This window comes from Alligator mississippiensis, chromosome 2 (genome assembly GCF_030867095.1).
Source record: "Alligator mississippiensis isolate rAllMis1 chromosome 2, rAllMis1, whole genome shotgun sequence".
Classification (NCBI taxonomy): domain Eukaryota; kingdom Metazoa; phylum Chordata; order Crocodylia; family Alligatoridae; genus Alligator; species Alligator mississippiensis.
Genome location: NC_081825.1, coordinates 159532301 through 160641914, shown reverse-complemented (window position 1 = coordinate 160641914; position 1109614 = coordinate 159532301). Strand labels below are relative to the sequence as shown.

At 43.5% G+C, this 1109614-nt stretch overlaps 4 protein-coding genes and 1 long non-coding RNA gene across 15 annotated transcripts; 4 read left to right on the top strand and 1 right to left on the bottom strand.

The window, feature by feature from the left end:
• Positions 1 to 26696: 26696 nt before the first annotated feature.
• Positions 26697 to 57895, top strand: EIF4E (eukaryotic translation initiation factor 4E). The gene is made up of 7 exons (XM_019488070.2): positions 26697 to 26790; positions 41667 to 41773; positions 44350 to 44445; positions 47909 to 47972; positions 50084 to 50197; positions 53804 to 53943; positions 56836 to 57895. The coding sequence occupies exons 1-7, from the start codon at positions 26773 to 26775 to the stop codon at positions 56948 to 56950; spliced, it is 654 nt and encodes a 217-aa protein (XP_019343615.1). The 5' UTR covers positions 26697 to 26772; the 3' UTR covers positions 56951 to 57895.
• Positions 57896 to 131520: 73625 nt separating this feature from the next.
• On the top strand, positions 131521 to 243243 carry TSPAN5 (tetraspanin 5). Of its 4 annotated transcripts, XM_006278538.4 has the most exons (8): positions 131728 to 132027; positions 211475 to 211525; positions 226228 to 226374; positions 228107 to 228277; positions 230775 to 230900; positions 236720 to 236767; positions 236893 to 237009; positions 237614 to 243243. In XM_006278538.4, the coding sequence occupies exons 1-8, from the start codon at positions 131947 to 131949 to the stop codon at positions 237677 to 237679; spliced, it is 807 nt and encodes a 268-aa protein (XP_006278600.1). In that variant the 5' UTR covers positions 131728 to 131946; the 3' UTR covers positions 237680 to 243243. The 4 variants fall into 4 exon arrangements, with proteins under 4 accessions (XP_059578322.1, XP_006278601.1, XP_006278600.1 ...); XM_059722339.1 differs by lacking the exon at positions 236720 to 236767 and having other exon boundaries at positions 131521 to 132027; XM_006278539.4 differs by lacking the exon at positions 226228 to 226374 and having other exon boundaries at positions 131726 to 132027.
• A 6632-nt stretch (positions 243244 to 249875) lies between these two features.
• RAP1GDS1 (Rap1 GTPase-GDP dissociation stimulator 1) lies at positions 249876 to 424213 on the bottom strand. 7 transcript variants are annotated; one of them, XM_019488073.2, is made up of 15 exons: positions 424112 to 424213; positions 360363 to 360470; positions 322735 to 322857; positions 315610 to 315735; positions 293252 to 293398; positions 283226 to 283354; positions 278302 to 278427; positions 273517 to 273660; positions 273130 to 273261; positions 272487 to 272621; positions 271068 to 271193; positions 264036 to 264175; positions 257605 to 257731; positions 255969 to 256097; positions 249876 to 250556 (listed from the first exon to the last, which is right to left on the bottom strand). In XM_019488073.2, the coding sequence occupies exons 1-15, from the start codon at positions 424143 to 424145 to the stop codon at positions 250429 to 250431; spliced, it is 1854 nt and encodes a 617-aa protein (XP_019343618.1). In that variant the 5' UTR covers positions 424146 to 424213; the 3' UTR covers positions 249876 to 250428. The 7 variants fall into 7 exon arrangements, with proteins under 7 accessions (XP_019343618.1, XP_014455719.2, XP_006278599.2 ...); XM_014600233.3 differs by lacking the exon at positions 424112 to 424213 and adding an exon at positions 423591 to 423797 and having other exon boundaries at positions 360363 to 360473; XM_006278537.4 differs by lacking the exon at positions 424112 to 424213 and adding an exon at positions 423591 to 423796.
• Positions 424214 to 480704: 56491 nt separating this feature from the next.
• On the top strand, positions 480705 to 1103852 carry STPG2 (sperm tail PG-rich repeat containing 2). Of its 2 annotated transcripts, XM_059722337.1 has the most exons (14): positions 480710 to 490365; positions 498742 to 498851; positions 509581 to 509736; positions 511851 to 512015; positions 547124 to 547239; positions 549274 to 549385; positions 642833 to 642943; positions 650105 to 650264; positions 656019 to 656182; positions 668219 to 668308; positions 766117 to 766282; positions 892065 to 892180; positions 1100839 to 1100987; positions 1103480 to 1103852. In XM_059722337.1, exons 1-13 carry the CDS (start codon positions 490293 to 490295, stop codon positions 1100968 to 1100970), a joined length of 1671 nt encoding a protein of 556 aa, XP_059578320.1. In that variant the 5' UTR covers positions 480710 to 490292; the 3' UTR covers positions 1100971 to 1100987; positions 1103480 to 1103852. The 2 variants fall into 2 exon arrangements, with proteins under 2 accessions (XP_059578319.1, XP_059578320.1); XM_059722336.1 differs by lacking the exons at positions 1100839 to 1100987; positions 1103480 to 1103852 and adding an exon at positions 954205 to 959299 and having other exon boundaries at positions 480705 to 490365.
• On the top strand, positions 990849 to 993018 carry LOC132248630 (uncharacterized). Its single transcript, XR_009459941.1, has 2 exons — positions 990849 to 991616; positions 992113 to 993018. It is a non-coding gene; the product is annotated as an uncharacterized LOC132248630 (long non-coding RNA).
• Positions 1103853 to 1109614: the final 5762 nt, after the last annotated feature.

The window sequence follows — 1109614 nt, the reverse complement described above, 5'->3', positions numbered from 1 at the left end:
TTCCCTCCTTCCTCATGCATACGCTGGGTGCAAGTACACTTTATTGTGGAGTTGACTAATTAGCTGTATGCTAAGGCATCACCATCTACACAAAATTAGGGCACAGTAAATTAATTAGCTCCACCATGCAATAGCATGGTCCAGGACAGTACTATCTTACGGTGGAGTCTTTTACTGCACAGAAACACACATGAACAATGCCTGGCCTGCAGCACTTTAAGCTGGGGCAGAGCAGCCCCGGGGCTAGCAGCAGGCTTGGGCAGGAGCCAGGGAGGGCAGTTATCCGGCTCTGCAGGTTTACACTCTTGTGCCCCACCCAGCCCCTCCACTGCCCCACACTACCACCTAGGGCCCAGGGCTGACCCCCCAAAGCCTGCTGCCATCTGGGGGCTGCTCCACCCCAGCTCATCCTGCTGCAGTCCCAGGCGCGCATGCAGACACTGGGCCCTGGAGTAGCTGACTGCAGCGCAAACTGCACTGGAGATTATCACGTCGCCTTAACAGCACATGTAGATACACCTACTGAGTAGCATACCATTCAAATGAAAGCTTAAAAAATGCTTCCATGGTTCCTCTGCTTTACCTGTGGGAGGTTCGGGTGTTAGGTCTGTGTTGTGTCAGGGTTCACAAATAGTCTTATATAGAGTTTAGATGATTGATTGTGTAGAGCAGTTTGGATAGGGATGACCTGGCTCAGCCAGGGGGTCAGGCAGGCTGACCTCTGGAGGTCCCTTCCAGCCCTGCTTCTCTATGATTCAGTTCTGTGTGTTGTTTGCTGTGTAGGGTCCAAAATACATGGGGACTCAAGGGAGCTGAGCCCCCCAGAAGAGACAAGAGCCCTCCATAAGCCCCCCCCCCATAAGAGATGAGAGCCCCCTGGCCTGCCCCTCTTTCTAAGCAGCTCAGGTCATGGTGGTGGTGGCTTCTTCCAGCTTCTGGCTGCCACCACCACAGACCGCCCCCCAACGGTCAAAGTATAATTCGAACCCTGGTGCTGTGCGTTATGATCACATAGTGAAGAACAACAATAAACCCCTCTATTTTATATTTTCGGTTCACTTTTATAAACCGAGGTTGACTAAAGTGTCTGGTAGTTAGACAATGAAGTGGGCTGTTATGAAGAGTTCTAGGCTGCGATTCCAGCTCTGCTGCATGTACTGTGTGAAGTGAAGCCAATTCACTACCCTGGCATCATCTTCAGTAGCAGATTTGTGCAGGGGGAAGGGGATGCATTGGTGCACTGGCACCCCTCTTTGATTCCAGGTCCACCCAATCTTTAAAACCAACTGCCTAGTAGAGGCAGCAACATTTCTAGTCAAGCAGCAGTGAGGGAGTCAATTAACTTTGTAGCTACAGACCTACAGAATTTGCAACTGTGCAATTTTCACAGAAACCATGAATTCAGGCAGGCTCTGCAAAAAACAGCAGGTTCCACAATTTTGGCTGGCTCGCTGTAAAAAAACCCAAAAAAACTTACTAGCAAATAGAGAGTCTTGGAGCACAGGTAGGGGGGCAGGGTTCAAATTACACTCGAACTTTTTGGGGGGCTGCGGCAGTGGCTGCCAGAAAGAGCCTCCACCACTGTCGCCTGAGTGACTTAGAAAGGCACGGAGCGGGCTGGGGGCTCTCATCTCTTATGGGGGGCTCAGCCCCCCCATATTTTGAATCCTGGGTGGCCTGCTCACAGTAGCTGCCTGCAGCCTCCATGCCTCCTGCTGCAAGCAGCCCCACCCCGCCCTCCCTCCCCCCTGCCCCTTCTTCCCTCCACCTTCCCTGTTCCCCACTTCCCCTCCCTTCCCCATCTTCTAAGACTCTCTGCTTGCTGGTGAGTTTTTTTTTGTGCAGTGCACCAGCCAAAATCACAGAGTTCACCATCTGGAGATGGCACGAAACTGTGGCTTAATTACCTTAATAATTATTAATCAGAATAATTATGCCAGGGTTTTGGGCCACGTGGCAATCTGTGGAGAGGGGTGGGACTTCCAGGGACCCTCAGCCAGTCAAAGGCGTGGTGGCGGGGAACGCAGTTGCTGTGCTCAGCCTGTGAAAATGGCAGCCGGCCCCAGAATCTGTCTGTGAAATGACCCAGCCGCCTCCTTGAGTTCCATAGACCCTTATTCATGGCTCATTATAATCTAGCATATTAGTAAAGCTTCTAGTTTCTTTTTTTGTTGTGTTATATGTGATGATGCATCTCACCATGTGCACCCCCTTTTCCAAATCTTAGATCCAGCCATGCTACATATGTACATATAGCAGGCTTAACTTTCAGAGCTTGGGTTGAACCTCAGGCTTGAGATCCTGCTGTTTTGATTGGTGGAGCCCATCCACCAATCAGGAGGCAGTAAGAGAAATAACATCACGCCCCTTTCCTGAGGGGAGGGGGAGAAGAGCTCCTTCGGACCTGATTGAAGACTGCAAACTGTCAGGGCTGGAAGATTTCAGGGGCAGAGTCCTGGAGCGTATAAAAGGAGCTGCGTGCCCAGCAGGAGGGGCAGATGTGTCGGGACAGAGGAGAGAAGAGCAGGGCTTAGAAGAGCTAAAGAGAGCTGCTCAGCAGGGCAAAGCACTAGCCCAGGAAGAGTTCCTGAAGACTTCTATCAGCGGGCAGCATAGCACTGCTCCAGCGGTTAGGCTTTTGGCACACAGCACAGCACACAGTGTCCAGATCCTGGGAGCTGCGAAAGGCAGCTTGGGCCTGCAACCTCTAGCAGGTGGCCAGAGACGTGGTGCACAGTCCGGTGCATGGAGAAGGATCTTTGGAGCCCCCTGTTGTGGCTCAGGCCTTCAACCCCCGGAACTAGGCTGGGAGCTCGGTGCAGGAGGTGGTGTATGGAGGGTGAGAGACCCTGGGAGCTGCTTGAGGTGGCTCGGGTCTATAGCTGCTGACACAGGACAGCAGCTCAGTGCAGACGACACTGCCCAGAGGGTCCGGGAACAGACCGAATCTCAGTGCTGCACAAGGCTGTCCAGGCGTCCAACGCCTAGAACAAGGCAAAGCGCTCACTATACACAGTGGTGCATGTGGCCCAAAGCCAGGACAGCGGCAGCAGAGTCAGGCGGCAGGAAAACCCGGAGGGGAACAGAGCTTGACCTGGAGAACAAGAGGCAACCCTCCAGGACTGTGGATTAGTAAGTTACCCTGGAGAGAGGGTCCTCACAGGAGAGGGACCCCCCCAAGGGTTGCAATGGGGCACCACATGGGCTGCTCCTGGGTGATAGCGGGGAAGCTTAGGAGTCGTTGGGGTCTTCCTTTCCTTTTTTCCCCCCCCACCTTCTTTCCTATAATGGTACCTTGGGAGTGGGGCCCCTGCCTTGGAGGGAACCCAGGTAGTCTAAGGACTGCTGATTATATTTGTGAACTATGCCCTACAGTTTATGTGAATAATTTGAAGTAATAGTTTGTATATGAATAAAGTTATAAGGTTGCCTGATCAATATCTTTTGGTCTGGTTTGTTCTATTGTTCATCTGTGTTTTAAATGATAACTGGGTGGGTGTGTGTATATATATATATATATATAAAATCTATGTCCTTATCCTTTAATGGTTTTGTTGTAATAATAAATCTGTACATAGTTTCATAGATTGTAGAATCGGAAGGGACCACAATGAATCATCGTGTCTGACCCCCTGCCCCTGGCAGGAAAGAGGACCGAGGTCAGATGACCCCAGCCAGGTGACTATCTAGCCTCCTCTTGAAGACCTCCAAGCTAGGTGATAGCACCACCTCTCTTGGAAGCCCATTCCAGATCCTGGCCATCCTTACTGTGAAAAATTTCTTCCTAATATCTGACCTAAATCCACTCTCAACTAGTTTATACCCATTATTCCTAGTCACTCCCTGGGGTGCCTTAGTAAACAGTGCTTCCCCTATTCCCCGTTGATCTCCCCTAATACATTTATAGGTGGCCACAAGATCTCCCCTCAGCCGTCTCTTGTGAAGGCTGAAGAGATTCAGCTCTCTCAACCTCCCCCCATAGGGTCTATCACGAAGGCCACTAATCATGCGAGTGGCCCTCCTCTGGACCTTCTCCAGATTCCCCGCGTCCCTCTTGAAGTGCGGCACCCAAAACTGGACACAATACTCCAACTGCGGCCTGACCAGTGCTGCATAGAGGGGGAGCATCACCTCCTTTGTTCTATTAGTCATTCACCTGCTAATGCACGACAAGGTGCGATTGGCCTTGTTGATGACCTCGTTACACTGCCAGCTCATGTTCATCTTGGAGTCAATTATGACTCCAAGATCCCTTTCTGCCTCTGAGCTGCTGAGAAGGACACTCCCCAACCTATAGGTGTGCTGGGGGTTCCTCCTTCCCAGATGGAGTACCTTACATTTATCTTTATTAAATTGCATCCCATTTTTCTCTGCCCATTGATCCAACCAGTTAAGTAATTGATTGACTAGACCTGACTCTATAGGGGACAGAGGTGGCCACTGGGCTGTTGTGTTCCTCTATAGCACACTGCCCTGCCAATAATTCCCTCAATTGGAGAGGGAAGTACAAACCTGTGTACACCCAGGCTACATAAACTGACATGGGTGGATGTAAAATTTGAAAAGAGGTGTGCACATGGTGAGGTGCATCATCACATATAAAACAACTCATATTTTTATCCTGTTAAAAGTAAACTAGGTGCTTTACTAATATACTAGGGGCATAGGGCTGGATTATTCAGTTTAAGACTGAAACAAAAACAAATATAACTTCATTGGGGTAAGTTAAAAACAATCTGCAAGGGCTTTTTAAGATAGCCCTTACAATATGCCTATAGAAAAAACAAAAACATAAAAGAAAAAAACCCCCAAGGTTATAGAGCTTCAACAGGGTTTGTTTTCTAAATTTGGCCTTGAGAATTTTATAGGATAAGTTAAATGAATCAAGCCTCCCGGGTTTCCATTCACTGCCATTACCCATTATCTGGTGGCATTAGCTTTCATAAGACCAGTTCCCTGACCTTCACTAGGGCCTTCCTAAGCAGAGCTCTTTTTCTCTGTCCTGATTTCATGTCACTTGCTAGCTGGCTGCCCTCCTCTCTCACAGACAGACACACAAAGACAAATACGAATCAGAAACTTTATAGTCCATTCATGCTCCCTGATTTATGTTACTGCTCCATTCCTCCTCCGCTCCCAGTTTCTCTAAAGTGATGCAGGAGGTGGGAGTGACAGAAATTAGCCATGCAAAGGGCAAAGGAGAGGTCACCCATGTATAAAGGGTCAGTAAGCTGCTGCATAAAAAGCTAGTGTAGCTGGCAGCTGGATATGGAGGAAGAAGCCACAGTGAATATGACAGTACTTAATCAAGAGATCTCCTTAGACATTCCTGCCCTACGCAAGTATAGATTGCTATTCTGGGGGTTGGGCAATTACACTACCTCACTAAAGCTGTAATAGGGTGTAATCGCTAGCTTCTATTTGGGTTAAATGAAGGAACAATTAAATGACCCTTGTTTAGTGATCACTGAAACAATTAAAACTACCACCCAAGGACCAGCCTCCATGCAAGCTGGAGCAGTGGCCAGGCCATGTAGTCCAAGGGATTTACTGGGAATCTGATAACAAATACAGGGGAATGAGAACAATTTGATTACACCTTTGTGTCTGTAAGGTTGGAATGTTGTTATAACCATGATAGTCTAGGAAACGTAAAAAAAGCTAGGGTGTGTCATGACCCAAAGGTCTGATTTTTTTTGTGTGTGCTTCGGCACTAAGAATTATCCCCATGGGTTTGCAACTTCATTGCACGAAGGAGTTCTGCTGCGCAGAGAACCCGCGTGCAAAGGAGTGTTCCCGCCACTTTGCAGCGATCTTTGCAGTGTGCATTTCCTTTGCAACACAGAAATGCACGGTGCAAAGATTTCCCGCTCATCGTATGCAAATTTGTGCCCTGCAATTGGCTAGTGCTAAATTATTCACACGTGGCGGCTAGCGATTGGCCTGCTAGCCGTATAAGAGGCTTGAGCAGTTTCCGCCCAAGCCGAAGAGGACTCCGCATCCATCTCATGGGGATTCTGGGTGTGCGCGGCAGGGTAATAGAAACCCTGTGTGTCGCTCAGAGGAGTTTGGCGGCATGATCCACCGCCCACCTCTTCCCGTCTTCAAACGGAGCCTACTATAAGACGTAATGACGAGTTTTATGCGCGCTTGTCCTGGACATCCGGAGTTTGTCTGCGTGGAGCCTAGCAAGCTCCACATGATTGTTCGTGTTCTGTCTGCGTGGAGCCTTGCAACCTCCACGTGTGTTCGTGTTTTCTGTTGTAACTGCAACTCAAGCAAGTTCTCAGCCTACACCACGACCATCTCGGTGTAAGTAAAATAATCTTAAAATCAACCGTTACGTGTCTGTGCCTAATTCTAGCTCGGCGCCCGCCCTCTCTGACCCGGCCTGCCCGGGCTGCTGGCCACAGCCCGTGTGCAGAGCGACGAAAGCGACCCGGGGTCTGACGCGGCGCGCACAGGGTGTATGGTGATATCCTTTCCTGGACCACCTGTACAGTTGGTAGAGATGTCAGACACGCTTTCAGGCAAAAAGTGCCTTTAATAGAGTCTGGGAAAAAAGCATATGTATGTGAGAGAAGGCGGGGGGGATGACAAAGATGGGACAAGCAGGCTCCAGGGGGATGATTGGGGGAGTCTGCAAGATAATTGAGGGGGCAGCCAGGGTCCACAGGAGGTTGCTGGAGTCCAGGAGGGTTTGACGAGATCACTCCTAGAAAGGCTACATATGACAACATGGATTATACCCCAAACTGGATAAATGCGCATTAAATCAGACCACCATCAAGCTTCTGGGATTTCTGTTACCCACAGATGGCATCAAGATGGACCACAAGAAGGTAAAGGCAGTCTTCAGTTGGGCATCCCAATATTTGGTCTTGGAAATGCAATGATTCCTGGGAATCATGAACTTTTACAGATTCATTTTGAATTTTGCATGGTTGGTGGTGTGCGGGCCGGGAGCGGTCCCAGGTTCTTGGGGGCGCACGGTGGGCTGTGGCCAGCAGCCCTGGCACGCAGGTCGGGGAATGCAGGCCGGCGGACTAGAATTAGGCACGGACATGTAGCGGTTGATTAAAGATTATTTTACTTACACCGTAGATGGTCGCGGTGCAGGCAGGAAAACTTGCTTGAGTTGCAGTTACAGACAGAAAAGAAGAGAGGCGGACAAGAGTTCCTTCCACGCGAACCTCTAGCCCAATCCGGTTGAAGGCTCTAAACACGCAAGCCCGTCGTGTCAACCGAAGAAAACAACTCGGAGAAAGAGCTCTGGATTCACTCACACGAAGTTTGCTAGGCTCCGTGGAACTTGCGCGCAGGGAAGGGGTACGTCGAGGGATCAGGCGGCGACGAGGAGAGGCCAGAGGTTGATCAGACCCCTATAGCCTTCTTGAGATACACGCTGGGTCCAATAGGCTCCGCAGCGCTTAGAGATCTTCACGAGACGTGAAGTTCTCCTCCTCCAGATGGTTGTGGAGTCCTCTCTTGCGGGGTTCTCCTCGGAGTTCTCCAACTTGGGCGGAAACCGCTCAAGCCTCTTATACAGCTAGCAAGCCAATCACTAGCCTCCACGTGGGAATAATTTAGAACTGGCCAATAGTGGGACACAAATTTGCATGCAGGTGGCGGGAACTCCTTTGCACCGTGCATTTTTCTTTGCAACTAAGAAATGCACCCTGCAAAGAAAGCTCCGAGTGGCGGGAAATAATTTAGCAGTGCCGAAGCACACACAAACAAAATTACACCCTTGGGTTGTGACACCCCCCCCTTGCTGAAGGCAGAGCTGAATTATACCACATGCTCGTCACTCGGGTGATCGAGAGCTCTTACCACGGGTCGTCGAACTAAACGGGTAAACACAAAATTCACTAACATAAGAAGTTTGTCCTCCAGGGATCGAATCAAATAATAACCAGCACAAATACATATACACGATTAGATTCATAACAAAAAACTGCAGGATCAGGGCTTCAGTGGGCGTCATGGCGAAGTCGCGCGTCAGGCCCTCACTTTTCCTGATGATGTTATCCTTCTTGGGGCTTCTCTCTGCCACGCACTTTGCATTCCGGATCTGTGAACAAAACTCTCAGAAAATAAGTTAACGTATAACAAAATATTTACAAAGTTTCCATGGAACTACACTATCATTTCTAAAACATATAATACAGGGGTTTGCTACTTTAAACTACCCTCTCTTACACACTCAACTAGATGAAATTGTCGAGGAGCCGTCATCTAGTTCTTCTAGATAATGGAAACCTAACTCATAGGCCAGTTGCCATTGGCCTGCGTCCCCTAAAATCCGAAGTTGCTGCTTATTGAGTCCAGAACGCTGTAGGAGAAATCCAAACATGTATCGCTCCTCTGGTGTTCTCTGTGGCAATGATGGAAGGTTGGATTCGCGGTGTCTTGTGCCTTGAATCTCGGTCGGGTGTTGACGTTCCCGATCGCTAGATAATCTTGGCTCCATCAGGATATGCAGTCGTGACAACTGACGAAGAAGATTACTCACAGGTTGGTTTACCATTGGGTTAAGCAGAATCCGGAAGAAGACAATGTTCTTTCGCCCATAAACCTCAAGACAACTATCTATGCTGTGAACGGTTACTGGAACGGTTCCAGGATCTCGTAGATGACAGTGAGGCCATGGTCTTATTCGCTGGAGTGATGTCAGTCCCAGCGCACATGCTCTGGGGTTCCAGGCACAGTACGAGACTCCGATGATCGCTAGCATGAGTTGCTCTGCGCCAGTATGTTCTGGCCGTCCGTCATGCCATGCGTGGGCTTTCTGACTGATCAGTCCTGCAACAAGCGCTGGCAGTGGAATAGGCCAGTGAATGTTGAACGCCACCATGTCGATGTCAGTGACATGTCCTCTACTCCACGAAGCTTGTCTGACCAAGAAGCTTGCTTCTTCCTGGTTTAGCAGGTCGGATCCAAGTTCCACGACCAAACGTCCCAACCATACAGCTAGAGTTTCTTCAGGTTGGATTCTTGATTCTCTGCACAAATCCTGTAGTTCAGTTCTGGTGCGAGCATAGTAGGCAGTAGCAACTCAGTTAGTTGTTGTTACAGGCTGAACTACTGCTGCGGGAGTCATTGCTGCTGTTATTGTTTCAGGCAGCAGGGGCGGATGCACTCCTCCGCTCTATTCTGCCTTCCGTCGGCAAGAAGGCATGGTCGCCAGAAGCGACGCTGCGTCGGTGGGCGGGGTCACCGGCCGAACTCTTGCGGGTTCCTCCGAAGCTCCACCCTTCTCTTCCGGTTCTTCCACGCGGTCTCCCTCTTGCTTGGCGCCATCTTGTCGTGGCGTCTCAGGATTCTCCCTCGCAGCCGCTTCTTTGACCGCTTGAACGGCCACACGCAGCTGGGCTTTTAAACTTAAATTCTTTTGCATTAAATCAGTTATTGTCTGGAAAGTTGCAGTTAGTACTCCCCCCTTGTCGTATTGTGGGGCCACCCTCTCATCCGCGGTGCGTTCCTCCATCTCCAGATCTTCGCGCAGTTCGGATGGAAGCTCACGACCCCTTAATCTAGATGCCAGCATAAAGGGGGCGAACCGGTCGATCGGCACCGGTTCTTCACTCTCCCGAGCACATCTTAGGCAACAGGCACACTCCCGGGTGAGGGTCGGGTTCACTGCGCCCGCCGGGTTGACTCTGGCGAGGGACACAGTGTCGAGGGGCCTGAACAGGACCCGCTCATTGCTCATTATACACCCAAATGCCGCGGGATGCAGATACACTTCCCTCTCTTTCGGGGCTCCGTCTTCGGAAGCTCCCTCTTCTCCCTTCAGCGAAAGGCATCCATTGATAAACCTCTCAGCTGTTCCGCCCGCCTGGTGGTAAGCGATATGCGCCTCCAGTTCCATAAAGTTTTCCACTTGGTGTTTTCCACTGCGCCAAGGGCAGTTCTTAACTAATTCTAGCTCCAGCGTGCCTTCCCCTGATCCCATCCTCGTTGCCATGTGCGGGCCGGGAGCGGTCCCAGGTTCTCGGGGGCGCGCGGCGGGCTGTGGCCAGCAGCCCTGGCACGCGGGTCGGGGAATGCAGGCTGGCAGACTAGAATTAGGCACGGACGCGTAGCAGTTGATTAAAGATTATTTTACTTACACAGTAGATGGTCGCGGTGCAGGCAGGAAAACTTGCTTGAGTTGCAGTTACAGACAGAAAAGAAGAGAGGCGGACAAGAGTTCCTTCCACGCGAACCTCTAGCCCAATCCGGTTGAAGGCTCTAAACACGCAAGCCCGTCGTGTCAACCGAAGAAAACAACTCAGAGAAAGAGCTCTGGATTCACTCACATGAAGTCTGCTAGGCTCCGTGGAACTTGCGCGCAGGGAAGGGGTACGTCGAGGGATCAGGCAGCGACGGGGAGAGTCCAGAGGTTGATCAGACCCCTATAGCCCAGGTCCCTCTTGGGCTCTGGGCTCACCTATACAGTCCTTTGAGTTTCAGGCTTTCTGTCACCCACTGCCCTACTGGGCTCTGGGCCTGCCCACACAGTCCTTTGGGCTGCAGGTCCTGATCCCCAATTTGCAGTCCTGCATTTGTTTCTACTCCCCACACAGTGACAGCATCTCCCCAGGCACTCCCCATGGCTTCCAAACCTCCCCTCACAACTCATCTCAGTCGTCCAGCCTTACACAGTAATATAAAATAAGCATATAACATAAATGACTGAACTGCAGTGCATGGTGTCAGAGCAAAGCTTAGTGGTTGAGTGCCTCGGCACAGTGGAACTTTCTAGCACAAGGCATGGTGAGATTTTGTACGAGGGAATTTCTCGGCACGGTGGAGAACCCCGGCGTGGAAAGGTTCCTGCCACTCATATGCAAATTCACACATTACTATTGGCCGGTTCTAAATTATTCCTACGTGACGACTAGCAATTGGCTTGCTAGCCATATAAAAGGTTGGAGCAGTTTCCGCCCAAGTTGGAGAACTCCACACCCATCTCAGAGTGAATGTGGCGGACTGATCAACCGCTGACGACTCCCCGTCACCAACCAACCCCGACGTACCCCCGTGTCCTGCATGCTCGTATTAAAGATATCTCGTCGAATAAGAGCTCCTCGGTTAAACTGTAACTGAAGTTTGAAGTTAACTGTCTTCCTACGCTGTACATCTCGACAGTGTAAGTAAAGCCATCTTTGTTTGAACCAGTACGCGTTTGTGCCTAATTCTACTCCAGCGGTTGAAAGTACCCATCTGTACGTGCCGGGTTTGTGGCCACAACCCAGCCAACCCTTTCCTGGATCCTTCTCGGCCCCCACATGGCGTCACGAACAGGATCAGGATCAAGATTGGGGACAGAATCAGGATCAGGATTGGGATTTGGGGAAGACCCGATGGAGTCAGAATTAGTTAGAGGCTGCCCCTGCCGTAGTGGGAGACGCCACGTGTCAGACGCTGCAGAACTAGGCGCCTATCATCAGGCGGGCGGAATAAGTGAAAGGTGCGTCAGCGGCTACCTTTCGCTGAAGGAGGAAGAAGAAGATTCAGAAGAATGGGAGGCACATCTACACCCCGGAGCGTTCGGGTGTGTGATGAGCAGTGAGCGGGTCTTGTTTAAGCCCTGGGAGGAAAGGGGCATCGCATCCTTCGCCAGATTCGAACCAAGCGAAGTGAGCCCGACCCTCAGCCAGGAGTTTGCCCGCTGTGCGCAACTCGTGCGGGAGGGTGGAGAACCGACGCCGACCGACTGGTTAAGTCCCCCAACCCTAGCATTTGGGTTGAAGGGCCGCGAGGTTCTTTCCAAGCTTCGCGAAGGTCTAGAGGCAGAGGAACGCGCCACGGACAAGGGGAGGATGTTGAGTGTACTGTTCCGCGCCGTAACAACCTTGCTGCGGAAGAACGCAGATTTGGAGAACCAGCTGCTCGCAGCTGTTCAGGCAGCTAAAGAAGCAGCAGTAAAAAAAAGCCCCGAGTTGATGCCACTCCAAGATGGCGCCAAGGAAGGAGTGAGCTGCCCGGAGAACCCGGAAGAGAAGGGCGGAGCTTCGGGAGAATCGGCGGGAATCCACCCAGCAACCCCGCCCACCGAGGTGACGTCGCCCCTGGCAGCCCCGCCTCCTTACCATGGGGAGGGGGCATCGAGTGGAGGGTTACATCCGCCCCTCCTACCAGATGCAGCAACAGCTCTGACAGCAGCTTGTTCTGCAGCGACAGTCAGCCGAGTGACTAATGTGCAGGGTATAGTCCGCACCACCTATCGCACCCGCACTTGGACCGAGTTACAGGAACTGTGTAAAGAATCAAGGACAAAGCCTGAAGAGACTCTAGCCGTGTGGTTAGGATGTCTGGTTGTGGGATTCAGGTCTGACTTGTTAGACTTAGAAGAGGCTAGTTTCCTAATCCAACAAGCCTCGTGGAGTGGAGGGCACGCCACCGACATAGACCTAGTGACGTGCAATGTTCATTGGCCCATTCCACTTCCAGCGCTTGTCGCAGGCCAGGTCGATCACAAATCCCACGTGTGGCATGATGGCTGTCCATCAAGGGTCAGTGCAGAACAGATTCTACTGGCGATAATAGGAAGCTCATATTGTTCCTGGAACTCCCGAGCACACCCGTTGGGACTGACCGCCCCAACAGCGAGGGCCATGGCCTCACTGCCACCTGCGAAACCCGGGAACTGTTCCGATGACTTTCAATAGCGTAGAAGCCTGTGTTGAAGTTTATGGAGGAAGAAACGCCACCATCCTTCGAATCCTCCTCAACCTACTAGCTGGCCAACCTGCGAGTAATCTTTTGCGACAGCTCCCGAGGTTACAGGCCCTCATGAAGTCAGACACGGGAACCTCTAGCGACTTGGAGCGAACATGGCAACCGCCGCAAAGAACGCCAGAGGAGAGGATCATGTTTGGATTCCTCCTGCATCACTCTAGGCTCTCAAAGCGGCAGCTACGAATCCTGGGAGACGCGGGCCAATGGCAACTGGCCTATGAACTAGGTTTCCAGTATCCAAGAGAGTCAGACAACGACTCTGGGACGTCCTCATCTCGCTAAGCACGGACAAGCAGCATCTGTGCATGGATCGTCATCCGTGATGGTGCATCTGCGGGTGTGTGAGAGTCGTCCAGAGCCGAGTCGTGTTCAAGCACCTGTATCATGTGCTTTGGAGAAAGTGGGAAGCCGCGAGAACAAATTTGATTGGCTGTTCCGTTGCGCGCACAGCTCCATATAGATATTGTAATATAAGTTAATTAACTGTTCAAAGAATTCTTTCTTCGCAGTGTTTTGTTCGAGGCTTGAGATACGTGTCAGAGGCGGACCCAGAGAGAGAGGTGGAGAAGACGCAGAAGCCTGACTTCGCCATGACACCTATTGAACTCCTTGTGATTGAACTTTTTGTAACCAATGTACTTATGTGTGTTTGTGTTTGTATTGGTTATTATTTGATTCGATCCATTGAGGACGAACTTTTTTCGTTGTATGTTTTTGTATATAGCCAGTTCCCTGAGAGGAGCGACGATTTAGACGACGTGCATGTGCTTCAATTTCCAGCTGTGCCATCGGCAAGGGGGCATGTCAGAGCAAAGCTTAGTGGTTGAGTGCCTCGGCACAGTGGAACTTTCTAGCACAAGGCATGGTGAGATTTTGTACGAGGGAATTTCTCGGCACGGTGGAGAACCCCGGCGTGGAAAGGTTCCCGCCACTCATATGCAAATTCACACATTACTATTGGCCGGTTCTAAATTATTCCTACGTGGCGACTAGCAATTGGCTCGCTAGCCATATAAAAGGTTGGAGCAGTTTCCACCCAAGTTGGAGAACTCCGCGCCCATCTCGGAGTGAACGTGGCGGACTGATCAACCGCTGACGTCTCCCCGTCGCTGACCAACCCCGACGTACCCCCATGTCCTGCATGTTCATATTAAAGATATCTCGTCGAATAAGAGCTCCTCAGTTAAACTGTAACTGAAGTTTGAAGTTAACTGTCTTCCTACACTGTACATCTCGACAGTGTAAGTAAAGCCATCTTTGTTTGAACCAGTACGTGTTTGTGCCTAATTCTACTCCAGCGGTTGAAAGTACCCATCTGTATGCGCCGGGTTTGTGACCACAACCCAGCCAACCTTTTCCCGGATCCCCCTCGGCCCCCACACATAGCACTTCTGAGCTTCCTTCAGTCCCCTGCTGTCCAGGTCCTGGCCTTATAAAGTCTATAGCCATGCCTCCCCCATGTCACCTGACCAGTCACTTCCCCATCAGGCCAGTCAATCATGGTTTGGGGTCCACAGCTTCTGTGTTTCAGGCTCTGATTGCACTTTCTGCACCTGTTGCTCCCTGGCCCTCTCTTCTTCAGTAATGGGGTAGAGGCCCCATTACACCCCCAAACTGTTCTACCCAGACCCCATTTCCATCTTCATTGTGGAAATGGATGCGTCCAACATACCAGTCATGGCAGTGCTCTCATAAAAGTGTGGCCCAGGGCAGGTTTTACATCCCAGTGCCTACTTCTCCAAGAAGCTCACTCATGCAGAGCAAAATTATAAAATCTTGGACAATGAGCTTCTTGCTATCAATGCTGCTGTGAAGAAACAGTGCCACTAGCTAGAAGGAGCCTGATACCCTGTGCAGGTCTTCACTGACCACAAGAGCCTGGAATTCTTTCATACAGCCAAGACTCTAAGCCAGAGGCAACTATATTGGACCTTATTCTTCTCCCATTTCAGCTTCACAGTCTCCTGCTGCCCAGGTCCCAGAGAATGGTAAAACAGATGTTCTATCCCATAGGGAGAATACAAGACTGATGAGGTGGGCACCAGCCTGAGGCCTGAATACATCTTGAAGCTGCACAGCTTTGCAGATGCAGGCTTAACAACAAACCTGATGTCTGCAATCTGCACCACCCCTATCATTGGACTGCCACCCTCAAAGGCAGCCCTCCTGAGCAAAGAACAACTAAAAGCTCAGAAAGGGATTATCTTTATCCAGGGATGCAAATACATACCACCCCAGAGCCTGAACATACAGCAGCTCTTCAATCCTGCCACAGTGCTTGCTGGCCACCGAGGAGTCTCAAAGATGTATCACCTAGCTTCCTGATACTTCTGCTGGCCTCACTTGAAGACCACAGTCCAGAACTTTGTAGCCTCCTGTGACATATATGCCCAGGTGAAATGTCCCCACCAGAAACCCTGTAGGTTACTCCAACCCCTGGAAATCCTCCACTGATCCTGAACCAGTAGGCCTTGCTCCTACTCAGAGTACAATCTCACCTGTCATCTGTATATTACCCCTAATCCAATGGCCAGGTAGAAGAGTCAGTCAGTACCTCCAGTGCTACAGTAGTTACCGCCAGGATAACTGGCTTTCCTTGCTCGAACTGGTACAGTTGACTTACAATAACACAGACCACATTTCTACTCACCAGAGGCCCACCACCACCACTTTTTTGTGCAAATTATGTTTCCATCCTTGACTCTATGCTGAGTTGCCTTCTACACCCCTCAGCCATGCAGCCTCCAAATGGGTGCAAAACATTCATCAGATACAGGAGGATTTAAATAAATGAGTGGCCCAAGATATTCTGAACTCCAGTGTCAGCCAGGCCTGACCTACAGCAAATGCCAGAAAATATGATTATCCACTGAACACATGCACACAGACTCTCTCACAAACTGGAACATTTATTTCCCGGTCCCTACCCAATAATCTGCCAGATTAACCCCAGAGCCTACTAACTATGGTTGCCCCAGTCCCACAAAATTCACCCAGTAATCCACAGGTCACTGCTAAAGCCATATAAGAAAAATCCCTTCTGCATAGAGCCCAACCACCACCACCTTCTGGTCATGTGAAGGGGAATGAGGAATACACGGCTCGGGAAATCTTGGATTCAAAATTCAAACATGGCCAGCTACTGTTCTTAGTGGACTGGGAAGGGTACAGTCTGGAAGACTGCACCTGGGAACCAACAGAGGACATACACACCCTGGCACATGTCCAGGCTTTCCAGAAAAATTACCCAGGAAAACGGTAGTCAGCCCACCTGGAAGTCAGGCATGGATGGTGGGGGGGAAAGTAATTTCTGGACCCAGTCCCAACTCCCTGACCTCAGGGCTCAGGGACAAAGCATCAACTCAGCTCTCCATCAGGCCACAGCTCATGGAGGAATGTAGAATGGCAAGGAAAAGGGCCCTGCTGAGTAAAGACCACTGACCCCTGATTGGATCCTCTTGCCTATAAGGTTTCCTGGGGACACTGTCTGGACAACAAAGCTCCTGCTGCCCTTGAAACATCCCATTTTTACCTTTCCTCTGTGTCCTTCTAGATCTGACCCTGCTTGAACTTTGACCTCTGCCTTGCTTCTTAGAATCATAGAATCACAGAAAATTAAAGGGACCTCACGAGGTCATCTAATCCAAACCGCTGCTCAAAGCAGGACCATCCCCAACTAGATCATCCCATCCAGGGCTTTTTCAAGCCAGACCTTAAAAACCTCCAAGGATGGAGATTCCACCACCTCTCTAGGTATCCTGTTCCAGTACTTCACCATCCTTCTGAGAAAGTTTTCCTAATATCCAACCTAAACTTCTCTGACTGTAACCTGGATTGCTGGAACTTGGCTCTTACAGATATCTGAACCAACTGGCTCTCTGACCTTTCTCTGCCTAGTGTTTTGGTTCTGGCTCATACTCTAACACTCTGGCTTTGAACAAATTCAGGTTAAATTCAGGTTAAATGAAGGAACAATTAAATGACCCTTGTTTAGTGATCACTGAAACAATTAAAAGTACCACCCAAGGACCAGTCTCCATGCAAGCTGGAGCAGTAGCCAGTCCATGTAGTCCAAGGACCTTACTGGGAATCTGATAACAAATTCAGGGGAATGAAAACAGTTTGATTACAGCTTTGTGTCTGTAAGGTTGGAGTGTTGTTATAACCATGATTTTTCCAGGAAACATGAAAAAAGCAAGGGTGTCTCATGATATCCTTTACTGGACCACCTGTACAGTTGGTAGAGATGTTAGACATGCTTTCAGGCACAAAGTGCCTTCATTAAGGTCTGGGAAAAAAAGTGTGTGTATGTGAGAGAAGGCGGGGGGGGGACGACGACGACAAGTAGGCTCCAGGGGGAGGATCAGGAGGCCCGCAAGGGAATTGGGAGTGGGGGGGGACAGGCTACCTGCCCCCCACCCCACACCCCTATGAGGTTCTCCCTGTTCCATCTCCCCTCAGAGCTCCCCCTGGCCCCCACATCTCACCCATGTCCCCCAGTTTACTTGTAGCTGCTGGTGCTATCCCAGGGGAGCAGGTATACCCAGCTACCACCACTGAGCTAAAGCTGCTCTCTGGGCTGAGCCCAGGCCAGAGAGCATCAGTGATAGTGGCAACAGCACCTGCACAGTGCCAAGAGCGACAAGTAAGCAGGGGGACATGTGTGTGTGGGCAGGGGGTGCGTATTCGGGGATCTGGGTGAACAGGCCAGTTCTAGAGAGGAAAACAAGTCAATCTGGGCTGGTGGGGGATGGGGACGGGTGAGCAGTGAGTCAATCTGGGCTGGAGAAAGATGGCAGCATAGGATGGCAGGCCTGATCTGGGCTGGTGGGTGTGCAGGAGATAGTGGCTGGACCTGGAGGTGGTATGGGGGCAACGGGCCAAATCCTGGCCAGCAGGAGAATGGGTGCAGGTGAGCTGTTACACTAATGTATAGCTTAGAGTGGCCATACATTAGTATAATATGAGTTAGGTAACTCACATCAAAGATAAACCTGCCCTGGAATGGCATAGCTTTAAGATGCCTAAAGGGTGCTTAAAACTAGTTTCATATGTTAACATGTGGACGATCCAGGGTTTAAGAGCTCCAGGAGCCACCCAGAATTAACACGTAACAAAGCCCTAATAAGAACAGCCAACCCTGTTAAACTTCTCAGGCCAATTGCCATTCAAAGGATTGTGGATATTTTCCACATTGTTTACCAGAGCTGGACTGAGCTGTGCAGAAACTTAAGCCCACATGAAAAATAAAGAGGTTAATACTAGAGGTGCACTGATACATCAATCCAATATCGGATCAGCATCGATATAAAGAAAATTGTCTGTACTGGAAATTGGCCTGATATGACTGATAATTTGGCCGAAAGATGGCCTGTGCATACACACAGCTGCAGCGCAGCACATAGGTGAGGAGGAGCACTGCTGGGCAGCTTGGAGAGCTGCATGCAGCTGGTAAGTCTGGTGTGGCAGAAGGGAAGGGGGGAGAGGGAAGTGAAGGGGTGTGGGAAGGGGGAATATCAAAGCCCCTGTGCTGAGGGAGGAGTGGGGCTGGGGCTGGGGCAAGGGTTGGATCAAGCGCTGCCCAGCTGGGGCAGGGCAGGCATGGGACAAAATCATGGTTCATCTGGGGGACGCAGAAAAGTGAGGGAGGCAGCTCCTGCCACTGCGCGCTGCTTGTCCAGGAGCCACTGGTCCAGTGGCTCATCCGGCGCTCTTCCGCTCATCCGGTGGCTCCTGCCACTGCTCCCACTGGTTGTCCAGGAGGGCACAGGGGGGCCATGTACCCCTGGATCTGTGCGGGGTGGGCTGAGGCTGGGGCTGCACCAGGCTCTTCCCGGAGGGGCAGGGCTGCACGTGGGGCAGGCAGTGGCAGTGCCAGGATGGAGGTTGAGGGGGCTATGGCAAATTTTGGGGTGGCTGTAGCCCCCTCAACTCCATCCCAGGTGCTGCCACCCCCCCCCACCCCAGCGCAGCACAGCCCCACCAGAAAGAGCCCGCCCTGCCCTGCTGTGCCCTGCCCTGCGCAGATCTGGGGGCACATGCCTGCCCTCCCCCCCACCCCCCTGCGCCGTGCTCTCCCGGATGTGTGACAGGAGCAGTGGTGGGAATCGCCGGATGATTGCTGGATAAGCCACTGGACCAGCGGCTCCCAGACAAGCAACACGCAGCGGCAGGAGCCAACCCCACCCCCTGTGCCCCCTGGATGAGCCGCAGCTCCATCCTGTGCCCGCCCCGGCTGGGCAGCGCTTGCCCCAACCCCATTCTTCTCTCACTGAGGGGAACTTGATCTGCCCTATGCCCCTTCCCCCTCCCCCTTATCAGACTTACCAGGTGCACACAACTCTTCAAGCTGCCAGGCTGGTATCTGAAATCAGATCAGTATTGGCTAATATGCCTCCTTAAAAATTGGCTGTCCGTATCAGCCCCAAAACTCTGTATCAATGCACCCCTAGTAACTACTGAGTAGCGTTGTATAACTCAATACAGGCTTCCCTCGCTTTATGCTATACATGTATTCCTAGAAAATGATGCATAACTTGAATTCACGTAAAGGGAACCCACTTTACAATGTAACAAATAAGTATACATTCCAAGACCTTGACTGTACTGATCCCCAGACCCATTTCTACCACTTTTACAAGACAATTTTGTTACTCACTAACAGCAGACAGTACACAAAAGCACAGGGTGGTGGTGAATGTTTAGTTGGTGTGAAGAGAGGGTGGTGAAGTCTTCATGGACGGGCCAAGGAAAGGGGGAGGAGATAAACTAGTGGGACACTTAGAAGCCATAATGGGGATGGCAACTACAGAAACACGTCGCAGACAATGAGCAAGGAGCACAGATCCACACAGGAGACTATATTTTGGTGCGCATCATTCCCACAATGCACCGCACAAAGCAGTTGACTGGGCTTCCACCACACCAGTGATACAAGAGTGAATTTACCTCTCATGTAACAAATTTTTGGTATAAAAGGGTCACTTCATAAGAGCGAATTCACACATACAGAACCCACATAAAGCGAGGGAAACCTGTAGGTGGTTTCTAGTACACAGAGGATGAGTAGGAGGTGAATAGGTACAAGGGCTAGAAGATTGAGAGAGGTGCAAGGAATTTTGAGAAAGGCAATGGAAGATCATTCAAACTTTGCCTCCAAGTACCTTTGTCTTTTCTCCTTCTGCCACTCCGCTCCGCTCCACTCCACTCCACTCTGTTCTGCTCCACTCCACCAAAGTTGGGGTGAGCGGGTACTGACATCTCAGTGCACACTCTTCCCTGTATCCAATAAAAGAGGTCAAGGTACTTTAAATGCTTTGAGTATGGATGAGAGAGAGGTTTGAGCAGCAGTGGGTGCATCTACATGAGACACCCACTGTACAGTTGTTACTGCACAGTCATTTAGTACTTGCATAACCAAGTACTAAATGACTGCTCGGTAATCAGTGTTACTGCACAGTAGCATCCCAGCATGGTTGCCTAGTGACATTGACTGCGCAGTAACTCATTACTACTGCACAGTAGCATTACATCACAGTTTGTGCCTGGCGATGCTATTGCACAGTAGTAAGGAGCTATTGTGCAGTAAGTGTCTCAAGTAGATGCACCCAGTGTGCAACACAACATGTGGACAGCCTGCAAGGCAGTCAGACTCTGAGAGTTAACTAAATGGTAGACTGAACTCTACCATTCACTGAGCAAATGTTAAGTATCTCATTTAATAAACATGGGGAAAGAGCAGAATAATAAGAGTTTCCCATGATGATCCCTCAATGATCTTTGCTCAGTTTTCTATTTGCAATAGTGGTGTAACTACGAACTTCACAATTTTGGAAGAGAAGGCTCGTGGACACAAAGATCTGTTCTACCCAGTTCTTTATATTTGCACCACACCACCTGACTTACAAACAGTAAAACAAGTGCAAATAGCCCCCCAAATCTGTGAGCATGCATACTAATGAGGGCTTGTAAAGAAGAACTACACAAAGTTACCATAACAGACATAATCATAGCACAGTGATTTTCAATGAGGGTGCCACAGCACCCTGGCATACCATGAGATCATTTTAAGGGTACCATGCAATATTTGCATTGTTAGCAAACAGCTACACATGATTCACAAAATAAACTCAGAGACCACACCCAGATATGCAGGGGCATGTGCCTGCAGCGGCACACATTGCTGCAGTACACTCTGATGCACGTGCAATTTGTTGCAGGACAAATTGTCCCACAACGGGCAAGCTGTCCTTGCCCAGCTCCTTCCAGCTCTTCAGCCAAAGAGCTGGAGGCTGGGGCCAGCACTGATGTTGACCTCACCAGTCTTACCTGGTGGCCTGAAGCAGCTGGGGCACAGGTCAGGCAGCACAGAGCTCCAGAGCATTGATCTGAATGACCTGGCCTCCTTGTGTGCATTGTGCTGCTTCTGTTGTTGGGTGGGGGGGGTTTTTGCTAGTGGGAAATCCTGGTAGCAAATTTTGGATCAACGCTGCAACCACAGGGCACATTTTAACATTCACGTGTGCAGTTTGTGGCACCACAAAGACATTTGCAGCACCACAAACCGCATGTCCCTGCATGTCTGGATGCAGCCAGAGATTTCAAATAAGAATCCATAATGTCAAAAACATTCTGACTTGCTGTGGTCTTTCTGAGTTCTTTTCAACAGAAGAAATGTTGTATTATTTTTCTGTAATCAAAAACCAAGTGAAAGTCAGGATCTGACATTTTTCTGAGAGGTGCCTTAAAAGGTTGAGAACCACTACATTAGCAGAACATGTATAACATTAGCAGGGGTATACTACAACCAGAGCTCCTGGGTTCATTGTTGCTATTCCATCAACCAGGCTAGGAATTCAGGTATATAGTCAAGGCCACCATAGGCTTCCTTTCATGTCCTCATCCTTTTTAATAGAAGGGGAGCTCAAAATCCACTTTTGGTACCATATTTTCAGGGATATTTTCCCTAAGTGATGCTCTCTCCTGGTTATGTGAAGGGAGAGCTATGATGTGCCTACCTGGAGTTTTCCTTTACTTTGCTAATCCTCATTTCCCTGTTTTGTGGTTTGATTATCAACAGCCCTCCGAGTAGGTTTACTTACAGGTTTACTTGTGAAGAGGGGAATCTGGTGAGTGAAGAGGCTGAGAATTGACAGGATTAAACCCCATGGGGTTGGAGTCTCTTGTCTCTATGGGTTTAAGTGGGTGCATTAGATTGGGTGCAGTTTACTCTCAAGTAGTTTACTCTTGAGAGTAAACTACTTGAGAGTAAACGCTCCTGGGCAGGCATTTACACATGTAGAGAAGCAGGAGCAGATTTGCTGCTGCTAATGGCAGCAAAATGCTCTCACTTCCTGGGGCCCTGCAATGGGCCCCTGCCACCACTGGAGGAAGCTCTAGGCTTCCCCTGGGTGTTAGCCCAGGGACTGGCAGGGAATGCTGGGCTAAGAGATAGCTGTCTCCCAACCAGGGCAAGAACAATGTCCTCCTGCCCCAGCAGCAAGGAGTCCCCAGCCCCAGCTCCCTGATCAGGGCATTGGACTTGGAAAGAACTGCAGGGCAGGTCCCAGGTCCCAACCCCGACCTGCTGGTAAGGCAACTAGTAGCGAGCCGCCTAGCCAGGGGCTCACTATTAGGTGCCCCCACCAGTGGATTGGGGCAGGGAGCTGGGACCTGCCCCACCCCTGCAGCTCTTTCCAAGCCAGGTGGCTTGATCACCTGATCAGGGCAAGGGGCTGGGACCTGACCCTGACAGGGCGGAGTCCCAGCTCCACAATCACAAGGCAGGGGCTGGAGATCCTGTTCCCTGATCAGCTCTGTGATCATGGAGCTGGGTGGAGAACAAGCTAGAGAGCTTGTTCTCCACCCAGCTCTGCAAACCTGATATTCTTTCTGGAGAAGAGATGCTTAGAATTGTGTAAATATTCTGCATACAATCTAATCAGTGCTGTTGAAAAACTGACTGTAACATCCTTGCTGACAAGATACATTTGTATATTAAACCTAAACATGCATTGAATATTTTGGCTGCCATACTACATGTTGCCCCACTGTATTTCATAAGTAAATGAACAATACATGGAAATTTAACTTTTTCTAGGGAATAGTTTTGTGATAAATCTGGTTAAACTTTGTCAAAATTGGTGAATGTAGCAGCCACCCTTTATTTAGGTTAAGTGTAAGATCCCCTCAAATGGTTAATTGTGTAGTTTCCTGGAAACCAGCTACGCGTGCGAAGTAGCTATCACACAATAAAAAGCTCCAACCAGCAATCAAATTAGAACTCAAAAGTGTGTACTAACTTTATAGCTGGTTGCTATTGAGCTTTAATTTGCAGGTGCAGTAGGACCTCCCTGTAGCTGGGAGCCCCATCAGATGGTGGGGTTCCCAACTGCAGGGATACACCATGCCCAGTATAAAACCTCTGAGCCCTAGGAATCACAGCAGCCACAATCCCCAGGGTCTGGAGATTTCTGGGAATTTCCCACACCCTGGGCCCTAGGGTTTGGGGGTATGGGAAACCACCAGGGGCCAAAGGATCCTGGTGATCCTGGGGGTTACCTATACCCCCAGGCAGGGGGATTACCCTGCAGTGAACCTCTGACCTTGGAGGTTTCCTGCACCCCTGGAGTGGGGAGATCACCGCAGCAGCAATCCTCCAGCTCCAGGGGTGTGTGGGGTGCACCCGGAGCTGGGAGCCCCTAAACTGAGGTGCCTGGGGCTCCCAGCCATAGGAGCTTGCTTCTTGTCAGTACAGGGGGAACCCAGGATTGAGACTGCTTTCCACACTCCTTGTGGGCTTTTCCTGGCTTCATAGCAGTAGAACTCAGAAAAACGAAACTGCTGCCTGTTGCTGCTGTCCCAAATATGCCCCTTTGGGAGGAGTTCAGCTGCCAAGAAGCAATGCCAGAATCTCCATGGGGCTGCTTGAGGGATGGTCCACAAAATGCAGACATCTTTGAGATATGGAGGGAGGTGAATTTATCTCAACCACTTTTTACACAGACACTTGTAAGCCTTGAGTTTCAGAATGGGAGAGAGCAGCTGTGTCACAGGCCACAATGGCAGGAAGACTGTGAGATTTTTTAAATCAAATCTCTCTAAGGCACTGGCAGCCAAATCTTCCCTCATCCAGGAGAGGAGAGAAACTGTAAGGCAGCAAATGGAGATTTATCCCATTGCTTGGTGTTAAGATGCTATAGTGGTGAGCCGCTTAGAAATGCTGTAGACAAGGGGTGTCAAACATAACTGGCCATATGTTTCATGCAGTGCACTGTTAGTCCAATGGGCTCCTGGAAGCTGGGGGAGGGAATAGTGGTGCATAGCCTGCTGCAGAATTAGGAGTCACTGAGCACTATTGGCAATGCGTAGGGGGTGCACGCAGGTGCACATGCATCCCCTGAGATTGGCCATGCACCCCCTGGAAGCAGCAGCTGCAAAACTGGAAGTGCCGGTGGAAGCGTGCTTCCAGTTTCGCTGCTAGTGGTTCTGGGCTTGGCAAATGGCCACCCCCCCAGTCGGAGATCTGGTGCACCCCCAGACTCGGGAGGCACCAGTTGCCTATGCTGGGCACTAATGGACATGGCTGTCAATGATAAAGGAGGCAAGTCAGAGCTATGCAGATACAGCCCTCACTTGCTCCACCACTACCCAACCTGTATCACTGCCCTTGGACGTCTGCCGTCACCACTGGACCTACTGCAGCTACTGCTGGCCCTGCAGATCTGGCCTGGAAGGACCCCTCAGGGTCTGGATCTGACCTGAGGCTCAGGTTGAATTTTACACCCTGCTACAGACAGGCAGAGCAAGGGTTTTTTGGTGCCATCTTTCCTTAGATCAATTGCATAGTTGGGAGAGATGCTTGATGAGCTTCTGGATACCACATGCCCCTCTTCATTGCCCAGAAGCTTGCCTGATATCATCCCTCCCAACCATACAGTCGATCCAAGCAAAAATATCACCAAAAAATGCCTTGGCATCTCCTGGACCAGCTGCAGAGAGTAGGACATGGACTAACGGCTTGACGTCGCAGCAGAGTAGGTTTAAACTGGATATCAAGAAAAATGTCTTCACTGTTAGAACAGTGCGGCAGTGGAACAGACTGCCTAGGGAAGTCTGGACTTCTTATCACTGGAAGTGTTCAAGAGGTTGGACAGCCACTGGTCAGGGATGATCTAGGCGTAGCTATGCTTATGCTCTACTCTGGGTATTTCCCATGCTTCTGGACTTTGCTGGTTGCCCCAGCCCCTGTTTCTGCTACATGTATCAGGGTGTTTTTATGCTTCCGTTAGAGGCATTGGGTGTTGGCAACAGCCAAGGCTGGGGACTTTGGGGTGTGTCACTGCTTCTGTTGAGACCAAAGCTGGAGGTTCCTGTCTAGAGGCTCTTGCTCCGCTGCTCATACTCAGAGCAATCAGTGTATTTGGGGTCAGGAACAAATTTCACCCCCTGGCCAGATTGGTACCCACGGGGATCAGGGGGCAGGGTTTGCCTTCCTCTGTATGGGGCCATGCCCTGCTACCCAGGGTCCCATGAATGTGTATTAACCACCTGATATGGAGGCAGGACATTGGCTGTGCGGTTGCCCTGCTTTACCTGTGGTAGGTTCTGAGTGTTTTGTGCTGTGTCAGGGTCAACAGTGGTCAAGGCTGCAGCTTGTGTGGGGCAGTTCAGACTGGGACACTCCTGCTTCAGGTAGGGGGCTGGGCAGAGTGAGCTGAGGAGGCCCCTTCCAGCCCAGCTTCTGTGGGAGGTCTATGATCTCCCCAAGCAGCCAGGCTACCACAGCACCACATCTCACACGGGCAGCCCAGCCCAGCTGGCCGTACCAGCGTTGCCAGATCTTAACTATGAAATTATTATACTGGAAGCTCAAAATTAATGTATTTGCTGAAAAACTATCATACATGGAAAAAATATGCAAATACATATGCAAACAAGTTTTCTTCTTATTTACTTTATAATACTCACTTTGAGTTGCCAGTGAGTGAGAATTGGCTCATCCAAGTTAAAGCTTTTTTTTAATTTTCTGAGACAAGCAGTCATAAGAAAATGCTGGTATGTGGGCTAAGATCAGCTATAGTCACTGTGTTGGTGTGCTGCCCAACCCAAGGTGGAGTTAAGTGACATTTTGTAGTGGAGGCTGCACCCCTGTCCAATGCGCTGCGGACAGGACACCCTATAAGGGTCTTATAACTAGCTTCCCAGTGGCCAGCCTCCAGTGGGGCTGGGGCCTGCAGGCAGGATGCCCACCAGCAGATCTGGGAGTCTCTGAAGCCCCAGGCTGAAAAGTCTGGGGTGTGGACGATACTTGCTGGTTGTAACACCACATGCGATTGAGGTTTGCTCAATCAAGAGGATTCAGAACTATTTGGCTAATTTGACTGGAATACAAAATAAATAAATAAACAAACCAAAAAACCCCAAACCCAAAAGTCAGTTAAGACTCCCTGAGAATGACTTGGGTTTTGCAGATGCTGCATCGATTCGCTTCCTCAAAAAATATTGTAAATGTGCTAGAGTTCTGCATTTGTAAATTTTGAGCACTTTTACCATTATTGATCGCAAGGGTTGAAATTACCCTACAAACACGATGACTACGGTGCCCCTGGCAACCCGTGCCCGCGGGGCCAGTCCCGCATTGTGAGAGCAGGCGCGCACGGCCCCGCCCCCCGGGCAGTGGGCGCCGGGCAGCTGGGGGCGGCTCCGCCCGCGCCCCTGCAGCTCCCCGACCGGCCGCTAGGGGGCGCGTCCCCTCAGGCTCCGCCTGGAGCGCCGGGCCCATGTGACTGTCTCGGTCCCGCCAGCGCCAGGCAGGGGGAGTGGGTGAAGGGGCCACCCCTTCCCCGGCGGCGACTACACGTCCCAGAAGGCCCCGCGCGCCCCTTCCCCCTCCTCCGCGCGTAGGCGCCGCGGGCCCCCAAACGGCCGCGCGCTTCACGTGACCCCCCGCTTCGGCCAATTGCGTTTGAACCTGGTTTGCCATCCGCCCCCCCCCCCCCCCGGCCCCGCCCCGCGCCGCTGGTGCGAGCGCAGCGATCTAAGATGGCGACGGTGGAACCGGTGAGTGTTTCATTCCCTCCCGGCCGGGCCCGGTCCCTCGCTGCCGCGGGCCCGGCCACGCCGCGGGGAGGTCCCGGGGTCGGGCCGGGCCGGGCCGGGCGTGGGGGAGGGGAGCGGGACGGGAGGCGCCAGCGGGGGCGGCGGAGGGGGGGCGGGGGGATTCCGAGCGCGTGAGGTCGGCGCGGCGCGCGGGACTTGTGCCGTCACCGCTGGGCCGGCGGGAGGGGAGGGGAGGGGGGGGGGCGCGTGAGCCGGTGGGGAGGGGGGAGCGGAGGCCCCGGCGGTTCCTGCCGCCCCGCCCGGCCACGGGGAAGCCGGGGCGGCCCCACGCGGGCGCTTCCCCGGCCTGGCCGGCGCGGTGCTTCCGGCGCCTGGGGGGGTGGGGGTGGTCTCCGCCCACGGGGGGGCCGGAAGGGGCCGGGGGCGCCCGCCCCCTCCCCCCTCGTCTGCTCTAGTCTGCGCCGCATTGGCGCGCTGGGCCGGGGAGGCCGTGTGCGCTCCGTCTGCGCTGGCGCCGGGCCGCACGTGGCGGAGGTGCGGGCTGGAGAGCGCCAGGCAGGATCCCGCCTCTTAGCAGGAGCGCAGGGGCCGCGCTGACCTTGTCCTGCGGGAGCGAAGTCGGGCAGCGCTGCCCCGTGGTCTGGAAAGGTTTAACCCCCCATCCCCTTTTTTATCCTTTGAGCTCTTTTTTCTATCTCAAAATCCCAATTTAAATATTCTCTCAGCCCTCCCTGCCAGGAGCCGCTGCTGCTGTCTGTGCGCCATGCAGTGGAATCTTAGTTATACCATTGCTGCAGCTGGGGGATTGGGCCGAACAGGGCTGGGCAGGGGAGCCTGGGAGAGGTGCATGGAGTCACTGTTTTACTGGCTGGGTATGCACACTGGAGCCTGCCGTTAGGCATGGACTGCTTTTTACAAGTCAAATAAAATCAATCTTTTAAAAGGGTTGTCATCAGTTTGTTGTCTTATTTAACAAAAAGTAAAGGGCAGCGACTTTGCAGATGAAAAGCATTTTAAGACTTCACTGAAAAGATCTTGTGTTGTACTCCTGTGAAATAATTGGGGGGGGGTCCACCTGTGTGTATGCCTGTGTCCCTTTTTCCAGGCAACAGATTCCTCTAAGAACAAAAATATCGTTAAAATGGAAGATAAAAGATGACAGTTAAAATTTAGTGCATACAAACAGTGTTTGCCTACCAGCTCTCAAAAACAAGGTAATTCACTTACCGGGAAAACTGGAGCAACAGACAGTGCAGGTGGCTTTCTCCATGTAGCCTAGTCACTGTCTTCTGTGTTTAATTTGGGAGTCACCATCCCTCTAAGGTTATGTTCGTTCAGTTCTTTGCAGTGACTGTCAACATCACTGCTTGTAATGATGACTGGACAGCCACTGGAGACTGAACTGAGACCAAGCATATTTAATTTAAAGAACCAAATAACTATCCACCGCTCTCGGTTACCTTTTTCTATCTGAGTTAAAGGGTCTGCCTCTCTAATCTCCCTTCTTTCATTCCTGACGTGCTTTTTTCCCCAACTTCCTAGGCCCACCTGACATCTCAGCTGTGCGTGTGTTTATAAAGTGTCCAGACCAGACAGTGTTGCCATAATAGACATAATTGAAATGTATTTCGCTGTGGTTCAGATTAAAGTGGGAAGGGTCTTTTGAGCAGGTAGAGGGGGAATGTCTGCTATTGAAACTTTTAGAATTTGAATCTGGGTACATAGAATCCTTCCTTTTTCTGCAGTTCTGATGTTTTCTCCTCTGTTATAATGGAAGCATTTTATGAAGCTGCCATGTGTCACCACACTTCTCTGGAGTTGGAGAAAGAGAACTTCTGTAAGGAGGATATGGATGGTGGGTGGGACAAGAGTGCACTGCCCTGTAGGGGGATAAGGCCTCCAGAAGAGAGGTGAACTAGATGCTAAAGCAATGTTGGTTTCTTTTTCTTGAAAATACTTTTAAAGGCAGTTCTCCAGTCTTGAAAACCTATGAGGTACAATGTAAAATCATATTTCACAGAGTCTCAAATATTTTTAACATGGGTTTTTGTTGTCCATTAAGCCACCTAATCATGTATCTATAGAAAGATGGTTCAAAGGGCCTGGCTCCACACATGCACCGACTGAATTACACAGTATTTCCAAATATTGTTATCTTGCATTTTTCCAAATATTGTTATCTTGCATTTTTAAAATGTAGTAGTTTTGCAGCTTAGAATGAACTTTTGTCTGATAAGAAAAGGACTATTACATTCTATTAGAAAAGTTCACACGTTTTGGTTATTTTTTTAGAGTTCAACAATAGCTTCCAGAAAATAATTGTAAGGGCAAAAAAGGCTTTTGTCCTAATGCAATAAATATTTTAGGTGAATACCATGAACATTTTATATAAATCAGCTTGGACCTTCCATCTCCCAAATCGTAAATAGGTTTCATTCTGCTCATTATTCTTTAACTTTTTGTTTGATGTACATGCCAGTTGCTTTGGTATAGTGAACTAATTGCACTTTCTGAACTGAACTCTTGGCTGAAACTGCTGAGGTCTGTTTAGCTCTTTCTAGTTTTGAATAGGCATGTATAAAATTAGATACCAAGTATATATAGTATCAAGGCCCATGATACTTTCATGACTGAAATGACTCTTCTTGTAATAAGTTAATTCAAAAGGTCAGCAGTTAAGTTGAGGTATAACATTCAAGGTGCTAGGTATTTTGCCAAAATAGCTGCTAAAATTCCAGGTATATCTACAGCCTCTTTCTTTTTTGTTCATGGAAAAATATAGTGAAAAATTACATATAGATATAGACGTATATCTTAGCTGCCACTGCAAGGCTGGAATTTGCCTTCATCTCTTTTCATAGATTCATAGATGTTAGGGTCAGAAGGGACCTCAATAGATCATCAAGTCCGACCCCCTGCATAAGCAGGAAAGAGTGCTGGGTCTAAATGACCCCAGCTAGATACTCGTCTAACCTCCTCTTGAAGACCCCCAGGGTAGGGGAGAGCACCACCTCCCTTGGGAGCCCGTTCCAGACCTTGGCCACTCGAACTGTGAAGAAGTTCTTCCTAATGTCCAGTCTAAATCTGCTCTCTGCTAGCTTGTGGCCATTGTTTCTTGTGACCCCCGGGGGCGCCCTGGTGAATAAATCCTCACCAATTCCCTTCTGTGCCCCCGTGATGAACTTATAGGCAGCCACAAGGTCGCCTCTCAACCTTCTCTTGCGGAGGCTGAAAAGGTCCAGTTTCTCTAATCTCTCCTCGTAGGGCTTGGTCTGCAGGCCCTTGACCATACGAGTTGCCCTTCGCTGTACCCTCACCAGGTTATCCGCATCCTTCTTGAAGTGTGGCGCCCAGAATTGCACGCAGTACTCCAACTGCGGTCTGACCAACGCCCTATAGAGGGGAAGTATCACCTCCCTGGACCTATTTGTCATGCATCTGCTGATGCACGATAAAGTGCCATTGGCTTTTCTGATGGCTTCGTCACACTGCCGGCTCATGTTCAACTTGGAGTCCACTAGGACTCCAAGATCCCTTTCCACCTCTGTGCCACCCAGCAGGTCATTCCCTAGGCTGTAGGTGTGCTGGACATTTTTCCTCCCTAGGTGCAGCACTTTGCATTTCTCCTTGTTGAACTGCATCCTGTTGTTTTCTGCCCACTTGTCCAGCCTATCCAGGTCTGCCTGCAGCTGTTCCCTGCCCTCCGGCGTGTCCACTTCTCCCCTTTTGCTGTGACCTAAGTCATTTCTGATGCAACTGTGATCAGAAATCTAATGCTAGGAGATTGTTTTAGTAGTCTATCTTAAGTTTGCTTTGAAAAAAAACACCACCTCCCATTACTCTTCTGACTATAGCCACAAACATGTGTTTATTTCTATTGGTGGGAATTTCTCTGCTGCTTGACTCCTCCCAGGACTGGGGGAAGTGAGCAGTGGCTGTTCCCTGCCACTTCCCCAGACTGGGGTTACCCTAATCTTGGAAGGTGTGTTGATATGCCTTTCAACTCCTTTGGGTCCTGGGAGGCGTCAGGTATACATTCTTCCTGAAGAAGCTGTCTAGAGCAACTTCTTCCTGGTTGGAAATGGGTTATTTTTCTCCTATAACAGCCATTTTTGTTCCAGGAGCAACTGTGTGAATGCTTGTATGCTTGTGGTTTAAACTGGGAAAGCTGCGATGCTCTCAGTAGAAACATAATGCCTGTTCATGGCCTAAATCTTTTCAGGAAGTTTCCTATAGCATGGTTCATTTTTATGTAAGAGGAAAGTTTGGGGGCAGCCTAAGGTAACTTTGAGTTTCAGTTTAGGACTTGCAAAAATCATTTCCCCCCCAAATTTTTCCAAAAGATGTTTGTAAAAAATAAATTTGAAATCAGTTTGATACAAGCTCTGAACACTAATCCATTGAGGACTAATACATGGAACCACCATCTATAGCAGGGGTGGCCAACCTGTGGCTCAGGAGCCACATGTGGCTCTTCAGAAGTTAATATGCGTCTCCTTGAATCTTTGCACAAGCACATGGTGACCAGCTTCCATTTGGAATTTGGTCACTGTGTGCTCGTGGAAAGATTCAAGGAGATGCATATTAAATTCTGAAGAGCCACATGTGGCTCTGGAGTTGCAGGTTGGCCACCCCTGATCTATAGAATACATAATTCCAAGATGTTCACAAACTGTTGCCATCTCAAAATTGATGGTGTGTATAAAGGGGAATGTACCAAAGGTACAGTAAGGCAGATGATGTAGAATTTTTTAAAATATGCAGTATTTTTAATGGTCTTTCCTAGTCATATAATTCATTCTTTGAATGATGGTACCTGACTTCTCACAAATATATGCAGAAGTAATGTCACTTCTGATGGTAGAGAAATCTAATTTGTAGGGATGCGCCAATAGAGAATTTTTGGGCTGATATGATAGTCAGTTTTTAACAAGCCATATCAGCCGGTATTGATCCAATTGCCAATATGCAGCCCGGCAGTGCGGAGAGCAGCAATGGGCTGGTAAGTCTGTTGTGGGGAAATGGGGGGGGGGGGATATGCAGATCAAGGCCTCTGCAGTGAGGGAGGGAGTGGGGCAGGGGCAGTCCTGGCGGCTAGTCTGGGTGGTGCAGGGATGGGGGCCAGCTCCCGTCAATATATGCACCCTGGAGGACATGGGGGGGGGGGGGGTGCGTGCCCCCGGATCTGGGCACCACGCGACTGTGGGATGCTGCTGCGGGCTGCAGCTATGGCTGCACCAAGCTCCCCCTGGCTGGGTGGAGCTAGGCCAAGCTGTGCTTAGGGTGGGTGGCTGCAGCACTGGGTATGTTTTGCTACGGTGAATTTTGGTGTGGCTGCAAGCCCTCCCCTCCGTACCCCCCTTTCCAGTGCTGCTGCTGTCTTCCCTGAGTGCAGCCCCAGCTCAGCCCCCCTGCCAGGCAGAGCCCAGCCCCAGCCAGCCCTCATGCAGATCCGGGGGCACATGTCCCCCACGCCTCCCCCAGATAATCTTCTTGCAGCTCTGTTCCATGTCCTGCCCCAGCCCCACTCCCTCCCTCACTGCTGGAACCTCGATCTTTCCCCCTCACCTCCTTCCCACCCCTCCCCCCCACAACAGACTTACCAGCTGGACCCAGCTGCTCTGTAGGCTTGTGCAAGTAGGCAGCTTTTGGATCCGGCTGCTTCAGATGCCAGCGATTTGATCCGGAGCTCCGGACCGGGTTCCAGATTTGATCTGGCCGAAGCAGCCTATGTGTTAAGGCGCAGCAGGGTGAAAGCTGCAGGGATGGTAGCCCCTGCTGAGACCATGACGCCTTCCAGCTGTCAAGAAGATAGATACAGGGCTTCTGGGTTCTGGGACCCTTCACCTCTAGCTGCTGACAGGCAAAACTTGTAGCATGGGCGCTTGTGCAACTGTGTCTGTCTTGGGGCAGTTGATTGCCTGTATTGTTTATTTCCTCTCCTTAGTTTGTGGTTTTGTAGGTGTTAATTGTTGCTTGTTCATACCTACAAAGCATGAGTTTTGCTTTCAAGAATTTGGGGTGCAGTTCCCACAAAACTCCTGTACTGATATTCTTGAAATTTGGCATGCATCATGCTCTCAACAGGTTACCACCCCTGCAAGTTTCATCCAAATCAGACAAAAAACAACCAAGTTATAGATATTTAATTGATTCTCCCTTATACCCTATGGCTGGATCTTCAAGGCAGCTCCAGAGCTTTTCCAAAGCAGTTTGGAAGCTCTGAACCATTTTGGAAAGCCTAATGAAGCTAGCACTTCGATCAGGACATGCTGCTTCGGATGCCGAAGTGGCCGAAGCTTCTCTGGATCTGAAGCACAGTCCGAAGCCTCGCACAGCCCTACTGCTCTCCTCACTATGGAGCTGCACTCCTGGTCTCCTACTTGCTGCACTGCGGCTGCATGCAGGCACAGGACACTTATCAGCAACATTATTAGCCACATCAGCCTAAAAATGCTGATTACTGATAATGTCAATTTTCCTTATACGGAAGGAAATATATTGCCAGTCCAATATGGAACCGATGTATCGGTGCATCTCTGTTAATTTGTAAACATTCCCTCTTGTGCTCAAATCTTGGAGTTTCAATTGAATGCCATAATATTTCTGATAAAAGACCTTCAGTGCATGTTCAGTTTCACAGAATAAAACTCTCAGAATTCTTGCCTGGCTTTAAATATTCCAGCCTTGTAGTAATTTGCCAGTATTTTTAGCTCATTCTGCATACAGACATCCTGCATCTTACGTGGGGGTTATGTTCTAAAGGCAGCACGTAAAGGCAAAAATCGCGTATAGTGAAATTGCATATTACCGTGCCAGCGGTGACTGCCTCTGCCTCCAAAACCTCCTGCTGCAACCGCGGAGCTGTGCTTAGAGCTGTGCAGCTGGCGGCAGTGGTGCAGCGCGGGGTGGTGGTGGGGATGGCTGCATGCCGCCTGGCCACCACCACGCCTGGCGGCCAGCCACACAGCTTTGGGCACAGCTCCATGGTGGTGGCGGGAGGTTTTAGAGGCAGTCACCGCTGGCAGCATGGTGGTGGCTGGGTCTCCAGGTAAGTGGCAGGGCCATGTGCAGATTCAAGCCCCTCCCCACCCGCGTATAGTTGAATTTGCGCAAGTTAAATGCGCGTAAGATGCAGGATGCCTGTATATGAGAACTTCTGCATAGGAGGAAACTTGATTGAATTGGTTCGTAAAGACTATCCTATGCTCTTAATATATCACTTTATGTCCCTTGGAATCTTAAAACTTTCCAGTTCATAATGTTGACTCAAATGCTTACTTGATCTTAAGATACGATTTACATCCCTTTGAATCCAGAACCTCCATCCTTGGAGGTTTTTTAAGACCAGGCTAGACAAAGCTGTGGCTAGGATTATATAGTTGGGGGTGGTCCTGCTTTGAGCAGGAGGTTGGACTAAATGACCTCCTAGGGTCCCTTCCAATCCTAATTTTCTATGATTTAATGAATCCAGCAACTTGACATTTCCAGTAGAAGTGCACTGATATATTGGTCCGATATCGGATTGGCACCGATATAAAGAAAATTGATCGCATTGGAAATCAGCCTTTTTTGCCAATAATTTGGCTAATAAATGCCTGTGCGTGTGCGCAGCTGCAGTGTAGCACGTAGGCAGCAAGGAGGGCAGCTTGGACAGTGCTTGCCCCAGCCCCATTCCTCCCTCATCATGGGGGCCTTGATCTGTGCCCCTTCCCTCCCCTTCCACCCCACCAGAATTGCCAGCTGCACACAGCTCTGCAAGCTGCCAGGCTGGTATCAGAAATCGGATCGGTATCAGCTGGTATGCCTCCTTAAAAATTGGCTCTCTGTACCAACCCCCAAAATCTTATTGGCTCACCCCTAATTTCCAGTTTCAAGAACTTTGCTTTGTTGTTTTAAAGTTGTAATTGTTTTTAGAATCTTAATCATCAGTCAGTGTGAGACAGAGAAGACAAAGATGGCAGTTTTGAGGATTAGTAATGTTAAATTTAATTACTAGTGTTAATTTTAAAGAAATATTTTGATTTTTAGATCCATTTGAAAACATATAAGAGAAATGTGGGCATGGGCATGAAGCCCTCTGTAATTCCAATCTTCCAACCATGGGACTACCAGCAAGTATTGTGTTGGGGATCTCTTTGTCAGTGGTGAATGGAACCTGTTGCCATGATGTTATCTTATCCCCATATGTAGATCTGTCTCTGAAGACAAGTAATGCATATATGGTTAGATTAGATATTCTATATACATCATTTAAATTTAAATGTTAGCATATATCACTGAAGAATTTCTAGATTATCCAAAGAACTTGGACTGTTTAAAGAATGTTGGCAAGTGTTATCCTTAATTTAAGCTTTAATTTTCAAATGAATAGGTATCGAAAGTTCCTGACTGCCATTGCATAACTTGATCAGAACTAGCAATTTTAATAACAGCCACTTTATTCTAAAGAATTCTATATTTTAAAGTTTCACTTGTTTCAGTCTTAAAGAGTTCTAATACTAATAGTATACATGCAGTGTTTTAAAGAATGCCTCTCCTTTGGCAAGCTTCATTGTTTAAGGGGGGGGAATAGGTGCCAAATTATTAAAGTGAAAATTTAGATATGTTGTATCCTTTATAGTCACTTCACATCTATACTTGGTTAGAACTTGAATGCCTGGTTGAATCTGTAACCTCAGCATAGTAACTTTTGCTGTGCAAGCAGATTTAAGTGAATTCTTTACATTGTCCAAAATGGATTTTTAAGCTAGCACTTTGAATTGTGTGTGGGATGATATCTAGTAATTTTGCCATAAATTTGCTACAATAATTGTTTTGCCTCTTATAGAGAAACTATTCTATATGTTTTTTTGTTGCTTGTCCCCCTGTTTTATATTTCATTATAAAAATCTTTTCCTGACATTCACACTCAGTATACTTCTCATTACACTGGAAACTACACAACTGTAGTTCTCTGGCCTGAGGAATACATGATCCGCATTTTTTAGTTGGTTTGTAAGCCGTATTACTTCTCGGCCTTTTGTCGACTCAGATGAAGTGTAGACCCTGGTGAAGAAGGTGGCACCCAGCAAAAAAAACCTATGTAGAATAAATCAGAATACACCAAAAGAAAATTCACCGAATATAAAAAGTTCCTAAGACCAATAATTTATATCCAAACATCCGTAATAAGAGTGATAAGCATGTCCTATGAGGATAGACTTTACAGTGCCTGCCATTAAATATTAAGGGACTTTCCTAAATTTGTACTACAGAGCTCTAAATGTCCTCTCTGCAGAATTTAAAACAGTCTAATCAAGATCACTTCTGAACAGGACAGTAGGGCAACCTGAGTAAGCAGCTTGTATTGTCTCTATGTTGTTTGTTCTCCACCTACCAGAATGTTTAGCTTTTGTTTCATTCATCTATTTGTTGTCATAAAGGTATTGAGGTGAAAATAATAAATTCAGATGAAAGTCCCAAGGTCCAGAAGCTGGTTGCTGTACATACGTATGTACGTGTGTGCGCGTGCGCACACACACACTTTCTTTCAAAAAGCAGTGAATATGCAATTTTTTCTGCAAAAATACCAACTCTGAACATTAGTACAGAAAGATGTGTCTAAATTCTGTATCAAACAGTATGCATCAGGAATCTAGTTTGGCCGTAGAGAGCCTCCCACTTTAGCAGATAATAAGGCTGAGATTTGCTACTCTCCTTTACCTTTACATGTGCAGAAAAAGGTAACGTAGTGAAAATAAAATTTTGCTTACATCCGTCCCAAACTTAATTTTAGATTAAGAAATATATTTATTCATGAATAACAGTAAAATAATTTGAAAACAATCTTCAGTAGTGATACTTGCTCAAATACAGTTTTTAGGGCTTTACCACTTGATCATGTACAATTTGATTTAACAGTTCAATCTAATGCATATAAAGCAGAGTACTTAAAATTTTGTGTTAAAACAGTTATAACTAACTATAAAATACTAATATTTTTGAGCATGTTGGCCACCAGAAATGGGTTTTGAATTCCAAAAGAATTGATTTAATATGCTTCACATTTTATTAATAATAGGAGATGCTGCATGGTTTAAACATTTGGGCTGATGGTCTGAGGAGCATGAGGAATGTGAAAAATTAAAAGAAACTCAAACCAGTAGGATTAATGAACAAAGCCTGAGATTCTTACCCTGGAATAACTCTTCCTGTTTTGGTCTATTTAATCGTAGTTGTGTTGGGCTTAAACTGCTGTAATTCAGTTAAACTTCTAGGTATGTGAAACCATTCTCAGAAGTGCTTGGAAGCAGACATCTTTCCTTCAGGCTTGGTGGAATGCACTTTTTCAAAATTTACGCTGTATGCAGCAACACTCGTGTCTTGCTGCTTACTAAATCTCATTAACTACTTTGTTTAGGTTTTCAGGCAGTTGTGTAGGCAAGTGTCACGTGGATCTGCAGTTGGATGTTGCTGGGCCTTTGAAGTTGGTTATCAGGCAGCAATTGTGGGGGAGTTTTGGCTTCAGGTAGCCATAAAGGATCACAACCTAAAACTTTTTTTTTTTTTTAATACTAATGTAACTTTAGTTACCAAAAAGTTACTGTCAAATGGCAAAACCTGATGTGATAGGTTGTCAGGTGGAGCATTTTCCATTCAATATTGGTTCATAGAAATGGTTACCAGAAATAGTGTAGGCAGATAAAAGTTTTCAACTAATTTTCCTTAAAGGGCTGCAAAATTTCTGCTTCCCTGCTAATATTTTTTGTGTTGCCATTCACCTTTACAGCCAACATTGCACTGATACATAGAGAAAAGTAGCTGACTGGTTTGATGGAAGAAGAAAGATTTTAAGATTTTATTCATCAGGTATTTAAAGAACTGCTTTGTTCCACAACCTTGAGTAGGCTGTTGAATAAAGTAGAAATAATTACTGGGATATTCTGCTGTTCAGTAGAAAAAATTACTGGGAAAATGCTTTTCAAAATTTCCTTCTGCTATGACATGCAATAAATTCTCTCAGTTATGGAGGTCATCGTTTGGGTCAAAGTTCTATTTCTATGTAATAATAAATATAGGAGGAGGAAATGTTTTTTTCCAAACCTGGAACCTGTTTTCCACTTCTAAATAATAGCCAAGGTTTTGCTGGGGACAAATAAGTCTGTTTCTCTTGGTATTTAATTATAGGAGAAATAATTTCAAGCAACCCCTTTAAAGTGGCGGTGTCTGAATATACTTACTGTTGTTGTTACAGGTATATTATCTGATATGATTATTATTCCCCTAAAATGTGCAAGTGTGAAGTTCACTTGGTACATTTAACAACTTACTGGTCACTTCGAAGTTTCCACTTTATAATGTTTTCTCTTTCTATGCATCTTTTACACAGCTCCAAGGGAAAAAAAATTATTCTTAAAAAATAAATGCAACTATTACGCTACACACTAAGGAAAAAGCTAAACGGGAAGGGCTAATGAGGGAAAGGGGTTCTTACAGCAAGTGTAGTAAGCGAACTGACTTCTCACCCTTGAATTTTGACAAGATTACATTGAATGTCTATATGAAAAATGGTGGTCTGCTTAGTCCCCTTCAGTGCCAACTCTTTTAAAAGTCATGGTGAGCTACCACATTGAAGACATTTAGACTGTCCTCTTCACACCCACATTTGAGCTGCGCTTTTCCTTCCCATTTCCAGTGATTCCTGTTCCTTCACCAGCCTTAAATGTCACCAAACGGGGACCCCAAACAGTCCACGCAGAACCCTTCTGTCACCCCCTCTCTCTCAGCTTGTCCAATATGATTAATGTGACCTCGCTCTCCATGAGGTGTAGCCAGACAACGTTGCCCTGTGCCTCATCTGTGTATACGTTTTTGGAGGATCCCAGGACTCGTGGCAAGAAAGCAGTTCCAGTCATGACTGAGGGGCTAATTAGCACATGGATCATATGGGGTTAGGGGAAATCTGGATTATACACACAGACATTGAGCAGTGCTGAGCTGTAGGGTCACCATGGCTTGAAATGTTGTTGCCTCTGGGGCCCAGCCCAAATAACTAAATGGTAAATCATGAGTAGGGAAATATGGCATGGCTTTTGCCTCCCAGCTGGTCAACAACAAGCAGCAAGGCTGCTGGGGCCCCTTGGCTAATCAGCACCTTGAGGCAAAAACCATGTCATATTTAAAAACATGGTTTTTGCCTCCCTGCCATTCAGAAGTGAGCAGTGGGGGCCCCCTACCAATCAACAGTGGGGGGGACATGCGGGGGAAACTGCAAAATTAAAGGAGCTGCTGTGCAGTTGCATGACGTTTTCGGTAGGTCCGTAATTGAGCCTTTTGGCTTCAGTCTGTATTATATATTAGTTTGTACTATGTACAAGTAGGTACAGGCATGCTACTTAAAAGTGTGTTCATAGAGTACCTGTGCTAAAACTAGGTCTGTGAGTACACAGGCATGTTTATTTCATGGACAGCATTTTCAATTTTGTCCGTTACTTCAGTGTGCTTATGGAGATCAGGGTCTGACGGTAGGGAAGGGAGGAAAGGGTCTGCAGAGAGAAGTGAGGGGCAAGGGATAAGGGGGTCCCTCCCCCAGATTTATTTCCCCTGCTGTAGCATTGGAAGGGGGACAAATTCAAGACATCTCAATAAATAGATTCTATACCTGGAACATTTTAACAAATTTTATACATTTTCTATATATAGAATCTAATTATTGGGGGTGGGGGTTTATTTTATATTTAGGGTCATCTTGTATTCGAGTAAATAAAATACTAATAAATAGTAAAGGCAGAAATGTAAAATATCTGTGTTTGAATCAACAGTGAAGTCTTAAATATCGGCACCTTCAGTACTGGAATCTAATTTCAGTCATGTCACTCTTACATAACACCCTGTTGTACTGGTTCTCAATTTTGTTAGACCCTCTCTGAAAATTTAATCTCTTAGCTTTCACTTGGTTTTTTGACTTGAAAAATAATAGAGCAATTTGTTACAAAGAGCTCAAATTCCACAACAGGTCAGAATGTTTTTTATACTGTTTCTTGACAGTGTTTTTGGACTTTTTTTATCTGGTTTTCTTGCCAGTGGTATAGGTGTTCATACCCTGCATCACCCTTAAAAGGATCTGACAGCACCCCAGGGTGTTATCTCGCCCTAGTTAAGAATCACTGCCCTATCAAGAAACATTTTGCATAGGGTAGCATTAGAATATTCGTGTTCAAAACTGAAGTGCTACTTGTACTATTGAAGTAACGTTGTTTTTGATTCTTAGGACTAATTACATATAAAGTTTACAAAGTAAGACAAAATGGTATGTTAGTGTCAGGATCTGTAAAGTTTAATGGTGTAACAGAAATACGGAGATGATTGCATTAGGTGAATTCAGATGCCAGTTGACAAAATTTGCTTGGCACTGATAAGACTTGCACATGATTGGTCATGTTGCTCTTTCAAATCTACTTTATTATTCAGTCGTTCAGATGCTGCTGAATTATGAGGAACTCTTAAAGATTTGTGAGCAGAGCATTTCTTTTAATTAGGTGACTTTCCGCAGCTGAACTTGATCACTTAAACATTGCTCTTGTTCCACTAAAACCACAAAATGTAAATTCTTAGCTTTTAATCCTAATTTTGTACTATTGAGTTTAGGACTGTCTAGAAAATGTTGGCATATTGTAGGTAGGATTTGCAGTGTATGTGGAATGCTACTAAAGTGCTGTCTGTTGTGCAGAATCAACTGTATATAGCTTTGTTTGTGTTAAATGTAGGGAACGAACTGTGTCCTTCGTTCCTTGTCTCTGTAGTGTTCTAGCAAGGATTGTAAATGAAGGGGAATGGCAGTAACTGTGGGAAACAGTTGGTCTGACAATAAAGCTTTGTGCTTCCTGAAGGTCTGACAGAATGACATTACAATTTCAAATGCCACACTATAGTTCTGGAATTCAGCTGCAAGCTTTAGGAGCAACACACCCTGAATTTCCCTCTGACGCGGGCTACTTTTCATATCCCATTTTTAAAAGCACTGTGTGTTTTTTTTGGTTTTGTTCATATTCTCCTAATACCAATGCAGAATGATGTTTTGAATCAAGGAGCCTGTTTCAGTAGCAGGTGGAAATGTTGTGTTCTAAGCTGTTGTGACAGTACATTTTAAAATCTGAGTATTACTTTTAGTTAAGAATATACTACCACTTAGCGTGCACTGCTTTGCTTAATTTTATGTTTGGAATACAAGCATTGTAAATGACACTTTGTGAAATATAGTATTATAGAGTTTAGTCTTGAGCCTGTAGTGGTAGTCCTAAAGTTCTTTCATATGCTTAGGGCCAAAAGCTAATGTTATACATTATAAAGCTGAGGATATCTATTTTCCAATAATAATCCACTCAATATTGGACTTAAAATCATATCATTCTCTTACCTTGCTTCTCCTTGTAGTTTTGGCATGGCTGACAGCTTAAGAATCACTAATTACTTAAATCTGGGCTGTGTATTAATTATTTTAAATCTACAGTGTAAAAAGCACATTCCTTGAACTCTAGCATTTAAAAGATACTAATAGTAGGTATTAATCCATTCTAGCTTGTGAAATATCCTGCATAAACTACAGTAGAATAAAAGTGGGTTTGGAAAAAAAAAATCCAGAGAGCAAAATTACACTAATATTATGATCTCCTAAGATCAAGAATATGTTGATGAGTAGATGGTTGCAGGTATTTCAAGTCATGTGTTTGGGTGCTATGATCCGGGACTGCTAATCAGAAAAGGGTGAGGGAACCTAAACCTCTTATTCTTTGGGTGGTGGAAGTGAAGGGGTAATGCCTGAAAAATGAAATTGAAAGACAGAAATAATTCTGATTTTGTTGTTGTTATTATTATTATTATTATTATTAATGCAGGAAACCACTCCCAACCCTCAAACTTCAGAAGAAGAGAAAACTGAGACAGCACCTACTCAGGAGGTTGCCAGTCCTGAACAGTATATTAAGCATCCACTACAAAACAGGTGAGTACTGTTCTTCTGCCACTAGACTTTGTGATTCTATAGGCAAGTATTTCATCATAATTCTCATAATTTTGTTTTAATACCATGTATTTCACAAAGAAAAGTATTGCATTTAAAGGTGCACTGATGCATCGGCCCAATATTGCATTGGCAGTGATACAAAGAAGATTGACTATATCAGAAATCAGCATTTGTTGCCTAATGTGGCTGATAGTTTGGCTGATTAAATGCCTTGAACATACACGTAGCCACACGCAGGACGTAGGCAGCAAGGAGCACAACCTGGCAGCTTGAAGAATTGCGTCCAGCTGGTAAGTCTGTTGTGGGAGGAGGGAAGGGGCATGGCAGGGGGTGCAGATTGTGGGAGGGAGTAAGACTGGCGCAGGCTCTGCCGAGATGGGGTGGGACACAGGACGGAGCCACGGCTCGTCCGGGGGAAAGGGAAGGCGGCTCCTGCCACTGCGCACACCCCACGTGGGCATGGAAGGAGTGTGACCCCTGGCTGTGTGCACAGGGCGAAGACAAACAGCCGCTGTAGGCTAGGGCCAGGTCTGTGCCAGGCTCGTCCTGGTGGGGGCTGGGCCGGGCTGCGCTCAGGGCAGACCGCGGGGGGGGGGCCCACAGCAAATTTTGGGGTGACTGCAGCTCCTCCCGTAGCCTCCTTCCCAGCGCCAACACCCGCCCCAAGCGCAGCCTGGCCCAGCCCTTGCTGAGAAGGGCCCTGCGAAAACCTGACTCAAGCCCGCAGCAGCAACTTGGACACGCCCTGCACAGATCCAGAGGGCACATGCCCCCCATGCCCTCTAGGGGTGCGTGCAGCAGCAGGAGCCACTGCCCCTCTCCCCCCATATCCCCCAGACAAGCCGCAGCTCCTTCCTGTGCCCCACCCTGTTCTGGCTGAGCAGGGCCTGCCCCAGCCCCGCTCCCTCCCTCACCGTGGGGGCCTCAATCTGCTTCACCCCCCCCCCCCCCCCACACACACACAAAGACATGTCAGCAGGACACTGCTCTTCAAGCTATGTATCAGAAATCTGATCAGTATCAGCTGATATGCCTCCTTAAAAAGCGGCTATTGGTATCGGCCCCAAAAATCTCTATTGGAGCACCCCTAGTTGCATTAATTTTTTGTGTCAACTTCAGTTAGGTGAGGTCTTTTTCCGAGACCTCACCTAATTTAGTATCTATTCATAAGAAAAGATAGGGAAGAAACCACATTTAATCAAGATTAATTATGTGGGTAGTATCCCTGAGACTACTAGCTTTTTCAGCAGAATTTGATAGTTTCAGAAAACTCCAGTGGCTATTTTCTTAGAATTTTCCACCACTGTAAAGCAAAATGGAAATCTAAGGAATAGGTGAATAACATGACAATTATTACCATTTAACTGTTACTGGACGTGATTACAACTGATCTAAAATATTGCATTCACTAGATTACTTATGAAAAAGGCAATTTTTGTCAAACCATTAAGCGTATGGTGAGAACTTTAAGTATAGTTGAGGGTGGGCTTTTTTTTTTGTTTGTTTCTTTGTTCTTTTATTTTTCAGCATATAAAGCTAAAGAGCTGTTTGCAGATCAGACTGTTGGGTGCTCTTTGTCGCTTTTTTGATTGAGCTCTGTAGAGAATGAAGAAACTTTCCAAGGGACAGACATTCTCTAACTTAAACTTAGGCTAACCTTTTTGCGGTGGAAGTATTAAGCTTAGAGACTAAATGTCTTTAAATGTTAGATACAATTTTCTGTCAACTAAAATTACAGAAACTACACTTGTTTTTGCAAATTATAAGTTGCAACGCATTAAAGAATACTGATTTTTATCTTTGTTCAGCATTCATTAGTAATCTGCAGACATTGTTTGTTCTTGGGCTAAAACTAGTACCAAAACTTTTTCTGTAGCTTTGGGCAAGAACTAGGAATAGAATGACATCTTGAATAATATCCTCCTTTTCTTTCCCTCTGATAATTCCAGCTGGTACTGTATTTCTGAAGTTATGTTCTGTCAAGATGTGTTAAGGAAAGTATTTCCCATAAGAGATTTTACACTTTTAAATCTCAAGGGTAGTTTAAAGAGAATTTCTGAGAGCAATAATGGGTTTTCTATTAAGCTTCCATCAGGATCCATCTGAAAAGCCATGTAGGCGAAGGGACAAAGAGCTAAAAGTATAGAAGTATTCCTAACTTGTCAAGTTATCAGTCTTTCACAAACTATAACCAAGAGTTTACTTACACATACCAGACTATTAGTTTATCAGTAGTCGCAAGCAAAAACCTCTTCTTAAGTTGATGCAAATGGTCATTACCACTTAAAGCCTTTTAAATAACTGTGCAAAAATTGATTAGCTAAGTCTCCCTTCCATTTAAGGTGCAAATGCTTTTTTTACTGGCCCAAGGTCCAGAATTGGAACCCAGATGTCTCTCTTAAGAATTTCTCCCAACAACCTGGGCCCTGGAGCAGATTTTCATGCTGTTATTTCAATGGCAGGGTCTAATCTTGTCTGGAATTGCTAACGGGATAATTGTCAGTCCTTTTCAGCACTGAATTTTATTTTTAATGTATAGCATATAATTTTTTTAGATGGGCCCTCTGGTTCTTTAAAAATGACAAAAGCAAAACCTGGCAAGCAAACCTTCGTCTGATTTCAAAGTTTGATACTGTTGAAGATTTCTGGGCGTAAGTAAAGTGTTCAATTTCTTTTTTTTTCTTTAAATCTATGTAGTAATCCATAGCATATTGGAATTGTGTACATGCTTCTACTACCATAAATGTTAGCATCTGGAGTGCAAGTTCACATCTATTTCAGGGGCTTAAGGGAAAGTCCATTTCATTTTTCCAAATGAACTTTTGAAAAATGTCACTTGGAGGTAAATAATTTATTTATGGGTTTTTCTGTATTCTAAATATCAATTTATATTGCCACTTGTACTGGTGGTGATGTAGTTGTACATTTATTTAGATTAAGCAGGTGGTTTCTTGTTTTTTGGCTCTCAGTCTGCTCTTGCTATGTATAGGGTTTAAATGTGATATATTATGGGTAGACTAAACTGTGTAGTCATACAACTCAGTTGACAAAGTAACTCTGGTATGCAAAGGCCATAACACTGTTCTGTCTTCTGTCTGGAAATTTGAGATTAAAAATGTTGGTTCCCATCCTTTGATACTTCATGGAGACCTGTATTCAGAGTGTAGGTGCTTGACACTTCCAAACATCAGTCTTAAAGTGCATCAAGTTAAACACTTAGTATTTTCGGAAATTATTTAAAACTATGCTATTTAAAAAAAACCAAACAACTTTCTCTTGGAAAATAGCTTTCTCATTTATTAGCCAGGTTGCCCAAGTAAATTGTGTAGACGATAGATAAATTACTGGAATACGAGCGAACTGCAGAAACAAGTTAAAGCTGTTCTGAAATAAAAGCTCTTATTTGAACAAAGATGGCACTCAGTAGACTGGTATATGCCCATGTTAGATTGGAAAGTTAGAGACTTTAACAAAGCCTATAACTTTCCCAGTAAATTTTTAGTCCTCTTACTCTTGTAAACATTCCAGAGCATATCATTCTTCAACACAATTGATATGGGAGTCTTGTGAGAATTGAGCAGAGTAACCTTTACACAACTGAAAATTAGAAGGAACTGCTGTCCCTACTCCCCCTTCCCCTCCCCCCTGCAGTTAGGAGCCAATTTCAAATATTACATTGGTCATAGGAATGAAGTTTGAATAGTGTTGCTTTCCTAGTTCTTGTTTTAATGAATTTAACATTTTGGTTTTCCAAGTTTTGCAGGTTGTGTTACTAGAGGAGGGAAGCAGAAGAGTCGGTTAGAAAAGGAGTCATGCTGTTTGTTTAGCTTTTCTTTAAACACCAGCTAGCTACCTTCTTCTGTGTAGTAAAATCAGGATTTTGTTACATGCAGCTCTCTATATATGAGAGGTAGGGAAATCTGGATGTGGCAACTTGAATACTTTTATTGGTATGGATGTAGGCTACCCATAGATGTAATAAAAATTGACATGCTAGAGAGAATGGCTCTGGACAAATATACTATTCATGCTGTCCACATGGGAAAACTTGATGTCCCAGGGGATCTTTCTGTAGAGTTCTGTTCAAGCAGCCAGCATTGGCATTTGCTCCATAGGGTTAGTCTAAGGGTGATGAGTTTTGATCCTGAATACTTTAGATGTGGGGTGTGAATCGGTTGTGAGTTTTTGCTTTCTGGCTACTGCTTTGATGAGCAAAGGAAGACCCAGTTCCACTAGTCCCATCCTTGTTCGGGAAGCTGGTAGATGGAGATCTAGTATTCTGATTTTGTGTGTTTGTGTGTGTGTTTGTTTGTTTGTTTGTTTGTTTGTTTGTTTGTTTGTTGGGGGGGTTTGCATACATGGGCCTCATGGGCTGTGCCCAGTCTGTCTGTGCGCCAGATCCTGCCAGCTGGCTTGATCCAGCACATGAGACTTGGATACAGTCATGCAGGAGGAGGCAGCTTGGCCAAAATGCACCAAGTGAGGAGGCAGGGGCAGCAGCAGCTTGGCCCTAATCCAGTTGTGTGGAGCTTGGGAAATTAACAGCAGTGAGGTGGCAGGGGTGGCAGTATTGATTGCCACTGCTCTCTGCTGCCAAATTTTCCAACACATGGGGAGCCCTGCAGGCTGTATGCCGTGGCTCTGTGGGCTAGGGGTTAGATATTGCTGCTCTAAATACATGGTTCTTAGCTAATCTGTCTGCTAAGAAGTAAGCCTGAGTTTGCTTGTTACCAGGATCTGAGTGGATAACTGAATAGAACACTTGCTAGCTTAGGTGTCTCTAGTTAGGAATTGTATACAGCAGTAGTTTAAACCATTTTGGCTTTTTTCACCCAGTCAGTGAAACTGTTCACATTAGATGGTGTTTTTTTAGAGATGCTACTGAAATAAAGGTCCAGTTAAATTTTATTGTATTCTCTTGCCTTGCATTAACTGGATCATTCTTTAAAACAATTGCTGGTCCTTTATTTTAGCAGTCCTTTTCTGGCATCTGGTTTGGAACTGCAATTTTTTGTCAGTCCTATTCTAAGCTCTGCACTTACTCTGCAACCTCTGCTGTTGGATTAAGGGCAGGGCATGCAGCTGTGTGGAGAACTGCTCCAGGCCTGGGATATTGCAGCGGTGACAGCATGGTCTGGAGCCAGGGCAGAGCTGCAAGTCTGCTGCTCCGAGCCCTGGAGCAGCTCCATGCCCAGCTGCTTGCCCTCCCAGTGCTGCTGGGGCCAGTCTCCATGGGAACCCTGGCCCTGCATTGTCACAGAGTTGCTGCTACTGGAGTCTCCATGGAAACCAGTGTCAATGACGCAGGTAAGGGCTGCTGGGAAATGGAGTCTGGCCACCAGCTGGAGCCTCTATTTTGCCCACCCCTGTTGTAGAGGCAGCATTTCTTCCGAGTTCAGAGTACTCTAAGCCCACTGTCAGTGTTCTTTCTCAGTTTTCAAATGTTTTTTTTCCTGCGCATTGCTCAGTGGTGAACTTACTTTTGGCACAGTATATGCTTTTTATGGCATTTCATAATCTTGAACTCTTGTCGCTCTTCCAGCCTTATTTGGATCTCACATACTCTGCCTACAGCATTGAAGCTGAAAATAATTATATTAGATGTGATAAGGTGGAATAAGTCTCTTAAAACAATGCTTCTGGGCAGAAAAGCCACAACAATCTTATCCTTTTATCTTTTTATTACACTAAACAAAACATTTATTTATTTGGTGGCTTATCCTGAATGCTTACATGATGAATTTATGAAATGTCAGGTGAAATTACCTTAAATCAAAATTTGGTGAAATTATGATAGTATTCCTGAAAACTGAATTGGGGAAATTGACATTATATAATCAGTTTCTCCCCTGCTGCTCTAGAGTTTCAAATTCTTCAGAGAACATGAATTGTTTCTATTCTTCTGAAAAATTAGGGTAGCATCAAAAAACTTAAAAATAAAGTTCAACCTCAGTTCAGTTTGACATGATTGGAAAAAAATGTTTATTTCATGCTAATCGTATAGTAAAGATAAGTTTTCTTCAACTTTTCAGGAAAGAGTGTATCTTAAAATTCTGCTTAGCATTTTTAATTCATTTTATCTTATAGCTTTGTTTTTCTTTTTGTTTTAAATAGTTTATACAACCATATCCAGCTGTCTAGTAATTTAATGCCTGGTTGTGACTACTCACTCTTTAAGGTATGCCAGTCACCTTTTTTTTTTCTTTATATGTAAATGACAATTTCAGACAAATGTATTATTTCATAATTCAGACATCATAGCCAATTTTTTTTCAGAAGTGACTGGTGATAATGGAAGTCAATTTGGAAGTGTCTTAAACAGTCTGAGTTTGAGACAGTGCTGAAAAGAGCACTTCACTTTGAAGTTCATGCTGGGTACTCAGCAATTCTGAAAACTTTGGCTCATGACCCTTCTGGTAGACTTAAACTTATCCCCTTGTATTAGTGCTTGCATTGTAACATCTTTACAAGGTATGTGTTAAAATACTTGATAGGCCTTAATGGTTTTTCACAGTAGAAAAGATCTTCAATTCTGGGAGGCATGAAAGACCATTCTGGGAGGCACTAAAAAGGAAATGTTGTTTTAGTTTTGAGCTCCTCCAATAAAAAAAAAAAAATTCTGGGCACCTGTTTTCCTCATATAGGTTCACTTAACACCAGATCCATGAAGGGGCTCTGAGAATAAATATAATCCCAAATTAGGTTCCATAGGTAATGCACAGGGTAAACTAGGTACTGAGCAATGGGATTGACAGTAGCCAATAAGAGATGCTGAAGAGAAGGATGTGTCTGAAATCACACCCCTCAATTTAGGTATCTGTGTGAACTTACAGTTTATGACCTAGAATTCCTTCCTGCACTCAAGGCACCTACGTTGTCCTTTTGGGTATAGACAGCTAGCATACCTTTCAGTCATTTGATTGTCCTTCCTCCATTCAGTCCCGCATGCTCCCCTGAGCATCTGCCTGCCTTGTTTGTGAATTCTAAATGGCTTCTGGACATCTGATGGGTCCTGTAATGCTCACTTGTGATAATTATTCTAGGCATACACAGTAATAGCAGCATTCTAGGGAACCTTAGCAATGAAAATGTAGCTTTTTACACACTTAAGAGGTTTGGGTTGGGAGCGGTGGGATTACTTTTATGGTTCTTGCCCTTTCACATGTCTGACTTTTGTCTAGGTTCTCTTTTGGGTCTGGTCCTTAGTGTTTATGAAAAGTATCAGTTAATCATTTTCTGTGAATGTGCAACAGGTACAAAACTGGCAACCGCACTGCACACTTTCTTGTATTATATGGCGTGTCCTTCAGTCTTGACCTAAAGGATTTGCCTGTAAAGGTGATGAAGTAGTGTGACCTCTATAGCTGTCAATTAGCATGCCAAATGTGGAGAAATGAAATGACACCACTAGCTCCCTTTATTGCTGCACACTTCATCAGCTTTTGTCTAGATTTGTATAAAGCAGAGATAATCAAGTGGCCTTCTCTGAAGTTACTAATAGAGGCATTTTTCTTCTTCCTTTTGATTGGGTGTTTTCAGTCATGCCTCTTTTAATGACTGATTTTAAATAACACTTCGTAGTCAGCATAGATGTGAGTGATTTCTGGCTCAGATCAGTGAGCATCACTAAGTTTCAGTGCAAAGCCTTTTCTTTGTGCATTAGAAAGAACACATTTTGTCTTTTAAATGGTAGATTGATTTTGTTTTTTCACATGGCTGATAGGTTCAGGTTTCTTTATTCTTGGTTCAGCAAAACAGATGTTCTTTATGCCATTTTATGAAGTCACCTTTTGATGAGAGAAATTCCCATTTTGGACCTGCCTAAATTAAAGCACAGAAGCTAATTGATCTGACCAAAGATGCACCAGATGTCAGTGGTAAAACTGGGACTGCATCTCGAGAGCTTTTGTCCTAACTAGTGGTTATTTTGCCTGGCTTCATGCAGGTCAGAACAGATGTCTAACCTGAGCTGTATCTGAATCAATTATCTGTGGAACATTTGTAGACAAAACTAGTTGAATTTAGTTCCTAAACTTCCCAGTTGCTTAACTTGAAATTGGTGGTGGTAGTGGTGGAAATATTTTGCGTATTTATCTGTGATACCATGATATTCTGCGGGACAATTCACTGCTATTTTTCAAATTCTCTATCAAGGCGGGTTAACTCAGACAACTGTAAATTTTGTTTCTGTATTGCTGCTTAAATACTTTTTCCCTGCTTTTTTGGGGGCTTGTGATTAAACAGAAAATCCCTTGTATTTGTTTTTTAATTTCTAATTATACTTTATAGGATGGAATCGAACCAATGTGGGAAGATGAAAAAAACAAGCGAGGAGGACGGTGGCTAATTACACTAAATAAACAGCAGAGACGAAGTGACCTTGATCGCTTCTGGCTAGAGACAGTAAGCTCTGTGGCATTGTATCTTGCAACTAAACAATCATGTTTTATTTTTAATGTCTAATTAATGGGGTTTCCATTTCCAGTCTATAGCAAACTAAAAAATATTCTTTGGAAGATCTTGCCTGACTATATTTTTTTGTCATACAGAACATGGATTGTATTGAAACATGAGATTTGAAATCCAAAGCATCTGTAAGCTTGTGCAGTGTCCTGTAATCAAGTGAACGAATAGGTGTCTTCTACTCCTAAGGATATTTGGCATAACCTTACAGCCACTGGTGGTGTTGTATGTGTCCCTAACACTGTAATACAGTTATATTTCTATCCTAAGTAAATGGTTCTTATTTACAATTGGAAAAGCCTTCTTAGCAAGAGACCTCCAGACTTTATTTATATTTTGAATACAGTATTATAAACAAGAAGAAATTCTCAAATACTAACCATTGTGGCTTAAAGTTAAGAGTGTGTTATGCTGTCCATCTATGTAATAGTTTTCCTGATCAAGCAAAGCATGTTGCTTTATACATTTTGGCACTCTATCTAATCTTTTGCAAAGAATCTGATTAACCTGGCTGTTTTCAGACCTTTCTTAAACTGAAGATGAAAAGCTATCCTGTTTAAGTTAAACAGCTGAACTCTTCATTTGCTTGCAAATTATTTCATGGGACCTGAACGTTGTCTTTTTTCTGTGACAGGCATAGCGCTCTAAAATACATTAGCCAAGAATCTCTAGGAATATAGAAGCCAGGTATCTCCAGTTAAAATTCCAAAGACTATTTTTCAGGAGGAGATAAAAACCTGGAGAGAGGGAAATGGAATCTCTTTCCACAGTGCATTTAAGAGTATTATAATGATCTAGCACTGTTTACAAGTACAGGCAGACTGAGTGGCTATTGAATTCATGGTGGAAGTGGGATGCACTGCAGTTCCTTTAATCTTGCAGGTTCCTTTGCACCCCTATTCCCCCGATCGGTGGAGGGGCCCCACTTGTGGCTCGCTCATAATTGTCGGGAAGGTGAAAACTGCAGTTTTAAATAAATATAGCGCTGTTTTTGTCTCCTGCTGCTGATTGGCTATGGAGCCTCAGCAGCCCCACTCCTTGCTGCTGACTGGTGGGGAGGCATAAATGGTGCCATGTTTAAAACAGCTGTTTTTGCTTCCCTGCTGCTGAGGAGAGAGCAGCAGGGCTCCTCCACCAATCAACAGTCAGGGGGGAGGGGTGTATGGGGGAACATGCAAAATAAAAGGAGCCTACTTCCATCTTGAATTCAGTAGGTCCCTATACATTAGGGAGCAGTGTCATCCTCATTCAGTAATTTTTCACAGTCTGCTTGCTGAACCAAATCAAAACCCTTTCCTCATTCTTCAGCACTCCAGACGTTAGTCCATAAAGTCTTCTGCTCCAAACTTGGGTAATCTAACTGCATACTATTTGACTGAACAGATCTGAAACTGGTATTTATTTCAGTTTTTGTTTTAATTGCACTGTCTTAAGCATCCATGTAGCATGCTTATCTTTGCACAGTGCTTCTAGTTAGTAAACAGCATTTTAAACAACATCTTTTTATTACCTGATTCTGTAAAACTATGGCATTGGTTAAACACTGATACTTGAAATGTCTTCTCTGGAATAAGCCTCACAGGCTATTGCTTTTGGTACAGGTTTCCCTCAGTTTATGTGGGTTCTGTAAGTGCGAATTCGCTCTTATGCAGTGACCCTTTTATACCAAACATTGGTTATATGCGAGGTAAATTCACTCTTATGCAATCAGTGTGGTGGAAGCCCACAGTCAGCTGATTTGTGCAGTGCGTTGTGGAAGTGATGCACGTCAAAATATAGTCTCCTTTGTGGATCTATCCTCCTTGCTTGTTGTCTGTGACACGTGTTTCTGTAGCTGCCATCCCCCTTACAGCTTCTAAGTGTCCCGCTAGCTTATGTCCTTCCCCTCTCCCTGGTCCATCAGTGAATTTTTCACCACCCTCTCTTCACACCAACTAAATATTCACCACCACCCTGTGCTTGTGTATACTGTCTGTTGTTGGTGAGCACCAAAATTGTTTTGTAAAAGTGGTAGAAATGGTTCTGGGGGTCAGTACAGTCAAGGTCTTGGAATGTATACCTATTTGTTACATTGTAAAGTGGGTTCCCTTTATGTGAATTTGAGTTATGCATTGTTTTCCAGGAACGCATGTACTGCATAAAGCGAGGGAAACCTGTACTTGAGTAAATATAATGCACATACCCTGTAGTTTTATAGATCTATTATAAAAATTTGGTTCATTCACTAGTGCACTGTGATCATGTTATTTCTTTAGCCAAGTTAATATTTGCAGCTCTCAGCAAAGTCATAAAAGTTTAGTGCTGCTTGGAGTTTGATTTTTGGGTTTGACTTTTTTTTTTTTAACTTCAAACATGATTTAGAAAACTTAAGGTAATGGCAGCGTATAACACTTCAGCTGTTTATTTATGGGGATGTATTCTGTATGGATGAATTTCTCTCCAATCTGTCATTATAAGAGTCTTGTGTGGTGGACTGCTGCACTTAGCACTTGGCTAGATGCACAGCAAGAACAGCAAAAGGAAGTGTTAACTTTCTTTGGTTAGTTTTCTGTTTTTGTCGGAAATTGTACCATTTGCAAAGCATGTGCTCATCATCTAGACACTGCGTTGGTTGTTTGGAAACACTATTTTTATAATTTCCTCATAGTTTCACAAGTCAGTGCCAAAGCCATTAGTAGTCTATCTCATATTCCTAGTCCAGAGGAAGAGATTTAGCTCTGCATCCCACCCTTTTCTGGGGGCAGAAAGTCATTTTCATTGGTCCATTATAGCAAGTATACTTTGTGTGATTTTTGCTTTGTGTGCACAAGTATGTTACAAGTTGCCTCAGTGAATCTGTGTACAGTTTGTTGAAGTGCAAGACCCTCTTGCTGCTTGAGTTCACAGAGGAGGCATGTTGGGGCCCTAGGAAATGAATATACTGTTCTTGCCTCTAGTAACTGCATAGCAACCCTTGGAAACTTACCATGTTGCTTAATGTAAACTGCTTTCTATACAATATGATGTATGCCTGAGGGCTACCAAGGAACAAGCGAGATTCCCAAACACCTAAAAAGGTGAATAGGGAAGAAGAAAGAACACCGTACTTACTAGAGAGGATTGGAAAGATGGTAGAAATGTCATGTTGGCACTCCAGGTAGAAAGAGATGCCTAACAGTGGTTGGGGAGATAGACAATGTATTTTTGTTGCTAATAGAAGAGATAGTATTTAAAGATTACAGCTTTTAGACCAGTAGACAAATGGAAAAACTCAGAACTCCGAACTTAAAAGAAACTGGGAAGGAGGATCCACTGCTACATAGTTAAATCGGGGGGGGGGTTGCTGGTTTTTTTTAACAATCAGGAACAAGGTAGAAAGTATTCGGATAATTAGGAGTGTATGTTGCTTCAGTCTCTGCAAGATGGTTGGATTTCCACACAGGATAAATTTTATATTTAATATTGCTTAACGTAAACCGCTATTTACAGCAGAAGATTCCATTATACAGCAGAATTCTTTGTAATGACTGCTGGTCTTTTAATGGTCACTCTTTTTTAATTTCGTAGCTGCTGTGCCTTATTGGGGAGTCCTTTGATGACTACAGTGATGATGTATGCGGCGCTGTTGTTAATGTTAGAGCTAAGGGTGATAAAATAGCAATATGGACAACTGAATGTGAAAACAAGGATGCTGTTACGCATATAGGGTAAGTCACACTTGCTGTTCAGTGTCCTAGAGAATAATGCTATGGATGTTATATACTTTAAGGTAATGTATTTTAAAGTCAGATAACTTGATAGAAGATGTACTAATTATCTGCATTTGGAAATTGTGGAGTATACTTGAATAATGATGTTTTGACAAAAGTCTTAAAGTGACACTGCACCTACTGTCTCGAGCAGTTACAGAGTACTAATCTTGCATGTCTGTGAAATACATACAGTAGTTAATCTAAGCAGCTTTATAAAGTAGAAATAGCAGTTTGAGGAATGGGACTGCAAATCTGTTACAAAAGCTCCATGAGCTCTTCTGACAGGTATATTTGTAGTTGGGTATTTCAGGTTCTACTGGAACATGCCAGAATGCGGTGAGCAGATGTCCCAGCCCCCATACAATATAATAGCATAATTGCAGGTAGAAAAAAAGTACAATATGGCTTCCTGGGATGTGTGTGTAACACTAATCTGAAAAATTGAATACAGTCTCTACAGCTATTTGCACATGTTCTTTATACACACGGACCCCCAAAAAGAAGAGCTATTTCTTCCTGCCTCTGGGGCAGGGGGCTGGACTCTATGATCTTCGGAGGTCCCGTCCAGCCCTAATGTCTATGAAATCCATGAAATTTGTGTGGTTCAGAGGTTTTGGTGAGGGGGATATGAAGGCACTTTGCTAAGCAACATATGTGACAGCGGATTGGCAACTGAAGTGAAAGCAAGGATGAATAGGATTGGGCCTGAAGACTCCCTTTTAGGTAATTATGCTAAATGTCCTCAGCTAACTAGCAAATGTTGCTACAGTGGGTGGAATTTTTATCGCATCAATTTTAAATGCAAATAACTCATCTTGCAGTTTATATCTTCATTCTAACTCAAAACCCCTTAATTTTGTGTGTTCTCTTCTGAAAAGAGAATTACAATTGTAACACTTTCTCTTGAGTTAAGTCATTGGGAGGACTTGCCCTTAGGACTCAGTTCAGATTGAATATTGATTCAAGCCAGTTGAAATTTTGCCTGAAAACAGAATTCTCAGTTTCAGCATCATTTCTCCTGACGTGTAACTGCTGAAAATGTGCTGACAGTACCAAAAGTGCATAGGACAATACTATATGTTATGAAAAGTAAAACTTGGAACTTTTCTGACACACAATGTTTTGAAAAAACTTCCTTGACCCATTCTAGTCAACTTGAGGAGAGAATAGTGGTTTCTTTGTTTGTTTTGAATTTTGTTTACTGTTAAAATCAGTCACAGTATTAGCTTGAATGTCTCGGGGATCTGCATTTGTTGTCTTCATGGACAAGTCTTTCCTTTTCTTTGCTAGGTTTTTAATTTCTAGGAGTACACAGTAGCATGTTAGCTTATTTTCCCTGTTGAATGGTTATTACATGTAAAAGAGATTTCATCTGATTTACTTATGGTACAAGTGTTTTATGCTGGCGTAGGCAGTCAGTCACAATATTACTTGCTCTCTAGTGTTGTAGGCAAGTCTTTGGCAGTAGGCACACAGGCTATGGACAGAAGTTACACACAAATTGGTATAAGTGATCGGAACCCGGTTCAAATCTGTAACACGAGAAGTTCAGTGCACATAAACTGCTTTCAAAATGGCTGAAACCGGTTTAAGATAAACTTGGATGGATGTAGTATCGGACTTAACTGCTTTAGGTTAAATCAGTTTATTGAACTTCTTTCCCAGATCCCTTCCAGATTCAAGCTACCTCACAGTCCCTCAGCATCCCAGGATGCTTTGCACCCCCTCCTACCCCACCGCAGGGTGGCCCAAGCAGTCTGCTTCAGCCAGACGGGGAGACATGCTCTAATGCCCCCTGGCTTTTGGCCTGGGCCAGTGCAGGCATGTGGCTGCATTTCTGAAATCAAAAGTGAATGTCTCTTCACTTGCTTAATGGTTCGATCGCTACAGTGTAGACTAACCTGCAAAGATTGAATCAGTTCAGCCTCAGGCTTTTTTGACTGTCTGCACTTAGCCACAGAGTATCAACTGAACTGTGGTACAGATTCTTTGTTAACCCAGGATATCAAGTGTCAGCTTGTGCTTCTGAATGGTATTGATACAGGAAACTCACAATTTGCGGGTTTGGCGTTCATGGTTTCAAATATTTGCGAATGCTGAACCCGCTTCTTCAATACACTTACAGGAGCTCCTCAGGAGCTCCACGCTTACCACCACTGCCGGCCTAGCTTTTTAAAAAGTGAAGATCACACAAGTGGCACCGGCCACAAGTATAGATAGAGATTTAACTAAATACCACAGTGATTCTATTTTGGTTTTTTAGGTGACAGCTCTTGTATTCTATTTTGTTTTGTTTTTTATCCAGTAATAGGTTACTACTTTGCTGCTGCTCTGAAAAGACTATATTAAACTAATAGAGAATATTAACTCTAGAGTTAAGAGAATATGGCAAATCAGGATTCCATAAATAATTTTAAATGTCAATTTATGATAGGTTGTACCACAAATATTTCAGAGATCTTCCATTATAAATCTGCAACTGAATCAGTTTGTTCTCTGATCGAGATGGAACGCTCATTGGGCAGATATTATTTCATTCAAATGCTTACTGCCAAGGAACACGCAGGATGTGTTAGTGATTTTTCTGTCTTGGTCAGAGCTGGACCAGCATTCTAACCCAGTATCTTCTCTTCCAGCCACCAAATCTGTCTGTGGGTTCAATAATTGTTATGCTAAAACTCCAGATTTCATAAAGGAAAGGAAAATAAACTTATATGACAGAGAGTAACTGTATTTATTCTTTGATTAAATGTAAGCTTTTAGCTCCTAAGAATCAGTTTTCCTATCCATTCATTTTATGGTATCAATTCATTACTGAAAAATCGGTCTTCTTTTGTGTTTTCCCAGGAGAGTATACAAGGAAAGATTAGGACTTCCTCCAAAGATAGTGATTGGTTATCAGTCCCATGCAGACACAGCTACTAAGAGCGGCTCCACCACTAAAAATAGGTTTGTTGTTTAAGAAGACACCTTCTGAGTATTCTTTCATAGGAGACTGCGTCAAGCAATCGAGATTTGGGAGCTGAACCAAAGCCTCTTCAAAGCAGAGTGGACTGCATTTAAATTTGATTTCCATCTAAATGTTGCTAAGATTTGTGAGAAGTCTCATTCGCCTTTGTCTTGTACTTCTGTGTTCAATTTTTTTTTCTATTTTGGCTGAAGTAACCATTATTCAATCAAAGAATTTCAGTACACATTATCGCCAGAATCCATAAATGTTTTTCTGGCCCACTCTGTAATAGCTTAGTAGGAACATTACTATTACAAAAACATTTGTTTATCCACAGTATCCAGAAATGAAACTGCATTTCTGTTCCTTGCAGAAAAATTACTTCTGTTTTCCATTTGCCTTGTATGCAGTAACATTTTGCTGGTTTGGAAAGAGTATGGTGCATACAGTTTTCTAGCAATTTTTTTACACAGCATTGTCTTTGCTGTAACCTATGCTGATGGCTGCTAGATTAATTTATTTGTTTCCCTATTTGATAACATTAGTGATATTTTGATTTCAGTTGTTTTTGCTCATGTAACATTTGGTGAAGAATCTGGGAATATGACAAAGGTGGAATAAACGTTCATTTTGTGCATTCTTTGGTAATTTTTTGTTTTTTTGTAACATCAAAGCTTTGCTACAAATTTATGCATTTCAGTCAAATCAGTGATCTGTTTGTGTGATTTCCTAAGCATAATTGTGGATTTTTTTTTTAAATGTAACACCATAAAGTACATTCCTTACTAGAAATAGTATGTCTGTTTTTGTATCTTATGCTGTATTTTAACACTTTGTATTACTTAGGTTATTTTGCTTTGGTTAAAAATGGCTCAAATAGAAAAGCGGTCCCATTCATAATAAGACAGTGTACAAAACTGTAAATAAAATGTGTACAGTGAATTGTCTTTTAGACAACTAGATTTGTCCTTTTATTTCTCCATATCTACAACAAGTATTTGTACTTCTTGTGACAAGGCAGTCTCTACTGTGGCTTCTATTGTAGTGTATCTTCCAAGAGAGAGTAAGTCTGGAGCTATAGTTTATTACTATGTTTATTAAAAGTTGTAATCAATCTAATAGATAGCATCTTTCTCCAAAATGGAATTACCTTGGTATGGCTATTGGTTTTTCTTAAAGGGCAGTTTAACTGATCTTAATGTATTGTGCTGCTTTCTGGTCAGTGTTCATAGAAGTCAAAGTTGAAAGGGGGACAGGATAAAAGTCTGGTTTCAGCAAAGTGCTGAGGTGAATAATTCTGCTTAATGATACAGCTACATTATGAAGTACCAGTAACAAACAGTAAAGAGAAATGGCTATAAAGGAGTAAAGTATATCAAGAACTAGACAACAGATTGTCTTTTTGCAGGTGTGTGGAAGTCTGCTTTTTGATTGTGGAAGTTGGTTCAGAGAGGGGGAGCTGGAGTTTGGACTGACTTATGAGACGGGGGAGTGGGCAAAACAGGAGGAAATCAGAGTGTAATGTTTTACAGCCATGTAAGGGTACACCACAACAAGCTCTTTTCTATTTCAAAAGCATGCCATAAATAGCTTAGTGCTGATCAGTGCTGTGTTGTTGTATAACAGTATTTTTAAACTTAGCATTAAGGGTTATTTAGATGTAATCCACTAAGTTAATTTGGCTGGGTACAGGGGGTTGAAGAAGGAATTGCAGTTGGTCAGCCCTAAGTTCACACTAATGAGTATTTTTCATTTGCTAATGTGGGAATTCAGTTTGAAATCTTATATGAAATATTTAATCAGAATGGGAATTATGCTTGTCCATATTTGCATTTGGCCTTGACAGTACTATTTAGGAAGAAGTTAAACTCGTTTGGCAAGAATTGAGGTCGTAATTGTCCAATTGGACAATTTTTCTTTGAGATGGAAATTCAGAATTTTTTTTCTCATTAAAATCTCATTTGAAACTCCTATCTTGACTCCTGTTAGTGTTCCTGTGTCAGAAAAAAACTTATATTTACCAGAATAGATTTCATCTTTAGAGAAATCCTGAGCTGTCAACTCAGTAACATTCTGCTTTTAACTCTGTTAAATAAGGGTGTCTTGAGTGGGGAGAACTAGCCAATCTACTAATGTTACTATGCGACTTAAAAGTTTGCAGTTTTAATAATATTGTACAAATTAAGTGGGCTAATGATGCCATCTTTTATAAAATCCCTCATTCTTAACTAATGTAATTCTTTCTGCTTCCCAAACACGTTAGGTATTTTAGTATGTTTTTAAAATTAAGTTTGTTTTTCCTATCCAGCTTCTCTCATATTAATACCCTTTCCAGTGGGATGTCTATTTTGGTCAAAATTTTAGTTTGACTGTGAACTATAAAAATGCATCACTATGTGGTGTTCTCTCTAACTTAGGCATCCTGAAGCCAGCAAAACATACACTTAGGATATGTTTCTTACTTGCAAGTTTTCTAATTGTGTTTTCTTAGTATGGTACATTTGTGGTTTTTGTTATTTTTTTAAAGAAAAAATCAGCTACCGCTGTTTGGAGTACTGGAGCTAGGATTACTAATGTGACAAAGGTAAATTTGAAAATGTAGGTTACTCCTTCACAGAATATATTGAGGTCTACTAAGAGGTGCTAAAGATGATGTTAGTAGTATTTAAGCTTTTGCCTGATGAGTTTGATAAAATACATAGTCTCGGGCAGTGACAGCATGCTGCTTATTCAAACATGGTTATATAAAAAGAGAATAGAGTGCATTACAATGAATACCTTTTTTAAGATGCGGTTTATTGGTTAAATGAGATATAACTTTTGATAGGCTTAGTGTCTAAACCAGTGATTCCCACCCTTTTAGATTCAAGGCACCCCTCCATAATTTATGAATTGAGCAGCAACCCATTTAAAGCAGATTTATTAGTGCTTACCTGCTGGCCAGAGTGGGAGAGTCTGAGCCTGCCTTTATCTGCTTACTTCCTCACACTTCCTGCAACACCCTTCAAAGGCTCTCATGGCACCCCAGGGTGCCCTGTCACCCTGGTTGAGAATCAGTGCTCTAAGCTATTTCATTAATAGCTCCCATTTTCATAATTTTGTTATTTCCTTGTATAGGTTGGTTAGTAAAGTAGATTTTCAAGCAAGGATTATGTTCAGTGAGCTGATGTCTCATTCAACATACTTCTGTTGTTTTGTGAGACAAACTGGTGTCTCAGTTGCATTTTTAGCCTAAATGCAAGACCTCACAGTAGTTATCATGGACTAGAACTTGAATATCTTAGTAGTCATGTTTCAAGATTTGCTGTGTAGACAAAGCCCTTGTAAAGTAACCCTGAGCTACCTTAAGCTTTAACCTGTTCTAGAAACTTTTGTGTTGAAGTCACAGTCGCCTCAAGTGTAGTGTCAGCCTCCCATATGAATGTTAGCAAGTGCAAGAAACAGCTTTTTCAGCAGCTAGCCCCATACCTTACACTTGATACTAGGAGAAACAAGTGACAATGAATTTAGATAACTCACTTTTTGTTCATGATAGCACGTGAGATTTAGGTGCATACATGAAGGAGTAGTTCCTGTTCCAAAGAGTCTAACTCTTAAAGTACTTTAAAGTATCGTCAGTCTATGCTAACAATTAAATTATTTTACAATTTACAGCAATACAGATTTTAAGGTGTTCAATATGCCAGTGGTAATCACAGTGTAAATAACTTGACTGTTTTGAACTAAGGCCTGAGCAGTTGAAAATTGGCATATTTAATTAAAGTAAATCTGTTTCTAATTTTAACAAACCTAAACTACTAGCAGTAAATATAGCAGTTTGTCAGTTCTTAAATTACAAACTCAGTGTAAACATGATTAAAACCACATGCAAAGTATCTTGGCCTTCATAATGGAATATTTTTGAGAATACAAGTTTGAGGGGGATTGAAACTTGGTAAAAAAATCAATATAAAATTATTCATGAGTGTTGTAACTGTACCTTTGTAGGAAAACCATGAAAGGGGAGAGATGCTGGAGGTAAGAGTCTTGTGAAGTTTCTGAAAGAAATGTATATGGTGTGGTTTTTTTAATATTAACAGTATTTTAACAAAAGAAAGGGTAGAGCTATGAGGTAAGGAACACTTTGGCTTTTAGGGTAGACTTATTTAAAGTCTGATCCTGTTTGTTCTATACTGAAAAGAAAAAAAAAATATATCCAGTTCCATAACTTGATTTCTGCCTTACCTGTATGCCATAATTTGCAACTTGAAAAGTTTATTTACAATTATTCAGTAATGTTAAATATACCAGAAACAAATGTGCACTGAATTCACTGAAAGCTGCTTATTAAATATAGAAAATTATCTCTACTGATCAAACATCAAAGGATTATTTAGATGAGGTAATACATCATGTCAAACCATTTTTTTTTTGTTTTTGTGTGGGGGGTTTTGGTTTGTGTTTTTGTTAAGGATAAAATTCTAAAACTTGTGGGAGCTTGGTCTTTGAGGATGCAGACAGAATTGCAGCTTCCAGCTGTAACTTGGAACAGTGTTTGCCAAGTGTTCTGAGTTACATCATTACCCCAGACCAAACAGAAGTTCATTGTTGGTTCCAGGGGGGAGGGGAATCTAGCTGTGTGCTGGGAGCCTGTAGCCAGGTTTCCAAAGCAAGAAATATAGCTCTCTGCCAGTGCTCGCTGTTTTCAGAATGGAAGGGGGGAAAGGCAGCAGAGGGAGCTTGTTTTTTGGACTCCCCAGCTGGTGCTGAAGGGTGGGGTGGGTGTATTGGAGCCCCCTCCCCACCTTAGGGAGGCTCCAATATACTGGCTCCACCCTCCCGGGGGTGGGGGATGGGGGAAATGAAATCCTCCCACTGAACTCCTCCTGCTCCCTTCCTCCCCCCCCCATGCTGAAAACAGCAACACAGATTACAAAAGAGACTTCATTTTGAAACTTCTTTATCTGATACCTCATGGAATGAGGGGTCAGTTTTTTACCTGATCGTGTTGGCCATTTTTTAAGCTGTCTGCAGCCATGCACTTGTTTGGTCACAGCTATAAACCGCTTTCTGTGGCCAGGTTGAGTGAAAATTGTCACTTCTGTCTGTACCCTGAAAATTCTCTCTCCAAGTCAGCACCTGGTAGCTAAAAGGGTCTGTTCTTTTTAAGTGCAATTCATTGTAGTCTCATGAAATACACACATACTTATGTGTACTGTTATATTTTCTCTTAAATTTGTTAAAGCATTTCTGCTATCAGTATGAAAAATGTGAAATTTTTTCAAAGGGCCATCCTCTTAATAGCGCCCTACCTAAAGTCATGAATAAAAACTGTTATTCAGACATTCCCTGAATATTGAAATTTCTCTTTGTCTGTTCTATGGCATCTAGCCTAGAGATGATTGGTGGATAGAATTTTTATTTGAAGGGGTGAGATTTGCTACTTGTGGCTATTGTTTGCTTCCAGAAGTAGTCAAGATGATCTCTGTTAAGAGAAGAAAGAGAATTGCATTTACAGATGGATCTTCCACAACCATAGAAGCCCACAGTCTAGAACAGTGGTTCTCAACTGGGGTGATGAAAGATGCTTCAGGGATGCTGCAGTGCAGGTACCAACACTGCAGCCAAGTAAAACTGCCCTGCATGCCTGCCATACAGCCAGACTGTGCCTTTCATGTACTGTTCTGCCTCACTAGGGTTTTCTGATAACCCTAAAGCCAGGAGAGCTGGCTTGTGGTCCAACCTTTCCTGGAAGCAGGCATGTGGGACAGTTTCATTTGCTCTGTATGCCTCTGTTTCCAAGAGGTGCTATGCAGGGTTGGACTGGGAAGGCTCAGCATGAGCGGCCTCTTTTTCCTGCTTTAAGTTTATTAGAAAACCCTAATGATGTAGGAGAGTGCTCATGTCACAGTCCTTTCTGGTCTGGTTCTGCCCCAGTTGTGCAGAGCATGTCTTCCCAGCAGTGATGACACACCACTGAGGTAAACTGAGGCAGCACAACAACAATTCTCAACCAGGGGTACTGCCAAATTCAAAAAAGTTGGGGGGGAGTTCTGGGACTCTAAAAAAGTTTAGAACTGCTGATATAGGACCAAGTTAGGATGACTGCTGTTTGCTCAGCAGCTGAGTTGTTTGAGCAGTACTGCAAACAGGGATGACAAGGCCAAGTATCAGAGCATCCTAGGAAGATGCTACATGCCACAGATGCATGATGAAAAAAAAGGATTGTTAACAAAAGGCAATGGTGAATGGCAATGATCACAAGGCAGCTTAAGTTCATAAACCATTCCTGAGATGTAGGTGAGCTTTTGCTGCTTGTCTACAAGATCATTTTGATGGAAACTTGTGGGTAGCTGGTTTTGAACCATGTGGGAAACTCATTAGCTAGTTGACAAGGATCTGAACAGCACGGCAGGTTTCTCTTTTAGTTCATTTGATATTTAGTACTTTTTGATCAAGGTCTGCAGCATATTAGGGGTGCTTTTGAAGTTATAATTGCCACTTGAGAATCCGGATGAACTAGTGACCAAAACGCACTTCCCCCTCAGTTCTTTGCAATCTTGTATTTATGAACTGGACCTTGTCAAGGTGGCCTATGCTTTCTTGTTATGAAAATAGAATTACGGAAGTGAGCTCTCCCATGCATGGGCTGTCTTTTTCTGAAAAGCCCTGGAAACTGTGGCCTTGTTGTATGCACTCAAAACTGCTTCCTGTTCCAGTGTAGCTTGGCTTAGTCAAATTAATCTAAGCAGGTTTTATGGCTTGATTCCTTACTTTCCTGGGAATATAATTGAACTATTGGGGGGAGGAATTATTCAGCAAAGGCCACCTTTTTCTCACTTGTTCCACAAGTCCAGAGTGCCATCTTTAGGTGGCTATTCATTTTTCAGATGTATGAGAGAAGGTTTGGGAGTCATTATTTATTTTGTTTGTTTATTTGTTTTCTTTCTTCCTGTGTACCTGGGAAGGATATGCTGTAAAAATTGGTGTTCTTAGTGGGTGAGGAAAGAGATGGTGGTCTTTGCTTACTCCTTTCTACCATTTTTATTCACTTTTTCCAGTTTTTATATGCTTTGAAAGCATAGTGCTTCCTTGTTCTCCTTATTGGCTAAACCACTTGAAGTTGTCAGACAATGTTAGATAGATGGGGGCACCTTGAAGTCTCTGCAGAGGCTCAAAGCAGTGGTTGTGTGGTAGATTTGACCAGATGGTGTTAGGTATCCCAAGATAATAAATACGTTTGATTGGGAAAGGCAGAGAGAGCAGTTGGGTGGGAGAAAAAGCTGAAATCTACAAATGGGCGATTTTTATCTTTCAGACCAGAAGGCAGGGTAGGTAGGCCAACTACCTCTTTGTTTTAGATTATATCCTCCTGAAATTCTTTCATAAGAGAAGGGAGAGCTGAATTTTAAAGGTTTGGCTCAGATGGAGAGCTGAATTTCAAGCCAGTTCTGAGATATACAACAGCAGCGGATGTCTGCCATTAAATTGTTCCTGATGAGCTGGTTGATCAGTTAATCTTTTTTGCTTTTTGGAAAAACATGGAATAAATTAATCTTGTAAGGATTTGCAGCTCTTTCTGATGTCCACATCTTTGCAAGGAACCCAAATCGTAGCAGTAGCTGTGAATTTAAATATTTCCTGAATTAACCACAGAGTAAGCCTATATTAAAGTGTCTAAACTATAATCTTACATACTATAGGTATAGATGTAAAAAGATATTAAACCACTCAAAGAGGTCTAGTTTAAGTGTGAAATTTAAACTCCTTAAGCTCAAATATCAAAATAAGTTTAAACTGAATGGAAAATATCGGGGGGGGGGGTACTAATCTGTTCTCCTTCCCTCGGCTGAAGTAGTGGCTTTACTGCCCTTCTGCTGACTGTTCTGGTGAGACATTTCATATTTTCAAGGTTGATTATGATTGAGCTGGTAAAATGGAGATTTCTTAAACCTTTTTAATCTAGCCATCTGCTTGAAAAGGTAGTTGAAGTCTACTACTACTACCAGCCAGATGTCCTGTGAGCTTGACAGAGGAGCCTAACCAGTTGAAAGGAATGGATCAGTGAAACTAATGTGCCTTTTCAGTATTTTTATTCTCTTCTTTTTACCCTTTCTGCTTCTTGCAGTGCATAAGTTTTACCTGACAGACTATTGATAGTGGAAAAAGATAGTGGTAGGAGTGAAAAACAATAAATAGGAAAGCATTTACGTGGTCTTTTTCTAAAAGCCAGGCTTCATTCTACAAGCTCATCTACTCCTAACTGTGCAGTTTGAAAATCCATCTAGTTAAACTAGTTGACCATAATCTTGCTTTTTTTAAAAGACTGGCATTTCAGACCTTACTTTGCTGCTGCATAAGGTTATGCTGCACTTGGAGAGCTACAAGGATGGTCTAAAAGGGATTTTAAAGAAACTTTATGTAATTTAGAGGTCAGTCCTATCTGCAAAAAATACAGACAGACATTTACTCTAGATCAGAAAACGGCTGTGTCTGACTCTCTCACAATGCAAGATGGGGAGAGAATAGCAACTTTGCAATTTAACACTTTCTATACATATCAAGAGTGTGAACTTCTCTCCCCCATACTAATCTGCATTGCTAATAATACTGCACCCAGCTGGCACTTGCTATTGCAGTTGAAATTACACTAATGTTGGTAAAGGAACACTAAGTATATGGAGGCAAGGGAATGATTTAAAACAATTGATGCAAAAAATGCATGTGGTTGATTGTACCTCATTATCATTTGACACCATCCTTTTTTTACTCAAAGTTCTTCCTGTACCTACAGGAAAATAACTAATCTCTCCTTTTCAAATATCTGTTTTACTCTTCTGCATTTCTCTTTTTTTTTCTAAGTGATCTTGCATCATGAATTACCAAGTTTTTTAAATATGAAAATGCTGTATCAAAGAGACCTTTTGTGCAGGATTCTTAAACCTGAACTTCAGCAGAAACAGAAATGCCCATGTTTTGAAGGATTTGGGGATTCCCAAAATTCTAGTTATAGCTGGCTGGGAAAGAGTTTTCCTATCCTGCAAAAAAACTTTAAGATTCCAAATATCTTCCTGGCCTGCATTGGTATGAAATGTTATATATCTGAGCAATAATTATGCACAAAGTCCCATTTTCATTAGAACAGGAACCTGAATCCAGGCCTTGTATCCTGGGCAAGTTTTTTGACTGTTGGACTACTGCCTATTTTAGAATGTCCACGTGATTTTATTTATTTAGTGTAGTAAGACCTAATACTATATACTTCCAAGCAGTGCATGCCTGACTGTACACTCACTCACTTTTGTATCTACCAGTCTTTAAGATTCTTTAAAGGAGGATAAGCAGGAGCCTATCTAAACTAATCCTTGCTGAGAGCAGGAACACCCCTGTCTAAACTATTCCAAACAAATGTCTGTCTAGCCAGTACTTAAATTGCCAATGCCAGGAATTGCACAACCACTCTAAAGAAGTATGAAAATCTGCTTTGGGTTAACAAGTGAAGGTTACAAGTAGTTGTATGACCAAGGACACAAGTATTCAGAATTCAGGCATGTCAGAGTGTGTATTAAAAAAATGGTACATACATTTTCCTGCATATGCCATACCCCAAATACGGTGCACTTTTTTTTTTGTGAAGACAGAATGAAATTGTGGCTGAACGCTGACTGCAGCAGCTGTGGCTGTGAATGTACACTGTGGTTCTGACCCTGAAGCGTCAACTCTATTCCCTCCCTCCCTGAGGCTGGTAGAAAGAAGCAAGGCAGCCATACTCCAGTGGTTTTGCTTCTTTTCCTCTGTGTTTATATTCCATCAAAAACTGATCGGCTTCCCAGCTTAAGACTGCCCAATTCAGGAGGGTTTTTAAAAATTTTTGAGTGGGGTCGGGAGGATTAAAGTAACGTTCAGTGTGTGAGTAAAAACAGTAGATGTCCAGCATACAGGGTAATAGGATACAGGACACAGCTTAAGAACATTTTTCCTCTTGTACATGGCTGTGAACATTATATTGGATACTGACAGGTGCCTGGAATCCAAACAATATAGAACTGTAGAAGTGGTTTTTAAAAAGCTAATGTGTCCCCAAAATTCCATTACTATTGAAACAAAATCCTTCTAGCACCTCTCTGATTTAACCGCCCCCCCCCAAAAAAAACCCAACAAAAACAACAAAAAACTATACCTATATATGTACTATATATATAGGTATATATTCTTCACAGTTCGAGTGGCCAGGGTCTGGAACGGGCTCCCAAGGGAGGTGGTGCTCTCCCCTACCCTGGGGGTCTTCAAGAGGAGGTTAGATGAGCATCTAGCTGGGGTCATCTAAACCCAGCACTCTTTCCTGCTTATGCAGGGGGTCGGACTCGATGATCTATTGAGGTCCCTTCCGACCCTAACATCTATGAATCTATATAAATTGAGATGGGGGGGAAATAGCATTAAAAGCTTTAATTAAAAGTCGCTTAAATTCCCCAGTCAACCTTTATTCAAGGTATTGAAAGCATCTAAATCTAATTTCCAAACAACCAGGCATCTAAATTGGTTTGTGCTATATAATAGTGGTACCCAATTCTAGGAAGCAAAATGAATGAATATGCATTTGAAATCCCCTTTTTAAGCATTATTCAAATAATACAGACCCAGATATACAATAAGAGCAATGAAACATAGCAGGAACATATTACTGCTATCAATAAATGTGTTGGAAGCTGCTTTGTGGAGTGTGTTCATCACTCCTTGTAGATCGTAACATCACCTTTCATCATTAAGAAAGGAACAGTAGAACATAACACATGATTTCATATAAATATTGCAAGTCCCCAGAACCCCGGAGTACACAATATTCCCTCTTTTATCTTTGGGAGTCTTCCTCTTTCTGTCCTGTCACACTGCTTTCTTTGAGTCTCCAATTAGTATGTGGCAGTTTTAGCTCAGAAAACCTACTGATGTTCTTTTTATGAGCAATTGGCTCAAACTTGGAAATATTAAATAATTGTGGGTTGGAGTACAGCTGGGTCTAGAATACATTTTCTGGTTTCTAGCTCTGAAAGGTTACCCTTCCTCAGACAGGTCTAACATTTTGCCAGGCAGACTAAAGCCTTCCTTATACTGCTGAGGAAAATAGCAATCACACGTCAACATAGGAAACTAACCGTATACTCCTCTGTGGGATCCTAAGTGGCTCATATGTTTTGTGTGACATTACCTGGTTTTGAAGATAATTTAACATGGTATCTTGGACAGTGTGGCTTTAATAAGATATTTTTGAGACCCTCTTGAATTTTATTTATTAAATTATCAACAAAGTTGCAGTTAAGCCTCAGTATATCCCTGTACTTCTCAACCCACTTGTCTTTATCTCCTTAGATTTTAGATGGCTTTGTATTAATTCATAGTCTCTTATTTTTTCAACGGCAGTCTCTAATGGCTCCAATTTATCAGTTTTTTAGTGGCTTGATTCTTATTGGCTCTTCTGTGAGCATTTTTAAGCAGGGTATACAGTATGGCTATGGTCCTTCTGATGTCCAGTAAGATAGTTTTTGGTATGAGAGGCTCAGGAATTTGGCAAAAAGATAGTTTATCTCAATTCCCCTCCCCTCCCACCATCTTAGTATGTTTTTCATTTTGTTTTTCTCAAATTTCCAAGCACCAATGTGGACTGGAAGATGGGCAAATCACAGGCAAGGAAACAGTTTTAAACAGGGTTAAAATCATTCTGCTGCACTGAAATTTCAAAGCAAAGGGTAGAGTAAATCATCATGGCTCCATTATAGACAATTGAGATGTGTGTTTACACTTGGGAGCTGGCCTACAGTCTGTGCTCCAGTTCCTTTTGAGCATCACTTCCTTGTCATCTTCATTGCTAATCCAAAGTCATTTGCCTCTTCCCTGGCAGAAGTTTGCCAATGCAACTGATAGGCCAGAACGTGCCCTTGGCCTGGAAAACTGCTTTCAAATTGCACCTAGACTTATGTTCACATGTGCTCTTTGCTGTAGCATCAGCACTGGCTATAAGCGAGACTTCTGTACTGTTACACGTCCTGTTCTTTTCTGTAAGTCTTTAAGATGTGATAATTTCTACTGATCTTTGAAGGCTGCCCTATTAATATTTTTAAGATATCTGGCCCTGTCCCCAAAAGAATAGGGGATACCTAGCACTCACTCTACTCAATGTTCATGCTCCAAGATGGATTGTAATACGCAAGGTTAAATGTGAGCAGTTGTCTTGGCTGAGCGTGACTTACAATTCCAGAGGTAGTACATTGCCAGCCTTCACTCAGTACCTTGTCATTGTGAAACCCTGCATGGAGTCAAATGCTATCTGTAACCTCCCTGTTGATGCTGAGTTGAGGCAAGACCAATTAATTCAACCACACCATTGTTAGTTTGTTTAGTGTCTTGCTTACATGCTTCTCCCTTTATGAACCTTACTAGTCCTGATCCTTTTTTATCTGCAGTGCGCATTACTGAAAAACTAAGTCTCGTTGCCCTTGTTGGAGAAAAGCTTGTGCCATCCATGATTTCAGATGTGGCAAATCCAGCTTTGATAACAAATGTGACTTCTCTTTGAAATCCTGATATTAACTATTAGTGAATTGGACAGATAACTACACAGAAAAAGTAGAGTTCTGCTCGAGCTTTTCCTGCCCAAGTGCAGGGAGGCTGGACCCTATGATTTGTATGGTCCCTCCCAGCCTCTAACACACATGAAACTCCTTTCTGCTTTATCTATGGCTGTGCAAATCTGATTGCAAAATTAACCTTCCTCGTTATCTATCACAAAGAAGCAAAAAAGATGCATCCATTTTTCTTCCCTTCAAAGGTCATCAGAAAGGTCTAAATTGCAGCTTCTGTTTTCACTATTTCAGTGGTGTCTCTGCACAAATGAATTTCTGATTTTTTTTTATTTTTTTTTCTTCACTTCAGGTTTGTCTTGTACAGTGTTGCTCCTATTAAATTAAATCAAGGGAAATAAGTGCGGTATGGCAACTTTTAAGAGCATAACATCTGTGTAGAAATATACAGGTTGTAGTGAACCTCCAATTCTTTTCTGCAGCCTTGAATCTCAGAGTGGGGATATTTGGAGGATTACCAAGTGGCTCCACTCTGAGCCCTGAAGAGTTATATTGTACAGAGTTTCAGAGAAAGTGGACCATTGCTTTCTGCAGCATAGTAAGGGGAGTCATGATGTTTTGGCCCTATGTGCAGAGTGTGGAGGGCAAAGCAAAAGGGACAGTATAAACAACAACCTAATTTAAACTATCGTTATTAGTTCATATGCACCTTAATGGGAACTTTCATGTAGACACGGTTGCTGTAGACTGATTTTATTACCATATCATCTAGCCTTGTTTAGCACAGTTTATACAACACTGTTGTAAAAACATCCCTGGTCAATGAGATTTTGTTTACACCAATGCCCCTACCAGAGCTACTTACACTAATGCTCCACCAGCACTTGTAGTAGTTGTAGCAGTAAAGTCTGGGATACATGAGGCTCAGGTCTGTTTGTGAATAATGGCAGTTCATGGCACCAGCTCCATGCAGCTGATGTTTTAGTCAGAGTCTTTATCTCTCAGTACAGCTAGAACCAGTTTTAAGTCTGTTGTAGCCAAACTACTGAAGAGAAATGTCAAGCGTGCCAGAATATTCCTGATCAAAACAACAGTACAGCTGTTGTAATACTAGTGGCCAGAGTTTGCTGTGGTTCCATCCCGTTGACTTCAAGCAGTTGGAGTCAATTTGGCTACGTAAGTTCTACCAAGAAAAGAATATGGCCCATGTTAAGTTATCCATTAACTTCCTAAGGCTAAGAAACATTTCCTATGGGTATGTCATTTGATGTGCCCTTATGGATTGGTTTAAGCTTTTCTCTGTACCATCTCATTGCCCAGAGGCAAGACATTTGACAGGCACCTAACACATCCTAACTATAATTTACAAGGTCTTTTAGACCCTGGCTACCATTGTTTAACTGACTGACCCTGTGAATGGATCTGTGATTTAAAAATCCTGCCGGGTCCTGCAAAGTCAGGTACAATAACCTCGGGATCTCCTGGAGGCAGAGATGTTGGTTCCAAGCATTTTTCTGGATCCCGTTTTGGAGCGGCTACATAATTCAGATGGGGGAATGTCCCAGGGCCAGTGAGCGAGCAGGTGGGCTCTATGTCAGTGGGTGGTAAACCAAGAAGAGTAAAACTTCTGGAAAATTCTTGTGGGGATGGTTGTTATCCCATCTTGTGGCACCTGCTCCCTGCAAGAAAGTGAAAGGGAGCTTTTAGGGCTTAGAGGCTTCAGGATTCAAAATCAGAGGTAATATTCTATACAATACTAGGCTCAAGTAACCAAGAAATGTAGTTTTGAATTTTTGAAAATAAGATTGCTTTTGCTTGGTGTTCCCTGTATATTAACCTGATCCTGAAAGATATCAAATGCTTACTGGGAGCACCTTCAAGTTTCCATGACACTGTGTAGCATATTTGTGAATTTTCATTGTCAGTTTCCCTTTCCCTTGGTCATCTAATTACCTTGCATTCAAAATGACAGTTTCCTTTCACAGTAATGCTTTTCCTTTATAAACATAACATTATACTTGCATTATATATTACATCGCATTACACACACACACACACACACACACACACGTTTGGCTGTATATTGCTAAAACAACTTAAAAAGAAAGGGTCAAATTCACATCCATGAACTAATAGTCATAAAAATAAGTAGCTTTTACACCATGGATTAATTTGACTCATGTTATTATTACTGAACTAGATCTGTAGCCACCTTATTGGGATTTTTTTGTAAAATGACAAGTAGTCAAAGTACAGCATCTTTTGCTGTATGTGAATAGTGAGAAGATCTATGGATAGACGTTAGATTGGAACATTTTTTGTCTTTGCTTGTGTTTTTAAATAGATAGTACTGTTCTTATGTTCTGGAATAGCATGTGGCGTGACTTGCTCCCTAGAGAGAGTGAAGAGGTTGCCCTGATTAAGACATCAGCTGGCTGCAGCTGGGAGGTAAAGTCATTTTTGTAAGCCTTTTATGTGGATGTGCTCTTAATTGCTGCCTTCTCTCTAGGTTAAGCTTTAGTTTTAACACTAGGTTTGCATTTTTTTTTTTTTAATCTGCAACTCAAAACCCCACACCTTCAACTGTATGGGTGTGGTAGGATGAAAATCTATTCGATTTCTGATAGACTAGGTATGTTAGTTACAATATTCATAGTTTCATACTTGGTAGGGTCGGAAGGGACCTGAGGAGATCATCTATTCCGACCCCCTGCCATGGGCAGGTTCAGTTCTGGGCAGGTTTCTTTTTCAGCATTTTGAGGCATAAATGTGTTTTCTTGATTGCAAGATATTAGGTGTTAGGTTCTTTAATTAAACACTAGCAAATTGCCCGTCAGGAGTGATGGGGGTGGGGAGACAAAGGCCCTCTTCCCCACCCCCCTTCCCGTTGCCGCTCTGGACCCGGGCCTGCTGCCCCCTCTGCCCCTGCTGCTCTGGGTCTGGATCTGTGCCTGGCCGGGCTGGGTTGTGGGGCAATCAGAGCCCAGTGGGTTGTCCAGGGACATGGTGTGAGGGAGCCAAGGTGGGGTGGGGAATGTGCCTCCCCTCCCCCGGCTCCTGTGCGCGCAGCAGTGGGAACCGCCCACCCATGCCCCTGGAGGAGCTGCTGAGCTCTGATTGCCCCAAGACCTGGCCTGGCCTGAGTGCAGCCTGCCCCCACCCACCCCTGCCAGGAACAGCCCGGCGTAGCCCCATCCCCGCTACCCTCCCTCCACAGCCCTTCCCCCAGTGGCAGCAGCGGGCCGCTGCAACCCCCTCCCCCCCTTCTCCTCCTCTCTCTGCTCCCCTACCTGCCAGCTGTTGCTGGGGGCATGGCACGGTGCAGCTCCTTTGCCCCCGACTGCCCCCTCCCCTGAGCCCCAGCGCAAAGTTGTGCCCGCGCCCATCTGGCTTAGCCAATCACCGCCCGCCCTCTCGGTACATACACAGTTGGCCTGGAGCATTACAGACAGACAGATGGACTAAGGCTTTTATTAGAATAGTCTGAAAGAATATAGCCCCTGATCTCTCCTACCTCCTTCAATCTCACAAGAATGTAGCTTAATTAACCTGAAGTATACAATACAATTTGTTAAAATGCATCCTTAAAGCAGTATGCTTTAAGGCCATCTCTAGCTCAGCCCAGTTGTATTTTAGTGTGACCAGAGGTGTCAGTTCTGTGCGACAGTACTAAATCACTAGAGCTGCTTTATATGAGGAGGGCCCTGAGATATAACTTGGTTTCTTTGAAACAGTTGAAACATGCCTCTCCTGCTTTATAGTGTAAGTGAAACCTAACCGTAGCTAGTATCATTGTCTCTTGGATTTAAGTGAGAGGTTGTCTTTTTCTATGTTCAAAAGAGTGGTCAGCCACCGATTGTGCAACAGAATTAGCGTGCACCAGAAAAGATTTTAAAGCTCTGGCAGCTAGTGAGACTTCTTGTTGTTTTTACTCTGAAGTCACTCATGGGTTTCCAATTATTGCCTGGAGTGCCTTACAGTATTAAGCCATGGCTTTGCAAAGACTTTTATCCACACGTCTGCTAACTTCATTCTTGTTGGCAGACTCATGAAATTCAAAATGAGAATGCAATGATTCAATAAAACCACTCTCATGAATTAAATGGTATGAACAGATAAAACTTCATAGGATTGAAGCATAAAAATAAAACATCTTATTTTGAACACAGCATTTGAGCACGATTCGAATTACATGATGGGGTAGGGGGAGGTGTGTGGTGGTGGCAGCTGGAAGGAGCTGCCACTGCCACCACCTGAGCTCCTTAGAAAGGCATGGGGCAGGCCAGGGCTCTCATCAATTATATGGGGGCTGAGCCGCCCCCCCCCCCCCCCCCCCCAATCTCAAACCCTGCATTTGCATCTAAGCTTGTGCCTTGACCCACCTAGCTATGATTCTTCCCATTTCTTATGATACCCTTGCTATTTTAAAAGAGGCTTCACCCTCAGCTATAATATGGAAATTTTACAAAAAGTTCCCAGTCCTGCAAAGCCCAATCCAATTATATCTGTACTGGCATCATTGGGAGAACAAAAATGATTTGGGAATCTTTTTGATTGGAGCTACTGACATGGCTGAAATACTGCCTTATCTACGCTAGATTTTTTTAATATTGCTGATCTTGGTGGAGCTAAGCTGATGCTAGCAATGACCTGATATTTTGTAAAAATGTTCCTATTGTGAACAAAAGTTCAGTTGTAGGATGCATCTTTGTGTCACTCCACACTGGTTCTCTACCCAGGTATGGATAATGTCTGCCAAGAGTTATCCACAATTATGAGCTGTGATGCACGTGTTGGGAGAGGAATGAGACCAGAGTCTTTAATATGCCTGTGCTTTTGCAAATCCTAGGAAAGAGAAGCAACAGAATGATAGCAGACATGGCAGGATCAGTGGCACGTAAGAGCATACCAGAGGAATATGAAACTATAACTCAGCAATAACTGAACAGCCTGAACTGCAGAACAGCTCCTGCTGGGCTTGCTAATTCAAACCAAAAGCCAAATGATCCCTAACTTGTAACACAGCTTCAACATCCCACTTACCCCTGTTGTTTCTCTCTTCGTTGTAAAGTCTTCATCTCGTCCCCTACTCTGCATGTTTCTGTGACTTGTATTAGCTGCGCGTTTATGATAACCCCAATTTTGCTTAAGCAAGAAAACAGCTGTTTGATGTTTGATATTTGATATCACTGAAGCATGGTCTCTTGATAAAAGGAAGTCTGCATGAAATGTACTAAACACCAGTGCTTGTAAGGAGAGTTTGCTAATCAGGACTCAGAGAAAACAGCCCTTTCCCAGTCTCCCTGCTGTGCTCACTCCCTGTAAGAAGAGAGAGTATTTCTGTAACTTTCAAATTAGCTGAGACAAGGTTGCTAGGCTATATGTAATAACTAATTCTTTACTCGGTGTAAAATTTCAAAATGGCACACAGGCGTATCAGTGCTGTAGCCATTCCAGACCTTGCAGTGGCATTAGGCTATGACTCATAGAGTGATTTTGTGCCAGAGGATTCAAAAAGCAAGTATAATCCTTATGTTATTCCCAGTGAAGAAATCATTGTTAATGATGGTGATAAAGACATAGCAAAGGCAGCTGAACCACAGTATTTCCCAGAATCTTGGGCAGATGCTGAGCCTGAAACCAGACATAATTAAAGACCAGTGAGTTGTGAAACTTTTTATTACTGAACTGGCTCCAAAAACATCTGACCACTGATTAATCCTTTTAATGAAGCACCTGCTGTGAGTGATGAGTGACTTCTCATGTAATAACCCCATCACTCATTTTGCTCTCATGCTTCCTCCTTTTTTTTTCCTGGTGACTCCCCCATCCCAGCACAAGAAGCTTGTTTATAGGCTTTTGTAAAGTGGCAAATGCCATCATATACAGTAAGCCAATAATTAGTAGTTTGAGTTCCTCCTTCATCTGGGGCCATTTTTGTTTTGAAATAGTTTCCCACAAACATTGAGGGGAAATGGAGAAGAATGATGCACATTTTTGTAGTCTGTCAAACTGATAAATGCCAACACTCAGCCGGCACCCAAAGTGAGTGCTCCATCTGTTTCTCACAGTCTCATTAGAGATGGGACTACAACCCAAGCTTGTGTGATCTGCTCATCAGAAATCAGCAGGTAGTCAGAGAGATGTCAGGGGACATATCACCAATATCAGTTGAAATACCCTGGGGGTGGGAAACAGGTAGATGCAAGGCTCAACCACAGTCAGAAGGCTGGAGAGAGATTGGTCAAGTCCAATCGATTCTGCATGACTGCCTGGCAGTGGTAGGGTGGGAGAAATAGCTCAAGTGGTCCTTCCTGATTCAGATATACCATGTTTTCTCACATGTAACATGTCTTGAAAAGATGGAATAAATTAAAAAAATGAGAGATTTTCCCAGAGTTATGGCTGCATAGAGTAGGGACAGAGCCTACTCTTCATTCAGGTGACTCACCCTCCTTTCCCTGCTTAGGCTGTGAAATAGGAGAGGAAAGGCTGGGGGCAGCTAACAGACAGCAAAATTGCCCTAAGAAAGCTTAGCTTGATTTGTGGAATATTAAGACCATAAAAAAGGTTTGTTAACACCTGTGGAGTGAGCACAAGGAGCCATTATGTCAGTTGACTCCTTCAGCTGCTGAGATTGTAATACCACAGCTGCTGCACTGTAGAGTAGGAATCAGAGCAGGGTGCTTTTATCCCATGTAGAAAATCAGCATCCCTACTTGAGACGTACCCCAATTTTGAGGGGCTGATTTATTTTATTTTATTTTATTCTATTTGGGGGGTGAGGGGAGGTGTGTGTTGTGTCGAAGAAAATATGGTATTTACTGTTGGTATTCACAGCAAGAGGATTCAGTAGGGTTTTTAAAATCTTGTCATGGAGATGGAAACAATTTAGGGCAAGGTGGTTCTTAGTAGCATTTCTGGGTCTCAATGGCTGAGTAAAGTAAACGGGAATTCACTCATTGCAACTACGATTAGTAAAGAATACGCTGAATTATGGAATCCATTCTTTATGATTGACAAGTGTTTTCTGTTTTCCAGTAATTTCTACCCACTGGATTAAGACCATCTGGTAATTCCTGCTACTGCCTGCTCCCCTTTCTGATGGCAAACAGTGACTGATATTTGCCTTTTCTTTAGCTGTGTAATAATTACCAAGTTTTTTCCCCAGGGACCATCAGCATAGACTCATTTTTTGAACTGTGCCCAATCTTTTAGCTATTTTCTGAAAGAGTAAGTTTAGGTTCTTAGTCAAAACCATTCCAGGAGGAGTCCTCATTCATATCTGTATGGGAAGACTAGTTCTCCACAGGGCCCAGATGCTTTGTGCTGCCTAGACTATGTAGGAGGGCTAGATTCAGGCCATAGGTGCAACAATGGGGATTTTGCTTGTATCTACAACCTTAGTGCCGATGTCATGCTGCTGTACCCCCAACTTGCTACTACACCTACCCACTGACACAGTATTAGAGACCTATGGCAAGTGGGAGGAGTTAAAGCAGCCCCCAGCTACATTTGGCTCACACTAGCCCTAGGATTGGCAAATTATAATTGCCTCTCTGACAAGTTTTCTATACACTAAGAAAGAAGAGCTGGACTCTTGGAGAGAATCTGGCCCTGTATTTTCATGTTGCAGACTTAGGATCATATGGTAAAGGAGTGCTTGAGAACTTTACCAGGTGCACATATCACTTGCAGATATATTCTACAAAAGGCTCAACAGCTGGGCCCCTTCCCTACCCACTTCTTCTCCTAGATATCCACATACTAATGGAAATAATCACTGTGGAACACGTTTCCCTTTCACTGGCCTCAGATACCACCTGCAGCCAAGCACTTTCTGTTTAGTTAAAAATGTATTAAGCTTTGTGTTATGTGCATGCACAGAGGGTGCAATCTCACCCTCACAAGAGGCAGCATGCTTCTCTAATAACAGACCCCATCTATGCCAAGCTCCAGGTTTGTCTCAAGTGCATTTATAAACACAAGACCTTAATGATATATAGTAGAAACAGCCATTCTTCCTCCTCCCCATCTACATACATCAGTTGATCACCAGCCATCTGTCCAGTACAGCTAAAAGCCTCCTACCATAGCTTTTCCCCCAAGAGGAATCTCCCTTCCCTTCTTCTGATAGATAGATTTTGTGGCTGTCAAGATCCTTGAAGCTCAAACCCAGTTCCTTTAGGTTTATAAGAAGAGGCCTAGGCTGTAGCACCATCAAGCAGCTGGCTTAATACTAGACCCAACCAAGCCTGGGCATTCCCTAAAGCTCCTGATGGAGGACCATGTGACCCAGGAGAACCAATTGAAGCCAGAAGCCCTTGCTAGGAGGGCCATTAAATCCCTCCTACTTACCATAGGGCCTCATTCTGGCAATAGTGGATGTAGTCTTTCTATTTAGGACCCTCCTGCTTTGTTCTAATCTTTCATATTTGTCCCTTTTTCATGTCTCATCCTTGCTTTGGACTCCAGGACTTCATTCCTGCCTACCCCATTGTGTGGTTTGGATTCACTGGGTCCATGGTTTGGCTTTGATCATAGACATATTTCATGGTATGATACCTCGGATTTGGACTGATACCTGGTATTGTGACCCTTGGCTTTTGAACCCTCCCCCCCCCACACATCTGGGTTGTACCTGTGCAAGTGACATACAGGGAAAGTCAACAAATGTGGACTATCAGATCTTGGTGGACAAAGCAGTCTAAAGGAAGAGGGGCCGTACAGAGAACTTCCTGACAGCATAGCATCCCTCTTACAGATGTACAGCATAAACCCAGAGACATACGGTTACCAGCAACATGGAAAATGTTCATATTCTCTGTTGCCCAAAGCAAACAGGAATGTCCTATGCAATTAATTTTTTCCTGTAAGTATCATGAATACATAGAGCATAAAGACTACATCAAAATATTATGACAGCTATTTTAAGTTCCTATGTCAGTTTTCAGCCCCTGCATTGGATATCAGTTTCAATGATTTAATCTGTTCCATCTTTCTTTATCAGTGTTGCTTACCGCCTGTTCCACCAATTAAGTCTCCACTTCTATTGGCAACCAGTTTAAAAGCTTAATTTCCTATTCTATTAAAAATATCTGAGTTATTCAGTTACACATTTTAAATAAAATATTTTCAAATTAACAGACAATGGAGCCACTTGAGCCAGAGTTAGGAAAGAAAAAAATCCAGTTTGGGAATAGCAACAGCAAGTCTCCCATCAAAACTTAGTGCATCTGCAAAGGACATCTTAAATTAGAATTTTTAGCTTTTTATCTTTGTTAAGTTAAAGCTCACCATTTTTTAAAATATGCTTTTTTTAAATCCTAGAAATATCAGAAATATCAACTCATTTTTTTGGTAGGCACGATTCTGAAATATATACTTTATTTACTTGCATGTGTTTTAAGTGAGGATGCTGATTTCTGTGCCAGAATGGAAGCATAGGAATGTGTAATGGCTGTTGGGTGTTCTGCTGCATTCCCTTCCCTTCTTGGACCTATGTAGGAGAGGTGTAGTCTGCTGCTCAGGTCACTCAAAAGTCACTCATTCTCAACTTGCAAACTCTTCAGCTCAAGCCATAAGCCTGCTACAGCTGTTGCTGAATTGCCAGCAGCTTTTGGCTACTGAGACAGCCTTAAAACTTGAGCTGCAGAGTTTGCAAGAAGCCATGCATGTACCTGGGAGCATTCAGCCATGGTGACCCTATGCTGTTGCAAGAAAGACTAGAAAAATATTTTTTTTCTTCATTCGGCCTTCCCAAAAGAAGAGGCTTGTCTATTTGGGGTTGTGTTTTTTACAAAAATCCATGGTTTTGTGACCTTGCCAACTTCATCAATCACTTACAGGAAGAGGAGTGTTGATACCTTATTTCCACAATGGTCATCAGTTTCTGAAGTTAATTAGGTGTTAAAGACAAACCAAAAGAGTTAAATGCTTTTACCAAAAAACTCATTTCTCCCTCTACCTCTTTTCTTTTGTCCTTACATTTTTACTATTTTTCTCTTGCTGCACTGGTAGGAGATTATTTCATTCCTCCTTTGTACTTTAAAGAAGTAAGAAAGGGCGCACACAAGTATATTCCCTTTAAGTCTAAAAGTCATATAAAGAAATGTATATTGGAAAAGGAGCCCTGCTACTCTGTCTTCTCCCACCCCAGCTTACACTTATTAGATCAGCTATTTTCAAATAGCTATGGAAGCTCTGATAACATTAAGAGCAGTGCTGTGGTGGCCTTGTGACAAATTGTGTGAACGCAGTCATAGATGAAAAGTGATTTAAACTTCCTAATGTCATGCATTTTTCCATGAAAAGTCAATGCTAACTACCTCAAGCACAAAAGAAATATGACAGAAATTACTCTGTAAAATCCTTATCCTACTGTAACACTTCAAGAGAGTCTCAGCTAGTGCTTTGTTCTTTAGCTTCTCAAACAGGAAACTACCCACCTGAATGGGTAGAACTATATAGTTCAGTTATCTTTTAAAGTTGTTAAATATTTGGGGCAGGGGAAACTCAGTGTGTGTGGTTTGTATTCACTTATCAAAGTGCTTTCTTTCTGAGTTCAACCCCTCCTCATCATAAGAATACTTCACAGGTTTACAGGTAGGTAGAGATAACTCTTCCTTTAAAATTTGACCTGAAAAGGAATACATAAATTGGGCTGGATATCTTTTTGATTTACTTAGTGTGTCAGGCTTGCTGGCAGCAACCCGGCTAGCTGGCTTGAAAGGGCTCAGAGTGATTGCTGGGGCATTCCCCGCCAATCAGGAAAGGCAAGGGGAGAGGCTTGGCCCGCCCCTACCCAGGGGGGAGGCGAAGAGCCGGACCAGAGAGGGGCCTAACCCCACCTCTCTGATTGGGCCATCTTCAATCTGGGGGTGGAGCCTCCAGAGACGATAAAAAGACAGTGTGCCCAGCACATGGATGGCTGCATTGAGGAATGAAGAAGAGGGTGAAAGAAGAGCTGGCGGAGCTGTCCAGCGAGAAGAGCCCGAAGAGACTCACTGGGCAAGGAGCGGCAAGCAGCCACATCCTCCAGCCCCGCTGTGAGGGAGCGCAGCATCGGTGTATGGCTAGTGCACAGAAGGTCTGGGAGCGGACCGAGACCCCAGAGCTGCACAAAGCAACTTGGGTCTCCAACCCCGGCGCAAAGCTAGGCATGCAGTGCACAGATCGGTGCAGGGAGAGTCTGTGAGTGGACCAAGGCCAAGAGTGGGCCAGAGGCCGGGAGAGCCTTGAGCAACTGAGGACCCCCTGCTCCTGGAGGAGGCACCTCAGCCGGAGGAATGTGAACGGTCTCAATAGGCCTCAGAGAGTTGTGAGTTGCCTGGGAAGGGGATTCCCACAAGGGAGAAGGATCCCTCCCCCACCATTTCTATGGGCAGTAGCTGGAAGGGAAGCCCCCTGATGGAGGAAGGCTCCCAGGTATAAGGTCAGTCTTTTGGGTGATTCAAGCCAGGTTACAGGGGCCCCCATAGGGCATTGGGGTATCCCTTCACTCATCTTATCTTTGGGGCACAGCTATTGCTCCAGGGCAATGTGGGTTATCCTTAGTTTTTCCTCTGGGACCTGCGCCTTTTCATTTGTAAGCCCTGCGTCTCAGGCTTTGTGAATCTTGCACCTCATATTTTGTGAACTTGCACTTCATGCTTTGTAAACTTGCATTCCATTAGAGTATAAGATTGCATGACTTTTAGTGAGACCCTTGCTTAGACCCCTTTGATTCCTCACCTGTATATAAAGTGTCTGCATAGATATGTAAATAGTACATCTATAGTTCCTATAACTTATGTGTATATATGTTAATTATTACAACTTCTATATCTTATTCAATTTGTACATAGTTAAGCTTATCATGCATCTGGGCCTTACTGTATAGGGGGAGGGAGGGAAACTGCGTACAGCAGGCAGTTTTGCCTCCCACAGCGCATCAGCACCCACTACCATCCCTTCATTGGAAGAGGGGGTACCCATACTAGTACCACCTGGGTTACATTAGGATGTATACAGATTAAAAAAACACAGAGGACTGTAGGCATTATGAGTGTTTAATTAATTTTTCTGCTTGTTTTTTACACGAGAAGTTCAGGTCTTGTCTGTGCTGGATGACATTATGCCAACTGGAAAGCTATTGGGTTTGTACAATAGCACAATTAAGTGAAGAGGTGACTGGGACAGGAACTCCAGGCACTAACAGTGGATAGTGGGGGCACAAAAATAGCAACCGCTGTACTTGCCAACCACTGCCACTGCCCAGGGCACAGAACTGCCTTGTTATGCCTCTGGTGTGATATAACAAAAGTTCAATAGAATCAATCTAGTACTGCTGCAGCGTCCTTAGCCTGACAAAGGGTTTTTGAACCTGAAAGCTTGCTTAATAACTATTCTCCAACCATTTGGGTTGGTCTAATAAAAGATATCAAATTCACCCAAGGAACCTTGTCTGCCATAGAATCAATCAGTCACACTTGGATTTTATCACTGATGTCAGTTGCCATGTCCTGGCAAAAAAGAACTCACTTTTTTTCTAGTGGAGACAAGGGACAGGCCTGCTGCCTTGGCAGCACTCCTGGTTTGTGCCAGTGAGGGACTAAGTAAGCTAGAAGTGGTTTGACTTTCAGCCAGTATAAACCATCATCCCTCCATTGAAGACCAGGCTCCAGATCCAACTGTTTAGAGTTGTTTTCCTGTTGGGAGCAAAGGGTTAAGTCACAGTGGGCATGTCTACGTGTGCATTAATGCACTGGAGATACTACACATTAAGTTTAGTACCTGTAATAACATTAGCATTAGCTTAACAGCACCGGTTTTGCCATGACATGCTAATGCCCAATAGAATGCATGCTACTGCGCATTTAGCATTGCATGTAGACGCACCCAGTTAGAACAAGTACAATGGATTTTTGCCTTCAAAGGACAGCTATGATGCAGGCAGATAATGAAGTCACTTCAAGGCAACACAAACTGTCTACATGCCGCACTGATAAGAGCAGTGGCTGCACTGAAGATGATTAGAAAACATACTGAACTCCATACTGGACCAAGGCTCTCAGAAGCAGACTAACACCACCCCTGTATCAGCTTACCCTTACAGGAAAACAGACAAGCCTCTCCACTGCCTTAACCACACTAATAAGCATTTATGGGCTCTGAATTTCAATGAATGCACTCAAGCTTGGTAATCTGATTCTTTTTCACTGTTCTATTCCTCTTCCCAGACACAGGCATGCTCTCATTCTTGCCTCCTTTAACAACCTTTTCGCAAGCAGAAAATGCAGGCCAAAAAACTCTCCTTTTACAACAAACAAAACCCAGCACTCTCTTCTGGACCAGTCTGGGTTATGCTTTTTTAAAAGGGTACTCATGTAACCCTCACCTTCTCAGAAATGAACTGACTGCTTTCCAGTAGAAAACAGCCATGGGTGCACCTAAATCCTTTCAACTTCCAGGGTTGCTGAAACCAAACCATAGTCAGAATCATTTCAGGAATTGTGCTTAAGCCCTGTAAGAATTTCTTTAGCCTTTTAATTTAGAGATATTATAGACCGTTTCAGTCCAGATCTGATCCTGACATGGAAACTGATACAGATATGTGCAAGACCCTTATCAGCTGTTGCGTTTTATGTCCTTTCCGCACAGAAAAAAAATGAACTGTCAGGTTCACCTAAGAATAGGGTCAGGCATTATCTTGGCACTTACTGCACCTGGTTCAGCTTCCACCAATGCATCTGCTTCAAGCTACAATGGGGAAATCCCTTACCTTCAAGTACTTCTGGCATTGTTGTGTGACCTGTGGAAGAAAGGGCATGTTTTGTTCTCTAAAGTATGGCAGAATGCCATGTATTGATAGAGAAAATGGATACTTGGGGGGAAGCCATTAGCCAAATGGCTAATCCATCTAAATATGAACAAATATGATTCATTGTCAGGGGGCATGTGCTACCAATGTTTTGATACAATAGGCATGATAAGTAAGGCAGAACCTTTGTTGCAACTGTCATGGGAGCCATGGTTTCTATGATTTTCATGTATCTGTTGTTTTGAAATCTATTATTTCTGACATGATGAGATCTTCTTTTCTCTTTTTTGAATGAGTGAGTGGGTTGGTCTGTGGGTGGATGTGTTGATGATATACAGCTGAACAAAGCTGTGAGCTTTACGTGCTGCAAAACTTAAACTCCAGCCTGTGCTGGTGGCTAACATAGGAAAAAGGATCAGGCTAGACAGCTCTTAGCCAGGGCTCTCACTTCCTAAATGCCTAATGGGATTCACCTCCTTTGTTCCCAATCCTACCCCGCCTGCTCAGCAGGAAATAAAACAACATCCATTTCATTGTGCACTTAGGGAGGTAGGATGAGTTTCAAAGGGGAGTGTCAGTGGTAAGTTTCACAACTTGTCATCATAACTTGGACCATACACAGAGGAGGAGGAAAACAGAGTTATTTTGTGTACAAAAAAGGCCATTTGATTTGGGGCTGTAGGTTTGGGGAAGGATTGGTTTGATTTTTCCTAGGATGTTTTTACCTTTTTCACGTGGGCAACCTAATGACATCCTAAAAACATCCATAGCCAAATTCACAGCCAGGGACATGTGCACAGGCAGCCAAAAGGAGATATTTATGTATCAATGGGCCTTCCAGAGGGCAGTATTCCTGGCCAGCAGTCTTTAGCCAGCAGTCTGTCTGTAGTCCACATGTCTAGGTTGTATGTATAGGTATAGGGTATTGTTAATCTGGCTCTGGGCAGCAGTTATTATGTCTGCTGAGTAAAAAGGAAAAAAAATGATTTGTTTTCTTTAGGTGTAATAATGGGAAAGAATAACAGGTAGGAAGTCTTCAATGTTCTTTTAATGAGAAGGTAAGGCTGTTGCGTTAGCCTGCTCTGTTGGCCTGGAAACTACAGCAGTAATACCAGATTGGCCTGCTTCCTAATGAGTAGCTTCAAGGAAAGCAATACATATACTGTGACCTTTCCTGCATGTGACGTTTATTGGCACCTTTCAGCATGGTGAGCAGGCAATTAAATATTTCTTCACCATCTCTAATGAGATTTAAGGATCAAATTTCATTATCATGTGCTAAACTGCATACAGTCCCCTTAGTCTGACAGGAACCCTTTAGAGGTGTGTATTAAACACACCTCTAGCCCCACTTTGCATATTTATTTTTGGCAGCCTCTCCTCACCCTAATTGGTTACCCTGGCAGATTCTGTCTTTCTGCAGTTATGTGTAGAATCAGCTTTTTATGTTAAAAATGGAGATAATAACCAGTGGAACAGCTTGAAAATTAGTGTAGGTCTTTGCCAAATGGAAAATGTGTCTTCAGAAGTAACGCTGGTATTCCTGGTTTGCCTGTCAAGTGAAAGAGTGTAGGCAATGGTGTTGACAGAGCTCTCAGTTCTTGAACTCAAGGAAAGGGTGTTGATTGTGAAGCTTTGTCAATCACTTACAAGCAGGTCATGAAAGCCGCTTTCTGATATAGGCTGCAAATCACCTAATGTTTCCTCCTAGATCAAATGCTACCAGGGTGAAAAAATAACCCAGTTGGAAATGGCAAACAAAACTTCACAATTCCTATATAAATCCACATGTTGATTTAGAGCCTGCTCCTAGTCCCATCAACATCCATGACAAACCTCCTATTGACTTCAGTGGTCCTAGGAGTACATCATGAGCTCCCCCCCTCCCCGACACACAGGTAAAGGCACAATGGGATCCGATGGAAGATCCACACAATTGCGCTTCCTGCCATGCTATATGTGCATGGCAAAAGGCATGATTCTGCGATCACACATTAAATCCCATTACACCTTGTTGCCAGTGCAGGGAGAGTCCAGGATCATGATGCCCCTGCATCAGCAAATAGCAAGCTTCCACAGCTGGGAGCCCACCTTCAGCTGATGGGACTCCCAGCCACAGGGGCACACTGTTTCTTGGTCAAGGGCAAGAAATAGAACTGTCTCTTGACTGAAGCAACAATGAGTTAACATACCTCAAATACTCATGAGCTGTTGGATATCTCTGTTCATATCATTTTTATTAGCAGAAGTGGGTAGACAGAAGAGTAGGCAGATCTGGCCACATGTTCAATTAATGGTGTGATAGGAACCAGCCACAAAGTTATTGCATATTTTTTGTGGAATAACGTTGTAGCCTGTTCCTTGTTTTATGCTGGTATTAATTGCTTTAACATGTGGCCAGGTTACAACATAAGACATAGTCAACTGGTTAATCACCCCTTAACTGTAATATGTGGCAGGGGTCCCAGTTACACGAGATAAAACTAGAGAAAGGTAGGATTAATCTTTTAGGGTGGAAGAAAGACTTTCTGATGCCCCATGATATGTAAAAAAGTAAAATATGACTTGGTAGCACTAGCAAGAGTTTAATGTTTGCTTGGTGTCATGAATTTTTAATTTCTACCATAGAGATAGTCATTCAGAAACCCTGTTCTACAAACATGACTCTTCCAGAATCAGTGGTAAGAATATTGCACTTTATAAACCACATAATCTGTTTATAAACTGGTAGTTTGCTCTTGCTAGGGCAGCATGAGAAGCAGTCATTCATTGTGATAATAATTTCTTAGATTGTTCTCTGTTAAGTCTGCAGTGGTTCAGGTCTTGACTTCAGGGGACATTTTGCTTAAATAAGAAGTATAAATACAGGGTCCCACTGAAGTCAATGGTAAAACTCCTGTTGATTTCCATGGTCCAGGATTTCACTTGCAGATACAGTGTTCTTAGGCTGATATAGCTCATTAGTTACTATTTTTATTCACTCAGGTTCAGTTTCCTGTGTTTATTATTAGTATCTTACTCCCTGAACAGCCTCACTGAAAGCCACAAAGCTTCCGTCCTTAATATTTTTCTATAAGGTAGACAGAATTGGTATCAGAGTATAAAAAAAAGTACCTAATAACAAAGACTCATCTAAGTTATCTATCAAAACTGTTTTACATAAAAGCATGTCCCATCAGACAGCATATACTTTTGTTCTTAGGGTTTATAAGTAGACCTATTCAAATAGCAATTTTGCAATTTTCGCAGGAACCATGAAAAACATCAGTTTCCACAATTTCGCGCAGAATCACTGGGGAAAAAAAGTGCTAAAGATAAAATGCTTGCTCCCTATTGGGAGCCTTCAGCCACTGTTGCCTGGCCTTGCAGCCTGCTAAGGGGCAAAGCCGCCAATATGAAGGGGAGCAGCCAGGATGGCAGCCACCCCTTCCTCCTTCCACCACTGATTGGCTGAGTGGGCTGGCTTTCATGCAACCCTGCCCCTTCTTCAGTCATCAGGCCGGAGCAGAGCTACATGAAAGGCAGCCCTCTTCTCCAATCAGTGGCAAAGGGCAGGACCATAGGTGAAGGGAGAAAAAAAAATTAGGGGGGGAGGAGTGTTGAGTGTGCCCCCTCCAATGGGAAAGTCTGCAGGAGAAGGGATGAGGGAAGGGGAAGTGTGACTGGGACTGGGCAGGGATAGGGAGGGAGCAGAGCAGAGCCAGGATTGGGGCCAAGGCCTACTGTGCCTGTGCAACCACCCCTTCCCCCACACCTGTGGTTGTTGCCCGGTACCGGCATGACCCACCACCTCCCAGCCCCGCACCGGCACTGGCCCCGGCCCCATACCACCCAAGGGAGCTCAGAGCCGGGGGCCGGAGTAGGGCTGGCCTTGGCTGCACCACTGAGCCAGAGTCCCCAGGACCATCGTGCCCACCCCAAGTCATCCCCAGGAAGAGCCCATGCAGCCCGGCGGCTCCTCCAGAGGTGTGGCATAGAGGATCCAAGTGGGGGACACGTGCCCCCCTGGTTTTTGCATGGGGCAAGGGTGGGCTGCAGCTGTAAGCTGAGCTCAGCCTGCTCCCCATTTCTGTGCCTCAGTGCTCCTGCTTGGCTCCCCAACGTCATACCCCTGGATAAGCCACCAGGCTCCAATTACCCCATGACCTGGTCCGGCCGGGGCCCAATTCACCGTGAATGAGGCCCTAGTTGGGCTGAGTTGTGGGGCAATCAGAGCCTGGTGGCTTGTCCAGGGGTGTGGGCAGGCAGCTCCCACTGCTGCACTCACCATAGGGAGCCAAGGGAGGGGGAATTCCTCCCCACTTGGCTCCCTGGCACTGTGCCCCTGGACAAGCCACTGGGCTCTGATTGTCCCATGATTCAGCCCAGCCAGGGCCCCATTCATAGTGAATGGGGCCCCAGCTAGGCCTAGTGATGGGACAGTCAGAGCCCACCAGCTCCTCCAGATGTGCGGCACCAGGGAACCAAGGGGGGGGGGGCTACGTGTGCCCCCTTGTCCAATCTTTGCACAGGGCAAGGGCAGGCTGCAGCTGCAAGCTGGGCTCAGCCTCTGCTCCCTGCCTCTGTCTCACACACCCACCCCCTGTCCCACACACTGGGGGCCTGGGGGCTGAGGGTGGGGGGCAGCATGTCGAGAGTGAGGGACATTGGGTCAGGACTGACCATTGATGTTTACAAATGGGTCCTGGTACAAAAAAGGTTGAGAACCACTGATCTAGGCATAGCTATACTTATGCTCTACTATGGGTATTTTCCATACTTCTGGGCTTCGCTGGTTGCCGAATGGGTGTGGGAAGGAATTTTTTCCCCTCCTGCTGCTACATGTGTCAGGATTTTTTTTTAAACTCTCCTCAGAGGCACTGGGTGTTGGCTCCAGCCAGGGCTCAGGATTTTGACTGTGTATGCCAATGTTCCTGCTGGGACTTAAAGCCTGAGGTTCCTGGCTAGAGGATCTAGCCCCTCTGCTCAGGGTCAGACTGATCACCAGATTTGGGGCCAGGAAGGAATTTTACCCCATGGACAAACTGGTGTGGACTGTGGAGGTTTTTGTCCTGCTCTATAGCAGGGAGTATAGCCCTGTTTCTGGGGTTTCTTGAACATTTTTAATAACCTTTCCAGCAGCAGTATGTTGGGCATCATGGTCCTCCAGTTTTACCTGTGGTGGATTAAGGTATTACGTCTTAACAACAGGACTATGAGGCAAACTGTTATTTGTGTGAAGGAGGAAACTGCACATACAGAGATATCTGTCCTAAGGAACAGCTTCAAAAATTAGTCTCAGAGAGGAGTATCCTTGCAAAGTGCTGCAGGTCATCTGCAGAACAATGTAGGGGAGGGAAGGTGCCATGTTCTAGGTACAGGCTGTCAACGTGACTAAAGGATTTGACTCTTTCCCATAGTCATTGCCAAACACATGCCAGAATTTTCATGCAAACTGCTGGAGGTGTTTTAAAGAGGCTACTCACCATGTTCTGTCCCAGTGATTCATTCTTTGCAGCTGTACCCATCTCCTCTTTATTAGCATGAGCCCAGCTTTCAAATTTGAGTCTGGTTCCACATTCAAGGGTAAAATTCACATCCTTCTGAAATGCTTTTGCCATTGATTTTAGTGGAACTAGGACTTCACTTCTAGTTATCCTAGTTGTGAGGAAGTCATAAAACAAAGGAACAAGCCAACCTACTTTTCTATCTACCCACTTCAGCTAATAAAAATTATGTGACCAGAGGTGTCATAGATTCATAGACGTAGGGTCGGAAGGGACCTGGTAGATCTTCTAGTCCGACCCCCTGCCCTGGGCAGGAGAGAAAACTGGGCTCAAATGACCCCAGCTAGGTAAACGTCGAGCCACCTCTTAAAGACCCCAGGGTAGGAGCCATCACCATTTCCTTTGGAAGTTTGTTCCAGATCCTAGCCGCCCTGACTGAAGTAGTGCCTTCTAATGTCTAGTCTAAACCTACTCTCTAGCAGCTTATGGCCATTATACCTTGTTACTCCAGGAGGTGCTCGGGGGAACAAGGTCTCTCCCAAACCTTGCTGGTTCCCCCTAGTAAGTTTATAGATGGCCACCAGGTCCCCCCTCAGCCTTCTCTTGCGAAGGCTGAACAGGTTAAGGTCCCACAGCCTCTCCTCATACGGTCTGCCCTGCTGTCCCTGGATCATGCGAGTGGCCCTCCTTTGGACCCTCTCAATGCAGTCCACATCCCTCCTGAAGTGCGATGCCCAGAACTGAACACAGTACTCCAGCTGTGGCCTGACCAGTGTCGCATAGAAGAGGAGGATCACCTCCTTGGACCTGCTTGTGATGCATCTGTGGATGCACAAGGTGCAGTTAACCCTACTGACCATGTTCTCGCATTGTCAGCCCATGTTCATCTTGGAGTCAATAATGACTCCAAGATCTCTTTCTGCCACTGTACTTTTGAGAAGGGAGTTCCCCAACCTATAGGTATGCTGCTGGTTCCTATTGCCGAAGTGCAGCACCCTGCACTTGTCAGTATTGAATCCCATCCTATTTTCATTTGCCCACCTCTGTAACCTGTCCAGGTCCTGCTGTAATCTGTCCTTCCCTTCTAGCATGCACACCTCACCCCAAATCTTGGTGTCGTCTGTGAATTTAAACAGGCTGCTCTTCACCCCATTGTCCAAGTTGTTAATAAAGAAATTGAACAGTGTGGACCCAAGGACCGAGCCCTGGGGGACCCCACTGCCCACTTCCCTCCCGGTCAAAAATGATCCATCCACCACCACTCTCTGAGTATGACCCCTCAGCCAATTTGCAATCCATCTGACTGTGTAGGCATCAATGCCGCAGTCACCTAGCTTTTAAATGAGAAGGGGGTGGGAGACAGCGTCAAAGGCCTTCCTGAAGTCCAGAAAGACTACATCCACTGTGACACCTGCGTCCAATGATTTTGTGACCTGATCGTAGAAGGCAATCAGGTTGGTCTGACAGGACCTGCCCCTAATGAAACTATGCTGGTTGCCCTTGAGCATCATCCCCGCTGCTGGCCCATCACAGATGTGCTCCTTGATAATCTTCTCAAAGAGCTTTCCCAGGACTGAAGTAAGACTAATGGGCCTATAGCTGTTGCCTGGGTCCTCCCTCCCTTTTTTAAAGATGGGGACCACCTTGGCCCCCGTCCAGTTGTCTGTCACCTGGCCAGAGCACCACAAGTGCTCGTAAAGCCGTGCCAGGGGCCCCACGAGAACCCCTGCCAATTCCCTCAACACCCTGGGGTGGAGAGCATCTGGGCCTGCTGATTTGAACATGTCCAGCCCCCCCAGGAGTTCTCTAACCTGGTCCTCCCTGACCCTAGGCTTGGCGGAGTTTCCCCCAAGTCCATCCTGAATCTTGGTAGGGGAGTCCCAGTCCCTGCACAAGAAAATAGAGTCAAAGAAATTGTTAAAGAGGTCTGCTTTCTCCTCTGGTGTAACCACCAGATTGCCAAGCATATCCTGCAGGGGCCCCACATTACCTGGGACCTTCTTCATTCTCCTTATGTATTTAAAAAAGGACTTTTTGTTATCCTCGGTCCTTGATGCTAGCCCTAGTTCCGTATCTGCCTTAGCTTTCCTAACAGCCCCCCTACAAACTCCTCTTTGGTGATAGCCCCTCCCTTCCACTGGGTGTATGCCTCCTTTTTGGCAATCAGGCATTCATGAATGCCCTTGGTGAGCTGGGGGGGCTTTTGGGCACTCTTGCCCCCTTTGCTTCTTGTTGGGATTGGGCTCTGAGTATCATCTCCTTATGGAACGACCACTCATCTTGGGCACCCAGTTCTCCTCCTCTCCAGGACCCTAGTGCCCCTCCCACTAATCTCTTCAGCTCATTGAAGTTGGCCCTCTTAAAGTCTAAGGCTACTGCCTTGCTGCAGGCCCTTGACACCCTGAGCTGGATGGTGAATTCCAGCAAGTGATGATCGCTATCACCCAGGTGGTTGAGGACCTAGAATCCCCTCACCAGGTCGTCACCTGTGGCCAGAACTAGGTCCAACAGGGCATTCCCTCTGGTAGGACTGTGCACCTCTTGGGGGAAGTGGAGGTCCTGTATCTCGGCCAGGAACCTCTGTGAGTGATCAGACCTGGCTGACTGCTCCTCCCAGCAGATCTCCGGGTAATTTAGATCACCCATGACAACTACATCCCTTGCCTTAAGTGCCTCCGCAAGCTGACCCAAGAATTCGCGGTCCAGCTTTTCCCTTGGTTGGAGGTCTGTAGTAGACCCCCACTGTTAAGTCCCTTTCCCCACGATCCCTCTGTATCCTGACACAGAGCAGTTCAGCCTGCCCCTCCTCTGACCCCATCCTGCTGGCTGAGGATGTGTATTGCTCTTTGACATAGAGTGCCACAAACCCACCTTTCCTCCCTGTTCTATCCCACCTGTATAGCCTATAGCCCCTAATGTTGACCACCCAGTCATGGGATGAATCCCACCAGGTTTCTGTGAGCCCTACTATGTCTGGGTTTGAACTAGCTATCCGGAGGGCGAGTTCCTCCTGCTTATTTCCCATACTACAAGCATTGGTATAGAGGCATTTAAGGCCTTGAATTGGTACGTATGCCACCCCCCAATTCGCAGGACTATCTGGACCCCTGCTGCTTACCTGGGTACTCCTTGTGTATGTCACTTGTCTTGGTTGGGAGGTGTCCTTAAGTCCTCCTGTGGCCCCATCCCCTGGCGAAGCTAGTTTAAAGTGTGCCACATGAGATCAGCCAACCTGGAAGAGAAGACACGCTTGCCTTTAGGAGAGAGGTGTAGCCCATCCCACCCAAGCAAGTTCCCTGCATGAAAGTATGGGTCATTATCCAGGAACCTGAGGCCTGCCTGGTGGCACCAACTCCATAACCGCCAATTGACCTTGCCAATGCAGGCCTCACATTGCCATTCACGCCCACTCATCAGGAGAATAGAGAATACCACCTGTGCCCCCGTTTCCTTGAGCTTGGCCTCCAGGGCCACGAAGTCCTTCATGTTGTGGTCTGGGTTGCCTCTGGCCACGTCATTTGTTCCCACATGGATGAGAACCATGGAGTACTGGTCTGAGGGTTGAATGTAGGCCGGGTTCCTCTCTGTGATGTCCCGAATCCGAGCCCCAGGCATGAAGCAGACCTCTCGTGCCATGGGGTCAGGTTGGCAGATGGGACCCTCCACTCCCCTTAGGATGGAGTCCCCAATGACAAGGACCCGGCGTTTCCTTCTCCTGATGTTCCCTCTCTGCGGCATCTGTGTCATGTGTGGAGTGGCATCATCCCCGCTGGAGGCATCCCCTTTGTCCTTCTTCGTCATGGCTGCCAGGGCCTCATACCTGTTCCTCAGTTGTACCTGGGGAGCCTTCACCACACTAGCCTGAGCAGCCCTGGATCTGGTGGATACCTTCTGCCACTCCTGTGTCCAACAGTTCATGGGTATTTGAGGTGTGCTCATTGTTGCTTCAGCCAAGAGAGAGATCTATTTTTCACCCATGACCAAAAAACTTTCTGACTGAACTGTCTTTAGGAATCCCACACTGCAGTGGAGGTGTTATCCTTTGTGCTTTCCCCTGGGCTGAGGATTCTGATAGTGGAGCAATGTTTAACACCACATTCAAGTATTACATTCAAGGGTAGGATGTGCCACATTGCTCATAGCCTTAAAAGCTTGGAGCCAAATTTGGCTGTTATATCAGTGTAAGCCCAAAGTAACCATATCAACTTCTGTACAGTTATTCCATATTTACGTTATTCCATATTTATACCAGTAGCATCATCCAGATCGAGAGTAGAATTTAGCCTTTGATATTTAGCTATAGGGGTGTGCAAAGCAGGCCCTATTCAATTTGGATTTGGATTCAGCCCAAATCAGGGACAGTGATTTGCTTAATTGATTTGGATCACTGTCCCTGATTTGATTCAGTCAAATCTGAATCTGAAGAGTTGATGCTGATTTAGAGAATCAGCGGTTTGGACATAGATGCAGCTTTAAGTGTTTTTTTCTACATGCCTCGAGGTACCAGCGTGGCTTGTGAACACTGCAATGCTTGGGCGCATGGAGTGTCCCACAGGAGTGCGGGGGAGCCCTCCACGTGCTTGGCGGTGAGACCAGAAGTGTTCTCCGAGACCCAGGAGGCACTAGTTGCTGAGCCAGGGGGCAGGGGCAGCACGTTCCCCAGCAGACCCAGAAGTGGACCGGAAGAGCTTCTGGTCCACTTCCAGGTCTGCTGCCAAGCATGCTGGGGACCCCTCTGCACTCCTGTGGGATGCTCCATGCGCCCCAGCATAGCAGTGTTCATGAGCCACCTGCTACCTAGAGGTATGTAGAAAAAATATTTAAAGCTGTGTTGATGTCCGAATCTCCCCGAATTGATTCAGAGGGTTCTGATTCGATTAAAAGAAATTAAAGGGTCCTCCGATTTGATTTGGATTCAGAGATTCGGCCACCGAACTGGGCCGAATCTTCGTCAAATTGAATCAGGGACCAAAGCTTCGCACAGCCCTATTTTGCTGCTCAGTGCCGCCTGCTCTGTGCTACTAAATAGGTTTAGTCCAGGGACAAAATGCACCTCAGAACATGGTGAATCATTTTGGCATATTACTTCAGAGAAACATGTTTGCATTCATTTGGAATAAGAATGCAGCAGCAAAGAGTTTGATATCATTGCCCATTATTTTCTAAGTAGGCAAAAGTATGTGGAAATCAATTGCTGGCCAGTATGCATGGTAAACAGTATTTTTAATCTTGGGCTTCTAAATCAAGGCAATTAAATCTATAGCTTGATACCTTAACAGCTGGTTCTATTTTAATTGGTGCTGAAACTCCAAGTGTCATTGAAATTCATGGTAATTAGATGCCTAACCTGTTTAAGCACTTTCAAAATCCCACTAAGCACTTGCCTGCATCGTTAGGTGCCTGAATGCCTCTAAAATCTGGCTCTGAGGAACTTATGTCCAATTACTGAATACCAAAGTCTCTTTTGAAAATGGGACGCTAGGTACTTTGGGCCAGACTTAAATTCCTTTAAAAATACTAGAATGCCTTTAAAGAACTGACCCTGGAATATTTTACTGTTTAGCTTTTTTTTTTAAAAAGCACCACCACTGTCACAATCCTTAAATTGATTTGTCACTGGTTATTGGCATATATCTGCTTCACCACATTTTTTTTGTTGCAGTCTTGACAACCAGTTTGGCTACTGCTCTTGGTTCCCTGCTTTGGACTGTATTGCTTCATTACTTTTGTACATGTACTCTGGACAGGCTATTCTCTGCTAAGGAGCTATGGGATAAAAGCCCAGATTTCCCCGGCATTCACTTATGCAAAAAGATTCAGTGTGGTAGATACAGATTTACAAACATGGTTGACATCTAACCATTGAGAATAAAAATGATTGTGTAAGTACTGCTACCTTGGTTGTAAATGGATTGGATAAGCAACAGAGTGGTTACAAGGCAGACAAGGTTCCTTGGGTGAATTTGATATCTTTTATTAGACCAACCCAAATGGTTGGAGAATAGTTATTAAGCAAGCTTTCGGGTTCAAAAACCCTTCGTCAGGCTCAGGAAGCTGCAGCAGTTGACCAGCACGGCTACAACCTAAACCCCTGCAGAGTGGTTACAAGGAAGTTCTACTTGTAGTGCGGACAGTGCCTCAAATATCTAGTGATTGTAAGATTCAAGAAGGTTGAGAGTCCAATTCCCTTGGTTCTTAATTGTGTCTTAAGCCTGGTAAAAACTACTGGTGCATTTGCTGCTGTTAGTGCTGCTGCCAGCCTCCCTCTAAGTTTGGCCTAGCGTTCCTATGTGATCAACCTTTCTTCTCTGTTTCCTATTAGTAACTCTGAGATCTCCAATTAACAACTTCCGCTGTAGCCCATTCACACACCAGTCCACCTCCTCAGCCTCAAAGCCATGAACTATGTAAGTACAGCAGGTTAGGGGAAAATAATTCGAGATGTTCCTTCCCCTTGCTTCCATAGAGTGCTCAGGCTCATTTTGCTGATACAATGCAAGGCAGTCATCAGATATCCTGCACTGCAGTGCAATCTGCCACTAGATGGCTGGAACTTTTCTTTGTCTGCTTTGTTTGGGTTCCTAGTTCAGCGTGATGTTACATAGTTCAGAACTATGAGCGCACTCTGAGGCTCACTATCTCTAAATTGCTTGCCTTTTTTTCAAAAAGACGTCTTTCTATTCTTTGTTAACTTACTAGTAAATTTTTGCACATCTTTGTGAGGTCCTGATTATTTTGCAGATTTTCCCACGCTACGAATAGCCACATTAACATTTAGGAAATGAAAATATTTGGCTCATTTCCAAACCAATAAACAAGCAAACAAGCAAACAAACAAGCCAAAATTTATGTCACTTCCCATTTTTTTAGCCTATTCTTACTTCTTTTATATTCATTACACATACAAACACTAGTTTGGCCTTTTTTATTTCTTGTTTTCTAGGCTCATGTATGTGAATTGTAGAGCTGACATCTTGTTCCTCAAACTGTGATATGCCGCATAAAACGTTATAAGAAATTAGTCACAGTGCAGCCATCTGGGTTGGTTTTGCAGCAGTGACACAAAGTAGTATCTGCAAATTCAGTGGGAAGGTGACACATATGGTCATCATAATTTTGGATAGAGATGTTCCTTCTGAGTGCAATTAGCTTTCCTCGTTAGGTGGCTTTGCCAAATTGGCAAATTGAAATAAGCCTAATAAGTTCTGTTTTATTAACAGCTGGCTTATCACCAAGGATCCTGGTTTTCTCGGTTTAAAATCACAAATTCTCTGATAAAAATTTGCAAATTCTCTAATTAAGCCCTCCCAAACCTCCATTTTTCTGTGATTAAGATGAAATGGTAATATATGTATATATTTATGTGTGTGCATCTGTGTATGTGCGTGCATGTGTGCGTAATAGAAGGGATGCTCACCTGTAGGAGGTGTCCCGTGGTGAGCCAAAACCAGGCTGAGCCTGAGAGATTTCTTTGTACTACTGAGGACGCAAGAACAAAAGGACTGGAACAATTCTGCCTTCAGGCCCTGGAAACAGGGTCCCCCTCAGAGCCCCAGAATTTAGCAGCCAGGATTGGTGGCTGCCAGGGGCTGGGGCCAGAAAGTTGACAGTTGAGGACAGTTGGGAGCTGAGGGAGAAACAAACCGGTGGGAGGAGACTGCAGGAATCTTGCTGGGGGACCAGAGCATGGTGAGTGAGTGAGGGAAGCAAGCAGAGCCTGGAGGTGAGCCCTGGCTGTGACGAAAGGGGAAGCACCCAGGGCTGGGAGTGGATGAGTGGGCATAGTCCTCTCCTCTTGTAGTGGACTTTTATGTGGGGGGCCCTGAGGGAGTGAACAACCAGGACAGTAGACCCACCAGCCTTATGTGAGGGGTAGAAAGGGGTGTTGTTGGGAGGAAGTTGTTTATGTATTAAAGGAGGCCGAACATGTGCACCAGCCATCATCAGGAGTAGAGCCCCAGGGTCAATCGAGGGAGCTCTCATCGCACCCACACCTGAACTAAGATGATGTTAAGACCACAATAGTCAACCAAAAGACTGCTATTTTGGGTGTCTACATCAGACCTACTGGGGGTGTGATCACCTACCTATAAGTGCACCTATGTTGTTACCAAGTTATACATATAGCTATAATCATTGAGTTCATTAGTATTATTCCATAAGTTAATTGAGTTATGAGTTCAACCTTAGAATAGATAGCAAAGTATGTGTACGAATATAAATATATGAATGTATGTAAATATCTAAATATAAATTAGTATGTATCTATATCTCTATATATTGTACATGATAAATATTGTAAATAGTTACCTATTCTGTCAGAGTGCCGTTACAGGAGGTAACAGCAATCTGGGAATTGCCACCTTGTAGTGGTGGAGAGGCTTGCGTGTTCCAATGATCCTGAGAGCAAGGCCATTGGGAGCTTCATGCTCCTGGTAGGGTCACCCATGGTGGCAAGGTCAAGGAGAAGGTTCCTGACTAAGAGCAATCCAAGAAGACCTTAATGGCAACCAGGCGGAAGAAAAGTGTAACTCCCTTTTCAGTGACTTTGAAGATGGATGAAGGCTGCAGCAGATCAAGGGTTTCCAATCATCTTGGATTCCATGCCGTTGGACTTAGATCCCTATCTGTCAAGGACCATGTGTTTTGTTGGCATGTGACAACATCCTCATGCTAAAAGAGGTCATGCACAGGCGTCTTCCTTATGGGAATCATACATCTCCTCTGCACAGCAGGAAAGGCCTATGGCAATCAGCAAGTGGCAACGGGGACAGGACTGTGAGATCTGGAAGTTCCTAGTCATAGGCTGGCACTTAGGCAGTGGGTGTTTGCTTCAGTCATCTTGTTTGAGGACAGAGGCAATAAGAGCAGTTTGGCAGCTGACCCCACAACTGAGCAGTCCTATTTAGGATCCACTCTGCTCATCCCACATGGGGAGGGGGCTAGAAAAGGTGCCCCAAACATAGTCTGTCTCGTTCAGTTCCTGACTGGATAACCACATCCAGTAGGATCACCTCTATACAGTCACAAAGAAACAAAAATGATGTTTGGAACCTGGAACATATGAACCTTAGTGGACTATGCAAATAGTGATTGCCCTGAGTGAAGGACAGCAATCGTCTGGAGAGGGAGAGCAGAAGGAGAGCCATGGACACATGGAGTTGGTTTTGCCATCAAAAATGAACTTGTGAACTGACTCTCAGAACTCCCAATTGGCGTCAGTGAACGCCTCTTAACTCTGTCTGAAACTCTCCAAAAACCAACAGGCAACAATTGTGATGCCCTGACTCTCTATGCCGATGAGATCATGAAGGAGAACTTCTACTCACAGTTTGACATCTTCCTCTTAAATATCCCAAGGGAAGATAAGATCATCCTTCTTGGAGATTTTAATGCCAGAGTGGGAAGAGACTCAAAACTTTGGAATGATACTATTGGAAAAGAAAGCATTGGAAATTCAAATGGTAACGGGGTCTTTCTCTTGACAAAGTGCGCAGAACACAGACTTGTCACCACAAATACCCTGTTCTGTCAAAGGAACAAGTTCAAGACATCCTGGAAACACCCTAGATTGAAACACTGGCATTTGACTGATGTGGTGTAGCACCTTTGAGGGTGCTTGCCACTTGGGGGCTCCCACAGGCTCTGGTGGGAGCCTGCTTTGGAGGAGCAGCAGGAGAAACCCCCTAGGTACCATTAAAAGGGGGAAAGAGTGTGGCAGGGCACTGTTGGTGCCTGCCACTTTAAAGCCAAAGCTAATCAGCCAACAGGTGCTTGATTAAAGCAGCCATTTTGGATCTCTGGCTGCCTATATAAAGAGCTCAGTTCCCTGCTGGCTGGGAGGTAGCAGCATTGCCTGACTGCAAGGCTTCATGCATCATCCTGGAGGTAAGGGAGGAGCTGTAGGGGATGGCTAGGAGGCTTCTGGTCCTGGGCATGACCTAAAGCTGCATCCTGCCGGGAGTGGGTGGCTTGGTGGGGCTCTCAGTGGTGCGGGAGCCCCCAGGAAATGCCAGACTAGTGATCACCCCGGTGAAAAGCAAGAAGGGGCACCTTAACCCTAGCCCTCACCTTCAGGTGGGTTTGCATAACACCGGAGGTAGTTGGGGCCAGGCATGGCTGTGGCCACCTGAGCCCTGTAGGATGTAAGACCCCAAGAAGGGAGAGTGGGGGCCAGCATGGCTGCAACCACCTGAGCCCACCGGGGGGGGGAAGCTCCATGGCCCTGAGTGAAGGGGACAGTGAGGAGCCTCAGAGAAGGCATGGAGATGGGGAGCCCGGAGTGAAGGGGATGGAGACCTAGAGCCCGAAGTGAGGGGGTGGTGTGGAGACCCCAAGTGAGGTGAGTAGGCCCAGGTAGGTCTTTGGATGCCTGAGGCTGAAGTTTGGGCCTGAGGCCAAGTAAAGGGGGCTCAGCCCAAGAGAGAGAGAGGACTGACCCCAGTAAGTTCTCCACTGCTAGGAGGCCGAGTGTGGGTCAAAAATAAGATCTTAAGTAGCACCATGACCTGCTGCTCTGGGGGGGGAGTGAGAGTCCCCTGTGAGACCCTGGAGCACCAGTCATGGTGTGAGGTACCCCAGCTCCCACATCCAGGAAGGTGGACCCGAGAGAGAGTGTGGGGCTAGAGGTACAGTACCCCTTCGACTGGTCAATGCTGGGGCTAGGACCAGGAAGGTCAAAAGGGCCAGGGGCCCACCATGAGGGATGCTCAGAGCAGAGGGCCTGAGGTCCCGCCTGGCCTTGGAGGTGAGTCCAGGGCCTGTGTGGCTGAAGGTCCCAAGGGGACTGCGCCCGAGAGGGGAGATAGCTACAGGGAGCTCAGCAGCCTGAATGATGGCACAGTAGGCCGCCTGAGCATGTGTCAGCTTCATGTCCTCTGACATGTCCTCATGATCGCCAGGTTGTCCAGAATATGAGAGCCATGCTGACAGCAACGGGAATCAAACAGAACCATTTGAGGTGAAAATTGGAGTGAAGCAAGGTTGTGTCATTGCTCCAACTTTGTTTTCCATCTTCATCTCCACCATAATGCACCTTGTCAACAGAAAGCTCCCACCTGGAATTGAAATTGTGTGTAGGATGGATGGAAGACTCTTCGACCTCAACAGACTCAAGCCCAAAACAAACACCATGACAACATCCATAATGGAGCTCCAGTATACGGGTGATAATGCTGTCATTGCTCAATCTGAAACGGACCTTCAAACCATTCTTAATGTATTCTCAGAAGTCTACAAGAGAGTATTGGCCTAACTCTAAACATCAGGAAAACGGAAGTCCTTTACCAACCTGCTCCAAATGGAGAAACAAATTCTCCCTACATTCAAATCAATGGAGAATTGCTGGAGAACTTGGATCACTTCGCCTATCTTGGAAGCCATCTTTCATCAAAGGCAGACATCAACGTGAAAATACAACACCACTTGAAATGTGCAAGCGTAGCCTTTGGATGTCTGAGTAAGAGAGTCTTCTTAAATCATGACATCCTTGCTGAAATGAAGCTCTTGGTTTATTGAACCATTGTCATTCCAACACTGTTGTATGGTTCAGAAACTTGGACCACATACAAAAGACATCTCAAGAGCTTGGAAAAGTTCCACCAACTGTGCCTTCGCAAGATCCGTCAGATTAGCTGGGATGATAGACACACAAACATCAGCATCTTGGCTGAAGCAAATTCCAACAGCATTGAGGCCATGATCATCCAAGACCAACTTTGCTGGACAGGTCATGTTGTTCACATGCCTGACTCCCACCTTCCAAAGTGAATCTTTTTCTCACAGCTGAAAGAAGGTCAGTGAAGTAGCAGAAGGCAATGAAAGCACTTCAAAGACACTTTAAAGGCAAACACGATGAGGTGTAACACCAACATCAACATTTGGGAGACCCTTGCTCAGGACGGACCAAAATGGAGGAAAGCTCTTTGGGAGGGACCTCAACACTTTGAAACAGCTCATCAACAGGCAGAAGAGGAAAAGAGGAACAGGCGAAAAGAACATCAGAACATCCAATGCAGCAACACGGTGCCCATCCCTCCTAGAAACACTCGTCCTCCCTGCAACAAGACATGTGGATCTAGAATCGGGCTATGGAGCCATCTGTGGACACACTATTTGGATCCTTGGAAGACAATCTTACTTGTTCATGAGTGATCGCCCATCATCACAGGAGGTATCCCTGTACCAGGATCCTGAAGTTCCTCATTAGCCAAAAGGAACCAAAAGGATGGATCTAGCTGGTGCCCCAGGGTTCCACAAATTGCCACTGGCACTGGTTAGCACCCTGCAGTGGGGTGTTACATAGGTATTAGTTGAATACAATGTTTTATTGATATATTTACAATTTAAAGCAATTTGGAAGCCAACCAGTGTCTCAATCACTATCATAAAATAAATTCTAATACCTGTAAATTTTGGCATTTGATTTGGGGTTTTTATCATGGAAAATCAGAGCTCTGCTTACCCCTTCACTCACCAAGATGCGGGTCCAGCTACAGCTGTTCATCTTCTCTCCCCCCCCGACTGTTTTGTGGTACTGAACAGCTCTGATATGCCAGTGCCCTGCCCAAGCCATTGCTCCTCACTCCCAAGCCCCAGCCCTCCAACACTGCCAGTGCCCCTCACTCTCAATCCACAGCCCCCTGGCCTTACTAGTACCTCTCAGTCCCCACTCACAGCCCCCTGGCCCTGCTGGTGCCTCTCAGTCCATACCCACAGGCCCCCACACTCCCAGCCCTGACAGAGGGGGCCCACAGCTGCCAGGGCTACAGGTCGGGGACCTGGGTCCTCAGCCCCTTGCCTGCCCCAAAAGTGCCTGAGCCTTGGTTGCCACCCATGGGAGGCAGCAGCTGCTGCAGCCACAGCAAAGTATGGAGCCCAGCTCCTCCTCCCCCACTGGTGGCACAGCCAGAGCAGAGGCCATGGCAGGGGGTGGATGTGGGCTGGCAGCTGTGGGCTTGGGGCTCCCTGCCTGCTGCCCTCCCCCTGGGGCCTCCGCAGCCCAGTAAGCAGGACCCAGTATGGCAGGGTAGAGCAGGGTGGGGTGGGAAGGCTCAGTGCCGCTGCCAGGAAGCCCACATCACCATGGCGAGATGCTCCCTGCTCACCCAGCAGCAGCAGCAGGGTGCAGGAATACATGCTGCCCCTACTGCTGCCTTGCCACAGTGGTGCAGGGTTCCTAGAGGCAACACAGAGCCCCCTTGCCCTACTTCACCCTGTGGAGGCCCCTGTGGGGAGGGCAGCAGGGCAGGCAGTCCTAAACCCGCAGCTGCCAGCCTGCAGCTGCCCCCACCCTGTGTACAAAACTGGGAGGCACATGCCAGGCCAGGCTAGCAGCACTTTCCTTAGTATCTTACTAGATTTTTATTTCTTCTTACATTTCATTTTAGGTATTATTCTCTTTCTATGCATTTGCCAATAAAATAATCTTCCAAGTAAAAGAACTTGGATTTGGTCTCAGAACAGTTAGCTGGAGCAGGTTCTAATGAACAGTTTGCCAAGAGAAATGAAAGAGTGACCTCATGGGAGATGAAGCCAGGGACAGGTAATGGATAGGGTACAAAGTATTGAGCATAAGGGAGATTGCAATTGCTGTTCCCAAATAGTCTTGTAAAAAGGCCAATGAAGGCTGTAGAAGCTGGGGGAAAGAAAATGATAGGTATACAAGACAAATTTTGTAGAAAGACAGATGAAATTAACTGAAATTAGGGTTTTGTCTGGCCCTTCTCTGGACCTACACACAGTCACAGGTTCTAGGATCCAGCTTTACCAGGTCTATCCCACCGCAGCTCCCCTCCCTGCCACCCCTTCACCCTCCCCCACTGCAAGGGTGCTTCTGGTAAGCAATCCCTGCTGCTTGGCTTATATAGACCACCTACAGGAATTGTACTTCTGACCTGCATAGTCTTGCCTTAATGGCATAGCTTCCTATTTTTCTTTCTTTCTTTCTCTCTCATGGTAATGGGGCTAGGGGGTCTCCCATTACAAGCTGTCACAAAATATAAGACATTATTTTCACTATTTCACATTTTCCCCTGCTTTAGTTCCTACATGCACTTAACTACAATTACAGTTTGTACAAGGGACTGGAGATATCACAATGCTGATCATCACCCATGGTTAGGAAAGATGAATTCAAACTGGAAGAGGTGCAGAAAAGAGCTACTAAGATTATCAGAGGAATGAAGAACTACATTATGCAAAAAAACTGAAAGAACCTGGCATGTCTAGCCTTGCACTGAGGTCTGAGAAAGATGATTGCTCTCAAAAAATGCTTGCAAAGGAGGGCAGGGGGGAGGGAAAAGAACTTTCAACTAAAAGTAAATATTAGCAAAAAACAAATAGTTATAAATTGACCATAAAGAAATGTAGGCTAGAAAAGTTTTCTTATCATCAGTGCAGCAAGTTTTGGAATAACTTCCCATTAGAAGTTGTGGGGGCAAAAAAGCCTAACTACTTCTAAGATAGAGCTTGATCAGTTTATGAAAAAACATTGTTGCCTGTGATAGCAGGGAGCTGGAGTCAGTAATTTAGGAGGTGCCTGACAATCGTATGCTTCTATGTTTTGGTGGCTTCAACGGTTAATTTCTAAATGCTAAGTACAGTAGCAAAATAAATTGAGAGAATATTTAGACAGAAATATGGGAATGAGAATTAGGAGTTATTTAGAAGAGTTTATTAGGCAGTAAAGAAAGCCACAATACCACAATCAATTTAGAGTACTATTCTGGCCAAAAGCCAATCCTGATTCAGTGGTGAGGTGAAGGAAGCAAATAGAATAAAGAAGCAAAATAAGTCATATTAGAAAAATGAGAAGTTATGAACTGTAGAAAACTGAGAAGTTAAATTTATCAGGGTTTAAAACCCATGGCTAGCAGGATAAAAGAATAATTTTAAAATATATTAAGAATAGGTTTCTAGCATTACTATAAGCCCAATATTGTATGGAACAAGTAACACTGTTAATAATGATGCCAACATGGCAGAATGTTCAATATATATTTCTCTTCTAATTTTGGAAAGAAGTAGAATGATGTATGTGTAGCATACAAGAATGACAAAGTGCTTTCCAAGCCATTAGGAAATGAGATGGATGTTAAACAACATCTAGTAAAGCTAAACATTTTAAATCTGCAGGTCAGGATAATTTTGGTTGAGTCATAAAACAGCTAGCTGAGGAGACATCTTTGATGTGGCCATGCTAAATCTGAGTGGATGGGGAAACTTCAGAGCTAGGAACAGACATTACACATAAACTGGTTTAAGTGATCAGAAATTGGTTTAAACCTATAACAGAACATAAGTTCAGTGCACATAAACCAGTTTCAAAATGGCTGAAACTAGTTTAAAATGAATCTGGTTGAATGTAGTATCAGACTTAACTGATTTGGGTCAAACCAGTTTATGCAATGTCTGTCCCAGACCTTTTCCTGGTTTAGGTTAAACAAAAGTCCTCCAGCATCCCATATGCTTTACAGCCCTGGGATGAGCTGAGCTGGGCTAGGCTGTGCTGTCCGCTCCAGAGAATAGGGCTGACCCCTCCCCTCTGCTCCCTAGCCCGAACTCCAGCAGAGACTGCAGGAACAGCAGGGTCTACCTGGCTTCCCCCTGCCCCATCCCCCTCTTCCCACTTGTTGGTCAGGCAGGGATCCACCCCCAGCATGGACCCCAGCCCAATGGACCCTACACATGTGCTATGCTAGCTAATGCTGAGAGGTGTCTGTATCTGTGTGTGTGTCCAATTTCACTGGGACAGGTAGACAGAGCAGTGTCCACTTAGGGCTTTTTGGAGCTAATCAACAGGTCAGCTGGTAATGTCCCTCCATTCCCCATCACACCAGAACCTCATAGTTAGTTATCTAGAATGACCCTAAAGTCCTAAGAATCAACTTGCTCAGCTCTCAGAGCTAGGTGGCCATGGCCACATGTGAAAAAATGATCTAAAAGGGTTGACCCAGTGATGAAGGATTTTTAGTGTGGGTACTGGAACAGGAAAGAAAATGTTTGCATAAAATGAAAAAGCTGCTGGCAGGTGCTAAGAACTGTTTTTCCAGCTGGCACTCTGAAAGGTCAGTTACCTAGGTACAAGTTATTTCTGCTGTCCTAGTTTTCTGATCCATCTTGATTCAAACTAAATAGAAATTATGTAAATATTATGAACAAAAGACGACTAGAAAAAATATCTTGAGTTTGTGCATGCTCCTTCCTCTCCAAGTTAGGAATCAACCCACTCTAGAAGTCCCAAATATTTCAACTGTTCCATTACAGTAATATATGTTTTAGGTATTTCAGATTACAGTTACTTACAGCGCTATTCCAGACTTGTAATGCAAATGAAGTAATATTATATGATATCAGTGGCAAGATTTTTATGGGCTTTTTTTTTATACCAACTGTGCTGTACTTATTGCACACTTTTGTCCTCTGTTCTTAGCTGATGCATGGCAAGGTATTAAGAACACACATACAGTTAGTATTCATGTGGTAAAATATGTGGCACCTTATGATAAATTACATAGGCTAGTGGTTCTCAGACTGTTCCACAAACCACTAGTGGTCAATAAGTTCATGGTAAGTGGTCCATTAATTGCACTAGGCCTGCTGTGCCTTTGTAGTGTTATCAGTTAAAAGTGTGATGATATAGATAACTTTTAGTTAGTGAGAAATGTTGAAGGTTTGCAGCAGTCCATTGGTTTAAAAAGTTTGGGCACCACTGCTATTGGTATTTGATAAATGTATATCCTATACCTTTTATTGCATCACTTGCTCACCATTCATAGGCACAAGCATGTATTCTAATATTTTAAACATCTGCTAATTGGGAAAAAAGAAAAGGACTACCAGAGAATTGTTTCCTTTTTCTCTCCCAAAGGATCCATATTCCTGCTGCTTCTCTCTTACTCATTATCAAAAACATAAATCAATAAAATTCAATACTTGCTCAGGACCTCAGGGAAGATGAGAATCATTCTTAAGCCAATGCACCTTCTACTGGGTCACCTTTGAAGTGTGTTACCTTGCAAACCTGTGGATCAAAAATGGAACTTTTTTTTTATTTTTTTTACCATTAGAAATGGAAGGCTTTTTGCACTGACAAACAGTGTATGCTTCTAGAGCCAGAGGTTTCAAATGATCAAACAATAACATTACAACACTTTTCAGTATTAAAATGCTTTTTATATACTACACATAGGAGTTATGGTAACTGATTTACCTACCTGTACATATGGAGCAGACAAAAATAATCCCAGTACAATATTTATTATGACCCAGATAACTTATTCTAGGTGGACCCAAACCCTCAGACCAACCACAACTTCTTCCGTTCAATAATAGGCAAATTTTATTGATACACAGTGATAAAAGATGCAAGTAATGCAGTCAAGGCAAACAAAATTACACCCCCAATTCTATTTATCTGCAATTTCCTAAGGCTGTCACAGGGAGAATGGTACGCCTGGCCAGTATACAAATGCTACTTTGTGGTTCTTGCTTGAATGTCAGATGTCAGCAGCCTTGGATGTTGAGGGCCAAGGCCAACCCCCACAACAGGGTGGGTGAAATGGGACAGTGGTGTGCCCCTCCTCCCTTTTGTATTCTTCCTCCTCTGATTACTCTTCATTTCTGGGTACCATTGATTGGTTTCCTATAGTTGTCATGCTGTCTACGTTATGTTTTGTCAGCATATTCCTTTGTTTCCATAAACCCATCACATGCACACATCTTAATTTGGTCATTTACCAGTGCCTAATTTGGAAATGCTCAGCCTCTTAACTTGTTCCATCCACCAAAACTGGATATCCCAGAGTCTTTATAGCTGGTCACTGTGACCTAAGGCAACACATCAGGTTCCCTCATCTTTGTTATGGAACATTGTTTGGATGTTTTAATTTCCCAGGATGTGTATGACCACTTGTCCCTTGGCCTCAGACATGGTGTCTGCCTTGAAGGCTGTGAAACTTTGCCACAAACTGGCTTTTAGAAACAAATTAACCCTTGCCATTTCCCTGGACCATTGTTTTAATGCAATATTTACTTTACCTACAAGCCAATTCCTAAAAGCAAGTCTATAAATATTATTTTCTAGCCATCAATTTACAAATTTTATAACACATTTCTAAACCAGGTTTCTTCAAAGTGTATATGAAAAATACATTAAGAGGATGGGATATGGAGGTACCATTGGTACCTATTTGGTGTAACCTACAAAATGCAATTAGAGTTTTTCCATTTTTTATTAGAGACCAGTCCAATCCTTTTATTACATCACAACATTGTGTATTTGGTACTCTGTATAACCGTGTGTGTGCATGTTTGTATGTATTTAATAGCACTATAATAAGCCTGCCCAGCCCCAGCCATGGGTCTACAAGTCCTCAAATGGCAAAGAAGGCAGAAGAAGATGTTAGAATCTCAATGACTGCAAAGGTGGATGAAGGCCGCAGAAGAATGAGATCCCCCGTTGTCTCATTCTCCTTGTAACTGGATCAAGGTCCTGTTCTGTCAAGAGCCATATGGAAGCTGATGTGTAGCAACTTCTCCACAATAAACAAAGTCACACACAGCCATCTTCCATGAAAACAGCTTTTCCAGCACATACCTCAAGCCCTTTGGTGACCAGCTAATGGTGACAGGAGCAAGATTGTGAGGTCTGGAAGCTCCTAGTCAAGAACTGGCATGAAGGTGTCAGTTACAAAGAGGTCATCTAAAACTTGGATGAGACAGGAGTGTGATTTGGTAGCTGTGACTGTGACTGAGCAGCCCTCTTCAGGATCTGATCCAATTACCCCACACCAAGAGGGGCTAGAAAAGGTGACCTAAACATAGCTTGTCTAATACAGTATTCTGTATTTCTTCCTGACTCTATAACCACGTCTAATGGGATCACATTTACTGTGGTCAAATATACCAACAAAAACACGCCATCATTTTCAGGACCTAGAAAATCAGGACCCTCATGGACAACCCTAATAGTGAGCACCCAGAGTGCCACACTGCAATTGTTGCCCAAGAACTCAGGTGATGATCATCTGACATCAGCTTCACTGGGTTGGCCATGTTATCTGGATGTCCAACTCCAGCCTCCTGAAGCAAGTTTTAGTCTCTCAGCTTAGCTGCGGCACATGCTTAAGAGGAAAGCATTTCAGGGATGTCTTCAAGGCCAGTTTAAAAAAAGGTAACATTAATGTCAACTCATGGGAGACAATCACCCGGGATTGCTGCAAAGAGGAAGAGTCTGTTGCAGGGATCTCAGTACTTTGAAACCTCACAACAGCAACAGGAGATGGAAAAGCAGGAGTGGCAGAAACCGCATGTTGTGGACCAAACCAAAAATCCAGCACCACCCACTCTGCATGGAAATACATGTCTGAGCTGTAGTAGAGTCTGTTGATCCCAGATTGACAGATCATCTTTGGACACACAGACAAGACAATCATGTAAGATGATCATCTTTGACTGCGATGGACTGCCAAAGAAGCAGCTATGGTGTCAGATTGTCTAAACACACCTTTTTGTTACATGTACACATGTACATCTCAAGGAATCTTGAATCAATCTCAACAGCCAAAATTCCAGTAAGGAATCAGAGTTTTATCTTTGATCCACTTATAACAGTAGTGGACAACCTTTTTGGCAAGTGTGCCACACGTTAAGTCTAAAGTACAAGATAGAGCCATTCTAATAATTAGCTACCACTGTCACTCAGTGCCACCAAATCCCATTGCAACTGGGACATGGCACCATGAATTTGGTGGCATCTACCCTTGCTCCCATGGGATCAAAGACTTGACTCAGCACCAACCCCGACTCCTGCCACTTCCTGGTCTACCATTCTGATCACCTTCCAGTCCTCAAGTGCTGCCCTGACACCTGTTGCTAGTTCCCCTTTGAAATTGGTGCCTGGGACCAGTGTTTCAAACACACCAACTACCCATGCTGCTTGTGGCATGCATGCTGCAGGTTGGTGACCACTGACTCGTAATATAGATTCATAGACGGTAGGGCTGGAAAGGACCTCGGAAGATCATTGAGTCCAGCCCCCTGCCCTAGGGGCAGGAAGTTAGCAGGGATCATAGGATCCCAGCAAGATAAATATCCAAATGTCCTTGAAGGCATTAGAGGCAAGCACTTGAACCACCTCTGGCGGCAGTCTATTCCAAACCTTGGAGGCTCGGACAGTAAAGAAGGTCTTCCTTATGTCCAGCCTGAAACAGTCATGGAGGAGTTTGTGACCATTCGACCTAGTCATCCTTTGGAGCACCCCTGATAAACTTATAGGCAGCCACCAGATCACCCCTGAGCCTGTGCTTTTCCAGTGTGAAGAGTCCCATAGCTCTCAGCCTTTCATCATAAGGTCTGTATTCCTGACCTCTGATCATGCACATGGCTCTCCTCTGGACTCTCTCAAGCTTCTCCACATCCTTTTTGAATTGTGGAGCCCAAAACTGGACACAGTACTTTAGCTGCAGCCTCACCAAGGCCAAGTATGTTTAATATTAAACGTCTGAAAAAGCTGCTTATTCAACCTATGCTTTAGTAAAGTTGGATGACATTTTTAGATGAGTGGTCCATGTACTGAAAAGTGTCATTTTGGGGAAATTGAAACGATTTCTGATTTTAAGCCAAATTCAGTGAATTCAGCTGAAAAAAAAATGGGACAGTGTTTGACGTCTAAATAACATGTTTTGATTTTTAAGTGATATTTGAGAAGAAATGTAGCTAATTTAATTTAATATAATTCTGGAAGAGAAGCACTCTAAAAAAATTTGTTTTGAGTTGGAAAAAACCTTCATTTAAATTTTTTTTATCGAGTAGTATGAACATATGATCAGCACAAGAACAGGCAGGAAACCAGTTTGTTGTTCTCAAAACCTGCTGTCAATAGTCTTGATGTTGCATATTCCATTGAATACAATTGTACCCAGGACTGATGATAGCATCATTACACACCATTCATCAGAGTCACTCAAATCCCCTATGTTAGGAAATTTTATGATGGGGCCTTTGTTTCCCTTCTCTTGGGTGGATTGCCTCCTATAATCTGTTGCAGAGTCATACTAGCATATTCAAGTTTCCTTCACTGCCTGCTTTGAGCAGATAGACAGTTATTTTATGCTGTCCTGCTCCCTGTAGTCTTTAGTTTGTTGACAAAACCCTTAAATTCTTCAATGGTGATTTCTTCCATCTTAACCATGCTGTCAAGTTTGAAATTTGTTTCAGTTGGGGGTATGGTGTGAGAGTGAGTGAGTGAGTGTAGTGGAAGTGCTGTACTAGTTCCTTCTGGCAGTGGCATTTCACAAGTTCTTAGTTGGAGTCAGAGCTGTCCAGCTTCAGAGTCAGCTGTCCAAGACCCTCAGCCACACACTGCACAGGCCATACCTTCCCAGTCTGTATGTTGCACTGTGCAAGCCCTAGTCCTTGCTGCACTGTATGGCCCCAATGTGCCATGCGAGTCCTTACATAGGCTCCTGCCACATGGACTTATCATACCATGGAAGACCCATGCACACATGGATACACCACATATGTGATGCATCCCCCTCACTCCTCACCATTACACAGTGGGTGACTCCTAGTGCTCTACACCAGCACAGATGCCATGTGGGGTCCCCAGAACCCTCTGAGTCTTGCAGACATGGGATCCATCACCCCACAGATTGTGCTGCTCCACCCTGCCCCAGAGGTGAAGACAGGCAACAGAAGCTGGAGGAAGAAGGACCATCAGAAATGCATACATTAATGTGCCTGAGAATGTATTGGGTTTCCCCAAGGGTAGGAAAGAAAAGCAGATCTTTGGCAGCAGCAGCAAAAGGCAGCAGCAGTGCCTGGACCAGGAATCCAGAAGCTGAAGTTTAACCCCTCAGGGACTGTAAGTAACCCATGGGCCACCAGTTGGTCAGCCATAATATTAATGATCCTCTCTTCTTTCCCACTCTTGTAGAATCCCAGTACATTCTCAGCCACATCAGCGTATGCATTTTTGATGGTCCTCCAAATCTTTTCTACATGATCAAAGGTCGAATCCAAATCTGTAGAGATAGAACACATGCTTGAAAGCTGAAGTTCAAGTTCCATTCTTGCTTGCAGGTCCACCAGTCAGGAGGAGTTGACTTTTTTCAGTTGCTTTTTTTCCCAGCTATTTTCTATAATTTTGTTTGCATGGTGACAGCGCAAAGAGAATGGTTGCTGCCCATATCAGTCCCTCTGTATGTCCAAATATTCCAAAGAGGTGCATTTCTACAAATGCAAAAATGCTCTATGTGATTGTTTGCTATGCCATCTGGAGATAGATACACAACTTGCTTTGTGATTCTTTTTGTAGAGAAAATATGTTCCTGCCACAACAAGATGGTTTTGTTGGCAAACCTGGAGCAATGGACTCTTCAAGATATTAGTTTCTTGCCAAAGCAACATTGGTTAGTACACGTCATATGGTTTTCTTGGGACTGATCCAAAGATCTGAGATTGTGGTAAGTGAGATGTTTCCTCTCCTTCTTTGACAAGAATATTTTATAGGCTGAGAATGTCAACCTCATCCCCATCCCACTAACTAGCAGTCCAAGAGACTCTTTTTTGTCTGACCTCTATCCTAGAGGCTCACAAACAACTCTACCACAGCAAGGTACCAATCTCAGTAGGGCTGTTGGGCAGCACAGGGAGAAAGTGCACATTTTTCCACATTTTTTCTGTGGGAAATAGAAAACCTGGTTCTCTTATTATCACTATGTCAAGATACTCATGGAAGACAAAAACTATCCTGGCTTACAGGCAGGGCCCAACCTCAAATAGCATCTCTCCAGTAACAGACTACCTAACTCCTATTCTCATCAAGGCAACAGACTTTGCTCTGGACTCAGATGCCAGATATGCCACCTCATCAACACAGACCACTTCATCAGTGGACCAAATAACATGAATTATAACAGGTTCAATTATCTGTGCCTCTGTCAACATCATATATACCATAACCTGCTTACAGTGGACATTGGACAGACAGGATGATCCTCAAATGTTACAATGAATAAACACCAATCTGACGTAGTACCAGAAAGACAGAAAACACTTTAACATCCCTGAACATTTCATTGCTGACCTCAGAGGGGCTGTTTTTAGACAACAAAACTTGAAAAATGAACTTGAATGTGAAACTGCAGAATGAAAAATCATCCACAGTCCATCCTGTGTTAAGTGTGGTCAAAACCAGGGCTGCTCAATCTCCAGTCCATGAGCCAAATGCAGCTTGTAGAGAAATTGCATCTGGACTGCAGGGCTCTCACAGGTCAGGAAATTTGGTGTGGGGGAGCAGTGGCCATTATTAGCCACCCTCCCCTGATTCCAAATTCCTATGCTCTGTTACCCGCCCCCCTAACAGTGGAATTGGGGCTGGGCCAGGTTCCCTTCCACCTGTGTGGCTGAACCAGGGCCAGGCTATGCCCCTTTCCCCCATGGGGCCAGATTGGGTTTGGGCCATGCCTCCTTCCCCTGTCCCATGTGGCTAGATTGGGGCCACAGAGCAGGAGCTTCCTCTGCAACCAAACAGGCAGGATCTAGCATGTGAGGATGGTGCAGGGTGGGGAGGTTCAGAATTGCCACTGCTGCCACTGGGAGTACTGTGCCACCAATGGCCACTGTAACAGGTCGCCCTCCCCAGCGCCATCTTCTGTGTTATCTGCGCCTTACGTGGGGCACCCCTGGAGTCCCCTTTAAGTTTCTTGTGTCCTGCTCTCTACTCACCTGCCACAACTTAATGGAAATTATTATACTGATGGTCTTGTAAGCAGGAGACTGCCTATTGTATTTCGTATGTTGGGGTCTTCCGCCTCCATGGGCCTTGACGCCCGTCTTTCTCTAGCTAGGCCTCCCTGTCTAAACCCACCAAACAGGGTTTGACTCCAAGGCTCTAGCCTTTTTTTTTTTTCCTTCTTGTCTTGAGGCTCGTGATCCTCCTATCTGTCGTCTCTCCGAGGTCCTCCGTAGTTCCCCTCCTTTAGCCTTTGCACTGCTCACCAAACCTCTCTGTGGAGCTCTGGGACACACTCCGTCCCCCTTTGGCTGCTGTCACCTACTGCCACCCAGCCCAGGGTTTTTATAGTCCTGGCCTGGCCCCTTCTGGTCACCTGACTAGCTGGCCAGGCTCAGCTTTTAACCTCTACCTTACAAGCACACTGTGCCCAGAAACTTCTGGCCTTAAAGGGGCCGACCTGTCTTCTGGTAACAGGTCTAGGGTTCCCTGTTACAGCCACCACATTGAGGTGCCCCCTGCCCTCCTGGCAGCAGTGGGGGGCACAACTCTGTGCTGCTGTTACAGCTCCTCACCTTGGTGGCCATAGTGGTGCGGCTGGTGCAGGGCTTCTGGAGGTGTGCCCCCACACTGCTGCCAAGCAGGCAGGGTGTGCCTCAATTTGGCAGCCATGGCAGCATAGTGCTTCTGGTGCTGGCAGTGGCAGCACCAAGCCTCCCCACCCCACTCCATTCTCCTGTGCCAGGCGCTGCCCACTGGGCTGTGGAGGCAGCTCCTGCCTGGTGCCAGTCTGGCCAAGCTGCAGCTCTGTGCCCTATGCCATGCTGTGGGTGCTGAAATCAGGGGGAGGGACACATGCCCTGCCATGCCCCCGTGACTTGTTGCCTATGACATTGCCTATGCCCACACACCCCTGCCCCACCAACACTCCCCTGCCCCCCAGACACTCTTCCCCACACACTGGGGATGGGGGGCAGTGGGTCAGGAGTGAGGGGCACGAGTAGGGCTGGGGGGTGGGGAGCTGTGGTTCAGAACTGAGGGGCACTGGCAGGGCCAGGGGGCTGTGGGTCAGGTGTGAGGGGTACCAGCAGGCCCAGGGAACTGCAGGTCGGGAGTGAGGGGCACCAGCAGGGCCAGGGGGCTATGGGTTGGGAGTGAGGGGCAACAGCATGGACAGGGGCAGGGCACTGGCATATCAGTGCTGCTCAGTGCCAGAAAACAGCAGGGGTGGGGGAGGAGGACCAGGACAGCTGCAGCTGGGCCCACACCCTGGTGAGCAAAGGAGTCATGGGGCACTCTGATTTTCCATAATAAAAAAAAACAAAATCAAATGCCAAAATATATAGGTATTTAGAATATATTTTATTATAATGATTGAGATACTGGTAGGCTTCCGAATCACTTTAAAATTGTAAATATATCAATAAAACATTGTGTTCAATTGATATCTATATATAGTGGCATTTCATTTTAATTGAGGAAAAATGCAGAGTTTGGGGTTTTTAATAAGAGAATTTTGGATTTTTTAAACAGAGAAAACCAGGATCCCTGGTGATACTTCTCCAATAAGGGTTGGAAGTCACTACTGATGTGTCTGAGGTGTTCAAGCTAGGGGTGTAGGTGACAACCGAAGGGATTCTGTTGTCCATGTCTCAGGGTTGATATTGTAGCAGGTCAAAGCAGGATCTGAGTCTGGCTCTGTTGTGCCAGAGTGGCTGAGTAGCTACAGTTCAAGGGTTGTATTGTAACTGTAGGAATCCTTGTTCCTGATTCTTAAAGTGTCCATCCTGGTCAGTGGGATCAGAGCAGGTACAGTTGTAAGGTGGAGCTTGGCTATAGATGATGGGTCTAGTGGTGTGGTTAGGATGAGAGCTACTGGCATGGAGGTAGGAGTAACAGTCATTGGTTTCTGATACAATGTGGTGGTGATATGGCCACTGCAAACTTTCACGGTGGCGTCCAAGAAATAAATTTGCTAAGAAGAGTATTCCAGAGTCAGTTTGATAGAGCTGTGGAAGTTATTAAAGTCCTGGCTGAATTTCTCTATAGAATCTTTCCCATGCATCCATATGTCTTCAATGTACCTTAGGTATACCAGGAAAGCCACTGAGGAAGTGGACTTCAAGTTCTGTAATAAATATATTGGCATATTGGGGACCATACGTGTCTCCGGGGCAGTGCCATTCATTTGTAGATATAGGGAGTCTCCAAATCTGAAAAAGTTTTATGTGAAAATAAACCAAGAGAGTGTGATGGAAGCAGAAACAGTTGCATCATCAGGGATAATGTTCTTTATGGCTTGTGATCTATCCACATGGGGGATGGTGGTGTACAGACATGTATAGAACATCCGGTGGGTGGTGAATTGGCTTCCGGTGGGTGGCGAATTGGCTTCCGGTGGGTGGCGAATTGGCTAGAGGGTTGCACCCAAAGAGTCGTGGTGGATGGGTCGGTCTCGACCTGGAAGGGTGTGGGCAGTGGGGTCCCGCAGGGCTCGGTCCTTGGACCGATACTCTTTAATGTCTTCATCAGTGACTTGGACAAGGGAGTCAAATGTACTCTGTCCAAGTTTGCAGATGACACAAAGCTATGGGGAGAAGTGGACACGCCGGAGGGCAGGGAACAGCTGCAGGCAGACCTGGATAGGTTGGACAAGTGGGCAGAAAACAACAGGATGCAGTTCAACAAGGAGAAATGCAAAGTGCTGCACCTAGGGAGGAAAAATGTCCAGCACACCTACAGCCTAGGGAATGACCTGCTGGGTGGCACAGAGGTGGAAAGGGATCTTGGAGTCCTAGTGGACTCCAAGATGAACATGAGCCGGCAGTGTGATGAAGCCATCAGAAAAGCCAATGGCACTTTATCGTGCATCAGCAGATGCATGACGAATAGGTCCAGGGAGGTGATACTTCCCCTCTATAGGGCGCTGGTCAGACTGCAGTTGGAGTACTGTGTGCAATTCTGGGCGCCACACTTCAAGAAGGATGCGGATAACCTGGAGAGGGTTCAGAGAAGGGCAACTTGTATGGTCAAGGGCCTGCAGACCAAGCCCTATGAGGAGAGACTAGAGAAACTGGACCTTTTCAGCCTCCGCAAGAGAAGGTTGAGAGGCGACCTTGTGGCTGCCTTTAAGTTCATCACGGGGGCACAGAAGGGAATTGGTGAGTATTTATTCACCAAGGCGCCCCCAGGGGTTACAAGAAACAATGGCCACAAGCTAGCAGAGAGCAGATTTAGATTGGACATTAGGAAGAACTTCTTCACAGTTCAAGTGGCCAAGGTCTGGAACGGGCTCCCAAGGGAGGTGGTGCTCTCCCCTACCCTGGGGGTCTTCAAGAGTAGGTTAGATGAGTATCTAGCTGGGATCATCTAGACCCAGCACTCTTTCCTGCTTATGCAGGGGGTCGGACTCGATGATCTATTGAGGTCCCTTCCGACCCTAACATCTATGAATCTATGAATCTATGAATCCATGGATCCATGGCAGCTAATGTGGTATTAGCTGGAAGCTTGTCAAGGGAAGCTAGTTTCCTTAGGTAATCTGTGATACCTTTCAAATAGCTGGCAGATCCTATAGCATATGGAAATAGGATTGAGTCTACATGGCCAGAAACTCCCTCCATGTTGGTGCCAGCGTGAGAGACAATGGAATGTCTCCAATTGCCAGGTTTTTGGATCTTGAGCAATAAGTAAAAGTTGCTTGGCCTGGGTTTCTGGGAAGTGAAAACATGAATCCTCTCCTGCTCTGGGGCCACATGGAGCCAGGGCGAGTGGTGGAGGTGGGCCTAGGCAGGAGGGCCAGCTGGTAAGGGGACCTGGGATAGGTACTGGGGAAGGGGGACCTGGCCACTGGAGGCACTGCTGCACCTCAACCCAAGCCCATTGTGGGGCTTGTGGCTGGGTGATGGGCAGCTGCCATGGGGCAGGTGAAGCTAGGATTAAGGGCAGGGCAGTGGACATCAAGAAGATGACTGCCAGGGTCAGGATGGTGTGTAGCATCTGGTGGTCTTCTTTCATGGCCTCCACTGCCCTGGCCACCATGGTGGCCTGCCGCTCTTGGGCCTCCACCATCCTCTTGAGGAGGGCAATGTGCCTTTCCTCAAGGGCCAGGAGCCTGTCCTAGAGCACCCATTCTCTCTCCAGCTCATGTATGACCCTCTTCTACTCACACACAAGGTCCTCCACAAGCCAGACCCATGAGTCTGCCAGCCACTCTGCCACAGTGACCAGGTGGTCCAGTAGCAGGGCCCAGTCCTGGGTCCACTATTGCCGGAGCCAGCACATACAGAGAGTCCTGGCCAAGACTGGCAGTGAGCCTGATGACACGTCCCCACATGCAGCTGGTGCCTCTCCCCTGTTTGCAGCTGCTGTATCTGCAGAGCCAGGAGAAAGAGGCTGTTTGTGAGAGTTTTCAACATTTCTGAGAAATCGTGTAGTCCGGGTGCACCAGGATAAGTGCTCCCTCCTCGAATGGAAGGGATATGTTGGCTAGGCAGGAGTGCTGTGAGAGGAATCTGTAAGTACTGGCCAGTTCCCTCTTTTCCCTATAGATTCAGGCCAGGACAAGGGATGAGTACCAGGTCTTCACTGTGCATGCTTAATGTATGTAGCCAGGTCAGCCACTTCTTAGAGAGTTCACTGGGTCTCAAACCTTCAGATCCTTGACCTACTGCGCACGCGCAAGACTCAGACTTCTTAACGTTGTCACTCTTGGATAGGCCAGGGGATTTAGCAGCACCTTTTACTCTACACGTGAGGCGAACAATAAGTCAGGGGACAAAAAGCACAGGTCTTTAAGAGGAGGCTGGATGAACACCTTGCTGGAGCCGTTTGACCCCAATACTCTTCCCTGCCATGGCAGGGGGTTGGACTTGATGATTTGCTCAGGTCCCTTCCAACCCTACCAACTATGAAACTATGAAACTTAACTCTGTACAAATTTATTATATACAAGATTTAAATAAAAGCAATATTAATAAACATATTTCCAATATACAATAGTGATACCGATATATTGATATATTATTATTATTAAATAAAGGCTAGAAGATTATGCCCCCTCAGGGGCTTCACACCTGGCACAGGTAAGTGAATAAACTGAAATAGGTAAACAACAGGTTAACACAAGCAAACAACAGGTAAGTACAGGTGAACTACTGGTGAGATTATTGACAAGGATTTCTATAGGGCATCTATGTATATGAATCAAATAACCAACCAATCACAGTATGGTTAACAAAATGTAAGGTGCTGGTTTACAAAATTTGAGGCACATGCAACAGTTATAAAACTGATCTTATTAATAGTTCCCAAAACCCTGGCAGGCCCCAGGGATTAATGTGAAAAACCAAAATACCTCTTTTGGCCACTCACACCTCCAGAGAGCCTCTAAACAATCAGGAGGGGCTCTCCCATGGCTCCCCCCCCGCCGCTAGATATGGAGATTGCCCCTCCCCTGTGGGGCCTTTTTCCCCAGCAACTCACAACTCCTTGGCCTTGGATGGTTGGTCCTGGTCTTTCAGCATGTGGGCCCCTCCACATGAGAGGTTCCGGGGCTCCTGGATCCTTCTTGGACCACTGGCCACCGGAGACCCTGTGCATCGTCCCCATGCGCCATGGGCTCTGCCTTCTGTTAGGGGGTTGGGGGCCTCGGCCGCCTCATGCGGCACCGGGGGCTCGGCCCAATCCTGGGCCCTCCCTGCAGCATTGCCTACACTGCATCTGGGACCTGGTGGCCCTGTGCACCATCACATGCACTCGTGGTTCCAGCCTCATGCCAGGGTTTCAGACCCAAACTGTCTTGAACAGCTCCCAGGTTCTGGGCCCTGTGCACCAATTGTGCACTGAATGGCCAGAGCCCCGAGTTGCCTCAAACAGCTCCTAGGGTCTCACCCTGTGTACCGCACTGCACACTGACTGGGGCTGAAGCCAGAGCTGACTGTCGCTCCAATTGGGTTGAGAGGTGTCTTCAGGGGCTCTCCAGGGCATGTGCTTTGCTCTGCTTGGCAACTCTCCCAGCTCTTCTTAGCCCCATTCATCTCTGTGTCCCCTGACACATCTGCCACACGCTGGGCATGCTGTTCATTTTATTCTCTCTGGAGGCTCTGCCCCCGAAGTCTGTCGGACCTGAACATCTCAGTTCACAATCAGGCCCGGACTCTCTCAGGCATGCTCCTCCCCATCCCTTCCCAATTGGTGGAAATGTTCCACCAATCGCTTTGCGAGTTTTCCATCCGTCATTGGATTGGTGGAAATGCTCCACCAATCACATTGGAGATTTCTTGAGCCCAACACTCTGGTGAGTCTGCCACACTTGCACTATGCCAGGGGTCTGTCCGCTGCCTGGCCTCAGATCAGGGGTCATGCATGCACAGGTGCCCAGGGACCATGGTTAAGTCAGCTGGGCAGGCCTTGGCACACGCAGCCGCTGGTCAAGCCCCACATTCCCGTTCACTCCACAGAGGCAGGTGCATGGTTGCAGCAAGCAGCCTGCCTTCCCCACCCCTACCCCAGCCTGGGACAGGCCTGGCTCCTGGCAGCACCTGTCAGGGGTGCTCCAGACCCACTCCCCCCTTCCCTTCCTGCAGGCCAGACCATCTTCTCTGTTGCTACCAGACCCACAGTGCCCAGGCAAGGAGAAAGGGGGTCAAGGGGTGCCTGGCTGACGGGGACAAGAAGCTGGTGGCACCCCACCCTTCCCACAGGGGGCTTCTACAGAGAGCTACCCAGAGCCAGTCCCCTCACATGTTTCCTGTGCCCCAAGAGTGCCTCTGGTAAGAGAGTGTCCCAAGCACACAGTTTGCATGGATCAAGGGGTGCCCAACCCACACGCCCTGTTGCTGCTAATTGCCATGGTGTCTAGGCACATCTGAGAACCTGGCTTGGGACCCTGAGGTTCGACAGTGCAGCGGGCAAGCTTGCACTTCCTCACATGCTAGCGTTTGCCACCACCTGGAGGGGTACCTGTACCTACACTATTTGTCCCTGCCCCCCAGAGCTAAGGACAACATAACTGCCAGCATCGACACATTTCTTGCATGTGAGAGGCCTATGCCTGCCTTGCTGAGGGGATACAGGCTGCTCAATAAAGTTTTGTGCTGCCTCCTGCCTCCCTGTGTGCTGTGGGGGGAACTCTGGGGCAGTTGCGATGCGTAGTGGGCATATAGGGGTGCATGTGCACCCCCTGAGAGCACTGGTGTACCCCCTGACCGGCTGTGCTTGCCACTTAGGCGATGGACAGGGGGCAGGTGAGAGCACCAGTGCCTCCCCTGCAGGTGCTAGCCAGGGAGTGGAGCACTGCAGCACTCCCAGAAGCAGCTGCAGCCACTTCCTAAAGCAGCTGCAGCAATCAGCCAGAGCTGTCAGTCGTCTTGCGATTGGCCGCAGGGGACCCCCTGCCTGTCAGCAGGATTGGCCGAGGGCAGATCACCCCCAGTCACCCATGCTCCAGGCAGCACTAGTTGCCCATGCTCTGGGGACTAGGGTGAACATTTGCAGGTAGCAAACTAACTGTGCAATAGACTAATTTTATGCACAGTAAGTGCCTACACATGTAGATGGTGACACTTTACCACAGTCAGTTAGTCAACTGCACAGTAAACCATCTCATGTAGGTGCACTCTCTGTGTTGAAAAGTTGCATCTTAGCTTCCTGTACGTATGCTGATTTGTCCATATCAACAATGGCACCCCTTTATCAGCTTGTTGTATGATAATCTCTATGTTGTTCTTAAAGCTGAGTATGGCTCTGTGTTCTAGAGGACCGAGGTTGTAATGTAAGCATCATGGGTTTTTTGGAAATCTCAGAGTAGATGCAGAGGAGGAAACAGTTTATATACAGATTCAGAGCAGGGCTGTGGCCCTCAGGTGGAGTCTAGGAACTGTCCTTCTTGTGCTGTGTGTGGTTCAGTTCTGTGGTGGGTTGATCACACTCTGGCTTCTTATCATGGAAATATTCCCTTAGTCTTAGTTGGTGAAAAAAAATCCTAATGGTCTCCATACAGTTGCACCTTATTGCAGAAAGAAAGACCATGGAATAGGACAGACACAGCAGCGGAGTTGAGGGTGTGGTTGGATAGATTAATAATATTACCTTGGACTGTAGGGTTGTTGTTAGAATATGTACATTCTAGATATCATTCCTAATTCCAGGATCTGGAATGAAAAGGACTATGAGAGTAAAGATATCCCTAGAGACTCCCAAAGGAGCTTAGTATCACTGTAGACAACTGAAAGTGTTAGGGATCCCTTACACCTTGCTAAGGTTTTTAAATATACAAATTGTAAACAAGAATTTTCTAAATACCTCACTGCCTGAATGAAAAGCTATGACCTGGAGGAAAATATTTAAACTGATAGCAAATTCTGTTGTGAACTGAGATTTTGCTACAATTTTCAGATAAGAATTTGTGAAATTAGTAAACTGTTTCATTATATATATTTGTTCCAATTTGAGATAATCCATGTTAAATTCATAAGGTTAAGTTGAAGACTATCCTATGACACTCTTGCATTATTTTCCTTTCTGTAAATATGCATTTATGAATGTGAATTTACTTAATAAATTATTTTGAACTGGGCCATGGCATAAGATCCATTTTTTGTTACACAAGAAGGTCAGACTCATGACTTGCAAAAGCACTGAATATCCAGTACTCCAATTGATTTCAGTGGCCTTACTTTTGTCTCATAAATATGTATTAGATTTGGGTGCTTAAAATTTGTCTGAAAACTATTTTTCTTTCAACAGGCATGAATAAGATCTTTTTGGTTTGAGGTAAATATATAAATTGCATAGTCCAAGTAAATGTTGAGATTGAAGTACAGTTGGAAGGGAAATAAGAATTGTAACTAGCAGGAGAGATGGAAACAACAATTGTTCAAATCACATCAAGTGAACCAGGTGTACAGAGGTCTTCATTTTGAGTCTTTATTCTTCAAAAAGACAGCTTCACAAATTCTGTCAGATATAAAAATCTGTAAATACCAAAGTTGTATATTATCTTTTCTGAGTCATCAAGATTTAAAAATACCTACATCCTGCATAGACAGATAATCTATCCTCTGAGAAGCAAAGAATACTTTACAGAAAAGCTGAACATATGGCATTCCTATTATTACTATTATTGGTGATGATGATGATGATGATACTTATAACCAATGGTATATGGAGCTCACTCATGCAAAGAGATTAGTTGTCCTGCCAAGGGCTGAGTGTGTGACTCACACAGAAGCAAGCAGCACTTTTCAGGAACAAGCCCACAGTACTTTATGAATATGAATTAATTTATTCTGACAGCATCCCTGTGGGTTAGCAATAGAAATAGCCTGACAGAGCTCTACACCAAAAATAGAACAAAACAAACAAACAAGACTAGCAAAACACACATGTTGTGAGCTACGGGAAGAGGTAAGACTAGAACCTTCTAATAAACAGCCCTGCTAATTGCTGGACTGTGCTGCCCTTCAGTGTTAATTAGCTGCCACCAGAGAAGAATCATGCAGGGTTTAATGTTTCTTTACAGGTTGATGGCTGAAAACGATGAACAAATAGGATTCTGTTTTTCATTAAAAATACCAAACCACAGTTTACAAAGAAATGATGCAATGATTTATAAGAGATAACTGCCCTTCAGATTTCAGTTTTATTGATAAACAGTGGCAATGTCTAAATACTGATGTAAGACCAGTACAAACAGCTCTTCTGTAAAGTACACTTTACTGTATAAAATGGATTGACAAAGAGAGGACTCTTTATTAAGTGGCATCAGGAGCAGATCCAGAGGGGGCATAGTGGCATGGCTGCACCTCCCTTTCGGACTGTCCTCAAAGCAAAAGAGAATCCTCACTTCCTCTCCAGGCTCTAAGGCATCTGCTCCTAGGGCTTTGAGTACAGGCAGTCCTCTACTTAAAACATTTAGAGTTACAATGCTTTGCACTTACAACATTTATAAATGAACACCCTGTTTCAACTTTATGATGTCAGTTCTGACTTTACAATGCTTAATCCAATGCGATGCCACGCCAGTGAACAAGTTCGCTGTGTCACTCATCTCCCTGGAGAACATCTGTCCAAACTTCCTTGGACACTTTCTTTAAGAAAACAGACAAGACTCCTGAGAAGACTCCAGCCAAGAGCCCTTCAAAAAGTCCAGCAAAGTCACCTCAAAGAAGTCTTTCCAAGTCAATCTGATTGCTATTTACAATATAAATACATTAATGTAGCTACATTACTCATCTATAATTGATCGAGTACAAAATTCTGGGGTTGTAACAGGTTGCCTTCCCCAGCGCCATCTTCCCGGTTATCCGCGCCGTATGTGGGGCGCCCTTGGAGTCCTCTTTAAAGGTTTCTTGTGTCCCGCTCTCTACTTGCCGGCCACATCTTGATGGAAAATTGTTATACCGATGTTCTTGTAAGCAGGAGACTGCTTGTTATATTTCATATGCTGGGGTCTTCTGCCTCCATGGGCCTTGACCCCTGCCTTTCTCTAGCTAGGCCTCTCCATCTAAACCCACCAAACAGGGTTTGACTCTGAGGCTCTAGCCCTTTTCCTCATCATGAGGCTTGTGGCCCTCCTTTCTGCTCCAATCTGGAGCCCAGCCTCCCTGGCCCAGAGGCCCAGCCAATAGCCCCACAGCCAGGGGGCTGCAATTTCAAGGCTGGGGAACAGCCCTGAGCCTACACTGTCCCAGTCCACAAAAAAATCCGGAACTGTACCTCAGTGGCATCAGAACACCCCGGCCTTTTAGGATTGTGCCCTCTGGCACTGGGGTTTGTACCCCCCAAAATCCTGCACCCACACTGGCACCAGGACCTATGTATCCCGAATACTGCACCTTCTCTGGTGCTGGGGTCAGTACACCCCAGATCCTGCACCCACATGGGTGCCAGGTCCCCACAGTGTAGTGGGGTCCCAATGAGGCCTCCTCCTTCCCCACTAGCCTCACCCAAACTGTCAGTTTTATTAAAAAAGCCCCAAACTATAAGCAGTATGGCCACAGGCTATAACTGCCACCAGAAAAAGGTGATCAAAGAAGGCAGAACACCAGCTTACATTTACTCAGGGGTCATGCTTCTGATCCCCACCGTTGGCTACTGTCCTTCCTCTGGGGTTGCAGCTGCTTCTCCAGGTTCCTCAGTAGTTCCTTCAGCCTTTGGACCGCTCATCCACCTCTCCATAGAGCGCGCTCTCTCTCTCTCTCTCTCTCTCTCTCTCTCTCACACACACACACACACACACTCCTTGTCCTGGCCCACGCCCATGCCCACACCCACACCCACACACACCCACCCCCACCCCCACACACACTCCTTGTCCTGGCCTGCCCCCTTCTGGTCACCTGACCAGCTGGCCTGGCTCAACTTTCAACTGCTACCTTACCAGTGCACTGTGCCCAGAAAGTCCTGATCTTAAAGGGGCTGACCTGTTGTCTGATAACAGGGCTAGGGTTCCCTGTTGCACACACCCCTCTCTTCTCTTTCATCTGGGGTCTTTCCTTCCCCTCTGAATCCGTGACCTGCCTTCTGGTCACAAGGCCAGGGTTCCCATTACAGGGGTATTTTTGGTTAAAATAGGGTATGGACCTTGGTTCAGGAATCAATCCCCCATTTATAACATTGTTTCTTATGAGAAAATTGGTTCTGAGTTACAACATTTTTACTTAAGACGCAGTTTTCAGGAACCAATTGTGTCATAAGTCCGAGGACTGCCTGTAGTGTGATGAAACCAACCCCATCCCCATTGCTGCTGCTGCTATAGCCAGCTGAGCTCAGCCCCTATACAGCCTGGCTTGAGCAAGCAGGAGCAGCTCTGAAGCTTCCCCTGCCCCCAGGACAGCAAAGAAAGCAGCAGTGACTTGAAGAGGAGGGTGTGGGAGGGGATGTGCCTCTGCGCATGTAGAGGAAAGGAAGGATGTTTACCTGCTTTAGGAACTTTGGAAAGTCCCCAGAGGCTCCTGCAGTGTGGTTTTCCCCACTGGTAGGTTGGGGGAGAGGAGGCTGGGAGTGGGGTGTAGTGACCCCTGCAGCACGGGTGCCTGCTTCTGCATCCTCCTTTGGCAAATCCTGGATCCACCCCTGAGTGGCATCAAATGATAATAGTTCAGCCTTATGAAACAAAAAAGGGGAAAAAAAGACCGCAAAAAATGTGTGCATCCTAGCCTTTATTTTTAAAATCTAGTCACCTCTCTCCTTCCACAGAATCTGTGGATTTGTATCCAACATATGTGAGATTTTCCAGGAGCTCAGTGCCGGCCTAAATCTAAAACCTTTGGAATTAGCAGCAATGGGAACACCGGGGATGAGGCCAAAGCAGAGCGCTTTTGAAGATCCCACTCTGAGTACTGTAAGTAATATGTGATTTTGTATATGAGAAGTTGCAAGTAGAATTAATAATTAGGTATCCAAATTACATGAGTTTTGGCTTTAATCTGGAGCCAGTTGTCCAAAGTGTTGGGCCAAATCATGTTCTCTACCAAGGCAATTACTCTTTGGACTGAGTAATACTTACTCTTTTGACTGAATTCATCTCTTCCTTAAACACACCTGGTGTTTCAGTTTCAGAGCCTTACTTCAGGCTCCTCATCTGTATGAAAAGAGCAAGATTTGGTCTTTATACTCTAAGGAACAGAGAGACCTGAAATGTGATAGAATGACAGGGTCTTTGATTAGCAAACTACCATTCTAGAATGAACAAAAGCCTTAAGTGTACCCGGAAAAGGAAAAATTTTGAGCTGCTAAGCAAAAATTCTTCCAGGTCTGACTATTCAAGATATTAGGTTACTATTAACTTAGTTGCTTTCAGGTTGCCTAAATATCTTGGGCTCCATATATCTGACATAACTAGAAGTTATCTTTCCTGATACCAGTTTCACCTAGGAGATTTTTCCTGTTTAAAACCATTGTGTGTTGTTGCTCTCTACACACAGTTAATGACTAGATATTTGGAAAAAAAAATTTAACTTTTTAAAATCTGAATTTTCTATTTTGTCCAAATTGAGACTTCCCCAGGGCTGTGTAAATTTAAGCAAAACTCTGCAAGACTTTTCTCCAAGGTGGGTTTGAAATGTGTCTGCCACCTGCCAACCTGGTTGCCAACTAATTCATTCCTGTAGTTCCTCCACAACCTGCCAAGGAGCTGATCAGAAACTGAAAGCATGGAGGCTCTGACAGCACCAGCTCCCTGACTCACAACTTCTCTAAAGCTCTCTGTTCTGGGCAGCCCACCATTGGAACTGCCTCAGTGCTGGGGTTTATAGCACTTCAGGGGCCCTTGCTCCAGAGCAGCCTACCAAACTGGTTTAGAGCTGGGCAGAAAACAGGAATCAAATTAATCAATAATTAAAAATGTTTGTTTTGTTCCATATCATTATGAAACCAAATGTTGAACTCTCAATAGCCTCCCTGAAATAAAGCTAGCATTCTCTCCACTTCCCTTAGTTACCTGCTCGGTCTTACCCCTGAGATGACTGCATTTCACGAGCTAATAATTGCCCGTGGTTCCCTTCAGTATTCCAGAATTAATTGGAATACTGAAGGGAACCACGGGCAGATCTAGAATTCTGAAAAGGGTGAGATGGTGAAGTGCATCATATATAAAGGGCAGATCGTGAAGTGCATCATATATAAAATAACACACTTTTTTCTCCAGTTAAAAATAAACTAGAAGCTGTACTAATATGCTAGCGGCCTAGGGCTGTATTATTCAGTTTAAGATTGTTTTTAATTCATTCTATTGAAATTATATTTGTTTTTGCTTCAATCTGCAAGGCTGTGAAAGAGGAGCTTCATTACCAGAAACGGCTAACAGACTATAGGATTACAGAACAAAGGAGAGCTTGATTGGTGGAACATCAAGACCATTAAAAAGAAGAGGGTTGTTAACACCTGTGGAATGAAGAGCTGGATAGATTACAATGAGCTATGAAGTCAATTGATGCCCTCAGCACTGCCTGACTAGAAATGCTGCTGCCACTGTCAGGCAGTTGGTTTTAAACTTTGGGTGGAGCAGGAATCAAAAGGAGGGAGAGAGGGGGTGCAAGTGCACCCCCCTGCATCCACCCCTGCAGGGAACCTCAGCCCTTTTGAATGATTTCCATGATCCTGATGCTTATGTACTAGGATCTGGATTGAGACTTTATAGACTATTTGAAAAGGTCACTTATTAGTTTGTTTTTTAACATTCAGAAAGAAAAACCCAAGTAACATTGCAGGAAGAAACCCAAGTAACCCTTTTTAGGCTGCTACTGTAATTAAAAGGTATAAAAGTAAATCAGGGCTATGGAAGTAATTCCCTCCATTAGACCAGAAGGGGACTGAAGGGAATCCAAAGGATTAGCATTTGGACAGGAAAAAGACACTGAGTTCTTCCAGGACTATGATAGTTTAATCTGGATGATTAATTTAATAACCCATTCCATAATTTCAGTACTATCTGTTAAACCAGTGATTCTCAAACAGGGTGGGTTGAGATCCTTTCAGGGGTGCCACGCAATGTTAATGCTATTAGGTGTTCAAACATGTTTCACAGGATAAACCCAGAGATTTAAAATAGGAATATACTGTTAGAAACATTCTGACCTATTGTGGTCTTTCTGAATTCTTTGAAAAGAAGAACTGCTGTACTATTTTTCCCTAGTTAAAAAAACAAGTGAAAACTAAGAGCCAGTATTTTCTGAGGGGTACTTGGGGTCTAAAAAGGTTGAGAACCACTGAGTTAGACAAATCAACTGTGCTGCCAGCCTGCTGTCTACAGTTGAGCTAGGTTTCTGGTGGGTAGTGTCCCTGCAGAGTGGGTAAGATAAACATGATGATTGTTCTGAGATAAGTTGAATGAAATAAAATCTGCACCTTGTATTAACAAAGCATTCAGCTGCTGCTTTTTCACCCAGCTTCACACTGTTATGTAGGCAGGGCTACTACTTGAATTGCTACTGAAGTACGAAGGTCACTGTTTGCAAATCATCTTGAGTGTGAATTAAAAAAATCTCAGAATCCCTTCATGTTCTCTGTAAACACTTGGTCCCTATTATTTGTTGGAATCATTATGATATGTGTGTGTGCAGTGAAAACAGAATCAAACACACACATACAAAATCCATGCATTATATTTCTTGAAGGGTTCAGATGAAATAAGAACCAAGTTTCCATTTCACTCCAGTAGGGTTTAAAATTAAAGGCAGCCTCTTGTGGATATAGTGAAATTGTAAGCTTTTTATGTGTTGATATTCTTGGAACACATGCACCTACGTCCATGTATGCATTTTAAATCAAAGCTGAACGTTACTTGCCTAGGAGAGTCTTTCAAAGCTCTCTCAGGAAAGAATAATCCTGAGGATCCAGTCCCCTGCTGTTAAAATAGTATTACTTCACACATTTCAATCAGCAGGTGATTCAAACTGTGTCCACCCAGCCACCAAAGGTGTGACTGCAGCTTATGTAAGGCATGGAGCTCAGTGTAGCTTAGTGGACTCAGGGTCCCAGGATTATTTGTAGCTCATGCTGAGCTCCATTCTGCTGCACATTGGTATTGTATATTGGAAGTAACTAATTCAAAACTTACTTTTAGATGCCTACACAAGCTGCAGTTAGGCTTTGACAGTTGTGTATACACAGTTTGAATTATCTTTTTGCTTCACCTTTGTTGAGTAGACACCCCCTACATTTATTCTGAATGGTTTATGGATAGGATTTCTGCTCACACTAGAAACTTTGTGTGCTTAGGGCTTGTCCACATTGGATTGATAGTGACTGGCTATCTGAGTAGTTGCTGATCAGAAATAGGGCAACTTATTTCCTCTGGTAGAAACTATGATTGCTTGAAAGTGCAAATATCAACTTGGCAGCTGCACCAGGAGAATGAGGTCCATATAAGAAGGATGTCTGCACATCCTCTTAATGGTGAAGGTGATCTGGAATACTTGTCGAACAATCAACAGATGGGGTCAACTTGTTGGTCATAATAAACGGAAAAGAGAGAACATTATGTTTAGGTACAGACTCCAAAGAATTAGATAAAATTGTAAATAAGAACATGTTAACAGCCTATAAAGGAACACATTTTAGTTCCCAAATTATGGCCGATACAGCCTGTTGATGGTATAACAGGTATGAAGATCCATACATAGATGACACTCTGATCTGGGAAAGAGCAGCATAAAAGCAAAATCAGAAGCTTAAGGCAGGTTGGAAAGAGCAAGACTTGGAATGAAGTTAAACAGAATCCTAATTTTTCTGGGAGAAAGGTTAGTATAGCAAGGGGGTAAGGTGCAGGTTATGACCAACAGGCTTATTCAGCTAAAGCCCTCTCTTAACAGTCAATAGCTTGGACTGGGGATCTGTGCAGGGAAATCTGTATCTAATTTAGCTGCCACAGGCATCAACCTGAGAGTTGCTGGAGAAAGCTGTTGAGAGGACATGGGTCAGAAATCTTTAATAGAGAACTGGAGAACCCAAAGGAGTTAATTCAAAAAGCATCAGTCCAGAGGGTATGATGACAGGAAGTGCAAAAACTAAGTTGTACATAGATACCTCCAAAGCATGCATTGGTACCTTTTTTTACAGCAGTCTTGTCAAAACCACAGATTGGTATTTCTGTTGTACTGGTGGCAAACTGAGCCAAAAGCATCTAGTAGCATTCAAATAGAAAGTAGCCAAATCAAGAGATGCTGTGAATTTTGGGTGCCAATTTGAAACACTAAAGGCCTAATTTGTCAGAATACTTAACATTAGATAGCACTTTATAGCTTCAAAACATAGTTTCCATTGAGTTCAGTTGCAGTTGTAAATGCTTATACAAGTCAGCCCCCAGGGTTTCAGGTGGTTTGGCACCCAGATAATGAGGAAAAAGCAGCTAAGGATCCTGTGTGACTGGTTTGGTTTAAGTGACTTGCCTAGAAAACCTGGGGCAGAAGCAGGGATAGAATCCAGTTCTCCAGTGTGGGGTTCCACTGCCTTGTCTGTGGGACAGTCATCTCTCTTCCTGCTATCCCCCATCTTATTCAGTCCGCAGCTTCCAAATTTGGTAATAAATGGGGTTCGTGCAGAAACTTGACTTCTTCAATATGTAACCCAAACATCTCCAGAGTAGTATAGATAAAATAATCCACAATCTTATAATTAAAGATGATAGCATAATGTGTGAATCAGGGGACTGAATCCAGGCTGCAGAGGCAACATTAACTCTAGCATTTCCTAACTTTTGACAGCTTGAGTTTATAACCTGAATAATAATGTTCCTTTTATATGTGGGTTTTTAAAAATTATTATATTTCATTCCAGCTAAGAAAATAAGATGTAGCATTCATAATTGTAAACTTTTAATAAGTATAGCTTCCTAGGCAAAGGGAGTTGGTATCAAGGGGGCAGATCCTATTCTACCTCTAAGTATTTACATGGTACTTGTGCATCTAAGTGTGGACCTATTCAACACTGCTTCAGTTCCCAAAAAATCATTAATACAAAAGGTGCAGGACCCTCCTCCTCACCACTTTTTATGTAGGCTTAAGGCTAATATGTACATATGTAGAGGTGTTATCAGGGAGGTTGTTGGAGAAGGGCAGAAGCATATGTTCAGGGAAGTAGGGCACCTGGAGCTGTGTCTGAATAAAGGGGTATCTTCCGAGCACTTGGAGCTCACAGTGATCCTTGCAGCCTGCAGAAAGAATGGAGGGAAGGCCAGAAGGGTAGCATTGATGTGGGAAGAGAAGCAAGGGGCACTGAGGTACAGGATGAGGGCCTCTGCAGCAGTGATCAAGATCACCTCACTCCAACATTTTGGAGAGCTAACAACTTTAATACCCTTGAGTAAGTCTTCTGGTTGATGGCCCTGTGGGACAGGTACTACAGCTGAGGTGCCTTGGTTCTCCTGGCAGCCAGGCTGAGCACAGAAGCTGAGGGTGTTTGATTGCTGTGGGGGAAGACTGGATTTCCAACTCCCAAGATGCTCTGCCAGGCAGCTCAAGACCTGCCCGTGACCATCACTCAAAAGCCACTGTATTTGTCCCAGATGTTCAGTGAAACTGCAGTTCCTTCTTCAGATGCTATGCACCTAGCAGCAAGGCCCAGGGATGCTTCGTGGGGCACCACATCCCTAAAAAAACAAAGCTTTGGCCTGGGTGCTACTGTGTCCCACGTTCTCTACAACAGTCCTGCTCACAGCAATGTGCCATGTGTGGTGACCAGTGGCCCATTTGGTCACAGACATTTAGGTGTACCCCCTTTTCTTATCCAAGCACTATGCCTATCTTGGAACCAGCCTCAAAGGCGTCGCATAGCCTCAGAGGGCTAGAAAGCAGGTCCTGAGCGTCTTCAGGAGAGTCCACTAATCACAGGGACATATCCCTTGGGAGACCCCTTTTGTCAGGGACATCCAGTCAAAACCTACTTCTTCCTCAAAGGGGGGCTGTGTGTGTATGTGGGTGTGTAAATGGGGGTATGTGAAGGGGTGTGTGTGTTCATGTGTATGAGGGGGTGTATGTGTAGGGTATGTGTATGTGTGTGGGAAGGGGGCTGTGTGTGTCAAAGGGAGTGTATATGTGAAGGGGTGTGTGTGTCAAGGGGTGTGTGTATGTGAGGGGGGTTGGGTGTGTGTGTCAAGCATGAACGTCGTGTGCCTCTTTTGCCCGGGGGGGGGGGGGGGGGCACGGCGACTGCCTGTAGGCAGTGGTGGAGGGGATGTGATGGCAGTGAGCTTTTGCAGGTGGCCATGGCGGTGTTGGCAGTGGGTGGGTGGCAGCGAGCGGTGACTGCCCACAGGCGCCGCCGGCAGTGGCAGTGGCGGTCAATCTCAGAGTGCACGTGCACCTGTGTGCACCCCGTACACGTCACCAACTGTGTCAAGGGGCGTGTATGTGAAGGGGTGTGTGTGTATGTGTGAGAGAAGGGAGGATCTGTGTGTGTGTGAGAAGGGGGCCGTGCGTGTGCGCGGGGGGTGGTAGTTAAATGGAGCTGGGGAGGGCAATGGGCTGCTGAGAGACAAAGCCCTGGGCCAGGCAGGATCTGGGGCAGCCTCCCTCGCTTGGGCTGACAAGGGAGGGAGGTGCTTTGTCGTCCGCGGAGTTCACGAGAGGTGCGGAGCCGGCCTGGTTCCCCCTGCGGGGCGGGCCGGGCGCGCAAGAGGACACAGCGTGTCACTGGGGCCCGAGGCGGGTCCGCAGCGCCCCCTCGCCGCCGCCGCCGGAGGAGGAGGAGGAGGAGGAGCCGCGAGCGGCAGGAGGAGGAGCCCTGCCCGCCGCCCCGAGCGCATCCCTGCCCGGCCGGGCTGCGGCCAGCCGGGGCCTCCGTGCCTGCGTCCTCCATGCGCGACAGGCGGCGGCGGTGGGAGCTGCTGTCCGGCAGCCCCCGGGACTCGGTACCCGCTGCCTGCTGCCGCGGCTGAGCCCGTGTCCGCCTCCGCCCCCGCTCCCGCGCCTTCATGACCGCGAAGGATGTCCGGGAAGCACTACAAGGGGCCCGAAGTCAGCTGTTGCATCAAGTATTTCATCTTCGGCTTCAATGTCATTTTCTGGGTGAGTGCAGCCTCCCCCCCCGGGCTCGGGCCGTGTGGGGCCAGCAGCAGGGGAGGCTGCTGGGGCCGGGGGGGGAGAAAAGGAGCCCCCGGGTCAGCGTGGGAGGCTGCCATCTGCTTCCCCTCTGCGCCCGCCGGTCCATCAGAGCCTCTGCTTTGCCTCCTGTCACCCACTGGCCATGTCGGACGCGCTGCCTCCCCCAAGCATCACATCCCCCTCGCCTTCCTAATTGCTTTTGTTGTGGGTGGGAGAGAGGTTTTCTCCCCCCCTTCCCTTTTTAATGGGGGGTATTGACCCCCCCCCCTTCCACCTGGAGGATGAATCGGGTGTGTGCGTCCGCACCTTCAGAGCAGGGCAGGTTGGGAGGGTGATTACACAATGACTGGTAGGGCCCTGGCGTGGGTTTGTTGTGATGAGAGATGAGCTTTTGCAAGGGATTTGTTGGGCGTATGTTGGGTGCTGAGCTTGCACCACCTGGCTTGTCTTGGTCGCCTCATCTCTTGTTGGCACTGTCTCGGCAGAGTAGTCAGAGCCATGGGTGAAGAGAGCACCTTGCACGTAATAATATTAATAATATTTTTAACAGATTCGCATGCTGTGGTTGAGAAACAAGTATGTGGCACAATGCATAATCCAGAGGTGATGGAGCAGATGGGTTTGTACGTAGGACTGCAACAAAATGAGTCCCTCACAAACGTATATGCTTCATTGTAAGTGGACTTGTATTTATAAGCCGCCCCGTGCCCTAGCACAGACCAGTTAGCAACAACAACGCGTTGCGTTACAGATAAGAGAGGTGTCGTAGTTGTGGTCTGAGTGGTTGTGGACCTGTGTTTGCGTACAGGCTTGGAGTGCTGGTCTCTGGAACTTGTGTATGGGGAGAGGAGAAATAGCAGGCTCCATTTCTACAAACTGGACAAACTTGCTCTTTTAGCTCCCTTGTTTTTGCTCATCTCCCTGTCAGTACTGAACTTCTGATTATCTAAAACCCCCTGGAGGAAAAAAAAATAGATCCATACCAGGGATGTAAAACATGTTACATGACAATGTTGTAGCTCTTCTTGCCAAGTAAAGATGGTGGCATATATAGTGTTTATATGTTTACTTGTCCTTTCCTTATGCCCTGTGATGAAGGGTTACTTAAAATCTTGTGGTGTATTACCTTACGTCAGCCATTATAATCTTATTTTTTGTTCCAATTTTAAAGGCTTTTGATTGCTGTGGTTTTTCTCTTTTTTTCTTTTTTTAATTCTTAATTCCTTTATTTGTGTGATGCAGTGAGCACAGATGTTTTCCAGCGAGGAACAGAAGGGTCTGGAGGACACTTATAATAATATTTCATAAATACTCCCCCCACTTGGCACTGAAAGCTAGTGACATGCTATATAAGTCTCAAGACTGTGTTTTCTTGGCCAAGTCACATTCACTGAATAAATTACTGTGCTTGCCTAATTCTATAGGTATTAAGCATGTGCATGGTGGTGGTGTTGTGATGGTCGTGGATAGGCGAGTACTGACCAGGGGATCCTTCCCCAGAAGGTCTGCAAGTGGCCAGTGAATGCTTCACTTTTATTATGTTTGCTGAGGTTCACCAAATTGAGCAACCCAAATAAATGGCAGAGTTTCATGGGTCTCAGTTGAATGTGTAGATTCCAAATTCCTTGGGTGATACAGTCCAGCTAGAGGCCCCTGGACTGGGAATTGGGAGACCCAAGGTTATTCCCAGCTCTGCTGCTATCATATTGGCCTTAGGGTCTGAATTTTCCCATTTCTGAAATACAGCTTGTGATGCTTGCCTCCTTTGTAAAGGACTTTGAGAATTACAGATAAAAGTGCTTTATAAGAATGAAGACTTGTTTAGTCACTTCCTCAAAACATGGATAGCTCTTTATGAGGAGGGCCTAGGTTTATTTGTGTCTCATGATCTGGACCAAGTACAGACAGTCAAAAAGCCTGAGGCTGAATCAATTCAATTTGCATATATTGAACCGATAAGCAAGTGCACAGGCATTCACTTCTTATTCCAGAAATGCAGCCACGTGCCTTCAGTGGCTCAGGCCAGAAGCCGGGGGGGTGCTAGAACACATCTTCCATCTTGAGTGAAACGGACAGCTTGGGGCAAGCCTAGCCCACCTACCCTCCGAGCAGGGGCTTGCAGGGGAGGTACAAAGCATCTTGGGATGCTGGGGGACTGTGAGTTAGCTTGAATCTGGAGGGGATCTGGGACAGAAGTTCAATAATCTGATTTAACTTAAATCAGTTAAGTCTGTTACATCCATCCAGGTTTATTTTAAACCAGTTTCACCCATTTTGAAAGCGGTTTATGTGCACAGAATTTCTGTTGTGTTACAGATTTGAACCAATTTCTGATCAGTTATACTGGTTTATATGTAATTTCTGTCCCTAGCCTTGGGGTGAAAATATAGCACTGTTGCATACAGAGGATGTTTTAGGTTATTTTTCTTGACTTGCTAGCAAACCAGTTGCTGTTTTATCACTCATCTGGGCCAGAAAATGTGTCAAAGATAATATAAGATAGTAGTGATCGAAGATGGCTGCACCTCATTGTCATTTGAAGAGGATTTAGAACTTCTGATCAGGAGGTAATTGTATAAAATATCAGTTTTCCTTAGGTTTCTAGAACAAACCTTTCAAGCACTTGTAACATCTTTCCTAAATAATCTAACAAAGATTTACTGTCTGGTTTCCTTCCTTCTTTCCTTCTCTTTCCATTCCTGTAAGGAAGGTGAAGTGAATTGGGAGTAATAGTACCTTGTAGTGAACAGCAATAGACCCTTAAACAGAGAAATAATGCAGCACCATTTAAATTACAGTTGGGGATAGTGGCACATAATATTAATGTGCATGCTATTTTAACTTCAAAATATGGAACAGAATGTTCTAGATTTCCCACCCTTCAAATCTGGCATGAAGGCTTTATAAAGTAACTATTTCTTCTGTATTTCAGTGTTGGCTTTGTGCTTTGTATGCGTAATAGTTTTCTTCTTTTTAAAAAAAATATACGCGCAAACCAGATCAAAGAGAGAGCACATTTGGAGCCAGCCCATGGATGTTTCACCTTTATGATTAAAAACCAAATTTTGCCCTTCAGGAGACCTCTGTGTCCAAATGTTGTGGTCATGTATTTGAAGCCAGCCACCCTTGCTTCAGCAGAGTTACAGGAGAGTCACAGATCAGAACACTGTCCTTTATGCTTGTGCCATAAAATCAGTATTCTAGATGTGTTTTCAAATTAGGTTAAAGGTGATTTTTTTTAAAAAGTCAGAATTCTGTTTGTAATAGGTGAAAAGTATAGCAGACACCTTTATTTGTAAGTGCATTCTGCAAAGGGAATTTTTGTGAGGTCTCAGCACTTCAGTAGAGATGGGAAGGATGCTTTGATACTTGAACGGATATATTGGAAAAAGTTTGGTAGATATTGAAATTAAATAGGCATTAACAAATAAAGACTTAATCAAATTAAACGTTCCTCTCCCTCACTGTTGAACCTCCACTCTCCTGGCTATGATTCATTGAAGTACCTCCCAGGTCTAACAATGGGACAGGCAGTATGTATTAAGGTGTAAGCTGCGTTTTCTGTACTGGACTTTCAGAATGTGTGTTAGTTAGTACATTCATTCTGTGCTTTAAATCCTAGTTGAGCTCAGGGGTTTTTAACCTTTTTGGTTGGTGTACACCTGGCGGCCGGTCGAGAAGCAAGGAGTCCTCCGACCAGTCAATTAGCAGGGGTGGGGGCAAAACCAGAACTGCTGGTGGCGAAGCTGGAAGTGCCCCCCCCTTCTCTGCACCGCTGCTGCGTAACTCCTGGGGGCTTCCCAAGTACCCTGGTTGACAACCCCTTGTCTAGATAAAACCAGAGCATTTTTATCCTAGATAGAGCATAAATGCCTAATATAACAAAATATTTCCCCCCTTTTTGCTGTAGTAATAAAAATGAAGCCAAATTTCAGGGCCTTTATATGTCAGGGCATAGAGCAGTTCTTGCAGCATTCTGAGAGTCGCTTTAAGGTGGTTTGTAAGTTTCATGTAAATACTGAAGATCACATTCTGCCCTTTGCTGCAATCAATGGAAACTCCATGTGTGTATCTTGGGCCTGATTTTGAGACCTTAGTCTGGACCCTAAAGAAACAGAGAGGGGGAGGTAGAGAGCAAGTGAGCACATCAAACAGAAACCTAGAGTGTATCTTGTGATTCACTGTAAATTGCAAGATGTGCTGCGATTATGATACATCAGCATATTACAAGTCATAATTTGTGTTTTAATTTGCTAGGCATCTGTTGGTTTTGATGGTAACCATATGGGAGTCTAAATTGTCTTCTGAATTAGAGAGGGAACGATAGAAGGAAAGCTAAATACAGTTCAGTAAACGTCCTATGGGAAAAGTGTTCAGAAGGTGCATTGACCTCTGATGGACAAGTAATTTGACAGTTCACTGAATTCTGTAGATCATTGATAGTGTCTCAAAGCAGCTTAGAATATTTTTTCCAGGACAGTATGTTTTCAGGGAAAAAAGGAACTTTGGAAATATTCTTTCTTTTCTCTCTTTAAAAGGAAAATGTTTGAGAGACTGCTTTGATGCGATCTTTGAACATTCTCTGCCGTGGTTTATTCTTAGAAATTACTCTGAGAAGGTAATTGCTAGCAGAATGAAACTGTTTTTGCGGGGGGAAACAGGATGCTTCCCCCCATTCTGTATTCAAGGCATTTACTGTACTGTTTGTCAACATAATAATTTTGCTACTTTGAAATGTATTCCATAAGACCTACCCTAAATCAGGCAGAGATTGTTCTAAAAAAAATAAAGAACAAATGCTTTGTTATCTTGATTGAATATTGGTGCATATGAACTGATGTAGTGGGTAAATCGCCATGTGACCCCAAGCTTTTCTGCTATGGGCATGTGGAACTTGAGTAGCTCCATTGGCTTTGGTGAAGTTCTCCCAGATTTTTGGGTAAATCTGAAAATACGGTCTATCCCCTCTCTCCCGCCCTTGCCTTGTATTCTTTGGTAGGGCTATCTGGTTGTTCAGAAAGAAAGTATTTGAAATGACGCTTTAATTTCCAACCCTCCCTTGGTTTTCTAAAGATGCCTGATGCTTATCTTGCAGAAAACAAGTGCCTTAAACTGAAGGGAAAAGACTAATGTTCTTCATTGCAACTGCTCATCTTGGAATTAAAAGAGCATCAGTTGGCATCTCTCGGGTTCCAAAAATGGGTTCTTACACGCTTCCAATGTATACATAAACCTGGAATTTGTATTTCTTTCCCTTGGTTAAGCTGCTACAGATTTGTCACTGGGGAAAACTTGCCTTACCTGTTTAGATCATCCAATGTGAAATAGGAATATTTACAGCCCTAATCTATTAAATTGTGGTGCATGTGTTATAACAGTCTGCTCATAGGCAGTCCCACCCATTTTGGTTAGACAGCTTTGTTCACAACAGTAATTTGCATGCTTGTGTCTTTGTAAGATCATGGCCTAAGTAAACCCTACTATTTCAGTAACAAAACTTTGTTCTGGAAGAAATGTCTGTTCTAGAACAATTCATTTCAGTGTAATTATGCTACTCTAATACAGAGAAGTAGAGCTTTCTCTTGATTGAGCATACACGAGAGAATATGTACACTGTATAAATCATGCATGTGTACATGTGTCTGCAAGCACCCACAAAAGGCAATTATATGGCAGGTTGTAGAGGGTTTTTTGTTTGTTTGTTTTTTAAAAAGTGAAAATCCAGAAATTTAGTCTTAAACAAACCCATCAAACCATAATAACATAGTTAGCAAATTATGCTCTTAGTAGAAGTTTTTTATTCAGTATATATGCAAGGACATTTCTGTAAATATTAAGAGAATTTTAATTCTGAAAATACTTTAAACCAAAATCTGTTCTACTCTAATCAAACAAACAAAACCCAAGCTCACACTCTGTAGACCCAGGGCTTAAATTATTAGCAAAGGTTATAATTGTTTTTCTTAACTCTGTCAGACCTTAGTAATACATGACTGATTCGTAGGTGGTAAGAAACATGAGCTTGCAATCAATGAAAGAACTCGCACAAAAAAAATAACTTTTAGGACTTTCTTCTGTAAACAGATCACTGTTGTGAACTCTAACTTCTGTCCATGTAGAGTCCCATTGCCTGGAATACGATTTTGTGTGGCAGGTTTTTATGTGCAAGACTGTGGCTTTACAGTAATTGGTGGGAGCGGGGTGTGGAGGAGAACAAGCTGCCTGTTCCTGAAAGTGTCTCAAACTGTTTGGCAAGAAGACTAGAGCTTATGTAAATCTGGAGATAGGAGCTGGTGTGTTAAATACTCAGTGTAGCCATTTTAATACTTTTTTTATTCCGTTAACTAGTGCTGATAAAATGGGAAGATTTGCCTTAAGCATTTCAGTATTGTGTTTTACTTCCAGCTAACATTGAACAAACATACAGTTTTCAGCCCAAATAAACTTTGAAACCTAATTCTGCCAGGTAATGGATTCTAACTTTAGAAGCATAGTGCTGAAAGGTAGAATCTGTTTTTGCATTCTGAATTGACCAAAATTGCAAGGTAGTTTTTATATAAGTGGGTATTATCCTGTCAATAGGATCATAATTGTTTTACTATGGTGTAGGCAGGAGCAAGAAGTGGAACAGCACATGAGCTAATGAGCTGTATTGGCAACTGTCAGAATTAACTCTTAAATGTGCTCTGTGGTATAGTAATATATTTTAATAATTTGTAAAAATATCTAGTCTCTTTTCTTTCTTTACTTTGTATCTTATATCAATAACATACCACAAGTAAAGAGTAGGGAAGACCAGGGTTTTGCTTAACGTGGCATAAGCAGGAGAAAAACAAACTATTCTTTATGGCCAGGTACAGACATTACACTTTTACCATTATAAGTAATTGGAAACCGGTCTGTACCTGTAACAGAATAGAAGTTTGGCGCGCACAGACTGATTTAAAAATAGTGCAACCCAGTCTAAGATTTGCTACTCCCCCCTCCTGATGGTGAATGTGTGTTCTGTTCATTACTGATTTAAACTACACTGCTTGCAGAAAACTGCATAACTTGGATCAATTCTGCCTTGGACTTTTTGTCTCTTTGTACCCAGTCTATGGGCTTGACACCTAATTACTTTCTCTTTCATTGTTATACTGAAAATCACCATTTTTGCCGTCATCTTGCTGACCACTAGCAGAATCTTGTAAAAGGATTAACCTCTGTGGATGTTGATGTGTGTGATGCGTATATGCAGTCCCACTGACTTCTGGAGTTCTTTTTATGGACATATAATGTTCTATGTGGGTGAATCCTATTGCTGAATAGACACCATTTTAGTTGGTTCTGTAAAGTGTGCATATACTTTGTGTCCTACTCTCTTTTTATTTAAAAATGTCATTACGAAGTTGAGGAAGTGATGCCACGTGGTTAAAATACGGACTGATAGTGTTGTTGGTTCTGTAACAGATCTGACTCAGAGGGATGACTTTGGATAATTTCCTCGTAGCCTGGATTTCAGATGAGATGAGAACTTGCAAGCACTTTGTCGTTAGGTGGATGGAAAAATTGACTTTTAGGTATCATTCATCTAACTTACTTTTCAAGTACATCAGTTTTCACATCACGGATTCTTCAGCTAATATTTCAACTTTCCAGTCACTTTTCTCTGGACAGCATTTAGAATAAGTATTTCAGCACACATGGAGAGTATCTTATGAATGAACTGTCAATTTCACAGAACAGGGAAAAATCAATATGCCTCCTCCAGGCATTTGAAAATCCCTGGGCTCACAATGAAGGCCCCACAACATCAAATAATATTGAAAATCATTTCAGGCAGTGTTCTTGTTGTGGATGGTAGTGGCTTGATTTTTGTTTTCTGTAGCTAGGCAAGGAAATGCAGGAGAGAAATTTTCAGAGGCCTGTTGCAAGTGGTTTGTATTTTAGTTTTTCAGCAAAACCAAAACTTGTGTGGAATCCTGTGCAGCATACTTAAGCAAAAGCTCCTCAGCATTTTGAGAATGTATAACAGAAAGAAACATAACAAGCAGTTGGTGCATGCTCTCAGGCTCTTTGAAAGAATGTCCTCTTGAAGGAAAGGAGCAGAGGAAGGCTGGGCTAGCATTACAAAGGGGTCAGATGCATGAAATAGTCGAGGTACTGCATGACTGTGTTCCTATCTCATTTAACATAGTGATAATCAGCTAAACCTGGGATGCTGTTCCCCCTCCACTCCTTGAGTAAGCCCAAGTGTAAAAACATTTTCCTTTGCAGAGTACTATGAGGGTTCTGTATAGAACACATTTCCCTTTGCAGACTTCAGGTAGAGTTTAATCGTTCCCTCTAGGGTTTGGGGGAAGAGGATTTAATACTCAGTGCCATAGCTTCCTGTCTTGTGGGCTTTTGCTGGCATAGGGCTGCTGACTGGCACTGTGCCAGTGGAGTTGAAGAGCGTAGAATAAATGTTGAGATAAGATTATGGCATCCTTCTTATGTGGTCATTCAGTCTCTTGTGTGGTGAAAAGGCACTAGTTTGTCTTTAGCAAAAATACTATCAAGAACCAAATTAACTCACTTAATTCACAAATTAACTCACAAACCTTCCCTCTTAGCATAGGATCCTTTTGTATAGAGGCTCTTGGCTAGGGCCAGGAGGAAAGGAATTTTTTCACCTGAGCAATGGAGCACCGTGGACAGTAACAACATGGCAGTGGGGTTTTTTTAGTGGATTCATTTGGCATCTGATTTGTTGTTCACAGCCCATATCAAAGTGCCTTCCATGCTACTAAGAAAGGACACCTCCTCTCCCCACACACGCAGCACACAGAGTATACCCACCTTTGTCATCGTCTGAATTGTCTGTTTCACTGTCATATAATATATACTTCCCCACCAAATTAGGGTGACAGTATTTCCCCCCTCTTTATGCTGTATATAATCTGCTATAAACCAGGACCATCAAGATAAAAAAGGTATTGCAGATCTTCTCTGGCAAGGGTTTAGTTACTTCACATGATGAATGTTTCTGTGCTGCCTTTGTTAAAGCAAAGAGCTATGCATGCACACTTGGAAATAGCATGTGAAATGATATAAATACAGTTTTTTGGCTTAGAAGATGGTGTCAGAAGAATGGCTGGGTGTTCTGAAGCCAAAGTCCTGCTTTCCAGCTAATCTGGTACACAGGGAAGGAAGGTCTGCCAGATCAATTTCAGCTGTTTGTTGCATCTGACCTTCCCTAGCATGGACAAAATAGGCAGGAGATATAACCAAAAACCTGCTAACAATTTAAAGAACAAAACAATTTAAAACAAAACATAACATCCTTTCTACCTCATTCAAAATGGAAGGCCCCATACTTCCCAGTACCAAAGATAAAATCATGTTTACATGGTTCTGACTTTCCTTTATGCCAGTGTAAATCAGGAGTGATTATGACCAGTGAAGCTAATAATTACATATGTGTGAGTTCAGAATTGGGCTTATAACACTTACAGCAAAGGAAGGAAATTGCTTCTTAACAGAATGTGGAATGAGATTCTCCAGAGAATGGTACCATTTTCTATAGTAAAATTGAGCCTGGTAAAGCCTTTTAGGCAGAAGGATTTTTTTCCTCAACAGTTAGCCACTAATGCAAGCTACAGTATACTAGTTTTACCCAGTATTTCTTGGTGTTGCCAAGATCCTTCAGGGTTTGGCTCTTACTCCTTTTTTCCTCCCCTTGAGAGTGTTCCATAGTCTTGCTGCTTTCTCCATTTAAAATGTCACCTTTTTGTTTCTGTCCTGGTGGCTGAAAGAATCCCTTATGATATCAGAATAATCTGCCTTTTCTGCATGGAGACTTCTCTTAAAATTTACCATTGTTACATTACAACCATCATGTTGTTTAGACATGTTCTAATTCAGGTTGGAGATGATTAAAAAACGCTGGTTCCTTTTTCTTTGACAGCAACTTCCCTGTTTCTGTCATAATTGCCCCTTGACTTTTACAAGATCACATCTGTTTCCAGCGTACCTCTTCTTCCATCTAAGTAAAAAAGCTTTTCTTTGAATATGTCTTCCACTCCTAATGCATGCATTAGAGCAGGGGCAGGCAATTATTTTGGGTGGAGGGCTGCTTACTGAGTTTTGGCAAGCCATTGAGGGCCACATGACAGGCAGCCAGGTGCAAATAAATATTAATTTTCTAAACTTTTTAGGGCCCCCGTGGGCTGGATAGAGTGGCCTGATGGCCCACATGTGGTCTGTGGGCTGCATTTTGCCCACCCCTGCATTAGAGCTTGGAAAACATACCTAAAGTCTGCCAGCTTTGTGAATCCACCTGTATTTTTTTGCCCTCCCCCAGAACTTGCTGGATGCTTTAAGGAGGGAGTGAGACTCTAGTAATCTCTCTGTCATTCCTGGTGTGATCCCACTGTTGCTGATGGCTTTGCAGTCACCAGCAGAGTGAATTTGTACAGAATCTTGTCAAGTTCAACACAGCCACATGTTTCTGAAGTAAAGTAATACAAAGTGGTAAAAAACAGTTGTTTTCTGTTCAACTTCCGTTTAGGGAAGTAACGGATAGTAAATTTTCCCAAAGCATCTGCCTTTGCTCGTCCTTTCCAGTATTGCATATTCTAACACAGGTGCCTTACCTGTAAGGTGTAACTCTGTTCTGAAAAGTAACAGTAAAAATGGCTTTGCGGCATTCGCTGTTTTTCTTTCTCTTTCTGACTTATAGGCCCCTGACAGATGTTCACTTTAAGAAGCAATAGGATCTAATCCTTGTTCCCAACACTTGCATCTCCTGCCATGCCACACATGCATGGAAGGACTTGCGATCTTGGGACCAGGAATTCGATCCCAATCATGCCTTATTTGCTGGTTCAGGAGAATCCAGGGCCAGCAAGATGACTTTTATTTAAAAGAAACTACAGCTGTAGGGGGAGTTCCAAAGTGACATGGATTTCCCAAGCACTTGGAAGGGGTCCCCCCCCAAGAGCAAAATCAGGAGGCTTATATACTTTTTAACAGTTGCTTACAACTCACGTGATCATATAGTGAAATTAGCATGAAAAGCGGCTATAATATTACTTCGTTATTTTTTTGCTGTTATCAGGATGGGAATTATGGGGGAGGTAGGGTTAGTTCACAAACCTCCTTCTTGCACCTGGAAATCTACTTTGTACATACTTTTTTTTTTTTTATCTTCAAGGCCGCGGTGAGCGAAGCATTTGCAGAAGAGTTATAAAGAACAAACACTTGTCCTTATCTGTTTTACTGTATTGAGCCAGCAATTCTACACAAAGCGGTTATGTCATCTTATAACTAAAATAATCAAAGTTTAAGGCATATATTTTTTCTGATTCCACACTAAGCTACACCCAGTTTAATACCAAAATTATACAGTTGGGTGCTTTTCTTTTGCACTACACATTGTAGGTAGGTTCTTGTTGTTTAGCTTCATAGATAATCACTGGAACCTGCGTGCTTGGATGTTGCTTACAATGGGCCTTTTTGAAGGAGTGGTTACACACTGGGACACAGTAAAGTAAGAGTGGAGGTGTTATTATCAACCTTGGAGGGACTTGCCTTCCTCAGCTGTTGGCTCTTTTACAAGGAAGTTCCTCTATGAGGAGGAGTTGGTTCTCGCATACTTAATGGAATTACTGAAGATGTGTGCATGGTCGAAGAGCAGGAGGTAGGGAGCTTTTCTGCTCTGCTCTGCTCTGCTCTTTAGAAGATCAAGATGAAAAACTTTTAAGTGTTGAACAGGGGAGTTAGTCCTGGTACATCTTTTAAGATGAGCTTGAGAAATTACTTTTACAGAGCTTTTTTAAGTTCATATGAAATTCTGAAGCCAAATTTAATTTGCACTAGAGCTGCTGTACACCAGTCTGGTTGTGGAAAGGGGCTTTAAAGTGGTGGTAAGCCCTAGCGGTACAGACAATGGTGTGAACCAGAACAAAAATTTAGGTGTCAAACCTTTTAATGTGAGCATTGTGGGCTCCTTGGTTGGAGCTGTTTGGAGAGTTTGCTAAGTTGGTGGGATATCGTTTGTCTTCTTTGCAGGATGAATGGCTTTGGGCTTATGCTGGGTGGTGCGAAAAAGGGCTTAAGCCTTTCCCTGAGGAAGAACAGGGGCTCAGAGCACAAAATACCTCTTGTCCAGAGAGCATTTTGTTTTTAGGAAGGCTCCCCCCACCCCCCCTTTTTTTTTTCTTTAACTCGTCCTCTCCGCATTGGTTATTATTAGTATCAACACAACTCTTCATGTGCTGCAGTATGCCACTGTTTTCTCTTGGAAGCTCTACAAACAGAAGGAAAAAATTAAACTCCCCATTTTTCAGACAAAACCACAAGAACAACCTCTAGACAAATACATATCAAGGGCACTGAAGTATCTTAGAGAAACTAAATGACCAAACAGGTAAGATTGTAAAGGACAGACTTGCTTCTGATCAGATGTTTGCCTTGTCCCTCCCCCAGCCCTGAAGCAATGTTAATTTTAAATGAGCCTACTACAGAGTTGCCTTCCATCAAATGCCTCGCTGCTGCTGCTGCAGCCGCATTCATCCGCTTAGCGCACACAGCACAAAGACTTTAAGCATTTGTAACAGTTGGGGCCTCACTATGTAGCCTCTGTGTATGAGCAGCTCCTATTGGCTTTAATAGGAGCTGGTTGGTGCAGCAGCTGCATAATTAGGTGCTTGGTTTTCAACCAAGGGGGAAAAAGAAAAGGATGTGAAAAGACTTCAAAAGAGCCAGAGCCATTGCTTCAGTCTGCCTCCATAGAGAGGAGCTGATGCAAAGGATGATACAGTGTGGATGCAACCGGCAAGCTCTTGCTGAGAACAATGAACTGTGTACAATGCTTTTATTTTTCTTCTTTCCTTTCCATTGTTTTGGCATAGTTAATGTACTGTATATAAAGGTTTGTATTCAACGGAAGGTAAACTGTCACCAAAAGGATAGCAGCCTCATATTCATCTAATACTTCTGGCATTAAGAAATATATAATTGAAGCATTCGGAGATAATTTGCTGAAGACTGTGATTACATTCTTTTCCTGTTTTTATATGGCTATGCTGGCATGCCAGAACCTAGAGTTAAATAACGGTTCATCTGTATAAAAGTACGTGCCTTTCCCCAGCTCTGATATGGTCAGCAATCTGGAAAGCGCCAGGGTTTTATAATCGGCCATTCATAACATTGCATTATTACTGAATGATGAGTCCTGCCTCTGCCAGGCTCTTGCTTAGGCAAATTCCGCCCTAGTCAGACGTTTTGAGAAATCTTTAGCTTATCTGTTAAGTACTACTTATGTGGTCTACCATCAGCCACAAAAGAAATGGCCACACTTCTATTAATAGCTTCTGAATTTTTATCCTCACCTTGAGCTAAAGTTAAAGGCTTTTGCGCACAGTACGTTGCATTACAGCTGACACAATGTCTTAGTAAGATAATAGAAGAGATAAAGGTATTTCAGTAAACAAAGCATAATGAAAGCTGTGTACTGTAAATCAGACTTGTAAATCAGTTTATAGTTACCATGCAAACTGAAGGGCTTGGAATTTGCGTGTGAGATGTCTGGGACTGAGAGAGCTCTCTCTCTCTCTCTCTCTCTCTCTCTTTTTTTTTTTTTTCTTCTTTTAAGCACAGGTCTTGAATGAAACTATTTTAACTAACTAGTACACTCATGCTCTCCTTTGGTAGTGTTCTTGAAGCAGATCTGTGGTAACGAGATGCGAGTGCATGGTTATAATCTGTGGTAACAGCAAGGGTTCTTAATAAAACATTTTTTTTGCCTGTTAGGCTTTAAAGAAATGTAAAACAAACACATGTGAAAGACTGTTTAATCTTGAATTGCTCCAACTGAAGATTTCTGGCTTCACCACAGCAAGTCAGATGCAGGTATTATCAGAGGTTGCCCACCCCCACCTCTGCCTGCGCTCAGGTGACAAGGTTCCTTGGGTGAATTTGATATCTTTTATTAGACCAACCCAAATAGTTGGAGAATAGTTATTAAGCAAGCTTTCGGGTTCAAAAACCCTTCGTCAGGCTAAGGAAGTTTCAGCAGTTGGTGTGTGCTCTTCCTGGATGGAATAAACAATAAAGAAGCCAGGGACTGGGCTGGGGAGTCAGTTGCCAGGCAGATTATAATGTATCTGTACTTCCCCTGCAGAGTCAGTGAAGAGCCTAACTTAGTTGCTGCTTTCAATGCAAGTTTGTATGGATATGCGTTCACCTCTCTAACAGCTTTACCATTGTTTCCTAGCATCCTTGGCCATTTCTGTGCCAGTGATCAAAGAACTTGTGTAGATTGACCTGTGCTTTCATCCCTTGATAGTACTTTTTGTCTTGGTGGGAAAACTCAAGTTGCAACAACTGGGTGTTATGCAGATATATTTAGCTTTGGAGAATAATGTCTTCTGTTAACGCAGCATTTTTCACTAGCACTAAATATAATTGGAAAATTAGTGGATGACAAGATGTGTAAAGACCTGCTGAGTTGCAAATAACTGTAAATATTTCAAATTAATCGCCCCAGAAACCAAAATCACTCCATAGATAAGTGTGTGGTGCTACCCACTACAAACATGCCTGCAGCAATAATATTTATGTCCTGTCAAGAGATGGCAGAGAAAGATGTGGCCTTTTTTCAACATTTAACAAATGGAGAATGCTCTAAGTAAAATGTATAAGTGCCTCATTTCTGTGAGACTGTGCTGGACTGTGATCTTAGGGTTGTGTAAACTAACACAAGGTTTGAATATTGACTTTGGAATCTATGTTGATAAGTAGGTCCTGTTTGCAGATCTGCTTACCATCAGCTCCTCAGAGCGCACTATAACATAACCTAGTTCTCCCGGTGAACACAAGTCCAACTGAAGTGTTCAAATTGCATTTCCTTTCACTCTAGCACCTATCTCTTCTTTCTGAGTAAGAGGTCAGAATTCCTCACCTACCTTGATTGGGCTCATCTGAAGTGGAAAAGTTCAAGTGGCATATATGACTAGTTCTCACTTGTGGCATATATCTGGCAAGGTAGAATTATTAAAGGCCCAAGGAGAAGTGGTGGGGAAGCGGGGGTTAGATTGCTTGGAGTTGTCCTGGTCAAAAAATGAGGCCTGTTAGTGTAGGTTGACCATCTGTGTTTAGTTGAACTTTAAACAGTTCAGCTTGTATTAATAAGGTTAGAACAGTAGCTTTCAAACTGTGCTCCACAGAACCCGGGGATTGTGCAGTGGGTCATCAGGGGTTCTGCAGAGAGATTGGGGGTAATGGTGGAGTGGGTCAGGATGGGATATGTTGCTGTTGCTGGGCTGGTTTGCTTGGCTCTGCATCAGCTCACAGCATAGGGTAAGGAGTCTACAGCAGCAGTGATATGAAAAGGTTCAATGACTTCAGGAAGGTTGAAAACCACTGGCTTAGAACTTTTTAAAATTAAAATATTTCATCACTAAATAAGAATATACCTCTACCCAGCATCTGGTTATAGGATGTGTACAGTATGACCTTTTCTCCTGTGAATCTGATTTCTGGATAAAAGACGTCCTTATCTAAATTCCTGTGTTTGTTGGAAATCGGAGGTGGAGGGGAAGGAAGGGCAGGGAGCTTGGACAGTACCACTGAACAAAAGACCTGAGAAAATGGGTTGGGTGGTTCTTCATCTTGAAAAACATTCAGTTTGCTAATCCATTTGAAAAAACCAAAAAAACCCACTTCAATAGAATCTGACCTTTCCTTTTTTGTCTCCTTGTGACAAGGTATTTAGCCGAATTTGCAGATTTGGAATTGACGCCCCAGAAGCTCCTACAGTGGAACATATGCTTTGAGGTCTTTAGGACTTTGAGGCATATTTATTTTGTTTAGCTTTTTGCCTCAAATTTGGGGCTTTTTTTTATATTTATCTTCTTTATTTTGGACAATTTAGTTTATTAATGTCTTCCTGGCAGGAACAATGATTCTTCTGTTTCCTGGTTCCTGTGTTATACAAGCTTCTCCAAACCTCCATGGGAATAGGTGCTATTTAGATTTTTGAAAGCGGGTAATATTTTCAAACATTACTGCGCACAGTGCTTCTTCCTGGGCCTAATCCCATGAGTTACAGCAGAATTACTTCAGAGTAGTAAATGTTGTTGTTCTGGCCAGTGTTTGCCTGGTCAGGTTTACCTACAGTAACTGATGGGGAGTTTCTTTTCATCGTTGCTTGAATTTTGTTGTTGTTGTTATACCTGATTCTTCTCTCTTCCCTCCACCAATTCTTACCCCTAAACCAGCACCTAGCATCACGCTGGAGAAAAAAACACACTTGCTGTTTCCATCCAGAGTCAGTATTTTCTGCTGGGAGAAGCCACTCTCCTGCTGTCTGTCTCCCTTCCAATGGGAAGCAGGCCTAGGGACTGTCCTGATGTCAGCTGGGCTGATAGCCATGTGTTTTGTGCTCTTGCTGCAGGAACAGCAGCTGCTGCCCCTCAGCCTGACTGCAAGAGCATAAATTAAAATGCACTAGTTTCCCGTGGCCACACTTGGCTAGCCCTGCAGTGACGGATTTGACTCTTACGCTAACTTGACTTGACTTTTGAGGAGTTTCCTCTGCATTTGTATCAATCACTGTCTGTTGTCATGGGGCTGAGCAGAAGCCCCAGTCCAATCACTCCAAATGTTTTATGTGTGGTAGTGACTGAATGGCTTGCATGTGAAGAGAATCAGCAAAGAGGAGCAATGTTGGCTTTGATGGCAAGCCTGGAATCTTCTCGTTTATCACTACCTGAAGAGGGAGGATTTAGTCTCTTCCTGTTCTTTATGGTCAAGTAGCTGTTCAGACTAGTTGTGGTTTTACCCCTTGTGCCGGCCTGTGAAAGCCAGGAGGCAGCAGAACTGCTATTGTGCTGTCTGGTGGGGGCCAGAGTCTGCATGTGGTGACAGTAGTAGGTGCCAGTCTTGTGTGGTGTAGAGTGATAATACTTCTTGTACATGTGCTGTCATGGGATGCTGGGGAAAAGGCTGCAAACTTGTCCTGAGTAAGATCCTTCATGCGTAGGAGGGGTCATAGCTAGCATGGATGGTGCTACAGTAAAATGAGTTTATAAGTGATTTTGTTTCCTGGTGCTTGCTGCATTCTCTCTTGCCCCTGTTTTATTCCATGCTTATTGTGCACTGCGTAGCCCTCAGAACCAGATTGTTTTGGTGCGTTTATATGGGGCACTTGGATTAGTCTATGTTGGGCATTTTATGCTTTCCTATGGTACACTGGCTCATTTAAAGCTAGCCAATAGTTCAGTTTTACATTCTTTTTTTTTTTTGTTCTTGGTTTTAACTTTCTAGGTTTGTAAAGATGAGTTCAAGCAGAGCTTTTTTGTGCCTCAGTCCATCTGTCTATATCTATTCCCTTGTCTGCAAAAAACAAATTGTTTTCCTAATGCTTTGTTCAAGATTTTTGTTTTTCTTAAAATTCAGCCCTTTTACCAGGTAGTAGAGGTGTCATTAGTGGAGTAGAGGTGTCATGTTACATTCTCTGGGGTGTTTGTCGCCCCACTTGTGATAGATTTCACTTAATGGTATTATGAGAACTGAAAGATGGGCTTACATGAAAGCATTTCAGAAAAAGATTCATTAGTTCTTGAAAATCCCACAGGATTTAAGAAAATTGTTCCCCTGTATTTCTACTCCATGTTTGTTATGTCAGCTGCTTTTTAACATAGGACTTTGTCTAGCTCAGTGACCTCTCCTCTTGTGATGGTTGCCTTTTGGGAATTGGACTATGTAGGTTTTAAGTGATCTGTACAATAATACAGTGGCTTTTCTTTGGTGTTGATGCAGTTAATTAAGAATCTCATTGGTGTGTTGATCTTTCACACTGAATTGTACCATCTTTGAAAAAGATTATAAAAATATGAAACTGAAGCTCTACTTTAAAGTATACTGATACCTGTACTTGTTAATTTCATTTCCTGTTTTTATTCCCAAGCGGTAAAGTGGCAAGGTCTTATCCAGCTTTTTGACTTTCATGAGGACACACAAAATATTTTGATTGGAGAACTTTTACTGAGGTCTACTAGTGAGCCGTGCTTCAGGATGGATCATTTCCAGTATATCACATGAATAATAGCTCAGTCTTCAGCATTTTCGAAGCAGAGCCTGTAGTAAGTCAGGCCATTTCTTAGCCAGCTAAAGAAAAGCTGAACCAAGTTACGTAAAGCTATTGAAGTTCCAGCCAAAACCACCAAGAACCCTTTGGCGTGCAGGTTATTTACTTATTTATTTAAAAATAAATGGTTGCAATCAATAGTTAACCCCCAGTAGTACAAGGGCATAAACATATGCCTCACTCTTAAGCCAGCAACCTATGGTCCACGTGCCAGTTCCGGCTTGCCAAATAATTTGTCAGGCCTGCAATGCCAGGATGTTGGTGGCCATTCAGAGGTGGAAGAAGTGGCTGTGGTTGCTGGATTGCAAGTTGAGGCCTGCCTTCAGAGCCAGCTTCATTAACTTGTCTCACTGTTTCTTAATGGTTATCAACCTCTGCTCTAAACATCCAAAAAGACCTATGTTATCAATACGGATTTCTGAATCTTGGCCTTAGTCTGCAAGGTAGAACTGCAGATTGTCTAGAAAAAAGTTAGAGTATTTTAAAAAAAGATGTCAAAAGTGTCTCTGGTTAGAGCATATGTTGCTAGAGGCCTATTGATCAATGGAAGTCAAAGGTTCTCTAATCTGTTTGGAAAATAAATTACTTAAAATGTCTTGGATTTGAAGGTGATTTAGAAAATCTTATACTTGGTTTTATTCTCATTAAAATGTCTTGATATTTTTCCCTATCTTGATTCCTATCTTTGAAATGAAACTTCTATTCTCACTGTCAATCCAGAAATTACTTAATTCATTTGAGGCCTTAAAATATCTCTGATATTTTATGTTGGCGTATTTCCTACCCAAGGAAACTTCATATTTTATGAAATATGAAGTTTCCTTGGGTAGGAAAACTACTTGCTACCATGGGTGGAAGAAATCATTACAAGTGCTGTAGGCTTGGTAGACCTGGAATGATGTTTGTTGCCATATATGAGAGTGTAAAATTTTTAACAGTGAGACTATATACTACAGGCAACCCCCGCTTAGCGCTCTTAATTGGTTCCTGAAAAAATGAGCATTAACCGGAACGAGCGTTAAACAAAACTGAAAGTATTTGATGACCCAAGATGGTGACCGCAGTTATTTTTAATGACCCAAGACGGTGACCATGAGCATTATAACGAAACTCGCTGAGCACTAAGTGAAATCAGGTATCAATTTAAAATGAGCGTAATAGTGCTAAGCGAAACAGTGTTAAGCAGGGGTTGCCTATACTGGAAAAAATCTTGAAAGGCCTGAATGAGTATATTGTGCGTGCAAATTCCATGGAAAAATTGGAAGGCTTATCCATTCTGTGCCTTACCCAAGCGTATTTTGGAAATCTTGATGGCTGATAATGAGCGAGTTGCTGCTGTATGATATCTCAACGTTCAAATGCCAGTAAGTTTTCCTCTTATCCTTTACCTAAAGACAGAAAAAAGTAGGGGTAGATAAAGAGACAAGTAGTTCCTGGCTTCCAAGTTGGTAGATCTCTGCCAGGTCAACATTTCCAGCAAGGAGTTAATTTCTTGTCCTTCATTTGTGGCACAGAAAGGAAAAGAGAGAGAAGCTCAAGATGGAAGGACAATTCTGCCTAATCTAGCAGGATTAGAAATTGTGTAAAACGGAACTTTCCCAGGGTGGTAAGGGTAAACTTTCTGACTTCTGTTCCTAATCTCTGATCTTAGAATGGCTGTGCTGTTAGAGTTGAGCCAGAGTTAGTTTTGGTGTCTGAAGAAGTGATTATAGAATTGTAGACACTGGAGATGGAGAAAACTCATAGATCAGCTAGCTATATGCATAAAACTAGTACAGGCAACCCCTTCTTAATGCTGTTTCACTTAGTGCTATTTTGCTATTATGCTCATTTTAAATTGATACCTAATTTAATTTAGCACTAAGCAAGTTTCGTTAACACTCGTGGTCACCATCTTGGGTGGTCATTAAAAACAATTGCGGACGCCATCTTGGGTCGTCAAATACTTTCGGTTTCGCTTAACGCTTGTTTTTTCAGGAACCAATTAAGAGTGCTAAGCGGGGGTTGCCTGTACAGCTCTCCACTTCTACTTCAAAAAAGGACATGTAGTCACTTATTTAAATTGAGAAGTTTAAGGTGACTAAATTAGCTACTTACATTACAGTACTAGAGTATCTAATTTAGCATTACCACCAATCTATTCATTAAACTAACCAGAAACTGCTGCTTCATGTGGAAAAAAAGTAGCTGGTTAAGAGAGGCTGCTGGACAACATTAACTTAACAAGGTCGAAATGCATTTACTACTTTCACAACAGATTTTATTTTAATTTCTTGAGTAAAACACCTCTGGATAAATCATTGAGTTCTACAAGTATTCTTTAATTCCTTTCTTGATACTTAATGAAACAAAGGCACTTCCAGAAGGACATGACTGGAAGTCCTTCTTAGCTCCTTTATGTCTGGCAGTACAGAAGAATGTTCTTTTAAAGTATGTAAACTGCAAGTGAGTGCATTAGGAAAGTAGGGTTAGCATCAAATGACCTTCAGTTAGTATTTGTAAGTGATGCTTACAGTGGACATATCAAAGTCCATTTCTTTATATTTAAGGTTGAGGGGACGTTTTTCAAATGGAAAAAGTTATTCCATAAATGATGCACCTGTCAGAATGCATTGCAAACAGATGTCATTTCTGTGCCTTTAACTTCTCACTAATTTTAACAAGAGACTTGAAAATCACCTACAGGAGTCCTTTTACTTCCCAAAAATAGTTTGCCCTGGTAGAAATGTACAGTTAACTCATTTCATAATAGACATTTTATTATTTCCCTACATGAAGTTGAGGCAAATTGTAAAAAAAAAAGTGGAGACTCCTTGGCTCCTGAAAGAGGGGAGAATTTAAGATGTGTTAATGTGCATTAGCTTAATTTAATGCTCATTATGTGAATGCCCTTAATGCACATTAAAAATGGCAAAACTAGGCTAATGCAGGTAAAATTTAGGTGCAATTAGTTAAAGCTCATTAACACAGATATAGATGTGACCTGGCACTAAACTTAGTGTTGGGTCTGCCCATCCAGTAGGGGCACATAGCTGGGTTGCAGGGACTTGGTGCCAACTTTAGTGCCAAGTCCCTGCACCTGCAGACACCTGTCAAAAATTGCTTCATGCACATTAGCTTAATGCTCATTACAATTAGTCGCATTTAAATGCATATGTAGACGCGCCCTCTGAGTTGTTTTCAGCATTTTTGTGCTTCTTACTGCGGTCTATTCCTATGTCTTGAGTAACAAAGATATGCTTTAGCTGTGTTGCTAGTAAGCTTGTATGCATTAACCATGCAAGTTTTCCCATTTGTTTCCCAGTTTAACATAGTTTTTGCTTTGTGAGAGCCTAGACATAAAACTTGTCTCATGTTAGGAGAACATTTCATCTTTGGATTAATAAAGCAACAGAACCATGCTTGCTTAGTTCCTGTACATTTTAAACTACAGCATTAAAGCTTGAAATAAGATTTTCCTAGAGCGAATGAGAGAGTTTTGACCATTGGTGTGGTGTGTGAGGAGGAGAATAAAGTCCTCTGCTTTCTGTGTGCTGTGTAATTCTTCTAAAAAGCCTACTGGAAGCTTTTAATAGTGTTTGATCCTTTACACGTATGGACAGAGCTATCTAAAATGTCAGAGCTATCCATGTGTGGTGTCAGGAAGAGAAGGTTATATAAGTAAATTGTTATACAAAAAAGAATGTTATGAAAAAAGTTTAGCGGTGTGTTTTTTTGTGTGTGTGTGTAAGCTTAGGCCTGGCTGAAGGTCCAAGTGTTAAGAGTTCTGGAAACTGAAGTCCTCCCTTTATCTTGAGAATACACAAATCATAAGCAGCTGGCGAATAAGTTTTTCCATGTATACTTCCAGTATGCCTGAACCCTGTTCTAGAAAAAGTATTTCTAATCAATGGGAGGGGATACATTTGTTTTCTTTGCCATTCCATCTTTGGCTGCTCTTAGTAGGAGATGGTACTAACTGGGGCAGTTTTGTAATACGGACTCTCAGGCCATGTCCAGACAAGCACAGCCACATGGTATGCAGTACCCCAGACAGTCTGTGGTGCCACATACCGCACTTTCAGTTGTTCTCCGCGCTGCAAGGATATCCAGCGGTTAAAAAAAACCCATGGAGGGGGGAAAAAAAGCGGAGCAGCATATACACGAGCAGAATGCACTGCTCAAAAGCAGAACTGGGCCACCCAGAGCTGCCTGCCAAGCTCTGTGTAGCAGAATCACTGCTGCTGCAGCCCTGGGAGGGCCCCAGGAACCCAGGTAAAGCTGCTGGGGCCAGCCCAGTGCCGGCTTCAGCTTCCCCTACTGCCCCTGGGTTAACTTGTCGCGTGCCAGAGCACGTGTGGCTCGGGCGTTCCTCTGGGACAAGTAGCGGCAGCGCAAGATGTGCTGCTGCTAGTTGTCCCCGGGGAACCAAACATCCACATGTTTGGACGCAGCCTCAGTTATTGTTTGTGTTGATTGAATGTACTTTTAAAGTTGGTGATTATTTTGGATAGTCACTGCTGCACATAAGATTAGTATTTTCTCCATCAGAGCTGATCCTACGAGGGTGCGGGGCCTGGGGAAAATCAGCCTGTGTGGGGCCCCCTTAACACTGTGGGGCTGTGATACCCCTGACAAGGGGGGGCAGGTTTCTGTGCTGCTTCTGCAGCTCCAGACAGACCCCCATGGGGGGGGCCGCGGCCGCTCTGCCTGGCTCTGCGGTGCCCGGGACAGTCGCCCTAATTCGCTGTACCTGAGGGATGGTGCTGTTCCCCATAATTGGTCCCTCTGTTCAGGCTGAGTCAAAGTTTGAATTTGATATTCTAAGTCTTAACCAGACATCATCTTATGAGGCCTGAAAGAACTTGCTGCTTCTATAGTTATAAAGAAAATGTTGGCAACCAGAGAAGTTTTCATGGCTATTCTATTTGTTTCTAGTGACATGAAGAATGCACTGTGTTTGGAAACTTATCCAGGTTTCTCCCAATCATGCAGTAGGTCCAGTAAAAGATATCACCCACAAAATCCTTGCCTTTCACATTTTCTGGACCATCATGGCTACAACATCGCTTCAACACTACTCTTTGCTATTTGACTGTATATAATGTTTTAATTTTTGGACAAAGATAAAAAAAGAATAGATAAATCTTACTGTGTTAGTTTTGTGTTGGGTCTATAGTGAAACTGTGTACTGCTTGAAAATGATAAACATGACATTCAGGTTGGAACCCTAAAAAGATAAGTTTCTGCTAAAACTAAATTAACCCAAGTGTAAACCATCTGACAACTCATCTCACTGGGCCACCTACTATTCTCAATCTTCAAATTTTGGAAAAATTATCAAAACAACACAAAAAGCTTTTATCTGAGTTTACATATGTGTATCTGTAGAAATAATGTAATAAGCAGTGAAGAGTCTAGAAAGTGACTAAAGTCTGGTCTCACTTTAGCAGGACTTGAAGGCTTATTGTTTGAGGGCTTGGAAATGATCGAGAACAAGATACAGGATACCTAGAAAATAATGATTTAAGAAAAGTTGGCACGTGTAAGACTAGTGTTGTCAGCTGCTAGTTTCTTTTTCTGACACCGACATGCTTAAATTCAGGTTTCATATACAGTTGTCTCTTGGCTTTCACTGAAGGGCATTAACACTAGCTTGTATGGATCTGTAGCTTGATGATTTCATTTGATTAAAAACCCTGGGGGGTATTCAGAAATGCATAGATTCCTTTTGGCATATTTTTCACTGATACTTATCTTAGGGGGAACTAGACAGAACTGTCTTCAGCCTCTTCTTCTAATCATGCAAAATACACTGAGTTTGTGAAGTCTTCCAAGTTCAGAACAGCTACTTATAGCTTATACTTATATCAGCAGAATAACACCTGAAATGCTTGGTAGGCTGCAATTACAAACATCCATGTGGCAATGGACAAAGATTGTTTTCTATCTACGGTAGAAGTAAGAATGATCAGCTAAGTTTGTGGTATATGTACTCTTACCCTTAAACCAGGGCTTGTTTCATTTCTCCCTTGCTAGTTTATACTGAAGTGAATACCTAATAGCAGCATGTGCATGTGTGAGAGAGCATTGCTGCATTATAATTAATGTGTAAAAGGATCCAGTATATTTTGGCTGACTGTGTTAACATTGTTTGTTTATGTCCTTTTAAAATCTTGGATCTTGGTTGCATGTGGGTGTTTTTTTCCCTTTGAGTGCTAAAAGCTTTGTCTTGACTCCAAAACAGATCAATTTTGAGGGCTGTCTTTTTTTTTTTTTTTCTCCCCTTCCCAATTGCAGTGATACTTAATTTAGGGTTTAGTATACTGGCTGTTTAGCCCGTTTGGCTACCATCACGCATTTATTGTATTAAACTGGCATTCTTCATTCATATAATTAATTATACTCATCTTTCTGGCCTGGTGTATTTCTCTAACTTCAATCCAAGTACAAAAATAAAGAACAAATGAATAAAAGCTTTCTCTTGTACTTGCACAGCCTGGTTTCTTTTTAGAACAAGTGTAACAAACCCTTGGACCTACTCCTTCTCTTCACCAGTATGAGAGGAACAATAGCCTTACGATTGTTTTTCATTATTGTGGAATTCCCTTCTCACCTTTTATTTGACTCTTTCCATTTTTCATGCAGGCTGGGGAAAACCTGCTTACAGATTCCCTTTTGGTTTCTGGAGGGTATTGTTCATGGAGGAAACCTACTTTCTTCTACCTCTACCCACTGATCTGATCGAGACCACTTTGATATTGCTAACTGTTTGACCTTGCTCCAGGTGCTGTCAGTGGATTGCTCCTAGGACCGGGTCTCTTTAGGACTTGACTAGATGAGCATAGTGAAATCTAGAGCTGAATGTTTGATAGGGTATTGGACAGAAACAACTGTACTTTAGTTGCTGCAGTTCTAGAGTGCTAGACCTTTGCTTAAATGTAATAGTGAGAAGAGGCTATTGTGAGTACCCAGGCAGATAGACTTTGTGTTCATGATTTTCTTTTGGCATTAAAAAAAAAAAGTACTTCCACTTCTCATTTTTCACACTTGTAACCTAGTTTTTGGCTCGTTGATCAGTTTTCCTTTTAACCTGTTCTTAAAAAGCAGTGCAGGTTGCGACAGCTTGCAAAGGAAAATCATAGTTTTTACCCTCACTGCCCCAAGTCAAATTGCAGGCTGCAAATGCGGACTACAAAACACAATGAATTGTAACTTCATCTCAGTGAAATATGACTGTGACCTAGTTTATTTGCATATTAAATGTGCTAGACATTTTTTGTGCTTTTTTGCTTGTTTCCTAGGAAACCAACAGCCTGGTATAGTAGAGAATGGTAATTGTATGGAGAGTGCCGTAACTCTGAAACATTGTTCTTTTGCAAATAGTTTATAAAAAGGAAAAGGCTTGAGTTGTTTGAAAACATCTCTGTTAACCAAAATATGTGCTAAAAGATGATTCTCTAACCTATTTGTGCATGTGTATAATTTTTCCCTATTTATAGGATTATAGCTCAGCCTGGTGCTGCTTGTATAAAGATTCATTTTCCAGGTATTTTTAAAGAAATTGAATGTGAAGATGACTGCTCAGTTTTTCATTTTACATTGCAGTTGATGAGGACAAATACAGTGAAAATGTTTTATTTATACCAATTGCACATGTTGCACAGATTTTTAAAAACAAACATAATTACTTTTAAGATAGTATCTATTTCAGCAGAGTACTTTAAGCTCCCAACAAACTTAGTCCTTTGCTTTAGGAAAAATACCCAAATAAAAACAACTTACTTTTCCCCATGGATGTGTTTGATGCCTTTTATATTTAGCTCTTTTTTCATTGCTGTCAGATCGGCAGCCCAGTATTTGTTAGTAGGTGAATCTCATGTTGTGAAATGGAGAATGTTAGGCAACAGCAATAAACAGGGAAATTAGATGGAAACAAAAAAATAGAAATAAATAAATATGGAGTGAATAAGATACTGGTTGTTATTGTTGTTGCTGTGTGTGCGGGGAGGAGTGTGCTCATTTTTTGGGAGTGTTCTGTAAACTCTTTAAAAAATATATATTTTTCTTTCACGGGGCTTATGGAGGGCTATCCCTCTCCCACAAATGCTGATACAGCTCCCTAGAGCAAATGCTTAATTTCTATGGCATAGTGATAAACTGCAAGTGCACCAGCTGATCCCAGTGGATGACCTGGTTCTGACCTGCATGGTGAGCTGTGCAGATGCTTCTGTACCTCTTGATCATGTTGATGCCTTGCAGAGAAGTTCCAAGTCATTATCTGGCTGATCCTAGGGCTGTGGCTTGCTGTGAGTGCGGTCCTATGGGGTGGTGGTATTCCCTGAGAAAAGGATCTTGCTATTGTATTTGTACGACTTGATTTTTATTTTTAACTGTTCTTAGCAGTATTTGGACTGACCTAAATGGTTTTCCCTCTTCACAGGCCCATAGACTACTCGGAATGGAGTGAGCCAGGCACAGATCCTAGCCATGTATCTCCATGATTTCTACTGGATCTATTGCATATCTTCATTGCACCACCTTATCTATACTTTCCTCAGTACCATCATGACTTAATAATGCCTGCCAGTGCATTATAGGGTAGTAAGCCGAACTAGGGGACATGCTTAGGACTGGGGCCTATTGAAGTTTATGTTGTTGCTATTTCTGCTTTCAGGAAATTGAGAAAGATAATACTGAAAGGTATCTGTATAATGCAGGGGTGCTCAAACTGTTTGGCTGGATGGGCAGGGCCTGATCTCTCCATGGGCCAGATCTGGCAGGACCCCATCCAGCTGTGTGGTGGGATGGGGGTCCGATCCGGTCATGCAGTGAAGGGGGGCTTGGGCCAGTGCCAACGTGGCCCCTTGGGGAGAGTGGCCATGGCCATGGCTTGGCCCCAGTCCAGATCTGATCCAGCCCCACAGTGGGAGTGGGCATGGCCTAGCCCCCAACCTTGCCAGGTGGAGGGGAGTGGTTGTGGCCTGGCCCAGCAGGGAGAAGAAGCCACAGGGAGGGAAGGAGGTATGGCCTGGCTTTGATCTGGCTATGTGTGTGTGTGGGGGGGTCAAGTCTGAGCTCCATCCTACCCTGCCCCACCTTGTGGGGTTTAGGATTTGGCAGCAGGGAGGGGTGGCAATACTACCATTGCTCATCCACTGCCAAATTTCCCAACCTGTGGGCCAGTGGTTGAGCGCCTCTAGGCCAGATCCATCACTGGGCCCCAGTTGTTTGACACCCCAGGCCATACTGTCATGTGACTTAAGCATTTTCTGAGTAGCCAATACTTTTGGGCTAGTGGCAAAGCAAATAGACTAAGTTTATCCATTTCTTTGGATATCCAGACAGCCTTGGGAATTTCTGTTTTCACCCATACTTGGCTAGAAGACTATGCTGTATCCTGTTGCCACTGTACCTAGGAATGAAAATGGCCAGCAGACTTCTGAGCTGCTTATGCAGAGATCTTTTTGTGCTCCATTTGAGGGTTACCCATTGAAAGCAGAAATCACATTTAAAAACTTAGACCTCATCTTTAAAAGTTTTCTAAGGGTGGTGCTAAGGGACTGGTTCAAATTTTTTTCAGAAGGGCTTGGTCCTACTCCTTATGACTGTGACCTCCAGTGACAGCTCCTTTTTATTAGAACAATGGAGCTGTCAGCCTCTGACAAGGCTTGTCGGGGAAAGAGATGGAGGTCAGCAGCTGAACCCCAACTTGAAGAACTTGTTTCTGCAGAAGAGATCAGGGTGACCACAGACCTCAGTACAAAATCTAAAAGCTGTTCCTGTGGCTAAGCTTTCATACTGTAGCACTGTCCAAAATAGTTGCATAAGCTGGGGGCTATAGAGAAGAATACCTGTGTATTTTCATGTTACTACATACATAAGGTATTTTGGTTACCACAGCAGAAGACACCAAATAAATGCCTAAGTAGGAAAATAGTGTAAGAAGTCTGGGTTATGTAGCCTCAGACAGGTGGGTACCACTGCACTGTGTAGCTGTGGAATAAATATTCATTGTTGAGTGAGCTGTTTACGAAAGGCTTCTGCTTATGTCCCTGTCCTTCTCTTCCTCTCCCCCAGCTTTTCCTGCACCTCTTTCCCTCCACCCTGCCCCCCCCATCCAAAAGAGTTCTGTGTCCTGAAATAAGTGCTTAATTTTTAACATTCGTGGATAGTTCTACATTGCAGCTGTAGAGAGGGGTAGGTTATCTTCAGGGAAGTCTTGCTATTCCAATGAAGATTAATTTTAACTACCAAATTTTGAGGCATTTTTACTTGACTAAAAAATCTGTGCCGTGTGCATTATAGCAAACTTTACGGTGGGCCTTTCCAAACTTATTTCTGCTTTTTTCTGCCCCAGTTCATAAACAAAGACACAAGAAGGTGGCTAATATTTGTGCCCCAGTTCAGTGGCAAAATTGAAAAAAAACCAAGGGCATCTAATTTGGAGTTAGGGGCCTTATCTACTGTACCACCTGCCTTCTGTTTACTGCTACTCAGATCTGAGAGAATGAAGAGAAGTTGGGAGCTTTCACAGTATTAATGCCACCTGGGTGGGTCCAGGCTGTTGCAAAGGGGAGTGTGGGAGCAGCAAGTGGCACTGCCGGAGAAGCTGCATTCTTGCTCCTGTGGTGTGGTCTGAAAGGGGCAGGGTGCAGCTGTTCCACTGCATCCACTCTGGATCCACACACTCTAAGCCACTATTGTTGTAGAAGATTTTTGTTCTTTTTAATGAGACATGTACCTCACCACAACATTGATAGTAAAGACAGAAGATAGTTTATGGTATACTTCTAAAATGCTTTATTGAAGCAGCGTTATATACACTGCATATAAACTGCAGGAGTACAGTAGATGCTGTGGAACACCGGGTGTTATTTTGGGTATAACCTGTATCCCTGTGGAAACACCCATTAAAATGTGGTGGTGGCATTTATTAAAGAAATTGTTTAAGCAAAATATCTTTTGGCATGTGAATCAACTCTTGCAGTTAAGGCCAAATACTTGCAGAGAAGCTCCAGCTCTGAATATTAAGTGCTCTTAGAACTGAATAGTTCCATGATTAAGTGCAAATCTCTAAATGAAGTTATGGCAGGATTAAAATTCCTCATATTAGATGCATTGAATGCTTGAATGCAGTTTTCAAATTTGAATATGTTTCAAAAACCAAATATGTGAGAGAAAATGTGCTGCTGCAGTCAGCTTTTAGGGACACCTTCCGTTTCCCAAGCCTAGTTTCATATTTTATCTATACATTAAGTGAAATCCTTGGAGGGAGAGACAAGGGGAGAAATAACTTCCTAAAGGAAAACCACGGTCAGCTCTGTGTGTGGGAAGGTTGAAGTGGGAGGGGAGCTGGTCTGCATTATTTAAAAAAATCACTGACTAGTCATTATGATTTGTAGGCTAAAGTAATGGTAATACCAGTACAAAACTCCTACAAACTGTGCGGTTCTCTTCATGGTCATTCCACTTGGGCTGGCTATTCTTGGGTGCGGACTGGAACTTGTTCCCCAGACTTCTCTATTGGACTTGACCAGGTATTTCAGCCTAGTTGGAGGTGAGCTTGGCCACCAATTCCAGTGACTTGTTCCCTCCCCAAAATAATGCCAAGTAAATGAAATATAAAGTCTGCCATCTCCATGGAAACAAAATCCCTGCAACAGTCAATTATTCTGGAATCACTCTCCCTACATACAATTAATAAGGCATAAGACAAAGAAAGATAGATCCCACAAGAAAAAGTGTTAAAATTTGGAGACAAAGTGTACAATTAAAACAGGATAATCTCATTCATTCCTCAGACTAGAAATAGTTCCCTGTGGGGTTTTGTCAGCTGCTAGAACAGGGGTGGACAATTATTTCAGCTGGAGGACTGCTTAATAGGGCTGTGCGAAACAGCACCATTTCGTTTTGACTTCTGTTTCGCTGTTTCTAAGAGACGTTTTGTTTCATTGTTTTGTTTAGTTTCAAAGCACTGTTCTGTTTCATTTCGTTGAAACTGTTTTGCTGTTTCAACGCGTTTTGACGTGTTCTGCCCATAGGCTATAATAGGGAATCATGAAAATGTCTAAAACATTGTAATTTCTTGCCTGATCTGGATGCAAATTTCAGGGATGGTAGTCCCTTCTGAGGGCATGAAGCCTGCCAAGTTTCAAGGAGATGGGTGCAGAGGTTTCTGAGAAATTGCACCTCAAATAGTTGAAAGGAAAACTCGTATAATTTGCCAGCAGCAGCAGCCTCCTGTCATCCCGCGTGCAGATCTGGGGGCCCGCACCCCCGAGCGGGCTGTGGGGCTGTGCCAGATTCCTCCCAGATGTCATCCCGAACGTAGATCTGGGGGCCCACCCAAGAGGCTGCCGGTGCCACCTGGGACTGGCGCTGGGCACAGCTGGCACCTAGCACCGGGAAGATTGCCACCCATCCCACACGCAGATCCAGGGGCCCGCAGCCCCAGGAGGAGTTTGGCACAGCCCCATAGCCTGCTTGGGGGTGCGGGCCCCCAGATCTGCACATGGGATGAGAGGAGGCTGCCGCTGCTGCTTAGGGCCAGTGGCAGCAACAGTCTTCCCTGTGTTGGGCGTGGACTGTGCCCAGATCCAGGGGCCTGCACCACGCAGGCACTTATGGCTGGTGCACGTGCAGCTGCCCGGCAGTGCATGGCTCCAGCCAGTGCTGCATGTGGTGGCAGCAGCCAGGCTGGCCTGCCTCTATCGCGCAGGGCTCTGTGTGGCACACGTGCAGCTCCCAGCACTTACGTTGCACCAGGGCTGTCCCTAGGAGGGGTGAATTGGGGCGACCGCCCCAGGCCCAGCACTTTGTGGGGCCCTGCAGAACTGGGTGGAGCAGTGGCGGCATGGAGCTGGGCGGAGCGGTGGCTCTGTGTTCAGCCACTTGCTACCCTCCTCCCCCCGCTGTCACTGCTGCCAGTGGCGGCAGCAGCTTCTTTGGGTCTGGAATTGGGGTGGGGGCCCTCGTGGGCTGACTTGCCCTGGGCCCCACACCCTGCTTAGGTCACCTCTGTGTGGCACCGGGAGAAGCCCTGTGCGATGGAGCTGGCTGCTTTCGGTGGGACTGAGGCTCCCCTCCACTTGTTGCAGCATGGCAGGGGACAGGGAAGGCAGCTGGCTTCATTGAGCAGGGTTTCTCCCGCTGGTGTGCAAGTGCTGGGAGCTGCACATGTGGGGCTAGCTGGGCTATAGTTCTTGCTACCCCATGCATCACTGGCTGGAACCATGTGCCACCAGTGGCAGCACCTGCGCAGACCCTGAGCACCCATCGCCTGCTACTGCTGCTACGAGCTGTGTGCCATGGGGGAATGTGAGGGGTTCCCCACATGCCCCCACCCTCCCTTATATTCCACACCTTGCCTAGCTGAACTCCGTGCTCCCCCCCTGGGGTATGGGCTCTGCGTTGCTGCCAGCACTAGCCCCACACTCTGTGCTCCTATCTAGCTGCAGCCCCCCCCCATCCTCCCCCCGCCGCTTCCCTTCCCGGTGTCTAGAGCATGTGGGATGCCAGGGAAGCTGAGCAGGTCCCTGGTAGCTGCAGCAGTTGCAGCAGCAGCCCTGTTTGGAAGCTATGTGCTGGCTGGGCCGGGCCCTTCCGCCCAGGAGGGTGGGAGCAAGGCAGGTGGGCTGGGCATGCTGCAATTAAATGGGTGCCTTCAGACTAGATAGAATTGCCTGGTGGACCATATCTGTCTTGCGGGCTGTAGTTTGCCCACTCCTGTGCTAGAATCAGAAATTGTCCCTAGGGCAGTGGGGTTCAACCTCACAAGACACTTCTTAAATACCTTACCAACATCTCCCTATTTTTATTTCTGTATTCAATTCTTGAGGAGCATATGTGGTTATACAGATGACTTGGTCTCTCCAGATATGTACCTGTACTTTCTAATTCAAAATTATATTCAAGGAAGACAGCAAAATTATTATAAACCACTAATTGGATTTTTTAGTCATTCTCTATTCAAAAGGAGGAGATGCGCTCCCTTAGCATAAGATTTCCTTTTGAAATGCATGTCTGAGATGTCACTCTTTGAAATGTAACTGACTGTCATGTGAGAGTAAATTTTCTTCAAGTAAACTCTTGAGTTTTGCCATTTCCCTAGCTTATTGAGACGCATACCAATTTTGGGTATATATTCCACAGATTGTCTTCTTTCCAGCCAGATATAAATTCATTGCCCATCTTTTGTCATACTACAGAATAGAACAGTGTATTCATACCATGTACCATAGCTCATAGGAACACAAAAACGATTTGTTTGAACATAGCTTGGCATTGTCTGTAAATAGAGACCAAACACTGCAGTAGTATATTCAGTTGAAGAAAATATTTGTGTATGATACAGTGTCTTCAGTATCAGACACCATAAGTAGGTATATCTGTGACTGGTAATTGGTAAATGTTTGACAAGCTACTCGACAGCTGTTTCAGCAAAAGCACTAAAGCTTGTGTTATGGCCTAACTACATCTTTTTTTCTCTCTCTCATTTTAAAAATTAGGTTTCTTGTTTCTGGACTATAACTCCCTCTATCCTCTTCAGTAAATTGCTTGCACAATCCCCATAACTATAAAATAGGGCAGTGAGGAGGGGGAGGGGGGCAACCTTCTTAGTAGACATGCCACAAATTAGCCCCACATCCTCCTTGAGTGACACCTCCAGTCCCCTTCCTTTGCCCAATCTCCTCCTCTGCTTTCTGCTTCCTACCCTTTCTGCTGCTCTGCTGCCTGTCCCTTCTGGCTAGGTACAGACTGTTAAAAAGCCTGAAGATGAATCGATTCAGTCTTTGCAGGGTAGTCTAAATTGCAGAGATTAAATTGAAACTGAAGTGTACAGACATTTACCTTTGATGTGGGAAATGAAGCCACACGTCTGCAGTAGCTCAGGCCAGACGCCAGGGGGTGCTAGAGAACAACTCTCTGGCTGTGTTCAATTCCTTTTCCTGCTGCCCTTGAGGTCTCTGGGATTTACAGTCCAGAATTACAACAGCAGGACTCTGCAGTATTTCTCATCACTTCTTCTTCCTGCTTCCAGGTACCTCTGGGACTTGTAGTCCACAGTTGCAGTCAGCAGTAAGTTTGGGTAGGGAAGGGGTGTTTATCTCCTCTCTGTGGCCCCAGACCCTAGCTGGGGTTTGCCTGGGGCGGGGGGCATTCCCCCTGCCCCCCCTGCAGAGTGGGCTTCATTACCCCTTGTTAGCCAGTCCTCACTGCTTTGGCTATGGGCAGAGGAGCAGGGCCAGCCCTACTCTCTGGAACAGACAGCACAGCCCATCCTATCCCATCCCATCTCAGGGCTGCGAAATGCTGGGATGCTGGGGTACTATGATTTAACCTGAACCAGGAAAGGGTCTGGGACAGAAGCTTCATAAACCAGTTTCACCCAAATCAGTTAAGTCTGATACTACATTCAGTCAAGTTTCTCTTAAACCAGTTTCAGCCGTTTTGAAACCGGTTTATGTGCACTGCATTTCTGTTCTATTATAGGCTTAAGCCAGTTTCTGATCACTTGAACCTAGTTGTGTGTAACTTCTGTCCCTAGGCTCTATGTTTTGCTGTGCCACACAGAGGGGCTGCCCACGCCACTTGTGGCACTTGCACAGCAGGTTGGCCGCTCCTGGTCTAGAATACATTCTTTCCAAAGAAGCAAATTTGCCTCCCCAGAGCAGAAATATTCATGGATTGCCCCCCATAAAAGAGAAGTTTGGAAGCTGTGTTTGTCCAGTGCTGGCTTGCCATCCACTCTCTTACTAACCCTTGGTTCCATGGCCGATTGCTTCACTGTTCTAGAAAGATCCTTCCCCGCAGAATGGAAGGAGAAAACACATCTATATTAAAGGAGAAATGAAAATCTGGCGCCCCATGCAATAGCAGTTTTTCATATGTTTATTTGTTTCTGTAGATCAGCAGCTTTATACACAATGTTAACCTCTGTACTTCAGCATTGTTCTGCCTGCTTTTTGAGCGTCTCCAATACAATGGCTTTGAACTTGCACTTTTGTTGTGTACTAGGAACAATTAGGAGCATTGAATAGCTGACCTCCAAAGCATCATGTTCGCTCTTGCCTGTAATTTCCTAGGAATTCTTTTGAAGGCAACTGTCACTTTTTGATCATTTACATTAGTAACTATGCAAGTTTTTAAAATAGACAGCTGAACTTCATGCTTCAGGACATAAACTGAATGAAGGTCAGGAGGGAACATTTTTTTCCTCCATTCATTGAAGAGTATAGCACTTGTGGGGAGCAGGGGAACCTGTCCTTTTCCAGAAACAGAGTTGACCGACTAGACGGACTGATGATGTCATCTACTGTGACAAATCCTCAGCTTCTGTCTTTTTTTTTTTAAACTAGATTGCTAAAGCCTACCATGCACTGAGAGTAAATTAGTCCCCCAGACATAATACCTTCAGTGTTAAATTTGACCAATTAAATATTAAATTTTTTTTCTTCTTTTTTGTAAACTGGCTAGTCATACATCAGGTTAGTGTTGGTTCCTGAGCACTGACACTGTTACCAAATCATCTCCTGTTTACAAGTATACATAACAGATCCATCCAGCACATGTCTTCTGTAGGAAAGCTCTTAGGATGGTTAGTTGTGTAGAGAGTCTCTGTACCTCTTTCATGTGGTGCATACAAACACAACACATGGGGGCTTTTGTGTTGTTTTTTAAGTACATCTGCTGATACTTATCTAAAAGGCCTTCATTCTGACAAAGCATCAAAAATACAAGTAGTGCTTAGTGGATTTTGTATAGTGTGTATGTGCTCACTCATAAGACTGGAAGGGTCCTCCTGGGCCATAGAGTCAATTCCTCTGTTTGCAAGCAACCATTTACCCTAAAAAATCCTAAAAATCACCACTTCAAACCTTTTTGCACAATGAGTAGGTAGACTTGCTCAGTCACAATGGGGCCTTCTCCTGTTAAAGGTGTCTCGGAAGCAACAAGTCTGGTTTGCTTCATGTTATATATTAGTTGGTATTTGTATGTTGACATGTCTCCAAAAATGTGTTTTCATGAATAGTAAAAGGGGTCAATACTTTAAATTTACTGGGGTACATCGTAGTGAATGTTTTTTAAAACCTGTTGGGAAGGCTGAGATCCAAAGAAATCACTTTTAGGTTTTCATTTCAGTGAGTACACTCCACCCTCACAGCAACATCCTTAGGGAGACAAAGTGGCTTGGAGATCAATAACTATGGTAACGTAACTTGCAAACTTTATTTTAGTGTCTTAAAAAGAACCCCAAAGTCAAGATAAATCCTGATATTTAAGTTCAGCTCTCCATTCTTTTCCTTTCTGTTAGAGGAGCACTGATACATTAGTCCAATATTGGATTGGCACCGATATAAAGAAAATAGACTATTGGAAATCAGCTCTTTTTTGGCTCATGTGGGTGATAATGTGGGCAATAAATACCCCATGCATGCGTTCAGCCTATGTAGCGTAGCACATAGGTGGCGAGGAGCACAGCCTGGCAGTTTGGAGAGCTGCGTCCAGCTGGTAAGTCTGTTGTGGTGGAAGAGGAGAGGACAGGGAAGGTGCGTGGGGTGGGGGTGCAGATCAAGGGCCCTGTGGTGAGGAAGGGAATAAGGCTGGGGCAGGGGCGGTTGCTGCCCAGCCAGGGTGGGGCAGGGCGTGGGATGGAGCTGCAGCTTATCACAGGGGTGTGTGTGTGTGTGGGGGGGGGGGGGGGCAGCTCCCACCGCTGTGCGCACTCTGGGAGGGCATGGGAGACATGTGCCCCTGGATCTGCATGCGGGGTGAGGGCGGGCTGCCACTGTGGGATGGGTCCATGGCAGCACTGGCCTCTTCCTGGTTGGGGCCTGGGCTGGGCCGGGCTGTGCTTGGGGCAGGGCAGGCAGTGATGCTGGGAGGGGGGCTCCAGGGGTTATGGTGAATTTTGGGGGGCTCTGCTCCCCCCCCAAAAGCCTCCCTCGTAGCGCCACTGCTGCCTGCCCCAAGTGTAGCCTCGTCCAGCCCCCACCAGGAAGAACTCAGCACAGCCCCGGCCCCAGCCCCCCTGCCTTGCACAAATCCAGGCAGCACATGCCCCCCGTGCCCTCCTGGGGTGTGCACAGTGGCGGGAGCCATCCCCCCCCTTACTCTCCGAATGAGCAGCCCACGGCTCCGTCCTGTGCCTTACTTCACCCTACCCCTGCTTGGCAGTGTCTGCCCCTGCCTCTGCCCCAGCCCCACTCCCTCCTTTACCTCAGGGGCCTCAATCTGCAGCCCCCATCCCCACGCTCTTTCTCTTCCACCACAACAGATTTACCAGCCGGACACTGCTCTTCAAACTGCCGGGTTGCATATCGAAAATCGGATTGGTATTGGCTGATATGCCTCCTTAAAAATTGGCTGTTGGTATCAGCCCCAAAAAATCTCTTTTCATTGCACCCCTGCTCTCTGTCACTATTTACTCTTCTCAGACTCGATAATTACCCTATGTAGCCAACAGCGTTGTCTATCTTTTCATAAATATATGGCAGAATGGAAGCATATCCTTTTTTAAGAGTGCAATGCTTCATGATTCTTTCAGTAGAATTTTATAATAGGCTTTCTTGTTTGCAGTGATCGTGTATATGCATGTGTTAAAAATGAGATGTTCACCCAGCCCTGTCTGATTGAATGAAGTGCATTTTATGTACCAGCATTGAGAGTGGAGTTCTCAAAAGCTCTTCACTGACTTACCACATTGAAAGTCAATGGAACTTATGCTTTATGCTCCTGTACAATGTTCCAATCCCATGCTGAAATGTCTGTTTCTTATTCTAGATAAGGATGTCTCTGAAATGATGAAGTTGTATCAAACAGTTATATCACTCTATTGATTTTTAGTGTTAAATGGCAAAATGACTCATTAGGATGTACAGAAGCTGCTTGATATAATAAATAAATCCTTTATCAATATCAGCTCATTTTGGAGTCTTGAAAGAGGCAACTTTCATTTGCTCAGTAATATGAGAGATTAACGCTGGAGGTGGGTTTAAAAACAAGGCACACTTGCATAACTAGGTTCTCTTTAAGTAATTGCATGGCTCCATTATCCTGTTGCTGTACATCCGTTTACTAAGCATAGGAAAACAAATCATCTAGGTCAATGCATGGGAGCATGAACTTTGAGTTTGAGAGGGTTTCTAGCAGTTGGCTGAAGGGGGTACAGTAGAAAGGTAGGTTTAAATGGGGTGGAAATCCCACACTTCAAGGGCACATTGATATCCAGACTGTGACAGGCAAGGTCAACATTTGAAGTCAAAGGGTGACCTGAAGAAGAAATAACCATAAATAAATGTAAATGTTAGAAACTGGAAGGCTGTATGAGTGACAGTAGATTCCCATATACCAACCAAGGAGTTCAGGGAATTAAATAGGGTAATTTAAGAGATGCTTCAGTTTCCAAGGAGGAAGTGATGGAGCAATTTGGAAAACTCTGGTAGAGTAAATTACTAGCAGTAGATATCACTTAACTGAAGGAAATAAGGAAATGGTAAAGATATTGAAAAGAAATGTAGCAGGCTCTTGGGAAGAACTGCTGTTCCCAAGGGCTAGGTACAGACATTTCAAAAAGCCTGAGACAGAATTGATCCAAGTTACAGGGTTTTCTGTAAGCAGTGTAGTTTAGATCGGAAGGGAACAGAACACACATTTTCCCTTTGGTGTGGGGGTGGGGGGGAGGTGGGGAGTGAAGCAAATCTTAGACTGGGTTCTGCCATTTTAAACCAGTCTATGTGCATCAAACTTCTGTTACAGACATAGGCCGTTTTCTGATTTACTTTTACTGGTAAAAGTATAATGTCTGTGCCTGGCCAGGGAGTGATTACAATGGGTCTTATTTTCAAAATGGGAGCCAAGATGCTGAGGTTTTAATTTCAATCCAGGGAATGGGTTGGAGGCCCTACACACACGTATCATTTTTATACCAGCAATTTGCAGTGTACGTAATTTCGGGCACAGTCAGTCATTTGGTAGTGGTAATGTACCCACTGAGAACTTTTGAAATTAGTGGCTAAAATTGTAGGTGCAAAAAAAAAACTGGAGGCCCATTTTAAGACTGATGGAAGTTTAGTCTTAAATTGCCAGCTAAAAATGATGTCTCCAGTTTTCAGGATTTATTTTAAAGGGGCAGCACAGTTGCAAATAAAGTTTAAACAGGAATAAGATAAAGGGATTAGGACATTCTGAACTTCTGTTTGTTGCTTTTTAAACTGCTGCATAGTGTAAGAAAACTGGAATTATTAAAATGGAATAGTCGGTGCCTAATAATGAGATTGTTGAGAACATTCTTGCTGTTGTCCCCACAAGCATTTGGATACCCTCTGAGTTTTTAGAGATGCTTCTGTATGCTTTACTTAAAGTATTGAAGCATTTGGACAGTCAGGAGAGTCTAAGAGAAGAAATGGGGAGGATTTGAAAGCAAACCTGTCCGTCTTTCCTTGGAGGGAAAAGCAATGAAAAACACTTGTACTAAGGTTGTGCTGGATCTGAAGTGGGAGAGGGGGGATTTCTGGAAATAGGGACGTTTCACAGAACACTGATTAGTCCATTCCTTTTCATATTGCCCTTTGCTGTGAGAACAAAGGGTTTCTTGTGACCAAATCTGTTTATACATTGCACAGCCTGAATTAACTCTGTGAATATCTGAGGAATTCTCTGGAGGAAACTATCCACAGGGCTAAGGCTACAGAGCATAGAAGAGCCACTTTGCAGCCCAGCCCCAACAAAATTCTTAGGTTCCTGTCATCCTCCTCCGCATATAGTGGATTTACATAGGCTCGGGACCTGGTCAACTCCTGTTTTCCCTTGGTTTGGTCATGCACAAACTTGCTCCCGCGCCCTGTGATAGGAGCAGAGTTCCTACAGAATATGGTGTCCTAGTGTCTTGTGTCCATTTGTGCTTTATTAACCCGTGTAGCTTCGTAAACTATTCTTTATCAAACCTTGAGTTTCTAAGCAGGGTCAGAAGAGAGGACTGAGAGAAGAAAACCCTGTTGTGTACACTATTTGTGGTAAGCAAGGGGGGTTTCACTTTCCCAAGGAGTTCTAAGTATGGGTCCATGCTTTGAGACAGATGACTAGTTGGTAGTGACCAAAGGTTTGAAATAATTTTGGCACAGTCCTGTCTCAAGCAGGGATAATAATGTTGAGCATCCTTTTTAAAAAAATATCAAAGGTCTATATGTATTTTCATTATGACCTTCTAATCCCTTGGGTTATAATCTATTTTTGACAGTTTTTGGGAGTGTCCAGGGTTTGGGGTTGTTTTTTGTTTTTGTTTTTTTCAAGGAAACTTCTCCTCCCCTCCCCCCAAATATTGAAATTAAAGTCCTGTAAACTAATGTATTTAATAAACAAGTCAATTCAGGGCTATTTTGTGTTCATAATTTTAAAACGTGCATTTTATTTAAATGTTTGGTTTTTTAAATGAAACTGAAAAACAAGCTGAATGTATTTACCTCAAAATGTGAGCACTAAGCGTAGAACTGTTGTTGGGAATATTAGTTAGCCTAGTTTCTGTGGGTATTGTGGGAAGGAAAAATAATGTTTTAAACCATTACCTTCTTTAGCGGTGTTGATGTATGGCATCAATTCTCCTCCACTTAATATTGTTTTCCTTTCTAAAACCTTTTTTCAAACAATAGTTAAAGAAATGTAAGCACGTACTTGGAAAAAAAATTTCATAAGGTTTTGGCTTAATTTGATAAATTTGGCACTTCAACCCAAGCTGAGATTTTCTTTCTTTATCACTGTATGATGCTCAAAATATTGAGGTAACGAGGCTAGTGATATAATCCATGTATAAGGACTCTTGAATAAACTGTACATGTGAGGGTGGATTAAAAGGCCTTTATTGATGATTATGGATCTTTTGGTGGGTGGGCTTAGCCAACCCTTTAATGCAACTTCTGGGGTTAGTGCTGCTTGATGTTATTTACTAGTTTGTTTTTTTTCTCTCAAAGCAGCCTCTCAGTGAGTAATGAGGAGAAAAAACGCAGCAAACTGTAGCCTCAAATTAGTGGTAGGGAAAAATAAAGCCTAGAATTTAGGAATATTTGTTCCTTCTTGAGGCTCTCCTGTATACCCATCCTGCCTTTCCTCTTTATTTCACACTAACAGAGTTCTTTTTGACAACTCTCACTGCCTACTCCTGTCCCCTTTCTCCATCAAGATTTTGCATGTGAGTTCTTTCTATTTATGGGTCACTAGCATTTTCCAGCATAACTACTGCAATGGCCTGACATTTCTTTCTGTTAACATTACCTCTCAGTCAGACACCTAGAACAAAGACTGCTCACAATGATTCCTGAGGCTAGTATAGTTTGTTTGTGTTACCAAGTACATTTCTGATATGAAAGCATCATGGTATGTCAATGTAGTAACTGTTCGTAATGTAACTTCATGCCTCCTTTTTGTCATGCAATGCTATCTTGACACCAATGAATATATGGGCCTGTCTTTCTGTCTGATTAAATTTTTTTGCCACCCACACTCTAAAGGATGTTCAATAAAAAGTAGAAACTTTAGAGTAGCTGCAGAAAATGCTGCTGGAAAAGTCGTCATCTGAGTGCAGGAGGAAATAGCCCATGTAAAAGAGAACCCAAACAATTGATGTTTGCTAACGTTTCATTCAGTAATTCTGCTAGGTAGAGGAAACCTTCAGCAAAGTGGCAGAGACAAAATCATCTGGCCAGATTACCAACAAATCTTTGCCTCTGGGCTCTTCTTTGGTGCTCTAGATAAGTGATCAGATTTTCAAAACAAACTGAACACCCTTTAAAGTCTGGCCATGACTTTTTCCCAGTGATCTGAATAAAAAATTCTTATGTTTTGTAGCATGTAAGTGGGACAAGAATGTGAATCTAATACAGCAGTTGGTGAAAACAACATATGCTTAGTTTTATGAAGCCTTAAAGACAGATGGCTAGCCTATAGGCTAATTTATGGAGCATCTAAGAGTCTCTAAGCAAATCTTTGTAATGGTTGCATGATTATTTCTTGTAAGTAGCCAGCCAATTAGGTCTCAGATTATCTAGGGCTAAATTTCCTTTATGAAAACCCTGTAGTGACTTTGATTCATAGATTCTTTTTTTTTTTTTTTTGCCTTGAATTTTGGATTCATTTCTCCAGGGAAAAGTAATTCTTGGGTATTTCTGCTCAGTACCACAGAATAAGGCTGACATGACACCCTTCCCTCTTCAGGAGAGTACTTTCTGCTGACTTACCTGCTTTCTTTACTCCCTCAGATACATTTTTCCCCAAGGGGAAAAAATCATTTTCTTTTATTTTTCCAGGAGTCTTCCATTAGGAATGGAGTGCGGTGATGAGACCTGCTCCTTTGGCACCCAAGACTTTTAACACTTCTGCACTTCAATCATCAGCATAGCTGATGCGTGCTTTGCTGATCAGTGGATTTGGTGTATTTAGGAGATGCTACAGCAGAGCTTTAGCATCTAACAGTAACCTGGTTTTGAATCACTATTAACACACAGTGCTGACAGAAGTGATGTTTTGTCGCGCAGTTGGCCAGTAGGAGAGGGAGGTGGGGCAAGGGGAAGAGGCTGCAGACACGCAGCCTCTTGTTGGATTGACTTCAAAGTGGAGCTCAATCCTCCCAGTCCAACAGGAGAGTTGGTCTAACTCATGGTGCTTGCTGTGAAGTGCCATGAGTTAAACCAGGACGCTGCATGTCTGTCAGTACCCACAGTCCGCCTCTAAGCCAAAGCCAACATCAAAATGCAATGCCTGCCAGCAAATGCAGTTGCTCTTTGTCCCATGGGCTTTAATGAAAAATTTAGTACCAGCACCTATTCCCCTTCCCATATGCTCCCCTTGGAAATATACTTGTACCCTGTCTACTTAAAAGTGTTGAATGGGCAACCTCCCATTTGAACGTAGTTCAGCTAAGATAAAGATCCCATACAGATTGAGTCTGCACAAAAACCATGACTATATGGTTTCCTTAAAACTACAGCTAGCTAGTGAGAAACCTTTTTATCTGTGCTTGATGGTTGATTACATTTCTTTGTTGGCAAAACAGAGTCACGTCCACTGATAGGAAAGTTGACTTGCTTGGACACCTTACAGCAGTGGTTCTCAAACAGGGTCCCTGGAGGTCCTTTGAAGAGTGCCTGGAGGTTTGAGGAGACAGACATATAAGGAACAGGTTCAGGCTGATCCCCCAACTCCTCTGCAAGGAGGTAAGCATTATAATATGTACATTGGTTTCTGAAGGGTGCCACTCAATTTACAAGAGTTATGGAGGGGTGCCTTAAGTCCAAAAAGGTTATGAATCACTACCTTACAGGATTCCTGATGAACTGTATCAGCTGCGCATCATTGCAGACAGTGCGATAAAGACCCTTCCTCTATGCAATTAACCCCCCCCCCAAAAAACCCCCAAACAAACAAACAAACTAATACAATATTAGGATATGTAAGGAGTAGACTCAAGAACATACACATTATTAGAATGCCCTCTGTCCACAAATATTATGCACTCTGGTGCAATACTGCAGTGCTGAATGAGTTGCAAGGCAAGAATTTGCTGTTCCCTTACTGCCAAATTTCTGGTCCCATTGTGGCTCCTGCAAGCTAGCTAAATAATCACCTTGCATGCTAGATTGTGCCTGTGCACAGCCTGGTTGGGGCTGGGCTACATCCAGGCGCAGGGCTTGGCCACTTATCCAGCCAGTTCAGCCAAAAGTTTGGGCACCAGTTATTAGGGTCATATGTGAGACCCTGTGAATAGTCATAGTATACAGATTTACAGAGAGCTTGAAACAGCGAGAGGGGTATACATGCAATGTTTTTGGTAACTAACAAAACAGAGTATGATACCAAGGATTTACCAGTTTGCCTGTGTTTAGTTTCTTGCTCATAGGTCATACAGCATTTTCTTTATATAACACTGTCCTTAAGGTAAGTCTGCTAGACAGACCTACACCACCAATAATAAAAAAGGATACAAAGAACTAATTCAGTGGTTTTTAACCTTTTTAGAATCAAGCCACATGTCAGAAAATCCCAATGCTTAGTTTTCACTCATTTTTTGATTATGAAAGAATAATAGCGCAATTATTTTGTTGCAGAGAATTCAGAAAGACAACAACAGGTCGGAATATCATTGGGACTGTGAATTCCTAGTTGAAATCTCTGGGTTTATCTTGTAAATCACATACAGGTATTTGTGCACCTAACTGTACTGGTATTGTGTGGCTCCCTGCAGCGGTCTTAAAAGGATTTTGGAGCACCCTGGTTGAGAATCACTGAACTAGTTGCAAAGCACACCTCCACATACAGAGTTACCTCGGTAACCACTATTCCTGATTCAGCCAGATAATTCTTAATCTTTGTGCCTTCACAGCACCAGTTTGTATCTACAAGGTAGATGAGTCAATGTGGTGAATTGTTATCCACATAATAAAGGTAAAATTACATGTGGCAAGAGAAACTATGCTTAAAAGGAGTAGATGCAGTTTGGTGTGATCAAGCTCTCATTTGCTAGGAGCAAGACTGTTTATGAGCTTCTTATGGTAGAGACAGAATCATCTTTTTACATTTCCTGTGCAACAGCAGCATTAGAGTTAAAAACAAAATTTATGGCAGTCAGTTGGACACTGATCAAAGACTTCTGTAGGTTAATGTGGTATCCTGAAAACTGCAAGTTTCCTGAAAACTGTGCAGCTACCTGTGAGTGCAGAACGCAGATGAGTGTAGCTTGTCAGTACTCCTTAAGCTTTATGGAAGATGGGGAGGGGGGGGACTCTTCAAAAAATGAAAATATTGATAAGTAGATTATCAAATTAAACCATTTTAGTCATGAGACACTAATGAATATCCTTTAAGTAGTTTGACCTCTTGGTTGCTTTTAGAGTTGGCTGGGTGTTATAAGACAAGAATGACTTTTCTAAACCCAAATTTTTCATGCCAGTCATGGGGGAAAAAAAAGCTTTGGGAAAGCATTCCCAGGATTCCATCTTGAAACAATCGGCAAGGTGATGAGAACCACCACATAATAGTGGCGCTGTGGTCAGCCTTCTGAGATGAGGCCCTGGCATGGTGTCATGGAGTGTTCTCCAGGGGGTGCATGCTCAGGACTGCTGTGGCATTGTTCCACCTCTGAGAATGTTGCTTGAAGCCATCCCAGGCTTGGTTTCAAGAGCAAGGAGGGAGCCTGAGCTCCTTCCCACTTTGAGACCCCCCCCCCCCCACTTTTCAGTTTTTTATCTACCCTGATTCTTCATGGCACTGACTCTAGGAGTGAGCATCTAGTTCTGCTCCTGAGAGAGAGACTTCTCCTTTTGGCAGGGGAAAATAAAGATTTATTGGGGCCGTAAGCAAACAGAAAATTGGAGGCCCCCCACTGGGTGAGGGCAGGTTCCTTCTGAGCCTGCCAGGGGTCTGCTGCTGGGCCCGCCTGGCCTCCTTGGTGCGTGAAGGCGGCCCCAACCTCTCTGCCTGGCAGGTGTAGCTCAACCAGAGCTGTGGTCTCCCAGCTTGCGAGGTGGGGGCACAATCTCCACCCCTGGCTGCCCACCTGCCTCTCTGCCTACTCTTCTGCCAGCCTGGGCAGGGCGGGGCTGTCCCTTCCAGTCCCAGTGGTGTTGGTGTTGGCAGCTGCCCACAGATGGCAGGGAGCAGGAGTGGGAGTGTGGTCATCTATGGGGTTTCCTGGCAGCAGATGGCCCTTGGAAGCTGCTGCCGCCTGCAGGGAGCCCTATGCCTTCCCCTACCCCTGGCCCTGCTGGAGGGGAGGAGGTGTGTACTGCTCAGCCAGGAGGCCTGCCTGGGCCATGTTGCCCCTGATTGGCATGGGCCCCTGGGCCCGTGCATTAATCTGCCCCTGCCTTTTGGGACAACTCAGTACAACCCACAGTTCCAAGCAGTCCAGCAGTCAGTCTCTTCAGTAAAGGCATTTACTGGGGGCCAAGGCCACCCACCCTTCTCCTCTGTCCCTTCCAAAGGGGTTAAGCAGTCCCTTTGTCCCTAGTCCAGCCTGCACAGCCATGAGCACCCCCAGACATCCTCTCCTTATTTTGGTCACTGGACTCTTCTGGCTAGGAGTTGCCAAGCTGCTTGTTTCCAGCTTCTTTCCCATTGTTATATATCTCTCCTGTGGACTTCTCTTAGGTGTTTGGCATTTCACCTTTGTTGATATGTCAACAAAGCCATTCAAGGTTATGCTGATGCTAAGGCTCCATCTGGTTTGCTCCTGCACTTGCCAGCTACTCCACTTAACCCTTCATTTTCTATGTACGTGTTAGTGAGGTAAACGGAGTCACAAAATGTTATAAAGTGAACATAGTTAACACAGAAATATCACAATCAAAGCTGTAGTCCACCAGACATAGCAAAGTGTACCAATTCATGGGATGCGTCATACAATTCCTAAAATTCTAATGTTACCACTGGGGGGGGCGGGTCCAGGACTGCCCCCAGCCCATTCCTGGTGACTAGGCAGGGATTGGTTCTTTTTTGGACCCAAGGGCTGTCTTGGGCCAGTGCCAACAATCATCTGATTGTTGATATCTGTTGAGATAGGTCTAGGTCTAGGACACATACCATACCTTTAATTTAAGGGGCTGTATAAACCAGCCAGAAAAATGTTCTTATATGTGCAATTTCCACATTTTACCTCATGCCTGGTGAAATGTCATGTATTCTATCATGACTCTTCTCTCATGTTCCATGAACAACTTAGAGCTCTGTTTCATTCCACGGTGCAACAAAGAATATCTTTTATGAAGTTGTAAAGATTTTCATGGGACAGGAAAGCTGTTTCCTGCCCAACTCTTACTGGTTTTGCTTTAAAGCTTATCTGTTGATTTTACGTTATCTTTCCTTGTATTAAAAGCCACTTGTTTCTAACAATCTCGCTTAAACTTATCAAGCGTGGGTGCCAACTCTACTATAGCACTGAATCAGCATTGTCAGCAGCCTCTTATAAAATAATAACAGTGGGGTTCCTTCTGCAGTTTTCTGTGCAAGACAACACAGCTGCTTTTGATACAATTGACCATTTGATTACCCTTAAAGCCCTTGAAACATTTGTTGACTTGAATAGAATTCTTTCTTAGTTCAGAGCGCATGGCTGTCCAATCACAGTTTCTATCACATGGTAACTTTTAACTCTTCCATTCACTTTTTAAAGTAATTTTACTTTTTAAAATTCTGCTGTACTTTCTAATTCTTGCCTGGGTCCTGCTATAGGCAGTCTGATCAACGCTGTGTATTATATGTACTGAGAGATGAAGACCTGTGCTCCCTCACCAGGATACAGATTTAAGTCTAAAAATACAAAACAGAGCCACTGTAAAGCAGTTATGCCACCGATTCAATTTACTGTCTTCTAGTAGTTATCTCATCTATACTATCATTCTTTTCTGTCTGTTTTAACAATCGGATTGTGTCTTTAATGATACTGCAAGGTGGTCAAAAGCAGTATCTCCACATTAGCAGATACATCTCTTGCATGTTTTCAAATTTGTTCTGCTACTTTGATTTATCTTGTTAATATAGATGTAATATCCTTGGTCTTTACCCCCTTCATGTAGGTCATCATATTGCAGTGGTTGCTGCAGGAATCCTGGCTGGTACTTGATGGATTGAGTGCATAAATCCTGTTTTTATTTTATAGAATAGCCTCTCTTAGTGTTCAGGGTGGACAGTTTTTTTGCAAAGGCTTTTTTCACATTATGTCCAAACTCTGTTTCTTTAATCCTTTCTTCTCACCCCACACTCTTAATATACTGTGCTGGTTTGTTATAATACGTTTGAGTACATTAGGCAGACATAGATTAATAGTGAAATGTGTGTGTGTGTGTGTGTGTGTGTGTATTTTACTACTTTAGTAGTTTCCATAATATGTGTTCCCTTTGCCCAAGAGATCCAAAGCCACATAAGCTATGTCCCTATGAGCATGGATGTTTCTTTTCCCAGGGACAAGAAGCAGCAGTTACTTGTCCTAGTGCTGCTGCTATTTGTCCCCAGGGAACACCTGTGCCACACAGCCTCTGATGTGCGGCAGATTACCCTGAGTGGGGTAGGTGAAGCTGGGTCCAGCACTGGGATGACCTCATCAGCCTTACCTGGGATCCTGGGGGGCTCCTGGGGCTTCAGCAGCAGTGATTCTGCTGCTTGGAGCCTGGCTGGCAGTCAGAGCGTGGCTCCTGTTGGCCAGGCTCTGGTTTTGGGCGGTGTGCACTGCCCCTCCCTATGTGCGCCATTCTGCTTTATTTTTGTGCAGTTTTTTTTACCCTGGGATCTCCCCGCAGAGAACAACTGAATGTGCAAATATACTGCACGGCTGTACTCATCTGGACATGGCCATAATGTCTATACACTGGAATATAAAATAATCTTGTCATTGTAAATTGATTTATACATTTTGTTTGCAGGCTCATTGTGGCTGGGGTTGTCTTCCTATATGTATTTTTTTTTTTCTTGTGCAGGACCATGCAAACTACTGAAGGGCAATAAAAACAAATATCTAGAAGAAATCTCATTACAGTTCGTGTAGCCTTGTGTCTGTAAACTGGGGTGTTAGGGGTCATTAATGCAGTGTACTGTAGGATCTCAATGCCAATCAGCAAGCTAGCAATTTGTTCCTAGAACTTGTAGCCCTGAAAGTGTTCATCTTTTTTTAGTAGTAGTTTTTTTTTTTCAAAGGAGAACTAAAGACTTTGTCAGTTTTTTCAAGGTGTTATACACCTATTGGTAGTTAATTATTGTCTATATTCTGTAAAGAACTGTATGAAGTTAGGATAAGCATGATCTGTGGTGTAGTTGTTTCCCCTTAAAGTGCAGACATCTCATGGCACAGAGAAGGCTTAAACCATGAAGTATAATATTACAGATTACCTGTATACTTTTGTAACTGAACTGTCCTGGATGGAGGGTGGAGGAGGACTTATCTAAATGATTTCCTGTGTTATCATGCAACCACTGAAAAATCACAAGGTCTCAAAGTATGAGATTTGACTAAAATATGAGATTAAAAATGTTGGGTTCTTTTGTTTTTTCCTTGTTGGTGTTTGGTGAATTTAGGGTTAACTATTTCTCAGTGGCTGTAACGGCCAGAAACTTTAGAATAAACCAAGATCATCCTCATTCTTAGGTAATAATATGTTCCAGGAGCTGGAACATATGTACAAACATCAAATAACATGAGATTTATGCCAACTCCTGCAGTTTTATCAATCTTGGATTTTGGGAGCTGTTTGCTGTGCAGGATTTTCATTCCTCCTTTAATATAAACTTGTTTTCTCCTTCCATGCTTTGGGAAAGAGTCTTTGTAGGACAGTGACATTGGACAGCCATGGAACCAAGGGCTAGTCAAAGAGTGGATGGGAAGCCAGCACTGGAGGTGCACAGCTTCCAGGACTTTTCTGTTTTAGGGTGGCAATCAGATACTTGAAAGGATGCCATAAAGAAGAGGGAAAACACCTTTTCTCTCTTGGTGCAGAGGAGGACAGGGACCAGTGGCTTGAAGTTGCAGCAGAGTAAATTTAGACTGGATATTTGGAAAAACTTTTTCACTGTCAGAACAGTGAGACAGTGGAATAGACTGCCTGGGAAAGTTATGGACTCTTTATCACCGGAGGTATTCAAGAAGAGGTTGGATAATGGTCTGGTATGCTCTAGAAGTAGGTATGCCTTTGCTCTACTCTTAGTATTTCCCATGCTTCTGGGCTTCGGTGGTCGCCCCCAACCCTTCTCTTTCAATTTTCTGCTACATGTATCATGGTGTTTTTAAGCCTTCCCAGTGGCATTGGGCCTTGGCTACAGCCAAGGCTGGGGACTTTGTTTGGGGTCTGCCAATGTTCCTGCTAGGAGCAACGCTGGAGGTTCCTGGTGAGAGGGTCTTGCTCTTCCACTTTGGGTTAGACTGATACCCATATTTAGGGGCAGGAAGGAATTTTACCCCATGGTCAGATTGGTATGGATTGTGGGAGTTTTTGCCTTCCTCTGTAGCAGGGGGCATGGCCATCTACCTGGGACCTCTTGAGCATATGTTGACAACATTTCATCGAAACAGGGCACTGGCTGCTGTGGTTCCCCTGCTTTACCTGTGGCAGATTAGGGTGTTAGGTTTATGTTGTGTCAGGGTTGCTGGTAGTCTTATGTAGAGTTTAAATTGTGGTTTGTATGGGAGGGTTTAGATGGGCATAATCCTGCTTCAGGCAAGGGGTTAGACTAGATGACCTCTGAAGGTCCCTTCCCACCCAACTTCTCTATGAATCTATGGATATTTCTGCTCTGGGTAGGGAGGGAAAGTTGCTTCCCTAGGAAATATGTCCTAGACCAGGAGTGGCCAGCCTACAGCACATGTGCCATGGGCAGCCTCTGTGTGGCACACAGCAGATTGTAGAGGGGAAAGGCAGCAGAGCAGGAGATAGGGCAGAAAGCAGAGGAGACTGGGCAGGGAACACAGAATAAGGAGCAAAAAGCAGAGCAGCAGATCCAGCAGAGGAAGGGGATTGGAGTGACACTCAAGGAGGGTATGGGGCTAATTTGTGGCACTCCCGCCAAAAAATGTGATCCTTCCACTCTCCTAGACTACATGCAAACAGATGAAATTTGCTTTTGCTGGAGCAGTCCTGGTAGAAAATTAACATGGGTCATTTCTTTTCGTGTATGAAGGTTCTATAGGGATTAGTACACTGAATGTTTTGAATGATGTGATTTTTCACAAGGAATATTAAAGATACTTATAATGAAGTGTTGAAATCATCCAACCTATAAATATTCACTTTTCCATTTTGTAGTGTTTGTGGTGCATTGGTAATCAAATTACATTACATTTTCTTCTCTAAAAGTGTGGAAAATTATGTATGCATATTGACTACTATAGAGCACAGAATGTCTCAAGAGATTTTTCCTTAAACTTTCCTGACTTGGCCCAAGCATAGAGAATTTCTTCCTAAAAGAATAAACTTCCCAAAAAGTTGCTTTGAACTTGTAAAATGAAATTAAACTGAAAGTCTTGATGTAACTGTATTTGTTGGGGATGCCTGTTATAATATTTATAGTGTTATAATCTTTATAATATTCACAAGGGAGCTCTTGCCTCTTTTTGCTATGATAACTACTGTAGATGTGATCTATTGTGCTTGTTGTGGTATCAGGCAGTGTGACTCACAATGTAAATGGAGAGCACTTTAGAAAGACAGGAGTTGTAGATAAAAGCATCTAAATACAGACAAAGGTGTAAATCTTTTTTGAATATCTGTGCTAGTGTGTGAAAAGCTAGTTTCTGCTACTTTTAGCCGGCATCTTTTCTGAGGAAAAAGAAGGAGAATGCAGATTAGCTTTTGGTGTAATTTGTGATGAGCAGGGTGGTTCTTATCATAGTGAATATGTATCTGATTTCCCTCCACAAGTGCAAATATTATTCTTTTTTCTTTGTCAGACATTTTTAAAAATTGAAAATGTCCCTAAAAGATGAGTTGTGCTAACATTTCTTCCTTTCTTGCCTATTGTATTGTGCAAAGGGTGCAGGGTTCATGAGAAAAAAGCTTGTAAGTGGCAGGTAGTCAGGATGTGATTTACGCACCATGAAAATCCATTCAACAATTGTTGAGCCTTTAGTGCATGTGATTCTGTAATGGATCCGTTGTCTGTCACCATGTGAAGACAAAGGGCCATGCATTGTTGAGAAGATGCTGGCTCAGGATAGTGGCACACTGGCCCCTTTTCCAGGCTGTAGACAAAAGTAGGATTGTAAGTGTTCTTAATGTGGTCATTTACAACATACCAAACTTGTCTGTCTTATGGTTGCAGTGAGGAAAATTCAAAAAACCACCATCCAAACAAAATATAAAACCTACCAAATTTTATAAGTGTGAGGTATAAGCAGCATGTGCATATACCCATTCTAGAGATCACATTAAAAAGGAAAATTAAACAGACTGTTGCATTCAGAAAACCTTTTGGTACATGTAGCTTGCTCCTGCTATAAGAAAAATTGCTTTCAGCTCAAAAGGAAAGAATGTCTATTCATTGAAGGAGTGGGATATGGAGTGAGAAATGACAAAATAATTACAATGATGGCTTGTAAGTAAGACTTGCTGTAGTACATATCCAGCTTGTGGTCTCATTTCTTAAATAAGATTTTATATTCTGCATTATTTACCATTCCTAGATCTCCCCTCCCCCCCCCCCCCCCCCCCCCCCCCGGGGTACTGAATGCATCACTTGAAACCTGACAAAAATGTAAAGAGACCTTTGAAACAATGTTTTTCTCTTTCTCCCTCTCTTTGCTGCCATTAGCTTTCTCTCTGGAGCACTGGACTTGGACTTCTCTGAGACTGTGTACACTTTCTCTATTCCATACTGAATGGCTTGGCCAGTTTCCTGCTGGGCCAGCCACAATGGTGACCTTGCAAAGCCACAGAAACCAGCTTGCTGGGACTGATGACACCCTACAAGTCTTCCCTTTCTTGGTTGAGGCATGCATTGCAGGGGAGGGGGTTTCAACATCTGGTGATATGGGTGTTTTTTTACTGACAAGTGTCTCATGCTTGGCCCCCGGTGGAGGTGCACACTTTTTCTGTAATTCACCTTTTGCTTTAACATTTTTATAATAAAGGTTTAACTAGTCTTTCCCTCTCCCTTCCCTCTTCCTCTCTATCCCATACCAACTCTTTGGCTGATGTTTCAGATTACTAGTACTCTTGGATTTGTTAATTTTTAAATTTTTTTTTTTATACCCATGCAAAAGAAAATGCATTTTGATTGTACCGGGAGGGATGTGACCAAATATACACAGAAAAGAGATTGGTGTTCCTTTTCTGCACTATGTTCACTTATTTCTGTTGGGAATGCCGCAAATACAGGCTGGATATATGTGTGCAAACAAAAGATCCTCAGTGTGGAAGTGGGACTCCTCCTTTGTGAATAAGGGCTTGCTGTGCTGCTTAGGGTAGGCTTGGTTTGCAGAGGAAGAATACAGTATATTCTACATGACAAGGTGCTTTACTGTAAGCCTCAAGTCTACAAAGGGTTTTCCATTGGGGAAGTCACCTTTAAGATAATAGGATGTTGTGTGCATGTACGGGTCCTCACAGTTGGATCCACAAAGATCTTCACATGTATGTTGGCATTAACAAGAGTGTCTTCAACTTGATTTTTATGAATTCTCTGAGAAATTTCATTTTCTTTTAATGCCATCAGTATTTTGTGTGTGAAACCACAGTACATAACAGAACTTCTGGTTTGACAGATGTGAATGCATAGGGAAAGTAAAGACAAGGTTCTTTGGGTGAATCTGATAGGGAAAGTAAAGTAGCCTTTCTAATGAACGTATGCTTAAAACATTAAGAATGAAATGGCTCACATCAATTTACTTATTCTTTACTTTGTCTGCAATGCCTAATAGATTTTTTCTTGAGAGCTTATTCATTTTCTGTTCTTTCAGAACCATTAACATTGCTAATTGAAGCAAGTCTGAAGAAAATATTTAAAGAGATTGTTATCACATTTCTTTAGAATATTGAATAAAACAAAATGCAGTCAGACTACAGAATTTGTATTTTGTTCCAGGAGCACTCTGTATGCTAAGGCATACAATCCGCTTAAAGTCAGGTTTCTCTTTAAATGTTTTTCTTTCTTCTTATTAATATCCAAAAACTCTGAAGAAAAAGCTTGAGATTTACCAAGACTAAGAACTGAAAATCTTGCCACCGTAAAATAATTTTAACTGCACATCTGATGTATTCTTATGTTCACTGTTACTTTTTGTGGTTTTGTAATTTGCTTTGTCACTACAATTGTACAGTCTGCTGATTGTGTAGGAGGAAAGCCTGCAAGTAATTGTATTGCCAAATAAACAAAATTAAATACATTTGGGGGAAAAATGGAACCCGTTTTGTACCTTATGTTTTTATATTTTTTTTGTTTTATTGTTAAAAATAGTAAATAAAAGTTGCTATTTTAAGTTGCTATTCCTTTCACTGAATATCAGCTATGAATGTACATGGGTATACTGATAGATTATCATATAACAATAAATTTCCAGTAGCAGGGCATGAAGATAGTCATCAAGTGGCTTCCTGATGTGTGAGGAGCAACTGATTTTAAATGAGTTGTTGCCTAAAGGCACCTCAAAATTAGCTAATTTAAAAAATTCCTTTTGCAGTTAATATGTCCTGGAATGGAGAAACTTTAAAATGAGGGAAGAAAACTATTGCCCTTGTTAGAGATTGTCAACTACAGGAAATTCCTTCTAATAATATTTCTTATTAGGTACATCCTCCACCCTATTCACCCTAGGTACATCTTCCACCATAGAAAAGGAGAGCTGCTGAAGCTGTTCATACAGAAGAGCAATATCAGTCCTGGACTAAGGAACATAGGTTTAAGCCAATATTGCTGCTGTAAAGAAGTGCAAACAGAACTTTTGGCATGCTCTTTTTTTGGCTGTCTCTCTTTACTGACTTGCCATGGACCTGATTTTGGTCTCTCTCACACCAGACTGGAAGATACTGGTGATCTATGCTGATTTAAGTGAGGTTGGATTTGATCGTTAAGCTGGTAGGCATGTCCTACAAATGCTTACTTAATATTCAGATAACTATTTAGAAATAATACAGTTTGTTTCTACGTATCCTGTTAAGATGTTCTTCAACTAGTGATAGCTGGTTGGAAGAAAAGGGAAATAGCTTTGTTAAAATTTTTGAGCCCCTGGGTCCTGTCTTGTGCCTTGTCTCAGCCCTCCTGGTGTCCCTGGCCCAGGGCAAGGCTGCTCTTGGCTTGGCCCTGCCTCCCTGGCGTCCCTGACCCAGGACATGGCTGTTTTCAGCTCTGCTCAGCCCCTTGGTGTCCCTGGCCCAGGGCAAGGCTGCTCTCCCTGTATAGCTGCCTCTGGCTCTATTTAACTGGGCCCAGCTTCCTGCCTCTCAAGTATTTGAGTCTACAAGGGCTCTAGGCTGGGTGCCTCTGCAGCACCCCTTTGGTTCATGCCTACTGTCCCAGCAGGGCTTGATATCATAGACATTTAGACATTAGGGCTGGAAGGGACCTCGGAAGATCATCGAGTCCAGCCCCCTGCCCAAAGGGCAGGAAGTTAGCTGGGGTTATAGGATCCCAGCAAGATAAGCATCCAGTTTGCTCTTGAAGGTGTTCAATGTAGGTGCTTGAACCACCTCCGGTGGCAGGCTGTTCCAGACCTTGGGGGCTTGGACAGTAAAGAAATTCTTCCTTATGTCCAGCCTGAAATGGTCTTGTAGTAGTTTATGACCATTCAACCTAGTCGTCATCCCTTGGGGCGCTCTGGTGAACAAACGTTCTCCCAGATACTGGTGGTCACCCCTGATAAACTTATAGGTGGCCATCAGATCACCCCTGAGCCTGCACTTTTCCAGGCTAAAGAGCCCCAGGGCTCTCAGCCTGTCATCATAGGGTCTGCTTCCCTGACCTCTGATCATGTGCGTGGCTCTTCTCTGGACTCTCAAGCTTCTCCACATCCTTTTTGAATTGTGGAGCCCAAAACTGGACACAGTACTCCAGCTGCGGCTTCACTAAGGCCAAGTACAAGGGGAGAATGACGTCCCGGGATTTGCTTGAGAAGCATCTATGGATGCAAGCCAGCATTTTGGTCGCTTTACTAGCTGCAGCATCGCATTGCAGGCTCATGTTCATCTTGTGGTCAATGGTGACCCCCAAGTCTCTTTCTTCCTTAGTGCTAGCCAACATAGCACTGCCGAGCCTATAAGGATGCTGCGGGTTTTTCTTCCCAAGGTGGAGAACCTTGCATTTATCGGCATTGAACACCATCAGATCCTCTTATCATGTCTCTTAAGCATCCCTGTGGCTTTGCTTCATCCCTTATAGCTGCATCTGGTCTAATGGTACAAGGCTTAAACCACAATACAAATATAAGCCACTGTTTCCCAACGATAAGCCTATCAAGCACTGGGTTGTTGCCTCACTCTGGCTATCAGCTTTCCTTAGTTCCCTCTGGGCAGCTCAGATGCCTGCTAGTCCGTATGCTGCAGGCATCTCCCTTGGGAGATCTTCTGCCTTCAGACTGCAGGACCAGACTGCTTGCTGTGGCTCAGGCACTGGGTTTAAATGCCTGAAAGCCATGCAAACTCTTCCTTTGCTTGAAGAAGGGTGTTTGTGCCAGAAAGCTTGCAAAGAACAATTTTTTCAACTATTTAGTTGGGCGAATAAAAGATATCACGTATACCCAAAGAACCCTGTCTGCCTGTGTCCTTAGGCCAACATGGCTACAACCAGTGACCCTAAATGCCCCCTTTCGATCACTTGCCTTCCCCAGCTTCACCCAATGTTTTCCCTGTCAATCAAAAGCCATCCTGCCCTCCTGCAGCTGTGGCCTCACACAGCTGGCTGAGCCTGCTGCAGCTTCTTAAAAGGGCAGAAGCCCCTTGGCTCACTGTTATAGTCTCCTCTCCTCCCCTTCCATTAACCAAATAACAGGGACTGGGTCCCCTGTTACAAGAGGTTTTGCTCTCCCTCTGTTTTAATTATCTGAAAACTTCTTGTAAATTATTGGTTTTGTATTGCATTAGAGCTTTGAGGTTAAACTGGAACTGTTAATTTGGGTACTGTTGACAAGATGAGGTTGCTACCCTTTCTTAAACTTTTTGTTTCTGAGGATTTCACTAAATGTGAGCCTTGGGACCTGGAAGATCATGCTTCACTGTCATTGCTGTCACCCCATACACTCCTGCGATATTCTTGGGCCTTCATTTTCTTGATACAGGAAGATATTTTGATCAAGTCGGAGGGAAAGGTCAACTGCTGCTCAGGAAATATCAGCTGCTGCTCACCCTCCCATTTACCCTGCTTTGTACACCTATTGTCTTTCCCATCTTACTTCTCTTTGCTATCTTTATCCTGCCTCTTACTTTGTAAGAGCCTCATTAAGCCAGCTAAGGCAGTTACATCTTTGCAATGCAGCTGTTGGCTTGCAACCAAAAGACATCTAAAAGAAACACCTTTAAACAGCCTGACATTGATTTAAAGTTGGCCAGGAATTGAGTGACTGATAAGACTATATGCCAGACTTGTTTTTTCTCCAGCTGCTGGGGGGGTTTTTGGCATCTCAACTAGCTGTCATCTTTGAGGCAAAAGAGGAAGTTAATATCCTGTAGAAGGGAAAAATAAGGGTTTTTTTCCATTACAAAAGCTGCAACTGAGGGAAAACAGGGGTAAGGAATATTCATAGAATCATAGAAAATTAGGTTTGGAAGGGACCTCAGGAGGTCATCTAGCCCAACCACCTGCTCAGAGCAGGACCACCCCAACTATATCATTCCAGTCAAGGTTTTTTCTAGCTGCGTCTTTAAAAACCTCCAAAGATGGAGATTCTGCAACCTCTCTAGGTAACCTGTTCCAGTGCTTTACTCCCCTCCTCCTTAGAGAGTTTTTCCTAATATCTAACTTAAACTTTCATTGCTGTAACTTGAGACCATTGCTCCTTATTTTGTCATCTGCCATCACTGAAAACAGTCTAGCTCCATCCTCCTTGGAACCACCCTTCACATAGTTGAAAGTTGCTGTTAAATTTCCTCTCAATCTTCTTTTCTTCAGACTAAATAAGCCCAGTTTCCTCAGCCTGTCCTCATAAATTATGTGCCCTACCCCCCCTAACCTTTTCCGTTGCTCTGGTGGCAACACTCCTACCAGTGTAGCCCAGTATGCCGTTAGCCTTCTTTGCAACAAAGGCACACAGCTGGCTTATCTTCAGCTTATTGTCCACTGTAACCCCCAGATCCTTTTCTGCAGAGCTGCTGTTAAGCCAGTCGTTTCCCAATCTGTACTGGTGCATGGGATTGTTCTGTGCTAAGTGCAGGATTTTGCACTTGCCCTTACTGAATCTCTTGAGATTTCCTTTGGGCCAATCCTCCAATTTATCTAGGTCTCTTTGAATCCTAGCTCTACCCTCCAGCATACTTATCCCAGTTTGGTGTCATCTGCAAACTTGTTGAGGGTGCACTCCATCTCATTTTCCATGTCATTTGATGAAAATATTGAACAAAACCAGCCTCAGAACTGACCCCTGAGGCTCTCCACTTAATACTGGCTGCCAACTAGACATTAAGTCATTGACTACTACTCTCTGAGCCTGATGATTCAGCTAGTTTTCTGTCCACCTTGCTGACCATTCATTCAACCCATACTTTCTTGACTTCTTGTGAGAATGCGGTGGGAGACCACATCAAAAGCCTTTCTAAAGCCAAGGTATACCACATCCACTGCTCTCCCTGCATCCACAGAGTCAGGCATCTCATCAAAGAAGGCAATCAGGTTGGTTAGGCATGACTAACCTTAGTGAATCCATGCTGACGTTTCCTAATCACCTTCTCCTCCTCTAAGTACTTACAAATGGATTCCTTGAAGACCTGCTCTATGATTTTTTTCCAGGGACAGGTGAGGCTGACTGGTCTGTAGTTCCCTGGATCCTCCTTCCCTTAAACATTGCCAAAATGAAAGTCTTAGACTGTGTTTCCTTTTTCTGCATATTAAAGATTTTTCTGGTGGTTGTCACAATGGGAGTTGTCACATCTTGACACACAACCCCAGACTATAATAAACTTGTAAATGTTATAATAGCAGACAAGGGTTTCCTTAACCTCTTATCCCCTTTCAGGCCTCAGAACTCCCACTTTACATCTGCAGTAGGAATAGGATTGTGTTGAAGATTGCACCTGTGTGAGAAGAGCCCTGTTCTTAACGGATTAGATAAAGGATGAGAGCAAAAACAGGCATAGAAGGGATACAGCCTGCCCAAACTCACAGTAGGTGAATGGCAAAATAGTCCAATACTCTCTTCCCCAGACCACTGTCACTTTTAGCTATTTCCTTTTCAAACCTTCTTGGCATCCAATTTAAATGGTGAAGCTCATTCTTCTCGATATTGACTTTGCTGCTGCTGTATTATTGTTTAATCAATATTTAATCAATATTTTCATAATAATGCTGTTATTCTGGCTTGCAAACATCAAACATAACTTGAGCAAGCTTGTTTTTTGTGAGCCTTCTCTTTTGTTCATATCTTTATGAAGATGTCTAATTTCATGTGGAAAGTGTTGATTTGTCTTGCACCAAATTACAATAAGCGGATCACTGAGATGTCATGGTCTATCGTGTCTGTGGGAATTAACAGAACTCTTTAATCAGATTATTGACACTAAACTACCAACAGTAGTCAATAAAGGTTTGTGACTTTTTGCAAATCCTAATAAAAAGTATCTAATCCTGATAAATGATAATAAAAAATGTTCAGAATGACTGGATGACATATTTGTGTTTTATAATTGTTTTGTTTTAAGGTCAGTGAAAGGTGAAGATAGGAGTTCCCTGCCTTTCTGCCCCACAGTTTTTATCAGGTATTGCAGAAGCTGTATCCCTGTCAATATTTACTCCTGCTAGCATGCTACCATTTCCAGATGTTACAATCCCTTTCTCTTTCTTTGGTTTTTATTCCCCCGGCACCACTGACTTTACACTTTTTTGCAGGGATTGGACTTTTTTGCAGAGGCCGACCCAACTTGTGGTTTCCATGAAAATTGTGAAATTGTGAATTCAGTACGTCCCTACTCATGGGAATATGGGGAAACCTCATATGGACTAGAACTGTGGAAAATCTTGTGACGGGGAGTTGCAAAGAATAAGTCATATGGGACCATATGCCTTGTGATGTATGGGAACTGTGCGGTGGTTTCCTACAAACTTTGCTCTTTTATTTTAATTCATAAGTAATATGGATTAAAACTGCTGGAAAATAAATACTTTCTATAAAGTATTTCTGTCTGGGTTCAGAAAGGTAAGCAGACTGAGGCTATTTTGCTTATTGGAAGGGATTTAAAGTTCTGATAATGCCTTTCATGGTAAAGGTAGCATATATTTTTGCTCTTTGTTCCATTCCTTTAAGGAGCCTAGAAGTCTTCAGACATAGGCAAGTCAAACCAAGTTGTAGTGGTATTTTTGATTAAACTTTGTAGGTTATTAGTCCACAGTGACTTCATAATTTTTCCTATGCATATTGCATGTATGAATGTATAAAATATAAGCATCACCTTGTGTTCCAGTTATGAAGCAAATGCTCTGTAGTAGGAACTCACCTAGATGCCGTGTGCTGTGAATAAGTTCTAATAATACAAACAACTCATTTAGGTGAATTCCAAGGGGAACTTTGAAATGAGCTGTTTTTGAGCTTGTTGTAGCATGAAGATGACAATTTGTGAGTCTAACTGCAGTTTATTTGAAAGGTCTGAAACCTAGAAGAGTATATTTGATTATCTATTCATCTGATTTGTGCATCTTTCTTTCTCTCTTTAAGCATGGACTATCAAGCATATATTTGTTTTTCATGGCTGCAGGGCTGTTTTTATTAATCTAATATGATTAGATCTCTATCAAAATATGTGGCCAAATACTGATTTGGTTTTTTTAATTTTAATTTTTTAAATTTACTTTAGTCTCTCCCTCCTATGTGGGTGGGGAATGTGCATAAAAGAGGGAAACATTTTGGGCCATTAGGGAACCTGACATCAAATATGTACACATAATCATATTGTCTTCATGTTTTGTGATCATATTAATAAAACATTTTTAGCATATTGCTGGAATAATGGAAGGAGTGGGCATTGAAGCAGCCCTCGGCAAATCCATCTGGCTACTACACACAAAATAAAATCTATTCCACATGGCTAGGAATGGTGGGACATGCAGGGTTTGAAGGACAAAAGGGAAAGAGAGGAGACTTGTTTCTTTCCTCCCTGGTTTAAAACTTGCCTCTCCTGCTCTTTATTTGTATGGCTTGAGCCTCATAGGAGAGGCTTTTCTTTTGCCTAATTTTTCCCATCCTGCAAAACATTTTGAGCCACCAAGTAGACAGGCTTTCTGCTCCATCTACTCCTTTCTCTTTGCTGTTGTCCTCTTTCTTGTGGGCCCTAGACAATATAGGCTACCTTCCCAGCTCCTGCCAAGTTCTTGATTGGTTTTGTAGATAGCCAGCATCGTTGCAGCTGTAAGGCTAACAGTAGGTCTGCCAGCGCGCTTGCTGTCTGGGATTTTTAAGTTGTCAAATGTCAGTAGCTTTCTGACTTACTGAAGTTTGCTTGAGAATTTTTTTGCACGTGCGTGACTTCAAACCCTCATTAGTGGGAAATGGCACAGTGAGCTAAAGGAAAGGGCATCCAATTTTCAGCATAACTACATTTAACTGTGTTGCTTTTGTCATGTTGAGATTGATTGATTCATAAAGCAGGCATTCTGTTTTTTCAGCATGGTTTGTTTGAACTCTGTACAGGTCCCATGGCAAGACCAGCAAAATAACCAAGGCATACCAATACCCTTTTTCTTTCTTCTCGTAGTTCCATTGGGTAGAACAAGTGCCTAGAAAGTAGGACTCCTGGATTCTGTTCCTGAAGCTACCATGAGTGTGGCTGATACAAATTGCACAGAAATATAGAAAGCAGTCAGCACCTTCCTCCAAGAAATGCATGTGCTCCTCAGTTAAGTCTGATTGAAAAATAAGTGGATTATTGCTTAGACTAGTATATGCAAGTACATTCTTATTAACCTAACTGGGATAGGTAGAATTTCTCAACACTCTCAAGAGGCATCTGTCTTCCTCCAAAACTAGAGGCAGTGTCACTTCATTAGAAAGTTTAGGAAGTAACATTATTAATAATACAGAACACAAATGTTGATAAACATGAGGTGTGTGCACCAAAGTGCATTTCTCATAGGATTGTATTCTGTTCAAAGTGCACCAGAAACGATGCCAGCAGATGTTGGCACAATGTTGCTTGTTTAAACAAGCAAGAAAGCAGAACCTTGTACAGTATACGTATGTGTTTTGTGGTTTATTGCACGGGCCTGAGATTTGGAAGATCTTGGCTTACTTTCTGACTTTGCCCCGCAACATGTATATAACCTTGGACAAGTCACTTAATCTGTCTGTGTGCAGTCCCTCATTTGAGAAATGGGGTAAGACTTCCTTGCCTCATGTGGCTATAGTAAGAATACAAGTTCACTTGCGTGAGCAGGTCAGATGCTATGTTAAGGGAAACTACGTAATTGCCTGGAGGGACTTGTCTGCATTCTCACAGAAAAGGAGGGAAGTATTCGCAATTATTTTGAAATCCTGATGTGAAATTATTTCAGAACCTTAATAACTATAACCGAGAATGGCAAAATGGAAGAATTGACAACTGGTTTCATGTGGCTTTTTAACATGAATCAAAAGATACCTTATCCAGAAGCAAAGAGGTATTTTTAAGGTGTAGTAAACGTATTGCTTCAGATGTATTCCTAATGTTCTTGTGTAGGTGACTTTTTTGTGAAGTAAACTGATGATTTGTGAATAAAGATAATTCTGTTTATTATCAGAAATGTTTTTCAACTTTCAGTTGCATTCGGGCCAACAAATTTAAACATCTGACGTGGCACAAAACCATGTGGAATTTTTTCGGCAGCATTCAGCATTGTTTTTTAATCTTTTGTTCCCACTGAAATCAAAGTTGAGTGTATTTTGGAAATCTGCACTCCCTGTAATCTAGGAATTTTAAAAAATATTTTCAATTGGGAAATATTTGGTTTCTTCCAACCATTTACTTTATTCCTATATTTATTATGTGCCTCCTAACTAGAGAAACGACATAGTATCTTACAGCAGCTGGTCAGCTCCAACTGTAGCCAACACATGTCTGTACTTTTAGCCAGCACAAACACGTTTACATTGGTGGCTTTTGTTTCATTTGGTTTAGGGGTGGGTTTTTGTTTTTTTTTTTTTTCTTTTTCTCTTTATGCTTACTTCAAGGAAGGGAGGTACACTGTCTGTCCATATAAGTTATGGTGGCTGAGAGGCCCAAGGGGATTGTTCTAGAAACTGCCTCTTGCAAGTTCCTGTATCCTGTTTTCTCAAATCACTCCTGACAAATTTGCACGAGAGAGCCCAGAGATGGAGGGCCTAACACCAACCCAGTGCCAAGACTGAGTTTGTGGTTTCGAAGCTACGTGATGGATGCGCTGTCCCATGTTCCCATGCAACCACACAGTAAAAGCTGAGCCAAGCCAGGGAAAACAACTTATTCCCAAATTCTAATATCTTTTACCTCTCTCTTCTTGCTTGGCTAATTGCTGCCAAACAATGTATCAGCATAGGCAAGAAGCTAAAAGATACCAGTAAAACTACTTCTCTCTGGTGTTTCCTCTCCTCCCTCCCTTAAAAATAAAAAAGATCCTGAGGGCAGCTGCCATGGACTAGAATTGCCTCATTTGGTGCATCAAGATATGGAAAATGATGCCCCCCTGCTCCTCCTCCTCCTCGCTGTTTTCTGTCCTTTGGCAGTGAGAGAAGTCAAGCTGAGGTTGTGTGAGTGCAGCCAGTGCAAAACATCAGTACCAAGATGCCAAGTTCTGTTACACTGGGTTTTTTATGCTTTCTCTGAATAGGGATCAGCACTCTATCAAATTCCCAGAATAAATTTGTGGTGTTACAGAAACTAGGCTGAAGTATGCATGCTGAAAATGTAACACCCAGAGTTGAAAAAGATTGGTCATTGTGCTTCTGGTGAAGGCAGCAGATGGTATAGTGAAGACCCTCAAGCTCAACTGTGCAAGGTGGTTAACAGTCTGTCAGGGTTTGAAGCAATGGATTATAAGGGCACGGTTCTATAAAACTCTGCATCTGTTGCCCATATGAAACATAGTGTGCATTTCCAATACTGGAGGATAGCACATAATGAAAACATTAATTATAAGTCAAACTGCTGCACATGAATGTCTAGTTCCAGGAGCATTTTTTCACTGTACTGCATACACCGTACTTTCACTTAACCAACCACTCAGTGTGCTAGCACAAACATGTCTAAGAAAAGGGTGCTCAGCACCTGCTGCAGGCCACACCTGGTCTGTAGAGCCGTGTCATCTGGCCTGTCAGGCTCTCCACGGGTCTGAAAATTTGATGGTGAGGGAGCAGTGGCAGTGTTATTTGCCACACCCCTGCTGTCAAATTCCCGGACTTGTGGGGAGCCCAGTGGACCAGATAGCATGGCTCTGTATGTCAGATCGGGCACATGGGGCTGGAGTGGCACGGAGCTGGGCTCAAGGGCCCGATCCAAGGTGAGGCTGGGCTAGGCTAGCATGGTATGGGGCCTGATCTGGGCACACACAGCCCAGCTCTTTGTGTTGACCTCATGAGGGATCTGGCCCACAGACTAGTCTCGTACCACTCATGTGGCCTGCAGGGCTTGAAAGGTTGAAAGCTGCTGGTCTAAGGCACCTGGCTTAATAAAGGTGATAGGGAACTGTGAATAATTGGTGTGGGTTACACACAGATGCACTCTAGACCTCTACATTCTAGTGGTGTCCAGGTTGCCCTGGTTACGTCTAGGTGGTACAAGGCAACGCTGTACAGAGATGCTAGGATATGGCCCTGGAAGAACAGTAGCTACATTAGTGCTGTGCTTCACCTGAGCGAATAAGCTCTGTCTTTCTCTTCCAGTGAACAGATTGTTCGGCTACGTACAGACAGTCCAAAAGCTTGAGGTTGAATCAATTCAATCTTCTCAGGTTAGTTTAAATTGTATAGATTGAACTGATAAGCAAGTGAACTGACATTCACTTTTGATTCTGGAAATGCGGAATGCATTCACTTTTGATTCTGCAATGGCTCAGCCCAAAATCAGGGGGTGCTAGAGCATGCCTTTTTGCTTGGGCCAAGGCTAGCCTGCCCACCCTGTGAGGGGCATTTGTGGGGGAGGTGCAAAGCATCCTGGGATGCTGGGGGCTATGAGCTAACTTGAATATGAAGGAGATCTGTGAGAGAATTTCAGTAAACTGATTTAACCTAAATCAGTAAAGTCTGATACTACACCCATCCAGGTTTATCTTTAACTGGTTTTGGCTGTTTTGAAAGGGGTTTATAAGGGGTTTATGTGCACTGAACTTTTGTTGGGTTACAGATTTGAACCAGTTTCTGATCATTTATACTGGTTTATATGTAATTTCTGTCCCTAGCCTTAATATTTAATGGCCATACTGCCCTCTTCTTCCCCATGCTGGAGTTGAAGTCCCCTGCTGCTCAAAGTCCTATTGGTTTCTAAGAGTCTATGCAAGGAGTAGGATGTGATTGAGTGTACACAAGTGAATCGCAGTCTTGCCCTAACTTAGGAAAACTGGAATGACCCTACACAAAAGAAACAAACAAAGAAATACCCCCCCATCCCACCCCATGCACACTTCTCCCTTCTTTTTATAAGACATAAATTTGGAATCTAGACTGTGACAGAAATATTTTTGAACAGCCGTAAGAATAATGCCTGAACTCCACAGCTTACAGAGACTTTCTAAAGGGATGCTCTCAGTGTTGATGTCCCTGCCTCTGTATGTAAACGAAGTAGGAACTTCGCAGAAAGAGCAAAGCTGTTGCTTGTAATGGAGAGCATAAAATTGTTGCCTGGCTGGCTGGCTGGCATGTGGACCCTTTCCTGCGAGCAGTCTGCGTAACGTGAGAACGCCATCTCCTTTGTGAAGCAAGTGGTGGGCAAGACTGGCTGACTGACTGAAAGAGCACAGCCACAAAGCAGAAGGTTCTTAGCAAGGCAGCATCAGTCCCTTTTGCAGCTTTTCTTTTTTCAGTAAGCCATCTGTCTATTATACAGCTCCATCTCCTTGTTCCTTGAAGGGATTTTTTTAATACTTCTCTTACCAATATGCCTGAACAACAGTGATTAGCTACCAGCACACACACAGGCTAGAAAAAGTGTAGCATTAGGTGTAGGTAATGCAGATAGAGTAACCCTCAGGAATTATGGCTTGCAGAAATGATGTGTTTAGAAATAGGACTAAAACAACAACAATTTATGACCAGCATCTAAATTTAGTGTGAATTTTCATTTGAAGTAGCCTTAAGTTTGCACGCTTACTATCAAACTACACAGTTTTATAATAAAAAATTGGGTATTTGGAGATCCTTGGCTACATTGGAGTGGATTGGAAGCCATCAGTATTATATAGTTCTGTTCCTTCAGTGCCTCTTTGCTTTGGGGAAAAAGGGCTTAATGTTCATACATTTAAAGTGGAATGACAGTACTGAAACTGGTCTTCCATCCATTGAACAGATCCAGTACAAGTGTCAGCGGTGCAAGCTTCTAGGAATGCTTTATCCAACTGAGCAACTTTGGTTTGGAAGGGCACCTTTTATAAAGAGAGGAAACTTGCATTGAATAGCTGATTTTATTCGGGGTCAGTATGGGTCATTTTTGTTTAGAAGTAATACTTGCATGTAGAGGGCTGCATAGTCAAATGGTTCCTCTTCTACTCCAGAATCCCCTTATATCCATGGTGGGAGGGAGGGATGGAAATCCATACTTTTGATTTGACTTCTTCCCAGGTAAAATAATTGCAGGAATGACAAACTTATGGTTTGGTTCTGTAGCTTATGAATTATGTGGAACCCTAGAAAGGTATTTTAGGTAATATAAATTTTTTTGGAAAGTAAATATTTTTTTTTTATGTCAGTGTGCAGAATAATGTTCAGTGACTTATAAAAAGTAGGAACCTACTGAATTCACAATTGCGTGATTTTTGCAGAAACCTAAAATTCAGTCAGGCTCTGCAGTATTAGTAAACTCACTGCAAAAAAGCCACCAAAAACCAAAAAAACCCCACCTTACTGAAAATAAAATGCTGGCTCAGCCTATGGGGGTGGGGAGGCGGGGTAAGGATAGTGGGAAGGGGAGCTGCCAGCAAGATGGCAGCTGCCTCCACCCTTCACCGCTGATTGGCTGAGAGGGCTACCTGTTGGGCAGCCCTGGCCCTCTCCACCAATCAGTAGCAAGGGGTGGAGCTGTATGACAAACAGCCCTCACAACCAATCAGCAGCGAAGGGTGGGGCCACCAGGGCCCCTCACCCAGTCAATGACTCTGTGTTCAGCCTGTGAAAATGGTGGCCCGCCCTGGGATATGTCTGTGAAACTGGCAATCTACCTCCTTGAGTTAGGTAGATCCCTCGTTATAAGTGGTGCTTCTTATAAAGTAGTTGTGGATTTCGTGATTCACGTGACAGGTGAGAAGAGTGGTAAATATTTTAAAGAGGGTAGAAAAATATCCTTATTCCATAGAGAAGTGTTAATGCCCAGAAACTTTTCTATTTAATTTCCAGCATTCCCTTTTTAATTGTGTGGCCTTTTTAGGTACCCATTTTAGCTAGGTTTTCTAATTTGCACCTTTGAAAACAAAGTGCTTTCATTCTCCTCTGTCTTACTCTTTGTGTAATTGCTTAAACCAGGGAGTAAAGTAGTAATTAAATCACTGCCATTATTTTTTCTCTTGTTCTGCTGTAGATTTGTGCAGGACTCTTCAAGGTTCAAAGCAATGGAAAACTGGGGCCAATATTGGGATCATCACTACTGGTATTAAACATGGGATAAAGAGGCACAGGATTGTGGCATATTTGGATTGTCTGTCATGATTACATGGGGGTAGGGGCAGGGGATGGGGGGGCAGTACACACCTGCCAAATTACTGTTTAAATTAACTTTTCCATGCAGCTGATGTTTCTTGAATATGACCTTGAGCTTCTATCCTTGGTTTGGTTTTCTCTGAGTTGAGGTGGCATCAGCTTGTGCCTGGCACATAAGAAGAGTATGAAGATGTCAAACAAAGCATCACGAGGCCATGTGAGAGCCCATATAGTTGACCTCTGATTGATTGGATACTATTTCATATGTTTGAAAGCACAGGTATGTCTTCTGCTGCCGAACTTTTAGACTAATCTTTAGGTTTTTGTTTGTGGCTGGGTCTAAGAGAGGAGTATAGCTGAGTTAGTGTGGTGCAGCAGTGTGACTGTGGCTACCTGGATTCTACTCTTGGCCCTGGGCTAATCACTTCACCTCTTTATGCCACATTTTTTCCCTTCTGTAAAACGTCAGCAAGTCTGAGTTTGTGGAAAGTACTTTGAATACCTACTGAGAGAGAGAGAGCTTTGTAATAACTAGGCAGTAGTCTGTGTCAGCTGTTCATGGAAACATAGTAGTTGCACCAGTATAGTTTTGCTGTATCTTTGGCTCATTCAACTTACAGATCTTTTGAGCCATTTGTTCTTTCAAATGACAGGAGAAAAAGATAAAGCTGACTCGGTCCAGGGTTATTTATATAACTAGAATTGTTCACTTAGGTAGGTGTCTTTGGGAGTGACTCAGGCTCTGCTTTCTTCCTCCCACATACTCATTCTCTGGTCCTTGTTAAAGCAGTGTATGTTGAAATGACCCAGTATATGGCAGTAGGGGTGCTTGGGATTTGGGAAACCCTCCCAGCTAATAGTAAGAAGATTTCAGTTGTGTTGAAGCAAGCTTCCTGAAGTGAAGTTGCTAAGTGTTGTGAGCCCACTGCAGTGTTGATACAGTACAGCTATTTCAGGTAGTGGTTTCATAATGCTACATTCTTTCAGTTCTAAATCACTTAAAATCTATTGTATGGCAAGTACAATAGTGTAATTGCACATGTCACTGCTAGGAAATAGGACCACACCAGTTAGCTTGCCTGCTAACTATTGGCCATTCCAAATGCCTTAATTAAATATTAGAGTTTAGTTCATCTCCGTTACAGACTAGAAATATTGGCCTTTGTAATATGTAGTGCAGTTTTCACATAGGATCTGACTCCTTCATTTTACAGCTTTATATGAAGGAACAGTCATCCCATAGAAAGCTGGACAGGGCTGTACACGAACAATTCTCATTAAGGAAGGAAGGAAGTGAAGGGAATTAACTAGAGACTCCTTGAATAAAAACAGTGATGGAAAGAGAAGCCACAGGAAGTCTTTTTCTTCCAGGCCAGGAAGTTCCCAGTCCCAAGCAGCAAGGAGGGTCTGAGAAAGTGACCTTGCAGACATTTGTTTTCCCTCAGACTGAGGGAAGCCATCCCTTTCATGTTTCTTTTTGGGGGCCGGAACAAAGAGAGACCTGGTCCAAATAGCTCCTCGCCTTAATTGTTACAGAGATAAATCATATACATGGCGGTGCAGGTTGCTGCATTCCCTCCTTTACTTTCCCAATTTCCTGTAAATGGGTTGTAGCTTGGGCTACTCAGAACTTTTATTATGCCTACATCAAGCAACACTTACAGTAATGCTTGTATGCTTCTAAAAATATAAACTGACTTCAGACCTTGCTGCTGATGAGGTTGGGTGGCTGGGGTGAAAGGAGTTGAGGGAGCTTGGAAGGTCATGAAGAGAGACAAAAGGCCAGAGATGGCTTAGACTGGAGGGAAGTTTAATGTTGGGTGAGTAGTGTCGTTTCAGTAGAGTTACTTCAGGCAGGGAGCTGGCTGGATACCTTAACTGTTAGCTTTCAGGCTTTTTTAATGTTAAGGTATTTTGAAAGGTGTGTGAGTTTCTTTGTTGTACAGTAAGAAAAATATTAGTTTTAGAGTGTTTTTTGTTTTTTTGTTGGTTTTTTTTGCTGCACTCCACCAAAATGCACTTTGATGGTTTTGTTTTACAAAGGGGTGTGAACACTGTGTGCTTCAAGAAAAGTATGTAATACTCTGGCTTCAAATAAAATACACCTTTAAATACTTAGCCTTGAACTTGGAAAGTGATTTTGATACTGTGAACTTGGAAAGAGATCCATTTTATTTAGTTTAAACTCTGGTGTTATTCAAATGACTCAAGGGAGAAAAAATTGGGCTTGCTCAGAAATGCACCCTTGTTCTAGTTTGTAGTCCATCTACTTCTGTGGCCAAGAAGAAAAAAAACTTTGAACCTTTAGGGACTCACTTCTGTATGGCTGGTGATGCTTGCTGGTGGTGCGGATTAAATACCTATAGCAGCTGTAACTGAGACCAGATATGCTGCTTTCTGCATTAGAAAGGTAGCTTCAAGAGACAATAAGAAGGGAAGAGACAACAGACAGTATACTGCTCAGTTATCTATACTCCATCATAAAAATTTTAAAAAAAGAATATACTAGCAGCTACAGTATCTTATGTTAAATCTGCTTTCATCCTTGTTTAACTAATTTTCCATATGGATGTATTAAACATACGTATGGTCCTGAGAGATCAGTCCAATAGCTTTCCCACAGCATTCTCAGATATGTTTTTCTACTTTGGGTGATGGTACAAAGTCAGCTGTTTTTTTTGATTTAGCTGGGCTAAAATGTGTGAAAACTGAGGAGGGTTGTTTTATCTGCTGCTTGCTGGAGTTGGGGGCAACAACAGTACGGTGGTGCTAATTATTGTAAAAAATTATTTTAATCTTTCAAGAGACACATTTGTATATACCATGAAAGTAGGTTTAACATCTGGAAACCTAGCTGTTTACATCAGAAGCATTCAGCAGTAGACCTGAATCAAACCAGGTAGCAATTTATCACCCATGGTATCTTCATTCACTGATCAGACTATGTGGAGCTTCCCTGCTGGCAGCTGCTCAGGGGCAAACAATTAATGGGCTGTAGGCCAGCATATTCTTTATAAGCATTGCAGAACATCTATAAATTTGTATGAACATAATGTAGGCTCTCTGCAGTTTGCTTTCTCATGGTGACCCTCTGTGGTTAACCAGCTTTAAATGAAATCCTGGCCCAGCTTAAGCTGAAAATGGTAAAGTTATGGGAAGGAGTGGAGACAGTTTCTTGTCATTTTCCTTTTCTGTGGAGACTTAGCTTAAATGAAAGCTGCTAGACTGATTGGAGAGACAGGGGAGGTGCCCTCTGGGTTACCTTTTGAGCTGTGCCATTTATTTTGTTGAAAGGACATTAATATTTTGATGTGATTTAAAAAAAAGTACATTTTAGTGATATGAAAAAAGATGATATGTGATGAAATGATTCATTTTTTATTTTTTTTATTTAGATTCTAATTTTGTTTAAGTGTTCTGTGTCTGGACATGTGATTTAAAAACTCTTGAAATGAATGCATATGCTTCATATCCATCTTGATCATTCTGGAGTGAACAGCAAGTCTGTATTAACATGGAGTACTTTTAGAAAAAGTTATAGAAACAGTTTAACCAGTGTCACACCTTTTTAAAGGGTACCCTTTTAGAGTTGAGAGCAGGAGCAGCTTTGGAAAGCATGATCTCTTTAAGATTTTAGTTCCGTGACTTGGAACAACTTAAAAGGGACACTGTCAGGGTTCAGAAGGCCCAAATTTTACTAATAATACTTCAGAAAGTGAAAGATTCTCCTTCATGTGATTCTGATCCAGAAAAGGTTTATGGGTGCAATCCTGTATGTTACTCTTACTCCTTCTGTGCCAGTTTTTTTCTGTGGCTCAGGTTCCCTGGGGAAATCCTGTTGTAAAAAGGGCTTATGGAATGTTATAGGAAGACACAGGAATGGAGAATTGCCATGTGTGCGATTGCAGTCCAGAATGCATGACTACTGAGTATCTTAGCCTTGCCTGATAGTTTGCTGTCAAAGTCTGTAGAAAGAACTCTGCTATGGCAGCTGGAGGATTTGCACATTGTTTGCTATAACAGAGGTGGGCTGATGGCCAGGAAGGAACGTTGAATAATTTCATGGAAGCTTTCATTTGGGCCAAAAGTTCACAATTCTAGCTCCCTTCTATTATATAGCACCCTCTTCTTGTTCTAGTGAAATGTAAATAGTAACTGCACAGACATGGTATCAGTCCTGTTTATTTATATAAAAATGTATGCATAGAGAACATATTGACATTTGGTGGTTTATGCAAATGGCACATTAACCAGGCTCTTTACGACTTGGCATGCAGTTGGCATAATTTTGGTTGGAAAGCTGTGCCAGAATCTGAAAATAGTTAGCTGAAATTGGCTGCCGGGGGGTGGGGAGGGGAGGAGTATGAAATGTGTGATAAGCCTGTGATTATGCTTATACTTACAATTATTTATTTGGCACTGATGTGTACCCCAGTGTTCTTTAAAATTTGTGCAAATTTGCAGTGTACTGTTCTCACCCACCCACCAACAAAGAACTGCTGATTCCTTGAATGCTTTGTTTCTTATTTTACCCATGAAGATTAGGTGGAGGATGTATGTAGCTTGAAATCTTTATTTTTCTATCCACCTTTGAAAACAGTGAAGTGCTTATGAATATATTTCAACAAAGAGAAATCTAAACGTACCAGGGATTAAAATGTGTAGCAATATTTCTTATTGCATTTACTTTCGTGCACTGCATATACATTGTTAGGGACAGAGAAATGTTATAAAATACTACCACGTGTAGTCCAGTTATTCTCAGCTAGAAATGATGTTCTAATAGAAAAAATTGAATCTAGGTTAACAAAGCATTGCCTAGTTTTGTTTTATATAGATATTAATGACAGAAAACAGATGGCTGAGAAGAAAAATTATCTTCTTTCACCTTGTGTAGCCATTTAGTGATGTGGAGACCACCTTACAAGATGCAAAGCAGTGGAGACCTTGGCTTATTTTCTCTCGTGTCTAGAATATATGTAGACCAGGGCTATCTCCAGCTGGGAGAACGGCCTGCTATAGATTCTGGGCATGGTGGACAGGCTGAATAGTGGCAGGAGAGCAAGTAAGGGCTGATACAGCCTCAGTCATCCTTTGGCTGCTTCATCCATCAGCACTGCTGCTGGCCCCATTGCTGCATGCCCCATATTCCATTCTGGAGCTAGAACCAGAGCTGGAGCTGGAGCTGTTGCTGCCGCATGCTCTATGCTAGAGCTGGAGCTGCCATCCCAGCATGAAATGTGTCAGCAGTAGCAGCTTTAGTTCCAGTGTGAGGCATGCAGCACACAGCAGGAGCTGGAGCTGCTGCTGCCACCTTGAGTCGCCCTGTGTCTTGGGCTGGATCTGGCCAGCAAGGAATCCCACAGTCCGGATGTGGCCTGGGGCAGAAGGTGAGTTTGATACCCCTGCAGTAGACTGGTAGTTCTCGCTTTTGTCAGGCCCAAGGCATCCCTCAGAAAATGCCAGGTCTTAAGAAGTTTCTTGACTATAGAAAAAAATAAAGCAGTTTACTTGGAGACAGCTCAGAAAGATCACAACAGGTTAGAATGTTTTTTGACACTATGGGAGCGTCTACACATGCAAGCACGTGAGCTTGCAGCAGCTCAAATAGAAGCGGTGCAAATTTGAGCCGGGGCTTTTTGCCTCGGCGCATGTGCTTAGACATGCACTTTGTTGTGGAGCAAAGTGTGCCACTTGGGGCACAATAACCCTGCCTGGCTCCTCACGGATCTGCACTCAGGGGGAGCTAGAGTCCATGGCCAGCACCTGTGCTGTCCCCAGCAGTATAAAAAACTGCCCTGTCCTGGCCCCCTCCGTACAAAAAGCTGCCCTGGCAAGCAGTTCAGGGCCACTCACACTCTGGAGCTTCTGGGGCCCAGCAACTTGGTACCTGGGGACACTACTCCTTGTGCCAGCTGGACTGCTGCAGCAGCATCCCAAATCCATTTTTAAAAATACCCCAAAATACATGTTCTTCCATAATTAAAATAAGAGACCCCCACCCCCCCACACACCCTTAAATATATCTATATATGTGATTACACCCCCCCGCCCCCCTTAAGTATATCTATATATGTGGCATGTACGGGGTGGGGTACCTTAAGTTCCTTTCAAGGATGACCTGGGTTGCTACATAATGTGAGGTGTTAGTGCTGTTAGGTGTGGCAACACAGTTCACAAGATAAACACAGAGACTCCAGGTAGGAATCCACAGCATTAAAAGCATTCTGAACTGTTGTGATCTTTCTGAGTTCTTTGCAACAGAAAAACTGCTTTATTATTTTGCCAAAGTTTTAAAAAACAACTGAAAACTAAGAGCTAGTGTTTTCTGAGGGGTTCCTCAAGCCTAAGGTATGCTTCAAGCCTGAAAGCGTGGGGAACCACAGTTCTAGGACAGGAGCTCATTTTATTTTAGCATTCCCACATAGTTTATCATCACACCATGTCTATCCTTTATTAAAAGTAGGGACCTTGACCAGTATTCACTTGCTCTAAAAGGGAAGTGAAAAGAGGTTGGTATATTTTTTGAGGGTGTAGGAGATGGAGAAACATGTAAACCTTCCTGTTCTCTGTAAGGGTCTTCTAGAATAGGCTGCTCGTTCTACCAAGCTTTGTAGCTATGGGACGAGGCAATTTTACCCCAGTCCTGCAGCTATCAAATTTACAGCACTTGCTATACTCTGGGGTATCTCATTCCTTAGCCTATAGTTGGGATAGGCATTGCCTTGCTCCAGATGCATATTCCATTTCAGTTGCTTTTTGCAGCTAACAAGAACATAATTTATCATTACAAGCTTCAATACTAGTCAAAAGGCCAGGATTTCATCTTGCTTAAACTGACACTCGGTGAACCTGGGCCAAAGCCTCCGCTGGTATAAATTGTCATAGATATGACACTGCTCATAAAATTTTTATTCAGGCTAACTTTTCACAGTTACCCTGTAGAAGTGAACATTGATTTGTTCACAGAAAACCAAGCATTTTCCAAAAATTCTCAAGGAGATGTGCTGTTTCCAAAGGTGGTAATACAGATTGTTATATGTTTTTTGTCATTTATTTGCATTATTTCTTGTGTAAGAAAAGCTGTGAAGGGAGGACCTGTTACTGCAAAGAAAACAAAATGTTGTATGTTTGGGCTTCGTTTGCTCATGTACTGTGCAGCTGTAACCCTTCAGGTTTCAACTGCAGCCAGTTTAACCACAAGGGCTTAGTACAACTTGCTTTAAGCAAACTGTGAAAACTTGGAAAAACAGCAATGTTAGCTATTCCTAAAATGTGCTTTTTGGCTCTCTATAATAGGCACATCACAAATGGGAGTACATTTTTAGCAATTGATAGCTTATATTCTAGCCTAATTTAGAATATTACAAATGATCATGGTTTGTTAGGGACTGGCCCAAACCGAAATCCCAGGTTCAGGTTCAAATCATAATTCCCATCTTCAGCCAGTCTCTGTAGCATGATAAATCCAAACATCCCAAACCCAGGAAAATTCAGATTTGGGTGTGGAATTTGAAGATCCAAGTTTATATTTGCTTGTAACCAGTATCTTGGTTCTTCTTCTCAGAGGCAATATTTAGGACAAGGATTTAGATTCAGGCTCTGTCAACAATTGTATCCAAATGGATGTTTCTTGAGTGCTTATACAATTAATTTCACAGTTCTTTCCACCTGGACTTTATCTAGCAAATGACACATCCCAGAAGATGCAGATATTTCCTTTGAAGAATACAAGATAATTATATCATATTTTGAAATTGCAGTCTCGGCCCTTCAATTCAAGGAGGACAGCTTAATTTCCTTTAGCTCAGTATATGATTGGCTGTGCTTAGCCCAGGCCTGGAGAGTTTGTGACATCCTTCAAAATGTGAAATGTCACTTTCAAAATAAACATTTATTTAAAAAAAAATCCTTGCCAAGTTTCTTATTGCTGAATTTAACAGTCAAATGATTTAAACAATCTAATGTAATTGGTGCTGCTAATGTTTACTTTTTGGATTTCACTCAATTCCAGGCTGTTTTTGTTCTGGTAGGAGTCAGGGCAGCAGGCAGGCCAACGAGTCCCCAGCTGGCCCTGTCTGTCTAAATGGGCCTTGCTGCCAGTGGCCTACTTACCTTCAGCTGGCTCCAGTTACCCAGCTGCCTGCATATGAGCAGCAGCCCTTTTCAGTGTACAAGAGGCCACTCAACAGCACAGATATCTCCCTGGCTAGCTCCTCTTTATGTAGCCATGCTCCAGTTCAGATCCTGTCTCCAGGCATGTAGCTCCTAGTTCCAGGCTTGTGGCTCCTCTAGGTTCCAGTTTCTAGCTCTGACTGTATTTCAGATTCTGACTTCCTGACCTTGCCTGCTCGGGGCTCCTTGGCTTAAAAATCCCTAGCATGAAGCCCTGACCGCTCGCATTCCTCGTGTGCTCCTGATACTCCCTTGCTGACTTCTCTTTCTGCTCCTGTTTATATTTCTTGTTCTCCTGCATTCATTCTGTGTTGTTGTGGCATTTTTCATTTTTAACACTTAAAAGAAAATCAGATAAAATGCTTTCTTGCTATCTCTTTTTATGCAGTATCTTCTATTTATCTATTTATTTGTGTTATTGTGGATTTCTGATTTAAGATCTCTTTCTCTTATGGACATTGACTTTTCTAGCCACAGAACTGAATGCACGAGAACTCTTGGTTTGAATTGCAAACGCATCCAATTAGAAATGTTCTACAAGAAAAAGCTGGATGTCTGAAGCTTAGGGTCTCAGTATTCTTAATGCTGCTCCTCCTTTTATATTTCTCAGAAGCTGTAATAGACTTGTGACACTGAAACAGAGCTGAAGTGGAATTTCTCCCAATTGGAAAAGATAAATGAAAAAAAAAGAAATTCAGACTCTGCAAGATGAAATAGAAAACTTGACAATGATAGTCATCAGAGTCAGGTGTCCTCTGGGAATACAATGAAGGATAGTAAACTTAAAATTACATATGAGTTAAACTTATTTAATTTATTAAAACACATTTTTACCCTGCATGATTAAGTGAGAGACTTCTGTGCAGGAGTGAGGAGTGTTAGTGCTTGGGCAAGAGAAGAGACTTGGGGTTTTCTGTAGCTCACTAGCTGAAGTTCTAGCCAGTGGTGCAGAGAAGGCCTATTCCCCATCTGGAAAGAGGTTGAAAAATCTGTTGGAGGAAGGATTAGTTTTGGAGTTGAAAGTGGCCATGTTGTTTGTATTTGTCAGAAGTGCTCTGTTGGTCTCAGAGGTGCATGTCTGGTACGCAGGTGCTAGGAAAGGGCTGATTATGGATGTTTGGAAGACAGAGGGCTCCTATACACATGCAGAGAGGCTACTCTGATGCACTGTAATTCCAGTGCATTGGAGTGAACTTGATTGATCAAGTCTGCTGGAATGTGGTAATTATTGCACTCCAGGAGACTCCAACATCATGTGTATCAGCATCCCCACACTGAAAAATGGCAGCAGGGCACTTTAAAGTAAACTAAAGCTCATTCAACAACCTTTCATTCAAAGTGCCCTGCTGCCATTTTTCATCGTGAGGACCTTAATACACGTTGCTGTGGGTGCTTTTAATTAGCATGGATCTCGGGACTGCACTGAGTAAGGTGCCTTCTCCTCTTCCTCCCCTCCCCACTGCCTCCTAGAGCACGTCTGTAAATGCCCAGATTACCATGGCTGCTTCGTGTCCAGGCTTTTGTCCTTGGAGAGGCTGAGGCTGTTTTGGTTTTGAGGGATTTCAGCATCCATGTGGATGACAGCTCTGCTAGGTTGGTCACAGGCGCTGTAAGACATGCGATCATTTCTAGTGGTTCCTAACTTAGCTCTCAGTACAGGAGTCTGTACTTCTATGCCCTACCTCAGATTTGGAGCATTTGTTAGGAGGCGAAATTAAATGTAGACAGTTTCCTATGGTCTAATCATCATCTGTTTTGCACAGACTAAGGCTTTTCCTTTTGTCTGACAGGGTGATGTACCTCTTTTTATGATGAATTGACTCTATTAAAGAATACTTGTGGATAATGCTTTCCAGTCATTGGGCCAGTCATGTTTGAAAAATTTGACATACTGTGTCCTTTCAGTGCAGAAAACTGTCACAATGTATCTAACTATGTAAATCTATCTAAGATGTCTTAAATTTGGTTTAGCTAATGTTCCCCTAATTAACTACCTGGATTTAAGACTTGATCTTTCTGTCCCACAGTTATGTGGACATATAGTTTTATTTGCTGTAGATCACCATGGAATGTAAGCTGTGTGAGTGTGCGCACATGCACGTGTGCTGGTGTATGTGACTTATGTAAATATAGGGTATAGTCCAACATTTCCTGTTTGTGTAGATAAACATGGATAAAACAGTGTTAGTCTTTGGGTCTTGTTACAGTCATTATGTACAGTAGGATCTGCTCCTTCAGTTTCACATACAATTCCCATTGACTTCAATAGGAATCAAGTGCTTGTAGAGGCCAGAGTATTGGGCCATGAGCTCAATATATATATTTAAAATAGTTTGGAGGACATTTCCTAATAATATAACTTCAAAGCCATTGGGCAATGTGACCTCCTAAATACAGGGCAAAGGACTGAGTATTCCATTTTAATATTAAAGTTGCACATTAAAGAAATCCTGTGGCATAGAACTAAAATTTCTACTTTAAAAGTGTAGAAAAGTAAGAAGCAAAGCAATCCTCACTTTGAAGCTGTTGAATTGAGCATGGGGGAAATGTATAGGTTTTCTTTTCCTTTCCTTTGCTTTCCTTTGTGTTCCCTTCAGACTTTTATTTATTTATTGGGCATAGTTTTGGAAAGAAAAGCCATTGGTATACTAAACTGTTTAAACAGATCTGAAGAGGAAATGTACCGTGAACCAAAAAATTTATAAAGAGTATCAGTTTACAAAGAAAACCAGAATTTGCAATTCCATCTGCATTCCACTCCATGTCCGCAAACCTTGTGCATGCTGTCTGCAGCCTAATCTTAGTTTTAAAAGCCATGGGATGGACAGACACGTGTACTCATGTGCACATGCTTTTTTGCTTTCTCTGTCTGACTAGCTTGGCTGTGTTCTAATGATATGGAAACCTTTTCTGTAATAAATGGGAATTTAAGAGGTGATCTCAGTGTTTTGCAATGAGTGGTGGATACCAGTGGTTAGTGCATTCAGTAATTAGGCAAGCACTTTTTTCCCCATTGCAACCTTTTTAAAATGATGTGGGGACATGAGGCATGTCAGTGTTTGTCCTGTAATCTAGTAGGTCCATTAGAGTGGCTCAACTCTAGTATTTTCTTGGGTAACAGTATCCTTATGTTATTTCATAAAATCAATTCCTACTTTTCCAGTTATTCACTGAAATCTCTTATGCACTGAATGTCGCATGCAAACCCAGCTACTTGGTGTTTCCTTTAAGTCATTTTGCAGCTATATGTATAAAAAGTGTTTGGGGGCTGCACTTAAAATTCTTTGTATCAGAGCATGTAGCAAATAATCCTGTTTGCCTATATCCTAGGACTCGGTAACATTTTAGTAGCAAAGGGTAAGGCAGTAAGAATTAGGTGGATCAGGGAATTGGCAGATAAACACCCTTCTCGTAAGTCATTGATTCATATCAAGCCCAGTTCAATATTGACCTAAAAGTTAATGCTATCAAAGCCACTTTGACATACATGAATTTGATTCTAATCCTGTTCTTCATAGCAGACTGGTCTCCCAGGCTAAAGACAGACATTCAAAAAGCCTGAGTCTGAATTGATTCAATCTTTGCAGGTTAGTCTAACCTGGCTAGGCTAAATCAGTTTATAACCGGACAGACATCCCAGACACGCAGGCACATACCTGCAGTGGCTCAGGCTAGAAGCCAGGGGGTGCTAGAGTAGCCCTCCTTTCCCTTTCACAGGGCTAAGCTGAGGGGGGCGTGGCCAGGGCCCAGCAGGATTAGGGAACCCCCCCCCTTGATAACAGAGCATTTATCAGCTCTGTTATCAGCGTTTATCACCCCACCAGAAAACAAATAGCCTCTCTCATTAGTTCAAGCTCTTAAACAAAGAAGTAATGGAGGGACTTTACCAGCTGAGCTGTTGATTAGCTCCAAAAAGTCCTAAGCTGACGCTGCTGTCTGTCACATCATGTAGCCAGCATGTGGTCTGCTAGCTAATGCTGAGGTGTCTGTGTAAGTCAGAGAGGACGGGGGAATCCCTGCTTAGCAGAGAGTGGTGAGGGAAAGGGGAGAGCAGGAGGAAGCCAGGCAGATGCTGCTGTGCCTGCAGGTCTCTGCCAGAGCTGCAGCCAGGGAGCAGAGGGAAGGGGCTAGCCCTGCTGTGGAGCAGAGCGCCCCACCTAGCCCAGAGAGCATGCTGGGAGCATGCTGGGGGAGTCTGATTTAACTTGAACCAGCAAGAGGTCTGGGACAGACATTGCATAAAATAGTTTGACCCAAATCAGTTAAGTCTGATACTGCATTCAACCAGATTTATCTCAAACTGGTTTCAGCCATTTTCAAACTGGTTTATGTGTATTGAACATCTGTTCTGTTGCAGGTTTAAATCAGTTTCTGATCACTTAAACTGTTTTATGTGTAATGTCTGTCCCTAGCTCCATACAGTGAACACCTCTACCCTCCAAGTTATTCACGGGAACTCTAATTGGTAATCTCAGCAACTATAACATATTTCTAGGACTCTGGATAAATATTTGCCTGCTTACTCAGAGGACTGGATGCCTCTTCCCATTTTATATTCCTGATCTGAAATAATATTAGGGCTGGTCCTTCTGGGGAAGATGATGGGGAAATATATATATACACAAAATATTTGTAACAGTAAATTTATATTTCTTATGCCAGTTTCCTCTGTTGTCTTTTTTTTCCAGTTTCTGGGCATAGCATTTCTTGGAATTGGATTATGGGCGTGGAATGAAAAGGTAAGTTGAACTACAGCGCACTTTTTTTAAATTATTTTTTATTTTGCAAGTGATTTAAATTGCTATGTATTGCATGGTCCACCCATTCTAATGCAGTCTGTAGTCCAGAGAAAATGAGCCTTGCTTTTGAATGCGATCTTAGTTTGTCTTACCTTGGAGATGCTTGGCATCTTTCCTGGGTGTGCTTTGGCAAAAGAGGTAGACTGATAACTGCATGCAGAGCGGCCATTTCAGCACAGGCATGCTGAAATTGCAGCATAGGTACTAAAGCTCTTTATTGTAGAGGCAGTGTTGGCACTGTTTTTATGAAGGCATATTCCCTAGGATTCAAAAGGAAGCCGCAGCCACCCATTAGAGAACAGACCACCAAATGGAAGCAAGTGTTCCTAGTTTTATGAAATCTAATGTTCTGAGTTTTACTGCGTGAATTTACAACAGTGTGTGTAGCTGTGGTTTAAACTAGCATGTCCCAATTCAAAAAAGAAGCCCGAGACTGACAAAAAGAGAATATTTTTTTTTTCTACTATGTAAATAGAACTGTACACTATTGAATGTCTTTTATTCTTATTCTGATCACTTACTTTCTTGAAACAGCGTCATTACTCTGAGGGGAATAGTTTGTAGGACTGAGCCACATTTTGAACATTTGCTTAGGCATGGGAGGTGTGTAGACCAGTACTTTTGACTCTAAAGTAGTGGTGCTCAACCTGTCCAAGTCCCATAAGCTAGATGAATGGCATGGGGCTGGTCTGTGGGTCAAATCTCATGCGTGGGGTTGATTCATGGATGCGATCCATTATGTTGGCCCAGCCACATACACCAGTGTGATTTGGCCACAGACTCGCTTTGTGTGCTGTAACCATCCAGTCTTCAGGGCCATGTTGTCCAGCCCATGGAACTCCCAAAGGGTCTGGAAATTTGGGGGCAGGGGAATGGTGGCAGCCTGGATTCTGCAGGCTCTAGGTTGAGCACCACTGCTCTAAAGTATAAAATTAAAGTATGCATCAGGAGTCTGGGTAAGGAGCTCAGTTTGTCAACATAACAGCAAATAACATGAAAGCCGTTCTTTCATTTTTGCTGTTAGTATTTTTACTCTTAGTATTTTTAATAATAAATACCTCTGATGATAGGGTTTCTGAGACTGAAATAATATATAGAACAGTACTAAAAATGAAAAGCACAGTGTAAGTGCTATGCATTTATACTGGGTTCACTACTGCCATTATAGGTTGTATTGACCACAGACAAATAATGTATTGGAAACCTGCTTCCTGGGTAAGGTTTTGTTTTTAAAGTTCAGAGTCTTTTCCTGTCTGGGCAGTCAAATAGTTTGGAACTTTACAACTGGTCTGTGTTCCTTCTGAATAAAGGTTATGAAAAGCTGTAAGATAAGACTTCATCTTAAATGATTTGAATAGGCAGAGAAATGCACCATTAAAGCCCCCATTGCATTGTAGCCTGATCCTGCTGTAATCAAGTGCTTAATTTTATACAGTCTGAATATTCTCAGTGAGTTCAGTAGAGCTACTCTGTGTGTGTATAGAAAGTGAAGTGTGTGCTTATGTCTTTAAAGGTTTAATGCATATAAGTACATGCTTTAGTTTAAATTGGCTCCTTGAGAAATTCATCTAGTATTTCAGCAAACAGTGCAAATTCATTTTTTCTGTGGTTATGATAGTGTTCCTAGACTACATGCCACTGAACTAAATCAGTCCGTGAGCAAAAGGGCATTCTGGGAAAATAACAGTTCTTTAGTTCTTATGATAGATCTCTTGTGGATCAGTCTTTTCTTAGAGGAGTGTATCCTATTTAAAATTATCAATAGCCAGAAACTGAAACCACTTTCTCTCCTTGGTATGATACTGCTATATTTCATAGTATTTCATAAATTTGGAGACTCAAGTAAACATTACTTGTTTAATTAAGAAAAAAAATCCCAAAGCAGCAAAGTGCTAGTTAGGACTGTCAGGCTCCTAGTCTGATAGCCTGTCTTTAATGAATAATTAATTGAATAAATTAACGAATAAATAAAAATATCCCTTTTTTTTTTAAGTTCAGATTATTTCCTCAAACAGGGCATCCACTTACTTCAGTAGCTGCTATGAGTATGTCCATAGGCAAAATTTTGGCATGTCTTTTAAAATTGTTTTCTTACTCAGGACAACAGTGCCTGATGTGGTACAGACGAGGCTTAAAATATTCCACCCTAAGGAGTTTTTGAGGCTGCACTCAAGTGGTATCCAGTAGCAGTGCCTTTGTGTAACATTTGTTTAATTTTGTGTGTGTGTGTGTGTGTGTGTGTGTGTGTGTTTTTAAAAGAATCTTATAACATCATTCTGTTAGTCTAAGTTGTGACTTTTATGGGCATCCTTATTAGGGCTATGCAAAGCTTCAGTAGTTGATTCGATTTGGCCCAATTCAGTGGCCGAATCTCTGAATCCAGATCGAATCGGGAGACCCAATAAAAGGTCCCAATCGAATTGGAAAAGATTTGGCACTGCTTTGGAGATTTGGCCATAGACTAAACAGGCAGCAGTCCTTGACACAGCTGCCTCCAGCTGGTAAGTCTGTTGTGGTGGGTGGAGAAGGGAGGGACAGGGTGTGAGGGGGAGGCAGATCAATTCCTCCACAGCAAGGAAGGGATTGGGGCTGGGATCCAGGCTGGGGCAAGCACTGCCCAGGGGGAGCAGGGGCGGGGGGGGCTTGCGCCACTGCGTGCCGCCGGTCTGGGACTGTCTCATGTGGTGGCTTGTCCAGTGGCTCTCACCACTACTCCAGCCACTGTTCCGGGAGGGCATGGGGCCGTGGCGTGTGCCCCAGGATCTGCACAGGGAGGGCAGGACTGGGTGAAAGGCAGAAGGCGCTGGGAGCAAGGGCTGTGCCACGCCGCCCCCCCCCCACTCGCCCAGCTGTTGCAGGACTGGCCCGAGACTGAGCCACTGCACTGCCTCCGGACAAGTAGCGGCTTCATCCTGGCTGGGTGGTAAGGCATGTGGGGGGCAGCGTATGCGTTCAGATTGGGGTGGGGTGGGGGCTATGGGGAGGCTGCAGCGAGTTTTCAGGTGGCACATGACCCCCCCCCCCCCCCCCCGCCCGCGCCCCCGCCTTGCTGCTGCTTGTCCAGCCAGGGTGAAGCCTCTGCTCATCCGTGAGGCGTGGAGAGGCTTGGCCAGCTCCCGTCACTGCATGCCACTTGTCTGGAGGCAGCTCAATGGCTTAGTCTCGCGCTGGTCCCGCACCACTGGGTGAGTGCAGTGGCTCAGTCTTGCAACAGCCCCACACCGGCTGGGCAAGTGGCGGGGGCATTACAGCCCCCACTCCCAGCGTCGTCTTCCTTTTGCCCGGTGCAGCCTTGGCTGTGCCTGCCACGCCCAGATCCTGGGGCACGTGCCCCTGCTCCATGCTCTCCTGGACTCTTGGCAGGAACAGTGATGAGGACCGCTGGACAAGCTGCTGCATGAGCAGCTCCCAGACAAAGAGCGAGAGCTGCCTCACCCCCTTCCTGGGCAGCACTTGCCCCAGCCTGGGTCCCAGCCCCAATTCCTGCCCCGCTGTGGGGGTGTTTATCTGCCCCTCTCACACCCCTTCCTCTTCCCCTCTGCTCACCACAGCAGACTTACCAGCTGGAGGCAGCTGTGTCCAGCGTAGTGAGGACTGCTGCCTGTTTAGTTTATAGCTGAATCTTGGAAGTGGCACCAAATCTTTGCATCCGATTTGGCCGAATTGAATCGGGACAGTGATTTGAATCACCGAATCAAATCACTGTGCCTCCAGAATTGGCTGAATCCGAAGTGAATACTTGCGTTTTGCACAAGCCTAATCCTTATCCGTCCCCTTCCACTGTCCTTAGAGTTTCTCCCTAGTTATTTTATCTTCTCATACATCAGTTTCATTCCCATATTCATACTTGCCACATCCCAAGGCACTTAATAGACTACAGAAAATCAATATGGCAAACAATATAGAAAAAGCTGGAGATCAGAACCAACCAGAGCTGGGTGTACTATAATAATTCCCTTTGAATAACGTCCCATTTACCCTAAGTGTGAGAAGCATACTGAAATCTTGTTTGCCTGGGATTTTTTTCCCTATAGTTTTCTAAAGGGGACTTTGGGGAAAACTTAATTTTAAGGGAAGTAACTTGCTACAATAGGCTTGTGACCTCCCTTACAGCCTTTAGGGGAGCTGTAGAACTTGTCAGACGGTCAGTGGAACTGGCTTGGCAACCAGTCAACCAGACTAAACCGATTCTGAAGACTTTGCCCCCTAAATCATGAACCTGAGAGAATAATGTGAGAAATGCTGAAGCAGGGAACCTGGTGTGGGGAGAGACTCTCGGACTAAATCAATCACCTTTTGCCTGTCTCTCTGCATCCCAGGGAATGAAAAAGATCAAGAGGGAGGGAAGCAATACTTGCTGCATAGTTGCATACACATGTATTCCAGCCCACAGGTGTTGTAATGCTTGGTTGGAAATTGGAATTGTGTGCATCTTCCTAGTGCTGCAGGCAAATCGGGCAGTGCCTGGCATATACTCTTTGCTTGTTCCCAGTGTTGCATTTGTGGATTTTACACCATAGGGTGGTCATGTGAATGAGTTCTAACTGGGTTTATAACACATTGGCTAATGAATAAAAATAATTTTAAACATCAAATTTTACTTTTTTGATACTTGAGCTGGTTGTTTACTTTTTTGAATTCTGCTTCTCCATGCCAAGAAAATTAGACAAGTCTTCCTTTCTGTTCTCAGCCTGTCCACATGCTGCTGCTGCAACTGTTTTCTGTTGGTGATTCTCAACTTCATTAGACCCAAGGCACTTCTTAGACTTGAGGCACCCCTCAGAAAATGCCAGTTCTGAGCTTTTATTCATTTTTTTTTGACTTGGAGAAAAATAGAGCAATTCTTCTGTTGCAAAGAACTGTAAAATACCACAACAGGTCAGAATGTTTTTGACGCTCTGGATTTCTATTTGAAATCTCTGGGTTTAGCTTGTGTAGGTGTTCACACACATAACAGTGCTAATATTGTTACACCCTGTGGCAGGATCTCAGTGGAGCTCCAGGGTTTTATGGCACCTGGATTGAAAATCACTGCTTTATGCATTTCCAGAACAAAGTAAGAATAACAAAATTTAATGAAAATTAATGAAAACTGAAGTTTTGCAAAAAAAAAAAAAAAAAAAAAAAAAAAGTCCCCTGCATGGCTTCTGCTTTATTATAAAGACCAGATTCTGTCATGAAAGTAATTTTGTGCATTTAAATGACAATGGCTCACTTCCCCCACTCTTCTTCAGATGCACAACAGTGTGAAATTGCATACGTTTTGTGACGCTCAAAATAAGGAGAAGCATGTTGCCATTATGAAAGTAATACTACAGTTGAAAATGCTTGCATTTTCTGTTACTTTGCAAAAACGTGGGTTTAGTTGGTGATCCCTGCCTGGTTATGCAGAGGAGCAGGCAGGGAGATCAGCCCCTACTCTGGGAAGGAGAGTGGGCTTCAGAGAATTCTTTATTTGGAATATTTTCCTGCTCATCTGTCACCTGCTGCCCCAGTTCTTCTTTTCACTGAAATGGCGTCTCTCAGCCTAGTCTATCTTTGAGGTTTTCCAGTAGATCCTGTTGCAGAGTGGTTGTTCCATCTTCAAATCTTTTCTTTGGAAACCTCCATGGGAAGATAAGTAGTTCTCAGTTTCCTGTGTTCGTTCTTTTTTTCTCCTTGGCACTGTCCCATCTTCCTCATTGCTACCTCTCCTCTTTGGGCGCAGACAGAAATGACATTTGTCCTGCGATCAGCCCCTTAAAACTGCTCTAAAGCTGTGCCCAAACAGAAGAGCATGACTGCAGAGCCCTCCGATCACGAGACAAATTAAACTTCATTGTATGAGGGCTCATGAAGCTGTTCCTAAAAGGAACAACTTAATTTCTGTGTGCTCCAGCTGCAGCGCAGTGAACTGCTGCTGCTGCCTCTGGATGGGAGGGGGAGAAGGCAGGGGAGGGAGGTCCCTTTTGGGGTTTTCTCAGTCCTGCTGGAGGTGGGGCGGGACACTAGATTAAAGTCTCTGCCCCTGCACTATAATGAAGACAGTGACCTGAGAAGGATGCTGCAGAGGCTCATAGTTGGGATTGGCTACCTGGTGCTTTCTGGCAGTATGCGGTGCACTACCAATCCCTTTCCTGCAGGAGAAAAAAAAAATCTTACTGTTTGTGAAAGGGATGAGTTTCTCTTTTGTTTGCTGCCTGCTTGTGACATTAGTGCTTAGAATGTATTTGGGGTGGGGTAGGAATATGAGATCAATCTTTCTCATCTCATGATACATGCATCATTTTACCCTGGTGATCTGAAATCAAATACACAGTTATAAATGAAGAATTTCATTATGTTGACTTCACTCCAGTTTCTGATTACTTTTTTGTTTCTTCACAAGCAGCAGCAGCAAGTTCTGACCGGAACTGAGTTAGGGTCACACCTAAAGATTAAATAGTTCCCTGGGAGCTCTAATATATTGCAGAGGAGTGAGAGGGTGGAGGAATACTGCACGCAGATGAGCTGGACATTGGCCAGGGAACATACCCTACTCACTCTCCTTTTGGGATGACTATAACACGTCTGTGGCCCAAAGCCCTTGTGAGAGGAGATTTATTACAATATAAGTCTGCAGAACTGAAATGCATAATGCCAAATCTGTTATGCAAATGCTTAAATAATTAGAACAGTGCTACATGTGGCACAAATATGACAGCATTGTGGAAACAAGGGGGAAAAAGCTGTTTCTCCTGTTTTTTTCAGATGCAAAGATATCAGTAGCTGGGACCTGACCAGTCAGAAATAGAGAGCCCAGAGGACTCCTGCTATTCCTGCAGCTAGGAAGGAGACTTCATATTTATATAATCTAAGGATTTTTTAGCACTTCTCAGATGTTTCTAAATTTCGCTTCCTCTGTGAGGTAGCACAGAATGTGAAATGACTCCATGCCACTGGAAGAGTCAGGATCAGAATGCGGTACTTCCAGTTCAGTCTTCTGCTCTAACTTCCTATTAAACCCCTCCCTTATGCATTCAGCTAATGATATGGCTGTTGTTTGGCCTTTTACCTCTCCTAAGCTGTCCCATAAACAATCATTCAATCTATAGATTGAATACTCTAGTTATAAGCATTTTAGTAAACCATTAGACACGTGTAGGTAGAAAAGAAACCTCCCCTATTCCCTTTGAAGTGGTACTTCTAGTTACTTTTAGTGATTTGAAATGGAATAACTCTTCAATTATTGCTGTTCTAAAGCAGAACATATTTGTGAATGTTGCAGCACTTCCTTTCTTTAAGGGAGCTTGCTTTAAAATTTCCAAAAATAGAGAGAATCTAAGCAATAGATATATCAACAGTAAGGAGGAATCTACTATAAACATACCTCTTCACATCTTTAGACTTAACAACCAACATCCATGTTAATCATTTGGACTGATTAGCTGCTGTTTTATTGCCAGAATCCCTGTATATCTTGAGACGTATATCTCCAGTGCATTGATAACTGGAACTTCTGCGTGCAGTAAAAGAAAATGAACTAAAAATAAAGAAGAATGTGGAGTTATGGGAAAAACGGCATGGAGGGGACCTTAGGAGGTCACTTACTGCAACCTTTACTGGATCATGCTTGTCTAAACCATCCCAGAAAACATTTGTCTAATCTTCACTTAAACCTTCTGAGACAGAGATCACAACCTCCCTAGGTAACCCTTTCCAATGTTTAGCACCTGCAAAACAATCTAGCTATCTAACTTAAATCTTCCTTGTTGCAATTCCTTGTACTGACTACTGGGAATGCAAAGAACAAAGGATTGCTACCCTTTTTAATACAACCTTTAAGTTATATCAGTGCCCCCAACCTCTAAACTAAATAGTCTCAATTTATCCAAGCTTTTCTCGTGTCATGCTTTCTAGACTTCTAATAATTTTAGACTTGCTGGGATCCTATGACCTCAGCTGACTTCCTGCCCTTTGGGCAGGGGGCTGGACTTGATGATCTTCCGAGGTCCCTTCCAGCCCTAATGTCTATGAAATCTATGAAGTCTATGAAATTTGTTTTGTTCTCCTCTGGACAGTTTCTGATAAGGTCCATCTTCCAATAAATGAAGATATTGAATGGTATTGAATATTGGGGTTTGGTGGAGCCATGTTTGCTGAAAACCAAGTGCAGAGAGGTAGATTTTTTGTTAATGATGACACTTTTCTGAGCGTGATGATCCAACATATTATGCACCCACCTTATGATTCTTTCACATGAGAGTAAGCTGTCAAGCATGTGCCATATGCTATGTCTATTTCAGGAAGCATGGCTCAGTGTTACTCTGTCTACACTGGTGATGATGGCCAAATATGGGCTAATAAAACTGTGCCTAAAGATGCATTCTGTAAGGACAGGATACAGCTCCTGCTGGTTCTGATTCCAGACAGGTTACACGGCAGCTATGGTTAACTGATGTAGACTCTGCTTTTTCTAATACAGATAAGAAGAGAAGGTCAAATGAGAACTATTAGATTCTAGATGATCCCCTCTGTCTTCTGCTGGAGTCTCTTGTAAACTGTACCAAACCTGAAAATCAGGTGGGGAGAGGGTGGGGGGGTGCAGGCTGGGAATCAGGATGGAAGGCATTGAGCTTCATATTCTAGAGTTAGTAGATAATGGAAAAAAATGCAAATACCAGGTTGTTTTTCTTTCTGAACTAGATTCTGTTCTCCTTGATATTAGAATTTGGTGGATCCATATATGCTGAAAACTCAGTGCAGAGGGGTAGATTTTACTGGGTGCATCTACCCATGCAAATGCTCCAGGCTGGGTTTACTTTAGAGTAATTTACTCGAGAGCAAACCCACCCCAGGCAGGTATTGTTACACGTGTGGGTAAGTAGGAGCACATTTGCTGAGAGAGAAGAATCTCTCAGCCCCCACTCCCTGATCTGCATACGTGATCATGGAGTTGGGGCTGGGAGCTCCCTTCTGCTGGGGCAGGGAGACATTGTTCCCATGTGAGCTCCAGTGGCAGAGCCGGCCCTGGCAGCAGGCCTCTTCCGGGGCAGGAAGCAATCTCCCACCCCCAGCTGCCCAGCTGACCAGGAGCACATTTGCTTCCAGTTGGCCATCTACATGTGCCTTACTGTGCCAGTAATTACTCCTGAGTAAATTTGCTACTTTTATTTACAGTAACAAATTTACTCAAGATTAGAGCAAATTACTGCTCAGTAAGTGTCTGCACATGTAGACGGTAACTCTTACTGTACAGTAATTTGCTCCAATCTTGAGTAGTGTCTCTAGTAGATGCACCCACTGTCTCTAATCTTTTTATAAATCCAGAGCAACACCACTGAAGTCATCATAACTGCTTCTGAGTTGCATAGTGATGAAATCAAATAAAAAGAATCATGCAGTTAAATGACATGGCTCATCCTCTTGCTGCTCTTTTTTTTTAAATAAAGTTGACTATTCCTGTCCAGTCCCATATTAGCACTTCCCAGCACTAACGTATGTTAGGTCCCACGTTGTGTCATGTGGTTAGAAGGAGCTTCTGTTAACGTATGGCTGCATTGCAGTTTTGCTTTTTAAGGCAGAATTTCTTTAATATGATAGTTAATACAGGTTCTGAAGGAAAAGGTAGAAATGTTGCGGAAGTGGGATAAAGTAGTATTTTAACACACAAAACATCCCTTTTATTCTTAGGTAAAGTTTTTATTTCCTAACACGTTTGCATCTAAGGGTATGACTTTTCTATGGGTTTGGCTGGGGGTGGGGGAGCGTGTTATTTACAGTTCATGCATGTCCATGGAACCATTTCAGTGCCTCATGTGCTAAGGCATACATAATGAAAGACAAGGAAGCAAACTTGTGAGTAGCACTTCGCATAATTTTCAGTAGACACCAAGAGGTAACACAAGTTTCCTCCTTCTTGGTATAAACCAGCCCATTCGTAATTAGTCGGAACTGGGCAGATGCCAGCTAATCTGTTTGAAGCCAACTCTGACTGTCAGCAGTATTATGTTATATCATGTCTTAAGTCTATTTTTGTCTTTCTACTGAATGACAATCAGATTAGCAGGATATGCAGTGTAATGTAGGAGGACAGGGAAAATGGGATTTTCATCTGTCTTTGTCAGGCAGGAATGCTTTTTGGTAGAGAGAGAGAAATCTGTCATGAGGATGACACTCATGCTATTGGCTTCCAGTTTGCACTTCAGGATTGGGTTGCATGATGTCTTTGTTCTTGTTGTTTAACAAGCAGACCTTTCCCAAGGCTCCTGGTTGTGCACATTGGAGAATTCTTTTTTGCTGGGCATCTCATAAACCATAACTGTCCTTTTAGAGGTGGACCAGTACATCAGTCTAATATCAGATCAGCACCAATGTAAAGAGAATTGATCGTATCAGGAATCGGCCTGATGTGGCTGATAATTTGGCCGATAAATGCCTGTGCATGTGCACAGCTGCAATGTAGCAGGTAAGCAGTGAGGAGCACAGCCTGGCAGCATGGAGAACTGCATGTAGCTAGTAAGTCTGGTGTGGTGGAAGGGGTGGGGGGAGGGAAGGGGCATGAGGGGCAGATCAAGGCCCCTGCGGTGAGGGAGGAGTGGGGCTGGGGCAAGCACTGCCCAGCCATGGCTCATCCAGGAAGCAGGGGGAGGGCAGCTCCCAGTGCTGTGCGCTGCTCTTCCGAGAGCCGCTAGTCTGGTGCTCACCAGCTCATCTGGCGGTTCCCACATGGGGGGGGAGGGGGGGCTGGGAAGAGCCTGCACAGCCCCAGCCCCATCCTGCCCCTTCCTGCCCCACGCAGATCTGGGGGCACATGGCCACCCCTATGCCCTTCCGGACGAGCAGCGGGAGCAGTGGCCAGAGCTGCCTGATGAGCGGGCAAGTGCCAGACCAGCGGCTCCCAGATGAGCAGCATGCAGCGATGGGAGCCACCCCCCACCTCCCTACCGCCCCCGGATGAACAGTGGCTAGGCAGTGCTTGCCCCACCCCCACTCCTCCCTCACTGCAGGGGCTTTGATCTGTCCCCCCCCGCCCCCCCCCTCCTCCCCTTCCACCACACTAGACTTACTAGCTGCACGCAGCTCTCCAAGCTGCAGGGCTGGTATCAGAAATCGGATTGGTATTGGCCAATATGTCTCCTTAAAAATTGACTATCAGTATCAGCCCCAAAAATCTCTATCAGTGCACCCCTACTGTCCTTACTAATTTTGCTATTGTCCAGCTATCAATCTTTCTTGTTAAGTTGAGGATAGTGTTATTCCCTATATCAGAGACACCATGGGCCATAGGCCCAATTCAAGTTAGGTACCTAAGTATGATCCTGTTTCATTGTGCTCAGATCTCTGAAAAAATGTTAACGTGTCATCATCTTAGCCATAGGTCTAAGTTGTGAAAAGCAGCAAGCAGAAGGGAGATGCATTAACTGCTTTTCTGGGACTCGGGTAGAGTGAAATAAGATCACACTTAGGCACCTAGTAAGTGGCATAGATTTGGCCCCATGTACACAAATAATCACTTGCCCTAGTGTAATATAAGTTGTCCATAAAAACTCACAGGTATGAGGGTTCCATACTTCGAACAGATTCCTCTGTTTTATGGTTTATTCCATGATATTTCTTAAGAAATAAGGTCATGATGGAAGCTTTTGAAACTGTTGCTATTTTGTGGGCATTTCCAAGTGGTCAAGGGCAAAGCATATATGATTTAGTACAGGGGTCTCAAACATATGGCCCATGGGTGGGATCCAGCTCATGGAGCCATATTGTCTTGCTCACAGAAGGCTGGGAATTTGGGAGTGGAGCAAGAAGGGACAGGGCCCACCTCCAAAATCTGGGGACTGGAGCCCCCCTGGGGACACTTGATGGAGGATGGGGGAGATGAGTGATGGCTGGGTTAATCACTGTGCCATTGCTGCTCAACCCACTGCCACTTCCGCATCTGGCCCATGAGTGGGGCAAGTTTGGCACCCCTGCTTTAGCACATGCCATGCTCAGGTTCTCCCAGGCCAGGGTGCTTATTATGGCTGCTCTCAGCCATCTGTCTTGCCTAATTTTCAGATTTAGTTGTGCACTGAGTAGGCACAAGTAGACAAGGACCATGATTCTTGGCAGCGGTTCCAGGCTCAACAGAGGTATAATGAAGAACTTCCCAAAGAGGCAATAGCCAAGAAAGAGAAATGAGGTGAGAGAAGGGAAAGGATGAGACCAGGAAGAATAAATAGCTTTTAAAGCAGTTTAATTGATATGTCAAGAGAAAACATACTATATTAAAGGAAAAAGCTATAGAAAATTGAGGTCTAGAATGGTTGCCTCATTAACTACAATAATGCATGGGGGAGGGGCAGAACTCAGGATGGCCAGAAGCATTTTATCAGGGGACAGAGTAAGATATAAATTCTGCAGCAGAGCACAGGCAAGAGTGGAACCTGGTACACTGTGTCATGTAAGTTTACATGCGCTGCATGCACCTTGCAGCATTTGCCTGGGCTTCCAGTTGGTGTGAAATGAGAAATGGAGTGAGACCATAATGCTTTTGCTGTGAACTGGGTCAGAGACCAGAATCCTAGTTGCTTGTCTGCAGTCTCACAGATGTAAGGCAAGGCTCTTTCCCTTTCCCATGAACCTCTTCTTGAGATCAGCCAAAGTATAGTCCAAAGCATTAGAAGAATGAAATTGTTGCTCCTCAAGATGCTGGCATTATTGCAGCCCCCCCTGACTTCTGCTCCCAGTTGGAGACTGTGTTATAGCCTGGCTTATGCTGGCTGTTATACTGAGAATTCAAAAGGTTTCAGTGATCCATATTACAAGTCTAGTCGCAAGCTAGTGGTAACACCCATGTTACCTATGATTTTAACTCTTTAAACTTGGCCCTTTAGGAGATTCCAGATTAAGTGCAAAGTTTATTGCTGACTGTTGAGTCACTAGCTTTCCTCTCTTTACTTGACAGAGGTTTTATCATTACAGAGAAGTGAGGTAAATAAGCAAGATCTCCTAGATAGCACTTTAGAAGTGGATGGTTTTTCCTTGAGCAGGGATTTGAACTGATAGCCTTCTGAGGCCTCTTCTAGCCCATTTTTTATGTTGGTTCTATAAGATGCATCCTACCATCTTCAGTAGGAAGGCCTCATAATAACTGTTTTCCTCAACTGGGGAAATTGCTTATGATGTTCCTATGCTTCCCCCAAAGCATTCAGGTTCAGCATTAAAAAGTAAACTCAAAAAATAAATCAGTCTGCACTTGCCCTTTTTTCTACTTTCTCAGATCATGCAAGAAGCAAAGTATTTGGTAATATCTTTTACTGTATCAGCTGTAGAGACATTACTGCCCTTTCTTAGCTCTGGGAAACAAGCTGATACAGTCAAAGCTTAGCTACCAAGGAAAACAATAGCTCTTGACTCCATTATATAGATGAAAGTAACAATTTCAAGAAGGGGGCAAATGCCAGTAAACCTGTTGAGCAAATAGAAATAGTCAGAAGTAGCTACAAATCAAGTAAAAGGCAGCTGAACTAGATAAGCTGAATTATGTAAGGCAGGGGTGCTCAACCTCCATCAGGAGTCTGTGTAGATTGGATATACAGGGCAACCTGGGGCCTGATCAGTGTGTGGGACTGGGCAGAGGTGGTACAGGGCCTCAGAGCTTGATCTCAGTGTGTGGGATTGGGCAGGGGCAGTGCAGGGCACTGGGGCCTGATCTTGGCATGTGGGGCCAGGTGGAGGTGGTGTAGGACCAGCGGGACAGGTAGAGGTGGCATGAAGCTGTGATCCTGGGACATAGGGCTGGGTGGAGAGGATGTGGGGATCCTGGGCCCTGATTCTGGTATTCAGGGCTACGTTGAGCTGACACAGGGCCCTGGGGCTCAGTTCTGACAGGCAGGGGCCAGTTGAGGCTATGCAGGGCTCAGTCCTGGTGCTCAGGGCCCGATCTGGCCCACAGACCAGCCCCAAGCCACTCATCTGGCTCATGGAGGCAAAAGGTTAAGCACCCCTGATATAAGGAAATAGGACAGTAGAAAATGGAAGAGGGTCATTCTTAACTGTGAAATACAGAGGTTAGTTAGTTTATTGTAATGAACCATAAAACCATTGTTTGTGTTTTTAATTCACTGTTTTTAGTGTCCAGTAGTTATGCATTTTTGTTTCCAGGCCCATCATCTCAAAACTATTGTATAGATTTCCTTTGAGTACAAGGACTGTGTGGTCAGAGGTGGACTGATTGTTCTGTGAAAAGTGTTCCTTGTTAGATCATAATACTTGTAACTATGTTTACTTGTATAAAAATTTCCATGATACCCTAAAATGTTAATGTTGTCGAGCACAAGGAACAAAAATAGATTGATCATCATCCCACTCCGCTGGCTGTTCTGTCTTCCAGGCAAGCTAATGCTGCATAGCTGCATGAGGTGTGAAATCTCCTGTGATTTCCTTGGAAAGGATGCTTCTCCAAATGCACTCTGTTCATGTTCCATGCTGTTTGTTTGAATATGTACTGTGCACTGAAAAGCAACTTCCGTTTTCTTATATATTTTTGAATCTAAGATCCTAATAGTTGTGGTCTGGGGCAGTGCTGTAGACCATTCATTTGCTGTTATTTTTCTGTAATTTAAAGGCAAAACAAAATGAGAACTTTTGCACAATAGAAAGCCAGACATATCTGTTATTCCTTGGCATTGCTTCTTTCCCAGGGAGTGCTGTCCAATATCTCCTCTATTACTGACCTGGGAGGCTTTGATCCAGTTTGGCTCTTCCTTGTGGTAGGAGGAGTCATGTTCATTTTGGGATTTGCAGGATGCATTGGAGCTCTGCGAGAAAACACCTTCCTCCTCAAGTTCGTAAGTAGTCTCTGCAACTGCTTGATTCATCAGTTACAGAAGTGAAACCATGTTCTGTGTTACTGTTTAACAGCGTCAGTCTCTCAATATATGCCTTTAGGGTATTTGACAGAGACGTATTGTAGTTCAGATTTTCCCTAACTTTTTAACACTTAAATGATGAAGCTATCAGGTCTTTGGGTTTTAATGTGTACAATACAAATCATGTTAAAGAGTCAGTGCAGAGCACATGGCTCCTTATAAGGATCCCATCTAATGTTTTTGCCTTTCTTTCCCTAAGGCAAGAACCAATTTTAATAATGTGCATAGTGAGCTTTCTAAGTCTGTAATGAGCTGTCTTTGCCAAGGATGAGGGACATGAATGCGCAATTAAATGCGACCCACACGACACTTAGCATGGAAGTTCAGTCCCCTATTGTCCCTTCTGGTTTGAGATCACAAGTCCCTGCAGATATCCCTGACTGTGGTCCAGATTGTTTCAACACCACTTGCATTCAGTTGGTCTGTATACGGTGCACGTCATCTTTGCATTCTGCTCCACTTCAGGCTAACCTGGCTAACCACCTCTTGCTATCTATGTTGTTTAATGTCATCATTACTCAGTCTGGGGCTGTGTGGGAAGTATCTCCCCGAATACTGGCTTGAACTCTGAGTTATAAAAGGGACTCTTACTACACACCATGAGTCATTGCATTTAGTGCTCCTTCTTGAATTGAGCAGCTGGGTTGACTTGATTGGAAACTATACTTCTCGTAGGGCTCATTTTCCACTTAAAACTGAGGGAGACCACAGTTTACTCACTTCTGTAAAGCCACCCTCCTCTCCCCTCTCAAGCTGTAGCCCATGGATGGACAGGGCCTGTGTAATGATAATTGTGCCTTCATCACTATAATCTGTTTATGTGTACATGAAAATGCTGCTTGGGCAACTGCTGCTTTCCTGAGATATCTTTGGCTCCTTGGGGCAGAAGTGCTGTGTGGAGAGAGGAGGTGGTTGCTGGTTACTGTTCTCAAGGTTGGTTTTGTTCTAACTTGCTTTTGTCTTGCTACAAAAGTATTGTAACTTTTTCTGCTTCTTCCTTTCCTTGCTTCTCTCAGCTTGCCTAAAATGAACCCATCTGTTACACCAGAAATAGCTTCCTGTAGGGCAGGAAAAATTAAAAATGTATCTGAACAAGCAGAAAGAACATATTGAAATGAGACTCAAGAGCACAGTTGCAAGAGAGATTTCTAATATACCAGAACCCATTTGTGTTTTAAAATCCCATATAGCCTCACTAGAGATGGTTAGAATGAGTGGTGGATCATTTGTAATGCCTTTGGCATTCATTGCATTTTCACTAATCATCATAACTCAGTTGGTTTTAATGTGGATAAGAAATCATTTCATAGGCATTCCATTGTAACTTACTCATTAATTAATTTCTGCTGTTACCAGTGCCTGCTTCATGTGCTTAGATTGAGCTTCATGGATTTGGGTGCTGAAATGAAAAGGCACCTAAAAAGGCACTGTAGCTCTTGTTATGAATTGCATTTTTAGAAGAAGTCAGTTTTTCTATGTGTAGGAATAAATTTACTTTGTGTTGATAAATATGCTGACATTGACCTAACTTCCCAGTTTTGAGATCATTAACATTTAGATATAATTGAAAGACTTGTGCAGGGGGAGGAAACCTTTTTAGTTACAGAGACAAAATGAGTTGTAAAACTTTTTCTTTCCCTTTTCTTTGTAGTTTTCTGTGTTCCTGGGGATTATCTTCTTCCTGGAGCTCACTGCTGGTGTTCTGGCATTTGTTTTCAAAGACTGGATCAAAGACCAGCTGTATTTCTTTATAAACAACAACATCAGAGCATACAGAGATGACATTGATTTGCAAAACCTCATAGACTTTACACAGGAATATGTAAGTTGGACTTCTGCTTGGTTTAAAACAAAGTTCCCACTTTAAAAGAAGACCTTTCCTACTTTTACTTCCCATCTGTTGGTTTCTGCAAGGAGGAACAAAAATATCTGTAATCTAATATTTAAGCAATTGTTATGTAAGTCCTACCTTCATAGTGCTTCTACAGATGCATCTGAATCCTTACAGCACCTTTATGAGGTATGGTAGTTCTTTAACAATTTTACAGATCGGAGAGGTAAGGCAGAGGGATGAAGTGACTTGCCTAAAATCACAAAGGGATGCTGGGTTAAATCCAGAATTAAAAAAAAAAAAAACAAAAAAACTTAGGCTTCTGCTAAGGCCACTAGACCATCTCCATTTCCTGATGATATTTTTAAAGACCTTTTCAATATTCGTGGGGCTTAAAATATTTCATTATTATTAGTATTGCAACATCTGTAGAACACCCTTCTCCAAGAGTGATAGAAATAGTCTTTTCTGTGGTGGGGCTTGGATTCCATTCAGTAGTGCTCAAAATGCTAGAATGTGGCCCATGGAAGGTAAGGAAGAATAGCTTATCTAAATGAAGCCTGGGGGAGGGGAGATTTCAGCTAGACTAAAAGTAATTAGTGTTTTGGATTTGGGCCACTATTAAAGTTCTCCTTACAAGAAATACAAAAATGACAGCTTTCTTCATGCCCGAGGGAAAGTGAATATATTTTAGGGAAGTATCACATGGTATAAGTTAAGACTCCTCCTAGGATCTATCTACACAGACTTACCAATGTATAAAGGAATCTAAGTGACTCCTTCCTGCCTTGAGCTTCACACTTTAACACTGTTTTGGTCAGTTCTTTCTTGCTATACTTCTCAGGGCTTTTGAGTTTGTGAGCTCCACCTTTGCATACCATCCCAGATTCAACCCAGTGTTTCTGAAGTCTTGGGTGTACTGACTTAGAACCAAAAGTGTAGCAAGCTCCTTCAGCACCTAGGGTGGTGAGGAGAGGAAAGAATGGGGTTATGGAGACCACTAGAGAGCAGGGTCCTGGGGGTGAGGAGTAAAGTCTTACCTGCCCTGGCTCTCTGCACTTCAGCAGCTGCTGCTACTTCTGCAGCTGTTGCTGTAGCAGTGCGGGTTTGGGCTGCTGCTGCTACTGGGGGACATACTCGCTGTATACTGGGTGCAGCAACCCCATGATGCAGGCTTCTTGAGACCAGCCCCTGGTGCTGCATTTGCTTCCCACCCACTAGATATGCTACTGAGTACAGAGCTGCATTGACCATGGCAAAGGAAGGTGTGCCATTCTGCTTATCATCTGTGCCCCAGATATATTACTGGGTAAAGAGCTATGCCTGTCTGGCTATAGGAGCCAGGCAGTGTGGGGTGGCTGCTGTTGCTGCAGCAAAGCCTTTGGGGGGGCGACACCCCCCCATTTTGGCATCCCCACTAATTCAGCACCCAGGGCTGATACACTGCTTGTACTGTCCCCCTAGTTATGCTACTGCTTAAAACACTTAAATTCACTTTATATCCACTTTATATTGATGCTTGCATTTTTTTTCTTGGACAAGTGGGTAAGTAATGTGCTACAGATTTGTACACCTGGCCCCAGCTTGGTGGTGGTGAGAAGGTGTTTCTATCTAAAATCAGTGGCTTATGTAAGACAGAAGTCTTGCCCACTGGAAATTAGATCACATCCACATAAACACCCTCCCCATTACAATTCAAACAGCTGTCTCAGCAGAGAAGCCAAAGACAGGGTAAGCATAGAGAGCAAGCTAGCTTCCCAGGTTTTGAAAATGAAATGGTTGCAGGTGTTGGGTCAGGGGCTTGTGGTTAAAGCCAGAACTAATTCTGTTTGTTCTGCAAATTTCTTTGAAATTAGGACTTTGACGTATGGCATCAGCAGTCCAGCAAGTCTTTATACCTGCTAAATTCCCTTTAAAATTTAGTGAGGTGATTAGCCATGTTAGCCTGATGTCAGGCAGGAGACAGGCACCCTACTTAATAGATGGTATTGTCGTAGGCAAAGTTTATGTCTCTCGGAACCAGTTAGTCTCTTAGGTGCCACCCTGACCTACCTTCAGTTTAGAATTGGTGAAGATGTGTGCATTGTGTCTGATTTGCAGCTGGTGGAAAGGCAACTTTGCTAATTACAGTGGTGTTGTGCCTGCTTATATACCACCCCATCCCCTCCCCTCCCCTGGCTGACCATACGGCTCATTGTATTTTACTGATTATTCTATTACTAAGGATGTTTTTCCTCTTTTACTGGGTGGGTTTTACCTACATCCAATACATCCTTGAAAAGGAGGGTTGCTTGTCCCTAGATTTATTCAGTAATTTAAGAGCCACTTTCAAGGATTGAGCTGGTCCCTTTTTAAAAATAATTCAGTGAAAAAGGAACCAGATGTGAATTTCAGGTTCTCTTTGGAAGGTTGAGGCAAGTTGGTAGCAGTGATCTGTATTGTTAATGCTGATCCTGATATAAAGATGTTCTCATTCTGTTTACTGTAGTGGCAATGCTGCGGGGCCTTTGGAGCTGATGACTGGAACCTCAATATCTACTTCAATTGCACAGATTCCAACGCAAGTCGAGAGCGCTGTGGCGTGCCGTTTTCGTGCTGTACTAAAGACCCTGCAGTAAGTGAACAATAAATAGGCCATTTTGCCTTCTGCACCCACGTTAAAACACTGCTTCAGGACACACTGTATTCTAGAGAGGGCATGGGCTGTCTGTTTTACCCCTTGTTCTTACCAGCCATGTCAAGGTTCAACCAGCACACTCAGCATCAGTTTGTTGTTTAACCCTGGGATAATGTTGGAAGACTTCACCGTGTAGTGCAGGCTTGCTACTTTTCGGCAGAAGGAATTGTTGGCTCAGCCAGGTGCACATGTTAATAGAAGTACAGCTAAGGGCCTAAATTGGTCATGTGCTGGTTGCTTTCAATTTTATCATTGTGTTGTTTCACTTTTTCCCTTCCCCTCTCCAGCTGAACAGTAGCTGCAAAGGTGAACACCTAGAATAAACTTGATTTCTGAACAAATGTGTATAGTAGCTATGCTGACAAAACTCTTCTGTTAGCATAACTCTTTTGTTAAGAGTTATAAACTCTTTTGTTAGCATATCTTTTATTAGACCAACTAAATAGTTGCAAAATAAATATATATATATATATATATATATATATTTTTTTTTGCAAGCTTTCGGGCTCAGATGCTCTTCATCTGGCAAAGGAGAATTAAAAAATGTTAAGAGTTCTCCCAGGTAGAAAAGAACTCCATCTTGCAGAGGAGAAAATAAAGATATTGGGGTTTCTCCTGGGTGGAAAGGCCAGTTTGTAAAAAAGCTGCTTAGTGAGAATGCAAAATAGGAACAGACAATGGCTGAAGCACTCCAGTTACCTGAAGGTGTCAGATGGCAGGCAGGGTGTTGAATTTGGCTTCTTTCTTGTTCATGTTGTGAAGTTCCATTTCAGAACGGTAAAATATGATATATTCCATGTTTTAGAGAGATTGGTTGTAGCTGTGTTGGTCTAAGGGCATAGGCAACCAAAACTCTTGAGGCAGAGGTGATATCTTTTATTAGACCAACTAAATATTTGCAAAAAATTTTATTTCTCTGCAAGCTTTCAGGTGAGTAGTTATGCTCATATTCATTCTGCGGTAGTACCTGAAGACTGCAGCTGGGTTAGTCCCTCCTGGTTGTGCTAGGTACTACACAAAGGGAGCATCTATGCGTCACCCTACGTAGTGCTTTGGCAGCGCAGTGATCTCATGAGTTTACATGTGATTGGCAGCTACTTTGCTGTAGTGGTGCGCTTCACCATTTTAGCGCGCCACCACGGTGAAGTAGTGGCTAAAACTAACTGCGCTGCGTGCACGGCACAGTATGGGTACTTACTGCGCTGTGCTTTAGTACTAGGAAGTACTAAAGCATGGCGCAGTAACAACATTGTCATAGGGCAATGTGTAGACATGCATCTTTGGGATGTATTAAATCCCAGTCTCTGTTCCAAAGAAATTATTTGCTTTGAATTTGAGATACAAATGGAAATATGTCTCTCTGTCTCTCTCTTTCCCCCTCCTCCCCCACCTTTCCTTCCTCCTGCATTTCTGCTTCTTTACAATGACAGACTGTTGTGATGATAATGAAGTCCAACTGTTTGGCTTGGCATCAGGCCTCTTTATGCTACAGTCAGCTGACATGAAAGCAATCATTTCAGAGTTGTTTGTTTACTGAAGTTTCACTTCATATTAAACAGATACAGGTCTATGTTGTGAAACAAAACATACTAGAGTTGTGTTTTTAGCAGTTGGGAAGAATCTACAAGGAAGGGTGAAGTTTTCAGAAGACAGCTCACTGACCATGAAGGGTTTGGTATAGGGAGAGGTACACGTGTATTGAGAGGTACAGGTATTGTCATGCCTGATGTTATACATTTAGCTTTTGTACATAAGGTGACCATACATCCTGGTTTAGCTGGGACAGGGACAGTTGTGGGTTTCGCAGGTTGTCCTAGTGTCCCGGCCAGTTACAGAGAATTGAAAAAAGTCCCGGATCAGTGCTACCCTGTCTGCACTGCCTGGCCTGGCTCCTTCTGAGCAGTGGCTGGATGTAGGGGACAAGCTGAGCTGGGCACTGCTCCTCTTGCCTGGGGCAGGTATCGGCTGGGGCGGGGCAGGTATCGGCTGGGGCAGGGCAGGGGGAATGCTGTTGAGTGCTGGCTGCTCACATATGTGGCAGACAAGTTCACCTGCTTGCAGCCCAGTGGAGTCGAGACCAGGGAGTGGCTGCTGCTGTGCAGAGCCCAGGTGAGGGTGGGGCTTTCCTGGGGGAAGGGGAGGGCAGCTCTGACCCCTGTCCTGAGGGGGCTGGGGGTCCCTCCCCCTTGCTACCCATCCAGCTGCTGGGGACTCATGTTTAGGGGAGCAGCTCCAGGCTTTGCCCTTGGACTGTGGCCCCAGCTGGCTCTATCCTGCCTAGGCCCAGATGCCTCCTTTCCCGCCCTGTGCCTGGAACGGGTGTGCAACCTGGGCACCATTGCCTGGGTCCCATCAGGTGCTGGGATTGACCTGGGAGCCCGTCCCAATTTGCCCGCTGACTTGGGGGGAGGGCATATCCTAGATTTCCTTAATAGTATGGTCACCCTATTTATATGGATTAAATAAGCCAACCTACCGGTACTGGTATTATCCAGTTTGTCTGGCTTTTTTTCCACTTGCAGTGAATTTTAGTTCTTCCGTTTTATGCGCTGTCCAACTGAGTAGAGCTAGGCCTTGTGCCACCAGGTACCACAGACACTTCCCACTCCTGCTAATGCACCTTGCTTTGCACTTTCAGTGTCACTTGCTATACTTGTCCTCTCCTCAGAGGTGTCTGCCTTTTACGCAAAGCTATCTGTGTTCTGGTAGATCTGTGATGGGAACCAGTAGTCACAATGGTCTGGAAGTGCCGCACAACCAGCTGCCTGCTTTTATGAAGATATTGAAACAAATCTCATTGCAGATGAGGCCAGTGCTTTATATTTGGGCCACATGGCTCACCCCCATTCCCACCCTTAAAGTGGTCATCGCTGCCTGCTTCTTTAAATATGGGGTTTTTTTGTGTTTTGTTGTTTTTTTTACAAAACCAAATGAGTTTAGGTAATTCTATAAGCACAGCCCATGTGGAAATGACTTTTGCATTTGTGAGCATACTGTGCATCTGACATTTGCGAGAGATGCAGAATAATCATATCTACATATATACTGATATTTAAAGGGAAATATCAACTGTGTTCACTGTAAAGTAGTAGCACAATCAGCTTAATGATTACTCTCACTATGCTGTGAAGCATGTGAGCATAATCATTCAAGATAGCGTTGTAACAAATCTAGGAGTCATTCAGGGATAGCAACGTGCCCAGATTCATTAAATGCAATATCTGTCCTATGGGAAAGTACTCAGAACATGAGCTAATGCATGGGAGGGGGGTGTGTATTAGAAGGCTGGCCAGCTAGCTATATCTTGAGGGGGACAACTTTGTGTGGCCTGCATCTCAAAATAAGACCATGTGCTGAGGGGAATAAATAATCTAAGTCTTGGAACTTTAGTTTTAGTACTTTCTTTCTTAAGCTTGTGCAGTGAGGCTTTTCCCACACACACATGTAAAACTAGGGGCTGTGTGGCTTCTCACCTGGCTCCCCTCACATCCAGGATTTCCTTTCTCTGCCACTTGGTTAGGTAGGACCTGCAAAGGATCCTAAGACAGGCAAGCACTTGTCAGGATACAGTTACACAAGTGTAATCCTTTGGTGTCAAAGTGGTGCAGCAGCTGTGGGAATGTTCTTTTGTTTCAAACCAGAATTTCTTTGGCTTAGCTTACATTTAATCATGAACAGGGTTAAGCTGAATCGGAACAAGTCATTACTACATCAAAATATGGTCCAATATAGGGGCTAGCACCCCAGAGATGTCTGGACAGACAATCAGCTGTTTGTCAAACACCCATGTCCAGCAGCTGTTGGCCGTGGGGGATTGGTGGGGAGAGCCAAAGGGCTCCCCACAATAGAAAGTTTAAACCTTATGCCTGGCAGCTCTGGCTCAGCTTCTGTGTTCAAGGTTTAAAGCCACCAGTGGGGGGAAAGTTCTTTGCTGCGACACTCCCCTGAGCTGGCTGTCTGGCCAGAGCTGCTTGGCCAGGATGTAAAGTCCCTGGCAGGGAAGCCTGTCAGCTTCCACATCCCCAGCCTCCAGCTGGGGCTGATATTCAGCTGATTGCTGGTCCTGGGCGCTCCAGACACTGGGCCTGACAAAGTAAAGTGCTATACAAGTCAACTATGAAATGTTATTAGCATAAATGTAATGTGTAGAGGGGACTACACACAACAGCTCAACCATTCCAAAATGTCACTGATTGGGAACCATTCACAGGTGTTGCAGGTCAGAAGTGTCCACACGGACAGTGCTCTAGCACTCCAGATACAACAGTCGTCTTGGGTGTTGAAGTGCTGGGACTCTGACCTCAGGGGCTGAGGGTGAACACCCAGCCAGCATGCCTTGCGATGTGTGAATTGGTAGCGGGGGAGTAACTGCACCCATGCTCTGGGTGTCTTGTGAGTGGGGGACCTATGGCTGGGGGTGTTTTCACTTTTTCCCTTTCCATTCTCATAAACGAGTTCAGTTAAATTTCAGTCCCCTTGTATGTGACCAAACTCTGCAGTGCACTTGTGTGACTTTGGTGGATTGGGGGTGCGGGTCTTTGCAGTCACATTTTGGGGTTCCCAGGGAGGGAGACTGGGAGGGGTCTGAGGAGGGGTTGCAGTCATGTGGGAAATGAGGATACAGCCCCCTGCCCCCCACTGCTGCCACGTGGGCATTACAAGCTCCCCCTCACTGCCATCGCATCAACAGTGCGAGCTGCTGCCCTGCTACTACTATGCAGGTTCCCTCCTGCAGTGTTACCCTGCCCCAGAGACCCTGGCTGCCACAGCAGCAAGAACTGGGGGGGACGGGAGGGGGGGGAGTGGTGACTGGGACAGGGCTGTACCTGGGACTTGGGCAGGTGTGGTCTAAGGGACTAGGGGGCATGCATCATATGGGACAGCCATTGCTCTCAGAGACTTTTCACTGTATTGCATCAGAACAAATGTAGCCTCCACAAAATAACAAAGTGTTGCCACTCTTGCTGAGAAATGCTCCCTGGTACAGTTTGTTTTTCCTGCTCTGCAGTTCAGAGCCTTCCAGTCGGGGAGGTGCAACAGGAAAAGAGCCAGTGACTCTCTCCCTACAGGGTGTTGAACCTGTGTGGACAGGGTGTAGGCAACAGAAAAATACCACTTGCCTGACTCTTCCCCTGACCTTTGAGGCAGAACAGCAACCCATTTTTAAGGCATATAAGATGAGAGGGGGGAAAAGTGAATTTTGGAGTTGTTCAGATGGCATGGCATGGCACTGGTACTTCCAAGTATTCAACAGCTATAGGAGGAAATTCATCACTCACCCATGCCCGCCCTCCCTCCCATCCCATAACTTTGCCTTTTCCATGTAGCACAAACTGTATTTTGAACTAAACTAGAAATATTCTTAGTGCATTTTCAGGGATAAAATACAGGTTTTTCTTGCCAGCCTCTGGGGTTGGGTTCCTGAAAGTGACCATGGTTGGTAAGACAAAAGGCCTATGGGAAAAATGGTAGGTGGTGGGCTGATGCATGGCCATGGAAAACCGTGATTACTCAAAACTATACCGTGGTAGCCAAAATGCTATATAGAATATTAAGCGTGGATACTCAAAACCGTGGTTGGCGACGGAAACCTGTAGAACACTTTTAACTGGAAGAGATATTCCCCCCCAGGATCTTCCCCCTTCAGACATGGAGCTTGTGAAAGGCTGTCGGAAGAGAACGCAGCAGTCCCTTGTTAGTGAAAGCTCTTCTCTTCACCAGTTTGTCTGTTTTGTTTTGTTTTTTTTCTCCCATAGGAAGACGTGATTAACACCCAGTGTGGCTATGATGCCAGGCAGAAACCAGTAAGTGGTTTTTTTTCCTTACCTGATTTCTTAAGGTTCTGAATAACTTTGGGTGAGCAGATTCGAGTTCGAGGTGAAAGAGGAGTGTTCATTAACTGTTTTTATTTCTCTCTTCCCCTTGGCAGGAAGTTGATCAGCAGATTGTTATATACACTAAAGGCTGCGTCCCCCAGTTTGAGAAATGGCTTCAGGACAATCTTACTATAGTCGCTGGCATATTCATTGGGATTGCATTGTTGCAGGTACAGCACGTGTTCCCTATTTAAAAAAAAAAAAATACAGAGAAAACAAAAAATACAATGGGGAAATAATCAGAGAACTGGAAACGAGGATATTTCACTTTAATAATCTGTAGTTTATAGTTTTTAACATGGGCTGATGGAAAACTTAATGACAGAGGATTTGTCTGTAGAAAAAATAAAATATTCTTTTCTATGTGGAAAGTTATTCGTCCAAGCACCCCCAATTTAGCAAACATGTAAATTGGGGCTGGTTTTCATAGAATATAGGATGCGGTTAGTTCTGATGATTTGAAGATTAGCAGCCAAAAGAATTGCCCTTTAAATTCCTCTTGGGAAGAAATCTTCATGCTATCTCTGCTCTCAGGTTAGAGACCTGCTATATTCTTTTTTTGGACTCTAATTAATTAAAAAAAAAAAGGTTGAATGGAGTTTTCTTCTTCCCTTGCCCCTAAGCTCCCTCTGCTGATTCTGATGATACTTGTACAATTACATGTCTCAGTTTTCGTGTCCTTGTTGCTGTGTCAGAGTCTTATGTAATCCCAGAAACCTAGCTATATGCAATGGACTTTCAAATGCCCAAATTAACCAACCTTGTCTTTTCCAGATATTCGGGATCTGCTTAGCCCAGAACTTGGTTAGTGACATTGAGGCTGTCAGAGCCAGCTGGTAAAACTGCTGAAATAACCATCACAAGACACTGGACAACTGAAACCCTCTGAAACCTCCACTGTGTCTCTCCGACACCACGCTGCATGGTGATGGGGAAGCCTTCTTTCCCAAGCAGTCTCACATCTTAAGTTGCTGACATTGCAGTGAACTCGTTTCTCCGGGGGTAGGGATAGGGGTGGGCTATTCAAAATCTGCTGCTCACTGACAGATTTATTTTTAAATTACCAGTTTAAAAGCTGTTGAACCGTGAATCTCTACTGTATTCTTGACTTTGAGTAATAAGCGGACACACTTTTTTTTTTTTTTTTTTAATTGGTGTGCATCAACAGGACAGAGGTTGCATTGTAATTTGTGGATATGCTGTTCATGCTCCATGTCATAATATTTTTTTGATAGCTGCCAAAAGTTCCTGAGATGGTATATCTCTCCGACACTCTCTAAAGGACCAATCTTCTTGTTTTCCACGGCTAAACATTGCTGCAGGCCTTTCTGAAACTAAACCCATGAAACAGGAACCAACTTCCCACTCCTCTGTTGTACAGTGAAATAAATTTGTTTTTAAGACCAAGAAGATGTTTATACAGGAACTTCTACACTTTCCCTCTATATCTTTTTCTGTGGGTGGAATCAGCAAGATTGTGGTGATAACTGTTTAACCGTGTCACTATCCTTCTCCCTTTCTCTACCCTTTCTATGAAGGGAAAGGAGTTTTAAATCTCTGACAAACCAGGTAGTTGTATGTTTGGTACTCTCATCTATACCTTACCAGGGCAATACCCTTTCTAAGCAAGAATGTGTTATAAATATTTATAGGATGGTAAGGATGGTTTTGGGGAGGGGGGAGGCAGTCAGGTGAGTGATGTTAAGTAGAGAATGAAATAATATGTTAACTTAAAGAAAATGAAGAATTATGTACCCAAATATGAGCTGTTGGTTTCTTTGGAATTCGGTGTAACCTGTTGTATTTGGCTCTCACTAATAGTCGTGTGTTGTTATAGTTGTACACAACTTTTTTTAATGAGATTTTTCTTCATCTTTTCCTAGATGAGGCTTTGCTTCCTCCCCACCCCCCCTTTTTTTTTTTTTTTAAACAAAAAACAAAAAGCTTCTTTACCTGCATGAGCTCTGGTGTTAGAATCTGTGATACCCTGTTTTTAAATCCTTGCATATGATTCAGTAGGTTTCTAATAAAGATTGTGCTTATTTATTGGTAGATACACATGACTGTGTAAAGTTCATATCCCCTTGTCTTGGAATATAGAGAGAACAGCTTTGCCCAAGTAAATGCTTTCCTCAGTTCAGTAAATCTTTGCTAGGTTTATCTGTGTGTCTCCCTTTTACATATCTCTCTAGCTGAATGCAACAAAATGCTTTCTTGAAACAATAGGGTAAAGGATATTTTTAAACAAGAAGAGTGTTAGGATCAGAAGAGAGATGCCTATGGGCTCTTTTTAATAGATTAAACATTAGCATTTGCAATGAAGCACAAATATGAGGAAAAGACATGGATCAGACTCTAGCTGGGAGCCTGTGATTGGCTTTTATTTAAAATATAATGTAAACACAATTGATGGTAACTTGCGGAGCCAGTTAATTTTGTAAAGTTCAGCTTGTCTGAATGACTTTCTTGATGTCCGTGGACCCAGCCCTATGCTGTGATGACTCCCTTGAAGTCCTACTTCCTTCAAATAAGAGTTGATGGTGCTCTTGCACAATATTTTCTCATCTTGCCGGTCCTCAGCGTTTGCGAAGATGAATTTGGTGGCTTAGAAAAAACTAACTCATTGTATTAAAAATACTGTACTTCCGCCACTGCTAAGACGCAGCATATGTGAGTAAGCATGCCTGCGTGTGTACGCACATAAACACACACAATTTACCTTGCTGCGTGTAGACAACCCACATTTTTGCCGAGGAGGCTGGTGGTATGCACCATCATTCATAGGCTTGAAGAGCCAAACAATCCAGTTGCACTCTTGTCTGTCTTTGTGTTACCTCATCTTCCAGTTAATTCCACCTGACCAGTTGACTTGGTATTGGGCAATACCCACATCCTTTGATGTCTGCTGTTAAAGACCAATGGCAACTTGAAAAAAAACAAACCAACAAACTCTGAAAGTGTCTATACTCACTGTCCTTAATAAAGCTGGTTCAACCTCACTGCAGCGTTATGTTTTCATTAGCTACTCCTCTTAGCATGAGGAGCTACTCATTTGCCTTTAAGGAGCACGTGGCTTTGCGTAATGGCAGCTGAACAGAGGGTTTACGGAGGCTTCTGATGCTACTGTCTTTTGTAGGATGGCATGGTGCAGCAAGATCAAGGGAAACAGGAGGGTTCAGACCCCCACCCGAGCATTGATTATAAACCAGTACTTTTACATTTTAAAAGTCCCCATTGCAGAAACATCACTTGTTGCCACTGATCTTTAATGCTTCGGCTGTTGCCGCAGGCTTCTGAAGACAACTTCCATTCTTCTACTTGAATTTTCACAACTGACTTTTATAACTGACTTTTGTTCTGTTACTTCTCATAATTTCATTCTTTTGCTAAGTCACGCTTCTGAGATATGGCCAGTGGTACTGTCATGTTGATGGGAAGGGAAGCATTTAGGAACAGGGAAGTTTTGTTCTTGTTACTTGCACACACATACTGACATGTACAGACCAAATGTACAAAGTTTACTGTAGGTCTTGGAATTACTATACTCCTTTTAAGAACCATTAAATATAACCTTTATTTTTCCATAGCCCTCTTACACTTCTGCAGCGGCTGATCCCAGTTTTTAAGATGTGTTTTGTTTTTTCTCCCCCAATTAGTGGAGCATGTTGAACGTTCAGCACTAGCTGCCTGTGTTGCATGTTCATACCCCACACTTGCTTATAAAATGGGTGATTATGTTTCTAGGATCCTCCGTCTGCATGTCCTTTTATGAGGCTAGTTTGGAAAACTTATGGGATGCCTTGAAAACTGATGCAGTTTATATTGATCCTACCACCTGCAAACTAACTTTCTGCCATAAAGTTCTACGAAAAGCGCAAATCAGCTACAAGTAGAGCATGAGCTCTGGGCTCTTTCCCAGTGGGATTTGGTTAAATTTGGCAGCACATTCCTGGGCAAATTCTAGTATGTCTAAGATGGTGGTATTAGCTGTGAGCATAAAGGTCAGTTTAACTAGCCACAAGGTGCAATAGCTGCTCAGAAAAATGTCGCCATTTAGATTTCTTACAGCCGCTTACAGAGCAAAATATCTGTGTTTGCACGTAGGTGTAGTGTTGCGATCAGCTGGGGTGAAGCTTTTGTCTGTGTCCAGTCTTGCCTCTAAACCAGTGGTTCTCAACCAGGTTGCTGTGGCACCCTGGGGTGGCTGGAGATCCTTTCAGAGGCGTTGTGGGGTGCTACACGGTGTTAGCACTGTTAGGGATGCAAACACAATTTAGATGATAAAACCGGTGATTTCAAATAGGAATCCATAGTGCCTGTGGTGGTCTGTCTTAGTTCTGTGCAACAGAAGAATTTCTCTATTATTTTTCTGTAGTTAAAAAACAAACAAACCCCAAAACTAGTGAAAACGAAGAGCTGGCATTTTCCATGAGGTGCCTTCAGCATATACAAGGTTGAGAACCACTGCTCGAAACCCTCCACACAGATCTAGAGACCCCTTGGTTATTAGAAAGTCCACCCCTCCACCTCTCTCTGTTTCACTCTCATAAATGTTCAGTTTCCTAAACTTCTGTGTTCCAATCCACGGTGCAGTCGCAGAAGAGAGCCCCTTTTCTGTCTGGCTTTGAGACCTATTACGTGTACATACTCTGTCCTTTCAGTCGCCATCTCTTTCTTTTCAGAGAGACGTTAATTGTAGCGAATCAGGAGATGGAGCCTGGCTTAGGTTCTGAAGTGTAAATACTATTTGTAATGTAAATAGCAGCATGCAAATGAAATGACTCTTGCACCCAACTGCTACTCGTCGTACCTGTGTGTTGATACTGTTATGAAAGCTGTACAGTGTGAGAATCTGTCAGAACAATCACTTAGAAGTTTTACATATCCATTGGTTTGAGCCAGGAATGCTTGAATTGCCTGCCCTCTAGTGTCTAATATGGGAACTACAGCTGTTAGATGTTTTAAGAAGGGAAAATAGCGGCTTCCAATTCTGATTTTGACTTCTGGAATCTCCCCCCGCTGCTTCCTCTGTTCCCTGCTTGAGATCGGAAGAGGCAGGTCCTATAATGGTGAAGGGTCAAGTTCAGTACTGTCTGACTTCACAGGGAGCTGCCATCTCCTTATATCAGGGTTGTAACTGGTGTGCTAGGGCTTGACTTAAAATGGTCCTGGAAATGAACCTGCATCTTTGCTTCCTCGGAAAGGTCCTAGGTCAACCCAGTGCTAGATACCAGTGACAGTTAAGAAAACCTTGTATGTGAGTATCAGGGTCCGTTCTTTGCAAGGGTATTGAAAGGAGACTAGAACTTGGTGTTTAAAGCAGTATGTAGGTCCCAGCACCTAAACCTCCCCTGTTCTTCCTCCCAAATTATTTCATGCTGTTAAAACTGAATTTCATTAACCCAGTATGCTGAAGTTGCCTAGAAAAAAGAAATCTTTTCTTGTGTTGTTTCTTTAGGAAGAACCATTAGCTACCAGCTGTAGCTTAGAAAGAGAAATTAGTTCACATCTCAATTAAGAATATGCAGTGTAAAATAGACAATGTGACTGCTAGTACACGCCATGCGATCAGTGATAGACAACTATTAGTTGTCTGTGTTTTTGCTGTTTGAATGCATTAACAATAGGCTACATCTCTGCATATATATGAGTGTGTGCGTCTTCATATACATTCTGTATGCGTGGTAGAAGGGAGCACTTATCTCAAGCTTTGGGAAAGTTGGGATATGGATTTGAATTTTGACTTAGTCCCATGTCAAGTAAGTACATTCCAGTCTAGCTCGAAGTGAACTGCTCTCCTTGAGTCACCCTAAAGCACGATGAAGGGTATTTACCTTTGTGTAGCATTTCTTTTTATACGAATGTATTCTCTTGTGTTTTTTTTTTTTTAAAGGAAAAAAAAAAAGAAAACTGTAAATTGCAAAACTGATTGTAAAAGCCAATTACACTTAACTGATTGAAAGTATTGCTATAACAGAAGTGCATGCCAGTAGAGTTTGACTTAAGCTTTGTTGTCTGATTTCCAAATGGTCATCTTCAGTCTGAAGGAAATACATAGGCCAGGTGCACAAGTATTGCTTATATTTCTCATCTTTAGCATTGGCATGTGGTATTGTATCACATACTGATCTCAATGGATGTAACTGGAGCATAATTGGAAAGCTGCCACAACTTCTTGGTTGTTCACTTGAAGCTATTGAAAGTGGTCTTGATCACGCTATTTGTGTTTTTGTTTTTTTTGTTTTATAATAGAGGCATTTTTTAGGAATGTTTTAATACATTTATGATGAACAATACAATAGTTTTAATAGTTGTGCAGTATTCTGTATTTACTTGAAGTAAATCATTTTATATGCAATTTGTTAGATGATTACAGTTTTATAAATAAAATTGTGTGAAATATGCCTTGCCTTGTGAATGTTTACTCTTGCTGTATGTAATACTTTACTCTGAAGATACAGATAGACTTTTAGGAAAATAAGACTTAAACCTGTCTCTTACCATTTGAAAATTGCATTATCATTCTACCATTTGATGCTATTAAAATGAGCTGGTATGAGAAATTACTCTTAATAAGGAACTCTCTCACTTACTATTATGTGAAATATTCTAAATAACTGAGTTTGGGTAATTTTCCCGTTTTATTTATTTCAAACCATGGTCTTTGTTACTCTTTAGATGCCAGTGGTCATGCATTACTAGCACACCTGTTCAAATTCAGATTAATTATTTTACTGACCATGTAGTGTTCAAAAATCACCTGTTTTATTTGTGCAGATGGGAATAGTAGGGAGGAAATCCACAAGAATCCAATTTTAATTGTCGTAGAGGGCAGGTGAGCAAGGGCAACAAATCTTTATCTGCTTCGCCGACAACAGTGCCGAATGGATTCTTGTGCTAAAATGGAAACGAATTCAGCTTATGTCTCTGCTAAATTCTTGATCGTTTCATTGATGTACATTTTTCAGAAATTTTTCATATGAAAGTTTCTGAATTGCAGTCCAGTGTGATATCCTGAACGGACATCATCTCCTCAGTCTGCTTTCATTTCACACTTGATACCACCCATAAATAATTCAGTGACTTTGAAAACGAGGCTTTGTCAAGACAAATGGTAGGATTTTAAAAAGTGTCTTAGGGAATTGAATGTCCCAACATCTCAGAAATCCTTGCTAGCAGATGAAATGGACTGATTTCTATCAAAGTGAAGAAAAATGTTTGCACTCTTCTGGACAGTCTTTCTCTGGTTCTGTCAGTATTGCAGACACAGTTAGCAAGAACTAGGGAGGAGGTGGGGAAAGGTTGTTTTTTTTTTTTCCAAGAGATTGAATAAGAAATCCAATTTTTGGAGCTTTGTGAAAAGGCCCCAGCTGGTGCTCCTCTTTGCTTATCAAAAAATCTACCTAAACAGAGTCTTATGCCAAACTAGTGTCCGTGCAGCAGCAGCCTTTGGCTTTATATGGCCAGTAGGTTACACATGACAAGCCAGCAAAAAATGTTTTGTCGTGAGTGTCTAGTCCCAGTACTCCGGCTGTGCTTGTACTGGACCTGCGTTACATTGTTTCCCCAGTGCAGGCTTTTGGGAATGTGCAAATCCAGGATGGAGAGGAGATGTCTCCAGAATGATATTCCTTAACTCCTAACTCCTGAATATCCAGCAAATCCTACCATGTCCTTTGGCTGATGCTGTTTTCAGTTCTTTCCATTACAGATTTATAAAAACGAAACTATCTTTATTTGAAAGATGGACCACACCCTCGGCCATTTATGGCCAGTGTTGCTGCTTTCGATTAAGACCCCAAGGGCTCCATTTAACCCAGCCTCTCCGTCTGTGCCTGCAGCTTTGCCCAGGAATCACGTGCTTCTGCGACAGTAAAAAACCCAAAAAACCTCTCATAAACAAAGCCAGATCCACATGCAAATTAGACAGGTGTCCCAAGTGTCACTCCCCCAAATCCACTTGTGCAGGTTGTCACACTTGGAAATGGTTGTTTGCATAGTAAATACAAATAGACCTGTTATATTAAGATTTTGGTGAGTGCCTTGTGAGAGTGAGCTAGGTTTTTGGTTGTAGCTGTGTTGGTCTAAGGACATAGGCGGGCAAGGTTTGTTGAGTAGATGTGATATCATTTATTAAACCAACTGAGTAGTTTAAAAATTTTTTTCCAAATACTCGGTCTAATAAAAGATACCACATCTACTCAACAAACCTTGCCTGCCGTGTCAGAGTGAGGGAGCTTTGCCTGATTTAAGTTTTCTGGACATGAAAAGTCCTGGTTTCATCCCAGGATGCAATGATGGCTAAACCAACACCAGATTTCAGCTACAATCAACATATTTTTCTAGGGGCCTTACACCCCCCTACGCAAAGGCAAGGTGTCTGTCCTCCATGTAACACACCATGCACTTCCAGTGTTATAGACAAATGTTGATATATAAATATGTGCACACGCAAGCTACACTATAAACCTAGGAAACAAATAGGCTAATTAATTTTCTAATTTATACTGGTGCGGTCAGGGGATAACAGCAAATAAAGCATCTGGTTAAGGTTAAAGTAGGGTAGGAAGAAGTTGCTGCATTTGGCATCCTGACTTGCTCAAAACGTAAGTCAACAATTGCAGGTTTTTTAAACCAAATGTTTTAAATTCCCTTTTTTGGAGCAGGCTGGAACCTTTTGGGGTGAAATTTGCTGCAACTTGCCCTAGTCTGACCAGCTTTCATTAGAGCTATGTGAAGCATTGGTCCCTGATTCGATTTAGCCCGATTCAGTGACCGACTCTCCGAATCCAAATCAAATCAGAGGGCCCTTTAATCTCTCCAAATCGATTAAGAGAGATTTGGACAGATTCAGCAATTCCCACTGGGGAGCATACTGGGGGGCCCCTCTTCACTCCTCCAGCTTGGTGCCCCCCAGTACGTTCCCCGGCAGTACTTCCGGTCCACTTCTGGGTTTGCTGCTGAGAGCCCTCCGTGCTCCTGTGGGATGCTCCATCCGCCCCAGCATCGCAGTGATCACGAGCTGTGCTGCTACCTCAAGGTACGTAGAAAAAACTTTAAAGCTGTGCCTGTGTCCAAATCGCTGATTCGCTGAATCAGCATTGAATCGTCAGATGTGGATTCAGCTGAATTTAATTGGGGACAGTGATCCAAATCAACAGATTGAATCGCTGTCTGATTCAGCCTGAATCTGAATCGAATAGTTTCTCACCCCTATCTCATCATTTACTATTGCTGCTGCTGCTGCAGTGATTTAATGCACAGCTTTGTGCATGTCCTTTCAAAACATGATGAAGTGAACATGGCCTCGCAAAAGATTTCTGATGCAGTTAGTTTATAAGGTGCCTTCTTTCTCTTATTAATCAGGACTCAAGTTTTCATCATGGATCCTCGTACAGATTTGCACCAGTTACAGACGAGGATGCAATTTTTATGACTTTAGGTAGGTGATGGGGCATAGGAGTATTATGATGCATTAATAATTTTAAAACTCTGTTGTTGCCTAGAAGTGCTTACCCATTTTTTTAGGCCCTGGCTATTAATCGTAGCATCTCATTTTTAAGACCAGTAGGGACTATTAGAATCATCTAGTCCGGCCATCTTCCTATCATAGACCATGGAATCTCACCCTGTAATTTCTGTGTGCAGCCCATAACTTTTGACTTATATTTGAGCAAAAACAACATCTTTCCTTGTAGCCTTTAACATGTGGTGGATGTGAAAGATTTTTGCACAGTTGGCTGTCTTATTAACAAAAAGGAGGTGCTGTCATCTGTATTCTTTACTGAAGCATGACTGATCTCTTACTATAACTGTTTAAATTTTACATTTGAAAAGCTTCCATATTGTTCTTGGCAGATGTGGTAAATTTTCCATTTTATGTATCATTATTTAATCACCTTGAGGAACTCTGAAATGCTAGCCCAAGTACCTATTGCTGGGCTGTCTGCCTGATTTGAAACTCCCCCCTCACTTTCTCTTTGTGTGTATACAGGAGGTTAAACTTCAATTAAAACAAATTAAATCAATTAAAGTCTGTCTTTTTAATGCAATGACTGTAAGATAATTGAATTATAAAAATACAGTGCTGCTGCTATTCAGCTTAAAATGTCTAACCATGAAAAACTTAAGGGGCTGAGTTTTCACCATTGAAATATCACATATAAAGCCATCAACCTCTCTCCTGTGCAATAGAAAACATCTTACCAAGAAGGAAGAAAAAATTCAACAAACACCCAGCTTCCCATCAGACAACTTGGAGGTAAACAGATTGTTTGAACTTTTATTTAGCTTAATTTGCATTAAATGAACTTTTCTACCCAGGGGAGCCTATAACGTCTTTTTATTCTCTGAAATTTCATTTCTTCGTGGGAGAAATATTACAATCTGTGTATTCTCCTTTGCCTCAGAAAGGGCGAGTGAGCCCAAAAGCTTGCAAATGAAGAATGGGTTTTTTTGCAAACAATTAATTGGTCTAATAAAAGATATCACTTCTGCCAAGAGTTCTATGTATAAATCCAGGCAGATAAAGCACTTTAACATCTTGCTTAAAAGTTGACAGATATGTTTGGGGTTTGTTTCTTTTTTTGGCTCAGTCTGATGACTGGTGAGACAGAAAATCTCATCTTCCTCTGTGTGACCTTTTACAAGTGAAATGCAGTTGCCAGCTATCTGCTCCTCCTAACCATTTTGAGTATGGCATCTATGATCCATTTCAGCTTAGTTTGCAGTAGCAGTAAGCAGCAAGAAGCTTAGCACCATAGTTATAAAAATAACTCTGGCTGTACAGGTTTCAAGATTTACTTGGGTGTGATCTATCTACTGTATGTCTATTCATAAATAAGTTCACTCGAGCAGCTTGAATTCATTTGACCTCAGTGAAACGTATTGGAAGAAATGCAAATGGATAATGAAATGCACTTTTACCAGTACAGTCTTTGGATCAAGGCAAGAAATATTTTCTTTTTAAAAAAAGGCTCTTATGCTAAATTGTTCAATAGCAGCAATGGAAATGCTGCTCCAGGTGTTTGAGTGTGTAGGATCATAACAAACTGATCTGTCAGAACAGGAAGGAGTTCACTTGGATAGCTCCAGTGCAAGACACTATCCTTTCTAACATTTATCTTCAGTTACAAATATCGTCTCTTTGTACCCAGTGCAGACCTAGATGAGATTTGCACATAAAAAGTAAATCACTTGATATTCCTTCTGTGGAAAATCCAGCTGAAGAGGTGGTTCTATGGGCTTGTGTTTCATCTTGCTCCTGGTGGAAATAGTTTAACTAAAGGTGCTTTTTTATTAGTGTAGGCTGTTGACAGACATGGGGGGAAGGGGGGAATGTGCTTTACTGGAAGAAGCAGTGCCTTAGTTTGATCTGGCTCCACTGTGTCTATATAGATTGGGTGCTTCAGCGGGACTTTTTGGCACTTTTCTCTAAAGCTGCAGTATAAACAATAGCTAGTGTCTGGGAGTAGGATGGAAGTTCCTGTATGAGCAGTTTATTACAGTTGTCTGCTATGGCAGGAGCAGGCAGCCTTTTCTGGCTGTGAGCTGGAATAGCCCACCCCAAGTCAGAGATGGGCAGGCAGGCACCAGGAGGCCCCTGCTGCTGCTTGTCCTCCTGACTGCAAGGAGGAAATGCCTGTAGCAGCATTCGTCCCTGTGGCGGTGCAGGGGGAGCCTGCAGAAGGTGGCCCATCATTGAAGCCTCGTGTCCACTGGCTTCTTCCAAAGAATCTGAGGGCCAGATTTGGCCCTGGGACCATAGGTTGCTGACCCCTGTGCTTGGGGACTCCCTTTTTTCACTGAAATAACAGATGCTGGCAGCTAGTGTCTGGGTATTGGACTATGTGGCCCACTGTTCTGATCTGTTAGGAGTTTTCAACCTTTTAAAGCAGTGTATCCTTTCTGGTGGGGGTGGCAGTGGCCAGACGGGGAGCGGGGGCGGCCTTGCAAGTGACGGCAGCATGGGGTGGTGGCGGCTACGAGCAACTTTCCCCTGTGTGCCTGGCCAGCCGGGCGGTGCCTATGAAACCCGCAGAGGGGAGCTGCTGCCCTTGCCCCTGCCCCTGGGAAGTGGCAACGCAGGGTGGTGGGTGCTCTGTCCCCACCTTCCCCCCCCAGCACCTTTCCAAGTACCCCTGGTTGACAACCCCTGTGTTGGGTCAAGTTCATAGATTCTCCTATCAGAAGTAGCTAGAAGTAAGTGGCTGTTTGCTGCTGGCCTTTGTGAGAAGAGATTCTTTAGCAGAAAAAAATCTTAACTGGCATCCTTTCTTGACTGTCTGGAGGGAAGGCAGCGGTTTTAATGAGCCTGGTGAATGAATTATAGTCGTTGCTGTTGAACAGGTCTGAGTTGTTTTGGGGATGGGGTGGGAGCAGCAGCTATAACTGTTATGCATAGCAGGATTTCTAACGTAAGATGCTTACTCACTGACTCGGTTGAGTAAAGCTGTGATGCGCAGTGCATGCAAACCCACCACACACAGGTTTGTAGGAAGGTTAGCATCACCACTCATCCCCGCTGGATAGCATTTAGACTAAAGCCTGCAAGTATGATCTTCCCCTTTGCCATAGAATCACTATTTGTTTTCTTTCCTTCCTTCCTGTCAACTGGCAGTATATGACAGCCCCGCTGCTAAAGACAGGAGACCAGCTGGAATTCTCTCAAGCAACATTTCTGCTCTTCGTGCACTGCTTGCTGAACAGTTGCTGGAACACAAGCCTTGTAAATGCTTTTGGAGGACAGATTTCTGCCTGAGTGCTTTTATAGGACCAGAATCTTAGCACAGTATAAATCACTAGGGTGAAAGCCCAAATGACTATTGAACCATCCCTGTAGAGTACACGCTAATGACAAGAGAAATGGATTTCAGTGGTTTAAAATGGCTTTCTCTGTTTTTCTTTGAACTGAAAGCAAACATTACATCAGTCCTATGCCCACCACTATAGGGGCTTTCTTAAAGAGGAACTTTCACACGTGCATGGGACTGTTGTTAATTCTGCATTTGAATACAAAAAAGAGCAAACAACAGGGTAAAGTGAGCGCGCACTGGAATTTTTATTTGTTACCTCTAGGTACCATGAGTTTGACATTAATAGGTGAGACCAGTGAATGAGCAGCAATACATTTACTTCATTCTTGTGTTTTCAAAGCACCAAAAATGGAGCTAGATTTACCACTTAATTCTATAATCAATACCCTAGTCTGGACTTGCTGCATCCTGTATTGTCCCTAATTTAGCAGTACATTATTATGCAGTTAGGGGTATGAGGAAAGAGTCATCATGTAGTACCACTTTTACATCATCATAGGACTACAACATGCACATTCTACTATGTGGCCCAAGCAACAAGAATACAAGTAGAACAGTGATGGGTGGAGACTTTTTTGACAGGTTCATGTTAACACCACCTATGGATTTTAGAAACCTTATTGGACAAGTACCTACAGCAGTTCATCAATGTGTGTGGGGAACATTATACGCATGCACAAGTGATACAGTGGAAAACATAGCAGGAGCGGCAGCAGGACAGAGGACGAAGGTGAAATCCATGATGGGATACTGTGTGGAAATTGGAGACTTTCCTCAGCTTTCTACCACGAGTCTCTGCTCTGTAAGTGAGGCCTGCTGGGCAACAGTCTTGTTCTCATGGCTGCGGAGTTTTGATACAACTTCTAGAAACGAGAGGCTCTGCACTTCCTTGTGAAGGGGCTCTGGAAAAGAAAAGCAAGAAAGTTTCACATTCTGTCCCCATGGCACATCTCCAAGCACGTATCTAAACGTTCACAAAGCTGAGATGCTTTCTCTCCTTATGTCTCGTGCTTGTAGCTGAGATGAACTGAGGTGATATGGGTAACAGATCCCATACTGACTTAAACAGGAGGACAGGTTTCTATTGCAGGGCAGATGAGCACAGAATAGCCTGGGTGACTGCATGAAACTGTTTTCTTAGTAATAACCCTGATGTGACACATGCAGAGTCAGAACTACTTGTTGAGCTGGGGGAGAGGCACAGAATTAACACTAGGGCTTAGTTTTGAAAGGTGTTTGGCTTACACAGCTCCCAGGGACTTCAAATGACCCTGTAGGTACCTAGCAGTGCTGAAAAACCACACTGAAGTGCCTTCAAACTAGTGCTGGTAATAAATAGCTGGAATTTTTAGTAAAAAACTTCTTGACTCTTCAGAACCTATTTCCTAAATTGGCCTGACAGAGCCAGTGAGCAGGCTGTCAGCCTACAGGCTTCCTGTACAGTACAGCTATTGAAATTATTTTTTGTCTAAGGTGGTTTCACAATAGAGGCTGAGATTTGTTTCTGGGGATAGAGAGAGAGATAGGGCAAAGAAGGCAGTTAGCCCTTGTTGGCATATTTGTTTACAGACTGGTTTTTACATTACTATAACTGAACTCAGTTTTGAAAAATTTTCTAAATCTAAAAAAATGAACAGCATATGGACAGTCTAGTCCATTTAAAACAGCCACTGCTTCCTCCTTGTACAGGGTACTAACAAAGACTGCTTTGTATACTGCTGTGCGGCAACCAAAGGTGGGGACTGGTATAGGTAGAGCAGTGGTTCTCAACCAGGGTGATGCCAAATCCTTTGAAGGGTGCCTCTAGGTACAAGATGAGCAGAAAAGCACACGTATAGGCTTTTCCCTGTCTGGCCAACCCTGACCCTCCACTGCCTGGCTCCCCTATAAGGAGGTAAGCACTGTCCTATATAGTTTTTGAAATGGGCTACCATCCAATTCACATAAGTAATGGAGGGAGTGCCTTGAGTCTGACAACCACTAAGATAAATTACAATTGTATGGATGCCATAAAGGTACTGATATAAGTTGTAGGGCTGTGTGAAGCTTCAGACCGTGCTTCGAATCCAGAGAAGCTTCGGACGCCTTGGTGTCCGAAGCAGCATGTCCGGATCGAAGCACTGGCCTCATTAGGCATTCCAAAGTGGTTCAGAACTTCCAACCCGCTTTGGAGATCTGGCCATAGGGTATAATGGGGAATCAATGAAATAGCTATAACTTTGTTGTTTTTTGTCTGATTTGGATGAAACTTGCAGAGGCAGTAGCCTCTGCTGAGAGCATGAAGCCTGCCAAGTTTCAAGAAGATCGGTGCAGGGGTTTGGGGGGACCTGCACCCCAAAATCTTGAAAGCAAAACTCGTTCATGTCTGTGTTACACTACAGGGGGTGAAAACTGCAGGGGTGGCAGCCCCTGCTGAGGCCACAAAGCCTGCCAAGTTTCAGGAAGATCGGTGCAGGGGTTTGGGGGGAACTGCACCTCAAGCTGCGGACAAGCAAAACTTGTGACATGGGTGACCCTGTGTGTTAAGGTGCAGCAGGGTGAAAGCTGCAGGGATGGTAGCCCCTGCTGAGGCCACGAAACCTGCCAGCTCAGCTCAGTCATGAGTTTTGCTTGTCTGCAGCCTGAAGTGCAGTTTCTCCCAAACCCCTGCACTCATCTCCTTGAAACGTGGCAGGCTTTGTGGCCTAAGCAGGGGCCACCACCCCTGCAGTTTTCAGCCCACTGCACCTTAACACGCACAGTGTTATCTATGTCACGAGTTTTGCCTGTCAGCAGCTTGAGATGCAGTTCCCCACCAACCCCTGCACCGATCTTCTTGAAACTTAGCAGGCTTCATGGCCTCACCAGGGGCTACTAACCCTGCAGTTTGCGCCCCCCTGTGGTGTAACACACAGATGTGACATGAGTTTTTTTCTTTCAAGAATTTGAGGTGCAGTTCCCCCCCAAACCCCTGCACCGATCTTCTTGAAACTTAGTAAGCTTCATGCTCTCAGCAGAGGCTACTGCCCCTGCAAGTTTCACCCAAATCAGACAAAAAACAACCAAGTTATAAATATTTCATTGATTCTTCATTATACCTTATCGCCAGATCTCCGAGGTGGTTCCAAAGCTTCGGAGCTGCTTCTGCCAGATTGAAGTGGGAACCCGTGCTGGAGCTCTGGATTGGATCGCTGCCACCCAAAGCGGCCGGATCTGAAGCCGGATCAAATATCTGCCTACTCGCACAGGCCTAATAAGTTGTTACAATGTGACTATTTAATTTACCATATACTGCAGGGATGAAGCTGTAGCATAGCCACTCCACCTTTAACTGCTTCATCCAGAGTCAATGTTAATGCAGCTTAGCTGTCTTGTGTCACTGCAGGCTCATGCAGACAAAATAGCTGCAGTAAAACAGCTGATGTGCATTCCTGAGCATAAGCTCCTCCTCCCCTTTTAAAGTGGCGAAAAAGTGCATTTATGCAAACTGAAAGCACTACAGCAGTGGTTCTCAACCTTGTTAGACTCAAAGCAGCCCTCAAAAAATGCCAGCTTAGTTTTCACTCCTTTTTGACTACAGAAAAATAATACAGCAATTCTTTTATTGAAAAGAACTCAGAAAGACTGCAGCAGGTCAGACTATTCTTAAAATTATGGATTCCTATTTCAAAACTCCTGGGCTTATCTTGTGAATCATGGCTGCACTCCTAACAGTGCTAACATTTTGTGGTACTCTGAAGCACTCTTGAAAGGATCTCAAGCCACACTGGTTGAGAATCACTGTGCTACAGGCTCAGAGCACTGAGTTTTATTTTTTTAATATTTAGTATTAAAGAATAATGAATTCTGCTGAAATTACTTAAGATCTGTACTGCAGGCATGGCTTTTTGGCAGGGGAAGGGAAAAGTGCAACCCACTCAGCAATACAGTCCAAATAGCTCTGCCCCCCACCCCATTCCTGAGGTGCCACCAATTTGATTAAGCTCTGAGATGCTCATGAGAAATATGAACCTTTGTTTCAAAATTAGCTGCATTGTATGCTACGACTATCTTTTACTTGTGGCAAGTCTTCTGTGACATTTCTTTTCCTTCTTCATTTCCTGTACACCAGTTTTCAATGATCTTGGACACTGTAGCCCCTACTATATAAAAGCAGCAAGCCAGTGCTGTGCCTCTGAGACCCTTCAACCCCTGAACATTTTCAGTGAAGCTGCTTCTCAGATCCAGGGCATTCTACTGTGGAAGCATTCTCTATCCTCCTCCTCTTGCTAGGATATCACTAAGCAGATGTTACCAAACTGACTTAGGAACTTATTTCCACTGGCAGAACTGCTTTGTTTAACACTCAGACTCCTGTGAGCCTTGTGGCCCTTGCACACGGCCACAACTAGTATCCATGAGTGCTTTGTCTTTTTTGATTCTTTAGGTTACACATTTACATTTCCCAGGCTCATCGTTCTTTCCTCTTTCAACACACTAATTCCACTGCAACAGCAGTTTCCAGCTGGCAAGAAATATTTATTTCACTGGTAATACATAACTGCTGGTACTGAGAAGCTAAACAGAATGTCAGATTTACCATAACAAAGTATAGTGATAACAGCATCCCTTGTAGAAAAAATAATAGATCAAGAATTAAATGCCCAGAACAGTATGACAAAAATATTTTTAGCCTCTCTAGGTGCACCCAGATGTGCATGGAAATTTGGTTCCCTGGGGACACATAGTGGCGGCACACCTTGTGCTACCACTTGTCTCTGGGAAATGTGCCATGTGTGCTTTGGTGTACAGCACGTTGCCCTAGGTGGGGTAGAAGAAGGCTGGGGCCAGCACTGGGCTGGCTCCAGCAGCCTTACCTGGGGTCCTGGGGGCCTCCCAGGGCTGCAGCCGCACTGATTCTGCCACACGGAGCCTGGCTGGCAGCGAAACGTGGCTCTGGCCTGGCTCCACTTTTCAGCAGCGCGTGCTGGCCGAGCGTGCAGTGCTCCATTTTTTCCCCTGTGTTTTATTTATTTATTTGCCCCCTGGATATCCAGGAGTAAAAAAAACCTGGGAGTAACACACTCAGCCAGTGCGTCCTTGCAGTGTGGAGAAAACTGGACTGTGCTTTGCAGCATCGCATACCGCACGACCGCGCTCATCTGGATGTGCTTTCTGAGACCACTGGTCAAAGAAACTGTTTCTTTCCTTCAGTTATTTTATGGGTATTTTAAAATAACCTCAAGATCCTATTCACTCACTGGCAGCAAAATCATGAACACTTAGGAGCATAAGAGTTCCCTCTAACCAGGTACTCATGAAATAAGGAAGCACTTGGTGGGGCTTTGAAAAAAACTGGCCAGTAATTCAAAAGTCTGAATATTTAAAGACGTCACGTTTGCAAGGATGGTTAGAGCAGGTTCTGTTCACCTTTTCATGGTGTCAAATAGATTGGATAACAGTGGGCAAGGGCAAGTGGGCCCTACCAATTGATGGGATGAGCTAGAACCTTGCTAGGGTGAAAGCTCTGACTCAGGCTGTATACAGACATGGTATCTAAAGCATTTCAAAGGGTGAGTGGACATCTGTAAGTGCCCTATGAAGTGTTGCAATGGGCAAAATTCTCCAAAAATAACTGGAAGAAACAGCAGCTATTTGGAAGTGCTTAAAATGAAGTACTTTCTGTTGCATGTGGAGTACAATGAGGTTGCTTGGTCCTCGGGCAACCCAGAGTGCTCTAACTTGTCTACCCTCATCCCCTGGCATCCATGGGGGAGAAGAAAGAATCAGGTGGACAGCCAAGCCTTCAGAGCAGGAATCCCTGTGTGTTGGTCTACCTCTAGCAGGAGGGGACAGGCAAGAGAAAGTGGGCTAGCGAGTTGCTGGAGGTGGGCCATGTCAGGAATTGTTCTCTCCAGCTCTAGGGCTGAACACAGTTATTTCTTGAATCTCTGAGAACCAGGAGACTGGAGGCTGAGTGTACAGCAGAGCAGATGCTGACAGTTCCCTTCACTCTGTGCCACTCCTACTCCCCCACCTCTGCTGCAGGGAGCTGAAGGGGAGCCACAGGTCTGAACAACCCCTCGCTGTGTTTCCCTTGCTAGAGAGCACACGCACTGCTGCATGCCATTGTAACAATTTTGAACTGCTCCAGCTGGGGGCCACAGAAGACTTGTGCATCTGTCCAGCATGCATATAAGAGGAAACAAAGCATTAAAAGTGAAAGCCTGCCTGTGTGCCTGCGTAGACACACTTTGCTCCCAAGGTGGCTGCCTGCCACTGAGCTCCCACTAAAGTCAGTGGAAGTTCAGAAGTACTGAGCAATAACCCAGCAGAAACCCCTTATAAATACTCACCAGATCCCATGAGAGCACAGATCAGCACCATGGAATTGTACTTGATTTCTGGCGCACTCCTTTCATCTGAGAGCAGCCTGTGTAGGATCTGGACTAACTGAGCATTTTCAATATCTTTCTCAGCAGTGACTGAAATACAAACAAGTGAAAAGTATAAATCAAAGAGCCAAAGTCATTTTGCTGCCTTGCTTCTGGCCACTTACTGATGCAGTTTCTCTCTTCCACTGTAATACTAGGGCTGTGATGTATTCAGAGCCTGGTTCGTCTGCAGCAAAACTGAAATGTATATTGAATGTTGTCATGCTGAGTGCCAGTTTTTGCTAAGTAATTGTAAGTTAGGTTAATTTCACTTAATGAACACTCAAGGAATTTAATGATATACTTAGACGTTTTGTGACCTAATGGAAAATGCACCCATCAGTCTGAACACTGAAAGGCAATCCCTGCAATCCTTCTTTAGTGAAACCCACAACTGACTTTGAATACTTAAAAAAAAAAAAATTTCCTGAACAAAAGAGCAGCTTAAAATCCAAGATAATAGGGGACACTTGGGGTCCATCAGAAGTGGTCAGTACAGGATTAGGACCTGGGTGCATACATTTTTAAAGGGATGTTGTCAACGTAGTGTAGGTCCCAAATGTAGAAACGTTGGAAGACAAAAGGAGAGGGATTAGAAGACCGAAAATAAATATACATATTTTCTCTCTCTTTTTTAAGCTGATGATTTACTTATCTATCTGATTTTCTCTCGAATTTCGGAAGCCCTATTCTCCTGGTGCATGAAAACAAAAGTTGAAGCTGATTACAAAAGTGAGTATTGTTGACCATAGAATTCATTGTCTAAAATGAATGAAATGCAATAGGCAAGTAAACAGGACAAACAAGAGAAACGAAAGTCATGTTTAAAAATTCTTTTACCACTAGGAAATGCGAATGTTATAAACTCAGGCTATGATGTAACACACCAGTTTTTTAATTGAAATTCTCTCCCAAATTTGTTTCTGAGAAACTCTACAAAATCGGTAAGAGTCATTAATGTGCAGCATTCACTAACGTACAGAATTCCCCTTTGCTTCCATCAGAAAGTACCTAACGTCCCATCTAAGCAGCTTTTACTAATCTATTTTGGAAAGAGTTTGGCTATTCCAGTTGAGGCAAAGCCAAGTAACTAAAAAACTTTTAGCATATCAATCTCTTGCCCAGGTTAAAAAAACTTTTGTTTCCCTCTTAAATAAAATGATTGTAGAGAGCAGCCACTTTGACATGCATAATTATGATGTTGCAGAGTTCCTCACCAATCTTTCCCTACAACACGTGCATACACAGTCTTCAGAAAAAAAGGGTGATTTTTTTTCTAACGATCAGCCCTGTGATTCCTAGTGGTGACTGAAAATCATGCTCAGTTTGGGATCTCTAGTTTACACATCTCTTAAAAGAATTCAACAGGCTATATTTTATCTATGCAGTTAGACTATTTCTATAGCCCTGCTGATCGTATACTTATAGACATGCTTGTGAAGGTCTAGTCAAACTTAAAATTGAATCTCATGTAGCAACGCTCAGGCAGCTCTGTCCTGCCCTGAATTTTTTGCACAGACCAAAAGAAAAATGAAGACCTAATCCCTGGGATACTCACCTAACTCCAGAGCTGCTATTAGTGCCAGAGCAACAAGAGCTTCATTTTGCATTATTACATGTTCGCTAGTTGCCATAGTAACTAAATGCTTGATGCCACCGCTCTGAACAATGGTCCTAATTACATCCTAAAATAAATAAAAATAAAAGAACTGAAAAAGTCTTGCATTACATGTAACAAACAGCATTAAATATATTAGCTGTAATATCTGCTGCAAATATAGGTGTGTATCTATACATTCTACACACGTGCATACTCACCAGATCCCATGAGAGCACAGATCAGCACCATGGAATTGTACGTGTGTATAAATATACATGCATGTATGCATAAAACATTTCTGTACTAATATGTAATTTCCCAGTGTAACCTGTTCAACCAAGCTGGTTAATCAAAAATTTGAGTTGCACCACATTTAGTTAAATTTGTTCCTTACTCTTTTCCAAGTTAGGCATTATGGGCTTTTTTACTTGTGCTCCAGGGGTTATGGGGGAGGCACTTGAATTAGAGCAGCTGTGAAAGCACTCTAATTACAGTGCCTGCAGCATCTTGTGTACCAGCATCCCTGAGCTTCAACTTGGTGGACGGGAAAGTGAAAGCACCCCCGCCACCATCTTGAAGTGCAGGAATGCTGATACAAGAGACACGGAGGCTGCTGGAGTCTGCTAATTAGCACGCTCCAGCAGACTCAGTTAATAGAGCCTGCTCTAACACGCTGTAATTGCAGTGCATCAGAACAACCTCTCTGCACGTCTACAGGCACCCTATAAGAAACTATTTTGTCACATGCAGATCAGTTGGCTATAAAAGTATTTGCTCTCCATCTAACTCTCAGCACCATTTCAAGTCAGTGAATGTGCATAGATGAATCTTTTCTCTTCATTATGCTGGTATTAAGACCCAGCACAAACCTTGTCTGAATCGGCCCAGTCTTCCTTTATTGTGTTCTGAGTGGAAAACTAGAGTCCATTTGTAAGCTTGGCATCCAATTTCTGATTATCAAATACCCAATCTGTCCTGGACTGGGGGAGTTTTGCCCAGAACTTTTAATGAATTGAGGCTGTCTTGGATCCCAGTTATTAAATAACAGAAATTGTGGAGTAGGGAAAGTTTTCAGGACTTGGCAGGAATTGAATGGCTTTCTCCTGAAGCCTGTCCTTGGTAGCTGCCAACAAATATGAAACCAGAAATAATGGACAATTACAAGATCCTGAAGCATTTTCTGTGGTTCTAAAGCAAGAATTTTACAATTATCTTCCTGTTGTGTATAATGCCTAACCTGCTCAAGATGTAGGCAACAAAAATGTCGACTGGATAAAATACTCTTAAAGCAGCAGTTACTATAACTATTTAAAGAGACTCTGGGTGCGTCTACATGAGATGATACTGTGCAGTAGCTCATTGCTACGCAGTTTTTGCCAGTAGTAACGAGCTACTGCGCAGTACCATTGGAAAAAACCTGTGCAGGGATGGTACTGTACAGTAACGCCGGTTACTGCACAGTCAATTAGTACTTGCATAAGTAACAACTGTGAAGTCCACCACTTGTGTAGACACGGCCTCTGTCTACACTTTTAGGTACTAACTTGGCCCAACTTTATATTTGTAATAAAACAATGAGCAATGGGTTATTGTGTCTCTCTCTCTTTTACTGAACTGAATATTTAGTTTTTAGTTTCCTGATTTTTATAGGAGCTGAGAACTCAAAACATTATGTGCTTCCCCTGAAGCGAACACTAATGACGACTCTATTTTCAAGCATCTGGGAGAAGGAAAGAAGCTAGTTAGATTAAATGCCAACTGTTCTTACCTCTTTTGTGCAAACTGCATCTGCAAAATATTTGCCTGCAAATCAGATAACTTGCATGCTGATAGGCCTCTGCATAGGCAACTGCATATTTGTTCCTATTTTGCAGGTGCAAATGAAGTATCATATTTTAAAACATAGCTTTGTCTTTTAAATGAGAATGTGATTTGCTACTTCAGTCCTTTGAATAGGATGATTGAGTGAAATGCAATGACAAGGACATGGAATAAAATACAAACCTTCCCTATTTCCCTTTCCTAGCTCCAAACATAAGCTAAAACCCATTAGCTAATACTTATGCTTATGTGCTTATATTGATTCACATTCCAATGCTTTCACGGATTATGCAATGAAATTTTGTGTGCAAGAAAAACTTCATGCAAGTGTAAGTCTGGAAGCTTGAAACTTCTTTGGTTCTTTGTTGAAGTTGCTCATTTCTTAATACTCCACTAAATGGGAACCTTTAGGACAGAAGGGGTATGTCTATAATATGTGCGTGGTCACAGCCCAGGCATGTCTATATGTGCTATTAGTGTGCAGCCATAAATTCTGGCGCATATTATGCCTGAGTTTATTGCTCCCGGGTGCCACATTTACACGAGCTGGGTCAAGTCAGAGCAGCTCTGGCTGGCAGAGGGCCCTGGAGGTCAGCCCGCCAGCCCAGGCTTTGTTCCAACCCAACTCAACGTGCTGCAAAGGGGCTGGCTGGAGTATGAGGGTGCTTCAGCATGGAGGCTAGCCAGCAGGCAGCCCCAGCCTGCCCCATCAGTGTCTACATGTGCACTGCTGTAGTAAAAAAAAAAACCTCCACTGTAGGACAGTACATGTATTTACAAGTACTAACCTATGGTAGAGTTAATCACACTGAATGAGTGGGGAAAAATACATGGCTAACATAAGGAGAAATAACTCTTGCTGTACCCATTAACTCTGTTCCAATGAGACTACTCCATTGAGTAAGGATTGCAGATTCTGGCCATTTTTTACAGTTTGAAAGCAATCCGTATTGATACCAAAGTGATAAGCATGCTAGAATATACTGACACCTAGTATTATCTGTATGCCTTGAATATACCTAAGTACAACTTCTATGAGGAAATATTTAGAATGAACAATTACTTTTTGGTTCTAACCACCCCAATAACCTTGTAACTCTTACAACAACTCAACTGAAATACTTATAAAACAGGGAGGGAGGAGAGAAGGCAGGTTCCTTTTGATCTCAGTACTCTGGTATTAATGGGTGTGTCTACATGTGCATTAATGTGTTTTTCCTAATGCACATTAAATTTAGTACCTCTAGTATGAGGTGCAAAATAAATGTGCATTAGGTTGCCCTAATGTGCAGTACCAAAAGCTTGTGTTCTTTTAAGTGACCTTAATGTGCAGCCTGTTTTACTGTGCATTAGTGTAATTGCTTCATTTCTTATGTGATGCTTTAATGTGCAGTAAAATAAGTCACCGTGCATTAAAGCACATGTGTAGACACATGCAAGTCACAGATACCATAGGGTGTTATTCTGGATTTACCATAGTGACATTGAGAACAACTTGGCTTTCGGGGGGATGTCTGTGTTTCTACATGTGCAGTGTCATTCTCTCTCTCTTTAGGTACCATATACAAACAGGACATTGGTGACCAGGGTCTTCCACAGATCTCTTCTCTTTGAGGCATACAGAATTTCCAGTGTCAACACATTCATCCTTTTAGATAGACTCTTGATACAAGTCAACTTGTCTTCCACATTCTCTCCTTCCATCAATCTTTCCAGTTTGACCAGATTTTCAATTTCCTCTTTCCTCATAATGTCTCTGAGAAACTCCAACAATCTCTTTCTGAAATTAATCAGCAGTTTCTTCTTGCAGCCTGCTCTTAACAAAATATCTTTATTTGAAGTGGGACTTGTCTAACATACCTTCAAGATGCACCTTAAGAATCACATCTCACTTGCTTCAATTTTCATTTCCATACGTGGCGATACTGTCTAGCATTCTGATGCATACATGTGGACTGATATAACATAGTAATCCAAAACTCTTAATTTCATCCCCATAGAAATTGTATTATTTGTCAATATCTTTTTCATTTTCAGAAATCCGTCTTTTGCCATCCATGTTCTCCGTTTTATTTCATGTTCACATTTACTATCTGATGTTATCCAGCTTCCCAAGTAGCTACATTTATTGACCTGCCTTATCTGTTTCTTTTCCACTTTGATGTAGCATACAGGAATGATCTTCTTTGTAATTACTATGCATTCTGTTTTTCTACAGTTGATGCCTTAAACCTTCTTCTCGCTTTCACTAACAGTTTTATCTAAAATTCTCTTCTGAATCAGCTATTAAGACTGTATCATCAGCATAATGCAAGTTTTCCAAATTCTGTCCACCAAGGATCAGCCCTGGTAAATCCTCAATCTCCCTCAGTATTTTCTCACTGTACAAGTCGAACGAGTCAGGTTAAAAAATACAGACTTGCCTCACGCCTCTCTTAATTTGGATGAAATCACTTAGTTAATTTTCTATCTTCACTGCTGCAGTTTGGTTCCAATAAAGGTTTCTTAAAATTCTCAAGTCTTTACCATCAATATCCAATTCTTTCAATATTTTCATTAACTCCTCATGCTTGACTATTAAGAGCTTTGGTATAATCAATAAAACACAAGAAAAGGTCTTTCCTCATTTTTGTTGCCTTCTCCGAAAGCGTTTGTACTATGAAGATAGCATTTCTTGTACCTCAATCTTCAACAAAACCACATTGAACTTTCATAATCTCCGGTCTCTTTGTACTTCTAGTTCTCAACATCATCACCTTTAATAGGATCTTTGTCACATGGCTTATTAAACTGATGGTTCAATGAAGTTCACATTCAATGACTTCAGGTCATTTGGGAAGCACAATAAAGATTGATTTACTGAGGTCCTCAGGTATTTCTCCACTTTCATAAATCTCACTGATAACAGTTGTTAACTTTTCTATTCTATATTCTGTAGCTTTATTGGTTTTCGTTCAGTTGATAACTGTTTGTACTTCTGACTAAATTTTCAAACCACCCATGTTCTTCTTAGATGGATTTTCTTCTAGACTGTTGTGGAATAACTCTTCAATATACTCTGTCCATTTTTTCAATACCTGTTCTTATTCCATGATTCCATCACTACTCTTGGCTTTTATACATCCCCTAGCAGTACATCCTCCTTTGCCTGTGAGGTCATTGATATTCCTATACATTGATGTAACTTCTTTATCCTTTTGTTTTTCCATCTCTGTACATTTTTCATTAAGCCATTTTTCCTTTTTTTCACTGCACACTGATGAAACTGTTTGTCCAGTTTCTTATATTCTTCCATACAACAGGTTTTGATTAGTGTCATTAGGATAAAGAAAACTAATTATCTCTGCCATAGGTTAGTACTTGTAACTACAAGTTCTGTCCTACAGCAGAGCTTTTTACTCTGCAGCAATGCATATGTAGATGCTAATGGGGCAGGCTGGGGCATGAGGGTGCTTCAGTGTGGGGGCTGCCTGCTAGCTAGCCCCCACACTGAAGCACCCTTGTGGTCCAGGCAGCCTCTCTACAGCATGTTGAGCTGGATGGATGCAGCTCCAGGCTGGCAGGCTGACCCCCAGGGCTCCATGCCAGCCAGGGCTGTTCCAACCCAGCTCAATGTGCTGGGCACACGTTCAAACACAGCGCCCAGGAGCAATACACTCTGGCACTATGTGTGCTGGAGTATATTGCTGCACATTAATTGCATGTATAGACATGCCCTGGCAATCTCAGATTTACAGCACAAAGGTAGGTCAAAGCTTGACCCTACAAATCTAGATCTAACTTGGGAGGAGGCATTTAGATCTCACAGCTTTTTAAAAAAGTATGTCTGTAAAATACAGTATTTAAAGAAATCAGAGAATTGGGATATATGTTTAAACTTGGTGCTTATTTCTGACTGACAGGTCTTGGAGCCAGAAGAACTCTACTTTTCATCACAGAGGTACAGCCTAGGAGTTAGCCAGGCATCTTGCTCCAGTGTTTTTCAGTCGACACGACTCAGCAGCAAACCCAGCTGAACAAGGTTAAGTGATGCAAGGTAAGTTTCTTTGCCAGCCATACCAAAAAATGTTAAAAAGCAGTGATGACTTCTGGTATATTGAGTTCTTTACTGGTTCACTTCATACAGGCCACATTAAAAAGCCACCAGACAGTGACTATTAAGTCAAAACAGATCTAAACAAGATTCAGGCAGATAATCCAAAGGCTGAAGGCTCCCTGGTCTCTCTCTCATTCTTCTGACTCTTTCAGCCATGTTACACGGACATGACCATGTAACTGGTCTTTAAGAGGAGGCTAGACGTCTACCTGGCTGGGGTCATTTGAGCCCGGTTTTCTCTCCTGCCCAGGGCAAGGGGTTGGACTTGATGATCTACAAGGTCCCTTCCAACCCTACTTCTATGAATCTATGACCCTAGGAGCTACTCTGCTGTGGCTGACATCTGCTGAGGTGCACACAGTCTACTTCTTTGTTAGATAACAGGGTCAAGGCCTATATTTCCAAAGACAAGGCCCAGCATGACTTTTTAAGGCTTTCCAGGTGACTTGACCTTTTTTCACCAGTAACTTACTTTTGATTTGCTGTGTCGTATCAGTGCCGAAAGCAGTCTGTTGGATTCTCCCATCACACCTGCATGGTCTTTGGCTTCACACCATTCCACCAACCTTTCAACTAATTTCACGTTCTTTCCCAGCTGTTCAGCTGCATCTGCTGCATGTGAGGCAAAAAACAAAATACAAAAAAGCTGTCATTTTTTTCAGCATGTAGCAGAAACATAGGTCTGAAAGTTACTAAGTGGAAGGAAAATCATGAAGTGGAACTGTAATTTACATTAATAGTGGGGAATGTTCCAATGTATATCAGTGAGGAAAGCTTGTCAAAAATGGAGAGATGCAGAAAATCTTTTTTAACAGTTTTCTAATATGTATATTTTTAAGTTGAACATTTCAGCCAAGAAATATATATTTCACAACACAGTTTTCCAGTATATATTCTGACTAGACCTTATATATTCCTGACATAGGATCATAAGAAAGTAAAGCTGGAAGGGACCTCAGTAAGTCATCTAGTCTAGCCCTTTGCTCAAGGGAGCCGACTAAACCATATGAGTCAAGTGTTCGTCTAACCTGCTTTAAAAAATTTCCAGGGATAGAGAGGCATCTTCTCTAGGGCATCTGTTCCAATGTTTGACCACCCTCACAGTCAGAAAGCTCCTTCTAATTTCTAATCCAAATTTCCACTGCAGCTTTAGGTCACTACTCCTAGTCTTGTCCCATATGGTCACAGAGAAAAGGCTATCTCCAACTTCTCTCTAATCACCATTCAGATATATGAAGATTGTTATCAAATTCCCTTTCAGTCTCCTTTTCTCCAGACTACCTAACCCTTGTTCTTTCAGCCTTTTCTTGTAAGTCATGCTTCCCAGGCCCCTAATCATTTTTGTTGATTTCCATTGACTCTTTGCAATCTAGTCACAACTTTTTTTACTTGTGCGGACCAAAACTGGACACAGTACTCCATATGAGGACTCACCAGTGCTGAATAGAGCAGAAGAACCACTTCCCTTGATTTGCAAGTAACCTTCCTATTCATACAACCCAGTATGCTGTTGTTTTTTTTGGCAACAAGAGCACACTGTTGGCTCATATTCAGCTTACGGTCTACTGTAACCCCCAGGTCCTTCTCTGCAGTACTGCAGCCTAGCCAGTCACTCCTAGTCTCTATTTGTGCACATTATTATTCTGTCCAAAATGTAGGATTAGACACATCCTTCCTGAATTTTACCTGATGGACTGTGGACAGTTTCTCCAGTTTATTCAAGTCATTCTGGATCCTAGTCCCACAGTCCAGTGTCTGTAACTCCACTCAACTTGGTGTCATTCTCAAATTTCCTAAGCGAGCACTTAATGCCATCATCTGAATCATTAAGACGCTGAACAATACTGGACCAAGGACAGAGCCCTGGGGAATACTACTCGATACCACCTTCCAGCTAGACTTTGAACCACCGATGACTACCCATTGTGCAAAATGTTCCAACTAGTTATGTATCCACTTTACGTAGGTTGTTAATGACCATGTGTTGGGAGACAGTGTCAGAAGCTTTGCTAATGTCAAGGGCTAGGGACAGACATTATACATAAACTGGTTTAAACATGTAACAGAACAGACATTCAGTGTACATAAACCAGTTTGAAAATGGCTGAAACTGGTTTGAGATAAACCTGGTTGAGTGTAGTATCAGGCTTAACCGATTTGGGTCAAACTGGTTTATGCAATGTCTGTCCCAGACCCCTTGCTGGTTTAAGTTAACCAGACTCCCCCAGCATCCTAACGTGCTCTCTGGGCTGGGTGGGGCTCAGCTCCAGGGAGCTAGGCTGGCTCCTCCCCTCTGCTTCCTCACTGGAGCTCTGGCAGAGACTTGCAGGCACAGCAGCGTTTGCCTGGCTTCCCCTGTCCCATCCCCCCACCCCTTTACTAACCTGTAAAGATTGAATCAATTCAGTCTCAGGCTTTTTCTGTCCCTAGCCAAGGTGTATTTTACTCAATGCTCTCCCCCATATATACAGCCAGTCATCTTATCATAGAAGGAAATCAGGTTGGTCATGCCTGACTTGCTTTTGGTGAATCTGGCTGTTCCTGATCACCTTGTTCTTCTCTAGGTGCTTCACAATAGATTCCTTGAGGACCTGCTCCATGATCTTTCTAGGTATAGAGGTCAAAGTGACTGGTCTGTTCCCTAGACCCTTCTTTTTCCCCTTTCTTAAAGATGGGTGCTATATTTGCCCTTTTCCAGTTATAAGAACTGCTACTTACTGGGTCAGACCATATGTCCATCTTGCCCAGTGTTCTGTGTCACAAGGGCAAAGAATGGATGCTGAAAGGGAGATGGAGAGGGTAGGACCATGGTTTTTCCCCTGTTCCTCTTCCTAGACCTTAAATGCTGGAGGCTGCATGTGGAAGTTTTGATTCAGAGGTAGTATCTCTAAATTCCACAGTGAACAACTACTGATGCACCTTTCCTTCAAGAATCTTTCCAATCTCTTTCTGAATCTACTTAAATTGTCAGCTTGTGCAACATCTTGTGGCAATGAGATCTACACTTTAATTATACTTGGTGGCCAATGAGTTCCATGCTTTAATTACACTACTCAGTGTAAAAACAAAACAAAACAAAAACTTTCTTTTGTTAGTTTTAACCTTACTATTGAGTAGCTTCATTTTATGATCCTTGGTTCTTGTATTGTGAGAGATAGTAAACAATGAATCCCTATATACTTCCTTTTTGCCATTCAGTGTTTTGTAAACTCTTTTCATGTCCCCACCTCAAGCATTATCTGGGACTGTACTGAACCTCCATAAATTCTCAAAGAGGAGAGACAACAGCTCTGAAATTACCTCAGCCAATTTCTTCTGTATCCTAGGTACATCCTATCTGGCCCTACTGACCTGAAAGCATCTAGCCTCTCTACATAATCCCTAACCTGTTCTGCCACTACCCTAGGCAGTTTCACCCCTTCCCTAATATTTCCTGTCAACTGTGTGCATCATCTGGTAGGTAACCCTGTTTGTGAAGGCTGAAGTAAGAAAAAAAACACATTAAATATTTCAGCCTTCTCTACATCATCTGTAACTAGGGTTGCCCTTCTTTCTTTGGTCTTCCTCTTACTTTTGACATCCTTGTAGAATCCCTTATGGCCTTTTATGTCCCTTGCCAGTTGCAACTCAAATCATGCCCTAGCCTTCCTAATCTTCTCGCACACCCGTGTGATACTCTTATACTCTCGCCTGGTAGTATGACCAAGTTTCTACTTTTTGTAGGATTCCTTTTAAGTCTCAACTAATTAAAAAGATTGCTGTCTAGCCAGGCTATCCTCCTGTTATACTTCCCACTTTTCTGTCACCTCAGGATACCGTGCTCCTGTGCCCTTAATATGGCCTGCTTAAAGTAAAGTCAGCATTTCTGTTGGCTGTACTTCATTAAGAATATATTAAGAAACTGACTTATGCAAGTTTTTCTTCAACTTCCTTTCCACTTTTGACAAGCTTTACTTACTGATGTACATTGGAGATATATATACATATAATATCAGGAAACTGCATTGAGAATACACACACACACACTATAGATTCCAAAATGCACAAACCCCATGAAGTGGGCTGCTCTCCCCCCCTCCCCCCCCCCCAATTTTACATTGAAATGGCTGATATGTAAAATTGAAAAAAAAAAAGGAAAGAATTCCAATTCATGGGGTTTGTGCATTTGTGGAACGCTAGCAACTATAAAGGTAACAATTCATTCTCAGTGGGCCAATTCATAATTTTACAGGCAAAAGAAATACTTCTGATAACCTGGTCTGATCTATATATTAAATAGACCACAAAACTTCCCTGAATTAAGTCTTGCTTTGAGTCTAACAGCTATGTTTGAACTAAAGTGCATCCTTTAGGCCCCCACTACACCTTAAGATGTGCCCTAGCTACACATTCAACCAAATCATGGTATGATGAAATAATCCATAGGCTACAAAGTTATTCCACAAAAAATGTGTAATAACTTTATAGCTTGTTCTAATCACACCACTAACTGCTCCCCTGTGGCTGGAAGCCCCATCAACTAGGAGGCTCCCAGCCACAGGGGTGCAAAACCCACTGCCAGCCCTGCAGGTGACAAGGCTGGCAGCAGTGTTCCCTGCGCTGCCCCTACTGTGAGCCTTGTCAGCTGTGGGGCTTGCAGTGAGGAGAAGGTTGCTGCCGCTGCAAGCCCTGCACCTAATGAGGTTGGGTGGCGGCAGCATTCTTCCTGCTGGAAGCCCTGCACCTGACAAAGCTTGCAGCAGCAGTGGCATTCTTCCCGCTGCCCTGACTGTGATCCCCACAGCCAATGAGGCTTGCAGTGCAGCAGGGACAGCATGGGAAATGCTCTGGTAGCTGCAGGACTCGCAGCCATGGGAGTTGGTGCAGAAGGAGCCTGAGATTATGATTCCAGGCTCCCCCTGCACCAGTGATAAGATGCAGTAGGTCTAATGCATGATCCCATAATCACATCACCTGCCATGCATGTGTGGCATGACAGGAGGTTCATAGATTGTAAGGCTGGAAGGGACCTTGGAAGATCATCGGGTCCTGCACCAGGCAGGAAAGACAGCTGGGGTCAGGTAACCCCACTGAGGTGACCATCTAGTCTCCTCTTGAAGACTTCCAGGGTAGGCAATTGCACCACCTCTGGAGGGAGCTTATTCCACAGTCTTGACACCCTAACTGTGAAGAAGTTTTTCCTAATGTTGAGCCTGAAATGGTCTTCCAGGAGTTTGTGGCCATTACTCTTGGTTTTCCCCAAGGCTGCCCTGGTGAACAGTTGTTCACTGAGCCCCTGATGTACTCCCTTGATGTAGCAGTCAGCTGCTACCGACTCCCTTCTCAGCCTTCTCTTTCAGGCTGAAGAGTCCCAGGTCCTTTAGCCTTTCCTTGTATGGCTTGCCATGCAAGTCTCTAATCATATGGGTGGTCCTCCTGGACTCTCTCAAGCTTTACCACGTCTTTGTTAAAGTGCAGCCAGTGCCCAGAACTGGATGCAGTACTCCAGCTGCGGTCTCAGCAAAGCATAGTAAAGTGGAAGAATCACTTCTTTGGTTTTGCTGGAGATGCAGCAATTGATGCATGCCAGAGTATTATTTGCCCTGCTGGCAAATAATACTCTGGTATGACTGGATCATGCATTAGATCCCATTGTGCCTCTACCTGCATGTATAGAGGGGCCCTTAGAAAAATATCTAATATTAATATAAAGATTCCCAATGATGGAGAATCCATCATAACCCTTGGTAAGTTGCTCCAGCGGCTAATTACCCTCAATGGTGGAAACTTGTCCCTTACTTCTAGTCTGAATTTGTCCACCTTGAGTCTCCTGCCATGAGATCTTGTCCTACCTTAATTTGCTAGACTGAGGAATCTTCTAATGGCAGATTTCAGTTCCTCATACATAAGGACTTCTAACTGTGACCAGTTGCTCCTTGAACTTCTCTCTAATAAGCTAAATTGGTTGAGCTACTGAAGTCTTCCATTATATTTTCTAAACCCTTATTCATTCTTGTTGTTGATTTTTTGAAACCTTGCCAATTTTTCAACATCCTTTTTGGAGTGTGGCTACCAGAATTGGATATATTTCAGTAGCTTTTGTACCAGTGCCAAATGCAGAGATAATATGTTCCCTCTACCCCTTGTTGATACTAGCTGACGTAAGGAGGAGTGAAGGGGAGTAAGAAAACCAAGGTGGTAGCAACCGTTTCTGTGCTATTGCTGGTGGGACTCCTCTTTCTGGGGAGGGGAAAAGGAGGGAGGAAACTGAGATCTCTTCCATATTCCCTCAGCACAGAAGGTGCTGTCAGCCAGGGTTATCTTTCCCTACACAATGCTTCTTAGTTTCTTCCCTTCTACAGCTTCACAACAGATATGAGAGCAGTGAAGAACCATGTCCTTCAACATTAGTGGGTGCAGGAGCCAGCTGGAAGAGGGAAAAAGAGCATGTTACATGCACTTACCCACCTTAGGAATTTACTGAGCACCAGTGGATGTTCTGGAGGCGATGTGGACGTGCTACAGTACAGCAGTAACTTTAGGTGCCTGTACATGAGTGCAGAGGCTGCTCCAATGCACTGTAATTACAGTGGAGCATGAGAATTACTGTGCTCCAGCAGCTTCCCCTGTCTTGTGTTATCAGCATCCCTGTGCTTCAAAATGGTGGCAAGGGTGCTTGAACTAAAGCTCGTTGAATGAGCTTTAGTTCAAATTCCCCTGCTGCCATTTTTAAATGCAGGGATGCTGATAGACAAGATGCTGTGGTGCTTTAATTAGAGTGGCTCTCGGATCCACTCTAATTAAAGTGCCGCCCCTCTCATCCCCAGAGCACCTGTAAAAGTGCCCTATGATGCTAACTGGCCTTTAAAGGACAGGTATAAATATATAAAATTGAAACCTGGCCTGTTCTTACAATTCTTGGTAAATGCCACAGTATTGCCAGGGGCCACAAGAAACTCTGATAAAGCAATTTAAAAATATCTTCTGAATTTAAAGTAAAAGGATATCCCAAATGGTACTGGGGCTCTTCAAATCACACTGTCTTGCCATTTTATTTACTGTAATTCAGGCTGCTATGTGATAACCATAAAACTGCATGACATCTATTCAGCTTGAAACTGCGATTTATCAATTAATAAATACATCAGTCTATTCCAGAGAGCTCGGTAGGAAGAGATGCAAAAAGTTGAAACTGAAGAGCCCAACATGACTGGCAGCTTAAGTCAAAACACCTACAGTGAGATACATATTCATGATATGGCAGTATGGAAGAATTCTGAAGTATAAAAGTAAATAAGTGCTTGAAACTTGTTCTTGATTGTCCATGGTAGTCAACCCAGGGCTTTTAAAAACCAGCCCACGTTTCTTTCACTTTGCATATGTATTAAATTTATTCTAAGGCTTCAGAAACAAAGTAGAAAAAAAATTAAAAGAGACCTGTTTTTCTTCCATAAGAGCCTTAACAGCATATCACAGATTGAAGCAGAGAGAGATGCATTTAACATAAAGAGCAGTTTATTTTTACCTTGTGCATCTATTAACATTCGTAACGTTCCCAGAAGCTTGAATTGAACAGGGGGCATTTCAGATCTGAGAAATTTCAACACTGCTTCTGCAACGCCAGCTGATAGCATCTTAGCCTTATTTACAACTGCATGAAGAAGAACAGAAATTATGTCAAAATGCTTTTGATGATATGCTTTACTTCCAAGACAGACAGTCCTCATGCAATTTTGTCACATTGGCTGAAAAACAGCATATTAGTGTGAACCTTGTACAAAGGTGTACACATGTGCACAGGTACTGAATAGATTTAATATGAATATTCTTTTTTTGGCTACCAGGACAGAGTGTTAATTTGTTTCTTGTCCAGAAATCTAGTTCCCAGCCCTCAGTCTGAGACCTCAGTTGACTGCCAGAATTCTTGAGCTACTGGAAGACAAATCCTCTAACAGCATCTACAGAGGAAGAATAGAAATGTTCTGTGGAGACAAATCCAGTTCTAAAGGTCTGAAGTACTGTGGCCCCAGTGTTACACTGTACCTCCGGTAAGGGAGAGAACCGAAGGATCCAGGTAATGGGGTCAACTTCTTGCTCTGCCAATGCATGAAAGCAGCTATGTAGGTTACTATGCAGGGAGTGTCACCTGCCCTGTGCAGTATCTTCCATCTCTTTGTAGTGGGTTGTGTTGGTTCCACCTCCATGGGGCTGCTCACAAGAATAAGAAGGCCACAGGGTTTCAAAATGGAATGCATTCAGTAAAGGAGGAGTAAAGAATAATGTCTGGTTCTACTCAGGATACTGAGAAGCATATATTTTATAAATAGATTATACTAGATCTCTGCTTTGGCTTATTGTACGACTGTTCCTTGTTTTAGGTTTAGGTAATCAAAATAGACAAATGAAATAATTAAAAAGAACAGTATTTAGCATTTAGATAGCACATTATCAAAGGCTGTTAGAAATCGGCTGAGTGCTCCAGCAGGCCTTCTCTATCTCTTACCCTAGATCTGGAAAATCACAGTCAGATACAGTATTCCAGAAAAGCGATTGGTGCTTCCTGTTCAGTATTACCATCTTTTGGAGACCCTCAACAGCCAGAAAAAGCCCAAACCATTGCCAAATACATGCAGTTCCACTGTACAGAAGAGACAGGGGGAGAAGCTGCACTGAAGTGTCCACTTGCCTCCCTGCATGTTGCTGAGCCAAACAGCAGAGCAGCTTTTATAGTATTACGGAAAGACAGGAGCATAAACATGGCCAATGGGTGTGTGACTTTGCTGGCTGCAAAACCTGTCCAAAAAGATGTACAAATAAGTGTGGCTTCTCTCTCACAGACACACGCACACGTACCCCCTCCATCCCCATTCCCTTGCCCCAACCGCCCCTGCGCTTCACACAGACAGCCAGAACTTCACTCTCAAGAAGGCAAAGTGAACCTTACCTGGAATTGCCAGGTTTCTAAGTGCACTCAGTGCTGCATGCTGCACAGTTACATTTCCATCTTCCACATGTCTGTCTAGTAGATCCATCAGCTTTTGAACTATGCCATTATCCACCATGTGGATGCAATTTCCATCTGCATGAGACAAGCCAAGTCACTTGTGGAATACTGAGCGCTATCTTGAGTGAATAATGCCTTCTCAGTATAGCAGTCCAGTTTTCCCTTTTCTCACTTTTACAGTTCAGGTAAATTAGAGCATTTGACTGCCTGTATCAACTGCAGTAACGGTAGCAATGCTACACTTAGTGTCATGGTGTGAAGAATAAAATAGAAGATATTAATCCAATATACCCAGTAGACTACACACTGTTAAAATTATTTGAAGAGTGCATAAAAATTACTCAGGTTTAAAAACAATCCTTAAAAAGAGTGAAAGAAATTCTTTAATATTATGTCTATCTTCAATATTGAAAAAAAGAGTTTGGAAAACAAAGCTAATATCTTCCAGAAATCATGATGTGTAAGAATAATTATGATTTCCTAAAGCCAAATTTAACTAAAATCTCACCACAACAATATTCTTCACCTTTTTAATGTGTTGTGTGCAAATACATTAATGTAAATTATTATGGCATATCCTTACCATTTCTGGCAAAATTTGCAATGGCCAGTGCACCTGCAAGCTGTAGTTGATGGTTATTGGAAGGAATCCAGGAAAGCACCCTTTGGAACACGCTCCCTTTTCCTCCTTCAAATAATTTCTGCATGGATTCATCTGGAGGCAAAAAGTATAGATGGATGACAAGCAAAAGAAATGCAAGTGTTATACCAGACTCTGCTGCCTGCTTATAATACTGATCTTCCTATAATTGTTTTCAATTTACAGGGTACAAATCTGGCCTATTAAAAATAACTAGCTAGCAAGTCGTTAAAGTTATGAGAAAGATATACTCAATATATGTAAAGCAAAATTAATCTGTCAAGTATGACATTACCTGCTTTGCAAAATGTACTAATACACAATACTCACCTCCAAGTAGTAATAAAACCATAAGATCAGAGGCTGTTTTAAGCTCAGCAATGTCATCCTCTTTGTCACTGTCTACAGTCTTCTGGACAATCTCGAGTAGGCATTCAACCAGACCTGCTTCAACCAGTTGCAGCTTAATGACATCTAAAGAATATCATGAATACAGGTGTTGAGATTATGAGTTAAAATATATCTATCACATACACACTGGATGCGTCTACACGTGTTATTAAGAAGAAGCAATATAATCTGGAGTTTACTGCTGTTTGAAAGTGTACCTGGGATCGCAGCAAGCTGAGCAGGGTTGGAGCAGCCCCGGCTGGCAGGGGGCTCAGGGGATCAGCCTGCCAGCCCAGGGCAGCTTCCCCCACAGCTCAACATGCTGTTGAGAGGCTGACAGGGCCAGGGAGCTGGCAGGCAGCCCCCAACACTGAAGCACCCTTGTGCCCCAGCTGGCAGTGTCTACACGTGCACTGCTGCAGAGTTTTTTACTATAGGATATAAATACTATCCTGCTGTGGAGCATATCAGTTTACCCCAACCTAACAGGGGCACATGTTAACACAGGCATTCACTTCCCACCTAATTAGTCTACTGTGCAGTAAATGTCTTGTGTAGACACATGCATACAGTAGCAATACTGAGGAAATAGGAAGTGGGGAAGATATTCAGTATTGTCATTTGTTTTACTGTCTGCCTCTGTATTCCAGTCATAATAAAAATAATTTCAGTTTGAATGGCTAAAATCTATAGCTCTAGTTTCTTGTTAACACCAGGGTCAAATTCTGCTCTGTTACATTGGAAAGATTTCCCTTATAACTGAAAGTAAAGTTGAGTTCCAAGTGCCCAAAAGAGATTTCCTTTCTACTTTAGTGGTAGATAATAATGTTGCTTCAAAAGAGAAAGATATAATAATATACTTTAAAAATACAGATTGGATTCATGTAGGGATTTGAAAAACAATGTTTAAAAACCAGTAACAGATGCCCCTTAAATTTCTTACCTACTACAAAGACAAATATTGAATTGAAAATAACAGAACAGAATCAATGTGATGTAAATAATTTGTAACCATGCACTAAAAAAATTGTTTTGATGTGGTTCACCAGCCACACTATCAAGGCAAGCTTGCTATGAAGGCACAATCCCATCTTTCTCTAGAAACAGTCTACTGTTCTTTTATAGTAAATATTAATTGAAGTTTGTGTTACAGTTGGACCCAGAGGCACCAAACGGACTTGGAGGCCTCCTGTGCTAGGAATTATACAGGACTGCCTTCTGTCTCTGCCTCTAAGTTATTTCAATGCCTAGATTCTCGGCCATCTCCATGGATAAAGAGTAAGCTTGTTCCATACAGCTGTGTAAAAGGAAATTATTCTCCCTTGTGGGGACACAATCTATTGCCCTGAAAGGAAGCTGGAACACGTTTTAGTATCTGTGAAAATGTCATGACTAACAAGAAAGGGAAAGGACTCATTAATCTCTAGTTTTTCAAGTATTAACCAGTAGGAGTGAGGAAACATGCAGTCCTGATCATGTCTTACACTCTTGCATGGACTAAATGTTAGGTGTAAGCTCTCTAGGACAGCATCTAGGATAGTCAGATCGTGGTCTATGACTGGGGCTCCTAAGTAGCAGGCAACCGTCAATCCTCTGGATATAAATATAAATATTATATTGTAATGTATTGTATTACTTATTATTATTATTAGCATTACTTACTGAGATTTTTTTAAAAGGCAGGCACAAGAGTGAACTGCACTGAAATTAAATCTCCAATTGGCAATTGTATCTCTTGTGCCTGGGCTAGAAACATAGGGCACCTATGTAACTATAGTGTGTTGGAGCAGACTCCACCACCTTGTGTATCAGTGTCCCCATGCTTAAAAATGCCAGTGGGGGCACTTTAACTAAAGCTCTTGGAGCTGCTCTAATTAATGTGCCCTACCCCACCATGGCATGTCTCTAAACGCCCATAAAGTTTGATTTGAAGTGCTACATGCTAGGGAAAGCTACAGGAAGAGAGACCCTATCAGGGCCTTTCTCCAGCCTTAAAATTGCAGTGCCCTTGCATCTCTCACTCCTAAGGGGCAAGAGTATTTGCCCAGTCTATCTGTGTTGTTGCTGCTTCACCCTTGCTCTTGCCTCTCAAATCATCTTTCCACAGTGGAGCAAAAGCCCCTTGGAATTATCCTCCACCATTTTCAAATCATGTGAACCCCCTGTGGGAGCTCCTTCAATCCTGACCTCCAAGCTTGTGCAGCAGCATCACACAGGTAGTGCTCCATTAAGTGCTTTTCACAGGCCTTGAACTGTGCTAAAAACCGCTAAGTGAAATAAAACTAGGGCCCATATGGGTCTTTTACATGCAGAAACATCACTGTTGGCAATGGGAATGTCTATATGTAAATGTGAGTGCCCTATCATAATCAATGAGAAAACTCCCACGGACTTCAGTGGAGCCAAGTTGACTCCCATTAAATCTAGTGATGGCAGCAGCAGGAGCAGGGTCAAAGTCACTTTCTGAATACTGAGCTGGGAGGGTAATTTATTCCTTGCTGAAGAAAGATTATTGGGCCATATTCTGTTCTCAGCTACTGAAGTCAATGAGATACAACAAAGAGGAGGCTCATGAGATGTTGGGTTCTGTTTCTAGCTGAAGAAGTCTCTCTTCCCACCCACCTCCTCAGTGCTTGATGTCCCCGTCTATATCATTGGAATAATGGTGCTTTCTAAGCTCAGAAGTTAAATTTGTTGTATGAAGATATTTCTGTTACTGTTTGTGTATTGTCACTGGTCCTATAGGAAAGCATATAAATAAATGTGTTCAGTTGAGTTACACTAGTAACAAATTTGGCCCATCCCTCTTAGATCTTTTTCTAGAACCAGGAATTTTGAAGGTTATGTTTCAAAAGATCTGGGAATGGTCATACGCTGAGGGACAGTGACAGGCCACCCCATCTTCACCTGCCTTAAAGGATTGGTCTGACTTTGTCCATAATATAATGCTTTTGCTTCAGTCGTAAAGTTATGCTGTTTGTGTAAAAATTCAATGTTTCTGTCAGAGCCGCTGGTCTGCTCATGAACCTTATGCGAAGAGACCCAAAATGTTCAGTTGGGAGGTTTTTTTTAAATAGGTACTTTTGTACCAAGCTACTTTAAAAACTATGATGTTCCCTTGGTTACAGAATACTAGGTTGCGGTGTGTTATGATTGGAAATATAAATCATTGCACTAGGACCCTTAAAAGAGAGTTGACTGCATGCATGCCTCATTTAAATGTTCTAGCCTGCTGACATGCTCCCCACTTTCACAATTAGAGGTGGCTAAATGATATAATTGTGACAGGTTTACTGTGATAGCACATATCAACATGCTTTGAATAATAGCAAGGGGCATTCAGTTGACTGCCTCCTAACACGCACCAAATGATGTTTCCTTCCACAGCGGAGCTTACTGTATTTTACTCTGACTACAAAATATAGCCATTGTACAAAAGAATTAAGTTTAGTGAATTATAAAAATATATTTATCAAAAACCAGATCAAATTCTTCTGCCACACTGCATAGTGAGAGCTTGAGTGACATGTGTCCTGTTTTTAGGAATGCAGATGTATTTCTGTGAACTTAATTTGTATTCCGGCTCTGCAATATGAACCAATACATTCTGTCAAAACACGCATTATTAAACAGAGAGGCAAATAGTGTGTTTATCCATTGCTGGTAACAAGAGAAAAAATCTTTGCCAAAAATATACTTTTCTTCATGTTTTGAAAATAAAGGCCCTAACTGGCCGAGTAGCACATCTGAAGCAGAATTAGTCCCCTAAGCAGCAAAACAGCATACGATGCCAAGATTATTTTTTCCAAAGCAAAAACTGTGAATGCCTTTTGACACTTCTGAATAACAATACTGGATAGGGTAACACATGGAGTGGGCAAGTAAGGAGCAGTCTCATAACACAAGTCTGTCTCGCACCTCAGTCCTGATCCCTTATATCTGATATGCAGCTGATGCTGTTTCTTGTTTCCTCTTAAGCACAGATGGTAAATCACACAAACTATGTTGGGATCTCTTGAGAGCAGATGTGCTTAAAAGTTACTAGACCGACACGGAACAGCTCATTACAGACTGAGGCAGAGTTTGAACTCAATTTCTCCTGAGGTTAATCAACTACAGGCCAGATGCAAAGGTCTTAGGCACATGCAAGTTAAGTGCTGCAATGTGTAAATTTTAGGAACAAAATCTAAAAGCCAGAGTTAGACATCTGGATGCCATGTAGAGTGTACATAGACAGGCAGACATCTCTGAAGGACAGTCTTAAAAACCCAAACAGTGAACTGCCTAGAGCTAGCTAACAGGCAATGTTAAACACAGGGGTATAACTGATTTCTACCGTTCTCTCTGGAGCCTGTGCACTTGAGTTGGGGCTGCAGGCAGGTACCTCTGTCCATTCTGGATTTGGAGCCCCAAATTCTCTCATAAAAGTGGCAACCTACAACTGTTTTTCAAAGATATGAGATAGTGTCAGAGGTGGGATTAGGACTCAGGAGTTGCTGACCCTCAGGCATATATGCAGGTAGTCAGGAAATCTTTACATTTTATTCTCTCTGCAGTTACTGGCAGACTTAGGCAATGCAGCATCTCCAGGAAAGATTACATTGCTGAGCAAGGTGACAAAATTCCTGCCAAATCAATATTTTTTTTAACAACTGGCATACAGATAATAGTCTATGAGGGAAAAAATAGAAATGACTGTCACAAAAAGGAGGTTCAACTTCCCACCATTTTCTGCCAGAGGAGCCAAAACTTCAAAAATCATCTCTTTTTTGTCATGTTCTATTTGCTTCTTGAATAGTTTCACAAGCTCTTCAGCAATGTTTGTGTAGGCAAACTGTTCTTTGCTTGATTCTGTGAAGCAAAAGGGAAAATTGAGTATAGAGTACACGAACCAAGTCAAAAGGTAGAACTGTTTTCTCTTCTCTTCACTACCAGATTTATTCAGTACAATGATTAATATGCTTAAGTGCTCTTCACAGACAAGAACAATATACGCCAATACTCATGCTTGTCACTAAAAGAAAAGGAAAAATGTCTAGGGCTTTAAGATAAATGTACTGACTTAAATTATTAATTATGTTCAAGGCTGTTAAAAATTTGCACCAGCAAAATGTAAAAGTATCCATAGCAACAGTAAAATTACAAAGATATAAATTAAGACTTTGACTGTCTTCAGAGTAACAAGAAAAATTACACATTATGTACTGAATTTTCTAGGCCGAGATGAAAGGTCAGACTGAGATCTTTAATATTTACATGGTTGCAGGCGGGTGGCATTTACTTTTGAATTTTTGCACAGATGAAGCCACAAGGACAGATTTTCTTCAGTGAACGGGGCTGCTTCACACTGCCAACAGTCAAAAAGCCCGAGGCTGAATCACTTCAGTCTTCACAAGTTAGTTAAAACTGCGTAGATTGAACTGATAAGCAAGTGAACATATGTTCACTTTTGATTCTGGAAATGCAGTCGTGTCTGCAGTGGCCTAGCCCAGAAGCTGGGGCATGCAAGAGCCCTCCTCCCTGCTTGGCTGCAGCAGACAGTTTGGGCCAAGGCTAGCCCACCCACCCTGCGGGGGAGTGGGGGAGAGGGAGAGGTTTGCGGGGAGAGGTGCAAAGCATCCTGGGATGCTGGGGGACTGTGAGTGAACTTGAATCAGGAAGGATCTGGGACAGAAGTTCAATAACTGATTTAATTTTAATGAGTTAAGTCTAATACTACATCTGTACCTGTTTATCTTACACTGGTTTTGTTCATGTTGAAAGTGGTTTATGTGAACTGAACTTCTGTGATGCTACAGATTTAAGCCAGTTTCTGATTACTTATACTGGTTTGTGTTCAACTTCTGTCCCTAGCCAAGAAGATTAACAGGGTTAATCACCTTTTCACCTCAGTGAAGAGGCATTACAGGTGTGGAGTCAACACATCAGGACTCCTACACTCTACCTATTCAACTCTAATGGTCAGCAGTAAAAGAGAATGTGTTATCCAAATCCAGCAATCCAGATCAGTTGCAATGGTCTCCTGCTGCCATTGGCAGTGTGTGTTTTATAGTTGCATTCAGGCTGCTCTAATTTATATGAGGGAGATCCTTCTAGTGCACACTTGGCCCAGGATTGGGGAGGCACAGTAATAGTGCGCCCTGGCATACAAATTCCAGCCTGTGTTCATTTAAGAGTGCCTGTGTATCAAACACATTTTGATGTTTTTAGTATTGCAAAAGGTAAAAGCCAAATTCTGAGCTTAGTTACAATAGCACAAGTCAGAAATAACTCCATGGAAGCCAAGGGCATTATTCAGAATTCACTGCCATTTAACTGTGATCAGAATCTGGGAAAAGAAAAACATCTATTCTTTGTTCCTTTACTTGTGTTCCTTTACTTGAGTCTGCAGATCTCAGAGGACTAATAGAAATGCAGTTTCTCAAAGCCAATCATGCTCTAGTGAAATTAAAGTGAGTTTTGCAATTGACTTCAACAGAAGTGTGATCAGAACTCCTGAGAGCAGAAACAACTCAGTGAAGAGTGGAGGAACTGTGTAATCCCTCCAAATCCTGTAAAACTCTAGCTGCCCATTTCTCCTGCACTGACGTGGCAATTCTGCCTTCCAGCGTCCAGCTCTCAGTGTGATCTGTGGGTGTGCACACAAAAGAGTAGCTTTTAAAAGTGACAACCCCAAAGGGGGCGATGTAATACTTTATGGGGAAGACTCTTTTATACACAGATGAAAATGAAGTGAATATGTTTAACTCTTGCCACTGTTAGTCTGGTTTATCATCTTTCCTTACAACTTCAGCATGATTTATTTCAGCATTTTTTCCTGTTCTTTCATTAGCCTTCTTCAATTTCAAAATGACTTTGGAGACTAAACAATTTGAACCTGATATATTGCATCTGACTTGGGGCAAAACACTTACTTGAATTTCTTCTCTGACTGTGTAACAAGGAGAGAGTCCTGATAACCTTATTTGATTTTTGCAGTGAAATGTGCTCTGATCCAAAATGCTCTTGCTAGGATCAGCAGGTTAAGTGCCCTCAGCTCCCTTTATCATCTGGACCCTAAGTATGCAGCTGCAGCTGTAAGCAGTCAAACATTTTAATGAAGCTCATGCAGAGCTTGATCCAAAGCCTACTGAAGTCTCTCTGGATCAGTTCCATGTTGCAGTACAGCAGCAATTCTCCACACTAACATTTTCTTTTTTCTAGAGAAAAGTGGGCCACTTCTCAGATCTTGATATCTCTCTGTGCTCATACTCAGGAATGTTAAGAGGAAAAGCATTTTAGCATTTATGGCCTGACATTTAGTCATTAAAACTAAATTTCCATAGGGGCCATAAATACAGCCTCTGTTTCTACCTGCAACTGAAAATGTTAGTGTTAAGTTATCTGACAACTTGATTTGCAGAGACAAAACAGAGGCTGTTTTTAGTGTTTTGGTGTCCTTTTTAAGCAAGCAGAACAAATGTAATGTCTCCCATTTAATGTCTCCTGATTCAGAGGCACTTTCAACTGAGTGCAAGAGAGCCACTATACTGCCAAATTCCCTTATTTCACATGCATCTACAAGTAACTTGCAAGTAACAACCATTGCTACTCAATCTGCACTCCTACCAGGCTTGCATTTTATTTTTAGCACAGGAGAAAAGAAGTTCTACATAATGCTGCAGAAGTGAATTAGCTGCATTATACATGCTCTCATTGAAGAGATGCAGACCACAGGATAAAACCCTGAAGTTATGAAACAAAGTTCTAATACTAATCTAATGCTGAAGTACGGTTCAGTTATTTTAAAAAATAAGGTAAGTTAGTATAAGACTAATAGAACTGGAGATTGCTTTCAGTGTATGCATGATAACCAGTATGGTAACATCAGCAACCACAGAAGTTTGCCTGATATTGTTTTGCATAAGTAAGTACTTTTAGTTTCATTTGGACAGACTAAGACCACCTCTAAAAATTGGAGGGTATGATTCAGTGCACAATTCTTCTTTTCAGAGGAGAAACCATCAAATATTACAATTAATTCATATAATTTGTATTATTTATTTGTACTGTGGGAGCATTCATTTTTCAATAAAGGTGTCTATTCCAATGTACAGACATATATAAGACATAGTCTCTAGTCTGAATATTTTACATCTAATACTTGGTAGAAGTGCCATTTATGATGACTCTTTTTGTCAGATTGTGATATGGACACTTGTCCTTCAGTAAATAAACTGGGCTTGCTGCAAGGATTCCTATGTGAAATGTTATGTACTGCTAATGCACAAATAGTCTGTCTAGCTTTGAAACCTGGGATTATTTGATAATTTCAGGCCACCAAACAGCCATCACATGCTACTGATGTCCATCCACACCACTGGTTTCTCTAAGTCACAAGTCACATACATTCTTTTGCCAGTATTTTGATGTGCGATGTTATAACTGCTTCTGGGAACATCACTACTGCCCCTTAGCAAAAAATATTGTAGGGTAGCATGCACAGGATATTTGTTTGTATTAGGGTAGTATTTGGCCTGTAGTTCAGTTAATGCCTATTATACACTATACTCAGTATAAAACACACAAATAAGAAAACACAGGGCCAAACACACTTGGCTTATACGCAATTCCATTGAAAGCACTAGTATTTTATGGGATGTCAGAGTAGAATTTGGGCCACAGATCTGACCAAAACAGGTTTTGATCAAATTTTACATACTTTTCTAAGGCTACAGACAGCCCTTACATTTGTTCTGGGAGAAACCATTTTGTCCCAGGACTGAATCAATGTCAGAAAAATGGCAGTGCATTTGGCGGCTCACTAAACCCTGACTGAAATGGCTATGTCTGTACACAACAATCCCAGGACTTTTCTGGTCCGGGACAAACAGAAATGCAACATTGATCCTGGCTTAAATGTAATGGTGACTTTATCTGCTTAAACTTAAATCAGCTCCTTCCTATCAATAATTAGTTATAGCCACATATTTAACCTAGGGCATCTTAAAGCTCTACTTTCTAAAATGAGGACAAGTTTATGAAATGGGTGGGCACATCTACACAAGACACTAGAAGCGCAGTAGACATTCTGTTGTACATTAGCGCATCACGGTGAAAGCCATGCTAATGCACTGATGTGCACCAGAATTAGTCTACAGTGCGTTAGTGTCACATAAAAGATGTGCACTGATGCTATTGTGCAGTAGCGCTGTTTATGGCACATTAACGTACATGTAGACATGCCCAATGTATCCCTGGTCCCATTTAGTGAATATTTTTCCTTGAGCTGAGCCAAATTTATCTCCAGTTTGACTTTATATGCAGATAAATTAGGGTTATTACTATTACTTATTATTTGCATTATCTTTTTATCTCAGGGTTTTAATAGGCAACAATAATAAGGAGATAAACCCTGAGTAATTTAAAGCACATTTTGTTACATTAAATAAACTTAACATAATATGTACAATGTATTAAGGACTCAGAGAAATTTAAGTTTGTACAAAAGGCAAACAAGCTATGCTAAAGAAACAATAAAGAGAGCTCCAGTGCTTTATATTTTTGTATACATTAAGAAGAATGGAAAATTCTTCGTAAAATTGATTATGTTTAATCTTAAAAAGATAAATACATTGTATGCAATTTGGGATTAGGATCCTGGACTTACCAAGTTCTGCTAAATTTCCAAATGCAACAAGGCACATTTCAGTCAGAGCTGCATTTTGACAATGAATGCCCAACAATTTCACTAATGTAGGGATAACACCCATATTGATAAGCTGAGATTGCAGAGTATCTACACAGAAAGAAAATACAATGCTGAGTTAGCATTTCTGTTTGCAGTGTTACTTTTCTTTGAAATGTAAATGAATTTTGTACAACACAGGCTACCTTCAACCTAAACAAAACTGAAATACCTAACTCCTCTTATATTGCTTAACACAGTTGTAGGACCTGATCCAACCATGGAACATGGACCCAAAACTCCCCTCTTTTTTTTTTTGGCTACATGACATAATCCCAAACATTTCCTCCTGATTTGGCCAAAAGGTATATCTCAAGTTTCCAATTCTTATTAGTTTTGTGTGCATTTCCCATGACTGGACCCTTAATAATTTAGTTAAACAAATAAAATTGGTGTTAAAATAGTATGGGTTCACACAGTTCACCAGACTTCTAATATATTCTGATCTTGATTCTGAGCCAACTTACACTGGTGCAGGTCAGGAGTTAATTCCACTGAAATCAACAGAATTACTTTAGTATAAAACTATCCAATTTGAGAACATGCTTCCAAATAGTATTTTCCCTTAAAGACCCAAACTGAAAAAGAATGAATATAAACTGGCATTGAAATAAACATGAAAAGTTATATAAAACAGGAAGCCACAATGTAGATTATGAGGAGCTTGAGGAAAAAAAGAAAGTTTAATAAGACAAAAAAATGGAAGGTTTGAGAGAAGCCCTTAGAAGCCATTATGATAATTTCTTTCAGAGAATGGAAGTTTACAGTATTTACAAGTAAAGAAGTTATTGTTCCTAGGTGTCTGCAAATAGAAAGATGCGTTGATGGTTAGAGGCAGAAACATGATTTTTTTAAAATTAAAAAATGGATTATTTATAACAGTTTTTTCTGTTATACAAATTTATCTATGATATAGCACAGAAGAGAAAAACATTTATTTCACAGTTGAATAGAATGAAGTAGACATGGACACATCATATGTTACCTGGCAATTTCCCTGAATTTTTTTAATTCTAAGAAAGTAATCTAGTTTTAAAAACAGTGAATGCAAATGGCATGTTCCAGAGCCCGATTAAAGTCTCTCTAATTTCTGTAAGCCTTGAATCAGGCCCTAAAAAGGGTTAATTTTATTCAGGGACTACATCTGCCCAGAGAGTTTTTATGTCTATTGGAGTAGAATCAGAACTATAGAGAATTGGACAGATGTTATAACCAAAAATTTGTCAGATATTGAGCGTAGCAAATGTGGTACTATCAGCTCTCATATTCTGAGAAAAAGTTTGACATTGGACAGAATTTTTCAAACTAAAGTTGTGTATCATTTTTATATAGCCAATATTACAGATTAATCTCCTAGAGCACGTTTGATATCTCTTTGGTGTGCAGTACTGTTCATGAGAATAAAAATAAACAGTTATATGCACTAATAGGCAGATGGGCACTTCAATTGTTACAAATATTGAGGATGACCAGGAATCATTATAATTGTGGCCAAGCATCCTAAGTCAAATAAAACTGTTACTTACCAGCAACTGAATTTCCTTTACTGAATTTCCACAGATCCATATTCTTTACAGAGATGTATGAGAGCACCACCTCAGATATTAGATAGCTGTTGAAGCTGTCAAATTTCAGGTAAGTACACATATGCACTAGCGCATGCATTGAATAGCATTTTACCTCCAGTATATGTCTGTGTTGGTACCACACCATGCCTCAGTTCCACTGTAGAAATGTAATCCTTAATAAAAAGGCAGAAGGGAGAGAATGGATCTGTGAAGGAAATGATCCAAGTGGAGAACTCCAGTAACTGGCAAATACCTTATTGTTCACCTTAATTTGGGATTATCTTCCACAGATCCCTACTCTTTGGAGATTCTGGATTATTGTCCTTGAAGGAACGAAGGCAGGGTGGCACTGAAGAGTAGAGGGAAACAGATGCATAGCACAACCACATGGAAAATGGTCTGAATGGGGTTAATCTATAGAAGTTGCCTGTCAGTTATGGATAGTTCAGGATACTCAGGGATAACCGTCCTCAAAGAAGTCACACATATGCAGAGGTACTTATCCATCTGCACAGGCTCTCTTTAGAAATACAAGGACCCTCTGGATTCATGTCCAAACACAACACAGAATTTCGTTATCATAAACTTAAACTCTCTGCTCAAACAATAGCTTGTTCTGAAGTCTTGTTTAATGCAACACAGATTCTCTGCCAGATACCAAAGGTCTGCAGGACAAGGCAACATACCAAGATAAATCTAAATTCTACCTTTGGAAAGAAACAGGAATCTTAAGGACTAACTTATAGTAATGGAAGGCTAAGCCATAAATTATTTAACAGGACTCGTGGCTAAATGACTTTCGGGGCAGTTGGCAGGACTACTAAGGAAATAAAATCAGAGACTGGGTCAGGAAAGCATTACTGTACAGACTCAAAAGTCAGGTTTTGTACATGACTCCAAACCAACTTTCACTCTCATAAGATGATCCACCTGAAAATAGGAATTAGCTTAAAAGTCAAAGGGTCTTAAAATGTCTGTGAAATGGAAACATTCAGGCACAGACAGATGCAAGATTAGCTTGAGAATTGCAAAACATCAAAAGTGAAAGACCCTGAATGGTTCTGTGGCTCTTAAGAACATGAGTCTGAACCTACTAGTGACTAGATCAAGCTCCACTCTTAAATTTAGAAAAGTGTTTTTACTTGAAGACATATTTTGTGAGGAACATCCCTAAAGAAAATGTCACTGAATATGAGTTGCAAATGTTTATGTTCCAAATTCACAGCCAGAGGACAACCCTTGAGAAGAAGCTTCTCTCACCTGGATTTAACCTCTGAGGGATGACAGGAATGAGGGGCAGTGCTTAAGAATGCTCAACTTCTCCCTTGACAAAAGACCTGCAACGCTTTTTAGACCTTTGACACCTTGTAGTGATTCACTCTTCAGAACAGTAACTGACAGCAATGCTACACTGAGGTTTCCTACACTGGTCACCACAGATGGAATAATTCAGGAACATCAACCCTTTGGAGCCTCAGATACTTGGACTCCACTAGAATGGGATCCAGATTTGAGAAAAACACTCAATCATTCTGATAGACATAGGGCCACTATGTAAAGCAACTTGACTTCAATAAGTCAATGGAAGCTTCCTAGATTACTTCACAGTAGAATTTGTTGCATTCTATCTTAACAGGAACCAAAAATTGTAAAACTTTTTCCCACCCCTTTACTCCTAATATTTATCCACAAATATTAACTCAAGTATTACAGAATGATGCAGTGTCTCAGCGACAGCCATTCCTACATGTTTTATGAGAGAAAAGGCCTGAGGGGTGCAGTACAGATGGATATACACGGAGATATAAGGCAATCAATACATGCGCCAGTGTAAACAACTACCTACCTAAAACTTGAATTTCAATCGTTCTGTGTCCTTCAGGTGACACGCAGGGAAACTCCAAAGAATGGGATCTGAGGAGAATATCCCAAATTGAATAACTTTATTTCCTAAGTCTGAGTTTCAATTATTTATTTAGGCTAGATCATTATTATGGACAGAATTTCAAAAAATACTAGTAGTGATGTAATCAACGTTGCTGATGAAAGATTAAAAGGAAAATCTAGCTTCAGCAAGGCTGTAGCATTTATTTCATACCCAAGAACAAACTGCTGGTAATCAACATGCCTATAATAAATTATTTTATAAAATTTAAATGATAATTATTAGTTACTTGACTACTATAAAAACATACTTTTACATGTGCAATAAGGTCTCTGGAATACAATGAAGTATATTTATGTCTGCAAGCACACTAAACAATTTTAGCTGTGATGCAAATGAAACACAAACCACTGCAGACATGGAAATTGGCAACACTAAATTTGAAAAAGAAATATTACTCAATTAATGATTACTTTTAGGCTGTAATGGTGGTACCATAGATCTCCTCTTCATTTCTTGTATATTGACAGTTTCTATAGATGACAAGACATGTTTTGTTCTGGTGTTTTTTTAAGCAGACTACAAAAAAAACTGGCAAAAGTAATTCCAATCACATGCTGACAGAATTTTTAAGGCAGAGAGAGTCTTAGCTGTTGTACAAAGCAACATCAAGATATTTTACAAAGGCACTGAATGAAAGATAAATTTGCAAGATTAAAGTTTAATGTGAAATGAAATTAGAGAATAATTTATGAACAAAAATCATTGCATACATATAGATTTACATACACATACAAGCGCTATCCTGACTTCACTTCTTGCCTACAACTTGATTGTCTAGGAAACAAAGGGTAATCAGCATGGTTCTTTCATTAACTGTTTTTTAAAAGTTTCTGGAGATTGCTTTATACATCCCAGAAACCTAATTAATGCCTACATAATCAGCTGAGTTGTCTCTGTTCACATGGGGAGAACAAAAGAAGTAGTCCAACTAGGAAAGACATTCACCTAAGTAAAGGTCTGCAATATCTGGGACTTACTGGGTACCTATACAAGTACATTCAGGCTGCTCTGATGTACTGTAATTACAACGCGTCAGAGCAGACTCAATTAATTGACTTTGTTGGAGTGTGGTAATTACCATACTCCGGCAGACTCCAGCATGACATGTATCAGCGTCCTTGCACTTCAAAGTGGCAGCAGGGGCAGCGTTCCTTCTAAGCTGTGTGGTGTGCGCGGCCGCACATACGCGCTCATGCTGCGCTGTCAGGCGCACCTGCGCACACCATGCAACTTAGAGGGAACGCTGGGCAGGGGTGCTTTAACTAAAGCTCATTCAATGAGATTTAAAACACTCCCACTGCCATTTTTCAGCATGGGGCCGCTGGTACATTTGATGCTCTGGTGCCTTCATTAGAGTGGCTCTTGGAATTGCTTTAATTAAAGTACCAACCCTCCCCCCTCCCCCCACCCCCAGGGCACATGTATAAACGCCCATTCTGCCCACCTCCCTCACCCACACACCCTCACAGATAGTAGAGCCTGCTGAGTGTGAAGGGAAAGCATGCTGCACTTGTAGCAAGGTGTCAGAACTGCTGCCATAAACCAGCTACTCAGCACCCCCTCTGATGTTCCTATAGCTTGCAATAGCCAGAATCTAGCCCACTGTTTCTTGCTCTCTATTTCTGTTTCTTGTATTTCCTTCAAGACCATGCCATAAAAGAACAGATTCACAAACATATATAGCATGTTCCTCTTACTTCTAGATGCACACAGAATTTGTACTATTAGTTTTAAAATACAACGTGGAAGAGGGAGAGATTTGTGTCAGATTAAGTACAAGAGACTTGAATGAAAATGAAATTATAGTATAGAGTTAAGACTTTTTAAATGCTGGTAAAAGGGGCATTTTGATTGGTAAAAACCATAGCAAAATGGTTTTTGTTTCTATGGTACATCTGCAAGTGTTATAGGAGATGCCAATTACAAGTTCTCTTGCATAATGTCACTGAGATAAATGAAAGGATGAGATGCTGAGAGGGATACAATGAGATATATAAGCAACAGCAAGCCAAAATAATGCCTAAACAGAAGCAGACCCACATTTCATATGTAAGAAACAAGAACCATACACAGAGTCTTAGCGTGTGAACTTACAGAACAGAACATGAATGGAATTACAGTTGTAAGCTAAACCAATCCTAATTAAATGAGATCCTAAATAAGGAGGAGACACAATTTTAAATTATTTCCTTTGTATACAGTACAGGAGCTTGTCTCCAGTTACTTTCTTGAAAAATTCTTGTGTGGTAAATGCAACAACTTGAGATACTGTGCTTTCAATAACTTCAGTAATGAGTCTCTCATAAAAAAACATAAGGAGGATACTTGCTATTTGAAAAGGACAATTAATTATCAAATTGAGACTAAGGAAAGCTTTAAATCAAATAATCAAAATAATGTGCATGCTTTTTGTCCATTGACAAAACTGTGAAGTTGCTTGCAGATATTTGAATGCGACTTAGCACCAAAATGCCCTGTCACTGTTCTTATTTGAACTGCTAGTAGGATATGGAGAGTGAAAGTGTTTACAGGTGATTCCCACCCTTAATTTTATAGTATAGCATAATGTACAGAAAAAGGAAAGAACATAACACAAGGTAAATGTGCTCCTTCCTAGGTTAAGAATGTGTTTCTTCTTATATTTTACTGTATTTTTTTCTTTAATCTTTGGCTGATTTTACTTTCTTTGGTAGCCACCAACTAAGTAATTTAAGCATTTTAAAATACAAACTCACTTTCTTAGTCCCTCAACAAAGCCACTGAACGCTGTTAACTTCTCCATCAAGAATGAAGATCAGACAATTATGGCAAATATTATGTTTCCCTCTCCCCCCCACCACAACATTTTTTTTGTTTTTTTGCAGTGCAGTTTGGGCCTCTAAATAATTAGTTATGGGTTCACGCTGATTAAATGCCCCTCATGGTATTTGATTTTGCCTGTAACCCTGTAGTTAAGAGGTGCCTGTCTTCAGAACAGTATCCACTAGACCAAGACTTTGTTTTGAAATTGAATATACATAATAAAGGTGGCCATTGTTCAAAAAAAAAAAAAAAAATTGTAGCTCTTTATAATATTTGGGCCAAATTTTCAAAGAAGGTCACAGTTGAGGCATTTGGATCTGCACATGCATCTGTTGTACCCCTTGAAAAAGATATAACAAATCTTGTGTGGTGAAAACAGGCCAAATATCCATTTATACCTACACGTACCTTGTGCGTGACCCAAGTGTCAGTTGGCATAGGCACAACTACTGACTCTTCCATTGAAAATTCAGCTCTTTAAGTCTTCTGTCCATGTTACCCTGGCAATTTATTTAGGGCCCAATCCAATGTCCACTGATGCCAATGAACAAACTTCAGTTGGCTTCAACAGGTGTTTGATCAGTTGTTAAGTTCCTTGCTAAAAGAAGTAACACTGCTTAAAGTTAAGTACAGAGGAACCAGCGTACCCTTTTTTCTGACAGGGACATACATGGTTTTTGTTAGCTGCATTAGGAATGATTTTCTTGGATAGACTTGGCAATATTTATAACTGTTGGATCGTTCATAAGATTTATGTTGTAATGACTATATCTAGAGAAGGACTCATGAGATCTTAGTCACTGAAGCAAAGCCAGTGAAGCACCTCTGTAGTAAAAAGCTTGCACTTTTGGATTGGTTTCTCCCCCTCACTATCAGAAATACTGTATACTCTTAGGGCACTTGTATGCACATTTGCATCGCTGTGCCATGCACTTTTAAAAGCACCCAGCGCTGCAGCGCATGCATTTGTATAAATGGAGAAATGCACATCAGCACTGAAAAATGGCAGGAGTGCGCTTTTGAACTAAAATGCATTGAAGGTGTTTTAGTTCAAAAGTGCACCGCAGCCATTTTCTCAGCACTGACGCACATTTTTCTGTTTATACAAATGTATGCGATGCAGCGCTAGGCACATCAGCTCATGTGCAGAGCAGACTTGATTAATCAGGATTTCCAGCGCGTCGGAGTAGAAAAATGTGTGTATAAATGCTCATAAGTTCTAATTAACACCACAGCATCCAGAAATCCAATGTACAGATAGAGAATCTGTTAGTCTCAAAACATTTTAAAAACAGAGAAAATGAAGTAACAACTCAGAGAACTAGAGAGGTGGTGATTCTTGTACAGCAAAATATCGCATAGAAAATATATGGAATAGAAGTGGAAAAGCTGAAATTTAGGAGCAACAAGAAGTGCTACAAGTAATAATTTCTGCAAGATACTAAGGTAAGGTATGAATAAAAGAATGAAAGAGCAGGGGGGCAGGAAACTAAGTCACAAAGTTAGTGACATCTGTTGGCTAAAGAGAATAGAGTCTAAAGGATGAGTATTCAAGAGAGATGAAGCAACCAAAATCAAGCAAACTATCCTCAACGAGAGAATTTGCAGACAAGATGTTAAGACAAGAAAAGAATGAAAAGAAGTAGTTGGATAGATGATCAAGAACGATTAAGTCCAGAGAATATTTTGAAAAGCAGGAGAACAGCTTTTAAGTAGGCATGGAAAGCATGTAAGTTACCCAAAGAAAGAACTTCACCTCAGGCAATACCCAGAATATCAGGCTCCTAATAAGGAACCTATTCCTTTCCATGATGGAACAGTACAGTTTAGGAAATGGCCACAACTTGATGGAGCAATCTGACTGGTTAAATTTCCAATCCATGTCATAATGGGAACAGGTGTACATTTTGGAAGGTCATTGCTCTATTCATTTTTGCTTTTTTCCCTGAATGGCTCAGATTTTTTAAAGCTAGCACAAGGTGAGAACAGTGCAAATACACACCTATTAGCTACTATATTTGCATGTACAATTAAACTATTCACCCAAATGCCCATTTCTTTGTGTACAACTCCTCTCCTTGGAAAACTATATTTGCTTTGATTCAGTAGTCATGTAAAGTACCATATTTTTTTAAATTTCATCTTCCTGTTCCATACCTCAATTCACTGTGATAATACTGTATTTACTCAAATACAACATAAAGTTTTCCTGCACAGTTGGCATGGGGGAAAAAGCCACTTATTTTATAATCACATCCAAGGGAATTTTATAATCATATCCAAGGGGATCTCAATAAATACTCTGACTGTCTTTAAACTACTGCCAAAAGCAGCATGTACTTAGCAATGGAAACCAACTATGAAGTTGATTAACTGTAGTCAACACTGAGCACGACTATAAAACACATGGCCCACATCTAGCAAACATTCTGATGGAAACCTTTTTTTTTGTGTGGCCCTGAAAAAAACGGGTGGGTGTCGGCACTGGGCAGGGAGGTACTGCAATACCAGTCTGGCACTGGGAGGGCCAAAGTTAGCCCTGACACCCTCCCCTTGGTGCCAAAAATGCTACATTTGATCTTAGTCAAAAAGGCCAAGATGTTTTTCCTCCAGATTTATTTTCCCTGATGTAGCAGTGGGAGGGGGACACATTCAAGGCAAACCTCCAATAATTAGATTCTATATTTGGAAAATTATAACAGAAAATTATAACTTCTTTTCTGTCAGAGTTCTCAGGGCCTGGAATAGACTCCCTCCAGAGGTGGTGCAAGCACTTACTCAATACTTTAAAAAAAATACTTGGATGCCCATCTTGCTGGGATCATTTGACCCCAGCTGACTTCCTCCCCTTCGGGCAGAGGGCTGGACCCAATGATCCTACGAGGTCCCTTCCAGCCCTAATGTCTATGAAATATATGAACAAATTTATACATTTTTTTCCATGTACAGAATCTAATTACTGGGGGAGGGGGGGGGGGGGGGGCTGTCTTATAATCAGGGTTATCTATTCAAGTAAATACAGTAATAAAATCCAAACACTTGTGATTTGCAGACTTTAGAGGAGTGGCAGAAGGCTATATAATTTAGTTCCCATTTATCTGAAAAAACAGAATAAAGTGAGTTTTTACATATGTTTTCACAAGATACATAATTAAAGATTAAATGTTTAATAGATACCTGAAAATAAATAATTATGTGTAAGCAAGACAATGTGAGATATCAGGGATGCTTTACTATTACCTGACGCTTTTATACTAAATAAAAAAGAGGATTTAATTCAATCTAACTTTCATCTGTTCCCAAAACAGCATTGTATATGCACATGGATATATGCATTCATTTTTGACATGCAAGAAAATTCTTAATTCAAGAGACTTATAAAAACTTATACAGTACACTACTATTTTTACGCTATTTTGAATCTTCAGTAGGGGAGTAAATAATGTTTTTGTTGCAATATATTTTACTCTTAATAAAAATAGTATGCTTACATGTTCCACTGAAATATTTGGCTACTTGTTTTCATTTATCTTTAGCTTCCTAAAGTATAAACCTATAGATGATTTTTTAGATTCTCTGGAGGGGGATGGGGGATTGGCAGACATAAAGCAAATTTTCAGCGTTGTTTACCATTCTCATTGCTATAGTTCACCAGCATGCCACAAAAGACAGTCAAGAGCTTCTCACTGGCTGGATCTGTTTTACTGCACAGTGACCTTAACTGGTCTACTACAATCTGTGCACCACCTGCATGGTCAACTGCACTCCTGCCCTCATCTGTAAAACAAAGAGTTAAATTAAAAAAAAATGAAAAAAAAAAACACCTTAGAGTTCCAAACATAACAATAATACAAAAGAAGTTGTTCTTAAACAGAATGAAGCGATTCCTTCAGGGAGGTCAAATTTATTTACAAGGACACTTGTGGGCCATATTTTAGTGTAACAGTGTTAGGAAAGTGAAATTATGCTACAACAAAAGGATAAATCAACTGGCATTAATACCTTCGTAAATAACAAGTTCAGGGCTTGAGTCAGAGTCACCAGAGGCAATAAATAATAACACTTCAAACATTGGTAGAATTTTTCCATTTAAGGGTCTCGAAGCAATTTACAAATTCTAATCTGTGCACTATTGTGAGGTAGGTAATCTGTCCTAGCCACCATGCAGACCCTTGAAATGGAAGCACAGGGAATAAAAAACACTCAGTCCCTGAAAAACAACAGGGAACGGAATGGGAAAAACAGTGTAGACTGGGCTTTCCACTCCCTTATTCTGTTCACTGGATATCATTGCTTCCCTACTTTCCAATTTGGCAGCCTAAATTTAACATTTTGGACTATTTTCCCTTCTCTACCACCAAAGTGAAGATGATGATCTACTGTAAATTAACAGGCCAAAATGAGCCTTCATGTTACGTGTCATATTCAAACACTCTCTCTCTCCAAAAAATCATATTGTAAGGTAAAGGCTGTTTAGTGTCACTGTCTTTCTTAGGCTGGTAACCAGCAGTATGCAGCTCTGATGCTCTAAAATACATGGGTCTTAAAACAAGGCATTGGTTATTATTAGAACTAAATGGAAAATTTCAATGGAAACAAAATCTTGACTGAAAAAAAAAAGAAAAGAAAAGTTTAGCAACCTCCCCACCCCTGCCCACTTCCTTTTCCCTATTTGTTTAGTGATCTAGTAGCACACTCCCCTTCTACTTTGGCCTCCTTTACTGGGCACCCTCTCAACACTACAATCCCTCCCCCACCCCTGAATTCTTGAGAGCACGCTACCAAGTCCAACCCACTACTTGCTCCTCCATATTCTGCAAATGAAAATCAGATTGTTCAGATTCTGAGAATGATCTTCCATGGGAAATGCAACACTGAATGCTCCCACCTTCTATAACAAGATATTGTTTTCAATCTTATTAACACTGTGTCTTTTTCCTTAGTCTTTAAACAATTTGCTCAACAGAGCAGGAGGATGAAGATGGGAGAATGGCCTTATGATGGTCAACAGAGTTGCAGGTGTTTTCCAGTTTTTCGGGTCAGTATCAGAATTCTGGTGTTTCTTTCAATAACAACAGAGACACGACGCAGAAACAGTAGCAACAGAAAAAGAAGTGTAATATCATATTCATTTCCCTTTGGGCTGATTAATGCTGTTGGGAATACGATTCATAGTAGGCATGGACGTTTTCTTTGAAAAATGTGAAATCTGAATCTGTTTACAATCAAACAGATATTCAGGGAAGAAGTCTAGGAAAACCAAGACATACAGAACAACAGAAATGGTAAAGCAAAAAAACAAACACCTCCTCCTCCCCTGAGCCTGAGGCAGTGACAAATGTAGGAATAACACTGAGATGAAAGCCCTGTCCAGTGGAGTCACACAATTCAACAATGCTAGGATGCCAGGTTAAAGTGGCCATAGTAGCAAGTGAGCAAGGAAAAAATCCTTGGTTGGACGAGTTTGTGTTCTCATTTCCTTTCCAGCATTGAAACAATTAAAGATACGTCCATTAACATGGAAATAAAAAATATCACGATATTGCCAATATTCAGACTAAATGGACTTCATTCTAATCTCAAACTATTGTAAAGGACTCAAAGTCAATGGAATTAAGGTAGTGTAGAACTAGTCTGAAATTAAATAGGATGCAAGATCTGGTTCTTACACTCTCTGAATCAATTTACACATAAATATGTGAAGAAAGAAACATGCAAAAGTAGGATGAGTTTTTCCTTTTTTCTAGTCATAGCAGAAAAAAACAACAACTGATGGTACTGTATCAACTTATGCCACATGAGGGTCTTACCCTGTAAATCCTTCCATTCCATTGTCAGATTTGTCAAAGAAATTAAGGAATATTATCATGCTGTTCTAAGTACTTTGCATTTGATTTCAGCTGCTTGACAGCATTAACAATATACTGATTAAATAAGTATATAATTAGCCTGATTTTATATGTACTAAAACTAAGGCTAAGGGGAAAATCCTGTTCCCTGCACAAAGCACAAATGACCAAGGCAGGAAGGAACTCTTCAGGGAGATTGGGGGTGGTCAGAAGATCAGAATCCTTCTCATCTAGGTGACAGGCTACAGAGTCCCTATGCAATGCCTTTGAATAGGCTGTGGAGAGTAGATCTGTATAGCCAGGAAAGTCCTGACTACACAGAGCCATGTTTCTTTTTCCATCCCCTCTTCTACATCAGTGACCTGCTAGGAAGCCTGCTTGAGAACTGACACCACTGAAGGTGCCTCTCCGCCCTACAGACCTTGCTGCAAAACAGAACCATGCTGCTGTGATAAATGGAACTTGCTGCCTTCCCAAACTCAGGTGAATTGTCTCAAATTATTCACCCACGTCACAAAAGAAACAAGTATTGGAACTTAAAATAGAACTCAGAAGTTCCTAGCTACTGGCTTTGTGTTTAGGCCATGACACCACATTGCATCTCAAATCAAAATAGCCTACTTCCGATTCAGAATGCTATGTGATGCTCTTTACAAACTTCCTTCCTCAGTCTCTAAGATACAGGCTTTGCGTACAAGCACACTTGCTAAACCCCCGATCAATTACAGACAAAACAAGATTATGGTGTGATGCAATGTCTTGTTCTCAATATGACTGTTGCCTTGTAAGTGGGCAGTGCTGTAAACTCTCACAGCTGAAGTGCTTCCACTCTCCCAGAAGCTCTGCGTTGAGATTTTTCTGTGACCTTTTTAAATAAACATTTGCTATTCCTGTGAGCTTAATGAGTGAACAGTTTAATTAGTGAATTCACATCTCTACTTGAAAATGCTTCACTACAGCTCAGTTTATAGCTTTGTTTTAAAAAGGGTAAATGTACTGTTATTAAAGATGCCAGAATGACAACCTAGGAGACTGGAGTTTAATATTCCCAAAGAAAAGGTGCAGCACAAACCTAAGCAACTGCATCATCAGGGTACCTGAATCTTTACATTAAGGCTGAGAGTATTTTGGTCTTCCTGTTCAAACCTTAGAGAGTCACTGATGATATGCTTACAAGATTATAGTGTGAATTAGATTTTAATGTAGATCATAGAAACCTTCTGCCTATCTATATATTTTCTATAAAAGGCAAGTCTCTCAAACTGTTTACTTCTTCCCCTCCTCCCCTGCCCTCATCTACATTGTTCTTGAATTAATAGTAAGTTCATAATAATGAGATTCCTACTGTAGAGAATGTAGTTGTCATAGATCATGTGATTAGTTGGTCTTTAAAGACTTATGTGAAGAAAGAACCAAATCATCCACAGGTAGGGAACTGTGAAACTAAGCATGATTTTTTCCAAACTATTCTTTTGGGATGGGTGCAGAGTAGCAATTTTCTGTAAAGCCAGCAGATAATTTAAAACCCATGGCTTTTGGTAGAAAACAGCTTCCAGGGTACTTCTCCCTTCCTTCAAGCTTCATGCTCTGACTGCCACTTGCTAATACATTACATGGAGATTCTATTTAATGATGAGGGAGAGGGTATAAAATAAACCTAACAGCTTTATAATTGATTTATAGCAAAAATCTATGCAAGGCAGAGGAAGCTGGTGCAGCTACCCCTTCCACCTGCCCCTGGATTGGTCTCTACTGCTTAGTTGTTACAGAGCTCACATGTCTAACTTCTGTCTGTGCTCCCTGCTCAGATCATCCACTTTTTATTCCTTTTCTCTTCTGAAGATAGAAGGGAGTATTTGGCTGTAAGACAAGCAGAGCTTAAGTGGGAAGAACGATTGAGGATTTATACTTGTGGAGCTGCAGGAGGCTTAAATATGCATAATAAACAAAAAGTCATGTATACATATTAGAAAATCAAGTACCTGTTTTACTAAATTTTCAGATAATAATAGTTGAAAGTGGAACACACCTTTCTAAGATGAATCTCTGTACGCAAAATCCCCCAAAATCATTGGCATGAGGAACTAAAATTAAATTACTCCACTCTGCTTTCCATACAAGCTGTCTACATCAAGGGTTGACAGTCTACGGCTCATAGGATTCATCTGGCTCACAAATAAACTTTTTCCAGCCTACCAAGCACCCATGTTATCATGTAAATCTATGTTATCCACCATTATTAAGTTCTGCATGAGAATGTATCATCCGGTGGCGGAATATCTAACAACTGCCACCTCCAGCCCACCTTCAGACCAAGTCTGCCGTTAGTGAAAGGTTGCTAAACCCTGGTCTACATCATTCTCTCAAGTTTTCTGTCCTGATTTGTTAAGCCATAAAATCTAAAAAGCATCCTTACAGTTTATAAGGCACAATAGAATCAGATGAAATTAAAGCTCGAGTTCAAAACATGAAGCCATGATATTCATGGGATGATCATGCGTCTGAAATATCTGCAGCTGTATTTTGATTTCTAACCCCACAGTGAGTCAATTACTTTTGGAACCAACTCAATGATAGCACAAAGACTGCCACAATATAGATAGGTGTTAGGATATGTTTCTAAAACTCAATGCACCTTCATTCTAGCTCAAATTAGCTTTGCATTTCCATTCCTGTGCCTTTCTATAACGTTTAAGCTGTGCAAATCTGAGTTGTGTTTGTTTAAAGAAGCAGACATGTATGCCTTTTAGAGATGCATATTTCTTATTATTCTGTTAGTGTTTAGAGCCATGTTTTTTCCTTCTGTTTTCATGCTTAAGGGAAAATGACAATGACTAATTATACCAATCTTCTAGTTATAAAAATCATGCAGAGACTCATATTTGCTTAACCGTGTGCACAAGCAGGCCTACAGTACATCAAGCTAAACACATTGAGTAAGTCTCTGAAAGATGAGGACCTTAGCTATTGCTAAAGGAAAATCACTGAATGACATTTTCTATGTAGTTTTTAAAAAAACCCATCACACCGTCTCTAGTCTTATTTAGTGAATTTGACTGTTGTCTCTCCATGTGGTCTCAGCAATCGTGGACCTTTGATGTTGTGGGCATGGAATGCAAGGGACAGATTTCTCTTTGAAAAAAAACCCGAATCTACAAAATCATTCTAATGTAAATACTGTATGTTCCAACAGTTTATTGTTTTTCACTCTTTAAAAGCTGAAAAAGGACCAACTGTGGGCTATAATGGGAAATCCAATCCTCTCTAGGCTTGAATCCCATAACATTTTACATATGTCAGCAGTCCTGTAGATTTAAACAGAAAGGGTAATGCTTATGAGTGAGGCTATGCATCCTTAATTTGCATAACCTAATTTTCAAGATGGCAGTTCCTACTAGGCATGCAAAATACTATTTTTGGTATATTTAACAGACTTTTAAAAAAACTTATCTGTGCTGTAATGAGATGTAATGATCAAAACACTTTAAGATAGAGATGCTCAACTCCCTTAGTCTTGTATTGTTATGGCTCTACATGCTAGATCAGACATGCAGGGCAGCGTGGGGCCCAATCCTGGTGCACAGGGCTAGGCAAGCGTGGCACAGGGCCCCAATTCTACCATGCAAGGCTGGGCAGAGGTGGCTTGATCCCAAGGCCATGCAGGCCCAATCCTGATGTGCAGGGTTTGATCTAGCCTGCAGATCGGCCCTATACCACATCTGGCCTGCAGGGCCAAAAGGTTGAGAGCCACTGCTTTAAACATATGCTGTTGCTTTCCTTGAAAAACTTCCATTTTCTTTTTTGCGGTTTCCACTCAAGGCATGAAACTCCATGGTTTTTTATTGGATAGCTCTAAATACTAATCTAGACAAAAGTGACATCTAGATAATACAGGAATGAGCATTAGAAATCCCAATATATTAAAAGAGGAGAGAGAGAATGAGACTCAGTTTAGATAAAACAGAATTCTCTTCACATATACCAAAGTTTTTCTTTATTTTCATTCCTATTTTTTTGTTAATAGGGGCATATTTGCGTGATCTTTTTCCTGTGGCATTCATCTGCTCCTGCTGCTTATTCCTCATCTGAAGCCACAATCCTCCATGACATCAAAACTGGCCACTGGGGAGATAATTACGTTGCAACATACAGAAGGCTCCATACGGAGAATAAGCAGCAGGAAAAGAACTCTGAAGGAACAAGGAACCTATTTTCTGCACAGTAATTATGAAACAAGAGAAATGAAGAAAGAAATTCAGACAATGCTGTTGTATATGCCATGGGGCTGATCCTCTTCAGGTGTGAGCTGCCATAGCTTCACTGATGTCAGGAGAATGCTAACTATTTGTACCAGATGAGGATCTACCCCTGTATTTTTCATGAGATTTTGCAAAGCCTTCAATGAATACACTTCAAAAATAGAACACTGCAGCTTTAAACATTTGATCCTCCTTTTCAACTTGAAACAGCACGTGGATAATCTGTTGTCTGGGCCTCCTCTCCCCTATGACTCCAAAGCTACAGAATTCAACCCTGCGACAGAACTGATATAAACTCTATTTTTTTAAATTAAACTTCAGTAAGAAGCTTTCATCACATTATTTTGAATTGGCTGGAATGCACGTTGCCATTGCTTCCTCTCTTTTGTGTAATGCTACATTAGATGTTCAGAGGTACCACTGTGGTGTGTCTGAGCGGGCTTTTTGAATAACTTCAGAATTTATTTTTTTTAAATAATTTTTATTTATTATATACCTCTTGGTTATATGTATGAATTCAGGGGGAGGGGGAGTTGTTGCTTTGTTTTTTAATCTCTCCAAACTCTTCATTTGTTAGCATACAGACACATGATTTCCAATAACTGGCAACCAGGTAATTTACCAATAGCAGCTCTTCACGTATGAGCAATTCTCCTAAAAGTTATCATAATGGTTTGTTGTACTTGAATTAGCTGGAAAAGGAAGACTGGTGATTGATGGAGTTAAGCTGACTATAGTTAAGCTAACCATAATGCTGGCTGTTATCTTAATTACAATCTAATTTCTTTGAATTTTGCCTATTAGTTTTAATGGTACAAAAAGTTTGAGCAGTCGGCATTATTCTGTTATCAAAGTAATTCAGGAAAATAAATTGATTCAGAAACTGGTAAATTTTTGCAAAATCTACCTTTATCGTACAGAATGAATTTTCTGAGGACTGTAATTTTGGAAATGATATATTGTGTTCTTTAGACCAGAGGTTCCCAAACTTGTTTGTTGCATACCCCCTTCCAGATTTACCAGTTGCCCGCGTACCCATACCAGCTTACATTTTATATTTTAACTGCTTAACTGCCAATTATTATTCTATTATTTAAATCTGCCATTGCACAATTTCTTCCACATACCCCCAGAGATGTCTTTCATACCCCAGGGGTACATGTACTACAGTTTGGGAACCCCTGCTTTAGATCAAAGAAGCTGAATCCTCTTTTTAAATGCAAAATGAAATGAATACTTAACTGTGGAGTTATTACCAGCATCTCCAGTATACAAGGATGTCTGTACCCATTTCTGAAAGGTAGCTGCCACTAAGATTGGACATGACAGCTTTTTAAAACCATGCAAAATTTTACATAACAGTTTAAGACAGGAACAAAATAATTCTACATTCAACTGGAATTCTAGGGCATTTATACATGTGCTCCAGGAGGTAGGAGGAGGGAGGGTTAATTAGAGTGGCTGTGAGAGCTGCTCTAATTAAAGCACTGGGAGCATCATGTGTATCAGTGTCCCTGTGCTGAAAAATGGTGGTGAGAGTGCTTTAACTAAGTCTTCTGGAGTACAGTAATTACCACGTGCCAGCAGACTTGATTAATCAAGTCAGCTTCAATGTGCTGGGAGCAGCCTCCCTGCACATGTATAGGTGCCCCTTAGAGGCAATTTTTCTTAGATAGAATACATCACCTCAGGTGGACTAAGCCTAGGATATCATGGGATTTGTTGCATCCATAAATGGCCAGGAACTTGTTTTTGCATCGGAACAGAACCTCAATTGCCATAATGTCCCCAGTGTTAGGTTTCTGCAATTGTCAAGTACAAGGCAAATATATAAATCCTTCCAAATTTGTTGGATTCAGATGTGCTCCACTTCTGTAAGGGAGAAAGGAAAAAATCCTTTGCTTCTGATTTAAGACAGAAGAACAAGTATTAAGTGGATTTAGTGCACAGACTTCTTTCAGTACCACAGTCGCATTCAGGTTTAAAATGACCAAATTTTGCAGATGACTGGTGAGCCAGTATTTCAGCAACTAGATAGCAATTACTGTTAATCACAATATTTTCAGGTGACTATTATGAATTCCTGGAAGAATATGAACAAACAATATAAAATTTGTAAACAAACTTGACATTCAGCAAATGCTAAGTTAAATGCTTTAAGATAGCTATGGTTGCATATGGAATCTTAACTCTCCCCTCCATTGTGCACATGTGATAACAGGCCAGGTTTCACTCTGGCTTGATACTTGTGCAAAACCAGACCACTTCCACTAAAGTCAAACAAGTCACTCTAGAAATCTGAGCAGCATGTGGCCCAGACTTGTATTTACACATTGTTTCTCTAATCATACAATACAGCAGCATTCTTTTCTTTTTTAGAACATTAAGTGTGCATTAGATATTAACATTTCCTAACATTGTCAGAATGGCTCAGGATACTTTCATTAATCTGGACATTTTAGTTAAGCTCTGAGGGTGCAGTATGGTCTATGTGGTTCATGCTGCTGGTAGAATCCATGTATAGATCTGAGCTGGCATAAGGAACCATGAAAGGACTTCCCCAGTAGAGAAGCATTTTAACAAGTTGTACACTGGCATTTAATGCAAGTTATTTGCTAAGCAAATCTTGGTCTCAGTTTATCTTGGAACAAGAGCAAGCTAGAATCATAGAGGACGTAACCTGGGGGAATTGGTAGAAGGCATAATCCTGGATCAGGTGACAACATATTGAATAATGCAAGTTCTGTGCTAAATCTAGTGAGACCAGGAAAAAAAAGATAGGACTTGGATAAAGCTAAGAAGGTAGCCCAGAAGATGAAGACAAGCCTGAGAGAAGGAAGGAGGCGGACAAACTCCAAGAAAGGATAAAGAATGGTTTGAGGGCAGAACTACAGTATTTAGTAAATTCTGGAGACAAAGGTAAATGTTCAGACAAGCAAGGAAGAAGGCAGTAGAAAGTGCTGCTGGGAATTGTGGAGCAGGGCAGTCTTGGGTTCTGAGCAAACTGTTGTCAATGTTCTAGGACTGGCAGGGTGAGAGAGCCTGGGTTCCCTTATGGCAATAGTAAGTGGCAGTGTGCAATATTGCCATGATAAAGGAAAGGTGACTAGTTAGCTATGGAGAGCGGGCAAAGTGAAGAAGCATTCAACCTAGGGAGAAGAAATGATCAAAAGAACAACCCTACACCAAAAGTGATAGTGAAGAGGCCAGAGATGTGTCTTTTGCTTAGGAACATTCCCCAGAAGAGGCTCATTGGCCTGCTTCATAGACCGAATATCAACTCAGCTCAAATCACCTAACTACTAAGAGGCAGGCTGCTGGCACATCATGAGAAACTGGGTCACTAAGAAAAGTGAAACTGAGCTGATGCTATACCAGGTAAGTGACTCCTTTATGAGTTATGCCATCCTGCTGCACTTGGAAGGGGAATAATCAGGATATCTGATCCTGACTCCTCCAGCAGTTTTAACTTACTGGGCATCTAACCACATTCAGGATCGGGGGGCATAAAGTAGAGGTGCACAGATATATCAGATTGGGACTGATATAAAGAAAATTGGCTGTACTGGAAATCAGCCCAATGCAGCTGATAATTTGACTGATAAATACCTGTGAGTGCGCACAGCCACAGCGTAGCACACAGGCACCAAGGAGCACAGCCCAGCAGCGTGGAGTCCATTGTGGTGGAAGGTGAGGGGGGTGGGAAGAGGTGTGGGGGGGCAGATCAATACCCCCTGCAGTGAGGGGAGAAGTGGGGCGGGGCGGGGTGGAGCTGGAGCCACGTGTCATCCAGGGGTGTGTGGCTGTTGCCGCTGCGCACATGCTGGAAGGGCATAGGGGGAGGGGACGTGCCCCCGGATCTGTGTGGGGTGGGGCAGGTAGGCTGCAGCTGTGGGCTGGAATCAGAACTGCGCTGGGCTCTTAGTGGGGGCTGTCGGGACGGGTAGTGGCAGCACTGGGAGGGGAGCTACACAGCAGCTTCAGCCACCCCAGATTTCACTGTAGGTCCCCCACTTCCAGTGCCGCTGCTGCCTGCCCGGTGCAGCCCCTGCTCAACTCCTGCCTTTACCCATCTACTGGGAAGAGCTGGGGCTGCGGTGAGTGGACAGCTGTGGCGCTGGGAGGGGGAGGTTTGGGAGGCTACAGCAAAATTTGCGGTGGCTGCAGCCCCCCCCATATAGCTCCCCTGAGAAGAGCCCGGCATAGCCCCAGCTCTAGCCCACAGCTGCAGCCCTCTCGCCTGCCTGGGCACTTGCCCAGCCCCCCATGCCTTCCTGGAGTGCTTGCAGCAGCAGGAGCCGCCCCCCGGTGCCCCGTCTTGCCCAGCTGGGCAACGTCTACCTCTGCCCCACTCCCTCCCTCACTGCAGGGGGCATTGATCTGCTGCCCCCACACCCCTTCCCTCCTCTTCCACCAAAATGCACTTACCAGCTGGACGCAGCATTATCAAAAATCAGATCAGCATCAGCTGATCTGCCTCCTTAAAAATCAGCATAAAGCACCTTTGTACATGCATGCTGACACAAGCTGCTCTCCTCACCTGTGGCAGACCATTATTATTATATAATTGATGTCTATTATGCTAATGATAATGGTCTCCCTGTTAACTGGTACTCTTTGCTGTATCCATCTGTTCTCTTTTTGTCTCCTAGTCAGGACTGTATTTTCATTACATGCGTGTACAAGTGCCTAACCCAACAGAGTCCTGGTTCAAAGGATGGGGCCTGCAGGCATTCCGGAAATACAAATAAACAACAGTAACATGTGATAAGTATTCTTCTCTCTAAGGCACCTCTGTGCCACTGCCCACCGATGCACAACTGCAGCCAGTTGGCAATGCCATGGGCATGCAGCAGCATGAGACCAGAGGCATGCAGTTGGATAGATACACATTTGTGCAGCGTGAAGCCAGGGGCCTATGTCCATGAGAAGTGTGCAGTGGTGTGACGCACTGGCTGAAAGTGGACCCATGCTGCTGTGTGCTCCCAGTTCTGTGCTGTTGTCCAGCTAGAGCCCTACCCCATTGCATATCCCTGGATCTGCACTGTACTAATATGACTCCATGTAGCTGCATGCCTCCAGACTCAGTACTGCCCAAATGCAACCCCATGGATCCAGCCCACAAGGAGCCCCAGATTCAGCCTGGGGCCCAGGATGAATCTGACACCCCAGCTCTAAGGGATACAAGTTCATATTGTAATCATCAGCCATTTGGTCTATACTTTCCTTTCAAAGAGTAGCATAGTATTTTCTTGGTACAATTCAGCAGATGTAATAAATTTAGCTGCTAATTTAGGTGGCCTGTTTGCTGTATATGAGCAACCCACTATTATTCTATGGTAAAGTATGTTGCATAGAAATGGATTACTCTGTGTTTGTGTGCGAGATATCTTTTATATGACACATGCAAGATGCAAAACTAGGATATCTGAGAACGCAGAACATTTATATTATATTACATTACATTATATTATGCAATTAAACTGCATTTTTATGCACATATAAAAGTGGAAGAACTATGGTTGCAAGTGCAACAAGGAGACAGTTCCTGCTTCCTTCATAGAATGATTCAGGAAAAAAACTCTGCAAGAATTTGTAGATTCTTTGTCCTCAAAATTTCCCCAAAGAATGGGCAAGAACAACAGAGTGGTCTGTCATTTCTGGTCTGTCTAGTTTAACTGTAGTATAACTGTTCTATGTGCACATAAACAACATTTTCAAACTTACTGACCTAAATTGGATGCCTAAATCTACACGTTTGGACGCTTAAATAACAGGCTTGATATTCTGAGGTGCAGAGAACTTGCACTGAAGCCAGTGGGAAGTGAAAATGTTCCATGTTTCTGTAAATCAAAACAATTTTACCTAAGTGCCTCACAGTTCTGAGTTAGGATTAAAGATGGCCTAAAAATGGTAAGTGCAGGTGGAATAGAGAGAGGCATGTATGTTTTTTGCTGATTAGTGATTCATGAAGGCATGACATCTTAATTTTTGGAGGACTCTGTAAATACTAAAAATGTCAAGTCTTGCCTGGTCCTTGCTTTGCTAGAAGTCATTTTTGGATGGACAGGTATTTGTCATTCTTTAACAAAAGGATGCAGGTGTTGAATCTGTAATCTGCTATCTGTAATCCAGTGAGTCTAGATCACCAGAGTGGAATTCAAGAGATCCAAAATGTATTTCTAACTCTGAGACTAACCACCTTCATGATTCAGGGGAAACCTTCTCTCTGGGTCTTTCTTTCCTTTCTCAGCCCTTGTCTAGCCTGTCCATTTGGTTTGTAAATATCCCTGGGAGGTCCTGTCTCATACTGTATGCTGGTAAAGCTCCTTGGGTTATGGGCTCCTGATTTTAATTGATGCCTTCAGGTGCTACTATAAGACAAATAGTTAATCTTAACTGTTAGTGTGTCCACGTGGGGTACCATCTGTTCCCCTGGTTCTCGCCTGCCACGACTTCGATCTTATTAAAGAAATGGGGAGGGAAGAGATGTTGCAATGATCAGTACCCGTGGAAGGACCATGCTATGTCTATTTCATAATCTAGGTGCTTTTTTATTCTTTCTTTTACAGAGAACCAGAGGGGAGGCAGCAAGTCATCTGGGTTGTTCCTGGGATCACTCCAATGTTCTGAAGAGGATCCCTGGCACCTCAGTTGGTACAGTAAGTGTCAACAGGCGTTTTACCAGCTTGCGGCTGTATCCTCAATCAGTCCTCTCAGGGTACCGTCTGAGTCCCCTGCCCTGTGTAGGGTGTCTCTGGGCTCCTTCTTCTTATCCAGGTTACTTGCTGTAACCCCCAGCACTCATAGTCCTTGCCTGCTCCCAATGATCAAGAGAAAGTAAAAAAGGGGGGGAGGGGTTCTTTCTTTTCTCGTGTCTCAGCTCCCTGCCGCTAATTACCTCATTAGCGGCTTGTTACGGGCGACGCCCAGTCTCTCTTGCCGCGCGCTGTGCCGGCATACAGATCCAGGAGTTCGCCCATGGTCAGGTCCACGGATCTCTGCCCCAGCTTCCCTTGAGTTCTAGGCGCTGGGCCAGGTCTCTTCAGGGGGCTGAGCTGATGACCTCCACCTCCTTTGGCTTCCGAGTTGCCTCGCCGCGTACATGCGCAAAGCTGCGGCTTCTCCCTGCACGGTTGCTCCGTTCTCCCCCGACTCACCGCCACTGCTGTGTGCTGCTGGTAGGTACCAAGGGTGGGCTGCTGGTCCTGGGCTCTGGCGTCCCTCGGCCCGTGTTGGCCTTGCGTCGTGGATCCCTCCTTCGGATCCTTCTTTGCGAGAGCCCCCAGAAGCTCCTCTCCTCTCTGGTGGTGCCTGAAGGCATCTTTCCCCAGGCATTGTCCTCCTCATATCCCCAGGCGCTGAGCCCCATTGGCTCTCCGCAGGCGTGAGGCATCTCCTCGCCCCACCAGGATGTTATCACCGCTTGCTGCGGGATTTCTCAAGTAACAGGGCTCCAGTCAGGAACCCTGTTACATTAATAATTAAAAGAAAATCCAACAGAACTTGAATTGAATAAGCTTAGAAAACAAAAGAAAACCACTCGTGTTAAGAGAAAACAAAAATTGACACAAGCTGCACCCTCATGTTAAGAGGATGACTTGCATGCAAATGAGTTGCCAGTAGTCTAAGTTTATCAACACTGGTCATGTCCTTGGATTCTGCTGATTTTCCATATGGTACAGAGAAAGGTTGTGCCATCTTCTGCAGTAAATTGAATGTGTATGCTGTTTCCAATATGCTAAACTTCTCAAGAGTCTGTCTCTCTCTGCCTGAAATCCTGCAATTAATTTAATCTCCTGATCCTTGGAATATTTATCAATTCTCTTATTTCTGTAATTATAGGTATGAAAAAAAATCTTATTTTCTGTATTTTGTCTACTTTTAGCAAGACAGCTGTGTAATATACTTATAGGACAGGCAGATGAACATAGGAAATTTGTACTAGAATTTAGAACACTGTATCAGTAAGTAGCATAGTGATGTAGAGCTGGGATTGACTTGAGGTAGAAGACAGAAAGGGAAATGCATGCAATGCATATGTATCAAGAAATTTAGTGGGATGTTTATTTTCTCAGTTCATCTACATAAAAAAGAAAACAAGTGACTTGGGAAATGAGTAATGGGATCCAGTTAGTTTCCAGCCTAAATCAGGAGATAAGCTACTGAACTTCTGCCAGATGACAATCTACGTGAAAAGGGTTGTTGGTTTGAGTTTGGTATCTAATATGAAGGTGGCCAAGTCACAAAAACCACTTTGACAGTGGTAACAACATGGACCTTTACTGGTGGTTTCTTAAAATCAAGGCTTGCATAGGCGTAGAAAGTTAATTACTTTCACATAATGAGTCATGGTTCCTGAGGGCCATTTTTTGTGGCAAGGGCTGACACTTATTTTAGCTGAAGGACTTTTTAACAAGTTTTGGCAAAATGTTGAGGGTTGCATGGGTAGCCCTGCCCCTTAACAGGAACCTCCCCCCCCCGGTTGCCATCTTGAGATCAGAAGTCCTGCTGCCTAAACTCCTGACTTTTGCCAGCAGAAGTCCCTCCCCTTGCCCCTGGAAGTACAAGGGGGTTGCCATCTTGGAACCAGAAAAAAAACAAAATTCTATTCTAAAAATCAAACATCTCCTACATTCTACATTTATTTGATTTAAAAAATATACTGGATATGTGGGGTGTCCATGGAGCTCCTGCCAGCCCAGCCAGGTTCTGTGTTCCTGCCACCCTGCTCTGCGCCCCCGCTGGCCCTGGCCTTGGGCTACCCACCTGCCTGCTGCCATAGTTTCCTGCCCCCCCGTACTCACCGCTGCTTCCAGCACCGCTTCCTCTGCTGACTGCTGCTTCCCTTGCCTGCTGCCCGCTCCCCCCCACCCCGCTCTGGCACCATGCGGTTTCTGGCTGGCTTCTCCTGTGTCCTGCATTGTGCTGGAGCCAGCTAGGAATTGTGGGGGCTGGGCCAGCTCCTGCTGCACCAGCAGGAAGAGAGACAGAGCCGGCCTGGCTCCATAGAGCCCCTGCCAGCCTGGGCTCCACACTCCTGCCACCCCACCCTGGGCCCCCACCAGCACGGGCCCCGTGCTCCTGACCCACACTCTAGCCCAGCCATCACTGTGCTCCTGCCCACCTGCTCGCTGCTACTCCCCTGCTCTGCTTGCCACTGCTATTTCCTCACCTTCTCCCTGCTTCTCCCCTCCCCCCACACTTGCTTGCCAGCTGCTCCAGCAGTGTGTGGTTCCTGGCTGCATGGCCAAGACCACAGAGCGCAGCAGGAGCCAGCCTGACCCAGCCCCTGCAGACTGGGGTGATTACTGGCATCCTCCTCCACCCCCAGTTCTTATTTGATTTTTCACTCTTGGACTGAGGGAGGCAGAAAAGAGCCCTACAGTTGCCAGGCCAGAAGCTTCTGCTAGGCAGAGGCTTTTGGTTGGGGTGCGAGAGGGGCTGGGCTAAGGGTGGGGTGGAGCTGGTCAGGCCTTGCTGCTGCCCCAGGTCCCGCCGCTGCTGGTGCCTTGTCAGCTTAGGCAGGCAGCCACAGACCAATAATAATTAATTTTATAAATTGTTTAGGGGCCCCACGGGCCAGAAACAATAGCCTTGTGGGTCAGATCTGGCCTTTAGGCTGCATTTTGCCCATCCCTGTTCTATGGTCTATTCTTTTAATGGTGGAGCAGCACGGGATTTTTCATTCTCCTTGTCAGTCTTGTGGAGAAAGATGTTCAAGACTAAGCAAGTATAATCTACCAATAGGGTTGGTTTTCTAGAGGCAGTTGCAAATGCAAACTTAAGGGCTTCAAAAGAGAAGGCTCTCATGTAAACATTGGTCATCAGTCTTCCAAAATAAGTACCCTTGATACAAGTCCAACAGCTTCACACAAGGCAGTGCTACATTTTTTGTAGATGTGCACCGATATATCGGATTGGCACCGATATAAAAAAAATTGACAGCATTGGAAATTGGCTTTTTTGCCTAATGTGGCCAATAATGTGGCATATAAATGCATATAAATGCCCCATGCTTATGTCCAGGAGCGCAGCCCAGAGGCTTGGAGAACAGCATTGGCTGGTAAGTCTGTTGTGGGGGAAAGATGGGGGGAGGGAAGGGGCATGGGGTGGGGGCAGATCAAGGCCCCTGTGGTGAGGGAGGGAGTGGGGCAGGGGCAGGCGCTGCTCAGCTGGGGCAGGGTTGGCATAGGATAGAGCCACAAGCGACTTGTCCAGGGGGTGCAGCTCCTGCTGCTGCATGCAACCTGGGAGGCATGGGGGGTGTGGCCCTCGATCTGCATGCATTGTGTGGCAGGCTGTTACTGCAGGCTGGGGCCAGGGGCTGCACCAGGCTCTTCCTGGTGGGGGTTTTGGGACGGAGCATCACCAAGCTCTTCCGGGAGGGGTGGGGGGGGCGCTGAGCCAGGCTGTGCTTGGGGCGTGCAGTGGCAATGCTGGGAGGGCGCTTATGGGGGAGGGGCCATGATGAATTTTGGGGTGGCTGCAGCCTTTTTCCTTGGAGCCCCCTCCTAGCATTGCCGCCGCCCACCCTGAGCACACCCCGGCCCAGGTCCCCACCACGTAGAGCTCAGCACTGCCCTGGCCCCAGCCCTCAGCGGCAGCCCACCCTTGCCCTGTGTGCACATGCCCCCCATGCCCTCCTGCGGGGCACGCAGCAGCAGGTGCTGTCCCCCCCCCCCAGTTGAACCACTCGTGGCTCCATCCCATGCCTCACCCCAGCTGAGCAGCGCCTGCCCCAGACCCACTCCCTCTCACCGTGGGGGCCTTGATATGCGCCCCCCACGTCCCTTCCCCCAGATCAGACTTATCAGCCCAATACTGGTCTCCAAGCTGCCCGGCTGCATATTGGAATCAGATTGGTATCGGATGATATGGCTCCTTAAAATCTGGCCATCAGCATCAGCCCCAAAAATCTCTATCGGGGCTCCCCTAATTTTTTGAATTTCAAAATAGATTTAGTCTACAGACACAAAGTATGCAATAACACAGACCATCTCTTAATATCCTGACTGCTTGAAGGGAGAGGTGAAGCAGTCCATGCTATAGCTAACTTTTTGCAGTAGCCAAGGAAATCACATTATCAACTTTCTAGCAACGACTATGGTTAAGTATAATTTATGAGATCATACAGTTTTCCTGACCCAGGAAGACAAGGCATAAAGGCTGTATTTAAAAGAAAGGTGAAACATAGGCAGTTAGGAGAGCTTTAGAGATTTGCTGCACATATATGTGATGGGACACAACCCTAACATACCTAACAAGTGTTTGTCTGAACTTGGGAGAATAAGTTATAACAGAACAATAGAAGAAAGTCTAGGGTTTGCTACAGAGTGTAGGAAGAATGGAGAGGTCTGCATTGTAAAAGAAAATAGGTTTTGGTTTGGTTTCCCTATACGTACGCATTTAGGGAAGGGATTACATTTAAAAATATTAATACTTTCAAGTAACAGAATAAATGGTTGAGGATTAGAGTATTTAGTTTTTGTGATACATATCAAACTAAATTCTACCACTGAGTGAGAATACTACTGTATTTACTCGCACACCGCATGCAACTCCCCCCCCCGCTTCAAAATCAGCCCTTCAAAATGGGGGCCATGTCTTAAATGGGAAGCTAATTTTAGGCCCAGAATAGAAATACTTTGCCCTGATTCAGGCTGCACAGTGTTGCACCAGTGACATCATTATTCAGGCAGCTGAGTGAGACAATTAACTTAATGGCTCATTGATCTTCACTCTGCAAATGTTAACAATTGCCTCTCCTTTTTAAGGATTTTGATGTTTTACTAGTCAAGCTAACCTTTCTCTAGGTAGTTGTGATATCTACTAGCTGCTCCAAGTCTCTCCTCCTATTTCACAGACATGGAACCTCTAGCTCCACCCATGAAAAACAGTCTTCAGCAGCAGCAGCTATGCTCTATTCCTGCTCTATCAAGCCATAAGTCTAGGGAAAAAAAAGTCTTTCTTCATTCTGCCTTCCAAAAAACAAGCTGTCTCTTATTTGGGGGCATGCTGTATGTAAAAAATACGGTTATAGTAATTTGACTGGAGTGTGTGTGAAAGAGCAGAATGTTATTCTGCTTAGACTGTAAGCTTTTGGAGGGCACAATCCTGTCTCATTACTGTGCGCGTGCACGCATGCACACACACACACACACACACACACACACACAGTAATAAGACAGGTCTCTGCTCTCTAAAAGTTTACCATCTAAGTAGATAACATTGAGCAAAGAAGTAAGGAGAGAAGTGGTTGCCCTTCTACTCTCACACTCTAGCCAATATATATATAGTGACTATATATAAAATGCATTTCTAAGCATTGTGAAAGCAGTCATTAATACAATTTTTATAAACTTCAGGAAACTACTGAATAGTTTGTACTCTACCTGTAGTAAACTTCAAGACTTCAAAGGCTTTCTGAAACAAATAAAACTTTCTTTAATGAAAACTTTTGGTAGCCTCAGTGGTTCTTTCATCCCTGCATGCAAGACGGAGACTGGGACAGTAAAAAAATCTCATCAGAACTAATGAAGCTCCCTTTCATCCTGCTTTGCAGTTATCCCTGCTTGCTGTCCTGATGTTAGGAGAACTGCACAAAGCAGATCCCACAGTCAATAAGCAGTACTTAAAGGGGCCCTGTCGAGGCTGGTAGCACTAATATTTCATACCTACTTTCCTCTCTTCTCTGTGTTTGTAAAATAGACAATTCTCCAGAGTTTATTTTTTGCTCAAATAAATGTTTCAATGATCTTGAGTGCTAAAGGCCCAGCACTAACATAAAGTCATAGGAGAACCATGTAAACGCATCTAGAAAGGAACATCTAAAAAGGAATGGTTCAACTTCAAGCTTTCAAAAGAGTTCAGAGCACCCCACAGAAGGCCTCCTGCATGTGTCCCACTCTCCATCTATGGAGGGGCATAAACTTCTTTCAGCACTGGGACTCAAAGTTGAATTAACTTTTTCACAGAGGATTTACACTGCTGACTTCTGTAGAAATTGTCCTGCCTGGTATCTGTCAGCTCTGGAGGGACCAGCACTGGACAGAGGAGGAAAGATCTGGGGAAAAACAACCTCTGTAGGACCATACTGTGTGGCCTTTTGGCCCAGGATTTTCATAAGCTGTGTTTAACAAACAATTAATTTTAAATTAGAAAAAATCTCCTTACAGAGTCTCACAACTGCTTCCCCTCTAACACACAAGGGACCCTAAGTGATTTCCTTGCATGAAAGCTGCAGCTAAAGAGCATTTTTGTGTGTAAATTATACACTTGCCAGAATACAAAGTGTTCATTGGTTTCAATCTTGGGCAGATCTCTGTTCTGGCCTGAACCTGTAGGGAGGGACCCGGTTTCACATAAAGGATCCATGTAGTATTCATTTGGGATGACATGCATAGTAGTGAGCAGATTCTGAACTCGCAGGTGTTTGGAGTTCAGCTGTTGTTCCAAGGAATTAGATGGAGAAAATTATGAAAATTCAATAGATGATGAAAAAACAGTACTTTACAGCATAGTGCTATAGAAATTACAAATGGAAAACCACAGGTAAAATTCTTTTAGATTTTGAAGCAGAGTAAATAAGGTGCTATAGATTTCTAAAACTGATTACTTTATAAAGGGAACAACAGGTATTTTTGTTTCGAATAAAAGGAAAAAATATTGTCTATGTATATGATATACTGAAAAAATATTAGACTACATATTCTGCTCTTATTAACCTTAAAACTTTACCTCTTTACAATTTAATTATAAAAACTATAAGGGAAAATATCTATAATTGTTTATAGTAAGGAACAAGACAAAGGTACTCATTCTTAAATTATCCTACTTGTTTACCTAAACGCGTAACCCTTAAAAGTTAAATCAAATATAAGGCATGGCAGGATGGATATGATGTATAATCACTGCAGTCACTTACTTCAATTTAATCAAATATGCTAATCTTGATTTATCTGACATTTTATTATACCTTATTCATTACTGCCCCGAATAATGTAGGAACGGTTACAGTTGATCTAAAGGAATGCAGCAATATTTGCTATACAGAATACATGACTGCCTATTATAGAGTTTACTAATGCTCTTTTGCTCCACAGAAATGCTACCAAATCAGATAATAATGACTCAGTATACTGAAAAATTCTGCAGACAGTTTAATTTGTAAAATGTAGTTCTACAGTACTTGATGGCCTCTTATAGACACTCTTTTGGTGTATCATAATTACTGCTCAAGCAGATACACAGGGGGAATAATAGTGACATACAGTTTTATCTATTTTTTATTCATATGCAATAAGCCAACTGGGTATCACCAGGGAGTGAGCTTTTATATACTTTTGACCCTGAAATAAAATTTAATAAATGACACTAAAGAAAGCTCAACAGTTTCTTTGCTGAAATTTCCACTGGGAAGCAGGTTCCGCTGATCAGTCATGCCTGTAGGAAATCTCTAAACAAAGGGATGAAATGTTATCATCTTCAAGCAGTAGATGTCTGCAAATGCAAATACCACCATGGCAAATCTGATTCACTTCCCTGAGGTCACAGACAAAGCAATGTATAGCAACTTAAAAATTTGAATTTTCAAACTAGAATGAGAATTAAAATGTAATGAAGAAAGATACTAACACAATCTATTGCACAGACAATGTTCAGAACTCCAAAACATTTAGCAAACATGAAACACAACACAGAGACCTACATGTTTACAACATTCAGGGCTTTCTAATTATTCTATATGAATAACCAACAGAATATAAATATTTTCCCCAGGATTCTCCTTCACTGAATTTATTATGGAATAATAATTCATTCAGAAGTATATTCTCTACTTAACATGTGCAGGTTAGAACTGAAAATACTAAGAGGAGTGATGCATACATATCGAAGTGGAGACCAGGACACAAGAATATCTAACCACAAAAAATATTATTAAACTAAGGGGATTTGCCTTTGCCATAGTTATCAAAATATTTAAATGTGGGAAAAATGAAGCTAAATTTTCAAAATATCATAAAATCCCTCTTCTCCAGTATGAGTGGGGAATGCTGGGTGTCAGTTATGTAAAAATTCCAGTTACCTGAGGCAGAGTGGGGCGGGGGGGGGGGGGGAGGAGGGGTGGTGGCAGCCGCACACAGAGTGCAGGGGGGGTGGGGGGGAGGCCGCACGTGGAGAGCCTAGTGCAGAATGGTGGGTGGCAGCAGCAGCCGCCATGTGCGAGCTTCCCCCTGCTCCGCCCCCGCATTCGGCCAGAAATTGCAGTTAATAGAGTATTTCGGATTTTACTGCATCTCTGAACTGGTAGTGGGAATCATGTAAACATTTACGTTATTTGTAACTGAATGCAACAGTACATTTCTACCCAAAAATATTTGGCTCTGCAAAATCTATTTAAAAAAAAAAGAAAAAAGTAAGTACGTGCTCCTGATGCCTTGATCATCTAAGGAAGAATGCTATGGCATGTGCAATGAAGTTGGGCTATGTTGCTTTCATCCAGTCTCCTCTTGCTGTTGTTGTTTTTTATTTTTTTTAGAATTGGGGAGAGACGTATTTTCCTTCCCATCATGGGAGGAGAAAGGGCAGTAACTACTTTTGTAGCAGGTGCTTTTTGAAAATCTAGTCTACTCTGATAAAGAGAAAAAGTGTTCCATATTCCCAAGTCCTGTAGTATCATGATACTGGAATGAGATTTTTCATCAGTCTGTCATGCAGGCAGAGTTTAATTATGATATACATAAATGTCCTATGAAATTAGAACAATCAACATATAAGTCAAGAAGGGAGGAAAACTACTGCTAGTTCATGACTGTGGAATAGTAAAACAAAACAACCAAACTACCATCAACAAAAATTGTTCTCCTGCAAGACTTACGGCTATCATAGCATATGTTGCCCAGGGCACGTCCTGTTTGTAGCAGCACTTCCTGGTCTTTGCAATTTAAGAGCTGCACCAGTGGAGGGATCAGCCCAGCATCCACACATGGGTTCCGCATAAACTCTGCAAACAGGAGAGAGAGATTTTAAAGTCTACTGTTATGGGTTTGAATCTTTGAAGTTGGTTTAGAAATCTTCCTCCATCATGTGTCTGTCTTTAACAGAATTTAATTTTAAGCAGGGTTTGCAGCTCTTTCATTGTATGAGAATAAATTAATGCATGGTGAAACAATCTGGTTCTTGAAAAGAAAAAGAAAACTTCTTGAGAACATGCTCAAATTCAACATTCTGACTACATTTCTTCCGCTGCTCATTAATTTACCAGGAATCAAGCAGATATAGTTTACTTTCTTGCAAATTAATTTAACATCCTCCCAACCAATCACTAAGCATGTTTAAGGAATAATTATAAAAGCAGGAAAAAACATAATATTGGCAACAATGATTCTCTGGTTTGCTAATTAAATGAAATTTAAACCACTGAATTGCACAAGAGGCAGATCTAAGACCACAGCATTCATCCTCCAAACTGAACAGCTTTATCTGTTTTGCTATATTATCTTAATTAAATGAAAACAGAAATAGAAGCCAATTTCAAAACACCTGAAAAGCTGTTACTATAAAAATTAAATACAGGGATTGAAGACTGAACAGCAGGTTCATGGCAGGAAGTCTCAAAAAAGTGAGAAGAGGGAGAATTAGAGAAGCAAAAGAGGCTACTTTAGCCCAGTGACTTAAGATAAATTTCCACGGACCAACTGGCCAAATAGGGAGTGGGGGGCAGAGGATTAAAGTACAGGCGGTCTTTGATTTGTAACGTTTCGAGTTACAACGTTTATAAATTGACACCCTGTTTCAACTTTATGACATCAGTTTCGACTTTATAATGCTTGATCCAATGTGAAGCCATGTCAGCAAACAAGTTCGCTGTTGTTCATCTCATCTGTCCAAACTTCCTTGGACACTTTCTTTAAGAAAACAGACAAGACTCCAGAAAAATCTGTAGCCAAGACTCCTGAGAAGACTCTAGCCAAGAATCCTTCAAAAAGTCCAACCAAGAGCCTTTCAAAAAGTCCAGCAAAGTCGCATCAAAGAAGTCCTTCCAAATCAATATGACTGCTATTTACAATATAAATACATTAATGTAGCTATATTACTCATCTATAATCGATTGAGTACAAAATTCTGGGGTATTTTTGGTGAAAATAGGGTATCAGGCCTTGGTTCAGGAATCAATCCCCCATTTATAACATTGTTTCTTATGAGAAAATTGTTTCCAAGTTATAACGTTTCAACTTAAGATATGGTTTTCAGGAACCATTGTGTTTGTTGTAAGTCTGTGGACTGCCTGTACTGGAAAATAATCTCTTGAAATGTTTTTCCCAAACCCCTTCACCTCTTAATTTTTCAGACCTCTTGAAGTAGAACGAGCCAGAATATACAATTTTCTTAGGGAGGAATGGGGGGAGGAAACTGTCAGCCTTTTTAGTTATAGGATCTGTATCAATTACTTCCCTAATAGTGATTCCAGGAACCCAAAGATGCATAACACATATTGTCTACATGAAACAGTCTGCATATTCCATACATCCAAAGTAATAAGCAAATCTTTATACAGTGGTCCTTGAAGTATTCCCACATCTAAAGTCCCATACTGGTCACAAGTAGTCTGAAGTGTAAATTTTTCTTAACATTAACACAGATTTAACTCCCCACTGGGGGTTTCTTGTATAGATAAAGATACATGGTGGTCTTAAAAATAACAGTACACTTGTATAGATGACACAAAAGTAATAGCTAAAACAACAGCCTTTCTTACCCTCTGTCCCTCAAATAACCCACAGTGTTTTAAAACGTTACATAATTGCTCTGATAGGATGAACAGAGTGGGCCTACGGGTCTAATGTCAGTATTGTTGTATGATCTTTTACGCCATTGCTGTTCCCCCTTTTAATCCTACTTTCTGCTCCAGCCCAGTTTTCTTCACTACTTCTTTTCTTCCCCCTCCTCTCCTTCTCTCTCTGCCTCATGACATCATGACAGAAAATGAGAGAGCATAACAATGGAATTAAGCAAGAAAGGGGTTTGAGAGTGAAGATCAAGTGTATGTTTAATCCAAAAAGGAAACTGGCAAGGCAGTGGTGTGATACACCACAAGAGGGCTTAATGCCTGAGGCAATGGGCTATGAGAATTATCTCTGCAGCAGTACTCTGAATGGGTTATGAGTGGGGCAACACTACCTTTGTTAATATGATAGCTAAAGATGTTGCAATAGTTGAGATGTGATAAGAATTTTAGCTTTGCAGATGGAGAGAAGAGATCATACCTTAAAGACATTATGCCAAAAAATTTACAAAATTTAGAACAGCGTAGATGAAAGGACATAAAGAGAAGTCACCAAAAATAACATTTAGGGTATGGGCCAGGCAGGTTGATTGTGTTGTATATAGCAATCAAGATAGATGGTAGAGGGAAGGTGTGAAGAAGAGAAAGAGCTGTTTTAATTACCTGGGGCTTGAGTTGACAGCCAAACACCCCTAAGGAGATGTCAGATAAACATCTCAGTATAGAGATGGTAGTTGGTTTCATATTTTCAGTGGAGATGACTCTGAGATAAAGGGGGAAGAAAAGGAGACCAAGGAAAGTTCCTTGTGGAACCTCCACAGAAAGTTGAAGGATGGATGAGGAGCAGACAGAGAGAGAGAGAGAGGAGGAGGATGAGAAGACAAATTTACAGACCTCATGCTAGGACAAGAGGAAGAACATGGTTGATGAGAAGGCAGTGAGACAGGTCACAAAGGATATGAATGGAAGTCTGATGCTGAGATATGGCTAAGAGGAGGTCATTAGTAACTTTAGTGAGAGAGGTTTCACTGAACTGCCCAGAGTGGAGGACAAGTTACATCTGGATGGAACTGGAGTAGAAGAACTGCAAGGAGCAACTGCAAAGAATATGTTCAGTCACCTTAAAAATGAAAGAGATATAGAGTTATAGTTGGGGAGGAAAGAGTGGTCAAAGATAGGACAGATCAAAGTTGTTCTCTATGGTAAGGAAAAAGAGCCAGAGGAGAGCGAATAGTAAGGGAGAAGAATAGATCTGAGGGAGATCAGTTGGTACAGGATTACCAGGGCAAATGGAGAAAGAAACTTCTACATCTGTACAGGGAAAAAAGATGGACAAGATGGAAAGGAAGTCAAACAAGGCAGGGTAGTGGGGTTGGGAGGGAACTGGGAGTTGGTCTCATTGTACGCTGCCAACTGGAACACAGACTGGGAGTCAGCAGGCCCATCCTTTATTTCATGTAGCCTGACCCAAAAGCTCTGTGGCATGACCCAAAGAACTAAAGTTAAAATCTCTGGGCTCTCCTTAAAGTGATCTGACAATTCGTGGTGAAAGCTGATAATAGAGGCATTTGTATTCCAGAGGAGGACAAGGGAAATGGATGTGCTTGGTACTTCCTCAAATCCAATCTAAATAACTATTCTACCAATGGACATAAAATCCAAACAAAAAATCCAGCCCATCCCACTTCCAAAAGCACTGGGGACTGTAAATAATTTCAAAGGGCTTTGCTTTGATCCTGGCTAGAAGAAACTTTATAGGCACTTTATGAAAAAGTTAGGATATATCTTATATGATGAGCAGCTTCTCTTCTGAATGCATTAATATCCAATAAAGGAGTTTAAAAGGAGACTTGAGAGATATTTGCTATGATACTAAGGAATTTAGGTTCTTGAGATATGGGCAGCAAATGAGACAAAGGAAGACAGCAAATCTTTGAATATTATTTTCTAATATAAATATTAGGAATTATGAATCTTTTAATTAACTTACTAGATGCAAAAAGTATATGATAGGGTTGGTGGGATTACTCATCTAAACCATTATTCTTTTGAGAAATCAGTTTGATATGTATTCTGATATGCCAGTTTGGTATGCATGTGCTGTATGCAAATTTTTGAGATTTAATTTACTTCAAACGCTTTCAATAACTAAGGTACAAAATAATGTATTTGATTCCTTTCATGTTTTTCTGACTCTAAACCCTTCATATGTAATTTTACTTCAAAGCAGCAAAATTCCAGGAAATAATTTTGATGTTTAAAAAGATGGTATATGTAGATTATAGATTATCTGTTAAAGATCTAGAAACAGTAATATTCTTGGACTTTTAGATCTGACAACTTTACTGAACTATAAGATAAATTAGGGAAATTGGGTTTTTATAGAGTATGACTTTTTTCTGAATGGAATTTTAACTCAGCAGGAAAAAAATGAGTTAAATATTTAGGATTACATACATATCAGAAAACTTAATTCTTAGGTTAAAATTTCTATTAAATCATCTCACCTAGATCAAATACAGGGAAGAGTGATTTGGGCATATGCAAATAACTTCATCCCTCCTTATGGAGAGAAGTAAACTTTAAGTCAGATTTATTTCATTTCTGTCAACATAATCATTAAAAGAATGCTTAACATTCCAATTCAACTTGAACAGAAGGAGCAAACCAACAATCTGTCTTCAAACAAGAAGCCAGTTTTGAACCACGGTGTAATGTATTCCCTGAAGAATGTGTTTGAAAAATCCGCAGAGGGAAGGCAAGAGCTGCCAGGCCCTCCAGTAGGCAGCAGATGAAAAACACCCTTCCCTCTACTTCTTGGTTCCTCCTAGGGGCAGAGCTATTTGCAGTTTATAACTCTTCTCTGTAACTCCAAGTATGAGAATGGAGCCAGTTGAGGAGTATGAGAGTTCAAATACATCTCCCCTTCTCTTCCCTTTTTGGGGGTTCAGGAATTGGCTCCCATCTGCAAGACCAATTTCATTTCTTTCCCATGCTCAAATATTGTGACAGGTATGGATCTAATTTCACTCAAGTAATGTTTAGCCCTTTTACAACTCTCTTTGTTACACAGCAACATGTAGCCACATAAGTCCCCTATGTGTCTAGGTAACTAGTGGTTTCTAGCTATGTAAGGTCTCTATGTGGCTATGGCCATTCTAATAGGTAGCTGTAGCCATCTATAGCCCAATGCAACCAGAAAAATGTGGTTGGTGTGGTTGGCCAGATGGACTGACTAATGAACTCTTTCTCCAGTGCAGAAGCTGCTGAGTAAGACTGTGCTTCCGCATGGGGTGCTCCGTGACCCTCTTCCAGCTGCATCATGTGCTGTGTTTTGAGCCTATGAGGAAAACTGAGGCAGGAGGTCACTTCCAAGCCCCTTGCAGTACCTACCTCATCTCACATCTCTCCTTTCAGAGACACTGAACCAGGTAACCCAACTGGCTTCTGGATGGAATCCACAATGTGCAAGTCGTAAGCTCCCAGTCAAAGCTTCCCATCTTGCCTGCCTCTGCCTTTCCTTTAGCAGGCATGACCTTGCCCACACACTGAGGTCCCACTACTTTTTTTGAATGGACTCTACTTGGAGTCCATTGGCATCCTGCGGCAGGCCAGTATGGGGTGCTCCTACAGTGAGCCACCCACCTCACTACACCTGACCACCTTCCAGGCTCTGAGTGCCTCCCTGGGGTTGCCTCACATCTGGCTGACCCCCTTCCTGGAGGACACCTGCTAGCCTGGGGGTAATGCCACCACCACCCAGGGTCTGGACTGATCCTGGCTCTGTATCCCCTGGGAAACACAGGCTTAGTAGCCCTTGAGGGTACTCGACCCACTTCAAGAACTTGGGGTGCTTTCCTCAGTCTGAAGCACAAACAGTGGTCTCCCTTAGTCAGCTGAACCAAAGGGACCCCAAGGCATAATCTAGACCCACTCCCAATAAGTCTTCTACACTAGGTACAAAGGAGAACTTCATTGGTTACAAGGAGTAGGTTTGGAATAGGGTACAGGGTAGAGTAATATCAGAGAAATCCCATAGAGCAAACTGGCACGGCTGGGTAGCCTTTGATCTTGCATCTGGGTTACTGTAAGCTATATATCTAGTTAGATCTCAGGTAGCTTACTCACAAGTGTCATCCAGAGGCAGGTGGAGAGTCCCTCTGGAGGCAGGCAGTTCACTGATCACGAGTTTCAAGAGAGGAAGCAAGTTTCAGACGGTCCAGCTTCTCTCTCTGAGTTTTTTCATCATGGCTACTGCACCTCCTCCTGGGCAGTCCTTAATTTATACAGACCTTCTGACCTCATTTACCTGGTCCAATGGAGACCAGCACCTGTTGGCTGCTAGCCAACCAATTTGAAATGCATCACTGGTTGCTGGGTAGACTGGCATTGCTCAGAACAAAAGTGAGCTCAAGCCCCTCACCCAGGTATGTGATGCCAGTTACATAGGCAGAGGGAGCAGGTTTCCCCCCTCCCTCAGGAATATATCCAACTCGGGTTACCTAAAGAGATGGGATGTCTGCCCTTTGCAGGGACCATGTTAACCATTGTCACAGGGCAGAGTTTTTGGGGAGAGACAGGCGGCATTCTGCCACACATCCCACAGACAGTCCTGCTCATTGGGGAGGGTAGCTCTCAAAGACCCTGTCCCCCATCAGCTTCTCAAGATGCTTCATCCTTGTTAACTGTTTGAGGACTAGGAGCTCTCACATCATCAAGAAGTGGGTGAACCCACAGCAGACGAATGTGAGCTCTGGCATCAAGGCTCCCATTTTTTGAAAGTCTGGCCATCCTTCTTGCCAAATCTTTTAAAGAGAGCCTGACACTGACTCTGGGCTGTGCAGCCAATGGGAGTCCCATGGTTATGCACAACATCTACACAGAAATCTATTACCATGTTCATATATATTACTGAAAGTCTATGCCTTAATATTTTACTCAATAAAATGCATTTCAGTTGTTTAAAACAATAACAAACAGAATAAAATAAAGACTAATATTCCATTGACCAAATGCTGCTTTGACATATTAGCAAATGGATAAATGAGCACTAAAGAAATCTAGTGGTAACAAATATTGACAAGACAAAAACAGAAAAGGGAGAGATGAAAAATATCTAATTTACAAAATGAAAACATAAATGAAGTAAAACATACTGACAAGTGAGGTGCAAAACTGAAGATGTTCCAGCAGAAAAGTTCTTGTGGAAAACCTCACCATTTTTGGCTACTTCTGCTATGATGTTAGCTACTTTTGCCGTGCTGGAAGACTGTGGAGTCAACAGACTTGCAAACACCTGGAGAATCCCACTTTTCTGGATTTTTTCACTTGTCTCAATATCTGAAAAACATCACACAAAAAATGACTTGCATAACAATTTACAGCCTTTCTGGTTTTTGTTTTTAAAGAGAGGAGACCAAACATTCAAAATCTCTACATAAAAATGTAACTTAGATCCAACTCTTACATAAAAGGTAATTTTCATAGCAATGATCTTGCTACATAAAAGCGGGTGATGTTTCAGTGTTCATTTCACATAGTGACATGATGACATTTAACTCTTGCAAAAGAGTTTTACCATTTCAAAGCACTTAACAGTAAATCCCTATGAGGTAACGTGATTAAAAAAAAAAAAAAGTCTGATCCTCTTCATTTTACACAAAGAAAGGGAAAGTAATGCAGCCAGAGTGAAAGGATGAAACCCTGACCCAGGCATGAGAGGCAACAAGGTACACAGCAGCCCAGTGTGTTTGTAAAAGTATAAAGACAACACAGTGGGCTGATTTGGGGGTGGGGAGGGGTTGGACTTGGTTCAAATACAGGTGAGTTAATAGACAACTGGGATTTTGGGAACCAGAGAGCTATGTAAATACTGGGCTTAACCCCTGCTCTACATGTTTGCCACTGTGCTGGGAATTGTTGTGCTAAGGCTGTAGGATTCCTCATGCAGATCCAGAGAGAAGGGTCAGAGCCCCATCTGTCATGTTGAGAATCAAGGGTTTCAAGAAGATCTCTTCCTTCTAGTTCCTGAGTGGGTTCTGCTCCCTGAGAGCCCCACCTCACATCCCTGGCAATAGCATAGTTACAGAGCTCAAAAACATAGGGAATTTAGATTGCAGTCAAGCAAAAAAGCACTGTATTCTAAATGTGTTATCTTTCTGCTTTCAAATATTTTTTCCATTTCAGATTAACAAATATGATATATGTATGATGAGATGGCAGTGTTTTTCAGGTCATTTTGTACACACAATGTGACTTCTGTTATTTCACCATTCACGCTACAAGTTGTCATGTTCTCCAAGACTGTTTGCAAGATGCAGATCAGGATGTTCTTGTGCGAAGCAGAATAAATCCATCTAAACCGAGTCCCTTCTTGCTCTTCCAAAGGTCTTGACTACAAGATGTGCAACATCCCCACCTAACTTTCAAACAGATGTAAAACTTGCCAGGAATCAGGGAAACCCAAGAATATAGCATGAGGTAAAAACCATACCTCTAATAGACCATAAGATACTTCAGTGCTTAAAAATAAAGTTAACTTGAGAATCATGTGTTGCAATTTCCCTGTACAATGGTTCTGAGAGCTCAAAATAAACGGGAGGAGTAGAGGGGAACACAACAATGTACTTTATACTTACGTGCTATGTTTCAAATCAGGATCTGAAAGGGATGGTTATTATTAACTTGGCATAATGAACCTGTGGCAGCAGAAACTTAAGCTTAACTGACTGATATTTTAATTAAAACTATTTTCCCCCCAAACCAGCAAGTGCTTGCCATATCCCAATTGGGTAACCTGCAAGTTTACACAATGGGGCTAGGAGAGAAGAACCCTGGATTCAAATTCTGGCTTTGTCACTAACTGCACATGATCTTGGGAAATTATTCTTTTGCTCAAATTCCTCACCTATATTATGTTGATATAGCCAAATGAGGCGGGATAAACTGAAGCTTAATTAACTGCCATTTAAAAATGCTTTCAACAAGTAACACAAGATAAATTATTTTTTTACATTTATTTACAAGCTTACATAGTTGCATGTTTTCAAATACATTAGCAAACCTTTTGCCATCACAATAGAATATTAATGATCTATGTGGAAGCTGTTGCAAATTGTCCAGTTTTGAGACAACATATGTTTTACAGGTGAGCTTTCCCACTATGCATGTAAGAATGAAAAGATTTATATGCGTAGAAAATTCACATCAAAGCTAAAGGTAGTCCACAAGAAAAAATTCTTGTTGCCAGACCCTTTGATTTCAGTACCCAAAGTATAAAAAACAAAACTGGAAATGTGGATTTCTACTGACTCATACAATTTTACCCACAATTAGTAGGCAGGAGGCATTACTGTGGTCTCTCTTGCCATATTGCTGAGATGTAATGTATCCAGTTTTATTTTATGGTGTACAGTTTGATGTACTCATTATTGTGCAATGCATAAATTACAAAAATAGAATAAAATATGTCCTGCAAGAAGTGGGGAAAATAAAATTGAATGTTGCTCCAGGCGAACTGTGTGTAGTAGATAGGCCCTGATTTATTTGATTGAGATAAACAAGTACCAATAAAAATATGGTCCCAGGCTAAACAGACCTCTGCTGGAAATTGGAATCAGCAATTCTGCTACTGGTCAAAAAGGATTCAAATAGAAATAATATCTCAGGTCTTTTCTTATTTTTGAGCACTACTGGAACCCTACTGCCCTCCTTTTCCTCCACTCCACTAGCTCCCATGATCCAGATGGGGTACTGCACTAGGAGTATATCCATATTACAGGCTGTATTATAGTATAGAGATATCCAGGGCAGCCTTAAATAGAGTAGCGTGAATTCTGGAAGTCATTTGGCTGTGGCAGCATGGAGGTTAATGTTTTCTGCCAAGAAAAATGCTGCTCTGGGGCCAACATTAATTATCTGATTATAGAGCAAGAACTGTGCCTTGATACAGGCCATGAGAAGAGTAATGACAAAAATCAGGCTATTAAGTAATGTACAAATGATAATGCTAATTTCCCTGAGCTTGATCTCTTGAAGTTCTTGGGCTCTCCTTGTTCACTGAGAAGCAGGATAAATTATGCTGAATTGCAACCTTTCTCCTGCCTTGGCTGGATGGCTTCCCAAATTCACATGTGGGCATCTCTGCACAAGACCTACCCTACAATTCCCCAACCGTGAAGACGGGGGTAACCAGTTATCATATCCAAGCATGCTCCTGGGTCACAGGGCGCATAGTCATTCAGATCTCCGTTCCCCAACACATCTGCCAGTCTCTTACATCAATTACATGATCAGAACATATTGTACTTTTGCCACCAGACAGAAGACATACGGTACAACACACACTACTTTCAGCACTCCGAGGCATTCTGCCTGCTTAAGTCCTACTTGGACAGAACACAACAAAGCATTTCCACTCATCCACTACTGCTCTGCACAGACCATGCCTTCAACATATTCATGGGAGAAAGGTTGCAATTTAGCCTACTGATGCATATATAAACTCATCCAAAATTTAAGTAGAGCACAGTATTGTGGGACAATAAATTTTAGCAGAGAACATTCATTAATCTAAAAATACAGGCATTTAAAGAACATCTTCTGGGAAAGGCATATCTATGGTACATGTGACTAAAAGGGACATCTTTACAACATCACATCTGTTATCCTAAACAGAAGGCAGGGTGGCACCTTAGAGACTAACTGGTTCAGAGAGGCATAAGCTTCCAGAGGCCAAAGCCTGCTTGTCAAAATGCTATAAATGGACTTGCAGAAATTAGGGGTTCTACAAAGATGGGGATTTGAATAGGGTAGGGGCACTGGTGAGAGAGGCAAAGGAGGGTTAAATAGCTTATGCCTCTCTGCAGCAGTTAGTTTCTAAGGTGCCATTCTGCCTTGCCTTCTGAGTGACTTTGGACTAAGACAGCTAACTACCTGGAGCACATAAAAAGTGGAAACAGGGTGAGATCACTAAAGATGAATATACCTCCTCTGCTCGTGCTTGTAGGGAGGCAGTTAGGCAGGCCAAAGCTACCATGGAGCTGAGGATGGCAACCCAAGTAAAAGACAACAAGAAATTGTTTTTTAGATATATTGGGAGTAAAAGGAAGGCCCAGGGAGGAATAGGACCGCTGCTAAATGGGCAGAAACAATTGGTGACAGACAGGGGGGACAAGGCTGAACTCCTCAACGAGTTCTTTGCCTCAGTGTTCCTAAGCGAGGGGCACGACAAGTCTCTCACTGGGGTTGTAGAGAGGCAGCAGCAAGTCGCCAGACTTCCATATGTAGATCCTGAGGTGGTGCAGAGTCACTTGGAAAAACTGGATGCCTTTAAGTCGGCAGGCCCGGATGACCTCCATCCGAGGGTGCTGAAGGCACTGGCCGACATCATTGCAGAGCCACTGGCGGGAATATTCGAACGCTCGTGGCGCACGGGCCAAGTCCCAGGGAATTGGAAAAGGGCTAACGTAGTCCCCATTTTCAAAAAGGGGAAGAAGGAGGACCAGGGCAACTATAGGCCAGTCAGTCTCACCTCCATCCTTGGTAAAGTCTTTGAAAAAATTATCAAGGTTCACATTTGTGAGAGCCCGGCAGGGCAAATTATGCTGAGGGGAAACCAGCACGGGTTTGTGGCAGGCAGATCGTGCCTGACCAATCTAGTCTCCTTCTATGACCAGGTTACGAAACGCCTGGACACAGGAGGAGGGGTGGATGTCATATACTTAGACTTCAGGAAGGCCTTCGATATGGTATCCCACCCCATGCTGGTGAACAAGTTAAGAGGCTGTGATGTGGATGACTACACAGTCCGGTGGGTGGCGAATTGGCTGGAGGGTCGCACCCAAAGAGTCGTTGTGTATGGGTCGGTCTCGACCTGGAAGGGTGTGGGCAGCGGGGTCCCGCAGGGCTCGGTCCTTGGACCGATACTCTTTAATGTCTTCATCAGCGACTTGGACGAGGGAGTCAAATGTACTCTGTCCAAGTTTGCAGATGACACAAAGCTATGGGGAGAAGTGGACACGCCGGAGGGCAGGGAACAGCTGCAGGCAGACCTGGATAGGTTGGACAAGTGGGCAGAAAACAACAGGATGCAGTTCAACAAGGAGAAATACAAAGTGCTGCACCTAGGGAGGAAAAATGTCCAGCACACCTACAGCCTAGGGAATGACCTGCTGGGTGGCACAGAGGTGGAAAGGGATCTTGGAGTCCTAGTGGACTCCAAGATGAACATGAGTCGGCAGTGTGACGAAGCCATCAGAAAAGCCAATGGCACTTTATCGTGCATCAGCAGATGCATGACGAATAGGTCCAGGGAGGTGATACTTCCCCTCTATAGGGAGCTGGTCAGACCACAGTTGGAGTACTGCGTGCAATTCTGGGTGCCACACTTCAAGAAGGATGCGGATAACCTGGAGAGGGTCCAGAGAAGGGCAACTCGTATGGTCAAGGGCCTGCAGACCAAGCCCTACGAGGAGAGACTAGAGAAACTGGACCTTTTCAGCCTCCGCAAGAGAAGGTTGAGAGGCGACCTTGTGGCTGCCTTTAAGTTCATCACGGGGGCACAGAAGGGAATTGGTGAGTATTTATTCACGATGGCGCCCCCGGGGGTCACAAGAAACAATGGCCACAAGCTAGCAGAGAGCAGATTTAGACTGGACATTAGGAAGAACTTCTTCACAGTTCGAGTGGCCAAGGTCTGGAACGGGCTCCCAAGGGAGGTGGTGCTCTCCCCTACCCTGGGGGTCTTTCAAGAGGAGGTTAGATGAGTAACTAGCTGGGATCATCTAGACCCAGCACTCTTTCCTGTTTATGCAGGGGGTTGGACTCGATGATCTATTGAGGTCCCTTCCGACCCTAACATCTATGAATCTATGAATCTACCTCTCATTACCCTGAACAGTCCTATTTGCAACAAACTACTTCCTAGCTCAATTTTTCAGTTTAGAGTTCATCACATTAGCCTCCCAATAAAAATACTAAAGGAAAAAGGCCTACGAGCTGAAGCACAAAAATGAAATTTAAGCCACTTCCTTAAAAAATCTGGATTCAGGTAAAGGATTTAATGAAATAAAGAATGGCATCAGGCCATTGAAACATTCTGGGTGTTGTTTTTACCTGATTATAAAAAAGGGGCTCAATGAAAAACCTACAAATGACGACTCATGTCCGACATTTCTACTCCATATTTCATGATGTCTTTTGTTGTCGAGAAAGAAGGCCTCAACGACAAGCAAGCTATGCATCGTTCTATCGAGCAGAAGCTGGTACCAATGGAGAAAATCTCCAGTCAGTCCTCACTTCACTGCTGGGCCAGTTACTCCCCCTCAATTCAGACACTGCTGGTGGAGACTATGGCTGTGGAAGAAAGGGACATGCAGGGCTTTTTGAGGGTGGGTGGTTTTAGAAGCAAGAAGCAGACAGTAGGGAAGACTATAGAAGGCAGGAAAGATAAGTAGCTGGTCCATGTTTTTTTTGGGGGGGTGGGCAAAGGAATATCTCAGGGTTAACTTTCAAAAGTATGCATTAATAAAACTCACAGTTTCTTCACAATTGTAAGCCCAACTGCAGGACTCACTCAAAACAAAATTGTGACAGCTAATATTTGTAGCTGCAGGCACAACAACAACAATCCCCCCCAATGAATAATTTTCTTCTCTCTTGGGTACTGAGAGCAAGCATGGGTTAGCTGATGGTTCCTACCAATCCATTTGATTCCTTGTGTCCCTCCATTATGCTCATGGCAGATAGCTGCAGAGATGGGAAAGGGGATCAAGGGGTCTTAAACAACGCATAAGGGCCATGGAGGGTAAGTGGGATTTTTATTCATTCTGGGCATACATTTGGGCTGAGCATTTGCGTTGCATTATTTCCAGTACAATATTAAAACAACTTATTGTGTTTTTCCTCCCACAGAGCTGCAAGCTTTCGGAAATGATGTTCCAGCAGTTGCCAGAGGCCAAGTCCCCCAAAGGGCCTAGCATGGTGAGCAAAATAGTGTTTTTCCAGAACGATAGAAATACGAATATTTTAAAAGCATAAAATTATCTATTAATTTTTCTTCCAATTTGTTCCCTGGGAAGGCAGAGGAGGAAGCTAATTTGGTTTTCTGGCTGAGGGTATGATTAATATTTGTAAATAGTATGTCCCCACTAGCTGCTAGGCTCTTTCCACACTTGGGGGTTGAGTAAATGTCTGCAGGGTTAAAAATAAAACCATAATAAATCTTAAATGTAATGTTTTCAGGTTGTCTGCTGCCTTCCTGGTGCCATCATGCCTTTTGAAGTGGGCCAAGACCACCTGAATGATATTCCCACTGCTTCTAGGTCTACAGACAGCAGAGAAGCAAGTAATAGGCAGACCCAGCGTCTCCCACATTAGACCTTCTGGAGGGAAATAAGAGGCATTGCTACCCATGTTCTAACTGGTTAGCAAGAGCGAACCATTTTCTCTCTCTTACCTAAATTATTTACATAATCCACTTCCCATCTATTAAATTGGTCCCAAAAATCTGGCACCATAGGCAGCCTGGCATTACGAACAATCTTCAAATTCCCTTTACTGTGCATAAGTCTTGACCTGAGATGTTTTCTTTTAAGGTCTAGTTTTCAGCCTCTATACATGCACCCACTGTCCTTCTGGAAACCAGCACAACTTTTAAGTATAGAAAACAAGCATAGCTGTAGATAAAACTAGGTACTGTACTTGCAAAGCATCTTAAAAAAAAAATCAACTCCGCTCCACATGATGTGATGCATTAAAGTAACAAACTAGCAAAAATGGAAAACAGGATTGAGGCAAAACCTGCTGTCTGCAACTTCTCTCATATTTATATTGGGGTAAGAGTATGTTAAGATGTGTCCACTGTGTGATCTTATTAATGCCATAACAGCATGATTCAAATGTCAATATCCTGGCTTCATGGTTTATGCAGAGCCTGAAGAGGGCAGAATACAGAGTATGGGTAAGAAATTATAGTTAGAGATCCAAGCTGAGAGGTGGATTACAAGTGTCAATAGACTGATTAATCATTATCAAGTAATAATGATGACTGTAGGAAACATCCAATGACAACCTCAAATTAAACTGGTTACTCTCTCCTGCTCTTGGCTGTATTTCCTATTAAATGTATGTTTCACACTACATTTCTCTGTCATTTCCTCCATTCTCAAGTGAAAGAACTAAAAAGAGGGGTGCGGGAAAGAAATGTAGAAGTGCTGCTACTTAGCACCTGCCAGCAAGGAGAAAAGTAATGAAGCTCACTCCTGCTCCCTTTGCACAATGAGATGTAGTTACACTATTCACTGTACTTTGTTGGGGATGGGGAATGCTTTTTAATAAAAAGAGCTTAGAAGAGTGGTGTTCAACCTTCTGGCCCCATGGGCTAGATGAGCTGCACAGGATTCACCTGCATGGGGTTACCACTTGATCTTGTAATGGAGGGACCCTGAGTGTCACCCCCACTACATGCTAAAGCAATCTACCACACAGGACTATATCATTGAACCCTCAGGGCTCCCCATGGTTCTGGAAATTTGATAGCGAGGGAGTGGCAATTAATGTTGTCACTGCTCCCCCACTGCCAGGTTTTTGAAGCTGTGGGAAGTCCCACAGGCTGGAGATGGCCAGAGCTGTAATAGCTGCTATGTACCATATCTGCAAGGATGCTGTATAAGCCTCCTCCAAACACTACAGAAAATGATCTTGGTTTTATAATGGGCTCCCCACACCCAAGCATCAGGAGAAGAGGGTGAATGCACAAATAAGTTATGATGAGCCACATGTAAGATAAAAGAAAACATTCCATTTGCTCTTTTAATAGGGTAGGAGAAGGGGACAAAGGAAAAGTTACATATGGCATGGCCTCATACTGCAAAAAAACCAGACATGCAGCTTAGAATGTGCATTCCTAGTATGCTGACTCTCACAAGAAACACTGCACATGCCTGACTTTCATTAGCCTTATAGCTTCTTCTTTACCCCATCGAATCTAGCTCTAGACTGACCAACTGAACATAAGAAGTGGGTCCTAATGAACATCAATAAATGTGGGGATCATAACTAAAACTGGATATTGTCAGATTTTGATTGGTGTATCTTAACCTAAAAGAAAGCCCTGTTCATGGAGATGCTTTTTACAGAAAAATTCCCCTCCCCCTTATAAAATACAAATGAAAGAAATTACTTTTTGTATGCTGAAAGAAATATAAACAAGAGTTCCCCTTGATATGCCTACTCCCAATTAGCTGCTATGCACCTGTCAGGCACACGTTACTTGCTGGGAACCTGTTCATCTGCCGTGCTAACTTGAGCCCTGCAAGATAGAGAGGGCGGATTCTCCCTTAGCTGTGGGAATGTTTCCAAAACAGAGAAAGTGTCTGCTTTCTGTTCTGCCTCCTTCAGCAACACCTATTTTAATCAAGAAGTGGAGAAGTGGAAAATGTCTTATTCAGCATTTTCTTTAAAGAAGAGAAAAGACAAGCCCCAACTGGTCTAACACTTTATAAGCTCTAGCCTATGATTAAAAGTGATAACGAAGATGACAACCATCCCTTTAAATTGGTGGGAGTCATCCTTTTTGGCAGGCATGCCATAAATTAGCCCTACACGCTCCTCAAGTGCCACTCCAATCCTTTTCCCTTACCCAATCTGCTGCTCAGCTTTCTGCTCCCTGTCCTGTGCTCCTTGACCAAGCTGCTCCTCTGCTTTCTTCTCCCTGCCCTGTCTGTCAGTGCTGCCTCTCCCCACCCCAATCTGCTGTCTGCCACAGAGAGGCCACAGGTTGGCCACCCCTCCATGTTCTCATTTAATTTACCATATTTACCTGGATACAAGATTACCCTGAATATAACATGACCCCCACTGATTGGATTCTGTATGTGAAAAAACGATACATTTGTTATAATTTTCCAAGTATAGAATCTAAGTATTCCACCCCACCGCTACAGCAGGGAAAGCAGTGGCTGGGGGGAATAAGGCGACCCTCTTGCCCTCTGCCCCCACCCACTATTTCCCCTGCAGCCTTCCTGTCTGCACCCCCTGCTACCTGTACGCCAGACCCCCAGCTCTCTACAGCCTCTGCCTCTCCCCCAGTTCCTCCTAGTTTCTGCCTCTTCTCGCCAAACTCCTGCCAGTCTCTGTTTCTTCCCCCCACAGTCTGTCTCTTCTCCCCCCTCCCGTTTTCCCCAGTCTCTGCTCTCCGCCCCCCCAAACTCCTCCCAGTCTCTGACCCTTCCCCTGCTGTCTACCTGCAGTTTCTGTTTCTCTCCCCCCCACCCCTTACTGTCAGATGCTACTTGGGCTGTTCCATCTTGGACCATGGCATGTGGAAGTTCAGCCCTTGCCTGGCCATGCAGCAGTGTTGGCCAGAGCCGAGCTGCACCTGACAACGAGGTGCGGGGCAGAAGCTGCAGAGGAGAAGGGGGGGGTGGGAGGCAGGAGGCGGCTGTGGATCTGACTGTGGCCCCAACCTGGGCTCAGAGTCAGAGCCGCAGCAGCCACCTGCTCTTCCCTCCACTTTGTATGTGAATATAAGATGAGAGGCTTCTCCTCCATGTTGACTGTGGGGAAAAACTCATATTTTATTTGAGTAAATATAGTATATGCTCTTGCTTTTCACACTACAGGGAAATATATGCATATTAGTACTTCATGGCTGCATCTACATGAGTGGCTGACTATGAAACTATGAAACTATATTTTAGTCATAAGCATATGGGATAGGACAAAGGATGAGCTTTCAGACTTAATTCTGAATTTCTTGACACCTGCATGCAATTTTTGCAAAGAATAATATTTTTTATTTGCCTTTGTATTGTGTATTAAAAATAATAGTTTTAAGGAGAACATTTTGTCAAAGCGGCTTGAGAATTCATTTTTTTAATACTGACTGAAGCCATAGAGCCCTAAGAATATATAATGTTTAAATCATTATTTGGCAAACTGCATTCAAGAATACCATTTGTAATCTAACATTTGAATAAACATCATTTAAGTACTTGGCACTAGCTAAATACATCACCATTAATGGGAATTTATATTAAATATAACCCCACTAAGCAACAGTGATTATCATTCAGTATCGTTTGGCTAAGCCAGTTTCCTGGGAGAGATTCCAAAAAAAAAAGTCATCCTGATTTGATGTGTTTCAATTAAGCAGTGTATACTGTAATGATAATGCGCACGCATACACACATGTGCTTGTGTACACACACACATGTATATACTGGTGTACTACATCATTCTAAAACACTTTCCACATTATGTATATACAGTACCACTGAACCTGAGTGACTTAAGGTGTAATAAGCAGGCTCTTACAGTGGGAAAGAAAACATGTTATGACATGATAATGAACTAAAAACCTGTTCTATAAAAATGCATCACGGACTGTAACTTCTACAGGGGCATTTAGCTAAAAATCTGCAGAATAAACTCAGTGGAGCTCAATTTACCAAACTTGCTGAGTCAAGCCTGTTAAAAGCTGAACCCATGGCTCCCCCGAGAATAGTTTTCTGCCCTCAGCCGTACACTAGAAACTTCTGCTAGTATAATAATGTCGGTTGGAGGTGTGATTTTTTATGACATTTTTATACCAGTAAAAGTCTTACTACAGATACAGTGATGCCAGGAAAAAGAATGCTTTCACTGGCGTTGCTTAATTTATTCATGAAATAAGGATGAGCTACTCCAGCAAAAACACATTTTTGCCACTGAAACATGTCTGAAATAGAAGGGTTTGCCACTATAGTGTTACCTATACTGATAAATCTTTTTAGTCCAGAATAACTGAATCCACTCCCTCTACCAGAGGCTGAAAGCTCTATTAGTGCTTTATATACTTTCTCTCATTTTCTTTTTCAAACCATTTGCTGTATAAAAATACTTGTGATTAATGATTCCCCCCCAAGTCTATTCTTTTTGGCTCCCATTTGTTCTTTCTCCTTTTCAGTTTTGGCTTATGTTTAATTTCTCTGTCCCTCATTTCCTCTGTCTCCCATCTCTTTCATTTTCCTCTCCACCCCCTTGTCTCCTTGTTTTGAACAGAGGCATTGAGAGCGTTACCCTGTGAAGTAATGATCAGGATTGAGCTATACAGCCACTAAGTAGAAAATATCCAGTGTTTCCAATGTACAAAAAATGAGCTGAGTGGTAGCCTGAGTTAGGGCTGGTGGAGTCAGCAGAGAGCTCAGTGCTACTCTTGGTTTTTTAATCAGTTTCCCAGGAAAGCTAAGATTTTGAATGTGCATAATAAGAGTACCAAGCCATGGATATATCTCTTTGGTAAAGCCTAGTTCTCACCCCAGGCAGAGTTTACAGCTTGCTTTTAGGTATAACATTATTTTTCTGGAGGGCTGTAACTTTAACCTATATAAATAATTTTGCATGTCTCCGTCCCTGCCTTAGTTTGTTGCTGGAATGCCAGGGCTTGGGTGCTGCTTCCCCATCCCAACCCTTTATTAGAGATCAAGTTTTTCCACCCAAATGCAGTATCTTTCATAGGCACTTGTTTTTTAAGGCATCTAGTTTCTTTTCTAATGTTCCAATAGAGTTCCACAGCCCTATCTTAGCAATTCAGTCACATCTGAGTTGATTTACATGTATTTTTTAATTTAATAGATATTGTGAATACTTTGCCTACCCCAGAAGTTACTTCTTTTGTGAGGTTTCCAATTGGCCATGGTAGATAGGACAGCACATCTGCATGAATACTGTGATCAAGGCAAATGCACCTTGGGTCAGGGGGTGGGGAAGTAGCGCACAATGCTGCCCATCCCCTGATGCACTGCTGCCTCTGCCCTGGCAGCAGCTGGTGTAGGGAATGTGACAGCAGCAGTGCATGGGGAGGCAGCAGAGCAGGTCAAGGGATAGGGCAGCATGACAAACATTAAGAAACTTTAGCACAAAGAGCCAAGCAGGCGCTCTCAACCCGTAGAAGAGATGGAAGCAGCAGCAAATGACAGAAAGAAATGGAAGAAACTAGTTTCCACCTTATGTTTCAATGACAATGTGGGAAGAATGTAATATGATGGAATTTCCCATAATATACAGTAACAGGATAGGCGAGTGTGTGTTTATCTATAGATATCTATATCTAGAGCCAGATTACACCCACAAAATTTACCCTGGGGGAATGGACCCTTCATACGAATATGTTATCCAATCTCTAAGTAATGGAATACTGATGACTTCTATGGGACCAGCACCAATTTAGAAGGAATGTGGTATTCTTTCTTGGAACTTTTAATTATATTCTAACAAACCACTATTTTCTTTGCAGTAGGAGGACATTGAGGGTGCCCTCACTGCCCCACTTTATCTATGGCAAATTAGGTTGCTTTCAGTGTTTTGGGGCATTAGGCCTTGTAGTTGGGAAGTTGTGCAAGAGGGTTGTTCACATAGTTTTAAGAACAGGTCTGACATGCTTGGATAGGATGGTTTAGGTAGGGGTGATCCTGCCTTGAGTGGGAGTTTAGACTAAATGACCTCCTGAGATCCCTTCTAGCCTTAACTTTTCCATGATTCTGTGAGTTCACAGAATACTCTTTATAGCAGGGATGTCAAACATCTGGCCCATGAGTCACTGGATCAGCCCCCACATTCTGGCCCCAGCCCAGGGCTAGGCAAAATACGGCCCATGGGCTTGATCTGCCCTGCCAAGTAATTTCATCTGGTCCGCAGGCAGGTGCCTACCAATTCACTATATCCCACCTGGCCCTGGGCTGTCCCTGCTGTGCTCACATGGACCCGAGCCCTGCTCACTCCCATGGGGCAGTGCATGCTATGCTCCCACTCTTGCCCATGGAATGGCCCAGACCCTGCCCCAGAAGGTGGGGGGGAAGTGATGGCAGTGGCATGGGTGGGAGGTGTGGTTGTGGGTGGAGGAAGGGGAGGGCAGCAGGTGAGGGGGAAGGTAAGAAAGCAGCAGAGGAAGGGCAGCAGCAGTGGTGGCAGGGGAGTGGTGGTGGTAGTGCAGCTGGCAGGCAGGTGGGGGGAAGTGGCAGCGGTGGTGGGCAGGAGTGAACCGGCAGCTGGGCAGGAGCGTGGGGGCCACCTGGGGCCAGTGCTGTGGCCAGCCAGGACCCAGGGCAGGGTGGCAGGGCAATGGGGTCTGCCTCGCTCCATCATGTGGGGCTCACATGTAGTTCCTGGTTTCTCTGCCCGAGCTGTGCACCTCTGGGGGAGAGCCCCACGCAATGGAGCTGGTGGCCTAGCCCTGCTCACTGCTATGCACAGGTCATGGAAAACAGCGGGGAGCTCCATACTATGGAGCCAAGCTGGCTTTCTCTCTCTCCCTGCTGAGCCCCATGATCTGCACCGCCAGCTTCATTACATGGGGCTCCCCCCAGTGGTGCAGGGCTTGGGAATGTGAGCCCCATACCATGGAGCCAACAACCTGATCATGTGCGGTACTGGGGTTCACCAAAAAGATGCACTGCCAAGGGCCTCTGCCTGCTGCTGCTGGTGGCAGGGACTGTGTGCTATGGGGGATGGGGGCTTTTTATAGGGGGGCCCACATGTACCCCACCATACACACTCACCCACACCCACCATGCAATCCTCCTGACACACACACCCAGCCACCCTCCCCCCCACACCCGCCATGCAATCCCCCCATGCACCCCCAGCCACCCTCCCCCTCCACACATCCAACCATGAGTCCCCCACAAACCCCATACCCACCCACACATTTCCACAAACACCTCCATACCCACCCCCCACATCCACACCCTCCCACAACCCAAATACAACCAAATCTCCCACAAACTCCATACCACCCACGCAAACCTGCACCCTTCACACCCTCCCACAAACACATCCACACCCCACATACACCCACAGTGCCCCACAAACCCCATATCCAACCACCCATGTCCCCCCTCCACCTCACCCCCATATACAAGTGTAAGGCTTCATTTTGAGCTATTATGCAATCACCTCTATATTACATGATACAAACACACACAAATCAGGACAAAAATATTTTTTGAAATAAAATTAAAATATTTTATAGTCAATGTTTAACTTTTAGTATATTATTTGGGGGTTTTTTCCAGTTCCAAAATAGGAAAGCCCCTTCCCAAAAAGAGTAATTCTGGGAGCAAGGGGAGGGACATCCAGTGGCATAAGTCAGGGTCTGTGGGTGGGACTTCCAGTCCCAAGATGGCAACCAGGGTTTGGGGCACCTGTCATGGGGTGGGGCTACTCTTGCGGCCCTTGACAGTGCACCAAAACTCATTAGGTGGCCCTCCAGCCAAAATAATTGCCCACCCCTGCCTTAGGGGAAAGGAAGTGAGCATGGACATAAGAATAAACGCTGCCCATTCTATCACCAAAGGGGGTTATTCAGGAAAGGTACAATGACCTGAAGTTATATTACCAGCTCCAAGATGCCCTGTTAAGTGGTTCCTAGAAGTAGCTGAGTCCAGAAAAAGTCCTTTGTTACACAGCTCCTTTGGTGCTCATGCCATACTCTGACAGCATGATTCCCACTGAGGGCACAATGTTGGTCTGGAACAGGGGTGGGCAAAATGCGGCCCACGGGCCCCCTAAAAAATTTAGAAAATTAATATTTATCTGCCCCTGGCTGCCTGTCATGCAGCCCTCGATGGCTTGCCAAAACTCAGTAAGCGGCCCTCCACCCAAAGTAATTGCCCACCTCTGGTCTGGAAGCAGGGGTGGATCCAGGAAGGAGAGGTGTGCAGTGACTTTAAATTTCAGAAAATTGATTCCTGGTCAATCCAAAGTTTAAAACTGCCAGGCAGTGGCAGCAGCATTTTGTTAGGCAGTGCTGAGGGAGTCAATTATCTTCATGACTCATTATAATCTACCTGATCACTTCTAAACTCTTTATTTCACAGGAGTGAACAACCCTCTCCTCTTTCTAATGTTCTTGATGCTCAACCAATCAAGCTGTCTTTTGTTCTGAAATTCTACTGTCTGTTAGCTGCTCCTGGTAATAAAGCTCCAATTTCACAGTTCCACAGATTGTTTTCAATTTATTCCAATTAAGTCATATTTGTTTTTGCTTCAATCTTAAACATAGTAATATAGCTCTAGGTCCCTAGTACATTAGTAAAGCTTCTAGTTTATTTTTAACTAGAGAAAAATGTGTGTTGTTTTATATGTGATGCATCATTATCATCTACACCCCACTCTTCAAAACCTTAGGTATGCCTATATCTTGAAGGACACTGCCTCAGTGTACGTGCTCTTGAGGCTTTGGTGTTGGACCCCGTATCTTAATCCAAGGGAGAGGCAAGTCCACCCTACTCCTCCCACACCAAGGAAATAGAGGGAGAATGATTTTGCAGTATGATTTTCCAATGTCCTTCCTCCAAGTTCACTCCCCCTTACATTCTACCTTCAGATGTTACCAAGACAGAAGGTTATCTGGCTCCAGCAATACTGGTAAAATAAATAGGCACATGTGAAATGTGATAGGATGAACCGTATCTGGTTTCTCCATAATAGGGTTGCATTAATGTGCTGCCCTTCTGTTTTAAAGGAAATTGTTGCTGTTTTTGCTTAGATTTAGGAGTATATTTCCAACTACCCATTATTTGGAATTGAAAATTCAGCTGTACGTAACGTGGACTTAGTCTATTGGGGACTGTGCTGAGATCACCAAACTAATTCAACATATGAAAACTTCTATTAAAAAGGGTAGGTTTCAAAGCTATTAATCTCTGATTACTACTCAAAATGCTATATTATTGCTCTTAGAAGTCTGAAAAGATGCTGAGTAAATAAAGCTTAAGACTCCTTAGTCTAATTTTTCGCAACACTAAAAGTAGTTTTCTTTGTCATATACTGTTTCAGTACTGCAAAGCTAAAACTAATCAGTCTGACAGAAGGAATGTGTTTGGTGTGCAATATTCACCTGTTTACAAAGTCTGATATTGAGCAGTAAATAATGTCAAAATATTTGGTTCATTTATAAGTCTTGGCTAATCCTGCACATCAGGTAGCTTTTTTCGTGAACTTAAAATGTCTGTAAATAATTTTTAAAATATGGTATATCGGTGGATACTGAATGACACCTGGCAATATCCAAAGGACTCTCAGTTTTTCCTGATTATAGATTATTATAAAGTCCTGTCAACAAAGTACAGTCAACATGAAAGTATGCTTCTGGGACTGGGAATTTTCTTAGCCGCTACTATAAGTGACAGCAATTAGCTAGTGACCATTACCATATGCTTCACTATATACATGGAAAACAAAAGAATGAAACAATTGTTCAGTATCAAGGCAAAGACCAATATGCCAAAGACCCTTATGTCAGAACACCCTTTAGGGTGTCTGTCACTTTAAGGGTTGGAGCAGGGAGCTGCCAGGCAGTTAATGAGAGTGGTAACTTTGGGAGAGGTCTGTTACAAGAGCAGAGCATTTTGAGATCAGCAAGTGGGCAGTAACATTGCCCAGCAGAGTTCCTGCTCCAGGAATATTTCGGAGGTAAGGGTGAGGTTATGGGGAAGGAGGAGGCCTCAGTGGGCCTGGGCATCACTTAAAACTGCACTCTGCTGGGAATGGGAGGCCTGGTGGTACTGCCTGTGGCGGGGCAAGGCCACTCAAATACCAGGACCAAGAACCTCCCCAGTGTAAGGGGGGTCAGGGCGCCTAAGCCTCTGCCCCCGCCCTCAGATGATGGGTTATCAGGAGAGAGCGGGGGCCAGGAAGCTTATTGAGAAGTTCCTGAGTCCTTTGGGGTGTTGGACCCTGGAGTGGGGGGGCCAGGCACGCTGAAAGAGCAGCACCTGAGCTCAAGGGGGTGTAAGATCCCAAGCTCTGAGAGTTGCAGGGCAGAGTTGTGGGGCCATTTAAGCTCAGGAAGTAGCAGCTGAGCCCTAAGGGGTAGAAAACCCCAGGCCCTAGTGTAAAGGGGCAGAGATGTGGCCTGAGAGAGGGGCATAATGGCCTGGTGAGGGGCTAGGGCCAAAAGTGGGGTGAATCAGCGGTCACTGCCCAAATGAGGGTCAAAGTGGACCCAAAAGGTTGGGCCAGGGCTGACTGAAGAAAGTGAGCAGAGGAATTGGCAGTCACCACCCAGATGAGGGTCATGGGAGGGGCCCAAAAGGCTGGGCTAGGGCTGTCTGTGGTATGAGTGGACAAGCCTGAGGATCTCTCCGAACGTAGGGCGTTGCGAGTGTGGCCTGGATAAGCAGCACGTAAGAGGCCCTTGTGAGAGTGGGGCAGTAAGAAAGAAGCCCAAGAAGGGTGGTATGTGAGTGGCCTTACAAGGGGCTATATTCAACCCGGCTGGAAGCCGGAGCTGTTTATGTTTACAGCATATCAGCAAGAGATGGGACGCATGTAGGGATGGTAGGAGCGTGTACTGATTGCCCCTGGTCATTTGGGCACATGAAGGACAGCCTCCTGCCTATTTGACATCATAATAATCTACCAACAAGGTGTGGCAGGTAAGCAAAGCGGCCAGTTTACTCAGAGACGAGGGCAGGGCCATACTAGTATCAGGCCTAGAAGGTACCTTTGTCACAACCTTCAAACTCAATTTCCTTCTGCAATTTTGAGCACAAAAGTAAAGTCTTCAGAAGTACCAAAGTTACTTTATACAAGCTTAAATTCCATTTTCAAAACTGATTTAAAAGTTTTCAATTATTTTTTAAGTGCCTAAATCACATTTGGATTTTAATTTTGCCTCTTAAGTCCCTTAAGCACTTCAAAAATCATGTGTGGATGCAAAAAGCATTTGTGTGCACAAATCTAGTAGTAGTTCCAGGTGAGAATTCCAAGTTTTAGGTCATCTAAAACTTCCACATGCAAAGTAAAGATTAAATGATAGGAGTTGCTTTGGAAAATTTAGTCTCAGATTTATGCTTCATTCCACTGTCTCTTTTTTTCTTATTAAAACAAAACATGATAAGTATTCCCATAACCACAACCAAAAGGGTAAGGTGCATTCTCTACCTAGTCTCAATGCATACTTTTCTGCCAATCATTTATTGAATGTGGTGATCTGATTTCAAAATGGGGTGAAAACATGTATAGAGAACACTAGTAGAGGACTGTTTTAGTGCACAGTTGAGGAACAGAAATTAGACTTCAAAGAAATGTAGGCTTGTTTTGAAATGTATTATACGTCTTTACATTTCAGTGACATGCCACACATTTTTCGGGCCAAGTGTTGAAGGCTGGGATCAGTGTATATTTTCAAACCCTTACTCTGAGTATTTCACAACCAAAAATAACATTCTCAACAGATTTTCACATTCCTTATCTGTCACAACTGGGTTATTTATTTCTGCTATAACCTCTTGTGCCTGGAAGACTACAGCATGTCTGGGCTAGCAATCTCTTTGGTTACTGTAATAATTACATCCTAGAAGGCCTGTAACTTACAAAAGTCAACTAATTCATGGATAAAGATGCATCTGACTTCATGATGTTGTAGATTTATTCCATATGTAATAGGTTGGGTTTTTGATCAGGATGTTCTCTGGATTAGTTTAAATCAATGTGTTCAACCTTCTGACCCCACAGACCAGATGAGTGCCATAGGGCTGGTCTGTAAGCTGGATCCAGAGCGCAAGGTTGGTCCACGGGTCTGATCCAGCATGGAGCCAGAGCATGAGTCAACCCATGGGTGCAATCCAGCGCACCAGCCCAGCCCTATGTGCCAGCCTGACACTGGCATATGGAGCCAGATTTGGCTTTCAAGCAGCCCTGCACTCTGGCACTGGCCCCACTGTGCATTGGCACAATCTAGCCTGCAGGACCACGCTAGCTGGCCTTTGCGGCTTCCCACGGGCTCTAAAATTTGGCAGGGGAGTGACTATTACAACCACGACTACTCTCCTGCTGACAAATTTCCAGCCTGCAAGCCGGAGGTTGACACCTGGTATTTGAGGGAGCCTGCCCCGCCACAGGCAGGACAACCAGGCCTCCCTATCCTGGCAGGGTGGAATTTTAGGTCATGCCCAGGACCACTGAGGTCTCCTCCTTCCCCATAGCCTCACCATTACCTCTGAAATATTCCTGGCCAGGAGCTCCATCGGGCGATGTTACACCCCGCTCACTGATCTTGAAATGCTCTGCTCTTAAAACAGAGCTCTCCCAAAACGGCTGCTCTCCAAAAATGACCACTCTTATTAACCACCTGGCAGCTCCCTGCTCCAGCACACTCCCTGCAACATTGTTTTAAATGACAATAATGCACCACATTGCCACACATTTGGGGATTTTTACATTTACATTTTTACTTTCCTCATGGAAACACAGGTTCTGAGATTAGCCACTGAACAGGATTGATTTAATTATGCAAACCCAACCCTAAGGTTTCAAATGGTCTTTGTAATATACCCTCTCAAACTCAAGAGCTCTAAAACACCCAAGAAATGTTATTATGGCTCTAATAATGTCTATTGTATTAACTGCCTCATACATAAGTAGAAAACAAATTTTGGAACTCCAACTTTCTGAAGGAAGCTCAGAAAGTCAGCTTTATGTGGTTCTGCAATGTTGATAGTCATTTTGGTTTGTAAACACTGAGGAGGGACAAAAATAAAGGAGTTACTACTGGGCACACTTTCATGGTTTTTAGGTTAGATGCATATTTTTTAGATGGAATGAGCTTATGTACTTCCAGAACAATCCCTTCATCCACTTACCAAGGTAAAGCACAATCTGTTATGACTCTTAGTAGACGCTCCAGGGGTAAAATCTGTCATTTTAATGAAAATATTTTTCTGACCATCTTTGCTATTTATTCAATGGCAAAAGCAAAGGGGAACATATCTGTCCTTTATCTTTAAAGCCAATTCTGATGTTGCTTGCACTAGGGTAAGTCTGAATTAAACTGGAGTCCCTGGAGCAGCTGTTGTTTTACCACAATTTTTGGCTTTAACACTATTGCCCAGTACAGACATTGTGTCTATGTATGGGACAACACCTAGGATTTTCTTTATTATAAAAACAGCACTTCATCCACATAGGTGGCAGAGGCCTCAGTCATCAGATTTTCTGAAATTTATGTAGTTTTGCAAGATGAAAATCTGTAGACGGATAGGAATGAACTTTCTACCACTTTTGCAAAAAAGCAAAAAGATAAAACTCTGTCTGCTTCAAAAAAAATTATCTGGAGAAAATTTGGTGGATTCACCTCACAGGGCTCTTCTTCCTCGTCCTTCCTCCCTCTGGCCCAGTTTCCTCCCATTGATTTTTCTCTAGGCAAGAGCAATCTAGTTTCCTTCTTTTATCAGAAATTATAACAAAGCAGCCACCAGATAAGCTGCTTATTTCTTGAACTCATTACATGAAAAAAAATGATTCATGTTTAGAAACTAGCCTCAAATCATGATGTAATTTTGTAAGATTAAACACAAAAATAAAACATGGATTTTGACTGCACAGTTCATCTCACAGGCTGTTTTTCTATTGCAAAGTGACAAAAAATTCTGTAGCACATCAGAATCAATTTCTGTGGGGCATAGCAATTTCTCATCGATTTTTTTTTCTGATTACTATGACAATTCTGCATTACAGCTGTCTGCTTTTACATCAGCAAAATTCATTCCTGACCACAGACTACCAAGCTTCTGCCTATATCTAATGAATCCAAGTGACAAAGAGCTGACAGTTAGGTCATTCATTAACCATGGGATTTTTTTAAAAAGAAAACATGCATTATATAATTTTCTCTTACTGCTTCTGTGGAAGCTAACAATTCATAAGAAGAATGACAGATTCTACTTCTATTTCTTCATAGTACCTATGTACCACAAATTTCTTATAAAAATCTAAACTAGGGGAAGTTTACCAATTTACAGATGGATTTATGTCAGAAGTAAGGGAAAGTGCATGCATGCAGAATTTCTTTTAAAAGCAGTGGGCCAGATCATGAGCTTATGTGAATAATGAAACTCCATTGAGGCAGATACACCTATGCTGTTTTACATCAACAACCAAAAGAAATTCCTGCCCAGAAGACCCTTCCATCTTTCCACTCTTCTGTGAAATATAAACCATAACCTGAAGGAAATACACTTCTACATCATGCTTGCCACCAGACAACTTCAAGGTAAAGAAACTTTTTCAGCCTTTCTCTGTGCCTAACCTGGACAAAATTAACTATTCCAAACAGGAGATTTTACCACACCGTCAGCTATCCTGTGAAATATGAATTTTCATTTCTACCTAGGAGAACTTTTACAATCTCTGCTCTCTCCTATGCCTGATGAAGGGTGAATGTGCCCAAAAGCTTGCAAATAAATAAAATAATTCATTTGCAAATATCAAGTTGGCTAATAAAAGATATCACCTCTTCCACAAGTTTTGATTCCTATCTATTTCCCACTGGCAAAATTCCCAACGCTGCTAGTTGACTTCATTGGGGATGGTGAACCAAGTCCCACAGAATTCAGGGGAGTTTGTACCTGGATAAGGTATGTGCCAGTTGTTTTTTTAAGCATTTCTAAGTTTAAGTTTTCTCTTCCTCTCCTTCCATCAGTAATTCCCCAGTTCCTAACCAACTCAGTTATATTTTCTGCCTCAAGCTAGCCCAAGTGGTCATGTGTGACTGATATCAGTCACAAGTGTTGGTGACAGATACTAACTAAAATATCTGCATAGAGATGAACAAACATTCCTTTAAACAAAGTTCCCTAAGGATGCCATCTGTGCAGGATTTTAACTCCTGGGGCTCAAATGGGAAAGGCTACATAAATATACCCGTAGACAAATATCAACTGAAAATATTTCAATTTACCTTGCCAAATGTTTGCCAGTATTTGTTAAGGTTAGCAAACTATTTGGTTTGCCATTGTAAGTGGGTTTAAATATGTTTTACTTAGTTTGTGTAACAAATGCCAGAGTAAATCATAAGAGAGACAGGGTTGCTGAGGTACTATAGCCAGACTGAGCATATCAAAAGATCAGGAGGCCAGAACTGTGGAAACAAGCAGGTTGTGGTTAGATGTTAGTGATATATATTGCAACTTCCTAACCTCTTTATTTGTGGGACACAACATGAATAATATAAGCAAAGCAACTGTACTGTTTTAATATACTTAAAGGTTAAAATACTGGTATGCATTCAGAGTAAATGCCATTGCAATTGTTGGGTATCCAGGTTGTAGCCATATTGGTTTAGAGGAAAAAACAATCAGGGCTCATGGTAGAGGTGATATCTCTGATTAGACCAAAAACATTTTTGCAAAAAAAAAAAAAAAAAAAAAATCTTTAAGCTTTCAGGCACAAATGCCTTTCATCAGGTATCGGAGACAAGATTATAGAAGTTGGTCTTGTTGGTCTGATAAAAGACATCACCCCTACCATGAGCCCTGACTGCTTTTTCCTCTAGACTGATACGGCTACAACCTAGATACCTGACACATGGAAGATATCAAATTTTAGCCAATATTTTTAAATGAAATCTTCATAACTTCCCAGGGAGGAAGCAACTTTGATCACCTTAAACCTGAGATACTGCTCCTGCCTTTGGTTCAAGGTAATTTGCATCATCACAGAGCCCCACAAGAGAGCTGAGACAACTTACCAGCTAAGAACTGCCTGCCCAGAGAAGTTTTCCATCTATTGACTCTGTGAAATTCCATGAAATATGAACTTTCATTTCTACCCAGAACAACTTTTACAGTCTTGTCTCTGATGCCTGATGAACGGTGTTTGTGCCTAAAAGCTTGCAATTAAAGACATTTTTTTTCAAAAATCTTGTTGGTCTAATAAAAGATATCACCCCTACCACGAGCCTTGATTGCAACTGTTGGACACTGAAGTGTTAAACACTGGAGAGTACACAAATTATGTTTCCACAGCAACCACAACTCAACTATATTTCATATATGCAGTAAGCAATTAAAGACAGCATGATATTCTTCTCTAGGATAATAATATGTATGTGCAATGTGGCCAAGTTACAGCTGTTGTGGGAAATGATAAACTCATATTTGTTCAGTGTTTAAAATGTTAACTATAATGTTGCATTAGTACAGAATTTGCTTTTTCCCCATTCTTTAAAATGTAAGCTACAGTATATATACATTGAAATAGTACTTCCATCACATGAGTAGAGAACTAAGAGCATCACTTGTGGTTGATAATGTTGCCAGAAGATCCCAATAGAATTAAAACCTTATTACGTGCTGCACAAACTTGTACAGGGTCGCTTCATTGTGGTAGTATTACCAAAATTAATTAATTTAATTTTCACATATATGAATGGGTTATATGTGTTATATAGGTGCCTGACAGGCTCATATATATGCAAGTTAATTTTTAGAGAGTTATAATTATTGTTGGTGGTAGTGTTATGCAATGCACCCTTTTACATTGAAGGCCTCTTTTGGTACAATCTTAATAAGGCCTTGAAAGAGTTCAATATTAATTCTTTAAAATACATTTTAAACGCTGTATAGTCTCAAATCTATAGCTTCCAAATGTGACAGAGCTATGAAAAATTTAAGCATTATGTATCTTTGTAGTCTAGTGTATGTTACTTTTGACTATGCTTCCTGCCTCAGGTAAGGATCTCTTTTATCAAATGATTTTTAAAAATAAATGCATGTTTATATTAAATGAAATAATCCAAAATGAAGATACAGTATAAAAAACATGATTCACAAAAGATCATATACTTAGATTTCAAACAAGACACATTTGACACTAAAATGCTTCCCCTTTGTTCTCAGAGGGATATGGATTAGGGCTGTGCAAAAGGGCTGTGTTTTGATTCAGTTTCAGATTTGGTCATTTTGGATGAGTGATTTGTTTTGGTGTTTCAGATCACTGTCCTGTTTTGTTTCGGCCAAATCTCCTCCTCCAAATCTGTTTCGAACGGGCTACAAACTTTGCACAGCCCTACTGCTGACCCAGGCGGGGCTTGGAGCCAGGGGCTGAAAGGCCCCAGTGGGGAGCAGGACGGGGCTATGGGTGGCTCATCCGGGGGAGGGCCACTGCCTTCTGTGCAGGCAAGGAGACCCCTGCACGGATGTCACGCCTGGTCGTGGGGTAGGGAAGCAATGCAGAGTGGTGAGCAAGCCTGCTTGTCCCTGCTGCGCAACCTGGCTCCGCAGGGAACAAAGATCCGTGCCGGAGTCTCCTCCCACCACAGCCTGCCCTGCACAGGCCCGCATCGCCAAGGAAACCCCTGGCACAGATCTCTGCTCCCTGCAGAGCCAGATCACGCGGCAGGACAGTGCTGGTCCCTGCTGTGCAACCTGGCTCTGCAAGGAGCAGAGATTTCCTCACCACCGCTGCTCACCCCACGGAGCCCCCTGTGGCTGGGACAGCACAGGGCAGGCAGCTGTGGTGAGGAGACCCCTGGCATGGATCTCTGCTCCCTGCGGAGCCAGGTTGTGTGGCAAGGCAGTGCTGGTCCCTGTTGCACACCCTGGCTTCGCAGGGAGCAGAGATCTGCATCAGGGTCTCCTCGCTGCCGCTGCCCACCCCGTGCAGCCCCATGTCATCAGGGCAGTGCGGGGTGGTCAGCAGTGGTGAGGAGACCCCGGTGCAGATCTCTGATCCCTGCAGAGCTGAGTCGCGCAGCAGGGCAGCAGCGTACAGCTGCTTCCCTGCAAGCCTGGCTCCGATACTTCAAAATTTTCCAAAACATTTCTGAAACATTCGGACGCCATGCTTCATTTCAGAGATGTTTTGGAGCCTTCCATTTTGATTCAGATTCGGTGTTTCAGGTGTCAAAACGGCCCAAAACATCTCTGAAACAAAACGGCTGCTGAAATTTTGCACAGCCCTAATATGGATCTTTCCTCTCATCTTACCCCACAGGGGCATGAATTCTTGTTGTCATCTAGTAAAGTAATATCTGACTTTTGCTATTTCTCAGACAGCGCAATTAATGAAACGATAGAACCTGTTACTTATGGTATACAAATTCGCAATTTTTCAGTCTTTAATTTTATTTGATACCTTAATCTGTTCGATATCTAAGCTGTACTATTAAAAAATAAATGAACAACCTAATTTAGGATTAAGTTGCCTAAATATAATTGAACCCTACAATAAGCAAACAAGCAGGGACAGCAAACAAGGCAGTATGCAAGCAATTCACTGGGAGCAAGAGGAGGAAAGGGAAGAGGAGCCAGGCATCAGCCACCAGATCCTGCTCTGGGAAGGTAAGGCTAGGGACAGAAGTTACACAGAAACTGGTTTGAGTGATCAGAAACTTGTTTAATCCTGTAAGAGAACGTAAGTTCAGTGCACATAAACCAATTTCAAAATGTCTGAAACTGGTTTAAGATGAACCTGGTTGAATATAATACCAGACTTAACTGACTGAGGTCAAACTGATATATGAAATTTCTGTCCCAGAACCCTTCATGGTTCAAGTTAAATTAGAGTACCTCAGCATCCCAGCATGCTTTTCAGCCCTGGGCTAGGTTGTGCTGTCTGCTTCAGAAAGCAGGGCTGGCCCTGCCCCCTGCTCCCTAGCTAGAGAAGTAAGGACTGGCTTACTGATTGGCTCACTGCCCCCTTTCCCCCCAGGCAAACCTTGGCTGGGGTGTGGGACCAGGGAGAGGGGTTAAACTTACTTTCCCCCCTGAGTACAGAGCTACCCTGCCCTGCTAAAACTTAGTGCTGGTTGCAACTGTGGACTACAAATCCCAGAGGCATCTGGAAGCAGGAAGAGGAAATGATGAGCAACCCTGTGGAGTCCTCCTGCTCTGATTCTGGACTGCAAATCCCAGAGACCTCGGGGGCATCAGGAAGAGTAAGCAAACACACCTCCCAGGCTCTGTTTATAATTTTCATTTCATAGTTTTTCAGAGAGAGAACTATTCTTGTTCAAGCTTTTATGAATTCTATGCTACTACCCCCTCTCCCGGGGGGGGGGGGAGGAGGGGGCACTGGGGCCTGGCCACACCCCTCCACTCCAGCAGGGAGGGGGGAAAAGGCTTGGAGTGGCTGGCAGGTGTGCTCTAGCGCTCCCTGGCTTCTGACTTGAGCCACTGCAGGTATTTGGCTGTATTTGCTGAATCAAAAATGAACGTGTGTTCATTTGCTTATTGGTTCAAACTCTGCAGCTTCAACTAACCTGCAAAGACTGAATTAATTCAGCCTCAGGCTTTCTGACTGTCTGTACTTAGCCTAAGTGAGCCACAGCTGCCTGTGTGTTTGGCTTGCTGAGTGTTTGCTTGGGCTGTATGCTTGGACATGTGCTCTGAGCAGCTGGGAGTGCTGCTAGCTGAATGACTGTTGCCTGTGTCTTACAAAAGCCCAAACAAGGGAGCGAAGTCAGGCTCAGCAGGGTATAAAATGGAGATTCCCCCGGCAACCAGATAGCCAGGGCACAGGGACATCAAACAAGGCAGTCTGCAAGCAGTTCACAGGTCAGTTTGCTACCCCCTTTTTGAAAGGGAACCTTTAGGTAAGCTCTTTCTTAATTAAGAGTAGCTAACCTACGTATATTTAGTGTAAGTAGCTAAAATTCAGGAGTTAGACCAGGGGTCAGGAACCCCTGGCACATGTGCAGGAGCACGGCACATGAGGCCATTTTGTTTGCTATACCACAGCTAGTCTAGGTTTTGGACAGCTGCCACCAGCCATGAAGCCTGAGCTACTCATAGCAGGCGGCACAGATGCTGCAATAGGTGTGCTGGGGTCTGGAGGCCCGGCCTGGCTCAGTGGCTGCTGGTGGCTGTACATGCACCTCAGGGCAAATAGCAGAAAAGCAGCCTGGGGCAGCACAAACCTGGCCCCTTCCCCACAATGTGTCCTGAGGCACGCATACAGCTAATGCCAGCAGTGAGCTGAGCCAGGGCTCCGAACCCCACTGCAGCCATTTGCAGGCTTGCAGCTGCCTGCTACAAGCAGCCTGGGCTCCATGGCAGGTGGCAGGGGCCTGCCTAGAGCCCAGGCTGCTTGCAGTAGGCAGCCACAAGGCTGCAAGTGGCTACACTGTCGTTGAGAGCTCTGGCCCGGCTTGTTGTTGGCAGCAGCTGTGCAGCTCAAGGAGCATGGTGGGGAAGAGGCTGGGGCTGTACTGCCAAGACAAGGATCGGGCCCTTCACAGTGCTCTGGCCCGTCCACTCCTGGCAACCCAATATCTTTGAAGTCCAGGGTGCCACAGTTTTTGGTACTCAGCCCAAAACCTTTGCCGACCCTTATGTTAGACCAATAATTAAGCCCCTTGCTTAACTACAGTACCAAGCAAAGGGGAGTTCGTTAAGGAGTTTGCCTGGAAACTCCCTCACCTTCCTTCACTGTAAATTTGGTGAGAGGGAGCAGGGAAAAGGGAACCTTTCAGGACCAAGGAGCAGTGAACAAGCCATCTTACAGGGAGTTTGATAGGGAAAGTCTGCTTTGTAAGAGGGACAGGGAGAGAGAGGCAGCAGATTAAGAGACCCAGAAAAATGGCTGGAGGATGTCACCATGTCACAGCCACTGCCAGCTCTTCCTCTGCTTGCACCTGGGAGGTGTCTATCCAGGCAGCACCACTCACTGTCAAGGTTTCCATCCAGGCCTTGGTTTGGCACTGTGGAGACTGTGGCTTGCAGGTTCCTTCCAGTGATGGCCAAGTTGGGGAGTGCCTGTGATGTGATTGGTACCTCCTGTTAATGTCCCTCAGAGAGCAGGCAAGAGAGCTACAGGTGGAGGTGGAAAGGCTCCGAAGCATTCTCCATCATGAGGACTTCATCGATTCGATGCTGAAGGAGATCTCTAGGACTGTGGAGGAAGCACTACCGGGGCAGCGCTAGAGAAGGAAAAGGGCATGGACTTTCAGGAAGGTGAAAATCTGGAAGCTTGTGACCTCTGGCAACAAGCAGAAATCTTCATCTCCACTTGCAGCAGTTTGCCTGAAGAACAGATAACAGAGCACGAGGGGTGCATTCTGTTGGTGGAGGAGACCAAGTCAGACATCCTTTTTCCAAGGTTGGGAGGATCAATGCCACTGCCACCACAAGGAAGCAATGGGTGGTAGTGGCTGGAGGCCCCTTTCTGCAGGGACAAAGGCATCTATCTGCCAGCCTGACCTGTTGTCTGTTGAGCTCCGCTGCTTGCCCGGAGCTCAGATCTGAGAGGTCACAGAAGGATTACTGAGACTCATCCGGCCCTCTGACCGACTGACAGCTGCTTGTCCATGTGGGCACAAATGATACTACCAGGGGTGACCCTGAGTAGATCAAAAGTGATTACAGGGCTCTGGGTGCAACAGTGAAGGGGATGGGGCTCAGGTGGTGTTCTCCTCGATCCTTCTGGTCAAGGGAAAGAGCACCAGCAGGAGCGGATTTATCTTGTAGATCAATGCATGGCTGTGTAGATAGTGTCATCAGCCGGGCTTTGGCTTCTTTGACCACAGGATGTTGTTCCAAGAAGGATTGCTGGAAAGAAATGGGGTCTACCTGATGAAGAGACGGAACAGCATCTTTGCAAACAGGCTTATTAATCTAGTAGGGCGGGCTTTAAACTAGGTTTGCCAGGGGATGAAGACCAAAGCCCTGAGGTAAGTGGGGAAGTAGCTGACATGGAGGGAGCACAAGCAAGCGAGGGCAACAGGGGAGGCAGTCTCATTCTTCCTGACAAAGTAAGGCAATCAGCCAGTTACCTTAGGTGTCTGTATACAAATGCATGGAGCCTGGGAAACAAGCAGGAAGAACTAGAAGTCTTTGCACAGTCATGGAACTATGACATGATTGAAATAAAAGAGACTTGGTGGGATAGCTCACATGACTGGAGCACTGTCATGGATGGGTACAAACTGTTCAGGAAGGACAGGCAGGGGAGAATAGAAGGAACTGCATTGCATGTGAAAGAGCCATATGGTTGCTCAGAGCTCCAGTATGAAGCTGGAGATAGGACTGTTGAGACTCTCTGGGCTAAGGTCGGAGGGAAGAGCAACAAGAGTGATGTCATTGTGGGAGTCTGCTAAACCACCAGACGAGGAGGATGTGGAAGCTTTCTTCAAACAGCTAACGCAAGTTTCCTGATCACAAGCCCTGGTTCTCATGAAGGACTTCAGTCACCCTGATAATTGGTGGGAGGACAATACAGCAGTGTGCAGGCAATCCAACAAGTTTTTGGAGAGTGTTGGGGACAACTTTCTGGTGCAAGTGCTGAAGCGGCCAACTAGGGGCCATGCTCTTCTTCTGCTCACAAACAGGGAAGAATTGGTGAGGGATGCAGAAATGGATGGCAACTTGGGCAGCAACAACCATAAGATGACTGAGTTCAGTATCCCAAGGAAAGGAAGAAAGGAGAGTAGAATATAGACCCTGGACTTCACAAAAGCAGACTTTGACTTCCTCAGGGAACTGATAGGCAGGATCCCCTGGGAGGCCAATCTGAGGAGGAAAGGAGTCCCAGAGAGCTGGCTGTACTTTAAAGAAACCTTACTGAAGGTGCAGGAACAAAGCATCCTGATGTGCAGAAAGACTAGCAAGTATGGAAGAAGACCTGCTTGGCTTAGCAAGGAACTCTTCAGTGAGCTAAAACACAAAAAGGAAGCTTACAAGTAGAAACTTGGACAAACAACTAGGGAGGAGTATAAGAGCATTGCTCAGGCATACAGTGATGAAATCATGAAAGAACAGGTTAGAGACTATTTAGGAAAGCTGGATGAGTAAAGTCCATGAGGGTAGACGTGATGTACCCAAGGGAGCTGAGGCAGTTGGCTGATGTCATTGCAGAGCTGCTGGCCATTATCTTTGAAAACTCGTGGCAACTGAGAGAGGTCCTGAATGACTGCAAAAGGGCAAATGTAGTGCCCATCTTTAAGAAAGGGAAGGAGGTTCTGGGGAACTACAGGCCCATCAGCTTCACTTCAGTCCCTGGAAAAATCATGGAGCAGATCCTCAAGGAATCCATTTCTAATCACTTGGAGAAGGTAATTAGGAACAGTCAGCATGGATTCACCAAGGGCAAATCATGCCTGACCAACCTGACTGCCTTCTATGATGAGATGACTGGCTCTGTGGATGCTGGAAGAGCAGTGGATGTGATGCACCTTGATTTTAGCAAGGGTTTTGATATGGTCTCTCACAATATTTGCACAAGTAAGCTGAAGAAGTACTGGTTAGATGAATGGACTCTAAGGCAGACAGAAAACTTGCTGGATTGATGGGCTCAGAAGGTAGTATTCAATGGCTCAATGTCTAGTTGGCAGCTGGTATCAAGTGGAGTGCCCCAGGGTTGGTCCTAGGGCCAGTTTTGTTCAATATCTTCATCAATAATCTGGAAGATGGGATGGTGTAGGGACCAGCTGGCTAAACAGCAGCTCTGCAGAATAGGACCTGTCGGTTACAATGAACAATAAACTGAAGATAAGCCAACAGCGTGCGCTTGTTGCAAATAAGACTAACAGCATACTGGGCAGCATTAGTAGGAGCACTGCCAGCAGATCAAGGGAAGTGAAAATTCCCCTTTATTCGGCACTGATGAGGCCACATTTGGAGTACTGTGTCCAGTTTTGGGCCCCCACTCCTGAAAAGATGTCAAGAAATTGGATAAAGTCCAGCAGATAGCAACAAAAACGGTTAGAGGGCTAGGTCATATTACTTCTGAGGAGAGGCTAAGGGAACTGGGCTTACTTAGTCTGGAGAAGAGAAGACCAGGGCAGGATTTAATAACAGCCTTCAACTATCTGAAGCTACCTGAACAGCTAGACTCTTGACAGTGATGGCAGATAACAGAACAAGGAACAATGGTCTCAAGTTGCCACACGGGAAGTTTACATTAGATATTAGAAGAGGCTTGCTCACACAGAGGGTAGTAAAGTACTGGAAGAAGTTACCCAGAGAGGTGGTGGAATCTCCATCTTTGGAGGTTTTTAAGACCAGCCTAGACAAACGCTTGGGTTGGACAGTATTGTTGGGGGTGGTCCTGCTTTGAGCAGGCAGGGTTGGGCTAGATGACCTTCTGAGGTCACTTTCAAACCTAACTTTCTATGATTCTATGAATAAGTTATACATAAACCTACTGTAGGGTTAAGTTCTTTTGTTGCTTTCCAAAGCTCTATTGAAGAACTTAATACTTAATTTATCTTTAATAACTTTTATTTGGAGATTCAAGCCATACCTTATTACTTTCTGTCTCACACATACATGCACACATGCACATAGGCACACATGTACATAGCAGCAAGATTTGTGTTCAAGCAGGTCTCAAAGCCTGCTAGCATGAAGCACAATACGCTCACTACCTTAGGCAATGCCCTTCTGCCGTTCTCTGAAAGATTCCTGGCGGCTACAGAAATGGTTTCAGAAAGAGATAAAGAATGCTTGCAGAGCATGGACATGTGAAAAATGGGTGCAAAGCACTACCACAATAGTGGATACACATTACACTACACAATGTCCATGGCAGCCATTTACATCCACTGAGATCACGCCTATGCTACGGGCAATGTTATAATACACTGTTGGCCTAGGCAAGAATCTCTTGCATGTTTCTGATAGATAGTCAGTCAATGGCAAATGTTATTCACTTTTCACCACACATCGTAGGTTCAGTTATAAACAGACCAGAGCATAAAACACTTTGTAGTTGGATGGTATTAATCCTTGCATCACAAAACCATAATTCTCTGTTTCCAAGTTAATGGAACTCATCCTCCTTTGGGGCAATGTCGTTAGAAAATTAATTACACAAAAGTTGAAGGCTTGGTGTAATTACCCTAAGCTGGAACCTTTCCCTCTGTTAGTATGGGCAGCTTGTTACCTCATTTATTCTTTGAAGCAAGGGTCGGCTAATTAGAGGAATCTCTAGAATCTGTACGTGTTTCTCAGTAACATAACAAGATACCAGAGTGGGTAACTTAATGCTTCCCATTTCATTAAGGGTGATTTTTATGCGTTTTCAAAAGAAGAAAAAGTTACTTTGCCTTGTAATGATGCAATTTTAAAAGGTATCCAGCAACTTATCTTTCAGAAACATTCAAAGAACTGGATAGCTCAAGCAATTAGATATGCGCTTTAGTGAATTTCTTCTCCAAAGAACTCCTTTAAATCCAGCCCAGGTCAATAACTAGTAAAAGTTATCATCCCTCAGGTGTCAGCTGATCCCACTAGGAGAGTATTCATAGATAGCAAATTTGTTAGCTTTTTCAGCAGAAAGATGACAAACTCAACAGCCAAAGTGAATTAACACTCTCTCTTCCTTCTGGAGTTGATAGGTGACAGAGCCCAGTATATCCTGGGAAACAGTGCCAAGTCTGTAAATGTAAGAGCTAGGGCTAAATCAGTAGGGGTAACAGAAAGCAAAAATGACCTGAGGAAATGAAAGAATACGCAGAGAAAATGGAAGATGAGAGGGCACAGAGAATATATACTGAAAGAAAATTGACATTAAGGATGACAGGAAGAGCTATGACAAACAGCAGCAGGTAAGTAAAACTGGAGAGAAGGAACAGGTTAAGGAGGAAAAAGAATAAGGGAGTCAAAGTTATGTATTTATTTAATGTTCAGTATCAAAATACAAGTCCAGCACCGAATCCTTTAAGGCAGCCATAAAATTGTACATTAACTCCCTCCAATTCATTAGATCTCTCTGTATGTAATGTGTCCACTATTTTATAGTACATGCACATCTTTTTGTATATACCTAAAGAGCCCCAGAAAACTAAGCTACATTTTGTAAGCTGCAGAAAAGATACTGCCCACAGTACTTGATAGATTTCATAGACATTAGGCCTGGAAGGAACCTCAGAAGATCATCGAGTCCAGCCCCACTACCCAGGGGCAGGAAATCAGCTAGGGTCAAAGGATAAGTGTCCAAACATTTCTTGAAAGAGTCCAGAGTAGGTGCTTGCACAAGCTCTGGAGGGAGTCTATTTCAGGCCTTGGGGGTTCGGACTATATAGGAGTACGTCCCCCGAGGTGGAGTACCTTGCATTTTTCCATATTAAATGACATTAGGTTTATATCCACCCACTTAGTAAGTAAGCCTATCGAGGTCAGCCTGAATCACCAGCCTATCCTCGGGTGTGGAAACTACCCCAAAGTTTAGCATCATCAGCAAACTCGCCCAGTCCACTCACTTCTGACACCAGTGTTAATAAAGACGTTAAAGAGAACAGGTCCAAGGATGGGGCCTTGGGGGACACCACTGGTCATGGAGCGCCATGATGATTCACTTCCGTTGACCACCACTCTCTAGGTCCAAGCTTAGAGCCAATTCCCCAACCATTGGACTTTGATGTAGTCAAGGCCACAGTTGGCTAATTTTTCCATGAGGAGATCATGGGTCACCAGATTAAAGGCTTTTTTTAAAGTCCAGATATATGACGTCAATCTCTTCTCCCTTGTCCAGGTGATATGTCACCTGGTCATAGAAGGAGATGAGATTGGTCAGGCAAGACCTACCCACAACAAACCCATGCTGGCTGTCCCTTAGGATGCTGCCATCAGCCAGCTTGTCTAGTACGGTCCCTTTGATAATTTTTTCCAGAATCATTCCAGGGATTGAGGTCAAGCTGATTGGCCTGTAGTTTCCCAGCTCAACTTCCCTTCCTTTCTTGAAGATAGGCACCACATCAGCCTTCTTCCAATCTTTGAGTACTTCACCTGAGCACAAGTTCTTGAATATCCCTGCCAGTGGCTAGGCTATGATGCCTGACAGCTTCTTAAGTATTTTGGGGTGCAGTCTGTTAGGCCCAGCTGACTTGAAGGTGTCCAGCCTCTCACAGTGTTCTTTTACAAGGTCTACAACAATGCTGGGTATAAATTCACCCTCACCCTGGCTGTCCCGCATCATGCTAGGCAGGGCAGTCCCCCTTTGGGCTGGTGAAAAAACGACGCAAAGTACCCATTAAGCAGGTTGGCTTTTTCCTGGGTGTCGGCTGTCAGTTGTCCCATTTGGTTTAGCAGGGGTCCAATGTTACCCTTGCTTTTCTTCTGATCCCCACATATCTGAAAAAGGACTTTTTATCATCCTTGATATGTATAGCCAGTTGGAGTTCAGTTGCAGCCCTGGCTTTCCCGGCTCATTCCCTACAGGTCCAGACCAGTGCAGAATACTCCTCCTTAGGGGTGATTCCTGTCTTCCATCCATTATAAGCCTCTCTTTTTAGTTGTAAGAGGTCCACAAGATCCCTGCTGAGCCAAGGGGGTTGCTGTGCTCTTTTGCTACCTTTCCTCCAAGATGGGATGGACATCCCTTGTGCCTTTAAGATCGTTCCCTTAAGGAGCAATCAGTCATCTTGGACTCCCCTCCCTGACAAGTCATGGTCCCTTAGGGCCTCATCAACAAGCCTCCTGAGCTTGTCAGAGTCACCTTTCCTAAAGTCGAGGACTTCTGCATTGCTGACTGACTTGCCAGCTTTGTGATGGATAGTAAAAGTGATCAGCTCATGGTTATTTTCTCCCAGCTTTCCTTCAATTCGTAGGTCACTGACTAGATCATCCCCTTTTGCCAGTTCCAGGTCCAGTAACACTTTATCTCTTGTTGGTCCATAGACTTCTTGAGTCAGGTAGAGCTCGTCCATACACATGAGGTAGCTTTGTGACCGTTCAGATTTGACCAAGTGCTCTTCCCATGAGATGTCCGGGTAGTTGAATTCTCCCATGACAACTGTACACCGAGAACATGCAGTCTCAGCTAGTTCCCTGGCAAATTCCTGGTCAAGCTCCTGTTCCTGATTAGGAGGTCTGTAGTAGACTCCTACCATTGGGTGCCCTGTGCCATGTTCCCCATGTATTTTGATCCAGAAGGTCTCCAGTTGTCCTCCATGAGTGCCAATGTCAGCTTGCAGGAATGTGTAGCTTTCTTTAACAGATGGAGCTACACCCCCCGCCCCTTTTTTCCGCACAATCTCTCCTGTACATGAAATAGCCATCTATACCTGTGGCCCAGTCAGTGGAGTCCCACCAGGTCTCCATTATGCCTACGAGACTGTAGTCATTCTTGTTTAGGAGGAGGACCAGTTCCTCCTGTTTATTTCCCAAGCTCCTGGCATTGGTGTACAAACATGTAAGCATCCCATTGAAAGCCCTAGGCTCCCTTGTACTCCCAGGAGGACACTGTTCCAGGGCCAGGGTAGGAGTGGTTTCCCTTGGGTACCCCAACCTGCTGGTTTTATAGTGGTAGCCTAGTGGGCCTCGCTTTGGTGGTAGTCCACCCATCCCCTGGCAAGTTTAAAGCCCAGTTGAGCAGGTCAGCCATTCTGGCTTAAAAGAGCTTCCTACTTCCACAAACCCATTCATCTTAGGTGTGTATAATCAAAAGAAGAGAAGTTTGTTGGACAAAGAAGCATGATACTAGACCAGGGGAGGACAAAATGGCAGATCCGGGTGGCAGCTGGACTTCATTTCCCAGTAGCTCCTGCTCATGTCACCACAGCTGGTTTCCATGGAGACCCTAGTGGCAGCAGAAGCATGACAGCATGGGGCCAGGTTTCCATGGAAACCAGCCCCATCAGCACTGGCTGGGTGCCTGGCTGGGCGGGGAGCTGCTCCGTGGATGGGGCTGGAATCTTGCAGTGCTGACAGCATGGTCTACAGCCAGGGCAAAGGCGCAGGCAGTGAATCACAGCTCTGCCCCAGCTCCAGACCACGCTGTCACCACTACAAGATCCCAGCCTTGGAGCAGCTCCCCACCCAACCACACGCCCTGCCAGTGCTGCTAGGGTGAGTTTCCATGGAAACCCTAGCCCTGTGCTGTCATGATGCCGCTGGTGCTGGAGTCTCCATGGAAAACGGCTGCAGTGACAAGGGCATGGGCTGCTGGGAAATGGAGTCTGCAACAGGCCCAATCTGTCCCATGGGCCGGACTCTGCCCGTATTTGTACTAGACTGAGGCAGAACAAAGAGTATTGGAGACATTTGGCCACAAGGAAATACTAGTATGTTACAGAGTTGCCAAAATACACTACCTGAACCATAATGCTCCTGCTGGCTTGATCCCAAAATAAACCTATTAAATGCTCACAGGCACCAGTACACAGTTGCAATTAACTCCATGAGTTTTGTTATTTCCCACTTTGCCAACACTTTTTCCTACCTGTTTTTCCTAATCTTTTGCATAGCAAAGGGTCCAAAGGATTTCAGTGCTGTAGACACCTTTGGAATAATTCTGAACACAAAAAGATTAATTTCCTTAAGATAAGTTTGATTTAAAAATTCCAGTTTTCCTGACTAAGATCTCCCTTGAAAATAAGCAAAATGAAAAAAAAAAGAAAAGAAACATTGCTACCTTTCTGCCTTAAAGAACTATTATAATACATAAGATATCTCTAACGGAGCTTAAATTCCTTTGTTTGAAATTTCGTAAGTATTTTACTCCTACACAGCTAAAGGACTGTGACTTGTGGAATGACAATTCCAGAGAAGAACTGATTTCACTAGCTGATTAATCATGTGCTTTTCAGAGTAGTGATATTTATAAATGAACATAGATGTCCAGATTCCTTTTTGTTTAAAAGGAGGAAAAACTTCTGATCAGACTGTCAGCCCTAACAAGTTTTTTGAAACTGAAACAATATATAGGTCTTTTCCCCCACATCTGTCTCCTGCCACTATCCCATAATCAGAAGGTTAGAGATGGAAAAGTCTTATAAGATACCATCTCTATTTCCCCATAAACTTTCTGGATCTTGAAAATTAATGCCATAGGCCTCAAGCAAAAGTTACCCTGCCTTTTTCCCCTAAATGTAAATTTCAATTGGAAAAGTAACTGTGATACTATGTTGGCAGTATGGACCTCTTCACCTGTCACTGTCTTCGTCTTAATCTCTATGCAATTCTCACACAATTACATGGCAGCTGTCTCCCCCTTTCTCCCCCCCCCCTTTTTTTTTAATACTGTTGTCAATCCAGCAATTTCACAGATTTTGTTGTTTGTCTTGCCATACATGACTCCCTTTATCATCATTTACTGATCTCATTCTATGGTACAGAATTTGAAGGAACAATACAACTTACTGTTTTGAGCCAGGGCTTGTAGCAGACAATCCAAGCATCCCTCCAAGCTATCTGCTGTGCTGTCAGTGGCTGTTATCTTCAGCTTCTTTAATGCATCGCTTAGATTATCTGCTTGGTTAATATGAAAAAGAGAGAAATAAGTGTCCTCATCAATCTGATAGGAGCATCATAGATTATACACTTAAAGCCATTGTAAAGTAAAGTAGTCCTGTTTCATTCAAAAAGGAAGATATTTCTGTGTTCTGAGGAAAGAAAGAAACCTAAAGTCAAAGGTTTGGGATAAAATCAAGTCTTTTTTCAAATTTAAATATACATTTCTCATTCTGCGTGATTATGAGATGCCATTAGACATTTTATAAAATGCCAGTGAACAGCTCTTTTACCATCAATATTCTCTGAGCTTAGGTGGTTTAGGAATGGAAACCAGCAGCAGAATCTCTACTCCAATTTGCTACCCAGAAAAAAGCTGCAAGTAAACTCCTTGAATGTCTTCATCCGAAAAAAGAAAGGTCATTGCAAGTGCCACTTCTGCTTAGCTGTAGTTTTACTGCATGCACCACAGGATTCCATCTTGGCTATATTTTCAAAGCCCCAGTTAAAATCAGGACTAAGTTTACAGCCTCTTAAATAAATCAACATTATCAAACATAACATAAGCACTTTGTGTTTTGATTATACAAACTACATTATTCTTTGTATTCAACTGAGCCATAAAAAATAAAGAAGCTTCTAGAAATCAGAGAATCCCATTTTCAATGTCAGATTATGAAATAACACTTTTCCCAAAAAATACCTGGAGTGTAATTTTCTGTGAATGAGCTCTGATTCTCATAGCAGCGACAGTGACTGTCAGTGCAAGCATCTCAAGTATTTTGTTTATTCACAGACAAGGTATAAGTGTTAACAGCTGCAGTGCAAGTCTTTTCAGTTTGCCAGCTGATGACTAACCTCTATCTGAATGGACTCTCCTTTTAAAAAGCATGAGTGGTAATTCAGTTTCCATGCCAACTCAGCCAGTAAGCAGAGACCACTTCTCAAAACAAATAATGTTAAATACTGTCTAGCTGTCTACTGTTCCCGGTGACTAATCAACTATCCCTGACCTAGTCCTCCAGTACAGTGGGAAACAGATAATTTGTCCTATACTGCTGGCACACTATGCATCCAACAACAACATATCCATCGACAAGAAGTTCACCCCAGAGCATGAGGAGCCAGCACCTGTTAATACCATGCCTCTTCCTTGCTACCAGTATATAGAGTGGAAATGGGAAGATGGTCAGGGCTTCTTTTATGCCCCATTTTTTTTCCAGTTGACATCTCCAACCTTTGTGGTCCCTAGCAATCAACATAAGCTAAAACAGCCATGCCAAGAGGATGAGTGTCCCCACCTAGTTTGGGGAGAGAAAAACCCTGTTCCCTACACAGCTGCACTGCTATTTACCTTCTATTTAGTTATAACTGAAGATTTGGGCCCTTATTTCTACTTATTATTAAAACAACAGGCTGCAGAACAATGTTAAATACTTAAAAGAAAGGATAAGATTTTATTTATGAACAATCGCCATCAAGTTTTTTCTCTCCTAATGTCACAAAATGTATTACTTTTGATGTACACGAACCCAATTACTTTCAAAACCAGTGACCCAACCACATTCAGACAACTCTAAAATCTCCCATAGCATCACCCTCAGAGCTGCAAGTAACAGATGTCATTGCCATTTTCTTAAATCACCAATTGCCTTTCCTTTCTCACTGAGTGATCACTTTATAGTAAGGTGCTAGGTGACATTCACCTGCATAGATGCAGGGCAGTGAATTTGCTGGACATATTACTTCTCAGATTTATCAGTATATTTGTCAAAAAATATCTGATGAACTATAGTGCTGATACTACAAACAGTTGTTGAATAAATTATTCAAGGAAAACTGTAAAAAGATGCATAGGCAGACAAGGTTCCTTGGGTGAATTTGATATGTTTTATTAGACCAACCCAAAAGATAAAGATAAAAGATATCAAATTCACCCAAGGAATCTTGTCTGCCTATGTCCTTAGACCAACACGGCTACAACCTAAACCCCTAAAAAGATGCATAACATTTGTCGTCTCAACTTCCTCTCATGATTCTTCTTTCTACTCCAAAATCTCTCCCCAAATTTCTTGATATACTCTTATTCTGTTTTTCAAACAAATCCTCTAAATCACTCTCCCATCCAGGCACTTAATCACACCATCCAAACTTCCTCCATGCACTCATGAACTGTTTTGGATTTTTACCAGACAACTTATAGTAGACTGTATAAGAGGACTAAATCTACTAGAGAAACAGATATAACAAAAATAAAAACTGGAGGGGGTGAAGGAACCCAAAGGTGAAAAACCTGCTTCCATCTCAATTTATGCACAACTGGGAAAATGGAAGATAGCTACCAGTGTGTTGATCCTAGACCTAGCAATTTCTACTGTGTGTGTGTGTTAATAAGCTCTTTACCGTAAACCTTTGGCTACATGCAGAGAGGAGTGTACTGTTTCACTGGTTCCTTATTCCCAGGCCCCTTCATTGGGCACTTGGGACATCTCCCCAATGCTCTACTGTTTCCTCACCTTTCTAGTCCTGTAAGGATGCGGAGGAGGAAAAAAGCGGTGTATACTGTTTGTCTACAACTATAACATTCTCACAATTTTTGGGTCATCTTCTCCATTTGACAGTTCTACTATCTACTTCTGCTGTTGTTCCTATCTTCACCTAGAACAGACAAGTGAAAGTAGCCCAGTGCTTGCTCATTTCACTCCTGCCTAGTTTTGAACAGCAGTAAACACAAATACTAATCTTCACTCAGCCACAATTTGGAAAGTTCTGATCAGCCACTCTGCCACTGGGGTTTTGTACATGCCAACCTGGGAAAATAGTGCTGCATCATGTTTGGGAAATTAGCCTGTAAAGTAATAAAACAATGGAAAGAAACCTCAAAACAACACTATACTTTCTTTACTATTTCACAGAACATTTCAAGATAGATTTTGATCTCAGGTCCTGTGGTATAAACCTTATGCAACTATAGTTTTGTTCACGTCACTGAAATTAGAATCCGTCTTTTCTGTACTTGTACTCAACCCCTTGTTACAATGAAGAGGGAAAAAACCCAGAATGATCTAGGGACAAACCATCAACTAAGCTACTCATCAACTATTTGAAAAAGAAAAACTATAGAATCAAATATCTGTTTTACCAAACAAATACTTTAACAGCCAAGTAATTGCAGGTGACCTGCTCCAGAAACTAGCTGGATAATCCAACCACCAGTGACAACAATGGTTCCAAAATATTTAATGAATTGCAGACATTCTATTCCCTAGTTTTTAAGCAACTGATCTACTTCACTTGATTGCCATGAGAGTCCCATTGGCATGGAGGAGCAACAAATACAATCTGCAATCCTATCCATTTCAGGATGGATCACTCAGAGAATGCTTTTCCTTTATTTGACAATTTAAGGATGCCTCTAAAACAGTGGTCTTCAAACTTTTTAAGTAGGAGTTCACCTTTAGCATTTAAAAGCTACCCAAGAGCACTCCTCTTCGGCCTAGGAGTGTAGGAGGGCTATTAGGAAGGCCAAGGCAGAGATGGAACTCAGGCTAGTGTCCAGGACTAAGGACAACAAAAACTCCTTTTTCAAGTACATTGGGAACAAGAAGAGGGCACCAGGCAATGTAGGGCCCCTGCAAGACACAAACGGTAATCTTGTGGCTACGCCAGACAAGAAAGCTGATATTTTTAACAGTTTCTTTGCCTCTGTTTTCTTGAACAGGGACCAGGATATCCCACCTACCAGAGGTAGGGACAATCTTGGGAATAGCTCTATCAGGCCTTCAGTCAGCACAGATGTAGTTAGGGATCTTCTGGAAGGGCTAGACATTTTTAAATCTGCAGGTCCAGATGCCCTCCACCCAAGGGTATTGAAGGAGCTGGCAGGGGTTATCGTGGAGCCCTTGGCCCGGCTATATGAGCATTCGTGGTCATCTGGCCAGGTGCCAGGGAATTGGAAACTGGCTAACGTGGTGCCAATTTTCAAGAAGGGGAGGAAGGAGGACCCAAGTAGCTATAGGCCTATAAGCCTCACCTCAGTGCTCGGGAAGATCTTGGAGGGAATCATCAAGGAGCACATCTGTGGGGGGCCTGCAGGGGAGATCATGCTCAGAGGCAATCAGCATGGGTTCATCAAAGGCAGGTCCTGCCAGACCAACCTGATTGCCTTTTATGACCAAGTAACTAAATCCTTGGATGATGGTGTCACCGTGGATGTAGTCTTTCTAGACTTTAAGAAGGCCTTTGACACTGTCTCTCACCTCATCCTCATCAATAAATTAAGCGACTGTGGCACTGATGCCTGCACAGTTGGATGGGTAAAAAATTGGCTGATGGGGCGCACCCAGAGAGTAGTGGTGGACCGGTTGTACTCAACCTGGTGAGATGTGAGCAGTGGGGTACCCCAGGGCTCGGTCCTCCGGCCCGCACTGTTTAACACCTTCATCAGCGACTTGGATGAGGAGGTGGAAAGCACGCTGTCCAAGTTTGCTGATGACACTAAGATGTGGGGCAAGGTGGACACACTTGAAGGGAGAGAGAGGCTGCAACTAGATTTAGACAGACTACAAAAGTGGGCAGATGAGAATAGGATGGGGTTCAACGCAGACAAATGCAGGGTGCTACACCTTGGGAGAAGGAATCCACAGCATACATACAGGCTGGGGAGTTCCCTTCTTGAAAGCACAGAGGTGGAAAGGGATCTTGGAGTCATTATTGACCCCAAGATGAACATGAGCTGCCAATGCCAGACCGCAGCCAGCAAGGCCAGCCATACCTTGTCATGCATCCAAAGGTGCATCTCAAGCCAGTCCAGAGAGGTGATGCTCCCCCTCTACGCGACTTTGGTCAGGCCGCAGTTGGAGTACTGCATCCAGTACTGGATGCCACACTTCAAAAGGGATGTGGTCAGCCTGGAGAGGGTTCAGAGGAAGGCCACCCGCTTGGTGAGAGGGCAGGACAGGCCCTACGAGAGACTGAAGGACCTGAACCTGTTCAGCCTCAGCAAGAGGAGGCTGAGGGGGAGACCTAGTTGCTGTCTACAAGCTCATCAGGGGAGATCAACAGCAAGTAGGCAGAGCCCTTTTCTCCCCAGCACCACCTGGGGTGACAAGGAACAATGGTAATAAGCTGATGGAGAAGAGGTTTAGGTTAGAGATCAGAAGGCAATATTTTACAGTTAGGGTGGCCAAAATCTGGAACTAACTTTCTAGGGAAGTGGTCCTCGCCCCTACCTTGGACAAATTCAAGAGGAGGTTGGATGATCACCTGTCTGGGGTCTTGTGAACTCAGCATTCATTCCTGCCTGTGGCAGGGGGTCAGGCTAGATGATCTGTTCAGGTCCCTCCTGAGTAACTACTATGAAACTATAAGATCTACCATGTGCTGCTGCCACCCCACTGCCCCCACCAACAGGTAAGTCTGTGGAATTCTGTGGAGAGGGAAGGGGGCGCAGATTGAGGCAGAGGGAGAAAAATTATTTGGGGGTGCATCTCCCAAGCAAGTATGTCCCACCCGGCTGGGGCCCCACTCAACTTGCCTCTGCAGCAGCATCCCTCACCACGGGTTCTTGATCTAGCCCCTGTCCCCCGCTTCCCTCCCCCATGGACTGACTTGCTGGGCTAGGGCAGCGGTGAATGGTAGATTTTGGGTTGTGTTTAAATGTCAAAAGCGATTTCCTACTTAAAAAGGTTGGAGACCACTGATTTAAAAGATCAGTTTGATTTGTGGGTAGGGAAAGGGAGTTGTGCAGAAAGATACTTTTAAAAATTTTTTGTTATTTGTGGCATAGGTGTAGAGAGTGTTGCTTTGGTGCTCTTTTTCATTCTTTGTTTAAATACATAAATACCATCAGATTTTTCATAATTAGTAAGTCAAATTAGTAGAAAATTGTTGAAGGCAAAAATATTTATAGTTCACAGATCTGATTAAAAAAATAATCATGAGCTTTCAATCAAAAGAAAAATACCTTGCAACCCACCCCCCAAATAGTCAGAATTTGTCAGCTTTAACCAGCTCTAGGTTCTAGTAGTTCCATTAAGCAGAAAAGAAAATGGACTTGGAAGTAAAGTATGAAAACAGTCCTGCCTTTATACAAATATGTTTAAAGATATCTGTGAAAACATTAAAGAGAATTCTAAGCATATATGAATGCACCCCCCTCCCCACGCAAGTGCTTTCTTTGAGAAACATTTTTATCCTTCCTGAACTGAACAGCATAAAAGTACTGCAGGAAACTGAAGCACTGGCTTATCTAGGAGTTGGGAATGTTGTTGATGGTTCCTTTTTCACTTATTACATTAAAAAAAACGAGCAGAGAAAACCTAATATAGTTTAAAGATAAAAAGGTAGATTGTGTGTGGTCTGAATAAGAAAATGATGTATGAGAAGAGATTTGTACGTTTTGGTATAAATTTTTGAATGTGGGTTTCTAAAATTATGTCTCTAAGAAAAGTGTTTTATTTTCAATAGTGAAAATTGAAATGGACTTCAGGGAAAGTTGTGACTGTTCATCATCTCTGCAAATTAGCTCATTTTTTCATGCTCTGGATTCTGATCCCTAAATTTAGACAGATCTTTTGAAGTTGTTGGGTTTTGGCTTTAGAGCTGGTATATTCACAGGGGGTTTTTAACTGTCTATCAAAAGCAAAAATACATCTAAAACTACCTTCCCCCTGGTACCCCTAGATATTATAATGGTAAGTATTTTGTAAATTTTTCATAGATTTCATAGACATTAGGGCTGGAAGGGACCTCAGAACATCGAGTCCAGCCCCCTGCCCAAAGGGCAGGAAGTCAGCTGGGTTCATAGGATCCCAGCAAGATAAGCATCCAGTTTGCTCTTGAAGGTGTTCAATGTAGGCACTTGAACCACCTCCGGTGGTTTAATAATAGAGATTAGATTAGACTTTTCCCAAAACACTATGTATAATGCAAGCGTTAGAAAGTAACAGGCACAATAACCTTTGACTTTCTATGTCCAATATACCAGTCTAAACTGATGGCGTTTTAAACTCCCCCCCAGAGAAAAATAACATGAATAGGATTTAAGGAGTCAGTTCTTGACACACTATGTTAAAAGACCATACCCAAAGCAAAAAAAGATAAATCTGCTACATATAATATTTGGAAAAAACAATGCTCAAAGCACTAAACTACAAATCTAATCACTTTCTGCCAAAGGCATTTTTTTCTTAACAAATGGATTTACATTTTTAAAAGACAGGAAATCATCTTCACTTCTGCAAGTTTAATAAGCACATAATAACAGCTAACATGTCACTAGTGATTTTGTACTTCGTTTTTGGTCCTTCTGGAAGATTCCCTCTGGGACATTCAGAGAAATAAAAATCTTCATTTTAATCTACATATATTGATTTCATGATTTCAAGTGATGACAGGGAAACATGAGGGAGAAAAGGGTTCTCGCCAAAGGCCACCAACTAATATTCATGCAGGGACTCATGAATCCTTCATTTTCACAGCTGCCTTGGAGTCTTCCATTTAGAAAAGCAGGTGCAGATATTTTCCTTCCAAATGTAAAAACCCTGTTATCTTGCTGCAATCACCTGCTCTCATGGTTTTGTCTGCTTATGTAAGATTCTGACTGTCTTTACATTTTTTGCCCTCCAATCTGTCTTTAGTGGTTTTGCTCTGAATAGGATTATCTGACAGTAAAAAAACCCATGGGGAGAGAAGCTATACCGCCTGACTAGGCTAGAGAAAGAAAGTGTAGAGGAAGGCACTGCTTGGGTGCCAGAGAAATGTGCACAAGAAAGGCTGATTTGGCATGCAGGCTCCTGTCAGATGTAAAGGCTTGCAAAGACAGCTTGGGGCAGGGGAAAGGGAGTAATGTATGAAAAGCTCTCCCTATACAGGGAATGGCTTCTTATGGTGCATGTGCCACATGGGCCTTCAGCCACCCCATCCTCAAGTTAACTGGCTAAGATGCCCTACAGTGATTCAGGTCTCCACTGCTGAGGAGTGGGGGAAGAGGAACAGTGAAACACCAAAACAAAACAAGCAGACAAACAAAAAATTGTGCCGATTTTTTGTTGGAGGACAAATGCAACACATCTGTTCACAAAGATGTAGGGCAGAAAATTTTCCAGTGTTTTTCCATGGGAAATTTTCCATTTCTAAAAATTCACTGTTTCATAAAATCATTAGTAACAATGAATGGATGCCAATAAAATATTAAGCAAGCTTGGCAGTTTCAAAGTGTTCATTTTTTCAGGTGATTATCCTTAGGAAGTGAGAGACAGAGTACATATATGTTTTACTGATTTGTAAACAAGAGGGTAAATACACTCACATAATAATCCAAAACAAAAATCAAGTTATGAATTCACCTAATTGGCTGGGCAGGTCAAATCAAAACCAAAGGTGAAATTCTTATTTCATCTCAGACTGCAAGTGAAAGCAAAACCAAAATTAAAACTGTGATTTATTTTTGTTTCACTTTCAGTTCAGCAACAACAAAGAGCAGTGTCTCATGCCTTTTCTTGAGTTGGGGAAGTCAGAAGTGTTTGCATAAGATCTGTTAGTTTTTAAGTGTTTTTGGTTTGAAGTAGTCATAATCATTAGGCCTGCGCAAATAGGGAAGTATTCGGTTTGGATTTGGATTTGACCAATTTGGAGGACAGTGATTCTATTTGGACCACTGTCCCGAATAGATTCGGCCGAATCAGTTTTGTAAGATTCAGCACCAATTCAGAGAGATTATGAGAATTGGCCATAGACTATAATGGGGAACCAATAACCAATGAAATACCTATAACTATACCTATAACTGTCATTTTTTGTCTGATTCAGATAAAAATTGCAGGATGGTAGCCCCTTCTCTGGGCATGAAGTCTGTCAAGTTTCAAGGAGATAGGTCCAGGGGTTTCTGGGAGACTGCTGAAAGCTAAACTTGTGGCACATGTGTGAAGGCACAGCAGGGTGAAAACTGCAGGCATGCTAGCCCCTGCTGAGGCTGTGAAGCCTGACGGGTTTCAAGAGATAGGGGCAGGGGTTTCTGGGACACTGTACCTTAGGCTGCTGACAAAAACTTGTGACATGTGTGACTGTGTGTGCATGTGCCCTCACTGGTGCTGGGGCCTCTACACGACACGGTAATGTGCCCCAATGAGGTCTCCTCCTCCCCTACAGCCTCAGCCTGGTTCACCACCTTAAATAACAACAGGTAAGCAGTGCACTGCAGCACAGTAGCACCAGCAGCATCTCAGGTAGCCAAACTGTCACAGAGCCTTTCTTTCCTTTCCTGCAGGAGCTTCTTCTGCAGCAGCTGCCAGAGAACTCTCCCTGTCAGTCCCAGCCCTGGGGCTTAGATGTGCCCTAGACCCTGCGTCCTGGTCAGGTGCTAGGGGTGTTAGTCTAAGGACACGGCATTGGCAGACAAGGTTCTTTGGGTCAATCTGGTATCTTTTAGCAAGCCAATTGAATAGTTAGAGAAATATATCTTAGCAAGCTTTCTGGTTGACAAACCCTTCGTCAGGCTGAGGAAGCACCTGCAGTTGGTGTGTGTGCTGTTCCTGGATGGAAGGAATAGTAAAGAATAAAGAGGCTGGCATGCAACGCGGGCAAGAAAGCCAATCAGTGAAAATGGAAATGAAGGAATCAGGGGGTAAGAGAGACAGGTGGGGGGGGGGGGGGGGAGGATGTAGCAGGTAAAAGTGGACAGGTACCTGCTGTTACCTGGGAAGTCAGATGTCCAGCAGGTTGTAGTGTGTCATAAATGCAATGTCTATATTGAGTCCACGAGTTTCTGTATCTAGGAGGTTGATGAAGTGAAATTCATAGGCCAGGCTGTGAAAAGTGCTTTGTAAATTCAAACAAGCACTGAACCTCACTAACCTCATCACCAGAAGCCAAATTCCTACAGCCCAAAATAACCAAAACCTGCCAACATATCTCCAATACCCCCACAAACTGTGCACCCATATCTATTAAAGACAAGAATACCCAACTACCTGTGGGGGCACATTTCTCACAAAAAAAACCACTCCGTCTCCAGTCTCTTGGGCCTGATGCTTGAAGAGAATTTATAAAGCACTTTTCACAGATGGGCCTATGAACTTCACTTCCTACATACAGAAACTCATGGACTCAATATAGACATTGCATTTATGACACGATACAACCTGCCGGACATCTGACTCCCCAGGTACCTCTCCACTTTTACCTGCTACATCCCCCTTTCCCCCCTACCCCAGTCTGTCTCTCTCACCCCCTTATGCCTCCATTTCCAATTTCACTGGCTGGCTTTCTTGCCTGCATTGCATGCCAGCCTCTGGCTTCTTCTTTACTATTCTTTTCATCCAGGAACAGCACAAACACCAACTGCAGGTGCTTCCTCAGCCTGACAAAGTGTTTTTCAACCCGAAAGCTAGCATCCCAGGCAACTAAGCTGAGCTCACCTGGAGACTCACAACTCCACTGCAACCAGGAAGCCTCATGCTTGTCAAAGACATGATGGGTCTGGCCTTTCCCAAGCCAGGACTGTGCGTGTGTGTGGTGGCTGGAGGTTATGGAACCTCCTACCCACCTTTCACGAGGGGGATCCTTGGTCCTGGCATTTCCTAGGGCTGCCTCAGCACCCACAGTCCCACCAGGCCTCTTTACCATGGCAGAGTGCAGTTTTAGTGGTCAAGCCCAGGGCTTGAAGGACAGACCACCGACAGCTTGACTGATCGCACTAGTACCCTGTGTGGGAGAGGGAGGCGTGCTCCCAGCTGCTCCAGATGTTGGAGGTGAAGTGCAAGGCTACCTGTAGCCCCGCTCCTCCCTCAAGTACTCCCTGCATGCCTCATATAGGGAGGGCACTTTTGGGGAACTTGCAGCTCTAGCTCTCCCCGTACCTCCTCTAGCCCCTCTTACTCCCCCTCCCCTACCTTTCCAGCACGCTTCATATTAATCTTTCCTGTGCTGAAAAATGTGTCTGTGTACACAGCTGTAATCTCTCTTCTTCGTCTCTGATGTATGACTGTTTGACTTCTTCTGTGTTGTGTTTAGTCTGTATGTGTGTGTAACTATAACTAATAATAACTATTTTATCTAGCTAGCTATAATCTTCTTATTCTCTAATGTATGACTGTGACTTCTTCTGTGTTGTGTTTAATAATATGTGACTTCTTCTTCTATGATGCGTGTGTGTGGGTGTGTGTGTAATGTATGTGCTTTCCTGCACAGTGATGGATCATGCTGCCAGGAAAAACATGACTTTCTTTTTAAAAAGTGTGGGGAAAAAACAAAAAAATAAGAAAAAATATCATTGAAACAAATGGAGTGGATAGGGATAAGTAGAGGGATTCTAGTTAGTAAGCTGTATCGAATCCTTTCCAAGAACAGAAACTAGCAGGAGACTGACCAGGTAGGAAGCCAAGCCAGTCCAGTACCTTTCAGACACTGTTGCTCAGGCAGAAACAGCTCACAAAAGGCACAGAAAGCCTGCAGACAGAGGCTTATATGCTGTTTCTACGTCCCCCCCCAGAGCACTGTGATTGGAAGGGGACTCAAGAAAAGATCACAGTCACCGGCCAGCTAAAGATGTCGGTCTTTCCCCCACTGCTCCCCTTCCCCCTTCTCAGTTCCTGTTCTCCTCAAAGACTGCCTTCCAAATCGATTCAGAGGGTTTTTTTTCTCCCGATTCGATTCAGATTCGGTGATTCGGCCTCCAAAATCAGGCCAAATCTTCTCTAAATTGAATCAGCAACAAAGCTTTGCACACCCTTAATAATCATAGCTAATCAGAAAAAAATGAGTGTATAACATTATTATAGTGAAGTTCAAGCCACTGAAGGAAGGAAGAAAGTTGGTAGATGTAAATATTGTGGGCAGGAGTATGCTAACAATGCAACAAGAATGAACAAACATATAACAACATGTAGAAACTGTCCTGAAAGAATACAAGCCATATACAGAAAACTAATACAACCAAGTGGTGGAAAATATCATCTGAGGAAAGTCTACTTCAGGAATCCTATGTAAGTAAATAAATTAATGTTTTAAACAACACACAGTATAGACTAGCATCCATTTTGTTTTAAACCATCATTTTAAAAGTTGTGAATGCAACTCTGGACTATTATTTATTTAAAATATTTGTATCCTGATTTTCTGCTTGCGCTAAGCACCCAAAGTGGCTTAGGCTTAACAATATATATTTTTTAATTACATAATAGATAAATAGTTAGCTATTTCAACCCAGCAGAGCAAGCTTAGTCCTCTGGCCGATGGCAGAGGCCAGACTATACTTCCCCCTGACTCTGCTGTCCTAGGGCAACTGAGCAGCAAGTTGAGCAGCAAATTATTCTTTCTGGCAGGGAGGGGAGAAGCGAGCTCCCTGCCGCTTCTCCTTCTCCTTCTGATGGATGAGGCCAGACTGGAATAGGCTAAAATAAAAATATTTTCCCCATTTTGTTGCAGGAATTTGGTAGCTCAAGTGACATAGCAGATTTGCAAAAAATGGAAAATGAAAATGTTGAGTTGCCAGGCCTGGGGGAAGCAGCAGCAGGATCCTTGCTTTCAAGATCACTGTCACCAGACATGTGATCCACCATGAGTAGCTGTTCAAGACAGTCAAGCTTTTTACCAAGCTTTGTGGACAAAACGTGAAAAGAAGATCAATAAAAAGCAGATGAGACATTAGCTCAAGCTATATTTGCAAGTGGTACACCTCTCTCCATAACTGAAAATTAATACTAGAAGGAACATTACAAACTAATTCATCCATCATATAAATTACCGTCACATTATCACTTATCACATTCTCTCTTAGATAGAGAGTATGACAGAGTTCAAACAGTGGTTATTCCAAGGATTGGTCAAGCAGAATTACTGACTCTGATGTCAGATGGATGGACTAAGATGCAAGGAAATCCTTTATTGAACATTATGTCAGCAACACCTGAACCAATATTCCTAAAAGTAATTGCTACCAAAACTTCTCATCAAACTTGGGTGAATACATAGCCAAATTACTGAGTGAAGAGATTGAAAGTGCAGGTCCCCCCCAGGGTACAAGCTCTTGTAACTGATAATGGGAGTAACATGAAAGCTGCATGGCAAATATTAAAGGCAAAGTATCCTCATTTAATAGTATTTGGCTGTCTTACTCATGGGTTGAATCTTCTGGCAAAGGACAGTAAGTGTGGATTCAACGAAGACAATATTGGCAAACTGCAAAGCAATTGTGAAATTATTCAACAATCATCACGTTGCTAATCAGATTTTGAAGAAATTACAGAAAGAGAAGCAGGGGAAGGAAAGTGCACTTTTACTGCTGGGAGAAACTAGATGGAACTTGGCTACAAAGTGTTTACATAGTTTGCTGCACACAAAGAACTGCTTGCAGCGTGCTTCAATAGATGACACAGTATCCCAGATTATTCCCATGAACATTCGGAAGCAGACTCTCAACAACGATGTGTTCTGGGTTTGAGCTTGAGCATTCAATTTGCCGCTACCAGTTTCAGTGGCTACCAAGAAACACAAAGGAGATACACCAAGCCTTTCAAATATCCCAGAGATATTCAGACAACTGAATGAAAATCTAATTGAGTTTTTTCCTTCTTCACCTCTGTGGCAGAAGGCCACCTCTGTTTCTCCCATAAACTCTGCTCTGTGACAATTTGGTTAGGATGGGCCCAGCAGAGGATACACATCTTACCTTATCTCTTTAGGTAACCTGAGCTAGATACATTCCTGAAGGAGGGGGGAAACCTGCTCCCTCTGCATTCATGACTGGTATCACATACCTGGGTGAGGGGCTTGCTTCCTGGGGAACTAGGAACTGCCAGTCTGCCCAGCAACTAGTGATGCATTTCAAATTGGTTGGCTGACAGCCAGCAGATGCTGGCCTCCATTGGACCAGGTAAATGAGGTCATAAGGCCTATAAAAGTTAAGGACTGCCCAGGAGGAGGGGGCAGCAGCCATGAGGAAGACTCAGGGAAAGAGAAGAGCTGTACCTTCTGAAACTTGCTCTCTCTCAAAACTCATGATCAAGAAACTGCCTGCCTCCAGAGGGAATCTCCACCTGCCTCTGGATGATATTTGTGAGTAAGCTATCTGAGATCTAATTAGATATATAACTTGCAGTAACACAGATGCGTGATCAAAGGCTACCCAGCCATGGGAGTTTGCTCTATGGGATTTCTCTGATATTGCTCTACCCTGTACCCTATTCCAACCCTACCCTTTGTAACCAATAAAGTTCTCCTTTGTACCTAGAGTAGAAGACTTATTGGAAATGGGTCTAGATTATGCCTTGGGGTCCCCTTGGTTCGGCTGACTAAGGGAGACCACGACTTATGCTTCTGACTGAGGGAAGCATCCCAAGTTCTTGAAGTGAATCAAGTACCCTCAAGGGCTACTAGGCCTGTGTTTCCCAGGGTGCACAGAGCCAGAATCAAGCCCAGCCCTGGGTGGTGGCAGTGGAACCCCCAGGTTAGTGGGTGTGCTCCAGGAAGGGGGTTGGCCAGACGTGAGGCGCCCCCAGGGAGGCACTCGGAGCCTGGAAGGTGGTCGGGCGCAGTGAGGTGGGTGGCTCAACGCCGGAGCACCCCCTACTGGCCCGCCACAACCTCTATCCAAAAAGTAGTAGTAGCAGTAGTAGTAAAACAAATGTTTGCTAAGAGATCTGAATTTTGCTTTCATCCAGTTCATTTGGCAGCAAACCTTTTGGATCCTCAACAAAGAGGACAACAATTATCAGAAGATGAATTATCTACTGCTCTTGATACAATTATGGAAGCAACTAAGAGTGCCTCCAATATCAACAAAATAGCCATGATAACAGACAATGCCGAGTTCTGTACAAAAGAAACACTTTGGAGCAAAGACATCATTTGGTGGGTAGCAGAGAATATTTCTCTTCTCACATGGTGGAATATGTCTCCTCTCACATGCTGTTACACATACTGTAACACCGGACTGTTGTCTAGGAAGGTTCTAAGGATCCTAAGCACTCCACCAACAGCAGCTTCTTGTGAACGGAACTGGAAGGCTTTCAGCTCAATCAAGACAAATAAGAGGAGTAGACTACCAAATGAATGCACCGCTAGGCTTGTTTCTATTTCTCAAAATCTCTTGCTTCTGGACAATTAGTCAGAAGTACAGTTAGTGAAGATGCAGTGTGATAAATTGCCCTTGCCCATAGACTCACTGCTAAAACCATCCTTTAGCGAAAGAGAATGTGATTCAAGTAGTTCTGAATCAGATTTGCCTCAATCTGATTCTCAGATGGCACTAATAAGTAGTGCAAGTGATTCTACAGATAATAACAGTGAAACTGGAGGTGTCGCAATGACCTCAATGGAAGAGAGTTAAACTCTGTTGAAGCAGATGAGTGGACAACCACGGCATATCATGCACAGTTCTTTGGGTGTGCTAAAATTAATGTGTCAACAGTTTTCAGCGCCTTTGTTTTTTTTCTTAAATTTAAACAAACAATGTAAGGGAAGTACATGCTATTATGTATTATCTTTACATTTTACAAATATTCCAATAAAAATAATACATTTCCACATAAAGCTTTGAATTTGTTTGAACATTTAAACCACACTCAGTGTGCTGTATTTAATTTTTTTCCTAATCAAATTAAATAAAGATTAACATAGGGCTACTTTTTTTAGTTTTGTTTACTAAATATAAGTCAAATAAACATGCTAAATCAGATCATGCTCTATTTAGGGCATTGGAAAATTTTCCAATCCAAGATTTCTGTAAAATCCACATCTCTATCTGTTCAGGCCAGCATGGTCACTCTGGCTAAGTACAGACAGTCAGAAAGCCTGAGGCTGAACTGATTCAATCTTCTCAGGCTAGTCTGAACTACATAGATTGAACTGATAAGCAAATGAACAGACAATCACTTTTGATTCTGGAAATGCAGCCTGCAGTGGCTCAGGCTAGAAGCCTGGGGGTGTTAGAGCATGCTTCCCTAAGCCAAGGCTAGCCCACCCACCCTGCAAAGAAGGGATTTGTGGGAGATATGTAAAGCATCCTGGGATGCTGGAGGACTGAGTTACTTCGAATCTGGAAGGGATTTGGGACAGAAGTTCAATAAACTGATTTAACTTAAATCAGTTAAGTTTGATATTACATCCATCTAGGTTTATCTTAAATAAAATTATAGCCACTTTGAAAGTGGTTTATGTGCACTGAACTTCTGTTGTCTTACAGATCTGACCCAGTTTCCAATCACTTATACCAGTTTGTATGTAATTTCTGTCCCTAGCCTCTAAGCCCAGGATATAAGATTGCTGCCTCGGCAGTCAAGCTTCTCACATGGATTCTGACCCTTGAATCTTACAAGCTGTCACTCCATATTCCTAAGCATAAAAACTGATAAGACTGGAAACTGAATTTACGAAGAGCTGTCCACATGGCAGACCCACTTGTCTGGCCCTCAGTTGCAACTCCACCTACTATCACCTTCCAAAGAGTCCTTGAATCTGCATCCTGCTCCAATTTTTCCTCACATCTAGTTCTGCCCCATCTCTTTTCCAGGCAAAAGTGAGACTACCTCATTTCTCCCACAAGCCCCACTACTTGTTGCCTTGTGGCAAATCGGAAATTGTTACAAATGGGAAATTAGAAAATGCATTAGGAAAATGTTCTTGGACAGAACAACAAAAATGAATGCCATTATAGCCTTTATTTTATAGAAAAACATGTTTATAAATATGCCATTATTTTATATAAATTCACGTTTAATGAAAGTTTTTCCAATGTTATTCCTGTAGTCAGACATGCATTCGCTTTAAGCTGACAAACTTCCCTACTGGCCTATAAACTTTGGCAGCTGGTGGCTATCTTTGATTATGATCAAGGGCCAGAGAAATGCAATGATTTTCTATATATACACTTATGAAGTTAATATTAACATATGTGGAGACATCACCTCTACTTAAAGGAAGATTCTTGCAATTTAAGTCTTGATTTCATAGGGTCTCCACACAAACTGGAGAGAAACCAAGGGTTTATAATAGCTTCCAAGAAACTACTGCTATTCCTTAAGAATGAAATGAAGTTTCTTTAGTGCCTAGTTATATTTCAGGGTTTCAGCCCTATTCCCAGCAACAAACTTCTCAAACACATCTCGTCTTTTTCACATTCTTGCTCTCTCTCATACTTCTATAGGCTCCCATGACTTTAATCCAGGGGTGGGCAAAGTCTGGCCTGCAGTGGACTTCACTTCCTTGCAGTCCCTGCGGCAGCAGCTCCTTCTGGCTGCTGCTGCTGGACCGAGCCCCATTGCTTGGGCACCCATATCTGCCCCAGATCCACTGCGGAGAGCCTATCTGCCCCACATCCATGGTGGGGGGTAGACCTGCATGGGCAAGGCACATGGCTGGGCAACTGGGATGGGACTGTGGCCAGGAGCAAGACAGGTGGGCGGGGAAGGAGAGATTTGGGGCGGTGGCAGCGTGGGGCTAGGGCAGAGCCACGATCCGCTGCCCACATGCCCCTGTAATGAGTGAGAGTTCTGTGAGCAGGGGCATGCAGGGAGTGGATCGTGGTTCTGTCCTGATCCAGCCCAGACCCATGTTTTCACTGTCCCAAGATCCCCGCCCCAGGCCTGGGCCTGGCCCCGGAGAAGCTGCCCACCCAGCCACATAGGCAGGGGCTACTGAGAAATGGAGTTTGGCTGCCATCTGGATCTGCCATTTTGTCCATCCCTGCTTTAAACCCTTGGAGAAACTAATCCAAGCAACATTTTCAGTCACTGCATGTGAGCTTTCCAAATTACTTCTTTTATGTGTTACGCCTAAAATTAATGCAACTCTGCTAACTATGATATACATATGTGTGTTAAGAACAAGTCTAAAATGTTATTAGTGAAAGTTAAAATCAAAGTTATATACATAGTTTTGTAGAGAATGCAGGGCCCTATGCATTGTAGCTACATGGTATGTAGTTGGTATCTGTTGATGCAAACTAGGACATACAGTTAGTATGCAGCTTATGCCTGAGCCCATCAAAGAAATACTCTGCTTGAACATATTTCTAATGAATGCCACGTATTTTCCGATTGACATCCTATGTATTGCTCTGGTTAATGAGGCTATTACAGTTCAAGTGTTACTTAACTATGATAAGAAATGCATAAATTAATCAGTAGGACTTAATCAATTTCACAGCTACCCAAGCCAGATGAAATGAAAAATGAGATTCAAGGCAGTTTTTCTATTACTACAGGATAGGTGGTTAAAGCAGCATCACAATATCCAGGAATCTAGTTCCTTCACTATGCATCTGGAAACAGTAAGACCTCAAACTACCCCAAAGAATTTTTGCTATTTTGAGGGTTTTCCTTTAACATTATAATACCATAAAACAGTAGCATGACTAAGGTTGCACAAGCAGGGGTGCAAGATTGGCAGCTAACACCTCTGCTAGCCCAGCTGCTGGCACTGCCCTGACTGCAACCACAACCCAGGGCACAAAACTTTCGAGTTACACTTTTGCCATAAAATATCTGAGAACTTTTTAGACATCTAACAGAAACCAAGCTACTATTGAAATATACTGTATATTCAGACCACATTCAACAGTTGTGCTGTCATCTAGGGTAGGAAGAAAATGTGTTTAAGAGTTTAGACTGTACATAATTTTATGTTTGGACTGTGTATTTTATTTTTACCTGCAAGTATTTCAATGCAAATTACACTATATAGAAAATCTAGCACTGACTTTCCACAGCTGTTTCATTGTGGTCATGTTACTCAGGAGCCCTAAAATTGACTTAATGGATCAGACAAGCAGCATCTTGTCTCTTATAGCCAACATCCAATGCTTCAGAGGAAGGTGCACAAAAAGGGGAATTGAAAATGAGGAAATAATGTACCAATAGTGGAATTTTCCTCCTAGCCCCAGAAAGTGGTTATCGTAGTGGTTATCCTTATAAGTAGCCTTCTAAGAGAAGGAAGATTGATCTGTGGATGTTTTTGTTAATCGACACACATGCATAAACTCTCTTTGAGCCAGACTAGGCTTCTGGACTAAATGATATAACTTGCAGCTTTGGGTTAATAATGCATTGTATAAAATTTGTTTTCTTTTATCAATTTTAAATCTGTTGCTTTGCAACATCAGTTCATACTCCTTGTTCCTGAATAATTAAGAGGGGTGATAAAAGCGCCCGCTTCACTTTCTATGGACCATTTGTTCATAGATGCTAGAGTCAGAAGGGACCTCAACAGACTGTCAAGTCCAACCCCCTGCCTAGGCAGGAAAGAGTACTGGGGTCAGATGACAACAGTACTTGTTGTTCAATGTACTTCTGGCATTTCTTTCTCACCCAACAGGTCCTGAGCAGGCTGGCAGTGAGCAGTAGTAGTGTAACTAGCCCTTGTGCTCATTTATTGGGGAGGGGGACCAGAATGGCAACCCCTTGAGAGCGCGCACCATGGCAGAAACAGCTTGTGCCATAGCAGCAGCAGCCAGTGTGTGTGGAGCCTGTGTGCAGAGAGGTAAGGCTTTCCAGCACTTATCCTCAACCCTAGCCTGGCCCCTCCCTGCCTGCAGCATCTCTGCCCAGGTGCCAAAACTCCTATTTATGCCTCTGACCATGAGTAATTCCAGACTTTTCCTTCAGAGGGAAGCTGGTCTTCAACAGAAACCAGGCTGGTTTCTGTCTTTCATATCACATCCATAAAGGCGGTTTTGTAATTCTGTTCTTAATGACTTCAATTAATTTAAGTGATTGTGAAAAAATGTTTACTGATCTACAGTTGCAGGGTTGCACCCGTTTTTAACACAGGTATATTTGCTCTCCTCCAGGGTAGTAATTTCAATGAGATTCCATTTTTATTAACATTTCAGCCACTTCTTTCTTTAAATACCTTCTGAATGTTTGGATGTGTACCAGACCATTCAGATAACTTGCTACTCTTTAATTTACTCATTTGTTTAAACATCTGTTCTTTTGATACCTTAATCGCTTACAGAAACTCATCTTTATTACCTGCAATTACTGACCCTCTATGACTGATTGCTGTCTGGGCAGTAAGCTGCCTTAACTATTTTTGGAAGTTATTTGGTTCTCTTACACATGCTGATATGTACAGTCAGTTTCTCTTCAAAATCAAAACCTAGGCAGAACTGAATCAGCCAGTATATCGTTCTTCTGGGATTTTATTGTGTACGTAATCCTTACAACTGCAGAACTGCTACTTAGCTGTAGATTTCTGTTTGGTTAATTCCGTATGAAAAGCTTTCTTGACTTTTATCATCGGTTCTACCATTGTGTCCTTGTACTCTTCAAATGTTAAGAACAATGAATTACAAGATATACACTCTTTGATTTGTTTCCGTGAGTGGAACTAACATAATAAATCCTATGGATAACATAAGAGAACAAATAATTAAAACAGTTGGCTTCCTTTCTCCTTTTAGTCTCTCCTGATCTCTGCCTGTGGCACACTGTAGTGTTTTTGGTTTTTGGTTTGTTATAGGGTACTTTGCAGCTGCGGTGTGTAAGATGTGTAGGAGTAGATGTTGTTCTGGACTCCTATGACTAATAGTTGTTGCATGGATGGATACCTGTGACTGCAGGGGACTGGATATGATGACCCAGAAGATCCCTTCTAGTCTCAGGTTCCTTATGGACAGAAATTGAGTGTGGTTGAAAATGAAGATTTGTGAGGGCTTTCCCACTTTTTTTTTTATTTTATTGTGATCATAAATAAATACTAACAATAAATCCTTGACAAATTCTGCCTACAAATCAACAGGACCAACCAATCTAGAGATTAACATAATTAACCATTTCATACCCTCAACAGCCTTTTCCTTAACACTTACACTTGGGATGGATAGGCGAGAGAATCAGAATGACACTTAAGGTTTTGCTTCTTCATTAGGAATAAAGAAACAGCTGATATTTACCATCCTTCCTTTTTAATGTGAAGCACTGAAATCTGCCATTTTCTCTGGCCTGAAGGAAACTCTCTAGAAACCTGATCCAAAGCTCAATGAAGCAACAGAGCAATTTTTACTGATTGAAAAGATGTCTGTAACAGCTCCTAAAAAAACTGTGGTATAAGATTTTATTTAAATAAAAAAGGAGGAATACACTCAGAAAACTGTTTTAGGGCTTGACCAAGAGACTCCATTAAGAGCTAGTTTAATTTAAAAATAAGGGAATAATTGGGGGGCAGAAGGGGGGAAATCTTAATTTCAACGGAACAGTGAAGAAAACATATTGTTTTCTTTATTGATGTGTAGAAAGACAGCTTTTTTCTGGTGCCTAACCATCATGGATCCTAGGTATTATCATGTGAAAGATGGCTGCCACTTTACAAGAAAATAAAGACATTCCATAAACACATCTAGCACGGTCTGTTTTGGGTTTTGCACCATGTGTCTGATCTTAACTGAGCCATACTAACAAAGCCCTGGAGGAATAGAGGGCATAAACAGCAAAGTATTAATTGGGACTTCTGATAGACAAAGTCTTTTAATTGTCCATTGGGAGTAAAATTGTCCTCACTCGGTAAGAAAGATTTAATGTTCTCTGCAATCACAACTGCATCCACTTCAGGAGAAATGCTCCAAAACAAAACTATAGCAGCAAGCAACATTTATGCTTTGTCTAAAGTATGTGGAATATAAAAAGTGCTGTATCAGGACTGGCCAAGATTTCAGATAATAAGGGTCTGAGTGCTGAAAGCAAGAGGAATGGATTGTTGCCTCTCTATTCAGTGAAAAATGAGAGTTTCTTTGTCTCCTCAGGCTTAAGTCTCAAAGGATGGGGTTTTTTTTTTAAATTACAATAATTTCTCAGTATCCCAGAATACCATAAATAATTTAGATTATGCATATAATCTTTTTGGATTTATAATTTCTTCAGAAGTCACTCTTATCTACTCCTATTCCTCTGGAAAAAAACACTTGCCCTTTTGATCTGATAACTTTTCTCTCTCATAAATACAATTTCAAAATTATCAAGTTAATCAAACTCTTTGGTATCCTTCCATTTATGGGAAGCAGCTCCAGAATTCGGAGTAACCAACGGAACAGAAATTCATTGCAGCAATTTTTGCCTCTCATGGGAACAGACAAAGGTAGGGCAGAAGAATTCCACCATGTCTCTTCAAGATAGACGGCAGATATCCTTTATCACTTCATCTACTTCAAACCCTAAAGCAGAATAAATAGCTACCATGCACTATGAGGCAGACAAGAGATGAATATCCAAATTCTCTGGAGTCTGAGTGTTTCCCATCTGCCTACTTAGATTGTTTAAGGTTTCTCTACCTTTTCCAAAAACATCTGAAGAGACAGATCTGCAGGGTGGTAATCCCCTGGCCAGGGTTTCAGAAGAAGAATTAAGACTCACCTCTTTTGCTTGGAGGAATGCCCCAGGTTCAGCGGTTGTCCAAGAACAGTACCTTGTAACTTTTTTTATGGGGTAGTGGAGGAGCAAAGAGGGAAGAGAGGCAAGGGGACATAATAATTTTAAAACTTACAGCTTCATTCCTGAAACAGAGTCCTTTTAAAGCCACCATATTGTTGTAGCACAAGGATTTTGCTAGCAAAGGACATAAAAGTATCTAAAGCATGGTGCTAGAACTGTTACTAATAACAAGTAATTATCCTACAACTCTGTGTGCTCTGTGTGTACCTAGATTTTCTTTATAGATAACATGTATCAGTAAAAAAGCAAAACAAAAGGGGAAGAAACCCACACTTCATTAAAAATGTACAAGTATCCATGCACACAGACTTTTGATAGGGCATACGAGTGATGTGTGTGATACGTTATATGTCATCAATAAAGCCAGAGGGCACCAGTGAGCCTCAAAGAATAGAGTGCTCAGAAAGAAAAAGGATAATACAGAATCATAGGAAAATAGGACTGGAAGGGACCTCATAAAATGTTCTAGTCCAGCCCCATTTTGTTTAAGGCAGGACTATCCCCAACTAAACCATCCCAGCCAAGTGTCAGCCTGACCTACTCTTGAAAATTTCCAGGGATGCAAAGTGCACAACTTCTCTAGGTAGCTTGCTCCAATGCTTAAATGCCCTCATATTAAGAAAATTATTTCTAATCTCCAACCTAAATTTCCTGTGCAACATTTTGAAGCCATTGCTCCTAGTCCTGTCCCCTTAGGCACACAGAACAGTTTCCATCCTCTCTGTAATTGCCCTTCAGGTTTTGAAGACTGTTATCAAATCCTCCCTCAGTGTTTTGTTCTCCAAACTACATAACCCTAATTCTTCCAGTCTTTCCTCATGAGTCATGTTTTCCAAGGCTCTCATTACTTTTGTTGTTCTCTGCTGGATTTTACTCTACATCTTTCTTGAAGCGTGGGGCCCAAAACTGGACACAATACTACAATTCAGTTTTTTGCAACAAGAGCACATTGTTGGCTCATATTCAGCTTCTGTCCACTGTAATCCCCAGGTCCTTCTCTGCAGTACTAGTTTAGCTAATCATACCCCACTCTGTATTCCTCCCCAACTGCAGGACTTTGCACTTTTCCTTCTTTTTTTGAATTTCACCCAATTGATTTTGACCCATTTCTTCAGTTTATCCAGGTGATTCTATGTCCTAACCCAACCCTTGAGTGTCTTCAGCTGCACCCAACTTAATGTCATCCACAAATTGGTTCAGCACACATTCAATCCCTTCCTCCAACTCAATAATGAAGATGTTAAACAATACTGGATTTAGGACACACACATGGGTAACACCGCTGGATCCCTTGGCCCAACTAGAAACTGAGCTATTGATGACTACTCACTGAGCACAATGTCCTAAACATGTGTACAGGGTTTGAATTACAGGGGGAAGGTTTGTGGGGGGCTGAACCTGTCTCCCTCCCCCCCCCCCGCCATAAGAGACACAAGCTCCCCCTGCAGCTGGGCAGAAACTGCTGTTGAGCACAAAGGAAAAGCAGCCCCTTCCCCTCATTGCTGCCGGGTGCTTTTTGCTGCAGATGCCTGGAGTCCACACCCCGGCTGCCCTGCGGCTTCTCTACACCGCTGCTGCCTCCAACCCCCACAAGAGTCAAAGTGTAATTTGAACCCTCGGTGTGTGGGTTTACGTAACTGATGAAACCAGAGTAGTGTGCTGGTGTAACTGTATGGTCCCACCCATGCCTACTTCACAGACAATATGTTTGTGGGCACATCTACATGAGATACTACTGTATAGTGGTTACTGTGTATTTATTTAATACTTGTATAAGCAAGTACTAAATAAATGCACAGTAACCAGAGTTACGGTATAGCAGTGCTGGCGAATGTCTTTTCAGCGACACTAGTGCGCAGTAGCCTATTAGCACTGTCCATGCTGCGATACAATACTGCACAGTATTATTAGGCTACTGCATAGTTAGCATCTCGTGTAGACACGTCCTGTGTAGACCATAGCTACTAAACATCGAGTCTTAGCTCAAGTAGCTATTTGTTCTTTCACTTTTGGTGTTCCCTGCCCACCACTGCTCCCTGCTGGTTACCAGGATGATGGCTAATGTAAAGTAGGGATTGGTCCATGATTTGAACTCCTGTAGGAAGCAGCTTCAGATGAGCCTTTGTACTTATTCTTTCGCTCAAGATCCAGAGATGCATGCTGTTATCTCTAAAGGACTTGCAAACTGATTTCCAAGGTCTGATCTGGCATAGGTAAAACTTCAGAATTCTAGTGTTGCCAGTCATTGAGTTTTATCACAAGAGTTATTTGGTATTTTCCCTGAAGTTCTAGCTCTTGGAATTGTATGAATACCTAAGAATCTCAAATTTCATTACAAAAAAGTTTCTAGACCTCATGGTTACAAAGAAAAGCTTGAACATATAAACCAAACATTCATAAAATAGAAGCCAAATAGAGAGTGCTCAAATATGATTTAATAAAGAACAAACCTCACGACTGAAGCCAATTTCATGATTTTTGTAGCTTTATTTTAATTCTGTATGCTTGCAGTTCAAACCCCATAATCCCAACAGTCAGAACATTATGAAGATCCTTTATCAATTCTAATTTATTCCTGTAAATTTAGAGGATTAAGGTTTGTGGTTATAACCCTGTCCATGCTATTGGTTGTAACAACATAACTATTGTGGTTAAAATAATGTACCAAGTCAAAAATCTATTTTATTTGTTTTAAAGACTATGTAGACTAGGTCACAAACCATAGATTATCTTTAAAAAAACATACTTATGTTAAAATAACATGAGTAGGGTTGAAAGTCAAGGACTGAAAAGTTAAGGAAATACCAGAATTAAAGTTGCCTGCTCAACCTTCTTCTGGCATCTTGACCATTATGATCTAGTCATTAATTATATGATCACATATTGTTTGTTCCCCAAGTCCCTATCTCATTCAGTGAATAGAATGGACAATGTTCACTTAATAAGAATTTATTCAAAGCACTTTTATATCCTTATTGTTCAATATGTGATCCTAAGCTGCATTTACTGCACACAGTTCAAATGTTACTCTAAAGACAGTTATTACTTTCTTCACAGACTGTTCTATAAAACTTACCACTATAGTACCTAAGTGTTTCACAAAAATTAATCTATTTATTTTCAGAATGTCCTTGTGAGATGAGGGGCTATTATTATGCCCATCTGACAGATGAGAAATTAAGGAAGAGACATCAAAGTACCTATTAATTTTGGATGCCCAATTGAGATGCATTCTACTGAAAGCTTCAAAGTATTTAGCATTACCTAGGACTTAAGTCCATTGACTCCCACGGACTTCAGATGTAACTGTACATTTTTTCTGCAATTCTGAAAATCATATTCTAGAGTATCAAGCTGGGCACCAGAAAATAAGGAACACAAACTAGCAATCAACCTGGGAAAAGTCTGGTTTGAATAAGTTGCCTACCATCACATGCACAGATGCAATGACATTATCCCTTCTGTACTAAATGCAGCAGGGGTCCTGTGGATATAACAGTATGTGACCATGTAATTAAAATACTGACTCTGACTGAAACATTTTGGGTGACATTTAAAAAAAGTGTGGGGAAGACACCAAAGAAAGAAAGATTCAGCTCAGACTGCTGAAGTTTGGCAAGAGTATAGAAAAATTGAAAGTAGAATTCTCTACCTGGAGCGGTGAGCTTAATAATACACAGTGCTACCAAGCCCACTTACAATGCTGACTGGGGCATCATAAATACTTAAAGACAGACAGATGGACATGACAGGCTTATACAATACCACACTGAGAAACAGAGCACCCTATGGAGAAGGACTGGGGTACTGATCAGAAAAGACATTATTTCTAAGCAGGACCAATCTCTTTCTCTCTCCAGTGGTCCTTTTCTTCATTATTCAGTTTATTTGTTTGGTTTCTTCCCTCCCCTCACCCCATTCTCTGCCTCATAAACATTTTATCTATAAAGCATTCAGATATTTAATTAAGGCAATGGGTTAGGAAGAGCAGATAGGTGAAAGGAAACAAAGTAACAAAATAAATCTCTCAGACAACATAATACTGCTTGAATGCAAAATATTTAAGCAGCATCCGATTTTCTCTCTCAGCTGGGTGTCTTACTTTTCCATCTCATCTATTTGGGACTATCCCCACCTCTGTTCCATCTGTTCTTCCTAGAGCAATGATTCTCAACCAGGGGACTGACACCCAGGATGCCTGGAATTCGGTTCACAGATGCAGCGGGGTGCCACACAATGTTAGCACTGTTAAGTATACAAACATGATTCATAGGATGAACCTGGACTTTACAAATAGGAATCCACAGTGTTAAAAACATTCTGACCTGTTGTGGTCTTTTCAAGTTTTCTGCAAAGTTTTGTATTACCTTTCTGTAGTTTTCACACTATTTTTGACTAAGAGCTGACTTTTTCCAAGGTGTCAAGGGGTGCCTTGAGTCTAAAAAGATTTGAGAACTATTAATGTAGAGCAGGGGTGCTCCATCTTTGGTCCACAGGCCACATTCAGCCTCCAAGCACATTGCCATGTGGCCTGTGGGGCTCTCCATGAACCTACACAATAGGTCTGGCATGCAGGGTGGTATGGGGTCCAATCCTCATAGAGGGGGCTGGGCAGAGGGGGTCCAGCGCCCCAGTCCTGGTACACAGAGCCTGGCAGTGGCTGTGTGGGGTCCTGGGTCCCGATCCTGGCATGTGGGGCTGGGTGGAGGCAACATGGGATCCCAGGACCCTGATCTTGGCATACGGGCCAGGCTGGGGCAGTGCAGTCTGGATCCAGGTGCGCAGACCTGATCTGGACTACAGACCAGCTTGGAACCACTTATTTGGCTCATGGGGCCATGAAGTTGAGCATCACTGATCTAGAGACAGGCTTTGTTCCTGAGGTAACTTCAGTTAAACGACTGCCAATTTAATAGAGTTACTTAACAAGTTTGTCAAATCCAATGTAAGCATTTGATGCAGGGGACAACAATTCTGTTTTTGGTCTTGGTTCCACTTAGGCTGAGCCAGTAAATGATTCATAAAAACAAACATCTGTGGAGTGTCTATATTCATATATATTTACTATCATGTTTGTTAATGGGACTTAACTGGAAATCAATTACCTCTAATATCAACATACCTATAAATTGTAGTCTAAGCGTACTCTGTGTGGAGATGGTACTTAGTAGCATTGCTTGGTTCATACAACCCCCAAAATAAACCGATGAAATTAAATATTCACTTACATGGTGGGCAAATCTATACGTGTCCCTACGGTGTCATTGTTATTGTATACCGAGTACATTTAGTACTCCTTTGGGACGTACTAAATGATGGCGCGGTAACAGCCCATACTGCACCATCTGCACAGTTATTTTTAGCTGCTATGTCGCCGTAGCGATGTGCTATCCCAAGAGAGCGCATTGCTACAGTGACGTAGCTGACAGCACGGTTTTCGCCCACTGACGTTATGTTGCTGTAGCGCATTGCTACAGCAACGTAGGGTTTTGTACAGTGTTTGTGTCGATTAGTTTTACAAATGCACAGCTCTACCTCAGACCAGCCAGAATAAGTCACCAACTGTGATCACATGTATTAAAGTCCACCATACCGAAATGAAGGGAAAACAATTTCTTGCCCCCCAACTACGGCAAGTAAAATCTGTTTCTAAATTTTCCTAAAAATGACATATTGCACTATGAACTGGTGTTTCATGGAAAGACTTACTTTAAACTTAACATAGCATAAAGTTCATCCTCTTTAATTTTTCCAGGTTCTGTCCAAATGAAGTTCAACGTTTGGCTTATAAAACACCAGCAGGACAAGAAACTAATAGAAGACACTAGATTTGAACTGTAGAGTGCTATAATACAATACTTGGGGCAAAATACTTAAGAAATTGTTAATCTGCATAACAAAATTAACCTTAGTTTGGGTTTTTTTTCCCCTCCCGACTCTTTTCTTGAGTAGTGGTATGTGGGTCAGTCTCCCTCTTCTGCATGAAAAACCACAGAAGGCAACTCATTGCAAAGAAATCCCAGTGAGATTTCTATGAAAGATTCTCCGATAGAAAGCCGGTGGGGATTGCCCGGTCTAGGACTGTCTCTTTTCAGCAAAAGCTGCAAAGGCGTTAGTTGTCTGCTTCAACTTTGACTCACTCTTGAGCCTTCTCACAACCACCTAATAGCAAAATTCCACTGAAGTAATATTTGCAACCGCAACTATTCCAAAAAAACAACAACAATGAACTGTGGTTTTTTGTTCCAGAAATCATTTGTTTTATTTACTGTCTGTCTGTGAAAATTTTGCTGTATCCTTAGTTCATGTTTTTAGCTTTTCTTTGCAACAATGACAGTAAGCCCTTTTCAAACGAAAGCTGAGATTCTCCTATTTCCAGGACTCCAGGATCTTGGGCTTTAAGAACAACACCAGGTAAAGTGAAACAAAAGCTTAGTCAAAAATGCAGAAATTAAACACACACATATGCATGGAATTATATTTTATATGCACATACAATTCCATGCATAGTCTAAGTCACCAAATATGCAAATCAACTTAATTGAGTTTGCATTGTATGCACATGGGGGCTGATCCTGCATTGAGTACGGAGACTAAACTCCAATTAGTATCAATGGAAATTCTGCCCAAGTAAAATATAGAGATCAGACCCAGAATTTCTAAATCTTATAATTTTACCATAAGCCTTGCAATTTTTAGGGTTTTCCTTAACTCTCAGCTGATGTGATCAAACTCAGATGCTCATGAAATATTCATTTTTAATAAATTAAGTTTCTTGACCTCAAGATGCCAGAGAAAACCTTGAAAACATGAAAGGAAGAATATAAAGATTCAAAAACTAGAAGGCAAATAAAAAAGGAACCCATAATGTATTAGTTCAAAAGCAAACAAACAAACCCTTTGTGATTTCAAAGACAAATCTCATGATCTGGGAAGGTAGATTTTTTTTAAACCATTTGTTGCTGGCAATATTGTCACAATAGTGTCATGGTTGTAAGATTCAGTAAAGAATTTCTGAGATCAGGTTTTGTATTTATTTAGAACCTTAAAAATGGCATTCCGACAGCAGCTTTGGTAGTGCTGAGAATTGATTATGGATATATGCATGTCAGGAAAACAGAATTATTTAATGCTGCCCCTAAGGATCACTTTTAACATTATTACTAAATGTCTGTATGTATACATTTTTTCTTTAATTTATTCTGCAAGCTATAATACTTGACCTACCATAACAAAAATTAGTCATCACTGTTTCAAAATGTTCTTCTCAAGCTTATTTGTTTCTTTCCTAATGCCCACTATTTTGGATAGAAGAAACTCTTTCACTAGTCATTTTTCATCTTTGACCTTAAAAAATGGTGACCTGAACAGTATCCTGTATTTGGATGGATGGAAAAATAATTGTATAGTTTTGCATAGCAGGAGAGAAGTACAAGCTTTTTAACACATTCAGAAAAGCCTTTTCAGATCCAGAATTTCAAGAAGCAAAATCTCAGCCTTTGTCCTGTTAACTGTTCCATCTGGTCACTTAGGAATTTTGCCAACATTTCCACACAAAGATTCTTTGAACTCTTTTAGCGTTTAAGTGTTATCTGACAGCTTTTTTTGTCAGATATGCACCTAATAATGTACAGATGGCAGGGTGCTAGCAAGTTTACACATAAGTGAACTTGAAGCTACCCTTGAAATACTTATCCTTTAAAAAAAACAAAACCACCTCATTTGGGACTCTGCATTCTACTGCTGTTCCAATTTCCTTATTAGGCAAATAAAAAGTGAAAGTGAAAAACAGACACAGAACAGTTCAAAAAACTCCACCCATAGCAAGAATCTGTTCATTTATTTCTAGGCCAGCAAAATGTGAATTCTCATGGTGAATTAACATCACATTAGACAGAAAATAAAAAAAATTAAATGATGGAACTCCTACCAGGAATTTTTTCATAAGAAAAACATCCCATTCAGTACATTGGCATTATGGAGTAGATTATCAGCTCAAAGGGCCAAAAAATTGTGTACACAACACCTATTGATAATAACACTTACAGATCTGTTCTATATTCATCATGCTAAAATATATTTTTAATAACCTGCAATAAATATTATGCAGTAATTGCCATTCAGCCTTGCCATGAAAATATAGAATTGTGATCTGCCAAAGCTGACATCTAATTGGTTATTGCATTCTTTACTGAACAGACTGACTCAATCTTCAGCTCCAATACAAAGCAACCAGAAAACTGCCTAAAAGTAGCAGCCAAGGTTTCCCTCTCAAAACAGAAGATGAAAAACTGGCATAGCTTTTTCTATGATGTAACGTTCAATGCTTCTCTCTACTCACACCTATTCCATATAGGGAAATGAACAGGGGCAGAATTTGTCAAGGAAGGAACACTGAGTGGATGTCCCAAAGTGCAACTACCCTGCTGCTAGGGGAACATAAGAGAGGTCCTTAACTTCAGCTATGGATAAGAGAAATGTAAAAATAACAAGAGATACCTTTTCTCTCCCTGCACTATCTAACTGCATCAAATGTAGAAGTCAAAGGGATTATGTATGTGCTTAAGTCTTTGCAGGATCACGAGCTGCTTTTGCTAGTACTTAAGACTTCACAATTCATGGACACGGGAAAGAACTAAGCTTTAGAAAATGATTGGACTAAAAAGGTGTTGGCTTTGCCACTTGCTATTTGACAACCTATTCAAATAACAGTTCCTGGCTCCGGTCTTAATTAAAATGAGCTATTATAACCTCCTTTAAAGATGTAAGATATATGATTAGGAATAAAAGCATAATCTAACAGAGCAAATGAAACAGACCAGAGCAAAGGAAAAAACAGCATCTAGGAAACACTTTGCAGTTTTAAAGAAAAATCTGTAAAGACTTACCTAAAGACAAAGCATAATGATGATTCTGAACAGGCTCTATAATTATTCACTTTGGGCTATATTTCTAAATATATTTGGGTGATTAAAGATGCAGATGGCATTAAAATGTAATTGTTGAAGTGAATCTGATATACCTAAAGAGCTGGTTAGCCATGTTAGTCTCAAATAGGGCAGAATGTAGGGAAGGATGATACCTTGGAAACTAACTGGTTCAAAGAGGTGTGAAATTTCATAGGCGACAGTCCACTTTGTCAGATGCCAAGGTTTGCCTACTATCACTGTTCAGTAACCCAAATTCTGTTAGATTACTGTGTATTCTATTCAGTCTCTTGGCATTCACCTGTAGCACCCTTGTTGCTTGCCCACAGCTGACTGCCATGCTAGAAGAAACGTCAGGTCCTCTTGCAACTTTTGGCTCCTTTTCAAATTTCATCTCTTCTAAATCTCTTACAACTTGACACTTAGATTTTCCAGCCAGGGACCCAAGAAAAGAGCCTCATTCCAGGCTAATATCAGTTTTTTTCCATGGATTGCTTAAAAGCAAATATTCTTGTATGCCCAGCATTGAGACACTTGTTCTGGCAAGCCATCTTCCCCCAGTCTCTCTTTCCCTCTGTGAAACATCCATCAGACGTAGGAGGTGGGGAACCTGCAGACATTCAGGGCTTCTACTCATACTACATACAGCACTGCTAGCAAACCACAAGAGGGAAAGAGACTGAATATTTACAGAGAATCAGCAGCACATGCCCTGTTTTTCAGTCTTCAGAATATAAAGAAACAATATAGCTTGCACCAATGAAAACCCAAAGAACATTAAGAAAAAAAATCAACTCTCAAATGAGCTATAAATGAAAGGAGTGTTATGGTACTGACTTGCTTTCTTATACACATTTCTACATATAACAAAACCTCTAAAATTTAATTTCTTCAAATGCAGTTCCATTATTCTACCCACTAACCAAATGCATGCTCTGACATACATTCATCTACTAGTTTTGTCCCTGCAATTTTCTCCTGTCTTTGATAAAGAGGCAGATTCTTGGATGTACTTTCACTGAAACATGCAATTTTCCTCACCATTTTTTTCACAGCAGAAGGCTGAGAGCAGCAGCCCCAATGCCTGTCAGATCTGGCAGACAGAATGTGCAGTGATGTCATAAAAGGCAGGGCCTCATCAGACTTAAAAATCCTAGCAGCTGTGCACACAGCTTTCTCAAACACATTTTTTTTCCATTTGCTTCATTTTTTTTTCTTTTTTAACTTTTCCAAAACCTAGCAAAAACACCAGACCTAATGACAGACTATATGTTTGCCTGCAACATTATCTATTTGTCAGATTCCTGTGTTCTTACTGTTGTTGTGCTTAAGAAAGTATTATTATTTTTTAATTAAAGTATTTTTTCTTTCTCCTGCAAAACAAGAGTAGCTGAATTTGTATCCTCAAATTTTCAAGGCAACCTTATGTTGAAACTATGTATGGAATTTAGTCCTAAAGAAATGTCTGAAAACAGGGGACTGAAACTTGCACTACTGCTTCTACATTTGGAGAAAGCTTGGTATAAAAAAAAGACAGATTCCCATATATAATTCTTTTTATTTGCCAAATTCATGTGATCTCCAGAAATGGTGAGTAATTTGTGTGCAACATTTATTTGTATATAATACTACCTTGGCTGATGTATTTCTATCCAAGTATGGGAGGAAAGAGAACAGCTGCAAATATCAGACTTGCCTTGCCATCTACTGAAACATGCATTTTGCAATTCAACTGTTTCCTTTAATCACAGAAGGGCTGGTGGAAGTGTGACAGTCTCCTCATGCCTCCTAGAAAAGGCACATAATATTCTCTGGTACAAATAAAAGGTATTGCAGAAAACAAGTCAGCTCTGCAAGTAGTTCTTGGCTGGTGAGGTCACGCCCAGTTACTTGATGCATTGGTCTGTCAGTTCATCAGAAAAATTACTGACTATTGTTTAAATTCACCCATTTGCACTATGTGGGGAACATAATGTGCCCATGCTTGTAAACTGCAGAATCAAAGCTCAAATTATTTACAGTTGGCTTTGTTGAAAACTCCTCTCAATTTTGAGGATCAGAACTGTAGAAGCTCTGAGGGGAAAAAAATGAAATCTAAAGTTTGTTTTTAGAGATGTCAAGGAATATCCCTAAATATACTGTTACAGAGGTTAGTGTCTATTTGTGCAAAACCTTCTAGTGATAAATAGTCATCTGTTAACACAGTTATTTGTTCTTATTTAGGAATGCATAAAATGTACTACATCAGTATGAAAATACTGCATCGATAGAATCAGCTTAGATACTCTCCTAAGGATAAGGATTCTACTGAGGTTTCACACAAAGTTGACTCAAAGCTGCAGTCTAATCAGATGATAAAATTAAAATAGTTCTGAAAATGCTCAATTGTATCTATACCTAAAAAAAATTCCCCACTAATATCCTGTATAATTACTGCAATTCTAAATGATCATTAACCTTTATGATGCATTTAGAATGTTATTTAGTTAGAATTATATGGCAGTGCAGTAAACGTGACACAGATATCTTCAGACAGCACATTTCAGTCCACATGCACAGCTGGGTGAATCATAATCCCAATGCTGTAGACCTCAAGTATTACTTATACCCACTTTGACTGACTGACTGACTGAGACAATGAAGTATGTAACCACTGCAAACGTATTTTGTGATATTATTTTGAGCAAAGAAAATCTGGCAATTTTTAAATTCCTTTTCAAAAAGGAAAAAGAATACAATCCCGTGATAGAAACATGCACGTGTGTCATCAAAAAATTCACTACTTGTATTTAAATTTGTTAAAGCCCCAGTTTAGTGAGTTCTGTATATTTACCCCCTTGGCACTCTTCAGAGGTACAGGGCAGGGGTCTTATACACATATAGAGCCCCTGGAGAGACCCAGCTCCACAGTCACTTTCTTTTTAATAATTGTATATAAAAAAGACAAGGATACCTGAAAAAGTAAGTTGTTACATTGGAGTCCTAATTGTTTCCTGGGCTAGCAAGAACTGAGTGTTGTATTCAGGTTTTTTATGCCATTTATACTCAATAATCATTCCTCAGACAGAGTGAGGAGCATCAGTGACACACTTTGAAAGGAGCTGTGTTCATCTTAGATAAACTGAGGGTCCCAAAAGTGAAGGGCCAAATTGAAAAAAAGTGGGAAGGAAGGTGGGAATAGCTATTTAAAAGGCATACACCCTTTGGGCAACCAGAAAAACCAAGAAGTTATTTGACTGAGCCTTTATCACCTGGGGCTACCTTATATTATTCAGCTCTGTACAGCCAAGGAAAATCTTAACTCAGATTATTCCCTGCTTTCTGAAAGCCAATAGAGGAAAGCTCATGTATGAATGGTTAGCAGGATCGAAAAATGTGTCTGAAAACAATGTATTTGTGATGCTTAGAAGTTTAGATTCGCTATTTATTAAGACCAGATACAAACCCCCATCCTCTCCAAAAGCAGAGGAGGGAGGGGGGTAAGGGCACAGGCATTTTGGTGCCCAAGGAAGACTTAGGCAGATTTCAGGAAAAATCCAGGGTGCCTTACATTTTGATTTCCAAGTTCCATGGGTATCTCTGCTAAGACTGCTACAGTCCTTGTCAGGGCACAGTTACAATTCACCTGCCTGACTGGCTGAACACTTTTGTGCCTATTTCATGCCCAAGCATAATCAAGACCAGAAACTAGCCATTCTTCTGCCAAAGTCCTGTGAAGTGCTCCATCTGGGAGGTATTCTCACAGCAAGCCTCTCACACTGCCAGGATTACAGCCTTCTCCAAATGCACTTGTTGCTGTCATTCTCCCTTAAAACACAGGCAGAGAAGGTGGTAGCAACGCTGTTGCCCCTCCATTATACATTTATTCTTCTTGCCTAATGTTAGCATGCTCACCTAGAAAAAGGGCAACAAAGGTTCAATTCTATGCTCTGCCTAAGGGAATTAAAATGTACATATGTCACCTCTCTGAGGAATACCCTAATTATAAGATCATGACCTGTTCTGGAACTGGAGGTCCCTCCATCCCTCATGGTGAAGCTGTATTTTATAGTAAACAGTAGGGCTGTGCGAAATGGTGGCAGCCGTTTTGTTTCGGAGATGTTTCGGGCCATTTCAGTGTCCGAAACACTGAATCCGAATTGAAACAAAAGGCTCGGAAACATCTCTGAACGAAATGAGGTTTCTAAAACGTTTCGGAAAATCTTGGAGTTTCGGAGCTGGGCTTGCAGGGAAACAGCTGTATGCTGCTGCCCTGCCGTGCGACTCAGCTCTGCAGGGAGCAGACACACACTGGGGGTCTGCTCACCGCCGCTTCCTGCCCCACACTGCCCCACGGAGTGGGCAGCAGCAGCAAGGAGACCCCCGGTGTGTATCTCTGATCCCTGCGAAGCAGTCGCGCAACAGGGACCAGCAGGCTTGCTTGCCGCTCTGTGCTGCTTCCCTGCCCTGCAACCTGGCGTGACATGGATCAGAGATCCATGCGGGGGTCTCCTCACCTGCATGGATGGCAGCGGCCCTCCCCCAGATGAGCCACCCACAGCCCTGTCCTGATCCCCCCTGGGGCCCTGCAGGGTGGGTGGACATTTGACTGCATTTCATCTGACAGGCAGGTGTGCTGCTCCTGCTTCAGCCACTTCTTCTCAAAATGAATTGAACCTGGAAGAGCTAAAGCAGAAGTGGCACGTCTGCCTGTATAATGTGATGCAGACAGACATGTTGCCTCTGCTGCAGCTTCTTCTGTTGGGCTATGTGCCTCCTTAAAACCAACGTGTGCAGGGCAATTTCACCCCACAGCAGTGGGAGCAGTTTGGAGATCGATGCTGCTGCCATCAACAGAACCATCCCACTTTGCTACCATGTTCATGAGGCACAGCAGAGCTGAACTGGGAAGAAGTGCAAGACAAACAGTGTACCTGCCTGCTTAATGTAGTGCAGGCAGAGCGCCTTCCTGGTGCAGACTTTTCTCAGTTTGGCTCTAATGTGTTTCCTAAAAACAGGTGTGTGGACAGTTTTGTTTGCCCCATCTACCTCTGTTTGCAGATGATACCTTGCAGGGTCAGACGAGGAAAGGCTGCTCAAGAGCATGTACTCCAGCCACAAATGCTTCCCAATCTGACTCTGCAGGAAGTGTGCAGCAAACATCTGCCTGGCCGTGGCAGTGGAGTGAGTATAATACAAAAAGAATCTAATCAATCAATAACTAGTTAATAATTAACAATGCAATTATACTTATAATATTCATGATATATTTAGATTTATACTTTTATTATATAATATATATATATATTAGTTTTTTAAAATGAGGTACAGCAAAATTTGAGTAGTTGTGGAAGGGTGCCTTCATCTAAAAAGTTGAAAAGCGCTGCTCTAACCATTAGGTAACCATATAAATGAATGGTAGTCCCACCACCATCTTCTTTTCTGGTCAGACTTGTTCTTCTCTTTTAAAATATTTCTCAGTCTTTGAAAGAAAGGGTATGGATGCCTATCTCCAGGAGAGGCTTCTAGGTTTTGTCTTTCTAGAAAATAAAGACACCTCCAACCAGCCCCAAGTAATGAATAGGCCAACTAAGCAGCTCCCAGCTCAGCACAATAGTTGTTTTGGTGCCAACACTGAGTTGCCTAATTGTCCTCAAGCACTCTACACAGAGCTTGGGCATCTAATTCAGGGTTCTGGACTCCATCCTTGGGGCCAGCACCAACTACTTTAAATCCTTTATTGGGTGTGTTTGTAATTGCTAAATGTTTGTCTTGTATTGTTGAAAGGGCTGCCTCTAAGAGGCAAAGAACAGACTATACAGTTCAGCAAGAAGGCGGAGAAGGTGACTTTTTGCCAGTTCTGGGTTGTCACAATGGCCACTGCTGCTGTTGGCACTGAGAGCAGCCAGGGTCCGCTTTAATTTACTTCAGACTCTCTCAAGTTATCTATTCGCTGTTCCACAATCAAGGGCAGCCCAAATACGAATTAGTACTATGAGGAACTCCTTCAACAGGCCTCCGATCCCATCCCCAAGAGGCACTTTGTATTTTGATTTGGGCTGGACAGCCTAGGACTGTTTGGCTGCCATTGAAAAAGTTTGTGCCAAAGGAATTCTCTCAGTCACGAAGCCCAGACACTATCAGAACAGCATAAAGAGGCCACAGCTGAGAACAAAATTCCTTCTACGAACTTTAGCCTTCCAATTATTTTTCTTAATACTTCTGACACTAGTTATAACTGGGGCCTTGAAGGTGGAAGGGAAAGGAATGAGGGGAAAGCTTTAGAAGTTGTGACATAGCACAATGGGGAAGTTAGAAGGCATTTAATGGAGTAAAAGTATGGATCACAATATAATATGCCAGATGCTCATGTCAATTATAACTACTCTTGACATATGAGAGGTCTTAGCTTAGCATCTAAGAGAAAGGACCTGGTTGCTTCTGCTTCAGCAGGCATAAGTCAATGATGCACTGTTGCAAGCTGTACTCCATTTACTTCCAGCACCTGTACATAAGAGTAAGAAATTATGCATTCTTGGGTCTTTATACCATCCTTCTCAATTTTATTAATTTGTAAACCCCTCCTACTGAAGGTTATGGAGGTAACACTAATTACTATAATCAGTTTTTGAGCCTTAAGGTAAAATTTAAATCACAAAGATTTAAATTCTGTTGATTTTAGATTTAAGAGGACAAGAAGAGTGGTATCTTTCCTCTCTGCCTGGGTACTCCATTTAAATATGTAGTCAGCCACAATGATGAATAATTTGATAATAACTGTTAGTGATTTTGAGTCCCTTTTAACTCCAGTTGATCACAGATCACCCATAGCTCCTCTGTAATGTATCTTCTGCAGATGCTTTACTGACTATCATTACTGTCAGACTTAGATGCTGGGCATTTTATATTCTGAGACTGATAAATTTTATTCAGGGCATGAATTTCCACTCATGGTTAAGTAGTTAGGCTACTTAACACGCACAGGAAGTGAACACATTAGTTATAGTGAAGCTCCACTTATAGTAAGGAGTGGAAAATCTCTAAATGCCTGCAAAGATATCAAATTCACCCAAGGAACCTTGTCTGCATTTCTGTGGACATTCATCCTTCTGATACCGATGTTCCCCTCCTGTATGAGGAGGTTCCACTCTGATAATCCTTTAGAATACTGCAGTTATTTCCCTACCAGAGGAGTGTTAAATGTTGTAGTAAAAAAGGATTAACCTCTGGTCTAACTGAGCAGAACAGCAGTGCTCAACCACTAGTCTGCAGGCCAGAGACACATCCTGTGAAGCCATGTCATCCAACCTGTGGGGCTCCCCTTGGAAATATGGCAGCAGGGGAGCGGTGGCAGTCCTCTACTTGCCACTCCTCTGCTGCCAAATTTCCAGACCCATGGGGAGCCCCACAGATTGGTTGACAGCCATATGCACTAGATCCATGATAGGTCAGCATGCAGGGTCTCTCCCTGGCCAGATGCAACACATGGGGTCAAGTCAGAACACAGGGTTAGACTTGTGTGTGGCTAGATTTGGCACACAGGATTGAGCCAGCGCATGGGATCCAGCCCATGGACCAGCCCTGCACCACTGATCAAGGCCACAGGGCTGGAAATTTGAATACCACTGGAGTAGAAGTTTCTACTGACCATTTTTACACTAGCAGTGTTTTATCTGTATAAATCAGAGGTGGGCAAAATGTGGCCCAGGGGCTGGATGGGGCCCGCCAAGCCATTCTATCTAGCCCAGGGGGCCCCTAAAAAATTTAGAAATGTAATAGTTATCTGCCCCTGGCTGCCTATCAAATGGCCCTCAATGGCTTGCCAAAACTCAGTAAGCGGCCCTCCGCCCAAAATAATTGCCCGCCCCTAGTATAAATGTATCAGCACACTATACTGGCCAGGCATTCCTAGTATAAATGTGGCTATTAGTTGTGTTAGTGTGGTAAAGCTATGGTTTAAACAGGTACAGTAAAACCACTTTTGACTCTAACCAAGAAAATCTACATTAGCAACAACAGTTTTGCTAGTATAGGTACTTCTATGTAAGGAGCTTCCACGCAGTTATCCAAGTCAGGGATCACACCTCTTCACGCTCCTGGCCAAAGCAGCTATGTCAGCCAAAGGCTTTATTGTAGATATAGCCTGTGAAGGGAAGAGATGAGGCACACCCATGCCTCACAGGCCTTTTCTACATGAGATTGTATATACTGTTGTAGCTATGCTGAAGCAAAATCAGAGGATGCATCCAAACTACAGTTTCTGATTTTCTTAAGTTGAGTGAAATGATTACCAAGTAACTCACATACACCAACAGTAGCAAATACTGGTGTAGACACTCTACAAACATTTGTTCAAGGATACACATTTCTGAATTACTGTATAGCAGTAGTTTTCAACCTGTGGTCCACAGACCCCTGGGGGTCCATGGAAGATGACTGTGATCAATCAAAAGTATGTGAATACCTACATTTACAATTGAAAGGGGTCTGGCACCTCCATTTGAAATCTTTTAGGGGTCCGCAAATGAAGAAAGGTTGAAAACCACTGCCCTATAGTACTGGACGTGGAATTTACCACTAGCATTTACAATAGTTAGTTAATTGGCAATAGTTAATATTGGTTAAAATAAGACTACAAACCCTAATCTATGTGCACCCCTAGGATGAATAGGGAACCTGAAACTACAGTTTGCGTCAGTGAAGCTTAGGTTTGTTTGACACTTGCATAAACTGCACTTATTCCAATTATGGCACATAACAGTTTTGCCTGCTTCCACCCAGGGAATGCAAATAGCAAGACTTTGGTAATATCTTTTACCAGAGCCACTACACAATTGGGAAAGCTGGTCCAATAAAAGCTATTACCAAACAAATCTTGCTTCTTGAATATTTCCTGGACCATCACTAAAACATTTCTTCCACATGTTAGCATGAAATGACTCTAACCAGGACAAATCATTACCACAGATAAGCCAATAGTTTTACTAAACTAAACCCTGGTACTTAATAGGAATTCAAAGCCAAAATATTGTATGGGACAACAAAGTACATGACACAGATGGTGGCATGGAATGTTTGTATTGCACGTCAAAAAAACATGATTACTGTAAGCCAGGGGTTGTCAACTGGAGGTACGGATACTACCAGGGGTACTTGAGAAAGCCCTAAGGGATACATGCAGGCGGACAGGGACGGAGCACCACCATGCACCATCCCACGCTGCCATGCAGGCACCACCTGCCCAGCCGGACGCAGGTGAAGCTCACGTGCCCCCCCACACCCCACAGCATCCGGCCACCAGGGGTACACTGATCCAAAAAGGTTGAAAACCCCTGCTGTAAGCTGTTTACAGACAGAGCTGTTAAAGGTTAGTAGCTTCCCAAATTCCTATTAAAACAACAGGTTACAAACTTCCCAGTCCATTAGCTGCTAGAAGGTGATACACATGTAATAGAATAATTATCAAATCAGCAGAAAACTCATGTTTTGAAGCAATTAGAGAATTCTAGCCAGTACATAGGATTCAGAGCTCAAAACTCCTGTTTTTAACTCTGGTTGTGACTCTAAGTCCCCCATAGGCTAGGCAAAGTATTGAAAGATGCAGTATTAGTGCAAAAATCAAATCTTTAAAAGCAAATTTCCCCATCTATAGAATTGATCATACTTCAGAATAGATTATTAAAAGAATTAATTTCTCTGTCACGTAAGTCCCTGGCACATGCTCATTTAATGGCATGATGGGATATGATCCCAACAATCGCACCTCCTGCCATGCCACACACACACGACAAGAGACACAATTTTGGAATCAGGGATCAGATCCCAGTCACATTACTACTACCTGCCAGTGTAGGGGGAGCCTGGAATCATGATCCTGGGGTCACCCTTCACCAGCAAGTCAAAAGATGGGTGCTAGCAGACCTTCCCTGACAATTCAGTCAGACCCTCCAGTTCGATGGTTTCACAGTAACCTTAGACCAGGGGTGGACAAAATGTGGCCTGTGGGCCAGATGCGACCCGCCAGACCATTCTATCCGGCCCACGGGGCCCTAAAAACTTTAGAAAATTAATATTTATCTGCCCCTGGCTGCCTGTCATGCAGCCCTTGATGGCTTGCCAAAACTCAGTAAACTCAGTAACCAAAATAATCGCCACCCCTGGCTTAGACTGTACTAGATGAAGCAGCGGGAAGGGAAGGGAAGGGAAGGGAAGGGAAGGGGTGGGCACTAAAGCACAGAGTTGACAGTCCAGAGGTTGCAAGTTCGAACCATAGCAGAAGTGCTCACAGCATGGCCTTTCAGATTCCGACAAACCTGACTTTTGCTAAATACCTTGTCACAAGGACACGAAAAAGGAAAGGAAGCAGCAGGAAAGTCTGAAATAGAAGCGTACAAAATGATACTCTGAGTTATCAGACTAAATTAGTTCCGCAAGCATAAGGCAGAGTAACTCAACCGGATTTAGCAGGATCTCTTGAATTGAACAGATGTAATTGAGAAGAATTTGACCTATAAGCTACAGTCCTGATTTTGTAAAAGGATTAGTGCTGATATGCAGGGCCAACCCATGGATCCATAGGCAGAACCAGGGCCAATAGGTGTATAAATCCCCATCTTTATCATATCAACTCAATCACAACATTGATCATCAAAACACGGCTCAGTAAAGATAGGCAAACAATGAGTAGCAGGCTATAGTTGTATATACTGGCTAAAACATGCAAACGTGTTTGTTTTTGTTTTGTTTTTTTAACATCTATCAACAAATACAGAGTACATTGTAAATGTTACTGTTAAGGTAATATTTTAAATGGCTCTACCCTGCTTACATACAGTCAAGTTATCTAGCACGCAGGCAAATAATAATGGTCTTATCTTGGTTTGCTGGCTGGAGTAACTCAGCTGAAGGTCTAGAACCTACTGCAGTTCCCAGAACAGAAAATGAACACTCAAAATATGAACTACTGAATTATTTCCAGTAAGTAGCTGTTCAGGAAAAATTCTCTCATCCAAACTTAAAAAAAAGAAAATAAATATGTCTATATTAAACAACTACTAAAGAAAAAAAGTCAATATCCTATAACATTTAAATATATTTAAATATGATAAATAAACCTTTTACAATTTGATTGATCCTAAACTGGTCACTTTTAGAAAGAAGTGAAACAACCCTTTTAAGTTATGACGCCAGACCTTTAAAAAGAGAAAAAACAGGACACTAGTGACCTAAACACCAGTCTTAGTCCTAAAACCAGCACAGATCTTGAGTATATGCTTATCAGCAGGGATCCAGGTTTTCCATTTGCCACAGAAAGCCATAGATGTTCTCTTTTTAGGGGAAAAATGCAGGAAATGGCAGGTTTCCCCTTGCAGGCTGGCAGAGTTCCAGCCTGCAAGGGGCTGGGGGGACCAGGAGGAGGGTGATCAGGCAAGGGGTGCCACATACATGTGTGCACACATGCAAGTAGGAACCAAGCAGCGTGGAGAGCAGCTCCCCACAGATAAATTGGGGGGGGTTATTGAGACCCCCATAGGGAAGGAGGGAGTTGGGCAGGGCTGGGGGTTTTGCCCAATCAGGGCGCCTGTGGTGCGGATGGGAATGTGTGGCCACAGGGCCCAGGCAGGGAGAGAGATGGAGCCACGGGCTTGGGGGGGCGGGGCTTGCCTCCCTGCCACTACGTGCACTCCCAGGGGCCATAGGGGGAACGTGCCCCCCAGATTTCTGCATGGGACAGGGGCAGATGTGGGCTGGCTTCTGTGGGCTCAGGACTCCCTGCCCTCCTGCTCCCCCCCACCACCCACACTTGGGCCTCTGTGGCCCAGCTGGCAGGACCTGGCGTGGCAGGTCAGAGCAAGGCGGGAAGGCTCAATGGCACTACTGGGAAGCCTGCACTTCCATGGCAGGGCTGCCTGCCCAGCAGTAGCAGGGGTGGTGGCAAGGAGTTGTGCCTATCATTGCTGCCAGGCGAGCAGGGAATGCCTTGCCATGGCGACACAGGGCTCCCGGTGGCAGCATCGAGCCTCCCCCACCCCACCTCACTCTGCCCTGCCATACTAGGTCTTGCCTGCTGCGCTGCAGAGTTCCCAGGGCGAGGGCAGCAGGGCAGGGAGCCCCGAGTCTGCAACACCCAGCCCATATCCACCCCACCCCCCACCCCACAGGCTCCACTCCAGCTGTGCCACCCATTGGGGGGAGGGACGGCGGGACCCAGGCTCTGCACTCTACTCTGACTGCAGCAGCTGCTCAGGGGTGGGGGGAGCAGGCGGCTGCACACCTGGGTCCCTGACCCCATATCCCTGGCAGCTGGGGGCCCTAGCCAGCAGGGCTGCGGAGGGGCAGGGGGCTACAGGTCATGAGTATGGGGCACTGGCAGGGTCAGGGGGCTATGGATTGGGAATGAGGGTCACTAGTAGGCCTGGGGGGCATAGGGAGCTGTGGGTCAAGAGAGAGGGGCAGGGTGAAACAGTTGCAGCTGGACCTGCATCCTGGTGAGCGAAGAAGGCTCTGATTTTCCATGATTGAAAACCCAAAATCAAACACCAAAATTTATAGGTATTTAGAATTTATTTTACTGTAGTAATTGAGGCACACGTAGGCTTCCAAACTGCTTTGAAATTGTAAATATATGGAGTAAGACATTGAACCAATACATATACACATACACATAGTAGTGTTTCATCTTAATCGCAGAAAAACCCAGGATTTTGGAGTTTTTAAATCAGAAAATATGCACTTTTTATCATAGAATTTTGTGATTTCTAAACAGAGAAAACCAGGGTCCCTGATTATCACTAGCCATTAGGATGCAGTTGCACTGAAGTCACTGTTCATGAATTTAAAATTAAACACATATTCCAGCTGGATCTGTAAATTTGTAGATAAAAACCTTTCCAGATCATTTACTTCCAACATTTAAATTCACATATACGAAATGTAATAATCTGAGATCCCAATCAGGTTTTATTTTTAAGCACTTCTATTCCTCAAGTAGTTGTAGCTCTACATACAAAATAAAATTATGAGAAAGGTTAAAAGCAGAATCTTTTATAATCTGAATCTTTCTGAATTTCAAGGCTGGAGTTAAAAAAACAAAATTGACCCTATATTTTGTCCAGGTTTTGGCCAAAACCAAAGAGACCCATTTTTAATTTCTAGTTTAGATGTAGCCAAATCTCACAGTAGCTGCTTTTGCAAGACTTCTCCTATTGGGGGAAACAGGAATGGTTTGCAAACATTCTAAGGTTTACTAATCTGATCCCAAATAATTGATCTAATTACCAAGTCTAGAATCCCAATGCTATTTTATATCTAATCTACTCATAAGCTGTTCAGGCCAGCATCACTCCTGTGCCATCTTTATAAGCTTTACAAACGCCTTACTCGCAATCGCCTCTCACTGCATATCAAACAACATCTAAGACCAGAACAAGCTGGATTCAGACCAAGCAAGTCCTGCACTGGCCAAATACTAAACATCAGACAGCATATAGAAGATGGATTCGAGAAAGGGATGACAACAGGTGCTGTGTTTGTAGACCTATCAACGGCATACAATATAGTCAGGTGCCAAAACCTGCTTGTCAAAGTCTATGATATGGCACACAATTGCCACCTAGTGCAGTTCATTTGATCTCTTTTGGAGAATACTTTTACACAGAACTGCACAAGAAACAGAACCGCTGGAGACTACAATGAAACAGCCTCCCATATAGCAGCATGGTAGCACTAATCCGCTTTAATATGTATACCAGTGACCAACCCATACAGAGCTTCATATATGCTGAAGATCTATGCACCACATTGCAAGAGAAGGACTTTGCCACTGTGGGGAACAGACTGAGTTGCGCACTGAGCAACTTCTCAGGCTATTACATTAAGAAACAGCTCCACGCCAACCTAACCAACCACAGGTCACACAGTCTTTTACTTATGCCATAGAGAAGCCAAGCGGGAACTAAATATCACCTGGGATGAAACCACTGACTAAATCACCCAAGCCCTGTATACTTGGGGGTTACATTGGACCGAACACTTACCTTTAAAGCACATATAGAGAAGACTAAAGGGAAAGTCAGTGCCTGCAACAAAATACTTTGAAAGTTGGTCACCTCAGAGTAGGGAGTGAACCTAGCTACAATATGAACCACTGCTATTGCTCTGTTACTCCATTTCAGGGTATGCATGCCCACCATGGGAATGATCAGTTCATGCCAAGAAACTCTAGACCCTGTTTTAAACAACTGCCATGAAATAACAGGATGTCTAAACCAACAAATGATAGCCTATACATACTGACTGACTTTGTACCACCTGATATCAGAAGAAAGGTAGTAAGCAAAAAAGAAAAATCACAGCACATGGAGGGCCCCAGGTATCCACTCTATTGCCACATAGAAGTCACCAAATGGCTTAAAGCACAGAAGTTTTGAAACCAGTGTTGCACCCTTGGACAAAATGGCTGAAAGTGTGCGAAGAAGGTTATGGAAGGAAAGAATACACGTAATCAGATGCCCTGAAATGGACCTGAAACCCAAGGAGGAGCTTCACAGAGGGGCTGATACAGACTGGTCAACATGGCAATGCCTGGACCACCCCATACATGGAGACTGGAAGATCAAATACAAACATTATCAAATGGGGCTACTCTAATAACAAGAATACACGTGAGTGCACTGAAGTGCAGACCATGGACAACTTGTTCGTTTTCTGACTCCTTGGTGAGATTTGTATGAAGGAGGACCTTGCTGCAGCAACAGAAAGAGCCATCGCTTGTGCACAATTCTGGAAAAACATCTAGTTTACGACAACAATATGAGAAGAGTTATCTTGAAGACTTGAAAGTTCTTCTAGTTATCTTAGATTTTAATACATTTGCCATTTTTCCAAATAATGACACAATCAGTACTAAAACCATTCATATGGATAAAAATCAGAAAGTGTGCGCTTTATAAAAGCAGCCAAAAATCATTCACTTTGAAACAGACCCAATCTTTAAGAAATTAACAAGTTCTTTATAGAGGTGCACTGATATAATCAGTTGCATATGATTGGCATTGATAATTAACATTAACATTATCGGCACCTGGCTTTTTTTTTTGACCGGTATGGCCAATAATGTCACCAATAAATGGTGCATGCATGCAGCCGCAGCATGCACACAGCCAGGAATGCAGCTGGACAGCTTGGAGAGCAGTGTCCTGCCAGTAAATCGGGGGGGGGGGGGGGGGGCATAAGAGGTAGATCAAGCCCCCCCCCATGGTGAGGGAGGGAGCAGGGCAGGGGCAGCCACTGCTCAGCCAGGGCGGTAAATGCGACCCCAGGGCAGAAGCAGGATGGAGCCATGGGCCGCTCATCTGGGGAGTGTGTGGGATGGGGGGGCTCCCCACTGCTGTGCACACCCCTAAGGGAGGCATGTGGAGTATGTGACTCTCTGGATTTGTGCATGGGGTGAGGGTGGGCTGGCTGTTGAGGCCTCGAGGCCAGGGGCTGCGTCAGCCTCTTCCTGGCAGGGCAGGGAATGAGAGGCAGGCGACGGCAGCTCTGAGAGGGGTGGCTACAGGGAATTTTGGGGTGGCGATAGCTCACCCCATTACAACCCCTCCCAGCACTGCCGCTGCCCACCCCACACAGCTGAGCCCACCCTGGCCCAGCCCCCTGCCAGGAAGAGGCTGACATAGCCCAAGGCCTTGAACCCACAGCAAGCAGCCCACCCTAGCCCCATGCACAAATCTATGGAGCACATACATCCCATGCCTCCTGCAGGGATGCATATAGTGGTAGGGAGTGCCCCATCCCCCCGATAAGCCACCTGTGGCTCTGTTCCATTCCTGGCCCCAGGATTACATTCACTGCCTTGGCTGGGCAGCACCTGCCCCTGCCCTAGCCCCTCCCTCACCATGGGGGCCTTGATCTACCCTCTGCATGCTCCTTCCCTCTCCCCTGCCCCTTGCACCCCATAGACTGACCAGTAGGACGCTACTCTCCAAGCTGCCTGGCTGCATTCCTGTAAATTGGCTATCGGATTGGTATTGGCCAAGATAGCTGGTTAATAATAGGTCATCGGTATCAGCCAAGAAAATCTTTATCAGTGCACCCCTAGTTCTTTGTGTACAGCCAGAGGCGATTTCCACCTTCCCCTCCCCCCCCGCCATTATGACTATATACATGTAACCACATGGGTAGATCTAAATTTTTGAAAAAAGGGGGGAGGGTGCAAATGATGCAATTCATCATTACATATAACTAGGGCCTGGTATAAATTGTGGGCCCATCTTGTGGAGTGGCAGCTCTTTTAATCGTGGAGTTCCCTCTGCGTGACCCCCGCCACCGATTGGCAGAGGGGGCCTGCTTGTTCCTGATGGCAGGGAGGCAAAAACTGAGGTTTTAAATATGCCGCAGTTTTTGCCTCCCATCCAGTCAGCAGCAAGAGGCTGGAGGCAAAAACTGGCATATTTAAAACTACAGTTCTTGCCTCAGCCATCAGGAGTGAGCAGCTGAGCCCTTCCACCAGTCAGCGGCAGGGGAGGTGTGCAGGCGAACTCCAAGACTGAAGGAGCCATCACACTGTGAGCTGGCCCACAATTATGGGGCCCACAATTTTAGCCAGGCCACATACATAACACAGCATACATCTTTCTCCAGACAAAGAGAAAAATAGAAGCTTTACTAATATGCTAGGGGCCTGGAGGCATATTATTCAGTTTCAGATGGAAGCAAAAACAAAGATAACTTTATTGGAATATACACTCATTTCCTGTATCATATATTATGTATAAAAACGCTACAAACTAAGCAAAAAATAATTGATAGCTGTTGTTTCTTTAGTCCTGCTGTTATCAGAATTAAACGTGCATCTCTTTCAGATTCATAAAACAAAATCTGGCCACTCTCAGCATCTTGACAGTGCATCCAATGTTCCACTTAAAGTTATTTCCTCTCCTGAGCTGATGTTCACCTGAGCCAATGCTTTTAGCTAGAATTAAAAACAATCTGCAAGGCTATGAAATAGAAACAACATTAAGAGGAGCAGCTAACAAACAGCAGGATTGCAGAAGAAAGAACAGTTTAATTAGTGGAACATCAAGACCGTTAAAATGGAGAGAGGGTTGTTAACAGCTGCGGAATGAAGAGTTTAGAAGGAATCAGATTAGAATGAGCCGTGAAATCAAGTGACCCCACACTGCTGCCTGAATAGAAATGCTGCTGCCACTGTTAGGCACTCAGTTTTAAAATTTGGATGGACCAGGAATCAGAAGCGGGCAGGGGAAAGGGTGTGACTACACCAGTGCATCCACCCACTTTCCCCCCAACATCCCAATTTGCCCCTGAGACATCATTCTACTTCCAGAAATGTCGGTAGTTTAGCTTAAGGAGTTCCTGTTTGCTTCAAAGTGGTATCTTATTCACTGGGATCACTGAAGTACTGCAAATTGTCTAGAATCTGAAGGACCAGAGCATGCTAAAATAATTCTGAAACATGTCTGTAGCTGTTTATAACTGCATACCAAACATACTTAAGTGCAATTTTATTATTTATTAAAAACAAACAAAATCCAGACTGCCCCTTGTTAACATACTGTATTTTATTATCCGGGATATTTGTCTATCCAGCCATCTATTTCAAAGTGGTATGTGAATTGAATTCAAATTTATGTTTAAAATATAACATCCGAAGTGAATTCTCCCAAAGCTTCTGATCAGGTGCTGCTATGAGAAGTGTCAATTTTCTAATTTTTTCCCCCTCAATTGTCAAAATATGAATTGTGATTCCAACACAATTCAAAGGTAAGCCCATCAGATAACTTTTGGGATGCAAATTTATTCCAATTAATTGGACTGAGTCATTTTTTTTTTTGCCTTACATGTCTGCGTTCTTTAGATATGTGTCACTGGAAATGGTATACATAGCTGCCCTGGAGAGAAGGTCCTTAAATCTTCTGGGAATATGTGACCTTACTATTATCAGAAGACATCAAAAGCCACTGTCTACAGAGACATGAAAAGGGATCCTGAAACACTGTCTTCTGAAAACATGATTTTTCTTTTTCCTTATGTCACTACAAAATAGAACAAAGGCCACTGTGTATATAATAAACTCATGCCTTCTTTTTTCTTTTACTGAATGTGTTCTAATAATGAAAACATTTTCTGGTAAAATGGCTTCTTAGCTCCAACAAATTACTGTTAACCATGTCATTCCATCAGTTTTTAAGCAAAAATTCCCATTGAATTCTACAAGGGATTCTTTTCTGAGGAAAAACATATGGCATCAAGTGACTCTGCAAACTTAATCTGATAGATTATTTTCTGTACTATGCCGATTTTAATTATCTGCTTCTACCCATGAACCATAAATGTAATGTAATGATATAATGCTTCTGACGGTCAAGATTAGCTTAGTGCCTAAATTATCATTGTTATGCTGAAAGGATTTTATATTTTTGAGCTATGTATTGGAAGAAATTGCAGGAATGAGGCACAGTGTGTGATTTCACCCCAAAAAATACTGTTTAAGGGCCTGTTCCTACAAATGAGTGTGTGGGCAAAGTCCCAATGACTTCACTGGTGCTCAGCAGGGGCCCTATGTGAGAACAAGGATCTGCTGTGCAGGGTCAAGTGCAGGATTGGGGCCTCATTGTGTACAGTTCTTTTCATATAACAAATATTCTTGCACATTCCTGACTGATGTACAGTATTATGTTATATGAATCTAAGGAGGTAGAACTGAAATTTATTTCAGTATTGATTAGAGATGGCTGAAATTTTCTGAGTTTTGTTGATAAGGAGAAATCAAATTAGAATTTCACTTAAACTTTTGAAAATTGAAAAGAATTCTGGCTTTTGGATTTTCCCCCAGTGGACACAAAGAGATGGAAAGGAGATGGAGAGAAAAGAATCAGACTCTGATGGAATGAGTTGAAAGGAATGATGGGAGATCCATCAATAAAGATGGGGAAAGGGAATCTTGAAAAGGAAAGCGGGGGAAAATATCCAAAAAAAGAAAGTGTAGGAGACTTCAGGGTAGGAAAGGAAGAAAGGTGAGGACAGAAGTACCACTGGAGATAAGTCAGATAAGGTGGAGCAGGGAGGGTCATTTGTGTACAGGCTGCTGAAGAGATAAGACCCCCCAGGTTGGGGAAGGGTGATAGACAGCCCCCAGTGGTAGGATAGAAAGAGACTGCCAAAAGACCCAAATGAAGGAAACCAAAGCTCACAGAGACATGGAAGTTGGTGATGAAGTTCAGGGTCTGCAAGGAAGATCAGATGCCATAGAGCACAGTTGCCATAGAGCATCCCACAGATGCTGCATGCAGCATACGTTCTGGACTAGCCCTGCATAGGCACCACATGCAGTTCAAGCCTAGACTGACCAGAGTGGACTCCACATGAACTAGAGTGGGGGAAGGGGTTGACACCCTTATTAGAGAGAGACTGCCTTGCAGAGTAGATGGTAATGAACATCAGCAGTCACAGAGGACCTACAGGATGGACCATGGACAGCAGACAGGGTGATTCAGCAGTGAGGTAGGAATGTGGGGTTGTTTTGCATTGTGAGGGACCTCTAATCTTTGGTGGAAAGCTTCTCACAATTGTTTGGGGGCTGGAACCAGGACCCAGTGGAGCAGGCTCATCATGTCTTGCCCTACCCTATATAGGCAATGAGCATTGTGAATACCACTGTCCTGCAGGTTGTGCGGGTTTTGATGCAGCATCTACTTGGATTGAGCAATGCAACTTTCACTATTACAGACTACAGTCCCAAGGAGGAGGTTGGGCGTGACTCCCCAAGAAGGGGCTGTATACAAGTGGTCCTGGACTGGACACATCGGAGTACCCACCTCCTGATGTGTCATAAGCTCCCAATCCTGCCAGAGAGAACACTATCCCTCCAGAGCCTCCCTGACACTGTTAAGTCTCTGAACGAGACGAGGGGATCCATACGCACAGAGCTGTCTGAACCATCAGATTCATATAACTGTATAGGACCTATCACAATGGAGCTCCGATTTCCTTTAAGGGCCTAGGCATTTTACAGTAGTAAAACTGTAAGGGTATTCAGAGTTCATAATATTTTTTCAGTTTTATGAACCTCTTTGTAGTATTTCATTCTGGCCCTAGAATCAGCTCCCTATATCAGAATGAAATAAAAGCAGGAAGAGGCAGAAAAGGATTAGAGAGCAATTTGGAACAGTTAGCCCATTTCAGCATATAATCTTGTTATTGAGACCCCCATACTCTCTTGCATTTCCCTTGTCTTGCTGGTCACACTCTTTTGGCATGCTAGAAGAGAGCTTTTAGAGCAAATTTGCAGATAACAAAACTGGGAAGGACTGCGAACACACTGGAGGAAAGCATCACAATTCAGAAAGATATAGGTAGATTGGAAAGCTGGGCCAGAAGCAACAGGATGAAGTTCAATGCTGACAAATGCAAGGTGTTACAGCTCAGAAAGAATAATCAAAACACAAATACAAGAAGGTTCACAACTGGCTGGATGGCACAACTACACAGAAGGATCTGGGAGTCCTGGAAGATCACAGACTCAATATGAACCTGCAGTGTGACACAGCCACACAAAAGGCAAATGTGGTTTTTGGCAGAATTAAGAGAAGCATTAGGTTCAAGACACAGGAGGCAACTGTGCTTCTTGACACTGGTTAGGCCACATCTGAAGTACTGTGTCCAGTTCTGGGCCACCCACTACAGAAAGGATGTGGACAAATCAGAGAGACTCCAGCAGAGGGCAACGAAAATGCTTAGGGGGCTGAGACGCATGACTTCTGAGGACAGGCTGAGGGAAATGGGTTTATTTAGTCTAGAGAAGAGAAGACTGAGGCTGGATTTAATAGCAGCCTTCAAGTACCAGAAGAGTGGTTCCAAAGAGGATGGAGCTAGGTGGTTCTCAGTGGTGGCAGAAAAAGGAACAAGAAGAAATGGTCTCAAGTTGCAGCAAGGGAAGTGTAGGTTAAATATTAGGGGGAAAAAACTGTTGGAGGTTTTTAAGACCCAGCTAGACAAAGCCTTATCTGGGATTATATAGTTGGGGGTGGTCTTGCTTTGAGCAGAGGGTTGGACTAGATGACCTCCTGAGGTCCCTTTCAACCCTGATTTTCTATGATTCTATGATTTTGTGTCAAGGCTCCTGCTCGTACTAAAACCCAGAAGTTCCTGGCTGGAGGGTCTTGCCACTGTGCTCAGGGCCAGATCAATCACTACATATAGGACTGAGAAGGAATTTTACCCCATAGTCAGACTGGAATGGAATGTGGGGGGTTTTGCCTTCCTTTGTAGCAGGGGGCACAGTCTTCTTCTTTGGATCCCTCAAGTGCATTTTACCAACCTTGCAGGACTGGACACTACCAGTAACAGATTAAGGTGCTTGTAGTTGTGTAACAGGGGTTGATTATGTAGTTTTAGTAATAGGTTAGACAAGGATTTGTATGGAATGGTTTGGATAGGGATGAACCTGCTTCAGGCCAGAGGTTAGATGAAAAGACCTCCAGATGTCATTTTCAGCCCTACTTTTCTACAGTTCTATGAAGTACTCTGGACATGTTTTATAAGTCTGTATAGTGTTTACCACACTGGGGCCCTGGTACTAAATGCTGCCTGTAGTGATGACTAGACTACGCTTGATGGATAATAAGAATGGAACATTCTTTAAAAATATATTGTAAACAACATAGAACCTACCCATAATAATTTTATTAAAACTATATGTGACCTAGTTATTGGAATAATTACCTTGTGGCTATATTAGAATTAGAATTATTAGAATGCTTACTGTAAGCACATATTAGTTTAACATCAGGGCACCTTAAGAGGAATGCAATATAATGGTTTCAGATAAGCTGCCCAGAGTAAACACACTGGGGGCCGGGAGATGATGTCATTAAAAAGTGGTGCCTGAGCTTTTAACTGTGAAGATGCTACTTCCAGATTAATACTCCCAGTGCTGAGAGCCAACAGATTGAAAGCACTTTAAATATTTAAAAGATGCTTTCTTTTCAGAGATTGGATGTCAGACCCAGGGTTGAGTGAGACCCCTCTTCATCACCTAGATATAATAAATTAAGCCTTTTTAAGCTTTAGGCAAGCCAGACATGCATCTAGTCCTTTTATTGTTTTCAAACCCATTTGGGACCACTTTCTGCAATACAGGTCTTCCCTTCTGGAGCGGTGACCAACAGCAGCTAAACCCAATTGGGTCTACTGGATAAGCACTGCTGAAACACAGGGTGCTGTAAAAATAAGAGCATCCTGGCATTTCACACCAAAAAAGTAAGGGTAGAAAAACTAATTTGTATAGGGACGTACTGCAGCTAAAAAAGGGGATGGAGAGGCAGCTAACCCTGGTCAATACATACATGTTCAACTGTACTTCTCAGGTTAAAAACTCCAGAATCATCCCATTAGTTCTAAAATAATAAAAGCCTTAGTCTGTCTGTCCATAACACTTTATTCGCACTCTGATTGGTTGTCTCTGCAGACAATCACAATAATGACTGAAACAACCAATCAGAGTGCTCCAAGAGTATTCTGGACAGTGGGCAAGGTGCCAAGTTGGCAGGGACAGAGTGGGGGGCTGACCTTGTGTCCCCCCCACCCTGCTCCCTGGAGGTGGAGGCAGCATGGGGTGCTGGCTGAGGGGGATGGATAACTAACCTACATTTTTCTTAATGTGTCATTTTTATGTTTGTTTATTTAGGCCAAACTATTAGATTCCAGAATGTTAAACTTTTAGACGGAATTCAAAAGAATGTCACAGAATCAGTCCCAATAGTACTATGTAATTCCACAGTTCCTGAGTGCAGTACAGGTTTTATTCTGGAAACAGGGGGCAAACAAAGTAGGCTGGTGTTTGTGGAAGGCTGGATAGGAAAAAAATCTTGCTGTCCTGGACACTGACCAGGCAGACCAGCCTGGGCCCAGTACTGTCAGGGATGCTGATCAGGCAGTCCAGCCTGAGCTAAGTACCACAGCAACCATACCTGTAGCAAGCCCCAGCTAACGAACTCTGCCCCAGTTTAGGAGCAGCAGGCACCCTGATTGGCTGCTGGGAGCACCACCTACTCATTTAGCACCAGCTGGGGGCCTGGGTCTGCAAGCCAAGCAACAGTTCTGGTCTGGCAAACCTCCTCATTCCTGACCCTGGTTTTTGGCTTACTTCTGGACTTCAACTATGGATTTCCCTGTGGTTCTATTCCTTGGCTTCTGACAGTGATTAGGCTCTGTTTTTGGACTTTGGTCTGTGGGGGTTGCCCTGCTGGACAGGTACTCAGCATCTAACCCACAGATCCTGACCCTGGAATTGTGCTGTGGACTCTGCTTTTGGATCTCTGTTATGTGGCTCCTGCCTTCTGACCCAAACCCTCCTTTCTCTTAGTGGCCTAACTCAGTGGTTTTCAACCTGCTGTCCATAGACCCCTTGGGCATTCGCAGACTATGTCTAAGGGGTCCATGAAAGATGGCTATGATTAATCCAAAGTATGCAAATACCCACACTTACAATTCAAAGGGGCCCACACCTCCATTCAAAGCTTTCTTTTTTTTTTTTTTTTTTTTTTTTTTTAGGAGTCCGCAAATAAAAAAAGGTTGAAAACCACTGACCTGACCAATAGGCCAGGCAACCTATGCCCTGGTCCATTACAGTTGCCTCTGAGTTGCATGTAAGATGTGAATAACGTGGTCTCTTTCTTCTGGGGAAGATGGAAGTAGGAAAAGGACAAGTAACAGGGTGTGGCTAGTTATTTTGACAGGTAGGTGACTAAAAAGGAGGAAAGTCTGATTTGAACTGGTCATTTTGAAGAACTACATTGGTTTCCATATGAGAGAGACAGGCAAGAAAAGAGTATGAAGATAAAGGTCTGCCTGAGCCAGGAGAACACAAAGGAATGAGGTGACTAGCATCATATCCAGTTGCGTCTGGCTCCTCCATCTGAGTGGCCTGGGTCATTCATGCGAGTCAACTGGAGGCAGCCCTCAGCAGGAGTCCAGAAGACGCTTGCCAGCATGAGGGACATACGCAAAAATAGAAGTGTGGTATAAAGGGAGTTCTAGAAAATGTGGTCAGAGAATGAGGAAGAAGCAGGCAAGCATATTCATGGGCTGTTCACTTTTTAATACCCCATCCTATGTTCACAGTACATGCATCTTTTCCTCCCTCCCACCCCCCAACATATTTGTGTTCTTATGTTGCACAATCTGTTCTATACATTCATACCTTTGCCCAATAATGTCTTACACTTCAGAATTTTTTTAATCTCTCTTTCAAGTTTTGCCAGATATCACAACATACAGTATAATTCTTTTCAAGACACTAACCCACCAAGCCAGACTGCATATCTTATTAATGAACACCCTGACGTACAAGGGGAAGGAGGCAATTAAGTCATTCAGCAAGCCAAAATCACTGATCAGTTCTTTTCCATCCTTAACTTTCTTCCCATACCCAAAGCCCCTGTATCTGTACCATGGCTCTACCACAGCTCCACAGGAACAGTACTAGGGAAGCCTCGTATAATATAGCCCCTTAGCACACATGCTGGGTTATCATAAAAGTATACCATCTGTCTGTGGACCCAAATAAGCCTGTTCCCTTCAAATCCCCATGTAATTCTGATGAATCCTAATAGTTGCCTCGAGTCCTACTCTTCCCTCATCTTCTTCTAAAATCCTATTTACTTTAGTGGTTCCCTGCAACACATCTCTGTTCACCCCCACCCAAGAGCCCCAGCCATGTCTTATAAATCAATTCCATGATCTCTGCTACCCAGTCTCATTCCCAGATATACAGAGTACAAGAGAAGATGAGTCGGGGATTGAGACTCTGATTCAGCAGAGCACCTAAGCACGTGCTTTACTTTTAAGACATGACCTAATTAGATTTAATCAGGTGCTTAAGTGATCTGCAATAACTGAATGAGAGCCAACAGAAAAAAAAAAACTTCAACCAAAATGGAAATGAAAACTTATAAAAAACTGTTCACATACAGATAGTCAGGTTGGCAGGCTGGCAGTGTCAGAAAATGTAAATAACCTCATCAGTTTCTCTAATTTTAGTGAATCTCAGGGACATTACCACTAACTTGGGGAATAACTGTTCTCAACAAATAGAGAATTTTTAAAATAATTTCTTCTGCTAAGCAAGACAAACCATTAAAATAATTAAAAATTCACTTTTCATAAGAGTTTCAATGACAAATATGGAGAGTTAAATAGTGTAAGACAGGGAATTTGATACTTCTTTAAGTGCACATTTCAATGCAATTTTAGATAGATCCTTGCAATGTCTCCACAGTAAAGCAAGGAATGATTCATTCTGATGGTTGGAAGTTCAAGAACTCCTTTACTATTTTTGGTACCTAACCATTTTATTTTTCTCCAGGAATTATAAACAATGGAGCCTGAAAGGGACTTCAAATCTGGGACACTTTCAATGAGTGCTTGTTTTGACAGTGCATCTTTCAAAACTTGGCCTGGTTTTGCAAGCAGATCACAGAAGTGTTCTGAATTCAAGTCTTATATCTTGAGTACCGTGAATCAGTTACCTGGTTTATGGATATGATATAGTCTGAGTGCCTACCAAGTTTCTAATGTACTTGAACCAGAGCTATAATCTCCCACGGTTTAGGGATGTTACAAGAATACCAATGTTTCTGCATCACGTCAAAGTTCCTTAAACCAGAGTTACTCAAATCTTGAATCTTACAAACTCTACCAGGATCAGCTGCAGATGCTTGAAACTTTGAAGCTGCTTGAACCAAACCCATTTGGACAGATCTACAGTACTTGTGAAGTCTATAAGACAAACCAAAATCCTTTTGGAGAAAAAAACTCTCTGAAGTTCAACTTTCCAAAGTATGTAATACTAATTTACCACATAAAAAATCCTGTGGAGTAGATTTCCTGCAGAAATTGGGAATTAGACCAATTTAAATTTCTCACTAAGTTATCGTTGAAAACTGGGCATAACCAAGAAAAGAATCAAACACTTTTTTTCTAAAAGCAAAATTGTGCCACTTATAAGATCTCTTCACCAAAAAAGTGCCTTGTCTAGCTAACTCTTAAAATGTCAGCAAAAAGTTAGCTAGAAAACACACATTAACATTTCAGAAAGGATTCATAATACTGACTTATAGTGGAAAGTAAGTTAAATATGAAAAGTAATTATTCCAACATTATAAAAATAGCAATGCCATTCACACTTCCTTAAGACACACACTTTAAAGGCTTGATCCTAAGTAGACTTAGGTGTCTAAACTTAATCCTATTTCACCTGGTGAGAGTCCCTGAAAAAAAGCCAACACAAAAGATGTGTGTGGGGAGGGGGGGCTCCTTTCCTTCCCTGTTCTTTATCTTTCATGTAACATGATAGCATGTTACAGAAGTAGGCACATTAATGCTGTTTCATGGACTCAAGAAAGGTAGAGCAGGATCACACCCCAGTGCCTATGTCCACTGAAGCACAAAACATGTGGAACAGGATCTGGCCCTAGCATTCTATGGGAAATTATAGGTCTCCTATTCTGTGTTAACACTGGGCCACCATTTGATATCCCTAAGCCAGTGGTTTTCAACCTGTGGTCTGCAGACCCCTGGGGGTCCACAGACTATGTCTAAGGGGCCCACACAAGATGAATATGATCAATCAAATGTACGTGAATACCTACGCTTACAATTCAAAGGGGTCTGCACCTTCATTCAAAAATGTTTAGGGCGTCCGTAAGTGAAAAAAGGTTGAAAACCACTACCCTCAGTTACCTATAAAATGATGCATACACCACAATGTCTTTGATAGCTACCAAAACTTGCTCTCTTCTCCACCCTCCTACACACGATGGCTGATCAGTATTTCCTCCATCCTACAACAAACTTTATTTGGCTATTTGTCTATAAGGAATTAAAACAAGTACTGCCAATTCACCAAAAACACATAAACTTGACTCAAGAAAGGCTGGAAGCAACAGCAGCAGCAGCAACAACAAGGATTTTTACTTGTGGACAGAATTCCCAGGCTAGACTCAAAATAAGCTAAAGGAAAAACAATCCTCTCTCTCATTTACTGTTTTCTGCTTCTTTTTTTATGTCCCTTGATTTTTCCTTATTCCCTTTCTTCTCCATCAATACACTCATTCATTTCCTGTCCATTTCTCTCCTCTACTTTTGCTATTTTTCCCTATGTATACTTCCCTCAAGAGATTTTTGTTCTTTAATATTCTTGTGTCTATATTCTTGGTAGTTTTCTCATTTCCATTATTACTGCTTTGTTTCCTTTAGAGTTCATCTGTTCTTTTGCCCCTTCTTTTTTCCAGTTTTGATTTCAATTCTGTAGTCAGCCAGATATCCTTGCTGACTACTTAAACTACCTCTGCATGTTCCACTCTCCGGAGACATAATCTTCAGTGAAGCCTTTAACCTAAAGCTAAAGACAAAATTAGTAGGCCTCTCTTACATAAGAACAAAAGAACATAAACAGTGGCTTCAACACAGGAGCAGCACTCAGCAGAAGGGTTAGTCAGAACTAATATAACTTCTTCAGCTTCAGAACCTGAGAATCACAGGCTTCCAGGAATATTGTTGAAAACAAACAAAAAATTTGTTCAGTGTCTACATTTTAAAGATTCAGGAAAAGATTTTTGTTGCAAACCAGTCCTTGCTTTAGAAAATGATGCTGTCTTTCACACAACTCATTACTTGAGTAAACATTTTAAAAGGGAAAATTGTGACCTTTTTGTGTTACTAATATTTTGCTTTTCCAACCTGTCAATAACAAACATCATTAGTATATAAGACGTTCCCTTGCTTTCTATTCTTTTCCTGACCACGCTATGTACTAGCATTGAGAAAAGTAGCAAAAAGAGCCCTCTTATGATAGAAGAACGTTTTCATCCACTTCTACCTGTCCTTCACTCCTCTAAGCTATTTTTTTAAATAATTATCCCATTAATCTTTTCTCCTCAAAGTCACATTGCTTGTAGCCACAACTGAAACTTACCTTGCCTACCTCTGGTTCTGTTCACTCTAATCTCCTGAAAGCTGGGACAATGCATTTGCCAGATTGGAGAATGATTCAGGAAGTCTAACTGGGAGATAATAGTTCAGTTTGCACCCAGCTCAATCATTAGGCTGACCCAAGGGCCATTACTTTCTTAACATATTTACCACAACGTAATTTTCGCTAGAAAGCAAGCACACAAAGCAATAAGTGCAATGCAGACAAAAAGATCTGAGATGTAATATAAGCAACACAGATCTCTGTTCATTCAGGTTCATCTCTTTTCCATTGGACTAGAATGGCTGACAACAGTGCAACAGATAAATGGGCAGTATTTTAATGAGCCATCAAGATAGGAGATTTTGGTGTTTAACATATATTTATTTCTATGCTTTTTCTGAAACATCCTGATGCTAACCATGTCAGGTCTATAAAAGTACTTAACAAATTATTTACCCCCACTTCCAAATGCAATACAACATGTATGCCAAGTAGCATACAAAACAAAATTGTATTGTGATGCAAGGTAGGCAGCTGAATCTCTAAAAGCAGGTGGGTAAAAATGTCTTGGAAATCTGAAGTTCTATAGTAAAAATGTACATGTAAATTTAACTATAAACGATATGCAAAGCAGCAGAAGAGTGTGCATGCCATTCGAAGTACTTCAAGTACTATACTTCCAAGAATACTTGAGAATAACTGGCATGCTGAAGTAATGCTTAATTCTAAAAACTAAATGTTATTTAAAATCTATATGTTGTTTTCTTAAAAGTGTAAATGTAAATGACAAAATGACAATATATGAAAAAGCTAGTGTTAAAAAGAGAAACTTCATTCCTACATAAAGAAACCACTGCCATGAAAACGACTTCAGAGAAATAATCATTCGGTTCCTGAGTGACAGGAAAGGCATTAGAACAGCAGAGCTCCCACGGTCTCGCACATTCGTATGAATCTTTTTAATTGCACAAATCTTTTGATTGGAAAGAAGTATATTTTCCAGAGCCTCCATTTTATATCATTAGTGTATGAATCTAATAATCTAATACCGAGACCCTTACTGAGTACAATACAATAGTCCTTATGTTCAATCATAAGGCAGTGATTTTGTACTCATTGCCACAAATGCCCAATTCCTAAGTATGATTTACCAAGAAAATAGAAACTTGAGTAGGGGGAGGAATCTAGTGCTGCAAGAAGTCACCCTCAATAATTTCAGTCTCAGGATTTTGAACAGTTATGCAAGCACATTGAAAGTTGAGCAAGGGAAGCTACTACGTTGATTTCGTGAGCTTAAATACAAACCATAAGTATGCAAAGTCACTGTTATTTGTTCAAAAAACCTGATAGAAAATGGATTTTCTATGAGGTGACTCAGTTTTGATTCTCATCTTGGTCATTTGCTGCTCAGAACAACAGCAGGTGCTGGAGAGGCAAGAGTCCTGCCACTAACTTCAAAGAAGGTGGATTCAGGCCCTGATAATTGGAAGGGAGGGAAGGAAGGGTCTGCTGTACTGCTCAACAGTACCCTCTTTGGTTAGTTAAAAAGTGGCCTTATCAAACTGGACATTTCAGTCCTCCCAAAAAATCACTCCTATTAATATATAATAATTATTTTAGCAACCTTCAAAAGATACCCCTAGAAATTTACAAACTTGCATGCAACTGAAATGGAGCCTCTCTCATAATAGAACACAGCATTCATTCTTCACTGAATGGGTCTGAACTTATATATCAAGGCCTTTATTTTGTTATGAGTGGGCAGAATACAGTTAGCTATACTGGAACCTGATGAGGCTTGATATTTCTACTCTTGTCAACAGTGTCACTAAATACCATCCAGCAAGTTTTCAGGGCCTTGCCCTTTCATCTCATCTGCAAAGAAAGACCTCCAGAAGAACGTCAGGACAGTAGTTCAGTACCTTTGATGTTAATTATGCCTAGTACTTAGGGGTTTTTCCTGGTGTTTGAAGAACTTTCCTGGTCTTTCACATCAGACCTTTTACGGTAATTAAGTAGTATTATCCCCAGTGTACAGATGGGGAAGCTGAGGTATAAAAGTTGGAACTCTTTAATAAAAAATGTAAGACTTGCATGGTCTAAAAGGAAACTGGAAATTTACCAAAATAAGGGTTTTTCAACCTTTTTAGACTCAAGCTCCCCCTGAAAATGCCAGCATTTGGCTTTTATTCATTTTATGACAGTGGAAAAATATCAGAGCACTTCTTTTGCAAACAACTCAGAAGGACCATGCCAGATCAGAAAGTTTTTGATGCTATGGGTTCCTATCTGAAACATCTGGGCTTATCTTGTAAAGCATATGCAAGTATTTGTCTACCTAACACTGGCTAATATTATGCGGCACCCTTAAAAATATCTCATGACACTCCAGAGTGTTGCAGGACTATCACAGACCTACGGCAACAGCAAGTGCCAATGTCAAATCTAGAATTCAGGAATTGCTAACTACTTATCCAGTGTTTTAGAGGGGTGGACTACAGTCTCTCTCTCTCCCAAGGCCAGAGTGGTAGCGCCCTCTATCTCCACTGCAGAACAAGGTGGTTTAACACTCAGAATATCAGTTTGGGTTCTTGTCTACCTATTTCTTTGTATTTCTACTGAAGTTTGGGCATTTTTAGTTAGTGAGCACTGTGTTTTATGGCTGCTATTTTAGCACCCTGAGGATGTAAATGGGGCGGGGGGGTGGGGTGCTTTAAACAAAGATAATTAATCTAAGGCTCTCACTTCCTCCATCACCGTTGGCTTGCTTTGTAAGTCTTCATTCAACTGATCATTGAAAACCTACTTAGGCTTCAAAGCCAAAGGGCAAGAAGTAATATGGCTGCCCTTCTCAATTAGAGAGACATCAGCTCAAAATTCAAGGAGATCCTATGACGAGCCTTATGGTTTAAATATGTGTGTGTGTGTGTAGAAGAACGTGATACATGTTGCAAGATGAGAAAAGAAATCTAGCCAGTGCATTCTCTCAGTTGACTTTATTACAAACGTAAGCGAGGGAAATGAGCTGAGTGACCAACGTGACCACTGGCCCCAGATCTCCCTTAATACTTACAGAACATGACTGGCACTTAATACAAATTGATTCTAGTACTGCAAAACAAATGATCGTGGATGAGTACACTCAGGTGATTAAACCAGCATTAAGTCTGGCCGGAGCCAGCATGAGGGATTACCTGGAAATACCACAAGAGCTGCAGAAACTTTGCAGTGCCTTTTGTTGGAGAAGAAAAGCCTGATCTTTCAAGTTCAAAAACAAGCTGCCATGATTATGTTTACCCTCCCGGTTTCTCCTTGCCCTTCGCAGGCTAAGAGGCTGGCCTCAGGAGGCTGCCAGACATCCCTGGCGAGCCCTCTGGCTACTCCCGCCCACAGCAACCCGCTGCCTTGCGGGGCCCGGCCCTGGGCGCTGCTTTCCGCCTCCTCGTGGCCCCCCGGCTGTGCTATTTTCTTCCCCGCCCGGGGCGGGTGAGGGGACGCATCTCCTTGCCCTCTCCAGGCTTGACAGCGGGCAGGGCAGGGCAGGGCAGGGAGGGACGGAGGCAGGCGGCCCTCCCCGGGAGCAAGGCTAGGGCGGAGGGAGCGAGCTGACTAGGAAGTTGCATGAAGTCGTCTTCCTCCCGCTGTCTGCCGGACATGGAGGAGGAGGAGGAGGAGGAGGGGGCGGCAGGGGGAAGAGCAGGCAAAGCCAGGGGCCGCGGAGGCAGGGGCAGCGGCGGGCGGCGAGCCTCCCAGCCCAAGCCGTGGGGCGCGGCAGGGCCGGGAGCCTGGGCAGCAGGGGAGGGTGACTTACCCATGGTCCTGCCCGGCGGAGCCGAGGTCTCCGGCGGCTGCTCGGGGAAGCTGCCTGCGCCTCTCTCCCGCGGCCGGGGGGAGCAGGGGCAGGGCAGGGCAGGGCAGGCCGGGGCCAGCCCGGCAAGGAACGAGCGGAGCCGGGCTGGGGCGTGCGTGCCTCTGCCTGCCGCGCCGATTGGACTGTGAGTCAGTGAGTACATCCGGGCAAGGCCCTCCTCCCGCGGCACCCGGCCCGGCAACACCCCGCGCCCGGCCGCCGCGGCGGGGGGGCGGTGCGGAGCTGCCTGCCCCTGCCGCTCCGGGAGGGAGGGAGGAGCGGGGCTGCTCTTTGAAGCCCGAGAGGAAAGGAAAAGAGAGGCTTGGCTCTTCTTCCCTCCCTCCCACATCACCCTCCGCTAGCCAAGGCCTGGCAGCGCGGGAGGGAGCAGGGCAGAGCCCGGCGGGGGTTGATGTAACGCTTGTAGTAGTACATCGCCCTTTTTCCTTTGGGCCCAGATGAAGCCTAGTGCCTGCTCTTACCCTGGCAGGAGAAATACCACGCATCTGTGTTCATGAAGGCAGTTTTCCTGAACCGCTCCCAAAGGAGGTGGTGCTCTCCCCTACCCTGGCGGTCTTGAGGAGGCTGGATAGGCATCTGCCTGGGGTCATCTAGACCCAGCACTCTTTCCTGCCTAGGCCGGGGGTCGGACTCACCGATCTGGTGAGGGCCCTTCTGACCCTAACGTCTATGAATCTATGAGAACTGCTCTTCTGGCGTGGCCCTGGACCCGCCCAGGTGCGGTGGCTTTAAGCCCACTTCATGGCGATGGGAGGTGCCTCCCTTGTTTGCTCTGAGGGCAACCAAAACTCGGGGCTTCCCAACCTCAAGCCTCCGGACTTGGGCCTGTGCTAGGATGCCCACCAACAGATTTGGAAACATCTGAAGCCCCAGGTGCGGGTGGAGGATGTTTGCCGGTAGAAGGGCCTCTTCTGGTTATGGACTCTTGGATATGGAATTAGTTTTGGTTAATTTGGCCAGAGATACATAACATTTAAAAACAAAATGACAATGACACACTAACCCTGCAAGGTGCCTCATTCCTTGCTAACGCCTTTCAGGTGTGTGGAGATGAGCTCTGAAGAAGGAACGGACTTCAGCCTCACCAGAGCCACACAGGCCTGTCTAGCCTGCTCATAGGGTTGTTGTTTGTAGCCATTTGTTTGTGCGTGGAAGCTCACAAAGAACATTTTCTCCCAACACTTTAGTTGATCTAATAAAATGTATCACATTTACCCAAAGAACCTTGTCTGCCTATAGCCTGATGAAATCCCTGTCAGCAGCATCATTATCATTAATATTATTACTTTAAACAGCAGTCTATAAAAAAGGGCTCATGTTCCTAACTGGTGGCAGAACTTTCCTGCCACATACCGGGCATTCAAAGGCACAAGTTTTGCCCCATCTATGACCCGATGGCAGGTCTGAGTCCTTGGGAGCTTTTTCCAGTATTTTCTTCCTTGAAAATGGTTTCAGAGCAATGCCTAGTTTTCCACCATAGACCCGGCCACAGATCACAGTGTAATAAACAGGCCTTGTTATTTTGACAGTGGTTAGACTCTGTCAAAGGAAAACACATTTAAGCCATGCTATCTGAACCCATTTTGACCCTGTCAGTGAAAAGCATGATTAAGCCAAGCTGTCTGAACCCCTTTAAAAAAAAAGTTAAATAGAATGATATTTAAAAAAAGGTCCTGATAATTTCTTCTTAAAGAATGTTTCACCACACAGAAGGGACTTGCAATATTGTCTCTCCCTTGCACTCAAGCAGCTCATCCTGGAGAGAAAAAAAAAGGTCAAGATAAAAATATACTTGATCTGAGCCTTCAAGAGGCCGAGAACATCAAATGAGTTCTCTGGAAGAAAAGTGCCAGAGAGTTCATGAAATAAACAAGGAGCTTCACTGTTGTGGTTGATTTGTACATAGAAAGCACTCATATATTATGGTGATGGGTAGCATTATGTAGCATTAATATGAATGAAATGTCCAAATTTGCTCAGCATTTTACAGGTATAAAATGAAACAGGGCTTACAGTCTAATGTATACAGATAACATGACTAAAGATGTGTTTCATTAGATAAGGTGGTAAATGAAGAGAAGAGGAGGTAGGATTCTTAAATTTCTTTTGGTTTTGTAATGTGTTGCTTTTAAAAGCTCTTGCATTAATTAATATCTGCTATATACATTTTCTGTTTTGTGTCTAAAGCAGAAAAAAGAACTCCATTTCCTTTTCAGTTACAATGGTATAATTCTGACTTCAGTGATGTTCTACCACTGTAACTGAAAGAATTCACTTTTTGGTGAATTTTGGTGTCAAAAAGGTCACTGGGAGCAGTTTTAATCTAGGAACCTGTGAGGTTTTCTGTCTTGGTTTTTTCATGCCTATTAGCAGCGCTGCAAAAGCAGTGGCAGTGCTAAAGGTCTTTCCCAAAAGCTATGGTGTGTGTCAGGTTGGGTTAGGAAAAAAGTAGGATTCACTTTTAAAACCTAGATAGAGTGATTTCAAACAGAAAGCAAGAAATTGTTCTTCTCCCAGTGTCTTTAATACAAACAATTTTAAAATAAAGATGCCTAAACAGAAATATTTTGGAGGCTAGGAGAACGAAAAAATGAAATGTCAGGCTGGATTCTTAAGTCAACAGTGCAGACCAAGAAATCAATATCCCTTTTTAAAATGGAGGAGAGATAAAACATCAGACAAATTTATCTCACATAATATCTCACAGTTTTCTGAATTTGCAAAATAAATATGAAAACTGAAATATAAAAGCTTCTAAACATACAAATACATATGGAATGTTGTCTCATCTGTCATAACCACCACTACTATATTCATATACACTGCATATGTTAAGGGGTTTGGGTTTGGTTTTTGCTTCAGGATATTTGGTCTCTGTGGCTAAGTACAGACAGTCAAAAAACCTGAGGCTGAATCGATTCAGTCTTTGCAGGTTAGTCTAAACTGCAGAGATTATACTGAGAAACAACTGGACAGACATTCACTTTTGATTCAGGAAATGTAGCCACATGCCTGCAGTGGCTCAGGCCAGAAGCTGGGGTTGGGTGGGAGACACTAAAGCACAGCTCTGGCATGTAGCCAGCATGGGCTGTGTTTTTACTTCCTCTTCCTGCTGCCCCCAATGTCTCTGGGATTTGCAGTCCAGAATCACAGCAGCAGGACTCTGCGGGATTGCTCATCACTTCTTCTTCCTGCTTTCAGGTGCCTCTGGGATTTATAGTCCACACTTGCAGCCAGCAGTAACTTTCAATAAGTTTAGCAGGGCAGGGCAGTTCTGTACTCAGGGGAGGTGGGGTTTAACACCCCTCCCTGGCCCCAGACCTCAGCTGGGGTTTGACTGTGGGGAGCAGTCCCTGTCTTCCCCCACCTCCTCTGCTGGAGTAGACAGCACAGCCCAGCCTAGGGCTGGAAAGCAAGCTGGGATGCTGGGGAACTCTGATTTAACTTAAACCAGGATATGAGAGAGTAGATACAGCCAGGGAATTATGTGCAGAAAAATTCAAAATTATGTGCAGAAAAATTAAAAATTATGCAAAATTACATTTTTTTTAATAAATTAAACTAAATATAACACCATTTGAACCTTCTTTAGAAATATACGCATCGCCCTCCTCCCTGCACACAGCCTTCGCCACCACACACCACTCTGGCACAGCCCCCACTGCCATAAGCCCTGTTGGTACAGCCCCCGCCGCCAGCAGACACTCGAGGCACTCCTGGCTGCAGGCAGAGCCCCTGGCGGCGTGCAGCTCTACCAAATCCTGGGAGCTGCATGTGGTAGCACAGAGCTGGCTGGGTTAGACCTGATGCCAGGCACCTTTCAGCCAGACTGGACTGGCTCTGTTCCAGCATGTGGGGCTTGCAGCACTGCAGACAGGAAGCATGTGCAGCACCAGGCACCACCTTCATAAGCTGTGTGCTGCTGGGGGGGCTCTGGCTGCCCCAGGCAGGAGTGCCACAAGGGCCCGCCACTGGCTACTGCTGCCAGCGGTGGGGGCTGTGTACCCTGGTGTGGGGGGCATGTGGCAGGAGGCACACCCACCCACAAACCCCCCTCCCCCCATGCCAACCCCCTCCTCCTGCAGGCAGAAGCTCCCTTTCCCACTCACCAACTGCACCCCAGGGAATTATGCAATATTATACATTTATTATGCGCAGTCACGTGTTTTATGTGCAGATTTACATGGGCACATAATCGCATAATTCCATGAGATGTAAGTAGAAAAATAAGTATTTGGAAGGGCCACTTACTTATTTGTAACTGTTCCTCTGGAATGATTACTTTTGTGAAGTAAATAGGATTGCTTCACCAAATATTTGTTTCCAAGTTCCTTCACATTCATACAGACTCTTATTTGAATAATTACATAAGAACAGTAAGATGCAATATGAATAATTTGTGTTTTGTAGGGCCAATCTTGCTTACCTCATTTATAAGTATAGTCTAGTTCATGGGTCAGCAATGGTTTTCAGCCGAGTGCCAAAAACACCCACAATCTCTACTTGGAAAATGTTAGCATGCTAGGGGTGGTTGGTGGGGGAGCCGCAGGGGCCCAATCCTTGTTGTGGCAGAGCAGCCTGGGCCCCTTCCCTGCTGTTCTCCCTAGGTACATGTGACAAGCAAAATATTTTTGTGTGCCACGCTCTGGCACGCATGTCGGGGCTTTTTGAGCCCTGGTCTAGAGTTTAAATCAATGCAACATTTTTACCAACAACCCCACCCTTAAGTCCCACCAACCAGTCAAAACTTTCCATTTTCATAATCACGATCAAAATTTCATAAGCTTTTGTGATAATAAAAGGACTGTGTGATATGGTACATTAAAGAGTAATTCATTGCCTATTTGATAGAAGACAAAACAAAAAAGTTTGACTGGGTGATTTAAATTGTTGTACAGTTATGATTCATTAAGCCCTGCTGATATTTTAATCAATAGAATTTTATTGACTTCAAAGGGAACAGGTACTGGCTCAGTGTCTATATCTTCCTGTGTTTTATGGTACATATGTTTTTGCATGATCAGCTGACATGGAAACCAGATGCATTTACTTTTCTGTGAATAGTTTAAAGTCATATTTAAAGTTGCACATAAGCTGCATGATATTGTAACTTTTTTCCTTGCTTTATGACTGCAGATTAGTTAAATCATATTATAGAATTTCATGTGTAGTGTTCATAATATAGTAGTTGATACAGAGATTCTGAAATGAGTCTAAAGAGTAAAAAGTTTGTATATTGCTCTGTCCAATCAACTCTTAATCTTTTCTAAATCTCATCTAAATAATATCAAGTAACTCTGTCTTGTCTTTGCTTCTCAAATCCTCTTCCCCCAGCAACAGGTTTGTTTGGGGGATTTGGGGGGGGGGGGTGTTATTTATTTATTTAACTTTGTAACTGTACTCCAAAGGTTATCCTCCACTGATCTGGGAAACAGAGGCTATGAAACCCTCTCCTCACTAAGTTATGTCTATGAGATGATGATGTAATGTAACTGAAGGGGAAGCACCTGGGGACAGTAGCCCCAGGTGCTGCCTTTGTGGCAGGGTGCAAAAGCAGCCATTGCTGCAGTAGCAGCTGAACATACCACCGTGATCAGTGTGGCAGGAGCCAGTGTTGCTCTGGGCGCTATATGGCTGCTCTGGGTGAAGAGCTGTGTAGCTATGTCTCTGAGGTGCTGGGGGAATGATAAGGGCAGTGGCTAGCAGATGCCTTTTTTACAATGTCACCTCATCCCAAAAACAAGAAATAAACTAGAACAAAATAGTGCTAAGCAAGACCCTTATCCTGGATAGGCTTATACATGCAGATAACTTAACTTTAATGAGCCTATTTCTGTTTAGATTGGAGCATGTACATACATCTCTAAAGAATCAGTGCCAAAATTAGAATTATCTTATACCGGAGGTGCCGCCTTTATGCCATGAGACTATTCACAATGGAGGGCTGTGTGTAGTTGCTCCTGAAAGAATGGTGCTTCCCAAAACTGCACAGGGAGGGGCAGTGAATATGGAACCTGTTTGCAGATGGTCCTATTAAAAAAACTATGAAGATCCTACAGAAGTCTGTGGACTCTTTGATCTGCAGCTCATGTCACCTCTGTAGAAAGAAAGCAAACACTGTCTCTCAACCCTCCCCTGGTTTCCTACGGAAAATTAAAAAAAAAAAATTCTAACTGGAAATGTCTAGAGCCCTATGACAGGATCATACCTAGTGCCACTGCCCAAATGCCATGGGCATGCCTTGCATCCCTGGGGCCACGTCATATCCAGCCCACTCACCTGCCACAACTTGATGTTCTAATAGGTGAACTATACTCACCTGGAGGTGATATTCTTTGTGGGCCAGATGTGATTGTAGTGGTATGTCTTTTGAGGCCATTGAGGCTTGAATCCATGTGTGTCCAAGAACTGCTTATGATTTTGAAAAAAAGGAAAAACAGATGGGTAAGGTGAATTCAAATGGCTTGGACCTGGTGGCCAGGCAAGGCACTAATGCCTCACTACCCAAAACTTCTCCCCCTTTCCAGGGGTGTGAGTTGCTTTGGGCCTTGCACTCCCCTCTAGCCCCTACTTTTGGGCCCTGTGTGCATCTTCGAGAGCTGCCTTCTCTGGGCAGGTCCTTCCTGATCTGGCACCAGGCCAGGTCTGGCTTTGCCTGAGGGTGGCCACTACCATGCCCACATGAGGCCAACATTCCCCCCAGGCACCTGCTGGTGAGCTCCCAGTCCACAGATGCCCCTGATGGGTTCATGCTATCTGGGTGGCTGTCTGAGGAGGCTGTCTCCCTGTTCCCCCTTGTGAGCTTCTTCTGGTTACCTGCCCCTGGCCCCTCTGGGTTTGGGTCTTTTGGCTTAGACTCCTGGGTGAGTGTCTGGCCCCTGCTTTGATGTGGGTAGGGCACAACTTGGCTCTACCTACCAGGAGGGCTACTGGCGGTATCTCTGGGGTGCTCCTAGTGGGAAAAGAACTCATGGTTTCTCCATGAATCCCAGCCAGAAGGGATGCAACTGGTTTCTCAGCTGCCACACAGCGGGTAGCCAGTTGCATACCTCCTGTGGGGAACATGTCTGGTGCTTCTTTGTATTCCCGTGCGGTGGGGAGAGCATCCAACTCTTCCCTGGGACCCCTAACCAGGGCAAGAATGGTTGGACCAGTTTCCAGTGTCCATTCCCCCCTGCTCCAGTCTCTGGCATGTTTTTGGCCCACTGCCCTGGGGCTGTGGGCCAGACAGGTGTGCTTCTGGTTGGCACACAGCCAGCTGGCTTAGGTGCAGCAAGGCCACCCATACTGCCATGGGCAGGTAAGTCAGGCATGTGCCTGTTAAAAGCCCAGTTCTCTGTTGCCTGCACCTTATGTAGGAGTCCACAGCCGGATAAGAGGTTATAAAACGCTATCAGATCAAAATTATTCTTTTTTTTTTCACTCATTTGGCTCTGGTATAAATGTCCATATAAAATTTTGTGCAAGAGAGTCTCTAGGAGAGGAGTTTCCAGTCTTACAGAGGAGACAGATACAACGCACAAGGGAAAGCCTTTGTCCCTGCATTATTTAACAAGCTTTCTGGGATACAGTTTGTATATAAGACACTATACAATGTATGTATGTTATATTTTATAAAGAGGTTAACAACTGTGAAATACAGTGCATTAAATTGACTGGGAAAGCCTGTGAGCATTTCATTAAACTCAATTAAATGATTGTGCAGTTGAATATATATCAAGGAAAAAAATTAATTAAAAAAACAAGTGTTTGGGGAAAACACAGAATTAGAAGCAGTTTATTAAATTATCAGTGGGATTTATGATAGAAATAAGAAAGAAAATTGTTATGGCACATTAAATAGGCTGCAAGGGTAGTTTAATTCCTTGTTGGGATTCAGTGAGAGTGAAAGAGACCCAGTAGAACAGACCGAAGGGGTGTGGCTGCCTAGATCTGAACAAGGGAAGTTTGGCACTCACTGAGAGAGGACCATGAAAATTGCATGGAATTATAAAACAAACATTATAAAATAATGCACCTCTGCTCCTGACTACTGAGCATGTCCAAAGTCCTGTGTTAGAACACTGAAAACTGGGTCAAAGTGACCTTCTACTGCCTATCACTGTGATTTTTTTTCTTTCAGACTGTAGCCTACCAGCTTCAGCTTCAAAGGCTCAACACATTTTCTCACCCCTGCCTTAGCAGTCCTTTGAAAACTTCTGGCATACATTCTCTCATGCAGTGTGACACAAAGGGCCATGTAAGGAACATTTTTTCAATTGCCTGTATCCAAATGCTAGGATCCTGGGTAATATCAGTAATCAAGAAGATGTAAAGATGCTCATATATGAGAGAACTATTACATGAGTGGTATTACTGAAGCATGGTGGGATGGGTCATATTGGCTAGGGACAGACATTACACATAAACCAATTTAAGTGATCAGAAATTGGTTTAAACCTGTAACAGAACAGATGTTTGGTGCACATAAACCAGTTTGAAAATTGCTGAAACCAGTTTGAAATAAACCTGTTTGAAGGTAGTATCAGACAACTGGTTTGGGTCAAACCAGTTTATGCAAAATCAGTCCCAGATCCCTTGCTGGTTTAAGATAAACAGGCAGAATCAACAGGTAGCTGGTAATGTCCCTCTTATTTTCTTAATGGGGGTGATAAACACTGTTATCAATTCCCTGCTGGGCTAATCAAAGTTTCCTGCCAGGGTCTGGCCACTCTTCCCCTCAGCTCAGTGCTGTGGAAAGGATGGGAGGGCTGCTCTAGTGCCTCCCCCACTCCATCCTCCAGCTTCTGGCCTGAGCCACTTCAGGCATGTGCCTGCATGTCCAGGATGTCTGTGCAGTTACAAACCAGTTTAGCCTACCCAGATTAGACTAACCTGCAAAGATTGAATCAACTCAGGTTTAGGCTTTTTGAATGTAGAAAGATTAGCATCTATGCTTACATTTTTTCAAGAAGGACGACAGAAAAAGGAAAGGGATGCATCTTTATATTAAAGACATGGTTACCTGGTCCAAAGTCATAAGTGGTTCAGAATTATAGGACCTTAAATACTTGGGGATTAAATTTCTAACAAGTAAAACTGAAGTTGGGGTTCATTCTAAAAAATAGGATAAACTACTTCTAAAGTAAAATGCTTAGAAAGAAAAACAGTACTGTCATGGGTAATTTAAACTGTGGGGACATTTGCTGGCCTAGCCTAGGAACAGAAGTTCCCTAAAGTTCCATAAAGTTTCTCAAACTGGTAGACAGTTTCCTACCCTGATATGGGCACAGGATTTTCTGTGCATTGGACAAAAAAGTGTTAAAAAAATTGCTTACCTAAAAACTAGCAGTTGCCAAAGAAAGCTCCAGTGCTCAGAGTCCAGCTATATTTACTGGTTGCAAATCTGGTTACCTAAGCAGACCAGCCAGTGACATATATCTGGAACTTTATGAAGTCAGGTTTATAGTAATTGTCAGCCTAATGATGGGAAACATTAAGACTATTTTTCTCTATATCTAAAAGTTATAATTGCACACACAAACACACATCCAACAGCAACAGACAACAAATGAGAAGTAAAAGGAGATGATTAAGAAAAGAAATGCAAGAAATGAATGCATCAAAAATCAATAGATAAGTGAAAGTGGGAAAAAGGGAAGTAAATAGCAATTAATATTAGTTAAAAGTTTAAAAAGGTAAGGAACTGAGCAGGAAAGCTGAAAGAATCAATAATAGCAATGGCTGGTAGGGTTAAGGACAATGAGTAGGCATTTTTAAGCACAGGGGAACATCAGCAGCAAAAGCAGGTCACATATAGATCCTTTGCTATAGTTAAACAGTAAAAAATTGTAAATAGAGATATATAGTAGGCAAAATTATTCAACAAATGTTTCTGTTCTGTATTTGGAATGAAGCAGGAAGATATATTTAGTCCATATATTGTGCACAGCATACAATGTTTACCATCTATAATAAATGGGGATATGAGGCAGCTAAAAAATAAATTGTTTAAAATTAACAGGATATACTCAGAAGTCTTAAAGCAAGTAGCAGAGGATTCTGCTGAACTTATACATTAATATACCCTGGAAAAACTGAAGAAGTTCCGAAGGACTGAAAAACTGACAGCATCATTCCAATATTCAACATGGAGAAAAGGGATGATTCAAGAAACCAGAGCCTTACATTAATACAGTGTAAAATAATAGAATGATTAATTTGGGATTCTATTAAGCAAGGATTGGATGTTAAACATATAATGAATCCCAGTCAGTGGCCATGTCTACACATGTGCTTAACTGCGGAGTAGACTAATTAGCTGTGAAGTAAAGCATCACCATCTACACACACAGTGGTATTAGGCCACAGTAAACTAATTAATGGTGCAGTAAAATAGTACTGTTGGGGACACTACTATCTTATGTCAGAGTAATTAACTGCAATTAAATGTACATGTAGATGCTGACTGTGGGTGTAAATTGCACCCAGTCAGCCCAGCCAGCCAGGGGCCAGATTGCTGCCTGCTGCCTAGATACATGGCTCTGCACTTTCAGTACCTTCGTGCCCCAGTCAGGCCCTCCACTGCCTGATGCCACCTCCTGGAGCCTGGGTCTGACCCCCAGTACCTCCTGCCAGCCTGGGCCTGCTCTGCCATGGCTCAAATTGCTGCTGTCTTGAGCACACATGTAGACACCGTGCCCAGGAGTAGTTTACTCTGACTCATACTGTTCTGGAGTTTATTGCTTCACATTAATTGCACATGTAGATGCTCCCAGTGTGATTTCATGGAAGGTAAGTCTTATCAAACATAACTTTTTTGTTATGATAAAATTAGAAGTAAACTACAGGTCCGCTTCATAAAGGCAAGTGAATTAATATTGTATACTTGGATTTCTTCAAGACAAGTGACTTAGTACCACATGACATCTTGATTTAAAAACTTGCTTTTTATGGATTTACTAGGGCATATATTAGATGGATTAAAATGCTGGCTCACTAATAGATTTTGAAATGCAGTTGCTAGTGGGAAAAGACCAAGGAGTTGGGCCATTTCTAGGAGGGTCCCTTGGGAATTAGTGCTGAGTTCATCCCCTTTTACTAACAATCTTTATAATAATATACAATCTTAGCTGGTTATGGTTGAAGATGGGATAGTTGGATTGTAAGTAACACAGAGGACAGCTTTCTATCCAAATTACCTTGTTAAATGGTAACAAAAATGCATTTGAATGCAGCCAAATACAAGGTAATACATCTGGGAATAAAGAATACAGGTTGTAGCTGCAGAATGGGAGATTGTCTTGGAAATAAGTAATTCAGAGAAGGATGTAATGGTCAATTTTTGCAATCACTTCAACATTAGCTCTAGTGCTGTGCTGTGACAAAAAATAGGCTAATGTGATTCCGCTGCATATGAAAGGGGGACTCTAGAACAGGGGTGGGCAATTATTTAGGGTGGAGGGCCACTTATCGAGTTTTGGCAAGCTGTTGAGGGCCTTGTGGGTAACCCCGCCCCTTGACAGGTGCCTCCCTCCCCCCTGGCTGCCATCTTGGGACCAGAAGTCTTGCCCCCTTAACCTCTGAGCTTTGCCACCAGAAGTCCCTCCCCTTGCCCCTGGAAGTACTCCTTTGGGGAAGAGGGTTTGCCATCTTAGGGGAAAAAAACAAATTATATACTAAAAATCAAACATCCCTAATAATATATTTTAATTTAATTTAAAAATATATATTTTTGTCCTGATTTGTGTGTGTTTGTGCTGTATATGTAGAAGTGATTGGAGTCTTACTCATATCTTGTGTGGGAAGCGCATGGGTGTCAGGGGGTATCGGTGGGTTTGGGGTTTGTGGGGAGTTGTGGGTGGATGTGTGTGGGGTTTGTGGGGATATATGTGTGTGTGGGTATGGTATTGTGGGTATGGGAGCCACAGGGTGCAGAGCGACAGGTGGGTGGGCAGGAAAATGGGAAAAGTGGTGGTTGGGGCAGTGGGGGGGAGTGTAAGTAAGTGGGCAAGTGGGCCTGTGGGAGTGCAGGGCCTGCACTAATGTCCCGGGGCCAGTGCCAGCAGGGCCCAGTATGAGGCGGCAGGAGCATGGGGTGCAGGCAGACAGCGGTCTATGGCAGGGGTTCCCAACCTGTTTATATGTGGACCTGCAAACTATATAAATTACAGACTTAAATTTACTTTACATGTTTAAATTTAATTTTTATGGCGGGGTGGGGTTGAGAGGATCAGATTGGGTTGGGGCACCAGGGAACCCTGTGGGGGAGGGGACTGTTCAGGCAGTGGCTCGGGGGGACCCAGCTGGGGCTGCCCAGGAACAAGGGGCTCTGCTGCCTTTCCTAGGAGCAAGCAGCAGAGCCACCTCCTTGCCCTCCACCCCAGGCATTTCCTGACCCGCATCCCCCTTCCCCCAGCCACAAATTTAAACATGTAAAGTAAATTTAAATCCGTAAATTATATAGTTTATAGATTCATAGATTCATAGATGTTAGGGTCGGAAGGGACCTCAATAGATCATCGAGTCCGACCCCCTGCATAAGCAGGAAAGAGTGCTGGGTCTAGATGATCCCAGCTAGATACTCATCTAACCTCCTCTTGAAGACCCCCAGGGTAGGGGAGAGCACCACCTCCCTTGGGAGCCCGTTCCAGACTTTGGCCACTCGAACTGTGAAGAAGTTCTTCCTAATGTCCAATCTAAATCTGCTCTCTGCTAGCTTGTGGCCATTGTTTCTTGTAACCCCCGGGGGCGCCTTGGTGAATAAATACTCACCAATTCCCTTCTGTGCCCCCGTGATGAACTTAAAGGCAGCCACAAGGTCTGGCTTTATATATTACTATATTATTATAAACTATATATTAGTTTATATAGAGCATCTTTGGAGCTCTTTGGTCTTTGGAGCTGGGCTGGGCTGTGCCAGCAGGGAGAGAGGGGAGCTGACCCAGCTCCACAGAGCCTCTGACAGCTGGGACCCCATGCTCCTGCCACCCTGCTCTTGGCCCTGCTGGTGCTGGCCCCGGGTTACTGGCATGGGACCTGCACTCCTGCCCGGCTGCCACGTGCCCACTCACTCCCAGCCCCACCTGCCCCAGCCCCACGGTACAGGCAGGGATGACCACAAGCAGCCCTGACCCTGCGCGCCCCGTGTTCACCTGTTTGGGCTAAGCAGTGGTGGCAGGGAACAAACTGGTGCTCAGCATGGGGGAAAAGCAGCCCCCTCCCCCGATGCCCCTGTCACTTGCACTCCCTGTTGCAGCCTTTCAGAGCCCACACAGGGCTGCCTGTGACTGCCCCATGGGGTGCCAGTGACATGATGGAAAGGCAGGACAGCCCCACATGGGCTCTGGCCAGCTCCATCAGGGAGCGCCAGTGGCAGGGAAGGGGAGTGGGGCCTATGCCAGGGCCCTGGGGCCAGCTCTGGTGGGGCCCAGAGCGGGGCGGCAGGAGCACAGGGTCCTGACTGGCAGGGGCTCTGGAGCCAGGCCAGCTCCCCAGTCTCTCTGCTGGCGTAGCCCAGCCTGGATCCATAGACCCCTGCGAGCCTGTGCCTGGAACTCCTGCCACTCTACTCTGGGTGGCCTGGTCCAGGGACACTGGCATGGGCCCTGCACTCACACATGTTTCCACCCCCCCCTCTGCTGCTTTCCCCACTTTCCTGCCTGCCTTTCCTGCCTGCCTTTCCCTTTCCCCCTTCCCCCTTCTTACCTGAATTTCCCACTCTGGCGCAGGGAGGTGTGACCAGCTCCACGTCCCAGGCCAGAAGCCCCTGCTAGGCAGGGGTTTCTGGCTAAGGGGCAGGCCAGGTGGGCCTTGCTATTGCAGGAGCCGGCTGTGGCTTCCCCTGGGTCCTACTGCTGCTGTCGTCTTTGACAGGCAGCTAGGGGCAGATAAATATTAATTCTCTAAATTTTTTAGGGGCCCTGCAGGCCAGATAGAATGGACCATAAATTTTTTAGGTACCCCACAGGCCAGATAGAGTGGACCATATTTTGGCTACCCCTGCTCTAGAAGGAGGGACATGATATTCTGCCTGTACACAGCATGAGTAAGACTTCTCATAGAATACTTTGTACAATTTTGGTGTCCCCTTTTAGGAAAAAATTAAAATATTAAATTCCCTGCCATTAAGGGAGTCCTAGACTCAAGTGGCAGCTTGGTCTCATCTGTTCTCTATACGTGTGACATATAGTCAAGTTGCACTTAAATGGTAAAGCCTTCAGGAGACTTAAGTCTAACTAAACAATGGAAAATCTGGGTGAAATGTAACAGCCTGTGTTTTACAGAAGGGCACATTATACGATCTAACTGTCCTTTCTGGCATTAAACTCTATCAAACCATTCAAAAAAGCTAAGAGGGATGTTAGGAAGAATAAAGCAGGTGTTGAATGCATTTCCACTTGTGGCAACAGTATATTGGCATTCCAGTTTATTTCTCTTAAGAGTGAGAGAAGCTCACTCAACATTTTTCATATATAAGCCCTGAACAGTATAAAGGAAAGATCTCAGAATTTCCATGAAATTTCTTTGCCTTTAGGGATATACCACTAGTCTAAAAATGATCATCAAGCTGAATGCTGTCATCTAATTACAGTCAGACACCATATATTTATTTATCTTCATGTTTTTTAACAGATCTTATTTGGCCCCCTTAAGTTACAGAAATGTGAAAAATAATTGGTGTACTATGCATGTAGTGTTTTAAATTAATAAAACACAACTATATACCTACTAATTTGCATTCACAACATATAGGAGATATCAGCTTTGAAGTTATTGCATGTGCATTTTGAACAGAATCATAGAAAATTAGGGATGGAAGGGACTAAAGCAGGACCATCCCCAACTATATCATCCCAGACAAGGTTTTGTCTAACCAGATCTTAAAAACTTCCAAGGATGGAGAGTCCACAATTTCTCTGGGTAACCTGTTCCAGTGTTTTAAAACCCTCTTAGGGAGAGGGTTTTAAAACACTCTCTCTTAGGGAGAGAGTTTTTCCTAATATCTAACCTTAACTTCCCTTTCTGCAACTTCAAACCACTGCTCCTTGTTCTGTCTGCCACCACTGAGAACAGTCTAGCTCTTAGACTATCATATCCCCTCTCAGTCTTCTCTTCTCCAGACTAAATAAGCCCAGTTGACTCAGCCTCTCCTCAGAAGTCATGTGTCCCAGCCCCCTACCCATTTCCATTGCCCTCTGTTGAACTCTCTCTGACTTGTCCACATGCTTCCTGTAGCAGGTGACCCAAAATTGGATACTATACTCCACAAGTGGCCTCACCAGTGGTGAATAGAGAGGAATAATCACTTCCCTTGAGCTGCTGGCAACACTCCTACCAATGCAGCCCAGTATGCTGTTAGCCTTCGTGGCACACAGCTGGCTCATATTCAGCTTATTGTCCACTGTAACCCCCAGGTCCTTTTCTGCCGAGCTGCTGCCCAGCCAGTCAGCCCCCAGCCTGTACTGGTACATAGGATTGTTCTGTCCTAAATGCAAGACTTTGCACTTGTCCTTATTAAACCTCATGAGCAAGGATCTGGGTTTTCCGTTTCCCATGGAGAAATGGAAAAAACCCCCATGGATTTTAACTTTTAACAGAGAAAAAAGCAGATTTTTAATTTTAACTGAGATACCCACAGATTCTCCACTTTTGCAGAGTTCCAGCCTGCAAGAGCTACTGACAAAAAGGGCAGCAAACTCTAAGCCCTGTCTCAAGGGGAAGGGAGAGAGGGAAGGGGTGGGGCCTGAGACTCTCAGTCAGCCAGGGCTTGGCTCAGGTTCACTTTCCTGCCTAGAGCCTTTGAGGTAAGTGGAGCTTGCTGGTGGCCACTCTGGCAGGGTGGGGCGGAGGTGAGGGCTGCACGTCAGGGCTGGGGGGCAGGCCAGGGCTGGGGGGGGAGCCTGTGTGATGGGTGCGGGTATGGGTGACTGCCAGGGCTGGGGAAGGTTTGGAGCTGTGGGAAGAGTCAGCAGGGCATGTGTGGGGACAAGGTGATGGTGTGTAGGTGGGGGCTGAGGGAGCGGGGAGGTGTTCATGGGAAGTCCCATTTGGAGGGCTGGCATATGGACCAGGATCTGCGCACCATTGGGCCGGGTAGGAAGCCGCATATGGAGGAATGGAGTCACACACCATCAGGCCAGGCGGGCTCTTGCTTGCTTCCATGTGTGGCTTCCCACTGGAGTGCTAGAAGCCCCACGTGGAGGAATGGAGCCTGCCTGGCCTGATGCCATGTGGCTTCTGGTTCACATGCCATTGGGCTGTGTCAGGTGGCTCTATGCCTCCATATGGGGCTTCCAGCACTCCAGTGAGAAGCTGCTCATGGAGGTACGGAACCTTCCCAGAACAATGGTACAATGGTGTGCAGCTCCCACCTGCAGTGCCGTGACCTGCACGTACTGGCATGGAGCCAGGCTGGTCTGCTTTGAAGGCATGTGCCAGTGGTCTGGGCCAGCTCTGTGCCAGTATGTGCAGGCCCTGGGACCCATCCAGAGGCGTGTGCTGCTGAGGGCTCTGCCAGTCATAGCCATGAGTGCCCCAAGAGCCCATTGCCTGCTGCTGCTGAGTGTCACAGACCAGCTAGGCACTGTGAGTGTATTAATTCTATCACAGGCCAACTGGGCGCTGTGAGGGTACCAGCCACTGGGCTGTTTGGTTCAGTTTTGGATCGAAGAGGCAAATTTGGGAGTGAAGCAAAGGTAAATTTATTATAGCTTACACATACAACAGTTAACAGAAAGATAAATGCTATAAGCAGATAATGCAGTATTAAAGAGCTAATAGTAAATAATAACAACATATAATAACAACAGATAGATGGATCAATTCTGTCGCAGGCCAACTGGGCACTGTGAGGGTATCAGCCACTGGGCTGTTCAAAACAACAGACAGACATGGGTTGGCAACTTATCGATAGTCCCTTGATGCCAGGTGCACGCCAAGTGAATCCAGCAAAGTCAGGCATCCCCGATCGACGCTATCGGAGGGATTACCAGGGAAGATCCCTTGATCAGGATCCAATCCTCACTCACACTGGGAGTCCGGAGTCTGGGCTTGGAACAGCAATTACCATTCTGTTCCCTCCTTCCTGCTGGTCACCTGACGCACTCGCTTTTTTATACCTAGTCTTATGCTAAGCTGTTGGCTTTAGAGCCACTCACAGTCTTGCCCTATAGCTGTTACCCTATGGGATTGAAAGGTGTTAAAAATTATCATAAAAGGTTACTACCTAGACTCGGGTTTATCCAATAAGCAAATTACAATGCAGCACCTTTAGGTCTGAAATTAACATTACTCTGCCTAAGCCCAACTGTTTTAGGTTTCTCTGAATATGCTTTTTTGGGACGTGCTTTCCTGAAATGTGTCGTGTGTGCCAGGCGGTTGGATCCAGTTTTTATCGTCAAGGCTGAACCCTGAGCAAAAACTGTTAGGTCAGCTAATCTTGCAGCTACAACTTCGCCTTTGGGGCCCAGTCAGTTCCACAATTAATACGAACAGTTGGTTTTATCATTTTGGTTAAACTTATGACAGACAAGTTACATATGTGGGCTACGAACTTACAAGCTTTATATTAGCTAATATTACCTGTTAGGCAAAATACCAAATGCTTCCAAGAAGCACATATTTATTGCTTATTAATCCCTCTGGTTCTGGCCATCACAGCTGAGCTGCCAGACAAACCCCACACCCATCCACAACCCCCCATACCCTCCCACACCACTTCACAACTCCTCACAAACCCCACAACCCCACTACACACCAGATCACTTTACAACCCCACCAAAATCCCCACACCCACCCACAAACCCCCACACTCTCTCGTGCTCCCCATGCCTTCACAAAGCCTCCCCAGATGCACCCTACACCCACCCCAACCATACAAAATACCTGCATATATTTCTAAAGAAGGTACAAATAGTGTTATAGTTAGTATAATTTGTAAAAACAAAAAAATAATTTTGCATAATTTTGGGCTGGGAATACAGGCCGACCTAGACAGGCTTACAAGGTGAGCGGACCAAAACCTGAGAGAAGTGCAGGATGCTCTACCTTGGGAGGAAAAACCAGGACCATACTTATAGGCTTGGCAGTGCTACACTCGCTAGCACCATGACCAAAAGAGGCTTGGGGGGTCTTGATTGACCACAAGATGAACATGAGCCACCAATGCAATGCCATAGCCGGCAAAGCAAACCAAACTCTGGCATGCATCCACCGATGCATCTCAAGCAAAACCAGAGACGTCATCCTTCCACTGTACTCGGCCTTGGTGAGGCTGCACCTGGAGTAATGTGCCCAGTTTTGGGCCCCCCACTTCAGGAGGGATGTAGATAAGCTTAAGAGAGTCCAAAGGAGAGCCACGCACATGATCAAAGGCCAAGAGAGCAAGGAGGAGAGACTGAGGGACATAGGAGAAGAGAAGAGAAGGCTCAGCAGGGACTTGGTGGCTGCCCATAAGTATATAAGGGGGGTGCACCAGGATCTGAGAGAACAGCTGTTCACCAGGGCTCCCCAAGGGGTAACTAGGTCTAATGGCCACAAACTCCTGGAAGGCTGATTTAGACTGGACATAAGAAAAAACTTCTTTACAGTCTGAGTGCCCAGGGTCTGGAACAGACTTCCCCCAGAGGTGTTGCAAGTACCTACTCTGGACTCAATTAAAAGGTGTTTGGATGCATAGCTTGCTGGGATAATTTGACTCCAGCAGACTTCCTGCCTATGGCAGGGGGGAGGAGGGGGGCTGGACTCAATGATCTCATGAGGTCCCTTCCAGCCCCTTAATGTCTATGAAATCTATGAGCCCCCATCCCCTTCAACCTTGCACCCAGAGCCCTGTAGTTATGTTTGATCTGATCAGGGTCTTCCCCTGGCAGTATCATTGCTGCCCACATGAATGGGGTAGTAGTCAGAGGGCTCTTTTCCAGCTTCTGCCTTCTTCAGAGTCCATGTCCTTTCCATTCTCTTGTGCTGCTTTATGCAGTCCTTCCTTCACAGTCCTAGAGGTTTCCTCCAGCATCTAATCAATGAAGTCCTCATGGCAGAGGATGCTCTGGAGCCTCACCACTTCTTCTTATAGCTCTCTTGCCTGCTGTCTGAGGGACACCACCAGGAGGCACCACTCTCATTGCAGACATTCCCCCACCTGGCTGTCACTGGAAGAAACCTGCAAGCTGCTGTCTCAACAATGCCAAACCCGAATCTGGGTGGAAGCCTCAATGGTGATCGGTCCTTGTCTGGATAGACACCTCACAGGTGTAAGCAGAGACAATGGCAGTGGCTGTGGCATTGCAATGTCCTCCAGCCATTTCCTTGGGCCTCTTAATCTGCCTCCTCTCTCTCACTACCCTTCTTCCAAGCAGACCTTCCCTAGCAAACTCACCTGTAAGCTGGCCTGTTTATTGTTCATTGGCCCCAAAGGTTCCTTTTCCCCTGCTTCCTCTCACCAAGCATAAAGGCTCCCCCTCAAAGAGCAGGGTGCAAACTGACTTATGAACTAAGCAGTGAGACCTTAGCAGCAACAGGGCCATGACAGCGTGGGGCCGCGGTTTGCTGGGTCTCCATGGAAACCTTGACCCCATGCTGTCATGACTTTGCTGTTGCTGAGGTCTTCATGGAAACCGGCCTCAGCAATGCCGGGGGGGGGGCGCTGGGAAATGGAGTCCGCCATTGGCTGGACTTTGTCCACCCCTGGTATATACAAATACAGCATTATGTTAACAATAAATATTTACCCTGCAGGAAAATTGCAACCTCTAGCCTTTCTTTCTCTTCTCCCCTTTTCAGCACCAAGGAAATGAAAACTCTAAAAAATCAATTTTAGCAAATAAATAGTCCAACCTTAATCTTATAGATACAGCAATAACTTGAAGACTGAAATGCTTCCTAAGCAAAGTCACTGTAATTAGATTCTGTAGAGATTTTAGTAAAGGATGAAGTATGGTCTACTGGATTGGAGGTCTGGTGATCTGGGTTCAATTCCAAATTCAAATATGGACTTCCATTGTGGCACTAGGCAAATCACTTAACCTACCTCATGACTTCAATTCCATGACCTAATTTTTCCTAACTTAATGGGATGTTCTGAGGATAAATCCATTATTGAGTATGAGACATTTAGCTACTATGCTAATGACAGACATGTAAATACAAAGGTAGAAACAGTAAAAAGTCTTCTGTGGCTTAGCATATGGCAGATTCTTCAGCGTCTAGATATAATGAGAGGCAAGGATTTTTTTGGGTGATATCTTGTATGGAACCAACTGCATAGTTGGGATAAATGTAGACAAGCTTTCAAATGCAAAGAATTCTTCAGGTCCCATGAAGAGTACATTTGCATTCTAGTTTATTTCCCTTACCAGCAAGAAAAACGTACTCAACCTTTTTCATAGATACACTCTTACCATTATAAAGGAAAGATCTCAGAATTTCCATGAAAAATTCTTTGCCTTTTTCTTCTAGTCTCCTGAAGAAAAATGCACTGAATTCAAACGCTTGTCTATTAATCCAACTATACAGTTGGTCGAATAAAAGATATCACTCAAAAAATCCTTGTTTCTTGCACAATTCCTGGACTATTTACATAGCAACAACATCACTCTAATACTACCGTGAGTATAATAAAGCAAAATTCCAAGTATATCAAAGTAACTTAAAATTAGATTGAGGTATTAGGAGGCTGTCTATACCAGCCTTTTCTCTAAAACTTCTCTCAATTGCTACCACCAGTGGTAGGAATGGTGAAAGTACTAGTATAGCCTATTCAGTGTGGCATCAATCCCTACCAAGAGCAATTCTAAACTGGTTACAGTGCTAGCGTTTGCTGGTGTTGTGTCTACTGGAACTGTCACGAAGGGAGTTGCACACGTAATGACAGTGGTAGAAATTTTTAAAGGGACACACACACACACACACACACACACACACACTGTATGTGTGTGTATCCCCTTACAAATTTCAATTTTTATTCAATATTGAAATAATATTCAATATAATTTATATATATTGAGTGGATTAAAATCCTTTTTAATGCAGTCTATGGCATTTAACTGAGTCCAGTATACCCACTTCCTCAGTCTTTACTTTTACTTTTTTTCCTTCCCTACCAGCAAGTAAGCAAACAGCAATTGCTTGTCTGACATCAGTCAAAATGAATTAACAAATGAGTAATATGTTTCACCCAGCTGATTATTTTCAGCTTCATTAATGACATTGATGCTGAACAGTTTCACCACAATATTCTCCACAATGTTATATTACTGTTATGTTATAACTCCACAGTGTTATATTAAGGTGGAGAAAAGAAAATATGGGTTGTCAGGAAATGTTTTCTTGAAAAGTCTAGCTTCTTTTGAAGTACCCAGAATATCACCAGTATGAAGTCTGTGTTTTAGTTCATTTTCAAAATCAAGGTTGCTAGGATATAGCTTGGTGTAGAAGAGGTTTGGTAATAATATGTAGTATTATAGTCTGTGACTCCACATCTGCAGAATTTGATGCAAGATTCACTGTGCTTTAAAAACTTTAAGAGTTTAGCATTTGTGGTTGCTAAGAAAATCTTGAAAATCTGAACTAATGGAATATTGTCTTTATCAGTGCAAAGTGAATTAATAGCTCTAAAAAATGGGAACAACCCTGTGCATTTCAATTAGATCTATGGACCCTGCAGTTCCACAGTTGTAGAATCTGGCATTTTTCTTAGAAGCCTCAGAATTCAGCATTTTTTTCCTGTAAAACTCACCATTTTGCTGCAGCAACGTATCTGCCATTTTGTATTTTATCTCCCTCCTCTATTGGTAACTGCTTCTTGCTCTCTTGCTTTCTCCACATGTGGTAATTAGTTGGATCCCTGTATACCTCCATGGAGATAGGGTCTCAGGGAGCAAGACTTGGAGTACAGCTTGTAGCTGGGGAGGAAAGGGAGCTGATTATTGTAGCCAGTCTTTTTATTCTTCACTCTTTCTTGAGTGAAGGCCTTAAGTCCTGCACATGGCAAGCTTGGTGCTCAGCTCTGACAGCAACTAGACAGAGTTCTGTAATTGGCTGTCATTAGTTAGCACTCAAAATTCATAGGTATGACTGGAACCTTTCCCATCATGAATGCTGCATGTCCCCAGAGGCTGGGGGAGCATGGCGAGCTTCGCAGGCAGCTGTGGCACTGCTGGTGGCGGGGCGGAGGGTGGTGAGCACCGACCAGCAGTCAGCTACTACCCGCAGGCATCGCCAGCAGTGTCAGCAGTGGCCAATGGAGATTGGGGACTGCCCACAGACGCCGCTGGCAGTGTCAGCGGTGGGGGAGGGGGGTGAGCCTCGTGCACCCCCTACACATCACCAATGTTTCCCGTTGTGCAACCGTTTAACCTGAGGAGGTCCACTGGGCATAGCCTGGCTCCCCAGCCAACTTTTTAACTGTGCCCCAATCTACTATCCTCAAGAGTTTCTCCTTTTCACTCCTCCTCCCCTCCAGAAGGTATTTAGGAGGCCAGGGTAAAGCAACATCTTTCCTGTGGAAGTTGGTAACATCCCATTTCTAAGCAGGTAGTGGTAAGGACAAGACAGGATATGTGTCTGTATGTGGATGAAAAACTGAGTTGTCCTTTAAGACGACAGGTCTGTGTTGCTGTTGATAGGAAGGGGACATAGATGCTTGTGGCTGTTGGGCAGAGTAAAAAGCAGGTGTTAATTTCAATTCTGTTTCTAGCCAGTTTCACATTCTGATTCTCATGCCTTTGTTATAACACAATTACCAGTTAAGCTACACCCATTGTGGTAACAGTAGTATCTCCAAATACACAGTTTTCTGTGCTGGAGTAAAGGAGAATCTCTACTACAGCCATGAACTAGGGCTGTCAACCTCTCTGTATGTTACCATAAGTAAATGGAGAGTGACTTGTTCACTGACAATAGGCCACCAAACTTTTGGTTTGCTACTCTACAGTTAAATGTTTAAATCATACATTGAAATGAAAAGTAAAGATTCTGTTTTCTTTTTAAATAATGGGTGGGTGCCTAAAGTTAGGCTTCTACCTATATACTTTAGTTTTACGTTTTTAAAGGCACAAAGAACCCACTTCCTGCCACTAACTTTTGAGACTCAGTTACTAAAGTACCTAAATATGGATTTACAGTTTTGGCATCCACTTGTGACTTCTCACCCAAACTTGGATGTTTTTTTAAATGGGAGTAAATTTTGTAGAGCCCTTTCAGCTTAGTTATTACACATAGATTTTCTTGTTTTTTATATTTAAATTGGTAGTATGATCTAATATCTGCCATATAAAGATACTCTGAGAATTTCCAAACACCTATACTTTCCCATAGCTTTTCAATAGCTGATAAAGAAATGAGAAAAGTAAAATCAGCACATTTATTTCTGTAATTTTTCTGGGATTTGCAGATGTAGAAAGTTTTAATAATTCAAGATGTATGCGACAATTTCCTTTGTTTCATTTCCTCTTTCCTTTTCCTCCAGAGGGTATTCCATAAATATCTCTCAATGTCTCTCTAACCTTGTTTAAATTCTTGAATGCATCGTGTAATATTTAATAATTGGGCGAACTATGTGTATTTTAACCCTTTATATAGCATTTCTCCAAAACATCTTCAATATAAACCAAATATAACTGGAATGCCTACTTATTACCAGCTAGCCTCTCAAGGTTTCAAGGTTTGGAGGTTTAATTCCAGAAAGCTGGATGATTTTTATAACCTAGAAAGCAGGGTAGATTTGCATATTACAGACTAACCAAAGTCTCTCTGTCTCTCATATATATATATAGTCACAGGCTTTTGTGAATTTTACCCCATGGCCAGATTGGTATGGTCTGTGGGTTTTTGGCTTTCTCTTTAGCTAGGGGAGGTGGGGTGGCCCTCTTCCCTTGATCTCACAAATGTATTTTAACAACCTTTGTTGCAGAGACTGACTACCATTACCCCTCCTGCTTTTCCTGTGGCAGATTAAGGTGCTTTTGGTGTCTTTGGACAATATGCTTTGTAGCTGTGCAATAGGGTTGATTGTGTAGTTTGAGGAATACGTTAGACAGGGATGCATATGGGATGGTCTGGACAGGACTACATGACCTCTGGAGGTTCTTGCCAGGCCTACTTTTCTATGATTCTGTTATTCTGTGACCGGAAAATTAAAGGGCTGAAAGTTTTACCATCATTTTCCCATACCCAAAAGAAAGACTCAAAACAGGAAGATTAATACCTTTTTTCAGTAACTGCACAGCTACACCATTGTTATCAATGAAGTTAGAAGAAGTATTGGCAGGTCACAGAGATTTGAACTGCTGTGCATAGGAATTATTGAGTGATTTCTTTTTTAAACAGGAAAATACTGGTTGCAGACTGATGAGCTTTTGTAACAAATAGTTAGATAATTTGTTATTCTTTCAAAATGTGTCAGAATGGCCACAAATACTAACAATTAACAAATAGTGTTGTAACTATCTAATGATGTGCCTCATGAATCTTAGCAAATGCTGTACTTTTATTCATAGAAGCATTCAATTTTCTCTCTTTTAAAATGACTGGACTACTCCTCATCCGAGTGTTAAATTACTGACTTTACTCATCATTACTAATCTGAAAACATCATAGTGATTTGAAGTTCAGTTTATAGCAAGTGTTACCTATGCATTCTCCCACCTCATCTGCCCCAACTTTTAATTCAGCACATCAGCCTCCATGAGAATATGCAAAACTTTGCAGATTCTTCCCAGGTCTGAAAATTGAATTCCTAGCAATGAAGGGGGTGGAGGGTAGGAATCACAGCCATGCTAATTATCATCAGGTTTCTGATTCCTGGTCTTGAGGCAACAAAGGTTGGTCTTCAGAATGATTTCCCTTGGGGGAGAATCAGAAATGTAGAGTCAAAGCCTGCAGTGCTGACTCAGTGCATGCTAAGTATTAGTTGGCATTGTGAGGACTGCCATAGGGAAGCCTGCAGCAACAGCATAGAACTTACCTTGCCAGAGAGAGACTGTGAGCCATTTGTCTGAAGAAGGGTCATCAAACACTGGAGACAGATGTTAGAGGGGAAGGAGGGTGTATAACCTATAACATTTACAGATAGCAGCAAAGATTTAGAAAGGTTAGGGATACAGGTTGTTAGAAAATTCAGGTATTCAAACAGCAACTTTTTTATTTTAATGGTTTCTGATGATTTTGAGAATGTTTTAAACTGTCCTTTTCCTTGAAATGCTTGTGCAGTGCAGTACATGCAAGGTCAGTACATCAGTTACTCTCATTTGATGCAGTTGTTTTCAAAATGTATTCACACAAAGATGTTCTAGAAGTTTTGTGTATAGTAACCAGTAGGTTTGAAAACAGAGCAGCAGCAATGCTGTTTTGGAAAACCCCTAGTTCAATGTAGTGGTAATTCTTTATGAAGCTTAATTCTTCATTGAGCTGTTTTTTCATTGCAGCTGTCAGATCTTTGCACTTGTGAAGCAGAATGGTTTACCGGCCTGTGCATATGAATAAGTGTTAGGAATTACAGAGATCTCATCCCAGATCAGCCACTAGGAAATCATACTGCCTTGAGCAGATCTTTTTAATTTTTGTGCAAAAAAAGTGTGCGAGAGGCCTTATTCTTGCAGCTTTATGCTGTCATACAGGAGCTGGGCATAAGGGCTCTTTTTTTGTTTGTAGGGAAACAAATACATAATATTATTCAAAATTTTCTTCTATGTTGCCTAAGACGAATATACAAGTTTTATCATTAAAAACTCACTAGCCATTCAAGTCCCTGGTTAGAGACCTAATTAAAAACTGAAAGAAGAAATTAGCAAAATAATTATTTTTTTTACAAATTTTTCCTTTTTTTTTCCTTCTCATTTTAAACTGACTGCCTCTCTGAGTCCCCTATTTGCTCTGTTACTTCTTGCATTGGGGCATCTTTGCTGAACATTGCATCATATGAAGTTTCCTGGGCTTCCATGTATATAATTCTAAAATAAAGCTTCAGGGAGTGTGTTTCCTAGTGAGCACACAGTTCCATTATGTATTTGGTTTACATTAGCACTAATGAGCTTCTTGCCTGGCTGTAAAAGGTTCTGCCTTTATGGAGAGAGAGAGAGCTATAGTAACTTTGCCTCTGCCATTCACTTTTGGCCTTATATCTCTGCTGTCTAGAAAAGAAATAGGCAAATCAACTGAAACAGGGCAAGGACCTCAGACTGTGAGAGAAAATATAGCTTTGTAGCTTCTCCCCTCCTTATGAGGACTGCAAGAGGTGAATGAGAAGTATTTGTAGGTAAGGCTGGGCAAAAGGAGTGATGCATTTTTGGGGGTAATTTCAGCTGTGGTTGGCATATGTACTTTATGCTATGAGTGGGGTATAGGCAGGCACTCAAAATAGCAGAGAGGTGGTGGTGTAGGAGGAGTAAGTCAGAAAGGAGTGCCTGGTGTGTGTGGTGGGAGTGAGGAAACACTTAATAACCTATTTAAGAGGAGAGAAACCAAAATGAGAGACACTTTCTACTCCAGTATCTAAAATATGAGGAAATGTGTGAAATATATTTTACATACAGTCTTAAGAAATAATATAAGGGACTAATTAAAAAATGGTGAGGGATGAAAACCTATATCTTACCATGGGAGAAAGTAAAGAGGCCGCAAGATGGCATCATTCTTTATAGAAGCCTGCCAGCAGTAGGACTGGCAGTAGATACTAGGGAAAAACAGAGGCAAGAGATCAAACACAATGGAAGCAAGGACTCATACTCAAAACAAGACAAGTCCCTTCTTAGAGCCAAATACCTACAACAGCACAGAAGTGTAGGGGGAGCCATCCAACACAAAAATGGGTTTGCTTACTGTGAGTTTAATCATATGCTTGAATGCTTTGCTGGATCAGGGCCTATTTGCATACCTGTGTAATCATGCAAATAGTGCACATGCATGTTTTTCTGCAATAACATAGCACGCAGGTTTTGAAAATCTGAGCCAGAACTTTAGTGCATGTAATTCACACATATAAGTATATATGAACCCATCTTAATCACTGTAGACACCATAGACGACTGTTAGGGAGGCATGGGGGGCATGTGCCCCCCCCAAGATTGGTTGCTGCTGATTCCGCCACTGTCTTCTGTGAGTAGTTCGCTGCTCACCACCCTCTGCCCACCACCAATGCCACCGCTGGCTTCTATGGGTGGTCACCACCCTCTGCCACCACTGCTGGCTTCTGCGAGCAGTCACCACCTCCCCCCTACCGCTGCCACTGGCTTCTACAGGCGGTCACTCCCCCATCCCCCCCACTGATGATGCTGCCACTGGCTTCTGTGTGTCACCACATCCTCCCCCCGCCACCTCCGCCACTGCCGGTTTCTGCGGACAGTTGCCATCCTCCCTCACCACTGATGCCGGCTTCTGTGGGTGGTTGCCGCTTGCCACCCCGCCACCAATGCCGCCAATGCTGCTGCCCACAAATTGTGCCCCCCCCCCGCCACCCCTCCCCAGTTTCAGGAGGCGCCAGTCATCCATGGTAGACACAACTATGAAAATTTAAACTTGACAGCTCTAACAATGGAAAATGACTGTCTAAACACGCTTTATTACCGAAATCTGCCTAGTTCTTTATATGGAGATATATGAATCTTGTCCCTTCTGTACTAAGTAGACTCCACTATCACATATGAGCTATATTTTTTCAACTTTATCTTCTCCTGGCAAGTTGCATAGACGTAAATGTTTCATAGGGAAAGCTTCCCTTTCTGTGTGTGTTTGTCTAACCCAGAGCAACCTCCACATATCCCACTGGACTATACACATAACATGGAGAAGTGTTTCAATCTGATCAAACTGTCTCCTCTAGCAAGAGTGCATTCTGATGACATTGATTCACAATGAAGTCTTAGCTGATCCTCCTAGACCCCATAGACTTAGCCACAAGCTTCCATGGGTTCTGATGCTATCAAAATCGTCATTACAGTTATCTGTATAGACTATGTATGAATGGAAAATAAAACACTGCATAGTGAATGAGCTATTCAGAGGGGAAAAGTTAAAGATCACAGTGCTTGCAGTATGTTATCTTGATAAATTATAGGTCATGAAAATAAAAGGTTCATGGGTAATTTTACTAGGGGGAATAAACATAATAGCAAGAACCTTCACTAAGTGTAATATCTGCCTCTGGGTTTCACAGCAATACTTGATCTAGTTTTCCCTGATGTTTTCCCAAATTAAATTATAAGCATCATGAAGGTAAATGATAGTTACCTATGAACTAGAAAAGCCAAAAGTAAAGACTATTTGCAGCTGTTCTACTTAACAGGTTTTGGGGCCTGGTCGTGAATTCCTTGCTTATCTGAAAATTCCACTGAGTTTTGCCACTTGTTTCAAAGGGAATTTTGGTTGTGCAAGGAATACAGGGTATAGAAATTTGGAAACAAGATATTTTAGAAATCTGCCTAACTTTATATTGAGATACAATCTGGAACAAAAACAGAGTACAGTTTAGCAGAAAAAAAATGTTTTCAAGGTTTTGAATAGATTCTAGAGATTGCAAAGGCACATTGGCGGGGGAACCCCAGCTCCCAGAAAAACAACGTGCTTATCTTTTTCACATGGCAGTTTCTTTCATCAAAAGGAAAGTAAATCAAACCTTGGGAGCTGTCTGTCTGAAACTCACAGCCCCAGGGAGTCTGCTATTGTGGACACTTCTGCAGAACCTTCTTTCTCTGCCATCAAACTCCTCTGCATTGTGGTATTGTTATGTGATTTCCTTTGATCTTCTATTTTAGGATTCTAAAACTGGATAGTACATTTTCTCATGAATTTGCTTTGCCCTAGGATATAAAGAATTTGAACTCATTTGGTTCGCCAGTGGTGTGCAAAACAATAATTTTGTATTTTGAGAATGAGGTCAAGTAACTTTTTTATCAAGTAGTTATCATCTATTGTTATTTCCAGACACTCTTGTACTGACTCAGGATTATATTTGAAAGCAGGAAGGATAAATCAATCTTTTTTTTAATAGCTAGAATAGATTTCAGCTTTCGAGGGCTTGGCTCTAAAATACAGATATTACAAGACATTTATCAAGTGTATATTAAAATCTATTAACATCTCTAGAAGGCAGAACATATTATGTCTTTTTATAGTGTTGTAAATTTAGTGTAACTCTATTTAAATCAAGGGAATTAAACCAGATTTATACCAGTGTAGTTGAAAGCAAATTTTAACTTGGTAGATTTTTCTTAAAGAGGTCCATTGTTGTTTATAATGGTTCATATCACTGTAACTCCATTGACTTTAATGGATTTACTCCTGACCTATATTGATTTAAATAAGGTCAGAATCAGCCTACATTTTTGTAAACCTATTTTAAAACAATATGAAAACTTTTTTATTCATTGGAGTCATAGATCGCAAAAGTTATGTCTGTGCCTCAAAACTTGGCTGATTGGCTTAAAGATCATATGCTTAGTTTATATATATATATATATATAAAGCTTTAAAAATGTTATTCTGATTTTTGGGGCATTTAAGGGGAGAAGCTAACTACCCTCAAAACTGTGTGTGGTTGTTTCATCATATACATTCAACTTTAAAAGCACATTTAAGAATGCTGCTCCCCCTCTCCATTGGCTATTCAGATGAGTTATTCCCTTTACCCTTTCCTTATCACTGGGTGCATATATATACACACTTTACTGCACAGTTGATGAATCTACTGCGCAGTAAAGCATCACCATCTACACATGAATGGCAATTGGGCTGGCGTAGACTAATTTACAGTGCTGTTGATAGTCCCAGCAGACACAGGTACTATCCATTGACGGAGTAAATTACTTCACTTAAGCACACATGTAGATGGTGATGTTGGGATTAATTTACTCCGGCTTAAATTGCACCTGAGTTTCTTCAGTTGCATTAATTGCACATGTAAATGCACCTACTGTGGTGGAAAGGCTGCTGTTCCCTTTCTTTCCCTTTGTTTTCTGCAGTCCCTTGAATCTCCTGGTCTTCTACATTCAGAAACTATAAAGTACCATGTTACCTGCTTCAGCCCCACTGAAGAAAGTTGTAAATGAATACAGAAAAAAATCATGAAGTGAGAGGCAGGAATAAGATACCGTTTTTAAAACCCTATATAGATTTTGAGACTTGATAAAATTTAAAATGTTGGCAGTGTGAGATATCTGAATATATTGAATGTGCTCATTATAATCTAAACTGATTTTTTGTTTTGATGCATCTAGTGATGGCAGCTAATGCATAGCTTAACTTTACGTTCCAAATATATTCAGTGCTAGCCAACATGGTAGCATTTGTTCTCACACTTGTAATTTTATTTCAGAATACCCTTGGAGAAATACAGCAGTCAGCATTGCCAATTTTAGACTATATTTAAGTGAAACATTCATTGATAATAATGGGGATTTTTTTCTAGTGTAAGGAATGTCTAATCAATTGTCCAAAAGACTGATATTATGTTAAGATAATTTTAGGTTTCTTGTATTTCCACAATTTAAACGTGTAAAAGAAAGATAAAAGTTAAAATACTGGAACTCTTCTGATAGAGCTGGTTTGTACATTATTCTAAATTATATGAATGATGTACTTAGGAACTAAAAACCTGTTATACAGAGACTTGAGATGGGTTGTTATATAGTAAACATTAAACTGGTCATTACAAGAATGAGGTCCATAATTCCCAAGCGGAAAAGCCACTAAAATGAGACATGTGGATGCATGTATTATGGGACAATCTCTTTGTCAAGTTATTGTATCGTTATTGTTCCTCTGGTCTTCCAGGTTTTTTATTCAAACCCTTAACTAAACTTCCTTTCCATTCTGTATTTAAGAGGTTGAATTTTGATTAGTTTATCTCTATAGTCAACTAAGTAAGGGATGGGCCCACCATTTTTTTTTCACTAATGGTTATAAAATGCAGGGAAGATTAAATTAAAATACTCTATAGCAAGGCTAAATTAAAATCTAGGCATTAGCAATAATTATGCTAAACAAAATATTTTTTAATCAGTGGGACTCTCTAGACATTATCAGCCTATTCTGATTTAGACAGATAGATCTGAAGTTTTGTATGGTCATCTGACATTCTCGTTCTAAACAATTTCTATATGATACATATATATTTTATCTAATCAAATGTTATTTGCTGACCTTTGGAATGTAACTTTCCCCACAATGGACAGGACTTCTCTAGGTGCTGTGTTAAGGCATGCGTTAAAGATACTATTTTAGAACAATTAGCATATTTCTGCAAACTGTTCAGCAGCAGCTCTGTATAATAGAATTAACATTACATTCTTGGACTTTCTAGAGTGAAATTCCAGATTGAAACTGAGACTGTCATTTACATCACATCACAGACAGTGCAAGAAAATAATCTCAAGGGGAAAAAGAACACACAGACCACATTCCAGGCATTTTGTACTGTCTGTTTCTATTTTGGAGCAAATGTGCTTCATAGATGCAAGTATCCAGAGCATGTGGAATGCACTAGATAAATTGTTTCCTTTTCTCTTTCCCTCTTTTCTTTAAGGTAAAATAAAATAAAAACACACAAACAAACACACAAAGATTCAGGCTGCCAGACCATTTACTTTCATGCTTCATTACTCAGTGCTTAGTATATATACAAAGAGTCTTCCAAATAGTATGTGAAAATAATTTTTTCTGTAAATTATGCATTTTCTGGACCCCTCTAAAATAAGCAATTCCGGTAGGCATATCATATGTAAATAGTTCAAAGGGTGATTCATTTCAAATACGCAGTGTGAGAGTTCTCCTGTTTAGGACTAGGATCTGATCAAGCAAAATTTACTTTGGAATGTAATCACTGCTCAAAAGAGTAGTTCCCCAATTTTAGTGGGACTACTTATCAGACTAACAGTTTTTTTTAGTTAATATTTTACAAATAAGTATGCATTTGTCTAAAGCACCTGTGCACAGCTGATGTAAATGTTTTGCCTTTCACAACTAATGTTGTAAGCATATAGAATAATTTTAATTATTAGAACATACCTAGTGTTGCATCTGCATTTATAGAAACATTATTTTCTTTCCTGAAGTATTACATAAGCTTAGTATCTAATTAAATATTCACATTGGGATGTAAGTTAGACATAAGTTACAGGCTATAATTCATAATCCAAGAAAGGCATAAAAATGCTTATTGGTTTCCCCATTTAAACAAATTTTACATCAGAAATAACATGGAATAGTTACTATACAACAGCAATTCTACACAAATGCCCTTGGTGGACATTTTACATGCACACACTAGGGTATTTCAAAATAGCTTCCTTGTATAGACAAACGATTACAACAGGGGTGGGCAAATATTTTGGCTGGAGGTCCGTTTTGGTGAGCTGTCGAGGACCACAAGGGTAGCTTTGTCCCTTGACAGGTGTCTAGTCCCCTGGTCACCATCTTGGGACTGGAAGTCCTGCCCCCTAACCCCTGACTTTGCCACCAGAGATCCCTCCTATTATCCCCAAAAGTACTCCTTTTGCAAGTGGGGGTTGCCATCTTGGAACCAGAAAAAAAATCATGTGCTAAAAGTCAAACATCTACTATAATGTATTTTAATTTTATTTAAAAAAATAGTTCTGTCATGATTTGTGTTTGCATGGTGTATATAGGGATGATTGCATAATAGCTCAAAAATAAACTCTTACTCTTGTATATTGCGTGTGGGGGAGTGTGTGGGGTGTGGTTGAGGGTGCGTGTGTGTAGCTTGTGAGGGGTATGGCTGCATGTGTGGAGGTGTAGGGTATGTTGCGGGGTGTGTGTATATGTTGGGAGGCTGTGGGGGCAGAGTGTGAGTGTGTGTGGAGTGTGAGGGAGGGTGGGGGGTATGGGCCCCCCATAGGCCCTCCTCCATGGCCCACAGCCCCTGCCACTGGCATAGCAGGCAGCATTGAGCCCTCGGGGTGCTTGTGCTCCACGCAGGTGCTGCCACCCAGTGGCACATGGCTCCAGTCAGTTCCAGGAGCTGCACGTGGCAGCAAGGAGTGGAGTCAGTCCAGCCTGCCTCTATCGCATGGGGCTCCCCATGGGTGATATGCAGCACCTGGTACTTGCTCACCACCAAGGAGAAGCCCTGTGCAATGGAACTGGCAGCCTTCCCCACTCTTTGCCACCACATGCACCTCATGGGACCTGCCAGAAGTGGTGGGGAGCCCCTCTCTTTGCTTCCTAGCGAAGTCCTGTGAGCTGCATGTGGCAGCAGGGAGTGGGGAAGGCAGCTGGCTCCATCCTATGGGGTTTCTCTCCAGTGGTGCTTGAGTGCCAGGAGCTGCATGTGACATGTGGGGAGTCCCATTGATGTCACTTGCAGGTACTAGAACTGGCTGGAGCTGCGTACTGCCAGATGGCAGTGCCTGCACAGGCCATGGGAACCCCAAGGGCTTGTTGCCACCTGCTGCTGTGGTGGTGGGGGCTGTGCACCATGGGGAGTGTGTGTGTGTGGGGGGTCCCTACACCTTCCCACCCTTTTTCACACCCTGTACACACTCACACCCACACCCTGCCCACCTGAGGTCCGTGCTCCTGCCAGCCTCAGCCCCACACTGTGTACTCCCACCCAGCTGCAGTTCCCTCCCCCGCCCACTTCCCTTACTGCTGCCTGGAGTAAGCACTGCAGCAGGGACAGGAGGAGGAGCCACTGGAGGCCAGGGAAGCTGAGCAGGTCCCCCACAGCTGTAGCAGTGACAGCAGTGGCTCCACCTGGAAACTGCATGTGCTGGCCGGGCCAGGACCCTCCCGTGCACGAGGGTGGGAGCAAGGTACACAGCCTGGGCAGGTACAATTAATTGGTCAGTGCCCACAGGCTGGATGAAATTGCCTGGTGGGGCGCATGTGGCCCATGGGCCATATTTTGCCCACCTCTGCTTTAAAATATTTTAACAAAATGATTATTCACACACACACACACACACACGATGACAAGCTGTTGGGGCCTATGGAAGACCCAAGTCTTGTTTTTTAGCTTCTTGGAAATGATCTGGGCCTCAGCCTTCTGAATGTGGCATTGACTACATGCATTCAGATAACTTTGCAAAGAAGATGAGTCATCCTTCTCTCTATATGAATTAGCAGCATTCCCATAATCAACATCCAAAGCCTTCACTTTCTCTGCTACGCTTGTTATCTTTCTTGTGCTTCACAATATAGATATAGAATTATATACTGTATGTCCCCTTGTAAAAGTTTTCAAAATTCAGGGCGATCTAGGCTATTGAAGCAAAGTATCATTTTACCTCATTTCAGATATCTCACAAAAGCCTTGAGTTGTTAACAAGGAACTGTATTGAGATAGACATCTCGAGAAGGGAAGCTTGCAGCAATCAATTGAACAGAAACTTAACGCATCTAGAACATGATTAAACATATCAAGAATACACCAATCAGACTTTAGAGGAGGGATGGGCAAAATATGGCCTACAGGCCAGATCTGGCCCACCAACAGATTCAGTCCAGCCCACAGGTGGATGTCTGACAACTCACTCAATTTGGCTTGCTGGCAGCCAGCGCCTCCACCAGCTGTGTGGTGCCTGGGAGGCAGGCAGGACTGCTTCCTCCCAGCAGCATCAAGCATTATCTGTGGTCCTGGGCAGGGCTTCCACTGCAGCAGGTGGGCACCAGTGTCAGCTGTGGATGCCACAGGAAGGGTCAGGAGCTCGGATGCAGAACTTGTTGGTGGTGTCCCCAACTGATGCTGCTGCCCTCCCAGCATGGTGGAAGCTCCCATCCAGAGCCCTGTCCTGGAACCTGCTGGCAGCTTCAGCTGTGCACCTGGGCAGAAGCTGCTGCTGTGAGGGGAGGGCAGCAGCATCCTTCTCTGTCTCTTCTCTTCTCTGTCTCTCTACCACTCCTTCCCTCCCTCCTTCCCTTCCTCCTTATCCCTCCAGAACCCAGCCAAAGCTGTAGTTCAACAGGAGCCCTAATGCTCATCTGTGGACCTGGATGGAAGTCAGAGAGAAGAGAAGAGACAGAGAAAGAGAGTGAGAGAATGACAGAGTGAGAGACTGAGATGGATGTGGCCCTCAACAGGTCCCCAAAACTCATTAAGTGGCCCTTATAATAATTATAATCTAAAATAATTCCCCACACCTTGTTTAGAACATGCAAAAAAGCCAGTTCTTGAATATGTTTATCCGCCAGTGGAACAATGACTTAAGCTACTCCCATATTCTTAAATTCCAGATTTGGTGGTATGTAAAATGAATACAATAGTAAAAATCTTCAAGCTTAATAACTTCAGTAAGTGGCACTTGTACAGTTGGGTTATTGCATAAAATTCATTTGGAGAAGTCTGTTTAGAGGATCTATATTACTGTTATAAATATGTGGAGTTTTTAGGCCATCCTCAAGAGTTACAGAGTCATAGAAAAGTAGGGCTGGAAAGTTGCTCCAAAGTCATCTGGTCCAGTACCTTGCTCCAGGCAGGACGATTTGTGATGCCGTGAGATGCCATGGCCAGCAAAGCAAACCAAACTCTGGCATGTATCCACCAATGCATCTCAAGCAAAACCAGGGACATCATCCTCCCACTTTACTTGGCCTTAGTGAGGCTGCAGCTGGAGTACTGCCTCCAGTATTGGCGCCTCCACTTCAGGAGGGATGTGGATAAGCTTGAGAGTATCCAGAGGAGAGCCACCCATATGATCAAAGGCCAAGAGAGCAAGCCTTATGAGGAGAGGCTGAGGGACAAGGGACTCTTCAGCCTGGCGAAGAAAAGGCTCAGGGGGGACTTGGTGGCCACCCATAAGTATATAAGGGGGGTGCATCAGGATCTGGGAAAACAGTTGTTCACCAGGCCTCCCCAAGGGATAACTAGGTCTAATGGTCACAAACTTCTAGAAGGCTGATATAGACTCGATATAAAGCAAAGCTTCTTTACAGTCCATGTATCCAAGGTCTGGAATAGACTACCCCCAGAGGTGGTGCAAGCACCTACTCTGGACTCATTCAGAAGGCATTTGGATGATTATCTTGCTGGGATCATTTGATCCCTGCAGACTTCCTGCCTCTGGCAGGGAGGCTGGACTCGATGATCTCACGAGGTCCCTTCTAGCCCCTAATGTCTATGAAATCTATGATTCCTATCTAAGCCATCTGAGACATGTGTTTGTCTTACTCATTCTTAAAAACTTCCAGATTAAACCTCATGCACAATTGCCAGTTGTAGCCTTCCGTGCTTCTCCCCCCGAGCATCGCATGTCTGGGTCTCCTTCGAACCTTGCCGTTGCCTTCTGGGTTGCACAGCCAGGCTATTGGGAGCAGCCTTGGGTCAGCTCCCCAGGGGTCTCACCTGCTATGTCTTTGATGGTGATTGGTCCTTTAATGGGAGGAAGGTGTTTGATCCTGTCTTGCCTGGTACTCCCCCACAGTCGTCCTCGTGACTATTGCTTCTCAGGGCTTCACCTCCGCTACACCCCGCCTAATGCCAACTGTGATGTTATCTGTCAGGGCCAGTGCTCTGGCCCTCACTGACACTCAGTTTCCTAAGGGCTGTGGCTGTGGGCTACTAATGGTACTGGCGCCGAGTGTCCACTGCTGCCCTTCGGTGTTCCCCGGTTCACAAGGTGTCGGCCTGCGCCTGGGCTTCATGTCCCCTTGGTGGGTTACCCCCTCCCCAGGTTCGGTACCTGTTGCCTGTTGTCTGCATTTGTGTTTTGGCTCTGTTGTCTTCTCTGGTGTCCCAATCACTGCTGCTGCTGGCCTCTGCCCACACCAACCTCGTAGGTGACTCGTTGGGCCCTCGCTGGCCTGACTTGTCTCATGTGATTCCCCCTCTGGGACGCCAACACGTCTCCTCTGCTGCTGGCTCCTTGGTCCTCTTTGACCTCTGAGCCGGTTGGGGACACTTCGTCTGGTCCCCCCCACTTCCTTCCTGCCGGGCCTTTTATCCTGGTGCTGGGTGGCCGCTTGGCCAATCTCCCCTGGCACACTTTTACAAAGTGCACCCAAACTGACGCAGGAGCCGTTCCCAGCTCCTCCCTGCTCCATCGCGGGTTTTCCTTTTTATCTTGAACTGCGGCAGCTCCCACCGCTGCGGTTTCACTTTCGCCGCCACTGTGGCATCCCGCCACCTCTCTCCGGCTTCAGGTAAGTTTTCTCCACACCAGCCATAACAACCAAAAATGAAAGCATCCTTTATTTAGCTACAAGTAAAGCAGGGAGATGTGGACACTGTCAATGTCCTGCTATTTCCAAATATTTCTTTCATACCTGCTTGCTTTGTATTATGCTAGTAAAACTGCACAGCTGGACAAAGTGGCCACATAGCTTCAACTATTTTCCTGCTACTAAGTGGCATATTGACATATTTTTTATCATTGTAATAACCTGAAAAATCTGTTGAAGAGTTCATAAAAAGACTGAAAAGCTCAACATTTTAGATGATTGATGGCAACTGTGTGATAAATATGCTTGTAACTAGTAGAAGGTGACCCTGAAAATCCCATGACAGCACAGCAGAATGTCAGTTTAATGGAAGAGAGGTAGAAATGTACAATGAGAAGAACCCTGGGTTGAAACATAAGAGCTCATGGAATTATAAAATAATGCACCCCTTTAGGGCTGGTCTCTACAGGTGCTTATACACATGCTCCAGGAGTGGGGCACTCTAATTAAATTAAAGAGAGCCGTTCTAATTAAAGTGCCTGAAGTGTCTCATGTATCAGCATGCCCATACTTCAAAATGGCAGTGGGGGTGCTTTATCTAAAGCTTGTTGAGCGAGCCATTTTGAAATGCAAGGACGCTAATACACGACACATGGGAGACTGCTGGAGCTCAGTAATTGCCACGCTCCGACAGATTCAATCAGTCAAGTCTACTCCAGTGCACTGGAATTCCAGTGTGTCAGAGCAGCCTCCCTGCTGATGTATAGGCACCCTATGTGTACTGTTGTATAGGAAAACTATGTCTATTAGGGGTGTGATTTTTTTTTAAATGATAGCCAGCAAATGCCATAATCTGGAAACACTTACCCTAGAACTAATGTGTTTTATATCAGTAGAGTTATCATCTTTCCTTGGACTAGCTATCACAGAAGCATAGTTGTATGGGTATAACTGCTTCTACACAGGGGGAGTTATACTGCTAAAATGGTACAAGTTTCTAGTGTAGAATAGACCTTAATATCTAAAGTTGCCCTTTTTTCTGGAGATCAGGCTAGAACTACATTACGAAGTCTTTCAGGTTTTGATAGTTTTGTGGGATGACAGTAGGAAAACATCTTGGTTCCTAGCCAATATAGCCATGCCAGGAAAATAATCTTGTGTAGACACAGTTTTCGGAAGCTTAGCTGCTATTTTTCAGGTAAGTCATATCATCATAGACCTCAGGAGGTCATCAAGTACAACACTTTGCTCAAAGCAGGACCATCCCTAACTAGATCATCTGTGACAATCATCCCACCCAAGCCTTTGTCTAGCCAGGTCTTAAAAAACTCCAAGGATGGAAATTCCACCACCTCTCTGGGTAACTTGTTTTAGTGCTTTACTATCCTCCTCATGAGATTTTTTTTTCCTAATAACTAACCTAAACGTCCTTTGCTGCAATTTGAAACCATTGCTCCTTGTTCTGTTATCTGCCACCACTGAGAACAGTCCAGCTCTATCCTCTTTCAAAGCCCAGCCCCTCCTTCAGGTAGTTGAAAGCTGCTATTAAATCCCTCCTTGGTCTCCTCTTCTCTAGACTAAATAAGCCAAGCTCCCTCCACTTTTCCTTGTAAGTCATGTGCCCTAGCACCCTCACCATTTTTGTTGCCAGCTGCTGGACTCTCTCTGATTTGTACACATCCTTTCTGTAGTGTGGGGCCCAAAACTGAACACAGTACTCCAGATGTGACCTCACCAGTGCTGAATAGGGGGAAGAATCACTTCCCTTGATCTGCTGGCAACACTCCTGCTAATGCAGCCCAGTATACCATTAACTTTCTTCTCAACAAGGGTACACTGTGGGCTCGTATTCAGTTTATTGTCCACTGTAATGCCCAAGTCCTTTTCTGCAGAGCTGCTGCTTAGCCAGTTGGTCCCCAGCCTGTACTGGTGCATGGGATTGTTCCATCCTAAATGCAAGACTTTGCATTTGTCCTTATTGAACGTCATGAGATTTCTTTTAGTCCAATCCTCCAATTTGTTGAGGTCTCTCTGAATCCTAAACCTACCCTCCAGCATATCTATTTCTCTCTGCAGCTTGGTATCATCTGCAAACTTGCTGAGGGTGTGCTCCAAGCTATCTTCCAGGTCGTTGATGAAGATATTGAACAAAACTGGCCCCAGGAACAACTTCTGGGGCACTCCACTTGATACTGGCTGCCAATTAGATATTGAACTAGATTACTACACGTTGAGCCTGACAATCCAGCCAATTTTCTATCCATGTTACAGTCCATTCATTTAACCTATACTTGCTTAGCTTCCTTGGAAGAATGTTGTGAGAGATTGTATTGAAAGCCTTGCTAGAGTCAAATTATATCATGTCCACTGCTCTCCCCACATGCACAGAGTGGGGAGTTAGATATTATAACTAAGGCTTTACCACTGTGTTTTACTGGACTAATACTTCCATGTCTCCACTGAAAATACTTTGTTTGATATATCTGAGACTTGCATTGCATCAGCCTTTTTCACAACTACAACACATTCTGTCATCCTGTGATTGATCAATATATCCCAATCCCATTCCTCCTCAATAAACTTCAAATAAGGACCCTTCAGATTATAGCAGAGATTTTGTTTTTCATCCATATGTGCAGAGTTCAGTTTTTATTATTAAATGTCATCATTTCCATATAACTCTAGTCCATAAGGCTAAATTTTCCTATATGATAATTTGGTCCCCCTCAGTATTGCTAGTTCCTCCCAACTTTGCATACAATTTTCATTAGTACTCAAATTGTAAAGGCACTGGTGCTACTTATGAAAATATTAATCAGGATTTGTCTCAGGATCCATCCCTAGCCTCTTTCAGTATAATCAGCTCTCGTCTCTTGTTTCACCAACTCAGTATACACCTTACCTTAGAATAATTTATTGTGAGACACTGTATCAAATACTTTGCTTAACTATAGATGGATTAATCATGCTACATTATTCGTGTCTAAGAGGTTAGTTATCCTGTCATAGAAGGATATTAGGTGTCACGGCGGGGTCCTATAGGAGGGCCGTGATCTCCTTAAGGCCCTCTCTCCGTGCCAATTCGGCCCAAGGGCACCCTTGATTCTCGTCCGCCACGTCTTTGCCGTTTAGTATATGTTAGGAGGCTGCTTTATGACTCCCTGGGAATGGATAGCTGGGACCTCTGTCCCCGTGTGTTCCCGGACCCCCTGGGGTCTCCCGGTATGATGGGTGCTCCCCAGGCACCCTAGCCTTATGGGCTACACGTGGCTCCTACCAACCCCTAATACCACGCCCCAAGCCTCGCAGATGTGATAGACGTTGGTGTGTCTTGCTATACATACACTGCCCCCTTCTCTGGGGCCTTCTCTCATAAGGCGCTCCCCCTCTTCGGGGCTCACCGTGCCCACCTTGGGCTTCCCAAAATGCTGCCTCCTTCTCTGGGGCCTTTTCCAGGATGCTGTGCTGCTATCCCCTTTCCCTGGGGGAACACCGCAGCACCCTGTCCTTCTCTTGGGTGCACCGTGCTGCTAACCCCTTTTCCTGGGGTCCACTGCAGCACCCTGCCCTTCTCTTGGGTTTTCTGCAGCGCTAGCCGGTTACCGGGCTCGTCATGCCCCTCCTGGGCTCCTCACATATTGCCCTTCTTGGGCTTCTCACATATTGCCTCTCTTGGGCTCGTTGTGCCCTCCTTGGGCTTCTTAATAGTGCCGCCCCCTCTTTGGGGCTCACTGTGCCCACGCTGGGCTTCCTAATAAAATCGCCCCTCTCTCTGGGACTTGTGCCCACACTGGGCTTCTCTAGAGTGCGCTCCCCCTTCCTGGGGCTTGCCACGCCCACGCTCGGGCTTCCTAGTAGTGCCCCCTCCTGGGGCTCGTTGTGCCCACGCTGGGGCTTCTCAAAACACCCCTCTCTGGGGCTGGGGTCTATGCCCCCTGTAAGTTGTGTCCTTACTGGCGCCGGGGTCCTCACACTCCCTTGTGAGTCCCCGATGAGGCCTCCTCCAACCCCTTATAGCCTCACCCAAACCACCGGTGTAATAGCAAAAACGCAAATGCAAAACACAAGCCTCTAGGCTATAACATAACTATAAGCCGCCTGGCTATAACTTAGCATCATGACTCAAGCCTCCAGAGCTATTATGAGCTATACTTGCGATCAGGCTTCTACCCATAACTCGACTGAGGGAGCTCCTGCCTCTCCAGCTGCTGGCAGGGAACTGCTAGCCTGGCCTCAGCCCTGGGCTTTATGAGGGCCAGGCCCTGCCCCCTTCTGGCCAGCTGATTCTTATTAGTTGCCCCGGCAACTCGCAGCTGTGCTCATTATGTTCTGCCAGGGCTCTCTCCCTGGCAGTTTCTTCTCTCTAGGAGCAGGAGCACCGAGGTGCGCCGCGACATTAGGTTTGTCTGCCTTTGGTAAAGCCATATTGCACTTTATCCTATTTTCCATTTATCTCCATTATTATAATTAATCTTTCCTTCCAAATCTATTTCATGACCTTGCATAAGCCAAAGTAATGGACCTATACTTGACTGGATCTTACCCATCCTACTTCTTTTTTTAATATAGGTACTTAATTTGCTACTATGCACTCATTAAGAATCACCTAACAGTCTTGAACTGACAGCTTTATTAAAATCCTAAACAAGTGCTTTGATTATACAAACATACATTCCGCTGACTTGGTTTTGCATCCTCACCTCAATTCATTTCTAGATATCATCTGCATAAATGCCCTAGTTGCCCTACCTGTTGCAATGTTTTGTGTGTATTTGAAGTGTCACAATGTTGCAAGAGAGAAAGGAACAGTTTAAAGAATAGTTCTAACAGTGTTCACTGGACAGTGAACCAGTAGAACGAGTAGAAACGAGGTGGGTCTGCATCTTAGAAAAATAATTTCTCTAAAACCCCCAAGGGATCTTAAGACAGAAACACACAGAGACACTTGTTTTAAGTCATCAGCACATAAAACTAGTGACTCTTTTTTACTTGGGCTGGAACCAAGGGGCACCTATACAGGACCGTGGAGGCTTACCTGATGCTCTGCAATTCCAGTGTATTGGAGCATACTTGATTAATCGAGTCTGCTGGAGTGTGGCAATTACTATGCTGCAACAGCCTCCTGTGTCTCATGTATCAGTGTCTCCCCACCTAAAAATGGGGAGTACTTGAATGAGCTTTAGTTCAAGTGCTCCTGACACCATTTTTAAGCACTCAAATGCTGGTTCACAAGATGCAGTGGCACTTTAATTACAGTGGCTCTCAGAATCATTCTAATTAAAGTGCTGCCCCCCCCACCCCGAAGCACATGTAAAAGTGTCCTTAATCAGTGGTTCTAAACCTTTTTTGTACCAGGATCCATTTGTAAACATCAGTGGCCAGTCCCAACCCACTGCCCATCACTCCTAACCCACTGCCCCCTGCCTCCAGGCCCCAGCCCCTACAGTGTATGGGGCAGAGGGTGGTATGTAGGGCGGGGAGGGGTGTCGGGGACATGAGGGGTCCCAAGCAGCTCCTTGCAGGCTGAAACTCTGACAGCCGACAAATGAAAAGCCAGTTTCCCACATTTTTCTCCTTTAAAAGAGAATCCATTTTTAAAGTTTGTTCACGACCCTTTCATATATTCTTGTGATCCACAGGCTGAGAAACATTGCCCTCAATGACTTAAATAGCTGTAATTCACACCCTTAGATATTTTGGTGAAAACTTTATGTTGGGGTAAGTTCAGTCTCCTTTGGCTGCCTAACCTATTAAAGGAACTGGCCTGTGTCAGGAGTCAGGAACCTATGAATTCAGCCCATTGGATCCAGCTTATGGAGTTGCTGCCTTGGCAGTGTTCAGCAGTGGCGGCTTCTCTGTCCTGCAGCTGAGCAGCTGGGCAGTGAGGAGAAATGGTGGCAGGAAGAAGCAGCAGAAGCCATGGCCACCAGGTTTTAGTCCCAGTCTATGTCAGACCCAAGCTGGACTGTTCTGGCCTACCACCGGAAAATGTTGCCAAACACTGGCCTATAAGAGGCTCAATCAGCATAGACCCTCCTGGTCTTTGCGTTAAACACAGTGGAAGAGACATATGGTAAAGCCATATGTTGGAAAGTAGAATTAGACTTCCTACAGGGAAAAATATCTACTAAGTCTGAAAAGTAAGGTCATGTTTCAGATAACAGATACATAAGACTTGCGAGGCTAACATGTATGAAATATATTTGCAAGGGAGACTAGGATATTCTGAGACACATGAGTGAATTCATCTGATGGGCAGAAACAGAGCACTGTAAACCCTGAAAATAAAAGAGACCTTTTCTGTCATGATGTAGGCAGCATTTCCTTATTCGTTAACATAAGCTTGATACTAGCTTAGCAACACTTTTCTTACTATGTTTTAGTATTTGACTAGCCATTTATTTGTTCTCACATTTCAGTTTAGGAATCTCTTTTTTTTGTACAGCTGTCAACAAAATAGTTACACACATAAAAAGGACTTGGAGTCAGTCTCAGAACCTGGACCAGGTACTAATGAACAACTTAGCAAGAGAAATGGAATAACGGCCTCATGGAGATAGTCAGACAGGTAATAGCTTGGGTTCAATTTCTTGGGCACAAAAAAAGAATACAATTGCCCTTCCTAAACAGTGTTGTGGAAAAGCTACCTGTGGAAGTAGGGAGAAAGACAATGATCTGAACTTTGCTAGCCAATGTTAAGCATATACTGCAATAATACTAATATATAAATTTGCAAATACTTGGAAGATAATCCTTGAAATCAGGTATCTGTCTGCATGTAAACATTGACTTGCAATGCTTGCAACCCCATTCAATATTTTAATGGTGCATGAGAATGAGACTGTGAAAATGATTATGATCTATATTGTCTAATTCAGGGGTGTCAAACTCAACCCACCCAGGTCGGACTGTAGGAGCTCTTCCTGGGCCAGATCTGTAGACCCAGCAGCAGTGGGTCCAGGTCTACTGCCCGTGGTGCAGGTCCAAAGATAACTGTGGGCTGGTCAGTGCTGTGAGTTAGGCAATTGAGTGGCAATGCAGATAGGGGGGAATGGGACAGCAGCGTGGGTCAAGAAATTGGGCAGCAGCACGAATGGGGGAAAGTGGGTGGCAGTGAGGATGGGGTAGTGGGTAGCAGCAAGGCAAGTGAGAACCCTCACTCCCCTCCCTGCTGCTGATAACAGTGTCCATCGAGGTTAAGGGACCCTGAATTTTGTGGCAGGGCATGCTCCACTGGGCCTGTGCCCCAACTGCCAGTAGCCTGCTAGACTACTGGCAGGTCAGGTGGAACAGTTCCACGGGCCAGATCTGGCCTGTGAGCCATATGTAGACACTCCTGGTTTAATTGAAGAGCTACCTACACTTTTTATCCCTTTTTAAGTATTTTGGCTATGTATTACATTAATACAGGCACGGGCAGAAATCCCTAACTGCATCCATATAATAGTACTATGTCTCTTCAACTGTATTGGTTGCAAAATTGTTGTATTTAAAAATTGTTCACGGACAAGGCAAAAATTAAATGCAAAGAGTGACAAGTTGAAAGACAAATTCATTTGATTTAAAAAATTGTTAAAGTGAGATTCTGTCAAAACTTGGACCCTAGGCAAACTCACTGACTTCAAGAAGTTAAAAAAAATGTCAGTAAGGTCATAATCTGTCCCTTGAATTTTAAAACACTTAGAAGTTTTATTAACACAAATATGGGCCTGATTCTGCACTCTTTTTATTCTAACCTGACATCAGGGCTTTGCAATTTCTCTTTACAGTGACTAGACTAGGGACAGTTAAAGGCTGCAGACAGAAGTGACAATTTTCGCCCAATCTGGCCACAGAAAGCAGATTATAGCTGTGACCAAATGCAAGTGCATGGCTGCAAACAGGTTCAAAAATGGCCAGTTAGGTAAAAATCTGACCTCTCATTGCATGAGGTATCAGATAAAGACATTTCAAAATGTAGTGTCTTTTGCAACTTGTATCTGTGGAGCTCCCAGCCTGTCACTGTTTTCAGAATGGGAGGGGGGCAAGGGAACAGAGGGAGTTCAGGCTAGGGATTTTTCAACAGCAGCCATGGGGGCTTCTCCTCGAGCTCCTCCAGCTGTGCCTGCCTCTGCCCCAGTGGGGGGAGCTGCAGGGGCTCTGCCCTGCTGCCTCTTACCAGCCCACATGGAGGGTACGGTATGCGGATGTGGCAGTGCTGGGAGCGGGGGTTCTGCCCTGCCGCCCCTTCCCCCTTTTGCTCAGAGTGAGCCGTGCCCGCATCCTGCCCCCTCTGCCCTGGCTGGGTAAGCTGCAGTAGGGCAGAGCCCCTGCTCCCTGTGCTGCTGTGCCCTCATCTCGTGCTTCCCAACTTCCTTCCCCAGTAACATGCTTCCCCCCCCAGCTGGGTAACTTGTTCCAGCCCCAACCCCAATCCATCCCTTCCCACTCCCCCAGCCGCAACAGACTTACCAGCTTTTCCGAATCAATTCAGATGCTTTGAATCGATTTGGACCTTTTACTTGGTCCTCCAATTTGATTCAGATTTGCACATTCGGTCCCCTAATCAGGCCGAATCCCCTCCATATTGAATCGGCTACCGAAGCTTCGCACAGCCCTAATTTGCATTAGTCCAGTGTTTATTTTTCTCTTACTCAATGACACAAAGTATCAGACCTTATTATTACATCCCTTTCACCATTATTTGCCACTTCAGTTCCTATTTGATTTTAGCAATCTATATATTACAATTTGCATGAGGCACTGGTAAGATCTCATTTGGAGTATTGTGTAAAATTCTGAGCACGCATGTTCAAAATAGATTAATTCCAACTCGAACTGGTGCTGAGAAGGATTATGGAGATCACTGGGACAACTGAGAGGCTATCCTATGAGAGAATAAAAATAGAACTTGGCTTGTGTAGACTAGCAAAATGAAGGCTAAGAGAGTATATAATTATTCTTAGCATAAATATATAAGCGGGGGGATGGGAGGTAAAAACGAGCAAGGGAGAAAAGCTATTTAAACAAAGAACATTATTGGCACAAGAACAAATAGCTGTAATTGACCATGAATACATTTAAGTTGTACATTAGAATAAGCTCCCTATATCAGAGAACTGAGGTATTAAAACAGTCTTCCGGGGGGGGGGGGGGGGGGATTCTAGTTTCAAAATGGAACTTTATATGTTGATAAAATGAATTTATTATGTCATTGCCTGTGACAAGAGATTGGATTTATTCACTCAGGTGGTCCCTTCTAGTCCTCTATTCTGTGTTTCTAAATTCAAAACTAGTTTGAGAGGTGAAAGCTTCATTCCATTTAAAAGATAGCTTCAGATTTTCTGAGGCTGTAAAACCTCAATTATAGTTTTAATGGTACTTCACATAATGGATTATTTTTCAATCATGTTTAAATTGAAGCAGCGGGTATGGATGCCAGGTAGGAATCAATAAGATCAGATTTTAAGGTATAGTATTTCAGCCCTTCCCAAATTTAGAAAAAAATATAAGATAATATTAGAAAAGTGAATTTCCCATTTTTTAATGATTGAGGGTTTGTAGCATTAGCTTCCATCTTTGAAGATTCATGAACTACTGGAATTAACATTTTTCTCTGTTCCATGAGTCTAATAATGCTTTGTGGCACTGACTCAAAATAACGCTGGAAAGACCTGGTCCATGGTCCAATGTAAGTGCCAGATCTGGCCTCCAGTACTGAGTCTGTGGGAAACCCTTGGGCCATAGCCCTATGCACTAGATCAGGTGAGCAGAGAGACATGGGGCCTGATCCTGGCACAAAGGACAAGGTGGGGGAAGTATGAGGCCTAATCCTAGGACATAGGGCCAGGCAGAAGTGGTGTGGGGCCTGCAGGGCTCTGGAGCCTGATCCCAGCATATAGGCCTGGGCAGGAGTGGAGCAGAGCCCCAGAGCCTGAGCCTGGCATGCAGGAGCAGGTGGCAGCAGCATGAGGCCCAATCCCAGCATACGGGTTTTGGTGTAGGCAGCGTGGGGCCTGGTGCCTGATACCATCAAGCAGGGCCAGCCAGAGGTAGTGTGGGGTCCCAGATCCCAAAACCAACATGCATGGAAGGACAGAGGTGGAATGGGGCCACAGGGCATGATCCCAATGCATGGGGTAGTGCAGAACACTGGGGCCCAATCCTCGTGAATGTGGGCACCACAGGGCCTTGGAGCCCTGTCCTGGCACGCGCAATTCAATCTGTCCTGTGGACTGGCCCTGCAGCATTCATCTTGCCCGCAGGGTAAAAATGTTTAGTCCCACTTGTCTAGTAATTTAAATCCCTTGTCTTGGAAAGTTCATCAGTGTACATCAGTTACATTTCCCAAAGACTTATCTGATATGGAACAAAAACAGTGAGCCTCATTACGCGCAGTGTGCTATATTGTTAATGCAAAGCAACCCTAAGACTACCTTAGAATTAACAAGATCACCCCAGTGTAGGTGCAGAGCTGACATAGGGCCCTGACAGACATTGCATTTATTGTGCGATTAATAAATTAATCTTATGAAAAATTTCAATATGCCACATGTTTAAGCAATTTGTGGTGCAACAAAATGGCAAACCAACTACAAAGATGTTCCAAATGAACTTTGTGTAAAACATCTTTGTGGCTGATTTGTATTGTGCTTTAAATTGAATATGTAGCATGTAAGGACTGGGCAGGGGAAGTGGGCTGGACAGGTTCAGCCTCAGCAGTTGTTTGATTGCGATCTGAGGAATTTTATGCTCCATCTCATAAACTGCACATCTGGCATGGCAGAATACATGATTTTGGGACTGAGTATAAAATTCCTCAGATCCCACTCTCACCATTAAAGTATTTGCTTCCAGGGGTCATAGTGAGTTATGCATGTGGGCACACATGCTCACTATGTATATATGCTAGAACATGGAGAACTTTTGGGAAATGATAATGTGGTGGTACCCCAGTACCTCTTGGCCCTATGAAATTCTTGGCAGTCAACACATGGGTGTGCTAAAGATATTAATGCTGCCAGCAAGCTTGTCTTTGATATCTATACATTAATAGACATTATTAAAGCTGCTAGTCACCCTTTCTTAAGCTCCTTTGTGCAGCAAGGTAGCTGAGGGAATAAAAGCTACTGCCCGAGGCACTGGGTCCCATAGGAAGATTTGTGCAAGAACTGACTCAGGAAGAGTTAAAGGGTTTCCTTGGAGATCCAAATGAAAGGGCTGGGACACTGATTGTTTTCAACTGTTATTGTGTATTTTGGAGTCTCAGGCAGAAAGCACCAAAAATGCCAGAAGAGCAGTTGTGAAACTTACCCTGGGAAGAAGCAGAGTCAAAGCTCTTTGGGCCGCAGGACTGGTAGTAAAAAGGAGGCTGGGGAGGTGTGAATAAGGCACTTGGCTCCTGTTTGTTTCTACTTTGTTCAAGGGAAGAGATTGTTCTGTGCATTCTTTGGTGCAGCAGTACAGCCAAGAAACGTGTGATTCATCATTTTCTCCTTCTAATTGAAACAAATCAAAGAAGCTGTGTCTTTTGGTTAATTATTCAGGCCAGGTGCCAACCCTGGAGCTGAAGTGGGATACAATAGAAAGGAGAAAAATTGTGAGCAGGAATTCCTGTTAAGTCAAAATAGAAGAAATAATCGAGATGCTTGTAACAGTAAAAAATTGAATTAAAATAAGGTTCACTCGGGAACCAGCAGCGGGAGGGAGAGGAGGCAGCACACGTGTGTCCCGCACGCACGTGTGCCCTTTTACCAACCAACTGACCGGAGGCGGCAGCGGCAGCAGCAACAGAGGAATCGGCAGCGAGGGCAGCAGCAGCTGATCCCCCGAAGGTAAGTGGGGTGGAGGGACCCGGCACAGCTGAGCCGGATCCGGAGGGGAAGCCCCCCGGGTCCCATATAGCTGAGCCGGTAGGGAGCCGCACTCCCGAGCCGTGCGGCGCGAACAGAGCGCGCAAACAGGCACGCTCTGTAAGAGCACGCCGGCGTTTGCGCAGGCGTTCGCGCCGGCGGGCGGGCCAGGAGGGCCAGGAGTGGGACTCCTGTAGGGGCAGGGCGTAGACACCGCACAGGTCTACAAACAGCAGCTTATAGAATGGTGTCTACGAGGAGTACTGCTAGGGCCTCTGCCCAGGGGGACAAGGCTACCCGGGACAGGTCTGAGGCCTCCACCCAGACCGAGCCAATGGGGGAGCTGGTGTCCCCCTACCTCCTGGCCTGTGGGGGATCCCCAGCAGGGCCGGGGGGGGGCAGAGATTGGGGGCCCCCACACCTGTCCGGCAGGTGCCCATCTTAGGGCTCTGGAGGCACAGGTGAGGGACCTCTGGGAGGAGGTTAGCAGGCTGAGGGGGATCAGGGAGGCAGAGGATGAAATTGATAGTTATTTCCTTTCCCTGCAGGCCCAGGCACCAAAGGAAGAAGCACCCCGGGGAATACCCTCCACAGCAGAGTGGCAGACGGTCACAGCCAGGACCGGAGCAGCACGCAGCGAACCGGTACCAGCTTCTCCAGTCCGACTGGTGAAGGATACGAGGCCCTGGCGACCCTGCAGGAGATGGAAGGGGAGGAGGAAACCCTTGGGCAAGAAGAAACACCACGTTCTTCACACTCCAAACAGATCAAGAGATCCACGAGGACCCAGAGGAGGAGGCGACGAGTGCTCGTCATAGGCAACTCCATCCTGAGAGGTACGGAAGGACCCATCTGTCGCCAGGACCCCTCGGCACGAGAGGTATGCTGCCTCCCTGGAGCAAAGATTCGGAATGTGACGGAGGTAATCCAGGCCAGGATCAAGCCCACCGATTATTACCCCATGGTCCTAGTCCATGTGGGTACTAATGATGCGGCCAGGAGAACCCCCGATCACCTGGTGACGGACTACTGTGCTCTGGGTGGCGTGCTGAAGGAGTTCGGTGCCCAGGTGGTTTTCTCTTCCATCCTACCAGTGACCGGACGAGGAAGACGGCAGGAGAACTGCATCAGAGAGACCAACTGGCGGCTTCGGCAGTGGTGTCTCGAGGCAGGCTTCGGCTTCCTGGACAATGACCCGCACATCACGACGAGGGACATGCTCAGCTGGGATGGGCTTCACCTGTCCCCCAAAGGTAAGCATGTGTTTTCTACTAGGTTGGCGGATCTCCTCCGGCAGGCTTTAAACTAGGCTCGTCGGGGGGAGGGGAGTACGAGGGCAGGGGAAGCTGTGGACCACCAAACCATGTGGCACCCACAAGGACAGCCCAGCCTGAAGAAGGAGAACATTGGGAACCTGAAAGCCATGGAGAGGCCAGCACTACAGAACACGTAAGAAACAAGAAGGTAAGAAACAATGGGCCCCTTGGGACTCGGAGCAGGGGGGCAGCAAAGGCACCAGTCGCAGGGCTCAAGTGCCTATATACTAATGCAAGGAGCATGGGGAACAAGCAGGATGAATTAGCGCTCCTGCTTGCACTAAACACCTATGACTTAGTGGGGCTAACAGAGACCTGGTGGGATTCATCCCATGACTGGGCGGTACATATTGAGGGCTATAGATTGTATAGAAAGGACAGGTCGGGGAAGAAAGGGGGGGTTGCACTTTATGTCAGTGAGCAATACACATCAACCCTCATCAAGACAGAATCCGAGGTTGAGGAAGTAGAAGGATTGTGGGTTAGGCTACATGGGGGGCAAGGAGAAAGGGATTTGGTGGTAGGGGTCTGCTACAGACCCCCACACCAAGGGGAAGAAATAGATGCGGGGCTCCTGAGGCAACTCTCGGAGACCATAAAAGCTAAAGAGGCGGTAGTCATGGGGGACCTAAACTACCCAGACATCTGCTGGGAGACGCAGACAGCAAGGTCCCATCGCTCACGCAGGTTTCTAACCTGTGTACAGGACCTCCACCTGACACAGGAGGTGCATGGTCCCACTAGGGGGAATGCCATACTGGATCTGGTATTGGCAATGGGAGATGACATGATAGGGGACCTCCAGATCGGTAGCCATTTGGGAGACAGTGATCACCTTATAATAGAATTCAACATAAGACGGCGAGTGGGTAAGGTAACTAGTAGGGTGAAAGTGCTAGACTTTAGGAAAGCTGATCTCAATGCACTCAGGCGATTAGTCAAGGAAGCACTGCAGAATAGGAGTTTTGATGGGATGGGAGCCCAAGAAGGGTGGCTGTGCCTAAAGGAAACGATCCTTCGGGCACAAAGCAAGACGATCCCTGAGCGAGGCAAAAGAGGGAAAGGGGCCAGGAGGCTTCCATGGCTGACCAGAGAAATCCAGGGCAGCCTAAGGGCCAAAAGGGGAGCACATAAAAAGTGGAAACAGGGTGAGATCACTAAAGATGAATATACCTCCTCTGCTCGTGCTTGTAGGGAGGCAGTTAGGCGGGCCAAAGCTACCATGGAGCTGAGGATGGCAACCCAAGTAAAAGACAACAAGAAATTGTTTTTTAGATATATTGGGAGTAAAAGGAAGGCCCAGGGAGGAATAGGACCGCTGCTAAATGGGCAGAAACAATTGGTGACAGATAGGGGGGACAATGCTGAACTCCTCAACGAGTTCTTTGCCTCAGTGTTCCTAAGTGAGGGGCACGACAAGTCTCTCACTGGGGTTGTAGAGAGGCAGCAGCAAGGCGCCGGACTTCCATACGTAGATCCTGAGATGGTGCAGAGTCACTTGGAAAAACTGGATGCCTTTAAATCGGCAGGCCCGGATGGGCTCCATCCAAGGGTGCTGAAGGCACTGGCCGACATCATTGCAGAGCCACTGGCGGGAATATTCAAACGCTCGTGGCGCACGGGCCAAGTCCCGGAGGACTGGAAAAGGGCTAACGTGGTCCCCATTTTCAAAAAGGGGAGGAAGGAGGACCCGGGCAACTATAGGCCAGTCAGTCTCACCTCCATCCTTGGTAAAGTCTTTGAAAAAATTATCAAGGCTCACATTTGTGAGAGCCCGGCAGGGCAAATTATGCCGAGGGGAAACCAGCATGGGTTTGTGGCGGGCAGATCGTGCCTGACCAACCTAGTCTCTTTCTATGACCAGGTTACGAAACGCCTGGACACAGGAGGAGGGGTGGATGTCGTATACTTAGACTTCAGGAAGGCCTTCGATATGGTATCCCACCCCATACTGGTGAACAAGCTAAGAGGCTGTGATGTGGATGACTGCACAGTCCGGTCGGTGGCGAATTGGCTGGAGGGTCGCACCCAAAGAGTCGTGGTAGATGGGTCAGTCTCGACCTGGAAGGGTGTGGGCAGTGGGGTCCCGCAGGGTTCGGTCCTTGGACCGATACTCTTTAATGTCTTCATCAGCGACTTGGACGAGGGAGTCAAATGTACTCTGTCCAAGTTTGCAGATGACACAAAGCTATGGGGAGAAGTGGACACGCCGGAGGGCAGGGAACAGCTGCAGGCAGACCTGGATAAGTTGGACAAGTGGGCAGAAAACAACAGGATGCAGTTCAACAAGGAGAAATGCAAAGTGCTGCACCTAGGGAGGAAAAATGTCCAGCACACCTACAGCCTAGGGAATGACCTGCTGGGTGGCACAGAGGTGGAAAGGGATCTTGGAGTCCTAGTGGACTCCAAGATGAACATGAGCCAGCAGTGTGACGAAGCCATCAGAAAAGCCAATGGCACTTTATCGTGCATCAGCAGATGCATGACGAATAGGTCCAGGGAGGTGATACTTCCCCTCTATAGGGCGGTGGTCAGACCGCAGTTGGAGTACTGCGTGCAATTTTGGGTGCCACACTTCAGGAAGGATGCGGATAACCTGGAGAGGGTCCAGAGAAGGGCAACTTGTATGGTCAAGGGCCTGCAGACCAAGCCTTACGAGGAGAGACTAGAGAAACTGGACCTTTTCAGCCTCCGCAAGAGAAGGTTGAGAGGCGACTTTGTGGCTGCCTATAAGTTCATCACAGGGGTACAGAAGGGAATTGGTGAGTATTTATTCACCAAGGCGCCCCCGGGGGTTACAAGAAACAATGGCCACAAGCTAGCAGACAGCAGATTTAGACTGGACATTAGGAAGAACTTCTTCACAGTTCGAGTGGCCAAGGTCTGGAACGGGCTCCCAAGGGAGGTGGTGCTCTCCCCTACCCTGGGGGTCTTCAAGAGAAGGTTAGATGAGTATCTAGCTGGGGTCATCTAGACCCAGCACTCTTTCCTGCTTATGCAGGGGGTCGGACTCGATGATCTATTGAGGTCCCTTCCGACCCTAACATCTATGAATCTATGAATCTGTGAACTGTTTTGACACTGTTTCGACACATTGCAACTTTTTGCCCATAGGCTATAATGGGGAATCATGAAAATGCCTATAACTTTGTCATTTCCTGCCTGATTTGGATGAAAATTGCAAGGATGGTAGCCCCTTCTGAGTGCATGATGTCTGCCAAGTTTAAAGGAGATAGGTGCAGGAGGTTTTGTGAAACTGCACCTCAAACTGTTCAAAGCAAAATTTGTATCACTTGCCGGCAGTGGCAGCCTGCTGCCATCCCACACGCAGATCCAGGGGCCCGCTCCCCCCGGGAGGAGCCTGGCTTAGCCCCACAGCCCTCCTGAAGGTTGTGGGCCCCTGAATCTGTGTGTGGGATGACAGCAGGTTGCCGGTGCCAGCTGGGGCCAGCACCAGCATTGGGTTCTTCTCATCACTCAGCGCGGGCTGCCCCAGGCAGACTTGGGTGCTGGCACTGGCCCCAGACAGCAGCAACAGCATGTTGTCATCTGCATGCTCCACAGCCAGTGTGTGGAGCTTTATGGAAAAAAAAGCCCCTCACTCACTGGCTCTGACAGTGGCAATCGGGGCCTCTGGGCACTTGAGACAGAGCCCCCTGTGTAGTGCGGGGTAGTGGAGGGCAGTGGGGATTGCCCCCCTTGTCTGGCACCCATGTGGGAGCTGCCCCATGGCACATGTAGTGCAGCTTGGCAGGGTGCCATGCACTGTCTGGGAGCTGAGGCAGCTCCCGCAGTGAGCTGGAGCACCCAGTTCGATTCTTGAGCTCTCTGATCTTTCCCCCAACTCTTCCCGGGGGGCGTGGCCCCTGGATCTGTGCATGGGGTTTCAGCAGGCTGCTGCTGCCGGCTGGGGAAATAGCTCAGATCCGCTGCCAAACCCAGCTAGCAGCGGCAGCTTGCTGTCATCCCGCATAATCTGGGGGCCTTCACCCCTGGGAGGAGCTGGGGTAAAGATTGGGGAGCTGGGGAATTGAACCAGGAACTGGTTCTGATCATTCCCCCAGCTCTTCCTGTGGGGCGTGGGCCCCAGATCTGCACACCAGGTTTCAGGAGGCTGCCACTGTAGGTTGGGGCCAGCACTCTTCCTGGCACTCAGCACAGGCTGCGCCAAGTGGCTGCCACTGGCCCTAGCCTGCAGCAGAAGCCTGCTGAAACCCCACACGCAGATTGGGGGCCTGTGTCCCCCAGGAAAAGCTGGGGAAATGAGCAGAAAGCTGGGGGAAGTGAACTGGGAGCTAAATGTCAATATCAGAGCAGTCCTTCCCTGTCCTGCCCCTTCCCCCTCCCTCTCTTAAGTTTCTGTTTAGCTGCAAGCAAGTCGAGCTTTGAAACTCGAAACATTTTGAAACTTTTGAAATGTTTTGATTGTCCTCATTTCATTTCAAAGCTGTTTTGAAGCTTTTTGTTTCATTTTGATTTCGCTGTTTTGAGCTTGAAACACATTGAAACAGCTTTGAAATGAAACACCCATCCAAATTTCACACAGCCCTAGTGGCTCCCCTGCCTGCCCCTACACTGCACACAGCCTCCCTGCAGCAGCAGCAGTAGCAGCAGCTGCCACAGGGTTCTCAGGGCCTGCTACTGGTAGAGCCCCACTGTGGTGCGCTGTGATTCAGTCCCAGCCACCTGAGAACCAGCACTGCCCATGCCATATGGTGGGAGCCTGGCCTAGACTGGGGGCGTGCGTCTTCGGGCAGGACAGGACCACTCTTTCTGTCACCCTGGGCCCTGACATGCCACACAAGGGCCACAGATCCTCAGGCCAGGCTGGGCCATGCCTCCAATGAACTGGCCCAGCTGAAGGGTGCATGGGGCAGTTGGAGGCAGGACCTGGCCCAGCCCAAGGGCGTGCGGCCCCTGTATGTGGTGCGGGGGGCCCTGAGTGACAGTAAGAGTGGGCCAGTCCTGTCCGAAGATGCACACCCCCAGCCTAGGCACAAGCCCTTGGCCGGACTGGTCTTGTGCCACATGGCACAGGTGGTGCTGGGTTCCAGATGGTCGTGGCCATGCTGCACCCCACTTTAGGGGGCTTTACCAGCAGCAGGCCCTGAACGCTCTATGGGCACTGTGCACCATGCAGGGGGCAGGCGGGGGACCTACCCCTCCCGAGCAGTCTCCCCAGACCCACACAGTTCCCCCACACCCACAAACCCCCCACAATCCACCAACAAATCCCACACCCCCACCCACAACCCCCCCACCTGCCAAGCCTCTGCACAGGCCCCATACCTCCAACAAACCTCACCCCCACAAACCCTACACCCATCCCTACACCCACCCACAAACCTCCCCACCACCCCACACAAACCCCATACCCAACCCAGACCCCACATCCCTTCCACAAATCTTATGCCCTGTGTGTCCATCCACTGGACAGGACAGGACGGGACCTGCTGGCAGGAGCTGCGGCATGGGCAACTGGTGCCGCCTTAGTCAGGGGGGCCACATGCCCTCCCCGTGACCAGTCCCACCAACTGGAGGGAGGAGTCCCCTGTGGACAATCCTGTGGTGCTGGGGGGATACCCCATGGGTGATCCTGTGGTCCCGGGGGCCTGTGGCTGATTGCTGCACTAACTGCAGCCACTTTCAGGAGTGGCTGCAGCCACTTCTGGGAGCAAGCACCGGCCGATCATTGCAGCCTCTCCCAGAAGCAGCCGCAGCCACTCCTAAAAGTGGCTGCAGCAGGTGCACAGATTGGCCGGTGCTTGCAGGGGGAGGAATGGCGTTCCCGCCTGCCCACCGTGCCCATCACCTAAGTGGTGAGTGCAGCTGTCAGGGGGTGCACCAGGGGTGCACATGCACCCCCATGCACCCACTATGCATCGCCACTGAGCTGTGGTTCCAAGAGCAACTTCCACACTGCAGCTCTGCCCCGTGCCCACACTGGTGCTGGGACATGCAGCCCCAGCCTGTGGGGGCTCCTGGTCCCAGGAACCACTTGGGTGTGTGATGGGCTAGGGGGAGGGATGGAGGTTGCAGCAGGGGTTTGTGTGTGAGAGACAGAGAGAGATGGGGGGTGGGGGAGAGCTCAGGGTAGGAAAGGCCGCCAGAGCCAGGCTTAGAGCTTCCCTGCCCGCTAGAGCAACCTGTGCAGGGGGAGGCCGGCCTGGAAGGGAAGAGGCTTTCCCAGCCCAGTCTCTGAGCTCCAGTTGAAGGCCTCCCAGGAACAGTATGGAGATCACAAAGATCTGGGCACAGGCACAAGGAGCAGAACAGCAAGGGCTGGCACTGTTCAGAGCCACAAAGCAGTGGGTGGGACATACGCAGCTGGACTCATGTCCTAGTGCTGGGATGGAGCTGCTGCTGGGAAGGACCTAGTAGGTGGCAGGCAGGGGCTGCAGGTCAGGAGTGAGGGAAACTGGTGGGGCTGTGTTGGAAGTGAGGAGCAAGATCAGGGGCAGGGCACCAGCACATCAGTGCTGCTCAGCGCCCCACATCCTGGTGAGTGAAGGGGGCAGGGGCAGCTCTGATTTTTCTATGAGGCAGGCAGAGTCCCCCGGCAGTGCAGCCAGTGGCTGCTCATGGCACACAGTGCTGGCCTGGCCTGCTGCTGCGCATCTTCAGGCAAGACCAGGCTGGCTCTTGCTGTCACCTGGGCTCCTGGCACTGCACGCAGAAGCTGCACGCAATTGGGTTGGGCTGGCTTCTGCTTGCATATGTCCCAAGTGCCATCAGGCTGGAGGCAGGAGCTGACCTGGACCAATAGCGTGCGGCTTCTGTGTATGGTGCCAGGAGGGACAGCAAGAGCTGATCCAGTTCTGTTTAAGGGCATGTGCCAGTGGGCTGCACCAGTGCAGTGCACCATGTGCAGCCCCCCAGGTCTCCAGTGAAGCCAGGGGCTGCTGGGGTCTCTGCCAGCAGTGGGCCATGAGTGCCCTGACACTCGCTGCTGGCTGCTGCTGCTGCGAGGGCCAGTGTGCCATTGGGGATAGTGGGCAGGGACCCACCTCTCCTGAGTGTTCCCCAATCCACAGTCCCCCTCACACCCTCTCCCACCTTCCCCACCTTCACAGTCGTCCACCCCCATGTCCCTACTTACCAGGGACAGAGCCTGGGTCTGATCCACTGCTGCTAGCCTTGCCCTCGTCCTATTTGCCTCAGCACGCTGGAGCAGCAGGGGCATGCGGCAGCCATAAAGACTCTCTGGCTGTGTGCTAGAACATCTCTCTGGAGGACCCAGCCTCTGGTTGCCTCAGAGCACGCTCGTGCCCTGTGCCACTTTTCCCCAGCATGTTATTTTTTTGATACCAGGATTTCCCAGGATCAAATCTGGAGCCTGTGTTGCAAATATGCAGCACAGGGAACATTTTTTCATTCTTAGTGTGCATCTTGTGGCATCTCAAACTGCTTTGAGGTGTCGCAACAGATACATGCTTGCTCATCTGGATGCAGCCTATTTGTGCAAAGTTTTGTAGATCTCCGTTCCTATCATGAAAATTTGTGAGTTTGTCAATACTGTAGAACTGTTGAACAGATTGGGTGAAAAAGGGAAACAAATTCAATGGTTAACATTACCATTTTCATCATCAAGAAGGCCTTTTGTAATTATTTCTGTCTTAGTATACCAGTGTTTCAAAGCCCTTTTCATATTGGATGCAGATACTAGTATTTATGGATCGATACATTATTGATACAAGATCACAAAGGATTTAAGAACGTGGTGGTGGCCCAGTGCAGCAAATGTTAATGTTCTCTGTAGAGAAGAAATACACCACCTGAAAAGGTCTCCTGTTATGTTGACAGAACATTTTCTCCTCTATCCATCTGGGAGAATTTCTGGTCAGGATAGATAATGCATCTGTGCTTTGACTCCTTTGGATTCAGAAATCCTGTGGAGCAAGTTTTTCCAAGGTGGTTGGAAAAACTTCAGTGTTGTTATTTCATAGTCAGGTTTGCACACAAACATAGTAAAACTGATGCCTGTTGGTTTCTAAAAGTCTGTTTGTGATAAAGTTTCATGTTCTTAGCTTTAAAGGCCCACTGTGTCACAAGCTAACAGACAAATAGGATGGGAAATTGAAGACATACAATGCACTGTTTCCTAAAAATCTATAACAAAAGACAGGCTTGCTGCATTCATACCAGGTCCCAGTGTCCAGCTGCCAAGCCTCCGGGATTTCTGGTTTTGGTGGTCAGACCAAATTAGGAGGCCAGGCATGCCCAAATGAAGACACTGATAAATGACCAAATTAAGATGTATGCATCTGATGGGTTTGTGGAAACAAAGGAATAGGCTGGCAGAACAGAACATTGACAGCATGACTACAAGGAAACCAGTCAATGGTATCCAGAAATGAAGAGTCATCGGAGGAGAAATAATACAAAAGGAGGGATTTCAGAGCAGCAGGTGGTCCCCAAGGGGGGAACCCAATGCCACCATGGGAGGAGACCCATATCACCCACCTTGTCAGGGGGCAGGAAGGAGGGTGGGCCTCGGCCCTCAACCTCCAAGGCTGCTGACATCTGACATTCCACAAAGAACCACAGGGTGAACTTGTATATTGACCAGGTGTACCTTTGCTCTGTGAACCTTGGAACTGGTAGATAAATAGATTTGGGGAGTTATTTTGTTTGCTTTCCCTTCATTACTCTTATCTGCTATCACTGTATATCAATAAAATTTGCCTATTATTATATGGAAGAAGTTATGATCAGTGTGAGGGTTTGGGTCTGCCCAGAATAAGGTATATGGGTCATAAATCCAATGCTAACACCTTGGCCAGGTGGCCTTGCTGGGAGCCTGATTGCAATTATTGCCCTAAGCAGGAGATCGAGGAATTGGTTGCTCTAGGGAATGAATGCAATCATAATAAATGGTTTTCTCCTTTCCTCCTATACTTTACAGAAGTTCAAATATTTTTGTTTCATCCACTGTAACAGTAGATCTAGGATTGCAATAATGAACTCCAGAACAGTTAATTGCCTCCCAGACAAAGACCTTTGATATCAGAATAATATGTGATTGAAAAATCAATTGGCAAATGTTGCTACCCTGGAATGTATTATTCCCTCTGAATACCACACTAAAAGCTTTCTAGTCAGAGTTAGAAAGCCTGAAACTTGACAATGAAATGCTGCCTGGGTGATGGGTATAGCCAACTGTTTGTAGCAGATTTACCTTAAAAGGAAGTTCTGAGCTTAAAACTGTTGGGCTTTGGGTGCATCTACACATGACATTACATCACCGTAGCAATGCACTATGGCAACGTAGCATCCATGGGCATCTACACATGACCAGCACCTACTTTGCCGCAGTGACATGCTCCCCTGGTATAGCATGTCACTATGGTGAAGTAGCTCCTAAAAATAACCATGCACTGCGTGAACGGCGCAGTACAGACCAAAAGGAAGTACCAAATCATGGCATAGTAACAATGTTGCCATAGTGACACATGTAGATGCGCCCATTTGGTGTTACTGGTCTTGCTTAAGCTAAGAGTTTATTTCTGTTGGGTAATGAAATGTTTATGACAATTGGTGCAGGATAGCTGATGCTTGCAAGGGATGCTGAAAAGGGTTGGTTGGATGTTATGAGATAAGCTGGCTACTTCTGTAGCTAGAACGGCAAACGTACTGGGGCCAGTGTATCCCATTTTTTTATGACATATATAATAGCAAGCTATGAGGGTACATAGTATATACCTTGGTACTCCTCACAGCTGGACATGAGCTAAGTACCCCAGCATACGTCTTTTATGAAGTTTTTGATGAAGAACAAAGGAATTCAGATCATACAGGCCAAAGTCCATAATGAAAGTAGATCATGACATTGAGAGATCTGAGAATAGCTTTTGACACAATGGAAATGATGTTGGGTCTCATGGGGAAATATTTAAACATGGGTCCTCATCTAGTAGGAGAAAGAAGGTTAAGAGACCAACTGGATAAATCTTGGAAGGAACCCATATTAAGTACTGACACTGCTAAGTGAAGTGGTGTACAGACTAGGGTTGGATCCCTGGACCAAACCCAAAGTTGTCTGTAAGGGCTGCATGAGAAGTTATCAAGGAGGACAACATTTCAGTTTGGGTACATCCAGAAACTGAAAATGCAGCTGTAGAAGCTGAGATTTGAAAGAGCTGCAACAGAGATGAATTTCTCATCAGAGCATATTGGGTGACATCTGTCCCAGATAGCAGACTCCACGGAATCAAAAGTAACTCTTCATGGACTCATTGGGTGGATCCAGATGTGCAAGCACGTGTGTTTTGTGTCACTGCAAGCCTCTTTGCAGCTCCACAAACCACACAAATTGCATGTTCATCAATGTGCGGTGCTGCTAACGTGCAGCACTGTGGCAAAATTTGCTAGAGATTTCATGGTAGGAAAAAAAAAAAATCCTGAGAAAAGTGACGCAACCCACGCCAAAGTAGCAAGCACTGGTACAAATGTAGAGTTGGGGAGCAGACAGCCCTGGCTTGCTTCCTCTCCCATCTCTGCACGCTGTGAAGCCTCCATGCTGAGGTACCATGTGCCCTGATCAGCCACTCCTTGGCTGGCTGGGGCACAGGGTGCCTCAAGACGGGGAAGCAGGCAGGCCTGGCCTGGGGGCTTTGCAATGAAGCCCCCGCACTGAAGCATGTGGATACAAGGGAACAGCCATCCCAGTGCTGCTTGCTTCCCTGTTTGGAGGCACACTGTGCCCCAGCCAGGCAGGGAACATTAGAACTGAAAGAATATCTTGAGTACCAAGGGTGCCCTTTCAGTGTACCACTGGATTCTCCCTAATAGCATTAGTGGCTACACTTCTATGTATGTTGTTTGCAGTTGTTGTCTCCTGGCAGTTCCAATAAGGATTCTTTTATGACTAAAGGTACATTTAGTACATTTTATGACTAAATTTGTACATTATGGAAACACACAGAAGTGAAGAAAAACAGAGCTCATAGGGAGGACTTTCTTAAACTTTCATCCATACCATATTTACAGTGAACTCAGTGATTACTTTGTAATGGCTCTCCTCTTTTTTCCAGTTGTTATTTTGCATTAAAAGAAGCTAAAAATATACTATGTTCCCAAAACATTACTTTTCCATGTAAGCAGTAACTCTGCCCACAAGAATGTTATAAAACAGCAACTGGGACAGGAAGATCTGGCAATCATGAATAGTAGGAGGAGGTGTCCCTAGAAAAATGAGCCTATTGAAGTGGAGCCCACATAATGAAAAAGTTGGAGAATGCCTGCTCTGGAGCCTATAGGGCCCAGCATTTGAAATGCCTACTTTACTTGTTTGTCTCTGAACGTACAATACAGCTGGCACACTATCAAGTATCTGCAAGGGTGTTGGCAAGTGGTTTTTGATGCAAAGCCTTACTGTTTATTAACCAATGCTGTTTTTAAACCAAAAAGTTATCCAGCACTGAGGGGAAGGAAGGACTTAACAAAGAAACAAGGTATGTAAGTTCTACTTTCCTTATTCCAATATGCATACGTATTTATAGAACAAAGTACAGTTAGTAAGTACGTTACTGGTGAAGATAATTTATTCCCTTTCCTTCTTCCTTCTCTGTTTTGGGTTCTTGTCTCTCTCTGTCTGTCATGTGCCTTTTGGCTCTTTGCCTCTCCTCTTTCTTGTCACTCTAGTCATGCCAGACTGATTTGTACAGGTCTTGAAAACCATGTACGCAACCACCTTAACCTCTTGCTGGTTGCTTTAGGAACTGCAGCTCTTTGTGGCATGCATACATTTTGGTGTGGCTTCATGGTAACCACTGAAACAAGAGGTTGGCTGCACAGAGCCACCAACAAAGCGAGAAGTGTACCAGTCTTTTAGTCTCCATATCACTTTTCCCAAATGTGGTATAATGAGCTTGGGACTAAAAACAAATTTCAGTATAATTGTACTGGATGGACATCTGTCAAAGTGTGAATTCCCAGTGAAATGGACTATCAGCTGCAGCTTTAGCAGACTATTAGAACAACTTATTCACAAATATTGATAGAATGGCCTTACACACTTCCATCCTGTCACTGACATTATAGGTCACCATGCTTGACAGCTGATCTTTGAATAAAGAAGCAGTACAGAAGGCAGATAGAGCTCAAGTGATAGAAAACACAGTGGGTCAGACTGATTTTTATAACCTTTTGCTGTGATTGTGACAATGGCAGATATTGTTCGCCTCTGCTATTATGGCATTAGCACACACTTGTTCAGCAGAATTATTTGGGAGTGGTAAACAGCCTTTTGAATCCAGCTTGCCTTGGTTGATACTGATGGCCTCACATCAGCTCTTTTTAAGAGACTTAAAAAATGCCTGATTTGAATAGTCATTAATACCTGTGCAGTGGCTGTCAGACGCAACTATTTTGAACTATTCATAGTGTTTTACATCCACTGTGAAGAGATGCAAATGCATGCTCAGACTACAAGGCACTGGAGATACATCCCCTAACACAGAATGCATCACCTGTGTATCCCTTGGCTGAGACAAGCTATTATAACCACACAATATTGTTTTCTAGATCCCTATCCCAATCAGTTCTACACGCAGTTCCAAATTATTGCACAGGTTCTAAGCAATGGCCTATATAGCTGGGAACCCAAACACTTAAAAGGAAGACTGTCTCCCTTTTTTCCATTATGAAAATCATCGCTTCAAGTCAAAGCTTACATTTTCAACCGGTTGTAAAATTCTGGTGACAGAGGCCATTTCTGTGGCAGGATCTGGTGCATCAACCCCATGCTGGATCAAGTCTGTGGACCAACCCCGGATCACTTATCTGGCCCACAGGGCCAGATAGCTGGAGCACCAGTGATATATAGTACCGAAGGGCTTTGGCAGTGGCACCAAATAAAGAAGGCAGTCCTAAATCCTATTCAGTCATCCTCACTATTTGATCCTTGGTCTGTTTGTTGAGACTGCCAGCTTGTCTCACTGACAATTTATATTAGTAGTTTTACTGAAATGGACAGCTGTTCTCTAGCAACTGGAGTAAGACCACTACTATCTTAATTAACATGAGTCACCAAACAGTTGTCAAAAGAGAGTTAATTTTTCTTAACTATACAGCTGGACCTGCTTAGAACCAGGAACAGTTCTCTATCCTGTTACAAATCCCTTGCAACTGCTAAAGCTAGATTCTCAACTCATTTATAGGAGTGTTAATCTAGAATGATCTTTGACTTCAACATAGTTACTCTTCATTTGCACTTCTGTAAATGAGGTTGTAATTTACTTTTTTATTTTTTCTCTCTCCCTATTAAATATTTTATCAATCTGGCCTCTAACACCATAAAAGCTAAACTAAAAACTGTATTTGTATGACTGCAATAGTATAACCCAGCCATAATAATGACTCTTATTGTAGGTACATTGTTTTAATGTGGCTAACAAAATTAAGTAATATATTTGTTTCCCAGAACTGCTTTAATCTCTCTTGGAATTATGTGAATAATTTTCTGTCTTCTATGATTTATAGGACTGTGGATTTTAAATAAAAAAGATGATTCTCCTGTCCGAAGGGAGAAGGCTAGCTATTTTTAACAAAACAAAAATATTTTAAAAATATGTAAAATTATATTACTCTAAGACTATACCTACATTAGTGGCTGTATTCTCCTATCTACTCCCTTATCGAAACAATAGACAGACTGTTATGCGCAGCTATGTAGATGAAATTATTTAAAGGATTTTGCTTGCTCATAAATGTTGTACTTACCTACTTATTGTAGATGCATTGTTTTAATGTGGCTGATGTGTGCAGCATGTATAACTTTACTTTTGCTTTCCTGGCAGAGGCTTATGTGGCAGAAATTGGTGTTACTATATTTCTTCAATTATAAAGTACACCCCGATTTCTAGCACCTGAATTTTGGGGTAAATATATGTGAGGGAATAAGGTAAATATTATTACAGTGAACTGAAAAAAAACAACTATTTTTTTTCTAACTTCTTAAAACAGTTTTTATTTTTTTCCCCCTGAGAGACCAATACATTGTGGAAGGTTTTACTCCACGAATGGAAAAATATGACCATTAGGTACCTAGATACCTTTAACAATTCCCTTACAAGCCTATTTGCAGCCTTAGCAAATACCTTTAAAAACTTATTTTAAGTTTTATCCTAAAAAATTATCAGTGATTTGGATGTGGGAGGTGAAGAGCTCACTGGCCAAGTTCATGGACAATACCAAATTATGGGGGAGTGTGATCATGCTTGAAGATAGGCTACAGATACAGGTGGACCTAGACAGGCTAGCAAGTTGGGTGGATCAGAACCAGATGAAGTTCAATGTTGAGAAATGTAAAGTGCTCCACCTGGGGATGAACAATCCCCATGTACACCTACAGGCTTGGTGGCACCAAACTGACTGGCAACACAAAAGAAAGAGACCTGGGAGTAATAATAGACCACAGTATAAATATGAGCTAACAGTGTGATGCTGTAGTCAGCAGGGCAAATAATACTCTGGCGTGTATTAATCTATGCATCTCCAACAAAACCAAAGAAGTGATTCTTCTGCTCTACTGGTGAGACCACAGCTGGAGTACTGCGTCCAGTTCTGGGTGCCGCATTTAACAAGGACGTGGACAAACTTGAGAGAGTCTAGAGAAGAGCCATCTGTATGATCAGAGACTTGCATGGCAAGCCATATGAGGAAAGGCTGAGGGACCTGGGACTCTTCAGCCTGAAAAAGAGAAGGCTGAGAGGGGACTTGGTAGCAGCTTACTGCTATATTAGGGGAGTACATCAAAGGCTTGGTGAATAACTATTCACCAGGGCACCCTTGGGGAAAACCAGGAGTAATGGCCACAGACTCCTAGAAAACCATTTTTGACTCAACATTATGGAAAACTTCTTCACAGTCAGGGTGTCCAGACTGTGGGATATGCTCCCTCCAGAGGTGGTGCAGTCACCTACTCTGGAAGAGGAATCTTGAGAGGAGACTGAATGGTCACCTTGCTGGGGTCACTTGACCCCAGTTTTCTTTCCTGCTCAGTGCAGAGGGCTGGACCCAATGATCTTCCTAGGTCCCTTCCAGCCTAACAATCTATGAATCTATAAGGCTTTTTGTGTTTTAGCAGTTGTATGATGCATCCCCATGAGAGGGAATGTTTATTTTCCTGGAGACAAATAGCAGGAGCACATATTTGTACTGCTGCTACTTGTCTCCAGGCGTGCCTCTGCATGAGTGCTCTAAATTGCCCCAGGTAGGGTAGGGGAGGCTGGAGCCAGCACTTGGGCTGGCCCTAGCAGCCTTAACTGGGATCCTGGGGGCCTCCCAGGGCTGCAGTGGCTGTGATCCTGGAGTGTGGTGCTGGCTGGCCAGGCTCTGGTTTTGTGTGGCGCACACTACTGCCATGTGTGCCATGTTGTTTTTTTCTAGCATATTTTTTTTAGATACCAGGCTTTCCCAGTATCTGATTTTGCCACTGTTCTGCAAATATTCAGCACGGTGAATGGATTAACATGTGCTGCGTGCATTTTGCAGCTCTTCAAAAGGCTTTGAGGCACTGCAAACCGCACATTCCTTATTGTGGGAATGTAGCTTAGCTGTGCATAAAAAAGTAAGACCACTGAGTAATTTCTTGGCTTAAAAACATTTGGGATATGTTGTTCATATAAAAATGTATGTATAATACAAAATATGTCCTACTCATTTCGATATACCCATTCATTAGAATTTAAACAAAGCAATTTTTAGAAACTCTGAATCAGACTAGGGAAATGTCAGTACTTATTGTATTAAAATTCAGGTGTCTTTCCCTGAAATCCATGTTGTTGTTTTTTTGCTAGCTCTGATATCTTCTCTTGTTATTCTGTTTGCTGTATGTGTGTGTGAGTACAATGTCACCTTTGTGTAGTTACAAAGCAATATCTCTGCCATATTTTTTTAGTCTACTGTTTTACTTAATTTTTGAAAAGTAAATTCAGTTTTAAAAAGAATTATTATGAATTGCTATTTTGAATTTCATCTGCTTAAATACTTCTTAAATCAAAGCAAAATCTGATGTTAGTTATTCTTGGGATAATACTACATTTTCAGTGTTAGATATATTTTTAAATAAAATACATGTCTTGATATGGCAGATCTTATTCATTATAATGTTATTAAATTATGAAATGTATTAAATTATTATTTAGCAACTCTGCTTCCTGCAGTCCTTTCAAAGCATCTGATAAAGTAAGCACCATGCTTATGACAGCTTTTTTTCATGTTTTCATAGAGAAGTAAGGCTGGAAGGGACATCAAGAGATCATCTAATCCAACTGTGGACTGATAAAGAATGGCCTAGCAGGAGATAGTCCAGGCAAGACAGCAGGCAAGAACTTCCTAGTGCAGCTTTCTCATGCAGATTGTCTCCTGGGATGCCATACTTCCTGAATACTCTGTTCTGAGGAGGAATGGCTCTTCAGTCATACAAGGTTAGGCCTCAGACCCTTGCAAGGGTAGAAGAGAGACTATTTGTTCTTCACTGTAAGTAATTCTTTATATACATTCCTGTAAATGTATTGATGGTGTAGGAACAAGCTGCAGTGCTCAGATATCTTTCTTCTTGGCCTTGAATGACTTGGTGTAGTTAGAGCGGGGTTGGGCAGAATACGGCCTGCAGGCTGGATTCAGCCTAACAACTGATTGGAAATGGCCTGCAGGTGGGCACCTGCCAGTTGATTGGATCCAGTCCACAGCTGCTCCATGGTGCTCCTCATGGGGCCGAGCCCTGCCTGATCTTGGCCAGGGCAGCTGTGTTGCACTCCCGCCTGTGCTTGCTGATGGCCTTGGCCGCAGCCAGTGGGCACAGCTTCCCAGCAGGGCTGCTCCTGGTATGGCTGCAGCCCAGAGAAGAGCAGTGTGGATGCTCAGCTCCCTCCACCTCCAGTGGCTACTCTTCCTTCTGCCCTGGCTGTGCTGCTTCAGGCGGGGGGCAAGCGCAGCTGGACAGCTCCTGCCCCAGTGTGTGGAGCTCCAGGTCCTAGCCGCCTTCCACCCACATGTATCTGTTCATCGTGCTGGGCAGGTAGAGTGTGTGGAAGGTGGTCAGGAGCTGGAGCTGGCGCTCCATGCACTGGGGCAGGAGCTGGCCAGCTGCAGCTTCCCTCCCATCTGGAGCAGCACAGTAGGGGCAGGAGGAGGAGGAGCTGCTAGAGGTGGCAGAAGTTAAGCAGAACCTGGGTGGGAGGAGTCCCCCTGGGAAGCTGTGGGTACTGGCCAGGGCTGTGGCTGGCAGGTACAGGCAGGAGCATGGTGTGGGATTGCCTGGGCAGGAGCAGGCAGGGCTCAGCCCCATGCCGAGTGCCATGGGGGCAGATGTAGCCCCAATGTGGGGGAGGGTGGACAACACCTGCACCACACTGCCCGGGCATGCTCTGCTGCACATGCCCCCTGCCCCCCCCTCCCTTTCCCCAACTCTGGCTGGTTCCTGGGACCTAGTACAGGCAACTCCCCACACACATGCCTACACCACCCCCTACACATCTCACCCTCCCATACCTCCTCCCACACACAATACCACACACAATATACAAGAGTAAGAATGTATTTTGAGCTATTCTGCAATCACATCCATATACCCGATTCAAAAGAACACATCAGGACCAAAATTACTTTTTGAAATAGAATTAAAATATGTTATAGTAGATGTTTGATTTTTAGTATATGATTTATTTTTTATCTATAATTTGTTAAAATGATATTTAAAAAAAAGATTTTATGTATATGGTCCTCAACAACTCACCAAAACTCGTTAAGTGCCCCTCCAGCTGAAATAATTGCCCACCCCTGAGTTAGAGAGTGGAGACCTGTCCACTGCACTGTGGGCAGGCAACCCTGTAAAAATCTACAAATGCCTCCAAATGTGAGAATCTAGGCCAGTGTTTCTCAACCTGTGGGAATATATGAAAGGGTTGTGAACAAACTTTAAAAATGGATTCTCCTTTAAAGGAGAAAAACATGGGAAACTGTGGCTTTCCCCTTGCAGGCTTGCAGAGTTCCAGCCTGCGAGGGGCTGCTTGGGGCCCCTCCATGCTCCATCCCCATCCCCTGCCATGCTCCTTACACTGGGGAGCTGGGGCCTGGGGATGCGGGCTAGGTTGGGGGCACTGGGTCAGGACTAGCCATCAATGTTTGCAAATGGATCCTGGTACAAAAAAAGGTTGAAAAACACTGATCTAGGCTTCACAATGTATGGTGACGTGCTCTTTTGGCTGAAGAGTCTGGGAGGTAGGATACTTGTGGGAGTTAACACAGTACAAGCTTGAATGATTGAGCTCTGCTCAGTCAATAGAATTTGGAATTGATTTTACTGTTTTGGCCCCAGACACAAAATTTCAATTCCAATAGCTATGGCTATGAGATAGTTAAATACTAGAGACTCTACCCTTTCAGTTTGCTGAGCCAGATGCAATTGGGTCCCACCTTGGCAGCTGCATGACAGGTTTATTTCCAGGCTTGCTTCCTTTCCAGTGAAGAAAACTTAAGATTCCCTACTTAAGACACGCATCCCAGTTGTGTGTGTGTGTGTGTGTGCGCGCGCGCGCGTGTGCGTGCAGAGGGGGGGAACTGATCTTTGGGGAAAAGGTTTATATTGTACATAAAAGAATATGGCACTATGCTATCTTTCTTCATTCATATGTAGTGTTGAATACAGCTCATTCATATATAAAGAAATACTTGGAATAGTCTTATGTTCCATCCAGTTCTTGCAGAAGCTGATATAATTTGTTTCAGAGGAAGTACCAAACTCACTGTATTATAATTATATATTGGGGCATTTATTAAAGTAGTTCCACCAGTTCTGAGCTCAAACATTGCATATTAAAGAGTCATAGCCATGGCTAGCCTAATAAAATTGGGATGCCACAGCAAGTATAATTACCTATGTTTGGAGTCTATGAATTCTATTTCAGAATTAACCAGAGGGGTTTGCCCTTTTATAAATTGGGCATGCTGTTTCTGTAGGAGACAGTTTTATATCAGGAGCAAAGGCCCACCACATCAAGTCATGAGCGCTCTTCCTCTCCAGTGACTGCAAGCTAATTGCATCACTTTAAGGCATAGTTCAGTTAGCATACCTCACGTTAATTAAAATAAATCCAAATGTGTAATATGCATTGAAACCATCAATATTTTTTTATATTATTTATTTAACAGATTCCTTGCTGATCTCCACTTGCAATAAATTCTTGAATACTGCTTTATCTATAGTTCAAAAATTGATTTTAATGAAAGGGGCACATTTATTTTAATGAAAGGGAAACATACAAACATGTATACTGCTACATTTCTGTCTTCTGACCACAGATTAGAGCGTATAAAAAAAAGCAAAAAAAAAGGTGAGAGTACTAATGATAGTACTGTCTTTCTAGATGAATCTGTTTTCATTATGATTTAGCAGAAAAATGTGAAGTCGTTATGCTGCATCATGCTTACACAGGAATCACTGGGCAAAGGTCAACTGCACTGCACTTGATTTGGCAAAGTTGGGAAAATATACCACCTTGTGGCTTCTTGGCAGTACTGAAATGAAATCTTTTCTAGCAGCTATTGATTATTTCAAGTTCTACCAAAAATACAGTTACACTATGAAGAAAAAAAAATATTTATAAATAAAGGTGCAGGTGCATAAATCTTTAATATTACATTTTATAATAATATTTTTCTATATGTATATTAATTGAGAATGCCTTATCTACTGTTACATTCCTCATTCTATTGAGAATTTAAAGTATCATTACAGCACGATGTTATAGTTTATCATGTTATTCAAAGTCATATATTTTATTTTACATTTTGGCATAACGCAGACTTGGGGCTAAATCCAGTTTGGGTGAAAATTTGTTGAAGTCTGCATTGGATTAGATGATCTCTTGAGGTCCCTTCCAGTCTTACTTCTCTGTAATTGGAAGTCTAAGGGTGGAAGTTGAAACAGCTAAGGAAAAACCCAGAAAACGCTAGCTCTTTATTAATGGAGATTTGGAATTTTAACAGACCTTCGATCATTGAAATTGTTTAATAAAAATTTTATCTTATGTGGAGGAAGAGAGATGGATGTACTGCTGTTATGAGGTGAATCTTTCATATCATCTCCTTGCCTTCAAGCACTGGGACAACCTGGAATATAATCTCCTATCTGAATGAAATGCTAAAATGATTCTTTAATATTTTCCAAGTTTGGAATAAAATAACAAATGTATTCTGCCTTTTTGGTATGTCCACAGTTAATACCAAGTCGATAACATCTTAACTAATAAATTTCCAGGGTAGTACTTAGCATGAGAACATTCTTGTACATTTCTTGGGAAACATGCAAACATGTATACTGCTACATTTCTGTCTTCTGACCACAGATTAGAGCGTACAAAAAAAAAAAAAGCAAAAAAAGCAATTGTTAGTACTTCAGAAATTGTGCCAGAGTAGCATTAAAAACGATAAATTATGCTATATAATAATATATAATTATATATGCATACGTATAGGTATTATAAATTATTATATAGGTGTGTATACACAGGTATCTACATAAGGCATGTATTATATGGCATATTTTATTGTTATATATTTTATTTATAGGTGCCTTATTTCATATTTGCATTTATATGTGGCATACACGGCATATATAAAGACATAAAATATTGCTGCATAATATAATATAATATAATATAATATAATATAATCTATGGCATAGCTTCTATGCCATATTTATACATGTATATAGTCTACATTAGCTTATATGGCATCTTTTTAATAAAATGTATAACAATAAAATATGCTGTATAATATGTCCTATATGAGTGTGTACATACAAACATACATGAATGGCATTTATTATTGCTCTGTGTGTGTGTGTGTGTGTGTGTGTGTGTGTGTATAATGCATGTATGTATATATGTGTGTGTATATATAGAGAGAGATGTGTGTATATATATGTGTGTGTGTGTATAGGTGTGTGTATATATGTATGTGTGTGTGTGTGTGTGTGTGTGTGTGTATACATATATATGTAACATGGTGCATGCACACATGGCATATATATACCATGTGGCAGATAACATAAGGTATAACATACACACAGAAGGCATTTTATGGTTTATTTTAGTCTCCTCCCTTCGGACTCGTCCGGGAGAGCCCACCCCGCCGTGCCATACCCACATTCCCCCTCGCACGTGTGCGCGCCGCGCGCCGCCCGCCAGTTTCTTAGGCACTGAAAGTCGCTCTGGGCAAACAGGAGGCGTCCGCTGCGCTGCCATGGTGACGGCGGCGGGGCGGGGCATGGCGGCCCGCGCTGCCATGGTGACGGCGGTGGGGCGACCGCGTTGCCATGGCGACGGCGGCGGCGCGGGCCCGGCGGCATGTACGAGCGGGCGGCTCGGGCGCTGTGGCGGGCCGCGGGCGGCACGGAGCCGCATGTGGGGCCCGGCTCCTACCGGCTGCCGCCCGCCGAGCCGCGTAGCACAGGTACCGCCTGCGCCCGGCGAGGGTGGCACCTGCGTGCGCGGGGCACTCACAGCCCGGGCCCACGTGGATCCGGCCCGTGGTCCCACGAGGTTGTGGGCGCCCGCCTGCCAGGGCTTCTCTACTAGGACGGTGCACCCGGGCATCTCCCCCCAGGCAGTGTGAAGGTTGTGCTGCGTGGGCCCTGGGGTAAATAGGGCCAACCCTCCTGGAGTCTCCAGGAATTAGCTGTAAATCACCAGGAAACTGTGGAGAGTCACCCGGGAGATACGTGATAGGGCATTCATTCAAAGAAATATTAAAAGTCGACTCGGGTTTATGCAGTAGTCTGGCAGGTTTTTCAAATGTAATGGTCATGTGCTGTTGCTCCTGACCTCGGGTCGTTACGGTCATTACATCATGTGATGAAACCTCCCGGAATAGACTCAGACAGGGTGGCAACCTGATGGGTAAAGCCAGCCGTTTCAGAGAGGAGCTGGTGGCTTTCCGAAGCATTTGGCCTGGCACAGTTGTCTGCCCCCAAGGAATCGCCCCGCTGTTTTTTCTGGAGGCAAAAAACAGGTGGATCCTCCGTGCCAGCGTTTTCTGAAAGGTGCCTCTGATCTGTTGGGGGGGGGGGGGGCAGGTGCAGCTCAAGTATAAAGAAGGCTGAGACCACTATCCCTGTGCTAACCAGCTTTGTATGCCTCTATGTATTCATTGAAAGTATTCATACAGCTGTAAGAATAAAAATAAACTTCTACCCTCTACGTATGTGGAGTTATGTGACCTCTATTCCCAGAACACTTTACACTCACCCTAAGTTCTTCCAGGGAAACGTGTCTGTAGTTGAGCTGTCACACACACTGTACTGATGGCAGAAAGTCAGAATTTATATATAGCCTTGTTCAGAACTTCTCTACAGAATAGGATATTGTGAAGTTGTGAAAATGTCTTTGTAATTTGCTGTCTTTAAGAGATGTAGAGTAGGATGGAAAAAAAGGCCTGAGGTTTCAGGTAAAAAAAACTATGTTCTATAAGGTGTTAATAAATGGGGTATAAATAGAGGTGGTATTAAAACTGTGTTGAGCTGTCTCCGTCACAGAGCTGCAGTTGTGCGCAGCTTACTCCTTTTCAATTCGTAGCACATAACTCATAGATGTGTCTACATGGCCGACTACTTGGCAGGGTAATGGTCTATGTTGAGCTGAGCACTGCTGGGACTAGATTTCTTCTGCTAGTTCTGAACTAGTTCACAGAATTGAACTGTGAATTGTGGGCACTAGTTCACATATTTCTACGCTCATTCTGCATGATAGACAGGGATCTATATCTTATTGAGTATGATAATTTTAATCAGTAAACTAATTGGGGTTGCTCTCTTGAGCTCTCCCTTACAGATTAACTCCTATAAGCAAAAGCACAATGAATTCTGTCAGAGGAGCTGCTACTGTAATTTGGAGAGGGTGTATGGAGCAAATCTTGCAAATCCTGCAGTGCAAGGTTCTGTGGGAACCGCAGACATACCACAGTTTTTTTTTAAATGATGGGCCTGAATTTAGAAAAACCTCTTATCTAATTCTCTATTCCACTTTAACACAAATGTGAGGTTTTTTGTAGAATTCAGTGTGCAGCTGGGCTTTGACATATTTTAATAGAAATATTTTTTATTCCTTTTGTATCAAGTAAAAGAGATCGAGTCTCTCTGGATAGTTTTGATTTTTCATTTTTGTTGTTTTTATCAAGAGCAAAGTTCTGTAGCTGGGGCTATATACATGTGGGGATATCAGGCAATTTTTCTTTTTTAATATGCATATCTTGAAAGCTGTCTGTAGCGACAGAATCGGTCTTCTTCCAGTCTAATTAACGCTATCTTAGAGACAGATGTACAAACCTCAGATATAACTTGACGTTAAAGGAGATATGCACAATAGTCTCTGTTCTAGCAGCATATCTCTAGCTATTAAAAACCAACGTGGCTTCAGAGTTGATATATTTTCTTGTAACAGTCAAGTGTAGGCTCATCAGAAGGTAATTTCAGAAGTACAAAATTCATTATATTGCTTTTGCTGCGCTCATCCAAGGTGCAGCCTCTAACATAAAAAAATTAAGCTGAGAAGTGTGTTAATTACAACTAGATAAAACCTTATATCCTAATTTTATCTATAAAAAGATTAATTAAATATACAGTTTTATTTCCTTCAAAATCAAATCAGTCTTATTCCTTCAAGGCCATTTTCTTGGTCTTACTTAACAAAATGTTAGGAATGCAAGCAAGGGGCATTAAAAGTAAAGAAAAGCAATACAGTATCTATTTTCCTTTCCTTTCTTTTTTGGCTCATCCTCCATGTTATATTGCCTCAGAAATGAAATAAAAAAACCTAGTGGGAGCCTAATTAATGAATCTGAAGTGGGAGACTGCAGTGCATTTGAATAAAGCAAAAACCCTAGCGGAAAATCTTAAAAGCAAACCCTAGCTGAAAATAAAAGTGTAATTAGGCATTACTATATTTACAGAGAAATTAACATGGTTTTAAGCATTTTTTCTGTAATTTGATGCATTTCTAACCTCACTATTTAATACCTCTGGGTGTGGTGTAGGTCAAACTATTAGATCATAATAGTTCCTTCAGTATTTAACATCTAGGAAATATATGAGCAGATTTTTAGATTATCTTTTATGTAAAAGTGCATCTCAAAGCATTTTATAGAAATAAATAATGCTGGTGGTAGAGAAAAATTAAGAGATAATGGTAAAGAAGGAAAGGTCTTTTTGGTTAAGAATTGAAGTGACATAAAGACAAGTGAACTGTAGAGGTACTAAAGAGAGTTTCAGATGAAAGCCGCGGGGAAGGAGGCAGCCCCTTCACTGACACTGGATATATTGTATGAAGAATTAGGAGGACCCTAGCTTTATAGCCTCTGTAGAGAGAGATGGCATGTGTGACGGAATGGAATGGAGGAAGTTCATGGGATGTTTTAAGATCAAGACATAAATCTTAAGAATAAATTCTTTCCTGTATTCTACATAACTTTCAGTCCTCAAGTAAAGATTGGATACATTTCTAGCTCATTTAAATCTGAGGACTTGATACAGGAATCATTTAGTGAAATTCTATGGCCTGTATTATACAAAAGGTTAGACTAAATGAAGATAATGTCCCTTTCAGCCTTAAAAATTATGAATTTATACAGTACAATCAGAGACCTGAGGATTTAGGGCAATCTACATTAGCTGTGTGAGGTTCAAAATAGACTGATTTTGAGAATACTCTTTAAAAATAAACTTTTAAGCATGTATCATTCTTTACATATATCTAGTCTTTTTAGTAGAGTAGAAAAATGAGATGAACCAAGTGTTTTGATTGCTGAAGAATAATCTGATGTATGTATCAAATGTGTGTGTTTTTATTCCTTTTGCAGATGGCTATGCTCCATTTCTTTCTTTGACAAGTCGAAACTTAGCATTTACTATTCAAAATACGGATGTTAATGTTCCAGGACCTGGACACTACGATATTGCCAAAATACAGGTAAAACTACAATAGGTGCCTTAATTAAATTAAAATAGTTGAAGTTTGCAACAGTAACAGTCAGCAGTGTTTTTCATGATTAATTTATATCTAATGAATTCTCCTCTTAAAAGTAAATTGGCCATTGAAGAGGGGACAACATAATGGGAAGCTTACTATCTGGACTAGAATTCTGTCTTTTCCTCTTCCTCCTTCTGTCTCTCAGAATGCCTTCTTTCCCATACTCATTCTACTTTTTTCCCCAATAGGATATGTATAAACTAGTCTCCAAGGCATGGTGCTGCTGAGTGCTTGATGAAGCACTCAGCTTTCTCTTAGTGTTTTTAAATGGCTGAGTGTTTTTAAATTCCCAAGCCATTTGTTATTTTCATGTTACTCACTTTAAGTTGTAGTGGGCACTTTCACTGTTTTGTAGGTCAGGATACTTTGTTTCCCTGTGTAATAGCAGAGAGCAGAGTTTAAAAGGGCTAAGATCCTTAAGGTTTGAACAATGAATACTTTGAAAAAAAATGAGTAATTATCCTAGCAAGAGTAACATTAGTTCAAGTTAATGCTAGATAAACCATTTGGCTGCATCCAGAAGAGTGCAGCCATGAGGTATGTGGTGCTGCAAACATGTCTGCAGTGCCACATATCGCACATTCAGATATTCTCTGTGCTACAACAGAGCACTGTCCATGTGTGTGCTGCTCCACTTTTTTTCCTGTAAGTTTTTTTGACCCCTGAATATCCAGAGGTCAAAAAGAACCCAAGGGAAAAAAAAAGTGGAGCAGTGCATGCACAGGCGCGGCAAAAGCAATGCTGGGCCACCCAGAGCCACGCTGCAGCTGTTGGCCAGGCTCCACATGGCAGAATTGCCACTGCTGCAGCCCGGGAGGTCCCCATGATCCCAGGTAAGGTTACTGGCCCCATCCTCCCCTACCCCACATGAGGTAACTTGCTGCACACCAAATCAAGTTGTCCCCGGAGAACCAAACGTCCATGCTTGTCTGGACGTGCCCTTTGAGAGCAAAGTTAAAGGAACTCTCTCAAGCTGGGGAGGTTTCTTGATGTTCTGTTAGGCACGTGCCTTTCGAACTTCAGTAATAGAAAACAGCTGCAGTTTCACTGAAATAATTTTTATTTGGCTAGAAACACTGTATATTAGATGTTTGTTGTGTAACTTCATGTTTGCTGAAATAACATAAAAAGCTAGTAAAAAAAGACATTTTAAAGATGAAATAAAATTCGAGATTTTATCTAGCTACTTCATTAAGGTGTGAGGTTGAGATCAGCATCTTTGCACCATAATAGACAAAATAGAAATTCCTGAGGCTCTCCTGAGAAGCAGCAGCTGGCTTCTCTTGGCTTTCCCGTAGGTGCTCAAGGTACTGGTAAGTGATTGTGAGGGGAGGGAGGAGGGGAAAGGAGGGCTTTGTCAGTAAACCTGGCTGCATATGCCAAGAGTATGCTGTTCTCTGTGTGCCAGAAGTTACAGAGGGATACTACTTGTCTGAGACAGTACTGTTCATTATTATCCCCAGAGCAGGGCAATGCCTATAGTATACATTTGCATCCAGGCTTAACTGTATAATAAACTTCTTAAGTCAAGCAAGATAGATATCTTTTACACTTCATCAATATAAAGGTATTAACAGTTTAGTTTTACATTTTGCTTTTGCAGTAAGATCAAAACATGGCTCTTAAAGCTATTTGTGTCAGCAATTATGAAGTATATAAAATAATATAGTTACATTACAAATTAAGCATTTTCTAAAGGATATGTCTATGTTACAGTGAGAAAAAAAATCATTATACTATTATTGGTATATAGCTTGTAAATTTCTCTTTGATTTTTTTAACTGCAGATTCATTTAATGCTTTCTGGCCGTGTCTACACTAGCAGTAGGCTATGCAGTTGTTACTGTGCAGTCATTTAGTACTTGCTTAAGCAAGTACTGAATGACTGTGCAGTAACCAATGTTACAGTATGGTCCCATTGCTGTACAGTTATTTTTAGTTGCTACTGCGTGGTAGCAACGATCTCATTGCTACTACTGCTCAGTGGCATAGCTGTTACAGTTTGTGCACAGCAATGCTATGTTGCTGTAGCAATGAACTATGGCGCAGTAGCTCATTGCTATAGTGATGTAGCATTTTGTGTAAACATGCCCACTGACTATAGAACACACCCAAAGTGGGAAAAGGCACTGCTCTCAATTTCATGCTAGAATGCTGAATAATAATATGGTTAAGCGTATCAGAAAGCTTCTTCCGAACTCTTCCCCATATTTTGTCTTCTTGTTTAATCTTGCTTCTGTTTTAAATTATATGAAAAAAAAATTCTCAAAATAGCAGTTTATATATGCTAACCTTCACTTTGTACACAAAGTAATTTGAAGTCAGCTGTGTAGATAGATATGAGAGTTTTGCTTTGGCAGCAGTTATATTTAGTTATCAGTCAAAGTGTGAATTTTTTTTTGTGGGTGAATAGTGGCAGGGGGAAGATGCTATAGAAATTAGACAAGCAAACCAGTTTGAAAAAGAAGTCACTTTCTTCCATGCCTGCCCAGATGTGTCATATTGCATTATGTTACTTTGATTTAGGTAGTGTCATACCACATTGCATTCTGTCAAATCTGACATAATATAACGTAAGTGATGTAATGAGATACGACATGAAACTACACAGGTCACAGAAGTAAAGCAAGCTGTTTCTGACATTAAAATAAACACAAGTTTTACAGAAATATATAAAGCATCTAGAAAAATATATTGTCAGTATTTGACAGGTACAGTGTCAGCACTACTGCTGAATAATGATGATTTTTGATGCTCCCTTGAGATTCCATTGCCACCTTATGTCCAACTCCCCTTTAATGAAGACTGCAGAAGTAATTCACTCCTATTTTTCCTTAAAACAGAATAGAAAAACAACAGAATATGTTTATATCATGAGCTAACTTGAATTCTTAATCCTAGCTGCATGAGCTAGAGACTGACTACAGTATACAGTAGTTATTCTACAGTAACTCCTTATCTGGATGTCCTTATTCCATGGTATGAATGCCTTTTTGCAGCTTAATGTATTTCACAAGTGGATTAAATACATCAGAATAGCTATTCCAGTGACCCTATCACAGTGACCCTGTGATGTAATTTGCATTCTAAGTAACTGATCTTTTCACCATGACTCTGATATCACTTGTACCTAATATCCTGCTATCTCCCTGATGTGTAATTACTGCTAGGAATTGCTGCCATGTACTCATCTTGTATTTCATCCTTCTTGTCTTTCTTACATCCTTGCTTCTTTCTCCTGACTCTGTCTCCCTTCCTTGCCCTCAGTTTCCCACTTTGAAAGCTAGATTTTCTTTCCTTCTTGCCAATCTCCACACCTTGTCAGGTTTTCTCCAAAATTTTTTTTGTTATTCCCTTTAGTTCTTAACTTGTATGAGCTAAAAATAATAAAAAAGTAGTATTTTAAAGAAGTTTTTGCAACCAAATATAGTGACTTTGTGTTTTCATGGTAAGTGTATAAACGTCTCTTCTCTTCCTCTCACTAAGATAGAAAGAGATGTTTTCCAGTATGAGCATCAAGTATTTTTCTCTCCCAAATTACTAATGGCAGGCTACATCTTAATTCTGTCTTAATTCCAATTTATGGATGTGCCTCCTGCTGTTTTAGTCAGTGTTGTTGCTGTGCTAGGGGGCACAAGATTAAAGGAAAGCAAATAATCACACTTAACTGTTTGAATAATAGAGAAAGAAAGCAAGCAAAAGCAAAACACAAACAATACATAATAATCCAGGCTCTTTGATACAATCTCTTTGATTTGTTTCTCTGTGAAAATACAAATTAAATTTGAAGGTGGTATGCCTCCAGTAGGGTTACTCTTCCCTAAGCTAATTTTTCTGTAGCCAGTACTGTTCTTATCTCACTAGTGAGTCCTGTCTTTGTGTATCCTAGATCACAGCTGTCCAGCCAGTGGCCTATAATGAGTTAACCAAGTATGTGGGGTCCTGCCCAACACTTACTCCTTCCACTGCTCCTGCTGTTGGTGCCAGGGTCTCCAGGATCCCCCTGTCCTTCTCTATCTTCTACCTTCTGCCTCTGGCCATGGTGTAATCCATAGGGGCTCAGGGATCTTGTGGCCCATGTGGTGGGGGTGGAGGATGGGGTGAGGGGGCATGAGGTGGGGAAAGAGTTGTGGGCACGGGTGGATCAGGGATTTTGAAAAGGGGGGTGCAGGTGGTGTGCTGCATCATTCCATAACACAGCACATATTTTTCTCCGCTTAAAAAGAAAATAGAAACTTTACTAATATGCTAGGGGCCCTAGGTCTATGTGATTCAATTATGATCCAAGCAAAAACAAATGTAATTAAGCCTGTGGGTGGCTGACTGCCAGCTCCAGGGTGGGGCAGGCACCTGTTTTGGGGGTGGGGGATATACCTGTTACCCTTCAGTCTGGCCCTGGGGACAGAACCCACACACAGGACCAGCACACACACTACTGTGGCCTTAAATGGCCCCTCACTTCCACTTATGTGTAACAGCTGCAAAGGTTTGCTAGGCTGCAAGCTGAGTAGGTGAGCTGTGCCTAAAAACTTGGCAAGAAAGGTGGCAAAAAGTTTGCAGAGGTGCAATAGCTTTTCCAAATGCAGGGTATGCTGTGCACAATGCATGTTTTTTATTGGAGGATTTGAACTGTAACCAGAGCCCCAATTGTAAACCCTGGGCTCCGATTGGCTACTATGGAGACCAAAGCTGAGGGAGGGAAAAGCAGCTGGGAAGGGAACTTGTAGGATAGTTACACCAGCCTGGAGAAAGGGGCAGAGTCTCAGCCCTTCTTCCTCCCCCAGGCAGGGGGAACATGGCTGAGGCTTGTTGGGGAGCAGACTTCAGAACAGAAAAGAGCTTGAGTCATTTGAGGAGAAGCTGATTCCCCATCTGGGTTGGAGTTATGCAATCAGGGACACAGGTACCCAGGGAAAGAGTGTGGAGGGTTTGGTAAGCTAGTTGGGAGCTGGAAGAAGCTGCCTGATCAGGGACCTGCAGAAGGAAGTCCTTCATTTGGACTGGAAAGGCTTGTACTGCAGGGACAGAAGCCTGCAGAGGGACCCCCCCCCCCCGCCTGTGGAGGTGCTAGGGGAGAGAGACAAGCCAGAGAGGGAGCAGGCTGTGAGAATCCCAAAGCTGTATGGTTGTGAGAGGGGACACTTAACCCCTAGTGTTTGCAGGAGGTGTATTTTTCAGAAGGAAACTAAAGAAAGAAGCCTATTACCTGCAGGGGCTGATCAAAGACTCTTGCTGAATTACCAAGAAAGAGCAAAGAGTCCACCTTCCTCGGAGCAGCGTATAAAAATACACCTCCTGCAAACACTAGGGGTTAAGTGTCCCCTCATACACCCATGCAGATCTGGGATTCTCACAGCCCACTCCCTCTCTGGGCTGTCTCTCTCCACTAGCATCTCCACAGGTGAACAGGGGGTTCCCTCTGCAGGCCTCTGTCCCTGCAGTACAAGCCTTTCCAGTCCAAACAAAGGACTTCCCTCTACAGGTGCCTGATCAGGCAGCTTCTTCCAGCTCCCAACTAGCTTACCAAACCTTCCACACTCTTTCCCTAGTGGTGGAGCATAGTTAAAGCTGTATTGCCATTGTAACAGAAGAGACTTAGGCGGGAGCCCTGTTACTGAGTCAGGCCAGACAGGATGACCTGACAATTCACCCCACCAGGTGTGTGTTTTTTTTTTTTTTGTTTTTTTTTTTAAATATCACACCAGGGTGAAGGCTGGGTGATTAGCCTGCCATGGCCAGGGATAAATTCAGCGGTGGGGCATAGGCATTTTGCTTTCGGGCACCAGAAGACTTACATGAGGCAACCAAAACTCAGAAGAGAGAAGCGCAAGGAGCCGGACTCATGACTGCAGCACACTGGGACCACAGGATGCTGGATGGTGGAGGATCGGCAATGGGACTAGGTACTTGCCTGGAAACAGCGGTGGCTCTGGTGAGTCTAGGGAAGAGCCGTGGCTCTTTGAAGTGCTTTGGTGGGAAGCTGGGAGAGAAGTAGAGCACCCTGAGGCTGGAGGTGGCTAGAAGAGCTAGACTAAGCCCCTACTTGGTGGGATAAAATGGCTGCCTCGAGTGTAGCAGCAAGGGAGCAGCTGGGGCCACTTCCGGCACAAGGCATAAACAGCAGGCAGAGAACCTGCTGTGCTAATGAGGCAATTAGCGACCAGGACTCTAATGATTATAATGCATCTTTGAGGCATCTGGCACCGGTACCCTTATCAGCAGCCTGGACTTCCCTCGCTAGTAAAGTAACTAGCAAGGCTCTTGCTGTTCACCAAATCTCCTGCTGGGCAATAAAGCTAAAGTGTGAGAAATCATTACCTGGGTGACTCTACTGATTTTGTGCGGGGCAATATAACTGAATCTCTCTTGTTATCTTTAAATCTAAGTCATGGCAGGAGAGTGTAAAGGGAGACAGAATTGGCAATCACAACCTGTTCACAGACACTTACAGGTTTCCTTTGATTTATGCAAGTTCTTTATAGATGAATTTACTCTTGTAAAATGAGCATATTTAGACCCATAATTCATTATATACAAGGTAAATTTGCTCTTATGCAATCAACATAGATGCCTTCCTGCCCAAGCAGGTAAGTCTGTGTGGGGAGGGGGCGGAAAGGGCTGTGGCTCCACTCATCCCAGCCCTGGCTGCAGCTGCTGAGCTGCACGGTGCTCTGCCTGTCCCCTTGTGCCTGGGATCACCCCAGCTCCTGGGCTGCGCCGTGCCATGATGCTGGCACTGGCTGCTGCTGGGGCTGGGGTGAGTGCTGCTCTGTTCCCTCTGCTTTGCTGCCTTGTTCAGCCCCATGAATGGCATCCCTCTGCCCCTTCCTTAGCCCTAGCTTCCCTCCCTCCCCCACTGCCATGGGAACCTATCCCTATTTGTTACATTGTAAAGTGGGTTCATTTTATGCAAATTTGATTTATGCGCTGTTCCCCAGGAACCCATGTACTGCATAAATCAAGGGAAACCTGTATTGTTATGGGAAGAGGAGTGTGATCAGAGGAAAAGCAACCTGGGTTATGGGGGAGAAACTGTTTTAAAGTGTTATAGCCAGGTGAATGTAATCATTGAGGTTGTTTGATACGTGGGACCACCCAGTGTGGTGGAATTATTCATCTTTATTATTCATTATTAATCATTCATGCGTAGACCCTGAGATGGTGCAGAGTCACTTGGAAGAACTGGATGCCTTTTAAGTCGGCAGGCCCGGATGAGCTCCATCCGAGGGTGCTGAAGGCACTGGCCGACATCATTGCAGAGCCACTGGCGGGAATATTCGAACGCTCGTGGCGCACGGGCCAAGTCCCGGAGGACTGGAAAAGGGCCAACGTGGTCCCTATTTTCAAAAAGGGGAGGAAGGAGGACCTGGGCAACTATAGGCCAGTCAGTCTCACCTCCATCCTTGGCAAAGTCTTTGAAAAAATTATCAAGGCTCACATTTGTGAGAGCCCAGCAGGACAAATTATGCTGAGGGGAAACCAGCACGGGTTCGTGGCAGGCAGATTGTGCCTGACCAATCTAGTCTCTTTTTATGACCAGGTTACAAAACGCCTGGACACAGGAGGAGGGGTGGATGTCGTATACTTAGACTTCAGGAAGGCCTTTGATACGGTATCCCACCCCGTACTGGTGAACAAGTTAAGAGGCTGTGACTTGGATGACTACACAGTCCAGTGGGTGGCGAATTGGCTGGAGGGTCGCACCCAGAGAGTCATGGTGGATGGGTCCGTTTCAACCTGGAAGGAAGTGGGCAGTGGGGTCCCGCAGGGCTCGGTCCTTGGACCGATACTCTTTAATGTCTTCATCAGTGACTTGGACGAGGAAGTGAAATGTACTCTGTCCAAGTTTGCAGATGACACAAAGCTATGGGGAGATGTGGACACGCCGGAGGGCAGGGAACAGCTGCAGGCAGACCTGGATAGGTTGGACAAGTGGGCAGAAAACAACAGGATGCAGTTCAACAAGGAGAAACGCAAAGTGCTGCACCTAGGGAGGAAAAATGTCCAGCACACCTACAGCCTAGGAAATGACCTGCAGGGTGGTACAGAGGTGGAAAGGGATCTTGGAGTCCTAGTGGACTCCAAGATGAACATGAGTTGGCAGTGTGACGAAACCATCAAGAAAGCCAATGGCACTTCATTGTGCATCAGCAGATGCATGATGAATAGGTCCAAGGAGGTGATACTTCCCCTTTATCGGGCGCTGGTCAGACCGCAGTTGGAGTACTGCGTGCAATTCTGGGCGCCACACTTCAAGAAGGATGCGGATAACCTGGAGAGGGTCCAGAGAAGGGCAACTCGTATAGTCAAGGGCCTGCAGACCAAGCCCTACGAGGAGAGACTAGAGAAACTGGACCTTTTCAGCCTCCGCAAGAGAAGGTTGAGAGGCGACCTTGTGGCTGCCTTTAAGTTCATCACGGGGGCACAGAAGGGAATTGGTGAGTATTTATTCACCAAGGCGCCCCCGGGGGTTACAAGAAACAATGGCCACAAGCTAGCAGAGAGCAGATTTAGATTGGACATTAGGAAGAACTTCTTCACAGTTCGAGTGGTCAAGGTCTGGAGCGAGCTCCCAAGGGAGGTGGTGCTCTCCCCTACCCTGGGGGTCTTTCAAGAGGAGGTTAGATGAGTATCTAGCTGGGGTCATCTAGACCCAGCACTCTTTCCTGCTCATGCAGGGGTCGGACTCAATGATCTATTGAGGTCCCTTCTGACCCTAACATCTATGAATCTACTGCTGCAGTTCTAAATTCTATTCAAATTGTTGGTTTTATTATTAGCTATGTATGGACGTACGTCGTATGTATGTATGGACGTACGTACGTACGTACTCTTGATTAATCCTTTCTTTTTTGTATATAGTTGTGTATAATAAAGCCATTTGCTTATTGGACTTAAAGTAAATTCTTGGGCAGTGAGGTTGAGGGACACACCTCTCCAAGGGACACCTCAGTCAGCAGGCCTGCTTGAGTGAGTTCCCAGGGCTACTGGCACCCTGAGGATCCAGAATCTGGCATATTGCCTGGCCTAGCACGCTGGGAAGAGATGCATATGCATTGCCCTGGCATCTCAAATGTCCCCTGGTTCCAGTCTAGGTTATCCCACTGCTTAGCCCTATCCCATTGTGCCTGAATCTGTGGTCCCTGAATACTATCTTACACCAGTGAAAATTAGTTTGCTGCAATCTAACGGTGTTGCACATGTAGACTGTGTTGCTTTACAGCACAGCAAATTAGTCTACTGCACAGTCAAGTGGATGTGTAGATGCACCCACTGTGAATTACTTTTGATACTTTGTTGGGTATTTGGCAAACACGTATCTATGGATCATTGGTAAATTGTTGGTGGTAGGGCTGGTGTCACCTCTCTAACACTTTAATGCTTTCATGTTAGATACCATATGGGACTTCGCAACTGAGGAGGAAGAAGTTATCTCCATCCTCTATTTTTTGTTGGAGAGAAATGACTGGTGCTATTGCAGTGCTTTACTGGCTATTCCACCTATGTCACAGATTAGTAAGCAGCCTCTTCCACCTGACAACGTGGGGAGCTGTAGAGAACTTGAGCAGTGTAAATAGTGAGATGAAGCCATCATTTATTGCTCTGCAGAAAACATCTTTACTACAGTTATAGCTGTCTCAGCTCTTTGCCCCATGAAACTAATTATAAAGCATAAAGGGTGTTGCCAGAAGTCGCATGATTCTGGTGATATAGCTGTTGTTTATGCATTCTCATCCATAAGTAATCATCCTTAGAAGAAAAAAGTGTTTTCAGGTCTCTTGCTTCTGAAGAAGGAATGCAGTAGAAATATAGAAGACATTTCTTAAGCTACAAAATACCTTTAGTTTTCAGAGGAAGTCTTTCTCTGAGACCTGGTATTCTCTGAAACTATCAAGCCATCCAAAATAATTTACTTCTTATGTAAGTCAGTAGCCTGTGATTATTGACTATAGTTGTCCTCTCTGCCAGACTAGCTTCAACTTGACACCTTCCATGTCAAAAGCATGAGGGCCTGAGACTTGGAATGATTTTGATCAAAAGTAGGACCTCTTCAGAGAAGACAAGTTTATATGTGTACTAGATGTTGTTTTATGGATACTCTTGCTTTAGTAGGGGTAATTTTTTTTTTTTGCAAAGTGTTCTGGGTAGTACTGAATAGGTAGTTTCCTTTCCTATTCCTATTGCTAGTCAAGCTTCATTCTGTCCTACATTGATAGATTTTTAGGAAGAAATATATTTTACATTAAATATCTTGTTTAAATGTTGGATTAATTATATGAGACACTGCTCTCTTGCTTATAGTTGATTCATTCCTGGGGTTCTATTACCATACAATAAATAATGATAGGGCTTTTCCTTTACAGAAAAAGAAGGAAAAAGTGAAGTTCTAATATTTTATTGCATTAAGAAGCATAGGTATACATTTTGTAATTCACTGAAGTGTATGGCTACAAAAATAAACAAAATTCCATTAAGAAAAGACTGTTTATCTCATGTATTTAAATTAGTGCATTTTGTGTTTTATGTCCAGTAAAAGAATACACAGAAAAATTAATTGTATCTACATGTATTAATTTAAATCATTGCAGACTTTTATTCTTAAGGTTTAATAACTTGGTATCAATTTATTTTTTATAGCTTATTTTTCTTTGTCTTCATTTCTTTTTAGAATGCTATCAAGGGTGGCAAGAGTCCACAAAACAAAGAAAAACGTTTCAAGGAGATCATCACAGACACTCCAGGACCTGGAAGCTATAACCAAGCTCCTTCTATGGATTTTGCAATAAGCAACAAGGAAAAAGAACTTAAAGAACGGGGCCAACTGGTACACTAATAGTAAAAGGATTGCATAATAATAAATAATGCCTTTTCTTAAACTTTTTCATTGTTCACTAATAAGCAGATTACAGAAGTTTTCAAAAGATAGTTTTAGTTAGCCTGAGATTCATGTGCAGAAAAAACATACAGTTGTACAACTACATTTGTGCTCGTAGTCATCATAAACCTGGTGATGGGAAGGTGAACGACTGTGGGGAAAAAATATAAAAATGAAGCAAAAGAAAAAACAACTACTGTATCTTATTTCAAATAAGATACTTTTATTATAAAATACACTTTATGCACTGATATTTTAAATAAATTGGAAATATAATAGATGGAAAAACAATTTTGTGCTTGTAGGTGTGATGGCTAATGGTTAAAACATGTCACTGAGATTCAGAGTCTATTCATGGCTACATGCAGGCATTGTTTCTACCATGAGAATCGCCACTCTTCTGGTAGAAGGTAGGACTGTATAAGTGTTCATTTAGTTTCTTCTAGAATCTAGAGAAAACATGCCTCTTCTAGGAGGAAGATCTTCTAGGTTGACACTCAGAAGATCTCCCTTAAAATAGAGGTGGTTGTTTTTGTTGTTTTTTTTTTTTTGTTTTGTTTCAAGAATGAATGCTTGTATGCTTCTGCTTGACTCCTTTGTGATCAGAGGAATTGTTACAGCAACTATTTGGAATTGTGCCCTTCCCTGACGGGAACTCCAGTCTGAGGAAGATTGAGAGGACATTTGCCTGTAATGTGTTGGGTCACAGGAAACCCAAGAGCTCTCCCAGGATGGCATTTAAATGTGCCTTGCTTTGTAGCCCCTGTGGAACTGTAGGGCAAAGCCAGAGAGGAGGCCAGGCACAGGGGTTGTAAGGTTTCCAGCCCTTCAGTATCCCCTTGCATCTTGCAACTTGCTTGCCTGGCAGCCCATTTTTAATACTGAGACTGGGATACAAGTGGGAAGCACTGCCCCACTTCCCTCCTCTTTTAGTTCAGTGCATGGAAGGAGATTGGAGTGGCAGGGAAAGACACATTTCCCAGACTGGGGAGACTTTTCACTCTGCTCCGCTCCCTTCTGGGAATGGAAGGAGTGGAATAGCCACTGGCCCCGCTTGCTTCCTCCCAGCTGGGATCATCCCGGTCTGACCAGGTGAGAGGGGGTACCTGCAGGCTGAATGCTTGTACTGCTTACTTTCCTGGAAAGATTTCTAGTGGTGGATATTTCTCAGAAATTTCCACTACTAGAAATGAATGCCTCTTCATACCTCATAACTCCGCCACTGCTGTGTAATTGTGGCAATTTGTTTATGGTTTGTTTCCCAGTTTGTAAGAGGAGTCCCTGCTCTGTGTGTATTGACACTTACCTAATGGAAGGAATAATAATTTTGATCTTGGAAGAAAAGAAACAAAAATTGAAAAGTCTAATTATATATTATCTACCATATCTGTGACTACTTGTTAAAAGTGTGATGTTTAAAAATACGTTTTGTATAGAGACTTCATTCTTTGCCTAGCTTTCCAAAATGAACTAAAGATAGGAACTGTAAACAGAAACAAATGTGGCTGAATCATAACTGGAGAGTAAAGATGGAATTGTAAAAAAAAAAAAGGAAATTTAGGTCAAACTACTAAGGATTGAGGGGACAAAATCAGAAAGGCCAAGGCATAAAACGAAAGAAAGTAGCAAGGAATATAAAGGGTAACAAGAAAATATTCTGTAAATTCATTAGTACTAAGAGAAAGATCAAGGAAATAGTAATACATTGGTCAATAGGAAAGGGCAGCTAATATTAAATAATGCTAAGAGGCCCAACTTATTTAATTGCTTTTTTTACTTCAGTTTTGCACAGAGAAATGAATCTTGGTTTATAAATAGTCTGCCAATTTGTGTAAGTGTGAAGTATTGTACTGTTATGCTTCTGTGCATTTGCCATTTATAAGATTATGATCCACATGGGATTATTTAATGGTTCCTCAATATTCTGAGCTTGGTTACAAATGTGTACCTCGTGACAAAAGTGAAAAAACAATCAAGATAACCTTTTTATTAAAGTGTCGGAATATATCTTTTATTTTTGGTATGCTCAGCTTCTATTTAAGTCCTGTTCTTTGTTTTTATAGAGAACTGCAGGCAGTATAAAAATCTACCGAAAATTGGATAGTCCTTCTATTCCTTCTCCAGGTCAAGCCTTTGGGTATGAGGAAACAGAGGATGGCACTCTTATAAAACAATACCCACCTGAAAGAGACTTAACACTGGGCCCAGCTTATTATCACCCAGTATTTGTAAGTAATTTTAAAACAACTTTATATGTCCGAACATAGGTTTACAGAGTAATTAAGCATTCTTCTTTAACACTTACTCCTTGAGAAATATTGAATAACACTAATACTCTTCTGTGTGGATACAGAAGCAAAAATTCATGTGTCATTTGTACAGTTGCACTGAAGTCAGTAAATTAGCTCAAAGAGTGGGAAGCAGTATAGGTGTAAAAGGTAACTTGCTGCCTTTTTCTACGCAGTCAGAAATGGAACTACTTTGGATGCCATTGTGTTATACAAGCAGAGTATAGAAGCTTACTTAAGTAGGAATAAGTTTGTAAGCTGGATGAGCCCTCCTCTGGTAGCCACACAAGTTTCTGTATAATATATTTTTTCATTTAAAATAAATTCAGTTTCTTGCTCTTTTGGTGGCCGTTATAACTCTCTGAGTACTAAACAAAGCAATATGAGTCTGCAGGTGGGTTGAAGGAACAGGTCTAAGGGATGTGAATTGTCTCATTCTTCCAAATGGGTTGTTTACTCAGAAGCCTAAGACATCAAGTTGTGACTATTTTAGTGCTGGGGATAGTAGGTGATAGCACCAATTAGAAATATTTCTATTTCAAGTAATGAATTTTTGTCAGTTGATTGCGTTATCTGATTTTCTTTACTTTTTATAAAATTTCAGAGGTATATTTGCCTATCCTTTTCTTGTTTGTCATTTTGTTTTGGAGCATAATAGTCACATTCCCCTGACCTTCAGAAGAGAATTGAAATTCAGGTTTAGTGATATAGGTTTTGTTAGATTTTTCTAAAATTTCAAAGGTGATCCAGTTTAATAGCCTCAGATTTTTTTCTCTTAATTTTTCTCATCTTTCTTGTCATTTTAGCTAGAATCCCTATAGCAGAGGATACTTGTTTTGACATTTTTGTCTTCATTTAAAGCAATATGATTTTTCACTCCCCATTTTTTTTGCAGTTTCTCTGCAAGGGGTTGATTTTTGCAATGTGTTAAGAACTTTGGCCCTAATCCAGCAAAGCACTTAAGTGCATGTGAAATTTTACGTATCTGAATAATACTGTTGACTTACAGTACTTAAAGTTTTGTATGCACTTAACTGTGTTACTTGGCCAGGGGTCGAAGTGCTCAGCCGCTTTCAGGATTACCTCCTAAATTTAGAGACAGCAGTGCATGCACTTGTCATTTGAGGCTGCCTTTTCTCAAGTGATTTAATAATGTGTAACATTTTATGGAGAGACATATAAGGAAAGTCTTATCTGTAATCCAGTCCTGCCTGATTTTTAAATTCCTTATGTCCTAGGGATCTGGAGATAGAAATAGAGGAACACCCTTGGTGTTGTACTTCCTGAACCATAGGAGCTTTGATAGAGGTCTTGTATTTTCAGGGTTTAACTACATTGTGTCATGCTTTGTAAAAAGAATAAAACATCACTATAAAAATAAAACATTAAGTTCTTTTGATAAACTTTGGAAACTTTAAATTGGGGCTGGCCAACTGGTAGTCTTTGGGCTGCTTGTGGCTTGTCAAGGGTAAAATTGCGGCTCCTAGGTTCCCACCTTGCTGCCGTTCCACCCATTGCTCTGCTCTGGCTGCAGCAGCAGCTAAAGGCTCTAGGCTCCCCCTCCCTCCAGCTTCCCTTTCTCTACCTACTCTCTTGTCCTGGGGGTAGGATGGAGCAACATGGCGTAGCTTTTATGGTGGGGGAGCCTGAAGCCCCAGGGGGTTTCTGAATGGCACAGTGCAGTGGAATTCACTGCTGGGGAGTTAGGGTGAGCCAAGGTGCATGGTGCAGTGGGGGTTGGGAGTGGGTATAGGGAGTAACAGTGGGGTGACTCATAGTGCAGTGGGGCAGTGCAGAGTCCAGTGGTGGTGTGCCTGGGCAAAAGATGCAGTGGGGCTGGGCACTCGGATGCCTGGTATATTTGGGGGGCACCTTGGCACCTGGTGCAGTAGGGAGGTGTTCTGCATGTGATGCAGTGGGGGACATATGGTGCAGCAGCAGGGGCACTTGGGTGCAATGTGGGAAGGTCACGGATACAGCAGTGGGGGACATGGAGTGCAATGGGAGGGGGCACTCCTGCCTGCCCCCCCTGCCTGTTGCCTAAATGGGGAGCGTGGTCTGTCGGGGGTGCACCAGTCCTTTCAGGGGGTACATGTGCAGCCCCTGCATGTCACCTCTGCCCCCAAAACTATTTTCTATCTGAAGTATCTCTAAAAACAAAAAGTTCTCTATAAAGTCTGAATACCAGTTTAAGACACTTCTTCCTTGTAACCTTAATTTTTGTCACCTGTGTGCTCACTGGAAGAAAAAATAGGCCTTTTTGCTATGGCATAATTAACAAGTGCTAGCTGTTGGCATGAATTTAACTTGGGCAAATGCAGCTACCTAATGACCAACCATGGCACGTCTGTTTGATAGCAGGAGCCTTTTATTGATACACAATAATAGTAAATGGTAAGTGAAGCCAGCAAGCAGTTAAGCAAATCTCGTCATCCACCAGCTTTAGGGCTGTAGCAGGATTAATGGGCATTTGACCAGGAATGTTGCTGTCTTTTGTAGGTTCAGGAAGTTTTCAGAGGATCAGCCCTCCCAACCTATACCCACTGTTATAAACACCTGCTAAACTTAATATTCTAACAAATGATCCCAGATTGAAACAAAGACATTTAAAACCACTGAAACTTCCAGAATGAGATTAAACTAGACTTTTTATGGGCCAAGATAGTGCCAATTAGTTAAAGCTGTCACAACCCAAAGTTGTGATTTTTTTTTTTTTTTGTTTGTGTGTGCTTCGGCACTGCTAAATTATGTTCTCGCTAAATTGCAGCTTCCTTGCACGGTGGAGTTCTCTGCTGCAGAAGAGAACCCCAGTGCAACAGAGAATGTCCCGCCAATTTGTAGCTTTCTTTGCATGGTGCATTTCTTTTGCATCTCAGAAATGCACGGTGCAAAAGAGTTCCCGCCATTTGTATGAAGATTCGTGCCACGTTATTGGCCGATTCTAATACTTGCACACGTGGCAGCTAGCAATTGGCTTGCTAGCCGTATAAAGAGCTTGGGTGGTTTCCGCCCAAGTTGGAGGACTCCACGAACATCAGGAGAAATTAGAGAACTCACCAGGAGGAGGAGACTTCGCGCTGTGTGAAGATCTCTAAGCGCTGCGGATCCTTACGGACCCAGCGCATTTCTTAAGAAGGCAACAGAGGTCTAAACAGCCTCTGGCCTCTCCCCGTCGCCGAGCGCAATCCTAGACGTATCCCTTTCCTGCATATTAAAGATTCGAACCCACGGAGCTTTAACAACTCCGGGGCCAGAGAGCCGAACCGAACCCACGGAGCTTCGACAACTCCGTGGGAAAGAAATTACCGAACCCGCGGAGCCTTAACAACTCCGGGGCCAAAGAACCGAATTTGTCGTAGTCCTCCAACGAGGATTTAAGCGGAGCTGCACCTGGAAACTGTCCAGCCTACACCGCGACCATCTTGGGTGTAAGTAAATAATCTTTAAATCAACCATTACGCCTCCGTGACTAATTCTAGCTCGCCCCCAGTCTTCTCCGACCCCGCGTGCCCTGGCTGCTGGCCACAGCCCGCATGCGCAAAGACGGGCCCGGCTTGCCCCTGGCCCGCACAAAAGCTTATAGTTTTTGAGAAAGTAACAGGACAATAGGGACTGCTTCTTATCTCTTTTCTTCCCATGGTAATATGCTGTTCTAGCCCTGGATAACAAGACTGCTTTTTTCTTACTGGTTGTGTCCAATTAGACAGATGGGCAGTTTTTTTTTTCTTTGTTCTACTGACCAAGTCAGCCACAGCATCTGCAAGTGCCCATGTTATGGTACATCAGTAAAGGACAGACTTCAGGCCTGCTACTCTGCCACTTAGTCCATAGGCCCTTTGAAAATGTCCAAGTCTTGCAGCATCATACCCAGGGCTCATGTCACACAGGCCTACGTACAGCCTACAATCCCTTCTTTAACAGTTGACTTTTAAAAAATCAGACCGTTTCTATCTTATGGCACAGGTCTGGCACTGAGTGCTGCAGGCTCCACTTCTCTATGCCCAATGGGTTGCAACCATTAGCAGAGACTGATCTCTTCAGTGGCTGTCTTTTTGTCACTTCAACCCAGGCTTGTCTCAGTTAACATTTTCCACACAGGAGGGCTTTCAGCTTTCATTATGGCTTGCCTGGTCATTAGAGCCTTACAGGTGACTATATGAGTGACACACATGACATAGCATTGTGAGCATAACTCCAACTAATAACAGTAAATTAAAAACTACTAACCTTAAACTATAATAGGTATGACTTTACCTTATTACATAATGGTACCATGCACTGCTGTTATGTGACCCGTGTCAAAAGAGAGGTTGAGCTGCCAGTCTGAGAGAGACTCATTCTATAACCCCGATTTGATTTCTCCATCTCCAGATGGAGCACATAAGTATTATCCAAATTACGGCCACCATTAGAATACTAAAATAACCCCAATGGGATGTGTCATCAGATTTAGCGGATCCATTGTAGATGGAGACTATCCAAGCAATACCTCCCACCAGTGATGCTCCCCTACTACCTTGACTTTCTTAAGTATAGAAACAATGTTTTTGCTGTTGTGCTGTGCGAAAAGTATTATCTTGCAGGCATGTTCAGCATTCTTGGTTAACAATTTCTGCAAATCTAATGTTTTAGCAGCTGCTGTAGCAAATGCAGATCCATTCCTATAGGGTTAGGGGCAATATTAGCATGTAAGGTAATATTATACAACAACAAATGGACAGTAGGTGCTGGAGTAGGAAAGTTAAAATCACAGACATACATTCACATTACAGTGCATGCACAAAAGCTGCTATTAGTAAGAGATACAGAGTAAATACATTTTTCATTAATGACTACAAAACTACATACTATATGTATAGAAACACATCCTTGGCCTGTGTAAACGGGGGCCAACAGCTGCAGACTTCATCTTCACAGTGTACTTGTAAGTCAGCATTACATTATACAGAGACGCACGTTGCCTGTGTTGGTACTTTCTTTTTACATCATATGCCTGTTGATGCCAGCCTTGGCCTTGAAGCGGTGATTTCCGCTACCACTTGTGTTTGGATTGTGCCAAACAGTTTTACTGCTCCTACCCTCATCAGGAGAATTTGCATCTTGTCCTGACAGTTATTTCTGTAAGACAAAGAGAGAGAAGAGCTCATTGCCCCAGTAATTGAGCTTTTAATGTCTTTTAATTGCAAAGATTTAAACCATGTAAATATAGGTTGGTTTTGCCACATTTCTTCCTCTTCAGCTCTTTTCTTTTAATGAGCATTAATTTTTACTAACTTTACATGTTCTTGTTTTTCTTGGGCTAACTGCCAAACTTGCATTAATTTGCTAGTATGTATGACTGTTTTTTACCACTGGTATTTTTACTTCATGTTTTTCAGACAGGCAGACAGTCTATAAGGACTCTGATAGCCCAGTCTGAATCTGGGAAAATGGTCACATTGTCTTTTACAGTTTTTTGCAATGATACAACTGCTGCCTGTGCTGAATGTAGAACACATTTATCACTTCAAATTTTCTCATTTTTTTTTTTTTTTTTAAAGTGATTGCTGCATAACCTGTAAAGGGCTTTCCCTTTTTATAACAACTTGATTTATTAACAAACCGTATTCACCCACATTATTCTTTTACTTTTTCAAATGGCTCCCTTCTTTCAAACAATTTTTTATTTTAACAACCTATACAATGGGGCATCCTTTTCTTCATAATCCTTATGGATAAGATTTATTCTTTACTGGTTGGGACTTTTTTTTTTCCTTTTGTTTAAGAAAGCTTTTAAGAAAGAGCTCTTTCTGTTTACATTGCATTTTGAGTTTATATAAGTACTTTTTGATTTAACAAACTGTGAATTGTTATTGCTAACCTTTCCTCTGTTTTTCCTGGATATTCATACTTTTTGGGGGAGGGCAAGGGGTAGGATCAGATTCCGTAATATTAATACAAGCATTAATCCAACCACAATCTTGTTTATTTTTAGGAAAGACATCCCTCACCTTTATTACCAATGCAACAACTGAATTTTCTTTTGGCAAGTGTTTACAAAGAAAACTGTGAGTGGCTCCAGTTACAGCAGCCTCTGCCATGTTAACACATTAATTCACAAATGCCTGTTAGTAAAATGAACCCAAACTTCCAACTTTTTTCAAGTGTGTGACCTCAAACTGCCACAATGGTCAACTAACAACATTTTTAAAAACTAATCTGAACAATGAATGGTATCTAGTAAAAAGTTTAATTTCTAGGTAATGGGAACTTAGGTTAGTTTATCATTAACCCCTTTTAAAGTAAAAAAGCTTGTGATTTTTTTCCATTTTTATTTTTCCTTGGTTTTGTATGTATTATGGAATTAAATGCCTCTGTATCAATTAGCATTTTGTACCACCATCCTGTAATGGTGAGAGATGTCTGGGGGCGTCCACAAGTATCCAGGGTGAATTTGACAGGGATTCTTGATTCCAGGGTTTAGGATTCTTTAGGCAGCGATGCTGCATTTCTTTTTCCTTTAGGAGATGGGGGAAAGAAGTGGCAGAAGGAGCTGCAGCTGCTGTATAGCCATACACCTGATTGCCAGTATCATAGCCCTTTTTAGTACCTTTTTATATTTGCTGGGCATGTCTAATGCATATTAAATTTAGTATGTGCAAAAGGAAGTACTAAATAAATGGTAGGCTTTGCTACTGTGCATTAGCGTGATCACATGGTTTTTGCATGATGGTTAATCACAGTAAACTAATACTACTGTGCATTAGTTTTTGCCATGACACTGTAACACGCTGTAACTGACATTGTAACGCGCAGTCAGTCTAATGTGAGTTAAGCGTCTTGTGTAGATGCACCCACTGACTCTTTGGATTAATTTCTTATAGAAGGGGCCTACTTAATCACCTGGTTTGTTACTTCACGTCTTGTTTCTGCCTTTGTGAGTGAGTTTCCCCTTTTATTATTAAAGGCTACACCAGCTATTTTTTTTTTTCCCCTGTCCTGATGAATTTAGATTTTTTTTTTTCTTTTAAATTGCTTCATTTGTGAGAAGGGTACTGATGAGTTTGTTTTTGTTTTGTTTTGTTTTCTTTTGTTTTTTTTTCATTAAACCCTTCAAGCCTTTTTTTTTCCTTTCACTTTTAAATTGCAAAAGGGATTTTATCTACTATTTACAATAAAAATGAGTCACCCCTCCTTATATCAAATTTTTGAACAGCATATAGACAGTTTTAGCTGTTATGATGAGTGCCAACCACAACAATGGAGGGGCTGCTGGGTGATTTAACTCTTTCCACATGGGAGTCAAGGATTTGCCCTGGTTCCCTCTGTTTTGATTTGTTTCAAGGTGTGCCAGCCTCGTCAGCAATTCTGCAGTGGACAAACTATTTATGTTTTTTTGCTTTATATACTGCTTAATTAGCTGTTTCCATACTTTTACCCTGAACAGATTAGGTGGACCCCTTTTTCCTTTTCCTTGCCCTTTCCTGTCTGCTTTGTGGGGTCATCTTATTCACAAAATTAACTGTGGCCACCTTTCCTTTAATTGCCTCTTTCAACACTCAATTTCAAAGCCATCTCTTGCTCCCACTATTACATCACCATACCCCCATGTCCTGGCATTTGGTCCTGAGGCCAGCCGCACCCTGGCTGTAAAACTTTGACACAACAAACTTAAAAACTGTGTTTTGTCTCATGCTTCCTTTTCATTTCCATTCTTTACCTGGACTTCCATCCAGCTCTTCCACCAAGTACAACAACTTTTCCTCTTTACATATACCTCTGGTCTTGCTGCTGGCTGTTTCCTTTCTTGATGATACAACACAATTGGAGGCTTCCCCAGGAAAAATAAATCTAACACTGCTCATTGCACTGTACAACTATTCGCAAGCCATCCCTTAAGTTTTGGGGGAAAGGCTACAAAATCCTTTGGGTCTATATACTCCTGAAACAAATCCACTAAATCACCTACTGAAAACCTGCTTCCTTTCCTATCAAGGTCTGTGATTGCCAAACATGCAATTGCAGTGTCATGTTTCAGGGTCCCAGTACTTTCCCTTTGGCTGTAAGATGCTCTGGGATGAATGGAGCTGACACTTCTGTAACTGGTTTTTCTTTCCCTATGCTTTTTTTCAACTGTTTCCTGGGTTGTAATAGGAGCCACAGGCACCTGACACTGCAAGGACTGCAGCTCCTGCCTTAGGGGGGCACAGGGTGAGGGGTGGCTTCTCATTACTCTCCCTCCTCATGATCATAATACAAAGGGTATGGGTCCAGGGGTTCCTCCTCATCTATGTCCAATCCCACTTACCACAGTCACTACTGTTACTGTTTCTGGGGCCACCTTGAATTGCTGCCAATTCCCTTTTGAGGCTGTTAACTTCAACTTGTGTCTGTTTTTTGCATGCCGAATGATCTGCCAGCTTTTGATTCCTGAATGACTGCCTGTGTTTCTTGCATTTTTTGCTTCCAGACCTCTGATGCCTTCTTGCTTTTTAAGGAGATAGGAGGTTTTCTGCAACCGTTACTCTGTTTCGGCCATTCAGTATGTGTCCTTGAGGGATGCATCTTGGAACACTGTCAATTGAGCTTTTAAAAGTTCAGTTTCTTTTTCTTGTTGGATCTTTTCCTGATTGTTTCTCTTTTTCCTCCTGTGTTCTAGCTAATCCTTTTGTTAACCCTTTCACCATCATAAGCAGCTCTTGCAAGGCAGCTTATTTCTGAGCCTTTTTATCTGCTTAGCCTTTACTGTTGTTACCAGCACAGTCCACTGCTGTTTTAACTTTTCATATACATCCAACAAATGCCTTGAGGTCTCAAGGACCCTTTCCCTACTCATTCAGCAAGTCCTCCAATTTAGACATGACTACAACTATATCCCCTAATCAGAAAAAAGTCTCTGGTGGAACCCAGCTGGAGTCTCTGCCGGCTTCTCGGATCAGGTTGTGACTGTAAGTCGAGACTTAGTGTGTATCAGTCATTCCTCTGATTGATGGTACAAACTAGACCAACACCCCACGTTGGGCATTGAAGTCTATTGGCCTGAATTTCATGTGGGTAGGTGCAACTACCTAATGACCACCAACGGCACGCACATTTGATAGCAGAAGGCTTTTATTGATACACAATGACAGTAAATAAGTGAAGTGAGCAAGCAATTAAATAAATCTCGCCATTTACTGGCTTTAGGGGTCTTGCAGAATTGATGTGTTTGGCCAGAAACGTTGCTGTCTTCCACAGGTTCATGAACTTTTCAGAGGAGGAGCTCTCTTAGGCTATACCCATTATTTATACACTACTGTTAAACATTATCTTAATATTTTAATAAATGATCCCTGATTGGTTTTAATTAAATTTCTTTGTTTCACTGAAACTTCCAGAACCAGATTGAACTAGACTTCTTATGGGCCAAGAAAGTGCCAATTACTTAAAACTTATATTTTTGAGAAAGTAACAGGGCAATAGGGACTGCTTCTTATCTCTTTTCTTCCCATGGTAAAATGCTGTTCTAGCCCTGGCTAAGAAGGCTCCCTTGTTCTTACTGGTTGTGTCTAGTTAGATGGATAGTTTTCTTTGTTCTGATGACCAAGTCAGCCACAGCATCTGCAAATTCCCATGTTATGATACATCACTCTGGGCAGTCACCGTGTAAGGACGCATGTCCCAACGTCCTGCTGACATTCACTGACCCCTTGGGATGGCTGTGCCCCTACGATCAAGCTGCGTGAGATCTGGTGCCCTTTCTTTCCCCACCTGCCATTACTTTGATATAGGAGTTTCATAAAAGGGAGGTGGTGACTGCCCATCTCTTACCCAGATCAGTCGCCAGGGCCGCCCAGTGCCCGAAATCCGAACCCGGAATTGAAGGAAAGACCAGCTTGGAGCCAACTTTCCAATTCTGTCTGTCTGTCTGTCTGTCTGTCATTAATTAGAGATCCTTTGCCCTTTTTCCTCTCCTGGGCATCTTCAAGGTTTGGTGCTCTGTGCCTGGGGCTGTTATTTCAGGATCTTCAGCGGTCCACCTTCTTGCCCTGGTCTCTTCCCCGGGACTTTAGAGCTGAACTGCCGAGGGCTTAATTGCCAGCAAGTACTGCTTAAGTGGCTGGGGATTGCCTCCAGAGTGCTCAGCTGGGGATGGGGCGCGGTTCTCGCTGTTCGGGGTTTCTGCCCGCCCCTGTCTCAGCCGTGGAGCCTCTTTGGGGACCTGCTTCCCTTCCCTTCCTGGGTGGATGTCTGGCCTTGGGCTGAGGTCTCCAACCAGATGAGAGACATCTACGAGCGAGAGAGAGGAAAAAACAGTGCAGAGAGAAGAAAAACTGTGGCAAGCGGTTTGGGCAGATCCCTTGCCTCCATTGCTTCCAGGGTCTCTCCCAGATCCCCCTCCGTTGCCTGGCCTTTTCCACCCTCCTCTTCATTCTTGTGGTGAGGGTGCCACTGCCTCTTCTGAATTGGCCCAGGGGCTTACCTATGCTTCTGGCCTCCTCAGTTCCTCGTCTCTGCTCCTTCGGCATGCCGTCCTCCTTGGGTTCACCTGCAGCCTCCAGATATAGCCCATGCTGTGGATTGGCCCTGATTTGCTTCACCTGGCACCGAGGTAAAGCTGGGCTGGTGCATATTGGGAGTTTTTGCTGTAGCATGGACATCGCAGCGTGGGGTGGTCCATGTCCCTGGCCAGGGATACGCCCTCGGTGAGGGCTCTCACACTCAAGGACAGACTTCAGGCCTGCTACTGCCACTTAACCATAGGCCCTTTGAAAATGGCCAAGTCTTGCAGCAACATACCCAGGGCTCATGTCACACAGGCCTATGTACAGCCTACACTGTCTATCCTGTTTTGGAATCCTAGTTAAGATGAGACACTCTAGGTCTTACTACAAAGTGATAGGTGAGGTCAGCCAGGATGAATTGATTTAATTCACCAAGTGGAAAGTCTTGATTTGAATAATCAATCAAAATCAACTTTTCCATTTACATTTCAGTTATTTTCTTAATAAAAATGCATTCTCATTGTTTGGTATAAACATTAAAACATGGAGACATGCAACTAAACAGATCCTTTAAGCTAGGACTTAGCACATATTTTTTGCTCCCTGAAAGGTACACTATGGGTATGTCTACATGAGAGAGTTTACTCCACATTGGACTAACCTAATGCACTGTAAAGTGTCACCGTCTACATGTGCACATCAATTACTGCTTATTAAATTAGTCTAATATATTGTCTACTAGTACCAATAAATATGGGTATTAGAAAACTGGTGGATTACTTAATGCACTGAAGCACATATGTAGACCTGGTCTGGGAGCAATTTGCTTCTGGTCAGCCCAGGCAGCAGGGGGCCACAAGTGCTGCCTGACTAAGCCCCGATCTTTGTGGGGTGGGGCGAGCTGTTCTGGCTCCAGGGCAGCTGCCTCCCAACCATGCAGAGATCGGGGCTGGCTCTGATCTCTGCAGGCTGATGGAGGGAGCTGTCCTGGGGCAGCTCCCTCCATGGAGGCAGGACAGATACCACCACCACCCCCACCCCCCCCAACTCCTGGAGTCCAGGCCTGACCTCCATGCCACCCACCAGCTGGGGCTGGCACCCGGGTGAACCTGGAGCTCCCTTTGGTTGCTACAAGGGGGCAGAGGAGGGCAGGAGCAGCCTGGGACTGAAGTGCTTCCATTAGGAACAGATTTGCTTCTGGTAGGTGCATGTTCAGATGTGTGCCTGCACCTGAATTTTCTGCACAGAACATTCTGGCGCATTAATTGCACCTGTAGATGTGCTCTATAACTACACTTGTTGTTTAAACAATTATGTAGCTTAATATTTTCATATTCTTATATTTTTAGTGTGTTTAGAAATTGTGAATGATAAATTTTCTGTTTACTAGGTAATTAACTTTATCCTCATGATTTGTGTTAAGCAGCAGCGTTAGATGGCAATTGTAATTTAATTAAGAATGCAAAACAGTATATAAAATCTATTTTCATTAACCAAGACAGTCTTATTTAACAGGGTCTTAATGAGTCAGAGGCTGGGTCACAATGCCTGCATTGACTTTGTCAGTCTTCAGTACCAAATCTCTAGCATGGACCTGTGGTCCCTCAATGTGGCAGGCCCTTAATAAAGCAATACAAGTCATTGGGCATGTCTACACATGAATTTACATGCACCTAAATTTAATGCACCTTGCCGTAAAGCGCCCTAAGGCAATTTAGCTGCACGTTGACACCTTAAGGCGCTTAATGCAGCTTTGCAACCTACAGTGGTTCGCACCCTGGACAGCTCCTCTCATGGCCTGGCTCTAACCTCCTCCCCCTGTTCCTCCCTTCCTAGCAGATGAGAGCGGTGCTTCCAGGAACTAAAAGTGGCAGGTGGTTTTGCAGCCACTAGTGGCTGTCCCACCCCAAGGCAGAGGCATGGGGTTGCTGGGTGGCAGTACAGCTCCTGCAGTGGTGGCATGCCTCGCTGCCTGGCTGGAATTCATATGCCCTTAGAAGCCAGCGCTGGGGCTCCTGCCTGAGACAGCAAGCAGGCTGGGATTGTCTGACCCCAGTGCCTGCCACAGCTTTCTCTGCTCCAGCCACCTGTGTCCTGGGCAAGTGTCTGATTTTCCTGCCAGCAGGACACTCTTGATCTGTGCTTGGCTCAGCCTCGACAGGCTGGGCGCACCACAGGTGGGGACTCAGTGCCCAGGCTGAGCCAAGCAGAGCCCCCAGGAATGTTCTGCTAGTGCAGAAGCCAGGCACTTGCCCAGGACAGAGGTGGGCTGTGCTGGCAGCTGGGGTGGGATGCAGTCCCAGCCTTTCTGCTGGCTCGGGCTGGAGCCCCAGTGCTGGCTTTTAAGGGTGCCTGAATCCTGGTGGGCAGTGAGGAGTTCTGCCGCTGCAGGGGCTGCATTGCCTGGCCAACAACCCCCTGCCTCTGCCTCGGGGTGGGAGGGATGCTAGTGACTGTAAAAGCACCCACCACTTTTACTTCCTGGCAGCACTGGGTGGCAGGATGTGGCCCCACTGGCTCAGCTGTGGCTGGCACAGGTAACATAGCATTAAGGTACTGTACTGCATCTGCGTGTGGGTTATGGCTTCTTCAGTAATTGGGCCTAAATTTGATACTTGCTTTATGCATGTGAGAGATGGCAACTCTTGGGGCTGGGACTCATGCCAGCCTGCCCACCTATATCAGTGGGGCAGTCGCCTAGTTTCTCCTGACACAACCTTGTTGTTCCCATAAACTGGTGGTATAATGTGGAAAGCTGCCCATTCCCAGCCCCGATACCAGGGGGGGGCACTATCTGCGGCTCCGAACCTTCCCTACACCGCAGCCCGTGACTCCCAGATCGCATCCAGATTAGCATTACTCCCCAGTCTGGGACCAGAATAAACCTAATCCAAAATCGGGTCTCTCCTCTCTCTCTCACCCCCTCCCTTCTCACGGGAGGCTTCTTCCACTCTGCCTCTCTCTCAACGGGGCCTCTGGCATACCGTCCATTACTGGGCCACACTCCACTGCCCTTACTCCTTCTGGAGCAGCCCCTCTTTGGCCACCAGGCTTTGTTACTCACATACTGGCCTTGCAACTCAGTCCTTTGGTTTCCATAAGTTCCCCTACTCTATGTAGTCTGGCCTTGTGTCAAACCCGGGGCGAATTCTGCTCTAAGCCCCTCACTGGGCAACTCTACACTACATCCCATCCTGGCATCTCTGTTTCATGCTTGCAACCAACTTCTCACAGGGCTGGCCCTTGCATTGCCCTTCAGGCTTACTCCCATTTGGCCCTACTCAGTGCGCCCCTGGGACTGTCCTTCAGGCCTACTCCCACTTCAGCCCTACTCTGGGTGGGGCTTCCCAGTGCTCTACACACTACCCCCTCTGGGGTCTCTGGGATCTGCACCTCTGTTGGGCTCAGGTGCCTACATGTGGGCATACCTGGCCCCCACTACTCCCCTAGCTCTCAGAATGACCTGCCAGATAGTGGGGGCTGGGGTTAAGATTCCCCTACCTGCCTTTTACTGGGGAGGTAGGTAACTGGCCTGGCATTTCCTGGGGGCTCCCACTCCACTAGAAGCCCCACTAGGCTAGCCTTCCCTAGCAGGGGGCAGTTTTAGGTTATGCCCAGGTTCAAGCCTCCTGCTCTGACCTCTAGATGTTTCATGCTGCTAGGCCAGGCAATGTTTCTGCCCAGGCTGGCAGCAGCAAACTGCGGCCTTTATTGCCTAATATTCCAAAATGGCTGCCCTCATCAGGCACCTGGTAGCTGCCTGCTTTTGCCCTTAAAGTGGCAGGCACCCAAAGGTGCGCTGCCACAATGCAGGCATCAAATTTAGTGCCAGATTGTCCTAAGTTGCCATATTTAAGGTGCATTAAGGATGGGCACATGTAGACCTGTCCTTAACGTGCCTTAAATATGGTGACTAATGTGACATAAATTGCCTTACTTCACCTTAAGGGTGCACATGTAGACGTGCCCACGGTGTATCATATTTTTCAAAACTTGATTTTACAATTCATTTAACCCCCCCCAGTACTTTATTTATATAGAAAAGCAAAGATTTTTGAGACGCACTGAGCCAGTTGTTTTATTTATTTATTTTTAATGCTACCTTTATTTAAACTACAACAGCAGAATAGAAATGTTGTACTGGTTTAAAAAAAAAAAAAAAAGTCGTCTTTGTTAAATCACACCCTGGGGGCAGGGAAAACATTTGTAGCCCTTTAAGAAAAGGGAAGGGGCTACTGCACTTGGGGAATGTAGTGCTCTTTTCCAAAGCTGGTATGTCAGTCAAGGAGACTTTCATGTCATATTTATGTAGTGGTTTCCATTTTTCTAAGTTGTCCAGTTTTCTAAGGTTATAGTTGACATCTGTAGGATTTCTTATGGAATGACTTGGTGTTTTGGGTGGCAAGATGGAATGGGTTTGACCAAATATTTGGCTCCCCACAGAGTTCTATTATTCTTCCTCTCATTATTAAACAATTGTACCTTGGTAATTTATAGAATTAAATTAAACCAAAGAAAAGACATTAGTACATTAAAAAACCTTCATGGGGGAAAGAGTAAAATTGAGTCATCAGATGTTGATATATCTATTCTGCCAGATGCATATAGAGATGTTAATTGTATTTATATTGCAGGAAATGTCTTGGAGTTTTTAATCTTTTCTCTGTTATATTTGTTTGCATGTACACTTCTGTCAGTTTCAGTTTCGTGTTCCAGTCACAGTCTTTCTCAACAAGATGCAATTTAAAGGTCTGTATCTTAGCAGAACAGCATGTGTTCAGGGTTCTTTGTTGCATATTATGTTGTGGTTTTGAATAATTTATATGTAGCTGTTTCCATATTCATGATGCACAGTAATTTGAAGTTTGTAATTAGTGAAAATGAATATGAGAATAATTCAGCAATTCTTTATAGTTTACTATTTATTCCCTGTCATTATTTTTACAGTAAGTGCATTAGGGGGCAGCAGAGTCACTAAACTGACCTGGTTTGCAGTGATTTCCAAGAAAGTATATATGCTTACACTTCAGTAGTTACACTATTAGCATTTCAACCAAGAATCATGTTTTCCTAGTGGGTATGGTGTAGCTATTATGTAGCTTTCATATAATACTTTATATTGTCAAAGCACTTCAAAAATCTATCACTAATCTTCCAACTGCACATGTGAATAAAGTGAGTTTAATCCCAGACTTACAGATTGGAAAACTGAGGCAGAGAGGTCAATAGAGATGCACAAAGATATATGGCATCAGTTAGCTTGGATTAGAATTTGAAAGTTTTCACTTCTGGACTTGAACTATTTCATTTTAGCTTATTGTACGTTGGATTTTTAAAGGGGCATGGAATAGATACTTAGTATACAATATTTTATTCAAAATTATAGAGGTGCATCAATACATTGGTCCGATATCAGATTGGTATGGATACAAAGAAAACTGGCTGTATCAGATATTGGCCCCCTGGGGCCCATAAATGCCCAGGCTGCATGCAGCCGCAGCACAGCACTCAGGCAGCGAGAAACACAGCAGGAAGTGTAGAGAACTGCCTCCAGCTAGTAAGTCTGGTGTGGTGGAAGGGGAGGGGAAGGGTGTGGGGTGGGCAGTTCAACACCCCCCGTGGCAAGGGAGGGGGCAGGGGTAGGGACAGGCACTGCCCAGGTGGGGAAGGGGGATGGAGCTGTGGCTTTTGGGGGGGGGAGGCAGTTCCCATTGCTGCTTGCACCTCAGGAGGGCATGGGGTGGGGGAAGGCATGCGCGGGGCTCTTCTCTTCAGGGCCTGGGCTCAGAGTGGGTGCGGGCGGCACTGGGAGGTTGCTGCATCTACTGCAAATTTTGCCGCCACTCCACTTCCACCGCCGTCGCCACCAGCTGCCTGGTGCAGCCCCAGCTCTTTCTGGTGTGCGGGTGGAGCTGGGGTGTTGAGCTGGGGCTGCACCAGGCAGCTGGTGGTGGTGGTGCTGGGAGCAAAGCGACAGCAAAATTTGGGGTGGGTGCAGCATCCTTCCAGTCCCGCCAGTGCCCACTCTGAGCCCAGTCTCCATTGAGAAGAGTCCTGCACAGCCCCTGCTGCAGCCTGTCCCGCCCTGCCCTGTGCAGATCCAGGGGGAACATGCCCCCCTACCATGCCCTCTGGGGGTGGGAGCTGCCCTCCCCGAGCCATGGCTCCGGCCCTCCCCTCACCACATCAGACTTACCAGCTGGAGGCAGAATCAGATCGGTATTGGCCGATATGCCTCCTTAAATATTGGATATCAGTATCGGCTCTAAAAATCTCTATCAGTGCACCCTTCCACAATTAATGTTTCTTTTTAATCCAAAAACTCTCTTTTTATTTGGATATACTTTTTCATTCTCAATAGAAATGTTTAAATAGAAGTCTAATGATTTCTGAAGAACTTGACATGGCATTGATGAAAGAAACAACCTGAGTTACTAGTAAATTTGAATAATTTTGTCGTATTTTCATCAGTTCTCAGATTTATGGATATAATAGGGTAGCAGAACTTTTGAAGGAGAATACTGGGCAGAATACAAGCTGCTTTATACACACCAAGTATTATCACAGAAGATTTTTAAAATCATACTTTGGGTCCTTCACTTCAAGAAAGACATGGACAAAATAAAAAGAGTCCAGCAGAGAGCTAAGAAAATTATTAGAGGCATTGGAAACATGACTGCAACAGGGGCTTTTGCCCCTGTCACTTTAAGAGGGAAAGAACAGCTGAATTAAAAGCTATCTATTTTCGATTAAGGAGCCAGGTAACAGCAGGACAGCAGGAGCAGAAGGCTGTTTTGGGCTAAGGGGAAACACTTGTGCATGAGGCAGGAGCCATGTGAATGACAGTATTGTGCCCAACTCGGCGCCCGAGTGGGGGCAGGCAGTTTGGCCCTGCACTTTATAGGGAGAGAGGCTTCAGGAGATGCATCTGCAGGCACCTAAGGTACTCCAGGGGGCTGAAAGGAGGCAGCTGAGAGGGGGAATATGAAGAGTTGCAGTGTAGTGACCCAGAGTGGGGTTAGATTTTTAGTTTGGAGCAGTTTGCTGGTATCTTGGTTTATGTTTCTAACCGGAGGACTGGGATGTGACTATGGGAGAGGTTTGGAGGCCATGCAGTAGGGTGCCAAGGGCATGCTCAGTGTTGAGGCATAGGCATGGCTATGGGCATGGATGGAGGCCATGATTAATGCTTCTAAGGCGAGTTAGTGCCTGAGAACATAGGGCAAATAGGGCCCAATCAGCTAGGCTGTGTATGGATCCAGGGGTCCCACATTTAGGGATTTTGGGGACTCCCAATGTAAAATACACTTTTCATGAAGACATAGCAGGTAGGACAGTGAGGAAGTTACCTTGAAGAGCTGAGGGAGACACGTACTTTGGCCACTAGGAGCGTTACAATCACACCTGGGGGTGCAGTCCTTGATAGCTAGAAAATTATATTTACAGGTTTGCTTTTGGGAATTGGCTTGTAGGTAAAATAGATATTGCATTAGAACAATGGTCCAGGGAAATGGCAAGGGTTACTTGATTTCTAAAAGCCTATTTGCGACAAAGTTTCCTTCAAAGTTCACTGTGTCTGACACAGGCAGTCAGCAAGCAAACACACAGGCTGGGAAAGTGAAGACAAGTACCTCACTGTTCCATAACAGAGATAAGGGACTCTGCAACATTGGCTAAGCCACAGGGCCCATCTGCAGAGCCTTTGGGATTTCCTTTTTGGTAAATGGACCAAATTAGGAGGACACTGGAAGTAACCAAAATAGGATGTGTGCATGTGATGAATTTGTGAAACAAAGGAATATGATGGCAGGAAAGAAGGTGGACAGTATGATGACCACAGGGAAACCAATCAATGATACCTGGGAATGAAGAGTTATCAGAGGGGGAGAAGGGATACAAAAGGAGGGATTTCAGACCATCAAAGGTTTTCTGAGGTAGGAACCCAAGGCCACCATGGACAGAGAGCATACCACCAGCCTGTCTCGCCCTCCTCACTGGGGACGGGGGAGCCTCTGACCTCTGGGCTGCTGACATTTGACATTCAAGAAAGAACCTCAGAGTGAACTTTGTGTACTGACCAGATGTACCTTGACTCTGTGATGGCCCTAGCACTGATAGCTATAGAATTGTTTACATTATTGTTATCTGCTATCACGGTATCAATAAAATTTTCCTATTATCAAATGGAGAGGTCATGGTTGGTCTGAGGGTTTGGGTCCACCTGGAACAAGGTATCTGGGTCATAAATCCAGTGCTAACAGTCCTGTCACAATAACTTATGTGAAAAGACTGAAAGAATTAGACTTGTTTTGTCTGGGGAAGAGAAGGCTAAGGAGAATTTGATAATAGCCTTCAAATATCTGAAGCATGGTTATAAAGAGGATGGAGTCAGACTATTCTCTGCGGCTGCAGGGGACAGGACTAGGAGCAGTGGTCTCAAATTGCAGCAGATAGATTAAGTTGGTTATTAGGAAGAATTTTCTCATTTTGACGGTGATTAACCATTGGAACATGCTACCCAGAAATGCTCTGCAATCTCCATTCTTGGTTGTTTTAAATAGTGGGTTAGATAGATGCTTGGTGGGTAGTTTTGGGGCTTGGTGAGTTTTTTTTGGGCAAGTCTTAGTTTTTTTGAATGGTTTAAAGAACAGGTTGGACGGCAGGAAAGTTGTACAGAGGTATTTCAAGATACAGTATAATAAAAACCATGTATTACGAGTTACAGATATCTTGAAAACCTGGGTAAACTTTCTAACTACATGTACTTAACAGATTAACTTCAGGTTTTGTGGGAATGACTAATACCTTAGTTTTGAAAACGTTGTATAAGGGTATAGTTTCATAGTTGGTAGGGTCAGAAGGGACCTGAGCAGATCATCAAGTCCAACCTCCTGCCATGGCAGGAAAGAGTACTGGGGTCAAATGACCCCAGCAAGCTGTTCATCTAATCTCCTCTTAAAGACCCCCAGGGTAGGAGCCAGCACCACTTCTCTTGGAAGTTGGTTCCAGATCCTAGCCGCCTTGACAGTGAAGTAGCTCCTCCTGATATCTAGCCTAAATCTACCCTCTGCCAGCCTGTGACCATTATTTCTTGTCACTCCTGGTAGTGCTCGGAGGAACAGGGATTCCCCCAATGCCTGCTGGTCCCCCCTAACTAGTTTGTAAATGGCTGCTAGATCCTCCCTCAGCCTTCTCTTGTGGAGGCTGAACAGGTTCAGGTCCCTTAACCTCTCCTCGTAGGGCCTGCCCTGCTGACTCCTGATCATGTGAGTGGCCCTCCTCTGGACCCTCTCCATGTTGTCCACATCCCTCCTGAAGTGCGGCACCCAGAACTGGACACAGTACTCCAACTGTAGCCTGGCCAGTGTTGCATAGGGGGGGAGGATCACCTCCTTGGACCTGCTTGAGATGCATTTGTGGATGCATGACAAGGTACGGTTCGCCTTCCTGACTGCGTCCCCACACTGTCGGCCCATGTTCATTTTGGCACCAATAATGACTCCAAGATCCTTTTCTGCCTCCACACTGATGAGAAGGGAGTTCCCCAGCCTATAGGTATGCTGCTGGTTCTTCCTCCTCAGGTGCAATACCTTGCACTTGTCAGTATTGAAACCCATCCTGTTCTCATCCGCCCACCCCTGTAACCTGTCTAGGTCTGATTGCAGCCTATTCCTCCCTTCTAGTGTGCCCACTTCTCCCCACATCTTAGTGTCGTCTGCGAATTTGAACAGGGTGCTTTTTACACCCCCATTCAAGTTGCCGATGAAGATGTTGAACAGTGCAGGCCCAAGGACCGAGGCCTGCAGAACCCCACTGCCCACATCCCTCCAGGTCAAATAAGACCCATCCACCGCCACTCTCGGTGCGACTCTCCAGCCAACTAGTGACCCATTTGACTGTGTAGGTGTTGACGCCACAGTCCCCAAGTTTTTTAATGAGAATGGGGTGAGAGACAGTGTCGAAGGTGGGCAATAACAAGCCTCAGCCTGTGTTTTTATCATTAGGTTTATACGCTCCACATAAAATGCTCCAGTTCTGTCATATTCATATCATATTTAAAAAAAAGCTCCTTTTAAAATAATATTTTAGAGTGATGTTTTAGGACATCTGTATATTTACAAAAATGTCTTTTGGTATATGCAACTTTACCTATACTCCCCACTGTTGCCTTCAAAAACTGAGTTCTGCCAAACATACCTTACCCTATGCTTAATCAAAAGTAATGTTTAGAAGTTTGATATTTATAGTGTCCTTTTCATCCAGTGAGATGGTTGTGGGATAGACAGTTGAAGTACAACAAGCAAAACAATGTAAAATGATACAAAAATAAAATAATAAAAAGCAAAACTGAAGTGGAGTCTGTATATTAAATATCTGTTTCAAGTATTCTTTTCCATCACTGCATATATGCAATGCATGTGATCATTTTTTTTTTTTTTTTTTTTTTCTGTTTCATAATTTTTTTGAGACTACCAAGGGTAAGGACAGGTAAAACATATAGAGCCCTTCAGAGTGCAGCTGCACTTCAAGAAAAAATTGGAGGGCTTCAGCTGTAGACCTCTGCTGTTCCCCTGGCTGTAGCATTTCAAAATCACTGTGGCTGCATGCAGTGGTGTGCCCTTAAGCCAAGGGACATGACTTGGGGCTGCTGCATCTTACAGCTCCTCCCCCCAGCCTGGACTAGGAATGTAGAGGGGGCTGTAAGCAACTGCTCTCCTGAACTCTTCTCCACTACTCTTCTGGAACACCCCCTTGCCTGACCTGGGACAGGAGACTTAGAAGCATTTCTGCCATTTTTGGAACCTTTCCATGATGTGTGCATCTGTCTGCTCACCCTTTGAAACATTTCAAGGTGTTTGAAGTGCTTCAGATGTTAGTTCTGTCTATACCTTGATTTTCATTGCTGATAGAGCATGTGGAATAGCTATATAGTTGATCCCCTCACAAATAAGGACACTAGTTTTAGCCCAGACCATCCTTATTGATCTTTGTTCATTCTTCTTTTGCAGTTTTCCTAATATCCCTCTCGCTTGACTTTCTTTTTCCATGGGTCCTCTTTTGGATAAGTAGTTGAATTCCCAAAGCACAGTTTCACTTTCAAATGAATGGAAGGACTCAGTCCAGAAAAGCAATTAAGTATTTAACCATATGTATGTTAGTAGACCAACTGGCTGCAGTGGGACTCCTCATGTTTTAAGTTACACATATATTTAAGTGCTTTGGGGGACTGATGTCCATATATAGTGTCAGTGCAAATCAGTTATTCCTTTGTGATACTTGATCAATTCCATCTGAAGCTTTGCAGATGTGTCAAAGAAAAATCATATGCTATTTTTATAATACAAATATTTTGTCAGTTGAATTGGTGTCACTCTGATCAGAATAGCTCCGAGTTAGTTTGTAAAAACCCAGTGGCTTATTTTCTGTAGCTTTTTTGGTGGGTTATGTCATGGCTTGGCATGTTGGCAGCTGCTGTGGAGATACATTAGTATGCAAGTCTTATATTTGGATTTGGGGAACTCTGTAAAAGTTGGGCTGTTTGCCCATGAAGTACTGGTTAGAGGAAGGGAGGAAGTAAGAAACAGTAGTTCTACAACATAAAGGGAATGAAATGTGCAAATCACTGTAAAAGAGCAACAAAATAGGGAGGTCTCAGCTAAGCTGCTCCTTTATGTGAATAAAAAAAAAAAAGCAAGAAAATAGCCAAATCAGATGTATTAATTTTTAAAATTGTATTATGATTAAAACCAATAATTTTATAAAGTTTATTTTAAATATTATGTATTTTTATGTGGTGCACTAGTGAGCTAATTAAAAAAGCTTATCATGCCTAGCATGTGCATATGTGTGATTACTTTGCATACATCTTCAGGCAGTTGGATCATAGCTTACATTCAAGACAATTTGTAAGTACTCAAAACATTTTTGGAAACATTTCAGAATGGAAAAAGATATAATTTGCTTATATTTAACACTGAGCATGGAATCATTCCAAATCTGCTTTTTGAAGTTGGGTACTCAGCCTAGGAATACTGCTGGAGTTTGACAGTGACCTATTAGCTAATGTTGGTAACATGCTGGGAACTACCTGTATGCTGCAATATTGGAAGGCAGTCCATTAGTGTCTGAATTAATGCACTCGGAGACTTTTAATTCTTCACGGAATCTATTTCCATATTTAATTATGGGAAAGTCATAGAAAAAAGTTACAAAGCACCGTCTTCATCCATTTCATTGTCAACGGTAGTGGCGATTAGTAATTCTTCAAGTTATATTGCAATATTCACTTAAAATAATGCAGCTCCTTGCTGAGTTTGCTTCAATTAAGCCATATTTTATTTGCTAATGACTTACCAAGTTGACAATGACCTTGAAGTTGGTATTGTCAACACTTCTTGACATAAAGAGCTTGGTGATTTAGAGTTATTAAGAGTGCATCAATTTGTTCTTCTCTCTGTCAGTATTTTAAAAAGGCTCTTTAATTCCATTACAGATGAGGTATTTTACCTGAGTAATGCACAGGTTAGTGAGTTAAGTAGCAGTCAATTTGTTATGTTTAATGTAGAGTTTTAAGCTGTGTAGATAAGGCAGTGTCTTATTAAATTGTCTTGAGTTTGAGGAAAAAAATAGGCTGTTCTTGGATCATCTTTAAATTTGCTTTTATTATTGAACTGCTTGTCTCACTAAAACACTTTTTGTCATTATTATAGTTCTGTTGGCCTCAAGGTTCCTATATGTTTCTAAACATTTAAATTCTGGAGGAAAAAATAGCATGATAGACCAAAAAGATCATTTTTATTCATTGTTAAAGCAATAGGCGATAGCAAAAACAAGCTTTTTCATAAATAAAAAAATAATTCTTTAATAAAGTTCAATAACTTAAAAGAAGTCCTGTAATAAATTCACACTCATATAGATGTATAACTTTGTTTACTTTGTTATAGCTTCTTGCCATAGTAGTAAACCTAAAGGTCTGCATCATTATTAAGTAAGCTAAAATGGCTAAGTAGAAAGTTTTAGACAATTAAAATAATATTTAAGACAAATGACTATGGTAATGAATTTTAGTATTTTTGTCATTAAAACTATTGTTCTTCTCAATACATTGTGTTACTTTTTTGGAAGGTGGTGTTGCATGTCTTTAATTCAAATGCAGCAGGGATACATAATTAAACTGCCAAGTCATGCACATTTGCTGCTGGGGATTTTATCATTAGTTATTTCCTACTTCCTGACATTTTATATATTATGTTGTGTCTGTCTTTAAAGAAAGAAAGACCTAGACTGCCTCAGTGAGCACAGAAGACAAACAGCTACTAACACTACTTAAAAAAATAAAATATTTATAATAACATGGCATTTTCCTTATTTTTAATTTATTTTAATTATATTTGTGTTTTTTTTTTTAATTTTTTTTTTCTAGATTTTGGTTTCTTTTATTGAAAATGGCACCCACTGTATATAATTAAAACATTTTAATCGGTCACTATCTAATTCAGATACCTGAAAATCCGTACTTTCTGCATTGCCTTCAAAAACTGAGTTCTGCCAAACATACCATAAATATAAACTTCAGTAGAGCCATCAAGATGTGCATATACCATAGTGGAGAAACCATATGGTCTGATCTCTGTAACATTTATCCTTGCCCTCTAGTCTTGTTTTGTGAAAGAGTATTAGAAGGTGTTTGGGTTAGAGACCATATCATTACACCTATTCTATGAGTTGCCCAGGAGTCTTCTAAATGCTGAATCAGTAATTGTTAGCAGTTCAAGAACAGGTTTCCCTTGATTTATGCAGGTTCTTTATATGCAAATTTGCTTTTAAGTGATGAGCATAGATGCCCCCGCCCAAGCAGGTGTGTCTGTGGAGGGAGGGGAAAGGGCCATGGCCCCACTCACCCCAGCCTTGGCTGTGGTGGCCAACTCCAGCAGCCTGCGGCCGCTGGGCTGCACTATGCTCTGCCTGCCCCTCCGTGCCTAGGCTCACCCCAACTCCTGGGCTGCACCGTGCTGTGGTGCAGGCAGCTGGTATCAGCTGCTCCAGGGGCCGCTCCAGCACGGGCTGGGGTGAGTGTGGACAAGCGGAACCCCGGGTGGTGCGGGGCATAGCACTCGTCCCAGCTGCAACCGCCTCAGGAGCAGCCGACAGCAGCTGCCTGCACTAAGGCACGGCGCAGCCCAGGAGCAGAAGTGAATGGGGACAGGCAGAGCACAGTACAGCCCAGCAGGGCCGCTGCAGCCAGGGCTGGGGTGAGTGCTGCTCTGTTTGCTCTGTTTTGCTGCCTTGTGTAGTCTCAAGCGCAGCACCCCTTTCCCCCTTCCCTTCTCTAGTTCCAGCCTTACTCCCTCCCTCTCTCCTTAACCGTCATGGGAACCTATCCCTATTCGTTACATTGTAAAGTGGATTTGCTTTATGCAAATTTGAGTTATGCGCCTTTCTCCTAGAACGTATGTACAGGATAAATTGAGGGAAACCTGTAAATAGGGAAGTCATTGGTGAACCCAGAGATGACTGAAGAGTCTGATCTGAGATCCACATGTTCAGTTGCAGTTGTGACAAATAGTTCTGGAAGAAAGGAGTAGGTCCTGGTGATGGCATATCACAGCCTTTCCCTTTGTCCCTCTCATCTATCTGCCTCTGTAGTGAGGCTAGTTTGCTTAAAATGACTGATGCCTTGTCATTGGAGATGATTTCATGTGGAAGATATGATTTTGGAGATGTCCAAAGGCAATGGTGGCAGATTTGATCTGGTGTTGAATATCATTGCATAAGTTTACTTTTTGGGAAAGGTGGCTCCCCAGATAGGGGAAAATGCTTAACATTCTTCAAGGACTGCCCTCCAGTTGTAATGTGTGGAGAAGCATCTGGTTGCTTTGGGTTGGTTGGTAAAGGATCTTGGTTTTCATGAAGTTGACAGTGAGTCCATGCATTTCATATGCTTCACAGAAGAAATCAGAAGTGACCTGGAGTTAGGGTGACCATATGTCCTGGCTAGTCCAGGATAGTCCCAGATTTCATAGACTGTTTCAGCATCTTGTCTGGCTTGAAAAATGAAGCAAAAGTCTTGGATTGGTGGGGATCAGCCAGGGAAGGGTGGGGCAAGGGGAGAGTGCTGCTGTCAGTATGTATGTGTGTGTTGTATGTGGTATCCTGGTGGAGAGCAGTGCTGTGAATGCAGGGTGCCCACACTTGTTTGTGGTGTCCTGGAGGAGAGTGCTGTTGTGAGAGCAGGCTGTTCATATGTGCATGTGTTTGTTTGTGTGTGTAGCGTTCTGGGGGAGTGTGCTGCTGTGAGCATTGGCTGCTCATATACATGTGTGTATGTGTTTGTGCATGTATGTGTGGTGTCCTGATGGGGATAGGGGCTGGGTGGCTTGGACCCCTGCCCTGAGGGGAGTGGGTCCCTCACCTGCTCCTGCCCACCTGGCAGCTGGTGGGGATCTATGTTGAGGGGGGTGCAGCTCTGGGCTCTGCCCTGAGACTGTCAACAGCTGGGCTGGGCCAGTCAACAGCTGCAGCAGCAGTAGCAAAAGGTTACCTGATTGCAGCCTCTGCTCTGTGCAGGATTGGTGCAGGGGGTGGTGGCCCTGTGCACATGGTCATACTGGCTGCAGAGGTGCTGTGCACATGGGTCTGTGCAGAGGCTGGCACCCTCTGTGTGCCAGTTTGCTCCTCGTTCCAGGCACTGCAGCTGGGAGCCAAGGGGGTGCTACATGGCCCTATGCCAGATGAGAGGATGTATGCACTGGGCTGAGGGGGAATTGCAGGGGCACAGGGCACAATCCAGCAGGGAGGTGGAGCAGCATGGTGCCTGTCTACCATCTTAGCACATCATGCTTCTCCATCTCTGCCTGCAGCAGCACCGCTGACTTGAGAGAACGGGGTAGGATCTTCCATTAAGCATCTGTCAGTTGAATCAAAGGCCTTAGTTGGGTTAATGAAAAGTGCTAAAGATCTTGGTGTTACTTGTGACACTTCTCCTGCAGCTGTCTAGCAACAAAGATCTTATCTATTGCTCTTTTGTGTGTTCTGAAACCACACGGGGACTTGATTAGGATCTCCTCTGCAAGGAAAATGAGTCTATTGAGAACGTGGGTGAGGATCTTCCAAGCTATGCATAATTGCCAAAATATAATTTATGTCTCTTGAATATGGTGTTGATTCTGGCATCTCTCAAGTCCCTGGGAATCTGTTCATGTTTCCAGAATTTTGTAATCATGATGTTTAGTTAGTAAGAGAGCATTTTTCCATTGTACTTAAAAAAATTTCAACCAATATTCCATCAGGATCATATGCTTTATTTTTCATTTGCTTAATGGCTTTCCAGGCCTCTTGATAAGTGGGTGGATCTGCAAGACAGTATTTAATATCGTGTTGTCCTTGCCATACTGAGTGTTTCTTCCACTATGTATGGTGGAAGTTGTTGTTAAAGAATGTTGCTCCATCTTTGGGTCTCAGATGAATGGCTCCTTGTGTGCTTGACCATAGATAGCTTTGGTTACCCTAAAAAAAATAGGCATGTTGTAACTCTTGACAAAGTTTTGAATCTCTTTTGCTTTGTCCTCCCACCACTTGTTCTTGAGTCATGAATTTTCCTCTGGGTCTCAGCTTTAATGTGGCAGTAAGTGTTCCACTTCTGTTTGGAGCTAATGCTATTTTGCCAAGCTTTGAAGGCTCTCCTTTTCTGTCAATGAGACCTTGTATTTCCCTATCACTCCCACAAAATCTGTCCCAATATTTCTTTATGGAGAAGCCTAAAGATTCTTTTTACACCTCATGTAGTATGCTTTTGACTGTTGAATCAATACTATTAGGGGTATAGTTTGTAGCCGTGTTGGTCTAAGGACATATAGGCAGACAAGGTTCTTTGGGTAAATCCGATATTTTTTTATTAGACCAACTCAAATAGTTGGAAAAATTCTTCTTCGCAAGCTTTTGGGTACAAATACCTTTCATCAGGCAGAGGAAGCATCTGAAGTTGGTATGTGCTCTTCCTGGATGGAATAGAATAGAAGCCAGTATGCATGTGAGAAATTTGCAAGAAAACCACTCTCTCTCCAATCTCTCAGTTCTAATCCTCAAAGGGAATTTACAAAAGACCTTTTGAAGTTAAGCCTATAAACTTTGTCATCAAATTACGGGATATAAAAAAACATGGACTAAACATAGATGTTGGATTTATGACACATTATAAACTGCCTAACATCTGATACCGCAGGTAACCTCTCTAGTATTTACCAGCTATATTCTTTTCACCAGGTCTACATTCCCCTTCCCTCCTGTCACCTGTTTCTTACCCATGGACTGCATCGATTTTTCACTTTCACTGACTGGCATTCTCACATGCATACTGGCCTCTGGCTTCTATTCTATTCCATCCAGGAAGAGCACAGACCAACTGCAGATGCTTCCTCAGAATGACAAAGGGTGTTTATACTCAAAAGCTTACAAGGAAGAATTTTCCCAACTATTTCAGTTGGTCTAATAAAAGATAGCGAATCAATAATATGTAATTTACAAAAATACATGTGGCCTACGCTGTTCTTCATATTTATCAACAAAGACCTCAGTTCAGGAAGGGGTCTTTGTAAAGTATGACTATAAAAATAACTTGAATGTCTAAAAATTGTTCATTGAGCAAATCATGTCTTAAGCATTCTGCAGTAGAAAGATTTGCTAACAGAATTTTAGCAGTTTTCTGAAGTTCTGGTAACATAGTTATCAACTACTGAATTCAGACTTGTGAAGACCTTTCTCTATAAGTGCATATTAAATTTTGTTCCTGCTTTTAATTACCTTAAACATGGAATCTTGATGTGGGTGGTGGCTGTGCTCTCTCCTTGGCCCACCTGATCCATGGCCGAGCCCGTACCTGCGTTGTGCCCAGCCTGCCCGAGCTAAGCCACGCAGAGCCCCCAGGAGCTCATGCTACTTCCCTGATTGGCAGGGTCTGGCAGGAAGGCTGGGCACTTGTGTGGGACGGAGGTGGGTTGAGCAGGGAAAGCTGTTCCAGGCACTGGGGGCAGATGCAGCCACAGCTCATCTGCTGTCCCAAGCAGGTGCCCCAGCACAAGCTTCTAAGGGCAACTGAATCCTGGGCAGGCAGTGAGATGTCCTGCCCCTGCAGGGCTGCATTACGCAACCAGCAAATCTGCCTTGAGGGAAAGATGTGGGGGAACCGCTAGCAAAGGCCCTGCCCATCCTGTGCTGCCTCCTTCCCCTGCAGGGAGTTGTTTGGGGGCCTTTTGCTTGTACTTTGACAGGAGCCTTCATGCCTCCTACTCCCTCTGCTGACTTAGTCCCAAGTTGGTCAGCACACTGACAGGTACTGCTGCTGCTGGAACTGCCACTCCAGCTCCAGTGTCTGTGCCTTGGAGAATAGCTTATTTGTCTTGGTGGTGCTTGGCAGCAGCACACTCCAGCCTGCTCTTGTCTGACACTAGGGAGGCAGGAACATGGGGAGGGGGTTGGAGCTGGGGCTGGAGCTATGGCCCGGCCAAACATGTCTGGGGGGACTGGAGGCTTTCGCCTGCTTGGCTGGTACTGGGCTTCATTGCCCAGCTCTGCTGCAGCAGGCTTTGGGGGTCTGTCCAGGGTGCTGACCGAAGCAGGCTACAAAGGTGTTTGCCCAGCGAGCTGCGTTGTGTGACTTAAGGCGTGCATGTGTAGACATGTGCTTAAATAGCTTTAATGCACCTTAGGTTAAGGTGCATTAAATTTTAAGTGCATGTAAATTCATGTGTTGACATGCCCACTGAGAAAAAGACCCACTGAGTCTTTTTCAGGAAAGTAGGCTTTGTACAAAATTTGGGCCCCCTGATTGTAGTTTCTTAAAGTCTGTTTTTTATATTAATATATCTTATTGCCAACATCACTGCCATTTATTAATATTAATAATATAATGATTTTGTATTTTTGTCAAGCGTATTAAAAATATACGTTCAATATGTAAATGACATTAGTATCGATTCATAAATTGGCTTTAATCGTAGGCCAGCTATTCTTGTACTATATGAAGTTCACTTACTTGTTGAGTGTTGCCCCCCCCAGAGAAAGAAACAGAAATGCATGAATGAAATTATATCCTAGTAACATGACAGTCTATTCTTTCTTAAAAGACTTCCATATTGTCTCTGTAGCTTTTAGTCTTACTTATACTCCACAACCTTGATTTTTACACAGCTTCCATTCCTTCTGGTGAGATTCTAGTTGAGGCTCATTTATACTTGACTATTTAAGTAGCCCAAGAAATTGACTGACTAGTTTGAGGTCACTACTCATCTGGCATTTCCACAGATTATGTAGTATATGTTGGAGGTCAGGGCCATTTGACTTTGATTTCCTGCCAGAGTACTATGAGTAGACAGGATTTTTCCTGCTGTGGCAAGGTTCTGCTCTATGCACAGATTCCCATAGGATAACCTGACTCAATCTTTCACAATGTAATAAAAAGTAGTTATAGACAGGCCTGAACAAGGACATTATTTACTGTTGTAGTTATATATTAGAACAACAGTAAATTATGTCTAACAGGAGCCACCTGAGGGTGCTAGAGCACTGTTACTGTGAAAATTAGGTTTAGTTCTTATCAAGAATCTAATTTTATTTACATTTCAATACTAATTAAAATATTTTGATGTCTTAATTGACTAATAGTTAAGAACACACATATTATTTAAAATCCATATGTATTTCAATTTCAGTCTCTAACAGGCAACCTTGAATATATGCTTGGTCCAGAAATTATATATTTTGAATAAGAGGTCAAAACCTTATTTAAAAGCAATAAACAAACAACAGCAACAACAAAACTATGCATATGTTTTCAGAACAGTGAAATATATGCATAATGAGAAAAGTTACTGGGGACAAAGATCAGCCTTCTGAATATAGACTTTAATGCTGAAGACAACTGCATTAATTATATATAAAATGTATATGTATGTAGGTATGTGAGTGTGTATCTATGTGTGTGCGTGTGTGCATATGTGTGCACGCGCATGTGTGTGTGCGTGGGTGTGTGTATGCATGTGGGTGTGTATGGGTGTGTGCATATGTGTGTGCATATATGTATATATGCGTGTGTGTATGTATGTATGCGTGTGTGTGTATGTAAGATATTTGGAGGAGCATCAGGGGTGTGTGTGTGTGTGTGTGTGTGTGTGTATATATATATATATATATGTGTGTGTGTGTGTGTGTGTGTGTGTGTGTGTGTGTGTGTATATATATATATATATATATATATATATATATATATATATATATATATATACACACACACATTTGTGTGCGTGTATATGTATATATACATTTTTATAATAGAAGGTATTTGGAGGAGCATCAGTTTTGTGTGCAGATTAGATTAATGTAGGCAAAGATAATTATTTTCAAGATATTGGAAAGACAGTGCTCCTTTAGACGAGGCCAAATGAATGGCTAGTTTTACTTGGATTATATCTTTTGAGATACTGATTTATCAAATACAAGGAAGGAAGATTTATTATAAAACATGTGGAAATCATTTATTGATTATACTAATGGGTCAAAGAGATTATTGGATGAAAATATGCACTACTACTATACTAGTGTGCATTATAATACAAAATTTTAAATACATGATTTGAATGTGGAATATATATTTTGTTTCTTGTGGTTGTGGGCTTATGATTTTGCATAGTTTTGTTTGGTTCCCTGGGTAAGTGGTTGATGGGCTGTGAACATTTTGTTTAGAAGTGTCGCAGGGTGTTAAGCTAGCCTACTCCTTTATGAGCAGAAGCAGCTAGCTTGAGAGCTCTACAAGCAAGGCAGAGCTCCACAGCTGCAGGGTACCTAGGCAGCAGGATAATGAGGTAATGGGGGAATTAGTTGGCACCTGCATACGGTCAGCTGACTGGAAGGAGGCAGGGCCCTGGGCACACAGGCTGGCAGGGGTTAATTCTCTGACACTTGCCAGGGGAAACATCTTCTGCATGAGAGAGCTACCTGGGGACATTTGATGACATGACTGTCACAGAGCACTAGGGTGCCCTGCTCCTTTAAAGGACTGAAACTGCCAGGGGAAGAGCCCTAGTGGTGAGTTGGAGGCCCCAGCTGTGGGTTACCAGGGCAGCCAGAACAGGCTAGCAGCCCACACCTGCCAGCAGTCAGCTGACTGGAAGGGGCAGGGTCTGGCTCATATCTAAAGCCCAGGGCTGAGGCCCGGAGGGTAGTTCCCTGCTGGCAGCCAAGGGGGAAGGAGCTCTCCCAGAGCAAGCAAAGTGGAGAGGTCTGACTGCATGAGCAGCTCCTGATACTGTTGTGGGACGGAGTATTCCCCGGTAAGGTTTGAATGACGTTATAGCCAGCCCAAAATTACCAGCCTAGGCACATGAACACCTATCACCAATTCAAGCACCTACACACACCAAAAGTTAGACAAAAATCACTTGTCAATACCCGCACACCCAATACACATACACATATCACACACACAATGACATATGTGTATTCACCAGTTTACACACAAACCTCCCACCTACACATACGCACAGGTGAGTTCCTGACTTGGATGGTACGGTATGTATGTGTGTGTTTGGGGTACTTGGGGGAAGTTTAAGGTGTGAGAGAAAGTGTAAGGAGTGAAAGTTGCCAGAACTGGGATTAGAAATGATAGACTAGAGAGAAGCTGGTTGAGGAACTGAGGCTTGGGGTTACTTAAGGTCAAGTGGCCCCAGGGTTACTTGAGGTCACCGGTGCAAGCGAAAAAGCCTGGTGTCAAGGAGGAGACAGCCAGGAAAGAGAGAGAGGCAGACAGCTGGGACCTTGAGGATGGATAAGTGGTGGCAAAGAGGAAACAGTCAGGAAACAGACAAACAATCTAACTCGGGGTTTCAATATAACAGGTGTATTAAACAGACAACACACTACACAGCCCCATGAAGTTATTGGTTCCTGTGCACACGTGCACGCACACACACACACAAACACTCACAATGGCAGCAGGAGAAAGAGACTCAGTGGAAGGGTTGGAGTCCAGGTAGGGAAGAGAAGCAGAGTCCAAGTCCTTGGTTGGAGAGGGGGTGGGGGTGATAGCTACCTATCCAGGCTGGAAAGGGGTCCTTGTCCAGTAGGTGTTGTCCAGAGAGGGGTTGCCGGCAGGGCCTCTGGGTGGATAGGTGGTATGGCATGGTGCTGGTCCAGATGGAGAGGGCATCCCAAGGAGTCAGTCTTCATTACCCCTTTTTATGGGGAAGACTACCTATGATCTCCTATGGGGAGGGCATGTCCAGGCACCGTCAGCCCTCTTCCAGAGGGTTCCACGTCTTCATACTGAGCATGTGCAGCCTTGGCACAATGGTGGGTGCCTCATCTTTTGTTTCTTGAATGCTGAGAGTGGTTCTAATGCCTGGGTCATTTGTCCAAGTATTGGTTTTGATGGTTCAGTCATTCAGAGAGAGCTATTTTTAGACCTACTGCCATTGTCTCTCAAGCACCCTCATTCATCCCCATTCATTCAGGAACCAAATTACATAGGAGAGGTAGGTGTGAGTCACACAGTTACAGTAAGGGTATGCCTGGACAGGGGACACAAGATGGAGACTTGACAAACAAAATGGAAACTTGACATGACTTATGCTAACTTACATATTTAGGCCTAAATCTATATTACTGTTTTACTGATACTATATGAACAGTAAAAATCAATATAAACATAATAATTATACAATATAAATACAGTGGATATCCATAACAGGGCACTTATTTGAAAAGAAGGAGAAAAAAATAAATTAAACAAAAACAACTTGCTACCAAATGCTAAAGCTTATCCTATGGCTTAGCACACTTATACTTATCTATAGGGAATAGAAAGGGAGAGAAAAAGTCAGAAATGGTTAGGGGAACAGGAGGGAATGTATTTTTAAATAATAACCCCCCCAAAAAACTGGGGGTTTTGCTACAAGGATTTAAAAATTGCTCATAGGGAGCCAGCTGCCAATTCCTATTGAATTTCATATCTCACTCCTAGAGGCCCCTATGTAAATTCCTGCTTTTGTTTCTAACAGTTACTCCTTAATGCTTTGCATGAAATTGATAAAATTCAGTGATATGGATTGATATCTGCTTCAAATATTCGGGCATATTTGGATGCAAACTCAGGAGTTAGGTAGCTAAAGAAAAGACTTGAACAAAACATGAGCTAGCTAAAATAAAAATTTGAACAAACCATGAGCTTGGTGAGGCTTATGCAGCTCTGCGTATTTCCCTCAGCCATTTAAACTCATGACCATCATATCATTTTGTTTGTGCATTTAACTAGTATCTTAGGCACAGATGTGAAAAATGTGCGAGACATGAGTGGCTAGTGAGACAAAATGACATGACATGAACATTAAATTTCAGCTGTTTGACATGTCTTCATTAAGTTATCCTGTCAATTGTGGTCTATCTCATATGAACTCCATTGAATAGTATGACAGGACATGCATTTGACTGCTAAAATGACAAATGTGCGGACACATGCACATGGCATAATTGGACAGATAATGGATGAATAGCATGTAGGGTAGCGTCCTAGTAGTGAAACGTGAAACAAAACATGAAACACATTATTTAATGAAAAATATACCACCTAGTTTCTGGGATATTTGCTCTTTAATTTCTTTATGGTACATGAAAATATTAGTCCATTGTTATGGAAAGAAATTGTGAATGGGTACTTCATTTTTCATATAATTGATGGACACAACTTTGTATGGTTTACTTTCTGTGTTTTTAAGGTCCTGGGGACTTTCCTTTATGTGAAAGCTAAAATGAATGAGAAAACTTGAGTAAATTTAGAAAAAGATATGGCTCTTTTAGAAGAGAAATTAGCTTAATCTGTGTATGCTAGGGCAATGAAAGTGATTCCACCTTTGTGAAAAATTCCAGTTTTTCATTATTTTTTTTTGCAAAACTGAACCCTGCAATATTTCATCTGAGTAGAAGAAAATGTGATGCTCATCCAAACACCTGATTGCCCACCTAGTAGGCTGCCAAGAAGTGAGGATCTTGGAATCCCTGGCAGTTGTGGCTTGAAATTGCCATTATTCTTGTTAATTTTGCTGCTACCAGCCACTTATTAACTGTAGTAAAACCAATTGAACTCTAGTTGTCAGACTGGCAAGTTAAGAAGACTACTATTCAGTGGTAGGCAGAAGTGAAACTAACAGGACTTGTATGATTTTAAATGGTGGACACAGGGCTTTGAGGTTGCTTAGTTCATGGCATCTAGCTTGCTAACCTGGTATGGGTCTTTATAAATAATGGGTCCTTTATGGCCTACCTGGTGGGCTGAATGGTGCCTGGATCAGCAAATCGAAACAAATGGGTGAGTAAGCTAGAAGGAAATGAGGCAGAAATCCTACTTGGAGATTCTTAAACTGTTTATGTGAAATGTTTAGATATGGCAGAACTGTAACCAAAACTTTTTTTTCAACTCTATTAACATATAGAACAAGTTGCAGAGGGCAGTAAAATGTGCCGCCTTTAGACACGTTTGTAGTCATGAGGTAAACATTTTGCCTAGAAGCTGAAAGTTACCTCTGCTTATTTAATTTCCAGGATGTTACCGATTCTTCCAAGAAGTATAAAGGAGTACATTTTGGAAATTTAACTGGAAGACGCAGTGAATTTAAGCCTCAAGAAGGTCCTGGACCAGGGGAGTATGATATAGCTCAGTAAGTAAAAACATACCGGGTTCTGTTTCATTTTTGGTTATTAATTCCCCCCCCCCCCCCCCCTCAAAAAAAAGTTTGGTTTCCATATTCATTTCAATTTTATCATTATTTCAACTTATCTGAATTATATAAGAGGTTTTCCCTGTACATGCCAGTAATTCTGAAAACTGAGTACAGAGTAAGATATGAAAATGCACTTAAGATATTTACAGATCTGACTTTGACTTGACAAGACACCATAAAAGAAAATGAAAAAAAATAATCAAGTTTTTAAAAATCTGCTTGATCTGATCTGGGACCACAGATGTTACAATACATTTATCTTATTTGTATGTTTATTGCATGGTATAATTGTTAGGGGGAATTAAAATTGTTTATGCAACTTTTGATGTGCATTTTCATACCTTTAATGTTTGCACAGCTTGAAAGTATGATTTGATATTATAATACTTGTTTTTGGCAAAATAGAACACCCCTGTAATGTGTTTTTTGCATAAACTACTTTAGGGTAATTTTCATTTGAGAGAAGATGGGAAACATCAGTTCAGTTCCAAAATAGCTTAGGATAAACTCTCATGGTAGGTGTACTTAGGTTGAATTATGTTTAATAATTCAATTTTAAATTTCCAATTGATGGGCTTACCACCCATCTTACTTATTAACTCATACGTTACATGAGGATTTACCCCCACTACATCCAGCAATTATATATATTTATTAGAGACATCATAGTTGAAATTATTGGTCTTTTCATTATACTGGAGCACTGAAAAGAAATAGTCTGTTTTAGGTGACAGCCATTTGTTGTATGCTCAGTGGCTTGATTAAAATACAGTATTTCTTCAAGTATTCTGATGTTCTACTGAAAATTGAACTAAAAGCTTGCATATACCATAAGACAGTAGATAAAAAATATATTACTGTAATTCCTGTGCTTGGCTAGTATCATCTGATGTCAGCAGTAATATTCACAGCAGGGGAAAGGTATTTTCAATCTTATTTTGCATATTTTGTTGTAACTAACCTCCTATTCTGCTATATAAGGAAACTTGTTTTTTAAATTTCTTGTGACAATTAAAAAAATCAATTTGTTCCCGTTCATTTACTGTTTTTTAACAGTAACCACTTAAGTCTGTAGCCCCTTAACATGCAAAACAGATGGGGTTCTGTGCTGATTTTAATTAAAAAAAAAAAAAAAGACTTCCAGTGGAACTTTTATGTGTAACTCGTATAACAGTACAACGTAGCCCTACAGGTGTGTTTAACATATATTTCCCTTCCTTTAATTTTTTTGGTTTCTTAAAACCATCTAGTACTTAACAGGTTAGAATATGACATGATATATCCATCTTTAGCTTGTTTTGAGTAGAATATGGCGCATGAAGTGGTCTAATATTTAGCATAACATTGAAGGTAGCCATATATTTTCAGTGCACTTAATCCTGCTTGCTTAAGGGTTGAGTTCAATGCATGAATAGGGAAGAATTTAAGCAGACTTCATTGTCTTCTTGAATTGAAGTCTGTTTCTTGTACTTGAGAATGGATGATTTAATTGATCTTCTGAGTCAGAGCCTCAATCATACAGTATATCATAGATTTGGAAGTTTTAAGACTAATTGTTTAAGACGTAGTAAATTGACTAGAAAGTGATGTGCTGTAGCTACAGGTTGATTGATCTTCATCTGCTCTCCCAATATTTGCTAATATTGAATCCCTTTCCAGCCTTTTTGTATTCTTGTTTTTTTGCCTTTTTCTCCATTGCATGGTTGCTCTAGTGAACCTGGGATGATGATGACACCATGACTATGAACAAGTGGCAAACTACAGTAATTAAAGTCTGATTTCTGAATCTTCTGTACATTTATAATATGCATAGACCCTCCCATTGCTGAGCAATCCAGGTTTTCATCAGTTATTGCATATAGCAGCTGTTTATAATGCACTTGAAAGAGAATAGGCTTTTATTCTGTGTATTTGGTTGTCCAGGCATTTTAAAACCAAGGACTCATAAATCATTCTTTAAACTTTCTAAAGGGAAAGTGCACTACATTATGAAAATGTCAACATCCAAAAAGAAGACAAGAAAAAATATGACCCCTACATCCCACGGTATCATGAAGTAATAGTATTACAGGAAGAAAAGAAGGTAATGCCAATTCAGCTATTACCTAGTACTTAAAAATAATTTATTGTGGGATTGAAACCATGGGATTTGAAGCTTGTATAGAGAGAAACAAAAACTGGTTGTAGTTTATACTAAAATATAAAAATGCTTTTATGAATCAAGAATCAGAGGCCTCTTCCCTGAATTTCTTGCTCTCACATTTGATATTTTTGTTTATCCATCAAAATTGCCTTAAAACAGTATTTTTTTGAAGGAGCAGATAATTTTTGTTTTCATTAATAGGAATTATAAAATAGTGTGTTCACACTTCTTTCTGGAATGGCATGTTAAATATCAAATTAAATGATTTAATAATCCGTATTCACCCCACAAATGGACAATATAAATATGCTTGTTTTTTAAGGATTAATTTGGAAAACATTTTGCTATTTTTTTTGTCTGTCTTTGAAGTACTGAAATGAATAAATAGACTTTTCAAAATCTTTTGTTTTATATTGCAAAATATTTGAGCCCCAAAGGTGTCTGTAGAATGAAAAGTAAAATTGAGTTAACAACAGTTGTATTAAGCTAAACAGTTTGCCCGTAGTATGTGTATTTGCTTTTTTTTCTTTATTTGCTTACGTTCTTTATTTATACTTCTGCAGATTATTTTGAAAGTTATAAATGCACTTTAACATTTCTTTAATCGTTAATAGCAAATAAATGGCATCTGAAGTGAACTTGGGCTTGTGAACTTGGGAAGTTTGTGCTTTCTCTCTATATCTTATTTAGTCTATAAAAGTCCATATATACTCTGCCTTCCAGTTAAATAGAAACATATATGCATTGGTTGCACATAAACAACGTTTTTACTTTTTCATAGAGATTTCCTATACATATAAAAAATTATTCTACTAGAAACTACAGTAAAAATGGTAGAAAATTTCTTGATTGCTTTATATGGATTGACATGGCTTAGTTTTTATATTTGACTAAGTTCTTTAATAATAGTCACGCGATATGATGATAGCATATACATGCTGCAAAATCCCATTTTTTTCTCCACAGCTGGGTAGCAGCTAATGAAATTGCTGTATGTTTCACAGCTATATGTTCTAACAGCCTAGATGTGCATTTCTTTGGTGAGGTATCATTCCCATTGGCAGCAGAACTTCCAACCCCCATTTTCTTTTTAGACTTGAATTTTCAATACCTGCTTCATGTCTTTGGGGGAGAAAACCTGTCTAGAGAATAAAGAACTGTAAAGGTGGGAAGGGAGAATTTTACAAATGCAGTTGAGCTGGGATGCAGTAAAACAAAAATAGTTTATGTTAAGAGGATTTGAATGCCAGGGTTACTTGGGTGGGTTGTCCTCAGATTCAGAGCAATTATTAAATGAAAAGGAACAGCTAGTTTTTTAAAACAATGGGACGAATAATGATTTTGTGCAGATGAAAAGCATGGACACGGGGAGGCTTTGCTACTTTTGTTAATATTCAAGTAACATACAATTATGTAGAACTTTACTTTGTAATTTTGAATTTGTCTATATTTAGTCACAGTTCTGAGAAGAAAATGGGCTATTTTTATTGAAACAGCCTTTCAAATTAAGACTATTATCACTAAGATCACTGCTCTGGGCTTCCTTGCTGCTAATGTTAGTATAGACATAAATCTGTAAAAGCTGTTTGATATGATCTCTTGAAGTAATGAGATCATGTCATGAAGATTTGATTTACTGCAAGCCATAGTTTCTCATCTGGGATCATCTCAAGCTGTAACTGATAGGGAAATTAATACCTCACAACCGCAACTTGAAAACATTTATCCACACGTAATATTAAGCAAGTGCATAAAAGCAGAGTGAGGTTTAGTCCCCAGTCCTTTAAATTCTGTGGTAGTCCATGCAGAAATAACTGTACATCAGGGCATTGGGTAGGATAGTGTCCTTCAAAGAGATGATGCCTTTCATGATTTAGTGATTACAGAGCTTTGAAAAGAAATCACATTTATAAAGACTAAACTGAATCTTATGGATCTTAAGCTGTAGGAGGAAAATAGTGGATGTCCTATGAAAAGAAGCATGGCCTGTTAAAATGTCCTGTTTAGATGACTGCTGTGCTTACTGTGTAGAATATTAGTTGGCAATGGTAAATCATAGGCTCTGGCATATTAGAAAAAGCAGTTGCCCTGGCAAGGAGGGCAGGGGATAAAAGTGAATCATCATTGTGGCTTCATATCAGCATGGGAGATATTCATTTCATACAGAATTTATTAACAACTGATTTTTGGATCTCAGCCCTGGGCTTGCACAGGGGGCTGGTTCAAGGCTCTGGGTACAGTGCAGAGGCTGGGAGTGACACCAGCATGGCACAGGAGCTAGTCTGAGCCACCTTACTGTACTGGAGCCTTGAACTGGCAAGGCTCCCTTGCAGCTGGGAGGGGTTGAGTGGGATGGGAGCCTAACAAAGCTGTTTGTTAGGCTTCCAGCTTCCTTACCAGATCTAGCCTTAAATTGGCAAGGCTCCAGTGTGGTGCAGGGATGGGAGGCATGCCCAACAAACAGCTTTGTCAGCCCCCAACCTCACTGCATCAGAATCCCCCGATGGTGGGGCAGACTCCGCTTAGGGAAACCAACTGGAGATACTCTTTGCCCAAAGAGGCCTACATTTAAAACCATTCAGAGTACCCTTGGCACAAGTTTTCACAGTAACGTATGAACATTTGTGTTTTAAGTGCATTTAACTTGTGCCAAGGGTAACATCTAACAATACCCATACAGAAGAAAAATCAGTGACACAAATAGGCAACCAGGAATAACTATCTTCACAGTAGTTTCAGCCAGACTGGCTGACCTACTCCACCAGGCTTTAAACTAAGCCCATTGGGGGACGGGGGGACTACCACCACTGCTGGCCCGCTGAGCAATCTTTGCAAAGCCAGCGGATCACGGCATTTCAGGGAGCCCACCCCTGCCCCAGCCCTGGTAAAACCAGTGGGCAAGGAAGGAGCCCCCCAGGGGGCACTTGCCTGCCTGTACACTAATGCCAGGAGCTTGGGGAATAAGCAGGAGGAGCTCATCCTCCTGCTCAGTGCAAACAATTACGATGTCATAGGGATAACGGAAACCTGGTGGGACTCCACCCATGACTGGACCACGGGTATAGATGGCTATACCCTGTACAGGAGGGATCGTGTAGAGAAAAGGGGCGGGGGTGTAGCTCTCTATGTTAAGGAAAGCTACACGTCCCTGCAAGCCGATATTGGCGACCAGGGTGGACGGCTGGAGACCCTCTGGGTTAATCCGTGGGGAACATGGCACAGGGGACACAATGGTGGGAGTCTATTACAGACCTCCCACCCAAAGTCCTGAGCTAGACCAGGAGTTTGCCCAGGAACTGGCTGAGGCAGCTTGCTCCAGGACCATGGTTGTCATGGGTGACTTCAATTACCCGGACATCTCGTGGGAGGATGGCTCAGCAAAATCTGAGCGGTTGCAGAGCTTCCTCTAGTGCGTGGATGACCTCTACCTGACTCAAGAAGTCTATGGGCCAACGAGAGGCAAAGCGCTGCTCTACCTGGTACTGGCTACTGGGGATGACCTAGTCAGCGACCTAGTGATCGATGGGAAGCTGGGTGACAGCGACCACGAGCTGATCACCTTCACCATCTGCCGAAAAGCTGGCAAGTCAGTCAGCAACACGCAAGTCCTTGACTTCGGGAAAGCCGACTTTGACAAGCTCAGGAGGCTTGTCAGTGAGGCCCTAAGGGACCGTGACCACAGGGAGAGGGGAGTTCAAGAAGAGTGGTTGCTCCTCAAGGGCGTGATCCTCCATGCACAAACTAAGTCTATTCCATCTCAGAGGAAAGGCAGCAAGAGGGCACAGCAGTCCCCCTGGCTCTCCAGGGACCTAGCAGACCTCCTGAGGCTTAAAAGAAAGGCCTACAAAGGATGGAGGATGGGAGTGACCTCCAAGGAGGATTATTCTGCACTGGTCCGGTCCTGTAGGGAGCAGACCAGGAAAGCCAAGGCTGCAACTGAACTCCAGCTAGCTTTGAGCATCAAGGACAATAAAAAGTCCTTTTTCAGATATGTGGGGAGCCGGAGGAAAAGCAGGGGCAACGTTGGACCCCTGCTGAACCAGATGGGGCAACTGACAACTGATGCCCAGGAAAAAGCCAACCTATTAAATAGGTACTTTGCATCAGTCTTTCATCAGCCCCGTGGGATGCCCATGCCTGCTACAGGGCCGGGAAGTCCGGGTGAGGGTGATCTCCTGCCCTCCATTAATGCTGACTTTCTGAAGGAACATCTTGAGAAGCTGGATACCTTCAAGTCAGCCGGCCCCGACAATCTTCACCCCAGGGTACTCAAGGAGCTGGCGAACATCATAGCCCAGCCTCTAGCACGGATCTTTGAAAACTCTTGGAGCTCTGGTGTAGTGCCTGAAGACTGGAAGAAGGCCAATGTGGTGCCTATCTTCAAGAAAGGGAGGAAAGTGGATCCAGCGAACTATAGGCCCATCAGCCTGACTTCTATCCCAGGGAAGATCTTAGAAAAGTTTATTAAAGAGGCCATCCTTAATGGACTGGCTGACGTCAACATCTTAAGGGATAACCAGCACGGGTTTGTTGTGGGTAGGTCTTGCTTGACCAATCTCATTTCCTTCTACGACCAGGTGACCTATCACCTGGACAAGGGAGAAGAGATTGATGTCATATATCTTGACTTCAAAAAAGTCTTCGATCTGGTGTCCCATGATCGCCTCTTGGAGAAACTGGCCAATTGTTGCCTTGGGTCCTCCACGATCCACTGGCGGGAAAATTGGCTCCGGGGTCGGACCCAGAGGGTAGTAATTGATGGAAGTCACTCATCATGGTGTCCGGTGACCAGTGGGGTCCCCCAGGGCTCTGTCCTTGGACCCATACTGTTCAACATCTTCATTAACGATGTGGACACTGGAGTCCGAAGCGAACTGGCCAAGTTCGCCGATGACACCAAACTTTGGGGAAAATCATCCACACCAGAAGACAGGCGGGTGATCCAGGCTGACCTGGACAGGCTCAGCAAGTGGGCGGACGAGAATCTGATGGTGTTCAACGCCGATAAATGCAAGGTTCTCCACCTTGGGGGGGGAAAAAAAACCCGCAGCATCCTTATAGGCTCGGCAGTGCTATGTTGGCTAGCACTATGGAAGAAAGAGACTTGGGGGTCATCGTTGACCACAAGATGAACATGAGCCTGCAATGTGATGCGGCGGCTAGTAAAGCGACCAAAACGCTGGCTTGCATCCATAGATGCTTCTCAAGCAAATCCCGGGACGTCAGTCTCCCCTTGTACTCGGCCTTAGTGAGGCCGCAGCTGGAGTACTGCGTCCAGTTTTGGGCTCCACAATTCAAAAAGGATGTGGAGAAGCTTGAGAGAGTCCAGAGAAGAGCCACGCGCATGATCAGAGGTCAGGGAAGCAGACCCTACGATGACAGGCTGAGAGCCCTGGGGCTCTTTAGCCTGGAAAAGCGCAGGCTCAGGGGTGATCTGATGGCCACCTACAAGTTTATCGGGGTGACCACCAGTATCTGGGGGAACGTTTGTTCACCAGAGCGCCCCAAGGGATGACGAGGTCGAATGGTCACAAACTACTTCAAGGTCGTTTCAGGCTGGACATAAGGAAGAATTTCTTTACTGTCCGAGCCCCCAAGGTCTGGAACAGCCTGCCACCGGAGGTGGTTCAAGCACCTTCATTGAACACCTTCAAGATGAAACTGGATGCTTATCTTGCTGGGATCCTATGACCCCAGCTGACTTCCTGCCCTTTGGGCAGGGGGCTGGATTCGATGATCTTCCGAGGTCCCTTCCAGCTCTAATGTCTATGAAATAGTTTTGGTGAAAAAAATTGGGATAGTTTAGGCATGGTGAACTCTACATCTACACAAGGGGCTGGGTTAGATTATTCCTTCTAGCCCTATGATGGTATAACTGTACATAATATCTTCAAATCAGATTAAATGTTTCATGATGGCATACTCTTTTGGTTTCTGGTTCATATGTGCAATTTAAGAGGATTTAATATTTTTTTTAATTAAAATATAAAATCTCTGATAAAATCTTCATTAAGATAGTCAAAGTTGAGAGTACATATTAGTAATTTAATGTACTATTCATGACATGAACATTGTATCTGGTCTGCTATCAGATTGGTACTGATATAAAGAAAATTTGCTGTATCGTATGTCAGCCCAATGGGGCTGATAGTTTGGCTAATAGATGCCCGTGCTGTGTGCAGCCACAGTGCAGCATAGAGCAGAACCAGCAGCATGGAGAGCTGTCTCCAGCTGGTATGTTGGAAGGGGAGGGAAGGGGTGGGGGAGGCAGATCAAGGCCCCTGCAGTGAGGGAGGGGGCAGAAGCAGGTGCTGCCTGCAGGAGTGCGTGATGGAGGTGCAGCTTGTGGGGGGGCAGTTCCTGCCGCTGCTTGCACCCCGGGAGGGTGGGGGGGGGGCGTGTGCCCCTCGTATCTGTGTGGGGCGGGGCAGGCTAGAGCCGACACTGTGTCACACTTCACAGAGGGGGCTGGGCTTACAGCGGATGCTGGTGTACTGGGAGGGCCCTCAGCCACCCCAAATTTCACCACAGCTCTGCTCCCAGCTCTCCCTGCCCTGCACCGGTCCTGGGGCCACCCCCCCCGCCCTCCTGGGGTGCAGACAGTGGCGGGAGCTGCCTCTCCGCCCCATGAGCTGCACCTCTATCCTTTACCCCCACCCCAATGGGCAGCACCTGGCCCCTGCCCCCTCCTTCCCTCACTGCGTGGGGTATTGATCTGCTCCCATACTCCTTCCCTCCCCCCACCACTTCCACCACAACAGACTTACCCCTGGAGGCAGCTGTATTGGATATTGGATTGGTATCGGCCGATTTGCCTCTTTAAATATTGGGTATTGGCCCCCCAAATCTCTATCGGTGCACCCCTAATTGTAATTGTACTTATTCTGTATACTATAAGACCAGGAAATTCAAAGTTTAGGTTAAACCAAAAGAAATCCAAGTATGTTAATGTAGAGGAAATGACAGTTAGCCATACAGGGTAGGTACAGATAGTCAAGAAGCCTGAGGCTGAATCAGTTCAGTCTTCACAAGTTAGTCTAAGCTGTGTAGATTGAACTGATAAGCAAGTGAACAGACATTCACTTCTGATTCCAGAAATGAGGCCCTATGTCTGCAGTGGCCCAGGCCAGAAACTTAGTGGTGGAGGGTGGGTGCTAGAGCACGCCTTCCTGCTCAGTTGGAACTGATAGCTTGGGCCAAGCCTAGCCCACCCACTCTGCAAGGGGAGTTTGCAGGGGAAGTGCAAAGCCTCCTGGAATGCTGTGGGACTGAGAGTTAACTTAAATCCTTTTATTTTGAAAGCAGTTTATGTGCACTGAACGTCTGTTGTGTTACAGGTTTAAATAGGTTGCTGATCACATAAACCGATTTAGGTGTAATTTCTGTCCTTTATCACAAACAACCTTTATTTTCCACTGCAGCAGTATGAAGGAAAAAATGGAAAAAACACAAATTATAATCTAGGCGATCCATGATCGCTGCTGGCCACCACCGACACTGCCGGCAGTGTCTGTGGGTGGTTGTCGACCACTGGTCGGCACTTACCATCCCCCTCCCCACCGATGATAGTGCCATGGCTGCCCGCAGCAGCTCCACACTTCCCACCACCACACTTCGGCCACTGACCGTGCCACCGCTGCCTGCCAGATTGCTTTCTTGAATTGAAAGACTTGGGAATTGACTTGCATAGATGGAGAAGGGTATGAGATCTTTTGGAAGCAATATGCAGAGAAATGTGGGAGGGAGGAATTAAGAGGGATAAAGTTCCTAGCAGGGGAAAAGTCAAGAGAAAAAGTGATTATAGTTCAAATGTACATGGATTTACTAGAAGCGGAAGACACAGAAAGATGGATGAACAAGTATATCCAAAGGGTCATGTTGTTAGACAAAGAAAGGGGCAAATATGGTATCTGGACAAGTCTTGGAGACCATGAGTAGTGTTACAAGTAGATGAATGGAGCCCCAGTGGTGTGCTGCACCTCCCATCAGTGATCCAGACCAGTGCACACCAGAGGTTTAAAATGTACTGCTGGCAACCAAAATGGTGCAGCAAATGCAGAAAGGTTGGGCACCTGTCTGCACACTGTCTCCACACAGTGTGCTACAGATGTGAAGGGATGGGGTATATAGCAGCAGAGTGCCAGGAGTCCCTAAAATGCACTGTTTTTAAGGGAGAGGGACACTTGTATTGTAGGTGCCCGAAAGCCTTTGCAAGTATAGTCAGACCCCCTGCGGAACAGCAAAACTCAGAGGAGGAGAGTGGAGGAGAGGAATAGTTGGACACTGAGGTAGAAATGATGGAAGAAACCCCGCAGGAGGGTGAACCAGAGGAGGGGGACAAAATCTTTGGGTGTTTATAGATGTGCTCTGGGAGGTGGGAGGGGAAGCTTTAATTAGTGAGCCATGCTAAATTAAAAGCACCCGAGCATCATATGTATCAGCATCCCCAAGCTGAATAATGGTGGTGGGGCACTTTGAACTAAAGCTCATCGAACGAGCTTTAGTTTAAAGCACTCTCCCTCCATGTATCAGTGCAGGTATGCTGATACACGTGACACTGGAGGCTGCTGGAGCACAATTTCTGTGCTCCAGCAATTGAGTCTCCTCTGACACACTGGATTTACTTCATGTTGGAGCAGCCTTGCTGTATGTTTATGGGAGGCCTTTGTGTTTGAGGCAGCACAGGAGGAGATAGGAGATGGAATGGAAGGGAAAGTGGAAACAGCAAACATCTCAGACATGGAGATGGGGGTGGGGAAGGAGAAAGACATTCTGTAGACAACAAAAGTGGAGATGGAGCAAGAGAGATAACCAGAGAGACAGACTGGGAAAAGAAAGAAAATGCAGGGGCTGAAGATCAGGAAGAAGAAACCTGATGATGACGACAGAGATGAGTCAGAGGAAGAGCCAGAGAGCAGTTTTCTGCTGCTAATGCCTCTGAAGACCAGAAGGTGAGAAATGGTGGGGAGGCAGGAATATGCAAGCTTTCCTAAATGTGGAAATGATCTGGCAGCTTGCAAAGGGTACAGGAATGTGAGTGAAGGAAGGGAAGTGGTCAATCACCCTCAGCAGTAGCACAGACAAACCTTAAAGGGACAGGCACACTCATTTTAAAACAAGCATAAATGGCATTGACAATAGTTTCACTTAATGTCAGGAGTATTGTAACAAGGGAAAGATAGGAACAGATTGAACCAGTGTTGGACTATGTAAGGGCAGACATAATCTGCCTACAAGCATGTGGTATACCAGGGAAGAGGGATTATAAACACTTTGAGAAAGGGTGGAGATGGGTACCATCCTGGTGGTCATTGACAAATGAGAACAAAGCAGCAGGGTGTGTGTGGGGGGGAGGGGGGGGTTGTGTCAAACCCAGTGCACTCTCCTAGGCTTTTGTATATCGGATTGCGCAGCCTGATATAACGGTATTTACCGACTCTTTCCTGCCATGTCTTTATTAATATACGATGTTATAAGTTGGGAGCTGTCAATTACTACCTACCGTTGTAATAGCTGGCAATCTGTGTGGGGGAGGATCCTCTAGGAATGCACCTTTGCTTTCCCTTTTTTTTTTTCCCTTCTGTTTGTTTTGCGAGTCATCTTATGTGATGACCATCAATTTGCAATTACAACCTTACGTTGTTCAAGTCTGGTTTACAATGTCCTTTATTTATCAACATTCAAACTCGCATCTATAAACATCCAGCTATTTGCAAGACTGTCTTTACTTCTTTGCATCAATTAAACATTAACATCAACTTAAACAGAATCCCTCTTGGATATAAATTCAACTTAGCTAAATTACTGCTGATCAATTACTTTTGAGACAATCCTATCTTCCCTGCACTGAACTCTATTTCTTAATTTCCTTCCCCCCCCCCAGCAGGCTTGGTCCCTCTTCTCTGGGAGTTGCAGTGGCTTCTCTCTCAACCTCTTTTTTTTTTTTTTTCTTTTAAGAACTTGGCTGACTGACTCCTCGGCATGTCATCAACAACAACCACCGCCCTAGTCTCAATGTCTTTGAGAACGGAGGTGAGTTCTCTCATCCCTGTTCTCCTCTTCTTGAAGGTTACCTCTTCTTTTTTTTCTCTCTTTTGGGCGGGGCTCCTCCATTTAGTCAGTCCTGCTTGTCTCCTTCTCTCTGTGAGTCTCCTCTTCCTGCGGGGTTTGTCTCACCTCGCTCGCCATTCTCTCTCCCGCTCCCGCTGGCTCCACACCTCTCCTCTGGCCTCCGTTTCTCGCCAGCCCCACTCTTTTTTTCTCTGTGGATTGTCCCAGCATCATGGAGCCACTGCTTCGGAAATGCTACTCTCCGGCTCCCTTGTTTCTTCTTCCTTCGGACCCTTGTGCACCCAGGAGTCATGTATTTCTCCCCGCTGTCTCTTCACACAGGGGTGGCAATATTATTCAAGAACCCAGAGCTGGGAGAAAAGCAGGTGGAAGATATCATCAGCGGCAAATTGCAAAGAATGATATTATTAGAGGAACAGAATTAGAATTTTTTAATGTACATGTACCATTGGAGAGGGAGGGAAGGAATTCACTTTTTAGAAAGCTTGATGGTTTACATGGTCGGAGGGAGACTACACATAATAGCAGGAGATTTCAGTCGTATATTCAAAGTGGGCAACAGAACAAGAGAAGGAAATACGGCTTTAGACAGCTCATCTAGACTGTTAACAAATATAATAAAAGAAGAGTCATTAAGAGATGTGTGGGCAGGGTGAAAAGTTTTCACTAGAACAGACCCCAGTGGAAAAACAATCAAGAGCTGACTTTGTATTTGTATCAAAAGAAATAGGAACAAGCAAGAAAGAAAACCATACATATGGCTTTCAGTGATCACCAAATGCTGAATGTGGAAAAGAGTCTTGGTAAGAGCCCTATGAGAGGGAAGGGACTATGGAATATAAATGTGTGGCTGTTACAAGATGAAGAGATATGTCACGCATACACAAGACAGTATGAGGGGTGGCGAACACTGAAGTATTTTGGGAATACCAGATAATGTGGATCATGGTGAAGAAGATGGGAGAATTCTTCAGGCAGGAAGGGCAAAGATGTTCAGGGAAAAGGACAAAAGAGTTAAGACAGCTGCAAAGAAAGATGCAGGAGCTGCTAAAGGGAGCTGGAGAAGGAAGAGAAGTATGAAAAGAGCTAGAAGAAACAAGGCAAGAGTTAAAAACCTGGTTTAAAAGAAAGACCAGAGAGAAAATGTTGTTAGCACAAGCACCATAGGTGGGAGAAAAAAAGAGTGGTCCTGAAACTTTTCTGCCAGAGAGAAGGCGGCAAAAGGAGAGCTTAAAGGAGGGCAGAAAAAGGTGATATCCAGGTAGACGAACAGGAGGAAGCATTGGAGGCGATGAGAAGATTTTACTAAGAGCTATACCAGAAGACGGATATAGGCAGGAAGACGATGAAGGTTTTTTTTAGAAGAGATTAAAGAGAAAATACGGAAGGAGGAGGCAAAGAAGGGAGAAAATATAAGCTTAAACCCTTAAAGGAAATGGAGGAGAGTTTAAAAATCCTTAAAAGAGGGAAATCTCCAGGAGCAGATGGATTTCCTATGGAATTTTATGGGAAGTTTTGGGCATGGATAGGGAGGGATATAGTGGAGATGCTTGAGAAAACAGTGGAAACAGGAGAGGCAGGGAAAGATTTTACAAGAGTCATTGTGATTTTACTCTTCAAAAAAGGGGAGAAGGGATTCCTGAAAAACTGGAGACTGATTACTCTCCTTAATATAGTAGATTATAAGTTAATGGCCAAGACAGTGGCTTTGAAGATGAGGAAGAGTCTTCAGAAGATAATACATGTGACAGTACCATGTAGGAGGATCTCCGAAGTGATCAGAGTGATCAGAAATGCACGGTCCCACATCCGAGAGAGGAAAACGAACACAGCTATAACAAACCTTGATTTAAGAAAAAACATATGACAAGAGTGCCTCATGATTACATGTTGAAGGTGCTAGGAAAAATGGGATTCCCAGAGAAATGTATATGTTGGATAAGGTTACTGTATAGAGAAGCAGAGAGTTGAGTCCAAATTAACGGGCACCTAAGCAGGACCTTTAAAATCCATACAGGGGTGAGACAAGGGGTACCACCAATCACCACTACTATTTGTGTGTGGCATGGAAATGTTAGCACAAAGAATAAGAAAAGACAAGGTCATAAACAGAGTTAAGATACTGGGGGCGGGGTACGTAAAATACATACTATACATGGATGATATAAATGTAGTAGTCAGGGATAGACTTCCAATGGAAAGGGTGCTAAAGCATATATCAGAGTATGGAGAAGTGAAAGGGACTAAATTTAAATAGGTCAAAAAGCACAATAATATTACTGGGGAATGGGAGGGACTTGAAGAAGTTGGGCCTTCAAATGAGAGGGAGAAATCAGAGTGCTAGGGATCCTGATAGACACTGAAGGAAAAGGTAATATACCCTTGGAAAAGGTGACAGCAAGACTACAGCAACTACTTCGGTTATGTTCTGGAAGGACACTGTCCTTTGCCAGAAAAGTAGTGGTATTCAAGGCTGTGCTCCTGCCTATTATTCTATATATGGGAATTGTATTCTCACTTACTTGGCAGCAGATAGCAAAAGTACAGAGGGAAATATTCTGGAATGCCAAAAGAGAGAGGCTGGCTAGAGTTGTACAAAGTAAGAGATATTTGGGGGGGGTGGGGAGGGAGGGGGGAAGGGGAGGAATGGGGGCTGCAGGATTTGAGATTGCTCATCTGTGTGAAGTATGTAAGTGAGATATGCAAGGAGGTAACGCAGGGAGAGCGGAAAGAAGCAAGAGAGGTATAAAATAGGGAAAGTAGAGTTGGAGGTCCTGAAGGATCATAAGAAATTGATAAAAGTGGTAAAGGAGAGAAGCAGGATGGTGCTGCTGGGACACTTCACAGAAGGACAAGTGAAAAAGGTGTGGGGAGCGGTCATGGGCAAACTACCAAAAGGTGATCATGCTGACCGAGCATGGTTGGTTGTAAGAAATATCCTGCTGGTGAGAGAAGTGCAACACAGATGGGGCTCAACAAGCTCATCAAGGTGGCCAAGGGAGAAGTGCAGGGAAGAAGAAACAGTGGAACATGTGTTTTGGGAGTGTATGTATGCAAAGGGGATGTGAGAGAGGTTCTGCTGCTTTTTGAGTGTCACCATAATAAACCTGGCATTAGTGTGGGAAATGGTACTGTATGAACTTATACCAAAATGACTGGAGAAAATGTTATTAAGGACTTTATTAGCATGTGTTAAAACTACTTTATGGAAAGCAAGAAAACTCTGAGTGTTGAAGGGGTTGTTTTTCACTGAAAGAGAGTGTCTGAAACTGGGGCTGCATGAAGTGATATGCTACATTGATTGGGACAAGGAAGAGATGGAAGAGGAAGAGGTGAAGATGTGGAGAAAAAGGACTGGACACACTTGCTTCATTAAATGAAAAGAAGATGGAGTTTCAGGTTACTGAGGTAATAGTTTTTTATGGGTTCTGTATGAAGAAAAAGATTTCTGTAAGGATTTGTTTTTTTGTGGGAAGTTGATGTGGTATTGCAGAATCTCTAGGCCCAGTGCTCAATTCCTCCTGAGGGAGCAATTGCCCTTTTTTTTTTTTAAGGGCCCCACACACACAAAAAAGTTCCGTATGTTTGCCCCATATGGGCCATATTGGGTGGGTTTGTTTTTTTTTTTATAGTCATGCTCAGTATTGGCTGTATTTAATCAACTTTGTAGTTGCTTTCCATTACTGACCACATGCTTTTAGCAGCAGTTCAAAGATAGGCACTGTGTTTAATGCAATTTCCTTGTATGCAGATGTAAGACAGGGTTAGCCCCCCAGCCTCATGTTGATTGGAGGGGAATGACCTCATCTAATATTTGAGTAAATACTGTAAGTTCTGTTTAATGCCCTAATTTTGAATTTCCATAGCTTAACATGGGTTTCTTTTAAGATGAACCCTGACTCTGAAGGAGTTAGAAAGCTTTAATTTGGGATAAAGATAACATCGTTATAATGCACTTTATCTCAGGTTACATTATTCCTTTTTAATTTAAAGGCAAAATAAGACAAAGATGCTGAAGGATAAGTTATCTTTGTGCAAAGTAATATTTTGAATATCTCACCAAACATATTTAAAAAATCTTGGAAGATATTTGGGACTGCTACATATTGTAATCTCTTATTTTTTATTTTGCTTACATCAACAGTAAGAAGTTTATAAAAATAAAATATAAAAAGGTTGAATTCAAGCCTTTTTTATTCAGTCATACTTTTCCTTGTCTGGCTGTCAGTAATCACAATAATGTCCTGAAAAGAAAGTAAGAATAAATTTCAAGGGAGGAAGTATCAGATTTTTCCATAATATACTTCTGAACTAATAGAAAAAACTCCTGGGGGAAATTTAAATAAATCTGAAAGAACTGAGGCATGACTACAATGTAATGTACCTAGCACAAATGAAAATATTTTATGTAGGGGGGGAAAAAAAAGCACTAGGTAGCATTTAGATTGAGACTTTAATCCCCTGTGTCAGGAAGTTTAGAATTCTAGTTCTCATATCAATGGTATGTTTACCATTACATCATGGGTGTATCTACATGTGAAATTAGTAAAGCATGATAAAATCTGGAGAAGTTAAGACTGGAGTTAACTGCTCCTGGGTGCAGCATCTGCACATGTGCCTAGGACAGCAGCAGTTTGAGCTGAGGTGGAGCAGGCCCATGGTGGTAGCAGGCTCAGGGAATCAGCCCCGGGCTCCGGATGGCGGCATTGGGCAGTGTCAAGGCTGGTGGGGACACGCAAGGGTTCTAAAGTTCAGGGCTAGGTGGAAAGCAGCCCTCTCACTTTAGCACTCTTGTGTCCCAGCCAGCCCTTGTCACTGTCTGCACATATGTTTCGGCAGAGTTAAGTTCTGTCGGGGACTGACCGTTTTCCCAACAGGACTTTCTTACGGTGAAGTTAATAAATTTACCTCACCTTAACACCGGCGCACATGTAGATGGTGATGCTTTACTGTGGAGCTAATTAGTCAACTCTTGCAGTAATGCATATGTTTAGATGCACCTTATAATTATATGGTTAAAACACTGGTGTTTCATACTATCAGGACAGTGATTCTCAACAAGGGTGATAGGACACTCTGGGGTTCCATGACATCTTTCGAAGGGTGATGTGAGGTGTGAGGAGGTAAGTGCATGCTCAGGCTCTTCCATGCTTGGCCACTGCCCTATCCCCACTACCCCATCCCCTCTGCAAGGAGACAAGCACTGTAATAAATAAATTAGCTTCTGAAATGGCTGGGGGGAGGGGGGAATGAAGCTCGATTCACAAAAGTTATGGAGCAGTGCCTCAAGTCAAATGAGGGGTGCCCAAAGTCTAAAAAGGTTGAGAACCACTATGTTAGGTAAGAAAGCAGTAGAATACAATATCTGGATTTGGACCATAGAACTTTTTGTGTATTGGATCTGTGGCAGAGGTGGTGCGGGTAGTGGCTGCAGTGGTGGAGGGACAAGCAGCAGGCCTGGGGACAGTGGCAAGGCAGTGGAGCAAGTGGCCACTTGCCATGGCAGAGATAGTAGAAGTGGTGATGGTGGTGAGGAAGTAGACACAGACCAAATGGTGAGTAGGGCTATGTTGGCACAGTCCTTCCACATCCCATTGCTGTTGATGGCCATGTCCAATGGGGTTCTGGATTCTGTGGCTGACCCTGTCCCACAGCTATCCTTGCCACCATGTTCCCTGGCCTGTCAGAAGCACAGTGAGCCAGGTGGAGTGACTTTGTGGACTGAATTTGTCCATACATTTGACACCCCGATCTGAGGGGTGGGTATGGGATTGAGAGTCAAGTAAGCTGAGTTTTATCTCTGGCTTGGCCACAGGTCTGCTGTGTAACATTGGGCAAGACTATCATAGTTTATAAGCATAAGGGGGCTAAATTAAGTTGCATGGACAACTTTGATTCTGATGTTCCCTAATAACTGAGTTTGTTATGGTATAAACTTTCTGTAGTATAGTAAGGTTCAACACATGACATTTAAATCAGTATGTAACTACTAAGTTGTACTAACACATGTATATCCATACAAGTTTATTCTATTTGTAACAGAAATGGTAAAAAAAGAAATATGTATCATTTTGGAATTTGCAATTTTTTAAGCATCAAATAGCATGTACAGAGATTTAGATTGTTTTATAAACACAGGTATAAAAAGCCCTATAAAGCTGTTTCTGCACTGATACTCCCATAAATATGTTATAATGCTTCTCTTAAGAAATTTCTTCAGTGAGCTACTTGAAATATTAACTTACTTGGTTTTGGACAAGAGTTGAATACAATTGCTTTGCAATTGTTCGGGATAAATGAACATTATCACACAAAATATCACTAGATGGCACCATTACTTAGTCTCATCACTGAAAAAGGAACTCCTTGGAGAAGGGAAGGGTTTTTTTCCCCCTACCTCCATTATTACTAGTGATTTTAACCAACATTTGTTTAGATATCATGTTCTGACTTCAAGGCCTCACAGCGTGACAAGGAACTGAGGATTCAGTTATTCTTGTTAGTAAGACTAGAGGAAAGTCACTTTTTAGTGTTAATGTGTGTTATAAGTTATTTCTACATGGAGATAATATGAAATTAAACTGCATGCACCCCTTTGTTTGATGATTGTCAAAGAAGATTTTTTTTTAAAGGCATTTTAGTGAAATTTGCTAGGTACTAGGATGGAAATAAGAGGAAGTGATTCTGTAGCTTAGCTCAAGCTTGCTTAAGTGTTCTCTGTTTTCAGAGTCCCATTTTCAGATGCCTTTATATTTTGCCAAACTTTTGTGCTTGTTGAACATTCTAGTGCATTCTTTAATTACACAAGTACATGTTTGTTTTCTCAGGGCTCTGAGTTGCACTATGAACAGAATGATTGGTGAAAGATGTATGGTTGTACAAGGAATGAGGTAGTGTAGAAAAGGCAACTGCCTCATTCAGTGAAGAAATTGAATACCGTGAAGCAAAAGAGGTAGTTTGGCCTAAATTGAAGTCTACTATACATCAGATAGATACATACAGAGGGAGTCAGAATTCAAATTGCATAGAAATCCTAATTCTTACATTACCAGGTTTTTGTGTACTTCTTTTATTGGTCTTAACACAATTCGAATATTATTTTTTTTTTTTTCAGGGATCATGGCATTTACTATACTTTTAGAACTTTAATTAGACATTTGAGGACAGTTTGACATTATGAAGAATACTAAAGCACTTATTAGTGCCTAAAGACCAGATTTTATTTGGGTCCTAAATAATTCACATTAATTGGCTAGAGGGTCGCACCCAGAGAGTCATGGTGGATGGGTCGGTTTTGACCGGGAAGGGTGTGGGCAGTGGGGTCCCGCAGGGCTTGGTCCTTGGACCGATATTCTTTAACGTCTTCATCAGCGACTTGGACGAGGGAGTGAAGTGTACTCGGTCCAAGTTTGCAGATGACACAAAGCTGTGGGGAGAAGTAGACACGCTGGAGGGCAGGGAACAGCTGCAAGCAGACCTGGATAAGTTGGACAAGTGGGCAGAAAACAACAGAATGCAATTCAACAAGGAGAAATACAAAGTGCTGCACCTAGGGAGGAAAAATGTCCAGCATACCTACTGCCTAGGAAATGACCTGCTTGGTGGCACGGAAACGGAAAGGGATCTTGGAGTCCTAGTGGACTCCAAGATGAACATGAGTCGGCAGTGTGACGAAGCCATCAGAAAAGCTAATGGCACTTTATTGTGCATCAGTAGATGCATGACGAATAGATCCAAGGAGGTGATACTTCCCCTCTATCAGGTGCTGGTCAGACCACAGTTGGAGTACTGCGTGCAATTCTGGGCACCGCACTTCAAGAGGGATGTGGATAACCTGGAGAGGGTCCAGAGAAGGGCCACTCATATGGTTAAGGGCTTGCAGGCCAAGCCCTACGAGGAAAGACTAGAGAACCTGGACCTCTTCAGCCTCCACAAGAGAAGGTAGAGAGGCAACCTTGTAGCTGCCTATAAGTTCATCATGGGGGCACAGAAGGGAATTGGTGAGGTTTTATTCACCAAGGCGCCCCCGGGGGTTACAAGAAATAATGGCCACAAGCTAGCAGAGAGCAGATTTAGACTGGACTTTAGGAAGAACTTCTTCACAGTTCGAGTGGCCAAGGTCTGGAACGGGCTCCCAAGGGAGGTGGTGCTCTCCCCTACCCTGGGGGTCTTCAAGAGGAGGTTGGATATGCATCTAGCTGGAGTCATCTAGACCCAGCACTCTTTCCTGCTCATGCAGGGGGTCGGACTCGATGATCTATTGAGGTCCCTTCCATCCCTAACATCTATGAATCTATGAATAAATTTATAAGTCCGTAGTGGGTCAGTGATTTAACTAAAGAATGGTGGAGTCTCCTTTAGAGTAGCTTGTACATATAACATCATAGTAAAATAACAGTGCTTATCTTAATTTCTTGTAAACACAAAGGGATATTTTCAACTTTCTGTGGTAGATTATTTATCTACCCATTACTTATAAGACCTTCAAAGTACAGAATTAATTAAGTCTTTCTTTGTTTTCTTTTTCCTCCAGTTTTGCCACACTGGTGTTAGGTGTCCTTGTAGTGTAAGTCAGTGAAATCTTTTGTTATAAATCAATCAACCATGTACAATAAGTTTCATCTTCTGTGTAATGTCAGTGGTTTCCTGTAGAAGAGAATACTCAAACTTGTTTATATTGGAGTCACTGGATCTTGAAGAGCTTTTGTTGCCTCAGGCTAAAAAATTGAGGCCTCTTAATCATTGCATTGCTAGAAAAGATAGCAAATCATCTGCGAATTTAAATCTGCAAATGTAGCTAACATTCCAGTCCTGGATATATATTAAGCAAAAACAGCAGTATTTACCCTCAAAGGGCGCATCCAAATGAGCGCGCACATGCCTCTTGCCCTGACTCAAACCCCTTTGAGGCGGGGCAACAGGCACGTGTGGGAACAAAAAAATGTTAGAAAATTAGACCACTGGATATCCTAGAGTCTAAAAAAAGCAAAGTATAAGAAAGCAGGGCAGGGCACAGTCCCCAACCGTGCCTTAAGGCAACCGGAGGCTGGGTCCTCCATGAAGATGCTCTGGCTGCCAGAGTGTCTCTATGGTTGCCCCTTGCCCTGGTGCTGAAACACGCGGCTGGCTAGGCCGTGTGTTTCAGCACCAGGGCTCTGGTGCCGGTGAGTAAGGAGTCGGGGGGGCTGGAGGAGGGGGGAAGGGACTGGGGGGGGTACCCCCGACAGCCCCACCCAGGCCCCCGATCCCCTCAGTCCCCGAGCCCTGCCGGGGCTGGCTTCTCCCCCCAACCCCTGCTGGGGCTGGCCTCTCCCCCTGCCAGCCCCCTCGAGCCCCGCTGTGGCCGGCCCCTCCCCCCACCAGTCCCCTCAGGCCCCTCCCCCTGCCCTATCCGGCCCCATTCCCCCATGCTCTCTTTCTGTTTTTTTGTTTTGTTTTTTTTTTAAGTGATGGTGCCTGAGGTTGTGGGGGTAACCTTAGGGGCCTGAGGGTGCTAGTTGGTGGGTAGGGCTGGGTGGGGTAGCCATTAGGGGGGCTGTAGCAGCTGGTGGGGGATGGGGCTAGGTGGGGCAGCAATCGGGGGACTGGAATGGGGCTTGTGGGTCTTGCAGGGGGGTGGTAGTCCTTGCAGGGGCCATTTGGCCCCCATTGAGGGGCCATACCCCTTGTGTGGGGAATGAACCCCTTGTTGGGGGGGCCGTACCCTTTGTGAGAATGCCGAACCCCTTGTTTGGGGGGCTGAACCCCTTGTGTAAGGGCTGAACCCCATGTTGGGGGGCCATAGCCCTTGTGTGGGGGACCAACGCCTTGTGTGGGGGCCATCGACCTGTGGGAGTTCAGCAAAATATGTATTCATGAATTCATGAAACCTGTATTTAGAGTTCACTTTATTATTATGATAAGAGACTTACTTTAACACTGTAGATATATCAATAAAACATTGTCCAACTGAACGCTATCTCTGCCTTTCTCTCTTTATAGTGGTCTTTTGTTTTACTTGTGGAGGAACATGGATTTGGGGGTGTTTTAGAGAGTGATTTTGGGATTTTTTCTTTTTATCAAGGATTTTTCAGTTTTCCAGTAGGGAACACCAGAATTCTTGCTAGGGAGGCCAGTGGCAGGACCCTGCCTTCTTAGAGCTGGCACCTTGGACCTATCTGGCTGTGGCTGTCCTCTTGGCCAAATGGGGCCAGGAGGACATGCTTTGACAGTTCAAAGCAGGCCAACACACCCAGAACATCTTCTGGGTGATAGCTGGCCAGATGGCCAGGCAGGAGGCACAAATGGCAGTAGTGCCGCATGAAGGCCAACTCTGCAACCACTGGCAGCTGGCTCAGAGGGGCAGATGCCTCTACTGGCTCTGCAGTCCCCATCCAAGTTTGGCAGGTGTGCAGCAGGTCACAGCCAGGCAGCAGCCCCCACTGCCAGACTGCTGCAGTGGGTAAAGGGTGCAGGGAACTCTCAGGGCTGCTTCAGCAGTCCAGCTGGCACAAGGGGTAGTGTCCCCAGGTACCAAGTGGCTGGGCCCCAGAAGCTCCTGAGAGCTAGTAGCCCTGAGCTACTTGCCTGGGTGGCTTTTTATACTGCTGGGGCCAGGACAGGGCAGCTTTTTATACTGCTGGGGACAGCACAGGTGCTGGCCCTGGGTTCTAGCTCCCCCTGGCTGAAGATCTGGGAGGATCCAGGCAGGGTTATTTTGCCCCTAGTGGCACAACTTGCTCCACAACAAAGTGCATGTCTGAGCACGCGCGCTGAGGCAAAAAGCCTTGGCTCAAATTTGCACCATTTCTATTTGAGCTGCTGCAAGCGCACATGCTTGCATGTGTGGTTAATCCATTGGATTAAATTTAAACTTCCAGTCACTAGAGCTGCACCTGAGATTAACCAATTATTTACTAGTGCTTTAAAATACAAATAAATGAAAACTGTAATATATTCACTAACTTTATACACTGTTAGAGTACTACTACTCTCCACTTTTGATTCAGCCAAGGCTTTTCTTTGTTGCCATCTATTAAGTTCCCCGTGAATAGATAGTGGTAGAATTCTTGTTGGGTCAGCAAGGTCTTAGACATTTTGAACTCCATGTTTTTTCTTTATTTCTAGAGAATGCATCCTCTCTACAGAATTTATGTTTGACACCTTGCATATAGGTTTTGAACCTCAGGACTTTTTTTACTTCATTCATTCATTCATTCATTCATTCATTCATTCAAGTAATTAACTTCAATGGTTTTCAAGCATAGAATGCACCACTTAAGCAAGAAACACACCTACTAATATAACTATGTTTATTAGAATAGAAATATCCCATTTCAAATTCTTGTCTTTGTTGTTTAATATCTTGCTTCTTTCATTTTACATCAGGCTCCAACTTGCCAGACCAGCTGGCATTCTATATGACACAACCCTTCTTGTTTCTTCAAGTAATTGTTAAAGTACTTTGGGGTATAAAAATCAAACAAGAAAGCTCAAGGTGAAGCATTTCTGTATTTCTGTAGGGGGATGAGATGAACGCATTTGGACAAGTAACAACAAATTGACCCTCCTCCAAACTCCGGACATTCTTATATATTAAGAAACTCAATAATTGTTGATATTCATAGGATTAGAAAATAAAGTCACAAGAAAACTCCATTCTAAGAGGAACCCATGAACTTTAAATTAGTGAATGGAAGTCAAGATTTTATAACATTTTAAAACTAGGAAATCATTTATAAAAGTGTTTTACTGGAATTATATGATGTAGTGTTTTAAGCAACATATTATATTGTGGTACCATTACCTTTGTGTGTGACCAGATAAGTGAATTCCATCCCCGCTAATTTTCATAGTGATAATTTCACATAATCCAATTTAATTGTGGTCTGTGTGGATGAAATTCACTGTAAAAAGTAATCTCTTACAATGTAGATATGGTGTCAAAACAGATGTTTATAAGGTTATATAAGCTTACTTGAAGAATTTTGCAGCTAACTAACAGGTATGTCATAAAAAAATATACATTCAATCTCACTCATATCAGTACAGTTAGGAAACTTATAATACAATATTTTGTGAAATATAATTTTTAAAATTGACCATAATTGGAGCATTATTTCAGTGGAGAGGTAGATAGTAAACTTAAAACACAATGAATTTCTTATTTCAGATAGCTAAGAAAAAAGTAATAGAAGCATTTTTACAAAAATAGAGAAGACAATAGTAGAGAGAGAGAGAGAGAGAGACTGATAGAGATGTCCTGGTAAGAGTAATGATTACCTAAAATACTCATCTTTGCTTCTTAAGCTTAACCCTTTTGGTCATCAATCAGTCAAAAGTGACAGGTAGTGACCATTAGGTGGATTCATTAACACCCTGCAGCCTGCTTGTACAGGGTGACCCACATCTGTCTTCATTAGAAGTTTGCTAGTTGCCAGTAGTGAACAGATGGGTCATTATTGCCTACATTGCTCTCTGGGTGTACCTGGAGGACGGGCAAAGTCGTCCTGTACAGGACACACATACATAGTTACCTCATAGAGAGCAAGCTAAATATTTTGAGTAACACTGATAAATTAGTCCCTTTTTTTTTTTTTTTTTTTAATTGGCTAGCTTGTCTTTGTGAGTGCATTTTTGTTGTTTGTCTGCTGCTAGCTTTAAGATGACAAACACACAGCTAACACACATTTTAAATTAGTTTATGTAAAATTAGCAATAATATTGGCATGAGCATGCTATATGCATAGTTTCAGTTAAACTCCAAATATTGAATTTGTCTTGTTATTTTCATTTACAAAACCAAGGAATTCAAACATATTGTGAACACCACAGAGTTCCTTCAAAATCCTTGTTTAAGGACTAATATTGGACATAAAATACATTCATAATTATCTTTGTCAAAATAAGTTGAAAATAGGGGAAGACAGTTTCATTCTTTTTTTCTTGTTCTGAGTATGGGGTGAAGGGGATTGACTTGTGTCACTGAACAGGTGTGAGGGTTCAGTTGGGACATACTACAGGCCCAGCCATCTAGGCCACTAGGAGTGACCTGTGAGTCAGCATGGCAGGGGCACAGGTTACTGGAGTATCAGGTCGGGGTCTGGGTCGGCAGAGTGGAGAGTGTGGGATAGGCAATCTGAGTGATGTAGCCTGAGCTGTAAGCCAAGATCAGGAGGCAGAGAACTGATGCTGAGTTCCAAGGAAGATCTGAGGGATGCCAGGGAAATGAGAGAGAGCAGGGCAACTGCTAAGGTTCAGGGGAGATGCAAAATCAGGGTCAGGAAAAGCCAAAGCTGACTTAGGCATAGGAGAACCAGAGAGCAGTGAAAGCAAGGCTTGCTGGAACTGACTGAGGCTGTGTGAAGGCATGTTTAGAGCCTGAGGCTGCAGGTGTTCTTATAGGTAGGGTGACCATAATAATTTGAGGGAAATCTGGGATGGGGGTGTTAAGGGGTGCCAGCACATGCATGCATACGAACTTCTACTGCCTCCTCAGGGCTCCCAGGAACAGGGTTGGGTAGGACAGTGTGGCGCGCGCGCACACACACACACACACACACACACACACACACACACACACACACACACACACACACACACACACACACCCCCCCCCCCTTGATCCTGTGGCTCCCAGAAGTGGGGCTAGGCAGGACAGCATGGCTGGGCCTCCTATAGAAAATTGAAGCAAAAGTCTCAGATGGGCATGAATCTGCCTACTTGGGTGGGCATGGACAGGCACTCAGGAGCCAGTCTGGGCCCTAAGGAATCAGCCTGGGTAGGTAACCAGGAGCGGGTCACAGGTGGGTGGGTTTGCATTAATCCGGGATTTTTATTACTTCAGTTTTCTCCAACAGCCGGGATGCTGAAGTCTGGGACTGTATGGTCACCTTACTTATAAGGGGTGACTGGCAGTTTCAGCTCCCAATCCAGTTGCAGACTGAGGCAGTTGTATTAGTCAGGGATCAGGGGCTGGTATGACAACTCGTGTGTTTGGCACAGCTGGGCATGCCTAATCAAAGGCCATGAAAACAGGGACCTCTTTACTAGTTCAATAAAACATTTGATGAGCTTTAGCTTCTTGGATACAACACTAGTCATGTTAATGGAAGCCCTGAATGAATGGAGGTTAGATAAAAGACAAATATATACCATTACTTGATTGTTACATTTTATAGGATTCGTTGTTGCATAATACATTACAGTTGAATTTATCGTGAATATAATTATTTTTAATCTTAATCCATTTTTGGTTTTGATGTTTAAAATATTACAAAATAGAAAAACATTTATTTCAGTATTCAGTGAACTTATATTCTTGAATGTAAGAAAAAGAATAGCATTTTTAAATGTACCTGTTAAAGTTATGGCGACATTTAGTGCTGTTACTGGCATTTGCAACTTTTATAACATATGCTTTCCAACATTATTCTGTCAGCTGAGAACATGAGGATTGAATAGTCTGAAATGGCACTGCATGAGAGAACATATAAACTTTGAAATAACCTTAACTGGTTATAATGTCAAAACCACACGTGACCAATCTGAAATTGTCTCAGTGGCTGCTTCTAAAGCTTCTCTTCCTCAGATTTGAGGCATGTCCTTTGTTCAGATAATTATTTCTTTCTACTTTACATTCATGGTCTTGTTGTAAAGTTAGTATCTTCAATGAGATAACATGTTTAGGTGAAATTGATGATAAATGTTAAAAAAAATTGGAAAATTTCAATTAATTCATTATTGTCAAAGGTTCAGAGAAATGATGGACAAATGCTCTCCACTTGGTGCTGTTGCTTGCCAGCATTGTTACTGTATTTAAAAGCATTCTATTCCAGTCTTCTGTATCTTTATACTATGTCTTCCCTGATTGACCCCTTTTTCTCTTCCCTACTCCACAACATTCTATTATACCCTTTTTGGGCGTGTCCAGACAAGCATGCACATGTCTCTTCCCCCGCATGGGAATAAAAACATGTTCCCCGCACTGCAAGTTTGCAGCACAGGGAGAAAATTAGAAGATTCAAAAAATTGAAGTTTAAAAAAGTGGAGCAGGGCATGGTCCAGGACCATGCCCTGAGGCAACTGGAGGCTGAGTCCTCCACAGAGATGCTCTGGCTGCCAGAGTGTCTCTATGGTTGGCCCCTCGCCCTAGTGCTGAAACACGCGGCTGGCCAGGCCACGTGTTCAGCACCAGGGCTTCAGTGCCGGTGAGTAAGGGGACGGGGGGGCTGGAGGAGGGGGGAGGGGACCATGGGGGGAGACACCCAATGGACCCACCCCCTGCCCTGGCTGGGACCGACCCCTGCCCTGGTCGGCATTATTTTTCAGCACCAGGGCTCCAGTGCTGGTGAGTAAGGGGTCAGGCGGCTGGAGGAGGGGGGAGGGGACCATGGGGAGGACCCCAGATGGCCCCACCCACTCTCCCTGCCCTGGCTGGCCCCTCCCCCTGCCGGCCCCTCCCCACCAAGGCCCCCAACCTCTGCCCTGTCTGGCCCCAGCCCCCTCCGATTCCTGCCCCCCCATAGTTTAAAAAAAAACAAAAAGAAAAACCCTGGCACTTACCAGCAGTTGGAGCTGCAGTCTGGCTGACTGGGGCCCCACCTGCACAGTGCCAGGCAGGCTGACAGCCCCAATGGCCCCAGCCTGGGCCCTCCTGCCCTTTTGCTGTCCTATGCTGCCCAGAGGGCTCTTCCAGGAGGCCCTGGAGCCCCCCCACCCGCTTCTAAGGTAAGCAGAGGCTTTTTCCCATTTTTTTTCTGTTTTTTTTTTTTAAATTTTTGTTAGTTTTTGTTCTTTTAATTAGGTGCCTGGGGTTGTGGGGGTAGTCATGGGGGCCTGAGGGTGCAAGTTGCGGGGTGAGACTGGGTGGGGTAGCCATTGGGGGGAGTGGGGGGTGGGGCTGGATGGGGCAGCCATTGAGGGGGCTGCAGCAGCTGGCAGGGGATGGGGCCAGGTGGGGTAGCAATTGGAGGGCTGGGCTGGGGCATGTAGGCATTGCAGGGGGCAGGTGGTAGCCCCTGCGAGGTCCATTTGGCCCCTGTTGGGGGGCCATACCACTTGTGTGGGGGCCAAAACCTGTTGGGTGGGTCGAACCTCCTGTTGGGGGGGCTGAACTCTTTGTGTGGGCCCGAATCCCCTGTCGGGGGGTGACTCCCCTGTTGGGGGGCCATAACTGCTGTGTGTGGGCCATTGCCCCTGTGGGAGGGCAGCAAAATATATATTTATGAATTCATGAAACATGTATTTAGAGTTCACTTTATTATGATAAGAGACTTGCTTTAATACTGTAGATATATCAATAAAACTTTGTATTTTATACTGCTGAGGGCAGCACAGGTGCTGGCTCCCCCTAGCTACAGATCTGGGAAGAGCTAGGCAGGGTTATTTTGCCCCAAGTGGTACAATTTGCTCCACACCAATGTGCATGTCTGAGTCAGTGCACATGTGCTGAAGCAAAAAGCCCTGGGTCAAATTTGCATGCTTCTATTTGACCTGCTGCAAACACACATGCTTGCATGTGTGTATGTGCCCTTCTAGGCTGTCTCTTGTTTTTAGAATGTGCTCATAGCACTTTAATTTCCTTTTTTTCACCATTCAGGATTGGTACCAGTCTTCTTAAGCATCAATTTGTTGAATTTTTTGGGTCCAGGAGACATTCAGTATTCTTTTTTGGCATTTGTGGAAGAAACAAGCTTCACTCTGTTGTTTAGTCATGAAGTTGTCAGAGACCCTTTATTTACAAGCAGCTGCGGGGGGAGGGGCACTGAGCCTCTCCACCACAGACAATCAAAGCAAACCTTTTATATGTTTCAATTTAGGTCACATGACACAAGATATAACAAGTTAAACAGAGAACTAGTTGGAACCAGAAAGCTGCAAGGGTGGGAAACTGCCAAGGCGGGGAAACTGTAGTTTGACTGATTGACCTCATAGGTCTACTCAGTGTTTATGGAAAATTCCACAAAGCACTTCTTAAACAGAAATAAAGGCCTGGGGTTTTCTTCTTCTACATTCCCCCCCCTTTTGTACTTATAGTATAACTGATGAGATTTGTAACCATGTGTTGGGTAACAGACTGCAAATGGGCCAATGGGAGAACATTCTGACTTATGCATCCTTTGAGGCACAGTGAGACTTGTTCTTAGGTAGAGTATCTTCCAATGCTCCCTTTGGAACAATTGTGAGACTAATCTCAGTTGACCCAGTATCACATTAGACATATTTGCTGCGCCTTTTGCGGGATGCACTAAGGTTACAATTGCATAGCAACAAAAGGAATACTTGTAGAAAGAGAATAAACCCCAAGACCATGATTGCAATATAAAATAATTTGGTCCCAAATTCGCCAAACCAGTCCCAAAGACTCCATTGATCGGTTTGGTGTAGTTTAGCAGCTTCTTTCTCAATAATTTTGGCCCGCTTCTCAATAGCGCTAGAAGCATCTGGTATATAAACGCAACATTCTGTTTTTATCAAAGCACACACACCTCCTTTGCTAGCTAATATATTAATCTAAGGCAAGTCTGTTTTGTAGAGTCATTTGCCTCATTGCTTTCATTTCTTTACTTATTTCACAAAAACCAATGGCAGTAGCATTAGCTATTTTCTCTAGGGATGCTGCAACTTGCTTTACTTCAGACATAGCTAAGCCTGCGCCATAATTAGGGAACATTATACCCCAAAACTTGATTTTCTGTGATTTCGCGAACATTGCAAATTCTTCCTTTAGGTAAGTGAGATCTAATAGTAAAGGCAGGATATGCTGCAGAGACATAGCATGTTCTCCTCCTACTGGAAGGAAGAATTTTATAAGCCTTTTTCCCACAAACAAAATAGTGACCAGCTAGTGCGGTAAACACACCTATATTACAGTGCGAGGTCATCATCCATTGTGAATAATAACCTGAAAATTTACTTTGGGGAGAATAATTGGGCATCCAGGAACCATTAGAAAGCCAAGCACCATTTACCTTGAATTCTGCTTCATACTTACTGACTCCTACTGCTGTACAAGATCCATTACAGGACCAACAAAACTTTCTAGGGGTGGCATATGCTAGTTGTATATAGTCAGACCGGTTGCAATTTATATCCTGCCAAGTTTCGTTCCCATGAAAATCTGAATAATAAGGAGCTGATATTTGGGTCACATTCAAAGGTCCTGGTATCATGGGTATCCCTCCGGTAGAATGGATAGGGACATGACTACAACTAGAAACATTTAAGTCTATACTAATTTGGTTAACTAAAGACAAAAACGCATTTCCATAGGCCAGGTTTAAAAGTCCAATGCAAGTAGTCAATAGGAGGGACTCCATGTTCAGTTATTAATGGGCTCTTTTCTTGGAGTCTTGATCTTTAATCCTTGGTTTCATCAGGAGGAACAGTCTTTTTGCAATGCGAAGCGTGGATCCAGGTAGATAGTCCCTGACACTTTACAGCAGTGTTGGTGGTGAGAAGAACTTGGAACGGACCTTTCCAGCAAGGTTCTAAAGCTGATTTTCTTTGGTGGATTTTTACGTGAACCCCATCTCCTGGCTGCAAGGAATGGCAGGCTTCTTCAGGCTCTCTGGGTAAAGCTTCTTGGACCTGTGAACGAAAAGCCTTAACACATTTCATTAATGCTTGACAATATTGTAATACAAGATCATTAGCTAAATGGATATTAATCTGAGAAGGTGCTAAGGGTGGGGAGGATGGAAGTCGCATAGGTCTCCCCATCAGGACTTCACGTGGGCTAAGTCCAGCCTTCTGATTAAGGGTGGAGCTCATGCTCATTAATGCTAATGGTAGAGCGTCTGGCCGTTTTAAACCAGTTTCAGCACAGATTTTTGCTAGTTTATTTTTCAGTATCCCGTTTTGTCTTTCTACAGCACCTGCTGACTGGATGATAAGGGCAGTGAAAGTTCTGTCGAATCTGCAGGGCTTTACGTATTTCTTGCATAATTTGCCCAGTAAAATGAGATCCCCTGTCACTATTGATGGCATGTGGGATTCCAAATCGTGGGATAAGGTCCTTTAAAAGGATTTTAGTGACAGCTTTAGTATTGGCCTTTGCCACAGGATAAGCTTCAATCCAACTTGAAAACATAGAAACTATAACAAGTACATATTGATATTTACAATATTTCGGCATTTGTATAAAATTAATCTGAATATTTACAAATGGTCCCCAAGGTGAGGGATGTGTGGCTTTCTTAGTTTTAACAGGTTTGCCTACACTATGGGCTTGACACACAGGACAAGCCTGGCAGTAGTGCTGAGCGATGGCAGGAAAATTTGGAGCATACCAATCAAGTTGAATAGCTGCGATCATCCCCCCCTTTGCTCATATGGTCCACTCCATGGTACATGACAGCAAGGTAGGGAAGTAAGACCTTGGGCGCAACCAGGCGGCTGTCCGGGGAGTGCCAAAGGTGATCAGGGTGTAATATGCACCCATGCAGTCTCCTGGTGTCTTTTTCAGAATCTGCGGCCTGATCTTGGAGTGCAACATCATGAAGAGTTGCAATAGGAGACTGCTCATGAGAAAAAAAAATTGCTCAGCCTGAGGGGGTGAAAGGGCCGCAGCTCTGGATGCAGAGTCAGCCAGAGTATTTCCACGTGTAACTTCATCCTGGGAAGATTGATGAGCAACACATTTAATAATAGCAACAGCAATAGGTAATTGAAGGGCATCTGATAAGTTGGCTACATAAGAACCATTACAAATGGGTGTGCCATTTGAGGTAAGAAGCCCACGTTGTTTCCATAATTGCCCATAATCATGGACAACACCAAGGCATAAGGCGAATCTGTATATATATTAACAGTTTTACCTTGAGCAAGGGTACAGGCACAAGTAAGGGCAACAAGTTCAGCAATTTGGACAGAATAGACCGAACGTAAAAAAATTACTTTCGAGTACCTCGTGCTGGGAACATACAGCTTAACCTGCAACAAGAGAGCCTTTAGAGTTTCTTAGGCAGGACCCATCAACCTACAAAACTAGATCAGCGTTTGGAATTGGAATGTCCTTAAGATCAACCTGGGGTAAAGTTAAATGAGCAGTAACAGTGAGGCAGTCATGAGGCTCGCCATGAGAAGGTGCAGGTAACAAGGAAGCAGGATTAAGTACAGGGCACCGAACTAAAGTAATGTGGGCCGCAGAAAGTAGCAAAATTTCATGTTTAGTTAAATGAGCATTTGAAAGGTGCTGCGTTTTGGTTTTTAAGAGAAGTGCGGCCACTGAGTGGGGTACAGCAACAGTTAAGGGCAAGGCTAGAACAATATTTGCAAATGATTCTACAAGAATAGCAGCAGCAGCAACTGCTCGAAGGCATGGTAGAAACCCAGTTGCTATAGGATCTAAGGCTGTGCTATAGTAGGCAATAGGACGATGTTTATCTCCATAGAATTCAGTAAGTACCCCCAGAGCAAAGCCATCTCTTTCATGACAAAAGAGTGTAAAAGGCTTTTAATAATCAGGAAGTCCCAGTGCGGGTGCCTGTGAAAGGGCAGTTTTAATGACAGAAAAGGCATTTTCGGCTTCTGGAGACCACTGCAAAGGTTCAGGGACGTCCTTTAAGGCACGATTTTGCAAGGGTTTCACAATTGAGGCATAGCCTAAAATCCATTGGCGGCAATATTCGGCCATACCTAAAAAGGTGCGCATTTGAGAGACAGTTGTGGGCCGAGGGATTTTAAGAATTGTTTCAACTCACACAGTTGAAAGGTGATGTTCACCTATGGAAATATCATGGCCTAAATAATGAACCTTTGGTAAGCAGAGCTGAAGTTTTTCTTTAGGAGCTTTATGGCCTTTTAAAGCAAGACAGGTGAAAAGGTGCAAAGAATCAATTTTACAGGCTTCAAAGGAAGGTGAGGCAAGCAAAAGATCATCGACATACTGGATAAGGACAGAATGGTGTTTGAACTGAATGTCGTCTAAATCTTTCTTCAAAATTTGTGAAAAGATAGAAGGGGACTCTGTATACCCTTGTGGGAGTCTAGTCCAAGTATATTGTAAGCCTTTATAAGTAAATGGAAACAAAAACTGACTATCTGGATGAATAGGAATTGGAAAAAAAGCAGAGCACAAGTCTACAACAGTAAAGAAACAAGCTTTCGGTGGAATGCAAGAAAGAATGGTAGCTCGGTTACGTACTACAGGAAAAATAGGTAAAACAACAGAACTAACAGCTCGTAAGTCTTGCACTAAGTGATAGGTAGTTTTGCCTGGTTTCTTAACTGTCAGAGTTGGAGTATTACAAGGACTAGAAGTGGGAACCAAAATACCTTGTTGAAGGAGGGAAGAAATGGCTGGCACGATTCCTTGCTCAGCCTCTTGGCTGAGAGGATACTGGGAAATGCATGGAAGCTGATTTTGCGGATCCAGACAGATTCTAACAGGTTCAGCGGTGTGTATCTGCCCAACTTCATTAGCATGCTGTGACCATAGGGCAGGGGGTGGGGTACCTGTTTAAGGATTTCTTCTTTGAAATCAGGGTTTGTTGCAGAAATAGGTGGGATTGCTGGTTCAATTGTAGCAGCAAGAACTGCACATTCGTTTTCTGCTGGTACTTCAAGGAAAACTCCATCCACTGTACAATAAATAGTACAACCAAGTTTACAAAGTAGGTCACGACCTAAAAGATTAACAGGAGTAAAAGGGCTTAAAAGGAAGGCATGGTGGTCAGAGATAGGACCAAGAGTGACGGACAAGGGTTGAGTTATAGGGTGAGAAATTACTTGGTTAGAAATGCAGACAGTATTAACAACAGCATTGGAAAGAGGTGGATCGGGAAGATCAAAAAGACGCAAAGCGGAACGGCTTGCCCCTGTGTCAACAAGGCAAGTTACCTTTTTCCCCCCGCTATGGTACATTCTACAACGGGTCCAGACTGATCAACGGGTAAGAGTGGTGAAAGGATGAAGTTACTATCGCTCAGGTGGTCCTAATATTGAGATAAAGAATTTTGGAGAGGAGGCAGGGAAAATTGCTGATGTTGTTGATTTGCAGAGTTCCCAGTTGAAGGGGTAGAGGTAGGCGGTCTGTTGGGACATTCTCCTTTCCAATGACCGGTTTGACCACAGTAAAAACAGGAAGAATGGTCAAAGGAGGAAACATTCGTCTGCCAGCACCTGCGTCCCCTTCCTCGGCCACGTGGATTCCCTTTTCCACATCCTTGTCCTCTGGGGTAATAGGTTTGAAGTTGCAAAGCCATTAATTTGGCTTCATTATTTTCTTTCTTTCTTTCTTTCCTGACACACTAAACAATGATTGGCAACCATAACTAGTTCATTTAAAGGTTTTGTTTGCCAGCCCACACAGATGTTATGCAATTGGTCTCCTAATTTAGGCTGTCGGCCTTGGACAAATGCGGCTGCAATTGCTTCCCAAGCGTTTTGGGTAGCTTCATCTATTCCTGAGTGTCTTTCAAAAACTTCTTTGAGTCGGTCTAAATAGTCTGCTGGAGACTCTCCTTTATTCTGTTTACAATTATTAATCTTAGACCAGTCAGTTTTCTTAGGACATATGACAGATATGGCTTCTAGTAACTGGCGTCGGGAGGTTGAGAGATCTGTCCCATGACCAGGGTCTCACTGTGGCCAGTTTGCCTCATCTGTTGGGCATTGTCAGACTTCAGAAGGAAGTACGGCACACAAAAGTTGGTTCATATCAGACCATGTAGGGTTGTAACATTTAATAACAGTTTGGAGCTTGTCTTTAAACTTCTGGGGCTTTTCTCTGTTAGGAAATTCTTTAACTAGATTTCTTAAATCTCCAGGTGCCCAAGGGGCATGTACCATTCCAAAACCTTGTGCACCTGGTAATTGGTGCAATGGTACTTGAATAATAGGGCCCTTTTTAGGGTGACTGTTATTTAAACCCACAGGGGAAAATGAGCCTGCAGAAGTGCCCTCCAGACTACAAGGTGGAGTTTCCAATTCAGGTGGAAGGCATTCATGTTTAGGTGGTGGTTGGGCTAAACAAGAAATACTTTCTAAAATATCTTCTACAGACTCATCCTCGGTCTCATGAGTTAGTTGGGGATATAAAGGGGTAGGAGGTGCTGAGGGATGATTAGCCTGGCCAGGGCTGTATCCATTTTTGAATTGCTTAATTTTTGCTTTTAGTTTTTTTTGGGAGTCCTTAAGACTCCTTACCCGGGATTCTTGTTGCCTGTTACTACCTTCTTCATACCAATCAAAATAGATATCCCATTGAGTTTGAGGTGTCTTGCTACCTCAGGACTCTAGAGCTTTTCGGAGGTGAATCAGTTTATCCAGATCAAAAGTTCTTTCTGAAGGAAATTGTTTTAGAGGGTTATCCCTGGTGTACCAATTCCATTTATCTAAAAACTTACATGATTTTGACCATAATGTGCATACATATAACCTGCTGGGGTTCCTTTCAGCAGGGTTGGGACATCCTTTGACCCAGAGCCCCCCATTCCTCAATTCACACAGGGCTCTCACACAGGGAAGAGAGTAAGAGACCTGATGTGCTAATTTTGCACATAAACCGCCGGTTACTCGGACGGTTACCGTGGATGGGGAAAGGATAAATTTGTCCGCTGGGTCACGAGGTTTCAGTTGGGCCCCCTTGCTTTCAAATCTGCCTTTCTAGACAGCCTTGGGGTGGATAGACCCAACCTTAGTCTCAGACCTGGTCAACGGCTCATAGTCTTTCACACAAAGGGATTTTTGCGCTGAGGCACAGGGTTCAAGAATATTTCTTTAGTCCCAGCCTTGGTCAGCAACACCGTGGAAAACACTTGCATTATTCCCCAGGTTTCTATATTCGTTAGTCTAGACTTTCCTTTTACCCTTTTAATTGTAAACCGGTTTCATTTTAGAGTGTCTGACAAGTTCGTATTTCAAAAGTTCGGACGGCGTAAGCTCGAGCTGGTTTCCCAACCCGCACGGGCAGTCCTCCACTGATAACCCCTTTAGAGATTTCAAAAGATCTCTTACCTTGATTTGGCGCCTTGGATTTTGGAGGGGACCAGTCCGCAAGCCTGTCGGTACTCTCAGCCGGGCGTTGCCGTCTGAGTCACGGCACCAAAAATTGTGGAAGAAACAAGCTTCACTCTGTTTAGTCACGAAGTTGTCAGAGACCTTTATTTACAAGCAGCTGCGGGGGGAGGGGCACTGAGCCTCTCCACCACAGACAATCAAAGCAAACCTTTTATATGTTTCAATTTAGGTCACATGACACAAGATATAACAAGTTAAACAGAGAACTAGTTGGAACCAGAAAGCTGGAAGGGTGGGAAACTGCAAAGGCGGGGAAACTATAGTTTGACCTATTGACCTCATAGGTCTGCTCAGTGTTTATGGAAAATTTCACAAAGCACTTAAACAGAAATAAAGGCCTGGGGTTTTCTTCTTCTACACATATCATTTCAAATATTTGTAATTTTTTTTCTGTAACTCCTTTGTAAGCCTACAACTTGGCAACATACAGCTGTGAATCAGCCATATTGATGCTTCTTATAACATTGTTTTCATTGTATTAGTAATCTGCCTGCTCATTCATATCTTAATCAAATTCTTTACCACTGTGTGAGCTTTTCCTAACCTATGACTTGTGTTATTTGTGCATTTGTTGTTTTCCATTAAGATTGTACCCAAATATATAAATCTTTAAATGTGCCTCAATGGCTTATTATTATAACTGATTCTTTCTCCATTTGCAGTATTGCTTTGCTCTTTGGAATATTAATCATGCAGCCAGGTCTCTTCTTCCTGCCACAATTCATGGAAAAAGTATATATATTTTGAAAATATTGGCTAGAATGAAACATTAGATGAACTGAGAACGATTGAACAATAAAATAACATAATTATTCTTTCTGATAACTTGGATATTATGGGTAGCTCAGATCCAGAAGTAGTATACTTAAGTATCCCTGCTGAGAAGCACTTAGAAATACCTGAGCCATTGTTACATATCACCTGAGCCTCAGAGGAGGTGTCTTAAAATTTATACTTCAAGCAAGGGAGATTTAGGTTAAACATTAAAAATAAAACTTTCCAATTAAAGAATAGACAAGCACTGGAATACATTATTTAGCAATGTTTTGGATTCTTCTATTGTTTAAGGTTTTGGAAAAAGATTAGAAAAACATGCTAGAAATGGGAGAGGTAGTTATGGTACTCTGAAATTAGGGCAGGGTGACACTTGATGGACTAGCTGTCAGGCCCATATCCTTGAACCTGGGGTCTTGGCATAGCTATATTGTTGCTCATCCAGGCCTTCCACCCTTGCTTAATCACCCAGGCTGACCAAAGCTGGCTTGAAGCCTCCACTAGGGCCTAAACATCTATAGGCCAGAGCCTACTACATCAATACTCAGAATGCTATTCCATCCATTGTGATGAAGTAGGCTGTAGCTTATGAAACTCATGCCTCTCTGAATATGTTATTGATTAACTAACTGTTAGTCTGCCTACCTTGTGTCTGTGTTAGAAATGGTTTACACATAGCTGATTCTGTTCTAGATGACTTATCAAATTCCTTCTCTCCTTGTTTTCCATATTTTTTTACAGCTGTACTTAATAGGTAAAATGAGGTGTGCTCTCATAGACCTGTTATAATCCCTTTTGGCAGCATCATCATATGTATGGCACCTGGGGCCAAGTTATTACCACACAGCATTGTCATTTAAAGAATGTGAAACTTTTTTTGCATTACTGGGTTATATCTTCTTGGTTTGGAACACAGAGGCTCCTTTTCATACTGTTTGCTTTGGAACAACCCAATATTTCCTTTTCCTTCTTCCTGACTGCCCTTCTGCCACTGATAGCAAGACTATTATTGGATGCTAGCAAAATTCTGAATTCTGGTTGGCAGATTAGAAATTTTCTTTTATCCAAGCACTTTTATAATTTAAATAGCTATATTTAAGTATTTAAAAATAAATTATTTAGTCAACTATTATATTTATATTTAAAGCATCTATGAAAAATTGTCCTTCCCACAGACTGGACAGCTCCTAAAGCTACAGGTTTGTCTTTAGGTGAAAGGATAGGAGGCTTGATATGGTGAGAAGTTTCAGGGCTTCTAGTTTCAGCCTAATAGCATGAAGATGATGGTGGTGCCAAGTAGGAGCAGGAGAGTGAAGACAATCTCTTTGGGAAGCCAGTTGTATACTTGTTTAGAGGGAAGTCAGTTTCCCTAACAGTTGGGGAAGACATTTTCTAGTGTCTTCCTGACTGCTGCAGACATCCTGTATACCTTTGGGAAATTTCTTTCAACCTCAGTTCTTAATTTATAAACTGGGGGTAATATTTTATGAGTGCTATATATTAAGTACTTTTAAGATCACTATATCAAATGCATTATATAAAGGGTGTGGATAGGCACATCAGTTATGTCGGTATCAAGAGATACCAGTTGCATCATACTCATGATGCGGCTGTTACATTTACATGATTCTATAGTAGTAAAAGTGTAACAAAACCACTACATCTTTAATGTTGTTTCATTCAGGGTTGAAGATAGCTAACTTGTATACCTGTATTACTACAAGATTATATAGATGTAAGTTACAATGTAACAGCTGATGTGCACTCCTGAAAAGACACTCTCCTCCATAAAGTATTTAAAAGGTTTGTTTTTCCATATTCAAAATAAGTATCTTCATTTGAATGTATATTCTTTTACCATCTTTTTCTTCAGATGAAGTTAAAAATATTTCAAGTGGTAGTTGAACTTCCTTCATTGTGGCTTTCTACAGCTACAATGGGGAGATTTCTTTGTGATTTCTAGCAGGCCAGACATCTATTCAGAATTCTTTATTCAGGCAGGGCTCCAACTATACATGCCAGTGGATTGCCCTTGACTCTTTGGGATTCTTGTATGTTGACCTGGGCTTCAGGCAGCAGAACTGATTCTGATGGGTCATGGTCAAGAGCCTCCAGTGAATTTGCTCTTAGGTTTTTTCTGGACATTTTTGGACCATCTTATTAATTGGTGATAAGTTATATTGGGCCAGTGAATTTCTTTGCTGCCTTCATGATAGTCACAGTTGACTTGTAAGTGTGGGCACTTTCATTGCCTCAGTATTCCAAGTCTGTGGGCATCTCAGAAAGTGAAGCTATATGTTTGTCTGCATGATTGAAAGTTGTGTTTGATTTACAATGCCTATTTCCAATCAAATCCCAAAGTATTCACCTCTTAATACATAAAAGAAGGTATGTCCTATGTGTCATCAGCCAGGGAAAGGACTTTCTTTTGATTTCTGGCTTCAATTCATGGTAAAAAATTGAAAACTCTACCCAAAACTTAAAAGCCAGGCACTTAATAATATGCTTCACTTCAAATGTGTTTGTAGTACTATATAGTTATTTATGTATTTAAAATGAAGTACTTGACCAAAAGATGTGACAATGTGGATCTTTTATCAGTAAGCTTTCATGCTTGTAAAAAAGCAACGAATTAGTAAACTAAAGTGAATCAGCAGTCCAAATGGACTCTGATAGAGTCATTTCTATATTCCGTTTTCTACATATAGGGCATGCTTCTCAGTTGGATCTCTTTGCCAACACAGAGAAAACAAAACACCTCTGCATTTGTTTGAGGAGAAATTACCTGGAGCATAGGTCCAGAAGTTAATGAATGTACTTTCTCCAACCCTCAAATTATCCAAAAGTTAGATAGGGGTGTGGCCAGCTTGTTGCCAGATTCAGGTCAGGCCATTCAGTTTTAATTCTTGGCCCTTCTGGACCTGATCTTGAATCACAAATTCTGCCTTCCATTCCCTGAAGCCTCTTGTTTAAGGTTCATATTAGATTGTTCATCTGGATTGAAAGCTTTAGTCTGGCAATTTGACTTCTGAATTGCTGGGAATGCTATAGTGAGGGTATTTTTATAGAAATCCAAAAGAACTTTTTGGAAAGTGGGATGTCTTCTTCTAGGCTTGAAGTGGAAGAGATTTCTGTATATCAAATTTACCTGAATCCAAGACGACTCTGAATTTAAGGTGACCCCCCAATAATTTTTATACATGGACAATTATAAATGTGTTATAATTTTGTATGTATAGAATCTAATTATTGGAGGGTTATCTTAAATTCACCCCCTTTTAGCTGTGGCAGGGAAAATGGTGGCAGGGGATAAGAGGCCAGATCCCTATCTCTTGTCCCCCTGTTTGTCCTCCTTGCCCATGCTCATGCATGTGCCTGCTGCTTGTCCTCCCTGCTATTTATTCTCCTGCTGCTTCCTCCCTGCCACTTGGCCCCCCACCCTCTGCTTCCTGCCCCCCACCTCTTGTCCCCCCCACATCTGAGCCTGACCCCCTGCTGCCTGCTCCTCACTATGCCTATGCCTCCCTTCTTGCTTCTTGTCCTCCCATCTCTATATAAGCCCTGGGCTGAGCTAGCTGGGGAACAGTCAGCCCAGGCTGTGGTGGAGTGAGAGGCTCCTGAATGCCCAGGAGACTGGAAGAAATTAGCTCTGCAGGCTGGGGTACAGGACAGAGTGACCCAGAGAGAAAGAGACGTACGGTAAGCAGGCATGCTACTGCTGTTATTTTTCTTCTTCGTTATAGCCTGGCGGCTTAGAATTAATATTATAATTTAAACTGGCAGTTTGGGTTGGGGTTATAAGGCAGGTTTATGGAGGTCCCTGTAGTGCCTCAGAGGCATGTGATAGTCTTGAGTCCTGCCAGGGGTGGGCTCAAGCAGTTATTGAGCCTGGAGTGGGCAGAGAGAGAGAGATAGGCAGCAGCCACACGGGGGCCTGGGGTGTGGAAGACAGGGGCCAGGGCCCCGGTGTAAATGTGAGTTAGAGCCTCAAAGCCAGGCCTGATGCAATGGGCCTAGTCTAGATAGCCTAGGTAAAGTAAACGAATGGAGGCTGGGGAGGCCGAAGCCCCAACAGGATGATGGTAACATCTGTGAGGCCTGGGGCACGGTGTAGAGATGGTATGGAGCTGTGCAATTTAGCCCTTAAGGCAGGAGCTCCCCAACCCTGCCTGTTCTTTAGAGTGAAGATCCGATCTGGGAAGCCCTGGGGCAGCTTCCCCTTTGAGAATGAGAAGGAACAACAAGATGTGGTAGGCTAGCGAAGGGGAGACTTCCCAGAAGTGAGCAGCATAAGGGGGACTCTGGGGTGCCTCCAGGGGTTTTTAACTGCTCTGGGGATGGTGCCTTGTTATAGAACCTCATCTTGGATTCAAATAGATACAGTATGTTGTTTAGAAACTAATAAACCAAAGTGGGCTTCTCTACTTTAATGTTCGAATATTTTCTGCACCTGAAATGTTCTGGTTGCCTTTGAATTTTATCAGAGTACATTGACTTGCCTTCTCAGATATTTATGCTTTACTTGAATGAACAAAAAGAGGTACTTGCTGTAAGTGTACAGGTTTGAGATGGTGGCACACTGTCCACATTTCCCACTTACTTTTTCTTCTCCATAAACAGAGAAATTAAGAAGTGAAGAGTGGTTGATATTATCCCTCATTATAAATTTTTGTTTCAATACATGAGGGCATGTGCAGCCCCCCAAAACATCATAAACTTGTAAGTTTTTCTGTTGGGTTCTGGATCTTTGTGAAGTTTTGTATGGTAAGTTATTTCAAAGAGCAGTATACATTTTCTGAATGCATATAGCCAGGTCCTAAATAGATGCAGGGTGTATGGTATGATCTTTGTATAATGGAAAGGCTAGTTTCTGTGTCATAGGCAGAGGGAGAATTTTTTTTAGGGGGGCTGAGCACATGCATACATACGCACACGTACCCGCTTCCAGCAGGTAAGTCTGTGTGGGGGAAGGGGCAGGGAGAGGGAGCAGATTGAGGCCCTGCCCTGCATAGCCTGGGGTGGGGGCATGGGATGGAACTGTGAATGGCTTGTCCAGGGGGTGCCCAGTACGGGGAGGGGGTGGTGGCTTCTGCCACTGCACACACCCTTGGAGGCATGGGGGGCATATGCCCCTGGGCCTGTGTGGGGCAGGGCAGTCTGCAGCTGTGGGCTGGGGCCAGGGAGGCTCTGGGTTCTTCCCGGTGGGGGGAGCTGGGCTGGGCTGGGCTGTGCTCAGGGCGAGTACTAGTGGTGCTGGGAGTGGGGGCTATGGCAGATTTTGGAATGGCTGCAGCCCCCTCCCATAGCCCTGCTCCCAATGCCACTGCTGTGTGTCCTGAGTGCAACCTGGCCCAGTTCCCCTGCCCCCCCCCCCCACCAGGAAGAGCCCAGCGCTGCCCACAGTGAATGGCAGCCTACCTTGCCCCACACAGATCTGGGGCACATGCCTCCCATGCTTCCTCGGGTATGTGTAGGAGCAGGAGCTGCACCCCCCGGACAAGCCGCTCATGGCACAGTTTCACGCCCTGCCAACTGTGCAGCACCTGCCCCAGCCTCAGACCCATCCCTTCCCACCCCTGCTACTGCCACTGGAAGCCCACGGCCAGGCTGGTATATGGCCCTATCGCTGCCTCGTGTTTGGGGGGACTAAGCCCCATTAGCCCCCCCCCCTTCTGCCACCAATGTTCCTTCTCCTTTTTGCTTTAGTCAAATTACCTTAATGGAAGCAAATATACATGCAGCTTATGTTTAGTAAAAAATAAAGTTGAAGACCATGTGATGTTTTTACAGATGCATTCTAAAAAACATCGCTGATATCAGTCCTAGAAACAGCATTGTTTTTAGTGGAATAAATCTTTATGCCTACTGGGCAGAGCTGGCCCTGGGTATAAGAATCATTAATATTTAATCTAAAGGAACATGATTTTGTTGCTGCCCTCACATTGCTGTTCAGAATAAATTAAACTCAATTCCACTTAGAAACAATTTGCTGCATTTAAGACCTGCATATCCCTTCTAACATTCAGCATAGCCTTATTAGCAGGATTGGTTATGAGAAGGGAGGACAAAAATGGTTACTTACTGTAGTAAGTTGATATTTTTAACTATAAATACTTTTGTTTCCTGAACAAAATTGGTTTTCTGCCTATAAAGTATAATTGATTTTTTTTTTCTTTCTTCATTAATGAAATATTTGCTGTCAAAACTACTGTATCTTAAGATGTTGTAGTTCATACTTTTCTGGATAAAAATTATTTTTACTGGGCTTAAGTGAAATTTATTTGTGCAACCAAGTTAATTCCAGTTGGGTGTGTACATCTATGTGCGTGCACACCTATGTGCACATCTATGTGCTTTATGGATTGGCAGTTCAGACAGCAGTTTAGCGACAAAATTGCACTTTCAGTGGTTACTCATACTTATTTTTCTAGAATAGTCTAAATCTCATCTAGTTAAAAATAGTAGAATAACAGGGTTAAAAGAGACTTCATGAGGTCATCTAGTCAAACTCTCTGCTCAAGGTACTGGTGTCCCTGACTGAAACATCCCATTCAAGTGTCTGTCTAACCTGCTCTTAGGAAGGCCAATAATGGTGTTTCCATAGTCTCTCTGGACAGCCAGTTCCAACATTTAACCACCTTCATAATGAAAAAAGTAATATCCAGTCTAATTTCCCTTGCGGCTTTTTAAGACCATTGCTCCCAGTCCTGCCTCCTGCAGCCACAGAGAATAGTCTATTTTCATCCTCCGTATAACCACCCTTCAGTTATTTGAAGACTGTTATCAAATCCTTCCTCAGTCTTCTATTCTTTAGAATAGATAATCCTATTTCTTTCATCCTATCCTCATAAATCCATGTTTCCTAGTACTCTAATAGTTTTTGTTACTCTCCACTGGACTCTAATTTGTCCATATCTTTCTTGAAGTGATGAGCCCAAAACTGAACATAGTACTCCAGGTGAAGCCACACTAGTGCTGAACTAGAATACCCTTTGATACCTAAATAATTTCTGTCTACTGAAGAAAAAATACAGTTACAGAGGATGATAGTCAGAAATCATGCAGTTATAAGGAAGGGTAAACTGCTTCTGAAGTAATGACTTGGACAATACAAGTACTTCACATTGGACGTGATTGATGACAGTTACTTCTTCTGCTTGGCACAGGAAAGGCAGCATTAATAATTTGTCTGTGGAAGGTGGAGTATCTTGTTGCTATTGCTGTATATTATTAGTTTTCATGTTAAGATACATTGGCCTGCTGTGCATGATAAAGGAAACTGACACAAGGTTTGTACTTTGACTTAAAGAATACAAGTCCTCTTAGTCTTTGAGAAATAGCAACCTGTGTCAGCTTATTTTCTCCATTTACAACCTTAGATTGCCCAGATATGACAGTCACACATCGTGCTTATCCTGCATATTTGTATATTGAGTGAATTGCCAATATTTGTAGGTATTTTCAAGGATCATTAAAATAACCTGAAATTGTATGGTTTAAAATTAATTAGTGCTGTCCATTGTACCTTAATTTGGCCTCTTTATGTGTATGCATTGTGTTACGTGTTGTAATTACTATATGTACTTGAATACAAGATGAGGCTTTTTTCCCCCCAATCAGCCTGGGAGAAAAGGACCCTCATCTTATATTTACATACAAGGAAACCTCATTAAATACTTTGTGGGTGTGTCTACACATGCAAATGCTCCGGGGTGGGTTTACTCTATAGTAAATTACTCGAGAGTAAACCCACCCTGAGCAGGCGTCTATACATGTGGGGAAGCAGGAACAGATTTGCTGCTTATGGTAGCAGTCTGCTCCCACACCTGCTGGCCCTGTATCAGTCCCCTGCAGCATCCAGGTGGATCTCTAGGCTCCCACTGGGTGCAAGCCCATGGGCTGGCAGGGAGTACGGGACCAGGTGAAAGCTGTCTCCTGCTGGAGCCTAGGACATTGTTCCCTGCCCCCAGCAGCTGCCTGCTGCCAGAACAGGCTTTGCCACCTAAGCTTGGGCAGGGGCAGTGTCTCCCTGCCCCAGCAGCATGGAGCTCCCAGTCCCTGCTTCGTGGTCACAGCCACGGAGCCAAGGCTGAGAGATTCTCATCTCCCAACCTCAGCTTTGCGACCATGGAGCTGGGGCTGGGAGATAAGAATCTCTCAGCCCGACTCCACGATTGCAGAGCAGGAGCTTGTAGCTCCTTGCTGCTGGGGTAGGGGGACATTGTCCCCACCCGGGCTCTGGTGGCAGAGCCTGCCCCAGCAGCAGGCAGCTCCCAGGGGTAGGGAGCAATCTCCCGCCTGCTGCTGCCTGGCTGACTGGGAACACATTTGATCCCAGTCAGCAGTCTACATGTAACGTATTGCATAATAATTATTCCTGAGTAAATTTGCTACTTGTATTTAACCCACCCCGCCACCCCCGTTATACCCTGCTATACCTAGCAAATTTACTTGGGATTAGAGCAAATTACTGCAAAGCAAGTGTTTGCACTTGTAGATGGTGATGCTTACTGTACAGTAATTAGTCCTAATCTCAAGTAGTGTTGTGTGTAGATGCACTCTGGCTGTCTTTAAACTGTTGCCACAAGCAGTGTGTGCTTAGCAATGGAAACCAACTATGAATTTGATTAAATACAGCAATACTGAGCATGACTATAGAACACATGGGTTATAGTGGGGAAACACGTTGATGGGAACCTATCATAAGGTTAGTGTAGTCTATCTGAACGAGACACATGGTAGTGTCCATTGAGCACCGTGCCCCTCATGGCCACTTTTTTTCAAGTCATGGTAAGCTATTAAATTGCATACATATTGACTTCTTCTTTACTCCCACAGCTGAACTGCACCTCCCTGCCCTGCCACCCCACCATTTCCAATGATTCCTGTTTCTTTACCAGCCTTAAATGTTTGGCAAACATCATGAAATGGAGCACCAAAAAATTCACTCAGAATACCTATCTCAGTCTGGTGTATATGATTCGTGTGCTGCTTCCCTCCGTGACTGGAGGACTAATTGTAAGATTGATCATTTGTCTGGGTATCTGGATTACACGCACATCCTGAGCAGTAGGCCTGTGTGAAGCAGCAAGTATTTGATTTGGATTCGGCCAGTTCAGAGGGACAGTGATTTGATTTGGTGATTCAACTCACTGTCCTGATTCGATTTGGCCAATTCAGATTTGGAGATTTGGCACTAATTCAGAGATTCAGCCATAGACTATAATGGGGAATCACTAAAATGCTTATAACTTTGTCATTTCGTTCCAGATTTGGATGAAAAGAGCAGGAATGCTAGCCCCTTCTGGGGGCATGAAACTTGCCAAGTTTAAAGGAGATAGGTGCAGGTGCTTCTGTGAAAGTGCACCTCAAGGTTCTGAAATCAAATAAAAAAAAAAGCAAGTAGTTGCATAGTGAGGAGGGTGGCACTTACTCTGTCCACACCTGGAGCTTGGGGAACCCCAGCAGTGGGAGGTTCACATTCAGGAACACCAGCTGCTCTACCAAACCAGGATCCAAGGAGGTGCAGTGGGGTGTGTCAACATCCCCAGCAATGCTGAACACTCTCTCACTTGGAACACTGGTCGGTGGACAGGACAAGTATTCCCGGGCAACCGTGGCCAGATCCTGCCACACCTGGCTGCAGGTGGCCCAATAGGTCAAGGGGTTGCAGTGCAGCAGCTCCATGTCTTCCATGGTACCTGCTTGATGGTGGGGTGTGGTGCCTCTGGCTGCCAACATTGAAGCCATGCCCTTAGCCCATATTGGCAGAAGCTGTGGTGGAGGAGATTGGCTTGTGGTTGGAGTGCTGGCATGAGAAACTGGATCCCCCTATTCTAAGTCCCCCCACCTTTCCCCTTCTGCCTCCCTGACCCTGTTCACCAGCACCTCTGTCCAGTGATAGAGGGTTTTGCGGCTGCAGATGCTCCCCTTCACTCTCAGGTCACACGTGCCCACCAGCATGTGGACTGTACTGGACCGCAAAAGATCCAGACATTTTTTTCAGCTGCTTCACAAGTGCCTGCACCTCTAGTGAAACTGGCTTGCCCCAACCAGGAACACCAGTTCCCTGGAACTTCTTGATTTCATGTTCAAGCTCCTTCACTAGAGGGATCACCTGGCTAAGGAGGGCATTGCCAGCGCTGAGGTGCTCCGTGACCTCAAGGAATGGCTTGAGGACCACCAAGATCTGGGAGGTGGTATCCCACGCTGTTTTGTTAAGGAGGCCGCTGATCCCAACCTCCCTGACCAAGGCCATCTCATGGATAGCTTTCTGTTGCTCAACCAGCCTTTCCAGCATTGGGTATGTAGAGTTCCACGGAGTCTCCACACCCTGCAATATTTTGTGCTGCTTGATGCTAAGCTCTGCCTGTTTGTCCCGCAGAATCTTGCCCCCCTTGATGCTCTGGTGGAAGTAGCTTACCACCTTCCTGCATTTCAAAATGATCTGGCTGGTAGTGACAGTGCCATCACTGGGAGCCCTGTTCCCCTCCAAAGCATCCCTGACTATGAGGTGAAACTTATGTGCCACACAGCGAATGCCTTAGTTGGCATCATGCACCGCCTTGACCATATTGGCCCCGTTGTCGGTGACCTTGAACCCACAGGTGAGTTTGCCTTGCCCAATGAGCCACTCCTGCACCATGCAGTTCATCGCCACCATGATCTCCCTTGCTGTGTAGGACCCATCCATCACCTCTGCTTGAAGGAGAGCCCACTGATGCTCTGACTGTTCGCACCAGTGCCCTGTGAGGGAGAGAGAGCCATGATCTCCACCCTGGCTGCTCCCGATGTCCTAGGTAAAATGCAAGACTACCTGCAGACCTGACTTCCATGGCTCTTCTTTCAAGTACTCCCTGCATGCCTCATACAGAGAGGGCACCACCATCCTGCTAATGGTGGTGCGTGTGGGCACTTGGTAGGATGGGACCATGAACGCCATGAGCAACCTGAACCCTGGATGCTCAACAAAGTAGAAGGACTGGCTATCCAGATTAAGCATCTTTCCAATGCTCTGGGTGACCTTGCTCGCCTTTGGAATGTGCCTCCCTTTGTCTCCGCCTTTCCCCCACTGGTTCAGGGTGGCCTGCCTCTGCTTCTTGGGGATGGGGGGTTTGAAGTGAAAGGGAGACTTCTTTTTGGGCACTCTGTCACTGGTGCCAGGCTGAGAAGGAGCAAGGGCAAGGGGGTACTGCCTCCTGAGATGCAGCAGCATCGCCGTGGTGGTGAAGTGTTTCACATCCTTGCCCCGGCTGATCTGCCTTCGGCAGTGTTGGCAGGTAGCATACCTGGGATCATCTGACACCTCAAAATGATCCCACACTACACTACCCAACTGTTTATGGGTTGAGGGTGGGGATCCTACCTATCCCACTCCTCACCAGGCAGAAGCACAACAACAGGAGAAACTGAGCCACCTGCCCCCATAACCTCCTCTGAAGTCCCTTCCAGAGAAGGAGACCTGCCTCTGGGGGAACTTTGAAGGGTGTGGAGCACAAACTCAGATTCCCCCTCCTTCCCCAAAATTTCCTTTGCTATGGCCCTCAGCTCCTCTTCTTCCAGATCCAGGTGCTTCTCTGGCACTGAAAGGCTCATACTGGGAACTAAAATTGGGGTAGACAAGCTCATGTTGCTGCTGGTTAGTGGTGGTGGTGCAGGTGCAGGCACTTCTACAACCTCTTTGCTCCCACTAGCAGCAGAAGACTCATTGCGTCTATGTTTGGGGTGGAGGGAACTTGCAGCTCTCTCTCTGCCCCCTCTCCCTTCCCTGCTAGAAGAACTGGCATCCAGCGTGCTTCATAATGTTTGGTGTGCTGCAAAGTGTGTGTGTGTGTGTGTGTGTGTGTGTGTGTGTGTAATATATGTTGTGCTTTCCTGCACAGATGACACAGTCAAGCAAAACACAGATTTCTTTTTGTGGGGGGAAAGAATCAAGACAGACTAACAAAAACAAATAGGGTTCTGGGGGAAGAATAAGTTGAATGGTATGGATAGAGATAACTATAGGGATTGTAGGCAAGGGTAAGTAGGAAAGGATTGGAGAAGATAGACTAGCTAGCAAGAGACTAGATAGCAAGCCAGAGCTTTTCAGACACTGCTGGTTCAACAGAGACACAGCTCACAAAAGGCACAGATCACTTCAGATACAGCTTGATATGTTGTTTCTATGTCCCTGCCCCAGAGCACTGTGATTGGAAGGGGACTCAGAGAAAGATCACAGTCACTGGCCAGCTACGGATGTCAATATCAGAGCAGTCCTTCCCCTCTCTCATCCTTTTCCATATATGAAAGATCACACCATCCCCCTCCCTCTTCTCAGTTTCCATTTCCTGTAAGCCTTCTGAATCTCTCTAAATCGATTCAGAGGCTTCCTAATTGATTCAGACTTTTTAACGGGTCTCCTGATTTGATTCGGATTCAGAGATTCGGCCGCTGAATCAGGCCGAATCTCCTCCAAATGGAATCAGCCACCGAAACTTTGCACAGCCCTGCTGAGCAGTGTGGAGCTGCGGAGTCACCATGGCTTGACATGCAGTTGACTCTGGTGGGGCCCAGCACAATGAACTTTATGGTAAATCATGTTCCTTATGGCTTTTGACCAATATGATGCATAGTTTTAGCACAGATACTTCATATGCAGCAGTTACAAAAAAGGTAAAATGCATCAATTCTGGATGAACTAAGTGTATGGATACTATACACTAATTACGACAGCTATGTTTATTTCAAGTTCAGTATTTTCGAGTATGCCCCTCACTTCTGTGTGCTCATGGGGAGCTTGGTCTGACAGTAATGAAGGAGGGAAGGGACTGCAGGGGGAAGAAGTTTGGTGTTGCAAATGGTAAGGGGTCCTCAGATTTATTTTCTCCATATTGTCAGTGGGAGGGGGACAAATTCAAAGTAAACTTCTAATAATTGGATTTTGTTCCTGGGAAAACTATAACAAATGTATCTATTTTCCATTTATACAACCTAATTTTGGGGGGTCATCTTATATTCAGGGTCATCTTATATTTGAGTAAATATGGTATGTGATCTCATGAAGTTTTTTCTATAGAATCTCTGCCTTGGAGGTGAATGAGGGACAGTTCTAATTACATAAAAACTGTCATTTACTGGGTCAGACTAGTTCATTTGCCTGGTATTCTGTGTCACAGTAGCAGAGAGTGGAAGCTGAAAGGGAGAGTGAGCAGGGTATAATGGGGGTGGTGGGGTGGGTTAGGGATTCCATCACTCCTTTCTCACTTGCAATCTCCAGTATTTAGGATCTAGGAAGTTCTAATTCAGAGGCAGTATTCCTAATTCCCATGCTTGGTAGCTACTGGTGCACCTTTCCTTCAAGAATTTGTCCAGTCCCATTTTGAATCTGGTTTAACTGTCAGCTTTGGCAGTATTTTGTGACAATGAGTTTCACACTTAAATTACACACTGTGTTAAATATAAACTTTCTTTTGTTAGGTTTAAACTTATTATGTAGTAGTTTCATTTAATGATCCCTAAGTCTTGTATTGTGAGAGAGGGTAAACAATAAATCCCTTTTTACATTCATCATTTAATATTTTGTAAACCCTTTTCATGTGGTCCCTCAAGCGTCTCTTACTATGTCCCCCTTCCACCATCTGTTTCCTAAACTGAAAAGGTTTAGCCTCTTTAGTCTATCCTCATATGAAAGCTCCTCTGTACCACAAATGATTCTTGTTGCCCTTCTCTGTACCTTCTCTAGTTCTTCTATACCCTTTTTGAGGCATGGAAACCAGAACTGGATACACTGTTTAAGGTGTGGACACACCATGGATTTGTAAAGGGGCATAATGATGCTTTCTGTTTTGTTTATAGTTCCCTTAATAATTGCTAACATTTTTGTTTGCCTTTGAAGGCTGCTGACTACTAAGCTGATGTTTTTAGCAAACTGTCCACAATGACTCCCAGATCTTTTTCCTGTGTGGTAACTGCAAATGTAGAGCCCATCAATAGTGTAAGTATAGTTTGGGTTGTTTTTGCCCATGTGCATCACTTCATGCTTATTTACATTGAAATTCATCTGCCATTCAGTTACCCATTTGCTCAATAGTGCCAGATCCTTTTGCAGTTCCACACTATCCACCTTAGTCTTCACCACTTTGAATCATTTTGTGTCATCTATAAATTTGGCCACCTTTTCCAGATCATTTATGAATAAGTTAAACAGCAAATGTCCCATCACAGATCCCTGGGGGACCCTGCTGTTTACTTCATTCTATCGTGAAAATTGGCCACTTATGCGCACTCTTTGCATTCTATCTTTAAGCCAATTTCTAATCCATGAATGGACCTACCTCATAATCCCATGGATACTTAACTTCATTAAGTGCCTCTGAAGCAGGACCTTGTTGAAGGCTTTTTGAAAGTCTAGAATACTATATCAACTGGATCCCCGCTAATACACCTGCTTATCAGTAGCCTCAAAGAACTCTATTAGGTTGGTGAGGTATGATTTTCCTTTGACAAAGTCATGTTTAATCTTCCCCAGCAAGGCATGTTCAGCCATATACTGAACAATTCTTTTATTATTATTGTTTCTACTAGTTTTCCAGGAACAGAAGTTAGACTCATTGGCATATAGTTTCCTGGGTCCCTTCTGGAGCCTTTTAAAAATAGAATGGCAGCTATTCTTTCTTCATTTTCTATCGTTGTAATTCATTATGAGCCCAATGTTATATTTATTGCACATCGTCTAGACCGGGGCAGGCAAACTCCAGCCTGCAATAGACTCCATTCCCAGCAGCCCCTGCCCACGTTGCTGTGGCTGGTTTTCATGGAGACCTGAGCAGCAGCAGCACTGTGACAGTGTGGGGCTAGAGTTTCCATGAAGACCAGTCCTGACAGCACTGGCAGGTTGTGTGGCTGGGTAGGGAGTTGCTTGGGACTGGGATCTTGCAGTCGTGACAGCGTGGTGCAGTGCTGGGTCAGAACTTCAATCTGCTGCCCACATGCCCTGGGCACAGCCCTGCTGCTACTGGGGTCTTCATGGATATTGGCTGCAGTGACATGGTCAGGACTGCTGGGAAATGGAGTCCAGCCACCAGCCATTTTGCCCACCCCTGTTTTAGACCATATTTTGAATATAGAATTTTAAACGTTCTCCTGGTGCTTTCATTACAGTATTTTAGTTCTTCATGGACAATATATTTATCCTTGCAACACCCCTGTGAAGTGGTAGTTGTGTGCTAGTTTAACAGGTGGACACTTGAGGTACATATAATAAAGACAAAATTTGGTAGTCTCAACAGATTTTACATAACTGATTTTAAACATCTTGAGCTTCAATTGTAAGGCTACTTGACATTTTATAGAATTTAATTTGTTCAGAGCAGAGCTCACATTGGCCTTAGTTGCAATTATAAATGCTTAGGACTTTTGCAGATCAGATCCAATTTTCTTGGACAGCAAGAAAATGAGGAACATGTGGCCTTATGTGAAAATCTTTGTTTATGCAGCTAGCTTTACATAGGAGCTCTACACTCTAGTTTTCCAGTGTGGTCTACACCTGTTTGAACCAGGAGGGTCAATCCTTTTTCTTGTAGCTACTCCCTCATTTGCTACATGCCTTTCAAGTTCTCTAATGAATGAGGCAGAGCATTGACAGACAATATTTTTTTTATATTATTAAAAACCTCTGTCATTATTAGTCAGGATCTTGTGGAAAAAATGATGTGAGACCATATAACTAAAGATTATATATCACACATTTGCAAAACTGGGTTTAATGTCCTAACTTTGGGGGACCCCAATACATGTTACATGTATTACACACTTACCTGGATAGTTACACAATTAAAATTGACTGGCTTCACATACAAATTAACTATGACACCTTAAAAAGGTCCAAGCAAGTAAAAAGTTATTGCTGGAAAAGGTGTAATAAGTTTATAGCTGGTTTTTATCCAGCTTTAATTTGCACTTGTAACTGTATGTGGTATGGCAGGAGGTGTGACTGTGTGGATTGTGCATTAGATCCCATTACACCTTTACCTGCATGTGTAGAAGGGGCCTGAGTGTTTGACTTTGTAACGATAACTTCTTTTTTATCATAGTTTTTCTTTTAAAAAATAAAAAAAAATCATTATATGGGTCAGCAACAGGGTTTGGATCTTTAGATAGCAGCTTGGATAATTGAGTATGAACAGTAAAAGGCTTTCCTGTATGGCCAAGCCACTACCTGGGATTGGAGATGCACACTTTGCTATTAGGTTTCCCAGCTATATGATAGTAAAAAATATTGAGGTTCAGAAATATTACATTCAGGTTTTGAAGGGGATGTTTTCTAAGGGTTATACATCTTTTTGTTCCTGCCTGCCCCAGTTTCTCACTGTCCCCTTCCCTGACTCCTGCTATTGTTCTTCACTGTACCTGTCTGTCCCTGGCTCCTAATCAAATTCCTCCTATCTGACCCTTACTTCACACAGGCTCCTCTTTCCCATCTTTATTCCTGTGCCTATCTTCTGTGCCTCCCCCCAACCCATTCCTATTTATAAAGTCTTCCCCAGAGACCATTTTACTCCCAAAAGTGATTTTTCCTTCCATGAAACTGTGAAAATGGGATTGTCCTTGTAAAACTTCTGCAAATGCTGCACCTAGTTTCTAATGATATTTATTTGTTTAAGCATTATAAAAAATGTCAGTCTTGAAAAAGTGTTTGCTGGTGGCATATATTAAGACATTGAGAAATCATGTTTTCTGGAAGGATAACCACTATTTAATGGCATTATAATAGCATGTTCAGATATATATTTATGCCATAATTGTGTGACAAATTGGTAAATTCTTGCCTTCTGTGATGAAGTTGACAAATGTTAACATTAGTGATTTTAAGGTACTTTGATCATTTGGTTCAATTGTACTGAGAATACACAAAATTATTTTCATACATTGATAATGTTCTAGATTTTTTAAAAATGTGGGCCAGATTCTGCCTGTGGATTTATTCATAGCTTTTGCTGAACTTTAATGTGGGGGATCCCAGGATAAAATGTGGCCCTAGGGGCCTTAAAATGAACATTAACAGAACTTTAACTGCAGTGTTAAAGTTATTATTAGCAGTGTAAATATTAAAGCTATAATGAATATAATTGCTACAAGTGAACATCTTACATGTTATGAGCAGCAAGTTGTCCTTTAAATAGGATCCCATAATCATTTTTAGATAGTCATTGTTCAGGAGAGCTTCTCTCCTGTTTTCTAATTTTGCCATCTGAATACTGTCCCCTGAAATTCAGTTGCTCATTTATCATCCTTTGACCAGGTTCCATATGACCTTTCACAAGATAACATTATATGTTACATGATAGCACTTCTGATGTTTTTTGTAATCTTCCTGGTATCATCACAACATGGGTTCATAGAGTTCTGTAATGGGGGGGGCCTTCTCGGGGCCGATTTGCCTTTGGCCCACCCACCTGTTTCTAGGCCAACCGCCCACCTTCTTGCCTGCCATGCCTTGTTGTTACCTAATTATCTTAATTAGGTGGGATGCTGCCCATTTTCTTGCCCCGATGCCAGGGGGCAGTATCTGTGGCTCCGTACTTCCCCTGCACCACAGCCCATGCCTTGCAGATGGCATCCGCTGATGTTAATCTCACCAGCCCCACACTGGACCCCAGAATTCTCCAGTCAGGACCCCTTAAGATCCCTCCATTCAGGCAGCTTACCCTGCCTTCATTCAGGGCTGCCTAGGTCCCTGAACCATTTCCCCTCTTGGGTGTGGTTGCCCCCCGGGACCTTTGGCCACACAGGCACTGGCCTCACCTCCAAGGCCAGGTGGAAACCCCAGGCCTCCAGCTCTGGGTGTCCCTCATGGTGGGCCCCTGGCCCTTTTGACTGGTCTGGCCCTGGCCCCAGCGTTGACCAGTCAAGGGTACTCTACGTCAGGCCTCTGAGCCTCTAGCCCCACTTTTTCTCTGGGGTCTGCCCTCTGGAACCTACTAGCGGGTAACCCACCCAGTTGTGGCAGCTGGGGTTAGGGTGCCCTGACCCAACCTTCACTGGGCTGGTAACTGGCCTGGCATTTCCTGGGGACTCCCGCACCACTGAGAGCCCTACCAGGCCACCCACTCCCGGCAGGGTGCAGTTTTAGGTCATGCCCAAGACCAGGAGCTTCATAGCCATCCCCTACAGCTCCTGCCCTTACCTCCAGGAATTTCCATGAAGCCTTGCAGCCAGGTGATGTTGCTGCCTGGCCTGCCAGCAACAAAATGCTCTGCTTATATAGGCAGCCCTGAATCTAAAATGGCTGCTGCAATCAGGCACCTGCTGGCTGCTTGGCTTATGTCTTAAAGCGGCAGGCACAAACAGTGCCCTACCACAAGTTTATATTCAAATAATTACCTAATACTGCATGTTTGTCTTCAGTACACCACTTTGTAACAGTATATTCCACCATTATAGCACTGGTTTCCTTAGTTTCATGTTATGGTGCATATTGTAATTTGGATGAGTGAACTGTTAAAGCACTTTAAATTTATGTTACTTTACTTCTTATTGACTTATTTGCCCTCCTTTAGTACCCAAACGTTAGAGGACTAAGTAAAAAGTCATTACAGCTGGTTCCTAGGCCTGGTCTCAGGCACAAGAAGCATATTAACAGGTTTAATCATAAATGAACAAACCTGCAACAACTTGGTTTCGAGTCTGTGAGGAAATCAGAAAACCAGAAAACTGTGCATGTGAGGGGGCTGAGTAGGGCTGAAGTGGGAGTAGGTCTGAAGGCCAGTGGAAGGACCAGCCTCATGAGAAGTTGGTTGCAAGCATGAGACAGAGACCCCATGGTGGGGCGTAGTGTAGAGTTGCCCAGTGAGGGGCTTGGGGAATAATTAGACTAGGTTTTGGCACAAGGCCTGACCACATAGAGTAGGGGAACTCAAGGGAACTGAAGGACTGCGTGGTGAGGCCAGCATGTGAATAGTGAAGCCTGATGGTCCAAGAGTGGCTGCTTAAGGAGGAGCAAGGGTAGTGGAGTGTGGCCCAGTAATGGGCAGTATGCCAGAGGCCCTGGTGAGAGTGGGGTGGAGTGTAAGAGGGAACGCAGTGTGAATGCGTGGGTGATTGGAGTCCAACTTTGGACTGGGTTTGCTCTGGTGTCAGACGGGGGAGTAATACTAATCTGGATGCCATCTGTGAGGCATGGGTTGCAGTGAAGGGGAGGTTTCAAGCCGCAGATAGCATCCCCTGGCATCTGGGCAGGAAATGGGTAGTCTCCCACATTGTACCAGTGTCATATGGAACAGTAAAGTCGTGGCAGGTGAGAGTGGGCAGACTGCCCTGTGGAGACAGGTGGGCATGTTGGCATTAGATCTGGCCCCAAGAGTTGCTCCCATCACAGTTACAAATTCATTATCAACTTTCAAGAGTGCTTTTATTCATGTACAAAACGTGTGCCTTTGTGCCCCTTTGTTGACCAAAAATGACCTCATTCTTTACCAGGACACCTTCTACCCAATTCAGGGTCCTTATGATTTAGGTATGTAGCACTTCAAAACTCTTTGGACTAGAAATTCACCTCTTAAGTTTGGTAGAGTCTGATTCAGATATAGTATATTGGCTTTTTTTTTTTTTTTTTGCCATATAATGCTTAAAATCTTTTTTCCATTGTTCCAGTTGATGGTCTGGTTTGTAACATTATCTTAATTCATACTGGTGACTTTTTACGTGTTGGACTCATAAAATCTAATAAATCTTAAGGAATCCTCTTAATAATCTCCTGTGATTTTAATTTTCATTGAGCGCCTTTCAGGTTGAATAGCTCCTGTCAAGGGAAGTAGATTTTATCTTAGTCTACCCTGGTTTTTAATCTCTTGGAACTTTAAGTGATTGGCTTGGAACTTCATTAATTCCTTCTTCACATCTCTAACAAATCCATTTTCTTGGAACATATCAGCATTATAATAGCTTGTAGAAAGCACCACTGAGAACAAATGCTTTGTAATTCTGTCCTGTGTAGAGACCTGTGCCTTTTTTTTTGCTATAAGATATCTTGGGAACATCCAGAACAGTGAAGAAGGCTGGCTTTGTCATCAAACTCATGACCCTGTTTAATTGTCATAGTAGTACATGCTTACTTTACTGGGATCTCATATGAATTAAGCAGTAGTGTTTTACAATGCTTGAAATTTTTTTATATTAAAGAAGTCTATATACATGCTATTATCATTATTTATTATTAAATATGTTTGTCTACAAGCTTTGTTGCAATTCAGTTCAGCAGTGGCAGGATTATAATATGCCACTATAAATATTGGCTTCTAAAATTATTACTTTTCTTTATAAGTTAATGCTCCTTTGTAGGTTTTTGAAATAGGACTGCTTGGCCTTCTTTTCATTCACCTCTTTATCTGTCTTAAGGCAAATAGAGACATGACATCTAAGATTCGCTTCTATGCTCTTTACATTCCTTGCACCACACTATTCTTTCTAAAGTAAATGTGGAATTTAGCCATATGAGTATGTGAGACTATACTGAAAAACTGCATGTGCCAAACTGTGAATGATGAGGTATTGTGGCATTGCATAATGTCCCATCTTATATATTTAAAATATTCCAGTTCCATAAAAAAATATTTTTGGCAGTGGGAAAGTAAGTTTATCTAGAGTCATGTCTGTACACTACCATGTGGGTATCTGGACTTTCAAGGGAACTCTGCCTGATTAAGCATTATTATTAGTAGAATTTTTGAGAGAAAGGGAAAAAGAAGAATTTGCAGGTCACTGAGATGCTTTTATAGGTTTAGGGGAGAAAAGAAAGAACACTGGGAAATTAGTAACAGTCACAGTCCTTTGTTTGTTGAATATACAGTTAAGATTGCTTGGGTAAGCAACCATTATTTATGAGACTACTTTACTATGAGTCTTATTTCAATATTAACTTCTTTTTATGTTGAATACTTATAATTTTAAATAGAAACTAATTTGACCGCAATGTTTTTAACATTCTGCAGCATCTATATGGTGAACATGCATCTTCCCAAGTAAAGCCACAGCTGCATCATTGACTGTATTTAGTGCCATCAAACTCCTATCATGTCTATGTTAAAGGGACTCATTAACTATATGCATCATCATGTCTACATCTGAAGTATGGGTTTTCATGTAGTCTGTGAAGACTAGCTGCCCACTGCCTTGTCCAGGACAGAATCTGTTCAGTAAAGTCCATTGACAGTGTGGAAGGTTGAAACTTAGATGAGTGGGTAGTAGGATCTGCAATGAGGAAATTGTCACTGATGAGGACTATTCATTTTGCTTGTGTTCTATACTGTTCTGCTTGGGGTTGTTGCAGTGGCAAGCTACATGTCAATGGGTTGAAAAAGATCTTTATAAAGTGGCAGGTTGGGACTGGAATGGATCTCTTCTAATAGTTGGTGAGTTGTGTCTCCAGAGAGTGGAACTATGTTTGATGCTAACAACTGTAATAATGGGATGTGATGCAGTGTTTCTGACATGCACGTGATCAAGTGTAGTTGCATATCAGCAAACTTTATGAGGCATTTTATGGGACTGGTGCACAATGTTCTGCAGTTGAGTTACATATTTAGTGAGGGCATTCAGATCATGTGTATGTGCTTTATGTTGATTCAGCTAGTTTCCTCAGGAGGTTATTCTTTATTTTGTCTTTGGCTGCTGTTTTCTTTAAATGTTCAATCACATTGAAGTAAGCCGGAATGGTTATGTGTTTCAGGTGCCTTTAGAGTGCATTTAGAGCACATTTCAGGTGCATTTAGAGTTATATTTCATTTGCAAGCAGCAGAAGCAGTGTATAAATGGAACATTCTTTTCACGGTTCCAGTTATATTTGACTAAAGATACTACCTACTGTAGCATTCAGCTAGCTTGACCATGTTGCAATTTAAGGTGGAATGCAGGTCATTAAACAGTTGGCCTGATGATGTAAGGCAGATGAAGTCCACATAGGTGAGCATTTCCAAGTGAGAAAGTGGGAATTCATTGATAGTGACCTACTTAAATTTTGCTTTTGCAATTTTTGTGGAAACTGTGAAAAATGGTGGTTTCTGTGATTGTCACCAAAATGGCACTTACTGAGATTTCCTGCGGAAAAATAAAAACTTACTGAAAAGAAAATGCTTCTGTGGGAGCCAGTAGTCCTCAATGGCCATTGCTGCCTGGCCTTGCAGCCTGCCAGGGGAGAGGTGCCAGCTGGCTGCCCCCTTGTTCCTCCTTCCCTGCCAGGGCCTTTCTGCTAATCAGTGGTGAGGGGTGGGGCTTCTGAGCCCTCTCAGTCAGGGGCTTCCACGAAGTGCTCACAAAAGTGACCACAACCAGGCTGCAAAGAAACCTTTGTCTTGCCCTGATTTAGGTAGGTCCCTAGTCATTGCTATACAGATTTCATAATGCGGGTGCCATCTCAGAGTCCAGTAGAAGTCTGTTGACTTGTTTTAAATATGCTTGTTTTATTTCCCATGAAAACTACAAATTATATATATGAGGAGCAGTTCTGTATCATCTGTTGGTATCTTGGTAATTTTGTGCATTTTGGCTAAAAGAGCAGTGTTCCAAACTGTGTTATAGGCAGCCAGGCCACATAGTCCAGAAATATGATTCCTCTGTTAAACTTTTGCTGAAGGCCATTTTCAACATACATAGTCAGAACCAGAACTTAGTGGCAGACCCCATCCATATCTTTGTTGAAACCTAGCAAGCCTGGTCAGATTTAAGAATGGTCTTCATCTCTGGCTATATTTCCTAGAGAATGAGATGTTGGGATACTGTAAAGCATACAGATAGCAGAGATGTTGGCCAAAAGTCTGCTGCATTATGTTACTTTCCCCCTGACTTTAAAAGGGCAGTGGCTATAGGTAGATGTCAGATCTTGAAAACTTGTCTTCTGTGATAACCCACTGAAGAACTGGATTTGCTTAGAATGAAAATATGGACCAAGGTGCTTAAGGAACTCTGGAGAGAGATGGGCAGGTAGGAGGGGGAGAGTAGGAAAAAGTTCTGTATGTGACTGGGGTTGGGAAGGGTTTTTTTTTCTTGGTTAATAGGCAGGGAAGCAGAAGTGAGTGGAGTGGAGTTCTAAAGGTTTTAGTATGCTGACTGAGGAATCTTTTGTTTCTTATCTTGTGGGTTGTTTGTTGTTGGCAAGCTATTCTGAGCCTTTCTGGAAATAAATCAAAACAAAATTGTCAACAAGAACAATAATCATCAACGATTTGGACGAGGGTGTAGAGAGCACCCTCTCCAAGTTCTCTGATGATACCAAGTTATGGGGCAAAGTTAGTACACTGGAGGGCAGGGAGCAGATTCAGGCTGATCTGGACAGGTTGGATCAATGGGCAGAGAGAAATAGGATGCAATTTAATAAAGATAAATGTAAGGTACTCCACCTGGAAAGGAGGAACCCCCAGCACACTTGTAGGTTGGGGAGTGTCCTTCTCAGCAGCTCGGAGGCAGAGAGGGAACTTGGAGTCATAATTGACTCCAAGATGAACATGAGCTGGCAGTGTAATGAGGCTGTCAACAAGGCCAATCGCACTTTGTCGTGCATTAGCAGGTGCATGACTAATAGAACAAAGGAGGTGATGCTCCCCCTCTATGTGGCACTGGTCAGGCCACAGTTGGAGAACTGTGTCCAGTTTTGGGTGCCGCACTTCAAGAGGGATGCGGGGAATCTGGAGAGGGTCCAGAGGAGGGCCACTCGCATGATTAGTGGCCTTCATGATAGATCCTATGGAGGGAGGTTGAGAGAGCTGAATCTCTTCAGCCTTCACAAGAGACGGCTGAGGGGAGATCTTGTGGCCGCCTATAAATTTATTAGGGGAGGTCAACGGGGAATAGGGGAAGTGCTGTTTACTAAGGCGCCCCAGGGAGTGACTAGGAATAACAGGTGTAAACTAGTTGAGAGTGGATTCAGGTTAGATATTAGGAAGAAATTTTTCACAGTAAGGGTGGCCAGGATCTGGAATGGGCTTCCAAGAGAGGTGGTGCTATCACCTAGCTTGGAGGTCTTCAAGAGGAGGCTAGATAGTCACCTGGCTGGGGTCATCTGACCTCGGTCCTCTTAACTGCCAGGGGCAGCGGGTCAGACATGATGATCCATTGTGGTCCCTTCCAACTACAGCCTATGAATCTGTGAATCTACTTTATTTCCTAGAATCCAAAATGACTTCTTCCCTAAGCAACATGGGTGGGGGCATTATCTTAGATTCAGGTACTGATCTGGGGCAGGCAGGGTTTGAAATGATCTGAGACACTGAGTGCTCCAGGCCAGAGTGGCATTTGCAACAGGGGAGGGGGCTCATGGAGGGGAGAATGCCCATGGTGTGTGGCTTGGAAGGAGCATGGAAGAGACCCTGACTCTGCCTGGCTGGGCTAGGCCAGGGCTAGGGCCATTGCCGCTCACTGCCTGAGGGCCAGAGAGCCAGTGTCAGAGTAGCCACAGAAAGTAAGTGGTGGGGACATGCAGGTGGCAGGGGAAGGAGGGGAAGCTACAGGGAGGACATGAAGTGGGGGCAGGCGGCAGGGAGGGCAGGCACTGGGGACAGCAGAAGGTAGGCAAAGGCATTTGTCAGGGAGGCAAAGGATGGGAGTCTGGCCCCTAATCCCCCACCATGGCTTTCCTCACCACAGTGGTAGGGGATCTAATATTGGGGGTGTTGTCTTAGATTTGAAGTCATCTTGAATTTGGGTAGAATGGTAATAACCAAAGACAGTCCTAAATTTTGCACTCTTCAGCAATTTGTACTATTCTGACACTGTAAATGGTTCTGGATAGTTTTGTAATGATTCTTTCTGGTGGAGCTGCCACCATTTGTTGAGAACTTGCCTTGCAACAGTTTTTCATACGGAGCATTTACTATATGTAGATAACTAGTGACTTTCTGGAAAATTTGAGCAAGTTAGAGCTGGTGATTATTATATCACACAAAGAAAATTAATTAGACTAGCACATCCTGCTAGATTGGATTAAGTCAAGGTTTTTGACTGCTTCTTCCCTTTAGGCTCCTTGGCAGCATTCTATACTTTAGTCGCATGATTTGCTGTGCAGGATCACTAAATGACTCAACTGTTTAGCAGTTAGTGGCTTTTGATTCAAGGTATAGATTGTATACTGTCATAAGGAACAAAGTCACAAGTGTTTGTAAAGAAGGCACCTTTGAAATGGCAGTGCAGCTCTTCAGTTGGGATGTGATGTGGATGGATGGTCATGATGCTGTGTTCCAAGGTGTCCTTGTATTTCTCCTAATTGCTTTAAGAAAGTTTCATCTTGTTGATGCTTCTGATAACTGGAGTGCTAGGCATGACACCAGGTAAGAGTGACCATCTAGTGAGCTAATCTGTTTGTAAGAAGGGTGAATAGTTGTGTTTTGTCTGTCTGAATATTGCAGGGGTGGGCAAAATATGGCCCGCAGGCTGGATCTGGTCCACTAGGCCATTCTATCTGGCCTGCAGGGCCCCTAAAAAAAATTTAGAAAATTAATATTTATCTGTCCTTGTCTCCTGTCAAAGATGACAGGAACTAGGGGCAGTAGAACCCAGGGGAAGCCCCAGTGTGCTCCTGCAACAGACCCAGCAGGGTCTTCTGGCCTGGGACCACGTGGCTCCTCAGCTGCATCAGCACAGGAAACTCAGGTAAGGTTGTGGGGGGAGAGCAGGGGAGGACTGTGGGCAGGGAATGAGCTGGTGTTGCAGCAGGGGAAAAGTGGGCCCTCCCCCACCCCATGGATGGTGCTTCCTACTGCAGCTGCTCACAGGCTGCGTGGAGCTTCCTGAGCAGGCAAAGGCATGTGGGCTGTAAGCAGCTGCAGTGTGGAGCACCGGCCATGGGACAGGGGCGGGGAAGGGTCTGATTTTCCCCTCTGCACTCAGCACCAGCTTGTAACCCGACACCGCTGCCAGCCTGGGCCCTGCACCAGCTCCGGGCTTGCCTGTCAGGGCTGCACCACAGTGGTAAGTGTGGGGGCAACAAACACTGCCTGGTGCGGCAAGTGGGGGCACTGCTTTTCTCCGTGCCAAGCAGCTGCTGCTGCTGTGGCGCTGCCCCGACGGGCGAGCCCAGAGCCGGTGCGGGACCCAGGCTGGCAGTGGGGGCGGGTTACAAGCTGGTGCTGAGTGGCAGGGGGAAAAGCGGCCCCTTTCCTACCCTGTGGCTGGTGCCCCACGCTGCAGCTGCTCACAGATGACGTGGGGCTGCCTGTGGCTGCTCAGGACAGCCCTGCGTGGGCTGTGAGCTGCTGCAGCAGGGAGTGCCAGCCACAGGGTGCGGGAGGGGCTGCTTTTTCCCTACACTCAGCACCAGCTCATTCCTTGCCAGTTAGTGTGGTGTCAGAGCTGCGCACTGCCCCCTCCTGTACCACAGGGCTTAGTGGGGCACTGAGAATGAGTGGGCGTGGGAGCCAGCAGGAGTGTGGGGCCCTCTGGTGTCCTGGGGCCAGTGCCGGTGGGGCCCAGAGCACGGCAGCAGGAGTACAGGGTCCCTGTCAGCAGGGGCTCTAAGGAGCCAGGCCAGCTCCCCACTCTCACTACTGGTGTAGCCCAGCCCAGCTGCACAGACTCCTGCCAGCCTGTGCTCTGCTCTAGCTCCTGCCAGCACTGGCCCTAGGACATTGGTCCCAAGACATTGGGACATTGGTGCCAAGATGGTGACCATGGGGTGGGGCACCTGTCAAGGGGCAGGGCTACTCATGTGGCCCTCAACAGCTTGCCTAAACTGGGTAAGCGGCCCTCTGTCCAAAATAATTGCCCGCCCCTGGAATATAGTGTGCCATGTTTGGCACCATGGAGTAAGGTATGTTTATTTCTTTTTACCCATTCCACCAACTAATTTCTGTTTACGTCTGTTACTTATGAGACCCAGTCAATGTGATGGCTGTTAAAATTGGTGGTGGAACATGTTCAGAAGGCCTTGCTGTTCTCAGTTTGCACCGGGAAGCATGCATTCATTTGTAATTTGGAAACCATCAATCTGACATCATAGAAATTGAAATATGATAGCATTGTGACATCCATATTGCTGAAATGAGCATAAATGATTACTTAGTGCAGAATGTCATATCAGGGTCAAATCCGTCAATTTTGGTATCTCTCCATTTTGATATGAATCTTTTAAGCCTGCAACCTCAAACCCAGGACTTTTGCCTGACCAAAACATCAGTTTTCCTTGATCCGCCAGCCTTGTTCCAACTTCCAGGGCCTGGACAGGCCATGTCTCTGCCCCCTTAATAGGACTTGGTTGGCTGTTTCATAACACCTGACGAGCAGCTTCTCCTATTAAAACCATGCTGAGGACCAGGAAGTGTCTGGGAAACAGGATTTTTCCTCCTCCAAGACCATGTGCAAGCAACTCTACGTGGCTCTAGTTACTGACCTGGCTTACTCCTAGACTGTCTGCCAGCTCCAACTCTAGCTTTGAAGCTACAGCCCTCTAACCCAGTAACTCTGATTCCTGATTGGCCCACAATCCTGTCCATCTATCTTCTAGCAATGACAGGATTTCTTGTAAGCAGATGATATTGAGGAAGAAGTGTGGGCCATGCAGGTAGCTGCAAGTCGGGAGGAGCGCTGCTGGGCACATTGGGTTGGGTGTACTGCCATGTTCCACCTTACCCGCTTTTACTCTAGCTGCAGCGGGTTGGCCAAGTATCCACCAACCAGGACCCTGACCTCCCTGAGCAGGTGGCTTGGGGCTTGTTCCCAGACTACAGGCTTCTCCCCTGGCCCTGAACTCCCTGCCCCGGGTCTGTACTTGAAAACACAAACCAATAACAATAAATAAAAAAAGGTTGTACTTATCCTGTGCTGGTCGTGGTCTCTGTTGTCTGTTCTCCATGTTGTGGTCCTGGTGCCCCAGTAGCCCTGACCTGAGTTCAGGCTGGCAACAGAGCATTGGCCAGGTGAGGGAAACTTACCTGGAGATCATGCTGTCCATGTGCAACCCTGGTAATGGCCACCTGCCCCTCACCCCAGGGAGACCCCCCTCTGTAACTACTCCTGGCTACTCTTAACCCTGTCTCTTGTGGGAGTCGGTCTTTTAGCTTTGCCCAGGTGGCCAGGTTTCCAATTGCCCACAGCTGGGGGCATTCTCCCAGCTGGGGCTGCTCACCATGGCTGCGCTTGCTGTGCCAGCTTCTGGTCTGCTGGTGCAGCCATGGCGCAGCTGTGTCTGTTTCAGAGTGGGGTAGCTGGGGAGGGTACAGTCCCAGGTTGGAGGCGACTCAGACATGCTTCTCCCTGCAGTAACGGGGCCCAGCTCTGTTACAGGAAGTACAGTGGTTAAACTGCTCTGGCTTGGCAGTGGTACAGTTACTTTTACAGTGACAATGACATTGCATTGGGCTGACTGTGCTTCAGTGAATTCTGTCCACTAGTTAAATTTTTTTCAGTTTCCGTGGAAAGGGAGCAGGTTCAGATGGAAAGTGTGATGTTGAACACTGACCTGCTGTTCCATGACAGACTACAATAATTTAGCAGTATAAAATACCATTATTCTGTAAGCTTAGTAATGTTATCGGAAGAAATAGTATATAAGAATATTACACTGTGTAAGTATTACTTCGGTCCAGAGAATTTCATCTCCAGCTAAGTCAATATGCATATTGTAATTTTTACAATACTAATAGTTAATTACTGCCATAATTTAGCATTATAAAATAATTTATGTATTACTATTGCAATATAATATTGTATGTTTATAATATTGTAATTATAAAATGCATATTGATTCAGTTTGCTGGAGATTAAATTTGAGTACAGTAATACTTATGTAAGTATAATATCCATATATTGTTTATTCAGACAAAATTGAGTTTATAGGGTAGTAGTCTTTTACTAGTAGTAACTTCTGATACATGCAACCATACTGTTATTAATTTAATTAAAAAAAAACACATTGAACTAATCGGCTTTCTGTTACTGAAAACTCTCTGGAAGTGGAAAAGAATCCTCTATTTTCTTGCATAGGCACACCCTCAAATATAACACACACTCTGGTTTTTGAAAAGGCAGCATGAAGAAAAAATATCTTACCTAACTGAGTAGCAGCAGCTAGGAGCTGAGCCTGCTCTTGAACCTGTCACCAGTCCCACACATGGGATGGGGCCAGCTGACTGCTGGCCCAATCTGGCATACTGGGTTTGGGGCTGTGTACTGAGGTGACCCCACGTGCTGGACTTGGGGGTGGGGGAGACTGTGGGAGGAGTGGGTTCCCTGCTCACCCCCCTGCATGGCACACAGCCCCCCTGCAGCAGCAGCAGCGGCAGCAGCACCAGCATCCATTGTTCAGGCAGGCTTCGGCCGCTCATGCTATCATTCATAACTTCTGGCACTGTATGCCAGAGCTGTGCAGCCTTGGGCCAGGCCAGCTCCTGCCTCCATGGAGCCAGGCTGGCCCCAGGGCATTCAGCTCTAATGTGTGATGCTGGGAGCTGTGGGTGACAGCATCAGCAGCCAGGCTCTGACTGAGGGCCCATGCCAGCGTGTCTAGGCTGGCGCCATGTGCAGCTGCCACAAATCTCTTCCAGGAGTGGCCACAACTGTCCCAACAGCTACAGTTGCTGCTGGTGCTGTGTGGGGGCTGTATGCCATGTGGGGGGGGGGTAGGTGGGGGACCTACTCCTCCCACATAGTTCCTCCAACCCCCCACAATCCACTGACAAACCCTACACCTCCAAACCCCTGCACAAGCCCCATACCATCCTCACAAACCCCCCTCACCCATTTCCCCCCAAACCCCACATCCCTCTCAACAAATCTCAAACCATGCATGCCCAGCCACCAGGTGGGATAGGACCTGCTGGCAAGAGCCACAGCTGCGGGGGAAACTGCCACACTGCAGCCCTGCCCCATGCCCACTCCAATGCTGCGACATGCAGCCCCAGCCTGGAGGGGCTTCTGGTCCCGGGAGCCATTTGAAGGGTGTGATGGGCTGGGGGTAGGGGTGGCAGCAGGGGTGTGTGTATGTGCAAGAGAGAGAGAGAGACGGAGATGGCTATTGGGGATGGAGGAGAGCTCTGAGTAGGAGAGGCTGCCAGAGCCAGGCTTAAAGCCCCCCTGCCCCACTAGATCAGGTTGTGCAAGTGGAGGCTGGCCTGGAATGGAAGGGGCTTGCCCAGCCCAATCCCTGAGCCCCAGTCAAGGTCTTCTCAGGAACAACATGAGGATCATTGGGGCCTGGGCACAGGTGCAGGGAGCAGAACAGAAAAGGCTGGCACTGCTCAGAGCCACAGCTGTAGCTGGACCCATGTCCTGGTGCTAGGATGGAGCTGCTGCTGGGAAGGAGCTAGTAGTGGGCAGGCAGGGGCTGTGGGTCAGGACTGAGGGACACTGGCAGCGTTGTGGGTTGGGTGTGAGGGCCAAGAGCATGGGCAGGGGCAGGGCACTGGTATTCAGTGCTGCTCAGTGCCCCACATCCTGGTGAGTGAAGGGGGCAGGGGCAGCTCTGGTTTTTCTATGAGAAAAATACCAAAAGCAAATGCCAAAGTGTATAGATATTTAGAATTCATTTTATTGTGATGATAGAGGCACTGATAGACTTCCAAATTTCTTTAAAACTGTAAATATATCAATATAACATTATCCAACTGATCTCTTTCGCTATATATAGTGGTGTTTCATTTTAATTTCAGAACATGGATTTGGGGTATTTTAATGAGAGAATTTGGGTTTTTTTATCAGTGAATTTGTAGTTTTTAAACGGAACACCAGGATTCCTGCTAGTGAGGCAAGTAGTGAGACCTGGGAAGAGAAGCCTTTCCAGGGCCAACACTGCGGACCTGGCTGGAGAGCAGATGAGGTGGCTGACCTGGCCATTTGGGGCCAGGAGGGCACACTTTGACTGTTCAAAGTGGGCCACTCCAACAAGCACATCTTCCAGGAAACAGCTCCCCAGAGATAGAGCAGGGGCACCAAAAGACATGACAGCAGTGCTGCCTAAAAGCCAACTGTGCAGGCATAGCCCACTGACAGTTGGCCCACACATGCAGGTGTTGCCCTGCGGGGTCAGGCCAACTCTCAGGATCTTAATATTGCGCTGTTAGACAGGAGGTTGTGACAGAATTGCACATATACAAACACACACATCAGGTGCATACACATGCACACTGTCAGCTCAGGCACATACACATTCAAACCAGCCTAGACAGATGCATACCTATCACCAGTTCAAACACATACACAATACACGCCAAAAGTTAGACACAGATCACTAATTCGTATATCATGCACACAATGCCATATATATGTATGTATATGTGTGTATACGTGCGTGTGTGTGTATACATGTATATATGTATACACACACGTTCAAAATAACTAGTTTAGGTTCATATACACCTATCAACAGTTTAAACCCATACATGCTACACACACGAAATGTAGACAGAATCAGTTACCAGCTACCAACACCTGCACATCCAATACACATATGTCGATTACTAATTCATATACCCCCCCACACACACACAATGATATCTGTGTGTGTATATTCACTAATTTACACACATACCACCCACTTACACATACACACAAGTAAGTTCCTAAGTTGGGTATTGTGACATGTATGTATGTGCTTTGTGTACTTGGGATACCTGGGGAAAGGTTAAGGTAAGAAAGTAGAAGTGTAGGGAGTTAAAGTTACCAGGACCAGGATCAGAACTAGTAGACTACAAGGGCCTGGGCTGAAGAACTGAGGCTTGGGGGGTAACTTTAGGTTAATTGATCGTAATTGATTAAAAGACAATGCCCAAAGCCTACAGAACAGGGGAGGGATGCCGGCACAGATTCTGGGACTGGAGCCAGAGCTACAGGGGAGCTGAAAAGGTAGATGGGGACAGAGAATATGGGACTAAGGGAAAGTGTGGGTGTTAAATAGGGACTCTGTGTGTGGGGAGCCAGAGGATGGCTCTGGGGCAGCTAGAGAAGTTGCAGGGAGCGGCGGTAGGTGCTGGGGAAAATTGCAGGACAGCTAAGAGGAGCTGGGAAGCTGCGGGGGGGGGGGGGGGAGGATTACAGAAGGTGTGTGGGAAGCCTGAAAACAAAGAGACAGACAGCAGAAAATCACAGGAAAAGCAGCAGTGCAGCAGGAAAGCAGAGAAAGGCAGCAGAAAGTCACAGGGAAAAGGCAGTAGGAGCAAGGGAGGCTGAGATGTGGCAGAAAAGGGGAGATGGAATTGGGAGGAGATCGGGAAACTAGCAGAGAGGGTGGGGACTGGAGCTGAGAGAGAGAGAATGAGGCTGGAATTTAAGATGGGGAAGGGACTGGGATTCAGTAAAACATGACCCAACTCGGGGTTGCAAATGACAGTGGTTTTATTGAACAGGGAAGATGATGACGCAATGTCAAATTGGTTCCCTTGCACCCACACACACCTACAATGGCAGCAGGGGTTAGAGAGGCTTGATGCAGAGGCTGAAGTCCAGGAGGAGGGAGGGAGGGAGGGGGAGAGAGAGATGGAGGGGGAGAGGGAAAGAGGGGGGAGGGGGAGAGAGAGATGGAGGGGGAGAGGGAAAGAGGGGGAGGGAGAGGGAGAGAGATGGGGGGGAGGGGGAGGTGTGCAGGTAATATCTACCTATCCAGGCTGGAAAGGGGTCCTTGTCCAGCAGGTGTTGTCCAGAGAGGGGTTGCCGGCAGGGCCTCTGGGCGGATAGGTGGTGTGCCATGGTGCTGGTCCAGATGGAGAGGGCATCCAACTGGGTCTGTCTTCACTGCCCCTTTTTATAGGGGCAGACCTTGTGTGGCCCTAGTGACAGGAGGCATGCCCAGGCAAGGGTCAGCCCCTGGCATATTGAGCATGTGTGCTTCATGCAGGGATGTGCAGTTTCGGGTGTCTGTAATGGTGAGAGTTACTGGTTCTGCAGGGTCTTTTGTCTTTAAAATGCTGGTCTTGTCTCTGTTCCTGGGTGAGGTCCGTGGTTCCTGGGTGAATCAATATGAGGTGATGACCCAGTCATGACAGGCCATTCTGTAGAGGCCTGCTACCATTGTATTTCAATCATTCCCAATCATTCTCATTCATCGGGGAACCAATTTACATGGGAGGGGTACGTGACTCATACAGTTGCAACATGGGATGCCCAGACAGAAGATGGAGGCTTGACATATAAAATGGAAACTTGACATTTCTTTGGTTCGCTTACAAACACAGGCCTAAACCATACAATATCCATATGAAACAATAAAAATCAATACAAAAATGTTAATAATGCAATATACAACAGTAAGAATCAATACACAACTAATAATAATACAGTATAAAACAGTGGATATCCAAAACCAAAAACTTGCTACCGAAATAAAAATGTTTAAAGCTTATCCTAAGTCTGAGCTCACTTACACTTATCTATAGGGAATAGAGAGGGAGAGAAAAGGTCAGAAATTGTTGGGGAGGGAGTGGGAACGCATTTTAAAATAAATACAAAAAAAGAAAAAACTGGGGGTTTTGCTACACAGGAAGCTCTGCTGCAGTGCCCATACCAGGTGGCTATGTGGTCCCCATTGAGGTCTGGCACGCGTGTGGACATGAGGCTGCAGGTCCAAGTGGATGGATGCTGTTGCAGGAGGCATCAGGTCACAGACAAGCAGCAGCCCCCATTGCCAGAATGCTGTAGTGGGTAGAGGGTGCAGGGGCTACTCTAGGGAAGGGCTGCTTCAGCAGTGCAGCTGGCACAAGGGGCTAGTGTCCCCAGATACCAACTGGCTGGGCCTCAGAAGCTTCTTAGGGCAAGTAGCCTAGAGTTGCTTGCCAGGGCAGATTTTTATACTGCTGGGGCTAGCACTTGTGCAGGGAGCAGAACAGAAAAGGCTGGCACTGTGCTGGGATGGAGCTGCTGCCAGGAAGGAGCTAGTGGCGGGCAGGAAGAGGCTGTGGATCAGGAGTGTGGGGCACTGGCCTCGAGCTCCCCCTGCCTGAAGATCTGAGAGGAGTTGGGCAGAGTCAGTTTGCCCCAAGTGGCACAGTTTTCCCCACACCAAAGTGCATGTTCAGGCAAGTGTGCTGAGGCACAAATCTCTGGGACAGATTTGTACCGCTGCTATTTCAACTGCTGCAAGCACACGTGCCTGTGTGTGTGGACACCCAGGGCGTGTCCAGTCAAGCATGCATGTGCCTCTTGCCCCGCCTCAAACCCCTTTGAGGCGGGGCAAGAGGCATGTGCAGGAACGAAAAAAAGTTCCCTGTGCTGCAAACTTGCAGGGTGGGGAGAAAATTAGACCCCTGAATATCGAGGGGTCTAAAAAAATTGAGGTTTAAAAAAGCAGAGCAAGGCATGGTCTTGGACCATGCCCTGAGGCAACCGGAGGCTTGCTCCTCCACCGAGGTGCTCTGGCTGCCAGAGCGTCTCTATGGTTGGCCCCTTGCCCTGGTGCTGAAACACGCAGGCAGCCAGGCTGCGTGTTCAGCACCAGGGCTTTAGTGCCGGTGAGTAAGGGGTTGGGGGGGCTGGAGGAGGGGGGAGGGGACCATGGGGGGGACCCTGGATGGCCCCACCCACTCCCCCAGCCCTCCGACCCCTGCCCTGGCTGGCCCCTCCCCTTGCCAGCCCCTCCAAGGCCCCCGACCCCTGCCCTGGCTAGCCCCTCCCCCTTTCAGCCCCCCTGAGGCTCCCGACCCCTGCTGTGGCTGGCCTCTCCCCCTGCCAGCCCACCCAAGACCCCTGACCCCTGCCCTGGCAGGCTTCTCCCTCCACAAGCCCCCCCCCCAGGCCCCGACCCCTGGCCCCCAACCCCATAGTTTAAAAAAAACCAAAAAAACCCCAAACAAACCCTGGCATTTACTGGCAGCCTGGCTGCTGTCTGGGGCCCCGCCGCACAGTGCTGGGCAGGGTGACAGCCCCAGCAGCCCCAGCCCAGGCCCTGCTGCCCCCCTGCTGTCCTGTGCTGCCTGGGGAACTCTGCCAGGAGGCCCTGGAGCCCCCCCTATCCCTGCTTCTAAGGTAAGCAGAGGCTTTTTTCCCCCAATTTTTTCTGCTTTTTTTTTTTTTTAAGTGATGGTGCCTGTGGTTGTGGGGGTAGCTGTGGGGGCCTGGGGGTGCAAGTCGGGGGGTGAGGCTGGGTGGGGCAGCCATTGTGGGGTTTGGGGGAGCAGGGGGTGGGGCTGGGTGGGGCAGCTATTGGTGGGGATGCAGCAGCTGGTGAGGGATGGGGCCAGGTGCGGCAGCAATTGGGGAGCTGGGGTCAGGCATGTGGGCCTTGTCGGGGGGGGTGGTAGCCCCTGCAGGAGCCATTTGGCCCCTGTTGGGGGGCCATACCCCTTGTGTGGGGACTGAATCCCCTGTTGGGGGGCTGTAACCCTTGTGTGGGGGCTGAACTCCCTGTTGGGGGGCCATAACAGGTTGTGGGGACGATAGCCCCTATTGGAGTGCAGCCAAATATGTATTTATGAATTCATGAAACATGTATTTAGAGTTCACTATATTCTTATGATAAGAGACTTGCTTTAACACTGTAAGATATATCAATAAAACTGTCCAACTGATCACTATCTCTGTCTCACTGTCTCTCTCTCTCTTTATAGTGGTCTTTTGTTTTACTTGTGGAGGAACATGGATTTGGGGGGATTTTACAGAGGAACTTGGGGATTTTTTTTACAGGGATTTTTCAGTTTTCCAGTAGGGAACAGCAGAATTCCTGCTAGGGAGGCCAGTGGCAAGACCCTGCTTGGTCAGAGCTGGCACCTTGGACTCAGTTGGCTGTGGCTGACCTCCTGGCCAGATGGGGCCAGGAGGACATGCTTTGACAGTTCAAAGCAGGCCAACACGCCCTGGCCATCTTCCAGGCGATAGCTGCCCAGATGACTGGGCTGGGGGCACATGTGGCAGTAGTGCCACACAGAGGCCATCCCTGCAACCACAGTCCACTGGCAGCTGGCCCAGAGGGGCAGATGCTTCTGCTGGCTCTGCAGTCCCCATCTGGATCTGGCAGGTGCGCAGCAGGTCACAGCCAGGCAGCAGCCCCCACTGCCAGACTGCTGCAGTGGGTAGAGGGTGCAGGGAACTCAGGGCTGCTTCAGCAATCCTGCTGGCACAAGGGGTAGTGTCCCCAGGTAGCTAATGGCTGGGCCCCAGAAGCTCCTGAGAGCTAGTAGCCCTGAGCTACTTGCCAGGGTGGTTTTTTATACTGCTGAGGCCTGCACAGGGCAGCTTTTTATACTGCTGGGGATAGCACAGGTGGTGGCCCCAGGTCTAGCTGTCCCTGGCTGCAGATCCGGGAGGAGCCAGGCAGGGTTATTTTGCCCCAAGTGGCACAATTTGCTCCATACCAAAGTGCATGTCTGAGCACATGCGCTGAAGCAAAAAGCCCCAGCTCAAATTTACACCACTTCTATTTGAGCTGCTACAAGCGCACCTGCTTGCATGTGTGGATGCGCCCCCAGAGGCCGTGTCCAGATGAGTGTGGATGTTTGGTTCCCTGGGGACAAGTGGTGGCCCACTTTGTGCCACAGCTGCTTGTCCCAGGGGAACACCTGTGCCATGCACACTTTGATGTGTGGCAAGTTACCCCAGATGTGGTAGGGGAGGCTGGGGCTAGTACTGGGCTGGTCCCAGCAGCCTTTAGCTGGGATCCTGGGGCCCTCCTGGGGCTGCAGTAGCAGCAGTTCTGCCTCACAGGGCCTGGCCAGCAGCCTCAGTGCAGTGCTGGGTGGCCTGGCTCTGCTTTTGAGTTGCACACACTACCTGAGCATGCACTGCTTCGCATTTTTTATCCCTGCGGATTCTCTTGACCCCCTGGATATCCAGGGGTCAAAAAAACCCACGGAAAAAAGAGTCAAACATGCATGCACAGGCAGTGCTTGCTTGCAGTGCAGAGAACATCCAAATGTGCAGTATGTGACGCTGCAGACGTTTTTGGGGCATGACATACCTCATGGCTGGGCTCGTTTGGACGTGACCAGGGAGTCCAGCTCGCATTCTAGTGTTACACTTGTGTAAGTCAGCAGCAGTTTTGTTGATATAAGTAAAGTCATTCCAGAAATTCAGTAATATAACTGATAACTGAGTTTTGCTGGGGTGCGAGTCATGTTGTTGGGCAAATAGAAAATATTCACAACTGCTGTTTAGAATAAATAAATTCAGTATATAGAACAATTTGGTCTTCAGTTAGCTGGAGAATACCTTATCAGTGTGGCAGAACAAAAAAAGAGTTGAAAAATGAGAAAGTACAAAGCCACTAGAGTGGCATAAATGTAACTGCTGGATTTTGGAGCAGGATTTTATTTTATTATATTTATTACTTACTATATGTTTTTTGAGCTTAAAAACTTCTCAGATCAACATCTGATGATAGTTAAGTGGAGAAATATAGGATTTCAGTTTTAGTTCTGTCAATCTGGTGTCTTTTGGGAGTAATTAATTCACTTCAGAGAAAATAAAATCAGATTTTTGGAAGAGCAAAAAGGAAAAGAAATTTAAAATTCATAGAAATAAAATGTTTAAATGAGCAATATAATACTGTAGAGCATGCTTTTCATGGTTTTCCATGTTTTCAGCATTAAGGAAAATTGATTTTTCTCAAAATATCATAAAATTTATAACAGTTTACATTACATCCTAGAAAGTGTGGTTTTTTTTTTTTTAATGATGGCACCTTCCATAGAACAGTCAGCATATGTAGCATGTGGTGCTTCAGTTGCTATAAGGACTTTCATTAAACATGAAAGTAACACTTTAAATAAAATCTAAGTAAATAGTTAAATCTTTTTCATATTTTTGGGATATACTCATAGTTTTTAAGCTACTTGTCTTTTTGCCCTTTAGCACATTTTTCCTCTTTTGTTTACAAGATTGCTCAAAAGATTACTATTTCTTTTTTGTTCCAGTAAAGAAAGAAATATATATCTTGGTCTACTTATGAAGTTAGCCTATACATTGTTAGTGAAAACTCTGTTTATATTGATAAAATGCTTATATTATCTTTGCAAATGGCATTAATATTGTAATGGTCTGTAGTGATCCATTAAGATTATGAAATACATAGTTACCAGTGAGTCACTATTCACAGCCTCTTGGGCTTCTGTTTTTTATAATATTTACTTAGTAATAAATAGATTTAAAGATTCTATTAGGACTCCCATTTTTTATTTTTTTATCTATTAGGACTCCCATTTTATTTTTTTACGTCGTTTCTCTAAGATCTTGTTCGCCTCATATTTTCTATGTCAGGTTACTGCTCAGAAAACTCACATTTTTTTTTTTTTTTTTTTTTTTTTTTTTTTAGTCAAGTGCGAGTGAAATAAAGTGTAGCTTCCCCCCCACCCTTTTTTTTTCTTCTTTAAGGCACTTTTTGGCAAACTGATAACTGAAATTACCACTTTAAATTTGCTTGGTGGGTTGTTCTTACTTCTTACTTGCTGCTTGACTAATAAAAACAAATTAGAAAAAAATGTTTTCCCAGATTTCGTGGCTGCAAACTGCATTAAATATTACATTGAACTGGCAAACTGTAACACACTTTGAAGTTACCTTATAGTGGTGTAAAGGATAGTTATTCATTCAGTCTCTGATCTTACCAGTGACATCTGGGAAGTTGTGACAAACAAATTCTTCTAAAATTCCCTTTATTATTGATGTATTTTTCTTTCTTTTCACCTCTAAGTTTGCTTTAGTCACCCTAGAGTCATGTTTTGTTGTTTGCTTTTTTTCATCTGTTGAAATGCACATTTTTGTTCATCATTCCAGTTTATTCATGGCTTATTTTTCTGCCTGGCCCTGATCCCATGTTCTGACTACAATAGACCTGTCAGTTCTAAGATAGTTTTAATATCCATAGCAATATTCATATTATTCCCTTTTTAATGGACACTTGACTTATAAGACTGATAGGCTGCGTAAGTTCCTGCTCTGACACACCTTCTTTAGAATTGTACAAGGCCATACACATTTTAGCCTTTTCAAAGGTTTACTGTTGTGTTGTATGAATATCAGCCATTGTGTTCTTCTCACACTCTAATTTCTGAAGATATGATAGCATGTTGATTTTTAAATTTCTAAAGGCTTGAGAGTCTTTTGCATTGTAAAGTTTTTTGGGTTTTTTTGGTGAAGCACAAGAGAGAGTATTGCATTGTAATTTTCTTTGTGAAGCACATGGAAATTATGGAAGAGAAAACATGGTGGATAGCTGGACTGCAGAAATAATGCATCTCATAATGGTGGCAATGCTGTAACTTTAGATCAAAGGGATATAGCTATTAGCTCAAGTTTATATAGCAGTGTCCAATGCCTTTTTAATGCCATCATTCTGCTAATTTTTCACAATGCAGCCTTTACTAGTCTGACACTTTCATTTTAGCCTCTTAGGAAAAAGAAAGCCTAGATGGGGATATTAAAAGATGTCAGTACTAGAAGTTAGAAGTTTAAACTGCAAAAGGGAGGAAATGCAAAGGTTAGCATTCTTTAAGTGATTATCCAAATGTATTACTGTCTTTATATGTGCACCCACATGGGCTGAAGATCAGAAATTTTTGGCCACCGATTGATGTCTGTTGGACCCTGCCTAAGCGCCCTTGTTTGGACAAATTGTCTCTTGGTTTACTCTTAACATCTGTGTCTTCAAGGTAGAACTGCAAGTGGTATCCTTCTCTGATGCTGGAGTAGCCTAACTGGTAAATAGTTTTATTTTTAATGTGCACAGTAATTTTAGGGATAGTTAAGTTATTATGGTACTCTTTTGATAGATTTGTTTGGATATTGCCTTCCTCTCCCCCTTTATTTTAAATGCATGTCACTGAATTTTCACTGTAAGCTCAAGTCTCTGGATTTGAATATTGTCTGTCTTCTGAGACACCCATGCCCCTTTGGTGGACATTCAAAGCACCTGTTTTGCTTAGGTGAAGTGTATATTGCTGAAAAATGCTTAATTTTGAAATCATTTTCAAAATGGTAGCATTTGACCCCAAGTGAGTCTCTGGCATCCTGTAAAATTGCTGTCCTTTGGTACTGGCTTTGAATCAACTACAGGTTGCCTCAAACTGTGGCACAGTCCATAGCGCTCTAAGCTTTGACTCAGAGGCTTCTAATGCTGACATGAATCCTTTTGATATTTACAGTTTTGTATACTGTTACAGTCCATGGAGGAGTGACCCCAGGAGCTCCATGCCCCGTCTCTAGTGTGTCATTGAATACTGACCAGATTCTCTTCCCTAGCAGATTCTTCTTTTGGACAAAATTCCACTCTAAACCAGTACCATTACTAGACTGTGCAGCTCAGTTGGAGGCTTCCCCAGAAAGTCTGCAAAAGAAAAGAGGTTCAGAGTCTGCTATCTCTGTAGAAACAGAATGCCTGCAGCTGTTAGTTGCCCTGACATTATTCTGCTCAGAAGATGATAAGGTTTACAAAACAGAAATAAGATTTGTTTAATAAGAGAGAGATCATATAAGAAAAAGAAAATGAAAAATTTGGAGACAGACTGTGCAGGAAAATAAAACAAAAATCTCACCCTGTTTTTCAAATTACTAACAGTTTCTGAGCAAGCTTCTTCAAAGTTTCCAGTGGCCAGTGCTCCAGCCTACCATGATCAGATTGTTAGCAGCTCTCAGCAGAAGGATTAGAATGCCGCTTAGGCATAGGAGTTTCCTAGTCCACCACTGTGCTCAAATACATTTCTAAAATGCCTTACTCTTTATTTCTGTATACAATACTTGGGGAGCCATGTGTATTATGTAGATGATGTCTTCTCCTAGACCGGAGAATCTGATAACTTTAGGTGTCCTTCTTATTTCATACTTAGATTCAAGAAGAATGCAGTATTGCTATAAATTCTTAATCAGTTTCTCTCAGTTAATTTTTATTCAAGAGGGTGAGAGACACCCTCTCAGCATCGGATTTTCTTTTGAAATGCACTGTAGTAATTTTTTAGGTACACTGAGGCATTTCCCTGTGAAAGTGTTTCATTCATTGGTTGATATGTACTCCTAATCCAGGTAAACACTCAAGAGTTTTGCCACTATCCTGATTGATGTATATGCATGTCAAAATCTTTTCTAGGATACACACAACTGTTGTGTAGTGAGGAGTATTATCTAGCAGTAAATTTGCTGCCCATCTTTTGATTAAGTCAGATTACAAAAATACAAAGACAAATTCATACCAAATAAAATGATTGATATCCCATGTTTACTCAATTCTAAGATGACTTTGAATTTTAAGATGACCCTCCAATAATTAGATTCTAGACATTAGAAATTAGAAATGTGTTATAATTTCCTGCATCTAGAATCTAATTGTTAGGAGGGACCTTAATTTTGATTCCCCCCCCCCCCCCCCATTGTTGTGGCAGGAAAACAGCAGGAAGGGGCCAGACAATGGGAAAAGCAGATGTGAGGGGGCAAATATGGTGGGAAGCAGAGGTGGAGGTAAGCCAGGGGAAAGGCAAATTGAGGGAAAGAGGGGTAGGGGAGCAGGCATCCTGTCCCACATCCCCTGCCCTCCTGGTGACTACCACCCCACCATTTACTTCCTGCTGGTTTGCCCACTGAACTGGGCATAGTTGGAGCCCCAGAGCTGCTCCTACCCCAATCTGCAGGAGCCAGCTGTGTTAGGAGCCTGGTTCTGCACCACAAAGATTTTTCCTTCCCTGTCCTGCTCCCTTCCCTCCCTCCTACTTCCATGTGGAATCAGGGGAAGGGAGAGCTCCATGGTGCAAAGGCAGGCTCCTAGCACAGATGCTTTTGGCAGTGTGGAGGGAGGTAGGACAGGGAGGGAAAGGATGAGGGAATTCGGGCAAGGAGTAGAGATTCTGTTGCATGCTGCTGATGCTGTTCCTGCCCCAGCTGGACTCCCTGCACAGCTGCTTCTCAGAGCTCCTAGTTGTGATACGCAGTTGTAAGACAAGGTTTTGTTTTCCCCATGAATGGGTAAAAATCTCATCTTAAAATCAAGTAAATACAGTAAACAAACAAATGATAGATCTGATAAACAGTAGCAGTAAATAAATCTAATTTGGGGAAATAGCTGTATGCGATAAGTAATGTAAATCACTTTTGTAGGTATACCAAGTTAATCACTCATGTAGTGATACCTGTGACAAATACCATCAGTACAGTACCATTTTGCTTATTGTATTGACCTTTTTGGACTTGAAGTTCACAGTGTGGGTGCCCTCAAAATGCCACCAATCACTGACTCACCAGTGCTGTCATCTGTGACACTGATACCCTTTCAGTGCTGATCATTATCTTGATTTCATACTAAGCATTTCCACAGCACAAATAAGCCATTCCATCTTATAGTTAGGGCTCAAAATAAAAGCCACAGTGCCAGTTGAGGAGTACACTTGCTCCTCCTTAGAGTCAAGAGAACAAGTGGAGAGTTTATCCTACATGTTCCTTGACAACCCATCCAGCTTATACCCTGTACAGGTTTAAAGGGAATTTGAGCTTGCATTGGTTTAGTAGGTACATGGAGTAGGTATCTACCACCGTGCCCCCTGAGTACTTTTTGATATTGTTCTTGATAAAAGATGTTTTCTGGGCCCAGAGATCTTCCAAAACAGTTGCTTTTAAACTGAAATAATTTTCTCTAGAAAATTTGGAGAGGGTTCAGTACTATCCTGAGGGGCCTCACACTCACTTGCAACCAAAACAAACCTCAGATGAGGAACAGAAGCTGCAACAACAAGCAGTAGAGCTCATTTCATGTGCTGTTTCTTTTTACTCATCAGTAGAAGTTGTGTTTTCCTCAACTATATTCTGTCCTGATACAAGTCTTTTCAGGTTTTACTGCATAGGATGGCAGAACCTCAGTGGAAATTCCTATCAAGTCTGAAAAACGTCTGGTCATTCTTCCATTCATACTGCTGGAGAATTAGGCTATGCCGGGGTGGGTAAAGTCCGGCCCATTGGCCATATCAGGCCCATGGTGGACTCCATGTCTCAGCAGCCCCTGCCTGCATTGATGCAGCTAGTTTCCATTGAGACCTGAGTAGCAAGGTTTCCATGGAGACCGGCCCCAGCAGTGCTGGCAGGCTGCACTGCTGGGCAGAGAACTGCTCCAGGGCTGGGCCTGGGATCTTGCAGTGGTGACAGCGTGGTCTGGAGCCAGGGCAGAACTGCTATCTGCTGCCTGCGCACCGCAGGCCGGGATGTGCAGGCAATGGATTCCAGCTCTGCCCCAGCTCTGGACCATGCTGTCACTGATGCAAGATCCCAGCCCTGGCACCAGAACAGTTCCCTACCCAGCCGCACACCCTGCCAGTGCTGTGGGGCTGGTTTGCATGGAAGCCCTGGTCTCATGCTCTCACTGCCGTGCTGCTGCTGGGGTCTCCGTGAAAACTGTCTGCAGCAATGTGGGAAGTGGCTGCTGGGAAATGGAGTCTGGCCACTGGCTGGATCCATCCACCCCCGGGCTATGCCAATCAATGAGGGCTTGGTGGAACCTGCACATCCTGTATAACAGACGCAAGCCTCAGTCTGAACTACATCTAAAAAAAGATGTTTGCAACATAAGGTACTCCTGCTAGGTTTTGAATACTTGTCCACACATCTAACTCTCAGGTCATTGGTTGTGATACCTGCAGAAGAAAGATCCAGGCAGGAAGAATCCAGAATCACACTTAAGGAAAAGAAACTTAAGTGCTTGGGCTTATTTAGGAAGGAGTGGACACATCTATGCATGAAATGAATGCACCTGTACGGTTTGCACCAGAGTTTATTGCTCCTGGGTGCAGCATCATTGCATGCAACCAGGAGTGCAGCATGTTGAATCAGGGTGGTGCAGCCCCAGCTGTCAAGGGGCTGGGAGGTCAGCCTGCCAGCCCAGAGCTGCTCTGCCCTGGCTTAATGTGCTGTGGAGGTGCTGACTGGGGCATGAGAGTGCTACAGTGGGACTGGCTGGCAGGCCCATACTGTAGCACCCTCATGCCCCAGGCAGCCGTAGTCGCTGTCTACAAGTGTGTTGCAGCACATACACTAAATAACTCCACCATAGGATAGTACTTGTGTCAGGTAGTACTATCCTACAGCAGAGTTAATTAGTTCACTGTGGCCTAATAGCACTGCATGTCTAGACATTGATGCTTTACTGCAGAGCTAATTAGTCTACTTTGCAGTAAAATTTACATGTAGATACACCCAGTGTTACTTTTTTGCCAGGTTTTATTGTAGAATTGCAAATTAGCTGTTATTGTTAGGGTATGGTAATCTTAACTTTGGTCAGATAAAGAACATTGTGGATAAACTTGCTCAAGGATCGAAGTATGAGCTGAAGTCTTTGACATAGGACTAGAAATATAAACCTAAATTTAGACAGCTGCTGATGCCTCAAACTGCACCAAGATCTCTGGCAATTTGATGCAACAGTGAGAGTACAGAAGATCATACATTCCATGATGTTACCTTGTCCTAACTCAATATAGGTAATTTAATATTACGCAAAGAACATAAGAGTAAATAATATTATTTAAAGAACTGTAGTTTGTTCATTTTTTTTCTTACTTTAAGGTGTCCCTAGTAATGTTAAGTGAATTAAATTAGAAGTATATTTTATACAGATATATATTTTAATTGGATGTATGCTGTTACCAGTTGGTGTTCCAGTTACCTTCTAAAGGTTTTTTATTAAAATATGTTGTATGAATAGAGATCTCTGTAAATCACAGAAGAAGTACCCTCCTCAGTGGCTCCATAATCCTTTTCATTTTGCCACTTGCCCCCTCCCCCCATCACCCCTGATTGGTGGTGGGGGTCCTGCCAGCTGGGCCATTTGCCACCTATCACTGGGGAAGTAAAAACCATGATTTAAAATATGCTATGGTTTTTGCCTCCCCACCAGCCAGCAACAAATAGTGTAGCCACCAGGGTCCCTTTGCCAATCAGTGGTGGGGAGATAAAAAACACAGCAGGTTGAAATCTGTGGTTTTCGCTTCCTAGGCCTAGTTGGTAGGTCCCTTCCACCAATCAGGGCTGGAGGGGGCAATGGTGGGCAAGCAGTGAAATGAAAAAAATGAAAGGATCCACTGCAGGTGGCACTTCCTCTGTGATTTACAGAGATCCCTATATATGAGACATTACTGAGCTCCATAATTCCAAGTAGATAACGCTTCATTTATGCCCTGATTGAGGAACACATTGCTATTTAGAGCAGAACATTAAGCATAGGCTGTGCTCCCAGGCAGATATTTATAGTTACAGAAATGCTAAAATATTGTCTTAAAGAGGGTTACCATAAGCATAGGCAGAAGGCCTTTGCTATGAGTATTTAAACTTAAGCTGTATAGATATAATAAATTACATTTTTTTGCAGGATCATGTCACTTTCCAATTTGCCTATTTAGAAATGAAAGTGATATATTGCAGGTTGAACTTCAATATGTTCTTCATTTTTTGGAACCTCCATCATTTTAGTGGTCATTCAATTTTCTTATTAAATCTTTATTTTTGTAAGTCTTAAAAGATAATACATTTCCTGGCTGCTTCCAGTAACATTCTAAGCACTAAATTATTTTTTTTTTCACTGTTCATTTTTTCAGGCCATTTCCCAGAAGCATAAAAGTGGGAAATGTGAGTTTTGTTTCCCTCCAACTTATTTATACTCTTTTTCAATATTTGTCCATGTGGACCCAATTTAGGCATATATATTCTCTGCAAGCAAGCTTGGGCTTGGGTTAATTTGGCCAACAATGTGCAAGCATTGACCAACAATGTGCTAATTATTTGCCCTTTCACCCTAATATCTACACAGTGAGAGCCTAAAAGGAGGAACCGCTCCAGCTGCCACTGCTATATTATGTGCAATTGCTTCCCCATACAAATCAAATCTCTGAAGTCACTTAGCAATGTCTTTAGTTGGCTGAATCTAGCTTCCATCTCACCCACCTTCAAGAATGTAAGCCAGAAATATCAACTGCTGTTGAAGAGACTTGAATATTTTCCTGCATTCCGTCCTTGGGTCTTTACTAAGGGTGTTAGCTCATTAAATATCTAAGCAGTCTGGTCTTATTTAGTTCACATTTTGGAGCAAAGAGCCCAGGAATAGGCTCTATTGGCTTTACGTTGACTAAACTCCCTACACTGGGAGGAAAATCTGAAGCTGGATAAATTGTCTTAGGACAACAGGGATCAGCTCCCCACTGCTCCCCTCCCAATCCTCAATCTCAGAACCAAACCTACACTCATAATCTTGGATCTCACATATTTCCCCCCCCCTCCCCCCCGGCCGCTTTTGTAACCAAACACTTCCTCCCACTCTCCCGCAGGGTTTGTCCAAAGCACCAACTCTGCTTCTTATGCCTATGGGTTTGTGGTATTACCCAGTTAAAAAAAAAAAAGGAATAATTTTGGAATACGAAGTTCTGTCTTAAATTTTGGAAAGAAAGTCTAGCAAATAATAGTTCAGCTTATTTTTACTAATGATTTATCTCATTTTGGATCAAAATACAGGTATTTCTACATAAACTAGTAATTTTTTACTTTAAATTATTGGTATACAGAATGCTGATTCATAAAATTTGAGCTTGTGGGGAAATGTATTACTAAACGAATTAACCCTATATTTTATACTTCCTCCATTTTTAATTTCTTCTTTACTTTTTTTCAGATTTGTCCTATGTATATTTTCCATATTTTATTTTGGATATTTAAGTTAGGTTCTTGGTACTGGAGTTAGAAGAAAATAGGAGAGTTCAAAATATTCATGCCCCAGTTAGAAGGAGCAAAGAAAACTGAATACAAAATTAAGACAACAAAAATTTGGAAGTGGGAAAGCAGAGACATGTAAAAATACACTCCTCAGGCTTTTAGAAGATTGTAGTGTTGAAGGCTGTGCCTTTATTGGAGACAGAACTGGAAATGCTTTATAACTGTATATACAGGAACTATATCATCCTTTGCTGGGAGTGACCCTGCAGCTATTAACCTATGTATAGCAATATACTACATGAAATGCTAAGAAGTGGAAAATACCAAATCCTACTGAAACTGCAGAGGGCATCTGAGTTAGAAGTAGTGTGGTTATAACATAGGTTGCAGTTTTTTTCTGGGACACTGGAAGCTATATATATATATAGTTGGAAGAATTCTACCAACTTTTTGTAGATCCAGATTGAAATAGACATCGTTCTTGTCTGAAATAGAACATTTGTCAGTTGCACTGCTACTGACCATGGAAGAGCAGATGCAACTTCCATCAGTGGGACTGCTCACACTGCATGGAATTAAACCTGTTTGTACATTTTTTTTTTTTTTATAGAATTGGGTCTGTATTTTATAAAACCATTTGGTATTCTTTGAAAAGCAATGATAATGCAAAAAAAAAAAAAAAAGGAAAAGAAAGAAAATGAGAGTAATCATTTATCTTAGTTCCACTAAGTTTCCTGTTTCAGAAGTGTTCTATAACAGAAGTGACCGATTTTGGTTTGTGAGTTGCATGTGATGTCAAGGTGGTTTATATATGGCTTCTAAAGAGTCCCTCAACAAATTATTTTAACTGGGGCACTGTGTACATATGATTGATTCTGGGGCAGGTGCATCTCAAAATTTTTGTGTCAAAATTTTGGTTTCTGGCTAAAACAGGGGCTCTTAACACCTGACTTGCAGGCCATATTTGGCCCACAGAGCTATGTTATGCAGCTAACAGGGTTTCCAACTGGTCCAAAAATTTGGTGGTGGGGGAGCAGTGGCAGTGTTGATTGCTGCTCCCCAGCTGCCAAATTTCCAGACCATAGGAGTCCTGTCAGTGGATGGCATGGCCCTGTATGCTAAATGAAGGGTGTGAGGCTGGGGCTAGCACAGAGACCTACCTGATCCTGGTGCATGGGGCTGGGGTGGTGTAGGACCCGAACCCAGTGTGTGGGGGTGGGGTGGCGCAGGGCATGACCCAGGTGGTGCAAGGCTGGATCCAGGTGTGTGAGACCCACCCCCATGTGCTGACATTGCAGGGGATCTGGCCTGTACTCTGGGCCCATGTTACTTACCCTGCTTGCAGTGCTGAAAATTTGAGTAGCACTTGACTAGAAGATTTAGGAAATGTGGCCACCCCTGATTGTATTATTTACAGAAAGATAGGAAGGATGCCTACTAGGTTTATTACATAACTGAGGTTGTTGTGTGGCTTATTTCACTACTACCTGTACAGTCCATTGTGATTCTCAGATGATTGGTGGGGAAGAAGTATAAAATCATATTATTTTGTCTAAAAGTATTGTGTTTATAATTGTATTTATAAGTTTCTTTGAAGACTTTAAAAAAAGTTACATGTATTATTTGTGGTGTTTCTTTTAATGTTTTGCTTTTCCTATTCAATAGTGCTAAGGTAGAAAATTTGTAAATGTCCATATAATCTTTAAGAAACTTAATTACATATTTGAATATACTTGAGTTTGCCATTCATTTAAGTGTTCTCCCTTGTCAGGCCTCCATGAATGCTTCTTACCAAATCATCCTATAACTGGAGAATATTCTGACTACTTAAAATAATATTTTAAGTATTTCATTTCACTGTACATGGTTCCATGAGACAGGTCATGTTGAAATAATATCATTTTAATGAATGGGTAAAAGTACACGAATAATAATGAAAATGTGTCAAGCTTTCTTAAATAACTGTATCTTCTTATAGCAGAATTACTCGGAACAAAATTAATTCCTGTCTGCTGTAATGAATATCATACTGCAATCGTCTGTAATTTTTATATATATAGATATATATCTATATAAATTAAATTAATTGTTGTAAGTAGGACTTGCTGGCAAGATGTTAATAAAATGCACAATACCAAACTATGCCATACTGGTTATTAAAATGTAGAAAAAATGTGATTCATTTGTTAAAATATTCAGTCGTGTGGGCAAATTATCACTTTATTCATGTATAGTACTATATAATATCCTCATCCAATGAAACCTTTTATTAGCAAATGAAAGCTTAGAAGTTCTGACATTCTACCCAATTCTATAGCCTTTGCTGAGGTAAAATATCCATTGTCTTAAATTGAGATTTTTCCCAAGCAGGACCAGTTCACATCTCAATATCTAATACAGCTGTGTGGTTTGGAAACTCACTGGCCAATTTACTCTGTCAAACCACCCATGAAATGACAAAATAAAAAAAAAATCTTTGATATGATTAAGTCAACCATCTTATGACAGTGTTGGGCTATATACAGATGCTTTGATTCCCACTGTCTACTAACTTCTGTTGTGCAGGAGAATTCTTTGTTATAGTTGTAACTTAAGAATTGGTATGAAAAGCTGACTGTCTTGGTAGTAAGGTTGCTCCTGTCAGGGAATATTTTCTCTACAAGGTATATATTTTCCACTGAATACTTTTTAAAGAAGAAAAAAATATTAAAAAAACACCATACAATGATTATTTCTACTTCTGCATATCTTTCTCTTAAAACTATATTTATTTTTACCAAATTGTAATACACACAATTGTATTTGTACTTTGGGTATGTGTTGTTTCTTGCATCTATAGATGCTATAGGAAAAGTAATATCTGCAGCATTCAGTCAGAGACTGTGCAACTTAACAGGAGGTATCACATTTCCTCACCTTCCTGTTTTTCACCATTTTAAGAAATCAGAATGGATGAAGGACTCGCGGGTGGAAGGCCTAGAAAAATTCAAAGTGTATTTTCTTCTTGAACTGTGGCAAAACACCCTGATATGACATATCAGGAGAGAGGTTCCTGTTTTATCCTTGTAACAGTATAAATGCACTTGATAGCGATATTCCTCCTATTAAATATTGAGCTCTGGACACTTTAGAATTGCTTTAAATACAAGCCATGAGTTTACCTCTCTTAGAACAACAGTCTACTCAGAAAAAAAAATACTTACTTCATTGGAGGATTTTGTCCTAGTGTTTCTGTGACCATAGATGGTTATCTTAGGTTGCAGTCTAGTTTTCATGGCCATGATTTACAAACTGCTCTTGCACAGAAAGATGCTGCGCTTCAGCAGAGAGATGCTCTAGGCCTCTCTTTTGAGAGACTGAATAAGCATGGTACTGTGCATAATGCAGCTACTGAGATTCTAGTGCCTGCTGGTATACCAGTGCCTGAATGCAGATAACTGTGTGGTGAGGAATTATTTTGTAGCACAGGGGTTATCAACATTTTGCAAGCTGTGGACCAAAATGACCGTGCTGTGATCCAGCTCAGGTTGATGGCTTTGACTGTGTCAATGGCGAGGGCCTTTCCCTGTGTTCAGGATGGGGCCAGGCATCTGGGAACTACATCCGTGCTGCCATTGCTTCTCCCAGTCCTCTGTTCCTTGGCTGTGGCACCAGGTGCAGCTTTCAGCTGATGGGGAACTGGACTGGGATCAGGTATCTTCCAATTGCCTTTGCATTGCTGTTGCTTCTCCCTTCTCCCCACTCCTGCTCCTCCCCACTCTGGGCTGTGGAGCATGTACAGCTGCATGCTTCCTAACTAGTTGGAAGCTGCGCATTTGGGCCATGTGAAGTTTCAGTAGCTGATTCAATTCGGTGGCCGAATCTCCGAATCCAAATCGAATTGGGAGACCCATTAAAAGGTCTGAATAGATTCGGAAGCCTTGGAATTGATTCAGAGTGATTTGGAGATTCAGAAGGCTTGCAGGAAACGGAAACTGAGAAGAGGGAGGGGGATGGGGAGATCTTCCATATATGGAAAAGGATGAGAATGAGAAAGACTGCTCTGATATTGACATCTGTGGCTGACCGTGATCTTTCTCTGAGTTTCCTTCCAATCACAGTGCTCTGGGGGAGGGATGTAGAAACAGCACATCAAGCTGTGTCTGAAGTGATCTGTGACTTCTGTGAGGTGTCTCTCTGTTGGCCCGGCAGCATCTGAAAGGCTGTCTTGCTATCTAGTCTCTTGCTAGCTAGTCTCTCTTGTAAGTTGTATCCAATCCTTTCCTACTTACCTTTGCCTACAATCCCAATTGTTAACCCTATTCATTCCTTTCAACTTATTCTTTCCACCAAATCCTCTTATTTGTTCTTGTTAGTCTGTCTTGGTTCTTTCCCCCCACAAAAAATAAATCTGTGTTTTCCCTGACAGTGTATCATTACTGTACAGGAAAGCACAACATATATTACACACGCACACTTTGCAGCACACCAAACATTATGAAGCATGCTGGAAAGGCAGGTGCCAGGTCTTCTGTCAGGAGAGTGAGAAGGGGCAGAGGGAGAACTGCAAGTTCCTTCCACTCCAATCATAGATGTACCCTCTTTTCTGGCAGCAATGAGTCTTCTGCTGCTAGTGGGAGCAAGGATGTGGTAGCAGTGCCTGCATCTGCACAACCACCACTAACCAGCAGCAGCATGACATCCTGTACCCCAATTTCAGTTCCCAACGTGAGCCTTCCAGTGCCAGAGGAGGAGCTGGAGCTAGAAGCAGAGGAGCTGAGGAACTGAGGGCCATAGCAAAGGAAATTCTGAGGAAGGAGGAGGAATCTGAGTTTGTGCTCCACACCCTTCAAAGTTCCCTTAGAGGTAGGTCTCCTTCTCTGGAAGGGACTTCGGAGGAGGCTGAGGTGGCTCAGTTGAGGTGACTCAGCTCCTCCTGTTGTTGTGCCTCTGCTTGGTGAGGAGGGGGATAAGCCAGGATCCCCATGCTCAACCCAAAAGTGGGTGGGTAGTATAGTGTGGGATCGTTTTGAGGTGGCAGATGATCCCAAGTATGCTACTTGCTAGCACTGCCGAAGGCAGATCTGCCAGGGCAAGGTCGTGAAACGCTTCACTACCACGGTGATGCTGCTGCATCTCAGGAAGTAGTACCTCCTTGCCCTTGTTCTTCCTCAGCCTGGCACCAATGAGAGCATGCCCAAAAAGCAGTCCCCCTCTCACTCCAAAGCTCCTGTCCACAAGAAGCAGAGGCAGACCACTCTGGACCGGTGGGGGAAAGGCGGAGACAAAGGGAGACACATTCCGAAGGCAAGCAAGATCACCTAGAGCCTTGAGGAGATGCTTGCTCCGGATGGCCAGCCTTTCTCCTTTCTTTGTTGAGCATCTAGGGTTCAGGTGGCTCGTGGTGCTCGTAGCCCCATCCTACCAAGTGCCTGCACACACCACCTTTAGCAGGATGGTGGTGCCTTCCCTGTATGAGGCGTGCAGGGAGTACTTGCGGGAGGAACTGTGGAAGACAGGTCCGTAGGTATCCTTGCATTTCACCTCTGACATTTAGAACAGCCAGGGTGGAGATCTTTCCTACCTCTGCCTCACAGGGCACTGGTGCAATCAGTGAGGGTGTTGATGGGCTGTTCTTCAAGCAGAGGTGATGGATGGGTTCCACACAGCAAGGGAGATCATGGTGGCCGTGAACTGCAAGGTGCAGTGTTGGCTCATTGGGCAGGGAGAGCTCACCCGTGGATTCATGGTCACCACCAATGGGGCCAATATGGTCAAGGTGGTGCATGATGCCCACTTTGTTGGCATCCACTGTGTGGCATACAAGTTTCACCTTGTAGTCTGGGATGCCTAGGAGGGGGACAGAGCTCCTGGAGATGGTGCCATCACTACCAGCCAGTTCATTTCAAAATGCAGAAAGATGGCTGGCTACTTCTACTGGAGCAACAAGCAGGGCAAGATGCTGGAAAGGCTGGTTGAGCAACAGAATGCCGTCCATGAGATGGCCTTGGCCATGGAGATTGGGAACAGTGGCCCCTTAACAAAACAGAGTGGGAGCCATCACCACTTCCCTTGGAAGTTGGTTCCAGATCCTAGCTGCCCTGACTGTGAAGTAGTGCCTTCGGATGTCTAATCTAAACCTACTCTAACAATTTGTGGCCGTTATTCTTTGGTACCGGGGGGGGGGGGGGGCGGTGCTAGGGGGAACAGATTCTCTCCCAAACTCTGCTGGTACCCCCTGGTGAGTTTATAGATGGCCACCAGGTCTCCAGAAACAACAGCATTGCAAAGGCAATTGGAAGATACCTGGTCCCAGTCCAGTTTCCCATCAGCTGAAAGCTGCACCTGGTGCCACAGCCAAGGAACAGAGGACTGGGAGAAGCAGTGGCAGCACGGATGTGTGCGCGCCGGGTCTGACCCCAGGTCGCTTTCGTCGCTCTGCATGCGGGCCGTGGCCGGCAGGCCGGGTCGGAGAGGGCGGGCGCCGAGTTAGAATTAGGCACAGACACGTAACGGTTGATTTTAAGATTATTTTACTTACACCGAGATGGTCGCGGTGCAGGCTGAAAAACTTGCTTGAGTTACAGTTGCGGATAGAAAAGAAGAGAGGCGGACTAGAGCTCCTCCGGGAACACTCTTCTAGCCCATCCAGTTGGAGGCTCTAAACCGCGAGCCTGTCGGACCAACCGGAGAAAGTCCGTTCGGTAAAGAGCTCTGAATAGACTCGCTCACACGAAGTTTGCTAGGCTCCGTGGATCTGTCTCTTTGGCGCGCAGGGAAGGATACATCTAGGATCGTACGGCGACGGGGAGAGGCTACTGGCTGATCAGACCTCTGTTGCCTGCTTAGAATGCGTTGGGTCCGTGAGGATCTGCAGCGCTTAGAGATCTTCACACAGCACGAAGTCTCCTTCTCCTGGTGTTCGTGGAGTCCTCCAACTAGGGCGGAAACCACACAAGCCTTTTATACAGCTAGCAGGCCAATCGCTAGCTGCCACGTGTGAATAATTTAACGTAAACCAATAATGGGGCTCGAATTAGAATACAAATGGCGGGAACTCTTTGCAACGTGCATCACCGTGCTGCAACTTAGAAATGCACACTGCAAAGAAAGCTACGAATTGGCGGGAACTTCTTTTGCACCCAGGGTTCTCTGTTGCAGCAGAAAACTCCACCGTGCAAAGAAGCTGCAATTTGGCGGGAACAATTTAGCGGGGAGCAATTTAGCTGTGCCGAAGCACATAAAACAAAAACTCACAACTTGGGTTGTGACAGGATGTAGTTCCCAGATGCCTGGCCCCATTCTGAACACAGGGAAAGGCCCTTGCCATTGACAGTCAAAGCCACCAACCTGAGCTGGATCACAGCACGGTCATTTTGGTCCACAGCTTGCAAAATGTTGATAACCCCTGTGCTACAAAATAATTCCCCACCACACAGTTATCTGCATTCAGGCACTGGTATACCAGCAGGCACTAGCTGCATCTGAATCTCAGTAGCTGCATCTGAATCTTAGTAGCTGCATTATGCACGGTATCATGCTTATTCTCTTGCAAAGGCTGAACAGGTTAAGGTCCTGTAGCCTCTCTTTGTCGGGTCTGTTCTGCTGTCCCCGGATCATGCGGGTGGCCCTCCTCTGGACCCTCTTAATGCTGTCCACATCCCTCCTGAAGTGCGGCACCCAGAACTAAACACAGTACTCCAGCTGTGGCCTGACCAGTGTCGCATAGAGGGGGAGGATCACCTCCTTGGCCCTGCTTGTGATGCATCTGTGGATGCACGATAAGGTATAGTTTGCCCTACTGACTGTGACCTCGCATTGTCGCCCCATGTTCTTCTTGGAGTCAATAATGACTCCAAGATCTCTTTCTTGCCACTGTGCTTTCAAGAAGGGAGTTTCCCCAACCTATAGGTATGCTGCTGGTTCCTATTGCCCAAGTGCAGCACCCTGCACTTGTCAGTATTGAAACCCATCCTACTTTTGTTAGCCCACTCCTGTAACCTGTCCAGGTCCTGCTGTAATCTGTCCTTCCCTACTAGCGTGCCCACCTCACCCCAAATCTTGGTATCATCAGCAAATTTAAACAGGTTGCTTTTCACCCCATTGTCCAAGTCACTAGTAAAGAAATTGAACAGTGTGGGCCCAAGGACCGAGCCCTGGGAGACTCCACTGCCCGCTTCCTTCCAGGTCAAAAAAGACCCGTCCACCACTACCCTCTGAGTACGACCTTTCAGCCATCCATCTGACTGTGTAGGCATCAATGCCGCAGTCACCTAGTTTTTTAATGAGAATGGGGTGGGAGACAGCGTCAAAGGCCTTGATGAAGTCCAGAAAGACTACATCCACCGCAACATCTGCGTCCAGTGCTTTTGTGACCTGATCGTAGAAGGGAATCAGGTTGGTCTGACAGGACCTGCCCCTAATGAAACCGTGCTGGTTGCTCTGGAGCATCATCCCTGCTGTTGGCCCATCACAGATGTGCTCCTTGATGATCTTCTCAAAGACTTTCCCTAGGATTGAAGTAAGACTAATGGGCCTATAGTTGCCCGGGTCCTCCCTCTTCCCTTTTTGGAAGATGGGGACCACGTTGGCTTGCTTCCAGTCATCTGGCACCTGGCCAGAGCACCATGAGTGCTCATAAAGCAGTGCCAGGGGCCCCACAATAACCCCTGCCAATTCCCTCAGCACTCTGGGGTGGAGAGTATCTGGACCTGCTGATCTGAACATGTCCAGCCCCTCCAGAAGCTCTCTAACCTGGTCGTCCCTGACCTTAGGCCTGGCAGCATTTCTCCCGAGTTCATCTGGACTCCTGGTCGGGGAGTCCTGGTCCCTGCACAAGAAAATGGTGGTGAAGTATTTGTTAAAGAGGTCTGCTTTCTTCTCTGGTGCAACCACCAGATTGCCAAGCATATCCTGCAGGGGCCCCACATTACCTGGTGCCTTCTTCATTCTGCCTATATATTTAAAAAAGGACTTTTTATTATTTTTGATCCTTGACGCTAACCCTAGCTCTGTATCTGCATTAGCTTTTCTAACAGCCCTCCTACAGAGATGAGCGGTGGAGGTATACTCCTCTCTGGTGATAGCTCCTCCCTTCCACTGGGTGTATGCCTCCTTTTTGGTAATCAGGCTTTCATGAATACCCTTGGTGAGCCAGGTGGGCTTTTGGGCACTCTTGCCCCCCTTGCTTCTGATGGGATACCATCTCCCAGATCTTGGTGGTCCTCAAGCCATTCCTTGAGGCCACTGAGAGCCTCAGCACTGGCAATGCCCTCCTCAGCCAGGTGATCCCCGTAGTGAAGGAGCTTGAGAATTAAATCGAGAAATTCCAGGGGATCAGTGTTCCTGGCTGGGGCAAGCCACTTTCACCAGAGGTGCAGGCACTGGTTCAGCAGCTGAAGGAGGGCATCAAAAAACGGCTGGATCCTTTGCGGTCCAGTATGGGTCATGTGCTGGTGGGCATGTGTGACCCAAGGGTGAAGGGGGAGCATCTGCGGCAGCAAAACCCTTGATCACTGGAAGGAGCTGCTGGTGAACAGAGTCAGGGAGGCAGAAAGGCAGAGGCAGGGGGATGTGGAAGAGAGAGATTCATTTTACTGTGCCAGCACTCCAACCACAAGCCAATCTTCTCCAACACAGCTGCTGCCAATGTGGGCCAAGGCATGGCTTCAATGTTGGGGTCCAGAGGTACCAGACTTGTATATGGACGTATTATCTATACTTGCACAAAGACTTTGATTTGGCCACATGCATGTTGTCAGCATGCAGGCAAATCCTGTCCTTTGTGCCTCTTTCCTTTAGCAGCTAATTTGAAAACAGGCCTTCCACTTAAAAAAATAAAAAAATAAAAAAATTCTTTTTATACCTTGTGAAAAAAATTATCTTGTAAGGTGGTGGGTGACAGTTAATAACATATTTTTAGTCTAACATTCCTTGCTGTTTCTTGACTTCCATATTTTAGGGATACTCTTGTATTAATGGAAAACAATGAAATATTTAGTCAAAAATGCATGCTAAAATACACCAACAATTCACAATTGTAACTTGCAACTTTTGTAATCTGGCTAAGTGCAAACTAAGATAGACTAGCAGGAAGAGTACATACACTTCACACTTTTAGCACAACAGTTATTTAAATTCAGTGATCTAATAAGATAAGAGCAAACTAAGGATGAAGCAAAAGCATACCTAGATTCACATGTGTGCTGATTTTCATAATTCCTTAATTTTTCAGGTTAAAATGAAATATGATACTTTTTATTCCAACATGTGATCTCCCAACACAGGCTATGGCAACTGTTGCAGCATTTTCCCAGGAAAGGGCTTACTGTCACTTGTTGTTTAATTTCATGTTTTGAATTATTTATAATCTGAATATGGCACTTCAACCACAATGCCTCTTATATTTTATTATTGATCAATTTCCCAGGTATTTTTGCCATCCTCTTTATCTGTGTCACATTTTTCTATATGGTTGATTTAAAGCTGCTTACATTTAATTCATTCTTTATTTTTCCCCATATAGCTTAACCTTATTTCCTTTTATTAGAAACTCAGAATGTATTGTGTCTCTGGAGTTAACTGAAATTTATGTTGTAATTATGCAAATGAATACTGCAGATGCAAAATCTTTTTGATACTGTAAGATGGAAGGCACACATTAAGCAGTAGCCAATCAACCATTTGTAATTGGTCACTAAAAGGACTACCTACATCTGCGGCAAACTCATTAGTTACATGCAGCCTTGTGCTAAGAGAGTGATATTTCCTTTTATTAAGCAGATGGTACTATACTAATTTAGCAAAATGCTGGGCTGAGATAAGATCCATTCTGAAAATACTTTATGTAACAAGCTTTTATTTCAAAGTGTATTTAAATCTGTTTTATAGCACTAATAGTAAGCATAGCGAAAGAAACCCATTCTCACACATGTTTGAGCACTCTCATTTTCAGCAGACTTGGGAAATAGTAAAGATTACTTTAAACTGTCCAAAGCCCACATGCATGTCAGTGACCTTTTAGTGTGCAACACAAACAACAAATTGTAGACTCATTTACTAAATGGAAGAAGCTTGAAATAATATTGGACTAATTTCTTCATAATAAGCTACATACAGTTTTCTGTAATTAATGTCAAGATTTAACATTTGTAATGGAAGTAATTTGGATATCAGAATTGAAAAAAAACAACCATGTACCACCATACCTTATAGTCAGTTAGAGAGAGAAAGGGAATAAGATCTATGTCCATATAATATGGCAAAATGGGTAGTGTTCTTTTAGGGCAATTATTATGGTCCTTAATGATCTGATCTCTTTTTTTTTTTTTTTTTTTTTTTTTTTGTCCTTTACTGAAATTAAAGTAAACACAAGCAACCAAGTAAATACTTGTTCAAGAAAGGAGATGCAGTCTTCAGTGTGAATTTTGAATGAACACAGATTGTAAAATTAATCCTGTTTGTTCTATCTAGGATCTTATACTACACTTTTGGTTGCCTTATGAAGCATATACTTGAAAATCTGGGTGCAGGGAGCCATCTGAGAGGCACAATAAAGATGAAAAACATTTTAAAAATTTTTAACTGAAATTTCATAGTGAAACTGAGATGGAAAAATCTTTATTCAGAAAACTTAGAATTGTAAATATGTCAAAAGAATCCCTCTAAATAGAACAAGAAAAAAATCATAACATATTAAGCACTTTACATTTTACATTTTTAAAACTTTAATATATTATATCCAGCTTGTGAATGAAATAATAAGCTATGTCAGAAGAGGGCAGCAAGTTGCAGGGTATTATGTTTTAGGATCTTGGAGAGTTTATTTCTATCCTTTTTTAATTTCTTGTTTAACATTTGCATTATGTTTTCTTTAAATGAAGTATTTAGAGGTTCACAGTGAGGGGTCACATTTAACCCATATGAGCTAGATTCAGTTATTTAACTAATTGATCCCTTTTAAATATAATTGTGGGTACTCTAAAAATGTTATTTGTATCTCTTTATTTGCTTCAGGGTGTTCCGGGACCTGGACAATATGAAATAAAAAGTCAGTTTAAGAAGAAGGAGTATACAACACAAAGTGGAAACAAAGTTGCACATGCTTCTTTTCTTATACAGTCCAAAGTAGGTGGCAGAATATTTTTTCCTTTTAAACTTTACTGGTCAAAAATTGCCTGAATAAGAAACCTGCAGGATAATCAACAGGTGGTAATAGTAAATTATATTTTCCTTTACCTGTGTTTTGTGTGTTGATGAGTGTGGGTGGTTCATATTGATGAGATGGATAGAAAAATATACAGGCATATGCATTTAGTTATCTTCATGAGTGTATGTGTATACACAAAACATAGATAAAACTATGTTTACATTGCTATGTGCATTGCTATATGTGTGTGTATATCAGTGTCTGTGTGTAATATATGCATGTATAGAAAATATGTATATCTGAATTTCACTTCAACCATACACTTTCTCAAAGAAAACACAAATGAGGCTCCATATACACTTTCAGAGAAAAATGTCTGCCTTTATCTCACTGCTGAATAATGATTCAGAACCATTAGCAAATAAAGAGGCTATAATTTAGAACAGAGGGCAGCAATTGCTGGCCTGTGGACCAGATCCAGCCTGCAGAGCCATTTGATCCAGCTTGCAGACCTGGGGCTTTGGTGGCATTCAACAGAGGGCATTAAGTGCCAGCTGTGAGTAAACTCTCTGTGCTGCCATGGGGAAAAGCAGTGACATTTGGGTCCTACTGCCCACCCATCTGCTTCTGACCCAAATTGGGTCACTCCAGCCCACAGCCTAAAAGGTTGTTGACTGCTGATTTAGAACCCTGTCGTTATCTACTTTGTCTCGCATTTTAAAATATAACTCTCAAAATCACAATATAACTCTTAAACCTGTAATGAATATAATTCTTAAACCTGTAATGAGAAGTCAGAGGTGATGGAATGTACAGCATGCAAATCTCTCTGCTTTGTTAATCAAATAACCACTTTCATCCTATTTCAATCACCCTTCCTACAAACCATTGTAGAATTTTGAGATTATTATACTAAGAGTTCATTAAATATAAAAAAAAATAGGAATGTAGAGATGGAAGGGACCTCACAAAATCATCTAGTCCAGCTTCTTGCTCAAGGCAGAATCATTCCTGATTAAATCATCCCATCCAAGTGTTTGCCCTGCCTGTTCTAGAAAATATTCAGGAATGTAGATTTGACAATTTTTGTGGTTAGCCTGTTCCAATGTTTGACCACCTTCATAGTCAGAAAGTTCCTCCTATTCTCCAACCTAAATTCCCCTGCTGAATCTTAAGGCCATTACTCCTAGTCATATCCTCTACAATGACGGAGAAAAGCCCTTTTCCATCTTCTCTGTAATTGCCCTTCATGTATTTGAAGACTGTTAACAAATCTCCCCTCTGTCTTCTCTTCTCCAGATAAATAATCCTAGTTATTTCACCCTTTGTCATAAGTTTTGCCTCCCAGACCTCTAATAATTTTTGTTGCTTTGTGATGAACTTTTTCTAAACTGTCCACATCCTTCTTGAAGTGTGGAACCCCAAACTGGACACACTGTTCCACATTGAATCAAGGGAAGAATCACTTCCCTTGATTTACAAGTGATCAAGTGTTAGTAAAAACCCAGGATCCTGGGTTTTTGTTTTGGTTTGGTTTGTTTTTTTTTTTGTTTTTTTTTGTTTTTTTTTTGCAATAAGAGCACACTGTTGGCTCATATTCAGCTTATGATCATCTGTAACCCCCAGGTCCTTCTCTGCAGTACTTCAGTCTAGCTAAACATTCCCTAGTCTTTATTTGTGCCTGCAATTATTCCATCCTATGTGCAGGACTTTGCACTTGTCCTTGCTGAATCTCATCTGATTGATTATGGACCATTTCTCCAGTTTATCCAGGTCTTTCTGGACCCTAACCTACCCTCTTGAGTATCTGCAACTCCAGTCATCCACAGATTTTCTAAGTGTACACTCAGTTACATCATCCAAATCGTTAATGAAGATGTTAATACTGGGCCCAGAATAGATGTCTGGGGAACCCCACTTGATATTTCCTCCCAACCATTCAGGACTACTTGTTCTGATGATCCAACCAGTTATGTATCCATCTTACAGTACTTTAGTCTGTGTTTCCTTAGCTTGTTAATGAGATTGTTGTGAGAAAGTGTCAACAGCCATGCTAAAATCAAGGTTTATCTCAGCAACTGCTCTCCCTCCATCCTCAGAGCCTGTCACCATATCATAGAAGGAAATCAGGTCGGTCAGGCATGATTTGTTCTTGGTGAATCCATGTTGGCTGTTCCTGATCACATTGGTCTCCTCTAGGTGCACTGCAATTGATTCTTTGAGGCCCTGCTCCACGATCTTTCCAGGTATTAAGGTCAAACTAGTCTGTAATTCCCCATATCCTCCTTCTTCCTTTTCTTAAATATGGGCACTGTATTTGCTCCTTTCCAGTCATTTGGGACCTCACTTGGATTCCTCAAGTTCTCAAAGAGGATAGTCAATGGCTCTGAAATTACCTCAAGCCAATTCCTTCAGTATGCTAGAATGCATCCCATGCAGACCTAGCCACTTGAAAGCATCTAACTTCTCTAAGTAATCTCTAACATGTTCTTTTACTCCTCTAGACATTTTGTTTCTTTCCCTATCCTTGTTGCCAACAGCAGTCATCATCTGGTAGCTGACCCTACTTGTGAAGACTAAAGTAAAAAAAAGGAATACTTTAGTCTAAACCAATGGTTCCCAAACTCTGATAGATTGTGCACCACCAATTTAAAATGATACAACCTTAAGTACCACTAGCAAACTTTTCAGTTCAACCTTAAGTACCACCAGGACATTTTTGCCATATAAAGTAATTATTATAAATTTGCTAACACATACCACTGACAGGTTGTCTGAGTACCACTGATGGTACCTGCACCACAGATTGGAAACTGCTGACTAAAGAGAAAAAGAGAATACTAGTCTAGATTAAAGTGAAAATGGTTATACTTTCTATGTTATACATAACTAGATTGCCTTCTGTATTCTGTAAGGGACATACAATTGCATCTTAAATCATGCCTTTTTTCCCTGCATATTTTTCCCCTATTAAGATCATAGAATCATGTAAATAATAAAAATTAAGGACTAGAAGGTACCTTGAAAGATCATCTAGTCCAACCCCCCTGCTCTGGGCAGGAATACTGCTGAGATCAAATGATCCCAACAAGGTGTGTGTCCAGTTTCCTTGAAGACTTCAAGGTTGGGGGCTGTACCACCTTCTTGAGAAGTCTGTTCCACATTCTGGTCACCCTTACTATAAAGAAACTCTTTTTTGCATCCAACCTGAAATCACCCTCTAACAGTTTATGGCCATTGCTCCTTGTCCTCCCCTGGGGCACCCTAGTGAACTTTTTTTCTCATAGCTCCTTATATTTACCCCTTACATACTTACAGATGACCACCAAGTCCCCTCCTCAGTCTACTCTTCTCCAGGCTGAACAGTCCCAGATCCCTTAGTCTTTCCTTATAAGGCTTGATGATCAAGTTTCCACTTGTTTTAGGATTCCTTTTTAAATTTCATGTCATTGAAGAGATTGTTGTCTAGCCAGGATAGCTTCATGTTGCACTTTCCTGTTCTTTTGTGATATCTTGTTCCTGTGCCCTTAAGAGGGCCTCCATAAAATACAGGATTCCTTTTCTCCTCAGACTTGCCTCCCAGGGGATCCTGCCCACCAGTTCCCTGAGCTTGTCAGAGTCTGTTTTTTTGAAGTCTAGTATCTTTATTGTGCTGTTCTCCTTCCATCCTCCCCTAAGTGTATTGAACTCTTATTTTCTCATGATCATTATCACCTGAGTTACCTTCCATGTTCACATTCTCAGCCAATTCCTCCCTGTTCGTGATCAGTAAGTCAAGAGGAGCTTTCTCCCTAGTTGGCTTCTCTGCCATCTGTATAAAAACGTTATCCCCAATACACTCCAGAAATTTGCTTCACTGCTAGTACACAGCTATGTTTCCCTCCCAGCATATATCCCAATAGTTTAAAGCCCCCACAAGAACTGAGTCCTGTGATTTGGAAACTTCTATCAGTTGTGTAAAAAAGGCTTGTCTACCTCCTTCTCTGGGTGTGGAGGCCTGTAGCAGATGCCCATCATGACACCCCCACTGCAGCTCTCTCCTCTGACCTTTTACCCAGAGGCTTTCAACAAGCCTACCTTCCAGTTTGTAGTGCATCTCTGAACATATGTATATGCCCATATATATATATATATATATATATATATATATATATGGCAGTGGTTTTCAACCTGTTGTCTGCGGACCCCTGGGGGTCCGTAGGCTATGTTTAAGGAGTCCGTGAAAGATGACTGTGATCAATCTAAAGTATATGAATACCCACACTTAAAATTCAAAAGGGTACGCACCTCCATTCAAAATTTGCAAAGGGGCCTGCAAATGAAAAAAGTTGAAAACCACTGACATAAGGAAACACCTTTTTCTCCCCCTCCCCCCCCCCCCCCCCCAATATCCTTCCTGCACAAACCATGCAGAATAATAATGGTATTTTCATGGGGAAATTCCAGTGACACACCTGAGATGAAATTGTAGTCTGGGAATTCAAAATGTACATTCTTAATTTTTTTAATCGTATATAATGTATAGACATTAAACAAGTAGAAATGTTCTTTTTTTCCCCTCTTATCCCTTTCATTTAGCCTCTTCGCCTTCCATTTATATTTATTTCCTTCTCCAACAGCAGTATAGGCAAGCCAGAATTTTTCTTTCCAACGCATATATTCCATCAAATTTTTATCTTATTCAGGAAAATCTGAGCCAGATATCCCCACAGACCTAGAAATTCACATACATTCTTTTCTACTTTTGTTGGAACACTTTATGGAAGGTTCTCTTTAGAAGGCTGTTGGACTGTCTTTTTTTATTCATCAGGCCATCAGGATAGCTTCTCTTTTTCTGACAACTGAAGATTTTCTGAATGGGCTTTACTGTAGTTACTGTAACCTGTAAACTTCAAAGACATAAACAACTTGCAGCTTTGTTAATGATTTAGACATAAATCCATGATGGATGTACATAACTTTAAAGTTTACAGGGTACAATGTTTTTAGAATCTTTAGGAAGTCTATTCACAGTTTTCCTGTTCTCATGTTTGACAGAGCATAAAAATGAACTGCAACATACATTTTTTAAATTATGTAGAGAGTTACCTTTCATACTTCTGTGTATTTATTTTTTACAACTTTTGTTAGTCATTTCTTATCACAGGATATTTCTAAGATTTTTAAATATTTTAGGGATGATTATTTTACCAGTATGCTTATGACTAAAAGTGCTAACTGGGATATCCAAATAAAACACACAAACCTATATTTCGGTACCGGAATTACTTGACATATTTCAGAGGTCGAGCAAATTTGGCTGTCAAAAAATCATTGTTTTATAGTTGTGAGAGGGAGTCAGAACCTCTGAAGATAGCTCATTTTTTTATGCTAATGTGGATTTAGATTCATAACTGTACATGTTAGTGCCACTGTCCACCAGTGCCCACAGTGCTAAGGGATTGTTAAAGCACAATTAACCCTTAATGGACATGAAATAAGAAAACACATATCAGTACAACTAAAGCGTGACTTTATTGATACAACAAATGTTATCTTAGCAGTTTCTATATACAGAGAGAGAAAAACACATAGTACAATGATCTCACCCAATTCCAGATGTGACTTTACTCAACAGAAAAGGTAGCTGACCAGTTCCTGAAAGTAAAGTGTGCGTTGTTGACAGGGACAGTCCAGACAAGCATTAAATGCTGCATTTATGATGATACACTTAACCTTTCTTGCTGTCCACTTTTATGCTTTTCTTCAAATTCACTCCTCTGATGACTTTTTTGCTTTTGGATTGCTCAGCATACTGTCCATATTTTATCCTGTCAGCATGTTCCTTTGTTCAACAGACCCATCATGAGCATACCTCTTAATTTGGTCTTTTTCCAGTGTCTTACTTTGCGTATCATCCATTGGTCTCCTCTTATCACCTTTCATTAACATATCCAATCATTTCATCCCTGTGATTCAGCCCGTTAGTGCTAAATTCAGTTAATTTGAGCTAGTAACAAGACTATTACTATGTAATGTTAGAAAAACTTCTCACAGTGATAGAAAAGGAAAGAAACATCATGAGAGCAAAACTCAAGGCCATAAGCTATTTGCAAGAGACAAGGCCAGCTATATTGCAGACATCAGCAACATGAAAAGTTCAAAACTTAAGCAATGGTAAAATAAGGGTAAGTATAAAAGACAAATGTAAATAATACTATAATTCACCTCTCAGGCAGGTACACTCTTAAGCATAAATCTGACAAGCTACCCTAACATAGGAATCAATGGCTGAATAGTTGTTCATTAGGATTTTAGTCATGTGTTTTACAATAACCAAAATTAGAATATGTCTGTACGTAAGCCTTTGGGAATGTTTTGAAGACTTTTTTTAACTTATTTAAAATGTTATGTCTGTCTCTATTTGTATGATTTCAAGTTGCTTGTAAGCTACTTCATACTTTAGGGTACGAGGATAATTGTATGGTTCAGATGTAATTTTAGATATAATCTTTTTAAGATAAGTAAACTGGGTACCACATAGACCCTTATACAGGAAATTCAGGGTAAGACCTGAAAGGAGTCTTCTATCCATTTCTTATTGGCAGAAAGTATGTCCTTTTACAAAGGAATTATGAGACTATTGCAGTGTACTTTTCTAAAATATTTCCCCCTTTTGTGTGGTTTTGCGGTGTAGTGCTGACTGGCAGTGGATGTGGCTATGTTCGTATATGTACTTTATTTAGCTTTCTGTAATATTTCAAGTCAGTGATGTGTTTAAGTCATTTGCTGTATAGATTATAATAATAAAAGCTATATACGAGTGGCCTCATTCCCAAACATGGCCATGTGCAACCAGTTGCTATCTATTATACTCTTGCATGTGCCTGTGCACCTTGTAAGATATATAACTGCCTGTGTGTAAAAGTCGTTCTAGACACGCATGCAGTGTTTGTGCTTTTAATTGCATATACCCATCTTTGAAAAATCAGGCTCTATACATTCAGATATTATTCAAGATATTAGTTACTACGACATCTAAATTAACTTCACTTCATAATTTCCTGATGGTGCTATACTAATGTGGGCACTTTCTGCCCAGATAGTTTCTAAATGAGCTGCAGGCTGTCACTGGCATATTTCTTCCTCTTCTTCACTAGAGATTTGTACCTGTGAAATCAATCACACCAGCTCCTGGCACATACAATGAACCACGCTCAGCTCTTGAATCCTTGAAGAAAATATCAGGAATGAAAAAGATCCCATTTGGTCAAACTGCTGTTCGATTCACTCAAGACTCCAGGCTAGAAAAAACGCCAGGTTTGCAATTAATCCAAATATTGCTGGTATTCCGTTTACATAACCCCAATATTAACTAGATTGATATTCTAAGAAGTTATCTATTAATCTTAAAATGTAATATTAAAATACAGTAAGAATTAGGACAAAATATACACACTTATTTATTTACACAGGAGTCTGGATTTGTTTCCAGAGGGAAACAAATGTAGCCTGCCTTTCAAAGTTGTGTTAGTTTAGTGTTTCTGGGTAATTTTATATGGATTGTACAAATGTTGGTGCATGATCAATGTTATGAACACCTGTTGGGTTTAGTGAACTTGTAGAATTCTTGACTAACATAAACACAGCTTGAATTGGATCTGTAGACTATAATGTGTATATATATTGTTTTATTTGTGCTATTGTTAAATAAGGTCTCTCTGCAAAGACAGCTCTCTATTTGTTTAGTAGCAGAAGAGCAGCCCATTCACTTGCTTAATGGAGACTAGGTCTCTTTTTAGACTTATGCATACTACATATTTATAGCAAAATAGCAATTGCTTCTAAAGTTTCTTTCATTCCTTTCTGTCTGGAAAGGTCATACCCTATGACAACCAGGTAAAGCTATATATTTTGGTGATGGATTCCCTCTGTTGCTGTACTGTAGGGCAGGGTTGTTGAACTGGTAGCCCAAAAGTTCCTGCCCAGTTTCCAATCCCCCGCATTGCTCTTGCTGCTGCTGCTGCAGCTGGGGGTCTCTAAGGCAGGGTAGTGCAGTGAGAGAGGGGCCATGTGGTGGTGGCTGGAGTCCTGTGTTGCCTGCATAGTAGGGAGGGGGTCCAGAAGGCCTCCAACAGCATGTGACCTACATGGCTTGTGGCTTTAGGGCTTGTGACCCTGACAGCATGCAACCCCAGGCTGCCCAGAAGTTGGGAGTCCTGCTGTAGGACACTGGAGGAGATAGGTCTACAAGGTTATAATTAGAATGCCACAGAACTTCTGCAGGTCAAACTGTCTACTGATGACAAATGCTTTAAGAATCTCTTTTTCTTTTTTTTTTAAAGAATAAGATCTAGCTACCCATGTCAGTTTTAAGACGTGCTGAGTATTTTTAATTAATGACAGAGAGAGACAAAAGTGCCACCCTACCATACATAGTGAAATGGAAAAGTTTTTTGATTTGGGCTTTTAGTAACAAGCCACTAGAAATCACAGACCAAAATATCTTGGCCATTCTTGATAATTTACTGCACTTAAGGGGGCAGGACTTTAAGTCAAAGGTGCATCTAGCTGTTATACCAGCAATTCACCCACCAATCCAAAAATCTTTCAGTCTTTGTTCATCTAATGGTGAGCAATTTTGAAAAGATTAATGGCAGTATATCTGCCAGTTAGGAATTTGGTCCTTTCCTGGAATTAAAAATCAGTGCTTGCAGCAGTTGTGGGGTGTCTCACTGGGCCTGGGGCCACCTGTCCTCTCCCATCTCTTTCATCAAAGACTGTTTTTCAGTAGCTATAAGATCAGTTACTTTAATGGCAGGAGCCCCAGGCACCATGTTCTACAGAGTGATGGTTGCATTTAAGGGCTTACCTCTATCTTCTGGCAATGGTAGATAATCTGATTTAAAAAATAAATATCACCTAGTCATCTTCCCAAAACCCCCTGCCTGAAAAGGATGAATAGAGGCTGTACATGCTGGGTGTACATTAAATATTCTCTTTTTACTTAAGAAGAACTGACTTTTCTATTTGTCTGTGGCTTGTTGGTCAGGAGGAATCCTGGTTTTTTTTCTGATTTAAAAAAATCTCCAATTTTCAGTTTAAAAAAAGTAACCCAAAATCCACATTTTTCTGTGATTAAAATGAAACAAAATTGTATATATAGGGGGGTGTGTGTGTGTGTGTGTATGTGTGTATATATATATATATATATGTATGTATGTGCGTGTGAGTGCATTTATATATGTGTGTGTGTGTGTATGTATGTATGTATGTATGTATAAGTGGTGTTGCATTTTAATCACAGAAAAATGTAGATTTTAGGTTACTTTTTAAAAACTGAAAATTGAGGATTTTTTAAAATTAAAGAACACCAAGATCCCTTTTGGTTAGTATTGATGTAAATAATATCTAGCTGGATAGCTTCATGCATTATTGTTGTTATACAGTAGACAGTGTACTGATTCTGTATAAAAAGCCTCAGTCTACCTGGGTCCAGGCTACATCTGTAGCATTTCTGGGGAAAACTGCTATTCTAGATATTTGCGAAGGAGCAGCATAGTCATCAGTGTATACCTTACAGTGGCTTCAGGGCTTTTGGCAGTAGAAAAATGTAGGCACCCCATAGATGTCACTATGGGGTTCCTGTGTTTAGCGGCTTCCCAGTGTCAGTACCCTCTGTTCTGTCTTCCCTTTTAGTATTTTTTCCTGCCATCTCATGATGTAAACTCAGTAGGGGAGGCTATCCAGAAGGTAAAAAACACTTTAAAGAAGCAGGCCCTGTTGAGACCCTGTTGAGGCCACTTTTACTTTAACTGAGCCTTATAGCTCAGGGCTCACTGTTCAGGGCCACTGGTTTCTGGCTCAGCTTTGGGTCGTGCTTCATGACCTCAGGTGCCAAAACTCATGATATTTACCATGTTGTACACTAGTGGTCCCAGATCATACCAGTTCTTATACTCTGCACACTTGGCTGAGTTTCAGGTTCAGGGCATTCCCAGTCACCCCTTTTAGTAGCTTCCACCTCTTCTTCAGCCACCAACTGGTCCTCTGGGAAACAAGATGGAGAGCCCCAAAATGCCAATGCCCATGCCCAGGCATAGCTATGTCCTGCAGAGGTTCAGCTCACTCCTGTGTGGCAAGCTCCAAGTAGAAAGAAAACAAAACAGAAACTGGGGACTTAGCTTCCTTCCTATGCAGGTCTGCAGACTCTCTTTACTCAGGCTTCTTTTCAAGTCCCCCTTGCAGCAATCAGTGCTCCTGGTCTTGTGCCTCCCAGGGAAGGTTCTGTCCCCAGTAGCTCCCTCAGCCAGACTGCCCCACTCTAGTCCAAGGCATGGGTTTATGTAGCAGGCTCTGGGTCATGTAACCTTCACTTGCACTTTCTGGGTAGTCAGGCTCTGTTGGCACCTGGATTCAGTGGCCATCTTGTTTCACATCATCAGCTGGTGTCTAAGCTTTGGCAGCACCTGGAAGCCCACCAACTCAGACCACGTAATAAAGGTTAAGTGAAGGCATGTGTGTATGTAGAGGAAGAGAGATTGGGGGGGGGGGGGGCGGTGGCTGACCTAAGGAAACAGATAGGAAGGGCCACGGCTGCACCAGCCGGGGTGAGAATGGAGAATGAATGTAGCAAGGGGAGGGGGAGAAGGGAGGGAGGAGGGAAAGGCAGCAGTAAGAGCAGACCCCAAACCACCCAGTCTCCCTAGTAATGTGTTAAGGGCCCTGTTACAGATACATAATGCACAAAAAAGGAAAAGAAAAAAATAGTTACCTGAAATGTAACATTGCTCTTCGAGATGGATTTTGCACACACCCATTTTCCTTTGCCCTAGCTGCACAGTCTATCAGCTTCATCCCTATGTGAAGGGTCTGCCAGGTGTTCAGGCAATTCCACACATTTGTAGTCATGGCTGAAGGCACAAGGAGGTTCAGGGAATATGTGCTGCCATTATGGTTACAGTTGCTAGAAATGTTCTGACTTGAATTCACACGGCTAAAGTGGGATGGATCTATACAGAGCATATTTAAAAACCAACAGATATGGCAAAGGTAGTCTTTATATGTTTGGTTGTTTGTATTAGGAAATGCTGAGGTTATGGAGGCTTTTAAAAATCTTAGTATTTCAGCTTTAGAAAGATGTACAGAGATTCCCTTGTACGTAGCTGTTTGAATGTGCATTCAGTGCAGTGCAGCAGAGAAGATATTTATGCTGATTATCATCATATAGCAAATATAAGTACACATATAGATACATAATAACACTGTGCGTGTTATTCCAGTTGCTTTAGATAACTAAATAATAATACTTACCTTATGGTACAGCAGTAACAAGGCTGTACAACAGAAGTCAGTTTTTAGCAGTAACTTTAAACTTTTAGTCTAGAAAATCTCACTGAAATGGCAAAACACAAAATGTTGAGTATAACATCTCTGTTTGAATGTTTCACCATAGTTTAATGAAACATAAATTGAAAAGAGAAAAAGAGTCTAAAATCACCTCTTTTAGCAATTTTTTACTAGATTGCTTCATTTTTCTTTGTATCCCTTTTACAAGACATCTTAAACTCTCTGGGACTTCACATGATGATTCCTTTAATATCAGTTATACTTCAGCAGAAATTATCTTTAGAACATTTTATGCTTTTTAGTTATATTTGAAAATGCATTCATTAAGGGAAACCTGCTGATTTTTAATTTCATGAGACAGAGAGAGAGACTTGCAAAATGTTTGTAATGTGTAGTGATGAGCTCTCTGACATATTTAAGAGAATGGGTCAAACCTCCTCTCTTCCGAGTCCTGCGAAAATGTTCTGTGCATTACTTCTGGGAGGAAATTTCCCCTTATCAAAAAAGAGCTTAGTAATTAGTCCTCAACCTAGGTACCTGAGCAATTAGTCCTAGGACCTAATGTAGGTGTCTTATGGCTAAGGAATTCAAACTATGCTTCTTATCTTTGGAGGGTGATGGTATGCTTGCATATGATTCATGTAGTGTTGTCATTGAATCATAGAAAATTAGGGTTGGGTGAAACCTCAGGAGGTCATCTAGTCCAACCCCCTGCTCGAGGCAGGATGATCCCCAGCTGTATCATCCCAGCCAAGGCTTTGAATATCTTAAAAACCTCCAAGGATGGAGATTCCACAACCTGTCTGAATAATATGTTCCAGTTCTTTATCACCCACCTAGTCAGAAAGTTCTGCTTAATATCTAACCTAAACTTTCCTTGCTTCAATTTGAGACCATTGTTCCTTGTTCTGTCATTTGCCACCACTGAGAACAGTCTAATTCCATCCTCTTTGGAACCTCTTTTCAGGTAGTTGAAGGCTGCTATTAAATCCCCACTTCTCTTCTTTAGATTAAATAAGCCCAGTTCCCTCAACCTCTCCTCAGAAGTCGTGTGCCCCAGCTCCCTAACCATTTTTGTTACCGTCCACTGGACTCTCCAATTTGTCCACATCCTTTCTGTAGTGGGGAGCCCAAAACTGGGCACAGTACTCCAGAAAAGACCACTTTAAAATATGTTTTAAAACTGATTGTGATTTTAGCAGGTTTTGTGAATCACCAAAATATATTTTTCAAGTTTGTTTGTATATAACCCAAGGGTTGGTGGCTTGGGTCTGTGTTCTGTTCATGGGAATATATGACTCAAAGCCCTTTTAAGCCGTAAGACTTGTAGGTACTTTCTGTTAGCACGTTAGAAGGTAGAGAGTTATGCTTCTTATTGCTAGGAAACTCAGAGATAAATTTACTGATGTAGACAGGCCTGTGTGCACTTCTGCTGTAACTGCTGCAGGCTCTATCTTGTTTCCAAAAATCCTTACAAGTGAGTGATTACTATAGTCATCATGGAAACCAGAATTCCTTAGCCAACTGTTGTCCATAGATATATGTAACTGGCAGAGAACTCTGCTCAGTAAATGTGCAGCAACTTTGTGTGCTCATTAGCTAAGACAATTTTATTATAGTATGCTAGTATAACAAATTTAAGTACTATTAAAAGTTAGTATATTTCTGATTACTATATAAGATAATAAGTTGCAGTTGTATAAAAACTACTGTGATTTTTTTCAGGTCCTGCATTCTATAATATTTTCAACTATAGCATAGAGAGAGAGAGTTTTAAAAAAGCTTTCTTGGAGAGTACAAAGAAAGGAGCATTTGGATCTTCAGCTCCTCGACCTTTACTTTTTCTTGAAAGGGAAGAAGCTTTTTATACTGGACCAACTGATTATCAGGTAACATAAAGCTATTTAACTTGTTAGAGAGGTTAAAGAATCTTTCTTGGGAGCTTGGGTTTATTATGATATTGTGCAAATAAAATGCATCATATAATTTTATGTCATATATTGCAATGTTGCAATATAATATACATTGTGGAGAACTCTGAACAATAAACACACATCAGTACATGATAGACTTGTATAAATATATTTAAACATCTCCCTATTTTCCTAGAGCTCCTGGTTTTAGCTCTTCTCTGTAGTAATTGTGAGTTAAAAATGTTCATTGAAATCTTCAAGCATTTTGACACCAAAGTAGTACACCAGGATACAGCTTTATTTATCAAAATGTTGTAGGTATATTACTTCTATATGCTTGGGTAGAATTGTTTTAGACCAAGTTAACTCATATTGGCATATTCTTATCTCAACATATGTCTACCATGTCACAGTCGTTAATCCTGGCATAGTTTAAGTTGGATATGTAATCAAACTGAAACAGAGAGGGGTAATTGTGCCCTTCGATTTGTATACACGGTTTCCACTGATACTCTGCAGAAAAGGATCTGGGGCTTACAGTGGACAATAAGCAGAATATTGTTGGCAAGAAGGCTAATGACTACTGGGCTACTTTGGTAGGAGTGTTGCAAGCATGGCAAGGGATGTGATGATTCCCCTCTATTCAGCGCTGGTGAGGCCACATCTGGAGTACTGTGTTCAGTTTTGGGTCCCACTATAGAAAGGATGTGGACAAATTGGAGAGAGTCCAGCAGAGAGCAACAAAAATGATAAGGGGACTGGGGGACATGACTTCTGAGGAGAAGCTGAGGGAACTGGGCTTATTTAGTTTGAGAAGAGAAGACAGAGGGGATTTAATAGCAGGCTTCAGCTACCTGAAGGAGGGTTTGAAAGAGGATGGAACTAGACTGTTCTCGATGGTGACAGGTGATGGAACAAGGAGCAATGGTCTCAAGTTGCAGCAAGGGAAGTTTAGGTTAGATATTAGGAAGAATTTTATCACTAAGAGGGTAGTACAACACTGGAACAGGAGGTCCCTTCCAACCCTAACTTTCTATGCGTATATGACAGCGTTAGAAAGGGATGAATGCTTGAGCAGGAGGTAGACTAACACTGAGCAACCCTGCGTAATTGAAATGAAAAGGACAGCCCAGTAATGATGGGAAATAAATAACTATGGGTTATGGGGATTATGAAACCATTCTGGAAGAAAATGCTCAAGCTTTGTTATATAGGTGGTATTTAAGTAGAGAGGCCATAACAATGGGAATTGTTTAAAATAGACAGTGCAAGAACATTTCAAAATAAATGGAATAGGATATAGCTAAATATATTAAGTAGCCAATCTGAGCTAGAATTAGCACCTAGTTCCCAAGTAGAGTCCAGCTGGGCACCAATTAATTAACAAATTTAAAACAAAAATATTTCTAAAAAACAGGGAAGGTTGGTAATAGGACTGAGAAAAGGACTTGCAATGAAAATAGTCATGTGAGTAGTACTTAGTCTTCAGGGGAGAAAAAAAATCCCTTCAGTGAACCTTCTTCATTGAACATTATTGCAAAGAGAGAGGAATACCAGAATTAAACATGCTTTTAATACAAAAAGTCACATAACATAGGCAATGCAGTGATGATCCAGACTTTTATCACAACAGAAGTGACATGCGTCTGGTATTATTTAAGATTCAGTTAGAAAGCTGTCATTGTCAAAGTCTCCCATCAGTTTTGTGAAATCCGTCTGAGAGAGATCACTGTATCTAAAGAGAATATTCATGTTATTTCAGTGTAACTAAGGTTTTGGAACTTTTGCCTATATGGGAACAGCTCAGGGGGAGGGAAGGGGGAAGGTGGCGGGTAGGAGAAGTCAGCCAGGGGGAACTGGGCTGGGGTAAGTCTTTTAAATCGCTGCCCCTTCCACTTCACTGAACAGCGGTGAGGCAAAGGGAAGTCAGCTAGTGGGGAACTGGGCTTAGGGAGGCTGTCCCTGAGCATGGCAGAACAAAGTCCCTGCACAGTGTTCACACAAGAGTCCCAGGCCCTGGAACACAAGCAGAGTGCAGGGAGCAGCACTGTGAGCCCCCCCACCTATTTCTCATAACTGAGTCTCAGGAGTGAGATGGGGATTTCCCTGCTTCTACCTCCACTCCACTCCACTCCCTGAGTCCAGGAGCAGAGCAGAGTAGCAGCTGCTCTGGGTGGGGAGGCTTTGCCCCACTGCTCCTCTACCCTCTTGGTCTAGGTGGGGAAGGGAGCTGCAAAGCATAGCCCCTGGCCCCTTCCCCAAGCCAGGAAAGTGCCCAGCTCCCTTCTTCAGTCTGGGTGGGGAGAGGAGCAGCCATCTTTGCTCCCTGCTTCTTTAGCAAGCTGGATATTGCTCTGTTTGGGGTAGGGGCTGGGGTCTTTCCCCCAGCGCTCCCTCTGCTCTGGGACTGGAGTGGAGGTTGTTCTCTGACCCTGTTTCCCAGAGCCCAGTCTGAGGCAAGTTAAGGGAGTAGATCAACTTGGTCTTGGGGAAGGCATGGAGAGCAGGGGAGAGGGGGTGGCTATAGACTGAACATCTGTAGTGCTCCCTCTCCTAGAAGGATTTCTATTGGGGAAATTACTGATAAATTTCCCCTGGCAGAAATGAACATCAATTGTTCAATTGAACATCCCTTGTTACATCTGGCTAGCCATGGGACGTCATTGCCATTAATACTGATCATTTAGAGTAAAATCCATTTATCTATTCAGGCAGTATAATAGGGCTCTAAGATGAATTGAAATTACATTTGAGCTTTATATAGCTCTGTAAATCTGTGTTAAATACAGATCAGACCCATGGCCTTCCTATTTTTGACATGCTGTTTCAGTAGCAGAATTTATAAAATAAACATGTTTTACAAACACAAAATTGCTAGAAGTCTGGTAAGCTGTAAGATTTTTCTGTCTCTTCCCTGTTGCTGCTGTTAATCACTAGGGCCAGGTACAGAAGTTACACTTATTGTGTGGTAAATAGGCTGAAAGTGCTCTGCAGCTATAACTGAACAGACAGTGAGGGTATGTAGAGCGCTCTATAAATAGCAGATCCCACTCTAAGATAAGCCTGGATGGATGTGGTATCAGACTTCAGTGCTGTAGGTTACATTACCATAATGAACATCTGTACTACATCACATTGCGACTCACAGTAGATCGCATTCCACTGACTTCCCCTGGAGTATTGTGGCACCCTGCTCATCCCCTCTTGCGGGGCAGTGGCTTAGCCTACACCAGAGCTAGTCTTCTCTGCCCAAGCACTGGGCTAACCCCACTCTATCCCGCCCCCAGGGTCTCAGTGACCCAAGGCAGCAAACCCCCTGTTTCCAACTCCTTGCCCCTCCTTGTTCCATCTGCCAAGCTACGAGCCACTGTCTGGTATCACCACTCAGTGTATGAATTCCATCTACCCTGTCTGGACATTTGTAAAGATTGCAGCTTTCCATTAAGTGCTGTTCTGTTTGCTAGATACCATATTCACACAGGGGGCTGTCCAAGATGTTCATCTTGTACAATATTGTTTTGAAGTGTCTGTATCCAGATTTCAGTCTGCTCAGCTTCACCCATGCTTCTCTGTCAAGATCGTGCCCAATGAGGAACTCATTTGGTGTTGGTATAAAATGCAATAGGAACTGTAGGAATACATTTCAGACCGGCTTACTCTGATTGATCATTTCATTTCCATTCACCCCACCCCTTATCTATATTCAGTGCAACACAAGGCCATAGTACCCAGCCTGCTGAGCTCTCTACAAGCCCAGAAACCTGGCGGCAGGGGAGCGGTGTCTTTTTATGCCACTCAGTCTAATGCCTGAGGGTGCAGAGAATACCTCTGTGTGTGTAAGTTATGCAGCCTGTTATGAGTCTCTGTGTACTGTTAAATACAGCGTTGAGCTTCTTAGTGCAACAACTTCTGGACCATAAAGGAGCACAGAAATGTGTTGGGGCGCTTACCATATGGGGCATATGCCATAACAGCAAGTATGGCAGAAGACCAGCTTGGCTTATCAAGGAACTCTTCAGTGAGCTACAGTACAAAAAGGAAGCTTATAAGAAGTGAAAACTTGGACAGTAGTACTAAGGAGGAGTATAAGAGTATTGCTTGGGCATACAGGGATGAAATCAGGAAGGTCAAAGCACAACTGGAGTTGCAGCTAGCAAGGGACATGAAGGGTAACACATCCAGGTCAGTAGTAAAAGTCTCTGCATGGGTAGCTTCCTTAAGATGCTTACCCAGCATGACATAGGATGACAACTTCAAAATGCACAGAACTGCCACACTTAAAAATAATAGCATCATAGAAAATTAGGGTTGGAAGGGACCTCAGAAGGTCTTTTAGTTCAACCTCCTGCTTAAAGCAGGACAATCCCCAACTAGATAATCCCAGCCAAGGCTTTGGCTAGCCTGGTCTTGCTTGCAAGAATGCCTTGGGAGACTGTACCATTAGATTGCCTTCTATGATGAGATGACTGGCTCTGTGGATACAGGGAAAGCAGTGGACATAATATACCTTGACTTTAGCAAAGCTTTTGGTACATGGCATTGCCACATCAGGTCTAGGTGGTTGGCCATGATGTCCCTGCCAGCCAATCAGGAGTGGCTTGGTTGTTTGGCTTCTCTCAGGAGTCTTTGCCAGCCTGGAGAGCGAGCCTCTGTGGCATGTTGGGAGACACATGAGTGTGTTTTCTTCCCACCTAACTGTGGGCACTTAGAGTAAAGCTCAAAAGTTAAAGCTTTTCTGCTGTGGGCTTCTTGAATGCCCGTAGTTAGCCTAGATACCCTGGAGAGATCTGGGTTACCTTGTTCTCTTGGGAACACTAGTTAGTTAAGTTTTACTTCTCAGCTGCTGGTTCATGGTGGATTTTCCTCACTACATATTTTGCCTTGATTCTGTAACTGTTCTTGCATGTATAACACGACATCCCCACATGTGTCATTGAGAGGGCTCTACCCAAATTGTGCCAGAAATGCCTCCCCCTCATGCCACCGCTGATTGGCTGAGGGAGCCTGGTGGCACTGCTGCTTGCCACATGCTCCTGATCATCCAGGAGACAAAAACCATGGTTTTAAATATGCCACAGTTTTTGCCTCCTGGCCAATCAGCAGCAAGTGGTGGTCCATTGTGGGGGGTCTCAGCTAATCAGAGGCAGGGTGGTGTGTGGTGAAAAGAGCAAGATTAATGGAGCTGCTGTGCAGTGCACTTCTGGCATGATTTAGGTAGATCCCTAGTCATTGACAAGAGAATAAAACCCTGAATCTCTGGCTCTAAAAGCCACATTTTTACCACCTGGTCTAACAAGTGGCCCGTCTGTTACCTATAAGGCTATACAGATTGATTAAATTTTTTTGGTTCAGAAATTCAAAGGGAAGAGAGAGAGACACAGTAAGCATGGGTATTGTATTGTTTTCTGAACAGAAGCATTCACCTGGGTAATAAAAATTTGCATTTCAGAGGTCTGGCTTGTATTTAAGCTTTTGATTTGGTCTTGTATCATTTAGTCCCACAGAGTTTTTCTCTAGCATCTACTTTCTCTCAAACTTGGGTACCAATTCTCTGCTCTAGTCTTTCAGTCCCTTCCTCTGATTCAACACTTACGATTCAGTTTTTGTTTGCCTAAAAAATACCAGCAGAAACAGGCATAAGTTATATTTTTGTGAAGGCTAACAAATCTTTCTCACAGATTCCCTGTTAAGTGCATTTTGATTAGGTCTGAATAATCATTTTTGAGAATTTCAAGTATAGCTGCATTACTAGATATGGAGACAAGGTTCTTTGGGTAAATCTGATATCTTTTATTAGACCAACTCAAATAGTTGGAAAAATTCTTCTTAGCAAGTTTTTGGGTACAAATACCCTTTGTCAGGCTGAGGAAGCATCTGTAGTTGGTGTGTGTTCTTCCTGGATGGAATGAATAGTAAAGAAGCCAGAGGCTGGTATGTATGTAAGAAAGCTAGTCAGTGAAGATGCAAATTGAGGAGTCAGTGGGTGAGAGAGAGGCTGGGGATGGAGGTGGGGGGTGGGGATTAATGTAGCTGGTAGATAGTGGAGAGGTACCTGGGGAGCCAGATGTTTGGCAGGTTATAATGTGTCATAAATCCAATGCCTATATTTAGTCCGTGACTTTGTATCCAGGAGGTTGATGTAGTGAAGTTCATAGGCTCGCCTGTGAAAAGTATTTTGTAAATTCCCTTAGTATTAGAACTGAGAGATTGAAAATGAACCCCCCTCCCCCCCCCCCGGTAATTAGGTATTCTTGTCTTCAATAGATTTCTGTTGTGCATTCATTCTGGTGCGCAACTGTTGCACATATTTATATATTTTCCATCAGGGCATTTGGTACATTGGATGAGATATATATAACCTTTCTGGAGGTGCAGTTATAAGATCCAGGAATGCTGATGGTTCTGTTGTGGGGTGTAGTAATTGTGGCGGTGGTGGAGATATGTTGGCAGGTTTTATATTTCTTGGCATGACATGGTCTGGATCCATTTGGTGTGTTTTGAGCCATAGGAAGTTTACTTCTGGTGATGAGGTTAGTGATGTTAGGTGCTTGTTTGAAGGCTAAGATGGGTAGTTCTGGGAAGATTTCTTTAAGAATTGGGTCTTTTAATATGGATTGCAATTATTTGAGGATTTTCCATGTAGGTTTGAGGGAGGGGTGATAACCAGTGCTGTGTGATTCATGGGGGTTTTCCTTCTGTACTGCAGCAATTCTTCACAAGGTATCTGGGTGGCTCTTTCAAATGTGCAATCTATCTCTGTGGAGGAGTGTCCGTGTTGGCCTTTTTGAGATTTGTGAGGTGGCAATCCTTAGTGTTCTCAGTGCAAATTTAGTGGTATCTGAGGGCTTGGCTGTATATTACAACTTTCTTGTTGTGTATAGGGTGATTGCTGGTAAATGTGTTTCCATTGGTACAAACTGTATACAGAGTTTGCAGGGATGATGGGAAAACATCCATTAACAGTGCATCATATTTAACTATGTTAAGCAATTCAAGGATTTACTATATGGCTTAATCTTGGTAACTTTTGTTGGTTATGTAGAATTACAGAGAACTCAGCATTGTGTTCTGCTTATGCTAAGGATGAATAATCCACGATGTATGTAAGCAGTTTCCTTGACTTCTAAAGTTTAAGCTGTAAAATGTGGACCGCATCAAGACTCTTCCCCCCCCCCCGAAGATATTTAGCAATATTTTATATAAAAGGAAAATTAAAATGTTCCTAGATTCCAATATTTAAATAAATATATACAAATCTTAAAAGGCAAACAAAGCAACAATGTATATTTCTTTCATCTACTGTCACTATCAGTTAATTTACATATTTCATTTTCAGGGTTAGTCACTCCCTTATTCCCTCTTAAAGTCTTGTATTGTCAAACACATTAGATATGGATACCATTATTGTTCTGTGACAGCTTAAGTTAGCAGAATTATAATTATAGGGAGAGGAAAATAATATGAATTTCTAAATGTGTTAGATATAGGGACAATATTTCCCATAATTTTGAAATGCAAATAACTTACTTCCCCTAGGTCATAGTCAAGCTGAATGGTTCCTATATGTTATCATTAGAATTCACTATAGATACATTTAGAGATAACAGTCTCTTACTAGAGGTGGGGATGGCAAGCTATCTTGTGGATACTGCTTGATCTGTATACCAAAGTGAGTATAACAAAGTTCTTGGTGGCACCCCTGTTCCTCTTGAAAGTAGCCTCTAAATCATATTGGAACATCTTGAATACAAGTTGGATGTTTTCTTCATGTATGTACTGATTGATTGGAAGGGATTAATAACAAAATAGTGATACTTTTTATTTGTGTAAAATTTCTGGTACAGTAGACCCATGATTTATGCGAGTATTGTGTTCTGAGGGAATTTCGTGTAAGTCAATTCACAGAGGTCAGGACGACTTTCCCCATAGGAAATAATAGAATAGTGAGGGGTTGCATACCCCAGACATACCATAGTCATAGCTTTTATTCCCTTTTTCTCAGCAGAACTGCCTTTGGGAGGCATGTCTAGTGTCTCACCTATGCATCTTGAGATGCTGCTACCACAATGGTGGCACAGCTCTGCTTGATTCCGCCTGCAAATCTTGTGAGGCGTTCGCATATATACATGAATCTCATGACCGTTTGTGTGTATATATGTGAATGATGCACCTCTCGAGGGGCATTTTCCAGTCCAGGCCCTAATAAAAAAATTTGTGTAAATGTGAGACATGCGTAAGTTGAAATCACATAAATTGGGGGTCTACTGTACACTAATTAGAAAAAACCTTCCTGTAATTAACATTTCAGTGCACAATATCAGTTCTCAAGACGAGAGCTTTCAACGTTGTAGCTGAAATCCGTTAGTAGTTTATAGATCATTTTTCTAATTGGAGTGTGTAACAGGGGGCCTGCGCAGGGCCGATCTCTGTGGCCCGCCCACCTGTTCTTGGGCCAACCACCCGCCTTCTCACCCGCCATGCCTTGATGTTAATTGATTAATTAATAGATGTCAATTAAGCGGTAGGCTGCCCATTTTGCTGCCCCGATGCCAGGGGGCGCTCTCTGCGGCTCCTTTCCTCCCCTACACCACAGCCCAAGCCTCGGAGAACCAGGCCACACACTCCCGGCAGGGTGCAGTTTTAGGTCATGCCCAGAACCAGGAGCCTCCTTACCATCCCCTACAGCTCCTCCCTTACCTCCAGATGTAGATCTGCGGCCCTCCGGCCAGGCGGTGTTGTTGCCTGCTTTCTAGCAGCCGAACTGCCCTGTTTATGTAGACAGCCCCTGACTCAAAATGGCTGCCCTCATCAGGCACCTGGTAGCTGCCAGCTCCAGGCCCTTAAAGTGGTAGGCACACACAGTGCCCTGCCACATACCTCCCGCCTTACCTTTTTACATTGCCTCTCGCAGCCTGTTCTTCCAGCCCCCTTTATTACACCAGCCATTGGCCCCACTCTGGGCACTTGGCTCTGGTGTTTTCCAGCCTCTCATTCTTTTTTTTTCTGTGCCCCTTGCACACCATCGGACTCCCAGTCCTCTCACTGCCCCCTCACACTGGGGCTTCTCATTCCTGCCCCTCTCTCTGGGCTCACCACACCCGCAGTGGGGATTCTCATCAATGCCCCCTCTCTGGGGTTTCTCAACTGCCCCCTGTCTTGGGGCTCACCACACCCACACTGGGCTTCTCATCAATGCCCCCTCCCTGGGGCTTCTCAACTGCCCCCTATCTTGGGGCTTCTCTTTCACACTAGGGCTTCTCATCACTACTACCGAGAGGGGGCGGGGGGCGAATACAGGTTGCAACTGTGCACGGCCATTGGATCGATATTTCCCAGCCAATGCACCATTGTAACAGGGGGCCTGCTTGGGGCCGATCTCCGTGGCCTGCCCACCTGTTCTTGGGCCAACCACCCGCCTTCTCACCCTCCATGTCTTGATGTTAATTGATTAATGAATAGATGTCTATTAAGCGGGAGGCTGCCCATTTTGCTGCCCCAATGCCAGGGGGCACTCTCTGTGGCTCCTTTCCTACCCTACACCGCAGCCCAAGCCTTGCAGAACCAGGCCACCCACTCCCGACAGGGTGCAGTTTTAGGTCATGCCCAGGACCAGGAGCCTCCTTACCATCCCCTACAGCTTCTCCCTTACCTCCAGATGTAGATCTGCAGCCCTCCGGCCAGGCGATGTTTTTGCCTGCTCTCCAGCAGCCGAACTGCCCTGTTTATATAGACAGCCCCTGACTCAAAATGACTGCCCTCATCAGGCACCTGGTGGCTGCCAACTCCAGGCCCTTAAAGTGGCAGGCACACACAATGCCCTGCCACAGAGTGATATAGATCAGGAATTACATCTGTTTCCTGTTCTTTTACTTTTTTCATTGAAATCCTTATTGCACATATTTGTGGCACATTAAGATTTCCACTAAGCAAGAAGAGACTGAGAGTGAAGAGATTACCAGGGCACTGAGAGTACAATGTATGCCATGGAATTCTACCTAGTCTGGGGTATGTTAGCCTCATTTGAGAGCAGACTAGTTTAGGGAGATGTGTCCATGGTGGAGAGTAGAAGACTTGTGAGAAAAGCTCCACAATCCTGAATGCATCCCACTTTTTCTCACAACAGTATGTCCCTGCCTGTGCCCCTTTAAAAGAATAAGATTTATTCCCTGGCACTAAGTGTCTAGTAGGCAAGGGTACCTGTGGAGCTCACGGAGCCCCCTTAACCCGAGGTGCAGCATATCAGGCAGTTGCGGTGTCACTGGGCACTTCCTCCCTGGAGGCTCCTTCCCCTGTGGCTGCTAGTGGGGAGCTGCCTTACCTAGTTCCAGCCTGGGGTTTATAAGGGCCCAGGGCCCTGCTCCTTCTGGTCAGCTGACCAGGTTCTGGTGCAGGCTAATTTGCTAATTAGCCTGTTGCTCTGGTAACCTGCACCTTTGGGCTCTCTCCCCAGGCAGTTTCTGCTCTTCTAGAAGCAGGCACCTTAGTGCCCTGCGACACTGTTGCAGATTCTAAGCCGGCATGTGGCGGGGGCAACTTGTATATGGAAAGCCACCCATTTGCTCAGTTTCCTCTTCCCTACCCCTCCTGCAGTATTTTTTTTTTTTTTTATGTTGTTGCTTAGGGCTGCTTAACTGGCAGCCTGCAGGCTGCTTGCAGCCCACAAAGGGTTAAATTGTGGCCCTTAGTCCTGGTCACCTTCCCCCCTCCCCCCAACTCTTATTGCTGTGGTTGCAACAGCAGCCAATGTCTCTGGGTTCCCTGTCCCTCCTGTGGATTCTGCTTTCTCTGCCTGCCCCAGGGGGCTCTGTGTAAGATGTGGAAATGAGGGTGGCACTGGGGCCATGTGGGTGTGATGCAGCAGTGTTGGTGCCTATGTCAGCTACATGATGTGGGCCTATGACAAGCCTGTGTGGCATGTGGCCCTCAGCAGTTTAGAAATTGGTCAGCCTTGTTTGTAGCTCTTGTGAAACTTATAAGCGTTCATGCATGTCACATTTATAAGTGGTGTATGTAGTAGATTGTTCTGGTGCCACTGGACATTACACGTTCAATAAGTTTATTGTGATGTAGGACTTTTTCCTTCTGTGAGCAGAGCAGCTAAAGGTGGTTGGTTTAAGGTATGATTTAGGAAATTATTCTTAGTAAGGAAAGCACTGGATCACATGTTTAAGTTCTATTGAAATTAGTGACAGAAATCTGTGTTTAAAGTTAAATATGTGCCTGCTCCTTAACTGGGGTATTAGCCCATTCACCTTTAGCTATTCTACTTTTAAAGTTTTAAAACCCTATTGTAATAATACATGTGACATTCAAAGTCATTGGGACTTATGCATGTGCCCATTTGTTTCCCTGAATAGAGATTGCATAGAACAGATTTATGTGTTTTTTTTTTTCCTGTGTCAGGCCCTATCAATGTAATATATTAATAACTGAAATAAATTGATTTTTGGTGTTTAGATTATTATGCAAACAGAAGCTTTTACATACTTTTATTGTACATATGTACAAAGAATAACAATGGCTGAAGTCAATAAAGGTTCTTAATGTACCTTTTACCTTTTTTTGCTAATATTACAATAAGTTAATAAAAATAATGCTCAAAAGGCAGGGCCTTACAAAGTTGAAGTTTGCATTGTGAATTTACATGTCTGTATTCCTGTTATTTACTTTTATATTTTGCTACTTGTTTGCTATAAATCATAAAAGATTAACAATATCACCAAGTTGATGCTTCTGTAATAATCATAATGTTTTCATTTACTAAACTTTGAGTATTTGAAATAATAGTTTTAACATTACAGTCATATAATTCATTTATATTTATTTAGTATTGTAATAAGGATCTTGGTTAGAAGGAGGATCTGAAACTCTTTGTACATTGAAATACAATTTAGTCCATTCATTCTAATGTCAACAGAACTTAAATGTGAATTAAAACTACAAAAGCAAATGATAGATTCTAAGTTAAAGGTTTTGTAAGACTAACCATTTTGTGTACTCTGGAATGTTCAGGTCAAAGAGAGCACAGAAGAACTGCATAAACAACAAAAACAATTATCTGGTTTTTTGTCAACAACAGAAAGAAGTCCAATAGTTGCTATGGTAAGAAAACTGTCTATATTACTTTCTGTCTTTTTATAACAAGAAATGTATCTAATATTTTTAAATTTGAGTGAAAACAAGATTTGTGTCGTGAAGGTCTTTGCTAGCTAAGCTGTATTAAAATAAATAGAATTATGCTCATGAAGAATTTGCCATTTATTTTTTCCATTGTTTGTAAATTTATGGATGTGTAAATGACATTGTTCAAAGGTATTATAATTTTTTTCTTTCTTATTGCATATATGTCAGGTTTATACGTGTGTGGCTTTTGTTCCTTTGTTTTGACCACTGTTGTGCAGTGAACAGAAGTTTTCATGAGCTGCATTGGTTAGGTCTTTCTGTATTTTTTCTAAGCAGATACAGTTAATTTAGAATACATAAACATCTTTGGTTTGAGACCTTTTCAAAAGTGATTTTGCTGCTGTTTTCAATTCTTGGTGGCATTTATTCCTTTGACGATTCGGTCTCAGATGGTACCCGTTTTAATGAGAATAGCTTTCGGATAGGTGTTTTCTAAATATCCTAGATTGCAAAAGCTAATGCAAATAACTCATGTAACTTTTTTATAGTATTCTTATGCTCCTCGATTGTTCCTGTCAAGCGTTGGTAGGTTAGCCTAGTCAGTGGTCCTTTCATTGACTTTCTAATTCTGATATATTTGAATTATTATTATTTTATTTGTTGTTTGGTAATTTGTTCATCAGACTCAATTTCAGTCCTCCAAAACTCCATTTTCCATTTTGCTTACAATGGCTTATGTGTCTTTCTGTTTGTTTTACTTGGGCTGGATTTCTACTTGCTGAAGTATGCATATTTGTCTTAAATAACCTTTTCATCACTACCATTTAACTGTAATAGGGGTTTTTATTACTTTCCTGTTTCCTCTTTTATTTAGTGCTATGCATCCCTCTGTAACTCAATTATGCTATGGCTAAACAGCCTCTATTTTATTATTAAAGAGTTGATTATCTTTATTTCTGACTTTGGAAACTTTTTGACTAGTGTTTTCATTTTTCAAAATACTTCCTTAACAGTTGTTATTGCTAAATGTTATGAATTTGTGGCCAGTGAGAAAACCACTCTTACCTTATGGATCTGTAGAGGCAGTGGTATAAAGGAGAAAATTGGTTTATTTTTAAACTGAACAAATTAAAGTTATGGAGGAACAACAGATACAAGATGAAATTGTCAGATCACCACCAGCCGCACTCTGAATTGTGTCAGCATCCAACAGATGTTGCACATGATGTCTTTTCAATTAAGGATATGAGGATTTTCATGGAAATGGATAGCAAAAGAGCATACATGGAATTAGATAGATATCTAGGTGACAATGTTGGATCACTTAGAATGTATACTAGGCTAGATCTAGTTGCAGAGGGATCTTTTCAGGCCATAATGGAGATGCATGAGACATTTTGAAAATTTAGTGGAATTTTGGCTAAGATCACATTTAGTGACTTGACACTTAAAATCTGTGTAAGTGCCATGCGGTGGCTGTAGGTGTTGTAGGGCTTGCTACCACTGTCCTGAGCTCGTTTGCCTACAGGCGGTGACAAGGTGGACCTAGGCTTCGGATTACCTGGTCTGCCAGGAAGTTGGTTTTATGTTTTCTCGCCTGCCACAGCTTTGATGAAATTATATTCCCAGGTCTCGATCCTTGTTTCTTCTGTGGTGCTCCAAACCTCCCCTTTACCCCAGCCTAGCCTCTGCAGATGGTACTCAAAAGTCTTTCTGCAGCCAGGTTGCAGTACTGCCTGTTGTGCTATTGTTTGGCCCTCTACCCCAGGGTGACCTTTGGTCTTGATTAGGTACACCCTTCCAGGGCTGGGCTTGGTCTGAGCTCAAAATATCAAAAGAAATGGCAAAAAAACCCACAAGGAAAGCCCCGACTGCTCTCAGCCTCCTTGTCAGGCTCAGTCTATGTCCCCTTTCATCTGGGGTCAGGCTCTCAAATTCCAAATGCAAGGATCAAGAAATCACTTAGTCCAGTCTCTGTTATGCACAGGCCTGCCCTGCTCCCCTGTGAACAGTCACAGTCTCATTTGGATCTCTCCCATGTGCACCAAGGCTCTACCTGTAACCGCAGTTTTCCTTAGGCCTCTCCTCTGGATCCTCTGCTGACACTCTGCTCCGGAGATTATCAGAGGCCGTGTGTGTTCTCTCTCCCAGATCCTCAGCTGAGGCTCTCCTCTGGAGCTCATCTCCAGCCATGTGTTTGCAGGCCTCCATCTGCCTCCTGCTCAGCATTCCTCTGGCAAGTTTCGCAACCCTTGCCTGCCAGGATGCTCAGCCATTACAAAATGACAAGAAGAATCTATTCATCTACATGGAAGAAATTCAAAATATGGGCAGCCCATCATCATCTGGACTTGGTTTAGGCTTTACTAGATCTGCAACTACATGCTATCATTAAAACTATCTGGGCTTTCCTTCAGCTCTGTTAAGATCCATCTTTTTGTTGTCTGAACTAGCCATCTACCTCTGTGGTCTGATTTAAACTTTTCTCTGCTGAAGAGACCCAAGTTTATCAAAGGGACAATTAATACTTCCTCACTCACAAGCTGAAACTTCCTCAATGCTCCTGACCTCTGCCTGTCCCTTATATCAGAAGAATAAGTGAGATTCAGGCACTAGTTGAATGTCACTCTATAAAATTCCATAGCATTAACATGGTGCCAAGACCTTGTATAAAGTTCATTCATGAAGTGGTTTCCAACAGCAGCCTATCTGGAAAATAAAGTTCTTATGCACCATGTGTAATGCCCATAGAATTACACACAGTACAGTAGGGTTCCCTAGGACCCTCAGTATTCTATACTCCTCTACTATCACCCCACTCCAAAGAGAGGGGAGGGAGGGAGGGAAGGAGGGAGAGTGGCTGGCTCCCTGATAGCTTACCTAGCCCCCTGAGATGCTTTGTAGCACAACAAATGGATATCTATCCATAATCTACAGGTGCAACTAATACCCTATGCTTACTGTAAAATTATGCCACGTACAGAAGTTTGCCATATCATGGGCTTTGAATTGTGAGGGAACTGAAGGAGATTCATGGCTGCTCTACCCTATATGCCCTTGCACATGTGGTGTGGTAATGTGTGTACATATGGACCTGATAGACTCACCCCCCCCCCCAAACTCCCACCCTCCCAAAAAAAGCAATCACATGTGCAGAAAGTGTATGCTAATCTATAATGAGATTCATGCTAACTTAACATCTTGAAGTACAGTTATTGTAAGGTAAGTAACAATTCTCTCCCTTTGTTACTAAGTTTTCAGAGAAAATTTAGTTAAATGACATTTCACTTTTAAATATATAAACTCATTATAATGTCTTATCTTTCCCTCCAGAGCAATTACTCAATACTAAAAATGTCACAGCCTGCATATTTATTGTAATTGGCATATTTCTTGATTCTTTAGTGGTTTTCAATAACAAATAAACATTTAGTTTCTCTATGAAATAAACCATGTGTTTATTAAATAGCAGTGAGGTATATGTAAAAGTAATGCATCTCTTAGCTCAATAATTCTTTCAAGTGAAAGAAATCATTAGGACAACAATGACTACCTTTTAAAGACAACAAATTTGTTCATTTTAAATGCTGCAGGTGCTTTAATTAAAGTGGCTCTGAGAGTAGATTTCTGAGAGTAGTTTCTCTGAGAGGCCGCTCTAATTAAAATGCCCCCTCCCTGGCAGAGCACATGTAAAGATGCCCATTGTTACCATGCAACTGAATAAAATAAAAAATGTGGCAGCTATTAGATTTTCTTGTAAAATTTTATACTAAATTAAGAGGACTCTTCTTCCCTAAGAGTTTGAATCATTAATGGTCCAGAATCTTAAGAGTGTCTGTTATCAAAATCAACTAGAAAAAAAGGAGATTTTGATTAATCATGTTAAGGTGTTTGTTCTTGAATTTCTGGTGCAGTCATCTCCTAATGTAGAAAAGAGGGAGTTTAAGGGAGAAAGGGAGGTCTTTGTATTGAAGAGGTAGTAAGTAAGTCATAGGAGTCTCTAGGCTTCCCTGGGGGTGGGCAGTAAGGACAGATTTTTTGGTCCTGAACTAGGGGTCTCTCTCTGTTTTTGGAAGACATGGGAAGCCACACAACAAGGTGCTTGAAATACTGTTTATTTTCTTGGAGTAAGGAAAGTTTTTTCTGAACCCAACAACAGTTTACATCAGGGTGGTCCAACTGATGGCCATCCTCAGCTTCTGGGTTCCCACCCAGGCACTTCTCCTCTCATCACTCTAACAGCAGCAGCAGTTGGGAGCTCCAAGGGACTCCTCCCTTCTTTAGTTTCCACTTCCTGCCCTCACCCCAGGGGTCAGAGTGGTTCAGCCCATGGTACCGGGGCTGCCTGTGGCCCAGGGCACCCATGGCATGTGGTGCAGTGGGAGAGCCCACAGCTGGGGAGCTGAGGGTTAGGCTGGGTTGCCTGTGTATACAGTGAAGCCATGGGGGACAACTTTCAGGCATGTGAGTGATGCAGTGGCGGGGGTGGGGTGGAGGTGGCACCTGTGTAGTGCAGTAGTAGGGGTGATTGTGTGCATGTGTGGTGCATCAATTGGGGAGGGGAGCTCCTGTGTGTGGTGCAGTGATGTGGAGGAGGGAGCCTGTATAGAGTGTAGCCTGCGGAGCCCATGGCTTGTGCTGGTGGAGTACACGGGGTGTTGGCCCCCAGCTGTTTAGAAGTTGGGCAGCCCTGGTGTAACAGAGTCGAAGGCTCCTGTTCCTTCAAGGGTGAAGGAGCATCAGAGAGCCTCAGGTAGGGAAAGTTGCTCATTATGAGCCATCAGGGAACGGGTACCCAGGGATTTACCAGGGTCTCTCCCATTCCCAGCTGGTGCCCCCTGGCAAGTTTATAGGACTTACCACAGAACTAGTTGCACTGCAGTAGCACTGTGGGCTACATAGAAGATAAGACAATAGCACAGAAGAGACTGTCAGCATGCCCGTCCTGGGTACCTGCTTCTCCTGTAGCTCCCACAATTCCCGCCTGCCACGACTTGATCTAAATGCAAATTCTGGGGGAGGAAGAGTTGTTACACACCTGTACTATGGTAAGGAACATGCTGGCCAGATCTTAATCCAGAGTGCTTTATTATCATTAGCCTGTTATGCTCTCTCTGAACGTCAGGCAAAAAAAAAGGAGTTCGCCACATGGGTCCTCGCCGTCTGTCTCAAACGGTAGATTGCCCCCTCAGTCCCCCTCAGGAGGGAGTCTCCCACAACAAACACCTTCCGTTTTGTCTTGGGGAGAGCGGGGGCGGTAGCTGCAGTTGGGCCCATGTTGCCTGTGGGAGCCGGCAACTCAGCAGGCTCTGCTGGAGCAGCAAGAGGTGCGTACCTGTTGCTCAGCTCTGGCGGGGCAGGGGCCTTGGTGCGGCAGGCCCTAGGGCCCTTGACCACTGTGGTCCATGCCCCTGGCTGGACAGAGCGGGAGGTCCCGGAGTCCTCCTTTGGCCTGGAGGGAGACTGTGGTCTACCCTCCACCTCCCGGGGGAGAAGGGCCTGGCCGTAGGAGTCTATCTCCCTGCTCGCAGTCCCTGATGGCACGCAGTCTCTGGACTGTGGCCTGGAGCTCCTCCAGCTGGCATGCCAGAGACCCCAAAAAGGAGCAGACCCCACAAGGGGAGGTCACCATGCTCCCAGGCCCCAGAGCCTGAAAAAGGGACAGGCAGCCCCTGCAGCCGAGAGCCAGGGGCTCTGTCTGCATGGAGGCCAGAACCAGGGGCTCTGTCTGGGTGGCAGTCTCTGAGGTGCCGGGGGGGGTTGCGGAGCCCGAGGGGACCCTCGGGGTGCGGCGCGTGCCCATCCATGGCATGCCTCTGTGAGGCTGGCTACGGCTGGGACTGTCTACCCTGGGGGGTGCGCAGGCAGGGTCCGGGGCCCTCCCATGCTCCCTCCCATGCGAACTCCGCACTAACTCACGTGCTGGCAGAGAAGCGCGCCTGTTTGCGCCGCCTGTTCGTGCGGCTCTGGTCACGTGGCTCCCTGGGGGACTGGGCGAAGTAGGGGTCTGTGCGGGGCTTGACCCAGCCCGGCTCCACTCAGCCGCCTCCTCTCCCACACACACACACGCACACTAAGGGGTTAGCCCCCTCTCCATGGGCCCCGCTTTCCTCCGGCTGTGCTGGGGGTTGGTGGGGGGCTCCGCGGCTGCTAGAGGGTTTCTGGGGGGCTTTGGGGAAGCGGGGGCACAGCGGGCTTTCACCCGCGCGTCTCTCGCCGCTCCCACGTCTAACTGGGGCTTTTTCCCTGTCGGCGGGCCCTTTTAAACTGCGCGCATGCGCAGTGGGCCTGCCGTTGAGGAAGCTGCTCTTGGGCAAAAGGGGGCCTTGCCTGGGATTTGGGGGACCCTGCCCTACTGGAGGGGGACTGGTAAGTACCCCCCCTACCTCTCTCTCTCCCTGGGGGGGCTGATTGGAGGAGCATCAGGGGAAACATCCCCCATGTACCATTTAAAGGGGAACGGTGTGTGGCAGGGCACTGTTGGTGCCTGCCAGTTTAAGACTGGAGCCAAGCAGCCAGCAGATGCTTAATTGTGGTGACCATTTTAGAGCTCTGGCTACCCATATTAACAGGGCAGTTCACTGCTGGCAGCGCAGACATCAACATTGCCTGGCTGTGAGGCTCCATAACATCCTGGAGGTAAGCGAGGAGCTGTAGGGGATGGTCAGGAGGCTCCTGGTCCTGGGCATGACCTAAAACTGCACTCTACCGGGAGTGGGTGGCCTGGTGGGGCTCTCAGTGGCACAGGAGCCCCCAGGAAATTCCAGGCCATTTACCACCTCGGTGAAAGGTGGGTAGGGGTGCCTTAAGCCTAGCCCTCACTTTCAGGTGGGTTTGTGTAACACCAGAGGCAGTTGGGGCCAGGCATGGCTATGGCCACCTGAGCCCTGTGGTTGCAAGACCCTAAGGAGGGAGAGTGGGGGCCAGGCATGGCTACGGCCACCTGAGCCCACTGGGGAGGGAAGCCCCATGGCCCCAAGTGAGGGGGCAGAGAGGAGTAGCCCCAGTGAAGGGGGTGGTGTGGAGCCCCAGGTGAAGGGGGATGGAAATGAGGACCCCAGTGAGGGGGTGGAGATCTGGAGCCCCAAGTGAGGGGGCAGTGAGTAGCCCCAGTGAGGGGGCGGAGATGAGGAGCCCTAGTGAAGGGGGAGAAGAACCAGAGGGGTGAGGGCCCAGTACGTTTATATACACAGAGTTGCCCCCGGAAGGGGTCAGAGTAAGCTTAGACCCGGTTGGGTAATTGGCTGGCCACTACCCCGGTGAGGGTCACGGGAGAGGCCCAAAAGACGGTACGCTTGCCTCCCAAGGAATGAACTAGCTAAGCCTATGGCCTAAGGAGCCTGCTCCAAAAGGGAGCAAGACAGGATGAGTCACTGATGTATTAGAGAGACTGTGAGAGAGGGTGGAGTGGGAGAGGCCCTAGTGAGAGGAGGGTGGTATGATTGTGTGTGTGACCAAGGCCTGACGGCACAGCCTAAGCTTGGCTTGGCTGTAGGCCGGGAGCACTATAACATCTGGATGCCATCTGCGAGGCATGGGCTGTGGTGTAGGAGAGGTACAGAGCCACAGATAGCGCCCCCCTGGCATCGGGGCATAAAATGGTCAGCCTCCCACTTAATTAATATCCCAATTAATAAGAACAAGGCATGGCAGGTGAGTCAGGTGGGAGGTGTGCCCAAAGGCAAGTGGTGAAGCTAGCAGTGTGGCTAGGCAGGGAGCCCCACTTTAGCACAGGTGGTCTGTAGTAGACCCCCACCTTTAAGTCCCTTTCCCCATGACCCCACTTGAGGACGTGTATTGTTCTTTGATGTAGAGTGCCACCCCCCCACACTTTCCTCCCCATTCTATCCTGCCTGTATAGTCTTTAGCCCCTAATATTTACTGCCTAGTTGTGGGATGAATCCCACCAGGTTTTTGTGAGCCCTACTATGTCTGGGTTTTTACTAACTATCCAGAGGGCAAGTTCCTCCTGCTTATTCCCCATGCTATGAGCATTAGTGTAGAGGCATTTAACGCCTTGTATTGATGCATGCACCCCCCCCCCCCCCGGATTTCTTAGGACTATCTGGACCTCTGTCACTTACCTGGGTACTCCTTGTGCATGTTACCTGTCTTGGCTGGGAGGTGACCTCATGTCCTCCTGTGGCCCCATCCCCCAGCAAAGCTAGTTTAAAGCCTGCTGTATGAGATCAGCCAACCCGGAAGAAAAGACAGCTCTAAGGTGGTCTCTCCTTCTCATTCTCCTCAAGTACTGCAGTGTTTTAAAATGGAAAGAATTAGAAGTGATTTCTAAAATGCCATTTGTTCTTTCTTTTTCACCTATAATCCTCAACAGATGGTTCATTAGTACTTACTTGAGTATATAATGATGACCAGATGCTCAAAATTTAAACTTCTGGTCCTATGAAATGGATGACTGGGTTGGCTTTGCCAGAGACAGCAGGCCTATATAAACAAGTATAGTACTGCACCTAGTAATATCAGATATGCATAAAAGTACCTGTGTTAAAACAGATGGATATAATGATTTGCTTGCAATGTAAATTTTATAACTAGGCATCGACAAATTAAGATGAATCATAGATTATGTCCATAAATGAATATATTCTTAGAAAAGTTAGTTTGCGAGTTCTTCAGAATAATACTTCACACTGTCCATACTACTATGCATACAAATAAACATTTAGAAGTATTTTTGCCAGGAATAATCAATGGAGCTAATCAACCAAAATATGATAAAAGTAACACAATGTAGAATTTTGTATGCACCTGGTGTATCTAAATACTCCTTAAAATGTTATTTTTAAATCTGGAATCATTATTGGCTTTGAAATTTAAACTACATTTTATTTTCAAAGACTGTCCCACTGTTCAGGACAGATTAAGTGTTTATAATCTAGCTCAAAATTGGAAGGAATTTGGTGATACTGTGTGTGTGTGTGTGTGTGTGTGTGTGTGTGTGTGTGTGATTTATCTATTATCTACTTACACACAGGCTGCATCTACACAAGTGTGGATATTCGTTTCCCTGGGGACAAGAAGCAGGGAAACTGCTTGTGACACAAGTGACACACCCTCTGGCCTGCAGCAGGTTATCCCAGGTGGGGTAGGGTAGGCTGGGGCCAGCCCAGCAGCTTTACTTGGGTCTTGGTGGCTTCCTGGGGCTGCAGCAGTGGAGATCCTGGCCAGCAGCTGGAGTGTGGCTTTGGCCAGCCAGGCTCTGGTTTGGGCAGCACATGATGCCCCGTGTATGTTGCTCCACTTCTATTTTTGCGCAGGTTTTTTTGAACCCAGGATTTCCCAGGGTCAAACCCCCCGCCCCTTCTTCCCCCCCCCGCTACCTTGTAGTGCACAGAACAGCTGAATGTGTGGTATGTGGCACTGCAGATGTGTGACATACTGCACGGCTAGCATGGCTAGCCATGCTCATCTGGATGTGGCTACATATGTCAAGGTAAGGTTTCAGTTCTACTGCTTATATAGAATTGTTTACAAAACATGGTTTTCACTAAAATGTTTATAACATACTGAGAAACAATCAAATTAAAGTCTACCAAGAAAATAAAATGAAGAAAACGTCTATTAAATGTGAACCATAAGAAAAGTTGAAGTTAGCAGGCTTAATCTACTTTTATGTTATAATAATGAAAACTGCTAGCTGACTCTATTAAAACATTAATAGTCTACTGTACTGGTGAAGAAGACTTAATTAAATATAATCTTTTATAGCTGCTCAACACTCTCAGTACATTGTTTAGAAAGGGAGAGGCTGCTGACTGGTACCTAACTTTTGATTTCTCTGCCTCTAGAATATATGTACTGTGACAAAGTTTATATTATATTTTCATGTAGGATTTCATCAATTTTTAAAACAGGTAGAATATGGCAATAAGTTATTCAGTAATTACTAATAATTTTTTTTATCCACAAGTGTATCTACAAATTAGGTTTTATTAGTTGTACCAAACATTTTTCAGTAAAGTGGATTAATAATATTATTTATATAGCACTTAAAAGTGCTCCTTGACAGATGATGATTTATTTTTTTGGAGTTAGTATTTGGGTTGATGAAGACATAGCAAGTACTTCTGTCTGTGAGAGGGAAGATGACAGACTGGACCATTTATTTTTTAACATCCCACATGAGTCTGAGTTTTTCTTCTTACAAAATTGGTTCTAAAACAGAGTAAATTTTTATGACTAGTTTATAAGATTTTCAAACTTTCAATAATTTAAAAAAGACAACATTTTAATTTGTAGTTAATTCAGATCTTATTAGCAATAATCTATTTTATGTAGCTTAAATGTTAAGGAAGCATTGTGCACGTTTAATGTTTTATGTACCTCATCTAAAACTTTAAAAAAATATTTTAAAAGGTCCTAAAAAATCTGATATAATACTTGCTCACTATAGAGGGCTATTCACACTATCTCACATGACATTGTTATTAGTAATATAAGGAAATACAGATTAGATGAAACTACTAGGTGGATACCTAATTGATAGTATCATAATGCTCAAACAGCCATCTTGAATGGCTAAATGCCTATTAGGAGGAGGTATCATCTTGATTTTTATTTTGGAGATTTACTGCTTCAAAATTGAATCTCTATTATTATATTGTTTGTATGTCAAGGAAGTATGGTGAAGCATGAATATATAAGCAAGAGTTGGGATTTTTTTATGTTTTCAATATTTTTTTAATAAAAGTATTTTCATAAAAATCTAACAAGTTGGAAGAAAATTTCATCAGGAAAATTTCCTAGGTTCATTATGAAATCTCTGGTGAGGGAATTTGAGAAAAACAGACACACAAATCCCACTTTAAACATGGATCTCCTTTATCTCAGAACTTCCCATATCTCAGGTGATTATGCTACCCATTAGCTATTGGCAGTTCTGGCAGACAAAAAATAATCTATTTTTAATGAGAAAAAGAAAAAAGGTAATTTTCATTCCAATCCAGAATGAAAGCAAATGTTTCAATTTTTGTGAAGAAGGATTTTTTTTCTTGGCCAGCCCCAATAAAACTGTTTGTCCTTTTTGATTCCCATGTAGTTTAATATTTTTACCCAGACTGCAAACTAGCTTCTATGATTTTTTTTGTATTAGAATGTTATTTTTACCTATATATGTTCAGATGTCATGAACTCCCACTCCATAGCAAAAGAAGAATTGTTTGAGGCCAATAAATAAACATTTTATGTAAATTAATGGACAAGATGACATCCTGAGGTCCCTTCCAACCCTAATTGTCTATTATTCTATGATTATATGGTCGTGTTTACATGAAAAGCTACATCACTGTAGCTCATTGTGCAGTAGTATGGGAAAAAAACAGAGCAGCACTGGGATTGCGCAGTAACAACTGTACAGTCTGGCGCACATGTAGATGTGCCATATGAATATCAAAAGAGCATAAGGACTATCCTCACTTAACAGTATGCACCATATTCAACAGAGACCTTGTAGGACTGATAGTTATTCTCAGTCACTTAGAAATATAGCTAGTCAAAGCACTGTCAGAACTGGTTTGTATCGTGTCTTAAATTGAACATGTGGCATGTGTCCCAGATCTGGGGCTACCTGAGGTGCATTGCCGGTGATCAGTTGGTTATTGACATTAGGGCCCAGAGCAGCCCTGCATGTCCAACCAGACTGGGTGCTGGCCCCAACCCAATCCCCAGGTATTGCCAGGGATCAGGCCAGGCCCAGCCTCTAGTCTGGTTGTATTTGTGGGGGCTGCTCTAGGCCTAATGCTGACAATCATCTGATTGTTCATGCTGGGCACTGGGCAGCCCCAGGTTCTGGGAAAGAGCTAACCCCTGTGTGATCCCTGGGATCTAGTTGCCCCCTGCAGTTGTGTGACTGGAATCTGAGAAATTTTATGTCCCATCACCAAAACTGTGCAGCCTGCCATGCACATCTAACATGGTAAGACATACAGTTTTTCGGATGGGCATAAAATTCCTGACCCCGGTTGCACCATTATATTAACATCTACCAGGGGCCACAGAGATGTAGAGAGAAATGGGTTTTGAAGTAGGAGATAACTTGGTCCTTAGGAAATAGGAAAATGTTCCAAGCTTACTAGGCAGTATGGTAGGATGCAACTTGAGTGGTGGAAAGAAAAAAGACAATGGCATTTAGGACAAAAAGGAAAGAGTGGGGAAAGTGAGGAAAGAAAGGAGATGAAGACAGGAGAAGCATGATTTAGGGTGTTGAGGGTCAGGATTTGGATTTGACATAGTATTAGACAGTAAGCCAACCAATGAGTGATGTGGGAAAAGATGATTTTAACAACAGTATTTTGTATAGATTGAGGTTGACATGGAGGAAGCGTTGAATGTAAGGAAGGTCAAAGATGAGACGTTTACAGTAACGAAGGCAAAAGATGACAATGGCATAGACAATGACAATGAAGGTGAAAGCAATCAGCAGTAGAACACATTGAGAAACTGCCTATGTGGGAGAGAAGGACAAAAAGTGTCAAAAAAAATATCCCATTGCAAGCCTAGAAAAAGAGAGAGAGAGAGAACAGTTTTACTAAAAATGAAAGAAAATAAAGGCAGAAGGAAAGGGTCGGTGAAATTTTTGCTATTCGGTATTTAAGCGTTGCCTGTTAATAGGAATTAGGATCTAAAGCACTTACATGACTAGAAAATGGAATTTAGGCTCCTATATTACCTAGGTGCTTTTGCAAATTTTAGCACTGATCCAGTATAGGAATGTCTTAGTCATTCTGTATGTGTGAATGTCTGTGTGAGGGAGGAAGAATGCAAGAGTTTTAAGGTTTTTCAATTCTGTGACTTATTATTTATTCATATTGTCTAAACTGTTAAAAAAAATTAGCTTTTCTTCAAGCAAGTGTCCAACAACTGAAACTTGAGTTCACTTTGTAAGTATCAGTAAAAAATAAAAGCATTAAAATAAAGGAGAGTGAAGAAAAAATCCATAGCGTTTGAATGATTTAGTAACTACATTGCTCTAGTGCAGCTCTCTGCAAGCATGTTGAGTAAGTAGTTAAGTGTCCTCTATTTAAAGCCTAAATCATTTTTAGTACATTGTCACAATTATTGCTTTCATGCTGAATTGTTAATAGAACCACTTTGGCATTGCATTTAGAAGTGCTGCATACCATAGTGCTTGTTTAGTTCAAGAGCTAAGGTTTCCTTGAAATCATATTTTGCTGTGTAATTATAGTTTGCAGACCAAAAGTTTTAATTTACAGATTGTAAATTTGCATTTCTTTGATAAAATGAATTACAGAAGATTCAGCTCTTTGTGTCTAATCAGAAATTAATATTTTTAATAGGCAGTGCATGATTTCACTTCTTAAAAATTGTAGGTTATATTATTAGAAATAGAAAACCTGTCACAGTTGGCAATGGCAACAGATTTTCAGCTACTGGTCTTCTATTAGCAACAAAAGCATTATTTATTGTTACCTTGGCCATTAGATTCCCATTTCTTATATAAAACAGTTATGTAGTTTTTAATTTTCTAATATAAAGGTTTTGATGACAGAATTAATTTAACCCCCCTCCCCCCCCCCAAGTAACCAATTCATGATTATAAAACAACAGAGGAAAAAATAAAGGATGTATTATAAAATATAAAATCATTCTACACGTGCTTTTGCACAAAATCTAGTATCCAAAAATAAATCCTTCCTCATTATTTGTATTTCTTTTCTTACTGGTCAAGACGTGTGCAGTATGAGATGTGCGCAGTAGCTTGATACTATTGTGCAGTAGTGTTGTGTGGCATGAAGCATGACACAACGCTACTACACAGTAGTAATGAGCTACTGTACAGTAGTAGTAGTAATGAGCTATTGCACAGTCAGCATCACCTAAAAGTTGTTTAGCGATGCTTCTGTGCAGTAACTCCAGTTACCTTGCAGTCATTCAGTACTTGTGTATACAGTACTTGTGTATACAAGTGTATGCAGTCAGTGTCTTGTGTAGATATGGCCACTGTGTGCCTCAACCCTGAATAACCTGCATGTGGCTCACACTGCTCGGAAATAGTCTTCTTAGCACTAGTAGTCAGGTTGAGGATTAACGGTTGTTCAGAGGCAAGTGGGTAGAGCCCCCATGCCACATGGACCCTGGCTTACCCCCAAACCAGCAAGATGTAGGAGGGCCCTTGTAGCTGGGAGGCTCCTTTTCTGCCTGGTTGTCATTGCTGACATGGCAAAAAGCTGGAACAACTTTGCTCTGAAGCTTCTGGCTGCAGCTGCCATGTCACTTGGGTGTGGGGATGGGAGAATGGAGCCCCTCTGCCACATGGATCTGGCCCAGTTCCTGCCCCCCAAGCCAGCAAGCTGTGGGGAGGCTGTCGTGGTGGGGGGGGGCCTGTTCACCTACCCTCTGCCTGAGCGGTCTGACAATTTCCGCCAAAAGTGTGGGGTTCCTCTGGCTTTTTGCTGAACTGGGAATTATACCTGGGGGCAGAGCCATCTCTAGGGTATGGAGAATTGGAGCAACTGCCTCAGGCCCTGTGCTTTGGGGGGCCCTGCAGAGGTGGATGGAGTGGCCATGGCCCCTCCTGCGAGGCCCTCCTGGTGCTGGCAGCTGAGCCCCACACTGTGGAAGAAGCATGACCCACCCCCCCTTTGCAGGGGAACCACGGCCCTGTGCAGTGTTAAGGGGGCCCTGCACCCTCCTAGGGATTGGCTCAGGCGGGGAGGAAGCCCCCAGGCTATGCAGACCTGGCCTGGCTCCATCCTGACCCCTGATCCAGGAAGCTGTGGGAGGGCTTTCATGGCCAGGGTGGCTTTCTCCCCCCCTCCCCTTAGCCACTGCTGACAGTTGCCAGCTGGCAGGGAATGGGGTGGCAGGGCTTGGAAGAGGTGCTACTCTAACAGTAGCTGCCAGTAGAGAGACCCTGGACTTCTTCCCCCATAGCACCCCTGCTTGGTTGGGCTATGGAATACCATGGGGCTGGGGCAGAACCCCACTTCCCCACTGTGGCCAGGCTTTGCATGGGGCTGGGATCAGAGGTAGTCACTGACTTGGGTCAGTGACAGTGGAGCGGGCAGAGCCAGCCCAGCACTCAGTCAGAGCAAACTAGCTCTGCCCAAGGCTAGAGCAGCTACCTGGGATGGCAGCAATTTCACTTTTAAGTTATCCCTCGATGGGATTTGGCACAGACATTTGATAAAGTGCTCTAACAGAAAGTGGTTTAGGTTAGTACAGTGTTTCTCAACCCAACACAATTTTCTAGGGGATTTTATATTTACGGATTAATATGTTCCATATGTTGGAAGAAGGACTATGTATATAAGGCCATGATATGACAGATATCTGATCTGGTGTGGGTAGTGTTGCCACCTTTTACACCAGGGTTGCACAACTCAAGTATATACCTGGCCTAGAGGTGATGTTGGCCAAAGCTAGGAGGGCTGAACACCGAATTATTACTGGGGAATTTAAAGCGCTGCGCAATGCATGGCTTGACAAATTTTTTTGCCATAGGTTTGAGAGAAGGAAGGGTCGAGAGAGAGAGGGAAAGAGAACGAGAGAGAGGGAAAGAGAACGAGAGAGAGAGAGACAAGGAGGCAGCTGCTGCCAGCCATGGGCTGTTCCCAGCAGGTGGCTGGGAGGCTGCAAGCCCTGTTGCAAGCAACCTGGGTTCTGTGGCTGGTGGCAGCTACGCAGAGCCTGGGCTGGCTGCAGCCTTGAGGCTGCAAAGAGCTGTTCCGGGCTACGGCTTTGTGTGTCTTGGTGTGGATGGTGGGAGGCCCCAAAGCAGCGCAGCCTAGAAAAAACCCAGTGCCACTGCCGGCGGGGGGTGACACAATTGCACATATACAAACACACAACTCAATTAGGTGCATACACACATACACTACCAGCTCAGGCACATACACATCCAAACCAGCCTAGGCACATGCATACCTATCACCAATTCAAGCACATATACTATACACCCCAAAAAGTAGACAGAGATCACCAATTCGTATATCATGCACACAATGCCACACACACGCACACTTTCTCTCTCTTTCACAGGTAAGTTCCTAACTTGGGTGGTACAGTGTGTATGTGTGTGCTTGGGGTACCTGGGATACTTGGGGAAAGTTTAAGGTGAGAGAGAGAGAGTTAAAGTGTAGGGAGTGAAAGTTGCCAGAACCGGGATTAGAACCAGTGGACTACAGAGAAGCTGGCTGAGGAACTGAGGCTTGGGGTTACTTAAAGTAGACTGGGGCTGGAAGCTGAGGTAGACAGCTGAGATATTGGGGGTGGGGGGTGGGCAGATAAGTGGTGACAAGGAGGAGGCAGCCAGGAAAGAAACTGAGGCAGAAACCTGGTTTCTCAGGAGAAAAGGAAAAGGCAGTGGGGATAAGACAGTGGCAAAGAAACAGGGGGTTTGGAGGCAGAGAGGAGCTCAGGACAGGTGTTGGAGGTGGTAGTGAGCCAGAAGCAGGAGAGGGAGAATTGAGACAGAAGTTAGAGGGGTGAGGAATAGAGATTGGAGCAGGGCCAAACCATACTAAAGCAAAACCCAATTTAGGGGTCTAAATAACAGTTTTATTACACAGACAAGACACTACACAGCCCCATGAAGTGATTGGTTCTCTCACACACACACACACACACACACACACACGCACACGGAGTAGGAGAAAGAGACTCAGTGGAAGGGGGGTCCTTGTCCAGTAGGTGTTGTCCAGAGGGGGGTCGCCAGCAGGGCCTCTGGGTGGATAGGTGGTGCGGCATGGTGCTGGTCCAGATGGAGAGGGCGTCCCACTGGGTCTGTCTTCACTGCCCCTTTTTATAGGGGCAGAACTTGTGTGACCCCAGTGACAGGAGGCATGCCCAGGCAAGGGTCAGCCCCTGGCATGCTGAGCATGTATGCTCCATGCAGGGATGTGCAGTTTCGGGTGTCTGTAACAGTGGGGTACAATGGTAGAGTTGCTGGTTCTGCAGGGTCTTTTGTCTTTCAAATGCTGGGTTCTTGTCTCTGTTCCTGGGTGAGGTCTGTGGTTCCTGGATGAATCGATGTGAGGTGATGGCCCAGTCGTTACAGGCCATTCAGTAGAAGCCTACTACCATTGTATTTCAATCATTCCCAATCACTCTCATTCCTCCAGGAACCAGTTTATATGGGAGGGTTACGTGACTCATACAGTTACGACACAGGGGATGCCTGGGCAGAGGACACAAGATGGAGACTTGACATATAAAATGGAAACTTGACATTACTTTGGTTCACTCACAAACACAGGCCTAAACCATACAATATCCATATGAAACAATAAAAATCAATACGAAAATGATAATAATACAATATACAACAGTAAGAATCAATACAAATCTAATAATAATACAATATAAGACAATGGATATCCAAACCAAAAACTTGCTATCAAAATAAAAATGTTAAAGCTTATCCTAAGTCTGAGCTTGCTTATGCTTGTCTATAGGGAATAGAGAGGGAGAGAAAGAAAAGCCTGAAATAATTGGGGAAGGGAATGCATATCTATCATAAATATAGATATGTATGTAGTAAAAAGAAAAACTGGGGTTTTGCTACATAGTTGTAACTGGGCAATGTCCATCTTGCCAAATTCGCATTGAATCATTGTTTTTAAAGTGTGGAAGTGGTCTTGCCCATTTATTGTAATTCTGCATCTGATTGTATGTTCCCAGTCTTTTCCACACTATCACACAATCTTTTGTCACCCTTCGTGTTTTGCCCTTGTCAGTAGTCAAGTTTTAATATTTTTGTTGTAGCAGAGTTCCACAAGTGATTTTCCACATTGTAGTGGTAAAGTTCTGAAGCTGAGTAGTGACAAATAGGGATTTTCTTTTTCCTGCTTTGGTTTAAGGAGATTTTTCACAATGCATACTTCACATTCTGCCAATCCATTGCCTTGAGGGTGTTTTGGGCCCCATGTCTCATGACAGGTCAGACACTTAAGAAAAGTTTCAAAATTCCCTGTTGAGCTGCAGTATATTACTGTCAGTCATTACAGTTCTTGGAATGCCATGGAGGGCAAATACAGACATAATGTGCTCCTATACACATTTGTGGAGTTTGCTCTGACTCACTGAAAGTCGCCCAGGGCTGCTTGCTCCCCAGTCTCGAGGCACAGGGTGCCTCAGCACGGGGGCTTTGCAGCACACAGAGACGGGGGAACAGGCAGCCCTGGCTGCCTGTTCCTCTGTCTTCATGTTTGTCCCAGTGCATGCCACTTTGGCATGCTTTGTGCTGCTTTTTTCTTTAGTTTTTTTTGTTTTTTTTTTTTTGTTTTTTTTTTTTTTGCTACCGGGAAATCCCAGTAACAAATTTTGGAATGGAGCTGCAAATTAGTAGGTTTTATATGCAACTTGTGTGTTTTGTGGTGCCACAAAGAGGTTTGTGGTGCTACAAACTGCATGTGCCTGCACATCTGGATCTGGCCAATATGTCTGATGACCAGGGATCCAGGTTTTCCATTAGCCACTGTGTCTTTGAGGGGGTAGGTTCATACCTAACTACACAGCTTGCACAACTCCTAACTAATTTTTTTTTCTAGGAATACAGTGATCCTCAAACATTTTTATTATTTCTGCATAGCTTTCTTCTTTCCCCCTTCTCGCTTTCCCCTCTCTGGTTATACATGTCCAGTGCATCATTGCCTGCAGCTCTTAGGAGCAAAGCAATCTTTAGCTTTTCCTCTAATTCATCAGCTCCCTTGGCTTTCATATACAGCTTAAATTGCTGCTTGACTCTTTACCAGACTGGCTTCTCTAGGGCTGTGGTGGCAGGCATTACTTGTAGTCCACAGATTCCGTAGCAGCCATTTCTGTGTTACTTCTTTACTGAGTATTCCAGTATGTTGTGCCTTCCACTTCTACCATGCAGTATCTGGAGGCTTGTGATATGAACAACTCTTTATCACATACGAAAACTTGATTGACAGTAATAGGTAACACTGTTTGCAATAAGAGATAAGTGTCTGGCCTACTTTTACTTCGCCACCAGAAGTGCCTTCTGGCTGCACTGGGCTGTCCAGGAAGTGTGACATCTAGGGAGACATTCTGTGTGTCCAGGAGGACATTGTGTCACAAATTATAGTTGTATGCGTGGCATACTTTTATACAAAAAACTCAGTTATTGTGTATATATAACATTTAGAGCAAAAAGACACATGGGGTGAAAAAGATCTTAGTTCTGAGATTAATTCTCCTTTATGAAATATTAATCCACTTTAACAATCCTGTTTAATTTTTTGCTGTATTTCAAAATAATGCTGCTGTCCAAAATTAGATGCTAAATAAGAATGTTAGTTGTTAATTTTTAAGATTTGTAGGGGAATAATTATGGCTCAAGGAGGAAAAGAAATTCTTAGCTTAAGCAAGAATTCCTTCAACTCTTGTCTACTGGTGCACTTTTTGCCTAATTTGAACTGACATGTTGCATCAGTAGTATCTTGGAAGCCTCTTGTTGTCCTTACAATCCAGGCAACAGCATAACCTGCTGTGCAGATGGCTTGCCATAAATGTTAGCTTGATGGTATTCTTTCATACCTGCTGTATAAAGGTTAAGAATTTAGTAACATAAAACCTCCTGTGTCATAGTGATTTACTGAGAAATGGGAGCAGATAGAATAACTCTCTGAAGTCTGAAATTTGTTTGACAATTCACTCACATGACATATGGTCTTTGTGAAAAGATCAAGAATATATAATTTCAGCAGACTCCTGACCAGGGGAGTTTGCCCAGCCACGGTGGTGTGGCCATGCTTCAACGGGAGCTCCCGGTTTCCCCAGGTGTTGCTGTATTACCTTGCTGGGTCAGATGGATTGGGCTAATTAAGCAGCCCAGGGCTATTTCTGGTTCTGGGAGACAGGATGAGGAGAAACAGTAGAGGCGAGAGACGGGGGCAGGCAGATGGGATGAATGTCCATCTGCTGCCCAGAACTGAAGTCCCTGGGAATGGGGCAAAAGACCCACAGGGTCTTGATAGCTTGGAGGAGCTCACACACCTTAAAAAAAACAAACAAAAACCCAAACAAACAAAAAAACCCATGCTTCCATGTTAATTGACTGCTGTGGGCGGTCAATTAAGCCAGCGAGCCCTCAATTACTGAAGAAGAAACCCCCCCCCCCCCCCAAAAAAAAAAAAATGCTTGATCCTGGCTCTGGCGATCAAGTGCTCATGAACTAAGGATAAGGGGAAGGAGAGAGGAGGCTGCATCTGAGTTCCCTGCAGCAGGGAAAGTACAACTGGTTAGACAGCAAGTTGCGTTTAAGTTGATTTCCTTTGCAAAAAAGTTTTTTTTCTGTTGTGTATACCTGGTCTGGCATTGGGGCAAGTGACAGTCAACTCTGGGTTGGGGAGTCATCACCTGTCCCCCCATTAATTAAGTCATCAAAGTCATGGCAGGAAAGATAACAGTGAGGAAGACCAACCCAATTGGGCTGAAAAAGTGCCGGCCTTGGGGAAGAGGAAGGCCAGTGAATGTCAATGGGATGCAAAGGCCCATGTCCGTACATGGTAATATCACAACAGTCTTCAAGAGATGTTTAATGGCTAGTCAGTACTATAGAAATAAGTAATTAAACAGATTTCCTGATAAGGGTCATATATCATTTATAACCCAATGTAGGAAGTCTAAATAGAAAAGTCTTAGGGTATAGACAGATGCAACAGTTGTACTGCTATCAAAAGGTACCAATATATATTTTTACAATGAACCGTTATATGTACATGATTCTCTAGCAAATGCAAGAATATCTGCATTCAAAGCCAAAACTAAGATGATTTTGCTAACTTGTTCTGCAACACAATCACGCAAGTATAACAATTACAGCCTAACAATTTATGTGGACTTGCAAGTAGTAACCCCCTCCCCCCCCCCCCCCCCCCACACTTTGAAGAGGCTAAGAATTATATTTATCCATGCCCTCAGCTATTTAAACTTTAGGTATAATCAGTCTTACCTTCACTTCCACAGCCATGGAAGCTGGCCTGAAATTGGTTTCAGTACTGTCCATTGTGTTTGGGCAGGGATGAGGCAAGCTGGATTTGGGGCCAGTAAGGATTGGTGACACCCATAAACCCTGGCATGAGAGGATGGGTCAGAAAATGTTCTAGATATTTTTAATTAAACTAAAAAAAACACTTCCAAAATAAAACATCACCCATCCACCCCCAATTATGGCTGACTAATGATTACAAAAATGAATCACAATTAATTGGGAGATTAAAAGAAATAGTTGCAATTAATTGCAATTTTGATCGCACAGTTAAACAATAGTCTGCACTCCTCCACCCAACAGCGTGGAGCCCGTGCACCCTGCGGCTCTTCCCCCACCACCACCCACACCACACAGCCTCAGCCCTGATCCCAGCCTTCCCTAGACTCGCTCTGGTTGGAGCAAACCAGCTTGGAACCCTTGTGAACAGCCCTGACCCTGGCCCATCCCTCACCTGCCCATGTTGAGCAGCAGTGGCAGTGGCTGGGCAGAAGCTGCTGCTCAATGCAGGGGGAAAAGTGCCCTCCCCCCTCGCTACTGCTAGGCCCTTCTTGCTGCTGCTGCTTGTAGCCCATGCCTGGGCTGTCTTTTGGCTTCTCTGCACTGCTACCTCTGCTCTGCTGGGTGGCCTGGAGGTGGCAGTGATGGTGGCGGAGAGGAGCTGCAGGGCAGCCTGGGTGTGGGCTCCAGGCGGCTGGAGTAAAAAGGGCCTGGCAGCAGCGAGGGGCCACTTTTCCTTCGTGCCGAGCAGCAGCTTCTAGTTCTAGAGATTGAGTTCCTCTGGGAAAATTCTGTTTCTGTTTCTAGGTATTGCAGAATTTTTTTGACATAATGGAGCTCAAGCTTTGCCATGCCTTAGTTTAATTTCATCTGGTAACTGTCTGAGCTGGATTGGAGAATTTGTGATTTTTGCTATGGTGAAAGACACACGTTTTAAGCCCTCTTGAATTCCTCTTGTAATTCTTCGAAGATAGTAGTCCCTCTCTATTGGGCTGGGGCTCACCAATGTAGGGATATGCCTGGGCACCTGGGGCAAAGTGGAAGTGGTGACTTCTGTTCACAATTGTGAATGTGCGACTGCCAGCAGCAGCTGCTCCTTTTTTTTTTGCCTCCAACCTCTGGCCCCTCAAGTTGGTGCCTGGGACAGTTGCACCTATTGCCTCCTCTTAGTTAAGCCATTGGTTGGGCTGTTCTCTATATTTTGAATCAGAACTCATGGTAGAGGTGATATCTTTTATTAGATTCGCTCTTTATTTTGAGGTATTCTTAATATTCTCTAAGGTGGTGAATTCTATGTACATACTATTTTTAAAGAAAGTAATATTAGTTACTTACAGTTCTCCTTATTTGAAGATAACATTTCATTAGTTTCTTGCTCAGTAATCCATCTTTCATCATAGAATGTGGTCCTATTCTTCACAAATTATGATATTTTTTTCACCAAAGATAGGATTTTTAATTATGATTTGCTACTCTTTGGACATTCTTTTATAGTATGTTTTGCAAATTGACTTTTTATTGATAGAGCTGTTGCTTTCTGCTCTAATGAGATGGCAAATCATAGTAAAGAAGCAGTAACATTTTATACTTTAAAATAATAAACAGCCAAAAGAAATTTCCAAATAATGTAAGAATAATTCAAAATAAAAAAAAGTCATATTAGGCTGGAGAGTTTTGAAGAGTCACAATTGCATTTCATGTGGAACTGATCAGTTAGAAGTCTATGCTTTAGTATCTCAAAAGCAATAGTTGTTACTAGTATAACAGTTACTAGTTAATTAGAATAGTTAATAGTATAACTGGAATAGTTGAACTCTTCTGAGCTCCATCTTTTTGTTGCAGTCATAACACAAGTCTCTTTCACCTTTATAAAAGCACATGTGTACAATATTACAGTTGAGGTAATTTTAAAAATCCATATGCCTTGAGCTTTTCAGAAATAATTTAGGCATATGCAATGGTAATCCTTAACCGGATTTATATTAAGGTATGTGCATGCATGTGCATACGCCCTCCACATACGAATCCACATGCGCGCGCGCACACACACACACACACTCTCTCTCTCTTATGTATCTTTTATCATACTTATGGCAAGTTAAAATTTGTTACAGTTAGTAGCAGTTGTGGAATTGATTATCTGCTTCCTATTTTAGAAAGTGGTATAACTGTACGAGGAAGACTTCCTTCTTCCTTCCCCTCCCCCCCACCCCAAGCTGTATACCTCAAAAACCTAGGAAAGGAAAATGAAATATTTAATTCTATTTAATGGTTCAAAGGGTAGGCAGCCAGTCTTTAAAGCCTAACTGTATTTTAGGTGATTTGATTCCATTTCTGTCTAGAAATTAAATACAAATACAAGTGATACTTGCAGTGATATCAACATTATAATTTAACATACATTTGATTGCCTTTATGAGACAGCATATGCTTCTGCTTTGAGTGCAAACTCTTCCTTCATAACAAACTGAATGATTAGTGTCTGAGTACTTGAGAACTTGAGGGAAGGAGCCTCCTCCCAAATCACTGCTCTTGTGCTCTACACCTAGCTCAGTAAAGTGGCAGACTTACATTCCCTGTTGCCACAAGCAGTTGCTTTATAACATATAGGCCTCTTTCATTGTTATGAAACATGAGATAAGATTTTTTTTCCTCTTAATAGGGGCTGTAATAGATTCTTTAATAGATCATGGAGAAAATATAAAAGGTGAAAAATTTGCCTGCAAAATTGGAATCCTTTGTAGTTCTTTGGATAAGGTGAAAGGAAGGAAATATCCACCTGATATCTGAGCCTTCTTTCTAAATGCAAAGAAAAATTAAAAACAAGGAATATTGGAAGTTGGGTATCTGATATAAAATCATGACCTAGAAAGTATCTTTTCTGGTGTTCTCCAAAATCATCTTTTTCTATGCTCACAGATTTAAAGTGGCTGGCTGAAGCTCTTTTCTGTTGGCAGCTAGTCTTGACTTTGCTCCTTACTTCTTTAAAAATGCACCTTTCATCTGAATGTTGGAATGTGAACAGAAAATGAAAAATAATAATCTGTTTCTGTGCTTAAACACATGCCAGTCTTTATGCAAAAATCTGCTGCAACATTTATAGCATTGAGAATTTGGCATGTGCCTCTAGCATCCAGCTGCTTAAGTTCCTCACATCTTGCTGTTTAGAAAGTCAATTTATTTTTTACAGAACTTATGTTCTTATGCAGATAAATTTGAGACTATCACAAAATGAGACATGGTAATCAATTTAAACTCAGCAGTTGGCCGCTATTAATTGCCATTTAGACACATTTAAATGCAAAGCTCGTGATAGCTCTGATTCATAAAATGTTAAAGATATTTTTAATGGGCAAAAAGTCTTGAACTCCATGTGTGGAAATAAGAGCTTATATTCTTTCTTAGGTAGCAGCTTATCATTTTATAAAGGTCATTCATGACACAGATTCACTATTATACTTATAAAAGTCAAACAAAAAAAGATGCCTGCTCTAGTAGATAGTACATAATATTAATATTAAATAAATTGAGAAGATTGGGTAATGAGCTGTAATAAGTAGGGATGTTAATTTGACTGTCCAGACGAACTGAAATACGGTACTTAATGTATGTAGATTTGTTCTTATTCTATGTTTAGCCTTCCAGTGACCTGCATTACAACATAAATTGCTAACAGTCCTAGATTCTTCAGTGTTGAGCACCTGTTTTGACATGCTAGAATCTTCAAATCATGATGACTGCAGAAGGTGAAAACAGAGGACTCCAGAGAATCCTCTTTCTTCTTAGCCTTATAATTTTTTGCTTGAGTCAGATACATTTTATGAAAATTAAGAATACTATTACCAACTTTTTAAAATTCTGCTGTGGATTTGTTTTAAGGATGACTTTTAAAAAAATGCTGTTAGTTGCTAGTACATGGAAAAAAATGCAAGGCGCCTTGCCGTAATTCACTGTGGGTGTACCTATATGTGCATTTGATCTGAGATCAGTTCACTTGCTAGCAAATTACTTGCAAATAAGTGCTCCTGGACTGGTGCCTACACATGAAGAGACATGGCAGAAGATTTGCTGTTGTTAGCATGAAACTGATGCCACATCCTGTGGCCCTGCAATGGGCCCCTGCCAACATCAGGGGGAGCTCCAGGCTCTGGCTGCTGCTACCAGCAGCTGGGAGTCTTCTTGAAAAGCCAGTCTCTCTGCTCCCTGACCAGACACTTCCCTGGCCAGGAGCAGCATGCCCAGTGAAGGGGAAGCACATGGCAGCTCTCTCCTTACTACCTCTGCCTCCTTATACCATGGTGCTCCAGCCTCTGCCCCTGGCAGCAATGACCAGTGCCCCAGGCTCCTGCTAGCCACAAACGCTGGCCCTGTTGGCCCGCTGCACCAACCATCAGCTGGCCCATGGCCATCTGGCCCCAGCTGGCTCCCCCACTCACATCGGCTGCCTGCCTAGCCCCAGTGTGCCATCCCAGGGCCATTGATGGCATGTACCTGCCACCTGGACCCCATCCAGCTGGCCTGACCCCAGCAGGGATGCTGATGACAAACTGCTGTACACCACCGCTGGGGCTGCCCTTGCTCTCCTGGGCCTCCAGTCCTGCTGCCTCTGGGCCTGTTGGGCCAGGCAGGAGTGGTGGCTGCACATCGTCCAGCACAGCTGGGATGATGAGCTATGATTGGAGGCATTCTGGGTGACTCAGGACACCTTCTGGGACCTCCTGGGGGTAGTTTCAGCCACACCTGGAGCAGCAGGACACCAATATGTGGCTGCTCCTCCCTGTGGACATTCAGATGATCCTCGCCCTACTCAAGATGGCCACACCCACCAGCCTCTGCTGTATGAGCCATCTCTTTGGCATGGGCAAAGGTACCACTGGAGAAGCCATCCTGGAGGTGTGTGGTGCCCTTCAGGACATGCTGGGGCCTACTGTGTTCTGGGTGCATGACCTCCTGATGGTGATGGGGTTCTGTGCCGGGGAATTCCCTCAGTGCATCTGGGCCCTGGATGGAACCCACTTCTCCATCACCTGCTCACCCTATGGTGACCACCCCTACTACAGATGGGGGCGGTTTTCACTCCATCATGCTCCAGACCTCTGTGGACCACCACATCATCTTCATGAATGTAAGTGCCAGCTTGCTGGGCAGTGCCTACAATGCTGTCTTCTGGAACTCTGCCATGCTAGACCTGGCGCTTCATGCTGGCGGTGCTGGGCCTGTAGCTGGGCATTGTGGTGATCCTGCCCCCGTCATCGGGAACCCTGCCTACCCACTTCTACCCTGGCTTATGTGGCCCTACATCAGCCATATATACCCTTCCAAGCCCCCTTCACTCAGTGCTTGGGCCAGACTGACGCCCTGGTGTAGTGCACCTTCGGCCACCTCAAGGAATGCTGGCGCACCCTCACTGACCACCTTGAGTTTGCATAGGGCAATCTCCCCTAGGTCATCATCACAGCCTATGTACAGCATAACATCTGTGAAACCCAGGGGAAGTCTTCCATGAGACCTGGGTGGAGGAGGTGCAATGGGCGGAGGATGCCTGGCAGTGGAAGCACCACCTGCAGTGACAGTGGTGCCCCCCCCCCCCCCAAGACCCTGGATGAGCCGCACACCTGGTCCTGTGGCCCAGGGCACTGGGTTTGAGAGACACTGGTCAACCACCTCCTCCTGCACTCCCTGCTGTAGGCCCACTGACCCTCCTACCCCACCACCCACTCCCAGCACCACACACACTGCAGACATGTCTCAGAAGAAGAACAGTTTTTATTCCCTTCACATCAAAGAGCCCCCCCTCTCCCCTAACAAACAGCCCCATCACCACCCACCAACAATAAAACACCTTCTTCCCTCTGCAAACTATTTACAACGTGTTTTGTGTGCTGTCCTGGAGTGGGGAAGCCACAGGGTGGGGGCACCTAGGGGGCAGAGCCCTGTGGCAGGCAGCCAGCACCCCAGCTTTGGGCTGCTCCCCCATGGGGCTCACCCAGGGGCAATGGTGGCTGGTGGTCCCCTAGTGTGGGCGGTTCCACATCTGACAGATGGTGTCCAGGGCCAGCAGGGCTGGTGTGTGGTCCTGGCCCCGCTGCAGGCTGCTCTGGCTCTGTGCCTGCTTGGAGTCAGGGTAAGTGGCAGGTCTGGGCCTGGGCCCAGGTTGTGGGGCTGGGTGGCACTGGACTTGGGACAGGGGCTGGGGCAGGGGCTCCTCCAAGGCTTGGGGTGGCCTGCTGCTGGGTGGCAGGTGGCTGCCAGGGGCCAGGTGGAGCTAGGGTTGGGGACTGGGCAGCAAACGGCATGAAGGTGATCTCCAGGTCCAGGATAGTGTTCAGTACCCCATGGTCCTTATCTGTGGCCTGCACTGCCCTGTCCGGGACTGCAGTCTGCTCCCTCAGGGCCTCCATCTGTTTGTGCTCCAGGATCAGGTGCTGCACCCAGAATTCCCAGTCTTCCTGGTCTTGCACATCCTCATGGGCCACATCCTCCTCCCACCAGGCCCCTGCATCTGCCAGCCAGTCTTTCAACACCATCACCAGCCGGTCCAGTAGGACAGTGTGGTCCTGGGTCTGCCTCTGGGCTCAAACTGTCTGCAGACTTTTAAGGGGCTGGGGCTGTCATAGAGGTGGCCCAGCCCTAGAGTAGGAGTGTCTCGTGTAGATGCACCCTGTGTTATGAGAATTTGGGGGATTAAAATTAGTGAGACACTTTAAGACAGAAAGGTCAATATGAGCTAGAGGGTACTTGTACATGGGGCAGGTGGACTTTGTCCTCACCTGGGCTCTGGTGGCAGAGCCTGCCCCAGCAGCCGGCAGCTCGTGGGGGCAGGGAACAATTTCCCATCCCCTGCTGCCTGGCTGATTGGGAGCAAATTTTCTCCTGGTCATCCGTCTACACATGCTTATTGTGTAGTAATTACTTGGTAGTTAATTTGCAACTTGCATTTGCAGGTAGCAAATTAACTGCTGAATAGAGCAAATTATTGCACACTAAGGGTCTGCATGTGTAGATGGTGACACTTACTATGCAGTAATCTGCTCTACTGCACAGTAAAGCATCTTGTGTAGGCACACCCAGAGATTAGAAATGAGAAAAAATAAAGAATGAGAGGAACACAAGGCAACACACATTTATATTTTCTAGGAATTGGGGCTATGGGATGAGACAGAAGAAAGAATTGCATACTATTGGTGTGTAAGCGTCACCAATATATAATCTGTATTGTGTAATATTTTATATTTTAATTTCTTTCCTCTGGGTATGAAGTAAGTATGGAACTACATAGAGGACCTGATATATGCATTTTGTACATGATCTGTGACAAAATATTTCTGTATCTATGTATTAAACAATTGTGAAAATTTGACACACATTAGTAACAATTATGCAGTTTTAGATCCCAAAATTGCAACCACTGCTGCTTTTGAAACAGTGGATAGTTTCAGACAGTAGTTAGTGATACTTGTAAGAGTGCCAGGATGCATTTCAGTGATCTCATCCTTACATTTAACCTGCAGTAGTGAAATGTTGCCAAGGGTACAATTTAAGATGATTCTGGTGTATTTTGGTAACATATCACAGAGCTGCCAACTTCAAAGCAAAGCGGGGTTGCACAGCACACCGGCAGAGAGCCCTGGGCCGCACACTGTGGGTGCTGCATTGTAGTGGGTTGTCAGTTCATATATCAGTCTTTATTCCCCATGGGAATTTTGTCCCCAAGAACACAACATAAACCATCAAACAGCAGTCAAACAAATACATAAACAATAAAGGGTTAACTCACACCCTGCACTCTTTCCCAGATCCTGAGAGAGTATCCTGGCTCAATGATGTCACTTCTAACCTCCCATCCATCTCTCTCCCCCCCACCCCCTCCTCATCAGCAGGTTCAGTCCTCCTAGTCAGGCTGGCAATCACTTCCTTACCACTTGCAGCTGGGCTGCAACCTGACCTGGAGCCTGCTACATGCATGCTGTGGGGGCTCCACACTCTGTAGTTTCTTGGGATCCCTACTGCATAAGCAGCAGAAGCCCCTGCCCCCACTGGAGAAGTTCAAGCTCACTTGCTGCTGCCACTGGGTGGGCAAAGGCCCTCCCACCCCCCACTCCCATTGCACAAGCCGTCTTCCACCACCACTATGCTAGAGAGCCTGCCCCTGCCATCCTACAGAGTCCTCCATGCAGGTAGTCAAGCCTTCTTCCTGCTGCCCAAGCAGCTAGCTTACTGGGCTGCCTCCAGCTGTGCTGCTTTGTTTAAAAGACTGGCTGCTGCCACAGAAGCAGGAGCAATAGTGGGAATGCTGGTTGGGCAGGAGACCATGGGATACACATAACCCCTTGTGGGCTGAATGTGGCCCATGGGCTTCCAGTTGGACAGCCTTGGCATATAGAAAAGAGTCCAATAGAAAAGAGAATGCAGGTAGCGTGTCATACATCAGCAGAGTATAGTGAAATTAATTTTCACTTCAGGAACTTGAGCTTAGTAAAATTGTTTTTTTTAAAGGAAGGGAGGAAGATGAATATTGTAGCGTCTACATTACACTTTTGAAGTACAAGTGTAATGGTAATCTCAATGTTTATCTGTTTATTTATTTTATTTGAAGGAGCCCAAAGGTCTGCAATCCATCAGAATAGGTGTATGCATTTATTCTTTAATATTTACTGCCATTTGACAACAGTTAAGATTTAAAATATATTAATACAGAACTATCAAAGAATAATATCATGGAGGTGTCTCAGTAAAAGTGTTCATATTTTTATTGTAATATAACACAAATTTTAGTGTTTTTCACAACATTTCAATGAAAAGCTGTCAAATCAAACAAACCTATTATTTTTTTTAAGCAAATTATTCCCTTTGATTAAGCATGTAAAACTATTGAATCCTTCCTGATTGAGGCTGAGTTCCTCTTGGGTGCCAATTATTGGTTTCTTCACTGAGGAGAAAGGATACCAAATAAATCTACCTTCTGTTCAAAAACTTTAACAGTGGCACGAATAGTATTTTAACATTTGGGACTAAAGCTGCTATGGATAGCAAATATGTAACTTCTGACTTGATCTGTGGAGGCATCTGTGCTTCCATAAATTCCATTAAAATTATGTCAACAACTTATGATACTCATTTGTGTTATGTGCATGTGTTTTCTGCTTTCCTACTGACATGGGTACTTTTTTGTTTTGTGCACATTAAAAATTTGTGTGATCCTCTTGTGTGTACTTTTGTCTATAGTAGTACAGTAGTATGTTACAGATTACTATTTTATGGTAAGCCTCATTTCCTTGAGTTCCAGCTTCAAATTTATGGATTACTGCACTTCAGAATGACACTTACTTGGGGGTTGAATTGGAATTCACTCTTTTTGACATCTAAGGTCTGGCAGTGTGACACACAAGTTGTTTTCTGACCTTAAAATAGAGTTACAGAAAAAATGTAGAAGAAACAATATTCCTGTGGGCAACAGAATCAGCAGGATATAGGAACAAACATCTGAATGGCAAGAATGCACTTGCATACCAATTTTTCTGGGACATCATACTGAATTTGATTCAGAGAAATGTATCAAAGTAGTCTTTTGTATACAATGGATATCATTGAATAGGGTCTTACATCTAGTATATTCTGTCAAAGGAGTTTGTGAAATGCAGTGTGCCACATCATCACCCTGATGTAAATTAATTTCATTTTATTGGTTCCAGTAGAACTATACCAATGCATGCTCTTTCGCCCAATTATCTGTAACAACAGCCTGACTTTCCTCAGGTGCACCCACAGTGTGTGTCCAAATGTGTGTGGACATTTGGTTCCCTGGGGACAAGTAGTGGTGGCACACCTTGCACTGGCACTACTTGTCCCTGGGGAACATCCATGCCATGTACGCTTTGGTGTGCAGCAAATTGCCCCGGCTGGGTTAGGGGAGGCTGAGGCCAGCACTGTGCTGGCCCCAGCAGCCTTATCTGGGTTCCTAGCAGCCTCCTGGGGCTGCAGCCATGGCAATTCTGCTGCACAGAGCCTGGCTGGCAGTGGAGCATGGCTCTAGGTGACCCGCCTCCACTTTTCAGCAGCGCATATTGGCTGAGCATGCATTGCTCCAGGTTTTTTTTTTCCTGTGGTTTTTTTGACCCCTGGATATCCAGGGGTCAAAAAAACCTGCAGAAACACCCCCCGGCACAGCACATGCTCAGTCAGCACACCTTTGCACCATGGAGAACACTGGACTGTGCGGTATGTGGCACTGCAAATGTGTTTGCAGCGTCACATTCCACATGACTGCGCTCATCTGGACGTGCCCACATATTTTATATTTATTATCTGGAGGAAAATTATTGATTCATTAGCATTCCTTGCGATAAACATTGCTCACAATAATGAAGTACATATGTAGGCCCAATTCTTGACTCTTTTTACATTCAACATTTCTTAATAATTGGTCTTCTAAAATGTACCATTGAAATTGTTATAGATTAATTTTCTTTGAGAAATGCCTATTGCTTTCCATTTTTTACAGTGGTAACTTGCAAAGATCTTAACTCAAATGTAGAATGCTTCGCGCATTATTTATTTGTGCTGTAGTAATACTTAGCATATGGGTCCATCAAAGTAGCTATGTGTTTTGTTTAGGACATTCCTGAGCACACCTTACTCACCTGCTCTCACTTGCATACTTCATATCTGGAAATACGTTAGTGAGATTGCTCTGGGTCTCAACACCTTGGTCTCAACCTTGCTTGAGTACGGCCTTTGGGGATGACCCTGGTTTAGCCTCACCAGTATATCCCTAGGTTTTCTATGTACAAATTAGGATTGTGTCGCCATCTCATGATCAGGAACATCCTGGCCAGAGCATGCTGATGCTGCAATATAGGCATATCCTTAGAGCCCCCTTGTGAGGTAAAAACACGTACAGTGATAAACTGTATTTACCCAAATCCAAGATGATCCCTCTCACCCCAATAATTGAATTCTACCCATGGAAAGTTATAAATATGTTATAATTTTCCATGTACAGAATCTAATTAATGGAGAGTTGTTTTAAATTTGTCCCACCTAACTTCTATGGCAGGGAAAGACTGGCTTTATGGATGTGGGAAAAGCAGTGGATGTGATATACCTTGACTTTAGCAAGGCTTCTGGTACAGTTTTCTGTAACATTCTTGCATGCATGCTAAAGAAGTATGGGTTGGATGAATGGACTGAAAGGTGGATAGAAAGCAGGCTGGATTGTCAGGTTGAAAGGGTAACAATCAATGGCTTGATGTCTACTTGGCAGCCGGTATCAAGTAGAGTGCCTTAGGAATTAGTTCTGGGGCCAGTTTTGTTCAGTGTCTTCATCAATGACTTGGAAGATTGGATGGAGTGTACCCTCAGCAAGTTTGCAGATGATACCAGGTTGGAGGGAGCAGTAGAGATGCTGCAGGGTAGGGCTAGGATTCGGAGAGACCTAGATACATTGAAGGACTGAACCAAAAGAAATCTTGTTAGGTTCAATAAGGATAAGTGCAAAGTCTTGCACTTAGGATGGAACAATCCCATGAACTGGTACCGGATGGGGACCAACAGGCTAAGCAGCAGCTCTGCGGAAAAGGACTTGGGGGCTACCATGGACAATAAACTGAATATATGAGCCAACAGTGTGCCCTTGTTGCCAAGAAGGCTTAATAAGAGCATTTCCAGGGAAGTGATTATTCTCCTCTGTTTGGCACTGGTGAGGTTACATCTGGAGTATGTGTCACATCTCTCCACGTGTCCAGTTTTGTGTTTCCCCCCTTCCCACTAAAGAAGGGATATAGATAAATTGGAAGAGTCCAGGGGAGGGCAATTGAAATGGTTAGGGGAATGGGTACATGCCTTGTGAGGAAAGGCTGAGAGAACTGGGCTTATTTAGTCAGGAGAAGAGAAGACTGACGGGGGATTTAATTGGAGCATTCAAGTACCTGAAGGGTGGTTCCAAAGAGGATGGAGGTGAACTTCTCAGTGATGGCAGTCGACAGAACAAAGAGCAACGGTCTCAAACTGTAGGATCAGGTCAGATATTGGGGAAAAAAAAAACTTTCTCACAAGGGGTGCATCCACACATGCAAGCATGTGCGCTTGCAGCAGCTCAAATAGAAACAGTGCAAATTTGAGCTGGGGCTTTTTGCCTCAGTGCACGTGCTCGGGCATGCACTTTGTTGTGGAGCAAATTTTGCCACTTGGGGCAAAATAACCCTACCTGGCTCCTCCCAGATCTGCCCTGCATTCGTTCCCCCCGTTCCCCATTTGTTCATTCCATCCTCTGTTCGTTCCCGTGCTCCCCATTCATTCCTCCTGCCCCCATTGGTTCCCTCATCTCCCATTCATTCCCCCTGCCCTCCGTTCATTCCTCCAGCTCCCTGCTTGCACTCCCAGCTCCTCCACACTCACTGGCACCAGTGGAGAATGACCGGAGGCTGGAGAGAGCAGGGGAAGTCTTCAGCTTATCTCCAGGGGCTTGTCTCTAGCCTCCTGCTCTCTCCAGCCCCCTGCTCATTCCCCTGCTGTCTCCAGCCTTGGGAGGGTGGAGATAAGCAGGGGAATGAGCAGGGGGCTGGAGAACACCAGGAGGCTGGAGACAAGACCCTGGAAATGAATTGGAGACATTCCCCATCTCTCTCCAGCCTCCTGCTTGTTCTCTGCTACTGCCGGTGTGTGTGTGTGGGGGGGGGGGGTGCTGGGAGAGCCAGTGGGGAGCTAGGGGAACAAATGGAGGGCAGGGGGAATGAATGGGGAGTGGGGGTGGGGGGAATGAATGGGAAGTGGGGAGAGCATGCGGAGCTAGGGGAACAGACAGGGGGTGGGGAGAATGAACAGAGAGTTGGGGAAGGTCCCCTCCCCCCATCGCTAACCCCCCACCCCCTACTTACCTGGCAGAAGCCGGGTCTATGTCCCTGCAGCTTGCACCGCTGCCTGTCCCGCAAGGGCAGGCACCGTGCTTCAGGACCGGGGAAAGGGCTAACTACAGAGACGATGCCAGAGCATCTCTGGAGGAATGAGCCTCCGGTTGCCTCAGGACATGGTCTCAGACCGTGCCCTGACCCAAGTTTTTTACCCTGGGGTATTGTTTGACCCCTGGATATCCAGGGGTCTAATTTTGCTGCCCTGTTGCAAATTTGCAGCATGGGGAACAGCTTTTTGTTCCCATACGTACCTCTTGCAGCATCTCAAAGGGGTTTGAAACTCTGCAAGAGGCATGTGCAGGCTAGTCTGGATGCGCCCAGGGAGGGTAGTAAAACACTAGAACAGGTTACCCATAGAGGTTGTGGAATCTCTGTTCTTGGAGGTTTTTAAGAGCTGGGTAGACCAAGCTTTGGCTGGAATGATCTAGTTGGGGATGGTCCTGTTTTGAGCAAGAGGTTAGACTAGATGACCTCTTGAGGTCCCTTCCAAACCTCGTTTTCTATGACTTTATGAAAGCAGCAGTGGGGGGTGAGAGGCCAGACCCCTGCCTCTTAATCTCCTGCCCCTTGCCTTACCTGCCTGTCCCCATTTGCCACCCAGTGGTGCCTGCCCTCCCTATTTCCTGCCACTTACCTTTTCCTGTGCCTACTTCCCCAGTCTCTGCCCCCACTTCCTGCTCCCTTATGCAGCCTGCTTCCCCTGTGCCTGTACCTGTCTCCACCCCTTGCTCTCCTCATGCCTTTGCTTAACCTTGACCCCTGCTGCCTATCCCTCTCGATAGGAGTGTAGGAATATGTAATCTATTTACTGCATGTGCACAACTGAACGAGCAGAGATTAGTGGCTGAGGCTCTATTGTGTGAGTAGGTTAAACTAGAAGATCAGCATGGTTTCTCCTGGCCTTAGATCTATTAGTGATTTTAACAAATATTAAATGTTTATTTGTTAATTAAAGATACAAATAAAAATATATGTCAGTAAAAGTTTGCATAAAGATGGATTCTGAGACAATGTTCATTTATGCTTGCTTCAGAATGGGATTGGTTTTTAGAAGGAAATGTTTTCATGTTCTATATAAGGAACAAAGAGAGGTGGGCATAGTCCCCTCCTTACCTCAAGACTACCTCTTTTTCTGTGCCATGTTGTCACAGTGGTGCGCTTTAGAGCCCTTTGAGGTTTCGAACGTGAAATTTCTGGCAGATTTGTTTTCTGTTATAACCTTTTGCCTTTGAAATTCTTTTGTCTTCCAGGTCTGATATAGCTCAGATGTGTTGATGTTCTGGATGTGCTGCAAAATCCGTTTGTTTATACAAGCATAAGTGAAAGGCTTAGATACCTGAGGGTGGGATTTGTCTGATGGAGAAGTGTGGAGATAGTTTTAAGCTGTATTATTCATATGTTCAGTGATCAATTGGTGCATCTGATGGTAGGATAAGAAGTGCAGCTGCTTTGGTTGATTCTTATTTTGTATAACCTTCTATATTTTAATTATTCTAAATTTATATTAATGGCGCTTTTCCTTGATGTAGAATTTTGTACAAGTAGGAAAAATAAATAAATGAATAGTCTATCATGAAGCTGACATAAAGCCAGATTCTGATCTTGGAAACATGAGTGTAATTCCCACGGGAATAAATGGGAGTTGCGTATATGTCTCTGAAGGTAAATTTTGCCTGTGATTATTATATAAAGTAGCAGTGTATGAGTCTTGGGTAATTTTAATATATTAGTTGTATTTAGAAGCAGATCTAGGATTTTGCAGGGTTGGGTGGGGGCCATGAAAGCCTCACCTGGCACTGCAGGGGTAGCTGCAACCCTATTCCCTCCCATGTGTACCAGGGTAGTCAGACCACAACATGAGAGGAGAAGTTGGGAACTTTTTACAGTCCCCAAGCAGGTAAGCATTCCCCCGCTTCCCCTTCAGCTCAGAGTAGGGTTACATATGTCTGGGTTTTCCCAGACGCAGAAGAGCAATGCCCTCTTTTTGGGTACTCAGATCTCTGGGTGGTTTTTTGAAATCTGAACAAATGTCCAGGATTTTACTCTGTTCTGCTGGCGGGAGCAGGGGGAAGGCGACTAGAGGCAGGGGGAACCACGTATAATTACATGCGAGTGCACACATGTGGCTGGCAATACAGCCAGGCAGAGTGGCGGGAACAGCCTCAGCAGCTTGATGCAGGTAAGTGTATGGGCCTGAGGGTTGGAGGGCCAGGGCTTGGGGTCTGGGTGGGGGTAGAGGGGATGGGTGTGTGATGGGGTGGGTGCCTGCCGGTGCTGGGGAATGGTGTCTAGTCACAAGGGCTGCGGCAGGGCACAGGGACAGGGGAGAGCACCTGCCTCTCCACCAGTGGGGGCAGTGCGGAACTGCGTAGCTGGGCTAGTGGAACCAGGGGCTGGTGCCTATGCTTGCAGGGTCTGGGCACCCAGAGACACTGCCCAGGGGCAGACATAGCCAGGCCACCTGATGCAATGCACGAGCTCCAGCCTAGGGCAGCTGGTGCTACAGGCATCCCTATTGCCTCCCTCTAGCCCGCAACAGGACCAGACTCGCTATGCCACTGCCCACACAGGCCAGAGCTGCTACAGCCACCACGTTCCAGCCTGGTTGGGACAGGGACATCTGGAGGCCTCCTCCGGCAGGGCTGTGGGTTGGGAGTGAGGGGCACTGGAGGGGCAGGGGGCTGTGGGCCAGGAATGTGGGGTACTGGCAGCACCAAGGCATTGTGGGTCAGGAGTGAGGGGCATCAGCATGGCTCAGGGGGGCAGGGTACTGTGGGTAGGGAGTGAGGGGCACTGGCAGGGCCAGGGATCTGCAGATCAGGAGTGAGGGGCAGCAACAGCGATGGGGGGCTGTGGGTTGGGAGTGAGGTGTTCCCCTGACAGGTGTCCTCTTCTTTGTGTGGCAGGTTTGTCGGCAGCAGCCTGGCTCACTGGCTTGGAAAGGCTCAGCATGATTGGTAGGGTGTTCCTCACCGATCAGGAAAGGCATGGAGACAGGTTTGCCCCGCCCCTACCTAGGGGCGAGGTGGAAAGGACGGACTAGAGAGGGGATTATGCCCACCTCTCTTTGTTTGGTCCTGTTTCAGTTTGGGGGCAGAGCCTCCAAAGGGGATAAAAAGGCAGCGTGCCTGGTAAATGGGCGGCTGCGTTGAGGAATGGAGAAGAGGGCTAAGAAGAGCTGGCAGAGCTGGCTAGCAGGACAGAGCGGTTGCCCCAGAAGAGCCCGAAGAGATTCACCAGATGGGGAGTGGCATGCAGCCGTGTCCCCTAATCCCACTGTGAGGGAGCGTGGCGTTGGTGCACGGAGGGTCTGGGAGCAGACCGAGACCCCGGAGCTGCAGGCAGCAGCTTGGCTCTCAACCCCCTGCACAAGGCAGGGCACATGGTGCATGGATCAGTGCACAGAGGGTCCGGGAGCAGGCTGAGACCTTGGAGCTGCAGGTAGCAACTCAGGTCTCTGACCTCTGCATGAGGCAGCGCACGTGGTGCACAGATTGTTGCACAGAGGTTCCAGGAATGGACCTAGGTCCCAGAGCTTCAGGAGGCAGCTTGGGTCTCCAGCTTCTGCACAAGGCAGGGCACGTGGTGAATGGATCCGTGCACAGAGGGTCCGGGAGGAGACCAAGGACCTGGAACTGCAGGCGGCAGCTCGGGTCTCCAACCCCTGCATGAGGTAGGGCTTGTGGTACATGGATTGGTGCATCGAGGGTCTGGAAGTGGAACAAGGCCTTGAAGCAGCAGGTGTCCCACCTGGCACGAGGCTGGACATGCGGTGTACAGGTCGGTACATGGAGGGCCGAGAGAGGTTTATGGTGCATGGGATGGTGCACGGGACTAGGAGCAGACCAAAGGCAGGGAGGGCTTCAAAGCAGCTGAGGGTACCCTGCCGAGGGAGGGTACACCTTGCCCTGGGAGACAAGGCCAGCCTCACCAGGCCTCGGAGGAGTCATGAGTTGCCCGGAAAAGGAATTTCCACAGGGGAGGAAGGCTTTCCCCCTCATGGCGAACAGCTGCATTATTTTAAATTGGTTAGAGGGGCAGCTGGGGCATTGGGCCCTACTCCCTTCCTCTTATCTGGGGCCACTCTTTTCCTGGGATGTTGCCATTGTTTTAAATATAGCTTATTATAGGGAGAGGAGTGGAGCTGTGCCCAGCCAAGCAGCTATGACTCCCACAGTGTACCTGCACCCGCTAACATCCCATTTGAAGAGGGGGTACATCTCTGAGTACCAACCGGGTTACATTTGGAACTGGAAATATGGTAACTCTAGCTCAGAGGTGTGTTCCCTTTCCTGGAGTTGCCCTTGGGACAGCAGCAGGAAGGGGGAATAGGAGGGGACAGGGAAGGGGATGTGCCTCTGAGCATGGCGGGAAAGGGTGTGGGGAGGACAAATTCTTGCCTTCTTTGGGGACTTTAAGAAGTTCCTGGCTGCTGCTCCTGTTGTGTGGTCAGAAAGAGGTGTGTGGTCACTCCACTGTACTGCCTCTGGATCATCCCTGGCTGCAGCTAAAGTCACATGCATACATTCAGATACATCTATATTCACAGTGCAGTTGCTGTGAGAGCAGAGCTTTAAGAGTGTATACAGATTTTTTGCTCCTTTTGCTAGGTATCAGTGTTTAGTCATTCAAAGCTTTCAGATACACTAAGTTATTAAAGTGGCACTTAGTCTTCCTTCTCTAGATAGGGCTGTTATCATAGGCAGCTTCTTTCCCATTCAGATGCATATGTGCTGAAATTTCTATGATAACATGACTAGTACTTAAAATTTAATGTCAGAATTATTTCAGTGAAAACAGACACTTTCATATTTATAACTTCTCTATTTATAAAGATGTTTAAAAAACTGAAAAAATGTAGTTTATCATGTAGTCTTCTAGCCTTTACATTTGCATTTTAAAAAGTCAGTTTTTATCTGGGTTATTGAAATGCAGAAAAAGAAACTGAAAACAGTAAGGGCAAAAATCATCTTTGGATGTGGAAAGCATGTATGATCAAACATCAGTAACTGTATTTATTTTATTTTTATTTTCTTAAAACAATTTCTGAGTGCCATCGTTACCCATTTCAGCCAAGGGAATAGTTTAAATGCTGAGATAGCAGAATTTGAAAGACCTGGAAAGGTATTTATAGAGGAAAGGCTGACAGAACCTTAACTATGGTAGCACTAGCAGGTGTCACTATAAAAAAAAAAAATGACTGAGAATGATGGCTATAAATAAATGAGCCATTTTAGTCATTTGCCATTGAAAGTAGTTTAATAATTCCATGCTGAGTTCCCTTTCAACAAATTTAATGAAAATCAGCATGATGTTGTGGCAGCCACTATTGGATTCTTTTACCATCGTTTTATGTTCCATGGTGAGAGAGATTAAAATAGCATCTAATAAACTAGTTTTAACTGTCTGCATCCCTCATGTGAGGCGCACACTGACATAAGCCTTTGTAGACAATTCTTCCCTCTCAGAGTGCCCCTGTTTTTGTGTTCACTGTTATAGTGCCTAGGAACAAGGAATTACTAACAACAATTTTGTGGCCTTATTCCATATTCATTATGAGTGTCAGTATAGAGTTACTTAGAGGCATTCTGAGCAGGAAGTAATGATTTGATTTTCTGCCTGCTGTGAAAATTTATTAATCCAAAGGGACCCTTCTGAAATCCTACTTGATGAGCATAAGAATAACATACGTCTGTATCCATGCCATTATTCATTGATCTCCATGGATGTGAATGAGACACAGTGATATTTTAAGCCTAGAGAATGTTTTCATCCAAAATATAAGATGAATTACTTAAAAAACCGTTATACTTCGTTTTCCCTTTTTGAGTTTCTTGATTGTATTTTAGGGATCAGTAATCAAATGTGTGCATTATGGTGCTTGAAGAGCTAAGTGACTCAGAGGGAGTTATATACAGGATTTGACTGTCAGGTACTTTTTATATCTTAATTATTTTTACACTTCGTGGTTTCTAATGCTCTCCTAGAGCCTAGTATAGCAAAGCAGGAAAAACTGATAGTGGCTTTTTCATGGCCTTGTTGGAGATGCTCTCCATTTCCTCGAATTAATTTATCAGTATCCTTGCTGATTGAGCAGGAGAGGTGCTCTCACTGGATCCCAGAACAGTGACACCTCTACAATAATCCCAGTCTTTTCTAGCTTTAGAAACAACTCTTGTTTTTGTTCTTTAAAATCTTTAGCTACAGAGTGGTGGTTTCTTTTTGGCTAGGAAAATACACTTATTTAGGCTCACATACACCATCTGTTGCAGAATGCATGTACATTCTGAAATTATATATGTTATAGTTTATAGTTAATATATAAAAAATGTTATCAGTCTGTAAGGTCAAGAATAAATTGCAAAGAACCAAGATTTAATCAATGGAAACACTGGGGCTATTAAGAGATATCTAAGGATACTGTAGTTTATTGGACTATTTCCCTCACCTGTAAACAAAGCAGCATAGAGAAACAAGGCTTGGAATTCAGAGGCAGAGCACCTAGAAATTGTAGCCTGTTCATGACAAATGATACGTCATTGTTTCTTGTCCCTTGTGGTGAGACCCCAAAGGGGTCTGCTGGTTATCTATTAATTGACTTAATAGATAAGAATTTTAAATAGCCAGAATTCAGCAAGTATCAGAACTCTCTGTAGTTAGGAAATAGGAGTGAAAGAATAGCTTGCTCCTTGTGCCCAGGATCTTCCCTCCTCCCCTAAAAATGATTACAGTGAAGCTTTCTGTATTTCTTTTTCCTTATACCCTCTATTCTGGGGCAGGGGAAAGGGTGCTGCCTAGAGGCTGTGTAACAGGCTTAGGGGGCACATCCACACTTGCAGGCCCATGTGCTTGCAGCAGCTCAAATAGCACAAATTTGTGCTGGAGATTTGTGCCTCAGCACATGTGCCTGAACATGCACTTTGGTATGGGGTAAATTGTGTGACCTGGGGCAAACTGACCCTGACCAGTTCTTCCCAGATATTCAGCCAGGGGCAACTGGGGGGGCAGCACAGGTGCTGACCCCAGCCATATAAAAAAAATTGCCCTGGCGAACACCTTAGGGCTACTTGCCCTCAGGAGCTTCTGAGGCACAGCCAGTTGGTATCTGGGGACACTAGCCCCTTGTGCCAGCAGGACTGCTGAAGCAGCCCTGCCCTAGAGTGGCCTCTGCACCCTCTACCCACTGCAGCAGTCTGGCAATTGGGGCAGCTGCCTATCTGTGACCTGCTGCCACCTGCAACAGCATCTTTCCCCTTGGACCTGCAGCCCCAAGCCTGTGCACCGAGCTGGCTCTGGTGCCATAAGGGGGTTCCAGCACCACAAGCAGGAGCTGTGTACCATCGGGCTGGGCCAGCTCCTGTGTTGGCTTGACAGGCACATGAAGGCAGGAGCTGGCCTAGCCCGATGGTGCACAGCTCCTGCCTGCACTATCAGGAGCCCTGGGTGGCAAGAGCTGGCCTGATTCTGTTTGAAGTCACATGCCAGCGGGCTGGGCTGGTGCTGTGCACCACATGGAGCCCTTGGGTCATAGGCAGTTCTGTGCACTGCTGAGGATTTCTGCCAGCAGCAGACCACAAGCGTCCCAATGGCCCAGTGCTGGTGCTGTGGGGGTGGGGGCTGTGCACCATGCAGAGGGGCAGGTGGGGGACCCATCCCTCCCACACAGTCCTCCCACACCCATAGTTTCCCCCTATCCCCACATAGTTCTGTCCCCCGCCACAGGCTCCCCACTGACACACAGTCCCCACCCCCACAGTGCCCCTACCACCACATCCCTGCTTATCTGGAACAGAGCCTGGGTCTGTGTCACTGCTGCCAGACTTGCCCCACTTCTATTTGCTCCAGCACACTGAGGCAGCATGCTGGAGCAGCAGGAGCATGCGACAGGCATAGAGACACTCTGTCCGGGTGCTAGAACATCACTTTGGAGGGCCCAGCCTCTGGTTGCTTCAGGGCATGCTCCAGGAGTGCATCTTGGACAGCTTTTTTCTGGCATGGTTGTTTTTTCCTTTGGATATCAGGATTTCCTGCTATCAGACAGAGTCTGTGCTGCAAATATGCAATGTGGGGAACATTTTTTTGTTTGAGATACTGCAACATGCATCTGCTTTGAAATGCCACAACCTGTTCGCTTGTTTGGACACGGCTAGGGAGTCCTCAGGTCACCAACCCAGGTTTTGGTACCTAGACCTATTTAAGTGTTGTCATAACTGCTTCTTTATCCTGCTGCTGGCTGGATAAAAACCAAAAGATTAGGTGCTCTTTGGAGTATGCTGAAGAAACAAAGTCACCATATTTCCATTCCAAACTTAGTCCTCCCTCCAAACCAAAAAAAATCTTAGTTTTTTTTTTTATCCAGAGGCACCCTCTCTTATCCGTCAAGCACAGAAAACACTTTTTTTTTTTGGATTCCATATATCATTCTGTCATGGAAACACACGCAGCATACTTTTGGGTCAGGTCAGCAGAAGCTTTTATTCAAAAGAAACTACAGCTGTTGGGGGGATTCCAAAGTGACATGGATTTCCCAAGCACTTGGAAGGGGTTTCCCCCCAAGAGCAAAATCAGGAGGCTTAGATACTTTTTAACAGTCGCTTACAACTCACGTGATCATATAGTGAAATTAGCTAGAAAAGCAGCTATAAACATTACTTCATTACTTCTTTGCTGTTATCAGAATGAGAATTATGGAGGAGACAAGGGAGAAATATCACTCCCTGCCTGCACCTGGAAATCAGAGTTGTACATACTTTTTGCTATCTTGAAGGCCGTGGTGAGCGAAGCAGTTGCAGAGGAGTTACAAAGAACAAACACTTTCCCTTATCTGTTCTACTGTACAGAGCCAGCAATTCTCCACAAAGTGGTTATGTCATCTTATAACTCAAATGATCAAAGTTTAAGGCATTTATTTTTTTCTGATTCCACAGTCCCCGCTTTGAGACTATTTAGTCTCACTTTAGCCTTAAACTTTCATTCTCATGAGTCCCTCTATTTCATCATGCAGCCTTTCATGTTTTCTTTCAATCTGCTCACACTTTTGTAACACTATTATTCTAGACTCTGCCGTGGGTTTTCTTGCCTTGCTAAAGCTTCTCTTGCTGGCTTTCACGCAGCAGAGGATCAGTTGCACTAAGACATAAAACATTGTCAGAACTATCAAGACAACAATATTCCATACAGGATTTTCTTGCCAAGGGCCCCGAAATTTGGGAGCCAGGAGGTTAGCCGAGATCACATTTCTTCTAGACCCCAGTCAGTATTTTTTGAGGCCACTTGATGTAGGACCCTTAACTGATTTCGAATTTTACGAATGTCGGTTTCTATTCGCATGTCCTGATTGACATAGACACAACTGGTGGAGTTTACTAAGGCACATACTCCTCCTTGGGATACCAATAGGTAATCTAGGGCTATGCGGTGTTGTATAGTTACTTGTGAGATCTGGGAGATCTCTTCTTGCAGAGCCTGAATAGCATCCGCAGTGGCATTTCCCATAGCTTCCATTGTGGTTGAAATGTTAATTATGGCTAGTTCTAATTCTCTTATTCCAACCCACGGTATGAAGGTTCTCACAAATTGATGGAACCCTGTGTTTCTGGTAGCTAAGGCATTAACCGCCCTTTTCATGTGATGGTTGAAATTTTTTACTTGTTCTGGATATATTGCACTATGCATTTCGAAACCAGGGATAACATGTCCAAGAGTGCATGCCCCCACTCAATTCCAGGGCAAGATTTTATGAGCCCTGTTTCCGCAGAACCAGTAAAGGCCTGGGGCAGAAAGGGTACTCAAATCTGAATGGGTGTTGTGCTATATCCGGCACTTTCAATTGACATGCATCGTATAGGACGGACCACGTTGGGCTGCTATCCTGCTGGACCGAGATATATTACAAGAAGTAAAATTGGAGTGAATGTAAAATTCTGATCTGTTTGTAATGAGAGCAATGTGAGGTTCATTAGAAAAGTTGTAGACTATGAATCCTGTACAACTGAGAGAGGGTACATTATCCAACAGGATTCCACTTGTGCTATTAGGGCTATAATCTAGAGTAGTTAGGCAATGAGGGTAGTGTTCTACAGGTGTGGCTTTATTATAAGCTCCAGTGTTGTTGGATTTGTAACAGAAAGGCGCCTCTACATTTGGGGAGATTATCCAGTTAGCAGGGGCGGCCCTCCATTCCTTAGGAGTGGACCAATGGGCAGCTAACGAGCAGGGTCTAATGAAGCCGCTGTTTATTTTTCCCCATTGCTGGAGGGATATTGGTACTCCGATCATTGGGATTCCTTGGTGCAGGTGTGCTGGGCTGTGAGAGCATATCTAGCAGTTACTTTTATTTTCAGCTTGAGCCACCGTAAGGGAGATCTGCAAGTACAAATTTTTCTCCCACCCCCTTTGGGTGATACTAAGATATCCAAGTGTGATGTATAAGGATATCAGTGCCATTTTAGAGACAGGAGGGACAAAGAATTTCAACAACAAACATAACCAGCACCAGTAAGAAAAAGAACACTACCAGCTAAACCCAGGATGGCAGCCAAAGTCTTTTTTCGTCCTCTGGGCTCAGGTTACCTAAAGGACTGATAACGTCGGCTTTTGGTCTTGATTGAGGTGGTGATCTTCCGAATGGGAGCATTCACTTTCTTCAAGGCTGGAGATGATATCTTCGTTCTTTAACTGATGAATCTGGCTGGGCTGAGGTGTTGGGTTCAGGGGAGAGGTTACTAAGCACTTGCACCCTGATGCTCCTCACTTGCCTCAGTGAGGTCCTGAGGGTCTTTGTCCTTGGCCTCAGGGAAAGGTCCCAACCTTGGTTGGAATACAGCTGCTTCGGGGTCCAATGGAGGTGATACCTTCTTGCAGTGTGAGGCGTGAGTCCACGTTTGGTGACCTTTTCAACGAACAGCAGAATTAGTGGTCAGAAGCACCTAGAAAGGTCCCTTCCATCTGGGTTGAAGTGTGTTTTTTCCGTTGATAGACCTTTACATAGACCCAATCTTCTGGTTCGAGGTTGTGACAGGGAACATCCGGTGGTTGAGATAAGGCTTCTTGGACCTGTGAATGAACAGACCTGGCATACTTCATTAATGCCTTGCAATAATTTAGTACACGTTTCATCAGTTAATTGTAGGTCTGTTTGGTGTGGGGCAACAGGTGGTGTAGTTGGCATCCTCATGGGTCGTGCCATGAGTATTTCATAAGGGGTTAGGCCATGTTTTTTGTTAACAGTGTTCCTAATGTGCATAAGAGCAATGGGCAGGGCATCAGGCCATTTGAGGCCTGTTTCAGCACAAATTTTCGAAATGCGCATTTCAAATCAGAGTTTTTACATTCTACAGCACTACTTGATTGTGGATGATAACTACAGTGTAGGTGTTGCTGTATGTTGAGTGCTTGGCAGATGTTTTTTACTATCTGTCCTGTGAAATGGGTGCCTTGTCGCTATCTATTCTGAGGGGCAATCCAAATCTAGGGATGAATTCTTTGAGCAATTTCTTTGCTACAGTGATGGAATCAGCATGTACGCATGGGTAGGCTTCCACCCATCCAGAGAACACATCAATAATAACAAGAATGTACTCATAAGAACAGCACTTAGGTAGCTGCACAAAATCAATTTGCAGATTTACAAACGGTCCCCATGGAGGGGGATGGGCTGTGGGTGTTGTTTTTACCCGTTGCCCAATGTTGTGAGCTAAACAGATGGGACAGGAGCTACAGTACTGTTGTGCCATGGAAGGAAAATTTGGGGCAAACCAATCTCTTTGTACTCTAGCAATCATCCCCCCTTTGCTCGTATGGGCCACAGAGTGGGTTAAACGAGCAAGATGTGGCAAAAGCTCTCTAGGCACCACCAGGCGGCCATCCAGGGAGCGCCAGAGAGAGTCGGGGTGCAGTGAACATCCTGCACGCAGCCAGCCATTTATTTCCTTTTTTGGGGTCTGATTTTGAAGAAGGGCCAGACTTGAAAGGCTAGCCAAAGGAGACTGGTCTGCTAAAAAACAAACAAGAACAGAGTTAGGAGCCTGTGGGCCAGAAAGGACCGCATTTCTGGCAGAACGGTCTGCCAGATCATTTCCTCATGTGACATCATCAAAGGGTTTCTCATGAGCTTTACATTTAACAATAGCAATAGCAGAAGGCAATTGAACAGCTTCTAAGAGTGCTTTTACATAACAACCATGACTGATTTGAGTCCCTGATGAAGTGAGGAACCCTCTTTATTTCCAGATTTGTCAAAAATCATGAACAACACCAAAAGCATACTTAGAGTCAGTATAAATGGTTGTGGTTTGATTTTTTGCAAGAATGCAAGCACGTGTTAAAGCAATGAGTTCAGCAACTTGAGCAGAACAAGCTTGGGGTAAAGAATAGGCTTCCAAAACAGCATACTGAGTGCATACTGCATATCCCACAACTAATTTGCCTGCATCATTTCTAAGACAGGAACCATCAACAAACAAAACAAGGTCAGAGTTCGGGATAGGAATGTCCTTGAGATCAGTTCGAGGGGTTAACAATTGAGTTGTGACAGACAGGCAATCATGAGGCTCACCATCAGAGGCGATTGGCAGAAGTGACGCAGGATTCAGAATTGAACAGCGATTTAAGGTTACATTTGCAGCTGACAGTAGAAGTTTCTCATATTTAGTAAGACGCAAATTGGAAATGTGCTGAGTTTTGCCCTTGAGGAGAAGGGCCATCACAGCATGTGGAACTGCAACGGTTAAAGAGTGTCCCAAAACTAGAGAATCTGCCTTTTCAACCAACAAGGCAGCAGCTGCAACTGAACCAGGCAAGGAGGAAGTGCTGCAGCCATGGGATCAAGGGCAGAGCTATAATAGGCAATTGGGTGATGCTTTTCACCGTGCAGCTGAGTGAGTACTCCTAAAGCGATTCCTTCCTGTTCATGACAAAACAAGGTAAAGGGTTTCTTATAATTAGGGAGTCCAAGAGTGGGAGCAACAGTGAGGGCTTGCTTAAGGGCCACAAATGCTTGTTCGGCTTCAGGAGTCCAAGGGAGGGGTTCCGGGGTGGTATCATGAGTAAATGCTTGCAAGGGTTTTATAAAAGCAGCATAACCCAGGATCCACTGTCTACAATAACCCGTTGCACCTAAGAATCCCCTCATCTGTTTTCTAGTCATAGGTTTGGGAATGTTGAGGATAGCTTCAACTCTACTAGGGGAAAGGTGTCATTCTCCTGCTGAGATATCATGCCCTAAATAATGTACTTTAGACTTACAGAGCTGCAATTTAGATTTTGAGGCCTTGTGGCTTTTCTGAGCTAAAACTGTGAGGCGTGTCAAAGTATCTTGCTTACAGGCCTCCAAAGTGGGTGAGGCTAACAACAGATCATCAATATACTGAACAAGGGTGGACCCCACTTTGAACATGATAGGATCCAAATCCTTTTTTAGGATCTGGGAAAACAGGGTGGGGGACTCTGTATATCCCTGAGGGAGTCTTGTCCAGGTATATTGGAATCCTTGATAAGTAAATGCAAACAGATACTGGCTATCCTTATGAACGGGGATAGAGAAAAAAGCAGAACAAAGGTCCACTACTGTGAAATATGTAGCATCTGAAGGGATACAGGAAAGAATAGTGGCAGGGTTAGGGACCACGGGGAAAGCAGGTAAAACAGCGGCATTTACAGCTCGAAGGTCTTGCACAAAGCAATAAGTATCTTTACCAGGTTTCTTGACAGGTAGGATAGGTGTGTTACAAGGGGAGCGTATTGGGACAATAATCTCTTGCTCAAGGAGTGAGGAAATGACAGGCTTGATCCCTTTCTCAGCTTCCTTTGAGATGGGGTACTGTGGGACAAGAGGAAGTGGCTTGGCAGGGTTGAAGGTGATATGCACTGGTTCAGCACTCAGCATGTGTCCCACTTCATTTGCATAGGTGGATCACAGCTGTGGAGGTACTTGTGCCAACAGTTCCTCTTGCAAGCAGGGAGTGTCAGGATCAGAGTACTCCTGGGTTAGCAAAGCCACAAGCTCGGTTTCCTTATGTTCCGGTACCTCAAGGTAAACACCATCTGGGCTACAATAAATCACGTATCCCAGTTTACACAGCAAATCCTTATGAAGAAGGTTGACAGGTGCACAGGGGCTAAGAAGAAAGGCATGATTTTCAGACAAAGGGCCAATAGAGATGGAGACAGGTTCAGAGATGGGATGTGGGATAGGTTGTCCGCCTATACTGACAGCATTTACAGTTTCAGGAGAATGAGGTAGGAAAGGAAACTCAGCAGCCTTTAGCGTGGAGCGGGACACTTCAGTATCAACAAGACAGGAGACAGGTTTACCAGAAATAAGGCATACAACAAACGGACCAGATTGGTCAGTAGCAAGCAAAGGAGCGATGATGTCACTGTCCCTCAGGCTGTCCTATTCAACACTGGGAAAATTGACAGGAAGAGGAGGTGGGGGCTGGGGTCTGGGTCCTTGGCCGGGGCGGTTGGGGCATTCTGATTTCCAATGTCCTTCTTGCTTGCAATAATGACTTTGGTTCCCATAGCCTGGGTTTTGTGGGCCCAAGGATCTATCTCTTCCCATGAATCTACCCGGGCCTCCCCTTCCCCATCCTCGTCCCCTTCCTCTACCTGGACCCTGCAACTGAGAAATCTGTAAGGCCATTAACTTAAACTCGGCATTGTCTTTAGACTGTTCCAATTTGTTATGAAAATGGTTAGCTGCAGCAAGGACTTCGGTCAAATCTTTAGTTTCTCAGCCAATAATTACTGTTTGAATTTTCTCAGCAATTTTAGGGTTAAGTCCCTGGATGAATGCTGCCACTATTGCTTGTTTAGCATTTCCGACCGGGTCATCCATTCCTGAATATCGTTCAAATGCCTGTTTGAGGCATTCCAAATAGTCACTGGGGTGCTCATTTTTGTTTTGTTTACAGGTATTTATTTTGGTCCAGTCTGCCTTTTTTGGGCAAATTTGGTTTGGGCAGTTCTCACAAGCATTTCTCTTGTCAATAAAGTCTTGGCCAATCCCTGGGTTTTGATCTGGCCAAGTACAGTCAGCGTACAGACGTAGCATAGTTTCCTTGGGCAAAATGGATCGCATGAGCTGATTAATGTCAGCCCATGTTGGATTATAACAATTTATAACAGTCTGCAATTCTTCCTGAAATTTTTCTGGGTCTTCCCTGATTTTTGGGAACTTTTGAGTTAAATTGTAGAGATCACCTGGAGTCCAGGGTGCATGCACAGTTACTATATTTTGTCCATCGGTGCCAATGCCTGGCATTTGTCTTAGGGGGTAAACTTGTGCAGCTCGGGATCTAAGATTGATGGGAGATCTTTCTGTGCCTATTCCCATTCTTCTAAATACACGTGTGGTGGGTTGTGACCCAGGAGTAAATTGCCACACTGGTGATGATTGAGTGGCAGATATGGTGGATGAGTTCGGACTATTAAGCTCCGTGGATGGATTTACTGAAGGAGCTTCAGCTAATGGGTTACTAGCCTGGGCTGCTGCCTGATGTTGAACCAGTTGTTGCTGATGTGGGAGTCCCAGGAAAGCAGGGTTTGAACAAAGGTCAAAGATATCCTCTGCTGGCTCCGGTGGTGGGGGTGCCCCGGGCAATGCTGGATACATTGGAGCGGTGGCTGGCGTGTAATTTGGGGGAGCAACCAATTTCTCTCGTACAGCTTTTAACTGCTGTTTTAATTTTTCTTGAGAGTCTTTTAGACTTCTAGTTTGAGATTCTGTCCACCTTTTGGACATCTCATCATACCAATAAAAGAACACGTCCCACTGGTTTTGTGGTGTTTTGGATCCACGGGACTCTAAAGCCCCTCTTAAGTGCACTATTTTATCCTGATCGAATGTTCCTTCCTGTGGAAATTGCTTCACGGGATCACCCTTAGTATACCAGTTCCACTTATCCAGGTACTTGCAAGCCTTGGGAGAATAGTGTGTGTACATGAAGTACGCCGGAGTCCCCTTAGTGGGGACGGGAACTTGTTTAGACTGACTTGTTCCCATTTTCAGTCACACAGGGAGACGTAGGATAGGCTTATTTAGGATGTCTGGGCTGCTCAGTGCCTTGCCCCGCAGTTTTTCACCGCCCAGACAAAAGGCTTCTGACCCGACACCGGCTCATAAAATGGAAATGGGGAGGGAAACACAAGAGGGATCCTTTCACTCCTGCTCTCGGAAGAAGCTACTGGGACAAGGGATTTGGAAAAGACAAAATCACTCAGACGCCCTGTCCACTGGGTCATGAGGTTTCAGCTGGGCCCCCTTGCTTTCAATGCTACCTTTTTAGGCAGAATCGGGGCGGCTAGATCTAGCCTTAGTCTCAGACCTGGTCAGTGGCTCATTTTTCTAAATACACTCACTCTGAAGCCCTGTCCACTGGGTCACGAGGTTCCAGTTGGGCCCCCTTGCTTTCAAAACTGCCCTGTCAGGCAGAATTAGGGCAGCTGAACCCAACCATAGTCTCAGACCTGGTCAGTGGCTCATATTTCTAAATACACACACACGCGCATTCATTCAGTCAGCCAGACCTCCTCCCCACACCACCTTAGTTAATTAACTACAAGCCCGATGTGCTGTTGGATGAAGGTGCTTCAAACAGGTTCTCCCTGAATAAAACGTACGTTACCAGACACAAAATTGGATCCTTTACCAGACAGAAAATTTTAGCTGGCAGTAAGGTTCAGACTGACCTGTTTTAACAAGGTTTAGATCCAGTTACGACAGCCAAGTTGGGAGCCTACGGGCAGTCCTCCGAAACCCCAATAGAGATTTTGAATTACCTCTTACCTCTCAAGTTTGATGCCTCGGGGTTTTTGGGGTGCGCAGTCTGCGGTCCTCCTTCCTCAACACGTGTTCTGGATCCAAGTCATGGCACCAGGAATTGTCGTGGAAACGCACGCAGCATACTTTTGGGTCAGGTCAGCAGAAGCTTTTATTCAAAAGAAACTACAGCTGTTGGGGGGATTCCAAAGTGACATGGATTTCCCAAGCACTTGGAAGGGGTTCCCCCCCAAGAGCAAAATCAGGAGACTTAGATACTTTTTAACAGTCGCTTACAACTCACATGATCATATAGTGAAATTAGCTAGAAAAGCAGCTATAAACATTACTTCATTACTACTTTGCTGTTATCAGAATGAGAATTATGGAGGAGACAAGGGAGAAATATCACTCCCTGCCTGCACCTGGAAATCAGAGTTGTACATACTTTTTGCTATCTTGAAGGCCGCGGTGAGCGAAGCAGTTGCAGAGGAGTTACAAAGAACAAACACTTTCCCTTATCTGTTCTACTGTACAGAGCCAGCAATTCTCCACAAAGCGGTTATGTCATCTTATAACTCAAATGATCAAAGTTTAAGGCATTTATTTTTTTCTGATTCCACAATTTTATAGCAATCAGGTGGGGCTTATAGATTGCTCAGGTGGGTAAACACTTATTCTTATATCCAAACATAGATGTTATATCCCACACCAGTCATGAAATAATATTAGTTTACCATGTTACCTAATATTATCAACACCATGCAAGTCTCCAGATGACTTGTTCACACACCTCTAAAACTCTTACTGTTTCTTCCATGGTTGTTTGCAGACAAAGACCTATATGAAATGGGAGCATGTGGAATGATTTTTTTCAGACATTTTCTTGATCATAGAGTACACTTGTAAGATATATTGGTGTCCTGCAGTACTCGCCAAGTCTTGCCTTTCTCATGGGAGAAAATTGTAATAGCTTTTAAAGCATTTAAAGTCTTTAGATTTAGATTAGTTTAAATGAGATTGAAACAGGTATATTAAAAACATTTAAACAGGTATATCTTCAATTGACGTTGTTTTTAAAAGGACTTGATTGTTCTGGGTAATAAATTCAATATGGTGGCCATGATTCAGTGAAATGAGCTCCTGAGTATAGGTGAACTATGATACAGGATGTGCAAATGCTTCTAAAAAATAAGGTGACAAACTGTAAATTGGGACTAGATAATTGGGACTATCTAGTGTATTGTATGAATATGCTACAAATTTTTAGTCAAATTTCACTGAAGCCTTCTGAGTTCAAAACTGAGTTGTGAAATAGCTCTGCATTTAAGAAGTTAACCTTTCTTTAATTTTGCTGTCTACTGATGCCTGACAAAACAGGAACTTTTTTCCTGGATGAAATTATCCTTAATTCCTGCATCCTTCATAGACTAGAAACAAACTGACAACTACTTTCTTATGAGATTTCTACTCATGGAAGCTTGTTGATGTAGGAAACATGCTGAGAAACAATGGGTGCAACTACACATGCGCTTTACTGTGGAGTAGACTTAATTAGCATCACAGTAAAGTGTCACTGTCTACACGATCACTGGTATTAGGGTGCAGTAAACTAATTATCTCCACCGTAAGAGAGTACTGTCAGGAACAGTACTATCTTATGGCGAGGTAATTAACTGAACTGAAATGCATGTGTAGGTAGTAACTAGGCAGAGGCCAGACTACTGGCTGCCCCTTAGCTACACAGATCAGCAGGTTGTGCACTTCATGCTCCAGCAAGCCCTTCTGCCATCCTGTGCTGTCACCTGGAGCCCAGGGCTACCCACTGTGTACTGGCTGGCAGCCTTCTCCACCCTGGTTCAAATTGCTGCTGTCCTGGGTGCCCATGTAGACACTGTGCCCAGAAGCAGTTTACTCTGGCTCAGAAAGCTCAGGAGTTTACTGCTTTGCCTTAAATACATGTGTAGATGCACCCGATATGTTGAATTCTGAAGAAAGGAATAAAAACAGAAAGTTTTAAAGCCAAACACAGTATCTGGGGCTAGGGGAATAATTTATCAAACTAAACTACAGGTTTAAAAGAAGAAACAGAAAATAATTATAGGAGCTCTAGCAGAATTCTGCCCCCCCCCCCAGTTAATAATAAAAATCCCTGATAATAATAGTAATAATATTAATAATTCCCATTAATAATAAAAATCCATGAGCTGTACACCTTGTTGTACTGCTCTAAGTAATTTAATAGATTTTTTGGCATCAGTGCAGTTGCACCAATGCTACTATTTATGTAAACACTAGTGTGAATTGAGTCCAGGATTTTTTAGCACCAAGTTGCTATAGTGGTAAAGATGCTTGTACCCTGTATACATTATTTTAGCTTATTGTTGCTCAAATATGGGGATGAATTTTCCTAGAATAGAATGGGGTATCCAACCTGCAGCATATATACCACACCTGGCATGAGCAACCTTTGTGTGTGGCAGTACAGCTGCAGATAGAGCAAGGAACAGAGAGCGGAGCAGCAGATGAGGCAGGGAGCACAGGGCAGGAAGCAGAAAGCAGGGTAGCAGATCAGGCAAGGGAAAGTGATTGGAGTGGCTCTTATGCAGGGTGCAAGGCTAATTTTGTGGTATGTCTGCTGAAAAGGTTGACTTGCTCTGAAATAGATATTTCTTCTAAGCAAGATGGTGTGAACCATAGTAATACTTATCTTGTCACCATCCTTCTTTCTATTTTAAAGGATTTGAATTCGGCTGTTGTCTCAGGAATTAAAACTAGCATCTTCATTAATCGTTGTAATATGTATAAGACCTCTTTCTTCTCTCATACACTGCAATAAATCAGTTAACTCTTTTGTAGAAAATGAACTTACATACTGGTATATGATACTGTATAAGCGTAATCAGATCAAATCTTGCTTTAAGTCAAGTACAAAATAAATCAGAGAACCTTCTCTTGATACTATTGACAAAAGAACTGCATAGTCTTTTTTTTTCACTTATCCCTCCCTCACCTTTCTCTTTCCTAAATGGATCTTGTGCATGTAAAGGGATGTCAAACAATGTCCGTGGGCTGGATCCAGAGTTGAGTCATCCAACCTGCAGCTTAAATGGGGCAGGGACTTTTGCGAAGTGTGGACAAGTGCCTGGGCAAAAACTAGGGCACAACAGGAAGGCGTCCTATCCTGTGATTGCTCCCCTGATGGTAGCCAAGCTCCTGGGATAACAGGACTTTTCCCTTTGGGTTCTGGGCCAGAAGTAGGGGGCGTTTATGGGCCTGATTTGGCTCCTGGGGCCAGCCCTGCATCATTCATATTGCTCATGGACTAGTCCTGTACCTCTGGCCCTGTTTTACATAGTTAAATAGTACAGTGCATTTTTAGAAATGATTGCAGAAAGATGCTTATTCTGGAAATCTGCAGTTACTCAGTTCATTGTTGTCCTCTACTACTCTAAAGCGTGTGTGTGTGTGTGTTGTATACTTTGAAAATGTAATGATGTATGATTGAAAATTATGGAGCAGTGGGAAAGGGAGGGATACTAAATGGAGAAGTGATGGCACTTTGAGCAGAAAAGATAAAAATTAGCCAGTTCCAATAGAAGATGTTATAGTTGATGTAGTTTTGCAGCAAGAAGGCCATGATTGTATAAAAAGAAACAGATGGGGGTGCCATTAGACAGAAAAAAGAACATAGGAACTAGATAGATAATAGGGTTGTGTGAAATTTTGATGGGATGTTTTGTTTTGAAGCCGTGTTGACACGTTTCAAGCTCGAAACAGTGAAATTGAAATGAAACAAAAGACTTCAAAACAGCTTTGAAATGAAATGAGAACACTCAAAACGTTTCGAAAGTTTCAAAAAATTTCAAGTTTTGAAGCCAGGCTTGCAGCAGTTCAACAAAAACTAAGGCGAGGGAAGGGGAAGAGCTGCTCTCTGATATTGACATCTAGCTCCCTGTTCGATTCCCCAGCTCCTGATCATTTCTCCAGCTCTTCCCAGGAGGTGCAGGCCCCCAATCTGCTTTTAGTAGGTGGCCACTGAAACTGCTGCAGTAGCCTGCTGAAACCCAGCATGCAGATCCAGGGGCCCATGCCCCCGGGAAGAGTTGGAGAAGCGATCAGAGATCTGGGCAGTCGAATGAGGGGCTGGGGGAATCGAACAGTGCTGCTGCTGCCAGCTGGGGCCAGCGGCAGCACCAGGCTTCCTGGCACTCAGCACTGGCTGCACCCAGCACTGGCCCCAGCCGGCAACGGCAGCCTGCACCCTCTGGGAAGAGTCCAGCACAGCCCTGCAGCTCTCCTGGGGGAGCTCAGGTCCCCAGATCTCCGTGCAGGATAACAGCAGGCTGCCACTTCTAGCAGATGCTATGAGTTTTGCTTATCAGCACCTTGAGGTGCAGTTTCCCAGGAACTCCTGCACCTATGTCCTTGAAACCTGATAGGCTTCATGCCTTCAAAAGGGCCTACCATCCCTGCAGTTTTCATCAGAATCAAGCAAGAAATGACAAATTTATAGGCATTTTCATGATTCCCCATTATAGCCTATGGGCAAAATGTTGAAACTTGTTGAAACAGCTAAATAATTTTGACGAAACAAAACGGAGCAGTGCTTCTGCTTATTTTTAAAGCCATAGAGCCAGAGCTTCTAGAAGCTGAAGAAAGTTGAATTATTTGATAGGTGCCTAAGGTTTTAATGTTTTGGGGGAAATGGCCTGTATTTTCTCATTTAGTTTACACTTGTCTCTGAATTTGATTATGCTTCAATTATTCATGAACCATGACACCAATGCTACTGGCAATAGCTCATTGCTACTGCACAGCAGGGTTGGAAACAACCTGTGTGCTGCCAGGACTGCGCAGTAACAGTTGGGCACACATGTAGGCACACCCATATATGACTATATAAATACAAAAATCTTGAAAACTGAAGCTGTCTCTGGATCTGCTCCAGTGCACATTAAATTTAAAGGAAGTCCTTCTCTTTGTTACAGCATTAGGGAGTTTTCCTCCCTATTTCTGCATTTATTAACTATGTCAATTCTTGTTTTCTTAGTATTAATGTTTAATTTTTACTAGGTTTTTTCTTCCATACTTGAGGTAATTTCTAACTCTGGACCATAACTATATTGTAACATATACTGTAAATAAAGCTAATTTAAATAAAAGCTCCATGCATTCTGGCTATGCATGTAACTGTTTTGTTTAATTCAGATATATGTGTTGTTTTACTTATTCTTCTTTTTTTTAGCAGGTGTTTTGTTATAAGCTGAGAGAACTGGACCTCAGTAATAACTCCTTTGGGTGCAATAAATTCTATGTTATCCATTAATAAGCAATTGATTTTGAAGTTAATTGCTTATATTGATGGATGTGCTGTACTGATTTCTTTATCTGATTTAGACACTGCAAAAGGAACTTTCTGCTTCACTCCAGACTAGAGGCAACATAAATCAAGTCAGACAGATGTCATTAAAGTCCCATAACACAAGTAACTCTGAGCATATTGTCTGAATCTTCAGAGACTGTTGCTGTGCACTGTGAAAAGGTTGTCACCAGACAGCTTTTACTTCTTGCATCACAAAGGATTTGAAAAATAGCTCTTATCAATAATTTTTGTTTGCATGTCAATTTGACAGGAAAGGAAATATTAACAGTCTACCTATTTTTCAGTGTGAGGTATATTTTTAATTGTACAGCCATCAGTAGATTGAAACAGGAATTTTCTATGTGTAAGTGCAAGTCATTTTTCAGGATTATTTCACTTTATATTAAAGGTGTATCACACTACAGGTCTTCACAATATATCTGAGGGCATTTTTACACATGTATGACCCACAGTGCTGGGTGCTTTGAAAAGCGCCTGGTGCTGCAATGCATACAAGTTGTATAAGCAGTGAAATGCAGATCAGCGTGCAGAAAATGGCAGTCCACTTTTGAACTGTAGCACATAGAAAGTGTTTTAGTTCAAAAGTGCACTGCTGCCATTTTCTTCATGCTGACGTGCATTTAGCCACTTATACAACTACAAGCAATGCAGCACGGTGCACGTCAGTTCGCGTACGTAGCAGACTCTAATAATTGAGTCTGCTCTGATGTGCTGGATCTCTGGCATAACGCAGTGTGAAAACACAGCTATAGCACAGCTGCACCTAGGAGCCAGGAGAGAAAGTGAAGCACTGGGGGATGCTGGAGGTCTGAGAGATGTAAATGTACAAAATGTAGCACTACAAAGTTCTCATTTAAAACAATTTTTGTGTGTGTGTGTGTGTGGTGAATCTGCCATTTTTGTGATGGATCTTCCATCTCTGTAATGATACTGTGGCAGTGCACTAATTGTGCCTGCCACTTTAAGACCATCAGACAGGCTGTGAAGGCTCAGGTCCAATTAGGTAGACACCTGACTGCAGAGGGCCACCTGATTGGAGGTGGGCTGGGCAGACAGAGTATAAGCCCAGACTCTGGGAGCAGGGCTGGCAGTTACATCTGAGGAGCTGAAGGAGTAACATCGCTGAGTCTGAGGACTGCAGTTCCTGTAACACCTAGAATTTAGGGTAGGAACTAGGGGGATGGAAGAGGTTCCTTTTGGTCCCGGGTAAAACTTGAAACTGTATCCTGCTGGAGGTGGATGGTGTGGTGAGGCTGCCTGAGGTGGGGCAGTCTCCAGGAAATGCCACACCTGTGCCACTCCAGTAGAGGCAAGGTTGGGATGCCAGAAAGTCTCAGACTCCATTGCTTTGTGGATCACCCTGTGCAGGGGAAAGTCTTGGGGCCAAGGTCCACTGGGAGGGACTTGAGGCCTGAGGGGTGAAAGGCCCAGAGAAGGGTCAGGGTCCACTGGGAGGGAACTGAGGCCTACAGATCTTGAAGTGTGGCTCAGCAAGGGGTTAGAGAATGATGGTCCAGTGAAGTGTTGGAGTGAGTGTGGCCCAGTAAGGGGCCAGGGGAGTGGTCCAGTGAGGGGCCAAGGGGTTAAGGCCCACCAAGTGGGGCCTGTCTGGACCAAAGGCTGATTGCAGTTTAGTAATGGGCTTAGGGAGTTGTGGCTTTGAATGCCATCTGCGAGGCATGGGACACAGTGTTGGGGCAGTTCGGAGCTGTGTGATTGGCCCAGTACTCCAGGGCCACAAATAGGCAGCCTCCCACATTACATCTATTCATTTTACATCAAAGGCGTGGCAGATGAGAGAAGGGCAGACTGCTCTAGATGGGGGGGTGCATCTATCTCTTCACCCCCCCCCCCATTACAGAAACAAAAAGTATAAAGATGTGGATGGTTGTTTTTGTTGTGCTATAAGGAGATATTTAATGCTACAAAAGTAATGTGTGCGAGGGATAGAAGTAGATAGGAGGACATAAATATCACTGGGTGTGTCCACACAAGATGCTATGGCACCATAGGGATGTGCTATGGCACTGTAGTGTTTGTTGGCAAAAACCATGACACCGCTGCTATGTCCTCATAGTGACACACTTGCTCATTATAACGTGTTGCTACAGCAATGTAGTGGCCAAAAATAACCATATGCAGCTGGCATGGTGCAGTATGAGCTGTTACTCTGACGTTTTTTAGTACTTCCAAAAGGAAGCACTAAATGATGGAGCAGTAACAAAGGTGCCATATGGCCACATGTAGATGCACCCACTGTATTGTAATATTACATGTTGAGTTCTTGGCTGATAGGTAAAACCTCCAAGACAGACTGATCAACTTTGTTGCTCTCTGGAACATGGGATCATTTTCCAGTTCAAACAGTCACTACTGTGAAACTCAAAGAGCTAATTTTTAATTTTACAAATTACAAAGGATAACTGTGTGTTCTACTTTATAAAAATGACTTTTAAATCCATTTTGTTTAATTATGGAAGACCCATTAATAGAGAGAGGGTTTAAGAGGATCTGAGTTTCCAGACTTGACTCCATGAGTTTCCAGTTTATCTTTTTGTTTTAGAATGCTTTGAAGTTGCTGGGAGTCTTGCCATTGATTGTTTTAGTGGAATTTAGATCGGTTCCTAAGACATTCACATATGGCTTGCATAGGAAATCATTTACATTATATTTTTAAATGTTTGGTAATAATTCAACAAATACTTGGTGTCATTTATGATTATAAACTTGCATCTATTGTTGTATATATTTATTTATTCAACGTCATAAAAGTTGTTTGAGCCAAAGTTGTTTGAGTTGTTTGATCCATGCTCTTGGTCCATAAACAGGACATCCTTGTGTTTTAAAAAAAAAATGTTTTTAATAAGCATATAAGGAACTATGACATACTTATCACTTCTTTTGACATCTTGGAACACTCAAATACAAATATTTACTCAAATCCAAAGTTATCAAATCCAAGATAACTTTGAATTTAAGATGACCCCTGCCAGTAATTCTATTCTATAAATAGAAAATTTATAAATTTGTTAAAAATTTTCATGCATGGGATCTAATAATTGGAGAGTCATCTTATATCTATCCCCCACACTTACAGTGGGGAAGGTAATGGTAGGAGCAGGTGGTGAGGGAGGCAGTCAGGAGCCTAGTGGTAAAGGGGCAGGCGATGGCACCTGCCCCCCAACCCTCCTTGCACATGCCCCTAACCCTCCTCTCACCCACTTGCAAGCATTTACTCTCTGGCACTGCTCCAACCCACTCCAGACCAGGGCATGGGGCATGTGCTTACTCTGGCCCCAACCTGGCCACTTATCAACTGTTGCGAAAGTGGCAGCTCTGGCCAGATCTCAGAGCCAGAGCCTGAGCCAGAACTGCTGCTGCTGCTACTAGGCTTGGTTGTGCATAGAGCAACCATGTGCTCTGTGCCTAAGGCTGGAGCAGGGCTAGAACCCTGCTGGAGTCGAAGCTGGGGGAGAAGTGCCAGGAGGTAGAATCTGTGGGGTGGGGCAAGGGGCAGAGGTAGCACAGGGGTAGCCAATGGGGAGCAAGTTGCAGGATGGTAGGTGGTGGGAACTCTTGCCCCACTGCTGCATTATACTCAAATGCAAGATGATTGGCTTTTCCCTCATATTAAATCTTGGATTCAAGTAAATATGATGGTTACATTTTGATTTGCTGACTAATGTTCATGAAACATAACAAAATCAGTTATGTGGTATTTTACATATTTTAGAGACCTAAAAGTTGAACCTCCCATTCCCCATGAAGTAGAAAAATCCTGCCTTCCAACTCCCCAGCCCTGTTCCATACTTAAGCTTTCATCAGCCAAATTCATTTAGGTTATGATCTTGGCTGATAAATTTTACTCTTAGGTGCCTTTAGACCTTTGAAAAGACAGGCGTGGCACAATAAACCTGCTCCTTGGCTGCCAGGGGGCACCTGGAGGGGCTGTGCAGGGAGCGGGCATAGAAAGGGGACATCATCTGGGCCTGGAATCCCCTGAAGCCACTTCCCACAGCCCCTGGATGGAGTGGGCAGAAATAGTCCTGGGACTCCCTCCCCCCCCCCCCCACTCCGTTAAGCCAGGGATGAAGGCAATGGTGGGCAGTCCCCGCCTTCCTGACCCTACTCCCTGCCCAGACCGCTTGATCTTCCCTGCTGGCCTGGGGTCTCCAGCTGTGCTGTGGCCCCATTTACCTCATGGTCTGAGCTCACTTCCTGCTGTATGGATTCTTCAGGGAAGTGGAGCTTCCAGGTTTTCAGGGAGCACACTTTTCTACACAATGGAAGAGGAATGTGTACTACTGTGCCCCACTCCCCCAAATTAGCCCTTGACTGCAGGTATCCCTGTTTAATTAAAACAAACCAGATTGTTTAACAGGGAACAAGGAATATAATCCTGAGACATACTCCCCATATGAGAAAACCCTCTAAACAAGTGAGCAGTTGCCCAGTTCTACACTTTGGTTCATTTGAAGAAGAAATGGAACTACTCAAGAATAAAATTGCCTTTCCTGGCTATAAGTAAAACATTGTAAAATATGACGTAAATCATTTTTCACATTTGGATAACTTGGAAAATAGGTAGATTAGCTAAAAAATAATTTTTCAGTTGGAAATTTGAATCTCAAAATCCCAAAGTGTGATTTTTTTTTTTTTCCTAGGCAGTTTTAGGCACCTGGATTTACAAACCTTGATTGAAAGTGCTTACTCAGCTGAAACTGCATTTAAAGCTGCTTCTGTGGGGCTATAAAATAGGAAATAATACAGGAAGGTGCTCATTATTTATTTGAGGGGAAAAAAAAGATTGGGTCCTTTGGTATATTTAGTTTTGGCCTTCCTGTCTTCATGTTTCTACTTCATAAGTCATGAGTAGAAGAAAATATTCTTAAATGTCCTCCTCTTTTTAGATATATTTTTCATCACCACCTTCCAAGCTTTATTTTTTTAATACTGGGATAGGAAATGACTTTAGGGAAATCAAAACAATGATTATTCCCTCCATGTAGTATTTTAGAGTGCATTGAGGATGACTCCTGGAAGAGTTCAGTATTGGTAGAAAAGCTCAAGCAAACTCCAAAACAAGCTAGGCTTTATTCACAAAAATTAAAAAGCAATCACCAGACCATTAGAAGTCTGGACGTGAATATTAAAGTCTTTGACTCTCACTTTGACTGTTCCCCTATCTATAATAGTGCCTCCTACAAATTGCAAAAATATATGCAGAGACCAAAATAATGAATTATTAAGAGATTGTTAAATATCGATCCTTTGTATAAGGTATACCATATTTACTCAACTATAAGGTGACCCTGAATATAAAATGATTCCCCAATAATTAGATTCTATATATGGAAAATTTATAAATTTGTTATACTTTTCAGGTATAGAATCTAAGTATTGGAGAGCTGTCTTGAATTTGTCCCCCTCCCACTGCGACAAGAGGGAAAATAAATTTGGGGGTCTTGGCCTTCCATAGCTGCCCTTGGCCTTCCATAGCGTCTTCCTCTTGTAGTCCTTTCCCACCACTCCTTACTATCGCAGCATACTCTCCCTGGGCACATTGAAGTGAGGGGCAAAATTGAAAGTGCTAACATTGAAGTAAACATACATGTAGTAATTTGCATAAATATACTACAGCTACTCATAGACTTAACTCATACAGAAATGACGCATTTAACCTTTTTTGAAACAGCTGCAAGTTTTAGCAAAGGTACTCCATAAACACACATTTAAACAGCACTTTTATACAAACCATGCATGATATTAGTCCAAAGCTGAAACGCTTATGATTTACCATATAGTTCATTGGTTTTAGCCTCAGCAGAGTCAACAGCATTTCAAGCCATGGTGACCCCACAGCTCAGCACTAATCAATGTGTGTCTGTACTCTGGACACCTCCTATAAAGGAGCCATGTGCTAATTAGCCCTCCACTCATGACTTGAACTGGCTGCTCATGTCATGGGGCATGTGTAGACGAAACAGGGGCCCTAAATTGAAGTGGTGGGTTTTTAAAAACACTGCTTCAATTGAAGGTAAAGTAAACCCCCATGTCGTGTAAACATGTCTTACCTGCCTCTCCAGTGATGGGAAGAGGAGGGTGAGCTGCCGGTGGGCAGAGCGGTCCCTGGGCGGCGGGGGGCTGGTGCTTCCCTCTGTGGCAGTGGCGGTCCCCCTACCTAGGCAGCCCCCGCCTGTAGGCACCTGGCTTGGGCAGTCCTGGGGGGCAGCACATCCTCAGAGGGAAGGACCAGGTCCCTACGCAGCTCATGCAGGCAGGCAGGCTTCAGGGGGAAAAAAAAAAAAATGAGGCTCGCTACTTTTTTTCTTTGGTGGAGCCTGCCTTTCCGGGCTGCTGCCAGGCTGCCTGCATGGGCTGCCTCCACAGTCCCTGAGCTGCACAAAGCCCAGTGCTTCACTCCGTGGCTGTAGGCCAGGAAACTAAAACTCCTTGGAGGTGTTTTAATTTGCTGTGTCCCAAAATCATTTAAGGCGTAACATAGTACAGCAGTTGAAATTAATGTGCAATATGCCACTGATGTGTGCAAACACCAACACCATTAAAGCAGTGCCCCTTATTTCATATACACACTCCCATGAGTTCTGGGATCCTTCAAAAATTGATATGGAGATGAGGCGCCAGGGCAATCTGCTCTGGCTCCAACTTCTGGAGGGCAGGGTCACAATAATCATATGTGACATGCTGAGAGAGGAATTATGGGTGACATGCTGAGAGAGGAATTATGGGTGAACAGTTTGAAGCTTGGAGCTGGTGAAGAAACAGGTATAATTGGAAATGGGAAAGAAAGTTATAGCTCAGCTGTGGGAGTTAAGAGAAAGTAAAAATGTATGCAGTGTAGTGGCTTGTAAAAGAGTCAGTGCTATGAAGGACTGAATTCAATGGGCATCACCACGTGTCTTATTCAGATAAGGTGCACTAACTTATCTTTGTGATAGAGTCCCATCAGCATCTTGGTTAAGGTCAAGCCTTTTTGGCACCAAGTGGATCAGGGTGGTCTCTGGTCCTCCCCTGCCAGCTTGGTATTGCAGTATCTCCAGGCCCAGTGCCAGTTCCCTGTGGAGGGGACAGCTGGCTGTATTTTTTTCAAGGACAAAAAAAAACAACCTAGCTCAATATGGGTTATGTGTTTTATAGTCATACTCAGTATTGGTTGCTTTTAATCAACTTCATAATTGTTTTCCATTACTGCTGCTTTGGCAGCAATTTAATGATAGACCATGTATTTAATGAGGTTTCCTTATGTGAATATAAGTTGAGGAGCCTTTTTCTCCATGCTGATTGGGGGGAAAAAAACCTAGTCTTTTATCTGAGTAAATATATTAGTATTAAATAATACATTGATTTATTTAACTTTATAACATTTACAATTTTTGTCACTCTCCACCGGACTTTTTCTAATTTGTCCACATCTTTCTCGAACTGTGATATGATAAGAACCCTGAAAAATTATACAAACAAAATATTTTCCTCTCTATTTGTTTTCAGTATGTACATTTTCTGTCAACGGGGTTTTTTAAGTGAAAATTAAAAACAAAAATGCGTGTGTGTGAATCTATGCTTCAGATGCAAAAGATGTGGTATTCCTCATATTAGGGGTGTGTGAAAGGGGCTGTATTCAATTCAGATTTGGCCTGAATTGGGGACAGTGATTTAATTCATTGATTCGGATCACTATCCTGATTTGATTCAGCCGAATCCAAATCTGAAGTTTTGATGCTGATTCGAAGAATCAGCAATTCGGCCATAGATATAGCTTTAAATGTTTTTTCTACATACCTTGAGGTACCAGGTGTGGCTCATGAGCACTGTGATGGTGGGGCAGATGGAGCAACCCACAGGAGTGCTTGGCAATGAACCCGGAAGTGGAACAGAAGTGGGTCTGCCCCCGAGCTTGCGGGGGCCCCCCCATGCCCATCCAGCTTGGCGATCAGCCACACGGGAACCCCAGGTGCTCCCCCAGACCCAGGCGGCACCAGTGCGCTCCCCAGTGGATCTGGAAGTGGAGCAGAAGTGCTTTTGGTCCAGTTCTGGCTCTGCTGCTGAGCACGCTGGGGACCACTCCCCCTGCACTCCATCCACCCCACCCTTGCAGCATTCACGAGCCACCTGGTACCTTGAGATATGTAGAAAAAACATTTAAAGCTGTGTCTACATCAGAATCATCAAATCTTTCTGAATCTCTCCAAATTGATTCGGAGGGTTCTGCTTCTATTTGGAGAGATAAAAGGGTCTCCTGATTCGATTTGGATTCAGAGATTCAGCTGCCAAATCTCCGCCGAATCGAATCAGTGACCAAAGCTTTGCATAGCCCTACCACATATTACTTTAAAAAGGGATGTCTAAAATTTTTGCTGCTGCCTACACCTTTGGAAATGGTTGGTTCAGTCTATTTATTAAACACTTGTTCGTTTCTTCATTTCTTCCTTTGAAGGTCTGCAATGACTTAAACCTTTCTATAGGGAATTGGTAGCATATCAAATAAGGGCTATTTCATTGAATGTGATATTTCTATTTTTCTATCCTCTTTACTGTATTGCCTATCTAAATTACAAAGTGAGGTTGCCTAGTTGCTACTGCAAAATATCCACTGAGTAGTAATCTTTGAAGAAACTCCTAAATAGGAGAATGAGCATTCAAATCTCTAACAGGGATGTAATATTGGTTCTATTTCAAATTAAAAGTTGTTTGTTCACTTGAACACACACACACACACACACACACACACACACACACACACACACGTTTATTTACTTGGATGTGTGGATTTGTGTGTATATAATTTGATCAGCTGTTCTTTTCATTGGCAAGAGTAGATTGTGGAGAGTGTGCAAATTGTGTGCATGATTTATGGTGCCCTGGAATATTATTACATGATAACATATTCACTTATTAATTGGTACTAACAACATTTACACTGGATGAGTGCTGAGAATGCAGAAATAATAATGGAGCGTAGGTATCACAGCAGTAAATGTCCATATTATTTATGTTATTGATTTGAAGAATTCTAAATAGAACTAATTTTTCTATGCCCAGTAATAGAATTGAAAGAGAGAAACTGAATTTGTTGTGTGTTAAAAACAAACAAACAATTGTTATATTTTGCAGTTGCAAGACAAGCATAGCTTAGTTTAGAACCACAGACTATGTGATATCATTTTTTTAGTATCAAAGCAAGCTAATAGAGAGTTATTTTTCATCTTTGGTTTTAGTCATTATATCTGTGTTTTTGCTTTTTAATTTTATTCTTAAATTGTAAAGCTATATCCAAAAGCAAATGGAATGTGCAAAAATAAATCCTTCTTACTCAAGAGTCTTCTCCCTGTATATAATCAGTGTCATCTGTGTGACTCATAAATAATGCAAAGATTTCCTACTTTCCTAAAGTAAAAGTATTTTTGGGAAAGTTAGAGTGATGCACTGAAAGATTGTGCATCATTAGAATAATTTTTGATTCGAGCCTTATACTATTTCCTGTCAGGTTCTCATTCTTAGATGCCTGTAAACATTTTCCTTTCTGACTCAATTGTGAAACCTTTATGCTTTTGAGGACTGATTTGACTAATCTCATTAGAGTCACTGGAACTAGTTACAATAGTACAGGTTCTATATTAAAGGCCTCTAATAGTGATTCCTGACAGAGGTTGTCATAATTTCTGAACCAGGGAAACTTGTCTAAATGTTAGCGAGTGCGTCTATGTGCGTAATTAATGCGAAGCAATAAACTCTGGCACTTACTGTATTGAGTTTATTGCTCCAGGGTGCAGCATCTTCATATGCATCTTCACCTGCAGCACACTGAGCTGGGTCAGAGCAGCCCTGGCTGGTGGGGGTCAGCCTGCCAGCCCAGGGCTGCTCTGACCCATCTCAACCTGCTGCAGAGGAGCTGGCTGGGGTACAATTGTGCTCCAGTGTGGGGCTGGCAGGCAGGCAGCCACAAACTGATGCACCCTCATGTCCCAGCCAGCCAGATCAGTGTCTAAACATGTGTTGCTGCTCACTAAAGAATGCTGCAGGATAATACTGAAAACTGTAGATAGAGCTTGCTGTCAAGAATCTAACTATAATATAGTGTATATATTTTCACAGTTGTAAGTTAAATTAGGGCACATCTTGATTTATTTTTTCTAGAGAATTACATGGAGAAACTATATACATTCGCATATTCCTATACATCTCCAGATTATAGATTGAATTTGTCAAAGTTTATTTTGTTACAAAAAGTAAAGTATTGATAGTTTTCATTTGTAATTGAAGCTCAAGTAAATGTTAATGTGTTACAACTACACCTGAAAGTGCTAATTTTGCTTTCATTTACACAAATGATCTTTCTGTGAGTCAGGGTACAATTGAGCTTTTTATCATGTGACATTTTCTTGCAGGATAGAAAGGTATATACCCTTTAAAATATTAGAAGGCATAGCTATAGATTTGAAAGCAAGCAACCAATGTTTGATGGAATCTGAACAGTTGATAGAATTACCCATATTTTTACCTTCCACGTACAAGGCCAGAATGCTGTATCTAGATGTTTTATATTTGCTTTTGATATATTAAGCTGTAGATTCACAATGACTATGATAGAGGTGTTTAAAAATTATGCAATAAATAATTCAAAAGACAATTTAGTTTAATCCAATAAAATACATGAAATAAGTTAGAAATAACTTTTTAGTATGACAGTTCCTCAATAATGTTAATGAATGATAGTCCTTTATAAGGCATCTCATTTTTTCATGTCTAATATAGATATTAGTAAAATTACGTTATATTCTGAAGAAAATTGAATTACAATTACATGTCAGTCCATTTGCAGTTGGATATTTGAAAATGATTTGAAAACTACAAGGACTTTGATTAGATTTTTGAAGTCATGCACTAAAAAATTTCTGTCCTTTTAATATATTTATATGCATTTTATATATATATATATATATATATATATATATCTTTTATATATATCTTTTATATATATCTAATATAGATATATGAAATTGCATACCAAGAAATAGTAGTGTATCTAGAAATGGGCAGTTGCCTTGATATATTCAAGTCACTTAAGTACCATCAAAATATTGGAGATGTTTTCTGATGGTTTATTTTCCAGATTTACAAATGTGAGGTGCTTGATACCCAGAGATATTAACAGATATGATAGCCTGCAATTGTACTTGCCAGTTTCAGCACTATTGCATATTTAGCATAAATAAGAATAAAACAGGAACATATGAACATGATGAGATAAAAGGGTAACAAAGAAAAGGGAAAAAAGGCCTTTTAAATATTATGTACTTTGACTTTTTTTTCTTAACCTCCTGGTATGTGGTATGGTTATAGATGGTTCAGAATAGCACACGTTGAGTTAGGGGCATAGGGACAAAAGATGTTTCATTTTATATATGTGAACTAGTCAGTCAAAACCTTGCTAGATCAGCTATATTTATTATGCAGACATAGGTGAGTAGGGAATGTTCTTTACCCATGTCAAAAATTATTACAGATGTCTCAGTTCTCATGCTGGAGCAAAATAATAAACTTTGCATTTGTATAATTCATTTTATCTAAAGATCTGAAAGACTTAAAATATTAAATTGGGGCACTTTTCCTCATGGAATTATTTTGCATCATCAGAATTAGAATTCTGCTAACTCTTTGCCTCATTTTGTAAATTGCTGATGTGGAATTCCTGATGTGCAGTTGCTGATACAGTGATTGTGGATTTGCATCTCATTTGAAACTTTCTTGTGCAAGAAAATTCATTTAATTGGTAATATTCTAGTCCAGCTGAATTCAATGACACAAATCCTACTAACATTATAGAATCCAGGATTTACTTAATATGTTACTGCTGGATTTTAGTCTGGGGAGGGACATAACATTTTTGAATGACTGACCTATTAAGATGCAGTAATATTATTACTATTCTGATGATAAGACCTTGTTTTGTAGTTGCTTATAGCTTTGCAAAACTTTAACCGTTTGATTTAAAATTTTCCATGTAGAATGTCTGCCTCAGGCCAACTTCTTTTTTTTTTTAATCCTCAGCCAATAATAATATTATTATCCATGTCTGATAATGAGACCGGGGAAACAGATATTGATTTTGTAATATTAAAAGAAAATGCATGGATGACATTTTCTTTGAAAAGGTCTCAGGACCAAGGATTTAAAAATGGACAGTGAGCTGGCCTTTGTTTTAGACCTTTTGTTCTTTGGAAAGTGTGTCCAAACTTGGACAAGTTAAAAGCCTTGAAAAAAATCTCAGATTGCACACAGGAGCAAAGGACTGAATGGGACTGTCCCAGAGGGACAAGATGAAAGGGGTGGAAGTCCCCTTCCCACAGGTAAGTGTGCCACAGCTGAGCAAACTGCCTGCATGGTAAATCAGCTTTGCATACTGCCCGTGCAGTTCATCAGCTTTTCTATGCAGCTGGAATTGACACATGGCAATGACTTTACCAAAAAATGCTAGTCGGCTCAGATAAAAGCCAGCTGCAGGGAGAATACTGGGGGTGTCACAGCTGAGCGACTGCTGGGTGCTCCCCCCAGTGCAGCTGGAGCACTCCAACACTGGTACCCAGGGTGGGGTCCTGAAGAAGGAGTTGCTGCAGGACTTGGATAGCGGCCTAAGCCCAACCCAGGAAGGGTGCTGGGGGATGGTTTCCTGCGGCACACACAGGACGCATGAGTGGGAAGGCTAGTGACATGTGACACTGTACGCTTTAGTTAGAATGGCTCTTGGAGCCACTCAAAGTGGCCCCCCTCCCCCCCACCTTTGCCACTCCCGGAGCATGTCTATTAATGCCCATAGTGAGCAAGTTCTTCCTAATATGAAACCTAGACTTCCCTGGTTGAAATTTGAGGCAATTGCTCCTTGTCCTGTCCCCTGCAGTAACAGAAAATAGTTTATCCTCACCCTCCTTCTGGCTACCCTTAATGTATTTAAATACTATTATAAAATTTCCCTCCCCGACCCCCTCCTCCCCCTGCCTTCTCTTCCCCAGGTTAAATAATGCCACTTTAGCCTTTTCTTGTAAGTCATGTTTCCCAGACATCTAATAATTTTTGTCACTCTCCACTGGACTTTTTCTAATTTGTCCACATCTTTCTCGAGCTGTGCAGTGGGTATAGTATTCCAGGTGAGGCTTCACCAGTGCTAGGTAGATCACTTCCTTTGACTTGCAAGTGACACTTCTTTTACAGCCCAGGGAGTTGTTTTGTTTTTTTTTTTTTTTTTTCAACAAGAGAACTTCATGGTGTCATACTCAGTTTACGACACACTATAACTCTTATGCCCTTTTCTTCAGCACTGCAGCCTACATAGTCATTTCGTACTCTGTATTTGGGCCAGTAATTCTGCTGTCTTAAGTTCAGGACTTTGTAGTTACCCTTACTAAATTTCATTTGATTGATTTTAGATTATTTCTTCAGTTTCTCTAGGTTATTCTGGATCCTAATCAGACCCTCCAGAGTGTCTGCAACTTCACCCAAATTGGGGCTATCTGTAAATTTTCAAAGTGTGTACTCAATATCATTTTCCAGATCATTAATGCAGATGTTAAACAATACCAGACCCAGGACCAACCCTTGGGGAATCGCACTTGATACTCTTCCCACCTAGATATCAAACCATTGATGACTACTCATTGCACATGATGATCCAAGTAGTTATGAATCCACTATAAAGTACTTATGTCTCTAGAGTACATTTCTTTAGCTTTCTAATGAGAATGTTGCAAGAGACAGTGTCAAAAGCCTTGGTAAAATTAAGGTGTATTGCATCCATTGCTCTCCTCCCATCCACAGAGCTTGTCACTTTGACATAGAGAGAAATCGGGTTGGTCAGGTGTGGTTTGCTCTTGGTAGATCCACATTGTCTGCTCTTGATCACCTTGTTTTTCTCCAGATGCTTTGGAATAGATTCTTCAGTGACATGTTCCATGAAATTTCCAGGTATTGAGATCAGACTGACTAGTCTAATTCCCTGGATTTTCCTTCTTCCCTTCCTTAAAGATGGGCATTATGTTTTCCTTTTTCTGCTCGTCTGGAACCTCACATGACTTCCATAAGTTCTCAGAGATAATAGCCAGAAGCCTTGAAGTTACCTCAGTCAATTTCTTCAGTACTCATGAGTGCATCTTGTATTGCTCTGCTGACTTGCAAACGTCCAGCTTTTCTAAGTAATCCTTACCTTGCTTTTTTACTACTTCTAGGTTGCTTACTTCTTTTCCTATTGTTGCCAATTCTACTTATCTTCTGATAGCTAACCTTATTTGTGAAGGATGACATCAAGAAGGCATTAAATACTTAACCCTCATCCGTTCTCATGAAACTGTAACCATTGTTCTCATGGGGTAACTTGTTACCCCACCCACATGAACAAAATGGAACCAGTGACAACAGTATAAATGCACCAAAAACTATTTAAACATACAGATTGTTTGAAAGAGTATCTATGATGATTTGAACCCAAAGTATTATTTAACTAGAATTATGAACAAAATTTAAACTTCTGTTAGAGTTTCAATGAATAATTTGCTCAGTCTGCAGTTCAAATAATATTTAAACTAACAGTTGCTTCCAAAAACATTTCCTAACTGTTTTAACTAAATATAGCATTCCTCACAAAGCAGCAGTGATGTACTGGGGTGCATACAAGCAAATTGCTCACAGTCTTCACATTGTTTCCGGTTTTTGCGGTCATTTGTCCTTAGAAAAAAGCAAAACATCCACTCATGCTTGCAGAAGGTTCTACTGGGGTGTGTTGTGGCAATTTGTAATTTAGGGCAATCATACCAGACTTGATGGGCTTAAGCAGATTACGTGTATCCATCACTCTTAATTTTATTTGTCCTTTGATCAACTGTTCTCTAAATTCCTGCAAAAAAAAGTGCTGTCTTCTTAAATGTGATCTTTGCTTCCAGTTTGCATTGCCAAATGATGAGGCTGGCAGTGGCAGCCACATCCAGCATATTGACAAATAGTGTCATTGGCCACCTGTTGATTTTTCCATCTGCAGGGGGTCATATGGATTAAGTGGCCAAGGTTATCCACCCCACCCTTGTTTTTATTGTAGTCATGAATGATGTCCAGCTTGCTTTGCTCTCCACCCGCTGACAGGTCATGGTGCATGCTTGACAGCAACAGCACAACTTTGGACTTCTTTGGAAAATAGGAAACTAGGTTGAGTTCCCCATCAAAAGCAAAAATGGATGAAAAAGTTTCCCTTCTTCAATTTGCTTGCATTTTGTTTGGGATATCATCCTTGTTTTTCTGAATTGTACTCACATAGGTAAAGTCCTGCTGTAGTAGTCTTTCTGCCAGGTCAGTACTTGTGAAGAAACTGTCACCCACAATATTCCTTCCCATCTTGTACCAGGGATGAACCAGCTTTTCAGTGACCTGGGTACCAAGATTACCTTGGCATGGAGTTTCTGGTTGCTTGCCCAGGTAGATGTCTCCGGACAAAGGGAATGATGTTGCTGCCTCACAGGACCATCAAATTTTCAAGCTATATTTGGCAGTCTTGTTGGGCATATACTGTCTGAAGGGACAGAAACCCCTGAATGCAATAAGCTGCTCATCAAACGTTTGGTATATTCCTAGAATATACCGTTTCCTGAGCTGCTCCACAAATTGTGCCCAAATATGTCTGAAGGCAGCAAGCTTGTCCACAGCTCTTCTTTCCTCATGTGTCAGGTTGTTGTCAAATCTCAGGTAGTTGTTGATTTGACGGGATCATTTTAAACACGTGTTTAAACTCATCCTTGCACAGAAGCAAGGATGCCTGGTGCATTGCTCCCACAACTCCTCCAGTGCCTCATGGCCATCGTTGTATAGACCACTCAGCAGTAGGAGGCCAATGTAGGCTTTCAACTTTGCTTCACCCAGCTTTTTGTACTCCTTTCTATTTTCAGGATGCTTATCATTCCACTCCCTGAATCTTCTTTCTGCCTGTCTGTTTGTTTCTCTTATGATAACAGTCAGGATATCTTGTGAGAGAAGCAGGTGGAACGTTTCTACTACTGTGTCTTTATTACTTTCTCTTGTTGGCTTAGCACTTTCATGGACTACCTCCTTGGCTGTTCTCTGATGTACTAACTGTGGACTTTTTTCCCACACTCTGCCATTCTTTCCTCTAAAGGTGCCATCATCTGCAATGTTTTCTTGGTGTGGTGGCAGTAGTTCTGCTCCATGTCCTGCTGTAGCTCTCCTTGGTCTTCCACAGCAGCCCTGGGATGGTCCTCTTCCCTTTCCAACTGGAAGTCTTGGCATCACTTCTGCTTGTGACACCAACTTCTCATCTAAGCTGGATGAAGCTTCCATAGACACATGGTCTTCTTGCTCTGGACAGTCCCCCATGTTTGGAACAAAGTCAGCATCCTCACTGCCTTGGGATAAGATTTAATCAGTGGACGTGTTGCTGTCATCCCTGGTACCCTGTAGAAGACAGGTTTCAGCACTGAATATGCACTGCCTTCTCATCCTGGACTGCAGAAAAAAAAGAAAAAAGTGATTACTGCTGAATGCATATAAATAACAATCAAATTTAAGTCTGTACACCTAGGCTGTCACAGAAATAATTCCACCCTGCCCTTTGGCAGTGCAGGTAGCACCCTCTCCTCCTGCGCACAGAAGCCAGCATCCAGAGACCAGCATCTACCCTTTGCAGTTAAGCCAAATGTGGGTGGATGCTGTTTGGAACCCACACATGCAGGGGCTTATTGAGGGTAGGTAAAGGGGGCATGGGGAATAGCAAGACCTTGCTGTTGAAAGGGATACCATAGTGTACACTGTATTGCAGTATGATGCTCTATTTCTTCTCTTCTGTACCTTTGCTCCTTGTCCTCACTTCTAGCAAAGGCAAGGCAAACTAGCTTGTATGTTATGAAAGGGGAAGGTGAAGTGGAGTTTTGCCATGAGAAGAGAGCAGAGGTGGACTTGGGTATGAGAGAGGGTTTTGGGGGGGGGGGGGGGTTTGGCAAAGGGCAGGGTGTTTTGATGACTTTGCAGCCTGGAAACAAAGTGGTTAGCAAAAGGGATTACCACATCTTCTGCAAAAGCAGAGTGGAAGATGGCCATCCATTAGTTACCATGGATACCTGAAGTGGATATGAATGAGGTGTGAATAAATGCTGACCTTTCAGATGCATCCCCCCAAAGTGGCCAAACAGGTCTAGGTCTTTCATTTATACAGAAATTGCATTGGGGTTACAAGTTACCCCAATGCGTTAACATAGGCCTGGGGTAAGTTGTTACCCCATTTGGAAAAACACATTCATGCCTGTGGTAACAGGTTACCCTGGGCAGTTTTTCATCCACAGAGGGCAAACCATGTAAGATGGTTGTTCTTTGGGGATATTGTGCAATGTGCTGCCAGTGACAATGTCCTAAAAATAATTTTTTTTTAGAATTAATTAACTTTAAGGTACTGCACAAAATATGTGTCTGAGGTAGGAAATTACCCCATGGGAATGTATGAAACTTAAGCCTTCTTTGTGTCATCTGTGATTAGATTGCCTTCTGTATTCGTAATTTTTCTTGGTCTTTCTCTTAAACCTAACATAATTGTAGAATGCTTTTTTGTTGCCTTTTATGTCCCTTGCTAGTTGCATCTTAAATCATGTCTTGGCCTCTCTGATTTTGTTTCTACATGTCCATGCAACACTCTCATACTACTCCCTAGCAAGTTGGTCAACTTTCCATTTTTTATAGAATTAATTCTCAAGTGTCACCTCTAGATGCTCTTCTCCTTCTCTCAAGTTTACACCAGTCAGCATGTTTATAGAAAACAGTCACATCTCCTGTCAACCCTTTTTTTGCTGAAGAAGTGATTGTGTTTTAGTCTCTTCTTTTAATGCACATTCTCCAGTCCTCTGATCATTGTAGTAATTCTTTTCTGCATCTGTTTCAGTTAGAATTTATTCTTCTCAAATATGGATTACTAAAAGTGTACTACTGTTCAAAGCACTGCATTTAATGAGAGATGTCCTATTAAGTCCTATGCGCCTGTGTACAAGCTGAGATTTCAAGACTTGTAACTTGGCCAGATTCAGGCACATTTTCACAGGTACAACAATAAACACATCTCTGACACAGATCAGACCCCTGTCAAATGTTAAATCCTTGCTTTAAAGAGTTTTCACCTGTGCTTTGTACAAGGAGAAAAATATTTCCCTACCTCTACAGGAAATACCACTCCATGCCTTCTAGGATTGCATTTGTCTTATTCACAGCATTTGTCATCACTTGGGCAGCTTATAGTCATTTTGGTATGGATTAATATTTCTAGGTCTTTTTTCTCCAGTTTATAGCAGAATGTATCATTATTAGTTCCTAAGTACACGAGCTTACATTCGTGCTAATAAATGTCATACCATTTCTATCGTTCAAGCAGAGGAACCAAAAAATCAATTCGTTGTACAGCCCTAGTGAAGCTAGCTGGCAGACAACAACTTCATTTTAAAGGGTTAAATTACAACCTATCAACATTAAATGTGTTTGTCATTGGCAATCCCTTGATTCAAGGATGATCTCTACAATGGCTCATTGATGGTTCTTGAGATAACAACAATTCCATACTTGAACCACAGATCCATCCACAAAAGTTGCAGGTCTTTCTGAAGGGGAGAGAAGACTTCAGGTTGGGATTCCTCACCTTTTCCTTCCTCCGTTCTCTTCTCTGCTTCAAGTGCAAAATGCTTTATTGCAAAACAGGCTGCTGCTTTGTTGAAGTAGCAACACATGTGGAGTCAGTCAGCAGCCAGCTCCTCTCAACTGTTGAGGTTGGCATCTGTTTTCTTGAGGTATGCCTTCAATGTGTCTTTGTAGCATTTCCTTTGTCCACCATGAGATTTCAGGCTGCTACTAAACTGGGATTAGGACACTTCTTTTGGGAATTAAGAATCAGGCATCCACACACAATGTCCAGTGCAGTGAGGTTGGTGCTTGAGGGTCAGTGACTTAGTGCTGGTAACACTGGCTTCAGTGAGGATGCTAGTGCTTTCCATTTGATGTGGACAATTTTCTGGAGTCATTGTTTGGTGATACTTAACCAGGCTCTTGAGATGTTGATGGCAGGTCACCCATGTTTCACATCCATAGAGGAGAATGGGGATGATAACTGCTTCCTAGAATTGGATCTTGGTGTTTTTCCAGAGCTTGCAATCAATAAAGACAAGCCAAAGCAATTTCCCACAGGAGGCACTTGTGCACTGGATCCTATGCTGGATTTCCTCTTCAGCATTCACTCTCTGAGAGAACTGGCTGTGAGGTGAGGAAGTACTTGAATACCCAGGGTCTTTCCCTTGGTGGTTATTTGGGAAGAGATGTCACATTCATGGCCCAGAGCAGACTGATGGAGCTCCTAAGTCTTCTCATTGTTGAGAAAGAGGCCCAGAGTTGTATAGTCTTCTCTGAAAAGATCTAGCACAGTCTGGAGGTTTTCTTCAGTGTGTGCAAGGATGGTGCAGTCATTAGCATATTGAAGGTCAAGAATGGTTGTTTTGGGTACTTCGGTCTCTGAGCAAAAATGACCCATTTTGAAGAGCCCTCCATCCATTCAGCACTCAGTGTCAATCCTGGAAGGAAGGTGGTTCTCACTGAGAATCAGGATGAACTGTCAGAAAAATGGAGAAAGAGCTGGGCTATGACATATCCTTGGTTGGCCCCAGCTAGGATGACAAATGAATGTCTCTAATCCGCAACACAAAACAAAGATCCAGCTCTATGCTGACAAACATGACTTGCATAGTTTTTCCAGGCCACAAAAGCCATCTATGGTCCAGCTTCCCACAGTCCTACTTCCCTGTGATCACAGGATGGCTCAATGCTCCTCAAAGACAATGAATTTCTCCATGCTAGGTGGAAAGAGCAGTTTGATGCCCTCCTGAACTGAGAGTCGACTATGGCTGATACCACCATCGAGTCCATCCCCCAACACTCTTTAAGGAGATCCCTCATCAACCTTCATATTCTAGAAGAAATCTGGCTTGCCATCAAGAAGCCAAGAACAAAGCTACTGAACCAGATGGCATACCTACTGAAATCTACAAGGCTGGTGGTGAGGAACTGGTAGTGAGACTATGAACTTATTCTTTGGATTTGGAACAACAATGAGATTCTTGGGGACTTGAGGAATACCAATACCATAACTATCTTCAAGAAAGGAAATAACTGCATGTGGAAACTATTGAGGTTTTGCCCTTCTTTCCACAGCAGGGAAAAACCTTGCCTGCATCCTCCTGAACCATCTTCTATCTCTTGCTGAGGGAGTCCTGCCAGAATCTTAGTGTGTTTTCAGACCACCTCATGGGGCAGTTGACATGATCTTTTTTGCCTTCCAGGTTCAAGAAAAGTGTTGAGAACAACATTAGGACCTGTATATGACCTTCATTGTCCTTACTGAGGCCTTTGATTCCATGAACCATGAAGCCTTTTGGAAAGTACTGGCCAGGTTTGGATGTCCTGAAAAGTGCATCAAGGTCCTGAGGCTCTTCCAAGACCAGATTAAATAAATTACATTTGGAATGAAATACAATTATTTAAGTATTTGTTTGAATCATGCAAATGATTAATCATTTAATGTTCATATTATGGAATATGTGAGCATTGAATATGTTTTGATATTTTTGTAAAATTCCAAGTGCAAAAAATATAATAAATATTAATATTTAAACCACAAACGAAGGGCCTGAGTCTGCAATTCTTAGCTGTGTGAATAACTTTGATCATATGGATAATGCTATTTATTTATGAGGGATACAGGTTGTAGCCATATTGGTCTACAGGCAAAAGGAATCAGAATTCATGGCAGAGCTAATCTTTTATTAGACCAAATAGATATTTGCAAAAAAAAATAAATCTTTATGTGCAAGCTTTTGGTGGCGCACACATCCTTCTTTGGGCATAGGAGAAATTTTACAAAGTTTACATTCTCCTATGCCTGAAGAAGGGTGTGCGCACCCAAAAGCTTGCACATAAAGATTTTTTTGTGCAAATATCTAGTTGCTCTAAAGAAGATATTGCCTCTGCCACGAGTTCTGATTTATTTATTAAGTCTTTTATTATTTATTTATTAGATCCTTAAGCCCCTGGAGCATCTCTTCACTTTCCCTGGTTACAGAAGGTACTCTGGGGAGTTTTGGGGTGACTCTCCATAAGTCCCTATCTTAATAGACAAAAAACAGTATTCATCTCTGTGATCTGAGTTATTCTTAGAGCTTTTCTAGGAACCAGTTTCGAAATGATCACAGATGCTCCAAGTTAATCTTGGAATCCTTGTTCTTCGTCTTTTAATGCACCATTTTGGACAAACATGTCTTAATTTTTCAGCTGGAAAGTCATTTCTTGAGATCACTGAGCTCAATAGGCATATTCCATTCTTTTCAAAAAGGTCTCCAAAACTCTTTTCCAAACAGCCCTGCAGGAACAGAATGAGATTCTCCCCCCCCCCCCCCCCTTTGGCTGTGCTGTACCTGTGAGCTCTTGGCATGGGGTCTGGCTGGACCCACCATTGTTGCATAGCTCTGAAGCCCAGGGTATGACCTCTGCCACTGCTTGTTCCATCTTTTCCCCTACCTCTGATTTCAGTGCATGCATCTACATGTGATATTAATGTGACACACACACCAGCACAGTTCTGTCTGGCAGGGTGCCTGGGGAGGGCAGCCCAGAGCTGCCCCCCCCCGCCTTTACATGCTGTGGAGGGGTTGGCTGGGGCATGAGAGTGCTACAGTGTGGGGTAGCTGGCAGGCAGCCCCTGTACTGTAGCACCCTCATGCCCCAGCCAGCCCCAGTCACCGTCTACATGTGCATTGCAGTAAATAACTCTGCTGCAGGATAGTACTTGTGTCAGGCAGTACCATTCTGTGGCAGAGTTAATTAGCTTACTCTGGCCTTATAGGGGCACATGTATAGATGGTGATGCTTTACTGAGGAGCTAATTAATCAACTCTGCGTAAAGTGTCTCATGCAGATGCACCCAGTGGGAAGGAGGAGGGAAGGGAAGGGTGAACAGCAGCAGTGCACATACCCTGGCCTCTGGAGCCATGCAAAAGTGGTGGCTCTGGCCAGATCCTGCCCAGATCAGCTGGAGAGTTCAGAGCTCACTACTGCTCACACAGAGCTCTACAGGCACTCATGCTGACCAGGCACTGAGCTAAGAGATCACTGCACGTGCACAGCATGGCTAAAGGGAGCCAAACATGGCCCTTACTTCATTCCTGGATCCATTACTGGAACCTTGCCGTGAGAAAATACTGCAAGAAGTAATGTAGGTTCCAATGGAAAGGAGGAACCAAAGAAATGATGCAACATCATTGCCAGAAAAAAGAATTTGAGCCTCTTACTGTCTCATTCTTAAAGCAGTCATCCATGGCCTGTTCTGGAACTGGATATTGAACAAGTACATAATTGAAAAGCAAATTCATTATGGCTTAGCTTGAGTATAAAATCTCCACTTTCAAATCTCAGGAATGTTTTAGGTTCTTCAACTCTTAAGAGGATTATTTATACATTTCAGTAAAACAAATAATAGTATTTCCCCATAGTTATGGTGAAAGAACATCTTGCATTTGAAAAGCTGTCTAACTTTATCCCAATTACATAGTTGGTCCAATAAAAGATATCAACCTAAGAAGTCATTGTCTCTCAAATAGAAACCAAGCATCTTCAGTCTGAATGTACTAGTTTCCATTTTGGCAAGTCTAAGGCACTGTTGTTATAAATACTGACCAAGAATATCTTGAAAATATACTCATGTCTCACAGAAATCCTTACCTCATGCTGCTTCTCAGGTAATGATAGGCATGAAAATCTCTAATATAGGTTAGAAAGTATATTTTGAGATTTCTGTTTATGAACCTTGGAAGTTTCAGAAGTCAAAATTCCACATGAACTTAAAGATAGAGCTAAGGACTTTCAGATTCTCTCTCATATAGACAATATATACATAGTTGCAGCAGCAAGTTAATGGAAGATTTAGATGTGAGACTGTAGTAGTTCTTCCCAGAGAGTGCCAGTTCACTTTATGCTGAGCTAAGGTTGTTTCTATGAATGAAATGACAGGATGGTATCATCCTTTAACTTGACAGCATAGCTGCTGGCCTTCTAGGAGAGGGGATTTTATATTTCTCTGCAGAGATCAAAGTAGTCTTAAAATCCTAGAAAGATTTTGGGTAGAAACAGACATCACCTGATGTCTCATCTGTGCTACCATAATCATTTTTATGGTAGCACAAACGCAGAACAAATAGACATCAATACTTTTTGTCCTGCCAACATGAATGGAAAATAAGTGGATGTCTGTGGCAGAAGAGTACAAACAGCCCCAGCTGTTTGTGCTTTTCTGTTACTCTGGGCAGGTGCTCTTGGAGTTTGAGAGAACTTTTATAAATAGGTCACAACAGGCCATGAACTGTACTTGGGGCCCAATCTTATAGAGGCTTCTCTACAGATTAGTAAAGATTAAAGAAAACCACTCTACCCAATGGGACTCAATGCTCAGTCTAGAAGAACCCATTAACCGTCTCTGTGGGCATGTCTACACATCACCCTATGTCGCCATAGCAATGTTCTGCGTTGTTATGTGACACATTACGGCAATGTAGCAATCACATGAGTTTACACATGATAGGCAGCTACTTCACTGTAGTCGTGTGCTTCTGTTTTAGTGTGCCAGTATGGCAAAGTAGCAGCAAAAACTAACCATGTGCTGTGCGTGTGGTGCAGTACAGGCAGTTCTGAAAGGAAGTACTAAAGTATGCCACAGTAACAACGTCGCCATAGTGTGACATGTAGATGCCCCCTGTGATGCCTAGTTTTAGTTCTTACACTGTGTATTTGTGTCTCCAGAGGTAATGTTAACATTGTTGTTAACAGCAGAACATGGAGATGAGAGGTAACAGCCCAGGTTACCTACCCATCAGCTCTATTGTCTCTCTGTGTACACGGAATCAAGCCCTAGCCTCTTTCTAAAAGTGCAAAGTTTCAAGAAGTTAAATGAATAGAGGATTGTTGGGGGTAGAGTAGATCTGGGTAAGGAGGAGGAGTCTGGAGATAAATGCAAGGAGGAAAAGGCAGTAGAAATGAGAGAGAAGCACTTTGAACAGAATATTCCATAAGTCTTGAGGGATAAGTTTCTGAGTATATCCTCTCCAACGATTTGAGACCTAGTGAGGGAGTGGTATGGTACAAAGGAAAACCTATCATGGCAGCAGGCTTGCCAGCTGTAAAAGAGAGAAGAAATCTAGAAGAAAGTGATGAAAGCCCCCATTATAATAACATATGGTTGCAGTGCTCATTTCATGTCCTCCAAATACAGTTTGGCAAAAATATCCCCCAAATATCCATGATTAATGAATTGGCGATATTTCACCTCCCAATGACTTCACAAGTACCTGCTTCATTTAGCTTTGGTAAATAAAATAACCAAATCATAATTCAGTTTTCTGATATAGCTGCAAAATTAATCTGAAAAATATCAAAATAAATCACTGCTTTAAAATGTATAATGTGCACATTCTAAAAATGAAACCTACATCTCTCTTTGAGTTGTGCGTAATATGTATTAAGGTAATATCAAACAACAAGAATGAATTTTTTGTAGAAAACAGTGATTAAATCAAGGCTTCCTGACCAGCTATTTAAATTGTGATTGATTATTAAATCATGATTTCAATTGATTTGATATAAATCAAATCTACCCTGGCTAGTCAGTTGCTTGGGCCAAATGTCTCGCACCAAATCCTTTTATTCATACCCTGAAGGAACAGTATATTAGCATTTGAATATCATAGTTGCAATTCTCTTTCTTTAGTTTTTAACATTAAGAATGACTTGCTCTTCAAATCTGTTTTATGTTGAGTAGGTCTGATGAAAAAGAGGATCGTGGTACCTCAAACAGGGTTGTGTTCACCAATGATTTTTTTTCATAAGGAAATTTTTCCCTCAGTGGCTGAGGTATTTGTTGAAAGAGAAGGGCTATCCAGGCTGTTTTTGCTCAAGGAGATTCCCTTAAGTCTGTGAGATGCAAACCTTGTTCCATTGTTAATATAAAAATTTGAATAACAAATAGTTGAATTTGGCCCCACAAAATAGGCAAGAGTTGAATTTGGGGGCAATCCAACAACTATTCTTTTGTTATTGCTTTTAGTAACCTGGGTATATGAATAATATTTATTGGATATAATTCCTTGAGAAAAAGTAGATTAGAAGAATCCAACATTATCCATAGAAAATTCTGCCTTTCACTAAGGGAGAAACACTTACATTGGTAAGGTAAGCATAACCATGTTATCTCCATTACCTTCTGAAGGGCAGTGTGTGGAATACTGATGTTGCACAGTGCATTCTGTATTCCTCTGCTAGCTAATCTATGGTAGTTATTTCTCAGGTACCTATCCTGCTCGGATTTATGTGCCATTCAAAATAGTTCTTTGGAATTGCACTATATTTACTCAAATCCAAGATGAGTTTTTCTCCCATTCAACATAGGGTGGTGGGGGAGGGAAAGCTTTGCCTTGGATTTGAGCACTGGGTTGAGGCAGGCAGCTGCTGTGACTGTGGCTGTCTCTCTGGTTTTGACCCAGGGCTGAGGTTGGAGTTGCTGCTCCATGGCTGCCTGGCCGGGGCCAATGTCAAAGCTGACATGGCTCCTGTTGCCTATCCAGGGCTGGGGCTGTAGTTATCACAAAGGGTAAATAGCAGTGGGAAGGGGGCAAGTGGCAAGTAGGGCTAGACAGCAGTGGTTGGGGCAGGTAGTGGGAGAGCAGGTAGGGAAGCAGGTGAGATGGGGGATCCCATTAGAGGGGATAGGTAGTAGGGGAGCAGGCATAGAAGGTTTCAGGCACTGTGGCTTGGCAAGTGGTGGGGGGAGGCAAGATGTGGAAGTCAGGCTACATGCTTCCCACTGCTTGTCTCTCTATTGCCTGCCCCCCTGCCACTGTTTTCCTCACTGCGGAGGTGTGGGGGGGAGGGGAGGAATTTAAGATGATGCTTCAATAATTAGTTTCTATGCATCTAAAATTATACGTTTGTTATAACTTTCCATGTATAGAATCTAATTGTTTGGGGGTAATCTTAAATACTTGGATTAGGGTAAATATGGTATATACCTTATTCGACCCTGAATCATGACATTTCCTTCTGTGTATATTGGCTCAGAAATGCTAATAAGTCAGCATGACAGGTGATATTTTGAAACCAATTTGCACATCTCACTTTCACCCTAGCAGCCATAATTTTACATGGTATGTAGCCTATACTACTGGGCTATGTGACATAGGACTGACACCTTGTACAACTGGATGTCCTTGGTGTATTACATAGCTGTGCTGCTACAAATAGTATTTTTATAACTCTTAGGTAAGGTAATAGATTCTGCATGTATGAAATTGGTTCTGCATGTCAGATATCCTAGGTGAAGTTACCCATTTTCTAAACCTTTCCTCCCACCTTTTTTTTTTTACTTGAAATTTTCCTGCCTTATTAGCTATATTGGCTTTTCCTAGACACTGCCTCAAAATATACATGTCATGCTTTTTATGGTAGTGGAAGGCAGAAAAAGGTTACTGACCTGATTACAATTAAATGTTATGATTTTTTTTGATCAGTTGTAACACCAACAATGACCTGGGGGCAGAAACTTGAAATTTGGTCAAGAATTAGCCCATTTGAATAGTAAGTCCTTTGTGTTTCACTGAAAATTGGTTTTCAGCTGACTGATTTGTAAGCCTCAGAAATTGCTTTTTGCAAATTCACACTATAGTATAATGGAATTTTATAGTATTTTTGGCAATGCTCAGTTTAACTGTGCATGTATCTTTCAGTAACTCATCTGAAAAACTTTAGTGAAGGTATGTAATAATAAGGCAAATGCATAAGAAATTCTCTTCATTTGCTGCTAACATTGGATCATATTTTATTACATGTTCTTTGTTGAGCATAGCTCTACCCCCTACTATAGAAATAGCCCTATTGAAATCAGTGGGCTTATTTGCAAAATAAGATGGTACTTAGTATGTGAAGTGGCAGAATATAGCCTCACTGTAATGTGGAATCTATACAGTGCTCTCTCATTTCTCTCACTACCTTAATATAAAAGGTATGCAAGCAACAGGAAGTGTGGCTTATGTCACAACCCAAGGGTGTGATTTTGTTTGTGTGTGCTTCGGCACTGCTAAATTATTTCCCGCCACAAGGAGCTTTCTTTGCAAGGTGCATTTCTTAGTTGCAAAGAGAAATGCATGGTGCAAAGGAGTTCCCGCCACCCGCATGCAAATTTGTGTCCCACTATTGGTCAGTTCTAAATTATTCCCACGTGGTGGCTAGCGATTGGCTTGCTAGCCGTATAAGAGGCTTGAGCGGTTTCCGCCCAAGTTGGAGGACTCCACAACCATCTGGAGGAGGAGAACTTCACATCTCGTGAAGATCTCTAAGTGCTGCGGAGCCTATCGGACCCAGCGTATACCTTGAGAAGGCTATAGGGGTTTGATCAACCTCTGGCCTCTCCCCGTCGCCGAACGACCCCTCAACGAACCCCTTCCCTGCGCGCAAGTTCCACGGAGCCTAGCAAACTTCGTGTGAGTGTATCCAGAGCTCTTTTCTCCGAGTTGTTTTCTTCGGTTGGCACGACGGGCTTGCGTGTTTAGAGCCTTCAACCGGATTGGGCTAGAGGTTCGCGTGGAAGGAACTCTTGTCTGCCTCTCTTCTTTTCTGTCTGTAACTGCAACTCAAGCAAGTTTTCCTGCCTGCACCGCGACCATCTTTGGTGTAAGTAAAATAGTCTTTAATCAACTGCTAAGCATCTGTGCCTAATTCTAGCCCGCCGGCCTGCATTCCCCAACCCGCGTGCCAGGGCTGCTGGCCACAGCCCACCGCGCGCCCCCGAGAACCTCGGACCGCTCCCGGCCTGCACGTGGCGATGAGGATGGGATCGGGGAAGGCATGCTGGAGCTAGAATTAGTTAAGAACTGCCCTTGGTGCAGTGGAAAACGCCAAGTAGAAAGCTTTATGGAACTGGAGGCACATATCGCTTACCACCAGGCGGGCGGAATGGGTGAGAGGTTTATCAGCGGACGTCTTTTGCTGAAGGGAGAAGAGGGAGCTTCCGAAGACGGAGCCCTGAAAGAGAGGGAAGTGTATCTGCACCCTGCGGCATTCCGGTGTATAATGAGTGATGAGCGGGTCCTGTTCAGGCCCCTCGACACTGTGTCCCTCGCCAGAGTCAACCCGGCGGGCGCAGTAAACCTGACCCTCACCCGGGAGTGTGCCCGTTGCCTAAGATGCGCTCGGGAGAGTGAAGAACCGGTGCCGATCGACCGGTTCGCCCCCTTTATGCTGGCATCTAGATTAAGGGGTCGCGAGCTTCCATCCGAGCTCTGCGAAGATCTGGAGACAGAGGAATGCGCCACAGATGAGAGGGTGGCCCCACAATACGACAAGGGGGGAGTGCTAACTGCAACTTTTCGCACTGTAACCGATTTAATGCATAAGAATTTAAGTTTAAAAGCCCAGCTCCTTATGGCCGTTCAAGTGGTCAAAGAAGCGGCTGCGAAAGAGAATCCTGTGATGCCACGACAAGATGGCACCGAGCAAGAGGGAGACCGTGTGGAAGAACCGGAAGAGAAGAAGGGTGGAGCTTCGGAGGAACCCGCGAGAGTTCGGTCAGTGACTCTGCCCACCGATGCAGCGTCGCTTCCGGCGACCATGCCTTCTTGCCGACGGAAGGGAGAATCGAGCGGAGGAATGCATCTGCCCCTCCTGCCTGAAGTAATAACAGCAGCAATGACTCCTGCAGCAGTAGTTCAGCCTGTAACAACATCGACTCCTGAAAGAGCAGCTTGTCCTGTAGCCACGATCAACCCAGTGGCTGATGCACAAGATGAAGTTTGTGCCGCCACCAGTCACATTCGTGCTTGGACGGAGTTACAGCAGCTGTACAGAGAATCTGAAATGGAGTCTGACGAGGCTATAATGTCATGGCTGGAACTCATGTCCATGGAGTTTGAGCTTGACTAACCGCCTTATTGTGTGTGGAAACTTTGTAAATATTTTGTTATACGTTAACTTATTTTCTGAGAGTTTTGTTTACAGATCCGGAATTCAGAGTGCGTGGCAGAGAGAAGCCCCAAGAAGGATAACATCATCGGAAAAAGTGAGGGCCTGATGCACGACTTCGCCATGATGCCCACTGAAGCCCTGATCGTGCAGTTCTTTGTTATGAATCTGATTATGTGTATATGTATTTGTGCTGGTTATTATTTGATTCGATCCCTTGAGGACGAACTTCTTATGTTAGCGAATTTTGTGTTTACTCGTTTAGTTCAGCGACCCGTGGTAAGAGCTCTTGATCACCCGAGTGACGAGCGTGTGGTATAATTCAGCTCTGCCTTCAGCAAGGGGGGGTGTCACTACCCAAGGGTGTGATTTTGTTTGTGTGTGCTTCGGCACTGCTAAATTATTTCCCGCCACAAGGAGCTTTCTTTGCAAGGTGCATTTCTTAGTTGCAAAGAGAAATGCACGGTGCAAAGGAGTTCCCGCCACCCGCATGCAAATTTGTGTCCCACTATTGGTCAGTTCTAAATTATTCCCACGTGGTGGCTAGCGATTGGCTTGCTAGCCGTATAAGAGGCTTGAGCGGTTTCCGCCCAAGTTGGAGGACTCCACAACCATCTGGAGGAGGAGAACTTCACATCTCGTGAAGATCTCTAAGTGCTGCGGAGCCTATCGGACCCAGCGTATACCTTGAGAAGGCTATAGGGGTTTGATCAACCTCTGGCCTCTCCCCGTCGCCGAACGATCCCTCAATGAACCCCTTCCCTGCGCGCAAGTTCCACGGAGCCTAGCAAACTTCGTGTGAGTGTATCCAGAGCTCTTTTCTCCGAGTTGTTTTCTTTGGTTGACACGACGGGCTTGCGTGTTTAGAGCCTTCAACCGGATTGGGCTAGAGGTTCGCGTGGAAGGAACTCTTGTCCGTCTCTCTTCTTTTCTGTCTGTAACTGCAACTCAAGCAAGTTTTCCTGCCTGCACCGCGACCATCTTCGGTGTAAGTAAAATAATCTTTAATCAACCACTAAGCATCCGTGCCTAATTCTAGCCCGCTGGCCTGCATTCCCCAACCCGCATGCCAGGGCTGCTGGCCACAGCCCACGCCGTGCGCCCCCGAGAACCTCGGACCGCTCCCGGCCCGCACAGCTTACAGTAATTTATCAGTACCTCAGCCCTACAATACCATTTTCCGATTGGTTCCTCTTTACTTTGTATCCTAGTAATTTATGCCTTCTTTCTTTTGTCACATTCATATTATAATCAATGCCAAAGTGTCCCTTTTCAGCTTTTTCACTTCTATCAGTTGTATTTACCTTCATGCTTGTGCGTGCCTGGCCTCAAACATCTGGTCGCGTGTGGCTTTGGTCTGAATGTTTGATGGTGTCCACCTTACCATCCCTGGTAGTCCGTTGAGTAGGTGTTCGCTTCCAGTGTGGTCTTCCCCAGTATCACCTGCCACGACTTTGAATCTTTTTTCAGTGGAGGGTCGAACCACTCAGAGTCCCTCAATGGCAGAACGTCTATCCAGCGGTCTTCTGCGAGGCTCCACCTCCCCTCTACCTCGCCCTTACACCCAGCCTTGGTGGGTCACTGCGGTACTCATGGCCAGATTCCCGAGCGTTGAGCCCTTGATTACTTTCATGAGAGGGGTGAGGCTCCCTGCTGAAAGCGTCGGCAGCATGCGGTATCCTCCCCGGGCCATGAGGCCACTGCCTTTCCTTAAGGCTAACACCGACCCTGAGGCCTATGTAACACTCAGGCTCCACGAGCCCTGACACTCAACCCCTCCAAAAGTGGGAAACACAAAATACAAAAAAACCCCACTGACACACTCTGAGGGACTCAACCGTCTCCTCACCAGGCCCCCTTGACCGAGTAACTACTAACCCACCCCTGACCCTATGGGGCAATGCTAGGCCCTGTATGTGGCCGTGATCTCCTGTGGTCTCCACCACAATTCCTCTCCCTCATTGCTCAGCCTTCTATATCTTCAGGCCCCCTGTGGTCCTTCATTGGACACCTGTCCTCCCGTTACCCGCAGGATCGGTGACATGCTGCCCAGGTCTATGCTTCACAGCCTCTTGTGCTGCCCTGGTCTCCCATCTCCCACCTGGTGCGCCTCTTCAGCTTCCCCGGTGCCCTTGCCAGTCCCACCTGGTCTGGTGCCAGGTAATACATCGGCCCCTCCAGCCCCTCTGCTGCAGTCGCTGGCGTCAAGGTTTCTCCTTGCCCTTCTGCCCTTTTCTTCGGGCTTTCAGTCAGGAGGAGCTGCCTCTGGCTCTCGGCTCTCTTCGCTGTAGCCAACCGTCTCTGGCTTACAGCGTGTGCTGCAGGATTCTTCCCCTCCAGGGGAAACAGCCTCTGGCTCCTTTCGTTCCCTCGGGAGCATTGGAGAGAGCCCTCCAGCTGGTGCTCCTGTCGGTATCCATCTGCCCCCTGCCTCTTTACTGTTAGCCCGTTTTATTTCTGCCGGCTGGCGATCGCCGCTGACGTCACCGGCCGGCTGCAGCTGTATAAAGGCGCAGCTGACAATCCGTGCAGGCTCCTCCTTGTATTCTGGATTCATCATGGTCCCTGCTGCAGATGAGTATTCCCCTTTATCTTCGTTTTCTCCTCCCTTCCCCTCTGATGATTCCTGTTCCCGGGGTTCCCCCCTGGCCCTTTGCGGTCCTCCCTTTTGTTTTTCCCTGTGACAATACTCAAGCAACATTTTTGGGTGAACACTTGCTAAAGATATTCAGTGCTGTACTCACAAGCTCAGTGCATCAGATAATAGTGAATCTTTCTTTATATTTGGCAGGGTTGTCAGGTTCCATTACCAGTTTCTATGGGCACATCTACATGTGCCCCTGACTGCACAGTTACTGTACAGTCCTGGTTGCACATGGGTTGTTTCCAACCTTACTACACAGTAGTTCATTGCTACTGTGCAGTAGCATCAGCATCACGGTTTGTGCCTGCCAACACTGTCTCTATAGCAACGAACTACATTGCCATTGCTTGATGCTGTGGCAACATAGTGTCTCATGTAGATGCGCCCTATATGGGATTCCCAATATAACCAGAACTTTATAATCAGGGAGTTCATGGTAAAAATGTCAAGTCATGGATACTTGTGTAGGGCTATGGCCCCATGAATGGAACTGCTCTGATACAAACAACATTGAGGCAAAGTTCTGGAGGTAACTGCCTTGGGTTTAATGAACTCTCATTTAAGGGACTTTAGAACATTGTCCTCTCAAACAGAGGTGTACCTCCCAGCTACTTTTGAGATTAATTACTCCCTTGCATTTACAAACCTTGAGGGGCATTAGCAATTTCCAGCCCTAAGCCAAAGGCCTTTAAAGAATCTTTATATGGTCGGTGCAGATGATTGGCTGAAACATTCCTGAGAAGATATTAGATTTACTCTTCTTCCATTTTTCTACAGTCAGGGTCTATCAAGGTTTCACCTACTTGAACCAGTTCTGTTAGAAATAATTTTGCAAATGAAGTAATCAGTAAAGCTTTCTGTCCTTTTACCAGTACAATCTGTATTCCAATGATGAATGGGCTTAGAGCCATAAGGTGGATTTGTTGCAGGTGAGTTTGCATGTATGCATTGTGACTGATAGAGAAAGTTTACTAGGATGCTTAGGAGACAGACAGCACATTGATTAATGACCAGGTGTACAGCAGAATAGGGTGTTTTCTTCATAGTCTTCTACCATGGAGAAATGTGATCGAGTCCAGCAATTTCCATAATTAGATGAACGATAAAGGTCTTCCATATTCATGGAAAGAAAGGTGATTCTAGACTTGAACCTCAATTTTAGTACTGCTTGATCCTGGTAAAACTCTTGTTTTCAAATTCTCATGACCTAATTTCATTCATAAATGAAGTCCAGAGGCATGTTAGGTAAATGTAGAGAGCCAGGGATAAGCTCATGGTTGTCAAGGTGACTGGGTGATCCCAAGTGAACCTGAAAGAGCCTTTGCTTTTGGCAAGTTGATTACCCATATCATTATCTTGATGAAGAGATCAGATGGGAAGCCCAAAAGGGAAGACAGACAAGTATTGGGCAGTCTCCTTCCTAAAGGAACAGGAAAAGCAAACAGAACATTTCTTGGAATCATGCCTGCTACTTGTCTCTAGGGTCCCTAGTATGAGGAATGGGCAGGAGATTAGTCAGACTACCCACTCTGCTTGGCTTCTAGCCACCAGGAGCTGAGTGGAAGAGCAGTCACTCCTTACTCCTTGCCTGCTCCTCAGACTGGGGTTCCCAGTCTAAGGAGTGGGTGAGGGTCTTTGCCTGGTAACAGGAAGCCTGGAATAGCTGCTGTTCTTCATACTTTCCCCAGACTGGGATCCCTGAGTTTTGGGAAGGCACGAGGAGCAGGGGAGAGGGGGCAGTTGCAGGCTAAATGCCTGTACTGCTCCCTCTTCCTGAAACATTTCTAGCAGTGGAACATTTCCACCACTACAAATAATGAAATGTGTTTGTGGCCTGGCACTAATGTTACCCTATTCCAACTTTCAGTAAAACAGACTCCTGGGAATGGTGATGTTGTCTCTGAGGCCAAGGAAATGGGGAATAGGGAAACCCATATTTGCTATTTTTACAACAAGGCCACCAAATGTTTAGATGCAGGAGTTGAGGTGGATGTTATCTATCTGGACTTCAAGAAGCCCTTTTACACGGTATTCTATACCAACCTTATTAATAAACTAAGGAGATTTGCCTTGGATGATTATACGGTAGAATGGGTAGCAAACTGGCTCAGAGGTCACACTCAGAGGGTGGCGGTGGATGGGTCAGTGTCAACCTGGAAATGTGTGCAGTGGAGTCCCTCAGGGCTCAGTTCTGGGGCCAGTGCTGTTCAACATCTTCATCAGTGATCTGGACGAGGGGGTGGGAAGCACCCTGTTCAGTTTTGTGGATGATACTGAAATATGGGGTGAAGCTAACACCCTGCAGAGGAGGAACCAGATCCAGGCCGACCTCGACAAATTGGGGAAGTGGGCAGAGAACAACAGGATGCAATTCAATAAGAACAAGTGCAAGGTACTGCATCTGGGGAGGAAAAATTGCCATCATACCTGTAGACTGGGGGGCGATCTTCTCAGCACCACTGAGGCAGAAAGAGATCTTGGAGTCGCTGTTGACTCCAGGATGAACATGAGTCATCAATGTGATGAAGTAGTCAGCAGAGCCAATCGCACCTTGTCATGCATCCGTAGGTGCTTCGCAAACAGGTCCAGGGAGGTGATTCTCCCTCTCTACGTGGCACTGGTCAGGCCACAGCTGGAGTACTGTGTCCAATTCTGGACACTGCAGTTCAAGCAGGATGTGGACTACCTGGAGAGGGCCCAAAGAAGGGCCACTCATCTGATTGGAGATCTGCAGGGAAGGCCCTACGAGGAAAGGCTAAGGGACCTTAACCTCTTCAGCCTCTCCAAGAGAAGTTTGAGAGGGGACCTTGTGGCAGCGTACAAATTCATAAGGGGGGAACAACACGAAGTAGGCGATGATCTGTTTACCAGGGCACCCCCTGGAATAACAAGGAACAATGGCCGTAAGCTATTGGAGAGTAGGTTTAGACTGGACATTAGAAAAAGGTTGTTTACTGTCAGGGTTGCCAGGATCTGGAATGGGCTTCCAAGGGAGGTGGTGCTCGCTCCGTCCTTGGGGGTCTTTAAGAGGAGATTGGACAGGCATTTGGCTGGGGTCACATGATCCCAGGTTTGGTGACCCTTCTCTGCCAGGGGCAGGGGGTCGGACTAGATGGCCCACTGAGGTCCCTTCCGACCCTGGAATCTATGAATCTAGTATGTTAGGGCCAAGGCTAATGTAATTTGGATCTTCATCTCAGGGTATGGGCAAATGTATGTTTGTGTTGGCTTCAAAAGAAGAGGGGAGCGTACAACAGCTGCTGTGCTGTAATTGTTATATCTGCATGACCCTGTCATAATACAAGTGCAGCCAAACCTCTCCAGCTTTAACTCTGCTTCATCAAGGGTCGAAGTTTTGGTAATTTAGCTCACTTTTTCACTACAAGCCTGGATAGCAGTTCCTTCTGCCCTGTTGAACTGCTACAAACTTATGTTTATCCATACCCTAAGATGAAGTTCAAACTTGCATTAGCCTTGGATATTTATTCATTAGGGCAGTGGTTCTCAGCCTTTTTGGACTTAAGGTACCCATCATTGGACTTGAGGTACCCCTCTGTAACTTCTGTGAATTGAGTGGCAACCAATTTTAAAAACTAATTTATGCATTGTAGTGCTTATCTCCTTGCAGCAGGGCCAGGCAGTGGGGATAAACGGTTGATCAATAAAAGGAAAGGCCTGATATTGTGCTTATCTGCTTATCTCCTCACATCTCACTTATCTCCTCATACCTATGGACACCCTTAAAAGGAGCTGGCAGCACCCCAGGGTGCCCTGGCACCCTGATTGAGAATCATTGCTTTAGGGCAAACAGGCATGTAGACTAGTGGTCTAGAAAGACCTGTTGGAACAATGGATGGATATATAAAGAATTCATATCCTTGAGAAAAAGAAGAAAATTGGAGAAAGCTGAAGGGACCATTGGTCTGTCTTAGGTGAAAGGACAAATGGCCCACTTCTTCTTTGCTATGTTATCTGCAACAGTGAGTAATTTGGCGAATAACTTAAGACAAATGTCTTGGGGGAGGAGCCCCAACCAGTTTATAAAAATGATTTGGAGAAAGAGCCATTAGCGTAGGAAAGTACATTATAAAAAGCTTCAAGGGTGTGCCCCATTGTTTTGCTTGCTCTGTCGCATTGTAATAAATATAGTTATATATGGAAAGTGATATCTGAGAAAATTGGCCAAGAAAGGATTGACTAGGTCTGTAGTACTCACAAAGCAAAGAAATTACCAGAGGCAAAACAGATTAAGTTCTTAAAATTGCAAGTTGCATAGTTGATTACTTCCAAACACAAGATGTTCTGTCAGTCACTCTGCCTGATTTGCAAGACATGAAAATTACCCTGTAGATGAAAAACAAATTTAATTTTACAATATATACATTATATCTAATTTGCCACTTGCCTTTCAATATCTTTTGACATGTGATGGATTAACATTTGAATTTTTTTTTAACTTCTCTGTTGGGCCTGAAGCATTTTGAGAGATGCAAATGAGAACAAATAGAAATAAACAAGTACTACATCTTGCAGAATTACAGTTTCATTTGAAATAATAATATAAGAATTATCACATTGAAGCATAACAATTAATGCATTATATATATTTTTTGCTTTAAGGTATATTATGTGCATGCATATTTTAAAGTAAGAAATATTAATTCTTTCTACATAAAAGTTTAGCTATTTTATGGGAATACCTAAAGAGTTGCTGTTATGTCAGGGGAAACTGAAAGACAATCTTATTCTCTCTTTACAGGAAGTTCTGCATTCTGTTTACAGGAAATTTACCACGTGAATGATATTTTCTCCTTTTCACTTTCATCTGAATCCTATTACAAGGGTTATTTGAAAGAAAATGGGATATTTTAACATAATACAGGAGTTTATGCCTACATGTTTCCTACTCAGATGAATACCCAGGGCTGAAATCTTGATACAGAGTCTACACTAAAATTCCCATTGTGGCCTGGATTTTACCCACTAGATGCAAGTTTCAGTGAATATTGATCTACCAGTATCTTACATGAGACCTAGCAGTACTTAAGAAAAAGTAAATTCATGTGAATGTACTTTGCTACCCAGACCACAGTCAATCTTTATGTTGAAGTCAATACTTATGCGTGATAAAGTTTCCTGTCTTGGTATACTCACCTACTTTGGATGCTGCTTTGGGCCTCGCCCACTAAGCCTATGTGTTTTTAAGTTTACTAAGACTGAACAGAGTCCAGGCACTGGCCTCAGATTTTGTATCTCTGGACATACTTACAGTGCGTACTCTCTGTTCTCAGAATTGAGACCTTGCAGTTCAACTGCCAAGTCCCTGTACTAATTTTGACTTCCTCAGACTCTCCAATATCTTAGTGTTCCCTTTCAGAGTTCCAATTTTGGGACTGGTTAGCTACTTTATTTGATTTATCCAGTAGCATACCTTGGAGGTTGGGCAACTAGGACAGCAGCCCTGGATGCCAGCTTTATTGGATGGTGCAAATATAGCTACCATTGAATTTTGGCTGCCCTGGGTACAGAGCTGCCTAGTGACACCCCTGGGTTTAACTTAATTGGAAATTAAGATCAGAAGTTGCAAGGTCATGGCAACTTGTGGTTCCATGAGCACCACCTCAAAGAGAAGCAGGAAGGTGGTGGTCAGAGTCTTCTTCTAGAGGGGAACAGAGCCATCCATCTGTCCAGACTTAGAATCATGTGAGGTGTTATGCATGCCTGGAGCCTGATTCAGGACATCAGAGAGGGATTACCAGAGGTCATTCATCCTTTGGACCCGCTACCATTTCCTGCATGTCCAAGTGAGCATGCAGTCATAATACTGCCCAGAATGACCTAGAACAGGTCAGAAGAGATGATGAGGTACTAGGCAGGAGAATAAAGGAGTTTGGAGGTCTAGCGGCACACCTCTATGTAGGGACTGTTGACAGTAAAATAGGCTACTGTGCATTAAAGTCCATGTGTAGATGCACACTGTGGGTCCAACAGTAGGAAAGGTGAGCTAATAGAGGAAGATACCAAGAAGGCAGAGCAGCTCAGTGACGACTTTTCCTCAGTCTTGAGAAAAAAAACATAAACCGTGACTAGACAGCTGCCAAAATTAATATAGATGAAGAAAAAGGCCTGTGGATCATAATAAAGATCATGTCAGACAGTTTTTTGACAAATTTGAATTAATTTAAGTTAGCAGGTCCTAATGAAATTCATTCCAGGGTGCTGATGGAACTAGCTGAAGAAATCTCACAGCCATTGACAACAAAGTTTACAAAGTCATGGGGGACTAGGCCTGTGTGAAGCAGCTAGTATTCACTTCAGATTTGGATTTGGCTGATTTGAGGGACAGTGATTTGATTTGGTGATTTGAATCACTGTCCAAAATCCATTCGGCCGAATCTGATTCAGAGATTTGGCTGCTGCGAAATCAGCTGAATCTCCGAATCACACAGGCCCCATCCCCCACCCGCTCTCAATGGCTGCCCCATCTGGCCCCACCTCTTTTTGGAAAAAAAAACCCTGCACTCACTAGCTGCTGCCAGGTGTGTGTGTGGGGGGTGTGATCCCTGCTGCCCCCCCCACTGCCCCGCACCATGTTGGGGGTTCTGCCATGAGTCCCCTGATCCCTGCCCACTCTTTCAGCCCCCTCCATGGCTGCTCCACCCCCCCCCCCAGCTCCCAGTCCTTTAAAAAAACAAAACAAAAAACCCTGGACTCACTGGCTACTGCCTGGTGGGGGTGGGGCAACCTCCAGTGCCCCATGCTGTGTGGGGGGCTCTGCCACAAGTTCCAAGAAGGCCCGAGGCCACTGCAGCAGCCAGTGGGTTCGGGGTTTGTTTTTTTTAAAGGGCTGGGAGCTGGGGCGAGCGGGGCAGCCCTAGGGGGAAGCTGGGAGAGCGGGTGGGGGTCGGGGGGCTCTCAGGCGAGGGTTGGGGGAGCAGGCAGGGGATGGGGCCTGGCAGGGATCCATCCATGGTTCCCCCCACTTCCAGCTCCCCCTCTCCCACCCCTTACTTACCAGCATGGAGTCTGGGTCCAGTTCCCTGTAACAGCGAGTGGGGACTGCCCAAATTGCTGAAGCTCTCTGAACCTTTTCCAAATCAATTTGGAGAGCTTCGAGTTGATTTGGACATTTTAATTGGTCCCCTGATTTGATTTGGATTCAGAGATTTGGCCACCGAATTGAGACAAATCTCCTCCGAATCGAATCGGCACCCGAAGCTTCACACAGCCCTATGGGGGACAGGAGATGAGCTAACATAGTGTCCATTTTTAAACATGTTAAAAAGAAGGGCCTGGGTAATTACAGATTAATCAACCTGACCTCATCTGTAAAGTTACTAGAACAAAAGCAATTTGAAAACATCTGAAGGAGGAAATGGTGATCACTTAGTAACTAGCATGGATTTGGCCAACCTGATTTTCTTTTGTGACTAGCTAACCAGTAGAAGGGATGGAGGAATGCTGTGAACATAATATACTTAGACTTTCGTAAGGTTTTGATCAGTCTTATGACATTCTTATAAGTACACAGATAGATGCGACTCCACTGTAATAGAAATTCTTACGCGGGGGTTAGGTTTTGAAGTCCGTGTGTAAGGTGAAAATCGCATAAGGTGAAAATTGGCGACTATACACGGGGTGGAAGGGTTGATTTGGGGAACACTTTGGAGGACAGGATTAAAATTCAAAAGGCTTTTGACAAATTAGAGAACTAGGTACTAAACAAAGAAATGAAATCCATCAAAGACAAATACCTTATTTACTTGAATGAAAGACAAGCCCCCTCCCCGCATTCAATATAGGGGGAAAAAGCCCCCTGTCTTGAGTTTGAGTATAAGCGAGGGGAGGAGGGGGTAGGCGGCTGCTGCAGCTCTGTCTCTGGACCTGATCCTGGCCACACATGGTCACTTCAGCCCTGCCTGGTCAAGGAGGAGTGGCTGAGGCAATGGAGGCTCTGGCTCCAGCTCCAGCTGTGACCTGGGGCTGAGACCTGAGCTGCTGCCACTGCAGCCACTGCTGCTTGGCTGAGTATGGGCCAAAGTACTATGTGCTCCATGCTCAAGGCTGGAATGGACCTGGAGGTAGAGGCAGAGCAGTGACAGAGGATAAGCAGTGGTGGGGGTGGGGGCAGGCATAATGCAGTGTTGAGGGGGCAGTGCTGGGGGGAGCAGGTAGAAAGGGAGGCAAGTGGTGGGAGGCAGGAACCAGGTGGTGCCAGGTGTTATGGAAGGGCAGGTGCTGGGGTATTCAGGCACTGGGGGTGCGCAGCAGGAAGGGGAGAGGGAAGGGGCAAGTGGTTGGCAAGACAAGGGAGCAAGGGGTGGAGGTCAGGCCATTTGACTCCCCTATCACCCAGGCACTGCTGGGATCTGCTGCAGTGGCTGGAGGGGATGGATTTAAGATGACGCTCCAATTATTAGACTCTATGCATGGGAAATTATAACCAATCTATAAATTTTCCATGTATTGAATCCAGTTATAGGGGGTCATCTTAAATTTGAAGTCTTGATGGATTCTTGAAAATATGTTATTATATACTGAATCTAGGGAAGAAAAAAGCAAATGTACAAATGCAAAATATGAGGTAGTTTGGGGTTTGAGGGTTTGGTAGATCACAGACTCAATGTGATTCAACAATATGATGGAGTTGCAAAAAAACCAAAATCAAGAAAAGAACAATACAACTGTGGGCTGTATCCTTCATTTTAAGAGGCATATGGTGAAACTGCAGAGTCCATACTTGCACACAGTATTCCAGCTGGGATTTTAATCAGGATCGTATTCAGTGGTACTGTAACCTCCTGTGACTTCCATAAAATATAGAGGTGCTGTACATAAATTCAGAAACACATACTAAACTTATTCAGAGGACTGCATTAAGTGATTCTTTCTGATTCCCTTGCTCTTTCATCTGCAATAAGCAGGTTCGTCTTGTACTATAACTATAATAAATTCCCTGGTGTAATGAAACAAGACAAGTTAAATTAAAAGCAGCAGAATAAGGAAATGAGTTAGCACTATTCCCATTATTACGCAGAAACTTATTATTCCTTGTTATTCCAAAGATTAATTAGAAATGATAATGTGAGGATAGCCATCTAGCTAGTCAGCAGGTGCATACCTGTGTTCTGTGCTACAGAAATAGAGAGAGGCTGGCTCTTATTGATGTACCAACGGGTTCCTAGATGGATAGCGTGCTTAGAGAAGAGGAAATGCCATCCAGTTATGTCAGCATTAAGCAAGAACTAAACCTTTTTTAGTGAGGTGTGTGTCTATGCAAGTGCTAAGTTGTGTGTTTCAAAAAGAATATGAATTATATATGCATCAGAAAAGGCTAACATGAAGCAGGAGCACATTGATTTGTGTCACTAAATTGCTGCTTATAGGACTATTTATGATTGGTTAAAGGAAATTCTGAGGTTATAGAAGGCTGACACTTCCTATATCAGTAGCATCCAGTATCACAAGATGTCACAAGTCAACTGGGCCTGTAGTTGTATCAATTAAAGCAATACCAGGATCGGAAAAAAAATTAGGGATTGGCTGAAATGGGGCCATGCCCAGAGCATAAAGCAGAGTCCTAATGTTTTTCTGTCTTTCATAAATCTCATTTTCTGAGTTTATCTAAATCTTAAAAGGATAACAGATATAGCATTTTAACCTCCTAAATTAGGAACTTAGTTCTTAATATATACTTAATGCATGATGCAGCTGGTAAGATAGTGTACACAGCACTAAGAAGATCTCTTTCTTAACCAGAGTCGGGGACTGTTATTCTGTGGATTATAGGAGGGTCCAAAAGGAGGTGGGAGAACAAATGGTAAACCAAACCAAACCAAACCAGTGATGGAATAAAATTAGTTTTACGGTTTTAGTGAAATCTGTCTGTAGCAGATGTAAGGTAAACAAAAGTGTTCAGCATTTGGTGCTTTCCCATAACTGATGCTGTTGTAATTTGATGTTTAACACACACAGTAAATTCTGTGTAGTTCCATCTGACACTTTTCTGACTTTCTTTAATACTACAGGAAGTTCCACCACCAGGTTCCTATGAGGTTCAGAAATCATTTGAGAAATTGTATGGTAAAAGCCAGTACATGCCCCCCCGAACCATATTGGCGAAAAAAAAGCATGCCTCGTTTCTCAGTGCAACACCTAGAGAAATTTTCCTTGCGGCTGGCACAGATGTTCCAGGTAAGTTTATGAAATGTTAGTGTTGCATCATTTACCTGTGACTTTACATTTCTTTGAAAATCCCCACCTAAGGTAGTTAGACATGAAACTTTCCTGGAATTCAATTTCAACAGAAGACAGGTGTCTTATTTTGGGGGTCCTGAATATATACTGAATTGTCCTTGCATACAATGACATAACTAGAAGAGAAATAAATAAATAATCCTCTATTAAAATATGCATTATTAAAGAAGCTTATTTATTCACCCTAGGCACATCTACATGAGACATTTACTGTGCAGTTGCCTAATTAGCTCTGCAGTAAATGTTTTGGCATCTACATGTGTGGCCCTATTAGGCTGCAGGAAACTAATAAACTCTGTAACAGGTTAGTATTTCTAAATACAAGTACTATCCTATGGTGGAGTTTTTAGTGAGCAGCAGTGTATGTGTAGATGCTGACGGGACTGCCTGGGACACGAGAGGTGCTAGCCCTTCACTGAAGCACCCTTGTGCCAAGCCAGCCCCTTTGCAGCATGTTGAGCAGCCCTGGGCTGGCAGGCTGACCCCTTGTGCCCTCTGCCAGCTGAGGCTGCTCTCACCTGGCTCTATGTGCTATGGTCATGGGTACATGCCCGGGAGCAATAAACTCTGGCAGAATATGTGCCAGAGTTTATTGCTTCACATTAATCTGCAGATGTGCCCACTGAGAATAACTAGAGGTTGATTAGTGACTGATTTTACTGTTTGAATAGTACCCGTTTAACTGATGAAATAACCCATATACCTGCATTTTTTCAAATAGCAGAAGTGATCTTAGAGCAAACCATTTGCCTACTCAACAGCTATACTTTTTCAGCCTGTTGACTCTGAACTTAATTTATATAAAGATGTTTGCTTTGTTTACTGCATATGGATGAGGCTGGATTTGTTTGCCAAAATGTTTACTCATATTTAGTTCTGATTTTCATCTGAGGCTGTTTTGTAATAAAAAAAACAGTCAATATGCTACATTTTTATTCAACAAGATAAAGTTTCTTGTGAATATTTTTTCCAATTTCCTAACTTCCAATGAATAACTGAAAGAAAAAAAAAAACCATTTTGCTTCATAATATGAATCCTGGAATCACTATAAATATCTTTGCCGATCCATCTCTGCTGCTTATGTTGTGAATCAAAGTCATGCTATTACTCACCACTGTATTCTGATCTCTAGATTTCTGTGTGAAATTTAATATTTTGCCTTCTCTCTGCATTGATTAAACTTTACTGCAATTCATAAGCTATATTTATTTTTAAGGCAGTTTGGGTAGTATGTAGACTAACAAATATAAACAAAGAGAGTAGGTAGAAAAAACCCCTTGTTTAAAGAGGTAATAGAAAGGCTTTTTAAATAAATTGTCAGAAGGGATGTGGTTTCTTTGGGGGGGGGGGGGGGTTCAGGAGTAGTGAACCCAAACAGAAACCTTTTCTCATAAATTTGTATTAACAAATAAATTCAGACAAAACAGGATTGTCCAGTAAGCAACAACACTCGGAACCATTATTCCGCAAGATACCATGCAATCAAGTTAATCGTAGTGCTGTGAGCCATTCCATTCTGGTTCTCATAGTAAATCTTCTTATTAAAATTCCTCCTGGTGTATTTTAAATTTCTTCTAACAACTTTTGTAATTAATGTGTGTGTAAATGCGTATTTAAATAACAAATATCCATTTTTATTTAAATAAAATCACAGAGCCTTTGACCTGTGAATTTCTTATAAATGTAGATGACAGTAACTTGACAGTTGTTTCCTTTTGATAGCAATTGATTATCTGAGTGAGATAAGCTGGCTATTTCAGGCCATGTATTTTTTTAATAGGTAAGTATGCCCATAACAAAACTGTTTTTAGAGTTATCACTAAGCCATGCTTTTGATGGTAGTAAGACCAAAAATTGCATGGAAGTAGAGAATTAATTCATTTTATCACTAGTAATGGGCCCTTCAGAAGCAGTTTAAGGCAGTCTGGTAGGGCAATAGCTAGGGCTGACACTGTTTGTGATATATTTATTTTGTGGAAAAAGAGCAGGCTTTCAGTGTGTACAGAAGTGCTCTGTGCACATTTTACACTTTTACAGCGCTGTAAGTTAGAGCACTTTTTATAGCACTATAGAGTTGCAGCGCTCTTAAGCATGACAAAAGTTCAGTGTTTAGGTGGGGAGGCTCTGAGCCTCCTTGCACTTTTCAGGTTAGGAGGCAGAGGGTGCTATGCAGCCTCCTGGAGCTTCTCCACTTAGGGGTGTAGGTTGTAGCCGTGTTGGTCTAAGGACACAGGCAGACAAGGTTCTTTGGGTGAATCTGATATCTTTTATTAGACCAACTTCAATAGTTGGAAAAACAATTATTAAGCAAGCTTTCGGGTTGACAAAGGGTTTTTGAACCCGAAAGCTTGCTTAATAATTTTTTTTCCAACTATTTAAGTTGGTCTAATAAAAAATATCAGATTCTCCACTTATCAGAAATTTGACCAGTATACAGAAGTTATTTAAAGCGCTGTAGGTTGCTGTAAAATATGGTGTTTCAAATTTAATACCTCATTTAACAAGGGTTAATTTAAAGCATTATGCCAATTATTAAAGTGCTGTAAAGTTGTGCACACTTTTGTTAAGTTACAGGAGTAAAGTGCTTAGCAAAAAATGGCAAAAAAAGCAACTTTTGTACACACCCGGAGTATCAGCTTGCCTCCCAACACAATCCCAAGGCCCAATTTAAATGGAAAATATTAAAATAAACAATAGAAAAAGTTTTCTTTTTTTTTTTTTTTCAATATTGCCATTATTTGGTTTGTGTAATAGCAATAATGATTTATCCTTCTATTTTTCACTAACAGGTGGTGCTAACAGTTGTTCTGTTTAGTTTAGCAAGAATCACATACTGTGTAGTTTCAGATTTTCAATCGCAACAGTTACTGCCAAGTTCTATATTTATTATAACATATTGAAAGTATGCTTGTGAGACTTTGCTGTTTGCTTTTTATAAACACTACACACTTTTTAAAGCCATCAAGCAAAAATCTTTAAAACATACCCTGCATTTTTAAAAATAGAAAAAATTTACAACCATACAGTGAGCTCATGTCTCTAGTACAGTTCAGTCAAAGGTGGACATATTGTTCTTAGCAGAATGAATAGTTGTACCTCATGCTGTTCAGAAGCAATTGGGATATAACAAATCTGTATGTCAGCATAACTGAAGAAGGTAAAAACATATTACAAATATACTTCATTCTCTTCTTTCACTGGTTACTTGGGGCATTCATACATAATCCTAAAGGTTATTTGATTTCTTGTATTTTTGTAGGTCACTTGCTGTGTAGAATTGAAGGAAATAGCTGAACAATATATCACTGGGGCCTTTTAGTGACATGAGTGAAAAGTTAAGTGATAAATGAGGTACATATCTCTGAGAGACCCTATATCTATGTTTGCATTTAGATTAACAAAACAAGCAGATGCCACATCTCAGAAATAGAAGTGTAGGAAACTAAAAACTGGAAGGAAAAATGTGCAACAAATAGTTTGGCAGTTACTATGTTTACAAGCTGGTTAAGGAAGTAGGGACGCAATAGAAAGTTATATAAAAACAATCCTTATTAAAGATCTGAGAATAAAAAGAAAATTATGTAGCATTTGTGTTTCATCAGATGGCCATGGACATAGCTACAGTACTTGTAAGCCTCATTTTGGGAAGATCTGGAAATCCAGGGTTTTTTTTTATTAGCACTGATTCTGGAGCAAAGTTTTAAGTTGAATACGGGTTTTGCATTTTTATTTTTGCAAAATTCTGAGTAGGATTAGAAATTCCAAGCAAGAAGGACAAAAATAGGAAGTTATTCCAGCTATAGTCTACAGTAAAACTTCACTGTACCAAGAATTGTAGGATATTTACAGTCTTTGTGCCTGTCATCTGGATAAGGTTTCCGAGATTGTTTTTTAAAATTTACTTTCAGTTCTGAGGGTGCCTTTTTTTTTAACTAGAGAATACAGCAAGAAAGGGGAAGCCTTCCTCATTCCAGATTGTTTTGTTATATTCCCATTCACTACAGAGTAATTTGCTGAGTTTCCTTTTCCAGCCTCCAAAATTATACTGGATCATGATTTCTATTACAATTCTTTTTTCACCTGCACTCAGATATGACACTTGCAGATATGGCAAAATGAGGATCTAAAAGATGTGGTGAGAGAGCTTCCTTGCTATCCAGTCAGATTTCTCCTTTTCTACGTTTTCTGTCATATCCTTTACCCAATTTTCTAATCTGTCACCTAATAGAATTATGGCTTGAGATGGGTTTTCTTCCCTTTCCTGCAAGATTAGGAATCTAAAAGGTGGAGGGTATCTTTTATGCTGTGTGTAGGGCTTTATTTTAAGTGATATGGAACCCTTTTTGTACCAACTTTGATGCAAAAAATGCTGATCTGTACAGCAGTTTCCTTTGCTCCCTGTAACTCACAGTACATTATTTGCAGAGAATGCACGTGAAGCATATATTTCTGCCTAAATATTGACAACTTCAACTTCTGGACTTCTACTGAGTCTGCTGCTGACCTGCATGTCACTGAAAAACTTCTAGGTCTCCATCCATTTGGGTATTTGGGTACTAGACAGTGGTATTAACGTCTACCATCCATGGATAAGTTGGACCTGGGAACATTGTAGTGGTTATCCCAGGGGTAGGCAAATATTGCAGCTGGAGGGCCGCTTAACAAGTTTTGGTTATCTGGCAAGGGCTGCATGGGTAGCCCAGCCCCTTGACAGTTGCCCTACCCCCTGGTTGCTATATTGGGACTGGAATTCCTGCTCCCTTACCCCTTACCTTTGCCACCTGGAAATACTCCTTTTGGGAGGAAAGGGTTGCCATCTTGGAATTATAAAAAACCCAAATCATATGCTAAAAGTCAAACACCTACCATAGCATATTTTAATTTTATTACAAGAAATATTTGTCATGATTTGCGTTTGCATTCTGTATAGCATAATAACTAAAAATAAAGTATTACTCTTCTATATTGTGTGTAGGGTGTGTGTATTGTGGGGTGCGTATGTAGTTGGGCATGGGATATGTGTGTGTGGTAGGGTGTGTGTGTGTGTATGGTGGGATTTGGGGATGTGAGGGGTGTCGTTGTGTGTGGGGGGGTCACAGGGTATGTTGGGAGTGTGTATATTTTGAGGGGTTTTGGGGCAGGGCAGAGGGCATGATGGAGGGTGGTAGACTGTGGGGACCCTCCACACACACTCCCACATGGCGCACAGCCCCCACTGACGGCAGCAGCAGCAGGCGGGAGCACTCAATATGCAGCTCCAGCACAGAGCTTCCCTTAGTGGCATGCAAGTGTGGAAGCTGCAGGCACACTGAGTGGAGCCTCTGTGATAGAGGCGGGCCAGGCAGGCTGTGCTCCTTGCCCCCATGCTTGAGCGCTGGCTGGGGCTACACACTACTATGTGCCAGTGCCTGTACCAGGCACAAGTGCCCCAAGCGCCCCTGCCTGCTGCTGCTGGCAGCAGGGGCTGCGTGCCATATTGGGGAGTGTGTGTGGGGGTCCCCACATTCATCCACCCTCCTTCACAGCCCTCCCACCCTGCCCACCTGAGCTCTGTGCTCCCGCCCTCCCCACACTGGATGCAGGCTCCGCAGTGCTGTCAGCCCCAGCCCCATGCTCCCTGCATCCACCCAGCTGCAGCTCCCCCTGCCTCACCCCCACTGCTTCCCTACCTGCTTCACAGAGTAAGTGGGATGCCAGGGAAGCTTAGCAGGCCCCCCTGGGGTGGCTGCAGCAGCTCTGCCTGGACGCTGCTGTTGGCTGGGTCAGGCCCTTTTGCCCATGAGGGTAGGAGCGAGGCACAATAGGGTATATTGGGGTGGGGGGTGGTATATATGTGGGCACCTCGCTCCTACCTTCATGGGAGAAAGGGCTGGATGGGGTACAGTTCATTCATGGGTGCCCGTGGGCTGGGTGAAAGTGCCTGGCAGGTGGGTTCCGGTCCATGGGCCATGTTTTGCCCACCCTGGATTATCCCCACCCAACGTGTTGGTGGCCTTCAATACTTGGGTACATGGTCCACTTGAATACTAGCATTCTTATAGAGTTGAACATTTCCATTAAAATCCTACTACTGTAGAGGCATTTTCACTAGAACATGGCTGGATACTTAATTGTTCTAAATAGTTGGACTACTTTATGGATTCTACAGGAGAAAGCTGTCAGCAGTGTGGCACTAAAAAATCATGATAAATTAATTTACAGATTTAAACAGGAACTCTGCAAATTTACTTTAAATTACATTACAGGATATGATTCTTATTTTTTCAGTTGGCAACCATCACTTATACAGAGAGTATATAAAACCATAGTGGATAAAACTGTCAGTCTTATTACTCAATAGGCTGCTTCCAACTGAACATTCTTTTTTGTTAACCTATTTTTAGTACTAAATTGTATTGCCTAGTGAGTTACATTGGTTTTGATCTGATGACATATTAAAAATATATACTTAAACACATTTTACTTGGGTGCAAGGCATTTTCTACTTTTTTTGCTAGAGGGAATCTATTACTTTAGCTACAAGTGGCTCTTTAAATCCACATTATATACTACTGTTCAATTTTTTGGTGAAGTAAAACATTTTAAACATGAAATGATATTGTTTCTTGAAGAAAGGTAATTCAGAAAAGAGCCACTTCAGAAGGTGACTTTGAGCCTTAGGTTTCTATACATTCCCTTAGGAGATCCAGCAAATAAGTTTTTATGATGCATTTCTGCTCAGAAGATGAATATCTTGTCACAAGAGATAACATATGCAGCTCTGTATCTATTGCACTAAACATCACAGCTGTTTTTAATTTAGCATCTTTGTTATACAGTGACTTTAAATGACTTTAAAGGGCCAATGTGGTTCCCATTTTCAAAAAAGGGAGGAAGGAGGACCAGTTAGTCTTACCTTGATCCTGGGTAAGTTTTTTTTGAGAGAATTATCCTGGTGCATGTCCGTGAGGGGCCAGCAGGGGAGGTTATGCTTAGGGGCAATCAACACGGGTTCATTAAAGGCAGGTCCTGTCAGACCAACCTGGTGGCCTTCTATGACCAGGTCACAAAATCCTTAGACGCAGGGGTAGCAGTGGAAGTAGTCTTTCTGGACTTCAGGAAGGCCTTCGACACTGTCTCTCACCCCATTCTCATTAAAAAATTAGGGGACTGTGGTGTTGACACCTACACAGTCAAGTGGGTCGCTAACTGGCTGGAGGACCACACCCAGAGAGTGGTGGTGGACGGGTCATTTTCGACCTGGAGGGATGTGGGCAGTGGGGTCCCCCAGGGCTCAGTCCTCAGACCCGTGCTGTTCAACATCTTCATCAGTGACTTGGACGAGGGGGTAAAAAGCACCCTATTCAAATTTGCCGATGACACTAAGATGTGGGGGGATGTGGGCACGCTAGAAGGGAGGTATATGCTGCAATTGGACCTAGACAGGTTACAGGGGTGGGCAGATGAGAGCAGGATGGGTTTCAACACTGACAAGTGCAAGGTGTTGCACCTGGGGAGGAAGAACCAGCAGCATACCTACAGGCTGGGGAACTCCCTTCTCATCAGTGCAGAGGCAAAAACGGATCTTGGAATCATTATTGATGCCAAAATGAACATGGGCCAACAGTGTGGGGGTTAGGAAGGCCAACCGCACCTTGTCATGCATCCACAGATGCGTCTCAAGCAGGTCCAAGGAGGCGATCCTCCCACTCTGTGGCACTGGTCAGGCCACAGTTGGAGTACTGCATCCAGTTCTGGGCGCCACACTTCAGGAGGGATGTGGACAGCATTGAGAGGGTCCAGAGGAGGGCCACCTGCATGATCAGGGGGCAGCAGGGCAGACCCTACGAGGAGAGGCTATGGGACCTGAACCTGTTCAGCCTCCACAGGAGAAGGCTGAGGGGGTATCTAGTGGCCTGTTACAAACTAGTCAGGGGGGACCAGCAGGCATTGGGGGAGTCCCTGTTCCCCTGAGTGCTACCAGGAGTGACTAGAAATAACAGTCACAAGCTGGCAGAGGGTAGATTTAGATGAGACATCAGGAGGCGCTACTTCACAGTCAGGGCAGCTAGAATCTGGAACCAGCTTCCAAGAGAAGTGGTGCTGGCTCCTACCCTGGGGGTCTTTAAGAGGAGGCTAGATGAACACCTTGCTGGGGTAATTTTACCCCAGTGCTCTTTCCTGCCATGGCAGGGGGTTGGACTTGATGATCTGTCAAGGTCCGTTGCAACCCTACAAACTATGAAACTATGATTGTTTTTTTCTTCTCAGATTGTAGCCAATGCCCAGATCCACAAGGTTTATACTCTAGATTAGTGGTGTTCAACCTTCTGGCTCTGTGGATGAGATGAGTGTCACGGGGCCAGTCTTTGGGCTGGATCCAGTGTGAGGTCAGCAGATGGAGTGGTCCTCAGATGTGATCTGGGGTGTGAAGCAGTGTCATCTGGCTTTTGGGCCTCCCCACCAGTCTGGAAGTTTGGGAATGGGGAAGCAGTAGCAGCATTAAATACTGTGGCTTCCAAACCTGTTTCCATATCCATGGCAATTAATGTTGCCGCTGCTCCCCCACCACCAAATTTCTAAACCTGTGTGTCATGTTGTGGGTTTAGTTCACTGAGTTAGGAGCCACTTTAACAAAGAGTAACAGAATCAACAAATCCTACAGTAGAATCAGACTGATTTTGTTTAGATTGAAAAATCAGTTGAACTAAATGAGTGTTTTTTACATGTGCGCTGGCGGTGGGGGATGCTTTAATTAGAGAGGCTCCAAGAACCACTCTAATTGTGCCTGCAGAATTTCATGTAGCAGCATCGCTACACTTCAAAATGGCGGAGGGGGTGCTTTAACTGAAGCTCATCCAACACACTTTAGTTACAGCACAAATGCTGCCATTTTGAAGCAGGGGGATGCCGACAGCACCCAGACAGCCATGAGACCCCTTTTTCAGCTCTCTGCCCATCTCTGGCTATATGTAACAGAGGTATCCTGGACAGATTCTGAGTTACAGCCTAACCCTTAAAGGTATACAATCCTCACAGTACACTGGGCAGATTGTATGGTTCCATGGGCCATATTTAGCCCATGTGCTGTAGGTTGAGTACCAGTGATATAGATTTTACCAAGATTAAAAAAAAACCCCATAGGACAGTCACACTAAACAAAATTATAGCAAAACCAACCCCCTCCCCCCCCAAAAAAAACCCAAAAAACCAAACAAAACAACAAACAACCTGTCATGGTGACCACTTATCTGTATTTTATTAAAATCCTTGTAAGCTAATATAAAAAAAAGCATTTAATGAAAAAGTATCAAATGATATGCATCACATTATAAAGCAATCTTCTTTTATTACGCACAGTTTTTCCTCGCAGCCTGGTAAATGGTTTGATTGCGGAACCTCATTTAAAATGAAATGGGGAAAAAAAATTCCTAAGCTTTCAATGGATTGACTGCAAGTTTACTCTATTATAACTGAACATAGAATTTGGTCTTTTGCATTTATCTTCTGTTGTTAAGCTTCACATAGCGAGAAAAAATATGGAAAAGAAAGAGATTGAAAAAAATGTTCATTAGGATTAAATCAACATGGGGCCCGTCATTATCTGAATTATTTTCTAATTTGTTAGATGGCGATTGTACAGCACCGAGTACATTTCAGATGCTTAACAGATAATAACATGGAACACTGAACTCTTATCATGCTCATCTTTTCATAGAAAAAAGGTTTTGAATCATCATCAGAACATCATTGTGTTTCTAGGCACATTCCCACAGGAAATTACTTTAGGTTACAAATAAAAATTTTCTTTAAAATTAATTGAACATATCACATGGAGGTAGTTTTGTCCACTTTTTCAGTGACTACAAGCAATGCCTTTGATATAAAAGTCACTCTAGTGTGAAAACTAATTATTTCTTCTATTTGCTTGTTGGCTTGTAATATAACGTGCTCAGAAGTAGTGTGAAGTTTTTAAAGCACAGCTCAGTTTGGAGGTTATTCCAGTGTGTCAGTTGTTCAGCTCTTACTATTCTCATTCAGCTTTATTTAAAACAGTTAGCCGCTGCTTAGTAAAAATGTCCAATGAAGTAAATTTTCTTTGTTACTCTTTGTTCATACTGATTAGAGGTGTGCGAAGTGGGCTGTATTTGATTTGGATTTGGCCCGATTTGGGGGACAGAGATTCGATTAACTGATTTGGATCACTGTCCTGATTTGATTTGACAGAATTTGAATCTGAAGATTTGATTCCAATTTGGAGAATCAGTGATTTGGCCATGAACACTGCTTTATATATTTTTTCTATGTACAGTAAAAGCTGCGCTATCCGGCATCTTACAAGCCGGCATGCTCTACTAACCGGCATGCTGGCTTGTAAGATAAAGTGAAACTGGAAGTTTACACCATGGCACTTCTGGTTTCTCTGAGCCCCCATGGCCGGGGCAAAGCAGCCTGTGCTGCTGAGCCCCCTTGGCCCGGGGGCATAACAGGCTGCGTAGAGCTATGTGGGGCCTGCCTCCCTGTCCTGCGGAGTCTGCAGGGCCCACGGGACAGGTGGCGATGCAGCGGGAGGGATGGTGATGCCACGGGAGGGATGCCCCAGACACAGTGGGAGAAGCAGCAGCCAGGGCTGCTCAATTAACCAGCATATTTTGTTATTCAGCATCCCCCATTACCAGGGGTCCCCTGCACGTTTTGTGGCAAACCCAGAAATGGACCAGAAGTACTTCTGGTCCACTTCTGGGTTCACCTCTGAGCACACGGAGGGGTCTCCCTCCTGTGGGATGCTTAGTCTCCCCCACCATCTCAGTGTTCATGAGCCATGCCTGATACCTCAAGGTATGTAGAAAAAACATATAAAGCTGTGTCTATGGTTGAATTGTCAAAACTCGGAATCTCTCCAAATTGATTCAGAGGCTTCCAATTCAATTCAGAGAGATTAAAGGGTCTCCTGATTCGATTCGGAGATTCAGCCACCGAATCGGGCCGAACCTCCTCTGAATCAAATCAGCGACTGAAGCTTCACATAGCCCTAATGCTGATGTATCTGCACTGGTGTTTCTCTGGATTTTCAGTGGTAGAAATGAGAGCAACCTTTGGGAAAATGAGAATTTTACCTCTGCAAAAGTGAGTATGGCTTCAGGAATTGGTTCAGTATGATTTCTTTAGTTTAAGACCCCTTTATTATTGACATTAAATGCCCATTTGTACAGTATATTTGGGAAAGTAAGTATAGGATTCCTCTAGATATGTGGGGAACAGACTCAATTAATTGAGTCTGCTGGACCATGCTAATTAGCGTGCTCCAGCAGCCTCTGCATCTCATGTATCAGCATCCCTGTGCTTCAGAATGGCAGTAGAGATACTTTAAATAAAGTATGTTCAATGAGCTTTAGTTAAAGCACCGTTTTGAAGTATGGGACGCTGATACATGAGATGCTGTGGGTGCAATTACAGTGGTTGTTGCAGCTGCTCTAATTAAAGCATTCCCCCCGCCTCCCTCCTCCCGCCGCCACCAGAACACATCTAAAAACACCCATATAGTTCAACTGATTTTTCAATCAAAACAAAATCGGTCTGATTCTATTGTAGGATTTGTTGATTCTGTTTCTTTAGACTGGGAGGGGGTTATTCCCGTAGATTTTAGTTTTTTATTTATTATATACAAGGTGTTTTGTTTTTATAATTCTGACACATTTAGAAGATTTGTACATAGTTCACCTATAAGGTCACAGTCCTGCTACTATAGCTCTATTCATAATATATAACAGTTAGACATATTTAGGTCTTTGCAGTGTCAAAGCTAAAATAGGTATGACCCTGGGATAAATAAGCATTATTATACAACACGCTTTAAAATGCATTATCTCTACAAAAAGTTAGGAAAATTGTCCATACGAAAAGCAAGCTGGGATGAGGTTGGGTGCCATGAGCAGCACAGTTTGCAGACCACACAGCCAGCCCCGTGAACACCTGTACAGAGTTCTATCAGTAGGTTTTCCAACCACTTAAACTAAACTGCTTAACTTCTGGTTCATTTGAATTCTGGCAGAAACATACTTCATCCTCTAAATCTTCAAAATTAATTTACTGTAGTTGGGAATTACAATCAACAGGAATAGTTTATTTTAGCATTCAGATTGCTATTGTTTTGCATCTTTGGCAGGATATTAAAATCTTGAAGCAGTGGATGAAACAACTGGGTTGTAAATTTACTTATGGAGAGTGCAGTTACAATTAATACCAGCTGCAAACTTTTGTATTGAACTTACCAAAAAGGTTAATATATTTATCAATCTATCTTCTTCATCTTTATGTTTTCATATTTTATATGATTTATTCATGATACTAGAATAAGAACCAACAAAAGATACATTTTTTGTGGAAGTAAACTGGAAGAAGAAAAAGCAGCTCATCAGAAAGTTATCCAAATGTTGACTACACAGGCCAAGATCTTTATTTGCATTCAGAAATAAGTTTTATCCTACACTGACTGTTTGAATGTCATTTATTCACTGTTTTGAGCACACCAAAATAATTAGTGATAAATGACCCCAACTGTTAGATCTATTCCCCAATAATTAGATACTTAATTCCAAGGTTTGAATAATTTATTTAGCTCTACAGCAGGTGATGCATACCTATTTCTTGTTGGGCTTGATGCTTCTTAGTACTTGTTCAAAATAGCAGTTTTCTTTCTCCAAAGGTGAATTAGGAGCTCCTTTTAATTACATTTTCATGGGGATCTTTTTTTCTACTTCCTAAAAACTTTTAATTATTTTCCTTTCCCCTTCCAGTTATGAATCTTTCCAGTTTTCTGTTTTTTCTCCCTCCTTTTCTGCATTATGCAAGGCTTCCATGAATCACCCAAGTGGCTTTAAAATGTGTTCCAAACGTGATCACAGAATTGTTTGGTTTGTTTTGGAATAGACCTTCATGCATCTGGAGTCAAGGAAGTTCCTTCAAGCAATATAGTTTGAAAGGAGTTTGTTTCTTGAAATTACTTGTAATTCCCAACTACAGTAAATTCATTTTGAAGATTAAGGAATGAAGTATGTTTCTGCCAGCATTCAAATGAACCAGAAGAAGTTAAGCAGTTTAGTTTAAGTGGTTGGAAAGCCTACTAATAAAACTCTGTACAGGTGTTCATGGGGCTGCCTGTGTACTCTGCAGACTGTGTTGCTGATGGCACTCACCTGAAGGCCCTAGGCATGCATCCCAGCTTGCTTTCCAGGCTCCCCAGACTGCCTAGAGGGAATAGGTCAGGGCTGATTAGCTGGCCCACATCTCCACAACATGCCCTCCCTTTCTCTCCTAACAGTCAGGCATTCAGACAACAGAGCCAGAGCAGATCTGCTGTCTTTTCAAGCTTGGCATCCAGCCCTCAGGTGTACCTTTAAGTTTTTGACTAGTGGAATTGTGATTCCACTGGTAGATATATAATGCTTGTATGTACTCTCTGCATGTGTGCATCTTTACTCAGTGTGTCTGGGTGCTTTACAGATAGAAAAGACAAGGTTAACATTCTGGACTGTCTCTCTCTGAAGGGCAGCACTGACCTTAGACACTGGGAAAAGAGAGCCATCACACCTGTCATATCCTGTGCTGCTGTCAGGGTTGGAGAAGCCTGCAGCATAATGGGACAGCCAAAGGACCATTCTATATTAGGACAGCTTTCCTTTCCCTGACCAATGACTTGTAGCACTGCACAGACTCTCTTCAGGCCAGTATTTAGTCTATGTATCTATCCCTGGCTTCCTCCACACTGTATCTGTACCAGGTAAATCCTCCCAGTGCCACAAACATGGGTTGTAGAACATCTTTGTAATCCTCTGGCACTTCTCTTTTAAGTGGAGGTATGGATCTCACTGTGCTCTCTACCTGGATGAATTTTATATAATACCCTCAGGCTACCCTGAGGAACATTTGTTCAAACCTAATAAAGCTACAGTTGCCTTGTTTTAGGCAATATGAATAGTCCCAAAGAAGTTAATCATAAAAATGTTAAATCCAGAGAAGCACAATGCATGCTGCACCTTCCAAAAGAAAAAGAAATTAGGGAATGGTCAGCTTAGTTGAAAACACACTGCCAAATTGAATGGGTCCTTACTCTGCTTAAGTCCTTCCTTTCTTTCCTCAGAATCCTGAACTCAATCATCTCACGATTGCTGCTGCCCAAGTTGCCATCCATTACTGCATTCCACACTGTTACTCCCTGTTTGTGAGCAGCAGGTCAAGGAGAGCATGGCCCCTAGTTGTTCTCTTCAACACTTGCCCCAGGAAGTTGTCCCCAACATGCTCCAAAAACTTCCTGGATAGACTGTGCACTGCCATATTGCCCTCCCAGGAGATGTCAGGGTGATTGAAGTCCCCCATGAGAACCAGGGCCTGTGATTGGGAAACCCATGCTAGCTGTTTGGAGAAAGCCTCATCGTCCTGGTCGGGTGGTCTATAGCAGACCCCCACCATAACATCACCCTTGGTACTCTCCCCTAATCCAGATACTTTCAACAAAGCTATCTCCAGATTCATACTGGAGCTTTGAGCAATCACATGGCTCTTTAACGTAAAGAACAACTTATCCTCCTGTTCTTCCCTGCTTGTCATTCCTGAACAGTTTACACCCATCCATGACAGTGCTCCAGCCATGCAAGCTAGCCATCCAAGTCTCTGTTATTCTAGTCACATCATAGTTCCGTGACCGTGCAAGGACTTCTAATTCTTCCTGCTCGCTTCCCAAGGTCTGTGCATTCGTGTGCAGACGGACACCTGAGGTAACTAGTTATTGTCTGAATTTGTCAGGAAGAATGCGACGGCCTCCCCTGTTGCCACCTCCTGCTTGTGCTTCCTTCAGGTCTCCTGCTTCCCCACTTAGCTCAGGTCTTTTGTCTATAGCACCTAGCAAACCTAGTTTATAGTCCTCTTCACTAGGTTAGTGAAGTCGCTCTTCCTTCTCTTCACAAGGTGGATCCTATCTCTTCTTAGCAAGCCTTCTTCCTGGAACAACATCCAGTCTTACTTCTTGGAATAACATATATCTTCTACCTACTTCTTTCTCACGAGATTTGCTTTGGTCATAGAATGCTCTTTTATTCTTCCTGATTTATGCCTAAACTTAATGTGGGAAATATGAGCATTGTGTCACTAAAAGAGGTCATGGGACACTGTCCTGTAACCCATGACTTCAATGAACCTATCATGACAGTTAGGGTCATAATATATCAGGATTTATTATGCGTTAGAGCCAAGGTCATACAGTGATGCTTTAGCACTATCATTCTGAATATGTTCCAGTGATACTTCATAAATTGGCAGGACTGATTAAAAATAGACTTTCCCATTAAACATAGTTCAACATTGGCTGAGTCCAGCTTGCTGCTCTACAGCACTTACTTACAATGCTTAGTCATAGATATTAAGAAAGTTAGAAGAAGGAATCCACTTAGCCCTTTGGCATACATTTATTTCACGATTCATTGATTAATCATGTGATAAATTGAGACATGATACACATGATAGGCCTCTTTTATCTCTCAATACTTTTCAACCTCAAAAATGTTGCTTGAAAACTGTAGAACATCTTGGTAGCTGATGTTTTTCAAGGTTTAATTTGAACTTGTGGCATATTACACATTGGGTGGTAGGTCTTTGCTGGGTCTTCCACTATCCCAAGATGCAAAGCTTTGTCCATTTAACTGGCCACCCATCTGGAACAGCAACCTTAACTACAAGCACAGCCCTGTGCTCTCAGTCATAGCTGTTCCCTCTTCCCCTGCCTAAAGCAAGAAGAAACACCTCCTTAGACTCTGAGCAGGGTGCCCCTAGTACTAGGCATATTGTATTGGGGAGGGAGGAATTATCCCCTTGACATGGAGGAAGAGGCCTGCTGACCAAGGTATGCAGGGGAAATACCTCTTCTGCACAGAGCAGTGCTTGCTGATCAGGATCGTCTTCATCTGACACTGGGTAAAGTGGGGGGGAGGGGGAGGGCGGGAGGAGAGGACTCCCTTACCCAAGAAGCCAGTCCTGCTGGGGAAATTCCTTCTCCATGCACCTAGCTCCAAAAGGGATGGATTTCTCTGGCATGTCTTGTTTGGCATGGGGGAGGAATTCCTGCCCTCCTGTCCTCCTCCCGCCTTCCATTGCCCAGCACCAGGGAAAGGGAATCCCCATAGGACATTGTTGGGAAGAGAGTTTTCCCATTTCTCCATTGGGGGAGGTATGTCCCTACTCCCCTTGCATTTTGCCTAGTGCTGGAAAAGGAAATCCTCAGCATACCTTGTTCTGTGTAGAAGAGGGATTAAAAGAGGGATCGCACTCTTTGCCTAGAGCTGGGAGCCCCACATACCTTGCTCTGCACAGGAAGGGAATCCCTTGGATGCACATTGCTCTGCCTTTGGGGAAGGAATTTACCCTACAGGTTCTCTAGTGCCCAGTTCCATGAAGGTGGGAGTCTGCTCCCTATCCCTATTGCAATACTTTCTTATAATGTTTATAAGAATGTTTATAATGAAAGGTAGAAGAATGGCTGCATTTAGGCCGTTGGCCTAGGTGTTTGCTAGCACTGGGCTTGATCAGTAGTTAGGTGCTGATTTTAAAGTCGGTGTTATATACTGAACTATTTGCCCCCTTGTCTGCAGCACTTCATTGTTTCTTAGGCTACAGTCATCACATTTGGTCAGGGATAAACCATTTTATTCTGGGACAAAGTTTAAATATTCAGACATCTATCTTCACTGTCCTTGGATAAATCCTAAAATGGATCACAGGATAAGAAGAATTAACAGTTAATTCTAGGATGACATAAGAAGCGTCTCAATGGTTATCCTGGGATTGCATCGTTGAACCAATGGCAGAAAAGTGGAAGTGCATTCAACCACTCACTAAGCCTTAATAAAAGGGTGATATAAGCACATGCCCATCCCAGGATATTTCTGTTCTGGGACAAATGCAGGCACATTTTTTCCAGGGGAAAATGCAATGTCTGTCTGTAGTCTTAGAGATCCTCACTCAAATAGTGCCTCAGCCGTACCCTACTTGGGTGATAAAATCTGATTAGATAGCAGGAGTAGGTGGTAACTTGCAGCCCCTACTTGAAATGCTCCCATGTCTTTTGTAATACCATTGTTTATACTTTAGTCAATTAGCAGATTAAAAATGATTTTTTACCTTGGGAAAGGATCAGTGTTTATCAGAGAAATAAAACAAAATCCATCTGCATGCTTTCTTAAGATCAGTTTGCTTTTTTGTGTCCTTTAAAGTTTCAAGAGTTTAAGAACTCCAAGAGTAAAGTTAATCAATAGTTTGAAATTTATTTTCTGAGAACAGATTTGTGGAATTGTTTCCTTAATGGTGCCACAATGATCTGTTAGTGATAAAACACTTTAAAATACTGATGCATTTTAGTATAATCATGTTATCAGGAATGCTAAGAATTGTTGCCTGTTAAAACAAAGTGCCTGTAATGTATTATAAAATAACAAACCAATATAATGGCATGAAGATAGTTAAGGATTCCTAATGTTAGCTGTAATGTTGTGTGTGTCTTCTATTTTTGAATATAATTCAGTTTTCATTTATAACTTTTCAAAGTGCATTTGAAGTACTTAAAGTAGGGTGGCAAGAATCTGGTTTCATATGTTTCCCTGGGCATTTATAGATGTGCTCTGGGTGGTGGGGTGGGGGTGCTTTTAATTAGCAAGCCCCACTAATTAAAAGCACCCAAGCATCATGTGTATCAGTATCCCTGTGCTGAAAAAAAATGGTGATGGGAGCGTTGAACTAAAGCTCCCTGTGCATGTATAGGAGCCCCCTTTGCTTATAAGTGGTGTAGAAATGCATGGTGTAGAAAAACACTCATGATTTTTAATGGTGGGTGTGTGTGTGTATTTTGTAGATTAACTTGCAGAATCCACTTGTTTAAATTATGTGATTTCACATGTTCACGTATCATAATCTTAGAAAAGTACCAGAGCAGTGATTTAGAAATGTTTTACTTGAGGAAAGTGTAGTGATTGAGGAAAGTGTAGTGACAGAAGTTGTAATGTAGACATATTCCTTTACTTAGAATTACAGTTGAAGTAACAGGACAGTTAGCCAAAGAAGTTTTGCAACCTCTACCTGGCCTTCTGATGTGAAGCAATATAGCAGGGACATTTAGACAAAGGTTTGAGTATTACTTAGGAGCCAGGAGGTAGAAAAAAAGAATAAAAATCCTTAATATTTTTGCATTTTGTGGGGGAGGAAGCCGTGGCTGTTTATAATTCCTTTACCTTTGAAAAAAGTCAAAATATGAAATTAAGTAAAATACTGTCTAAATGTGAGGACTACCTCATACCCTGAAATCTGAGAGACTCACAGAGACTTGTTAAAAGTGGAGGAATGGGAAACTGAGTTGTAAAGACTTACTTCGATTTGATGTACTAGTCAGCTGTCCTCTGTAAATGAGAGTTAATTGATTTTTGTATTAAATTTTTTAGTTATTGTTAAGAGGGAAGAAGTTGTGATAGAAGTTATAATCTTTATGTACTGTGTTACTTGAAGACTACAAAAGTTGGGAAATGGGAGATGGTCCCTTAGTTAAGCTAGGCAGAGCCAGATGAGATTCTGCAGAGGTTGCTTACTGCTCCACAATTGAAATTTGTGATAGTTCTTCTCACTTGTGTATGCCTGTGTTTATGGAACCTGGTGATCACTACAGAGAGGAGTGAAGGTAGGAGGAAGAAATAAGCAGATTATAGAACCATAGAATATTAAGGTTGGAAGAGACTTCAGGAGTTCAGCTAGTTCAACTGCCTTTTCAAAGCAGGAATATCCCCAAATATATCATCCCAGCAATGGCTTTGTCTAGCTGGGTCTTCAAAACTTCTAAGGATGGTGATTCCACAATCTCTCTGGGTAACCTGTTCCAGTGCTTTACTACCTTCCCAGTGAAAAGGTTTTTTCTAATAGCTAACTAAAACTTGGTTTGCTGCAACTTGAGACCATTGGTCCTGGTGCTGTTATCTGCCACCACTGAGAACAGCTTAGCTCCATCCTGTTTGGAACCATCCTTCAGTTAGTTGAAAGCTGTTGTTAAATTCTCCCATAGTCTTCTCTTCTCCATATTAAAGGCCATTTCCCTTAGCCTCCCCTCACAAGTCCTGTTCCTCAGCCTTCTAACCATTTTTTTTGTCCTCTATCAGACTCTCCAATTTGCCAACAACCTTTTTGTAGTGGAGGGCCTAAAACTGGACACAGTATTCCAGAAGTGGCTTCACCAGTGCCAAAGAGAGGAAAATAATCACTTACCTCAGTCTCCTGGCAATGCTTCTACTAATGCAGCCCAGTATGCCACTAGCTTTCTTTGCAACAATGGCACACTTGGCCATATTCAGTGTATTGCTCATTGTAACTTCCTGGTCCTTTTCTGCAGAGCTCTTGCTTAGCTAGTTGGTCCCCAGTTTGTATCAGCGCATGGGATTATTCTATTCTAAGCTCAGGACTTCGCATGTATCCTTAATGAACCGCGTAAGATTTCTTTGGGCCCAGTCCTCCAATTTGTAGAGGTATCTTTGAATCCTAGCCCTACCTGCCAGCATCTGTACTATTCCCTCCAACTTAGTGTCATCTGGCCTAGTCACTCACTCTCTGCACATGGACACACAGACACAAACACACTCTCCCTCCTCCCATGAACACAGATGCACTCATGCACATGCATGCACGTGCCTATGCAGATGGGCGCATGCTCTGTTCAGTCACTCTCTGCATATGGACACAGACACAAATACAGTCTGCCGCCATGAATGGTTCCCCACCCCTGCCTCGATTCCCCTCACTCCTGACCCACAGTCCCCCACCCCGGTGTCCCTCGCTCCTGACTTGCAGCCCCCTGCTTCCCCAGCCCTGCTGGAGGGCCCCAGCTGTGCCCGTCCTGCCCAGGCCAGAGTGCGGTGGGTCCGATTCATGCAGGCGGTGGTGGAGTGTGTCTGGCTCCACCATGGGCTGGAGGGAAGAGGACGGGAGGCTTGTGGCACCCTTGCCCTGGGATAGGGCTGCAGTGCCCTTTGGGCAGCCTGGCCATGGCCTCCTGCCCCTCCTTCCCCCACTCCCTGGGTAGCAGCTTCTGGCCACTCAGCCCCTCTGAGTACAGACGCTGGTGCCTGTGCTGCCACCTGGCCACAGAGGTCCCCGCTGCCCTCCAAGCCCCCCTGCACCTTTCCCCTGCTGGAGAACAGGCAACCCTGCCCTCCCCCACCTGCCCTGTTGCAGCTGCAGTCCTCTCTCCCCCTGCCCTGACCAAATGTTTGGAATTTTGCTGTGCTCTGGGGTGGGAGAAGGGGAGATGATCGAAGCCAGCAGGGAGCACCACATGGGTCTGCATGCCTCTGCAGCTTCAGGCAGGTCCATGTGTGCTCCCTGCTGCCTCTGATCACCCTCCCCCTGCTCCCAGCAGCGGAGCAAAGGGAAATCCCAGAAAACCAGCCCAGACAGCGATCAGAGGTCCTGAAAAGAGCAGAATCACATTTGGGGAAACCCAGACGTATAGTAACCCTATCTCGGCTGCGCATGTGCACTTGAGCAAAAGTGTTATGGACAGACAGGCAGATTAAGCCCTTTATTATATTAGAATGAAGGTTGGTTACTCTTAATTCAAGAAAGAACTTACCTTAAAAGCTCCCCTTCAAAGAGAGGGGTGGCAAACTGAGCTGCGAACTGAACTGCAAACTGTCCTGTTTGATGTGCCTGTTTACTTGCTCTAGAGCCAGATACCAGCTCTAGATCAGTCCAGGACTGAAATGGGGACTTAAAAGATAAATCTTGTGCCTGTGCCAAAGGTATACTTCCTGTATGGAACTGAAGTTAACATGATGGTACTTCTATTAAAGCAGTTAGAAATAGTGACCTAAGAGCATTTTTTGTAAACAAAAGAGAATTTTTTTTTAAATATAAAAAATATGTCAGCGTTCTGTCCAGTTGTTTAGAGAATACTCTCTGTAGAAAAACTATTAAATCAAAGCATTGTGTTAAATGATAGAGAACATTTAGAATATACAAAAATTCCTCATTTCATGTTAGTTAAAATATTAAAAATTAAATCCATTTTGAGGATTGGGGCATTTATATCCAAGTATCAGATCTATGTTTCAAATATATAAATCATATAATTAATACAATTATAAGTACATAGATTGATGGTTTTATTTGAAGTTTATATCATATACATTTGCTATACTAACTGAATCTGCATTTTAAATTATACACATCACTATTTCCTGCTTTTAGTGTGTCAGTGACTTGACATAACTATCTGTGGTCAATTTAAAGTAATAAAAATTGATTTTTGGAACACACGATCTGATTTCTTTGTAGGTTATCTGAATACTTTATAGCTGTGTCGAGACATACTCGGGCGTGTGCTTGTAGTGGCACAAATTACTGCACTGCACACCCCTGCACATATGGTTGGTTGTGGTACACATTATCCTGCAGTTGGTAAACTGCCCTTGCACAGATCTTCCTGGCTCTTCATCTAACGAGATCTGGAGGCTGAGACCAGCACTGGTGCTGGCCCCAGCAGTCTTACCTGGTGGCCTGGGGCAGCAGGGGCACAAGTTAGGCAACATGGAGCCCTGGCCAGCAGCCAGAGTGTTGCTCTGGATGGCCTGGCCTCCATGTGTGCTGGTGCATGGTTGTTTTACATGTGTTGCTCCACATTTTTTCCAGGGTTTTTTTTTTTTTGCTACCAGAAAACCTGAGTGACAAATTTTGGCCCCACGCTGCAAATCTTCACTGTGGGGCATGATTTATCATTTACCATGTGTGGTTTGCAGTGTCACAAAGAGAATTGTTGCACCACAGACCGGATGTGCCTGCATGTCTGGATGCAGCCTGTGTGTGTATATATATGACTCTAGAGCAATTTTCCCTTCCTGTGCACTGCAGAAATAACTGGAGAGTTCAGATATTCCTGATGAGTCTGATAGGTATTTGTTAGAGCTTTTAAATGTAAAGTTCAGCACAGGATTTTGAGGTTCTGTATGCAGTAAAGGGAAGAAAAAAAAAGAAAGCCAGAAAAATCAATCCAAAATCTGTTTTTTTTTACCCAAGATGAGCAGTCTGACACTAAGCAATGGCTGCATCATGTTCCTCTATTTTCTTTTCCAATTCTGTCCTTATTTTCCATTCAGCTATAGCTATAGCTCACCCTGTCTGCTCCATTGATGGTGCACTCACCTTAGTCTCCATGACATTTTGATAAAAACTTTGGCTGCTTGCAGATGTTAAAAAAAACCAAATACACGGTACTTTTCATTAAAACAGCACATTCTCGTGCCGAGCCCTGAACATACCCAGAAGAATCAATGTGTTACTTCAGCCTATTTCTGTGGTGTGTGTAAAGATCTGGTGCTTTAGGGGACTTTTTTGGTGGTTTTTATCTAATAGCTGATTGAATCAGTTATTAGTTGAAAAACACCAGAAAGCCCTGCTGAAGCACCTGATCTTTACAGGTGCTGCAGAGCTGGGTTGAAGAAACATGCTGCTGTTTCTGGTAAATTGCATTTTTTTTCTGTTTTCTTTTTCTTTTTTTTTTTTTTTTAACATCTGCAAGCAGCCTTAGTGGCCAGATTGTGCTTTTTATCTTTCCAGTGCTTTTAGCATGTTTAGATCAGATCTTAAAATCTTATTTTCCCTTGGTTTTCTTGACTCCAGATCTAATAAAAAAAAAGTCCATTGAAGTCTATGTGAGTTCAGTGGGCCAATGCACACTCTTATCTTTTATCTATCTCCAGTCATTTCTTCAGTGTCTCCAGTGTGGGTCCTCTTCTTCATCATCTAACTAAATGGTCTCATCTGTTCTGATGGCTTCAGCTGCCATCTTTGCCGTGGTTATTCACACATTTCAATACCCAATCCTACATTAAGGCCTGCAATCTTAACATATTTTCTTACATGTCTGGGACATTTAAATGAATATTAACATCATTACAAATGACTCTTGAACTCTTCCTTGCTTTTTCTCTTCTTTTGTCACTGTTAATAGTACCACTATTGCATTGGTCATTGAGGTCTGGAATCTGGCTGCCCTCTTTAACTCAGTTCTCTCTTCAGGCCTATACTTCCTGACCATATCCATTTTTTGCTGCTATTTCCTCCATGACATAATTAAAATTAATTTTTTTTCTCTCAGTCCATACCAGTTAAACTCTGTTCATCCTCTGCCTGAACTATAGCAATCTGTGATTGCTTTGTGTTGCTCCAGAGAGGATAAAGCAGCCAGAATTTACTGGTGACTGGCTTTAAAAATTAAAAAAGGGATATTCTGTATCATCCAAATATCACATTTACTTTTGGTTTCTTATTTAGTATACATTTTTAATAATTAAGGAAAAAGAAATTCCAAGGCAAAAATACTTTAAACATAAGATAAGGCTGCATTATCTGTTGGAAATTTAAGGATAAAAGCATTATTCAGTTGATAGTATTATTCCCAACAGAAGCATCACAACCTTAGATAGCTCAGAAATAAGCTCAAACTTAGAAAAATCTAAATATGTCTAAGTATAGAAATGCATGTTTAGGGCAACTGTTGTTCTTCACTCAGGATGTTACAGGAAATAGTGCTTCTCAGATCAGGCTGTTTTCAAGTTCTAATAAAACTGTTAGCTGGGAAGAATATGAAAACTAATGGGCCAGTCACGCTCTCATTGAAGTCAATAGAAATTTTATAATATAGCCAGCCTTGGGCAAATTTATTGTGGTACCGATTTTTGCAGCAGTTTGATAGCTTTCTTTTTCCCTACTGATAAAGAGCAAAAGATACCAGAGGATAAAATTACAATATGCTAGATGTTAAACCTGTATTACATAAGGCACATCTGCACTATGATCTGTTGGTATAGTAATATGAGATCTGCAACTAGGTTGCAGAAATCTACATTTGATCATTTGTATTTATACATATCTTTATTTTATAATATTTGCAATATACATGCATAGTGAAATATATATGCACACATATAACTGACATTTAGCAAGAAAACAAACCTGAACCACAAGTCAATTGCAAAATTACAGCATATGACAATAATGTATGAATAAACCCCAGAGGAAAGAACAATTAGGCCCAGATTTGGCACCTAAAGCAGGACTTGCATAGACTGAAATTGCAATTAAAAAAATGCTACTCTTTGGGCACGTCTACATGTGCTATTAATTTGACTGAATAAATTCCAGTATAGTTGTGTTGGAGTTTATTGCTCCCAGACACTGTGTTTACGCATGTGCCTGGGACCGACTGCAGCACGTTAAGCTGGGTTGAAGCAACCCTGAGCTGGCAGGGAGCTCAGGCTGTCAGCCTGCCAGCTGGGGCTGCTCCAACCCAGCTTCTGAGGAAGATTGCTGATGCCATTGGTTCCAGGTGGCAGCGGCAGCCTCCTCTCATCTAGCACGCAGATCCGGGGGCTCGCACCCCAGGAGGAGTCTGGCACAGCCCCGCAGCCCTCCTGGGGGTGTGAGCCCCCAGATCTGCATGCCAGATGAGAGGAGGCTGCCGCTATTGCCTGGGACCGGCGCTGAAGCCAAGTAAGCCTGGCTTTGAAACTCTAAATGTTAAAAAATTTCTGAAACATTTTGAGTATTCTTGTTTCATTTCAAAGCCTTTTGTTTCATTTTGATTTTGGTGTTTCAAGCTCGAAAAGAGTTGAAACGGCTTTGAAATGACACACCTGGTAAAATTTTGCACAGCCCTACTGATTCCCCACTGGGTTCGGAGTTGTGTGCAACCAGGGAAACAGGTGCCAGGGAAAGAGTGGGGAGGGGTTGGTAAACAAAGCTGATGGGTTTGCTGGAAGGCTGGAGCTGCAGGGTCAGAGACCTTCAGAGGTAAGCCCCTGCCTGAGGGTGGATCTGCTGGGAGGGGGAGACAGCCTCAAGAGGGAGTGGGCTGAGAGAACACAAACCAGCATGGGGGTGTGAGGGGGACAGGTAATCACTAGTGTTTACAGGAGGTGTATTTCCAGAAAGAAACAAAAAGGAGCCTATTGCTTGCAGCAGCTGTTCTAAGTTCATTTTGCTGTATTACCAGTAAGGATTAAAGGAGTCAATTTTCCCCAGAGCAGCAGAAGCCTTACCTCTGCCATCTAGTTATAGCTAGGTGGATCATAGTTATAACTGTGTTGCCATTTATTGTTATGGGAAGTGGATTGTGACCAGAAGCAAATCAGTTGGGTTATGGGGAGGTGGGAAACTGTTTTCAAGGATTATAACAAGGTGAATTTAGTTATTTAGGTAGTTTAACACAAGTGGAACCACGCAGTGTGCTGGAATTATCCACCTGATGTCATATTTGTGAATTTATTTTAGATTGTTAGTATTAACAATTGTTATTATATTTCTTTGTTTATTTTTTCTGTATATAAATTAGTTATCAGCTCTGAACCCAGTGAACATTCCTGGGTGATGAGGGTGAGGGACACACCTCTCCATGGGACCCCTCAGTCAGTAGTCTCCTTGAGGGGCTCCCAGGGCTACTGGCACCCTGAGGACCCATAGTCTGGCACATCACCTGGCCTTAGCATGCTGGCACAGGTTACATGATGGGGCTTATCCGGGATCCTCAGGGTGCACCAGGGCTCATAGGCCCTAGAGTGGGGGTGAAGGCCACTGTGGAGGGAGTCCAGTGCATTGCCCTTTTAGACAGTGAGTCACAGGTGACCATTGTCTTTGAATCTTTTTATGGACAACATCTGGGGCACTTGCCATTGCAACCATTAATTGGCTTTGGCCTGTGCAGCCTCAGCCATGAGTCCTATCCCTACAGTAGCTACATCATACTCCACCTGGAATTTCCTGCTGATGTGGTAGGGGTTAAGAGAGAAATAACCACAACTGCACTGATCTGCCCTGAGTGGATGAAAGGGGAGTCCCCATCGGTGTAGGAAACAACTTGAGTCTATTTCAACTGTTAGCCTGGTACTGCAGACGACAGACTGGGAGGGAATACATGAGGACATTGGCTATGCACGTGTTCTGTGCCAGGGCATCAAGGAAAAGTTAGGCTCCCAGAAAGACGTGTGTGGGGGGACTCTTCACTTCACATGGGGCTGCTCACTGCCAGCCCAGAACAGTTAGTTTTTGACAGCAAAATGTCACCCTAGTGCCTCTGGGCATGCCTCCACCCTAGATATTTTGGAACACACTCATCATTAGGATCCCATGAAACAGATACTGGTACCTCATGGGATGATATTGATAAATGAGGCTACCAAAGACAAGGTCATAGTGCTGGGGTTAACACTGCTGCTACAGATGTGTGTGTGAAACTGGGGCAGCACATAGCTGAGTTCATGGGAACTGGTGCAGCCTTGCCACCTCTAAGTTCCTTGCTGCCTTTAAGAACAGAAATAATAAGATGGGGTTCCTTTTAATTAAAGGAGATCATTCCATATTACAATGGCCAGTATTAAAAAATTGGCATTTAGTGCTTGCAGTTGATGTTACAGAAGTATTCATGGAGTTCCCTATAACTAGCATCAGGAGTACTATGGCACTGTTAATTACTCACATGTAGAAAATGTCAACGTTTTAATACTGGCCATGGTAATTGAATTAGAAAAAGGTTGTCATACCTTATCTTGACATTACTAAGATATTTAATATATTTCTATATGATACTGTCTTGAGAAACTGAAAAAATGTAATTAGATATAAATATTACAAAATAGATATATAAATTGCTAAAATAATCAGATAGGATTTATTAATGTTGGTTCCTTTTCAAATATTGAGTTGTTGAGATGCCTCTTCTAAGAACTATTTTGCACCTGAGGCTGTTGATTATATTAATGGACTACGAGACTATGCAAAAGGCCAACATTCTTTCTCCACTTCCAGAAATAAGTAAAACATTGACTATAAATAGGATATGGAGAAACAGAAGCGGGAAGTGCCATCACCATATAATTCCCTTCTTTATTTTCAATTTCATAGATGCCAAATAAAAACACATCATAAATCTGATAAACTGGAAAAAAAGGGTTAGAATAAGACTAACTGAGACTAATCCAAAATAATTTTATCATGGTTCCTTCCTATAGGAAGGAATAATCGAACATATAACTATAGGAATGGTCAATAATAAGTAGGAAATAATGCCACAGAGAAAGATAACAAATGTAAATAAAATAATGGATGATAAAATGTATATATGTGAACAGGGCAATACTTGGGTCCCATCAAATGATACATTGATTTGTATTAATAGGAATATTATGTAAAACAAGCAAGGTAATTATTCTGCTCTACTTGGCATTGATTGAGCCTCTGTTGTAATACTGTGTAGAATATCATAGTTTTTAAAATGAAACTGGAGAGAGCTCAGATAGCATCAGAACAGATACAAATGCTTTGTCAAACTTAAGAAGGAAGTTCCAGAGTGTCAGAAAGCATAATTAAACATAAATTGAGCTAATTAAAATACTTAAGAGTCACATAAGGATGTTAAGAAAATGGCAGGGACTTCTTTGTTGTGGTAGACTGGACAAGTTGTAATGGATAGACTGTAGAAGGAAAAGCGTGATTCAGTACTATAAAAATGCAGTGGAACTTCAAATAGTACAGTTGGGGTCCATGTACATAGGCCATGTAAAGCTTCCCTTTGCCCTTCGCTTATTCTAGGACTGCAGTATGCAAGGCTATTCCCTGAGATTAGGTTTTCTTAATTGGTGCCAACAGCTAGTGTCTACAAAGGTTCAAATCCACAACTATGGTCTGAAACATAATGTTCTAGAGTTGTAGCCTATATTCTAATCTTGCCCCCTATATTTGTAGTGATGGATTAGATGATGACCTTGTAGACTATCATTTCTATTCCATCAAAGGATCCACCTTTCATTGGAATGATCTTCCCAGCTCTTAGATATGCCAGCCCCAAATCTTATATATACCAGAAGCAAGGCAAGCAGTTGGATTATGCATGGTAATAAAGATGCATGACTGGGGATCTCAAAGGAAGACTGGAGATAATGGAGGCTGGGTTTAACAGCTACTCCCCTCAGAAATATTTTGGGATTACTTAAATTTATACTATGTTAATGCAGCACAGTGCATTGCAAAGTTCCTTAGATGTCTCACTTCATCCCTGTAATTCTCTCACTTTTACTGATTATGATTACAAAGCATCAATGTAGTGAGCCAAATTTTGTTCTGCACTGAGTTCTGTGCAGCTCAATGGGGACATGGGATGGATGGAGAGGAAGGGATGCATTAGTGAATTTTTTTTTTCTGAATTGATGTTTGTTGACCACAGCCCTGGCATGGATTAGAGCATCCTAATCAATGCTTTAATTTACAGAAACTGTATGGTTCTGAAGGAACCATACGTCATCTAAGAATTGGTAGAGTGAAGTGGATCTCTGCCCAGTCTCTTCCCTAGCCTCCCATGTTTCCTCCTTCTCTTCTTCACAGATCCCCTACACTTATGTTCATGAAGGAATTGAATCTTTTGGCTTTGCATCAGCTGAGAACTCTCTCATTGGATGAATTTTTATTTGGTTGATTATGGCCAGACTCCATAGGTGAAATGTTAACTCCACTGGGAGCATCTGTACCTGCAATCAAATTGCAGGAATAAATGCCGGTGCTTATTGTACTGGAATTTATTGCTCCTGGATGTGCCATTTGAATGTGCACCCGGGATTGTAACATATTTAGCTGAGTTGGAGCATCCCTGGCTCATAGAAGGCCCATGCAGTCAGCCTGCTAGCCTGGGACTGCTCTGACTTGGCTTAATGTGTTGTGGAGGAGCTGGATGGGGCATAGGGGTGCTCCAGTATGGAGCTAGCTGGCAGGCAGAGCCCTCACTGAAGCACCCTTGTGCCCCAGCCAGCTGCTTAAGCATCTACACATGTGGTGCTGCGGAGGAAAAAACTCCACAGCAGGATAGTACTTGCATTTACAAGCCTACCCTGCTGCAGTGTTAGGACAGCCAGTGTAGCCATGAGACATTTACTGCAGAGCTAATTAATCTACTCCACAGTAAATGTCTTGTATAGATGCACTCACTGATATCAATGATAAAACTATTTACCTTATGGGGTCAGGATTTCACCACAAGTTTCTGTGTTTAATGAATGATGCAAATTTGTTGGAACAGAAGTGGAAACCTGGCCCATGTTATTCATTTTATAACATTTAACCCCCCTGCTCACTGTTTGGGGTCAGCCTTGGAAACAGTCCCTCCACCACTGCCGCTGCCTCCCCCAGCCTCTGGCACAGCGGCTCCCTCCTCCACACCCACTTCCTCCTCCCACAGAGCATCAGGGCTTTCCCCCACCTGAGGAGCCGGTGGCTCCCCACCCATCAGCTGCCCGCCTGCCTCCTGGCAGTGCATGTGCAGTTGTCCAAAAGTGTTATGGACAGACACACAGACTCAGAACTTTATTATATTAGAATATTTGAACTTTTCAATAACTCAAACTGCCTTTGACACATTTAAATAAATTAGTTACAGGAAGAACAATGACTGTTTGAGAATCCTGTGCTGGCTTGCATATAGTACTTACATGATATTTTCTAATGATGTTTTTAAAATACTTTTGAACACAATGACTAAGTGCAGATCTCTAGACATTTGCATGGCTCACTGAGTAAATATCAAGACAGCTGAACAATAAAATAAGTGTAGTTTAAGCTTTTTATTGACAGTTCCTGCAAATATTTTAAGGGTACAAATAACGAAGAGGAAAGACTTTAAGAGGGTACCCTTAATTTTTAAAGCCTTACATTCCTTGTCCATATATGTTTCTCCCTATTCCTGTATAATGAAACTAATTTACTTGAGTCAGTAGGAGTTACAGAGGACAGAATGTTTTAAAATGTTGGCTAATTATTTGTGCTTCTAAGTACTTATACACAGATTACTTTTGTAGTACTATATACACCCTTATAGTGCAAAAAGCAAGTATCCACACATTTGAGCTCTTTGTAGTGCCACAAAGAAGGCAGATCCACCACAAAAAAAGTTTCTTTTCCATACAGGAAAATGTTTATACAGCCATGTTTTTTTTAACATTACACGTAACTTGTAGACGCTTATATGTAGCACTTTCAAGGGGGTCTTTCAGATGCCCAGCATCAGAGAGGGCTCCACTTTCCCTCCAAGGAGGATGGAAGAAGAGTAACGTGGGCCCAGATAGCAGACTAGATGACATGGCTCTGCAGGTCTGATCTGGCCCTTTGGCCAGAAGTTGAGCACCCCTGTTTTAGCTTACACATGGCTTGGACTATGACTTTCTTTCTTGGGCCTGATGATGGGCACTTGAAGCCCAAAAGCTTGCCTCCTGTCGTTTCTGTCTATATAAGTTGCTCCAATAAAGAATACTATAATCACCTCATAAATTTTGCTTCCCCTATATAAACATTTTTACCTACAACAAATAAGGCTTTAACCAAGAAAGAATTGAAAAAAAATATTTAAAAAGCCAAATTTTGGACTTGGAAATGCTACATCAGCTTCCAGAGTAATTAAAATGACAAATTAAAGCTTTGATCTGCAATGTGGATGGACAAATCCCAATGCCTATGAAGATCCTGACTGAAGTCAGTTAGTCTCTGCATGCATCACATTACAGGAGAACGGCTTAAAGTTTGTAACAGAAAAGCCAACAGATTCTGAAGTTTGTTTTTTTTTGGAATGTATTTCTTTCTAAATCTAGTGTGTAAAATAGGCCAGGAAATGTCATAATGAATAAGGTTTTCCAAATGTTCTACATGTATCCTTCACAATTCTCTATCCTGCGCCCCTGCTACATGTTACATATATTATGCAATTAAGTGGTTAATTGTTCAATGCATTTAGATCAGCCACACTTGCCAATAATTACTTTGCACATGTGACCAGTCTTATCACACAATTGGTTAATCATGCAATGAATTCAGACCAGCCACATGTGCAAAATAATTATCACATTAAAAATGCCTATCTAGCTGAAAAAAGTCAAGCAGCTATAAAGTTAATGCTTGAAAATGTGTAATAACTCTGTAGCTGGTTTTTGCCTAGTTTTAATTTGAATGTGTAGAAGGACCCTAGCTGTATAGGTTCTTTGAAAATAGCAGCTGCTTTTCTTCCCCTTTCATATTCTGCAGTTAGGTGCTACACCTTCATGTTTTTCCTACATTTTATAAGTATTTACTACTTAGTGCATTGGGTATTAACCATTTAATACCATTTTTATTGGTGGTTGTAACAAGGGGCCTTCTCGGGGCTGATCTCACTATGGCCCACCCACCTGTTTCTGGGTTAACCGCCCGCCTTCTCACCTGCCATGCTTTGTTGGTAATTAATTAATAGATGTCAATTTAACGGGAGGCTGCCCATTTCTTGACCCAATGCCAGGGGGCGCTATCTGCAGCTCCATTCCTTCCCTACACCGCAGCCCAAGCCTCGCAGATGGCATCTAGATGTTATCATCATCACTGGCCCCCACACTGGGCCCCAGAATCCGTCTAATTGAACCCCACCTGGATTCCTCTCCTTAGGCAGTCTCATCCGCCTTCATACTAGGCAGATTAGCTCCCTGAACTACTTCCCCTTCAGGCGTGGTCCCCCCGGGACCTTTTGGCTCACTAGCCCTGGCCCACCTCCAGGCCAGTTGGAACTGCAGGTGCGCAGCTCTTGGGCATTCCTCACAGCGGGCCCCTGGCCCTTTGACCCTTCTGGTCCTGGCCCCAGCATTGACCAGTCGGGGGATGTCCAGACAGGTGCGATTCTATGGCCTTTTCTCTCTCCCCAGGGGTCCACCCTCTTGACCCTACAAAGAGGTAACCCACCCTATTGCGGGGCCTAGGGGTTAAGGCGCCCCAACCCACCTTTCACCAGGGTGGTAACTGGCCTGGCATTTCCTGGGAGCTCCCACACCACTGAGAGCCCCACCAGGCCACCCACTCCTGGCAGGGTGCAGTTTTAGGTCATACCCAGGACCAGGGGCCTTCTGACCATCCCCTACAGCTCCTGCCCTTACCTCCAGATAATACCAGCAGCCCTCCAGCCAATGTTATTGCCTGGCATCCAGCAACAGAACTGCCCTCTTTATATGGGCAGCCCTAGGTTCAAAATGGCTGCCCTCATCAGGCACCTGGCAGCTGCCAGCTCCAGGCCTTTAAAGTGGCAGGCACAAACAGTGCCCTGCCACAGTGGTACAATACTTACAAAAGAGTGCAATTAATTTTTTCAGTGAGATTAAAAGTAATGAGGCACAGCAGCTATTAAAGTGATACTATCCAGCTCCAGTGAATTAAAAAAAAATAGTTTTTATTCAATATTTTGATGAACATAAAAGATGACCATAAAAGATGACAAGGAGCAGGTTTTGATATCAACAATGGACATATGTTTATGCTAGATCTTTATTTGATGTTGTGTCTGTTTTAAATGCTCTCCTCACCAAAGTATGGGAAGTATAAATCCAGCTTAAGTTTGTGTTTTCATTTAATGGAAGGAAAAATTGTTTTTATTACTGTCAGAGTTTTGGCATAGTTGTTACAGTTCACAAACAAAAGGAGAAAAGCATTAGCTAAATTCCTATTGCAGTGGAGTATATCTTGCATGATCTGGGTGAGAATGCTTACACTCTAACTGCAAAGTATTCAGTTAAAGAATTGGTGTGGACACACTCTTTTCAATTATGCACTTGCCTATGTCAAAAGGTCAAATAAGTATCACTTATGTAGATGTAATTTTAAAGGCACTCAGATGACTATGGAAAAGCATTTTCTTATGTTTTTATCTCATTGCTACATATTCCGTATCACTTTACACAAGAACTTTGATATTAGCATTAGAACTAATGTACAGTAAATAAATTTGATGCATTTCTTTCCTGGATTATGTATACATCAGAGTGAAAAACAGATAGATAGAAGTTCATGTTCATTTAAAAATCCAGTAGAAAGAGATTGAATGCGATCCTTGTTCCGTAGTGTAAACTTTGTAAATACTGTCTGTCTAAAAATGTTTAAAAATATCTAGTATTTACCTTGCAATTTACACGTATGCCCAAACTAATTTGAGCTAATTCTAAAAATATTTATTCTCTGATTAGCTGAAATAGTGAAAAAAAAGGACTGAATCCATAGTAGTGCCCTACATATGCAACTCAAGGTATGGTCAAGACTTCATTTGAATTGCTAAGAATTTTTGGGGGCTGCTGTCTCCAGGGTTTTCTAAGGACAGCCAAGTGCAGCATGGACTGGCTGTCTGTTTGGTTACCATGCCCACCCAAAGACTCTCTCCTCCCCTCACCTATGAGTGCAGAAGCATAGTGCCCCTGGTCACTTTCCATTCCAAAAGGCATGTCAGTTACTCTCCCAGGTCAGAATTGGTCCTTGCTGTCCATGCACATTGCAGCTCCTGATCCAGCAGAGCCAACAGGACATGAGTGTCTTGTGCACATGGTAGCAGAGAATCAAGGCCTGCTACTACTTCTAAGGTGAGCATGTTCAGCTTCTGTGCCAGTTGGTGCATGTTGTCACTCATGGCCATGCAGATGTGACTGGGGCTCTCACCATGTGCATCCTCAATCTCCGCTCTTTATTTCTGTATCTCAACAGCTACGTGACTGACACGAACAATGGCCATGCTGGCTGCCATGCTGGCTGGGGTATTTTGGGACCATTTGCAGAGCACATACCAGCACTTCAGGGCAACTGCTGGGAATGCATCATCCTGAGGACCTGAGATAATGGGCAGTGGAAGCAAAACTTTGGGATGTGTTAGGCTACCTTCAATGAGAGAGCCATCAAGCTGGCCCCAGCCCTTGTGTCACAGCATTGTTAAAAGGACACCTCTCATTGTGGAGAAGTATGTCACCATTGCCACCTGGCAGCTTGCAGTCCCCAACAGCCTGCAGTCTGTTGCAAATCCCTTTAGTATGGGCAGTTCCACTATGGGAAAAGCAGTGCAGGAGATCTCCCTTGCTATCCAGTGAGTGCTAGCATTGTGCTTCACCTACCTTGCCAGCCTGTGGGAGGTTGTCACCAGGAGGAGGGTTCTGCTGACCTTATGGAAGTTTTGCTGTCTAAGTGTGATGGGCTTGCACATTCTTGAAACCCTTAGGATCTGCAGGCCTGGTAGTGCTGTGTCCAGATCTCGTCCTCTCAGTACCATGTGTCATTGTGTGAAGCACACAATGCTTCACCTCCCAGCACAGCCTTTGGCAAACAGTGCTCTAAGGGCTGTAAAATGAACTTGGCTTGAGGAGAGGTGCTCAGTTCTCTTCACCCTAGCTGTGGCCGTTTCCATTTACAGCCACCTTCAGCTGGTCTCAGCCAACTTGTGAGTGCCTGCACATGAACTCAAATCACTCATAAATTCTTGCTCAGTGCCTTAGCTTGTGCTTGAAGATAAGGTCCGAAATACTGAGGGGATAGGCAAAGGTATTTTTGCCACACAATGCAAGGTTTATGGAGCAGAATTCTTGCTGTATTTTTTTGAAGATGGCACAGGACTACTCTGGACCATGGTTGTCATTATGATCTGGTTAGGGAACTCACCAAAATGATCACCAGAATCAACTAAAATTGGGAAGTATTCTGGGAATGGCTTGAAATACACTTTTGTGTGGACTGTGCTAGGTTTCTGTCTTGCTCATGAACAAAGACATCACTGAACAACAAGCCATCATGGTGACATATGTGCTTAGCTTTGCTTCCCTGGGAAGTAGAGTTTGGTGTTAGTCACTGAGATACTTCCTGGAGTTGAAGAGGGTGAGGAGCAAAGCCTTCTGGGATGCTGAGGGACCAACCTACATTCTGTGGTGCAATGTGTAACTGTATCTACGTAATGCTAGAAACAGTTATACTACCAAGAAGTTCCTGTTGGGAAAAGGTAACACTTTGTGGCAATTACACCATGGTTTTTTTGGTAGAAACAGCTTCAATATTTGTGTACTTGATTTATGCAGCACTAAAAGGGCATCTTAGTGCTACACATGCAATGACTGTCCAAGAGATGCCCAGAACATATAATCTGAGCAGTACTCAGAACGAAATGGTCATGTTGGATCAATTTGCTTACACTTAATTGAGGTTCTCTATTTGGTTTCTGGAGTCTTGGCTTTGATTTTTTTTTTAAAGGAAAGTTTCCATCCCTTGTGGTTGTAGAGGTTATGACTTGACACGCACCTTGCTGGGGTCATCTGACCCCAAGAGTCTTTCCTGTCCAAATGCAGGGGGGCTGGACCCAATGATCTTGTGAGGTTCCTTCCAGCCCCTAACATCTATGAATCTATGAAAACATGAAATAAATATAAACAAAAGCTGTTGCATCTCTGAGAGAACCTGAAACAATAACTTTGAGGGCAGTGGCTTGCCCTCTTCATCTGAATGAAGGACCATTGAATGAGTGCTGCCTGGATGTATTGAGACAGGGCTGTCCAACTTGTAAGTGGTTGGGGGCAGTACATCCCACAGGCCACACCAATGAGGGCACACACAAGAGGGCCATGCCAGTGTGAGCCATAGGTCTCCTGGGTTGCCTGCCTCATGGACACCCCTGCTCCTCCACACTGCACTTGAATGGGTGCTTGGTGCTGCTGGCTCCCCTGGCACCCTGGGCTGTGTCATGTTACACTGGCTCACTTCTGGGGTGGGTGTGGGAAGCAGAAACCAGCAAAGGGAGGGAAAGCCCAACTGCTACAATAGCCAGAGCAGTGGGGGAAGTGGTGGCTGGATGCCACAGATTAAGACTTCATGGGCTGCATGCAGCTCACAAGCTGTCAGTTGGCCAGCCTTGCATTAGGAGACAATCCCTGCCTCAGAGAGCTTGCAATAAATACAAAAAGTGAAAGGGTGGAAGAATGGCATATAATATGTAAGGGCTTCTAGATAACAGCTGGCATCCATTTATTAGTAAAACCTATTCTATACATAATTTTAGCTTATTTTGTTTCAAATTATGTAATTACACTTACTTTTTTTTAATTAAAAATATTTCCAGTTGCCATCTTACATTCCATTTTTTCTTGTTTGCCTCTTAATAAAACAAATAATCCTTTGCGATTAGGTAGAAAGCATTTAAGTCTCATTTAGAAGCATCAAGTTTTGATATTCTTCAGGCAAATTTGTTTTCAGCATCTTGTTAAATTTACAGCTTCAACACTGATGGGTTGTTTCTTACAAAAAGAATTACTTTGAACATTTGAAAATGGACATGAAAGCTTATATTACTTTAATCATTAGCTTAGCCACCAGAGGACATTATGTATCTTAAATAAGTTGGACAGTCTCAACTAAATTTAATTTCCAGATGATCATATCATGTTCTTGAAAACAGATCTAAGGTGCTTTTAAATATATGCTCCCAGCTATTCAGATAAAATCAATAAAACTGCCATGAGTGAAAGTTATAATATTGTATTTAAATGCTGAATACATCTCAAGATTCTATAATTATTGAACTGATGAGTGAACAGATGCAATGTCAGTTCTCAAACTTGCATTGTAATCTGTCTGTAGAAAAAAGGAGTTTAGCTTCTAAATGAGATGCGCTTTAAAGGTATTTGTGTGTTAGTAAAGTGGAACATAAGTTTTTTGAATATGCTGTTCAGTTTATTGCATATTGCTTTATATAAAACACTGCTATAAGTATTTTCATGTACTTTACACAAAATGCAATTTGAAACTGATTAGCTGATACAACATCCAGCCGTGTAATAACTCACTAGAGTACACTGTTCTACCATTTTTCAGAATTTCAGAAATAGAGGAGCAAGTAGATAAGAACTCCAAGATTGATGTGAACTGTAATATTTTAAAGCTTCAAAATTACTCTAATGTAATTCACACTACTGCATAGTCTATCAGCTGTTAATGCCATAGATGCATTAAAAAAGAAAAAAGAAAAAAGAAAACATACAGATTGTAAGAGGGTATTTTTTAGTATTTTCATATGAAATGAAATGATTTGTACAGGGTAACATTTTCAAAGGTGGCTGGGGGGATACCACTGCTGAGGGGTCTTGGAGGTTTTGGTGGATTGCAGATTCAGAATGAGTCAGTAGTAAGACACAGGGGATGACAGTGACACTCAGTGGGTGTGTCTACATGAGACACTAACTGAGCGGTAGTCTAATAACACTGCGCAGTAGCATGCTGGGCAAAACCCATACTAATATGCAACTGCACAGTAGTATTAGGCTACTGCGCAGTTAGCATCTGTAAAAACCCATGCGCCAGTGCTACTAAGCAGTAGTGCCAGTTACCGTGGGTTGATTTAGCACTTGGTAATGCAAGTACTAAATCTAATGTGCAGTAACGGTGGTGCATTATCTGTTCCCCATACTAATATAGTCTACATAGGATATCACTTTTTCTTGATATTCTTTACTGAGCCTTTACAACATGCTAGTGACATGATGATGAGCAATTGCAGGGGCATTATGAAACCTCTGTGGCACCCAGGTAAATGCATACTGCTTTCCCTTAAAGTGAATGCAAATCTATTCCAAGATTCTGAGTGCAATGGCATAGCAAAAAAACAGTTAGCCAAATCAATTACAGAAAACTACCAAGGACTTTCCTGTACTCCACTTAACATTGCTGGCATACTGACCACAATTGGAGCCATGGGGTGAGTGCCCTTATCTGCTTTTCAACATTGGCTAGATTGAGGAATTAAATTCTGAATTTGTTTCTAGCACTACTCCTTGTTGGAGCAGCTTCTCAATAGTTTGTTGAATAGCTTCCTCTGCTTGCCTCCGAAACTTATATTGCCTTTGTGGCGGCACTAGATCTTCCACAATTTTAACACAGGCTTCTATTTTCCCACAATCACTTTTACTTTTGGCCCACGCCTTGGGGAACTGCTTCACCTGTTGTCCTCAAAGGACAGTGAGTTCGTGCCCAGTGCGCTTGTGCCAATAAACACACAGGGATGAAGGATCCAACTTAATCTTTATTTCTGCGCAGAAAGTGGTGCTTGGCAATCGTTCGCAAAGCAAGCACCCACACCCCAGTGGGTGTCTGCCTTATATAGCTACGTAACAGGTTAAACTTGCTGATGTGATGAAATGTATAGCCAGCCCAGCAAGTAACCCCCCTTCCAGCTCCCCCCCAAGTAACCCCCCTTCCAGCTCCGGACTTTGTTGATACAGCTTTCCTTCTAGCGAGGCCAGCAACTAAGCAACAAGCGATCTCCCCCAGCCTAAACAACCTACTCTATGCCCTTGGTTAGATAAAATACTTTTCAAAACACAAAGCTGTTCCCGAAGTAGAAAATGCATAGTGAAAGTTCAGGGGTACCCATCAAATCCCCACTTCGAGACTATGGCCCTTATGGAAAAGGCCCATAGTTCTCGACTATCTTTCTCATCTCCAGAAATCTTTTTGCTTCCTCCCGATTGTTTTGGATCGGGTTTGTAACTGATGATTTTACAAACATCACGCGGTGAACTGGGGAAGAAATTGATTTCTTGAGTATCTCACAACACATTGGCGCACATTGTATCCCACAACAGATCATCAAGAAGATACACATACTTGCCACAATTAATAGGAAAATTTGCTTAAGCCATGAAAAATTAGGGAGCCAAGAAGTAAGCTATGAGAAGTCGAACCCTTCCCCTTGCTTAATGTGGGACAGAACCTTTTTTAACTTCTGCACTTTTGACTCTATTAACTCGGAGTTATCTGTCAAATTAAAACAACACATTTCCTCGAACTCTTCACATCCGTGGTTATGCCTCAGCAACAGGTAATCTATGGCTGCTCTATTTTGCAGAGTAGCTCCTCTTAGTTCTTTTATTTCAATATTGAGGGCAGCTAGGGCCTGTGAAGTTGTATTTAGGCCCTTTGCCAGGGCACAGGCTACCTTACCAAGCTGCCTCTCAGCATTCACTACTAGGCCTGGCACCCTTACTAGGAAAACTGCTAAGGACACTACCTCGGCCTCACTCAGGAGGTTTATGTCACTATCACAGGATTTATCTAGCACCTTTGAACCTCTCCGGTGACGCTTACTAGAGGTCTTAGGCATACCTGGTAGCTAGACAGTCAACCGGCCTAGAGCACAAGGGCCTCCTGTGGCATTGGCTGGGATATATGAATAGTCAGTCTTCCCACAAAGGAGGAACCACCCCCGGGGTAATATAACATGAACGTAGTTGTAAGATACATTAGTCATGTCTGAGCAATTGAAAATTTTCGGGGGTTTTTTGTTTTTTTTTTGGTTAGGCTTTTGTAAGCTTGGGTACAGTTCACAAAATTGGCACAGCTGGTGTTACCAGGGGAGGTGACTGTCAACAAATCTATTTTAAAGGTACTAGCGTTTCTTTCTGTGGTAATGGTTCCCCACATGGAGTTGTTAGTGTAATTGATTGGACCTCCTATTCCCCCAGATGTGAACCAAGTCTGATTCCGGAGTGCTTCCATTGGAGTGGGCACCCCTATAAGGCATGACGTGAAAATATCATTAACCGATATTTCACCTGCCAAACAAAAATGAGTGACATTTAATACGTCCTTTGCCAAACGAACCCACACATTTTGACTCTTATTGAACTTTTGATGCACCAACCCCTTAGACTCTAGAAACATTATACCTACACAAAGAACTATTTTTCACATGGTTGACGTTTAAACAGAAATTTAAGTCCTTCTACTGGCTCTGCTGTCCAACGGTGTCCGTTTGTGTCGGCTTCCAGTGCGACACTCTCAGCAACTTCTCCTGCAGGTGGTACTTCTGGTGCGGCCTTTACCTGAGTGTAGTGTATTCACGGTTTTACCCCCTGAACCTTCACTGCAGCGTGAATGGTGAGAATCACAGGATACGGTAGCTGTCTTTTTAGAGTCTGATTCATTCGTTCCACCTGTCCACTTGACTGCGGTCTCCATGCTGTGTGAAGGTCCCATTGTATCCCCAGAGCCCGGGAAACTGCCTGGGTCACCTCCGACACAAAGTGTGGCCCTCGATCCGAGGCTAATCCCTCTGGGATTCCGAATCGTGGAATCACTTCTTTTATCATCACCCGGACCACTTCTTTTGCTTGGTTGGTTCGGCACGGGAAGGCCTTAGTCCATCCAGTCAGAGTGTCCACGAGCACTAACAGGTATTTGTAGTGTCCCTTCTTGGGAACTTCAGAGAAATCTATCTGTCAATATTCTCCTGCTAATAGTCCTTGCCTTCCTGCTCCTGGCGGAGGTTTGGGGGAAATCTTAGGATTGTTGGCACAACAGACAGGGCATCTACGCACTATTTGTTCTGCTGTTTTTCTCATCTTAGGTCCCACTACAATTCTTTGGAGACCTTGGGTCATGGCGTCAGCTCCCATATGGGTGCTCTGGTGGTACTCTTGGAGCACTTTGCTAAGAATCAGTTTTGGCATCAGGACTTGTCCCTCAGGGAAAACCCACCATCCATCTTGTTGTTCTTTGCTTCCCAATTTCTCTGCGAGTTGGTTCTCTTTTTCAGTATATTTGGCAGGTTCCTCAGGTAACATTACCTTGAGGCATCAATGCCAACATTTGAGTCTCTTGAACTTGTCCTCTAGCTGCCTTTTTCGCCGCAGCATCTGCTCGTCGATTTCCTTTAATAACGTCAGCATCTCCCTTTTGATGGGCCTTACAGTGCACCACAGCTACCTCTAGTGGTTCCATCACGGCTTCAAGTAATTTCAGGATTTCTGTTCCATGCTTTACTGGGCTTTTACTTGCCATTAAGAGTCCTCTCTCTTTCCATATAGCTCTGTGGGCGTGTAAGACTCCAAAGGCGTACTTCGAATCTGTGTATATAGTGGCTATCTTTCCTTTTCCCAAATGGAGAGCTCGGGTCAGCGCAATAAGCTCAGCTCTCTGTGCAGAGGTATTTGGAGGCAAGGTGTTTACCTCCACAGTATCCCATGATGTAACCACGGCGTATCCCGCCTTTCGGGTTCCATTGTCCATGAAGCTGCTTCCATCTGTGTAGAATTCAAGGTCTGCATTAGGTAGTGGGGCATCTTTAAGATCCGGCCGGCTAGCATACACACTCTCAATAGTTTCAATGCAATCATGCTGTAATCCTTCGTCTTGTTCCAATGGCATCAACATAACTGGGTTCAGGGTACTAGAGGTGTGCAACTGGATATCTCCTTGATCCAGGAGAGTCGCCTGGTACTTAGCCATTCGTCCAGGGGAAAGCCAGGTTCCCCCCTTTGCATTCATCACCATCAGCACTGAATGTGGGGTATACACAGTCATTGGTTGTCTTAAAATAAGTTTCTTAGATTCCTTTACCAGCATTACATAAAGTTGATGATTGACACTCCCGAAGTAAACCATATTTAAGGAATCTCTTTATTAATGGTTCCAGGCCTTTCCAAGCTTCTATTTTCAATCGATACTGTGGCACCCTGGGCAGGGTAATTCCCGGCTTTAAATCAACGCTTACAGGGGTGGCCAGTTTGGCTCTTCCTGGCTTCTCTCCTGCCCATACCCATGGTACTACAGCGTCTTCTACTTCTGGGGGAATTCTCCCTTCCTCCCCCTCCTGCAATAGGAGACATACCTGAGCTTTCCAGGCTTCCTCAGTTGGTATCTTCATAGTAATTTTCCCCTCTGAAAAGGTCAATTGGGCCTGCAATTTGCACAGTAAATCCCTCCCAAACAAAGGTATGGGGCACTCAGGCATATACAGGAACTGATGAGACACTTTCTTTCCTCCCAATTTGCATTCCATGGGTGGCACAAAAGGACGATACGTCCTCTGGCCAGTGGCTCCAATTATGGGGTTCTTGGTTTTTGATAAGGGTCCTTTAAAATTGGTTACAACTGAATGCGTGGCTCCACTATCTACTAGAAAATCAATAAGTTCTCCCCCTACTTGCATTTTAACCAGGGGCTCGTCGGGGGAGACAGTGATTACTTCAGTGTTAGCCCCCGGTCCCTGTCACTCCTGGTCAGAACCATCCAACATCAACAATCTTTCTTCCTCCTCTTGTCTCTTCTTCTCCCTCTTGGGGCACTCATTTTTCCAATGCCCTTCCTACTTGCAAACAGCACACTGATTAGGTCCCAGCCTGGGACCCTGGCCGTAGCCCCCCGGAGCATAGCCCACGCCTCCTCTATGCCCTCTACTTCCCCTGCCTCGTCCCCGACTCCTCTGATCTACAATTGCCACTGCCAACAATGATGCTTATAACGACGCCTGTGCCTTTATTCTTTTATCTTCCTTTTTCTTCTTAACCTGATCTCTGTTGGAGTATACTTTATAAGCAATCTCAGTCATTTGGCTGATGCTCATTCCAGCTGCTCCTTCAGTCTTCTGTAGTGTTTTCTAATATCTGGGGCTGACTGTCCTATAAACAGTGTGTTAAACATCTTGGCATTTTCTGGCAGCTCCGGATCTAAATCCGTCCACTGTCTGGCTGCCTCGCATAACCTCTTATAAAAACTGGATGGATCCTCCTCCGGACCCTGCTGCACTTCGTACAATTTAGACAAATTTTTCTGCTTGGGGATAGCCTCCCGGAGAGCAGCCAGCACAAACTCCTGATACAGCTCTAACTCCCTCCGGCCCCCTCGGGTGTTGGGATCCCAGTCTTGATTTTCCTTAGGGCAAAGTTCATCTACCTCACCGGCTGGGTGACGCTGCTGTGCTATCGTGCGTGCTTTCTCTAAGACCAACCTTTTTTCTTCTGGAGTCAGAAGAGCGGCCAGTAAGGCCTGAATATCTATCCAGTTTGGTTGGTGGGTGAGGAAAATAGTAGCGAACAACTGTGCCATTGCCTCCAGATTCTGGTGATATTGGCCCACAGACTGTTTTCAATTTATCAAGTCTGCTGTGCAGAATGGCACATGGACAAAAACTGGTTCACCCTCAGGACCCACCGCTTGTCTTAAAGGGGCCTGAACTACTGGTTGGGCCCCTGATCGTAAGCGACTCACCACAGGGCTAAACGCCCCATCTCCTACAGTCCCTTCTACCACCAGATTGCTACCACCCACATCTGCCGTACCCGGGGATGGCAACCCAAGACTGTCAGGGGAGGTGTCAGACGACAGACTGGATGAGCCAGCCGGGAGTCCCTGACAAGCCGTTACAGGTGCAGTGAAAGTCCCCTGTGGTGACGCATGGCTCACAGGATGAGACGGGGGAGCCATGGGAGCAATTAGCAACTGCACATCTTCCTTCTCCGGCTCCTTTGGACATACTGTGGTGGCCCCCCGTAAAGCCATTACCCCACTTCCCCTAAATATCCCACACAACTTCTGTGTAACCTCATCCCTATATAAAGTCATATATGCCTCTACATAAAGCATCTCATCCCACTTCCCTTGGCGCCTACAAAACAACTGTAACTGCAAGATTGTGTTATAATCCAAAGACCCATTCTCCGGCCAGGCTGCACCATCCGCAAGTTGGTACTGTGGCCAACATGTATTGCAATACCAAATCATCTGTTGTTTTGTCATAGGGTCACTTCCAAACTTTGGCCAATTTTTCAAAATGCATCCTAAAGGACTGCAGGGTGGAATCTTAGACTGGTTACTTCCCATTATCCAACTACCGGACGGCGACCGCCGCTCAGCCTCAGAACCAAACTGATTAAAGGGAGTTCATGGGGCTGCCACCCGATCTCACTCGCCTAGGGCATCTATACGGTCGGAACTTTCAAAGCCGTCTCTTTCCCAACCTGCCCAAAATATGGAAAGAAGTACTCACCAGTCCGTTGAAACCTCCCTCGCCCCACCTGATTAAGTTGGTCCTTTGAGTGTTGCGCCGTTGTGCCCCTCCCCGACTCCGTCAGGCAACCAGGAGACGGTCAGACCTCCGACGAATAAGGTCGGTGGTGCCTGGCCCTCGCGCCGTCCACAGTTGTTCCCGGAGCCGAAGAGGTGGACCGGGCAAGGCAGTCAGCTAGGGTCCCACCTGGGTCGCCAGAAATTGTTGTCCCCAAAGGACAGTGAGTTCGTGCCCGGTGCGCTTGTGCCAATAAACACACAGGGGTGAAGGATCCAACTTAATCTTTATTTCTGCGCAGAAAGTGGTGCTTGGCAATCGTTCGCAAAGCAAGCACCCACACCCCAGTGGGTGTCTGCCTTATATAGCTACGTAACAGGTTAAACTTGCTGATGTGATGAAATGTATAGCCAGCTCAGCAAGTAACCCCCCTTCCAGCTTCCCCCCAAGTAACCCCCCTTCCAGCTCCGGACTTTGTTGATACAGCTTTCCTTCTAGCGAGGCCAGCAATTAAGCAACTAAGCAACAAGCGATGTCCCCCAGCCTAAACAACCTACTCTATGCCCTTGGTTAGATGAAATACTTTTCAAAACATACAAAGCTGTTCCTGAAGTAGAAAATGCATAGTGAAAGTTCAGGGGTACCCATCACACCCATTTATCTTTGGGGTCAATATTTACAACTCATATGCCCCTGTACTGTTCCAATCTCCAATAGGGGTTTGTCTCTGTTATATCCCCATCTGCTGTTTTCCAAATGACCTTACTAGCAAAATAAGAGTCTCCAGCCTTCCTGGCAGAAAAACAGAGACCCCAGTATTAACTCCTCAGTATATTCCTTATGTTGGACACCCTCAACCTGTGTCCAAAACTCAACCTCCTCTAGCTGCACAAGAATTGGAATTGCCTCGCACACGGTTCCCTCTATTTCTTATCTAGTAAAGGATCGAAGCAACATCTTCCCCGATTCATATGTGGTCAATTTTCACTTAGATCCAAAAACATCCAAAGCATCTCTGGTATCTAAAAAGGCATTCATAAGTCCTTGCTTTCCCACCGCAATGGGTATCCGGGGTCTACACCCAGAGTCCCATTGTAAGTTTCCCAATTTCTCCCACAGGTTGGGACTCAACCTGGGGTACTCATTGCAGGGGCTTTCCTAACAATTTGCCAGAGGGTACTAGCAGCCATAGCTGTTTTATGTGGCATGGTGGGACTCACATTTCCTGAACCTTTTCCCAGTTCCACCATTCTTTCATTCAATTCCACCAGAGGTCTCTTGTCACATTTCTCACAAGGCTCTCCTTTCTGCATAAGAAATCTCCACACCATAGCTTGAACTCCCTTAGCTCTGTCCTCTGATACTTTACCATTCAGAACCTGTTTTCCCCTATTTAGGTGACAAATCCACCTTCTGGCACTCTGCTGTCTCTTAGGATATGCACTCTCATTTGAATATGTCACCTGATTCCCAGGGGCAATAGGCTTGATATATGGAGCTCAGGCTGCCGCTACCACACCTCCAGGTCTTCCCACAACTTTTAACATTAGTTGGCCCCAATGTTTTGGCCATGGCAGCTAAATCTGCTCCACATGGCTAACATTCTAGTAACAGCATCCACATCAGCCACCTGATTCTTTTCTTTCACTTCTGAACGGTCCAGATACAATCTTTACTCTATAGCTCCTGTATCATCCCATATATCCATCCCATATATGGCCCATCCCATATCTCACTGGGATCAAACGGAGTATTGGGATCCCAACCTGGGTCTCTCTGAGTGACCATGGTAATCTGCAACATACGCTCCTTTAGCTCCTGTTTTAGCTTATTAATAGTAGCCACATGCCTGCTATGACTGGTCATTACAACCTTTTCGGCCTTCTACTAAGTCATTATCTTCACCATTCTAGTCAATGCCTCTTTATCCCCTTTTATGTGACTCAACACCCCAATTTCTTCCAACTGACATTGCAGTTGTTCATTCAATTCCTCATGGTCCTTTTCTAAGTTTCTAAATAATCCTTTACAGTCTGATTATTCATTTCTAACTGCTTGCACTGATCATGCAAGCCTTGAATTTGCTTTTCCTTTTCTTTGTTCTCCCCTGCTCATTCCAATTATTCTTCTATTGCTTTTTAACAGTCTGCCACAGAAGCCACACCACAGTTTTATGTTGCCACTGTGTAGATGGCTTTTCACACATACAATACCTTTCAAATTGATTTTCTAAGTCTGAGAGGACAAATCCTGGGAGACAAATCCTGGGGGACAAGCATCCTCTCTCTGGGGTGAAGATCCCCATTTTACAAGCTCTTTACTGAGACTGGACATAACCTCTTTCTGTATCCATTTCGAAGGAAATGCCTTCCCCTTGGAATTAGAATTATATTTGTTCTTGAACATTTTCCCTGTTTCTGCGCCCTCCCTGACTTTCCTTGTCAAGTGGGTATCCCCCTAGTTTTATCTGAGAGTTCCTAATTCCAGTATCCTCACTCCAGGATATGCCCCTTTTCCACTAAAAGGGGTTCTAAAATCTATACTTATACTGGTATTCCTCCACAGAGGTCCTCTCAATTATCTTATATGCCACGCAGTAGCTTCCTGGTTTGCCCGCATTCTCCACCAAATAATGTTGGATAAATGACCAATGCACAGGTTCGGCAAACCAGGGTTTATTGCATAACATATGGATAACTGAGGTAAATTTAGCAGCTTATATAAAAATCACTCATACTTATTCACATCATACACACCGTTCACACTGAGTCACCCATTTGTGGCACTTGGAGTCACACTGTGGTGGCCAGTTGCGGGCTTTTTCAAGGTGATGTTTAGTTGAAAGGGACACGGGCTTAAATTTTCTCGACATACAGGTAAGCTGGTGTTGCTGGTTAAGGCATCCATCCGGGCTTGGCCTTCACTGCCCTTTTAGTTTTAAGGGGCAGATTTTGATCGATGCCTGGAGACTCCTTCACTAATCACCACTCAATTCTTCACTCGTGCTCATCTTTTGGATTCTGTTACCGGTTACATATTATTTTTACATTATATTCTGTTCTTCAGTTCTTATTCGTATCAATTCCACATTCTTGGTTTGCCACCTGCACTTCATCCTTATAGTTAACTCTGTTTACTCTAAATATTTTGTTTGTCTAATACCTGTTGTAGTTATCCAACTATCAATCATGCATCTGCAGCACGCACACACACACACACACACACACACACACACACACCCTTATTGCTCCTTTTTCTACAAAAGGGAAATACATTCAAAATGGGAGCTTAGCATAAGCATAAACATAGCATAGATAGATTCTAGAACATATTCTACCAAGGTACTTGACGAGGATTGTACCCAGAACATCTGGAGTTGTAAGGGCAAGATATGGGGATGGAAGAGCCCTGCAAAGAGGCCAAATGGCTAGCTCAGTGCAGTAAGGTCCAGCTGATCTACCTCCCTAGTTTTACAACTTCCTTTTGGTTTCTTTCAACAAAGCATGGTGGGTGAGTTCCAGAAAGTGGGACCATCGGGTCCTGGCAGATTGACTGCAATGTAAAACCATTGGAAGTAAAATCTTTTACACAAGGTCTTCATTTCATGGGCTCTAACCATTAGTTTATTATATAGATGGTAGAAAAATCCCCCACATCCTCTTCTTAAACCATATTCTTCAGTGAAAGTGGTAGGCATTGCTGTGCCTTTTGCTGTACTCAGTGCTGCCAGTGTGGGTTAAGCATGTTCAAACCATGCCTTCCAAATTAGGCCTCTTGGGGTGTCTAGTTTATGAATTACTTTAAGTAGAAGATAGGTTCTTTAATGTTTCGCTCAAGGTGGTAGAATTTCTGGGCACACGGGCCATGTCTACATGTGCATTAATGCTTCTTCTCTAATATGCATTAAATTAGTACCTCCAATCCTAGGTACTAAATTAATGTGCATTAGACTGCCCTAAAATGCAATCGCACATTTGCACGGTTTTTAAGTGACACTTAATGTGCAGTAAACTATTTTACTGCACATTGTCACTTAATTCACAGGTGGTTTGTGCTAATAGATTTTTGTTTTTCCTTTGAAGATTATCATCTGTTAGTTACATCTTACGTTATATTTTTTTTTCTAACAATGCTAGTTATAAAATGTTAGATGTGCAGTAAACTATTTTACTGCACATTATCAGAATGTCACAGTTTTTATGTGATGCTTTAATTCACAGTAAAATAATTTATTGCCCATTAAATCGCACATGTAGACGTGCCCATGGAGTAGCAGCATTTTAGGTGTTGAAGTAACTTTGCTAATAACAACAAAGTGCTTCTGGACCCTCAGGCATCCAAACAGTTAAGTGGGGGCCCTGTGTATTGCTTGCTTGGACTTGAGTGCCAAGTTGCACTTCAGATACTTAAATGTTTTCTTTGACCTGGCCTTTACTGACTTGAAATCATAGTTATGTGCTTCTGAAAATCTGTCCCAGAAATTTATAAAGCAGTCATTCTCAAAATGTTTTTAGTAGTGACCCAGTTCTAACTGTAAGCTCTGTTTTTGTCAGGCTTTTGACACCAAATACTAGGATAAAAAACTGAATTTGTATCAGGCTTACAACCTTATTTATAACTGCCATGACCAGACCTGAGTTGAGCTCCAAGTCCGGGGACACCTGTTGTAAAGTCTGGTCCAGAGTCCAAGGAAATCAGTGGAAACATTCCCATTGATTTAAATGGTCCTTGGATCAGGCCCTCAGGTAATAAATACCTGCTTCCTGGTATATTTCAGCTAGAGTAGGTGTGCAGTTCTTAAGGAAATAGAAAATAAAATTTTATATGCTGTTGTACTACTATTTTTTAAATGTGTCATTGAATATAGGGTTTGAAAAGTCAGCTAATTTAGAACCAACACTAACTGACCATGTTTAGATTCTGATTAGTACAGGGAAACCTAAAGAAAAGAATTCATACTTCACAGGTGGTTTGTGCTAATAGATTTTTGTTTTTCCTTTGAAGATTATCATCTGTTAGTTACATCTTACATTATATATTTTTTTCTAACAATGCTAGTTATAAAATGTTAGATTTAATGTAGGGTAAAGCCTTATTTGAAAACATGGTAATATTGGTTGACGTTATTTCATTGATATATAGGAATGTGTGTTTGTATGTACCATTTTAAGGGTATATATATATATATATATATATATATAATTAAACAATGTAATGCTATTAATTTTTCTGAAAACATAATAGTTGTGCAATCTGAATAGAAGTTGGCAATGACTGCATTCACTTTTCACAACAGACAAGTGAACAGGAACTCCTTCTAAATGGTGAGCCATCCGGAAGCTGAGGAAGAGGAATAGATTTTGTGATTTTATAGTATAAAAATCAGGAAAAGTTGGCTTTTGTAAGACACATCTCTTATTATCCTCACACATCTCTTGTTATCCCTACCACTTTCTGTATAGTGATGCCTTTTTTTCTCACCTTACATCTGTCTCTCTTCGTAGATTGTATGTTTTCTGATGCAGGGACCCTTTTTCCTGCAAGTCTGGAAGATATTTAACATGTTATTTATTTCCAAAAAAAATTAGTAGTACCAATAATGTTTCTGAAACACAGTGAAAATGAGAATTTTTTGTATGAATTACTTTTAATTTAAACAAACAAAACAAGTTACCCTTAGCTCAGTGTATCTTAGCAGTTACCCTTATCAGTGGCTTCTGAAAAGGAGAAAGTTGAAACAGACAAAATCTTAAGTTACATAGTTTTATTGCATGACAGAGCACTGAGTTTCAGGCCTATGCACTTCTCATGTTGTTGTTCTAGTTATTCCTATAACAATTAAATAAAATAATTATACATTAGGAGATGTATCGCATTTGCTTTTAGACATGCTAGGTCAGAGGTGGATAAAATATGGTGCGTGGGCTGGATGTGGCCCACCAGGCCATTCTGTCTAGCCCATGGAGCCCCTAAAAATTTAGAAAATATTGATCTGCTTCTGGCTGCCTGTCTAAGAGGACAGGTCAGTAGGACCCAGGGGGAGCTGGCAGCAGGACACAGCAGCCCAGCTCCGCCCCACCCTCACCGATTTCCCTGTCTTCCTGCCCCTGCACTTCTCCAGCACCACGTGGCTCCTGGCTGCATGGTTGGACTGCGGGAGCATGGGGCCTGTGCCAGTAGCCCGTGTGTGTGTTTCTAGGGTAAGTCCCACATGCACGCCCCACCATACACATTCACCCCCCCCGCACTGGTATAGATGCAGAACCCACACCCACACTCCCTCACATACCCCAGCCACCCTTCCCCCACACACAGTCCCCCACAAACCCCATAGGCACCCAACCCCACATATCTAACCACACAAACTGACATGCTCCCACAGCCACACCCCTACACCTATCCCCCACACATACCTAGACCCTCCACCACACCCCACATACCCACATACCTGCAGCCCCTCACAAACCCAATATACAAGAGTAAGACTTAATTTTAAGCTATTATGTACAATCACCTCTATGTACACTATGCAAACACATGTAAACCAGGACAAAATAGTTTTGAAATGAAATTAATGTTTTGGATGTTTGCTTTTTAGAATATAATTTGGTATTTTTCTGGTTCCAAGATGGCAAAACCCCTTGTGTAAAGGAGTACTTCTGAGGGCAAGAGTGGGGACTTCTGGTGGCAAAAGTCAGGGGTTAGGGGCGGGACTTCCAGTCACAAGATGGTGACTAGGGGGCAGGGCACCTGTAAAGGGGTGGGGCTACTCATGCAGCCCTCAACAGCTTGCCAAAACTCGATAAGCGGCTCTCCACCCAAAATAATTGCCCGCCTCTTTGCTAGGTGGTAATTCATTTATTTTGGATCATGAATTTTATTTGTGAAAGACAGTGATAGGTTTTTGCTTTCTGTCCTTACATAGGAAAGATGATGATTCCTGCATTTTAAACCTTTGTCCAAATTAAAAAAAAAAAAGAGGAACCAGAACCATACACTATTTGCCCTTAATTGCGAGTATCTTATGCAAGCCGAGTAGTTGTGCTATTTTAAGTGACCTTTTGAATAACCTTCATATCCATGCCAATTCCTTCCTCTTTCCTTACTCTATCTTAGGTAATAGAAGCTTCTGAGATGTTAGATGTATTCCTTTACACAGGTTTAAGAAAAAGGGAGTTACTGAAAGTTAGCAGTATTCAAATGGGCAACTCAAGTCAGAAACAGTGTACTAATGAGTATCTGCTGCATCTAATTTGAAATATCTTGTCCAAAATTCATATTACTTTTTCAGTTGGCATATATATATATATATATATATATATATATAATCTGTAGCTGAAGTATTATAAAAAGATAATTGTTTTATCAGCTGTTTTTCATATTCACTGCGAGTTAGTAGGACCTGCTGGCTAGAGCATTGGAATGGGACTCAGAGAACTAAGTGGTATTCTTGCCTTTGCCACTGGTAGCTGGCTGACTTTGGGCAAGTCACCCAACACATCTGTGCCTCAGTTTCCCCATTTAAAGAAAAAATCTCTATAAATGTCTTTGAGATCTATGGATCAAAAGAGTTAGATAAAACCTAAAACAACTTTGTCATTTGTCTGTTTGTTTATTTATAACTTTCAATGGGTAAATAGGGAGAGTGCACGAAAGAGTCTCTCATCTTTACATTTTGAGAAATAATAGGGGGTTTTGTTAATATGTGTGGGAAAGAATGTGTGTTGTACTGATTTATAGCTATATACAGCCATTTCAGGACTATGGATCTTTTGAACATGTTGCTGTGCTCTGCTACATTAGAGAAGTTGTACTTCTGAAAAGTTGGACAAAAACAGACCATTTGCACCAGGAATTTCTATGAGATACATTGATCTCCTCTTTTTCATTGTTGCTTGATCAAGTGCAAGTGATCATCAGTTCTTCTGTATTTAGATCCATGTCAAAGCCTAACTCCAACATACTTCAAGCAATGCTGCCTAAGTCTGTGAGATCACTTTTAAAGACTCATGGATCCAGTTTCTTCATAACAAATTTGGGAACACGGAAATTGACAAGATAGGAGTGGCTGGTTCTCCTTTGCCAGATATCTGGTCACTTACCTGATTCATCTTTGTTAGCTGTTGATGGTTTTCATACCTCCCCTGCCCCCATCTTCCCCCTCCCCCAGGGAAAGAGAATTGTGGTATGAGAGTGAAGGATGTTGTAGTTTCACTGAAAGACTTGTCTTGAGCACAGAGAGTTCCACTAAACTTGGGCATGCGGTAACACTGGTGAAAGCAGAGAAATGATATACCTCACTTGGCAAAGCTGTCAAGTCCCTTGAAGAGCTAGACTAATCCAAACCAGCTGTAGCAAGCTAATTAGATGAATGCTGTGAGTTACTTGCAAAAGAATATTTCCCTAAAAAGCAATTACCCTCTCTTACTATTGTTTGAGCTGCTTTAGAGTCAGGCAGTGGAACAGCAAATTGTATGCTATTTGATTAATTTTGACAACATTTTTCTCAGGATGTCTAGATTGACATGCAGGAAGTCACATCCTTGACATGTTGGTAAAGGTGATTATTGCTGATTTTTTTTTATAAACCCAGACTGGCAAAGTGGCATTTATAAATTGTTTGAAGGACACATGGGGAAGTGAGCACTTTACCAGCTGAAGGAAGCTTATGTTTGCTCTCAGCATAGGTAACCAACTAGATAGGTTTCCAGTGTCAAGAAATGGGGATCCATCTGGACTCCTGTTTTTAGGGTAGCTTATTAAGAAGGTTATAGCTAAACTGTTCCAAGGTGATTTGGGAAGCATTTGATTTTTTTTTTTTTTTTGAGATTTTCTAAACTTGTTTATTTTCTTGTTGTGCTCCTTGGGGGTATTAAAGTACCTAATTATAATAATAATTTACAAGTAATGATTTGTTTCTTATCAAATAGCTTTGTTTTGACTGAATTTTCAGAGGTGTAATTTCTTTATTGAACGTAATTTGAAGAGCTTTCCTGATTATACTTGTGTCAGTCAACAGTATAGCCTGCAAAGAAGTAACTGTAGTAAAGGTGGCAAATTATGCTGCTTTTCTCACTCTTTGCCACAGTGATATAGTGTAGTGAATTTTAAATATAACACTGATATTTTTATGTTTGTTCAAAGTGTGAAAATATATAATAAAGGAAAGTTAAATTTTAGCAATGAAAGCAGACATTTAAAATCTGTTATTTCTGTTAATTCCATGTATTATCAGACCAGTTTTACAATCAAACAAAGTGTCAGTATTTCTCAAAGCTTTTTGTTTCTGTAGCCTTTTTTCATATTCTGGGAATGTCTGTAAGAAATTCCTTTCTTCTAGTCGGGTCACTGTGAACTTTCCTATTATAGACAAATATCGTGTGCTTTCTAGAATCGGAGAATAATGCCAGGAGGTTCCCTCTTCCTTCAAAATTTTGCTAGTGTGCCTTGGGTCCTGCCAATAGATATGAGGATTTTGAAATATGAGTTTGGTAGGTCTTGTATGCTGGGAGCTAACAAACACTGTCAGTAAATTCATTATCCTTCATACTTCTAATATTAAATTGTTATATCTATTATAGGTTTAGGACAATCTCTTAATATTACTCCATATGGATAGAGATGCCTTTGTTTCATGCTTTCATCAATCTTGCTCTGGTACACCTTTGTAGAATTCTTTTAAAGAGAAGATGTCAGCTACTGAGCTACTGCTCCAGGAGTACTTTATAACTTCTTTCACTGTTACTAATATAGAAGAAGCACCTGCACTATGTCGAATAAAGGCAAGCGTTGAATGGCGAATGTTCTTCTTAGAACCTTTCCTCATTTCTTCATGTCATGACGTTAGTGTTTCAGATCATGTTAAGAGTATGGGTGCGATAAACTTCATTATCTAAATGGGGATGACTCAGGGTGAAAATCACCCTGCTTGAACCATGTTCTTCACCATATGTTCTTGTATGTTGATTGTTTTGGTCACCAGTTCTCCAGGGCCTGATTTACTGTCATAATACTGCAGATCTTCTATCATTCTCATTTTTCAGCTTTTACCTTCAATTGTAGTTCTAATAGGAGACCAATACTAATAGGAGGCCAGTACCTGGATATTTTTTTAAGAAAGTGAAGTATAAATGGAAAAGTCTAGCAGTAATGACATATTCCATATATAAAATAGCAGGTGAATGGTCTTTGCAAGATGCATCAAATTTAGTAGCGTAGCGAACAAATTCAGGAACCAACAAACCTTCAAGGAAATGAATTACTAACAGTTCCTTCTGATTTAGATTAAGGAAGCTTCTGGGTCAGCATGCCTGCTCACTGAATGAGGGCAGGATGAGAGGCAGTCTTTCTGGCAGACAGGTCCCAGGCCATGTAGAGCCACCAAAACCTTAAGCTTGACTGAGAAGCTAAAGGGAATCCAATGCAAATCAAGGAACTTGGCTATGGGTCAGTTTCTGGCAACATACATCCTAAGCAGTATTCATACATACTTATCTCATGAATGGTTTTAAAGCATAGCCTGATGCAAACTTGGATAATTATGTTGGGGTACAACCAGTGTGCTTTCCACATCTTCATCTAAATCGTTGATAAAGATGTTGAACAGCACAGGTCCAAGAACCAAACCCTGAAGAACACCACTGGCCACCTCCTTCAGGTGATACAGATGATACAGACCCGACCCCTAACACTTTCTGGGTTCAATCCCTTAGCCAGTTCCCAACCCACTTGACTATGGACTCTACCAGCCCACAATACCCCATTTTTTTTTATTGTAGCTCAGGCATGCCTTCTTTTGTATTCCTTTGGGTATTAGAGCCTGTTTATAGGAATACATTAGATACTATGCATCTCTTACAATACTGCATGACTTTCTAAAGTTTGAAACATTATCTTATAGTATATGAGAAAACCAGGAAATACAGCAACAAAAAACAAATAAGGAGGGAAGACCTCAAAATGCAGTTTTAAAGTACCTTATGGCAGCTGTCCCATCACTGCCTGTTTGCTGCTGCTTCTACTTCTGGCATGACCCCTACCCTGAGGACTGTGAAAATGGAAAATGTAAGCCCACATATGTTGCATAGTGCTGCTCTTCCATGGGGAGAACATTTGTTTTTCCTTTACAGACCCTATATAGGAGCCAGCACAGGACCAAGAATTTGGCTCCATTTTTTAAGGATCCTTTTGAATGCAGTGATAGAAACAGAGGCCACCTTGAATAAGAATTAGTTCCAAGGTAAAGTAACCTTTTAGCAGTTTGTAATTCCTGCTGTTTACCATCCTGATATGTGATTCAATAATTCTGTTGCTGTTGTCAACAATGGGAAATCATTCATTGCTTACTTCACCCTAAGTAAATGGAGGTGTGGGGAGATAATCAGACTACCAGGAAGTCACTTTAATATGATGTAAAATATTTGTCAAGGAGATTATATGTATTTCAGGTCAATCTAAAGCAGTTTCTGACATCTCTAAAATTGTATTCACTAGAATAGTAGAAAATGGTACTATATAAAATAGTAACATCCCAGCAGTGTATGGGGAGAGATTATAGTTGTAGTTCGAGTCATTTTATTTCACTGTAAATGAAATTCACTGTACAATATAGCCTGCTGAACTGTGTTTTCTAGTCAAGTTATTTTGTTGGGATCAAATTAAATTAATTGCAGGGTACATGCATTTAGAGATTGTAACAGTTCCTATCCATTGAAATATACCATGGCTCTTTTAACAATCTAGGAAAGTTCAAAAGAAAGTTTTCCAGCTCATTGCTCCTTTTCATAACAGTGCTCATACCTCAACTGCAAGATTTTATTGAATACAAATTGAAGTGAACCTATGTCAGAAAGGAAATAGCAAAATCATATACAGGAGCTATGCTTTACTCCTTGCAAGTGGGGGAAAATGTTGTATCACTATTATTACTTAGAGATCAGGAAGAAGATTTGTGGAGCTTGAGTAATAGTTGCATTTAAACTGCTATGAATACATAGTGGTTTATCTTCCTAATTTCTTTTCCAGTATAAGAGCTTTCATTCTTTCTAAACTAACCTTCAGAAATGACAACATGTCTCACTTTTTAGGGGACAATGGTGAACGGATAAAGGTATTGGGGAAGGAAAAGTGTTTCCTTTTTCTGAGAACCAACTAAACCAATCCATAAATGCTATACATTTACTTTGCTTTTAACATTAAGGAAGATAAGGAATACATAAAATGTAGTTGAAGAACTGGCAGCAAGAGTTTAATGGGAAATTTATACTACTTTTCTTTATGGGGTTAACTTAAGTGGAATCTTTTCCAAGTCTTTTGAAAATTTAGAAGGCCATTGTTGAGCAACTTGGGTGGTTGAAGTCACAGGCCTCAAAATGACCTTGGCAATTAATCCAGTGTCTCCTAACTCACATTCTGAAGTGTTTTAGTGCTATAGTGGAGTCAAGGGGTATCCAGTTAAATCCACGAGCAATCCCCCACTGGTGACCTTTGGATCTGGAAGTGGAGATCAAAGCTTTGAAGAATATTTGACATGATGCTCAAGTGTACCCCAAATCATCCAGTTTTTAGTCTAAGTTTCTGCAAATTTTCTGCTGGATTAAACCTTATTTGCATTCACAGAGCTGTTGTTAAAGCTGCACAAACAGTTTTGCACCATCTAGACATCCTCAAACATTCTAAGAAAACTTTTTTTATGGATTTTGAGTTTTTAGCTCTTTTGGACATTTGGTAAAAATCGACTGCTAATTCCTCTCATTTCTACTTTGGCAGATTCTGTGCCACGTGCCACTCTGAGTTAGCAGGCATTAACTGAGTGCCTTTTAATGTTCTTTCAGTTCTTTAATTTTACAACAGCTTTTGCTGTTATTAAATATGTCTTTAGACATTTTATCCTATTATAATTTTATAAAGAAAACTAGAGGCTATGTATATGTGTATGCACATTATGGCAGGGATGCCTAACCTTTTTAGTCTGGTAGGACTGTTTTATAGACTGTCCTCAGTTATTACTGCCTGAGGGCTTCTCATCTTTTCACTAGCTTTTATTTTTAACCTAATGTTACTTTACCTTGTTGTACAGTAGAAGAGATTAGAGAAGCATCATATTTCTTTTGTAGTAGCACAGGCTTAGTGTCTGCCTGTCTGTCTATTCCTAGGAGAAGCTTACATACCAAGGCTTCCATTTTCTCTGGAATTCCTTGCAAGTATCACAAACAAGGAAAAGATAAAACAAGAAAAAGACATTTCTGTGGATGTCTTTGATGTTATTTCCATTGTTCTTTCTGGTGTAATCTTTATTGCTGCTGCAGTGACAACTGACAATAACAGCATACCTTCTTCCTTAAAGAAGAAAAAGTGAAAAAGATGGTACCAGGTACCTCATTAGTGTTTCATTGTTTCCAGAAGGTCAAAGCTTCTTGTCTCAGTCTCTCATCTTCCATTCTCCATGATCATTTCTTAGAAAAAGCTGGTTTTATCGTTTATTTTTCCTTGGCATCAGTTTATGATAAAATTGTATCCAGACTTCTCCCTTGTCTTTTTTTGATAAAGTGGTCTGGAATTTGGCTGATTGGAGGATCACAGGCTTTCTTCATCTCTGCGTTCTCTGAAGACTTGCTTTCCTCCTGTGAAAACTGGCTTTCATCTAGTGAACACTTTCAGACAAAACTTGAATACCTTTTACTTTCATAAAACTAATGAAAATGTAATGTGTGGAAACAATGGTAGGTGATATTTCCTGGAGTTCACTGGTGGTACAATTTTTTTTAGCCAAAGCTGTTCAGCATGTTAACATAATACCTGCAAACTTTGAAATAACCTATGAACAGAGAAGCAAAGCTTTTAAAAAGGCTCTTACTTTACTTTTTACAGTATCCATAACCTTTACCTGCTGTGCAGTAGCCCTTAGTATTGTAGCAATGCCGTCTCTTTCTCTCTCTTTGCTTTTTTCCCCCTCCTGACCCCCCTCAATACCTAAAGTCAGATTTCTATAATTTATAAGAAAAAAATCCCTTTGAATACATAATAGTTGTACAGCAGTTACTTTAGACCAAACATTTCATGAGAACAGAATAAACATTCCCTTGTTTCCTATTTGTACTTTGGTGGCTATGTGAGTTAGGGTAGCAAGCCATTAGACTTATCTGCAGTGTAGGAGAACTAGATTTTCAGAACTAGCCTTCTAATTTCAGTTACATGAACTAATTTTTCCTTTTGTACAAAACTTTATTCCTCTTACATACTGATTCACTGACAATATTTTTAAATGTTGTTGCAGCCAGGTTTGACAACTTTGTCTTAAATATAACTACAGTAGCAAATATACGTCAGTTAGTATACAAGTGGAACCATGTCATATTACAATGCAGACAGAATAAACAAGGGGCCAAATTTATGCCTGATGGATAGGAACCTACCAAATTTGCAGTTTTGCACCCATGAAATCTGGGGATTGGCAGTGAGGGGGGGGGGGGGACGACTTACCAAAAAGAAAATGCTGGCTTCTCAGAGTGAGCCAGCAGTCCTCAGCACACTGTCAGCTTGGTGGGGCAGGGAACAGGGGAGAGGAGGCTGCATGCTTGAAGGGCTGCAGGCAATATGGCTGATGCTCTTACCTCTTGCTGCTGATTGGCTGCAAGAGCTGCCTGTCATGTGGCCCTGCCCCTCTCCAATCAGTGGTAAGGGGGTGGGGCTGCATGACGGACAGCCCCTGAAGTCAATCAGTGGTGAAGGGAAGGGGCATTGTGGCCCCTCAGCCAATCAGAGGCATGAGGGGCCCACTGTAATCTGTCTGTGAAATAGCTGCCTGGGCCCATGTTTTGCCCATGAAATCGGGGTGGGAGGCAACCTCCATGAATTAGGTAGGTCCCTACTCATGCATCGCTAGGCTGGAAACAGATGTTGCTCTTGTGCCATCATAAGCAAATTTATGGTGACACACTAGCCAAGCAAACAGATGTCTATGCCCCTTGTTGTACCACAAATGCCAAAAACTTACTGGGACAATAGGTAGTATAGATGTGTGCCATTTTTCTGTGGCAGACATCTGTTTGCTTTATAGTGGGAGAACCCAGGTAGCCTGGAGCTGTCTGTGCTCTCCAGCCCCCTTGGACAAGCGCTCCCAGGGCTTCAGGGACCTGATTCTGTGTACCCTTTGAATTCCTATTCCCAGGATGTGCAGGATCAAGTCTGTGAAGCTCCAGGAGTACCTGACTGGGTTTCCCCACTTACAGACGCAAGCCTCAGGAATCTCCAGGCACATGCATTGTGCTGTTATGTCCTGGCTTGAGGTATGGCCACACTATATGCACACCCTGGGAATTGCCTTGTGGGAGATTCCCAGGGCATGCATTTGCAAACAGGGACCTATGTGTTCCCCTGTTTGCAGTTATCCTGCTGGGTCAGACACCTGAAGCCCAGGGAGAAGCAGGAAAATGACCCTGCAGGACAATGTGTGATGTCTGTGTTGCCCATTGAATTGGATCAGTTGTGCCTTATTACTGCATACATGAATTTTACATGATGGCAAAATAGAATTGCTGATTTAATAGCTTACTAGTTACTTTTTAAACAGACTACTGAACTCAATTAATCCTTGATATAGCTCTGTTGATTCTTGATAAAAGCAGCACAGCAGGGGAAAATGTTTCAGCATCTTGTTCTGCTTTGCACTTTTACAGTCTGAACATGGGAAATGCTGAGTGCCTGTGGACACTGGTTTTATTCACAATGGTTCAGCCACAGGCTCATGATAATAGAACTGCAGTTCCAGATAGACCATTGGTTAGTAAACTCTGTTACCATGTAAACCAGCTATTAACTGTCTCCTTTCAGGGAAAATTATCATGTTGTAGCATTTTGCTATTTCTAATCATATCATCAAAACAAACTTTTAGCCATATCTTGCCCTTTATGGCCACGTACAGATGTTCAAAAAATCAGGGAAGGAATTGATCCAAGTTATGTAGTTTTCTCTAAGCAGCCTAATTTAGATTGGGAGCAAACAGTATACATGTTACCCCTTGTTGGGATAGGGGGCAGCAGGAGGCCTGTGCTGCCTGAGGCCCACAGGCAGGATGCAATTCTGCATGCCTCCCAGCATGCCCTGTGGGTTCCTCGGGCTGCCAGAGACTGCTGAGCACAGCTGAGCAGCCAGGTGTGGGCAACCATGCCCCCAATGCCCTGCTGCCTTACTGTGGACCTTCCCTCGTGCCCTGCCCTATGCCTTCCAGAAAAGCCCCGGAGTGAATGCCCTCCCTTGTGAACTGCATGTGCCTCTGTGTCCTGGCACAAAGACAAAGGAGTTATGATGTATTCTTCCTGTCATCCTGTGTGACTCTCAAGGGAGGCTGTGGGACATCACACGTGGCCATTTGGACATGATGCTGCAGCTGGTCCTACCCCCAAGCCGGCATCTGGCCATCCCACACAGGGCCATCTACTGCACCCTGTATCCATCAAGTGCCCTAGACTGGGCCAACAACTTCCAAGTGGCCAAAGAGGATGAGACCACGCAGGATGCCATGGACACCAGGGTGTTCTGGCATCGCCTCCAGACTATCCAGTGCTGATTCTGGATGTGAGCCACCAGCAGTAACTAGTGGGAGCAGATTGTCCTGGACACCTGGGACAATGAACAATAGTTCAAGGCCTTCCACATATGCTTGGCCAGCTTCATGGACATCGTCACTCAGTTAACCCCCTACGTTGCATGCCAGGATGTCAGCACGTGGCCACCTCTCCCTATAGAGAAGCGGGTGGCCATTAGAGTCAAGAGGCTGACTACCTCCAGCAGTCTCTGCTATGTCACCAACCAGTTCTTTGTGGGCAAGTCTGCGGCTGGAGAGTATGCCCATTTGGGATATGTGCCAGGTCATCCAGAGTGTCCTGCCCAACTATCTGCCTCATCAACTTGAAGGAGGTGGTTGCCAACTTCTGCCTTATGGCCTTCCCCAAATGTGTCCTTTGCCTGTCCCAAGGTACCTGGCCATTCATCAACTGCAAGGATTACTTCTCTGTTTTGTAGGATGCTGTCAACAACTAGGCCACTTCACCCACATCGTCTACAACTGCCTCCTAGCCCAGATAATTGAGAATGAGTGCTATGCTCCTGGAGCCCCTAGTTTAATCACTGGCACCATCATCATCCTTCCCTTCAACATTAGGGACTTGACTTACCCCCTCATGCTGGCTTATGAAGGCCTCCATGGGGAAGCTGGACTGCTGAGAGGAGCACTTCAACTGCTGCTTGAACAGGTGCCACATGATTGTGCAATGTGCCTTCAGTGGCCTCAAGGCATGCTGGCGGGCTCTTACCATGCATCTTGAGGTGAAGGAGAGCCTTCTGTTCTTATTGTTGTCGTATGACTCCTCTACCACATCTGCAAGATCAGCAGGGAGGTCTGTCATGAAGGTTGGGCAGAGTAGGCATGGTGTGCAGATCACACATGGATCACTGAGTATGCATGGTACAGCAAGGTTGTGGAGAAAGAGGCCCCCACTGATGTTGGGGGTACTGGCCCCATACAATGGCAGGGAGTGTGGGTTTGCAAAGCCCTGGCCAATTGCCTCCTAGGTTTGTGGATTGGGAGTGCTCCACAGATGAGTAGGGCTGGAGGGCTTCAAGTTCCTGAGTACACATGCCCTGGCACCTAGCAATGGATCTCTTGCCCTGTTCTCATCCGGCCTTATGTTCCTGGCAGTGCTGCCCACAATCCTCGCCAAGGGGCACACACTGGAATGAAGGGAATGCAGTGCAAGGAAGAGCTGTGACTCAGTTGATGATGTTGCAGTTACCAAACTTTTCTTGTTTTTAATAAAGAAGACTGGTTCATAGATTCATAGATGCTAGGGTCGGAAGGGACCTCAATAGATCATCGAGTCCGACCCCCTGCATAGGCAGGAAAGACTGCTGGGTTCAGATGACCCCAGCTAGATGCTTATCTAACCTCTTGAAGACCCCCAGGGTGGGGGAGAGCACCACCTCCCTTGGGAGCCCGTTCCAGACCCTGGCCACTCTAACTGTGAAGAAGTTCTTCCTAATGTCTAGTCTAAATCTGCTCTCTGCTAGCTTATGCCATTATTTCTTGTAACCCCCGGGGGCACCTTGGTGAATAAAACCTCACCAATTCCCTTCTGTGCCCCCGTGATGAACTTATAGGCAGCCACAAGGTTGCCTCTCAACCTTCTCTTGCGGAGGCTGAAGAGGTCCAGGTGCCCCAGTCTCTCCTCATAGGGCTTGGCCTGCAAGCCCTTAACCATACGAGTGGCCCTTCTCTGGACCCTCTCCAGGTTATCCACATCCCTCTTGAAGTGTGGCGCCGAAAACTGCACGCAGTATTCCAACGGCGGTCTGACCAGCGCCCAATAGAGGGGAAGTATCACCTCCTTGGATCTGTTCGTCGTGCATCTGCTGATGCACGATAAAGTGCCATTAGCTTTTCTGATGGCTTCATCACACTGCCAACTCATGTTCATCTTGGAGTCCACTAGGACTCCAAGATCCCTTTCCGCTTCCGTTCCACCAAGCAGGTCATTTCCTAGGCAGTAGGTATGCTGGACATTTTTCCTCCCTAGGTGCAGCACTTTGCATTTCTCCTTGTTGAATTGCATTCTGTTGTTTTCTGCCCATATGTCCAACCTGTCCAGGTCTGCTTGTAGTTGTTCCCTGCCCTCCGGCGTGTCTACTTCTCCCCACAGTTTTGTGTCATCCGCAAACTTGGACAGAGTACACTTTACTCCCTCGTCCAAGTCACTGATGAAGATATTGAAGAGTATTGGTCCAAGGACCGAGCCCTGCGGGACCCCACTGCCCATACCCTTCCAGGTCGATACCAACCCATCCACCACGACTCTCTGTGTGCGACCCTCTAGCCAATTCGCCACCCACTGGACTGTATAGTCATCTAAGTCACAGCCTCTTGTATACCAGTATGGGGTGGGATACCGTATCGAAGGCCTTCCTGAAGTCTACTCCTGCGTCCAACCTCTACTCCTGCGTTTTGTAACCTGGTCATAAAAAGAGACTAGATTAGTCAGGCATGATCTACCTGCTATGAACCCGTGCTGGTTTCCCCTCAGCATAATTTGTCTTGCTGGGCTCTCGCAAATGTGAGCCTTGATAATTTTTTCAAAAACTTTGCCTAGGATGGAGGTGAGACTGACTGGCCTATAGTTGCCTGGGTCCTCCTTCCTCCCCTTCTTGAAAATGGGGACCACATTGGCCCTGTTTCAGTTCTCCGGGACCTGGCCCATGCGCCACGAGTGTTCAAATATTACCGCCAGTGGCTGTGCAATGACGTCAGCCAGTGCCTTCAGTACCCTCGGATGGAGATCATTCGGGCCTTCTGACTTAAAGGCATCCAGTTCCTCCAAGTGACTCTGCACCATCTCAGGGTCTACACATGGCAGTCTGGTGCCTTGCTGTTGCCTCTCTACAATCCCAGTGAGAGCCTTGTCCTGCCCCTTACTTAGGAACACTGAGGCAAAGAACTCGTTGAGGAGTTCAGCCTTGTCCCCCCTGTCCGTTCAACATTGCCCTTGTCAGAACGTGGTCTCTCGTCTCATTGATGCAAACCATCAAACCTTTGAAAGGGGGGCAGGGGCAGAGGAGGTTTGTGAAATGGGTGAAATAACCTGGAGGAGTGGTTAGGATGGAGTTTGGGGGAATGCTGCAGGGGAACTTGACACAAAACTTGGAGGGGAGGTATGTGGAAGGGGGCTTTAGACCTGGTGCACTAACTCCCAGACTCAGGAGTGAAGACCATGGACTTTTCTGTGAAAGAGGTGTACAGGTGAGTGATCCCAGACCCAGTGTCCACCTGAGGACTGTAGGGTGGGGAAAGGAGGTGTTTGCAGGGCAGAAGGTACCAACACAGCAGGGGCTGTGGACTCCTGGCACTCCCTCATGGACCACCACCCCTTCATCCCCTGCCCCTGGGTCCCATTCTCCCTCTCTGGGGACTCCAACCCTGCAACCCTTGGCCACACTGGGGGTCCATGTCATGTAGCAAGACCAAGCCTTGGGGCTGCCCAACCCTGCTGTGGCCAGGAGAGGGGCTGTGGGGAGCGACAGCCCCCCTACCCCCCACCTGGGAAGTGGACGAGTTGGAACAGGATGGCTCTGATGCCAACCACTGTCCCAGTGGGTTTTACACTCCCCCTGGTCCTGAGCACTCCTGTGCCCCACTGGGACTGTCCTGGAGCCACTTGGGGGTCCTGTGTACATGGGGCAACTGCCAGGGCTGTGGGAAGTGCAGATTGGCTCAGGAAAGGGGACAGTGTCCTCGATGAACCTGGCTTGGGCCCCAGGCACCCTGGTCTCATTCACTTCACCCATGACTGCCTGCTGGCATGGACCCCATTAGGGGCCTTTCTGTTTTCCTGGACCACAGGTCACTGGCTCCTTTGCACCATGCCTCCTGTCCTGGGTCTGTCTTCCACTCATTTAGCTCCTAGTTGGTGTGGAGGGGACTGATCCTAGCCATAAATTCCCTCACCTGGTGGTGGAACTCTTCCACCTTCACAGAGGCACGGATTGAGAAGGCACAGTAAGACCCCAGGCTGTGCTGTGGTAACCATGGAGGCTGGGGTTGCCATGGAGACTGGCCCCAGTTGCGCTGGCAGGGTGTGCGGCAGGGCAGGGCTGGAGGCTGCTCTAGAGCCACTGGGATCTTGCGGCAGGGACACCTTGGTTGGGGCCAGGGCAGAGCCGTGATCTGCACCCTGCTTGCTCCAGGCAGGGATGTGCAGGCTGCAGATTTTGGCTCTGCCCTGGCTCCTTGCAGTGGTGACAGCATGGTCCTGAGCTGGGTCAGAGCCACAATATGCTGCCTTTGCTCCCCTGCCCACAGCATGGAGGCTGGAGATTGCAGCTCTGCCCTGGCACCAGACCAAGATGCCCCTGCTGCAAGATCCCAGCAGCTCTGGAGCAGCCCCCTGCCCTGCTGCATGCCCTGCCAGTGCAGCTAGGGCTGGTCTCCATGACAACCCCAGCCTTGCTCTCTCACAGCACAGCTGCAGCTGGGGTCTCCATGGAGACCAGCCCCAGTCATGCGGGTAGGGGCTGCTGGAAAATGGAGTCCACTGCTAGCCAGATCCAGCCTATGTGCTGGACTTTGCCCGCCCCTGGTTTAAATCCATGACTATGAGCAATCCTTGCCCAATGGTTATTTATTTTCCATAATGCCATGTAACGGTACAAAACACATAATATGCAATATCTGATGACTCATCTATTTGAACACTTAGTAAAATATTGCTGCACATTCCTTTTATTTCTTTCACTAGAAAGAGATTTGTTTAATTTTATTCCAGGCAAACATTCATTGCATATTGTACTGTTCATTTATTTCTCTTTCTGCAAAATGTTTTTTAAATATAAGATCAGGAAGCTCAGAGAAGAGTCATAGCTCTTGGAAAGTGTGAATTTTATTTGTAAAACATATTTTGCAAAAGGTTATCCTTTCTGTAGGGAACAAAAAGATGACCAAATCAGGAAAAAAAAATCAAAAGCTTACAGATGTTTCATGTGCAAAACTTCTGATACATTTTCTTGTTTGTTGTTACCAATGCGATTTACAATAATATGAAATAAAAAGATTATTCTCTATTAGAAAGGTTACTTTGCTTCTTTGGTAGTGCACTCAGAATTGATTACATGAAATGACAATAAAGAGCCCAATTTTCCAGTCTATGGTGCTCTGTGCCATTTCTTTAATAAGATTAACGATAGATATGCTATCTGTTGAGTAATTACAGTTCCTTTTCTGAAGTGTATAGCATAATACAGCCACAAGCATCAAGGAAAAATTTCAATATTTAATTTTGAAATAAAAATATACATTATTGAAACTGAATGGCTTCCAGTCACCCATTAATGAAATACCCAAACAGAATTAAGTTGTTGATATATTTATTATAAAATACATTGCTACTGATTTCTGGGCTTAAAATCAGATGTAATAATTATATTTATAATGTAGTTTTGGATATGCTCAGCAGTATGCCATACAGATCGCATTTCTTAGAAAAATAAAAATAAAGTAAACAATTTTCTGGGAGAGTGCTACAAACTCTTCAATCATGAGTACTCTAAGATCCTTAGATCAGAGTTAATGATTATCCTGACATCAATTCTGTTCATCTTTCATCAAAAGGAAAGAAATAGAGATATTTCTTTAGAGAATTGACAGAGCCAGTTAAAAAATGAATTGGCTTTTTAAATTCTAGGTTATATTAGGGAAAGGATTATTTTATTACCTGTACACCAGCTAAATGTTATCAAGAAGTCTGTTTCAGATAACTAATTCAAACCTGTTATCCAGGACAATTTTTACAGGTAGCTTATTTCTGCTTAATATGTGAATATCTTACTGCACAAATTATGTTCTTTGATATTAGATTTCTATAAGATATAGACCAATTAAAACAGCTGTAGACTTACACAAACTATTGAGTTATGGTACTTAGCTACTTTGAATGGTGCTACTGAGATAAATAGGTTCTAACATGGTTACACTGTATAGCTGGAGTTTTCAAAAAACATTTAGCATTGGCAAGCCTCTGGTTCCATTTAAGATATCGAGCTCAAAGGCAGAAGAGTTAAGGCAATGCTGAATATTTGAAAATCCCACCCTTCCATTGATAGCAAATGTTTGCAGGATTAGGTTCTAAACTTACTAAATTTGAGTAGTAATGTTTGCTTTTCAAATGACTTGCTTTTGAAAATGAAGATTTTTGTATAGTTTAAAAAGGAAGTTGGCCAGGATAAACCACCATATTTTTGGATAAGATTTTATGTGTGTTAGCAGATAAAACCTAGGATTCCGGACAAGCCTAAGGGATTGACACGACACCTTGTTTGATGAGTGACAGGAAGGCTTTATTTACTACAAGTATTCAAAGTCAAATGAGCCCAAACCAGAGCAGTCCAGTAATTAGCTGTAAGGTGATGATTTCTCACCAAACAGGCGACAAGAGAGATGGTCTGTTTCTTCCAACTTCTTGAGATGCCTGCAGTGCAGCAGCAGTTCTTGTCAGAAAGATCTTTCATTCTTGAAGCTCACACTATTAGCTGTTCCACTTCTTTCCTATAACCTTATTCCAGCATCTTATGCCCTTAGTCCAGCATTCTTGGAGTTGTATAAATCAACAGAGAGTTCCAAGCAGTAATTGGCAGGAAAATCCTGTTAATCAAACTGCTCATAATTGGTTATCAGAAAGTTTAATTTTGAATGAATTGCCTTCCTCAGTGACAAGAGGCTATCCATTTCTACTAAGTTTGGAACATGTCAAGAAACTGATTAACAACCAGGAAAGACACAAGGTTTTGTGCAGTGTCCTTGGAAAATCAAGGGAACCACCAGAAAGAACAAAAGAAAATCAGGAGGAAACAGCAAAACCGAAGTAAGCCAGGAGGAGACATCTAGCACATATATGGAGAATGACTCTTTGGGCGCATCCAGACAAGCCTGTACTTGCTTCTTGCAGCGTCTCAAACCCATTTGAGATGCTGCAAGAGGCACATGCAGGAATGAGAAAATGTTCCCCGCTATGCAAATTTGCAGTGTGGGGGGAAAAAAGCTGACTCCTAGATGTCCAGGGGTCAAAAAACCCACACAGAAAAAAAGCGGGGCAGGCAACCGGAGGCAACTGGAGGCTGGGTCCTCCATAGAGATGCTGTGTCTGCCAGAGTGTCTCTATGGTTAGCCCTCACCCTGGTGCTGAAGCACACTGCCTCCCCGATCCCTTCCCCATCCGGCCCCATCCCCCACCTTCCCCCAAGCCCCCCTGATCCCTTCCCCACCCAGCCTCATCCCCCGCCTTCCCCCCAAGCCCCACCTGATCCTTGCCCCATCTGGCCCCATCTCACACCTGTCCCCCAAGCCTCCCAATCCCTTCCCTGCTTGGCCCCACCCCCCATCCCCATCCCCCCCGATCCCTTCTCTGCCTGGCCCCATCCTTCCCCAGCCCCCTGTGCCCCCCAGTCCCTGTCTCCCCCCACCCCGGCATCACAGGAGAACCCCTCCCTGAAAAAAATCCTGGTACTTACCGGGAGTTGCAGCTGCCATCTGGGTCACTGGGGCCCCACCACACAGTGCAGGGCTGGGTGACAGCTCCAGTGGCCCCAGCGTGGGCCATGCTCACCCCTACTGCTGTGTGTTGCCCGAGGGGGCTCTGCCAGGAGGCTCCAGAGCCCCCCCCCCGAGGGCCGTAGCCCCTGTGGGAGGGCTGGGGCCCCTGAGGGGGGGGGGCCGTGGCCCCTGGGGGGCAGCAAAATGTATATTCATGAATTCATGAAACATGTATTTAGAATTCACTTTATTATTATGACTGGTAGTCTTCCAAATGGCTTTAATATTTTAGATATATCAATAAAGCATGCTCAACTGATCACTCTCTCTCTCTCTCTCTCTCTCTTTCTCTCTCTCTATATATACATATATATATATATTGTGGTCTTTTGTTTTAATTGTGGAGGAACATGTATTTTGGGCATTTTACAGAGTGAGTTTGGGATTTTTTTTATCAGGGATTTTTCAGTTTTCAAATAGGGAACACCGGAATTCCTGCTAGGGAGGCCAGTGGCAGGACCCTGCCTGCTCAGAGCTGGCATCTTGGACCCAGCTGAAGGAGGCTGACCTCCTGGCTAATTGAAGCCTGGAGGACATGCTTTGACAGTTAAAAGCAGGCCACCACTTTGACAGTTAAAAGCAGGCCACCACACTGGGAACATCTTCTGGTCGATAGCTGCCCAGATGGCCGGGCAGGGGCACACATGGCAAGGGCACACATGACAGTAGTGCTGCATAAAGGCCAACCCTGCAGCCACAGCCCGCTGGCAGCTGGCCCAGAGGATCAGATGCCTCTACTGGCTGTGCAGTCCCCATCTGGGTCTGGAGGTGCGCAGCAGGTCACCGCCAGGCAGCATCCCCCACTGCCAAACTGCTGCAATGGTTAGAGGGTGCAGAGAACTCTCAGGGCTTCTTCAGCAATCCAGCTGGCACAAGGGGTAGTGTCCCCAGGTACCAATTGGCTGGGCCTCAGAAGCTCCTGAGAGTGAGTAGCCCTGAGCTACTTGCCAGGACAGCTTTTTGTACTGATAGGACCAGGACAGGGCAGTTTTTTATACTGCTGGCGACAGCACAGGTGCTGGCCCCAGGCTCTAGCTCCCCGTGGCTGCAGATCCAGGAGGAGCCATGTAGGGTTATTTTGTACCAAGTCACACAATTTGCTCCACGACAAAGTGCATGTCTGAGCACATGCTCTGAGGCAAAAAGCCCTGGCTCAAATTTGCACTGCTTCTATTTGAGCTGCTGCAAGCACACGTGCTTGCATGTGTGGCTGTGCCCTTTCTGTACATCACATGAGTTACTTGCAAGATAAATATTTACTGTACTAAATTAATCAAAGATAGACATTTCACATGGTTACATACCAGATAACTAGGAGCCTACTTAAAATCACCATGAATATAGTAAGATAAGTTGGAAGGAATACCTCATTATTTCTTCTCAGCTGACCTACCCATGAACTCTCATCTTCTTGTACTATGCAGTTAACATCAGTATTTTGTATTTTAAGTTTTGTGAGTAGGCCCCAGCTTAGCTTGAGTTTCAGTCATCAATGTGGCAAAGACTTTTTTTTACCCAAAGTTACCTATTTTCTGTTGTCTCCTCTCCCCTATGGAAGTCTAAAATGAAGGTATATTTTATATACCAAAGCTATATTACAAAAATATTTAAATCATTGTAATAAAAGTTGGCCAATATTCATTCATATTTAGGCTAAAAACATTTACTCTACAATTTTATCCTTTTGAGACAGGGAAGGCATCTTATAGACAGTTACATCTTATCCAAAATATAGTCAGTTGTCTTTTTTTTTAAAGTCTGATTTAGTGAACTTTTGTGCACCTGCTACGTGTCTCTAAGCTCCTTCAAATCCTATGGGAGTCAGTAAAAGATGCATGCTTATCTAGGATAAACAATTGGAACAAATTATTCAAATTAAGAATCTTCTGTGTAGGAATACGTATCTTCAAGAAGCTGTATGCATGATTGTTGTTAGGAGGACTCTAAGGCAGGGAGCATTGGTCACATGTTCAGTTAAAGGCATGATAGGAACCAACCACAAAGTTATTGCACATATTTTGTGTAATAACTTTGTGGCTTATTCCTTGTTTTATTGCACCATTATTTGAATGAATGTTTGGCCAGGTCACTACTGAAAATAAGATGTGATTAACTGGTTCTCACTTCTTAAGTGTAGCATTGGTTGGGGCCTAATCAATACAAAAATAAAACCTATTTCTTTTCCAGCATGTCTGCCATTCTTTAGTTCTATTCTAGTTCTAATTAAGTCTGTTGCCTTTCTTACCAGACCCCAGGCCATGTTATTGATGGAAATCTGTTACTTCCAGATTATGAGTACCTTAGCATCTTCCTTATTCTGTTTGCATACATCAACCATCTTTGCAGTCCACCTCAGAGTGTGTTACATGCCTCAATAGGGTTGCAAGATCCTCAGTGCAATACAGATCAATATTTTTCTTGTTTTCATTCCAACCTTGCCATAGTTCTTGATAATATCACCCCTCTTTCCAACATTTTGTTTTCCTTCTACTCCCTGCCCTTTGCCTCCAGTAGCTTTGTTGATATTCAGCCCCCTGGCACTTGTAGTGCTTTTTATTTTCACAGTGAATTAAAACACTAATTAATTGTTCCTTAAGAAGTCACAGCATTCCTTTTACCATCTTCTCAGTTTTCCTGGTTCTATTCCTCCTAATCTAACACTTCCGTTACTTTCTGGCTGTTGCAGCTTGTCTTACTATTCAGTTTTTGGCATTCTGGTCTTTCACTTTTCTCTCAATAGTGATAAATGTTGTTAATTATTATGTTATTTTGGGTATGGGCAAATTAACATATCACAGAGAGTTAAAAGGAGGTGAGGCTTTACCATGCATCTGGTATTCTGTGATAATTCCCGAGTTAGACTAGGGAGCGGCGAGAGACGCGCGGGTGAAAGCTCGCTGTGCCCCCGCTCCCCCGAAGCCCCCCAGAAACCCTCCAGCAGCCGCGGAGCCCCCCGCTGACCCCCAGCACAGCCGGGGTAAGCGGGGCCCATGGAGAGAGGGGGCTAACCCCTTAGTGTGTGTGTGGGAGGCGGCGGCTGAGTGGAGCCGGGCCGGGTCAAGCCCCGCCCAGGCCCCTACTTCGCCCAGCCCCCCAGGGAGCCATGGGACCGGGGCTGCACGAACAGGCTGCGCAAACAAGCGCGCTTCTCTGCCGGCGCGTGAGTTAGCGTGGAGTTTGCGCGGGAGGGAGTGCGGGTGGGCGCCGGACCCTGCCTGCGCACCCCCCAGGGTAGACAGCCCCAGCCGTAGCCAGCCTACCAGAGGCATGACACGGATGGGCATGCGCCGTACCCCGAGGGTCCCCGAGGGCTCCGCGGCCCCCCCCCCTCTGGCACCTCAGAGACGGCCACCCAGACGGAGCCCCTGGTTCCAGGCTCCACGCAGACGGAGCCCCTGGCTCTCGGCTGTGGGGGCTGCCTGTCCCTTTTTCAGGCTTTGGGGCCTGGGAGCATGGCGACCTCCCCTTGCGGGGTCTGCTCCCTTTTGGGGTCTCTAGCGCGCCAGCTGGAGGAGCTCCAGGCCACAGTCCACAGACTGCGTGCCATCAGGGACTGCGAGCAGGAGATAGACTCCTACGGCCAGGCCCTTCTCCCCCGGGAGGCGGAGGGTAGATCACAGTCTCCCTCAACGCCTAAGGAGGACTCTGGGACCTCCTGCTGTGTCCAGCCAGGGGCATGGGCCAAGGTGGTCAAGGGCCCTAAGACCCGCCGCACCAAGGCCCCTCCCCCACCAGAACTGAGCAACAGGTACGCACCTCTTGCTGCCCCAGCAGAGCCTGCTGAGTTGCCGGCCCCCACAGGGAACATGGGCCTAACTGCAACTCCCGCCCCTGCTCTCCCCAAGACAAAACGTAAGGTGTTTGTTGTGGGAGACTCCCTCCTGAGGGGGACGGAGGGGCCAATCTGCCACCCTGACCCCTTAACCCGGCAAGTCTGCTGCTTCCCAGGGGCCCGCGTCTGGGACATTGCGGAGAGGATCCCCAAGCTCCTCAAACCCACAGACCACTATCCCATGCTCCTTATTCATGTGGGCACCAATGACACGGCTCAGAGCACTCCCAGCCAGATCATGAGGCGCTACAGGGATTTGGGAGCGGGGCTTAAGGGTCTGGGGGCACAGGTGGTGTTCTCGTCAATCCTCCCAGTCTCAGGCTATGGGCTGAGGAGGGAGAGGAGGATCTATGTGGTCAACCAAAGACTGCGGCGCTGGTGTCATCAGGAAGGCTTTGGCTTTCATGACCACAGCCCGCTCTTTGGCGAGAGAGGCAGCGAGCTGCTGGGAAGAGATGGTCTCCACCTCTCTCCCCTAAGGAGGAGGCTCTTCTCAGCCAGACTGGCTGACCTGCTCCACCGGGCTTTAAACTAAGCCTGTTGGGGGACGGGGGGACTACCACCACTGCTGGCTCGCTGAGCAATCGTTGCAAAGCCAGCGGATCACGGCACTCAAGGGAGCCCACCCCAGCCCCAGCCCTGGTAAAATCTGTGGGCAAGGAAGGAGCCCCCCAGGGGGCACTTGTCTGCCTGTACACTAATGCCAGGAGCCTGGGGAATAAGCAGGAGGAGCTCATCCTCCTGCTCAGTGCAAACAATTACCATGTCATAGGGATAATGGAGACCTGGTGGGACTCCACCCATGACTGGACCACGGGGATAGATGGCCATACCCTGTACAGGAGGGATCGTGTAGAGAAAAGGGGCGGGGGTGTAGCTCTCTATGTTAAGGAAAGCTACGCGTCCCTGCAAGCCAATATTGGCAACCAGGGTGGATGGCTGGAGACCCTCTGGGTTAAAATCCGTGGGGAACACAGCAGAGGAGACACAATGGTTGGAGCCTATTACAGACCTCCCACCCAAAGTCCTGAGCTAGACCAGGAGTTTGCCCAGGAACTGGCTGAGGCAGCTTGCTCCAGGACCATGGTTGTCATGGGTGACTTCAATTACCCAGACATCTCGTGGGAGGATTGCTCAGCAAAATCTGAGCGGTCGCAGAGCTTCTTCTCGTGCGTGGATGACCTCTACCTGACTCAAGAAGTCTATGGGCCAACGAGAGGCAAAGCGCTGCTCGACCTGGTACTGGCTACTGGGGATGACCTAGTCGGCGACCTAGTGATCGATGGGAAGCTGGGTGACAGTGACCACGAGCTGATCACCTTCACCATCCGCCGAAAAGCTGGCAAGTCGGTCAGCAACACGCAAGTCCTTGACTTCAGGAAAGCTGACTTTGACAAGCTCAAGAGGCTTGTCAGTGAGGCCCTAAGGGACTGTGACCACAGGGAGAGGGGAGTTCAAGAAGAGTGGTTGCTCCTCAAGGGAGCGATCCTCAATGCACAAACTAAGTCTATTCCATCTTGGAGGAAAGGCAGCAAGAGGACACAGCAGCCCCCCTGGCTCTCCAGGGACCTAGCAGACCTCCTGAGGCTAAAAAGAAAGGCCTACAAAGGATGGAGGATGGGAGTGACCTCCAAGGAGGATTATTCTGCACTGGTCCGGTCCTGTAGGGAGCTGACCAGGAAAGCCAAGGCTTCAACTGAACTCCAGCTAGCTTTGAGCATCAAGGACAATAAAAAGTCCTTTTTCAGATACGTGGGGAGCCGGAGGAAAAGCAGGGGCAATGTTGGAACCCTGCTGAACCAGATGGGGCAACTGACAACTGACGCCCAGGAAAAAGCCAACCTATTAAATAGGTACTTTGCGTCGGTCTTTCATCAGCCCCATGGGACGCCCATGCCCACTACAGGGCCGAGAAGTCCGGGTGAGGGTGATCCCCTGCCCTCCATTAATGCTGACTTCGTGAAGGAACTTCTTGAGAAGCTGGATACCTTCAAGTCAGCCGGCCCTGACAATCTTCACCCCAGGGTACTCAAGGAGCTGGCGAGCATCATAGCCCAGCCTCTAGCGCGGATCTTTGAAAACTCTTGGCGCTCTGGTGTAGTGCCCGAAGACTGGAAGAAGGCCAATGTGGTTCCTATCTTCAAGAAAGGGAGGAAAGTGGATCCGGCTAACTATAGGCCCATCAGCCTGACTTCTATCCCGGGGAAGATCTTAGAAAAGTTTATTAAAGAGGCCATCCTTAATGGACTGGCCAACACCAACATCTTAAGGGATAGCCAGCACGGGTTTGTTGCGGGTAGGTCTTGCTTGACCAATCTCATTTCCTTCTATGACCAGGTGACCTATCACCTGGACAAGGGAGATGAGATTGATGTCATATATCTTGACTTCAAAAAAGCCTTTGATCTGGTGTCCCATGATTGTCTCTTGGAGAAACTGGCCAATTGTTGCCTTGGGTCCTCCACGATCCACTGGCTGGAAAATTGGCTCCGGGGTCGGACCCAGAGGGTAGTAATTGATGGAAGTCACTCATCATGGTGTCCGGTGACCAGTGGGGTCCCCCAGGGCTCTGTCCTTGGACCCATACTGTTCAACATCTTCATTAATGATGTGGACACTGGAGTCAGAAGCGGACTGGCCAAGTTCGCAGATGACACCAAACTTTGGGACAAAGCATCCACACCAGAAGACAGGCAGATGATCCAGGCTGACCTGGACAGGCTCAGCAAGTGGGCGGAAGAGAATCTGATGGTGTTCAACGCCGATAAATGCAAGGTTCTCCACCTTGGGAAAAAAAACCCGCAGCATCCTTATAGGCTCGGCAGTGCTATGTTGGCTAGCACTATGGAAGAAAGAGACTTGGGGGTCATCATTGACCACAAGATCAACATGAGCCTGCAATGCGATGCTGCGGCTAGTAAAGCGACCAAAACGCTGGCTTGCATCCATAGATGCTTCTCAAGCAAATCCCGGGACGTCATTCTCCCCCTGTACTCGGCCTTAGTGAGGCCGCAGCTGGAGTACTGCGTCCAGTTTTGGGCTCCACAATTCAAAAAGGATGTGGAGAAGCTTGAGAGAGTCCAGAGAAGAGCCACGCGCATGATCAGAGGTCGGAAGCAGACCCTACGATGACAGGCTGAGAGCCCTGGGGCTCTTTAGCCTGGAAAAGCGCAGGCTCAGGGGTGATCTGATGGCCACCTACAAGTTTATCAGGGGTGACCACCAGTATCTGGGGGAACGTTTGTTCACCAGAGCACCCCAAGGGATGACGAGGTCGAATGGTCACAAACTACTACAAGATCGTTTCAGGCTGGACATAAGGAAGAATTTCTTTACTGTCCGAGCCCCCAAGGTCTGGAACAGCCTGCCACCGGAGGTGGTTCAAGCGCCTTCATTGAACACCTTCAGGATGAAACTGGATGCTTATCTTGCTGGGATCCTATGACCCCAGCTGACTTCCTGCCCTTTGGGCGGGGGGGCTGGACTCGATGATCTTCCGAGGTCCCTTCCAGCCCTAATGTCTATGAAATCTATGAAATTCCCTGTGTGCCTGCCTGAACCCTGGGATAATTGAAAGCTAAACTGCTCATTAAGAGGTCAGCTGTCCTAGTTTAGTTGTCATTTACTACAGGGTAACAGTGGACAGGCTGGCTGTTATCCCGAAACAGCTGCTTCGTGGTAAGTCTTTTTTTGCTTATTAATGGCTGTAACTTGTTTGTCCAAATCTTTGTTATTTTGTTATACTTTTAATGTAAAAGACACCATTATAGTGAATTCTGTATATTTTATGACATTTCAGTATTCTCTTTTCTGTACATTCACTTTAGCGCCTTTGACTTAGTAAACATCAGCAGAAAACTGGTAATATATAGGGGAGGGTCAGGTTCCTCGTTTTGTCTCACTGAAATGTCTCTTTCCATTGTGCATGCAAATAAATCATCTTGTGAACTTTATTAGTCTGGAATAGCTGTCTTGTACATTTCATTCATTTTCTATCTCCTTTAAAATCTCAGCTAAAATATAGCTTTCCACCTTGTTCTACCTTTCTTATTCTCTCTCTTTCTCTGCTATTGTTTATAATTTAACTCCATAATAGAATTCTTTACAATAACTGTTAAACTTTTAAAGATAAAAATAACGTCCCAAAGAAAATATTTTATTTATTTTTAAAGTTGTGTGCTAATCAACATGTTTATTGTAGAATCCTTTGCCTTGAAAATTCTTTAGTGCTACAACAGGTAGATAAGACTATGTCTTTGGGTAGTTGGTTCTTCCACGCTGTTATACATGCTTACTTACATTAACAGCAAAATCATTTCCAAGTGAGTGCTAGAAATAACATCAAAATGCATTTGCATTGTCAAATCAAATAAGGACATCATTGAAAGTGAAAGCGTAGCCCTACTTCCCATAAATCAGATGACTACTGCAGCAGAGTTCAATATTGCCTGTAGTCTGAGAAAAGTAAGATGACAATCTGAGAGGAATTTAAATGTGAGATCAGGAGAAGTGAAACAAAGAACACAGGAGGCATATAAGTGATTTTTATTTCCTCTTAATAGAAATAACATTGGAGTTATGGAATATATTACAAAGAGAAGTAATGGATACAGCTAACAAGATATAAAATTATAATATATCATATTAAAAAGGTGAATAATCCTGAATCATGAATGAAGAGACCTTTAGACAAACCCTTTTCAGCTTTCTAAAAGTGTTCTCTATAAGGGTGCAGACAGAAGTGCAGCTCCCAGCTGTAACTCAGAACAATTTCTGCAAAGCTTTCCAAGTTACAATATTACCCCATACCAAACAGAAATTCGCTGTTGGTTCCAGCAGGGTAGGGAATCTAGCTGGGGGCCCAGAGCCTACAGCCAGGTTCCAATAGCAGTGGCCAGGGCTCTCTTAGTGCTCACTGTTTTCAGAATGAGAGAGGGGAAAGGCAGTAGAGGGGGCTCATTCTTGGGGCTTTATCCCCAGCTAGTGCTGAAGGGTGGGGTGGGTGAATTGGAGTCCCCCACTATGGCAGGGGTCTAGATACATCCAATACACCCAACCCATCCTCTAGAAGAGCGCTGAAACCCCCCCCCAGGCTGAACTCCCTCTACTCCTTTTTCCTCCTCCTATTCTGAAAACAGTGATAGGCTGGGAGCTCTGCAGATACAAGTTACAAAAGACTCTACATTTATTTAATATCTCATGCAATGAGGGGTCAGATTTTCACCCAGTCAGACATTTTTGAAGTTGTCTGCAGCTGTGCACTTGTGTTTGGTCACAGCTATAAACTACTCTGTGTGGCTAGAACAGGTGAAAATTGTTACTTCTGTTGGCACCCCTTATCTTCTATGTTATTTTCCTTGTGATATCATGGATATGGTCTTATACTGGGGACATATATTACTGCTTTTAATCTTCAGGAGAGGTAACATAATATGTATGGCTCATTGGAATTGCTTCCCATTAACCAAATAGGAAACATCTATTTTATGTGTGTGTGCTAGTATAAATTATCACAAAAAAAAAATTGTGGTTATTGTGGTCATTTGGAAAGACTTTTTTTGGATGAGAAATGATCAGTTTCTTATCAGGTTTTTTTTTTTTTTTATCCTTTTCTTCTTAATTTGTAGACCGAAGGCTTTTAAAATGAAATGGGACCCTTGTGACCATCCACCTAATTTCCTGTCTATGATAGATGAATGAACTTTAAATCAGTTCCTCCTTTGGGCTCAATGGGTGTATTTGAACTAAAGCATATATTTTAGACAAAAACAACAAACAGTCTTAATTTTAAAATTTCCAGTGATGAAAGATCTACTATAACTCTTAGTAACTTATTCCAATGGTTAATTAGTAGGCAAGAGTTGATCCTCTGGATTGTAGTGTATATGTTAGAGACATAGTCAGATGACTGATGAATCCACTTGTACGGAGTCCTGTAACCATTGCACCAAGACCTCTGACATGTCTGCCTAGCCAAGAATATGTTGGAGTGGAAGCTGCCCAAGAACCCCTCCCCGCCCTCCTTTAGGCCTCTGAGACTGAATCCAAAGGCCAGGCTGAGTCCAGACATTCAGTGCCTCAGTGATTGTAGCTTTTGCCAGAGAGCAACAGACAAGAACTGCTGCTGACTGCCTAATGCCTCAGTGAGAGTGCATTTCTGTCAGGGTGATGTCTCTTAGCCTTTCTCCAATCAAGGAGTACTCACAAGGCAGTGGGGGCTAGGGTTTTTAGGCAAATGTTTTTTGAGGTTAATGGTTAATTAACTCACCATTTAAAAAACAGCAAGGGTTAATTAATTGGTTTGTAAAAGCCTGTGGGTGACAAGTTTTTTTGAAGGCCCGCTGTGTCTGGAACCAGCAGACACCGTGTCTGAAGCCAGCGGATAAGCAAGCATTCACAGGCTGGGAAACAGGACCACTGTTCCGTAACATGAGATACAGGACTCTGCCACATTGTCTAGGTCACAGTGACCAGCTGCAGAGCCCTTGGGATTTCCAGTTTTGGCAGACAGACTAAATTAGGAGACCAGGGAATAACCAAATTAAGATGTATGCATATGATGGGTTTATTGGAAGAAAGGAATATACTGACAGGACAGAATGTGGACAGTATGATGACCACAGGTAGACCAATCAGTGATGCCTGAGAAGGAAGAGTCATCAGAGGAAAAAAAGGACATAAAAGAAGGGATTTTAGAGCAGCGAAGAGTCCCCAAAGGGGGAGCCTGAGGCCACCATGAACAGAAAGCATACCACCAGCCCATCTCACCCACCCCACGAGGAGGGTGGGGTGGGTATGGGGGAGGTGGACCTTGGCCCTCAACCTCCAGGCTGCTGACATCTGACATTCAAGAGAACCACACGGTGAAGCTCGCAGACTGGCCAGATGTACCTTCCCACTGTGACAGCCCTAGGACTGGAAGATATAGAATGGGAGGGGATGGTATTTTGTTTATCCTACCTCCATTATTCTTATCTAATATCACTGTATCAATAAAATTTGCCTATTATCAGCTGGAGTCATGGTTGGTCTGAGTGTTTGGGTCCACCTGGACCAAGGTATCTGGGTCATAAATCCAGTGCCAACAAAGGTAAATAGATTGGGGTCCTTGTATTATCCAATATAAGGTCTGTTTTCCAATCCTTTAGGAATTCTCATGGCTCTTTTCCAAACCTTCTCCAATGTATCCATGTTCACAAATTGTGGACAACAAATTGTGGAATTCATCATCCAGTGCAGGGTGTCAAGGGCCTGCAGGAAGGCGGTAGCCCTAGACTTCAAGAGGGCCAACTTCAACGAGTTGAGGAGATTGGTGGGAGAGGCACTGGGGTTCTCAAGGGCAGGAGAACTCAGTGCCCAAGATGAATGGTCGTTCCTTAAGGAGACGATACTCAGGGCCCAAGGTGTGATGATCCCAACAAGAAGCAAGGGGGACAAGAGTGCCCAAAAGCCTCCCTGGCTTACCAAGGATGTCCAGGAATGCCTGGTTGCCAAAAAGGCAGTGTACACGTGGTGGAAAGGGGGGGGGGGCTATCTCCAAAGAAGAGAATGTCTCCACTGCTCGGGCCTGTAGGGGGGCTGTTAGGAAAGCTAAGGTGGACATAATGCTAGGACTAGCATCCAAGATCAAAGATAATAAAGTCCTTTTTCAAATATATAGGGAGGATGAAGAAGGCACCGGGAAATGTGGGGCCCCTGCAAGATGCGCTGGGCAATCTGGTGGTTGCGCCAGAGGAGAAGGCAGACCTCTTTAACAAATTCTTCACGTCCATTTTCTTGTGCAGGGACCGGGACACCCCCACCATGTTTCAAGACGGACTTGAGGGGAATGCCTCAAGACCTAAGGTTGAGGAGGACCGGGTTAGAGTGCTTCTGGAGGGGCTGGATGTGTTCAAATCAGCAGGTCCAGATGCTCTCCACCCCAGGGTGCTGAGGGAGCTAGCAGGGGTTATTGCTGGGCCTTGGCACAGCTTTCTGAGCGCTCGTGGTGCTTGGGCCAGGTGCCAGATGATTGGAAGATAGCCAATGTGGTCCCCATCTTTAAGAAAGGGAGGAGGAAGGACCCGGGCAACTATAGGCCTGTCAGTCTTGCCTCAATCCTGGGGAAACTCTTTGAGAAGATCATCAAAGAGCACATCTGTGATGGGCTGGCATCGGGGATGATGGTCAGGGGCAACCAGCACGGTTTCATTAGGGGCAGGTCATGTCAGACCAACCTGATTGCCTTTTACGATCAGGTCACAAAAGCATTGGATGCAGGTGTTGCTGTGGATGTAGTCTTTCTGGTCTTCAGCAAGGCCTTTGACACTGTCTCCCACCCCATCCTCATTAAAAAACTAGGCGACTGTGGCATCAATGCCTACACAGTCAGATGGATTGCTAATTGGCTGAAGGGTCGTACTCAGAGGGTGGTGGTGGATGGGTCATATTCGACCTGGGGGGAAGTGGACAGCGGAGTCCCCCAGCGCTCTGTCCTTGGGCCCGCGCTGTTCAATTTCTTTATCAGTGATTTGGACGACGGGGTGAAAAGCAACCTGTTCAAATTTGCTGATGATACCAAAATTTGGGGTGAGGTGGGCATGCTAGTAGGGAGGGAAAGACTGGAGAAAGACCTGGATAGGTTGCAGGGGTGGGCTAACAAAAACAGAATTCGTTTCAATACTGACAAGTGCAGGGTGCTGCACTTGGGCAGTAGTAACCAGCAGCACACTTATAAGATGGGAAACTCCCTTCTTGAGAACATGGAGGCAGAAAGGGATCTTGGAGTCATCATTGACTCCAAGATGAACATGGGCCGACAATACGAGGTCACGGTCGGCAGGGCTAACCGGACCCTATCATGCATCCACAGGTGCATCTCAAGTAGGGCCAAGGAGGTGATCCTCCCCCTCTACGCGACACTGGTCAGGCCACAGCTGGAGTACTGTGTCCAGTTCTGGGCACCCCACTTCAAGAGGGATGTGGACAACATTGAGAGGGTCCAGAGGAGGGCCACCCGCATGATCCGGGGACAGCAGGGCAGACCCTACAATGAGAGGCTACAGTACCTGAACCTGTTTAACCTTCACAAGAGAAGGCTGAGGGGGGACCTTGTGACCATCTATAAACTCACTAAGGGGGACCAGAAGGGTTGGGGGAGACCTTGTTTCCCCTAGCGCCCCCCAGGATAACAAGGAATAATGGCCACAAGTTGTTGGAGAGTAGGTTTAGATGCCTACCTGGCTGGGGTCATTTGAGCCCAGTTTTCCTCCTGCCCAGGCAGGGGGTCAGACTTGAAGATCTACAAGGTCCCTTCCGACCCTACTTCTATGATTCTATGAACAGGATTGAATGCAGTATTCCAGAAGTATTTAAACTGCTTACCCAATTTTGTTTCAGTGTTCCACAAAAGGACAGCTTTCTATCCTGTACAACTTGCATACATCAGTCCAATTCCACAATCTTCTCTCTGACAAAGATCTTCCATCTTCATTGGACATCTCTTGCAAATGTGTTTGCTGGTCTTGTGAATTGAGCTTAGCAGCCATCCTAAAGTACTGTATTTGAAGGTGTATACGTTGACACAGTGTATAAGTTGACCCCCAAATTTTTGTACAAAAAGTTAGGATTTTTGTAGATCCAGTATATTAGTCAACCCTGCCTCATTGGGAGGGGGTGGCAGCAGGAGGGTGGGTGTGTGCTCTGGTGATGGGAGAAGGCAGCAGGGATGGTGTGCAAGGTGCTGGAAGCCCAGATGGGCTTGTGGGAGAGGTGGCCTGCTGGTGGGCTCTAGGAAAGTTGGATCAGGCCCCTGGGAGCTCAGGCAGCACATGGCCTGCTATGGAGGGAAGGACTGGGTCTCCACGCAGCTCAGGGGCTGCCCAGCTCAGTGGCACCTTGCCCACTGGTTCCGTGAAGGGGATGGGCAGACTCCACTTAAAGCAGGATCAGGCCCCTCACCACTTTTGCCTTCAGCAGATTCCTGCAGTTGTAAGGATGCTTGATGCTGCCCAGGAAGTGGCTGGCTTGCCCCATGGGCAGTGCAGGGTGTTGGGCAGGAGTGGCGGGGGAGGGCTAGGGGTGTCAGGCAGGGCCAGCCCCTGGCCCTGCCCAACACCCTATGCTGCCCATGGGGAAAGTCAGCCCTTTCCTGGGTGGCCCCAGGCATCCTGCAATCCACAGGAGCCTGCTGAAAGCAGAAGCAGCGAGTGGCCCTATCCTGCTTTCAGCAGAGCCTGCCCACTCCCACTGTGGCTAGGGGCAAGCTGCCGCCAAACTGGGGAGGCCCTGAGCTGTGGGGGGGACCCGGTCCTTCCCTCCACAGTGACAGTGCTCCTCAGGGCTGGCTCAGCAGACTTCCAGCAAGCTGTGTGCTGCCCCAGTCCCCAGGGGCCCGATCCAACTTTCCCACAGCCCGCCAGCATGCCAGCTCTCTCATGAGCATGCTTTGGCTTCCAGCACCTCACACACCATCCCCACTGCCTTCTCCCACCACTAAAGGATGGGTGGCGAGCTGCTGCTGGGCTGGGCAGACCCTGAGCTGTGGGAGGAGCCTGGTCCTTCTCTCTACAGCAGCTATCAGCAGGCTGTGTGCAGCAACGGGATGGGTTGCCAGCGTGCTGTGTGCTGCCCAAGCTCCCAGGGACCCAATCCAACTTCCCCAGAGCCCACCAACATGCCACCTCCCCGTGCAGCAGTGCTTTGGTGCAGGGACCAGGCTGTGCTGCTCGCAGGGAACGGTGTATAAGTCGAGGTCGAAATTTGAAGGAAAACATTTTGGCTTCAAACCTCAAGTTATACAGCATGAAATACGGTAAGTTTGACTCAGCTCTTTTTTTTCATTTGACACTTTTTCATTCCAACTGGATATCCCAGACAATGCCAGTACTTGTGTTTCCCAAATTACAAACCTTTCTTCTCTCAAAAGCCATAAGTTTACATTTCAAACTGAGGAAGGTCTTTCTAGTTTCACACAGGAAAGAAAGCATGACATATTTCCTTTATGTCATACCCACTGCTGTATTGCTGGCCATCTTAGTGTTGTAGGTAGAGGTGTAGCTACAGGGAGAACCTCTCACACTCCTTCTAACTTCTCTCTAAAACTCCTAGTTTGTCACTCTTGTTAACATGCTCAAGTGTTCACTTCTAAGCTTTGGTACCCAGATCCACCCATCTGGCAACAAAAAAGAATTAATCATTCAAAAATTTCAAATGCTGGGACTGATCAGAAGTAAAGGTCCCCAAACCCTGCGGTCCTCAGAGACATGAACAAGCAGACCTGTCTCTTACGACTTTTTCAAGAGTCTACAGCCCAGCTGTGGTGTGAGCAAAACAGAGGTGTGTGTGTGTGTTGGTAATCTGCCCCTACTCAGGCCGGTCTTCTTTTTATTCTGTCTTCCTCATACAGCCCTCTGGTCTTCTCTAGTAGGTATAGAGAATGAGGGCTGTGTGATCATTCCACAGTTCCCTTTCTTTGTAACAAACAGGATAAGATTACAAGTCATTAAGAATGATTAACTACAAAGTATAACCCTTAAAGCTATTTACACTGCTATACCAACCACCAATATATACACGTAAAACTATAAATGGATGTGTAAAGGTCAAGTCTCTGCAGAGGTCTGCCCAGTCTTCCAGACCTTGTGTTACCAAATTTGCCCATTACTTTGGGGTGTGCTCATTAATTAAAGGATAGTTTCTAGGGTCTTGGTGATTCTGTCAATGTGCTGCTTGTGTTACTATATGGAGCTGTATTTCTCCCTTCTGCAAGCCCTCACCCACAGTGGAGCTATCTTGCAGGACTCAATCTCAATGGGACTGGGTTCCTCCAGTCACCAAATCAGTCATACACACAAACACACACAAATTAAAGTGACACGCCTGACCTGGCCCGGCTGATCAGCATGGACAGGCTGACACCCTCATATGCCAAGAATCAGTTCATAAGAGCAACAATAAAATGCAGTCAGACACAAGCACACAGGTGAACAGAATCCCTCTGAATCTGGCTGGGTGTCCAGCTGACACCCTCATGGGCCAGCGATCAGTTCATAAGGGCACGTCTGAGTCAAACTGGGTCAATCAGCCTGTACAAGCTGATCCCCTTATGTGTTTCAAACTCAGCATGTCCCAATCTTTGGCCTCTTGTGGAGCAGACCCCACAGTAATTTGGGCTTCACAGGGATCTTTAGCTTAGGTAAAATAAGCGTTGCTGCAGAGCACGGGAGGAAAGAGAAGCAGAGAAGGAAAAATATACCCAATTACTACCAGTTTGACTATAAAAGTTATTTATTGCTAAGCATATGAAATATATAATAGTACTAGTAGTAATAGACATGCAAAAGAAAAACAAACACAATGATAATACTACCCTGGTTTCACTAAGTATTTGGGGAAACTTAGCTCAAGTTTAACTGATACAGTTCAGGTTCAGAAGTTTATGCCTAGAAAGGAGAGAGAGAACGCTGGGAATCTCACCTAGTCCACGGTACTCAGGCTGCAAAGCTGACAGGCACAGTCCGTAACACAGTCCTTGAAGAGAGAGATGATCTGTTCTTCCAGCATCCCAAGAACGACAGGGGATGGTGTCAGCACAGGAGTTTTCTTCTTCTTTCCTTTTCCTCTCCTTCTCCTTTCCTCCTGCTTCTTCTTCTTTGCAGCACACACACTTACAGATTTTTATACCCTCAGTTCAGCTGCTTTGAAGCACCCTCAGTAGTGTAAATCATTGTCTTTTCTATTGACAAGGGGTTATCTGGTTTGGACCATCTCAGGAAACTGATTGATAATCAGGAAACACTTAAGATTAGGGAGTAACCCAAATACTTGGGAGCCAGCTTGAGATTCCTATGGATGGCAGATATCCTGATGGGATATCTCATGGTTTCTTCAGCAACAATAGATAGCTTGCAGCATCAGGATTTTGGATTTTTACTTGTTGTGCACAAGCCTCAGCTTGGCATGACTTTTCCAGATCTTACTATAGTCTTTTAACAGACTTAAAGCAATTATTGGGGTGCTCATAACCTTTTGTGGAGAGGACTCCCACCAGTCGTCTTGGGAAAGATATGACAACACCTGGGATTAGGGCTCCAGCAGGCTGGATGCTGTGATGAACCTTTAACCATTGTTCAAATGTTGCCCATACCCCCTCGGACTCAGTCTCTTGCCTCTGCATTCCCTAACCCGGCAACCGAGTTTTAGTCAATCAAGTTTAAATAGGCTTCCCATAGTGGGACCGGGGAAGGTACGGCCCGAGATGCCTATTAAGCTTAGAGTTGTGTGTGTGTGTCTGGGGGGAGAAAAGTCCTTAGCAAATCCAGATTAGAACTGGTCTGATAAATGCTGAGCTGGGTGTGTGTGAACATGGGTTGATTAACATTGGAAGCACAGATTCCCCATCATGCAGCGCTCTCCTGCTTCTCTGGTCCCAGAATTCACTGCAGTTTCTGCTTCAGGCTTTCTGTTTTCCATCTCTCATGTAAATGAATGGTCATCTGGTTCCATCTCGGATGTAAATGAGACCTAGGGCAGTTGTTTCACTCTTGTCACCCTTATCTGGAGAGTTTTAGGTGTGTCTCTCACTGCATGTTAATCAGTTTCATTTAGGTAGAGGAGGGGAGGGGGGGGGTGAGTCCTTGTGAGTCAGACAGACTGCATCCTGTGCCAGGGTTGCCCAAGAATACAGAGCTGAGGCGTAACACTTGTTTTCATTTTTTTAGAGTTCCAGTCTCTAATTGAGCCTTCCAGCTGAATTCCTTGAGGAGATGGCTCATTTTCATGCTCTGACACTGTCCCTTTTTGTGATTGATCCCCTTTATGTTGAGGTGAAATATATTGAAGATAAACCCTATTTCTCCAGAGGAGGCCATTAGGAGTGTCCACTAAGTAGGATCTAGGGGTATATGCCATATTTCAGACAGTTGCAAACATTTGGGAACTTTTGAACAGGACTCTGTCCCCTGGCAGCAGCTCTGGTAGTGGTTTTACTGTCTAATATTGAAGTGTTTTGAAGCTGTACTTTAGTTCAGCATCTTATGTCTTAAATTCTTGTGGATGGGGTCATTTAGGGCCAGTGTATCAGTGCCATAGGGAATGGTCTTCTAAATTGTTGTCTCTCAAACAGCTGAGCTGGAGAGAATCCTGATGCAAGTGGTATAGATCGATATGTCTGGAGTGCCACATATGGACATCTGGATTTATATAAAAGTTGTTTCAGAGTCTGTACTACTCTCTCAGTCTTTCTCTTGTTCTGAGGATAGTGAGGACTACTATTGCAATGCTGAAAATCAAAGTTATCTGCTAACTGTAGTAAATAACTCAGAGGTAAACTCAGGTACATTGTATGATATGAGGACCTCAGGAACCCTGTGTCTTCCAAATATAGACTTCAGTTTTTGGAAGACCTGTGCCAATGGGGTCTGTGTAGGTAAAGCAAAGTCAATATAGCTGGAGAAATAATCAACTATAATAATATGTTCATGTCCTTTCCAGGAAAATCCATTGCTACCTGCTGCCAAGGTCTAACTAGTATCTTTATAGAAAGCAATGGCTCTAATGACAGGGGTTTTTTTATTTGTTGTATTCCTCACAACCTTCTACTTAAATTTTAATTTGCTTACTCAGCCTAAGTCACCATATAGACTGTTGTGCTCTTTCATGGATTTATTTATACCCTGATATTCTTCATGGATTTCAAGAGCATTTCTTCCCAAAGTACCTGAGGGATCACAACAACTCTTCTTTTAAGAAGTAGAACATTGGCTATGGGGAGGTCCTTTTAGTCTAATATGATTGTAGGTCTTTTGGAAGTTGCATCCTGTGTCTCCATCCATTTTGATGGAAATGAACTAGTTTCTGGCAAGTGTCATCCTTTCATTACTCATATCTAATTTGCTCAAGTTAAGTAGCAGATGCTGACAGTGCCATCAGAACATGGTCTGTGTGTGTGTGTATAAACATTTTCTTCTAAAGTTATTTCTTCTTTTGTTGGTGGCTGCCTAATTGGTGCTCTGGATAGAGTGTCTGCAGATTGTTATATGTTCAATAGTGAAAAAAATCACATTAATCACAGTTGAAATCTCTGAATTTTGGGTGGAAGGTCATTCAAGGCTTTGGAGCTCAGTAATGTCACCAGGGGTTTGTAATCTGTTTCTATTTAAAAATTCAGGCCAAGCAAGTAAGAACTGATATACTCAACAGACCTAAGTGACTGCCAAGCCTTCTTTTTCTACTTGAGCATAGTGTTGCTCAGTAGGGCTGTGCAAGATAGCAACGTTCCATTTTGACTTCCATTTCGATGTTTTAATGGGACAGTGTTTTGTTTAGTTTTGAAACCACTGTTCCATTTCATCAAAACTGTTTCGCTGTTTCGATGCTGTTTTGACACTGTTTCGATATTTCGCCCATAGGCTATAATGGGGAAGCACAAAACTGCCTATAACTTTGTCATTTCTTGCCTGATTCAGATGAAACTTGCAGGGATGGTAGCACCTTCTGAGGCCATGAAGCCTGCTGAATTTCAAGGGGTTTCTGGGAAACTGCACTTCAAGCCGCTGATAAGCAACCTGCGTGTCACGTGTGTGTGGTAAGGCACAGTGGGCTAAAAACTGCAGGCGTGCTAGCCCCTGCTGAGGCCACAAAGCCTGCCAAGTTTCAAGGAGATAGGTGCATGGGTTTCTGGGAAACTGCACCTCAGGCTGCTGATAAGCAAAACTCGTGACATGGATGACACTGTGTGTGTTAAGGCCACACCCTCACTGGTGCTGGGGCCTCTACATGACATGGTAGTGTGCCCAAATGAAGCATTCTCCCCTACAGCCACAGTCCAGTCCACCACTTTAAATGACAACAGATAATAAAATAACTTAGTGAGCAGCACAGTAGCACCAGCAGCATCTCAGGCAGCCAAACTGTCACCAAGCCTTTCTTTCCTCTTCTGCAGGAGCTTCTTCTCCAGCATGTGTACCAAGGCACGCCCTCACTGTGTGACTGTGTGTGTGCTGTGGCCTCTACATGACATGGTAGTATGACCCAATGAGGTCTCTTCCTCCCCTACAGCCACAGCTCAGTCCACCTCTTTACAAAGCCAAAGATGCAATTGATTAAGTCCTTATACTTCCAACCCCAGAATCTGCTACTATTCCTTTCAAAGGCCCTCATAAATTGTTTCTGTTCCTATACATTTAAAATAAGTTTTAGAGGCTAATATACTAGCTATTTTACTAATAGAATTTGCAGGACCTTCAGTGAAATGCTTCAGTAGCTAGTAGATGCTTACTTGTTTATATAGCTTCAAAAGTTTAGTAGCAGTCAATTAAAAATGTTTTGCTATTGGTGAAAATGAGTTAAATTCATAGATTGTAAAGGTTAATTATATTGATGTGACACAAGATAAATGAAAATTAAGTGATAATTGCCAATGTTTTACATTTCAACTAGGTGAGATAGAAAAAGTCTCCTTCCATATTATGAACTACTGCAAATTACTATAAATGTGTGATTCAGCATTGTTTACCAATGGAAGTAAGGAGATCTCTGGAGCCATTTTTTTAAAAAAGAAGAACTACGATGATTAAAAAGCAAAGCAAATTTCAATGCTTAACTTCATCTTTATCTATTAATGTTCTACTTAATCACTTACTTGGCTTTATGCATACTGAGCAGTCCCAATGAGGTCAGAGGGGCTGTTCATAATGCACCTTTTTGGACTGTGCTCTCATTCCACTATTTAGGTTAAGATGAAGATTTTTTATGTAGTAAATGCCATTCTTCTAGTAAAAATGAAGAAGTATAAGAGCGAACAAAATTAGGCATAAATGTTGGACCATGTTTTTTTAAACTATTCCTATTTAATTAGTCACTGAGGTAGAACAGGCAGCAAATATATTCCTTCAATACAGTTTCTGGTTTCATACTTCCTGAGAAATCAGGGCAATCGACTAGTTACCTTAGGTGCCTGTACATGAATGCATGGAGTCTGGGGAACAAGCAGGAAGAATTGGAAGTCCTTACACAGCCACGGAACTATGGTGTGATTGGAATAACAGATTTGGTGTGATAGCTCACGTGACGAGCACTTTCATGGATGGACAAACAGTTCAGGAAGGACAGGCAGGGGTGAAGAGGAGTCATACTTTATGTAAAAGCACCATATGATGATAGACCCGATGGTCTGTAAGGTCCCTTCCAGCCCCTAATATCTCTGAAACTATGATTGCTCAGAGATCCAGAATGGAACTGGAGATAGGCCTGTTGAAGGTCTCTGGGTTATGGTCAGAGGGGAAAGCAACAAGGGTGATGTCATTGTGGGTATCTCCTATAAACCACCAGATGAGGAGGAAGTGGTGGATGAGGCTTTCTTCAAACAGCTAGTGGAAGTCTCCCGATCACAAGCCCTGGTTCTCATGTGGGACCTCAGTCAGCCTGACATCTACTGGGAGGGCAATACAGCAGTGCGCAGGCAATCGTGAACGTTTTTGGAGAGTTTTGGGGATAAGTTCCTGGTGCAAGTGCTGGAACAGCCAAGTAGGGGCTTTGCTCTTCTTGACCTGCTGCTCACAAATAGGGAAGAATTGGTGTGGAATGTAGTAGTGGATGGCAATTTGGGCAGCAGTGACCACAAGATGAGGGTCCTGAGGAAAGAAAGGATGGAGAGCAGCAGAGTAAGGACCCTGGACTTTAGAAAAGCAGACTTTGACTCACTCAAGGAAATCATGGGCAGGATCCCCTTGAAAGCCAGTCTGAGGGGAAGAGTCCAGGAGAGCTCACTATACTTTAAAGAAGCTTTACTGAGAGTGCAGGAACAAACCATCCCGATGAGCAGGAGGATTAGCAAGCATGGCAGAAGACCAGCTTGGCTTAGCAGGGAACTCTTCAGTAAGCTAAATCATAAAAGGAAGCTTATAAGAAGTGTAAACTTGGATAAACACCTAAGGAGGAGTATAAGAGCATTGCTTGGACATGCAAGGATGAAGTCAGGAAGGCCAAAGTGCAATTAGAGTTGCAACTAGCAAGCGATGTGAAGGGTAAGAAGAAGGGTTTCTACAAGTATGTCAGTAGGAAGAGGAGAATCAGGGAAAGTGTGGGTCTGAATGGGGAATGCAACCTTGTGACAGGATTCAGAAAAGGCTGAAGTGCTCAATGTCTTTTTCACCTCAGTCTTCACAGGCAAGTTCAGCTCCCAGACTACTGCACCTGGCAACACAGTTTGGGGAGGAGGTGAGCAGTAGAACTGTGTGAAGCAGCCAGTATTCAATTCAGATATGGCCAGTTGGGGGGACAGTGATTTGATTCGTTGATTCTGGCCACTGTCCTGAATTGATTCGGCTGAATCGGATTCGAAGGATTTGGTGCTGATTCGGTGTGATTTGGTGATTCGGCCATAGACTATAATGGGGAATCACTAAAATACCTATAACTTTGTAATTTTTTTTTTCAGAATTCAATGAAAACAGCATGGAACAGGCAGACAAGGTTCTTTGAGTAGATGTGATATCTTTTATTTGACCAACTGAATAGTTGAAGAAATATACCTTGGCAAGCTTTTGAGTTTAAAAACCCTTTGTCAGGCTGAGAAAGCTTCTGCAGTTTGTGTGTGCTCTTCCTGGATGGAATGAATGGTAAAGAAGCCAGAGCCTGGTATGCATGCAAGAGTGAAAGTCAGTGAAAATGTAAACTGAGGCACCAGGGGGTGAGAGACAGGCTGGGAATGGGGAGGGAAGAAGGAGGATGTAGCAGGTAAAAGTGGAGAGGTACCTGGAGAATCAGATGTTAGGCAGGTTATAGTGTGCCATAAATCCAATGTCTATATTGAGTCCATGAGTTTTTGTACTGAGGTGGTTGATGAAGTTAAATTCATTGGCTCATCTGTGAAAAGTGAAAAACCCTAATTTTCTAGGATTCTGTGACTTTATAACTCATCTATATTGTGTTATATTTACACTGTATCTTATCACCTTACCGTTTACATTTTAAAAAAATAAATCTTAAGAGCTGGGATCATTAAAGGAATACATATTAACATGAGCCACCAATGTGATGTCGCAGATGGTAAAGCGAACAAAACTCTGGCTTGCATCCATAGATGCTTCTCAAGCAAATCTTAGGATGTCATCCTCTGACTGTACTCGGCCTTGCTGAGGCCACAGCTGGAGTACTGCATCCAATTCTGGGCTCCACAATTCAGGAAGGACATGGAGAAGCTTGAAAGAGTCCAGAGGAGAGCCATGTGCATGATCAGAGGGCAAGAGAACAGGCCTTATGAAGAGAGGCTGAGAGCCATGAGACTCTTCAGCCTGGAAAAGCGCAGGCTCAGGGGTGACCTGGTGGCAGCCTATAAGTATATAAGGGGCGTGCGTCAGGATCTGGGGGAACGCCTGTTCACTAGAGTGCCCCATGGGATGACAAGGTCCAACAGTCACAAACTTCTCCAAGACCGTTTTAGGCTGAACATAAGGAAAAACTTCTTTATTGTCTGAGCCCCCAAAGCCTGGAATAGATGCCCCCAGAGGTGGTTCAAGCACCTGCTCTAGACTCTTAACAAATGTTTGGATGCTTATCTTATTGGGATCCTTTGACCCTAGCTGACTTCCTGCCTCTGTGGGAGGGGGCTGGACTCGATCTTCCAAGGTCCCTTCCAGCCCTAATGTCTATGAAATCTATGAAGTATGCAGCCTGAACATGATAAAAATAGTAAACTTAAATGCTTTTTTCCCTGTCAGGATCCAAAATCTTATGAGTACTGATATAGAGCATAGCCTTACCCTCTTGTATGTGACATGTTATTTTATGTGTTAATAATATTGTTACGGTATGCTGAAGAAACTCAGGGTTATAATCCTGGATCCACTGAAGTCCATAGAGATTTTACCATGAGCTTCAATGGGGGCAGAATTTTACAGAACTCAAGGGCTGGCAGGTAAGTAAAGAAGGGGAATAGATATTCTTTTCAAAGGTGTTGAGAGGATAGAAAGTCCAGTGACCTTGGCTTTTTTAATATTGTTGAACAGCAACACCGAGGGAGATTTGGGCCCACTCACTGTCATATTCCCCATGAACCCATCTAGGTTTTTCATAAAAATAAAGCACTTGATTTTTTAGAAACACTTTCTAATGCTACCTTGAAGTTCCATTTTAAGGTTTTTTCCTATAATTCCAGACACAAAAAGTTGACCATTTACAAAAGTAAAAAAGATTGTGGGTGAACCTGGAAACTAACAATCAATAAGAGTACTCCTATTTAGTCATTTAAAAATTCCAAGATTGTTGTTTAATTACATTACTTTAAATTATACACTATACTTTTTGTCTGATATCTAAGCTTGCAGTTTGGACATATACATGACTAGAGAAAAAAAGATGGAAGTAAAAATACAGAAGAAAGGCCCAATGCTTTCTTGCACAGAATGCTAGACATTTTGAGAATTATTGTATGGCAAACAGTAAGTATGGTTTAGCTTTCCTTTTGATACCCAAAGGAAAAGAAGTGGCTTGTTACATTTATAAATACTTAAACTTTTCTCAATAACTTTGATTCTCTCATTAACAAATTTTGGAATTTGCAACAAATCTCTCTTGCCTTTGTTAGGTCTTCTTGGTTTTCTCCTATCATTCTCACCTTTGTTATATCTATGAAGCAACAAAGACGTATCAAGTTAACTATGAAGATAAAGTAATCTGTTGAAAAAATAGAGTTCATATAGTGTTTGATTATCCAAGCCTGCTTTTCTTCATTCTTACTTTTGCTCCTTTGGCTTTCTCTTTATTTCCAATTTCCTCTAAAGTCACAACCCTGTAGAGCCTAGATGTCTTTTTTGAATGGGAAACCAAAAGAATTTTCTCATCAGTACAGTTCTTCCTTTGAAGATAGGAAGATCAGTATCAATTCTCTCTCTAATCTATCAATTTATTACTACCTGACTTTTGAAATAGTGTTTTATTGTATTTATCTTTTGTACAGTTGTTGGAATTGTTGCCCTCAAAAGTATTATTATTATTGTTAGTTTCCAGGTTCATACACAATCTTTTTTACTGTTGTCAGAGGTCATCTTCTGTATATCTGTGTTTCATAATTAATTCCAATCCCTCTGTTTGAATATACCTACGTGTTTATAGGATCATTGTCTAAAACTTTAGCTGCATAAAGGACTTTTCAATTTCCCTTAATTTTAAAAGATTTTGAGAATAGTTTTATATTTCCTCTCTTAAACTTGACATTATCATCTTCAATGATAATTTTTCTTATCTATTTGAATTTCACCTGTTATTTGCAAATAATTTGTACTGACTTTAAAGTAGTTTTTATTAGACTGAAAATTGGATGATGAATGAGTCAGATTACATTTCCAGAGATATTAGCAATAAACACTTTTACTTCTTTTATTCCTTTGTTGTTGTAATTTTTTAAAAACTTGAGGTTTAGGCCATTCCAAATTCATAATAAGCATTTGTGGACTTAAAAGTTAAATGTAAGTAGTGTTCCTTGAGATGGGAGAGGTGGGGTGTATAGGGCACCAGACCCATGGGGATGATTTAGAGTGGTTGCCAGACTGACAACCCCCCCAGAGAGCCATATTTTTTTCTACCACTTTTTGGAGTTTCACCAAAGTTTTTCTTCTTAATTAGTTTGCCTGTTCTGGAGCTTAGACATACTATAGAACTTGAGTACCTATATGTTGGCTGGGAACAACTCTGCTTCTCTGATTTGCTACATAGCTGATTTGCTTGTTCTCTTTTACACAAGAAACATTTTAAAGATGGCAGCTGCATGGATGGACTGCTTTCCTGTTCCAGTTAGTATGAAAGTTTGCACAAAAGAATCTTTACGTATTTTTATATATATCATATTGATATACTTTTTTAAAAAACAAAAAATTGAAAAGTGTAAAATTATCCAGGCTAGTGCAGAAAGATTTCCAGCAAAATTTCTCAGAGCAGTTACTATAGCACAGTTCTATAAAATGCTTGTTGTGATTGGTTCCGTGTATGTTTGTTCACTGTAAGGTGTTGACCAGTGCTGGTAGTATGCTTTAAATAATATGAGAAGGGAAAGGAGATACTGTTCATTGGCTGTTTTTGCATGAAAAAATAGAAATAGAAAACAAAACTTTCTAAAAAGACTATAACCAATGTCTCAAACAGGATCATTTATCAGATAAGGAAAGCTGAGGAAATGAAATCACAAGACAAAAAGTTGAAAATTCTTGGAGGACTCCTTATACATTTTAATTATATGGGCTGCAGTCCTGCAAACATAGTGTTTGATTTTACTCACAGTCTCCCTCAATAGTATTAGTGAGGTGTTTGCAAGATCATGGCCTTTGTGTCAATGTATGTGAATGTTTCCTGTTTTAAAATGAAATGGAGTGTTAGGGTAAGTAGATTCTGTTTAAAAATTCTCATACGTAGCAAGTTTATATTGCAATGTTTTTAAATTCTAAAAAGTAAATTTAAAAAATAACTTGTAAATCCAGGGCCAGGTTCAAACAGTATTTGGCACATTAGATGTCTAAATTCCAAGTGGCATCAATGTTAAAATGTCTTAAATAGCTTCTTGAAACTAGCTTTCATTTTAGCTAGTAAGATAAGGGCAGTGCAGCTGTGGAGCTATTATAGTTGAAGCTGACCAGTGTTTCAGTCATGGGTGTGTCTACACAAGGTGCTAGACCACCATCTACACTTGTGCAGCAATTACTGCTCAGTAAATTAGTCTAATGTGTGGTTTGCTAGTATCTGTAGATACAGATACTATATTAACCATTCATAAGGTACTGTGCAGTCGTGCATGTATATACAGATGACTGGGCGCAAGTTGCTTTCAGTCAGCCCAGGCAGCAGGGGCCAGGGAAGCTGTCCCACTTTCCTCACAGCTGCCTACCAGCTCTGTGCCCCGATCTTCAGGGGGTAGGAGTAGGAGCTGTCTGGGCTCCCAGGCAGCTGCCTGCCATCCCCGTGCCCTGATCTGCAGGGGTGGGGAGCTGTCTGGGCTGGGAAGCAGCTGCCTGGGAGCCCAGATAGCTCTCGCCCCCTGCAGATTGAGGTATGGGGCTGGGAAGCAGCTGCCTGAGAGCCCGGACAGCTCCCCACCCCCTGTCCCCAGCACATTGGAGTGCAGAACCTGGACAGCTTTCTCTCCTGGGATCCCAGGCCTGACTCCGGTGCCCCCTGCCAACTGAAAGGTGGCACCCAGAGGAGCCTGGAGCTCCCTCTGGCTGCTGTAGGTGGCGGCAGAGCAGGGCAGGAGCAGCTCTACACTGCATTGCTCCTATTGGGAGCAAAATTTGCCCCTAACAGGTGCATGTGTAGATGCATTCCCATGAAAAGCTTACTGTGACTTATTTTATTGTGCAGTAGCTGTAAGCACTTTAATAGCACATATAGATGCGCCCACTGTTTAGCTGGTATTCTGAAGGGAAAATGCAAGGTGCTACCCTAATATAATACTAGTGAAGTGTTTCTCAACCTTTTCATACTCCAGGCACCATTAGACATGGCACCCTGGTTGAGAATTGCTGACGCAGCAGAAGACATTTTCATGAGCAGGATAGTTTTAAAAAATATTTTCCTATAATATTAATTCGGGAATTTGTTTGATTTAAAGTATAGGAATGTGATGTAAAAATGTTGTGGTCCTTCCATATCTTCTTGACTTAAACCGGTGTGAATTCTTACTCATATTCATATTTCTTCAATATTGTGATTATTTGAAAGGATTCTCTGTCGGATGGACACTTCCATAGATTCATAGATTCATAGATGTTAGGGTCGGAAGGGACCTCACTAGATCATCGAGTCCGACCCACTGCATATGCAGGAAAGAGTGCTGGGTCTAAATGACCCCATCTAGATGCTTATCTAACCTCCTCTTGAAGACCCCCAGGGTAGGGGAGAGCACCACCTCCCTTGGGAGCCCATTCCAGACCTTGGCCACTCGAACTGTGAAGAAGTTCTTCCTAATGTCCAGTCTAAATCTGCTCTCTGCTAGCTTGTGGCCATTATTTCTTGTAACCCCTGGGGGCGCCTTGGTGAATAAATCCTCACCAATTCCCTTCTGTGCCCCCGTGATGAATTTATAGGCAGCCACAAGGTCGCCTCTCAACCTTCTCTTGCGGAGGCTGAAAAGGTCCAGGTGCCCCAGTCTCTCCTCATAGGGCTTGGCCTGCAAGCCCTTAACCATACGAGTGGCCCTTCTCTGGACCCTCTCCAGGTTATCCGCATCCCTCTTGAAGTGCGGCGCTGAAAACTGCACGCAGTATTCCAACGGCGGTCCGACCAGCGCCCGATAGAGGGGAAGTATCACCTCCTTGGACCTATTTGTCATGCATCTACTGATGCACAATAAAGTGCCATTGGCTTTTCTGATGGCTTCATCACACTGCCGACTCATGTTCATCTTGGAGTCCACTAGGACTCCAAGATCCCTTTCCACTTCCGTGCCACCCAGCAGGTCATTCCCTAGGCTGTAGGTTTGCTGGACATTTTTCCTCCCTAGGTGCAGCACTTTGCATTTCTCCTTGTTGAACTGCGTTCTGTTGTTTTCCGCCCACTTGTCTAACCTGTCCAGGTCTGCTTGCAGCTGTTCCCTGCCCTCCGGCATGTCCACTTCTCCCCATAGCTTTGTGTCATCTGCAAACTTGGACAGAGTACATTTCACTCCCTCGTCCAAGTCGCTGATGAAGACATTAAAGAGTATCAGTCCAAGGACCAAGCCCTGTGGGACCCCACTGCCCACACCCTTCCAGGTCGAAACCAACCCATCCACCACGACTCTCTGGGTGCGACCCTCTAGCCAATTCGCCACCCACCAGACTGTGTAGTCATCCAAGTCACAGCCTCTTAATTTGTTCACCAGTATGGGGTGGGATACCATATTGAAGGCCTTCCTGAAGTCTAAGTATACGACATCCACCCCTCCTCCTGTGTCCAGGCGTTTTGTAACCTTGTCATAGAAAGAGACTAGGTTGGTCAGGCACGATCTGCCTGCCACGAACCCATGCTGGTTTCCCCTCAGCATAATTTGTCCTGGCGGGCTCTCGCAAATGTGAGCCTTGATAATTTTTTCAAAGACTTTGCCAAGGATGGAGGTGAGACTGACTGGCCTATAGTTGCCCGGGTCCTCCTTCCTCCCCTTCTTGAAAATGGGGACCACATTGGCCCTTTTCCAGTCCTCTGGGACTTCCAGTTATGATATTCACTAACTCTCATTAATTAGCCTAATTAATTAGTGATTAATCATTTTAATCAATTAATTAATTATTAATTAGTTAATTATTATTAATTAATAACTCTCATTAATTAGTCCTCCGGGACTTCCAGTTATGATATTCACTAACTCTCATTAATCACATAGTCCTGGAAGTCCAGAACATTTTTACTTGGTCTTGTCTGTGACTTACATGAACATAATATTTCTAATCTCATGTGTTACTGACTTTTCAGCCAAGCACTTATGTTTAAAATAAGTTTTATAGACTTTTAGATTATTCTGTTCATCGCCAAAAACTAGTTTTTAATGTTATACTAAGACTATGTGTTCATAATGTGCTATCTGGTTTGCTGCATCTGAGATGTATGCTATTTGTTATATATATATATATATATAAATTCATAAAGAGAAAAGTTATTTGATTTCTGCATTACACTCACAATATGTTATCTCCTGAAGATGTGCAAAGATTTATTTCTGAAGTCATTTGAGCTCTGTTATTAAAATTTGTTATTTCTATTACCATAACACCTAGAAGCACTATTTGTAGATTTAGACCCCATTGTGCTAGATCATTGATTTTCAACCAGGGTGCTATGAGATCCTTTTTAGCGTGCTGCACAATATTAGTACTACTAGGTATGCAAACAGCTACATATGATTTATACAATAAACCAAAAGATTTCAAATAGGAATTCATGTAAAAAAACATTCTGAGCTGTTGTCTTCCTTAGTTCTTTGCAACAGAAGAATTGTTCTAGTTTTTTCCATAGTCAAGAAGAGAATGAAAGCAAAGAGCTGGCATTTTCTGAGAGGCACCTTGAGTCTAACAAGGTTGAGGACCGCTGTGCTAGATATTGTACAAATACAGAACAGAGAGTTCCTGGAAAATTTACAATCCAAGACAAAAGAGAACAGGTGGCTATGAACCGTGAAGCACAAGGACATGACACACTTTTGGTCAGTATCGTAAGGAATGGTCTCAGCACACCCAGGGGAGTGACATGGTCAGATAGATCAATGGGATAGATAAATGATATTTGCAGTACCTGTAGTCTAAAACCATTGCAAAACACTAACTTCTGGGTTGTGGGGTCCTCCTAGTGATGGAGCTATGCATACTGGGTGCATCTGCATGTGTAATTAATGGTAAGCAATAAACTCTGGTGTCAGCAGGCAGCCCTTGTACTGAAGCACCCTCATACCCCTGCCAGCCCCATCACCATCTACACGTGGAGTGCTGTGCACTAATAATAATTCTGACATAGGTTGGTATAATAGTCATGTGTAGAAGCTAAGGCTTTACTGTGGAGCTAATTAGGCAGCTCCTCAGTAAATGTCTCAAGTATATACGCCCACTATGTAATGTTTTATACATGGCTTGCATCTTCAGCCATCCCCATTTCTTTTTCCTTTCTTTTAGCCAGTGGGTCTCAAAACAACCTATCTATCCTCAGATGCATACTTTGTGGTTTTTTTCCTATTCATTTCTGGGGCCAAATTTTGTCACCTGATGTTTGTGGACATGGATTCAAGACAGTTCTTTTTTCACAAAGTATTAAATAAATCCTGACATGAAAACCTTGCATGTTGTTCTACCCACCTACCTCAGTAGCAACTGCAGGAGCAGGAACATGGCTTCTCTGTCTGACAGCCTCATTTGAGGTGGAGTTATGTCTTAGTTCCACCCTCTCTTCTGCACCATATATTGTTGTATCACTGGGATGTGACATGTGGAGCCAGTGTCTTTCCCTCAGTGTATGTGAGTAGGGGACAGTCTCATTAGCTGTATAACTGCAAGCTAATCATGAGAACGCTGTGTCTGTCAAAGAGACAGTTCATAGGTCTGAAACTAAGCTCTGTGTAATCAATGGATTCAAATGGGGCCAGGCTGGAACCAGTGAGAACCCTTTGCATCACCAGGAAGTAAGAGATTGAAAAAACCCCTTATGAGCGCCTCTTTCACATTCGTCCTCTTGCTATGTTGTTCTGAAAAGGTTACTGCTGTTCTGCATACAGGAGCTTCCTTTGCTTCTCAAAATCCACAGAGAGCCATTTGTCAGTATTGTGTGTTAGCATTGTTTTCCTTTCCCAGGCCTCTGTGAGTCCTGATCACTTCAACCACTTTGCTGATTTCATTGTCAGCAGGATCAGACAAGTCAGTAAAGAACTCCTTTTTGCAGCATGCTGCTCTGGATTTGCCCTGTTGTTAATTTTTCATCTTTAACAATATGCTGTAGTGTAATTTTACTGAGATGTTTGATATTATTTTAGGGGGATGTAAATTGTCACGTAACTGCAGAGAATGTGGCAAAAATATGCTAAGTGCACTTCAATGCCACACAGGAGGATCTGCCCAGGAGAGGGACCCCCATAAATGTACTGACTGTGAGAAAAGCTTTTCTCACAATACATTAGAAAAATTCAAACAGGAAAAGACTGCAAATACTGAGAAAAACTTCAAAGGTAAAAGAATTGTGATAGCCCACCAGAGATATAGATGGTAGTATTATCCTGAATGTGGGAAAGCTTCAACAGAAAGAAAAATTCACTAAAGAGAGACGAAAACACTTAGGAGTGATATGACATAAATATGTGACCCTGATCAACACTGTATCATTTCTTTTTAATCTAGTTGCAAATCTGTTGAAAGGCAGTTTTGCCTGGATGACAAGAAAAGGGGTGTTTTAATGTTCTGGTGAAAATGGGTTTCAATTTTACTGTGCCAAGCCTTGGAAAGCTATACACTGCACATAGACAGCACATTCAACACAATATTTAGCAAATTCTGAATTATTCCAAACATACCAGGAACAGTTCCAGATGCCTCTGGGAGCTTCTTGCTCTTGTTTCCACCCAAATGCCACATTTGGCTTAGAGTGAAATTATAGAAATTATACAGCCTTGAAAGTGAGTGAAGAGGCCTTACTTTTCAATTCACAACCTTTATTTAGAGCAGTGGGGGCCAACCTTGTAAGTAGGCATGCCACAAATTAAGCAATGTGACCTTGGGTGCCAGTATATCCCTTACCCCTGCCCAATCTGCTGCTCTTCTTTTTGCTCTCTGTCCAGTATTTCCTCATGATATGCCACTGTGATTTTTGTTCCCTGCCCCAGCTGTTGATGCACTGCCTACCCCTCTCCCTGATTGGCCGTGTGACACACAGAGGCAGCCTGTGTCGCTTGTGACACTTTGGATGCAGGTTGACCACCCCTGATTTAGAAATCTATGTTAGTCTGAAGTCAGGCAGAAGGCAGTGTGGAACTGCACCATATTAGACTAACTGCGTGTATCTACAGGTGCGCTTTATTGTGGAGAAGATTAATTAGCTCCACAGTAAAGCATCACCATTCACATGTATGTCAGGACATGTGTGATATTACATGTGTGACCATCTACATGTGTCAAGGACAGTACTATCTTACGGTGGAGTACTTGCATGCGGTGAAATGCACATGTAGACAGTGACGAGGCAGGATGGGGCATGAGTGTGCTAAAGTGGGGGACCTGCCTGTCACCTTGCCCTGTGCTTTAGCACCCTTGTGCCTCAGCGAGCCCCTCTGCTGCCACCAGGAGCCCGGAGCTGACCCCCCAGGACCCCTGTCAGCCTGGGGCTGCTGCAGCACAGCTCAGAGTGCTGCAGTCTCAGGTGCATGTGTAAGTGCTGTGCTTGAAAACAGATGACTCCAGTGCAAACTGCGCCGGAGTTTATTACTCTGCCTTAATTGCATGTGTAGATGCACCTACTGAATCAGAAACTGTGATGAAAAGGGTTGAGTGGTCCGAGTTCTAGCCTGTAGTTCTTGTGGGGAACACTTGGTTTGGGGCTCAGTGTGAGCATATATTGATGTAAACTGTTGCTGTAAATGTTTTTATAAGCAGGACACCTTTATGCCCTTTTTGCCTCAGGGCAGATGGCAGTCTAAGCCTGACAGCAGGCCACAGAAGCTACTCTCTTATTGGTTTCCCATGACATAGGACATGTGTTCATGTCACCCTATGGTGACATTGTTACTGTGCTGTGTTTTAGTACTTCCTTTTGGAAATACTAAAGCATGGAGCAGTAACCACCTGTACTATGCGGTGCATACAGTGCACAGTTAGTTTTCACCGCTACTTCAGAAGCACACCACTACAGTGAAGTAGCTGCTGGTCATGTGTAGGCTCACGTGATTGCTATGTTGCTGTACCGCATCATATGGCAACATAGCATGTTGCTATGGTGACATAGGGAAAAGTGTAGACTTGCCCATAATGTTTCAGTGTATTGGGTGAGTGTTGTCCCCAGGTGTATACTCTAGTTTTGTAACTGTTTTGTTGCAAGTGGCTGATTGGACCTGAGGACAATGAGTGAGGCTCTGAGAGAGTTGGACTTAGAAAAAGGGTAGTCTCAGGGAAAATAGAGAGAAGATCCCAAGAGAGACAAAGTAGAATTCGTGGAAGGACAGTGGGAACTGGAATGAAACAGTAAAGACTGTTTGTTTTGGAGAAGCGTCTGTTGTATTATTTGGGATGTCAGCACTGTGACCCCTTCTGTTTAAAGAAGAAAACACCCCTTCTTTCCTGGGAGCTGACAAAAGAGAAGGAGCTCTCAGAAGCGGGGGTGCTACAAATCAACAGGGAAACCAGGCACAGAGAAAAGCCAGGGTCTCAAAGCCAGAGGCTTCCCATTTGTGAAACCATGCTAAGGCTGGCTTTGGGGGCTTTTCTCAGGACAGAGAAATTAAATAAAGTTGCAGTTTCCTTCCAAAAGTGGTGTTGACTTTGTGCAGAGATGCATAAGCAACTAGTCTGCTTAACGAGCAGCTGGTCTCGTTAAAATGTAATGAAGTGAACTGTTGCTCCTGAAAGCTTATTATCTCTAATTCAATTAGTCTGCAAGGTGCAACTCAATCCTTATTTAGTAATGCATCAAACTACTCCCTGTGAGGTAGGCAGATATTATTGTCTTTGGTTAAAATATACTGTAAATGACTCTTGAAGGAGAATAGTTAAGGAAAACAGGTGGGAATGGTGTGCAGCTGTGTCCTAACTATACCCAGGTACCTAAAGAGCCCTTGGGAAACTTGGGCAGCTGGATACAAAATAAAGAAACTTATATAACATGTATTAGGGACTGAATCACCCTCTCTTCAGTTTCGGGATAAATCCACCTTCCTCCTACTTTGGGGTCATGCCTTAACCTCTGGGATAATTTAGAAAAAATGTTATATATCTGTTCTTGCTATGTCAATCCAAAAAAGGGGTAAAGCTGATGTTTTCCCGGGTAGGTCAATTGTTTGGCGTAATAAAAAATGTAATGTAAGTATTATTACAACCATTTTGCAGATGGCAAAATTGATATGAAGCATGAATGACTTTCCCAGATGACATGATAGGGAAACTGGTTTAATTTTACTGAATGAACTAAAAGACTCTGCTTTGACTCATTTCACAGCTATTTGCTATATAACTTTGGGATTAATAACTTAATCACCCCGCTTTCATGTATGTCAAACTGGGTTATTAATCCAGTACTTATTTATTTACCACACAGAGGGATGGTGAGAGCTGAAGATGATAGTTACACAGTTCTTTGAAAATCACTGCATAAGAAATGTATTTATTACCATCTGACCCCTTGAATGTGAATGGGCAGAAAACAATGAACTCAAGAGGAAAACTATCCTTTTACTGTTTTCTAGGTCTGCTGCATTTCATAGAGTTCAAAAGAAAGAGATTTTTACCTTATATAAAAAAGGAGAAAGAACTGTGGCAGGAAGAGTGTTTAGCTCATTTTCTTTAGGTAGAGTGAGAATTATTTTACGGAAAATCAGAAAAGTCTAATTAAAGTCTACATAATTGAAAAGGTATTTTAAAACAGGATTGGGATAACAAGATTTAAAAAAGGGAGATAATGAATACAGATATACTAAAGGACTGCTAAAATAAAAAAAAATGATATGCTCGACGATAAAAATGTCAAAGATCTGACTTTTGGATGTTATTTCTGTTTCTGATGGGTTTTTTCTGTGACATTTTATATACCTATTTGTAAATTGGGAGTGAAATTAGCCTTTGAAGAAAGGCTCCTTAAAAATATTAATGGACCCAGAACATTATTGTTTCTTTTGTTAATTCGCTAACCTTTAATTTGATTTTTTTTGCTAATGTACTATTCTTAGTGTGCATTCCAAAAAGATTCTGCATCAGCATTATACTGTAACCAGAAGGTACATCATAATTATTTTATAATATTAAGCTTTATGCTCTGAATAACAAATAAAAATATTAAAGTTATGTAACTAAAATACAGTAATATTTAGACACACACACACACAGAGTAATGTTATTTATTTGGAGATTCACGTTACATTTCATTTTTAATCAAAATTACTTGGATTGAATTGAGTGTAAAATCTTCTCTTAAGCTATTGATGTGCACTATGTCCTGGAAGATTTGGAAATATTTCATGCTACAAGCTATGCTTTAGACCCATGTTGTTGGCTGATGAAATAGTCTGTTATTGGTAGTGATTATCAGAATCTTGAATATGGCAGGTTATTGGTAGAAAGAGGCAGTTAGCCGTGTTAGTGTGAAGTCAAGCAAAACTCAGGGTAGATATGCACCTAAGCAGCTAACTAAATAAGATATATATGAAGTATAAGATTTCATAAACTTGAGCTCAATCCATTAGATGCTGTGAAAGGATGAGCATAAAGTAGTGAGATTTGAATACAAAAGAAGAATGGAAAGGAAGGAGAGGAGGAAGGGGGGCAGCAAACACAAAAAGAACCCAGGAACAAAGGAATCACAAAAACTAATCCAGGTAATGTGATAATAATCTGTAGTCCCTGTTTGAACCATACTTAACACCACCCAGTATGTGGATGATTTCTTGTTCTACAATTTCCCATTCAAACTGGTTTTTTAAATTTTGCTCCTTGAGGACATCAGTCCTGATGTCAGCAATGGAATGTCCAAGGAGGTTAAAATGGTCTGCCACAGGCCTTCTTTTCTTTCTGCAGCTGATGTCAGATCAGGTTTTTGGTGCCATTAAAGTAAACAGTAGTGCAGATGTCACTGAAAAATAATACTTCATATCAACTATCTGGTCAGCTATGCAAAGGTATTAGTCTTTCATTTTTTGTGTAGGAGTTTGGGAAGGTTGTAGGGAAATGATCAGAACTCTAATCTGAATAACAGAACTATCTTCTGATGTCCCTGATGCTTGTAAATCTGGATAAAAACCAGGCGGCAGTACAGAGGTAGCATTGGAGACTTAGTAGAAAAAATATACCTGGCAATGAATACAGATTGTATGTCCATGCTAATATTTCTAGATTTATCTTCTTTCCTTAGCCAACTTGATCATAATGCCTTGTAGACTGACCTGTGAGCCACAGCAGGAATAGAGGAGACTAACCCTCAGTGGCTTAGTTCATGTTTCTCTTAGAAATTCTAGAAGGTAGTTTTGGGTAGCTGATCTCTCTCAACAGTTTTGTTGTATAAAACTGCATAAAAGCTCTACCCTATCTCCAATCTTACCTCCTTAATGGGTGCATCTACATGAGATGCATTACGTGCATTAGCTTAATTTAATGTGCATTATGGTCATGCATCTACACATGTGCACCCTTAGTGCACATTAAAAATGGCAAAATTAGGCTATTCATGCCTAAATGTAATACCTCCAAATGCCCACAACCTTTTAAGGTAGCCTGATCCAATGCTTAACCATACTTACAGTAAGAAATTCCAACCTAAATTTCCTATGCTACAGTTTGAGGCTATTGCTTCTAGTCATGTGCCCTGGAGTCACAGATAATAGACTATCTCCATCATCTTTACAATCACTTTTTAGGTATTTTAAGACTGTTATCAAATTTCTCTTCAGTCTTGTCTTCTTCAGTTAAACAATCCTAATTCTTTCAAGCTTTCTTCATAATTTGTTTATCCCAGACATCTAATTGCTTTTGCCACATTCCACTGGATTCTTTCTAATTTGTGCATATCTTTCTTGAAGTGAGGGGCCCAAGAGTAGACAGCCTCCAGGACTCCAGGAGCCTCACTAGTGTTGAATAGAGTATGAGGGTGTAGGTTGTAGCTATGTTGGTCTAAGGACATAGGCAGACAAGGTTCTTTGGGTGAATCTGATATCTTTTATTAGACCAACTTAAATAGTTGGAAAACAATTATTAAGCAAGCTTTCAGGTTCAAAAACCCTTTGTCAGGCTAAGGAAGTTTCTGCAGTTGGTGTGTGTTCTGCCTGGGTGGAATGAATAGTAAAGAAGCCAGAGGCTGGGCTGGTATGCATACAAGACATGTAGTCAGTGAAGATGTAGATTGAAGAGTCAATGGGTGAGAGACAGGCTGGGGGGAGTGGGGGGAGAGAGAAGGGGGATGAATAGTGGAGAGATACCTGGGGAGTCAGATGTCAGGCTGGTTATAATATGTCATAAATCCAATGTCTATATTTAGTCCATGATTTTTAGTATCTGGGAGGTTGATGAAGTGGAGTTCATAGGCTCATCTCTGGGAAGTGTTTTGTAAGTTTTCTTTGAGGATCAGGACTGAGAGATTGGAGAGAGAGTGGTTTTCTTGTGAGAAATGTGCCCCCACAGTCTAATTGGGTCTTCCTGTCTTTGATAGATTTCTGGTGTGTGTTCATACTGGTGCGCAGTTGTTGTTTGGTCTCTCCTACGTATTTTCCATCAGGGCATTTGGTGCACTGGATGAGATGTATTACATTTCTGGAGGTGCAGCTGTAAGATCCGGGAATGCTGATGGCTCTGTTGTGGGGTGTAGTAGTTGTGGGGGTGGTGGAGATGTGTTGGCAGGTTTTGCATTTTTTGTCATGGCATGGTCTGGATCCTTTTGGTGTGTTCTGGGCCTGAGGAAGTTTGCTTCTGGTGACGAAAACAGAATATGAGAATCATTTCCCATGATTTGCAAGAGATGCTCATATTGCAAGTAAGGCTTTTTTTTGCAACAAGAGCATACTGTTGGCTAATATTCAGCTTCTGGTCAACTGTGATCCCCCAAGGTCTTTTTTTTATCAAGTACTGCAGCCTAGTCAGTCATTTCCTGGTCTATATATATGCATACAGTTATTCTGTTTTAAACACAAGACTTTGCACTTGTACATATTAAATGTCCTTTGATTAATGTTTGGACCTTTACATCGGTTTACTAAATCCATCCTGCATCTTAATTCTACCAATCCAGAGTCTCTGCAACTGTACTCACTTGATGTTTTCTGAAAATTTGGTAAGTCTGCATTCAGTCCCATTCTCCAAATGATTAAGGAAGACAGTAAAAAATAACAAACCCAGGACAGACCCCACTGGGGAATGCCACTAGATACCTCCTCCCAAGGAGATATTGAGACAATTGATGACTTCTCATTGAGCATGGTGATTCAATCAATTTTGTATCCACCCTATATTACTTTTTTCTTGCGTGTAATTCCTTAACTTACAAATAGAAAAGTCATAGGGAGTCAGTGTCAAAAGCCTTGCTAAAGTCAAGGTATATCACATCCACTACTCTCCCCACATTCACAGAGCATGTCACCTTGTAAGGTGCTTAGAAATCAACTCCTTGATGACCTGCTCCATAATCATTCCTGGTATTCAGGCTAGACTGATTAGTCTGCAATTCATCCTTCCCTTTCTCAAAGATGGGCACTACATTTGCCCTTTTCCAGTCCTCTGGAACCTCATTCAACCTTCATTAGTCCACAAAAGTGATAGCTTGATAGCCCTGTCCTAGGGAACTGAAGGAATTGGGTGAAGCTTTCTCACAGCTGGGAGTCGCATACAGTAATGGTGTGTGGTCTGTGGGATGCACACTGTGCCAGGCATACAGTGTGGGGAGTGGACCCCTGAGATTCCAGCTGCACAGAGCTGATCAGGATTGAACCACGCTCCCTCCCACTCTGGGTAGCACCAGGGTAGCACTCTATGCCACAGCCCCCCCACTCTGTGCCCTGTTGCACAGGCATTGTGCAGCCCCTTATCCACCCTCTGTGAAGATAGCACTGGTGGCACGTGACTCCTCACCACCACCAATTCAAAGCCCTTGCAGGCCACCAGTTGGAAAGCCCTGCTCTAGAGTGTGTCCTGTCTGGTCCTGATGACTTGAAAACATGCAGCTTCTCTAAGGAATCACTAACTTGTTCTGCAACTACTCTAGGCTCTTCATCTCCTTCCTTATCCTTATTGCCAACTACACTTCTTATTTGGTGGCTGACCTTATTTATGAAGACTAAAGTAATAGGACATTAAATACTTCAATATTCTCTGCATCACCGGTTACTAGATTGCATTTGGCACTTACTAAGGGCTATCCATTCTTTTTGCTTTCCCTCTTAATTCTAACACACTTGTAGAATCTGTTTTTATTGGCTCTCTCATCCCTTACTAGTTGCATCTGGAGCAGGTGGCAATCAGACAGCAAGGAAGTGCCATTCTTCCCCTAGTCTGGACTCCTCAGGATGCCCTTACATATTCATTATACCAAAAAGTTACATATGCATGTATGCCCCCTTTTTTGATCATTTCCTCATCTTACATGCAATTATTGACTATGTGAATTTTATACATCTTTTACCTTTGACACTGCATTTCATTTTTCACTTCAGGTATATGCTGTCCTGGCTGTGAATTGTGTAGCCTTTGGGGAACCATCCTTCAGGCATGAAACTAACAATCCCCTATGTAGTTCAGTTCTGCCTCAGCTGGCAGAAAGACCCATTTACTATGGGCAAAGGTGTGCCCTTTCTTCCTTTGCCCCCACCTGTGACCAAGTGTTTTGCAATTGTAGAAGCCTCCTAGGGTACATACAAGTATTACAGTTAGATTGACCTAACTATGGTTAGATCTATTGAATTGTCCATCTGTGTAGATGCTTGGGGGTTTTAGGTTGGGCCAAAAATGGCAGGTCTGATCTAAGTTCACCTGAGTAGGGCTAACCCAATCCAGTGACCATTTAAACATATTTGGAGTGCAGCTCCAGAGCTGGGAAAGCGCAGCTGCTTGCCCCAGCCCCAAGACTGCAATCTTCCATACTTCCTTCCAACCCTGACCAAGTTATTTCAACCCCCAACCTTCCCACCCCTCCATGCACCCACCAACCTCCTCTGTAGACTCTCCAGCCCTCTCCTCCCCCCCCCCCCCCAAATCCCGCCAAACCACCCCAGATCTGCCAACACTGCTTGTGGACCTGCCAAATACCCCCATAGACCTACTAGCGCTCCCAATCCTGGTAGCCCAGCTTCCTTACATTGTGGCCCTGGGGAATGTGTACACAAGCAGGGACTCAATCTACAGTCATGTAGCTTACAGTTAGCCCAATGATTGTTGATCGGGTCCCTGGAACATCTGCCTATACCCTGAATTTGCTAATTGATTTAGCACCGTTGAAGACAATGCAATGAAATCAGATAATAGCATTAGGGAATTCTTCCTATTCTGATAAAATCTGAGAAAATTACTTTTGTAATCTTCTAGTTTACACTGGATGCTTAGAAGCCTAACCATTACAGTCTAAGTACATACCAGGGAAATTCTTAAGCATTTGTTTCTCATCTAGCAAAACTAAATACATTCTAAACTTTTTTCCTTTGTTTATTAATTCAAACAATTATATATTCACAATTGAATCTGTTTTATCATAAAACACTTAGTTTTGGAAAGGATGTAGATTCTGGGAGATCAAGTGGGAGGTGTGGCATTTGTTACACACAGAAAGAAAGATAACTCATTCTTTATTTTTTTTTTAAAAAAGTAAATTTCAGTAATTAAGGTAAATGCTGTTTTAGCTGATTTCAACAGCAGGAAGTCAAAATAGCTGTGCCATCTCTAATGGTGTCACCACAGTCAAGAGGTTTTCAGGAATATGGGATAATTTGATCAATGAAAAGGGCAAAGAAGAGGTGAGGGTGGGGGAGGGAGAAAACCTTTAGGGTTTTTTTTTTAATTTCACTTGAACTGAAATTAATACATAATGTTATAGATTGACGTGGAGTGGTATGAAGTTAAATATGCTGTAATTGCTTTTTACTGATGCAGTTTTGATTTATTATGCCCATTAAAGATGCTGTCCTGTTCTTTTTCCATAGTTTTTTACAATAGGCATTGAAAATAGAGGTGTGGATAGCTCAAAGTTTGACTGAAAGCAATATTGGCAAACAGCCCATTTCTTAAGCATCAGTATGAAGCCATAAATCATACCCTTTGACAATGAAACCATGTTTCTTAAAGTTGTCCTTAACCTACAATACCTACTGAGCAACTGAGATGGCTGCCTTTTGCTACACTTAATCTGTAATTCCAGATAGGATTGATCATCAAATTGCTAATTCAGCAAGAGCAGGCAATAATAATAATAATAATAAATCTATTAAAAGTTAAATGTTTAAAGTGTGAAGGCCAGATGAAAGGGAAAGAGGGTTTATTGCCCTGTGTCCCTATAAACAAGTTAACATGATTATGTTTATGGATACAAACAGAAAGAGAAAGTAAGGTTAAATATATAAACAAACACAGTGGGCATGTCTACACAAGATGTTTAATGAGGAGTGGACTAATTAGCTCCACAGTAAACATCCCACCATCTACACATGCAGGGCTGGAATAAACTAATAAAATACATAGCAGGGTAGCACTTGTAAATACAAGTACTAGTCTGCTGTGGAATTTTTTACTCCACAGCAGTGCATATATAGACACCAGCCCAGCTGGCTAGGGCACAAGTGTGCTTCAGTGTGGGGGCTGTCTGCTAGCTAGCGCCTCAGTGGAGCACCCACATGCCCCAGCCAGCCCCACTGCAGCATGTTGAGCTGGGTGAAAGCAGCTCTGTGGCTGGTAGGCTGACCCCCCAGGACTCCTTCCAGCCAGGACTCAACATGATGCAGTCCTGGGTGCTCATTCAAATGCAGTGCCCAGGGCCAATAAACTCCAGTATGATAAGTGCTGGAGTTTATTGCATTGCAATAATATACATGTGTAGACATGCCCAGTGAGTACAATTGGCAAGACTGTTTTGTAAGATAGTTTACTACCATATTTCCTCAAATATAATATAGACTTGAATATAAGACAACCTTTCAATAATTAGATTTTATAAGTTTGTTATAATTTTCAGGTATAGAATATAATTATTGGAGTTTTGCCTTGAATTTGACCCTTCCCACAGCTACAGCATGGAAAATAAATTCAATGGGATCAGGTAGTCCCCTTCCCCTTGTTACATGTCACACTATGAGCTGTTCAAATGTTGATCAGTTAGTGCTATCTTGAGTTTGGAGCATTCAAACATTTAGGCCAGCAGGAGTTGGAGGACTGAAAGGTACAAATGCACCCCACTCCCATTCTGGGCTTTCCCCTGCCCCTTGAGTTTCCCCCCGGTATCTCCCACCAGAGCTCCTCCCCTATGAGTCCCCAATCCCCTCCCTTCCTTCCTCTAACTTGTGGCTGCTTGTAATGTCTGTCTTAGTGGAATAGGGAGGGAAGCATTGATCTACCTACACACCTACCTGTCTCCTCTGCTGCTGGGATGCTATTCTTCTTCAGGCTGAGTCCAGCCCAGAGACCAACAGTGAGGGTGGCTGGGCAGGAAATTTAACCCCTACTTCCCTGGACAGAATCAGGCCGAATCTCCACCGAATCAAATCGGGGACCGAAGCTTTGCAGGGGCTTACTGGTTAGTGTCAGTCCTGAAATTAAACTACAGTATTTCTTTCTTTCTAGTGCTGTGCTCAATCCATGCCTCTTTCAGATGCTTATTCATTCAGTAATAATGGAATCATCCATAATCTTATTTTGTTCTGACATAAATTAACAACAACATTGTCATGGTTAAAAAGAAGGCCTTAAAAATAACCTGGTAGTAACTTTAAAATTAATATAAAAGTCCATTAAAATGTTAGGATAAAATACATCCGAATGAAACTTTGTCATTATAATTATCATGTTTCTAAGGAAAGGATGAATGCATTGTATAAAACAAATTGGCATGGGAAATAATGTAATATCAGATCTCATCTAAGTGCAGAATTCACCAATTCCCTTCTAGGCTTGAACAAATATTACATGAGTGAGGGCTCTTGTAAAATGTTGTGTTTTGAAATAGATTTCATTAAGGGTTTCTAGTGATAATTTATTTCTCCTTTTATGCCTAAGTCTCTCTCGTACTAATAATGGATAGCTTATTTGCATATAAATAGATTTCAGTATTTGCTGAAGCAGAGACCTAATATGTTTCTCTTTTTTTTTATGGACATTGTTAAATAAGAGAGGATATTGCAGTGATCAGCAGTCTTGAATTGTAATACTTTTCTTGGTCAAATCTTCTTTTGAATGCATCAACTGTCTTTGGCATGTTTTATGAATACTTCAAAGGGTTTAGACACCAGTTAAAATAGCAAACATGAAAACTTTTTTTTTTTTAATTTCTGAAAGGATATTTTTAAATGATGGTCAAAATTCTTAATGTAAGAATTAACTATTGAAAATGTTGACTAACTATGACCCTTTGGGTATATTTTCTTACTTAGGGTGATTTTTATATTTTTGATCTAGTGGTATGTTAGGTTTTGTATAATGCAAAGATAGTCTCAGATATATTAAATACATCTTTCATTTTTAGGACTGTATATCACATATGGTGATAGGTGTAAGCCCTTTTCCTTTATGTTAGAAATATACATTTGAATGAAGGTCTTTCATGGTAATTTTGGCACAATACATGAAGCATCAAATAAGACATTTTAGAAATTTAAAACCAGAGCATATTCCAGAAAAATATGCCATTTTAAAAGCAGGAGTGATCCTGTTTTTAACGTAACAACAAGATTATTAAAATGAAAAACATTATGAATAATAAAAATATACTTAAAATGTTATTCTTAATATATAAAACCAGATATGAACTGAACTGTTGTTGTATTGTTCTGAGAAAGATACAGGGTAGAAAATATCAATATCTGATGAAGTAAGCTCAGGCTTATGAAAGCTTCTGCATCTGTGATTTAGTTGATCTGTTAAGTGGATCTCTACCCTGTCTTCTGGAAGAAAAAATGTGTATAATATATTTATTAGCAGTCCAATGTTTGTGCAAGTAAACTTTCATATACATACACTAGCAGAAAACCAACTACACATACGGTAGTATTGCCTCAATTGTATAGAAGTAATAAGTACGTACTGTAGGGTGTCAGTTTATACATATGAGCTTTTCTTACCAGCAGAGGTCACTCAGAGTAAAGTGAATGATTGCTTCAGCTTTTAAGGAAGATATTAAACTTCATTGTGCTACTGGAGCCATACTGAAACTCATGTATCGTTTCAGACTTCCTTCTTATTTGAGATCTGTATTGCTGGATGTGTGCAGTGGCAGCAAAAAGTTAAAACATATAAAGAATATGAAACTTCATAGTTGCTTCATGTCAGGAATTAACCAAATATATATTTATATATATTTATCATTTTAAGCATCCACTAGATTTACTCTTGTTAATTTAATATAGAACAGTGGAAGTATCAGTGCCCAATATACACTTCACACAGCAGCCCTCTCAGGGGTTGCTTGGATTCATGGGGAAAATTTTACAAAGTTGCGTCCTCATCATCAATTGTTGTTAATCATGTGAACAGCTCAGTATAACTTAATAGTTGCTTGGAATTCAGAACATTAAGGTGCTCTTCTTATGTAAGTGGTAGCATCTTACTCAACAGATGTTTTCTTAGTGCACAGTTAGTTATTTTTGTCATTGAAGTTGGGAGGTTTTGTTTCAGTCAGGTATGATTCCTACTAGCAGCACAGAACGAAAAGAGGTAATGGGCAAGAAGCTGGACTTAATTCCCGTATTATTTGAATATGTTAAGTTTGTAGATGTATAACTGACACAAAATTTGACCTGCAAAATCTTTATTACTTAGTGGTGATGATAAACAGGAAGGAACTGACTATAGGGTGAGCTTGTAGGTGACCATTTAGCTTTTGGTAAACAGGCCATTTTAATGCAGAAATAATTGAGAGAGACAATAAACAGAATTCATTGTCATATTTAGTGTCTCTTTTCCAAATCGAGCTGTACTTTTAAGACAAGAGCAAAGAACAAAATATGAAAGTAAAAGCAGAGCTTGTATTCCTTTGCTCTTGTGTACCACTAGATGTCCATATTTAATAAGGTTCTTATTTGTATTTATCAAGAACTGCATGGAAAAAAATGCTAATTTTTAATATGCCCACAAATCAAGTCTAACTGGAGAATCAAGACCTTTTATCTTTGAAAAGTATATGAAGGATATTGTGATCTAAGGATTTTATCAGCATAGGTTTAATGTAGCAACATCTGATAAGTGAGTTGTAGGTCATCTAAGGAGAGTGCTGGTAAAGTCTTTCTACCATGTATACATCATGCGTTCCATAGATGCCACATACATTACAGAAAAATAATGTTGGAAATATTTTTTATAGTTTTAGTATAGGTTGCTTGTGTTTTTCTATTCTTTGGCTGTAAAGCCAGATACCTAAAGGTGCAATAGGACTTTGGATACATGCAGGAATATAACAAAAATAGAACAAATCTAACAGCTGTACTGCACATATGCAGTTGATGATTTTCTGTGGTTTACACTTTTATCAACCCTGAACTAATTTTTATGGGCACAGCAAAACACACTTCTCTAACCCCCTGCCTAGTTTCAAGCTCTTATTATAAACGGCGTACAATCTACAGCAGTTTGAAAAGGAAGCTGTTCAAAAATCTTTTAAATTTGGCAAAACTATCTGTTTTCCATCCCCTTTGTCCTGAAAGAATGTCAGTCACATTGTGCTTGAAGTTTGACAACTAACGAGACTCAAAGTTATAAGCATTTGAGACCAATGAGTAAAATGGGAAGCATTAGCCAGCCTTAACATAGGTGTCACTACTGCTCTACCTATTACGCCCAGGTCTGAGTGAATGTCAAAGGTACTGAGTATGCACAGCTTTCAGTTTAGCTCAGTCCGTTTTGAAGATCAAACCAATATAAATATATGTATTCATTTAGAATCAATAGTTGTCTAGGCACTCTGGAGAAAGTTAAAAAGGAAGAGTTCTTGGCCTGAAGAGCTTACAGTCTATGTCTCTGTATTTATGTATACAGTTTTGTGGTGTCTATTAAACTTGTACCCTTTTGTCTTTGAATGTTACCATAGTACATCATCTAGGGACTATCTGGGGAATGGTGCAATAACATTCACCACTTCCAAAGGCAACTGTAAAGATTTAAATGGTGACTGCGTATTTGTTGTTTGCCAAGCTGTAACAAGGTACCTTTTTTGGCTGAGTTCTAAACATCAGAAAAGAGGCTCCTGTTATGGAAATGCTAACTCTACAGTAACTGCAGTGGTCCAGTATACTTTTTCAATTGTAGAGAATTGAGAGAGCTTTCTAAAGAGAGATGAGCTGCATTGTAAATACTGTTGTAAAATCAGTCTTTAAGGACATGCCATTTTCATAATACTGTTGTTGTCTATATAGAATGTCTCCCAGCTTTTTATGGGTTTAGATGTACAGTGACTTAGAAGCAAACGTGATGACAGAGCAAGTAACAGGAAAAAAATGCTTTAAGTTGAAAACTCAGCAGGTTAGCTCTTACCTTCCCATTACAGATTGTCCTGTATATTCCCGCAGAGTCCTATTAACCTAAATGTTTTACTTATCCAGCATTTATAGAGTACTGTACAGGAAACCAAGCTCTTAACTTTTCTTTGTTGTTGTTTTTCCTTCTAAATTAATGACAGCATAGATTTACAAACAGCCTTTATCCTTTGGGAAAGATGTGCTTGATTACCTTTCTGCACACTTTCAGAGTATATTAAAAAGGCTACTATTTAGCACCAAAGGGTAAATTATTCATGGTAACAAATAATTGAATTATTCTTATATCTTAATATTATGTCTGTATTATCTAAAGCAGAGGGCCATCTGCTTTCTCAAATGCATTTGCTGTTGGTATACCAGGAATATTTCAATTTAGAAAGCTTAAACTAATTTATATTAACATTAACAGAACCAGAGCCTCAGGTTGGATGAAGGTACCTCATGAAGTGAGGAATAACAATATTTTTCTATCATTTTGAAATACTTTCTATTTATCTTCCATATCTGACTGAAATACTTAGATTTTGAATTTCAGGGTGCGAGAGAACTATAAGTGCACACTTAGTTTACATTTGAAAAAGCCAAAAGGGAAAATTAAATAAAGGGAAGTCATTTATTTTCACTGTGAATATCTTCCATCATAGTCCATGGGTTTGATGCTCTACTGCTTAGCATAGATTCATAGATTGTAAGGCTGGAAGGGACCTTGGAAGATCATGGGATCCAGTCCCCTGCACCAGGCCAGGAAAAACAGTTGGGGTCAGGTGACTCCAGCAAAGGGGTCCAGTCCAGTCTCCTCTTGAAGATTTCCAGGGTAGGTGATTGCACCACATATGGAAGGAGCCTATTCCACAGTCTGGACACTCTGGCTGTAAAGAAGTTTTTCCTGATGTTGAACCTGAAATGGTCTTCTAGGAGTTTATGGCCATTACTTCTGGTTTTCCCCAAGGGTGCCCTGGTGAACAGTTGTTCACCGAGCCCTTGATGTACACCGCTGATGTTGCGGTAAGCTGCTAGCAAGTCCCCTATCAGCCTTCTCTATTTCAGGCTGAAGAGTCCCAGGTCCTTCAGCCTTTACTTGTATGGCTTATCGTGTAAGACTCTGATCATACAGGTGGCCCTTCTCTGGACTCTCTTGAGCTTTACCATGTCCTTGCTGAAGCACGGTGCCAAGTATTGGATGCGGTACTCCAGCTGCGGTCTCACCAATGCTGAGTAGAGTGGAAGAATCACTTCTCTAGTTTTGCTGGAGATGCATCGATTGATGCATACCAGGGTATTTGCTTTGTTGACTACAGTGTTGCACTGCTGGCTCATATTCATACTGTGTTCTGTTATTACCCCCAGGTCCCTTTCATTCGTGGTTCTGGTCAGCTTGGTATTGCTAAGCCTGTAGGTGTGTAGGGTTTTTTTTGTCCCCAGATGGAGCACTTTACACTTCTCAACATTGAATTTCATTTGATTCTGATCCACCCAACTTGCCAGCCTGTATCTGCAGCCTATCTTCAAGTGTTGACCACACTTTCCCATAACTTTGTGTCATCTGCAAACTTGGCCAGTGACCTCTTCACCCCCACATCCAAATCATTGATAAATATGTTGAAAAGCACTGGACCACGTCCGGACCCCCGAGGGACACCACTGGCCACTTCTTACCAAGACAATGTGTATCCGTTCATTAGAACTCTCTGGGTTCTAACCCGGCATTTTGGGTTATCTTTTTTGCCTCAACAATATGGGTTCAAAATGTTACCGTAACAGTTTAGTCCCACTCTGCATAGTTGCAAAGAGACATATCCAAGAAGTAGGGTAGCAGCATATCCAATGCACCATGTTCTTTCTGAGTTCATGCTCATGGATCCACCTCAGTTTCAGATTCCCCTTCCCTTTCTCCTTTCCGCTGCTTGCATCTTACCTCCAATCCACAATTACCATGGCCAAGTAGTAATGTTTCACTGGTTTGAACAACTTATTGGCATGTTACTTAGAAAAAGTGGCAGCAAGATGTAGTGGGGGGGCTGTCCTTTGTCCTGGATTCTTTCAGCATTGCAAAATTATACAGAGAAATCAACACACTGTCATAGGATTTATTGCTCCTTTGTTAGTCATTTTGAAGCATCACCCCTCACCTCTATGAAATAAAACACCAAACAAGAATTTAAAAGCCACTGTTGGAGAACCAGGTCTCTCAAATGCCTAATATTTGTATTTCAATTAGCACTGGATGTAACTACAGCTAGAATGTGCCATATACCTTTGCCACTTCTTGGTTAAAGGAAAATTTTAAGTGAAGACCATATCTTCAGAGTGTCTTTGCTGTACATTCTTCATTACATGATACTACCTGTCCTCTACCTCCAATGTAATTAATCTGTTGTAGCTGAGCCTACTTGGGCTCAAACCTTGAAAGGACAGGGGATTCCTATTTAGCTCCTAGATTTAGAAGCTTTTCAGGATATGAGATCTGGTCTCATTTAGAATATATTCTTTGTATATTGCCTACATGTAGGCAATCAGTTGAAGGAAGGGAATGTGTCCAGAGTTTGCTCTTTTTAATTTTGATTCTACCAGAAAAATGAAATTGTCCAGAGCATGCATTTGCTGCTTAACTTGGGAGTCCTAACAGAAGTTCCTTTTCAGCTGCAGACTCAGACCCATTTAAGACATGGAGAGGAATTATAGCACTAAATATGGCTCTGTAGCACTACAAAAAGGGAATGTGCAGCCATTCAAGCTGTTGGGGGCATTACAAAGATGCTGAGAGTGCTACAAAAAGTAGAATTTTCAAAGAGCAAATTTGCAGCAGTGCTATAACACCTGTACAGTTACACATAGCAGGACAGCAGTCTTTAGGATTCCCAGTATCTCATAGTCATCTGCTTTCTCTCTCACCTCCAAGGGGGAAAGAAAGGGGCTGGCTCCTTAATAGCCCATTCAGCAATGAGCTGTTAGGGAGCCCTGCTGGGACCCTGATGCCACCACAGCTCCTGAACCAGCAGAGCTAGAGCTTTGTTCACTGTGCACTGCTCCCCTGTCTGGTCCTGCCAGCCAGCTGATTGGTGAGACTGGGCACAGGGTGGCTCTGTGAGGGTTGTGGACGCAACCTGCTCAGTGTGTTGTCTGTGGGGATTGGGATCCCACACAGTGCCGCCATGACTTCCAGAGAATGGGCAAGAGTCCATGCTGTGGCAGCAGGGTGAGAAGCCCTGGATGAAGTGCTCCTACAGCATTCACATCAACAAGAGCTGGGGTTCTGGTCACCGGGGCTGGGGGAATGGGGCATGAAGCACAGGCTCAGGCAGCTATAACAGAACTGTTGTTGGGGGAGGATCTGGCACGCAGGCCCATCAACTGTTGCCAACCAGTTACAGCAACTGATAGGACTGCCAGTGTGACTAACTACTGATCAGGGATGTATTTGGTAGCTGTGTTGGTCTGAAACCAAAAGAAATGTAAAACTTTGGAACTCTTGGTTCAGAGATGATACCTTTTATTAGACCAACTAAGAAATCACACAAAAAAAATCTTTTTCTGCAAGCTTTCACGTACACATGCCCTTCCTCAGGCTCGGAAAATTATTGATGGTAAAAAGTCCCCATAGGTAGAAAATAAACATCATTTTTGCACAGAGGAAGCTGAAGGTGGAAGTCTGTTCCTCTGGGTCCATGAGAGTCTCTTTGTGAGTAGTTCTTTGATGTGCAGATAAGGCAGGATTCCTTCCCTAGTGGTGTCAGATGGCAGGAAGGTGTAGAAATCTTTTTTGTTGTTAAATCTTTCTTGTTGTTCAGCAATGACATTTAAATCCAAAATCCAAAGTTTATTTTCTATCTATGGGGCCTTTTACCATCTATAACTTTCCCTGAGCCTGAGGAAAGTGTGCGCCCAAAACTTGGTCTAATAAAAGGTATCACCTCTGAACCAAGAATTCTAGAGTTTTGCATTTCTAACTACTGATCAGGCAGAGGTGACTTCCTGATCAGCTGTTGCCACCATAGGAGCTGATGCCAGCTGGAGGCAGCCAAAGAAGAGAGGAAAGGCAGCTTTCTGTGTGGGGTGTGGGGAAGAAAGGGGGATCCCCCTAGTGCATCCTGGCTGGAGAACCTGCCTTGCTTGTTCAGCTGGGGAACTTGATCACCTGTACACCCGCATAGCACTGCATTCTGTAGTGCTGCAGAGTGCTCAGATACTTTGTATGCCTGTCCGTAAGTAAATGTATACAAGTGAATGCCTCTTGAAGCAGAACAATCTAACGACACGAAGTCTGATGGCTTTTAATATTCCATTTTAATGATGGGAATCCTAACAGTATTTTTTAACAAAGTTGCTTACATAGTAGCAGAGTTTCCTAGTTGTGACAAACCCAATGGAAGGCTTTATATTTAAATATATATATTGTTAAGCTTTTCAGAAAAGTGCAGTATATTTGTATTTTTTTTGTGAAATGGTGAATCCATTTTTATCAAATACCAAAGTCTCTTTTTTCTTGCATTTTATGAATAACCGATGCATATTGAACTAATAAGTATCAGCTAGGATCTTGAATTCAGAGGGCTCTGAAATAATTCTGAGGTCCTTTACTTATTAGATACAATATTTCTTCAGGTTACACAGGTCCAGGAAAGTCCTGCTGGACATTGGTTTGCTTTTGTTTTCAGCCCCTGTGTGGTATAGCTCCTTGTTTCACATTTTAGCAAAATACAGGACTATTTTGATAAGTTTTATGTATTTTATTATCCATATGTTTACATGCATATTGTTTACCAAACTGGCTGTTTGAATGGTCTGTTCATTTATTTAACCATAACCTGAAGTATCATTTAAATCAAAATGAGTTTTAGTGGCCTCGGAAGAATATTATATCTGATATTTCTTGGACAATGGTGGTAATAATATTTCTCAATGTTCTGATTTTTCTCTTTACTGCTACTTGATTTGAGTAAAAAAATGAAAACCACAGTTTGCACATCATGAACATAACCCTTCAAAGCAAGGTTTTCCACTTTCATTGCATTGTCCAGCGTATCGTTTCACTCCTCAGATTTCAGATCCTTATTAGTAGATTTTTTTTTCTAAGTCAATACAAGCTACTGTAATAGCAGCTGCCAGTAATGTTGAGAAGCAAGTGAGCAGAGTATGAGTCATAAGTTCTCTACTTATAACAAAGGAAAATTCACACTTCTGATCTAGGTTTGAATTTTAAAACTCTTATTTGCAAAAGCAGTCATTTTCAGTCCTTTCCTAATATACTGGAATACTCAGAGTGAGGGGCAACAGTACAGATTTTCATTTTAAATTACCCATTTCACCTGTTCACTGCTATTTTTGCCCTGTAGCATTGCTTGACATTTCATAGAGAATGAGCCAGCATAGGGCTGGAAAATATATAATTATAAGAATCACCTGCTCTTGATTTTCCCATTACATACCAATCATGATACAGGCAGACTTTTCATAGATGTTTGATTTGTAATGAGAAGCTTTATTCTGTGTTGACCTGTGATTAAAATGTGGCATTTTGGGAAATAAATAGAAGATAGCTTCTGCATATTTCAGTTCTGAACTGGGGCTAAGAGAGGTAATGCATGCCTTTGACCTATATCACATACATAGCAGCATATGCAATGGGACATATATTCTATGATAAAAATTGTATAGTACAGTAAACCTTTTTAATGTTAGATGTCTCAAAGCAGTCATAATGCAGGAACAGAAAAAGATGAGTGATATCAGGCAGTGTGATAAGTGAAGTCTAAACCCTGTGAAGGACTTAAGAATATAACAGTAAGGTTAGAGCCACAAAGTTATTAATTGCAACTGTTTAAATAGCTGTAGCCATATATGTAAATACATTAGTAATTGCTGTAACAAATGGCAGGACCAGAAACCCTATTTCTTAATTAAAAATATACATAATTATTATGGTAACAAACTCAAGACAAACTTGTTCCAAAAGTAGTATTATTGTGAATCAACGTGTGTCATGTTTTATTAACCTGAGTAGACCTTTGTAGCTGAATAGTGCATATTCATGTTCCAGTAGAGTTTAGCCATAGACTAGCCAGTTTCAGAATGCGATCCGAGCCCAATCCTGATTCCATTGATTTTACTGTTGTTAGGATAGGGCCCTATGTGAGTGCATTGTCTGTTTACTGAATGGAGAAGACACTCATTATGTATTATTTGTGTTGCACTGAGGCTTTGGAAGCTTAGTCAAGGTACTAGGCATTTATACCTGTGCTCTGGGAGTGGGGTGGGGGTGGGGGGCACTTTAATTAGAATGACTCCAAAAGCTGCTCTTATTAAAGCACCCAGAGCATCACATGCATCATCATTCCTGCTCTGAAAAATGGTGGTGGGGGCGCTTTAACTAAGTCGCGTTCAACAAGCTTTAGTTAAAGCACCTCTGCCACCATTTTTCAGTGCAGGAATGCTGATTCATGTGATGCTGGGGTCTGCTGGAGCATAGTAATTAGCATGATCCTGCAGACTTGATTAATTGAGTCTGCTGTGATGCACTGTAATTACAGCGTGTCGGAGCAGCATAACTGCTTGTGTATAAGTGTCCAGGGTATGTTACAAACACAGAACAAAAAGAGAGCTTACATTCTAAATATAAGACAAGAAACAACAGAAGGTGACAGGGGAATTATCCAGTTTTCCTTTCAACTTTCCACTGACCATATTTCTTCAGGGCAGTTGCAGTAGCTATGCATGTCTCCTAAAATCCACTGGTACTGGGAAACTTAAACATTTTTTTGTATACTGATTCTTTGCAAGTAATACTGGTCCACCAATAATACTTAATTAACTTCTCACATTGAGAAGGAAGTGCAAATGTTGGGTGATTAGGAAATCAAGAAGCAATTTAGTAATTCCTGAGGTCATTTAAATGACCTGCCAAAATGCATAGGCAGTCACTCACTGTATGACGATCTACATCAGAATAGAGCAAAAATCTTGCTACAAGCGAACTTGTACATGAACCAAAAAAAGTGTTATTTATGTTCCTGGTACTTTGTAAAGCTTTAGCATACGGCATTATCATTTTAAACTGAAATAAGTGTAGTTTAGAACTTGAAACTGTGGGTTAGAAAATGTCCCATGAAATGCATCCTTCGTCAAGTTATCTGTATATCAAGTGTATTGTATATTGTATAAACATTTTAAAGGGATGAATTCATTTATTGTGATCCTTATGTAACATTTCTGTACTTTGAAGTTTGATGTTAAATTCAGCATAAAACTCTTCATTACCTAATCTATTAATATAAAGCAGGTTACACATACTGGATTAAGTAAAACTGAAATCAGTTGAAACTAAAGCAAGAAATATTGGGAATTTTAATTTGTGTTTAGCAGAATATACCAGCTGCTGTAGGAAATTCAGTGGCGTAATGTACCTTAAATGGCTTGGGAGTCAAGGGGTCTTAGTTTGCTACCCCTACAGCCATGGAACAAAGCACCGGGCTCCATGCAGCTCAGGGGCTCTGCAGGAAGCCGTGCAGGAAGCCTGGCAGCAGCCCAGGAAAGCAGGCTCTGCCCAAGAAAAGTGACAAGCCTGATCGTTTTTTTCCTGCCCCCTGGAGCCTGCCTGCCTGCCTGAGCTGTATGGAGGCCCAGTGGTTCACTCCACGGCTGCTATGCCCTCTGAGACTGCCTGAGCCGGGTGCCTGTGGGCGGGTGCTGTTGCGGGGAGCCACCACTGCTGCAGAGGGAAGCACCAGCCCCACTCCCCCACAACCCAGGTACCGCTCCACCCACCAGCAGCTCACTCTCCCCCCCCCACTGGAGGGGCAGGTAAGTCAGCGGGGTGTGTGCATGACACGGGGTTTTAATCAGCCCTAAATTGAAGTGATGATTTTAAAACCCACCACTTCAGTTTAGGGTCCCCGTGTCATCTACACACACCCTTAGTCTGTCCAGAGATAGATGGCAGCACGGCAGAGGGCAGCCTTGATTGACTGATCCAGACTGCTCAGAGTTGTCCTGCGTCTCCCTGCAGCACAATGGGAGATTGTGAAGGGGCAGTATTCTGCTCTCTGCTTGGCTGGAATAGGACAGTCCAGTGAGTGACATACTGTCCCCTTGAGGGAGGAGGGAGGAAGTAGCAAAGCACTCTGGAATGCTGAGGACTGTGCTGTGTCTTCTCTCAGAAGACATCATGTATAGACATCTGCTGTCCAAGGAGAAACTGTCCCAGGAGTGATTTAACCCTGGTTGCTCCCAGGTTATTTTTCTCCTGGAGTGTCCATTTTTGCTTTCTGAGAAAAATCCTGAATATATGTACTCTTTTAGTTTTCCTGGGAGAGCGGGAACTCTCCCAGGAGAAACAGAGGCTAAATATAGACAATCAAAAAGTCCAAGACAGAATTGAACCAATCTATGCAGGTTTCTCTAAACTGTGTAGACTGGATTTCGAGTGCATGGAAGTCACATTCGCTCTTTGTGGGGGTGGGGAGGGAAAGGGCAAGCAGATGACTTCATTGACCAAGGCCAGAAGGTTGGGGGCACTCCTGCACATCTCCCAGTGTGCTAGACATTGTTGATGACATCTTAGCACAGCCATATGGCTGAACCATTCCTCATTGGCTGCCGGGCATACATATCTCTCAGCTGTCCTGTCATCTGTTAGGCCAGTGGTTCTCAACCTTTTTATACTGTGGACTGGCAAACAATCTAATTTACATATTTAAATCAAATTTACGTATTTAAATTTATTTTTTATGTTGGGGGTTGCAAGGATTATATCAGGCTATGGCAGTGCAGCCGCGGGCACTGAGCAACCCTGCAGGGGAGGCGGCTGCACAGGCGGCAGCCTGGGGGACCCATCTGGAGCTTCCTGGGAAGAAGGGGCTCTGCTGCCTTTTCTAGAAGCAAGCAGCAGAGCCACCTCCCCATCTTCCACCCAGGGTATTTCCCTGCCTGCATCCCCCTGCTTCCAGTCGTGGGTGGGGCTGGAGGGGCCTGCCTGGCCTGGTGTGGGCCCTGGTACCTGCTGTGCAGGCCGTGCCTCACCAGGCATGGCCATGGCACAAGGAGTAGGGCAGGGTGCATGGAGCTGGCTGCCTGCCTCCCAGGGCTGCCCTGCCACCTAGCTTTAACCCTGCGTGTGACTGCCGGCGGCAGAAGCCATGACCTGGCAGCCAACCCACTGTGGCCCAGTAGCTGTGTTAGGCAACTGGCAGCTGCAGACAGCCAGTAGAGGGAGGTGTGCTCCCCCACACTTGGCAGCATGGGGGTCCCTGGGCTTTGACCTGACTGGGGAGCATGGGGGTCCACCCCAAGCAGGACAAAGGTAGTGTGGGGGGGTAGGGCTTGTGAATTCCTGGTGGGAGGCAATGTCAGTGGTATACCCTGCATTCCCAGCTGGGTTGGCAGGGCACAATGTCCCTCTTGTGTCTCGTCTGAGCCCTGGGACCCTGTGCTGGAGCAGATCCAGAAAAGGCTTGCAGGATATATACCCCCAGAGTCAGTGTCAAATTCCTGGCTGAAGCTGCTTCTCTGCAGACATGGGAATCCTTTGAACCCTTCCCAGAGCCTCTCTGGTCAGGGTCCCAGGGTTGAAAACAGGGACACTCTGGGTCCCACCAACCTGATTGGGAATGTGGGGTGCACCACCGGCACCTCCTCCCTTCAGCAGCTCACAAGTCCTGCTCCATCCCCTGCCTCTATCCTTCTGCTCTTGATAGCTAGAGAGCTTGGGGGTGAGGCCAGCTAGGCATTCAGATGGTGCACTGCTTGGCTGGAGCAGCCAAGCTGTGGCTCTCTGCAAGGGAAGGTTAGCAGGGACCCTGCACAGCTAACAGGGAATCAGTGGGCAGTGGCCTACTTTGATTAGTGTACAGATCTGGTAGTGATGTTTGATAGACCAGTCTAACCTAGATCAAGTAAGTCTGATACTTCATAGATCCAGGTCTGTCTTAGACTGGGATCCACCATTTTTAAACAGAGTTTGTGCCCCAAACTTCTATTTTGTTACAGATGTAGACCAGTTTTGGACCACCTAACCTGGAAAAGATGTAATGTCTGCACTTGGCCCAAGTGTCTGTACATGGCCTTTATCATGCATGGGTCTCACTCAGTAAATAACAAATAAAATATCTCTGCATAAAAACAGTGAAAAAGAAATTTCTAGAAAGAAGGAAAACTGCATTTAGTAAGTGTTAAGTTGAATGTGTGACAGCACCCTAAATTAGGCTAGTGTAGTGATTTTGAAAGGGTGTGCAAGGGCATACCTGTGTGCCATCAGAGTGGCAGAAGTGTGCCGTCAAAAATGATACTTTTCTTTCTTTTGTTTAAATTGGGAGTCACAGCATGTCTGCAGAGTGAGGTGCAGCCATGTCCCTGGGGTGGAGGCAGGGCACATCAATAGGAATTTCCAGATGGCTCATCCTAGCACAGCTCCTTGGCACCTGGAAGTTGCATGCGGACTGCAGTTAGGGAATGGGGTGCTGGGAGAAGTAGCAACAGAATCGAGAAAGACATTGGCAAACTGTGTTTGTGTTGCTGCTACCACTTTTCCTTGCTCCCCTTTTCAGGTGTAAAAATGTGCCACCAATTTTAACCCAGAAAAAGTGTGCCCTGGGTATCAAAAATTCAGGAAATACTGAGCCAGTGTTTCAAAGAATGAGAGGTCATTTATTTTACTTTATACAAGTGGCCGAATCTGCTGTAAGCTAGGCTGATGCACATTCCAAGCAAGTCAAAGTTCATTGACTTTTTGCAGGATTTACACTGATGTAACCAATAATTGAATTTGTTGTTTGAAAAATTAAAGATTTAAAAAAAAAGCAACTTATCCACATTATCCTTTGCCAAATATAGAAGCAGTACAAAAACTACAGAATATGAAGAAAGTGGGAAAGTAAATTCATGGATGCTATGATAAGAACATAAGAACTGTCATTTACTGGGCCAGACCATAGGTCCCTCTTGCCCAGTATCGATATCCTTTGTCACAGTGGCAGAATGGGTGCTGTAAGGGAGAGTGAACAGGGTATGACCAGGGTTTTTTCCACTTTCTCACTTGCAGCTACTGAGGCACCTTTCCTCCAATAATTTGTCCAAACACTTTCTGAAGCTGGGTAAATGATTGATTCTTCCCACACCCATCATAGGCACAAACAGTAAACAAAAGATCGTGTACACTTAGCATTCATGCTATACAACCATCCTGACCTGCACCAAGGCCATCTATACAGAATTCTAAGATGCTTAGAAATCACTTTTTAAAATAATATTCTATTTTTTCCCTTTTTAGGGCCTGGGACATACAACCCTGTTGTGAAATCAGCTTCCAGCATTTCCTTATTTGCTTCCAGAGAGGAACGTTTTAAAGAACCAAAAGAGATTACTCCTGGCCCTGGAGATTATGAGGTTTGTTGATCTGGCATTTATGAGTCACATATTGGGGCTGGTTTTTATTCTGGCCTTACCTAGATTATTTTTTTTGCGCCTGTGATTTTCTGTTTGGTCTGGGTTAATGTTGTAAGTCAGAACACTTTGCAGAAATGGTTCTGAGTTACAGCTGGGAGCTGCACTTCTGTCTGCACCCCTAGATATCTAGTTATTTAAGTACCTAGTGACAACTTCTACATTGCCATAATAAGAATAGAGATGAAGTTTTAGAATTGTGGCCTATTGTGAGCAGGTAAAGTGACAATTTGGAGACAGCCAAATTATGTCTATAGGCAGTCCTCAGACTTACGATGCAATCGGTTCCTGAAAACCATGTCTTAAGTCAAAACATTGTAAGTCAGAATCAGTTTACCTATAGGAACAATGTTATAAATGGGGGATTGGTTCCTTTACCACATTTGACATAGCTGCCTCCAGCTGGGAAGTCTGTTGTGGTGGGGGGACAATGCCCATGCAGCAAGGGAGGGTTTGGGGCTGGGGCTAGGACAGGAGCTGGGGCAAGGACTGCCCAGCTGGTGTGGTAGATGCAGGGAGGAGGTGGGCAGCTCCCGCCGCTGTGGGATGCCAGTCTGGGAGCTGGTCATTTGGTGGCTCTCACCACTGTTCCCACCACCAGCCCAATAAGACATGGGGGGGGCATGTGCCCTCAGATCTGTGAGGGGCGGGCAGGGCCAGGGCTGGGAGCGAAGGCTATGCCATCCTGCCACTCGCCAAGCTGGGGTGGGGTAGAGCCGCTGTGTTGCCTATGGACAAGCGGTGTGCAGCAACCAGAGCTGCCCTGGCCTCCCTGCACCTCCTGGACACGCTGCAGCTTTGCCCTGCCCCACCCTGACTGGGTGAGCGGTGGCAGCGGCAGGATATGGGGGGTGTCCCCCAGATCTGTGCGGGGCGGATGGTGGAGTGGGGGCTATGGGGGGGGGGGCTGCAGCCACCCTAAAATTGCCCATAGCCCCTGCTACCTGCCCAGAGCACAGCTTGGATCCTGGGCAGCCCCGGCCCTGCCTACCCTGTACAGATCTGGGAGCACATGCCCCTCCCCCCCCCCAATGCCTTGCTGCTACGCACCCAGTCTGGGCAGGGCGAGGCAGGGCCAGGAGGTGCGGGAGGCCGGAGCGGCTTGTCCGGAGGCAGTGCAGTGGCTCCACTTTGCCCTGGCTTGGTGAGTGGCAGGAGGGCATAGCCCCTGCACCTTCAACCATCCACCCAGAGTGCAGCCTGGCACAGCCCCAGCCCCACCCACCCCATGCAGATCTGGGGGCACATGCCCCCCTATCCCCTCCCGGACCAGCAGCACACAGCAGCGGGAGCTACCCCACACCTTTCCCATGCCCCCCTACCTGCTGGGCAGCCCCTATCCCTGCCCCAGCCCCAATCCCTCCCTTGCCGTGGGGGTGTTGATCTGCACCCCCATGACACACCACAACAGATTTACCAACTGGAGGCAGCTGTGTCCATCATCATAAAGTCAGAACCCCATCGGAACCTCGAAACAGTGTCATAAATTACAAAGGTCGTAAGTGCCGTTTCTCAGAACTTGAACAGTCATAAATTGAGGACTGCCTGTATTGTAAGTTAATGGTGGGATAAAATCTCACTTCATTTCTGTTGCTCCCTTTGGAGTCAGATGAGAGGAAATCAGTGTTCCTTCTTTCCCACTTCCCCCCCGTTGAGTCTGAAGTGGTGAGTTCCAATTTTAGTGCCTGGATCCTTCCATTGCAGTATACATTATATATATTCCAATGTGGCTTAGACAAGGACAAATTAATTTTGAATTTAAGCCCCAGCTGTGTGGATCTGAAAGCTCCCTGAAAGAACAGATGAATGGCAACCTTAGAGCAAATAGGTAACTATTACTTGAGAGGAAGTCATACAAGCTGACCTTTTCAGGCAGTAGAGAGAGAAAGACTGAAGGGAAGATCATGGAGTAAGAAGGGGAAAGTGAGAAGACTCTACTAATTCCTTGTTGATCCCCTGATGGCAGTGGGTATAAAAATCTCATCTCTCTTCCCTTGCCCTCTCCCCTTCAGTTCTGCTTCACTTCTGAACCTATTGCCTTTTTTTCTAAGTCTAGGGGGGCTGAAAGAGAATTCCTGTTTCCCTCTCTATTATCTTTCCTATATGGGAAAAGGAATTGACTATTCTTTTCCGTGGTGTGGGATGAGGGGAAAGATGGATATCTTTGAAGTTAGGACAATGGATTGTGGGAATTAGTTGTTTTGAATTCATTTTCCAGCTGTGCTACAGACTTCCTGCATTTATTTGGGCAAGCCAGTGGATCTCCCTGTGCCTCAACCATAACATGGGTATAATATTTTCATAACTCATAGTGGTGGTGTGGAATGCATTTGCAAGTGACTATGAGGTGCCTATATCCTGCACTGTGACTAATATATATTCTCAAATAATTACAGGTAGAATCTGGAAAGGGAGCAGTAAAGGGAGTGGAGCAATGGAGACAAATAATAGGGCAGTAAGAAACAAAAGAGTTGAAAGTATGGTCTACAGAAGAGGGATAAAGAATAGAGTAATTTCAAAGAATAAAGTGGAAAAACTGAGGACAAAGAAGGTGGTTGGGTGAGGGGCAGAGACGGGTGGGGGGGGGAGAGAGAGAGAGAGAGAGAGAGTGCACAAGCGAGTAAGCAGGGAAACCAAGAGGAGGGAAAAGAAAAGGGAATGTTCTGACAAGAAAGAAGAGAAAAATTGAGGAAATTTATAAATAACAAAAATAAATCATTGAAAGGGGCAAGACAGAGTTAGGGAAATTAAATATATGTGCAATAAATATGTCAGCAATTGTATCTGTTAAGAGAAACTGGTAAGGCATCTGTACTGGAGAATTAATGCTTGGAAAACCAAGCTTGGGTGGGATAGGATGTCAACACAGGAGTCAATTATTTCAAAACATAGATTGATTGGAACTGGAGCTATATTTAATATATACTGTTGCAATGGTGGTGCTGAATTCTTGAATGATTTTTCCTGTACTATCTAATGGGAAGAAAGAACGTGTTTGGTGTTACCTCTGTTTGTGGTTGATTTTTTTTGCTCTGTTCAATCCTAATCTGAGTATGGGGCATTGGGTAAATCGTCTGTCTGAGAATGAATCATTCTCTGAAAAGGATCTAACTGCCCAGTTGGGTGCCCTCAATTTTGGTATAGCTGAACCGTGATTAAGCTTAAACTTGTCTGTGGCTTAGTTTTGGCATGATTTATGAGGGACTATTTAAAATCATTCAAAAAATGAATTCATTCATAGTAGAAAAGCATACTGCTAGAATTCTTCTATGCTTTAAGAGTTTTGCTAATAATTTTAGCAAGTTTTAACTTTTCATATTTAAACTCTCTTTAGTCACCTTTGTTAATGTCAGTTTTGCCAGTATATGTTGCAAATAAATTCGAACAGTAAAAATTGTATTGTTGATTTACATAGATCTCTCTCCATGTTGTTCTTCATCACCTTCTCCATGTCTCCATTTCTTTATCAAATGTATGTATTGTTATTATATATATTGTTCATTTATATCTATACGTGTATAATTTATAAATATATATATATATACAATCTTTGCACCATATACTCAAATCCAAGACAACCCTGAATTTAAGATGATACCCCAGTAATTCAGTTTAATAGAAGCAAAATGTATAAATATGTATACATTTGGTATAATTTTCCATGTTGAAGGGTCATCTTAAATTTGTTCCCTGCCCCCTGCACTTCTGCCTCGGAGAAAGCAATAGCAGGGGAGCAGGTGATAAGGGAGAAAATGGGGGTGCAGATGGTGAAGAGGCAGTAGAGGGGCAAGTAGTATGGGATGCAGTGGGAGGGCAGGTGGGGGGGAGTTAAGCAGCTTGACCCCTTCCTCTTGCCTGCAGACACCTGTCCCCCTCACCCCTGCACTCCCACCACCTCTGGCCTCCAGCACAGCCTAGCAGCTCCTGTCTGCACTCCAGGTCAGTGCTAGAGCCACAGCAGCTGCCTGCTCCACCACTGTGTCAGCTGGAGGCAGCTGTCTGTTGGGGGCTGTGGGAGGGAGGAGGGAAGGAGCATGGGGGAGGGAGGGATTGGGGCTGGGGCTGGAACCAGTTGCCCAGTTGGGGTGGGGGGACGCGTTACTCGGGGAGGGGGGCAAGGGATGCAGGTGCAGCAGTGCTGGGAGTGGGGGCTGTGCCCTGCTGTCACTTGCCCAGCTGGGGCAAGGGGAGGGGGCGGGATGCAGACGTGGCTCGCTCCAGGTGGAAGGGGGTAAGCGGCAGCAGGGCATAGCCCCCACTCCCAGTGCTGCTACACCTGCATCCTGAGCCTCCCGCACTGACTGGCAAGTGGTGGCAGGGCATAGTCCCCACTTCCAGTGCTGATGTGGGCACAGAAGCGCTGGGAGCAGGGGCTATGCCCTGCTTCCGTCCAGTGTGAGCCATGCCCGTATCGTGCCCTCCCACCCCTGCACCGGCTGGGCAAGAGGCAGCAGGGCAGAGCCCCAACAGGTGCTCCCAGCGGGGCAGAGGCAGGTACAGCTAGGGGAGCTGTGGGAGAACTGGGCCAGGTGGGGGAGCCATGGCTGCCTATCCCCCACCCGGCCCAGCCTCCTGGCATTTAAAAAAAAGAACCCCCCTCCCCCCCCCACACTCACCAGCTGTCACCCAGAGCCCAGCACCGCACAGCCCCAGCTCCCATACAGTGCGTGGTGCCCTGCTGAGCTGCATTGCACCCGTGCCATGGGGCAGCTGCTGTGCAGGTCCCAGGCGATGGGTGGTGATCCATGAGCACCCAGAGTCCCCGATTGCCACTTCTGTAGCTGATGAGTGCGGGGCTTTTTTTTTTTATTTAAGTGCCAGGACTAGGATGGGGCTGGGCAGGGCAGCCACAGGATCCCACAGTTCCCACTGCCTGAGGAGAGGCAGACACGGCTGGAGGAGTCGCGGGAGAACCTGCAGCTGCCCGGCTGTGTCTGCCTCTCCCCGGCCAATCTGAATCACCAAATCTCTCCAAATCAGCACTGAATTGATTCAGGACAGCGATCTGAATCTCTGAATTGAATCACTGTCCTCCAAATCAGCCAAATCCAAATCTGAATTGAATACTTCCTTATTTGCATAGGCCTAGTATGTATATGTACATGCACACAAATATCCACGTATATCAACAACACAACTTCTATCTTTCTTATTTAATGTTATATATGTTACTAGTGCATCTGGTCAGGTATTCAGTAACAGCTTTGCTGCAGACAAGTTTAGCATTTGGAACGCTGGGGCTATAGAGTGAAGGCAGATAGACATGCACCTTTATAAATTAACTCAATAAGACATGTATAGAGCACAAGCTTTGTGAACCCAAGTTTGCTTCATCAGATTCTGTGAAAAGATAGCATAGAACAGAGTATGAAGTAGGGTGAGGGACTATAAGAATAACATATTATGAACAGGGCCCTGGCACAAGTGGACCAAAAGCAGTAGCAGTGCATACTTATTCTAATCCCATTTAATTATTTCCCCCCATTTTTTTGAGAGCAGTTAATTTAAGGATTATTTTTTTAGTGCATTCCTGTAGCCAGGTCCATTCCTGGACCTGATCACCTGATTCAGAATTTCCTTCTATTTGTATTTTGTGAGGGAGAGTGGGACTTGAATGGCTCAGCTTTACAGTTTCTCTGGGCATAGTGCTTTCAGGCTGTGTAGAAAAGTGTAGAGAGACGGCAATATAAACCAAACAAGAATTCTTTGTAAAGAGATGTGGAGAGCAAGAGGTAGTTGCAGTTAGGCTCTTTGTGGGCAGAAAGAGGGGGGGGGGGGGGGGAAGGTCTGGCTGCAGAAGAATTCACAATTCTTCTGCACAAATGCTGAATACTGAGATTTTGAAAAAAAACATTTTTCATGGCTGCAGCATTATGAAGTTCACTGAGCCTTGACAGACAAAAAAATGGGTCAGTTCACACCTTCGGGTTCTATTATTTCAAGCTTTCTGCAGGCTAAAAGTGTTGACACAATTCTTAGGTTATCTCAGGAACTCCAAAGGCTAGAAATAAATGCAGGTAAAAATGGAAGCAGGTATACTTGGGCAGTCTTGTCCAAGGTTATGAATTTTGCTTTAAATTTTATAGCTGTGAAATCATAGTACACCTGGGATTCTGTCCTGATGAGCACAAAGATTATGTTGAAGTAGCATTTAAATTTGTCCATAATGTTCATCTAATTTATTATGTATTAGATACCTCAGCTACATTGCTTTATTTGCTACAAGATTTTTCCCCATATTTACATAAAATAAAATCCACAAAGAACTGTGACCATGATGCTTTTACTGCATGACTCATAAGAAGTCCCTCCAGATACAGTAACATAGGTGCTTATTTATTTTCATAAACTATGCTCCCTTAATTGAGAATCATAATGAGCAAAAGCTTCTTGTACCAGTGAGTTTAGTGTTATTTTGGAAGGAGACTAAAATGTGCCAGTAGGAAAGGAGAGAGAATACATAAACATTCTTATCATTTTCCTTCTTCATATTATGACAGTATACTCACTAGGGCTCCATTCTGCAGCCCTTGTCCTGATGAATATGGGCTGCAGCAACAGGTGCATATAGAAACAGTTGTTTATATAAAAAGTCGTTTCTGTATGCATATAGAAACAATTTCAAGAAATGTAAAGGGGAATGAAGGTTCTTCTTCATTTGAATATATACAAACATCTCTTTCTGCATCCTAGAGTAGATTGTTTTCCCCAAATATACTCAAAGGGTGAGGTCGTGTCTACTGTGACTCTCAGAGGCACTACACATAACTTGTACTTTAAGCCACCATTGTGCCCCCTTTCCTGGGCTAATCCATGATCTCTAATATAATATAGATAGCCTTGGAGGCTTGTCACCAGTTACAGTAGCCTCTCTGGGCTTCCTTATATGTGTGGCACTGCCCGCAACACTTCATGCCATTGCTTTTCCCTCCTACATTCCTTATTCCAAGGACTTGTCAGGGGACCCTTGAAAGATTAGACCCATTGCTATCATTAATATCTGCACTGTCAGAGCCTTCTCCCAGCCAGATACAGGTGTTTTACAACATATTACATCACTCCAACCAGTTTTACAGGTCTTAAAATGGCAGGAGTTCAGGATAAAGATCTTGTGGAGAATCTTCTATGCAGCTTTTAAAAATGAAATTGAATCATATAATGACGTCGCTTATTAAAATAAATCCTTTCTGATTTCATTAAGTTCTGCTTGAAAATTTATGGCTTATCATGGCATATGGAAATTAAAGGTATGTCTGCATGTCATAATGCCTTTCTGTATAGAGATACATGAACTACAGGCGGTCCTTGACTTACAACGTTTCAAGTTACGTTTCACACTTACGTTTATAAATTGACACCCTGTTTCAATTGTATGATGTCAGTTTCGACTTACAATGCTTGATCTGATGTGATGCCATGCCAGCAAACAAGTTCACTGCATTGCTCATCTCCCTGGAGAACATCTGTCCAAACTGCCTTAGACACTTTCTTTAAGAAAGCAGACAAGACTTCAGAAAACCCTACAGCCAAGACTCCTGAGAAGACTCCAGCCAAGAACCCTTCAAAAAGTCCAACCAAGAGCCTTTCAAAAAGTCCAGCAAAGTCATCTCAAAGAAGTCCTTCCAAATCATTATGATTGCTATTTACAATATAAACACATTAATATAGCTATATTACTCATCTATAATTGATTGAGTACAAAATTCTGGGGTAGTTTTTGGTAAAAATAGGGTATTGGGCCTTGGTTCAGGAACCAATCCTCCATTTATAACATTGATTCTTATGAGAAAATTGGTTCTGAGTTACAGTGTTTCGACTTAAGATGTGATTTTCAAGAACCAATTGTATCCTAAGTCCAAGGACTGCCTGTAGTTCAAATGCCAGCATCAGCATAGCTAGTTAGTTTGGACAGAGCACTGCATCATTATGCTTATCCTGCTTCTAGCACTCAGGCTAGATTGTTCTTGTTTGTACAGCATCACATTGTACTACAGTCTCCACAAACTAGTAATATGTTTTTTAAAGGTGCTAAGCAACTGTAAGCACCTCAGAAAATCAAACCAGTGCCGCACAGTATAGGAAGGGAGAATACAGCTTGTGAAATAATATGCTAATGCACCAATGAGTCATTCCATGTAAAATTACTGGATCACTAATGAGGTTTATTTGTTTGTTTTTAGACATGTTGGTGAAACTTTTAGCCTTTGATGTGCTGTTGTACAACATATGCACATAATATATATATATTTTTAACACTAAATGATGTCTTTACATGTGCTCATTGAATGAGCTTTAGTTAAAGCACACCCACCACCATTTTGAAGCATGGGGACACTAATATACAAGATGCGAAGGCTGCTGGAACATGTTAATTAGCACACTCCAGGAGACTCGATTAATCGATGTTTTGCAAAGACCGTACACTTGATTAATCGAGTCTCCTGGAGTGTGCTACACACGGCTCCAATGCACTGTAATTACACCATGCCAGAGCAGCCTCCCCACACATCTACAGGCACCCTAAATGCAGCAAACAGCATTAATGCTTTTTCCATATTGAATGCTTGTCCCCTTTTAAATTGACAATATGAAAGTGAGCTTGGCAGTCCTTTCTTAGTTTGCCTGTAGATTTGTGTGGTATATCTTTATTATATAGTTATGAATTTTGTTCAGTTTTCCACAGATGGAAAATGTGTGGGCTTCTGCAAATTTAATATTAATATGATCTTTGGCTTAATGTAGGCTGAAACAATAAAAGCTGGAGAGATGTAATTGAAGAGTTGGATAAACACATATGGAAACACTGTTGCACAAAAATATTACTTCTATACAACCTATTTAACATCCACAATATTTATTATTGTTGTTCAACACTATAGCCTTGCATTATGCTTGGCCTTTTGTCTGTGTTATATAAAGCAATTTTAAATACTCATATAAAAGAAAAAATATTTTATGACAAAAGTGGGCTAATGACATTGGATCAGAAATTAATGCTAAAGAATAGAAGGCCATCTGGCATAATGGTTCTAACACATCTATCTACACGATAATAAAAATAATTATTTTAAAATCCTATATTGATGGTATTTCACCCCACTTAAAATTAAATGCAGTTATAGTATAGGAACAGGCAAGTGTTGGATGGAGGGTGGTTAGCTGAGAGGATTCTACCACATGTGGTGGATGTATCCCAGAATTAAATTTTTTTGGAAGATGGTTAGAGACATGGTGAGGGAAGTAATACAATGCCAATTATCAGATAACCCCTAAGGCTAGGGACAGAAATTACACATAAACCAGTAAAATGATCAGAAACCAGTTCAAATCTGTAATACAACAGATATTCAGTGCACATAAACTGCTTTTCAAAAAGCCAAAACTGGCTTAAGATAAACCTGGGTGGATGAAGTATCAGACTTAACTGATTTAGGTTTAATCAGTTTATTGAACTATCCAAGATCCTCTCCAGATTTAAGTTAACTCACAGTCCCCCAGCATCCCAGGATGCTTTGCATCTCCTCCACAAACACCCCCCTCGTAGGGTGGACAGGATAGCCTTGGTCCAACCTGTCTTCCCCAGGCTAGCAGGAAGGCTTGCTCTAGTGCCCCCTGATTTATGGCCTGGGCCACATGTGGCTGCATTTCCAGAATCAAAAGTGACTTGTCTGTTCACTTGCTTATTGGTTCTATCTATGCAGTTTCAACTAACTTGCGAAGATTTAATTTATTCAACCTTGGGCTTTTGGACTGTATGTGCTTAGCCTTAGTGTTCCTATTGAACCTTCTTGAGAACTCTGCAGCATATATGTGCCATAGGGAATCAATCACTCATCTTCTAGTAGCTGGAAGAATTACAATTACTAAAGCCTGGGAGGAGATACCCCTAAAATCACTGAAGGATTTTAAAAAGTTTGGGAAGTTATAGCAATGGAAAAATTTTCCTATCAAGTCAGTGTTCTACATGTGAGAAGGTGAACAGATGCTTACTTGGAAATCTGGTGGAAGTTTTTGGAAGTAGCTTAAAACAAATCTTTTGCCTCCAAAGCAGAACATTGAGCAACTTTTAAAATATTATAGTACATGTTCTATGAACTAACACTTAGGTGTACATTTAAAATACATGATGAGTAGAAGATAATGAGATTTGTTCTGGGCAGAGTTGTAGGGAAAAGAAGGGCTGAATTTATGGAATTTGGGAAACATGGGGTCTTAACATCAACGGAGATGGGAAGTTATCAGACACTGGGAGAGAAGGGGAGCACAGGACTTCTATAGATGTTGATTTGGATTGTGGTAGAGTTGTTAATAAGAGATGAATGTTTGTCTTTATGTATGTTTTGGAGAATTGGATGTATCTTTAAATGTGGAATCTATTGAATGACTTGATTCATGAATAAATAAAGGGCTTTTTTGGAAAAAAAAAGTTGGAATACAATAATGCAACATTTGCCCTATAACACATCATTAGGGCTACTTTTCAATTATGCATGCGTTTAAAATGAGTAAGAATTATTTATACAGCAAATTCTACACCTATGTTACAAGGTTTCTACTACTTCTAATGTTAAGAACGTGAATAATGGGACTGTGGAAATAGTCATCCCTCAGATGCAGATCGGACTTTCTGAGTATAAAATGTTACGGGTTAGCTGAGTTCATATACAAAATCTCAAAATATTTATCAGCTTCTCAGATCCATTAGGCCAGAATCACAAGAAAGCCTATTTGCAGCTAATGCAACTCATCAGTTATTCTGTGTGCCATGGAAGGCAACAAGCTACATAAAACTCAGGGTTATAATTATACTCTTTGTAGATCTAAGTGTGGGTAAGTCATCTAACATAGTGATGACATGTCACCACTCTGCCTATTTCTTCTTTCCTCATTAATGGTATAATGGTATGCCCCTCTACTCAAAGTTCAATACTTCCTAAGTATAATGGATAAAAGTTTTTTTTTGCATAGACCATACACCATTTGTAGGTAATCCTTTGTATGCAAGTTGTTACACCTTCCACTTTTTACATGCTTATGAAAATTTCCCTTTTGGGTTTGGTATTTTCTGAGACTTGGGCTCAGTCAAGTAGCAGTTCATCTTTTTCACAACTGGATTATTTTAACCACAGATGCTATTGTTAGATTGTAGTGTCTTTTGAAAAACCAGATTGCTTTAGGGAAACTTTTCTGAAGAGAGTACAAGTTTTAGATCAATTTGCAAAGGTTCAGAAGTCTCACTGACAAACAAGAAAAGAGTACTGGCAATGCTGCTGTCAGGTCAGATAATTTGATCGTAGTCTCAAATCCCAACTACCAGAGAGGAACAGGGTACTCTGAAGGACTGTGTGATTAATCTTTAGCTGTACAGAGAGCAACTGGCTTTCCTGTGCTCCAAACACTACACCTGACAATTAAATCTTAATGTAAATTTAGTTTTACTCAAATAGTTTGTGCGTAAAATGAACAAGCAGAGTTTACTCAATATTATTAGATAATAAAGAATTGCAATTTAGATCTGTTCCTTAATGTTAAAAATATAAGTATCCCCCTTGCAATAGGCAAGGAATGGAAAATTTCTAGGTAGCCCTTGCCTATGAAACCTTAGGCGCCCTGATTTTGAGTTCCACAACAATTGCACTATGATCAATCAATTTGCACTGTCATTCTTTACAGAGCATGATGAATGCCCTGATGAGTTCTTTGATGGCTATTGACTGTGATGTGTGAGTAATAGTCCCTCCCACAGGTAGGGCACACCCATGCACTAGCAGTGCTCTGAATCCGAGCAGCAGATTCTTTCCTCCTCTGATGCTGGTCATCACAAAACTTGATCCAGTCCATCTTGCAGTGCCTAGCTCCACCTGCAAGCTGACTCTGCCGACCAGAGTGGCATTCTGCACTCCTTTCCCAGTCATACACAGAGATTCCAAAGGACGCTAAGCCATCTTTGCAAACATCCTGAAATCTGCCCAACAGTCTGCCTCTATTCCTAGATCATTTACAAGCTTCTGAGTACAGCACATTCTTTGGAATCCTGTGATGCAATATTTGCTTGACATGACCAAGTCACCAGAGTCTTTTCTTAAAAGGTCAATGTTCCCAAGGATGACATACCAGCATGATTTAACACTTCCATATTTGTCACTCTGTCTTGCCATCTTATTTGAAGAATTGTATGCAGGCATCTGATAAGAAAGCTGTTTAGTCTTTTGATATGTTTGGCATAGGTCGTCCATATTTCTGAGCTATATAGAAGAGTGGATAAAATATGTCTCATAAATACAGATTTTCACTCTAGTTGACAATTTGGTATTGTTCTGGGCAATGTCTTGCAAAAGACCAAAGTTCCTGGCTGCTTTGCCAAATCTACTAGCAAGTTCAGCATCAAGATCTATTTTGCTGGTAACAGTAGAGCCAAGATAAAAAAATTGGTTACCAGTATCCAGACAGGTACCATCTAGGGTGATATCTGGAACTAGTTCTGAAGAGCCTTGGTGCATGATAACAGTCTTCTTCAAGTTTTATTGTTAGCCGAAAGAATATGCATGAGTCAGAGAACTTGGTAATGAGGTGTTGTAGGGCATCAACACTGTGAGCCGCAAGGGCTGCATCATCTGCAAACAGGCCCCTTATGATGATCTTCTTCACCTTTGTCTTAGCTCTGAACCTTGCAATGTTAAACAGTCCTCTGCCATGTCTAGTGAGAAGATAAACACCCTCTCGAACATCACAGAACATGTGTTGAAGCAGGAATGAGAAGTAAACGTTAAATAATGTGGGAGCCAGTAGACAGCCCTACTTCACTCCATTGTTGATGTTGAATGAGTCTGTGTGGCAGGGCACTGTTGTTCCCTGCCACTTTAAGGACTGAGCCAAGCAGCCAGCAGGTGCTTGATTGCAGTGGCCATTTTAGATCTCTGGCCACCTATATAAACAGAGCAGTTCGCTGCTGGCAGAACAGGCAGAAACATTGCCTGGCTGCAAGACTGCACGCAACAGCCTGGAGATAAGGGCAGGAGCTTAAGGGGATGGTTCAGAGGCTCCTGGTCCTGGGCATGACCTAAAACTGCACCCTGCCAGGGATGGGTAGCCTGGTGGGCTGTCAGTGGTGCAGGAGCCGACAGGAAATGCCAGGCCAGTTACCACCCTGGTGAAAGGTGGGTCGGGGCACCTTAATAACTTCAGCTCTCACAACTGGGTGGGTTACTCCATAGTAGGGCCAAGAAGGTGGACCCAGATTAGAAAGTGGGCTAGGGGCTCAGAGGCCTGACTCAAAACCCTCTTGACTGGTCAGTGCTGGGGCCAGGACTGGAAGGGTCAAAAGGGCTAGGGGCCCACCGTGAGGGACACCTAGAACTAAGGGCCTGGGCTTCTGACTGGCCTTGGAGGTGAGGCCAGGGCCTGTGTGGCCAATGGTCCCAGGGGGGCCATGCCCGAGAGGGGGAAGAGTTCAGGGAGCCTGGCAGCCCAGAATGAGGGCAGAGTAGGCTGCCTAATTGGAGGGACCCAGTTGGGGTCTGGACTGGAGGATTCTGGGGCCCAGTGTGGGGCCAGTGACATTAAGAACCGTGGATGCCATCTGTGAGTCTTGGGCTGTGGTGTAGGGGAGGAACAGAGCTGCAAATAGTGCCCCCTGGCATCGGGGCAAGAATGGGCAGCCTCCCGCCTAATTAACAACATAAATATATATCATCAAGGCATGGCAGACGAGGAGGCGGGGTGTTGCCCATGGAAACAGGTGGGCAGGCCATTGGTAGACCGGCCCCGAGAATGCCCCCTGTTACAGTCAATATCTTGGTTTTCATGCATTACAGTTGCCTTCATGCCATTGTATAAGGATTTCACAAAGTTTAGCAGTATAGGTGGGCAACCAAGCTTCTTCAAAACAGTGTAAAGCCCTGATTGACTAACTGTGTCAAAGGCTTTTGTTAGATCTATGGAAGCCATATACAGTGAGATAAGCTTCTCTCTGCACTTTTTCTCCAGTTGTCTGACAGAGAAGACCATATCTATGGTGGATCTTTCTGAGCAGAAGCCACAGTGGCTCTCAGGATAGATTTTTCTCAGTGAATGTTTGAAGTCTAGGTAAAATAATGTCTTAGGATTTTTCCTGCGATGTTGAGATTATTACAGTCACTTCTATCTCCTTTTTTTTTTTTTTTATAGAGTTGGATAAAATGAGCATTCTTTGAAATCTTTCGGAACAGTTTCTTCCTTCCAACAGAATAGCAGTACCTTGTGCAATCTTTGCAGGAAGCCTTTGTTTGCACATTTGTAAATTTCAGCAGGTAACTAGTCAGATCCTGAAGCTTTGTTTTTGGGAATCTTTTTGATACATTGTTCAAGTTCCTTTAATGTAGGTTTGTCATCCAGTGAAGTCATAACTTCAAACCTAGGCAATTCATGTAGCATACATTGGTCTACTACAGATTCCCTTGACTGTATCATTCCATAGTGCTCAATACACCTCTCCAGTTGCTTTTACTTATCATTTATCCAAGTCTTTCAATGGAACTGCTTTGTACTTTGTTGGCCCAATGGTCTTGCCTTTCTAATGCCCCCATACAATTATCTACTGTCACCTGCATAAGCTGCCTCTGGATACTGTCACAGAGATCCAGCCATAATTCTTGAACATACCTCCTGGAAGCTGTTCAAGCAGCCTTGTGAGCTTTTCATAGGTTGTTGAGCGAATAAGCAGTAGGTGTAGACTTATAGGTTCTTAGGGTAGTTCTTTTTCTTTCAATGAGTGGCAGCAGTATCTCGAAATGGTTTACAAACCAGTTGACATTTTTCTTAGTATTCTTTCCAAAACTCTTGATTGCTGCATTGTACATACTTCTCTTCAGGACTTCCCATGCATATAATGCAGTTTCATTCATTTTGGCTGACTTTGCTACCTCTTCATTTCGTTTCTTGATAAGATCATTGATTTAGCACAAGTCAATATGAGGTTGTCCAGCAGGTTTATTGCAGTGGATCTTCTTAGCTTGAAATTTCACATCTATGTTGCAGTCTGTGCTTTGAAAGGGTTGGGTATGCAGGATAAGTTTCAAGTGTGTACATCTTGTCAGTACCAAGTTGAGCTGATGCCAGTGCTTGGACCTCGGATGTCTCTACAATGTTCTTCTAATGCTACTGGCAAAGAAGGTGTTCGTCACTAATAAGCCTTGACTGGCACAAAGCTCAAGAACTCTGACTATTGTCATTCATACATCCAATGCCATGCCTACCTAGAATCCCAGGCCAGATTTCAGCATGGGACCCAACTCTTGCGTTGAAGTCTCCAAGTACTAGAACAGTTTCCCTCCATTGAATCCTGCCTGATCAGTTCTTCCAGCTGTTGGCAGAAGCTGTCCTTCTCCTCATCACTAGACTGAAGATTTAAAGCATAGACACTGATGAGGTTGATAAATCCCTTTTGTAGTTTAATTTGAAGTGTCATGGCACGTATGGACACTGCAATCAGAGCTTCATACAATGACATAAATTCATTTCCGATAGCAAAACTTATACCATGCTCTTTCTCTTGCCATGCCAATAAATGCTGTAGTCCTTTTCCTTTATGAAGCCTGTGTCTGAAATCTGAGTTTCCAAAAGCGCTAAAATATCAGTTCTGAAACGTGCAAGCTTATTACTCAACACAGCCATTTTCCTCAGATCGGAATCCAGATCAAAGTTATATCTAGGGGTCAAAGTCCATATATTCCAGCAAACAATTCTGTTTATAAAATCAGTTGAACCAAGATATAAGCAGTGAGGCATGGCTTGTTTGACCCACCTTTTCTAGGGCCACTCATGCACGGCAAGCAGATCATCCCTAAACAGGGCTGCTTGGAAATCTTGGTAGCTGCCCCAGGGCCCTTATGCCTCTCTTGGATCCCTGCTACCATCTTGCTAAGACCTTCAAAGCATATGCCTATGCAGAGTTAGGTCTACGCAGAATCGGAGGTAGCCATAGATCTGTCCTTCCCCATTTTAGACCACTGAGCCAAAATCCAAAGGCAAGAATAGGTCTAGACATTCAGTGACACAGAGGTTATAGCTTCTGCCAGAGAGCAACCTGAAAAGAGCTGCTAATTGCTTGTCGCTTCAGCATGAACACCTTTTCTGTCAGGGTGAGTTCCCTTAGCCTTTCTTCAACAAAGAAGTGTCCATGGGGCAGTGTAGGACGCCATGTAACATCATGCCAATGCACTATAATAAGGCTGAAACAATATAAGTTGCCTCTAGCTATGCAGTGAAATCTCTTATTCTTCTTGGAGATAGATATAATGCTTGTCTTCATATTTGTCTACACTAGGAAAATAACCTATGGTTTATAAAACATGTCATCCACTGATTTCCTCAAATGTCCACCACTTGCAAATAGGATTTAAAATTGTTTCTTGGTTAGTGTAAAATGTGTCAAACCAGTTTCACAATCCAGTATTGAAAAACCATGTAACAGATGTGGTTTTGGCTGTACACAGAAATCATTCAGGCTTAAAAATAATAAAGCTTGAAACGAACTTTGTTTTTCAAATCAAAGATAAGATTTTTTCATAGGATCAAATGATTCTAGGAGCTTGAGCTTTAAAAAGCTCTGATTATTGCAAGATGAAACTGAAAAATTTGGCAGTAGTGCAAGATTCTGTAGCAAGAGATTTCCTGCAACCAGGAAGATAGGCCTAAATCCCTCAGAGTCTAGGTGACACAATGGTATTGCCAAATTTTTAGGCTCCTGGACAGTGCACCAGAACCCACAGCCCTAAGTTAGCTACTTAGGCCCTCTACAGTATGTATGGGATCACCTAAGAATAGGATCAACAAAAGTCTACATGGTGTGTATGGATTTTCTTTTGTCAGTCAACAGGAAGTGCTTAAATGAAAGAAGAGTAAAAAATCCTGCCCATGTCAGTAACATTCTTGTTGGCTGTAGGGAAGTGCCTCCCTTTACTTGGGTTTCACAACCTTGCACTGTCCCCTCGGTTTAGGCACCCATATCTTTTCTGTCAAAAAGCCAACACGTTTGGGGCCACTCAGGGAAAAAAGTACCAACTAGGGCTGGAATAGGTTAATGGTGTTTGAGGTTGAATGGGTCAGGAAGGAAGGTGGGAGGTCAATCCAAGACCAAAGTCCAGGAATGAGCCAAGTGCAAAAGGTGAGAGATCAGAGAGTGAAATCCAGAGACGATCTGAGTCAAGAAGCTGGGAGATCAAGCAGAGAGCAAAGCTAAGGAGCAAACCAGAAGGAATAGCAAAGCAGTCAGGTTGCCCTGCTGCCTGGACACTTTCCACTCTGGGTTAGGGGTCTACATGTAGGAAGTGGAGAGCCAGCTGACCCTTAGCCAGCCACCCTGGCACTAGGGAGTGGGCAGAGGGTCAGGCCCCATTGCAGTTCCGACACCAGCCCCAACCAGCCTAGAGGCCCAGGCCCCAGATTTGAAGCCATGTCCTGATGCATCACAAGCCTCATCATGGTACTAGCAGCAGTTCACTTGATTCTTCAGGCACAGGTACAGTGCTCAATGCATAGTTATCACTGTGAGAGGAGTAACACAGGGCTCTGCTATCTTGGCAGCTGCATAGCATTAACAGTGTTTACAGCCATGCTTTTTTTGAACAAGAAGACAGCTTCCCTACTTAAAACAAGCATCCCAGTTTTTGGGGGGAAGGTACATTGTTTTATGTGAAAAAATACAGTATTGTTGTGGCTATGAGAATGAATCAGAGAGCGAGAGTACGCTTCTCAAGCCTACTGGTTAGGGTATTCACCTTCTTGTGGAGGACAACTGAGTTCCAATCTCTGCTCCAGTTATAATTTATGGATAATAATTGGATAAAATACTTACATAATCATTGCAAAAGGGACTGGAATGGTTCTCTTCCTCCCTCTCAAAGTCATGCTTTACTCTCATTCCCTTATTTGGGCTCTCTCCCTCTCTCTTTCATTGGCATGCTGTGTGAATGCCTAACATATTGGATCTTTCAAATGTGACAGGGGAAGAACATTTAGTTTGTGGATCCTGATGGGACTGCTGCATGAGTTTTGCAGCTCAATGCTTTAGGACTGAAGTGCTTCTGGCCTGCCTACCAGAAGACCACTAGGTGCCTATGAAACTTTGAAAATTGAGATGTCAAATAATTTTTAGCACCTTCAAGATCAAGTGGAAACTGAGTTGTGATTTTCAGATACTGCTGGATATTTTTGCTAATAGGAAAAAAAAACTTAAAAAAATATAACTTCTTACATTTCTGATAGTAATGAATAATAAAACCAGAAATGCAATTGTTTAGACAGACTCTCAGCTGCTGTAAACCAGTATAACTCTGTTGACTTCAGTGAAGCCATAATAATTTATCTTAGTTGAAAATCTATTACTATTTTAAACTTATTTAACACCTTCTAGGGCATAATGTAGCCATTTGCTTAAAATTGAGTCACTACTTGGGTGTTCGTCCTTCTCCAATATGTTGTTACTGAAGATTACATTTTATATACACTTTCTTTAATAAACTTCACGATCCTAATTTCAGAAATAATTTTAATATTCCTTTAAAACTTTTTTTTCATAAAAAACTTACTTGTACTAATTTAATTATATAGTATTTGTTCTATGTCAGGCCCAACACTACATGTAATTGACATGGATATGATAATCTTAATTACCGAACTTCATCAGTTTAGGAAAACCTTCTGATTGACTCTTGTCAGTCAAAAGCAGAAATCAATTAAGGTAATTTACTTGGAGGAAAAGTAATGGTATTCACTCAGTTAAACAAAAGTAGTGAATTTGTATTTTGTGATTATCAGTTGTTCCTGATAGTAAACATTGGTTTGATAGCTGCAGTAATTGCAGTATTGATTAATATAAATCCAGAATTTTAAAACAGTTTTAAGCCCTTTATATTAACATTGTGGAGCTAACAGTCACAGCTCTACAGAGAAATCGCTTGTGTTAAAGCTAGTTTTAGAAACAGAGAAAAAACTTAGACCAGTCAATTTTGAGTTCTGCAGTTGAAAATAAATGTTTACTGTATTCTAGTTGTTTAATTTTGTAAGCTGATGTGATAACTGCAAAGCAGCTTGCTTTTACTTTTTCAGACTTGCTTATACTTTAGAGTATGTTCTGATTTTCCCTAAATGATTGGGAAAGGACATAAATACTGGCCTTCTATTGGACAGGAGCTGAGAAGCATCATGTTGGAAACCTATGTGGGGAAATACTAATGTGAAGGGTAAAAAAAAGGGCTGCATTAACAAAGTAGTTGTTTTCTGGGAGTAATTTTTCCAGCTCTAGTAAAACCAAATACAAATACTATTCCTATGAAATACAGCCTGCAAACCTGCTCACTGATGGTTTGATATGTGCATGAGTAGATTGTAGGAGGGCCAGATCCTGTGCTCTCCTATTCCACTCTTGCTATGTTCACTCTAACAGGTCTAGGTGATGCATACACTTAAACAATGTGTTTATGTTCCTTTTCTTCCATCAAACCTCCTTTGTCTGTTTGTCTTCTGTTGAGAAGGAATTGTTCCTTTTTCTTTCTATAGAAAACTTGTATGTGCAAATAGCAATAATAATAAAGTATTCGTCCCTTTTTCTCTTTTGAGTGAAGTACTCATTCCCATTTGAGCCTGGAAACTTCTCTCCCCCTCTTCTGGCCAGCCAGTACTTGCATGCTAGATTCCTCACTTCACTAAAATCCTTCCACATTATGCATTCTTGTTTCCATCTAGATGTGTACTTATTCCCCATATCTCTGTCCAGCTTCCAGATATCAAAAGGACAATGAGCAAAGAATATCTATTATATTCACTAAACTGTAATCTAGCACATGTATCGTCCATTATTTGTGTATGTACTAGCACAAAGAAAGGTCATGTTATTTTTTAAGCGCCTAAAACACAATAGTGTTACCTTGGGTCTATCTGCTACTAATATAATGATGCTAGGATAGCAGTAAAGAAGCCACAATTTTCCTATTCTTTTTATTTTTTAATTTTCAAATATATATTTTTTTTGGTTGCAGTAGCGTAGTAAGTAGTACATGGCAACTGGGATTTTAATACCTATTTATTAATAGGTTTTACAAAGGCCTTTTCTCAAATGTGCAGTACAATTTGGCAAAATGGAATAGTAAAGCAGAACTTTTAAAATATTTTTTTAGGTTTTGTTACTAAATGGAAACCTGGTATTAATTTTTTTCTTGACCTGAGCAGTCTTGCGAACTGTTATGATTTTTGGTGTTGTTCTTAAAGTCTGTGCTTTGGGAATGTGAAAAACTTATCTTTCTTTTATATATATAAGAAATAAATATATATAAAAGAAATAGTTAAGTTTTTCACATTCCTGAAGCACAGACTTTAAGAACAATGCCAAAAATCATGAGAGTTGGCAACACTGCCTGAGGAAAGCATACTAGTAGCCTAATTATCTGCTGAACAAACCTTTAACAGTCTTTGTGCAAATCAGAAGACTCTTAAACTTTTACAGCTACATCCATAACATTTCAGAAGCTAACCACCAAAAGTAATTCAATCAGTTTATATCTATTTTTATTCTGAGAACAAAAGTTTCTTGCCTTTTATTTATGGAAAAAAACGTGATTTTGTTTTCTTGTTAGGAAAGAGTATTGGGGTGGATTTTCAGGGCGTCACACAGGTGTTTTGTTTTTCTTTTCGCTTTTGCTTTGATGAGAGTTCCATGGTTACAAAAAATGTCTTTGATTTAACAATACTCTAAGACCTTTCTGTCTTAGTATGAAACAAATATATATATTTTTACAAGAAATATATCTGTATCTTGTCCTTACTTTATAAGATCCTATTATCATGACACTTTTGAAAACTAGGTTACTGACTGGATTTACTATATCTGGATTTAGTAGTGTCTTTATTTAGATACTAGTTTTGAAATTTTTGGTCCAACTCTTATTACATTCACTGCTGTTCCTTAAATCACTAATTTTGTAATTCTTTTGGAGAAAGCAGTTGTGTTTGTTTGAGAATTTTGCTTTATAAAAAACAATGCTACTTACTTTTGGGAGGAAATACTGTAATCTTGAAGATATTTAATGATGTTGCATAATTCATGTTTGCCTGGGATGACCTTTACTACTAAACAAACTTCTGAAGAACAATATATTTTGCCTTTTGAATATACCAAGTTTGACTAAAAAGCATATGATTTCCAATGAATTTCAGAATTGTGGATGCCCTAGGGATTTTCCTTTTTGTAATGCTCATTTAAATACTTGAGCGACTGTGGCCACATACAGACAGTATTGGCTCCTGTACATGTGCAGGGAGCCAGTTCCAACGTGCTGGAAATCCAGTGCGTTGGAGCAGACTTGGTTATTCAAGTCTGCTGAAGCACGGAAATAAATGCGCCCCAGCAGACTCTGGCATCACATGTCTGATGGGCTTTAGTTCAAAGTACCCCACCACCATTTTTCAGTGCAGGGGACGCTGATATGTGTGATGCTCGTGTGCTTTTAATTCCTCCCCACTTCTTGACTCCTCTTCGGGACCAGGAGTTGAGCGGCAGGAAAATGCTCCCTGCACCTTCTGAGCCCAGGCCACCCTGGTCTGGGGAAGCCAGGGGGAGCATCTGCTGCTCACCGCCTCCTAGTTTGGGAAGGATTGGAGTGGCAGGGAAAGAATCCCATGCCTTTCCCAGACTGTGGTCACCACATTCTAGAGAAGGCACAGGGTGTAGCTGCTCCTATCCCTCCTACAGAGGGATGGAGCAACCACGCACTGCTACCTGCCCAATCCTCACACTGGAGTCCTTGGTATAAGGATCAGGCAGGGGCCTTGTCCCTCTGTCCAGTTCCCCCAGGAATGGGAGAATTGTTGCAGCCACTGCTCCCCACACTTTCCCCACCAGGGAGAACTCCAGTTTAAGGAAGATGTGAGAAGCAGGGCAGAGCAGGCAGTTTCAGGCTGAATGCCTGTTCTGCTCCCTCTCCTGGCAGCATTTCTAGCAGTCAAAAATTTCCACTGATAGAAATGAATGCCTGATCATGATCCATATAAGTGGGAGATATTAGCGGTCACATCATAGAAAAACATATATCAAAACAATTGTAGTAAAAGTTGGGAGCCTAACCTTATAATCAAGTAATGGTACACTCTAAGCACAATTCAGATTTTCATAACAGGCTCTTTTGAAGAAAAAATAAAGGTTATACTAAATGACTTGTTCAGGCAAACCATATATGTTATTAAAGAAGTTTGGGAACTACCTAGAAGAGAGTTGTTCATGCTATACTGTATGCCTTATACCTTGTACATGTGGTTTTTTTTAAACAAATATAAAACACTTTTTAGGAATATGACTATTGTTAGTTTGGTTTTTCAAGACATTAAAATACCATTAGGCCATTAAGACATCACCATTGCTGCTATTTGACTTACAGTAGTGCAAAAAGATCTCAGTAAGGCTTGGGAGTTCTGTGTGTTGTACAGAAGTCCCAAGGGGATGATGAGTGTCTATGGAGAGGTTTATTGGTGTGCACAGAGAGAAGGTACCATCTCTAATGATGATGTGCTGGAATGAGCTACAAAGCTGTGATATGGAGTGAATATGCAAGTTGTTTATTTAACTAGGGTAGGGGATGATTATTGAAAACAGATAATTTGGTGAAACCATATAGGAAAAAATTAGAGAGACTGAAAACATATTGGATTTTTCTCAGGACAAAGTCTTTTGTCCTGGGATCCTACAGAGAGGTACAAACCCATTGTCCCACTTTAAGTACCTGTGAAGTACTACAATAACACTTTTTTCCCCAGGAACAATTGGGGCTAATTCAAGTTAATCACCATTCAAGTTGCCTGATAAACACATGTCAAGCAACTGTTTTGGTATGAGTTAAAGCCCAGGATGATCAGACCTAGATTAAACCCAATGTCTATTTTTAGCCAGAGAAAATAAATGCAGCATAGATAGAGCCCATTGGGGCACTTATCAAAAGTAGAGGAGAAGAAGAGAAAGGTGATCAGGAACCACCAGCAAAGAAGAAAGAAAACTAGAAAAGGCTATTGTAATGAAAGTAAAAGGAGGGGAAGTATTAGGAAGTAAAGGGCATCATCAGTCATGTCACAGGAACTGACTGAGTGAGAAAAATCATGTTGGGACTAGAGAAGCCACATGAATAGGTTGGCAAAGATACCAGACTATGCTTGCCTCATGATGAGGAAACTAGCCTGATGGGGACTCTTATGTCATGATTATATCTGATTCTTTACTAAATACTTTGGAAAGATATTAAGTGTTGGTGACTAGTTGCTGTTCTTTAACCAATGGTCCTTGCTGCATGGAGGAGAAGGCACCGGCTGGCAGGGCAGCATGAAGGGCAGCGCACAAGATGGCCGCTGCCCCCTTGTCCCTTCTTTCTCTGGAGGCCTGTCTGCCAGTCAGCACCGGAGGGTGGAGTCACCACAAAATGCCCATGGCATTAGCTCTGTGCATTGCAAGCAGGCCACAAAACCTTTGTCTCACCATGATTTAAGTGGGTGCTTACTTATAAGACTGCTGCAGGGTGCCAAGTGTTATTTGCACTGTTAGTTGTGCAGACACCTATACATGTTTCAAAAGATAAGCTCAGAGATTTTGAATAGGAAACCATAGTGTTAAAAAAGTTTCAGATCTGTTGTGGTCTTTCTGATTCATTTGCAGCAGAGGAATTGCTTTACTTTTTTTCTGTTGTCAAAACAAGTGAAGGCTAAGAGCTAGCATTTTCCGAGGGGTGGTTTAAGCCTTGCAAGGGGTGCCTTGAATCTAAAAAGATTGAGAACTACTGGTCTAGGTCAATATTTCTTTAAATATTACATTCTTGTTTTCATAAAAGCCTGTTTATAATGAGAATACTTACATAAGGCAGCAGTTTTAGCCTATTGAATTTAGTTTCCTTGGTAACTGGTCATTTTTAGTTTTTCACCTATTTGTTCCTGGTATTTACATCAGCTTGTAGTATTTTCAGCTTTTTGTGTTATACAACAGGATTGTGATAGTAAAAATACAATAAAAAATGTAATAAATTGTTGTATTCTTTCTCATTAGAGAACCTAGCTTTATATGAGGAACACAATGGAGTAATTTTAGAGCCATACTTTAAAGCAACACCAGTAACCTGACTATCCTAAATAATAATTTACTGTTTATGAAGCAGATCTTGAAGCAGCTTGAATGTATTTAATTAATTAAAGATAGGAAGATTTTATATATAGTTATATATAGTTGATTCAACACTGAAATGAAATAATTTCTTTTGGGTAGATAGTAGTAGCTGTTTAACAATGGGATAACACATTAGACAACCCCTTGGAGTAAGAATGAAGAGTACTGTATCTAATGAAAATGACAGGGCTAATTTCAACAGAAGACTGTAATTCATGTATTTGGAATTGGGTTGGAACATCAAGTTTCATACTTTTATGAAAAATGTTATCTCATATATGATCCAAATCAGCTTTTTAAAAAAACAAAAACAATTGCCCTAATACTTGTGGGCTCTTCTCTGATCACAGATTTTTAGATTTTTGTTTTGCATTTCATCAAAATTACCATATAGCACTTTAATCTGAATTCTCATCCAGGATCACCCCTCTCATCAGAATCACCAGCTGAACTGCTGCCCTTTAACACCATACCAGAACAGAAGTTCAGCACCAGATGCAGGACCTGGACACATGGGGTGCATCCAGATGAGCACGCGGGTGCGGTTTGTGGCACCTCAGACCTGTTTGAGGCACTGCAAACCACATGTGGTACACATGCACCCATTTGCTGCACTATAGATTTGCTGCATGGCACCAAAATTTGACACTGGGAGATCTTGATAACAAAAGAAAAAAAATGCTGCAAAAAGTGGTGTGATGCACATGGCAGCAGTGTGCACCTCCAGAAACAGAGCTTGACTGGCCAGAACCACACACTGGCTGCCAGCTAGGCTTTGAGTGAATGGATCTGCACCACCACTGCCCCAGGAGGCCACCAGGACCTTAGGTAAGGCTGCTGGGACAATTTGCCCCACACCAACTCCACATGCAGGGGCATATGCAGTGGCAAAAAACAACAGCACAAATTTGTGCTGCTGCTATTTTGGCACAGCAACCACATGCCCATGATGTGTTTACACCAATGTAAGCAGTAAGCAAGGGGTGGGCAAAATGGCTGATCCAGCTGGCAGCTGGACTCCATTTCCCAGCAGCCCTTGATTGCATGGCTGGGGTCGGTCTCCATGGACACCCAAGCCCCGCTGGCAAGATGCATGCCTGAGCACTGCAGGGGGCTGCTCCAGAGCTGCTGGGATCTTGCAATGGGAGCAGCTTACTCCAGAGCCAGGGCAGAGCTGCGATCTGTAACCTGCATGTTCTTGTTGCCAAAACGGCTAGTTTCGTTCCCCTGGAGGCTTGTTCAATTACCCTCAAGGAGAGAGTCACATATACAGGCTGGGTCCATTTAGGTTTATTGTTTGCAAACAGTTCGACTGGGGAGCAGAGAGCTCAAATCAGGGCCGACGATGAGTCCGGCCTGGAATTACATTTTTATAGCTTACATTCAACAGAGTCTTGACGTACTAGAAGTTTATTGGCTGCAGTACCAGTTCCTAATTGTGACGTCTTATCTTGTAGGCTGTACTTAACTAGTTATTGGTTAATGTGACTTATCAGGGTTAGTACGTGCGCGCTCAAAGGTAGAATTGCAGCATGCTCAGAAGAAAAGAGCAATTTCAACGAAGTTAGTTAAACTTTAGTAACTTCCTATCTTAACGTAACCTTAAGGCACTGGACAGAGATGATTTCAAAATGCAAGGCAAGCAGTAAGAACCACAGACCACAGCTTGGACATTAGACCTCCTGATCTTTACACAAAAGGGTCATAAGATGGTCATAAGACACTTCTATCATATGGTTGTTGCTCAAGCATTACTGCCAAATTATGGGGGCTAACGTCTTTTTACTACATTCTGGACAGGAGTGCGCAGGCAGGAGATCACAGCTCTGCCCCTGCTCCAGACCAGGCTATCACTGCTGCTAAGGGCAGGGGTAGATCTGTGATTCCCTACCTGCATGCCCCTGCCCAGAGCATGTTCCCAGCAGCAAGATACCAGCAGCTCCAGAGCAGCCCCCTACTCTGCTCTGCCCTGCACACTGCCAAGGTGGCTGAGGCTGGCGTCCATGGCAACCCCAGCCTGAGCTTTCACAGCAGCTGTGGTTGGAGTCTCCATGGAGACCAGCCCCAGCCACGCACAGGGGCGGCTGGGAAATGGAGTCTACTGCCTACTGGATTGGGCCCACAGGCCAGACTTTGCCCGTTCCTGCAATAAGCAGACAGATGGTGCAAACACCTATGATAGTGTAAGTGTTTGAAATCTGAAGTAAAGTTACTCTAGAAAAAATCTGTAGTAAAAATACACTGGCAGAAGGTGTAGGGATTGTCTGTCGATTTTAATTTTGGTACAGCAGTTTGCTACAGGCAAACAGACAATTATTTACATGCTTTCTCCTTAGTGGTGAGGCAGTGTCATAGTACCTACTAGAATTCGCTGTTCTTGGATAGTTGTACATCTGTTTGCTTGGGACTGTGGTACTATTCATATCGGTGTATAAAACTGATGTAAATTGCTTTGAAGTAAATGTGCCATGGGTATGTCTTCAGAAGTACAAATCCCACCTCATGAATCATAAGTCCCCTGGAATACCTGCTAAACTATTTCAGTTAATAGAAGTACAGTAAAAAGTAGCATGTCTGTGAGCAATGAATTCATTTTTCCGTTGTATTTTACTCTTAAAAAAGTATTACTACTATATTACAATACGTAAACTATTTAAAACGTACTGAAAAATACAAAAGTTGCCTTTCCATTGTAGATAGGCTACAGTGCTGCTTAATTGTATGCTTGATGTCACCAGCACACTGCATACTTAGATGTCATGTTGAGATTAAGCTGATGATTATGGAAGAGTTGCACTTTGTGGACTTGTAAAAATGATTAGTAAAGTTTAGAAATATGTTTAAATGCCATTTAAGTATATAATCATAACATTTTAAATAATTCTAAAATAACGTTTTCAGTCCATTTTTGTATTTAATTGAATATACAAGGGAAAATTTCTGCACAACAGATAAACTCCTCACAGTGGTGACATTTTAGCTTCTGAATTGCTGGGAGATTAGATTGGTTCAGTGGACTGTTGTCACTTTTCATGTTTACATAAACATAATGTAACTACTATGGGTCAATATGCTTTGGCTCCAAATAAATTGAAATAGAGGGCTATACATATAAAATAAAAAATAACTATTTTGGCACTATTAAGCACTCAACAGAGGAGTAGCTGTCAGTGGTGTAGCTGGGAAGGACAAGGGGGCCACTAGCCCCAGGCACCAACTTACAGGGGGTGTGGATATGGCCCCCTGATCCCCAAGAATCTTCTCTGTGAGAGGAGTAGCTCTGTGCAGCCCAACCATAGGGAACCAGACAGGCAATGCCCTTTGCGCCATAGTGGATCAAGTGAACGAGGTGGAAAGAATGCACCTCCCTGACCCAGCAACTTTGCTGTGGAGGTACAATCCTGCACTTAAGAGTATCAGCTGGAGGGTGGAGCATGAGCAAGGCAGAGAACAGAGCATCTTGAGTAGTTCTGTGGAGACTGTACCAGCCAGGTTGCTGCACCAGCATGCAGCAAGCCCTTTTCTCAGCTACAGCAGCCAAGCTCATGCTGCAACAGCTGCCACCTATGTGAAGAAAGCAGAGGTAGATTAGATTCTGGTTCTCTTCCCTGCTCCTCTCCTGTTCTCCAGTGGTCAGCATAATTTCCCCTGACCTCAGAGCTGGCCTTAGGGAAAATGGTGCCCTGGGAGAACTTGTATGTTGGTGCCCTCCCTGGTGCCCCTCCTGCCCCCCCCGGCAAGTCTGTGGTGCTGCTGCAGGCAGAGGCAGACAGGCAGGGGTTTGAGGAGCAGTCCAGGAGGGTGGTGGAGAAGCACGGTGCTTAAGGCAGGGGGGCAGCCAGACACTGCTGCTGTTGCTCATGCTGCCCAGGCCAGCTCCTCCTGAGCAGCAGCTGAAGGCAGGCTGGGCTGGACACAGCTCCTCCTATCTGGGGTGGGGATCAGTCAGAGTGGGGTGCAGTATGGGGGCAGAGCACTGCTGTGAACACCAACTGCCCGTGTGTGTGTAGGTGTGGGTGCCCTCCCTGGCTATGACACCCTGGGTGGTGGTCACTCATGTTGCCCACCCCTAAGGCTGATTCTGCCTGTCGTCCCCTCCCGCCACCATTTCTGCCCCAAGTGTTGAAATGTATTGCTATTTCTATGGTAACTGCCGAGTGCTGCTGAGGTCCGAGGAAAATATAAGGCCCAGATGTTTTGTAGTCAGACTGTCAACTGTTACATGTTGTGCACATTGGGAGTAAACAGCCCTTAAATCTAATTCATTATTGACTTGCAGTATGGTATGTGACTTGCAAAAGAGTGGTTGTGGTCTGCAGCTCATGAGTGTCCTCACAGCTTTCCTCTTTTTTGCAGTCCTCCCTGTTCTAGTTGACTTGTCTTTGCATTGTTTGAAATTCAGAAGATAAATTAGAAATTGAGAGGCACTGACATATTATGGTGAAGTCGGTCATGTAAGCGGGCAGGGGGTGGGATTCCCCTGGGTGTGAGGCAGAAGTGAGTGGGGTGGAACCATTGCAGCCCCTCCGTGTGTGTGTTGGGGGGTGGGGGGGAGGGGGCATTAAGGACATGGCAGAGACTCCCCTGCATGAGAGGCAGGGGAATGAGAGTGGGTAGGAATGGATGGGAGTATGAGAGGCAATACCTTTCATGAAGGTAGTGAGTGAGGGTTAGGAAGTGAGGATGGGTTGGGCAGGGAAGGGGACATGTCCATAGGTCAGAGGCAGGACAGTAAGAGGGATGCTATGGGATGAATTGCTTTTAAATTTGGGGGTCTCTTGTGGGGGGAGTTTGTTTTAAGATATTTTCTTATTGTAATATTTTGTTTTGTTTTTATAAGTCAGCTAGCTGCCCTGAGCTTCTTTGGGAAAGGGCAGCATATCGATGTAATAAAATATAAATAAGTAAATACTATAGATAGAAAGATATGCTAGCAGTAGCTAATTTCAGTATCAGTACATGGGTTGTACTGATTAGTGGTGAAACTAATACAGAAGACATGAGCCACAGATGAATTATCAGTATAGAGGCACAAGAAGAAATAAGTACTAAAAGAAATGATGCATTTTAAATTTTTTTTGTAATCTTTTGTATTAGCTTTTGCAACAACAACATAACAAATAACATGCCTTCTTTCACCACTTTGGTTTGTTCTCTAGATGGAGCATTTTCACACAGAGGTTGCAGAGATCCATGTATGTAATAGAGTGGCCTCCATTTTAGTCCCCAAAAGCTGAATATTGAGTTCAGGTCAGGGTTAATATGTCACCACTTCCATGACACTGGCATGTCTGATGGTCTTAAAGGGCTGCCAAGTGGTTGTATCCTCTCTCTGGGCTGTGGAAAGACAGAATAGCAGCTTTTGGCCTTCCCATGGCAGGGTTCTACTTCCTTTTAGAGCCCTAGAGGTTCCTGTTAGGAAACTGGCAGTTTAGACCTTGTATCAAATTCACTTGCTTCTGTTTTCAAAATAGGAAAATACAAAAGGGAAACAGTATTGATTTATCAACAGGCTTGAAAAAAAATGTTTGCCAAATAGGATTTGTCTTGATGAGAAACCTAATAACATTTTCCCCCTCACCTCCATAGGGAATGCAGGTAGGCTGAGCATAAGCTCTGCTTATGAGAAATACTGGAGAAATATACTATTAAAATTAAACTATAGCTTAAAAGAGAAACACAATTGACCATGATACTATTATAATCCAGTCATCATTTGTTGTTTTTCATGATTACACTGGTCTAATAGCCATAATTGGTTCCACTTCATCTGCTAAGAAAATGGTGGAGTTATTAAAAAACAGTAAATGTCTTGTCATTTTGTCCAACAATTTAGCACATTTAGCCTTTTTAGAGCTCATTTAAAGCATTTTATAAGGAATCACAATCTTCATTAAAAAAAAAAAAGCTTTTGGTTTTTACTCTCAGCACCTAGTGACTTTAGTGTTTCAGAATTTAGTGCATTCCTGTAGAAACCTATGCAGTTGTTTGAGATTTAAAGATGGAACTTGTATGCAAAAAATCATGTTTTTTTATACAGTTCATTAGTTTTAAAACAGAACGCTGAGCATTTGTACTGTCCCTAAGTAGTCTAATATTTACTTTTAAGGTTCTCATTATTCAAAATTCAGGATATCCATGTGGTGCCTAGGAAGGTTACTGGATACTTTTCTAGGAACTTGCATTTGCTATAAGGTTTGACATAAAAACATGGGCACAGAGAAAATGATGTACTGGAACCAGAGCACTAGTCCATCCAGTCCAGTATTCTGTCCTTAGTGCGCACTATAAGCTATTCGATAAATATATTTAACAGCCCTAATAGGAAACCTTTGTGGGCATCCCGTTGTTAACCTTTTGAAATGCTGAATATTGACAGTTATCAAACTTTCAAGTACTTTAAGGTACTTGGTAGTGTCATCTTCCCCAATGGGGTGCAGAGATGTACACAGAGGAACAGACAGACTAAAGGACATAATAGACCATCAGTAGTGGTGACTCAGTTACCTGAGCTCTGTTCTCTTAGAGCTTGTTCCTGTCTTCACTTAAATCAATAGCAAAATACCCATTGATTTTAAAAAGGGCAAGCATAACTCTGGTTCCACAGCAGGATGGCTTTCCTCTTGAATAGAAAATGACATGTCACTGAATCAGCGATCACAGCCTTTAGCAGCTTTTATGGCTGAGAAGCCTGTAAATCTTTTGTCTGTATCATCAAGCCTTTATTGTAAAGGATTCTTATGATTCAGCTTGCATCCTTTTATTATTTTTGTTACAGCTTAGTGTGACTAATACCAAACCTCTCCAATACTGACAGTGTGTGTCAGGTATAATTTTTTTGATGGCTAGGTCTGAATTTGAGAGGTGCTGAGTGTTTTCTGTGTGGCTCTCTTGACTCTCATTGACTTTAGTGGAAAATAGGAATGTAGAGTGCCTTAAAGGAGCTTAACATCTTGCAACATAAGTTCCTTACTGACTAATTTCTAGGTAATAACAATTTTAGTCTTATAAACATCTTATGTTGCTTTTCTCACTACAGGCAATTTCTCCTGTGATATTATCAACAATAAATAATAAAAACAATCTTATTGCACAGTGCATTAGTAAAGAAATTAAATGCTGTTATAGAGAAATCTGTGTACTCCTAAACAAAAGCTGTGTGTTATTGGTAGAAATTGGATGGTGGGTTTGATCCTGCCATCCTTATTCATGGTAAACATCTGTTGATTTCAATCTGCGTTTGTCTAATTGAGGATGCTAGGGCTGTGCTTTGGTTCTGTAATTCTAAAAACACTTTTTAAAAAGAAGATGAACCAATAGTAGCTGTATCCTTAAATAAAGAAACAAAAATGCTCAACGGAGCCACATGACTTAAATTTATAATTAATTTAATTTTATTCATAATGCATTTAACAACTACAATATAATTAATAACGGGATGATGATTATTATTAAAGTTAAAGACATACAGAGTCAAAACACATTTCAACTAGATAAACATTACCAGCACTACAATGGTTATAATAATTTTGAAGGCACCTACGATTCTACTGTCAAAACACCCTGGCATGTTCAAGAGTTCAGCAGGTTCCTTCAAGAAAAGGAATCTTTTCTCATTCTCAATTCTAAGGTCCTTCCTTCTGAGTAGTTGAATCTAGGTTACTCATTTCATGGTTTATTCTTGGTTAAGATGAAGATGCTGGCAAAAGAAAAATCTTGCATTGTTATTTAAGTCTGCAAAGGCTAACAGCTATCTTATGTCACACATTTTTTAGCAGAAACCTTTGATTTCAAAGAGGGTTCTGTTTTTAAAAAAATCAACGACACAATATTGTTTTAATGGTATAATTTCCATCATCTTTGTCAGTAAAATGAAACCACACAAGGCCAGCACTATGTTTATTTACATTTTACATTAGGTGCTTAAGTATTGGCCTCAAACCAGGATTAAAACAGCTAATAAAACAAGTCCAAACACTTTAAGTGGTGAACAAGAAACCACCAATCTTTCAGAAATGTTTATTTCAACTGACCAATAATTCCTCATTAGGATATAGAATTAACTGCTTAAAATCCAAGTTTCTCCCTATATGACGTGGCTGTTACAAATTCCATATTGAAAACTGGAATTCTAAATGGTCCCTGCAGGGACTAAAATACATACCAGTACAACTACAAGACTTAATTAAAATATGTCTTCAACCACTCATAAACACCATTAAATTAGATCCAGACAGATGGGACAAATTATTATTATCATTATGGGGGATAGGCACTGTCATGAAAATGAGTATTCTCCTGTGTCTCATCTACATTTGTAATGCCCCATGCCAATAGAAATCCCCAAGCTAAACTTCACTGTAATAAATAACTTGTTCAGCAAGATTTTATGGGGTGGCAACAACGCAACGAAAAAACTATCACTTAAAAAAGTGTTCTCACAAAAAGGGGAGGATTAAATTTTCCAGATATTGTCAAAAAACCACATTTCATTCATGTTAAAATAGTCACTGCAAAGGTTTCTAGAAAACCAAGAGAACCTGGGAATGGACTGTGTTGAAAAAGGAAGTGTCTAAAGATGTTTCCTCCCTTCTTGGCTAAAAAATATGATTAACTATTTTGGGCCAGATTCTCCAGCAAAGTGTGACTGTTTACAACATAACAACACAGGGAAGACCATTCCAGTGCGTTGCTTCTCATCCTTTTCTATACTGTAATCTCACATTGGCATCAGGCACGCACACACGTGACAATTGTCATGCGATTGGCCCTCTGAAAGTGCTCTGCAGCCATACCTCCTCCTATCTGGGGTGGGGATCGTGCAGAGTGGGGTGCAGTGTGGGGGGAGAGCACTGCTGTGAGCACCAACTGCCTGTGTGTGTGTGTATGTGTGTGTGTGGGTGCCCTCCCTGGCCATGACACCCTGGGTAGTGGTCACTCATGTTGCCCACCCCTAAGGCTGACTCATCCTGCCCCCGCCCCCCCATTTCTGCCCCAAGTGTTGAAATGTATTGCTATTTCTGTGGTAACCGCCGAGTGCTGCATGGCTGCAGAGCACTTTAAAGGGCCTGATCATGCAACAAATTAATCCTCATCTAATAAGGGTTCAGATGAAGGGGCTCCAAAGTGGACTAACTTCTGTTATTCTCTGCATGTGATTGGGGCTGGGCTGATGCAGCACAGCATAGCCCTGCCCTGGTGCTTTCTGCAGGATGGGATGGGGGAGAGTGGGGGGGAGAGAGCTCTGGGCTGGGGTTACCTGGATTGGAGCCACCTTGCAGCTCCCCTCTCCACCTGCTTCCGCTCCAGCTCAGGCTTGGCAAACCCAAACCCTCAGCTCCCTCCCCTCCCTTCTGCCCACTTGCATCCTGCAGCCAGCATGGGAGCTGGGAGGGTGGAACTAGGGGAGAGAGACTGCAGGCAGGCAGCCTCTTTCTGCTCGATCACCTGCAAAGTGGAGCTTGATTTCTTCCCCTCCTCGCCCCCCAATCAAACAGCGAATGTCTGTTGGATCCGGGGGCTTGCTTTATCTAACTCAGGGCACTTTCTGTTAAGCACCATGAGTTTAAGCAGGGAGATGCAAATCTGTTAGCAGCCTTGAAGAGTTTCAGGACCTTCCTACATCTAGCCACACAGAAGGTGAAGTGAAAGTGAAGGAGCTGCAACCACCTAAAATTTATTCACAGACTTTGGAAAAAAATTCTCATAGGAACTCCTAAACAATCCCTTTACCTTTTGTTAGTAGGGTTTGCGTGTTGTTATAGCATACCTGTAGTGATCCAGGAAATATGTGAGAAGGAAGTGTTTTTTGGAGGCGATATCTTTTATTGAACCAATTAGATGTTTGAGAGATATATTAGACAAGCCTTCCAACAAAAGATATCCACTCCCCCCCTCCCCCCCTCAAAAAAAGTACTGAAAAATCTTGCTGCTTGCATCTTTCCCTTTGATCAGGATGCTAGAAACAAAGACCATAGCTGAGGCATCTTTTTTCATGTTGTTTTCTGGTTATATATTTCATCCTTGGAGGCTGTTTGCAACAGGAGCCATCAGGTTACTGGAACATGGAAGAGGAAGATCAGCTCTACAAAGAGTAGCAACAAGATCAAGGGTGTACAAAGGTACACATTAATTGGCCTCCAAGATTTGGCCCTATGTGCACATTATTTCCTTCCATTTTTAAATCATTACTATGCCATACAAATAATATAATATCCATTTTTATGTCTATTAAGTATAATTTCTATTCAATATCTGTACATACTAAAACTTGTACAACATTTATAGAACAAAGCTGTAGTAAAGACTTCTAAACCTTCCCTTAAGAATATAAATTGGAAATTTAGTTTTGGTATCAGTATCATAACAAAGATGCTGGACACTGGTGGAGGTGGGGGAGGCTATAGTTTGCTCTTGTTACAGTTATTAGCTGTAGTCAAGGTGCCTTTCAGCAAGAAAGGATGACAGATAGATAACATTCATACTATCAGATCTACTGTCATGGAATGCACTCATCAGGGGATGGCAGGAGACAGAGTGCACTGGGATACAGGTGCACCTTTTCCAGAGCAATAGTAAGATGAATGCACCTATTGTCACTGCACCCCTGCTTTTCCATAGCCATTAGTATGACAGTGCTGTAATTGATGACCTGACATGGGACCTGTTTTGAAATCTCTTTCTCCTCTTTTGAAGCTACCCTCATACCTTTTAAACAGTATATGGTTATCTTATGTGTCAATGCATCTGTCTTCCTATCTCAATCCAGGCTATCCTGGTAATGACAGAAAATTACACAATCTTGTAACATATACGAGCTAATATTTAGGTTTGATAGCTTTGTTAACAGCTATGCTTGGCAGTGGTCTGTTACGTAATAATAGCTAAGGTCAGGAAGATTTTTATCAGGGTAAGAACAAATGTCAATATAATTTAACTCATCAATCTACTGTAGCAACATAGTTTGCATTCTAAAGCTTTTTATTTTACTTAAATGTTTCCCCCTGGATGCACTATCCAAATTGAAAAAGAAAGAGTTCACTAGTTCTGCTTCAGACCATACAACATACCATAGATCATCAGTATGCATTAAACAAATTAAATGCACCAGAGTCTACAGCAATCCATAACAGAACATGCAGATTATGAAAAACCCATTTTCCTTCCATACTAAAAATTGTCTGAAAAAATATTGAATCCTTCATAAACTATTGGGAAATATTTCTAAACTTAATTATGTTTTTAGGTCTTACTTTATAATTACTCATTATCTCATCACTGTAGTTCATCTGGGAACTTACTGGGAGCATCATTACAAAGCAATATACCAAATAGACTTCTAGTATAAATCCTGTTTTCTCCAGAAGATATAATTCTGCCTTGACAGCTGTTTTATAAAAACCTGAGGTACAAATAGGTGGATAGCCACAGACCTTAAATTATAGTCAAGTTTGGATTTGGGAGTAATTTGTATTTATTACATTTTTTACAAAATCACTTTTTTTGCTCCCAGGCATGAAGCAAAATAAAAAAGGGGGCGGGGAGGGTTTGAGAAGATTAGCACACCTTTTATGAGGAGAGCTGGCCATTAAACCCTTGAAATCTGAAATGTTAAGGCTTATTCATAGCAATTGCACCAATATAACTAATATTAGTTTCCAAAAGAATTAGTACAAACCTGCTGGGACTACTCACATGATAACATTACTTGTGAACTTTGAATGGAATCTTTAGTTCCTGCAGTTTTATTTTTTCACGCAGAATTCTAGACAGAAACAAAAATGTTTAAAAATAGAAAATTATGGTTCTAAAACCTCAGACTACAAGGGGGAAGGGAGGGAAAAGGAAAACTGGACATGGCATAATACCTAATATACTTTTAACTAATTTTTTAAAATACCCTAGAGACAAACTTGACTATATTAACTTACTGAAAGAGTTCTGAACCCATTAAACTATGTACAGCTAATCAAATAGAATATTTTATCTGAGCCACTTCATAATTGGTCTTATTGTAAAGCATGATAATTGGCAAAATTTTTAGAGAAACACTGAGTTCATAATCAAGCACAAAGGGATTTAATATAATTCTTAACACTGCCAAGGATACTTTCTTTTATGAAGAGTTATCAATAGCACTATAGTATAATTTCAAAGAGTTTCTCCCATTCTGGTCTCAGATGGCTTTGATTTAGGATGACAGTCATATTTATGGTGCTTGTTAGTCATTTGGAATTGTTTGTTTTGGCAAATTGTTAATGTCAAACTAGTATAATTTTATTGGTGTAATTATTTCTTTCATTATAGCACTGCCTGAAAGCGTTGCATTTGTAAGAGTTATATTAACATTCTGTTTTAAAACCCATATTTCACATATTTGTAAATTAGCAGTAAAATTTTGCTTCTAGCTAAATCTTGGCATATAAAGTGTACAAGTAGATGTACATTTGGGGCTGGATTACAAAGACTTGGTTTAACTTTCTTAAATGCTAGAGTGTTTGAATGATAGAGTTGGTGAAAAATATTTATTGCTACAAGATTGGTTTTGTGCTTATGTAACTGAAAAATGGCTTTCAGTTGTAAAGAAAGGGAAAACATTTTGGTCTTTTATCCTTAACCGAGGTCCTGATGATTTGGTTTTAGCTAAGTATGAAAGGAGTTGACTGATACCTCTACAGTTTACTGAAGGTTGTCCATCACTCTATTTTCTCACATATACTCCCAATTTCCTGCCCACCCTTTCCCTCCCCTCCCCATCAAATAAGACATGCACCTTTTTTTGGAAGGTACAATATAGAATATTATTTTCCCAGTCATGGCCTAGAGCTTGCTTTTTCATAGAGAGACCATATTGCAAAATGGCTTATAGGTTCTGTCATTCAGCAAGGAGGAAGGGTGGAATCTACTGTTAACCTTTTCTCAGCCACTCTTAAGTTGACAGTAGGTTGGGTTGCCAAATTTAGAGCAACTTCAAAAGGGCTAACACTGGACATAGCTTCTGTTGTTTGCTGGCTAAGAAAGAAGCTGGCCATCATTTTGTAGTAGAACATCTTCATGCTCCTCCTTTATGCTTTTATTCCAACAAAGAAAGCCAGCTAACTGATTTAAGACTTGGGGAAAGGTACATGTAGTACACAAGTAAATATAGTATTCTGCTGCCCTTCAAAATGGCTGGCAGTCCATATGTGTGTTCAGGCTATAGTATACCCTCAGATTTATGTACTGTTTTCCATTTATAGCAATTTGAGCTATATATACATAGAATTGGTTCCTGAAGTGATAATTTTCCCAAAAAAACATGGTTGAACTCTGAGTTGTGGAATTTAACTATTTAATTCATTCAGTGCCATTTGAAAGGATGGATATGAAGGCATAAAAAGGCCATAACTTTGGAAAGTTTCAATCTTTGTGCACAAATTGTATTGATATTTGTGGGGAATGATGTGCACTGATTCAGGTCAGTGTAAGAAATGTACTGCAATGTTAAATTCTTTTAAAAAAATATACACCTTTGAACTTCTTTTGTAGCTAAAAGGAAATGTCAAACTCTATCAGATTTAACACTTCTTTTAAATAAATAAAAAACAAAATCTGTCATTCAAGGATATCATGTAGCTACATGGTGCACATATTAGAGAACTTGAGTTTTGGAAACCCAATAAGCATAGTATGCATGCTTTGTCCATTCATGCAGTTTTGTCACCTGTCAAAAACAGAATTGACAGTAACTATGCTACTTAGTCATTTCAGAACACTGTATGCCATATGAGCAAGGAGTCAGAAGATGAGAATTGCTTTTTCAAAATAAAAAGAGGAACTTGCACTATTTTCAGGCGTGTGGATTACTTTTCATTAACACAAAACTCATGGTATGTACATGCTTCTCAGCCTTATTGCAATGTCATGACCCTATCTGTTGCCTATTTTCTTTTAAAAGCGTGGCTCTTCCATGGAAAATGAATGACAACAGCAATCCAACCATTTATGTTGACTTTTTCACTGTGATTTCCAGATTGACTGCCCTAAGCTTACAGGTATAGAGAAAGGGTTTTCTATTCCCCAGACTCTGCAAACTAGCCTTGATTTCTTAAAGTCAAGTTGTGTTATTTCAAACTCATGCATCACCACCAGCAGTAAAAGTTCTTTTGGCCAAATTACTACTCAGGCTACAAGCTACATCATCCTTTATTCTTGTACCATCTCCCCTGCTTTAGCCCTGCACGGCAGCTAGGTACAATCTGGCTTGCAGTTAGTCTAATTCCCCTTTTTGTGAAATAACTTCTTTTTAAGTCTGACACTCTAATCTATATCTCACTCCTTGCATGGAAGTGTCATAGAGTACATTACATCACTTATTCGTCCATCTTACAATACGTTCTTACCACATGTATAATATAGGATGAAATACAGACCAGTTAAATGCAATAATAGTGTCGGCCTAATTTTGATTTTAATAGGACCCAGATTTTTAAAGGACTGCTTTTCTCATCACAGAAATTACTCTGAGTGATCCTTCTGGAAAGTTTGCATAGCCAGGCCATGGCTTAGATAACCTAAAATTTGTCCAGTATCTGTCACTCTACAATATATTAATGAACTGCTTTACAAGGGCTGTTATGCTGCTCTGAGGAAATAGTGCAGACATACTAGTTGTATCCTCCCCATGCAGTGTGGCACAAAAGCTGACATACTTAGCAACTGTGCATACAGGGCACTCTCGCTGGTTGTGTCTACACATGCCCCTATGGCACCGTTGTTACTGCGCCATCATTTAATACTTCCTTTTTGGAAGTATTAAATGATGGCTTAGTAACAGTCCATACTGTTCCATGCCAATGGCACAGTTATTTTTAACTGCTACATCGCCGTAGCAACACACTCTCTAGCGAGGAAGCGTTGCTACGGTGATGTAGCTGTGGTGTCACGGTTTGTGCCTGCTGATGCTACATGGCTGTAGTGTGTTGCTATGGCGACATAGCATCTCGTGTAGACACACCCACTGTGACATAGAACAACCATGGGACTCCTACGCCATTCCCTCACCTTGAGAGAGAACAGTGGGTGGAACTGCTTCATACATGGATTGTTGTCACACCTGGCCACCCTAAAATATCTTGGAGCCATTGACAGCGAGGCATTATCCTGATACAGTAGTCCTATGGGGCAGATCCAGACATGCAGTCACATGCAGTTTATGGTGCCTCAAACCTCTTTGCAGCACCACAAACCACACAAGTTGCATGTTAATTTGCATGTACAAGTTGCGCGTGCATCTCTGCTAATTTGCAGCACCAAGGCAAAATTTACTACCGGGGCCTTCGTGCTGAGGCACCCCACACCCCAGCTAGCCGCTCCCCATCTGGGTAGGGTGCAGTGTGTCTCAAGACGGGGGAGCAGGCCCCTGGGCTGGCTGCTCTCCTGTCTCCGCATGCCTTGGTGCGGGGGCCGTGCTGTGGAGCCCTTGTGCTAAAGCACGTGAAGCCCCCATCCTGAGGCACCCTGCGCCCCAGTCAGCTGCAGAGCAGCTGGCTGGGGCATAGTGTGCCGCAGGAAGTGGGAGCAGTCATCCCAGGACTTCCTCCCCCCACCTCTCCACCTACCTCAGTGCGGGGGCTCCACAGCAGACCACTCGTGCTGCGGCACATGGAGACGGGAACAGCCAGCCCAGGGCTGCTTGCTTTCCCGTTTCAGGGCACACTGTGCTCCAGTCAGCCAGGATGCCTCAGCATGGGGACTCTGCAGCACATGGAGACAGGGAAGCAGGCAACCCTGGGCTCTCTGCTTCCCCATCTCTATGTGCTGCTCCCCAGCTGGCTGGAGTACAGGGTTCTTCAGTGCTGGGGCTATTTGCCAGCTAGCCCAGTGCTGAGGCACCCTGTATCCCTGCCAGCTTGCCCTGAAGCCTGACAAGCAGTGGGACAATGTGTCCTGCTGCAAATCACACAGGCAGGGGTGTGCACTGCGGCATAAAGTAGTGGCACAAATTTGTGCCGCTACTATTTGTGCTGCTGCAAATGTACACCCCTGCTTGTGTGGACATAGCCATTAAGAACATAAGTAAAGCAGCTTTTTCACTCGTACGCATAAAATGTTAACACATTTCTAAGCTGCTGAGTGCTTCTCTATCCTAGTTAAGGGTCTGCAGTAGAAAGTTTACATCGTACCTGAAGCTGAGAACTTTAATATACAGAAGATTCTGATGAAATGGCAACTTTGGTTTCTTTGTTTAAATACAGTAGTAGCTCCTAAGAGAGAGAAGATGTGCAACATGTTGAGAAACTTTCTTTCCTGTTTTGTTATTGTCTGCTCTGCCTGCTGTTTGGAATGTGTAAAATGATTCTGACAAGTTTGATAAGTGCCAGAAACCAGCAGGCTCACTGGTGGGAAGATTATTATCATCCAGATATAATAAAAAGCTTCTAGAAAAGTGCCTGTAATGATGGGCTGCCTTTCTGGCACCGACAGGGATTTCTATTTATTGTAGCAGTGCCTGCTAGCACCATTGTAGTTAAAGGCCTGTTGTATTTTAATTAGAAATCCATTTTCAGGACTCCATAACTCAGCTGGAAAAAATGCTTTCAGCTGAAAAGGTACAGAGAAGACCTCCGAAGAGACATTTTTGGACTGGCATGGGAGATACTAAGCTAATAAGATGTAATTGGGGTTTTTCCCCATATTATCATTAAGGCCTTGATGTTGCAAACATTTACTCATGTATTTACCTTTACTACCATAAATGACTGCATGGAAATTAACGGGATTACTGAAAATAATGTGTAGGATGATTAAGAACATGTATAACTGTTTGCAGGATCCAGGGTTTAGTATTGTAGCATTCCAGTATCTACTCTCTATATTTGGGCAGCATGGATATGCAAAAGAGCTGACTCTGGCTACTCTTCTGACTAAAAAGATTTTTTTTTTTTTAAGTTTCTGAGCACCTTTGGCAATAATGATTTATGATGCATTTTAATCAATTAAAATTGTCAGTATTCATTAGTCTCGTTTTGTTTTTTAATTTTGATTTTATTATTAGCTACTTTGTTCTGCCTGCCTTATACACTGGCCTCATCTACACAAGATGCTGACTGCGCAGTAGCTCATTACTACTGCACACTAGTGTCACATGGCAGGAACCGTGACATGACAGTACTACACAGTAGTAACTTGGGTATAAAAGTACTAAATGACAACGCAGTAACAACTGCATAGTCTACGTCTCATGAAGATGTGGCCACTGAGTCTCAAGTTACTTAGCCATTAATATGCATTTATATTTTTATTTGTGGAATTCTCCAGAAATCTCAGATTTCATTTTTGAAGTATGCTAATGATTGCATTTGTTTAAAATGATTTTAAAAATTCATCCTTATTATTTAAAATATATTGACATTGGTGGTATTTTAAAAAACAATAACCAGGGAAGCAAAACACTATGCAAAACACTATACTGGCCATGGACAGGTATTCATTTATCTGAAACTCTTAGTGGTAGAAAAATACCCTGGGAACTGGAGATACATGTGTTCCAGTCTCATGCCTAGAGAGCTACACAAGTCAGCTTGTGTAGCTCTCCAGCCTGGGAGCACTAAAGGGCGTCTCTCTGGGCCAACCCCACCCTTACGGGACCCCAATACTTGGCAGCCTGTCCTCCTCTTTGCCCAAGAAGGTGGCAGGCTGTCCATAGGCATCCTCCCACGCTTTAATTCACCTGCATGTGGCACCCAGCTGTGAAGCACATGAAGCATTTAAAGCTCAGAGGGCGCATCCAAACATGCAAGCACGTGCCTTTGCAGCAGCTCAAATAGAAGTAGTGCAAATTTGAGCCAGGGCTCAGACATGCTCGGACATGCACTTTGTTGTGGAGCAAATTGTGCCACTAGGGGCAAAATAACCCTGCCTGGCTCCTCCTGGATCTTCATCCAGGGGGAGCTAGAACCCAGGGCCAGCACCTGTGCTGTCCCCAGCAGTATAAAAAGCTGCCCTGTCCTGGTCCCAGCAGTATAAAAAGCTGCCCTGGCAAGTAGCTCAGGGCTACTAGCTCTCGAGCATCTGGGGCCCAGCCAATAGGTACCTGGGGACACTACCCCTTGTGCCAGCTGGACTGCTGAAGCAGCCCTGAGAGTTCCCTGCACCCTTTACCCACTGCAGCAGTCTGGCAGTAGGGGCTGCTGCCTGGCTGTCACCTGCTGCCACCTGCCAGACCCAGATGGGGACTGCAGAGCCAATAGAGATATCTGCCCCTCAGGGCCAGCTGCCAGTGGACTGCGGTTACAGGTTTGGCCTTTGTGCGGCACTACTGCCATTTGTGCCCCCTGTCCCACCATCTGGGCAGCTATCGCCCGGAAGATGTTCTGGTGTGGTGGCCTGCTTTGAACTGTCAAAGCACGTCCTCCTGACCCTATTTGGCCAGGAGGTCAGCCACAGCCAGATGGGTCCAAGGTGCCAGCTCTGAGCAGGCAGGATCCCGCCACTGTCCTCCCTAGCAGGAATTTCCTATTAGGTGTTTCCTATTAGAAAACTGAAAAATCCCTGATAAAAAAATCCCCAAATCACTCCCTAAAATACCCCCAAATCCATGTTCCTTCACGAGTAAAACAAAAGACCACTATAAAGAGAGAGAGAGAGTGAGACACAGACAGCGATCAGTTGGACAATGTTGTATTGATGTAGCTACAGTTTTAAACCAAGTCTCTTATCATCATGATAAAGTGAACTTTAAATACAGGTTTCATGAATTCATGAATACATATTTTGCTGCCCTCCCACAGGGCAATGGCCCCCAGACAAGAGGTTGGTCCCCCACACAAGTGCTATGGCCCCCCAACATGGGGTTCAGCCCCCACACAAGGGGTTCAACCCCCCCCAGCAGGGGGTTCAACCCCCACACAAGGGCTACACCCCCCAAAAGGGGTTCATCCCCCCAACAGGGGGTTCGGCACTCTCACAAGGGGTACGGCCCCCCAACAGCAGGTTCATTCCCCACATAAGGGGTATGGCCCCCCAATGGGGACCAAATGGCCCCCATGGGGGCTACCACCCCGTTGCAGGGCCCACATGCCCCACCCCCGCCCCCCAAATGCTGCCCCACCTGGCCCCATCCCCCACCAGCTGCTGAAGCCCCCCCAATGGCTGCCCCCCTCAGCCCCCCCCACTCCCCCAGATGCCCCCCAATGACTTCCCCACCCAGCCTCACTTCCCAACTTGCACACCCAGGCCCCCAAGGCTACCCCCACAAACCCAGACACCATCACTTAAAAAAAACCCCAGAAGAACAGAAAAAAATGGAAAAAAAAAAGCCTCTGCTTACCTGAGAAGCAGAGGTGGGGGGTGGGGCTCTGGGGCCTCTTTGCAGAGCCCTCCTCTGGGCAGCATAGGACAGCGGAGGGCAGGAGGGCCCAGGCTGGGGCCACTGGGGCTGTCAGCCTGCCTGGCACTGTGCAGGTGGGGCCTCAGACAGCCAGATGGCAGCTTCAACTGCCAGTAAGTGCCAGGGGGGGTTTGTGTGTGTGTTTTTTTAAGTATGGGGTAGGGGACAGGGATGGGGGGGCTTGGGGGGATGGGGCCAGAGAGGAGGGGGTCGGGGGCTCGGAGGGGCTGGCAGGGGGAGGGGCCGACTGCAGCAGGGGTCAGGGGCCTTGGGGGGGCTAGGGGAGTGGGCGGGGCTGTCAGGGGTCTCCCCCACAGTCCCTTCCCCCCTCCTCCAGCCCCCCCAACACCTTACTCACTGGCACCAGAGCCCTGGTGCTTGAAACACGCAGCCTGGGCGGCCGCGTGTTTCAACACCAGGGCGAGGGGCAACCATAGAGATGCTCTGGCAGCCAAAGCATCTCTATGGAGGACCCAGCCTCCAGTTGCCTCAGGGCATGGTCGGGGACCGTGGCCTGCGCCGCCTTTTTAAACTTCACTTTTTTTAGACCCCTGGGTATCCAGGGGTCAAATTTTCTCTCCACGCTGCAAGTTTGCAGTGTGGGGAACATATTTTTGTTCCTGCACGTGCCTGTTGCCCCGCCTCAAAGGGGCTTGAGGTGGGACAAGAGCCATGTGTACACTCGTGTGGACGTACCCAGAGAGGCCAGGAACCAGGGTGGGCAAAGCTTTCTTGGTCCCACTTCCTTGCCTTGTCAGCTTTGAAATCATGACCCGCACTGCTCAGGGATACCATTTAAAGCCTGCGGAACTGGGAGCTAAGGCAGAGAAAACTTCCCTGGCCCTAATTTTCAGCCCTGTGTGCTTGGATATCACCACAGGGCAGCATTCAAAGCCAGCAGGTCTGGGAACCATGGTGGTGGGCATTTTCCTGGCATTGACACCTTCCAGTTAAACTGAAGGAGTGCATGGGGTAGAGAAGTGCACAAGGCAGGGACATTTTTCCTGCCATAAGAGAATGCTCCCTCCCTGATTGGCAGGGTGGGCAGGACAACCTTTGGAGGTAGGGAAAATAGAGGACTAGAGGATGTTGGGTGTCCTCCACACCTGAGAAAAGCGTATGGCCATTCAAATTAGATTGAGCGGTGGTAGAACTTCCTCATAAGTATCTGATATTCTTGCAGAAGAGCCAGTTCTCTTCCAGAAAATATCCTTGAGCTACTGTATGCTCTTTTTTTTTGTGTCAGGAGAAAGACTTGTTCTAAAGGTCCATTCTTCTCTGTGTGTAACTACTTCAGTGAAAACAGTACTCCCTAAAATACATGTTTAATAAAAGGACAAAGGCAACAAAAATAAAATCCTTGAACAAATCTGAATAAAAATGGGGATTTTTAAAAAAATGTGAGTGACTTACAGTATAAATATATCTACATGCAGCTGTTCAACTAACATGCTATATTTGGTATTTACAAGAATATTCTTGTGCCTAATATTTTTGTTTATTTAACAGGCAGGCATTCAATAGTTCACAGGTAGATATTGCCCTTGGTGTTTCAGAACAGGCTTGTAATCATGAGTGGAAGTTAGCTGATAGAATTACAAAAGAAATAACAAATTAAAAGTTTGTGGCATTCTCAGCATTTTTATATGGTATCTAACTACTGGCATAAAAGAGTCATCTCTCTTGCTTAGTTAGATTGAATATTAAATGATTTTTTAGAAAGTCAGTTTCATAATTGCCTTTTTTGTTGAAAGTGAATCATTAAATATGGTTTAACAGTAGTCAGATTGAGTAAGAACAGCAGCAGACAGTGTATGGTTGTTCTGTATATATCGTACAGCATTTGCTCGAATTGGTCCAATTATTTCCCCTTTGCAAAAATGTAGAGAAGAGAAACACTTCTGCATATTTGAGTCAGCAGAAATATAGTATGCATTATCTTTAATGGAGTGTAGGAAAAGATACAGCTCTGATTTAAAGTCAGTGGATCAATTAATTGGTTCCAATAGGCACTGGATGCTGTCACATGGCCTTCTGGGGTAGACCTCTCAGGACTCATGAATCTTATATCTCTCCTCTGATCTGTCTGGCTAGTAACTGGTTGTCCATGGAAAACACATATAATATCATTGCAAGTAGAAATCTATTAGAAATAAAATCAATATTAGCCAATTTAAGTGAGATTTGTATGCATGCTAATGAAAGTTGCTGTAATGAAGCCAAGGCAGAGCCCAGAACTAAACCAGTCCTAATCAAGAAATCAGGGCAAGTTATGCCTTGAACAGGCACTACCTTCAGCAAGTCCAGAGCCATACCCTGGTCCAACCTGCGCTGAGTGAGACAATCAGGGCAGTCAGTGCCCTGAAGCCACAGGCAACAGACCTCTACCTGCTCCAACACTTAAAAGCCAGGCCCAGCCCACAGTATCCTTGTCTGGGTAAAGGCCACAGTTCTTGTTCCTGAACTTCCACGTGCTTCCTGGCTAGTCTTCTGCTTTTGACTTTTGGCTCTGACTCTGGCTTCCGACTGGTAAAATCTTTGGCACTCCCTGATTCCAGTTCCCTGCTCATGGTTCTGGTTTAAACTTTGGCTCTAGCTTTTGGCTTCTGATCCTGGTTAATCCATGGCTTAACTTGTCTCTGGCTTTGGGTTCTACCTCTGTCTTGTCCTGTCTTTGGCTACGGCTTATGAATCCAGTTCCAACACCAAACCAAGCTGGATTACATCTGTGCTTTGGGAAACTATCCCCTAGGCTAGCCCACCCATACCTCTGCATAACAGTTGCATTAATATAAATTGCTCTAAACCCTAGTATTTATACAGTACGTCCATAGCAGCCTCGTGAAGTGTTCTTTACTAAAATCTTTTAACCAAAACGGAAAATAAGATCTTGTGTCACCAGCATTTAGCCTGCTGAAATTTTGTTAAAAATAAAGCATATGTTTTAGGCACAACGGACTCTAACTCACTCAAGTATTCCTAAAATTCCTATATGCCCAAGCTAAGTTGTCCCTTAATATAGTGATGAGACAACAGTTCTTAGATTTTTATCCATCAAGGGAAGAATAGATAGGGCCAGTAATTTATTCGTCTCTCCAAAATTTTGCATCCTACAGATGTGGCCTAAACAAAACTATCAATCTTTGTACTTCACCCATACTCATGTAGGCAGGGACTGGCAACTTTTTGCTGCTGTGGGCTGAAGATTATGACCCTTGCTTCTCTGCTAGGGACTAAAAATCTCCATCTCCCTGGACTACACATGCTGCCTATGCTTACCCTCAAAACTGCACCCTGACCCCTCTTCAAGGAGGGTAAGTTCAGGCTTGAGAAAGAAGCAGGGAGGGCTGCAGAAGGGACAGGTGACACAGCAGCTGCCTGCTGCCTGAGTCTCCATGCATCTTGTGTTGGGTCAGACCTTAACAAGTTGGATTCACCATCTTCACAGGCCGAATCTGGCCCTTAGCTCATAGGTTGCCACCCCCTGTAGTGGAAAATAAGGAGCTCTGCTATATGGATCCACAAAACTGCCAGAAAGAATTACAGGGACATACTTGTAGAGGTGGCTCATTACTCCCCTGGGAGCACACAGTGCCCTAGCGAGGCTGAGAGGCTGAGGAATGTTTTTTCAGAAAGATTTGTATTTATGCTGTTGCGAGGATGAATCTAGTGCCGCAATTGATGCTTATAGAGATTCCATATAGATTCATAGATTTTAAGGTGAGAAGGGAACACAGTAACTGTCTAGTCTGTCATCCTGTATAACACAGGCTACAGAATTTTACACAGTATTTCTTGCTTCATGCCCATAACTCTTCATTGAGAGAGAACATATATTTTAGAAAGACGTGCAGTTTTGATTTAAAGAGTACAGGTGACAGAGAATCCAATAATCTGTTCCAGTGGTTAATGGTAAACTGTTCCAATGACTAATTAACCTCACTATAAAATGTATGCCTCATTTCCATTCTAAATTTCTTTAGCTTCAACTTCTAGTCATTGGATCCTGTTATGCCTTTTGTCTACAGTGATTAGAAATCTTCTCCTGATGTACTTACAGACCATGATCAAATCGCCTCTTAACCTTCTCTTTCATGAATAAAATAGATTAGCCTTCTTATATTTCTCACTGTAATATGTTGTGTGTACTGAATGCTTATTAATGCATTCTGAACAAGAACAACTTTGAATTATTAAAGTAAATTAAATATATTATTTTAGAATGTAAAAAACACAGACATAGCAGAATTTATGATTTCAAATATAATTGTTTTTTTCTTAGATATGTTAATTACATTTTCTCAAAGGGTTTTGGATGTGGGAAAATATGATGAGTAATAATAACATTGTATTTTATATCATTTCTTTCAAAGTCTTCTGATTTTTCCCAGAAGGCCTTTATAAACAATATATCAAGGAAACTTCTGATCTAGCCCTGAAGTGCACCATTTCTGACTTAAAGTATATCATTTAGCATCACACAACAATACTACAATAGCTTGCAACTGAAAGTGAAAAATTACTGTATTCAGTTGAAACTCTATCCACACTTGTCTGCACTTACTGTGGTGCCCCATGTGGGCTCCTTCTTAAACCAGAAGCAGCATGTGTAGGATTATCGGTGCTGTCCTTCAGCGGTGCTTGAAGCACTGTACAGACTAAGCAAGCTATTTCATTAGAGCCAAAACGTTTCAATGAAATCATTTGGTTAGAAATGTTTCAATCTGCTCTATTAGAAAGTGAATATTCAGACCAGATGTTGGTTATTTAATGATCCAAAATTGATCCAAAGCAGACTTCTTCTTTCTGTCTTCTGACAGAGATATCTCTTCCAGGACAGAGTCCCCCAAAACATTAGGCCAATACTAATTCAGGTTGTCACTTGCTGAATCACCAACATCACTTTCTGCAGGGCTGGGGTTTCTTGTCCAAGTTTACTGTTAGCTTGCTTTGAAAAGATTTCAGCAGAGGGAGGGTAAGTGGTTTAAAGATTGCTGCAATTCTTTATAGACCTGGAATTTAAAATTCTACTTAAGCTGCAGGAGAAAAGTGATTCAGTGTTGTTCAATGGCAATTGGCTTGTGGGGCACCCTGGTGGGCAGAACCACATGCAGTCTGCTCAGTTTTACCAAGATAGCCTTTAGTCATTTTGCTGCATAGTGACTCAGCTGCTGTCCAAATATTTATGAAAGCATACTTTTAAAAAGGAAATACGGAACTTTTAAATCCCTAAGAAAACAATATTTTGTTTTGCTTTGTTCCTGGTCTCTCTCAAATCCATAAAGCTATTTAAATTTTAAATGAAATCAGACAGCTGTTTTGGCAAAACATCTTGAGTCAGTTTTCATGGCCACAGATGTCCCACTGCTGCTTATGAACATGTGTACTGTGGATGTGTTCTGTATCAGTTTTTTCTCATAACTGACATTTAATGTTACTCATCAACTTTTTTAATGAACACCCATGATTCTGCTTTACATGAAATGTATGGATTTACTGACTTATTCTTATACACCTAAATATAAAACTGCCATGCTATGATATGCCATGCCATGCCATGCCATATTATTAGGTGCCTTTGCTAAGCTTCCAAATAGTCTGTCAAATAGCAAATCTAGCATAATTTTACCCAAAGACATGCAGTTCATAAACATACCATGTATAGGAGTAGGATGAGTGGGTTTTTTTAATGTATTTGTTCATAGTAGCACCCAAAAGTTGCTAGAAGCTGTATAGCAAAGAAAAAAGTGTGGGGTCAGCTTCAGAAAAACCTATATTCTAAAAAAGGACAAAATGAATGAATAAAATTGAGCATTAATTACAGGCTTTTCACTGCCTAGTTTGATAATTCCAGGCAATAATTTAGTACATAGAAGATTATATTAAAGGTTTTCTTAAGGAAAGTCAGAAAACTGTTCTCCTAGAATGAGATATTGACTGACTTGGCCAACAATGAGCCCAGCACTTTCCCACTGGCATTCAACAATCAGAAAAGACACGTGTCTAAAACACAGGTTGTTATAACAACGTGCTTCCAACATACCTATTATGTCAGTGAGCTGACTCAGGCAGAGATGAGTTAAAATTCTGCCTAGAACTTGAGGGGGGCTATATGGGTGAGGCTGTTCCTACTTTGATGTCTGTGTAGCACAGTTCCCAAAAGGTTTGTACAAATTTCACCGCTGAAGATTTACTAAATGATTCTATATAGAATGTGATTCGCTTAGTCTTGGTTTTGTTTGCCTGCAGGGCAACAACAAAGGCAATAACAGCTTATTTTTTACAATAAAGCAGATATGAATCCTAATGCACAAGATTAAGTGTTAAAACAGAATGTTTACATAGACTTTTTCAGAGTAGAACAGGAGTTCAGTAGTGTCTCTACAATGATGAGAGCTTGCAAATAAATGTGGCAGAGTTGCAGATTTCTACTGTTGTGTGTCATCTCAATGGCTGTAAACGGAACTTTCACTTTGAAATTTACTCATATGTGCCAGACCTCCTTGAACTTGGAGAGGCTTTTTACTTTTCCTTGCTCACTGCAGCAGAATCTGAAAGATCTTAAAGTGCTTTCATAATTCTAAATTGACACACTAATGGAATCAGAGTGCTGCTGTTTTGCAAAGGCTGTGGCATTTAAAAAATGAATTGGCTACTTAATTGTTGCATATTGTGGTATATTAAAAGAATATCTTGTTTCATTCATCCCATTTCTTTTGAGTAATATATTTTTGAAATTTCATTTTAGATTTTGTTAGAAAATAAATCAATATGGGGCCATTATTAGTTGAAATACATTAAATCTGTTTGGACCTCTCATACAATGTGCCATTATATTATATTGTGTGGTTATTAAATATGGAATTCAGTTTTCAATATATTCAAATTAATGATGGGTGAAACCTCAGTGGGTTTAGGGATTTGGTTAGTATAAACTTCAATAGTTTGTAAGCTTATCTGAAATGATAAATATTTTGGCCATTATATATCTTTAGCCTTCTAAAAAAATCCACCTATTCCACACTCTAAATATACACATCAACAAATTAAAAGATACCAGATATTACAGTCCAAACTGATTGCTTTAATAAATATTTCCTTACCAGTTCAATTTGCAACATTACTGCATCTAACCAATGAGTAAATTGAAAAAGAAGAAAATATGTTGTCCAAGGTTACACAGTGCCCTGGTAGTGGAGTTAAATATGAAAGCAGTCCTTAACTCTGGCTGTACAGGAATTGTGGCTGTCTCTTTTCAATCTCAATCTGCTCTAGACTGAACTTTTCCAATCTCATAGGAAATTTAGAGTTTTTTTCCCCCTGTTGCTTCCAAGTTAGGCATGTGCACATTTTGGAACATAATAAAGCAGAGCATTTTGAAGTTTGCTTAACATTTTTTTGTGTGTTTTTGGTTTATAAGGTGTGTTGATCCTTTTTCATTTCCACATTAATCTGCTTTGATCACTGCCTTTGGGTAGAGGCTGTTATTTTTATTGTAGTCATTTAAACTTTTTTAACCAGGGGTGCACTATTAAAGAATACTTAATAATGAATGCTATCTTAAAAACTTTTCAACCACCTTTTATCACTGACTGTCCTCAAGTTTAATTGTTTTAAGCCTCAGTATTCATAACCTGCTTTATAAGAAGGAAAAAAAGAGGAAAAGTGTGTCTAATATGAAATGGTTTGGGAATGATAAACACTTGCATTTAGTATTCACCCCACCCTGTTTTGGTGTTCTTTTGTTTCTGGCACAAACATGCCCAGAACCCCTCAAAATGTGCCATCTAGTTCCCTTTACATCCTGGCTTCTGCAGCAGTTACCATCCCTAACTGCCTTCAGCTCTGTCCTTGGCAGGTATCTTTGCAGGATCCAATGCCCATATGTACCCTGAATCATTCATGAACCATGGTTGCACAGGCTTCAGATAGTGTGCCAGGGCATGTCCAGATGAGTGCACATGTGCCTCTTGCAGCGTCTCAAACACCTTTGAGATGCTGCAAGACGCACATGTGGTAACAAAAAAAATGTTCCCTGTGCTGCAAATTTGCAGCATGGGGACAAAATTAGACCCCTGGATATCCAGGGGTCAAAAAAAAGTGCCACAAACCAGCCCAGTCCCAGACCATGCCCTGAGGCAACTAGATGCTTAGGTCCTCCACAGAGACACTCTGGTAACCAGTCAGAGAGTCTCTATGGCTGGCTCTTGCCCGGGTGCTAAAGCATGCTGCCTACCCGTGTAGATCAAGCAGAGTGCCAGCTGCAGGGACCTGGACCCAGGCTCTGTGTGGGGTAAATAGGGGGTGGGGGAGGCTGGAGGAGGGGGTAGCAGACCATGGGGGACCCCCCCAGACCCAGCCCCCCCCCGATCACTGCCCCACCCAGTCCCGTTACCTACTGGCTTCCTCAGCCCCCCCAATGCCCATCCTGTCCCAGCCCCCAATAGCTGCTCCCCCTGCCCCTGGCCCCATCGTCCTGGCACTAAAAAAAATGTAAAAAACCCCAAGCCAGCACTCACCGGCTGTAGCAGTGGTTGTTGGGGCCACTGGGACCTCATGGCAGAGCCCCCCGCCCCACGCAGTGGGGGGGCATTGGGAACAGCCCCAGGTGCCTGGTTCCTGCGCCGCCACTATTAGATTGTGTGGGTGCAGTGCATTTTGGCAGGGTGCCAGGCAGTGGTGTGCACTGTCTGGGAGCTCAGGGTGGCTCCAGCTATCACTCGGAGCCCAGCACCACTCAGCACCAGGTGCCTAAAGCTCCCAGACAGCAGGCGATGCCGCACAGTGCCCTGCTGAACCGTGTTGCACCCGTGCGATCTGACATGGCAGTGCGGGTACCAGGGAGCTGAGGCTGCTCCCTGCTGCCCCCCACTGCCCTGAGCCATGCAGGGGGCTCTGCCATGAGGCCCCAGCAGCCCTGATGACTGCTGCTACAGCTGGTGAGTGTGGGTTTTGTGGTTTTTTTGAGTGCCAGGATGCTGGGGCCAGGTGGGGCAGTGAGCTGGGGGCTGAGACCAGGTGGGGAAACAATTGGGAGGGCTGGGGGAGTGAGCAGGTGATGGGGCCAGGTGGGCCAGTGATCAGGGAGCTGGGGTGGCCTGCAGGGGATGTGGACTCTGTGGGGGAGAAGCCCCTGTGGGGGGCATGTGGCCCCTTTTGGGTGGGGGGCAGGCTGTAGGTTGAGAGTGAGGGACAAGGGCAGGGGTAGGGCACTGGCATATCAGTGCTGCTCGGTGCTGCACATCCTGGTGAGTGAGGTAGGTAGGGGCAGCTCTGATTTCTCTATTACAAAAAAGCCAGAAGTCAATGCCAAACTGTATAGGTGTTTAGAATGTATTTTATTATGATGATGGAGGCACTGGTAGGCTTTCCAATTGCTTTAAAATTGTAACTATATCAATAAAACATTGCCCAACTTATTATATAGATTTCTCTCTCTCTCTCGATCTATCTTTAGTGATTTTTTGTTTTACTTGTGGAAGAACATTGATTTTGGGGTGTTTTAAAGAATGACTTGGGGACTTTTTTATCAGGGATTTTGCAGTTTTTAAATAGGGAACACTAGAATTCCTGCTAGGGAGGCAAGTGGCAGGATTCAGGCAGAGGAGCCTTCTCAAAGCTAGCACCCAGGATCCAGCTGGAGGTGGCTGACCTCCTGGCCACTTGGGGCCAGGAAGACATGCTTTGACAGTTCAAAACAGGACACCACATGGGAACATCTTCTGGGCGATAGCAGCCCAGATGGCTGGGCAGTGATGCACATGGCAGTAGTGCCACACAAAGTCTAGCTGTGCAGCCACAGTCCACTGGCAGCTGGCCCAGGCATGCAGATGCCTCTAATGGCACTGCTGTCACCATCTGGGTCTGGCAGGAGTGCAGCCTTGAGGCCACATGCTGTTGCAGGTTGCAGCAGGTCACATCTAGGCAGCAGCCCCCACTGTCAGACTGCTGCAGTGGGTAGAGCAAAGGTGGGCAATTATTTCTGGTGGAGGGCCACTTACCCTGTTTTGGCAAGCTGTTGAGGGCTGCATGGGTAGCCCTGCCCCTTGACAGGTGCCCTGCCCCCTAGTCACTATCTTGGGACCAGTGTCCCAATGTCTTGGGACCAGTGTCCCAGGGCCAGTGCAGGCAGGGCCCAGAGTGGGGTGCAGGCTGGCAGGGGTCTATGGAGCTGGGCTGGGCTGCACCAGCAGGGACAGCAGGGAGCTGGCCTGGCTTCATAGAGCCCCTACCAGCCAGGACCCTGTACTCCTGCTGTCCTGCTCTGGGCCCCGGGACACCGGTGTGGGCCCCATGCTCCTGCTGGCTCTGGCGCCCACTCACTCCCAGTGTTCCCCTCAGCCCTGCAGTATAGATGGGGGGCAGTGTGCAGCCCTGACCGTGTGCTCATTGGCAGGGAATGAGCTGGTGGCCCCTCCCCCGCCCCATGGCCCTGAGCAGGACATACATCCCCACATGGGTTGCAAGTGACTGCAGCGCAGGGCACCGACCATGGGGTGGGGGAGGAGGGGGTCATTTTTCCCTGTGCTAAGCACCAGCTCATTCCCTGCCTGTGGTCCTCCCCTGCCCTTCCCCTGCCCACCTGAGTTTCCCGTGCCAGTGCAGCCATGAGGAGCCACCTGGTCCCAGGCCAGAAGCCCGTGTGGGGCTTCTGGCTGAGGGGGCAGGGCTGGGTGGACCCTGCTGTTGCAGGAGCCCACCGGGGCTTCCCCTGGGTCGTACTGCCCTGGCTCCTGTCATCTTTGACAGGAACCAAGGAGAGGTAAATACGTATTAATTTTCTACATTTTGTTAGGGGCCCTGCAGGCCAGATAGAATGGCCTAGTGGGCCAGATTTTGCCCACCCCTGGGGTAGAGGGTGCAAGGACCTCTCAGGGCTGCTTCAGCAATCCAACTGGAAGAAGGGATAGTGTCCTCAAGTACCAATTGTCTGTGCCCGAGGAGCTCCTGAGAGCTAGTAGCCCTCAGCTACTTGCCAGGGCAGCTTTTTGTACTGATGGGGCCAGGACAGGGCAGCTTTTTACACTGCTGGGGTCAGCATAGGTGCTGGCCCCAGGCTTTAGCTCCCCCTGGCTGCAGATCTGGGAGGAGCCAGGCAGGGTTATTTTGCCCCAAGTGGCACAATTTGCCCCACACCAAAGTGCATGTCCGGTCATGTGCTCTGAGGCAAAAAGCCCCGGCTCAAATTTGCACTGCTTCTATTTAAGCTTCTGCAAGTGCACATGCCTGCATATGTGGACATGCCCCCAGGTTCCAAGTATGAAGAGACCAAATCTCATGGACCCAACACTACACAGAAGATATGTTTTTTGCTGGAATTAAGATTAAGATCTTGTCCTCACCAGTTCAGTCACACCTCCTCCTGCCATGCTTTATTCTTTAATCTTGTCAGACTTTTTATGTTGGTTTCCACATGGTCCCATTCACTTCATCTGTTGCAGATTAAAGTTTTATCATCCTTTCTAATTTTCTTCTAAGAGATCAAGGAAGTTCAATAGGTTGCCAGGTATGGAACTATGTAGTACCTGATTTTAACTCTCTCAATCACTTTTTCTGTGTAAGTTTGTTTCCTCTGTCTTCGGGTAAGTGGAGGAGGTTGGTTGCTGCTAAGTCTTCAACAACTGGGAAATGTGGGGCCTGGCTGAGGTGGCATGGACCCAATCCAGGCCCATAGGGAACTGCCAGGCCCTCTTTTTTCCCCATGGCTGTCCAGCAGTTCCCCATTCCTCTTCCTCCTTCCTCTTGTCTGCTATCCTTTTTCACTCCTTCCCCCTTTTTCTCTTCTCCACACTCACCCACAGCTCCTTGGCTGTTTCCACCTGTTAGTTCAGGGCAGTAGAGTTGTGTAAGATATATCATCCATGGGGGTGGGGGGGTGGGGAGAAGTGCTGTGTGCTGTGTCTCCTGGGATACTGGAGGACTGCAAAATGCTAGTATTAACCTCCTGGCTAATAAACTGCCTTACACCAGCTGGTGATAATCCTTGCCTGAAAAGGATTCTCTCTGAGACACTCAGAGGGTACTTAGATCATCTTTTCCTGCCTTAATGTGCAGAGACTCCCATCTTATGAGCATTTAATACATTTGTGGAATCAGAAAAAATATATGTCTTAAACTTTGATTATTTTAGTTATAAGATGACATAACCGCTTTGTATAAAATTGCTGGCTCGGTACAGTAGAACAGATAAGGGCAAGTGTTTGTTCTTTGTAACTCTTCTGCAAATGCTTCGCTCACCGCGGCCTTGAAGATAAAAAAAAAAAAAAAAAGTATGTACAAAGTAGATTTCCAGGTGCAAAAAGGAGGTTTGTGAACTAACCCTATCTCCCCCATAATTCCCATCCTGATAACAGCAAAGAAATAATGAAGTAATATTATAGCCGCTTTTCATGCTAATTTCACTATATGATCACGTGAGTTGTAAGCGACTGTTAAAAAGTATATAAGCCTCCTGATTTTGCTCTTGGGGGGGGACCCCTTCCAAGTGCTTGGAAAATCCATGTCACTTTGGAACTCCCCCTACAGCTGTAGTTTCTTTTAAATAAAAGCTTCTGCTGACCTGACCCAAAAGTACTCTGTGTGTGTTTCCACGACAATTCCTGGTGCCGTGACTCGGATCCAGAACACAGGCTGAGGAAGGAGGACCGCAGGCTACCCCCCCCGAACCCTGAGGCGCCAAACTTGAGAGGTAAGAGACCTAATTCAAAATCTCTATTGGGGTTTTGGAGGAGGACTGCCTGTAGGCTCCCAACTTGGCCGTGGTAACTGGATCTGAACCTTGTTAAAACAGGTCAGTCTGAACCTTACTGCCGGCTAAAATTTTCTGTCTGGTAAAGGATCCCATTTTGTGTCTGGTAACGTACGTTTTAGGGAGGAACTGTTTGAGGCACCTTCATCCAACAGCACATCGGGCTTGTAGTTAATTAACTAAGGCAGTGTGCGGTAGGAGGTCTGGCTGACTGAATAAATGTGCATGTGTGTGTGTATTTAGAAATATGAGCCACTGACCAGGACTGAGACTACGGTTGGGCTCAGCCGCCCCAATTCTGCCTGACAGGGCAGTTTTGAAAGCAAGGGGGCCCAACTGGAACCTCGTGACCCAGTGGACAGGGCTTATTGAATGAATGTGTGTGTGTATTTAGAAATATGAGCCACTGACCAGGACTGAGACTACGGTTGGGTTCAGCCGCCCCAATTCTGCCTGACAGGGCAGTTTTGAAAGCAAGGGGACCCAACTGGAACCTCGTGACCCAGTGGACAGGGCGTCTGAGTGATTTTGTCTTTTCCAAACCCCTCGTCCCAGTAGCTTCTGCCGAAAGCAGGAGTGAAAGGATCCCTCTAGTGCTTCCCTCCCCATTTCCATTTTATGAGCCGGTGTCGGGTCAGAAGCCTTTTGTCTGGGCAGTGAAAAACTGCGAGGCAAGGCACTGAGTGGCCCGGACATCCTAAATAAGCCTCTCCTATGTCTCCCTGTGTGACTGAATATGGAAACAAGTCAGTCTAAACAGGTTCCTGTCCCCCCTAAGGGGACTCCGGCGTACTTTATGTACACACACTATTCTCCCGAGACTTGCAAGTACCTGGATAAGTGGAACTGGTATACTAGGGATGATCCTGTGAAACATTTTCCACAGGAAGGAACATTTGATCAGGATAAAATAGTGCACTTGAGAGGGGCGTTAGAGTCCCGTGGATCCAAAACACCACAAAACCAGTGGGACGCGTTCTTTTATTGGTATGATGAAATGTCCAAAAGGCGGACAGAATCTCAAACTAGGAGCCTAAAAGACTCTCAAGAAAAATTAAAACAGCAGTTAAAAGCTGTTCGGGAGAAATTGGCTGCTCCCCCAAATTACACGCTGGCCACCGCTCCAATGTATCCAGCATTGCCCGGGGCGCCCCCACCACCGGAGCCAGCAGAGAATATCCTTGACCTTTGTTCGAACCCCGCTCTCCTGGGACTCCCACATCAGCAACAACCGGTTCAACATCAGGCTGCAGCCCAGGCTAGTGACCCATTAGCTGAAGCTCCTTCAGTAAATCCATCCACGGAGCTTAATAGTCCGGACTCATCCACCATATCTGCCACTCAATCATCACCAGTGTGGCAATTTACTCCTGGGTCACAACCCACCACAGGTGTATTTAGAAGAATGGGAATAGGCATGGAAAGATCTCCCATCAATCTGAGATCCCGAACTGCACAAGTTTACCCCCTAAGACAAATGCCAGGCATTGGCACCGATGGACAAAATATAGTAACTGTGCATGCACCCTGGACTCCAGGTGATCTCTACAATTTAACTCAAAAGTTCCCAAAAATCAGGGAAGACCCAGAAAAATTTCAGGAAGAATTGCAGACTGTTATAAATTGTTATAATCCAACATGGGCTGACATTAATCAGCTCATGCGATCCATTTTGCCCAAGGAGACTATGCTACGTCTGTACGCTGCCTGTACTTGGCCAGATCAAAACCCAGGGATTGGCCAAGACTTTATTGACAAGAGAAATGCTTTGGTTCAGGCAGTTCTCACAATTTGCCCAAAAAAGGCAGACTGGACCAAAATAAATACCTGTAAACAAAACAAAAATAAACACCCCAGTGACTATTTAGAACGCCTCAAACAGACATTTAAACGATACTCAGGAATGGATAACCCAGTTGGAAATGCTAAACAAGCAATAGTGGCAGCATTCGTCCAGGGACTTAACCCTAAAATTGCTGAGAAAATTCAAACAGTAATTATTGGCTGGAAAACTAAAGATTTGACCGAAGTCCTTGCTGCGGCTAACCATTTTCATAACAAATTGGAACGGTCTAAAGACAGTGCCGAGTTTAAGTTAATGGCCTTACAGATTTCTCAGTTGCAGGGTCCAGGTAGAGGAAGGGGACGAGGACGGGGAAGGGGAGGCCCGGGTAAATTCAGGGGAAGAGATAGATCCTTGAGCCCACAAAACCCAGGCTATGGGAACCAATGTCATTATTGCAAGCAAGAAGGACATTGGAAATCAGAATGCCCCAACCGCCCCGGCCAAGGACCCAGACCCCAGCCCCCACCTCCACTTCCTGTCAATTTTCCCAGTGTTAAATAGGACAGCCTGAGGGAAAGTGACATCATTGCTCCTTTGCTTGCTACTGACCAATCTGGTCCGTTTGTTGAATGCCTTATTTCTGGTAAAACTGTCTCCTGTCTTGTCGACACCGGAGCGTCCCGCTCCACACTAAAGGCTGCTGAGTTTCCTTTTCTACCTTATTCTCCTGAAACTGTAAATGCTGTCGGTATAGGCGGACAACCTATCCCACATCCCGTCTCTGAACCTGTCTCCATCTCTATTGGCCCTTTGTCTGAAAATCATGCCTTTCTTCTTAGCCCCTGTGCACCTGTCAACCTTCTTGGTAAGGACTTGCTGTGTAAACTGGGATGCGTGATTTATTGTAGCCCAGATGGTGTTTACCTTGAGGTACCGGAACATAGGGAAACCGAGCTTGTGGCTTTGCTAACCCAGGAGTACTCTGATTCTGACACTTCCTTCTTACAAGAGGAACTGTTGGCACGAGTACCTCCACAGCTGTGGTCCACCCATGCGAATGAAGTGGGGCACATGCTGAGTGCTAAACCAGTGCGTATCATCCTGAACCCTGCCAAGCCACTTCCTCGTGTCCCGCAGTACCCCATCTCAAAGGAAGCTGAGGAAGGGATCAAGCCTGTCGTTTCCTCACTCCTTGAGCAAGGGATTATTGTCCCAATACGCTCCCCTTGCAACACACCTATCCTACCTGTCAAAAAACCTGGTAAAGATACGTATCGCTTTGTGCAAGATCTTCGAGCTGTAAATGCCGCTGTGTTACCCGCTTTCCCCGTGGTCCCTAACCCTGCCACTATTCTTTCCTGTATCCCTTCAGATGCTACATATTTCACAGTAGTGGATCTTTGTTCTGCTTTTTTCTCTATCCCCGTTCATAAGGATAGCCAGTATCTGTTTGCATTTACTTATCAGGGATTTCAATATACCTGGACAAGACTCCCTCAGGGAGTCCCCAACCCTGTTTTCCCAGATCCTAAAAAAAGATTTGGATCCTATCACGTTCAAAGGGGGGTCCACCCTTGTTCAGTACGTTGATGATCTATTGTTAGCCTCACCCACTTTAGAGGCCTGTGAGCAAGATACTTTGACACTCCTCACAGCTTTAGCTCAGAAAGGCCACAAGGCCTCAAAATCTAAATTGCAGCTTTGCAAGTCTAAGGTACATTATTTAGGGCATGATATCTCAACAGGAGAACGACACCTTTCCCCTAGTAGAGTTGAAGCTATCCTCAACATTCCCAAACCTATGACTAGAAAACAGATGAGGGGATTCTTAGGTGCAACGGGTTATTATAGACAGTAGATCCTGGGTTATGCTGCTTTCGCAAAACCCTTGCAAGCATTCACTCATGATACCACCCCGGAACCCCTCCCTTGAACTCCTGAAGCCGAACAAGCATTTGTGGTCCTTAAACAAGCCCTCACTCTTGCTCCTGCTCTTGGACTTCCTAATTATAAGAAACCCTTTACCTTGTTTTGTCATGAACGGAAAGGAATCGCTTTAGGAATACTCACTCAGCTGCATGGTAAAAAACATCGCCCAATTACATATTACAGCTCTGCCCTTGATCCCGTAGCTGCGGGACTTCCTCCTTGCCTCCGTTCAGTTGCAGCTGCTGCCTTGTTGGTTAAAAAGGCAGATTCTCTAGTTTTGGGACACTCTTTAACCGTTACAGTTCCACATGCTGTGATAGCCCTTCTGCTCAAGGGCAAAACTCAGCACATTTCCAATTCCCGTCTTACTAAATATGAGAAACTTCTACTGTCAGCTGCAAATGTAACCTTAAATCGCTGTTCAATTCTGAATCCTGCGTCACTTCTGCCTATTGCCTCTGATGGTAAGCCTCATGATTGCCTGTCTATCACAACTCAATTGTTAACCCCTCGAACTGACCTCAAGGACATTCCTATCCCGAACTCTGACCTTGTTTTGTTTGTTGATGGTTCCTGTCTTAAAAATGATACAGACAAATTAGTTGCGAAATATGCAGTATGCACTCAGTATGCTGTTTTGGAAGCCTATTCTTTACCCCAAGCTCGTTCTGCTCAAGTTGCTGAACTCATTGCTTTAACACGTGCTTGCATTCTTACAAAAAATCAAACCACAACCATTTATACTGACTCGAAGTATGCTTTTGGTGTTGTTCATGATTTTGGACAAATCTGGAAACAAAGAGGGTTCCTCACTTCATCAGGGACTCAAATCAGTCATGGTTGTTATGTAAAAGCGCTCTTAGAAGCTGTTCAATTGCCTCTTGCTATTGCTATTGTTAAATGTAAAGCTCATGAAAAACCGTTTGATGATGTCACATGAGGAAATGATCTGGCAGACCGTTCTGCCAGAAATGCGGCCCTTTCTGGCCCACAGGCTCCTAACTCTGTTTTTGTTTGTTTTTCAGCAGACCAGTCTCCTTTGGCTAGCCTTTCAAGTCTGGCCCTTCTTCAAAATCAGGCCCCAAAAAAGAAAATAAATGACTGGCTGCGTGCAGGATGTTCACTGCACCCCGACTCTCTCTGGCGCTCCCCGGACGGCCGCCTGGTGGCGCCTAGAGAGCTTTTGCCACATCTTGCTCGTTTAACCCACTCTGTGGCCCATACGAGCAAAGGAGGAATGATTGCTACAGTACAAAGAAATTGGTTTGCCCCAAATTTTCCTTCCATGGCACAACAGTACTGTAGCTCCTGTCCCATCTGCTTAGCTCACAACATTGGGCAACGGGTAAAAACGACACCCGCAGCCCATCCCCCTCCATGGGGACCGTTTGTAAATCTGCAAATTGATTTTGTGCAGCTACCTAAGTGCTGTTCTTATAAATACATTCTTGTTATTATTGATGTGTTCTCTAGATGGGTGGAAGCCTACCCATGCGTACGTGCTGATTCCATCACTGTAGCAAAGAAATTGCTCAAAGAATTCATCCCTAGATTTGGATTGCCTCTCACAATAGATAGTGACCGTGGCACCCATTTCACAGGACAGATAGTAAAAAACATCTGCCAAGCACTCAACATACAGCAACACCTACACTGTAGTTATCATCCACAGTCAAGTGGTGCTGTAGAACGTAAAAACTCTGATTTAAAAAAGCGCATTTCGAAGATTTGTGCTAAAACAGGCCTCAAATGGCCTGATGCACTGCCCATTGCTCTTATGCACATTAGAAACACTGTTAACAGAAAACATGGCCTAACCCCTTATGAAATACTCATGGCACGACCCATGAGGATGCCAGCTACACCACCTGTTGCCCCTCACCAAACAGACCTACAATTAACTGATGAAACTATACTAAATTATTGCAAGGCATTAATGAAGTATGCCAGGTCTGTTCATTCACAGGTCCAAGAAGCCTTACCTCAACCACCGGATGTTCCCTGTCACAACCTCGAACCAGGGGATTGGATCTACGTAAAGGTCTATCAACGAAAAAACACACTTCAACCCAGATGGAAAGGACCTTTCCAGGTACTTCTAACCACTAATTCTGCTGTTCGTTGCCAAGGTCACCAAACGTGGACTCACGCCTCGCACTGCAAGAAGGTATCACCTCCATTGGACCCCGAAGCAGCTGTATTCCAACCAAGGTTGGGATCTTTCCCTGAGGCCAAGGACAAAGACCCTCAGGACCTCACTCAGGCAAGTGAGGAGCATCAGGGTGCAAGTGCTAGTAACCTCTCCCCTGCACCCAACACCTCAGCCCAGCCGGATTCATCAGTTGAAGAACGAAGATATCATCTTCGGCCTCGAAGAAAGTGAATGCTCCCATTCGGAAGATCACCACCGCGATCAAGACCAAGAGCCGACATTATCAGTCCTTTAGGTAACTTGAGCCCAGAGGACGAAGAAAGACTTTGGCTGCCATCCTGGGTTTGGCTGGTAGCGTTCTTTTTCTTACTGGTGCTGGTTATGTTTGTTGTTAAGATTCTTTGTCCCTCCTGTATCTAAAAATGGCACTGAAATCCTTATATATCACACTTGGGTATCTCAGTATCACCCAAGGGGGGTGGGAGAAAAATTTGTATTTGCAGATCTCCCATGCGGTGGCTCAAGCTGGAAATAAAAGTGACTGCTGGATATGCTCTCACAGCCCAGCACACCTACACCAAGGAATCCCAATGATCGGAGTACCAATATCCCTCCAGCAATGGGGAACAATAAACGGCGGCTTCGTTAGACACTACTCGTTAGCTGCCCATCGGTCCGCTCCTAAAGAATGGAGGGCCGCCCCTGCTAACTGGATAATCTCCCCAAGAGTAGAGGCGCCTTTCTGTTACAGATCCAACAACACCGGAGCTTATAATAAAGCCACACCTGTAGGACACTACCCTCATTGCCTAACTACTCTAGATTATAGCCCTAGTAGCACCAGTGGAATCCTGTTGGATAACGTACCCTCTCTCAATTATACAGGATTCATGGTCTACAACTTTTCTAAGGAACCTCATGTTGCTCTCATTACAAACAGATCAGAATTTTACATTCACTCCAATTTTACTTCTTATAATATATCTCGATCCAGCAGAATAACAGCTGAACGTGGACCGTCCTATACGATGCATATCAATCGAAAGTGCCGGATAGGGCACAACAACTGCCGAGATTTAAGTACCCTTTCTGCCCCAGGCCTTTACTGGCTCTGCGGAAACAGGGCTCATAAAATCTTGCCCTGGAATTGGGTGGGGGCATGCACTCTTGGACGTGTTATCCCTGGTTTCGAAATGCATAGTGCAATATATCTGAAACAAATAAAAAATTTCAACCATCACATGAAAAGGGCGGTTAACCCCTTAGCTACCAGAAACACAGGGTTCCATCGATTTGTGAGAACCTTCATACCGTGGCTTGGAGTAAGAGAATTGGAACTAGCCATAATTAACATTTCAGCCACAATGGAAGCTATGGAAAATGCCACTGCGGATGCAATTCAGGCTCTGCAAAAAGAGATCTCCCAGATCTCACAAGTAACTATACAACACCGCATAGCCCTAGATTACCTATTGGTATCCCAGGGAGGAGTATGTGCCTTAATAAACTCCACCTGTTGTGTCTATGTCAATCAGGACATGCGAATCAAAACTGACATTCGCAAAATCCGAAATCAGTTAAGGGTCCTACATCAAGTGGCCTCAGAAAATACTGACTGGGGTCTAAAAAAAATGTGGTCTTGGCTAACCTCCTGGCTCCCAGATTTCGGGGCCCTTGACAAAAAAATCCTGTATAAAATATTGTTTGTCTTGATAGTTCTGATAATGTTCTATGTCTTAATACAACTGATCCTCTGCTGCGTGAAAGCCAGCAGGAAAAGCTTTAGCAAGGCAAGAAAACCCACAGCAGAGTCTAGAATAATGGTGTTACAAAAGTGTGAGCAGATTAAAAGAAAACATGAAAGGCTACATGATGAAATAGAGGGGCTCATGAGAATAAAAATTTAAGGCTAAAGTGAGACTAAATAGTCTCAAAGGGGGGGGCTGTGGAATCAGAAAAAATATATGCCTTAAACTTTGATTATTTTAGTTATAAGATGACATAACCGCTTTGTATAAAATTGCTGGCTCGGTACAGTAGAACAGATAAGGGCAAGTGTTTGTTCTTTGTAACTCTTCTGCAAATGCTTCGCTCACCGCGGCCTTGAAGATAAAAAAAAAAAAAAAAAGTATGTACAAAGTAGATTTCCAGGTGCAAAAAGGAGGTTTGTGAACTAACCCTATCTCCCCCATAATTCCCATCCTGATAACAGCAAAAAAAAAAAAAAAAATATTATAGCCACTTTTCATGCTAATTTCACTATATGATCACGTGAGTTATAAGCGACTGTTAAAAAGTATATAAGCCTCCTGATTTTGCTCTTGGGGGGGGACCCCTTCCAAGTGCTTGAAAAATCCATGTCACTTTGGAACTCCCCCTACAGCTATAGTTTCTTTTAAATAAAAGCTTCTGCTGACCTGACCCAAAAGTACTCTGTGTGTGTTTCCACGACACATTTGAAAGTTAATGTGTAACAATACCCTGAGATACCTGGTGAACCTGATCCATGACCAGCCTTAGCTTTCTGCTGATATGTCATATTTAGACAATGGCTACTTCCAATAGACAAAATGTGACTAGTTTGAAGCTGTGGCAATGCAGTCTCTTTGGTAGAAAAATCACACACACTGGTGTGACTGAAGAACAGTTTTCTTAACTGACTAACCATTCTCCAAATGTGGCTTTTTCTGGGCTTGGGCTGTAGACCCTGATACAGACTGTCCTGGTACATAGCAAAACTAAAAGACCATGGCTAAGAAACCTGAAATTAGTCTTTTATATCAGTATTTAGACATCTAAACAGGTGGCCTTATTTTTAAAAATTCTGAGCACCCAGGAGCTGCTTTTGACTTGGAGTCTTGTATTTATTAGGACAATAATTTAACAAGCATTTTAAGTTGTGGACCAAGAGGTGTATACATTTTCCCAGTTAGGAGGCACATTTTTTGTTGATAGTTGTTTTGCTGGAGATTATAATCTATTTGTCAACCCCTGCCATTTATAGGCAGTGAGTAGAGCTGTCACTTCCATTGCCTTTGGGAGTGTCTAGTGTAGAGTTGCTAGGAACTAAAATAAATCGTGGTAAAAGCCACCTGGGAGACTGTAAAAAAGTACTTGCTTAATGCCTGCCATTGTGTTAAATGGTTTTAGTAAAAACAGCCTGCCCTAGAGAGAACTGCTGGTAGTCAGGGTGTGGCTTTCAGAGGAGTTGTGTTGGCTAAGAGGCTGATGTCAAAGAGGAGAAAACTTTAAATCGACATAAATCATTGTTGAGTCAATGAGGTATGCTTTCCAGTGCAGAAGGGCCTTATTACACCTTACACAGTAAGCCATGCACATGTTGATATGTGTTTGTGCTGTCTTGAGCTTGGAGTAGTCACACTTTAGGCCAGCAGGGCCTTGGAGGACTGAAAGGTAAGATTCTCACCCCACTCCCATTTTGGGCTTCTCCCCTACCCCTAGGGGCTCCTGGGGCTCCCCCACTGCCCATTGGGATTGCCCCCCTCTCTCTCCCTGCCCCCAACACATTACTAGTGGCTGCCTGCATTGAGTGTCCCAGGGGAGCAGGCAGGGTAGGGTTAACTTGTCTGCCCACCTGCCTTACTGCTGGGTTGCTGCTATTCTGGCCCAGAGAGCAGGAGCAGTGGTGGCCAGGCAGGCAGGTTAATCCTTCCCTGCCTGGTCCCCTGGGACAGACAGTGTGTACAGCTACAAGTAAGTGGGGGAGAGAATGAGGTGGGGGGCAGTGATCAGGGATCTGGGATGCAGGGGAGACAGTTGGTTTTATCTGGACCAGCCAGGAAGGCGGGGGCAGGTGGGAGATGTTTACACTAAAGTCACTATTACACTTTACACTGTGAGCTGCACAAATGTTGATTGCTGTTAGTGCTAACTTGAGTTTGGAGCAGTCACATCCTTAATTTAGAAATATTCTCTGACTGCCCACCCCCGCACAGCTATGTCTTGCCACTAGATACCTGGTGAGCAAGAGCAGGACTAGGAGACGTAGCTGCCAGTTGCTAGTAGAGGGCTGGTGAGCCAGGACAGGCTTTTATCCCTGCTCTGTGGGTGGGGGTGTGAGAGATCCCAGGATAATGAAGAACTTCAATTTGGGTCACACATCTGTGGGGAGTGGTCACACTTTAATGGAACAGGAGCTGGGTAGCCTGGATCAGAGAGAATCTTGCCTTGGAGTGGTGTAACTTTGAGCTGCATAACAAGTGCTTAAGAACGTATTCAGATGTTAATGTGCAGAGAATCCCAAGGTTAAGAGCTCCAGAAGCTGTCCAAAATTACTATGTAACAAGGCCCGAAGTCAAACCTGTTGCCTTTCCAGCTGTTCTCATTACCACTGCCTAAGATCTGGATTGGGACATTGTGTTGCAGCATTTCGCTGGGGGTGAGGGAGAGCTCTGTAACCCTAAGAAGAGCTCTGAGTGGGACTGGGCTCTGATTCAGCTGGTGTATTTTGCAGACTAATGCAAAGGAAGTGGGACTCCCCATAGCCCAGGGCAGGGATTGCTCCTGCTCCTTGTTGGGCTGTAAAAAGAAAGGGGTTGATCTTCACAAACCACATATACTCCTGCAAGGGCCAAGGCAGATTGGCTTATAGTTGACATTTGTGATTTTAATTTACATAACAGAATGCAAATGTGTTCAATATGATGTCTATTGTTGGCATTGTAAAGAAACCCCAGAGCTCTGATGGTAAATCTATCTTTATAATAAGAGTAGTATTATAGGTGAGAATAGTGTGACATATTGCTGTTGTGTTTCCATTACAACTTCCTCTTAAAATCTGTCAAAGACAGAATGATGTCCTCTCAGCCACATAATTTAAAACAGCATTTTTATTGTATAGCCAGACATACAAAATGTGGAAATAAAAGCAAAAGCTGTTGTTATTGTTTTTTGATTCAGGCTGTGCCTTTTTAGTAGTGTTTGCAGAACCCCTTCCCACATCCATGTGCAAGAAAGCACTTACACTGTGGCTGCATCCAGACAAGCAGGGGACTGTGGTTTGTGGTGCCACAAATCTCTCTGTGGCAGCACAAACCACACATAGGAATTGTTTCAAACATGACCCATGTTGCTAATTTTGTAGTGCAGGCCTAAAATTTGCTACTGGGAAATCCCAGTAGCAAAAAAAGAAAAAGTGCTGGGAAAAAATGTAGCATGGTGCACATGACAGGAGTGTGCACCCAAAGACACAGAGGCTTAGTCCTCTGGAGAGATGCTCTGGTTCCCAACCAGAGCATCTCCACTCCTTTAGTTTTGCCCTGGCTCTGTCAGGACACCCAGAGCCAGGAGGAGCTGGGCACAGGCAGTTTGCCCAAAGCAAGACAACTTGTCCCTTTACAAAGCTCATGTGCAGAGGTGTGCACTGCCATGAAAAGTAGCAGCACAAATTTGCCGCTGCAAAGGCATGCTCCTGGACACAGCCTGTATGTATTTTTACTATCAAAGATCTTCCCATCCTTGGAGAGAAAGGATCATCCAGTGGGTAGAATGACAGCCTCGAGCACTCCATGTAAAGTTTCTTGCTCTGCACACACAGACCAGTCTAAAAATTGCACAACCCAGTGCAGATAGACCTGGATCAGTGTAGTATCAGACTTACTCAATTTAGGTTAGACCAGGGCATGGAACTTCTGTGCAGTTACCTGTGCAGCCTGGGGGCTAGGAAAGCCCAGTCACTGGTCCCAGCTCCAGGGCTGCGCTTTTCATGTACCCCACTGTCTGGCATTGGGCTTCTCTTAGTCCCCAGGCCCTTCAGCCTCTACTGTGGACCAGCCAGCCACCTTCACAACCCAGCAAACCCCCATCCCACAAGCCACTCCACATGCTGCCAGTTTTATCAGCATTCACCGCTGCTGGGAGCCGAGTAAGTAAGTAATGCTGGGGGGAAGGGTGGGAAGGGTGGGGATGTAGGTTTGCTGGGGGGTCAGGGGCTAAAAATAGCTCTTGGTCTCCCCCAAGCCCCTCCAAGGAACTCCTGAGTACCCCTGTTCCCACCAGACCCTCCCAGACTATAGCACCATGGAAGCTGCCCTGCCTACTCCCCCACAGTCCCTCTTGCAGATGCTGCCTGCTGCCCCTAACCCTCCTGCAGACGCACCCTTGATCCTTCCCACACCCTCAGCCTGCACTCCTGATCCCTCCCGCAGATCCTGCCTGCTCTGCCCTTCCCTTATAATGCTGCCTGCATCCCTGATGCCAACAATCACTTCTGCAGATGTGATCACCTACCCCCCCATCCCCCAGATTATTCCTGTAGACCCTGCCTGCCCCCCATGCCCCCTGTAGACTTCCAATCCCCCCTCCTATCCTGTTTGCTCCCCCTGCTAGCCTTCTCATCCTGATTTACCTGGTTGGGTGGCCATTTTGAAACTGATCTAACTTCCCTGAATGTCTGCACTTAGCCCAAGGGCAGCAACCAATAAAGGGCATAGGTACCCACATGAAATTTAGGCTTGTAAGTCCAAAACTGAAGTCCAAACATTTCCCTATCCTTCCCCATCTGCTTCCAAAGTTCATAGGTACTTTGCTTTTTGAAAGTAATGGTCTCTATGTCAGGGAAGGCTAGGATAGCCTTGTGACTAGACCTGGGGGGGGCCTGGGTGCATGGTCAAAAACCAAGCAAAGGTCACAATCCAAAGGTTAGTAATTAGAGATGTCAGATCCATGGATGGGAGGAAGAAGCAGATCTTGTTGCCAAGCTAATGTCAAGTGCCTAAGGTCTGGGGTCAGGATATCAAGCCATGGAGTCAGGAGCCGGACTGATAGAAAGAAAATAATGCAAGATCAGAAGACAGCGTGAAGAGGCTGTGGTAAGCAGGAGGAATCAAAGCAGATGTAATAAACTCTGCAACCCCAGGAACTGGCACAGGAAGCCAAGAGGGACATTCCTTGTTTTATACACAAAAGGCTGAGGATTAGGGTCATAAGTCAACAGGCTAGAAAGAAATAAACAAATACAAGTAGATAAACATTGACATTAAAGTACATAGGCTTAGAAGCTGAATAACAGATAACAAGCTGTAGCACTGATATATTCGCTCAACAACAGGTAACTAATATTATGCACTGGTACCAAGGTACAGACACTCAAAGAACCTTGTCCCCTCGCACACGACCAGAAGTGTCCCAAGCCATCTTTTAATCCTGAGAATGCTCAGTTGCTGTCTGCACATCCATGTCCTGCTGCTGCAGTCCAATAATCCTAGCTCCACTACTCCTCCAGTGTCTCTGGGCACATGTTTCTCCTCTACTGTTGTATCTGTGCTCCACTGCTGGTTCCCATGTTCTGCTCCTGCTTTCTGTTCCTCTGTCTTTTGCCTCACAGTGCCCAGGGTCTCTTAGAGTTGCCATTACATGCTGTTAGCACAGTTTGGCAGTTCACATTCATTTAGCAGGGCTGCTCCGTCTGCTGCTGCACATCTACATTACAGTACATTACAATTATCATACACAGCCCATTATACAGGAACAGGTGACTCCTTGAGACAGGGCCATGGAGTACCAGGGAAGGTGAGGGACCAAAGGGCAGGATCCATAGGTTTGGATGGTTGCAGGGCTCCCTCCCTACTCCAGAAGTCATGTCTTGGCTGACTTCATAGGGTACTCTCAGAGACCAGACAAGTCTATGGTGGCTTTGAGCAGTCCCCCAGCTGGGGGTCATCTGCGATACCTACACTGAGTTGTACCTCTTTGCATGGCTAAAACTGTCTCAGCCTGAACATCTTAGTGCCTAAGCAAAACTGGAATTCAGAAACTAGACAAGTCCTCTGAGGTGCTTAGGGATTCCTAACACTGTTGGGATCTAGGCTGTCCAGGGAAGGAGGTGAAAGGTGAAGCTGCTGCCCCCCTTGTATATAATAAAATTATTTAAGCACTCAAGAAGGAGACCTGGCTTTAATTTCTTTCTTAGCCTATAGAGATTCAAACATCAAACAACTAGTTGTAGGTAGTGGGTTACAACAACCAGATTAACTGCTTTGTGCAGGCTATTCTTCACTTCTCCTGTTGGAGCTGTGCCATGATGCAGAAAAAATAATTAGTATTCATTTGTCCAAAAAGAGAGTACAGAGGGAACATATTGGTTTAGCCCACTGATTACAATTAAGACAGTTAAAATTTCAATTTGAAAAACGAACAATACGAAGTTACTTTTTTTCTTTTAGGCATATTTGAGATCATGTCACTTACCCTTTATTGGGTGCACCTACATGAGACTTTTACTGTGGAGTTGACTAATTAGCTCTGCAGTAAATGTCTCAGTGTCTACAGTGCACCCCTGTTGGGGTGCAGGGAACTAATACACTCTGCAGCAGGGTAGTACTTGTAAATACAAGTACTACCCTGCTGCAGAGTTTTTTGTATGCAGCAGTACACATGCAGATGCTGACTGGTTGGCTGGGGCATGAGGTTGCTTCAGCGTGGGGGCTGCCTGTTGGCTAGCCCCACACTGAAGCACCCTTGCGCCCCAGCCAGCCCCCTTCACAGAACATTGAGCCTAGTCAGAGCAACCCTGGGCTGACAAGCTGACCCCCAGGACCCCTGCCAGCCGGGGCTGCTCCAACTGGGCTCCATGTGCTGCACCTGAATAAACTGCTTCCGGGTGCACTTTCAAATGGTGTGCCGGGGAGCAATAAACGCCTGAGCAATAAGCTCTGGAGTTTATTCATGTACACTAATTCCATGTGTAGACATGCCCATTATGTCTTTGGATATCTTTACAAAAGCATATCTGAGATATAACCAGTTCATTTAATCAGTTCATTTGGTATAGGTTTGTGTGACATTATGGTAGACTGGAACTAGCTAAGTCTGTATGTATCATTTTGAATGTATGAGGATATAAATAAGTGCATATGGTTCAGTGGTTAGACCTTAGCCAAGCTAGCAAAAAAAAAAAAAAAATCAATGAGGGAAGGAGGGGTGTATCATCTGGTGAACATAATCATTTCTTTTAAGATGATGAGCTTGTAACTTCTCTGCACTGTAACAGCTCCCACATACTGTTGAAAGTGAAGCATGAAATAAAGGGATAAAGGGAAGATGTATTCAGTATGCATGGCTTGTTCCTTGGCAAAGTCTTTTTTTCTATTAAAAATAGAAGAGAAAAGGCTATTGGTTGGTAGATTGAAAAGCTTCACAGAAATTTACCTCTTTGACACAACACTGCATCATGTGTGTGAAGCGTTCAAGAAAATATCTTTTGCTTTGGTGTTTCATTTTTGGGTGTCTTTCTGAAGGATGTGTGATCTTTTTGGAAACCTGACTTTAATCTATTTGTAATATTATTCACCTGACTTTTTCCTTGTTCAGTTGCATCCAAAAATATAAAAGGTCAAGTAGTCAAAGGAATAATGAAGTGGAAAATTACAAGAATGCCTTAATCTCTCCCTTCAATAAAGAGCTGTATACAAAGTGTTGTGGAAGATGTATAATCATGAGGATGGATACAGTACAAATTATGCAGCTTAGATGGTATGGGTCCCACATATATTGTGTGTAGGCATGCATAGATGCCTATATATGAAACAGCATGTGTGAGTTAGAACTTGGGAGTCTGTGTAAGTTTGTGCTTAAATTAGATGGCAGTTCCATTGTATGAGATATTTTCAAAAGTATTCTATTTAGAAATAATTCAGGTATGTATCACATAGAAGACTTTTCAAAGCATTCCAAGAGAGTTGGCAGTTCTTAAGATGATGTGCATGTATGTACGCACGCATGCACGCACGCACGCACGCGCACACACACGCACACACACACACAAACACACAATTCAATTGTTGCTTCAGCTGCTCTTTCCTATCTGAAATAACCTTGAGTTTATAATATAATAATTTCCACAGTAATCAATTGTCATGTCTGACTAAGGCGTATTCAGTTTTATTTAAGAGAGAAATAGGAAGAGATGAATTCCTTAAGAAAGTATCTTAAATTTAGCCTATTCCCAGGGGCAGATCTGTAGAGTGAGGTAGAACACTGGTGTACTTGCACCTCTCCTTTGATTCCTGCTTTATCCAAACCTTACAGCCAACTGCCTGAGAGGGGCAGTAGCATTTTTATTCAGGCAGTGCTGAGAGAGTCAGTTGACTTCATGACTCATTATTTTCTCTCCGATTCCTGTTAATCTCTCTCCACTCTGTAGGGGTTAATGACCCTCTATACTTCTTAAAAGTCCTGATGTTTCATTATTCAAACTCTCCTTTCTTTCACAGTTTTGCTGTTTGCTAACCATTCCTGGTGATGTTTCTTTTATTTTACATCCCTGCAGATTATTTCTAACTCATGCTAAAATATTAACTCAGGTATAGGAATGACTGACAATGAAATGTTGGAGGCACTGTCAAGATGCCCAAGAAGACTAGATTTTGTTTTATAAATAAGAGATGTACATTTAACTATAATAACTACAGGACTAATGATACAATATCCTTTGACTATTTTTGTCTAGTTGGTTGTGTTTTTATAACCTATATACTCTAGCATATTAATTCACATTTCAATAGTTATTTTGTTTTTGCTTTGATCTTAAACTGAATAATACGGTGCTTCCATATTAGTAAAGCTTCTAGTTTCTCTTTAACTGGAGAAAAGCATGCATTGTTTATATGTGATGATGTGCCACAATATTTAAAATTTTCATAGATTTCATAGATACTAGGGGCTGGAAGGGACCTCGCAAGATCGAGTCCAGTGCCCATGCCATAGTGGTCAAGATAAGCATCCCAGCAAGATAAGCATCTGAATGAGTAGGTACTTGCACCTCCTCTGGGGGGGAGTCTGTTCCAGACCGTGGACACTTAGACTATAAAGAAGTTTTTCCTCATGTCCAGTCTAAATCGGCCTTCCAGAAGTTTGTGGTCAATAGACCTTGTTATCCCTTGGGGAGCCCTGGTGAACAACTGTTCTCCCAAATTCTGGTGCACCCCCCTTATATACTTACAGGCTGCAACCAAGTCCTTCTTGAACCTTCTCTTCTCCAGGCTGAAGAATCCAATGTCCCTCAGCCTCTCCTCATAAGGCTTGCTTTCTTGGCCTTTCATCATGCGGGTGGCTCTCCTTTGGACTCTCTCAAGCTTATTCACGTCCCTCCTGAAGTGGGAGGCCCAAAACTAGATGCAGTACTTCAGCTGCGGCCTCACTAAGGCCGAGTAGAGTGGGAGGATGCTGTCCCTGGTTTTGCTTGAGATGCATTGGCGGATGCATGCCAGAGTTTGGTTTGCTTTGCCAGCTATGGAATCGCATTGGTGGCTCATGTTCATCTTGTGATCAATCAAGACCCCCAAGTCTCTTTCGGTCATGGTGCTAGCAAGGGCAACACTGCTGAGCCTATAAGTATAATGCTGGTTTTTCCTCTGAAGGTGGAGCACCGTGGACTTCTCTACGTTAAATGCCATCAGGTTTTGGTCTGTGCACCTTGCAAGCCTGTCCAGGTCAGCCTGTGTCCCCAGCCTATACTCCAGTATGATCACCTTTCCCCATAGTTTACTGTCATCCATGAACTTTGCCAGTCTGTATCTGATCCCCGAATCCAGATCATTTAAGTAGATGTTGAAGAGTACTGGGCCAAGTACTGAGGCCTGAGGGACACCACTGATCACCTTGCACCAATTTGATTTGCTTCCATCAACTAATACTCTTTGGGTTTGACCCCGTAGACAGTTCCCCAGCCATCGGACCATGAGATGGTCAAGGCCACAGTTCTCCAGCTTAGCCATAAGGACATCATGGGATACAAAGTCAAAGGCTGCCTTTAAATCCATATATGACGTCAACCTTGTCTCCCTTGTCCAGGCAATGTGTCACCTGGTCATAAAAGGAGACAAGGTTGGTCAGGCAGGACCTTCCAGCAACAAAGCCATGTTGGCTGGCACTCAGGAAGTTGCCTTCCATTAGCCTGCTGCTGATGGAACCCTTGATAATTTTCTCCAGGATCTTTCCAGGGATGGATGTCAGACTGATTTGTCTCTGATTCCCTGGGTCTTCCTTCCTTTTGGAATTTAAATTTAAAAAAATGTGGGAAGTGAGAAGAAAAACAAAGGCAACATTGGACCCCGTAAGTCAAATGTGGCAGCTGATGTCTGACGCTCAGGAAAAGGCCAATCTCCTAAACGATTACTTTGTGTTGGTTTTCCACCCATCCAAAGGGGTCACCGTGTCAGATAGGATGCAAAGCATCCAGGAGGCGGGAGATGGGCCCACAATTGACATAGATTAGGGGTCAGCAACCCCTGGCATGCGTGCCAAATGTGGCACGTGAGGCCATTTTGCTTGGCACGCCATGGCTGGCCCCAGCTCCGGATAGCAGCTGTCAGTGATGGAGCCCAGGCTGCTCCCAGCAGGGCTTGCAGCATCCCAGCTGCCAGCTGGAAGCAGCCTGGGATCCCAGTTGGCAGCAGCTCCCCAAAGCTGGGGCTGACTTTAGCTGGGATGCTCCAAACAGCTGTGCCGGGCTCCGGCATCAGCTCCGCACCAGCGCATGCAGGTGCACCTTGGAGTAGGCAGTGGGGGAGGGGCCTGAGGCAGTGCAGCCCCGGTCTCTCCTCCACTCCTGGCATGGAGGTGATGAGCCTGGTGCAGTTGTTTTTAGCCAGCCGGGGCTCTGGGCAGCTGCAGCAAGCAGCAGGCAGGCTGCAAACAGCTTCACCAGGCTTCATAGCTCTGGCATCAGCTCCGTGCTGGCGGCGACTGCGTGTACTCCTCGGGGCAGACAGCGGGGCAGTGCAACCTGCCCTGAGGTGCCCGTGCAGTCGCTGCCAGCATGGAGCTGGTGCCGGAGCTATGAAGCCTGGCGCAGCTGTTTGCAGCCTGCTTACTGCTTACTGCAGCTGCCCAGAGCCTGGGCTGGCTACAAACAGCTGTGCCAGGCTCATCACCTCCGTGCCGGGAGCAGGGGAGAGTCCAGGGCTGTGCTGTCTTAGTCCCCTCCCCCACCGCACACTCCGAGGCATGCCTGCACACACCGGTGTGGAGCTGATGCTGGAGCCCAGTGCAGCTGTTTGGAGCCTCCTGGCTGCAGTGGCCTCAGCTCTGGGGAGCTGCTGTCAGCCGGGATCCCGAGTTGCTCCCAGCAGGCAGCTGGGACACTACAAGCCCTGCTGGGAGCAGCCTGGGCTCCAGCAGCTACCCAGATCCAGGGTAGCTGCTGGCAGCCACAGAGCCCAGACTGTGGGGCAGGGGCTTTGGGTGGGGGGCAAGGGGCAGTAGGTCTGGGGGGCAGGGGGCACAAGCAGGGCATCCTGCCATGTACCCCTTGTCCTCATTTTGTTTTTTTGCTATGCTGGCACTCCAGCACCTTCTGAGGTAGGCATTGTGGTGTTTTTCGGCACTTCAGCCAAAAAACGTTGCCTACCCCAACAAAGATCGAACAGAACACCTCAAGATAGTGTTCTGTTCGATCTATGTCGGGGTAGTGATAGTGATACCCCGACTATCACTAGTGATAGTGATACCCCAGGGTAGTGATACTGGTAGTGATACCCCGACATAGATCGAATAGAACACCTCAAGACGCTCAACATTCACAGGTCCGCAGGCCGAGATGGAATGCACCTGAGAATCCTGAAGGAGCTCGCTGACATCGTAGCATGCTCTATGGCAAAGATATTTGAGAATGACCAGGTGACCTATCACGTGGACAAGGGGAATAGATTGATATCATATATCTTGACTTTAAAAAAACCTGCAATCTGGCATCCCATGATCACCTCTTGGCAAAACTGGCCAATGGTGGCCTCGACCACACCACGATCTGCTGGCTGGGGAATTGGCTCCGCAGTAGGACCCAGAGGGTGGTGGTTGATGGAAGTCAATTGTTGCAGTGTGCTGTGACCAGTGGGGTCCCTCAAGGCTCTGTCCTAGGGCCTATACTTTTTAACATCTTCATCAATGATGTAGACATTAGTGTCAGAAGCAGGCTGGCCAAGTTCGCTGACAACCGCAAGCTCTGGGGTAAAGCATCCACACCCGAGGACAGGAAGGGTGATCCAGCCAGATCTTGACAGGCTCATGAATTGGGCAGATGAGAACCTGATGGTGTTTAACACCAAAAAATGCAAGGTTCTCCACCTTGGGAAGAAAAACCTGTGCATGCTTATAGGCTCAGCAGTGCTACGCTGATTAGCACTACAGATGAAAGGGACTTGAGGGTCATGATTGACCACAAGATGAACATGAGCCTTCAATGTGAGCTAGTAAAGTGAGCAAAACACTGGCTTGCACCCATAGATGCTTCTCAAGCAAATCCTGGAATGTCATTCTCCCCCTGTACTCAGCCTTGGTGAGGCTGCAGCTGGAGTACTGTGTCCAGTTTTGGGCTCTACAATTCAAAAAGGATGTGGAGCAGCTTGAGAGAGTGCAGAGGAGAGTCACACACATGATCAGAGGTCAGGAAAACAGACCTTATGATGAGAGACTGAGAGCCATGGGACTCCTCAGCCTGGAAAAGTGCAGGCTCAGGGGTGATCTGATGGCCACCTCTAAGTTTATCAGGGGTGTTCGCCAGGATCTGGGGGAACGTCTGTTCACCAGAGCACCCTAAGGGATGACGAATGGTCACAAACTCCGCCGCGACCGATTCAGGCTGGACATAAGGAAGAACTTCTTTACTGTCAGAGCCCCCAAGGTTTAGAATAGACTGCTCCCGGAGGTGGTTCAAGCACCCACTTTGAACACCTTCAAGACACATTTGGATATTTATCTTGTTGAGATCCTATGATCCCTGCTGACTTCCTGCCCCTGAGGCAGGGAGCTGGACTCGATGATCCTTCAGGGTCCCTTCCAGCCCGAATGTCTATGAAATCTATGAAACTCATGGCACTCAGGAGAAGAACCAGAGAACTGAAAAAGAGTCAACGTAGCCCCAATCTTCGCACACTCAAATTTACTGCTGGCTGCAACTGTGGATTACAAATCCCAGAGGCACCTGGAAGCAAGAAGAGAAAGTGATGAACAACCCTAGTCCAGTTAAGACAATAGAACTACTTGCATAAAGAAGGTGAACAGGATTTGGCTCTACTAATGAAATTCTGTGGTGCGGAGGCTGGTCTGTAGGCCAATCTTCCCATACAGGGCCAGGCAATGCAGGGTCCACTCTGGCTGAACAGGGCCCAGTCAGTAAAATAGAGCATGGGTGTTCTACCTCTGACCTGCAGGCCAAATTTGACACATGCAGCCAGCCATGTCATCCAGGTCACAGGGCTCCTTACAGGTTGCTCTTCTGCAAATTTCTAGATCCATGAGGAGCCTTGTGGGCCAGATAACATGATCAATGCACTGAACTAGTGTAACCAATATTTTGAAGCAGTCCTTGATGAGACTTCATTGTTCTAAAGATTTTTGAGAACTTTTTTTCTGAACCTGATAAAAAATGACAGGAAGAAGATTTTTCAAATTGCTCATATAGTTTTGTATTATGCACTTGAAAAATGGACTTGCAATCTTAAGGGGAAACATAAGTTTTCTTTGTATTCCTATTCCTGTTTTTCTGAATCAGTAGCCAACTGTAGTCTGATTTTTTTTAATGATCTTTTGATATAGAATCATAGACTCATAGAAAATTAGGGTTGGAAGGGACCTCAGGAGGTCATCTAATCCAACCCCCTACTCAAAGCAGGACCATCCGCAACTATAATATCCCAGTCAACACTTTATCTAGCTGGATCTTAAAAACCTCCAAGGTTGGAGATTCCACAAGCCTACTTGGCAAAAGTGATGGGATTCTTTTCTTGTTGTGATTCTCAAACATCTTATTTTTTGTTGTGGTAGAAGATTTTTAACGTTGTGAGAAATGGATAGCTGAAATGCTGAACTAACTTCTAGAGTTAAAACAGTGATTTTTTGTTAGTCAAGATATAGCCAATGGTGTTTGTTGCATGTCCATCAGTGGGTAGTCATAGTGTTTTCCCATGCTACAGAATTCTTAAAGGACCTAACTATTTGTGTTTTCACATATGAGGAATTCATGAAACCATAACTTATTCCTTTCAGCTCTGCTTCCCCCCCCAAAAAAACCCAATTACATTCTATTCCCTGTTGCACTCCTCAGTGATGATGACCTTTCTAGTACACATTGCCTCAGTAGGGATGGCAAAAGAGATTTAGGTTCTGTTAGTGAATAATCTGTTTCTTTTTCTCTCCTGAAAAAGGTGTTTCTGAGACAACAAGCCAAATTATTATACAAACTCACACTGTTGTATAATTTTACCTTAATCAGATTTACCTTCTCAATTTTTTCCCAAAACTGTTTGTATCCAGGACTAAGGCCTCTTTCCATGCTTCAAATTTAAAATGTGCCCTAGCCTTTAACTTGCAAAGGAAGAAACTTTTGGACCATCACCTAGGCCAGGGTGTTCAACTCTCAGCCTGTGGACCAGATCCAGCTATGTCATCTGCCCCACAGGCCTCTTCAAAGTCTGAAAATTGGGTGGCAGGTGCACTGGGCCAAGGTGGCACAGAGTCCAGCTGAGGCAGTAGAGGGCCAAAGCAGTGTTGGGTCCAATTTAGGTCTGTGAGGCTTCATCTGTGTTTACAGATCTGGTATGAAGGGACTGAAGGCTTAATCCAGTTGTGTTGGGCCTGACCTGGGTGCTCAGGGAAGGACTGAGATGGCACCGGTCCTGATCTGGGAGCTCAGGTTCTGATCCAGGCTTGTAGGGCTGAGCTGAGGTGGTGTGGGGCCCACTTGAGCCATGTGAAGCTGAGGTAGTGTAGGGCCTGATTTGAGTGCTGACCCTGGGATCCAGCCTGTTAACTGGCCTTGTACTACTCTTCTGGCCTGCAGGGCCAAAAGGTAGAGCACCAGTGTCCTAGGATTTTGTGGCCATGGCGAAAGAATAAAATGTAAAGCTAATTTAGCCCATTGGCTTTCCAGTCTGAAATCTGTGTCAGAATGTGTTATGAGATAGTCCAGGTATACCCATCTGCCTCTTAGAGGACACCCAAGCTCAAGGTACACTGATAATTTTGATGAGGAAAGAATCCATTTCAGATATTTGAAAAATGTCTGTTTGGCGTTCTTTTCACATATTCAGACATTGCATAGTATCTGAAACCTCCAACTCAGACTTGACTGGATTCAGTCAAGAAATGTTTCAGTTACAGTTCTCAAACTTTTGAGTTCCTGCTTGTAAAGCAGTCCACTGTTTAGAGTCACTAGTGCTGGAATATGCATGTGAACAATTACTTACAGGAGAATGACAAGTTAGTTGCCTTACAGTAACTGAAATTCTCTGAAACTTGCTGTCCACGTGTATATTCGCCGCCCCACTCCAGTGTCTGCGTCAATCCAGTGTATCTGAGGTCTGCTTTGTACCCTCCTCCCTCTATGTTCCTGTTTGAAAAATCTCCAGATGCATGCATGCTGTATGAATACTGCTGAGCAAAAAATCTCCAAGTTACCAGTATTGGAATTTGCATATGGACAGCTGTGATAGACTATGGGTTTTATTGTTATATTTCCATTTTATGTGTGTTCATGTTGTAATAATGTTGCATTTCTCAGTTTCCCTGATTAGCTTGTACTGGGAAAGGAGAGGTTACTAGAGTCCCTGCTGTTCCAGAGCTGTCAATGTGTGGGACAATACCAGATAAAACTCCAGCAACAAAGGAATGTTGATACTTCAACCAAGTAGGATTGAAGGTAATACCCAAGAGACATCCAGGGAAACAGAGAGATAAGAATCAATGAATGGAGCAGCCAGAAAAGCAGAGTAGTTTGAAGCAAGGGAACTTCAGGGTTTGTGGTCCATATGGACTAAAGAGAGAACAGCTAAGCTAACTTTAGGGTGATCAGGGCTGTGTGGGCTAACTAGGGGAGCAGGGGTGGATCTAGGGGAGGTGTGGTTGCTTTGGTGCAGTTCCAGAATCCAGGGTATGAATGCCATCACTGTGCACCAATACCGCTCATTCCCCCTCTCCATTGTCTGCCACCAAATTTAGTAGGGGGAAGGGATGGCAGTTTTCAGTCCCTGGGTTCTAGAGCTATGTAAAGAAGAGGCTGTGGACTCCATACTGTGGCTTCCATACTGATGAGATGGTGGGCTTAAATGGTTCAGTGTACATGAACTGCACAAAGAGGGGGTTTGGCTGCACCTTCCACTTTCCAGATCCATCCATGCTGAGGAGAGGTGGAGCTCTCTGAGCGCACCAGCATATCAGTGTCAGTCCTGCTAGAGCACAGGACATGCGGTTCACCCTTGTCCTCATGCTTTTCCTTTTCCCCATACTAAATTCAGAAGCAGGGGAAAGGAAGGGATGAGCAATGGTGGTGCTCAGCCCCTAATTTCATGCACCTCTGGAGCTCAGGGGCTTGAGCATCACCACCACTTGTCCCCTCTTTCACTGCTGCTGAAGGGGAGGGATGTAAAGGGTCTAAACTGAGCTCCAATCAGAGCTGTGTCTAAACTGGGACTCCAATCAGACCCTGTCGGCATTTTTACATGTTCTCCACAAGGTGTGGAGAGGCACTTTAATTAGCGAGGCACACAAATTAAAAGTGCCCAATCATCACATATATCAGCATCCCTATGGTGAAAAAATGGTGGTGGGGTGCTTTGAACTAAAGGTCGTTCGATGAGCTTTATTTCAAAGTGCCCCACCACCATTTTTCAGTGCGATGCCACTGATACACATGATGCTAGAGTCTGCTGGAGCACGCTAATTTCCATGCTCCCCCAGATTTGATTAACTGAGTCTGTTCCGATGCGCTGCATTTCCAGCATGTAAGAGTAGGCTCCCTGCATGTGTTTGACCGCTGGTGAGCTCAGAGCTTAAGGCACATGCACTATACAGCCAAAGGAAGGGTGTGAACATGCTGCCATGTCCTTCCTGAATTTGCCTCTTGGTAGGTTTGTATCAGAGACCAAAAGGCTGGGGTCTCAGAGTTAGAAGGAGTCAGTGTTCCCCCACCACCACTCTAGAAGCCATATCTTGGCTGACTTCAGGGGTACTCAGGTGAGATAAGGCCAGAGTCTTGTGCAAGTGCTTCCCTGGGGGAGTCCGTGCAACATATCAAACAAAGTTATTTACTGTAAGATAAGTAACTGCCTATTCCAGATAGGCAAACAACAAGCTGGAAGGTAAGAGGCTATATAGTATTTTGCTGAATATTTCTTAGCTCACCTAAAACCACGATGCCATGGTAAACTGCCATTAAAATTACTTTTGAGGAGTTCCATGCAGTGTATTCTTCAAGTGGAAATCTTTAAAGACTATATAATTGATGTTTTTCATTCACAAATATGTTGCATAGTTTTCCATTTTCACATCATAATAGCTTCTCCACATACATTATACAGTCATCCTGACAGTAGTATATTGTCTCTATTGATTTGTAGTAAGTCTATTCAATTTAATTTTGACAAAATTGAGCACATACTACATGTCCAAGGTCTTGTTTTGATAACATGTTGTTTAATTTTGATACTGTAATCTTGTTTCCATAAAATGATATTGATAATCTTGTTTCCATAAAACAATATGAATAATGTAATGATATTGCTAATTATACTAAATTCTAGCAAGTAATGAAAAAACAGTTACTGTTTAGTAACTGATTTGTTATATCCAGACAGATCCTATTCTGTGTGAAACCAGATTCATTTTGACTAGCAGTATCTATTGGGACTATGCTTTCACACAGCATACCCAGTTGCCTTCTCTTAAAGGCATACATTCAGTCCCTTCAAAAATTCAGAACTTCTAGTTGTAAAGGGTCTTACATTAGTGGAAAGTGGGATAGGTTGTGGGTTCTATATGGCCAAATGGTTGAAGAATTACAGTTATTGTAAAGGAACTGACTGTTTTGTTGTTGTTTTTTTTCTTCTCTGAGTCCATACAGATATCACTCTAGGTGACTGGCAGGTGGTTATCTCTCTGGTGCTACATGCCAGAAATAATATGTCAACAATGACAAAAAGACTGCCCTACCAATCTGTGCAACAGATCTAGAGACTGACACCACAGGATACTGGTTTCTATTGCCTGTACAGCTATATATGGAGCACCAAGTAGCAGCTCTTAAATTTTCAAGTTTAGAGATGCCTCTGTAAAAGACCAAGGAGGCTCCCTCAGTTCTTGGTAGAAGGTGTCTTCATATACGACAGGGGATTCATTATACTCAGTTTGTAAGAACCTTAATATATTTTGAGACTCTTTGTTGAAAGAGCTTTTCCTTTGGTTTTATTACCAGAAGATACAGACTTGGTGATTTGTTGAACAGTTTTGTCCTATTGAGGTAACACAAGATATTTCTTACAGTGTTCACAGTGTGCACGTTAACCTCCACAGGGGATAAATGAGATCTTAGATTAATACAAATAAGTGGATGCATTGAATAATTTTATTTATGAAAGTTGTGTAGGGTGGTCCTGTCATTTGTATTTGGCTTCCACTTAGGAAGCAGAGATTATAACACAAAAATATAGTCCTAATAAACAAAGAATACAAACAATGTGAGAACACAGTTTCAAACAGACTCCAGTGATAGGAGGGGAATATAAGTCTCAGGCATAGAAAAAAAATCCTGTACAGGCAGAAAAAAGCATATGTGTTTATTAATCTGCTGATAATGGGATAATCCACAGTAACAGGGGAAGGTGCATTTACCCAGCAAGAATTATGGTGGGAAGCCCTATTTTGACTAATAAGTCTTGTTGAAGTATCTGGTTCTGAATCAGAAGATTCTGTATCTGTAAAAAACAGTCTCTTAAACTCAGCCAATCTCTCAAGCTCAGCCAGCTAATATACAGAAATAATGTCCAGATATAGTAATAGTCACTAGACTTCTATAATGTTTGGAGTTATAAGTGACTTGATTTATGTTTAAACTTAGAGCTGTACCACCTCTGAGTACTAGTAATGCTGTACTGAGGAGTCAGAGTCAAAAGAAGCTATTAAGATAACTTGAGGCTTGTTATGTCTTACTTTCCTGATGAGCCTGGGGATCATAGTAAAGGTCCATCTATTTTGATTATAGAGGAAACAATGAAAAAGCACAAGAGGCATCTACATGATGCTACATCAGCATAACAACATACTTCAGCAGCGTAGCATCCACTGGCATTTACACGTGAGCAGCAGCTACTTCGCCACAGTGACGTACTCCCCTGGTATAGCACACTGCTGTGGCAAAGTAGCTGCTAAAAATAACTGCACCATGCATGCATTGCAGTACAGGCTATTACCATGCTGTGATTTACTACTTCCAAAAGGATGCAAGTACTCAGTAAGAATGTTGCCATCGCAACATGTGTAGACATGCCCACAGAGTAGATTTTTGTCCCATCTAATCAGAATTCATTTGAGAGGGAACCCTAGGGTCATACCATGTCTTCCCTAGGAAAATATAGGGTCTATGGTTCTCTGTTGCAGGGCACTAAGGTGCCCTGCGCCTAGAAGAGCAGGAACTGCCTGGGGAGAGCCCAAAGAGCTGGGCAAGAGCCCAGGTGCAGGCTGCCATGGCAACCGGCTAAGAAGGAAATTAGTCAGCACTTGTACCTGGTCAGCTGGCAGGAAGGGAAAGGGCTTTGGGCCCATATAAACCCCAGGCTGAAACTAATGAAGGCAGTTCCCTGCCAGTGGCCCAGGGGGAAGGAGCCCTCTTAGAATGAGAAGGGAAAGAGGCCTGATTAACCTCTGCTCTGGGTAATGGTAAAGGGGCAGAGCACACCTTTGGTAGCCTATGTTAAGTTACAGCGCAGGGGCTTATGTTTTGTTTGTAGTTTTATGAGACCTGTGGTTTGGGTGAGGCTATTTGGGGAAGGACGAGGCCTCATTGGGGGCACAGACCCTGGCGCCAGGGAGGGCGCAGCATGCTGGGGCGTGGAGACGCCGACACCAGAGAAGATGCAGAGACAGGGCTGCGGAGAGCCCAGTGAGGACAAGGGGCCAAATTATAATGAAGCTGAGGTGAGACAATGCCAGTACCATATGCGAGGCTTGGGGCGTGGTAAAGGGACGGTTGGAGCCATGCATATAGCCCATAAGGGTGTGGTGCCCCCGAAACACCCATTGTTAAATGGGACCCACAAGGGGTCTGGGAACCCACGGGGTTCAGTAAGTCCATCGAACTGTGTCCAAGAGGACTTAAAGGCAGCCTCCTTATTTTCATATTTTTCATCAAAGACATGGCGGGCAAGAACTGAGGGTGCCCATCGGGCCAAATTGGCATGGTGAAGGGGCCTTAGGAGAACATGGCCATCCTTAAGGACCCCATCCTGTGACATTCTCCACTTCTGATAAAATGGTCTTAATTACTGAGTTTTTAAGGACACATTTGTGAAGAAATGAGTATGTCTGCTGATATGACAAACTGGTTCTAAACTTCAGGAAAGTGTAGCACAGATTAATGTGATGCTGAACATACCATTACTAAATGAAAAAGGCCTATCAACAGGGGCAGATCTAGGGGGAGGTACAGTGGTGCAGTTGCACCCTTCCTCCCCCCACCCCGCTTTGATTCCTGCTCCACCCAAACTTTAAAACCAACTGCTTGGGAGGGACAGTGGCATTTTTATTTATGTAGTCCTGAGGGGGATCAGTTGACTTTATCTCTCATTATCATCTACCTGATTTGTGGTAATTGTTCTTCATTCCACAGGTGTTAACAAGCCTTTCTCCTTTAATGTTAATCTTGATGTTCCATTAATCAAGCTAGCCTTTCTTCTGCAATTTTTCAGTCTGTTAGAAATTCCGGGTAATATCTCCCATCTTCCTTCTGTTTCATAGCCTTGTTGATTATTTATTGATTGATTGATTGATTGATTTTAGTTCTAGCTAAAAACCTTAACTCAAGGTTAGTCATTTTAACTCAGGTGAACATTAACTTGAGTGTGGCAATAAATAACAGTGCAGTATCTTTAGATGCTCAAGAAGGCTAGATTTTGTATTACATATTTGAATAAGAGACGTACATTTAACTAGTATGACTACAGGACTAATGTTTTGACTATTTTTGCCCAGTTTGTTTTGCTTTTTTAAAACAAATCAACACATAGTCCAATAAAGTTGTTGTTGCTGGTACGTGTTATAAAGCTTTGGTCCTTTTTGGGTCAGTGCCTTGTTTCCGAGTGACGTCAGGGTGAGACTGCACCCTGGGGCCACCTAGATGGTTTTGGGCACTGCCCCTACTCCCTTGCCATGTCTTTGTTGATTGATGGGGAGGCAGTCCCTGTCAGTGGTCCCAAAAGGGGTCTTGACCCTGGTCTTTCCTTGTGGGGCTCCAAACCTCCCTTTTACCTCACCCTTCCCACATCCATGGCTTGGGAAGATGCTGCTCCCTGCAGTCTTCCTTGGAATGATCACTTCTCATCCATGCTACCCACCTCTACCTCGGTCAGGTCCTTCTGGCCATCAATCTTTTCCAGGTTGATCCCTGGCCTCTGGATTGCCTTTTGGGAAAACTAAACCTGCCCTGGCCTGGGGTAATGGTAACTTAGAATACTTCTCAACAACAAAAAATGGTATTCGGTGTCTGCCAATGGGTGCCTATGATGCTGGCTCCCAGGATCCCTTTGACTAGGAGCTAATCATTCCTTTTCCCACCACCTGGTGGTACTTAACACTTCCCCATAGGGCTCTGATGCAGCTGCCGCCAGCTCCTCCCTTTTCACTGGGCTGCCCGCAGGGCTCAGTCATCACTCGTTGCCCCTCCCCACCGCAGTACCTGAGTTCTCGGCCACTGTGGAGGCTCCACTCAGACCAGTAATTGAGAACCACTTCTCTCTGCTGCAGTTCTCCAGCAATCCTTGGCTCCTAGAGCCTGGATTCCTTGCTCCGTCAGCCAGGCTTCCCCGGCTAACACTAGGGCTTCTTTCCCTGCGCTCAGGGCCGCCGCCACCTGCATCTCCCAGCCAGCATGCCGTGCCTCTCCCTCTGCCCAGGTGACTCCTATTCCAATTGCTCTTTGAGCAGCCCGCGCTCCTCTGAGGCCCCACCCTTCAGTCTCGCCGATTCGCAGGCTCAGACAGCTCTGGAACTGCTGAGCCTGCATTGGCGTTTCCCCACGCCTGCTGCTTGTCTCTGCCCCTGTGGTAAGTATCAGGGCTCGTCGGGAGGGATTCGGGGCCATGTTGGGGGAGCTTTTGCCTTCCCTCTCACAGTTGTATTTAGCTTTGCTTTGAATTTAAACTGAATAATGTAATGCCAGACCCCAAGTATATTATTTCTATTTTTCTGTACCTGGAGAAAAACATGTGTAGTATTGATGCACCATACCATCTGCATCCCCCCTTTTCAAAATCCTAGATATGGCCTGCATGTCAACATAAGAGAAAAGTTTATCTTCCTTTTATTTGTCCATTTTACATGATGCATCATATTTCTTCATCAAACCTTGCAGAGTGATGTGCTGAATCAGAAGTAGAAGTGCTCTGCAGCCTGGATGATTAGTTCTGCATGCTAGTGTGTTGAGGATCTGTGAGAAAGTATAAACCTTGAGTCTGTAGATGCACGAGATTTGCTTGTCAGCCTTATCTTGAGGTCTCTGGAGATTTGGGGTTAAAGACACAAAAATGTGACACAGAAAACATTAGAAAAATCTTTTTGCCAAAGTAGTAAAAAGGGGGCATTGAGAATAAGTACTGATAGATTTAGACTCTGTCTATGTGGCTGGTCAGCTCACTTCATGCAACCTGAGAGAGGCTGAAGATTAATCTGTCATGCAGTGTCACATAATTGGTGGGATAACTGAACTCTCCAGGGAATATTTCCAGTGACCTTAAAGGTTACTTTGTCAGTGGCCTGGTTCAACTGTGAAATAGTATACTATCTTGGCTACAGACATGGTGACACCCAGGCATCTGCTGCCACTGCTGAGGCAACACAGATCCCTCAGGTATACTGGGCACCTGAAGGAACTGAAGTGGGACAGTAGGCACTTAAGAGTGCAGGTGGCTCTCAACCCATGCCAAGGCATGGATTGTGGCACTGGCAAAATTGCTCATATTTGACTTGTTTTGGGGACTGCCAGTTTAGCTGCAGAGTCTGAGTTCTGTGCTGGGGAAACTAGGTCTTGTCTGGTTTATGTGGATCTGTTTGAGTTGCAGAGGATATGCTTAGGGGAATGTGTATGACTGGTTGTGAACTAGACTCTTGTCTAGCTTGGCTTGTAAAAATTAGCCAATGGTGATTGGAGACATTGTTGGCAGAGTAGTAAATACCTCCTTTCTGGAGGGCAGGGTGCCAGGCACTCTTAAATCTGTAGTTGTCCAGTCCCTACTCCAAAAAATCCTCTTTTTGACTCTGACTCTTCAGCCAGCTACTGCCCTATTTCCCCTTTTTGGGGAAGGTCATTGAATGTATGGTTGCCTGACACCTTCTGATGCAGCTGGATGCTATCAGATTTCTTGACCCCTGTCAATCTGGCTTTCATCATAGGTATAGTATATGAAGACTGAACTTGTGACTTTGGTCAGCAATCTTCATCTGGAGATCAATGGGGGAAACTGTACCTCTGTGTGTGGTGGTGGGTGATTAGAGTTGACTGCAGTGTTACTAAGAAGGTTGGCTTTGCCCAAGTAGAAAAGTTAGGCTTGTCAGAAGTCAACGACACAGCAGCAAGTGGCACAGGACTACTGAACAGTGAAGTTTGAGTCAGAGTTTGCTAGGGAGTTGCCCAGATATTTTCCTTCTTGCCCTTCCTTCACTGTAAGTTTGTTGAATGGAAGCAGATGAAGGAGGAAGAGGATTTTTTCCACCTAGAACATAGCGGCAGGAGAAAAAGAAGGAGCTAGCACTATAATCAACAAGATGGGTGGAAAGTGTCAAAATGCCAAAGCCCCTGCCACTGCCAGCTCTTCCTGTGCTAGTAGCTGTGGAGGCTCTGTCCAGGCACAGCTACTGACTACCAAGGCTTTCACCCAGGTTCCTGGCTTTGGAGGGACTGCATGTCCCTGCCAGGGACAGCAAACTGGGAGTACTGCTCATGGTGTGCAAGGTGCCTCCTTGTGGATTCTCTCAGGAATCAAATAAGGGAACTGTAAGAGGAGGTGGATAGGCTTATAAGCATCTGTGAGCATGAGGCCTTCATCAACTTGATGCACAGACACCTTCAGCACAGGACAGCCAGAAGTATTGGAAGACACTGAAGACATGCATTCTTTGGAAGGTAGAAGCTTGTCACCTCTGGCAACAGACAGCACTCATCTTCTGAATCTATGGCTGTCCTGCTGGAGAATGGGTATGAATCCCTGGCATCAGATGAGAAGGAGCAAATTTAAAGACAATAATAGGAGCCTATACACATGCAGTGAGGCTGTTCCAACATGCTGTAATTGCAGCAGGTTGGAGTAGACTTGACTGAGTTTTCTGGAGCTTGCTAATTACCATGCTTCAGAAGACTCCAGAACTCATGTATCAGCATTCCTGTTCTGAAAAATGGTGGTGGGGCACTTTAACTAAAGCTTGTTTGATGACCTTTAGTTAAAGCACCTCTGCCACCATTTTTCAGTGTGGGGATGATACACAAGAGGCTCCGGGCGCTTTAATTGAAGTGCTCCACCCTCCCCCCACTCCCAGAGCATGTTGTGGCAAGGCACTGGTAGTGCTTGACACTTTAAGGACTGGGCCAGGGAGGGCAGGTGCCTTATTAGGGCAGCCATTTTAAGGCCCAGCTCCCTCAGCTGAGGGCAGTTTGTGATCAGCCAGCAGAGGAGAAATATCTCTCTGCTGAGCTCTGCCAGGAACACTGCGGAGGACACAGTAAGGCTATGGGGACAGAGGAGGCCTCATTTGTCCTGGGTAAGACATGAAACTGCACCCTGCCAGGTAAGGGGGGGTCTGGTGGGGCTCCCTGTGGTGGGGGAGTCCACAAGAAATGCCAGGCCAATCACCTTCCTACTGAAAGGCGAGTGTGGGGTGCTTATAACCCCAGCCCTACATCCCTGGTGGATTCAACTGGTGGGGGGGAGCCCAGGCTCATGGGTGTCCTGAGGCAGGGCTCAGGCTGGCAGAGGGACCTAGGGCAGCACCCAGGCTCTTCATGAGTCCTGTGGCTGCAGGGACCCTGAGAGAGGGCCAGGCAGGCTATGGCCACCTGAGCCTCACAGGGTGTAATACCACAGGGCAGAGGGCCATGCAGAGCTATGACCACCTGAGCCTGTCTGTTTGTGTGTATGTTTTATGAAAGACCCAGTGCAAATCACTAGTGGATGCCATCTGTGAGGCTTGTGCCACAGTGTAGGGGTGGAAAAGAACTGTGGATATCCCCCTAAATATCAGGGTTCAAAATGGGCAGCCTCTCACCTGATTAACATCCTAATACTATTACATCAAGGCATGGCAGGTGAGTGAGGTGGGTGGCTGGCTCATACACAGGAGGCGGGCCGGTGCTTGCACCAGGTATGAAAACTTGCCCCTGTCGTAACATGTATAAACACCCTTTCTATTTGGGAGGCTTTAGCAGGAAGGGTTAAGTTTTAGGGTCTTATTTGGGCCATTGTTATATCATTCACTATTTTATTTTAATATTTGATCTGTTTTTATGATTTAGCTTGTTCTTATTGTAAGCCACCCTGAGCCTGTTTTTGGAGAGAGCAGCTCATAAATCAAATAAATGAATAAATAAATAACAAAAAGAGGCCATATGAGCTCATAGATAAATCTTTACACAACATGCTTCCTAAGAGTCCACCTTAATATGACCCAAAACTTACTTACTACAGTCTAGTCCACCTTTATTAGGAGACTATTTCCATTAGTTAATAATAATTTGTTTATAAAGATTTTTTACTTTAGATAGCTATTCCTACATTGCTCTAAATTTTTTCTAAGAACACATCTCCCACTTTTTGGTATAGCCACAATAGTCTACTCTAACTAGAAAAAAAGAAACAGAAAATCAAATATACTAAATGGGTATTAGAAAAAAATCTAAATAGGCATTTTTACAAATATCCACTATTTTTTAAACATTAACATTTGATATTTACAGTGTTAAAACTTAATTCCAGAACTGCTAATAGTATAACTATAACAATTGTCATTCCATAATGATTTGTTCTTTCTAGTTATTTAAAGTTAGGTTGACAGGAATATAAATCAAGTCATCGGTACTGGAAGTTGAATTTTTTTGTTCTTAAAATATCTGGATTCATAACACAAAACAGTGTGCTGTCTTTTGATGCAACTTTACACGTTCATTTTTATACTTAATAATGGAGCATAATCATATATAGCATTTAGATTTCACTTTTTCATTTTTTTTAAGTTATTTTATTGGTTTACTTTTTTGTCTTTTATTAGACCATTCTATATATTTTTTTCTTCGTTACATTACAAACTGAGGGGAAGCAATGTCAAAGAATAAATATTCTACTTCCCGCACAGTACATAGCCTTGCACTGTCAAAAATGTCACAGGTTAATGGTACAACTAAGCTCCATTTATCTTATTCCGACAGCTCACCCAACCTAGCACAATCTAACAACAACATCCTTCCTAGACCAGGTGACATTCCTAGCCTTTGTTCTCTTAATATGGTGCTTCTAGAAGCATTTGCAGTAATTTTACACAGAATGTATGTAATACATCCTCTCTTATTATGCATGATGATGATGGAGAAAATTTTAGCCTTTAATTCAACTCCAGTAGTATGGTTTTAAAATATGGAGTTTCACCTTAGTAAATTACTGAAATACTGTGACACCCAGGATTATGTGAAAAATGACAGTATGCATTTTTAATCATCAGCCTCTTTTATTACACTAGTTTAATTATTTATTAAAGCTAAAAAGGCCAATATGTACTAGAGAGCAACCTAATTTTATCTTGAAGACTAGTATAATTTCTAATCAGTATTGTTTAGATCATCTAGCAAATATATCCAAGTATTTATTTGGATATTTCTTATATAGAAACTATTGATTGAGATCTAAACAAGCTTTCACATTTTAAAGATTCTGATGCAATTTAAGTAAAGTATTTAAAAATTCCGAAATATAAGTATTCACCATTGTGTCTTGAATGCATTTCAGTCTAGTTTAACCCAATGGCTATATCAAAGCAGAACTTTGATACCACACAAAATGGTGGCTTTTCAAAGATATTTGTAATTTAATATACTTTGGTATTTCCAATAAACATGAATTTCAGAAGAGAAGAAATTAGCACTATTAACCCTTTTTTCAGAAGAAATGGCACATAATAGCTTATCCTTTTGTCCGGCTTTGATGCGTCTTGGGTAAACAAGGCACTTGATCTAAAAAGGGTCTTTGTCTTGTATGCTGTGTACACAATGGCTGTTTATAGATGTTATGTTTTTCTAGGTTTAATTCAGACTACAGCTATCACTATATACACGTGGACGTCTGTGGTCCAAATTAAAATTTTCTCCAGTCTGAATGAACTAATCCTCATTGAATGAGGCTAAAAGTTAATGCAGAGTAGGGCAGTATGAGTTAGGCAATTTAAACTGTATTAATTAACACACGCACACACATGAGTGCATAATTACAGCACGTCAGAGCAGCCTCCTGACTCGTGTACAGGCACCCATTGTGCCTGATCGCCTCTGTTGTGTTGCAAAGACCCAACTGAATTTCCCTTGAGGGAATTGATATTTGCAATGCCTATCTGCATTCCTAAAGAAAGCTTATTGAGTTCCTAAGGACTATTTTTCCTGAAAGAAATGCTGCATATATATATTAAACGCTCTAAAAAAGGGCCACCTGTAAGTTTATCGGGGTGACCACCAGTACCTGGGGGAACGTTTGTTCACCAGAGTGCCCCAAGGGATGATGAGGTCAAACGGTTATAAACTACTGCAAGACCATTTCATACTGGACGTAAGGAAGAATTTCTTTACTGTCCGAGCCCCCAAGGTCTGGAATAGCCTGCCATCGGAGGTGGTTCAAGCACCTACATTCAACACCTTCAAGAGTAAATTGGATGCTTATCTTGCTGGGATCCTATGACCTCAGCTGACTTCCTGCCCTTTGGGCAGGGGGCTGGACTCGATGATCTTCTGAGGTCCCTTCCAGCCTAATGTCTATGAAATCTATAATTAAAGCACCCCCCACAAACCCCTGGACCGTGTGTAAAAATGCCCAACTTGCCAACAACACGTCACCATGACTACGTATCAGTATCCTGACTAATCTTACAGCCCTGTCCAAGCACATGGGCTACTGGTCTGTGAAAAAGTGGGCAACCCCCCCCTTGATTATTTGTTAATCCTTCATTTGAATTGAAATTTGTTTCAAATTGTGTGATGCTTATCAGTCAACACAGTTTAGAAAATGGTGAGCACATCTGTAATGCAATCTGCATTTCATTCTGTGGAAGGCAGTAAAACTTTGTAGATAGTGCACTGGGTTGGAACTCTGGTGACATGAGTTCTATCCCAGCTATGAACGAGGCCTGGCAGGCAGCCTTGAACTCCTTTGTGCTTCAGCCATCTCATCTGTAAAATGGAGATAGTGATTCTCACTTGGTAGAACACTTTGAGATCTTTTGATGAAATATATAACATGAGAGCCAGTGTGTGTGTGTGTGTGTGTGTGTGTGTGTGTATAATAATAATAATAATATAATATAATATTTTACTCTCTATATGTTTGCATTCATAATAAGCAATTCACGTCCCATTCAGGTTCTGATGAAGAGATCCTTCCAAATCCATGATGTCGCAATCTTGCCAAATGTTAGAATATTCCCATCCCTCTTCTTTCTCCTTGTACTGGAAAGAGCAAATTTTGCATGGTATGATCTGGCTTATTCCCATTTATCCAAAAATTGTTACTGTTTTTTCTGACAGTAGGCATACCAAGTGGGTCATACTTCAATGTGCAGTTGTAAGACTGTTTGTAGACTACTGAGTCTAACTCTAGTGTCGACTCTTCAAAAAGAGTTTGGACATAATGGAAGCAGTTCAATTAATGTCCACAAAATGATCCAGGGATTAGAAAACAAGTCTTACAATGAGAGTGTTAAGAAGCTCAATCTATATAGGTTATCAGAGAAGGTGGAGGATGGAGTTGATTGCTGTATTTATTCTTGCATATGGAAGAACTACAGTAGTGTTTCAGCCTTGTAAAGGCATAATAAGATCCACTGAGTGGCAGCTGAAGTTAGGGAAATTCAACCTTGGAATAAGATGTAGTTTCCTAGCAGTAACCATAATTAAACTTTGGAACAGCTCAATAGGGGAGGTGATGGACTCATCATTGCTTGAAATCTTTAAACTGAGATTAGCTATCTTTTGTAATAGACACATTTTAATCCTTCTCCTGGGAAAAATTCAATGGCCTGTGTATTCTGGGGATCAGATTAGATGATCATACTGGTCCCTTCTGGCCTTAGAGTCTATGAATCTGTATTCCCAGGAGAAGACACGAGCACAAACAATAGCAATGTAAATGTAAGCATAAATAAAACCAAGAGAACTGCTTGGTTGGAGCTTATTTCCTATAATTAACAATGAAAAATTAGAAGAATATAACACTAGACTTCAAGGTGGTGTCAGGTTTTCAATATATTTTAAAATAATTTGTTGTTTCCTAAAAATTGAGTTGCTTTTTCTTCACTGAATCGTAGCTAATAGAGTTCTAACATAATGGAAGTTTTATGACAATGGCTCGAGAAGCTTCAGGTATAATGTTGTAGCAGATTGACATACAGTAATAATAACCACAATTATTTTATTTCAGCATTAATAGTAGCTCTAAGAGATTAATAAATCAAATGAAATAGACCCTTCAGCTTGTTACATGTTCCACAAAGAGAGATATTATAAAGGAGGACTGTTGCATCATTAATGTATATTTTTGGAAAGTTATCATAGAGTTATTTTGAGCCACTAAAAACTCTGGCTCTAGTATTTTTGCACTGATACATTGAACAGTTTTTTCCTCCCTCCAAAGCTAATGTTTCTTAATTTGTATAGATCATGGACTTCCATCAGCTCGTAGTTACTATGAAAGTAATTACAAGTACAGTTCACATTAACTAAATAAATATCAACAGACAGGACCAGATTAATGCATAGGCAAACTAGACACATGCCTAGGGCTCTAAGTCAAGAAGGGGCCCAGTTGTTTTCATTATTATAATTTTTGAATTAGGGTCCCCATGAGTGTTTGCCTAGGGCCCACTAAAGGGTTAATCTGGCCCTGTCAAGAGATCTAATAGTTAAAGATGGACCCAATAGAGTGGGCAGTGAAATAACTTAGTTTATATAGTTGACTTCATTAGCCAAGTGAGGATCATATCGTTGGGGTGGTATTTATGCAGTCCTTATGCAATGCAGACTTTTCCAATGTCTCTCCCTCTGCTTCCCCCTCTCCCCTCACCCCAGCTTTACAAGTAATATTTTTAAAGCTTTTATAATCCTACTAATGCTAGAAGAATTCTTTCAAAATATATATATTTTGTTTTGGTTACTTAAATGGCAGGACCAGACAACTGAATGAGCAAATTGTTTGAACTATAAGGATGTATTCTGTATCAGCTTTAAACCATTATTAGATTATGTTATCTGTATTCATGGAAAAAATTAAAAAATCAGTATGTAAGTATAATAGGTATACAGAGAGGTCTAAATATTATTGATTATTTTGAACTGGATTTAATGTAAACTATTTAATGTAAACTGATTAGAATGATACCTTTAACTTTTAATGTATCTGGTCATTTTAGGATCCTGGATTCCATATTTTTGTACCTCATATAGACATCATTACCAAGACTAATATTAAAAAAAATGAACCTAGTGTCCTGAATGAGAAAGTAGTTGACTGGATTTTAATTGTAAACAGATAATAGAAAACGCAAGCTAACATCACTTAAGAAAATTGAGTTATTTCAGATTTATTCCAATGTAGCTGAGTCTGTTGTTAACTTTTGGACCTAGAAAATCTGATGAACTTTAGATACAGAATATGGTGTTTTATAATGGATTGTTGCTATTATAGAGCAGGGACGGCCAGTGTTACTTACCCTGGGAGCCACATCTGATCCTCCACTAAAGCCGGAGAGGTGGGATGGGTAGGCGGTGGTGCTGGGTGACCTGGCATGTGATGTTAGTCCTGCACTGAAGCCCTGCCCACTTCTCCCAGAGGAGGCAGCCCAGGGGAGAAATGGGCGGGGTTTCGGTGGAGAAGCCCCAGAGAGCCGCAAGAACTGTGCTGGTGAGCCGCATGCAGTTCATGAGCCATGGTTTGGCCACCATTGTTATAGAGTCCTGTGCACCATTTGCTAAGTTGTATATAAAGCTATTCAACCAACCATGAGCACATGATGCATGTCACAACTTACATATTTAACAGAGTGAAAAAGGTAGAAAAAAAGTTTTCTTATTATTTCTCTGGCTTGTACCAAAGATTTATTCCTCACACAATGTTGTTAGAATAGTTTTAGAATTTTGATACCTAAATTAATTGATATCAAACACACCCTTTACCAAACACCTTATTAATATAATATGTGAATCAGTATTCACTTTTCTTGTGCTTTTGTTTCCTGTACTCCCAGACCTGAAATATAGACACATTTTAAAAAGATCTCTCTTAAATGTGTTCCTGACAACAATGTGTACATAGCTGGATCAGTGCAAAGTGTAATAGGAGTTTCCCCACTCCCCCAATAGGAGTGCCCATTGTTGTAATTCACAATTCCTTTGGAATTCTCAGGAGTGCAGCCCTAATACGATGCTACCTGTCCAGTTGGATTAAGGCTGCACTTATTCAAGGGTCCTGTGGCAGCTCAGTCAATGACATCTCTCATCTCTTATTCTTCTTTCCATTTCTCCTCTCACTTATTTCCCATTCTCTTGTTCCTTTTATTTCTCATCTCTCATTTTAAGTGCTTTCTAGCTCTTAGATTCTCACAGAAATATAAATAATCATAACAAGACTTAATTCTTATAGAGATTTTACAAAGTAGCTATAATTATCAAGCAAAATGGAGGCATGGTAGAGCCAAGGAGTTAGGAAGATTTCAGTATTGTACAGACTTTTTTGTGGTTAGTAGAGGATAAGCTTGTCCATTAATGCATCTCCTTGTGGTAGATAGGGTACTCTAATGGAGAGAGCATGTGGCTGGGACTCCGGAGAGCTAGTTTCTACTCCTGGCTCTGCCACTGACCGGAACTGTGACCTTTAGCAAAGCACCTCATCTGTGGCCCTGTTTCCCCATCTGTAATATAATACTCATACATTAATAATCATACCTTAAGAAAGGAATTATGGAATGGAAGAATGGAATGGGGGAGGAAAAGGGCACATGAGGGGGGTAGATCAATGCCCCCGCAGCGAAGGAGGGATTGGGACAGGGGCTGGGGCAAGTGCTGCCCAGCCAGGGTGGGCAGGTGCAGCACAAAGGCACAGCTCATCCAGGGGGGTGAGGGGGCGTGGCTCCTGTCGCTGCACACTGCTGGTCTGGGAGCTGCTCGTCTGGCAGCTCCTGCCACTTATCTGGGAGAGCATGGGGGAGGAGGCTGTGCCCCCAAATCTGCATCTGGCGGATGGGGCCGGGGTTGCGCTGCATTGCGTTCTGGTTGGGCACGGCAGCTATGGTCTGCCGCTGCTTGCCCAGCCAGGGCGGGTGGGTGTGCGATGGAGCCACTGCGCTGCTTCCAGGTGAGTGGCATGGAGCGGTGGCAGCCACCCCCTCCTCCCCATGACCCCTGGATGAGCTGCGGCTCTGTCCTGCACCAGCCCTGCCCTAGTAGGGTGAGCAGTAGGAGGCATGCGGGGGGGAGCATGTGCCCCTGGATCGGGGCAGTGGGCAGAGCGGGGGCTATGGGGGAGCTGTAGCCACCCAAAAATTTACTATAGCCCCCTCATAGCCCCTGCTGCCTGCCCAGAGCACAGCGCGGTGCAGCTCCAGCCCCACCCGGATCCGGGGGCACATGCCCCCACCTCTCAGATCCGGGGGCACATGCCCCCACCCTTGTTCCCTCCCAGAGAAGCAGTGGGAGCAGCAGCGGAGCTGCCAGACGAGCAGCTGCCAAACCAGCAGAACACAGCGGCAGGAGCTGCTCTCACCTCTGCACCCTCCAGATGTGCCATGCCTCGATCCCTCTCCTGCCTGCCCCAGCTGGGCAGCACTTGGCCCAGCCCCTGTCCCAGCCCCTGCTGCAATCCCTCTTTCACTGTGGGGGTGTTGATGTGCACCCCCCCCACACACCCATTCCCCTCTCCCTCCCCCTTCCACAACACACACTTACCAGCTGGATGCAGCTGTATCGAGCCCCATAAAGGAACCATATATAACATTGTTCCTATGGGGAAATTGGTTTTGAGTTATGACGTTTCAACTTAAGACATAGTTTCCAGGAACCAATTATGTTGCAAATGTGAGGACTGCTTGCTCTGGTAAGCACCTTGTTTTCACATCTCCTTCCAATAATGGCATCCTCAACATCAGAATGCTTTCTAAGGAAAAAGTTGCATGTTACACTTAGACCATACTAAATATTTGGAATATTAAGTGGTATATTAAAGTTTGAATGAGCTGCGAGCAGTCACAGATGAAGTGTTAATACCATCTCTTGCCTGCACATCTCTGACTTGTCACTAAAAAATGGCAGGAAGGGGCATGACTAGGAACCAGGTTTCATGCGCTCTATTCTTGCTCTGGGTGTGGGGACAGATGGCTGGGAGTGGTGCGCCCTAGGAGTCTAGAGGACTGCAGATTGTTTGTTCTATCTCCATAGAGCAGACTGAAGTTACCTTAACACAAGCTAGGTAACATGGGCTGGAGTTAATCTTCACCTAAAGTGGCATAACTTTGAGGCACTCAGAGGGCACTTAGAATGAATTAAAGAACTTTAATGTGCAGACACTAGCTTTTAAGTGCTCTCAGTATAGTCCAAATATACATGCCACTTCACCTTAATGCTGCATCAGGAGTTAGTTTCCTCCTGACATAAAAAGGAATGCCACCAGAAAGCAGTGCCAAAACATAGTGGAATGCATTCTTATCCTTCAGGACAGAGCACAAATCGAGTTGCCAGTATTGGGTTTTGGGTTTGGTGAGGATTTGGGGGAGGGAGGGGTTGGCTTTTTTGGTACTATGACAAGTTGCGTTGTATGAATACAGAATCATGTGAACATGTAACTGTGGCTTCCTCACCTTCCTCTAAAATATAGTTTTATTAGTGTAGTGTATATATTTTCAGAGAAATTTCTCTTGAAGGTTTTGTTTTGTTGTGATATAGCATCTGAGATATTGTAATATTTTTGTTTTATCTGTGTTTATGTTGTAATAATGCATGCTTTGGTTTCTCTGAGGAAACTGAGGCACAGGGAATGAAGGGATAAAAGATTACCTGCTAGGCCCCAGGGCCTACTTGAGGTATGAGACAAGAGGGATATTGAGTATACAGTATAGGGAAACAGGGAAGAGACTAGCTTGTTGGAGATGCCCCCAGGAAGGGGGACTGACATAAGAACCAGTGGATTGAACAACCTGATACGGGTGTTGGCTGGATAAGGGATGACAGCCTGAAGAGAGGGGACAGCAGTGCAACTTTGGGGCTAGGGGATAGCTGGAGAGGGCCAGGGACTAAAAGCCAAGGATACCAGAGTCAGAAAATGCCAGGGCTCTCCCCACCCGTTCTAGAAGCCATTCCTGAGCTGGTTTCAAGGGGTACAAAGAGAGACCAGTAAGATGGAGGTCCAGAGCAACTACTCTTCTGGCACACTCTCTGTGACAGTCTCATATCATGTAAGCATATCGACCTAGCCCTTGGGGTTTTGCTACAAGCTTGGAAGTATGTGTGAAGGAGTGAGACAGAACTTAAAGCATGGAGGGCCAGCAGGGCTGCAGCTGCAGCCCAGAAAGGAAGGAATAGACCCACCCAATTTCCAGAGCAGCATCTCACTCAGGATTGGTGGAGGGAGGCCACTCAAAGGTATTTCTGGCCCTGGAGAGGGGTAGAGGAGTCAGTTCCCTGCAGGCTGCAGGGAGAGAGGAGTGGCTGAGCATCCCCGCAGGCAGAAATTGCAGAGCCTGCCTGAGGAACGCTGTGGGAGTGACCCTGTGGCAGGTGGAGGCCTGCAAACATGCAGCTCGTGGTAAGCTCTGGAGTGGAGCTGCAGCTGAGGATCTGGAGCGAAGGAGTCCACAAGGCCTGTGTGAAGGAGTGAGAGCAAATGTACAGCATGGAGGACTGGCAGGGCTGCAGCTGCGGCCCGGAAAGGAAGGAAAATACCCACCCAATTTCCAGAGCAACATCTCACTCAGGATTGGTGGAGAGAGGCCGCTCAAAGGTATTTCCAGCCCTGGAGAGGGGCAGAGGTGGGTCAGTTCCCTGCAGGCCGCAGGGAGAGAGGAGTGGCTGAGCGTCTCAGCAGGCAGAAACTGTAGCGCATGCCTGAAGAATGCTGCAGGAGTGACCCTGAGGCAGGCCAAGGCCTGCAAACAAGCAGCTAGTGGGAGTCTCCAGAGCAGAGTGCTGCTGAGAATCCAGAGCAAGGGTGTTCACAAAACCAGAGTGAATCTCCGGCCTGGAGTTTTTCCAGCAGAGGATCTGGAGGAGGGTCTGAAGGGAAAAAATCTAAAGTCACAGGTACAGCCTTCCTGCACAGGGGGAGAGACCCCGAAAGACTGTGAACGTTCATAGGGGTGCAGGGCAGGCTTGCGCAGCAGAGAATGGACAAAGGGATTTGTTCTGGGGATATTGCCAGAGCCCGATAAGAAGGCTGAGAGCAGCCCGGGGGGGGGGGTTCTGTGATTTCTTTTGCTGTCTTTTTTGTTTGATCACAGGCCAAGACCGGCCCCTGGAAGGGTGTACCCAAAAGAGGCATTAGGACACCCTGGGGTGCACAGAAGGTTACAACAGGCAGCACTGCAACCTGGCTGTGAAAGAACATCATAAAACACCATCTGCAGAGGATAGGCTGGGGTAAAGGGGAGGTTTGGAGCCCCACCGAAGACACAGGGATCAAGACCAGGCAGGATCACTGTAGGCATTGCCTCCCAGGAATATAAAGGTCATCAAAGTCGTGGCAGGACAGAAAAACGTAAGATCCACTGCCTGGCAGACCTGGTGATCCAGAGCCAAGGTCTACCCTTTCACCACCTGTAGGCAGACGAGCTCAGGGCAGTTCTAGCAAGCCCTATAATACCTACAGATGTCACAGTATGTTACAGTGCTTTTTCACTCTGTAATGAGAATGGAATCACGTTGCTCTATAAAGTAAAGACTATGGTTGTAACTAGACTATTGCGTTCTCAAAGATTTATGGAAATATGAGTGTGCAGTGTGTATATACAATGAAGGCTGCATCTGACTAATTGTGGGATATGTACAAACATAGCTGGGAGATTGGGTGGTGAAATTGTATGTCCTAGTTTGGAAAATATATAGGCCACTTGTGCTTTTGACAGATATTTTAGGATGTCCCTGGGGGATGGTCATATAATTCCTAGAAGTACAAAAGATTGTAAATAACTTCAGCAGTGAAAGAATTATTTTTTATTTTGGAGCCCATCTCCAGTTTTTTGGGGGTTTCTTAATTATATGATTTTTTCCATAAAACACTTGTTCTGACCTACCTCTGCTAATAGTATTGGCCTTTTTTACCGATTTTATGTTAACTAGCCCATAAAGAATATTACAATTTTGCTAAGTACTTTTCCTAATAAACCTTATCTTGGTTCATCTAGTAAGGTAAAGTCTAAATCTTTTGTGTATAGTAGCAGAGATGTTGCCAGCTCAGGCAACACTGCCTTTACAGGACATTATTAAAGAGCAAAAAAAGAAAGGGCAATACATTTTCTATTAGAAATTGGGTCAGCTCTGTGCCCTACATATTTTAATAGTTACCTATGCACTCTACACTTAGATGCAGCAGTCACGGAGGAAAGACTATTTAAAGAATTCCTTGTGTATATTTTAAAGACCGAAATTTATAAAGAATAAAAACTAGATTTAAATTACCAACAACCTTCTCCATCTTTTCTGTTCATAGGGAACCAAACTCTACCATCCCTTAGGATATAGCAGCATTCTTACTTCTCCAGGGCTAGCTGTTTAGGCTAGCCATACACTCCGAACATGCAAGCTATTTAGGTATGTTCAGAGTGTATGGATGGCTGTGAAACTATCTCCTTTCTGCCTCATCCTGCAACTGTGACTGGCCTTTGTACAAGGTTCTGTGTCCCCCAACCCCATATAGCTGTACAAGGATGAACCACTCTGTGGCCCATTATTATTTGTCAATAAGTTATATTAGCAATAACCATTTTAATTTCAGTAGAAATTGTACTTCATGTTTTTCAGCTGGTTAACAAAGGGGCTTAGAGGAACATCGGTGGTCTCAAATTGCTGGACTGAGGAAAATACTTAAGCACACTATTTAACTTTTACACTTAAGTAGTCCCATTGAACTTCAGGGCCACATAGTTAAATTTGAATAAATGCTTAAATGTATGGTGGAAGGAGCTTGTAGAAAATAAAGGAAGATACACTTTTTTAAGTATGTTCTCTGGTTTTCTTCCAGTAAGAGTACTTTAGGAACACTAACATGAAACAAATTCATATTTTTGTGATGTTAACAGACAGCAACTTGTTTGCCATGGCAAAATATGTCACTGTACCTACTGCATGGACATAGAACTAAAATAAATAGTAGCTATACATTTATTCTATCTTCCTTCTAAGTGAATAATAAGTAAAAGGTATGTTTTACAAAACTATTTGAATACAATATCAATACATGGATTCAGAATCTGGTATTACGGAGTTTCAAGATACAGATTTACACATCTGTAGTGGTTGAAATTCCATATTCATATTGAATACCTTCAACAGCTGCAGCTCAGAAGAACAATATTTTTTTTCCATAGGAATTATTAACTTCTTTTTAGGAGTTTTACTGGCATTTTAAAGTGTATCCATCTCTTTTTTTTTTTTCTTCAGTTTCTCCAGAAAAGGGTAGAAATTCTTTTCAAACTTCTGTTGAAAATGAAATGTTAATATCCATTTACATCTGCAAAACCTCCTTCATAAAAATACAGGATATTTTAAAGATTTTTTTTTTAATGTAGTGAAAACATGTAATTGAGGGGTAACAGCTTTATTTTTTTTTTTTTTTGTATCACCAATTGTCTTATACAAATAATGATTTTTAGATGTGTAGGCTCTGATATCTTATGACATTAGGAATAGTTTTCACAAAGATGGTTTTGTTACATTGGATATAAAGCTAATCACTGGATGATTCAAAGTATATTATCTTTTATTACCTGGCTTTTTTAAATCGTCCATAAAAATATGTAACTACAGAGGTAGTAGTATATTGCAACACCAAATTTGACCTGTAGTTAGTTATGTTTTCCCACAAATAAGTATTTTTAGATACTTTACAGACCTCACAGAGCAGTGTTTCTTGCCAAATAATATGAATTTATTGGAGTAGCAGAAAGTGTCTAGTACAGAGACAGCATGTGATACCCTCCTAAGTACTTACTGTGCAAGTCAAATCTTCTAAATCAATGGGATTACTCGTGGAATAAAGGACTTCTCAGCATGAGTAATGATGGTGTAGTTGGGCCATTAGGCTGCGACCCAGCAAAGCACTTAAGCACATGCTTAACTTTAAACCTGAGAGGAGTCCCACTGTCTTCAGAAAATCAATGAGAGTTAGATTCCTAATTCCCAGTTGTGCTTTTGAATATCTACAACAAATCTATTGTAGTATATTTTGTAAAAGTAATCAAGTTTTAATACTTATTCAAGGAAAAAAATCCCCTATATCTAGAATAATAAGGATAAAAAAGAATGAAAGCTGAAATTATAGAGAACAATTCTGCAGCAAGTGTCGTGGCCAAATAAATAGAATACACCAGATCCTGGACATTTTCCTGAGAATGTAGATCTGTGGACTAGGATTAAGAGCTAGTAAAAGGAAAAAAATAGGTTGCTGAGTTTTTCATCTGGATTTGGAAAAGAGATGCCATACCAGTCCTAAGATTGTGGTTGGAACGTAGTGGTTGTATGATGTATCAGTAGACGGATAGATTAGATAGTATAAAGTACTTTATAAAGTACCTTACCAGCACACTGTTTTCTAAAATATTTGACATAGAGTAGTACCTGTAAAATTGGCAAATTGAAATAAATTATAACAGAAAGTGAGAGGATTTCCGATAATTATAGGCTGAATTATACCAAGTTATAGTCCAAAGTAAGGGTACTGTGGGAGGCTTTCTGCCTCAGGAGGGTCTTCCTGCAGCAGTTAGGCACTTACTCAGAGGCAGTGCAACTGCCACTACATCCTTTGATGGGATGCAATGTACTCTTTACAGCTCACAAGTGCTACTGACCGTGTCTGAGATGTTAGAGCCAGCGGTCCTTCCTATGGCTTGTGGTCTGTCTGCCCTCTGTTGGATCTCCTGGCTTCTCAATTCAGTTTGCTCCCTGACTCCATGTTCTATCTAATTCTTTGGCTCCCTTACAGCTTATCCCTGGACCCTACTCTCTGTGTGACCTCCTGGCCTTTCAACCTGACTTGTCCTCTGACTCCATATTCTCTGTCTGATCCTTCAGCTTCCTGACTCAGCTTGCCCTCAGACCCAGTTCTTAGATTGACCCCTCCTAGCTCCTGATCTAGTTCGTCCCTGGAATCTGCTCCTTCCACCCAACCCCAGTTCTCTCCTAGTACCCCCAGTGATCCTTGGACTTGACTGTCCACAACCTGAAGTGACAGGTTCCAAACTTCACCAAAAAAAAGTATGCTCCAACAAAATCAATCTTTTGACCAAGAAGGCCCATCTAAGTGTACATTTTCAGAAGGAGAATGAACAGGTTACCTGCCAATTCAATTGCAAGAGTACTTAGATGATAAAAAAGGAGATCGTATACCATATCTGAATACAAGTTGTATAAATACAAAAGGTTAGTCTTAATAGTGTAAAATGTAGATACACAGCACTCAGGTCAGAACATTATAGAAATGAGATTTTTCCCTGTAACGCTGACCTACCCAAGCAACATATGTTGTAAATATTATGGCATACATTAACAGAGTAAATGCATCCTTTGTTACACCTCAGCTCTGTATTCTTGGGCAACCCTGGCACAGGATGCAGTCTGTCTGACTCACAAAGGACTCCCCCCCCCCCTCCCTCCCTCCCCTCCTCTACATAAACGAAACTGATTAAGATGCAGTGAGAGACGCACCTAAAACTCTCCAGATAAGGGTGATAAGAGTGAAACAACTGCCCTAGGTCTCATTTACATCCGAGATGGAACCAGATGACCATTCATTTACATGAGAGATGGAAAACAGAAAGCCTGAAGCAGAGACTGCAGTGAATTCTGGGACCAGAGAAGCAGGAGAGCGCTGCATGATGGGGAATCTGTGCTTCCAATGTTAATTAACCCATGTTCACACACACCCAGCTCAGCATTTATCAGACCAGTTCTAATCTGGATTTGCTAAGGACTTCCCCCCCCCCAGACACACACACACAGCTCTAAGTTTAATAGGCATCTCGGGCCGTACCTTCCCCGGTCCCAGTATGGGAGGCCTATTTAAACTTGATTGACTAAAACTCGGTTGCCGGGTTAGGGAATGCTGAGGCAAGAGACCGAGTCTGAGGGGGTACGGGCAACATTTGAACAATGGTTAAGGGTTCATCACAGCATCCAGCCTGCTGGAGCCCTAATCCCAGGTGTTGTCGTATCTTTCCCGAGACGACTGGTGGGAGTCCTCTCCACAAAAGGTTATGAGCACCCCAATAATTGCTTTAAGTCTGTTAAAAGACTATAGTAAGATCTGGAAAAGTCATGCCAAGCTGAGGCTTGTGCACAACAAGTAAAAATCCAAAATCCTGATGCTGCAAGCTATCTATTGTTCCTGAAGAAACCATGAGATATCCCATCAGGATATCTGCCATCCATAGGAATCTCAAGCTGGTTCCCAAGTATTTGGGTTACTCCCTAATCTTAAGTGTTTCCTGATTATCAATCAGTTTCCTGAGATGGTCCAAACCAGATAACCCCATGTCAATAGAAAAGACAATGATTTACACTACTGAGGGTGCTTCAAAGCAGCTGAACTGAGGGTATAAAAATCTGTAAGTGTGTGTGCTTAAAAAGAAGGAGAAAGAGAAAGAAAAAGAAGAAGCAGGAGGAAAGAGGGAGAAAGAAAGAAGAAGAAGAAAACTCCTGTGCTGACACCATCCCCTGTTGTTCTTGGGACGCTGGAAGAACAGATCGTCTCTCTCTTCAAGGATTGTGCTACGGACTGTGCCTGTCAGCTTTGCAGCCTGGGTACCGTGGACTCGGTGAGATTCCCAGCGTTCTCTCTTCTTTCTAGGCATAAACTTCTGAACCTGAACTGTATCAGTTAAGCTTGAGCTAAGTTTCCCCAAATACTTAGTGAAACCAGGGTAGTATTGTCATTGTTTGTGCTTGTTTTTCTTTTGCATGTCTATTACTACTAGTACTATTATATATTTCATATGCTTAGCAATAAATAACTTTTATAGGCAAACTGGTAGTAATTGGGTATATTTTTCCTTCTCTGCTTCTTTTTCCTCCTGTGCTCTGCAGCAACGCTTCTTTTACCTATGCTAAAGATCCCTGTGAAGCCTAAATTATTGTGGGGTCTGCTCATCAAGAGGCCAAAGATTGGGACGTGCTGAGTTTGAAACACATAAGGGGATCAGCTTGTACAGGCTGATTGACCCAGTTTGACTCAGACGTGCCCTTATGAACTGAATGCTGGCCCATGAGGGTGTCAGCTGGACACCCAGCCGGATTCAGAGGGATTCTGTTTACCTGTGTGCTTGTGTCTGACTGCATTTTATTGTTGCTCTTATGAACTGATTCTTGGCATATGAGGGTGTCAGCCTGTCCATGCTGATCAGCCCGGCCAGATCAGGCGTGCCACGTTAATTTGTGTGTGTTTGTGTGTATGACTGATTTGGTGACTGGAGGAACCCAGTCCCATTGAGATTGAGTCCTCCAAGATAGCTCCACTGGGGGTGAGGGCTTGCAGAAGGGAGAAATACAGCTCCGTATAGTAACACAAGCAGCACATTGACAGAATCACCAAGACCCTAGAAACTATCCCTAATAAATGAGCACACTCCAAAGTAATGGGCAAATTTGGTAACACCTTGCATTTATCTTTCTCCTCAAGGACTACTCTATGCTGTACTGTTCAATGTTATGCAAAGCAGAAGCTTGCCCTTAGTGTCTGAATCTCCACTTAGGGCACCTCTACATCATCAAAGGATTGGGCTATGGATTGCAGTGGTGAAGTACAAGTCTGCTCCACACGCACTCCACCTAGAAGCAGATATAACTTAGCTCTACTTCAGGCATGTCAGTAAACACATCTGAGACAGCAGGTGAATTTACTGGCATGCACCCTGCAGCACATGAAGTTGGTTAGATCAGTGTAACTAGGGGTGGGTGACAGAGGCACCAGCCCAAGCCAGTAGCTTAGGAGAGGCACCAAAATCACTCCCCACCCTTGCAGAGTCTGCCCCAGTGGCAAGAATAGCCCCATAACATTGCTCTTGCAGCAGCAGCCAATGCACAGATACTGTGATGCTGCTTTAGGAGTAAGAGCTAGAGAGGGCAGAGGACAGAGCAGCGGTAGCAGCAGAGGCAGCAGAGCTGGGAACTTCATTTATATAAGATGGTAAGACTCCTGTGCCCCTCAGCCCTCCCTCTTTTTCATAGGATTGACATTTGCCCAGGGTGTAAACCATGCTTGTTATGCCACTGGTTGAGTACATTACATCCATTACATAGTGTGCAATGTGCTCTGTGTGCATGTGTGTGGTGATTTGTTGCTGCGTCCATGAGCATATCTAGGTTTTTGAAAAGAGGGATGCAGGTGGTGTGGTGCATCATCACATACAACACAACATATTTTTCTCCAATTAAAAATAAGCTAGAGGATTTATCAATATTCTAAGGGTCCAATGCTACATTATTCAATTTTAAATCAAAGCAAAACCAAATATAACTTTATCTGAATTTGCACTAATTTGCTAGATTATATATACAGTTTAAAAAACACAATAAATCAGACAAAAAAGTCAAAAGGTATTGTGTCGTTAATCCTGTAGTCATTGTAGTTAAATGTACATCTTATTCAGACTCATAAAACAAAATCTAGCTTTCTTGAGCATCTTGACAGTGTATCTGACATGTCACTGTTAATAATTTCCAAACTTGAGTTAATGTTCACCTGAGTTAATATTACTACATCTGAGTTAAGGTTTTTTAGCTAGAACTAAAACAATCTACAGGGCTGTGAAACAGAAGAAGGCTATTACCAGGAATGGCTAACAGACAGCAAAACTGAATAAGAAAGGATAGCTTGATTAATGGAATATCAAGACCCTTAAAAAGGTGAGAGGGTCATTAACACCTGTGGAGTGAAGAGAGATTAATGGGAATCAGATAGATTGATTTTTTTTTTAATTTTATTTTTCTACCTTAGGCCTCGAACAGGCATTCATTTTTAGTGGTGGAAATTTCTGAGAAATCGCTGCAGCTAGAAATCTGTATGAGAGAGGGAATAATACAGGTGTTCAGTTTACAACTGCCCCCTTTTCCCAGTTTACTGTACTTTGCCCAGACTGGGATGATCCTAGTCTGGGGAAGGTATGGAGAGCAGCAGGGCAGATCCTCTGCCCACTTCCCAGACTGGGACCCCTAATCTGGGAACCAGGTGGGGGCCAGGAGCAGCTGCTCCACTCACAGTCTGGGAGGGGAATGAAGCAACCACTGAAGTTCCCTATCCACTCACCAAACCATAGATGCCTGTTCAAGGGAGCAGGCAGGGGCTTTGTCTTCTTGCTTTACTCCCCTCCTGGATAATACCTGGAGGGGAGTGTACAAGTATTAATTCTTGTGGGAGAAATTCTCCCACAGGGGATATCTTCCAGGCTGACACATGGAAGATCTTTCTCTGAGATGGGGCATGTTTCCTTTAGGAGGAATTGAATTCATTCTTGTAAACTTGTAGTTTCTATCTGGAGAGCAATAGTTCTCCCAGTACAAACATAATGCCTTGGTGTGGCCTCTGCAATATCAACAGTAATACTATTTCTTATTTACTGATTACTAAAGAAAAAAAAAGTTAGAAGTGTTTGGCTTAAAGTCTGTGACATTTGGGTGTTACAGAGACAGCAGGGGCCTTTGTACATACCACATTTTTTGCCCGTTTTTGTGCAGCGACTGCGTGAATGCTTACATGAACAGCTTTTCTGGATGCTTTAAAAGTCTTTCTGGAGCATTAAACTAAAACTAATCAGACGTAGTTTAGTTTGGCTCACCGGGAATTAAAGCATTGCACCCATGGATTCATTGCATGCAAACAGAAAGGCGCTCAAAGACATGTAATGAGCCTCTTTGTCCATCAGATGGCACTGCGACTTTTTTGTAGTTCACCCCTTTGAATTGCTTTTGCTTTTGAATTGCTTTCGCTTTTTTTTTTTTTTTTTCTTGTGTGGTTTGCCAGGCCCCTGCTTCCACAGCTGTGTGGCAGGGCATGGGCATGGGGTGGGCCAGTGCTGGCAGAGCAAGGGCATGGGCTCCCAGGGGGACTTGCGCTGGGGGCCATTGTTGGACTGTCCCACTCTCCTGTAGTGCTGGCCAGAGACCCGGATTAATTCATTTGAAAACCTAGTGTGTGTAAACACAGATGCAACACTCCAAAACAAACAAGTTTAAATTTTATAAACCTATTTAATTTAATGAGGATTAAAACCTGTGGTGTGCACAGGCACCTTAAAGCTGTTTTTTGAGGCCCTCCTCATGTTTTAAAGTCCTATTGGTTTCTTTCCAGCTATGGCTCTGCTCTTCCATTTGGTTTATGTAATATATATACACAAGCCAATTGTCATAGGGCACTAAGGTGCCTTCTCCTTGAAGAGCAGAAACTGGCTGGAGAGAGGGCCCTAAGAGCCAGACAGAAGCCCCACAGGTGCAGGTTACTATGGCAACAGGCTAACAAGTGAATTACCCTGCACCTGCACCTGGTCAGCCGACTGGAAGAAGGCAGGGCCCTGGGCACACATAAACCCCAGGGCTGAGACCAGCAGGAATGATTTCTCTTTTTAGCAGCCAAAGGGAAAGGAGCCTCCAGGGAGCAATCTCCCAGAGATACTGTGGCTGCCTGATATGCTGCACTTAAGGCTAATGGAGCTCCAGGAGCGCAACAGGTACCCTGGCCTACAAGGCACTTAGTGCTGGGGCGAAGCTTGACTTTTTAAAGGGACAGAGCACACCTTGAACTGTTTATATTATGTTATAGCCCATGGGCTTATATTTAATTTGCTGTTTTACTGGCAGATTGGGCTGAGGCTATTGGGGAAGGAGGAGGCCTCATTGGGGGCCTACTATGGTGTGGAGCCCCAGCACCAGAGAGAGTGCAGTTACAAGGGGTGAACAGATCCCAGCACCAGGGGGCGCAGAGACAGGGCTGCAGAGAGCGTGGCACTAGGGGGCTCAGAGGGAGACAAAGTATGAATGCCATCTGCGAGGCTTGGGGTGTGGTAATCTAGCCCATAAAGCTAAGGATGTCACATGAGGCATCCATTTTGGAGCAGAGCCCACAGGGTTCAGTGGGGTCCATCTGGACCGTGTCCAGGTACACACTCAAGGGCAGCCTCCCTATTTATTATAAGTACATTAAGACATGGCAGGTGGGAAAAAGGATGCCCATTGGGCAAGATCGGCATGGTCACGGAGTCCTAGGGGCGTCACAGCCATCCCTGGGGATCTCATCCCGTGACACCAATTTTTCACTGTGTAACAGACCAATATTCACATCACTCCTGAATTTGGCATCTATTATTCTTAAAATATCTGATATCTAAAGGTGAAACGTACTGTATTTGTGGGAAGTATTCCTTCTTTAGCTACTTCACTAACTGTTTCTCCTTTATCTTTAAGAAGGGTTAAATATATCCATTTTAAAAATGTTTAGGTATAAAAGTAGGCGATTAAAATGAATACTTTAAAATTTTATAACATACAAAATTGGAGGACCAGATGCGGCTGGTGAACTCAGACTGGTGGGGCAGTGGAGCGTCTTATGGGAGCGAGAGGGTGGGGGGCATTGCAGCCGGCTGGGAGTGCGGTGCAGCTTGTAGCTGGGTGGGGGTGGGGGAGTTTACAGCTGGCCAGGCCCTCCAGCCAGTAGCAGGGAGGCTACAAACCCTACCCCCCCACTGTTCCTGTGGGACGCTCCATTGCCCCACCAGTCTGAGTTCACCAGCCGTGCCTAGGGAGGACAAAACAAAGGTAAAAACTGTAAGAAAAAAGCATGCAAGTGGTAGACAGTCTGAATTATAAGCTAAATTTTTATTTTGGTAATTTTGAGTGACTTGGAATTTTTACCTCAAGCAAAATTTATACAACTGCTTTCCTTGGTACTATCTTGCAAAATGTGTTGGTCAGATAAATTTTGTTTCATCTCAACTACACCATGGTAATTATTAAATATTGTAATTTATTTTAGCTTTTGATTGAAATTCTATGTTTATGGGACTCAGTTGGTCTAATAAAAGATATCACATCAAACCATAGAACCTTGCCTGCCTGTGTCTTTAGACCAACACGGCTGCAACCAAAAATTCAGCAACATAGAAAATATATGTTTATAAGACTATATATTTTGGAACTTTTGGGGAAAGCCTGAATATTTTGCTTGTTGCACTATCTTTCCATTTCTAACTATAAGGCTGAGAGCATGGAGAGGGACCAAGCAGCATTTATTTACATTTGAAGGTTTTACAGCAAATGTTTACTATAATTGCTATTGACATTGTTAAGTAATAAAAGCAAGAGCATGTTTTATTGATCACTCTTTTTCTTACAATGCCTATAAAAGTAATCTAAGCTCAAATCTGCATGCCAAAGTAGCCTATTTATTTTTGAATAATTATCAGTGATTATGTTGCTTGATGCTATTCCTTATCTTCCAACCTGCATGGTGCTGATCTAGCTCTTTTCTCATTTAAGACCATAAGATTTTTCCTTTTGACATAAATGGGAGTAGAGTTAGGATCACAGTGAACACTTTTGAAAATTTCACCCCAAACTTCCTTCTTCTAATGTGACAAGTTATGCTTGTCACATTAAGCATTTTGGTCATGCATAATGAAGAAGCCTGCACTGATGATGCCCATACTGTACCTCTTCTGTGGAAAAATAGTTCTGAATGCCTAAATAAGTAGAGACTCAATAATGCATCAGGCCTTGTATGTTTTAAATGTATTTCTAGCACAAATTGGCCTTGAAATCACATTTTGAGTTTATGGCAGTACTGATTCTTGGATAAATTCATAACAACTTATGCACTCATCCCATGTCATAGTAAATTAGGGATTTGTGTTCCATCTCAAGTTTTGTTTTTTGTGAAAAAGATTTTTGTCTCTAGAAAGTTCTGGTGGATCATAGCACTGCTTGCTTCTCTTTTCTCTTGTGCAGTCCCTGATAACCAGGTATTGTGTGGTAACAGAACTTTCTTCAGGTCATAGTAATGTTTCTGGTCTATAATCACTGTCCAAAAAGGAGAGAGATCATTATCTTCTGAGTTTCCAGTGGGTCTATTTTGTTTGTTAGCAGTGCATCCTTCAGGCTTTTCAGGAAGTTTGACTTTCTGTTTTACTCTTTCAGATGCCTGCACTATATCACATCACTGTTGCATTATATCAGTCCACTGTTGCCACCTGCTTATTTACTTTTAAAGTTAATTCCCCCACCTCCCTCAGCATATTATTAACTGAAGGGCAGACAGCACAAAATTCACCACCATGATTTTGCCCTTTTATTTGCAGTCCTAATACATGGAAAATCTTTCCAGGTAGGATTTGAGTACAGTGATGTGATGGGAAAACTTCTCTGAACAGAAGACTTAAATAGAAAGGCTTCTAACTATAGCTTACCTTGCAAGTATTAAATTAATTAAAACCTACAAGGAAAAAATGCACACAGGTACATCCATCTTTGTGCTTACAGAATAGTTTTTATATGCATGGTGGAAAGATTACTGGTGCACCCTGATAAAGGTTTTACAAAAGCATATACCATCATTTTTTTGCATAAAGTTATGTACAGTGTCATTGTTTGCATATTTACAATTTTGTTCTATGTGTTGTCATATATGGTACTGAAACAAGTGGAAGTGACTAGTATTGCTGATTGCTGAAATGATAATCTTCTCTTGGGCTCTTTGGCTGCTAGTCAGTTCCTTTCTTGCAACATGAAGTTATACCATGCCCACTTGGTGCAAAATGAGACTGAAAATATCATGGTCGGCTGTTTGATAAATCTTTTTGGCAAGAATAATGTTTGTGACACTGTCATAGAGTCAGTGACCTATTAAATAAAGTAGGTCCTTCTCCCCTGCGATGGAGCAGCTGTACTCCATCTGGACCTGATTAGAGGGTTTGTAGCACCTGGGACTAATAAATTTAGAGTGAAAACAGGAATAGAGAGATGTCTGCATGACTTCCCTGGAGAACAAAGCTACATGGAAACTGCTGGAAATCATTGTGAGTTTGTGGAGAGCTTGGAGTACAGCTGAAAGGTGTGCCTGTGGACTTGCCTGAGCTAGGGCCAAAGAGCTAAAGTTGGAAAGAGCAGCTGAAGATCTGAAATGCTGATAAACTGGAGTTGAAAGGATGGGGAAAACTAGGACAAGAGAGCAGAAATAGGGACAGGACCTGGTAATTAGAGCCAAGACCTTTCACCAAATTCCACGGCACAGAGCCCAGATTGGGACTCATTTTAGTGAAGACGGGCAAGTAATGGCTCTATTAACCCCTGACAACTCCCTGAACTGATATAGTAGGTCATAAACCTGCAGAAGTTAACGCTACCATCAGTCGGCTAGAATGGGTTTAGATGAAGCCTGCAAGGAGCTCTGATGGCCTGGGTCCAACCCAGAGGGTCAAACGAGTTTGATATTCTTGCTCTATAGGACTGGTCACTTCATTTGAGGCACCTTTTGATTGGAGCAGAGCATGTGGATGCTGAATTAGGATAAACTCTTTGAGGGGCATCTGCATATTCCCATGTGTGGAATAAAGGCACCTACAACTTGAATTTCTTGACCCTCTAGAAAGACATGTCTTTTGGGGCCACTCAACTTTTGGTTTAGGAAGTTTTGAGATTAGCTGAACTTTTACTGCCTTAATATGTGTATTTGGTTAGTCTCCTTTGCAAAGGCTCCCAAAAGAGTTGTTTCTAAGTTAAATAACCCTAGGTAAGATCTTGCTCTGGGAGCACTGGTCAGATGACTTGAGGTCCCAACTGGGGAAGGACAGTGATCTCCCCCAGCTAGGAGCCCTGAATAGCTGTGGGAGCTCCCAGCTGTGATTGAGTCCTGTCGGTGATCAGAGCTCCCAGCCATGGAGAGTGCACCATGCATTCTCACAGCTGGGAGTTCTGTCAGCTGATGGGTCTCCCAGCCACAGGAGTGAATGAAGCCTGCTGATGCAGGGAGATACTGGTTTCATGATCCTGGGCTCCCTTTGCACCAGCAGTATGGTGTAATGGGATCTGATGCTCAGTCCAACAATCACACTTCCTGACATGCACATGTGACATGGCAGGAGGCATGATTGTTGCGATCATGCATCAGATTCCATCACACCTTTTTAACACGTCAGTGGTCCTAGCATAATATCTTTTACTGGAACAATTGCATAGTTGAAAGAGTTAGACAAGCTTTCGAATGTAAGGAATTCTTCATCTGGTTTAACTATTCTAGTTATGGAGTTGGTCCAATAAAATATATCGCCCTAAGAAATCTTTGCCTCTTACATAATCCATGAACCATCCTAGCTACATCACTCTAATACTAAAATAACTGTGGTGTGTAAATTTTTAGGTAAGAGGTGTGACACTTGGGGCTCCTTTACATATGCAGGGAGGCTGCTCCAACACGCTGTAATTACAGACTGTAGCGCCACATGTATCAGTGTCCCCGTGCTGAAAAATGATGGCAGGGCACTTTAAACTAAAGCTTGTTCGAGGTTTAATTCAAAGCGCCCCACTGCCTTTTTTCAGCACAGGGATGCTGATACATGTGATGCTCCAGGCGCTTTTAATTAGCAAAGCTCTCAGCTGCACTAAATAAAGCACCTGCCCCCCACTCCCTGAGCACATCTATAAACACCCTCAGACTCCTTCAAGCTAAGATTATAAAACCTGTGTTGAAGGTAGGAGATGAAGAACATTACTGGTTATAATGCACAAGTGAAACCAAACTATTACATTCTGTAATTTGCTTTGGGACTGTAATTTCAGAAATTAGAAAGTTAGTCTTCATTACTTTTGAGCAAATTTTATTTGGGTTTATCACTAAAAGGACAGTTACCTTTCTCAATTCCATTTTATGGATTTATAAGGTTTCATTATCTGTTGTATTAGCCTGAAAATGTGACTAATTTTGATTTCAGTAATACATTACTACTATTATTGATACGACTATTAATAATATTATTTTTGTGATCATCATCACCTTAACTTGTTGATCCGCAGGTTCAACCTCGGTTCTTATGGATGTATAGATTGGATCGTAATTTGGCTTTATTTAACCATTGTGGGTCTTACACTTAGTTTAGTTAGTGTTAAAAATAGTTTAGTCTTTAAGATATGAATGCTTGATTTTTTTCTTTTGGTTTTTCTCTCTCTTTTCTGAGAGAACCTATATTAAGAGTAATGAGTTATAGCTTCTTCAATTAGCAATATGTGCTGGAACCCTCTGGAACTACAGTGAGTTTCAGCTGATTTAATTAGAAGCCTTTTGCTGTCATCTGAATTAACCCTGTGCTTCTTGCAGCTCACTTTCCTTTAAGTGGCTGTCAAGTTATGATTAGCATTACAGTTACAGAATTATGGATTTTCAGTATGCATCTGTTTGCAAATGAGAGCTAGGTAATGCTCTGTTAGAAAACAGCAAAGTACACATGAGAAGTGAAAAGTGTTAAATCATAAAATAACTAATATTTATAGGACAAATAATAGAATAAATCCATTTAATATTAATATTTATGTACTTCTAAAGTGCTCTGACATTAGCCATTTGCTCCTTTGTGAATACCATAGCAATTAAATACTAAACTCTTTTCTGCCCTCAAGGAATAGGAGATTGTTTCATGGAAACTGCCTGAATTAGATACTGTGACATGTCAAAGAATATGAATGATATGCATGCTAGCTTTACCATTTTTTGTCCTTAAAGTCAAAGGTTGACTTTTGTTGTTGTCATTTCTAATATCTTAAAAACTGCTTAGTTGATATAAAATATTGCAAGCTCATTTACAGAATGAATTGTCATTCACTTCTGAATTAAATGAGTACTTTTCTACAAAATGGGAAAGGCTATTAAATAGGAATTATTTAGATAACCCTTTAAAACCTGCCTTTTTTAAAGGGCCTATTTGCATAATTTGACTAATTATGCTTTTTTAGCAAGAAATCCATTTGTATTTTGGAAAAGTGTTCCGATTACTTTAGAAAGTATACATTTCAACTTCAGGAAACCTATTTCCCAAAATTTGTTCAATAGAGTTCAAATCCTGAAGTCTTTATTCATTTTACTGAGAGTTCCTTCTCAGTTAGCATTCCAAGGATTCTCATTGTTCAATATCTTCATTAACAATCCGGAAGATGGGATGGAGTGCACCCTCAGCAAGTTTGTGGATGACACCAAACTAAGGGGAGTAGTAGATATGTTGGACGGTAGGACTAGGATTCATTGACATAGACAAATTGGAGGATTGGGCCTAAAGAAATTTCATGAGGTTCAACAAGGACAAGTGCCAAGTCCAGCACTTAGAACAGAAAACTCCTATGCACCACTACAGACTGGGGACTAACTGGCTAAGCAGCAGCTCTGCTGAAAAGGATCTGGTGGTTACAATGCATAATAAGCTGGATATGAGCCAACAGTGTGCCCTTGTTGCATGGGTAGGGGCAGTGCCAGCAGACCAAGGGAAGTGATTATTCTCCTCTATCAGCACTGGTGAGGTTACATCTGGGGTACTGTGTCCAGTTTTGGGGTCCCCATTACAGAAAGGAAGTAGACAAATTGGAGAGAGACCAGCAGAGGGCAATGAAAATGGTTAGAGGGCTGAGGAACAGGACTTGTGAGATGAGGCTGAGGGAACTGGGCTTTAGTCTGTCAGGGGAAAGACAGAGGGGGGATAGCTAAGCAGCCTTTTACTACCTGAAGGGTGGTGACAAAGAAGATGGGGCTAGACTGTTCTCAGTGGTGGCAAATGACAGAACAAGGAGAAATGGTCTCAAGTTGCAGGAAGGAAAGTTTAGGTTGGATATTAGGAAAAACGTTCTCACTAGGAGGATGGTGAAGCACTGAAATAGGCTACCTAGAGAGGTGGTGGAATCTCTATCCATGGAAGTTTTTAAGGCCCGGCTTGACAAAGCCTTGGCTGGATTGATCTAGCTGGGGATGTTCCTGCTTTGACCAGGGGATTGGACTGCATGACTTTCTGAGTTCCATTCCAACCCTAATTTGCTATGATTCTATATCCAATCCTGAAAGGCTCTCATGGTCTACTACAGCCCTTCACTTTAGGGGGGAGTTTTGAGTGGTGAGCATTGTGCGGGCTGGGTCAGGCCCCGGGCCCTTTTTGTCGCTCTGCACGCGGGCTGTGGCAGGCAGCCCGGGCAGGCTGGGTCGGAGAGGGCGGGCGCCGAGCTAGAATTAGGCACAGACACTTAACAGTTGGTTTTAAGATTGTTTACTTACACTGAGATGGTCACGGTGCAGGCTGAGAACTTGCTTGAGTTGCGGTTACAACAGAAAACACGAACACACGTGGAGTTTGCTAGGCTCCACGCAGACAGAACACGAACAATCACGTGGAGTTTGCTAGGCTCCACGTAGACAGAACTCCGGATGTCCAGGACAAGCGCGCATAAAACTCGTCGGTACGTTTTATAGTAGGCTCCGTTCAAAGACGGGAAGAGGTAGGCGGTGGATCAGGCCGCCAAACTCCTCTGAGCAACACACAGGGTTTCTATTACCCTGCCGCGTACACCCAGAGTCCCCACGAGATGGATGCGGAGTCCTCTTCGGCTTGGGCAGAAACTGCTCAAGCCTCTTATACAGCTAGCAGGCCAATCGCTAGCCGCCACGTGGGAATAATTTAGCACTAGCCAATTGCGGGGCACGAATTTGCATATGACGAGCGGGAACTCCTTTGCACCGTGCATTTCTGTGTTGCAAAGGAAATGCACCCTGCAAAGACTGCTGCAAAGTGGCGGGAACACTCCTTTGCACGCGGGTTCTCTGTGCAGCAGAACTCCTCCGTGCAATGAAGCTGTAAACCTACGGGGATAATTCTTAGTGCCGAAGCATACACAAAAAATCAGACCTTTGGGTCATGACAAGCATCTATTAGTTTTTCATGTTTTAAAGATCACTTCAAAGTCAATAATTTTAAATCCTGAGTAACAGCAGAGATCTTTTCTGCAGGATGGGATAAATTTAGTAAAGATTCTCTTCCACTGAGCTCCTATGGCAGTGATTCTCAGCCAGAGTCCTGGGATACCCTGGGTGCTGCCAACTCTCTTTGCAGGGTGTTGCGAGGTATGAGGATGTAAGTGAGAGCAACCAGGCTCAGTTAAGCAAATAAGCCAGATAAGCTTGTCCCTGCCTAAACAGTCCCCCACCCCTACTGCCTAGCCCCTGTGTAAGGAGGTAAGTATTTTAATATATAAATTAGTTTTTGAAATTGGGTGCCATTTAATTCAGAAAAGATATAAATGGGTGCCTTGAGTCTAATGAGGGGTATCTCAAGTCCAGTGAGGGATACCTCAAGTGCAGAAAGGTTGAGAACCTATGGAGTTAGACCCCAGTACTGCATATTCTGTTCAGGTAAGGTTAAATAAGGACTTTAAAAATTTGGTCTTCCCTCCAACCACCCATATTTACCAGTATTTTTGCAACTTGTGATACTTGATTACTCTATTTTGGCTTAATCTTATTGGGGGTATTTTGTATGAACAGCGAGAAAGGTAACAAAAAATGGTAATGAAATCTAAAATGTAGATATATTGACTTTACATTTTCAGAGTCTTGTTATTTAGCAGCATTAAGCTGTATGTTCTGCATTTAAAAAAGAAAAATTGATCTTGTTTCTCTACTGTGTTTTGACATGACACAGTGTAAAAGCAGAACACAGCCATTTTGTTAGAGTTGCAGTATCTAACTCATCTAGTGGAACTAGGAATTTAATATATTTTTCTGCTTAATGCACAGAATTTTCAGACTTGCTGTCTGGTTTATGAAGGCGTTTATACTTTTCAGGGAGCGACATAATATGCACAGATTGTGTGAATTCAGGTGTGTAGTGTTTTCTATAGCCTACAAATCATAAAGTGCAATTTTCTCTTTTTAGTGCCAAGTTCATGATACTAAATGGGTTAGAAAATTGTATTAGGTAATTTTCTGCAGTGCATTTGATGTAAATTACACTAATATTGTGAAGTGCTTTTGTTTAACATATTCTTTGTAAGTTAGATAAATTGAAATTTCTGAAGGATGGAATTAGATGAAGCTGATTATGATGAAGAAGATGGGCTATTCATCTCGCATCACATTAAATATGGTTAATTCTCTGTATTACTGATACCAACCTAAGTAACTTTATCATTCACTCTAGTGACTGATTTCTTGCTTATCTATAAGTGGAAGAAAATCTCTTCAGCTGTAAGACTCATATAGAGCATTATTTTCCTGAGCATTTAGATGTTGTTATAGCTGCAAAATTATCAGCATCACTCAAGTTGCTATTTTTCATCATCATACTAATGGTTTCATACCTTTTGTACTTTTGAAAATATGACTGTAATGGTCAACATGCAGAGACCTTTTAACCCCTTTAGTTATGACCATTAGCCATGCTCACTAAGGTATAATGGTTTCTGTGATGCAGATAACTGCATCATGTCCTTTTGCCAATTTGATGAGTAGAAGAAAATCTTTTCACTTAGTGAGTCCTCTTGAATGGGCAAAAGTGATTTTAAAATGTTAAAAATACTGTATCTAGGTACAGTAGGAAATTTTACATGAGGGCTAAGTGAGGAGAGATTAAAAGAGCCTAAGTCACCTTGAAGCCTCCCCAAATTCTGGGACTGGCTGGGGACTGACCCCAGTCCTGAGCACAAGTTAGAGGGGTCACAGAGTTTCTCTTACTTATGTTATCTAAAGCAGCCTTGCTGGTCTTCCCCAGCATAAAGGTTATGGCTGTATCTCCTGAATAGCAATCCTCAGACTGCTGCTGAGAAATAAGCCCTGCTGGCCTGCTCCTGCTCTGCATGTCACAGGCTTAAAATGTCCTGCAGTCTCTCTTAGAGCAGTGCTGACTAAGTCCAGTTCTGCTCTTACAAGCATGCCCAAAACTTGAGATCATGTGGGCTTCCCAGAGCATACATGAAAAGCAACCAAACAATATTTCTTTGCAACTGGCACATGTGAACAGTACGTGCTTCTCAGCAGTGGTCTCAAGATTGCTGGCAGTGGGGAGTACATAGACATATCAATGGTAGCCTTAGAGAACTAGGGTAAGTAGCCTTTGATCTCTACTATATATCCTATTCAAAATGGCCAAATGATAGGAGCCTCTTATCTTAAAGGAATAATTCTTAGTAGGAAAATCTTTTAAATGAGCGGGTTTTTATATGCCAAAAAATTCTACTTTTTAGAAGGCTGGTCTAAATTTTCATCTAGCACCTGTTAACAGAACTTATTTTGTAGAGGTTTAATTTGGTGTTAAGTTGATTTCCTAGTTAGGGAACCCCAAAGACTATTATCAGCATGGTTTCCATGCATGCAAGCTGTGTGTGGCTTATTTATGCTGTGATAACACTTACTATATTTTGGGTTCTTTTAATTTGCTTTTAGAGTATTAAATTATATATTATACTTGGGTAACATTTCCATGGGTTTTTTTTTTGTTTGTTTGTTTATTTTTCTCCTCATCTTTGAGAATAAGACATTCACCTTAAAAAAAAAATAAAATAAAATAAAAAATTCAGGCTTTCACATTCACATGGTTCCAAGAAGCAGGGTTTTAAGAAAAGCAACAATTTTCTTGAGCTTCACAGAGGAAGCAAAAGGCTTGACAATACTTCCTCTGTTTCTGACCAATACATTATTTCCTAGCCTGCTAATTGAAGACAAGGTGCAGAAACAGACTTGAAAGACATACCTAATGTTTTTACAGGTGAGTGCCTATTCAAAAGTATGGATTTGCCTGCTTATATTAAGTAGGTACAATGTTGCAAACCAGGGTGAAGTCACTTTGAATATTTGTTTCTGAGAGTGGAGGTAGTATGTATTAGATCAGAAGTGTTGAACTTACCTGAACCCCTGGGCTGGATCTAGAACTCAAGGAACCTCCCAGGCTGGATCTATCACCTCCCTCCACTGCCACACCTGACACCAACATGTGTACCCATTAGGGCTCAGTTTGGGCCATATGTTTGACAACCCTGGTTAGGCTAAAATTAGACTGCTAGAGAAGGCTATATAGAAGAATATCTCTAGTGAATACTGAGTATTTATATCCTTTTTTTAAATTCCTGAACTATATGCATGGATGAGTCCAGCATCTCAGTGATGGGGATGTAGTCACACCCTTTTGTACTGTGTGGCACATACACGATAAAGACAGCCTATTATGCATGTGCCAAACGAAGTGTGGCCACAACTCTGCTCTGTGATCCTGAATGCCAGTGAGCTCTCATAGGTTCTGTGAGAGCTACACATGTGCTGAGCGCTCTATGATCTCACCAGTGTGGAGTCTGCCCAGAGTCCTTCCTTTAGACTTGGAACCAGCTACTATGTGCTCTTCCCCTCATTCCTCTCTTTCCCCCAATTCAGCAGCAGGGGAAAGGAGGGGACAAGTAGTAGCAGGCAGCCCCTGGGCTCCATAAAAGCAGGGGCTGAGCATTACTGCTATTCATCCCCTGCTGGAGGCTGCTTAAAAGCAGGGACTCTTAGCAGACCAGCTGGCAAGCTCAGCATATGCAGAACTCCCAGCAGGGTGTCTGGGTGGTCTCTGTTCATGCAGTACATATCCAAAGTGGGGGTGTGACTGTGCTGCTGCAACCCCTCTGGATCCATCCTGACTGCATGCATGAGAACTTTATGTAGCAACTCAAGTTACCAGTAGTTAATTTCCCTTTATAATGAAAATATAATATTGAGTTTCCCACTGAAACTAAAGTAGTGCTTTGTTTACAAAAATACCTATTGCTATCCTCATGTAATTCTCATAATAAGAATTGTTGAATGTGGTATGACTATAGGCTGAACAAACCTAACCATATAATTTACTGACTTGAGAACATTTTGATACCCAGCCACCACTTCCTAAATTGTTAACTACAGCTACAGCAATAAACAGTAAATTTCTGGAGTTTTTGATATCTTTTCTAAGTGGAACCTCCAGAGAAGAGAAGAAAGAGGACAAAGATATCAGAGCAGCTTTTTACTTCTGAAACAAATTCTGATATAAAAAAAAACTCTTTACTAATAGGATTTGATGTTGGGACATTTGCAGTGACTATGGCCTTATTCTTATAAGTTGGTACTTCAGTAATGACTTTAAATATAGACTTTTATCATATAATTGTGAACTACAGCTTGTGAATGGAAAAAACAAAAATGTACAAGGCATTTATTATCATGTAGGATAGGGAATAAACTGAAAAGGGTGTCCTTTGGCAGACTTTGGGTGCTGCTTCCATGTTGAACCTTCTGTGACTTGCATACATTTTTAAAAACAATTCTTATGCTTTAAATTGCAGTGTTTTACTTCTGGAATATAAATCTCAAACAAATTGCTAAAATGAGCTAGCACTGGTATTTTCAAGACATTCAAAGTTTAAAAGAGCAACCTTTAAATTGGTAGATTTTATCATCGTCTAGTGCAATTATTGAAGAACTACTGAATTCTGTTAAACACCCAGAGTCAGTTAAGGCACTAACAGCATGAGTTTCAATCTATCATATGAAAGGATTTCTTCATGACTCTATGAAATAGGGAACTTCAGTCTAAAAGTAACAGTGGTATGAATCAAAACTTCTGGGTCTGTTTGAGAAAAGAGAGGAAGAAGCCTGCAGATCCTGTGTAATGAAATGCTTTCCTTATCAGAGAAAATTAATCTGGTTTTTTTTCAAATGACAAAGGTGGATTCAGTCTTATGTCCTGGCTTGAAATGACATATGCAAAACTAATATCTTAAAATCCAGTGAAGTGAAATATACCAAAGTAAAGGATAGAATCACTGGGTGTGTACAGACAGACTAGAATGACTTAACTAAGGTGATTTAACTAAGACATGTTTGAGTGTACACATGTGCAGCTCCTTGATACAGTGCCAGCCATCTTGTGAGGTAAGGTGACTTAACTAATGTGACTCAAGATAATACATCTTAGACATGTATTATCTTGTGTCACATTTAAGTCGACTCTGCTCCACATAAGTATGTATACTCTGCTAGTTAAGATGACTTAAAGTTAAATAGGCTTAACTGTCAGAAAGTTAGTATGTGTGTACTACCATTAGAATAAGTTTCAGCTTTAAAAAGCTATCTTTTCTGCCAGTGTAGCTATTATTAGGTAATGCTCCTAAAATCCATGGGGATGGAAAGGGCAGGGTAAAACAGTTCAGGGTGGAAATGATCCAGAGGGAGATTAAGAGAATGTACAGGTGTTTTACAATGGTATTGTCCCAACTACTGTCTTTGGAATCTTCCCTTCTCAAAAGTTTTGATTTTGAAGCATTTCAGCTCTGGAATTTTAATACTGTATTCCAAAATCTATGTAATCTTCATTTTCAACCTATGAAAAGACCCTACCGTTCATGGCCCTCTTTTTAATGGTAGTTGGTGTGGTCTGTGGTATGGTGAAATCCGACCTTTCCTGCAGTTAGGCACCTAGCTAAAAGTCAGCTGCCTAAGTAAGACTGGGATTCACAGCCCACAGCTCTTTTGCAGATTCATGGGCCTAAGTCTTTTCTTTGGATAAGGATCTTTGGTTCATTCTTTTCTTTTAAAACACAGCCAATGACGGTGCCCATATTTGATAAGATGTCTAGTGGTTAGAGCATTTGCCTCGGAAGTGGGAGGACCTGGGTTTTGATATTTTGCACAACCTAGGGAGCTTCACATCTGTATCTCCCACCTTCCAGGAAAATTCCCCAGTCATCTTGTTGGCAAGAATAGACAACCTCTACCCATCCTGCTTCAGCTGTGCACTGTGGAATGCAAGAAAGGCATTCAGGATTAATGGGGCCAGAGAAAATGTGAGCAAGATCAAACATGATTCTTTTGCTCAATGATGAGGGAGGAGCTCTGAGTTTTGGTTCCTGTTCCAGGAACAGCTTAGGTATTTTGCATCGAATAGTTTTTATATAAAATGACCCCAGTTGTTTCAGAAAAAAGGTGACTACAACTGGCATGCTTTGTGATAAACCTGTGCTGGCAGTATGTGTGTTGGGTACATTCTGAACACACCAGATGGGTCAGGCCCTTCAGGATGAGGCTCCAGTGTGCCTCATTTGAGAATCCTGTATGGCCATAGAAGGGAGATAGGAACTCATGGGGCGCATCCACACATGCAAGCACGTGCACTTGCAGCAGTTCAAAAAGAATCAATGCAAATATGAACCAGGGCTTTTTGCCTTAGTGCACGTGCCTGGACATGAACTTCGGTATGGGGCAAATTGCGCAACCTGGGGCAAAATAACCCTGCCTGGCTCCTAGATCTGCAGCCAAGGGGAGCTAGAGCCTGGGCTAGCACCTGTGCTGTCTCCAGCAATATAAAAAGCTGCCCTGTCCTGGCCTGATCAGTACAAAAAGCTACCCTGTCAAGTAGCTCAGGGCTACTCGCTCTCAGGAGCTTCTGGGGACACCCCCCGGCTTTTTGTTTTTGGTCACTCCATCTGCAGGCCCACCAAGTCCTGGGACCTCCTGGTCAACCTCCTCCTGGTCTTGGCCAAGTGGGCCCTGTACTTGACCAGGAAGGAGGCTCTGGCTGGGAAGGTGCCTGGAGACTGCGGGGGTGTTTTCCTTTCACCTGTCCATGCATGTTTCTGGGCAGAGCACCAGTGGGCAGTGTCCACCAGCTCCTTGGATGCCTTTGAGGACCAGTGGGTGCAGCCCAGGGGACTCTGCTCAGTGTCCTCCTCAGGCTCCCTAATTTTCACGTTTTAACCCTCTGATCCACACAACACTCCTATTCTGTTTTTTTTTTCATAGATTTCTAGGGTTGGAAGGGACCTTGTAGATCATCAAGTCTGACCCCCTGCTCTAGGCAGGAAGGAGTGCCGGGGTTAAAAATCCCCAGTTAGGTGCCTATCTAATCTCTTTTTGAATACCTCCAAGGTAGGGGAAAGCACCACCTCCCTTGGAATCCCATTCCATATTTTGGCAACCCTCACCATAAATAATTTCTTCCTGATATCCAGTCTAAATCTACTCTCCTTTAGTTTGTGGCCGTTATTTCTAGTAACCCCCAGGGGTGTCCTGGTAAACAGAGTATCCCCTATTCCCTGCTGACCACCCCAATGAGGTTGTAGAAAGCCACAAGATCACCTCTCAGCCTTCTCTTGTGGAGGCTGAAGAAATTCAGGTCCCTCAGTCTATCTTCATAGGATCTTATCCACAGAGTAGCCCTTCTCTGAACCCTCTCAAGATTATCCACATCCCTCTTGAAGTGTGGCGCCCAAAACTGGATGCAGTACTCCAACTGCGGCCTGACCAATGCTGCATAGAGGGAAAGTATCACCTCCCTAGACCTGCTCATGATGCACCTAGTAATTCAAGAAAGAGTGCAGTTAGCACTCGTTACATTGGCGACTCATGTTCATTTTTCCATCGACTAAGACTCCGAGATCCCTTTCCACTGCCATGCTACTCAGAATGGTACTTCCCAGTCTATAGGTGTATTGGAGATTCTTTCTTACCAGATGCAGTATCTTGCACTTATCCTTGTTAAATTGCATCCTATTCTGATCCGCCCACTTCCCTAGTCTATCAAAATCTGCCTGGATTCACTCCCTACCCTCTAGTGTGTTGACTGTGCCCCGTAGTTTGATGTCATCTGTGAATTTGGACAGAGTGCTTTCAACCCCCTCATCCAAATCACTGATGAAGATATTGAGCAGCACTGGTCCAAGGACAGAGCCCTGGGGGACACCACTGCCCACATCTCTCCAGGGAGAAACCACCCCATCCACTACCACTCTCTGGGTGCATCCCATAAGCCAGTTTTTCACCCACATTAGTAGTCCCAAGAATTTAGTTGTACCGCTCACTCATTAGCCCCACATGGGGTTACTAGTTAGCCAGGTTAGCCTTAGGACCCACAGTATGAGTGTTAGAAATAGACAGGAGCTTCTGGTTCCTAGTCATTTGGCACCTGGGGACACTACCGCTTGTGCCAGCTGGACTGCTAAAGCAGCTCTGAGAGTTCCCTGCACCCTTTACCTACTGCAGCAGTCTGGTAGTAGGGGCTGCTGCCTGGCTGTGACCTGCTGCCACCTGCCAGACCCGGATGGGGGCTGCACAGCCAGTAGAGGCAGCTGCCCTTCTGGGCCAGCTGCCAGTGGGCTGTGGCTGCACGGTTGGCCTTTCTGTGGCACTACTGCTATGTGTTCCCCTGCTGGGCCATCCAGGCAGCTATCACCCGGAAGATGTTCCCAGTGTAGTGGACTACTTTGACCCATCAAAGGATGTCCTCCTGGTCCCAATTGGCCAGGAGGGTCAGCCACCTCCAGCTGGGTCCAAGGTGCCAGCTATGAGCAGGCTTCTCTGCCTGGGTCCTGCCACTGGCCTCCCCTGCAGAAATTCTGGTGTTCCCTATTTGAAAACTGTGGGGTGTGTGGGTAGGTGAGGGTGGATTGTGGGGGGTCTGTGTGGGGGGGCTCCTCAGGAGGGGGGACCCATCCCCTGCTTGCACCCCCTCAATTGTTACCCTGCCTAGGCCTAGACAGCACTTTAAAAAAAAAAGCAAAAAAAAAAAAGGCTTCAAACTCACTGGCAGTAGCAGCTGCCATTGAGGTCAATGGGTCCTCATGGCAAAGTCACCCCGTACAGCATGGGGTAGCAGGGGGGAGCAGGACCTGGCCCCAGCCACCTGCACTGCCACTGCCTGATTGCGCATGCACTGTCGGGCAGCTGGGGCCACTGTGGCTGTCACTCGGGCCCTATGCTGTGTGGGAGGGCTCTGCCATGGGGCCTCATTGACCCCCATGGCATCTGCTACTGCCGGTGAGTGTGGAACTTTTAATTGTCAGGATGCTGGAGCTGGTCGTGGCAGCGATCAGAGGGCTTGGGGGGGAGGTTTGGGGGGGGGAGCTATGGGGGGCCTTGGGGCAGCACAGGGAAATTTGCAACATGAGGAACTTTTTTTCATTCCCGCGTGTGCCTCTTGCAGCATCTCAAAGCCCTTTGAGATGCTGCAAGATGCATGTGCACGCTCATGTGGATGCGTCCATGTGTTGTAACCAAGATGGCAGCACTTCTGGGCACATGCACTAGCAGGATCTTAAACATGTAAATAACTTTATAAAGAAAAATAAAAAACTTAAGTACTTTTGGTCTCTCTTGTACATAAGCAGTAGGTATGCTTTTGTTGATTTTTCTCGCTCCCAGTAGATATCTTGAATTCTACCTCAGTTACACTTTTAAGAACCTAGATGGTTTTTATGAATCTAGTTCTGAGTTTCTAAGGCTAATGTCTATGTATAGACAACTTGCTGTACTCTCAAAAGTGCTGTGCCGCAGCAGACATACTTGCACAGCGGCATGGATGGGCCATGTGACAGTGCCAATAGCTTGTTCTCTTGGTAGTTGGTCTATCGGTAGTGTCACGTGGCTATGGCTGCACTGCTTTCAGTTGAAGAATTTGGCTGCTGGGAGTAGTGCACTATGCTTGAGGATACTACTTTGTATATCAATAAGTTTCATCATGTAGGTATGACCTAATAGACCAGAGGATCAGAGTGGTGTTTGAGGAGAGAATAGGGTTAATTTGTGGCATGCTTGCCAAAAAGTTTGGCCCCCACTGTGCTAAAATATTACAGGTCTTTTCAATTTCGGAGTTTGTTTTCTATGTCAGGCAAAAAAAGCTCTGTATGACCATAAAATGTTTTCTAAATGAAGCCAACATAATCTGATGTCTTGAAAGCTGTAACTAGAATCAGCTTTGTTGTGGAGAAATTGAGCTTAATTCCATGATTTGAGCTTTCTCACCTTCATGGCTAAAACAGGAAACTTCCCAAGCATAAATTTGTGAATCGGGTCTCAAAGTTCTTGTTATATTTGTATATCTTTACAGATGCCACTGTTTTCCAGATCTATTCTTTGTTCTGTTCTTGAGAATGAATCTAGTTCTGTTCAGAAAAAATGCTTCACTGAGCTTATCTAGTTAGAAAATGATCTGTTCAACTGGAAAATAGATGATTCTCCCCTCTCTTTTATTGATATCTCTCTGGAGGACATGTTTAGTCCAATACCTCACTTCTAAGTGTTTTTGTTTAAAATTCTAACTGAATAATTATATTCATTCTTGCTGCCTTCTTTCTGAAAGTTATCTCTAAGGAAGTCATTGTTCTTATGTTGCAGTACATTTATGGATTGGTCAGATTTCTTTTATTTTTCATGCTTCCAATTTCCCTGCAATAAGGATATCATTCCTTAGTTTGTAAATATGTTTTAATATTAGCACTTTGCCATTTGCACAAAGGAATTTAGCAGGATGCTGCCTTGCTGCTCAAAAAAATTGCAGGTTTATAAGGTCTAAAATTAACAGACACAGTGGTCCAAATCACTAGGACAGTTTCTCCATAGAAAAAAATCCATTTACTGTAAGAAAAAGTATTTTTGTAACTCCAAAAAAAATAGTTGATATTCTTAGATAATTCTTATATAAAGAATCTCCATCCTTGTAGGTTTTTAAGACCTGGCTAGACAAAGCTTGGTTGGGATGATATAGTTGGGGATGGTCCTGCTTTGAGCAGGGGGTTGGACTAGATGACCTCCTGAGGTCCCTTTGAATGCTAATTTTTTATGAGTCAGTGATTCTAAAAGGATTGTGTTTCTGGTTTATTTGCTTCATGATGAACAACCCAGACTACTATGAGGTCTGAGTATGCTGGCTCCAGACCAAAAGGCAAAATAAGAATTTCAGACACTGTGCTACTTTGTCTTTGCTTGAGTGAAATTTCTGTCACTACAGCCAAACCTCTTTTGTTTTCTAGTGTCAGTCTTCCCTTGAAGACATCTGTGAATCCCAAACTAAGGGTCTTGTTACACATTGAACTTTGAGCTGGTCAAATGTTGATCAGGGTTAATGCTAGCTCAAGTTTGAAGTAGTCCCACCTTTTAAAGCTAAAAACCTTCTCTGTACAGCTGTGACTTGCCACTAGAGGGCTGGCGAACAAGGGCTAGACTAGGAACTATAGCTGGGAGTTGCCACTAGAGAGTCGATGAGTAAGAACAGGCTCCTATCCCTCCTGTAGGTGCGGATCTGAGAGAGAGATGGGTTGAGGGGGCAGGACCACGAAGCTGGGAGGCAGAGAGTTCATGGGATTGAGATGGGTAATGAAATGGGAAGTGGAAAAGAAATGGGGATGGGTAGTAAAATCAAGGAAGTGAGACACTGAAGGATAAAATAAAAAGAAATAGAAAATAATTTAAAAATAAATAAAGATGAAATAAATTAAAGAAGGTCTTTATGTTTTAATAAATTAGGATGGGAGTGTGGGGGTGCTGGTCGTGCTTAGCTGAGAGCAGAGAGGAAGGGCACTTTTGGGGAGTTATTGCCCTTGCCCAGGGAAGGAAGGCATCAGCTCATGGGGACATGATTTGGCCCCCTACCTTGTTTCCCAGACCCCCACTCTTAGATCCCATTCTCAGACCTGTCTGTGCCCTGTGACATGGCTAGTTGGCTTGTGATCTACAGGCTGTTTGCATGGGGTTGCATCCCTGTGGGTCGGAAGACCACCTCTGGGGGCTGGAGGGGGAGTTGGCTTGTGCCAGAACCACCCGTCCCCCCCAAGGCAGTAGACTTCAGGGGGTGGAAAGTTTATCCACACAGAAAAGGGTGGTGGGGAAGGGGACACTGCATCCTGGGATCCTGTAGTACTGCAACTTGGGCAGCACATCTTTTGGGGAGTGACCACACATTAATGGAAGACTAGCTGGGTAACAAAGATCAGAGATAAACCAGTCCTAGAATGGTGTGCTTTTAAGCTACTTAAATGTGTTTTAAAACTGGTTTTGGGTGTTAATGTGTGGACAATTCAGAGGTCCAGGGGCCACCTAAAATTAATGCGTAACAAAGCCCCAGTAGTCAACCTCCCCCCCACACCAAAAAAAATAGCTTCCCATATTTTATTTCCCTGCATGTACTTGCAAATTTTTATTGATTATATGTTTGTATTTCTAAACTAATTAGATATTTTTGTTAATAGGTACATTTACAAACACAGCCTACATCCAATATTGAAATCTTGCCTGTTCATATTAGTATTTTTATAACTGTAGTCTTTGAAATGGTTGATTACTTCAAAAAAGTAGATTTCTAGAAACTCTAAACTGATTCATTGGGTTGCTTTATCTTAGCTTTTCATTACTTTTTATTTCCATTGGTTAATCAAAGAAATCAACATTTGACTTCAGCTTGTAATTAACATTGAAATGTTCAGAAGTGAATGCTTCCAAAGGTTACTTTTTGCAGCTTTTACATATAACATAATTGCTTGTGTATGTTTACAGGATATTGACTAAGCTGGGGTTTTTTTAGTTACACTCCACAGAGACTACGTAGTCCCTGCAGTATGGTGTTGTGCTCCACCTGGGTTCTGTAGCAGAATCAAGAGAGGAGAATTAAACATTTGTGCTTTCTTTCCATTTTCATTCCTACCTATGATTTACATTCTTAAATGAATCACATCACAGTAGCATTTCAGTGCTTTATAACTATTTATTTGGAACAAAACCTTGACTGAAGATCATTGAACAATGTCTTGTTCACTAGCCCTCCAAATGGTACATACATATTGGCATAGTTACTTCATGCAGCAACAAAAACGTAGCGGTTTAATGGTAAAATCTACATTTTAAGAATTTAAGGCCATTATGTCTTTTATGTTTTCACATATTCTCTTGTGTAGAAATAAGTCTTTAAGTGAGGTATTATGATATACCTCTGTATCTTGTAAAAAGGTATACATAATCTTAAAGAAGACTCTACTATTACACAATTATTACTTTTTATTTAATTTTCCATGATGTTATTTCTCCATCATTTTCTTTTATCAACAAAATTTGATCTGTTGGTATCACTCTTGCTCCTCTGGAATCAGTGCAGAGCCTTCTGCATATGTCGGTGGGGACTTTGTTACTCTTTGTAGATAAATAATATAGTGTCCTCAGTTATGCCTATATCCCTATTCATTAGAACTTCACCTTGTTCCTTGAGAGTAAACATTGGTTTAGCTTCATTTTTCCTTTTTTTTTTTTTTTTTTTTTTTTTTTTTTTGAAGTCCATGAAGAAGCTATAAAGTAATTGAACACTTCCATTCCATGCTGACATCTTTTTTATTAATGGTCTTAGAAAAAGTTTAGCCATGTGAGATCTTAAACTTATTGTTTGTCTTTGCACTTTTAATTGAGAACCAGTATCTAATTTGCAAGTTTGGCTCCTAAGCACTTCTCAATCAGTTACATTTCATCCTTTATTTTGATTGGAGGTCTTGTTTAAAAATAGTTTCTTTATCCATATCATTCTTCACTGATTGTCTGAATAGCAATTTAATGCTCAGTTATCAACTAACAAAAGCATTTGCCAAAGGCACCTTAATGGTTTATAGAGGTTTAGTTTCATACTTTAAATTTTTTGTTTCTAGCAAAATGAAGAATTTTTAAAAAGCATGGTTAAGTTTTGAAAAGAGACTCCTGGTAGCAGCTTACCACTACATCAGAGGTGTACATCAAGGGGTTGGTGAACAACTGTGCGCCAGGGCACCATTGGGGAAAACTAGGAGTAATGGTCACAAACTCCTGGAAGACCATTTCAGGGTCAACGTTAAGAAAAATTACTTCACAACTAGGGTGTCCAGACTGTGGAATAAGCTCCCTCCAGAGGTGGTACAGTTGCCTACCCTGAAAATCTTCAAAAGGAGACTGGACGGTCACCTTGTTGGGGTCACCAAACCCCAGTTGTCTTTCCTGCTTGTGCAGGGGGCTGGACCCAATGATTTTTCAAGGTCCCTTTCAGCGTTACAATCTATGAATCTGTGAAATGGCTGTGGAGGGTGTGCACAGCTATAATGCTTATAATGATCTAAATACACTTTAAAGCCCAATAGTTTAGATGTACAGGCCACTTTAGATCAGTTTAAAGCAGGTGTGGGCAATTATTTTGGATGCAGAGCTGCTTAACATGTTTTGGTGAGCTGTCCGGGGCCACATAGGTAGCCCCTCCCCTTGACACTTGCCCCACCCCATGTTTACTACCTTGGAACCAGAAGTCCTGTCCCTGAAGCCCTAACCTTTGCCACTGGAAATCCCTCCCCTTGCTGCCAACCCCCCCCCCCCATACTCCTTTGTGGGTGGGGAGGTTGCCATCTTAGAACTTGTGTCCTGAGGATAGCGAGGCAGGCGAGTTCAGGGAAGGCCAGAAGGATGATTGAAGCCCATCTCGGGGAACCCACGAAGCCAGAGAGTGTGGACACGCCAGCTCAGCATGGCACGCCTGCAGCTCCACACTCACAGTGGGGAAGCCCAGTGCTAGACTCTGTGGGGAAGCAAGGGGCAGGGCTCCCTCCACTCCCAGCGGAGTTCAGGGACGTGCACAGCAGGGTGCAGGGGAAGAAGCAGGCTTCAGTGTGGGGCTTCCCCGCTGTGAGTGCTGGAGCTGCAGTCTTACAATGAGTGGCACAGAGCCCCAGCAATAGAAGCAGCCGGGTAGGCTGCGCTCCCTCCCCCCATGCAGTCCCATGCCCTACCAGGCACCTGTGCCTGGGATGAGCACCCTGACCTCCCTGCCTGCTGCTGCTGTCAGCAGCGGTGGTTGCATGCCATGGGAGTAATGTGTGTGGGGGGGTCCTACACCCCCATCCTCACACCCATACCCACACCCTGCCCAGCTGAGCTCCATGCTTCCAGTGCCCCTCTGGGTGCAGGCTCCACACTGTGCTCCTGCTTCCACCCAGCTGCAACTCCACCATCCATCCCTGTCACTTCCCTACCTGCTGCCCTGGGTGAGCAAGTTCTGGCTGCAGCAGGAGTCCCACCTGGAAGCTGCTGGCTAGGCAGAGCCCTTCCACCTAAGAGGTTGGGTGCGAGGCCCAACAGGGTATGTTGGGAGGTTGTACATGTGGGCGCCTCACTCCCACTCTCATGGGTGGAAGGGCTGGGCAGGGTGCAATTCTTTGAGGGGAGGGGAGGGGCAGTGCCGAGGGTTGGATGAAAGTGCCTGGAGGGCCCATGGGCCGTATTTTCCCACCCCTGGTTTAAAATATCTGAATCTTTGCAAGAGCACACCATGAAAATCATCTACTCTTTTGAGCTGGTTGGTTCTTGAACTGATTCAGTGTTATATGTCAACACAAAACATTCTGTGCCTTGTGTCTAGTCCATCCTTCAGGCATCCCAAAAGGCACCTCTCCTCATCCTGTTCAAACCCATGCAAGGCAAGCTGCTCTGGGATGAAATCCCAGAACCCAAATCCTTAGAACCCTTAGCAGTGTATGCACAGACACTTGTGTCCAAAGACAACTGTAAACCTGTTTCTAGTTAGTGAACTTTTTGGAACCATTCAAGTGTTATGACTGCCTGCACCCAGAGATTTTGTGTGTCTATGATTTTCATAATAAATCTGATCAATTAAAAATATATATATATTTTGAACTGTCAGCCCTTAAAATTTAGCCAGAAATCAGAAGTAGGTGTTAAAAACCCAAGTAATTGCCTACATGTGCTTTTTTCTATTTGAAAAAAAACAGGAGTGAACAAAGTTAGATGCGGGACCGGCGAGAGATGCACGGGTGAAAGCTCGCTGCGCCCCCGCTCCCCCGAAGCCCCCCAGAAACCCTCCAGCAGCCGCGGAGCCCCCCACTGACCCCCAGCGCAGCCGGGGTAAGCGGGGCCCGTGGAGAGAAGGGGCTAACCCCTTAGTGTGTGTGTGGGAGGCGGCAGCTGAGTGGAGCCGGGCCGGGTCAAGCCCCGCCCGGGCCCCTACTTCGCCCAGCCCCCCAGGGAGCCACGCGAACAGGCTGCACAAACAGGCGCGCTTCTCTGCCGGCGTGTGAGTTAGCGCGGGAGGGCATGCGGGAGGGCGCCAGACCCTGCCTGCGCACCCCCCAGGGTAGACAGTCCCAGCTGTAGCCAGCCTACCAGAGGCATGACACAGATGGGCACGCGCCGCACCCCGAGGGTCCCCTCGGGCTCCGCGGCCCCCCCCTCTGGCACCTCAGAGACGGCCACCCAGACAGAGCCCCTGTTTCCGGGCTCCACGCAGACGGAGCCCCTGGCTCTCGGCTGCGGGGGCTGCCTGTCCCTTTTTCAGGCTCTGGGGCCTGGGAGCATGGCGACCTCCCCTTGCGGGGTCTGCTCCCTTTTGGGGTCTCTGGCACGCCAGCTGGAGGAGCTCCAGGCCACAGTCCACAGACTGCGTGCCATCAGGGACTGCGAGCAGGAGATAGACTCCTACTGCCAGGCCCTTCTCCCCCAGGAGGCAGAGGGTAGATCACAGTCTCCCTCCAGGCCAGAGGAGGACTCTGGGACCTCCTGCTGTGTCCAGCCAGGGGCATGGACCAAGGTGGTCAAGGGCCCTAAGGCCTGCCGCACCAAGGCCCCACTCCCGCCACAACTGAGCAACAGGTATGCACCTCTTGCTGCCCCAGCAGAGCCTGCTGAGTTGCCGGCCCCCACAGGCAACGTGGGCCCAAATGCAACTCCTGCCCCTGCTCTCCCCAAGACAAAACGTAAGGTGTTTGTTGTGGGAGACTCCCTCCTGAGGGGGACGGAGGGGCCAATCTGCCACCCTGACCCCTTAGCCCGGCAAGTCTGCTGCTTCCCAGGGGCCCGCATCCGGGACATTGCAGAGAGGATCCCCAAGCTCCTCAAACCCACAGACCGCTATCCCATGCTCCTTATTCATGTGGGCACCAATGACACGGCTCGGAGCACTCCCAGCCAGGTCATGAGGCGCTACAGGGATTTGGGAGCGGGGCTTAAGGGTCTGGGGGCACAGGTGGTGTTCTCGTCGATCCTCCCAGTCTCAGGCTATGGGCTGAGAAGGGAGAGGAGGATCTATGTGGTCAACCAAAGACTGCGGCGCTGGTGTCATCAGGAAGGCTTTGGCTTTCATGACCACAGCCCACTCTTTGGCGAGAGAGGCAGCGAGCTGCTGGGAAGAGATGGTCTCCACCTCTCTCCCCTAGGGAGGAGGCTCTTCTCAGCCAGACTGGCTGACCTGCTCCACTGGGCTTTAAACTAAGCCCGCTGGGGGACGGGGGGACGACCGCCATTGGTGGCCCGCTGAGCAATCCTTGCAAAGCCAGCGGATCATGGCACTCAAGGGAGCCCGCCCCAGCCCTGGTAAAATCTGTGGGCAAGGAAGGAGCCCCCCAGGGGGCGCTTGCCTGCCTGTACACAAATGCCAGGAGCTTGGGGAATAAGCAGGAGGAGCTCATCCTCCTGCTCAGTGCAAACAATTATGATGTCGTAGGGATAACGGAGACCTGGTGGGACTCCACCCATGACTGGACCACGGGGATAGATGGCTATACCCTGTACAGGAGGGATCGTGTAGAGAAAAGGGGCGGGGGTGTAGCTCTCTATGTTAAGGAAAGCTACGCGTCCCTGCAAGCCGATATTGGCGACCAGGGTGGACGGCTGGAGACCCTCTGGGTTAAAATCCGTGGGGAACATGGCACAGGGGACACAATGGTGGGAGTCTATTACAGACCTCCCACCCAAAGTCCTGAGCTAGACCAGGAGTTTGCCCAGGAACTGGCTGAGGCAGCTTGCTCCAGGACCATGGTTGTCATGGGTGACTTCAATTACCCAGACATCTCGTGGGAAGATCGCTCAGCAAAATCTGAGCGGTCGCAGAGCTTCCTCTCGTGCGTGGATGACCTCTACCTGACTCAAGAAGTCTATGGGCCAACGAGAGGCAAAGCGCTGCTCGACCTGGTGCTGGCTACTGGGGAGGACCTAGTCAGCGACCTAGTGATCAATGGGAAGCTGGGTGACAGCGACCACGAGCTGATCACCTTCACCATCCGCCGAAAAGCTGCCAAGTCGGTCAGCAACACGGAAGTCCTTGACTTCAGGAAAGCCAACTTTGACAAGCTCAGGAGGCTTGTCAGTGAGGCCCTAAGGGACTGTGACCGCAGGGAGAGGGGAGTTCAAGAAGAGTGGTTGCTCCTCAAGGGAGCGATCCTCAATGCACAAACTAAGTCTATTCCATCTCAGAGGAAAGGCAGCAAGAGGGCACAGCAGCCCCCCTGGCTCTCCAGGGACCTAGCAGACCTCCTGAGGCTAAAAAGAAAGGCCTACAAAGGATGGAGGATGGGAGTCACCTCCAAGGAGGATTATTCTGCACTGGTCCGGTCCTGTAGGGAGCAGACCAGGAAAGCCAAGGCTGCAACTGAACTCCAGCTAGCTTTGAGCATCAAGGACAATAAAAAGTCCTTTTTCAGATATGTGGGGAGCCGGAGGAAAAGCAGGGGCAATGTTGGACCCCTGCTGAACCAGATGGGGCAACTGACGCCCAGGAAAAAGCCAACCTATTAAATAGGTACTTTGCGTCAGTCTTTCATCAGCCCCATGGGACGCCTGTGCCTGCTACAGGGCCGGGAAGTCTGGGTGAGGGTGATCCCCTGCCCTCCATTAATGCTGACTTTGTGAAGGAACATCTTGAGAAGCTGGATACCTTCAAATCAGCCGGCCCTGACAATCTTCACCCCAGGGTACTCAAGGAGCTGGCGAGCATCATAGCCCAGCCTCTAGCACGGATCTTTGAAAACTCTTGGCGCTCTGGTGTAGTGCCCGAAGACTGGAAGAAGGCCAACGTGGTGCCTATCTTCAAGAAAGGGAGGAAAGTGGATCCAGCTAACTATAGGCCCATCAGCCTGACTTCTATCCCGGGGAAGATCTTAGAAAAGTTTATTAAGGAGGCCATCCTTAATGGACTGGCTGACGCCAACATCTTAAGGGATAGCCAGCACGGGTTTGTTGCGGGTAGGTCTTGCTTGACCAATCTCATTTCCTTCTATGACCAGGTGACCTATCACCTGGACAAGGGAGATGAGATTGATGTCATATATCTTGACTTCAAAAAAGCCTTCGATCTGGTGTCCCATGATCATCTCTTGGAGAAACTGGCCAATTGTCGCCTTGGGTCCCCCACGATCCACTGGCTTTAAAATTGGCTCCGGGGTCGGACCCAGAGGGTAGTAATTGATGGAAGTTACTCATCGTGGTGTCCTGTGACCAGTGGGGTCCCCCAGGGCTCTGTCCTTGGACCCATACTGTTCAACATCTTCATTAACGATGTGGACGCTGGAGTCAGAAGCGGACTGGCCAAGTTCGCCGATGACACCAAACTTTGGGGCAAAGCATCCACACCAGAAGACAGGCAGGTGATCCAGGCTGACCTGGACAGGCTCAGCAAGTGGGCGGATGAGAATCTGATGGTGTTCAACGCCGATAAATGCAAGGTTCTCCACCTTGGGAAAAAAAACCCGCAGCATCCTTATAGGCTCGGCAGTGCTATGTTGGTTAGCACTATGGAGGAAAGAGACTTGGGGGTCATCATTGACCACAAGATGAACATGAGCCTGCAATGCGATGCTGCGGCTAGTAAAGCGACCAAAAGGCTGGCTTGCATCCATAGATGCTTCTCAAGCAAATCCCGGGACGTCATTCTCCCCCTGTACTCGGCCTTAGTGAGGCCGGAGCTGGAGTACTGCGTCCAGTTTTGGGCTCCACAATTCAAAAAGGATGTGGAGAAGCTTGAGAGAGTCCAGAGAAGAGCCACGCGCATGATCAGGGGTCAGGGAAGCAGACCCTACGATGACAGGCTGAGAGCCCTGGGGCTCTTTAGCCTGGAAAAGCGCAGGCTCAGGGGTGATCTGATGGCCACCTATAAGTTTATCAGGGGTGACCACCAGTATCTGTGGGAATGTTTGTTCACCAGAGCGCCCCAAGGGATGACGAGGACGAATGGTCACAAACTACTACAAGATCGTTTCAGGCTGGACATAAGGAAGAATTTCTTTACTGTCCGAGCCCCCAAGGTCTGGAACAGCCTGCCGCCGGAGGTTGTTCAAGCGCCTTCATTGAACACCTTCAAGATGAAACTGGATGCTTATCTTGCTGGGATCCTATGACCCCAGCTGACGTCCTGCCCTTTGGGCAGGGGGCTGGACTCAATGATCTTCCGAGGTCCCTTCCAGCCCTAATGTCTATGAAATCTATGAACGTTTTTCAGAGATTGTGTATACGTGTGTCCTTTATCCTTTACTTTCTTTCTCCATCCCCCTCTCCCACCCTTTTTTCCCTTCCAAATGTGATACAGAATCAAAATGTGAGACAATCATCACTGGATCCTTGAAGGGTATTTAGAAGACTTTTTGTCTCATTTCTTTCTGTTCTCATGGTTCATTTCTTTTCTTATTTCATGTATAACCTGTCTAATGGTAGCCAGGTCAAGAATAAAAAGATTATAGGATTTAATGGGAGCCAGAAATCTTCTTTCTTCTGCCATGTTTTATTTTAATGGGCTTGTTTTACACCCACAACTTTCAGGGGGTTATGTGGATTTTATGTTAACAGCTTTCAGGCATCTATTCCCTTTTCTGGAAGCAGGGGGAACATTGCCATGGAATTCAAGTATCAGTTTATCATAATCCTATGTTTTTCCATATTATCAAAGTCTTCTTTCAATTTTTGAAAGATGGCCTCCAATCTGATGTAATTTTTCTTGTATTTTTCCACATACTAAAATCTCCAGCAATATTAGTATTCCATTTATAAATCACTGTATTTCTTTAATAACAATTTAAAAGATTTATTTTGCGGGTGGTGCAGAAGTTGAACTCACAATCCAGTGTGTGTCCAGAATCTTAATGTAACAGTTTTATTACATTTTAATTGTTGGTACACAGATATTAATCTCATTTTAAAAACATTTGTTCCTATCATGGTAATAATTAACACTATCTATATTAAGTGGAAGTCTTTCTGTTTTATTGCTGTATTAGGCAACAGTAAATGTTGCAGTGATGTGTCACCGGCCTGTTTTAGTTCTGGCAAAAGGGGGGTGCCCAAATAACTGAGGTTTCTGCAAGTTCAGTTAAGTCCATTGTGTCTAACTGCTGTAGTTCCCTTTTGGCTTTTTAATGAACAGGAAAATAGAAAGTGTCTCTGGGTTGTATGGTACTTCTGCTGCTTTTGTGGCAGCATTCTGATGGGTATAGCATTCATGGTGAGTTATTGTTTTAGAAAACTGCCCACGTCTCTTCTGAGGAATACAAGTCTCTAAAGGGACATGGCAACTTTTTAAGAGTTTACATATCAGCCAAAGCTCAGGAATTTAATGGAACAGATGAAAAACTATATCTAGCTCAGAGCTTTTCCCTGACAAATTTCAGACTTCTACAAAAAGGATGTTTTAGAGAAGGAAGAAAGGAAGGCAGGCATGAGTCTCTCTAAAGAAAAGCATCCAGCAAACTAAATATAGAGGTTTTTACCACCTGTTCCAACAGTATTTTAGAAGCCAAAAACTGATCGCTGAAGTGTCTCAATAGATTGCTGGATGCTCCCAGGCTTTTTTTTAGACTGCGGAAACAGGCTTTAAAATACATATTCTGTGAATTTTCAAATTGTAACAAAATCTAAATTTTTTTTCCTTTTAATTAGAAATGAGGTTGCATAGAGGTATATATTGCCACAAATATTAACAGAATTATTAAGAGCTGTTCAAAATTATTTTGCTTTAAGGCATATTGTATAGATTTTACCGGCATTGCAATTTCTGTAAAATAATGGTTATGTTCTCTTCAAGTTGTCTTGCTTGTATTTTGATATACTAGCAGGAGCTCTTAGTGTCAAACATGTTTCTTAGCTTCATGTCAGAACCTGAAAATAATCAGCATGTGAGTCTTACCTAGTAGGCACTTTGTGGTTATATTTTATATGCATCCACACACATGCAGATATACAAAAGATAGTGAAATTTCCTAATTTCAGTGTTATTCATCCAGAGATTTATCTTTTTTGCTGTCTAAATGAAACCTGCCTAAATAAAATAATGTGCATGTGAGGGTCTGAATGTCTCCTATTCAGTGTTTAGGATGGATTTCAAAAAGATGTCAATGCAGTTTTTGTAAGTGAATTTATTTTCTCTTTTTGTGTTTGGCAGTGTACCTAAAGTGGCATATGTAGGCTTAGTACAATAGTGTAACTATAGTGCACACTTCCTTGTAACATCACAGATCTCTTTAGGACCATTTTCTAGCAAAGCTCAAAGGAAAATCCAGTAAATCAAAAATCAGTTGTAGCAAGATAAAGCCAAGGAGATCCAGTTCTATGCCAACAAACCTGACATGCACAGCTTTTTCCAGGAAATGAAAGCTATCTAGCTATCTATCCAACTTCCTAAGTAAGGCTCTACTTTCCTGTGATCACGGGATGCCTTGATGCTCTTCAAAGACAATGAATCTATCCAAACTAGATGGAAAAAGCACTTGGAGGCACTACTTAACTGTGAATTGACTGATTGGATACCATCGAGTCTATCCCCCAGCACCCTGAAAGAGGATCTTTTGCCAGCTTTCCTATCTTAGAAGTTTGGCATGCCATCATGGAAACCAAGAACAATAAGGCTACTGGACTGGATGGCATACTTTCTGGAATCCTACAAGGCTGGTGGTGAGCAACTGGTACTGAGATGCTGTGATGGGGGGGCAGCTACAAGCTCTGCCCTCAGGCCATGCACGTCATTGGCCCACCCCTGCCTAGGGCAGTCTGCCCTGACTCTCCTGCCATGCCTTTGATTCTACAATAATGGTTGTTAACATGTGGAAGGTTGCCCATTTGCTGCCCTGGCCCCACTGTGTTCACCTTGGTCTCCTGGCCCCTTGTCTAGGCCATGACTCCACCCCTGACTAGGGTCATGACTAGGCATGCCCTCACTGGGCAACTTGTCCTTTTGCCCCTCGGGCCTCAGGTCCTGTTAGGAGGACCTTGACCCTGTCTCAGGCCCCCCTCTATAGGCCTGGACCCCACCTCAGATCCCTCCTCAGTGGACCTGGGCCCTGTGCTTTTCTGTCAGGGTCTGCTCCCCTAGCCTTTCTCCTCCATGGGGTATACAAAAGGCAGCATGGGCTGAGGTTTTCTGGTGCCCCATCTTTACCTTTCACTGGGGAGACACAGGTGTGGCAGTTCCTGGAGACCACCCCACCACAGGCAGCCCCACCACACCATCCAACCCAGCAGGGTGTAGTTTCAGGTATTACCCAGGACCAGAAGGAACCTCCTCCATCCCCATAGTTCCCACCCTGACCTCCAAATGTTCCTAGAGTTGCTCTCCTCAGGCTGTGCAATGTTACTCCACTGGCTCCCTAGATGTAACTGCCAGCTCTGCTCCTAGGACCTGGGCTTATACCCTGGCTGCCCAGACCTCATCCGATCTGGTGGTCCTCTTGCAGTCATGTGACTGCATAATTGGGCCTGACTGCATCTGCCAGCTGCTCCACAGCTTGCCTAAACCTCTTACAGTGGTAGGCACAACTTGTGCTCTGCCACAGATGCCACAAACTTATTCTTCAAATTTGGAACAATAAAGATATCCCTGGGGGCCTGAGGAAAGCCAACACTGACTGTCTTCAAGAAAGGAGATAACTCTGTGTGGGGGAACCTCCTGATCCATCTTCTACCTCATGCTTAGGAAGTCCTGCCAAATTTTCGGTGTACTTTCAGACCATCCCATGGGGCAACTGACATGATTTTTGTTCCCCACCAGATCCAAGAAAAGTGTCAGGAACAGCATCAGGACCTGAATATGCCATTCATTGACCTTACTAAGGCCTTTGATTCCATCAGTTTTGAAGTCCTATGGAAAATACTGGCCAGATTTGAATGTCCTGAAAAGTACATCAAGTATATCCTGAAGCTTCTCCACAACCAGATGATTGTGACCATTCAGTGTTGTATATTGGAGACAGATCCATTTGTCATCCAAACTGGGGTCAAAGAAGGATGCCTCATCATGCCAAATCTGTTCTCCATTTATTTGATGGTCACCGTGGTTCTCATTAAGAATTGCTTTCCTTCTGGATTTGACATTTGAGTACTTAATTGATGGAGGGCTCTTCAATCTGGGATGTTTTAGCCCAGCGACCAAAGTACTTACTCAAAATAACTATCCCTGACCTTCAGTATGCTGACAGCTGTGCAAACCCTCTGCACACTGGGGGAAACTTCCAGACAGTGCTTGATCTCTTTGGGGAAGCCCACTGAACTTTTGGCCTCTCTCTCAACATCAAGAAGACTGAAGTGCTTTATCAGCCTGCCCTGGCCATGAATGTGAACCCCCTCTTCAAATTACCATGGAATGAATGACTTGGAGGTAGTCAAGCACTTCCCCTACTTTGGTAGCCACCCCTCTCAGAGAGTGGATATTGAGGAGGAGTCCAGCCCAGGATCCAGTGCACAAGTGCCTTCTTTGGGAAATTGCTTTGATGTCTCTTTATTCATCACAATCTCTGGAAGGAGATCAAGATCCAGGTCTACAATGCAACCATTATCTCCCCCCTCCTCTATGAATATGAAACATGGCTATTATCACTATCTTAAGAGCCTGGAGAGGTGTCACTAATGAGGCCTCCAGAAAATCCTCCACATCAAATGGGAAGATCGCTGCACAAACATCAGCATCACTGCTGGGGCCAGTGTTACCAGCATTGAGTCAGTGATCCTCAGGCACCAACTTTGATGGACCAGACATTGTGTACAGATACCTTACTTTTGACTCTGAAAACAAGTGCTCTTCTCCCAGCTTAGTAATGTCCTGAGATCTTGTACTGGCCAAAGGAAATGCGACAAGGATACTAAGAAGAAATACCTCAAGAAAAGGGATGCCAGCATCAAGAGTTGTGAGGATTTAGCTGCCATCTGATTCCAGTGGCACCACAACCCCAACCAAGCAGCAGCCTGTTTTGAGATAGTGTCTTGCCCTTGAAGTAGAGAAGAGAGAGAAGAGGAAGGAAAAGGAGAAGAATCCCAGCCTGCAGCCAGAAAGACCTGCAATGTCTGTGGCTGTATCTGTGGCTCAAGGATTGGACTCTTACTCATCTCTAGACCCATCAATGAGCCATGATAAAAATCTTCTCCAAATTAAGGGATTGCTGCCACTGCCAATAGTGTGATTTTTTTTTTTTTTTTTCTCCTTTCACTAAATGGTAATGTGAGCCAAGTTGTAGAGGTCTCCATTGCTTTTCAAATTAAATTGGTAAAGGATTTTAGTTACTATGAAGTAACATCAGTATAACTACAGAGCATATAGGACACAGCATTGTTTAGATCAATGATTCTCAACCAGGGTGCCACAAGATCCTTTCAAGGATGTTGTTTCATGCCACACAGTGTTAGCACTGTTAAGGATGCAAACATAATTTGCAAGATAAACCAGAGATTTCAAATAGGAATCCCTGGTGTTAAAAGCATTTTGACCTGTTGTGGTCTTTCTGAGTTTTTGCAACAGAAAATTGCTGTATTATTTTATCATAGTCAAAAACAAGTGAAAACCTAAAAGCTAGCATTTTTGAGGGGTACCTTGAGTCTAAAATGGTTGAGGACTACTGGACTAGATCTAATTTTCTGCTTATTTTTATACATACATGGGTTACGATGGTGGGAGGCGGGGGTGGGGAGAAGGTTTCTGTCATCCCGTGGAGGGAAAACAAAAAGCTGAAAGGAATATCTTTGTTTTGTTTCACTAACAGCTGCTTTGCTAACAAAATAAGAGACTGTTTAGTTACTGGATCCATCATCATTCATGTATCCAAGAAAATAAATGTTCTTTCCTTCAAAGTAAGGATACCCAAGTAGAGGAGAGTGCTGCTTGAAAGTTATTGAAATATAACACAGATTAACTAGACTCATGACACTGAAGGAGTGGCATGAAACATGTATTAAAAGGGCTGGCAAAGAATTTAGGTTTCACTAAAATATCAGAGGGTCAATATAGGTAAAACATTTACGCTCCTGAAATAATGTAGGGTGATGCAAATTATGTAGTTATGTAGTTCTGTGGGAGTATTTCCTGTCACAAATTTAGGAAGTGTCTTTTATAAGTAGCCTGAAAGTGTGATTGGAAGTGTCTACAAATGCACTTTAATGCACATTAATTTATTTTAATGAGCATTATAGAGTCACAAAAAACATACTCTTTAGCTAATACACATTAAAATAGGCTAATATGCATTTTTCTAGTACCTCACAATGGAAGCACTAGATTTAATGCATATTAACTAAAGCACATTAATGAACATGTAGATGCACCAGTTGGTATTTTTTGTATATTCTTAATTTACTTCTTGAATTGAAAGTTTTTAATTGATTAAAAGTATACTTTTAGCCAAAGTATCACCATAAAAAGTGCATTGGGACTTTTTATGCAATCTGTGGAATAGAAAGGAGGAATGAATTCTCCAATGTAAATTATATTTCAGATTCATTACATGCAGAAATGTTTTCTTGCACCCAGAAGTTCTCCTGTGACATTTAGAACTTTCAGAAAGTACATTGTGTTTCCTTATACAGGGTCAAATTGTGCACTGTTTATTCATACAAACTTCTCATTAATGGGATTTTTGCCCAAGTAAGGACTACTACTTGTGGCCCTTAGTGTACAAGTCTAAAGATGTCTTCAGGCTTTTCTAAATTAAATTATAGATGTTTTTTTTCTGGGAAGTGTATAGTATAATTTTTCTAAAGCTATAGTAAAACTTTTCAAGTAGATGCAACAACATAACTGAAATTATGAGCATTCCAAAGGGACATTTTATTTTGCATACATATTCAGGGTATGAAATTATAAATTAAAAGTTACATTTCCTTTGAGACATTGGTAGAACCACCAACAATACCCAGCTCTTGAGAAATACTAGTGAGTAAAGAATTAGGGTACTTATGATTACACATCTTGCATATAAAGTATTTAAAAAGTTCAGTTCAGCATTTATACCTTTCCAAAACTTTTCTAAGTACACTTACAATATAAAATACAAATATTTTTTATAGAGAATAAAATTCACCATAGGACCAAGTCCAGGTGAAGGTCTGTTTATCACTTAAATCTCATTTAAGCCCTATTAAGACAGACTAAATTGAATTGTGTGCATATCTTCTGTTGAAATACTGTGTCCATTTTTGGAGTCTGGAATTCAATGTCAGCATTAATAAAATAGATCAGGGAGTGGCAAACTACAACGTGTTGGATGGATTCAGCCCACAAAGAGATTGGCTTCAGCACATGAAGTTCTGATCTGGTCTATGGCAGAGTCCTTTACAGCCAGTGGGACAACTGCAGGCTCGGAGCAGGTCATGTTCTAGTAGCCCCAGTCTCCTTGTCAGTCTTCTTCCCCTCCTCCTCTCTTGAGATACTGCTGCTTCAAGGTCAGTGCAGTCCCATTACTGCAGCTGCTGCCTTTCTCACTGCTGAATTTACCATTGTCACTAACAGTGGGAATGGGTGGCATGTGGTTGACAGGGTGGCATCAGGGGGCCTCTCTAGCAGTGGCTGCAGTAGGGGTGGGCGGGCATCAGAGGGCCCCTACACCTGATGGCTGCTGCATTAGTCCCTGGGCTGCTGGGGCACTGATGCATCTCCTGTGGGGATGGTGGGGGAGACAGCTGAAGCTGATAAGGGGACCAAGGGGACCTCTGTTGATAGCACACTGGGATGGATCACCCAGCAATGGGGAGGGGGAATTGGTGGTCCTCACTAGTGGCCAGTTGCAAGTGGTGGCCCACCATTCGAAGGTTGTTGATCCCCAAAAGAGATGGTTCAAAGAACAGTGGAAATTATTAAAGGATTGGAAAACTGCTCTGCAAGTAAAAAACTCAGAGGCTAGTCTGTTACCCAAGAGAAAAATAAGGTGCAACTTGATTGTTCTTAACAGACTAGATCTGATGAAGTATTTAAGCGATTTATGCAGAATTGAGGGGTGCCTGTACATGAGTACAGAGCCTGCTCTGACGCCCTGTAATTATAGCACTTCAGAGCTGACTCAGTTATTTTTGTTGGCTGGAGCTTGGTAATTACCACACTCCAGCAGCGCCCTGTATCTCATGCTTCAAAATGGTGGTGGGGGTGCTTGAACTAAAGCTCATGTGAATAGCTTTAGTTTAAGCACCCTCACTGCCATTTTAAAAATTGGGGAGGCCAATACATGAAATGCTGTGGCACTTTAATTAGAGTGGCTCTTAAAGCCACTCAAATTAAAGTTCTGCCACCCCCAAGCCCCAGAGCATGTGTGAAAGTGCCTGAGATGCCTACATCCATGTTACAATTCAACACCACTTTCATTACCTTCACTCAGTTGGTACCTAAACTCACTAGGCAACTCCCTGTTTGACATGAAGACTTTCCAGCTACATAGAGATCTTCTTTTACATGTGCCTAGACTATTTCAAGTCTGAGAAGCCTGTCTTCCACCAAACCTCATTAGAAATCAGAAATTTGGCATTCCTTTGCCTGAGTCATTGCTTTGATTTAGGACCCAATTCAGTAGATATTCCCTAAACATGCCTTGCAAACAGTGAGGGTATCAGATTTCTTACCAAATGCAGATGTGTCCACTTTCAAGGAGGAGATGATGGTGGTTGTGATACTGCCAACCATCTATATTTTGTCCATTGGCCATTTAATGTAAAATGTCTAAACAATCCTTTGTACACAGGACTTCCCCTCACCTTTTTTACTGCTGTAATATTGGGATGCAGAGTCCTACTTACTCCTTTCTAAGATAGGAAATCATGAATGTTGTTGCTGCACAGTGCTACAGCTGCACTACAAGGGGTGGAGAAAGATGCAACTTGGAATAGCCTATAACTGGTGGGTAGGGCACTCTCTTGGTAGGCATGGATTTGAATCATCTCAGGCAGAGACAGGAATTGACTATGTTTCCTCATTTCCTGGGTGATATTCTGACTGTTAAGCTTCCTCCTTCAGTGGCTGTGTTTTAAGAGGGAAAAATGAATCCTGCTCGGGACTTTGAAAATATAGCTGAAGGTATCTACTTTTCAGGAGAGGACTTTAAATTGTGGATCCTAAGTCACCAGGTACCTCCTGGCAATGCAGAATCAGGTTTCTAAGCTCTGCATACCCTTGTGCAAAGTGGCTAGTATTTGCTTCGGATTTGGCTGATTCAGGGGACAATGATTCAATTTGGTGATTCAAAGCACTGTCCTGATTCAATTCAGCTGAATCTCTGAATCACCCAGGCCAGGCCCATCCCTTGCCTGCTCTCCCAGCCTGGCAATGGCTGCCCTGCCTGTCCCAGCTCCCAGCATTTGGGAGGAAAAAAAAGCCCCAACTCAGCAGGTGCTGCCAGGTGTGGGGCAATCCCTGCTGCCCTGCACTGCCCCATGCTGTGTGGGGGGGGCTCTGCATGACCCCCCCTGCTCCACCAGCCCCCACATGGGTGCCCCGCCCAGGCCAGCTCCAGCCCTTTAAGAAAAAAAAAAAAAAGCACCAGACTCGCCACTCCTGCCAGTGGGGGGTGATCCCTGCTGCCCCAAGCCATGTGTAGGGCTCTGCATGAGGCCCCCAAAGCCCTGATGCTGCTGCAGGAGCAGTGAGTGTGGGGCTATTGTTACTTTTTTTTCTTAAAGGGTCAGAGCTGGCTCAGACAGGGCACCCCTGGGAGGCTGAGGGAGCAAGGGGAGGGTGTTGAGGGGCTCATGGCAGAGCCCACCATACAGGTTGGGGCAGTGGGGTTTGCCCCCTCTGCCTGGCAGTACCCAGCGAGCACCAGGGCTTTTTTTTTTAAAGTACCAAGCTGGGGCAGCCATGGGCAGGCTGAGGGAGCGGGCAGAGGTCGGGGGGGGCTGGGAGAGTGGGTGGGGGTCAGGGGGGCTGGCAGGTGTCCCCCCCATGTTCCCCTCCTCCCTCCCCCAGCTCCCCCTCCGCTGCCCCTACTTACCAGCTCATAGTCAGCTGCAGTTCCCTGCTGCAGCCACCGGGGACTGCCCAAATCATCAAAGCTCTCCGAATCTTTGGAAAAGATTCGGAGAGCTTTGAATAGATTTGGGCCTTTAAATTGGTTCCCTGATTCTATCTGGATTCAGAGATTCGGCCACTGAATTAGGCTGAATCTCCTCTGAATCAAATCACCACCCGAAGCAACACACAGCCCCATTGCTTATTATTTCCTGTTGGCTTGCCCTAGTTACTACCCTGTTCAACATGCAAGTTGGTTTGGTCCTATTCTAGGGAACTTCTTATTTTAAAGCATTTAACATAGGGCTCTGGATTTTAGTCCCTAGCCCATATGACTAAAAGTTAGGAGCTGCAGCCCCTAAATTTTAGATGCCAAGTGCTTTTATCCTTTTATTGGTACTGGCACTAAATAACTGCTAGGAGAGTGTGTTTACACATGCACTTACTGCGCAGTAAATTACTGCACAATAAATTACTGCACTGTAAGCAGTTTTTAGGCCAGCATCTACATGTGCAGCTGTTAACACCTATGCAACTGTCTGCCTGTCCTAGTCAGCACCCTGGACAGCCCTGGTCCTGCCTCTAAGCTCCTCCACATGTTCCTGCCTCCCATCCAAGAAGAGTGGGTCAGAACCAAGCCCACAGTGTGGTGAGCTGTTGCTGGGTGCTGTGGCACATGCTGTTGCAGACACTGGAGCCACAGTTCTGGCAGCAGGGAATGGCCCTCTCCCCCCCCGCACAACTCCCTGCAAGGGAAGGGGGTGGCTCAGTGTAGGCAGGGCTGGGTCTGCACTGTCTGCCTGCAGTGCCAGGTGCTGCTTTCTCTGCCCTACAGGGTGACTTGCTCTTGCTCTTGCCTGGGCAGGGTTGGGGTTGTGTCTGCTCTCAGCTCCCAGTGCTCGACTCTAGCCTGCTCAGCCCACTGCAATCTTAATTGTCTTATGTCACCATACACACCCATTGTTAGTGCACATGTGCCTTACTGTGTGATAACTACTCAGGAGTAAATTGGCTACCTGCATGACCTAAATGCTATATGTTGAAGCTGGACAAACATACTGAATGGTCTTAATGGCTAAGATAATTAACTATTGTTTATCAAAGATTGTGGTGGATTCTTTGTGTCTAGAATTTTTAAAATCAAGATTATATGGTTTTTCCCCAAAGAAAGTTCTGTTCAGACCTGTTATTCAGGAGGTCAGACTAAATATTCACAATTTTCTCTTCTGGCTTTATAATCTCTGGATCCATTAAATGGAAAATACCAGTGATTTTGCTCTACCTGTTCAAACTGAGTTTGCATGAAGTGTGAAATCTGCACAGTTTTAAAATGCAATGCAAATGATCAACAATTGTAGACCAAGGCAGTTGAAATAGCTTTTAAAAATCCCGTAAAATTATCATTTTAATATTCACCTATAGTATCCATTTAAACAAAAAGGCTAAAAATATTATCTCTTCCTATAAGCGCTGATGTTTTTGAAGCTGAAAAATGTATCAAAGATAGCCTTTGAAACAAATATATCTAAATATGGAATAGCTAGAATTAATACTGAAATTCAGTATAAAAGTTGATTCTTCTTCACAGTAGTAGTTGCTATGCAGTGCCATTTTAAAAGCTATATCAAAATCCTCTCCTTTTCACTGTACATCTTAATTCTTTGCAGTCAACAAACATGTAGGTCAAGATATTAATAGTTCACTTTTTGAGAGCTATGACACATGAACTATACACAAATAAACATTTTCTTTAATTCTTAAATGATATATTCTGACATCACAGAACATAAACCTTTGACATACAAAAAGCATCTCTCAGGAGTTAATAAAATGGAGTCATGGCAATAAAAGCAATGTTTATATATTGCCCTGAGGTGGTTGCTATTCAGCTTCTGGGCTTGCATTATTTCTCAGAGAGATATAACTCTCATAGCAGGAGGAAAAAGATACAAGTTAGGATTAAACTAGGAAGCTACTTTCATTTAAAAAAAACAAAAACAACCTAAAATATAAAATAAATGTAGAAAAATGTAAATAGAAGCTTTGGAAACCATACCTTCTCTAGAAAGTCTATGAAGAAGTGTGCTAATTATGTTAAACTCAAGTTACTAAAGTCTTTTTTTTTAATAAAGATTTTTATTTTATTTTCCGAAGGTACAACAATGTATATAAAAAGTCAAAACTCAGCCCAAAAACATCAGTTGATATGAGGGAAAAGAGAACAATTATTTCACCTGTACTGGTGAAGGCTCTCACTAAAGTTTAAGACAAAAGTATTTTATACCAAAAGAACCTTGTCTGTCTGTGTCCTTAGACAAACATGGCTATAACCAACACCCTGAGGCAAAACTGTGTTATATGCAGGGATCTAACAAAATCATTATTTAATGGATTTTGCGGAAATCACAAAATGCAGTATTGCCCGGAAAAGTAGGCAATGTCCTCAAAATCTGTGAAGTCCATTAAAAAAGCCCAACTTACTGAAAATAAATCCACGCGATGCTGCAGCCTGGCTGTGCAGCCCACCAAGAGGGAAGGGGGAGGAGGGCTTCCCACACAAAGTGAAGCCCAAGATGGCTGCTGACCCTGCCTCTTGCTGCTGATTGACTGAAAGGGATGCCTGTCATATGGCCCCACCCCTCTCTACCAATGGCAATGAAGGATGGAAGGAAGCCCTTGCAAGCAATCAGCAGCAAGAGGAGAGGCCACCAGAGTCTCTCAGCCAGTCAGAGGCATAGGGGGTCCTGTGGTGATCAGCCCACGAATATGGCAGCTGGCTTTGCAGTCTCCCTATGAAATTGGCTGACCATCTCCTCAAGTTAGGTAGAGCCCTAGTTATAGGTGAACACTTTATAACTGGGACCAGGTCATGGCCTTACTCTGAATAATTTGCATCACTGGCAGTCGGAAATAGCTTTAAAGATTGCAGTTCTGGTAGTCTGAGGTTTTCTTGCCACAGATAGGTTTTCCCCCAAATGAAAACTTCAGGTAGTAAAAAACCACTGAAGTAGCTCCCATACTATACTTCTGTTCATGTCCTACACAGCACATGTGGAAGAGGATAAAAGGCATGTTCCAATTACTAAGAGACCAGGTTTGAGGGTATGGATAGACATAACATTTGAGATGCTTCAAATGCCTTTAAAGCACTTAAAAGGGCAAGCAGAGAGACATACACGTGCCTTCTGGAGAAGTACATGGGAACTGGGGATGGGTTAGCAGGAATCTCTGTGTGCCTTTTTGCATCTGGTCTTCAGTGGCAGGGTACCAGGCCTTCTAGTCTCCCAGTTCAGAGGGTAGCGGGATATCATTCCAGGACAGTAGAGATGCAGAGCACAGAAGAGCACTTACAAACAGTCTGCTCTGCTCCTGTGGGTGGGGGGGAGGAAACCAGAATGTTAGGACCCAGCACCCCCCCGTCACACCCCCAGGCCAGAGACCACACCATTATATGCAGCCACTGCAATTTTGATTTTGAGGCACTCTAGCTGGGGGAGGGAGTGTAGCAGGGGAATGTAGGTTTGTACATGGCTGATGCACTCCTTTTTGAGGCACTTCAAAATACCATGAGGCTCTAAATTACACCAGAATTGGGGGTGCATGAGAGTGTCTTAGCAAACTTTTGCTGAACGTGCTTCAGCAGGACCTGAGGAAAAGAGACTAGAGCCCCCTGTCCCCAGACCCAACTCTTCCCCCACTGCCCATTACTGGAAATATCTTGGTAGTTTGTGGTTGTGAAAAATTTGTTGGCACCTGCTTACATTTTTCTGCAATTCTGTCCTGTATTTCTTATATCTCATACACAGAAAGATTCCACAAGCATCTTATCTCAAAGCTTGATTTTTGATTTGTTGTTTCTTAAACACCAGCAGATTTAATCTGTGTGTAACCTTTTTTTCCTAAAATTTTTAAAAATCAGTTAAACACGGAAGATGATCTCTTTCCCTCCAAATACCCTTGAGACCGAAGGGATTTACTTGAAAAATAAATCCTTTAATTAGAAATATTTAGGTGAGAAAGGCAGTCTAATAAATGGAGCACTATCATATTTTTTGCCAATAAAAGTATTTTCTTATAGATTCATAGATGTTAGGGTCGGAAGGGACCTCAATAGATCATCGAGTCTGACCCCCTGCATAAGCAGGAAAGAGTGCTGGGTCTAGATGACCCCAGCTAGATACTCATCTAACCTCCTTTTGAAGACCCCCAGGGTAGGGGAGAGCACCACCTCCCTTGGGAGCCCGTTCCAGACCTTGGCCACTCGAACTGTGAAAAAGTTCTTCCTAGTGTCCAATCTAAATCTGCTCTCTGCTAGCTTGTGGCCATTGTTTCTTGTAACCCCCGGGGGCGCCTTGGTGAATAAATACTCACCAATTCCCTTCTGTGCCCCCGTGATGAACTTATAGGCAGCCACAAGGTCGCCTCTCAACCTTCTCTTGCGGAGGCTGAAAAGGTCCAGTTTCTCTAGTCTCTCCTCATAGGGTTTGGTCTGCAGGCCCTTGACCATACGAGTTGCCCTTCTCTGGACCCTCTCCAGGTTATCCGCATCCTTCTTGAAATGTGGCGCCCAGAATTGCATGCAGTACTCCAACTGTGGTCTGACCAGCGCCCGATAGAGGGGAAGTATCACCTCCCTGGACCTATTCGTCATGCATCTGGTGATGCACGATAAAGTGCCATTGGCTTTTCTGATGGCTTCGTCACACTGCCGGCTCATGTTCATCTTGGAGTCCACTAGGACTCCAAGATCCCTTTCCACCTCTGTGCCACCCAGCAGGTCATTCCCTAGGCTGTAGGTGTGCTGGATATTTTTCCTCCTTAGGTGCAGCACTTTGCATTTCTCCTTGTTGAACTGCATCCTGTTGTTTTCTGCCCACTTGTCCAACCTATCCAGGTTTGCCTGCAGCTGTTCCCTGCCCTCTGGCGTGTCCACTTCTCCGCATAGCTTTGTGTCATCTGCAAACTTGGACAGAGTACATTTGACTCCCTCGTTCAAGTCGCTGATGAAGACATTAAAGAGTATTGGTCCAAGGACCGAGCCCTGCGGGACCCCACTGCCCACGCCCTTCCAGGTCGAGACCGACCCATCCACCACGACTTTGTGGGTGCGACCCTCCAGCCAATTCGCCACCCACCGGACTGTGCAGTCATCCACATCACAGCCTCTTAACTTGTTCACCAGTATGGGGTGGGATACCGTATCGAAGGCCTTCCTGAAGTCTAAGTATACGACATCCACCCCTCCTCCTGTGTCCAGGCGTTTCCTAACCTGGTCATAGAAAGAGACTAGATTGGTCAGGCATGATCTGCCCGCCACAAACCCGTGCTGGTTTCCGCTCAGCATAATCTGCCCTGCCGGGCTCTCACAAATGTGAGCCTTGATAATTTTTTCAAAGACTTTACCAAGGATGGAGGTGAGACTGACTGACCTATAGTTGTCCGGGTCCTCCTTCCTCCCCTTTTTGAAAATGGGGACCACGTTAGCCCTTTTCCAGTCCTCCGGGACTTGGCCCGTGCGCCACGAGCGTTCGAATATTCCCGCCAGTGGCTCTGCAATGATGTCGGCCAGTGCCTTCAGCACCCTCGGATGGAGCCCATCCGGGCCTGCCGATTTAAAGGCATCCAGTTCTTCCAAATGACTCTGCACCACCTCAGGATCTACATATGGAAGTCTGGCGCCTTGCTGCTGCCTCTCTACAACCCCACTGAGAGACTTCTCGTGCCCCTCACTTAGGAACACTGAGGCAAAGAACTCGTTGAGGAGTTCAACCTTGTCCCCCCTATCTGTCACCAATTGTTTCTGCCCATTTAGCAGGGGTCCTATTCCTCCCTGGGCCTTCCTTTTACTCCCAATATATCTAAAAAACAATTTCTTGTTGTCTTTTACTTGGGTTGCCATCCTCAGCTCCATGGTAGCTTTGGCCCTCAGCTCCGTGGTAGCTTTAGCTTTAGCTTTAATACTTCTGAAGTATTAGCTCATATTTTCTTAGATTACTCAATGAGTGGATCTCAAACGTTCATGAATGCTTTGCTGTTATTGACCAATGCTGTAACGTTCATGCCTAAAAATAAAACTCTTAAAAATGTCATAATGTCAGTAGGAAAATGGCTACAAACCCTAGAAAGGAATTCAAATGATGCTATGAACATCACACTACTATGCACTGAAGAAAAATTACAGTGGTGGGTGGCTATGCTTCTTCATCTAAAAACTGAGAAAGGGAACCTTAAAAACTTTTACTGGGCATCAGAAAATTTGCTTAAAAGTGATCTTTTAAGAGCAACTGAGCAAAGCCATAACGAGTCAAAATGCATGAAAAAATCATGCTATGCAGATCAGCAAGAAACATATTTGCCAAGTTTCAGATATCAAAGCCCTTACTCAACTTCAGACAAAACATTTCTTGCTGAAAGCGGCTGGGGAGCCTAAAGACAACCCAAATCATCAAGCCTGTGTGCAACATCCTGTTTCACTTTCTAAAAATATGATTTTTATGTGATATTAAACACATGCACATTGTTTAGAAAAAGGAATGTGATGCCATTAGCAGCCTCAGAATCCTGCTGTGTACGCCTTAAAGGAACTGAGGACCACGGCCCACCAAAACACATTTTGTTTACTTAAGGCATCAGAGAGAGGGGAATGGCATCCTTTAGCATTTTCTAACCTCAGAGAACTACTCGTGTTTGCAAGATGAACATTTCTTCATCTTGACTACCTCTTTCCATCCACAGGTTACTCACGTAAGCTTAACCTTCATTTCTGACTTCTGAGGCATTTTGCCAGTAAAACAAAACAAATCCCAAAACTCTCCTCAACTTTCAGAGTTTTGAAATCACCACTGGCTTCAGTAGCACAGCACACATGCTCTTTGAAGTAGGCAAAACAGGGTTGTGGAACTTAGAAGTTTTGCCTGCTTTGCCACTAGAGCTTATACACTGGATATGTTTGAAATGGATCTTTACTGAAATAATGCATCATCCTTTACCATGATATTTGTAGTTAAAAATGACAGATTTGGTAACATGCATCTTGTCTGGTTTTCAGTGGCATCCATTGCAGGCAAATTAATTTTGGCCTGCTCAGTTGGAACTCTACTGAAACAAGCCTAATTTAATTGGGACTTAAGTGGTATTATTTCAGCTCAGTGGTGCCTACATTTTGCGGCAGACAGCAACCCTTGTTTTGCATCATTCATCATAGCAGTTTCTGTTGAGTTTCTAATCACAGTTCTTCCCCACCTTTTGGAATATTAGAATGCATGAAAGATGCATTTATTTTAAATATATAAAATGTCTATCCTGAATATGAATTTTTATAAGTAATTCCCAAACAGTGGTAAATGTGCAATCACTCTGTGGCAAAAAAGGACAAATTTGCTATTAAATTCTTCCACAAAAGGCAAAGTATGCTTTTGAGCATACATATATATATTTTAAAAAGAACAAGGTATGTTTCTTTTGTGAGTATGTACATGTGGAACAAATGCAGAACAGTTCCATACCATGATGGTAGAACATGCAAGCTTGCATGGTATGAAGCAACTAAAAGCATTTATCCTATAATACAGAAGCCTATGGCTATTTCTAAACAAACTCAATTGCTTCTTAAAAATAAATGATTTTATGTTTAAAAACAAATGTTACTGTGATGAGAGTCTGTTGGCACAGAAATACTCTTGAAAAGCTTTCAGATCAGAACCTTATCCTAGTATCCAAAAAGACTTGAATAGAATTATTTCTTGATTATAGATAGATTTGATTTTGTCTGGGTTTGAGAAACTTAGTCAGAAATGGTCTGGACTTGGGTAAAATTGCACAGGTTTCTTGTTTAAGATAGCCTGAATATCAGATGAAGTCATTTAAATATAATTCTAAATGGGCTTGTTCTAGAATAGAAAATATACATTGTTTTCTATTGAAACTTACACTGAAATTAAGTATTAAATATTAAATAGAATCTTCTAATCTTTACATGGCTGTGTAATTTTTGCATGACAAGTGCACATCCAGACTGTAACAGATACAGATTAAATGTGTACATTAACAAAACACAAAGTCTTGATAATCTGGGAGTGCTGTGCTTTTTTTCAAATGTTGAATTTTGTTCAAATTGTATGCTAAAGGTACATTCACCTAAACAGAAAACAACAAATGACTGAATTGTAAAGGTGAGACTCTCCAACCCTTACTTGCCCAAAAACTCCTACCAACTTCAGTGTCCTTAAAACACAAAAGAGATTGTGCTGAAGAGCTAGTCCTGGAATTAAGATAAAATATGAGTTTGCATGAGTTACCTTCTGGGCAAATGATTACAGGAATTAAAAATGATCTAGGCCAAATGAATTGCAGGCAAAAAGTAAAATTTTCCTTTCATAAACCAGTGTTCTTTGTTCCTGTTTGCCATTACACACTTTATGAGCTAAATCAGACCTTTCTATTTGATGACCCATGTGTCCTATTGCAGCGCCCAGGGTCCTGCTCAGCCACTGCTTGCCCCATTGCTTAAGCTGCAGTAGCAGTGCAGAGAGGCATGGCCTGGTTCCAAGGAGCTGAGTATGAGCCTGGGGCCATATGGGTGTACAGTGCAGCAGTGGGGGCATTTGGGTGCTCACTGCAGTGGTGGGGGGAGCACAAGTACACACTGCAGCAGTAAGCAGGGGTGTAGGCACATAGGGCAGTAAGGGGTGGTGCTTACATGTTGCAGCAGGTGGAGGAGCTTCTGCATGGCTTGCAGTCTGGGAGCCTTGTGGCTTGCCCTGGCTTGGTCTGCAGCCATGCAACCCCCAATGAAACTACCCATGGGGTGTTTGGATCCCAGCTACTTAAAGGTTGGGCAGTCCTGAGCTAAGTGGAAGGATAAGTGGAATGCCGATGTTTCTCACACAATTGCCACAAACTTCCGTGAGAATCACGGAATGTATGGAAAAAGGAAAATTTACCCGCTTTAGTATTCGGCTACACACACACAAAACAATGCTGTGCATGTAACATGTGACAAGGATGGTGTAAAACAGTGGTGCTCTACTTCTGTCTTGTGGGGCCATGTCATTTGACCCATGTGGCTTCCCACAGATCCAGAAATTTGGCGGCAGGGGCAAAGTGGTACTGTTAATTGCTGCAGCAGGGGAAGCCGTGAGAATTAATGCTGCCACTGCTCCCCCACCATGAAATGTCTAGACTTGTGGGGAGCCCTGCAGGCTAAATGACAGTCAAGAAGGCACATCAGGTGCATTGGCTCAGCCCTTCATGCAGGGTTGCACCATGGCTGGATTCAGTACATGGTGCCAGGCTATGACATGGGCTTACTCCATGGTCAGATTGTGCGTGTAGGGTCAGGATGGTGTGCTGGATCATGTCATGGACAAATGTACGAGGAGAGACTGAGGAACCTGAACCTGTTCAGCCTCAGCAAGAGGAGGCTGAGGGGGGACCTGGTGGCTGCCTACAAACTCATTAGGGGAGATCAACAGCAAATAGGCAGAGCCCTTTTCTCCCCAGCACCACCTGGGGCGATGAGGAACAATGGTCATAAGCTGATAGAGAATAGGTTTAGGTTGAAGATCAGAAGGCAATATGTCATAAGCTGATGGAGAATAGGTTTAGGTTGAAGATCAGAAGGCAATATTTTACAGTTAGGGTGGCCAAAATCTGGAACCAACTTCCCAGGGAAATGGTCCTCACCCCTACCTTGGGCAAATTCAAGAGGAGGTTGGAGGATTACCTGTCTGGGGTCTTGTGTACCCAGCATTCATTCCTGCCTGTGACAGGGGGTCAGGCTAGATATCTGTTCAGGTCCCTCCTGACACTAGCTACTATGAAACTATGAAACCCCATGCATCAGCCCCATGCTACATCTGGCCCGTGAGATCTGATCCATAGGCCAGAAGGTTGAGCACCACTACTGTAAAATCCTCCAGGAAAACTGGTACTTATACTGTATGATGTTCAGAAAGCAAGCTCTCTACATAAATGTTGACATTTTCTGTTTTATTACTCTCCATGTATTGAGATCCAAGTAAAGCTCTGTATCTTGTAGTATTTGCCTTGCATAACATCTTGATGAATTCATATTTAAAATCATTTCATTGCTATACATTTAAAGGAAACAATCCCTTGATTTTACCGTCATAAAAATAACTAAGGGCTAAATCCAGATCCTATTGAAATCAGTTAGTCTTTCTACTGAAATTAAACCTGAATAAGGCCCTAAATGGTTGAAGTAGACTGAAAGGGTTAATCATTTTCTTTACATATCTTTGGTTTCTTGCCCAAAATGATATTAATTATTAATAGTCTCCCAATTGACTAATGTAATCTAGTGATTAACTAGAGAGTACTTTAGTCAACCAATTACTCCTTCTATCTTGGCCAGTTATGTCTAGATCATTCCGAAAATGCAGCTTCTTCTCAGAATCAGGTTCTGTGTCTTCTCATGTTTTAAGCATATGTAGCTGCCATAGAATTATCCTCATCATCACTAATTCTACATTTCATAACTATTATCATCACAGTACAATGTTTTAGCCTATAGCAAAGAAGTTGGGAGAAGAATGTGCTTTACTGGATCTTATCTTTTTCCTTTTGGTTCTTAGGAGTGATAAGCATGCATGTGTAAAGTATATAGGCTCATAGTAAAGTATGGCTGGAAGGGACCTCATAAGCTCATCTAGTCTAGTCCACTGCTCAGGGTAGGACCCTTTGTGACTAAACCATCCCAGTCAAGCATCTGTCTAACCTGCTTTTGAAAGTTTGTAAAGGATGGAGATCCACAATGTCTCCAGGTACCTTGTTCTAATGCCTGATCATCCTCATTGTCAAAAAGTTCCTATTAATCTCCAGCCTAAACTTCAGGCCACTTCTCCTAGTCTTGTCTCCTACAGCCACAGAGATAAGCCTGTTTCCATCCCCTCTAGAATCACCCTTCAGGTATTTGAAGATTATTATCAAATTCCTTCCCTTCTCCTCTCTGTCTTCTCCTCTTTAGGGTCTTTCAGCCTTTCCTCATAAGTCCTGCCTTCCAGGTAACTGATCATTTTTGTTGCCCTCCACTGGACTCTTTCCAAACTGTCCACATCCTTCTTGAAGTGTGGGACCCAAAACTGGAAACAGTACTCCAGGTAAGGTCTCACCAATGCTGAATAGAGCAGAAGAATCACTTTTCTTGTTCTGCAAGTGACACTCCAGTTGATACAGCTCAGTATGCTGTTGTCTTTTGTTGCAAAAAAAAAAAAAAAAAAGAGAGCACACTGCTGGCTCATATGCAGCTTATGGTCCACTGTAATTCCCAGATTCTTCTCTGCAGTACTGCAGCCTAGTTAGTCGTTTGCCAGTCTATATTTGTATATGTGGTTATTCTATCCTAAATGCAAGATTTTGCACTTGTCTTTATTGAATCTCATCTTGTTGATTGTGGTCTGCACATGGAGCTGCACATGGAGCTCTGGGCTGCACGTGGAGAGTTCTCCCTGCAAACCCTGGGGCTGGCCGGGAACTGTCCCATTCTGGGCTGTGAGGAGAACTCTCCACATGCAGTCCAGAGCTGGCTGGGACTTGCCCCAGAGCAGGAAAGTTCCTAGCTAGCTCTGGGCTGCATGGGGAAGCAGGGAGATCCCAAGTCTTGGCGCTGCTCAACTCCTAGCTCCTGTGGGGGGCCAGGAGCTGAGCAGCGTGGAATGGAGGGGGAGAGATGTGGGTGAGGGCAGGGGTGTGGGGGGCAGAGAGGTATCCCAGCTCCTGGCAGGGAGCTGGAAGCTGAGTAGCACCAAGACTCGGGGAGTTCCCCTGTGGCCCCCTAGTATAGGGGCTGACTGGGAGCAAATTTGCTTCTGGCCAGTGTCTATACATGCACTACTGCACAGTATCTGCTTTGTAGTTAGTTTGCTACCTGTATTTATGGGTAGTAACTGACTGCTGAGTAGACAAATTTACTGTGCAGTAGAGGTATTGATGCTTTATTGCACAGTAGATTGGCCTACTACACAATAAAGCATCTTGTGTAGAGACACCTACAGACCTTGAAATAAACATAGCTGTAGTAATTTGCATATAGCACCCATAGATTTAGTTCACCCAAATTTTATGTAATTTACCTTTTTTTGAAACTGCTGCAAGTTGTAATACTGGTACTCCATGAACACCTTTTTAAGTAGTATTTTGCCACCTATTTATATAGAGTACAAACTATGGATGATATTAGTCCAAAGCAAAAGGCTCATGACTTGCCATATAGTTAATTGGGCCCCAGAAGAGTCAGCAGCATTTCAAGGCATGGTGACCCCACAGCTCAGCACTACTCTGCATGTGTGTGTACTCCAGATACGCCTCACAAAGGATCCATGTGCTAATTAGCCCCCACTCATGACTGGAACTGGGTGTCCTTGTCACAAGTCCTGGGGTCCTCCAAAATTTTTTTAAGCAGGTGAGGCATATAGAAACCTGGCCTTACTTCATCTCATGAAGGGTGGAGTTGCACTAATCATAGGCAACAGGCTGAGAGAGGGGCCAACAAAGAGTTTTTGGGTAAACTGTTTGGGGCCCCATTTGGTGATGTTTGCCAGACATTTAAGGCCAGAGAAGAACCAGGAATAATTGGAAATGGGAAAGAAAGACAGAGCTCAGCAGTGGGAGTGAAGAGTAAGTTCAAATATATTCAGTGGAGTGGTCCACTGTGACCATAAAAAGTTGGTGCTGAGGGGGGCTCCAGTCAATGAGCATTATCATATATATTATTTAGATGGGTTGCGCTAACCTATCTTTGTGGTAGGTTCCCATCAGCATGTTTTCCCGTTGTGGGCCATGTATTTTATATTCATACTCACTATTGGTTGCATTTAATCAACTTCATAATTGGCTTCCATTACGGAGCACATGGTGCTTTTAGCAGCAGTTCAAAGATAGGCAAATTTATTTAACGTGGTTTCCTTGTATGTGAATGTAAGATGAGGGGCTTTTTCCCCCCATCGTGATGGCGGGGAGGGGAACATTTTCTTGTATTTATGTTAATACAGTATTAAATACTGGATTGTCAAATCATTTTATTGCCTAGTTGAAAGTCTGTATTTTCAGAGTACAGTGTACACTGGTTGTTCCTGCGGGATTGAATGAGTGGAAACTTATGCAGATATTTCTTAGTCCTAAAAGTCAGTGACTCCTAGGCTCTTGACACATGTTATTTTAGATGTGGTTAGCAGATTAATTGCGCTTTAAATCATAACCTGGCACCACATACAAATCAATTTAAGGTGTGATAATGTAGTAAATGAACCACAAAGATACTCCACATGTAATGTATAATAAGTTTGTGGCTCGTTAATATCATACCTTAAATTTAAAGTATGGCCAGGATATGACAGATGTTTGTCCTTATTACGTTACCAAGATATTAAAAAGCAGCGGTGGAAAAAGGGTTGAATTAATGCTAGCAAGGAAAGCTGCATGTGTCTATATTGGAAATGTTGTTTCCATTTTCCATGTCTAAATAAAAAATGTTCACTGATGATTTTTTTTTTAGTTTGGTAAAACTAACAATATGGGCTACTTATAGACATGATTGCCCCCCCCCCCCGCCCCCCAAGAAAAACCAAAAACTGGCTCTTTGCTTTCAGATCAGTGCACCCCTGTGCCATACCCAGTGCATGCCTAGAAGAGGCATCATATTAGGTTGACCTGGCTCACCCAGCGTCTGCATAGATTGCATGCTTCGGCAGGGCTTTTGGTGCATTTACCTAATAGCTAATTGAATCTGCTATTAGATAAAACTGCCAAAAAGCCCCGCTGAAGTGCATGATCCACACAGACACTGGGGAGCTAGGTCAAACTCATGCTGCCTCTTCCAGTAAAGCGCTTTTTGGGGGAGGGGGTTTTCTCCTATGTCTGTCAGCAGCCTTCAATCTTAACTGGTTAACATTTATCTATGACACAGAGGTTCATTTTACCTGAAGTTTATAAGACACTTTATATAAAGAACAAAGGTTCTGACCTTGACAGTAAGTATTAGTATCAAATTTCCTTTGTCCTTATGGCAAATGTGAAAAACATGAGATGTTTAAAGAAACATATCAAACTGCCAAACAGCAAGTCAGAATTTCTTACTAAAAACAAGAAAAAATCAACCATTAACATGTTTCCAAGATACATTAGTATATTTCATATCAAAGTGTTTCCAATTCTTAAAGACTTTTTCTGTGCTGTTTTATAAGTTGTTTCTATTAAAGGCTAATTGTGCTATTTTATTAAAAAAAACCTGTTGCTAAAATTCACTGTTACTTAGAAAATGATTTTAAAAAGCTATTATGATGCAAACTGAGAGACTTTAAATATCTAATGGATCAGTTAAAATATTGGCTGCATTCATAGTATTTATTTCGGATTTTAAAGATAAAATAAATTGCTTGTCTGAGAATGAATATTGAAATAGATTGTGGCCTCAGAAATCATTAAGTGCAAAATCATGATGTTCTTCCTCGGTATTTACTTAATTCTTTTTCTTGCAAAATTTTCATTGAAACTTAAGATTTGAGTGAATAAATGCATATATTAATTTCATACAAAAAACTAGAACTCTTGGTTCCAAAATGATACCTTTTATTAGACCAACTGGAAAATGGCAAGAAAATTGTCCTTTTCTGCAAGCTTTCGGGATCAAAGTCAGGCTCTGGGAAAAGTGTTGATGGTACAAGATGGTAAAAAGTCCTCATAGGTAAGAAATAAACTTCATTTTTAACAGAAGGAGCTGAAGATGGAAATTTGTCCCTCTGAGTCCATGAGAGTGTCTTTGCGAGCTGTGTTGAGTAGCTGTTTGATGTGTTGATCAGGTAGAATTCCTTCCCTGGAGGTGTCAGGTGGCAGGCAAGGAGGTAAAAAAAAAGTCCTTGTTGTTCTGCAATGAAGTTTAAGATCCAAAATTAATTTCAAGTACTATAAATACATTAACAAATTGAACTTAGTTGCCTCTTTAGTTACATGTATTTCTCCTGCTAAGAATTCTGATGGTACAAATACTTAAAGAAGTCTAGGGGATGCTGTTCAGTAGTCCAAATGGGTTTAGTGATGCAAGGAAATGTTGAGGATGTGCAGAACCCTAAACTAATATCTTAGGCTAATAGGTTTTCAGTTCACCTTTCAACACAGTGAAATAACTGATAGCAAGGACGTCAGGCTGAATAACCAGTTGGCCTACCTTTGTAGAAAACAACAGAAAATTTGTCCCTTTTAATAATCAAATCTATTTTTACATAAATATCACCTATTTTATTACTAGCTACCACTCAGTTATGCTGTTTTTCCTCATGTGAGAAGTGTACTCTATATGAAGAATTAAAAGTAGTGTACGCACAATCTGAAGACACACCTACAGAGTGGGATAACATTATCTTAATGATAATGCAAAACACAAGTGTTTTGTGATCTTGTTGGACTCACAAAATCTGTTTGTACAAGCCAAAGACAGAGGTGGTAATCTGTATTAGTCTGAAATCAAGCAGAAGGTAGGCCAGCGTGGTCGCTTATACACAAAGGGAGTCTATACACGTGATCCAGGGATGGTGGGCGGCACTTTAATTAGAGTGGCTCTGAGAGCCACTCTATATAAAGTGTCCAGAGCATCTCATATATCAGCATCCCCACACTTCAAAATGGCAGCAGAGACACTTTATCTAAAGCTCATCCAATGAGCTTCAGATAAAGTATCCCTGCCTCCATTTTGAAGTACTGGGATGCTGATACACGAGGCACAAAGGCTGGCTGGAGCACAGTAATTACTTGATCAATTAAGTTTGCTTGGCATGTTGTAATTACAGTGCATTGGGGCAGTCTCCTCACTTGTGTATAGGCACCCTAACTGGGTCAGAGCTCAGTCCAAGCACAACCAGCACATTAAATCAGTTGAAAATGAGATGGAGATATAGAGCAGAAAAGAGTAAAGTGACTAATGATGTTGAGATTTATTTTCCTAGCCTCTTTCACCATCCTTATTAGTTTACATCAGAAGATATCTGTGACATATTAAAAGGCTCTCCAGTTGTACATATTGTTCCAAGCTCTAAAATTTTTAGACATTGACTTAAGATTCATCACCACCATCTGATACTGCTTGAATGGCCTCCTAAATGTATACCTATATTACTAAAAATGTGTATGAACTCAAACATTGACCCTGTAAAAGAACTAAATGAAACATAATACCTGATAGTCTTTACCCTGATATGACATTTAACCATGTTTCACTGAAACAAAAGAATGAGTTGAAAGCATAGGTCATCATTTTCATATGAGGTTTCTTTTTCTGTTGTTCATATTTGTCTTCTGCAACAGTATTCTTAGCAGAGAATCCTTATCTCTGTATTTTTTAGCTTCTTAATTATGAACTGTCAGTGTTGAATGAGATGCTTTAAGGATGTCTGTGTATTTACATGCTCTTTTGTCACCTTTCTTAACTTTTTATGTCTTGTGGAAGAATCCCAATAATTACCGTAATAGTACTTCACAGAAGTTATGTCAGCCTGCACATACATTAATGCATTAACGTGTCAAAACAGCAGTGAATGACACAGCTCTAGACAGTCTTAAAAGCCACTAATGGTAGTCCCACTCCAAGGAATTGATTTGTTAGCAACACTAAAGCTATAAAACTTTCTCCCTGATATATGGCTTCATGAAGCCTATTTCTATTATCCACCTTATTTTTAGTAGATGAGTAACAGCTATTTGAATAAGTGAACAACCTGTAAGCACAACATGCGTAATATTATCCTTGTTACAGGGTTACTAGTAAGAGACATAACAAAAGACTTATTTTCCCTATTCTGTGACTCTGTTAATATTTAAGGACTGCAATAAACTGCAAATAATTATATTGAACAATTTAATTAATTTTTTATAATGTTGTGAATGAGAGAGAATATGGCCCAAAACTCTACCACGTGAGATATGTTTATGTTTAGAAATGTTTAATAGAAAAACTTGAATGATTCGGATGAGAAATAATTAGTTGTCAACATGAGAACAGAGAGAGTTAGAAAAAAATATAATGCCAAGGCAGTTGGACAGAAAACAGATACAGGGAAGGTTAAGGTGGGGAGAGAAAAATGGCATAACAATGACCAGCATCTCCACTACTTTTTTGTGCTGGTTCCTTGGCTCTTTTGGTCACTATTTGGGGCATGGCATTAAGACTCACACCAGCCTAGTGTGAGGGGAAACCAGAATCTCCTCTATGTGCTTCAAGTATCTGAAGTTTGAACAGAGTCCAGGTTTAGCCAGTATAAGCGGGTTGGTGTGCCTGTTCCCAGGTAGGCAGGCTTTGTCTTCCAAGGAAGTCCTCAGCCAGGTTGTGAAAGAAAAATGGAAAAGAAGAGAAGAATGAGAATAGTTGACTCAAGCTGGGCATGCATACATGTGCATTAACTTACTTTAGTTAATGTGCATTAAATGCACATTAGCCTGCCTTCGTGTGCATTAACTAAAGAGCATGGGGCTCCTATAGACATGCAGGGAGCCTGCTCCGATGCACTGAAAATCCATTACATCAGAGCAGACTTGATTAATTGAGAGGTTGACGCACTCCGGCAGCCTTCCACATCACATGTATCAACATCTCTCCATGTCCCCATGCTGAAAAAATGGCAGCGGGGCACTTTGAAATAAAATACTTTCAATGAGCTTTAGTTCAAAGTGCCCTGCTGCCCTTTTTTCCAGCATGGGGATGCTGATACATATGATGTGCAGCGCTTTTAATTAGTATAGCTCACTAATTAAAGCACCCAGCACTGTGTTCTGGAGCACATGTAAAAACACTGCTGGTTTTTAAGTGATGATTAATGTACATTAGCCTACTTTAATGCACATCAACTAAAAAGCTTGTTTCTTTAGTGTCACTTGTAGGTATTGTAGGGCTTCAGCCCCTTCTTGGTAGGTGCCTTGCTTCCAAGCGACGTCACGATGAGATCAGGCTCTGGTGCTGCCTAGATGGTTTGGGTGCTGCTCCTACTCGCCTGTCATGTCTTGGATGTTCTTAACTGGGGAGGCAGTTCCCCGCAGGTGGCCCCAAAGCGGAGAGATCTCGACCCTGGTCTTTCTTTGTGGGGCTCCAAACCTTCCCTTTTCCCCCACCCTCACCACATCCACAGCCTTGAGCAAACACTGTATGCCTGGATGATCTCGTCTCATCCACACTGCCCACCTCAGAACAGGTTGGGTCTTTCTGGCCAATGCAGTCTTCTCCATGGAAGGTCCCTCCACTTTTGGCTGGCCTGTGGAACTAAACCTGCCCCAGCTTGGGGCTGTTTGGAACTAAAAATAAACCAACAGAAAGTGTCCAGCTTCTGCCGGTGGGCCTCTGGGGTCCTGTCTCCCCATGCCGTCTTGGTCACTCAGAAAGTGGGGAGGGGAAGAAGCAGTGGAACTCATCTGTTCCTTCTCCCCCAGTAGTCTTGGGAATGGGAGGCTGCCCCGGTCAGGCTTCCTCATGTGATTGCCCCCAGGTCCCGGCTGACCTGTAGCCAATCTGTCCTTCTTCACAAGCCTGTGAGGCTTGTGATTCCCACACAGGCACTGTCCCTTCTCCCATGCCAGGCTGCCTGAGAGGGCTAGCAGCTCCCCGCTGTAGATCCCAGTCTCCACACCTGGGTTCCCTAATGGAGTGCCGGTGTCCTTTCTGGGCGTTTCTTGGTCCCCTGGACTTGCACATCTTATCCGTCTGCTGGAGTCCTCCAGCAGACACTCAGCTCCGCTCCCCTGCACCCAGGGCTGGTGTTTCCTCCACTGCTGGTGTCTCCCAGCTGACGTCCCACTCTTTCCCCACTGACCACCCAGCTGTGTTTGCAGCTGCCTTTTGAGCAGCCTGCACCTCTTCGAAGCCCTGCTCCCCGCCGATCACCGATATGTAGGCTCAGGCAGCTCCGGAATTGTGGAGCCTGCATTGGCATTTCTTCTCGGTTGCTGCTCCTTTGGACCCCTGTGGTAAGTATTGGGGTCTGTGGGGCAGGGGTCTGGGACACCCTTGAGGGGCTTTTACCTCCCCTCTCACATTTAGTGACATTTTAATGTTCTTTAAAATAGGCTAACGTGCATTAAACTACATGTGTAGATGTGTCTACTGAGTAAGAAACTAGGAGACAAGGATCCTGGGAGGGAAATATGACTGGGCAGAGGAACTAAGAGGAAAAAGGAATAATGGTGTAGAAAAGCAGAACCTTTTCATGACTACACTAGTTAAAAAACAAGAAGTATCTTGTGCCAAGGTTGTAATAATCCTTTGCCTTTACATGTCAGAATGTCAACCAGCCTTTCACAGATGCAGCACTGGAAGATGTCTCTTAGCAATCAGAACTCATATATCATGGAAAACATGCATTTAGACTGGAACCATCTCCTCTAGTTCAGGAGCTGGCAACCTGTGGCCTGCAATCCAGACCCCCCAGCCCACAAAGAGTTCCAGTCCAGCCCACAAAAGTCTGATCTGGCATAGGGGATTGGTTGCATGTAATTGCACCATGCTGCCCCATTCCCTCTCCAGCACTCTCCTCTGCAACAAAGTCTACCACTCTGCCAGAGCTGTGCTTAACTTCACTTCAGAGGGGTTCAGGTTCAGGGGTGAGGGTAAACACTTGCAATTGGTTGCTCATGGTAGATTGTCTTGAAGCTTGAATTGAAGGCTGTGTCACAAAGGGTAGCCTACACTGGCAAAAAAAACACTGACCCTTGCTCTGGGCAGCAGCTTCTTTTTATTCTGGCCCAAACTGTTTCTGTATGTCGTGGAATAGGGAAGGATCATTATCCTTCCCTGGAGATGAGAATATTTAACTTTGTTCTCCTTCTTCCTTCTTGAAAAGTATCCTACAATTTGAATGGTGGTTTCTCAGTAGCCTGATAAATTCAGGCCTCCTCATTTGACAGCTCGGGGTCTCTGACCTCATGTGTCCTTTAAGTGAGGAAGCAAAAAGGAGAAATAGTCCATTTATCCCAGCCATTTTATTTTCTTGTCCACCCATTGAGTGCTGTTCCAAATTTCTGTCATCGGAAGAATACCCATGCCCACCTGTCTTAAGAAGAGGATTGAAACAAGGGCTCAAAATAAACAAACAAGGAACAAGAAATGCTTGATATGAAAGACCTGTCTGAATATGGTCTGAAGTGGATTCTATTTCTGTAAAATGTGAATTGCTGAAACTCCAGAGACCTCCAGACTTTAAAGCAGGAATGAAGAGTGGCATTTGTCATGGAAAACATGACATAAATTGGGTATGAAAGGTCTAACCATGTTTAGCGCGCTCCACAAACAGATACTTTGGTTACTCCTATTCTAGGCATACTGAAATGCTGTAAAATTTCTGTGTACTAACTTTTGGTAAACATTTAATTTTAAGAATAACCAATAGATATCCAAAAATGTCAAAGGATTCTAGGAGGAATTAGATTCTTCCCTCTGTCCCCTAAGTTACTTGCTACAATTTAAAAATCCAAAAAGGCTTTGTTATATGAAATGGTAAGACCACATTTTATCTTAGATCTTAGAAAACATTACTGTCCTGTATTAAATGTTACAATGTGTTCTGAGCAGTGGCCTAGGAATGCTTACTTTAATCTCAACACACTCTGGACAGGACTGGAGAAGGCTGTGTCCCCAGATTTTGTCCCAGACACTGACCCCAGCATTGGGTGCCACAGCTTGCATGTCCACCTGTGAGGATGTGCCATCCTCACACCAGGAGCTTGCACCCTCCAACACTGGCCATCCTGGAAGCACCTGGGAGCAAGCTGGGTCTCTACTGCTGGGAGTGGACAGAGGGAGGCACGGGGAGCTGAGCCCATGAGAGGGTGCTGCTCCTGCCATTCATTCATCCTGTGCCTGCTGTTGGATCTTCAGGGTAAGCCAGGTCTTTTTCATTGGCAATCTTGAGCTGAACCCAATGTGATGCTGGGGCTGGGACTGACAAGCAGCTGATTATCAGTCTCAGCCATGGCTCCAGTGCAGTGACAGGACTAGGACCAACAATCAACTGATTGGTGGTCCCAGCTGTAATAAAGTAACAGGGACCTTGGTCCCCTAAGACAGGAGAGCAACTGGCTGGTGCAGCAGAGGAGGGTGGGCTGGCCATCAAGCCCAACTGGAAACCTCTGTGTGTGGCTATGGAGCCATGTGACAGGAAGGGGTGGGGCTTTGGGGCACATAAGTCTGGTGCTTACACCCAAGGAGGCAGTCTGGCCCTACATGCTGCAAGGAGAGATGTTCCCAAGAGAAAACGGCTGCTGGAGACAGATGGGCAGGCGCCCAAGCCACCTAAGGTAGCTGGAATGAGAAAGCTCCAAGGCAGTATGGCTTGCAGGCCACAACCCAGGGTGGGGAATACTTTTGTGAAGTAGCTTACTTGTGCTTTATGTTAAATTTTGAGCTTGATACTGGAGGACCAGGTTTTGGCTATGAGGGAGCTGTGGAGGCTTCTACGACCAGGTCACAAAATCCTTGGATGCAGGTGTCACGGTGGACGCAGTCTTTCTGGACATTAGGAAGGTCTTTGACACTGTCTCTCACCCCATTTTCATTAAAAAAAATTAGGCGACTGTGGCGTCGATGCCTACACAGTCAGATGGGTCACAAATTGGCTGGAGGGCCGCACCCAGAAAGTGGTGGTGGATGGGTCAGTTTCGACCTGGAGGGATGTGGGCAGTGGGGTCCCCCAGGGCTCGGTCCTCGGGCCTGCACTGTTCAACATCTTCATCAGCGACTTGGATGAGGGGGTGAAAAGCACCTTGTTAAAATCCACGGATGACACTAAGATGTGGGAAGAAGTGGGCATGCTGGAGGAGAGAGGCAAAATGCAACTAGATTTAGACAGGTTACAGGGGTGGGCGGATGAGAACAGGATGGGATTCAATACTGACAAGTGCAAGGTGCTGCACCTAGGGAGGAAGAACCAGTAGCATACCTACAGGCTGGGGAACTCCCTTCTAGTCAGCACAGAGGCGAAAAAGGATCTTGGTGTCATTATTGATTACAAAATGAACGTGGGCCGCCAATGTGGGGACATAGTCAGGAAAGCTAACCGCACCTTGTCATGCATCCACAGATGCATCACGAGCAGGTCCAAGGAGGTGATCGTCCCCCTCTATGTGACACTGGTCAGGCTGCAGTTGGAGTACTGTGTCCAGTTCTGGGTGCCGTGCTTCAGGAGGGGTGTGGCCAGCATTGAGAGGGTCCAGAGTAAGGCCACTTGGATGATCAGGGGGCAGCAAGGCAGGCCCTATGAGTGGAGGCTATGGGATCTGAACCTGTTCAGCCTCCACAAGAGAAGGCTGAGAAGGGATCTGGTGGCCCTCTACAAACTGGCCAAGGGGGACCAGCAGGCTATGGGAGACTCCCTGTTCCCCTGAGCACTACCAGGAGTAATGGGGAATAACAGCCATAAGTTGACTGAGAGTAGATTCAGGCTAGATATCAGGAGGCACTACTTCACAGTCAAGGTGGCTAGGATCTGGAACCAACTTCCAAAGGAAGTGGTGCTAGCTCCTACCATGGGGGTCTTCAAAAGCAGGCTAGATAATCACCTAGCCAGGGTCGTTTGACCCCAGCATTCTTTCCTGCCCATGGCAGGGGGTTGGACTTGATGATCTGCTCAAGTCCCTTCTGACCCTACAAACTATGAAACTGTGAGGCCATGGAGGGGTGCCTAGTGGGGCACTCTTTGTCAGGCAACCAGGATCAGGGACCTAGAGGTCCAAGGACTGAGGCAGCAAGAGCTGCCCAGCCCAGGGTCAGGGACTTCCAGGACTGAGGTACAGGGACCCAAAGCATACAACTGCAAGATGGGGCTGAGGTCCAGGAGCCAAGGTCCAGGGCAGTGGAGTTCACCTAAAGGGCACAGCCAGAATAAAAGGGCCAAGTCCAAGAAGGCTGAAACTGGGACAGAGGTTCAAGGCCTGAGGGCTAAAAGTTGAGCTAGTGCCAGTTCAGTTACTCCAAATGAACATGGAGTAACATCTGGGGGCATGGGTATGTGTCACGGTGCGGGGTCCTGTAGGAGGGCCATGGTCTCCCCAAGGCCCCCTTCCCATGCCAAGTTGGCCCAAAGGGCACCCTCAATTCTCGCCCGCAACATCTTTGATGGAAAATATATACATGGGAGGCTGCCTTCATGTCCCCTTGGACACGGTTGGCTGTAACATCTGACCCCACGGACTCCCAGACCCCTGGTGGGTCCCATTCTACAGTGGGTGTTTTGGGACACCCCAGCCTTATGGGCTACGCATAGGTCCAACCTTCCCTTTATCACGCCCCAAGCCTCTCGGATGAAACCGTTGTTGTTCGGCCTGGACCTTCTTATGATTTGGCCTCCTTGTCCTCCCTGGGCCCCTGTCTTGCTCCGCGCCCTCTCTGGAGCTCGGGCTCTCTGCGGCCCCTTGTCTCGCTCTGTGCCTTCCTGGCACTCGGGGTCGGTGCACCCCCAATGCTGCCCCCTCTCTCTGGGGCTTCTCAAATTGCTGCCCCCCTTTTCTGGGGCTTCTCAAATCTCTGCCCCCCTTTTCTGGGGCTGGGGTCCCCATGCTACCGTGAGTCCTCTATGAGGCCTCCTCCATCTCCGTATAGCCTCACCCAAGCCACCGGTCTTAACCAGCAAATGCAAAATCACAAGCCCCTGGGCTATAACATAAATTCTAGCCACCTGGCTGAAACATCCTTCAAGCCACCCCAAGGGTGCTCCATCTCTCATCAGTATCAGGCTGATGGTGCAGTCAGGCCTCTTCCCTTTGTCTGCCCCAGTGGAGCTCCTTCCCTCTCAGCTGCCAGCAGGGAACTGCCATCCTGGCCTCAGCCTCTGGGGTTTATATGGGGCCAGGCCCTGGCCCTTCTGGTCAGCTGACCTCTGGCAGCTGTGGGCCACTAGCTCCCTCTGATTGTCCTAGCAACCAGCAGCTGGGCTCCTCACTCACTGCTAGGGCTCTTTCCCTAGCCGTTTTTTTTTTTTTCTCTACTCTTAGGAACAAGGCACCTAAGTGCTCTGTGACAGTATAGCTATGGGAAAGGATGGAAGCCATGCATATAGCCAATACAGCAACTGGTACCTTGAGTCACTGATAGAGCCAGGACAGCCATAAGTTAGTGCCTGAGGGGCCAAGCAAGTACAGGAGGCACCGGCTAGTAGGGCTGTGCAAAGCTTTTGTCCACAATTTGATTCAAAGAAGGTTCAGCTCAATTTGGATGCTGAATCTCTAAATCCAAATCAAATTGGGACAAGACAAAAAATCTCTGAATTGATTCAGAGGCTTCAAATCAATTCAGAAAAGATTCAGAGATTTGGAAGGAAGTCTTTCAGGGGAACAGAAACTGCGAATAGGGAGGGGGAGCAGAGGGAGAAAGACTGACATCTCTAGCTGGCCAGTGACTGTGATCTTTCCCTGAGTTCCCTTCCATTCACAGTGGTCAGGGGGAGGGATGTAGAAACAGCATATAAACCTCTGTTTGCTGGTTTTCTGTGCCTTTTGTGAGCTGTTTCTTCCTGAGCAACAGCATTTGAAAGGTACTGGACTGGCATGGCTTCCTACCTAGTCAGTCTTCTGGTACTATTTGTTCTTGGAAAGGATTGGATATAGCTTACTAACTAGAATCCCTCTACTTATCCCTATCCAATCCATTTCTTTCAGTTTATATTTGTTCTTGGGGTTTTTTTTCTAACACTTTTTTAAAAAGAAAGCTGTATTTTCCTTGGCAGTGTGATCCATCACTGTGAAGGGAATCATACACATTGCACACACTCACACACGTACATTATGGAAGAAGTCAGATACTATTACAACACAGAAGAAGTGATTATATATAGTTATTAATATTATTAGTTGTAGTTACATAAAGACTAAAGACAACAGAGAAGAAATAAGATAGAGATTCCGATTAACACAACACAGAAGTCAGAGAATCATAGAAGAGATCAGATTATATATAGTTATTATTAGTAGTTATAGTTACAATCAGACTATAGCACAGAAATCAAATAGAGATTCAGATTAACACAACACAGAAGTCAGTCATAGAAGAAGAAAAGAGATTATTTTAGTTATACACACAACAGTAAACATAACAGAAGAAGTAGTCAGAGATTCAGATTAACACAACACAGAAGTCAGAGAGTCATAGAAAAAAAAGAGATATTATTTTAGTTATGCACGCACCATAGAAAACAAAGTCAGACACAGTCATACATCAGAAAAGAAGAAAAAGACATATATTATTAGTTAGTTACACACACAGAAACATTTTCCAGCATAGGAAAGATTAATATGAAGCACGCTGGAAAGGCAGGTGCCAGGGAGAGGGGCTAGAGGGGGTAGGGGGAGAGCTAGAGCTGCAAATTCCCCTTCCGCCCCCCACAAAGATAGACACATCCTCTTTCCTGGCAGCCATGAGTCTTCTGTTGCCAGTGGAAGCAAGGAGGTGGGAGCAGTACCTGTCCCTGCACCTGCACCATGTCCCCTAACTCCAGAAATAGGCACCAGCAGCAGAATGACAGTCTCCTCCACCCAAATTTCATCTCCCAGTGTGAGCCTCCCACTAAGAGGAGGAGCTAGATCTGGAACCAGGGGACCTGAGTGCCCTAGCTAAACAAATTCTGGGGACTGAGGGGGAATCTGAGTTTCTGCTCCACACCCCTCAAAGTTCCCCTAAAGGCAGGTCTCCTTGTCAGGAAGGCATCTCAGAGGAGGTTGTGGAGGCAAGTGCCTCAGCTGAGTCAGCTCCTCCTGTTGTTGTGCCTCTGCCTGCTGGGGGGGGGGGGCAGGGTATAAGGCAGGATCCCAACCCTCAACCCAGGAGCGGGAGAGGAGTGTAGTGTGGGATCATTTTGAGGTGGCAGATGATCTCAAGTATGCTATCTGCCAGCATTGCTAAAGGCAGATCTGTGAGGGCAAGGAGGTGAAAACACTTCAGCACCGCAGGGATGCTGCTGCATCTGAGGAGGCAGCACCCCCTTGCCCTTCTTCCTCCTCAGCCTGGCACCAGTGGGAGAGTGCCCAAAGGGAAGTCCCCCGCTCACTCCAAAGCCCACATCCCCCCTAAGCAGAGGCAGGCCACCCTGGCACAGTGAGGGAAAGCCGCAGACAAGGGGGGGGGGTGTTACAAGGGTGAGCTAGATCACCGAGAGCATTGGAGAGATGCTTGCTCTGGATAGTCAGCCTTTCTCCTTAGTTGAGCAGCCAGGGTTCAGGTGGCTTATGGTGCTCGTGGCCCCATCTTACCAAGTGCCACACCACCTTTAGCAGGACAGTAGTGCCGTCCCTGTATAAGGCATTCAGGGAGTACTTGAGGGAGGAGCTGTGCAAGGCATGGCCTCAGATAGCTTTGCACTTTACCTCCAACATCTGGAGCAGCCTGGATGGCGATCATGCCTACCTCTCTCTCACAGGACACTGGTGCGATCAGTCAGGCCATTAGTGGGCTCTCTTTCAAACCAAGGTGATGGATGAGTCCCACATGGCAAGGGAGATCATGGTGGCTATGAACTGCATGGCATAGGGGTGGCTCGTTGGGCAGGGTGAGCTCACCCGCAGGTTTATGGTCACTAACAACGGGGCCAATATGGTCAAGGCTGTCCGTGATGCCAACTTTGTTGGCATCTGCTGTGTGGCACACAAGCTGCACCTCATAGTCTGGGATCCTTGGAGGGGGACAGGGCTGCCAGTGCTGGCACTGTCACTACCATCCAGCTGATTTCAAAATGTAGGAAGGTAGTGGGCTATTTCCACCGTAGCATCAAGGGAGGCAAGATGCTATGGGTGAAACAGGCAGAGCTGAGCATCCCACAGCACAAAATCATGCAGGATGTGGAGACTCAGTAGAACTCCACATACCTGATGCTGGAAAGGCTGGTGGAGCAACAGAAGGCCCGCCTTGCTCAGGGAGATTGGGATCAGTGGTCCCCTTAACAGAGCTGAGTGGAATTTCATCTCCCAGATTTTGCTGGTCCTCAAGCCCTTCTTCGAGGCCACCGAGACCCTCAGTGCCAGTGATGCCCTCCTTAGCCAGGTGATCCCTGTAGTGAGGGAACTTGAGAACCAAATAGAGAAGTTCCAGGGGGTCAATATTCCTGGATGGGGCAAGTTGCTGTCATTAGACGTGCAGTCACTTGTGAGGCGGCTGAGGGGGGGCTTCAGGAGATGGCTGGATTCTTTGCAGTCCAGTACGGTCTACATCCTGGTGGGCATGTGCAACCTGAGGCTGAAGGGGAGCATGTACACTGGAAGCACCAAAACACTCTATCACTGGATGGAGGTGCTGGTCAATAGAGTCAGGGAGGCAGAAGGGCAGAGGCGAGGGGATATGGAAGAGGGGGATCCACTTTCCTGTGCCAGCACTCCCAGCACCATCCAGTCTCCTCTACACCAGCCACTGCCAATGTGGGCCAAGGGCATGGCTTTAATGTTGGGGTCCAGATGCACCAGACCCCAGTCTCAGGCAGGTAGTGCTGAGGCTTCAGTGGCTACCTATCTCACTGAGGATGTGGAGCCACTGGACTGTGACCCCTTGGCTTACTGGGCAAGCCACAGTCAGATGTGGCAGGATCTGGCCACGGTTGCCCAGGAACAGCTGTCTTGTCCACCAAACATTGTTCTGAATAAGAGGGTATTTAGCATTGCTGTGGATATTGTGACACCCCACCGGACCTGCTTGGATACTGGTTTGATGGAGCAGCTGGTGTTCCTGAAGGTGAACTTCCCACTGCTGGGATTCCCCAAGTTCCACCTGCAGATGGAGTGAGTGCCACCCTCCTCACTGTGTCTGGACCTGTTTATTTTTTAAATCTGCTAATTCCCCTTTCAGAATCAGCCCTGAGAGACTGTAGACAGAGTGATTTTTTTGTAAGAAATATGCCCCCACAGGTAGTTGGATATTCTTGTCTTTGATGGATTCTGGTGTGCAGTTTGTGGGGGTACTGGAGATTGTTGGTAGCCAAAAAATGACAAAGTTATAGGTATTTCAGCGATTCCCCATTATAGTTTATGGTCGAATCTCTCCGAATTGGCACCAATTCTTCTGAGGCCGATTTGGCCGAATTGATTCAGGACAGTGATCCGAATCTCCATATCGAATCACTGTCCTCCGAATCGGCCAAATCCAAATTGAATACTTCCCTATTGGCATAGGTCTACAAGCTAGGCCTCACTCTGGGACCCTGGGGTAGCCTCCCATAATGCCATTATAGTTTCAAGGTGTGGGAAGCAAGGAAAAGGGAGGTTACTGCAAGGAGCTGGAGTGGGAGCAGGAGTCATGTGGCCACCAGGGAGCATCATGGCTGCCCTCGGGACATGGTCCTGCTACACGGCCCCTGGACCATAGGGGAGTTCTGAACTCATATTATCTCCCTGGAGCAGTCTGACAATACCTGAACATGTTTACTTAATACGATTCAGAGATATTCCTCTTGCAAAAAGTCATAACTGTTATGATATATTCCCAATTAGCGCTTGTTTTACTGCTTGAGCATGTGGACACTTGTGTTTTAAATGCAGTTAACATGATCTAAGTGTAATGTGTGACATGGCCCTAAGATAATGACAAACTAGTATATAATGTAACAGGGTTAAATCAGGTCCTTCATTTGTGTAGCTACTACGTTACCTAAGAACCCACAGTATTTTTTTATTTTTACACTCCTAAGGAGTAAAGCAGGAACAGATACATTTTAAGATGACATGTCTACATTTTAAACCAAAAGGTAGTGATTTTTCTGCTATTACTAGCATTTATGTATAGCTGCACGCCACACATCTTACACTATTATACATTAATGAGACTTATTCAGAGCTTTCATTTGAAAATGTAAGCTATTGTTGCTGAAATTCTCCAGGTCCCAGAAATTATTTCAATTTATTTTCTCAAGTCCAAAACCCCCCACTAACTTTCAGAAGAAAAAAGTCTCATAAAGATATTGTAAGAATACCTTGAAACAAACAAAAATAAACAAACAAAAGGAAAGCCCAGTGTCGCTTGACACAGCATTAAAGCAATGGGCATATCTTCAAAAGACAGCAAGAAAATTTAAATAATCTCCTTTTAGGTTTGTGAAGATAAAGTGATAAGAGTTGTCTCAGTGCTACTATTAAGTAATATTAAGGAGCTTGCTACAATTGACTCAGCTATATATTAAGTGTTGAACATTAATGACTGTCAGGTAATTAATATAGATTATCGTCTGCAAGTGTGAGTTATAGTGTTGTAATTGTCAGCATTAAAATAAGTTGTTATTATATAGTATGAATCAAATAAAGTGAGATGGGGGACATCTTGGCAACTGGAATGCACAGTCATTACAGATAGAAACTGTGCTATAATTGTCCCAAGGCTGCTGATCACTCTTACTGATACATTGCACTGCCTCAAGTCAGTGACTCTCTACTTGCCTTGCCATTCAAGTTCTTATGCTATAATTCCTTTCAGCAAAAGTCATTCCATTTTTTTCTGCTCTGTCCTGGCTTACCTTCAGCATTTAATATCAACCCTCACAGGGAGATGGGGAGAAATGCTAGTTTCATGTGGAAATGCTCAAAATGCGAACTCCTTTTGTGCTAGAAAATGGATATAGCTACACTGGATTGTAGCTGGATTTCAAGCACTAAGTACCAAAAGTGTAACCAACAGAGAGTAGGCTTTTGCCAAGGCCAAAATACTAGCCCAAATCTTTGAGTGGCCAAGCTGTGTTCAGTGTTGGAGTGGGCAGTGCAAAGTTAGCTTGACTGCACCATTTTGTTTTCCTCTGACTTAAGTCCTGCTGTCAAAGACACCCATGGGCTGTTTCATTAGCAACAGAGCATAAGGATGCCACAGTCTTACCACCTTCTCTGCTTACAGTCACGTTGGCACTGTGCCACCTGATTTCTCGTACGCTCTGAAAAATCTTCAGTGGGCTGCATCTGCTGTCCTTCCAAGTGTTCTTTACTCCTGGCTAATTTCATGGCAGCACAGAGAACTGGTTGGTTTCTAAGAAGAAGGTTTTTATAGGGCAATAATTTCCATCGCTTCCTATGTCTAAATTTCATGACTTCAGCTCATCTCAAGCCCTAATGAGCAAGGGTTTGGGGAATTGTTCCTTTTCTCAAAGCTCTTGGCACATGTTTAAATACAGTGGGAAAATTTGCTTTGGAATGAACAAAATTTCCTGGAATGTGGAAGAAAGTACCACCAACTGCCTTCAGCTCATTTTTAAGAATAGCCCTGTGTTAGTATATGGTGTCATTAGAGCAGACAGGGTTAGAAGAGAAGTTGTGGTATTATGTCATTTGGGATGTTCTGCATCAGTGTTTCTTTTGGTCTGCCTCCACCTGGGGAGTTCATGCTAAAAGACAATCAGAGCTCAAAGTTACTTCTCTTTAGGGGGTAAATCCCCATCAGTTTGCAACTCTTTTGTATCCCTGGGCAATGCTGTCTAGAGCTTTGCGTCTACTCACCAGTGTCTCACATAACTAAAACTAATATTCTTCTGCAGTTTACAGTTGAAGTTGACCAAAAGATTTTGATACAAAGAGATTTTGGTCCAGGAAAATACAAATCGAAGATTTGAAACTTTTATTGCATTTATGTAAATTTGCATCTGAAACCACTTAAAGATTTTTCTTGCAAGGTTAGAAGAATTACTGACACAGCAAATTATTTTAAACCACTTATAATTCATGTAGATGAAGTAGGCATACTGCCAGAAATATATCCCTTTTTTTCATCTAGGAAAATGTATTGTTGACTTTAATCCTCAGAAACATTGCACCGGTTAGTTGCTAAATTATCAGAATGATATTACAAAAAAAGCAAACAAGGATGTTGAAAATAAATGTAGTCTAAGGAACCCATAAAATCTCTAATAAAGCTATGGTAGCAATCATACTTAAGGGTTCTTAAATATTAGCACAAATATTATAATACCTCTGGGTCTTCAAGAAATATCCATTTGATTAAAAGTAGATTGAAAATAAGCTTTGGAATCTAATGATTTCTTCCTTTGGCATCTTTAGTTCTTAAGAAAATGAACAGTAGCTTATTGTTACATAGCTTTCTCTTTGAACGTGCAAGATTATAGGCACAGGTACCAGCTTGTTCAAAGGACACGTCCTTCCCACTCACTTGAATTTCTTCATGTTGCTCAAGAAATGGAAGAGTATGTCTCAGGATAGTTATTCTTTTTCAGCATTTGTTGTATACCTTCCTTCAGTCATTTAGAGTGAAAAACCTCTGCTTTACTCTGTTTGAAACAGACCCTTTTATAACCTATCCTGCTGAACTGAACTTGAAACTTTGATTCAGGCTTTGGAATATCCTTGTGACAGAAGTTGCAGTGGGTGCATCTACATGTAAAATTAAGGCAACGCAATAAACTCCAGAGAAGTTTGAGCTGGAGTCATAGATTTCATAGACATTAGGGCTGGAAGGGACCTCAGAAGATCATCGAGTCCAGACCCCTGCCCCAGGGGCAGGAAGTCAGATGTGGTCACAGGATCCCAGCAAGATAAACATCCAATTTTCTCTTGAAGGCATTCAGAGTAGGTGCTTGAACCTGTTATTCCAGACCTTGGGGGCTTGGACAGTAAAGAAATTCTTCCTTATGTCCAGCCTGAAATGGTCTTGCAGGAGTTTATAACCATTTGACCTTGTCATCCCTTGGGGCGCTCTGGTGAACAAACGTTCCCCTGGATCCAGGTGAACACCCCTGATAAACTTATAGGAGGCCATCAGATTACCCCTGAGCCTTTGCTTTTCCAGGCTGAAGAGTCCCATAGCTCTCAGCCTGTCGTCATAAGGTCTGTTTTCCTGACCTCTGATCATGTGCATGGCTCTTCTCTGGACTCTCTCAAGCTTCTCCACATCCTTTTTGAATTGTGGACAACAAAACTGAATGCAGTACTCCAGCTGTGGCCTCACCAAGGTCGAGTACAACGGGAGAATGACATCCTGGGATTTGCCTGAGAAGCATCTATGGATGCAAGCCAGCGTTTTGGTCGCTTTACTAGCCATGACATCACACTGAAGGCTCATGTTCATCTTGTGGTCAATCACGACCCCCAAGTCCCTTTCATCTATAGTGCTAGCCAGTGTTGCACTGCCGAGCCTATAGGGATGCTGCAGGTTTTTCTTCCCAAGGTGGAGAACCTTGCATTTTTCAGTGTTAAACACCATCAGGTTCTCATCCACCCATTTCCTGAGCCTGTCAAGGTCAGACTGGATCACTCTCCTGTCCTCAGGTGTGGATGCTTTACCCCAAAATTTGGTATCATCAGTGAACTTGGCCAGTCCGCTTCTGACTCCAATGTCACCATCATTAATGAAGATGGTGAACAATATAGGCCCAAAGACGGAGCTTTGAGGGACCCCACTGGTCACAGGGCACCATGACGATTGACTTCCGTCAACCACCACCCTCTAGGTCCAACCACGGAACCACTTCCCCAGCCAGCAGATTGTGGAGGACCTGAGGCCTCAGTTGGCCAGTTTTGCCAAGAGGTGATCATGGGATACCAGGTCAAAGGCTTTTTTGAAGTCAAGATATATGACATCAATCCTCCTCTCCCTTGTCTAGGTGATATGTCACCTGGTCATAAAAGGAAATAAGATTAGTCAAGCAAAACCTACCCACAACAAACCTGTGCTGGCTATCCCTCAGAATGTTGCCATTGGCCAGTCCATTAAGAATGGCCTCTTTTTGATAATTTTTTCTAAGACTTCCTGGGATAGAAGTGAGGCTGATGGGCCTGTAGTTTGCTGGACCCACTTTCCTCCCTTTCTTGAAGATATACACCACATTAGCCTTCTTCCAATCTTTGGGCACTTCACCAGAGTGCCAGGAGTTCTTGAAGATTCATGCCAGTGGCTGAGCTATGATGCTAGCCAGCTCCTTGAGTACCCTGGGGTGTAGATTGTCAGGGCCGGCTGACTTGAAGGTGTCCAGCCTCTCAAGGTGTTCCTTCACAATGTCAGCATTGATGGAGGGCAAGGAATCTCCCTCAACTATTCCTGGGTGCAGCATCTATGTGCACCCGGGACAGCAGCAATTTGAGCTGGGGTGGAGCAAGGCCCTGGCTGGCTGGGCTGATCAAGCGTAATTGACACCCCTGCTTACTGTCTACATGTGTGTTTTAGTGCAGTAAAATACTTCGCCATAAAATAGTAGTGTCCCCGACAGTACTATCCTATTGTGGAGTTAATTCATTTACTGCACATGCAGATTGTGATGCTTTACTGTGGAGCTAACTAGTCTACTCGGCAGTCAAGTGTACGTGTAGATGCACCCATGATAGTATTTTTATGGCATTTTCAGCCATGAGTAGTCTTGTATTCAGGCTCTTATCTGTGGAGCATGAAGAAAGGATGGGGAAAAAATAATTCTTAAATATGGAAGGAATTGTCTTGTACTATACAATAGTGACACTTTCCAGTCTGGGAACAGTTCTAATTCATGTCTTCGTTTTTCCCTCTATACCTTCTTGTGCATTTGTCAGACAGAGGAGCTGTCCTGTGAACAAAATATTACTTTATCTGCTAGAGTTTCACCAAACCTGTGAACTCAACAAATGCTACATGGATCTCTAGTTACAAATATTGTTCATCTGCATCAATAAATATTTTTCAGTTCACATATAAATCAACTTCACCACATATAAAATGGTTATTAACCTACACAACTACTATTATACAAGTCAGAATCACTGCCCATTGTTTCAGTTTTTGTTTCTCTGCAGGTTTTCTGATATGTTTGTTTTCACTTTTTAAACTTGAACAAGCAATGTGATTTTTTTAAAAGATTTTACAGATTAAATATACAAACATTTGTTATCTGTATCTAATATAGCTATAGAATATAGAAATATTTTAGTGTCATAGAATTGAGATGCAACACCATGTGAACAAGTACCCCAGTTTATTCATTTAAAAGTAGCCTCTTTCTATGATAACAAGTAACGGTTTCAATGTGCTTTCAAGGCACCCAGATCTGAGCTCAGAGAGCAGAACTGCCCCCTGCCTCCTTCTCAATCTGGAGTACTCAGGGTGAGAAGCAGGTAGAAGGCTTTGTACCCCTGCTCTTTCTATGTGGCTCCCAGGCACCAGGAACAAAGTGGAAGGAGCAGACCTGTACATCTATTGTTTGCTTCTCATGCTAGAACCTGCAGTATGAGAAGTGGGCAGGGGGCTTTGCTGCACTACTCCAGTCTCCATAGGAACAAGAGGCCTGGAGAAGCTCATGATTTTCCCAGACCAGGATCACCCTAGCCTTGGGAAGGCACAAAGAGCAGAACAGAGGTGTAAGTTGCAGACTGAATGTGCAGCTCCCTCCTCCAGGATCATTTATAGCTAGAAATGAATATTTGTACACAGCCTAAATTTGCATATGGTATCAGTGAATAAGCTAGGAATAAAGGTGCATTTAATTGAATTAATTTTTTTTTCCCCAAATGAGACAGGCACTCCTGTGGTAGAACTTGCACTAATAGTCCTATATAGGCACGTCTGCATTAGCTCCACGGTAAACATCTCTGCATCTACATGTGTAAACTAATTACAGCACACAAAACTAGTAAACTTGGGAGCAGGGTAGTACTTGTAAATACAAGTATTAGCCTGCTCTGGATTTTTTTCATGTGCAGCAGTGCGCATGTAGACAGTGCACAGCTGGCTGGGGCATGAGGGTGCTTTTGTGGGGCCTGCCTGCCAGTTAGCCCCACACTGAATTGCCCTTGTGCCCCAGCCAGCCCCTCCACAGCACATTGAGCCTGGTTGGAGCTGAACCAAGGCTGCTTCAACTAGGCTCAGTGTTCTGTGCACAAATAAACTCTAGAGCAGTATACTCTAGAGTTTTTTGGTCCTGGGTGCACATTTAAACAATGCGGCCGGGAGCCAAAAACTGTGGAGAAATAAGCTCTGAAGTTTATTTGTGAGCATTAATTGCATGTATAGATATAAGGAATAGGCCTTTGAAGCCTTGTAATCATTAGAAAATAGTGTCTAACAGTGAAAATATACTTTATATATAAAAGTACAATTTCAAGAGTTATTTCCATTAAAATAGACATGCCCTTTGGAAAAATTATATACATTTTAATAGCGATGAAAATAGTAACTGTAGTCAATAATCTAAAAACCCTATAGAATTTAGTACATGAGCCTTTTTTTTTTAAAAGAATGCATTAGTGTATATATAGTTTTCTGTTGCCTCCTATAGTATTTTTCCATAAGAGAAAGTAGTTGTGTGTTGGAGTCTTTTTTTTTTTTTTATGTGGAGAAAAGCTGAAAAATATTTTGGGGGCTGAATCCATCTATTTTTTAGGCTGTTTATTCTTAATGGAATTCCCTGGATTGTATGCCTTATGATCCTGGGGGTTGTAACGAAAAAATAGCCTTCTAAATATATATTGTGTGTGGAGTTCTGTAGTTGTCAGAGAAGGTAAAAAAAACTTCACTGTATTTTTTCTTGGCTTATGTTTTGCCTAGTTCTCTTGTACAGGCCATTTCAAGTCTTTACACAGGAAGCCAAGAGAATAAAGTGTGAAGGAAATTTTAGTCAAGCAGAGGCAAAGGGGCTGAGAGAAAAGATGAGGTGACTGTAATATGTAACTATTCTGAAGAATGGCATAGGGAATTTGAGATATACAGAGGGAAGAATAAGTTTAACTTCAAATTGAGCACAGGCAAGTTTCTCTGAGAATCTTGGAGAAAGAATAGCAAGGTTTTAATAAAGCTTTTCTAGCTTGGCCCTGTGGCATGACAAAATAGCACTATGTTCTGAGACCTTCTCACAGCTGAAAGAATAAGTGTGAGCACTGTATAGATTCTCTGCATTTGGCTGCCTTGCTTGGTACTTGGAAAAATGCTTAGACATTTTTATACAATGTGCAAAAAGTCATTCTTTTTAATGCAGATAATTTGTAAAAGATCATTTTATTTTCTGAGATTTTCAAATCATTAACAAACAGTGTCCAGCTCCCAAAGCACAACTTTTATGTAGATATATTGGAAATATTCTTTGTTGTTTCTAGTTCTTTGCAAACATTAGGAGAACATCTATTGTTTTGCAATCAGAAACACTGCTTTGAAATTTGAGTTATACTGATTGAGATAATCCAGACTGCATTAAAATAGGTCTAGCTGGTTTCCTCAGAACTCTGTGCTGATGTAGAGAGAACAGTCTTTCAACTTATACAGTTCTTCCTGCTCTTATTTTTTCACTTCTTATTCTGTATATGTAAAAAGTATACTTTATAAACTTACTGCAAAAAGTCATTGGAACATACTTTGTTAATATACAAATATATATGTAGAATGGTGAATCTTGAGATAATGGATTCAGATCTGTTATATATGGGCTTGATCTAATGTACACTGAAATAAAAGGGAGTCTCTTCATTAACTTCTTCCTTATACTTCCACTTCTTACTCTAAGTAAAGCAAAGCTTTTTTTGACTGCTAACTACTCTTAGTATCTATCAAGGATCCGGTCCAGTGTAATAGTTACTTCTGTGACTATTATTTCTCAAGTTAACGGGAACTGTCCTTATAACTGCTATAAATAGCAGCCTGTCGGCGCATCTACATGTTCATTAATGTGCTTTTGATCCTGCATTTAAATTTAGTACCTCTAATGTGAGGTACTAGATAAATGCGCATTAGCCTGCCCTAATATGCAGTAGCAAACGTGCATGCTTTCTTTAGTGATTATACTCAGTAATCTATTTTTACTGAGCATTACCGTGTTGGCACGGTTTTTAAAGTGACACTTTAATGCACAGTAAAGTAGGCTACTACACATTAAAGTGCATATGTTGATGCACCCTGTGTATTGTGGGTAAACACCTGCCAGCATTTGGGTTGCTGCATACATTTCGTATGTCAATTTCTATCCTTTTTATCTGTCCTTTCCAAGCAATTTTGACATATTTCCAGAGAGGAGATTATAAAACAGATCCTGTAATGTGCAGCATGCCTTCAGACTCTTTTGATTTCAAGGAGAGTGGGCATCATTCAACATCTCCCAGGATCTGGTCATTCATGGCTATCACGTTAGTGAATAATTGCCTTGTCACTGTTCCCTTTCTCCAACTGTGTTTCAAGAAAAATCTGCTCACAGTTTGGGGGTTTAATTATAGCCACACCGTTCCTGTGAGTTCAGGGAACTGAAAGTGTGTTACCAAATGTGCAGTTTCAGTACTTTGCATATTTGCAGTACCATTTTCTGAAATACATAAGTTTTCACCGGAAAAAAAATACTTATTGGCAGCTTTGCCAACAGACTGGCACCCTAAGGAATTTCTCACACCCCCTTTGGAAAAATTGTTAGAACAGCTGTACGATGATAAATGAAATACAAACAGGCTTTGCTAGACAACACTAATATGTCACAAGCTGTTGGACCACACAGAGTGCACCACAGGTGAATCAGGTGAGCATTTTGCTGTTTATGAGATACTCAGTTAAACATTACAGATACATAATGCTCACAAATGCAAAAGGTCAGATGTATGAAACTCCAAATAGAGGGGTCATTTTTCTTTTAAAACTAACAGTTTCCTTTGGTTGGCCCCCTGAGTCTCCCATATATTTTGCCTTGTAACCATGGCAGTGTAATAATTCTCAAGTTGAACCTTTCATGAAACACAGCTTAGATTTCACCAGCAGCAAGAAGTATGTGACTGAAAGGCAAATCACAATCTTTTTGAGATAGGATGCATGCTGTGTAATTCTGAGTTCAGTGTAGGTCTAGGGGGGCATGTTTAATAAATTCTTTCCCTAAGGCAGCTTTATTTCTGCTGCCTAGAGATATAAAAGACATTCTGTTCAACTGCTAAACTTCATTTTTTTTTTTACTACACATGGAATTTAATTGTTGAGCTCAAATAAAAAATGCAAATATTTTTTCTACTGCTCTCCTGATAGTCCATGCTGACTTAAAAGTTGCATCATTGTCATTAGGGAAAAAAAAGTTGTTACTTGAATTTTTATACTGGAGTTTGAAGTGAAATGCGAATAGAAAGTGATGGTATTAATAAGTTAAAAGGAAATGTTTTCTTTATATTTAAAACATGCTTACAGCTTGTGGATCTATGTCTGTGCAGTTCATTCAACCCTTAAATTGCCTCTCATACCGTATGCATCACATACTGTATGTTCAATAAAAATTACAAAAGAATTACATTGTGATATTTTAGATGGTATTATCTTATGCACTTTTGAAGGTTTTCATTTGGTTTATTTGAAATGTATAATATCATGTTATTTTTCTGGGATTTCAACTAGTCTTGTCCCAGCCATTGGAAAGCTGTACGAGCATACAGAGAGCCATTTTGTGAACAAGAGGAAATTATAGATTATAAATTACATTCTTTTTTCTTTTAAACTAAATGTGCCTCTATATTGTAAGTTACAGAGCTATGCAAGCTATTCTTCCATGACAACAACTCTTATGTAACATGTTGAAGACAGAATTGCCTTAAAATCCATTTCACCTATCAGTTTTACTGTTCATATAGGCCCTGATTCAGCAAGCACGTAGGTATATGCTTAAATTCACTCCTATTCAGAAATTACTTAAGAACATGCTTTTGGCACCAATTCAGGAGAATATTTGGGCACATGCTTACATACATTCCTGTTTAGTAAAACACTTTGCTCTACGCCCTGTCAATGGGACTCAAGCACATGTGAACAGGATACTTTGCTCAGGAACAATGCATTTAAGCATAAACATATATTCTTTAATTAACTGAGCCCTGGGTTGATTATCCCATCACATAGTTGATTGTTTAATGTAAATATATTTCAACTGGTCCAAGACATTGGTGCTATGTTTTAAATCCAGTTGCAATTCTTTTAATTCAAAAAGGCTTACTTCTGGGTACAAGACTGATTGTTGGTAACTTAGTCTCTGATAGGGAATAAAATTTATGGTATGCCAGAATTAATACCAGAATTAATTTTAAGCCAGCTAGCTTGGATACTGTAAACAGAGTATCCATGGCAGCAGGAAGTTTAGAGCATACTGCAAAACCTACCCAAGAACTTGGGGAAATGCTTAGGGGGTTAAGAGCAACACAGGCATACCCTACAGATAGAGAGTAAATATTACATTGAATGCTATTGCTGTGATACCTAATTGAAAATGAAATGGTAACAGTATAGGAAGGGAAGATCAATATAGGGGATGGTATATTTTGATATAGTTCAGAAAACAATCCACATACTTGTCTTTTTTAATTATTTGATATTCCATATAAGGAGTTTTTACAAGTTACATATTTGCAAAATGTATTTAGTGAAATTAGAGTACATTTGTGAGCCCTAATCTCATCAGAGCTGAGTGAGTATAAATTATTTGTGTTTCAAATGGAGCCTTGCATTATATTGCTTGTATTTACTTTGTATTTTGTGGTTTGATTTAAATTCAGTATTGCAGAGAAAGGTTTGAAGCAACTTCTTGTTTTTCCCTGCTTATTCCAAAATTGGTTATCACAATAAATGCTTCATTTTAGAAGTGATAACATTCTACTGTAGTTCAGATAATTCTTGTTAAATGAAAAATTACTCCATGACTTTTTTCTGTTCTGGATATATGCAAAGTATAGTCTTTATAAGGATTAGGCTTACTAACAAATTGCTACATGTAAAACTCTGTCCTTCGGTATTTACACATGAGAAAGTTATTTATTAGATTTTTTTTCCTTTATGTAAATACTTTTGCTAAGCTGCCTAATGAACTAAGGCATTTAAATGAGTCTAATAACATAGTTTGGCGTCAGTTAGAAATACAGTAGGAGGTTTTGCAATATCTGCATGAAGCTGGATCTTTATAATTGCTTGTGGACATAAGAAAATTTTACACTCTTAAGGGACTGTAAGAAAGATTGTATTATAAAGAAAGGAACCCTGCATCAATGGTTGATTGTGGCCTACATGAAAATGTAAGCTCTTTTACAAAGTATAGATTAAATCAAATTCTTGTTCCATATCGGATACCTCCCTTATACTGCATATGGCCATCTGAATTGGACAGGGGTTAGGCCTGGCAAGCCTGGGGCCTTCAAAAAGACTGCAATCCATCCTACAGATGGTGTCCAGGGTAGAAACTACCGAAGGGAGGCCCTCACAGGCACCCTCTGGCATTGAGTTTGGCAGGGATTGAAACAAGGATTGTACTGATTGCTGTTATTGTTGAAATTCTGAATGATGTATTTCCTTGGGGGGAAGGGGAAGATGCGTGATTTTTGGCATAGCCACAGTCCCTATGAGAGAGAGAGATACAGACATGGGAGAGACAGTAAAGCATAGAGGGAGGAGATTCCCCCTGGGTATGAGGCAGTGGAGTAGAGTGGGAGTGGTTAGGGGTGGAGGCAATCATGAGGGGAAGTGGGGGGGATGTTATTGTTTTCTTTTATGGCAATCGTGGCCTTCTATAGACATTCAGTTTCTTCTTAGAGAGCTGCTGCTCTCCCAGGAGAAACCAGGAATGTACAGATGTTCATGCTTTTCCTCTCAGAGTAAAAATGGCCCCTCCGGGAGAGAAATAACCTGGGAATAACCAAGATTTAATCACTCCTAGGAGAATTTCTCTTGGGAGTGCAAATGTCCGTATATGCTATTGTTTCTCTCGGAAGAGAATGTAGTCCTTCAGTATCCCAGCCCCCTGCTCTCACTCCCCCCTCCCCTCCCCCCGGGAGACAGTGCATTCCTTGTTAGACTACTCTGCTGTTCCAGCAGGGAGCAGACCATGCCTCTTTAACAATTCCCACATTGTGCTGCAGGAAAACAGAGGGTCACTATGGGCAGGCTGTGTTAGCCAATCAGGGCTATTAAATACACTGTTACTCTTAGTCTGCCTGACAATAGATGGTAAGGGAGAACACTGACGTGTGCACAGCGCCCTCCCCCCACAGCTTTACAGTGTCAGCTGTAACTCTCCATTTGTCAGGGCTACATACTCTCCATTTGTCAGGGCCTTAGCTTTTCAATGTCTGTACAGGTAGCTCTGGGTATGTTTTTCTGCCAGGAAAACAAACCTGGGAGACTTCTTCCAGGTTATTTGAATGTATATACACAGCCAGTGAACCTGGATTAGAACTCTCCATTTAACCAGAGGCAGGGGAGTGAGATGGAGTGGAATGAGAGAGATTGCTTTTGAATTTTGGGAAAGGAGACTAGGGGGGAGAAGTTTGTTTTGCTGTTGTACCAATTTTAATATTTTATTCTGTTTCTGTAACTTTGTTTTGTAAGTCACCCTAAGCCTTTTGTGGGAAAGACAGCATATAAATCAAATAAATAAATACTTTCTTTTAAACTAGGGCATCTATTAAACTAGACAACAGTTTACTTGTAATCATTCCAAGAGCCTTAAATCTTTTTAGCGCTGTACCTCTAAAAAGATTTGTATCTTGCTATAGTTGTATCTTACATGTGCAAAACTCTTTAAAGTAATGTTAGAGGAAACCCCCACACTAAAAAATAATATTATTTACACCGTAGCATTCAGAAGTTTAGATCATATGATCCATTTTTTCAGGCACTTTAACATTTATGAAAGGGGTAAGTTTATGTCTTATGATGATTTATGATGAAATTTCTCTTTCCTGTTCTCAGTTCAGAGGTTGTCAGGTTGTTTTCCTTTTTATTGGAACTCTTGCTTCAGTTCTTTTTTTGTTTGGTTGGTTGTTCTTGAGATAATCAGCATCTGTATGAGGGAGTGTTTTTCACTACTTAAAAACATTTTGTTTTTCTTATGAAATGCAGTTTGTAATTGCAAATGATGAACTCTGTAGGCTGGGCATTTCCAGGCACATACTTACCTGAATTAAAAACCTGAGATTGGGCACTATTAATAATGGCTCATTCATTGTCCTTGCTATTCAAGAAGAAAGATGAGATGTAAGCCAGGAGATATTTGTTAGCTCAGCAACTTTGTTAGCTCATCTGGGAACACTCCTTGGAAATAAATTGTACAGTGCAGGTCATCATTCTTTCCTTGATCATTCCTACCTGTTGGATGGGCTTGCTTTCTCCTCTCACCTTTCTAACTTGTTTCGAAACTGCTGCTGAGACCCCACTGACATCTCCTCATACAAAAGCTACCACACACTCTCCTCATATCAGTGTTAAGTGAGTACTAGTGAAAGCAAATTATCTTCTTATTCTGCTAAAGTTAGGAGCCCCCCCCCCCCCACCCCTGCTTCTCAGCTTCTTTGCAAGGCTTTGCCTGAGTTCATTTCCAGTCTGGCTCCTTAGGGAACCAGATCTACTTGCAAAACAAATTCTGTCTCTGCCTGCCAGTCACCAGCTCCCTTTAGCCCCATGCTAAAGGGTGCAAGGGTGAGGGGGTCTGGGGCTCAGGTTGTGTTCTTGTCAATCCTTCTGGTCAAGGGAAAGGGCTTGGGCAGGAACAGGTACATCCTGCAGATCAACACCCAACTGCGCAGGTGATGTCGCCAGCAGGGATTTAGCTTCTGTAATCATGGGATGTTCTTCCAAGAAGAAGGATGGCTGAGAAGAGAGGGAAGAGCATCTTTACAGACAGGCTCACTAACCTAGTGAGAAGGGCTTTAAAATAGGTTTGCTGGGGGATGGAGGCTAAACCCTGAAGTAAGTGGGAGACCTGGAGGAAGAGCAAGCAGGAGGGTGCAACAGGGGAGGTGCGCTCATACTTCCTGAGAAATCAGGGCAATCAACTAGTTTCTCCAGCTGCCTGTACACACATGCATGGAGCCTAGGAAACAAGCTGGAAGAATTGGAAGTCCTTGCACCATCACAGAACTATGATGTGATTGGAATAACAGAGACTTGGTGGGATAGCTCACCTGACTGGAGTACTTTCATGGATGGGTATAAACAGTTCAGGAAGGACAGGCAGGGGAGAAGAGCAGGAGGAATTGCACTTTATGTAAAAGAGCCATATGATTGTTCAGAGCTCCAGTAGGAAGCTAGAGATAGGCCTGTTGAGAGTCTCTGGGTTAGGGTCAGAGGGGAGAGCAACAAGGGTAATTTTGTGCTGGGGGGTCTGCTATAGACCATCACACCAGGAAGAAGTGGTGGATGAGGTTTTCTTCAAACACCTAGTGGAAGTTTCCCCAACACAGGCCCTGGTTCTCATGTGGGACTTCAATTACCTAGACATCTGCTGGGAGGGCAATACAGCAGTGCACAGGCAGTTCAGGAATTTTTTGGAGAATACTGGGGACAACTTTCTCGTGCAAGTGCTGGAGCGGCCAAGTAGGGGCCATGCTCTTCTTGACCTGCTGCTCACAAACAGGGAAGAATTGGTGGGGAATGTAGTATAGTAAATGGCAACTTGGGCAGCAGTGACCACGAGATGATTGAGTTCAGGATCCTGAGGAAAGGAAGGATGGAGAGCAGCAGTGTAAGGACCCTGGGCTTCAGAAAAGCAGACTTCGACTCATTCAGGGAACTCATGGGCAGGATTCTCTGGGAAGCCAAACTGAGGGAGTGAGGAATCCAGAAGAGTTGGTTGTACTTCAAAGAAGCCTTACTGAGAGTGCAGGAACAAACTATTCTGATGTGCAGGAAGATAACAAGTATGGCAGAAGACCAGCTTGGCTTAGCAGAGAATTTTTCAGTAAACTAAATCACAAAAGGAAGCTTATAATATGTGTAAACTTGAACAAATAACTAGGGAAGAATATAAGAGCATTGCTCAGGTGTGCAGGGATGAAGTCAGGAAAGCCAAAGCACAATTGGAGTAGCAGCTAGCAAGGGATATAAAGGGTAACAAGAAGGGTTTCTATAAGTATGTCGGTAGCAGGAGGAGGATCAGGGAAAGTGTGGGTCCCTTACTGAATGGGTGAGGCAACCATGTGACAGAGGATGCAGAAAAGGCTGAAGTGCTCAATGCCTTTTTTGGCACAGTTTTCACAGGCAAGGTCAGCTCCCAGACTACTGCACTGGGCAGCACAGTTTAGGGAGGGGGTGAGCAGCCCACAGTGGTGAAAGAACAGGTTATGGACTAATTAGAAAAGCTGGACATGAACAAGTCTATGGGGCTAGATGGGATGTACCCAAGGGTGCTGAGGGAGTTGGCTGATGTGATTGCAGAGCCACTGGCCATCATCCTTGAAAACATTTGGTGATCAGGAGAGGTCCTGGATGATTGGAAAAGGGCAAACATAGTGCCCATATTTAAGAAAGGGAACAAGGAGGATCCAGGAAACTACAAATCAGTCAGCCTCACCTCCATCTCTGGAAAACTCATGGCGCAGATCCTCAAGGAATCCATTTCCAAGCACCTGGAGGAGAAAAAGGTGATTAGGAACAGTCAGCATGGATTCACCAGGGGCAAGTCATGCCTGATCAATCTGACTGCCTTGTATGATGAGGTGACTGGCTCTGTGGATGCAGGGAAATCTGTGGATGTGGTGTATCTTGATTTTAACTAGGCTCTTGATACTGTCTCCCACAGCATTCTCACAAGCAGGCTAAGGAAGTATGGGTAGGATGAATGGACTCTATGACTGTATGATGGATAGAAAACTGGAGCATTGGACTGAGAGGGTAGTAATCAATGGCTCGATGTCTAGTTGGCAGCTGGTATCAAGTGGAGTGCCCCAGGAGTCGGTCCTGGGGTCGGTTTTGTTCAATGTTTTCATCAACGACCTGGAAGATGGCATAGAGTGCACCCTCAGCAAGTATGCCGGAGGGTAGGGCTAGGATTCAGGGTGACTTAGACAGATTGGAGGATTGGGTCAAAAGAAATCTCATGAGGTTCAACAAGGACAAGTGCAAAGTCCTACATTTAGGACAGAACCATCCCATGCAGGCTCGTGGTGAACTGGCTGGGCAGGAGCTCTGCAGAAAAGGACCTGGGTGTTACAGTGGGCAATACACTGAATATGAGCCAGCAGAGTGCCCTTGTTTGCCAACAAGGCTAACGACATACTGGGCTGCATGAGTAGATGTTTTGCCATTAGGTCAAGGGAAGTGGATGTGCACAAATTGGAGAGAATCCAGTGGAGGGCAACAAAAATGGCGGGGGACCTGAGAAATACAGCTGATGAGGAAAGACTGAGGGAACTAGGCTCATTTACTCTAGATAAGAAAAGATTGAGTGGGGATTGAATAGCAGCTTTCAACTGCCTGAAGGGGCAGGGGTCAAAAGAGGATAAAGCTAGACTGTTCTTAGTGGTGGCAGATGACAAAACAACAAGCATCAGTCTGAAGTTACAGCAAGGGAAGTGTAGGTTATATATTAGGAAGAATTTTCTCACTGGGAGGGTAGTAAAACACTGGAACAGGTTATCCAGAGAGATTGTGGATTCTCCAGAGTTTTAAGACTAGGCTAGAAAAAGCCTTGGCTGAGATGATCTAGTTGGGGATGGTCCTGCTGTGAGCTAAATGACCTTCTGAAGTCCCTTCTAACCCTAATTTTCTATGATTCTAGGATTTGTCACTGTCATATTTGAATACCTTCCTGTAGCACATGAAGCAATGTGACTGATAACTGTTTGTGATTCATTCTCTCTCTTCCGCACCCCCCACTTCTTCCTTTTCCCAAAGAGAAAATAGTGCATTAAGTGCATTATTCTGTTTATTCACTGATTCAGGGTTTGGTTTGTTTGTTTTGGTTTAAATAGGTAGGTTACTATGCATTCCTATTAGAGAAGGCAGATCAAAAAAGCTTGATTTGTTAACAGAAAACAGAGGACCTGTATGCGTTGCTTGTGGTGTTAAGAAAGTTTGCTGCATGATTCTGTGTTAGTTGGAGACCCTTATGGCCTGATGTATAGGCACCCGAAGACATATACATTGAGGCTGCTTCAACATGCTTTAATTAATCGAGTCTGCTGGAGTGTGGTAATTGCCGTGCTCTAGCAGACTCCAGTGTCATGTGTATCAGCATCCCCATGATGAAAAATGGCAGTGGGGTCACTCTAACTAAAGCTCGTTTAGTTAAAGCATGCCCGCTGCCATTTTTCAACATGGAGACATGTAATGCTCTGGGTGCTTTAATTAGAGCAGCTCCTAGAGTTGCTCTAATTAAAGTATCCCCCCCCCCCCCCCCGAGCACGTTTATAAACACCCTTCATGCCTAGATGTTTTGCATTGCTGTAGTCCAAACAGAAGGTAACAGCAATCAATGTGTCTAATCAAGACTAAGTAGTTGGCTGCCAGGATACGTTAGTCTCCTGGGTAACCAGAGCTGGGAGAAAGCTTACCATCAACAAAAATTCCAGTACTCCCAAACTGGATGGAGTTGACTGATTGTAGGTATGTACCTGTCTTAAAGGAGATTGCACAGTGGCTTGATAGGGCTATCTTTGTGGTGGGAGCATGGTTGTGTGTGACGAAATATAGGCAACTGTGTAGTATCCACAAATCCAGGTTCTGGAGGCCAAGTTGTCTCACTGATTTAGATCTTTACAAATAAAGGACCAGTAGCAATTTCACCCATCATTATCACTCAAGCTGTTTCTATCACATGACCTTGCCTGAATTCAGTCTGTATTGTACTGTCACAATATTAACGCCAATAAGATAAACTTGGATCTTGGCCTATGGGTAACTTTAGGCTTAGATAAAGCATCCCACATCCATTTTTAAACCCACCGGGGCTTAATATATGTGACGGTGAGGCATTTTAATTAGAGTGGCTTTCCAGGAACTGCTCGAATTAAAACACCCTCTCCTACCCGCCACTGCCAAGCACGTGTATACGCACCCTGTAACAGTTCTTCAAATTTTATACTTGACTGAAGTTTTTTTGTAGTTCCATGCTGAACTTGCTGAGGGAATTGTTCCATACAGTGATTAGGCAGTCCATGATTCATCTCTAGTATCATGTGTCTTGTTACTTCCCTGGATAGGTCTTCACAATTTAGACTTGTAGATGAAGTAGTGACTCCTTCCACACCAACAGACTTTCTGCTTAGAGCCACTTCTCTTATTTGTGAGCATTACGGGTTCACAGAACTGTCTGCCTCCCTAACCAGACAGTGCAAGGCAAGAAACAAATCTGCTTCTGCTGTGATTGGCTGTGTAATTACTTGTGGGGGTAGCACTTTATGTCCTTTCTTTGATGGTTCTTTAGCAGCCATATGGGACACTCCTAGCTTACCACCACTGAGAATAGAAGGGACTATTTTCCCCACTCCTTCTTTTGTTGAGTCCAGCAGTGGATTTGTGAATTTTGTTCTGGACATCAGTGGCCCTAATTGGTAGGCATCTAAGGAGTCTGCTTATAGGGGAGCAGCTATGTGATAACTCCTCCAGAGGAGTAGAATGGAGGCCACCTGCTTCCAATACATTGATGAAAGGACAAGCCTGGTGCCTGTTCTCTCCTTCTAAATGGTGTGCCAGGGGTTACCTTGAGAAATATAAGAGAGGATTGGGTTGTGAACAGAGAATACAAAGGAGGAACATTTGAACATTTCAAAGCATCAGCCCACAATTTAGGGCCCCATCTACTAAAGTAGTAGCAGCATCAGTAGCTTACTTTTGTAGTATATCTACAGCTGAAATCTGAAAGTCTCATCAGTGGCTTTCAGTGTATACCCAGCGTAATCCTCTCATTGCTAAATCTGAATCATATATTCGTTTCAGGAGAACACTGCTTCTGTCTCTTTTTAATTAGTTCTCCTCAGTCCTTCCTCCTGAGGACTGCCACTGTTTGTTAGTCTTCTCCAGTGGGGGTATCTGCAGAAGCACCATCTTGAAGGGGAGAGGAAGGTTATTTTCCAGCAACAACCTGTCTGAATGCACTGCTTGTAGAGATTCACATTGATTCTTTCCTTTTCTTGAGTTTTGATCATTTTCTAGAGGGTATCAGGGATCTGGGGGATAATTAAGAGATGGGATCCTTTATGCCTTTTGCTTCTGAAAGGTAGAACTGAGAAGCTTATTTGCACATCCTTTGACTGGTGTTGTGGCTAATGTTTTGTGGTCAATAACTCTGTAGTGGGGAACTGCTAAGGCAACATTACTGAAGAAAACAATTGCTGCAAAGTAACCTGTATACGTCACACTGTGATAAGAGCATTGTAAAACATTATATGTAGTCACATTTGTTCTGATATCTCAGTATTTAGATAAAATACTGTCACTTGAATAACATACCATATAATAGAATTTAAAAAGAAAGTGCAGGTGCAGGGGAATTTTTCCCTTTGAATGATACATAAACAATGCATTGAGTTTGTGGGAAACAGCTTGATGAAAATGACTGCAGTCAAGTGTAAAAATATTTGGGGCTAAATGTAACTTGAATGTATATTCATGCAAATATGGAAAAATTAAGGGTGAGTACACATGCATGTTTCTGAAGGTCAGATTCAGCCCAAATTGAGTGCAACAAAAGTGATGGGATAATAACTATGAATACAATGCTGCTTTTTGCTCAAATTGTAAATAATGCCTACTGAAGAAGCTGTTTAACACAATTTAAAAGTCAAATACCAAAACATTTTACCTTTTGCATCCACTAAGTTTGCAAACCCCAGGGCATAATTTCAAAGAGGTTACAGGTTGCATATTTCTGAATTTTCTTGGGCTGATTTTGATTACACCCATTTGAACAAAAATATAGAATGCAAAGCCAGAGGGCCAAAATAATGGCTTTATTGTAGGTTTATAGTACACTGACTGTCCTTAATATTAACTTCTATTTTAGCTAGCAGCAGTAGCCTCTGTATTCTCATGAAGCATCTATTTGTATACAACATGTTAAGAGTTAAAATACTGACTGAAACAACTTTTAGAATATTATCTTAAATGAGAAGGTTTTATGTGAATACATTTATCCAGTAACCCTGATATGTAAAGCACCATTTGATTTTCTTCTGAAATGCTGTACTTATACCGTATGGTTTGCATTTAGTCAATTTACGTCTAAATAACTTCTAAATTGCAAACAACATCCCCAGAGCCTAAAGCTTCCCATCCAACACACCATCTGCATACCAGACTATGTAGTGGGCATCCCTGCTCAGGTTAATGATGGCAGTGAAGCAGCTCTACTTGCCTAAAGCTGCAATTGTCCTTACTGTGCTAACACACAGTCTTCCTGGAGAGAAGGAATTTGGGAACTAGTGGAGTTATCCCCTAACTCCGTCCTGGCACACTGTAGCAGAAACCCTTCCACAGCTGAGCTCTACAGTTTACCAAGATTGTTCAGCTCCTCTCCAGTCTCTCAGATTCGGTGCTACTTTTGCAGAGATGAACCAGCCCAGTTTTTTCTGCTTTGGGTTATACAGTAGATTTAGAAGCAGGAACTGTAGCTGTATTCTTAGCTGCATAGGCTTCCCTTGAAAAGCACTAAGAGTCAGTCCAAAATCACTGTTACGTTCACCATCATGCCAGTTTTCTCACATTCATTTTAGCAGGTTATCTTGAGATAGAAAGCAGCAGAGCAGACTTACACTGCCCTGCCAGCTTGCCACTTGTATACTGTGGGGGCCGAGGGGGAATCGAGGATAAGGAGCCCTCGGGAACGCTAGCTGGGGTTGTGGCTGCGATCCCGCGATGGGCAGATGGGTACTCTCTATCACTGGAGCGGAATTAGGCACAGATGAGACACGTATCAATTGGAAAAAACAGAGATGGCTTTACTTACACTGTAGAGTCGTATACAGCGCAGGCAATCGTAGTTGCAACAATTTTAATCTCTAGTCGCTAATCGAGGAGCTCTTGTAGACCGGGTAGCTCGGGTCTAACTCGGGCATGCAACACGGAAGATACGTCATAAGGCTTCGACGACAGGGAGTCGTTGGCAGGTGATCAAGCTGCCGGAGTTCCACTCCAGGGGGAATCACGGAGTTCTCCAACTAAGGCGGAAATGCCCCTAACCTTTTATACAGCTAGCGAGCCAATTGCCAGCCTCCACATGGGAATAATTTAACGTCAGCCAATTGTGTTATGCAAATCTGCATTTCCTCGGCGGGAACTCTATCCACGCCGGAACTCTTCACCATGCCGAGACTTCCCCTGCCTTACCGTGCCTTGTGCTGGAAAGTTCCACTGTGTCGAGGCACTGATTCAAATCAGCTCTGACATATACATTTGTAAAGTGTGCGTGGTAATACCTACCCAATTTTTCAGAGCCTCTGGAAGTTCTGGGATAAAATGTAGTGTTTAACTTCATATAATGATGATGATGAGTTGGGTTTTTGTAAGTATTTTTAACAGTGGATTATTCATTTTATGATTCTGGCATGTCTGCACTCCCATCCTCTATGAAGGCAGATGCAAAAGTAACAGTTTTTCAGTTTCACTGTTTTCCCACCTCTCAGTATAATCTCCTCAGACTATTTTTAAATGGCTCAACAGTTTATTTTATCCTCTATTCAAATACCATGTATAATCAATAGAATATCTTTTAAAAGCATGGGCTCTGAGCCTGTTACCTACTCACCTGATCACAATCACAGAGCCACAAATGTGTAACTTGAATACATGCCATGAGATAATCTTGAAAAGTGATAGCATACTGCATAAGAGTTATCTAAGGCGCTTGGTATGTGTTCATTTAATGGTGTGTTGGGATCTGATTCCTGACCCAATTGTGCTGCCTTCCAGTCCACACATTCATGGCAGAAAACATGATTTTGGAATCAGGGATTATGATCCTGGGCTCCCCATGTGCTAGCAAGTTGAAAGCTGGGTACTCACAGCCCCACATGCAGGGCTGACAGCCAGCTGATTGTTGGCCTCAGCCCTGGGACAGCCTCAGGTCTAGGTTGAGATCCCTAGAGCAAGATCATGCCATAAAGGTAACTTGTGCCAGGGGCCCTGTACTGTTAAACAGACTGAGTTCCCCTGTTTGTTTTTAGTACTACTTGTCCAAATCTGTACCTTATGTAGGTGTGGGGAAAGAATTGTGAAATTCTCTTTAAACACTCCACATACTAATAAAAATCAAACAAACAGAGGGCAAAAATCATCTGGAATGTGATACTTTAGTTCCAGATGCAATAAAAGAAGAATTAGCCTCCACAACAACTCAGAGGAAAATGGTCATTTCTATATTTAAAAATATCTGTGTTGGGGGAAATTATGCTGGACTAAATATACCCCTGAATAAAATTTAACTGCACTGCAAGGCTGAATGTGGATTTTCAAGTTGTGGAGCTACAAATGAGAGTTAAAGCCATAGCACAGATTTCACATACTGTGGGGACTGAAGAGGCAAATTTATAATCTTGGTTTAGAAATAAATGAAAATATTCTGGTATGTCACATTTTTCGTGAAAAATATCCAGAGATGCATGTCAAAATAAATTAACATAAAGAAAAATAGGTATGGGTTCTGAATTCTTATAGTTTTCCCATATATTACAAGCCACATTTTATGCTTGTTAATCACAGTTTCAATAAAATAGCATTTGGCTTGCATATAAACTCTATTTTACCTCATACTAAAAGTTTTCTCTAGAAAGGACTGACACTTAAGAGTTCTTTAAATTTCAGTTGGGTTACATGTGCTTCTAAAGTTTCAAGCATAATCTAATGTGCACTAAGTCCCGGTTCTCCACAGAAGCCTTGCAATTCCTAGTGTTTTATATTCAGAAAACCTGCAGTTTGAATGTGGTTTCATTGCAGATCAACTGCACTTACCAGAAATCTTGTATTCTATGTGACTGCCATTGGAAAGTGCTTGGAATGCAAAGTATCTGCAGTTATTGTATTGCCTAGCCCATATCCAATGTAACTGGCACTTTAAATGGAAATTTGATATAGCAGAACTGCTATACGTATAGAGTACCGTGTCTTGAAATGTACATAAAGTTTCCCATTAAACAAGTACAAATTAAAAAAAAACAGTTTTACTTTCAATTCAGTCATGTTGTCCAGTACATCAAAAGCACCAAATATAAGACAAAGTATTTTCCTGCAATCACCCTGGGGGAAAAAGCTCCTTGTCTTATATTCACATATAAAGTGGAGGGGGTAGCAGGCAGCTGTGGTACTTCTGAACTCGCCCTGAGCCTGGGTTGCGGCCAGAATCAGACCCACAGCAGCCACCTGCTCTTCCCCTCAACTTCACTTCTCCTCTGCAGCCAGCACAGATGCAAGTTCAGGCTAGGGCTGAACTTCCACATCCTGTGCTCTGGAGATAGAGCAGCCAGAACGTTGTCTGACAGTAAGGAGTTAGGGGAAGAGGGAGAGAGGCAAACTGGGGAGTTGTGGGGAAGAAGGGGAAGAGACAGAGAACGGGGAAAACGGGGGGAGAGTTAGAGGTTGTAGGAGCTGGGTGTGGTAGGGGATGCAGGGGGCAGGGGGAAGACATGGATGGGACAGAGGGCAAGGGGGCCACCAGACCCCCCACCTCCAGCTACTGCTTTCCCTACTGTTCCAGTATTTAAATACGACAACTAGAAAATTAAAACAAGTTTATACATTTTCCATATATAGAATCTTATTTTTGGGGGGGGGTTGTCTTATAGTTGAGTAAATATGGTAGTTTTCAATTGGCTCCATTGCTTGTTTCTGTGTAAATGAGTGGTAGAATGAAAATTGAGTCAGAGGAGTGTCATTGCCGCCTCAAGCATAGATGATATTATGTATTATATTAGATTATTTGTTTATAACCCTGGAACTTCTCCAGGAGTTCTTAATTTTTTGGCTTTCATACTAAACTCTACTTCTCTCTCCTTATTTATCCATACTCTCATTAACTCCTAAATCTGAAGCTGCTGTCTCAGAAATCCAAGTTTCTCTGTTTCCTTGACAATAAGAATTGTCCCTTTGTAGAATGGTGGGAGTTTCGTTATGTGATTCTGTTCTCCTTACCTTGCACCCTTTCATCTTTCTATAGTTAATTCCTTATTCTACTTTCCCATCTTCGCTACCACTTACATCTGTCATTTCTGTAATGGCCCACTCAAGTGTCCCTCTCCTCCCCTCCCGTCCCTCTCACACCACCTCTAATCTCCATCAAAAATCTACCATAGCCGGTACCATAGCTCTACCCCCTTATCAGCTACTTACCACAAACTTCCTAATCCTGAATGTTTCCAAGGCTGGAGAATCTTTTTGTTGAAAAATTTCTCTCTGTGCCATAAAAAGCCAGGCAATTAATGGGAAAAATATGTTTAAAATTTTCATTCATCCTTAGTCACTTCACTATTTGGCTACATTCACACTGCCTCAGGTTTGTTCACAGATAGTGATAGCAGCAGATTTCACTGGTTATTCTTCCCATGAAAATGAGAAGCAAGATTTTTTTGGTAATATCCTCTATTGGTCCAACTAAAACAGCTGGGGGAAATGCTAGACAAACTTTCTGGCACAAAACTGCCCTACCTCAGGTCTTGGGAAGGCATTTGGTGACTAAACGCTTGTCTAACATTTCTCCCCACTATCTATGTGATCCAGTAAAAGTTTCGGACAAACCTTGCTTCTTGCATATTCCCTGGACCATCACAGCTACAATAATACCACATGACTACTTCAACATTAACACAAGAGCATTTGTAGACAAATAAGAATATTTGCTACCATATTAGTGGTGAAAGTGCTCACCTTGGTTTTATAGATGTATCATTTATCGTTTTATCATCCTACTTACTGTTCTGTTCATGCTCTCTCCCCCATTTCAGTCATCTGGTCAGAGAACAGAAACAATACCCTTACAAAAGAGAAGATTAACAACTACCTATAATGAATACCAAATACTTGAACTTGTAAATGAAATAAATCATTCACCAACAACACTGATACTGAACTAAGTTTGCATGTGGTGTTATTGGGACAGTTACAGACAAAAATCTGTTAATTCAGAAACATGGACAGAAAAAAGGAACTGCTCTTTAAGTTGTTCTCTAAATCATTCTCTCAGCACTTGTCCCATGTCTGATTTCACCATGACTAAATCTACCTTTAACTTGTTCCCAAAGTCAGATATTTTAGAGACTAGTCCTTTTTGCCTATAATTTTTCCCAATTTCTAAAAAGTTTTCAGCATGTTTCCTCTTGCCAGAGAATGAGAGTTGGATATTCCCCATGTTGAATTTATTGCCATTCCCTTTATTGCAGTCTTCCTAAAGTTGAGAAGATGGAGAAAGCTGTAGCCACACAGGTTTTCTGTTGCAGGGAGAGGGACCATTACTTATCGTTTCTGTGACATTTCATGTGACTTATTTTCAAATACAAATTGCCCTATGGTATTCAGAACACTCCCTCCCCACCATATCTTTCACCTCATGCCCACCTAGTCTTCATCCACTCACTTTGCTTCTCTAATCCCCCTCACACACAGATTGGCAATTCACACTAGCATCCTTTACTTTTTCCAGGGCAAAGAATTACTTCCTCCATTGGAATTATACCTTTAAACTATCTTTTGCTTCTTAGTTTATTATTTTTCTATGTAAAATATTTTGTGATATTGGGCATTGGTGATTATGTCTCTGTATAAAATCAAAACAGTGGTGTTCCTGGGCACTTAAAGTTAACTTTTACCAAACTAGAAACTTGATCTGGAAACCCAAGGGACAAAAGTAGTTCCAATTCTTCAAGTGGTTCCTTTGAAATAAATCAATAGGACTACTTACAAGAAAAAGGTATACTCGCATGAGTAACATTCTGATGAATTGAACCCTCCCTTTCTAATAAAATCATTGATGAATCTCATTTTCATGAAGCTTATATACTCTTTTTATGGTGTGAAGTAAGGGGACAATCTAAGTGGATGTTGAAAATCTGAATTATGTAGGAGATGCATACAGGATATGAGATTGTAATACGAAATCGTGTATAGTCTCCGCAAATAAGTTAATTAGCCATGAGAAACCCACAGGGTCTAATTTAATTAACCAAAACATTGCAATAACCATCGTGCAAGCCCTGTAAGAGTTTCCAAAATACCTGGTTACAGCGTCATACAATAATAAACAGTTATGCTGGGTGATAGAAATGATCAGCTTAGACTTCATGATGTATCAGAGTTGCATAAATAGAATGTCAAATAGAGTAACCTGACACTCCATCACAGATTATTTATTTGTATTAAAACATTCCTCTCTCCTTCTCTATGTATGTTTTCTTTGGAGGACTTTATTCTGATATATAATATCTATTTTTAATTTCTTTGTTTTGTACCCAGGCATCTTTCAGTTAAGCAGAATATAGCTAACTATATATGCATTTTTTTCAGGGCTCAAAAAATCTTATGTCACAAAAAACTAGTTCTTCAGTGTAATGCCCAAAATGAAAGTTGGGGGCCTCAGAACCACATCTGAACAACCTTCAGTTGGGACTAAAAACAGTTGTTACTACTACAGGCTATATTTGTCCTATGCTGCCAAAAATGGGTAGAAGTAACGTAGCACTGTTTGTCACTTATTTGTAACTCTAGTCTTAAAAATACATCTGTGATTATAGACAGCCGCTCTGGTGTGAAGAAAATATAAAGGCTGTGAAACTACTGACTAAAACTGGGTTTGAAAATAGTAAAACAGTGTGAATTTTATGGGTAGCCAGGGAATTAAAGAAAAAGAAAGAGCTAAGGATTTGTTCTATATTCATGGGGACAGGACTAAGACATTCTAGAATAATACTACTGTCATCTGTCCAACAAACAGTAATAAGGTTTTTTGATCAGAAGCTGAAAAACAGCATTAACCAAATATTATCTTATGTTTACTGGTTTGTTTTCTGTCTTTTATTTTTGGGGAATTTAGAAATGGAATCCATATTGTTTTCTTTTTATTATTATGTTTGTTTTTTTTTACTTAATACAGACATTTTGCTGGATTTAAAGGGAAAACTTTTAAGGATGAACTTTTTGCATTGTTAGAGCTTTTGTGCAAACAGTGAATTCTTTTAATACTTTACTGTGCAGTTGGTTCAAGTTCATAGATTTGGTGCATGAAAATTAAACCACTGAGGAGAGCCAAATAATTGAACATAAAACACACACACACACACACACACACACACACACACACACAGAGAACATTTCAGATTATATAAAACAGTAGAATATATATATAGATATATAGATATATATTTGTACACACACACACACAGTAGACTATATATAAATGTGCGTGTGTGTGTAAAACATGTTAGTTGCCATTGTGTGAACTGAGTGTACACTAAGTAGACACAAATCTCAGTGAAAAATTAAAATTGGAACTAGCTATTCCTGAGGCCAGGAATCTTCCAAGCCCCATTAAGAGAGGCCAGATATAGGGCATTTGAATAATGAGGCAGTGTCCCACTGGGAGCCTAAAGCCCTAGGGGAGAGAGCAGAAGAGAGAGCAAGCTGTGGGCTAAAATATTTGCTGTGTTGGGGACAGGACAGCAGGACATTATCCCCAGGAGTTTCTTTTGCTTGTTTGGTTTGTTTAAAAGATTGGGTTTTATTTGGGAGGACTGGCTGAGCAGCTCCTCAGGAAGCAAAACCTGCCTGTTGAAGCCACCAGACTAGACAACCCACTTACAGTGCCTTTATTGATAGTCCAGGGCCAATGAAGTGAAACATCATTCTCCCTGCATGCTGTAAAAGTTCATACTTTATATTTAACAGCACAGACATTTCTGTTTTGAAAATAATGAAACAACTATATATAAAACTATGCCATAAGTTTCAGTTTGCTGTGTGTGACATCTGGGGCATGCTCTCATCATCACAAATCCTTCAAAGTCAACCTAAAATATAAATGTTACTTTACTGTTCCCTAAATGAAATTACTTATAAATTGTGTTGAATGTAAGAAAGAAAGACGAGGGCCCAATCCTGCAGATGAGCTGAGCTCATCCTTAATAGGGGTCATGATCACTTCCAGAATTAAGAGCCTAGGACTTGCACACAATTCCAGTGAGGATAATTCAGGTCTTACCTACATGATGTTTATTTTGGGGCGTGGGGTTCTGCTACCACCTCAAGTTTAAATGGCACAGAAAAGTTAGAAAAATAATTTCTTGTCATGCTTTATGGTTTGTTTGCTCTCTCTAGGTAGGGAATGTTCTTCAGAAACACTTCAGTGTCTTGAGTGCTCTTCTAAGGAGTGTTCTTTGGAAGCAAGTTTTCCTCTAAAATTAGTATTGGTTTCTTCAGTTATCTCTATGGGGCATCAGAATACTGAACATGCACCAGGATCTTGAAAGAGAAGGACCATCAGACTTCAAATAGACATCACCAAATTAAGTGTATCAGCTATGATGTGTCCCAACACAATGGGCAACATGTTCCCCTGGGGCTTGAGGAACCTGGTCTGATATGCCCTGAGAATCCCTGCACAGGCTTCAGCCCCTTGAGCCCTAGGAGCACCTGCCCAGCTGTCCCCTCTTACAGAGACATGTTCCCAAGATCTCTGGGTTACATATCTGTAAATGAAAAGATTCAGAGTTTCCCTGCTTACAGAGATGTAAAACTGGGATTTCTAAGGTGTGTCTCCATAAACAAGGAAAGGAGAAACCCTGTCTTTCCCCACTTCTGCAGACAAGAAGGGGAAAGCTGGGCATGTGCTTATGGAGCTTGAGGGGCCTGATCCTACACAGGGTTTCCCAGTTATAGATTCATAGATGTTAGGGTCGGAAGGGACCTCGACAGATCATCGAATCTGACCCTCTGCCTAGGCAGGAAAGAATGCTGGGGTCAGATGACCCCAGCCAGATGTCTGTCCAGCCTTTTCTTAAAGACCCCCAGGGTAGGGGAGAGCACCACCTCCCTTGGAAGCCCATTCCAAATTTTGGCCACCCTTACCATGAAGAAATTTTTCCTGATATCTAGCCTAAATCTGTCAGTTTGTGACCATTGATCCTTGTTACCCCAAAAGGTGCCCTGGTGAACAGAGCCTCTCTGATCCTTAGCTGCGTCCCCCTAATGAATTTGTAGGCGGCCACAAGATCACCTCTTAGCCTTCTCTTGTGGAGGCTGAAGAGGTCCAGGTCCCTCAGTCTCCCCTCAAAGGGCTTGTCCTGTAAGCCCCAAACCATACGAGTGGCCCTCCTCTGGACCTTCTTGACTCTATCAACATCCTTCTTGAAGTACGGTGCCCAAAACTGGACGCAGTACTCCAACTGCAGTCTGACCAATGCTGCATAGAGGCAAAGCATCACCTCCTTGGATCTATTTGTCATGCATCTGCTGATGCATGATAAAGTGCAGTTAGCCTTGCTGATGATTTCGTCACACTGACGACTCATGTTCATCTTGGAGTCCACTATGACTCCGAGATCCCTTTCCACTTCTGTGCTGCTCAGAGGGTCACTTCCCAGCCAGTAGGTGTGCTGGATATCTTTGCGCCGTAGGTGCAGCACTTTGCACTTGTCCTTGTTGTACTGCATCCTATTGTGTTTCCCACATTTCTAACCTGCCCACTTTTCTGCCTACAATCGATCTCTACCCTCCAGAGTGTGCACTTCACCCCACAATTTAGTATCATCTGCAGACTTTGACAGAGTACACTTCACGCCCACAGCCAAGTCACTGATGAAGATATTGAAGAGTACAGGTCCAAGGACTGAACCCTGTGGGACCCCACTACCTACATCCTTCCAGTTTCATACTGACCCGTCTACTACCACTCTCTGGGTGCAAACGCTAAGCCGATTTGCCAGCCACCGGACCATGTAAACATGTCTGTCACAGCCTCTTAATTTATTTATGAAAATGGGATGAGATACTGTATCAAAGGTCTTGCTAAAATTCAAGAAAATGACATCCACCTCTACTCCTGCATCTAAGCATTTTGTGACCTTGTCATTAAATGAAACCAGGTTGGTCAGGCATGATCTACCTGCTATGAATCCATGCTGGTTTCCCTGCTGCATTCTTTTTCCTGTTGGACTCCCACAAATATGATCCTTCATAATCTTTTCAAAGACCTTTCCACGGATGGAGGCGAGACTGACTGGCCTTTAATTACTTGGATTCTCCTTCCTCCCCTTCTTCAAAATAGGGACCACACTGGTGCTTTTCCAGTCCTCCAGAACCTGACCCGAGCACCATGAACACTCAAAAAGCCTTGCCAGTGGTTCTACTGTGACACCGGCCAATTCCTCCAGTACTCTCGGATGCAGCTCATCTGGGCCTGCTAACTTGAACACATCCAGTCCATCCAAGTGACCCTGCACCAAGTCAGCATCGACAGTTGGTGGGTTGGTGTCCCTCTGATGCCCATCTAAGAACCCGTTAGGAGATTTATCTTGAGCCCTGTCCAGGAACACTGAGGCAAAAAACTCATTGAATAGCTCAGCCTTGTCCCCCCTCTCTGTCACTAATTGCTCCTTCTTGTTCAGTAGGTATCCTATGGGGCCCTGCACCTTCCTTTTACTCCCTACATACCTAAAAAAAGACTTTTTCTTGTCTTTAATTTGTGTTTCCAGACTCAGCTCTGTAGTTGCTTTGGCCTTTCTAACTGCCTTCCTGCAAGTGCGGGCCAAGTAGGTATACTCCTCCTTGGTAGCTTCCCCCTGCTTCCATCTATATGCCTTCTTTTTTGCCCTTAGGCTCCCCTGAATTTCCCTGTTTAGCCAAGGACATTTTTTGGCTCCTTTTCCCTCATACTGGGATAGTCTCCCTCTGTGCCTGAAGGATTGTTTCCTTTAGAAATGACCACACTTCCTGGACTCCCATCTCACCAATAGTCCTATCATGCAATACGTCATTGACTAAATTCCTAAGCACACTGAAGTTAGCCTTCCTAAAGTCAAGCACTTCCACCCTACTAATATCTTACCTGCCCTGTGCCATATGGTGAATTTGATTGATTGGTGGTCACTGTCCCCAAGGTGACCACGAATCTGCATCTCCTCTACCAGGTCCTCCCCCATAGCCAACCCCAAGTCCAGTAAGGCATTCCCCCTAGTGAGATTGTATACCTCCTGCATTAGGTGAAAGTCCTGCATGCAGGTTAAGAACCTACGTGAACGGTTGGATTTTGCTGACTGCTTCTCCCAACAGATGTCAGGGTAGTTTAGGTCCCCCATGACAACCACATCCCTAGACTGTACGATCTTTGAGAGCTGCCTTGAGAATTCCAAGTCTAGCTTTTCCTCTTGGTGTGGTTGTCTGTAGCAGACCCCCACCACCAAGTCCTTTTCCCCTCAACCTCCATGTATTCTAACTCACAATGCCTCAACTTTCTCTTCCTCTGATCCCATTTTGTCCTTGTTTCTTGGGGCAAGTCCTCAGAGAACCTACCTGTGAGAGCTGCAGAGCATGGGCAACTCCAAGCTGCCCATGCTCTTATAAAACCAACTGATATCTGATGCTAAATAGTGGCACAAATTGATACCACTTGTCACAGTAACAAATCTTGAGTATTTGTGGCATGACACAGGGCTTGGACTTTGCTTGGCCTTTATGCTGCCATAAACATTTTTATGGCAGCATAAAGGCAAGAAAAGTGACATCTGTTTCTACCCTAACATATCACCTTCCAGTAGCTGCCTGTGATGATAAGTTTTTACAGTGGAATTGACAGACAACACCCTGAGCAAATGGTGGGATTTAATGGTCATTGATCCATTCATCAGGTCCATTCCTCAGGTCTAGACTCTGCAACTGGCCAGAATGGCCAGTAATAAATAGAAAGTAGTTAGACTACTTATCAACCCCATATATCAGCAGTCTTCAGTTTTGTATTCTAAAAGTGAAAATTACATTTGCTTTAAAGTGGTTAATCTCTGTATTGGCCCATTTGCTCCTTTTCTTGCAAATGATCATGAAATAATTTAGTAGTAAATGCATTTTTTTAAAGTAAAAACTATACAAAATCTGAACACACAGATTAAAATTCTTGTTTTCTGAGACAGTAACTCTCCCGAAACAGCATTACTTTCTGCTTTATTTTCTCTTCTTTGTTCTTTCCCTTCACTCAGGATCAGAAAATATTCTTTGTCATTCAGTCTGAGTCAGCACCTTGTCCTTTGCGTATTATACAGCTAAGACTCCTTTCATCATGGGTCAGGCTTTAAAAAAATGGATTCTTAGAGTTTGGGTCCTAAATACTTACTTAGGTTCTTAACTGGGCTAATTCTCTGAGAGGCTGAGTACTTGCATCTTCCAGCACTGTTCATAATTTGATAGTCTGAAATCCAGAGTGACATTGTACAACATGATATTCTTAACTGTAGTGGACAATTTGAGTCCTTTTCCAAACTGAAGCTTTAGAAAGCCTAAACCTTAGGTAAAATTTTAATGCACAATGCAGAACACTTCTTTCCTAGGAACTGTATAGCCAAGACTGTTGTAGAATGATGTGTATGCTTATTGTTGATATATTCGCAACATGATGTTATATATTTATGTCTTCACAGCTTAGCCCATTGCTTAAGGACACTGTCTTGAAGAGAACATTTAATGCTACCTTACAGAATCCTGCTGCAACTCAGATGGACAACACTATTTGCAAAAATGGTAGTCCAGCCAAATTTTCTGTCTCTCTCTAATTAGGAGCTCTGTGAAGGTGAATATACATACCTGTATTTCTAGAAGCTTTAAGAATTTATAATAGGTCATTACATTTTCAGGGTGTTTTCCAAGTGGCAAAACACACTAATAACTATAACTTTATTTGATAGCTGAAATTACTGCCGTTGTATCCTACATCATAAGGAGTCCAGTAGCCTGTTTACACACTTCCTTCTGTGTATTGCTTTTTACACTTAGGAGATTCAATGGTTAATAATTTTTAAGTAAATATTATAGTAGAACACTGTACTTGTAGTTAAAGCAAATGATAATTGTACCAGTGATGGACAATAACATTTATTATAGCCTTCTATTTATTTCCCAGTGAGTATTCTTTTATTTCTTTAAAGAAACTAGAAAATTACATACAAATGAAATGTAGGTGGCAGGCTTCTCCACAGTCCATCTCCTTTCTTTAATGGCCCAGGCAACAAAATCCTAATACAAAAGCCGTGTTGTATGCTGTTACTGTGGCAACAATTATGACCCCAAAGGTAGGATTTTGACTTTATTAAAAGAATAGCCAAAAGGAATTGAAACTTGAGGGGCCAGTCACTAAATTAAAAGTGAACTTCTTCAGCATAAAAGAATGTTTTAAGAATTCAGAAAACTGACTCAAAGATAGCTGCAAAAGTACAGAGATCATAATTAAAAACTTAATATTTCTCTACAGGTACCACACACAAGCACCCGAAAAAAGCAGTTGCTAAATCAGTACAGACTTTCATTCTAGATTCTAGTGTTGACTTTACCTATGACCCTTTTGTTAAAAAGCTTTTCCTCCTAATAGCCACCATTATCTGGTATACTGTTAATGTTTTAAAAAAGCACACCTTAAATTGGTGTCACACCTTTGCCCTGTCTAAATCCTGTGGGAAAGAAATTTTTTTAGATACTTTTGAGGAGGTGAGTTTGGATATAGTATATCCCAAATAAGGTGGTGTGTAAGTGTCTCCCTTGATTTTATTATTTTTTTAAGCATTTCCTTTGAATACTTAGTAAACAAAGCAAAAATCAAAGCAAGGACTTCCTTTTATAGCTGCTATTACACACACTATTAGGGCATGTCCAGACGAGTGTGCACATGCCTTTTGTGGTGCCTCAGAGCTATTTGAGGTGCTGCAAAACTGCACATGGTACACATGCAAGTGTTCACCGTGCTGTTTATTTGAAGCCCAGTGCCAAACTTTGATGCTGGGAGATCCTTGTGTCAAAAAAGGAGTGTTAAAAAAAAAAAAAGCACAGTGTGGCGCACATGGCAGCAGTGTGCACTGCCAGAACTGCAGCCTGGCCATCCAGAAACAAAGATCATCACTGGTGCTGCTCTGTGAGGCCCCCAAGTCCCCAGGTAAGGCTGCTGGGGCCAGCATAGGTGCTGGTCCCAGCCTACCCTACCCCACCTGGGTGTAGTTGCCCTGTACCAAACCCCATGCGCAGGGGTGTGCGCAGCAGCAAAAAGCAGTGGCACAAATTTGGGCCGCTGGTATGTTTGATGTCACAAACACATGCCCCCATACATGGGAATGTGCCTTTAGAGTCTATGCAAAATATCTGCATCTGAGTTTAGAATGATTCAGACTGAGATGAAAACTGAAGTTTTGTTTTTGTGATCTTTATCCTATGCCTGCAGAAGTTCATTGACTGTGATCTGAAGTTAGTATTGATAGAATGCTAGGGAACTTCCTTTTCTTCAAACTAGTATTTTCTCCCTGAAACAAATCCCTTCCCTTGCCCTCTGAAGATACTATGGGAAAGGAAATAAAGTCCTAGGGGACATAAATGTTAGATGAGGAGGAGCTGATGGGATTATCATCTTGAAGTTTCAAGATTTAGAACCAAATCTTAAAACAACTTGAGAGGATTGGTTCAGTACCAGCCTTTAACATCAAACTTAAGGCTTTTTCTCAGTTAGAAAGCACAGTAGATATGCACCTTTATAAACTAAATAATATATATATATATATATATATAGAGAGAGAGAGAGAGAGAGAGAGAACAAACTTTCATGAACCCAAGTTCACTTTGTCAGATGGTGTGAAAGGACATGCAGAAAGCAGAGTAGAAGCCAGAGAATGAAATTAGAATACAAAAGACAAAGAAAGGGAGAGAGAGAGAGAGCAGGAGAGGGGGACAGCCCTGGTTCTCCAACACTGTCATGCTTTCTTACAAGGTATAACACAGGGCAACAGCCATATAGTATGGCAGCTAAATTCTGAAGGGCAATTTAGGTAGTCTACACTTTTTAGGTTGAATAATCTATCCTTGACAAGACATTGAGAATCAAGATGGCATACTCTAAGTAAGTGATGCCATGATTCACTAGTTCCCTAAATTAGTTAGATAAATCTTTGAAAGCATCTTGACCCAAGGGAATTTTTTGTCTAATAAAGCTGGGCAGGATTTGAAAAAGATTCTTTTAGTCCAGGATTAGAAGAGTTACACTTAGTGATCTGTTTTTTCCTTTTTTTCTTTCTTTCTTTCATTCAGGGTTTAATCCAGTATTAGGATCCATTAGTGACTGAGCCAAGCTTGAAGTTCTTTTCCAAAGGAGTGTCTACATTTTGATGATGACTTCATTCAGCTGCTCAAAGAAACATGATTGTTCTTATAACCTCCAGAGATAGGAAAGCTGTTCTTGCAAGACATCTTATTTAATTTTTCTTCTCTCTGAACTTGTTTCCTATTTCCAAACATCTGTTACTTTTTTTTAACACTTAGAGAACTGATATTGCTGATTTTGAAGTCTAACTGCAAATACAAATATTGGCTGAAAAGTTTTTTCTTTCTTTTAATTTTCTTCCTTGCCAGGAGGCTATAAAATGATAGACAATGTGAAATAAAACCAGAATTCAGTGATTGAGCTTGTCTGCTGTCATCACGGTAAATTAACATCCAGCCTGATTGTCCCAGCATGGCTGAATACATCCCCCAAAACATAGAAAGGGAGAAGAGAAAATTTGTGAGGCTCCCTTTACTGTTCACTTCCTCAAAGTGTTTAAGTGACGGGAAAAGTTGTCTTTGCACATAAGCAGCAATGATCTTGGTCTTCAAGTTTTTCAGATCTTCCTCAAGGTGGGTTTGAATCTTGGATTCCTGTGAGGTCCAATGGCTTCCAGCTGACTTTGTCTTTTTGTGCCACTTCTCAGCTATTTGTAGTTCTCTGCCTGGAGCAGCATAGACAGGTCTTCACCTCTTAGCTGCCTCTGGCCACACACTTTAGTTAGGTTTGACAGCACAGAATGCTATATCCCTGAATGAATGTCCCAAGTGGATGTTTGAAAGGAGAGATGTGCATTCTACACTGTCCATCCCCCCACCTGCAACCCTGGTGCAGATCCTTGTTTAATTACCTGTTCAGGAGTAGTGTTTCCTTTTGCTCCTGACAAATTGTATCCTGGTTCCTGGAAGTGTTTGTAGTCATTACAGATCATAAGTTAACACACATTAAAATCCAGTCATTCTGAGCACACTCTTGCCATTTTTCTTCACATGACTTTTGATAAAGTTTTAGTAGTTTATGACTCACTGGGGGCATCTACATGAGATGCTTATCTTTGCATTAGCATAGTTCACAGTGAAGTAAGCATGTGCATCTTCACAGGCACATGTTTACTTTGCAGTAAACTTTCCTAATACTGAGTAAATTTACTACCTACAAATACAAATAGCAAATTTACTCAGCCTTAGTAATGGTGCTGTAGTACTTGTGTAGACACCTGACCAGCAGCAATGGTTAGCCATTCACCACAGGGTGGGAGATAGCTTCCTGCCCCAGTGAGGTGCCTGCTGCTGGGGCGGGCACTGCCACAGGAGCCAGGCAAAGACAGTGTCCCTCTGCCCCAGTAGCAGGGAGCTCCAAGCCCCCTACTTTGAGATCGTGCTTAGGGAGCAGGGGGCTGAGAGACCCTTATCTCCTAGTGCCAGCTCTGAAACCTCAGGGCCACTGCTGGGAGATGCTTATCTCCCAGAGCTGGCTTTGTGACTGGGGCCACTGCTGGGAGATGCCGATAAAGGTCTCCCAGCCCAAGCCCCATGACCTGGAGCTGCTGCTGGGAGATAAGGGTCTCCCAGCCAGAGCCTCATGACTGCAGAGCCAGTGCTGGGAGCTCCTTGCTGGTGGGGGCAGGGGAGCCTGTTCCCCGCCCAGCTCTACAAGTGCAGAGGTGGGGGGAATAGGCCAGGGTGCTTGTTTCCCACCCCCCCCCAGGAGAAATGCTTATGGAGCTGGGCAGGGAACAAGCTCCCCAGCCTCCTGGCTTGCATGCCTGGGAGGAAACAATGTTCCCCTACCCTGGCAGCAGGAAGCTTCCATGCCCTGCTCCATGCTCAAAGAGATGGGACTTGATCATGCTGGGACAAGCGGGGAACTTATTCCCACCCCCACTCCATGATCACAATTGTAGTTGTAGAGCAGGAGCTCGGAGCTCTCTGTATGGGGATAGTTCCCCACTCAGTCTGGAGCTGGCTCGGACCTGCCCCTGACTAAGACAGTTGCCAGTCAGCCCCAGACTGTGCAGGGAAGCAGAGCAGCCTGCAAGTGGCTGAGGACTATCCTGTTTTGGGCAGTCCTCAGCCAGCTCTGGGCTGCAGATGCAGACTTCCTCACAGAGCCTACAGTTGTCCTGGAACTGTCCCGGTCAGGGGCAGGACTCAGGCCCATGTCCTGATCTGCTGGTGGGCTACCTAGCCCCCATGGTGGATTGGGGCAGCAGGCTGGGACCTGCCTCTCACCTGCAGCTCTTTCCATGCCCCATGTCCCTGATCTGTGAGCCAGGGCCAGGAACTCCCTGCTCCCAGGGTAGGGGTACATTGCCTCCACCCCAGCAGCAAGCACCACCCTGGTGCCAGGAGATAGCTGTCTTCTGGCCTGGTGCTCCCTGCCAGCCCCTGTGCTAGCACCCAGGGGTTGTCTGGAGCTCCCCACATAGTGGCAGGGACCCATTGCAGGGCTGCAGGGACCTGGGAGAAAATCTACTCCCTAATCCCTGCATTTGTGGATACCTATCCAAAAACACTTACTCTGCAGTATTTTACTGTACAGTAAATATAGACTGGACTAAATGCATGTGTAGATGAACCCGCTAATTGGTAAATTTAAGGTGCATAGAGTCATTTGCTGTTCTTCATCTATATTAGCACAACTTTAAGTTGTGTAAAAGTAAACCAGGAGCAGCACATGCAACCATTCGCTATTCTCAGGAGCTGTGTGGGGAAATTGATGCAAGTAACTTGAGGTTGAGGTAGAGTGGGTGGGATTGAGGGTCCAAGGGCATTGACGAGTCTGTAGTGGGGGCTGGTTGGTCCATGGAGGAGGAAGTTGCCCCGTTGGGGGCTAAAAATATCTCAGTCAGAATAGTATAGCCCTGGGGCTGCATTGTGAACATGTGCAGGTATACGTGAGACTGGGTTAACTCATTCTTAGTTAAGGTTAATCTGATCTTGATCTACGTTAATGGACCTCCTCATGTGAACTAGTTTAGATCAGGAGTGCCATTTTCTGGGAGATTTAAACCCTCTGAATGCCTGCATGATTGGACATTTAGATTGACCTAACCCTGGGTCTTAATCTAAATGTAAGGTACACACCCTTAGAATGCTTGATATGATGTAAAAGTAACAAATGAAACTCCAGTCATCATTAAAACATAGTGTACGTATTCTGGCAGTTTTCAAGATAATAGTTACTGAAATTTTGGAATTCAATTTAAAAATTGTAAAAAATATAAGTGTTAATCAAATTATGTCAGTTCAAGTTATGCCATGTCACAAGGTTCCAGGCTTGGACAAATCTTGCAAGTTCAGAGTTGGAAAAATAGGCTTCCCAGACTAGTGCTGCGATAAAACAATAATTTATAACTCTGGTGATAGACACAATATTACACCTCTAAACTATCATTGGTCCTTTGATCTAACAATGCTTTTTTGACCCTATTATAAGTCTTAATAATGCAAGTTCCAAATCTCAGAGGTGAGGAATGTTCTCTGAAGCCCTGTTACAGAAAATGCTACATATTGCAGCTTGAAGTGCTATTGTTATTTATATTACAGTAGCAAGGAAGTGAAGATATTAAATATTTAGTGTGAAAAAGGCATATAGTAACTCATGTCCTGTGCAGTATTTTTCTTTTCAATATATATATATAGTAGCTGGAGCAAGTGCTTGAGAATATACTTCATGGAACACTCTGAGGGGATGACCTGGATAATGCTACTCAGTAGGTCTTTTCCATCTTTAATGTCTGTAATATCCAAAAATTAAAAGCAAAAATTATTAAAGGTATCCCTGCTAAAGGCCTAAAGTCTCCAGAAGTAGACACACCTGTAAACTAATTACTTAAGCCTGATACCTAAATTATTTTTCAATAGCTGCTCCCATAGACAATGGGAAAGCTGGGAAACTGCCCAGAAAAAGATGAAAGTTTTATTCATTAAAGAAACCTTGAAAATGGAGAACATGTTCACCTCTTATTTTTAACTAGTGCTGTAGAGTACAGACCGAAAACTGATTTTATGTGGGTGCTATATGGATGCAAACTGCTGGTCTTAGCAAAACACTGGAAGCTAATTACCAATTAAAAAGCATTCCGTAATATTTCATTGCTATATTCAGCAATAAAGTGTCTTAAATTCACTGTAGCCATTGATAACTCCCTTTTATCACAACCTAATAAAGACAGTGCCTAGCTACTAGATCACATCCTATTATAGAGTCATTCTTAGCAATATTAGCATTGCAAAAATTCATGCAGAAGAATGATTCATGACCTTTTTCATTCAGCTTACATTATCAAAATGGGAGCAAAATTCTTTAGTCAAAGAAACATATTTTCAAACATTCTGCTTTCAAAATGAAGCATTGTTTGTATCTGTTGGCTATAAAGCAAAACTAAAAATCTTCACTGAGATTAACTCAATATGCAAGGGATAATCAACCAAAATCCAGGAAAGCACTGTCTACTTAGTTTTTCTATTCTTGCCTTGTCTTTTCGTTCTTTTTATTGATTTGGGGGGTGATTCAGTTCTGGTGGGCCTGTAAAGTTTTCTGTTTTATCAGAGACAAGTCAAGGGATTTCTGCCCTACAAAACAAATGTCTTCAAACAGAAACTTAGGGAAGAAGGGTAGATTGGTCTTTTCAGAGGTGTCAAGTACGTGGGGGCCCAAGGGCCCTGGCCTCCCTTGGGAAGAGGGCTGTCACCTGAAATGAGTAAAAGTTTCCACATGTCCATCATCTTACCACCCCTCACCTCACCCCTGCCAAAAATAAATGTCAGCACCTATGGGTCCTTGGCCATTACCCTAAGCCAACCAGATTTTACCTCTTTAGAACATGAAGCACCATGACATCCACTGGGTAACTAAATAGCTTTACATTCACTGAGATGTTAAATCAAGTTTCTGGCTGTTTCCTGTATGCTGCAGAAGTCTGGACTTGACCCTGTGCTTTCTGGTTCACCAGGATGCTCACAAAGGAAAAATCATAGTGTGTTTGCAATGCGTGCCTAGGCAAATCTAACAGTGTACATATAAGCACATACGTAGGTTGTAGCTTGTATTTTGTCCCTTGAAAATTGGATTCCCATAATGCTAGTACTACAAAGCACTAATTGCTTCATCAATGGCTGAGGATGTTTCGGATGAAAATCATTAAGCAGATATGACTTGTCTGGTCAATAAAGATCCAAAAGTCCATGATGGTGTGCAGCCTTTGGGGCATTAACTAGATTCTACCCTCTCCCAATGAGCATGCATTACAATGATCCTGCAACCATATACCATATTTTCTTACATACAGCACACAACATACACCCCAAAAGCAGCTTATTGGAATCTGCATTATGTGCAAGAAATATGCTAAGAGTCGTTTCTTCCCCTTACCAGGCAAAAACAAAATTAAAATCTGCCTGCAATCCACAGGGAGCAAAATAATGAGCAGGCTTAGCTTCCTAGCTGCTGCTACTCAGTTACTTACTACATGAGATGTTTATTGCAGAGTTGCCTGACTAGATCCACAGTAAACATCTTGGCATCTACGCATGCGCTCCTATTAGTCCACAGGAAACGAATAAACTCTGCAGCAGTTTAGTATTTGTAAATACAAATACTATCTTGCTGTGGAGTTTTTTACTTTGCAGGACTAAACGTATAGATGCTGATGCAACTGGCTAGGGCATAAGGATTCTTTTGTGCGGGGGCTGTCTGCAGGCTAGTCCTGCACTAGAGCACCCTTGTGCCCCAGGCAGCCCCTCCACAGTATGTTGAGTTGGGTTAGAGCAGCCCCAGCCTGGCAAGCTGACCCTGCCAGCCCCCTGACACACATGTAAACACAGCTTCCGGGAGCGATAAATTCCAGTGCAATAAGCACCGGAGTATATTGCATCACATTAATATATTAATACATTAATATGTTAATATAGTTAAATTAGTTATTAACATTAATTTATTTTAATTATCTTAATAATTAATATAGTAATACATGTAGACACTCCAGGAAATATATTTTTTCTTCATGTTGTCTTTCAAAAACAAGGTGCGTATAGCATTCTGGGGTGTACTGTAAGCGACAAAATATTGTAATTGGTGTAATGGCTTCTATTATATATGTGTTCATAAGTTATAGTTGC

Coding starts and splice junctions, on each gene's coding strand:
- STPG2 (XM_059722336.1), top strand. CDS start 490,293: ATGGCTCTTCAGTCATACAAGGTTAGGCCTCAGACCCTTGCAAGGGTA. Junction 498,852..509,580: donor ACGATATTGCCAAAATACAG/GTAAAACTACAA, acceptor ATTTCTTTTTAG/AATGCTATCAAGGGTGGCAA. Junction 509,737..511,850: donor TTAAAGAACGGGGCCAACTG/GTACACTAATAG, acceptor TTGTTTTTATAG/AGAACTGCAGGCAGTATAAA.
- TSPAN5 (XM_006278538.4), top strand. CDS start 131,947: ATGTCCGGGAAGCACTACAAGGGGCCCGAAGTCAGCTGTTGCATCAAG. Junction 132,028..211,474: donor GCTTCAATGTCATTTTCTGG/GTGAGTGCAGCC, acceptor TTTTTTTTCCAG/TTTCTGGGCATAGCATTTCT. Junction 226,375..228,106: donor ACACCTTCCTCCTCAAGTTC/GTAAGTAGTCTC, acceptor TTTTCTTTGTAG/TTTTCTGTGTTCCTGGGGAT.
- EIF4E (XM_019488070.2), top strand. Junction 47,973..50,083: donor GTGACTACTCACTCTTTAAG/GTATGCCAGTCA, acceptor TATACTTTATAG/GATGGAATCGAACCAATGTG. Junction 50,198..53,803: donor ATCGCTTCTGGCTAGAGACA/GTAAGCTCTGTG, acceptor TTAATTTCGTAG/CTGCTGTGCCTTATTGGGGA.
- RAP1GDS1 (XM_014600233.3), bottom strand. CDS start 423,792: ATGTACTCACTGACTCACAGTCCAATCGGCGCGGCAGGCAGAGGCACG. Junction 315,736..322,734: donor AGCAGAAGTAGCCAAAAATG/GTGAGGTTTTCC, acceptor TCCTGTTTGCAG/AGTTTATGCGGAACCCATGT. Junction 272,622..273,129: donor TGCAAATTTTGCCAGAAATG/GTAAGGATATGC, acceptor TGTCTCATGCAG/ATGGAAATTGCATCCACATG.